This window comes from Homo sapiens, chromosome 12 (assembly GCF_000001405.40).
Source record: "Homo sapiens chromosome 12, GRCh38.p14 Primary Assembly".
Lineage (NCBI taxonomy): Eukaryota > Metazoa > Chordata > Mammalia > Primates > Hominidae > Homo > Homo sapiens.
In genome coordinates, this window is record NC_000012.12 from 80,792,226 (window position 1) to 81,945,658 (window position 1,153,433).

General features: G+C 35.3%; 3 protein-coding genes, 4 long non-coding RNA genes, 3 other non-coding genes and 2 pseudogenes across 77 annotated transcripts, besides 8 other annotated features; 6 read left to right on the forward strand and 6 right to left on the reverse strand.

Annotated features, from left to right (window-relative positions):
• Window positions 295-145,709, reverse strand: LIN7A (lin-7 cell polarity scaffold A). Of its 5 annotated transcripts, NR_136888.3 has the most exons (7): window positions 145,416-145,709; window positions 97,026-97,144; window positions 56,026-56,097; window positions 55,874-55,950; window positions 53,505-53,714; window positions 19,240-19,458; window positions 295-5,501 (listed from the first exon to the last, which is right to left on the reverse strand). NR_136888.3 is itself a non-coding variant. In NM_004664.4 (6 exons), exons 1-5 carry the CDS (start codon window positions 145,495-145,497, stop codon window positions 19,240-19,242), a joined length of 702 nt encoding a protein of 233 aa, NP_004655.1. In that variant the 5' UTR covers window positions 145,498-145,709; the 3' UTR covers window positions 295-5,501. The 5 variants fall into 5 exon arrangements, 3 of the variants coding, with proteins under 3 accessions (NP_004655.1, XP_011537230.3, NP_001311352.1); NR_136887.2 differs by lacking the exon at window positions 97,026-97,144 and having other exon boundaries at window positions 145,416-145,482; NM_004664.4 differs by lacking the exon at window positions 55,874-55,950.
• MIR617 (microRNA 617) lies at window positions 40,308-40,404 on the reverse strand. The gene has a single exon (NR_030348.1). It is a non-coding gene; the product is annotated as a microRNA 617 (primary transcript).
• Window positions 54,603-55,180: an enhancer, noted in NCBI's record as "OCT4-NANOG hESC enhancer chr12:81240607-81241184 (GRCh37/hg19 assembly coordinates)". NCBI's record gives its function as "activates a minimal SCP1, AML or CMV promoter by ChIP-STARR-seq in naive H9 embryonic stem cells {active_cell/tissue: H9 hESC(naive)}" and the evidence as "EXISTENCE:reporter gene assay evidence [ECO:0000049][PMID:30033119]".
• Window positions 68,100-69,259, reverse strand: LOC100420442 (tripartite motif-containing 75 pseudogene; annotated as a pseudogene).
• Window positions 143,511-143,608, reverse strand: MIR618 (microRNA 618). Its single transcript, NR_030349.1, has one exon. It is a non-coding gene; the product is annotated as a microRNA 618 (primary transcript).
• Window positions 144,837-145,046: a silencer, noted in NCBI's record as "silent region_4685". NCBI's record gives its function as "represses an Ori minimal core promoter by ATAC-STARR-seq in GM12878 lymphoblastoid cells {active_cell/tissue: GM12878}" and the evidence as "EXISTENCE:reporter gene assay evidence [ECO:0000049][PMID:35858748]".
• On the forward strand, window positions 285,646-468,985 carry ACSS3 (acyl-CoA synthetase short chain family member 3). 7 transcript variants are annotated; one of them, NM_001330243.2, is made up of 17 exons: window positions 285,854-286,206; window positions 317,335-317,479; window positions 342,591-342,779; window positions 346,906-347,040; window positions 350,882-351,022; window positions 354,077-354,127; window positions 359,619-359,699; window positions 359,776-359,871; window positions 382,563-382,714; window positions 407,116-407,219; window positions 424,676-424,771; window positions 427,788-427,851; window positions 438,832-438,913; window positions 441,124-441,246; window positions 461,082-461,181; window positions 461,270-461,445; window positions 462,632-468,985. In NM_001330243.2, the coding sequence occupies exons 7-17, from the start codon at window positions 359,652-359,654 to the stop codon at window positions 462,695-462,697; spliced, it is 1,107 nt and encodes a 368-aa protein (NP_001317172.1). In that variant the 5' UTR covers window positions 285,854-286,206; window positions 317,335-317,479; window positions 342,591-342,779; window positions 346,906-347,040; window positions 350,882-351,022; window positions 354,077-354,127; window positions 359,619-359,651; the 3' UTR covers window positions 462,698-468,985. The 7 variants fall into 7 exon arrangements, 5 of the variants coding, with proteins under 5 accessions (XP_047285505.1, NP_001317172.1, NP_078836.1 ...); XM_047429549.1 differs by lacking the exons at window positions 285,854-286,206; window positions 354,077-354,127 and adding an exon at window positions 285,646-285,737; NM_024560.4 differs by lacking the exon at window positions 354,077-354,127.
• Window positions 294,004-294,631: an enhancer, noted in NCBI's record as "NANOG hESC enhancer chr12:81480008-81480635 (GRCh37/hg19 assembly coordinates)". NCBI's record gives its function as "activates a minimal SCP1, AML or CMV promoter by ChIP-STARR-seq in naive H9 embryonic stem cells {active_cell/tissue: H9 hESC(naive)}" and the evidence as "EXISTENCE:reporter gene assay evidence [ECO:0000049][PMID:30033119]".
• On the reverse strand, window positions 301,573-333,633 carry ACSS3-AS1 (ACSS3 antisense RNA 1). 6 transcript variants are annotated; one of them, XR_007063390.1, is made up of 5 exons: window positions 333,359-333,633; window positions 332,174-332,288; window positions 325,741-325,827; window positions 310,479-310,599; window positions 301,573-302,507 (listed from the first exon to the last, which is right to left on the reverse strand). It is a non-coding gene; the product is annotated as an ACSS3 antisense RNA 1 (long non-coding RNA). The 6 variants fall into 6 exon arrangements; XR_001749225.2 differs by lacking the exon at window positions 310,479-310,599 and adding an exon at window positions 312,544-312,603 and having other exon boundaries at window positions 333,359-333,446; XR_001749229.2 differs by lacking the exon at window positions 301,573-302,507 and adding an exon at window positions 312,544-312,600 and having other exon boundaries at window positions 310,562-310,599; window positions 333,359-333,446.
• Window positions 303,279-303,780: an enhancer, noted in NCBI's record as "NANOG hESC enhancer chr12:81489283-81489784 (GRCh37/hg19 assembly coordinates)". NCBI's record gives its function as "activates a minimal SCP1, AML or CMV promoter by ChIP-STARR-seq in naive H9 embryonic stem cells {active_cell/tissue: H9 hESC(naive)}" and the evidence as "EXISTENCE:reporter gene assay evidence [ECO:0000049][PMID:30033119]".
• On the forward strand, window positions 366,163-366,236 carry MIR4699 (microRNA 4699). The gene has a single exon (NR_039848.1). It is a non-coding gene; the product is annotated as a microRNA 4699 (primary transcript).
• Window positions 416,211-416,712: an enhancer, noted in NCBI's record as "NANOG hESC enhancer chr12:81602215-81602716 (GRCh37/hg19 assembly coordinates)". NCBI's record gives its function as "activates a minimal SCP1, AML or CMV promoter by ChIP-STARR-seq in naive H9 embryonic stem cells {active_cell/tissue: H9 hESC(naive)}" and the evidence as "EXISTENCE:reporter gene assay evidence [ECO:0000049][PMID:30033119]".
• PPFIA2 (PPFI scaffold protein A2) lies at window positions 465,750-967,125 on the reverse strand. Of its 51 annotated transcripts, none has more exons than NM_003625.5 (33): window positions 967,055-967,125; window positions 966,175-966,282; window positions 961,748-961,998; window positions 884,566-884,619; window positions 665,540-665,641; window positions 653,331-653,495; window positions 647,747-647,821; window positions 613,562-613,678; window positions 591,798-592,019; window positions 583,571-583,717; window positions 582,409-582,543; window positions 576,886-576,969; window positions 576,500-576,631; window positions 574,883-574,945; window positions 570,468-570,559; window positions 565,857-565,992; window positions 560,894-561,114; window positions 555,308-555,545; window positions 552,439-552,468; window positions 548,853-548,983; window positions 546,955-547,109; window positions 533,552-533,645; window positions 507,076-507,157; window positions 502,610-502,810; window positions 492,016-492,078; window positions 490,785-490,814; window positions 489,032-489,225; window positions 485,092-485,189; window positions 475,687-475,862; window positions 474,727-474,795; window positions 471,006-471,165; window positions 469,724-469,815; window positions 465,750-467,435 (listed from the first exon to the last, which is right to left on the reverse strand). In NM_003625.5, the coding sequence occupies exons 3-32, from the start codon at window positions 961,994-961,996 to the stop codon at window positions 469,757-469,759; spliced, it is 3,774 nt and encodes a 1,257-aa protein (NP_003616.2). In that variant the 5' UTR covers window positions 961,997-961,998; window positions 966,175-966,282; window positions 967,055-967,125; the 3' UTR covers window positions 465,750-467,435; window positions 469,724-469,756. The 51 variants fall into 51 exon arrangements, with proteins under 51 accessions (NP_003616.2, XP_047285734.1, XP_047285731.1 ...); XM_047429778.1 differs by lacking the exon at window positions 469,724-469,815 and adding an exon at window positions 519,935-519,943 and having other exon boundaries at window positions 489,032-489,207; XM_047429775.1 differs by lacking the exon at window positions 469,724-469,815 and adding an exon at window positions 519,935-519,943.
• PPFIA2-AS1 (PPFIA2 antisense RNA 1) lies at window positions 486,964-520,197 on the forward strand. Its single transcript, NR_120491.1, has 6 exons — window positions 486,964-487,080; window positions 490,462-490,569; window positions 500,169-500,299; window positions 504,409-504,544; window positions 505,838-505,938; window positions 519,822-520,197. It is a non-coding gene; the product is annotated as a PPFIA2 antisense RNA 1 (long non-coding RNA).
• On the forward strand, window positions 551,853-561,011 carry LOC105369872 (uncharacterized). Its single transcript, XR_945148.3, has 4 exons — window positions 551,853-552,000; window positions 558,065-558,129; window positions 559,806-559,945; window positions 560,932-561,011. It is a non-coding gene; the product is annotated as an uncharacterized LOC105369872 (long non-coding RNA).
• PPFIA2-AS2 (PPFIA2 antisense RNA 2) lies at window positions 624,880-765,921 on the forward strand. Of its 3 annotated transcripts, NR_199034.1 has the most exons (7): window positions 624,880-625,114; window positions 673,014-673,089; window positions 678,937-679,083; window positions 680,295-680,384; window positions 728,961-729,025; window positions 730,101-730,279; window positions 731,875-732,853. It is a non-coding gene; the product is annotated as a PPFIA2 antisense RNA 2 (long non-coding RNA). The 3 variants fall into 3 exon arrangements; NR_199033.1 differs by lacking the exons at window positions 678,937-679,083; window positions 728,961-729,025 and adding an exon at window positions 632,436-632,473; NR_199032.1 differs by lacking the exons at window positions 678,937-679,083; window positions 680,295-680,384; window positions 728,961-729,025; window positions 730,101-730,279; window positions 731,875-732,853 and adding an exon at window positions 761,342-765,921.
• Window positions 819,223-819,722: an enhancer, noted in NCBI's record as "H3K4me1 hESC enhancer chr12:82005227-82005726 (GRCh37/hg19 assembly coordinates)". NCBI's record gives its function as "activates a minimal SCP1, AML or CMV promoter by ChIP-STARR-seq in primed H9 embryonic stem cells {active_cell/tissue: H9 hESC(primed)}" and the evidence as "EXISTENCE:reporter gene assay evidence [ECO:0000049][PMID:30033119]".
• Window positions 901,702-902,314: an enhancer, noted in NCBI's record as "NANOG hESC enhancer chr12:82087706-82088318 (GRCh37/hg19 assembly coordinates)". NCBI's record gives its function as "activates a minimal SCP1, AML or CMV promoter by ChIP-STARR-seq in naive and primed H9 embryonic stem cells {active_cell/tissue: H9 hESC(naive and primed)}" and the evidence as "EXISTENCE:reporter gene assay evidence [ECO:0000049][PMID:30033119]".
• Window positions 965,985-966,923: an enhancer, noted in NCBI's record as "H3K4me1 hESC enhancer chr12:82151989-82152927 (GRCh37/hg19 assembly coordinates)". NCBI's record gives its function as "activates a minimal SCP1, AML or CMV promoter by ChIP-STARR-seq in naive H9 embryonic stem cells {active_cell/tissue: H9 hESC(naive)}" and the evidence as "EXISTENCE:reporter gene assay evidence [ECO:0000049][PMID:30033119]".
• On the forward strand, window positions 1,076,143-1,076,873 carry VN1R57P (vomeronasal 1 receptor 57 pseudogene; annotated as a pseudogene).

The following is a 1,153,433-nucleotide window of genomic DNA, read 5'->3' on the forward strand; positions in this document are numbered from 1 at the left end:
ATTTGGTACCTGCTTGGAAAATTGATGGGGTGGGGGGGTGGGGAAACCTTTACATTTGGTCACAGAAGTGTTCTATGTTGAGTTTGAGACTAGAAAGCAAAAAAAAAAAAAATTTGTCTTTTCCTTTACAGAATCTAAGCCCTCAATAGAATGACACCACTGTGTGGTCAAGAATGGAGAAACCCAAGAAACTTAGCATCCCAATATTGAGGTGTCTTCAGTATCTAAAAATTCTTTTACATCCATGCTTTAAAAGAACTTAAAGTCATTTGATAATGAAAACAATACTTCCAGTTTGGTGTCTAATACTTTTACTTCCCAGCAGCATAATACCACTTTGGTCAGGTTGAACCACTGCACAATTTTGCAGCTCTTTCAGAAAAATAATGAAAACAATTGGAAAGACATGATGTACATGCAAATGGTGAGAAAATGATACTATTGTCCAATCCTTTCCCGTAAATGTAAAATATCCTTAGTTCATCTCCAAACTGTGTATTTATTATAAGCCCTTACATCAGGGATTTTGTTTCTTTCAGTTTTTGTAGCACCAAATAGACACAGCGGCTAACAAGAAATAAATCTGAAAAGTCACTGAAATATTTATCACATGTCAGAAATTTTCTGGTCTGTACCTTTAACCATGTTCCTGGCTTCACATATTCTTCTTAAGAGTAAGCTATAACATAAGATTGAGTTCCCACCCTGTGTTTGCTACTGATGTGATTTGTTTACCATGAATAATACTTTGTTAATATCTTTTGTATATTACTTTACAATTTCCAAGTATTTTATATACAGTGACTCACTTAGTGACTCATTCATTTTAATGTAATGGTGTCCCCCAAACCACAGATAATGATTAGACACATGAACTCTTGTGTCAGATTGCATGGGTTCAAATCCCAGTTCCACCTGCTAGCTGTGTGACCTTGGACAAGTCACATAATATATCTGTGCTTCAGTTTTTGTATCTATAAAATGGAACCTACTGAATAGAGTTGTTGAAGGGATTTGGTGAGATAGTCCATAAAAGCACTCAGCACAGTGGCTAGAAAATAGAGCTGCATAAATGTTAGTTATGAATAAATTACTTACCTACCTCACTGGGGTATAACCGTGGTTTATAGATAAACTAAGCAGCATTTTTGAGCAGTGGTTTTAGAAAAGCAAGCTCACACAAATCTGTGCAGGGAGTATTTCATGACTTCCATGGGGTGAGGAATTTTATTTTTTCTATCAGGTGTGAAGAGGACCCAATGGACAGTAAACTCTCTAGTTATTGCTAGAGTAAATGTTGGAGAGTTTCTCACAGTAACCTCCAAGAGGGATTGTGTCTGTCTTGTTTGCTGTTGCATTTCCAGAACCTAGCATGCACTAGGTACACAATAAGTATTTGTTAAATGAATAAACACATGGAAACATCTGAGTAAGTATGTGATTAAACTTCAGCTTAGTGTATTCCAGGAATCAAATATGAAAGGATAAATGATCTTTTGAAAATAGGAAGAGATTTAGGGATGGTGTCTCCAATTATTATGAATTTCTTAGAGAATGGTTGTTAATAAATATCAAAGGGGATAATATGCCTGATGATCTTTTTATATAAAAATGAAAATATCTTTTATAAAATTTAAAAATGGGGTTTTATGTTTGAATCATTCCTGCCAGATAATTCAGGAAGCTTGTATAAAGAACTAGAAAGGTTGAGTTCAACTCAGCATAAAAACTCTGTATCCCCAAACATTGTTCCTTATCCACTGTTCAAATGTCCTCAAATCTTTGAAGCCTTTAAAGTAATTAATGAAATTTCAAATTCATACATCTAAAAAGTTTTTATATAGACTCAAAATATGGTTCTAACCATGAAACTTAGAAATCATAGTGACAATCAGTATAATATAAGCTGGTAAAATTTGTGAGATTTTCAGAAGGCAAAATCCATGTTTTTTGTCTATTCACTGATTCAGCCACTTATTCATCCAACAAATACCGAGTGCCTACATTGTGCCAGGCAGTGGTCAAGGCAGTCACAGCCCTTTCTCTATAGTTTTCCAGCTAGAGAGGGATGAGATGGGTTGGACCACCCCATATTTTGGAAGATCTTTTTCTATGTTGGCCTCCCTGAATCTTCAGAGCATTGAGTTCTAAGTTGTCTAAAGCTGGTCTTATGAACAGGCTGTGTCTGTATGATAAAAACAAACTAGTTAAAAGATGAGAAATTTAGGCATTATTCACACATCCACACATATCTATAGATGTTTAAAATAATGTAGACAAAATATTCCACCTCTTGGGGTCCTACGGGCACAGTTGAGTAACATGAAATGAGATAAGATCAGTTTGATGTCACAGTTGAAAACTGCATTTGTAAATCTGTGTAATCCATCTCGAGCCAAGTTCTTTGGAGACAGTCTAAAATCCTTAAAAAGCCTCTGCATGCTAGATTTTGCATTTAGATCTAAGTATTGTCTTAAAAGACTGTGATTGTTCACATAACTGGAGAATTCCCTATTGACTACATGATTGAGGAAACACAAAAGTCTGTTATTCTTTCCAAAGTCAATTGTAACTTAAGCTCATTATCTCCCTGCAGATGTTCTATTTCAAATGACAACAGAATCAAAATGTAAATGCTCCAGTGAAAAGGCTTGGAAACTCTTTTACTGAACTGTGCTCTATGTATTTGCCTTCAAAATCATAGCAGGAAAAAGTTTAGAAAAATCTATCCCACCGGCCACTGACCTAAAAAAGGGAAAAAATTAAATTTCACCAGGATTTCTGGTGATATCGTAGAAGTTTTTTAAATTATAACGTTTAATACCTAATTTGTTTATTACATTGAATTGAGCTTCATGTCAGAGCAATGCAGGTTTTTATTTTAATATAATTTGGGACATGTCAGTGGCTCTAATATGATCGTTAATAATGAAGATAATTAGTATAATACAAGTTGTGGTAATTTCCTTCTTCTGGCTTCAGTGAAACTTAAGAGAACCACAGGTGGCTTAAGTCTTAGTGATGGCTACCTCTGATTAAAACTTTAGGAAAAGACTTACATTTCAACCAACAAGATTTTACTGAAGGAAAATGGTCATTTGTATATGAGACCACTCTGACGTATAATCCATCCTTAGATGTCCTAGGTGTGATGGATTGCTTCTTTACTTTGACAAACAATCTGGTATGCCTTTATCAGCACTTAACATTAACCAAATGAAGCATAAATACAAAGGTTTCTAGAAAACACAAATGTAAACTATCTTACCATTTGATAGTTGTTTCTGTAACACTGTGACAATATTTGTATTGATGTGAAACCATATGATAACTTTAATTTTGACCAAACATTTATGACTAAGTGAAAACATACTCACTCACCTTAAGCTCCAAATTTATACAATGTATTGAAATGTGTTGAAATGACCATTTTCTCATGACAAGGGTTCAGTGATTTCCCTTCATGAGAATCCTGTGGCATTGCCTGAATAGCTTTAATATATCTTTGTTAAATGATAACTAAAATATATGTTTTATTAAATTTTTCTTATAAAAATGTGAACTATCTCTTTCAAACTGAATAATACATCGTCTCCATTCATTCCCTTTTATCATGCTTGTCCTTTTTGTAAATCTATTTTACATAACATACAGGGTCCTAACTGCCCCCACCTCACCACCCCCGTTCTCTCTAGTAAAAAATGATATGTATTCAAGGATGGGAATCTGTTATCACAGGGGTGTATTGTTGAAATTAGCAAATGTCCTAGTTTTCTTGCTGTTTTTCCTCTGGTGAGGGATGCATTGTGAAGAGCAGGGAAAACCTGGTATTGACAATACTATCACCCAACAGGGCATAATAAAATGTGCTGGGTAGTTTTGATTGGTTTTGTTTTATTTTCAAGAAGACAGTCTAAACTGAGCTTCATACATTTCTATTTTGGGGGATTATCTGAAGTGTCAAATTGTATTGTATCTTGGGGAATCAATTTCTGTATTTGAGAAAAGGGAACATTCAAATATTTGCCTGTGGTTTACTGATCTATTTTGAATACTTCAACTAAGCAATTATTCTTTTCTTAGGTTCATTTATGTGCTTAAGGTATTCAAATGCCCAAACAATTATTGCTTCCTATTTATTTCATAAAGTAAAATCAGACTTAGGTGCCTAGATTTACCATAAACCAAAAATTATGACCTGTAAATGTAGTTATAACAGATTATTTTCCAGTGAATGATATTTTCTGAAAAATGATATCTCATTGTCTATTTACCTATGGGAATATATTAAAGTTGGTGATTTTATTTTATTTTTCTAGAGGAAGCAGCATCTGCCATTCACAATATTGATATCACTGGTTTCCACCTGCCCAATTATAAGAGAAATAATACTTGTTTATCTGAGAGTGCCAAAAATATCTGGTTTATATTTGGGGAAATTGACCTAAACTTTGTGTGACACAAATATTTGAATATATATGCACATATAATTTAGTTTTGCTAAGCTTTAAAATATGAAATAGGCTTCTATGACAGCACATCAGTGTGAGTAGAGTTTAGATTTCTTCAGTGTTTATCAATCAAAAAGTATAAAACTCAAAAAATATTGAGAGTGGGTTTATGTATATAACATACGAGAATCTGTTCACAGGGCTAGGTCCTTTGCTAGTATTCTCTTACTAGATTCTTAATACTTGGTAAGAAAAGAACCTAAGTTGTAACAAATGCACTCTGATAATATATATTTTATAGAATAAATATACATTATACTCTGTTGGAATTAATAATAATAGATACAAGCAATAATTAAAAACTACAGTGCTAGAGTTCCTACACTTGCTTCTAACAAACTAAAAGTTGAGCTAAAATTGGTCCATTCTATTAATGCATAATAAAATTCATGGAAACAAAAGAAAAAGCCGATTGCTTCTAGAACCTGAAGAAAATATAAATATAGTATGATACCTTGCGATTTTCAAGAGGAAAACAGGTTGAACTTGCAATTAACTGGAATTCCAATTCAGACAACTCAGCACTATGGATTGTGGAGCAGGTGAGGGTAAGGAGCAATGTGTAGGTTTCACTTTGAACTGATGCAGTTTGAATTATAGCCTAATGAGGGGTTTGCTAATATCTGGAAAAGCTATGGACCCAAGATTCACTCAATCTTGGCCCTGGTGATTTATTTAAAAGTCATAGACTTTATTCTTCTTACACTGTTTCAGTTTGCAGACTAGAAAACCTCTCCCTCTGCACACTGAGAATTCCCACTGCAGTGAATGGAAGGTCAATGTATGTAAAGCCCACGTGAGCAGTGGCGGTTCAAGCCCAGAGAAAGAAGGTGTTGAGTTGCCTTGGTAAAGAATTTATACACCATGTGTTCACAGCTTCTTGACAGGTATAATTATCAGTGTTGTCTTTTACTATGTGCTGGGATTCTGAAGCACGGTTTCAAATTTGTGACTATCGGATGTTTGATCAAGTAGCTTTCCCTCAAGGGCCTGAAAGAGAAAAAGAGTGAAGAGAAATCAGTGATTAGTATTCATTTGTCAACTACAATATGCTAAAAATATCAAAAGAGCATATGCTATGTGAGAACAGCAAGGATTATTTTGGGTGCTATCATTCATGCACCATCTTCTACATATGAAAAAATTCGTTTGATGTTTGCAAAGGAAGTAATTATCAAATGAGGATGGAAAAGCCACAGTTGTTCCCTAAAATGAAATAAAGAACACCAGTTTGGAAACATTTCAAATGTAAAACATTTCCTTCTTCCATTTCCAGATGATTCTATTTTTCCTCATGAAGGCAAAGAATAACCAACATTTATGTTACGACTCTTAGGGCTTTTAGTAGTGCTTTTGTTGAGGTAGAAGCCAGCAAAACCTCTCTCTGCTAGGCTGGGAGCACCAATATTCCTTCTCTGACGTGGACATTAAATCTGTCTCTCTTCATAAGGTCAGCCTGACACCACATGAAACAGAGTAGGCAATTACCTCTATGGTCAGAGTTTGGGGAGCAGTCTTGCCAGATACTACCCCCATACCTGCCACTCTTCCACTATTAGAGGGTCATTTCTTTCAGAGAGAACAGTGATTTTTACATCTTCGTTCTCAAAGCTGCAGATATTTTTATTTCAATGAATGCCAAGCACCATATTGAAAACAGATTTTAACAAAATTGTTCTGTTTACTTTGCGTCAACACTCTCCAGCTGTCATGCTTTAAAGAGATGTGCCCAACCTCCCCTGGGGCCTACTGAGTGGATTGAAAACCGTGCATAAACCCATTGTGTTTCCTCAGGAGTCACCAACGAGATATTATATAACAACACATAAGCATTAACATTTTAACTATTATAATATCATCATTCTGACTACTACTTCTATCACTAATGAAAATTTATTGAGTGCTCACTAAGTGTCACATATTTTGCTAAGAGTTTCACATTTTTTTTTCATATTTAATCTCCACAACAGACCATTTTACTGAATCTTAGATTGAATAACTTCCTAAAGGTCATTTAGCTACAAAGTGACCAGAGATCTAGACTGAGTTCTTTTTTTTTTTTTTGAGTTGAAGTAAATCTTCACTTCCCAGACTCAAGCGATTCTTCTGCCTCAGCCTCCTGAGTAGCTGGGACTACAGGCATGTGCCACCACCTCCAGCTAATTTTTGTATTTTTAGTAGAGATGGGGTTTCCTCATGTGAGCCAGTCTGGTCTCAAACTCCTGACCGCAGGTAATCTGCCTGCCTTGGCCTCCAAAGTGCTGGGATTACAGGTGTGAGCCACCGTGCCTGGCCTAGAGGCTGAGTTCTTAATGAATTAAATGATAATATAACTACATGTCCTGAAGGAATGGGACTCAGAACAGGTGAATTTTAGTAAGTCTTGGATCTCTTCATCTATCCAGGGCAGGAGTCAGCCTGAGAGAGAGCACTGGGCATTCAACATGTGGGCCACTGACATACCTGTTGGGAAGAACCAGCTGCAACAAATGTTAGTATTGCCCTCAGTCATGATTTATAATTTAACTGATTAACAATTTATTTTTAAGAAAAGCTTCTTTTCCATATTAGTGTGTCTTGTTGATCAAATTGCCTACTAACTCTTAAAAGAGCCATTGTGGTAGGCAGAATAGTGCCTCCTCGTCCACTAAATGTTAAGTCCACATCCTAATCTCCATAAACTATAAATATGTTTGATTACATGATAAAGGGCAGTTAAGGTTGTAAATGAAATTAAGGTTGCTAAGAAGCCTATGTTAAAATAGGGAAATAACCCTGGATTATTTAGTTCAATCCAATGTAATTAAAAGTGGAAGAGGGATGAGTCAAAGAAAAAAAATCACAAGAGAAATTTAAGAATATTTTGAACCAAGTAAAAATAAAAAATAAAAATGTTTTGATAAGTTGTGGGAACCAAAAAATCAATCATCTATGCTTCTTCCTTAGGAAACTAGAAAAAGGGCAAATTATATCCAAAGTAAGCAGAAGAAAACAAATAATAAACATTAATGAAGATTAATTTTTCATTAATAAAAATTAATGTGGAAGAAATCAATGAAATTGAAAATAGGAAATTAATAGAGAAAATCAATGAAATCAAAAGCTGATTATTTAAAATGATCAATAAAAACCAAGCACTGTGGTGCATGCCTGTAGTCCCAGCTACTTAGGAGACTGAGATGGAAGAACTATGTGAGCCCAGGAATTTAAGTCCAGCCTAGGCAACATAGCAAGACCCTTCATCTCGAAAAAAATAAAATAAAAAGACGGATAAAATCAATAAACTTCTAGCCAAGCTAACAAAAAGGAAGAGAAGACACAAATTATTACTTCTATTAGAAATGAAAGTGGTCACATCACTACAAATACCATGGACATTAAAAGCATAGTAAAAAAATACTATGAACAACTTTATATCCACCATTTTGATAACCTAGATGAAATGGACAATTCCTTGAAAGACACAGTCTGGGCCGGGTACGGTGGCTCACACCTGTAATCCCAGCATTTTGGGAGGCCGAGGCTGGCGGATCATCTGAGGTCGGGAGTTTGAGACCAGTCTGACCAACATGGAGAAAACTGGTCTCTACTAAAAATACAAAATTAGCTGGGTGTGGTGGCGCATGCCTCTAATCCCAACTACTCGGAAGGCTGAGGCAGGAGAATTGCTTGAACCCGGGAGGTGGAGGTTGCAGTGAGCTGCGATCGTGCCATTGCACTCCAGCCTGGGCAGCAAGAGTGAAACTCCGTCTCAAAAAAAAAAAAAAAAAAAAAAAAAAAAAAGACACAATCTGCTAAAACTCACATGAGAAGAAATAGACAATTTGAATAGGTCTATATTTATAAAAGAAATCGAATCAATACTTAGTAGCCTTCCAAAGCAGGAAGCACCCGACCCTGATAGGTTCACTGGAGAATTCTACCAAAATTTAAGAAATAAGTTATACCAATTGTCTATAATTGCTTTCAGCATATCAGATAGAAGCAGAGCGAATATTTCCTAACTCATTCTATATGGCCAGCATTACATTAATACCAAAGCCAGACGAAGACACTAGAAGAAAAAAAAACCAACTACAGACCAATATCTCTCAAGAACATAAATTTAAAAACCCTCAACAAAAGTTAGCAAATCAAATCCAACAAGATTTAAAAATGTTAATGACCTTAATGTCCATTCAGAAGAGATTGATTATTGTATACCTAGAAATTAAAACTTTACACAGATATTTAAAATGTAGACCTAAGTCTACTAATGTTAACCATATTGTTTAATTTTTAAAAATCAGGTTATAATTTAGCATGTAAAATATGAGTGAAAATAAGCATATATATATATATATAAACATACATATAAACATACATATATAGAAATAACATTTCTGGAGAAAAAACTGTGTACTAAAATGAAGTGAGATTATAGCTGAAAAGTTAATTTATTCTTTATACTTCTCTACTGTCTAAAAATTTTGCAATGAAAAAGTGTCACTTTCATACACAAACATCAAATGTAAATCAATAGAAATAAATTAACAGTTTTGCAAGCACCAAGACAACAACAAAAGTGAAAGAGGGGGACAGAAAACAGCGTTGTGATGAAGGCAGAGGTCAGAGAAATGCAATGTGAGAAGGATTCCACTACCGCTACTCGTTTTGAAGATGGAGGAAGGGCCCAGGAAGCAATGAATTTTCCCCTAGAGCCTCCTAAAGCCCAGTAAAACTGTGTTGGACTTCTATCCTACAGAATTACAAGATATATTTTTAAAATTGTATATTCAATTGGCAAATAATAATTGTATACATTTGTGATGTACAAATTTGTGATGTACAAATAAATTTGTGATGTATAAATATATTGAATTGATGTTTTGATATGTTTAAAATGTGAAATGATTAAACCAGATAAAATAATTAACACATTTTATCACCACACATACTTATTTTTTGTGGTGGAAATATTTAAAAGCTATCCTTTTAACAATTTTGAAATAGATATTATTATTTAACTCATCATTCTGTGCAATAGATCACTAAAGCTTATTCCTCCTGTCTAACTGAAACTTTATACCCTTTGGTCAACTTCTCCCCTTTCTTTCCCCGATCACCCTTCTCCTCTACCTCTGATAATCACTATTCTACTCTCTACTTCTATGAGTCTAACTTTTTTTTTTTTTTTTTGAGACAGTGTCTTCCTCCGTTGCCCAAGCTGGAGTGCAGTGGTGCGATCTCGGCTCACTGCAACCTCCACCTCCTGGGTTCAATCTATTCTTTTGCCTCAGCCTCCTGAGTAGCTGGGATTAGAGGTGCACCACCACACCTGGCTAATTTTTGTATTTTTAGTAGAGACAGGGTTTCACCATATTGGCCAGGCTGGTCTCAAACTCCTGACCTCGTGATCCACCCACTTCGGCCTCCCAAAGTGCTGGAATTACAGGTGTGAGCCACCGCACCTGGCCGAGTCTAACTTTTTAAGATTCCGCTTATAAGTGAGACATGTGGTATTTGTTCTTCTGTGCCTGGCTTATTTCATTTAGCACAATGTCTTCCAGGTTCATCCATGTTGTTGCAAATGAAAGATTTCCCTCCCTTTTAAGGCTGAATAGTATTCTGTTATGTATGTCTATTTAGCTGAAGCTGGACACCTACGTTGCTCCCTTATCTTAGCTATTGTGAACAATGCTGCAATCTACATGTACTGCAGGTATCCTTTTAACATGCTAATTTCAATTCATTTGGATATATCCCCAGAAGTGAGATTGCTGGATCATATGGTGGTTCTAATTTTAGTTTTTGAGGACCCTCCTCCATATTATTTTCCAAAATGGCTGTATTAATTTACATTCCCACCACTGGTGCACAAGGATTCCTCTTACTCCATACGTTTGCAAACACTTGTTATCTTTTTTCTTTTTTAAAATTTAAAATTTTACTTTTTTTTTTTTTTTAGAGATGGGGGTCTCACTATGTTGCCTAGGGTGGACTCAAATTCCTGGACTCAGGCAATCCTCCTGCCTCACCCTCCTCCTCCTGTGTAGCCGGGACTACAGGTGCTTGCTACCACATCTGGCTTTGTCTTTTTTTGATAACAGCCATTCTAACAGGTGTGAGGTGAAACCTCACTGTGGTTTTAATTTGCATTACCCTGATTATTAGTGACAATGAGCATTTTTCATGCATCTGTTAGCTATACCTTAGGCTTCTTTTGAGAAATGTCTATTAAGTCATTTCCCCATTTTTGATTGGGTTATTTGTTTTCTTGCTATTGAGTTGTTTAAGTTCCATACATATTTTGGATATTAGTCCTTTATCAGATGTATGGTTTGCAAATATTTTCTTCTAATCCATGGGTTATTTCTTCAATCTGTTGTTTCCTTTGCTGTGAAGAAGCTGTTTAGTTGGGTAGAATCCTGTATGTCTATTTTTACTTTTGTTGCCTGTGATTTTGGGAAGGTATCCAATAAATCTTTGCCCAAACCAATGTTGTGGAGCGTTTCTTTCATTTTCGTCTAGTAGTTTCACAGTTTCAAGTCTTACAGTTAAGTTTCCAATCATTTTAAGTTGGTTTTGTTATGGGGTGAGATAAGGGTCCAATTTCATTCTTCTGCTTTGGATATCCAGTTTTCCCAACACCATTGATTGAAGAGATTGTCCTTTATCCATTGCATGTTTTTGATACCTTTGTCAAAAATCAATTAACTGTAAATATGTGGATTTATTTCTGGGTTCTCTAGCTTGTTCCATTGGTCTATGTGTCTGTCTTTATGTCAACAGCATGTTGTTTTGATTACCATAGCTTTGTAATAGACCCTGAGGTCAGGTAGTGTGAGGCCTTCAGTCTGGTTCTTTATGCTCAAAGTTGATTTGGCTATTTGATGTCTTTTGTGGTTCCATGCAAATTTTGGGATTTTTTTTTCCTACTTCTGTGAAAAATGACATTGGAATTTTGATAGTAAGAGCATTGAATTCTACAGCATTATAGGAAACAATAAATTTGTGTTATTTTAAGCTACTATATTTGTGGTAATTTTTATGGTAGCCATGGAAAGCTAATGCATCTTTGAGGATGAAGTAATTTGAAGTATGGGGTACTATTTTAAAGGTAATCGATAAGGGTGATTTGGATAACTGCATAAGACTGAATCCCCAGACAGTTCACAAATATGTCTGTGAAGTGGGGTCAGGAAAAGTAAGGGTGGCAATATGAATAAGAGCAAGAGGCTTTAAAGCCCATGTTCCTGTGTTTGAATCGTGGCCCTATTACTTGTTATAATAGCTGTGAAATGTTAGGTACATTTAAAAAACTCCTATATGCTTCAGTTTCCACTTTATTTTTAAATTTTTTTAATTTTTAATTTTTGTGGGTACATGATATATATATTTATGGGGTCCATGAGATGTTTTGATACAGACATGCAATGTGTCATAATCACATCATGGAAAGTGGGGTATGCATCCTCTTAAGTATTTATCCTTTGTGTTACAAACAATCCAGTTGTACTCATTTAGTTATTTTTAAGGGTATAGCTAAATTATTATTGACTATAGTCACCCTGTTGTGCTGTCAAATACTAGGCCTTATGCATTCATTGTGTTTTTGTACCCGTTAACCATCCCCACCTCCCTCCCCACTCCTCCACTATCCTTCCCAGCCTCTGGTAACCATCCTTCTACCCTCTATCTCCATGGGCTCAATTGCTTTGATTTTTAGTTCCCACAAATAAGTGAGAATATGTGATGTTTGTCTTTCTGTGCTTGGCTTATTTCACTGAAAATAATGATCTCCATGTTATTGCAAATTACTGAATTTTTTTTTTTTTTCTGAGACAGAGTCTTGATCTGCCATCAAGGCTGGAGTGCAGTGGCATGAACCTGGCTCACTGCAACCTCCAGCTCCTGTGTTCAAATGATTCTTGTGCCTCAGACTCCAAAGTAGCTGGGATTATAGGCGTGTGTCACCAGCTCTGGCTAATTTTTTTTTTTCTTTTTTTTGTATTTTTACTAGAGATGGGGTTTTGCCATGTTGGCCAGGCTGGTCTCAAACTCCTGGTCTCAAGTGATCCAGCCGCTTTGGCCTCCCAAAATATTGGGATTACAGGTGTGAGCCACCGTGCCTGGCATGAATCTCATTCTCTTTTATTGCTGAATAGTACTCCATTGTGTACAAGTACCACATTTTCTTTATCCATTCATCTGTTGATGGACACTTAGGTTGCTTCTAAATCTTGGCTAATGTGAACAGAGCTGCAGCAAACATGGGAGTGCAGATATCTGCAGTGGGAACCTCCAAACTGTTCTCCATAGTGGTTGTACTAATTAGTTTACTCTTTAAAACAAGATTAAACATAGTACCTAATCTGCATAAGGCTATTGTAAAGATTAAGTAATTTAATATATATGAGGCACTTAAAAGAGTTCTTGGCACACACTAATTGTTTAATAAGTGTTAGTCAGCTTTATGATTATTTCTGTCCGGTGTTCTGCTTGGAAACTCTGGGTTCCTTGCATTCGATTTTATTGGAGTCATCCCCTGGAACTTGGTTTTCTTAGTGACTAGGCGGATAGTTTTCGTAATAATTCCCTGGATTAGATCATCAGGATCATGCATGTGGTAATGCTAGAAGAAGGTAGAGAAGGGTTTTAAAGGTAGGCAAAATAAAGAAAATGGGGGGTCTTTAGAGTGGGAGGAAAAAGAGATTTGGTGAGGCTACTGTCAAATGCCAGCAACTTTGTAAATTTAATAAGATACAGGCTGGTTTTGACTGGAATGAATTCTCCACCCTAGATCTAGCCATGGAGGTCAGGGACACGATTTTGGTCTTGACTTCCTCAGAATGTTGATATCTCCAGAGATATTCCTCTTTCTTCTTATTTTTATTTTTTGAGAATCTGGGTGAAATATTATATACATGGAGTCACAATAAAAAACTGAGGTGCTTCAAGCTGAATAAATATAACACTCTGATATGGTTTGACTGTGTCCCCACCCAAATCTCAACTTGAGTTGTATCTCCCAGAATTCCCGTGTTGTGGAAGGGACCCAGGGGGAGGTAATTGAATCATGGTGGCTGGTCTTTCCTGTGCTGTTCTTGTGATAGTGAATAAGTCTCACGAGATCTGATGGGTTTATCAGGGGTTTCTGCTTGTGTTTATTCCTCATTTTTCTCTTGCTGAGACCATGTAAGACGTGCCTTTCAGTCTGGGCATGGTGGCTCACATCTGTAATCCCAGCTACTTGGGAGGCTGAGGTAGGAGAATCGCTTGAACCCAGGAGGCAGAGGTTGCAGTGAGCTGAGATCGCACCACGGCACTGTAGCCTGGGTGACAGAGAGAGACTCTGTATTAAAAAAACAAAAAACAAACAAAAAATAGTGGCTTTCCCCTCCAGCCATGATTCTGTGGCCATGTGGAACTGTAAGTCCAATTAAGTCTCTTTTTGTTCCCGGTTTTGGGTACATTTTTATCGGCAGCGTGAAAATGAACTAATACAACTCTTTCTCAAAAAAAGTGGGTATAGCACGAATAAAACCCGAATTCATATTCTCTGTTAACATTTCTAGCATATTATTGTGCAGCAATAATTTTTTTACATTTTAGAAAATGTAATGTGTATCCTTCAATATTATCAAATATAGAAGTTAGGGGAAAAGACTATTGATTTTTACTTTAAGAGAGTTTACAATTAAAAGTAAGCATAAGAGAAAATTTCCTGCACAGTACTTGCATTAAATCTTTTTTCCACTTGTATTCACTATTTACCATTGCCAGGTGCTTTATAACTTTTACCATCTCAGATAAAAAAACATATTATTTCTAATTTCAGAGTAGAAATTGCATTTCATTTGATAAACAATAAGATAATATCAGACAAGTATTTTGATTTTACTTGGTTTTTGCTTGACTGGTTAAATTTTATAAAAACCTGAGATGCTTAAAGTCTAATAGTTCAAATTAGCTTCAAACTTTTCTCAGAAGCAACTGTAGTAAGAATTAGCAAGTGTGACAATCCCATTTAGTCCTTAAAAATCAAATTAATTAAAATGTAATTAAGAGCTAATGTAAGTCTCTTTGACTGAAGTCACCATAAAATCCATGAATGACATGACTTGGATGTATTTTATTTGTACCTGAAATGGTCACTACAGTTTTATCTCAATGTGTGTGTATTGCAAGTGCCATCTTGGCAGGCACAAATACAAATTTCATGTTCACTTAAATCGAACTCTACTATATCTCATGCCAGAAATAACATAGTTTGTATAATAAATGCTTTTTACTAAAAATACTAGTCTGTGGTGGTGAAACCATAGGAAATTTAATGAAGATGGAGTTTTTTTTTTTTTTTTTTTTTTTTTTTTGACGGAGTCTCGCTCTGTCACCCAGGCTGGAGTGCAGTGGCGCGATCTTGGCTCACTGCAAGCTCCGCCTCTTGGGTTCACACCATTCTCCTGCCTCAGCCTCCTGAGTAGCTGGGACTACAGGCGCCCGCCACCACGCCCAGCTAATTTTTTTATTTTTAGTAGAGACGGGGTTTCACCGAATTAGCCAGGATGGTCTCGATCTCCTGACCTTGTGATCCACCTGCCTTGGCCTCCCAAAGTGCTGGGATTACAGGCATGAGCCACCGCACCTGGCCCGAAGATGGAGATTTAATTAAGATGGATGGAACTGAGAAATGGAATTGAGTAATATGGCTGAGCAAATAATTCTGGCCAAGTCGTATACTTTTAAAGATGATTGAATGAGCATAATATTGGAAGTCTTTAGTAAGACCTCAGAAATCTGAATAGGAACATATTTCTTTCAAAATACTTGCACAATTTTACTATGGACCAATGTGGCAAATCAATTAGGAGAATTGGTATAAGTCTATATTATCAAGGATGAGAGAAAAATGAGTTAGCAAAAAGAGTGTAAATGTTTAACTAAGGAATAATGCGTTGTCATTACCACAAAAGAGATCTTTAAGAGTTCTAAAAGTACAAATGTAAAGTGGCTTTACATTTGGAATGGATAACAGAGAAGAAGGATGTGGACAAAATGACTCGTCCTTGTCTGTCTATAGACTTCTGTCTCAACTACATCATCCTAGACCAAGTCACCATATTTCCTGCCTGGACTACTACACATTAGCCTCCTAATTGGTCTCTGCTTCCACTCTCAGTCTGCAATAATCTATTCTCACAGCAGCCAGAGCAATCTTTTTAATAAATCCAACCATGTCTCTCCTGTGCTTAAAAACCTTTAGTGGCTTCCGGTGCAATAAAATCTAACTTCCCTCAGTGGCTCACAAAGCTCTCTGTGACCTGGTCCCCAGCTATCCTATTGACCCCATAGCCACCACCACTGTTCTTCTGACTCACTATTCTCTAACTACTCTGGCTTTCTTTCTGTTCCTCAAACATGCCTGTCATAGAGCTACTGCATTGGCTATTTCTTTCTCGTTTTAGTCTCTTTTCCTGGCTTCTTGTGATTCAGTCTCATCTGCAATGTTACCTCCTTTGAGAGATCTTCCCTGATCACACAGTCAAGTTGCTACCAAGCAGTTCTCTATTTAAACCCCCTATTTTTACTCTGCAAAGTACTGGTCCCAATAGGATATTTTTATTTACTTGTTTATTTGTTTATTAACTATCTCCTGCAACCAGAATGTAGGCATGAGGGCAAAAACTTTGCATTATTCATGCCATTTTTGCAGCTCATTAAACAGTGCCTCGCTTGTAACAGTGTCAAATAAATAATGTGCAATAAATGTATTTCTTTTTTCTTTTTTCTTTTTTTTTTTTTTTTGAGATAGAGTCTCGCTCTGTCACCCAGGCTGGAGTGCAGTGACGCGATCTCGGCTTACTGCCAGCTCCACCTCCCAGGTTCACGCCATTCTCCTGCCTCAGCCTCCTGAGTAGCTGGGACTACAGGCGCCCGCCACCACGCCCGGCTAATTTTTTGTATTTTTAGTAGAGACGAGGTTTCACCATGTTAGCCAGGATGGTCTTGATCTCCCGATCTCGTGATCCACCTGCCTCGGCCTCCCAAAGTGCTGGGATTACAGGCGTGAGCCACCACGCTTGGCTCCCAATAAATGTATTTTTTAGGATAGAATGCAATTTTAGATAAAGATACTAAAATATGGTACATATAATAAAAATAGCAGCCTATGAAAGATAGATAGATTGTTGAATTCCCAGGATTGTTGTAGGACAAATCCCTATCTTTTCCCCCCTTTTCTGTGTAGCTTCTTCTTTTCATTTTTTTTTTTTTGTGGTTTTTTTGAGACAGAGTTTCACTCTTGTTGCTCAGGCTTGAGTGCAATGGCTCGATCTCGGCTTACTGCAATCTCCATCTCCTGGGTTCAAGCAATTCTCCTGCCTCAGCCTCCCAAGTAGCTGGGGCTACAGGAGCTAATTTTTGAATTTTAATAGAGATGGGATTTGACGATGTTGGTCAGGCTGGTCTCAAACTCCTGACCTCGTCATCCACCCACCTCGGCTTCCCAAAGTGCTGGGATTACAAGCATGAGACACTGCTCCCAGCCTGTAGCTTCTTCTTTTCACAAGTGTCACAAACAATTAAAAGCCTCATGTTATATCCAATATTTCTGTTTGTGCAAATAGTAATCTGATGTTGAATGACCTAAAACCACTATTACCCACAATCATTTTTCCAAGAATATTTGAAGTTCACTTCAAATACACATTCACAGACATCATAGTGTAAAGGTATCTAACAATATGAACTGTCTTCTCCAAAGGATAGCAAGGAAAATTTATATAACTCCAGAATATCTGATGTTGGCAGATGAAAACCTGATGGAGTAAAAAGGAAAAGAATTCTATGTTTCTGTAAATGCAGTCATGGGAAATCCACTGAAGCTATTTTAGCTTCATATTTTCATCTAAAAAACTATTTATTGATACTTGCCTTGAAGGTTTTTTTCTGAGGATTAGGGATAAAATGTGATAAGGGCATAGGGCATAGTAGGAACTTCTAAGATGGGGTCTCTTAACATTTTTTCTTCAATTCTCTTGATAATATACAGCAAAACCTGATTTAGTGTTCTTTGTTACAAAGTGGAATTTAGAAAAAGGCAGGAGAATCTTAGACACATTTTATTTCTACTTTACAACTTTTTCAAAACTCTTAAAGTTTTATTTTTCATTGACAAGTAATAATTTTATATATTTATGGATTATAATGCGATATTTCAATGCATGTATACATTGTGGAATGATCAAATCAGGCTACCAAAGTTGTTACCACAAATACTTATTGTTTCTTTGTGGTGAGAATATTTACAGTCCATTCTCTCAGCTATTTTGAAATATGCAATGTAGTATTATTAACTATAGTTACCAAGTTGTATAATAGATCATCTTAACTTATTCCCCTTCTACCTAACTGAAACTTGTAACCTTTAGCTAAGACCTTTTCCCTTTTCTCTGTCTACCCTCCTCCCCCAGCCTCCCAGCCTCTGGAAACCACATTCTACTCTCTACTTCTATGAATTAAAGTTTTTCAGATTCCACACATAGGTGAGATCATGTGGTATTTGTCTGCCCATGCTTGGCTTATTTCACTTAGCATGATGTTCTCTAGGCCCATCCACGCTGACAAAAATGACATTTCCTGCTTTTTAAAGGCTAAATATTAAATGGTATACATCTGTGTGTGTGTGTGTGTGTGTGTGTGTGTGTGTGTGTGTGTGTGTAGGTAGATATAGATATCTATCACATACTTACCACATTTAAAAAATGTATTCATCCCTTGATAGCACTTCAGTTGTTTTCATATCTTAGCTGTTGTAATAATGCTGTATTGAACATGGGAGTGTAAACATCTCTTTGACATATTGATTTCAATTCCTTTGAATATCTCCCCAGAAGCAGAATTGCTGGATCATATGGAATTCTATGAACTTTTTTGAGGAACCTCCATATTGTCTGTCAAATTGGCTGTAGCAATTTATATTCCCACCAACGGTGTACAAGGGTTCCCTTTTCTTCACATCCTCACTAGCACTTGTTATCTTTCCTCTTTTTGATAATAGCCAAATTAAAAGGTATGAGGTGATATCTCATTGTGGTTTTAATTTGCATTTCTCTGATGATTAGAGATGTTGAGCATTTTTTCATATAGCTGTTGGCCATTTGTATGTTAGACACACTTTAAAGGAGCATCCGCAGAGAACTTCAGAATCTCTTACAGCATAGACAGTGGCAGGTCTCAGCTTCATTCTTTTCAGTGGGGCACTTTTCCAATAAATTGTATCTCAGTATTCTAAAGGAGATCTTTCCAGGGTCAGCACTATAAGGTTGTGCAGTTAATACACTGTGTAAAGGCAACTGGCCAACAGGGTGAGTGAGGCCTGGAATCCAGCCCACACTCTTCTCCTTAGGATCTGGGTTTGCACAGAGGCTGCATTTTCTTAATTTGTATAAAAGCATCCTAGAGCCTGTACTTGCCCCTTTCAAAGTATATCATTTTCCAAATTATCTTATATTTGTGGAGAATATAGCTGAATGGCACATAAACTATCTTGCTTATATACTTTTAGATCACTGTCTTTTGTTTGATTGATTTTGTTTGGATTATTTAAATCTAATGATTTTGTTTCAGCTAAGAAAATATATTTTAGAACATATCTAAAATATATTTTAAGTATATTCATATATACATATATGTGTGTGTGTATATATATATATATACTCCTTGTATAGAATAAGTCACTTCTCACCTATGACATGTGGTTTTGTTGTGTTTGTTGCTGCTGCTGCTGTTGCTGCTGCTGAATTAGCAATTGCTGCTGCTGCCGACGCCTGGCTGTTCGTAGCTTTTCAAAGCGAGCCTCCATTTCTTCCAGAACTTTTGGGGTGTATCGCACCACCAGCTTGACGCTGTCTTTAGCAGCCTTGAGTAGTTCCACAGCTTTCTCATGGTGTTCTCCTTCCACACTCTGAAAATACAATGACACTTCTTAAAGGGAGGAGGTTCAATGTTCTTTTCCCTGGAGACAAATCTGAAATTAATATCACATTAAGAACCCAAAATTTAAAATTTTAAGAAAACATGGCAAATGAGTTATCTTACCATCATCGTTATTATTTATTACATTGTGGTTAAACTATAAGCAGGTTAGGCTGCACTAGGTCACAGAATGGACTGTGTGGGGATTCAGGTCATAAGGGTGAAAAGCAATGAAGACCTAAATTATAATGCTAACATTAGGAATGAAATTTCCAAATTTTATCTGGAAGAGTAAATGCACTAGTCAACAAAATTTTGAAAAAAATTAAAACATAGTAACAAAGAGAAAATTTCTGTATCAGATATTAAAATTTATTAAGAATCTACAATGATTAAAGTGGTGTCTTATTGTGTGTATAAAAGAGATAGTAGAACATAGCACAGAGTCCAGAAGGAGAGTCATCACATGGAAAGCTTTATTTATTATTAATGTGGACTTTAGACCAAAGGAGAAAAGGACTATTAACTAAATTAAATAATACAAAATAATGGAGACTCAATCTCATACACTATGCTAAATATAACAGATTAATTAAAATTTAAATGTAACATAAAAACATAAAGTAACTAAAATAAAAGAAAGGTGAACATTAATCATTTTTCAATAGAAAAGGAATTCTTAATTTAAAATGCCACAGGAAAAATAACCACGAAATCAGATGTGCACAGTGTAAGTTTCTATGTCTCAAACACTGTAAAAAAAAAAAAAAAAAAAAAAAAAGGCAAACCAGAAAAACAGTTTCAGTATGTGACTGTCATATACTTAGTGCAAAAGGGTTTTTTTTCTGGTTTATTTGCCCTTTTTTGTTTTTTTGAGACAGAGTTTCACTCTTGTTGGCCAGGCTGGTGTGCAGTGGCCTGATCTGGGCTCACCACCACCTCCGCCTCCTGGGTTCAAGAGATTCTCCTGCCTCAGCCTCTCGAGTAGCTGGGATTAAAGGTGTGCAACACCACGCCCGGCTAATTTTATATTTTTAGTAGAGATGGCGTTTCACTATGTTGGCCAGGCTGGTCTTGAACTCCTGACCTCAAGCGATCCACCTCCCTCAGCCTCTCAAGCTGCTGGGAGTACAGGCATGAGCCACCACACCCAGCCTGCCCTTCATTCTTCTAACAAGTCAATAAAGATCTAAGCAGAATGAGCAGTTGACATGCATGGACAAAAAATAAAAAATATAAATGGACAATAGACCTCAGAAAAGATATTCAAACTCCCTAGTAATCAAAGAAGTATAGACCGACATAAAAATAAATATACAGATATATTTTTTTTTGAGACGGAGTCTTGCTCTGTTGCCCAGGCTAGAGTGCAATGGCGCGATCTTGGCTCACTGCAAGCTCCGCCTCCCGGGTTCATGCCATTCTCCTGCCTCAGCCTCCCGAGTAGCTGGGACTACAGGTGCCTGCCACCACGCCCAGCTAATTTTTTTCTATTTTTAGTAAAGACAGGGTTTCACCATGTTAGCCAGGATGGTCTTGATCTCCTGACCTTGTGATCCGCCCACCTCGGCCTCCCAAAGTGCTGGGATTACAGGCGTAAGCCACCGTGCCTGGTCAATATTTCATTTTTAACTTAAAAATGATAAATATATATTTTAAAATTTGGTGTACAGACAAGGATGTAGGAAAATTGGACTCAGACTGCTAATAACTTAACAAAAACTGGTGAAATTTTTCTGGAGGGCACTATCGTTATGCATTGAATAAGCCCTTATTATAAGTGAATAATTTTATATTAAGAAAAATCTATTCAGGATACAATCAAATAGGCACACATACTTATAAGATAGATACAGAAAACAAAAAACAAATCAATTCTTGGCTTTTGAGTTTCAAAACAGTCTTTTGAACATCATGGCGTAGACAATACTTGGAGAAACTATGCTTCCTCTAAGTAAACACAATGCTGCTTTTTTCCCAATCTTCTGAAGATTCTCCAGGTTAGGATGATGGAGAAGCAAAAAGAAGAAAGTTGTAATTAGACTTTATAGGACCCTACATAAGGAAACCCTGGCTCCTGCCCCTCTGAGCGGATCACCAGGGCAGATGACAGAACCCTTAATTTACAGGATTGAACTGCCAAGGCCTTTTTGCCTTGCTTCTTGGGTAAAGTACAGAGAAAAAAAATCACTGTGCAGTGTGATAGATGGAGACTGAGATAAGGTTAAAGAGTGTCAGACGACCTAGGAGTCACACTGAAGAGGCAGAGAAGGCCACCCTCAATTGTTTGACATTACATTTTCACAATCCAAGCAGAAGGGAAACTCAAAAAGATACTAAATTGAGTTACAGAAAAATAAAGGAAGTGAAATCTTAAGCACCCTTGAATTATACCTTCAGATTCATAATTTCTACTGCAGATTTGGAGACTTAAGGGATCATTTGATCATTGGCTTAGCCACTCAACTAATATGTTTATTAAGCATTTATTTTATGAATTATAGTCTACTACGTTTCTTGAGAAAACATGAAAGGAAGGTAAACTTTGACAGCATCGTGCAATATAAACCCTATTTTCAGTATGTTTGTAATTTCTTTATAACTGGTCCCATGATGATTTGTTAATGCATATAATTTTCCTTTGAAAGGAAAACTTGGTGATTTGGTTGTCTACATACCCTTCTCTAATTTCTTTTTTAATATTAAAACTTACATGTTTATGTTTTAATAATGGTTCACCCAGTTTCTAGGCCAGATCATCAGTCTGTAGACTTCTTCGTGGCTTTTGTTCTATTTGCTTTTATTTAATAGGGTTGGAGATTCTAGGCCAGACCTTTAGAGGCCCATTATCTCTGTTTTGGCACTGTGTCTGCGATTCAGTTGCCACAGGAGGGCTGTGGTACTAATGTGTGTGGGCCATTAGGCTCTCACGGTGGTGGTGAAGAGTTGAGAGAAAAACGGCTGGCTGGTGCACCACACACCAGGCCCTGCAAAACCATCAAGGTTATCCTCTTCCAGTCCCTGCTCTGCCCTCTCCCACACAGTTAACAATGTATCAAAAGCAGACTCCACAGTTTTCAATTCCAGAAATTTTGCCTTCATGCTTTATCTTCAGTTTAGACAAGGACTCAGATTCTCTTTAAGGCTCAACAGAGTCAACAGGTCTGTTGGTTTGGCTCTACTGTCTTTCCCACCAGGACACAGAGCCACTATGAGAGATCTGGGCAGTGTCACAGTTCCTCATTTGTACTACTGAAATGCTTTACTAACATCCTACAAATTATATAATTAAGCAGCTAAGAAGTGAATTTTAGAAAGATATTAAGAAATATAAGCATACTTGAAAAATTTTTATTTCAAACACTCCTCAACTTTGCTTTTTAATTGTTTTCAGAAGCATATCTTGTCTTAAGGATTATTTTTGTGGCCTTTTTTTCCCCACTAGCTTTGCCTACTTTGTAAATACTTTTGAGTACATATGCTTGTCTCCTTAACCTATTATTTATCTCTGGAGTGCTTTTAGTCCATCAGTATAACTTTGTAATAAGAATAAGGCAGTTTTCTCTTCTTCTTTCTTTCCCTTTTAAGGTAAGAACAAGAAATCAAACCATCTTGCCACAGAAGTCTTGTTGCATGAATAAAAAGAAGCCAAAAGATCTACTCAGTTAGGGTATAAATGTTGATGTGCAAGCCCTTCACAGGTATTCCTTGAGCCCTGAAAGTTCAGCATCTATTCTTGCTTTTGACTTAGTCTGTGTCTCACTCTTAATGAAAGTATGCATCATTTCTAGCTAAATATTTAAGACATATTTTGAAATGTGATAGGTTATTTATAAACAGTTAAGCTATTTTTATCAAAGCTGTATATACAAGCACTCCTGATTCAGAGTTGTCTTTTATAAGAACCAGTGTAAGTTTGAGCAATCACTGAAAACTTGTAGCACCAGCTTCCTACATAGGCTGAGAAGGTGGTTCTTATATGACTTTAAGAGCTCTAAAAAGACTTCTTATTTTACAGTGAAACCCCCTCCTCCATTTAAAAGCTGAAATTCTATATTTTTAAGTTTTATCCCCTTGCTTTAAGAGTTTTGTTGTACCTATTGCATTAGCATAAATTAATTTAACAAGGCCTTGCAATGGACGTCTGGTAAAATTGGATTTTATTAAGAAGGTGAGGAGTGATGAGAACAGCCTGAGGGTATATAGTAGGTACCCAGGAAATATTTTGACCAAAGAGAAGTATAGCCTAAAACAGAAAAACCCCTAAAAAGAAATGTTACCTACCCCAAAATTATGCCTAGGCTGGCCATGAGCATACTTGAAATGAATTAAAATGCACTATGAAGACTGTACATTCCCATCCTGAAAATGCTTCTATCTTTAGCTGATAAATCTTTTAACAATAAACATAAAGATTAATATGAGGTCAAGCACAGTGGCTCTTGCCTGTAATCCCAGCCATTTGGGAGGCTGAGGCAGGAAGGAAGATTGCCTGAGCCTAGGAGTTCAAGACCAATCTGAGCAACATGGCAAGACCCCATCTCTACAAAGAATTTTTATTTTTTAAATAGCTGGGGCGAGTGGCATGTGTCTGTGGTCCCAACTACTTGGGATGCTGAACCAAGAGAATGGCTTGAACCCAGGAGGTCGGGGCTGTGGGGAGCCATGTTTGTGTCACTGCACTCTAGCCTAGGCAACAGAGCAAGACTCTGTCTCAAAAAAAAAAAGTGTATATATACACACTCACACACACACACTATTATATACATTAGTTATTATATACAATAGTTATATATATATATGGAGCCTTCAAAAAGTTGTATTACAATAAACACAAGCTAATAAAATACTAAACTGATATAAAAACCATACAAACTGGATCTCCTATAACATTGATGTACAAAGAAATATATTTTCATTTAGGAAGCTGGGAAAAAAATAGCTCAGTAGATAACCAAAGGCATACTTGTTTCATCAGCAACCTCATACAGCAGTAAGCTCTAGGCAGCTTTCAAGTTAGTTAATTTGATTGAAGTTTAGCAAATCAATGGCTGGTAAATGAACCAAGGTTTTCTTTGCTTCGTTTTGTTTTGAGATGAAGTCTTACTCTGTCACCCAGGCAGGAGTGCAATGGCACGATCTTGGCTTACTGCAACCTCCATCTCCCAGGTCCAAGCGACTCTTGTGCCTCAGCCTCCCGAGTAGCTGGGACTATAGGTGCCTGCCACCATGCCCAGCTACTTTTTGTATTTTTAGTAAAGACAGGGTTTGCCACATTGGCCAGGCTGATCTCGAACTCCTGGGCTCAAGTGATGCGCCTGCTTCAGCCTCGCAAAGTGCTGGGTTTACAGGAATGAGCCACCGTGCCCAGACTCAACCAAGTTTTAAACATGGCTGCATTCTGTTCATTCAATAGTTTTACTATTTGTATACACTGTGAGATATTAAAATGGCAGCTTATTTCTGGTATGCTCGTATTTCTGGTATGCTCAACTTCCTGGTTGATTAAGGATCATCCCTTATAAGAGAGAATTTGAATTGCACTACATACATGAATTTGCTCATGACATGTGCTCTCTCTCTCCCGCTTCCATAGAGGGTTAAATTTTGACCCTGGCTAGATCTCAGATGGAAGCAATGCCTGCCCTGGGAAGCAATCATGTGATCTGTGCACTATCAGTCATCAACTGGCTAAGTTTTTAGGCAGGTTTTTCTCTGTGGGAATTACATAGATATCATCTTGATCCAGTTTTCTGATGTGTAAGTTACTTAAACACTTTGTTGGACAACAAGAGTTGGCTAGACCTTGTAGTTATTCAAGGCATATCTACAGCCAGGTTTATGCATAGACTCCTAAAAAACATCAGTCATTCCTTTAGATTAAAGGCCAAATGATGTTATCATCATTTGGAGTAAAGGACATCAAGGGTATTAGGTAATTATACCTTAGTGAATTAGATAGCTCAGAAACACAGAACATTATACCTAAAAAGACCTTTAGAAATAATCTCATTTATGTCCTTATATCTTAATACTTAAGGAAACAGACACCAAGACTGGCTATGACTTACTCCATTTTATAAGTCCGTTAGTTGTAGGTCTGGATTAGAACTCATTTTTCTTGATGACTGCTCTTTCAACAACCGTATGCTAATTTTCTAGCTTAACTAATCCCGAAATGAAATACATGGAGTGTCATTTTTGTGTGATGCAAAAGGATAGGAACTAATGGCAAGAAAAAGATCTGGCAACTCCTAGCTCAAAAGTGTGAGCTGGAGTGAAGGAATAGCATGGGGCTACCTGAAGGACTCACTACTACTAGGATTAGGGGGTTATGATTCTCAACTTTGAAAAGGCCCAGTATAACCAAGCAAAGACCTATTCCTTTCCCAAAAAGATAACAGTGATTATTTTTTTCTTATGATAGTTTTACTTTTGTTCCATGAAGTTCTTTTGTTTGTTTGTTTGTTTGTTTTCTTTTTGAGATGGAGTCTCGCTCTGTCCCCCAGGCTGGAGTGCAGTGGCCGGATCTTGGCTCACTGCAAGCTCCGCCTCCCCATGAAGTTCTTTCACTATCATTTTATTTTAAGAGTGTGTGTGTTCATACATATAAATGTGTGTAAACATGCATGTGTGTATATGTATACTGTAGTTTTTATTGACCATTTATTAAGTAAAAGGCTGTTTTCTGTGCATTTTATCTAATCCTTGCAACATATCTGTTAAAAAGGTAATGAAAAGGTTAAGAAATGTGTCCTAGGTCACCAGCTAGTAAGTCGAACAGATCAACCTGAAATGAGCTTTATCTGTTTCTAGAGTCGAGGCTCTTACCTACCAATCCTTAATCTTAAATAAAATAATAAAGAAAAAGTAAGTATCACATTGGCAGTTTTGCTTACTGATAGAGATGTTTAGGCCAGTCATTCTTAAACCTTGATGTACATAGTAGTCAACTGAAGAACTTTTTAAATATAGAGACCTAGGCTCTTCCCAGCCTTGCCATATTAAGATCTGTAGCAATATGACCTAGGAATATATAAATACAAAACTCTGATCCAGCCAGTCAGTCTCTGACATGTAGATTTGTGTTTGGACACACTACTCTAAACCCAAATAGAACTAACCAAAATAGTAAAAGTCATCTTAAGGGTTTCTCTACAACCTTACTACAGAAAAAAGTGTTGGTTAGATGAGGGAAATCTTATGATTTTGCCTTGATTTAGCTCTATAGTTGGCATTTTTGATCATTAAAGAAAAACAATGTTGATTGGGTATTTAATTAAGAAAGAAATATCTTTTAATAAGCTACAGGATATACAATAATGCCTCCTTATGCACAGTTTCAGTTACCCAGGGTCAATCAAGGTCCAAAAATAGGTGAGTACAGCACAATGGGATATTTTGAGAGAGAGAATGAGACATCACATTCACATAACTTTGATTGCAGTACATTGTTATAATTGTTCTATTATTGTTGTTAATCTCTTACTGTGCCTCATTTATAAATTAAACCATCCTAAATATGTATGCACAGTAAAGGAAAAAATGTAGTATACATTATTCAGAAAAGAATTTTATGATGTTTCATCTTTCCCTTTTTTCAAATGTGTTAATTTTCCTGTTCTAAATGTAGTCTTTTTTGATTAAGAAAAGTGGAAAATGTATTAAAAGTATCACATTTATCTCTTGGAAAAATATGCTAATGATCTCCCATAGTACTTTGTTCTTGCTTTATGCTAATATCTATCACAAGTGCACTATAATTTATCAGTTCACCATCATTCTGTTGCCACCAGACTGTCCAAGAGCAGGATGAGTCTAATTTATTTATGTGTGTGTCCAGCATTTATTATGAACTCAATAAATAGTCAATGAATATAACATCAATATAAAATATAAAGTCTTATAGGCTAAGGAACCAGTATTGCCTGGGTTTGAATCTGAGCTTCTTCCCTCACCAGCTCTGTGAACACAGACAAGCTGCTTAATATTTCAAAGCTTCACTTTCCTTGTCTGTAAATTGGGCATCATAGTGTACTTAGTTTATAGGATTATTATGAGCATTAAATTTAACATACATAAAGCACTTGGAACAGTGCCTAGGATTTACAAAGCGTCCAACAAACATTAGTTCTTTGTTGAACTATTTTCTTGTTAATGGCGTTGCTTAGGGCTTTAGATGTTTACAGACAACAACAGCAACAAAATATGATTTTGCCTTTGGTGTAAGTAGAAGTTTTCTTTATATTATTTGGGAAGTAAAAGTTTACCAAGTAAATTAATAGTGTATGGGGCTTGTTAGAAGAATGTTTAAAACTATCTAGGTGAATCCACTGCTGTTAATCATCCTCAAGTAATTTAGTGGCATCATTTCCATTCATACAATTGATATGCTAATTACAAATGATCATTAGTTATTCATTAAAACTGTTCCTCTCAGTCCCTCAACAATGTCGCGCTCTGTTAGGTAAAGAAGGAACGTGCAGGAGATTTACCTGATAGGAGCATGCATAATGTGAGGGAACTTGAGAGGGGAAAATCATCAAATAACTAAACACCACAAAAGAGCAAGGAGGTTAATGGAAAAAAAAGTGTATATAATTATACATATTCTTATCCTGTGAGAGCAGTTAGAAATAGAAGAATTTTTGGACCATGAAAGTGGAGAATGCAGAGCATTATCAGTAAGCCTGGGGGCAGAAAACTGAAAACGAGCAAAAAAGCTTTAGAAAAAGATCAGTGCCTTCTAGCAATCAGATATTCACAAATCTAACATTTGGTTGACCTCAGCCCACCTTTCAGATCTGGAGACTAAAACTGGAAACAAATGCAGCTACTACATCCTGGTGGTAATGCTTTATAGTAACTGCTTGATCCTTGATGTCTGCACCAAAAGGGGGGAAAAGTCCTGATGGTTGTTGGAATGAAGATTAAATACACACACACACACACACACACACACACCCATCTTCAGGAGTACAAACATGAGCTTTAGAGGTCTGAAAACAGAACAAAGCTGCCTGGGAAAATATTCCTCGAAAATGATACCTTTAAATCAGTCTACTAATTCTTGAGTGGTGGGTTTCACCCAGGAAGCAGGGATAATAGAGAACACTTACCAACTGTGATTCACACTGGTTTATCTCTGAGATGCAGGCTGTGCACCCCCATGCTCTCCCAACCCATGACACTCTGTGACACTACACCCCCAATGAGCAAAGGCTTAGAAATGTACATACTCCTAAGCAGAGTGTTGTGACCGCCAGTTCTCATTGTTTGCCTCCAGGTCTGCATTAGGATAGGGAAAGGGTTATGGAAGTGGTGATCACCACCATCCCCTACATATCCGCCAAGAACTACCTCCCCCATACTCACCCCATTACAGTTCCACTTACAAAATGCAAATACATCTTAGCCACTAAAATTCACTGTGACTTCTTAAACCACCAAAGCCTTAGCAGAGCCAGGGTGCCAGGGCAGAAAGGCCAGGGATTGGGGTCAGGAGGATCTGGATTTGAATCTTAGACAAGTTGCTTATATTAACAGTGTGACCTCTCCCCTCTCAGCTAGGGACTGTTCCAGTTTTAGCACTGAAAGTCCCAGGAAATGCATCAGGCCTGGGCAAACTAAGATAATAAGTCACCCAAGACACAAGATGTTGCACATGTGCACAGTGCATAGTAGTGCCTGGTAAATTTTCCTTTTTTTTTTAATTAAAAATACTTTATTGTTAACAATGCTAATGATCATCTGAGCCTTCAGTAAATCATAATCTTTTTGCGGATGGAGGGTTTTGTCTTTATATGGATGGCTGTTGACTGATCACAGTAGTGGTTGCTAAAGATTGGGGTGGCTGTGGTAATTTCTTAAAATAAGACAACAATGCAAATACATGTGATTGCAGCTGCAGCCAGTCTGGAGTGGACACTGCGAAGACACCAGCTACAGTGGGGGAGGTGCTGCAGGGCTGTGGGCTTTAGGGAGCCAGTGGGAGCCAGCAACAGGCGGAAACCCCACCCCTTCCAAATTGGAGGGGCGAGAGCCCCACCCTCTTGGGCTCAGCTGCAGTTGCCCAGCTGCAGGTGCAGACCCAGGCATCTCTGCATTCTCAGGGACCCATGAAACCCCTCTCCCCTTGCAGGCTCAGAAGTGCCTGCTCCTGTTGCCTGGCCTCTCCCAGCTGCCTGTGCCTGCTCAGATTTCACAGCAAAGTTGATACTAAGTGCAGGCACTGTTGCAACCAGGCCAGACGTGTGTGCACTCAGGGGAGCACTGACAAGCCAACCCCCTGACACCTCAGCCCTCTGTGGACTTTGGGCACTAACGAGCCCAAAGTATTAGTCCGTTTTCACACTGCTAATAAAGAGACACTTGAGACTGGGTAGTTTATAAAGGAAAGAGGTTTAATTGACTCACAGTTCCACATAGCTGGGGAGGCCTCACAATCATGGCAGAAAGCAAGAAGGCGCAAAGCTACATGGCAGCAGGCAAAGAGAATGAGAGCCAAGTGAAATGGGAAACTGCTTATAAAACCATCAGATCTTGTGAGACTTATTCACTACCACAAGAACAATATGGGGGCGCTGTGTGCAGTGGCTCGTGTCTGTAATCCTAGCACTTTGGGAGGCTGAGGTGGGTGGATCACCTGAGGTCAGGAGTTTGCGACCAGACTGGCCAACATGGTGAAACCCCATTTCTACTAAAAATACAAAAATTAGCTGGGTGTGATGGCAGGCGCCTGGAATTCCAGCTACTCAGGAGGCTGAGGCAGGAGAATTGCTTGAACCCAGGGGGTGGAGGTTGCAGTGAGCCAAGATCGCACCACTTCACTCCAGCCTGGGTGAAAGAGTGAAACTCTATCACACAAGCACACAAAATATAAATAAAAATAAAAGGGGTAACTGCCCCAGTGATTTAATTATCTCCCACTGGGACCCTTCCACAACACATGGGCATTATGGGAGCTACAATTCAAGATGAGATTTGGGTGGGGACACAGTCAAACCATATCAGGAAGGAAAGCCGAGGGGGCCTAAGGGTGGCTCGGCACAGGACTGTAGGTGTCTCTCAGCACAAAGAGCCAGGGTGCCATGGGCATCAAGGATGGCAGGTTAATGGTGGCAGGAGGCAGGCAGACTCCTGGGTGGAAAGGGGTGGATTGCTGGTGAAGCCCCACCTTCAAGCCAGGGACAGCCTGAAGCCCAGGGGCTGGGCTGCCTGTTCAACGGACCAGAGTGAGAACTTATGGTGCTTTCTCTTGGTCTGCCTATGGACCAATCAGCATGCACCTACTCCCCTCTGAAGCCCATACAAACCCCAGATTCAGCCAGACTCATGCAGATGATGGGTCGACCAGTCTGCAGAGAGGAGCTACCCACTGTGGGTCTCTTCTGAGCTGTTCTGTTGCTCAATAAAGCACCTCTTCGCTTTGCTCACTCTCCACTTGTCTACCTACCTCATTCTTCCTGGACATAGGACAAGAACTTGGGACCTGCCAAATGGCAGGGCTGAAAGACCTGTAACACAAACAGGGCTCAAACATGCCCCTTGCTCATAACGTTGTGGGTGATGAGAAGGAGAGAGGAGCTACGGCCTTTTGGGGAGCCCAGACCTAAGAGCTCCCCGAGCCAGGGTTGTGACACCCTCTTTGGGGCTTTGCAGTTCCTGGCTACTCCAAGCTTCCAGGCACCACTGCAGTCCCTGGTGCCAGGCATGGAAGCTGTTTGTGGTACACCTGGTCCAGCCACAGCCTTCTAGGGAGCCAGCCCCTGTGCCAGCACCTAGAGCTGCCCACCCTGCCACAGCCAGCATGCCTGGCTCTGTGCAGTGGCTGGACTCCATGCTCACTTGCTCACACACTCCTCACCACTCTGCATCTGACTTGCCCCTGGTAGGCACAGGATCCAGGCGAGTAGCAGAAGCTGAGCACAACTTGCCAGGCTGAATGTGTGGAACAAGCCCAGCAGGCCCAAGCAAAATTTGGGCAAAGGCGTCACTGGACACAGAGGCTTCCAGCCAGAAATGTGACACCCCAAGGATTCTGTGACACATGGAAATTAAATAATCTGCTTCTGAACGATTGTTGGGTCAACAATGAAATCAAGATGGAAATTTACAAATCTTTGAACTGAATAATAATAGTGACACAACCTATCAAAACCTCTGGGATACAGCAAAAGTGGAGCTAAGAAGAAACTTCATAGCATTAAATGCCTACATCAAAAAGTCTGAAAGAGCACAAATAGACAATCTAAGGTCAGACCTCACAAAACTAGAGAAACAAGAACAATCCAAACCCAAACCCAGCAGAAGAAAAGAAATAACTAAGATCAGGGCAGAACTAAATGAAATGAAACAAAAAATACAAAAGATAAATGAAACAAGAAGCTGATTATTTGAAAAGACAAATAAAATTGATAGTCAATTAATGAGATTAACCAAAAAGAGAGAAAATCCAAATAAGCTTAATTAGAAATGAAACAGGGGATATTACAACTGATACCACAGAAATACAAAAGATTATTCAAGGCTACTGTGAACACCTTTATACACATAGACTAGAAAACCTAGAGGAGATGGATAAATTCCTGGAAATGTACAACTTTCCTAGATTAAACCAGGAAAATATAGAATCTCTGAACAGACTAATAACAAGCAGTAAGACAGAAATGGTAATAAAAAACATTGCCAACAAAAAAAAAAGTCCAGGACCAGATGGATTCACAGCTGAATTCTATCAGACATTCAAAGAAGAATTGGTACCAATCTTATTAACACTATTCCACAAGATAAAGAGGAAATCCTCCCTAAATCATTCTATGAAGCCAGTATCACCTTAATACCAAAACCAGGAAAGGACATAACAAAAAATTAAAACTACAGACCAATATCCTTGATGAACATAGATGCAGAAATCCTTAACAAAATACTAGCTAACCAAATCCAACAACATATCAAAAAGATAATCCACCATGATCAGGTGGGTTTCTTATCAGGGATGCAGGGATGGTTTAACATACATAAGTCAATAAATGTGCTACACCACATAAACAGAATTAAAAACGAAAATCACATGATCATCTCAATAGATGCAGAAAAAGCTTTTGACAAAATCCAGCATCCTTTATGATTAAAACCCTCAGCAAAATCGGCATAGAAGGGACATACCTTAAGGTAATAAAAACCATTGACAACAAACCACCAGCCAACATTATACTGAATGGGGAAAAGTAGAAAGCATTTCCTCTGAGAACTGCAACAAGACAAGGATGCCCACTTTCAGCACTTCTATTCAACATAGTACTGGAAGTCCTCGCCAGAGCAATCAAACGAGAAAGAAAGGGCATCCAAATCAGTCAAGAGGAGCTCAAACTGCTGCGATTTGCTGATAATATGATTGTATACCTAGAAACCCTAAATGTTATTTCTTTATAAATTTTTTTTAAAAATCAATAGCCAGGAAGGGAAGGGGTTTTATCAGAGAATGCGTCATTGCCAGCATGAAGAAGGGGAAAGGAAGGAGAGATCTGAGTGATAAGAAAAGTTTGAAACAGTTAGGTTCGAGGGCAGTTAAGTCATTTTTGCCCACTCTGCAATTCTGCCAAGACCCTAAGGGCAGACCTAGTGCCATGGGGCATTATCTCCTTCTGCCACTGCAGAATCCCAGGGATGATACAGCCTGGTTTAAAATGTGAAACTAGCTTAGAAAGAGTACCCATAATCAGATGAAGACTTTAAAATGTTTATGAAGCAGTGTTGTGTACTGGGATACTGATTGAGATCCCTCAGAATAAGTAACAAGGCCCACACTTCAAATCGTTTTCCCTGACTTTTATGACAGGTGGGCTGTTACAGTGATGGAAACAGGGCTGAAGCTAGGGGGTTCTATAAAAGATTTGCAACCTAGAAAAAGGCTTAGCCTATAGGAAGTTTTTGAGAAATCTTATTTCCCTAAGCAAGGAATACATCATCCTATCTCCTCTTCCAAGATGACAGCAAGTATCATGGGCAATGACATCTCCTAGAATTCCGTCAATCAGAATAGATTTTTTTTTTTCTGTAAGTATCTTACTCTAGTGAGCTCACAGAGATCATAGTTTTTCAAGTGGTGTCATAGAGACAACAATAGATTGCTGAAATTATTCAACCAAACCCTTCAAAAGATATACTTTAAATATCTAGCCTGTTTTATAATCCTAGAAGCCCAGGCAATTTAATATAAAACATCAGGGGGAAATACAGCAAATCTGGGCAGAAGTTGTCTGAGCCTGGCACTGTCAAATGTGTTTCCTATAAAGTGTAAAATGGCATGGACATTTATGTTGATGTGTACCATGAATAATAAAACATTAATAATAGCTATAACATTTAATTTAATTGGAGAGATTCAACATTGCAGATGCTTTCTTGCAGGAGAAGTCAAAATTTAAAGGCTATTTCAGGTTTATTGTCCAATATCTCTGTAGCTGTGCATATAAATGTCTTTTCCAATTAAATGTACACCCACAGAATATTCTTTGCTTTTGTCACCATTGATTTATACTAAGATCTTTTGCTTATTTTAAATGCTCTAACTGGCTCTAACCTCCAAAGATTCTTTTCAACCCTCTTCTCTAGTTCCTGCTATCACTAGTCATGTAGCCACCCAAGTTGGACCCTCCTGGGGACATCTTCCCTCAATCTACATCCAATTAACCACCAATACTGGTTGATATTAATGCGTCAATTACCACAATTGCATCTCATCCTCTCCTCCCTCTTATTTCTTATGATTTCTTGCCTGGATTTCCTCTCTTGTCTAAATGCTTCTACCTATTCCAGCCAGAGTTACTTTACTCCTTTTTTTTTAGATGGAGTCTTTCTCTGTGGCTCAGCCTAGAGTGCGGTGGCATGGTCTTGGCTCACTGCAACTTTCCCCTCCTGAGTTCAAGCTATTCTCCTGCCTCCGCCTCCCGAGTAGCTGGGACTATAGGCATGTGCCACCATGCCTGGCTAATTTTTGTATTTTTAGTAGAGATGGGATTTCACCGTGTTGGCCAGGTTGGTCTCGAGCTCCTGACCTCAAGTGATCCTACTGTCTCAGTCTCCCAAAGTGCTGGGATTACAGGCGTGAGCCACCACCCCTGGCTGAGTTGCTTGGTTTTTGCATGCCCTTGCTTAAAATCTATTGATGAGTAGAAAGAACACAACTATGATAGGCACTGTCCTTGAGGGCAGGGACCTTGCTACATTGATGGTTTATCCCTGATACCTAGCACAGTGCACAGTACTCATCCAGTGTTTGTTTAGCTAATCTGAAGAGGGCTGACTTTAAAGCTTAGGTCAAAGATTACTGCTGTAAGAAGGTTATTTCATTTCCCTGAGCCTCTCAGTTCCCATATATGCAAAATGGCATTAATAACATCTCCTTCAGGGCTGGCACAGTGGCTCAGGTCTGTAATCCCAGCACTTTGAGAGGCCAAGGTGAGCAGATCACGAGGTCAGGAGATTGAGACCATCCTGGCTAACACGGTGAAACCCCATCTCTACTAAAAATACAAAAAATTAGCTGGGCGTGGTGGTGGGTGCCTGTAGTCCCAGCTACTCGGGAGGCTGAGGCAGGAGAATGGCGTGAACCCGGGAGGCGGAGCTTGCAGTGAGCTGAGATCCTGCCACTGCACTCCACCCTGGGTGACAGAGTGAGACTCTGTCACAAACAAACAAACAAACAAACAAAACATTTCCTTCACAGAAGTCATTTAGGTTTATATGGACTACCCGTGTAAAGTGCCAAGTACTAAACCTGGCTCACAGAATGTACCCAATAAATGCATTACCCCATACATATTTTTCAATTTTCTAGAAATGAAAATGAAAACATCCTGTATCATGCAAAGCACTTCCCATGTACAGGCAGGTCCAATTATATTTCCTAATATTAATCTTCAACATAGAAGCAACACTATGCTTTTGATTTCAGCATGTGTTTTCATGTTTCTATAATCTCTCAGTTTTATTCCCTCAGTGTAGAATGTCCTTCCTCCACTCTGTTTTAATAACCCCCCACCCATCATTCAAAGCCCATCCCAAACAGTACTTATTCTCTATTATGTCACTTTCTTGCTCAAAATAAATAGCAAACACTTTATGATGGTTTACAAGGACCTTCACTCTTCACTCCCAGCTGGCCTCTATAACCTTATGTCTAATACTCTCCCCATCATTCATATTCAAATCATTCTGGACGTTTTTTTTGTTCTTGCTTATACCTAGTTCATTCCTGCCAGAATTTTGTATGACTAGCTTCTTCACATAAAGTTCTCAGCTACGAGATGCTCAACTCTACTATCAGTTAGGGAGATGCAGATTAAATCTAAAATGAGATCAAAATCATTCACATGCTTAAAAAAAGAATGTATCCCCAAGGATTTGGTGAAATTTATATCTTCATAAAACATAGAAGTATAAATTGATATAGGCTTTTTGAGTCAATTTGGCAATATCTATTAAAATAAAGTATATCCATATCTTCCTATCCTGGCTTGCATATATTAGGATCTACCTGAGAAAAATAGTTACTCATATACATAAAGATTTTCATTCAAGCAGTACTCAAAATAGTGAAACAAAATTAAACAAAAAACCATTTGGTTAACAAACTAAATGTCCATCAACAGGGGAATAGTTAAATGCACCATATATAGAATATTATATAGAAGATTTAAAAAGGTCTATGTACAGATGAGGCAAAATCTCCAAGACATTATTAACCAAGAAAGCAAGTCATAGATAATACGTATATGTAAAAATAGCAGTGCATTTAAGAAAATTACATATAATAATAATAATAGTAGCTTATATTCATTGAGTATTTACTATCAGGTACTGTTTCAAGGGCTTTAAATGTAGCAAAATAGTGACTTCTCATAACAACACTGCAAGTTATGTAATGTTATCATCCCAATTTCATATATGAGGAAACTGAGACACAGAAAGGTTAAGTAAGTTTCCATGGCCACACCGTTAATGGGTAACAAATCATTGTCTGGAGGCTGACCTCTTAATCACAGCCCTGCATTGTCTCATATGTTTGTATTTAAAAATAAATAAATAAGTAAATAAATGTGGGGTGTGTGTGTGTGTGGTGTATGTGTGTGCTTGAATACAAAGAGAAACGTTCAGATGCATGCTCACTACAATGGTGTTTCTACACGTGGAGAGAGAGAGGGGCTGGAACGGATTGAGGAAAACAGTTAAAGGGACTCTTTAAAAAATCTGATTTTAGTCTTTCCACACTGAATTATTTAAAAATTTGCTAAGAATGCATTTACATATTTATTGTATATTTTTAAATACAATAGCCCAGTATCATCCCATAAGGATCATGAGAGGAAAGGTCATTCTAGAACAAACCAAAGAAGGTGGGACAAAGCATAATTTTGTTTAAATAGTACTTTCAGGCAGAGCTTTCAAGTAGTTTGGGCAAAATAAGTCCCCCAAAACAAAAGCAAAAATCCCTACAACTATAATTCTATAATTGCCTGGGTAACTCAGGTGAAATGAAGGGATTTTAGCAAAGTTACCTCAAAATTTACAGATGTAGAAGTATAGTCTGTGGGAGCTTCAAAACCTCAGTCACAATGTAATGCCAATGATATTCTGTTTGAACTATCATGACTGAATGGTTTTTCTCCCGACATCGTTAATTTGCTGAAACCCAAGTTTTCCTTTCCTATATTTCCTCTCAGTTGTTTATTTGTCGGGGCCAGCATATCACTTATACGGCATGGCAGATCATTCATGGTTCAATATATAGGCTATAAATCCATGTTTTCAAGGAATAATGTTCAATGGAAAAATCATAAGGAAGGATTATGAAATACTTCATGTTTAAAATTTTGCTTTTCATCTAATGGCTCCTGAGATTAAAAACAAACAAACAAACTTGCAGTGATCTCAATCTTGATAGATGTGAGATTCCACAGAGAGTAATCAGTTGACCTAGGAATTTTTCTGAAAATGAAATGAGTTGGCTTTGTCTTTCTTCTTTGGTACAATTACTGTTGATCTTATCCCCCTTCCCCAAATAATAATGTGTCATAACAAAGAAACATCAATATTCTCTACATAATAGATCATAATGAGATAGATACTAATGAGATCTGTGTTTCTCTCACTAAATATTAACTTACATCCACATCTGGTGGCCCTGCCTTTAATTCTGGCCACTTCTAAACCACTCTTCACATTGCAATCATAGTAATCATTCCAAAATGCACTCTCGTGCTTAAAATAATTACATGTGCCTGTATTGCAGATACAGGCTGAAGTCTTTCAGCCTAGTGTACCTCACCCTTTGTGATCTGGCCCCTGTGTATATTTTCACCCTCATTTGCTAATCCATGAAGGTCCAAACAGGAGAACATGCAATTTTTTCTTGTCTCTGGGCCCTTCCTTGTGATGTCTCTTTCACCTTCCTCACTGCCTCCGTTCACCTGCTTGCTTAAATCAATGGCTTGCTGCCTTGATTATAAACTAGCAATGATTATAAGCACTAACATTTATTTAGTACTTACTACATGTTCAGGAACTGTGTTATGCCATTTAAACACTAAAATAGAAAAACTAAGTAGCTTCTTATATTATCATCTTTTAGCAATGAGAAAACTAAGGTTCAGATAAGTTAGCAAATTATTCACCAAACTCCACCAATGACATTGAATTTGTGCCCTATAGGGATTTACTGAGAACTAAAGGGCCCAGTGCATTTAGAGTGCTCTGCAGACGCTTGGCTTAGAAGCCCTGGAAGGAAGTATTTTCCATTACTTTTGTTACCAATGTTGTTACTACATTTGGGGGTGCTTGCTTTATTTCTAAACTTAATGTCTGGGGATTTAAAAATTGCCATTTTAACACAATGGCACATATAATTGAGTAGAAGATATATTTTTTAAAAGTTGATTTTTTTTAATTAGAAAAAAACTAAAAATTGAAAATGAAAGTGAATTACTAACACTGAACTCATTTCCTTCTCCCCTCTACTCCAATCCACTCCAGTTTCACTGGTTTTTCGTTGCTTCTCTCGAATGCCAGTGCCCTTCAAACCTTAAAGACTTGGTGTTGACACTTTCCTCTGATGGTCACAGGAGAATGATCTGAATGTTCTTCCCTAGGTGTGGCTCACTCCCTTATCTCCTTTGACCTCCACCTTGAATATCACCCCTTAACTGAGGCTACTCTGACCGGCACCACACTCTCCCTGCCATAGCATCCCCTAGCCTCCTTACGCTGTACTGATTAATTTTCTTAGCACTTGCCATCTCTAACACTATATGGATTTCCTTATTTATTTTGTTTATTGCTTATCTGCCATACTAGAATGTGAACTCCACAAAGGTAAGGACTTTTTTGTCTCTTTTTTTTCATTAAAGAATCCTGACTGCTTCAAATTGTACAATGTAGATGCCTAATAAATGCTTATTGAGTGACTGAGTGAATGACTATTGAAACTGGCCAAGCAATGTTATATAGCCTTGTTTGGCTACACAGGTGCTTTAGATACAAGTTCATGTATATTTTGTCGATTTATTGCCCTATCTAACATCTCTCAAACTAAGGCTTTGGTGGAGTCACTGAGCAGTTAATATATTACTGAAAGCAGATGAATGTGCTTGGATCTAGGCAGAGTAACAAAACAAAGACAGCTAAAGTTAAAAGTCTGACCCAAGGTCTCACATTCCTATAAATAATTGATAATGCATCAGGGGAATTTTAATGAATATATTTGATTTGTTTTATTTACAAAATAGACATACTAAAAGTTGCACATAATTATTAATCCTTTTCTAGAAGAGTAAACAAATTTATTAGAGACCAAGCAGACTGAAAGTGATTGGGCTTCTTTGTGAAACACTGCCAATATATGCAAAATTATATCCAATACAACTGAAGGAAAATATATTTGAAGCAATTACAAATCCTGTCCCATAACATGATGTGTGGTGTGATAACCAACATCATACAACTTTGCATTATCCCTCCTGCCAATTTCATCTAATAAAACACGACTCATGTGAAATGGTGTGTGCCCTAGGTTCCTGTGGTAATTAGCTGTGTCTAAATTGCTATAACATGGGCAATGATATTTAAAGTTGCTCTTACATTGCCTAAGAGTGCATAGCAAAATAATAATTATCATGTAATTTAGATTTTCAAAATGTAAACAGATCATGGCCACAAAAATAAGGGGAATTTCAGGATGAGTGGCTGTGCACTGTCTAGCCTGGTGGCCAGTCTCATTTCAGATCCATTGTAAAACTGAGAGACAGACAGCATTCAGGTACCCTGCAGGTTTTGGTTACAGACTTTACTGAGTGGTCAAATAGATATTGTGCCTTCTAGATTTAGGCAAAAAAGAAGAGTGGTGAGGCTTTGGCATATTTCTGTTCATGACATATTGGCACAATATTTCTACAAATCACTCAAAGCTAAAGCTAAGGCAATTAGGAGTAGTGCATCCATTTCTACTTATGAAAAACTTAACTTGGTGTTTCTAGGATAATTAGATCAAAGTAAGCTCCCTTAGGGTATGATCTACGTTTTCTTTAAACTGTTCCTTTCCCAGTGCCAGACATGGTACCATGGTTAATAAATCTTATTAGCAGTCTGACTGAAGATTTTAAAGTGATATTCTTACAATAACGTTTGCCTGTAGAGACAGATTCAATACCAAATTTAATAATGGCAAGCTGTCAATTGCTTTGCCTTTGTCATCCATGGTAATTGGGATCAACTCTGGTGCTCCTCCACACAGAACATTCAATTGAGATCAAGCCTTGGATGAAATCTCTTTTCCAGAATGCTCCTCATTTATTGAATCAGAAGGAGCCTGGACTTACCATTTGAAGGTGGTAGGAAATGGCCACCTTCAAATGGGAAGTCTAGGCTCCTTATGATGGCTTATGGTAGCTTCCGTGACATGGCTCCAGGCCATCCCTTCAACTCTACTCTTTAGCTACAAACATGTTGATGCTATGATTTGGTAGAAGTCCATTCTATTCATATTTATGGCATAGTGTACAATGTGTGCATTTTTCAGATTTTAATATTGTAGCTACTATATGGTTTGGAACTGTTTTCATGAAAATGAACTAATTTAGTTTAAGATAGTGATTCTCAACCAAGGATGATTTTGCTTGTTAGGGGACAGTTCAAAAGGTCTGGGGACATTTTTTGTTGTGGTGACTGGATGGGGAGGGTGTTACTGGCCAGGATAAACATTCTACAATGCACAGAATGGCCTCCCCCAGAAAGAATTATCCCATTCAAAATATCAGCAATTTCAAGGGTGAGAAATCCTGGTTGACAAATGTAATTGAGTGAAAAGTTTACATAATATAATTTTTAAGTGTTCTACTTCGAAATGCTGTCAGTTTGATAGAGCTCAGTTAATTAAATTTACATCTTGGAAAAGGCAAAACTAAATTAAAACCTATGCCCTTGTTTATGTTCATATGGCTGAGCCATAGACAACACAACCTCCAAGTACTCAGCTGCTCACTCTCACCTGAACCATCTTTTCTGCTGTGTCAACAAGAGGCAAGATCCTTGTCAGAAACCCAAGAGTTCTTGGTAACTCCCTATTCTTCACCTTGCATATCCAGTCAATCACCAGTTCTTGTTTATAGTCCCGTTACATCCAAAGTCATTTTCAAATCTTTTCCTTTCTCTCCAAATTGCCCCTCTTCCAGTTAAGACCTCCACCATGTCCCTCCAGAACTTCTAAGAGTGTCCTGGTTGATCTTCCACCTCCGGCTTTTCCTCCATGCCTTCACACACCCTATGCCCACATGTTGGCAATTGCCAGAATAACCTATAAAAATTCATGTCATTTTGGCAATTTCCTACCACTTTCAAATGTTAAGTCCGGGCTCCTTGTGATGGCTTATGGTGTCTTCCATGATGTGGCTCAAGCCCATCCCTTCAACCCTACTCTTTAGCTACAAACATGTTGTTTCTTATATGTTTCTGTAGATGTTGTCCCTCTGTCTAGAATGCCCTCCATCAACCTATTCATTCTAACATTCCATAGATAACTACTATTAATCCTTTAAAATGCTTCTTATTATATATACCATTTCCTCTACAAAGGCAGAAGGTGTTGTTTGCTTGTTTTTAAATTCTGAATTTTCGCTACACTGTCCACAGTACCAAATGGCAATAACCGGCTAGAATTGTAATAGGGCATTTCTCCTCTAGATTGCCATCTTTCCCTCTTGATTATCTCTGCTCACTTATCTAATCTCCTTCTGGACCCTAAAATAGTCAAATTTAACCACTCCTACTTCCTGGATAGCCTTTTGCAAAACCAAATCTAGTACAATGTCATGTTCCCTTGACTTTCAGAGGTAGAAGCTCAGAGACTGCCCAGAATCCTCAACTCTTCTGATGTCACATTTTACTCGATTTTTAAGTATGTAAGGACTACCACATATATAGTGATTAGTTCAGAATGAAAAATCTATGTTGAAATGGTAGTGCTGGGTGATAAGATAGGTTCAGGCTGATGCTAGATCAAATCTTGTATACTACATATACAGATTTTGACTTCAGGATCTAAAGTCTTATGCTTTGGTTCTTATTCAAATTTATATTCTTAAAGCTTAAGATATGCTATATATTTACACAGTTGGTGATAATAGGCACCTCTGTAAATAGAAAACATGACTTCTCTTGAGAAGTGATTTGGTGTCACTGAAGGGCAAGGTCAATAATTTACAATTCAGAGTAAGGTTGGCTGTGATAAAATTAGCAACTAATGATTTTGTATCTATGAGAGAAGAGAAAGAAACCCAAGTAGGAAAGGCCTATGATCAAATGTGATTCATTTGCAAATTTATTGAAACAGCCCATACCTCCTGGCTGAACTTAGAAAGATGTAGTTCTAATACCACAATTGCTGATACTCATTTCCCATATCTGAGACTCAGCAACCAACATTTGAGTTAAAGTTTGGTTATCTCACATGAACCTGTGAGCAATCACATGTGGCTTGTGACATGTCATCTGATTGCCATATGTATCAGTGTCTTCTGTTTTTGAGAATATAATTAAAAACAGAACAAGATATAAATCCATTATGGAAAATTATATAAACCCTTAGACTTACACTTGGCTTGCATTTCACTAGGTATACTCATGTAGCTGTGGCATATTAACATTCCAACCTTGCTTTAGGCTAGTGCCAACAGTCTGTAGACCAGCATAAATAAGTTAGAAGAATGTTCCTCCCAAGTTAGGATTAAATCGAATCATTGGCTTTTCACTAATGTTTAAAGCAATCACTGGTAATTGGGCTTGGTGAGTTCCACAAAATATAAATGATGCTTTTTTGGACCAGCACAGGATTTCAAGACAAATATTCTATTCATTTGAGATAAACCACACATTTCTCAGCTAGAACAGAAGAAGGACCATTACTTGGTTTACATATTCTGTTTTTGTAAATTAAGGAAAAATGTTGCAATAGGAAACATGGAGAGATGCATCTGGAAGTTTGGTGAAAGGCTGTTTAATAATAATATACAGCAACAATGCTGTGTAATTGTGGAAGCATAAGTCTTATCTTTTAATGCTGTATTTATCATTTCTCTTTTTTATCCTAATTACTATTAGGAAAGGTAGACAGGACAGGTGTTGTTACATCAGTCCTGCAGATATAAAGACACCAAAAATTCCAATGACTTGCCCATAATCAACCCACCAATGACAAGGATCCAATTTCCTCTGAAATTAGAGTATTTAATGGGGGACTTTTATTGTCTCTTGAAGATAAACAAAAAGCAGAGGAGATGACTTAAACTGGGCGGAGAGTCTAACTCTATAGGGAGATAAAATTATAAGAAAGAAAAGACTATTATCTGATTTAAAAGAAAAAATTTATAGTTACTGGGTATTTAAAAGGTATCCAGCGTAATGCCAGACACTCTTACATACTTTCTCTTATTTAATCTTTGGATTAAACCTGTGAGAAAGATATTGCTATTTTTGCTTTACGTATGACAAAATAGAGTCTCAAAGAGTAAATAAACGTATTATGGTTAGAATAACCTTAACTCCTGAGAAACCATAAGAACTTGAATTTGAATGAGTCCCTTTTGAAATGTTGAAAATATCAATTCACAATAAAGTAAAAGTTTGTAATTTTCATTAAATATGATGACAGAAAAAAAGGGAAAATTGCTCTTAAGTTGTTATCATATGCAATATCCTAGTCAAGTGATTTAAGGATATAGAAAGAAAATTTCAATACAAAAAATAATAATAAGCTAACAGAAAAAAAAAGTAGAATACATTTCATTTCATAATGAACAGCCTCAGGATGTATTAGAGACTCTTGGCATATCATCAGATTTCAGAATTGATTTCAGATTCCTAATGCACTTAGAGTAAAATGAAAACTTTTGGGTATCAACCTTAAAACTCCATTGGTTGGCTCCCAATCAGTTCTTCAGCCTCATCTTATCCCACTATGTATACTTTAGTCACTTTGTTCTTTCAGCTGCTCCTACATGGCAAATCATGGACTTCCTTATCTCAAGACCTTCACACAAGCTCTTTCTTATGATAACAGACTCTTCTCCTTAATCTCAGTTTAAATGTCACCCTTCAAAGAGGCCATTTCTAACACTATTAAAACTAGCTCCTGGCATGGTGGCTCAACATCTGTAATCCCAGCACTTTGGAAGGCCAAGGCTGGTGGATTGCTCGAGCTCAGGAGTTTGAGACCAGTTTGGGCAACATAGTGAAAGCCTGTTTCTATCAAAAATACAAAAACTAGCCGGCATGGTGGCATGTGCCTGTGGTCCCAGCCACTCAGGAGGCTGAGGTGGGAGGATTGCTTAGTCTGGGAGGCAGAGTTTGCAGTGAGCCAAGATCACGCCACTGCACTCCAGCCTGGGCCACAGAATGAGACCCTGTCTCAAAAAATAAATAAATAAATATGTATATATATATATTTTAAAAGTAGCTTCTCTTGTTCCATTACATGGCTCCTTGTTTTCTTCTTTCCCCTCTGTAACACTTATCACAGTGTTTAATTATGAGGCCATGTTATATTCTGAAGTATTAATTCGTGTTCTTTGTGAATTTTCCCTCCCATTCTGCTTCCTTCAGCCCACACCTTAGGAGTAAAAAAGGACTGAAAAATATCTGAAGGTCTTTGCTGTGCAGCAGAATGTTTTGGCTGCATGTTTTCACGTACATTTTTTTTTTTTTTCTCATCAAAGACCAGGCAAGATGGGGGGCGGGGAAAGAAGGAAGAGGAGTCTGAATGGCTTTATTGATTGGATAGGCAGAAGCAGAAGGAGAAAAGTCTGAAAGTGAAAAGGGAAGAAAGAACTTGCATTGTCAGAACTAGGAGTAGAGTGGAAAATATTCAGTGTGTGCTGTTTTGAGACTAGAAAACCAACGTGCCCATGCTCTGTGGACAACTGGTTCCATTCCATAGCCCTATACACTTGTAAGCACTCTAGATTTATGATATTTACACATTGTAGAGGACTGGATAATTTCTCAAAGATATTAATATCAGGTCCTATTCCCCAGAACCTGTAAATATTACCTTTTATAGAAAAAAAGGTCTTTTCAGATACAATTAGGTTAAGGATCTTGAAATGAGGCGATTACCCTGCATTATCTCAGTGGGCCCTAAGAACTCACAAGTATCCTTATAGAGGGAGGTGGGAGATTTGGCGCAGAGAAGAAGGTAATAACGTTACCATGGAGATAGAGATTGGAATGAGGTGGCCACAAATCAAAGAATGCTGCAGTCACCAGAAGCTGAAGGGAGCAAGGAACAGATTCCCCAATAGCACCTCTAGAGGGAGCACAGCCCTGTTGATGCCTTGGTTTGGAGCTAGTGAAACTGATTTGGGATTTTTGGCTTCCAGGGCTGTGAGATAATACATTTCTGTTGTTTAAAAACCACCGTGTGTGGTAATTTGTTATAGCAGCCATAGGAAACTAATATACACATAACGGAGTTAAAAAATCCTGTTACTGTGACCAGTGTGAACCTGAACAAAATCACTGGGAGCATTTCCCTTAGGCTGGGATAACTGATGGATATGTTACATTTATATGTATGTATTTATCATCATCATCATCCTCATCATCATCATCATCATCATCATCATCATGTTCTTACTTTCTACCAGATTATAACCCTTTTTTTTTGTTTACCACTCCATATCCAGGACTTAGCTCAGTAGCTGGCACATAATAATTTCTCTACAAATAATTGTTGAATGAAAGAAAAGCATTGCTAAAATAACAGCACAAATAGAAGGAAAACACAAACAATAAATGGTAAAAATAACTATGAGAAAGACTGCACCAGTAACTAAACTGAATAGTCAAATACCCATTACCAGCAATCTAAATAGAGATTTAGGTCAGTCTGATCCCATGTGTGGGAATGCTTCCCTCATTTAGAGACTTGCCGTTTAGCACCGACTGACTGTGAGTGTGTTCTGGCACTGACACACTATCAGCACAATCTCTTGTATGCTCAAAGCTCAAGTTGATCTATGAAGGAATGAGAGACCTGGTGCCCATTCTTGCAGGCTGAAATCACCAGGTGGGAATGTAGTTGTTCTAACCTGTGAACTATAGTTACCTGTGCTATTGAGATAGCACGATATTTCCCTGTTCTGCTTTTTAAATTAAAAGATCTCTTATTGTGAGCCAACTCAGAATGAAGGGGGGTAGAATACTGCCTTCTCAGTGTTGCAAAATATACCAGATCATGCTGCATTGTTTGTGCTCTTCTGAAAGTGACTGGGATAAAACAACATAAATGTACTTCTCTTGGCTTCTTCACAAATGTGAGTGAAGTGTCACATGATGTCATGCCGAGAATAAAAATTTTCAGCACTTAGAACTGAAATTTCAGCTTGCACTCCTATTTAATTATAACCTAAACAGTCCCCCACTCAGCTTCTGAGAAAGGTAAAGCATCTGCTAACGACTTCTAGGAATAGAGAGATTGTGAGAATAGCTTTACTTGAGGTCTCTTAGCTGGAATTAAGCTGGGGATCTGTGTGCCAGGCCTATAGGGGAACTGAAGACTGAGCTTCTGTCTTTCCCCTCTTCATGCAAGCATCTGCTCCCCTCTAAGGGCCAAGTGGCTTTAGAGAGTGCTTGTGGACCAGGGCTGTTCAGTTAGCCGGGAATGCAAAGTGCCTGGTGCAAACTGGAATGATGCAGATATGGAACAATTCAAACACATTCAAACCAAACTCTTCACACATCTGCAGTGGTGAATTAGAGTACTGAGCCATTTGAATCAGAGTAAATTCCTTTTCAAAACCTTACTATCTTTAGAAGTGGTTTTTAACTTTTTAAAGGTCAAAGTCTCTTATGAGTAGTTAAGAAAAACAACTGATCTCTCTCCACCAAAAATTTACTTATGCAAACCCATAAAGGCTAAGAAAACTTGATCTTTTCTACATTGTACATGAAAGTACTAATTTATTAATGGCTAAGATATTTATTTACCTTAAATTATGATTAATAAGGCTAGACTGCCTGAGTTAGAATCTCTAGTTCTGCCATTTAGTAGCTATAGGAGATTGGGCAAGTTGCTTGATCTCTCTCTTCCTCAGTTTCTTCATTTGTAAAATGGGACTGATAATAATAACACCTACCACTGAGGATCATTACGGGTAAATAATGAATTCATTATGTAGAGTGCTTACAGCAGTGTCTGGCATTCAACAAATATATAGAGAGCTTTGACTATATACAGGGACTGTTCTAAGAATTGGGATAAGGCAATGAATACAAATTACTGCCATCATTGGAACATGCATTTTATTGTGAAACTTAAATCTTGCAGTGTAGTTCATAGCAATTAAAAAAACTTTTTATGTTTTCTCTTTGTTCCGACACAGATAAATAAGATCTTAATACAGATTTCCCCTCTGGGATGCTGTAGCTTCACAGAGCTCGAATCTACAGTTCTAATTTTTATTTCATCTTCATCCCACACCTGACAGCCATTCTGCATAAGTAATTTGGGCTGTGAGTACTTACTTTCAACTTGATATAGGTATTTATAAAATGTAAAAAAAGCCGATGGCAGGAAAACAATTTATTCTGTCCCATCCCTAAACTTTTATTCACTCATCTGTTATGCTTAAAAATCAATTAGCAATCTGTATACACTGTATAGACAATTTTATTTAGTTTTAACTGTAAAGCTAGGTAAATTCAGCTGCAATTTCCCACCAATGGTGCTCTAAGACAATGTTTGCATTTCAGAAGCAAATGAGGGCTTCTTTTCAGTATGCCATATTTTTTTTAAGTCCTCATGCTTATATTTTATCTTTCTATCCTTTTCTTTCCTGTTCCTCACCTGCCTCTCTCCCATCAGTACCAGTAAAATATCACCTTTTGGACTTTCTTGCTTTATAAAAATAAATAAATAATTATAGATTTAAGAGAAGTTGAAAAGTAATGTACAGGGACATCACATGCATCCTTTACCCAGCTTTCCCCAATATTAACATCTTACAAAATCATATTAAACCAGCGAATTGGAATTGGTACAATTCAGAGAGCTTACTCAGATTTCAGTGGGATTTGTTTTTAACATAACCAGTTATTACATTTGGTAAGCATCAGTTATGATTGCAGTAAAGGTTGAAATCCACTTTCTCACCTGCGTGCACGTGTGCACGTGTGTCTTTGGATGTGAGTTCATGTGTGCTTTTGTGTGTATCCATTGGGTTGTGTGTGTGACAGAGGGACAGAGAGAGAGAGGGAGGAAACACTCCTGGCCCTACTCTTTCATGAGACTGTGTTTCTGAGGAACAAATGAGAGAACATAATGTAAATACTGTTAAAAAAAACTATAAAGTACTAAATAAATAAAACATATTGTGTTAGATTTCTCATCTTTCCATTCAGAAAAAAATGTCTTATGAATAGGGTACACAGAGCATAGGTAGAGCCTACTCATCTGCCTCAGAGTGTAAGGCAGCATGTGTGTGTTGGTCAGGGGAGGGTTATATGGTACTCTCAGCAGAATCCCATTGGAAGACATAGAATCACATAGTCACAGACTTAGAAGGGACTTTGGGGCCAACCATTCCAACTCTGTACATGGTACTCATATTTTGAAATACTCTGATCAGGTGGTCTCCTAATCTCTGATTAAAACTTCAAATGATGAGCAAATTCTGCCTTATGATTTAGTCTTTCTCCATTTAGAGAGCTTTAAGTGTTTAAAAGCTCTTTATTATAATAAGATGACTACCCCATGACTTTTACACACTGGTCTTGGTTCTGCCATCTGGTGCCCCATACAATGGATGATAGCTGAAGACAGTCATCATTCCCCTAAATATTCTCTTCTCCACTATAAACAATTCAAGTCATTCTTTAACATGTTCCTCATATACAAGGTTGCTCTTCTCTGGGTGAGCTTATTTTTCTTTGCAAGGATGGAATGAGCACAATAGGGTGTGAGCTTAAGCCCAGGAGGCAGAGGTTGCAGTGAGCTGAGATCATACCACTGCACTCCAGCCTGGGCGACAGAGTGAGACCATGAGAAAGAAAGAAAGAAAAAAGAAAAGAAAAGAAAAGAAATGAAAAGAAAGAGGGAGGGAAGGAAGGAAGGAAGGAAGGAAGGAAGGAAGGAAGGAAGGAAGGAAGGAAGGAAGGAAGGAAGGAGGGAAAGAAAGTACGAACAGCACCCTCAAGAGCTGGACCAATCTCTTTCTGTGTTCTATACAAGATATTTATATCAGAGCCCCTACAATCACATTATGTTTTGTCCCCCTCCCTCAACTTGCTTTATATTCCTCTTGAAATCAACATTAAAATTCCCTAAAATTTTTTTCCCCAGGCTTTGATATTTAGTTGTTCCTCCCTGATTCTGCATATATGTAGCTAGTTTTTTTGGGCACAGGAGCAGGACTTCATGAAGATTCTTATTAAAATAGGCCTATTGTACCATTCTATTGAGACTTTTTATATCCTGACTCTATCACTAAATATATTTACGGTTGCCGCTGGCTCCACATTGGCTGCAACCCTTATAAATAGTCCTTGAGTTCTCTCTTAAAATTGCGGAGAAAACACTTGAGCATAAAAGGGTGAAAAGGAGATCATTAGAAAGCTATAAATTCTTACTGTAACATTTTGACCTCCTATTAATGTTAAATTTTAATTCAGCATTCAGTTGTAAGGTTTCACTGAGGATTGATATAAGAAGTAGCCATACACCAAAGGCCTCTGTATTTTCTATGGAATTGTATTAGGTGGTTCAATGTCTCATTTGTAACATTCCCATGGGAAATTTCTCTTGGTGCCTAGGGATAGAAAAAATTTTCTCTCCCAATGATTGCTGAGCTGACATGAGTTTCCATCTGTTTTTGACTTCTTAGAAGCTAGGAGGAAAAAATCAATTGTTCAATTGCTGTATTTTGTCTTTATTTTTATTTATTGATTTCCCCCCCTTTCCATCACACTTTATAACCTAACATTCCATGTTAATAGTTCTGTGTGTGTATATATATATTTCTGTCCTATTTAAAAAGTAAAGAAATTATTCCATGGACATTTAAACATCTGAAAAGACATCTGATGTGTTGTCCTGCTTATCTTTGATTGTTTGTCTAGTTTTATATTTTGCCTGCATTTAGAAAAAGGATATGTCATGGATCTGCCTAAATATATATATAATTTAAAGTTCAGAGAACTTATACTAAAGTAGTTAAGGTTTGCTTTAGCCCTCCAAAGCACTTCCTTTCATAATTTCTCAGTTTAGAATGGCATGTTCTGAAAATCTTCCATATTTAATCTCCTGAAATTGTACCTTATTTAAAGCCAAAAATATAAATCATTCAATCATTTGCTAATCTTTTCTTTTTTGGCCTTTCCATTACAGATTTTTTTTTCATTAAATATTGTTACCTGCCTAGAATTATTTACACTGATAAAACCTCTGGGCTCAGTGTTTGTTAGAAGCCCAGAGTTCTAGAATTGGATTAACTATTATTTGTGTGACTATGAACAAGTCACTGGGTCATGAAGTCTCTTATTTACAGAAAACTGCTTTTTGATGAACACCTGGTCAATATTAGGCATTGTTAAAGAGCACATAACTTACTTTTAAACAGTTTAAAATAGGTAGTTTATAATATATAGTTTGACTATATGAATGTGTAATACTTTAACCTTCAACTTTAGGAGCTTAATAAACCAGTCTAGGGTAGTTAGCCAGCATTAGCATTAGATTGGAAAGATAATACTCTAGAGGTGGCTACTATATGAGTAGCTGTTGCACCTACTTCAATGAAAAAATGATGCTTTACTTATTAGCAAGAATATGTCAGAAATGGATTTTCTTTGGTGAAATTAGTAGCCCATTAACTAGCAAAATAAATGTTATAAATGGAACTTAATTGGTAAGATGAGAGGTTTAAATATATGTGGGATATTACAATCTTGGAGACATTCCTCACCTTTGCATGAAGAGGATATAAAAATCTTAGGGAGGCCCATGGCCTATACCATAGGATTAATGACCAAAGTTTGATCACTAAACTACCCTATTTTCAACTGTCAATCTAATAGGATTTCTGATTGTCTGATGCTGAATATAAGGGTAACAAAGTTGTCTCATCTGCCTCACGTGAACCTTTTTCTAAGGTTATGATTAGAACACCTAAATGGACAGAGACCTGGGGTTGTATCAAATTTATGGAAGGGGTTGTGAGTCGAACACTGCCTTCTTGCTAATTAACGTTTGCTAACATATGCTTATATATGTAGCAGAGTTTGCCATAAGACTTACTTTTAACCTAACTAGCAAAAGCAGTATCACTGGGAGGTTGTTAATCCTCACCAACCTCAACCTTCACCAGTAGCCACATTTACCTGTCAAAGGTTTGTATGACCAAATTAACACAGGATAGCTCTCAACAAACATTTTGCCTCATTTTATTCTTCATCAGAGCCCTTCAAATTAGTTACTATTCCCTTTTTTCAGATAAGGGGATTAAAGTTTAGGGGATACTAATCCATAATCATATGAATATTGAGTGGTAGAACCTTATGTGTTTGATTCCAGATAAGGTAACTGCCGCCTCCCAGGTATATCAAAACATCATTGCAAGGAATGGGTAAGTAATTATGAAATGCGTACAGTGTGTTCCCTGCAAATGTTTATGCTAAACAAGGTCTGTTTAGCTCCCTTATAAGAAAGCTCAAAGTCAACCACGTATTAAATTTATTATATATATATATATTCTTACTTTACACAATTATAATTACTGTTAATATACTTTGAAATTTTTTAAACTTTTCATACTGTTTTTAAATCTATACCTTATTTGATTTATATAATATATTCAGAGAAATTGCAAGTTCATACTCTGGGGCATAAGCCTCTATGTGACGCAATTGTGTGACCTAGCTCTAGAGTCCTCTACCAGAAAGTTAGACTCTGAAATTATCACTTGAAACATGCTTTGAAAAAGTCACAGTTATCTAAAGGTCAATAAAAAGCTTATCTCAAAACATTATTACATAGAAAAAAGTAAGTAGTAATTGGAATGCTGAAGTGATAGAAAATATTCATGGGTTGAGAATTTTGATATACATTAGAGGACAGCAGAGTTGAAGGAATAGTTTTGGGTTCTATGAAACTACTAGTCAGTCTAAAAATAAGAAACAAATGAATAAAATTCAAGATATGAATACAGAAGAATTTCATTCTACAGTTACCAATAAAATATCATGTTCCAATTACATTTGATTTTGGATATTGTGTCCCAAGCATAAATCAATCTGGCCACAAATAACTGAAATCGAGTTTATATATTAAAATCCTTAAGTTCTTAGAAAAAAGATCTTAGGTTAATCGAAAGGTAACATTGATAAGTTTCTGTTTATATTTCTGAAATGTATGCTTTTAGGTAATTTATGTTTAATATAAGTGGATGTTATAGGGAGAAAATGTTTGTTTCATAGGAAACAATTTCTTTAGCAACTCCTTATTACAAGTGGAAGTGGTGGCATCCAGAGAATATGTTATGAGAAAATGTATATTCATACTTTTACTTTAAAATGTTACATATTTTAATTTACTCTAATTTCATTTAAAAACGAAAGCATATATTATGAATAGGTAATTTAATCAAACTCTTTTTTGGAGGAAGGCTAATATGTTTTTATTATACTATAGCTGTAGATCTGGCTTCAAGAATTTTGAGGCCGGGCGCGATGGTTCACGCCTGTAATCCCAGCACTTTGGGAGGCCGAGGCAGGCGGATCACGAGATCAGGAGATTGAGACAATCCTGGCTAACATGGTGAAACCTCATCTCTACTAAAAATACAAAAATTAACCGGGCTTGGTGGCGGGCGCCTGTAGTCCCAGCTACTTGGGAGGCTGAGGCAGCAGAATGGTGTGAACCCGGGAGGCGGAGCTTGCAGTGAGCTGAGATGGCACCACTGCACTCCAGCCTGGGGGACAGTGTGAGATTCCATCTCAAAAAAAAAAAAAAAAAAAAATTTTGAGTGCATTAGCCTTTTTCATATGTGTTATTATTACATAAACATTAAAATTACCCTTCCTCTGTAATTAAAATGAAAAACCCACACACATTACAAAGTAAGGAGCTATATCTTTATTCTTAAAATGTATGTATTTGCTTATAGTAACTTAGGATAAAAAGTATCTTGAAATTACTGTATTCTTGTAAATGTTACTTGGAGTATTATGGGAAGAAAGTCAGCTAGTTGGATTAATTTCCTGGGATGTTTTTTCAACTCACTGATATTTATCATAACTGAACATAATGAAATGAGACATAAAAATTAGATTGCAGCTTTTATAGGTTTAATATCCATCAATGCTTAGAAAGCTGGTTAGACATAAAATGAATATTTATTCTAGGTTTTCAACGTTGACTTCAGTAATAGCAGGGGGCAAAAAAAAAGAATGTGCTTAAGGAGAAAATCTCTGGTTATTTTATAAACATACCACTCCGTTCACTGATAGCAGCTGGTCTCCTCTTTTGAGGCCTCCGTGTCTTTCAGCCACCCCTCCAGGAATTATGCGAGAGATATAAATGGGGGAATTTTGCTCCTTTCCTCCCATCACATTAAAACCAAGGCCTTCATCAGTCTTTGGCAGTTCAACTACTCGAGGGTGGGAGTGGCCTTCACTAGCTGCAAAAGCTGCAACTGTTGCCTGAAAAAAAAAAAAAAAGATGGTCTTTTGGTAATAAAATGAGGGAAATAAAGGCTAATCATATGCTTTGCAGTGGGTAGCTCAGGCAACTTCTCATATTTTTATAGTATTCTCCTGTGAAAGAAAGAACACAAAAAGCAGAGGACTTTCTTCATTTAGATGCCATCTAGGATTTCTTTCTTTGGTAAAGTCCCACTCATCTATTTCCAGCTTCCTAGGGCTTATCTGTTATGACAGAATTTTCCTGTCTTCATAAAAATCCTTTCCAGTTACCTTGGTTAGCTGCAATTCTTCCTATTCCTGGAGTCCAAATAACTTTGTTATATGTACTATCTACTATTATAATTATTTTATACATGTGTTGACTATGAGCACCTTAAGAGCAGAGATGGCGTCTTGCACTCTTTTGTATGACACAGAGTCTAATCTGGTGCTTGCACATAAAAGTTCATAAGTATTTTTTTAATAAATTGAAGAGCACTTGTATGTATACATACTTTTGAATACATATGTAATCTTGCTATTGCCAACCCAAAAGCTTAGCAAATTTAACTTTTTTAAAAAATTAAGGATGCCTTAAAGAGAATGAAAACTAAAATAAAATAATAGATTCAAACAGATTATTGTTAGCTTATACCAATATACCATATTATTATTCCATACTGAGAAATCTTATCTGGAACAGGATTTTTCTTCCTATATTATACATTAATATTTCAATTATTATAACAAAATAGGCAATATGAAGTCAATGATTTTATACCTAGATATACAAAACATCATTTAATATGGACATAATTTGTTTTAAAATTCATGTACTGATTTCATTAAATGAGTTCAAGAAAACAACTTACCATTAGTTCCCACTAACCCCATAGAAATAAAATAACAGCACTTAGGTAGTTTCTATCAAGAAATGATTCTGTGCCTGCTTATTTTTCACTTTTATTAATTCACCTTGATCACAGTTGATTAGATGCCTGCTATAAAGTGACTTACTCAACACTGTGAAAATATTTATTCCCAACGACTGTACCTTCTTTTCCACACACAGCATTATCACATCAATTTAGCATTATGCTACTGTCTGCATTTAGTGAAAGATAGTGAATGACATGAAAACAATGGCTTGTTTTTAGCTACATGCATTTGCTCATGCAAACCTCATTGTCATGCATAGATTTTAATGGCTGACATGGATGCAATGCAGACAGCCCAGAAACAACCAGAAAATACTGTGCTATTGCAACATTATGCTGCTATCCTGCTGTTCTACATGAATAAGAAATGAGAATGGTAAAACACTACACAATTCACTTTCCCCTTAATTAAACCACGTAGGGATCATTTTTCTGTGTGTGTTCCACTTCAGTACAAGCAAAGCATGACATGATGATAATAACACCCTCTTTTTTTCCCTGAGTTTAAACAAAACAAAACAAAACAAAAAAACCTTACAAATCTACAGTGTTCAGTTACAGAGTAAAAACTAAAAAATCAAGAGAGAAACTAAACAAGCGTTGATGTAACACAAAATAATTAAATGGAAAATTCTACTCATTTTCAATGGTTATTTCTTATACATTATTAGAAAAATAAAGTATTTTTAAAAGCAAGTCATGTTTCTATTATAACATTTGTGTGTTTGTAAAAGAAGAGCTGCATCAGTGATTTTAGTTTAAAATTGGTATTTCCTAATGGCCTATTTTCCTGATAATTTCCTGATGTTATCGGTATAACATTTCCATTAGTAGGGTCTCTACAGTCTCTGGATTTGAGTCTTTAAAGGGCAGATGTGGTCACTACCACAAAAGGTGACAGGCGTTTTCTATAAGGTCTATGCCACATCCTTTCAGCAAGTTACCCACTGCTCAGCTGAATACACAGAAGTATCCTAGATCAGTGGGTGTCAGGTGAATTCTTTTCCTGTCTATTTGAAATCAAATCTTTAGACCGGTGCAAATAAATCTTCATGCACTGAATATGATACAGGTTCTTTCAGATCAGAAGAATGTGTCTGAAAATCATATAGTATTTCACACAATGAACCAGTAGATTTGCTTGTGCCAAATGGACATTAAGTGAGTTTAATGAAATCATTCTCCTTTCTTAAGCTACAGAAGCAGCAGAAACGTTCAATTTTCCATTAGGATTTTTACCTGAGAAGTAGTACTGGTTCTAGACTCTGGGCTGCCACTGATGTCTAAATTCTCTTACAGTGTACACACGAGAATACCTGAAACACACACGCGCACAATCAATTACTAGATAACTGGGGTCAAGTATATTTTTAAAGTTACTCAAGCCTTACCTTTGCTGTTGCCCTCGCACGGAATTCGGGACAGCCATTAACAGTTATCGTTTCATGCATATATTGATACACCTAAAATGTTCACATAAAAAGAAGAATGTGTAAGAACATGAAGAATAATAATTCTTTTATTGCAGAAAGAAAATTATATTTTCACTGTAGGAAAAAAATTCTCTATTGCAAAATAACATAGGTCTGATGTTTGGGAATGTACCTGATAGCACTCCTTAAACAGCAGATATTATTACTCATTGTGATTTTAGATACAATTACAGAAATCATTAAAATGTAGTAGAAAAAAATTGTTTCTTATAAACTTCCAGGGATGGGATTATAAAATCTTTGTATCTATGGTAAAATAAATTGCTTAAACTAAAGTACAGAAAAAAAAAAACTTAAAGGATGCCTTGAGGAAGATGTTTGGAAAAAAGTAACAAGGTTAAATGTGTTGGACTATATGTTCATTTTGGATTTAAATAGTATACGTAAAAATTTATTGCATAATGCATAGCAATAAAAGTCCATTTGGTACTAGGCTAGAGTATTTTTGGGGAGTGATCCATTAGCTATTTCAGTAAAAAAGGAAAGGGAAAAACTGCAATCGAAGGTTGAAAGGTTTTTTTCTTCCTTTATATTAATCTTATTTTACATGCTTAACTCAAAAATTAAATAAGTGAATCCAACATTTGATTAATTCACCCATTCAACAACTATTTGTTGAGTGTCTGGGACTAATCTCTTCCCTGCATTTTTGACTGGCTCATAATTTCTCAAATACATTTGGTTGAATCTCCACTAACGCTGACTCATCTTTCCCAGGTGACATGGTTAGAAGGAAATTGACAAAGTAGTCTGTACTAAAAAGGCAACAGTGCAATTCAGAATCTAACTTTTAGCTCTGAATCTCCACTTAACAATTATGAGGTGTTCAATTTCTATGGGAAATCTGAATGGAGACAGGAACAAGTTTCCAGAAGATCATTTATGGAATCTGAGATATGTTACTGCAAATTCTCCAGGTTACCTGAACAGCTGCTAAACGTACTTCCAGATTATTTCCTTGGAAATGCATTATTTTGTTTCATAGAGACAGCCTTTCCAAAAATAAATTATACTATTTGCTCTAATAGCCCATTTCAGAGGAGGATTTTCCCTGCCCTGCTTCTCTTGTAATAAACTCTCTCAAATCTGACCCTTCATTCCACCCTAGCTCATTATCTCTTGCTGCAAGCATTGCATTAGTGACTTAATTGGGTCTCCCTGCCATCAAACCATATACACTTTGGTGATCATCAAGTACCTACCTGACCATGTCCCTGCTGTGCTCTTGGCTGTCTGCTGCCCTTACTGCAAAGGTGATAAGGGCAAATACCTACAGGAGTCAAGCCACAGATAATAATGCAGAACTCAGCCTTCTCTCTAGTTTTATTTTCCTGTTTTCTTTTCTCCACCCCCACCATTCCTCAAACATATTGAACTCTCCAAGTTACCTAGGTCTCTGCACATGCCGTTTACTCTGCTAGGAATGCCCTTCCACCTGGCAGACTCTTATTCATCCAAATTTAATATGATGATAAAAGGTCAAATTCAAATATTGTCTCCTCTATTAAATGTTTTCTGCCTCCCTCAAGCAGAGTGAGTCTCTCCACAGTTCCTGGTCATCTGAATTTGTTTGAAGTTATTTTGGTTAACATTGCCAGGGAAAGTGACTTTGCCTGCATCCAAGGATGTTTATGAAGACAATCATTTAGCAAATAATTGGAATATTGTCATCAATTGAATAAAACAAAAGGTGATTTTGTAAGTGCTGGAGATAAATACCTGTACCTAATAAATATCACAAATTAAGAATAATTAGCCTTAAGACCCCAAATTGATTTTGAATTAGAAAGTGGTATATTCAAGGAGCAATACTGTGTAGTAGATAATTTCACAGACTCTGAAGATGGCTTGGAAGCAAACCGTAGCTGTACCATTTAATTGTATGATGTTTGTCAGTCACTTGATTTCTCTGATCCTCAATTTCCTCATTTTAAAAATGTGCCTTAAAATAGTAAGTAACTTCTAGGTCTGTTATGAGGATTAAATAAGATAAGAACAATTTGCCATGTTTAGTATGTTTCCAAAAGTTAGCTATCATTGTTATGCTGTTGCTGGCATTTGATGTTTCTCATCTTATTTGACCATGGATCTTTTGGGGAAAATCTCCTAAGATGAGCAGTTCGTGAACACTGTTTACATAGAATTGATCAAGGGCTGTAGTTCTCAACTGGGGACAATGTTGCCCTTCAGGAGACATTTGGCAATGTCTGGAGGCATTTTTGGTTGTCATAAATGGGATGCTACTGCATCTAGCATGTGGTGGCCAAGGATGCTGCTAAATTCCTACAATGCACAGTGAAGCCTCACAGAACAAAGAATTATCTGCCAAAATGTCAATAGGGCTGAGATTGAGAAATCCTGATCTAAGGAATTAAGCTATACCTTTTCTTCGTACGTGCAATGATTGGTAAGCTGTAAAAACAGACTTGGATAGCACTGAGTAAAGGCTCTTGTAAAACATTCAATAAATATTTGTTGGAGTAAATTACCATAATTCTGGTATATATTTAATGAGAAATCACCATGGGCCAAATGTAATGCTAACCATTTTATATCCATGAGCTCGGTTAATTCTCCTAACTTCTTATTTGGGCACTCTACACACAAAGACACTGAGTCACAGAGGTGGGAACATACCGATGACCACACAGCTAATTTGTTGCAGATTTGATACAGCAACTCATCTCTATCTCCCTTCAAAATCTTTCCTCTTTCAACCGTATCAGACTTTCTTATATTAAAACAGCATCAGATCATTACTATTTTGGCAGTATCAGTGTGAACAAAAACTTGCAGGTGTTATGAGAATTTCTTTATATTTTGAATAAAGGAATCTAGGTTTTATACAGTGGCTACCATTAAACAAGTGAGGGCTGCAAATATACAATACAACAATTTTGAAACCAATAAATTCATTAGTCCACAGTGAAATATCATTTTAATCTTCCTTATGATTATAATATATGAAGACTTAGTGGAATGAATCCAATATAATTGCTAGTCTTTTTTTTTTTTTTGTCTACAAAACACAATAGATTCTGATTAGCTGGTTTTCAAAAGTGAGCTGAAGAGGACATGATCTGGTTGTAGAGTCAGGTCAAATCCTGGAGATATTAATTCTATTTCCATTAGCTGTGTCACCTTATGAACTTCCTTAGCCTCTCATTTCCTAAGGCGCAAAATATATCCATGCCTATCTTACTTTTCAAGGACAATTTTTAAAGTATTTGTAAAAATCTGAAGCAAGTTTTCATGGAAAGCCAAAGTATTTTACCAGATACCCTGAGAGAGTTCTTAAAGGGAAAACAGAAAATAGTTGTATGTGCTTTAATGAGGGGCTTATACGTGGGGCTTATAGACTCCTGAATTCTTTGGGTCCCAGAATGTATGACAAACTTCAGCTACAGCATTTGTAAGACATTTCATTGGTAAAATGGGTTTAGTTCCTAGTGTAAGCCAAATAATTCATAGAAACTCATAGGGGTTTTATATATCTCAGCATTATTAATTTCCTAACCTTGAATAAATTGCACAGATTCAGTAGCATTTTGCATGTTTAGAACTTATTCCAAGCTACTGAAAATTGAAAAAGATTAACTTAAAAAAGCAATAAAATTATAGTGAGTTGGTTCAGAAAGTTCATTTATTCATTTGTTCAGCTAACATTTAGGAGCAATTCTAGTCAATGTATTAGGCATCTGGGCTAAATTATGAAAATAAAAAATAATGGTTGTTTTTAATTAATGTTTGAAACAAAATTTTCACTATAGAAGGGCTGTTTTCAGTTTTTTAAGTGAAAAATTTCCATTTTATTTTTCTTTATATTTAAATGAAAATAGAATACTTTTTCCGGATGGAAATTTTATCCCTGAGAGAATAACAAGTATAAATGAAGTACAAGCTTCACTTTAATTTATTTACCAAGTTTACATACACAGGTTATGCAATCATTATCACAATATAAACTTTACATTGCATAGTTCGTCTTGATCTTGAAAACCCTAATTGGTACAGAAAGCTAGGTAAGGGATGACAAGCCTTTATTGTGAGTTTCTCATTCTGGATCTCTTTTCTACATGACTTCAAGTAACCTACTATCTGTGTACCTTAGTTGTCTATTATGTAAAAGCCTATATTCAAAGAGGCAATCAAAGAAGATAAAGTATGTGACTTCACAAACCATAACCCATTATTCTTATTATGCTTTTATTCTAATAGCTGCTATTATTTCTATTATTACTATTATATATATATACACAAGATGCAATTGGAAAAGTGCCTTTAGAATTTAGTTGCTTAGCCAGCAGCAAGTTTGAAAAAACTTTGAATTTAAAGCTAGATTTTGGTTGTTCTCTCTTCTACTTTTATAGTAGAGGTTTATTGCCTTTTGTATTTTGATGTTATTTAAAACTTTCTGCTGAGGCAGACACTAGACAGACTCATCTCACACAATCCCCAGTTTCAATCCCCTTCTCCCAGTATTGTCTGACCATATGACCCAGTTCTGTCCAATGACAATTCAATCGGAAGCAGGTGAGAAGCTGCTGGGAAAGCGTTACTCTCGTGGTGCAAGTGCTGTCTTTTCCCTGTCTTCTACTTCTTGTCTTGTGTGTGGATATTATCAGCTGTAGTGGCAACCTTCAACTTCAGAGAGAAGGACCAAGGAAGTGTACAGATGTCAGTTCTGATTACATGGAACTTCTAAGTGCATGCAAAACACCTGCCTATCTCTGAATTTGTTATAACGAAGAAAAGCATTCTTGTTTAAGCCACTACAGCTGGACTTTCTGCTACTTTCAGCCAAAAAAGTTCCTGATTGCTATATTTCTCAAGTAAATGTTATATAGAACTATGCTATCTTTAGGGTCTCTTTTCTTCTGTTCCTTCCAATTCTGAAACTTATAATTTTGTCCATCAGAAATTAGTGCAAATTTGTTAATATGAGGGCCTACAAACCAAAAAGATAGCCTAAAATAATAGTTAAAAAAAAAAGAAACTCTTTGAAAAACACTGTTAAAAAAAATGAAAAGACAAGCCAACTGGCAGAAAATGTTTGCAAAACATATATCTGATAAAGGCTTCATATTCAGAATCTATAAAGAACTGTCAAAAGCCAAAAAGTAAACAACACAGTTAAAAATGGGTTAAGTATTTGAACAGGTACATTATCATGGAAGATATATGGGTAGCAAATATGAAAAGATACTCAACATCATTAGTCACTTGGGAAAATTCAAATTGAAACCATACTTAGATACACCTACACACTTATTAGAATGTGTAGGTTAAAAAAAAAAAACATACTGACGATATCTAGTGTAGGTGAGAATGTTGGAGAACTAGAATTTTTTTTTCTTTTTTTGAGACGGAGTCTCACTCTGTCACCCAGGCTGGAATGCAGTGGCACTATCTCGTCTCACTGTAATCTCTGCCTCCCAGATTCAAGCGATTCTGCTGTCTCAGCCTCCTGAGTAGCTTACAGCCGTCCACCACCATGCCCAGCTAATTTTTTTGTATTTTTAATAGAGACGGGGTTTCACTATATTGTTCAGGCTGGTCTCGAACTCCTGACCTCAAGTGATCCGACGGCCTCGGCTTCCCAAAGTTCTGGGATTACAGGCATGAGCCACTGTGCCCCTGCTGAAGAACTAGAACTCTTGAACATTGCTAGTGGAAATACAAAATGGTACAGCTATTTGAGAAAACAGAGTAACAGTTTCCTGCAAGATTTAATGTAAGATCCACTCATCTTCTTCTAGCTATTTATCCAAGATAAAGAAAAAGTTATATTCATACAAAAACAATATGGAAATACTTATAGCAACTTTATTCATAATTGGCACAAACTGGAAACAACCCAAATAGCCTTCAGGTGTGAATGAATAATTAACTGGTGGTATAGCCATACAATGGACTACTTGGCATTAAAAAGGAACAACTGGCTGGGCACAGTGGCTCACATCTGTAATCTCAGCACCTTGGGAGCCTGAGGCAGGAGGATCACTTGAGCGCAGGTATTCTAGACAAGACTTGGCAGCATAGTGAGACCCCATCTCTACAAAATTTATTTAGAAAGGAACAACTACTCATATATACAGCAGTGTAGATGAATCTGAAATGCATGTTGCTAAGCCAAAAAAAAAAAAAAAAAAAAAAGCCAGACATTATAATGATTTTATGTGACACTTTGAAAAAGACAAAACAATACGGATAGAAAGCAGATCAAAGGCTGCCAGAGGCTAAGGGTGGGGACCAACAGATTAGACCAAGTATGATGAAATTTTTGGGAATGTTGGAACTGTTCTATATATTCATAATCATGTAATGATTACATGATTGTATGTGATTATTACAGCTCTTAGAACAACACACTAAAAAGTAGAACTATTACTGTCTAAATTATACTTCGAAAGACTGACTTTTTAAAAAGCAAAAAATATTTTTTAAGACATAGGAAAGCAGAAAATATTTTAAAGAGATGAAAATATTCAGAAACTTAATCATGATTTCAGAAGCTAAAAGTAAGGGTTTGAAACATAAAGACATATATATCTAAGAATATATTTCATATAATAATAACATGACATTCATCCTCATTCCACAAAGTTTATCAGCATGGAAAACAGTAGATATATTTAATGGATAAGAACATCTCTTTAAAACATAGGATGCTCCAGAGATTTTGTAGTGCCTCGTTATAGATGGGTTGGCTACTAAAATGTCAATAGAATTACAATTAGCATCATATAAACCCCTCTCTATCAATGACTGGAAAAAAAAAAGTAAATGCTTCAACAACAAAGTGACATTAGACCAAGTTATCTCAAGAGGGAAAAAAGTGAAAAGACATATAATAGGTATTATCAGAGCAAATGAAAGGACACATGGGAAAATGATGAGGTCTAAATCTCAGCACATTATAGTGTGCATTAAGCCTTGTTAAGTGTATGGCTTTTCTTAAAAAGCAAGTAAGAATGGTTTTTTAATAAGAAAAATTATAAAAATTAAGATTAATATCTATACCTATCTACACTTTTTAAATGGATTTCTTGATTTTTCTGATTGGGAAACTCAGATAAGAGTTGAATAAAGAAAAATTATTTGATGTGGTATCTGACTTTAAAATATTTTAAAATCTTCATTACATTAAAAATAAAAATTTAGCTCCCCACACTCTTTTACAATTATAGGCCACCTGGGTAGTTGGAAAACATTCATAATATTAAGCCATAATGTATTTATCATAATATAATAATACTGCAGGCTTCTTGAAAGCAGATTTTAGGCCAAGGGAGGTATCTAAAATGAATTTGGGGATCATTTGAGGCTCTAAGTTTAATTGCATTCAGTGGAATGGAGTCCATGCCTGCAAAATTAAGTGCCCTGATGTAAATGTACATACTGTACTTGATATGACTAGAATAAAATAGAAATAGAACTTAAGTCACCAACAATTTGGTCTGCTTGTTTTAGGAAGTTTTGTGAAAATAACTGATTCATCTACTAAGGAAGAGATGTTTTAAAAATATCTATTTATTGTCTTTTATCCTTTCATTTTGAAAACCTGGCAGCCACATATAAATTTTATATATTTTAAGCTATAGCTATCCATATAGCTTTCATATATCTTTTCTATATGCTTTTGTAACTGTGGAAAATATTGTTTAAAACTGTAGTGTTAGAATTCCTATAAACTAAAAAATTTAGGTTATGGAATTCACTGCCTGCGGCCAGCCATTTTTTGCAAAAAAAGAAAAAAGAAAAATTAAATGGCAATGGTACAGACTGTATACAAGTCATGTCTACTACAGTAAGATCATCAAGGCTCAAATCGACCCAGTGAAAATCCAAGAAGGATAGAATTTCCAGAGTACTATCTTTCTACATTTCTCTGCAGCCATCAACTTCGATGAAAACATGTCACCCGTCGGACAAGAAAAAATACTGACAGGTATAAAGAAGCAAAGGACAACATCTTTGTTAGGTCGAAATGAGTTATAAAAGAGGGCTCCACCATTAAAGCAGATATTTGATAGTATTACTGGTAAAATAAATGTGGCAAATTGGTTTTACCAGTTGACAAACTCTAGGAATAGGTCAAGGTCTTGGAGAGGAAGCATTCCTCCTAGGTTCAGTGGTAACTGTGCCATGTGAAATACTCTTTATGTCCTCAAACAAGGACGAAAAACAAATGAACTCTCCAGTTTTTAGTCACAAAGGACATACAAGACCTTCGTGTAGGCTATTAGCTCCATTACTTTCATTGGTATTTTAAACCATGCTGATGCAGTGTAAAGTGCCTTTGGCTACAAAGTGCTTCCTTTCAGCACTGAAGAAGAAACTTCAGTTAACACTCATTAATATATCACTATTGTCTTCAAGAAACAAAATCAGCCTACCTCTAGAGCCTACTACTTCAGTCGTATCCTGACAAGATGTATCTGACAACCAAGTTATTAATAGGATGGCAATACTTATAACTAAAAACAAAACAAAACAAAACAAAAACTCCACTGAATTTGACGATTGAAAACAAATGTGATGCAAACGTGATACTTTGGGATTAAAAACTTCCTGCCCATTGGCACACAATTTAGCCTCTGCACACCTGTTTATTAGTTGCCCCAATATCCTTATGGAAGGAAGATCTGCCCGTGTGGTTGATCAGCATGCAGGAACTGTACAAGGTCATGGCTTTACTAGTGGTATTGATAGTGTCTCTCAAAGGTTGGCTCTGTGAGATACACCTTCTTCTCTTTCTGCATCCATGTCACGAGAACTTAGGTGGGGGTACCTGCTTGGAGCCGATACAGCTAGTCTTCTCATTTTATATTCCACCTTCTAGGCCAAGCCAGATATCTTAGATTCAGAGTGGAGTAAAACAGATAGTTTACTTAGGCATCTGGGCCCAGTCTTCATTTTCCAATCTATATTTTATCAGAAAAAGCTTCACTAGAGAAGATCTTGGTGCTTTCCATGCTGATAGCAAAGTGGTACTTTGTTTCCCATTTGGTTATGGCCCTTGTATCTGGCTTCCTTTGGTAGTAATCCCTGAGAAGGAAGGACAGAATGTGGAAGAGGATTTGAGCACTACTGGGCGCCTGGATAGAATACCATCTTAATAGCACTGAAACCTCATGTCTACTTCTTACAGCCCACAAGCATATTTCTGAGCTCAACTACATGACTCAGACATTTTGCTTCAATGTGATACATGCCATTTATGATTTGCTTTAAAGGACATTAACTAGACTGCAGATATAGAAAAGTCAAATTGAAATTATTCATAATTTATGACCAATCTCATGTCTTAAAGCCAATTTCTGTGAAAATGGTTTTACCAGATTGAAGAAAAATGTAGTCTCAAGTTGCAAGTCATCTCCAATGCTCAGATTAGATGAAGATGAGAAGGATTTTGGACACAGTGATGGCCTTAAATATCTAACCATCTGCCTAGCCAAGTTACAAAGAAACTGGGCCTTTTTCTGAAATGATGTTTATAGATTAAGTTTAATGAGAAGGACACATGAGAAACGTCTCCAGCACTCTACCTCTTAAATGATGAGTAAAGGATGGGGAGACCCTCTAGGATGGTATTCTAGAAACACTTAACAGAGACGATTAAATGTCTCCTTGTGCCTGACAGTAAATGGCACATCCTTTTATTTGATTCTGGCTTTGTGGGAGCTCAGTAGGGAGGCATCAGGACTATAGGTACATAATATAGCACAGTCTTCAAAAGTGTCTACCAATTTTCAAATGTCCAGAAGCTATTTATATCACTTGTTTTAGGTGAATTAAAATGACCATGCCACACACTTAATTTTCCAAAGTAAATAGAATATACTTTGCTCAAATTTATAGTTTCAAAACTAATTATTCTATTACATAAAAGCAGAATAATTAGTTGGGAAACTATAAAACTGAAGAATGACTATAATTTTAAAGCTATGCTATTAATCTTAATTTCCCTACCTATTTTTATAATTGGTTTATATTTCCTAGTGGCTCTTAACATATATAACTTTAATAAAGTAGTTCACATCAAATAACTTGTACAAATCATTTAATAACTTCAAGGAAAAAGTGAGATCACAAATAACAGGGTGTTTCTACTCTACATGGCAGGTGGCCAAGCCACCAAGAAGAAATTTCTTTTTTTTTTTTTTTTTAAGTTGTTCAAAAAAGAATTCCCTTAAGGCAGCTGTTCCCTGTCTTGTCCTTGTTACACAGTCAGAATCCTCTGTGACAGGAAATGCCTGAGCAAAATTTTGGGAAGATGTCATTTTCAATTAGCATAGTACCATTCAAAGTGACTGAATTATCTTTATTTGCTTATTTTGGGTAAAATTCAAACAAGGTTTGGGGCTTCAAATATGCCTTAATTTTCACTGTTTGGATTACGCTGATGTGAAATTTTATGAAGGATTGTGAAGTGCTTAGATATTGGCTCAGCAGACTTGAAATTTACTAGTGTACTTAAAAGTTTGCAAGGGTTGTAAAATAAGGTTTACTTTTTAAAATAGGTCTTTATCAGGTGAATATATTATCCAGGAACAATTAGGGATACATTGTCATTGTCACAGGAGTCATATCAGCTAATCAAATGAATGCTGAGGAAAAAATTTAACTCAGTGAATAAGAGCCAACCTGATTATTCAGTTGATTGAATTAAAATTATTATAGCTAATAATAAGGTTGCCAGATGTAGCAATAAAAATATTGGATGCCCAATTAAATTAGAATTTCAGATAAACAATGAATAAATTTCTAGCTTAAGTGTGTTCCATATAATATTTGACACACCGTTAATACTGCATCATAAATGAATTAAGGTTAAAAACAAGACTTATAGTTTGGGAGGTGAGAGATGTTAACAACAGTGAGTATAATTAGGGAGCAAACAATGTAATTTGATGATTGTAGGCTCAGGTTACAAAAGATAGGAAGAGGTCCAGTTTGATGTCATGGTAAAAGATGTGGGTGGGTTAATAAGTTTGATTTCAGACAATGTTGTTTGAGTCATTTTGTGATCTCTAGGAGGAGATGTTCAGTAGACAGCTGCATATGCAGGTCTAAAGCTCAGAGGGAAAATGTACGCTATAAAATATAATTTGTGAGTTATTTCTTTGTCAGAAGAAGCTTTGTGTATACTTTACCCTCTAGGAGAGATTGAGAATGAGAAAATGAGAGAATTTTGAGGGGCTCCAACATCTATTTATGTCATTTATAAGCCCAGCCTTAATCATATTGAACCTATTGAGCCAAGACATCTTTTTAAAAAAATTAAATAACTCACATATACTCCTTTTTAAATGGATTATATTTAGGGGAAAACAAATACAATAAAACCCCAAATTTTTAACAAATGATTTTAAAGTAAAAGTAATTCCTATACACTATAGAAAATATGTACAATATAGATACATATAAGCAAGAAATTAAAATGATTTATAATTCCATGCCAAAGGACAACCACTATTAACAATCTATCATACTTACTTTTAATGTTTATTAGTTTTTTAAATCAAGCCAATCATTACATACTTTTTATAATCTAATATTTTGTTTTCTTTATTTTTTACACTATTTGGAAATTATGACATGTGAGTACATATTAATGCTTATTCTACTTAAAGCTTCATATTACTCCAATTTGGATGCATCATAATTCATTTAATCAATCCTCTGATGAGGTGCTTTTTTTTCTTACAATCTGTACAGCAAGAAATAACCTTGAATATCTGTGTTTTGTAAGTGTGAGAACATCTCTTTATGATAAATTCATTGAAGTAGATTACTGAGTCAAAAGTATATGCATTTCCAGTGTTGATAGATATTGGTATATTACCCCTTTGGTAGAGTTTTGGCACCCCAGTGTGTGCCAATAATAATTATTGCATCTGTTACCGCACAGACTGCAAGAAGTTTAGAATCATGTTCAATACTGAAATAAAGCTTAGTATTTCAGAAAAATTGACATCAATGAAAGAATGGATGTGAGACAAGTCATTCAAATTGCAACACAAAATGTTGCCAAACTCATAGTCCAGATAGATGCCAACTACTCTGGCCTTTTCCTTTAGCAGAAGGATGACTAAAATAGTGCTTCAAGCAACAGAGTTACCATTCTGTAGCTCCGTTGTCCAGCATCTGTCTGTTCTGATAGAGATCACTTTCCTTTCCTGAAGAGGGAGTCTTTACAGCCCTCAAGAGTTAATTCAGGGTGGTGAATGGACCACTTCAGCCTCTCAGTAATGCTGGCAGGAATCAAAGTCTTCAGAACCCAGAACAACAGGATAAACTACATCATTCTGGAACCCAGAGCAACTGGATAAACTGCACAGGAGTGAATAGAGAGCTGAAGTTTTCAGGCGTTCATGCCTGTTGCAGATACTCTTGATGCCCAGCAGCACTTTCATTTCTGACATGACACTCTTTTCTGCCACCTCCTTTAGTAGATCTTTGATTGTGGAAATGTCATCTGAAAATGCTATCTTTGCATTAAGTTTCTTTTGAATATTCTTCTCTTCATCAACTAACCTTGAGAGAACTGCCTCTTGCTCATGATCCGCAAATATGTTCAGGTGCTCACATTTAGAGAAGGATGTCTGTATCTGGTTTTTCACCCTATTTCTCAGTTGTAAAGGTTTTCTATCTTGAGTGGCTACTAATTTTGCACTGTCTACAACTTTCCTTTCCAGAGACTTAATGTAACTGCTGAGCCTCTTCTGGTGATGAGAGGCAGCTTTCTCTCTGGGCCTCAAGTGGTGACTGACCCTGGTGGTCAGAGGGCTGAGTACACAGGAGACGTCACACCTCTAGGTCTTCCTCACAGAAAAGGGTCAGGATCCGATAGTGCTCCTTGCACAACACTTTGGTGCCTGCCTCTTCATTTTGTTCCCGGTGATGTGGAGTATCTCGGGAGTTTCAGTCGTCCTTCCCTGCAGGGTGTTGCTCCTGCAGTGGCCCTCTTGGCACTGGTGACACCGGACAGGCAAGGGAAGCTGTCCTATAAATCCACCCAGCGCTGCTTGATGGAGGAGTGACAGAAGTTGTGCCCACATTTGATGGTGACGGGGTCACTCATGTAATCCCGACAGATGGGGCAGTTGGCTTCTGCCTGGAGTCCAGGGCTGCTACAACCACCACTGGGCCATGAACGGAGGTCTGGACTAAAGTGAGTTTTCTTCAGGAAGGTTTAGTTGTGCAGATACTCTGCAGTGAGAAGCAGATACACCCTGAGATGCCACTGCCTTTACTGTCCTGACTGTCTCCTTGTCTTAATTAGTCAACACTGATGTCCCAGGGAGCCACTGATCCTTGGTTGCAAAGCGAGGTGCCCAGAGGAGCTCTGCTCATAACCTGCAGACAATCTCACATTTCCTGGGCAACTAGCTGCCCTTGGCAGCCCAGAGGATATAAAACCAATCTAAGCAATTATCTTGGTCAGAAAACAGACATGACTTAAAGATGACTAGTTCCTGGAGCAGGCAGCTCTGTGAGGCAGGTTTTTGAGAGTTGTCTCTGAAGCCAGTCTTGCACCAGATTGTATGTAACCTGATTTTTCACTTAAAATATTGTGAACACTTTCCCCACTAATTAAATATTCTTTTAGATTATTTTAAAGGAGCCATCATCAATGTGATGGTATTAGAATCATTTGAAGACTTTTAAGATAATAGTTGTGTGACCCTCAAAATAGATCTCTAAATAGAGAAATAGATGACTTGGTTATTTTCCAAAGAACTTACCAGATAGTTGAGGTTATAACTGTCTCAACTATCACCAAGTCCTTCAGCTTATACTAACCGAACAGAGAGTGAGTCACAATTTGGTAATCTGTAAAGCCTGCAAAAAGAGTTTCATCATATTTCACAATTTCCAGGAATCCTTTAAAATTATGGATCTTAACCTTTTATGTGATACAACTGTATACCTAGGTCTGACCTCTTTTCTTCAATTGATTATATTGAAAATAAGGACTATCACTGATTCTTTTTATTTGCAGGAATGTTGTATAAAGTCCCTGCAAAGACTAAATTAGCAAATTCTGAACCACTGTTTCTAGAGAAAATACATGGTTAGGTTTCTCTGAATCTCTGGTTACATTTTCACCAACAATCAATTCATAACAGTTTTATGAATGTTTTTTGTTTAAAGACATCTTATTTAATACATATTGTTGATTTGCTAACATTGAACTCAAGGCCAACAGCGCTATAATGCATGTCTGAACGAAGCTTATCTAACACGTATTTTCTCTCTAAGGCACATCATCAACTTCGTGTACTGACAAACAGTAGATAGCACTTCAGCACTATGATGAGGGGCCATTTGAAACAGCAAAATCACCAAGAAAAGGCACAACAATGTGATGAATAAGGCACTAAATAGATGGCAAAAAGCCCACTTCATTACAAGTTGTTGTAACAGGAAGGCAGAGCATTGCCTTGTTCATCCTCAGCTGGGAACTTGAGTGCATACATTAGATGACTCAAGTTTTTCTACAGAAAAAGAAGGTACAGAATTAAAGATTCCAGATTGGGCTTACCTTTACTAACACCATCCTGACTCACTGTTACCAAAATGCCAGACTATACTCTTCACAGAGAGGAGTTTTCCATTACATCTTTTCTCATGTGTTCTGTTACATTCAAGTTATGGTAAATGCACCACGCTTGGCTCTGTATAATTAATTTCACAAGATGGATGTCAAGACTATAAAACAATCACTAGGTTCTGATTTGTAGCCTAAGATGGGCTTTAGCTCTCCTGCATGTGCAGCTTTGATAGAAAGAAAGAGGAAGGAAAGGAAGAAGATATTAAGGATGCTGACTTAAGGCTGATTTCTATTAGAGTTCTATTTCAAGTTCATTATTTCAACGACTGAATAGACTCTCACAAATAATGATTTAGTTCTCTGCTTTCTTGTAGATTAAACTAGATAATTGATATAGAGGCAGTAAATATGCATAATTAAACATACTTTGTTTATAGAGGTAGAGTCTAAATCAAGTTCTAAGGTTTGATCTACAAAAAGACAGTCAATGTGTCGGCTTAAAGAAGGGAGAAAGAGAGCACATAATCACCTTTTCAAAGGTGCACATAAACTTAGCCAAGCCGCAATTAACCATAGATTTTATTTGGCTTGAATTATCCAGATTTCCCAGGCCCTTTGACCTTCTATTCTGATGAGTGTTTAATTATATGTCCTAATGACCATAATGGCACTGTCACCCAAGGAAGAGAGAAAGAAGACTCATAATGACCTCATTGGTAGTAACATGTGAAAACATATCTTGATGTAGTCTATATGATGTGGCATTTTGACATAGTCCTCTTAACATAGAAAAATTACTTTAAAGCATTTTTTTAAGGATCAAGTTATAGACACAACAGACATCTCTGGTCCTCACCCTATCCTATACCCCATCTGGTGGTATGGGTTATGATGCTTAACCATAGGGTAAGGACATTTCTTTTGCATATAAGCTGGAAACTCTTTTTTAACAGCTAACTAATGAATGATGAAAGGCTTGTTTGTTTGTTTTTTTTTAACAACATTAAAATGTTCCTTTGAAGAAAAGGCAGCACCAAATATTTACTCAACCCTCAAAATGTATCTGGAATTTTGTTTTTGCAGAAACCTCACTGAATTGAGTGAAATTTCATGTAATTTTTAAAATAAAAAGATTTGTTAAAACATGACTTATACAGATATTTTTTCATTATTTATATCTATAGAAGTCTCAAAAGACAAAGTTACACTCATAAGTTTAAGGGCGTAATACTTGCAGCAACTGTTATTATTTCTGTGTTGAAATCAGCTGACCCAGACATAAGGCTTAAGATGACATGGCAAATCAACTCCAAGACTCAATACGCAAGGCTTGACCCCACTGCTCTAACCATCTCCACTTCACTTGGGATCTGCATAAGATTTTGTTAAAGTTGTTTCCATATCAAGATGAGAAAAAAAAAGAAATGAATCACTTTATTGCTGAAAAAAAAAACAGCAAAAATGATGTGGAGAAAATAATGGCTGTTTACATTTGCCATTTTAGGATGAAAGCATTTGAATTTTTTGTTTTGAAAAATGATTTTTTTTATTTGCCAGGAAGTAGACATGTGTTTTCATTAGGAACATTGTTGGAAAATCCCTGCAAAGAGGAACATCTGCATCATTATCACTACTGTCAGAAAAATTCCCTGGCATGCAAAGCACTGAATGCGGCTTGTCTCAAGTAGCAGAGATGCTAACTCATTAAAAAGCCCAGACCTGAAAATGAACTAAACTTCATTTAACTTTTGGAAGTGATATGCCAGGTTCAATTATAGTATGGAAAAAGGCATCAAAACGCAACATTTTTTAATGTGAATAATATTTCATAAGACATTTTCTCTCTAAAAGAGAAAGTAGGTCAGTTTTATCAAAGTGAAAGAAGATGTGAATTTGAATACATTATTAACCTGTCTTTGGGGATGGCAAAAATCTGCCTTTGTACTTCCATCACCTTCAAATTAAATCCTATAAAAATCTAAGTTAGTTTGTAAAGGGGGAAAGGGAAGCTCAGAAAGTTTTAATTAGGTTGAAGTGCTTCATTAGTACTTACCCTCAATCTGGTAAATGCTATCAATTCATGTAAATGCAAAGAATCTCTCAGACACTGATTATTCCTCTCACATTGCTCATTCATTTTTATTGGAGATAATTGTCAGCATAGCTCAGCATTAAAGAAAAACAACCTTCTGATTCCATGCCTGTTTCAAAGTTTATGGTGTCTTCTTTATGTTCTTACTGCCTATCTAAATGCATATTTTAAAAAGTCTTTCACTTAAATGATAAGATTGTGTAGTCATATTTCTCCTCTGTTAAGCAAGTTATCTCTGTGTATTACAAAATTAAAGAAATTCTACACTGATATGACCTATGAAATGCAAAGCACATTCATCTGTCATTTTAAAAAAAAGGTTTGTTTTTTAAACTGAGTGGCCTATCCTGCTGTTGGATAAAGAATAAGGATGCCTGCTTATATAATATCTACCACAGTTTTTATCATCTTACTTAAAGATGAAGTAGGAAATCAAGGCCTACATCTAACAACTGAGCAATGGAGAAGAGGGATGAGATTAACAATAGCTGTGAGAAATCAAGGAGGTCTTCCTTGAAACTGGTAGTTTAGCAGCTGTCATATTAGACAACAATGTAGTGTGATCACAAACATGGTCAGGAGTTACAGTGCTGAAATGTCCACTTTGGGGCTGAAAGGTGACACAGATTCTCTGCAAGATGATGGATCCAGTGCATAGTGTTTTATGTGAGAAAGGACAGGCAGCTTCCCTCTGTATCTCAGATGAGGGAAAGGATTTAAGACATTGCTATGTGATCTGGAGAGGTAGATGATGATAAGTTCCCTTCCTCAAAATAAGTGGACATACAGCCTTTCAGAGGATAGAGAATGTTTCTTCTGTAAATTGGGTGAGTCAAAGAATTGTTACCAGGATTCACAATAAGCTGTCAGGTTTGTGGCCTATGTCTCCCATGTGGAGTTTAAATCACTATGGGCCATTTCTTAGTTAGTTTCCTAAATTATAATTCGTGGGTCAGACAAGAGGTAAGGTATTAAAGGGCCTTAATCAAGGATTCAGCAGTGGTGTTTTAAAAAGGGTGTGCATGTGTTGTGTGCAGGTGGGGGGATTTGTAACAAGTGACAAAGATAACTAATCTTCCTCTCTTGAAATTAGATATAATAGAATCTAATATTTGTTTCTGTTATGTAGACATATTCTTCAAAGACTAAATTTAATAAAGATGAAAGGAGTCTCTCACTTTTAATTATTTTACATAAAAGATACTACAGGATATTTAATGGATACAAAGCTTTATCAAAGGAAATAAGCAGTGAGACTACTCTATCAAAAGTAGTAGGTACTTGATTACATTTGAATATGGTTCAAACTGATCTCTAAGTAATTGACTTGGAGTTCCTTTTGAAAACTATGAAAGCATTTTGTTGACTCTATTATACTCTTCTTAATTTTTTTTTCTGTCTTATTATCCAGTGAACCTACTGGCACAAATAATGTTTTCAGTCTGGATTTTCTTTTTTAGTTTTTGTTGTTTCAGTTATGAAAAACTCAGATAGAAATGAAAGATATAATTCAAAATTGCTCAAACCATATGGTTTCCAAATGTTGCTGCATAATGGAATCACCTGGGGATTCTTAAAACATAGTGATGTCTGGCTCCCACCCCAACATTCTGATCAAATTGCAATGGGCTGAGAGCTGGGCATTGAGACTTTCAAAAGCACTCTATGTGATTCCCATGTGCAGCACAGTTTGGGAACCACTGGCTCAAACACTGAGAAAAACTAATAACATGAAAGTTCAAGGTAAAGAAAATCTAAGGAATTAGTTCAGAGACCATTTTTTCATGAAGAACACCAGGTTTTTACACCTCTGGAATTCTTAGAATGCCAGCTGTGTCTTTGGAGGCTTGTTCTCCTCACCATCCTCCAAAGGCTGCCGTAGTTCCAAAAATCACATGCAGACAAGACAACACCCAGTGGAAAAGAGGGCATTACTGGTTCCCATGTCTCTCTTTTTTTTATTTTTATTTTAGAGACAGAATCTTGTTTTGTCACCCAGGCAGTGATGCTGTCATAGCTCACTGCAGCTTCCAAATCCTGGCTCAAGGCATCCTCTTGCCTCGCCCCCCAAGTAGCTGGGGTTACAGGTATGTACCACTGTGCCCAGCTAAGTTTCACATTTTTTGTAGAGACAGGGTCTTGCCATGTTGACCAGTCTTGAGCTCCTGGCCTCAAGCGATCCTGCCACCTCAGCCTCCCAAACTGTTGGGATTATAGATGGGAGCCACCATGCCTAGTCCCATGTCTCTTTTAATAGCCATCATATCTTTGTCAGAAAGTCACCCTTGGACTTCCACTCATGCCCCATTGGCTGGATCAGCTTCACACCCTCACTCCTGACAAGGGAAATTAGACCATGACCCCTGCCTTAGATTAATCCAGCCAGATTGACCCACCTAGCCGAGGATAGAGTCACCCCTTCCCTGAGTCAGACAGGGGCTAAGAGGTGGGGGTATAAACCTGAACAAAATCATTCTACCAGTTAGAGAGAGGTGAAAGAGACTGTTGATAGCAGCTCTGGAGTATCTGCTGTATTCCTTTTTTTTCATGATCTAACAGATAGCTTTCAATCTACTTGGATAAGTTTTCTGTTATGCAAATCTTCTATGAGTTTTCTTTTGACACGCTTTCTGTATGAACATTATGCTCCATAATAATGAGACATCATGAAGATGACAGGGTTCAGAGGAATATCAACCATAAATAACCCCATTCCTAGAGCAGGATGTAACATCTTATAGTAAATTTCAATTGTTTACTTTAAAAAATGTTTTTCCCTCTTAAATTTATTGTGGTAAGAGCCCAATATCACTAAACATCAAGTATTTTCAATTTGTGCCTCGCTAGTAGTACTTCAACCCATCTCCTTAATACACAGAAATGTAATGTATTAAAAAACTGCTACATTTATTATATCCTGTCAATTTAACACAGTAGTATTTCAATTTTCATTTAAGTATAGTTAAGGTTTAGAGTCCACATAAAAATACTTATCCCTGAAATGTTACTACACTGACAGCAAAGCAAAGTGAAAGCTGGAAGCAGCTATTTCAGCTTCCTATAGTGAAATAACAGATGATTAGCAACTTGACTGCACCTTGGTAGCACTTCTTTTACTGATAATGTTTAAGTTGCCTCCCGCAAGAGTGTAATAATCATTATGAGAGGCCATCTGCCTAGTACCAAGGTAATCATTCACAAAGTTCTTCCAGCATGTCACTGTTTGCATGCCCAAGGATAAAGAGACATCTGTCCTTCTGGTAAAAGAGGAAATAAACTGGCCAGGAACGGTGGCTCACCCCTGTAATCCCAGCACTTTGGGAGGCCAAGGCGGGCAGATCACCTGAAGTGGGGAGTTCGAGACCAGCCTGACCAAAATGGAGACACCCCATCTCTACTAAAAATATAAAATTTGCTAGGTGTGATGGCGCATGCCTGTGGTCCCAGCTACTTGGGAGGCTGAGTCGGGAGACTTGTTTGAACCTGGGAGGTGGAGGTTGCAGTGGGCCGAGATTGCGCCATTGCACTCCAGCCTGGGCAACAAGAGCAAAACTCTGTCTCAAAAAATCAATCAAACAAACAAACAACAACAACAACAAAAAACAGGAAAGAAACTGCAGGACTTAAATCTTTTCTTCATAGCCATGTGTTACGTGTCTTTTGATGTAATTCAGGTCAAAGTTTTCAGGAAGTAATTAATTCAGAAACCAGGAATGTTACCTGCCCAGTTGCCCAGCAGAGCCCATTGCTAAGCTTTAATTAACTGAAGATAAACTATGTAGCAGATAAGATCACTAAAGACCAGTACTTGCCTCTGGGCTGGTTTCAGGTGGGGGGGCCCATATCAGATATGACTACTCTCAGGTAGGTAGCAAAACAGGATCACCCTCACAGAAATCCTAGAGCAGAGACTTTTCCAGTGTTAAAAGCTGGACCCACTGCATCTCAACTGCTCTGCACTTGACACTTAAGAAAGATGGATACGAAGGCAATATGTAATCTAAACCATGACATGATTGCCAGCAAGAAGTTGCAAAGTGAAGTAGAAGGTGAAGCTAAGGTGGCCTAAGTTTTGGCTAGGTGGAGAAAGGGCATTGGCATGTAGCACTTTAAACTAAAGTATCTAATAAATAAATAAATAAATATATATATATATATATTTATGTGTGTATATATACATATACATAAAAGGTTGTGTGGTGTAGTTCATGAGACAAATGAACAGAATTCTAGGCAGCTCAAGTGAACGCTTTGTGGGAACTCATGTTGACAGTTTAAGATGCATATGTTTTCTGGTCACACAAACATATAGCATTTCTATCTGACTTGAGAAGATTCTGTAGTGTGGGGAGTTCTGTGGACCCATGAACATGTTCTATCACACTTCTAACCAGCTCAAACTGCCTGGTTGGATTGCTTAGTTGGCTGGGGGCGGATTCATCTTCAGGCAGAAGGCACTGCACTCCATCTGAGCACCACAGGAGAGGCTTGGCAAAGATCTGCAGAAGTGTGGGCAGAAAACCACGGCCATTGGCACCCTCTGACTTCTTTTTATCACACCTCAGGAGACCTCAGAATAGACATATACTTAATTTAAAAACTGTTGGGAATCATTTCATGGAATAACATGTATTTTTGAGGATTCTAAGAAATAGATGTCCAAAAATAGTATAGGTATTGTCAGAGATTTAAATGTCTATATAACTACTAAAAGCATAACTCAACCACATTACGCCAATGGTTTTTTTTTTTTTCTTTTTTTGCAAATAGTCTTCTTTTTAGTTTAAGAGAAGGCAACACTTGAATGCTCTCAACTCTGGCTCAACAACTGGGTAACTGAACATGACTTACCCTAACAGTGTTGCATGGAAACCTATCATACAAAATATAAAATTATAGAGTCAGATACTTCCAAGAAGAATTTCTCATGAATTTTGGAGATCATGGAGAGAAAGCTAGCCAGATGTTTTAAAGGATTGGAAACCATGACATACGAGGAAAGTTAAAAGAAAGATATGGTATATTTAACTTAAGGAGAAAAAACTTGCCAGTTGCAAGGCTCTGGAAACTTCCCTAATTCCTAATAGAGTGGGGCTTCTCCTAGGATCTCAATGCACATGGTATGTCCTCCCTGTGATAAAGGCACAACATAACAAAGAATATGTTAGGGGAAATCTTGTTCCATCATTATCACAATTAGTGCATCCATGCATATTATAAAAAGCTGGTCCTTCCTTAAAACACTGCCATTTGCCAGGGAATTTAATAATAAATATTTAAATCTTGGATGAATACAAAATGAACGACTCCTCTAAAGTGTGGATTAAATAATATTACTTGGTATCCTTGAGAATTTTCAGAGTTATTACTAATGTAAGTATCCTCTCTCTTTCAATAAGAAGAAAGGTGAATTGTGCAAGTCCACATGATTGGAACTGATAGACATACAAATACTGGGCATGTCCTGGGCAAAGCATGGGAGAACAAGAAGTTGTAAGAGGAACAGAAGTGGGGAGCACAGAGGTCTCATCACTTCCGTTCTTCTTATAACAACATGGAGGACTGAATAAATGTTCCAAAGATACACTAAATCATAACTTCCATCACAAATACCTTCTATATGTTTGGTACCCTCATCTACAGATTACTGGGAGACCACAAAGGGGTAGACAAAGTCTCTTCTAACCAGAAATTATGAACAGGAGAAAACTGTTGAGCCAAGACTATCGCCAGACTATGTATAGTGGAGTCAAGAACATCAGAGTGCTCCTCCAGGTGCTAGCTCCAAGTTGAAAGTTAATATTTCTTTGCATAGGGAAAGATATTTTGTTGTACTATGGTAGGCACATTCACATTCACAAATTTTGGGCCACATTTACCTTTGTATGTGAAAACTTCAAATGTAATATGTTCATATTATTTAAACAGCAAAGATGCTAAGGAATTATTTGTATACCTCAGGGAAAGGTCAATGCAAAATTCTGCTGTAAATGTAAAAAGCATTCAAATAGAAATGATCTAAGCCCCAAGGTCATAAAAGTAGTAACTGCTACATTTTTGAAGGAGTCAGTGTTTGTTAGACAAAATTAAGACATCTCAGGCTGAAAATAGTGCGGGAAATATACCCATCAAATTCAGCTTTTTTTCCTCTTGCTGCCACATTAGAGGATAAAGAATGGGATGAGAGGTAGAAAAGAGAATATATCTGTGGTTATTTTGTTTTAAAAGACCAAGTCAAATGTGAGGTAATGGAAAAGAATGGGTAATAGGAAATGTCCCTTGGAGTTAACACACAACATATACTGAGTGTATTTCCTAAATAACTTGTTACATTAAAATGAAATTATGTATATTGAATTGCAGTGTCTGAAATAGTATCTGTAAAAGGTATTTCTCTATTAGGAAAGCAAGTCAACAAGCTTAATTATATTGCAACTGCTTTTAAATCCAATTAAATAGTTTTATATATTCAAATTAGCTATTGCATTGAGGAAACCTACTCATCTTACTTTTTTTTTAGTTGTCATTATGTATATCAATCCCAAACGTACTGAAATATGCTTCAATAAGCATGTTTTTCTAACCATTATAAATATTGCTTTATCAAAAGAAAACCAATACTTTTAAATGTCAGAATATTTGGCATTGAATAAACAAAACAGCCAGATAGAGACTAATTCATAAATATTTTGCTTGTAAACTCGTTTTGAATTAAGCATTTATTGTAAAGCAACTTTCACAACTAAATATAAGTATTGATGGTAAAAATATTTCTAGAATCTTGTAGTAGACAAATGTAAACCTTTTTATCACTAGGAATTCAATGAGGAAAACATTTTTTAACTTCTACAAAATAGAAATATTTTATAAAATATAAGAATATTAGTTGATATTTAAAGTATTTTTCTCACTGTTAGCTCATTATGCCTATTTAGCTAACTAAAGATAGCATTAACTCTTTTGACAATTTTTTAAAGCTGTAGCTTAACAGAGTTAAATTTTCATTACATAGAAATTCAAGTTGAAGAAAATATGTTTGTATAGTTATATCTTCAAATACTGGACACTTCAATTTTTTTTCTTTGCATCTGGCAATAAAAGCATTATAAAGCCATAATTGGAACAATAATCATTTCCATTTATTTTTATGCCATTGTGATTAAATCAACATTTTAAGTCAACTCTTTATTACCCAAGTTTATCATTTCTAAGATGAAAATTTGAATATAAAGCATGATTCAGCAATTCTATTACTTGCAGTCCTTAAGTCATGGAGATCTTGAAAAAGTCCTCCCTCAGCTATAATGATGAGCCAAAATTAATTAAGGCAAATGAATATTCTAAATGAATCTCTTCCTCTTAACTATTGTTTAAATAATTGCTTATGCTTGACAAGATATTTTTCATGAACTATCAACAATGTGATTTGAATCACACTCATAATTACAAACTCCTCAACCATAGTAATTTATAAATTACTGCCCTCTCATGGGACTGTCTTCAAACATTTAAAACATTTATTATTGAGAAGTTCTGTTGAGCTATTATAGTGTATTCATAATTTTCTAAGACCTTACATTTCTTCCAACCTTGTCATCTGGCTATTTTAATTTTTAGTTTTCATTGAAATATACTTGATAAAATTCTTTGTCACATTTGGAGGAAAGACATATTTTATAGCTTGTTTAGAAAAATCTAATTTACTCAGTTAATGTCTAGCATTCTCAATTCTCTCAACATGCGGCAGTAGTTGGCTCTGTCCTGGAGACAAAATAATTACTGTCCCATATATGAAGAGATCAAATTATTTTCAAAGAAATTTTTATAGAATCCAGTTGCAATTCACTTTCTAAAATACGGAGTCAACAATAACTGACAGCTAAGCAGGTGGTCACAGAGGAAAATTAACAGAATATCGTTTTGATCAGTTGCACTGTAAGGTAGAATTCTTTAATTTTGCTTGACTGCCAGTAAACTTCTCCACATTGTCTCCATATGGGCTTATATTCCTCAGAACAGTTAGCCCTGAGTATTCTTTAGAAAGATGTGTGTGGCACTGTTCTCTTTTTATGGCTGCTGTGCCTGTTGAGAGCCCCAGGTTGGTAAGACCTGAAAATTGTGTAGGAAGAGGTGTGAAGCAATCGTTAGGGAAATCAGTGAAAGAAAAATAACCTAATCTATTTGGTGTTCCAGAAAGGCTAATCCCCTCTCTCCTTTCCTGACCTTAAAACAGAGGAACAGGTCAAGCACAGTGGCTCACACCTGTAATCCCAGTACTTTGGGAGGTAGAGCCGGGTGGGTCACTTGAGCCCAGGAGTTCAAGACCAGCCTGGGCAACATATCAAGACCTTGTCTCCATAAACAATTTTTAAAAATTAAGTGGGGCATGGTTGCACAAGCCTGTAGTTCTAACTACTCAGGAGGCTGAGGTAGGAGGACTGCTTGAGCCCAGGAGTTTGAGGCTGAAGTGAGTTATGATGACACCACTGCACTCCAGCCTGGGCAATAGAGCGAGACCCTGTCTCTAAAAAAAAAAAGAAAAAAAAAAAGTAAAAATAAAACATTCTGATTTTAAATGAGAGGGATATCTTTGCATTTAACATGAAAAATGTACACCTGTGCATTGTCAACAAGGTTATGCTTTTGTTGGCTATCTAGACCTCAATGATTTATCTGTCATTAATGCCACTGGTCACTGGCCCATGTTTCCAGTAGCAAGATTGAAAAGAGGAAGACGTATGTTACTGGGGGGTCTCTAATCCCTCACCTGGACTATTCTAAGGTAAATGGTATCTTATATTTTTTTTATTGTTTGGTTGGTTACTTGTTTATCTGATTTTTATGTTTGCTTTTTTTTTTTTTTCACAGTCCCTGAAACACTGGGAAAGATGCCTCTTAAATTACTGCTATTTTGCCCTACAACTGGTAGGGCTGGGTTCTGTAGCTGCATTTCTAGGTGCTAGCAAATAGGGAATAGGCAGCAAAGTACTCTTGGGCTGGACTTTAGGCAGTAGGATACGTCTGAGATGTCCTACTGTTGATCTGGGAAATAGAAAATGTAGTTCAAAAGTTTCCAAGTATCGGGCTTAATAAAGCCTAGGAGTCACTTATTATATGGTGAACAGGTCCCATGTCAACCATGGGAAAAACAAGGTAGTTTGGGATAACAAGATTACATGTCACAGATTTCTTTTCTCTCTATTTAAGAAAATAGGCTTTCTTCCTAACTCTGTGGCTATTGGTTGAAAATGGTTTTTCTGTCTTTAGTGCTAACTTACTAAGAAAAGAACTATGGGCACATTTAAATAGACATGCATATTTGTGGTAGATCCAGAAATACATTTGCTAAAGTTTGGACTTAAAAATACTAAATTATTCCAGAAAGGGCTGAAATTTTCTGAAAATGTCATAACTGTTTTGATGAAATAATGCCAATTATACAATGATTAGTAACTAAATTTTTTACATTGTTTCTTGAAAACTTGAATAACAAATATATGAGAAAATAGAATACCATAAGACAATACATTGTGTTGTGTTAACTGAGGCAAAGAAAGGACAAAAAGGCATATATTTTAAAAATCATTGTTGTTGGTACAAATGGAACATATATGAATAGGTATTGTGGAGATGGGAATCATGGTGCAATTTTCCTATTTTAACTCATTACTGACAAGCATTAAAATAATGTTTCGGCTGGCCGCGGTGGCTCACGCCTGTAATCCCAGCACTTTGGGAGACTGAGGCAGGCGGATCATGAGGTCAGGAGATCGAGATCATCCTGGCTAACACGGTGAAGCCCCGTCTCTACTAAAAAATAGAAAAAATTAGCCGGGCATTGTGGCGGGCGCCTGTAGTCCCAGAGGCTGAGGGAGCTGAGGTACTCGGGAGGCTGAGGCAGGAGAATGGCATGAACCCAGGAGGCAGAGCTTGCAGTGAGCCGAGATGGCGCCACTGCACTCCATCCTGGGTGACAGAGCGAGATTCTGTCTCAAAACAAACAAACGAAACAAAAACAAAATACTGTTTCATTATTCCCACATTCCAGAATGTTCTGTTTTAGCTATTACCCATAACAAGTAAAACTAGAACTAGACTGGGACCTGGGATACTTTGGTTCTGGTGCTAACTCAGGCACTAACTAGGTTGAAAGACCACTTAAACTTTCTGTATCTTATTTTCTCATCCATAAAATTACGTTTACAGTAGGTGAAGGTACCAAATGGATCAGTCTCAGATTTACCAACCCCCTGAATTTTTAATAAAAATATTTGCACATGTACATTTTTTCTGGAAAAAAAAGCCCATAATTTTACCTGATTCACAAAGAAGTTTATGATTTCCCAAAGGCAAAGAAAGCATAGCACTAGGTGCTTTCTATGGTTCCTTTTAACCCTGTATACATTACCAACTTTTATACACTTACTACACGAAACTCATGTGTTACATATCTGCACATTCATAAGAACGTACATATTTATGCAAATACATAAAGAACCCTGAAAATTTGGCTCTAATTACAGATCACTTTTCAAGGGTGGAAGCCATTTTAATGTAAGATGTTATTCTGAACTAGAAATGTTAGCATGTTTTGTCTGCGATTTCTATGAGCTCAGAGTCCCATTTGATAATACAAGATTTATGAAAATCAAAGATATGTTTGCCTACTAATAAAAATGAGTCATCTTAAGGAATTCTTCCATGGACCCAACAAATATTTATTAAATGCTTATTATTTGGCTGATATCATGCTAGGTACTAATTTTCTGTTATGATTATAATAGACATTTTCTACTTTCAGTCTAATAAGGTAGATGACTATTACTTAAATCTTTAATTAACTTTAATAAGATAGATAGAGATCCACAAATTATAGATTTGAAACTGTTCTGTTTTGAGAGCAGTAGGCTGTATTCTATTACATTTTTGCCCCCTTTGGATCTCATGTGCAAAGAACAGAATTGGAATCAACATGACCTTTAGTTTATGGCACATACTCATCATTATACATTTATCCGTGAGTTCCTTGGTTTTATTATTTTTATACACACACACACACACACACACACACACAGAGAGAGAGAAAGAGAGAGACAGACAGAGAGACAGAGAGAGAGAGTGACAGAAACAAATTGAAATCTCCCACTGAGACAAAAGCTGGGAACACAAGTAGCTAGGATCAAAACTATGTGCCACCCCTGTTCCCCAAACTCATTCCCTTGGCTCTCACAGATGAGTTAAATAGTAATGAAGGGATGAGAACCTAGAAACAGATTCCTATGTGGAGACTATGATGGATAGTAAGGAGACAGACTAGGAAAACTTCAGTACGCAATAAAGGTAAATATCTTTCAGACACTGGGGTAGGGAAAGATTTCTGAAGTGAGATACCCAAAAAGCATATTTTAAACAAGAGCAATGTGAGCATTTAAAATTGAGAATTTTATTCATGAAAGATACCTTGAAGACAAGTTACAAAGGAAGATAATATATTCACTATATAAACCACCCCAAAAAAACTACTAATAAGACTACATAAGAATATGTAAAAGCCCAAGTTAGTAGAAAAACACATGAAAGGATGTTTCACAGAAAAAGAAACACATATGGCCAAAAGGATATATTCAACAATCGACTGATCAAGTAAACACCAATGATAACTGCAATAAGACCCCATTGCATTGTACATTCCATTGGTGAAAATTTAAATGTCTCATATACAAGTGTTGGAGGTAATATGGATCCACAATTATACATTGTTTGACAGTGTATAAATTGGACTAATCAAGTTTGAAAACTGTTTGACATAGTCTCTTAAAGTTGAATATTCTTGGCCGGGCGCGGTGGCTCATGCCTGTAATCCCAGCACTTTGGGAGGCCGAGGCGGGCGGATTACCTGAGGTCAGGAGTTCGAGACTACCCTGGCCAACATGATGAAACCCCGTCTCTACTAAAAATACAAAAACTAGCTGGGCATGGTGGCACATGCCTGTAATTCCAGCTACTGGGGAGGCTAAGGTAGGAGAATTACTTGAGCCCAGGAGGCAGAGGTTGCAGTGAGTCGAGATCATGCCACTGCACTCCAGCCTAGCCAACAGAGAGAGACTCTGTCTCAAAAAAAAAAAAAAAAAGTTAAATATTCTTATACTTCATGACCCAGAAATTCCACATGTACACAAATACCCCAGAGAAGCCTTGGTCATCTAACCAGAGACACATGTATGTTAATAGTAGTACCAACCAAGATAGTGATAACCTGGAAATAACTCAAATGTCCATCTATAAGAGACAGTGATTTTATAAACTGTGATATCTTCACACAAAGGAATATTACACAGCAGCTAAAGCGAATGAACCACAACAATGCAAAAATTATGGAATCTTAGCAGCATTATAGTAAGTGAAAGAGAACATTCCCCAAATATTTCAACAGTATGGTTATCTCTTTATAACATTTTAAACAAATAAAATTAAAATAAATATATTTTAGGAAAAAATACTGCAATCAGACTATATACAAATAAAGCAAGGAAATAATGAAAAAAGCTGGGATCAGTTTTCAGCCCTAAATCTATATTTCCCTATGAGACAAAAAAAGGAAGAAAGGAAGGAAGAGAGGGAAGAAGAAAGGAAGAGAGTAAGCTAGTAATCGCCTTACATATATTTGAATTATGAATGATACTAAATTCATTTCTTTTTACATGCAAATTACCCCCAGGGAATAACAGCAAACTGGCTTAAAAATGTCTATTTGTAACTTAACATTCATTTTAGATGACTTGTACAAATGAACTTCTTTCTCTCCATTTTTGTTGGCAACATTCAAGCAAGAAAAGGTTAAATGACTTGTGCACTGGGAAGAAAAAAAAAAAAAACAGTTGTCATCCGTGGTGCCAAAAATAGAAGTTCTGATTTCCAGTCCTGTGATCTCAACAGAAGACAGAATGTTCACTCTATCTGACTGATACAAAATACAACTTCTCCAAGGACTCTATTATTTTGAACTACTGTGTAAGTACATGTAATTATAAGCTTCTGGAAATACGCACTGTTTATTTTATCATTTGTAATAGCAAATAGAAAGGCTTGGGCTGAGCATTTACCCAATAATGACACTAACAGCCTTCAGAGTCATTATAGATGATTTTTAAGGGTCTGTTTAGATATCCTTAAGATCACTGACCCATTAGTGCAATTATAGTTTAAGATGGTTCCTGTACTTGCTGCCAGAAAGTGACAAGTTGATGTTACAAACACTCTCTACACATCATTAAAAATGTGTCTTTACTCAGAGAAAGCTGCAGAAATAGAACTATAACTATACTTTAAAATTCTGTTCCCCATGGGTGATGTAGTCATTCTCTTTTTGTAATTCCTCTGATAAAATGATAAATTATATTCTCAGAAAATTGAATAAAACAAGTGTGTCTGGAGTTTGTTCCTGCTGGTGGGTTTGTGGTCTCGCTGACTTCAAGAATGAAGCCATGGACCTTTGCGGTGAGTGTGACAGCTCTTAAAGGTGGCACAGACCCAAAGAGTGAGCAGCAGCAAGATTTATTCTGAAGAGAGAAAGAACAATACTTCCACAGTACGGAAAGAGATCTGAGCGGGTTGCTGCTGTTGGCGGACGTGGCCAGCTTTTATTCCCTTATTTGTCCCCGCCCATGTCCTGCTGATTGGTCCATTTTACAGAGTGCTGATTGGTCCATTTTACAGTGTGCTGATTGGTCCATTTTACAGAGCACGGATTGGTCCATTTTACAAACCTCTAGCCACAGAGAGCTGATTGGTGAGTTTTTACAGAGTGCTGAATGGTGCATTTTACAAACCTCTAGCTAGTCACCCAGCACTGATTGGTGTGTTTTACAATCCTAGCTACAGAGCACTGATTGGTGCATTTTACAATCCTCTTGTAAGACAGAAAAGTTCTCCAAGTCCCCACACGATCCAAAAGTCCAGCTGGCTTCACCTCTCACAAGTACATTTATTCTGTAGTATTATTTTTATCAATTTAAAAATCTTCATAGTACTTGTCTTTCTTACCCCATTCACACAGTCTCACACAGTTACATATTCCAAGTATCCATACATGCTCAGCCTTTCATGTAGATGCAATCTATGTGAAGAAAAACATAGATTGCTTGCTATGTAACTATAGATTCACAGAACCGGAAGGATCACAGGAGACTGACTACCTAGTGGAGCAGTGTTTCTCAACTGATATTATAGACCTTATTAATTAGTCTTTATTTGGGGGTAGGAGGGGGTGGGATAGAGAGGAGATATCATGGACACTAGAAAATCTAATGAAGTTTGTGAAGTTATCCCAAGAAAAATCCACTCATGTGTGTAAATGTTCATATCATTTATTTATTTGTTTGCATTTGTCATTGAGTTATTTCACATTTTACAAATAATTATGTGACTCATTTTTCTTGTGAAAATTGATGACCTCTTTCTAAATAAAACATAAATGCAAATTACTAACCAAATCATATAAAAAAAGAAAACATATATTCTGCTTAAAATAGTTTTCAATGAGAAGGCTGTTTTATTTGGCTTAGTAAGAAGTTAAAATTTAGGCTACTCTGGAACACTTTGCCTATGGGATAGCCCTGCTGTGTCTATGGAGCAGCCCAAAAAAAAAAAAAAAAAAAAAAAAAAAGGAAGAAGTTAAAATTTAGACTGAGCCTTCCTTTATAGGAAAATATCGGTGTTATTTTTAGTATCCAAACAATTTTTCATCTGTTTTAATAGCACTATGTGCTCAAAGTTGCAGCTCACACAGCTTTCAGTATCAAACAGAATTAAATTCCCTATCAGTCGGAGCAGAGCAGACGTTTATCAAGACACCTGAGCTTTCTCCAAGCTACTTCAGGGTGAATTCAGGTTCTATGAAACCCTTTGTCCTCAAGTCAAATGAAATTATTTTTGGAAAGCTTAGTGTCAACAATGCAGCCTTAGTCAGCAAGGGAAGATGTTTGAATGCTTTCAATTTTATGTAGTCTAAGCAGAAATAACCTTTAAAAGAGTTTTGTAGTCTTTACAGATGTTTGTAGATCTTCTCCATGGATAAACTGACATGTCTTTCTCATTTTCAACTCCCTTGCCCTCACTAAAGTCTTTCTTTCAGCACTTTCATGTCAATGGAAAGGTCACAAGATTTTACCTGTAATTTCTTCCTCCAAAATGACAGTTGTTTCCAGAGCCACCCTACTAGACCAGAAAATCTGAAATTGAAAGACTAGCCTCATTTTTTTTTGACCTAACATCTACAAAGAAGTCCATCCATGAATAAACCTCTCTTGTCAAATTGTTTTAAGATTCAGCTCTCTTTTACTTAAAAAATAGATAAAATGAAATTTCTGACCCAAGTTCAGCCAAGTGCATTAACACTTATTCATTGGAAAGCCAAAAAACTTCTGATAGTAAAAATAATACATTTTGCTTCATTCCCAAATAAAAACTTTTGAAACTCTAGATTTCTGGCTATGTCTGTGAAATTATTTTAACAGAGCAGGCAAAGCATCTTTTTAGAATAATTATCAGTGTCTTTCACACGAATGCATGCTGATGGTGAGGGCAATATGTCTCTATGAAAAGTGGAACCTCTGTCTTCACCAGATTAATTACGCTGGATCTTGCATAAAGAAACTCCATATGTACTCCATATGTACTTGCAGTATCAAGATTTTTGTTCCATTAGGAGTTTTGCTTGATAAACTCTGTTGGGAGGAGGCAACGCACACACACACACACACACACACATACACACACACAGACACACACACACACATCGACATTCAGGTGAGAGATAAAAATCAGAGTTTTACTGAAACAATCATAGTTTTCACTCAGTTGCATGCCAAATGGGAATGCCACAGCTGTTATTTTCACTATAACTGGCTTTGAAATATTGGCAAAATACCAGAGTTCAAGAGTAGGTTCTATCAAGTGAACAGAGGTGCTATTAATTTTTTTTATTCTAATCAACCAACCAGCTCAAGCATTTCTAGAGTACTTGAAATGATAAAGCTTTCTCCAGTTATTTATGGTTTCTTTTGATTGGAAACATGTCAAAAGTTTCATGTTAGTGCAAATATAAGTTTTGGTAAATTTCCATCCTTTTAAAATTGAACTTCTTCTCCAGGGGAAAAAAATCTATATTGTGTGATTTATTTTCAGGATGCTCAGAAATAAGCTTTCTTGACTTCATCCTATCATTGGCAGGAAACTTATCACACAAGAAACAGTCTGGCTTTTGTGTCCCATCACATTTAGCAATGCAAATAAAATCAAAGGAAATGTAGGAGCCATCAGCTTTCTTTTCTCTGACATTTGCCAACTTAAGCTAAGTTTAATGTGAACAGAAAGAGATATGCACAAACATAATGTCAGATGCATTTTCATTAATTCTGATGAATGCAATGCCATTCCAGATGTCATTGTGCAAGGATAGTAACTTTGTGTGAAAAAATACATGCTACTCTGTCCATGTTTAAAGGAAAACATTAAAATATTTTAAAACAATAAAAATATTAAAACATTAAATACATTAAAAAAATATTTTACCATGAACAATTTTTTGCACAAAAAGCAAAGAAAACAAAATAAAGCTAAGTTATATATATATATATATGTACACACACATATATATATGTTTGCTCTTACTTAACCTACAACATAAAGTCTGTATATGATCTTTAACTAAAATATCCCTTTTATAACGTGATCTGAAATACAGCATCTAATCTCTGCTGTTGTTATATAGGAAGTTTCCTGTATTACAAATGAGCCCATTTGTAATAGTTGGGTATTTCTAGTTATCCTTGGTTATCTGGTTATCCTTGGTTATTCTTCCATTTTTCATCCAGTGTTCTGGCATGGTTAATTCTCTTGCCATTTATCCCATCAACTATTGGGTGGTAAATCTTATGTTACACATTACTTTTCTCTTTATGTGGCTGAATATCACCAAGTTCTTAACTTCTTGTCATCTAACAAGGTATCCAGATCTCTTTCTATGCTGGTTGCCTTTTTCTACAACCACTACAATGTGTTAACATCTATCTGAAAATTTGGAGCCATCCATTTAAAAATATTGCATTTTTTGAATGATCAAGAACTACATACATAGGTACATATTTTATTGAATATATAGGAGTGAAATTATATAAAGAAATGCAATGCTAATGGTTTCTCTAAATATTCTTTTGGATTTTTACATATACGATCATATCATCTGTGAGTAATAACAGTACTATCATTTTTCTTTCATTCTTTTTTTTTTTTTTTGAGACGGAGTCTCGCTCTGTCGCCCAGGCTGGAGTGCAGTGGCGGGATCTCGGCTCACTGCAAGCTCCGCCTCCCGGGTTCACGCCATTCTCCTGCCTCAGCCTCCCAAGTAGCTGGGACTACAGGCGCCCGCCACTACGCCCGGCTAATTTTTTGTATTTTTAGTAGAGACGGGGTTTCACCGTTTTAGCCGGGATGGTCTCGATCTCCTGACCTCGTGATCCGCCCGCCTCGGCCTCCCAAAGTGCTGGGATTACAGGCGTGAGCCACCGCGCCCGGCCTTTTCTTTCATTCTAATACTTACACCTATTTTATGTTTTTCTTGACTTATTTTAGTAGCTAGGCCATTCAGAATAATAGTCAATGACAATGGTGATTCTTAACTATTATTTCTAATTTTAGCTTTTTATCACTTAATCCATCAAAATTTTTACAATAGCTACAATTTCTTAATCGTCAACTCTTTAAGCTAGGCACTGTATTAGTCAAGGTATGTAATCTGCTATCTCATTTTATTTAATCTTTCTGACAATCCTATGTAGTTATTATTGTCTTATTTTATCTTAAAAAAGAGAATAAGCAAAACCAAGATCACAGAAATTAAGTAACTTGGCACTAGATTACAAAATGATGTGGTCAAGCAAGGATGTGAATCCAGATTTGTCACCATCCATTGCCAATATTCTTTCTGCACTTTTCCATTATATTACAATAAGCTATGATTCAGTATCAGCTTTACTTCCCTCCCTCCCTCCTTCCTTCTTTCCTTCTTTCTTCTCTCTCTTTCTGTTTTTCTCTTCTTTTTCCTTCTTCTGTTTTTCTTCCCTACCTCTCTCCTTCTCATCCTTCACTCGCTCCCATTCTTTCTTCCTCCAATTCCTCTTTCTCCTATTATCCTTATTTTATCTCATATTGTCACTAATGAGCCAAGTATGTATTTTCTTAGGGTAATTCTGAATCTAAGTTGTATCACCCAACCAAGCATTGACTCTCTCATAAAGCTGATTAAGTTTTCCTTCTATGTTTTCATCCACACAGTAGATTAAGACATTAATAGGCATTAATTTGAAAAGCATCAAGAACAAAAACTTGTGTCGTAATGCTACTTCTCATATGGTTGTGAAATTAGGGTGCAATAGCTCAATTTATTTTAATTATTGATGGTGGGATAATGAATATAAATATACCAGTCTTGTGTGTTTTCTTCGATTCAGCTTATGGAAACCACCATGTCTCTTCCTATCTGTTATTCATTCCCTAACCTATCAAAACACCATACTTAGGGATACTGTGGGATCCTACTCTTTAATAATGATAAAATCCATTGATTGTGTAATTATTGGCTACCACACACTGTACTAGGTAGCTGCACATACATGATATTTAATTAGCAGGATCAGTGCAAGACTGGTGGTATTAGTCCATTATTTTAAACTAAAAAATACAATTTTAGAGAAGGGAAAAATAGGTAGCCAAGTTGGGATTCAAACTTTGGTCAATTTGACCACAACACTACTCTATGAACTTAGCTTCTGTCTCTGATCTGACAGAATGTCTCACGGTGACCTTTCCCACATAGCCCTCTTGGGAGGCATTGTGGTGAAAATTCCCATTCCCTTCAAAAAATAATTCTCACTGGGGACCAGGAGCACTTGAACAGTAGACGGATAAACTCCAAATAGTTCTCCTATCTTGATTATATCTTTAAGTTCATAAGACAAAAAAATCTCTTTATAAAGATAATAATGAAAGTAGGAGAAAATGAGAGATAATCAAGAAGCAAATAAAATTTGTGACCTAAGTTTCTCAAAATTTTAAAAATTGTGAACCGTCTAATGGCTATAGGTACTTATATTGGTTACAAATTTCATATAAGTTTTCAAAGATGTATCACAGTTTATACAACATAGTTTTAAAACATTTTGTTTTACAGCAATTAAAGGATTGATACTGCTTATAACCTTTTGCCAAAGTAGATTTGGTTTGATCATTGTGTATCAATGTGTGTCAGGAGAGCCTGGGTAATGCTGATGTACAATAATCTCTAAGTCTTGGAGATTTAGAGTAACAAAGATTTATTTCTTGCTCAGACTACATGTTCATAAAAGGTTATCTAGAGTCTCTATTTTTTATTTTCTCGTTCTTAAACCAGACTGATTGATAATTTATCATATAAAACATTACTAGTCGTCTAGCAAAAGGAAGAGAACATGGCAAATCATTTACTTATTCATAGGCTCCCATGAAGAAGTGGAACATATAGCTTCTTCCACTCACATGTGATTGGCTAAAGCAGTTATCATAACCATAGATAGCTTTAGATAGGACGGAGAAATTCAACTGTAGCATGCACAAAGAAGTAGAGAACTGACCCAGTTTTGAAATCCTATTATCACAAAATGACAGTCATTCCATATAGGGTTGATTTATTTTCTTATTCTATACTTCTACTACTTTAGAAAATACTAACATTCAATTTGGTGATTAGCCAAAGAAGGCAGTTCTTGGTGATTATGACATTGTGTTCTGCGTTTTTGCTTCAAACCTGCAAATAGCAGTTATAAATGTGAGAGTAAGTCCTTACAACAGACCACTGTTAGCAGCACATCATCCTCCAGGTCAATGAGCACATCATCCTGAAAAGCAGGAGCATGAATATTTTACAACTTGGAAGATGATGATAGTACATAGATTTTTAATTTTTTTATTACTTTGGTTGCCACAAGAATTCCTTTGTACTCTGTATTCTTTGTATTGTTTGTATTAGATGTCTCCTTAAAATATGATCACTTATACATTTATTGATTTCTTTCTCTGAGGTGCAAAGAACATGAAGTTTTGGGGCAAAGTCTAATTCTTGACAATTGAGCTATTTGCACTGCAATTCAGTTGTCTTCGGGAATTCTCTTATTAAAAAATCAACATTTCATAATCATCATATTTCAACTCTATTAATAAGTTTAGGCTAATCTAGCTAATTAATACAGCATGAAGCTAAAGCTTGAAGTCACTTGAAATCAGGGAAATGATCTTTACTGAGAATATCGGTACCATAAAATATTTATTTCATCTCTCATTCAAAAACTTGTGTAAATGTGCTCTTATCAGCCAGCACATCTCATTATAGAAAAGTAGTATCATGTGTCAGCCCATTTCTCTGCCATGTTCTTTAAAATCACTTGCACTGATTAGATGCAATTTAAATATTGATCAGGGGTCTTTAGAGATCCTTCAGCAATAAAACATGACTAAGAAAAGTGTTGCTTACCACTATCTGTATTCTGTGAATGAAGATGTGTGAGGATTTGCATTCAAGTGTAAGTTATTTCTTGATAGAGGAATGCCTTTCTTAGTTGTGTATGTAGATGGTCTTCATTCAGTACTGATCTCAGCATATATTTTCATGCTTTCTTACAGGTTATAGAAAAAAATAGTTAAGGGAGCTTCAAATCTCTTTTAAGGCCATCTATTTCTAGTTAAAAAAATAAAATTTTATCAAACTATTCTCTTCATACAGGTGCTGCACATATGCCAGGAGCTGATTCAGTGGTTTCATCCAAATGTAAAGCAAAATATGGAATTATTTCAACATATAATAATAACTACTGTTACACTTATGTAAGGCAATAAAAATATTTTTGGCAAAAGCTTGTCCTGCTTTCTTTTTTGAGCATAATTTATGTTTTACAATCTTGTTGGCAAAAGTGTGACCTATGTCTGTTTTTGTTCTGGTGAGTGCAACTAAGAATGATGCCACTGTCATTTTTGTTCTTTTCTCTGTTTTGCATGACAACATTAATAACTTTCACAAGGAAAAGTATTAACTAGCAAATATTTCTGAAAAACTCAGATAACCACAAAGATTCTGAGCATTATTTGAATAAAAAACTAAAACTTCAAAGTTTTTTTTTTTTGCCAGTATTACAATCAGTACCCAAGACACCAGAAGAGGAAGTATTCTAGGCTCACTATAATGCAACTTCGAGACATTTATTATCATACTTTATAGCTGCAATTTTCTTTACTGGCATTTGGTTTCACCTGCCTGGCAACATGCATTCATATTTTATATTTTAATTGAAGACCTTTTCACTAGAAAGATTCATAATATTATTCAGAATTGTTGTTTATATATTGCTACTATTATTATTTCCCACAGTAAATGTAAATCAACACAATAAGAATAATAAAGAAATTCCAAACTTAGCAAATATAAACCATAACATATGAATGGCATAAAATGTTAGCCAAGATGAAGTAATCTTTTACACTTCCTGTATAACGTGCATTGCCTTTAAGAACAAAATTATTACTAAGGACTTTACTGTGAATATAAAATTAATCTTACTAGTTCAAATTTATAAAAATGTAAGGTAGATAAATTACATCATCTGCTTTCCCTGTGAAAATGTCAAACTGTCTATGGATCAGTTATAGACTTCTATGGACTACCAATGACACACATACCCACTTTACCATAGGAAGAGTTTGTTAGATGTATTTATAATGCCTATACAAAGCCCTCATATTTATTTTCCATTTTAATTTCATTCTCATTTTCCTTAGCAAATTCTAAAATAAAAAAGGCTGGTGTGTTTATTTGAACAGATATCCATAACACATTTACATTTCCAGACCCAACTTCTCCCCCAGCCTTCAGACTTAGATGCCTGTTAGACATCTCTGCTTGGATATCTCAAAAGCATCATCAACTTACTATGTCCGTAACAGAGCTCCTGGATAGTCTTCTGCAAAACTAGTCCACCTTATTATAACATCATTCATTCAATTGTTCAAGCCCAAACCTAAGATTCAATAGAGTCTTCTTTCTTTGACATCCCATATCACCATCTAGTTCATTAATAATTTCTGTTGATTTTGCTCTCAAAAATATATATCTGGAATCAGACAGCTTCCCATTTCACAGTGCTGCCACCTTTGTCCAAGTTGCTATCATCTTATCTGTCACTCAATCTACTCACTACTTTTTCACTAGTCTCTCTTTGTTTCTACTTTTGTACTCACACTTGTAGTCTCATCACAGCATCCAAACACACATTTTCAAAAGAAAATAAAATCAGGTCAGAACTCTCCAGAGGCTTCCTACCATGCTTAGAAGGAAATCCAATGTTCTTACTACATGGCCTGCCAGGCCTATGTGTTCTGCTCTCCAGCTACCTCTATGGAGCCTACCTTGCTTATTCTACTGCACACACATTAGCTTTCGGTTTTTGCACTTGTGATTTCTTCTGCCTGGAACACTATGACCCCTGATATTTCTGTGACTGTTCCATTACTTAATTAGCTTTTATTGCTGATCATATTAAATAATAGAGCTTCAACATGACCCCTCTAATCCTGCTTTATTTCTCTCCAGTCTTGTCACTCTGATATTGTATTGTATATTTATTTATCATAGTTTTCTCCCACTAGACTGTGAGTTCCATGGTGGTAGAGACTTTGAATTCATCATAAGCCACATACTCAATGAGCAGAGGTATATATTTGATGTATCCTATCCTGTGGTTACTTCTGTGGAAAGCAGAATTCTAAGGCATAGAAGAGATGGTAGAATCTCTAAAAAGGAAAAAAAATTGGTCATCAAATTTCGGGGGAATGGCACTCTGTGAAGGAAGAAAACAGAGTATGCGAAATTTGGCCTTGGTCTACAGAGTGAGCACAGGAGTGACAACCATAATCAAGAGGACGCTCATGCAGTTTTGAGATATTTTATACCTTTCCCACTGAGGGGAAGCTAATGCCAAAGAATCCGTATGCTGAGAAATTTCCTTACAGCCTTCAATCAAATTCATAGGTTAAAACTTAGAGACGTTATTATGGTTATGTACTTAGGTTGTGTGCAATATTAACAAAAATTAAATAGTGAACACTTCACCTGATAAATATTTAGCACAAGCACAGCATAAGTCAACACATTCCAGCAAAGGTCAAATTTTACATGTATTGCATAGGCACCAGTTTAAATCTGTAGTGAGAAGTTTTGTATGTCTTTATCTTGGTCTTTCCTGCCTAGCGACTAAACTAGTATTGTTGAGGCAAAAGAATATACATTAGCCACAAGAAGAGTTGTAAAGAGAAAGGTGGAGTAACACAAGCATTCATTGGAGGTGCCTGCTCTACGCTACAATAAACTCTGTAGGTAGCCATTGGTTTCAACTGACTTTGGAGGGAATAACAGGAGGTAATTCATCACTGAGGATTTTGGCAGGGTAAATGGATTTATGGACTTTAGGTTCTAACTAATGAATTATTACCTGGTTCCTGACGGGGAAGGAGTAATGGGTTACCAAGTAAAACAATATAGCTTGTAGATCTCAAGTGGCTTCTTTTGTAACCAATTAAATTCATTAGTTGAATGGTCCATCCCACCACAAGTCAATACAAAATTCAAATAGTCATTTCAACATACTTGTTTCACCTTAGTCTTCTTGAAACCATTAGTCAAGAAAGGATTACAATGTAGATTTGCTAGAAAGGCATACCAGCCTATCTGTATATTTTCCATTGCCTTAGACAGTAATGTTTAGTCAGTAGGAGGTTACTACTTCAGATTTACCTGGGAGAGAATTAGTTAGATGTTCTTTTTAGACAAACTCAGCCCCCATTAATGATAACTATTTCTACCTGAATTTCTAGGTGGCTTCATGTGACCACTAAATAGCATAGACTACATGCAACAGTCACCTGCTAGGCAGTCCCTTCATTGGTACCAGAAGATCAACATTTGGTTTTATATGAATGTATAAATCCTGGCTGGATCTAATTTAGCAGGCTAAATTATATTTTATCATCTGTCCAAGTAGCTAAAAACAGAAAATTAAAATGTAGTTCCAATCTTAACAATTTCAACTGTTTGTGTAGAGAAGACATGTTTTCTATGAAGAAGACATATGGCTGAATTTAGTTATTAAAATTTTAGTGCCATACCTCTCGAATAGCTGTACAAAACTCACTCTGAAGCACTTTTTTGAGGGATTGTAGCTTGTGCACTGGTACTTCTCCAGATTCCTGTAGTTTTTCCAGTAATTCAATTGCTCTTGCAACATCTGAATGAAAAAAAATGAAAATAGAGAAACCTAGAATAAATTGTATCTCATCAGCTGAAAGTACTATTATTCCAGTTGGATGATGACATTGAAAAGCAAGTGGACTTAAATTGCATAATCAGAACTTATATTCATAGCTTTTTGGTCTCATCTTTTGGTAAAAAGTCATTTTAATTTGTTCCACACATCTGTCACTTCATACATTTTCTTTGATGGGATTTCATGTAATTTGTGTCATACAAATGAATTTGAATATTATGTCAGTAAAGAGTTGGACACATGTCTATTATTTATTCTGATACTCCAATAACGAAACTAATTCATCAATTTTGCCTCTGAGGTGCTTCCTTTCAGTTCAACTTTTCCTTTCCCATTTCAGTTTGTCATAGCTACAACGTTACATGTATTACTATGATTAATGGATTGCTGTGTATCTCCGCAGTTTGCCTATAAACTTCTTGAGGGTGGGAACTTCTCTGGTTTGGTTACCATTGTATCCTCAGGGTATGGTATATTGTAGTGATTAAAATTAATGCACTTTTTCCATTTCACTGCCATTGCATTATTTCAGGCCCTCGTCATCTCCCCTCTGTCCAATTGGAATTGTTTCTTCTCCTCCAGCCTCTTCAAATGGTCCACAAAGTTATTTTCCTAAAATAAATTCTGATCATGTGCCCATCTACCAGCCTTTAGAACAGTACTAAGCAAGAGTTTTCAATAACAATTATTTTAAATGCTTCTCTTTCACTTAACAATATCAAAGGTTAATGTATCAAGAAACATGTAGTCTTTTATAGACATAAAATTTAAAATTCCCTGGATTATTTCATATTGCCAAGAGAAAATAATTCAATAAAGAGTCATTTAAAAATACTTATGGGTGATCTCTTCTACCCTTGTCACTACAGTAAATAACTCACTGAAAAGCCACTTAGGCATTTATGTTATAGGACATGAGGTTTTCGATTCCTAAGTGCCTAGCTCCAGAAAGCATCCCACATCCCTGCCATCAGCTTATAAATTTATCCATTCACTCATCCATCCAGTATTTTGAGTTTCTGTTATTAATGCTTGGTGCCAGCTTAACAAGAGTATGATACTCCCTTTCAAAGCTCGCAATCTAATGAGAAAGAAATATAATAGCACAGCCACCTTCAATAAAATTGTTAGCACCTCAGAATCTGGGTGGGGTTAGCATAGGTGTAAGTATCTAACTGAATAAAATAACAAAAAGTGACTTTGATGGGGACTGTCTTTGAAGTAGTCATTTTGACTGCCAATCGTGGGCCAAAGTAGCACAAATCATTAAATCAATGTGACACTGCCAGTTTCCAAAGTCTGTCTTTTAGTACATAAACAGGAAGTCTACATAGTCAACTGGACAAAACCAGACACTTCCGTAATCAATAAGGTACCAAGCTGAGATTTTATGCATTTCTAACTGCAAAAGATACTCTACCTAGGCTGCAGTAAGCCATGATTGCACTACTGGACTCCAGCCTAGGAGACAGAGTGAGACCCTATCTCTAAAACAACAACAGAGACAAAAATTCTACCTAGATGCCCATGGATGCATGGAACTCTCAGAGCTCATTTTTTTTCCCCCTAAAACTCGCTCTTCTTTTCCTTTGTTCCATATTTCTAAAAATTTCTCCCCCCAAACAAGCCATCCTCTCAAGCAAAACTATGGTGTTTTTCACACTCCCCTTGCATACAGATAGTCGGCAAGTGCGGTAGATTCTATCTTGGAATTGCCTTTTGTAAAGAGCCCTATCACTCTCATGGAAGTCTTCATCATTTCTCACTTGCAGTACTGGAACATCTCCTAACTGATCTCCTTTAAATTAGTCTTCTTTTTTCAGTCCATCTGCCACATTGCTTCCATAGTAATTATCCTGAGTGGTAAACCTAATTATTATTCTCCTGCACATCAAACCTTCCCTGGCTTCCCATTCCCTACAGAGTAAAGTTCAGAGCACTTAGGGTTACATATAAGGCCCTTAACGGCCGACTTCTTCTCGCTCATCTCAGAACACCTCCTCCTGTCCATCCTATAGTGGGGCCATCCCAAATTTTTGCTATTTCTAAGACATGCCACAGAATTCCACACCTATGTTTTGGCACATGTCATCACCTGTTCCTGAAATGCAATTCATTCATTTATGCAGTAGTGCTAGCCCTGGGCTGTGCACAGGAGACAGTGGTGAAGGAGATAGCCCCTTTCTCTTGCTTTCACGGAACTCACAGGCTTGAGGGGCAGGGGTCACAGACATGCAATAAAGTGGGTGTGTTCTATAAATGAAGCACTACAGGATTGTCCATGGATGTATAACAAAGACATTTATCATCATCAAAGAAGTCAGGGAGGATCTATTTGTGGAAATAACTGCTAAGCAGAGTCCTAGGTAGGAGGTGTAAGTGGAGAAGGAGGGAAGAATGTTCAAGACAAAGGGAATAAATGCAGATCAAAGGCTTGTTAAGAGAGTGTGGGATATTCAAAGAAATAAAAGGCGTTTATTATAGCTGAAGCTGAAAACAGGGTGAGAGTAGCAAGAGATGAGTGGCAAGAGATGAGGTAGACAGAAATCACATCATGGTGGGTGTTTAAGGCCATATAAGGGCAGACTTGGCTTAAAAACCATCTCCTCAACAATGTCTTCCCTGACTCTCTGAAGCAGCTTCAGTTGCTATCATGTCTGCATTTCCATAGTTCTTTGTTCACTCATCTATTATAATAATTACTACCCTCTGTTTGCACGTACATCTCCCTCCTTTATCTCTGTGAATGTATACAATTCTTCAGATGTCAGAAACAAAATATCTCATTCATTGCATCCACAGAATTCCACATCCCTGTGTCTTGGCACATATCATCCCATGTTCCTAAAATGCAGAATACCTAACAAATATCAAGTGTTCAATGCATATTCGTTGAATGAATGAGGGATTAATTGATGAGACTGGCTCAGGAAGGCAGGTGTTAGAGGTCTATGTCTGTGTGAACCTGTAACTTCTCATGAATCTAGAACTCCAGATTATTATCAGCCTTGGTTAAGCCTTGCTTGGATCTGGACTAGGAGAAAAAGGCAAGCCTAAATCTGCAGGCTGAAGAGAATTAGAGACTACACTGGGTGAAGTCCAGCAAAATTGAAAATGATACTATCCTGAATATTTTTAGTAGTTCTCAACCTGGGCTGTGCATTGAAATTATCTAGGGTGCATTTAGAAGTTATTAATGCCTGAGACCTATGACAAACAAATTAAACCAGAATCTCCAGAACAGTGGTTTTCAACCTTAACTGCACATTAAAATCAACCAGAGAGGCTTTAAAAAAACACAAATGCCTAGGTCGGTCCCACCTGGAGAATTTCTGATGTGATTGGCACAGAGTGGGGGGCTGGGCATGGGGCTTTTTAAAGCCCTTCAGGCGATGCTAAAGTGCAGCCAAGGTTGAGACCACTGCTCTAGTTTGCATGGGTAATTTTAAATCCCCTGTGTGATTCTAATATGCAGCCAGGGTTGAGAACCTCTGCTACATATTATTGGTTCTAAACACGAATGTGTTTAAGAATCACCCAGAAAAGCTTATTGAAATGCAGATGCCTAATCCTTACCCCATTTGAGAGATGTTGATTCAGAAGGTGTGAGGATAAGACCCCGGAATATGCCTTTTAAGCACAAGTTCAAAGTGATTCTTAGTGATTGTTAGTTTACAGACCCCAGAGAGAGAAAAGTGAATGAAATGATTTTTTTAGGTTTCTTTCATTCCAGAATTCCAGAAACCCTTGTACTCTCTATTATTCTTTAATACAGTGTGTAACATGGTGCTGAATGGGATTCTTTGAGGAGTTTCAGAATGATTCATAAAAGCCCACAGATGACAGCAATTAGTGCTAAGGCGGTCGTTAGCAAAGGCTGCTCATTGGAATCACCCGTGAAATTTTTCAACCTGACCTACTACCACAGACCAATTAAACCAAAATCTCTAGGAGTGGAATCTACTAAACAAGTTGTTGTTTTTTTAATTTTTGTTTTTTAGCTTCCATATGATTTCTAAGACCATCAAAAGCTGAGAAAAATATTGTTCAAAAAAGAGCCATCAAGGAAACCAGACACGTCTCCATTAAGACTTATAAAAGCTGAGCCAACCCTTTTCTATTACACCACAGGCCTTTCCCAGTCCTCATAAAAGATCATTGGGAGATAAGAGAAAATTCAAGAATTGTTAAATCATTAATTTGACACAGTACTAGGTCTTTTGCTTCTCTTCCAACAACTAAGTAAGGAAGGCTCTGACAGAAACAATTGTAGCTAGTGGGCATGCCTGAAAGAAGGGAGGCTAGCATCTCTTTCCTCGTGGCATAGGCAATGAACTTGGTGACCCGCTTGCCCTCTCTGTCTGAGCAGAGGGAGACAGCTAAAAAGCAGTGCCCAATGGAGCCTAAACCATCTTGAGGTACCCCTTAAGCCATCTAGTGGGTACCCCTCCAAGGAAGTCTTGCAGTATAATGTCAGGGATACACAGCAGGTGGTAAAAGCCAATGGAAGTCTGAAAACCAGAAGTGGGAGAGATCAAGTTCCTCCAGCCAGGCCTAGCCGTTTTGGAAACAAATAGGTGGGAGTGATAAATGGATATGAGGCTGGAGTTTTAAACAGAATTCTGATTCCCTTAAGTTCTATAAGAATATCAGAAACCTGCAAGGCTAGGTTCCAGAAGGAAGCAAAAGAAGGCTTCGAGTCAGCAACATACTTTTATTCTTAAATCCATTGGAATAAAGTGTGTGTAGTTTATTTATAACAGTTCCCTTAGGTTCTTGTTCAGAACCTCCTGATGCTTGTTTTATGAAACTCTTCTATCACATTTGATTAGTAACAGAGAAGTTTGCGTTTACTGGTATAACTCAGATCAAGAGGAATATTAGATAAGAACTGGGGAGGCTGCCAGGTAAGCACAAGGAAAGCAAGAAGGATTATTTTCCTAGAACCTACTCCTCCTATTGTCTGCCACCTCTGATGAATACCACTCTCCCAATGCATGAGGCAAATACTTGCATATTACACTTGCCCCTTTGCTCTCCCTCACACTCCCTCACACTTTCATCACACTTCTCAGAATGGTGCACAATTTAAAATTTATGCATTGCTTATTTCTAGAATTTTCGATTTAATAATTTTGGATTGCGATTGACTGAGGGTAACTGAAATTTTGGAAAGTGAAACCACAGAAAGCAAAACTACAGATAAGGGGATATTAAAAATTGAGATTAAAAAAAGAGAGGGAGAGGTGGAGCCTTAAAATCTGTTTTTTAGTACTCATCTCAGATGATTCTGATGCAGGAAGTGGTTCACAAATGCACTCTACAGATCACTGAGTTTAATACATGGTCCAGAACAAAATGAGTTAATGGCCATCATTTAGTCAGAGCTTACTTGTCTTACTTAGATCACCATGTAAAATCCTTACTATTATATCAAGAGATTACTATTATTTATACTGCACAGTTAAAGAAAAATAAAAACAACTAAGGCTCAGAAAGATGAGTCATCTGGCCCAAAGCTATACACCTAACAAATGGAGAGGCCAGAATCCAAAACCAGCTGTGTTTGACTCCAGTGCCTGTGCTCTTGTTTATTCCTCTACCCTGCCACAGAAAAGGGATTCAAAATAAAATAATAAAGATATGGCAAATTTAGTTTTTAGATACTGCAACATGGACCATTGTGAGCTTGGGTAAACAGTTATAACACTGCCGAAAGCCTCATATTACATTATAGTATTACCAATGTGTTTATAGTGATAACAGTGGATCATTGAAAGATGATCACATCATCATCAACTGCCTGATAGTAAAGTGCCACATTGTCAAAAGACTTCCTTCAAAATAGCTGGAACATTATAAACAAAACAAAAACAAGAATAAAATATTGGAACTTAAAAATATTAGAATTTAAAAGGGATGAGCTTACAGTGATCTAAAGGAGTTCAATTATTTTTTCATTCTCTAATGATGAGTTTTCATGAACTCGATTGACATTTAGACTGTGGAATTTGACTTATGACGCATCCAAAGCTGGAACATGGATAATGATGCAGCTGGGTCATTTAAAGTTACTGTTCACTAATTCCACAAAATGTGTTGAGCACTCAAGCTAACAATATGAATTATCTATCCCAAAGCCATCCACAACCCTCTAATCGCTTGCCATCTTCTACTACAGAAACTGAAAAGAGAATGCACTTCTTTTTCCAGACTCTACTGCAATTTTGCCAAGTTGTTTTAAGTGTAAAGTCACTTGTTATGGCTTCCAGGAAGGCCTTTGAAATGGACAAACTGCTGGCATAAGCCTTCAACATTTTCATCTTTGCACCCTTCCTCTTTCCCCTTTCTTTTGACAGATATAATGCCTTGAAGTGCCTTGGAGGTAAAACTCCCATTTTGTGATCACGAAGATAACTGCCATGTGCTAAGGATGGTGGAGTAGGAAGAAGGAAAGGACACAGGCCTAATGTCCTCACTGAGCTGTTGTACTAGCCCTGAACTGTCCAAACCCATGATTCTTGTCTGTGAGAAAAAATATATGCTTCACTATTTGGTTATCTATGGCTTTCAACCAAATACAAGCTAGCTGCCAGGAGAGCAGGTGACTTTAAAGGTGCTTTTCTAGGTTTCCGGGATAATATTGATGCTATAGAGACACTGGAATAACCTATAGTGGTCTTTTGATTAAGATCGTCATGGAAGCCAATCTGGGAAAGGTCTGGAAAATGACCTTTGGACTGAGACTGGAAATGTCAGCCATGTAAAGATCCAAAGAAGGAGCATCCAGACAGGAGGACAGAAAGGGCAGAGATGCTAAAGTGAGGGAGTAAGCCTACATGTGGAAGGTCAGACAAAACCAGTGTTGGTGGAACACTGCAATCAAGGCGACAAGCGATAGTAACAGTGATGTCCTGGTAAATAAATAACACTGGCTACTGACTTATTACTAGTTTTTTGAGGTGTCTAAAAATTTTACCAAATAATGTTCAGTTTAAAAATCTAATACAACGACAGTGCATGTGTACCAACAACATAAAATAAATGGTAAATAATGCTTTGTACTTCTATCACTGCGATATGAAAGGAAACTGTCAATTTAGAAGTTACTAATGAGACATGACAATCGATGTGTCCTACTCATCTGACCCTCATCTCTGCTTTAATCTGCCAACAACTTGCTGCGTTCCTCAAATGCAGACTAATTGGCAAACCCAAAGAAGAACTGGTTCAAGTTAAATGTGTTCAAATTTTAAAAATTTACTCAGTATGCTATTGAAAATACCCAACTTTATATTTGTTATCAAAAACTAAATGATCATGGGATTTGGGACAACACTGAAGTGTATCACAAAAAAAGTCTGACAATACTAGAGTCATGAATTTATATAATGACAAAATCCTGGCATTGACTGCTCAAAGTGTTTGTCAGACCTACTGCAATGAACAATATATGATACAAAATGAAAAACTATAGTTCTTAAGAGATTCTCTGGAGGTACTTATTTCATTTGAAATTGATTACCTACCCAATAAGCAAATCTTTAGGTATACAAAGCTTAAGATACAGCCTTCTTTGTTAAACAATTGCTGTTATGTGGTTAAAGTCAGTAATGCATTCCCAGTTTTCCTAGGAACTATATTTAGCATTTTTTTCTTTTTCTTCTTTCCTGTTTTTTTTAAAATCCTTCTTATTTTCTTTCCTAAACAGCTAAAACTGAAGTTTGATTTGCCTACTACTACCCGAGACATCATGAAATCAAGTTTTGCCTTCCTTTCTGTTTCAGCTTTCATTTTTTTCTCCTTATTATTTGATGTCTTTCCTTTATATTTGATGTCTTTCCTTTTTTCTGTATTTTTACCTCACTTTTGTATTTAATCTTGTACATATGTTTTTACATCCTTACAGCCGACTATAGCCTTATTCCTAATCCCAGTGAAATTAGCTTATTTTATTTTTTCTTGTTCCCAAAAATGTAATCTGTTTTTACACATCTGAAGGAAGTTGAACAATCTACTGCCTGCCCTTGTTAGGCTAAATACTAGAACACCTGTCTCCTATCAATTTTGGTGTCCAGCATAGAATCGTGACAATTGCAGACACCTGAAAATTGTTTGTTGGGGCCGGATGCGTAATCCTGTAATCCCAGCACTTTGAGAGGAGAGGTGGGTGGATCACTTGAGCCCAGGAGTTTGAGAACAGCCTGGCCAACATGACAAAACCCCATCTCTACTAAAAATAGAAAAATTAGCCGGCGTGGTGGTGGGCGCTTGTAATCCCAGCTACTCGGGAGACTGAGGAGGAAGAATCACCTGAACCTGGGAGGCGGAGGTTGCAGTTAGCCAAGATCGTGCCACTGCATTCCAGCCTGGGCGACAGAGTAAGACTGTCTCAAAAAAAATAAAAAAAATTGTTTCTTGAATATAATTGATTGCATTAAGTCAAATATTAAATATTGATTTATTATTTGCAAAATCAAAATATTGCCAATATTTTCTCTGATTCTGTAAGTTGTTTGTTTACTGTGTTGATAGTTTCTTTTGCTGTGCTGAAGTTTTTTAAGTTAATTAGGTCCCATTTGTTAGGTTTTGGTTTTGTTGCAATTGCTTTTGATATCTTTATTATGAAGTCTTTGCTGAACCTATGTCTAGAATGTTATTTCCTAGATCATCTTTCAGGGTTTTTAAAATTTTAGGGTTTATATCTAAGTATTTAGTCCATCTTGAGTTGATTTTTGTGTGTGGTGTAAGGAAGGGGTTCAGTTGCAATCTTCTGCATATGGCTAGCCAGTTATAACAGCACCATTTATTGAATACAAAGCCTTCTCCATTGCTTGTTTTTGTCAACTTTGTTGAAGATCAGATGGTTGTTGGTGTGCAACATTATTTCTGGGCTCTCTATTCTGTTCTATTGGTCTCTGTGTCTGTTTTTGTACCACTATCATGCTGTTTTGGTTTCTATAGCCTTATAGTATAGTTTGAAGTTAGGAACTGTGATGCCTCCAGCTCTGTGGCTTTTTTGTTTTTTGTTTTGTTTAGCATTGCCTTGGCTATTTGGGCTCTTTTGTGGTTCCATGTGAAATTTAAAATAGTTTTTTTTTTCTAATTCTGTGAAGAATTGTAGTTTGATAGGAATATAATTGAATCTGTAAATGGCTTTGGGCAGTATGTCCATTTTAATAATATTGATTCTTCCTATCCATGAGCAGAGTATGTTTTTTCCATTTGTTTGTGTCATCTCTGATTTCTTTGAGAAGTGTTTTGTAATTCTGATTGTAAAGATCTTTTTGCCTCCCTAGTTAGCTGTATTCCTAGCTATTTTATTCTTTTTGTGGCAGTTGTGAATGAGATTGCATTCTTGATGTGGCTCTCAGCTTGAATGTTGTTGGTGTATGGAAATGCCACTGATTTTTGCGCATTGTTTTTGTATCCTGAAATTTTGCTGAAGTTGTTTATCAGATCAAAGAGCTTTTGCACACAGTCTATGGGGTTTTCTAGGTATAGAATTATATAGTCTGTAAACAGGGATAGTTTGACTTCCTCTCTTCCTAATTTGGATGCCTTTTCTTTCTTTCTCTTTCCTCATTGCTCGGGCTAATCCAGTACTATGTCGAGTAGGAGTGGTGATAAGGCATCCTTGTCTTTTTCTCATTTTCAAGAGGAATGCTTCCAGCTTTTTCCCATTTAGTATGATGTTGGCTGTGGGTTTTTCATAGATGGCTCTTATTATTTTGAAGTACGTTTCCTCAATGCCCAGTTTGTTGGAGGTTTTTAGCATGATGTGATGTTTAATTTTATCAAAAGCCTTCTCTACATCTATTGACATGATCATATGGGTTTTGTTTTTAGTTCTGTTTATGTGGTGAATCACATTTATTGATTTGTGTACATTTGAACCAACCTTGCATCCCAAGGATAAAGCTTTTTCGATCGTGATGGATTAACTTTTTGATGTGATGCTGGAGTTAGTTTGTTTACATTTTGTTGAGGATTTTTGCATTTATGTGTATCAAGGGTGTTGGCTTGAAGTTTTCTTTTTTGTTGTTGTGTTTCTGCCAGGTTTTGGTATCAGAATGATGCTGGCCTCATATAATGAGTTAGGGAGGAGTCCCTCCTTTTCAATTTTTTTGGAATAGTTTCAGTAGGAATGGTACCAGTTCTTCTTTATGTATCTGGGAAAATTTGGTCATGAATCCATCTGATCTTGGGCTTTTTCTGGTTGGTATGCTGTGTATTACTGATTCAATTTCAGAACTTCCTATTGGTCTGTTCTGGGATTCAGTTTCTTCCTGGCTCAATCTTGGGAGGTTGTATATTTCTAGGAATTTATCCATTTCCTCTAGGTTTTCTTTTTTTCTTTTCTTTTTTTTTTTTTTTTGAGATCGAGTCTCGCTCTGTTGCCCAGGCTGGAGTGCAGTGGCGCGATCTCCACTCACTGCAAGCTCCGCCCCCAGGTTCACGCCATTCTCCTGCCTCAGCCTCCCGAGTAGCTGGGACTACAGGCGCCCGCCACAATGCCAGGCTAATTTTTTGTATTTTTAGTAGAGACGGGGTTTCACCGTGTTAGTCAGGATGGTCTCCATCTCCTGACCTCGTGATCTGCCCGCCTCGGCCTCCCTCCTCTAGGTTTTCTAGTTTGTGTGCATAGAGCTGTTCATAGTACTCTCTGACGGGTTTTTGTATTCCTGTGGAGATGGTGGTAACATCCCCTTTGTCATTTCTAATTGTGTTTATTTGGATCTTCTCTTTTTTTATTTATTGGTCTAGGTAGCACGCTTTCTATCTTATTCTTTCAAAAAACAAGCTCCTGAATTTGTTGATCTTTTGTCTGGTTTTTCATGCCTGAATTTCCTTCAGCTCAGCTCTGATTTTGGTTATTTTTTTGTCTTCTGCTAGCTTTGGGATTGGTTTGCTCTGGTTTCTCTAGTTACTCTAGGTGTGATGTTAGGCTGTTAATTTGAGATCTTTCTAACATTTTGATGTGGGCATTTAGCCCTATAAAATTCCCTCTTAACACTGCTTTAGCTGTGTCATAGAAATTCTGGTATGTTATATCCTTGTTCTCATCAGTTTCAAAGAATTTCTTGATTTCTGCCTTAATTTCATAGTTTATCCAAAAGTCATTCAGGAGCAGGTTAATTTCCATGTAATTGTATGGTTTTGAACAATTTTCTTAGTATTGATTTCTATTTTTATTGTTCTGTGGTCTGAGAATGTGGTTGATATGATGTTGGTTTTTTAATTTGCTGAGGATTCTTTTATGGCAGATTGTGTAGTTGATTTTAGAGTATGTGTTATGTCTGGCAAGATTGTTTGTTGAATAGAATTGATTGTATTAAATCAAAATTTCATATTCTATTTATGTAAGTATTTGTATTCACTAGTTAACAATGATACCATGTCAAACTCTATTTAACAACATTTAGAATTCTTACAAATATGAATTCTAAGAAGATGAGGATTTAAGGAACTGGACTCCATCTTTTTATAATGATTAAATATAATTGTCTAAGTGAAGCAGAAAAGAACCGAAGGGTATGACTTGAAAATAGATTGGAGTTCATTTTATTAGCACTTATGAAAATTTTTAGGGAAGTCATTTTTAAGCTTTCTGGGGAAGATATTTTAAAGTACATTATCCAAACTACAACAGTTTACATGCAGACAAACTTTTTTAGAAAATGAATATGATGGGCACTTAGGCACTACCTAATTAAGTACACTAGAAGTACAGCTGTAGGAATAAAATAAAACCACTATGTAACAGATTAGCAATATGATATAACTCAACAGTGCACTGCTGGCTTCCCATCCTGTCCATCCACACTATTCCTTATTTACATTCCATCTATGACCTCAATTGATTTTAGATGCAGCTAGGTGAAAAAACAGAACACCTTTCACAGAGCTTCAAGTTTAATTTAATTCGAAGTCTATGTATTTTACCTTTTCTTCCCTAATTTCTTATCGGTCTAATGATCTCTCAATAAGTTAAATAATTATTGCTGGCATGTTAAAATGCAAGCCACAAATATATACCAGTTGTAATATTTCCCTAACTTAGTACATAAAAAACAATCTACCTTTTATATTGGTAGTGTTCCATCTGTGCGCATTGTAAAAATTGAGAGATTTTTTCCCTGTAATTATTATCAGTAAATCCCAGTTCCCTTTTATAGTGTTCAGGGAATTGGAAGAGAAAATCTATCAGGAAATTGCTGAAGAGACACCCCATCAATTTGTCTGGGTGTTTTTGGAGAGTTTGTTATAAAGAAACTACAAATTTAACTTTTCCTGTCCTCAAATACATCCTATACTAGCAAATGGATGAATATTTTTATCTAAACTGACACTTTGATATATAATTCTGCTGTAAAGCTCCTTAATAATGTTTCCTCTTTTACCTTATCATTACTATATCATACTGTCATCCGTTTTCTTCATTACTTTGAGAGTTGTATGATGAGGTTAGTGTGGTGCTATCTACATCTTTAAGGGGTAATTAGAGGGCAAAGTAAAGCTTGATGTTTGCAGAAGTTGTTATGGTGAATAGTGCATCTATTTTATTGAGAACATTATCACTACAGGGCAGTATAAAAGATTATTTATAGTTAATTTTTGTATATAGTGAAAGGCAGGGGTCCAGCTTCAATCTTCTGTGTATGACTACCCAGTTATACCCAGGACCATTTATTGAAGAGAGTGTCTTTCCCCCATTGCTTGTTTTTGCCAGCCTTTTTGAAGATCAGACGATTGTAGGTGTGTGGCTTTTTTTCTGAGTTTTCTATTCTGTTCCATTGGTCTATGTGTTTTTTTTTTTTTTTTGTACCAGTACCAAAATGTTTTGTTTAATGTGGCTTTATGGTATAGTTCAAAGTCAGGTAGTGTGATGCCTCCAGCTTTGTTCTTTTTGCTTAGGATTGCTTTGGCTATTTGGGCTCTTTTTTGGTTCCATTTGAAGTTTAGAATAGTTTTTTTCTAATTCTGTGAAGAACGTCATTAGTAGTTTGAGACGAATAGAAATGAATGTGTAAATTGCTTTGGACACTATGGCTATTTTTATATTGATTCTTCCAATCTACAAGTACGGGATGTTTTTCCATTTATTAGTGCCATCTCTGATTTCTTTCAGCAGTGGTTTGTAGTTCTCCTTGTTGAGATCTTTTGCTTCCTTGGTTAGCTGTATTCCTAGGTATTTCATTTTCTTTGTGGCTATGGTAAGTGGGATTGTGTTTTTGATTTCACTCTCAGTCTGGACATTGTTGGTGTATAGAAAGGCTACTGGTTTTTGTACATTGACTTTGTATCCTGAAACTTTACTTAAGTCATTTATGAGTTCTAGGAGACTTTTGGCAGAGTCTTTAGGATTTTCTAGGTATAGAATCATATTGTCACTGAAGATATATAGTTTGACTTCTTCTTTTACTATTTGGATCCCTTTTATTTCTTTCTTTTGCCTGTTGCTCTGGCTGGGACATCCAGTACTATGTTGAGTAGGAGCAGTAAGAGTGGGTGGTGTTATCTTGTTCCAGTTCTCAAGAATGGTTTGACCTCTTGCCCATTCAGCATGATGTTGTTTGTGGGTTTGTCATAAATAGCTTTTATTATTTTGAGGTGTGTTTCTTCAATATCTAGTCAACAAACATTGAAGAAACATACCTCAAAATAATAAAAGCTATCTATGACAAACAGACTAGCCATCAAAGAAATGTACTGCTTTAATATTTAAACATTATCAAAACATTAAAACATTAAAAACCAATTGGAGTACTCTATTTTATAATAATAAAATAAATTAACAACTGAGAGATAAAAAATTAAATGTAAGGGGCACAAGTGCAATTTTATTACATGGATATATTGAATAGTGGTGATGCCTGGGGTTTTAGTGTAGCTATTATTGTCTGATTGATGTATGCTGTACCCATTAAGTAATTTTTCATCACCCACCCTCCTATCCTTTCAAGTCTCCAGTGTCTATTATTCCACACTCTATGTCCATGGGTACACATTATTTTAACTCCCACTTATAAGTGAGAACATGTGGTATTGACTTTGTTTCTTAGTTGTTTCACTTAATGGCCTCCAGTTCCATTCATGTTGCTGCAAAAGACATGATTTCATTATTTTTTATGACTGAATAGTATTGCATGGTGTATATATACCCCATTATCTTTACCCAATTATTCACTGATAGACACTTAGGTTGATCTTTGCTATTGTGTGATAAACATACAATTGCAGGTATCTTTTTGTTATAAAGATTTTTTTTTTCCTTTTTGTAGATAACCAGTAGTGGGATTGCTGGATCAAATAGTAGTAGAGTTCTATTTTTGGTTCTTTGAGGAATCTCTATACTGTTTTCCATAGAAGCTGTAGTAAGTTACAGTCCTATCAACAATGTATAAATGTTCTGTTTTCTCTGCAGCCTCATCAACATCTGTTATATTTATTGACTTTTTAATAGTAGCCATTCTGACTGATGTATGATATATCTTGCTGTGGCTTTAATATGTATTTATCTGATGATTAGTGATTTTGAGCATTTTGGGATTTTATAGAGTAAGTATAAATCCTAGTCCTAGACTTTAGATATTTTTCTGTGTTTATAACAATCTTTTAAACTTTTTTCTATGTGGGCAAGACCATCACTAAGCTTTTGTTTTTCTAAAATTAAAATGAAAACTTATGAAAATAACTCAAAATAATATAACTAAATTAATAATTTTAGCTTAAATAAGAGCATATAGTTGTAAAATTTATTTATTTTTAATCAACAAAAAAAATTGCACACACATTATATACAACGTGATGTTATGAAACATGCACATACTATGGAATGGCCAAACTGTGCCAATCCACATATGCATCACCTCACATGCTAGTCATGTTTTTATGGTGAGAACACTTAAAATCTACTCTCCTAGTGATTTTCAAGAACACTATACAATGTTACTAATTAAAGTCACCACGTTTAATGATAAATTTCTTAAACTTATTTTTTCTATCTGAAATTTTGTATCCTTTGACCTAAATCTCCCTAGCCCCCACCTTCTAGTAACTACCATGATAGTCCCTGTTACTATGAGATGAATTTTATTATACACATAAATGAGATCATGCAGTATTTGTTTTCCTGTGTAGCTTGTTTCCCTTAACATCATGTCTTTCAGATCCATCATGTTGTTGCAGGTGACAGGATTTTCTTATTTTTCAAGACTGAATGATACATGAAAATGTGGTATACATACACAATTGAATATAGGTTGAATATCCCTAATCCAAAATTCTTGTGACTAGAGGTGTTTCAGATTTTGGATATTTTTGATTTTGGAATATTTATATATACATAATGAGATGTCTTGGGGGTGGAACCCAATTTTAATCATAAATTTTTTTATGCTTCATATATACCTATACATGTAGCTGAAGGTAATTTTATGCAATATTTTTAATAGTTTTGTGCATGAAACAAAGCTTGTGTACATGAGATCAGGTGTGGAAATTTTTATTCACATTTTTTTTCAAAGATTCAGCAATTAGTTTTTTGAAACATCTTTTGCTCCATGATCATTTACTTATTATTACTTGCTTTTATCTGTATTTTTTCTTTATCGTTTGACTAGCTGAGTGTCTGTGTGTGTGTGTGTCTTTTAATGATCCTACATTTCTTCACAATTCCAATCTAGTGACATCTCATATAGAGATCATTTCTTTCTACCATTTAATTTTGATATCTTCTTTAAAGTAAGTGTTGTTTATAATTTTAAAATTTCCAAGGATTTTTTTTTTTTCTTTTGAGGCAGAGTGTGGCTCTGTCACCCAGGCTGGAGTGCAGTGGCGTGATCTCAGCTCACTGCAACCTCCGCCTCCCACGTTCAAGCAATTCTCCTGTCTCAGCCTCCCAATGGATATGGTTTTAAGAAGATTATACTTCTGCATTTTATATTTTAATTTTGTTATACATTGGTCAGAGAAAATTACCAGTGTTATTTCTCATTTTGGATTTTAATAGCATTTTTGGAGTTACATATGGTAAATCATCCACAGATGTTTAAAAATAATAGATAATACAGACACAAACATATATAATATATATGCTAAAGCTTGTTAAATGATTTAATGAAGTCTCAAATAGCCTTATTTTATTTTATCTCCTTGAGCTGGCAATCTTTGAGAAACTGGTTGAATTGCTAATTTTTCCCACTAACAGTTTTTGCCTCATACACATGTATTTCAAAGCTATGGGGCTAGGTACATAGTTGGCTCTAGGTTTAGGATGCTAATGGCATCTTGGTAACATTTCTCTAAGTTAAATATCACTCTTTCACATTTAATTTTGGCTTGAATTCTATTTTGACTGATATTTTAATATTATATTGCTGTATTTTTGTGTTAACTTTTTCCTAGTATTTCATTTTCTATTTCTTTATTTTCAAACTTTCTTTTTATGATTGTCTCTTTTTCATAGCAGCTTATTATTTTCTTGGTTGTCTCTGGTATTTATTTTCTAAAGCATATAATCAAATCATTCCATTAATTTTATATTCTTGGGGATAATTTATTTTAGATAAGTTCTTTCATAAAGATGGGAAGTCCTCAAAGAGCTAGTATTTTTTTGTTTTTATTTAATATTTGTACTTAAAGATTTAGATTAAATTGTATACCTCCATAATAAAATTGGTATTTTCATTCTCTTGTCAGTAGATACAGTTTCTAATAATAAGAACCTGTTTCTAGGGCTAGGTGTGCAGGTGTCTAAAGAATGGAGTGTTCTGCAAGGAAAAATGAAGAGCTGGTTTGTCACTGGGTGTGACAGTACAGTCACTCCAGGTCTTTGAAAAGTGTCTGAGAATATTGCTATGCCTCTTTTCCTATCTCAGCTCTCACTCTACTATTTGCATGTCATACTTCAGAGAAAAAGCTGGGGCTTTAACTAGCAGCAAGTGCTGCTGTTTCTCAGTGTAGAGAAGTGAGAGAAGATAGAGTGGATTCACCTAGTGATTCCAATTCAGTTATCAAGTGTTTGATCCAGGACTCTCTTTCACCTGTTGTCTTTGAGTTTATGGTTTTTCTTGCTTTCACTGGGGGTTGGGGGGTTTGCCTTGCACTTGCTTTCTCAGGTTCATGCTTTGGGGTTCCTTTTTCTAAGAACCACACTTTGTGTCTGGCTCCTGTCTAATCACTGTGGCATCCTGACATAGTGATTAGAAAGGAGCCAGACGCAAAGAAGGGAACATTAGACACCATGGCCTTCCTGAGGGTGCAGGGTGGGAGGAGGTGAGGATTGAAAAACCACCTATCGGGTACCATGCTGATTACCTGGGTGACAAAGTTATCTGTAAACGAAACCCCAACGACATGCAATGTAGCCATGTAACAAACCTGCATATGCATCCCTTGAACCTAAAATGAAAATCGGAAAAAAACAAAGCAAAACAAAAAAGAACGGAGCTAGGAACTAGAAAGGTGGGGAAGCTAAGTTTTCAGGACAGATAATTAGGAGGGTGTCTCAAAGATCAGACTTCCTGGCTCCAATCTCAATTCAGCATTTGCAAATTGTGTCTTTTCAGACAATTCAACCAACCTAAGTTTTATTTTCAGTGAAACAATGATCATAATAGAACATACCTCAGAGTGCGTGCTCTGTGTGTGTGTGTGTGTGTGTGTGTGTGTGTGTGTGTGTGTGTTGAGGATTAAATAAGAGAATACATGAAAATACTTAGCATTGTGCCTGGCACACAGTGAATGCTTAATACATTTTACTGTGGGTGATAATTACCATATTTTCACTCATCAGTCTGATTTTATTGTGTGCTATCTTTCAGGAATTCTTCAAAATGTCTTGTGTGCAGTAACACCCTTTTTATCTCCAGTGCCTTTTAACATTTATTATTTGCTTTATATCTTTTTGACAGCTATGATGTTTGGAATGGGAGGCAATAAGGACATATGTGCTTAACCTACTATCTTGATTCAAATCTTCCTTTCATTGTCATCCACTTACTTGGAAAATGCATTTTAACATTAAGGAAAGAACAATGGACTTGGAAGTCAACAGTCCTTGTTTCTAGTCCTAAAATTGTAACTGAAATTTTTGAAATTTGTTTAATTTATCTCAGCTTCAGCATCTTTATCTATAAAATGAGTATTTGGACTAGTTTATCTTTTCTGGCTCTAAAGAATAAATGCTCTGCCTAAAAGGATTGTTCATTTATCAAGAGAGCTATTAAATTAATAGAACACAAAAAAAGGCTATGGAAAAAAAGTGATAGAGGGCAATGTGAGTTCTAGAGAGAATGGATTCCATAGAGTGTTACACCAACCTGGCTTTTTAGAGGAGAATGGAAAATGAAGAATGCTTAAAGAGTAGGAAGAAATAAAGAGGATCCCTATTTCAAGGGAAACTAGTAATAAATATAAGAAGGTAAAAGAAAAAGAATTATTTAAAAGTGTTCTAGACATACAGCCAAATTTAAATTCTTCTGTGTGCTTGATATTAATCAATCTGTATAGAATAGACAATTCAAATTGAAGCTACCCCAATGATAATCAAATCAGTACTCATAAATTTATAGATAAGCAAACCAAAACCAAGTAAGATAAAGTTATTGCCTATGACCTAAAAGTTGAGCATTTCTAAGTACTTAGCCTGAGATATCAGTGATGAAGTTAAAACCAGTACAAAGATACTTGAATCCCAGGTCAGATCTTTTCCCCACTGTACTACTCAATATTTAATTAAAATTTTCCAGACTTGCTTTTTCCATTTTGTCTTAAATATAGATTTGTTTAGTTAAGATTTAAGAAATATAGACTTAGATTTAGTCTTAAAAATAGATTGCTATATATACAAACGTGTACCAACCGTAAGAATGATTCCAACATTTTCTAAATCAATACTCACATATCTACTATATCGATGTTAAATGGTTATGAAATTCATATGTATAAGTAATACGAGTTATAATAAAATTTGATCCAGGGGAAAGAGTCATTAAAATGACCTAAATGAATGCCACATTTTAACATATATAATTATATGGGAAGTAAGTCTTATCAGAGTTAAATATCTATACACATATATGAGAATTTATTATCAAGTAAAATGTAATTACTGGAGAGAGATGACTTAAGGTATTGAGACTAATAAGAGAGCTTACTGATGCAAGAAGAGCCATTTCTATACTTTTCTGCACTTGAGACAATAATGATAGAGAATAAAGTTTACCTTTTTAAAGCTCATACACAAAAGGTGATATTTTTAAAAACAGCATTCTAATAGAATGATCTCAGTGTAGTTTCAATTTGCTTTTTTTCTCTAAATACTAATGATGTTGACTATCTTTTCATATGCTTATTTGTCACCTGTATATCTTCTTTAGTGAAGTATCTATACAAATCTTTTATTCGTTTTTTTTTAAAAGTTGGTTATTTTCTTTTATTGTTGAGTTTTAGGAGTTATTTATATATTTTGAATACAAATACTTTATCGACATGTTTTGCAAATATTTTCTCCTAATCTCGTCTTTTAATTTTCTTAATGTTATCTTTTAAAGACTAATACTTTTTAATTTATCATCCTTTTCTATTATGATACGTGCTTTTTATATTTAACCTAGGCAGTTTTGGACTAACTCAACGCCTCAAAGATTTTCTTATACTCTCTATTTTAAAATAATATTGGTTTAGGTCTTACATTTACATTTTTGGCCCATTTTGAGTTAATTTTTGATTATAGTGTAAAGGATTGAGGTTCAATTTTTTGCATTTGGTTACCCAATTTTTACAGTACCATTATTGAAGAAAGCTAGCTTTTCCCCAGTGAGTTCCCCTGGTATAGTTGTTCAGTATCAATTAAGCACATATTTGTGGGCCTGTTTCTGGACTGTATTCTATTTCATTGATCTTACATATCAATACTTATACCAAAAACCACACTATATCTTAATTACTGTATCTTAATAGTAAGTTTTGAACTAAAGCAGTAATGTGAACCTTCTCTGTCTTAGTCCATTGAGGCTGCTATTGAAAATACCATAGGCTGGGTAATTTATAAATCATAAAATTATTTCTCTCAGTTCTGGAGGCTGGGATGTCAAAGATTAAGGTGCTGGGAGATTCAGTGTCTGGCGAGGGTCCACTTTCTCACAGATGGCATCTTTTGCTGTGTCCTCGCGTGGCAGAAGGGGCAATGAAGCTACTTGGGACCTTTTTTATAAGAGCATTAATCCCATTCATGAGGGCCCCACCCTCATAACTTAATCGCATCCCCAAAGGCCCCACCTCCTAATAGTACGGCCTTGGAAGTTATTATTTCAACATACGAATTTTGAGTGAACACAAATATTTTTACCATAACACCTTTCAACTTTGCTCTTGCTTTTCAAATCTGTTATTCTATGTCCTCTGCATTTTTGTAAATTTTACATCTAATGACAATTTTTACCAAAAAAAAAAACCCTAAAAACACCTGTTGGCATTTTAATTGAGATTGTCTTACATCTCTGTATTAGGTTACTGTGAAAGTAGTTGCAGTTTTTGCCATTACTTTTAATAATGATTTGGGAAAAATTGACATCTCTACAATATTCAGTTTTCCAATCCCTTGAACAATGGTATATTATTTCATTTGTTCAAGTCTTTAATTTCTGTCAACAATGTTTTGTACCTTCAGTAAACAATTTTTGCACATATTGTGTTAAATCTGACTCAGTACTTTCCTGTTTTGATGATATTGTAAATATTACCTTTTAAATTTAGTTTCTAATTGTTTATTGCTATTATACAGAAATACAACTGATATTTTTAAGATAACCTTATATTTTCTTCCATTACTAAAGTCACCTATTAATTTTAGTAGCTTTTTTGGCAGATCCCACAGGATTTTCTCCATAGACAATCATATTGTTGGTGAATAAAGATAGTTTACTCCTTCCATTCAAATCTATATTACGTATTTCTTTTGTTTACCTTATTGTACTGACTAGGACACCTCATAAAATGCTAAGTAGAAGTGATGAGGCAAAAAAGTGATCTTTGCCTTGTTCTCAATCTTAAGAGTAAAGAATTCAGCCTTTTACCATTAAGTATGATATCTACTATAGGTTTCTTGCAGAAACCCTTTATTGAGAGAGCTTTCTTTTATTTTTACTTTGCTAGGTGTTTTAAAATCATGAATAGATATGGAATTATTCAAATGCTTTTTCTACACCTATTGAGATGATGATATGATTTTTGTTATGGTAAATTATTTGGATTGATTTAAAATATGTTAAACCATACTTATCTTCTTGGAATAAACTCCACTTGATCAGAATACATTATCTTTTGTATGTGTATCCTTTTTGTGTATCTTCTGCTGGATTTGAGATGTTAAGATTGTGTTAGCCACTCGTACATTCATATCCATGAGAAATATTTATCTTAGATTTATTTTCCTATATTGTGTTTTTCTGGTTTGGGTATTTGTTAGGGTAATTTTGTACAACTAAAATGAGAAAAGTGATCCCTTTCTAGTATTTTCTGGAAAAGTTTGTGTTGAACTGATAGTATTTCTTTGTTATATGCTTGGCAGAATTCACCAATGAAACTGTCAAAGCAGGAATTATTCTCTGTGAAAATATTTTTAACTACAAATTAATTTTTATAAACAGATTATATTTATTCCTTTGTTGAGTTAAAACACCTGTCCAGAAGATGGAGGAAATATTTTGGGGAAAGTTTGCCTTGCTCAGTGCTATTCAGTACATATGTTCACTGACTCTATAATCAAAATTCAATCTTTACATACATGAAAATGTGTCAGAAAAATTTCAAATGTGATTTTAAGGAGGTTCTAGAGGGTGGAAGTTTGTCTATTTTTTTTTTTTTTTTTTTTTTGGTGGGGAGAAGATGAGGTCTCACTATGTTGCCCAGGCTGGACATGAGCTCCTAGGCTAAAGAGATCCTCCCACTTCAGGCTACTGGCAGCTGGGAATACAGGTACATGCCACTGGGTCTGGCTTGGAAATGCAAGCTTGGAGGTTGGGTTGTAGACTCTAAGCATAAGGGATTAATTTTAAAATTTATAAACAAGACATTTAATCATATGGAAAGGGATATAGCACCTTAATATTTGACCAAATAACATAGTATTTCCTTGCCAAATGAAAACAAATATAATCTTAGACCACTAGATTTCCTGAAAATTATTCTTGTACCTTTTCTAGTTGGGGAGTCATTAGGATCTAATTGACTCAAAATAAACAAGCAAATGCAATAAATTTGAAATGGCTTGTTCAACAAGGTTTTGAATTTATAGTAAATAGCTTGGTATTCTTCCATTTGAGAGAAGATTAAATAAGCTTAGCTTTGTTTTATCTTTTGAACAAGATAAGATCCCAGTACTTAATTCACATTTTTTTAATGCAAGACAAATTACTCATACATAAACAAGTTTATTTGGAAGGCACTATTTTTCAAGTGGTATTAACATGAACTATTCCTGTCATAATTTACTGAGTATTTTTATCTTATCTTTAATAATACATACGTTGAATACGTTAACTCAGGTGCAAGTACTTCATCACATTTTATTAATGCTTTAAACATATTTATTTCTCTATTAACAGATAAGAAAAAATTTAATAAGCCTTAGGAATTCCTTCTCTTATATGTGCATCTCAGTGTCAACACTTACTAATGCATATACACAATGCAAATGAAACAGGAAATTAGTATGCTGGTTTATCAAGCACCAATTCAGGGCAGCCTTACTATCTTTATCTGACATTTCCATAATGGAATGCAAATTCAAATGCCAAAGAAGTTTGAAAGCAGTGACTGAGAAAAACACATTGTTTACCTGAAAATCATTAGTTATATAAAAGGCATTATGTTCTTCTCATGTATGGGGGTTGGGGGGGATATATAATACCTAATATAATAATTACATTCAAGAAACATTTGTAACTGAATTAGATATAAAATCAGTGTGGCTATTCTTATCATTAATCATAGATCTCCTTTTAAAAATAGACTCTAGGCCGGGCATGGTGGCTCACACCTGTATTCCCAACAATTTGGGAGGCTGAGGTGGGCGGATCACCTGAGGTAGGAGTTTGAGACCAGCCTGGCCAACATGGTGAAACCTCGTCTCTACAAAAAATACAAAAATTAGCTGGGTGTGATGGCTCACACCTGTAATCCCAGCTACTCAGGAGGCTGAGGCAGGCGAATCCCTTGAATCCCAGAGGCAGAGGTTGCAGTGACCCGAGATCGCGTCACTGCACTCCAGCCTGGGTGACAGACTGAGACTTGTCTCAAAAAAAAAAAAAAAAGAAAAGAAAAGAAAAAGAAAACACTCTATAGAAAATATATGTTATACGTATGTTAAAATGGAAAAGATCTTAAAGGTTACCCACGCCAGTCTCCAGAAAAATGCAAAAAGAAATCCTGTATGTGAGCTCACCTCCATACCTGCATAAGCATTTTAGAAATTCTAAAACATTAATTTCATTCATATTAAAAATAAGAACAAAACACTCATGTTTCTTATTAAAAATGTTCAGAATTTATTGTTTTTATTTGCAATTAAAATGTCAAATGCAAGAATTCACATGGCAGAGAGTGAGTTGAAGAAAACACAGGTGCCTAATTCACAAGCTACAAAAAACAGTATAAAGGTGACCATCTGGGGAAAGCTGGCTGACTTAATTTTCCTATGAGCTTACCGTCTGTTCCTTATTTCTCTTCCAGACTCCATATTCTGACCTTGAAAATGCATCTACATATTTTGCTACATGCATTTCCTTCTAACCATAAATTAACAGGTATTAAATAGATCTAATTATGCAAAGGATATAATACAACAAAGGACATATTATGTTGCCTTTTACGTAATCTCAGTTTAAAAAGGTTTTGTTTCTGGTGATGACGCTTTTCAGCCTTTTAGCCATTCTATAAATTCCTACACTTTCCATGATACGCCTGCAAGTGCAGACAAGCACAGTTCTAAGAAACAAATGCTGCTTATAGGAGGGTGGTTTACAAGGTGTAGAAAAAAGTTAGATGTCTGAGAATGTGGAGACGAGGAAACGGGAGCCTGGGATTGTGATCTTGATGTGTTCGCAATGAATTATGAGGCAATACCAGCCGGAGAAAAGAGAAGGCTAAAACAGCGAGGAATTCCTGGCTTATCAGAAATCACCGACTGCTCAAGTACCCCGAGTATGCCAGGATTTCAGAAGGAAGCATCACACTTTACTGCCATAGCGAATACATATGCTGTGTTTATTAGGTTTTCTTTTTATGTCTCACTCTGAACACTGACAATGATGCTAGTCGAATAAAACATACTTACTTTCAACTATTTGTTGCCACAGCTTTTCTTCAAGTAGTCTTTTGTTCTATTCTGCATTATTTTCTGAAAAAAATCTATAGCTATTACTTCTGTAATGTTGCTAATTCATGCTCTACTTACTTTGAGATTATTCTCTATCATTATATATTATTTGGCGTCTATGCTTCTGAAACTTGCCTCTAACTTAGAACACTTTTCATATATCAGTCCCAATTTATCCTTGGTTGTTTCCCCCACATCTTAAAGCTCATTAAGTGCTGAGCTAAACTCATCAACTTCATGGACCAACATGTTTCCTCTTTGACTTTTTTCCTTTTCCTCATTTTCACCTCATATTAGTCAATAAAGCATGCCATCAAGATCTCTTTCTTCCTTTCATTCCCATTACTCCTCCTCAAGTTAAGATCAGATCATACAGATTACTATAATAATAGAGTCCAATATCCTCAAACTATTCCAAAGAATGATCGGGTTCCGTGAACAGAGTTTCGTCGTCTGCATATTACATACCATTTGGAGACTCACAAAGTATATTGTAGCCTACAGTAAAGAAACACCTTCAATTTTGTTTAACCCAGTGTTTGGGAAACCCATTATTTTCTAATTTATTTTACCATGAAACTTTTGTTCAAGGACCATCCAATAAACTCTCTCAGAGTAATGTTTATAAAGCACGAATCTTCCCCATACATTCAATCCCGCAACCAATTTTCACATTAGTTAATAAATACACCAGTCAGATTAGTTCACTTCCTTACTCAGAATTTTCAAACACTCTCAATCAAACACTCCCATCAAAAGAAGCTTATTAATCTGCAACTCGCATGTTTCACGTTATCTTTCATGACTTTCTTCATATTGATAGCTGCCCAGATGTTAAGCTTAGCATCCATTGTACTAAAACTGCCCACAGTCATATCAAATAAATAGGTACCATCACTTGGCAATGAATTAACTTTTCACACAGAACTGTGAGACTATGGGCAACCTCTATTAATAGTTTCTAATGGTCAGGATTGTGGCTCATGCCTGTAATCTCAGCATATTGGGAGGCTGAGGTAAGAGGATCTCTTGAGCCTAGAAGCTTAAGACCAGCCTAGGCAACATAGTGAGAATCTGACTCTACAAAAAATAAATATTTTTAAAATTAGCTGGGTGTGGTGGTGAGCGCTTGTGGTCCTAGCTAGTCAGGAGGCTAAGGTGGGAGGATCACTTGAGCCTATTGCAACAAAAACAAAAATTGACAAGTGGAATCTAATTAAACTCAAGAGCTTCTACACAGCAAGAGAAACCATCAAGGGAATAAACAGACAACTTACAGAATGGGAGAAAATATTCACAAACTATATATCTGGCAAAGGTCTAATATCCAGAATCTACAAGGAACTTAAATCAACAAGCAAAAAAAAAAAAAACAAAAAAACAAAAAAAATTAACCCCATTAAAAACTGGGTAAAGGACATGAACAGACACTTCTCAAAAGAAGACATACAAGTGACTAATGAACATGAAAAAATGCTCATCATCACTAATCATCAGAAAATGCAAATCAAAACTACAATGAGATACCATCTCACACCAGTGAGAATGGTGTTTGTTAAAAAGTCAAAAAAATAACAGACATTGGCAAGGCAAGGCTACAGAGAAAAGGGAACATTTATACACTGTTGGTGGAAATGTAAAACAGTCCAGCCGTTCTGGAGATAGTTTGGGGGCTTCTCAAAGAACTAAGAGTTGAGTTACCATTCAACATGGAAACCCCATTACTGGGTATATATCCAAGAGAAAATAATTCAACCTACCAAAAAGACACATGAACTCTTATGTTCATCACAGCACTATTCACAATAGCAGACACATGGAATCAACCTAGTTGTCCATCGATGGTGGATTGGATAAAGAATATACAGTACATAGACACTATGGAACACTATGCAGCCATAAAAAAGAACAAAATCATGTGCTTTGCAGCAACTGGATGGATGCAGCTGATTAAGCTATTATCCTAAGCAAACTAATGCAGAAACAGAAAACAAAATACCACACGTTCTCACTTATAAGTGAGAGCTAAACATTGAGTACACATGGACATAAAGATGGGAACAACAGACAATGAAGAATACAAGAGCAGGGAGGGAGAGAGAGGGGCAAGAATTGAGACTGCCTATTGGGTACTATGCTCACTGCCTGGGTGATGGATTCATTCATATTTCAAATCTCAGCAACATGTAATATATCTTTCTAACAAACCTGCACATGTTCTCCCTGATTCTAAAATAAAATTTGAGGGGGAAAAAATCCTGTTTACTAAGGCTTCCAAAGGCAACCAGAATTTGATCACTTGTCATTATCTTTTCTGCTACTAGCCTGATCCCAACCACCACCATCTCTGACCTGAATTTTTTCAATAACTTTCTTACTAATCTGTCTGTCTACTCTTTACATTCTATGATCAATATAGCTGAGTGAGTTTATTCAAACATAAGTTGGATCATGTCACTAATCCACAAAATCCCTCCTGTGGCTTAGTATTTTAGAGTAAAAGCCAAAGTCTTTAAAATAGTAACCCTGAGCCTCATGCACCCCCTGATTTCTCTCTTTCTCTTTCTCTCTCTCTCTGTTTGACTTCATTTCTTACTGTCCTTTGCCTTGTTCCCTCTGCTCCAGCTCTACTGAGCTCATTGCTGTTTGTCCAACACTTTAGAACATTACTGCCTCAAGGCATTTACACTTGCTGTTTCCTCTGACTGGGCCATGCTTCTCCAATTATCCTGCTTGTTTGCCCCTTGTCCCCACTTCACTAGAATAGAAGCTTCCTGAGAGTTGAGACTGTGTCTGTTGTATTCACTGCTGCAGTCCCAAAACCTAGAAGAGAGGTTGAAATATACTGGGCCCTCAATAAGAATTTGTTGAGTGATAAGTGAATGCATTTACAAAAGAGCATACAGGTGCTTTGGAAGTAAAAGCAGAAGGATATAACCTAGGTTGCAGGAATAGGAAAAGATTTCATGAGGATTTAGAAACTGAGTGCCAAGAAGACAAGTAGACATTTGCCAGATAAAGAGAAGAAGAAGGGAAGAGCTTTCCCGCAGAGAGAGCAACACAGCAAGACTCTGAGGTACTTCTTATTTATTCAACAAATATTTGATAAAAACCTACAATGTACCAGGCTGTGTTCTAGCATTTGGGACATCTTAAGTAGAAGAGGAAGGCTATACACAAATAAACATTGGCATATGGTCAGTTAATAAAAATGTTATAAAAACAAATTAAGCTGGGATACAGAATAAAGAATGATGGGAGTAGGGAAAAGACAAGTTAGATATGGTGGATAATACTTCTAGGGAGGTGACATTTGGGTAGAGACTGAATGAAGCTCAGGGTAAGTTATTATCTAAGGAAAAAGCATTTCTGGGCAAGGCAACAAAAAATTCAAGAGGAGAAGGGTATGCTTATAAATGTGAAAAATTAAAAAATACTTACAAAGTGGTGAAAGGGCAAACTGGCAAAGAAACCATGGACCCAATTCCATAAAACCCATCAGGCCAGCCATATTAAGAATATTAGACAATGGGAAGCCACTGAAGATTTGAATGCAAAGGATGACCAGATCAATGTCTCAGGAAATAAAAGCCAAACATAAACTGGCTGTTTTAATACTTAACTCACAATAGCTTCCTTTTAAGTTCAAAAGCCATTTCAGAAATAAGGCTATAGCATCAGTTTAAATGAAAATGGTGCTATTTTTTTCTGTGAGTACATAAAAATGGTATTATAATTTAAAATGTTTGTTTTTTTAAACTTTAAAATAAAATTTGATGCCATTTTATTTGTAAAAGTATCTTTCTTCAATATTCTTATATTTTTAAATAATCTTTTTTCAAATTTACCTATTATTATTTCAGTGTTATGCTCTTAGTTTATAGTTTCTATTCTTTCACAATACATACTTTTAATAATTATAAATATGCTTATTTTATAGTCTCTGACTTTTGTGTCGAGATCTCTCCACTCTTCAAACATAACCTTTTCCCTCCAGATTTCTGTTCCCTTTGCCTGAAACACAGGCCTCATTCACGTGTTGGTTTGTTGTGTACACTGATTCACCTCATATTCTGGCTCCTCCTCATGTGTTTTTAATGTTTAATTGTGAGCACACTTTTGGAAGGGACTGTTTCTTCTATGAGAAACCAGTGTAAATAAATGTTTGAGTGCTATCTTTCGTTTTACCATCTCCAGTATGCCTTGGCCTACAATTCATTTTATGTACATTTCTTTCTTTCATTGTTTTTCTTTTCTTTTTCTTTTTTTTCTGAGACATCATCTCCCTGTGTCATCCAGGCTGAAGTGCAGTGGCACAATCACTGCTCATTGCAGCCTTGATCTCCCAAACTCAAGTGATCCTCCCACCTCAGCCTCCCTAGTAGCTGGGACTACAGGCATGCACCACCAGGCCTGGCTGATATTTTTTTTTATTTATTTTTTAATTTTTTTTGTAGTGATGAGGCTGGTCTCAAACTCCTGAGCTCAAGCGATCCTACCCATGTTGGCCTCCCACAGTACTGGGATTACAGGCATGAGCCACCGTCCCTGGCCTTATGTATATTCCTTGAAAGGTGGATTCCTGAACCAAGTAGGTGGAATATATTTAGATCCCAAACTAGGTAATGCAGTTTGGCTTATGGGCATAATGCAACTCTAATGTCTCACCTCCAGTTCTGTATTGACCTCAGGCATAGGGCTGTCTGGGACCCCTTGCTCCCTTTTCATCTCCCTTCATCTACTCTTACTAAAGTATCAGCTCACACCTCTCCATTCCAGCTTTCAATTTCCCTTTCCCTTTAATTTCAGACACTTGGAGATTCTACTCCCTCATTTTCAATCTAAGCTATAGTTTTTTAATTGTTAAATTTTATCTGGCACATCTTGATATTTGTAATGGAAGAGTTTCTGTGTTGGCTCAGTCTACCATATTAGAGACTCACTTAAAATTCATCTCTAAATTGGATTTTAATTTGAAATATGAGCAAGAACAGAAAAATAGTTTGCATAAGCAAATACAGTCATGGACTACATAACATTTCAGTCAATGAGGAGCTGCATATATGATAATGATCTCATAAGATTATGATACTGTATTTGCACTGTACCTTTTCTATATTCAGATACACAAACACTTATCGTTGTGTCACAACTGCCCACAGTATTCTGTGCAGTCACAGCCTGTACAGGTTTGTAACCTAGGAGCAATAGGCTATACCAAACAGCCTAGGTGTGTAATAGGCTATACTATCTAGGTTTTTATAAGTACACTCTATGACATTCCCACAATAAAATCACCTAATGCTTCTTTTCTCATAGAATGTATTTCCATCGTTAAGGAATGCATGCCGGTAGTTGCTGAGATGTACAAATAAGCACCAAAAATTAACCACGCTACAAAAGTGCTTTCTAAGTCTGTCTTCCCATCTGGGAACACAGTTTCTTACTCTGCTAGGTGAGAATAACTTATAGTTCATATTGTATGAGTTAACGTTGCAAAACAGTAGTAGTAAAAGGGTGTAAAACCCCTCTAAGAGGAGTTGGAAAGTGAACACAGGCTCCCTGACCTGTGGGAGAGCTTGGGAAGAAGAGACAGTGAGTACTATTCCAAATAAGTGAGAAAAATCCAGCTAAAATGTTTAACAAATTCAGGAAGGGCCAACTGTGAGCAGGGATGAGTATATAACCTTTGAGAGTGGCAAGCACTCACTGATTTTTTTCCACAAACTTCCACCGGGTGCTTCCTAGAAAGAACAGATCAGGGTGGAAAACAAGAGGTGTAGACCCATTACAACGGGGAGAAGGATAAAAGCCAAAAACCCTCTATCCCAGGAATGGGGTGGGAAAGAGAGGGCAGGAAACAGTCCTAGTCCTGAAATCCTTTGATAGTATATGTATATTGTTATAGATTTCCTACCACTGGAAAGGGGCAGGGAACTCTCCCACACAAGACTCTCCATAGACAGAAGGCTGAATTTAGTCTGGCAGACCAAAGAAAGGCAGGATCCTGAGAAAGCCCTATGCTTGAGACCCAGACACACAGAGGCTTCCTAAGACTGAGGCTGGACCAGGACAACAGAGAAACACCTTCGTCTCCACCACCAAGCTCATTCACTATCAAGTCACAAGCAATTGCAGTCTACCCCTGGGGGAAGGTAGAGGGCAAAGAGACAGAATCTCTCGGTGACACATGTGCACAGTGGAGCACCTCAAATGGTTAAGTTGAAAGTCAATATAAAATACAACTTCTCTTTTTATTTTTCTTCAATGCTTTATAAGCAGAGGTTGAAAAGTATTAGGCCCATATAGTAAATAGTTCACAGACCAGTCTCCGTCCCAACTATTCAACTCTGCAGCCGTAGCAGGAAAGCAGCCAGTAGACAATTTGTGAGTAAATGAGCGTGGCGGTGCTCCAATAAACTTCACTTATGGATGCTGAAATTTGAATTTAATATGATATCCATGTGTCACAAAATATTCTTCTTTCATGTTTTTCAACTATTTAAATATGTAAAAGCCATTTTTAAGTCTCAAGATATATTTGATATCAGGGCTGTAGTTTGTGACCTCTGGGTTAAGGTAAAATTGGTAGCAATAATTATGGGTTTATAGATACAACAATAGCACCAAAGATGGAAGGGAGCAATGGGAAGTATATTGTTGGTTGTAAGTGATATTATTAAGGAAGACTGTGTTAAATTAAGGATATATACTCTAAACCCTAGGGCCAACATTACAAACAATACAAAAAAGACAGAGCAAAATAGGCAAAGGCTCACATCAACGTTAGATCATTAAAGTATTATTTGAATATAAGCCAATTGATTAGAGCTCCATCACATTTGGAAAATTTACAGTTTACAAAGAGAAAATCTCATCTTTAAACATATTCAGGAGAAACTTTAAAAATATGCATAATTAAATTATATTCTTTAAAGCTCTGAAAATAATGGAGAGTGATCCAAGAGAAGTTTTGAAAACTTGTTAGTACATGAAAGACAGAGATTTCTTAAGGCAGAGAAGAAAAATAAAACTAAGCAAAAAACAGGAATACCTTAATATGTACCATATTAAGTTGTAATATTGGCCAGATAATGCTATCTAGTTCTAATATCCATGTACATCTATCTGGCCTATGGCTAAACTGTTCAGCTACTTAAGACAGAGGATTGCTGAGGCCAAGATCATGTAATGATTGCTACGCTCTCTTAGCTCCAGCTGTGGTATGGCCTGAATGTGTCCCTCCAAAATGCCTATGCTGAAGCCTAATCACCAATGTGATGGTGTTAGAAGGTAAGGACTTTGAGATATGATTAAGTCAAGAGGGCGCTGGAGATTAGGCCTCAGAGAGCTGCCTTGCCCCTTCTACCACGTGAGGACACAGCAAGAAGGTGTCCTCTAAGAACCAGGAAAAACAGGCCCTAAACAGACATGGAATATGCTGGTACCTTGATTTTGGAATTCCCAGACTCCAGAACCATAAGAAATATATATCTGTAGTTTATAAGTGACCTAGTCTATGGTATTTTATTATAGCAGCCCAAATAGACTAAAGCAGACTGCTGTAACAAAATGCCATACACTGAGTGGCTTAAGCAACTGATGTTTATTTCTCATAGTTTTGGAGGCTGGCACTTCCAAGATCAGAGTGCCAGCAGATTCTACCTGACGAGGGTCTTCTTCTGGTTCTGAACAGCAGCCTTCTGGATCTGTCTTCACAAGTCAGAAGTGAGAGGGAGATCAAGTGAGCACAAAGGCGTTGGGGAGGGTGGGAGGGAGCATGCTCTGCTCTCCTCTTCTTAGAAGGCTAATAATCCCATCAGGGAGGCCCCACCCTTCTGACTTCATGGAAACCTAATTACCTCCTAAAAGCCCACCTCAAGTACCATCACATTAGGGGCTAGGGCTTCAACATATGCATTTTGGGGGGACAGAAATATTCAGCCTATAACATACACCCATCTTAACATTTTCCTATTGGTGGTTACCATGTGATGCCAAACTGGCAATATTTGAAAAATGTGTGACATCAGAAGAAATTAATGTCTGCCTGGTCACAGAATATTTCATTCATCCAGAGGCATGTATCTGTCAAACTCAGCTAAGTAGGATAGGTCTGAGAAGCCAGAAGGATGCAAATATTCCCTTTGAGTTCACAAAATAAGTATCTCAGAATTCCTTCAGTAATGTGCATTAAATTCTACTGCCTTATTTGTTTTATCTTCCACTGTTTACAAAAAGCCCATTTGCTAGAAAACATGCGCTGTAATGAAATAGGAAAGGAAATAAATCCTATGCTTAGGTTAAAAATGGTTAAAAATAAAATTTTGGCCTACAGGAGTAAACATCTGTTATCTGTAAGTTTACTTAGGTAGAACATCTTTTCCAGATAGAGTGCTAGAAAAATATAGCATTACTTGGTCCACTTAAAATCCGTATTAAAACCTCAAGGCATGTATTTTAATGATGTTGGATAAGAACAGTCTATGTCTTTTAGGACATTCACAAGTAACATTAAAGGGATGTCAAGATTCTCTCTTCATGACTGAAATTCAGGGCCTGCTACATTCCCAAATGCCTTTCTCTCCTTTCACTAGGAGGCAAAGACTATCAGGAAAGAAGACTTGGGGCACTATTACCACTTTTCACTCACTTTTGTGAGCCTATCAAAATTCCAGGTCCATATAAAGAAGTTTTGTCTGTGTATTACAGGCCACTGAAAGGTAACCTGAATGTCACAGTCATGATCTCTTGGTTCACTAGCACAGCCTGGGAAGAAGGATCAAAATATGCTGGTACTTTCTTATAATTTAATCTGAGATAGTTAATTTTAAGTGTCAATTTGACTGAATTAAAAGATACCCAGATACAGTAATCCCCCCTTATCCTCAGTTTCGATTTCTGTGGTTATGGTTACCTGCAGTCAATCTCTGTCCAAAAATATTAAATGGAAAATTCTAGAAATGAATGATTCATCTATTTTAAATTGTGCTTTGCTCTGAGTAGCACAATGAAACCCCTTGCCTTCCATCTCTGTCCGGGACATGAATCATCCCTTTGTCCTGTATACACTACCTGCCCATTACTGTATAAGAAAAACAGTATACAGAGGGTTCACTACTAACCTTGGCTTCAGGCAGCCCCCGGGGGTCTTGGCACATACCCCCTTGCATAAGTGGGGGGCACTACTGTAGTTGGTAAATCACTATTTCTTGTTATGTCTGTGAGGGTGTTTCTGGAAGAGACTGGAATTTGAGTCAGTGAACTGAGTAAAGAAGATCCACCCTCACCTAATGTGGGCAGGCACCCTAGCCCAGATAAAACAAAAAGGCAGAAGAAAGGCGAACTTGCACTCTTTCTACCGGAGCTGGAAAACCTTTCTTCTTTTGTCCTTGGACGTCAGAACTGCAGTTTCTCTGGTTTCTGGACTCTGGGATTTATACCAGCAACTCATTGGGGTTCTCAGGCTTTCTGTCTCAAACTGAGAGTTACACTGCTGGCTTTCCTGGTTCTGAGGGGCCTGTGGGTCTTCTCAGCCTCCATAATTGTGTGAGCCAATTCCTCTGATAAATCCTCTCTCTTAAATTTATAGCTGTATATCTTGCTCTGTGTCTCTGAAAAACCCTGCCTAATACACTGTCTATGGGTATTTTTGCCTTTTGTACTAAGAAATTAATAACCACTATTAATAAGCACAATCATTTATTTAACATCTGCTATTTTTCAATAATTGTGCTGGACCTTAAAAATATATTACATTTTTAAATTGCTTTACCAACATTGCTATGTAAGTTCCTTTTGTAAGCATTGTACAAAGTTCCTTCCTTTTTTTCTCATACAACATACTCTCCTGGTGTGCCTTCTACCTGTCTGTTCTTTGAAGTCTTTGCAAGCACCTGTGCCTCAATTGTTCCTTGCAAGTTCATGTTCCTCAGAGCTTGCTATAGATTCTATTACTGACCTATGCACTTGCTGTTGATAGTATAGTCTAGTGGTTAAGCTTAAGTTCTCAAGAATCAACCAGACCGAGCTCCATTCCTCTTTGTTTAGCCTCTTTATGCCTCAATTCTCAATTCTTCAAAATACAAATAATGTTTTGTATTTTGTTTGTTGTGAAGATTAATTGAAATGAAAGTTTGTTGTGAAGCTTGTTGCCTTATAAGTTTATTGTGAAGATTAATTAAAATGAAACATGAAAAGTGCTAAGCACTATGTCTGTCATGTAGTAAATATTCAGTGTATGTGAGCTGTTGTTATCCTACTCAAAATATGTTATTCTAAATTATCTGCATAATAACTGTCTTCTTCCCTAGAATATTAGCTCTTTCCCTAGCCCTGCCTTGGTACTGGGCACTCATTAGGCTATCATTTACTTTACACTGAATGGCTAAGCAAAGGAAAGAATAATCAAAGGAATGTGTCACCATGCAAACTGGGTGTCATAATTCCTATATTAAAGATGAAAGAAATACAGTGTGGAGAGGGTAGCAATATTCAAAGCTTTCATAGATGGCAAGTGGCAGAACTGCAATTCAAATCCATATGTATCTAAATCTGAAGCCCATGCAATCTTTCATTTATTGCATTGGGGAAAATGCACCCCTGGGGAGAAGAGGTGGAGAATAAAATAATTGTTGAGCACTTACTATGGACCTGGTCGTGTTCTAAGCACTTGCATGTGTTTTCTCATTAGATATTTACAGCAACCTTATATGGCAGAGACTATAATTATTTTCAGTTTTACAGAGGAAAACTAAAGTACAGAAAGGATAGTAGCAGGTCAAGGTTATATGGCTAGGATGAAGCAGGGATAGACAGGACTGGGACTCAGTCATCTGGATCCAAAGCTCATACCCCTAAAGCCATGTTTGCCTTTCTCAGCATTATGTGATGCATCGCAATTAAATAGAACTAAAAAGAAAGTTAAAAGTCACTCTTGGTTATATTTACCCCAGTCAGTTACTTAGTACACATTTGATATCTGTATATGATTAGCTTATATTAGAAAAATAAAATAAGACAGCTGAACATCTACATAAACTCTAACTCCTGTCCTGAACTATCACTGAATCTCAAAATCCATCTGTAACAACTTTTACAAATTGTTATTCAATTTTGTCTGTCCATTTCCACTAATATGATGTTCATTAATTCCCAGAAGGCACTGCCTGAGTCTAATTTTAAAGAGAATAAATGTAGGAAATTTTTTCTTGAATAAAAAATGTCAGTTTATATCCTTCGCTCATTTACCTAGTTTTACCCTCTAAAACTATGCAATATTTGAAGACAAACCACTAATTTACTCAGCAAATGTTTGAGCACATATCTTTCAAGCACTGTGATAGGCAATGAGTACGGAAAGATATATATTAAAACACATATTTTTAGGGTGACAGCCATATAGAAGAAAATTTCAACCTCATGTGGTAAGTGTTCTAATAGAATTATTTAAAATGTGTTAATTGAAACATCAAGAAGTATGTGATTTGGGGCAAGAGCAGAATGGCAAATTAGGTGAGTATACAGGGCAATTTTTATTTGAACATCCAGGTATCTCCAAGTGCTTCCTGCTTCTGGAGATACCAAAATAAACTGAGCCCTTGCCTCTTCATATAGCCTGAAGGCAGCAAACATTCTCTGTCCTTGTCTCTTGGCAGGAGGGTGGAAGCACATGATATCCAGGACTCAGCAAAGAAATAATTATCATTGTTGGGTAGTTACTATATGTCAGGCCTGTTCTATGTGCTTTACACACATTAACTCATTTAAAACCAACAACTTTATCGGGTCAGTGCTATTATTACTATTTTCCGTTTTACAGATAAGAAAACTGAGACTTATTCAAGTAACTTTGAGGGAAATTGGAGAGCTATTAAGTAGAAAAGCCGTGATTCAAACCCAGGTAGGATGGGCTCTGGAGTGTATGTTTTTAAATACAGAAAGATGTGACTTCCCAAACAATACAATACTCCAGAAATGACTTCTAGTGCAATAGAAACTTGAAGAAAATAGTATTAAAATGTCACTTTACAGTTTGCACAGTATTTTGCTGTCCATTATCTCATTTAATCCTCACAACAATCTTGTAAAATAGGCATTAATACCTGACTACCACCCTCTATCCATCTGTTCCATTCTCCTCTTTATTTTCTTTCTTCTAGTTACTGCTTGCTATTGCTTGCACCCTGCAAGATGATCATCATTGCACTAGCTCTTTCCTCTTCTCAAAGTGTTCTTCCAGATCGTTGCATGGTTGTTTCTGCTGTAATGTCACCTCCTTGGAGAGCCCTTCCAGAATCTCATGGTGTAGCTTTCAGTTGTATTCCACTGTTAACTTTTCTTCTCTGCACTTTGCTCTCTGGAATCATACTATTTGTTTACTTATTTAAATATTTTATCTGTTGACTTAACTAGAACATAAGCACAGTCACTAACAGAGAATCTATCTTGTTTATTTCTGTATCTCCCTCCCTAAATATAGAGTAAACATGACATACAGAAGGCATTCAAAAATATAATTTTAGCTTTTTTTGTTCCTATTTTCATTCCTATTTTTAAAATTCCTTCTTTATTATAAATTACTTTTCCATCAATTTTTAACTTATTATTTGAATATAAGGGATTGATTTTTTTTGGACTCTATTTAGAAATAGGATCATTGATTTGTGCATATGAAAGGTTGTATTACCTTAGCAAATTCACTAATATTATCTAACAGCTTTGTAGTTGACAATCAATCTGGAAATAATTACTTTGACAGTTTCTATTTAATATTTTGTTATTTATTGTTTTATAACATTGGTTAAACCATTTTTGTGCTTTGTTTGATGTGATGTGAACAGAAATGTTCACTCTCTCACCTCTAAATATAATATTTGACAATCCCAGCACTTTGGGAGGCCGAGGCAGGTGGATCATGAGGTCAGGAGATCAAGACTTTGGTGGCTAACACGGTGAAACCCCGTCTCTACTAAAAATACAAGAAATTAGCCGGGCATGGTGGTGGGAGCCTATAGTCCCACCTATTCGGGAGGCTGAGGCAGGAGAATGGGTGAACCCGGGAGGCGGAGCTTACAGTAAGCCGAGATCGCACCACAGCACTCCAGCCTGGGAGACAGTGCGAGACTCCATCTCAAAAAAAAAAAAAAAAAAAAAAAAATTGACATTGGCGGCATTTCATGCCTAGTGTTTGTCAAGTTAAGGAAGTCCTCTACTTAGAGATTACTAAAAGTTGTTTTTTAATCAGATATTAATGTTATCTTTCATCACATGCCTTTATCAATATATACTAAAATGATATGGTTTTTCTCCTTTAATCTGTTAGTGTAAAGAGTTACAGTAAACTATTTTCTTTTCTTTTTCTTTTTTTTTTTTTTTTTTTTTTTTGAGACGGAGTCTCGCTCCGTCGCCCAGGCTGGAGTGCAGTGGCGTGATCTCGGCTCATTGCAAGCTCCGCCTTCCGGCTTCAGGCGATTCACCTGCCTCAGCCTCCCGAGTAGCTGGGACTACAGGCGCCCGCCACCGCGCCCAGCTAATTTTTTGTATTTTTAGCAGAGACGGGGTTTCACCGTGGTCTGGAGCTCCTGACCTCGTGATCTGCCCGCCTTGGCCTCCCAAAGTGCTGGGATTGCAGGCGTGAGCCACCACGCCCGGCCACAGTAAATTATTTTCTAAGGTTGAACTATCCTACTTTTTTGGACACTGATGGTTCTCAACTAGATGGGATAGAACTGCCTTTAAAAAGGGAATGTGGAAATTCATTGGGTATTTTCAGTTAACACAGTGTGATTCAAGCTGGCATTTAGCTCCTGGGAACTAAGGATACCAAACCTCTTATATGACAAATAAACTTAGCGCCCTAACTACCAATGGTGTCTCAGTTGAGAAAAACTGCTAACTGTGAATTTGTTTTTCATCATTTTTTTAAAATTATACTTTAAGTTCTAGGGTACATGTGCACAATGTGCAGGTTTGTTACATAGGTATACATGTGCCACGTTGGTTTGCTGCACCCGTCAACTCGTCATTTACATTAGGTATTTCTCCTCAAGCTATCCCTCCCCATCCCCCCACCTCCCCACAGGCCTGGCTGTGTGATGTTCCCCACCCTGTGTCCATGTGTTCTCATTGTTCAATTCCCATCTATGAGTGAGAATATGCGGTGTTTGGTTTTCTGTCCTTGTGATAGTTTGCTGAGAATGATGGTTTCCAGCTTCATCCATGTCCCTGCAAAGGACATCAACTCATCCTTTTTTATGGCTGCATAGTATTCCATGGTGTATATGTGCCACATTTTCTTAATCCAGTCTATCATTGATGGACATTTGGGTTGGTTCCAAGTCTTTGCTGTTGTGAATAGTGCTGCAATAAACATACATGTGCATGTGTCTTTATAGTAGCATGATTTATAATCCTTTGGATATATACTCAGTAATGGGATCGCTGGGTCAAATAGCATTTCTAGTTCTAGATCCTTGAGGGATCGCCACACTGTCTTCCACAATGGTTGAACCAATTTACACTCCCACCAAGAGTGTAAAAGTGTTCCTATTTCTCCACATCCTCTCCAGCATCTGTTTCCTGACTTTTTAATGATCGCCATTCTAACTGGTGTGAGATGGCATCCCATTGTGGATTTGATTTGCATTTCTCTGATGACCAGTGATGACATTCACGTGTCTGTTGGCTGCATAAATGTCTTCTTTTGAGGAATGTCTGTTCATATCTTTTTCCCATTTTTTGATGGGGTTGTTTGTTTTTTTCTTGTAAATTTGTTTCTTTGTAGATTCTGGATATTAGTCTTTTGTCAGATGGGTAGATTGCAAAAATTTTCTCCCATTCTGTAGGTTGCCTGTTCTCTCTGATGATAGTTTCTTTTGCTGTTCAGGAGCTCTTTAGTTTAAGTAGATCCCATTTGTCTATTTTGGCTTTTGTTGCCATTTGCTTTTGGTGTTTTAGTCATGAAGTCTTTGCCCATGCCTATGCCCTGAATGGTATTGCCTAGGTTTTCTTCTAGGGTTTTTTATGATTTTAGGTCTTACATTTAAGTCTTTAATCCATCTTGAGTTAATTTTTGTATTGTATTGAGTTTAATTTTCATCATGTTTTAAAACTTATTATTAACATGATTAATATACCAATACAGTTATTCTAATATCTTTTAAATAATCCCTGCTAGGGTATGCTGTATTAGTGTTTTTCTACATTATTAATATTAACTAGTTTTATATTTAATTTTCCAGAGAGTTTTTATAATATTTTGATAATTTAATCACACTGCTCATGATGAATTTATTATTATGTTGGTGCAAAAGTAATTGCAGTCTTTGATATTACCTTCAATGGCAAAAACCTCAATTACTTTTGCACCAACCTAATAAATAAAGTCCTCAATCTTTTCCAAATAAAATACTCTTAAACCAGATTATTCCAGTCAGACACCAGTACAATCAATATGCAATCAGCATTCTAATTTGATTCAATCTAATAAATGAAGGCTACATTCATTTCCTCTAAATTTTATCTCTTTTATTGTAACCTGCCATTCAAGCTAGGAATAATTTTAGAATATTGGTAGGGTTGGCCAAATTATTTGTTATTCCTCCTAGCTTAGTCACCTGTAAAGTTTGTTAAAATATATTCTATGGTGCTCATTCAAAATATTGGTAACAGTGCCAAACAAGACCATGAACCAAACTTCCTTGGAGAAGTGTTTCTACTAGAAATCCAACAATGCAATCATCCACTTTATGTATTTCCACATTTTCCACAAGGTGTCTGTGAGAGTTGTGGGGTCATGAATATATAATGAGACTATGACATATGTCTGAACTTCTGCAATGTCTACTCTTAGTGATTTTCCACGTAGCCTCTGGGATCACCACTTTCTTTTCTAAGTGCCAATATCTCATTCTTTTAAATATATATATGTACACACACACACACATTTTATATATATTTTAAAATATATATATGGGCCAAGAGGCAACAAATAGATTGCCCTATAGTTTCCCAAAACACCTTTGTCATCTTTTTGGAAGCCAGGTTATTTGTCCATCAGCAATTACTGCTCTTCTCCAATTTTCCTCAAAAATCACTTTCAGCAGTCCCTCAACTATATTCCCCAATTTTTTCTTCATTATTGTTAAATAGACCCAGCTGTGATTTCATGCTATGTTTCTCCATCTATCTTGTGGGTTTAAATCTTATAGCCATGTTGTGACTCCCATTATTCTATCTTTTTTTAGTTAAAGGTAATCCTTTGATTAATTTAAAAACAAAAGATGTTATATTGAAATATAACTATCTCCACACTGGGCAAGTAAACAAAAGTTGCACAAACAGTTAGACTTGGACTAGCTATATTGTTTCTAAGGAAAATTACCATCAATGGAAATTAGACACCCTAGCTTTATGTCCAAGATAGGTAGATACTTGAATATAACTACAAAATAAGTTTCAATCCCTCATGATTTTTTTCAAGTGGTTTTCAGGCATATTTATTTTTATTGGACAAGTGTTTGAATTCAGTTAGTATATTACTTAGCAAAATTCAATCTTTTTTTTTAAAGATCTCAATTGAATAAACCAGAACTAAGGCATGGATGAAATTAACACAATTTTTAAGGTTAAGTTCACATTTGGTAGTGCAGAGTGAGTTCAAGTTAAATCCATTTTAATTTGTTTATTAGGACATAGTTCTGTCATTCATGTATTTATGGTTAAAAAAATTGAAAAGCGTAGCTTATATATATGTGTGTGGAGGGGGGCAATTCTATAGCAACTCCACCCATTTAAAAAACCTTTTCAGTTGTATTCTGACATTAGCTCGTGCGATTCAATTCATAAGTTAAAACAGCAGGGTAAATGCAGACAACTGAAACAGGGCTATGACTATCAAAACCAACACCTCACATTCTTTCTTGGCCCTTGAGAGCACTACACTTGTAGGAGCCAGCTACATACACAGAGAGGCAAAGTGACATCCTAAGGTAGCCACTACTTTTCATTATTTTAGGTTAGAAGGCTTTTGTTTTGTTTTGTTTTGTTGCATTAAGAATAATCCATGACAGCTAAGTCTTGCTAAGCCAATTTTATTCATTCATTCACTCATTCAATCAACAAATACAAAGAGCGTGCCAACTATGTGCCACACAATGTGCTGGGTTCTACATAAACAAACCCGACATGGTCTCTGACCTGATGGAAAGTATATCCTAACAGGCAAATGTCATGACTTTAAGAAAAGAACTCAAAGAGATACTGGCATTGTGCATATAACACCATCTCTAATACCCAGGACACCTTCCTGTTTGATAGTACTCCCTAGATGTTTTCTTTCCTCTACTTAAGAGCTAGGCCTTAGTTGTGATCCCTGAAAAACAACACTCATAAGCAAGAGCATTAATTTCATAACTGACAGGAGCACACCAAATACATTTCAGGGCTCGGATGAATGACACACCAAACTAGAAAGGATTCACCAAATTTCTTATTTTTGTAACCAAAATGCTTTAGAGATTTGAGTCATTCTCTTTGTAACTTTTAATTATCAAATAAAAAACAGGCTGGGTGCAGTGGCTCTTGCTTGTCATTCCAGCACTTTGGGAGGCTGAGGCACGCGCATCACCTGAGGTCAGGAGTTCCAGACCAGCCTGGCCAACATGGCAAAAACCCGTCTCTATTAAAAAATACAAAAACATCAGCTGGGCCTGGTGGTGTTGCCTGTTGCCTCCTCGGGAGGCTGAGGCCAGAGAATCGCTTAAACCCAAAAGGCTGAGGTTGCAGTGAGCCGAGATCACACCACCACACTCCTGCCTGGGCAACAGGGCAAGACTCTGTCAAAAAGAAAAAAAAAAAAAAAATGGAAAACTCCTGGAGTGTTTTGTAACTATATAGTGTGAAAGGAAACACTCATTGATTTACAAAGAAATAAAAAAGTTCAGTTCAATTTTTTAATATTTGCTGGAGCCCAGAGAAAATATGAGAGAGCAAGCAAGCGCTTACTTGTTTGTACACTAAAACACATGCGGCTGCTGCTATGGGAAGGATTTAGGACAAGAGACATAAAATATAGTCAGCCCTCCTCTTTTCTACCCCTGATCAAAACACCAGGGCATACATCTTGAAAACGACATAAAGACTAACCTAATTTTTATTTTCCTTCTTCCTTAATCTTTCTCCGTGTCAAATTAAAACAAACAAACAAACTAGGAGCAAGAGAAGGGGCAAACCCCTCTGGAGTGTAAGCAAAAGCAATTTTCTGGCAAATACAGATTTTATAAAAACCAGTGAATAAAGCTGATTAGAAAACCTATAGGCTTCCCAGGGCTTGAATCGGAAGACGCATGAAGTAATAAGCTCTGCCTGCCTTGAAAAGTGAAAAGGGAAAAGAGAAAAATTGTAATGTATCACAAATTCTATGACAAGTGTGGCACCCATGGGATAGTTATTTGCATTCAATTTTTGTTCTTATACTTGTTTTCCATAAGGTTGAAATCCACAAAATAAAAGTTCTTGGTTTTATAGCAGATTTTTTAAAGGACAAAAGTTTGATTTGTCTTAAATGAAAAGCACACTAGGATTTGTTTAATCAATATTTTAAATTACGACTTATTTTAGAAGCCAAGAAATAAAGATTTCCATTTTCATTTTTGCAACTTGTCCAAAATGAATTTAACTCACGGAAAAGTTAGATGATAGTAATACCAACCTTGTATCTTATGTAAGCATTTAAATGCAGATTGGAAGCTACTAATCATGTCATAAGGAAAGTATTAGAAATGTTTTAATTATTCATTTTTCTCCAAGAGTTGGTTTTGTATTATTCCTTCATAAGCCATGAGTATTCAAGAGCCATTTGGCTTAAAAATTAAGGGAACAGAGTAAGCAAAAGTAAAATTTGAAGAGTTATTTTGTATTATCTTCTCTGACCTTGAGATGAAAAGTGAAGGAGAATTGGAGCTACCATACTTTAGAAAGTCCCTAAATCCATGCGGTCTTTAATTCCTGAAGCATTTCTATGTTCTTTAATATCCACGTGTTAAGTATTAAGGATTGCATTCTTCTTTGTTCCCTTGAGTTTAGCTGAAGGTCATTCCTGGTTTTAAAGATTAAAATCTGAGCAAACTAACCTCTGATGTAGAGAAGAGTTGCTATGAACATTTTAAGGTCTGGAAGAGAAGAATTCCACACTAATCTCCTTATCAGTATCTTCTCTTTGTTACAAGGGTAAATGACATGTACTACTTTCTATACCACTGTCTAACATAAAATATTGGACTAAAATTGAATATATCTCCTCTTATGACCACTTGGATTCAACATGTAGATTTATGCATAGTGACATGTAAATTACAGTGCTCAGTATATTTCTAAAAATCGAATTATAATATATGATGTTTTAGCCTTGTAATACAAAGAAGCAAAAAGCTGATCTATAGATTTTCTTAATATATAATTAAATTTCTACCCCAGGATGCATAATTAATGCGTTATTATTTCTTGGTAATTTCAGTTTTTGATCATTTTCTTGGTTATAAATGTAAAAACTGAAAGACAGATAAGTTGTGACTGTGGACCTGCTTTTATGTATACTCTTCACTCTCTCCAGAATGCTTTTCCTAAAGATCTTATTAATCTAATACACCAAAACGTAGTTTAAATTTTGCTTTCTCAGTGAGCCTTCCTCGACCAATGCTAACCAAACAGGCCCTTCTCTGTTATTCTCTATTCCAACCACATGTTTATTTTCTTCAGAGCACTTCAAATTTCAACTAATCTGAAATTCTAATTATGAGTTACATCATCTGACCCCCGGCTACCAACTTTACACATCCCATTTTTCATATTCTTCCCTCTCTCACTTTTTCACACTGACCTTCCTGGCTGTTCCCAGTATGCACAGGAGTTCCCCCTCCTGAGGACATTTCCCCAGGTATCTGCAACTTTGCCTCCTCACTTTCTACAGGACTCTTCTCAAATGTCACTGACTCAGGAGGGTGTTCCTTTACTAACACATCTAAAACAGCAGCCCCCATTTATAGCACTCTCCTTTACCCAGTTTTATTTCTTCTCCTTGGCACTTGTAGTTGTTTATGTGTGTGTTCATTGTGTGACTCTCATTAGCATGCAAATGCCATTAGATTTTATTTATTTTGTCCATTAGCACTGGCACAGTGTATAAAACAATGTTTGGCGTAAGTCTGGTGCACAATATTTATTTGTTAAATTAATTAATTAAGCCCTTACTTATCATCCATCTCTCCCATTAGACTCGTAAGGACCACAAAAGCAGAAACTTTTGTTTCTGGTATTCCTCCAGCATCTTGCATATAGAAGGTGATAAATGAATATTGAATGAATTAATATTTGCCTCTGTGTGTATTTTAATCTCCCTCTCCTAGTAGGTTCTAATTACCACAAAAAGTAGAATTATGTCTCTTTATCACACCAGTGTGTACCAATCCCACAATAGGGTCTGGCTTATGATAGGTACTCATTAAGTGAAGGATATCAAGGACTGGGACCAAAGTCAATAAGAACTTACAATGACCATAGCCACCCAGAGACCTTTACAGGGTTGATCTCAGATCTTAATGGCAGATCAAAAAGAGTTTTGGATAGGCACAGGGCCATGAAAATCTGTAATCACCTTGTTCATCCTTTTGGGGCCCAGCCTAGACCTTGAAAAAGCTTACTTCCCAGAGCAGACCCAGGAAGCTAGGTGCAGACTTCTGAGTTTCTTACTTTCAGATATATCTTTCAAATTTGGAAAGCAGTAAATCTTAATTTCGATCCCTAGCTTTGATTTGTTTGCTTAAAACATTTGCCCTGAAGACTATATCCATGTATGATGTCAAAAGGTAGCAAACAAAAATAATTCAATTGTAATATAAAAATCTCCACTAAATAGTAGAGCAACTTGAAAATATCTCTTATCATCACATTTTCATGCTTTTTCATTTGTAAAATGAAGATACCAAAAAAGAACTAGCAGCTCTAAAATTGTGGATTATATATTCAGATTTGCTGGGATGCCCTTGGGAGGCTTTGTCAAGCACCTTCTTCCCTTCCTCTCCTTTGCCCACCTGCCACAATTCCTCTTGGTTAAACATCACAGTTTTAGTGAGCTATTGTTACTGACGGCAATCCATCAAGTGTATAGGGGAAAGCTAGGTTGAGAATCTCTGGCCTATGTTATCACTATCATCCTTTCCATGGTTAAAATACTGTGAATCTATGAAATGCACCTCAGTTCACTAGGAAATCACTATATTTTAACATTGCTTAAGTTACTGCTATCCTGAGTTTACTTACACCAACTTAACATTATTTTTTTATTGTACTGTGAGTCAGGGACTATAGCAGACACTGAGAATTCAAAGATGAATTTAGAAATGGTCTCTTCCCTCACGGAGTTCTATCCAATAGGGATAGACAAATGCAACAGAGTGTGATAAATGCTTTAATGGGGCCAAAGCAGCAAGTCAATTTAGAGCGCATCAAAGGGTACCAAAGCAGCCTGGGAGAGAGGTGATCTGGAAAATCTCCCAGTAGGTGACCAAAAACTGAGTCCTAACTCTAATTAATTGAATTATAGACTGCTAAAGCTGCACAGTGTTAGAATCATCTAATTCAAACTCCTGATGTGGCACAGAGAGAATCTGATGTCCAGAGAGGCTGATGTATGCAGAGTGAGTATCAGAGTTGCAGCTAGGACCCAGATATGTAATACTGGGTTGCCTCTTTAAAAATGCACCTTTTTTGAAGGGAAATTTTTAGAACCTTTTCCTTCATCAGTTTAATAATGAAAGTAATTAATCATATTTGAATAAGATACGGAGAACAATATTTATATATATTGACTTTATGCTCAGTGGTGATGCCAATAACCCATCATCTCTTGGTTATAGATTTTCCATGAGCTGCTGATGAATTTTTTCAGACTCATCCACAGGGTAAACCTGCTTGTCTCCTGAGCTACTGCATGTACGTAATTACACTCAGAAGGACAAGTAGAGTTTGGCTGTGAACAAGAGCAAACTTTAAAAATAAATCTTAGTCCGATTAGCACCTCCTCTCATCAACCGACTGAGGCATCTAAGGGCTAAGGTAAAACCCAACATTGAAATATTTGTATTATTAGTAGTAGTGGTAGTATATAAAATGACCCAGGTATGCAATCTTCTTGGAGTTTTTGCTCCTAACATAGTCACTTGATTTGGGATGTTTAACGACTGTGATTTTGTAATGGGACAATATAAGAGCTCATTACATTAAAACATAAATACTTGGGAAGCTCATAGTTTCTGATAGCTTGCCATCTGTTTGGTTCTTACCGGCAATGGATTTATCCTGCTTAGTGCAGATGATGATATTGTGGGTAAAATCATGGATTATACAATGGATTTCTGAGGTCTTTAACTACTGTTATTAATTTTGCCAGCTTACAAATCAACATTTTCTAATATAAAATCAATTACATTTTATTTTTCAACTCTTACCCTAAGAAAGGTTGCTATGGGCACCACAGAACATCTGTTCTGGCGCCAACAGATTGCGTTAAAGTCACCCACAGTCTCTCCAAATTAAAAACCTCAAACTGAGTTCACTGGCTTTGTTACTGTACTCTCAGCAGGATGTTCTTTTGCCTTGCCCATCGTTCAGTTTAATCCTCTAGAAAGAAAATTTTTAGAGGTACATCGGACTAAATCATTTTCTTCTGAGTACACCATTTCCAAATGGCCGCCCAGGGTCCTAAATCCGGCGGCTGCGGAGAGGGACTAGAGGGTGTCCTCCTCTGCAGAGCCGTAGGACTCGAGCGCCTTCATCACTGGACGCTGGAGCCAGGAAGGAAACCCACACACTCAGGGACAGGTATAACCCCACAGGGGTGCACCAGTGAGGCCCCGATCGCAGCGGAGGACTCCATCCCTGAGCTTGTGAGGGCGTCCTGGGGAGGAAGCGAACACTTTCCCCGTTCAAGTCAGAGAGCAGGACTCACTGGGTGGCAGGTCAGAAGTTGAATTTTAACCCGACCTGCGCTTTGTCCCCGCGCCTTCCGCAGCCTGGGCGCCGCGGTGGCACCGAGCTGGGAGAGGACACGAGAGGCTGGCGCGGGAGAAGCCGAGAGTTGCTATCGACCGGGAGCTGCCGGCGGCGGGAGCAGACGCGACCCTCGCCGCTTTCGATCTCGAAGCCGCGGAGAGCCGATCTCGGCTGCTGGGGCTCGGCTCCCCGCGCTCTGCCTTGCCCTTTCGGCAGAGGGCAGCTCCCTGCCTGCTGCAGCCCCGCCACTGTGCGCCCGGCAGCCCAGGGGTGCGCCCAGCCCGCCCCCCGAGTGGCCGCCGGGACTCCAGCAGTTGGACCGACCCTCGCCCTCCGGCGCCTGGACAAACTTCCTTCCTCCCGGGCCCCTGCGCCAAGCAAGCTGACAGGCGGCTCCCTCGCCGGTCTCCTCTGGGCTCTGGCCGGGCGAGCTTGCTCTCTGCCCCTCTCCAACCCCGAGCCCCTGGCGCCTATAGCCGTCCCCGCGCAGCGGCTCCAACAAAGCCAGAGGACCGGAGACGACCCGGCGAGGGGCTGGGAGTGGCAGCGGGGACCCCAGAGCCAGAAGGAGGCGTCCCCTCGGCGGGGCGAGTACAGTGGGAAGGGGCAGCGGGAACGTAGCGGGGAGAGAAAGGGGAAGAAAGTGTTCTGTTCTCGGCGCGAACGCCTTCCTGGCTCGTCCTCGTTCCCCTTCTCCTCCTGCCTGAGCGCGTCCCATGTCCCGTTGGGAATTGGCAGGCGGGGAAGGGAGGAGGGGAGAGGGGACGCGGTGGCCTGGCGAGCGAGCCGCTCCCTTACCTCTGTCCAGGGTGAGCGGCTGGACCACTGTCAATGTCGCCATGTCTGCCGTGGGAGCCGAAGTGACGCTCGGCTTCAGCATCAGCAACCGCTCGTAGTGAGAAAAAAAGGAGGAGATTGGGGGCGGGGGTGGAGAGGGAAGACGGAAAGGAGGGGGAGGAGGGGGAAGGAAGGAAGGTGGTGGTGGTGGAGAAGAAAGCTTGGGTGGGTTGGTAGCCAGATGGAGACGCAACTGTTCCGCGGCGGCAGATCTTCAGTTGCGGTGCGGAGCTGAGCAGGTATCCGAGAGCGACTGCATCGCCGGGCTCTGGGAGGGAAGGCTCTGCCCTAGAACTTTGCTATTCCACCCCCAGGAGCGCTGGGTGGGTGTAGCTGGCGGGTTGCTTCCTTTCAACTTTCCACTCTAATAAAATGGTCAGAATATACGTGTGTGCATGCGGGTGCGTGTGTGTATAAGGGGAAGAGAGAGGATGGAAAGGGGATATGGGGAAGGGAGTGGGAGATGAGTTTTCTCAGATTAAGAGAAATTGCCAATCCAATAATCCCATCCCCTTTAGAGAGAAAATGCTTCCATTATCAGAAATGTTTGGGATGTAATTACATTTGCAGTTAATTTCTGTTGAAGTTTTTCGGAATGTTGACCTATAACGGCATATAAAGATAACTGACTAAAGGCCAGCGTTCCATCAGTAGATGTTCATTTAGGACCTGAGTATATTGCCTGGAGAAAAAAAAAAAAAAAGGCAAACCTCTTAAAAGTGCTTCAAAATAAAAAACGTGTAGGTAAGTTTCTATCGCTAAGTTTTTCTTTTTCAAGCCACTGTTAATACATTACCAATTCAGTAAATGTAGCTTAGAAACAAGTACAGTGTTCAGATTTTCTCCGAATTTTTTACATACCACATCCTGTAAACATGCCCCACTCCCCCTCACCCACCCAGCAACAAAAACTTTGCTCTTAATGTCCAAACTGATTTTGGTTGTCTATGACTACGTTTGAAAAATATGTACCTAGCACTTTTCATGTTGATTTCTAACCAGTGGTTCAGAGATGCCACTTATCGATTGATTAACATATATGCCAGGAATTGAGATAGAAGAGTTACATTGCCTTGTGCCACGCCTTGATTTAGGAGTTCAATTTAGTCTCCGACTTCCTGTAGCCTGTAATCTAGTGGGAGATGGTGTTATTAAAAACCTGACTTTAGAGTCAGTTGATCAGGATTAAATTACGAGAGCCTTCAAATACTGGCTGTGACCTCTTCGCCCCAATAAAAAGGCTACTTTCACTATCTTGTCATAGTAGGGATTCATTTCCTGACTACGAAATCAAGAAACATAAAGAAACCTTCTATAAGCTGAATAGGGGTGACTGTGGGTGCAGGATTGGAAATGACAAAGCTGCCTCCATCTTGTTTCCTGTGACAGAGCTGAATTGTTTGGGCTAACAATAAACTCTAAAAGGCAGATACTGTTTTATAGCAAAATATTTGCATATAATTGATGCCATTTTCTTCTGATTACAGATAGGATTTCTGAAGGTCTTTTTCATTTTATAGTCTACAATTGAATTTTAAAAAACAACATTTCACCAATGTGGGAAAGCCAAAGATGATTGGCCATATATAGACTTAACAGACCCTAAGAACAAACCTAAAATAGTAGTTCGATATGTTTATTTTTATTTAGTATTTAAGAAAGAATGCTGATCTTGACATTTGAGTCTTAGTCATGTACTCTTCGGAAGTCACACAATCTCTCACTGATCCTGTTTCCTCCTCTGTCATACAATGGAAATAATATCATTCAATGTCACAGAGATCTGTCATATGAGGAAACTAATTCTACCTTGCAATCTCACAGAGTTTTATGAGGGTCTAATGGAGTCATACATGTGACTGTGCTTTGAAAACAGTAAAGAATATACAAATTTATTTATACAAGCATACATCCCCTGGAACCGTGTGGTAAGCTCTGTGCTAGGTGCTAACCATGCAAAGATTAATGAGATGGCCCCCTTTCTGCCCAGTCTTGCTTGGGAGACAGTGAGCAAACCATAAGCTTCTGTGCAGTACTCTAAGCACTATTAAAAGGAAGTGCCCTCGGTGGCCAGAGGTTGCAAAAACAACTTTGGTTTTTTACCGTTATTCACATGCCCTGAATTAAGCAACAGAAAGAAGTTGAGATGAGCGCAATGATACCAGAGTGTGTTACAAGCTTTTGCACAAAGTTATTAAACCTCACTCGGTAACTGAGGATAAAAGAACATACAAATCCCTTGACTTCTAATGTAGTTATTTTACAACATCCTTTATTAGGGAATATGTATTTAAGCAGCTTGATTCATCAGCCCAAAAGTCATAAATTGTACCCATTCCAACACAAATCCCTGATTGTGGTGTCAGTGAAGGTAGAGTTTTCTTTGTCTTTTTGTTTCCTAATGCATCCTCAGGACTAAACATTTCATAGCATATTTCTGGACTTCTGCCTTGAGCTTCCTATTTGAAATTTGCTCTGTCATTCTTTCTCTGTGTTGACTCTGTAGGGTTGTTGTTGTTTTTAAATCAAGATTAAAAGAGAAATTAAAAGGAAGCATAAATCACCATAAATTCATCTGTTATTATTTTTAGTAGTGGAAAGTTCATTCCCTTTAGCTTATGTCTACACAGGTGTAGAAAATTAATAAAAATTCATTATCCATTAGAATTTGTTTTTATGAATAAATACTATCTCTCCAATAATATTTGTGAATTTCGTTTTGAGACATGCAGGGATATACTTGATCTAGTCACATGCCAGTTGCTTTGCTGTGTATTTACCTGAGAATTGTTAAAATATTTGTAATTATGCTTTTATCTTAGCTATTTGGTTACAAAATCACTACACTCTTTCATTAAATGATATGTAGAAATTTAGTTTAATGGTAACTATATTTTCATGGAGTTAACTAATTCAATAAATACTTATTGAGCACTTATATGTGCCAGACTTGGTGCTAAGTTGGTCTCTCTTTCCCTTTCTTTCCAGCCCAGAGAAGTAGGTATTTTTATGCCGTTTTGAAGATAAGTAAACTGAAGCTCACAGAGGTTACACAACTTGCTTAAGAATAGTAGCACCTGGCTTCACAATCTCCTGTGCTTTCCACTAAGAAACATCACACTTTGTTCTTTTTTTTTTTTTTTTTTTTTTTTTGAGATGGAGTCTCACTCTGTCGCACAGGCTGCAGTGCAGTGGCGCGATTTCTGCTCACTGCAACCTTCGCCCGCGGGGTTCAAGCGATTCTCCTGACTCAGCCTCCCAAATAGTTGGGCCTACAGGCGCCCGCCACCATGCCTAGCTAATTTTTGTGTTTTTTATGGAGGCGGGGCTTCACCATTATGGTCAGGCTGGCCTCGAACTCCTGACCTCAAGTGATCCGTCTCCTCAGCCTCCCAAAGTGCTGGGATTACAGGCATGAACCACCACGCTGGGCCTCATCACACTTTATTCTATGTTGTTGAAGATTTAGTGATTTCAGCCTTTTATTTCAGAATTCCAGATAAGTATATATATGGTTATAAAATCTTTTAAGAGATATATAAATATATATCTATTAAGATATATATTTTTAAGAGATATAAATATATATTATAAATATATTTTAATATAATATTAATGTATTTAATACATGTGAAATATATTTAATACATATATATGATATATTATATGTATATATACACACACACATGTCTTTTCTCTCTCTCTTTTATTTTGTGTGTGTGTTGGCTTGAGACATAGAGAGAGGAATGGATGAAGGGAAGTTAGGTCAAAGGACAAAAGAACTATGATACTGGTTCCATTATATATACATATAGGTTAATATTTAAACAACTGCCTATTTGATATATAAAATCTGTTCTTAACAAAATCATTCAAAGCTATGTTAAGGTCGGTTTCACTTAATTGAATTTTTAAAAATTATATGACAAAATCTAGAGAAGGTTTGCATAGAGCATTAGCATACCAAGGAAATGTGTTTAGTTAGATTATAAATGAAGTATAATGAGCACAGTTTCATATGAGAAAATAGCACCTTCAAACTGGAGTTCTTTCAGCCTGGGTGTTAGAAATTGTTTTTGACTGATTCAAGATAACATGTTATCTTTCTTAATTCATACAGCTTTGTCAAAACAGCACTAGATTAAGATGAAGTGCCAACCAATACTTTGAAATTTAAATGTTTATTTTTTAAAACCATCATAGAATATCTTACTATATTTAGTTTATCTTTTTTTTTTGATAACTACTTATTTGTCTGTTCATTCAACAAACACTTAATATACTGACTATATGCCAAGCACTGTACTAGGCATTGGGGTATTGCAGTGAAGAAGAAAAATTTCCTGTTCTCACTTGGCTTGTATTCTCTAAGGAAGAGAAAGTCAATAAACAAACAAGAAAGAGAGCAATTAGTGACTAAGTATTGTGCAAAGAATGAATAAATTGATGACTAAACTAGATCTAGAATAATGTCAGAATTACAAAAGACAGGGATAGGGAGAATGGCCTTATAGGGAGCAGGAGAGAAAAGCCAGGGATGAGGAAGCAGGCACAGTGTGTATTTGGGTAAAATCGGCAGTTCATTTTGGAGTATAATTAAAAAAAAAACAAGCCTAAATAGAGCTATTGAGAGTTAGGTGGTGGAAGGTAATATAATTAATGAACAGAAATACAATGAACCTTTCATTAATTTCTTTGTGCCAACCATACAATAAAATGTATGAATACAATCTATGCTAAGAAAAATATTTGTATCATAGCATCTGCATTAAAAATTACTAACTTCAGAATGAAGAGTTACTAATTCAGAGTTAGATGTTAAAATATTTCGGATGAAATTAAAATATTAAAAGTAAATTCTAAGAGTGGGCGCGGTGGCTCATGCCTGTAACCCCAGCACTTGGGGAGGCCAAGGCGGGTGGATCACCTGAGGTCGGGAGTTCGAGACCAGCCTAACCAACATGGAGAAACCCCGTCTCTACTAAAAATACAAAATTAGCCAGGCATGGTGGTGCATGCCTGTAATCCCAGCTACTCGGGAGGCTGAGGCAGGAGAATGGCTTGAACCCAGGAGGCAGAGGTTGAGGTGATCTGAGATCACGCCATTGCACTCCAGCCTGGGCAAAAAAAAAGCAAAACTATCTCAAAAAAAAAAAAAAAAAGGAAATTCTAATTATTATTATTTTTTATTTTCTCCGAAAGAAATAACACTTCTCTGTTTTCACAGTTAGAAGTTATGACTGATCTTTCAATAATGAAATTTAAATTCAAAGCTTAGTTTTTTGTTTTTCTTTATTCATCCCAAATTCATATTTACATCTCTCGCGAATGTCTAGAAATACAAGAAATATTAAACAAACTAATTTTTAAAAGTAAAGCAGTCTCTTCTCACATTTGCTCAGGAGATGATATTTCTAAACTATTAGAACTCACAAACTTTAACAATTTAAAAAACATGTTTATTACCATTGTCATCTAAACATTTTAAATATATTTAACAGTGAGTAAAAAGTTACGCTTTTGTCCAACAAATTAAGCACCTGCAATATGCTAGGCACTATTCTGTGCCTGGAACTTAGTTTTGATGAAGAGAGACAGATAAAATACAAATTAGCCATTCAATCAGATAATCTTAGATATTGATTATCATGAACATTGATGTGTTGAAGCCTATTCACACTGTATGTGAGACCCAATAATGTGCATTTTGTCTCAACATCACTTTCAGTTATATCACATTGGTATCTTTTGATTGACCATGGTGGCAGTATTTAAACCATTGGGATTGGTAAATACTCTATTCCAATTTTTTTTTCTCCCTCTAGAGAGCCACTTGTTAAACATTTACCAGCATACCACAAAGTATATGATGACAATAAAATAGGATGTTGTGATGAAATATACAGCAGGGAAAGAGGTTACTTTAGAGTGGTCAGGGAAAAAGTCACATTGTACTTAATAGAACATTTTTTAAAATAACAAATCTGCACTGCACTTGATGTGTATGTACTGACTAGGACACAGGACTAGAGATGGAGTTAGAAGTAGGAGACATTCATATTTTTATGGAGTTTACAAAACAATTGGAAAATAAAAGCATAAAATTAATTACAAAATGATATATCAATAATAAACAATACTATAAATTTATATGTGTTAAAGGGATACAGAAATAAAAAAGGTAAGTGTGGATTGTGATGACTTTCTGGAAGCAATTTATGTTGACTTCCAGAAGAAACTTAGAAATATTTACTTTCTTGCATGTAGATAGGAGAATGTTTTACCTTTGAGCAGAGAGAGCTACTCTTTGCAACTTTGAATCAGAGGATTGCTAAGTAGACCAGGAACTTCTTCTTCTTCTTCTTCTTTTTTTTTTTTTTTTTTGCATTCCTGTATGTGTTTTATTTCATTTTTATTTTTATAAAATAAAAGGAATCTAAGGAATTTCATAAAAAACTAAAGAAAGAGGAGGGGCAAAATGAATATAATAGAGTCTCAGTGTGGCTGGGGAATCTTACCATGGTGAAGGGACAACACTGCCACCTGATACTTGGAAAGGACATTAATGATAGCTAGGACTTGTTTGTTTGGGACGCTGGCTTTATTTAAAACATGGTTAAAATGGCTTTCTCTTGAGGAGCACCTCAATATCTGACTTCTATCCCTTTAAATATAGCTTAACTTACTCCTTCCACCAGCAAAATTTATCTCTAATTTTGGTAGTATGGAATTAATGAAAGATATTAGGAAGAAACAGATGAACAGGCCATCTTCAAATTCTTCACATTCTTACACTGAACAGTAATTGGGGCTAGTAACAGAATTTACTCTAAGTGTGCTGGGAAACATACATGTCAGTAATTAGCAAGTTTAAGAGCTAAATGCACAATTAGCATGGACAGCACATTCAGTAGAGAATTCCAAACTCTCTTTAGTTTTATCCTCCAATGCTCTAATTTGGAGCAAAAAATGCTATAATTTTAGTTAGTTTATATTTAAATATCATCTTTCTGGGCCCAGCCTAAAACATAGAGTGCCCTTTTCTCAAAACTAATTAGGAGGATCAAATTATGCTCCTCTAAAACTGAGTTCCTTACTCTCAACTTCTGTGGTTTCCTGGCTTTTCTGGTCCTGGAGGAACTCTTACACTCTTGCCCCTCAGGTGGGCCTTTCTGACCCTGTAATCTCCTTATACCATTCCTGAGTCTATGCCATTACACAAGGCAGATCCACTTCCTGAAATGCAGTATCTCTGAGAAGTTTCCTCTTCTAAAGTTTTCTTAATTTTGCTTATTGCTTTAAGCATTTACTCACATAATAAATCCAGTTGTGACTTTATTGTAGTCTTTTAGGGATTTAACTAGAATGGGAGCAAACGAGGCAATTGAAGATGGTTTTAACTCTATGTTAGTATCTCAAGGCTCCTGTCACCCAGAATATTGCATAGATTAATTGTGGTAAACCAACCTGAATATTTTTATTTAGACCTCAAATCAAAGAAATCCCCAAAAAGTAGAGACAGCAAGCAAATCTCTGCCATCTTTATCAAGGTAAGATAAGCAAACAAACTATTAACTCTTTTATATATCTTATATATTCTTTCCTTTACAAGAGTTTTTGTTTTGGAATTTTAAACATAAGACAATGCACATGTCAAACAATTCAAAAGGTACTGCAGAAACCCACTCAATCACAAGTCATCAATGTTAAGAAGGATTTTTTTTGTATATTTAATACCATATATTGTATGAAATATATATAACATATATTACATGTGCACATATCTTTTTAAAATTCCAAGTAGAATTCTACTGTGCACTATATTTTGCATATTTATTTATTTTATTTTAGTGATATTTTCATATCAATACATATAGATCTATATAATTCTTCTTAACTACTTCATAACATTTCATTAAAATAGCCTGTCATAGGTGTACTCTCCGGTTGTTTCTAGGCTTTTGCTATCTCAAACAGGGCTATGAATGAAAATCAGTCTTGTTTATAGCATCTTTATAAACATGAACTCCACTCAATTATGACCTTGTCATTTTGAATAATCCAGTGCTAATGTGGCCATTTTCAATTTTGTGCTTCCAGATTATAATACCTGCGATGGATTTATTCCTGCTTCATTGCATGCATTCTTTCATATGCCATTTGTTACCACTTATTTATAAAAATGTCATATTTAATTGAATTTATAAAACCTAAAGTGATTAAAAGCAAAAAACTAGTCACCATAGACTGATGACAATTTTTCCATTTGAAATACGTGGTATCATGCACTATCCAGCTGACTATTCAGTAAGTCAAGAGATCATGACAATAATTTTCTACTAAGAAACAAATGGTATATATGTCTGAAGGAAGATAAAAATTAAAAGCCTAAAAGTACCGCTTTTTGCAGTGACTCACGCCTGTAATCCCAGCATTTTGGGAGGCCAAGGCGGGCGGATCACAAGGTAAGGAGATACAGACCATCCTGGCCAACATGGTGAAACCCCGTCTCTACTAAAAATACAAAAATTAGCTGGGCCTGGTGGTGCACACCTGCAATCCCAGCTACTCAGGAGGCTGAGGCAGGAGAATTGCTTGAACAGGGGAGTCGGAGGTTGCAGTGAGCCGAGATCGCGCCACTGCACTCCAGCCTGGTGGTGACAGACCAAGACTCCAACTAGGAAAAAAAAGTATGTATTTATCATGTACCACATGATGTTTTTAAGTATATACATCACAGAATGACATGTCTAGCTAATTAACATATGTATTAACTCATCATATTATTATTATAGTGATGAGAACACTTTACATCCACTCTCTTATGTCAAGAATACATAGATTACTAACTGTAGTCATTATGCTGTACAGTAGAGCCACTTTTAGATATTTGTTTTATTGAACATTTTATTTCCATTAAATGAAATAGTATAGGAACACAATGAAAACACAGAGATGTTTAAGTACTTTCATTTTCAAATAAAATGACATGTTGATTTATTAACTGAATCAAAAAGCTAAGTACAACTTAAAACAATAAATACTATTCTTTCATTAAATTTTATTAGTAGTTAGTAATGCAAAGACTATTTTAAAAGCTAGTGCATATAGTGCTCTCTACTGGCCTTATCTTTATTACAACTACAATCAGTGTCGAGTTTGTAGTTATATGGGAACCATCATGAAAATCTTCTATACTGCAACTACAATCATCGTCAAATTTGTAGTTATGTAGGAAACATCATGATAAACTTCTGTCTCCGAAGACTAATAGTATTTTAATTTTAATTTCTTTTTGTTTTCTCCTTTAGGGGTGTGTGTGTGTATATGTATGTGCATTCAAAAACATTCATTCTTGAACTTCTATACTGAAGTCAGTTGTGAATTCTGCAAATAAGTTGCTGGCATACATCATCACAAATAATCATGTAATAAAGAGAAAATACAAAAAAGATGGATGTAGAACAATAACCGAACTGAAAACATTATGCCTTACATAAGTCAGTAGCAGCTACAATGCTTGCTTTTATTGTCTTTGGAGAAAACAAGTGAAGGCCTCCCAGGAGCAGAATGGGTGGGTGTGTATATTTAGGAAATCATGGTGGACAGTGACCACCATCATAAGCTCCTTTCTTTCTTTCCTCCAACACTCCTTACTTCCTGCACCATCTTCTAAAGACTCCAGAAATCTTACTGGTGCTTTTTTAAAGCTTAGGAAAAAATGTTGGAGTGGTTATGAAAGACATTTGCTTCAGGAGAAATAGAGAGAGAGAGAGAGATTGGTTCATTTATTCTATAATTTCATGTCTAGTTGATACTAAGTGCCACATGCTGTGCTAAGCACTAAACATTGAGCGGTTTTCAAAACCACCAATACCCAACTGGAATTATTGGTATTTGTAGGAATTATTCCTCAATAATATAAATGCAATTGAGGAAAGTACATCGTGCAATGAGAAAGCCTGTAACTGGTACATAAACCGATCTGGGATTCAGAAAGGATATCTCCAGAGCAGTAACACTTACGGTATAATGTGAAGAATGAGTATTAGATGTTAACCAAGCAAAGGTGAGGGTTGTAGAGACCATTCCAAGATCAGGTACCCTATGGGGTACCTTAGGCATGAAAGCACTTGGCCCTTTCAAAAAGCAGAGAGAAAGGTCAATGTGGCTTAAGGAAGCAGAACCAGAGAGTCTGCCAAGCTAAGGTAAAAATAACAGGTCTTGAAAGCCACATGAGGGATTTTGGATTTCATCCCAAGAGAAATGGGAAGTTATGGGAGTAGTCTTAAATAGCAGAGTAAGTGAAATAAAGAGATTTGTATTTTCTTTAATATCTGAATGCAATGTGAAGAGTGATCAGGGTGCAGGGAGCAGGTATAAATTAGAAGTGACCATTAAAGAGGTTATTCAGCAATCCAGGTAAGAAAGTACAGTGGTTTGGACTACAAAGATGGAATTGAAATTCAATGAAGTGGATGGATCCCAGAAATGCTTGAAGGATAACACCCATGGCCTTTGGTAAGATTGTATGCAAGTGGTAAAGGAGACACAATATTAAAAAGTGCCTCCTAGGCTTCTGACATGAATGAATGGATAAATGGCGGTAGGAAATATTGAAGGAAAAATTGGGAAGAAAAGTTAGTTTTCAACTTATGAAGTTTGACATCAAAGTTTGACACTTTTGAGATGTCAAAATGGTTATGTCATAATTGATGAACTATGAGTCTGTAGCTAAGAAAAGTCCTGAACTAGAGGTATAAACTTGGAAACCATTTGAATTATAATTGAAATTACTAGAGAGGAGGAAACCACACAAAGAAAGACTACTGAATGGGGAGTGTCTCACACTAAACCCTGATGAAATCCTACATTTAAAGTTCATATAAAGGAAAAGGATCCAGGAAAGGAGAAACAAGAGGTAGAAGGAAAACTAAGAGAGACTGATAACATACACAGCAAGGGAATACAAAAGAAATGGGCGCTGTGTCACAAGCGCTGCTGAGAGAATAAGAGCCAACCTGAACAAAGACCCTGGATTTAGTGATATAAGAAACAAAGCCATGTACTGAGACCAAACTAGGTCTGAGAAGAGTACAGAGTATTGAAATAAATATTGCATAGAGGTTTTTTTTGTTTTTCTTTTTTTAAGTGTGTGTGTGTGTGTGTGTGTGTGTGTGTGTGTGTGTATATATATATAAAACTTACATATATACACATATATGTGTATATATAAGTGATATACATAAGTTATATACATATAATGTGTATATATATGTTATATATATAGAAGTTATATATATAGAGAGAGTTAATAAAATGTATATATATAGAGAGAGAGAGAGAGAGAGAGAGTTAATAAAAGTGGATCGAGGTCCAGGTTTAATCAGTTTTTGAAGGATCTGCTTCACCTGAGTTGATGGATACTGCCTTGGCCATATAGGTTCTTCCATTCTCAATCCTCTTAAATGCCAAAATATGGACTCTATGAGTAGCTTTGTGAATTACTTCTTTTAATAGTCTTCAAAGTAATGCGTAATACTCTATAGTTCGGCTATTGCTTAGTGGCCTCAATTTCTCCATAGAGCACTGAACTGATTTGGAGCAGATGATCTTTCCCATCATGACTGCCTGACTGAGTAAACGTGGATGGAGGAAACCCTCATGACTCCAGGAAACTTCCTGTTCAGGATTTTCCAATGTGGCCATCATTTTTCTAAAGCAATACACTGCTAATTCTATATTGTTTTATGATTAATGTTTAGTACATGATTCTAGGCCTACTAAAATATTTGAAGCTGATTTTTACTTCTTTATTTCTATTTGATGTTACTTACTATGCACCCATATACATTGATTCTGTCTTTGGTGCACACAGAGAGAAAGCAACTCAAAAAAAAAAAAAAAAAGAAAAGAAAAGAAAGAAAGACAGCCCTGATATTGACAAATATATCATAGAACAAGTTGCATCCATCTGAACATGTTGCTCCAGAATCAAGACAAAATATGAAAACATTTTTGAGCCATAATGGAATTTGATACTCATTACGAGTATCAAATTTAACCAACAGTGGAAAATGAAATGAGACCCAGAGAGATTATATCAACTGCCCCACTATTCCTAGTTGGTGAGGAACAGGGCTGAGACTGAAGTCCAAGTTTCAACCAGTCCAGTGCCCTTTATACTACACTGTGTTATTACACTAGATTGTAAATTCCACAAGTAGAGGGACAATGTTTGTTTGCCACTGCATATTCATTGCTTGGCATTTTACTGATACCCAATAAATATTTGTGAATAAAAGAAGTAGAAGGCCAGCACAGTGGCTCACGCCTGTAATCCCAGCACTTTGGGAGGCCAAAGCAGGTGGATTGTTTGAGCCCAGGAGTTCAAGAACAGTCTGGACAACATGGTGAATCCCCGACTCTACAAAAAAAAAAAAAAATACAAAAATTAGCTCAGCATGGTGGTGCGGCCTGTAGTCCCAGCTCCTTCAGGTGGGGTTTGAGGCAGGAGGATCACTTGAACCCAGGAGGTCAAGACTGAAGTGAGCCATGATCACACCACTGCACTCCAGCCTGGGCAATAGAGCAAGATCCTGTCCCAAAATATAAATAAATACATAAATAAAAGAATGAGTAAGAGAACAATATACTGCCCAGCAAATAATCTCCATTTAAAATACATTTTACAATGGAAAATCAGTTCAACTACAGTTATTAACTGCTCACTTTGTACAAGATGTTTTATCTACTATGTTCTATGGAGATTTACAAGAAAAAAATAAATAAAATGTGGCCCTTGCCCTACAGGAACTTAATATTTATCACAATTCTCTGCAAAACAGGGTAGGACATGGTAAGCACCACCATATATAAGAGATATGAACACAGTATTACATGGAACATGGAAAGCTTCATGAATATGGTGGTATTTATGCTGGATCTTTTAAAACAGAAGAGTTTTTAGGTGGAGGTAGGATTGAAAAACATTTCAGTTGAACTAAACAGAATGTCTAAATGTACACTCAGGAAATGATGGTATGTGTTTTATTATTGAAACAGTCTACTTGTCTGGAACATGGGAGACATGAAGGAAAGTGGAAACCTGTGAAAAGTAGAAAGAAGCTGGTAGAAAAGGGAAAAGAAAGATACCACAGGGGGCTCTGAGAGTTACCTTAAGGAGCTTAAGATTCATTCAGTCTAAAGCTTTTTGAGCAGGAAGGTGACAGGAGGTCCTTCTTGCCAGTGTATTAAAACTTATTATAGAAAAATGATGATGAATTTTAAAAAGGTATAATTACAGAATGTCAAACAAAATTATCCACATGAACTAATGATATTCTATGTTAATATGAAGAGAAGAGATTCATTCTCAGGTCATGGAGACAGGCCTTCACACCACACTACAGCTTGACTCATTGGCTGGATGGCCCTCCATACAATTTTCTTCAATGTTCGCTATGGCAGAAATGAAAAAAACATTACTTTTTTGAAGATTTATAAGTCTGACTGTAGAAAAATCAATGGTATACAAAGGAAAGTATGCAGTGGCCTAAGTGTAAAATTCTGAAGACCCACGTTTTCTTAACATCCCACACCTTTCCTAAAGTGTCCCTTTATATACCCCCAAATAACTGTATAACTGTATTCTTTTGTGAATACCCTTTAATTATAGTAGCTTATCTGATCCCAGGTAGTATAAAAACATGGTAATAATTAAGTCTCAAGATGGCTTAAGTATTAACAGACTTGTAAATAAAGAACAACAATGAAATAATGAAAAAAAGCATGAGAGATTTTGACGGAATAGGATATAAAAAAATATTGATACTACATCAGTGATGAGAGGTTCATTCTGGGAAGCTTTGGGGGAATTATTAAGGATACCTATTTATTTCAAGATGAGTTCTGAAATGATGATGTATTCATTTAGTTGAAATGTTTTGAGAACAATGAACTAGATGAAGAGAGAGAATGGCTATGGAGATTTAAATGGTGGTGCATACACTGCGTCATTTATGTCAGTTCTGTTATAATTACCATTAATCCCAATTTTACAATAAGAGACAAAGCCTAAAGAAAATGTAAATATCATGGAGCCTATAGAAATGACAGAATATTATCACATGGGAAGAAGTTCTTCCCCCTTCCCTCAGGTCTTTATGTGGATTACATTGCCCCATAGATTTTTAGCATCATAATGTTTTAGTACATAATCACTGGCATTTTGATTCAGACTACTGGAAATATAAGACAAAGATGTGTGTAAGACAAATATTAAACATACACATGGGATTTATCTACCATTATCATGTGGGATGTATGCACATGATATAATTCTTGAAACAGAGTATCTACATTTGATGTCAGTGGAACTTTCACATTAATAAATGAGATAAAATATTTAGGGAATAAGAGAGATGGTAAATGAGCAGGTTAACAATTTTGTGTTATGTGCAGCTCATAATTGTAGCTTTGTGAAGAGCTCCCACTGAGTCAATGGGAAGTGTGGGTAGAGGTTAGTGCCAGGTTAATTGTTGTATTCAACATCTATCAGGAGAAAAAGTGGAGATAAAATTGCAGCATTTATGTTTTTTCCTTTCAATTTTCCTTCATCTCAATACTTGTTAGGTTTTCTTCCCTTATTATTTATATCCATGTGTGAATTTTTTTCTTCCCCTCTCTCTTTGGTTTACTGAAGAAATATATGTCATAAAATTGACTTTCAAGGCATTAAAAAAAATAAAGACAATGTCATTCACCTATTCATTTTCAATATAAAGTTGAAAATATAGTTCCATGGAAAATATTACAAGTAATCTGATGGAAAAATAGATTTTGTAAGGAAAGAAGTGTTTTACCAGCTGTCTCTGTGGCATGCTTGGGATTGTAGTACACCAACAATACTAAACCTGCAGGTAATTTTAATTATCATCTGACAAGTCATTTTTCTTTTTTAGTAGTTCTCTAGCCCTTTGGGATTCACTCCTCTCAATGACTATAGATGTTTCTTCCATGTAATGAAAGAACTTGAGACTTCAAATGTGCAGCTTTCCAATTCTCTATGAATCTTCCTCTTTGCAATGTGATTTAGAGCTGAGTTATAGTATAATTATATGTCAAGGGTACTACTATCTAACCTTTCATCAACTCCAGGTTGACGTCTTTAAATTTGAGGCTTGAAATTACTATACTATTTTTTTACTTCTTTCTTAATTCAGAAAATTAACATTTATGTAAATTAAAGAACATCTGCATTTTACTACTAGTCTGATTTTACTTCTCACCTACTTATTCTTTCTTATACTCACCTTCAAATTTTCCATATCTATGTTTGTTTTTACTTTCATCTCTTTTATCAATATTAATATTGCCTTTCTAAATTTTTACTTTCTGAGACATTCCATTACTAAATTTGGAAAGAATTTACACAAATCCTGAGGGAATTGATAGCAAAAAGAAAAATGAAACAACCTTCTGTGAACTGTAAATGTTCATGTTTATTAAATGCAAAAAATCATTCTTTAAAGAGGAATAAACAAAACTACTTTTGCTTTGTGTCTTCACCTTTTGAAGAGAGCTCTGAAAAAAAACCCATCAGATTACATATGTTATTGAATATTTTAGTGAAAGAACCATTCAAATTAAATTAGTAAGCTTTGATGTCATGTATGTGTTTAAAATCACTGTTGAATGCTTACCTCACTTAAGTTTTTTGGGAAAGAAGTCTATTTTGACAAAATAGTTATTTAAAATTGTAACTTATTTTTTATAAGTCTGAGTACATTCTATGGCAAGCATATATAATTATATTTGTTCATAGGCTTATTGGTGATTTTGAGGAATTTTTCTTTTATCTCTATGAAAACAATGAGTCATTCATTCATTTTCCTAGATATACAAAATCCAAATTCATTTTAAAATTTAAAATAAATTAAATTAAGATATCTTCCTGCAACTTGGTAACATCATTATCTCCATCAGATGAGATATTCTCAGGAGGGCATTACCTTATTGCATTGAAGGGATTATAAATGTGTTATTTTCAGAATGAGATAGATTTCTGTTGCACTTCTTTATCCTCTTGGTCTGAAATCCCTACTTAAGAATTCATTTTAACAATAAGAACACATGGACACAGGAAGGGGAACATCACACACCGGGGACTGTTGTGGGGTCGGGGGAGGCGGGAGGGATAGCATTAGGAGATATATCTAATGCTAAATGACGAGTTAATGGGTGCAGCACACTAACATGGCACATGTATACATATGTAACAAACCTGCACGTTGTGCACACGTACCCTAAAACTTAAAGTATAATAATAATAAAATTTAAAAAAAACAAGCAAAAAAAATGAGAACACATGGACACACTGAAGGAAACAACAGAACTGGGGTCTTGAGCATGGAGGGTGGGAGGAGGGAAAGGAGCAGAAAAGGTAACTGTTGGCTATTGGGCTTGATACCTGAGTAATGAAATAATCTGTAAAACAAACCTCTGTGACATGAATTTACCTACATAATAAACCTATATGTGTACCCCTGAACCTAAAATAAAAGTCTAAAAGAAAAAAAAAGAATTCATTTAGTAATATTCTGGTGTTGCTAATGGTTTAGAAGTTTTCCTTTGGACACAATAGCAATTGGTTATCAAACCACTGTCTAATTCTATTTGTATCATTGGAACATTTAGACGTTAAAAATCCATGAATACTTTTTCAGAAGATTTAAAATGTGAGAGTATAAAAATAGAATATAGACAACTGCAATTGATCCCTCAGCTTGACAACAGATGGAAATTTTTAGAGCTAAACACATTATTTCTATTATCTAGCCATAAAAGGAAAATATCATGATGACAACTGCATTTATCAATTTCAAACTAGATTCTCATAATCCTCACCTTGTACCAGAATTTTATCTGAGTTCTAAAATATAAACATCAAGACATACTTCTATTCATCTTACAGTTTTAAATAATTTTAAGGAAACGATTCGGTCCCATTGATTAATACTTGACATGTTTCTATGAGCTAAATGAATGCTGAGAAAGTGAAAGCTCCTTACTCATTTAAAGTGCATAAGCTGCACATGGATAAGGCCATGTTTGGATTTGTTGTTTTGCTTTGTTTTGTCCACAAATCTGACATAGTGGTGAATGAAAAATGAATAAATGGGAAGAAGTTAAGGGAAAGAGGAAAGGGGCAAATGGATAATACAAATATATTTCTAAGTGTTTATCTTATATCTCAAATTTTGTACATTAACTGCAATATAGCAAGCAGACTAGCGTTGCCTAAAAAAGTCTGAGCCCGAATGAATTCCTAAGTTATCTGTAATTAGCATATCCAAGCACCCTGTTAGGGATGGCTGGCTTCTACTTACATTGTCTTTGCTTTACAGGCTGTCTGGAATTTTGGAAGTTACAGCGAGATTACTTCTAAAGGGTTAAACTCTAAAGTTATCTACTAAGGCAAAAATTGCCCTTGAAATCCCTTATATTACCCATAAAACTTGATTTGGAAGATCTATATGTTTACATTGTAATTTGTAAATGCATTAAAATTTGAGGAGTACTGTGCTGCGCTTGAGGCAAAACCAAGTCAAAACTCTGGGTAGTGAGTGAGTGACCCATGTGACCCGTAGTGCTCAGTGACAGTATAGTTTAGAGATTAAGAGTCCCTGCTTTGAAATCTGTGTGCTGACTCTGAATCCCAGATCTATGGCTCAGCAGCTGTGTGACCTTGATCAAATGACTTAATATCTCTTGCTCCATTTCCACATCTGTAAAATTGGATTATAATTGTACCTATGGAGTAGATTGTTGTGATAATCAAATGAGATAATCTGTGTAAATGGTTTGAAATAGGGTCTAGCGTGTAATGAAGTGTATTTGCTATTCCTCCTGACTTTATGGTAACTATAAAATTCCTAATAAAGAACAAATGATGGATGAGAATTATAAAATGTTTTTGTTTGCCTGCAGAATTTACTCCATTCTATTTTCATAAATCAGCCTCTGTAAACTTAATGAATATAAATAAATAGTTTCCTGGGAAGAGGTAAGGAGATAAATGTCACTGACACACAGTAGGTAATGCTTACTGGATATTAATCTAAATCTTGATTGAGCAGATAGATGCGCATGCTATTCTTGGAAAAGATAGAACAATTACCTTGGCTGCCCATGTCCTATCTTTCCAGCCTGTCCCTACCTTTGGATGCCCTACTGAACAGGAATCAATCTTATGCTCTTAGGTATCAAATGCAGATTAAGTGAGAGTTACATTCTAAGCCCAGCTCAAAAGTTAAATATACCTGTAATGTAACTCCTTATCACTAAGATCTACCAGTTTAGTCCTCCTGAATAAATCTTTTTGGCTCATTGGCCAAAAAGCCTTTCCTGTCATACTTCCTGGCCACACCTCAATAGCATATCCAATCCCGGTTAGAATCACCAAAGGAATGGTTCTTCCAGGTGCTCTGCCATGAGGCCCCCAGGTTCACTTCCATACATACACACACACCACACACACACACACACACACACACACACACACACATTCCTTTTGTACCACCAGCTATTTAAACTTTTACCCCTTCATTACCATGATCTGAGTCCTTGCCTCCGATTAAATAAGGGCAAGCTGTATTCTTTCCTACTGAAACAGTGGTGGCAGATGTATTCTCAGCATGTCCAGCTAAATATCTCATTAATTTAACCAATTTTTATTCAGTATTGCAGCATGTCAAAGATTATGTGGTGCACTTAATATACTAATAGGTGAGCAACATACACTGAATTCATGACACCTATTATCTAGTAGGGAAGAATGAACATTATATTCATAAATATTTGCTGCAATATATGAGATTGATACAACTCTGTAGCTAACTATTCTTTGTAGGATGGTCAGAACAAAGTATATCCTACATAAATTTGAAATATTTGTGTGCATTCGAGTATACGTATATTTTAATTTGAGTGACAAGTATAGTCATTTGATAAATAACCATTTTCATCTGTTTTACTTTTCATCTGTGAAAGAGAGAGGGTCAGGAGGAGTTTGATATTTTTCATTGATTTGTCTCATTTTACCAGTGGCTATATTATCTTTTTGAAGTGAATCTTTCCATTTAACTTTAAGCTGGAAAATGAGGGAAACACTGTTTCACAAACGCTGTACCTTTGTACTATATTTAAATAGAGATAATTATTTTTTCATCAACCTCATCTGAATATGAGTCAAGTTGCTAAGACATCAAAGCATGTTGGCCAAAGCTTATCATAATGATTTATAAATATTTGGACATTCTATAATGTCACCACAATGTTGCTTTTTTTCTGATGCTTTTCATTACTATAATGTAAAATAGGATTTGCTAATTACAGAAGTAATGATAGCTACATTGATTGAGGGCCTACTGTATGTGCCAGGTACACAAAGGATATTTATTAACATTATTTTATTTCATCTTTCCTGTACCTTTATGAAGGTATTGTTTTCTATTCGCAGGTAAGGAAATTAGTACAGAGAGAGGCGAAGGAACATGACCACTTTCTCCAATAAGCCAGACTCCAAACCCCACCTTTCTTCTTTTCAAGAAACAACATTAAGGAACCCATCAGGGACCATAGCAACTTGTATTCACTGTTCAAAGGCTAACTCACCTATCACCATCCCAGTCTGTTCCTTGTTTATAGTTCTGATATTAGTATTCAAGGTTGGCAATTGTTTAAACACCAGCAGTTTACCTTATCACCAGGATTTGAACTGATACGACTACTTCTTTGAATAAAACTCTAATATGGACAAAGCAGATAGAGACACCATAATTAAAACAATGAGGCTAGAGATGGATTTATTTGATGTTACAATGTATTTCTTTTAAAAACTAACACACTCAAAATGGTTTCTTTAGGTTTTCTCACAGATATAAATAATTGGCTATAAGAATTACCTAGTGGTTTCAATGCACCACGTATATGGAAAGGAATGTTGCTTCTTTTTCATTGAAATCTCTTTTCTTTGTGTATATGAACTATGCCAATCTTTAGATTCTCTTAAAAAACCTTCAAGCATTCTCAAAGCAGAACCAATATCTTAAAACATATTTACATTTTACATTTGGCTATTTCAATTACTGTGAATGGCTCCCTTTAGTTTTCACTGAATTCATGCTTTGTTATGTTATTCCAATGCCTTTGAAAAAAAAGGCATTAAGAAGTTTGAGAAACAGCAAAAGACCATATGCTTTAATCCTACCTGGCTCTTTTTATCTTAATATTTCTTGCCTTGTTACAAAGTAATTTTTAACATATTTTTATTTTCTAAAATAATAGCTTTAAACCAGTGTAAACCAAGAACATCTATATAATACCTCTAAGATGTCCGCAACCATTTCTTCATACAATCCCTGAGCTCCATATCTCCCCTATTTTATTTTTTATATTCTTTAAGGGAGATTTTACTTTGAAATGCCATTAATAAAACATTCTACCAACATATTAAAACTTGCTAACTTGTACCCAAAATTATCTTTCCTGTAAACCATTCAAATTTATTATTCTATCCTTTAATTTTTTATTATTTATTTATTTACTTATTTACAGACAAGGTCTCACTCTGCCGCCCAGGCTGCAGTGCAGTGGCGCAATCACAGCTCAATGTATCCTTGACCTCTGCGGCTCAAGTGATCCTCCCACCTCAGCTGTGACTACAGGTTCCTGCCACCATGCCTGACTGATTTTCGTATATTTTGTAGAGACAGGGTTTCACCATATTGCCCAGGCTAGTCTCAAACTCCTGGGCTCAAGTGATCCAACTGCCTCAGCCTCCCAAAGTGCTGGAATGACAAGCGTGATTTACTGTGCCTGGCCTAAACATTTTTTAATAACAATTTCATTGAAATATAATTCACAAGCCATAAAATTTATCCATTTAAAGTGTGCAACTGAGTGGCTTTAAGTATATTTACAAAGTTTTACCACTGTGTATCTAATTTTGTAATATTTTCATCATCCTAAAAAGAAATACCATGCCCTTTAGCAGTCACTTCCTGTTCCTACTTCTCCTAACCCCTAGAAACTACTAATTTTCTCTCCAGATTTACCTATTCTATATATTTATATAAATGGAATCATACAATATGAAATATTTTACATCTTCCTTTGTTTATTTACTGTGACATTTTCAAGTTTCATCCATGTTGTAGCATGTACCAGTACTTCCTTCCTGTTTGTGACCAAACAAAATTCCTTTGCCCTTTTATTTTTATTTTTTATTATATTTTATTTATTTATTTATTTTGAGACAGTCTCATTCTGTAACCCAGGCTAGAGTGCAGTGGCACAATCTTGGCTCACTGAAGCCTCCATCTCCCGGTTTCAAGCGATTCTCCTTCCTCAGCCTCCCGAGTAGCTGGGATTACAGATGCCCACCACCACACCGGGCTAATCATTTTGTATTTTTAGTAGAGATGGGGTTTCACCATGTTGGCCAGGCTGGTCTCATCCTGACCTCAAGTGATCTTCCCTCCTTGGCCTCCCAAAGTGCTAGGATTACAGGCGTGAGCCACCACGCCCTGCCTCCTTCGCATTTTTAAAAACTACATTTTAAAATCCATTTTTCAGTTAATGGAGGATATGTGGGTTGTCTCTACTTTTTTTGCTACTGTAAGTAATGCTGCTATGGATATTTGTGTATTTTTTGTTTGTTTGTTTTTTATTTTGAGACAGGGTCTCACTCTGTCACTCAGGCTGGAGTGCAGTGGCACGACCATGGCTCACTGGAGCCTCAATGTCTGGAGCTCAAGTGATGCTCCTACCTCAAACTCCTAAGTAGCTGGGACTATCAGTGCAGGCCACCATGCCTGGAGATACAAAGCTCTCACTCTGTTACCCAGGCTGGTCTTGAACTAATGGATTCAAGGGATACTGCCACCTCGGCCTCCCAAAGTGCTGGGATTACAGGTGTGAGCCACCACACTCGGCCCATGTATGAGTTTTTGTGTGAACATAGGTGTTCCCATCTCTTGGGCAAATACCTAAGAATAGAATTGCTGAATCGCATGGTATAATTTGTTTTCCAACTGTAGCTACACCAGTTTACAACCTCACCAGCAATGTATGAGTGTTCCAGTTTGTTTTCTTTTTATTTTCTTTCTTTTCTTTTCTTTTTTTTTTTGAGACAGAGTTGCTCTGTAACCCTGTAACCCAGGCTGGAGTGCAAAGTCACAATCTTGGCTCACTGCAACCTCCACCTCCTGGGTTCAAGTGATTCTTGTGCCTTAGCCTCCGGGTAGTTGGGATTACTGCCATGTGCCACCATGCCCAGCAACTTTTTTGTGTTTTTAGGAGAGACAGAGTTTCACCATGTTGGCCAGGCTGATCTCAAACTCCTGACCTCTAGTGAACCGCCTGTCTTAGCCTCCCAAAGTGCTAGGATTACAGGTGTGAGCCACCACACCCAGCCCAGTCTTCCAGTTTCTCACCTCCTAGCCAACACTTGTTTTTGTCGTCTATTTTAGTCATAGAAGTAGGTGTGAAGTGGTATCTCACTATGGTTTTAATTTGCATTTCCCTAACAACTAATGAGGTTGAGTATGTTTTTATATGTTTTTTGGCCATTTATATATCTTCTTCAGATAAATTTTCATTCAAATACTTTACCTTTTTAAAATTAGACATTTGTCTTTTATTGTAGAGTTATCTCTACAAGAGATGCAAAAGAATGAATATCCAGTTTTTCTAATACCATTTGTTGAACAATTATTTTTTCCCATTGAACTGTCTTGGCACCCTTGTTGAAAATTAGTTGACCATAGTATAAAGGGTTATTTCTGTAATAACAGCTCTACAATACTGGAATTCCCTTATTAGATATGTTATTAGCAAATATTTTTTCTATTCTGTTTTCCTTTTACTTTCTTGATGATGTTCATTGAAACACAAAAATTTTTAATTTTGATGCAATTCAATTTATTTATCTTTTTCTTTTGTTGTTTATTCTTTTGTTTTCACATCTAAGAAAGCCTAATCCAAGGTCACAGTGATTTACTCCTACATTGTCTTCTAAAATATTTAAAGGTTAAGCTCTTATATTTAGGTCTGTGTCCATACACATATAATATTTGTATATGGTGTGAGGTAGGAGATATGTCTTCATTCTTTACATGAACTCTATGTTTACTATTTTGAAGAACTGCTAAATTTTTGTCCAAAGTTGCTGTATCACTTATAATCTCATCAGAAATTTAAGAAGATTTCAATTTCTGCACGTGCTATTCAATACCTGTTATTGTCATTGTCTATTACAGATGCAAAAGAATGAATATCCAGTTTTTCTAATTCTATTTGTTGAACAATTATTCTTTCCCATTGAACTGTCTTGGCACCCTTGTTGAAAATTAGTTGACCATAAGTATAAAGAGTTATTTCTGGACTTTCACTTCTATTCCATTTATTTATATTTCTATGCTCATGCCAGTATTATACTCTCTTGATTATTGTAGCTTTGTAGTTAATTTTGAAATCAAAAAGTGTGCATTCTCCTACTTTATTCTTTTTCAAGACTTTTATCTATTCTGGTCCCTTGTATTTCAATATGAATGTTAGAATTCTAGGGGACAGCAAATCTCTTCAGTTTTGCTGAAAAATCAACTCTTGAAAGGCAGATTAATAGCAGAAAAGGCATACAAATTTATTTAACATGTATATGTGGGATCCTTCAGAATAAAGAACTAAAGATACAGGGGAAATTGTCCATTTTTATGCTTAGAATCAACAGAGTATGGACAGCTATGTAGAAATGTGATTGGACAAAATGGGTTTGATCTAATTTTCATGGACTGAGTGGGGAAACCCAGCAAGGCCTGTCTCTACATTTGTCTTTGCCTCTCTGAGCATGTATTCCTTTCTTCTGAGTATAGGGAATTCTTCTCTGGAGTGGGGGTCTTATGATCTGTAGTCAAACAAAGTAAGACAGATAATTTCTTTATGTCCAGTTTTTGCACAGAAAGGGAGAGGAAAAATTAGAGTAATATTTTTAAGTTTTATGGTTTGTTTTCAGGAAGAGAGAATTAGTTTCTAAGGCTAGTCTTGGGGAAGAATGGGACTGAGACTCATGAAGGCAGGAGAAGGTCAAGGAAAAATGTTTGCTTCTGAGGTCGGGGCTGAGGCCCTCATTTCATGGTATTATTTTCTGAGCCCCAGTTTCTGCAAATAAAGCAGTTGAGATTTTGATGGGAATTGTATTAAATCTACAGATCAATTTGGGAACTATTGTCATTTGATAACATTAAGTGTTGCGATACCTGAAGGTGAATATCTTTTCATTTGTAGTTACCAAGTGAAGTCATTTGGGCCTGGAATTTCCTTGTGGAAAATATTTTAGTTGCTAATTAAAACTTTTTACTAGTTATAGGTTTATTCAGATTTTTTCTTGAATTAGTATTGATAGTTTTTGTATTTCTAGGATATGTCCTTTTCATGTATGTTACCTAATGTGTTAGCATTCCATTTCTTGTAATATTTCTTGTTAATCTTTTTTATTTCTGTGAGGTGGGTAGTTGTTATTCTTGATTTTAGTATTAAATAATAATTTGAATATTTTCACATTTTTCTTTAGACAATCCAGCTAAAATTTCTATAAATTTTGTTGATTTTTTTCAAATTACCAACTTTTGGGTTTGCTGAACTTTTTTTTTTTTTTTTTTTGACATTGAGTCTTGCTCTGTCCCCAGGCTGGAGTGCAGTGGTATGATCTCGGCTCACTGCAACCTCTGTCTTCCAGGTTCAAGCGATTCTCCTGCCTCAGCATCCCGAGTAGCTGGGACTACAGATGCATATCACCATGCCCAACTAATTTTTGTATTTTTAGTAGAGATGGGGTTTAACCTTGTTGGTCAGGATAGTCTCGATTTCTTGACCTCGTGATCTGCCCTCCTCGGCCTCCCAAAGTGCTGGGATTACAGGCGTGAACACCGCGTCCAGCCGGGTTTGCTGATTTTGATGACTGTTTTTCTATTCTCTGTTTCACTAATTTCTATTCTAATACCTATTATTTCTTTTCTTCTTCTTGCTTTGAGTTTAACTTGCCTTTTTTTTTTTGGTTTCTTAAAATGGAAAGATGGGTTAGTTATCTGAGACCTTTTTTCTTTTTAAATACAGACACTTGTAGATATAAATGTACCTCTAACCACTATGTTAGCTGCATCCTGTAAGTTTTGATATGTTGTGCTTTTGTTCTCATTCATCTCAAAGTAATTTCCTTTGGGATTTCTTCTTTAAGTCACTGGTTACTTAGGAGTGTGCTGTTTATGTTCCTTTTATTTGTGAATTTTACATTTCCTTCCGTTTCCTCCCTTCTGTTATTCCATTTCATTCTAGTTGGAAAGCAAACTTCGTATGGTTTAAATCCTTTTAAATATACTGATAGTTATTTTATGGCATAACAGTTAGTCTATACTAGAGAATGTTCCATTTATACTTGATAAAAGTGTGCATTCTGCTTTTACTAGGTCAGTGTTCTGTTGATGTCTATTAGATCAAGTTTGTTTATAGTGTTTTTTGAGTCTTTTATTTTCTTGTTCTTCTGATTAGTTGTTCTATCCGTTATTGAAAGTTGAGTATTGAAGTTATTGTACTTTTCAACTCCAGAAATTGTATTTTGCCTTTTTAAATAATTTCTGTTTCTTCACTCATATTCTATTTGGTTTCTTTTAGTTCTTTGAACATAATCATAATAGTTGATTTAAAGTCATTGTCTAGTAAGTCCAAATTTTGACTTTCTTAGGGCCAATTTTTAACTGCTTTTTTTTATGTGTTCAGGCCCTGCTTTCCTGTGTGTGTGTGTTTTATGATTTTTCAATTTAAAATACTAGACATGTAAAATAACATAATGTTGTAATTCTGAAATCAAATAACGCCTCACTACCCAGGGTTTGTTACTGTTGCCATTTGTTGTCATTGTTTTTGTCGTTGATGCTGAGCAAAGCAAAGGGCATTGCTTGTTTGATGACTTTCTTGGACTAATTTTGTAAAATCTGTGTTCTTTGTTGTTCCAGCCAGTGAAATTTCTTCTCAGTTAACTTAGTGATCAGTTAATAAATACACAGAGATTTCCTTAGAGGCTTAAACCAATAAGTTTCCGAATCTTTGTCAAGCTGTACTGTTTGTACTGTGGTCTATACCTTCAATGTTCCAGCACACATTTAAAACTCTGCCTTAGTCTCTACCTCCTGCTTGGAAAGGGCATCAACATCAGCCAAATGTGACAGATTAGAATTTTCTCAGGTCATTCCTGTATATGCACAGCCCTTCATATGAATGTGACCTTCTAGATATTTAAGAATATGTTGGGCCTTTTCAAATCCCCCAGTGGGCATTTCATTCCCTTTTTCCCTTCTAAAATTCTTAGTCTGCCTCTTGCTAGCTACAACTGTTATAACTCCCTCAGCCAGCTGCAATGTTAAACAATTGTCATTATTTTCTACAACTTCCCTGGAGACAATACTCACATAGAGGGAGGTTTGAGTTAGGTCAAATAAAGGCAAGCTCTAAGAATGGAGCTTTACTTAGAACCTGCTAGAAAAGTCAAATGGTAACATTTCTCTGGGGATGGCACTTTTAGGAAGCTCCAAACCCTCCATTGGCTGGTAGACTGCTGGTTGACCACTAACATAGTTGTGAGCCTGTTAGATTTCAATGCTGCTATGGAATAAGAAAGAGGGTAGTGGGAGTAGTGCAAGTTAAAATGTCAAAAAGTTCATTGTTCTTACTGAGATTCAGCCATTTTTCTTGCATAAAAGCTGCAATTGTTGCATGTCTTTGGTTAATTTTCAGTTTTTAAACAGTTGATTTTGTCTATTATTGCCAGTTTTCCCATTTTCTCATTGCTTTTATGAGCAGCATTGTTTTATGACCTATTTTCAGAGATTTTTACTCTGCCATTATGGAAGTGCAAATTCTCCGTGAATGTCTCAGTGCTTTATTAATATCTCAAAATGGATAAATTCTACTCCACATCATTTTCCCCACATTTTAATGATCTTCTTATCTCAATGAATAGTCAAAATATTGATGAGACTTTATTAGCCAGAATCTTAGAGGCTAATTTTTGCACCTGTTTCTATTTCTCTCTTTTATTCCCCTATCCCATATTCAATCCATTACCAAGTGCAATGCATATTATTTCCTAAGTAACTCTCAAATCCATCCACATTTTGGCTCCATAGAAAACATGATGGTTTACTTATTTTCTGACTCCAGGATACAATAATAACCCTTTAACTAATCTACTTGCATCTAGGCCAGCCCCATTTAATCATTTATCCACACTGTAGACTACATGACATTTTTTTAAATGCAAAAGATGGTCATTGTCACTTTTGGTTAAAACTCTTAAATACATTTGTATCCTCTTAAGGAAAAAGATAAACTTTCTTACTATGATTTTTAAAGCTCATATATGGCCCAAACTGTCTTTCACCATAAGATATTAGCATATGTTCTTCCCTCTACTTGGAAAATTTTCCCTCTGCCCTTGGTTGAGTAAAGTTTTACTTAGTCTTTATTTATATCTTGTGTGACTCCCCAGGAGATTTTTCTAATTCTCCAACTAAATCACATAGCACCATTCACCTGTTTTTCCTAGCAGTTATTCCAAGAGCAATTTCACATTTATTCATGTGATTATTTAATTAATATTGGTTTCTTCTATAAGACTATAAGCTCTATGAAGGCAGAGACTCTTTCTGATTTTGCTTACAGTTGTATTCCCACAGCTATACCATAATGACTGATGTAAATTTTGTAATCAAGAAATATTTATTAAGTAAATGAATGTTGGTAAGTGATCTATGCTAAGGCTATAATGGGACAAGAAAAATTAATTCCTTCCCTTTTAGCCGAGAAGTTAAACAGAATAACTATCAAGCAGTTAAAGGAATTGGTCTAAGTTTGTTTCTCCTTCACTATTTTACTCTTCATTGATAGAAATATTAGTTGTTTGTTTTTTCAAAGATCCAAACAATGATATCAGGCTAAAGCAAACATGTGGAGAATCTATATGCTCAATTTAGTCAGCATAATCACATTTTAAAAATTATTTTGACAATTAAGTTCCTAATTGCACAATATTTAAGTATTAATATATAGCACTGATAAGCTAACAAATATTTTCTATATAACAGACATTTTCTGATCTAGCATTATGGAATAGATAGATTAAATAATTTAATTATCTTGAATTGTTTGGGAACTATCCGTTTTTAAAAAGTGTTTTCAAGGCAAAGGAAAGGTGATTTTAAATATTTTTCTACTATATTGGGGAAAGCCTTTGATAACACTGATCTGTGGTTAACTATATTCTAAGTTAAGATACAAAAATGTGTCTTTTAGTGGAAATATCATCAGTCATCTAAATTAGGGGTCCCCAACCCCCAGACCACAGACTTGTGCTGATCTCTGGCCTGTTAGGAACCAGGATGCACAGCAGGAGGTAAGTGGTGGGAAGAGGCATTACCACCTGAGCTCCACCCCCTGTCAGATCAGTGGCAGCATTAGATTCTTATAGGAGCACAAAACCCATTGTGAACAGTGCATGTGAGGGACCTAGGTTGCTTGCTCCTGATGAGAATCTAACTAATGCCTGATGATCTGAGTGACCTGAGGTGGAACAGTGTTATCCAGAAATCGTTCCATAGTTGGAATCCAATCCATGGAATAATTGCCTTCCATAAAACTAGTCCTTGGTTCCAAAAAGGTTGGGGACTGCTGATCTAAATGATTGACTTGCTTTCTTCTATTTGTATGTATTTTAAAAAAGATTTCTTGAGGATTGAATTGGGGGTTTATCACTTTGCTTTTACCATCAGAGGCCAAGGGTGCCAATAACACCCTATTTTGACATGACCTGACACAGCCCTATTGTAATATCAGTTTCCCTTTTAGAAAGATTGCCACCATGGCTTCATTTGTCTTAGAACTGTCATTTTATAACTAAGTATGTTGTCATGGATTTAAAATGCTTCAGATGACAGCTTTGGATTTCTTTGCTTAACTTTTTAAAGCATTCAAAGTTTAGCAATGTCAAGGATGAACTGTATGCCAATTTTAGATTTATTCTTGGCATAGAATTGTCCTTGCTGCACATTTGCTACCTGGAGATAGCTATTTCCTAGGAAATACATTTTTAATTTAGAGTATTTTTTCCTTCAAATGTAGAAAAAAATAGTTTTCTTTCTTATGCTGATTTTTTTTCTCTAAATATACAAATCAACTGCTATGCCATTGTATTGCTCACTATAATTTCCCAGACATCATGCTAACTCTCTTACTGCTTTTGGGTAGTTTCTAAAATACAATACTCGAATTAAATATGTTCCCAGTAGATTTTACCCTTTAACTGTGTCCTTCTTTCTTTTTTATACTACTATTATATAGAACCTCTGAATGACTTAATTATATTCAGAGCATGACTGTTATGTCTTGCTATTTTTGTCTTTTCTACTTGAAATAGAGTTTTGTATTTCTCTAGAATTTCTGGGATAGGAGCCCATTAGTTGTAAATGCAAAATCTTCAAAAGTTTTCAAATAAAACACTTAAGCATAGAATATTACTGTAAGAGAATAAGCATATTTGGAACTTGTTTATTTTAATTTTCTTTGTTAGATCCATGGCGAAATAATTTCTACATCCGAATGTGTAAGAAAATTGTCATGAAATGTAATAACTTTTCAGATGTTTTCTGCCAAATATAAAAATAAACTTATACTTTAAAATAGTTTTAGGTTTACAGAAAAATCACAAAAATAGTACAGAGAGTTCACATATACCCCATACCTAGTTTCTCCTATTATTATCATCTTATATTAGTATGATAACTTTGTTACAATAAATATGACAACAATATTGGCACATTATTACTCACTAAAATTCCTAATTTCTTCATATTTCTTTAGTTTTTACTTACAACATTTTTCTGTCCAGGATTCCATCCAGGAAGCCACGTTACATAGTTATGGCTACTTAGCCTCCTCTTGGCTGTGACAGTTCCTCCAACATTCCTAGTTTTTGATGACCTTGACAGTTTAGAGGAGTACTAGTCAAATATTTTGTAGAATGTCTCTCACTTGAGATTTGTCTGATAGTTTTCTCATGATCAGAACTGTATCACATATTTCGTGGAGGAAGGCAAAGTACCAGTCTTATCACACAATATCAAGGGTACGTGCTATCAACTTGACTTATCACTGTTGATGTTAACTGTGATCAACTGGCTGAGGTAGTGTTTGTCAAGTTTCTCCACTGTAAAGTTACTCTTTTTTCCTCTTTTCAATGCTGTACTATTTGGAAGAAAGTGAGCATGCACAGCCCACACTTGAGGAGTGGACAGTAACGTTCCACCTCTTTGAGGGCAATGTCTACATAAATTATTTGGAATTCTTCTGCACTAGAGATTTGTTTGTTACCCCCTTATTTCTTTATTCAGTCAGTCATTTATATCAGCATAGACTCATGGACATTAATTTAAACTTTAAGTTATAATCCAATACCATTTTTATTTGTTTATTTATTAATGTACTTGAATTGCTCTAGCTTTGGCCATTGGGAGCACTTTCATTTGTGTCCTTTATCTTGTTGACATATCTCTGTTTTTTTTTTTGGTTTTTGTTTTTTTAGCACTTCTTTACTTTCTGGCTTTACAAAATGCTCTGCTCCAGGCTCATCTTGTGTATTTTCTTTCCCAGTCATAAAATCAGCTATTTTTCCAAGGAGCCCTGGTTTGTTTTATTGGAGATCACAGTGCTAAGTGTTCTGTCATATTTTTTCAAACTAAATGGAGGGGACTGATCTTTCTTGAGCTTCTACTATAATCTTAAGCAGAGGCCAGCAAATGTTTTTTGTAAAGGGTCAGACCATAAATATCTTAGGCTTTGCAGACATATGGTCACTGTTACAACTACTAAACTGCTTTTGAAGCAAAAAAGAGCTATAGACAATATGTAAACAAATGGGTGTGGCTGTGTTTCATCAAAACTATTTTCAAAAGTAGGCGATAGGCCAAGTTTGGCCCACATTCCGTAGTTTGCTGCACCTGATTTAAGGGTGTATATGTGGCTTGTGAGTATGTAAGTGAAGGACAGAGTGCAAGGGAGAATGAAGGTGAGAGTGAAGGAGGAGGAAAGAGAAAGAGAGAGAGAGAAATACACTTTAGAGGGGAAAAAGTTGGGGATTAATTTTAAGTGGTATGATTATAAAACCAGTGTTATTTTAATTTTATTCTACTATCTTTCAGTCAACAGCTCTTCAAATTATGTTCTAGCAGTTCTCTGTATTTTTTTCCAGCTCCCAGAAAGTAATAGACTATCTCATGTAGACTAATCAGATATTGTAAGTGGTACAACTGTAACAGTGATGCTGGTTCTACATGTCATACCTGTGTATTGATCTTATTTATTTTTGGTCACATATTGTACAGTTACGTACTATAGGTTATCAATAAAAAGAAGTTAGACTGGGCATGGTGGCTCATGCCTGTAATCTCAGCACTTTGGGAGGTCGAGGTGGGTGGATCACGAGGTCAGGAGTTCTAGACCAGCCTGGCCAATATGGTGAAACCCCATCTCTACTAAAAATACAAAAAAAACTAGGTGGGCGTGGTGGTGCATGCCTGTAGTCCCAGTTACTAGGGAGGCTGAGGCAGGAGAATCACTTGAACCCAGGAGGCAGAGGTTGCAGTGAGCCAAGATTGTGCCACTGCACCCCAGCCTGGGCAATAGAGGGAAACTCTGTTCCAAAAAACAAACAAACAAACAAACAAACAAACAAAAAAACTAGATTAATAAAACTAGCTTTCTTGGCTTTTTAAAATAATTTAATATAACTAGCCCAAGGAAGCTGTTTGATGAAGTATGCTGATTGAAAGCGTCATTCAAAGTAAATACATTTTTCAGTTAACATTGTTCACAACCAGCTACAAATCTGCGTAACTGTTTAATGAGAAGTCTTTTGCTTGCCAGCAAAAGCCGGTATACTGAGATGACAAGTTTAACAATAGTCTTCTCCAGTGTCTAAAAGAGGTCAATGAGGAAAAATGGATATGACAATTTAAACACAGAACTAAATCTTTAAAGAAAGAGAAGAATAAGGATCAAAGAAAAATTAAGGGACCTTAATGTGAATCATACTAATCTTTTACGTCATTTAAGTAAATTTCTGAGCCAGATACTTTCCCTTTATATCAGTTCTATCTTTTCTGGATCATTTTTTGAACTATTCTTCAGTTTTAAGTCCTCATATTCACAAATTCTTCTGTGAATTTATAGTTCTGGATACTAAATTCATTGATCAAAGTTTCACTTACCAAGGCAGAACGGCTACTGAAAATAAACTTTGCTTCAGCTGTAAAACAAGGGTACCTGTGTAGTATATATTTTCTCCTTCAAACTGTTATAAGTCATGGGTAATCAATACAGAGCTGGAAAAAAAATAAAGTGTTCAAGGTACATCACACAATGTTTCTAGGCACGTTTGCTTTATGTAGGACATAACAGCTCTCCTGTTATTGATTATACCTTTTTATAATTGTTTAAATCTATTCTCCAAAATAGAACTCCAGCGAACTTTCTTAGACTGGCTTCAAATGAACTAAATCTCTCCTCCCATTAGGCCATTGATCAGTGATGGAGCTAAACCTACAGTGGAGTATTTAGATGAAACACCAGTTCATACAACTATTGACCACTCATTATATAATACTTCTGGGCCAAGGACAAAGTCTGTGGGGAAACGTATTAGAATAGTGGAGTGGAAAAATGGGTATGAAGGTTAAATTGTTAGACTTTTTGGTCCAGTGTAATATTTCAGAGGATAATAATAGCAAGATTACTCTACTTGAGTAGTGATAGCAATAGCTGTATCCATCAGTAAGGAAAACAGGAACCACTCTAGATATTTCAACAGCAGGGGGATTTAATGCAGGGAATTAGTTATAAAGTGGTTGGAAGGGCTGAGTGAACCAAAGAGTACAGGGAGTTATTCATGGGTATGGAGTTGTTATAACTCCTGGGCTGTAGTACACCTTGCCACTTCTTGGCTGGTGGCTCTGCTTGTGCTAGTATTGCAGTTTACTGAGCACCTGGGAGCCACACTGCTGCTGAGGAGCTCATCTGACACTGCTGCTATTTCTGCTGAGGCCATCTCCAAAGGTAGGAAAATGGTATCTCTCTTCCTCTTACTTTCCAGTCTCTGAACTTAACTAGTAAGGGAAATGTAGTTTGCAGGCTGTCACTCTTACAATTCAAAAGTGAACATAGGGCATCAGAAATAGCACCTATGCCAAGAGAAAAATAATCTAAAAGCAGACAATATAACAGACACTATTTGAAGATAGATGATAGATAGATATGCATTTAATTTTCATAACAACCCTGAATGGTAGATATGGCTTTACCCCTCTTTTACTGATGGGGAAACTGAAGAATAAAGAAGCTAGGTAATATGATCAAAATTGACATAGCTATTAAGAAGTGGAATTAGAATTTGAACCCAGGTCATATGATTCTAGAGTTCACACCTGCAATCATTGTGATGCAAGAGAGACAAACCGCAAAATTGGGGCTTAGCTGGGGAGTGTTCTTGGCTTCGCCCGGAGAAGAATTAAAAGGCAAACCTGGCAGTACTAAACAGGAACTTATATTGAAGCACCAGTGTACAGCAGCAGCAGAGCAGGACTGCCCCACAGCCAGGGAACCCAGAGTAGCAGCTGAGAGGCAGTTCTGCACTCATACTTACATCCACCTTAGACTATATGCAAATTAAGGGACAGTTTATGCAGAAATTTCTAGGAAGATGGTGGTAAGTTCCAGGTTTTGGGGTCATTGCCATGGAAAGGGGTAATAACTTTTGGGTGTTGCCATGGCAGTGGTAAACTGACATGGCAGGCTGGTGGGGATATCTTGTGGGGAGGTGCTTCCATCCAGGACCTGTTTTAGCTGCTCCTCAATTTGGTCTGGTGTCCGCGCTTCGCCTCCTACCTCAATTATACTACAATTCAACAAGTATAGGTGCTCCGGGCCCTCATTCATATATCCAAAGGGAAAAGCCAGTCTTTTCCAGGGTCCCCTTCTAAATATTTCTGGTAAGCACCTCCCTAGTTGTTCATATGACCTGATCTTCGTTTGCCACAGCCATTGGCCAAGCTGGACCTATATGACTCCTCTTTTTAATGCACCCAACAATGTTAATAAATAATTTCATATAGATTTCCTTCCCTTGTCCTCCCTTAAGCCACTGACTGCTGTTACCATCATACTGGCCTCAGTGTGAGGACAAACACTGTCTCACCTGTTTCTCTGCATGCCATAAGTGAAAATACCTCACCCAAACATGGAATGGACCCTTGCTTTAATTTCCCACAACACGTCTAAAGACAAGACTCGGCAGTATTCCATTAAAGTCTAGAGGTGATGAAAACACAGAATAAATTACAGTTATCATGATATAAGGCTGCTTTGGAAGAGTACTAGTCCAGGGCCATCCTTGAAGAGTCCCAATCACAGGGTACCTCCTGGTCTGGTTTCTGTCTTGCCTCTATATGGCTGGGGCCGGGTTACTCTTACCACATAGAATGTTTTCAAGTCTGTCTATTATCAGAGCCCTGGCTTGCTATCCAAGTCTCATTTAAGGAAGGAGTCCCTTGCTCACTTCAACTTAAGACTGAATTTCCCAGACTTATTTCCTTTCCCTCGCTAAGAAAAAGTATTTAAAATCTAGGATGTAAAAGGATGACTGCGACTTCTTCTTGAGGCCTAAAAAAGCACTAACAGGGCTGCCCCAGGTTTATCTAATTCTCTAAGATTATACAGTTTCATTTGATTTACTATTTACTATTGATAGAGTACCAGACTCTGTGCAGTAAGATATTAACCTTCAGAAGGCTGTTAAATTGCAAATGATTTTTATCTAGTTGAGTTGCAAATAATTTCTATCTTATAGAAAACATAACCCTAAAGGTTACTTGTTTTGGTCCTGGAGCACATTAAATCATTTTGTATTTAATTTAGCAACATAATTTCAGCATTTTTCCTCTTTCTGTAACTATACATACTTTGGTCTTTTCTATACTACTTTGAACCAATTTATCCTTTGGTTTAATTCCTCCTTAAGGTTTTTAATGTGAGCTCACTTTATGTTTTTTGAGTTACATTTTTATCTTTTAGAAAATTATACTTTGACAGTCTTTTTTTCACATGATTAATGAAAACGGAAATGGTCACTTTCTTCAGAGCAAATATCACCACCAGGTTTACAACTGATATTTGTGGGACCTGGAGAACATTGCAAATGTAGGTTCACATACAATATGACTAAATAGGTACAAGTTAGAAATCCGAATTTCAGACTACTACATGAAATATAGTACACTGTTCTTTTTTAACAAGCATCCCTTTATAATGAACACATTGAAAAATATGTATTAAACTTTAGTAACTCTTTATTATTAAAGGTCAAAAAATGTTTTAAATGACCAAATTTAAATTATTATAACATGTTCCTGGCTGCTTCATTAAAAAGAGTAAAGTATTTGAATGGTTAATAAGCAAAGCATATATACATATATTTATCAGTCATTAAGTATTTATTTTATATATTATTTTTATTGCATTCATGTCAACAAAGTTACTTATATATTGTTATAATCATGGCTTTCACATAATTTGTATTCTTTTGACAGTAAGACAAAATTAGACAACCTTTTCTGAATCATCAAAATGCTTAGGGTTTGTTTTAATAACTTCATTTTGAAAAAGTATCTGAAATTGCTAATAAAGCTATAAAGCAATATTTATATTTGAAACTACCCTACAAAATGATATGTTCAAACATTGTAATAAGGGTAACATTTGAAAAATTAACACTTTACAGAAACTATCACATAAATAGTTCAATTATATACTTTTATATTACTTATATCAAGATTTTTACCCTCATAATGTATCATCTAAAACTATACATGTTTCTTCTTCCTAATTCTTCAATGCTAGAATAGTATAAAGAAAATTTAAAATAGAACTATATGACTCAAATCTTCCTGCATTAGGAGTATACCTTAAATTTATAATAGAAAGCTTTTTTTTTTTTTTTTTTTTTTTTGACAGAGTCTCACTCTGTTGCCCAGGCTGCAGCGCAGTGGCGCCATCTCGGCTCACTGTAAGCTCCGCCTCCCAGGTTCACGCCATTCTCCTGCCTCAGCCTCCCGAGTAGCTGGGACTGCAGGCACCCACCACCACGCCAGGCTAATTTTTTGTATTTTTTTAGTAGAGGCGGGGTTTCACCATGTTAGCCAGGATGGTCTCCATCTCCTGACCTCGTGATCCGCCCGCCTTGGCCTCCCAAAGTGCTGGGATTACAGGAGTGAGCCACTGTGCCCGGCCTAGAAAGCATTTTTTTTTAAATAGAAATTAGTTTCAGTTTATTTGTACGTGAATCTTTTTCTTCATCATCATGCAAATATTTTTCATTTATTTAATTTCTTCCTATTTTATTAGAAAATCAGTTTTGTTGACATTTTCTCATGCATTTTTTAAGTTTAGAAACATTTTCCCTAAATTTTTACATAGTGTACCTTACCCTGTCAAAAATTGAAGTAGCCAACCTTAGATTACTTACCTTTTTAATTGATTGCTGACATTATCAATGGCAAGCAACAATTTATACCAAACAACGACAGATAGTACCAATTCAAGGTTGATTTTATTTCTTTCAAAGACCATAGTTCACTATTTTTTTGTTGTTCTTGGCATTTAAAAGATTGTTTTAATATGTCGAATACCCTATCCAATTATTTATAACAAGCCCAGTGGGGATTTTTGATACGTGATAAACATACTCTGCAATTGAAGTTTATGCAGCAAATATACAATTTTGAGCACCACCTGTATAAAATTACAGGTAGATTAAAAATATTAACAAACCTTGAAACCTCAAATTTTCACCACAACAATATACAATTTTTATACTATTTCAAAGGTACAATCCCATACTTATATATATTGCATGAGATTCTCAGATGTATTATGGAATTTGTCAAGGAAGAATTCTGTGCTTAAGGTAGGTTCTTTATAATTTAATCTTTCTGGGTCAAGGCATGGACTAATGAACTTCATTTAACAAGATCATGGTTTGGTATAATAGTTGGATAAATATATGAAATATAGAAATTCCCCAAATTCCTCCCAAAACAGAACGAGAGCTCTAAGTATCCCCTTTTCTCAGCGCTTCTTGAGTTTAGGGTGGTTTCACTATTCACTCCTTATTTGAGAACCTTCTGTTGTTTTCTTTAATTCCTCTAGCATATATTGTTTTAACAGCACATACTTGATATTTCCATAGTTTGTCTGAGAGTGATAATAATGTGGCATTTGGTATTTTTATTTTATGAAATATGTCAAAAAATGTTTACACTGTTGGCATAGTTGAAGCCACATTTCTTTCTAGGAGGTCAAAATAAGCCCATATATAGTACAAAGAATGATTCTAGCTTTTTGTCTACAATTCTAGAAGTACATATTTGTTTTTTAGAGATGCGTTTAGCACTATTTCATGAGCTTCCCCTTGACAATTTTTTAACTAACTTAATAAAATGAAAAAATCAACCATTTTTGAAACTTCAATTAAATCCTACTACGTACTTTTATAAAATATAACTATTTTGATTTCCAATGTTCAGTGTCCAGCTTAGTACCTCTGAAGATTTGGTATCACACTTTACCCATATTAGGTCTACTCAAGCACTGTCCACTAGAAATATAATGTGAGCCACATAAGTAGTTTTGAACAAATGAAAAAAGTAAAAATAAGGGGTAAAATTTTAATGATATATTGTATTTTAGTCAACATATCTAAAAGCAATGTTATTTCAATATAAAATCAATATAAAACATTATTAAGATCTATGCCATTCTTTTTTTCTCACAGTAAGTCTTCAGAATTCAGTGTTTATTTTGCACCTACAGCACTTTGGGCCAGCCTCACTTCAAGTGTTCAGTGGTCACATTGGCTAGCAGCTACCATATTGTAAAGTATAAATACAGACCAATGTGAATTCAAATTTAAGAGAAATATGAATGGTATCATAAAATGTTTTTCAGCCTTCATTGGTGATTCTCACAAATAGTGCACATTTTGAAAGTACTGCTGAGGCTGCAAACTGGAACAGGGGGCAAGTAAATGGACACTCAGCACTCCAGGGTAATAGCATCTTGTTAGGCAAGGTCTCGTATGCCTAAGAAAAGGGATTCCACAAGTTAGTTAATTTATGTTTTCTCTTTCCATTCACCACTCTTCACCACTCAATTTATCTCCTCAACTGTCTCAACTTCAACAGCAGCATCACTCATAAGCCTCCATACCTACTAACAGCAGTTGTCTTTGTTTTGACAAGAGATGTGAAGGAGCCTTTCTTGGGGCTTGACTAGTGTTTGTAACATGTAGAGCCCTCTTAAGTGCTGCATCCACCAATTACTCCTGGTTAAACTTGAAATAATTCTGATCCTCAGTGTCTAAGGCTCTGCTTTTTATTTTCCGAGTAACTGTCCAAAGAAGAATACATGATCTTTACAAAAACAAATACTTTGCTACTGCAAATCATCCTGCTGAACCAATCCTCTCTCTCTGTCTCTCTCTCCTCTCTCTCTTCTCTCTCTCTCTCTCTCTCTCTCTGTGTGTGTGTGTGTGTGTGTGTGTGTGTGTGTGAGAGAGAGGGAGAGAGAGAGAGATATTTTGGACAAAGAAAAAAACAAGTCTTCAGAAATAGAGCTGTTATAGCTCTGATTAAAATGGACCAATTAATTGTCCCAATTTTCTTCAAGAACGAAACAGGAGTTAGAGAACTTGTTTTATTTATGTGTAACAAAATAGCCTAATAAGATGCTCCCTCTTCCCCAACAAAGCAATCAATTCAAATTCCACCATTTCTCTGAAATTCCTTTCCAAACCTCTGTTTTCTAATTTTATCTGACCTCAGACTATAAGAACAGTGACATTTTTCTTTTTTAAAAAATTATTTTTATTTTAAGTTCTGGGGCACATGTACAGCATGTGCAGGTTTGTTACATAGGTAAACGTGTGCCGTGGTGGTTTGCTGCACCTATCAACCCATCACCTAGGTATTAAGCCCAACATGCATTAGCTGTTTTTCCTAATGCACTCCTTACCCCCACTCCACCCCACAACAGGCCCCAGTGTGTGTTGTTCCCTTCCCTGTCTCCATGTGTGCTCATTGTTCAGCTCTCACTTATAAGTGAGAACATGTGGTGTTTGGTTTTCTGTTCCCGTGTTAGTTTGCTGAGGTTAATGGCTTCCAGCTCCATCCACGCGCCTGAAAAGGACATGATCTTATTCCTTTCTATGGCTGCATAGTATTCCATGGTGTTTATGTACGACATTTTCTTTATCTAGTTTATCATTGTTGGGCATTTGGGTTAATTCCATGTCTTTGCTATTGTGAATAGTGCTACAGTGAACATATGTGTGTATGTATCTTTATAATAGAATGATTTATATGCCTTTGAATCTAAAAGAAACATAAACAAATTTACAAAACAAACAAACAAAAACCCAAACAACCCCTTTAAAAAGTGGGCAAAGTACATGAATAGACACTTCTCAAAAGAAGACATTCTTGCAGGCAACAAACATGAAAAAAAACTCGACATCACTGATCGTTAGAGAAATGCAAATCAAAACCACAGGGAGATACCATCTCATGCCAGTCAGAATGGCGATTATTAAAAAGTCAAGAAACAAAAGATGCTGGTGCGGTTTTGAAGAAATAGGAACGCTTTTACACTGTTGGTGGGAATGTAAATTAGTTCAAGCATTGTGGGAGACAATGTGGCGATTCTTTAAAGATACAGAACCAGAAATACCATCTGACTCAGCAATCCCATTACTGGGCATATACCCAAAGGACATTTTTCAAAATTGATATCTAAAGTGTGGTTAATGAATATTTTTCCAAGTAATTCATTTATTCACATAAACATATTTTATACTGCATTTGTTCATTTCACCACCATTCTAGTTGCTAGGAGTAAAATCATACAATCCCTATTTTTGGTCTTTTAAAAAGATGCATGTCATTGTCTGGATTATTTATTTGTCCAAGTGAAAATATTTCTGTAGACAAGGTGACTTGGGAGAACAGAAGAAGGATGTATTAGTCAAGCAGGTATAGCATCCATTCCCAGTGCTATTTCTCCAGGGTAATAAGAATTAAATTCAGTTCCCCATATTAATCTGTATTCATTTTCCAACTATTGATGACCTTGAAACCATGAAACCACAATTCAACTGGGGGCTGAACCCAGCTGAAACTCCCTTCTAAGAATATGCTAAAGCCATAGAGAAAAATAAATTCAACCCACTTGCAGCCACATCTTTACAATTCCCACAACTGTCCCTCTTGCATAAAAATGCTGATTCTGATGGGGGGATCAATGCATTATCTGTTATTTCTTATAACGTGCATCATCACTCCTCTCTATTTATGGGCAAAATGGTGGATTGAAAACAGCACAATTAATATTAAAGATAGTAACATAATGACTTTCAGAAATTGATGCTAAGAATACAATTTGTTAACTTCACACAGCCATTGACTTAACTGTCTATAATTGTAATACAGGAAAGGAGGGTGTGGGTGTGTTTCTCGGTTTGGGCTCCACAGCTCAGAAAATACACCAGTGAATCCTGGCCCGTGAGGACTTACTAGAGTGTTCAAAAATAATGAACTCAAAAGGACAGTGAAGAGGACAAAATCAACAGTATTTATTCTGATTTACTTAAATCAGAGGTGTGGTAAATTAATGTTTTTTTAATTGAAAATATTTATGAAATTTTATATGTATTTAAAATAAAAATTGTATTAAATGTTCATTCTATAGTTCCTCAAAAACAATGTTAGCTAAATATATATATATATACACACACATATATACACACACAAACACTCTCTTTAAAGTAGCTCAAAGAATGTTCACGTATATTTTCCCATTTATCTTCATAAGAGTCCCTATGAGATACAGAGGGATTATTATTATCACCTCCTTTGAAACAGGGAATGTGAAAGAACAATAGGTTAAATTAATAGTGGCAACCATAAATTGATTTATAGCTTTGAAACCTCGCAAAATAAAATCATGCTTAGTTTACAATTTATTTTTAGAAATAATGGCTTCCCGGGTGTTTTAAAGGCATTATTTATCAGCTTAGACTTTATCTGATAATTGTAAAATGTAGAGGTTTTTCAATTACCCTAGAGGCTCATATTTTATTTCTTGAGATATAATCCACATAAGAAAATAATGCCTGAATGATGTATGCAAATATTAATAGAATTTTGGTCAATAATTAACCAGTGAAGAAAATTCAACAATTTCTACATAAGCATGAGTACTTGAGGAATTAATTTATGGATAAACGTCAAAAATGCAATTCACGTTTCCTGGTACAGCTTTACTATTCTAAACATACCTCACAAAATCATTCACTTTAAACTGTGTCATATTGAAAGATTTCATGAGGATGTAAAATGGCTAATATACAATTCAGATTACTTTTATAATTTGGTTCAAATGGAAATATGGGGTGGGGGGACGTCCAATATGTTTTCGTTACAAAAAGAGACAACAAAAACACAGGCAATAAATTAGTCTCTAAATCTTGCCTTAATAGACTGTCTACTCTTGTAGGCAACCGTTGGGAATGGTTTAATTTATGTCCTAGCCTAAGGGGGTATGCCAGAGAGACTTTCACATATGTTCCAGTATTTAACTTTTCCCTCTGTCTTCTCCCAGTATTGACATTATCTTTTCTTTGCTAATCTTAACATATAAAAAGGGTTTTTTTTTTTTTTAAAAAAAAAAATAGGAGGCAAGATGATAGAATCTTTTTTTTTTTTGCTTTCTTTCCTCATTCTTCCTTCTCTATTTTTTTAAATAAAGAGGTTTTTTATGTATAATTTGAATACCATGAAAATGTAGGGTTCTTCATCTCCTGAATATAGTTCCTAGAAGAGAACTCTGTAAATGTGCTTCTTTAGCTCCCTTTAGGAACATGTATTTACTTCTCTTGTGAGGGTATGCACACTCCACATACAGTTTATCCTGTACTGATAAACTATATCTACAGCCATGGAGCTACTGCTATATCCCATTACATGTTGCAGAATTACTTGAACATAACTGAAAGTTGTATATCAAGGGCAGAATTTGATGGCACGTTGGAGATCGAAGCGTATCTGGAATGAGGAAATACATGTAACGTATCTGGCACATTGCCTGAGTAGCACATCGAAAGCACTGAATAAATCCTGGTTACCTTTTCCTTCCCTCTTTCATATTACAGGTGTCAGCCAAGTCATTGTCCAGCTTGTAAAGCATTACGGTCTGTATTAACATGTGTGAGAAGCACAGAGGGAGAATTTCTAACTTTCTGGGCACTGAGGCTCAGTAACTGCCCTCGACAACAATGAGAAGCTCAAATCAACTGTATATTAGGCTTGTTGACCATTTAAACTGCACACTGTTAGTTTTTCTGAAGAGCTGTTTCATTTGCTGTCAACACAGAGCAAAGTGTCTTTGGTACTACAAGGCACTTGAGCTTCTTGTCATTGACTCTTTTTTAAATTTAGTTTTGATAAGAATAATTCTCCTTTTCATAAAAGCACTGTGATAAAATGAGGATGTTTAGTGAACACAATGCTGATGACATTTTCAGATCTGAAGTGAATAGGCTTTATATGTCTCCATAACTAGAGCATCACTCAGAGCCAAAAGCAGAAAATCAGATGGTCTTGTGATTCATCACAGTCCTGAACCCATCTTGTTCAGACGCAAACTATTTTGATTGGATTTGGACCAGGCTTGAATATTGGAGATGGAAGGTGGGGGTGCGTGGAAAACTGGAGGGAGCTGATCAGGTTCTCTGTCTGGAATCAACTTGGTTTACTATTTGGTTCTTCACAAATTCACTGACATCTTTGAGAGCAGTTTTCTGTCTTCTGCTACTTTTGTTTTTGTTTTGTGCAGCACCTATTACAGTATGAACTCACCTGAAGGAGCCCACTAATATTTCTAAATCACACTAGTAAGATAAAAAGTCTCCCCTGAACACTCAATCTAAGGGGACCCTCCAAGCACTGCATAGCCCGTCTATCTATCATATTTCACTTGTTGCCTTTATCACTTTCTGACATTTTCAGTTCATTTGGTTTCCTGTTTATTACCTGGTATCCCCATGAGGGCAGAGCCCTCAGCACATAGAAAACTGCCTGAATTATTAAAGATATTAAATAGTATAAGTATTTGTTGAATAAATAAATAAATAAATAAGTGAAGAATGCTAAGGTACTTAAGGATTTCCTTTTTAGGAAAGTAATTACCACTGCCAGGCTGGTGTATTTAACTTAGTTTTGAACTATAAACACACCCCTAGAAAATAATGAAACAGCTCTGCCCCGTCACACCCTTGAGTCTCCTGAAATAATACAAGGAAAAACAGGCTTAGTCTCCTAAAAATCTATGAGTAGTTCCAGCTAATCTTTAGTTCCATGAAACTGAAACCAAAGGAACTCTGGAATGTATCAGATATTAGGAGTTTGGCTGTAATTGAGTCAAATTAGGAATATGATGAACCAAACAAAATGCAATTGATAGCATTATTTTGGGGACATAAAATTATTTATTAGAAGGGTGCTGAACTAGGGATAAAGTCTTTGCGTCATTAGAAGCTACTTTTCATCAGGAGAAGAGTTAAAACAAATAGAAATAAAGGCTATTCTACTGTTGGTTGTCATCCACCATAAACCAACAATCTCGTAGATCAGGGGTCCCCAACCCCAGGCTGCAGACCAGTACCAGTCTACCGCCTGATAGGAACCCAGCTGCCCAGGAGGAGGTGAGCAGTGGGCCAGTGAGCATTATTGCCAGTGCGCATTATTGCCTAAGCTCCGCCTCCTGTGAGATCAGTGCAGGCATTAGATTCTCAGATGCACAAATGCTATTGTGAACTGCCATGTAAAGGATCTAGGTTGTGTGCTCCTTAAGAGAATCTAACTAATGCCTGATGATCTGAGGTGGAACAGTTTTATCCACCCCCCACAACCCTGCCAGTCTGAAACCAGTCCCTGGTGCCAAAAAGGCTGGAGACTCTTCTAGATTGTTACGTATAAATAGGATATGGAGCCTAAAAACTCTTCCTTGTAATTCACATGCATAGTTGTTGGTAAAGAATTTCTGTTACTATACTGAAAGAGAAGCTGACCAATAATGTGTGATCAGACTAAAACTCACTGTAGCAATGACCTGCATAGCCAAAGTAGTCAGCCCGATGTGGAATACATGTCTAGAAAATTATTCTTCTCTGTTTGATCACAAAGTGGTTGATATAATAGGGTCTTTCATTGGACTGAGAGGCCTAATGTCTATTTCAGGTTCAATGTGCCTAAAGAAAAAGTGTATTTGTATTATACAGGAGGTTATTTGCAGTAGTGAACACAAAAATGTTAGTCATTTAAGATAATGATTACTTCTCACTTGTGTTGTATGTCACCAAGGGTTAGCCTCGGAGCTCTGCACATCATGGTTACTCAAGGACCTAAATTGAAAGTAATTTCGTTAATTTATCAATAGGGTTCCTATTTCAACGTCATGCCTCCCATTTGCCTTAGCAGGAAAGGTGAGCATGAGCATTTGTTCTCCCCTCTGAAATGCTTCTTTCAAAACAGACAAAGAGACTGTCATCCCTGCTCCTCACATTTAATAGACCTGTGCAGGTCACACAGGCATTCCTAACTTTAATAGAATATAGTTTCTTCTTGTCCATCCAGTAAAGCTTTAGTTATGTCTGCTACAACAGCTCTGAGTATGAAAAAAGTGTTACAATGGAAGCTGAGTGCAGCAGGGTGTCATAATGCAAAAAGAGAACAAAAGACTTAGCAGAAAATCTAGAGATATTGGTAGCAGAAAAAAAAAATGGGTATGGTGTAGTCAGTAAAAGGGAGCAGTGTCACCTCCAAATCTCCCTTCCTTTTCCTTCATTTAACTTTTGATTTCTCCTCTTTCTCTCCTTTTTTCTCTCATCCAGTATCTCATGCACACCACAAATAAAATTCTAAGGTTCCCCCTGCCCCAAACATCTGAATGGACCCAACCTCTCGGCCAAGGTCATTCCAAAATTAACCTGAAAAACTAGATCAGACCATGATGGGAAGGAGAAGTCCAAGATGCCTCATTATGCCCTTCTTCCTTTTGGAATTCAAGAAAACCCAACCAGTATTAACATCAACATAGACAGTAAGTCTGATTAGAAACATTTACAATCTATTCTCTCTGAAGCCTGGAGGCTTCATCTGCTTGATAAAACCTTTGTCTCCACAACCCCTTATTATAACTTAGACATTCCTTCCTACTGGTAACAACTCTTTCAACCAATTGCCAATCAGAACATTTTTAAATCTACCTATGATGTGGAAGCCCTCACCCTCACCACCCCCCGCTTCAAGTTGTCCTGCCCTTCCAGATTGAACTAATGTAAATCTTACATATATTGATTGATGTATTATGTCTCCCTGAAAACAAGCCCTACCCTAATCACCTTTGGGACATGTCATCAGGACCTCTTGAGGCTGTGTCATGAGTATATCCTTAGCCTTGGCAAAATTAACTTTTTAAATTGATTGAGACCTGTGTCAGATACTTTTGGGTTTACACGCATGTGGGATTAGGATATTGCTAAAAACTTGGAGGTAAAAAGATGGTGTATTCTGAATACCTAATGATGTTACTCAGATCACAGACCTGGCTCCACCATCATCTCAGGTCCTTTCAGGTTTTGGGGTGATAATGACAAGGCACATTCACATGTACTCATTTTCAGGTTAAGAATGTGAGGGCACTTTATCGCTGGCTGTCACTGTGGGTACAGAGTATGGGCTGATCTAATAGAAGGAGCAGGAATTAGAAATTTATCTCAACAGTCTGTAACACCCCGTTGTATCATTTTCTTCCTTTCAGTGAAAAGATGTATATTTATTGACACATCATGGTAGCCAACAGACAGGCAAAGAGCATGCGTGGCTCCACCAAGCTATTCTCAAAAGGAGGCCAGTGCCTTTACCTTTTAAGCACCTGAGCTATTGAAAATATAGTTCTTCTCTGTCATCACTAGAGAGGCTCAGCTGGTTCACTTCACTTCTTCCCAGTCATACTTATTTAAATACAAACCCAAATGTACATCATCATAACAAATTACTTATTTTTTAGTCTAAAAGCTTTTTCAAATTTGGTTTGGTGATCATCTAAACAGGATCTTCGTCTATAAGCCATGCCTAAAATATTCACAGGATTTTCTCTGATTATAAGTACAAGCTGTATCTAAAATAGTTTACTGTAAAAAATGTAGAATGATATAAAATGAAATGCTATAACACAAAATAAATTACAATGTGCTAATTTTATTTTAGTAATAAAATTACAAAAGTAATAACTAATGTTTTGATGAGCATTTCCTGTGTGCCAGGCATTCTGTTGAGTCTTTTATGTAGGCATTCTTATTTAATCATCACGAGAAACCTATGACAGCGTTTCTGTTATTGTCCCCAAAGTGACAAGTGAAGAACCGAGAAATTAAATAACTTTACCAAAAGTTGGAGACAGGACTATACTCTTTGATATTCATCATGATATATAGCTAATACAAATGCACAAGAAGCAATGAGAGTAGAGGCAAAGTTCTGTCTAAGTTTTCTGGAAGAAATCACATCAATAAAACCTTTACAGAGAATGTGATATTTTGAGGCAGGACTTGAGAACCCTTAGTAGTTTGCCTGTCCTATAAGCATTCTAGGCTGAGGGAAAAACATGTTAGAATAATATGAAGTTTAGAGGAAGTAAAGGAAACTAAGACTCAATAGGTTAAAAGATTAAATTGCAAAGTGCCTTTTGAGCCAAGCATAAGAGTTTATGGATTGTACAACGTAGGTGATGGGGAACTATTGAAGAATTATGAGCAAAAGGTAGCTCTGTATTATTTGCTTATGAAAAAAATAACAGCCTGTGGCAATGGAAGATGGATTGGAATAATATGGAAGGGAACTGTGGTGTTCACGCCTGTAATCCCAACACTTTGGGAGGCCAAGGTGGGTGGATAATTTGAGGTCAGGGGTTTGAGACCAGCCTGGCCAACATAGTGAAACCCTGCCTCTACTAAAAATACAAAAATTATCCAGGCACGGTTGTGTGCACCTGTAGTCCCAGCCACTGGGGAGGCTAAGGCAGGAGAATTGCTTGAACCCAGGAGGTGGAGGTTGGAGTGAGCCGAGACTGCACCACTGCACTCCAGCCTGGGCGACAGCACAAGACTCTGTCTCAAAAAAAAAAAATATGGAAGGGAACTCTAGACTCTTTAAATATATTGCACAAATATAGGTCTCAGAATCAATTAGTATAAAAAAATATGAATTACAGAGCCACACAGACCTGGGTTTGAAACCTAGTTGTACTATTAATACATAGTAACTCTGACTGCTATAATATTTTTTAACTTTTTTAAAGTCTTTTTTTATCAGTAAAATAGAAATGACCACAATACTTACCTTATTAGAATTGTTTAATGATTTAGTATAATAATGATTATCAACCCCTTAGCATAGTGCCCTAAATATACTATGCACTAAAAGCAATAAGCTATTATTATTATGAAAATGCTTCCTATAGTATTTGGCATGAAGTTGGTTCTTGGGAATTGGTAGCCTTTTTCTGTACCCATATCATCATCTTTATCAATCTACTTACCTACATACCTCAGTTGTAGTACCAGAATGTATTGCAGATAATGAATTAGACCACTGACAAGAAACATAAAGAACAGAAAATAACCTTCTGTGAACTTTTTCTACAGGATAAATAATAGGAACCAAGACCCTTTCTCTCTATATGTCCTCTTTCAAAGACCCGGTTCTCCCAGAGGAAATCAGAGAAGATCCTACATATTATACATGGGGAGATAGACATCTGATGAAAGCAAGAAGAAAATGTTATGGGCTGTGGTTTTTCAGGAGGTAGAAAGTAGAGCTTATTATGCCACAGGCCCTAAGATGGTGGACTCAGTAAAAAGCAGGAGTGAAAAAATTTCCTCTTTTGTAAATATCTCAGATGAAGCTACAGCAATATCAATGCAAGGGACATGGTAGTATGAGAAAGGAAAATAAATTTTGATAGCTTCCTATAAAAGTTAATGTTTAAAGAATCTCATATGTATAATTTTGATTCTATAATACTTAAAAATATGTGTGTGGCATATCCTTCAACATATATATATATATATATATATATATAAAATTTACACTTTAATTAGAAAAAACAAACTCTCTAAGTAATGCAAGAAGGAAAATAGTTAACACAAGGAGCTAGAATATTGGGAAAACATTGAGTATGTTGAAAGAGCAGAGACTAAGAAAAGCCACCTTAACTCTCAGGTCCACTGCAAGCTTTCTGAGAGTCAGGCAACTGCAGTAAACAAGAATTCACTGTGTGTGTTTGTAGCTGCCTCTAGGCCAAAGGCAGATAATTTTTAGGAGAATTCCCAGAAGCCGTTTCAAAACTTCATATCTGCTGAAGCTCACATATATCCCACTGATGCCCCAAGAGCAATAAGACATTTTTAGCCTCTCTTAAGCTTTCTGTTTCTCACATGAATGCCTCTCATTGGTAAATCTAGGCCACAATCCAGTTGTGAAAACAGAATAAAAGGGAAAAACAGAAGAATTTCTAAATAGTGCTAACTTGCCAAGAGTCAGAGATAGTGATGGAAAATAACTTTTATACTAAACTTGGTACTATATTATTCCACTGAAGATAAGATATTCATTAAAATTTTAGCCCAGAACTTTTTAGTTTGTCAAAAGATTATGGAATTTATTTATAATGATATGTGTACTTTCAGCATATTTCTTTATACATTGTTTTAAACATATGCATACTTCATAGAAGATTAACATGCAAACAAATGTAGATATCAACTAGAATAGTCTTTTCAATGAATGATGCTAGAACAAATGGATCTCCACATGTAGAAGAATGAAGTTAAACCCTACCATACACCATATACAAATATTATTCAAAATGGATCAGAGACATAAATATAATATATAAATGATAAAAATTACCAGAAGGAAACATAAGAATAAATCTTCATGACTTTTGGATTAGGTAATGCTTTTTTAAATAGAACACCAAATGCACAAAGAAGTAGGTGAATCCATCCTCATCAAAATGAAAAACTTGGTTTCAAAAGACAGCATTGATAAAGTAAAAAGACCAAAGAATAGGAGAAAATATTTGCAAATTATAGATATGATAAAGAACTTAATCGAGAATATGTAAAGGAGACTTATAAGTCAACAACAAAAAGATAAAGTCCCAACTAAAACACAAACAAAAGATGTAAATAGCCATATCTGCAAAATAGAAACAAATAAAAATATGTACACATGAAAAAAGATTCAAATTAGTTATCAGGGAAATTGAATCAAAACAACAATGAGATACCAAATCACATACACTGGGATGGGTAAAATAAAAGACACAATTTGAGCATCTGTAATCTGAAATCACTAATTCTCCAAAATCCAATTTTTTCTGAGCACCAACATAATGCAACAAGTGAAAATTTCACGCCTGACCTCATGTGATTGGTCACAGTCAAAATGCAGGTGCACAATACATAGATTATTCAGTATCCTCAAGGGGAGAATGACATTTGCAGCTGCCTTCAGATGTGGTATATTTTTTCCACACCTGCCCAGTTTCCCCCAACAAGCATGTCCACAAAAGGTAAAAAAATGGCATGTGTGCAGGTTGGACAAACCAAATGACAAGTTCCCCATGATGCCCCAAGTGGGGCCAAGACCTACTTGCATTGCTCACAGTGGTTTTTTGTGTATTCTCTCCTCTGTGGTGTAAAGGTGTTGTTGAAAATGTCAAAAAGGCCTGAAGGTACCCCTATAGATAACAGTGATAAGAGAAAGAGAGGGTATTTATGTTTTTCTATAGCACAGAAAGTCAAGCTGGTTGAGAAACTGAACAGCAGTGTAAGTATGAAACATCTTACAGATGAGTATGGTATTGGAATGACGTATGTCATGTAGCTGTATGACCTAAAGAAAGAGAAGGATAAGCTGTTGAAGTTCCATACCGCAAGTGATGGACAGACATTAAAGAAAAATAGAAAAACACTGCATAAAGCTAAAAATAAAGAACTTGATTATATATTGGAAGTATCGATCCATGAGTGTTGTAGTGAACACATGTGTAATGGTACACTGATCACGAAACAAGCAAAAATCTATTGTGATAAACTGAAAGTGGAAGAGAATTATGAATATTCAGGATGATAGTGGAAATTTAAGAAAAAACACAGTTGGCCAGGCCTGGTGGCTCATGCCAATAATCCCAGCACTTTGGGAGGCCAAGGTGGGTGGATCATGAGGTCAAGAGATCGAGACCATCCTGTCATACATGATGAAACCCCATTGCTACTAAAAATACAAAAATTAGCTGGGCATGGTAGCACACACCTGTAGTCCCAGCTACTTGAGAGGCTGAGGCAGGAGAATCGCTTGAACCTGGGAGGCGAAAGTTGCAGTGAGCCGAGATTGTGCCATTGCACTCCAGACTGGTGACAGAGCTAGACATCGTCTAAAAAAAAAAAAAAAAAAAAAGACGCGGCACTACTTTACTACTTTTTAAAAGATTATTGATGGTAAAGCATCTGCTGATCACAAAGCAGCAGAGAAATTCATTGACAGGTTTGCCAAGGTCATCAGTGATAAAAATCTGCCTCAGGAACAAGCCTATAATGCTGAAAAAACATCACTACTTTGGCCTCCTTATACCAGAACGATACTGACTACAGCCGATGAGACAGCACCTACAAGATTTAAGGATTCCAAGGACAGAATAACCGCTCTGCGATGTGCTCATACAGCAGACATATATCAGTGTAAACTTGCTGTGATAGGCAAACTTTTGTCTTAGCTGTTTTCAAAGAGTGAGTATCTTAGCAGTCCATTGTTATGCTAACAAAAAGGCATGGATCACCAGGAATATCTTTTCTCATTGGTTTCACAAACATTTTGTACCAGAGGCTTGTGTTGATTGCAGGGAAGCTGGACTGGATAATGCCTGCAAGATTTTGTTATTTCTTAACAACTGTTCTGCTCATTTTCTAGCTGAAATTCTCATCAAAAATAATGTTTGTGCCAGGTCCTTCCCCTGAAGTGTGACTTCCTAATTCAGCCTTGTGACCAGGGTATGCTTAGATCAATCAAGATTAAATATAAAAACACTTCCTTGAACAGCCTGTTATCAACGGTGAACTGAGATACGGGTGTGGAAGGTTTTCATAAGGTGTTTATCATGAAGGATGCCAGATAAGCTGTTGCCAAGGCTTGGGCCACAGTGACTAAGGACAGAGTTGTGCAGACTTGGCACAATCTCTGGTCTACAACCATGTTCACTGATGATGATGAATATGGTGGTGACTTTGAAAGATTCCACATGTCAAGTGAGAAAAAATGTCTGACCTCCTTACATATGCAAAGAGTATACCTTTAGAGTCCATCGGTAAGCTGGAAGAGGTGCATATTGAAGAGTTTTTAACATTGATAGTGAGGCTCCAGTTGTTCATATTGACCAATGGTGAAATAGCCAAAATGGTTCTGAATCAAGGTAACTGTGATAATAGGGATGATGAAGATGATGTTAACACTGCAAAAAAAGTGCCTATAGACAACATGGTGAAAATGTATGACGGGCTTATTGAACTAGAGCAGTGTGCATTCATGACAGAACAAGAAATAATTTCAGTTTGTAAAATCAAAGATTTCTAAGATAAAAACTGTTAATGAGGCAGATGACTTTGGAGGAGACATTTTTAAAAGCCATCCAGCAGATTGCCTCCTTATGTGCTGGTTGCTCAACTGCTTCTGATGTTCTCACCTAAAAATAAGATGTACAATAATCTTATAATCAAAACACAGCACCGTAGGTGGAGTCTGAAAGTCTGCTGTTGTTTGTTGTTTTGTTCTTTAAGAGCTGATACAGGTATTCTGGCGATGCTGCTGTGCTGCTTAGTTACCCTGAATACATTATTTTTTCACTGTATGAATGGTATGTCATTTTTTTTTTTACTGTGAAGTACTTACGTGTGATTAAGTGTAAGAAAATGATTGCTTATATGTAGCATATAAATTCAGACTCAGAAATGATGGAGATGCCACACAAGCACAGTTTATCCACATGGGTGACTAAGATAGACGCCTTTGCTTTCTGATGTTTCAATGTACACAAACTTAGTTTCGTGCATAAAATTATTTTAAAATATTGTATAAATTATCTTCAGGCTACGTGTATAAGGTGTACACATAAATTAATTTTTGTGATGCGACTTGGGATTCCTCCTGAACATTTCTCACAATGTATATGCAAATATTTCAAAATCTGAAAAAATCCAAAATCTAAAACACTTCTGGTCCCAAACATTGCAGATAAGGAATACTCAATCTGTTCGAAATGTTGGTTAGGATGTGGAGAAATTGGAATCCATAGACATTGCTGACAGGATTATAAAATGGTTAGGTGGGGCACGGTGGCTCATGCCTGTCATCCGGGCACTTAGGGAGGCCGAAGGGGGCGGGTCACCTGAGATCAGGAATTTCACACCAACCGGGCCAACGTGGTGAAACTCAACTCCCTCTCCACTAAAAATACAAAATTAGCCAGGCGTGGTGGTGGGCGCCTGTAATCCCAGCTATTCAGGAGGCTGAGGCAGGAGAATAGCTTGAGCCCGGGAGGTGGAGGTTGCAGTGAGCCGAGATCATGCCACTGCACTCCAGCGTGGGCAACAAGAGCAAAACTCCGTCCAAAAAAAATACATAAATAAATAAATAATAAAAATAATAAAATAAAATGGTTCAACCATTTTGGAAAAGTTTGCCATTTTCCCAAAATGTTAAATACAGACTTACCATATGATGTAGCAATTCCACTCTTAAGTATATACTCAAGACAATTGTAAACATATGTCCATGCAAAAACTTGCATATGAGTATTTATGGCAGTATTATTCATAATAGTCAAGATGTGGAAACAACCCAAACATCAGTTGATGAATTGATAAACAAAGCATCATGTATCTATGCAATATTATTTGTTCATAAAAATAATTTAGTAGTGATACATGTTATAACACAAATGAACCTCGAACATCATTGTAATGAATCAAACTAGACAAAAAGGCCATGTAGTGAGTGATTCTATTTATGGGACATGTCTAGAATAGGCAAAATAATAGAGAAGAAAATAGACAGTACTTTCTAGGGACTGAGGTAAAGGGGAAATGGGTAGTGAATGCTATAGGGTTTCTTTCGGGTGTGACAAAAATATTCTAAAATTAGGTGGTAATGGTTGTTCTAAAATTCGATTTTGGTAAATATGCTAAAAACTACTGGATTGTGCACTGTAAATGGTTTAATTTTATGGTATATGAATTATATCTCATAAAAAGCTATAATTTAAAAAATGACAGAGCAGAAATGTGAAAAAAGAAAACCCTAAGAAGAGAATGCTAGCAATTTAACCTTTTATGTTTAGAAGTATTATAAGCTATGAAATATTAAAGAAACTATAAAGTAATATATAAGATGAATTATTTTAAATGTAAAGGTATAAAAAATGAAAAGGGATTTAGGGTGGTTTATGATTTAAATGATAAATGACCCCATGGCAATGATCATTGTTGCTTTGCACTGTAACCAACATAGTCCCAATACAATGTAAATGCCTACTCCATACTTTTTTCTCTCTTTCTTTCTTTCTTTCTTTCTTTCTTTCTTTCTTTCTTTCTTTCTTTCTTTCTTTCTTTCTTTCTTTTCTTTCTTTCTTCTGCAACCTCGACTACCAGTGATTCTGCCACTCAGCCTCCTGAGTAGCTGGGATCACAGGTGCGCACAATCACGCTCAGCTAATTTTTGTATTATTTGTAGAGACAGGGTTTTGCCATGTTGCCCAGGCTGGTTTCAAACTCCTAGGCTCGACTGATCTGCCTGCCTTGGCCTCCCAAAGTGTTGGGATTACAGGCGTGAGCCACCACACCTGGCCAATACATACTTTTAATTATACTACTCTTTCAGTTTTAGCATTGTTATTTTAAGAATGTGTAATGGCTAGCACTTAGCCTTAGTAAAACTAAAGACCTGGAAATGTATTCTATTTTTTTTTAAAGGTCCCAGCAAGGTCTTCAAAAGGGATTCTAAAATTTAAAATTCCATTACATGTACATTATAATAAAATAAAGGTGAGGCAATAAAGGTAAGGTAATACCATAAAATAAAGATAGTAAAATGCAAAATTCAAGATGCTAAAGGAATTAGTAAATAACGCTAAATTAGAAGAAATTTGGAAGAAAATATATGTTTTGTATTTATTAGGTTTCATCTAAAGCAAAGAAAGTTATTTTTAGAATCAGTGATATCTTTCTTATTTATAACAGTGCATGAAGATAACTAAATTTACTAGGAGAGAATGATATTGAATTATTCAACAGAAATACTTTAGGTTTTTTTCACAACGATGAAATGAAGAAAACATAAAAATAACGAATCGGCATATTTGAGTTTTAAGTATCTAGATAAAGATGAATATTGGCCACATTTAAATTTCAAATAAGATCTATGATTTTCTTGGTTCAGCACTGTAGCAAAATGTTATTTTTCTTATGTACCAGTAATAAATACTTTATGTACAGTGGATATTTTCTCTTTCATACTTGCTAATTTAAAAAGAAAATGAGTGATAATAAAGTAAGTTGTGAATAGATTGCCATAGTATTCTATACAATCATCACTTCTTTTTTTACTTTAGCTATACTTATGCCTCATTTTCATTATATTTCTCTAAAATTCATTTTTACTTCTACGAACTCATCTTATTTCCTCTGTCCTATGATCTCATCTTATTACCTCTTGTCATTTTATGTGTCTTTTAGCATAATTCTCCTATTATATATTTTACTCATCTGCTTTGTTTCATAAATCTGTTTATTAGATATGAAAATATTTTCCTTTATAATCAAATGTTAATTCTTTCCTAAAACACTAGTTCACATACATGAAAAACTATAACCTGTCTTTGAAGTTAAGTCAATTAGAAGAGATTACTAGTAGCAGTTTTCTTTCACTTACTGGGATTATTTTAATTTTCTACCTCTCTACAGGAATCTGAATCATCTCCCCAACCCATAGGATTTTGGGTTCACTACACTGATGATATCTTTTTAGGATCTGGTGGCAAGAATCAACAAATACCCTAGATGCCTTGGTGTGACATACAATGTGCCAGATGGTGGGAAGTATTCCCCATGAAAATTTGGGCGCCTGCCACCATGGTGAAGTTTCTAAGTTGCCAGTGGTCTATGCCACATTAACTCATTCTCTACAAGGTGGAAGTTAAGTTGCTATACCTTACACACCCCTGCCATTGAGAAAAAGACCCTTTAGAGTCTGCAGGCAAAATGCATTCCCACCATTCCTACAGCCTGTACCTGTGATCTCATGGGAAGTTTTCTATAGCCAACTGTATGAGAAAGCTAAAAAAAATTAAGGCTGGTTTACACATTAAAAATAGATTTGCAACAAGTAACAACTACACAACTATAACATAACAACTCCACTCACTGGGGCCCTAGAAGACAGCAGGGGCAGAAACTTGGGCAGTGCACTTCAATGGTAGTGGAGATGACTAGACATATGGACACATACCCATGGATGAATGGATGGTGTCAGTAGATTTCCTGAACAGTCATACAACATGAAAGGAAACTGACTTGAGGAGTAGTGACAAGGAAGTCAGAGGAAGAGGTAAATGGGAAATCAGCAAAAGACCTCTCGGGTCGTTACTTAGTGCAAATATATTTGTATCTCACATATACACTGCCTTGGCACAGGGCATACACTGCAGAGGAGTCTAAATAATCACATTGACAAGGTGACCTGCTCTGTGGATGTTGGAAGTCAGGCTGCCTTAATGCTTTTTGTTTTTAGAGACAGGGTCTTGCTCTGGTGCTCAGGTTGGAGTGCAGTGGCATGATTACATCTCAGTGCAGCCTCAAACTCCTGGGCTCAAGCAATCCTCCTACCTCTGCATCCTGAGTAGCTAGGACTATAGGGGCAAGTGCCACCATGCCTGGCCTTTTGTTTTTTTTAAGTTTTTTGTAGAAACGGGATCTTGTCATGTTGCCCAGGCTGGTCTTGAACTCCTGTCCTCAAGCAGTCCTCCCATCTCAGCCTCCCAAAGTACTGGATTATGGGCATGAGCCACCATGCCTGGTCAATTATCAGTCCTTTTTAACAACCACCCCACTGTTTGCCCAATAAATTCAAGAACGAGTTGTTCAATGCAGCTTAAATGGAAATTAGGCAAGAGTTAAACCATATGAGTGTAACCCTTTTCAAGGCTAACCTGGCCAGGAAAGTTGCTAAGTAATGAGTTTGCCAAGAGCTGAAATGAAAGCTGAGTCGCCAATATGGTACCATTCTCCGGGACATCTGGTGGCAAACTGATTACATTGGATTTTTATGTCATACTAAGGGTACCAATTTGAAATCACTGAAATAGACACCGTGGGTATGGATTTTCCTTCCCAGTCCCATAATATTCTGTCAGAAACATCGTCCTTGGATTCACTGAATGCCTTACTCATTATCTGTATTTGTCTGTTCTCACACTGCTATAAAGAACTACCTGAGATTGGGTAATTTATGAAGAAGAGAGGTTTATTTGACTCACAGTTCTGCAGGTTGTACAGGAAGCATGGCTGGGAGGCCTTAGGAAACTTGTAATTACGGCAGAAGGTAAAGGGGAAGCAAGCATGTTTTACCATGGTGGAGCAGGAGAGAGAGCAAAGGGATAAGTGCTACACACTTTTTTTGAGACAGGGTCTTGCTCTGTCCCTCAGGTTGGAGTGTAGGGTTGCGATCTTAGCTCACTGCAACCTCTGCCTCCTGGGCTGAACCAATGCTCCCACCTCAGCCTCCCCAGAAGCTGGCACTACAGGCAGGCACCACTACACCCAGTTAATTTTTGTAGAGATGGGGTTTTGCCATGTTGCCCTGGCTGGTTTCAAACTCCTGGGCTCAAGCAATCTGCCCGCCTTGGCCTCCCAAAGTGCTGAGATTACAGGCATAAGCCACTGCGCCCACCCATGCTACACACTTTTAAACAACCAGATCTTGTGAAAACTCATTATCATGAAAACTAGAAGGGAGAAATATGCCCCCATGATCTAATCACCTCCCACTACGTCCCTCCCTCAACACTGAAATTATAACATGAGTTTTGGGTGGGGACACAGAGTCAAACCATATCACTGTCATTGGATCCCAAATATTGTTTCTGACCAAGGAACTCATTTGCTGTGAGATTAGTGAGAGGATAAACTAACACTATGAGATTCACTGGTTTTACAAGGTACTCTATCACCTTGAGGTACAGTGAGAACACATAGGTCTGGAACCAGTGGAAGAAATAATAGTGGTTTGTTTTACTCTTAGTATCCTAATTCCTGTTCTAACAACTTTGGACTCTTGTTCCTAATGGAGGAATTATTCTACCATGGCATAAAACTAAATGTCTATGCAACTAGAAGTTGAGATTGCCATCATAATATGTCATATAAAGGAACTAACAGGCAAATCAGGGGTGTACTGAACAGTTTGGGGTAAATGATCCTGATTATTAAGGGAAAAGAAGGTCACTGCTACACAGTCGGTGGAATGTGGAAAACTCTTACTGCTTCCATCTACCATGGGAGAAATTAAGAGACAACTCTAGCAACTGAATGCAGATAGGATCACCAAAATTTAGGGCACTCCACCAAGGAAAAAACCATAGCACCTTAGGTGCCAGCTGAGGACATAGAATAATCACCAGAAAGGGAAGTTCTTAATATTAATTATTGCTTTATATCTAGAGGCAGAAATTACTATAGTACTCAGGCATGCTTTCTTGCTTGATTTGCTGTGAATATATTTGTGTATATTAACCTATGTAATTTTTGATATCAAGTATTTTAGTGGTGGATAACCTGATAGTTTAGCGTTTAGGTTAAAGTTTATCAAAAAGGATTGTTACCAAACTGAAATTTTACTAATTTGGGTAAAATAACTGATAGAATTTGTGATCTTTTCTTTGTATTGAGAGAGTAAATTTCTTTTGAATAAGAAATAATTCCAATATGTTAGGTTTTAGACTGTTGCTATTTTTTTTTTTTGGTGTTTGTATGTTTAAATATAGATAGAAAGATTTATATGGATGCTAAATGGCCAGATGACTGACTGCTGCATATTATTTCTTTGAGAGAAGCCAACATGCACCCTTATTTCTTTTTCTGGTTGTCCTCAAATCACAGTGACTAGAAGCCTAGAAAATACATTACCCAGAATCCTTTGCCAGCAGGTTTCCTGGTTAGAGTTCACCAAGCAGAGGTTACAAAGCCTGAAAGGTAAACGAAAAGTGGAAACCATTATTCTTTATTCAGTGGGGAGATGTCTTGGGCTTCAACAGATGTGATGCTTTGCAGCTCCTCCGGATCCCCTGGAAATTGTTCACCAGGTGCTATGGTGAGCTAAGATCCATGGTGAAGGGCTTCCTGTGATTCCTGAAACTTCCTAATCCTCTCACGGCTGGTGATGAAACTGAGTGTTCTTTATGATCGAGTAATAGCGAGTGTTCTTTATGATTGCTGCTCCTCCAGCCCTTTCTATGCATTTTTAAATCACTAAGTTCACTGTATTAAATTTATGCTTGCTTTAAATATCAGAGAGTTAAAAACAATTTTTTTCTAATAGAACCCTGACTAACACCATGACATTGCTCAAATGAATCCTGAAAATTTTAGATTTGGCAACACAATTTGATTTAGCCTGCACTTTTTCAAAAAATTGACAGGTCGACTCTTTTTTTTTTTTTAATTATACTTTTAGGGTACATGTACACAACGTGCAGGTTTGTTACATACGTATACATGTGCCATGTTGGTGCGCTGCACCCACTAACTTGTCATTTCTATTAGGTATATCTCCTAATGCTATCCCTCCCCTGTCCCCCCACCTCACAACAGGCCCCAGTGTGTGATGTTCCCCTTCCTGTGTCCAAGTGTTCTCGTTGTTCAGTTCCCACCTATGAGTGAGAACATGCGCTGTTTGTTTTTTTGTCCTTGAGATAGTTTGCTGAGAATGATGGTTGACTCTTAACACACTGAGCGAAATCCTTAAACAGGCTTTACAGGATGGGAAATGAGAGAATATGATTGATCATTGAGGAAAATGTAAAATCTATGACACAGTGCATATAGGATGGTGCTTACCTAAGATTATAATGGAATAGAAAAATTCCTATTGCCTACCACATCGTAACCATCCTAAGGTTGTGACACAACCTATTACCTTTCTATATTTAGATATACAAATATGTATCATTGTGTTACAATTGTCTACAGTATTCAGTATAGTCATATACTGTACAGGTTCACAGCCTAGGAGCCATAGGCTATATACCATATGCCCTCAATGTGTAGTAGGCCATATCATATAGGTTTGTGAAACTACTACACTCCATGATGTTTGCACAGGCAATGCCTAATGATGCTTTTCTCAAGATGTATCCCTGTCGTTGTCACGCTGTATTTTGAAATAACATTTCTTGAGTGCTTAGCTTGTGTTAGACTTTGTTCTGAGAACTTTACATGCATTAGTTTATTTGATCCTGACAACAAACCAGTGAGGGAGGCATTAGTATTACTCTTACTTCATGGATATAAAAACAAAGGTTTAGAGGGGAACTTGTCTGAAATAGCATAGCTTGAAAATGGTGGAAACTACATTCATATCCAGGCATTCTCACTCCACAGACCTTACTCTTAAGTACTGTAATGTGCTGCTTTGTAATACAATTTTAAAAGGTCAATTCAAAGATACACAATCAATAAAAGTGATTAAAATGAATAATGCAGATGAACATAGGTCTTATATAAATCAAAATGTTTTCCGAGGCTTACTGTGTGACATGAATATGCTTCTTTTTGTCTCTTATCTTTTTGTGCACTCTTATTTCAACCACTGTTCTGGTTTTGTCTGTCTGCTAAAAAATAGTGATGATGGTTATGTTAATAACTAATATTTATTGAGCAGATATTCGTCAGGCACTGTACTAAACACTTCACATATATATTTCATCCATTCTTCACAATAATTGCACTCTTGGCTACACTTTACAGCCTGGAAAGTTGAGGCTTAGGTGATTAGGTGATTTGTCCATGCAGAAGACAATATAAAATCATAACCCCACCTCCTTGGTGCAGGCCTGTCACTTACTCACCAGGTGACTGCATTTAGGAAGCTGCCAGTCTGAAGAAAATACATTCATGTTCCTTGGAAAAAGCCCTGATCTCAGAAGGCGTTGATGAAATTCAAATTTAAGCTTCTCTCTCCTTTCTTCTCTCTATAAATACCTTTGTGAAAACAAGCTCATGCCCAGGACCTAAATTAAACTAAAGTGTCAAAGGAAACGAGGCCAGTAGCCTACAAGAAAATCTAGTTTCTGCTTTGTGACTAGTGGATTTTTATAGGACTCTATGCTTCTTGAGAAGAACTCTGGTTTATTTCCTGCAGTTTAAAACTTTTAATCTCTTAGTTTAAAAGAAGATAAAACTAACTGGGAAAAGCCGATGCTGCATACATGTAAGGCAGAGTTTTGCAGGTAGCTTGATGTTTGAAGTAACCTGAAGGCATTTATTTGCCTTTTCATCACTATCTTTCCCAAGAGATACGAACACCTAATTGGAGCTGGTGAGGGGAGAAAGCCTGGACCTAAGCCCTTTGAGGTTTCAGGCTCCAGAACTCTAAGAGGAAAAGAGGATTAATAAAGCTTCTTATGTCAGCAGATTGACATACTACACATTACTCTGTGCTTCAATTTGATCTGCATTAAACACATCAGCTGGAGAACAGCCCTGTATCTGTTAGCTACCAGTCTTAGTGTGATCCAGATTCCATCTTTAGTACACTTCTGAAAATCCTGTTGCTTCTTTCAGAGGCAGTTATCTGCCAGGTGCTTTGTTATGCGTTCTCATAACACCCTATTAAACTTTGTGGCACTTACCACATTTGTTATATATTTGTAAAACTATCCATTTTATATTTGTCTTCCTCCTTTGCCTAGAGATTATGTTATATTGTAGATTAGAGAAGTTGACTTTGTTGTAATTGTAAACTAACAATCAAAGGCTGTAAGCTACAAGGTAAAAAAAAAGGACGAGGAGGGAACACTTTTTAAAGAAGGCAAATCAATAAATGAAGCTTAATGTTTTAGAACTTCAGTGGATACAAGTATGAGCAGAAAAATATAAAAATATCCTCAGGTTTAGGGAAGGCTTTGTCAATAATTCTAATTCTACTGACACACGATTATATGGTGTGGGAGCTGTTAAGCCATTGGGTTGAAACAAATTTAATTTGGAGACATTTGCTCCATTTAGATTGTTATGGTGTAAAGAATCAAAAATTTTAAGCTTGGAAGAAATTTAAATAATAGTCAAATATTTTAATTTTACAGGTGAAGAAGGTAGGTGCTCAAAGTCATACAATTATTAGTTTAAAAGCTGAAATTAAAAGTAGACATATTATCAACATCAGTACCCTTTCCAATAAATGGAAGAAATTACTAAGTTTTAAAAATTTACATCAGCCAGTCAATGCCCTCTCTTATAAGCAATAGAAATAGACTGTGGTTTCTTTTAATAGAAATAAAATTTACAGAATCATTTTAGGAACTTGTGAAATAAAATCCCTATCAACTAGGCTTTAATTGACTTAACCAAGTGGCAGACTTGGGTCAAAACTCCACCAACTTTCTAACTGCAGTAAACTCCCATTCTTACTGGTGATTGCAATGGCAGTGTGGGAAATGGGAATTAACATTGGCTCAGTGTACCAATTCCTTTAAAGGTCTGAGCAAATCCCTTTCTCCTATTACATCCTATCATAGGATGTAAAATCTGTCATCAATAATTTTATATTGCTTATATGTTGAAATTATAATGATTTGGGTACATTTCATCCAATAAAATATAAAAGATAATTTTATTTGCTTACTTTTACTTTGTGGCTATTAGAAAATTTAAAATTGCAAGCAAGGCACATATTTGCAGCTCACATTGTTTCTATTAACAGCCTTCGCCAAGGCACAGTAATGTGGGTAACTGGTAAGTCACTCTAGAAGAGCCAATAATTAGACCCAAAATTTGAGGTAACACACGGAATCATGAATCTCTGGGAGGTGTGTTTATATTGATACCTTCAGCCCAATTTTAAATAATATTACTTCCTCCTTTGTTACATACTTTCAGAATTTATTTCCATTAATATTTCCACACATTTGCAGACATAAGAACCAAAGTTCTGAAATTCTTTGAGCCTGTGAGTCTATAATTTTGAAACCATGTTGATAATGGCTTCAGCAGGAAGTATGGAAACAATGAAAGATGTGCCGTCGTTGGATATGAAAGATACTGTCTTAATTTCCCAGATAACACTCATGTAAGGAAGTTGCAGTATTTTAAGTAAATGGGAAGGAGTTTCCTTGTCTGGCAATAGAAGGTTAGTGGGATTGAGGAATGAGGGTATTTCAAGTCTTCCAGAACCTCTCTCATTTACCCGTCTCTTTTGTGTCCTCACTCTTTCTCAGTCAATGCCGTATATCTCATGTAAGAGAATTAGCAAGACCATGATTTCAGTGATATTATAATTTGGCAATCAAATTTTGGTATTTGGCTAGTTCAGTACCAATGCTGTAAGAGAAATATTTTGTTTTTTTTAAGTTTTAATTTTTAGTTTTTAAGTACATTAATAAAAAATACCAGAGTTTCAGACTGGCCCTCACGTTGATGGTTTAGGGAAGTACTGTTAATAGAAACAATATGAGCTGTGAATATGTGCCTTACATGCAATTTTAAATTTTCTAGTAGCCACAAAGTAAAAGTAAACAAATAAAACTATATTTTATATTTTATTTAATGAAATGTACCCAAAATATAATTTCAACATATAAGCAATATAAAATTATTAATGACAGACTTACATGTTATTATACTTAAGCACCAAGTCTTCAATATCACTGGTATATTTAGCCATGTGGGACTAGAGGGTAGGACAGCATGGGTTTCATTCTCTTTCTCTCTAAGCTTTCTGTTATGACTATAAATAGCCACCTGTCTTACAGTCTTGAATTCCTCCTGCATTGTATACCTTAGTTGCTAATTGCTAGATTTCCAACTGTTGATAGTTACAGGAGATTTTTATTTCCCTTCAGTACTTTTTAGGCAAGAATCCTCATTTCTCTATCTACTGCCTACAGTCTATTCCCAAATACCAATTTCTTCACCAGAGTTTCTGTAGTAAGCAGCAAAGCCAACTCTTGAGAAGTTAAGCAGAAATTGTTTTCTGGATGAATAATGATTAGTTCAGAAATTCACAGGAAAGCTAAAGATTCAGTCTGAGAAAATAAGCATGCACCAAAAGGTTAGGCATCAATGAACACAACCAAGGTCGTGCTAAGGATACCATTCTTGGCACCTCTGCAAGACTCTCTCAATATTGCTATGCTAGAGTCGATTGGACCTGCATCTTTGCATCACCACTTCAAAATTCAAAGTTGAAGCTGAAGCACTTCACTGGTCAAGCATCATGATCTGGCAGCCAAGAGAGTCATGGAGATGAGATATCTAGATGCTTCCATTTCTGTACTAAGAGGTAGAATTTTCTCATTACTTAAATCAGGGGAATTCTTCCCAAATAAGATGGCTGGTAGGATATGAGATAGAAAAAGAAGTCACTCCACTATAAAATCACCCAAGAAATAAACATAGTAGAATAATTATTTCCTTGTTTAAGGCAAATAATTTATAGTGTCATTAATGTGCTCAATAAAAACTAGGGGCCTACTGACTTCTTTGAAGAGAGAGTTTATTCTTTTTTGTGATTCAAATTATATTGTCAAATATTTTAAATTTCAAAAAGTAGTATTTCTGGTTTAATAGGTCAAATTTTAAAAGTCATAATCTTTCCTAAAATAACAAGAGTTAACAGTTTGATGTGATTTTTTTCCCATTTGTGTGTGTGCGCGCACACACGTGTGTGCCAGAAGTGATATTTTAGAAGTTTCTCTACCTGAATTGTTTTGAAATGGAAACAAAAATCCATCTATTCTTTTTTTAAAACTGATACTATATTTATCTTAGAAGAGTCTATAGAAATATAATGATACTATACATCTAATGACAGTGACTGAGATTAAAAAATTTTTGTTTTTTTATTGTGGTAAAAACAATTAACATAAAATTTAACATCTTAACAAATTTTTTTATTATTATTATACTTTAAGTTTTAGGGTACATGTGCACAATGTGCAGGTTAGTTACATATGTATACATGTGCCATGCTGGTGTGCTGCACCCATTAACTCGTCATTTAGCATTAGGTATGTCTCCTAAAGCTATCCCTCCCCCCTCCCCACACCCCACAACAGTCCCCAGAGTGTGATGTTCCCCTTCCTGTGTCCATGTGTTCTCATTGTTCAATTCCCACCTATGAGTGAGAATATGTGGTGTTTGGTTTTTTGTTCTTGTGATAGTTTATTGAGAATGATGATTTCCAATTTCATCCATGTCCCTACAAAGGACATGAACTCATCATTTTTTATGGCTGCATAGTATTCCATGGTGTATATGGGTCACATTTTCTTAATCCAGTCTATCATTGTTGGACATTTGGGTTGGTTCCAAGTCTTTGCTATTGTGAATAGTGCTGCAATAAACATACGTGTGCATGTGTCTTTATAGCAGCATGATTCATGGTCCTTTGGGTATATACCCAGTAATGGGATGGCTGGGTCAAATGGTATTTCTAGTTCTAGATCCCTGAGGAATCGCCACACTGTCTTCCACAAGGGTTGAACTAGTTTACAGTCCCACCAACAGTGTAAAAGTGTTCCTATTTCTCCACATCCTCTCCAGCACCTGTTGTTTAGAAAAAGAGGGAATCCTCCCTAACTCATTTTATGAGGCCAGCATCATCCTGATACCAAAGCTGGGCAGAGACACAACCAAAAAAGAGAATTTTAGACCAATATACTTGATGAACATTGATGCAAAAATCCTCAATAAAATACTGGCAAACCGAATCCAGCAGCACATCAAAAAGCTTATCCACTGTGATCAAGTAGGCTTCATCCCTGGGATGCCAGGCTGGTTCAATATATGCAAATCAATAAATGTAATCCAGCATATAAACAGAACCAAAGACAAAAAACACATGATTATCTCAATAGATGCAGAAAAGGCCTTTGACAAAATTCAACAACCTTCATGCTAAAAACTTTCAATAAATTAGGTATTGATGGGACATATCTCAAAATAATAAGAGCTATCTATGACAAACCCATAGCCAATATCGTACTGAATGGGCAAAAACTGGAAGCATTCCCTTTGAAAACTGGCACAAGACAGAGATGCCCTCTCTCACCACTCCTATTCAACATAGTGTTGGAAGTTCTGGTCAGCGCAATCAGGCAGGAGAAGGAAATAAAGGGTATTCAATTAGGAAAAGAGGAAGTCAAATTGTCCCTGTTTGCAGATGACATGATTATATATCTAGAAAAGCCCATCATCTCAGCCCAAAATCTCCTTAAGCTGAAAAGCAACTTCAGCAAAGTCTCAGGATACAAAATCAATGTACAAAAATCACAAGCATTTTTATACACAAATAACAGACAAACAGAGAGCCAAATCATGAGTGAACTCCCATTCACAATTGCTTCAAAGAGAATAAAATACCTAGGAATCCAACTTACAAGGGATGTGAAGGACCTCTTCAAGGAGAACTACAAACCACTGCTCAATGAAATAAAAGAGGATACAAACAAATGGAAGAACATTCCATGCTCATGGGTAGAAGAATCAATATCATGAAAATGGCCATACTGCCCAAGGTAATTTATAGATTCAATGCCATCCCCATCAAGCTACCAATGACTTTCTTCACAGAATTGGAAAAAACTACTTTAAAGTTCACATGGAACCAAAAAAGAGCCTACATCACCAAGTCAATCCTAAGCCAAAAGTACAAAGCTGGAAGCATCATGCTACCTGACTTCAAACTATACTACGAGGCTACAGTAAACAAAACAGCATGGTACTGGTACCAAAGCAGAGATATAGATCAATGGAACAGAACGGAGCCCTCAGAAATAACGCCGCATATCTACAACTATCTGATCTTTGACAAACCTGAGAAAAACAAGCAATGGGGAAAGGATTCCCTATTTAATAAATGGTGCTGGGAAAACTGGCTAGCCATATGTAGAAAGCTGAAACTGGATCCCTTCCTTACACCTTATACAAAAATTAATTCAAGATGGGATTAAAGACTTAAATGTTAGACCTAAAACCATAAAAACCCTAGAAGAAAACCTAGGCATTACCATTCAGGATATAGGCATGGGCAAGGACTTCATGTCTAAAACACCAAAAGCAATGGCAACAAAAGCCAAAATTGACAAATGGGATCTAATTAAACTCAAGAGCTTCTGCACAGCAAAAGAAACTACCATCAGAGTGAACAGGCAACCTACAAAATGGGAGAAAACTTTCGCAACCTACTCATCTGACAAAGGGCTAATATCTAGAATCTACGATGAACTCAAACAAGATTTACAAGAAAAAAACAAACAACCCCATCAAAAAGTGGGCGAAGGACATGAACAGACACTTCTCAAAAGAAGACATTTATGCAGCCAAAAAACACATGAAAAAATGCTCACCATCACTGGCCATCAGAGAAATGCAAATCAAAACCACAATGAGATACCATCTCACACCAGTTAGAATGGCCACCATCTTAACAAAGTTTTAAGTGCACAACATTGTTAGCTAGATGGATGATGTTGTACAGAGATTCTCTAATTTTGATGTTGCCAGTCTTAAAGTCCCCAAGAAAAGGAATCGTTCAGTTCTTAGAACTGCTTAAACTGTAAATTAACATTTGTGTTAATGTCAATGTCACTCTGCTTGGATTTAAAACACATTTTTTATTGCCATTTGTCATGTCATCATTTCAAAGGTTAGAAAAAATGATTTATACTATACTGCAATCTTTCCCATTTCCATTTTCTCTATGTAATGAAATGTGAAAATGGCAAGACAGTTTAAATGAACTCTGTGGGATCAAGGGACTGTGTAGAACCTTGTCACAACCAACCAATAGAGCCTCTTAATCAAGAGGAGTGTATGCAGGACACAACACAGCTGAATTTCAATCCAGGAGCTGGCAGACACAGAGCAACGGAGAACTAAGGAAATTTAAAAATGAGTTGTAATCTAATTTTGATTGACTCTAAATGGAGATTGACACAAGGAAAATCAGGTGCTGACTGTTCCAGGTTGCCATCTATTATTTCTGAGAAAACTCAGAAATTATAATGTATTATTTCTGAGAAAACTCAGAAATAATAGATGGCAACCTGAAACAGTCAGGTTTTAGGCTAATCAAAAACATTTATTAAAGCTAACAGAGTTTTTGATTAGGACAATATTCTAGTCATAATGTAAAGGTAAGCCTAACTTTACAAAAAAATCAGCTATGATTTCATTTGTTCTATTTCCTCCTCCATACATTATAATTAACATTTGTATTAAGTGCCTACTATGAACACATACTGAACACCTAATATGAAGCCATATACCTACATGATTAATTCAACTTCCGTATAATGATTTGAAATGCCAGTTTTGTAAATGTGTCCCAGCTGATTATATTGGAAGCAATTTGATGTAATCAGCCAGCTAAGTGACTTATCTCCACCTGGCATATTGCTACTTTCTTCACGCTGCATCAGTCACTAGTGCCAAAATGAGCTATGACTCCAGCTGCTCTGGCAATGATGCCCATACCTACTCAGTTATAGAGCACTTTGCTTCATTAGACACTGAGGAGCACTTTAAATAGTACAGCAACCAACTATATTTAGGGTCTTTATTTCCCAGAGTATTATACATGCCAAAAGATAAGGGGGGAAATCAATAGAGACAGACTGCCTTATATTTTTCCTGCAGAGTATTCTTGGCAATGAGAAGCAAGTCACCATGAGGATGACTGAATGAGATACCAGAGCTCAGGGTAAACAGAAGCAACCTATTACTAGCACATCCGATTTTGTTTTCTAGCTTCTAGCATATTTCTACTCGTTACAGCACATGTTCACCTCATCATTTCACTGATCGTTTAATATCTGCCCTGTGAACATGAATCCCGAGTACTAAGAACTTCATTCGTATTTTCTGTTTCAAGATTCTGCTAAATAGTATGCTCTACACAACTGCATACATATTATGAGGGAGTCCAGAAACTCATATAAACTTACTTTTGTTGGCAAATCATGTTAAGTGCTCTTGAAGCTTACCTGAAAATGTATATATACCTTCTTCTATAATGTCCACTTCATTTTAGGATTTAAAAAAAGATTATTCAACAAATATTTACTGAGAACCTATTACATTCCAGAAATTCTTCTAGTATCAGTGGTTAGAGCATGAACAAAGTTATATAATATCTCTTATATGAAATTTACATCCAAGTGGGGTGAGGCAGAAAACCAACAAAATATAAAACATGAGATGGTGATAAGTGCTATGGGCCAAAATAAATCATGCTAGTGGGTAGCGTATATTGGAGGTATACTGTTAAACAAGATGGCCAGGGAAGGTCTTGCCAAAAAGGTAACATTTAAACAAAGACCTGAAAGGAGAGAAGGATCAAACTTTTTATATACACAATCAAGTCATTAATATGAAAATAGATGACTGGGTTTATGTGACTGGAGGTGAGCTACATAAAAATGCATTAATGTAGGCATCATGTACATTATTAATTCAATAACCTCTGGGGTAGTTCTTTTGACAGAAATAATTAGCTTACTCTTAGAAGCAGATTCCACATGGTGCCTGTAAACTATTAATCAAGTAATAATGGGAGGTTAGAATAAAAACTGTGAAATATGGTGTGTTCAAACTTTTAACCAAACTATAGTGTTGGAACTTAACCAAGCAGAAAGTAGCAACTTTTAGAAGTAATGATATATGATATATGATAGTTCAAAATATGCATGCAATATATATATATATGTGTGTGTATGTGTGTGTGTATATGTGTGTGTGTGTGTGTGTGTGTGTGTAGAGAGAGAGAGAGAGTGAGAGGAGAGAGAGACAGGGTGTCACTCTGTTGCCCAGGCAGGGGTATAGAGGCATGGTCATAGCTAGCTGTAACCTCAAACATCTGGTCTCAAGCAGTCTTCCCACCTCAGCCTCCCAAGTAGTTGGTACTACAGGTGTGCACGACCACACCTGACTAATTTTTATTATTATTATTATTTTTTACAGATAGGGTCTTGCTTGTTGTCCAGGCTGGATTCGAACTCCTGGCCTCAAGCAATCCTCCTGCCTTGGCCTCCCAAAGTGTTGGGATTACAGGTGTGAGCCACAGCACCAGGCCTGGAGGAGGTACTATGAAACCATGATGAATAAAAAGCTCACATGTAGAAAGCCACAGATTGAAAAAGAGTGGGTCTTCTGTATTGATCATCATTTAAAGCCTATTACCAAAAACATGAAAATTAGGAACTGGATAATACTTTTCATTGAGATATTTTTTAACTTGCATTGATAAATATTAGTATTATTCCTCATTTCCTTTTTAACTGGAAGGCTTTTATTTTATATTTGAAAGCTAAAGGAATATAAGAGTCAAATTTTGATTTGATCATACCATGCAAATTAATTGAATTAAACTTGTAAAATAAGTCACAGAATAGTTCATGAGGCTTATAAATAATTAATGAGTCTGGTTTAAAAAAAGGGAGAGACTAATTTAGTGATTTACTTTTCTAAATATTGAAGATATTAAAATAGATGGCTTGCTGCATTTTTCCTTGGATTCATTTTATTTTTTTCATTATCGTACAAAACGTCTTGTAATCCAGTTATCACTGTTGGTGATTCCCTAGATATAAACTCAATTTAACAATTAAATTTTTAATTACACAATGAATAGACATAGGATGCTTGAACACTGATTAACTTAAAAGTAGATTAGTTCATGAAAAAGTTTAATTTAACATTAACTTTAGTAGAGAGGAGATGCTACAGAAAGTATATTCATATATTTCAGTGAGCAGAGACTTTAGCAGAGAGAAAATATCCTTTCTGCCATAGCAGATTTAAATCACTATAAATATTTTACAATCTCAGTTTCCAAGAAAAAAACCAAAACATAGCAATGGCTTAGTTACTTATCTTCTCATTGCTCTCTCATAAAAAGCATCAAGGAAAATGGGAGTGGGGGATGCAGAGTTCACAAACTGTATCTTAGATACACCAAATGTTGTGTAAACTACCACAGAATAGAAAAATGGAAAATTGTTTTCTATAATCTTCAATGTTAAAATGCTTCTGAGTTCAAATAAAGATTCTCTTTCTCATTGATGCAAATCTGCTTAGGAGTATGTAGAATAAAAGAGCCCATGAAAGTGATTAAAAATCAATAAACTAATAACCTTTCATAATCACATAGAGTTATTCAATATTATTCACAGTAATTCAAGGATATATTGATCTTTTAAAATGTGATTATATCATCAATGCATTATGAAATAATATAACAAATTCAACAAATAACCAAAAGGCATAAAATAAAATTTAATACCTAGAATTGGTGAATGCGGATAAAAATTAGGCAAATGTGATATCACAGAAAGCTCAAGAAAGAAGGATTTCAATATCAGGTCGGTATTGGTATTATGAGTTGGAATATGATGAGAAATTTTTTAAAAAGCCACTTCATTCAGTAAGATGGAAATCACTATGATGTTGATTAATGGACTTTCATGGAATACTGGGAGCAGTGGAAGGAAAGAATGGGCAGTAGGAAGTCAATAAGTACAGACAATCTGGTGGAGTTTGACTATGAGGTCAACAACATAAATAATTAGATTGTGTGGCAAACAATCCAATTTCTTTAGGATCTACTTTTAAATAACAAATTTAAAAGATTGTGCACTAATGATTCTATTATTTATAAAATTTGTTATTTCTTTCTTTAATTCACCAGTAGCTGAGCAGCTACAAGGTAGAAAGCATTGTACCAAAGGATTCCAAGAAGATCTAAATTCCATTCTATCTATGAAGAGTTTGTATTCTAGTTCTGGAAATTAAAATAGTTAAAATAAAGAATAGAAGGTTTAGGGCTGCAATAATTTTTTGTCCTGACAAAAAAACACATAGCGGCAGTATATTTCCCATAATTATTTCTTGCAGGCCATAGTTTAAAGCTGATCCCAGCAAAATGCACACTAATGCTTTTTAAATTGTATTGTGTCTAGAATATAAAGGTAGGGATATTAAATATGTTATACCATGATAATGTGTAATGTCACTAAACAAAAGGCAATTATTTAAGCACTTTAGGCAGTAATAAAATGAAACTGTAAATCTTTCAAGAAAAATTGTTGCTTATTCAGAATTCCTGTTTACATATCACAAGTCTCATTCCTTTGGTAAATATCGACCTAGTTTTAGTAACATTTTTGGAGAGTACAAATAAATCAAAATCTTCAAACTTCAGAAAGAACAGAACTGGATTAGGAAAACAAAAATTGCAAAAGTAAAGTTGGAAAATTAAGTATTGATAGTTCAGATAAATTGGTGCAAAACTGTTAATTACAAATATAAATTTTTAAAAAAATTTTTGAGTACCGACCTTGTGTAAGTTACTATGACGTGAATTGGGAGAAATACATAAAGGAGTAATAACAGTCTGTCCAATCACATTTTATAATCTGAAGTCTCAAGCATTTCTTGTAGTGTGGATCTCTGGGATGAATTATCTCAGTTTTGGCTTATCTGAAAAAATGACTTTATCATTATCATTGAAGAATATTTTTGGCAGACATAGAATTCTGATTTCTTTTAGCACATTAAAGATGTAATTCCATTTTCTTCATTTTTTGTTCTGATGAGAAACAAGTCCACACAATTCATACTGCTGTTCCCTTAAATGTAATATATATATTTTCCCTCTTGCTACTTGAGATACTCTCTTTATCTTTGATTTTCATTAGCAATTTGATTATGATGTCCCTAGATGTACTGTTTTTGTACTTATCTTATGTGGAGTTAGCTAAGTTTCTTGTTTTTCATCAAACTTGTGAAAATTTTGAAAAATTTATCCAATATTTATCTCTGCCCTATTCTTCTCTCTTTGTAGAACTCCATTCACCTGCATGTCAGACCACTTAGTTTATAAGACTATGCTTATTATTTTATAACCTTTTTCTCTTTCTTCAGATTGTAAAATTTCAGTTGATCTATGTTCAAGTTCACTGGCCCGTCTGTTACCTCCAGTCTGCTTTTAAGTTCATTGAAATATATTTATTATAGCATCTTTAAAAACTTTGTCTATTTCCAATATATTGGCCATTTCCAGTGATTTTCTATTGAATTTTAAAATTTATTGACAATGGGTCATATTTGGTTGCTTCTTTGAAGTCTAGCACCTTTTGTTGCATGTTAGACATTGTGAAGCAAAGTTGCAGAAACTGTGCATTTTGTTATCTTCCTATGAAAGTGTTTTTCTATTCTAACAAACAGTTAAATTACTAGTCACTCTCCTTGATTTTGTGGAGGTTTTGTTTAATAGTTTGTTATATTGTTTTAATATCTGAAATGTATTCTTTCAATGACTGATCTTTTGCTAAATCTAGCTGAAATATAGTGGGGACTGGCTATAAGGCAGAAAAAAACCACTCATGAATTGAAGAACTTTAAAAATGTACATTCAAACTGAGAGAGAAGGGAAGAAAGAAAGCCTGCAGCTGTTCCATTGCTCATAGGATTAAACACATTCTCCTGAGACTGAGATACATCACCCTTCGTATTCTCATGCCAGGGAATCTTAAACAGATTTCTCATCCCTGTTATATCCTGCTAATATCCAGGGGCAGAACCTAACTCATTGCAAGACTCAGAGCTTTTGCAATGCTGTTTTCTACACCAGGGATACTCTTGTAGCTAATGTCTTTCAAACACAGTTCATATTATTCCCTCATGAAACTCCATCTAATTCTATCAAATTAAATCTTACACCCTGAGATCTTTCACAATACTTTTTAAAAAATATCTTTATTACAGGTTTTAACTTACCTTATTAGTTCTGGAGTTCTTGGTGAGCATTAATTCATTTATTCAGCAACAACTATTGTGTGTACAATGTATCTGGCATTGGTCTGGGTTCTCAGAATGGAGGAGTGAAAACAATAGAAACAAATTCTGGCTGGGCACTGTGGCTTATGCCTGTAATTCAAGGTGTGATTGTGAGGCCGAGGTGGTGGAGGGGTGAGGTATCATTTGAGACCAGGTGTTCAAGATTAGCCTGATCAACATAGGTAGACCCCATCTCTCCAAAAAAAAAAAAAAAAAAAAAAAATAGCCAGACGTGTTGGCACGCATCTATAGTCCCAGTTCCAGTTACTAGGGAGGCTGAGGTGGAAGTATCGCTTGAGCTGGAGTTAGAGGCTGCAGTGAGCTATGATGGCAACACAGCACTCCTCCCTTGGTAACAGAGCCAGACCGTGTCTCCCCACCGCCAAAAAAAAAAAAAAAAAAAAAAGAAGGAATAATTTCTGTTCTCAGTCTGGTGGATCATGTAGGTAGATCTTTCCTTCAGGAGTACTAGCTAGTAGTTACAGCTTATGAGAATGGACTTTGGAATTAGATTGCATTGCTTGAAGCCCATCTCTACTGTTTTTGAGGTATGTATCCTTAAGCAAGTTACTTAGATTCTCTGTGTTCCATTTTCACCACTTGCTATCTGTGGGTAACATTTGGTAGGTTTTTTATGAGGATAAAATGAGTTAAAATGTGAAAAGCATTTAGAATGGTGCTTGGCATATTAAATCTCAATACATATTTGACATTATGAGTTTTGTCTCTCCCACACCTATATAATTTTTAAAACATAATAGGTAATAACTACCTACTGTTGGATGATTGAATAAATAAATGAATGAATATCTATGCTTCTGGATTAAAAAATACACAGCATATAGCAACATTTTATACTGCTTCTCTCTTTTCTATGTTTTATAACAGAAGCTCTGGCTAGGAGGTGTTATAAGTAGAAAATGGCTGAACTACCTTAATTTTATTTGTTAATGTAATAACCGAATTGACCCCTTCTTTACTGCTATGGTCATATTTGCTCATCTATTCTTTCAACAAAATTGTTTTTGTGCTCTTCCTCATTAAAAACAAAAATGTGACATTCCTTTACATCAGGAATTGACGTGCCAGATGAGAAAGTGATATATATTTAATTATATATAATAAAATCTAGTATACAAGGAGTACATGAGGGAATAGAATGAATCACACATTTAAAAGCATACATAAACTACTTTAGCATATATTAATTTAAATAATATGAAATTACCAACATTTTTGACTATTCAAATGGCAATTTGATACAGGTCAAAATAATAGACAATGAAAAATATATTCCATGTATCAGAATACTATGTCAGTTTAGAAGAGAGAAATCTTTCAACCAGGATGATCAAATAAGACTTTAGAAAAGGAGTCAATTAGAATAGATTTGAAGAAAAAGGTAGAGGCGGGGCAAGTGGTTGAAGGCAGTGATTCTCCAAATGTGGTTCCACAATTTTAAAGGAGCATAGGAAATAATGACCAGAAAACAGATAACCTGAAAAAATAATGGTCAGGTATTTTTGTTAAATAGTTATTTTCAAGGAAGATGGTGGAGAGAGGGTTCTCATGTTTGTATGCTGGATAACAACCTATCACAAAAGACTGCAGAATTCACACCTTGCACAAAGGCTGTTGCCATCTTACACAAGAAACACTTCTGCAAGGACATCTGCCCAGCAACTGCCTGTCCAACCTCTGACTGACATCACCTTTGTTACTGATTTTTGTAGCCAAAGATAATGATTTTAAAACAATTATGTAACCCTCTTCTTTTTTCCTTTAAAAACTTTTGTCTTTCTCTACCTCCCTGAAAACACACATAGTTTACTATGTGTATTCCATTGCAATGCTTTATTCCCCAATAAATATATTTTCTTTTTCAAAACAGTTATTTCATTTCATTTTCTTTATTTTTCCCACAGTATCTAACTCTCTGAAGTTGTAGGGATAAAAAGGAGAAAATAGCAGCTCAAGGCAAAGTATCTCCAACTAATGAAGTAAACATTCCTATAAATTAGGTTTTACAGACCTAATAGTAATTGCAAACATCTTAGTATGTGTTCTATGTGATAATATTTCCCACAGGAAAATTTTACTTAATATAACTTGTAAAAGTCCAAGTGACTAATCTGGTTTTTCAGTATTGTATTGCATAGCACTAAAATATTCTCTATTAAGTCAGCAAAATTAAATTTTATTTTCTTGATTTACTTAGACAATTCATTTAATGAAATGCAACAGCATACATTTTTTCAAAAAACTTTTATACTAACAAGGTTTTATTGATCAATAATGAAACAAGCACTGAAATCTAAAATAAGCAAAATACATAAACGTCTGTTCAATAAAGAAGAAAAAGCAACTGCTAATTAACTTGCTTAAAGCAATTTATTTTTATTTTTTATTTTGTTTATAATTTCAACTTTTATTTTAGATTCAGGGGGTACATGTGCAGGTTTGTGACATGGCTGTAATGCATCATGCTGAGGTTTCTGGTACAAATGATCTTGACACCCAGGTAGTGAGCATAGTACCTGACAGGTAGTTTTTCAGCCCTTAACCCCTCTCCTGCTCTCCCTACTACAGTAGTCCCCAGGATCTGTTTTTCCCATCTTTATGTCTATGTGTACCCAACATTTATATCCCACTTATAAGTGACAATATGTGGCATTTGGTTGTCTGTTCCTATGTTAATTTGCTTAGAGTGATGACCTGCAGCTGTGTTCATGTTGCTGCAAAGGATACAATTTTGTTCTTTATATGGCTGCATAGTATTCCATGGTGTATGTGTACCACATTTTCTTTATCCGAGTGCACGTTTATGGGCACCTAAGTTAATTCCATGTCTTTGCTATTGTGAATAGTGCTGCAATGAACATACAAATGCATGTCTTTTTGGTAGAATGATTTATTAATATTTTCCTTTGGGTATATACCCAGTAATGGGATTACTGTGTTGAATGGTAGTACAACTCTTAGTTCTCTGAGAAATCTCTAACTTCTTTCCATAGTGACTGATCTAATTTACATTCCCACCAACAGTATATAAATGTTTCATTTTCTCCACAACCTTGCCAGCATCTGTTCTTTTTAAAATAATAGCCATTCTGACTGGGGTGAGATGGTATCTCATTGTGATTTTGATTTGCTTTTCTCTGATCTCTGATGATTAGTGATGTTGACCATTTTTAAAATATTTTTGTTGGCTGCTTGTCTGTATTCTTTTGAGAAGTATCTTCAGGTCCTTTGTTCACTTTTTAATGGGATTGTCTTTTGCTTGTTAATTTAAGTTCCTTATAGATTCTGGATATTAGATTTTTGTCGCATGCATAGTTTACAAATATTTTCTTCCATTCTGTAGGTTATCTGTTTACTCTAACTACATACATTTCAAGGAATCAGCTCTTTGTTCAAAATACTTCATTTAACAGGAAAATAACAGAGCTTCAGGATGCTCAATACTTAAAGCACTGCATGAAGTTAAAAACAGTGTGAATTTAAAAGAATAACATGCAGTAAAATTTCATGCTTTAAAATACAAGAAATTTGAACACTAAAGATAGATTGCTGATATTTCTCACTTGAAGGCTTGGGTTTATGATTTTTTGAAATGGAAATTTCAAATGATGTGTATGTTATTTATGATAATGCCACTTAACTAAGGGAGAATTATTATTATATTTTCATATTAATTGGTATGCCTTTAATACTGATAGTTATTTTTGTACTTGAATATAATGTGAAAATAAGCAAAATACCTATTTATTTTTTCAAATAAATTTTATTATGTATATTTGGGATTGACATCATGATGTTATACAATATAAATAGTAAAATAGTTACTAGGGTATACTATATATATTAATATCTTTCATCTCATATAAGTACAAGTGCAGCTAAAATCGACTTATTTAACAAAAATTATTAATACTATACTATTTTATTAACTTTATCCTCATGTACATTTGATCTCTAAACTTGTTCAACCTACATATCTGCTGCTTTGCATTCTTTGACCTGCATTTCCTCATTTCCTTTTCCCCCATACCTGCTCCTAGTAACCACTGTTTCATTCTCTATCTCTGTGTATTTGACATTTTAAAATATCTATCTATCTATGCATCTCACACATAAGTTTAGTCATACAATATTTTTCTTTCTGTGTCTGGTTTATTTCACTTACATAATGTGCTGCAGATCCATCCACGTTTGTAGCAAATGGCAGGATCTCTTTTTTTAGGCTGAATAATATTTCATTTCATATATATATATATAGCATTTTCTTTATTTTTCCCCCATCCATGAACATTTAGATTGTTGGCTATTGTGAATAATGCTGCAGTGAACTGTAAATGCACATACAAAGTGGTAATTTCATCTCTTTTGAATATATATTAAGAAGAGAGATCGCTGGGTCATATGACAGTGTTTCTTTGTTTGTTTTTTGAGACAGAGTCTCTGTCATTCAGGCTGGAGTGTAGTAGCATGATCATGACTCACTACAGCCTCGACCTCCAAGGCTCACACAGTTCTCCCACCTCAGCTTCCTGAGTAGCTGGGACCACAGGCGTATGCCACCATGCCTACATAATTTATTTTTTTTAGTTTTAGTAGAGACAAGGCCTCGCTGTGTTGCCCAGGCTGCTCTTGAACTCCTGAGCCCAAGCTATCCTCCAGTCTAGGCATCTCGAAGTGTTGGGATTGCAGGCATGAGCCAGCACACCCCTGCCGACAGTTTTATTTTTAATCGCTTTAGGAACCTTCATACCGCTTTTCATTATGACTGAACTAATCTACGTTCCCAGAGTTCCCTTTTCTCCACGTGCTTGCCAACCTTTATTATCCCTTGATTTTAATTGCCATTGTTATAGGTGTGAAGTGATATCTTCTAGTGGTTTTAATTTGCATTTCCCTGATTAGTGATGTTGAGCACCTTTTCATATATCTGTTGGTTATTTTTGTAACTTTTTTGGAGAAGTGTCAGTTCAGGTCCTTTGCGCATCTAAAAATTGCGTTGCTTTTCTGCTATTGAGTTGTAAGAGTTGTTCATACATTTTGGCTATTAACCCCTTATCAAATATGTGGCTTGCAAGTATTTTTTCCCATTTCATGCATTACCTTTTTTTCTGTTGCTTGTTTCCCTTCCTGTGCAGAATACTCATTTTTTAAACAAAATGTCATATTACTGCTAACATAATATGCCTTGTCTAAAGTAGTAATTCAAAAATTATCCCAATATGCCAAATAATCTAAACATTGTTCTCTATTCCCTTACAGCTAACAGTTCTAGTCCTAAAAAAAATTATAAATAAAAGTGAATCTACTTGTTATTGGTGATTTTATAACAAACTAATGAGGTAACACTATTTTGATGTTGTGGAATCACCTTTAAACTGAGATTTAAGGGACCTTTTTTCACCACCTGGGCAATGAGGGGTTTAGATTAGATTGTCTTTATCAGATCCCAAGTTTCATGATACTAATGTTAAATTCACAGAGATTCTGAAGCTACTGTAACAACGGCTTAATAGAAAACACAAAGCTTCAGCAACTCACCGTGACACGTGTATACCTGTGTAACAAACCTGCACGTTCTGCACATGTATCCCAGAACTTAAAGTAAAATAAAAAAAATTAAAAAAAGAAAACACAAAGCTTATCTTTGCCAGAAGAAAAGCTAGATGTCTTGTCTATTTCTTCTGTTTCTTTTGTTTCTCATAGTTTACCCGCAGTCTGTACACAAATCTTGTATTTGGAGAAAAAAATCTATTCCCATGACATGAAAGCAAACCCTCTAAGAATTTTAAAGATTCAAACAAAGTTATATGTAAAATATACAATGTATTATCATGACAAAGAAGGTTTTCTTTCAGTAAAGGAACATTGGTTTAATATTAGAACCTTTATCAATATACTTAACCACACAAAGATAATAAAGAATAAAAATAATATGACCATCTCCATAGACGCATAAAAATTATTTGACAATGTTCAACATTCATTAAGGACTAAAAATTTTCTACAAATTAGCAATGAAAGGAAGTCTTTGTTATTGGGTAAGAGATATTTACAAAAAAAAAATCCCCTCATGGTTAACATCATACTTAACGGCATAATATTCAACACATTCCCCTTAGGTTGGAACAAGACAAGGATGCCACCATAACCACTCCAATTCAACATTGTACTATAGGTTCTATATAGTGCAAAAATCATGAAAAAAGCATAAAAATTGATAGTAGGGAGGTAAAACAGAAGACATGATTGTGTATACATAAAAATCTATTAATATTTATAAATAAATTATTGGAAATTAATCTAGCAAGGTGGCTAGATCATATTTAATACACAAAACTAAATTGTATCTCTATGCTAAAAACAGGATAACTCTAAAATATTTATAACAGCACAAAAATATCTAACTCCTAACCATAAATCTTCCAATTGATGTGCTAGACTTCTACAATACAAATTACAAAATATGGCTGAGAGAAGTTTAAAATAACAAATGAACACAGAGAACACCATGTTCCTGAATTGGAAGACTCAGTACTTGCAGTAGGCAGAATTGTATTTATTAATTAATTATTTGAGACAGAGTGTTGCTCTGTTACCTAGGCTGGAGTGCCGTGGCGCACTCATGGCTCACTGCAGCCTCAACCTCCTGGGCTTAAGCAATCCTCCCATATCAACCCTCTGAGTTGCTGGGACTACAGACATGCACTACCATCCATGCCCAGTTAATTTTCTTTTCTTTTCTTTCTATTTTCCTTTCTTTTCTTTCTCTTTTCCTTTCTTTTCTTTCTCTTTTCTTTTTCCTTTTCTTCTTTCTTTTTCATTTCCTTTCCCTTTCCTTTCTTTTTCTTTCTTTTTTTTTTTTTTTTGAAACGGGGTTTCACCATTTTGCCAAGGCTGGTGAGCTTCAACAATCCACCTGCTCCTGAGCTCAAGCAATCCACAAGCTTCAGCCTCACACCTGTCACACTGGGATTACAGGTGTGAGCCACTGTGCCCAGCCTAGTAGGCAGAATTTTCAAATGAGCCCTAATGATTTACAACCTTGCATAATCTACTCTTGACTGTAGGCAGGACCTTCAACCTGCTTCTAACTGTTAGAATATGGAAAAGGTGATGGGCTATCACAGACATAATTATGTATTGTTGAGTGACAAAGGTGAAGGGATTTTGCAGATATACTTAACTAATCCCAAATTAGCTGAAGCTGAGTTAAGCAAAAGGGTGATTGAGGCAAACCTGACTCATCAGGTGAGTCCTTTAAAGAGGGTCTTGATGACAGAGAAGAAAGTCAGAGACTCTTCTGATCGTGGAGAAGCAAGTCGCCATGAGTTCTACGTGTTCCAGAAGCAAATACTGACAACAGGACCATGAGCCTCAACTGAGACCCCAGACCCTGCCAACAATTTGATTGAAAGTTTGTGAGCCCTGGACAGAGAATCTAGATAAATAGTGCCCAGATTTCTGACTATGGAAACTGTGAGATAATAAGTGAGTGTGTTGTTTTGGTTTCCTAAATGTGTGGTAATTTGTTCTGTAGCCATAGAAAATTAAAACACTATTTAAAGATTTAAAACCTAACCCAAATTGACCTATGGATTAAACACCATCCAAATCAATTTCCTAGTATTTTAAAATTAAAATTAAAATTCTAAAACTTATAAGGAAATGCACAGGATTTATATGAGTCAAAGACATTTTAAAGAAGAATAAATCTGGATTACTAATACTACCAAATATCAAGACACATCATAAAGCTACAGTAATTGTGAATGTGTGGTACTGATGCAAGAATAGATGTATAGATGAATAAAATAAAATAGACAGTCCAGAGATGGGCCCACACATGTATGTTCATCTGTTTTGCAATAGAACACCACTGAAATTTGTGGTGACAATTATTGTCTTTTCAATCAATGGTGCTAGGTCAACTGGATATTCAAAAGTAACATTAACCTTTACACATAAAAAATAATTTGAGATGTATCATAGATATAAATGTAAATGGCAAGATAATAAAGCTCCCACAATGAAAATAGGAAAATGTTTTCATGTGCCTGATGTGTACAAACATTTTTGAAACAGTTCACAAAAAGCAAACCATAAAAGAAAACATTGACAAACTGTTTTTTTATGATACTAAGATACATGTTCCACCAAGGACATTATTATGAGAGTGAAAAGATAAGCCATTGACTAAAATAAGGTAATTGCCTCACATACATACATCAGATAACTCATTTACAGAATATATATCCTATTCAATAAATAATCAGTCAACACGATTAAGATTAAGAAAATCAACCAATAAGAAAAAGATAGATCTCAATTTTATAAATGGGAAAAAGAAAAAGCATTACAAAAAAAGAGGATGTTCAGGTGTCCAAAAATTAAAACATGAAAACATGCTCAGCATCATTAGTCATCAGGGAAATGCAAATTAAAAGTGTAATGATGTAAGGAAATATCATTGCACAGAATCTAGAATTGTTAAAATTAAAACAAGGACAATGCTAAGTACCATCTTTTTGCAACTTGCCTCTTAAAAAGAACTTGGGTATAAGGTATGATTCAGGTTCTTGATTTGCGATTGAATTTGAGTTGGTAATATTAAGTCCTATTCTTTCCTCTTTTTCTACATGTTAATATATGCACTGGACATTATAGATATTAACTAGTTAGCCTATTGAAAGAAAATTTGTGTTTCCTCAGGTTAACAACAGAAACTATGGTGCTCTTCAGTACAATGAAGAGAAGAATCAAACATGTTAGGAGAAAAAGCTCATGAATATCTTTTGATGAGACAATTCACTTATAATGTGTTACTTTCTATGAAAAGATGTGAAGAAATTTTTATAGATATCATGTCCTGGGAACTGATTATTGCACTTCTGTGTAAGAGTTCTTAGTTTTTTTATTGGTAGTAGTGCTGTTATTTATTTTCATTCTCTTTTCACTTGTTTGCTTGTATAAAGAACATTTAAAAAAAAGGAGTAAGTATAACGGCAGACTACTTCCACAGAGCAATGTCTTATTACTGCAGTAGTCTATAAGGGCTGCTACTTGTGTGTTCTGCCCTCTCAAAGTATAAGAATCTTAACCACAATTTCCATGAAACTCCCTATCCTCATAGGAGTCTAAAATAACATTAGAAAGTGTTCTTTGATTAAAATTATGAGAAATTGAATGAGAACGATTCAACTGGCACTACAGAAAAAAAGTTTGCTACACAGTTAAGTATAATTAAGTAACCAACTATAAATAATTTACTGATTTCCCATGCTCATTATTAAAGCGCTTGCTCAGGTCCTTAGACATAAAGATAGGGAACTGTGTTTGTAGAGTGTCTTTTCTCCCCTTGTCCAACCTCTGCCGATCTCTGTATGTTCCATTTCCCTCCAGTCCCACTAAGCTCTGATACAGTATTGCTTCCTTTTATAAGGGCTTTTATTACTAATAGCAAAAGTGATACGTCTATGATATATTTTATCCTTTTTTTGAACTATAAGATTCTTTCTCTTGGGTATAGCTGGGTGAATCATTCATAGACATTTAACTTCAGCTGGTACATTAGATTCTATTTTTCAGGAACTTGAAACTGTGATTCAGAGACAGGTAGGCAGTCTTTGTATGTAAATCAATCTGAAGCTATAAACTCAGGAACAATGAGGCTCCTGTGTATGGAAATTCATGCTAGTCGAAGAGCTCTAGACATAGAGCATAGTAGGGGTGTGTGTGTGTGTGTGTGTGTGTGTGTGTTAGGGGATGATATAAATATTGATTCTTGTAGTGATTTATTCCAACTATAAAAATAATTTCTTTAAATGTTTATTGCTATAAAATGTAGGCATACTCAGGGGTTCCAATAATGTGTGCTACTACATTTGGGAGTGTAAAAATCATTTTTATAAGTAACATCATCATTTTTAAGATTAAAAGAGTTAATACAGATAAAAGACTTAAAACAGTTTCTGACAAATAATAGACACTCAATAAATATTGTCTAATGTTATCATTATGGAAAGCTGAGTTGATTGAAGTGACACAGAACCTCTTAAAAAAAGAGATAAGGAGAAATGGAAATGACAAGACAAGGAAAAAAGAGACATGATGTGTTCATTAGAATATGTGAACATTTTGTCTTGCCAGTGCATGAGTGTCAGAAGAGTAGAAAATAAAACTGCACAGTGGCTCAGTACCTTAATAGATAGTTGAGTAACTATAAAAAAGGAAGATTTCATCCCTTCAATTTTCTGAAATGTGCTTTTTTTTTAAAAAAAACACCCACTTTCTTTTAATCCCTTTAAGTATAGAGCCAAAAAATGTTGCGTTGGAAAGTGTATCAGGAACACATGCAGCCTGAGAAGTAGAAGTGTTTATTCAGTTCATTTGATAAAGTAGTTTGTGAAATTGCTGGACTGTAGTTTACATTGCCAGATCAACTGTTGCTGAATAGTTAGTTTATAAATTTTTGCATGGGAAAAACGAAGGAGGATAATAGCAAAGAATTGTTTGGACCAAGATATATGATTTGGCTGTCCGTACAAGCCAAACTCAGGACACAAAATGGCAATGCTCTAATTCAGTTACGTAGAACAAATATCCTAGAATTTTTTTTCTAAGTTACAGCATATAATCTTGCCTTCTATATTTTAGATTGGGTACCAATAAAGTCATCAAATAAAATGCAAATAAAGCAAAAATAGTAGAAGAGAAATATTATCTTTTATTTATCTTTTATTGTGTCAGAATCTCTGCTAAGTGCATTACGCATGTTACTTCTTTCAATTCTACAGCCACTCTTATAAGGCAGCCTGCAGAGGATGTTGATTTTGGCATCCCCAGCCATGATTTCTGTCTCTTCCCCCATTGAGAAGTCACTATGTGGTTTAAGACTGAACCCACTCCAGATGCACACTTTGGTCTAAACCAAAATAAGAATACTCCTTTCCATTCTTATTTTCTTTCTGCCATAGAATATTTTTTTTCTTTCTTTCTTTTTTTTTAATTGAGACAGAGTCTTTCTGTTGCCCAAGCTAGAATGCATTGGTGTGGTCATAGCTTACTGCAACCTTGAGCTCCTGGGCTCAAGCCATCCTTTCACCTCAGCCTTCTGAGTAGCTAGGACTACAGGGATGCATCACTACACCAACTAATTTTATTTTTTAATTAATTTATTTTTTTTTGTAGAGACAGAGACTGACTGTGATGCCCAGGCTTATCTCTAACTCGTGGCCTCAAGCAATCCTCTTGCCTCAGGCTCCCAAAGCACTTGGATTACCGGATAAGCTGTAGACATGTTTTTAAAGGTGGATATGTGCCTGTAGGTAGGTAAATCTGGATGAAACTTGGGGCCTTGTATTTGAGGGTTGAGGGAAGAGTATGTCTCTTTTACTCTAAAAGGAATAGTGTGAGATATGAGGCTCACAACTATTGCAGCCGTTTGGCTTCCCCTTGGTGAGCCAGCATTGGCACAAACCTTAAAAAAATGAAGCCAAGGCCAATGATGAAAGTGTTCTTGAAATTTCTGAACTCTACTTACATGAGCCAACACATTTTAGTTATATCTGGTTTGAGTAGAATTTTGTGAAACTTATAACTAAGCATCCTAAATGAGTCATAGGCATATTCTTATCCCTACTACACACATGGAGAAAGCAAGATTCAGAAATGTTATGTCATTGCCTAAGAAAATAAGTCCTAGAACTAGGGTTTGGATACTGTAAGTCTGAACTACAGAGCCATGGTGCTTAACTGATAAAGTAGATGGCCTTCCTTAATGATAATGGGACACATTATAGAATTTTCTATCAGCATATTCAAGGAATTTTAAAGAACTGTTTCTTATTATTTCTTTACCTAGTTGATAACATTTTGATGGTGAGTTTTTAAAATTTAGTTTCTTTGGGTGAAGTGAAAGAAAGGATTGAGATAATTATTTGGATGTATTGAAATGTAAATACTTGGGTTACTCTGTTTAAAAAAGGAATTTTGAAAACATGAATGATCACAATAATTGTTCCATATATCTAACTTGGAATCATTGTTGGGCTCCTGAGTGTTCTCTATATTTGATGCATTGAACATTCTGCTTGAGGAGGTATGGAAACAGTAAGAGTATAGAGGATTAGAAGTTTGGAGGTCTTTGATTGAATTCGGGTAAGTCCCTGAAGGGCTCTGTGATACTGATCAGTCCATGAGCCTCTTAGTATTTTCTTCTATTAAAAAATTACTTAATACTTTCCTCACCTGCTTGTTGAACAGATGAAATGTGATACTAGATTCATGACTGGCAAAAAAATAATAACTCAATAAATGATATCTAAATCAAACCATCAAAAATTTTGTAAATTATTTACATTATAGGGCCTATTATAGTGCCCAATATTTAAAAATTCTTCAAGCACTTGTGTTCTTCAGATAAATGATGTTGGTAATATATTCGTGCCTTCTCAACAACATAGAATAGCACTAAGAGTAAACTGATAGTTTTATTGGCTACATTTGCATATTTTATCACCCTTAATCAAAATTCCATTTTTATTTTATTTTGTTGCATAGTTTATGGGAAAGGATATTGACTTTGTAATCATAGAACTCATAAAGTTTAAATCTTGACTCTGACTCATACTAACCATACACATTTAGCAAGTTGCTACCTTCTCTTGCATGGTTTTCTGCAAATGAAGAATTTTTTTTTTTTTTATTCTGTGGAGTAAAAGAGGGAATGACAATAGATAACTTCAACCACAATAAAAACATAAATAATCTGTAAAATGCCTTACATAAATTAGTAGTTACTTTGATGTTCATTTCTGTTTGTCCCTCCTGCCTATCTTCTCATTGTCACTAGACAACACTTCAGAGTATTCTTTTATGTATGGAGGGATAAGCACCTTTTAACTTATTCTCTTTGAAATCTGAGAAAATTGGGAAATCTAGAGTATGTCCCATCAGAACGTGCTGACAATAGTTCAAAGTGAGGTTTAAAACTGAATCAAACAACATTTCCTCCTATGTTTCAGACAAATTAATTAAATTCTCCTAGATACCATTGGAAAATATCTCTTCAAAAACCTCACCTGGCTTAAGAAATTCAGGTCCTTTTGGAAGTCTTTGTTTAATTTTTCTGCAAAATTTAAAACCAAAATTTTCATAATCACTAGAATGCAAAGATTATAATTGCATGTTATTTTTGCTGCATGTGCATGCTTACACACACACACACAGAAACCATACCCGATATAATGTATCTAAATTATACAGAATCAAAATATTTTATTTATATATATATTAGAATTTTTATCCTAAAAGCATGAATAATTGCCTTAGTTCTCCATTTTTCATGTGCTTCAATCAACCTTAAATTTCATTCTTTAACTTTTATTGCCATTATAATAGACTAGGACTACATAGTATATGTTAAAGAATTTCATTCTTTAACTTTTATTGCCATTATAATAGACTAGGACTACATAGTATATGTTAAATATGTTTTAAAAAGTGCTTTATAATGCATTATCTTCACCAAGGTAAATTGTAGTTCTCTTTTAAACAAAAAAATGATGTGCCGAATGATAATAAGTTAAATGTTTATTTTTATGGTGTCCTATTTCTATTACAAACAACAAAGATCTTGAGAAATAAAAGATCAAGAGAACAAAGCAATAGTCTAAAAGAAAAGCTGAGCAGGTGCAGAGTAATACAGTATTCAGGGCAGGGTAATGGTAACCTTTTCCTTTGGGCATTTGTGGCTTATATATTAAGCATTAGTGCAGTGTCTGTGAGAGATTGACTTATACAAACAACACCAAATTGGAAGTAAAGGCCCACTTAAAGGAAATGTATATTGGGTAGGGACTATCTATCATCTGTGCTCCAGAGATCGGTTCTAACAAGGGACGATATTAGTATGCAGGCATTTGTGTTTCATTTCTTTTCCAGTTTTTGTTCTTGGAATTAGGTATCCCCATGAAACTCATTAAACCTCCTATTTCTGCAGCCGACACTCCACTCAGGCATGAATAATCTAAGGGGTAAATGGAATGTTGATATAAATATGCAAGCGTTTTTGATGAAACATAACATAATAGTAACTAAGAAACTGAAAGAGACTCATAAGCACGAAAAAGAACATTATATTACTTTATTATGTGTAGTTATGGGAAACTCTAATCTGAGTTTTAAATGCTTGTTGAAATACATGTTAGAACTCTCTAAAATTGTTGAGTGCTCATACAGATGTAAGACAGTATTAATATAAATATTTAAGCATGAGGATAAGAAAAATCAAATAAATAATTGTAAATTTATTTTCCTCAATCACCTTTAAAACAGGGTCTTAAATACAAGGTAACCATGGGAGAAGGAGTCAGTATTTAACATATTCTTTGGGGATATTTGGATATCACTCTGAAAGAAATAAGCAGGGATTCACATATTCGTGAAAACAGAGAAAGTGGACAATCCACTCTGAATGAGTAATTGTGTAATATATCTCAAGGAAACGAATTCCAAAAAAAAGATTTTGTAAAATGACAATTGGCACAAGAATTAACACTCGTCACACTGGCAAAAATTAATGATTCATAACACTCGTAAGGAAGTAGAACTCATACTTTGTTGGTGATACTGTCAATTTGAAAAATTCCTTAGGAGAGTAATTTGGCAATAGCTAGTGAATTCGAAAATAAGCACACTCTTCACTTCGGTATCTTCATTCTGGGTGCTGCCATAGAGATTCATGTGCTCATCTGAAATCCAGTGAAAAATTGGTTTCAGTGTGGATGCTGACATAACAAAAATAAATGAAATCTATTCCTTGTGGATTAAAGATTCAAATTTAAAAACCAAAGCTTTACCAAATGTTAAAAAATGCATAGGACATTTATTTTTCTTAATGGGCGGAGAAAAAAGCGCAACGAATACCACGAAACATATATGAAAGCTTGTGGAAATATACCACGTTAAATTACAAGTTTTGTTTCAAAAAGGGAACTATCAACTAAAAGATGAATCTTAAACTTAAAAAAAGAAAATACACAAGCTATTGTTTTCCAATATAAAGATATATAAAACATATGAGCAGACAATTCACTAAAAATGATTTAAAAATATATTAAAAATGCTAAATCTTTAAAATGTTCTTACTATATCAAATGATAAATATGTGAGGTGATGGATATGCTAGTTAGCCTGACTTAACCATTTAACAATGTATACAGGTATCAAAACATCTCATTGTACTCTACTTATATATACAGCTATTTGTCAATTAAAAATGAAATAAAAATTTTCAAAATAAAAAATGCTAAACCTCATTAATAATCAGAGTTAAAAATTTAAATAACATTTCTGTACTATTTCACCTCCAATAAATTGGCAAAATTGAAACAGTCTAATAATTAAAATGTGAGTAAATATATGTAGACTATTAATTCTCCTAAGATATTAATGTGAATGTAAACTAACACAACAATTTTAGATAGCAATTTGGCAACATTTAGCAACTTTAAGATGTGTGCACACTTTAACAAATTGCACTTCTAGGTCCCTCAGTAAAACTCTAGCACATGTGCTCGAAGTTACAGATACAAAATATTCATGAGTACTGAAAAAAAAATCTGATTAGCTTTTTAGTTATCACCTTATTTCTGAGTTTTTCTAAATGTAATTTCATGTTGTATTTTTCATGTATGTATTTCTTAAGTCATTTTTGGTGTCTTTTAGTTCATTTTAAAATAGTAGGTGTAGTTTTGGTATTTATTTATTTGCCTATGTATGTAGATATGTATTATGTGTGTATGTATGTATCTAAAGCATGTCTTTTCTGGGGTCCTTTCATTGCATATTTCGTTCCTTATTCTATTTTTACCTATGGAATTCAGGTTTAATATTTTTGTCTTGTTTATTTTTGTGTGAAATTCATGTTCCTGGACTTTTAAAAGGCGTTTGATTCAAATGGGTTTTCTGACTTCGCAGAGCTGCCTCTTATGTAGTTTCCTGTAGTAGCTGTAGTTCTGGGTTTTCTTTGTCTCTCAGTGCTTTCCAGTGGATACCTATTGGCTGTCTGGGTGCTCTTCTCTTCTCACACCCATCTGTGCCCTCACTGCTTTGCTCTCTTTCCCCCTTTCTTGGCACCCACCATTACAAACACACAGACGCGTGCACAGATCTTGTGGCTACTGCTGATTTATCTCCCAATGCGTTTATGTGTCTTTCAATATACCTTGTCACCTGGTATTTTAATAAAAATTGCCTGTGGATTTGGTTTTGTTAACTAAATGCTTTTTCTGATTTTATGTGAGGATTTGGGAAGATTCAAAAACTAAGCTGTCACTGAAGCCTTTAAAAATACTAACAAAGGAAAAATTCAGCAAAGAGGAAAGTGGGTAAATTGTAATATACAATAAACTACCACAATCTTTAAAATGAACTAATTAAATATACCTAAATCAATATGAAGAAGTTGTTTTAAAATGCTGGTCTTTAAATATCAATCTGACTGGGTACATCATATAAATCTTTCCCATCTCTTTCTTGTCACTTCTAAGAATAATTTAAAAGCAAAAAGGAATTTTAAACAATATATGCATTCATTAGCTGCATAACAAACATAAAACTCAGCAGCTTGAAACTACAGTCATTTATTATTGCTACCACATCTGTAGGTTGGCTGGGCTCATCTGTGCAACTCTGCTTCAGGCTGTGGTGACTGTGACAGCTCTGCTTCTCCATTCATGTCTTTGTGTCACTTGAGGTAGTTATCCTTCATGTGTCTCTTATCCTCCCTGGACCAGCAAGCTAGCCAGGGCATGGTAATGTCAGAGGCTAAAACATGAAAGTGGGAACTTGGAGACTGTTGAGATCTAGGCCTGGATCTGGCAGAGTGTCACTTCTACACATACATCATTGGCAAAACCAAGTCACATAGCCAAACCCCAGGTCAATAATGCCTATGACAAGAGGGTGGAGTTGGGGACAGGTGAATAAGTGGAATCAAAAATCCAATCTACCAAAACCTGCATATTCTATTTTTGGCAAATATATGCTATAAAAATAACTCTCAGATTTAATATTTTATGTAAATCCTCCTAAGCAATTGAGGTCAGACGAGAGCTTCATGGAATAAATCGAATAAGAAACATAGTGGATCCAGTGGCACTAGATCTCAGAGGGGGGAAAAAAATCCTGTAGGTAAGATTTATTCCCAACTCTAACAGTCAGATCCTTTCTTTGCCACCAAAGGTGTCAATAAATGCCCTCAAGTTCTCATTTAATTCTAAAGAGAAGTGGAGGCATAGCCTCAAAATGAATCACAGAAGCAAGCCATAATTGAAGGAAGCAGTCTGTCTCTGTCGCAGCAGCAATGAAGCAATCTTTAGTGTATGAAAACTGGATAGCCTGCAACTCTAAAGAATGCCAAAAATTTTAACAATTGAAGAATACTTACCAGAAAAATGTATAATTACAATGCAGGTGAAAATTGTGGCCTAAAATTTTACCATACATTTAAAAAATAATAAAGAAGTGACCTCTGCGAGGAATATACAAAAAATATTAGTAAAAAATCTACCAATGAATGTAATTATTTATTGTATTCTAAAAAATTGCTAATAGAAGAGATTTTATGTGTTCTCATCACACACACACAATGATAAATATAAGATAATCCATATGTTAATTTGCCTGATTTAGCCATTCTACAATGGATATATATTTCAAAACATGTTATATGTGATGAACATAAAGAATTTGTATGTGTAAACTTAAAAAAATAGTGCCAAAAATAAATAGAGGATTTATAGTGTGAGGTTTTCTAATGTTCTCTTGCTCAAGTAACAATTATATTTCGAAGTTTCAAATTAGATCTTCCTAAACCATATAACATTTGAAAATGTATTATGCTGAGATTATTATAACAATAAAACTATAGCAATGCAATTATATAAATATTTTAAATTATAAATGCCAATGTCTTTTTATAAAAATAAATACTTGTCTAGAATTGTTTTCTATTTTAATACTAAAAGTCAAATAAGTGGTAGAAGAAAACAGTAGAAAAAAATACAACAAGAAACTATGGGAATGCTTTTTCAATAAGTATCCTTTGAAATATCACAGAAAACAAATGAGTCTATTAAAATAATGAAGCTAAGATAAATATTTTATAATACATAAGATGAAATGTACATACTTATCTTCAAGATATACCAATCTAGAAGATATTACTTCAGTTAATAACTTAAAAATCATTTTGAATTGTTATTCAACTCATGTCACAAGCCCCAAAGCAAACACAACGTTTATGTTCATCACATATTTTATAAAGACAAAAAAAAGACAAAAAATATTAGAAATCAAATGAGACAGCAGAGCTCAAAATCAAAGTAGGAATAAAAGAGCAAAATCATTTTAAGAATGTAGAAAAAAATGGGAAAAAAGGGAAATAGAAATCATGAATAATAGAAATGAGAAAAATAAATACTATAGAATAGAAATAGAGACCTACTAGATATAGAGGGCCCAAGATATGATTCATGATGGCAATCTCTGAAAAAGAAAACTAAATTAATGGGTAGAAGAAGATATTTAAAGGTATAATTCAAGAAAACTTTCCTGAAATGAAGATTTGAAATCTACATACTGTAAGGGCAAACTCTGTGCCGGAAAAAACAACTAGGAACAAGCAATAATGAAATATACCAGTGTCCTAGCAAATTCACTGTACTGCAGTGATAAAGAAATCATCTTTGGGCTAATAGGTAAAAGATCAAGTAACGTATATCAATCTAGGCACCCAGAAGTTGTTATTGTTATAAATATCTAAACAATTAGTGTAGCATCAACATTTGTAAAGAAAAAAGAAAAAAAAAGAAATCCATTAAAAGCACACAGGAAAAAGATATTAACTCAAATACACTAGAGGAAAGAGATGTTAATTCAATATTCTAAGTCTTATTTACTCACATGTATTTGTTGCTATGGATTTTCCTCTGAAAATTGTTTTATCTATATGCTATAGGTTCTGATATGTAGTGTTTTTATTATTGTGGCTTTCAGATAATTCAGTACATTTGGTTTATAATTTTTCTTTGTCCAAGAGCTTTAAATGCTTTTTATCTTTAATATTTGATTGGGAGAGGCTTTGGTTTTCTGGTGTTATTATTAATTACTATTTTCATTGCATTGTAATCAGATAATCAGACAACATTGAGTGCAGTATTCCCACTTGGAGATATTCACCGAGTTTTTATTTATGTTACAGTATGTAATCAATTTTATTATCTTCATGGTGCAGGGTTATATATCTATACATACACATAGACATGTGCACATAGATACATACATAAATATACATACATATAATATCTGTTATTAATGTTACTAGGTTTAATAGATCTAAATACATAAGGGAAATTAGTAATTTTTTAGATGACATCTCAAATCAATGAAAAAATATATAGATTATTTAGAAAATGGTGTCAGGACAACTAAAAAATAACAATGTTGGATCCATTCCTCACACACGATATTATGATAAATTCCAAACAAATCAAAGATGAAATATAAAAAAGATAAAAATTTAGAAGAAAATATGTAGAATTTCAAAATAAACTGCAACAGAAAAGATTGATGAGTTTGACTAAAATTGAAATTAAAAAATTCTCCATAACAAAAAGTCATAAGAAAACTCAAAAGGCAAATGATAAAGTGAGAAAAATATTTGTAGCTCACAATATTGACCAAGGGCTTATCATCTTAAGACATAAGGTTTTCTTGAACATTGATATGTCAAAATCTAATAACCCAATAAAAAATTGGGCAAAAGTGATAGAAAATACAAATGGCTCTTAAATATATGGAAAAAACCTCAAGCTTGGTTATGACAGAAGAAATTCAAATGAAAATACATATAGATAGATTTTTTTCACCCTTCAAATGGGCAAAAATATTAAAGTTCAATAATACAACAGAAATATTAACATGTGGAAATTGGTATTCTCACATATTTCTGTTGGGAGTGCAGAGTAATTTAGCAATATCAGTTACAATTCATACGTATATACCTGTTGAACTAGCAGTCTTATTTCCAAGAATTTATCCTGTAAATATAATCATGTAGGAAGCCCTTAATATGGGCCCCAGTGATCCTGCCTCATTGGGGATTTTCACACCTTTGTATAATATTCATTCCCTTGAGTGGGTGTTGGACTTACTGATTTATTTCTAATGAGTAAAATATGGCAAAACCCATGAGATGTTGCTTCCAAGATTAGGTTACCAAGAATATGACTTGGGCTCTATCTATCTATCTATCTATCTATCTATCTATCTATCTATCTTTCTATCTATCTAATTTATCTATAATCTGTTTATCATCCAACTGTCTATCACACTCCCCTCCCTCTGGCAGAATTATTAATAGCTCTGGAAGAAGCAAACTGGCATGTTGTGAGTGGTCCTATGGGGAGATTCATCTGACACAGAAGTAAGAAGTAAGACCACCCAACAGACAGTGAGGAACTAAGACTCTCAGTCCATTAACCTCCAAGGAACTGAATTTTGCCAACAACCACATGAGTGAGCATGAAAGCAAATTTGCCCCCAGTCAAACCTTCAGATGAGAACACGGACATGGTCAACCCCTAATTATAGCCTTGTAAGAGTTATTGAGACAGAAGAATACACCTAAACTAAGACTGAATTCTTGGCTCACAGAATTCATTATACTACAATAGCTAATTCATATGTGTAAAATTATGTATATATTTGTTATATACTGTTGCATTACTTGAAATTGCTAAAACACAGAAACAACCTAAATATCTATCAGAGGAATAGCAGTTGAATATGTTAGGGGACATTCATAAGATGAAATGTGATACTACACTTAGAAAAAATAAGAATGTTCTTTATGCACTGATATGAAAAGATAATCCACATATAATTAAGTTATAAAAGCAATGTACAGAACAGTGTGTATACCACACTACCATTTGTTTATGCATTTAAAACATTTCTGGAAGGAAACACAAGAAACTAGTAACCATGGGTACCTATTTTGGGGGACTGAGGTGGGTGGAAACTGGGTGTCTAAAGTACAGAGGTGGGAGGAGGACTTTTAACTCTGCAACATTTTTCACTTACTGACTATGAAACCATGTAAATAGATTAGCTATTCCACAAATTAGTTAATTGTTTAAATGCTTAAATGGAAAAATAAGTAAAATATATGTAACAGAAATGAACTTACTTTTTAAAAACAAAACATAATGTTGAACAAGAAATAGAATACAATTGGGTATACATATATACCACATAGAACACAATTTGCTTTTTCTTGTTATTGTTATATAATACAATTATATAACAATAATACAATTTGCTTTTTCTTATTGTTATATAAGCAAATATCAATAAATTACATATTATTGATTTCCCTGCTATTAAAATTTATACAAATATGTATAATTATTTTAATATTTATATTTTAATATAAATATCTGTATATATTGAATAAATACATATTCCATATACTAAATATATATTAAAATGTATTTTAATATCAGGCAAATAAATAATATGTAATTTATTGATATTTGCTTATATAGTAATAATTCAGAAGTATAATGGTAATGATGCTCAATTTCAAATTTAGGTTCCTGATTATTTTTGAAAAAAGGAGGTGAATAGGATTGGGAAAGGGGACCCAGGGAACTTCCACTGTATCTTTTATATTTTTATTTCAAATTAGGGCATATAGATTGAAAAAGTTCAGGCCAGGTGAAGTAGCATGCCCAGTGCTTTGGGAAGGCCAAAGCCCAGGTGGGAGGATCCTTTGACCCCAGAAGTCTGCAGTGTGCTATGATCAAGCCACTGCACTCCAGCCTGGGCAGAAAGACCTCATCTCTAAACAAAAAAGAAATAGGAGAAAGCTCAAAGAAGAACAGATATATGGATATACTTAGTGATTTAAGGTAAATAAATTATTTTAGGAAAGTCATTTAAATATATTTTATATTTTAATGATATTAACATTATCTGTGATTCTGTAAAAAATCATATAAAATTTAAAGGTGGTTATAAATGGAATAGTCATTGGACCTATTTAAGAGCCTTCATACAAAGAAACATAAAAGCTCATGTAGCCATCTTCAATATTAGAGACTATGAAAGTAAAAATGCCAGTGTTATTAGGACCCATTCATTTTTAATTACTTTACTAAGGCAGTTTTATTTTATGTTCAAATTAGCAAATGAATCTATAATGTAGCTGAAGATCACTTAGGATAAACAAAGCATTGTAAGCTCACTGTAACAACAAAAACTAACCAAACCAAACAAAAAAGTATAATATTTCAAGCAAAGCAGAACCAATAATAAGTATACACACTAAAATATGAGTAATTCTTATAACACCAACTTAATAAAATCTGGGTATTTTTCTGGAAATCAAGTGTCTTCTTGTTCAACCTATTAACCCAGTATAAGAATAGTCTCTATAAGACCCCTGAAGGATGGTGTTTCAGTTTTTATTTCTACTCAGTCGGTTCTAGTTATGCCCTCTTGGCTATGCAGAGCACATTCAATTCCTCATTGTATAAACCCTTTCAAATATTTGAAAACTGTTTAAAGTATCTTCTACAACTTCCATTTCAAAACTATACATACATAATTCTTAATAATTTTTTTGATAAGTAGTCCTGGTGTTGATAAACTGTCTTTTAAAGTGCTTCAGTTTGTCAAATTCCTTGTAAATTTGGTCCTCAAAATTCACTCTGTGACTACTCTACCGGCAGAATTTAGGAGTCAAAGAGTCAGCTGCTTACAGTTATTAGATACATCAGGCTTGGTGTAGATCATAGTGAATTAGACTGCCTACCATTGTTTAAATACAGTACATTAGTCAGATTAACTGCTGTAACAAACATTCCCCAAATCTCAATGATTTAACAGAATAAACATTTATTTATTTTTATGTTACAATGAAGATTAGCATGGGAACTCTGCTCCATGTAATAAATAGCTCAGGGGTGCTGGGTGCGGTGGCTCACGCCTGTAATCCCGGCACTTTGGGAGGTCGAGGCGGGAGGATCACGAGGTCAGGAAACTGAGACCATACTGGCTAACATGGTGAAACACCGTCTCTACTAAAAATACAAAAAATTAGCCAGGCTTGGGGGCAGGCGCCTGTAGTCCCAGCTACTCGGGAGGCTGAGGCAGGAGAATGGCGTGAACCCGGGAGGCAGAGCTTGCAGTGAGCCGAGATGGCGCCACTGCACTCCAGCCTGGGTGACACAGCGAGACTCCATCTCGTAAATAAATAAATAAATAAATAAATAAATAAATAGTTCAGGGGTCCAGGCTCCTTCCTGTACTGCCCCCATTATCTATTACATCTATTCATCTATAGTTGAAGTCTTCCAATTAAATCCTTTGTATGAGTCTGGCTTACAGGATAAGAAAGTGGATATTGATCATCTTATAGGCAATTTTTTCTGTGGTCATTCCTCAAAGTGACATACATACTTTTAACTATATTTGATTGGCTCGACTCAATCAAACAGCCATACCTAATTTATTGGGAAATGCAATCTAGTTCTGTGCTCAGAAAGGAAAAATAAATAAGATTCAGTGAGTACATAGCATTGCTTTTCTCCAGAGGATGACAGGTAGCCAGCTCAAAACTATTAATAGCACATGGGTGTGTTGGCTCAGTGTTCCCATATCTTTAAATTTTCAAGAGATACTGAAATTTTGTTTTTTTCGTTAATGTGACCTCTCCTAATTTTTAAATGTTGACAACTAAATTACTCTTTTGAAGACCTTGTGTGAGCCAAAGAAAATATATGTCTATGAACTAGATCCAGTCCATAGGTCAACAGTCTGCAAACTTTGGACATACTACAGCATTCTAAGAGTGAGCATTGAGGGTTATCAAAGTTCAAGATCTCTTCTTTTATGGACTGCAGGCACACAATGTTTTAACATTGTGCTACCATGATAGTTGGAACCCATAAGAAGAGTTAGTGCATGGTGCCACAGAAGCCAAGGAATGGGTGAGATTTTTGTATACAGCAGTAGTCAATAGGGTCACATCCAGTAAAGTAGGATGAGAACTCAAAAGTCATTGGATCCCACAAATCAAAAGCTGAGGCCAGCCACAACCCCATAGTCAAGTCATGCTTCCTGTCCTCTTGAAAATTGCAGTGCAGTTGGAGAGAGGCTGCATACAAACAGAAGTGCCTTCAAGATAATACAACCTGCACTTTAGGAGGCCGAGGCAGGTGGATCACCTGAGGTCAGGAGTATGAGACCAGCCTGACCAGTATGGTGAAACCCCATCTCTACTAAAATACAAAAGTTAGCTGGGCGTGGTGATGGGTGCCTATAATCCCAGCTACTTGGGAGGCTGAGACGGGAGGATTGCTTGAACCCGGGAGACGGAGGTTGCAGTGAGCCAAGATCACGCCACTGCATTCCAGCCTGGGTGACAGAGTGAGACTCTGTCTCAAAAAAAAAAAAAAAGATAATACAACCCAGAATTTGCGGTATAGATTGACTGCAACAAAATCCAGAAAGATAAATCAGCATTCTGAAGTGTGATAGTTAAGAAAAGCTTTATGAGGTAGGAGAGACTTGAAGTAGGGCTTGGATAATTTAATAATGGAGAACCTGAATATATTCACATAAAAGTGGACATGTGGTAATAAAAGAATGAACAGGAATTCTAAAAAGCTCAAATTAACCCTCAAGTTCTGCCTTAAGTAGCTTTCTGGATGTCAGAAGCTGTTGATTATTTACCAATCACTGTGGATACTTTATTTTCTGTTTTTAGATTGGCACAGGACTTGCTTGCTTTAGGTTTGACCATATGTCTAAATCCTAGCTAGTGGATATAAGGAGAATAAGGTATGCAACTTCCTTGAAATGCTTTCAAATAGAGCCATTTTAAATCAATCTCTCTCTCTCTCTCTCCCTTCTTGCTGGTTAGAATGAGCATTTAACTGCTGAAGCTTCAGCAGCTATTGGGGCCGTTGAGGTGGACTTTGAAATGATAGCCCCTTATAGCACAGAAGCAAGAATAAGGAGCCTGGAATAGAAACATTTGGACCCCTTGAATGGGAGAAAGAAACAACTTGTCTCTTGTTTATGCCACAGTTATTCTGTTTGTTTATTGTTATTGTTTTCTTTTTCTTTTTGCATTTTTTTCTATTTCTGGACATGTGACTTCACCTCCCTGAACTGGAATATCCTTAAAATGAGGGACATGAATTTATTTAGATAGCCCAAATGATGACTCTGTAGTTTAGCACTCTGCATGCTTCAGCAGAAAATTGTTTAAGTCTACTTCAGTAATTGTACCATGTCACAGATTTCACCAAATCTTGTGTAAAATGTAAAAATTTAGGTATTTGTTTGGATATTTTCAAATAGATATTTCTCTTGAGAAAATATGTGATGATATACATCATACTTTATATTATAATAGGAATTAGAATAGAAAAAAGATTCCAATTCTACTCATTCATTAATATCACACTAAAAACCAACAATTACATCATTAATGATGGTGTTAAATTTTTTATAAATGATTCTTTAAAATTGGTGATTAACATTAGCATCCGTGAAGTCAACATTTCCCAAAGTCAGTTCATTTGAATACAAATCTTGATAAGAAACTAACAAAATATGCATACTGAAGTAAAATAATTGTTTATAGCACCTTTTTTGGAAGTCAACAAATAATAATTGTATATATTTATGGAGTACAATGTAATGTAATGTTTTGATATATGTATACATTGCGTAATGATTCAATGAAGCTATTATTTATATTTTTATCTGACAGATTTACCAAAACACATTATAATAAGAAAATCTCTGAGACATTTCAAACAAGCATATAAACAAAAACATTTATCTTTGTTTAATCAGTTACTTCTCTGACATATTTGAACATAACAATATTTCTTTTCGAAAGAGGGCTTGGGAAACAGTTCTAGGTGGTATACTTTTCCAGAATTCTTTCTTTATATCCTGCTGCTTCTCTAGTAAAGTAAAGAAAGCCCCAAGGTAACAGATAAGTTAAAGTTAGTTTGGTATTTCACAGTACATTCCACAGGAAAACGATAAACCATAGCTTCAGGTTCTTGGAGGAAAACAAGAATGATCAGCGAGATCCATTTAGACACTGCACATTTAATTTTGCCTTTTGGGCTGTGTTTCTTGGAGGCAACGCTGAGTTTTGATTCAGAAGTACCATTATCGTATTATGAGCATCAGTCAGACATTTGACATAGGCCAGGGGCTTTATGTCTGGGGAGAGAAATTTTAAGAAGAGAATTTTTTTTAGTGGTTGCTTCTAGGCTTTTTTTTTTTTGGCTGTAAACCTTACAATCTTACAATGTTACACAGGCTATCAATTTTTCATTTTATTTTATTTTATTTTATTTTGAGACAGCGTCTCGCTCTGTAGCCCAGGCTGGAGTGCAGTGACGCGAGCTCGGCTCACTGCAAGCTCCGCCTCCCGGGTTCACGCCATTCTCCTGCCTCAGCCTCCCGAGTAGCTGGAACTACAGGCGCCGGCCACTACGCCCGGCTAATTTTTTGTATTTTTAGTAGAGACGGCGTTTCACCGTGTTGGCTAGGATGGCGTCGATCTCCTGACCTTGTGATCTGCCCGCCTCGACCTCCCAAAGTGCTGGTATTACAGGTTTGAGCCACCGCGCCCGGCCTCAAATTTTTTATTAATCACTAAAAAATGGAAGCAAGAGACTAAAGTGAAAAAAAGTACAATAGAATACAAAAAAAAAAAAAAAAAAGCAGTTAGTGATTGGAAACACCTCCTTTGTGGTACAGCATAATTTTTTTGTTGTTTTAAATGTTTTGTCTACCAAGAGACCTTCCACAGGGACTAGGAGATACCATCTGGTGATTTTATACAGTATTACTAGAAAAAAAAGCTCTATTTCTCCCAATTGTAATATGTCTAAAGATCAGTTTTTTTGACATTTCAGTAATTGTGCCCAGGAAAACAGGTTTTTTTCTTTAGTTTCTTTTTAGAATTTAAGAAAATAGTCTAAAAGCTATTTTCATTATTTAAAACACTAAAGCTATTTTCATTATTTAAAACACCCCCACAAATTTGTAGTACCAAAGGAATGGAAAATAAAACTGATACATATCAAGAATCATAAATCCATAAAGTTGTTGAGTCCAACACATTTTGAGAAGTGCCCTCAAAAATTAACATTAATATTTTTCATCTAGAAATCATGATAGCTATCAAAAACTACAAAGGGCCATGTTACAAACATGTGGATTTTGAATATATAGAACCGTTGGTGGGTTTTCATTTATTCAATTGCTTTACAAATGGGTGAATCAAACATCCAGTAAGGTTTTCATTTTAATTTAATTAGGACTTATAATTCTCATTATAGTAAAATGGGTGCTAAGAACACCTAAAAGAATGCCTTTATAGACACATAATGATGACAATGGAGGATTACTGATTCAAAACTGCTCTTCCTGGGGAAGGCCCAGAAATCAGTAAGGGGCAAGTAAAATGTGAAACATTTGCTTAGAAACAATTTGTCAACTTCATGCTTCAAAATATATAAATGATCATGTATAGATGTGTTTGGTAATGATAATCATTGAGTTATGTTGATAGGTAAAATATGGGATATGTTGTGCAGGGGAAAAAAGAACATCTGTAGGAGGTCAGACACGAGGCTACCAATTTTGTTTTTTACCCAAATTGAATTCCACTGGGTTGTTAATAACTTGACTAAGAGGTGACCATTTCTGTTTATTTTTGGAACCTGCATATTTTACGTGATTACAAAATGTGATAATGCATATGCAACTCAGACTGGAAAATACACTCAGCTATAGACCTAAAGGTTGTATTTTTAGTTTGGATTCGAATGTTTATTTGCCCTTCACAATATTTCATGAAGACCTTGAACTTATGAACCCATACCATTCTACATGGCTGGTTTAACATGTGCAATGTTTGATTGCTTTTCTGAATGGCCACTAATATTAATTTGTGTATACAGTTAAGAATATTCTATTTTGAAATCCAGCATAACATTTCATTTCAATCTACTGATTTAGTCCTCTAGAGAGGACAGAGGCTATTAAATTTTCAAAGCCTCTCGGTGCTATTCCTGTATCTAATAGAAATAGCCAATTGAAAATAACTACCGTGGTTTCCCCAGGGATTCTAACTGTACCTCATTACATAATGTTCATTTTCTGAGACATAATGTAATCATAATTAATTTTGGGCTTATTAAATTGCTGTACTAGTCTTTATGGATGATTTTTTTATGAGAATAAATCCTTAAAGTTTCTAAAGAAGCAATGAGGTCCTGCTTGTTGTTACTGTCATACAGCTGCTGTTGTGAAATGCAGTGCTTTCAGTAAGTGAGTTTCCTAGGTGACAAGTTGTTTCTTTAAGTATCAAACATGACATTTTTAATAGCATGTATTTTAAAGTCAGCTATAGACCTGAGGTCTATATTTAAATTAACATTACAATTAATAAAAGTAAAATGAAAATAAAATAAGCATTTTACTTAAGTAAACAGTTACTTACTTGCTTTTATAAACAAAAAATATCAAGCATAATCTTGCTCTTAACAATTTAGAGTCATTTTCATGACCATCGATTTTTGGCTTAGCATTAATATTATTGTTTTTCTATTCCCCCCTTATTGTTATTTAGTTATTGTGTAATATTTTAGTTTGCCAGTGCATTGCTGAGCACATGGGAAGTTTTTAAATTTTATGGAATGAATATATGAATTCCCAAGTGAAGCTTTCAATTATTCTCCTTTTAACTTGACATAGTCAGCAAAATAAGATAAGCATGATTGCCAAAAATGTGTATTTATTATATTGAATGTTGAATCAAAGGACCAGCCAATAAAGAAGATACTCAAATCTTGAAATACTTATTATTTTGTTGGGCCAGAATTTTTTTCACTTCCTGTAAAGTTCTCAGATTTCTTACAGGTGTTCAAGTTGCCAAAGGTTGAAGTCACCACTGAATGAATCAGATTTTATTTCAATGAGAAAATGACATGTGGAAAATAATGCATTGTGCCCTTGGGCAATACCAATATTTTAACAAATACAGGTTGAGTATCGCTTATCTGAAATGCTTGGGACAATAAGTGTTTTGGATTGTGCATTTTTGCAGATTTTGGAATATTTATAGGTACATAATGAGATATATTGGGGATGGGACCCAAGTCTAAATACGAAATTTATTTATGTCATATACACCTTATGCACATAGCCTGAAGGTAATTTTAAACGTTTTAAATAATTTTGTGCATGCAACTAGGTTTGTGTACATCAGATAGCAAAGGTGGTACTATCCCAGCCACCCATGTGAACAGTCTGTGGTTGTTTGGCATCACCATCATTCCTGACCCTGAATTTATATGCTACCCATAAGCAATCATTTTCTTGCACTTATTCACACATAAATACTTAGCAGCAAAAAAAAAAAAAAAAGATAATGACAAACCACCCATACAGTGAAAAAATAATGTGCTCAGTGTAAGTTAGTAACACTGTAGCATTGCCAGAATACCTACATCAGCTGTTAGACAACAGCAACAACAAACAAAGGTAACCTTTTAGTTTCTACCTGCAATGCGATGTTTTGATTAAAAGATTACCGTACATTTGTTTTTTGTTTATAGATGAGAATAAACATCAGAAGTAGTTGTGGGATCAGGAAGTGGGTCCTCTAGGGTTGAGGTGGCATTCTGCTGGATGGCTTTTAAAAATGTTTCCTCCAGATTTATCTGCCTTATTAACAATATTTTTTGTCTTAGAAGTCTCTTTTGATTTTATAACCTGACATTATTTCTGGTTCTCTTATGAATGTGCACTATTCTAGTCCTTCAGTAAGCCCACCACACATATTCACCATGTTGTCTCTAGACACTTCTGCAGTGTTAACAAGGTCATTTTCACCATCGATACTATTATGATCACCTTGATTTGGAAAAATTTCAGTTATTTCATCATTGGTTGATGAATGAGCAGCTGCAGTCTTATTATTGATCTTAAAAACTTTTTTGATATCCACTTCTTCCAGCTCACTGATGACGCTGAAGGTATCTTTTTGGCATATGAAATGAGGTCAGACTTTTTTCTCATTTGACATACAAAATCTTTCAAAGTCACCACCTTGCTCATCATCATCACTGAATATAGTCAGAGGCCAGAGGTTGTGCCAGGCACACACAATTGTGTCTTTAATCTCTGTGTTCCAAGCAGTGGAAACAATATATACAGCATAGTATTCTTCATGCTAAATGCCTTATGAAAATCTTCCTCACCCATGCCTCTGTTAATGGCTGCTAGCACACTATTGAATAAAGTGTTTTTGGTCAGGCCTGGCGGTTCATGCCTGTAATCCCAGCACTTTGGGAGGCCGAGGCAGTCGGATCTCTTGAGGTCAGGAGTTCAAGACCAGCCTGGCCAACATGGCGAAACCCCGTCTGTACTAAAAATATAAAAAAATTAGCCAGGCATAATGGTGGGTGCCTGTAATCCCAGCTACTCAGGAGGCTGAGGCAAGAGAATCATTTAAACCCAGGAGGTGGAGGTTACAGTGAGCAGAGTTAGCGTCACTGCACTCCAGCCTGGGTGACAGAGGGAGACTCTGTCTCAAAAACAACAACAACAACAACAAAGTGTTTTTATATTTACTCTCAGTGACCTAAAGTTTCCCTGGTTATATGACTGAAATAATGACATTAAATTTGGGAGAAAGTACGTGGCACAAACATTATTTTTGATGAGAATTTTGGCTAGAGGATGATCAGAAAGTTGCCAAGGAATAACAAAATTTTGCAGTCATTATCTAGTCCAGCTTCCTGTTAGTGAGTATGAGCTGTTGGTATAAAATATTTGTGAAACTAATGAGAAAACATGTCCCTGGTGATCCATCTCTTTTTGCCAGCATAATAATGGACTGGTAAGAATTCACTCTTTGAAAACAGCAAGAACGCAAGCTTTGGCTGATCACAAGTTTACACTGATGTGTGCCTGCTGCATGAGCATATCCCAGCGCAGTTATTCTGTCCTTGGCATCCTTAATTCCTGTAGAGGCTGTCTCATCAGCTGTAGTCTGTGTCCTTCTGAGACAATAGTGCCAAAGCAGTTATGTTTCATCAGTACTACAGACTTGTTCCTGGTCAGATTTTCATTAGCAGAATGATGAATGAATTTCTCTGGTGCTTTATGATCAGCAGATGATTTATCACCACAACTGTAAAAATAAATGCCACGTATTTTTTAAAATTTCTGCAACCATCCTATTGAATAGTTACCATTCCCTTCAACTTTCAGTTCATCGTGATAGATCTTTGCTTGTTTTATGATCAGCATACCATTAAGTGGCATGTTTTCACTGTGATGTTGATGGATACACTTTTTCAGTATGTGATCAAGATCTTCATTTTTAAATTCATGCAATGTTTTTCTATTTTTCATTGGCTTCTGTTCATCACTTTCAGGATAGAACTTCAACAGTTTATCCTTCTGGTTCTTCAGGTCATATGTGGGGGTCCAACGCCATACTCTTCTGTAAGATGTTTCACACTTAACAGCACCGTCCTGTTTCTCCAACAGCTTGATTTTCTGTCCTATAGATAATCATAAATACCTCTTCTTTTTCTTATCATTACTAGCAGGGTATCTGCAGGCTTTTTTGACATTATCAACAATATCTTTACATCACAGAGCAGCGAATAAGCAACAAACAAACAAACAAAAACCACAATGAGTAGGTCTTAGCCCCATGTGGGGCATGATGGGAAGCCTGTGGTTGCCATGTCTGTCCACACATGTCATTTTATTATCTTTTGTAAGCGTGTTTGGCGTGGAGAAGATTGGGTGTGTTTAAAAAGATACATGGCAGCTGAAGGGGGATAGGAGGAGTTTTCCCTTAGGATTAATAAATAAGTTGTATGTTTGCACTTAAGTTTTGACTATGGTCTATCACATGGTTGGGTCAAGTATAAAATTTTCCACTTGTGTCATGTCTGCACTCTAAATGTTTTGGGTTTTGGAGTATTTTGGATTTCAGATTTTCAGATTAGGCATGCTCAATCTTGTATGTGTTGCCTTGAGTGGTTACTATATTTACTCATTGTTAGATATAGACAAAATGTCACACATAAAAATTAAAATCTCTTCTCTTTCCACATATGAGGCTAGAATCAAGTCTAAATAGTAGTTCCCTGAGAGGATAATATTGCGTATGTTAAATACTGCAAGATTTGTGAGTGTTCTGTCGGAAAGTCTCCAGGTTGCTTTATATATTACCAAACTGTTCTCTATGATTTGGTTATTATTGATATTTCTTGGGCTGAATATATTGATACTCTGAATATATATGTATACACACATATATGTCTAGACATGCTATTGTATTTATACTGTGAGAGACTGGGATGTATCTCTAAAACTCATTGTGTTCATATACTTGGAGTCATTATTTCCAGCCTCGATGATTTAATTAAGCTGGTAATAAATTAGACAATGATAAAAAACAGATAATCATTTTTAGAAAATATCTGGACTCTTTTGCAATGATTTTTTCATTTAGATTGTTGAATACTTTATAAAATATGATTACATTGGGACAATTATTATATTTCCCTTTTTGTGTTTTCTTCTCTTAGTTTTAGAATTTTTTGCCATAAAGTTTTGAAGAATCAATCCTAAAAGATGCTTTAATTTTAATCTACAATTCTGATTGTAATAATTTTATTTCATGATTCTTCCTGAAATTTTGAAATAAAATGACAGATAATTAAGAAATAGGTATATGTTTTTAAGATTTTTAAATGGATTTCAGTGAAATGTGTTTTATGAAGAGCAGCACAGACTTATTTTGTGGTACTGATGTAATCTCCAGTTGACAGGCTGTCTTGGATTTAGATGGCACCTGTCTAAAAGCTGGAAAGCTTTGTGCTCATAGAACCTTAAGTTAGAGTCTGCAGACTCCTGAATCTGAGGATATTTTCTATGGTTTTACAATGGCTTGATATACACATTTTAAAATCTGTGCTTCATTCTGTATGTGTATGCTGAGTAGTAATTTTCTTATTAATAGTTTTAAATTCAACAAATAAAAATTCAAGACTTAGAAAAAAGAGACATCAATTCCCTACATTATAAAGAATGCCTGAGAGGATATGATCCCCTTGAAGCTGATTACAGGGTAGACATACATCTCAGCCATTCCCCATTATTAACCTAGTCTCCATCTCACCCTCAAATCCACTTAAGCAGAACTCCAGGGAATAAAGGGAGTAATTCCAAATTGTGAATTACTAGGCCATGGAAAAGCATTGTGGCTTTCCCCCTCTTTGCTTTAAGAGTGGGGACATCATGCTTACCACATCCAAGAGAGAAGGCCTCAAGAAGTAACATTCCCAGAAAATAGAAGCCAACATTGGTATCTTATTGCTCAGTTTAATGTTTCACATGCAGCGAACATGGAGATTTGTGCCTATCTGTGCAGAGGTAAGAGTATTAGAGAAATTATGAAGATAAATTGGATTCATTAAACATTTCCCCAAATTATAGGCTTAATATTTTTTCTGAACCTTGCCTTTCTTTCTTTCTTTCTCTTTCTTTCTTTCTTCCTTTCTTTCTTTCTTTCTCTTTCTTTCTTTCTTTCTTTCTCTCTCTCTCTTTCTTTCTTTCTTTCTTTCTTTCTTTCTTTCTTTCTTCCTTTCTTTCCTTTCTTTCTTTCCCTTCCTTCCTTCCTTCCTTCCTTCCTTCCTTCCTTCCTTCCTTCCTTCCTTCCTTCCTTTCTTTCTTTCTTCCTATCTTTCTATCTTTCTTTCTGAGATGGGGTCTCTCTCTGTCATTCAGGTTGGAGTGCAATGGCGCGATCTCGGCTCACTACAACCTCCACCTCCCGGGTCAAGTGATTCTCCTGTCTCAGCCTCCCGAGCAGCTGGGGCTACAGATGCACATCGCCACGCCTGACTAATTTTTGTATTTTTAGTAGAGACGGGGTTTTGCCATGTTGGCCAGGCTGGTCTTGAACTCCTGACCTCAGGTGATCCACCCACCTTGGCGTCCCAAAGTATTGAGTTTACAGGTGTGAGCCACAGTGCCCTTCCCTAGTTATTTCAATAAGATAACACAATTTATCTAAACAATTTAAACATTGTATAAACGTTAATAAAAGTAACTTTAAAAGTAAAATTGTATTAGAAATATATAAATATTATTTTTTAGAAATAACTTTTTAATGGGATCAAAATATCCAAAAGAATTAGTTCAGCTATGCAGAGATGCATATTACTTAATGTCAGAATGCAAAAAAGTCAACATTAATTCCATTCTATTTTTCATTTTTATAGTTATACAGGTGAAAAATACTTTCATAAATATGCTGATATTAATCACAGTATTTTAAATATAAGTATCACTTAATTATTTGAGTCCTATGTTATAAGCAAAAAATAACATAGTAATTTATAATAATGATTGTTAATAACATATGAATGGATAGTTCAATTAGATCCTCCTTCAATTTTGTCAAAAGCAAAGAATTGAAAGCCACTGATTCCCAAAAGAATCTATTATGTAGTGGTCAAAGTCATTTATTTTCTCCATATCTAGGAAGTATTCTGAAATGGCTTTACTAGGGTTTATCAAATGACAATTGTCTGTAACTATTACTCTTTCACTAATATCTAGTTTAGCTGAAGAATAGCTAAGACTTATATAATATAGTCTTTAGTCTTCACCATGTGAATTTGAAGAAATATTTCTTGATATGACTTGACAAAATAGATTTTAACTACCTTGTTGCATAATGCATAGAAAATCAGAATTTATAAAAATTTCATCCATGGCCTTTTTCCATGGATAGTTTTTGATCATCTCAAAACATGTTCAAATTGTACTTAAAAAACTTACTTCATTAACCTACACTGCTTCAACTCTTCAAAGCTTTTCTTTTCAGCTAATGTCATGTCCCAAAGGTGAGTGTTGAGAATAGCTGAAGAGAACTGCTTACATTTAGATACACAGAAAAAGCTGTTTTCCATACTCAAAAACTTTAATAATATGCTGTTGGCTTTCCTCTGGTGGAATTCTCTCAAAATTAACACATTCTTTGATAGTTGTAGGAAGATGGAGAAGTGAGGTCTTTAAATATTAATTATCAATTCCAATCTGTTTTAAATCCTTTTCTTTCACCTTTAACAGAAATATCTATCACTTAGGGAAAACACAACTCCTAAGATAGTTTATGTTTCCTTGTTTATCTATTAAAAGTGATTTCTTTTCTTAGGCTAATATTTCATATTAACTTTGTTTTATGTCTGGAGACGTTTTGAGGTGTGTGCCTTTCTTTTGTGAAGCAGGATAAAAGAGATAGGAAGAGGAATGTGGAAGAAGGAAAACTACCTTAATTTCTTCCACAGATTCACTCTCAGATAGATCAGTCTTAGGAAAAAACGTATATGAAATTGAGTATATGGAAATTGATATTCTTAAAGCTATCTTTCTCTTTTATTTTTAAAGTTTGGCGTTATAGGTATTTCCAACCTGAGTCTGAAGACTGACCAAAGGGTATTGCAAAAGCAGGGACTGGAGAAAACTTAAACTCTTTTTGTACCCCACCAATTCAGATTCATCAATAACCAGATGAATAGATGGATGGATAGTTGGATAGAGATGGATGTATGTATAAACATGTTTTTGACAATCGGATAGATTCCTTTATAATCATGCAACTGCCTTGCAGTTTCAGCATGTTTGTGTTTATGGTCTTATTAGTCCAAGATAAGAAACTATGTTTAGTAGTTAATGGCAGTATTTTCCAATCTAGGGTCCATACATCCTTGGTGATCCACAGATAACATCCTCAATTTTCTGCAATTTTTCATGTCTGAGAAATCCTGGCTAATAGACGTGGTCAATAAGAGCTCAGGCCATCAGAGCTAGTCACACATGAGTCAAATTATAGCTCCTCCCCTTACTAGCTGTGGATCTTTGGGAAAGTTACCTTCCCCGTCTGGATCTGCTTTCTGATCTGTAAAATGAGAAATGTAATATAAAATGTTCACTTCCTTTTATGTTGAATTAAGAGAAACATTTCATTCACCCATGAAAATCAGAGAGCCAAATATGCTACTTCAGAATAACAGAAACTCCTTGCTATTCTGATGTTTGGGTTCTGGATATAATTAGTAAAAATAAGGTACAATACTTCAAAACTAATGGTACTAGTTTTGCTAGCCATTGTGATAAAATTTTTTTTGTACACTTAAAGAAGGAGAAATTTGTATTGCTAAAAACTAATCAGCCCAGCAGCTAGCAAGTAATTTTGTTTTGTAATAGAAAGTAGAAAATATATTCATTTCATCAGATAAATTTAGATGAGGATTAATTCTAATTGGAATATGTATTTTATGATATGATTTCATAATATGGCTTTTAACTATCAACACAGCTTTTCATTAAATCAGACTCCTTTGAAGCCCAAATTGTTCTTTTTCTATGATAGGAAATTGTCCAGTAGAAATATATTAGCAGAGAATATGGAGTATGTGGGAGAAGAAATTATTAAAAATGAGCAAAAAAATTTTTATTTTATTCATTATTATTATTATTATACCTTAAGTTTTAGGGTACATGTGCACAACGTGCAGGTTTGTTACATATGTATTCATGTGCCATGTTGGTGTGCTGCACCCATTAACTCGTCATTTAGCATTAGATATATCTCCTAATGCTATCCCTCCCCCCTCCCCCAACCCCACAACAGTCCCCAGTGTGTGATGTTCCCCTTCCTTTGTCCATGTGTCCTCATTGTTCAAATCCCACCTATGAGTGAGAACATGTGGTGTTTGGTTATTTGTCCTTGCAATAGTTTGCTGAGAATAATGGTTTCCAGCTTCATCCATGTCTCTACAAAGGACATAAACTCATCATTTTTTATGGCTGCATAGTATTCCATGGTGTATATGTGTCACATTTTCTTAATCCAGTCTATCATTGTTGGACATTTGGGTTGGTTCCAAGTCTTTGCTATTGTGAATAGTGCCGCAATAAACATACGTGTGCATGTGTCTTTATAGCAGCATGATTTATAATCCTTTGGGTATATACCCAGTAATGGGATGGCTGGGTCAAATGGTATTTCTAGTTCTAGATCCCTGAGGAATCGCCACACCGACTTCCACAATGTTTGAACTAGTTTACAGTCCCACCAACTGTGTAAAAGTGTTCCTATTTCTCCACATCCTCTCCAGCACTTGTTGTTTCTTGACTTTCTAATGATTGCCATTCTAACTGGTGTGAGATGGTATGTCATTGCGGTTTTGATTTGCATTTCTCTGATGGAGAGTGATGATGAGCATTTTGTCATGTGTTTTTTGGCTGCATAAATGTCTTCTTTTGAGAAGTGTCTGTTCATAGCCTTCGCCCACTTTTTGATGGGGTTGTTTGTTTTTCTCGTGTAAATTTGTTTGAGTTCATTGTAGATTCTGGATATTAGCCCTTTGTCAGATGAGTAGGTTGCAAAAATTTTCTCCCATTCTGTAGGTTGCCTGTTCACTCTGATGGTGGTTTCTTTTGCTGTGCAGAAGCTCTTTAGTTTAATTAGATCCCATTTGTCAATTTTGGCTTTTGTTGCCATGGCTTTTGGTGTTTTAGACATGAAGTCCTTGCCCATGCCTATGTCCTGAATGGTATTGCCTAGGTTTTCTTCTAGGGTTTTTATGGTTTTAGGTCTAACATGTAAGTCTTTAATCCATCTTGAATTAATTTTTGTATAAGGTGTAAGGAAGGGATCCAGTTTCAGCTTTCTACATATGGCTAGCCAGTTTTCCCAGCACCATTTATTAAATAGGGAATCCTTACCCATTGCTTGTTTTTGTCAGGTTTGTCAAAGATCAGATAGTTGTAGATATGCGGCATTATTTTTGAGGGCTCTGTTCTGTTCCATTGGTCTATATCTCTGTTTTGGTACCAGTACCATGCTGTTTTGGTTACTGTAGCCTTGTAGTATAGTTTGAAGTCAGGTAGCGTGATGCCTCCAGCTTTGTTCTTTTGGCTTAGGATTGACTTGGCAATGCGGGCTCTTTTTTGGTTCCATATGAACTTTAAAGTAGTTTTTTCCAATTCTGTGAAGAAAGTCATTGGTAGCTTGATGGGGATGGCATTGGATCTATAAATTACCTTGGGCAGTATGGCCATTTTCATGACATTGATTCTTCCTACCCATGAGCATGGAATGTTCTTCCATTTGTTTGTATCCTCTTTTATTTCATTGAGCAGTGGTTTGTAGTTCTCCTTGAGGTCCTTCACATCCCTTGTAAGTTGGATTCCTAGGTATTTTACTCTCTTTGAAGCAATAGTAAATGGGAGTTCACTCATGATTTGGCTGTTTGTCTGTTATTGGTGTATAAGAATGCTTGTGATTTTTGCACATTGATTTTGTATCCTGAGACTGCTGAAGTTGCTTATCAGCTTAAGGAGATTTTGGGCTGAGATGATGGGGTTTTCTAGATATACAATCATGTCATCTGCAAACAGGGACAATTTGACTTCCTCTTTTTCTAATTGAATGCCTTTTATTTCCTTCTCCTGCCTGATTGCCTTGGCCAGAACTTCCAACACTATGTTGAATAGGAGTGGTGAGAGAGGGCATCCCTGTCTTGTGCCAGTTTTAGTGTTTTATGAGGCAATGGAAGAATATTGTAGCTCTATGGAAAGCATTGTACACTTTTAATTTAGACTTACATTTCTTGTAAAAATGCTGAAAACAATTGATAAGTAGATTTCCGAGTAATATCCAGATCAAATTCATCTTTATTTAAATTATATGGTACATAATTAGTGATAATATTCAGCAACATTGAGCATATTGAGTAGTAGCTAAGAGAGGAAAGCATAGACAAGAAGTTTGGAGTTGTTCTCATATCCTCTGTATTACTCAGGTTAAGCTATCCATTGTGACAAATTCTTCCCAAATCTCAATGGCTTCAAACATTAAGATTTATTTCTCACTCACATCACATCTGATATGGGTAGTGATGGACTCTACTCCTCAGGGTGATTCAGGGATCTAGCTCCTTTCATGTAGCTCTATGCTTTTTTTTTTTTTTTTTTTTTTTTTTTTTTTTTTTTTTTTGAGACGGAGTCTCGCTCTGTCGCCCAGGCCGGACTGCGGACTGCAGTGGCGCAATCTCGGCTCACTGCAAGCTCCGCTTCCCGGGTTCACGCCATTCTCCTGCCTCAGCCTCCCGACTACAGGCGCCCGCCACCGCGCCCGGCTAATTTTTTGTATTTTTAGTAGAGACGGGGTTTCACCTTGTTAGCCAGGATGGTCTCGATCTCCTGACCTCATGATCCACCCGCCTCGGCCTCCCAAAGTGCTGGGATTACAGGCGTGAGCCACCGCGCCCGGCCGCTCTATGCTTTTTTAAGGTGCTATAATTTTCCACTGGATTCTCGCAGACAGAGAGCAGACAGGAAGGTAAAGGATCTGGAGGATCTTGTTCAAGGGTTTAGGGGCCAGTCCCAGAGAGCATATTAGACCCACATTAAATTGACCAGATTCGGACTCATTGCTTCACCGTGTGAGGGGCTGGAAATGTAGTCCAGCACCATGCCAAAAATGAAGAAAACATAGATATTGGTGAAAAAACTGGTTAGGGTTTGGTCAGTCTTATATGGAAATTCAGGAGATTTGGTTTAAATTCAGATTTTTCCTGATATGGAGATGATATTATGTTTTACAAATGTTCTGTTACACTCACTCCTGTTTTTATTTATCATAACTGATATTAATTCATTGATTCCTAACTCCACAAGAATCTGAATAATTTTGAATACATGTTGACTTAATTCTACTGTTAAAAAATTGAGTTAATTATAACAAGATCAATTAAGTGCCACCCAGTTAAATTGGAGTGCATTTAAATCCAATTTTCTAAAAAAAGTCCACCAAGTTTAAGTATAGCATTCCATAACACCCAAGTAAACCAGCATCAAAATGTATGTGTTAATATTAAAATAACAATAAACCATTGTAATAAAACTAAAATCTCCTAGGAAATCATCTTGCAAACAAATTATTACACTTGTGGGTAATAAGATATACATCTTATGATGGCAAGATCTAATGATAAGGAAGTTCCACTCAAACCTTGCTAATATTATATCTTAACATCTTCAAAGGTATCTGACACATAAATATTCTTTAGCTTTGTATTCTGTTATTTTACAAGATCTTAAAGCCTGGCCCATTGCTTTGTATTTTCAAAACACTCATATTTAGAACTTTCCATTTCTTGTTCTCTTAAAATTCTAGCAGTAAAGCTTGGGGTTTGTCATCTCTAATTAATTTTAACTGATTCTTCATTAAATATATTAGGGATTTAATTGTTTTGTTTCCACTCCTAATTATATTATTCTTTTAAGAGAAGTTGCTCAAATGCTGCTGGTCAAAAATGCTAATATTTGTTCATCAGAGATCCGTGATATCTGGAGCAGAATTTTTTATTTTCAGCTTCCTCATAGTGAAATAAATCATGACCATATGTCTCAAATAGAAAAGTGCATGCTTTACCTGAGGTTCAAATCCTAGTTAAGCCACAATATTTTTACTCCCATATTTCTAAGCCTTAAACAAATACAGTCATAATATCATGTCCAGAAGGAAGATCAAATTTGTTTCATTTTAAATATCAATACAAATGAGTCTATGAAGTAATCTATTTTCTACAACCCTTTAAAAATATTTTTGTATTTGTGCTTTACTCTTTACCTCAAAATCTTGCCTTTTCTGATTTGGTTCTAATTCAATTTCCTCTACATACCATCAGTTAGTCTTCAGTACAACACTAACTTTTCAGAGGCTCAAATTTCTTACCTATAAAATTGGATTGTTACATCAATTTACCAAGGTTTTCTGAAACTGAAATAATGAGCAATAAGCTCTTTATAAAAATAAATACCAACATACAGTGTCCTGCTCTTGCATCTCCTTTGCTGAGTGCCCTTGAGGTTTTGTTTCTATGTCTTATTCAATAACTCATTCACTCATCCACTTAGTAAATCAATTGGCAAATCAGATGCAGTCACCAACAAACACTTATCAATACCTACTATGTAACAGTATGAGCTAGCCATCATGGATAGGAAGGTAAGAGAGATCACAGAGTTGTAGTTTATTGGAGCAGAGAGTGAAGGGTGATAATTGCTATGGGAGTGGAAGAACATAACACAGGTACCTATTATACTTAAAAAAAGCTTCTAGGCCAGTTGCAGTGGCACTTGCCTGTAATCTCAGCACTTTGAGAGACCAAGGCATAAGGATCACTTGAGTCCAGGAGTTTGAGACCAGCAAGGTAGTGAAATCTCGTATATATGTGTGTGTGTGTGTGTGTGTGTGTGTGTGTATACATATATATGTATGTATATGTATGAATATAGGTGTGGTGCACCTGTGGTCCCAGTGAGCCCAGTGGCTGTGCCTGGGCGACAGTAAGAGGCCTTGTCAAAAAAAGAAAGAAAGAAGTAAAGAAAGAAAGTGGGGGAAGGAAGGAAGGGAGGAAGGAAAGGAAAGGAAAGGAAGAAGGAAAGGAAAGGAAGAAGGAAAGGAAAGGAAGAAGGAAAAGAAAGGAAGAAGGGAAGGAAAGGAAGAAGGGAAGGGAAGGAAGAAGGAAAGGAAAGGAGGAAGGAAAGGCTTCCTGGAAGAAGCAAATAACAAAGATACGAAGGCTGAGTAGGAATTAGCAAAGCAAATAAGAAAAGAATAGTCTAGAAAAATGAAGCAATGTGTGTAAGCAGAGGGGGTAGGAACCAGTCAATAAGGAACCTGAAAGTTCAGGGGGCAACTTGGGAATGTGGTAAGAGATGAGAAGGGGAAGCTAATGAGAGGCTAGATAATGAAGGGCCTAATAAGACAGGGGTTGAGGAATTTGAGGTTTATTTGGGTTGCAATACATAAAAAATTACTTTCCCAGTTTCTTTTCTATCTCTGACACACATAGTCCATTTCTTAGGTCATAATTTAGCATAAAGGCTTACGTGAGTTTTCTCAATATACGATTGTGCTTCTCATGTCACTCCTGTCATTACTATATCGTTTGGACTGCACATTCTGCATATTACCTTTAATTATACGCTGCTGGATACACATTCATCAGTGTAGTATCACAGTATATACTGTTTTCACACTGATCATGGGGGTATCTGCAACTTAATGCTATTACTTGCAGCTTCTGAACCATTCCATCTGTGGGTCTATTTTCTCAGCAACCCACGAAGATCCATTTCTCCCTTCCTTTTCCCAAGGCATGATGATGTTCTCTAAGTAAAATTCAATGAAGGGAGTAGTAACCTCCAGTAAACAATATTCATACACACATGTATATAGGCACATGCATTCATAAACCTTCAATTAGTTTCTGTTACCCTAAAGATAAATTCTGTATTACATTCTATGGCTTATAAATCACTAATAGGACCTTATAAGTCATGACTACTTCACCTGACTGTTATTAACCACTGCATACGGTGAGGTGGGATTGGCAGGGAGAGAACAAAGAGGCAGAAGAGTGTTCCATACAGAGGTCACAGCATATGAAAATAGCTGGAGATGAAGATGAGAAAAGAATACATCCATCTGAATCACTGAAAAAAGATTAAAGTCATTTTCATATGCTGTTTTCTCTGTCTGGAACATGCTTCTGCCTCATTTCCTACCTGAGCCCAGTCTACTCCTGCAGTCTTAGCTTAAAATTAATCAGAAATACCATTTGACCCAGCAATCCCAGTACTGGGTATATACCCAATAGAATATAAATCATTCTATTATAAAGACACATGCACACATATGGCAACCCTATTCACAAGAGCAAAGACATGGAATCAGCCTAAATGTCCATCAATGATAGACTGGATTTCAAAAATGTGGTACATATATGCCATAGAATACTCTGCAGCCCTAAAAAGAACGAGATCATGTTCTTGCAGGGACATGGATGGAGCTGGAGGCCACTATCCTTAGCAAACTAACACAGGAACAGAAAAACAAATACTGAATATTGTCACTTATAAGTGACAGCTAAATGATGAGAACACATGGACACATAGAGGGGAACAACCCACACTGGGGCTTTTTTGGAGAGTGGAGGGTAGGAGGAGGGGGAGGATCAGAAAAAATAACTAATGTGTACTAGGCTTAATACCTGAGTGATGAAATAATCTATACAAGAAACCCCCATGACATACATTAACCTATGTAACGAACCTGCACTTGTACCCCTGAGTTTAAAATAAAAGTTAGAAAAAAAATCATCTCCTCCAAGAAGCCTTCTTTGGCTTACCTTCCTCTCCTACCTTCTTCAAGAATCATGACTGTGCTCCCATACTCCCATAGTACTTTCTTGTAATTGATTGTTTAATTTTCTCTCCGACTAAACTGTAAGTTCCATGACAATAGTCTTGCTCCTGTTCTATTCCCATTAGCTGCAGGATGCCTCGTATATAGCTGGTGCCTAATAAATATATGCTGAATGAATGAATGAAAATAACCACCTATTTAGTACTGACTAAATTACACACTGTACCAAGCACTTTATATGCATTATCTCATTTAGCCCTCCAGTAGCTCCAGGCAGAATCACTGTTATTGTTCCCATTTCACACATGAGGAAACTAAGCCTTGGAATGAAAAACTGGACCAAAAGCATATGGCTAATAAGCAACAGAGCAAGGACTAAAATCAGGGACTCAGCTTGAGCTCTTAAACTGTATATTATAATTATTTATCCCTGGTCTTCGCTGTTACATTTACCCTTTTGTTTCTGATGTTCTGGGATCACAACATGTTAGGCCCACATTAAAGGCTTTTGTAGTGACTGAAGAAATTAATACAATCTTAAAATGTTTTTAAGTTTCCTTTCTTAATTTCCCTCTCCTCCTAGGTAATATTTTCACATGTTCTGAACCTGAAATTCTGTTAATGTGCCTCTACTATATGGTTAAGAGATTTCTTGTTTCACTTTTGTTAATATGAGGGGAGATTACAGATGACCTTAAATTGGAGTTCAAATATTATGCTCTTTTGCTCTTAGTAAATCTTTTTGTTTCCATAATTGCATCTGATGCTAATGTTACTTTTTAAATAAATGTTCTGTCTCCAAAGGGAAATTTGAAGTGAGTTGTGCCCTTTCTTTTGCAAGCTTCCTGATTAATATCTTTCTAATCTTAGATGATTACATATGTTTTTGAGAGGCAGAGAAAGATGATTGCCTACAAAGTCCCTGTTTCCTAGAACAAGGTCTTGTAGAAATTCTTGATCAAATTACCAAAAGTAAACTTGCAGTAATTTAAACGTTTGCATGATTTTCTGTTGTTGGATTCATTAACATGTATATTATAATAAGTCATTTAATGTTACTTTCTAATAATATTTGTGAAGAAAAGAGCAGATTCGGGGGTTATAAAAAACACCAATAAAATATGATTAGCATTCAGTTGTATGCAACATAACCAAATCCCTAGAACAGATTTAATTTTATTGTTACTACAAAAATCTTTAATTTGCTCTACATAATTATTTTGGGTTTTATAGAAATTAAGGAGTTTAGTTACATGTCTTAATTACTAGACAATTAAAATAATTGCTTTTGAACATTACCACAAATGTATCTACAGTACTGAAGATCAAATTTATTTGTCTTCCATGGAATCTTATAATGTACTACTATCTGTAGCACTGCTAAAGTCAATGGGCAATACACATATGACAGATAATAAAGAACTGTGTAGGAGTAAACATTTGTCACTTTTCTATTACAGATTATATAATCCTCAAAAATATAATGTTAATGTTTGAGGAGATTTTGCTGGATATTTTAAAGCTAAAATTTTAATTTAATTACTGATTATGGTCTATGTATCATTCAAAACAGTATTGCTTGCAGACCAAACTAAAGGTTTAAATCAGTTCTTAAAGCATCTAATCTCAGGAAGACAAAGCATAAAAGAGGGATCTGTTTAGCTGAGCATCTGCCACTTCTATCATTGTCTACACAAGGTGGCTTTTTGTTTCTGTTTTTTTTTTTAATACTTTAAGTTCAAGGGTACATGTGCACAACGTGCAGGTTTGATACATAGGTATACATGTGCCATGTTGGTTTGCTGCACCCTTCAACTCATCATTTACATTAGGTATTTCTCCTAATGCTATCCCTCCCCAAGGCCTCCACCCTCTGACAGGCCCTGGTGTGTGATGTTCCCCGCCCTGTGTCCAAGTGATCTCATTGTTCAATTCCCACCTATGCGTGAGAACATGCGGTGTTTGGTTTTCTGTCCTTGTGATAATTTGCTGAGAATGATGGTTTCCAGCTTCATCCATGTCCCTGCAAAGGATATGAACTCATCCTTTTTTATGGCTGCATAGTATTCCATGGTATATATGTGCCACATTTTCTTAATCTAGTCTATCACTGATGGTCATTTGGGTTGGTTCCAAGTCTTTGCTATTGTGAATAGTGCCGCAATGAACATATGTGTGCATGTGTCTTTATGGTAGCATGATATATAATCCTTTGGGTATAAACCCAGTAATGGGATTGCTGGGTCAAATCGTAACTCTAGTTCTAGATCCTTGAGGAACTGCCACTCTGCCTTCCACAATGGTTGAACTAGTTTACACTCCCACCAACAGTGTAAAAGTGTTCCTGTTTCTCCACATCCTCTCCAGCATGTTGTTTTCTGACTTTTTAATGATTGTCATTCTAACTGGCGTGAGATGGTATCTCATTGTGATTTTGATTTGCATTTCTCTGATGACCAGTGATGATGAGCATTTTTTCATGTGTCTGCTGGTTGCAGAGATGTCTTCTTTTGAGAAGTGTCTGTTCATATCCTTTGCCCACTTTTTGATGGGGTTGTTTGTTTTTTTCTTGTAAATTTGTTTGAATTCTTTGTTGATTCTGGATATTAGCCCTTTGTCAGATGGGTAGATTGCAAAAATTTTTTCACATTCTGTAGGTTGCCTGTTCACTCTGATGGTAGTTTCTTTTGCTGTGCAGAGCTCTTTAGTTTAATTAGATCCCATTTGTCTATTTTGGCTTTTGCCATTGCTTTTGGTGTTTTAGTCATGAAGTCCTTGTCCATGCCTGTGTCCTGAATGGTATTGCCTAGGTTTTCTTCTAGAGTTTTTATGGTTTTAGGTCTAATATTTAAGTCTTTAATCTGTCTTCAATTAATTTTTGTATAAGGTGTAAGGAAGAGATCTAGTTTCATCTTTCTACCCATGGCTAGCCAGTTTTCCCAACACCATTTATTAAATAGGGAATCCTTTCCCCATTTCTTGTTTTTGTCAGGTTTGTCAAAGATCAGATGGTTGTAGATGTGTGGTGTTATTTCTGAGGCCTCTGTTCTGTTCCATTGGCCTATCTCTCTGTTTTGATACCAGCACCATGCTGTTTTGATTACTGTAGCCTTGTAGTATAGTTTGAAGTCAGGTAGCGTGATGCTTCCAGCTTTGTTCTTTTTGCTTAGGATTTTCTTGGCAATGCAGTCTCTTTTTTGATTCCATATGAACTTTAAAGTAGTTTTTTCCAATTCTGTGAAGAAAGTCATTGGTAGCTTAATGGGGATGGCATTGGATCTATAAATTACCTTGGGCAGTATGGCCATTTTCACCGTATTGATTCTTCCTATCCATTAGCATGGAATGTTCTTCCATTTATTTGTGTCCTCTTTTATTTTGTTGAGCAGTGGTTTGTAGTTCTCCTTGAAGAGGTCTTTCACATCCCTTGTAAGTTGGATTCCTAGGTATTTTATTCTCTTTGTAGCAATTGTGAGTCAGAGTTCCCTCATGATTTGGCTCTCTGTTTGTCTGTTATTGATGTATAGGAATGCTTGTGATTTTTGCACATTGATTTTGTATCCTGAGATTTTGCTGAAGTTGCTTATCAGCTTAAGGAGATTCGGGGCTGAGACGATGGGGTTTTCTAAATATACAATCATGTCATCTGCAAATAGGGACAATTTGACTTCCTCTTTTCCTAATAGAATACTCTTTATTTATTTATTTATTTTGCCTGATTGCCCTGGCCAGAACTTCCAACACTGTGTTGAATAGGAATGGTGAGAGAGGGCATCCCTGTCTTATGCCAGTTTTCAAAGGGAATGCTTCCAGTTTTTGCCCATTCAGTATGATATTGGCTGTGGGTTTGTATTAAATAGCCCTTATGATTTTGAAATACGTCCCATCAATACCTAGTTTATTGAGAGTTTTTAGCATGAAGGGCTGTTGAATTTTGTTGAAGGCATTTTCTGCATCTATTGAAATAATCATGTGGTTTTTGTTGTTGGTTCTGTTTATGTGATGAATAACATTTATTGATTTGCGTATGTTGAATCAGCCTTGCATCCAAGGGATGAAGCCGACCTGACCATGGTCGATAAGATTTCTGATGTGCTACTGGATTCGGTTTGCCAGTATTTTACTGAGAATTTTCGCATCAATGTTCTTCAGGGATATTGATCTAAAATTCTATTTTTTTTGTTGTGTTTCTTCCAGGCTTTGGTATCAGGATGATGTTGGCCTCATAAAATGAGTTAGGGAGGATTCCCTCTTTTTTCTATCCATTGGAATAGTTTCAGAAGGAATGGCACCAGCTTCTCTTTGTACCTCTGATAGAATTCGGCTGTGAACTGGTCTGTTCTTAGGCTTTTTTTGTTTGGTAGGCTATTAATTATTGCCTCAATTTCAGAGCCTGTTATTGGTCTATTCAGAGATTCAACTTCTTCTGATGGTAGTTTGTATTTCTGTGAGATCATTGGTGATATCCAGTTTATCATTTTTTATTGCATCTATTTGATTCTTCTCTCTTTTCTTGTTAGTCTTGCTAGCAGTCTATCAATTTTGTTGATCTTTTCAAACAAACAACTCCTAGATTCATTGATTTTTGAAGGTTTTTTTGTGTCTCTATCTCTTTCAGTTCTGCTCGGATCTTAGTTATTTCTTCCCTTCTGCTAGCTTTTGCATTCGTTTGCTCTTGCTTCTCTAGTTATTTTAATTGTGATTTTAGGGTGCCGACTTTAGATCTTTCCTGCTTTCTCTTCTGGGCATTTAGTGCTATAAATTTCCCTCTACACAGTGCTTTAAATGTGTCCCAGAGATTCTGGTACATTGTGTCTTTGTTCTCATTGGTTTCAAAGAACATCTTTATTTCTGCCTTCATTTCCTTATATACCCAGTAGTCATTCAGCAGCAAGTTGTTCAGTTTCCATGTAGTTGTGCAGTTTTGAGTGAGTTTTTTTAATCATGAGTTCTAATTTGATTGCACTGTGGTCTGAGAGACAGTTTGTTGTGATTTCTGTTCTTTTATATTTGCTGAGGAGTGCTTTACTTCCAATTTTGTGGTGAATTTTAGAAGAAGTGTGATGTGGTGCTGAGAAGAATGTATATTCTGTTGATTTGGGGTGGAGAGTTCTGTAGATGTCTATTAGGTCCTCTTGGTGCAGAGCTGAATTCAATTCCTGGATATCCTTGTTAACCTTCTGTCTCGTTGATCTGTCTAATGTTGACAGTGGGGTGTTAAAGTCTCTCATTGTTATTGTGTGGGAGTCTAAGTCTCTTTGTATGTCTCTAAGGACTTGCTTTATGAATCTGGGTGCTCCTGTATTAGGTGCATATATATTTAGGATAGTTAGCTCTTCTTGTTGAATTGATCCCTTTACCATTATGTAATGGCCTTATTTATATATTTTGATCTTTGTTGGTTTAAAGTCTTTTTATCAGAGACTAGGATTGCAACCCCTCCTTTTTTTTGCTTTCCATTTGCTTGATAGATCTTCCTCCATCCCTTTATTTTGAGCCTATGTGTGTCTTTGCACATGAGCTGGGTTTCCTGAATACAGCACACTGATGGGTCTTGGTCTTGACTCTATCCAATTTGTCAGTCTGTGTCTTTTAATTGGGGCATTTAGCCCATTTACATTTAAGGTTAATATTGTTATGTGTGAATTTGATCTTGTCATTATGATGTTAGCTGGTTATTTTGCTCATTAGTTGATTCAGTTTCTTCCTAGCATCGATGGTCTTTACAATTTGGCATGTATCTGCAGTGGCTGGTACCAGTTGTTCCTTTCCATGTTTAGTGCTTCCTTCAGGAGCTCTCGTAAGGCAGGCCTGATGTGACAAAATCTCTCAGCATTTGCTTGCCTGTAAAGTATTTTATTTCTCCTTCACTTATGAAGCTTAGTTTGGCTGGGTATGAAATTCTGGGTTGAAAAGTCTTTTCTTTAAGAATGTTGAATATGGGCCCCCACTCTCTTCTGGCTTGTAGAGTTTCTGCCGAGAGATCAGCTGTTAGTCTGATGGGCTTCCCTCTGTGGGTAACCCGACCTTTCTCTCTGGCTGCCCTTAACATTTTTTCCTTCATTTCAACTTTGGTGAATCTGACAATTATGTGTCTTGCAGTTGCTCTTCTTGCAGAGTATCTTTGTGGCATTCTCTATATTTCCTGAATTTGAATGTTGACCTGCCTTGCTAGGTTGGGGAGGTTCTCCTGGATAATATCCTGCAGAGTGTTTTCCAACTTGGTTCCATTCTCCCTGTCACTTTCAGGTACACCAGTCAGACGTAGATTTGGTCTTTTTACATAGTCCCATATTTCTTGGAGGCTTTGTTTATTTCTTTTTATTCTTTTTTCTCTAAACTTCTCTTCTCGCTTCATTTCATTCATTTGATCTTCAATCACTGATACCCTTTCTTCCAGTTGATTGAATCGGCTACTGAAGCTTGTGCATTCGTCATGTAGTTCTCATGCCATGGTTTTCAGCTCCATCAGGTCCTTTAAGGACTTCTCTGCATTGGTTATTCTAATTAGCCATTCGTCTAATCTTCTTTCAAGGTTTTAACTTCTTTGTGATGGGTTTGAACTTCCTCCTTTAGCTCGGAGAAGTTTGATCGTCTAAAGCCTTCCTCTCTCAACTCGTCAAAGTCATTCTCCGTCCAGCTTTGTTGCATTGCTGGTGAGGAGCTGCATTCCTTTAGAGGAGGAGAGGCGCTCTGATTTTTAGAATTTTCAGTTTTTCTGTTCTGTTTTTTCCCCATCTTTGTGGTTTTATCTACCTTTGGTCTTTGATGATGGTGACATACAGATGGGGTTTTGGTGTGGATGGCCTTTCTCTCTGTTAGTTTTCCTTTGAACAGTCAGGACCCTCAGCTGCAGGTCTGTTGGAGTTTGCTGGAGGTCCACTCCAGACCCTGTTTGCCTGGGTATCAGCAGCAGAGGCTGCAGAGCAGCAAATATTGCTGAACCGCACATGTTGCTGCCTGATAGTTCCTCTGGAGGTTTCGTCTCAGTGGGGTACATGGCCATGTGAGGTATCAGTCTGCCCCTATTGGGGGGTGCCTCCCAGGTAGGCTACTCAGCGTTCAGGGACCCACTTGAGGAGGCAGTCTGTCCGTTCTCAGATCTCAAACTCCGTAATGGGAGAACCACTACTCTCTTCAAAGCTGTCAGATAGGGACATTTAAATCTGCAGAGGTTTCTGCTGCCTTTTGTTTGGCTATGCCCTGCCCCCAGAGGTGGAGTCTACAGAGGCAGGCAGGCCTCCTTGAGCTGTGGTGGGCTCCACCCAGTTCCAGCTTCCAGGCCACTTTGTTTACCTACTTAAGCCTCAGCAATGGCAGGTGCCCCTCCCCCAGCCTCACTGCCTCCTTGAAATTCGATCTCAGACTGCTGTGCTAGCAATGAGCGAGGGTCCGTAGGCATGAGACCCTCTGAGCCAGGCACGGGATATAATCTCCTGGTGTGCCGTTTGCTAAGACCATTGGAAAAGCGCAGTATTAGGGTGGGAGTGACCTGATTTTCCAGGTGCCGTCTGTCACCCCTTTCTTTGACTAGGAAAGGGAATCCCCTGACCCCTTGCACTTCCCGGGTGAGACGATGCCTCACCCTGCTTCAGGTCACGCTCAGTGTACTGCACCCACTGTCCTGCACCCACTGTCCAACAAGCCCCAGTGAGATGAACCCGGTACCTCAGTTGGAAATGCAGAAATCACCTGTCCTCTGCGTCACTCATGCTGTGAGCTGTAGACTGGAGCTGTTCCTATTTGGCCATCTTGGAACTGCCTCCCGTTCTGTAGGTTTTAACATGTTTCTTAAATACATCTTTCTTTAAAAATAAAAATAAATATCTTTTAAAAATATTTTAAAATTTTTTTGCAGAATCATATTTTCAGGATTTAACATTTGAAATTATAAAGTTCAGGATTATATATTTCAGGATTTTGATTGGCTCATATCTGTAAGCTACAAAAACTAAAACTTACTATCCTATAAAAGAGTTAATACAGTATTCAAATTGATTAACCTAAGGAATGGATTATTAATTGATTCATCTATGCTATCTGGAAATAATTCAATAGCCCTAGTATGCTTGAAGTTTTTCTCCTGATGTTAGGTTTCAGAATTGTCTGTTTTTGTGATTTTCTACCTATGAAAGATTCAGCCTGCTAGTTATGATCATGCCCTGAATGACTTCCACCAATCCTTTCAGATGTTGAATGGCTTCCTTTATCTTCACCTGCTCCCAGACTCTTCTTATTCTCTGCTTGGATATTTGCCCAAATGATTAATTCAGTGTATGATGTTCATTCATTCAGGTAGTCTCCTTAACAAAGAGCTATTAAATGTCAACTCTATGTCATGTATTGTATTAGTCCGTTCCCATACTACTATAAAGAACTGCCAGAGACCGGGTATTTTATAAAGGAAAGAGGCTTAATTGACTCACAGTTCAGCATGGCTGAGGAGACCTCAGGAAACTTACTAATATCATGACAGAAGGCAAAGAGGAAGCAAGGCACCTTCTTCACAAGGCAGCAGGAAGGAGAAGTGCTGAGTGATGGGGGAAGAGCCCTTTATAAAACCATCAGATCTCGTGAGAACTCACTCACTATCATGAGAATAGTATGGGGAAAAACACCCCCATGATTCAATTACCTCCACCTGGTCTCTCCCTTGATATGTGGGCATTATGGGGATTATGGGGATTACAATTCAAGATGAGATATAGGTGGGAACACAAAGCCGAGCCATATCAGGTATATATGAATACAAAGGTCAAGAGAACAGACAGTTTTTTGCCAGATATCATGATGTTTATCTTCAAATGGTCAGATATAGAAAATAAAGAACTAGCACATTGTAACACAGTAAATAAATATTATTCTAAATAAGGATGTGTGGACTAAGATGAAAATAAAACAAAGTGACAATCAAATCAATGATTTCTGTAACGAGGTGATATTTAAATTAAGATGTGAATTATAGGAAGAAATCAGCCAAGCAGATATCTAGGAGAAGAGCCCTTTAGATAGAGGGATGAAGAGACCAGTAAGGGCAAGGTCTGCGTGGTGGGAACAAGCTTGGCATACATGGGAGTTAGAACTAAACAAGTGATGTTGGAGCATATTGTGGTTGTGACATGCAGTCTGATAGATAGAAGTGGGTTGATTATGACGACTTTATGTACTATGGAAAGAAGTTTAGATTTTATACTAAATTCAGTTAAGAGCGATTGGATGGATTTCAAGAAAAGAAGAGATATTATCTTATTTATACTTGTAAAGTTTTGGGGTTCTAACCCTCCTTATTATAATCTTTACCAAAACCATTTGCTACTAATTCTGACATTTGTGACCAACATCTCAAAAACAGAGATAACTGCACCTTTAATTTCCATTTTAATTTCATGGAACTTCAGTACTGGATCCCCCCTTAATTCAAGTTCAGGAAGCCCTTTCTTCTAGAATCTTTATTTTATTAATAGTTTTACTTGTGGGTTAAACAGGCACTTAATTTCTCAACCATTTGCAGTCTTTGCTCATTTCCTTTTGAATTCTGCTTTTGGGAAGTATCTACCAACAATGACAATACAACTTTAACACCTCAAGCCCCATTTTGAACTTTTTAAGGAGTGGGTTGGGTCCTATACAAACATCTACCAACAATGACAATAAAACTTTAACATCTCAAACCCCATTTTGAACTTTTTAAGGAGTGGGTTGGGTCATATACAAACCAAAATAATTTTAATGTGGTCAAATGATACCAACTGTCCCTCATTTACTGTCACAACATATAATTATTTTACAAACTGGAGAACAGTCAATGGCTATTCTAGGCCCAGGGCATGGAGCCTGCCCAAGAAATATCTTAACCTTAGTAAAATATCAGTTGCTTATTAAAGCTATCCCTCTCTCTCTCTCCTTCTCCCTTCTAAAATATAGCTTCCTTATATCATCAAGATCATGTCTTTCCCATGTAAATTATCTGCAGGAGAGAAACGTTAAACAGAAACAAAGAGGGGTATTCCAAGATGGCTGAATAGGAACAGCTCCAGTCTGCAGCTCCCAGCGTGATTGATGTAGAAGACAGGTGATTTCTGCATTTTCAAATGAGGTACCTGGTTCATCTCAATGGGACTGGTTGGACAGTGGGTGTAGCTCACAGACGGCAAGCCAAAGCAGGGCATGGCGGGGTGTTGCCTCACCTTCTACACACTGCTTTAAATGTGTATACACTTTGGGAGGCTGAAAATATACTGATTTTCAGGGCTTAAAAAAAGCCAAAGTGCAAGGGGTTGGGGGATTTCCCTTTCTTGGCCAAGAGAAGCTGTCACAGACTACCTGGAAAAAACGGGATACTCCCGCCCAAATACAGTGCTTTTCCCAAGGTCTTAGCAACTGGCAGACAAGGTGATTCTCTCCCATGCCTGGCTCGGTGGCTCCCACGCCCATGAAGCCTTGCTCACTGCTAGTGCAGCAGTCTGAGATAGATCTGCGAGACAGCAGCCTGGCTGGGGAAGGGGCATCCGCCATTGCTGAGGCTTGAGTAGGTAAACAAAGCGGCCAGGAAGCTCGAACTGGGTGGATCCTACCACAGCTCAACAAAGCCTGCTGACTCTAGACTCCACCTCTGTCGGCCGGGCGTAGCTGAACAAAAGGCAGCAGACAACTTCTGCAGACTTAAATGTCCCTGTCTGACAGCTCTGAAGAGAGCAGGGCTTCTCCCAGCATGGCGTTAGAGCTCTGAGAATGGATAGACTGCTTCCTCAAGTGGGTCCCTGACCCCCATGTAGCCTAACTGGGAGACACCTCCCAGTAGGGGCTGACAGACACCTCATATAGGTGGCTGCCCCTCTGGGACAAAGCTTCCAGAGGAAGGATCAGGCAGTAATATTTGCTGTTCTGCAGCCTCCGCTGGTGATACCCAGGCAAACAGGGTCTGGAGTGGAACTCCTGCAAACTCCAACAGACCTGCAGCTGAAGATCCTGTTAGAAGGAAAACTAACAAACAGAAAGAAACAACAAGCATCAACATTAACAAAAAGGTCATCTACACCAAAACCCCATTTGTAGGTCACCAACATCAAAGACCAAAGGTAGAAAAAACTGCAAAGATGGAGAGAAACCAGAGAAGAAAAGCTGAAAATTCTAAAAATCAGAGTGCCTCTTCTCCTCCAAAGGATCGCAGCTCCTCGCCAGCAATGGAACAAAGCTGGATGGAGAATGAATTTGACAAGTTGACAGAAGTAGTCTTCAGAAGGTCGATAATAACAAACTTCTCCGAGCTAAAGGAAAATGTTCGAACCCATTGCAAGAAAGCTACAAACCTTGAAAAAAGATTAGATGAATGGCTAACTAGAATAAACAGTGTAGAGAAGACCTTAAATTACCTGATGGAGCTGAAAACCCTGGCACAAAAACTTCACGACACATGCACAAGTTTCAATAGCCGATTTGATCAAGTGGAAGAAAGGGTATTGGTGATTGAAGATCAAATGAATGAAAGGAAGTGAGATGAGAAGTTTAAAGAAAAAAGAGTAAAAAGAAACAACAAAGCCTCCAAGAAATATGGGGCTATGTGAAAAGCAAAAATCTACGTTTGATTGGTGTACCTGAAAGTGATGGGGAGGATGGAACCAAGTCGGAAAACACTCTTCAGGATATTATCCAGGAAAACTTTCCCAACATAGCAAGGCAGGCCAACATTCAAATTCAGGAAATACAGAGAACACCACAAAGATACTCCTCGAGAAGAGCAACCCCAAGACACATAATTGTCAGATTCACCAAGGTTGAAATGAAGGAAAAAGTGTTAAGGGCAACCAGAGAGAAAGGTAATCTGCCCGCCTCGGCCTCCCAAAGTGCTGGGATTACAGGCATGAGCCACCATGCCTGGCCAATATGTGCTAGGTAATCCCAGCAGTTTTGTCACCAACAGGACTGCTCTAAAAGAGCTCCTGAAGGAAGCACTAAACATGGAAGGGAACAACTGGTACCAGCCACTGCAGATACATGCCAAATTGTAAAGACCATTGATGCTAGGAAGGAACTGCATCAACTAATGAGGAAAATAACCAGCTAACATCATAATGACAGGATCAAATTCACACATAACAATATTAACCTTAAATGTAAATGTGCTAAATGCCCCAATTAAAAGACACAGACTGGCAAATTGGATAAAGAATCAAGACCCATCGGTGTGCTGTATTCAGGAAACCCATCTCACATGCAAAGACACACATAGACTCAAAATAAAGGGATGGAGGAAGATCTACCAAGCAAAAGGAAAACAAAAAAAGGCAGGAGTTGCAATCCTAGTCTCTGATAAAACAGACTTTAAACCAATAAAGATCAAAAGAGACAAATAAGGCCATTACATAATGGTAAAGGGATCAATTCAACAAGAAGAGCTAACCATCCTAAAAATATATGCACCCAATACAGGAGCACCCAGATTCATAAAGCAAGTCCTTAGAGACCTACAAATTGACTTAGACTCCCACACAATAACAATGGGAGACTTTAACACCCCACTGTCAACATTAAACAGATCAACAAGACAGAAGGTTAACAAGGATATCCAGGAATTGAATTCAGCTCTGCACCAAGAGGACCTAATAGACATCTACAGAACTCTCCACCCCAAATCAACAGCATATACATTCTTCTCAGCACCACATCGCATCTATTCCAAAATTGACCACATAGTTGGAAGTAAAGCACTCCTCAGCAAATGTAAAAGAACAGAAACTATAACAAACTGTCTCTCAGACAACAGTGCAATCAAACTAGAACTCAGGATTAAGAAACTCACTCAAAACTGCTCAATTACATGGAAACTGAACAACTGGCTCCTGAATTACTACTGGATACATAAAGAAATGAAGGCAGAAATAAAGATGTTCTTTGAAACCAACAAGAACAAAGACACAATGTACCAGAATCTCTGGGACACATTCAAAGCAGTGTGTAGAGGGAAATTTATAGCACTAAATGCCCACAAGAGAAAGCAGGAAAGATCTAAAATTGACACCCTAACATCACAATTAAAAGAACTAGAGAAGCAAGAGCAAATACATTCAAAAGCTAGCAGAAGGCAAGAAATAACTAAGATCAGAGCAGAACTGAAGGAGATAGAGACACAAAATTTCCTTAAAAAAAATCAATGAATCCAGGAGCTGGTTTTTTGAAAACATCAACAAAATTGATAGACCACTAGCAAGACTAATAAAGAAGAAAAGAGAGAAGAATCAAATAGATGCAATAAAAATGATAAAGGGGGATATCACCACTGATCCCACAGAAATACAAACTACCATCAGAGAATACTATAAACACCTCTACGCAAATAAACTAGAAAATCTAGAAGAAATGGATAAATTCCTGGACACATACACCCTCCCAAGACTAAACCAGGAAAAAGTTGAATCTCTGAATAGACCAATAACAGGCTCTGAAATTGAGGCAATAATTAATAGCTTACCAACCAAAAAAAGTCCAGGACAAGAAAAATTCACAGCCGAATTCTACCAGAGGTACAAGGAGGAGCTGGTACCATTTCTTCTCAAACTATTCCAATCAATAGAAAAAGAGGGAATCCTCCCTAACTCATTTTATGAGGCCAGCATCATCCTTATACCAAAGCCTGGCAGAGTCACAACAAAAAAAAGACAATTTTAGACCAATATCCCTGATGAACATCCATGCAAAAATCCTAAATAAAATACTGGCAAACTGAATCCAGCAACACATTAAAAAGCTTATCCACCATGATCAAGTGGGCTTCATCCCTGGGATGCAAGGCTGGTTCAACATATGCAAATCAATAAAAGTAATCCAGCATATAAACAGAACCAATGACAAAAACCACATGATTATCTCAATAGATGCAGAAAAGGCCTTCAACAAAATTCAACAGCTCTTCATGCTAAAAACTCTCAATAAATTAGGTATTGATGGGACGTATCTCAAAATCATAAGAGCTATTTATAACAAACCCACAGCCAATATCATACTGAATGGTCAAAAACTGGAAGCATTCCCTTTGAAAACTGGCACAAGACAGGGATGCCCTCTCTCACCACTCCTATTCAACATAGTGTTGGAAGTTCTAGCCAGGGCAATCAGGCAGGAGAAAGGAATAAAGGGTATTCAATTAGGAAAAGAGGAAGTCAAATTGTCCCTGTTTGCAGACGACATGATTTTATATCTAGAAAACCCCATCATCTCAGCTCAAAATCTCCTTAAGCTGATAAGCAACTTCAGCAAAGTCTCAGGATACAATCTCAATGTGCAAAAATCACAAGCATTCTTATACACCAATAACAGACAAACAGAGAGCCAAATCATGAGTGAACTCCCATTCACAATTGCTTCAAAGAGAGTAAAATACCTAGGAATCCAACTTACAAGGGATGTGAAGGACCTCTTCAAGGAGAACTACAAACCACTGCTCAACAAAATAAAAGAGGACACAAACAAATGGAAGAGCATTCCATGCTCATGGGTAGGAATAATCAATATCGTGAAAATGGCCATACTGCCCAAGGTAATTTATAGATCCAATGCCATCCCCATCAAGCTACCAATGACTTTCTTCACAGAACTGGAAAAAACTACTTTAAAGTTCTTATGGAACCAAAAAAGAGCCTGCATTGCCAAGTCAATCCTATGCCAAAAGAACAAAGCTGGAAGCATCAAGCTACCTGACTTCAATCTATACTACAAGGCTACAGTAACCAAAACAGCATGGTGCTGGTACCAAAACAGAGATACAGACCAATGGAACAGAACAGAGACCTCAGAAATAATACCACACATCTACAACTATCTGATCTTTGACAAACCTGACAAAAACAGGAGATGGGGAAAGGATTCCCTATTTAACAAATGGTGTTGGGAAAACCGGCTAGCCATATGTAGAAAGCTGAAACTAGATCCCTTCCTTACACCTTATACAACAATTAATTCAAGATGTATTAAAGACTTCAATGTTAGACCTAAAACCATAAAAACCTTAGAAGAAAACCTAGGCTATACCATTCAGGACATAGGCATGGGCAAGGTCTTCAGGTCTAAAACACCAAAAGCAGTGGCAACAAAAGCCAAAATTAACAACTGTGCTCTAATTAAACTAAAGAGCTTCTGCACAGCAAAAGAAACTACCATCAGAGTGAACAGGCAACCTACAGAATAGGAGAAAATTTTTGCAATCTACTCATCTGACAAAGGGCTAATATCCAGAATGTACAATGAACTCAAATTTACAAGAAAAAAACAACCCCCTCAAAAAGTGGGCGAAGGATATGAACAGACACTTCTCAAAATAAGACATTTATGCAGCCAACAGACACATGAAAAAATGCTCATCATCACTGGCCATCAGAGAAATGCAAATCAAAACCACAATGAGACACCATCTCACACCAGTTAGAATGGTGATCATTAAAAAGTCAGGAAACAACAGGCGCTGGAGAGGATGTGGAGAAATAGGAACACTTTTACACTGCTGGTGGGAGTGTAAACTAATTCAACCATTGTGGAAGACAGTGTGGCAATTCCTCAAGGATCTAGAACTAGAAATACCATTTGACTCAGCAATCCCATTACTGGGTATATACCCAAAGGATTATAAATCATGCTGCTATAAAGACACATGCACACGTATGTTTATTGTGGCACTATTCACAATACCAAAGACTTACAACCAACCCAAATGTCCATCAATGATAGACTGGATTAAGAAAATGTGGCACATATACACCATGGAATACTATGCAGCCATAAAAAAGTATGAGTTCATGTCCTTTGTAGGGGCATGGATGAAGCTGGAAACCATCATTCTAAGCAAACTATCACAAGGACAGAAAATCAAACACCGCATGTTCTCACTCATAGGTGGGAATTGAACAATGAGAACACTTGGACACAGGGTGGGGAACATCACACATTGGGGCCTGTTGTGGGGTGGGGGTAGGGGGTTGGGATAGCATTAGGTGATATACCTAATGTAAATGACGAGTTAATGGGTGCAGCAGACCAACATGGCATGTGTATACATATGTAACAAACCTGCACGTTTTGCACATGTACCCTAGAACTTAAAGTATCATAAAAATATATATATATATATATAATTAAAATAAAACCTACAGAACACATTATAGGCCACTTTAAGCAATAAAACAGATAACAATAATACATTTTTTGGAAGCATAAACACTAAGATATACTAACAACATTTGCACAGGTATAACAGTTATAAGAAGGTGAACCATATTTTTAAAGAAATAAGTTAAAAAGCAAAGTGTATAAATGCATGCCAATATGGTTGGTAATTGTGTGCACCCAAGTTTCTAACTTTGGTATTTGAAATACTACAGCAGACAACATAAGTCTTTTTGCAAGATCAATCAAAAACTGTTATGAGTCATCACCACATATGCAGTCACCCAAAGAGCTGAGATCTTGAGAAATTTTATCTTTCACAAATACAGTTTTACTAAGTGGACATCATTCCATTTATTGAAAAAGTTTTATTATCTTTATGTACACAACCAATGCTTACACACAAAGTCAAAGATTTTAATGCACTTTGTGGAGTCAAATTAGCAAAAATAAATACAACAAATTTGATCTGAACTCTCTAAAAGTCTTTAAACAATTATTCCTCCTGTATTGGAAATGATAAATGAAAAATACACAACATAGAGAATTGTAAAAATCAATGCTGACCATTTAAAATAGTGGGAAAGAAACTAAAAAATAGGAAGAATATAATACCTAGGAATATATTTAATCAAGGAGATGAAAGATCTCCACAAGGAAAACTAGAAAACACTAATGAAAGAAATTATAGATGACATGAATGGAAAACCATCCCATGCTTATGGATAGGAAGAATCAGTATTGTTAAAATGACTACATTAACCAAAGCAATCTACAAATTCAATGAAAATCCTATCAAAATATTGATGTCATTTTTCACAAAATTAAAAAAATTCCCAAAATTCGTATGGAACCAGAAAGGAGCCCAAATAGCCAAAGCATTCCTAAGCAAAAAGAACAAAGCTGGAGGAATCACATTACCTGACTTCAAATTATACTACAAGGGTGTAGTAAGCAAAACAGCATGATACTGGTATAAAATCAGACACACAGATCAGAAAAATGAATAGAGAACTTAGAAATAAAGCAACATACCTACAGCCAACTGATCTTTGACAAACTTGACAAAACACACACTAGGAAAAGGTCACTCTATTGAATAAATGTTGCTAGGAAAGTTGGAAAGCCATATGTGGAAGAATGAAACTGAATGTCTTTCTGTCACCATATACAAAAATTAACTCAAGATAGACTAAAAACTTAAATGTAAGACCTGGAACTATACCTATAAAAATACGAGAAGAATTTCTAGGAAAAATTTTTCTGGACATTGGCCTAGGCAAAGAATTCACGACCAAGACCTAAAAGTAAATGCAACAAAAACAAAAATAGACAAATGGGACTTAATTAAACTAAAAAGTTTCTTCACATTAAAATAAAGAATCATCAGAGAAAATAGACAACCTGTTGAATAGGAGAAAATATTTTCAAACTATGCATCTGAAAAAAGGACTAATAACCAGAATCTATAAGGAAATCAAACAACTCAACAAAACAAACAAACGAGATATAAATAGCCCCATTAAAGAGTGGGCAAAAGAAATGAACATATGTTGTGTGAAAGAGGAGATACAAATGACCAACAAGCATATGAAAAAAAATGCTCAACATCACTAATCATCAGAGAAATGTGAATTAAAACTACATGAGATGCCATCTTATGCTAGTCAGAAAGACTATTATTAAAAAGGATAAAAAATGACAGATGTTGGCAAGGATGTGGAGAAAAGGGAACACTTATACACTATTGGTGGAAATGTAAATAGTACAGTCTCTCTGGAAAACAGTATGGCGATTTCTTAAAGAACTGCAAATAGAACTACCTTTCGATCCTGCAACCCCACTACTGCCTATAATCCCAAAGGAAAAAAACCACTGTATCAAAAAGATACCTGCATCCGTGTGTTTATCACAACACTATTCACAATAACAAAGATATGGAATCAAGCAGAATATCCATGAGTGGATGACTGGATGAAGAAAGTGTGATATATCCTACCCTAAACACATAAACACACACACACACACACACACACACACACACACACACACACACACGCATATATAAATTGGCAACCTAAATTGTTAGGCAATCAACTACACTTTATGAAAAATATTATAACAAAGGGCATTTCTTTTTCTTTTCATAATCTGTTACCATGATAATGAGATAATTTCTTATATATTTAAAGTTATATTGCCAGTATTTGAGTACCACACAGTGGTATTAGTTAGGAATATGAAACAGACACAGAAACGAGATAATTCTTTTGGAATTATCTCTGCAAAAGAGTTAAAATCACCTTTTAAGGATTTGGGTTATTTGATTAAAATATTAGTAATTTTTATTGAAAATATTTGCCTACGTCGTTGTTCCCTTCATGTTTTTCTCAAATAGAAGTAACTAGATATGGTTTTTTTTGTTAGTTCTTTTTTTTTTTTTTTTTGAGATGGAGTTTTGCTCTTGTTGCCCAGGCTGGAGTGCAATGGTATGATCTTGCCCCACTGCAACCTCCACCTCCCTGAGGCAATTCTCCTGCCTCGACCTCCTGAGTAGCTGGGATTACAGGCATGCACCAACACACTCGGCTAATTTTGTATTTTTAGTGGAGCCGGGGTTTCTTCATGTTGGACAGGCTGGTCTCAAACTCCCGACCTCAGGTGATCTTCCCGTCTCGGCCTCCCAAAGTGCTGGGATTACAGGCATGAGCCACTGCGCCCGGCCAATATGTTTTTTAATTAGAAATAACTTTCAGTTGTTTTGTTTTTTCAGAAATAAAAATAAGATTAGTGGAGGATATTTGGCTGCTAGAATGAACTGGAGTTGTAGAATGCCTTCCCATCTATTGGAATGTTACATGTTTTAAAATGATTCTTTCATCTGCCTTTTTCTTCTTCTTCTTTTTTTTTTTTTAACTGCAGTTACTATTTGGGAATAAAAAGAAAGTTTCAAAATAGGAGTCTACAATTTTATTACTATGTATGATTTCATTTTAGACATTTAAAAGCTATTTTTTAAGCCCTGAAAATCAGTATATTTTCCAGAAACCCTTTGTTAAATCATAATAAACTTGCAGTGTTTCTGCAGGGGCAAACTTCAGCTCAGCCCTGCTGCACAGATGAAGTACTTTATGCAAACCCCTCCACATATACTTGCTAAGTTTTCAAAATATTCAAGAAACCAGAAGCATGGAAGTTACAAGCAAACCTTTTTTTTATTTTTTTGCGACAGAGTCTTGCTCTGTTGCCCAGGCTGGAGTGCAGTGGCATGATCTCGGCTCACTGCAACCTCTGCCTCCCAGGTTCAAGCGATTCTTCTTCTCAGCCTCCCGAGTAGCTGGGACTACAGGTGCTCAGCACCACGCCTGGCTCATTTTTGTATTTTTAGTAGAGACAGGGTTTCACCATACTGGCCAGGCTGGTTTTGAACTCCTGACCTTGTAATCTGCCCGCCTTGGCCTCCTAAAGTGCTGGGATTACAGGTGTGAGCCACTGCGCCCAGCCACAATCAAACATTTTAGTAGCTCTAATACTTGTAGTTAGACATTTGGCTCTTAAAATAGTTAGGTGAAAATATAAATTTTGTGGCCAGCAGAATGCATTATTTTAAAATTGTTACAATTTAACTACTTTCTCTTTCTCTTTCTCTCTCTCTCTCTCTCTCTGGTAAAAACGTTAACCTCTGCTAGTGATGACCAAACCTGGTAAAGATTGTAAAGTGGGAAAAATTGGATTGTAGGATCCTTATATCTTTTCTCTCTTTTAATTATAGTTCCACTCTGTTCTTCCTTTGTATTTCAGCATTTTTTCCTTAGGCATTAGTATTCTTTTTTTTTTTTTTTCTTTTGAGATGGAGTCTTGCTCTGTGGCCCAGGCTGGAGTGCAATGGCCCGATCTCTGCTCACTGCAACCTCCGGCTCCCGGGTTCAAGCGATTCTTCCGCCTCAGCCTCCTGAGTAGCTGGGATTACAGGCCTGCGCCACCACACCTGGCTAATTTTTGTATTTTTAGTAGAGATGGGGTTTCACCATGTTGGCCAGGCTGGTCTCAAACTCTGGACCTCAGGCGATCCGCCTGCCTCAGCAGGCATTAAGTATTCTGACTCCAGTTTTCTCCCCTCCCTTCATTCTTTCTTGAGCAAATTTCCACACCTTTTTATTCTCTCTGATCTTTCTCTGCACTGTCTCCATTATTTTGCTCTTTCCATTTGCTAGAATGCTTCTCTTAAATAATTTTGTCAATAAATCTGCTTATGATGTTTTAAAATGCCATCCTGAATAGCATATTAATTATACCATTATGACATACAATGAAATAAATACTATGCATTAATAAGCTGGAGTTTTAGCATGCTTAACCATTGAAAAGATTGTGATTACCTTGTACCTCAAATTAATTAAAAATATAATTTTATTTTTTGAAATAATACAGAATTTATATACATGCTTAAATTAAAATTGTTTCTTTTGAGAGGTTCTGATTGTTAAATTTTAGGTATGTTAATTTGCAGGGTTGAATTTTTAGATTATTTGGTTGTTCACTGGCTTGGCTGCTGTCCTAAATTAGCTTGGCTTGCTACTGACCCAATGCTAAGCAGTTTACACATATTTGAACCTTGCAACAATCCTGTGAAGTAAGATTATCAGCTTCAGATTACAGATGCAGAAACTGCAGTTCAGAAAATTAACTTTCCAAATTTTCACACCTAATAAGTGGCAGTAGTGTAATAAGATTCAACCTGAGACTTCATGGCTCATGATTTTAATCTTTTCATATGCTTAATGACCAATCAACAGGCTCTTGGTGTCTTAATTTAAAGGCTAATAGTTTATCCTGAGGTACTGACTTGCATTTGACACTATTTACACTCGTCTGTCTGGCTGTTTGTCCAGTACAATCTTCTAGTTCCACTGGCCTTGCTTGCTCTACCTGTACACTGAACACTCTCAAAACCAGACCCACTGCATTTGCTGGATTGTGTCTACACTTATGCTCTCCCTTCAGCCTGAAATGGAGCTTACAGTAACAATCTATTGTATACAATTACTTTCAAAAGAAAAAATGGTATACTGATGGGTCCAGAAAAAGTGGTTTCATCTGGCGATACGGGGGTCTAACTTTGCCTCATGTGATCTTGTAATCAGTTCCTTGTTTTTAAGCTCTGAACTTCATACTTCCTTCTGAACCTTCAGAGGAACCCAGCACCTCCAAAACTTGAGACATACCAGGTTCCTAAGGAGAAAATGGATTCTCCTTAGGAAAATCTATTTTCTCCTCCACAAGCTCCTCCTCCCACTTTTAAATCATATTCCACAGATTCATCTTCTTTCTATTCTTTCATTTGGTTTCTTTTCTTTTCCTGTTCTCTTTATCCTTGTAGGATTTTTACCACGACAACCGCCCTCTTTGATTCTCTTTCAGTGGAGTTTCTTTAAGGAGAAGAATGAATGTGGCTATTCAATTTGTCATATTTTACTGGAATTCTAAGATTTTTTTTTTTTTTTTAAAGTAGAAGATACTCAGCCTGGAATTAAAATGGTGGACTTTGGAGTCAGATTCCCCTCCTTGTTCAAGTTGTGGCACAGAGATAAAATGATCGTATTTGCACAGTATCCTGGAGTGAGTGACAGGATTAGAGTGGGTTTTCCCCTAGCCCTCCACCTTGAGGTGTCAGTAAATTGTATCACGGCATATCTGTAATTCAAAGCATCTGGGCTTTGAAATACTGGGCATCCATAAAGTTTGAATCCTGACTGTTTCACTTGCTAGCTGCGTGGCCTTGGGCAAGTCGATCTATCTCTATACTAGCTCCATTTGTAAACATGGGATTATGATTCCCACTTCTTGGTACTTTCATGAGAATTACAGGAGCTAACATTTGTTTAAAGTGCCCAGTATAATGTGAACACATGCTAGGTGCCAATAATAAATCTGTCGTTCTGGAAGGATGAAGAGGTTAAATGGCTTTGTAACTTTCTCTGGATTTAAATGGTGACTGTGTCTTTGGCCATTCGACATTATTTGATTTGAGACCTTTGGAAGGACTAAAGTAGACTGCAGATGTCAGGGAAAAGTCTAGTGCCTTGCCTCTCAGTGGAAAGGGAGGTGGTTATTTAAAGAAATATTCTCTGTTTTGCATTGCACTTACCTCTGTTCTGTTTAGCCTTTATCTCCACATTATTCTTTTCCTGCAGAATCATTTGTTTACGGATTCTCAAGTTATGATCCTTCCCAAGGTCAGGGGCATGCCACTATTTCTCACCTCAGATTTGGAAATACGTATCTTTACATTTAAAACTGCAAATACTGTCACACCAAGACAGAATGTGTTTGGCATAATATTAAGGCAAAAGATTGCATCTGAATCTCGCTAAAGCATGAATAATAGCGGAGCTTGACGAATGTTAAACCTAGACAGTACTATATACCACCTTTCTTTTTACATTTTCCCAGTTTCCTCTTTTGATTCATCTTTACTTACTTCCTATTTTTGTTTTTTGTTTATTTGTTTGTTTTGTTTTCTCATTAGAAAAGCCACAGAAACTCCAAGCAGGCAAATTAGAAGGGAGGCAATGCAACAAGTCCTATCTGTTCTCTGTCTAGATCACATGCGGAGTCTGGTCAGCAGGTGAATCCGCATCCCAGTGGGGTCACCTTCCCTGTGACCTGTCAATCACCCCAAGAAGCACTTCCCAATTTGTCTGGCACAACCTCCTTCCACTCCTCCTACCCTCTCAGTGGTCAGGAAATCCCGGAGCAGTCCTTGCCCTGGAGCTGCTTGTGTTTTTAGTAACCAGGGACTGAGCTGATTTTGAAAAATCAATCAATCAATAAATAACAATCAAAGAGCCTTGCCTCAACGCACCGAGTTGCTGGTTTCCTGCAGGTCAGAGGCGATGCCACCTCCACCAACGACCTTCCAAAGATTAAACCAGCCGTGTACAAACTGCTGGATTGAAAATTGAGAGATGGGCCGTTGGCCTCCTCCTAGGAGTACTTGTGTGTTGAAATCGGAAGGACGTTCTGGAGTTTGAGCGCGATTTTTCCCGGAAGGCTGCGGGGTTGGAAGTGCATGTTGGGGTTTGGATCTCGTGCAGCAGCGCAACTAACCTGCTGCAACGGCGCTGTGACACCCCTGTCCCGGGGCCCCCACTTTAGCCTGTTGCTTCTCTGGTCGCTCCAGGTCGGTTTTTCCCGGCGACTCTAGTGTGGCTTCCAAACTTCTGGGCTCTGGGCTCACTTCGGAATTTGCCCCCGCCCCCTACTCCCTTCCCTCAGGCCCCAGGAAGTTGCAAGAGTACCATTTGTCGCACACTCGGGGACCGCGGGTGGCCGGAGGAGATGAAACCGTCTTGGCTGCAGTGTCGTAAAGTCACCAGCGCCGGGGGGCTCGGAGGGCCCTTGCCTGGGTCCTCTCCGGCCCGGGGAGCCGGTGCGGCCCTCAGGGCTTTAGTGGTCCCGGGCCCGCGGGGCGGTCTCGGGGGCCGGGGATGCAGGGCACTGTCCTCCGGCAGTGGCAGCGAGTACAAGACCCACTTCGCAGCCTCGGTGACCGACCCCGAGAGGTTCTGGGGCAAAGCTGCCGAGCAGATCAGCTGGTACAAGCCCTGGACCAAAACGCTGGAGAACAAACACTCGCCCTCTACCAGGTGGTGAGTGACTTCTGTGCCAACCCTGATCCCCCATCCCTGGTAACTTTTTGGGCGCCAGGACCTCCCTGGGACCTGGAATCTGGCATTCTATCACGAAAGAAAATTGAAACTGGAGATGTGTTCAGACCCCTCAATTCGTGTTTCATTTCAATTTCATAGTCAGTTCTCTTGCCTTCTGCTCTTGAGAGACCCTGTTACCTATTGTGAACCCAGTGTCCCATAAACGGGAGATTTACCTGACTGGCAAGGTTCTGCTTTGGCAGTGGGAATAGTAAGAAAACTAAAACAAGATCCTGCCTCCAGGGACCGCACAGTCTAGTAAGGGAGATACTAGGTAAACAAAGCAAGCGGTACAAGAAACTAGGGAATTATAACTAAGTATCCTCCTACTATGGGGAGGGAGGGTTAAGAAAAGACTTCAATAAAATCGCACCCCATAAGGGTTTGGAAGGATGGGTATGTCTTCTCGAAGTCGACAAGGCCCTAATTATCAAAGTTCTAGAGGTGAACAACAGCTTGAACTGTGACTGAGACAGTGACTGCCAATGATTGTGTTGGCTGGAGAGGTGGGAGGGGAAGTGGTGAGTCAGGGGCTGGGTCCGGAAGGGATTTATGTACTGTGCTAAGTAGCTTGGATCAGATCCATAGGCCTGTTGTGTATATGAAGCTGCAGTATGGGGTACCCAGAAAGAATACAGATAGATATAGGCCAGGTGATGTTAGAAGTCATGGTAGGAGTAAAGTCTTCCACCTGGAGTTGGAATTATAAGAAGTTATAAGCATGATTTTTTTTGCGTTACAACAAACGCAGACACATTGTAGAATAAATATCAAGCTTGCTAAGATACTGAGGGTGAAGCACAGTCAGTGATACTCTTAGAGTGTGGCTCCTTATGTGTCTGCCCTCTGGGGGTGTGATTGCTCTCATCTGCCAGCCATTAGAGAGGATGTTTCCTGTAAAAGTTTGAAAAACACTGCTCAGCAATGAGATGAGGGGAATGATATGGTCAGGTTTGCAGTGGACGAATGGCTCTGTGGTCAGAGCAAGAAATCTGGAATGGAATTGGCTAGAGCCTGTTCTGTGTCTCCACCATGCCCAGTCCTCTCAAAAGTGTGTGGGGATGACATGGTGTTCCCTTTAGAATCTGAGCACCTTGCCCCTTCCTATCAATTATTTTTTCAATAGTATTTGATCGGTCCTCTTTTCTGTGCCAGACAGTGAACAAGACACTGGGTGTTCAACAATGAGTAAAACCTAGTCCCTGCTTTCTAGAAGTCATAAAGATTAAAAGCATGGACTCTGGGGCCAGACTACCTGGTCTGAGTTTGGCTTCTCACAGTTACTGACTGTGTGTTCACAGTCAAGTGACTTAATCTCTCTGTGTTTCACTTTCCTGAAATGCAAATATGGAAATAATTGGAGGCTTAACTTAGTAAAGGATGAAGACTATGTCTTTATACACTAGACCCTATACATGTTAGAGGAAGAATAGCTCTCTTTGTATTCTCAGACCATAATTATCTTAGGAGCAGGAAACTCTCCTAGTATTCCTCAGATGAAAGCACAGAGATTATTGCATCACTGTTTCTCAAAGTTCTGTGTACAAATATCTGTCATAAAATATGGTACTATAAATGATTTTATGTGGCCATCTCCATTATAAAACTAATGTGCAGAGAATTCAGTTAAGAAGCCACAGGTATATTCTAAATGAAAAACAGTGAGGGCCAGACCTAAGGCAGTGGCAATAAGAATGGAGGAGAAAGGACAGATTGGAGTGATTCGAGAGGACAATTAGGGATCAGCAAAGGCCCAGGAGAGAGCTTTGGAAGTGAGTGTCAATGTCCCAGCAAGTAGAGCTTAAGACCAGGAGATTTCCTTTTCAATAATTTGCTTTTTCTTTGTAATATCTAGTTGCTTGTCTACATTTTTTTAAATGGTGTGTATAAGATGTGTTTAATGAGAAATTTTGTGAAAGGGTCACTATATTTTTATAGATCACAATTTGATAACACCGTATCTGAATTCTTTATCTTTTCAGTCTTGAACTCATGCCCAGAAAATCAAAGTGAAGAAGTGATAAAACTTTGACTCTATTTATTTCAGCAGTGCGATTCAATCTTAAAAGAATTCTGGTTGGGCAAGCAGGGTTGGGAGGGAAGTAGACGTAGGAGACCAATCTTAAATTTCAGTTAGTCAGTAGTTTCAATTTGAATCTATGACTGCATTGGATACCTAAATGAAGATAGTCCTGATTGGTTAGCAAATTTCCACAAAGCCAAACAGAAGGGCAGACTGAATTTACTTTTATTTTGTTTGGCTTTATATCCGCAAGATCTAAGGCAGAGCTGGCATATAAATTTTTAAAGTGAGAGTCAACTAACTGGATACATAGCTTTGATGATTTTTGTTGCTATAAAACAAGACACCTCTTTGGGAGGTGATAAGTGGATTTAGGCACAATTTGGTGTGAAGGAGCTTTACTTACTTTCTTTGAAGCTGGGATCTGGAGAAGGGAGATATTGACAGCCAAGTGCTTAAGCAAAACAAGGCGAGATTGCTATAGCTAATTGTTCTCTCCTCTGTGGAGCTGGCATATGTGTAGTCACAGTCTCTGATGCCCTTCGGCTTCCCAGAGGCAAGAGCGATTCTTCATTATAAGCTTGTCTGTTTGTTGTTCACAAAAGTAAACTCCCCTCAGAACCCACAGGCTTATCAAAAGTCTCAGCATATAAATAGTATTGCATATTAGCTTTCACAATGACATAAGCTGTGCAATATTCTATGCATGCAGTAATATAGACATGGAGAATAAATCTTTAAGGGCGATATATGGAAGGGAACTTCCATTGTAGTGAATGACTCTATTAAATGCATTTCCAGTCCTGTAATTTCTAAGACCTTCAAAAAACAAATCCAAATTACAGGTAGGTGCTTTAGGGGTTTATACGTGATTGCTTCTCCTCACAGTTTGGTGGTTACTCCATATTGTTAACACCTGGCTCTTTGGGTAATAAAGTCTCTATTAGAGAGACTTCAGTGGAGAACTGCAATCATAGTAATTTCTTCAGTCCTGGAACAACAAAGTGGAAGTTTCTGGTTATTTTCTCCGGATAGACATCCTGCTGCCTGTCCTGAAATTGAAATCCAGCTGCCACTCTCTGAAGGATTAGTCAATTCACTTTTCTATTATATATTGTGGTTGACTCTCTGGGCCATCAATTTATCTCTTTCTATGGAAGCATTGCAATCCAATTTTAGTTTACTTTTATTTAAACAACATTCAATGATAGGATTCTCATATACCATTTGTTTAGAAATCAATATGTATTAACAGTGACTATAAACCAAAAAGGAAAAGACTAACTAAATGCAGATTATTAGAAAATAACTTAAGCTTGGCTAACATTTCTGTAGTCAAGATACTGTGGGTTTCTCAACATGCAGGATCTGAATTCCTTACTAGCTGAGATTAAGGTTGTTTAATCCTGCCAAGTCTTAAAATGGCTTTTAAGAATTAAAGGACATCAATCATTCACCCACTGCATGTACAGTACAGAGAAAATGATGAAAGAGATAGTGAAGGAACTCACCACACAGCAGCGTGAAAGACATGCATTAAATTATTACAAAAGAGACTAATTTTAAATTTTAGATGCAGGGGTACATGTGCAGGTTTGTTATATGGACATATTGTGTGATGTTAAGATTTGGGCTTCCATTGAACTCATCACCCAGATAGTAAACACGGTACCTGGTAGGTTTTCGACCCTGGCCTCCTCTCTCCTTCCTTGCCTTTTGGAATCCCCAGTGTCTATTGTTCCCATCTTTATATCTGTATGTCTCCAGTGTTTAGCTCCCACTTATAAGTGAGAACATGCATATCTGGTTTTCAACATGATGAACACTATTTAGAGTTGCAGTAGATGCTAGGTAATCCAGCCTTTATTGGGGGATATGATACTGTCTTCTTTAGAAGGATCATGAGAGGGGTCTAGAGGAAATGATGTTTAAACTGAGATCAAAATGAGTAGGAGTTAGACATGTGAGAAGTGGGGAGGAACATTCCAGGGAAAGAAAATAGCATATGCAAAGGCCATGAGGTAGACATGTTTAGTAAGTTCCAGAAACTTAAAGAAGGTTTACTCGGTTGGGACTTAAGAAATGACAGAAAATTATCTTGAGATGGAAGGAGAGAGCCATATCGTGAATGGTCTTTTGAGTTATGTTAAGGATTTTTAAATTTTTTCCTGGCATATAATACCTGTCAGGTAATACATGACCAAAATGTAAATTTCCTATTCCTTCTTCTTCACTGGGTCAATACAGGCTTGAGTTCAACCGTAGCTTTGCCGCTTACTCTGAGAAAGCTTCAATACCTTTATTTGCAAAATTAGAATCATGACGGTATCTATTTCTAAGGATTAAATTGGGTGAGAGAAGCTTGTAAAGTGCCTAGGACTGTCCCTGACACATACAACTAGATATGATTATCTTTGGAATATGAAAGAAATACTCCCGTGAGCTAATGTGGTCCAATAAGTTTTGAGGGGAAGCGGTAGCATTTAGAGTGAATCTTAAAGTAGGACTTAGGAGGAAAGTCATTTATGTTCAGGGAACAAGATGACAAAAACATAGAGGTAAGAAAAGCCAAGTGTCCTTAGAGGATAGTTATAGTAGACCAGCTGGCTTTTAGTGGCTTGTCTGAGTTGCTGGGACTTACTTTCAGAAAATAGTTTCAGCCTGCTTTTAAAAGGCTTGGAGTAGCAAGCTAAGGCATTTGCATTTACTTCTTAGGTCACAGCAGGGCTGAAAGCCTGCAGGTAGGCTTTGTTTGACCTACAAGTTTTGTTTGTTTAATTTGTTGGCATTTAAATATTGGAATATAAAAATCTAAATTTCCTGTAAAAAATTCAGCTTTTGGTCTTTTTTTTTTTTCTTTTGAGACGGAGTCTCACTCTGTCACCCAGCCTGGAGTGCAATGGCATGATCTCTGCTCACTGCAACCTCCATCTCCCCGCTTCAACCATTTCTCCTGCCTCAGCCTCCCAAGTAACTGGGATTACAGATGTGCACCACCACACCCAACTGATTTTTGTACTTTTTTTTAGTAGATTTGGGGTTTCACCATGTTGGCCAGGCTAGTCTCGAACTCCTGACCTCGTGATCCGCTCACCTCGGCCTCCCAAAGTGCTGGGATTACAGGCATGAGCCACCGTGCCTGGCCCTTGGTCTCCTCTTTAAAGAAGAAAAAATGGGCAGGGCGCAGCAGCTCACGCATGTAATCTCAGCACTTTGGGAGGCTGAGGCAGGCAGATGACGACGTCAGGAGATCCAGACCATCCTGGCCAACATGGTGAAACCCCATATCTACTAAAAATACAAAAATTAGCTGGATGTGGTGGCACACACCGGTAATCCTAGCTACTTGGGAGACTGAGGCAGGAGAATCGCTTGATCTAGGGAGTCAGAGCCAAGATTGTGCCACTGCACTCCAGCCTGGTGACAGAGTGAGACTCTGTCTCAAAAAAACAAACAAGAACAACAACAAAAACCCGGAATGTCTGTCGGCGATGGGTCAGTATTCCTGCACAGCAACACTCGGCTGGAACTGAGCAGCTGCTGATCCTTTAAATGGTGCATGTGCTTGTTTGTTATTCACTGTCCTCACCCCTATTGCATTATACTTTGCCTGTCCCAGCCATTAACTTTTCCATTGTGATCATTTTTGTTTGCAGTGCCTCGTAAGGCAGTAATGATCCATGGAAACATTTTGTTAAGAAGGTGATAGGATGAAAGTATTATCAGAAGCCAAGTTTGACTTCAGATTTCAATATTTCTTGGTAGGTTGGGAAATGAGGGATATTGGGAAACATGGAGTAATGAGAACATAAAATAATGTGACTAATGAACTAGGGTAATAGCAGGAGGTGTAGAAAGAGAGGAACTTCAGGAATAAAAATTAAATTACACATAGTGACTTTTTGGCAGCGGGATGCAGGGAAGTAAAGACATGGTAACTGTAAGAATCTGACTTAAATGTCCAGATGAGGAATTGATGGGGCAATTAAAGTTACGAGGCTGAAAACTGGGAGAGAACTTGATGTAGAATTATAGATTTTAGTATAAATCTTAAAGAGGTGAGAGGTAGAAGCTTATGAAAGTTGAAGTGAAAGAGAGAAAGAAAGGGAAGAGAAGAGGAAAATAGTAAGGACTGAACTTTGGGAAAAAGTGGGAGAAAAAAAAACTATGGAAATGGATGAGACATTCAAAGAAAGAGGAAAAGAAAGAGCAAGATATTCTAGTGTCATGCATTGTAAAGGAGAGAAAAGATAAAAATAGTGGTCAAGGGCTCTAGAGATGCTTTGAGGCTATTGAAAATCAAAAAAATATCTGCTGTGACTCAGAGATTCTTGATGACTTTCTATAATATGATATCAATGGTGAGATAAGGGCCAAAGCCAGAATAGCACATTACAGAGTGAACTGGTATAGGCAAAAACATTCCATGAGGATATTCGACAGTGACAGGAAGATGAAACAGGATAATATATGGCAGTATGGTGGTATCTGGGTCAAGTAAAATAAGTTTCTTCCTCATTCCTTATTTCCTCTCCTCCCTTTAAGAAGAAATCTATGTTTAAATGCAGAAGTGAAGAAATTATGAAATAGGAATGAAGGGAATTTTGCTTGTTTTGAAGCCTACTGCTCAACAGGACTCCTTGTTTTTGCAAGTTGAACTTTGTGTGGTTTCTTATGTTAATTTTTTGCTTTTGCTGCTACAAGTTACTGAAAGAAACAGGTTGCAAAAGTCTCAGAATTGGTATAAAGAGTACTCAGTAGATCTGTTTGTTCTTTTTAAATACTACAGTGATTCTAGTGAGCTAAATATCTCAATATTTGTTTGTGAGTCTGACAGGGAGGATAAGGAAGCAGCTGAAAAGGGAAAAGATAATGAATATTTGTTGAGTCCTTTCTCTGAACTATCAACTATACAGTAGAGTCACATATTTCCATTTATTCCTTCCCCAGATGCTGCAAAGTTAGTATTATCATGCCTTTTCTACATATGAGGGAATTGAATCTTAAGGCCACACAGCTAGTTAGCAGAGGCTAGACCTGGGTTAGTATTAATAGCTCCAGTGGCTAAGCCCAGAATCTTTTCCTCCAAATATCAAGGGAACTGTTCCGAAGGCAGGTTGCCAAATCTTGGCCAACCTGAAAAAGATTTTTGGCTACTAAATTGAAGGAGACCAAAGAGATATGAATTAAATGCAAAAGGTAGTTTCTGAATATTTTCACCATAATTGATATTTTTGAGGACAAGTAAGAAGCCAGAACAGGATTTCAGGATTGGATGGTGGTAATGTGTCAATATTAGTTTCCTGAAGTTGATGGTTATAGTATCGTTCTCTAGAAGAATGTCCTTATTTATAACAATTACATATTAAATTATTCTAGGGTTCTTGGGCATCATGTCAGTAAATGTTTCAAAGGGAAAAAAAAAGTACTTTATCTTGTAATCGCAAATTTTCTGTGAGTTTGAGATTGCTTCAAAGGAAAATAAATACAAATATAATGGGGATTTTATGTATCCAGAAAGCAATTTAATCCCCCTATTGAACTTTGGCTCTTTGGCAAACAAATGCTCAGCTACATTAAACTGTTTGGGAAATTCAGTATTTGTCAGATATTTTTAAAATTACATTTAATTCTGGTTTGAAGGTGAGAGTGTTATATAAAGAGGAAGAATTTTTCTCCTTTTGACAAACTCTAAATTAAATGAATTTATTCATAGCGTTGTACACAGTAAAGGTATATTTAAAATATAAAATCATCATTATTTTATAGATTTAAAAATATTTTAAGAAGGTATCTGCTTGGCATGAAAAATTGCCTGTTAGAAATAAGGCCTCTCAAAATAACCTCATCAAGAAAGACCAGTTTTAAAAGATGGGCCTTATTTTATATTCTGAAGGTCAGCAGCTTGGTACTGTGCCGTATCTAATTTTCTCAGCCTGTCATGCTGCTGAACCTTCAGGACAGAACAGAGTGAACTACAGGAATGCTGCAATTACATAAGCAAGGATGGATTGCCTGGCAAATGGCGCAATCAATGAACAATGGAAATTCAATCGGCTGTGACTGATCAACTACTAGGTGTTGGGGGAAAATCCACACTCTTATCACCGCCTGAAAGGTGGCTTACTTTTCTTTTGTCATGCCACATATAGTATTAGTTGAAAGGACAAAAAAAATCCAGTGGTTGAAGTTGTTTGCTTGTTCTTCTTCTTCTTTTTATTTTTTTTTATTCTACTTTCATAAGCAACAAGCTGCAACTCCATGAGGGAGATCATTGCTTTCCACTGTGGTGTGACATTTGTAAGAAAAATGTGTAGGAGGCTAATGAATCTTTGCAATTATATATATGAATGTAATAACCTCTCTAAATTACAGTTTCAAGTATATGTGAATGTGGAGCTCAAATCCTTTATCTAAACTACGTGGATAGGGAACTTGTTATATTAAAGGTATTAATTATATTTGTTTTTGTCAGTGTTTTAGTTGAATGAGGTAAGGAACAGTGCATAGAAAGGATAGGTATTATTTTTATAATATCTTAGGAAAATTAAAATTTGTGAATTTTGAGTTTGAAGGAGTCCAATTGGAAATACGAGGATAGTAAAAAACAGAAGGTCTTTCAAATACTAAATTAGAGAGGGACAGAGTTTAATTATATGGCTTTAATAATTTAAAACATTAATTGCCTTAAGAGGGAGGAAAGCAATTAAAGTCTGTAGGTCTTTGACTTATGACCTGACTCTGGACAATAGGAATACCTTCTCTTAAGGTGTTTATGGTAGAATAACAACACTTGCCAAGTATAATCTTTCAAGGTGTCATTGCTAAGTGGATGCAGCAGTTAAGTAAAATAAATTTGGTAAGATGAAGAAGAAGGAGCAGGAGAAGAAGAAGAGCAGGAGGAGGAGGAAGGAGGAAAGAGGAAGAGAAGAAGAAGAAAAGAAGGAGGAAGAAAAAGAATGCTTAATTTCTACTGTAGATCTGGCCAGTATAGATATCTGTAGAAAAATTTAGTAAGACTAAAAAAAAAATTAGTCACTCCGTATTATTGTCCATTTGCTAAATAACTTTAATCTAATGAGTGCATGGGAGCTTAGAAAAGTCCACTTTTGCGCTAATCTCACTTTGCATTCTCTCCATACATTTTTTCTTATTTTCATAGAATTCCATTGATTTTCAATTGAGAGGCAAGTATTTTTCTATAATAAACCACAAATACCTAGACTGTGCCTTCCTCTAACTCTCCCTCCCAACTCTCCCTCCTTAAGTACAGATGAAATTTGCCACTCTTATCAATGGGATTTGTTGGATACCCTAATTTTGGTGGTTAGGAGGAAAAAGTATTGAGAATTAGTTAGTGGAGAAAACAAACTGATTTCTGGTTCAAAATCTTGGCTCTACTCTTTGAACAGTATCTTGGTCCAAATAATTATAATACGGAAGAATTATAAAATGCATACTGTGATGGGTATTACTATTTTTTGTGTTGTTTCTTTTCTCGTCTGTTCTCTTCTGCTAATATGTAGGAAGATTGGTCTTCCCCACATATACGTGATTATGCGATTAGCTTTGGCCACTGCAATAAGAGGAGCAAGGCTTTTCACTTAGTTAATTGCCAGAGCTTCAATTCTTAGTTCTTTCTCATCTACCATGGCCATTTGGAAGTACATGTAGAATAGAAGCAGTTTGGATTGCTAAGCAAAAACGTATAGATGACAATGTTTTGGGGAGTCTACCTGAACCCACAATGGAGTGGCGTGAGTGAGAAATAAACATTTATTTTTGCAAGTTACTGAGATTTTGCAATCGTTACCGTATGGCATAATCCAGCCTGTCCTTACTGATTGAGGGGTAAATAATAACTTTATGACTGTTGGGATAATTTAGTCTGCTAAAGTACATAAACATTGTCAGGTATATCATAAAATAGCTAACCTTTTTATTATCTGTTATCATAAAAACAGCTGTTATGAAAACAGCTAACAACTAAGCTTTTTATTGTCTCCATAGTATGCGCTAGATACAATACTAAGTGTTTTAATTTGTTTAATATTTATAACAACTCTGTGAGGCAGGGCCAATTTTTATTCTTGTTTAAAGGGTTTGGAAATACAGTTTCTTAAGAAACTTGCCTAAACTTATAAAACTAGTAAATAGCAGAGCTAAGATTTCAACCCAGGCTGGCTGAATTTAGCATCTGTGCTCCTAAATATATTCTATTGCTTGTTGAAAATAGTCTCAATTAATTTTAGATTTTTAAAAATTTTTTAACTCTTCTCCTCTGAAACCGTTTAAAGTTTTTACTTTTCTTTTTAAATAGTGATATAAGAAGAGTTTTTAAAGTTTGGGTCTACATCTCAAAAACATTCTAGATATGGAATAAAAAATAGCTGTTCTTTGAAAAAATAAACTTTTAATTTTTTATTGTGTATGACAGTCCTAAAGGTGGGAGGAAGGGAGCTTTAAATGAGTTGACAGCTTCTTTAGAAATGTTTCCTGGACAATAGAAAGCAATATTAATCTCTTCCTTAAAACTACTCTGTTGATTTTCTGGCTTAAGGAAAATCTATAATGACCACATTATTCATTGCTTATAGTATGCTTTAATGTTATTTTTATAAGAACATGATAAATAGCCTAATTAATTTGTCTAATTATGAACACTTGGAAATTTACTCCTCCAACCTCTCAATAAAAAAATAGGATTTCTTTATATGTTAAGTTGTTGGTTTTATTTACTTTTAAATACGTTGATGTGTACTATTTCTTTTTATTTTTCTTTCATTCTTTTTTATCTTGATCCTAATTCCCTTCTGCATTTTCAAGCAGAAGATATGCAGGTGGAGAAACCTTGATTAATGGCATATGTTAAGTGCAGAGATATATTTCTTGGAAATTGCATTGCAACTGGCTCCCTTAGTTCTAATAATATCCCATTTTTTAGGAATCCAGTGCAAGGTCAATGAGTTGTGTCTCTCACCTGTGTTATTCCATAGATATTGCCAAACTTTGGAAAACAAATGATCTAAAAATGTTAAATGCTTCCTTTGAGTGTTTATGGGATGAGTCAAAAATATATGTGCAGAGTCTGTAATAGAATGAGAAGGAAACTAACATGTGATTATTCTCTAGCTTGTTACTGAGTCATTCCTTTCTGTAACCTGATGTATTATCGTCAATAATGATAATGGTGATAGTAATAATAACAAAACAATGACAATGGCAAAGACTATAGTACTGCTGTTTTGGTACTAATTATGAAGAATTTGATTTGTGTTGGGCCCTATGCTAATCACTATATGTATATTATCTCTTTGAATCTTCCCAACAACTCTTATAATGCATTTTTATAATACTGTAAACAAATGCACAGAAAGATAAGTGGCTTGTCCGAAGTTATACAGTGGTGGACTTAGTTTTTTCAACCCAGTTGGGTCACACTGTAGAGCCTAATTTCAGTTATAAGTTGTAATTATGCTCTCTACCTTCTGTTTTACATAGCAGAACCTAGAGAGTGAAAAAGCATGAGAGCAATGTAGCATTCTTAAAAATGTTAATCGGGATTTAACTTCCCTTTGCTTTATTTGTTCTCTGTGTTTCTGTGTGTTTTCCACTCTCCTCTTATCTTAGAGAAATGTAAGTCCTCACTGTTTTCCCAGAGCCAACTTGCACATGTCTTTTTGATTTCGTCGCCTTTCAATGTCTCTAGGGATTTTATCTTAAAACCTTTAGTGGTTCTTTCCTAAAAAGCATTTCAATCTTGTTTTCTTTTAAGCAAATTTGGCAAAAATGCTCAATGCTCATCTACATTTTGTCACTTCACATCTATTATGTGAGCTCATGCTCTATTGATACTTCTACCAATAATTTGACACATCACCACTCAGTAATAGGAGAGTAGGGTTCAGGTCTAAATTACATTTGTGATCTTCGCAGCAGAATGCACAAAGCCTTCTGTATATATCAGTTGAACTGACATTAAAAACTTCACCATATACAGATTTACCTTCTAATCCATCTCCTAAATCTGATTTTTTATATAAATTGCAGGTAGATACTACCTGAATCATCTATCCAATCAGAACCTCAAATAATCCACAAATCCTCTATCAAGGAACCAAAGAGTTTGAAGTTTTGTCATCTAAGCTTTGGGTCTAAGCTTTATTTTGAGGCAGTTGGCTTCCTTTGCCTCTCCTTAGCTCATTCATTGATCCTTAAGCTGTAGTAGAGGATATTTTATAATCCATGGGTTTCCATTTATCAAGACAAATACATATATACTGCAAGTAGGGAAGGTAGGGAAATACTTCACCTATGTGGGGGATTGGTTCCAGAACACCACCCACTCCCTGCAGATACCAAAATCTGCAGATGCTCAAATCCCTTATATAAAATAGTGTAATATTTGCATATAACCTATGCACATGCTCCCATATACTTTAAATAATCTTTAGATTACTTGTAATACCTAAAACAATTAAGTGCTATGTAAATAATTGGTATACTGTATTTTTCAAATTTGTATTTTTTAATTATTATATTGTTATTTAAAATTAATTTTTCTCAAATATTTTTGATTCACGGTTGGTTGAATCTGTGCATGTGTAACCTGTGGATATGGAGGGCTGACTGTTCCTATATGAGAATGAACTGGAAAAGTTGCCTCTTAGGCACATATGAGATTCCAAGGATCTCAGATTAAGAGTTGGGTTGATATTATGTTATCAGATTGTCATCTTTTAGTAAATATGTTAAGAAAATTAAAATCACAGAATGAAAAAGTGATAGCAATCATATAAAAATGTTGAATTAGAATGCATTTATGTTATCATAAATTATGATAAAATTTTAATATATTAGAGTAAAAGCCTATCTTGATCTGTTAAAAGCTTGAATTTTAGAAAAAATATAAAACTGATTTTATTATTATTTAAAAATATTGGGTCTTGACTGCTCAAGATCTCCTACATATGTCTAGCATGAGCATCGTTTTACTTCGCTAGAATATTTCAAGAGCAGTCTGAAAATGTAATTTGTAATTACAGGCTTAGTAGACCTAATTTGATGAAATTTTCTCTTACCTTGGTTTACTTAATTTATAAAAATATTAATTTTCAAGTTTATCATTAGTAAAAAATACTTTAATAAGGAGGGTTTTAAAAAATTAAATATTTCAAAGACAGTATTTGATGGAAATCGTATAATACCACTCTTAGATCAAAATCTCTTAAATTCTAAAAGATGATTTTACTCTAAGTGTGCATACCTGTGTATGTGTATGTTAAAATGTTACAGGATACAAAACATGTTGGTACATAATAACAGCATCACCTTTTACCATAGTAATTTAACTTCTTAAAAGCATCCTGAGTTCTCAAGAATTTAAGGAAAGTTAAGTAACTTGCTAATGCTCACTTGCCATGCAGAGATAGCAGATCTAGGATGAAAAAACAGACTTACTATGCTTGAGAGTGTATCAGTTTCTCATTGTGTCACGTTTCCTCCCCAATTAATCCTATCTTATCCTCATAATACCAGTGTTACAGATTTAAAAACGAGCTGTGCATACATAAATATATACATACACATATATGTTTGTTAGCCTTTTATATTTATAAAAGTGGGTTTTATTTTGTTTTTTAGCCCTGGAGTTTATTCATTTGTTAATGCATTTGTTTCTTCTTTATTTTGTTCATTCATCCAATATTTACTGAATGACCTCTATGGACCAGGCACTATTCCAGGTGCAAGATGAGAGTCCAGATAGAGTTTAACTCTAAAAAACAATGTTACACATCAAGCGAGGAAAAAGGGCATTTTGCTTATAGTAAAATAGCATTCGTTTTCCTGTTCAATAAAAGAAGAGTAATAACAAGTGATATGGATTATCTAGTTATTATTTTCTGAAAATAAGAGTAACAAAATCCATTTTATTCTACAATCAGTTCTACTCTGAATTGCCTTTGATTGTTGAGGTGTGAAAAACTAGAGCACATAGCGTTCCATTTTGGTGAACAGTGGCCATTTTCTAACTAATGAATCCTTTAATAGATTAAAAAAACAACTAATTTTAATTTTATCCCTTTGTGCAGCCTCTCATTTTTTGTTGGAGGTGAAAACAAGCAGGAAGGCAAGGGAAAGACAAATCAGAAAAGAGAGAATAAAGGGAGATAATGGGTTTCTTAGCACCAGCTAGATAATGAGATCTTCGATAATTGAGCAGGCTGCACTGTATTCACGTTTCAAATTATCAAAATGTTAATGGGAAACGTTTCATCTAGGAATGTGGTTGGAGATAGTGGGGTAATTGACAAAAATATAATAAAGATGTACTTCGTAACATTGTTCTCAGATTATTTTGAGTATAAGGCTAGGAAAAAAAGGATAAAAGTTTTATGTTTTGCTTAGCATTAAAGTTATGTCCAATGGTGTCTATTTAGTGTAGTTGGATTTATCTTTGAGGCTATGTCTAGGTTATGTTTGTGTCTGTGTGTTTAAGGTTTTTTTTTGGGTGCAAGGTATAGGTTGGACATTAGATGGAGATGTAGTGTGATTTAATTATCAAGGGAGAGGTTTTATAAATGCAAGGCCTAGGATTGAGACTTATGTTTAAATTACTTTCACTGGCATTTATTTATTCAGAAATAATTCTGAGCCAGACGCAGTGGCTCACGGCTGTAATCCTAGCACTTTGTGAGGCCAAGGTAAGCGGATCAATTGGGGTCAGGAGTTCGAGACCATACTGACCAACATGGTGAGACCCCATCTCTACTGAAAAATACAAAAAAATTAGACAGGCATGGTGGCTCATGCCTGTTGTCTCAGCTACTCAGGAGGCTGAGGCAGGAGAATCGCTTGAACCTGGGAGATGGAGGTTGCAGTGAGCCGAGACTGCACCAATGCACACTCCAGCCTGGATGACAGAGCGACACTCTGTCCCCACCGCCACCAAAAAAAAAAAAAGAATTCTGATTAAAGTGTAGGTTTATGCCTTTTTTCCCACTGTAAAAATAGGTATTACTTTACATTTTAATTAGGTAAATGCAGGAAAGTCAAATATCTTGCTATATTAGGTATAGTTCCCTTCAGTGTTTTTTTTTTGGAAATAATTATAGACTTACAAGAAGTTGCAAAAATAATGCAAAGAGTTCATTTGTATCCATAATCCAGCTTCCCCCAGTAATAACATCTTACATAACTATAGTACATTATTAAAATCAAAATTGTCATTGGCATAATGCAATGAACTAAGCTATAGGTCTTATTCAGATTCACCAGTTTTTGCACTTATTTATTTATATTTTATGTGTAGATGTTATGCCTTTAAAAAATCAAGAATCTATGTCTGTCAATCTGTTTGACTCCCTGGATCTCTATTTCTGTTCTTATAGAGAAATGGAATTGTACTATCCATCCATATTATTTGGTAGCTCATTTTTTTTCACTTGTAAGAAGTGTTTTTTCCATTTTTCTAATTCATTATTTTTAATGTATACAGAATATTTAACATATTGGGTGAATATATAAATATTTCCTAATCCTTTCATATTGGCATTTAGATGGTTTCTCTTTATTTGCTTTTATAAATCGGCAGATAGACTTGCATCTTTGGGCTTGGCATTCCAAGGATATATTTTTTTTTCCTCTCTCTCTCTCTCTGTCTCTCTCTCTGTGTGTGTGTGTGTGTGTGTGTGTGTTTCTCTTTCCTTCCTTCTGGTAAATTCTTAGCAGATTTCAATGTATATTATCCAGCCATTCTCCAAAAAAATAATAAATATTGTAAGTTCCCACCATCTTTTTCCTTATGAAATATTTGAAGAATAAAGATAATAACTTAGAGGACACTCAACACTGAATTCTGTGAAATCTTAGTATTTTGTCACATTAGTTTCAGATCTTTTTATCATAAGCAGTAAAACATTACAGACACAATTGACGCTCCCTGTGTATCTCTCCCAATTACATGGTATTTACAGAAACAATCTTAGAATAATTTGTAAGGCTCGATGGAAAGGAAAAGTTCTTTTTGGACATTCTCAAATGATTGATTGTATTCCCTCTTTTTAATAGGAGCTCATATTCAACATCTCTCCATGGACATGAGCTAAGTGTTGAGCAGAATGAGTTAATGAATATGCTCTCTGCCTTCTGGGAGCCTCGACTGTAGAGGAGCATTTCATCAGAACATTGCAGCATGTTGTTTTGCATGAGTTATAAGCTGAAAGAGAAAGAAATGGATAGTTAAGATAAAGATGTAATATGAAAAAATGAAAAAATGTATAGTCCTAAAGTTCTCAGGTTTAGAAAACATTAATTTCAATCCTTGTCTATTGCTCTCCTGTCTTCCTCCCATTTCTCCTTAACCAGAGCAACATTAACACCAGGTCAGCTAGTTGGGGTCCTCCTCCCCTGCATCGTGCTGCTGCTGCTCTTTCTCTTTCTTCTCCTTCTCCTCATTTCCTTCTTTGTTCATCATTTCATTATTGTTATCATCAGGAATACATGCTTCTGTTTTTTCCAACAAATACTAGCTGTCATTAGGCAGAGTACACCCTCCATTCCACTCCCTCCTGGTTCTCTGGATAACTCTGAGGTTTCTTCAAAGTTACCCACTTGTGGCCCTGGGGGCATTCTGGATTGTAGGTCTGGTTTCTAGGAACCTGCTCTCATTTGGAGTTTGGTTCTTTGCCAGCTCATCATGACATTTCTGAATTGGTTGACTGGGGACCACTGTTCCTAAGAGAGTCCCTAAAGTGTTATGAAAAGGACTGACTGATGAAGCATGCTTTCCTTTAAAAACTCTACTTTTAAGTTTATGTTATTAGCACTGTATTTGAATTTAATATACTTATGCTTTGAAACCTAAATGTTTTTATCTTTTACTTTGAACCTTAATATTAATCTAATTATCATTTTACATTTTCTACCTTTTTAGATTAAACCAAATCCTATGTCCTTTTACTTAACTTATTGGTTTTTCCTGCATTTTCCTCTAGAATACAAATAAACAAGATAAAATGTATCCTTAACGTCTTTGAATTTACTGTCAGGCATGACTCACAACCGGAGAATCTTTAAGATCATTCATTCATGTCTTTTCACTGACAGTGGATTCAGTTCAGATAACAGGCATTGATTTCCTGAAAGCTTTTCTTTCTATTCTTTTTCCTGTGGGCTGCATTTCTCACCACTGGCAATTCACCTAGCTTTAATCCGAGATGATCTGGCAAGGCGGAAGATGTCTATGTTGTCCTTTCATGTCGAGATGGGACAATCTGGCTAGAGATGGTGTGATGGGGCCAGATTCTGAGTATACATACTCATGTAGGAAGGATCGGTGGGACTAAGGAATGCCTCTGTCTTTACATCAGGTTTCTCTGTTAAAATAATTATCTGTGCTATGGAGAGATGTGCTTTCCAAGTACTTTCACAAAAACAATATCCCTAGTGGTAAATTAACATAAGGCTATTATTCTGTTCCAAGTAAGCAATTACCCAATTTGGAGAGTTTCCTGGAACAGTCAGTTGATACTTCCCAAAGGCCAAGTATCTGTAATTCAGATGGGATATCACTGTGTGAATAAAGCAAAATGTTGCCCTCTTAAAAATACTTAAAGCCTGCTCTGTTTCTGTGCAACAGTAGTCTTTTGAGCTAGTCATTGTTTTTGCTGAGCACTGACTATTTACCTTATAAGAGTCTTTTTATTATTTGTCAGAAGAGAAAGTGTCAGGAGAGAATTTGTAAGGAGAATGTGTCAGGAGAGTATATTACATTTCACATTTATTCACACTTACAAGCTTTTATTTTAAAATAATCATTGAGCATTTGTTGTGTGCCATTAATGAACTAGCATGTGGTCCCTGCCTACAGAAAGCAGAGAGTCTGGGAGGACACAAAAGTACACAAAAAAACATGGATACTTAAAAGCGGACATGCACTTGTACCATTTTCTTTTTCTTCTTTTGTTATTATTATACTTTAAGTTCTGGGATACATGCACAGAAAATGCAGGCTTGTTACATAGGTATACATGTGCCATGTGGTTTGCTGCACCGATCAACCGGTCATCTACATTAGGTATTTCTCCTAACGCTATCCCTCCCCTTGCCCCCCACCCCCTGACAGGCCCCAGTGCGTGATGTTCCCCTCCCTGTGCCCATATGTTCTCATTGTTCTACTTCCACTTATGAGTGAGAACATGTGGTGTTTGGTTTTCTGTTCCTGTGTTAGTTGCTGAGAATGATGGTTTCCAGCTTCATCCATGTCCCTGCAAAGGACATGAACTCATCCTTTTTTATGGCTGCATGGTATTCCATGGTGTATATGTGCCACATTTTCTTTATCCAGTCTATCACTGATGGACATTTGGGTTGGTTCCAAGTCTTTTCTATTGTGAAAAGTGCTGCAGTGAACATATGTGTACATGTGTCTTTATGGTAGAAATTTAAAGTTGTTTAATTTAATTAAACTTTAAAAATCAGTTTCTCAGTTGCATTAGCCAAGTGTGGCTATTGAGCACTCATATGATGGCTACTGTGGTGGAGAAACTAAATTTTAAATTTTATTGTATTTTAGTTAATTTAAATTTAAATTTAGTTAGACACATGTGGCTAGTCGTTACCCTACTGAGCAGCAGAGACATAGAACATTTCCATTGTCACAGAAATTACTAGACAGAGCTGCTCTAGAGAAGGGAGTGGGAATGCTTTTCTTTTCAGGACCAGATTGAATATTTTTGGCTTTGCAGGCCAGACCAGTTCCATTGCAATCTCTCAGTTCTGCTGTTGTAGAGCAAGAACAGCCACAGAGAATACACATAAATCAGTTATATGTTCCAATAATGTTTTCTTTGCACAAACACATAGTGGACCAGTTTGACATGTGAGTTGTAGTTTGCTGACCCCGGCCCTAAAACTTTGGTTTCTTTTGTATTCGTTTTCCTTACTCTTTTCCTGTTTGCCTCTAAAATTTTCCTTTACAGTATTCCATATTTCTCAAACACCTCCCTGCTTCCATCTTTGTTATCACAACACACTTCATTGTTTCAAAACACTATAAATGATCACCCTCCACTTGTGTCCTGCTCCTGCCCATTCTACCTGTGACCATAGAGCTATGCCCTCCTAACTCACTTTAGCCAGTCTGCTCATCTGTTAATGTGTGTAATAATAGTAATTGTCTGATGTGGTTATTGAAAGGAGCTAATGAAATGTGTATAAAATTACGATCGTGGAAGGCATGAACATTCTCACATTAACACATTAACACAGAATAGTTGAGACTCAGAGCCCAACTAACACTAATACCAGTGTGTCACTCATTGTGTGTGGACCTCAGGTAGGAAACTTGTCTCTACCTCAGTTTCCTCATATGTAAAATGAGGATTATTGGATGTAGTAGGTCCTTGAATAACGGCATTTTGTTCAACTTTGTTTTGTTGTAATATTGAAGTGGAAAAAAAAAAGAACAATTCTTGGGCAGCGCCACTGTCTGTGTGTGTTGTTTGCATGTTCTACCCATGTATGGGTGGGATTATTCCGGGTACTCTGGTTTCCTTTCACATCCTAAAGATGTGCACATAAGGTGAATTGGCATATCTAAATGGTCCCAGTATGAGAGAGAGAGAGAGAGAGAGAGTGTGTGTGTGTGTGTGTGTGTGTGTGTGAGACTGTGCCCTGCGATAGGATGGTGTCCTGTCTGGGGCTGGTTCCTGCCCTGTCCCCTGAGTTGCTGAGATAGGCTCCAGCCGCCCACAACCCTGAGCTGAATAATTGGGTAAATAATGCTCTTAGTGGTTGTTATTTATCTTTTTTAAATGTATGGATAGCTCATATTTATTTCAGTGTTTACTATTAGAAGTGTTTTGGGTCCTTATTTAGAAATTTGATGATGTTTTTGTGACCAGAAATATGCCCTAGGAACTTAACACTTGTTTATATCAATTAGCCTGTGGTGAAATTAGTTTCCTTGTATGTCATTTTGCTTAAAGTCTCCATTTCCAAAATCCTATTGATGATGTTAAATGAAGACCTACTGTATTTACCTCACAGAGTCCTCATGAAGATTAAGTGAGTTAATTTGTGTTAAATGCTCATAGCATTGTCTTGATACAATTCTTTAAAATTTTTCCCTAAGGTTTATAGATGAAAAAAGAAAGTCTTAAACATGTTAATTTGTCTGCAGTCATTTAAATAACTAGCAAATGACATGGCTAAGATTCGAACTCTAGTCTGTTGGCCTCAAAGCTCAGGCCTTAACATTGTACTACATTCCTTTTCACATCCATCAGCTCCTTACCACATTCCCTAGTTTAGAATTAATCTCTTTCTTATTATGTGCTTTCATCATGCTTAGTTTGTACCTCTGTCAGGAAATTTGCCACATTTTGCATCTTATCATAGTTATTGCAAACCAGTCTTCGTTTTGAGAGTGGAGAACATGTTCCCAGTTATAATGTTTCCCCTTCCTTCACAGTCTCTGGTCCAATCAATAGAAAATTATTATGAAATGTATTAAATAGAAACACTTTTGAATAGAAAAATTATTATAGTTAATATTTGGGATTCTAATCTGTTGTAGTCTTCTTATGAGTTAATGAATTTTTTTATAAAGATTATATATTCACCTTTTTTTAGTATATAGATAATCAAATGTAGCCTTCATCTTTGAATTGTTTCCAATATGTTGGCTTTGGTTGATTCTACTTTAGAAAAAGAGCCTGAAGTTCTTTTGTTTTATTGTTTATTTATTTATAAATTGTGATGAAGACCCATGTATATAGGAGGTCATCAAGGAAATAAATTGTAATGTTATTCTAAGAAGGAAGCTCATAACAGAAAGTAAATATAAACCTGAACTTTTCAGTTATTTAATAATAAATACATGCAAAGTGCAGAAATCAGTGACTGAGAACACAGATAAAGTTGCAACATTATGACAACTAAATATGGTTGTGTTGGAGGAAGCTTTCAACAGTTATTTCATACAAAGTGCGATATGGCACTTTTTGAGAATTTCATATTATAGGCCACACTGTTAAAAATATATTAAGCTTTGTTATTGGAATGGGAGAGGATGGTGGAATTGAGAGAAACATTTTAGATTTTACTAATTTAACTTTCTGTAGCTCAGTAACCAAATTTGCAGATTAAAAGCTGTCCGTTACTCTCTGAAAAATGGCTATCATTCACTCTGAAAGAAGACTTTTTTTTTCAGTATCAGTCTTATTCCCTTTTATAATATTTGAATAGTAAATACATATTTAAATTAAAAATTTTTAGCTCTCAGAAAAGGGAAGGATGGAAATTGGCAGTGATGAAAAAATTGATGGGAAGAGAAGAATCATGTAAACATTTACTACTAGCCACTTCTGGCACCCAGAGATCAAGACCATGGAGGACAGGCTCCCTACCTCTTAAAAACCCTTCAGATATCCACACACGTTCACTGACTTAGCTCAATGTGTGAACCAAATACATGCCCCAGTCTCACTAATTTGATAAACAAGGCCACAGTCAAACATAGAATGGGTGAAGTTAACATTAGGAAAGACAGCGAAGACTCAGGGTAGGCTAAGGTGAAGAAGAGAACAAATCAGATTCAAGCAAGAGTCTCTCAAAGGGCTGAGTCCAGGTTTTTATGCTGGATGTGAGTTAGCAGGCATTAATGAGCAAGGGGCAAGGACAAATGCAAAATTACCAGTTTTTTTTTTTTTTTTTTTTTTTGAGATGGGGTCTTGCCATGTTGCCCAGGCTGGAGTGCAGTGGCTATTCACAGGTGTGATTATAGGAGAAAATAGAAAATTATGTAAAATAAGAAGTCCAAAAGGAATTTTAAAAGCTATCTTCTTTACAGATCGCTTTGGGGAGGCCCTCAGTCCTGTCTCTGAGAGCTTACATGATGAAGGTGCATCTTTGACTTCTTTACAAGGACATCTAACATTTCTGTAGTGACTATTTATTTACAGGAGCTGAGATTCTACCCATTTCATTTGCCCTGGAGTGCATCCCTCTGCCTCTTAAATTATGAAATACAACAATTTCAAAGTTTATTTGAATTTGCCGAAACTGATAGATCTTAAGAATCTTATATCAGTCAGAATAGCCTAGGCTATGCTGCAGAAATAACCCCCAAATCTTCCTAGTACATCATAGCCCAGGTATTTCTCGCTCATCCTACAAATTGATCTTGGGTTATTAGGAAGATTTGCCCCAGGCCATCCATCCTCACTCAGAGATATAGGCTGACAGTACAGTCAACATTTGGGATGTCACAGGCTTTTGTGGCAGGGAGGCAGGGAGGAGGATATGTAGTAAGTACCCACTGGCTTTTGGAGACTACTTTGCCTGCATTCCTTCTCTTGTTAGGCCCTGGGCTACAGAAAGCGACATGGCCATGCCTCATTTCAAGTGGGTATGAAAGTGCAATCTTACAAATGCCTAGAAGGAAGGCAACCAAAATCATGATAGACAGCAGGAATGATGATTGATAGCATATCTCTCTTTGTGATCTGAAGGTTCTGTGTAGCCAGTTATTATTGACTTTTTAGCTGCTTGAGGTTGATTCTGTTGAGAAAATAAAAGGCAGAAGCAAAATTTTTATGGCCCAGATTTTAGTTTCATAAAACTGAGTTTAGATGTTGTTATAAGTGGAAGAAATGCTTCTTTTTACCAGAAGAAAAATTTAAAGTTATATTTTTACTTAAATATTTTTATTTGATTATAATTAAGCTGACTATTAAGGTAATGAGTCAGTTAAACCAAAAGCTAAGCAAGCTAGACCATTAAAATTTATATTTTTTATTTAAAAAAATTTAAATCACCCATTCAGTATGTAAATACGTGCTCAAATAACTCAAATAACACAGAAGTTTTATTACATAAAAATACAGACTATCCCTTTTCTATTACTGCCCTCCAATTTTTCTCTTACCTGGAGTTTACCACTATTATTTTCTTAAGCATTTTTCCATACTGCTTGTGCATTTATATAATACAAAACATAGATACACAGGCAACTTGCTCTGGCTGTGTAAAAAGCTAATTTTGATCATTGTTTCATATTGATATATGTATATATCACATATACATTGCATTCCTTTAACGATGCATAATATGTATTTAAAATATTAATAGATACTGATTTTGAGCCCTCCTAAGTTGCTGAACAAATTTATTTGCTCACCAACATTATACGAGAATGCTGTTTTCTCTTCACTCTCACTATAACTATGTATGATTTTTTTAATATCAAGTCAGAGGGGCAAATGACATCTTATAATTTTAATATTAATTTTCTTGACTGTTAATAAGGTTGAGCATCTTTTTTTTTATACTTACTGGTCATTTTCATTTTGTTTTCATCAGTGGATATCATGCTGAAATTGTTTGCCTATTGGATTTTTAAGTTTTTTCTTATTAATTTGTAGAAACACTTTAAATATTGCAAATATGTCTTTCCCTTGTTAAATATGTTGAAAATATGCTCTCCCCATACCCTGGCTTTATATTCTCTTCTATTTTATGCACACGCACACACACACACACACACACACATATTCTAGCACATACATATATATATACACACACACACTTATATACACACATGCACTCATCTGAGTGTCAAGATATCGGTAGTTGAGTGAAGTACATTTCAGAATCTGAATAAAGATCCTTTTTCACTTGTCAGTTAATGGAGGTTTTGGTTACTAAAATCCTTCTTCCTATGAGTGTTTAAGGAAGAAGAGGCAATGAGAGTAGGATTTCTAGACTTTCCGGAAGTCATATAGAGCCTTGTTCCTGTTCCACAAGTCTTAAATCTTGTACAGGATCCTCTATGGAGAAACTCCTCCTATCTCAGAAAATTACACTCTAGGCCCAGAAAAGTTTGTGTGATGTCTGTGCATGTGCATGGGCGCAGGTGAGGGTGCAGGAAGCATAAGTGGGGGAGGGCATGTGTGGCTTAATAATAGTAACCAAAGAAACCAAAATTAAAACTATGTTTCACTTTTCAAATTGGAGAAGATTGGCCACGTGCAGTGGCTCACGCCTGTAATACCACCATTTTGGGAGGCCGAGGCGGGCAGATCACCAGGTCAAGAGATAAAGACCATACTGGCCAGCATGTTGAAACCCCATTTCTACTAAAACTACCAAAAAAAAAAAATTAGCTGGGTTTGATGGTGCACACCTGTAGTCCCAGCTACTCAGGAAGCTGAGGCAGGAGAACTGCTTGAGCCTGGGAGACGGAGGTTGCAGTGAGCCGAGATCACGCCACTGCACTCCAGCCTGGCAACAGAGCAAGACTGCATCTAAAAAAAAAAAAAGGAGAAGATTGAGAGTCATCTGCATTGAGAGGAGTTAGATGCTCATGTTAGATTCAGGGAGTGCTGATGATAATATAGATTAATTCAGTATTTCCAGAAAACAATTTGATTATTCAATTTTAATGTGCACACATGTGTTAGATTGTGGGAACGTAGCCTGCTAATGTAATTAGAAAGCAGTGTGACCAATATTTGTCTGCAGGAAACATCATCCTAGGATCATTTAAAATAATGACAATGTTGTGAAAGGGAATTAGTAACAACACAGGATTAATTTTATTATTGAATAGCCATTGAATGGAATATTATGCCATCATTACCATAATTTTTGAGAATTCCTCAGGCCCTTGGGAAAAACTCGTAATGTAGTCCTCAACACAGAGGCAAACTATGAAACTACATAACAAGTGTGTTTGTATATAGAAAGAATAGGAAATACTCTAAAGTATATTTTTTAGTATTTTTACAGTGAGCATTAGTTACTTTTATAATCTGGGGAGACAAACCATTTAAAACCTGCCCACGAATTTAGAAGGAACAGTAGAGAGTCAGCACATAGAAGGCATTCAATTGACCTTTACTGGAATGATTTTATTTAAAATGAAATAAGAAACTTGTCATAGTAGAATAATCAAATCTTTGAGCTGGGCAGCTTCTTGCAGGTCACTTGGTCTAGTCAGTCGCAGTAAACCAATCTCTAAGCTTAGCCAATTTATATTGGTAGATTCATTACCTGTAACTGCCTCTGGACCATGCTGATTTGCTATCTCCTGCAGCAGTTCTGTGTAACATTGCCTACAGAACCTACCTCATTTGGATCTTTATATTGCCTCCTCCAAAAGGTACTCTTGTTTAAAAAAAAAATTGTCTAAAGGTACTTTTAAAAAAGAAAATCCTAGGTTGTTAATATTTTCAATATTAAACTACTCTAAAGTTGCCAACAATTGAAAAAAAATTCCAAGTTCAAGTTTTTTGAGTATTGTTTATAGAAGTAGTATTGTATGTTTGAGGGTTTGGTTCTGTAATCAGACTTTCATGAGCAAGTTGCTGTGATGAGTTTCCTTGTATGTAAAATGGGATTAATAATAATACCTGCTTCATAGGGAAAGGTTTTTTAAAATTAAATTTGTTAACATATATGATATGAAGTCTTGGACTACAGTAAAAGATTGATAAATGTTATTTAGAGACTTCTGTTTTCAAGACAAGACAGAGAAAATATACTTCCTGCCAAATACAATAAAAAACCTAGGATGTTGTATATCAAACACACATAAGAAGACTGAAAGGTAGAGCGAAGGTCAACCAGCTAGGAAATTTGGGGATGTGAGGAATGGCATGGCCATGAGTTCCCTGGGTTTTCTTTTTTTCTTTCTTTTTGTAACCCACACTGGGTTCTTAAGAAGCTAGCAACCGAGAAGCACCAATAGGCACAGATTTTAAAAAGCCCCAATAAAAACTTTCTCTCTGTGACTACAGAACCAAGAAAGGGACAGCATGGCAAGACAGAAAACTTTTAGGTGAGTGCTGTCCTAATCCAGCCAAACACTCCAGAAAAATAGTGTGGCCTCAATTTCATCCTTACCAGTAAAGACCTGCTGGAGAGTCTAGATTTCTGCTCTTGCCAAGGTGTAGCAAGGTGCCCCAGACATTGCCTCCTCCCTTGGTGGGGTCAGATTAGTTTATGTGGGGAGCTGAAACTTTCATTCTGGCTAAGGTAAGGAGGTAAGAAGGTCCTCCCACCCAGCCATGTGGGAGGACATGAAGGGTATGGGGGAGCAGTCACAAAGTGCCCTTCTCCTTTCATCTAGGATGAAAGGTTGTAAAAACCTCTTGGGAGCTTGAATTATTACCCTGACCCATCATTCATGAGCCATCCCCCAGCTGATGTGGTATCAAGGGAACCTGGAGATTAATTGGGACTTATACCTGTGCCTGGTAGTAATGAGGTGGCTCCCTGCCCACCAGCACAGTGTCAGAGAAGACCTGCTAAAACAGAAGATTTAAATCAGATTATTATTTTTGTTTATTTTTTAATTTTTATTTTTATAGATTTAGAAGGTACAAGTACAGCTTTGTGACATGTATATATTGCATAGTGGTGAAATCTGGGCTTCAGCATAACCATCACCCAAAGAGCGTATGTTAAATCAGGTTATTCAGTAATCTGCAGACCCGAGATGTAATATAAGACCCGAGATGTCTAGATATGATTTACTCATTACACAAAGATCCAAAAATTATGCGTTATGCAGAATCAGGAACATTTCACTCTGAATAAGAAAAACAATCAATGGGTGCCAGCACTGAGATGACACAGAGTTTGGAACTACCTGACAAGTATTTTAAAGCGGCCATCATAAAAGTGCTTCAAGGAACAATTATGAACACATTCAAAACAATTTTTTTAGAAAGTTTCCATAAATAAGTAGAAATCATCAGCAAATAAATGAAATATATAAAAAATAACCAAATGGAAATTTTAGAACTTAAAAATACAATAATGATAATGAAAACTCAGGAATGGGCTCAACAGCAGAATGCAGATGACAGAGAAAAGAATCAATTGAACTGGAGCAGAGAAAAAAAAGTAAAATCATCTATAAATGAATGAGTGAATATGATGTTGCCAACTATAACACCAGTTTAGACATCTAGACTTGGGTTTCAGGTATGGCTTTCTCCAATTCCTAACCACGTGCCCTGGGTATTCTTCTTATCTCTATTCTCTTGACTTTAAAATGGAGAGTAAAAACTTCCCTAGTTACTCTGTCTGGGTCCTAAATCCTATGCTTCTTGAAAGTTTAGTAACATTCTCATTCATTCATTCATCAAACAAATATTGAGTGACTAATACATGGCAAGTGCTGTATATATTCTCCTTGTAATCTTAGGATCTAAAACAGTGTCATATTCTTCTTGTAGTCTTTAAGATTCTTTTTAAAGAGTCTCTGCATTCAGGTAGATTACAGTGTAATGAAGGAAACATCTGAGTGGAGCAATGTTCTAAGTTAAGCTGTGTGGTAAGTGCTATGGTGGAGAAACATACACAGGTACACAGGGCTTTTGAACTACTTGGGGAGGGTGGTGGTAAAATGAAGGACAGCCACAGAAGTGGAAGCTGACTGAATTCAAGGAACTGCAAAGTTTGTAATCAGTACAGCTGGAGTTGTAAAGTTGGATGAGTGGAAATGAAACAGAGTAGATCAATGGGTTTTGAATGTCATCTAAAGCAGGGGTCCCCAACCCTAGGGCCATGGACTGGTACCAGTCTGTGGCCTGTTAGGAACTGGGCCACACAGCAGGAGGTGAGCAGCAGGTGACTGAGCAAAGCTTCATCTGTATTTATAGCTGCTCCCCACTGCTCACATTACTGCCTGAGCTCCAACTCCTGTCAGATCAGGGGTGGCATTAGATTCTCATAGGAACACAAGCCATATTGTGAACTGCACATGTGAGGAATCTAGGTTGCATTCTCCTTATGAGAATCTAATGCCTGATGATTTGTCGCTGTCTTCCATCACCCCAAGATGGGACTGTCTAGTTACAGGAAAACAAGCTCAGGGCTCCCACTGATTCTACATTATGGTGAGTTGTATAATTATTTCATTATATGTTATAATGTAATAATAATAAAAATAAAGTGCACAATAAATGTAATGCGCTTGAATCATCCTGAAACCATACCCTTCCCCCACCCCAGTTCGGTGAAAACATTGTCTTTCATGAAACCAGTCTCTGATGCCAAAAAGGTTGGGGACTGCTGATCTAGAGGTATATAGTTTTTATCTTGAACTTTAGAGAAATATATTAAATAATTTTGAGCACTATTTGAAATATTTTTGTTGACATATTTACATAATATTTACAATGAACAAAGCCATTATAGCAGCATATGGAGATGGCTTGAGTGAATGGGGTCAGGTCTAAAACAGGGAGATTAATTAGGATGCACTCATTGTAATCAGTGAGAGAACCAAACCATTACAGAGACAATAAAGGCTCTATAAGATGTGACATTACATATAAATGAATATGGAGAGTGAGGGTACAAATCTGACTTTGGAGTTTCTAATTCAGGCCACTGGATGCAACATAGTTCCTTGAAATTTAGAAAACAGGAGGAGGAGCAAGTTTGCAGTTGTGATGGAGCTGTGGGGGTGGGGGTGGAGGTGGAGTGAAATGAGTATAATTTTAGACAGGTTATTTTTTTTAAGTAGAGATGTCCTGCAGACTTTTGGCTATAAGGTATGGAGCTCAGAAAAGAAGGTTAGGGCTGGAGATCAAAGTGGAAGTTGAAACCAGAAGAGTATAGGCATCATCTAGGGAGAAACTGTAGCGTGAGCTAAGGGATGCATATGGAACATGAGATATCACAGCCAATAAAAGATGAAGCAGAGAAAACAAGATGCAACAAACATATTGAAAAAGAGCTGGCAAAGAAGTAGGAGAAGAATAATGCAAATAAATGACAAAGTAAATTCTGTGGAATTGAGGGAAGCCCCTTTTTTGGGTAAAATATCATGAACATAATTGAATATTGATCACAAAGAATGGTAGAATAGAAGTCATAGATAAAGGAAAAGAGAATAATGATATTATCAAGAAATATTCTAGCAAGTAAATAGTTTCCCTGCCAGAAATGTTTTTTTTTTCAGGTACAAATATATACATATATATATATATATATATATATATATATATATATATATATATATATAAATGTTTTTGTGGGAAATTCTATAAAACACCTTTCCTTATTTCCACCACAGAATGACAACTTTACCTTTTTGTTGGTGTGTTAGATATTTATGGCCACAATTATACTATATGTCCAGGAACCACAAAAATCTCCGTAAAATGAACTATTAAGAGTTTATTTCCATATGTCTGCAGGTGGTCAAGGCATCAGCTGATCTAGGTTGGGGGTGGTTGGGAGCATTGCTTCAAGACATAAATCTAGCTGGTGTGGGCTCCCTGCTTCTTTGGGCTCTGTTCCCACCTGCAGGTGTTCATTCTTGGTGCCATGTTGAGGAGGGAGCAGTTATATCTGGGAGGCTGTTCTCCTGGAGAAGGTAGTGGTGCAGGAGAGCTAGCCTCTGCTTGCATCGTGTCTGCTGACATTGCATTAGCCAAAGCAAGTACATGGATGAGCCCCAAATCAAGAGAGAGAGTCTCCACTCATGGAGGAAGGGCCGAGGAAAGAGACAAAATACTTTTGCTAAGAGTAGGATGCTGGGAAGAGGTAATATTTTTGAACAAACATGAGATCAGTCACAGGGGAATTCAGAATCATTATATAAATTAATTCTGTGCTATGCTGTAGGTAATCAAATTTGCTATTATTGAAATACATAGGGTCATTTGACTTTGATTAAATGATTCTTCCTCCTGTTGCTTTCTGTGGCTATTATTATTATTATTAATTATTATTATTATTATTATTATTGTTATTTTGAGACAGAGTCTTGTTCTGTCACCCAGGCTGGAGTGCAGTGGCGTGATCTTGGCTCACTGCAACCTCCACCTCCTGGGTTCAAGCAGTTCTCTGCCTCAGCCTCCCGAGTAGCTGGAATTTCAGGCACCTGTCACCATGCCTGGTTAATTTTTTGTATTTTTAGTAAAGACAGGGTTTCACCATCTTGGCCAGGTTGGTCTTGAACTTCTGACCTCGTGATCCACCCACCTCAGCCTCCCAAAGTGCTGGGATTACAGGCATGAGCCACTGAGCCCGGCCTCTGTGGCTATGATTTTTTAATGCTGCCACTGTATCTGTAGCTGCTTTTAATCCACTGCTTCATTTCACACAGGGCTCTTTGAGTGAATACCTGAAAGTGATACTCAGCTATTTAACAAGAGCTTTTTTATTTACTTCAATATATTTTCCTGTTATTTTGCATTGTTACTATATTTGGTAGTCTGACATTGGAAGAAATGGACCATTACTGTACTTGCATATTTTATTCTAATTCCCATTTTACTAAAAATTTGGCATATGTAAAGCCTTTTCTTTTAGAAAAATGAGTTATATTTCCTTAAAAAATTATTCCATGTATCTACATGGTTTCTGTGTTTTCGAAGGAAAACATTGATCGATTAAGAGATGAAAAGCACTGAATTGCAAAGGCTTTCAAAAATAAATATTTTATATGCATGTCCCTTCTTTATTCAAATTATGAAGCATTTCAAACATGCAGAAAAGAGCTTATCTATTCTTTGTGAAATTGTAGGCATCACATTTAACTGAAATAAAAAATACTTATAGCTCTTTCAGAGCAGAATAGAATTTTTCGGTAAGTTTTTCTATTTGCAGCAGGTACCAAAACTTCAGTCACACATCTGCCATTTGCCCTTTCACAATCCCCAATGCCTCTGCACTGCACTTACATACCATTTATTTCATCTATGTAAAAAGGCTGATTTTGGTGCTCTATACCCTAGTTTTATCCTAAGCAATAAAATCCACAAAGTCGCCAGCTGGAAGTGTGAGGTATGTATTTTTTTAGTGCACATCAAAATAAATACATGCTTATTAAAATAAAAAAGTATACTGTGTACCATCTTAAATATCTAGTTTACAGCTGTCATTACTTGACATAGAATGCACTAGGAAACATTGTTTTAAGGCCAGCTCTATCAAACTAGAAATATAATAACTTCATTAAGTGACAATATATTTTTAAAGCCATCATTCACCTTTACTTTCCAATTATTTTTCAGGTTTGTGGAAGGAATGCTTAACATTTGTTACAATGCCGTTGATCGTCATATTGAAAATGGTAAAGGGGATAAGATTGCTATCATCTATGACAGTCCTGTTACAAACACTAAAGCAACCTTTACCTATAAAGAAGTTCTGGAGCAGGTAATATCATAAACTTTATATATGTATATATGAATTCATATAGAAATTACTTAAATAGCATACATTCTCATTGTAGAGCCTTCAATTCTCTAATGCATTGAAATATGTTGCCATGCTTTTCTTTTGATACACATTGGAAATGAATACAGATGTGTTAACTCATGTAGACAGTTTTTATAGCCTTCAATTTATGTTTCACAGTGCTAAATGATGCTCATTTTACAGGGAGAGGATGGCAAATCCTGAGAATATGTGTCACTCTTCCTCTGGTCTTTACTCTTCATCCACATTACCATCACCTTTGGCTGCTCCCCAGATCTTGTACTATTGAAACAGTCTTCTAACTGCCTTCCCTGTCACTAGGCTCTGCTCATATTAGATGATCACCAGGGTGTTCTTCCTAAGAAACAACATATTTCTCTATGCCACTTAAAAATCTATTTCTTAAAAAATGCTGTTATTCAGAGAGTAAAATCTAGATTGCTGTGGTGTCTAAGACACTTTGAAATCTGGTCATAACATTCCTTCCAAGCTTCATTTTCCAAAATTCTTGACTATGCACACAACCCTTTCTTTTACCCTAGATGTCTTGTTATTGCCTTAGATACTCCTGGGCCTTTGTAGCTCTTTGAACATGTTCATTCCTTTGGCTTATTTGCTCTTTTGAGTTCTTTCCCATCTGTGCAGTTCTTAGGTGGATCATGATATTAAGTGATGAGTTATGAGATTTTTCTCTTTTATTAACATTAGGGTAGAAATAAGGCCTCAGAAGTAATTATAAAAAGTATTTGGGAATTGTGGACTGTGGGAAAGTTATTCAAGCTCTGTGGAACATTTACTAAAAATGATTTAAAGAGAGGTAATGGTGCAAGGCAGGATTTCTCAACTTTGGCACTGTTGATATTTTGGATCAGATAATATTTTGTTGTGGGTGCTGCCATGTACATGGCACGACATTTAGCAGTATCCCTGCCTCCACCTTAAAGATGCTGGTAACACAACCCCACCTCCCTGAGTTGTGACGTCTGCGCACATAGCTAATGTCTGCTGAGTGGTAAGATTGCCACTGGTTGAGAAACTGAAGTTGAGCAGAGTCTGTCATGCTAGGGTTTGGAGGCATTTGCTTTGACATGAAGGCTTTTAAGATTGTATTCTCTCCTTTTGCTTTTTGAACCCATTTAAGGGTTCCATTCCATTTTTAGAAAGTTTCATCAACTCTCCCTGACTCTTTGAAATCATATTCTTTTTCATCAGCAAGTTCTTATTTTGCCTTGTAAGAAATTTCAAGAAAGGCAACTCAGACTAAAGGATCGCCTTTCCAGTCCTGAGTTGTTGCAAATAAGAGAGAAGAGTTAGACCAGTTTGCTAGGCTGGGTATCAGCCTGGTTGTAGCAACAAATTCCAACCTCAGCTGATTTAAACATAAAAAAAGACCTTATGAAAAGGGTAGACTGAAGAGCCAGGCTTAGAAAAATGGTAAACCCTAAGGGAGAAAGAGCAGAAGTGAGGAGTTAAGAAGAACCCACAAATTGTCCAATAACTAGACTCACTGCCTTGAGTCAATCTTCTAGATTGAAAGACAGAGTAGTAACATCTGTCATGCTGAACCCCTATTGACTCCAGTGGGGATGGCACCAGGTTCAAGAGGCCAAAGAAGAGACCCAGAGCCCCATACAAGACATGGGGTTTTACTGGAGCCTTACATCCAGGGGAGAGGCCACTGGTGGCAGGCTGGGCAGGAGAACTGCACGACTTGCAAAAAGCATGCAGTTTCTATAGCATCTTCACTTAGCACCATCCCCCTAACAGTCTCCATCTGGCAACTTCCATTTAACCTAAAGCAAAGGGCCTCGATCCCAGACGGGATAGGGCTGACATACTCCTCAGAAATAAGGAATGGATGTGTGGATTGGCCACTCCTGGATTTGTATTCCCTAGCTCAGAACTCTGAACACATATTTGGGTGTGCCTGTCATACAGGGTCTTTCTCAGGGTATGGTCAAGTCAAGTCATTGCTGTCAAGGCGTCTATCATACAGCACTAGTTGGCCAAACTTAGGTGACTTGCCTAAACAACCAGGCAGTGGGGAAGAAATATCTTGTCCTCCTTTGATTTAATAGTAGGAACTGGGGACCTGTCTCCCTCTAGGATGCAAACAAGGGGAATTTCAGTCTAATAAGAATGGGGTTCAAATGCTGGGCAGCTCAAGACAGAAAAAAGCAAAATAATGCTGCAATATATCGTTTGGTATTTTTTATTGGTCTGTAACTGAAAACTGTATTTTTGGGATTAAGTATACAGAGACAGCTCTCACACTGGGATGAGTTAGAAAGGCACTCTGTTACCAAATGAGCTTGTTATTCTTACGAGGCTGCATTCCATTATAAGAGATAATGTCGATTTCCTGAAAACCTATTATAATCTATGTTTTGTTTTAGGATTGCATTTTCATCTTAGAAGAGGTTTAGTCTATGATTAAAAATCGTGCCTGTGATTTTGGCATGTTGCTGCACTCTCATGAAAATACTGGCAAATTCTTATTGGTATACAAATACGTAAATTTACTTACATATTGTAAAAACATTACCTATAGCCACATATTTAATTTGATACATAATCAAACATCGCAGTCAGGGAAAAAGCTTTAGAGAAACCTAAAATAAGAAGAATTGTTGACATTCTCATTTTCTTTTGTTGGTTTTCAATTAATTAATTACATAAGTGTATATGACAATTATACACATATGTTTTGCTTAGAAGCTTTTCTGCTAACTCATCTTTCAAACCCTTTCTGTGTTTGTGCTGGTTCCCTGGTTTCAGTTTAGCCTGACATCAAAGTAGTTAAAAGGACTGTTTCTCTCACCTGCTGACAGCCTCTGATTCCCCAGGCTTTTCTTCTCTAAAGTACTAAAGGAAGAACTGTTAGGAAAGAGAGAAGCATTGTGTGCTACTTTGATTACTTGCTTCTGATTCCCTGCGGCCTTTATTTTATTAAGTAGAGAAGACAGAGAAAGAAAGATTTAATGGGTAATTCCATTGAGAACAAACGAAAAGAAGTGCCTTTGTACATTACTTGTTTTACTCTCCCATGTTTCATTTCTACCAGAAGTTTCTGGCTAGATAATACTTGATTAAATTTGTCTGTATTTATTATTTAATTAATGAGCCAACAAGACAGGCTACCTTGTCTTAGTAACATGAAAGATCTGAAAATTTTACAGAATGATTCAGAAGTAGAGGTTTTCTAAAACTATCATTTTTTCTATAGATCTGAAAATATTTTAAATAACCCTTTATTAAGGTTTTTGTACAGAGATTTGGGCCTAGTTCAAGATCCATCATTCACTCAATAAATATTTGTTTTGTATGCCAAACCCTGATAGGAATAAGAAATACAAAGTAAATGAACCCATTTCCTATTGTCAAAGAGATAAGAAAACATGTAAACAGGCAATTTCAATATAACCGAATAAGGGTCATGATAGGGGTTAATGTTATATTCTGTAGGAACACAAGTGAAGGCAGCCAACTCAGCCAGAGGTAAATAGAGTCTAGGGAGATTTCTGGAAGAGGTAATGCCTAAAATTATCCCAATTGCCTACCCTCCGCTAGAAATAATTTTTCCTCCAGATATCTTATGGTCCATGTTACCTGAATGTTACGTTCTCAGTGAGATGTTTTCTGACCATACTAAATACAAATGTTCCTTTCCACACCACTTCATAAATTCATTTTTTCACTTTCTTTTTAATTTAGCATTTATTACTCAGTATCATTCCTTACATTTTATTTGTCTCTCTTTTTTAGTGTCATTTTCTCTTCTAGAATCTAAGTTCCACGAAGGCAGTGACTTTGTATTTGTTTGCAGAATGGTGCCTTGCATGTAGTGAATAGTTGTTGAATGATGAATGAGTCAATGAAAGAATAAATGAATGAAATACTTTTTGAAATTTCCAAGTGACTCTAGCTTCTTTTACTGCAGGAATGTCTTAGATTTAAATTGTACCAGTAATGGAACTGGATTATCTTTCCAAGTAAATTCCATTTCTATCTGTGAAGGATTTTAATTTATTTACATTCAGCTTGGTAGTTCAAGATGAATATATCCTCCTTGGATTTCCCACACTTATAACTCAGAAGATCTGCATTCTAGAGGACATGTATGTTTTTATTGTATTCTTGCTCTTGTTAGCTCTTTTCAAGTTAGTCGTTATATTAAGCCTCAGTGAAATAAAAGGTATGTGTAAGAGTGTATTTTATGTGTATGTATATCTTATATATATAGTACTAGTCATTTTAAAGTATCTTTATTTTCACCATCACTAATTTTATGTTGAATTTACTTCTGTGTGTGGCAAGTGTGCTCTGTTTTTTATTTCAACAATTATGAATTTTTATGTATTTATTCACTAAATAAGAACGTGTCCCCTGAAGGGCATTTGAGCAATTTTCATGAATACATGTATACTGGGAAAATTGATAAAACCAATTATGTGTTAAATTTTCCTGATTTAATTCAAACTGCAAATTCCTATTATCTTAACTAAAGGTAATTTTTTGAAACATAACTATGGCAGTAGTTGTAACTATAAAGGTCAAAAAATTTAGAGGAGAAAATTATTCTGAAATCAAGGGCCATGTCCCATGAGAATTCTTCCTTCCAACCCCTGCCCTGTAGGATATTTTCTTCAAAGTATGTATTCCATCTGCTCAGACATATGTCAGAGTAAGATAATCTGACATTTTTTCATCTGTCATATCAGTATTTCCTTAAGCAAACACTTAAGACACAAAAACCAGGACTTGCAGAAATTCAGCCCTGTCAATGGTTGTCTTTGTTCAGGGGAAAGGATGCAGTGGCTTTTATTATCTGTTTCCTTTCCTTAAATTTCCTAAATAAACAATAAAACCTTCATTTATATTATGGTCAGTGCCACTAAAAAGTGTGTCTCTGTAAGTTAAATTACCTTTTCCATGCTTGGTAAATAGGGGAATGATGCTAGTATGAGATAGAAGTTATAGTCGTTCATGCATTTCTTTTCCTGGCATGCAATTTTTGAACTTTTATTGATATATAATATATATTCAGATAGGAGAACAGATCACAAGAATAAATTTTGTTAGATTTTCACAAACAGAATAATTCCATGTAAGCAACAAAGAAACAGAATATTTCCAGGCCCCCAGAAGCCCTTGTTGTGCCTCTATTTAGTCATCCTCAGCCCCTACATGATTGCTATTCAGACATCTAAAGGTTTACCTGCTTTTGAACTTTATACAAATTGAGTAATACAATGTACTCTTTTGTGTCAGGATTTTTTCACTCAACTTTCTGGTGATGAGTTTCATTCATTTCATTGCAAGAGGTTGTAGTTTGGTTATTTGGGTAATGTCTGGTTGGGACTATTACAAACAATGTTGCTATAAATATGTTTGTACACAAATTTTGTTGACAATATTTATGCATTTGTGTTGGGGACGTGCTTAGGAATGAGATGAATTGTTCGTAGGGTATGCCCACGTTGGACATGAGTAGATAGTGCCAAACAATTTTCCAGAGTGGTTGCACTAATTTATATTCCTATCTGCAATTTATGAGAATGCCAGCTGTGAAAACAGTGTCGACAATTCCAGATCTTTCAAATTTTGCCCTTTCTAGTGAATGCATAGTGGTATTGCATTGTGATTTAATTTTTTTTTCCCTGATGACAAATGAAGTTGAACTTCTTATCCTGTGCTTAATGGACATTTGTCTTTTATTTTGTTTTATTTTAAGTTTGCCGAGATGATATCTCGCTCTATCCCAGGCTGGTCTCAAACTCCTGGGCTCAAGCAATCCTCCCGTCTCAGCCTCCCAAAGTGTTAGAATTACAGGTTTGAGCCACCACACCTGACCAAATGCTGATGCTCTTTTCTGAAATACCATTAATATCTTTTGTCCATTAATTTTTCTATTGGATTGTTAGCATGCCATGTTTTGAAGTTTTGGAGAGAGACATTCTCACAATTAAAGAGAAGACCTTACCAATATTTGAAAACCTTAACAAAAATAATAAAGATTCTTTAGTGAGCTGATGGTGAGTTAAATGATTTTAGGAATCAAAGTTGAGAAGACATTTGCCCCTGTTTAAAAAATAATTAATGTTAAGGTCTACACTCTCTCAGTTTCTACTGGCCATTCTTTGAAAGCAAATTTGGAAATGAAAGCTTGCCAGTAGAATATTATGCAACAGGAAGCACCAGTGCCGGTATTTAAGGATCTATAGAAGATGATGCTGTGTTAATGCATTTATTAATGTTAAAATGTTCTAGTCACATTTAAGTGGTCTGACCCAACCATATGTTTCTGTGAGCTATGTTGTATAATGCAAGTATAATGTATATATTGTATAATGCTTGTGTACATATAATGTACACAAGCAGAAAGGCTTGTATTTCATTTTAAATAGATGAGTATATCCTAAATACTGGCTTAAATTTTTATCAAAATTGTAACTGGAACTTTGGTTTAAAGTACTTTACAACTTACTAAAATTTAGGTTAAATTTTGAGAGGACTTAATATAAAGAAGATAAGCACTAGACAAATTTTAATAGAAAGTATAGGGAATTATTAAATGATGAAACAACAGTTTAGTATTTCCTAGTTTCCCCATTTATTCACAATTATAAGTGTCTAAAGATTATTTCATACTCAATCCAAAAGAGCAACAATACAACCAATCCCTTGAATATTCTCAGACAGATCTTTAGAAATTATATTGTCCATGAAATCAAGACCACTGTTGGAAGTATAAACTTACTTCTTTTCACTCCCCTCCATACCAGAAACTATTTTACCACTCTTTGAAGTCCAGAGCACTTTGCTTACACCTTCTCCTAATGTACTGGTTCATTATTGCTTTTTTAATCCAGTTATTAGGGTACCTACATGATCTTCCTACCAGAGAAAAAGCTCCTTGAGATAAGGGTAATATTTTATTCAGTTTTTCACCTACACAGTAGCTAATGTAGGCCTCATAGTACATGGAGTCATATTATGTAGTGAATTAGTTTGTGAATAAACATTTAATAATTCATTTATAAGAAAGTAAAATCTAATCATTATCTAAGATAAATGATTATTTCCAAAAGTATCACTTGCCATCACATTGTGATTTTTGTTTTTATATATTAGGAATTTTTATTTTTAAACAGGGTGAGAATCTTTCTCATTTTAGTTCATTTTCTGACTTTGAAGGTCTGTGTGCTGTCTCATTTAAAGCCCTGATTAAAATATTTAACTTACTTTGCCATTTTAGAAATTGGAAATCTGGTCCATGGCTTTTATTCTTACATTTGCTTAATGCATTTATCATTCACTGATAGGTTCTTACTAGATTTGAATTATCTTCAGGGTGGCTAAACCCTGGTCTTTTAGAAAGTTATCTGAAAATCTGTAGGCCATCTGCTTTGAATTTATTTTCTTGGACTAGAATGATCATGGTGTGAAATTTATTTATTGAAAACATGCTTGTGGAACACATAATATATATTTGACACTACTAGAGACACCATGGGTTTCAGTAGCGCATAAAATAATCTTTAAGAAAATTGCATTCTAGTTGGGAATATGTACTATGAATAAAAAGATAATACAATATAAATTAGGTATAAGTGAAGAACAATAAAAGGCTAGAGAGGGACTTCGCCTGCCATTTGAGATAGGCTTGTCAGGGAAAGTACTTGTCACTTATGAAATGACATTTGAGCATAGACTGAAATAAAGGGTGGGATAGGAACTATGTGAATATTTGAGTGAAAATTGTATTAGGGCTCTGAAACAAGAGTAGATTCAGACCATTGGAAAAGCCATGAGGACTCAGAGCTCATGAGAAGAGAATGGTAGAAAGTGAGGTTAGGTGAGTATCCAGGAGTCAGATCATATAGAACCTTGCAGGCCATGGTCAAGACTGTATCTAATTCCAAAGATGATGGGAAGCTCCATATTGTCAAAGAAATCACTTTGGCATCTCTGAAGATGAAGAGACTGTAGTAGATAACATTGGAAACAAGGAGATGACAAATGAATCGGCACCCCATAACATAAATCCCCTTAGAACAGCAGTATTTACTTACATGTGGGAAATTAAGGGATAGGATAGATACAGTTTGTGCCGTGAGATTCTGGAAGCTATTCTGCGTATGTTTCTGGTCTTGGATCCCTGGCTACATCCAGTGTGTTTGAAAGAAGTCTGATTGAACCAATTATGCAGCAGTTACCTGTAAATGCCCTGCTTCCTCCCCATGTTTTCAGGTCTTTTGTGAGCATTCTAAGAAATTGTTTCTGTATAATTTTCAAGTAGAATTCTGGGAAAAGAAGATTATCTGTTGTAAGTATTTTAGTTCTATTTTTTTCACATACACACATACACTTTAAGGATGATTTTCATAATTAAACATTTACTTAATAACTGATACACTATCCCCCCCTCCACTCAAATTTTTAAATGTTAGGTCAAAGGCTAAGCTGCTAAAATAAGGACGTGCAGTAAAATAGTGGCTTAATTTTTTAAATAATGCATTTGTCTTTTATAATAATCTAAAGATTATGAGGTTTAGCTTGGCATGACCCAAGATTATGAAGTCTTATTATACCTTCATCTTATAGCTCATTGCCTTCATCTGCATCGCTGAAGCTGTGGCAAAGATATGTATGTCCCAACTCTTGGGAAGGTGGAGGAGGATATAGAGGAATGGACATGCTATTTTAATATCCACACAGAGAAATGTCATATATGCTTTCTACACACATCCCATTTGGCCATCAGCTGCTAGGAAGGCTGGAGAAAGTAGTGTAGGTGGAGGCATCTTGATGGGGAGTTAGGAGTTCCTGCCACAAGTACTCTTTCATTTCACAGGCAAAATAAATATCAGATCTTACATGTAAATAATTGTAACCTGTTAATGTCAATAAATTGTAAGTCCAGGGAAATAAATAATACCTGAAATTGAAGTCTCATAGGTGGCATGCTAGAGATTAAGAACAAAGGCTTCAGTGAGGTATTCCTCAGACACATACTGAATGCTTATTGTGTATTATTTATTGATTTAGGCAGTGGGGCCATAAAGATGAACTAAAACATGATTCCTGAATTTCAGGAATTTATAGTTTGCCCAGTGAGAAATACAAAAAAGCTACTGAATGGTAGTGTGATAATGTAACAACAAAGCTTTGTGCATTTGTAGCATGGAGAAAGGACCAACCTGGCCACAGCAGTTCAGAGAAGGCTTCACTATTGGGGGAACCCACCCCCGATATTTCGTAGGTTCTTTCTAATTTCCCTAAGTGTCGGCCGATCTGAGAAATAAAGAGAAAGAGTACAAAGAGAGGAATTTTACAGCCGGGCTGCTGGGGGTGACATCACATAGCGGTAGGACTGTGATGCCCACCTGAGCCACAAAATCAGCAGGTTTTTACTGAGGATTTCAAAAGGGGAGGGGGTGCAAGAACAGGGAGTAGGTCATAAGATCACATGCTTCAAAGGGCAAAAAGGAGAACAAAGATCACATGCTTCTGAGGCTAATAAAGATCACAAGGCAAAGGGCAAAGCAAAGATCACAAGGCAAAGGGCAAAATCAAAAACTCCTGATAAGGGTCTAGGTTCAGCTGTGCATGTATTGTCTTGATAAACATCTTAAATAACAGAAAACAGGGTTTGAGAGCAGAGAACCGGTCTGACCTCAAATTTACCAGGGTGGGGTTTCTTCCCCACCCTAATAAGCCTGAGGGTACTGCAGGAGACCAGGGTGTATTTCAATCCTTATCTCAACCACATAAGACAGACACTCGCAGAGCGGCTGTTTATAGACCTCTCCCCAGGAATGCATTCCTTTCCCAGGGTCTTAATTATTAATATTCCTTGCTAGGAAAAGAATTCAGTGATATCTTCCCTACTTGCACGTCCATTTATAGGCTGTCTATGCTATATGGCTCTATTCTGCCTGACCCCGCAGGCAGTCAGACCTTATGGTTGTCTTCCTTGTTCCCTAAAATCACTGTTATTCTGTTCTTTTTCAAGGTGCACTGATTTCATATTGTTCAAGCACACATGTTTTACAATCAATTTGTACAGTTAACACAATCATCACAGTGATCCTGAGGTGATGTACATCCTCAGCTTATGAAGATAACAATATTAAGAGATTAAAGTAAGACAGGCATAAGAAATCATAAGAGTATTATTAGGGAAGTCATAAACGTCCATGAAATCTTCACAATTTTTGTTCCTCTGCCGTGGCTCCAGCTGGTCCCTCCATTTGGGGTCCTTGACTTCCCACAACACTTCACTGTGGAGGTGATGTAGAAGCTGGGTCAAGTAATAAAAATAGAAGTGTGTGCCCCACACATAGGTGACTCTTCCACAGGTGTCCCCTGAAGGTCTGCAGAAGATTTATCCAAGAGGTGGATTTGACATAGTTAATAATGAAAATGTGCACCCTGAGAACAAAACCAACTGCTTTTGTTGGCTTAAGTTCTAGGACAACAAGACAAATTAAGTAGGAAACAATATAGAAAGATTGTTGGAGAATAAAAGAAGGAGACAGGCAGTCTAAGTTTAGTAGGAAGAGAATAGAAGAAGAAAAAAAATGTCCTTACAAGTGGAAGTGAGGAGAGCTGGTCACAATGAACACTTGTACCTGTTATACAGCAATGTAAAGACAGCTGAATGCATCAACAATTTTCTGTTTCTGACCTTTAAAAATTAACATATGAAACTATAAAATCATTTAATCTAGCACAATTTTCATAACAAGTAGAGGATAAAGCTAACTAACATAAATTGAGGACACTGAGTGGCTAAAGTGGTGCAAATTAATATATTAGAATCACACTTTGAGTATATAAGACAAAGTATTTTTCATATAAGGTTTTCTGAAATAGATAAATACATAGCTATGAAAAATGATGCCACTAAATTATTTTAATTCATTTGGAAGTTTTATGCTCACATTTGTGCACTGGGTAGATATATGTAATACTTAAGTAAATAAATCTGAATAAATCAATATAGGTTGCATTCATTAGAATTATTATCAAGATTAGAGACCTTGGAGATATTGACTGTTCATTTTCTCATGCCAACCTTGACTTAAAAGCATTTCATTTCCATTACAAAGCTGAATAATATTAACTTTATCATGTATAGGTTTTATGGGAAATTTGATATATTTTAGAATATTTGTCATAAATTCTTGGCACATACCATGATCTATGTTTGTTTTGTTTATTAGTTACTAGTGTATGCACTGTATTTGTGAATTTTTCTTCTCTTTAAATGTGTACAGCTCCTTTGGTTGAGCGATGTAGATGTTGTTAAAACTGACCCAGCTATTGCAATGATCTCATGTCTTTGTACCATTCCTGGGATATTTGGCAAGTTCTCTATGAGACCTTCACCTATATTGATTGGCTTTTGAGATGTATTGATCAAAGAAACTGTAAAGGTTAACAGGAACATTGCCCAATCCTGGGAAGTGTGGTTGGTGTAGTCAGGGTAGTTGTCATGTTTTATGTACTGCCGGTGGAAGTGCTGGGGGTGTTTGTTTAATTAGAACTTTGATTAAATAATCACAGCAGAATTGATCTAAACAATGCAGCAGGATTCCTGTTGACTTCTTTTGCATCTTTTATATTTGTCTTTCTTTAAGAGAAAAAAAGCCTCTAAGAAACCAATTTGGCTTTTTTTTTTCATGAAATAGTGAAGCATATAAATGCTTCATAAAGGCAAAACATTTTTACACACTTTTGGTGTTTACTTAAATTATTTTTATTTTAGTGTATTATTAAGCCTAGGCCTTAATGTTCTCTTTTTACAGCTTAGTACATAAATAAAGCCAAATCTGAGTTATAGGCAGGGTAAGAACAAACCCACAAAGCTAATCAAGCTCAATATGACAATATTAATTTACTATAATGAATGATATTGCTCTACTGGAGCTGAATGACTGATTGTAAAGTGTGTTTGATGCTGTGACCCTGGGGCTTTGAGTTCGGTGACATGTTCCCTGTGATGCCTCAATTCTCTTGTCACATATTAGTAATTGAACTTCCATAGAGGCTTTGATTATACAATGTGCCATAACCTTATCTGACCTTTACGTATTCTGCATGAGATTACAAAAATAAACAGTGAAACTGCATGAGTGCTCAGATAATCCAGAGTATGCTATATTATTATTATTATTATTATTATTATTATTATTTTGAGATGGAGTCTTGCTCTGCTGCCCAGACAGGAGTGCAGTGGCGTGATCTTGGCTCACTGCAGCCTCCACCTCCCGGTTCAGGCAATTCTCCTGCCTCAGCCTCCAGAGTAGCTGGGACTACAGGTGCGTGGCACTACACCTAGCTAATTTTTGTATTTTTAGTAGAGATAGGGTTTCACCATGTTGGTCAGGATGGTCTTGATCTCCTGACCTCTTGATCTGCCCTCCTTGGCCTCCCAAACTGCTGGGATTACAGGCAGGCATGAGCCACCGCGCCCAGCCTATTATTTTTTAATTGTATCAAAATGAAAACACAACGTTAAAAAATTCTCACGGAGAACTCATGGGCCCTGAGAATATCTCTACCGACTCTACTTGGAGAAACACTACAATAAAGAATTTATTAGATCAAGAGAAAAGGAATCTGGCCTTCATTAACAGTAGAAATTAATGTTGTTTAAAAAATATTATTCGCTAGCCCTTTAATGAAGTGTATATAGCAGACAACAGTGACAATTTTAAAGTAACAACTTTGTTTCACATTTTGCATGTTTATTATTGTATAAACAAATATGTGAGGCAATTATTACTATCATACTATCATATTATGTTCACTGAAGGAATATAACCTTATCTAGATAACTTACACAAACTTGTGTTGAATTGAATAGTCTTTTTTAATATAGTGTGGTAGATTCTGTACCTTTTCAAACACTCATTTGGGAAAGTGTGTACATTAGCCACAGAATTATGCTAGATTTTTCAGAATGCTTGTATATGTGAATGCATAACTGTAAAAAGTTACCTCTCTAATAGTTGAATTTTCTTTTTCATTTTAGTCCAGGTGGGTTACATATTTTTTATATGTAATAAAGCTTTCTTCAGCACTTGGGATATTTTCTTTACAAATACTCTAGGAAGCGTACAGAAAGTAATCAACTTTGAATTGTGTTATGTTTTAAAAAATCATTTGAAAAATTTTAAATAGGAATTTGTAATCTATTTCTCTATATATCTATCAATGGTACTTTTCTGAGTGGTGTTTGGGTTCCAGTCTGGCCACCCAACTGCTTAACATATAATATAGTTTAAATATAATGCATTTGCAGTAAAAAAAATCAATATTCTTGCAGTACTCATAAGGGAGGGAAATAAATGAATGTGAATTAAAAATTATTGGAAATGTTAGTTTTAGAGAAAAACAGATTCAATTAAATATCTCTTGAGGTGGGATAAATTGAATCCTGTGGTGAATGGTGGAGGGAAAGGGGCAATCATGGATATAATTTTCAAAAAATTAAAGGAAGATTTTGTGAAGGCTAGCTGGAAACAGATACATGAGAAGATCCTACGGTTTTGCTTTTTTGGTAGATAGAAGGTGGAGAAAGGCTAGAGAATATATGTAAATTAGGGCTTATAACTTTTAGAGTGTCTATTTTAAACCTCTCGTATTCTTATACAGTGCAATAAAACTACATTTTTAGATAGCATGCATTTTTAGACACAATACCTATTTAAATACCACAGGTTTTTTTTGAACTTTTATTTTAGGTTTAGGGGGTACATGTGCAGGTTAATTACATGGATAAATTGCGTGTTGTTGAGGTTTGTTGTTCAGATGAGCACAGTACCTGATAGGCTTTCAGTTCTCACCCCCCTCTCACCCTCCCCTCTCTATAGTCCCCAGTGCCCAGTGTCTATCGTTCTCATCTCTATTTCCATATGTACACAATGTTTAGATCCCACCTACATGTGAGAACATGCCATATTTGGTTTTCTGTCTCTGTGTTAATTTGCTTTGGATGACATCCAGCTGCATTCGTGTTGCTGCAAAGGACATGATCTTGTTCTTTTTTGTGGCTGCATAGTATTCCATAGTGTATATGTACCACATTTTCTTTATCCAGTCCACCATTGGTGGGTATCTAGGTTGACTCTATGTCTGTGCTATTGTGAATAGTGCTGCAGTGATGGAACATATGAGTCCATGTATATTTTTGGTAGAAAGATTTATTTTCTACCAAATATTTATTTTCCTTTGAGTATATACCGAGTAATAGGATTGCTGGGTCAAATGGTACTACTGTTTTAAATTGTTTGAGAAATCTCCAAAGTGCTTTCCACAGTGGCTGAACTAATTCACATTCCCACAAACTGTGTGTATGTGTTCCCTTTTCTCCACAGCCTTGCCAGCCCCTGTTGTTTTTTGATTTTTTAATAATAGCCATTCTGACTGGTGTGACATGGTATCTCATTGTGGTTTTGATTTGCATCTCTCTAAAAATTAGTTATGTTGAGCACTTTTTAATATATTTGTTGGCCTCATGAAATACTAGTTTTAAACGATTTTGATGGTGTGTAGTCCCTAGGTAAGGGTCTCTTCTGTGTTCACTTTTCTGTTATCCGGGTTAGGTTTTTTAGTTTAACCACACAACTCGTCTCTTACCAGTATCCTCACTTCTCCTGCATATTGTTGTTCCATTTCACTCTGTGGCAAAACTCCAGACCTGGATCAATCCAATTTCTTATTGTCTTCATTACTGTATCTGATACGTTGAATCCTGTTAAAGAAAAATCACGTAACTACAAATATAGATTTAATATAAATTTATGGTATCCAGTGTCCACTGGGACTTCAATGCTGCATTTTCTTTTTTTCTTTAGCATTTCTCGAGTAAGTTTCTCTTTTACTCTCCAAAGGCCATTTTAAACTTTTGGCTTTCCTGCCTCTGTGCCTCAAGCTTAACAGGGTACATTGATTCAAACCTAGCAATGATTATATAAATTTATTATCACCAGACCAACAGACTTGCCTGTATCCACACCCATTGTTTTCTCTTTCCCTCCTTTTAAAATAGAAGGTAATCTTTCTTTGGTCTCCTGGAGCCATTCTATCAATTCTTTTTAGGGCTCTTGTTCTGTTAATCTATCTTATACCTATCTCACTGCTGGCTCTTTCTCTTAAAAGCATGCATAAATTGTCCGGGCTTGGTGGCTCACGCCTGTAATCCCAGCACTTTGGGAGGCCGAGGCGGGCAGATCACGAGGTCAGGAGATCGAAACCATCCTGGCTAACACGGTGAAACCCTGTCTCTACTAAAAATACAAAAAATTAGCCGGGCGTGGTGGTGGGCGCCTGTAGTCCCAGCTACTCGGGAGGCTGAGGCAGGAGAATGGCGTGAATCCGGGAGGCGGAGCTTGCAGTGAGCCGAGATTGCGCCACCGCACTCCAGCCTGGGCAGAAGAGCGAGACTTCGTCTCAAAAAAAAAAAACAAAACAAAACAAAAAAAATACATAAATGTTTCTACTACTAGCTAGTTTCTTATCTATTTTCATTCACTGATTAACTTCAGAAAAATGCCTTTTAAATTTCCTTACCACACACATAACCAAAACCCTCTAAAATATGCTACTGCCTCATTTAGCTAAGGTAATTAATGCTTTCTTCTTATTAATTCCAATAGGTGTTCAATATTTTACTTCCTCTCTTTATTATGTCTAACATTTTTGTCCATTCTCTGCCAGTCTTCACTTAACTTCTATATACCATTCTGCCCTCATTTTCCTTTCTTTCCTGTGTTCATTCTAATTATCCTTCTTAAATGCTTCTTTTGCCTGTCCCTTCACTACCTGCTTCTAGGTTGCCTTCTTTTTCCATTTTACACATCCCGCCTGGGTGATTATATCTGCGCCAATGGCCTTTTTTGCCACATATGTGATGGTTACTCCCAGTGGCAACGCTGGCTATTCTCAGTTCTGTGTCATCAGCCCACATCTCTCTTCTGATGTTGAGATCATATGCAGGATTGCCGAGTAGGTGTCTATACATGGTTGTTCCACTAGCGTCTCAAATTTAAACGTGTCCAATGTGAATGGCATCACTTTCCAATCAGTTGCTAAAACCCAAACTGTGGCCCCATTCTTAATATTTCTCAAATAAGCTTATTTATTTTTACCCCTATTACGCAATAATCGAGTTTATGCAATAATCATTACATTAATGATTCTAGTTTATGCAATAATCATTACATTTTAAGAATGTGGAAAGCACTTACTTTTAAAGAGGATGAACATTTTTCAATTATTACACATTGTTTTTCGGGTTAGTCTAAACTCGATGGGCATAACAAGACTCTGTATCATGTCTAATATTGTTTCTTCATGCCTTTCCAGTTCATCTCACAACCCACTTCATCCTGAATGTTTTCTCTCTCTATACTAAACTGCCTTCACTTTTTCAGCCAAATGGCACATGCTGTGATGATTAGAGATATTGGCAGCAACTCTCCAGTGAGTAAAAGCAGGAGAAAGTTACAATTACCCAATTATTAATGTCTATAGTGGAGAGATGTTAAAATGGTAAAAAGTGGATGCAATCCTTAATTATTCTTTGTCTGTGTATTTTCTTTCCTTTTTATTGCATGCACCCTAGTCCTGTTGTGTGTTAATAACAGGCATCAATTGCATTTTCCATTCTTTTAGACCTTGGACTTCTCCTTGACGTAGAATTATTTTCTCTGTCCACAATGGCCTGTTACACAGAAATACTGTTTTAAAATTAACAAAATATGCTTTACAAGATGTGATGAATTCTGATGATTTTCTTGTAAATTTTAACATAAGTATCAAGGAAATGGAAGACAATATTCCTTATCAAGACTGAGCACATATACATAGGGAAATACAGGATTTAACTAATTTTCTGTGAAATTACAGTCTGAAAATCACAGTAGTCTTGAAAGCAAAGATTATTGAAATACTGATTATTTTGAGCTTGAACTAAAGGGATTAAATAATTATCTATTTCACTTTGCTTGTGAATACATAGTCTGAAAATGACTAAATATTGATTGAAACCCATGTGTGAAGAAACTGGTAATGAGAAAAATGATAATTCTGAGTAATGGTATTTACTCTTTCATTTGAAGAAAATTATTTGAGAAGAAATGTGCTAGTAAATGTTTTCTAGACCACTATCAGATAACTATTTTGAATGTAAGATAGCGTTTTGTAATTGTTCTTGAAAAATTTAATACAATGCGATTCTTAAATATAAAATAAGTATTCCTCTGTGTTTTAGATAAATAATAATACATTTTACTTGTAAGTGTAAATGTAATGTTTTCATCTTTAAAAGAAAGATTTTTCTTTTTTAGATAACATCTCTAACTTTCCTGGTTTTAAGAGACATATCTCAAAATAAATTGGCTTAGCATAATATCATCTTCAATGAAAATTATTTCAATGCTGTATCTAATAAATTGTAACTGTCTAAAAATGTTACATTTCTAGAAGCTTCTTATGTTATATGAAAATATTTATATTCCTGAAAAATTCTCTTCCAAAAAAGATAGTTTTACTATCATTCCAGATCTTAAGCAGTTTTAGAATAACTGATTATTTTCACAGATATTTACCTGAATGCATAGTTAATGCATGGACTAAAGAATAAGTTGTTCATTGTAGTTAAAATTTTAATCTTTTCAATGGCTGCCTGTATGTGTACAAGTAAAACAAACAAAAATGTGTATGATTAATATGTTTAAAAGTAAGGTGCAAGTATTTTATATAACTCTTTCTATGGAAATTATACATATTCTCAAGAACAATTCATTTATCCATACTTTTAGTAATCTGTTTCCTCAGATATTATAATTGGTTTTTAAATTAGTTTTATTTTTTGTTACGGTTTAGACCAGGGTTTGCAATGTAACATTGTGGCATTTTGAAAATATGCATTCCCTGTCTGCTTTTTCATACAGTTTTCTTTGATGTGGTTTTGAAGTTGCCCATGATCACTGCATTTTTACTACAATTTGGAAACTAGGGAACTATCTTTTTTCGTACAAGCATGATTTTCCTTAGGTGAGCACACTTGCTATTTGTGAAGCAAGTGATAATTTGTTCTGTAGAACATAGCTTTTTGCCAATTTTGACTAATCTTTATATTTGAGCTATGAGCATCTGGTCACAAAGTTATACTACCCCAAAGACTGTTTTTGAAAGATTTTCCAGAATGATAACATAAAATTTTTTATTAATTTAGTTTTCATTATTCATAGCAATATGTTTTCATTTTATAACTGAAATTTAAAGCTTTTACTTCTGTCTGATGCATTATATGTTATATTTATGTTATTTATAAACCAAATATATGTGCATACCATTTTATAATATATAAATTTCAGTTGTTGCATTTTCTTTACAATTATTATTCCTGTATGTGATTTTTTTTTTCCAGACTCCAAATTTCTTTGGTGTAAGGACCAACCATTTCCTTCTTATTTTTGTACCTGTAGACTTAACCTCAGTTTAGGACATACAGCTGATACTACATAAATTGAACCAATGACAGGACATTTATGTGTTAAAATGGCTTTAAATTAGTACCAAAATGATTCATCTAATTTCTAGTGGGAAGAGTCACACATTGTTATATCTAAATAAATACATTTTTTCATTTCCTCTAGGCTTCCTTCGCAGCCCAGTAATTCACACATTGGTAGCATAGTATCCTCATGCTAGCTGGCCTTGCTCCCCTGGGATCTGTATTGCCCTTGATGTCAGACTGAAAATCAATTTTACTGGTCTATCCTTGTGTAAAACCATCAAGTTATTGACAAATTTAAAAACAAATTTAAGAAGGTGCAAAGATGAATGTGAATTGGGTGAACGGCACATGGTTAACTTTTCTTCAGTTGAAAAACTATTTATTATAAACAACCTATATTAAAATATTTTCCCTTTTGCTAATAATAGAAATTGTAACTCTACACTCAGACATTTATGGTAGGATAAGAATATGTCATTCCATAAAAATAATACCTGTTTTCTTCTTTGATAATTTTCCACCTGAAGTTGATAAAAACTAGGTGAACCCTGAAATAGCAGTATCAAATGCCTTCTGTTTTGGAGTTCCAATAATACTTTATTTGAGTGATTATGAACTCATATGTTTTCCCATGCATATTCTCATACATATATATTTAGATTTACAAATTATAATGGAAAATTTTACCAGAGTGACATTTAGCCCTGAAAACTACTGGAAAAGAAAATCGTACTATTGATTCTGTAAACCTTTTGTCTGTAGACCAGCTCTGGTGTGGTTATCAGGTTATCAAAACATTGAGGAGCAGCTGAAACAAGCAAGGCCAAATAGACTCCATCTAGTGGTTACACGGGACTGGTGCAGCCTCATTTAACTAAAAATTGTTTTCAGGGCAGTGGTTGACAACTCAGATGCCTACAGAAGAGGGTGGATGGGAGAAAAATCAATTGTAGGTATGTATCACACTTTCTGTATGGTTAGGGAACTATGGTGTAAGCATATAACATAAAATAAATAAGAGGTAAAAAATATATTTTAAACTCAGAATGAAAAAAAATGCAAGCTGTATGATAAATGCCCCTGGGAATAGTGAGTTCTATGGCAAACCACTAGGCTGATCATCTGGTTCAATTGATTGCTGTTATTCAAGAACACAGGCCTGGTGCTGCTAGACTTCACAATTTTTCTAGAGAAACTGGAGATCTAGATTTGTATGTGAAACCTACTAAATTTAATATGCTGGTTCATTTTCTTAAAATGTGATATGGCCCCAACTTAAATACATCTTGGTCACATTTGGCTGTGACCTGCGATTTTGAGATCTTTGTTTCACACAAGGTCTTGAATTTTTTTTATTATACTTTAAGTTCTAGGGTACATGTGCACAACGTGCAGGTTTGTTACATATGTATGCATGTACCATGTTGGTGTGCTGCACCCATTAACTCATCATTTACATTAGGTATTTCTCTTAATGCTATCCCTCTCCCCTCCCCCCACCCCATGATAGGCCCCCGTGTGTGATATTCCCCGCCCTGTGTCCAAGTGTTCTCATTGTTCAATTCCCACCTATGAGTGAGAACATGTGGTGTTTGGTTTTCTGTCCTTGTGATAGTTTGCTTAGAATGATGGTTTCCAGCTTCATCCATGCCCCTACAAAGGACATGAACTCATCCTTTTTTATGGCTGCATAGTATTCCGTGGTGTATATGTGCCACATTTTCTTAATCCAATCTATCATTGATGGACATTTGGGTTGGTTGTAAGTCTTTGGTATTGTGAATAGTGCCACAATAAACATACATGTGCATGTGTCTTTATGGTAGCATGATTTATAATCCTTTGGGTATATACCCAGTAATGGGATTGCTGAGTCAAATGGTATTTCTAGTTCTAGATCCTTGAGGAATCGCCACACTGTCTTCCACAATGGTTGAATTAGTTTACATTCCCACCAGCAGTGTAAAAATGTTCCTATTTCTCCACATCCTGTCCAGCACCTGTTGTTTCCTGACTTTTTAATGATCGCCATTCTAACTGGTGTGAGATAGTATCTCATTGTGGTTTTGATTTGCATTTCTCTGATGACCAGTGATGATGAGCATTTTTTCATGTGTCAGTTGGCTGCATAAATGTCTTCTTTTGAGAAGTGTCTGTTCATATGCTTCACCCACTTTTTGATGGGGTTGTTTGATTTTTTTCTTGTAAATTTGTTTAAGTTCTTTGTAGATTCTGGATATTAGCTCTTTGCCAGATGGATAGATTGCAAAAATTTTCTCACATTCTGTAGGTTGCATGTTCACTCTGATGGTAGTTTCTTTTGCTATGCAGAAGCTCTTTAGTTTAATTAGATCCCATTTGTCTATTTTGGCTTTTGTTGTCATTGCTTTTGGTGTTTTAGTCATGAAGTCCTTGCCCATGCCTATGTCCTGAATGCTATTACCTAGGTTTTCTTGTAGGGTTTTTATGGTTTTAGGTCTAACATTTAAGTCTTTAATCCATCTTGAATTAATTTTTGTATAACGTGTAAGGAAGGGATGCAGTTTCAGCTTTCTACATATAGCTAGCCAGTTCTTCCAGCTCCATTTATTAAATAGGGAATCCTTTCCCCATTTCTTGTTTTTGTCAAGTTTGTCAAAGATTGGATGGTTGTAGATGTGTGGTGTTATTTCTGAAGGCTCTGTTCTGTTCAATTGGTCTATATCTCTGTTTTGGTACCAGTACCATGCTGTTTTGGTTACTGTAGCCTTGTAGTATAGTTTGAAGTCAGGTAACGTGATGCCTCCAGCTTTGTTCTTTTGGCTTAGGATTGTCTTAGCAATGCAGGCTCTTTTTTGTTCCATATGAACATTAAAGTAGTTTTTTCTGATTCTGTGAAGAGAGTCATTGGTAGCTTTATGGGGATGGCAATAAATCTATAAATTACCTTGGGCAGTATGGCCATTTTCACAATATTAATTCTTCCCATCCATGAGCATGGAGTGTTCTTCCATTTGTTTGTGTCCTCTTTTATTTTGTTGAGCAGTGGTTTGTAGTTCTCCTTGAAGAGGTCCTTCACATCCCTTGTAAGTTGGATTCCTAGGTATTTTATTATCTTTGAAGTAATTGTGAATGGGAATTCGCTCATGATTTGGCTCTCTGTTTGTCTGTTATTGATGTATAGGAATGCCTGTGGTTTTTGCACATTGATTTTGTATCCTAAGACTCTGCTGAAGTTGCTTATCAGCTTAAGGAGATTTGGGGCTGAGATGATGGGGTTTTCTGAATATGCAATCATTCATCTGCAAACAGGGACAATTTGACTTACTCTTTTTCTAATTGAATACCATTTATTTCTTTCTCCTGCCTGATTGCCCTGGCCAGAACTTCCAACACTATGTTGAATAGGAGTGGTGAGAGAGGGCATCCCTGTCTTGTGCCAGTTTTCAAAGAGAATGCTTCCAGTTTTTGGCCATTCGGTATGATATTGGCTGTGGGTTTGTCATAAATAGCTCTTATTATTTTGAGATACATCCCAACAATACCTAGTCTATTGAGAGTTTTTAGCATGAAAGGCTGTTGAATGGTGTCAAAGGCCTTTTTTGCATCTACTGAGATAATCATGTGGTTTTTGTCTTTGGTTCTGTTTATGTGATGGATTACGTTTATTGATTTGCCTATGTTGAACCAGCCTTGCATCGCAGGGATGAAGCCAACTTGATCATGGTGGATTAGCTTTTTGAAGTGCTGCTGGATTCGGTTTGCCAGTATTTTATTGAGGATTTTTGCATCGATGTTCATCAGGGATATTGGTCTAAAATTCTCTTTTTTTGTTGTGTCTCTGCCAGGCTTTGGTATCAGGATGATACTGGCCTCATAAAATGAGTTAGGGAGGATTCCCTCTTTTTCTATTGATTGGAATAGTTTCAGAAGGAATGGTACCAGCTCGTTTTTGTGCCTCTGGTAGAATTTGGCTGTGAATCTGTCTGGTCCTGGACTTTTTTTTGGTTGGTAGGCTATTAATTGTTGCCTCAATTTCAGAGCCTGTTGTTGGTGTTTTCAGGGACTCAAATTCTTCCTGGTTTAGTCTTGGGAGGGTGTATGTGTACAGGAATTTATCCATTTCTTCTAGATTTTCTAGTTTATTTGCATAGAGGTGTTTATAGTATTCTCTGATGGTAGTTTGTATTTCTGTGGGATCGGTGGTGATATCCCCTTTATCATTTTTTATTGCGTCTATTTGATTCTTCTCTCTTTTCTTCTTTATTAGTCTTGCTAGCAGTCTATCTATTTTGTTGATCTTTTCAAAAAACCAGCTCCTAGATTCATTGATTTTTTGAAGGAAATTTTGTGTCTCTATCTCCTTCAGTTCTGCTCTGATCTTAGTTATTTTTTAATCTCATTTCTTTCAGAGGACAGAAAATTGGTGGGCATCTTCCATCAACACTGTAAAGTGAGACTGGATTATAAAGTTACTGAATTATTGGTAGTGTGGGCCTTGGTTGAATGTCATTTTTATTCAACTGGCATAATTCAAGATGCTGAAGTCACAGCTTTGGCTATGACTAGCTATTCTCGTTGGTCTCTCTCAGTGTGGTACCTTAAATGATGTACCTAGTAATGTGATAATGAAGCATGGTCACTTTCTGCAGGGGTTGCACACTGAGATGTTTGGATATAACTTTCCAATTTTTGTCTTGTTTTTTTGAGTTCCATATATAATTCAAGTTCATGATTTTTATTACTTTGGTGTATCTTTCTCATAATCTTCTGCTAGCGTCTTTGAAGTTCTTGAAACATAGCACTCAATTATAGAGTTTGCAATATAAAGTAGAATAAAACACTAAAATCGTGTTTTTTTTTTTCTTTCTGTCTTTCACCAGATCCCTTAACCTTCACCACACCTGTCCCCATCCATACAGAGGAAGTGAATAAATAGAAAAGAGAAAAATGGCCAGGATTCAGAATTCTTTAAACTTGTCCAGAAAGTAGGAGAGACAAAAATGAAAGGAGCCATAAATAGACATGTGACCTAATTTCTTCTCCCAAGCCTCCTCTGTTCATTGTGTTGGACAGTCACATTCAAAGGCAAGCCATGGTCCTTCCAATTGCCCACCATGCCCCTACAGGCCCTTTGGCTCCCTGACCTGATCGACAACTGTCTTTTCACTTGTTTCTTCTCCAGGCCCCTGGTTTCCTTGCTGTTCCTTGATCGCATCACATATGATCTCCTTTACCTCTTACATGTTTGTATTTCACTGATGTTCTCTTTGCCTGAAATAGTACATTCATAGATATCCACTTTTTTTCAACTTCTACATGTCTTACAAAACTGTTGCTTTCTTAGTGAGCTCCCGGTGAGAATTACATCCACCCCTTCCCCTGCACTCTGAATCCTCTTTACTCTGCTCTACTTCCCTCCTGCATATGATTGAAGATTTTTTACCACAATAGATAATTTACTTATTTATTGTGTTTATTGCTTATTGTGAGTATTTTCTCTGCTAAAGTATAAGTACTTGCAGGGTAGAGATTATTGTCTTGTCTTGTTTACTTATCTGATGTATCTGAAAACAGTGTCTGACATATAATAGATACTTAATATATATATTTTAAGTAAAAGAATGTTGAACTACTTATTCATTAAGATCTGGGAGTACTTCCCACAGCCCTCTATAATTGCCCATGGGAAGGATTCTTGCAATAAATTTTATCATGTGTGGCTTATAATCTGTTTTGTCTTTATTGCTAGAAAGTACAAAAACATGTTACGGGGAAGAGACATTTATATGTTGAGGTCTCAAAAACAGAAAAAAAAAAAGAACTGTGTATGTTGTATCCAAATACAGAGGAAAGTCATTTTGTATAATAATTAGTGTAAAAAAAAACTATAAAGGCAGTAGAAAGAGCAAAGAATATGAGGTCGGAAGACCTGTGATCGTGTCCTGTTACAGCATTTGCTAGTTCTCTGACCTTGGTTAGCTGTTTATTAGCTCTGAACCTTATTACCTTATCTTTAGATGTAAATAATAATATAGTAGAATTTGTCTTATTTGCTTTATTAGTGTTTAGTGATATGTTTTCTTTATGAATATATACTTGCTTCCTTTAACAGTTACCCAACATCTATCTAAATTTGTAAATATTTTGTTTTTCTGTTCACCTGACAGATTCACCTTTTGCAATACATAGGCTCTACAGGGACAATTCTGTGTCTTTCTTTTATCAGTGTTACATTCCCAACTCTTACATACTATGTCTGGTGTATAATAGTTGCTCAGTAAAAATGTTGTGACATGAATGGTTAAGCAATCTTAAGTCATAAAGTTTATGTGACATAATAATAGTAGGTTGGTTTATAATCAATGATTATAATACAATTGTTATTACTCTCACCATCTAAAGCATTATCATCATCATCAAATATGTGTTACTTAGGCTCCTTTAATCTACTACCAAGCGGGTGATCAGCTTCTAATATTACTGCCTTAAGTTAGAAGTTTGGTGAAATAATACAAAATACACTTTACTGATTTAATGGTCTTGGCATAGGTCTCCAAGCTGGCTGGTGTCTTGGTCAAGCATGGCATCAAGAAAGGTGACACTGTGGTTATCTACATGCCTATGATCCCACAGGCGATGTATACCATGTTGGCATGTGCAAGGATAGGTGCCATCCACAGTCTCATATTTGGAGGATTTGCTTCCAAAGAACTAAGTAGTCGCATTGATCATGTAAAGGTAAGTGCTTTATTTTGGGAAATCAAGTAGTAGCTATGTATAATTTAGTCATATTTATCTGTGGATGAATCATCTGAGAATGCTCTATACTTGTTAGATCCTCCCTTCAAATAGGATGGTTGATAAATACTTTTCCTAGAAATCATTATATTAAATATCAAAAAGACGCCTACATGCATATGTTTATTGCAGCTTAATTTACAATTTCAAAGACATGGAATCAACCTAAGTGACCATCAACTGAAGAGTGGATAAATAAAATGTGATATATATAATATATTATATATATTATAATATATATTATATATCACATTATATATTATATATTATAATATATTATATATCACATATATAATATATATCACATTATATATAATATATAATACAATAATACTTAAATACATATAATAATATATAAATATATATAATATATAATATTATAATAATATATAAAATAAAATATATACACACACACACACCATGGAATACTTCTCAGCCATAACAAAGAATAAAGTAATACCTTTTGTAGCAAATTGGATGGAACTGGAGATCATTAGCTTAAGTGAAACAACTCAGGAACAGAAAACCAGATACTTCATGTTCTCACTGTTAAGTGGGAGCTAAGCTATGTGTATGCAAAGACATATAGAGTGGTATAATGGACACTGGAAACCCAGAACGGGGATAAAGGATGAAAAACTACCTATTGGATACAATGTACACTATTTGGGTGACAAGTACCCTAAAAGTCCAGACTTCAAGCTATTTAAATAAATACATAAATAAAATGTTTTTTATTTCACATACACCTGTTAATCACACATTTGTTTTAAAGTCAGTCCTATGTGAAAGACATCTTGCTAGGTGCCTTGGGGAATATAAACTATAAGATAAGGTGTCTGCTTTCCAACTTAGCTTGTCATATATTTGGGTGTATAAGACATACAAGAAAAGGACTAATAACTAATTTGTTCATTCAACATATATTTTATTAAGCTCCTGCTATGTTCCTGACACTGTCTTTGCAACTGGGTAATAAGTAATACTTATCAAATGGATGGGACATATAACTAGTTTTACAATCCATATACTTCCAGGAAGTATATATGTTTGAATGGGGTACAAAAATAACAATTTAGTGAGTCTGTTGTGAAATATCATTGAGCTATTTAATCTAAAACAGCACACTGTCTGGCATATAGTACACATTTAAAAAATGTTAACTATTATTAATCTATGAATTTAGTGCAGGAGTTAGAAAAATTTTAATGGTAATTGACCAGATAGTAAATATTTTAGGCAGTATGGATAACATGATCTCTATCGCACCTACTCAGCTTTGCTGCTGTAGCACAAAAGCATCCTTAGACAACATGTACATGATAGGTGTGCATTTTTCAATAATATTTTATAGAAACAGGCTGTGTGCCGGGTTTGGCTCACAACCATAGTTTGCAGACCCCTGATTTAGAGGAAGAGGCATTTTCTTTCAGTCGGGTGGCCAAAGAAGGCTTCCTGAAGGAGATGAGATTTGAGTTAGATCTTGGCTAAGATTCAGCTAGTTGAAGAGAATGACATAGTAGGATCCAAAAAGGCAGAAAAAGAATCTGAGTCAAGCAGTAGAGACAGGAAATGGTAAAATTCATTTGGAAGGACAGTAAGTAGACCAATGTGACTAAAAGGTGAGAGAAGGTGAGCTTGCAAGGGTAGGTTTTGTCTGAACTGGATTCTGTTAATGAGTAAAAGTTTTTGAACAGGCAAGTGTCATGTTTTAAACAATGTTAAGAAGAGGCAGGTCTTGCAGTATGTAAGTGGGAGTGAAGCTGGAAGCTGTAATAAAAACCTTTGATAGGTGGTCTGTTTGTGAAACAGTGGGCAATATGAAGGGGAAAAAGGACTCTGGGAAGATTAAGGAAGGAAGGTGCTTATCAGAGCAAGAGATGGTTGACCTTTAGAGTTTTACAAGCCCAAGATGAGACATTCTTAATGGGAAGAAAGCTAATATATACTGAAGGCCCCCTGAGTACTAGGTATAGAGTGAGGCTTTGCATATCTCACTTTATCTTGTAATAGATTAGTTATTAAAACAAGAAAGCTGATTTGTGGACAAACCATCTGGGTCCTTTTTTATCTTTTTTTTTTTCTTTTTAAACATGTTGAGTTAATGCCTATGAAGAAAATCTAGGGAAAAAATATCAGTCACTGACCTGCAAAAGAAACTGTAAAAAATTTTGATAAGATATAGGGAAATTACAATATGTAAAACAATAAGGATTTAAAAAACTTATGGTGTACCACTTAAGGAATTTTCATCCATCACACACACACACACACACACACACACACACACACACACACACCCCTAATACTCCTTTGTTAAGGGGTTTATGCAATAAATGCTTTTATGGACAAGGCAATTGGGCAGGTCAAATGTAAGGAGAGAAGATGGAGATATATATATCTGAGATAGTTGGGTAAAATTAGTGTGTAGTTGAAATTAGGAATGATTTTGATGTCATGATCTTCAAATAAATAGGCTAAAGAAAAAGTTTTATTTTAACAGAAGAAGATGGAAAGGATGTATTCTAACAAGTCAGTCTAGACTCAATAAGATCTCCCATAAGACTGTTAATAGAAATGTGAAAGGAATTATTTTTTCAGAGGAAGAGTCTAATTTTGACTTTATTAAATTATTCAAGCTTTGATATATTCTATATATGCTCCTAATTTGATATGTAGCTTGCTTTTGTTTATTCAGAATTCTAAGGAATGCTATCTAGAGCTATTTTTGTGAGTATTATAGATATTAAAATGTGAATTATATTCAAATGTCTGACCTTTAAAAATATAATAAAAGGAAACAAGACTTTCTGCTTTTTTTTTCCTTTTTGTTTTAAGGCAGCTTGATATGGTGGAAAGAGGTTCTGCAACCAGACAGAACTGGCCTTCCTTCTGCCTTCGCCACTTGTAACCTGGGGCAAACTATGTAATTGCACTGAGCCTCTGTTCCATGAATATTAAATTATATTCAAAAAGCAGGCAATACTATATATGCATATATTTAGCACAGTATAAACCTTTCCTAGATGAAATGTATTATAACTAGAAATCAGAATTCAGGAATACATGCAATACTTTGGGTCAATTATCTGCCTTCCGAATAATTTATTATGTGTCTCTTTTGCTTTGGATTTCTTGGTGAAGAAACAATGTACTTAAAAATATGAGGACTTATTTTTCTGCAAATTAATGAGTTCCGCAAACGTTTACTGAAAGCTCATGACATGCCAAGCACTGTGCTAGGTATAGGAAACACAAAAATAAATGACATCCAAACTTGGCCTTATAGAGCTTACTGTGCAGTAATAGAGATTTATGAACACTGACTATAGCTGAACATTTGAGGCATGTCCAGAATGTACTGAAAAGAGAGGTTAACATAAGCTGTGGTTCCCACCAGGGATACATTTTGCCTACACCTGTGTTTGTCTTGAAGAATGACTTAACAAGTTGGCAGGTAAAGAGTATAAAGTGTATCTTAAGGACAGGGGCAGGTCTAGGCTTTGTGGGGCTTGAAACTTTAATCATTTGGGAGCCTTTTTAAGAAAATAATATAATGTAATATTTGGTGAACATGAATATATATTTAGAATGAGAAAAAATTATTATAAATTATTGGAGATTTGGGTCTTTTTCTGCTGTAATCTCTTTAGGCATTTAGAAGAGAAATATATAGAAAACCTATGAAATGCTACTACAACCTCAGCAGCAGCCAGCTCTTATTGGGGCCTTTGCAAGTAAGGGGCCTCAAGATTTGCATTGTACTAGTTTATGGCAAATCCACCTGGCTTAATGGATTATTTGAAAGGGATTTATACATTTCATACATATGAGTCAAAAACATCATTGAGCATGCAGTTTTGAACAGGTAAGTGAGATTTGTGTAGAAGTGATCAAGTCTCTAACAATTACAAAGGGTTTACTGGTTTTCAGACCATTCAATAGAAAACAGAAACATTCAGACATTTCTTTACAAATGTTGAATTGCCAGTCTGCAACTAAAATATTGTGATTACCTAATTAACATTGTTAAAGCTTTCTCTCCATTATTATTTTTTAATTGTAGCCCAAGGTGGTTGTTACAGCATCATTTGGCATTGAACCTGGAAGGAGGGTAGAGTACGTACCACTTGTAGAAGAAGCGCTAAAAATAGGACAACACAAACCAGACAAAATTCTCATTTATAATCGTCCAAATATGGTAATCTGAATATTGAATTTGGTTCTTGCTTATGGTAATATGCTAAGAATGAGTTTAGTTTTTACCATTTAAAAGAGACATTTGATTTATAAGCTATTAAGTATACTGCTGAATGTTATTGTTATTTCTAAAAAATATATGAATAAGACTTACTGACTTCATGAAAATCTAGCTTAAAACCAAAAGAGTGAAACACAGAAAGATGTGTGAGATTAATGAATTGGATTCTATGTATATTGCTATTGTTGTGTTTTTTATTAGCTCAGATTATATTAGCAATAATAATAACAAACACGAAGTGACTGCTTACCATATGATTTTTAAGACATTCTACTAATGAATATATATATATAAAATAATAATAATAATAATTATTGTTATTTTTTTTTGAGACAGAGTCTCACTCTGTCGCCCAGGCTGGAGTGCAGTGGCCGATGTCCGCTCATTGCAAGCTCCGCCCCCTGGGTTCATGCCATTCTCCTGCCTCAGCCTCTGGAGTAGCTGGGACTACAGGTGCCTGCCACCACACCCGGCTAATTTTTTGTATTTTTAGTAGAGACGGGGTTTCACCGTGTTAGCCAGGATGGTCTCGATCTCCTGACCTCGTGATCCGCCTGCCTGGGCCCCCCAAAGTGCTGGGATTACAGGTGTGAGCCACCGCGCCCGGCCATATTTTTTAATCTTCCTGGTAACTCTATTAACTAGATGATAATATTATTACTATTTTAATAAAAGAAGACTCCAGTGAACATGGAGATAAAGTAACTTTCTCAGTTTGAAAGTGCCAGTGTCAAGATGCGAATGCATGCGCTCTGACTGCATGCTTAATCCCTCAGCTATACTGACTCTTGGAGTGGTGTGATTAATTTGCATGCAATTGTCTTCTTAAAATTTTGAAGAGTATTTAGGCCAGAAATAAAACTATGCTTAGGAAAACAAAACATGAATATTCTAAGTAGATAAATTATTCTGTGATCTATGAAGGAAGGGAGAACAGTATAAGATATCAATGAATACAATTTACCGTACTTTTCCTGTAACTTTGAACTCATGATCACCTTACTTCTTCACCCAAGCAAATCTCTAGCTATTTATGATAAGACCAACTTGGGTTTCTAGCAGATTAAATTTTTTTTTTTGCAGAAGTGAAATTGCAAGACTGCAAAGAATCATGTGCAATTAATTTATAGAACTCTTGACAAGTTTTCTTTGAAAATACTTAAATGACAAGATATGAGAACAGAGTGTTAAAAATATGTCATTTTGATTACCACCTAGCAATTCCCATTACCACATTAAATTCCTGTGTAAAGTTTTAGTAGTCTGTGGTTCATGAACTGCTGCACTTAATGATTTTAATGTTCTTATGATCTTGAAGAAGAATTTTAAGTTTCTTTCAGAAGACCTCAAGCACTTTTTTTAAAAAAGCTTCTTTGCTGTTTAAATCAGGCAATGCAAAATCAGTAATATAGAAGGCTTTGGGTAAGAACAGTTTAGAGGAATGGCAGGAACACACACACAATGTATGCATATGTGAGTATATGTGTGCTGTTTACATTACATATACTTACAGTATATAAGTGCTGAACATGTAATTTGTTCAGAACTTATGATGTTCTAAGTTCTAGGCCCAATGCTAAGTACTTCCAAATATTTTTTCTTATTTAATTCTAACAAACAAATGAAATACATGCTGTTTCTAGCCTTATTTTGGAGATAAAGAAACTGAGTAATGGAGAGGTCATAGCCCAAAGTCACGGCTACTAAGTGGCAGAACCAGGATTTAAACTCCAGTTTAATGATTTGTAACCAACAAGATATATGCTATTTCTTTCACTATAAACACATTGGATATGTGCAAGTCTCTTCTCTTTTCTTCTTAATAGAGATTAACTGCCTGCTCCCCTCCAATAACTAGCTTACTTTCTCAGCTTCTCTCTTTTTCTGCAGGCCCTTTCCTCTATTGTGATATAGATGAGGGCTGTAGAAATCTCTTGTTCTTTCTATTAGACCTGCTGTTTTGGCAGTAACTAAGCCCAGTGGAATGGCTTTGCTTTGAATTTAGAGAGACACAAATTATGAGGCTCAGTGGTGTGTCTTATTAACCAGGATTGCATTTTTGTAAGAGGAGGTAAAAACTTGGCTGCCACACCTAAGCCTCAGGCAAACAATGATGGAATCAAAGGATATTGCATCAATCACCCCTATGCTCTCCCAATACCGCCTTTTAAGAATTATAAGAATTAGGAAAGACATATCTATAGAAGTAAATGCATATATGTGAAAGTGTTTTTTTTCCTCTGTTTCTCAGATCTCCTTTGCACATACCTCTGTTTCTTAGCCTGAAGAATAACCATTTATTGAAGTCCTAATTTCATTAGAGTCCTATCAAAATTATCAACCTGTAATTATTTTTGTGATCCTCAATTTGATGTTTGTATTTTGCAGTGTGATGATTTTTATAGATCTCTGTGTTGTCAAAAGTTTGATAATTTGCAATTAGTTGCTTTTATCCATTGTATAAATAGAAATGGAAACGTATGATTTGGTCATAGTCAACTATTTTATTTATCTAAATGGCAGAGCCAGTACCTATCAGAGTGGGGCTGGAGAAAGCAGTTTGGCCTGAAACTTCAACTTGATACAGGGTCTTCGATTCAGCTATAAATGTGTTAGCTATAAATGTGTTTATTCATACAGGTATCATATTCATACAGGCATCATATTTGTGATATTATATTGAAGTATTAATTGGTAAATGTACCTATTTAAATATATGAACAGTTTTTACAACCCTGATTAATGTATTAAGCAGCTTAGAAAATGGAAGTGGCTTGTCTTTTCTAAATTTTTCAATCTTTGGGCTTATCTCAGGAATCACTTTAATGAAATGGTTACATACATCTCTAGATAGTAGATCTCATTAACTTTCATTGAGTGTTATATAACTTTGCTTGTGCTTGTGCTAACATGTTCGCCAATTATAAACTTCCTGATGTGTGATCTTGAGCTCAGCTAACATCTAAGAAAAAAACTAGGCTTTTAATGGGCATTAACTCTACTTAAATAGCTGTAATTCCCCATCAGAGTAACTTTTCCATCAGCCACTTCCCTGCTTTTCACCCATCTGGCCATTTCATTGTCACTGTTTTTAAAAAAGACTATTTAATTTCTTTAAAGGAGTATCTGTTTAACTCATGACTCTATTATCACAAAGTTTACTAGAAGGAGGAAAACTTGGATTGTATTTTAGATATATCACAGACTCTGACTAAATTTCAAAACTGGATTTTAGTCTTCAAAAAGGAATAGTAGAATTCTTCCCTACTCCTGAAGAAGAATTAATGTTTTCTTATTTGGAAAGGTAGCTGTGGTATTACTCCTAAAGGCCATTGTATGAAGAGAAATTTTAATAGCTTAGTTGACACATCATTGTAAAGATAATAAATGCAAAATAAAATAAATAGGCTATGAAAAATAAAAATTAGTTTATAAAGTTATTAGTGTACATACATCTATAAAAACATGAAACGTTATTTAAGCCATGAGTGTTGATGGAAACATTACTGCATTATACTGAATTTCTAAAGGATATCTCTAGATTTAAATGAAACATGCTTTTTTGTCAGTTTAGTTGAAGTGAATATAAAACTTTTGGACTTTTTATAAACATTTATGTTAAATCATGAACTTGAACTTTTTAGTCATAAATCTGATGTTCAGTGCCATATAGGCCTAGATTTTCAGTCAGATGCTCAGACTTAAATAGATTTAGCTACTTTTTGTTCTCTTGATTTAATCTCCTTATTACAGTACATATTCTTATATTTTTGCTGTGTAGGAGGCGGTTCCTTTGGCTCCCGGTCGTGACCTTGATTGGGATGAAGAGATGGCAAAAGCCCAGTCACATGACTGTGTTCCTGTTCTTTCAGAACACCCACTGTATATTCTTTACACATCTGGCACAACGGGGTTACCTAAGGTACTCACTCTCTTAGAGATAACTATCTATAGCAGTAGATTTACTTTGCACCAAGAATGTTTGATCACTGACTGGAAATGTTTGCAGACTTTACTTTGAAGTTTAGAGAGTTACTTCATTTGCTTTTATTTTTTTTTCCTGTGCCCAGTCTGGAGTGCAGTGGCGTGATCTCACCTGACACAGTTACTCCATATCTTAAAGAGATTTTGTGTTTAGTGCTAAATATAAAAACATTTATTATTTAACATCAAATATTTTGCTCTCATTTCTTCCAGAATTGTCTCAAATGCTAGAAATATACAATTGCTTTAGTAGATGTTTAATTGAATATCAGTTGGTTTAATAACATTATATAAAAATATATTTTAAATAAAATATTTTTATTCTTTTAGATTGAGGTATAAGTTTCATGCAGTATAGAATTGATTTTTTGATCTAGGGGAATTCAATTATTTATTATGAATGTGATTTTGAGAATTGGCCTAGGCAGTTTGAACAGAGGCAATTTATCCAAAGTATTGAACTATTTGATTTACAGCATGGAAGACACTCAAGGATTTTTAAATCTGTTTACCATGAAATGTGTTTTTACAAAGCAAAGTTGAAAGCATCAATATTCATTGATGCGTCAAATAGCAACAAATACCACTTTTGCCTGGTATCTCCAAATAACACTGTTTCTTCATAGACCCTTATAAAAGATAACAGTATCATTTTCCTTACTCATCTTTATTAGGTGGTTTAATATTCATTGAATTGTAGAATTTTAGTAGGGGACGGGACTTTCATAATCATTCTCTTCCTTGAGGACAGTGGCTTCTTTATTACTGTTAGATTGCTATAGCATCAGTGTTCTGAAAACTTCATTTCTTAATCTTCTTAGAATAGTGGTTCTATTTGATTAGTTAGCTTTTTAAAAGGAAATTTAAGATGTTCCATATAAACCTTGCTTGTGAAAAGGAACACTTTTGGTAGGGTAATATATTCTCTCTGAGGACACAGGTTATGTTTTAGTATATTTTGGTCTACCATTGTGCTGTATGTAGTTGGTGCTCAATAAATTTTTGTTGAATTCATACGTAGATGCATGCACATGAAGATATTTGTTTCATTGTAGAATTGAAGCCTTATGATTTTGTTGCAACTCTAGTGACTTGAAAAATATTTCTGCATATTGAAGATTGGAAGATTTATTTATTGAAGCATGCCATATAATCTGCTCGACATAATTCTCAACCTCCACTTTTTCCAGTTCTGCCTTGCACACTAGCCACCTGGAGTCCAACTGAACATTTGGCTATAAAATAAGAGGGGACTCAGCAAAGTTATGATCTAATATAAAAGTATCAACTGAGAGAAAACTCCTGACCCTGAAAACACAGTATAACTTAATTTTTAAAAAATTTAGTTTCTTAAAAGCCTGAAGAAATCTTATAAAAACATTTGTGCTACCTCAAGACTTTAAGTCACTGAAATTCACTGTGACCTGGAATGGGATCTTATGGGAGGGGCAGAAGAAAAGGTTTTCAGAAATTAAAAGCTGACTTGCCAGTGTAGTAGAAATCAAATAAAAGCAATACACAGAGCATTATATTGAAAAGTGGTTCCAAATAAGGATGGACCCTAGCTATTCCAGGTTTTCTTTTTTTTCTTTTCTTTTTTTTTTTTTTTTTGAGACAGTCTCCCTCTGTTGCCCAGGCTGGAGTGCAGTGGCGCGATCTCGGCTCACTGCAAGCTCCACCTCCCGGGTTCACGCCATTCTCGTGCCTTAGCCCCCCGAGTAGCTGGGACTACAGGCGCCCGCCACCACGCCTGGCTAATTTTTTTTTTTTTTTTTTTTTTGTATTTTTAGTAGAGATGGGGTTTCACTGTGTTAGCCAGGATGGTCCTAATCTCCTGACCTCGTGATCCACCCGCCTCGGCCTCCCAAAGTGCTGGGATTACAGGCATGAGCCACTGCGCCCGGCCCAGGTTTTCTCTGAGAGGTTCTTTTCTGGATTCCTTTCAATGCCTAAATGGAAGATCCTTTGATATTTCTATCATCCTCATTTTCCTCCTAATGTACCATCCTGAGACAATCTATTTCAATAAATTTGAGAGGGCTTGAATTGTGTGGAGATTTCTGCATCACAGTGAATTTGACTCAATATAATGTATTTGTATTGAGTGCTCAACAGATACAACTATGAGTAAAGTACAGTCCTTCTAGTCTAGTGAGATTGAACTAGGTATGAACATAGGTGATGCAAGATAGAAGGTGATCCTTTAGTTGGGAAGATAGGTGACTACACACAATGGAGACAAAGAAATTAGTTTTCAGGCTGTTTAATTAGTTTGGGACTTTACATAGGACAGCATGCTTAACAGGGAGGAATCAGATTTGGTTCAAAGTTAGGAGTCTAAGACTTTGAGAACATATGAGGGTGCTTTTGAATATTCACTGAAATAGAATCAGAAGGATGGTTGGAGGCTAGGGAAACTAAAAGTCTTTGACATACTCATCATGATGTGTCTTCAGGACATTTAACATGAAGATGCCCAGTCAAGAGTTGGTGATGAGAGTCTGAGCCCAAGAGTTACACATATGGGGTTGGAGATAGACCCTTGTAGGTCACTGGGGTACAGGACTGGTGATTAAATTGTGTGCGTGAGTGGGCTTTGCAAAGTTAACACATACAGAATGGCAAAAGAAGGTAGTTATCTCTTTAGGTCCCTCTTCCTTCCAGTGGACTTTAGGGTTGAAATTGCTTTAAATTTTACATTACCAACAGACCTTCATGGCACTTATTTTAACCTATCTTATAGATATTAGTTTTTATGGCACTTATTTTAACCTGTCTTATACATATTAGTTTTTATTTATTTACTTTTATAACAATGAATGTTCTCTGAGGTCTTAGAATATACATTATCCTTTTTGGATCCACTGTAGCACTAACATTAAAATTTGACCCAGGTAGAGCAGAATATTTGTTGAATGATCTCTTACTTCTCTAGTAAGCCAGCTTCTTGGACACCTCCTTATTCATACAATTCTCGTTTCATTTTTCATAGGTATAATCAGGATTAATAGTACCTAAAATCTTAATATGGGATCCACAGAATGTAAGTATAGGAAAAATAAACACACATGCATTAATGGAGCATTTAGATATAAATATGATGTCATCATATGGTTTGTTTCCTCAATCCTTGATCTTCATGAGGAAAAATAATGTTGTGAGCTCATAAAACTCTTCTGCCTAAAAATGCTTGTTTCTCAAATATAAAACACACATAAGGCAGTCTGTTCTTTGGTTAGAATTTGTAGATACATTTAAAGCATATTTGCATATCAGCATTTGCCAACCCTGGAGTTGTCAAGTTGCTGTATGACAGGTTAATCTGTTAGCTGCTGTAAATATTCCAGCAACCACATGTGAGCTTCTTTGCATACATTTCTGTTTTGTTGTGGGCTTCTATTCTGTTTGGTCTGGGTGCCTATATTTGAGATAGTTCAAAGCACTACATGATAAAAGAATCCCTCATCTGGATCAGATGTCCTTTTAGGTATGGGAGATTTAGTGATTATAATATTTATCTTGTTCAGTTTGATATCATAAAGGGATCATGATAATATAAAAAGGAAAAATGTTCAGTGTCAAAAGAGAACAGGGGGAAAGAAATCAAAAGGAAAAGATTGAAAAGAAAGCATGACAAGAAAGTGGTAGATAAGGCCTTTTGTCCTGATGGGCACTTACTTCCTGCCCCAGAAAAAAAAAAGAGTGAAAGTCAAATAAAAAACAGCAGTGAACTTTTTTGTTTGATCTGTGGTACGCTCTTGCAGTTAAAGTGCTGAACTGGTTGCACCCTTGCCCCTTAGCTCACAGTTGTTCAGATCGACAAAAAAATTATACAACTGCCAAAATATCCTCCATGGACATAGCTTCAGAATCATCTGAAAACCTGTATCAAGATATTTCATGTTTGATGAAATATCCCGAATAGAAACTTTTTATGCCTTCTAAGAAGATTCAAGATTCACTAAGTTCTACAAGTGTCAAGGGTTTCTCCTGAACAAAGAGTGTTTGTTGAAATAATTGCATTGTTCACACGGGTTTATACACTAAACTGTTCACTCATTTAGACAGTCAACAAATGTATTAAATGCCTATTCTATCCCAGACACTGTGCTGAAGATACAAAGATGTTGTCCTCACTGTGCTCAAAGTGGTGGAGAAGGCACAGCACTAGGTGGGGATATCAGTCCTCTGATGAGGTTTGCAGGCCCTGAGGGCTGTGAAAGAGGACCTGAAAGACATTTGACACAAATAACAGGATGGGGTGAAACTTCCCAGAAGAGGTGGTATTTTTGCAATGTCTTGAAGTACTCCTGGTGAAGACATTGGAGTTCATCAGGTTTAGAAAAGGGGTGGAGGCTTACTCTAGAAAAAGGGGATGCCATCTGTCAAACCACTGTCAAAACAAGGTTTAGTGCTGACGTGTTAGATCTTTTAAACAATCAGAACCATTCATTTTTTTTCTCTGACGCCTGCCATCATCTGGTGATGGGTTTCTTTTCTTTCCTTCAAATAAAATTTATTTTCCCCCTTTATTGTTTCTTGTCAGGCTGAATTGATACACACACACACACACACACAAACGCACACATGTATATATATATGTATACATACATATACATAAGCATATAAATATGTACACATGCATGGATACATGCATATGTTTACATGTGTGTATGTGAATAGACATTTTACATATGTAAATATATATATATATTTGCCTTGTATGATTCTTTATTACAAAATAAATGATAGAGGGACTTAATGTAGGAAATAGGAAGTTTTGTCATGTACTCTAAGCTTTTCTACTCTCAGTATTTTGGGATTTGCCTGTCAGATATTTAAAGACCATTAAAAAAAAAAACTTATATTTTTACAATGAAGAATCCCAAATTCTTAATCTTACCACACACTTCAGGCTTCCCTCCTCTTCTACAACACCTATTGTTACAATTGCATTTTTCTTTTTCAAGTTGTGGCAGCCAAAACTGCACACAACATTTACACCAACATGTTTTCTGTTTTACTTTAATAGCCCCATTTATGACAATCTGTGAGTTTACTTGTCTTCAAAAGTAGCTCAGTAAGCTGGAAATTATAAAGAACTATCTGTGATAACTTTGTGGTCCTATTTCTGAGTAACTAACATTCACCCTTTACTTTTACTTGCACTGATTGGATTTTTTAAACACCATAAACATTGTATTTGTCCCCCACTCCCAAAAGAGAGCACCTTCATATTGCTTCCATTGCTATGTCTGAGATAGGATTCACTTTCATGTCTTTATTCAGGGCACAGAGTGCTAGTCCCATCTGGATATTTTTCAAGTTCCGCAGACATCTTTAAGAATTATGACTGATCCTACCAAAAGATCGGAACAGCATATTGGCAGGTTACAGGGTTTTTATGAGAATATATGAGATCATCTAGTGACTTTACTTTTAAGGTAGGTAGAGTATAAGTACATAGAGAGGCCAGGCGCAGTGCATCATGCCTGTAATCCCAGCACTTTGGAAGGCCGAGGCGGGCAGATCACGAGGTCTGGAGATCGAGACCATCCTGGCTAGCACGGTGAAACCCTGCCTCTACTAAAAAAAAAAAAAAAAAAAAAAAAATTAGCTGAGCCTGGTGGCATGCCTCTGTAGTCCTGTAGTCCCAGCTACTCGAGAGGCTGAGGCAGGAGAATCGCTTGAACCTGGGAGGCGGAGGTTGTAGTGAGCAAGATCGTGCCACTGCACTCCAGCCTGGGTGACAGAGCAAGACTCCATCTCAAAGGAAAAAAAAGAAAGTGCATATAGAAGGTAATAATAAATAATAGAGATTCGAAAGACTAAAATGAAGAAGGTTTGTGTTTTAGGGGTAAGCACTGGTATTGAGTATTTTTACTTCATATTCAGATATACTGTAAAAGTGCTATTTTTAGTTTACAACTAAATTTGCTTAGTTATAGTATAATGGTTTGTTTTCTGGAGCATAATTTATGTGTTTTCAGAGGCTGAATGGTGTTTCTCTTTTGCATTTTAATTATCATTACCTGGAAAATGTGATTATAAACAGGAAACAAAAATGCTTTATCATCTTATTTTTGTTACAAATTAATATTTATGCTAAAGAAATTCTCTTGAAATGTAACCTTCGTGTTTTTTATACTTTCAAACCTCTTACAAAACGTGAACCTGGAGAATATGAAACCATGCATTTCTTTTTTCTGCACCATATCAAATACTCAGAAATTTGAAACTGTATTATCTGAGCATTTGAGAGGCAAGACCAAATTGCAGATCTAGAGTCTAGATTAATAAATGGTAAAAAGATGCTTGATTAAAATTTTTATACTCATTCTTTAAAAAATAAAAGTAAGTGGGTATCAAAGACTAACGAAAAACAGAAATTACGGCTCTTCTCACTCCTTCAGCTTCATTTTAATTGTTTTAAATGAGAATCTTTGACGGCAACCTCTAATTATTTTGACATTTATGCCTTTTGACTGATAGGAGCACAGGGTAAAATAAAAAGCAATAATTGCTAGAACCAAGGAAATAATATTGTTAATGAAATTTTAAATTTTAGTCTTTACAACTTTTAATGCTTTTTCACGCATGTTCTCATTTTTAAGTCTCTTTTTTTTGGTCAGATGGGTTTAAGTATTCACTAATTTACAGACAAAGTGACATTGGTAAATGTCGTTTGAAGAAGTACTCATCTGAGAGGTAAATAGAAATTTGTCAACTTATCCTTTACATTTATGTTTCAGGTTTTACAATTGAATTACTACTCAGTTATGTCTTCCCTTACCTTTTATTTCTGGTCATCATTTCTAGTCAATGCATCTTACCCTCTGTACCATATGGTCTAAACATTTACCTAGTTTTAATAATGTTTAGAGTTACTGATAAAAATGGGTTCTAAATGCAGGGACATGTAGGATGGAGAGAAAATTTTAAAACATGTTTAATTGAAATTATTACTGATATTAAGTATCACCATCTGTCATAACACATGGACAGCATATTGTCTACAAAAGCTACTTTTTCTAGTCTGTAAAATGAATAGTTTTTATAAAGTGTTTGCAAATTGATTAATATCAGATTCATCAATCTGTTGAGCCATAGGAAAAGATCTTCTCAATAGAACAAACTAGCAAAGTGCATGGACGATAGGATAGGATACAGTGGAAAAATAACTGTTTCGTTTACATGGGAAGGTGCACGTGTAAAGCCTACTGGCAGGGGGCTTAGAATTTCTAATGTTCCCATGGAGATCAACAGGGCCAGCTGCATGCTAACCATGTCATACAATCTAGAAAATAGCTCTCAAATACCAACAACACTGCATCTGATATTTGCTAAGAGACCAGGTGTTGTTACAGGTGAATAAAATAATGTTCCACAGCATGATGCCTATGTTTTATTAGTGGCACCTGAGGAGAGCAGCAATGTTAGTAACTAACGGAAAGTCAATTTCTGTTTCATTTTCCTGATTTGTGTATGTGTGTTAAGGTGCAGAGCTATGCTAAAAAGCATAACTAATAGCACAGTTATTGATTAGATCCATGTTTGCCCTTTCATAAAAAACAATTTTTTTTGCATAAGAGCAGTTATAATTGTTGTACTAAAAGATGCTTCAAAATACATGTGAATGGAATATACCTTCTATCTCTTAGCAGGTGTTCACCTACTCATTCTGAGTATTCACTCAGTTATGTCTTATTGGGCCAATGATGATTAATGTTTTTTAAAACAATAAATGAACTTAATTATTAAATTTTCCATTAGTTCTTATTTATGGTGACATTTATACCCAGTGTTCAAATATTAATCTTTCATTTAGGTTGAATATGGTCCCAGTGTTGGGGAGAGCTATTTGAAACTGATTTGTGAAAACTTTACTACAATGATATAATGATCCCTACTTTTGCCCAAAATGCAATATAAGACAAATTTTTTAACCTTAGATTCAACTCACTGGAATTCAGCCCTAAGAGTTCTAGAGTTCATAACTAAAGAATTGCTCAGCTTTAAAGTGTGCTTGCATGATCCTCAGTGAAGCGTTGTAATGAGATTCCAGTTAGAATATGACTTTGTTTCCTCCAAGCAGCTATTATTATTTAATCATCTTAAGAAATAGAGGTCCTTATGTTAGTCTGCATTTGAGGTGTATAACTACATTTTACCTTTCTTCGCATTAAATTTTGTTCTGGAAATATGTCTGAAAATGTAGTGTTGATAATGTGTGGTGCCATTAGAAAAGTTTGTATTGCATGTAATTTTGTGAAATCATGTTTTCTTTAGAAGACTAATAATGTTATGTGAGAATGGATTCTAAAAATGGCACTAATGAGGACAAATTATTTTGTGTTGACTATTGAAGGACCCAAAGAAATAATGATTCAAAGATAATTTTATAAAAGCCAAAGTAACTTGTAGCTAATATATAAAATACTTTTGACCAGGAACTTTTAAAGTGGATGCTATGAAGATAGAGAGTGTTTTTACACATTGTTTATTGATTTTAATTTCACTTTTTCTCTCCTTAGGGTGTGATTAGGCCCACTGGGGGATACGCTGTCATGCTACACTGGTCAATGTCTTCCATATACGGACTTCAACCCGGAGAGGTAATCGTGGTTTTAAATTTACATTACATGACATTCTCTGAATAAAATATATTCATTTTATTATCTTATTTTTTAGGTGTGGTGGGCAGCTTCTGACTTAGGCTGGGTTGTTGGACATTCCTATATCTGCTATGGACCTCTTCTTCATGGGAACACAACAGTTTTATATGAGGTAATAAAGTAAAGTTAATACCACATATAAATGATATTTATTTTATTAAAACTTTTCATGAAGCAGTCCTGAGTAGGATCAGAAAAATTGGGGTGGGGACAGGGGACATTATTATATCTTCTTCCAGTTAAAAATATAATTTTGAAAGGGAAAAGGATATGTAGGAAATATTAGCCTGTTATTTAAATTTTGTTGAACAGTCAGAATTAAATTCTGAAGAACATACAAAAACAAGCTTTATATCTATCCCTAACATTTCTAGAAATTATTGGCAAACTGATACTGATTTTAGAGTCCTAGAAAATAGTTATCATAAAACAAGCAATGTAGATTCACCTTTTTTATTTTCATAGGATTAATGGATTTCCAAAGTCATGTTGTCTCAATTTTAAATAAATACTTTCCTTGGTTTCTAATAAAGCTCTGTGTATAAGACATAGGAATATAGACTGACCAGATTTATACCTGAATAAATAACTGTTTAAAAATTCGATGAATATATCAGTGTCACCTAGGAATAAGATTTCTTTGCATATAGGAAATTTACTTCATATGCCTATTCCATTTAACTTTATCAATGTCTTGTATAAAGACTTAGAAAACATACCTATCAGATCTGTAGAAGATCAAAGTCTTGGAGGGATAACTAATATGGTAGTTTGCTAAATTATCATTCAAAATGGCCTTGGACTTTTGGGACAAATTTAACAAGATGGAAAAATACATAAATATTTACAGTTCTATATTTAAATTAAAAAATACAGAAATGAAATAGGGAAAACTTGGGTTAGTTGTAGTTTATGTAGCCAAATCTCTGGGTATTATAACATCCATAACTTAAACATAAGCTGTTGGTAGGACTGTTTTTAAAAAATACTTACCATGTGCAATGATGTAATCTTACTTTACTCTTCCACATTTGAAAATTTGTATTCAGTTTAATTGAGATGATAAAAAAAATCACTAAATTACTAGAAAGCATCTGAAAAAAGGGAGTAGCATGGAAATAATGTATACAAGAAAGAGGTGGGCTGGGCATGTTGGCTTATGCCTATAATCCCAGCACTTTGGGAGGCCGAGGCAGGTGGATCACTTGAGGTCAGGAGTTCGAGACCAGCCTGCCAAACATGGTGAAGCCCTGTCTGTACTAAAAATGCAAAAAATAGCCAGACCTGGTGGTGCATGCCTGTAATCCCAGCTACTCAGGAGGCTGAGGCAGGAGAATCACTTGAACCTGGGAGGTAGAGGTTGCAGTGAGCTGAGATCATGCAGCTGCACTCCAGCCTGGGCGACAGAGTGAGACTCCATCTCAAAAAAAAAAAAAAAAGGTGAAGAAATTGGGAATGGCTAGTCTGACAAATAATACACTTAAAGTGCAGATATTATAAGTATATTTTGATGTTTAAAAAGTTGCTACATATAAATTATGTAGTCTTGAATGCGGAGTTACAGAGGGTTATATTTTGGGAATAATCAGAGACAAACTTAAATGCTTGGCAGTAGAACAAATGGACAACTTCTCAAATATAAGGCTCTCTCTCACATAAGTGTTCTGTCAATACCAGACAAGGATTGTGAAGTAAAGGGAATTTTATATGTGGGGTGTGGAGAATAGTATTAAGTGATTTCAAGTTAATTTGCACTCTTAAATTTCTGCAAGTCAATGAATTTGAAAACATGAGAGGCCATTCTCAATCTTTCTGGAATACTCCAGGCCTCATCATCACTTAAAGGCTATTTGTGTTCTTTCATTTTTAGCTGGCTGATTTTCTGTCTCTGAATGCTAAGAAATATTAAGGTAGACTTTGACACAAGTATTAAACCATCATATACTACTCTACACTTTTGTATCATGCTTTTATATCTTGCGGACTTGATATGCATTTGGGAATTCATATACTACTCTGCAGCTTTTGTATAGTGCTTTTATATCTTGCATACTGAATGTGCATTTAGGTATTTGTAATAATTAAAACAAAATAATCTTGAGAAAACATTTTGTACCATTGTCTTTGCAATATAATGTTTTTAATTTAAAAAATTATTTCTCTTGAAGTAAACAAAATAAACCTCTACACTGAATAGTTATTTTGAATTGTGGCATTGCTTACATAAATATGACAAAGCCAAAGATGCTAACATATTTTTGGTTATAAGCATTAAGCTGCTTTAGAATTGAGATACATACATATTTTGCGCTATTTACCATGGGCTTTTATTGTTTCTCAAGTTTATTTGAAACATGATATTAACACTGTGATGGAGGGTTGTTTGTTTCTATGTTGGAATGATTTGCTCAAGAAGAGTGTAGATGCTCTATAAATATTTGTTGTGTGAATAATTGACTGAAGTAAGCTACTATTTAAAACCTTTTCTCTGCCCTCTGGCTTGTTTTCTACAACTTATAAATGTCTTTGACTTTCTCTGGTCACAAAACCAAGTCTTTTAGACCTTTGCCTGCTTCAACTATGCCATCTTTATTTTCTTCTCCACTAAATTCCTTGAAAAAATATCCTGCCCAGATTCCTGAACCTCATATTGTTTCAGTTATTCCTCATCTCACCGTAGTCTGATTTATGTTCACATCATTTCATAGAAGCTGCTGCAGCAGGGGTCACCAGTGACTTCATAAGTGACAAAGTCAAAGGGCCTTGTTTAATCTGATTTTATTTTTTCTCTTACTAGAGTTCAGCCCTGCAGACCATTCCTTTAGGTGATCCTTTCCTCTCTCTTGAGCTCCAGGCTCTTTGGCTAATGTTCATGTTGTTTCTTTTTTCTGGTGTGACTTTCCTCCTGTCTTTCCTTTCTTGGTTAACTCCTACTCTCCTTGTAGACTCTGCTTAGATGTTATAATTTCTTGAAAGTTTTCTCTCACGTTCTTGGGCTGTGTGCAGTGCCCCTTTTTGTGGTCCCGTTGCTTTCGAGCATATGTCTGTCACTGAGCTGGCCACACTATACTGAAATGATACATTTATGTCTAGAAGAGGGTATCATCTCGAAGAGGATAAAAGCCAGTTTCACAGCACAGTGCATAGCACACACTACACAATTAATAAATACTTGTGGAACTAAATTATACTCTACTCCTCGTTTTCTTTCTTCCATCCTGACAGCTTGTTCTTCTTTTCTTCTCTTTGTTTCTTTCACTTTGGTCCTTAACATTAGAGTTTAGCAGGATCATAGTCTTTGCTCTATTTTCTTATTCTGCTTACGTTTCCTGGATAATCTCCAAGCAGTTTATATTTGAGGATCATTAATTAAATCATGGCTTCTAAATCCCCTTTTTATATCTGCCTTTCCTGCTGAGTACTAACCTATTGTTAGACATCTCTGAATAGTCTGTGCACATCTTATGCCCAAGATGACATGAACTGAGTTCTGTATCTCCACCCCACCCTGCAAACCATATTTCCTTCAGTGCACTCTGTGTTTCTGTTAATGTTACCTCCATTCATGCAGTAATGCAAACTGAGAATCTGCAAGTGATTCTTAAGTTCATTTTCCTTGCATCTCACACTCTGCTGGTCATTACAGTTTGTTGAATCTACTTATTCAGTACTTATCAAAAGTGTCCTCTTTTTTCCATGCCTCTTGACATGTATTCAGGGCTGATATTCAGCTCATGCACAAATATGTCATGTTGACTTATGTCCATTCTATGTTTTGGCTTCTGATATGATGTGTGCCTATACATTCCAGTTACATATTTCAGGTTATCATTAGATACACTTCTCTCTTAATATTGATAAAACAACAGACAGAAAGTCAGTGAAGATGTAGAAAAACTTGACATCATCAACCAACAAGATTTAATTGACATTCATAGAAAACTATTCTCGACAGCAGCAGAATACACATTCTTTTTAAATGCCCACAGAATAATTACCAAGATAAACGAAAACCTGGGCCACGAAACAAACTTCAACTAATTTAAAAATATTTGAAGTCATGCAAAGTCTATTTTAAGACCACAGTATTTTCAAACTAAAAATTAAAAAGAGTTAACAGGAAAATCCCCAAACAATTGGAATCTAATCAATATACTTCTAAATAAATAATCCATAGGTCAAATAGGAAATATCCAGGAAAACACACACACACACACACACACCCCACACACACACACACACACACGTCTCTGGGTGTATATATCTCAAACTGATTGAAAAAGAAAGTACATCATATAAAATTTTGGAGGACACAACTAAGGCAGTTCTGAGAGGGAAATTTATAGCACTAAATGGATATACTAGAAAAGAGGAAAACTCTCAAATCAAGAATATAAGCTCCTATCTCAAGATCCTAGGAAAAGAGGAACAAAATATACCTAAAACCAGGAAGGAATAATAAAGGTAAAAGCAGGAATCAATAACATTGAAAACATAAAAACATAGAAAATTAATGAAAAAGAACTATTTCTTTGAAAAGATAAATGAAATGGACAAACCTCTACAAGCCTAGCAAAGAAAAGAGACAGAAGACACAAATTACCAGTACCACATGTGAAACAGTAGATATCACTAAAGACGCTGCAGACATCAAAAGTGTAATAGGGGAATACTATGAGAAATTCAACACACATAAATTTGACAACTTAGATGAAGATGAAATAGACTAATTCCTCAAAAACCATAAACTCACCAAATGAGAAATAAATTACTAGAATAGCCTTATTACTATTAAGAAAATCCAATATGTAATTAAATAGACTCCCAACAAGAAATCTCCAGACACAGATGGTTTTACTGGAAAATTCTACCAATGTTTAAAATAGAAGAGGAGGCAGGTGGCTGGTATTTCTGTATTCCATGTGCCATCTACTAATGTTTAAGGGAGAATCAATACCATTTCTTCACAGTCTCTTTCAGAAAATAGAAGAGGAGGGAACACTCTCCTTATCATTTAATGAAGCTTGTATTGCCCTAATAAAAAGTCAACGACAAAAAAAAATACTACAAACTAATGTCCTTCATAAACATATAGATACAAGAATTCTTGACAAAATATTAGCAAATATTTTGAATTCAACAATTCAGCAATCTATAAAATGAATTATACACTGTGACCAAGTGGAATTTATTCCAGAGGTACAAGGCTGCTTCAATATCTGAAAATTAATCAAGGTAATCTACCATATTAATAGGCTACAGAAAAATTATATAATCATATTAATTGATGTAGAAAAAGTTGTTTAATAAATTCAACATTCATTCATAATGAAGAGCTATCAGAAAACTAGTAATTGAAAGGAACTTCCTCAACCTGACAAAAGATCACCTATGAAAAAACCTGCTGCTAATATCATACCTAATCATAAAAGCCTGATTGTTTCTCCTCTGTTGTTCAGGAACAAGGCAAGTATTTCCACTCTCACCCTCTATTCAACATATCTGTGGAAGTTCTAGCTCATTTAATAAAGAAGTATAGGGAAGCTGGGCGCGGTGGCTCACGCCTGTAATCCCAGCACTTTGGGAGGTCAAGGCGGGCAGATCATGAGGTCAGGAGTTCAAGGTCAGCCTGACCAATATGGTGAAACCCCATCTCTACTAAAAATACAAAAATTAGCCAGGCATGGTGGTGCGCACCTATAGTCCCAGCTACTCGGGAGGCTGAGGCAAGAGAATCGCTTGAACCCAGGAGGTGGAAGTTGCAGTGAGCCAAGATCGCAACACTGCACTCCAGCCTGGGCAACAGAGCAAGACTCCCTCTCAAAAAATAAATAAATAAATATAAACAGAAATATAGAGGAAGAAAAGGCATACACACCAGAAGGGTAGAAATAAAATTGTCTTTATTTGCAGATGGCATGATTATTTGCATAAATGATTACAGAATACACACACACACACACACACACACACACACACACACACAAATCCCATAACTAATAAGTGAGTTCAACCCAGTCTCAGGATACAAGATTAACATACAAATATTCATTGTGTCTCTATAAATCAGCAATGGCCACATATGGCCATAAAGGGCATCACGAAGGATCCTTGTAGAGATGAACTGGTTTGTATCTTGACTGTATCAATATTCTGATTGTGATAACATATTGTAGTTTTGCAGTTTTTACACCTGGGGAAAACTGGTTAAAGGGTATATCTCTGTATTACTTCTTACAACTGCATGTAAATCTGCTTATTTTCCTGATAATTACCACATTTTCAAACAAATTCATAAAACTACCTCATTAAAACAAACAACAACAAAAATCTCTAATCCCTTATCTCCTGACAGCTACAACATTCTCTCTTTAAGGCCTTGTCTACACTCAACAGCTTCAACAGCAATTGGAGAAGATTGCAGAGTAAGTTCCTGATTAAGAAATGGAATTTACTCTGCAATCTTCTCCAATTGCTGTCACCATCATTCCATAGCTACAGCTTTTCCTAACATCCCCAGTCATCTCTACTTGCCAAAGTCAATGGGCATTTTCAGTCTTCACTGTGCTTGACTCCTCAGCATTTGAAAGTGTTGGCCATTTGCTCGATCCTAATCATTCTCTTTCCTTCCAAGGTACAACGTGCTCCTGTCTAATGTACCACATGCTCCTGTTTCCCTGCAGTTATTCTTATGCTCATTCCTGTCCCAGGAACATTGCCTGAAATATATGCTACTTGTCTGTTAGATTTCAGCTGGTGTCACTTCCTCAGGGAAGCCCTCCTTGACCTCCCTGATTAGGTCAAATCCCTTTATCATGGTCTTTTAGCACATTGCATTTTCCCTTGGTGGTTTGTATAAAACTTGCAGATTCATATTAGTCTTTAGGCTCCTTTGATGTGTTCGTTTGCCCTTCTTTCCTCTAACTGTACTAAGGAAGGAGTCATCTGAGTTTGTGTCCACCGTCAATTCTCAGCTCCTTGCCTTAATGACACATATTCAGTATTTAATACATATTTGTTAAATAAATGCCTGAATGACAATATCAGAAGAAAACTTGATTTATACGTAAAGATTTTTTCTATCAATGAGTAAGAGTAATTTAAATTTTCTTTTTTTTACAACAGGACTGCATGAGCAACTTATATAAGTCAGGTTATATGTTTTATAGACAGAGATTTACTTTTATCAGTGGAATTGGACATATTTAAATACAGAACACCTGTATTTAAGTAGTTTATTTTCTGAGAGGGAAATTTATAGCACTAAATAGATAGATTAGAAAAGAGGAAAACACTCAAATCAAGAATATAAGCTCCTATCTCAAGAACCTAGGAAAAAAGGAACAAAATATGCCCAAAACCAGGAAAGAATAATAAAGTTACCAAATAATAAAGGAATAAGTCAGGATATATGTTTTATAGACAGAGATTTACTTTTATCAATGGAATTGGACATATTTAAATACAAAACACCTGGCCAGCTCAGTCAGTGCAGTATGAGATGTTTAAAGTATGCAATTCTTGAAGGAAAATTGGATTGACCAGTTAAAATATGGAAACCAATTCTGAATAATTTAGTCTTTACTTTTGAGAGGAAAAAATTGAATGGTACTTCTTTAGAAATCTACTTCATTAATAGAGCAGTGATTCCAATAGATCTAACCCTAACCGTGTATGAACAAGAACAGATATTTGGTAGGATGGTTTTGCCAAAGAGAAGGGATAAAACACAAGCAATCTTTTCACATAGGAATGCAATGTACAAACAAATTTAGCTAACAGCCTAGTGTGTATGCGCATTCACATGTGTGTGATGGCAAATGGTGATTATACAGAGATATGCTCCCTTGCCTCTCTCTTCTTTCTAGTATTTCTTCCCTTTACCAGACTGTCATCTGCAGAATCAAAATCCAACACATTTCTCTAAGGCAAATAAATCTTTCCGTGTCCTGCCTTTCTCCTTATCTTTGCTGTCTACCAATGTGCAAAAGTGTGTGTTGTACACATATTTCAATTTCATGATACAGTAAGCCCAGGCTTCCACAATGACAGTGGTGTGGTTAAGCAAGAAATGAGATTACTGTTCCTTGGCTAGAGTATTACGTAGGTCTAAAATGGAATGTTAGTAGTTACTGTTTCTCCTTAAATCCGGCTTTAGAGTAAGCCATAAACTGGTTGGTATAATTGGTCTTGATATAGCAGTTGTCATTTTTATGTAATAACAGTCTTCTTTTCCAGTCAAGGGATATAAGTTTGCTCTCATTTTACATTTGTTTGTATTTCACATATGGTATACATCACAGCAACAAGCCTTTTCAATAAATTCTTCAGTATGTTTACTAGATTAGCAAGGGCAGATGGCTATTTGTTAATAATTCAACAATTAACTTTGAAGGTATATGCCATACTCTGCCTTCTCAGGCAATAAATTGAATTAGAGAAAGGTGAGGATTTAAAATTCTGAATGATGGTACAGGAGTATGGTCGCTGGACTAGAAATACTAACATATGTGTGGTTATCTTGCTCTGCCTTTATGTACCTATATGACTTAAGCAAATTAATTAAACCTCTTTGGTAGTTCATTTTTTAATCATTAAAATGAGAGGGTTGACACACACTGTCTCAATTTTCACTTTTGTGAATCTTCTTCACTTTAATTGGTTTTCTTGAATAAATATATTATTTGGTAACTTATTTTATTTTTTAACTCTGGAATTTATTCCAATTTCTTTTCATAGTTAGGGAATGCTGATTCTTCAAATATATTTACTGAAGAAAACTTTCACTTTAAATTAGTGAATACTTTTAGTGTTTGAGAGGAAGCATACTAGTTAAGGCTGCCATGGTATGATTTCTGACACTTCTGTTTATTAATTGTGTGGCCTCAAGCTGCTTTACTGCTTTCTGCCTTAGTCTTCTGAACTATAATTATCAGTAGTAATAATACCTATGGCATTCAATTGGTTAATCTGTGAATAAATATTTAGAATAATTCCCACGATATAATAGTGTAATCAGTTCTGGATATTATAAGCTATAGTTATTATTCAAAAACACAAATGTATTATTTCCCAGAATAGAATTCTAATATATAAACACTAAACATAAATTCTCCTGTAATCCAGTCACTTAAATGCTTGAATATTACTCACATTTCTTCTTTCAAAGTCTGTTTGTCCTCATAACATTGAAGAATTCAAATCAGAGCACTAGAGGCAGCTCCCTTTGGAGCCCATTAATTCTCCTCTCAGCACCAAGAAAAAAGAAATCAGCATACAGGGATGTGTTGATTCAGCTACTACGAATTTTGAAGAATGAGCAGAAGATATAGGAGAAAACTCGGTGGTCTCTCCCCTTGTAGATCTATCCTTTAAGTGTAGGACTTGTGAGTTAAATAAAAGTGAACTCGAAGGCTTTAATCAGTGAATAACACAGAGAATTCCCTGGCTCACCATTACCAAGCATTTTAATGTTTCACTTCTATTTTTTTGATGGGCATTATCATTGCTAGTTTTTCAACTTTGCATAAAAGTTTGAAAACTTCATAGTATTCAGCTTGATAATCTCTTACTGAATGCTTTTTCTTAAATTCATAGACAGAATGGAGAGTTTAGATAACCCTAATGTCACAGGACCCTTGGGATGTTGCTTTTCCAGCCAGAAGCCTCTGCAGCTGGTGATGCTTTGTCTTGAGTTTTACTTGAGCCTGCTGGGCTCTCTCTGCCCACTTGTCCTGGCAGGCTGTGCTCAGCTTGTCCTACTGGCCTGGATCCCATGCCTGCCAAGGGCAAGCCAGGACCAAAATGGCAAGGGGTGTGTGAGCATGCAAGCGTGGGGTCCAGCCACTGCACACAGTCAGGCACACTGGTTGTTAATGCTGGTTGGGCAGCTCCAGGAGCCACTACGGACCTGTGTCTGGACGAGGGAAACATGGTGGCACATGGAAGCTTGGAGATGCCAGGAACTGCAGAGCCCCAAAAAGTTTGTCACAGCCCTGGCTTGGGGAGCCCCCAGGTCTGGGCTGCTCAAAGGGCCACAGCCCTTCTCTCCTTCTTGTCACCCATAACATGACAAGCAGGGACGGAGGCCGTGTTTCAGCCCTGTTTGTGCTATAGCTCTTTCAGTTCAGCCATTTGGTGAATCCTGAGTTCTTGTCCCATGTCAAGGATGCATGAGTATGCAGACAACTGGAGGGTGAGCAAGGCAAAGAGGTGCTTTAATTGAGCAACAGTACGGTCTCTGAAGACATGAAGTGGGTAGGTCCTGTCCACAGGCAAGAGGAGACCTGGAGAGGGTAGCTCCTATCTGGAGGCAGGTCATCCCAATATCTGTGCAGCTTGCAGCTGAGAGGACACCCAGAGTGGGTAGTTCCTATTGGCAGGCAAGTCATCCCATTGAGTCTGCAGCCCTCTGGAATGGATAACTCCTATCTGCAGGCAAGCTGTCCCTCAACTCTGTGAGTCTGGCTGAGTCTGGGGTTTTTATGGTCTTCAGAAGGGAGAAAGTGCATGCTGATTGGCCTATTAGCAGCCATGGATGGCCTGGAAAAAGCACCATAAGTTCTCACTCTGGGCCTGGGACCCCACCCAGAACTGACAGCCCTGCTCTCAGGTTTCAGGCTGTCCCTGCCTTGAAGGGGAGGCTTCACTGGGGACCCACCCCTTTCCACCCAGAAGCCTGTCTACCTCCTGCTGTCATTAACATGTTGTCCATGGCACCCTGGCTGTCCATGCTGAGGGGCACCTGCAGGCATGTGCTGAACCATCCTCAGCCCCCTTTGATCCCCCTCCTGTGCTCGTTGACACCCAGAGTTCAGAGGGGGCCAAGGAGGTAGGGGGCTGGCATGTTTGCAGTGCCCTGAGTGTGCACACACTCGGCTGTGTTGTGACATCACCTGGACAGGGCCACAACTTTGCTATGAAATCAGAGCAGGCACCAGGAGCAGGGAGAGGCCATGCAGCAGGAGCAGGCACTTCCAAGCCTGTGTGGGGACAGGGGCTTCCTGGGCCTCCGAGAACACAGGGATGGCTGGGTGGCTGCAGCTGCGGCCCAGAGGACTGGGATCCTATCCCACCAGCTTGGAAAGTTGTCTCCACAGTAACCATTCCAGATGGGCCACTGCTGCTGCCACTAACCTTTCTTTATAGAATGATCGGTATAGAAATGAACTCTGTAGTCTTTATATTTGTTTAGGAATCAAATGGGATAGTGTAGTTGAAAGTAGTTCAAACGTTTCAAAAATATTATTTTTTTATAAAGTCCAATCATGTGTTACATAAAAATGTTTTGGTCAGTGATAGATCACATATACATTGTGGTCCCATAAGATTATAATGGAGCTGGAAATTTCCTATCATCATAATGTTGTCACACATTGCATTTCTCACGTTTGTGATGCTGGTATAAACAAACCTACTGTGCTGCCAATGGGGTAAAAGTATAACACATGCAATTATGTGCAGCACATTAATACTTGATAATGATAACAAACGACTGTGGCTGGTTTGTATATTTACTATACTATACCTTTTATCTTTATTTTAGAGCGTACTCCTACATATTAAAAAAGGTTAACTCTAAAACAGTCTCAGACAGATCCTTCAGGTGGTATTCCAGAAGAAGTCATTATTGTCATAGGAGATGACAGCTCTATGCTTGCCCTAGTAGAGCTTCCAGTGAGACAAATTGTGGAGATGGAAGACAGTGATACCGACAATCCTGATCCTGTGTAGGCCTAGGCTAATGTGTATGTTTGTGTCTTAGTTTTTAAACAAAAAAGTTTAAAGTTTTTTAAAAATTGAAATTTTTAAAATGGAAAAAACTTATAGAATGAACATGTAAACAAAGAAAATAATTTTGTTCAGTTGTACAATGTGTTTGTCTTTTAAGCTGTCTTATTACAAGTCAAAAATTTAAAAAACTAAAACATTTATAAAGTAAAATAGTTACAGTAAGCCAAGTTTAATTTATTATTGGAGAAATAAAACTACTTCTTTAGAAATTTAGTGTAGCTTAAGTGTGCAGTGTTTATACAATATGTAGTATTGTACAATAATGTCCTACACCTTCATATTCATTCACCACTCACTCACTGACTCACACAAAGCAACTCCTAGTTCTATAAGCTCCATTTCTAGTAAGTGCCCTATGTAGGTGTAGCATTTTTTATCTTTTATACCATATTTTTACTGTTATTTTTCTATGCTTAAACATGTTTAGGTACACAGTCACTTACCATTGTGATACAGTTGTCTACAGTATTCAGTACAGTAACATGCTGTACAGATATGTAGCCTTGGAGTAAGAGGCAATACCATATAGCCTCAGTGTGTGGTAGGCTTCACCATCTAGGTTTGTATAAATACACTCTGTGAGGTTTTCACAATGCTAAAATCACCTAAAGATACATATGTCAGAAAGTATTCTCATCATCAAGCAACATGTGATTGTACATTTTATACATGTGTAAATAAGAGTAATCATTATCACTTTATATGTGTGGACTAAAACTCTAAGCCATTTCCAAATATGCAAGTCTCATATTTGAAAATATTGAGGGTAGGAACTGCTCGCAAGTTATTTTTTGCATTTAATACTCTTGCTAAATTATCCCCAAAGTATCTTTAATGAACATCTCAATTCTGTATTTCCCTGTATCTGTAATCTCCACTAAGTCATCCTATACTGTATTTTTCACATGTACACCTTCTGAATACTTAACTCCTCCCAGGCTTCATTTTCACAGTGTAATTTTACCTACATGGAGGTAGTTATCTTCTCTTTGCAAGAATTTTGTATTTTTATTTATATTAACCAGTTTAATTTGTTTATTCCTTTTTCAAGGACAGGGATTTGCTTCTTTTAAAGACAGAAATATGCTATTTCCTTTTAAAACAAGTAGCCATGATTCTGCTAACTAGTATATTCAACTGGACACATCATAGTCCTTTTCTTCCCTTCATGTAATGGGAAATAACATTTAAAAAAATCTAGTATATAGCAATCTGCCTTCTGTGTATATAGAATGAGAAAAATGATGACTCAGCTATTACTCTGATTCAGGCTATATAATTTGATCTTCCCAATTGGAAAAGATTATAAAGCTGATGCTAGCATCTTTTAGATTTTTCCCATGACTAGTTGTTAAAAAAATATTTATTTTTGAGTTCCTTTTTCCCTTTATGTATGTCTATGTTTTATGTTGGAGCTAGCAAGCTCAGTTATTGTCATAGCTCCATCAACAATATTTACTAATGTCTATTGTCAGCTCCAAATCATGCTAGAAGGTGATGGGGAAGCAGAATAAATATCAGATATGGCCTTCCACCAAAGGCTCTGACAATATATTCAAGGAATTAAGATTAATATAAAGTACAGAGGCCGGGCGCAGTGGCTCATGCCTGTAATCCCAGCAGTTCGGGAGGCCAAGACAGGCGGATCACGAGGTCAGGAGATCGAGACCATCCTGGCTAACACAGTGAAACCCCGTCTCTACTAAAAATACAAAAAAATTAGCCAGGCGTGGTGGTGGGCACCTGTAGTCCCAGCTACTTGGGAGGCTGAGGCAGGAGAACGGTGTGAACCTGGGAGGTGGAGTTCGCAGTGAACCAAGATTGCACCACTGCACTTGCAGCCTGGCAACAGAGCGAGACTCTGTCTCAAAAAGAAAAAAAAAAAGATTAATATAAAGTACAGAAAGCAAACAAATCAAGACACACCTAACAAACTCTTACACTGTGTAGAAGATGACAATTTATTTGTAAACTACATGGTGTCATCACCTATGATAAATACTCTACATTTAACTCTTGCATGCTGGCTTAAAAATCTGCACTAGGTTTTTAAGGGATGTTTGCAACTAGTAGATAGGAAGAACTTTGTGAATGAGACAATAACAATTAATAATAATTATTATTGATTGAGTGTTGAGTGATCAGAACTCTTCTAAGCACTTTTTATACATTGTTTTAATTATAAGTACAAACTCATGATGTAGATATTTTAAGTACCCCATTTACAGCTGTAGAAACTAAGAACAGAGACAGCAAATAAATTTGCCAGTGACACAATGGGGCTGGAGCTGGGATTTGAAACAAGCTTCTCTGGATTCAAAAGCAGGATTCCCTTGCCATAATCTGGAGAGGGACAATTGGGAAGTCCAATTGGACTTGGATTGTTGTGTAGTCCAAGATACGTGGCCAGGACTAGAATATCAGTGATCAGAATATTGAGAAGGAGGTTAGGGTGTCAGGTGGCTATTGTAAGAGATGAAAAGGGAGCTGAAAATGGCTCTGATGTCTTCAGCTAGGACAACCAATATAATGGCAGTTATCAACTGAAGTACTACAGTAGGAGGAACAACTGGTGGAGAGGGAAGCAATACTTTTTGTTTTGATAATACTGAGTTTGAAGGTTGTACTCAGATGTTTGTATGACATTGTGAAGTAAGATTTGATCAAGTTACCAGGTGAAGATTGAGAACAGAAACTTAGGAAATTCTTGAGGCTGAGGAAGAGAAACTATATAAATTGAGAGTTAGAAATTGGAGTCAACAGGAGAATCCGAAAAGCAAAGTGTACTAAAGAAGGGTGACGAGAAGGTTTTTCAGAGGATGAGGATCAACAGTGCCAAGTGCTACAGAGAAAAGACTGATAAGACAACTGAAGAGCACTTTGGTGATCAGGGTATCATTAGCCCCTTTTATGAGGGCAATTTCACAGGAAAGTTTGTTGTTTCATTTTTGACATGGAGAAATCTGAGCATGTTTGAAGGTTGTTTTGGACAAAGAATTGGATGTTATGGAGGGACCAGGTTTTGTGCAACCTCAGGTTGAATCGTAGTATGCATATGGAATAGCCACACTTCACTTCCTGGGCAGAAGTCTGGCAGTGTGATTAAGCAAGAACCCATTTAATTTCTCTGCTTGCAGCAAAGTCTCATTAATCACACTGAATAAGAAAAACCTTAATTTGTCCCTCCAGTACAGGATGGCAGAGTGACTGCACATCCACATGAAATAACTCAGAGATGAAAACAGTCCTGCTAGAAGCAATGAGCTACGAGCTGTATACTAGGGGTAAATGCTCTCTGTGACTACTGAGAATGTTAAATATGTCAGAGTCCCTAATTTGCTTAGCACTGCATCTGCAGAATTAGCAGTTTCCATTCTCTGCTTCATTTACTTGACATTAATACTTCCAAAGGTAAACTTTTTTTAAAGGGGATTAGATAGACTCTTATCTGCTAGATAGAAACAATGGCTTATTCATTGGGGGTTGGCTTCATTATAAGACCCCAAATTGTCAACTCTCAGAGCTAGGAAAGGACGAGAGAAGAACCAAACCAAAAGGATAGATCTAGACCATTTAGGATACACACCCTGCCCTAGTTTGTTTTATGCTGCTATAACAATACAACAGATGGGGTAATTTATATAGAACAGAAATTTATTTCTGAAATATATAGAACAGAAATATATTCTGTTCTATACAGTTGTGTAGGCTGTGACATTCAAGATCAAGGTGCTGGAAGGTTCTGTCTCTTGTTGCAAGATGGTGCCTTGTTTCTGTGTCCTCCAGAGAGGAGGACCATGTATCTGCACATGGCAGAAGAACAGAAGGACAAAAGAGAACAAACTCACTCCCACAAACCCTTTGTTTTAGCACCATTTGTCCATTCATGAAAGCAGAGCCCTCCTAACCTAAGCATCTTCCAAAAGGCCCCACCTTCCAACACTGTTGCACTGGGGATTCAATTTTCAACACGTGAATTTTGGGAGGCATGTTTCAGACCTTAGTACATATGTATCTTCAAAAATAATAGATTTATAGATATTTGTGTCTTGGAGCTTTAGCCATGGAGAAGTCTCACCTTCTCAGGCCTGGACACAGAGTTGTATCCTTAATTGAAGAAAGGAAATGACTCAAGCCTGAGGAATTGCAACTATGTGGGACCTACCACAAGGAGATAGTGAAGAGGGATTGTCAAAATAGCAAACTGATAGAAAGTATTAATCTGAACCATGTGACATTGCTGATATTTGCTTTGACTTATGAAAATGGTGATTCCATATGATTAAAGTAATGGGGAGTGGGGAAAGAAGACAGGTTGGTTGGAGACCTCAGATTGACCAATAAATTGTTGGTTCTTTGAGAATATTTATAACTCTTTAATAGAAGTGCATTAAAAGGGTAGTCTTGGCAATTTACCTATCTTGTGGAACAGAAAATGAAGGGATGTTATGGTCTCTACATGACCATCTGCAGTCTTGCTTCCTCCAAGCTGTTTCTGAGACCAGTAGAAAATCTTTAAGGAGCATTTTGTGTTTTGAGAGGCTTTCATATACTTCGACAATTTTTGTTTATAGACGCTTATTAGAATCCCATAGAAGCTATTGACTCCTCTTCCATAGGAAAATGAACATATGTACATACCTTAATTTAATTTCAGAATATCCATGAACTCCTCTGAAGTTCGAGTCAGGAACTCCGTATCTATGAAATTAACATATAATCTTCTCAAGTAGTGATACAACCAACGAAAACACTGGATGAGAGTGATACTCTTTAAAGGTCTCTGGGTAATACATAAAGAGCTTCTGGGTCAGAGCTAATCCTTCCATCTTTGGAGAAAGGTCAGTTGTACTCAGGGTGCTATGTCCTATAAATCATGACATTTATGTCCAGTCTAGAGTCTGGTTTATAGGGCAAGGCATAAATAATTAAGGACAGTGAAGCATTTCTCCCCAGTAATTTCCCCTGTATATGGTCATAATCAGATTTCAGTTATCATTATATTCACTTGTTAACACTTGGATTTAGCTCATTTATTTATAACAAATGGAGAAAATTAGAAACAGCTAGTGTTACATTCTAGGCTCATCCATTAGGGCAACCAGGCAGGTTGGTATTGAAAAATAGCCTTGTCTGAGATAATGTCTATCGAAGGACCATGTATCAGTTCTAAATCCTGGCCGCAGATTAGAATTACTTGGCTGCAGATTAGAATAACTAAAACACAACAGTGCTCAGCCCAAATCAAGGCCAATTGAATCAGAATCTCTGGAAGTGTGACCAGACATTGGTTTCATTCAAAATCATCCCAAGAAGTTCTACTGTATATTTAGGGTTAGTAACCACTGGATTTGAGTAATGTTAGATGGTGGTGTGAATAAGATGGAGAAAGGCAAGATGGCAGCCTATCCTTACAGGTGAGGCCTACAGAATGATGGTACATCCCTAGCAAGTAAGAATCAAGGAAGTCAGTCTGATCTGAATCAGATTGTATTTATAAGTAAATTTTCAATTATTAAAGGAGCGTCTGCCATAACACAAAGTCCTTCATCTGAGGATCTTAAGGCATAGGACAATTATCCCATTTGGCTTTAAAGCAACATAATGTTTTGAAAATTGGAACAAAATAATGTGAGTTATAGAGAAAGGGGCATTGAGAAAGAAAAGGCCCATTTTTGAAGAGATTGTACACCCTCTTTTTTCATACTTTAAAACTTACGAAAGGGAAAACATTGGAAACCTCACCATCCCCTGTTCCAGTTTTACAATTTATCTCCCTTGAAGGTTGTCAATCTTATATGTTATGATAGTTAATTCATATATGAGCAATGTCTTTTATTGTTTTTTAATACAAATGGAATTGTACAAATGCTATGCATACTATTCTGCATTTTAATTTTTTTTTCACTAAATAGTATATCCTGGATAACTGCTTATGTTTTAACAAGTTTTAAGTTTAAATGTTGCTGTCCCAAGCACTCATCCCTTGATAAAGACACATGACCTATAGTAGAAATTCAACAAATGCTATTTCTAGTTTTATCACTCTCCTGAAATAAACAAAACAACTCTCTGCATCACCTATCTGCTGAAATAAAATTTGCTACTAGTCGATAAAGGATGCTGCTGTCTTCACCTTAGAACTGCTGTGGAAACATTCCTTGGGTGACATTTCTCAAAAGTAGTGCTCAGAAAGAGACTAAATGTATTTCTAATCCTGCCACAAAAAAAGAGGCAAAACTGCAGTTGACTCAAAAAGTTTTATATCAGTGTCTGGGAAATCACAAGTAGTCTTAACCTCAAGACCTGAAGAAATGGAATCATAGGATTAATCATAGGATTAATAATAAAGCAAATTTTTTTGCCCAAAGATTTAACTCTAGTGTTTAATTATAATTTTATTTTGCTAAGTGGTTGTATTTCACTGCTTTCCTGTGTTGAAAACTTAACCTCAGTAGCAAATATGTGAGAAGACAGTAACTGGTTTTCTGACTGGGGCCTTGTCATCTACAATACATATTAATACAATGAATCATAACTGGTAGAAAAGTATATATGGATGTTAACATTAAGGCATTTTGGTAACTGTTTTGGTTTCTGTGCTTTGTACCATTGTTAGCCACATTATAAATCTTGCTAATATTAGCAATTGATGTTTTATAAATCTCTGAGGTTAAATTTTATAGTTTCTAACAGCTGAAAGCTTAGAATTTTGGCTTCATCATTGTAGACATCCCTTTCTGCCTTTATTATCTAGGAAGCAACTAATAATGTAGACTTAGTTTGGGAGAAAGGAATTAAATAAACAACTGGTAACCACATTGATTTGAGTTTGAGGAGCTTTAAAGTTGGTATTTTTGGCTGCATTATTGCTTTTGGTGTGTATGTTGTTTGTTTAAAATCCCTGCATTCTTAGAATCTTCTTATTTCTAAATTGAATATTGTCTGGGTTATTTCCCCTTAATGAAAACCAAGTTCTAGAATCAACGTCTTTTTCTTTAGGCAGTTCAGTATGCTTAGTGTGTTACTGGCTACCTTTAAAAAGCATTGTGAAGAGATTTTATTGCTTATGTGTGCATGCTTGTCTATGTGTGTGTGCGTGTGCATGAAGGCAGGAGAGAATTTTAAATAAAATAAATAAGCCATTGAGCCACTTTTATTTACTGTTAATAATAAAAGATTCTTACAGGCTTTGCTTCAGCTTTCTGAAGCTACTAGTGGTGGTAGGTACTGAGAACATATAAGTCCTCTGTTTATTACTGCATTCTTTCTGTTTATTGGACACAAATAGCTTGCAGCATATATTATGCAATTTCTAATAATATTATCCCATACACATGAGAATGTATGTTCCATTAAAGCAGGACCTTATCCGGCTTATTCACAAAATCGTTCCCAGAATATTTATTAAATAAATAAATATACCAGTGTTGCTCACTTTATTATTTGTTTGTATGTAAACAACAGTTTCTGATGAAAGATCTTGTTCTATGCTGCATTATATTACCTGAAGTGTTTACATTATTCAGGGCTTAATATATATGTTAATCATCAGACTATTTTTGAAACAGGTAATTTCCTTAATTTCATAATTGTTTTAATTGAATTTGACATTGAATAGAAGGTCTTAAGAAAGAAAAAACTAAAGTATATAAATATTAAGTTAATTTTAAATAGGAAAACATTTTATTCATAACATTGAATTATCTTCTGGGGAATGGACAATAAAACACAAAGCAATTGAACTTTTTCTATGTTCAATTAACTTATGAAAGAACATTGTGGGATTTTATGAATCGCTTCTTTACTATTCTAATAGTAATGCTACATTATCATGATTTTTATAATCCATAAGTATAATATTGACGAAAATTAGTTTGGTACAGAGTCAGACTTGCAATAGAAGTTAAAATCCTATATTATAAAAAGTATGATGTAGTTTTTTTACTAATACAGTCATATATTACTTAACAATGGAGATATGTTCTGAGAAATGTATCCTTAGGAGATTTTATCACTTTGTGTACATCATAGAGTATACTTACACAAACCTAGTGGTATAGCCTACTACATAGCAGGGCTACATGGTATAGTCTATTGCTCCAAGGCTACAAACCTGTACAACATGTTATTGTGTTGAATACTGCAAGCAATTGTAACACAGTGGTATTTGTATAGCTAAATATATCTAAATATAGAAAAAGCGCAGTAAAACTATGGTATCACGCCTGTAATCCCAGCACTTTGAGAGGCCGAAGGCAGGCGGATTGCCTGAGGTCAGAAGTTCAAGACCAGCCTGGCTAACATGGTGAAACCCAGTCTCTACTAAAAAGACAAAAACTAGCTGGGCATGGTGGCAGGTTCTGTAATCTCAGGTACTCGGGAAGCTGAGGCAGGAGAATCCCTTGAATCCGGGAGGCAGAGGTTGCAGTGAGCCAAGATCCTGCCACTGCACTCCAGCCTGAGAGTGAGGCTCTGTCTCAAAAAAAAAAAAAAAAAAGGCCCTGGTGATCCATGCCCTTTTTTTTAGTGTAACAATGGACTGCTAAGACACTCGCTCTTTTAAAAGAGCAGACAAAATTTTGCCTATCACAGCAAGTTTACACTGATGTGTGCCTGCTGTATGAGCACATCCCAGCACAGTTGTTCTGTCCCTGGAATCCTTAATTCTTTAGGGGCTGTCTCATCCGCTGTAGTATTTCGGGCATGCACCTGTGTCTTTCTGGCGTGCACCTGTAGTCCCAGCTACTCGGGAGGCTGAGGCAGGAGAATTGCTTCAACCCAGGAGGTCGAGGTTGTAGTAAGCCAAGATTGCACCACTGCACTCCAGCCTCCACAACAGAGCAAGACACTGCCTCAAAAACCACCAAAACAAAGCAAAAAAATATGGTGTCATAATTATCTAAAACATTGCTATATGGTATAGGACTGTATTTTCAATATTTGATCTGCATTTAATATCATTAAACATAAGAAATTGGAGGCACTGTAAAATACTGTGTCCTCCTTGTAGGTGGTCTTACATGGTATATCATTTTAATTATGATATTAATATCACCCTTTAATGAGTAATTATTTTCTCATGACACTGGCACTGTCGTAGAATTCAATTTCAGTTGGCTATAAAATATCTTTCTTCAGTGGAGGTTAAATTATCCTACATTATTATCTCAGTGCCTTTAGCTTATTGAGAAAATATTGGCAAAATGATTTATTCTTATTTAGCAGGCAAGTAAATGGAAGCATAGACAGGGTAAGTCAGTTGCACAAGGTCAATTAATAAATCATTTTCACTTGGGTGAGATCACGTTTTCTAAGGCACAGTGTCATACTCAAGGAACTGATCAGTGCCTGAGACATATCAAAAAAGTAAAAATAAAATGTTTACCTTGTTTGTTAGAAAGAATAAAGTTGTAGACTCATTTCAGACTGATGTACTAAAGCCTTCAAAATTTGTGAGTGAAATTATGTACATGTGTTGCCAGGCTGTATTTTGCAGCTTTTTGTATTATTTGCATGTGTTGATTTGTATGAAGAGTAATGAAATAATTTGAAATAGTGCTTTAGACTAAACAGTTGTGATAATAAAAATGAATTTTCAGCTGCAGGAAATACTTTCTTGGTATTAAAAGAGCAAAATAGAAAGCAATAGAACATAAAACAGATTGAAATAGTTTTTTTTAAGAAAAGAGGAACATAATTACACTAAATAATATTAAAGAAAACCATTTAAAAATAATAAAAAAATAGTGTCCTATCAATGATCTAATCAATGAGTATTGAATCTAAATTATTGGACAACTATCTTATACCTCATTTATAGTCCATTCCTTTTTCTAAATTAAGAAAAAATTAATAGGTCTAACTGTCATGATATCATCATTTTTTTGTTGTTCCCTATTTGGGGACATTGTTGAGTTTGCTACTAGCAAATCCTTTGCTCTTTTTACCTTAGTTCAGTGTTTCCTACATGTCATTTACAGAGTTTCATGGGAAACAGAGATCGAGAATTTAATCACAGAGGTTTTGGAAATATTAGATACAGTTACCCTTCTCGTAGAAATTAGTAATACATCTTAACCCTTTTAAGGTTTCAAGAAATGATCTAAGATTAAAACACCCTGTTGCCATTTGTTTGCCTCCAACTTCCACAAACGGATTTTGGATATATATATATATATCCAAGACATTTATTAACATTGCAGGCATCTTGCTTTAGAAACACAGGAAGAGGTAGCAGTGATGAGGACTGATTATGGAAGAAGGGGATGTGGCTTGGCCAAGATAGGTTTTATGGGTTAGTTAGAATGTTTGGAGAGTTACTGACTTATTTCAGTAACTTGCCTATTTTCCACTTTTCAGAAACATCAACTAAACCTTTCTTTGTCTTTTGAATTGTATGGCTTGCCAAATTGTGAGATTTTTATGCATGATTTTCCATTGAACATATACAATGTTATTTTGAGTCTGTGGAAAACATGCACTTTGGCACATCTTATTGGATTATTTTTAATTCATAGGAGTTACTTTTCTTGGAGTGAGACATTTAACTGAAAAGGTCATTGCTCAGGAATCACTGCTTTTTCAGATTTTTCTTTTTTCTCAAATGTTTTGAGAAATACTGTTGTCATTTTTAATAGTGATCATGAAAAATACATTAAAGTTCAAAATTCATAACAACCATATATAGTTTTTTTTGGCAAATACAAGAATGTTTTATATTCTTAATTTGAATGTGGTATGTATTTTTAATTCTTTATTTTTCAAAACTTGATGAAGAAAAAATTGTAATTTGAAAGGTTTTAGGATACTAAAATGGAGCAAACAGTCTCTGTTATGCCTGGGTATTTGGTTTGCTTTATTTGTGATAGAACATGGAAATATTTTAAAACTAAGATTTGTTGAAAACCCCTTATTATTAATATTGTTGTGTTAAATGTATAACTATTGAACTGTCAGTGAAATATGACACATTTTATCCAGTGACATTTTAAATGAATCTCATTGTAGGGGAAGCCTGTGGGAACACCAGATGCTGGCGCTTATTTCCGTGTGCTTGCAGAGCATGGAGTAGCTGCCTTGTTTACAGCACCAACTGCAATTAGAGCAATCCGTCAACAGGACCCTGGGGCAGCTTTGGGGAAGCAGTACTCTCTGACAAGGTGACGTTGGGATGCACAGGGCAAATGACATTAGAAAGTGCAATCAAAATGAATAAGTGAACATTATTTTTTTTCTGGTACTGGAATACTCTTATAGGAAGAGCCAAAAGATTCAGAGTGTTATTAAGAACAACTTGTCTAAATATAATTTTGAAATAGTTGGAATTTTAACTCTGCTTAGAGATTTTAAAATATTATATCATGTTAATTTCAGTTCAAATATTATGAAAATATTTCTTTTTAAAATCACTCTTGTTATATTTTCCTTAAAAGGTAAAATGCCAATTCTGACTTAAAATGCACAGATAGATGGATACAGATGTACTAACATCTGCCTTTTGAAAATAGAAGAATGGGTTAAATGAAGGGGCAATATTTGAATGCATGTATACAGATAAAATGTGAAAAATTATAGTCCAAATTAAATATATTAAAAAAGTGAAGAACAAAGAGACTTAGGTAAACACAGAATAATAGTGGGAGACATCAGGACCACACTGACAGTATTCAATAGATGATTGAGGCAGAAAACTAACAAAGATATTTGGGACTCCACACTCAATCAAATGGACCTGACAGACATCCACAGAACACTCCACCCAACAACAACAGAATATTCATTCTTCTTATCTGCGTATGAGAAATACTCTAAAATCTACCATGTGCTCAGCCATAAAGCAATTCTCAACAAATTAAAAAAACATACCAGTGACACTCTCAGACCACAATGAAATAAAAATAGAGATTAATATCAAGAAGCTCTCTGAAAATCATACAATTACATGGAAATTAAACAATCTGCTCCTGGGTGACTTTTGGGTAAACAATGAAATTAAGGTAGAAATCAAGAAATCCTTTGAACTGAATGAAAACAAATGTACAATATACCAGATTCTCTGGGTCATAACTAATGTAGTGATAAGAGGAAACTTTATAGAACTACATGCCCATAAAAAAGTTAGAAAAATCTCAAATTAACAATGTAATGTCACACCCCGAGGAACTAGAAAAACCAGAGCGGACCATTCCCAAAGCTAGCAGACAAAAGAAATCAACCAAATTAGATCTGAACTGAAAAAAATTTAGATGCTAAAAAACCATATGAAAGATCAATAAAACCAAAAGTTGAGTTTTTAAAGAATAAAAATCTTGATAGGCCACTAGCTAGACTATTTAAAAAAGAGAGAAGATCCAAATAAACATAATCAGAAATGACAAAGGGAACATTAGCATTGATTCAACAGAAATGTAAAAAATCCTGAGACAATTACAAATACCTCTATGCACACAAAGTAGAAAACCTAGAAGAAATGGATAAATTTCTGAAAACATACAATCTCTTGAGATTGAACCAAGAGGCTGGGTGCTGTGTCTCATGCCTGTAATCCCAGCACACTGGAAGGCCGAGGCAGGTGGATCACGCAGTCGAGACCATCCTGGCCAACATGATGAAACCCCATCTCTATTAAAAATACAAAAATTAGCCAGGTGTGGTGGTGTGGGCCTGACCTGTAGTCCCACCTACTTGGGAGGCTGAGGCAGGAGAATTGCTTGAACCCAGGAGGTGGAGGTTGCAGTGAGCCAAGATCACGCCACTGCACTTCAGCCTGACAACAGAATGAGACTCCATTACAAAAAATAATAATAGTAATACAAAAATAAAAAAAAAATTGAGCCCAGAAGAAATTGAAACCCTTAATGAACCAATAAGGAGTTCTGAAAATGAATCAGTAATAAAAAAAACCTACCAACCAGAAAAAGCCCTGGACGAGATGAATTCACAGATGAATTCTACCAACATAAAGAAGAGCTGGTACCAAACCTACTGAAACTATTTCAAAAAGTTGAGGGGGAGGGATTCCTTCCTAACTCATTCTATAAGGCAAGCATCATTCTGATACCAAACTCTGGCAGAGATGCAATGAAAAAAGAACTTTAGGCCAGTATTCCTAATGAACATAGATGCAAAAATTCTCAACAAAATACCAGCAAACTGGAACGAGCAGCACATCAAAAAGCTAATCCACCATGATCAAGTAGGCTTTACTCCTGGAATGCAAGGTTGGTTCAACATATGCAAATCACAAAATATGAGTCATCACATAAAAATAACTAAAAACAAAAGCTGTGTGATTATCTCAATAGATGCAGAAAATGACATAAATAAAATTTAGTATCCCTTCATTTTAAAACCCCAAACAAGGCATCAAAAGAACATACCTCAAAATAATAAGGCTCATCTATAACAAATCTACAGCCAACAATATACTGAACAGGGAAAAGCTGGATGGATTCCCTTTGTAAACCACAACAAAACAAGGATGTGCACTGTCACCACTCCTATTCAACATAGTTCTGGAAGTCCTTGACAAAGTAATCAGTCAAGAGAAAAAAATAAAAGGCATCCAGAAGGAAAAGAGGAAGTCAAACTATCTCTCTTTGCAGATAATATGATTCTATACTTAGAAAACCCTATAGTCTCTGCCCAAAAGCTCCTAGATCTGATAAACAACTTCAGTAAAGTTTCAAGATCCAAAATCAAGAGCCTCTGCACAGCAAAAGAAACTACCATCACAGTGAACAGGCAACCCACAAAATGGGAGAAAATTTTCACAACCTACTCATCTGACAAAGGGCTAATATCCAGAATCTACAATGAACTCAAACAAATTTACAAGAAAAAAACCAACAACCCCATCAAAAAGTGGGCGAAGGACATGAACAGACACATCTCCAAAGAAGACATTTATGCAGCCAAAAAACACATGAAAAAATGCTCACCATCACTGGCCATCAGAGAAATGGAAATCAAAACCACAGTGAGATACCATCTCACACCAGTTAGAATGGCAATCATTAAAAAGTCAGGAAACAACAGGTGCTGGAGAGGATGTGGAGAAATAGGAACACTTTTACACTGTTGGTGGGACTGTAAACTAGTTCAACCATTATGAAAGTCAGTGTGGCGATTCCTCAGGGATCTAGAACTTGAAATACCATTTGACCCAGCCATCCCATTACTGGGTATATACCCAAAGGACTATAAATCATGCTGCTATAAAGACACATGCACACATATGTTTACTGCAGCACTATTCACAGTAGCAAAGACTTGGAACCAACCCAAATGTCCAATAATGATAGACTGGATTAAGAAAATGTGGCACATATACACCATGGAATACTATGCAGCCATAAAAAATGATGAGTTCATGTCCTTTGTAGGGACATGGATGAAATTGGAAATCATCATTCTTAGTAAACTATCTCAAGGACAAAAAACCAAACACCGCATGTTCTCACTCATAGGTGGGAATTGAACAATGAGAACACATGGACACAGGAAGGGGAACATCACACTCTGGGGACTGTTGTGGGATGGGGGGAGGGGGCAGGGATAGCATTAGGAGATATACCTAATGCTAAATGACGAGTTAATGGGTCCAGCACACCAGCATGGCACATGTATACATATGTAACTAACCTGCATATTGTGCACATGTACCCTAAAACTTAAAGTATAATAATAATAAAATAAAAAAAAACATTTCTATACACCAATTATATCCAAGCTGAGAGCCAAATAAAAAATGCCATCCCATTCACATTAGCAATGAAAAGAATAAAATACCTAGGAATACACCTACAGGTAGGTGAAAAATCTCTACAATTGGAATTACAGAACACTACTGATAGAAATTAGTGATGACACAAATGAATGGAAAAGCATTCCATGCTCATGATTAGGAAGAATCAATATTGTAAAAATGGTCATACTGTCTAAAGCAATTTACAGATTAAATGATATTCTTATCAAGTTACCAATGACACTTTTCACAGAAGTAGAAAAAAACTATTCTACAATTCATATGGAACCAAAAAGAGCTCAAATAGCCAAAGCAATTTGAAACAAAAAGAACGAAGCCAGAGGCATTATACTACCTGACTTCAAACTATATTACAAGGCTACATTAACTAAAATGGCATAGTACTGCCTCTGAAACAGACACATAGACCAGAGGAACAGGTTAGAGAACCCAGAAATAAAGCTACAGATGTACCACCATCTAATCTTTGACAAACTTAACAATAACAAGCAATTGAGAAAGGACTCCATTCAATAAATGGAGCTAGGATAACTGGCTAGCCATATGCGTAAGGTTAAAACCAGACCCCTTCCTTTCACCACATACAAAAATCAACTCATCATGAATAAAAGACTTAAATATAAAACCTAAAACTATAAAAATCCTAGAAGAATTTATACAAAATAGCATTCTGGACATAGGCCCTGGCAAAGATTTCATGATGAAGACTCCAAAAGTAATTGCCAAAAAAAAAAAAAAAAAAGAAAAAGAAAAAAAAAACACAAAAAAAACCCAGAAACTGACAAGTGCAATTAAACTAAAAAGCTTCAGGACAGCAAAAGAAACTATCAACAGAGTAAACAGACAACGTAGAGTATGGGAGACAATATCTGCCAACTACGCGTCAGAGAAAGATCTAATATCTGGAATATATAAGGAGCTTAAACAATTCAACAAACAAAAACCAAACAACCCCATTAAGAAATGGGCTCACGCTTGTAATCCCAGCACTTTGGGAGGCCGAGGTGGGCAGATCACAAGGTCAGGAGATCGAGACCCCAGTGAAACCCCATCTCTACTGAAAATATAAAAAATTAGCCAGGCGTGGTGGTGGGTGCCTGTAATCCCAGCTACTCGGAGAGGCTGAGGCAGGAGAATGGCGTGAACCCGGGAGGTGGAGCTTGCAGTGAGCTGAGATCGCGCCACTGCACTCCAGCACTCCAGCCTGGGTGACAGAGCGAGACTCCGTCTCAAAAAAAAAAAAAAAAAAAGGGCAAAGGACGTTGCATTAGTCCATTCTCACATTGTATAAAGAAATACCTGAGACTAGGTCATTTATAAAGAGAAGACGTTTAATTGGCTCATGGTTTTGCAGGCTGTAAAGGAAGCATGATGCTGTCATCTGCTCAGCTTCTGAGAAGGCCTCAGGAAACTTGGCAAAGACATGTGATCAAGCTAAATGCCCATCAGTGGTGGACTGGATAAAGAACATTTGGTACATATACACCATAGAATACTACACAGCCATAAAAAGAGTATCATGGCCTTCATGGCAATATGGATAGAGGTGTAGACCATTATCCTAAGCAAATTAATGCAGGAACAGAAAACCAAATACTGCATGTTTACTCTTCTAAGTGTGAGCTAAACATTGAGTATGCATGGACACAAAGAAGGGAACAATAGACACAAGGGGTAGAGTGTGGAGGATCAGGATCAAAATACTACTTCTCAGGTACTATGCTCGTTACCTGGATTACTTGATAATCTGTACACCAAACACCACAACACACAATTTACCCATGTAACAAATCTGCACATGTGACCCCTGAACCTAAGATACAAGTTGGATAAAACAAAGTGAAGAAAAATATTTTATTTTTGTTTTGTAATAATGTGCTTTGAATAGTCTAGGTATTTTTCTGCTGGCTTATGGATATATCTATATCTATCTATCCATCTATGTATCTATCTATGTATCTATCTGTCTGTCTATATTTTTAAATCGAGACAGAGTCTCACTCTGTTGCCCAGGCTGGAGTGCAGTGGCATGATCTTGGCTCATTGCAACATTTGCCTCCCAGGTTCAAGCGATTCTCCTGCCTCAGCCTCCCAAGTAGCTGGAATTACAGGTGCCTGCCACCACGCCTGGCTAATTTTTGTATTATTAGCAGAGACAGGGTTTCACTATGTTGGCCAGGCTGGTCTCAAACTCCTGACCTTTGGTTATCTGCCTGCCTCAGCCTCCCAAAGTGCTGGGATTACAAGAATGAGCCACTGCGCCAGGTCATGGACCTACATTTTTATTTAATCTGATGCATAATCAAAGATAATTATAGCAAGTTGCATCTTCAAGGAGAATGCCAACATCAATCTCATTGAACCTCTTTGAATTAGTTTACTATCCTATAACTAAAAGAAGAGATTTATAGTTTACTGAAGTCAAAAAGTGGGCTTGAATTAAGGCTGCTTATATTGTATAAGTGAAATGCCAGAGTATTTTACTTTTATGTTTCTGTGGCCCAAGGGAATTAAAATAGATATTATGCCCTGAATCCCAGTGTCACTGTGACTGCCTGTGAACCATGTCAGAACCAATATCAACAAAGGCCTCTTCAGCTAAGACTTCCCAGTGTTAGAAAGACAAGAACAGTAGGATCTCTAAAGCCCTTATCATAATAGCCTACACAATCAATATCACTGCCACAAAATCATGCAGCCAGGTCACTAAGGCATCTGCAGTCATCACTAACACTGATCTCACCTGGAGAAGCTGTATGGAGACTACACCACTGCACCCACCTAGTACCAGAACAACTGCACTCTGCCCAACCGATGCCCTCCAGCCTGTCGTCAGGTGAAAGTTTTTCCCTATGAAAGTCATTCTCTGAAGTTTGGAAGAGGAGACTGTACCAGAAGATGCGCAAGCATTAATGTGGGAATACCAGAAACATGAAAATGCAAGGGAACATGATGCCACCAAGGGAACATGAGAATTTCCCAGTATCTGACCCCCAAATTTACAGAAATTTATGAAGTTATTGAAAAGGAATTTAAATTAATGATCTTAAGAAAACCAAGAGAGACAAAATAGTATACAAATAGAAAATTCAATGAAATCAGCAAAGTAATTCATGATCTCAATGACAAATTCAACAAAGAAATATATATCATAAAAAAGAATCAGAAATCTTGAAGCCAAAGATTTCAATCAATTAAGCAAAAAAAAAAAAAAAAAAAAAGCAATAGAGAGCTACAATAGTAGACTAGATAAAGCCAAAAAAGAATCTGTGAACTTCTTGAAAATCAGTCTTTTGAAATGACTCATTCACAGGAAAAAATAAAAAAAGAATGAAAAGGGGTGAAGACAGCCTATGAGATTTATGGGACGTCATTAAGTGAAGAAGTATTGCATTATGTTCTTTAAGAAGGGAAGAGACAGAGAAAGGGACTAACAGCTTATTTAATGAAATAAATTATGAAAAATTCTGAAAACTAAGTCTTGGGAGAGATATGGATATTCAGATCCCTAAAGCGCACAGATCCCAAAATAGATTAATCTAAAGAGGCACATTATAATCGTATTATCAAAAGTCATATACAGAGAGAATTTTAAAAGCAACAGAGAAAAGCATCAAATTACATATAAGGGAATTTCCATAGAACATTAGCAGATTTCTCAGTAGAAGCCTTACAGGCCAGGGGAAAATGGCATGGTGCTGAAAGGAATAAGAATAAAACAAACACAAAACTGCTAGCCAGACATGCTGTCCTTCAGGAAAGAAGGATAAATAAAGTGTTTCAAAAATAAACAAAAGCTGAAGGAATCCATTATCATTAGACCTGCCTTATAAGAAACAATTAAGGAAGTCCTTCAAGGAGAAACAAAGGGATGATTATTACTAACATGAATACATACAAAAGTATAAAACTTTCTTCTAGAGGTAATGGTGGTGCATAAATCATACCTACACCTAGTATGAAGGTAGAAATCAATTAATTCATTAATAATAGCCAATACATTGGTTAGAAGCACACAATGTAAAAAGATGCATATTTTGACATCAAAAACAAATTGTGTATCAGGAGGAGCATAAAAATCTAGAGATTTTGTATGCAACAGAAGTTGAGTTTTTATCAGCTTAAAAAAGTATATCTGTAAGATTGTAACCAAGCTGCTTAGCTTCAAACTGCATTTTAAAAACTGTTTTTCTTTCTTTCCTCTTCTCTCCCCAGTCTCAGGACACAGCATTGAGACAAACTACAAATGCATTTTCTAGAACGTACTGTGAACCTCCATTCTCTTTCCCTTTCCACTTTATCCAACCATGCCTTATGCACATTTATTTACCTAAATGCTTGTCAAATGCACATCATGCTCACTTATCTGGTCATGTATTTTCTTAGAAGCTTCAGGACATGAATACTGACACAGAACAGACACCTCCAGAATTCTCTCCCCATACAGACCACCAAAAATTTTAACTGGCAAAGGGTCCAGCTGCTCACTGCTTGTAGAAAGAAGCCAAAATAACAAGAGTGAGGTGTGATAAAAAGAGAGGAGACTTTATTATCCATGCTGGCAAGGGGAAAAGTGGAAATTATTTTGGAAGAATTCCACCCACTTTTCCCCGTGTTAGCACAGACAATTAAAACTCCTCTCTTTTTATCACACTTTGTTTTGTGATTTTGGTTTCTTTCTACAAGCGGCAAACAGCCGGAGCCTTTGCTGGTTACAAGATGTTTTATGTAAACCTCATGGCAACCACAAAACAAAAATCTACAACAGATACACAAATGATAAAGAGAAAGGAATCAAAGCTTAGCACTACAGAAATTATCAAATAACAAAGGTAGACAACAAGAAAGGAAAAAGGAACACAGAAGCTACAAAATAACTAGAAGATAAATAAAATGGCAGTAGTAAGTTCTTACCTATTAATAATAACTTTGACTGTAAATGGATTTTGTTCCCTAACCAAAATCATGTAGTTGCTGAATGGATTAAACAAGATTCACTGAAGTGACCCACTTAGGCCTTAAGGACACATGAAGGCTGAAAGTAAAAAGATGGAAGGGGAACATCCATGTAAATGCCATCCATAAGAGAGCAGGAGTGGTTATACTTACATCTGATAAAATAGACTTCAAATCAAAAGCTGTCACAAGAGACACAGGTCATTTTTTAATAATAAAAGGGTCATTCATTAAGATAACTCAACCACTGTAAATATTTATACACCCAGTATTGGATGAGCTAAATATATAAAGCAAATATCAATGAACATGAAAAGACAAATAGATAGCAATACAATATGGTACTTCAAAATCCCACTTTCAACAATGAATAGATCAAGCAGACAGAAAATTAATAAGGTGATACTGGACATAAATTGAACTTTTGACAAAATTGCCCTAACAGACATATACAGAACTTCCCTTCCAACAGAAGCAGAGTACTTATTTTCCTCTAGTGTACACAGAACATTCTCCAGGATAGATTGCATGTTAGGCCACAAAAAAAGCCCTAACAAACTTAATAAGATTGAAATAATATTTAGTATAATTTTAGACCACAATGATATGAAACTATAAGTTAATAACTGGAGTAATCTTGTGTAGTTCACAAATATGTGGAAATTAAACAACATGCTCTTGAACAATCAATGGGTCAAAGAAGAAATCAAAAGAACAATTTAAAAACATCTTCAGGCAAATGATAATGGAAACACAGTATACCAAAACTTATGGGATGCAGCAAAAGCAGTTCCAGGAGGAAAGTTTATAGCAGTAAATGCCTACAATTAGAAAGAAGAAAGACCCCAAATAAATATTCTAACATTACCCCTCAAGGAATGCAAAACGAATAAACAACTAACCAAAAATTAGCTGATGGGAATAATAAATATCAGAACAGCAGTAAATCAAATGAAGTACAGAAAAACCATAAAAATAATTAATAAAACTAAAGTTCACTTTTTGAAGAACAACAAAATTTACAAACTCTTAATGAAAAGAAGAGAAAAGACTGAAATAAATAAAATCAAAAATAAAAGTGAAGAAATTCTAACAGGCTTCTCAAAATAAAGAGGATCGTAAGGGAATATTACGAAGAATTATATGCCAACAAATTGGATAAACTAGAGAAAATGGATAAATTCCTAGAAAAATATAAGCTACCAATATTAAGTCAATTAAAGTGATTTGAGAAGTAATCAAAACCCTTCCCACAAAGAAAAGCCCAAAACCAGATGATTTTAGAGCTGAATTTTACCAAACATTCAAAAATAATTTATATCAATATTTCTAAAACTCTTCTGAAAAATAAAGCTAGAAGTGTACTTCCAGACACATTTTATGGGGCCAGCATCATCTTAACACCTAAGTTAGATAAAGATATCACAAGAAAACTATGGTTAATTTCTCTGAGGAACATTCATGCAAAAATTCTTAGTAAAGTATTATCAAAACAAATCCAACAACACATGAAAAGATTATACATTGTGTTCATGTGAGATTTTTCCATGGCATGCAAAACTGATTTAACGTACATAAATCTATCAGTGTGATACATCACATTAACAGGATCATCATAATTAACATAAAAAAAGCATTCAACAAAATCCAACATCCTTTCTTGATAAAAACCTTCAACAGTTTAGGTATAGAAGGAACGTTTATAATAATAAAGACTTTATGAAAAACCTACAGCTAACATTATAATCACTGGAGAGAACTGAAAACTTCCACTAAGATCTGGTAAGGCAAGGATGCCTACTCATGCCACTTCTATTCAACATAATACTGGAGTACTAGCAAGAACAATCAGACAAGAAAAAGAAATTAAATGTATCTAATTGAAAAAGAAGTAAAATTATCTCTATTTGCAGATGATGTTGTCCTATATGCAAAAACCTCCAAAGATACCACAAAAACGTTATTACTAATAAATGAAATCACTAAATTGCAGAATACAAAATCAGCATACAAAAATCAGTGGCATTTTTCTACACAAATAATGATCTAACTGAAAAGAAATAAAGAAAAACCCCACATACAATAACATTGAAAAGATAAAATAAAATACTTTGGAATAATTTTAACCAAGGAGGTGGAAAACTATATTGGTACGGTAAAACTTTACATTAAAACTATAAAATATTGATGAAAGAAATTGAAGAAAACACAAATAAGTGGAAAGATAGCCCATTGCTCATGGATTGGAGGATTTAATATTATTAAAATATCCATACTATCAAGAGCAATACACAGATTCAATGCAATCCCTATCAAAATCCCAATGGCATACTTCACAGAAATAGTAAAATTATCCTAAAATTTGTATGAAAATGTAAAAGACCCCAAGTAGGCATAGCTATTCTGAGAAAGAACAACAAAGTTGGAGGCATCACACTTCCTGATTTAGAAGTATATTACAAAGCTATAGTAATCAAAACAGTAGCTTACTGGCATAAAAACATAAACATAGATCAGTGTGGCACAGGACAGAGACCCCAGAAATAGATCCAAACGTATATGGTCAACTAAGTCTTGACAAGCACACCAGGAAGACACAATAGGGAAAAATAGTCACTTTAATAAATGGTGTTGGTAAAACTGGGTTTCCACATATAAAAGAAGGAAATTGGATCCTTAACCTACATTATACACAAAAATCAACTCAAAATGGATAAAAGACCTAAGTATAAGACCAGAAATAATAAAACTTCTAGAAGAGAACATGGGGGAAATGTTTCTGGCTGTTGGACTTGGCAATGGTTTTCTGTATTTCATATCAAATGCTCAGGCCACAAAAGCAAAAATGAATAAATGGAATTACATGAAACTAACAAGCTCTGCACAGCAAAGGAAACAGCTAACAAAATGAAACAGCTGCCTATGAAGTGGGAAAGATATTCACAACTCATATATCTGATAAAGGGTTAATATCCAAAATTTTATAAAGAACTCATACAGTTCAATCGTGGAAAAACTAATAACCTGATCAAAAAATGGGCAAAATACCTGGAAACACATTTCTCCAAAGAAGGCATAAAAATAGCCAGCATGCATATGGAAAGGTGTTCAACATCATTAATTATCAGGGTAATGCAAATGAAAACCACTATGGGATATCACCTCATATCCATTAGATGGCTATTATCAAAAAGCAAAAGATAACAAATGTTGACAAATGTGTAGAGTAAAGGAAACTCTTGTACTCTGTTCTTGAGAATGTAGATTGTTACAGCCATTTTAGAAAACAGTATGGAGGTTTCTAAAGAAATTAAAAATAGAACTACCATATGATCCAGCAATCCGTCTTCTGGGTATATACTCAAAGGAAATGAAGTCACCACCTCATGAACATATTTGCATTCCCATGTTCATTGTGGCATCATTCACAATAGCAAAGGGATAGAAACAACCTGTGTCTGTTGATAAACAAATGGATAAAGAAACTGTGGTACATATATGCAATGGAATACCATTTCGTTCTAAAAAAGAATGAGATTTTGCCAGTTGCCACAACATAGATGAAGCTGGAGACACTACGTTGTTAAATAGGTCAGACACAGAAAAATATTACATCATCTCATTTATATGTTAAATTTTAAAACAACAACAAAAAAAAATCAAAAATACAGATATACAGAAGAAAACCATGGTTACCAGGATTGGAAGAAAGGGGAAATGAACAGATATTCAGATGAACAGGTCAGAGGATACAAAGCAGCAGGTATGTAGGATGAACAAGTCTAGAGATCTAGTGTACAACATATAACTTTCCAACTTTAGCAACCACCATTATTAAAATTAAACAAGAAAATGTACAAGCAAAAACTTAATTTCTTCATAAAGTTACCAATATTTATTTCTAAAAGCTCTTAGAGATACCTATGTCTTATCTACTGCACAAATATGAGCTCATATTCAGAGCTAATACTCCGGTTAGAATGATAAAATGACAATGCCTGTATGTCTGGCTGTCTTTGAGTTTGTGGTGGAGTTGCATATCAGCATTTCAAATATCCAGCTCTCATTATTACTAAATCATTTTTTTCATATAGCTACCAATTACCACAACAGTTGTCAAATCAGACAAGTAAATAATATAAACCCGTTTTGTGAAAAAATAAAAAAAATTATAGTTTATACAAGTTAAAAAAGCATTACCTCTATCTGTTTCCTATATTTTAAAGCAACAAGGGTTGTTTGAGTATATTTTTATCCCTCTGGTGCTTAGAATAAAAATTTTAGTTTAGGAGGAAGTTTTTTATTAAATTGAGAAAGCAAGTTGAGGCTGATAGCAGAGAAATGGTTGCTATCTTATTTGTGTATGTATGACTCAAGGTTACGCAGGTAAGCCTGAGGCTACATAAATATGAATGTGCCCAAATCTGGAATGATTTTAAATCCTCTAATGATGTAGAAAGCAGGAAAGCAAATTAGAAGGATGACATTATTGCTAAGCAAATTTGAGAATAGGATACCTCTAAAGGGAAGTAAATTATATTCACTGGCTAAAAAAACTTATACTTTTTTATTTAGTATTTTTTTGAATTTAGAGATATTCAGAGTATCTCTTCTGTGATATGCTTGATAAAAGATATTGAAAAGTGTTGTTATTGAACAAACCTTAAAATTTAAAGATGATATATATCTCTGATAGGTTAGTAAATAATGAAACTGATCTAGCCTTAGGAATATGAGAATTTTCATATATTATATCAAAATAATATTTATGGTTTCAAGTTTATGTCATTACTTTAAAAAATATTTCATATGAAGTAGAAGTAATTTAATAGGGAACTATGCATACATTTATATTTTAACTTTTATTGAGGTATATATACAGAAAAGAACATAAATCAGAATTTTAAAAGTTATAATTATTACAAAGTGAACATATCCATTGAACACATCCAGATCAAGAAATAGCACATATCCTGCATCGCAGAAGCCCTCCCTTTTGTCCTTTCCCAACCATTATCTCTTCTTGGCTTCCCAAAAATATGCCTTATCCTGACCTGTATCACTGTATATTAGTTTTGCTTGTTTTTTTGAACTTGATATAAATGGAATCATACAGAATGTATTCTTTGATACCTGGCTTCTTTCATTTACTTAATGCCTTGAGCTTCATCCATAAGTTTGCGCGTCAAAGTGGTTCTTGCATTTTGATTGCTGGTTAGATCACTCTTTATGAGTATTTCAGTTTATTTACCTATTTTGCTGTTGAAATAATTTTTACTTTTATTTTTTAAGTTGGCAGATACAGTCATACATTTACTCCGTACAACATGATGTTCAATTCCAAAGTATAGATACACTGTGGAAGGACTAAACCTAGCTAATTAACACATACATTACCTCACAAAGTTACCATTTTTGTGGTGAGAACACTTTACATTTATTCTCCTAGCATTTTTCAAAAAGAATATATTAACTTTAGTCATCATGTTATTCCCAAATCATCTTGGAGTTATTCCCCCTATTTAACTGAAATATTGTAGCCTTTGGCCAATACCTCCCAACTACCCTCTCCCCCTCCAACCACCCTGGCTGCTGGCAACCACCATTCTATTCTCTATCAGATCAGCAGTTGAATTCTTTTTTGATTGTTTCTAATTTTTTGACTCTTATGCAGTTGCAGCATTAATAATACATGTCTTTTTGGTGTCCATACACATATAGTGCTGTTGAGCATATATAACTAAGGTATAATGGTTACATTACAGAGTATGTCAAACAGTTTTCCAAGGTTATTCACCAATTTACACACTCACTTGCAGTGTGTGATTGTTCTAGAGTTTCCATGTCTTCACCAGAACATGATATTTTCAGTATTTTAAATTCTAGCCATTCTGATTGTCATGTAGTGATATCTCATTATCATTTAATTTTCATGTCAAAGTTGTTAATGAGGTTGAATGAGGTTGATCACCTTTTAATAATTTTTTGGCCATTGGAAGGTCCTCTTTTATAACATGCTTATTCAAGTCTTTTGCAAATTTTATTTTCTCTTTCTTGTTAATTTGTAGGAGTTTTTCATACTTTATTTTGGATCCAAGTCCTTTACTGACTTATATGTATTATAAACAATCTTCTCCAACTTCTGACTTAAATTTTCCTTTTACCATCACAGTGGTGACTTCTGATAAAAAGATGTGCCTTCTTATCAATAGTTTTCTTTTTGATTACTGCTTTTCAAGTCTTATTTAAGACATAGGTGTTTTTCCTGTATTTCATTTTCTAGAAATTTTATTGTTCATTTTACCTTTCATACTTACAACTATAATCTACCTGGAATAGATTTGTATGTATGACATGAAGTAAGGCGCTGAGTTTTATTTTTTTCCTTATGTATATCCATTTGATCAATTTCGATTTATTTAAATGGCCGTCCTTTTCTCACTGCTGTGCAGCAACACTTTTGTCATGACAGTGCCTACAAATACCTCATTTGCTTCTTGATTCTATTCTGTTCCATCAGCCTACTTGTTTGTATTCACATTACTCTTACATTGTCTTTATCATTATAGATTTATAACAGATCTTTATCTACTATTAATATATCAAGCTTATTCTTTTTCAAATTTGTTTTGAATATTCTTGGCTCGTTTTATTTCTGAACAGATTTTAGTATCAGCCTAGCAGTTTCAAACACAAAAACATAGAGATAGAGAGAGAGACTTTACATTGAGTTTACAGATTGATACAGTGAAAAAGTCCATGTTAACAAGTATATCTCTTTGTTTATTTAGGACTTTAATTTCACTCATTAATGATTTTTGGCTTACTGTGTGAAAATCTTGCATATCTTTTTATATTTAAGAAATTTTATTTTTATGCTATGGTCAATGGTATTGTTTACATTTGCATTGTTTGGTCCTGATATAACAACATGTAACTGTTTTTGTATAATGACCTACTTTCTGAAGCTCTTCCCTAGGTCACTTACTAATTGTAGTAGTTTTAATGTATATATGTATGATTGTATTATGTACAGAGTCATGTAGTTTGAGAAAAGTATCAATTTTATTTCTTCTTTTATGCCGTTTATTTCTTTTTCTTACTTTATTCCTAGGATCCTCCAGTAAAGTATTTAATAGAATTGGTGGTAAAGCTCATTTTTGTCTCATCCAGATTATCAGGAAGAAAGCTTTCAATATTCATTATTAAGGAAAATGATTTTAGCGTTTTTTGTTATTAATGTATTATTTGTTTGGAGAAAAGCTATCAAATTAACAAAGTTTCTATTTTTGGTGTTTGGGATTTTATCTATGTTTTTTCTTCATCTTCTGATGACCATGTGACTTTTCCCCCTCTTATTGTATTAGGAGTTAATGTGGTGAATTATAGTGACTGATTTTTTTAAGTGTCAAATAATTCTTACAATCTTGAAATAAATACATCTTGGTTAATATATTATGCTTTTTAAATATAGCTGAATTTAATTTGCTGACATTTTGTTGAAGATTTTTTTTTTGGTAGACCTTGTTTTTAGAGCAATTTTAGATCACAGCAAAATCTTGTGGAAAGTTCAGAGCTTCTATATAACTTATGTTTTCATACATGCACAGCCTCCCCTACTATGAACATCTCACATTATGGCTGTATCTCCTTTAAAATTGATGAACCTATATTGATACTTCATTATCATCCAGAATCCATAATTTAAATATATTTTCATTCTTGGTATTGAACATTCTATGAAGTTTAAGTATTGTGACATGTATCCATCATTATAGCATGGTTTTACCTGCCCTAAAAATCTTCTATGCTCCACCTGTTATCCCCCTCTTCCTTTCTATTTTTGGAGATTCCTTTAAAATCTAGATTTTTAGTCAAGATTGATCTCTAATTTTCCTTTCTTATACTCTTACTGGTTTTGGTTTCAGGGTTTTGCTCGTCTCATAAAATGGGCATGGAAGTCTTTTTCCCCGCTATTATCTAGAAGATTTTATGTACAATTAATTTTATTTAAATGTTTTGAAGTATTTAAAAATCAAATAAAACTCTCTGGGCCAGAAGTGACATTATGGGAAGGTTTTTAAGTTATGAATTCAATTTCCTGTGATGCAGACTGCTTCTTAAATCTGTGGCTTGGTATCTTTCACTTATTTTCAGAACTTTTCCATCTCTTCAAATACTTCTACTTTATTTTCCCTTCTTAAACTTTGATACTTTAATGACACATATGTTAGAACTTTTTACCATATCACCTATATTTCACAGGCTCTGTTTGATGATTTTTCTGCTTTTTTTTCACAGTTGCAGTTAGATGATTTTATTGTAACCTCTAGTTGTATCTAAACTTTCATTGAGTTTATAATTCCTAAACATTTTTCAGTTTAAATATTTTCATTTGATTCTTTATTATAATTTCCAGTTCTCTGCTAATATTCTACGTATATTTCCTGAACATATTCATCCGAGTTATATTTAAGTCTGTAGCAAAAATAACTGATTTTATGTGTGTCTTTCTAATGTCTCTTTTTTCTTTTGAGAGTTTAATCATATGGTCTTGTCTTCCATTATATCACTGTTATAAGAAAATAGCTATTTTGGCCGGGTGCGGTGGCTCGTGCCTGTAATCCCAGCACTTTGGGAGGCTGAGGCGGGTGGATCACGAGGTCAGGAGTTCGAGACCAGCCTGGCCAACATAGTGAAACCCCATCTCTACTAAAAATACAAAAAATTAGCCAGACATGGTGGCGGGTGCCTGTAATCCCAGCTACTTGGGAGGCTGAGGCAGGAGAATGGCTTGAATCTGGGAGGCAAGGTTATAGTAAGCCGAGACCGTGCTCTTGCACTGCAGCCCGGGCGACAGAGCAAGACTCCATCTCAGGAAAAAAGCAAACAAACAAACAAAAAACAGAAAGAAAAAAGAAAATAGCTATATTGAGATACCAGATGTTTTAATATCCCCACAGAGTGGTTCTTATTCTGACAGGCAATTGTCTTAAGGGAAGATCACTTCTATTCATTAGGAATGGAGCTGACTTGAAGCTAGACTCCAATATTTGAGAGGGTTGGTTTCTTTCCAGTTTACCTCCATTATTAGCTATACCTCTTCAGGTGTGCAAACTGAATACCTGGGTGTTTTATGTCACCTTTTTTCCATTGTGAATTTTAATCTTCGATTTTCCTTTCCCAAGAAATTATTATGACTGGATTTACCATTTAGTTTCAACGCCTGTCAGTCAGCCACATAGTTTTTGTTCAGTTTCTCAGCTCTTCAATTACTGTTTCCAATTAGCAAGTGTCCCAAGAAGGAAAACAGTTAAGACAATCAGTCTTATGTCTCTCTACATTTTTCTTTTTGGCCTTTTGATGCCTTAAGTGCTATTGCCTTTGAGTTCTCTGATGTATTCAAAAGGTATTTCATTTTTATATTTTTTCCAGCTTGTTTGGTTGTACTTGAGAAAAAGAGAGAGATAGAGGGTTGTACTTGAAAAAGGGAGAGAGAGAGAGATGAGAAAGAAATGAGAAATTGTTGGGCAAAATGCTATTCAGCCATTCACAGAAGAGTCAAATACATGTGTGATATTAACACTAGCGTCTTTACATTTTAAAAGTGAATTCTAATGGGGAGCAAATAGAAGAAAATTGAATGTAGGGAAAAGGAAGATAACCACAGATATATTGATGGCAAAAAATAATGATAATCTGTCATGTGAACCAGAAGTCGACGAGGCATCACTGAAATAATCTATTTTTATTTAACATCTGTTGGCACAAGTGAAGAGTAATTTTTGCTTGTTTGGTAGTTTATGGACCTTGAAGGAAATATTCACTTTTATTTTTTATTTTTTTGCCCTCACTTTATTCCCTGAAAATTCTTCATCAGATTTGTCTTTAGCTTTTTATTCATTTCTATTTTGGACCAAAATTAATTTGACAGCATTATCATTTTTCCATTTCCCTTTTGCTTAATTTTCAGCTTCATTTTAGTCTTGTGTTCAATTTTATATAAAATTAGGGAAAGGTGCATAGGTCTCATGCCCATTCATTTTCTCTCCTCTCCTTTTTTTCTATTCTGAATATTATTATTTTGTTTAGTTTATAGTATTATAGATTTTAAAGTAGATAAATCTTTCCATGTGTTACCATCATCAGAAATTATCTACACATTTAATAGTCAATAATAATCTATGACAGCATTCTCCAATAAACTAATCTCTACAATATGATAGGCACATGTGATTATTAAACTCTTGAATTAGGTTAGTATTACTGAGAAATTTATATTGTAAGTTTTTTTTTAATTTTAACTAATTTAAATTTTAAATGGCCACATGTGGCTAGTAGCTACTACATTGTACAGTCAGATCTAGAACATACATAATTAACTTAGGTAAATTTACCATCCAGAGGGCCCAAATTACTCTACAAAAATGTCTAATTTTAACTTTTGTAAAATGTATATTTACACAAAATATATTTTTGAATTTTCTACGGTAGGCATTTATTCCTTTGTATTATTAATAAAATAATGTCAAGGTCATTAATGAGGAATTTAGCTGTTGAAAAGGTTACTATTTTTTTTTTATAAACCACTGTACTTCTTGAAACAATAGGAAGATACCTGATGCCTAAGATAACTATAAAATATAGATTTATACTAAGATTTGTTGTTTCAATTATTATCATGTTTAAAAAAGGGCAAATCACTTAGTGTAGTTTTGTTTACTAAAAGGAATTGAGAGTTAAATTATATTTGATTAAATATTTATGATATTATATTGTTTCATTAATTATATCTTATTCCTAAATTTTATTTAGATTTGTATTCTGTTTATGTTCCTTAGTATTATACAATTAGCAGTCTGTAATTGATAAAATAACAATAACTTTTTGATAGTTTGAGGAATTTTAATACAAAAATAAATGGATAGTTTCTAGCATATTTAGGGAAAGAAGTCATCCGTAAAGTCTTTGACATTTTTCTAAACCACTAATGATCTCACAATTTTTCCTTTGCATTCAATAAATAGTAAAGTGATTTTAATGGAAATGGAAGGGATTTTTCTGACTTTCAGAGATGAAACCACTTTTGTCATCCATTGTGTAATATTGTACCTTTCAATTTATTAGTGCCAGCATGACGATTGCTATAATAATGATATTAAAAAGAACAGTAAACAAGTTTAGGAACAAAAGCAATAGGAATATACTGCAAAAACACAGTAATAAATACTAAGTTTTAAAATATATAATAGTGAAATTTGCCATCAGATAAGTGCTCAATGCTAATGCATGGTTTATTATTATAATCACTTACTTAGATTAATTGTAGTTTGTGTGGTAGAGACTGGGGGATAGTCAAAAAAAAAATTACAGCTTGCAAAAATGCTGGTAATATCAAGATATCAGGTGTCCCTTGGTTTGCTAAAAATCTGTATTTTAGTTTTTTAGTTGACAATGTTGTACATCACATTTTTAATAGTGAGTGTTTTTGAAGTTCTCGATCTCTAGTTTCATATATAAGCCAAAGACATGGGCATTTGAACCATCTAGATTTCTTTAAACTAATTTATGGCTTAACAGGCATTGGAAATGTGATATTAAGACCTGTAGAATTATTCGTTTTGGTTGCTCTTTGCCTACACTGCTGGGATCAGCCAAACCTATCATTTTATAAATTTTAATGTGTTATCTAAATGTATGATGTCTTTCATCACAGGAGTTTTCTAAAATATCAGAAAAGTGTTTGAATAACATATGATTAAAAACATGGCACTACTTTTCAGTCCTAGGATTATCAACATTATGGCCTTTATATTTTTTATTTTGTCTTGTTTTTACATAGCATTTAAAGTTATAGGTATATCAACCTCATTTTAAACGTTAAAACTTTACACTAATCTTTGTTATACTTTAACCTACTTTTAATAATTTAATGTTTAAATAATTTTTTCATTCTGCTATAACAGTTCCCTCAGATGAGGTCATTTTTGATCATCAAATTTTAATCTCAAATTACAAATATATACATTTGATTACTTAAATTTTATCTCAAATTGCATATGGATATGTAATTTGTCAAAAAAATTGTGTGGTTTTTTTTTCCTAGTCTCTGTCTCTTATTCATTCTCTTCCTTGCTCTCCCATTTTCTTCCTTACTTTTTATCCCCCTTCCTTGTTCTCAAAGGTTTAAAGATTACCCTAGCAGCATTGCATACTGTTAGAGGGTACTCACAAAAGTTATTCAAAAAATTTCTTAACAATGACTAGTAATAGGTTATGCTCTTATCTGAAATTTAAAATGATGCTTCTGTGTCTATATCAGGACACGCGAATTTTACCTTTGGCATTTATTGTGCTAAAGAACTGCTCCTAGATAATTTTGAATATGCAGTTGAGAAATATACCAGTGGGCAGCTACTCAAATATTATTTTTGACAGTGGATTGTACCATTATGTGAAGTCCTATAACGATGCCTAATTATTAAACCAATCATACTCTAAATTTTGAAAATCTGTTGAGATAACAGTTTACTTATAAAACATTAAGTAATAGATTGTCTTAGCTGCATTCCGTGACACTTGCATACCCACACATGTACATGCATACAGATCCATGTCAGAATAAATTATTAGCATAATGATTTGAGCAGGAATTGAGTATGTAATATTAAATTAAAATTTTTCTTCCTCCAGGCCAGTATAAGAATTCTGTTGTTTCTTCAGAAAGTCATGATCTACCTCTACACTCTCCCATATGGTAGCCTCTGGCCTCATGTGGTTATTGAACTCTTGAAATACCCTCACGTGGCTATTGAGCTCTTGAAATGTGGCAAGTCCAATTTGAGATTTGGTATTTAAAAAAGACTGGAAGATGTCTCACCAGTAATTTTTATATTCATTGCATGTTGAAATAATAACATTTTGGATATATGTATTTTAATAAAATATATTATTAGAGCTAATTTGACCTTATTCTTTTTTTTCTCTGAATGTGGCTACTAGAAAATTTTAAACTAGATATATTTTTTGGATTTGCAGCTCACATTATATTTCCATTGGACCATGCCAATTGTATTAGCCCATTTTGCATTGTTGTAAAGGAATACCTGAGGCTGGATAATTTATATAGAAAAGAGATGTATTTCGGCTCATGGGTCTGCAGACTGTACAAGAAGCAAATGCCACATCTGCTTCTTGTGTGCCCTCAGACAGCCTACAATCATGGTGGAAGGCTCAAGGAGAGCAGGCATCTCACATAGCGAGAGAGGAAGCAAGAGGGAGGAGAGGAGGTGCCTGGCTCTTTAAACCAGCTGTCATGCGAATAAGTAGAGTAAGTGAGGACTTATTACCATGGGGAGGACATGAAGCCTTTCCACTAGGCCCCACCTCCAATACTGGGGGGTCACATTTCAACATGAGATTTGGAGGGAACAGGTATCCTAACTATATCACCAATTTAGTTCATCCTCATGGCTCCAACTACATTATTGCAAAAAATAAAATGTAATAAGATAATTTTATTCTGTGAATATCTTTATATTAGCAGATTTTTTTTTAATTTTCTCAGAAAACGAACGTGGATTAGTAACAGCACATTGGATGTTTTATCACAATTTAACTAAAACCTTTTTGACATCCTTATAGATTTAAAGGTATTATCTTCTATAGATGAAAATTACCATGAATAATTCTAGGTGATTGCACTTCACATATAGACATCATTTATCAGTGATTCATTTATACTCAGAAATTAATTATTGTGTATTTTTCAATCGCTGTTTAAAACCTCTATTTTCTGTAGAATAATTAAACTGTTATTTTTTTCTCACTACTGCGGTCAAATGCACCTTCAGGGCCAAGATTATCTATAAAAGTTGGGGAAGATGTTAAAATAAAATTGGTAACGTGAGAACTTGAGAATTTTCTTTGTTTTGTGGCCCATCTTCTGTTGAAGTTCATGCTATCTCTTTGTAATACCCTCTCCCCACTCTTCAGACCTCCTTTAGCCTCTTTAATCAACAAGTCACAGACTTTCTTTGTACTCTCCACTGCTATGATACTTGAGTGATTTTTAATACTATCTTGAAGAGAATCCTTCTATGAAAATACTCCTCTTTCCCTCTGTGTCTTTCACTGTTAGACCTTGTCAGCTACCATAAACACTATCATCCTTCAGAACAGACACGTTTTCAAGGTCTGTAAGTTTGAAATTGCCTTCTGTCTACAATGACACCCTATTTTTCTCACCTTGCCTTCATTTTCATCAAACTTTTTCTTATGTGACTTCTAGTCATTTACCTCACTATTTTTCCTTGTATTTTTCTTTTATTCTGGTTATTACTGCCTTGCCTTCCTATAATTCCTGCCTAGTCTAGAGTTTACAGGCAGCTTTTCCAGCATCGATTTCCCATCCCCTGTATCACACCCCAATATGTGCTACCCCCGCTTAGCCTCCCAGGTCACTGATTGAGTCCATAAAAAACAACTGGCTGTTCTCAAGTCTTTTCACATTTATGTTGTGTACTGAAAATATCCTAGATTAGTAATTCCAGAATTTTGCCCTCCTCAGGGCACTGTTCTTTTTTTCTCAATTTCCACACTCTAAGAAACCAACATGACTCTTCTTTCACTTAGAAGAATAAGTCAAACTGGTGTTAATTTTGCTAACTCCCCACCTCTGTACTTTATCATTCTGAGCATCTAGAAATGTTTAAATACCTAAAAATTTCATGTACTTTGATTGGTCTTGGGATTATAAAGATACATGTTCCTAAAGAGCTCATAGTGCAGTGTGGGAAATAGACAAAAACAAAAGAAGTCTAGAATGAGATACATGTTCATAGCAAAGACAGAAACAGAATGTTATTGGAACATAGGAGTGGAAGTATTTGAATCTCCATGAATCTTTATGAAATGATATGAAAAATTAAGCGAATAGTAAAATATACTACGTTGTTCAGGATCAGTAGACAGGTTTTTGTTTGTCAACTGTTTGTGTTTTACTTTGATGATAAATGAATTAACTCTTTGAACACACACACACACACTTTTTATATATATATAAACAGGTCCTGAGGGCATTTGAAAATGAAAAAAAAAAAACCCATAAACACCCATGCTCTCAACGAACCACTAATGGGGTCAACACAATTGTATTTTCCTATTTCGTTTTTTCCATTCTGCGATACAGTGCTTTCTGCCAAAGATGGTTATTCTCCTTCATCTTTTAGTACTCTTGTATTCCTTTTGATTGAAGAACCTTTTTGACTTCCAAGGCCACAGTGGCATTTACTTCTTTACCAGCTATTTCTCCTACATATGTCCTTGGAATAGGAAAAATATATACTCAAAATTAGAGTAATCTTTATCATAGGATCTCACAAGAAGGAACAAATTCATATTTATAAGAATATTTGCTGCCTTAGCCAACACTTATGTATGTATTTTTTGTGTATATCCTTACTTAGAATATAGCAATCAAATTTGGAGCTAAAATTAGCGGAGACAATGTCAAGGTGAAATATATTTTATCTTTGATCATTAGATGAACATGGCAGATCGATTACAGAGATCAACTCAATTGCTCTTTTATAAACTGAAAAGCACTAGCTGTGAATTCTACTTTGGAAGTACCTCACTCCAATTCTGTGATGTATGTTTGTTTACATTTGGGCCCAAACAAGAAATGACTCTCATCATTATACAGTGTGATGTATTGGTTATATTGCTGTATTCCTCTGACATAATGAGTGTGGTTAACCAATGTTTTTAAAATGTAAATACAATTATTTAGATTTATTTTCCAGGAATAATTTGAATTCACTGTCTCATATTCAGGTTCAAAACATTATTTGTGGCTGGAGAACGATGTGATGTAGAGACCCTGGAATGGTCCAAAAATGTCTTCAGAGTACCTGTCTTAGACCATTGGTGGCAAACTGGTAAGCATTTTCCTAGCATGTACATAAATAGTAAAGAAATGTTCCAAAAAGCTGCAAGGATTGGAGGAAACTTTTGAGCTACGACCAGCAGATCAGACACAAACTCGGGATTCGAGTGGTTCAGGTTTCAGTAAAAATAAGCAATTTTTTTATTGTTGTGTTATTAATAATGTCTTCATAAGTGACATTGATGCCACCATTCTCTTGGTCCCTAGGTATAAAGCACTAAAGACCTCTTTATCTTCTCTTCTTTGTTTCTTATATCTGGTAAGTTACTAAGTCTCAGATTTTCCTTTGAAGTGTCTGTTGGGTTCATTCCACCTTCAGTATTCCCCTTGCCTTTGAGCTCTGGCAGCTGCATTATCCTCTGTCCTGATTTAAAGTTTCCTAATCACTCATCTCTATTCTCTCTGCTTTTTGATACACACTGCACACTGCTCCCAGAGTCCTTTTATGAAGGCTTGTTCCTCTCATAGGACTCTCTGGCCACCTTCTTGTGTTCTATAATATCTAATATATTCTGCCTAGCATTAAAGGCAGAGAAATTTATTTTTCTTCAAAACAATTGTCATTACATATGTAATTTGTTCATTTAATTTATTTTGTTTATTCCCTATAGTCCTCCCTCTAAGTGTTCCCTGGGAAACAAATTTTCATATTAAATGGATCAACTATAAACTTTGGAATAAGCAGACAACCACCACAACAATAACTCTATCTGCTGCTTCTTTTGAGGGATGGCTATATATATGAGAATGGGTACATTGTCTAGAAGCCATTTACCTCCTCACAAAGTACAGAGATTTTAAAAAATTTGACTCACTGAAAGCAGCTATGAGCCATGGGAGCCCTACAACCTTTATATGTACATATTTTATTTTAGTCCCACTTAGTTCAATGAATTAGATCAACCTTTTTATATACATATTTTCAGTATTCTCACCTTCTCTGCATCTGGGGCAGAATATCAAATTTGGGTTAAAAATTAGTGAGATTACTTTGCAAAAAATTAGCTCTGATTGTAAAAATGATTTTCATGTAAAAGATTAACTGAATGACTAAGCCTGAAATGCAGTGTTTGATACTTCAGAAGTTTCTGATTCTGACAAATTATACTTTTTATATTATGTCCTTGAATATTGTTCTTTAAAAATGTGTTTTCTGACTGGGCACGGTGGCTCACGCCTATAATTCCTGCACTTTGGGAAGCAAAAACAGGCAGATCACTTGAGATCACTTGAGGTCAGGAGTTACAGACCAGCCTGGCCAACATGGTGAAACCCCATCTCTACTTAAAATACAAAAAATTAGCCAGGCGTGATGGAGCGTGCCTGTAATCTCAGCTACTCGGGAGGCAGAGAATTGCTTGAACCCAGGAGGAGGAGGTTGCGGTGAGCCAAGATCCTATCATTGCACTCCAGCCTGGGCAACAGAGCAAGACTGTCAAAAAAAAAAAAAAAAAGAAAAAGAAAGAAAGAAAGAAAAAAATGTTTTTTACATCCTTTGTAATATGAAATATAAAATGAATAATCAGAGCAGAGGACACTTTCCTTACATAAGATGAAAATCAGAAAGAAGCTTTCTATTCCTTCCAGTTTTATTTACTAAGGGGAAAATTATTTAAACTCAGATTTGTAACTCTTTAGAAAATACAAAGTATAAGAAGGAATTTTGAGAACAATCAATGCTATGTGTAGAAATACATAGAAACAAGTGAAGAATTATTGCATCTGCAAGAAAAATGTTTACAGTATTTATGTATCCCCTATTAGCCAGGAAAGCTTTAACAGTTATTTTCTTGGTCATGAACTAGAAAATGTTTTGTCACCTTTAAGATAATTTCTCTTATCTGTTCAAAATGGGGGACTACTTTCCACACAAACGTGACCCGACACAAACGCTTGCAGAAAAGTTCTGTTTTTCCCTCTTCAAGGTGACTGTGCCAAAACTCACTGAAGAAAACTAGCACATTCACAAATAAAATTATAAAATTCTTTTACTTTTTCTTATAGACACCTTTGTACATAATAGCCTGTGTGGGTTTATGTAGTTAGTTTATTCAGGCTTACAAAAAAGGTCACTGAAGCCTGTGACAGAAGCATATGAGGTCCCTGGTGGATACTCAGTTCCATGAGAATTTGCAATTTTTCTTTAATGTATTGTTCCAAGGGAATTAATAGCTACATTGTGTCAGTGTGCTGTCACTGTAATCAGGTTGGAGTGACTGTTAATTGCCATGGAAAACATGTGGATTTTACTAATAAAATGAATGATTCTTTCCATTTCCATTGTCCTCATCCCGTTTGCTTTTACAGCCTTTGTTTGGTATTCTGTCCTATTAAACTACACAAATATATTTGAATGGGTAGATAGGTAGCTAGTAGCTAGATCGCTAGATTATTTTGTGCTTTGTAAAATAATTTCATTATAGGTGATGCAGAGGTTGGCTAACAGGACACTAGTTAGGATCTCTATACGTTTGCATAGAAAAAAATCAATTTATCATTTTCAAAGTTGTATGTTGTGGTAAGTAGTTATAAAATGATACTGAAGGGCTGGGTGCGGTGGTTCAAGCCTGTAATCCCAGCACTTTGGGGGGCCGAGGTGGGCGGATCACGAGGTCAGGAGTTCGAGACCAGCCTGACCAACATGGTGAAACCTGTCTCTACTAAAAATACAAACAAATTAGCCGGGTGTGGTAGTGGGTGCATGTAATCCCAACTACTTGGGAGGCTGAGGCAGGAGAATGGCATGAACCTGGGAAGTGGAGCTTGCAGTGAGCTGAGATCGCACCACTGCACTCCAGCCTGGGTGATAGAGCGAGACTCTGTCTCAAAATAAATAAATAAATAAATAAATAAAAATAAAAATAAAATAAAATTTCAACCATTCTTTCCTAAGGTGCTATCAAATTGATGTTTGATTCTGGGTGAAAGGGCAAGTATGTTATGAGTTATTATGAAATATTACAAAAAGATAAACATCTGGTATTACAAGTGCATTAATGAGTTTCCTAGTTTTGTATATCAAATAGATGGTGGTACATTTCCCCAAGAAGTATGCTAGGAAACACATGTTAATGTTTAAGAGAAGGTTAGCTTTAACCAAATAATACTTTGCTTTATTTCAAATTTCAAGTTTTCTACAGGGTCCCTTTTTCTTGTTATTGACTTAGAAGTTGATATTTTTTACATACTTGCACACTTTTATGAGCCTTTCATATAAATTCATATGTGTATGAATAATTCATGAATTTGCTCTCTGATTACACTGATACATGTGTACAAATGAGCTGCTTAGAAACTGTGATGTGTAATTTGAAATTAGTAAGGGATATGTTAAGTAACTAAAACGTATGAATAAAAATTAAGTAGTTCCTGTGACTTGAGTTGTAAGAAGGGACTCCGCAGTCAGTTCATTTATATGACCATGTTTTGTTAATCGGGGTTCTCCAGAGAGACAGAATTTGTAGATATAGATACAGATATATGAGAGGATACTTTTTAGAGAGATTGGCTGACATGATTATGGAGACTGAGAAGTCCTGTAATAGGCCATCTGCAAGTTTGAGACCCTGGAATTCTGGTAGCATGGCTCAGTCCAAGTCCAAAGGCCTCAGAATGAGGGAAGCCAACGAATGATGTCACTCTTAGTTTAAGACCAGAGGCTTGAGAACTCAGGGGGCCACTTATATAAGTTCTGGACTCCAAAGATGGGGGAGCCTGGAGTTGTTGTCCAGGGATAGGAGAAGAAGAGTGTATTCCAACTTCAGCAGTTGGATGCACACATTCACCTTTCCTCTATTCTTGTTCTTTCTGGTTCTGCCTGCTTGGATGGTGCCCACTCGCACTGAGGAAAGATCTTCTCATCTTGTCCATTCAGACTCACATATTAGTCTCTTCTGGAAACATCTTCACAGACACAACCAAACATAATGCTTTACCAGATTGCTAGGTATTTCTTAATTCAGTCAAGTTGACACCTAAAATTAACCATCACACATTATTATTGTTGCTCTAGTGCAACTTGTATTAGTACCAACTGATTTTAGTGACTAACATCCTCTTTATTTCATTAAAAAGACATTCTTTTATATCTGATTCAAATAATATCTAATAATCTAAACTGAGACCTAATCTGTAGAAAATACAAGAACAGATTAGCACCCTCCACCCCTCATAGGAACATTTTAATAAAGAATTGTTGTTGTTCACCACCACTGAAGCATGAATCTCTTGCTTTGGAGTATAATAATGTAAATATTTAATGCTGTCATGAAGGAAATTGGTCTTGTCAAGTTTAGAGAGGAGAGTTGTCTCTATTTGTTTCTAAATCTGTATAAAAGCCAAATTGTCATTCACCCAGATGTATTATCTTCACAGTAACTCATCCATAAAAAGATTAAAAACATCTGGATTATTGACTGAACTTTTCGTTTTATTTTTTACCCAGAGATAGAGAAACAGAGGTTTTACAATCATAATTTAAAAAGGGAAAACAAAAAGATAATGGTTTCATTAAAATATGGTAATCCATGTGCCAAAAAAAAGAAATGAACAGCCAGAACTTCCTTATCCTCAGCTGTACGATCCCCAAATAAAACACTATATTGTTATAGAGGTCAGACAGGAAGCACAATTTTAGAAGGAAAGAACTGTCAGTGCAGTGCATGGTGGCCTTCGTGGGATTTTTTTTTTCTTGTGATTTAAGATCACTGTAAAGGAATTATTGTTTTTATGAGTAAATGAGCTAGTACAAAAAAAAGATTTGTTAAAGTTCAGAGACTTACTGTTAAATCCTAAACACAGTAGATCTACTTTTTTCTATTCTTCCTTCCTCCTCTTCTTCCTTCCTCCTCTTCTTCCTTCCTCCTCTTCTTCCTTCCTCCTCTTCTTCCTTCCTTCCCTCCCTTCCTCCCTCCCCCCTCGTTCTCTTCCTCCCTTCTTTCCTCCTTACCTCTCTTCCACCCTTCTTCCCTCCCTCCCTTCTTTTATTTCTTCTTTCCTTCATTCATTCCTATTTGCTATAAGATATGGTATTGGTTTAGAAATGATTGTAACAAAACATCCTGGAGTCCCAATGTTTAATGTTATTTAATCCTAGATAAAAACGCTTTGTTCTTTCTCTTGCTATCACTCAGTTAATTCATGACAGCTACAAAGATAGAATACTCAAATTCCACAATGGCTTTTATAAGGGGCAACTTAGTGAAGGGTTTAATTCAACAAAATTCAGATTATTTTTACCTGTTGACAGGACACTACCTGTGTACTTACCATCAGAAGATCTAGAGCTTATATTGAAAGTGTTTCAAGTGTCCTTATGTCCAGGTACTGATGACATAGTTGAAATGAAGTAATGACCACCAACTTGAGCAGCACTAGGTGATTTTGTTGTTTGTTTGTTTTCATCACTTTAATGGAGGAATAAAATTCTTAGATAATTCACAGAATTTGTTAAACTCTAAGGAGGAATTTCAATGAGAAAACAGTAGTCATCTAATGAACTGAGACATTGGTGATGATTGAAATGTTTGATCTTACTTTATCTGCCTTGAGCCATCTTTGTGGAGTTCTTCTATCTTGGTGTAATCTGAGTATTTCACTCCATAATTGATTGAACTGCTTCGGTTTTAATTGTAACTGCAGTTCTGAAGTAATTATAGTCTATATACAGCCTAACTCTTCCTCCTTTGGGGAATAATCTGATAATTCTGGATTTTGTTAAAGTGGACCCAAAGGCTCCTCCAAACTTCAGTCATGCCAGCTCCTAAATCTAAACTATTGATTCTAAGGGTACACATACCCTTATACTATGTTATTAAAATGTGTCAGGGCTGCTTGTTATGATTTCTTATTTTTGCATAGCTTGGCAAGTTAGAATTCCTGACAGTAGACAACTGAGGCAAGACTTTTAACTACAAAAGTTGACGAGGTTGATCGAATTTAATCCTTATTCTTAGGGATATCTGGAGAAGATTCACTAGCCCAGAAATTGTTTAAGACAGCAATACATTCTATTTACAAAAATCAAAACCACAAAATAGAATAATTACTAAGAGTTTGATAACAGAGATCTCTGTGGGAAATGTTACAGGCACAACTACAGCCCTGTCTCATTCCTCCTAAGTAAACACATTGTAAAACACTTAACTAGGATTTGAGGATTTGCTAGGTAAGGTATCAAAGTCTAAGTCACTTTTTTTTCCGTGATCATCCTCTTCCATTGTTCCTCCTGAATTCTCAGACATTTTTCTTTCATGTGTCCATGTTGATACACTGAATTGCAGATGGATTTAATCTGTCAGCCTGCAGTTCTCTATATTTAGGCTATAATAAGGAATTTTATATCCCTGGAATCAGCATTGAGAACATTATGCCTCTTGTTATTTTTACACTTTTTAAAACGTTTCACAACTGTGTGTTAGCGTGTGACTTTCTTCGAATTTACTTAGCTTGTGTCCTGTGCAAAATCTTGTATATTTACTGCAAAATACATTCCTAGGCATACCTAGGCATAAGAGGCCCATATAGCTGATGTGACAATGAAGAAAGCACATTCTTGGTGACTTGAGGACTCCATCTTGATTTAAAAACCTGTTTTATGTGGTTTGAGTACCAACAGCCATTAGCAAATATTCCTCTGTCTGCAGATCAGGGAGCAAAATATTTCCATGTGCTATCAAATGCTGCCTTCTGGATTTTGCTTTTTAACTACTTGTTATTCTCTGCTTCTGTATTTTACTCAGTAATTTCTGAGTCTATCAAAATTGCACTATGGTGGGAGGGTTTCTTTAAAGTACATGTCTGTGTTTCAAAGATAATGGATTGAGCTAGTGTGAAATGCAAACTGTAGAACTCAAAGAGTTGGGTTGTACTGAACCGGCAAAACATGACCCCATGAACCAGGTTACCCAGGAGATACCCTAGGCTACTTTCAAATAGTAAAATGCAAATAATCTTTCAGTAATATGAATGACTTAACTACTGTCTGATACATCTTTGTTTTTCACAATTTAATGGTCAGAAATACATTTATTTTTTTTCTTTCATTCATAGAAAAGATATTTTTTGGTAAATTTAACATGAGAAGTTGTGATGGGGGAAAAAGCAGTTATATAGACACAGTGTCATCTCAGCAACGTGTAACTAGAGATGGCGTGACAGCATCCATCTGGTGAGAGAGAAAAGAAGCCCTATGTCATTATTGTTGCCTGGCAACAGCATTTTTTCTCATTTAGAGTAGTCTTCATTAGTTTAAAGTAGGTGATTTTTACTGATAATTTGAAAAGCCAGAGCTTAGAAGTAAGCTACATGAATTTGGTTTGTGGAAAGAATAACCTTTTGTCAAATGTAAGGCATGCTTAATAAGGCTTTCTCTTTCTGAAAGTGAATAACTGTTTACAAACTGCTAATCCACCTGAGAATGAATTCCCAAAGCAAACACCCTCATTGAATCAGACATTTCATCTTTATAGCATTATAATGTAAAAAGAACATCATTTTTTAAAAAATATATTACACAAATTAGTTCAGAGATGTAGAATTGTGTTTTGGAATCACTATTTGTGCTCATTATTATATCAGTGACAATGCTTTGGCAAGGGACTAAACGCTGGGAAATCGATTAATAACATAAAGTTGTTTTGGCCTTTGAAATATCTGTTCTAATTCTCCTCCTACTCTGGGCAAGGATCACGTATAAACCATGTTAGAAAGTTGAAAATATGTCATGTTTTTATAGATCTTCACAAGAGCAAGAGTTATCTATACCTTCCCTTGACAAACTTTACTGTCTGGAAATTTGATTCCCCCTGATACACGTAAACCCCTGCACTGGGCCTACTGCCCCCACAAAACAATTCCCAATTCCTCTTTTGCTGTGAATTTTAATTTGGAAAACAGCAGGTGGCTATTCTCCTTGGAGAAACAATGTGGGTAGCAAGAAGTGATGCAGAATCCAGTAGGACTGCCTTTACATCCCAATTCAGCCACTTACTCTATAGCCAAGGGCAAATCCTTGATCTTAAGTTTCCTCAGGACTAATTGAAAGCTTTAAGTGAAGTGAAATATGTACTAACAACCTAGAAGAATTCCTGGCATATAGTCAGCACTCAAAAAATATTATTTTTATTTTCCTTTCTATAAATAGCCCTTCATTAATGTAAAGGCCATCTTTAGAATCTTGGCCTGTAAATAATTCAGATTCAAAAAAACTTGGACTGTAAAAGCGGAACTTACGTTTGAGAAAATGTAACCGTAGAGATTTTACTTTCCTTGAGTCAACTAGCTAGTTGACATTAGAACCAGAACTCTCATTCTTCTGTGCTGTCCTGGGTCCTCTCCCCATAGCTTTTATCTCATGCCTTCATTAACTCAGTGTTTCTTATCTAGTTAAACACAAGGTTATTTATGGGCTTCTCCATTGAGTCCTCCACAGTTAGAGGCAATGTGCTATAAGGGAGTAGGATAAGACCAGTGTCTCATAGCTCGAATTAATGGTCTTCTTCCTATACAAAGAAGCAACCTATAGGTTGCTTTGAATTAACTATTTTAAACTAAAATCCTACCATCTCCTGAACACAAAGATTACATTGATTTTCTTTCACTAGTGTACATCTCACTGTTTCTGCTTTCTTTCTGCTACCTATTCAAGTTATTTATAGTTCACTGTAAAGATTCAGAGGTGGGGAGAATGGTTTCTTTACAAATTGCCTCTATGCCCATCGTGATGCTGTGATTAATATGATTCAGCAGTACTAGGTTGCTGCATTGATTTATTCGTAAGTCTTCCACTCGCAGCATGGACTACCGACTTCTAAATCCATATTGTTTTAATGTAGTTTCTGGAACCACTGTAAAGGCAGAATGGCAGATTGCCAGATGCAGCGGGAGCTCTGATTTATAGAGCTGGACTTGTGAACTTGCCACCACATCTTCCTCTTAACCCTCATTCACATCTAGTTTCCTTTAACTTTTGAGTCATATCCCAGGGGGTTAACTTGGCCTTTTCCCTCTTGCTTTTGCCCCGTATCCAGACAATCACCAAGACCTTTTGATCTTGAGTATAATTAAAATTTGGTCTTATCTTCCACTGCCAGTCACCTGCACCAGACCATCCACATCTATCTGATTTATTGCTTTGGGTTGGGATCATCAGTTTAGTGCTCCAGTTAGCAACTGAAGAGATTTTTCTATAATGCAATTCTGAGCAAATCGCCTTTACAAAACCCCCCATGTCTCCCATTGTTCCTGGAACAATATTCAAATTTCTTAACATGGGATTTTCATCCCGCTGTTTACTTCTTTCACTTGGTCTCTCATTATCTCCCTAAGTACACTTGCCTCCCGCAAGCTTTGCTCTGCGGAATAACTCACAGTCCTTTGGTGGTCTAACTTCTGAACCTTTATACATGCTGCAATTTCTATTTGGCATGTTATTTATACCCTCAACACTCCCTTTTCCCCAGAAGAAATACCTTTTAGTGAATAGAATATATTCGATAAATACTTATTGAATGACTGTCCTTTGAATATCATTCTTGGAATAAGAAAATGTTGTAAAGGAATCATAATGGTAACATATAGCTTTTATCTTCCTGGAGTCCTCTATTTTTTTCTCTCTGGTTCATTTTGGGATTACATTCTGTGATTTGCTACTTATTTTTTTTAGGCCCCTGATCTTTATCATGGGAGCCTAAAATCATGTTAGAAGTATGCATTAACTAGTCAGCAAACATTTCCCAAGCACAGAATGTCAGGGACTGGACTGTTGGTCCTGCTGATACAAATGACTCTCAGGCACACAGACTGATTTCAGCTGCAGGCTAGGAGAATGTTTTTTGTTAACTACATGCACTTTTTTTTTGAGACTTGCACTAAATCTTTTTAAAAAGGTTATATAACATTTTTAATGGGAAATGTTCCTAGTATTTATTGCTATGTAAAAAAAAAAAAAAAAATTACTCCAGAACCTGGCAGCTTAAAACAACAACCATATCTCATGATTTTGTGGATCATAGGCAGAAATCAGCCAGGGATTCTGGTGCTCCAAGTCTCCAAGTATTGTTGACTAAAACAACCCGGACAGTATTCAGTGATGAATTTGTTACCTGAAAGAGCTCCTGATCCAGACCGCAAGAAGGGGTTCTTGGACCTCACACAAGATTGAATTCAGGGCAAGTCCATAGAGTAAAGTGAAAGCAAGTTTATTAGGAAAGTAAAGGAAAAAAAGAGTGCTACTCCATAGGAAGAGCAGCCCGAACGGCTACTGGTTGGCTATTTTTATGGTTATTTTTAATTATATGCTAGACAAGGGGTGGATGTTTTATGAGTTTTCCAGAAAAGGGGTGAGCACTTCCCAGAAGTGCGGGTCCCTCCCCTTTTTAGACCATATAGGGTAACTTCCTGACATTGCCATGGCATTTGTAAACTCATGGCACTGGTGAGAGTGTCTTTTAGCATGCTAATGCATTATAATTAGCATATAATGAGCAGTGAGGATGACCAGAGGTCAATTTCATGACCATCTTTGTTTTGGTGAGTTTTGGCCAGCTGCTTTACCTCTTGCTGTTTTATCAGCAAGGTCTTTGTGACCTGTATCTTGTGCCAACTTCCTGTCTCATCCTGTGACTAAGAATGCCTAACCACTTTGGAAAGCAGCCCAGTAGGTCTCAGTATTATTTTACTCAGCCCCTATTCAAGATGGAGTTGCTCTGGTTTGAATGCCTCTGACATATTTTCCCCTTCCCTTTTATAAGAGAAACCTAATCCTAAGGGTCGTAGACAGATTAAAATCCATCTTCTGTAACTTCTTCAGGCTGAATGGGGTGATGATATTCCTGCCTATTAGGGTCTCTCGTATTCAGGTTAGAGAGGAGCTTCGTCAGAAAGCATCAGTATGTTGAGGACCACTCATAACTCTTGGATTCCATCAAAAGGTGATATCTGAAAGATTTAAACGTGTTCAATTTAAGAGGACATTGAGAAAGCTTATCCTGCATTCCTACACATAGAGTACAACAGCAATATATTCCACAATAGTATAGCAAAATAAGTAAAAACTATCCCAAGTAAACTAAATAAGAAGGCTATGAACCTGGCAACTGTTGGAACCAAACTGATATGGGGATGCTAGCTGATTCCAATATATACCCAGAATTAGAATACTAATCTGGAATTTTACATTACCCATCTCTTTTGTTTCTTCTGAGCTGCAGTCAGAGATCACTGATTGGTTCACAGGAATAATCAAGGTCAGTCTAAATTACAGGAAAAAACTCAGAAACAAGTGATGAGACTGGAATCTAATAGGTATACCGTAGTTCTTGAAAAATAGTTTTCTCTCTCCAGTCTCCCATTTTTACTAAAGATAAATCATGATAAGACTGATTTGCTTGTAAAAATAAGCTTTAGTCTTATACTTGGCCTAATTATTTGTATAAAGTGCAGCAAGAATAATTATTTTTCACATAGGCTTTTAAAATTTGGCTTTGATGGAATTTTAATTCATTTTTAATTTAATTAATTAATTTTCCATTGTTGTTGTTTCGAGACAGGGTTTCACTTTGTTGCCCAGGCTGGAGTGCAGTGGTGCTATCAGGCTATTGAGTTCACAGACTCAAGTGATCCTCCCACCTCAGCCTGCCCAATAGCTGGGACTACTGGGTGTGCACCACCATACTTGGCTAATTTTTGTATTTTGTATTTTGTGTTTTTGTAAGATGGGGTTTCACCACGTTGCCCAGGCTGGTATCAAACTTGTAGGCTCAAGCAGTGCACCTGCCTTGGCCTCCCAAAATGCTGGGAATGCAGTCAGGAGCCTCTTTTTTTTTAATTTTTAATTTCAATTTTTGTGGATACATGATGTATATATTTATAGGTTGCATGAGATATACAGGCATGCAGTACGTAATAATCACATCATGTCAAAATGGGTAGATTAAGGATTTTTTATAAGAACTGCCAAATTCTCTTTTAGAAATGTATCAATTTTATGCATGCTCACACTTACATAACAAAAGGGATTATCTTTGGTTTATGTGGACCATCTACCCACACAGTCTGTCTGTCATCTGCCACCCAACTGGGCCCTAGTTTTTCTGTCAGTCTTGTGAATTATCATGTGAATTGGTCCCTGATGTTTAGAAAGCCACAGAAATCTATTAACCAGTTATTCTAATACAGCCTCTGTCAGTCTCTGCATTTCCTACTACACATCTCTCTTGCAGCCCAAATAAATTAAACATGGACATAGAACCTGAATGGTGTGTAACTATTTAAATAAATTATATTTACATTGTTATGATTCATTAATTTTTTGTTCAGAAGCCCTCATTAGCTTACAATGTCACTCAGACTAAGGTCTTAGGATGACTTTGAAGTATTCCTGCATGATCTGCCTCCTCACTATTTCTCTGACCTTATTTCCTATCAATACTTTTTGTTAATTCTGTGATTCTATTTCAGTCACATTGGCTGCCTCACTGTTCTCAAACACTCTAGGTATGAACCGACCTCAGGACCTCTGAACTTGAGTTTCCCTTCTCTTATATTCTTTTCCCCTAAATATCTATGTGTCACATGTCTTCTCTTCTTTCAGATGTTTACTTAAATGTCACCTTCTCAGGGAGGTCTTTCTTGTTCAATACAAAATTGAAAACCCTCTCCATGACATTTCATACTCAGTTTATGTTTCCTTTTTCCGTTAGTATTTATCACTCTTTTACACACCACACATTTTACTCTTGTATAATATGTTGTTCATTATCTCCCCAGTTAGAAATTGGGAGGTCTCCATGCGGGTAGAAATTTTGGCTACTTTTGTTTATTGTATCTCCAGTTCTAACAACAGCACCTAGCACATAATAGCTGCTCAAAAACTATTTGCTAGTAAGTGATTTGTACCACCAGTAATGCTATTTGCAAGTATGGGGGACTGGGCTCACTTCCTGCCACAGGGATTTTTCTTCCTCTACTGAGACACAGTCTAGGTGATTTTATTCCTTTCTCATCCTCTGTCTGTTACTTGAGAGCTTCAGAAGTGGTACTTGTCTATTCCATTCTTCTCCTTCTTTGAAAGAACTATGAAAACTAGAACAAGTTATTTAAATTTTCTTGGCTAATCCTCAGAATTTTTCATCAGTAAAAAGAATACTCCCTTTTCTCTCTGTAGTCTTGTAGTAGTGGGAATAAATGCAATTATATAGATTAAAAGCACTCGACTCTTGGTATATAGCATAATTCATATTGGAAAAATATGTATCTAGTTGTCTTCCCTGTTTTTACTTCAGAGTCAGAAATTTTAAAGTAAATTCATTTAGGTAACAGCTTATTATATAATAAAGTAGAGTGAGTCAGTAAAGACATGCAGTAAAGATACCATGAAGTTTGTCCTTTTTTAAAAACAAGGAAATTTCTCTATTAGCTTCTAATGCAGGGTGAGTATAAATGTGCTAAGGTGACATTCTTCATACCCTTCAATTCCCTGTTCATCTTCTTCCTAGCTGTCTCTTATCTAAAGAAACTATGCTGGTGATTTGCTGAACATTTTGTGTTTCTAAGGTGAGGTGCTTTTGTAAAGTTTTGTCTAAATGAAGTATCCCATGCTCTTCTACAAAGAGAATGCTCTAGTTTGTTTATTGTAGCTATTTCCCAATTGCAACATGACATCTAGATTTCTTGTCTCCATAAATAACTGCTAGCCACTTAATTACAGCCCGGGTAGTGTGAAGCAGATGTTTTTAGAACATCCTGGAAATGGGGCTTTGGGAGTTCATAGGATTTCAGTTAAGGATTGCAGCATGCTTAGGGGTTGTCACTAATCAGAAGCCTATTCTGCACGTGGACCAGTTTGAGAGCAAGAGTGTTTATCTTGTCTGTGTGCATAAGTGTGTGAGGAAATATGTATATGTTTATATTGAAGATGCGTCAGTCCTTGGGTCCTAGGATGTTCAGAGGTACAAAGAAGGATAACCAAAGTATCTGTAACAACAACTACGGTCTTTTTCAGCTCACTTTTGTTCTACCTATGATTCCTTAGTATGCTTAGAGTCCTAGGAACTGCCATTTTGTCTGATTGTATTTTCTACAAGTCACTAGCAATAGTTCTCTTTCCTCCTCTCCTCTCCTCTCCTCTCCTCCCCTCCCCTCCCCTCCCCTCCCCTCCCCTCCCCTCCTCCCCTCTCCTCACCTCCTCCCCTCCCCTCACCTCCTCCCCTCCCCTCCCCTTCCCTCCCCACCCACCTCTGCTGCCCTCCTCTCCCCTCCGCTCCCCTCCGCTCCCCTCCGCTCCCCTCCGCTCGGCTCCTCTCCTCTCCGCTCCTCTCTTCTCTCCTCCTTCTCTTCTCTTTTCTCTTCTCTTCTCTTCTCTTCTCTTCTCTTCTCTTCTCTTCTCTTCTCTCCTCTCCTCTCTTCTCTTCCTTTCTTTCTTTCTTTCTTTCCTTTCTTTCTTTCTTTTGTCCTTCCTTCCTTCCTTCCTTCCTTCCTTCCTTTCTCTCTCTCTCTCCCTCTCTCTCTTTCTTTCTTTCTTTCTTTCTTTCTTTCTTTCTTTCTTTCTTTCTTTCATCTGTCTGTCTGTCTTTCTTTCTTTCTGTCTTTTTTTAATGGAGTCTTGCTCTGTCACCCAGGCTGGAGTGCAGTCGTGTGATCTCGGCTCACTGCAACTTCTGCCTGCTGAGTTCAAGCAATTCTCCTGCCTCAGCCTCCCAAGTAGCTGGGATTGCAGGTGGGTACCACCACGCCTGGCTAATTTTTGTCTTTGTAGTAGAGATGGGGCTTCACCATGTTGGCCAGGTTGGTCCCAAACTCATGACCTCTGGTGATCCACCAGCCTCGGCCTCCGAAAGTGCTGGAATTACAGGCATGAGCCACTACGCCCAGCCAGCAATAGTTCTTTTTCTAATCCTTTGAATGAATCAATCAAAATAAAGTCAACAAGACACTTGAATTACTAATGTTCAAAGTATAAACATATATTATCTACTTTAGGCAACCTGAATGAATAATCATTTTCAGCACCCTAAAGTTTAAGACTCAAATTAATTATATAGAAAAATAAGCTTTTAATAGTTGTCTTATAATCATAATGTATAAAAAAGATGAAGAATAAAGGTTATAAATAAATAATTACTATAGAAAGATGCTTGGGAATCTCAGGAGGTTCGTATATCAGCTTACTTAGGCAGTGAAGAAGGACAACGCTTCATTAATCCTTTCTTGCTGTCTTGCAGCTTTATTTAAGACTAGGTTATACTCTCACCTTCTTTTCCTACATCCCCCTTCTCCCAGTGCGATAGGAACAACAGAGTGATAACGTCTTTCATGAGAATCCACACTGTAAGAACTGTAGAGAGTTTGAACTCTAGGTAACTGGTGTGTCCCTATTGACAAACTGAACTTAATAAGAATACTTCTAAAATAGATTTACTCTAGCAGCTTCCTTGCACCAGGTAGTAGAAGTAACAAAAGCATCTTGAAGGTGGTATCTCCTTTCCTAATGTGTCTGAGAAGCTTCTCTTCCTATTATCATCTTATTTGTTCTGTGTACCTTCTTTTAAGCACCTCACTCTACAAGACTGCTTCCTGTCATCACCCTGCTCTGGTCTCTCATATCCATTTCGAAGGATAGCTGAGGTGAGCACCTGGACATTTCTGAAAAAACAGAGGGGGAAATGCTGTTAACACTTCTGACCATGCAGATGTCCTCCCTTGCTTTGATTATGCTGTGGGGAAAATCGGCAGGAGTATTAGATGGCTATGGATTGCCATTTCATAAAATACCTTCCCCCCTGCCCCCCACCTTTTTTTTTGTCATGCTTGGAAAATACTTTAGAACTCTTTGTTAAACATCAGAAATGTCTGCTCTGGTTACTTGCCGATGATCCTCAGCAGTGACCATATGGCTTAGCATCTTGAGCACTAAACTGTGACTTAGGAACTGTGTTTTGATGTTCAAGAGTTCATCCTCTGTTATTGATGCCAGCTGAGCCTCCATCCATAAAATGTGAATAATAAAATGAACTACTCTGGAAGGTAAAGAGCAGTAATAAATTCTTCCCATCATTCTAAAGTGATATCAATATGTGATAAATTATGGTAGAGCCCATGGTAGAAGGAACACATTCTGAGTACTTTAGAAGATGGATGCCTTTAATTTTTTTGGATTACTTTAGATATGATGGGTTTGGCAGTTAATTCCTTGGGTATATGTATGTGTAGGTTATGTGTGTAATACTAAGCAAGTAATTCCCAAACTTTTCACTAACCAAATACTATTTTCCTGCCCTTTCGTACATATATATTTTGTATTCAAAAGATTGTGTTAACTCCAAACTTGCTTTTATGAATGTTAATAAGTGCATCCCTCCATTAAAAATAACCACTTTCAGAACTTGTGGTAATCAGGTAATAGCTAATATTCTGGCTGTTACAACTTGAGACACAGAAAACAAATTTAGCATTTTTGTCAATCATTGCAGGCTAGTTGTGAGAAAGTTCGTGGTTTTGATGAAATAGTCAGCAGAGTATAGTCATCTTCCTCCCTGTGTTTTGGGGCTTCTAACATCCAGGAACAGCAGACTGAACAACTTGAAAAACTATTGCCAAATTTAGCTTTAAATGCAGGTTCTCTAGGCAAGTGTAGCTCTTAGGAAATTAGAGCATGATATTATCCATATATATTATATATTTTTTTAATTTATAAAGACATTTTATTAAAATGTTTTTTTCTGTGTGTAATCTTTTTTTATTTTTATTATTATTATACTTTAAATTTTAGGGTACGTGTGCACAACATGAATTAAACAATGAGAACACATGGACACAGGAGGGGGAACATCACACACCGGGGACTGTTGTGGGGTTGGAGGAGGGGGGAGGGATAGCATTAGGAGATATACCTAATGCTAAATGACGATATTATCCATATATTAAAAGTAATGGCAGAAACCGCAATTACTTTTACATCAATGTAATAATTTCAAAAATCTTTGGGTTACTTATTCCGGAGAATGAGCTAGAAATAACAAAAATGTTTTGACACAACTGTAATTAACAATGATAAACGAAATAACTTTAGGTGAGTCAAGAGAAAGCATCTTTTCTAGTGATCATTTTAGCTTTTAGTGTGTGTTATGGAACCGTCCAAGTCACATAATTTTCCATTCTACACGCCTGCTGATCCACAATTGCAAACGCTAGAGCAGCCTTTCTTTTCTTTAGAAGAAACACTACTATATAAATTTTTCTAATTATGAATTCTTAAGTTTTAATACTGTGGATATGTTATAAGTTACTAGATAGCTTTAAATTTTTAAATAATATATTTGCACTATTCATCTATTCCTAACACAGCTGCATTGTATGACAAACTAGGGTGGGGTAGAGTGTGCATGTACTCAAGAAACATTATGATTCCAAGTTAAAACATGAAGTGATAAATAACATTTCTTTTTCCAGAGACTGGATCTCCAATTACTGCGTCATGTGTTGGATTAGGCAATTCTAAAACACCTCCACCAGGGCAAGCAGGAAAAAGCGTCCCAGGATACAATGGTAAGGAATGACCCTGATAATACGTAAAGTTAATAAATTTGGCATTTTCTTGCATCTAGTGTGTATTATGTTGCATGAAACAAACTAGGGGCTTAATTAGAATCTGGTTGAATGAATGCCTTGTATTAAAAATGAATGCCTTAATTTTTGCTATCAAAAGTATGTTGTGGATTTCCAGGATATGTTCTAAATGACTGTCATAACCACAAAAATAATATCATTAATAAGGTATGTTAGGAATATGGGTGTGAAATTACTATGAAGGAAACACCTGCTGGGAGCCCAGTACTTTATATATGTCTTTTCATTTCATGCTGAAGTATATTTAATTCAGAGCTATCATTACTATTTTAGAGATGAGTTAACCAACTGGTTAACAGAATAAATAATTTTCTTGAGATAACACTGCTGGTTAGATCCTGGGGACAATGCAAACCATTGTCCTCAGAATTTGCTTGCTTTGATTTCAAAAGCTGCAGTTTCTTACTGTATATTACACATGCTGCATTTTAATTTAGGATTGAGGACAAAGTTTTTAAACCTTATTGTTTAATAATAAAAACAGGCCGGAAGTGGTGGCTCATGCCTGTAATCCCAGCATTTTGGGAGGCCAAGGCAGACGGATCACATGAGGTCAGGAGTTTGAGACCAGCCTGGCCAACATGGTGAAACCTCGTCTCTACTAAATATACAAAAATTAGCCGGGTGTGGTGGTGTGCGCCTCTAACCCCAGCTACTTGGGAGGCTGAGGCACGAGAATTGCTTGAACCCAGGAAGCAGAGGTTTCAGTGAGCTGAGATCGTGCCACTCCAGCCTAGGCAACACAGCAAGACTCTGTCTCAAAAAATAAATAAATAAATATAAAAATAAAAATAAAAACAAAGGGGGAGGATCCCAAAAGAAAACATTTCTTTGATGCTGGCTTTATGTGACTAAAAGCTATAATATCCTGTCAATTTTTGTTTTTAAATTTACAGTAGTAACCATTATTATTAAACAATTTATCTTGGATGGCTCTCTCTAGGTGTATAAATTATACAAGTCACATAACTTTTTGAACACTGTTTCCTTATTTCTAAATAAGAGTAACATTTTTATATGCTTTCCAGGGCTTCTGTTTTGTGATGTTATGCAATAAAGCATTAACACAGTGCCTACCAGTAGAAAGGCAGAATATGTCTTAGCTAGTAGTGCTACTAATATTTCAGAAAAGTCAGAGGACTGACTTGATTTAGACTAACACATTCATTTTACAGACAAGGAAAATGAGGCACAGAGGTTTTGTAATTTGCTTAAGGTCACACAATTTGGCTTAGTAGACCTATGAAGAAAACCTAGCTTTGGGAGACAAAATATGATTCCTAACATATGTTTCTTATTTGCATATAAACTACAAAATTCAGAGATTTGACTTTTGCTTCTCTAACATAAAAATATTGGATTTCCCTTCTAGGACAATGGCTAGTTACAAAAACGTGGATCATTTGGTTTAACCTAGCAGATACATTTATAAAAAGATACTTCAGATTTTTTTTTTATTCAAGGCGGAAATAGATATTCTGTGAAGTCAGTGACTTCTCCAGCCCTGGAAAGGTGAACCCAGATTTAGTGAAATCCTCTGTTTAAACAGTCTGTCATCTCTGCTCCTTTTATCAGAAAAAAATGTTTTGTGTTGAGACATTTTTAGGGGTTTCTGATGGTGGAAGACGTTAAACACATTTCTCTGTTAGTATTTCAGTGCCATTTTTATATCTAGTTGTAAGAAATAGTTAAGCTTTCTTCCCTCATGTAACTTCAGTACAGAAGTTTCTCAACTGGCTTGCAGACAGTACAGGTTAAACATTTAAAACCAAGGAATCAGTGACTTTATGACTGATAATTTTTATGTTTTGTGATTGTTTAGAGATTAAAATCATAATGTAATATTAAATAGTATAATAATAAAAAAAAACGCAGGATCCTTTTAGGAAAGAAAAGAAAATCCTTTTTGTCTAAAAAACAATTAATTTAATATAACACATTTATTGAGTACCTTATGCAAACTTGTCACTTTGCATACATTTTTAAAAATACTTCTTGCATAAGCACTATGAGAAAGAGATTTCTCCCATTTCATAGACAGGGAAACTGAACGGGTTACAGAATGTGCCTGGGGCATATAGTGATTTGGCCACTGTACTGAGATTTAGGGAAACAAAGATAAATTAGCCATGGCCTCCGTGAACTCACAATCTAGTTAGATACAGATACTTCTACTAACTGTCAATACAGAATTTTAAAACAAAGTGCTCCAGGAACACAAAGAAGGGAACAATTAATTTTTTTCTGAGAGCAACAACCTTCTTTTCTCATATCTGCTTAAGGTAGAATTACCTGGATGAATGAGGCCACATAAATAATCTATTAAAGCCTAAAAGATGATGACTTATCTTCATATTTAGTTTGCACCAAGGGTTACTGAATGTGGATACAAGCTTTAATCTCCTAAACTCTTTTAGGATTCTATCAGGACAGCACAGAAAGTATTGAGATAATATTTGGGAAGATTAAATTGACCAAATTTAAAGCTCCTAAGTGGATATTACGCTTTAAATCAGAATAAGGGGTTTTTGGTGCTTGTAAGTATTTTATTTTTGTTGCGTATATTTTTTGGTGTGTTTGAAAACTTCATTTCCTTTACTTTTTAAAAAGCTGAACATGTTTTTAATGCTTCTAATAGATTACAAGGGTATATTTAGTGGACATAGACATAGAGATGAAATTACCACGTTTGAAATATGATGTCTTCATTTAAGGGATATTCTGAAGGAAAATTTCTGATGTTATTAGGAATCAGATACATGTGCTCTTTATTTTTTTGTAAGATATTTTAGTTTATATTTGTTCATGGTCTCACAGGAATTAAAAGATTACTCTCTTAAGCTAGAGCTTTTTGGGTTGAATATAAAAATATAGAAAAATGTTTAAGCTTTAAGATTATGAATTTTTATTCAAATATTTATATTTTACTTTGTAGTTATGATTTTGGATGACAACATGCAAAAACTGAAGGCTCGGTGTTTAGGAAATATTGTGGTAAAGTAAGCAAAAATTTCAATACTACTATATTAAAGGGCAAAAACTGGTGTATATACTAAGAAAAAATGGGGTCATTGCAGTGTTACTGCTACTGAGGAAGTTGTAGAAAGAACTTGTGTGTTGCTTAAGAACTGTGTCAGCTGTGTTGTAATTTAAACATAGAAGCCCCATAAAATACGACCAATTTAAATGCAATTTTCAAAAACCACAAATTTTGCATATTTTTAAATAACTTTTTTTTCATTTTACAGGTTATGTATAGATGATAAAGTTAACTTACATACAAAAAAAATATGAATAAGTAAATAAAGTTCCTGTACTCTCACCTCTCAGCAATTACATCATTAACTTCATAATATACATGACTATCTACATTTTTTTGGTATAGATTCAGGGGTACATTACAAGTTCGTTTCATGGGTATATTGCATAATCCTAGGGTTTGGGCTTCTAGTGAACCCATCACCCAAATAGTGAACATAGTACTCAACAGGCAGTTTTTCAACCCTTGCCTCCCTCCCTCACACCTTTTGGACTCCCCAGAGTTTCTAGTTTTCATCATTATGTCCATGTGTACCCATTATTTAGCTCTCAGTTATAAAAGATAACATGCAGTATTTGATTTTCAGTTTCTGATTTGACTTTCCACTTTTTGACAAACATTTTACAATGGCGAATCAATTTATTTTTGTGTATTGCTGTTTTCCCTTAACCTTGTCTCATAAGCACATTTAATTTTTACTCTGTTTCTTAAAATTTTCATCCCCAGTATAGGCTTCTTAGCATTTTTTGAATTTTGATGATTATAAATAATACCATATTAAATATTTTTTCGTCTTGTTTTTCTGCTTTTCTGATAATAGCAATAGTATTGAAGAGATTTCTGGAAGTATAATTACTGGGTCAAACAGTATCATCTTATAAAGTTCCTGACTTAGCAAATATCCCATCTTCTTGTTAACATTTTTTTAAATTATTGTTCATTTGATAGGCAAAACTGCTATCATTTAAAGTGAAAATATTTAAATTTACTTTAATTACATCAAGACGTGTACTTTAAAATTTATATGCTAGTGGAAGCAGAAATGGAAGTTGATTAAGTTAGAAGGTTCACAGTATGTGACATTTTAATAATTGAAAGAGAGATTGCTTTAGTCCCTCTGATTAACATGATATTGACATCTTTACTGATAGAGTTTAAGTAGTAGAATTCACCAGATTGAGCTACTATAAATACAGAGCATCAGGTTTTAAAAATGATTTGCTTTCGTATTTATTTCTATTGGAAGTCAAAAGAACTCATTACTTGGCATTCTGAGATTGGTATAAGATTGCTTCCTGTAAAGAAGATATTTTAAATTCTATGAAAATTACATGGAAAACAGTAGTTAAAAAGAGGATGTTTCTTCAGGTAGAGATATTTTAACTATATAGAAAGCTAATAGAAAGCATACAAGTTATGATGTAATTCTTCTCATGCTTTTATCAGTAAACATGTAAGCACTATATTACTTTGTTAAAAGTTTCCATTTTAAAACAACATATCCATCAAGATGAAAAAATTAAATATTGAACATGCCATTTGTATTCGCAGTTCTCTGAGCCAGAATCTGTGTTAACATAGAGCTGGTTCAAATTTGACCTGTTCAAGGGAAAAGCAGCAGGGGAAGAAGGGAAGGGCTGCTAAAGAAATTAATAATTTGAACACGTTTGTGGGTGGATGTTTGGCTTGCTTAGGGAATAGAATGGTTTTTGAGAGCTTTTCAAAGCACTTTAGCAGCATACATTTTTATGTAACCTCCTAACTTTGTGAGTCATCTATTTCATAAAACAAGATCTCAGAGGTGGCATTTGATGCCAGCACAGTTTTAAACTCCTCATGGGTTTTGTCACTCTAATTATGGGCTGCTTCACCCCACATCCATTCAGAGATAATAAAATATAGCAGTGTCCCACATAAACTGTAATTTTTTTCTTATAGCCATTAGTGTTATTTCAAATACTTAAAAGTAACAACTATTGCCTTAAAGCATTCTATGGTTTAGATTGTCACCAATTCACAATTATTTTTTCCCTCTGTATTCCTAAAAGAATTTTATTGTGCAGATCCAGGGTTCTGAGATTTCATTATAAATTACTTGATGATGTAATATGTTATGACAAACAGTAGAATTTGATTCCTCTCTTAGGTTAACAGTGAAACTAGATATTTGAATATATTATAAATCTTTTTGTATTAGAAAGGTAAGGTAGAAATAATCGGAAAACAAAGGTTACCACCAAGATTTCTCTCTCTCCTGCTCTCTCTTTAACAAAACAGATTTTGAAACCTTTTTTCAGAAACTCCTTTTATCTATAAGAGCAAGAATTTCTTTTTGAAACCCACATTGCCAGCAGCCATTCCACTCTAACTTATCAACTTAAAAAGGATTCACATATTCCAATGGCTGCCTGCAGTATGTGTAGGATGTTTTTATATTTAACATCTATAACATTTCACATTATAGATCTTAAGACTCATTTGTGTAGGTTCATATTTAGAAATAGTAATATGTGGAAACAAACAAACAAGTAAACAAAAACCAAAGAACCTTTTGATCCACCTAGATTTTTCTACATTCTTCTTTATGACAGTCCGCAAATCACTGATTTGTTCTCCTGGGGACCCCTTGACTAGAAGTTGGCCATTTTAGCACTTCCTAAACTACTATAGGTCTTAAGATATAATAAAAAGGAATCCTGCAATTTTAGTGCTTTATTAGATTACTTACATTCATAGAATTTATCTTTCTAGTAGAAGTGAGAACTTCATGTCCACATGAATGTTAGAAAATTCTTTTGATTTGGAAACCTACTCCAGGCAGTTAATTTAGTAAGAAAGTTAAGGGATCTGAATTCCTATGCACACAAAATACTGATGAATTTTAGAAGGTATTCGTGTAATTGCATCCAGAGCTCCAAAGTGCAGAAATAAAACTATGAGTCAGTAATTTCCAGGCAACAGAGAACAGGGCATGAAAGAAAATTTTAACTGCAATTGCCTTTCTTCCTAGCACAGTGCTCACTGTTATTAAAGCCATAGGTCTCTGGCTCTTTCTCTCTGATGGACAAACGTTTTCCTCTGACCAGATCCATTGTTGCTATTGGAAGTGTGGCCTGTTCACCCTGTGCTGTGTCCTGCAAGCCATGGTGGGGTGCAAGGGAGTTGTATGGAATTGTCTGAGTGGCTTTTACTTTAGTGCCTGACAATTTCTCATTCTTCAGATATGGTTAACGATGCCTGTTCACATATTTACAGCTTCACGTAAATGATTCAGTCACTGCGTTGCCATCTTGGGAAAGAGCCAAGGAAGCTTTCTTTTCATCTGGGTATCCTTTGAGTATAACTAAGCATGTCACATAATTATAATCCTGCTCCTTTCTAAATCTCATATACAGTTTTGAGTGTGATATTTTATTAGCCTTATAACAGCACTATGAGTTAGGCAATGGGCAGACATTATCCTCCTCATTGTAGACATAACAAAGTATGCAACATTAGTAGTTGCACAGCTAGAACTCACATTATTGCCCAGTCTTTTGTCTGCCCTGAGGGAAAGAAATTATGGTCAATCTCTTCTGGGGAGATAAAAATAACTTCATATGAAAATCTCGAGAAAATCCTAAGGACCCCATAGGAAATACTGAGAGTGCAAAGTTGGGATTTAACCCAGATCTCTCTAGGGAACAGGCTTCAATTTATTTCTATTGCTATGGAAATTCCAGATGGAGAAGTGAAAAATAGACCATCTTTTATCTAGGATAGGAGGCATCTAGGAGTGTAATATTTCGATTGGCCAGGAATGTATTATTTTCCAGGGTGATGGACATCCTTTGTCCTGCCCTAGTTATTTAAGGATTGCTCAGCACTCTAATGCTTCCCTTCCCACATGGCTGTCACTGCTGCCTCAATTATTCACCTTTCCCCTTCAGAATGATCTTTTAGGAAAGGGAATTCTCTAAGAGGACTCTCAATTCATAATTGGATGAGTTGTACCAAAACTCCCTCTTTCACTCTGCTTGGCAGAATTGGGGAAGGTATCACGTGGTGATAGCATTTGCTTTCAAATTTGAAGGATGAGTATAGGTATTAACTAGTTCATTTCTTAGTATTTTTGCATCTTTCCCTTCCTTCTGCCAATCCAATGCACTTTTACATTCTTATAACTACAGAAAAAAATATTCTTTTTCTATAACTTTAGAAAAAGAGCTCCAGTGCACCCACTGTTCCAGAAGGAAGACCTTCACTTAATGTGTAATAATCCTTAGCAATAAGAAGAAAGGTGTTAATTTGGAATACTGCAACCAAAAAAATCTGCTGTAGCTCATATGCACCTAATGTCTATCTGGATCTTATTGCTTCTTTCCCCATGTTTTCTTTCATTGATCACATTTTCTTATCACATGTTTACATATATATATGCATATACATACATACATATATATATACACACACACACATGTGTGTGTGTGTGTGTGTGTGTGTGTATGCACATGCAGTAGTCCCTATTATCCGTAGTTTCACTTCATGCAGTTTCAGTTACCTGTGGTCGACCATAGTCCAAAGTTATTAAATGGAAGATTTCAGAAATAAATAATTCACCTTTTAAATTGCACACCATTCTGAATAGGTGATGAATTCTTGTACTGTCCTGCTTAGTCTTGCCAGGATGTGAATCAGCCCTTTGTCCAGTGCATCCATGTTTTCTACGCTACTGCCCGTTAGTCACTTAGTAGCCGTCTTGGTTATCAGATCGGCTGTCTAGGTGTTACAGTGCTTGTGTGCAACCAACCTTTATTTTACTTAACAATGGCCCTAAAGCACAATAGTACTGATGCTGGCATATTGTTCTAAGTGTTCTATTTTGTTATTAGTTGTTGCTGTTCATCTCTTACTGTGCCTAATTTATAAATTAAACTTTATCATAGCTATGTATGTATAGGAAAAACCTTATTATATGTAGGGTTCAGTACTACCATGGTTTCTCAGGCACCCACTGAGAGTCTTGGAACATATTCCATGTAGATAAAGGGGAACTACTTTGTGTGTGTGTGTGTGTGTTTCTGTATGTGTGTGTCTATTAAAAACACATGATTCCAATTATGAATCCTTTTTTCTTCTCCCCTTTTCTTTAGGAATATTGTATGTCTTCCTTTATGAGTCTTTCTTTAGAGATTTTTCTCAATATCCAAATTACCACATCTGATTTTTTAAGATACCACATCTTGTTAGTGAGGAACAGAAAGCATGCACTTATTTTATCCTATCAATTACCAATTGCAATTTCATATCTTGCTTTTCAGACTGATCCTCAGTTAGACTTGTGAATGATGAAGTAGTTTTCTGAGAGCATCTCAAAAATAACTTGGGACAAACACACATGCTATTTCCAGCAGGTCCACACCTTGGATGGGGATAAAAACTTCTCTTCCAAGCACTACTGGCAAGGCAGAGTTTAACTACCTTCTGTAAAGTTCACCTGATGAACACTTGAATCGTTGCATTTGATGTCATTTCATTAACTTAATGGAGTAGACATCATTCACTATCTTCCCTATCAGTATTCTAAAAATACTAAATTTCTTTTTCTTGTAGTTCACAAAGTGCTAGGATCTCCACGTGTCTGTGATCATAGTTTATATCCTTGTATCGTTAATGTGTAGCACAGTGCATGAGGAATACCAAACACCTAACAAATATTGATCGAAGGAAGAAAATGAATGTTTGTGTTAACGCATAAATAAAAGAGTAAATAAACAAGGCAATTGAATAATTCCTCTGGTGTTTTCTTCTCTACTGTTCAAATCTCCATCCTCTCTCTCCACTGGCTACTTCCACTCAAATCTTTCTCATACTAAATCAACCTGCCTTTGTGCATTAAGCCACTGACATATACATCTCCTTCCAATCGCCACAAATTTTAAAAAGTATAGTCTAACCTTACTGTCTCTACTTACTTCCTGTTTATTTCTTAATCAGTCTAGCTGTTGCTTTCCCCACTCCATTGAAATGACAATCATGAGAAAACTCAAAACATCTTAATTACTAAGTTCCATGATCACTGTTGCATCTGCTTTCAAACAAAATTTACACTTCATTTAACCTTGTTTAATACTAGGTCATTATTAAAACTGTATTCTAGTGGCTTCTTAGATACTACTTTCCCCTGGTTCTCATAATATCTCTGATTTTCTTTTCTTTTTTTTTCCTCAGTGGAGTTTTTTCTTTGATATTTCTGCAACACTGATATTTAGCCGTAGAACTATTTTTCCTGTTTTATACTCTCTCCACGAATCATCTCACCAATTTCTAAGATTTCTGTAATTACCTAGCTACACATAGTGAGCATATCAATATATCCACCCAGGCTCATCTGTCTTCTGATTTCAGACATATATTTATTGACATATTACTTGATAACTCCATTTATGATGCCACAGGTTGCTAAAACTCAGTAACTAAACAAATTATTTGTCACCTCTCTACTTCTACAAATCCCAAAATGCCACCTCTCCTGAAAATACTGCTTTTACTATATTGCGCTCTTTGCGTTGGCATCACTATTGATCTAGAATAGAAACTTTCTGTTTCCATCTAGAATATAAACTTTCTATAGAAACTTTCAAAGAGTCAGCTTTGATTTTTCTCTTTTCTTCAACCCTCACACTTAATTTTCATCCTCTTAAACTGTGGCTTCTTGTTATCCAATTCATCACACCAGCTTTAGCACTCTTTCTAGAACAAAGATCCAATTACATCTTTTGTTTTTAAAACACATTTGGTAACTTGGCTTTAACATGTCCCATTGTACTAGTCAGGGTTCTCCGAAGAAATAGAACCAATAGGATTTACACACACACACACACACACACACACATATATATATACATACACACATATCTATAGAGAGGGAGAAATATTTGTTTTAAGGAATTAGCTCATGCAGTTGTGAAGGCTAGCAAGTATAAAATTTGCAGGACAGGCCAGCAGGCTGAAGACCCAGGAAAAGTTGTAGTTTGAGTCTGAAGGCAGAACTCCCTCTTCCTACTGGGAGGTCAGACTTTCTTTTCTATTAAGTTCTTCAACTGATGGGATGAGGACCATTCACATTATGGAGGATAATCTGATTTACTCTAAATCTACTGACTTAAATGTTAATTTCATCTAAAAAATGCCTTCACAGAAACACCTAGAATGCTTGACCAAATATCTGGGTACCCTGGTCAAGCTAAATTGATGCATAGAATTAACCATCACACCTATTCATAATGTTGAGGACTATTTACACACACACACACACACACACACAAGTGTTGATTAGACTGAGCAGACCATTTATACTTGTGCACTCATTATTCACTTCATTTTGAAGCCCTTATTGCTATACCTTACATATTTTAAGAAATCAATATCTATTTGCTGATTAACTGACTGAATAGAAAGAATGAATGAAACAAAGAAACGCATGAAAGGAAGGAAGGGTTTAGGTACGTTGGTCACACAGCATGAAGTGTCTTTCCTTCTTATTCCTTTTTCAGCTTCATGAACCTATTCTTCAAGATCAAAATCATAGATCAGTTTCTGCATGTCAAATTCTTTGAGCTTACTCCTTTCTCATGTTTTCTTTTGTACAAAATGTCTACCACATATTGCATATATTGAATTCTTTGTTAGATGCCTCTACAGGACGATTTGAATGATACCATCACCTGCTTTTATCCTTTCACTATTCTGGGACCTCATTCTTTTAGTTTTATCTCTTTTATTTCTTCCCCCACTTCTCACTCTTTTTCTTATTCTCTTCGCTGCCATTTCCCAGCACCATGTGTCATATTTAATAGCAATCACCTCTGTAATCCAAAGGGAACCAGCTAGACATATGATGTCCCTCTATAAGGGTGGCTTTAATTCCAGAGAGAAAGTGAAGAGCTGAGATTTTCTATTCTTAATGATTAAGATTAAAGGTACTTTTGATATGATTAGGATGACCTATTTTTACCACTGAAGTACATTTTAGGTTGGGCTTTTCATTGAACAGAGGTTTTAATATTTGGTGATTGTTACCAACCTTCGAATAATTAGATGAAAGCCAAAGACATTCTCCTGGGAAACATACAGACAAGTTCTACGTTAAATTTCAGGGGGTTCAAAAGAGTCCTCAGTGTTCATGCACCCCATGGTGTGTTATTCTTAATCCCCAGGGTCTACAGGTATATATAAACTTACTCAGACCTTTCTTGTAAGAATGAGTGATGGTATGAAAATGTGTATTGTCCTTGTTCTTCAGGAACTTTGTGCAGATATTTAAAGTTTTGTGCAACAGCTCTGGAAGCCTGTGTCCTTAAGGCTTAGTTTTTTCTGGGAGACGACGTATGCTTTCATCCTGTAGGCATCAATTAATTATAAGAATATATTCTCTCTATTACAAATTGCTAGCACCTTATTTTTTCTCAGGAAGCAGGAGGAAATGCAGGTTAGCAGGACATCTTCTTTTAAAAATAGAAGTTGCTAACATAATTGACTTCTGGAAAGAATGAGATTTTCCCTTTCTCTCTAGTAATATTCTTTCTGTAAAATGCAGTCCTCTTGGTCCTATCTATACACTCTGGATTAGGTACATACTAGGCTACCAGGACACTCAGCTGTTGTAAAGAGCACTAAATACTAACTCATTTAGGTTATGATTGCAAACAGTTAGGAGTCTTTGCTGTGAGCAGATAGTGTGTGGATGCTGGTGGACCAAAATGTTTGATTTGGGGTACATAAAATGGGAAAAAAATACCTGTTTAATATATATTTTTTGATATGCATAGCTCTCATCATGGGCAATATTACATGTTCAGATATTTGGATCAGCACTCCTGTATACCAGCAATCAGGTGGAACTAAGAAACAGCTGTTCCCCTTGTACCTGGCATGTAAACTGTAATTTGCTTCAGACTCCACCATTCTCTATTTCCCTCAATCCATCATAAACGTCAGCTGCCATTGATTATCACAGATACCTCTTCTTTTTCTTTAGTATAATAGAGCAATAATTTCCAATACCAATGTATATGTCAAAAATGGCACCATAAAATACAGAAAAACCCTATATATCATTATATATTTCTTGGGAGCAACTGAAAATTGTCTCTTATTTAATATGCAAGCAGAATGAATCTTCATCAGGTTTATTATCATTTATTTTACATACAATTTGCTTCACTCACTAATGTTATCTCTCTTTGTCCATATTGACATGTGATTTGCCACTTTTTTCCTAAGATCCTCTTTGCTTTTTCACCTTCAGCATCCTGAAAGTGCTGCTAAGTTGATTTTTAGTATTTGTTATAGTCATATTCTATTTCAATGCTTAAAAAATCGATGATTTTACACTTTTCTGTCAAATATTAACAATTAAAACAAACTGATGTAGTGATGTTATTTGTATTGTTATTTACAAGTATTTACATAATAAGCTCAGTTAAGAGAACCCAGAGGGATTATTGGCTTCAACCTATTGCCTTCATACAGATTTAGCAAACAGTAATAATCACAACAGCAACAGCAAAAACACAACAGCATTTCTCTGGATTATTTTACAGATTAATTAAAATACCCTTACGTGCATTTTATGTAATTACATGAAGTCCAGAAATACTGATGTAGTATATTTCCTCTGTCTTAAAATAATTTGAAATAAAGAGCATCTAGCAAAGGAGAACTCCGCAGGATCACTACTGGGAGGCTGGACATTATAGAAGTGGGCGATATCTGCTGGGCTGCCCAAAGAGGCATCGGCAGCTGCTTCCACTTGTAACAGCATTTTGTTCCTGACAGAATGTGAGAGTAAAATTCAGTGCCATGAAGTTCTAATGTTGAGGTGGCCATGTGACCACACTGCTTTCTTTTGTACTGTCAGACCCGAAAATCCTGCTTGTGGGGAATGTGTGAGATGTCATCTTATGTGGACACTAGCCATCTGTGCTTCATTTTCAATTTTCTCAGCATGAGAACTACGAATTTACAACTCCATTTAGTATGTTTTTATTGTGTAAATGTGGGAGTGTAGGTTTTGAAAGCCCCTATGTTTTACAGTATTGAAAATTCCAAACTAAAGGATCTAAAAGGTTTCTGTGTTCAGAAATCAATTTGAGTGGTTGTCTTTGTTAGTAGGCACTTCCTACAAGGAACAAATATGAGAATTTCATTTATTTATGTAAACACAGATAGATACATAGTTAGATAAACAAGGAGATAGATAGAGGTTAAGCCCTTGCCATGCATATAACACCTGTTTGACCCTATAAATGAAAGAAGTATAAGGAGGAAATTTGCTGAAAACAAAAGATACATAGTTCTGTATATTTTCTACGCTGAAGCATTTCCATGTGTTTATAGAAGTGAGAAATCGCATAAGTCTGGATGATTATGAGAAGAAAAAAGAGGAGGAAGCAGTGAGAGAGAATTCCCAGCGGAGGGAGGCATATTGATTATGAAATAAGTTTTTACACTGGGTGCTTAATTAGAATATTCTATTACACAGAGAGACAGGCAAAGATGACAATATCTTAGTACTTCAAAAAATAAATTAACTTTTCAATGGTGAAATAATAGTTTTCTAAGAAAGTAATTCAATGACACGTTTTTTGGTTCTTTTTTTGCAGATATTATGTTTTTCACTGAAGCAATGCTTATTGCTAATAGTTATTTGATTTCCACATACTTGTGCCTTTTGTGCACTTTCCAGAGACTAAAGTCATTCTTCAACAATTCTGCTGTACAATGGTCAGCTACATAAACCTCTGTTAGACATGATCTGTCCAGCAGATTTAGGGGTTATATTTCAATGTAGGATTTGAATTGTAATTATCTGTCACAGTAGAAAAATAATAGTTCTAATCAACCTGTCTTTATTACCACTTTCATCATAATTTTAACTTCTCTGTTTTTATATAAGGTTACCATTGCCACCTGGGGCTTTTTCAGGACTCTGGAAGAATCAGGAAGCATTCAAGCATTTATACTTTGAAAAATTTCCTGTAAGAACTTTAATATGCTTTTTTATCTTCTTATGTACTTTTCTATAATTCTTGCCTATTAAATTGAGAAACTTGCTCCTAGAATCGTAGATCAAAAAGAAACTTTTAAAGGTTATCTGGACCAGTTTCCAGCTCCCAGGGATAAGAATGCCCAACTCATAATTATCTAAATACGTCAATTTTATAGTTATTGTCAGTCTCTAGACATAGAAATTTATTGGTTTTTCTTAGCAGCTTTTCCTAGAATTTAATAGTCTTCAGTATCAGGACATTATTTGTTACATAAAAATGTTTTTTGGACTTTCTGTATGTTTCCTCTACTGGATTCCTCTGTATCAACAGACAGAGAGCAGCAAATCAGAATTATATAATGCCATTAGGACCCTTTAACCTCTTACTGGTTATATGAGCAAAATCCATTCAGCTTGCCCAGAAGTTGTATTTTTCCACTTCTTTATTTTTGACACCATTTTTTGAATGTTCTCTGAGCTCTTTATTTTTAAATCTCATTTTAAAAATACAGATACAGGACAGAAACAGTGTACTCAAAGCCCAACACCCAGCGTCCTGGATAACAAAAAGTGCCTTCCTGTTTCACATTCTGTCATTGTGTGAAACTTGTTACTCCATGCCATGGTGATGTGTGTTATGTTTATAACAGCACTTCATTAATAAAGCACATCAGGTTCTGCTCACATTATCTTTCTGTTGTCCCTCTACTACCACCCCCCACCCCCACCGCCTAACCCCAACAGGGACACCTGGTCCTCATTTTTCACTAAGTAAAATTCTGAATGAACAGAATTTCACTAAAAAAGTTTGCTGAAGTACTTAGCATTTTATCTTTATTATTTGTTAGTGAAGGACAGATAACCTAATCAACGAAATGAAAATAATTAAAATAGCTTTCTTTAGAAAGAAATTGCAGCATTGAATGTCCTCAATAGCCAAGATTAAACATCCCCTGATAGAGTGTGGCAGGGAAGATTTGTCAGTATAGTTGACTCCAGTAAGCCCAATCTATCTGCATGATGGGCCACAGTTAAATCATCAGAGTGCAGGTGGTGAGATGATTGATTATAGCCTGACAATGGCAAATGATATGTGCATGTGGTATTAACATGATCACCTTTAACACTAAAAGCTCCCTCAAAGCCCCTGTTTATGTCTACACTATGTGAAGTGACTCTGTACTCTGTCTTTTTACCTGATCTCAAACCTGTTATTTGAGGAATAATAACAGAATAATAACAGCACAGAAGGGTTGAGTAACTTCCCGTGAGTTCAAATAAGTGAGAAGTGATGGAACTGAGATGAACCAAAATAGTCAGGCTTGAGAGTTCATACTCTTAACTACTACTCTAGATTGCCTCTCTAATATTAATAAAAGTATTAATTGCAGTAAAATTATTGAGAGCTCAGGATGTGCCAGAGTCTGTCCTCTTTCATTTATATACACTGTTTCATGCATGCTTCACAGAAGCTTTAGAAGGCAGAACTCATTTTCCCATTTAACAGATGAGAATACTGAGTCTCAGAAAGTCTAAGAAACACAATAGTGGCTTTCCAGGATTTGTACTGAAGTCCATGTTCATAAACATAGGTATCAAAATAACTCAGAAGCATTAGGAAAAATAATATTTATTTTTTCTACTTTTTATTCTTATTATTCTTATTCTACTGTCATTTCTAGACCAGCAAAAATGTTTTACTTTGAGTGACTAAAAATTAAATTTCATACTTACTATTAAATTTCACTGAAGCTTGAGTCCAATCCTAACCCATATTAATAAACTACTGCTGTATTGGGAAATTATTCATTGGGAGCTTTAAAGCTTTTAAAAGTTAATACAATTAAAGAAGAAATGTATCAAAGAATTATTTTGCAATATCAAAGTATATTAGAATTAGTATTGAGCTATTACTTCTCCATTAAAAAAAGAAATTGGATTCATAAACTTTACAACTCTATATTCAAACACTTAAACATTTCTAAAAACACTTCAACTTATTCTTGGCTGTTAGAGGAGCAAAGAGATTCTAGTACAGTTTCCAGATAAAAAGTAGTGTAATTTCCTAGTCTAGTTACGAAAAACGGCAAATGTTCACAGTAAATCCATTTCTATTACATTGTGTGTTTTACCAAGTTTAAAATGATTACATTAGTTAACAGTACATGCTAATCAAATGTTATTTTTTCTTGTTTTCAGGGATATTATGATACCATGGATGCTGGTTACATGGATGAAGAAGGCTATTTGTATGTTATGTCTCGAGTGGATGATGTAATAAATGTTGCAGGTCACAGAATTTCTGCAGGCGCCATTGAAGAGGTATTGATGAATATTGGTATTCTATTCCAAGTAGTGCTTAGGCACAGAGCTGCACTGAAGACAATATTGAGGTTATTTCACTTGGAAAATTACCACACCCTTCATTTGCAGCAGAGGCTAGGTTACTCTTACATCTCTCCCACCTCACTTTCTCTTTTAGATATTCATATTCCCTACACTCCCACATCCCTGGGTGGTAGTGAAGAGTTTTAAACACTTACATATATTTTTTGTTTATGGGAAAGCCTGTGTACATTTGCTTCTTAATACTTGCTACTTGAATGCCTCTAGCTTCTTGATTTACTCGTGTTTAATCATCAGGTTTGCACATGGTCTTTAAGTGGTATGGGATTAAACATTTTATTGTACTCTTAAATCCTGAGAATTTTCTTCCAATGTAAGTCACATAAAGTCTCCAGAAGAGGTTTTTTAAAATGTTTTAAAAACTTATTCCTATGGAGTAAAATCTACATTATTGTTATACAATACTATGAGTATTTATACTAATACAGTTTCTTGTAACCATCACCACAGAAAGGATACAAAACAATTTCAACGCTGTCAAATAATTCCATCATAATGTCACCTGTCTATTCTGACTCTGGTACCCCTTATTTTTTTCTTTGTTCCTATGTTTTAGTCTTCTCTCCAATTTTATATAAATAGATGATACAGTATTGTAACCTTTGAGACTGGGTTATTTCATTTAGGAAAATACATTTTAGATTCTTCCAAGTTGTTGCATTTATTAAGAATTTGCCTTTTTATGTTGCTGTATAGAATTTCATCGTGCAGCTGTACTAACAAGTTTACGTATCCATTCATGCATTAAAGGACATATGGGTTATATCTAGTTTGCAGCAATTATAAATAGGGCTGTTATACACATTCAAATACAGGTGTTTGTGTAAAAAAATATTTTATTTCTCTAGGATAAATACTTAGAGTGGGTTTTCTGGGTTGTATATTAAGTGTATGTTTAAGGTTATGAGAAACCACCAAAGAGTTTTCCCGTGTGACTGTGCTATTTTACATAGCCACCAGCAGTATTTAAGGGTTCATACTTCTTCCCATTCTTTCTAGAACTTGGTCGTGTCATTACTCTTTATTAAACCATTCTACTCGGTGTGTAATAGTATCTCATTGTGCATGTGATTTGCATTTCTGTAATAACTAGTGATATTGAGCATCTTTTCACAAGCTTATTTGCCATCCATATACCTTTTTTGATGAGGTATCTGTTAAAATCTTCAGCCCATTTTTTTAAATTGGACTGTTTCTTTTTTATTGTTCAGTTTTGTAAGTTCTTTATATATTCTATATACAAGTCCTTTATCTGATATGCAGTTTGCAATTTCTTTTTCTAGTTTCTGACTGATCTTTTTATTTTATTAAAAGTGTCCATAACAGAGAAAAAAATACTTTTCATTTTGATGAATTCTAATTTATCATTTTTTTCTTTTACGGATTATGATTTTGGTATTGTATATAAAAATGCTTTCCTAACTCAGCATCACAAAGATTTTCTCTTTTGTTTTCATCTAAGAGTTTTATAGTTTTATGTTTTATATTCAGTTTTATTGTTTTACATTTATATCATTTTAAATTTAAATTTGAGTTAATTTTTTAATATAGTGCAAGGTGTAGGTTGATAAATAATTTTTTAAGTGGATGCCAGTTGTTCCAGCATCATTTGTTGAAAAAGCTGCCCTTTCTCTATTGAATTGCCATTGCAACTTTGTCAAAAATCAGATGATAATATTGGAGTGGGTCTGTTTCTAGAATATCTTTCTATTTCATTGATCTATGTTTTTTTTATGATGATCATGGAAAATATTTAATAGATTTTTTTATGTAGATCAATATAATTGATCTACATTATATTTTTATGAATATACTGCCTTGACACTGTAGCTATGTAGTGTATCTTAGAGTTGAATATTGTGAGTCCTCCACATCTGCTCTTCTTTCTTAGTCTTGTTGTAGCTATACTAGTTCCTTTAGGTATTCCACATACATATTAGCATAAAATTTTCTATAGGTACAATGAACCCATGCATAAATTTTGATTCAGATTGTGTTAAATCCATATATTGATTGGAGAAAAATTGCTATTTCAAACTTACTGAGTTCAATCCATGAGTTTTGTATATTTCTTTCTTTAGGATTTCTTTGGTATGTTTCTTAAATACTTTGTACTTTCTAGCATACAGATTCTGAACAAGTTTTGTTAAGTTTATATTTAAGTATTTAATTTTTTAGCTATTATACATTTTTTAAAAACTTTGGTTTGAAATTTTTCATTGCTAGTGGATAGAAATACTACTGATCTTTTTGCAGACTGATATGTAACCTATGATCTTGTTTAACTTGCTTGCTAGCTCTAGCGGTATTTTTGGTAGACTTGTTGAGACTTTCTGTGTAAACAATTATGTTACATGTGAATAAAAACAGTTTTATTACCTCCTTTCCAATCTGAATGCTTTTTTTGGTCTTTTTCTTGCCTTTTGGAACTGGCTAGAACTTGGGATAGGATGTTGAACAAGACTGGTAAGAGCAGACACCCTTGTCTTGATCCTGATCTTAGGGTAAAGGCAAGAATGGTGCTAACTGTAGGTATTTCTGTAAACACACACTTTATCAAACTGAATAATTGTTTTTGTATTTCTAATTTGCTGAAGTGTTATTTTTAATTATGAATGAATGTTGAATTTTATCAAATGCTTTTTCTGCCTCTATTAATAGGAATATGTGATTTTTCTTTTTAACAATGTTACGTGAATTACATTAAATAATTTTCAGCTTTTGAACCAGTCGTGCATTCCTGGGACAAACTTTAAGTGATTGCAATGAATTACTGTTTTTATACATTGATTCGTATAATTAATAATTATTGTTATTATTATTAATCAATAGTAATTTTCCTTATTCTGAAATCTACTGTTTGTAGTAATCATATAGCCATTCTTTTCTTTGAATCATGTTTGAATCATAGATCTTTTTTCATTTTTTCATTTTTAATCTATCTGTATTATGTTTCATGTGGGTTTCTTGTAGACAGCACCTACTTAGTTCATATGGACAGCATCTATTTGTTTTTATGTTTATCCAATCTGGCAATCTCCATCATTTAGTGTTTTCAGATAATTTACATTTAATTATTGATATAGTTATATATCTGCCTACCAGTTTATTATTATTCTTTTTGATTCTTCTCTTTTTCATTCTCTTATTTCATTCTCCCCCTTCTCTCTTTTAACTTATTTTGGTTCTTTTTTTGTAGCTTTTATTAATTTGTGAGAACGTCTATGATTCCATTCATACCAAGAGTTTTTGCACATTCTTCTTGGGCCATGGTTATTGCTTGGTTTTTAATATTCATCTTTGACAGTTTTTTTTATAAGAGTGTCATTTCCACCTTACCCTAGGTCTTATTATGACCCAATGAAAGCTAATGGCAATTTTTCCTACATGAGTAGCCAGATTCTCCATAAATGAAAGTTTAAAAAATGATTTTTCTCTACTTAAAAGGGAGGGAGGCAGCCGTCCTTCCTGAAGGCTCTTCTTAAAAACATAATGTCTTTAATCAAAACTCTAATTCTTTAATATATAAGTAAAATAGCCCCAGGAGCCAGACCGCCCTGTGCATCTCCAGTTTTACAACATAGAAATGTTTCTAACTCCTGGGAATTAATCTCTTTTTAGCAGGTAAATACCCAAGAAGATAGTGAGCCAATCTCCCCAGCTTCTTGGGAGTTTATACTAGGGATCTAGTCTGGACTATACACATTTGGCCTTGACAGATAAATTAAAGTTTTATTATCCTTTAAGATCTGAGCAATTCATTAGGCAAATCACTATAGGTCTAATTTTTCAGATGTTTCAAGAGTCTCAGGAGGCTAGGGCTTTTATAGGAGCACTGGTAAATTTAGAGGTTTATTTCTCCATAGTTATAATATTTAAGTTAAATTTTCTGATAATTCTGATATTTAGGTAATGTTGGGTTTGGTATCTAGGGATTGTCTTTTTTTCTTAAAAGATGTTTAGATTTTCCTGATAAATGTCTATTTTAAATCTTATCCCGAGTATTTTGAATATTACATCATGAGGTTCTGGATCCTATTTAAATCTTCTGCATTTCTGTTCTTGTGGCTATTTATTTTAGGAAGTGGTCAGCCCAGTTAGGATCAGACTACATAGCTTTACCCACTTTCTGTGGACTGTGGTTTCAATGTTAATTTGATTTTCAAAGCTTTTGTCTATTTGGATATTCTACATATATACGATCAGGTTGTTTGCAAACAAATACAGTTTTATATCTTCTTTCTCAGTCTGTATACCTTTTATATTCCTTTCTTGTCTTATTGCACTACCTAGTTCAGTGTTGTCTTTCTTGCCTTGTTGCACTAGCCAGTATGATGTTGAAAATATAGTTGAGGGTGGACATCCTTGCCTTGTTCCAGATCTTAGTGGGAAAGTTTTGAATTTCTCACCATTGAGTATGATGTAAGCTCTAGGTTTGTTTGTAGATGGTTCATCACGAAATTGTGGAAGTTCCCCTCTATTCGTAGTATACTTAATATTTTTATCATGAATGGGTATTGGATTTTGTCAAATGTTTTACTTTTTCTGCATGTACTGATATGATCATGTAATTTTTCTTCTTCAGCCTATTGATGCGATGGATTACTTTGATTATTGAATTTCGAACCAGCTTTGTATACCTGGGGTAAATTCCACCTGGTCATGGTACATAACTCTTTCCACACATTGGCATCTATGCTCATGATGGCCTCTGTCAATAGTTTTTTTTAATTGTCTTATTTTAGTATTAATACAATGGGAATATTTTCTAACTTATTCTATGGGGCCAGCATTGTTCCAGTTCCATAGATTGAGTTAGAAAATATTCCCATGACTTCTGTCATTGGAACGACAGATTGTAGATAATTGGTCTAATTTATTCCTTAAATGGTAGAATTAACTGATGAATTGGTAGAATTCACCAACGAACCTATCTTCACCTGGTACTTTCAGTTTTGGAAGTTTATTAATTGTTGATCTAATTTTTAATAAATATAGGCCTATTCAGATTGTCAATTTCTTCCTGTGTAACTTTTGTCAGATTGTGTCTTTCAAGAAATTAGTTTATTTTGTCTAGGTAATCAAATTGGTGGGCATAGACTTATTCATAATATTCCTTATTATCTTTTTAATGTCCATGATCTGTAGTAATATGTCCTCTTTCATTTCTGGTTTTAGTAATTTGTCTCTTCCTTTTTTTTTCCTTAGCCTGGCTAGAGGTTTATTGATTTTATTGATATTTTAAAGGAATAGCTTTTGGTTTTATGGTATTTTCTATTGATTTATTTTTGATTTAATTTATTTCTCCTCTAATTTTTATAATTTATTTTATTCTGCTTACTTTGAATTTAATTTGGTCTTCCATTTTCTAGTTTCCTAAGGTGAAAGTTTACATAATTGATTTTAGATCTCTCTTCTTTTCTAATATGTGAATTCAGTGCTATAAATTTTCCTGTGAGCATGCTGTTGCTGCATCCCATAAATATTGATGTTATATTATAATTTTCATTTAGTTAAAATATGTTTAAATTTTTCTTGAAATATCTTCTTTGACTCATGTGTTATTTAGAAGTGTGTTGTTTAATCTCCAATAATTTGTGATTTTACACCTATCTTTCTGTTATTGATTGCTAGTTTAATTCCATTATTACCTCAGAACAGATGTTGTATGATTTATATTCTTTTTAAAATTTTAAGGTGTGTTTTATGGCCCAAAATGTAGTCTGTCTTGGTGACTGTTCCATTTAAGTTTGAAAAAAATGTGTAATCTTCATTCAACAATTTCATTCAGAGACAAGGAAAAAACATAAATCAGATATTTAGTTCAACAAAAATAAAGGAAGAACATCAGAAATGAATAAATGAAGGTGTATTAGTCTGTTCTCACACTGCTAGTAAAGACATACCTGAGACTGGGTAATTTATAAAGGAAAGAGGTTTAATTGACTCATAATCCCATATGGCTGGGGAGGCCTCACAATCATGGCAGAAGGAGAATGAAGAGCAAAGTCATGTCTTACATGGCGGCAGGCAAGAGGGAGTGTGCAGGGGAACTCTCTTTATAAAACCATCAGATCTTGTGATACTTATTCACTATCATGAGAACAACACAGAAAAGATTCACCCCCATGATTCAGTTACCTCCCACCAGGTCCCTCCCATGACACATGGGAATTATGGAAGCCACAATTCAAGATGAGATTTGGATGGGTACACAGCCAAACCGTATCAGAAAGTAAAATAAAACATTTTAATTTTCTTGTTCTCAATTTATCTCAAAAATAACAGTTTGTTCATACTAATAACAGCAACAATATGTGTGCATATATGCACATACATATATATATGCTTATGTATAAGCAAAATAAATGACAGCAGTGATACAAGGGCTAGAAGGGAGGAATTAGGAATTTTTGTTATTATAAGGTACTTGCTTTGTCTATGAAGTGTTATTTGAGTGTGGACTTTTTTTTCTTATTCTTAATTATTAGTTGTTGAATGAAGTGGCCTATTGATGTCAATTTTATTCAGTTGATTGATGGTACTGTTGAACTGAACTATGTCCTTACTGATTGTGTGCCCAGTGGATCTGTAAATTTCCAACACAGGAGTGTTAAAGTCTTGAACTATAATAGTTGATTCATCTGTTTCTCCTCCCAATTCTATCAGTTTTGCCTGACATACTTTGATGCCCTAAGGATCATCATGCCTTCTCGGGTTATTGACCTCTTTATCATTATGTAATGCTCCTCTTTATTCTTGATACATTTTCTTGCTCTGAAGTCTTCTGTGCTTGAAATTAACATAACTACTCCTACTTATAAAAATTAGCATGGTATAACTTTCTCCATCCCTTTACTTTTAATCTATATGTATTGTTATATTTAAAATGGGTTTCTTTCAGAAAACATATAATTGAGTCTTGTTTTTGATCTACTCTCTGACATTCTGCCTTTTAATTGGTATATTTAGATCATTGATATTAAGTGATCATTAATATAACTGAATTAACATTTACCAGATTTGTTACAGTTTTCTATTTGTTGCCCTTACTCTTTGTTTCTATTTCTGTCTTTCTTTCTCTGCATTTTGTGGTTATAATTGAACATTTTATATTATTTCATTTTGCTCTCCTTTCTTAACATATTAAATATACTTCTTTTAACTTGTTGTGGTGGTTGCCCTAATGTTTGCAATATATGTTTACAACTAACCAAATCCAGACTCAAATAATACATATTACTTCATGGGCAGAGCAAATACCTTATGATAGCAAAATATTTCTTTTTTTTTATTATACTTTAAGTTTTAGGGTACATGTGCACCATGTGCAGGTTAGTTACATATGTATACATGTGACATGCTGGTGCACTGCACCCACTAATTCATCATCTAATATTAGGTATATCTCCCAATGCTATCCCTCCCCCCTCCCCCCACCCCACAACAGTCCCCATGTGTGATGTTCCCCTTCCTGCATCCATGTGTTCTCATTGTTCAATTCCCACCTATGAGTGAGAATATGTGGTGTTTGGTTTTTTGTTCTTGCGATAGTTTACTGAGAATGATGATTTCCAATTTCATCCATGTCTGTACAAAGGACATGAACTCATCATTTTTTATGGCTGCATAGTATTCCATGGTATATGTGTGCCACATTTTCTTAATCCAGTCTATCATTATTGGACATTTGGGTTGGTTCCAAGTCTTTGCTATTGTGAATAGTGCTGCAGTAAACATACATGTGCATGTGTCTTTATAGCAGCATGATTTATAGTCCTTTGGGTATATACCCAGTAATGGGATGGCTGGGTCAAATGGTATTTCTAGTTCTAGATCCCTGAGGAATTGCCACACTGACTTCCACAATGGTTGAACTAGTTTACAGTCCCATCAACAGTGTAAAAGTGTTCCTATTTCTCCACATCCTCTCCAGTACCTGTTGTTTCCTGACTTTTTAGTGATCGCCATTCTAACTGGTATGAGATGATATCTCATTGTGGTTTTGATTTGCATTTCTCTGATGGCCAGTGATGGTGAGCACTTTTTCATGTGTTTTTTGGCTGCATAAATGTCTTCTTTTGAGAAGTGTCTGTTCATATGCTTCACCCACTTTTTGATGGGGTTGTTTGTTTTTTTCTTGTAAATTTGTTTGAGTTCATTGTAGATTCTGGATATTAGCCCTTTGTCAGATGAGTAGGTTGCGAAAATTTTCTCCCATTTTGTGGGTTGCCTGTTCACTCTGATGGTAGTTTCTTTTGCTGTGCAGAAGCTCTTTAGTTTAATTAGATCCCATTTGTCAATTCTGGCTTTTGTTGCCATTACTTTTGGTGTTTTAGACATGAAGTTCTTGCCCGTGCCTATGTCCTGAATGGTAATGCCTAGGTTTTCTTCTAGGGTTTTTATGGTTTTAGGTCTAACGTTTAAGTCTTTAATCCATCTTGAATTGATTTTCATATAAGGTGTAAGGAAGGGATCCAGTTTCAGCTTTCTACATATGGCTAGCCAGTTTTCCCAGCACCATTTATTAAATAGGGAATCCTTTCCCCATTGCTTGTTTTTCCTCAGGTTTGTCAAAGATCAGATAGTTGTAGATGCAATAAAAAATGATAAAGGGGATATCACCACTGATCCCACAGAAATACAAACTACCATCAGAGAATACTACAAACACCTCTACGCAAATAAACTAGAAAATCTAGAAGAAATGGATAAATTCCTCGACACATACACTCTCGCAAGACCAAACCAGGAAGAAGTTGAATCTCTGAATAGACCAATAACAGGAGCTGAAATTGTGGCAATAATCAATAGCTTACCAACCAAAAAGAGTCCAGGACCAGATGGATTCACAGCCAAATTCTACCAGAGGTACAAGGAGGAACTGGTACCATTCCTTCTGAAACTATTCCAATCAATAGAAAAAGAGGGAATCCTCCCTAACTCATTTTATGAGGCCAGCATCATCCTGATACCAAAGCTGGGCAGAGACACAACCAAAAAAGAGAATTTTAGACCAATATCATTGATGAACATTGATGCAAAAATCCTCAATAAAATACTGGCAAACTGAATCCAGCAGCACATCAAAAAGTTTATCCACCATGATCAAGTGGGCTTCATCCCTGGGATGCAAGGCTGGTTCAATATACACAAATCAATAAATGTAATCCAGCATATAAACAGAACCAAAGACAAAAACCACATGATTATCTCAATAGATGCAGAAAAGGCCTTCAACAAAATTCAACAACCCTTCATGCTAAAACCTCTCAATAAATTAGATATTGATGGGATGTATCTCAAAATAATAAGAGCTACCTATGACAAACCCACAGCCAATATAATACTGAATGGGCAAAAACTGGAAGCATTCCCTTTGCAAACTGGCACAAGACAGGGATGCCCTGTCTCACCACTCCTATTCAACATAGTGTTGGAAGTTCTGGCTAGGGCAATTAGGCAAGAGAAGGAAATAAAGGGTATTCAATTAGGAAAAGAGGAAGTCAAATTGTCCCTGTTTGCAGATGACATGATTGTATATCTAGAAAACCCCATTGTCTCAGGCCAAAATCTCCTTAAGCTGATAAGCAACTTCAGCAAAGTCTCAGGATACAAAATCAATGTACAAAAATCACAGGCATTCTTATACACCAATAACAGACAAACAGAGAGCCAAATCATGAGTGAACTCCCATTCACAATTGCTTCAAAGAGAATAAAATACCTAAGAATCCAGCTTACAACGGACGTGAAGGACCTCTTCAAGGAGAACTACAAACCACTGCTCAATGAAATAAAAGAGGATACAAAGAAATGCAAGAACATTCCACGCTCATGGGTAGGAAGAATCAATATCGTGAAAATGGCCATACTGCCCAAGGTAATTTGTAGATTCAATGCCATCCCCATCAAGCTACCAATGACTTTCTTCACAGAATTGGAAAAAACTACTTTAAAGTTCATATGGAACCAAAAAAGAGCCTGCATCGTCAAGTCAATCCTAAGCCAGAAGAACAAAGCTGGAGGCATCACGCTACCTGACTTCAAACTATACTACAAGGCTACAGTAACCAAAACAGCATGGTACTGGTACCAAAACAGAGATATAGATGAATGGAACAGAACAGAGCCCTCAGAAATAACGCCACATATCTACAACTATCTGATCTTTGACAAATAGCAAAATATTTCTAATTCCTCCCTTGTAGCTCTTGTATCACTGCTGTCATTCACTTGCTAGCACATTAGCATATACACATGCGCATATACACACATTGTTGCTATTATTATTTTGAACAAACTTATCTGTGAGGTAAATTGAGAACAAGAAAAATAATTTTTTTATTTTACATTTGTTTATTCATTTCTGATGCTCTTCCTTTATTTTTATTTATACAAATTTCTGACGTATATTATTTTCCATGTCTCCAAATAACTTAACATTTCTTGCAAAGCAGGTCTACGGGCAACACATTACCTCAATTTTTTTCTTTTGTCTAAAAAAGTCTTTATTTCTCCTTAATTTTTGAAGGATAATTTTCCACAATATAGCAATCTGGAATTCTGTAATTCTAGAATTAATGGTGCTTTTTTCCCTCTTGACACTTTAAATATTTCGCTCCACTCTCTTCTTGTTTACATGGTTCCTAAGGATAAGTCACATGTGATTCTTATCTTTGCTTCTCTATAGGTAAGGTGTTTCTCCCTCCACTCTGGCTTTCTCTAGAATTTTTTTCTTTATCTTAGATTGTTTGAAATTTGAGTATGATATGCCTACATGTAGGATTTTTTTTTTTACATTTATCTTGCTTGATGTTTTCTGCAATTCCTGGATCTATGATTTTGTGTCAGCATTAATTTGGGGGAAACTCTCAGTCATTATTTCTTCATATATTGCTTCCATTTCTTTCTTTTCCTCTCATTACCGCTATTATGTGTTTGTTACAGCTTTTCTATTTGTTTTGAAGTTCTTGGATATTTTGTTCTGTTTGGAGATTTCTTTTCCATCTTTTTTCTCTTTGATTTTTGGTTTTGGAGGTTTCTATTGATACATCCTCAAGCACCAAGATTCTTCTTTCACCTACATCTAGTTTACAAATAAGTCCATCAGAGACATTCTTTATTTTTGATACAGTGATATTGCTTTGTAGCATTTTAAAAATTCTTTCTTAGAATTTTAATCTCTCTGCTCAGCTTACATTAATCATCTATTATTGCAAGTTGTCTACTTTTTCCATTAATGCCCTTAACATATTAATCGTAGTTTTAAAAAATATCATGTTCAGATAATTCCAATATTCCTGTCATATGAAACTCTGTTTCTAATGCTTCTTCAGTCTATTCAAACTGTGTGTGTGTGTGTGTGTGTGTGTATTTGTGTGGTTTGTTATTTATTTTACCTTTTAGTATGCCTTGTAATTGCCTGTTGAAATACTGACATGATGTACTGTGTAAAAAGAACTTCAGTAAGTAGGCCTTTGCTGGTGTATTGGTAAGATGCAGGGGGAGGAGAAGTATTCTGTACTCCTATGATTAAATCTTAGTTGTTTCATGAACATGTATCCTTGGACTGTGAACTTCATCAGTTCTTTGTAGATTTTTCCCCTCTTAAAATAGGATGAGGGCTGGCGCGGTGGCTCACGCCTGTAATCCCAGCACTATGGGAGGCCGAGATGGGTGGATCACGAGGTCAGGAGATCGAGACCATCCTGGCTAACACAGTGAAACCCCGTCTCTACTAAAAAATACAAAAAATTAGCCAGGCGTGGTGGTGGGCGACTGTAGTCCCAACTACTCGGGAGGCTGAGGCAGGAGAATGGCGTGAACCCGCAAGGCGGAGCTTGCAGTGAGCTGAGATCGCGCCACTGCACTGCAGCCTGGGTGACAGAGTGAGACTCTGTCTCAAAAAAACAAACAAACAAAAAATAGGTTGAATAAAGGGGGCTGGAATTGGATATTTCCTTTCTCCTATGTCAGTTAGGCTCTGAGAAAACTCCAGCAGTTAGGTTCTGTTACAGAATAGTTTCTTTTAAGGGTAGGCCCTGGAAAAAGGAACACAGTGTTTTGTCATACAGCTCGGGTTTTACAACCTTGGCACTTGTTCCTGTAGAGGTTTCTGCTCCAATAAATTGTGTTTTTCTCTATTTACTTGTCTGCCTCTACAGTTTTGGGGGAGTGGTTTTCCCTGTGAACTTCCTCTCTGACAAATCTAAGAAGAATTGTTTCTGTTATTGTTTTTTATTTTTTTTCAGTTTGTTTAACTTTCTACTTGTTAGAATGGAGTGGTGAATTCGAAGCTTCTTACTTGTAGTACCAAAACCAGAGGTCCCTTTTCCCTCTTTGGTTCACAAAACTCTCCTTTGCTGTTCTTATGGGTAATGAGTCAGGGCTTTGTCTCCCCACAGTTACCAGGATTATTCCTGCAACGTCTACAGGAACAGTGCCTCTGGGGAGAGGAAGGGGTCTTGTCTCTTTGCTGGCAGTTGCCTAACACATGCCAGGGTAAGTCAACAGCGACCCACTCTCAGGAGCAGCATGGCTGCTGCTGCAGAGAGCAAGTGGCACTGATCCTTTCTGGGTTCTCTTGGTTTAGGGTAGGAGAGTACCCAGGGCTCCCTCCTGTAGGATGTGTTGTACAGCTAGTGTGGAGAAGGGAAGGGGCACACCTTAATTGCTGACATTTACTTGGTGTAAGGTGTGGAGAGGTAACAAATTTTCTGCAGCTCTGTAGAGAGAGGGGTGGGCCCTGCTTCTTCGTTGTCACTTATCTGAAGTAGGGAGGACAAAACCTGTTTTATGACTCCCCTACTTGTTTTCCTGGGCCTCTGACCAGACACAGCAGGCTCTTAGGGCTTTTTCTGTCTGTACTCATTGTCAGTTACACATGCTGAGCTGCTTTAGTCCTCGGGCCAGATTATACAGAAAGTAAAGCAAACAAATGAACAAAAATAACAAAATCCCCAAACTTCCAAATGACAGTGAACTCATCACCAAGTTGTATTTCAAGTTCTTATGTTCTGACTGAGTCTACCAATATATATTTTAGCCCAGAGTTTTTCATTGTTATTGTGGAAGATATAAGTTACTTCATTTTTTTCTAGAAGCAAACCCCAGAATAGTTTTTAAACTGAATGGAGCAAACAAACTACAATTTGAATGAAAGAAAATGTTTAAAGTAACATGATTAACAATTCACTGTGATCAGAGTATGCAGAGTCAAAGTTTTATTTCCTCTTTCTCTAATTAAAAGAGGATCAGAAAAAATAGCTATTGGGTACTAGGCTTAGTACCTGGGTGATGAAATAATCTGTACAACAGACTCCTGTGACATGAGTTTATTTCTATAGCAAACGTGCTTATGTACCCCCGAATCTAAAAGTTAAAAAAATTAAAAATTAAAAAAGTTTGTACCTATCTTCAGTTCAAACTTAACAGCTTAATACTTCTTGTCATGTTGGGATGTGTTTCTTAAATGTGATTTTTTTTGAGTAAAAGGAAGGAACTTTATATTTTAGAACATTTCACCTTTGTGTGCTATTATAATATTATCTTGTTTTTAAACGACTCTAAATTTTGTGATAACCTGAAATTGAAATTTTTACTTCATGTCTTTTGGTGTGTTGGCAAAAGATGGTTCTGGTTGCATGAACTTTTAATTTCCTCCTTCTAAGAGATTACTTCCAATATTCACCTGCATTTCCGGCAGACTCAGTCAATCAAAATATGAAAATTTTGTATGCATAGTTATTATTATTAGTCAAAAACCTTAGTCTTTTTTTGTTTTTAGAATGAAAAGAGGAGTATCAACCTATTCAAAGATATGTTGTGTTTTAATGCTTCTACTGAAATCCTTCTCACTGTATGTAACAGCAGAATGAGATAGGCAGAAAATAGGCAGTTAAAATGGAAAAAGAGAAAAACATGCTAGAATTATTGGCATCTAACAGAAACTTTGTCACTGGGTCTTGGAGTATTTAGGGTGCATAACAGGAAACCATTCAGACCTTAAATCTTTAAGTTAACTTCTCTCTATATATGAATTAAATGACTAAGTTTTTATTAAGTATTTATATTTGATAAGAAAATTCTATCTCAGTTTAAATCAGATTTGTCTTCTCTGTCTTTGAAATCTCTTAGAGAATTGTGAACTGATACTTTATACTGACTTTTTACTAGCTCCTAGCAATATTGCTTAGCAAATTGATTATTTCCTTCTGAAATGTTTGATGATGTATCCAGCTCTTATTAAAGTGCCCAAACCTTACTATTTAACTACTTGACAAGGGTTGCCAGTGGTGAATACCATATTCCACTTTAACTTTTTGGAATAGGAATTGAGGTCTTAATCCAATGAAAGTTTTATTTGTAGAAAAAAATAGACTGAATATTGTTTTTAAGTACAGTAAAAATATCTACACTTTTCCAGTTTCCCTAAGTAAACATTTTATGAGTAATTATTAGAAAGACAAAAAAGTGTGTAAGTTATTGTTAGAAAGTCATTCATGCTTGCAAGGATGTAGAGAAAAGGGAACTCATACACGGTTAGTAGGAATGTAAATTAGTACAGCCGTTATGGAAAATAGCATGGAGATTTTTCGAAAAACTAAAAGTAGAACTACCATAAGGTCTTGCAATCCCACTACTGGGTATTTATCCAAAGGAAAATAAATTAGTATGTCAAAGGGCTACATTTACCCCCATGTTTGTTGCAGCAGTGCTCAAGTAGCAAAGATATAGAATCAACCTAAGCGATCATCAACAGATGAATGAAGAAATAAAATATGGTAAATGTGCATAATAGAATAATACTTGGCCATAAAGAAATAATAAAATCCTGCCATTTGCAGCTATTTGGATGGAACTGGATTTCATTATGTTAAGTGAAAGGATCCAGGCACAGAAAGACAATATCTATCCTCATTCATATATGGGATCTGGGATAGTTTATCTTACAGAAACAGAGAGTAGAATGATACCAGAGGCTGAGAAGGGTATGTGTGTGTCAAGTGGTGAAAGGACATGAAAAGAGATCGGTTAATGGGTACAAATAAACAGTTAGATAGAAGGAATAAGTTCTAATATTCAGTAGCAAAGTAGAGTGTCTATAGTTAATAACAATGTATAGTTCAAAATAGCTAGAAATTAGGACTTGGAACGTTTTCAACACACAGAAATGATAAATACTCGAAGTGATGGATACCTTAAGTACCCTGAATTGATCATTACACACTCTATGCATGTAACAAAATATCACATGTACCCTATAAATATGTACAAATATTTGTACCAATAAATTTATAAAAAGAATTTCGAGTACAAAAAAACCGTAAAATTTATATTACCTAAATCAAGCAGATATTCTATTAAAATTATTACACCAAAAATATTTCAGGGAACTCTATTTTCTTTTCTGTTCTCATCATAAGAAAATGGAGCTCTAGAATAGCTTTTTATCAATTTAAGAGGACAGTATCCTTGCAGATCCAAGTAAAAATGAGGGCCTTCTTTAACTATTAAGTAATAATCAAGTCTATTTTTAAAGTGTTGATTAGTTTTTGAAAGCCCAGCATTGAGCTAGACATTTAGGAAACTTTGATGGAGGTTAAGGAGTTCTTAGAAAAATTGTGTCTAAAATCTGCTAGTTCTGCACTTGTAAGCTAAAATTTGCAGAAGCTAATATGATTGTTCTTGCTCAGTTCTCTTTGACTGCTGTGGCTTTTCATGTGAAGAAACCTTCAGGCGTTTTCATACAAAGAAATGTACAGGAAACAAATTGGGCTCTCTAATTTCACTCTTTCACTTGTAGCTTAAGTGTAGGTTTCTTAAATAATCCCACTAATATTTGTGGGAACTTGGAAATCTGGTGTTAACATACTGTCTTTAAAGCCTACTCAGGACACGGTTCACATGCCTTTTGCCTTTTTGAGGGTTGTTCTAACCAAAGTGTCACTATTTGTTTTCCAAGGTAGCTATTTTGTTTGCTATTTTAGGAATGATTCTTCAACATTGAATATATTTCCATAAAGTGACTGTGTATCCAGCTAAGATGCCTTGCCATTTCAATTCTACCAAGCATTAAATGACTATTGGATTTAAGTAGTTGCAACATTGCTGAATAGTTCCTGAGTATTCACATGAATATTGATGAGTATCTGGAATCTCTCTGACAAGTTTCCTAGATTACTTCAGTGTCAGAGGAAATTTTTAAAAATCTGTCTTCTTCGAACCATTGCATAGACAATATTGCACTGCAAACTGGCTCCTCCCATCTTATGAGGGTGTTTGATTTGAACTGATTTTTTAAATTAAGATTCTTAAAAATGTAATTGAAAAACCTGTGTAGGTCAGCTCAGTGAAATCTTAAAATATTTTAAATTCATTAAAATCTATGCAAAATTGGCAATACCTAAGAAACAACAGATGACAGGAATTTACTAGTCCTAATCTCATAACATTTATATACTCAATTGTGGTGAGACTATTGCCTTTTAAGTTCCATGACTTTTTTAGGTACTTAAATGCCAGTTAATCACAGATGCTTCGTAGATTTTATTTGGAGGGAATGCATTAATGTGGTTTTTGATATTTTTCCCCCCATAGGACATTTGGTTGGCTTCTGTCCCTTGAATGTTGCCAAGACATATTTCAACGCTTTCCCTTTTAATGATTCAGTTGTTGAAATCATCACTTGGCATGCAAATAATATTTATGGGGCCAACATAAAAAGCTACCACCCTTCCTTTATGGCATTTTAAAAACTGATAGATGAATAATATTTGATTTCACTCAGATATGACACATAATTCTTGAAAATGATTTTGCGTCTCATAATTTTTAAGAATTTATCTGCAGTAGGCAAAAATGGGAAACTGTAATATTATATTATAGGAAATGTTGTATATTTCTTCCGATTTTAAAATACTCCTTGCTTTTATAGAAAAACAATCAACATTTTCCCATCCGCTTCTAAAAGCACTAAGACTAAGGACAAAAACTTAGTAAAATTTAAAATAACAAAGTGAAAGAGTGGCAGACTAGATGTTTTGACATTAAATTTAGTTAAAACTCTAGTCATATTGGTTAGGTGACAAAATATGTGGGTGATTTATTTTTTAACAGTGATTTGAACAGATACCTTGGCATTTTAGGAACTCAGGTACAGAGAGTCATGGCACCAATAAACACTAATAATTTTTGACGATTAAAACTCTGGTTAGCCAAGAAAAAGAGATGTTCTTCACTCATTAAGGGAATACCAAGTCAGAATTCATAGCATCTAACTTTCCAAGTCTATATCCTATCTGGTACAGCAAAGTATTATTTTTCATGACTAATGACTGACTACAGTAAGTACTAAAACATATATCTGGCAGTAAAAGTTGTCTCTCTGATCTCACCACATCTTTTTATTCTTACTATCACGACCTTAACCTACTGTAGTATCCTTTCAGGTGGTTTTCCTATATAAGCTGTGTCACCCACTCTCAACAATTCTTTATTTATTTTCCACGATGAAACTAAAATAAGTCTGTGCTTTTCAGAATCCACTCTGAAGTGAAAGAAGCTAATCTGAAAAGGCTACATACTGAGTGATTCCAATTATAACATTCTGGAAAAGGACCTTGAAGACAATATAAAGATCCATGGTTGCCAAGGGTTAGGGGAAAGGGAAGGGATGAATGAGCAGAGCACAGGGAGTATTTGGGTCAGTAAAACTATTCTGCGTGATACTATAATGGTGGATACCTGTCTTATACATTTGACAAAACTCAGGCATGTACAGAGTAGACCATAATGTAGTAATGTAAACTATGAACTAGGATGATAATTGTATGCCAATTTTGGTTCATCAGTTACAACAAATGTATTGCTCTGGTACAAACTTTTGATAATGGGGGAGGCTATGTATATGTAGTGGTAAGATGTATATGAGAATCCTACTTTCTTAGTTGATATTGCTATGAATCTAAAACTACTTTAAAAAATAAACATAGCTGGGCGTGGTAGCTTATGCCTGTAATCCCAGCACTTTGGGAGGCCGAAGCAGGTAGATTGCTTGAGCCCAGGAGTTTGAGACCAGCCTAGGGAACATGGCGAAACCCCATCTCTACAAAAAAAAAAAAAAAATACAAAAATTTAGCCAGCCATGGTGGTGTGCACCTGTAGAACCAGCTGTTGAAGAGGCTGAGGTTGGAGGATCACCTGAGCCTGGGAGATTGAGGTTGCAGTGATCTATGAACATGCCAGCGCACTCCAGCTTAGGTGGCAGAGTGAGATCTTGTCTCAAACAAATAAACATACAAACAAACATAAAAACCCGATATTAAATCTGCTCTGATCTTGCATCTCCTTCTCAACTACTGAAAATGATTTATCACCTTCCCAGGAATGCTAAAATGAGTTGGAAGTTCCTAGCACAATACCTATCCACCTCTGTAACTCCATCTCCTCCATTCTCACTCTTTTTGTTCTCTGCTTTCCAGCCACATTGGTCTCTTTGAGGTATGAATGGTGCCTATGAAGTCCTTCCCCAGGGTTTTTGCCCCAACCCCTTCTCCTTGCCTAATAAATATCTACTCATCCTTCAGATCTACTCATTGTTATTTCCTAAAGAAAAAGTTTTTGAGGCCCATATCTTTCTGCAAAATTGGTTGCTTTTGCTGTATCTTTCATATAAAAAAAATTCCCCAGAGCCCTTATCACTTTTGTATTTAGACATTTAGAATAGATATTCATAATTATTTATTAATATCTGTCTCCACTACTAGACTGAAAGCATCTTGAAGCAATACGCTATTTTTGATCACCCCTGAACCCAGCGAATGTTTGCAACACAGGAGTCATTTAGCAAATATTCATTGAATGAATGAATAGAAGAAAGAACAAGGACTGCCAGATGTGCTGTTGGTTAAAAGTTTGCTCACTGTTTTCTCTAGCTATTAGAGCTAGAGAGTCACTGAAATAATGATTATTGGGGTCACCAAAATAAATGTTAATCTTTCAGAAAAAAAATTTTGAATATGCATTTTTAAAAGTCCCGTCACCATATATATATATATATTAACCCTAAGCGTCTGTATTTTATGTGGTTACTCAACTCTGTGGGTTTTTTTGATTTCAGATAGATACCAGCTTTGTGAACTTAAAGCAAGCAGTATGAATATAGTTCTTCAACAGTGGGGATTATCTGATGTCAGGGCTTCTCTCCATATCCAGCCTCTTGCAAGTCCTGGAAAATCATCTCTGGGTGGGTGGCCACTAGAGGAATTTCATTGTTCACTAACAGACTCAGAAATAAAGTTATTATTTAGCCATAGGGCAGCCTCGGATTCCTCTGGAAGGTATGCCTATGGCAGCCAGCATTAAGACCAAATCGCCATGAGGCTGCCTGTTTACAGAGGTTTGTTTACATACAGTATCCACTACACATTTTCTCTGACTTCATTAATAAACTGAGACAAAGAAACCATTTCCTTACTTTCCAGGTTAGCTGAGCAATTTATCTTAATTACTGTCAACCTTTAGTGACTACCATGGGGATTCTAAGCATTCACTTCACTAGTAATGATGTAAATTACTTATGAATTTTCAATAGGCAGCCATGGATTTTTGGCTTGTCTTACATGCACTTTTTTCCCCAACTGAAATTATATGTGTTTGTATATCTATATCTGTATCTATATCTATATGTTGAATATACATATATGGTAAATAAATGTATTCTAAATGAATGCCTTTCCTTATTACAGTCAATCCTTTCCCATGGTACCGTGGCAGACTGTGCTGTTGTTGGCAAGGAAGATCCCTTAAAAGGTCATGTCCCCTTAGCACTCTGTGTATTGAGAAAAGGTGAGAGATCTTTTTCTCCCTGATTGCTTGGGACCTGAATAATTAACTAAGGTTAATTCAGTGCTTACCATCTGAACTTTCTCTCTAGATATAAATGCAACAGAGGAGCAAGTTTTGGAAGAAATTGTGAAACACGTTAGACAGAACATTGGCCCTGTGGCTGCTTTTCGAAATGCAGTGTTTGTCAAACAGCTACCCAAAACCAGATCTGGCAAGATCCCCCGATCAGCTTTATCTGCCATTGTCAATGGCAAGCCATACAAGGTAAATTATCAAAGATATTTATTCCTGGGTTCTAAGATATTTTTCTTCATTTCTTTGGCATCAGCAAAGCTCTTAAAAATGGTTCTCAAATGTGAATTGCATCTCTAGAAAACACATAATAGTACTATTTTTTAATGTTAAGGGAGAGATTATATAGCCATTCCTTCTGTAGGAATGAAGGTTTTGGAAAGAAACTCAGATTAGTTAAGAACATATGCTTTGATGATAAGAACCAATGTGTGAAAATATTTTTATTTATTTATTTTAATTTAGAGATAGAGTCTTGCTTTATTACCCAGGCTGTAGTGCAGTGGTACAATCATGGCTCACTACAGCCACAAAGTTCTGATCTAAAGAGATCCTCTCACATCAGTCTCATAAGTAGTTGGGACTACAGGTGCATGCAACTGTGCCTGGCTAATTTTTTTCTTTTGTATTTATAGAGGTAGTGTTCTCACCATGTTGCCCAGGGTGGTCTTGAATTCCTGGGCTCAAGCGATTTGATTGCCTCAACCTCCCAAAGTGCTGGGATTACACGCCTGAGCCACTGCTGCCTGCCAAAATATTTTTTCTCTTAGTAATTGTCAGTTAAATTCAAACAAATTTGTGGAAACTTAATCCTATTGAATTAAAAGGTACATTTTCCTTATTATAGTAATTAATGGCAATTAGTGAATGAGAAAGCAAAATAATTGAGGCTAGCGGCAGTAGATGTTTAAAATGCTCTAACTGATAAATGCTAATTTTGTAATTATTTTAGGAAATCTTAGGCTGATTCAATCATATGTTTTAATTTGTGTGTACATTATGTGTGCAAAGATATACCTATTTTTATCATTAAGATAATAAAAGGCAATGCAACAGTAAGGAGTAGTTATGTGAACAAGTGACAAAAAAGAAACATTCTTTCTACAGAAATATATAGAAGACTCTTAAGAGGAACTCCAACTCTAGAGAAAATACCATCTAGGTCCAATAGTTTTGCTAACTGAACTGTTTATTTTTTTACTCTGGAAAGCTACAGATGAGTATTAATATATTAGGTTCAAAGTTCCCTATTTTTAAACTTTCCATATGAATATTACAAGACAATGGGGAAAACAACATTGCATATAATTGTTTAATTATAGAAAGAGTAGAAGAAATTCAAGGAAGAGTATTCACCTGACCCTAATTTTTTTTCCAGATAACTTCTACAATTGAAGACCCCAGCATTTTTGGCCACGTAGAAGAAATGCTGAAGCAAGCATAATGAGTTTGTCTTATTCCTATTTTGAGTTGATTTAATTTCTTAATTGAAATTAAATTATTTGAGTTGTTTCTCAGAAATAAATATTTCAGTAGAAATTACTTGCAAAATGAAATGTGAATTGTAAAACTTGGCCTAAACAAATCTAATGAAAACATGTGAAAGACCTGTGCCTTTTTTTTGGTTTGACCCTGTTAGCATTGTTATTAGTTATCTATAACATGGCTTATTGAATGTCATCTACTGCTTTAGGAAAAACGTATCTAGTGTATTATTTTTAAAATTGTACCTCCCAAGAAGAACACTTTAATTGAAAGCAACACTAATATAGAGCCACTTCCTGAAACCAAGAATCTGTAGTTTTGATCCAAAATCTAAAACTTAAAGTCAGAAAATAATTAAAATTTTTCTTGTAGAAATTTTAGATATTTTCTAGTATTCTTTAGATGCTCACATTGTTTTAAATAAAATAGATGAAATGGGAAGTTTAGGTAATCATCTAGACAGATGAAATTATTATCTAGGTAGGAGGGCTTTTCTATACATTTTCTGAGGGAAAGCAGAACACCGGGGTTATAGCTATACCTTCAGGTCTTTTGTTACTTAGGCAAGGAAAACCACATGTCTGACCTGGTTCAGCATGTAATCCGAGCACTTTGGGAGGCTGAGGCAGGCGGATCACTTGAGGTCAGCAGTTTGAGACGAGCCTGGCCAACATGGTGAAACCCTGTAGCTACTGAAAATACAAAAATAAGCCAGGCGTGGTGGCGGGAGGCTGAGGCAAGGAGAATCACTTGAATACAAGAGGCAGAGGTTGCAGTGAGCCAAGTTCCCCCACTGTACTCCAGCCTGGGTGACAGAGTAAGACTCCATCTCAAAACAACAAAAACAACAAAAAAACCACATGCCTGGCGGAGAACAAAGAGATCATTTAGTCCAATCTCTTCATGGAGATGAGGGCTCCTGGGAGCCCCTCTTCATGTCTCAGGTTCTTAGTTGACTATGTTTATCCAAATGATTCCAGATTCCTGTGGAAACAAGGAATCGATGTACAAATGGGGTAGGGTGGCAAGGAAAACTCTTAAGAGAGAAACATCAAGGTTTTCACATTAGGTTAAAGACAAGAAGGTTTCTAGGCAGGTAGTGTAATGTCTAGGTGATTTTGAAGTGAACTTAAGCCACTAGGTTTGAGGGACAAAGGACAGTAGAAAATGGTGAAGACTGCAGATCACCTGCTATACCTCAAGGAGCAGCGGACCCAGCAGAATATGGCCCAAAAAGGAGGCAGGTCTCCTGTTGCAAGAGCCTCTGTTTTTTTAAAGAGAAAACAAAGAATCCTGGTTTTTATGTGAAATCTCTAATTTTAAAATAATAACTCATTAAAAATATTGTAATGTCCAAAAGTATCTTTCCATTTAACTTCTAAAAATCTCTTAAATGTTTTTTTTAAATAATTGTAAAGTGAGTTTTTGTTAAGCTTATAGGAATGGGCCAGTTAACTAAGGTAGACAGATGTAGGAAATTAAATATTTGATTTACTTAGGGATCTATATGACATCAGTTATCAAAGAATACATTTTAACCCAAAAGTATACCATGCTCATTGTATCTTTGATCGTTCTTCAAGTATTTCTCAATCTTTTAATCTATCAGGAACATTACTATCAAGAGCAGATTGTTGTAACATAATACTCAGGATACATGAAATGTATGTGAGAGATAAATAGATAATAGAAAGTTTATTGTTATAAAAATGACCTACAACTTATATAAAAAAATTCTGAAAATGTTGACTTTTTTTGGACTGAAGACTGCAAAATAAATGGCTTCTCAAAGTAAATTCCTATTTACTTAAATTGCCTTCTTGATTGTTACACCTGGAAAAATATATTCATCTACTTTTTCCTTTTAATTATGTTAGTAGACTGAATTAAACCAGCTACATAGACACTCTCTCATTTGAAGCTGTTGGGATCCTTGAGTTGCCTCTTTCATTGGTACGTTTTATCCATTGTCACAACTGTGGTCTTCATTAATAACTCATTTTAATGTCTTAGGAGTAGAATGTGTTTCCTTATTTTTTTTCAAATAAGAGTCAGTTAATTTGAAATGGCAAATTATTTACCTGAATGTGTATCATTGTTCATTTGCAAGGTTTAAGCTCAGGCAGATCCAATAATTAGGTAAAGGTTGCATCTTTGGTCCTCTTGCACATTTTTTCTGGTAATCAAATCTGAAGCGACATCTCAGCAAGCAGACTTGGGTTATTTTCCACTAGGATGGGAATGGAAAACAGTGCTGGAGACTGGGGAAGTGGCTATTTCCTGTGTCTCACTGGGGAATTGCAAGATCAAAGAATGTTGTTACTTTTATGTGATGAAAAAATAGGGCAAGAAAGATATACCTGAATCATCAGACTGCTTAAAATTTGGGAGGAAAAAATTCTATTTTACTACTAACCATAAATCACTTTTGCTAGATAGTACTTTAAAGATTCTGAATTAAATGTATCTTTAAAAACAACAATATAATATTACTAAAAAATGCAGACATACTTAAACTTGCTAGAATAAATTCTGTGAGGTCTTCGTTTGGTATTTTCATAGGATTTCTTACTGTTAAGTTATTGGAAAATGAAAATATAAAGTGCTTTCAGAAGTTATAGTATTTTCCAATTCATTGAATTACTTTGCTTGTGAAAATATATTAAACATATTTAAATGAGACCTATCCTACATTTAAAAACCAGTTTTGTTTATATAAAATTGTATTTGAAAGGTCCTGAACATTAAAAATGTGAAAATTTATAATGTTGATGATCAAAAGTAACGTGTTGAGACTCTGAGCTTAATCCATTAAATGGATTTTAGAATCTAGTAGAAGTTATCTTTCTTATAAATTAAAACATATTTTATGCTTCTTTTTTGAGGGAAATACCTGGATCTTTTGCATCACTATATGTTAGTGTCTATTATAGATGATTAATCTTTCTAACTTGATCTTTAAAAGAAAGAAATTGATTTTAGTGATTGAGTGTTATATAATAGTAGATACAAATCTAGTTATGGCATTATAATGTCGTAGTTCCTATATTCTATTTCATTTCTATGAATCAAGATGCCCATGTTTAGATGAGCTTAGAAAGCTACTTCTCATTGTTCCTACTCAGGCCACATTTTTAGAAAAAAATTTTAAGATCACTCCCATAAGCAAGTTTAGATCTCCCTCTTGTGGCAGACTCAATTTTGAAGCTAAATATTTGGGTCACCCAAAGAACACATTTCCTGATAGTTTAAGTAAATTGTCGAGCCTTATGTGACTAGAAAACAAAGCTTAAACAGAGAACTGGAATTATTATTTTTTTTATTGACAATGGAAAGGGTTTCTGTTATCATTACCTTTTGACTGAATCTGTTAAATAAAAATAGACATCAAAACAAATGTAATGTACGTGCAAACATAGCAAATTAAAATACAGAAAAGAAATTACTAATGACAGGTCTTGCGCTTAATAAGATCAAGCAGCAGAAAATCAGCAGTTAGATAAATGGTATTATTAAATAGGCTTTACTTTGAATCTCCCATATAAACAAAGAATAAACAACAGTAACACCACCAAATAAAGCCACAGGGAAGAGATTACTCTTCTATACTTTTATACACTATATATGTTAATCATTCTGTCTTTCATTTATTTCCTCTGATAAAACTGACTTCAGGGAAGTCGCAACAAGGCCATCTCGGCTAAAAGCTTATAACATTAGACATGAGTCTGGCTAATGCCCTGTTACATTGACAAAAGGGAAAGGTATCTTGGGTTTCGTTTTCTCTAGTGGAAATGAGCCTCAGACTCTGCGGTGGTTGACATTCACTGTCCAGTACTGGCTGGCATTTCAAGATATTTGAATGAACATGTGGTTCTTAGTAAAGAAGTTTTTTTATCTTTTTTTTTTTCTTGGTCCACAGGTAACAAGAGAAGATTATGGTTTTTTAATATAAATTTTTAAATAATTGCTTTTGACCCTTGTAAACAGCTTGGCTTTGTTTTGTATTGAAAAGGAGATCAAGCCATCACAGTGCTATTTCTAAAGATATAGGACATCCCTGATTGCCTTTAAAGCTCTATTTTTGGCTCCGGTTCCAGGTTAAATCATTCTTTTTTACATGATCAGAGGCAGGTTGTTCAGCTTTAAGTATTGACAGACTTGAAGGAGAAACACGTTGAAGCATGAAACATGCTTCAAGGAAACATATTGATTTGACTATTAACAATCCAAAAACTGTAAAAATGGTGGAATGGTAAAATACAAACAGTACTTGGAATTGTCAAATGTTTGCACTCGAGACTCCATGAACCATATATTTTATTTTTTAAAAAATCATATTTATATCCATTTACATAAGACTTACACATTTAAAAAGAAATGCACGGTAATACATAAATGCCTAGTATATTACAATAAAACATGAAAAACAACTGGCTTCATTTCATAAAAGCATCTGTTGTACAGAGTTTATGATGTAGATGATGTTTATTATTCAAATGACTTAAGCATTTTATTACAATTTGTAGTAAACTAATCAAATGTAATATCTGACTCCCCCCAAAAATCACATTTTTCAGCTTTTAATAAGTCATGACGTCATTATTTCCTTAGAATTCAGTTTTCACAAAGGTTTTCACTGCTCGTCTTCTTAGATGGTAGTGCACTTTAGGTAGAGTAGACTGAAAAGACGCCATCTAAAATATACAATGGATAGCATTAGTTCACTGAAAAGTCCCAGACTGGGAAATCTCATTCTACTCCTCTGTGGTGTACCTCCACGCAGCCTGCTTACTCCTGTCCTAGAAGATCATGAGAAGGAAATCATCTAGGATGTAGCCAACAGCCGTATGTAATTAACATTTGCTTTTCTCCAATTTGGTGCAGGGGAGCTTAACAAATAATAGAATTTGCTCAACTTTGTGGAAAGTATGGCAGTAATGTAAACAAAGGTAGTTATGCAAAATGTTAGCATGCCTTCTGAAAAATTTACAACTTGCTAATTAATAAATTGGGTTGAATTGACCTATTTCATAATGTAGATTTATATTCTAGTTCATATATTTTAGAGTTCTTAAAAAATACCTTTATTTGTTACAAAAACATAACGATAATAAGTCACCTATTGTAAACGTTTGTGTCAGTAGTATGGCATTGCTGATTGTTTTCAGCCATAATGTACTTAGAAAAAGCTCACAATTGCTATTACTGACACAAAAGAAACAGCAAGTAGTATGCTCTGGATTATTTTAATATCAAAAGTGTTGTTGTTTCACCCAAACAAAAAATGGTTGTCCTAGATTGAATTATTGTAAATGAATACTGTTATCCCAATTAATGGTAAAAACTAGGAAATATGAACTAGAATGTCATGCACAAAAAACAGATTGCAAATAGAGTAACTCTACCCATCACTTAAGAGCTAAGAAGCAAGCACTATTGAACATATTAAATAGTCATTTGTAAATTAGTGAAGTGTTCATTTCCTGAAGAAATTATAATGCTATGTGTAGAATCTAATATAAACAGTATTTTGGGAGACCTCTTATTTAGCCAAATTATTATATACTTTAAATCATGTCTAATTAGGTGCCAAATTATATACCATAATTAAAATTTTAATGTAAGGGTTGTACATTCTGAAATTAAATCTCTTATCGGGATGCTTTTCATTTTATCAGCTTCAAATAGTGATCCAAATAAGGCAGCATATCTGCTCCCATCCTAAGCCCAAAAGACCAACAATAAATTGTGTGGCACTTTTAGTTCAAGGCAATGAAAACAGCACAAGGTGAGTTGTTCCTCTGTCTATAACTGTTTTCTCTTAACCCTGTGCACACATTTTGTTCTAAATATCGCTCTTAAAAAGTATTTTTCTAAAATATTGATTCATCGAAAGTGGTTAAATATTTTGGTAAAGCATAGTTTTAGGTTGAAAAAAAATTATGAACATTTGACATTTATAAATCTAAGAAACCACAGTTTTACTATTAAGACTGTTTTTCAATAAAACCTCATTTTTATATGGATTTTAAAGTAGCTTTCATTAATTGGTATTTCCTTAAAATCAAATGCTTGGTATTTATGGTTACATAGGAAGGTTTTGTGCTGGTCCTATTCTCCATTCTTAAAGTAATTTTATTTTGTTCCTATATGTCTTAAATACTTAAAATTTATATTTGTTTTTAGCAAGTGTAAATCAGATTGATAAGAAACAATGTAATAAAGGTTTGAATTTTTCACAGTTTCTACTATTTATTTATTGATTTATTTTAAGACGGAGTCATGCTCTGTCACCCAAGCTTGAGTGCAGTGGCACCATCGCTCACTGCAACTTCTGCCTCCCAGGTTCAAGTGACTCTCTTGCCTCAGCCTCCCAAGTAGATGGGATTATGGGAGTGCAACACCATGCCTGGCTACTTTTTGTGTTTTTAGTAGAGATGAGGTTTCACCATGTTGGCCAGGCTGGTCTCTAACTCCTGACCTGAAGTGATCCACCTGCCTCGGCAAGTTTCTATTTTTTAATATGAAACCATCTCTAAATCATTTTCCTGTCTGTTGCTATTTGACTCGGTGAACTTGCTTAAATCCCTATCCGCTACCTTGGCTTCCTTATATAAAATATACACTTAAAAAGATAGGATTTTTTAAAGTGCTGAATTATTATCAATAAAATGCTAAGTTACTCAACAGGAAATGGTACTAAAAAGTAGAAAACAGTGTAGTGGCAACCCATTGATGTGTAATAATACAGTGATAGGCCTCCAACAGGCAGACCTTAAACCACAGGAGACAGATGGTGATAGGAAATGCTAGACTAAGTGTTACAATATGAAGATTTCTTTTTCCCCTGAAGCAATTCAAAAGGGTTATCTCATTTCTGTACTGCTAGGGCATACCAAAGAGTATAGTGTATATTTATTAGTCTATGTAGGTTCCATTTTTTTGTCTTTTTTTTTTTGTCAGCCAAAGGGAAACTACTCACAGCAGGTCAGTGCTGCCTCCTTTGAGTGGCTGGTCAACATGAGTATGTGCGAACAGTGGAGTTGTCTAACCTCTGCAGTCTTGATGAAGCAACTGCAAATGGAGAAAAGGGCTTTAGAGGGACTTGGATGATTGAGTACAAGATTTCAGATGAGAAAGATTTATTTTCCCTGCATACAGGGATTCCGAACATATTAGTAGACCTTCTTTCTCTCAGATATAAGCCACTCACATTCCTCTTCTCTAGATCAAGTTCCTAATGAAAATTTATCCCAATGTAAATGACCTGAGCTTTTGAGTTGTTATGTATTCTTCCTTAGATAAAATCGGTAACAAGAGCAGCTCCCGAGGGTGCTTCTGATTTTGATATGGAGATTGCTCTTAGAGAACTCATTATAGTGGATTTTTTTTCCTTTCCAAGTATTGAAGAACTTCTACACTAATTGTAATGATGTTAAATTCCTCATGAATTTCGCTGACATGTTCCACCGTATTAACAAGTTGTAAGAAATGTAGATCAAGATCACAGTTTATGTTGGAACTAAATTTGAGTTATAATAACTGTGACCTTGACAAGAAATAATGATGCTAGGTGATTATCTTAACAAATAGCATGGGACTATTTTTCTTTAATGCCTCCCAAACAGAAATAATTTTGTGACTACTATTTCAAAGTTGTCTCTCCTCTGGAATGACTTTTCTTTTGTAAATTAGATAGCTTAAGTCTAATGTCCACAGAAGGAAATAGTAATTGGGAAATTACTGTGTTTTGTGTTTCTTTAATTCTCTTCTCATGTTCATGGCTTGTTTATTTAAGGGCTTCTGCTTTGGCTAGAGGGAAAAATATTTGATGAGTGAATTTCTAAGATGACATATAAAACTCGCAGTATTTAAACATGTAGGGAGACAGTGGAGTTAATTTCCATTTACTATGGATCTTTAGTCCAAGTCCAACCTCTAACTTAAACAAATTGTTAATTTTGGGAATAGAAGACTAAAGAAACACAAATCCTGCCGATGTTTATTGTTCCTCCTAGAGGTGGACATTAACCAAATTGTTCTTTTTGGGATGTTATAAATTATTTTGAAAATGTGAATAAAGTGCCATGAGTTCATGCAATAGCAGTGTAAAAAGGAGTCTGGTTTGTGATGAGAGCAAAGTAAATTTCAAGCAGAGCAAACCAACTCAAGAAAATAATTCCAAAAAGCAAGGTCAGAGAATTATACTAGCTTTGGCTAAACAAGCTTTTTGCTTGATAAGCAGCAATGCAAAACTACTGTACCATCTGTTGTCATTTTTCTTGACTGCCCAGAGGTTGTGGTTAACCTAAATCCAGCTGGTAATGTTTCTGAGGACCCAGGCATCATGCTGATTCCATGTACTTCACGAGGAGGAAACTGCCTTCTCCAGGTTGATCCACGTCTGAAGTTCTTGTCATCACTCTGCCAGTACAGTTATAAGGTGATGTTATGAAAACAAGTAAACTAGTCCATGTGCTTAAAGCTCTGTGCTTAGAAACATGTAACATAGATTATTTACATTTAGTCTGTCAAGTATACGTATGGAATCACGCTTTATCAAGATAGTTAGTTCTATGATTCCAAAACAAGACTATAGGAGATTTGATATATAAATTTTTAAATAAAACTTTTCATACAATTTCAAATTTAAGGTCTGACATCTATACAGTAAATATCCTTGAAAGCCTAAAATAAGCAACCAATGTTTTCCAAAATAAATATTGTATATACATTGTTCCACTTTATGCCGACGGGTTTTATGGAAAGAGATGATATACTTAATTGAATCAGTTGTTGAGTAGACTACATTTAACTCACACACTTGAATGAAATGACTTCTATGTACACAAATACAATGTAGGTATTTATTTTGGGGAAATCTATATTTGAGATGGCATGGCTAATATGAGACACTGTAGCCTATTATAATATCTGTACAAGAAACTCTAAATATGTGATTTGTGAAGTTTTAGGTGACACAGAATTAACTTGCAATTTGTTGAAAAATCTGTGTAGCCTGGACACCATCCTTTCAATAAGTACATGTGGTCTTTGGGTACCACCGAAAGCATAATATTACCCTGGTTACATTTTAATAATGTGTATTTTAATATACACAGAGGCAGAGAGTCACATCCCATTTAATTGGCCCAGTAGACTTTTTCTCTAGTTCATTACTATCAGGAAGCAACATCATACCCCACATAGGCTAGTGTCTCTACTTGGACAGATCCTAGGGTGAATCCACATTTTAGAATGTAGCATAGCAATTACATTTTAATTCTGGTTGCTGATTTTGTTATGCCTTAATAAAATAATCTCTTCCTTCTCTTTGTGTACATAAAGTACTTTTACAGACATAATTATTTTCCTCCAAATTGGCAAGTAGCAATATATAATTCAGCAGTCAATGAATATTCTGTGTCTAATTCCAAGGAAAATATGAATCATTCCACATAGGTCTTGTCTTCTCATCTCACTGTTTCTTATCTAGGGAAGGACTATCTATGCCATAGATAGGTATAGCCAAGTATATGTTGTGTATCCTAATATCTCATTTGATTTCATTCTGGCATTTGGAATAATAAGTCTATATTCACTCAACATAGTAATTTGTGCTATGTTATAGTGAATAATTCTATAAGGTAGGCTTTGTAGACTGCTATATTAATTAAGGGACATTTAAAGTCAATCAGGGAAAAATAAAATCATTTTTATATAATAACATATATCCACTGTTTCAATCCTTATCATCATTAAAATCTACATTTTGTTTCAGTGTGGTAGCCATTTTGCACATTAAGAGATGTCCGCTACTCTTCCCAACTGCTGTGTTTTTCATTGCCCTAGATCTCCAAATGTGTGTAAATGTAGAAAAGAAACAGAATTTCACAGTTGCAGCCTCTACGACTTCTTGATTCTTGGAGAAGTTTTTGCATTAAGCATAAATAGTCTTCAGTTTTATAAAACACTATGTTACACTGTAGAGCTACACAACTCCTTACAGTGTCGTAGCTAGGGGCTTAAAAATAAGCCAGTTTTGGCTGGGCGTGGTGGCTCACGCCTGTAATCCCAGCATTTTGGGAGGCTGAGGTGGGCGGATCACCTGAGGTCAGGAGTTCCAGACCAGCCTGACCAACATGGAGAAACCCTGTCTCTACTAAAAAATACAAAATTAGATGGGTGTGGTGGCACATGCCTGTAATCCCAGCTACTTGGGAGGCTCAGGTGGGAGAATCGCTGGAACCCAGGAGACGGAGGTTGTGGTGAGCCGAGATCACACCATTGCACTCCAGCCTGGGCAACAAGAGCGAAACTCTGTCAAAAAAAAAAAAAAAAAAAAAAAAAATTGCCAGTTTTTAGAGTTAAGCGTTTGAATTATGATTCCTGACTTCTGTTCTTTCAACATATTGTTACTGCAGAAAGTTGATAGAACTATAAACAACAACATCATGGGGAAAACTTTTCATGAGATAGGGTTAATTCTTTTAATTGGGGTCAAAGTCTGTATAAGCTTGTTGACACCTCTCAGATTATTTCAGTGGAATCTGAATGTGATCAGCAAAACCGCAGAAATAAGTCCACTACTGTTCTAAGTAAGTTGGCTATTTTTGCTCACACTAAAAAATAAAATAAAATTGAACAAAAGAGACTAGAGGGTTTAAATGACAAAATTCTATTTTGTGCTTTTAAAAATAAGAAAAAGCAGCAGCATAGTTTAAAGACAACGAGTCGCATCTCGTTTAATTGGCTCAATAGACTTTTCTTCTAGTTCATTACTATTAAGAAGCTACCCCACACCTGGACAGCTCCTAAGAGAATGTAGCAATATGACAACTCTTCAATAATTTTTTATTAGAAATTTTTGCAACTTATAAGTAAGAATAATTGTATTTTAAGATGTATGAGTTTATAAGACTACCTTTTTGAATCAATAATTTCTAGTAAGGATTTAAAAGACTGTCATGCAACTTATAAGACGAGGCTTTTAAAAATATTAATCATTATGCTGATTGAATAAGAGCATGAATTTATCAGAAGTTAGCTGAGTTCAAGACTGTAGAACTTATCTCTCTATAATCCCCACCATAAAGGACAGAGTGGATTTTATAATACCAAGATTATCTGTCCTGCCTATTTGAATATAGAATGATTGGTCCATATTTGAATTTGCTGAGGTCTTCACAAAATAATTTTAATCAGCTTGTCTTTGTAGTAAGGAACACCTGTACTTTGCAACACAGAATTATGCATCTCTTTATTTTCTATTTCATGCTCAGGTTTCCTTCCCACTTCTTCCAGAAAGACCCTGTAGAAAAACTCAGAAAGACTATTAAAATGTCTACAGTCCACAGCATTTGCTGATATCCCTTGTATTCATTCATCTCGGGAGGCTACTTACATGTTTATTATTTTCCAAATAACTTAATATGCACATATTATATAGCGATTCTTATATTCAATATAGCTTTCAAATTCTATGACTGTTAAAATGTTATTAATCTGTTTTGAAGGAAAACTCAGTATCAATATATAAAATAATAAAAAGCTTTCCATTTATTGAAGCAAGTTTTATCCTCATTTTAATTTTCTAAAATTTCCTGGCAAGATATACTGATATTTAAGAAATACACGCACTCTTTATTAAAAAGCTGAATTTATCAACATTAGTGTTTTAACTTTTTTCTAATTTTTTAAAATAATGTTGCCCAACGTTTTGCAGTCACGACTCATAAAAATGTTTTGTAAATTACTGTTTAGTATCTCTACCTGCTGAAATGATAATATTTATGAATTAATATAGCTCTTTCCAAAATTAAGTAATAAGATTGAATATTTAACAACAAACCTGGAGAAAATTATTGATTCTAACCATAGAACAGTCATTTGATTAATTTCCAAGCACTATTCCTTAAAAACAAAGATGTTCTATCATTTTTCTTTTACTCTCTCAGATCTCTTTTGAATAACAGGTGGACTTACTTCATCCAGTCGCCTTTCAGTTCCCAGGGCCAAGAGGTTATTGTATTCTCTTTCAAGAATCTGCCTTGCCTGTTGACGTCAAATTACAGTTACCATCACCGAAATCACATTTTATTTTAAAAATCAAGTAGCTTATATTTATCTGATAATGTATTATAAACCATACTTTATTTATGGGTTTTGAAGTTTTTAGCCCTCCATGTCTGTTATTAGCCATTGTAAATTTTAACTACAAAAAAAACAGGGCTTTTTTTTTTTTTTCTGTGAACAGTAGAGAGACAGTCTTGCATAAACATCTGAGGTCAAGAGGCTTTGGCCTCACTTCGTTACTATATTTCAATTGAGTATTTTGTTTAATCTCTGAAATATGTAAAAACAAAATAAAAAGTGAAACGAGACTGCCAAATTTTTATTGAATCTATGTAGGTAGTTCTCAAACCTGGCCAATGATTATCATTTGAGGAAAGTTTTGATAATAAAGATTCCTATGCCCTATCTCTTGACAACTGATGTCTTAGGACTATGATGTGGGTTGGAGGTTTTATTTTTTATTCATAAGGAACTATACTGATTCAAATTATTATCCAGTTTTGGGAATCACTGACATATCCAATGCTAAGAGTCTGTATAATTCATACATGTAAATAGAAATGACTGCCTCTCAGAGAGGCAGAGACTGATGGCCATCTGTCAGGGATTTCATTTAGTGGAATCTGGCATTCAGGTGGGAGACTGGGCCACATAACTTCGAAATCCCTTTCTTGTTTAATTGTATGATTTTTTTTTTTTTTTTTTTGGCTAGAAATCCACTAGCCTGAAATTAAAACCCCAGTGACATATTTCAAACATTGAGTTAACTTTCATTAACAATCATGAATACACAGCCAATTTTTTTCTAAAAGTTTAGTTTATCATTATATAAACCAGAACACATTGAGACTACAGCAGAAAGTGACTTGCCTGGGTGTTCTGTGTTGGAATCTGTAATAATAAAGCTAAGCTGCTGTAGTCAAAGTTTTCATCCAGGGCTATAAGTGAGCCATGCACACCGCTCTCAAGTATATTATTTGCATATTCTCGAAGTCCAATTGCTTGTATCCAGCGAATAACTCGGTCATTGCTCCACACCAACACGTCTAGGAAAAGAGATGCATCATTTTAGGATGCATTATTTTTCTTTCTTTTTTTTTTTTTTTTTTTTTTTTGAGACGGAGACTCGCTCTGTCGCCCAGGCTGGAGTGCAGTGGCGGGATCTCGGCTCACTGCAAGCTCCGCCTCCCGGGTTCACGCCATTCTCCTGCCTCAGCCTCCCAAGTAGCTGGGACTACAGGCGCCCGCCACTACGCCCGGCTAATTTTTTGTATTTTTAGTAGAGACGGGGTTTCACCGTTTTAGCCGGGATGGTCTCGATCTCCTGACCTCGTGATCCGCCCGCCTCGGCCTCCCAAAGTGCTGGGATTACAGGCGTGAGCCACCGCGCCCGGCGCATTATTTTTCATAGTAGAACCACTGGCTGAAATGAGCCATGGGTATCTGGCCAGGTCACATTTATGCTGATTCATCCACACTCTAATCCATCTGGCTCCCTTCATTTGTGTGTAGTTACTGTTTTAATAATTAATCTTTTCGAGTCTCTATTTAAAAAAGTTGTTATTTTTCAGAGTGTTTGTTATAGCTAAAATGACAGCACTTCAGTCGCGTAGAACACGATGTCTGTGTTTCTTGTTTTCATACTAGAGAACTAGGTGTCTGTCTGAAGTTCAATATTTTTACCATCAGAGGGAGACATTTCTTATTTGTGTCTTGATACACACCTCTTCAGTAAACAGCAGACGAGATTGTAATACTGTCTTTCATCAGAAGTGTTTGTTAACCACTACCTAAACATTGGCATATAGACTAGAAGATTTTTTTTCACCTGAAGTAATATATAAGAACAGAACGGTAAAATAATATAAGGCATCAACAGATGGATACTTACCTTAGTATTATATTTCAATGCATTTTTCCCAATCACATGCTAATGCAAAATTCAAGCACTCAGTCAAATGTCAAAAATTGTTTCCACTCTATTGAAAGTAGTATTCTATTGAGGAAAAAATTTCTTTGATTTTTATTTTCTAAAAATAAAACTTTCAGAGAAAAATGCCGTTTCTTTTTTTTTAGATAAAAACATCAAATTATGTTTTATCATTTATTTTCTTCAATATCTTCCCATTAAAAGTTGACAGAATGCTATATAAAATGAGTAAAATAGTCCGAAGGACTAAAATTGTCCATAGAAAAGAAAGAATTTTAAGAAACTTAAGGGGATATGAGAAAAAAATTAAAACATTTTTACTACCCATAGAAAGGGAAAGGAAACTATAATTACTATTAAAGTAAAAGTAAGTTTTCCTGTCCATTTTTTTTCTTTCTAATGAAGTGCCTAGCTCTTTCAGACAAAGTATAAAAATCTTTCAGGAAATATTCTTCAACTTTAACTGTTTTAAATACCTGTTTCAATAAGCCTTTGAAAAGCATGTTCTAAATAATTATTTTGATGAGTCTTTGAAAATCCTTATTTATCTTATTTTATCCATTTATAACCAACTTAGATGTTCTTGTGTATAACTTTGAAGCAATACAGTGATAGCACAGACCCACAGAGGTCCCCTCATGCAACTTCTCAGGCACCATTCTCACCTAACAGTAACCAATATTCTGACTTCTTTCATTACAGAATCGCCTTGCCCGATTTATTTTTTTTAGCTTTTCATACATAAAATCACCCAATATGTACTTTTTTGTCTGCCTTTCATTCAATATGGAATTTATCTACGCTTTAGCAAATAGCAGTGGCGTGTTCATGATCATTGCTATCTAGCATCCCATTGCATGATTATGCTGCAATGTGTCCATTCTACTGTAGATGGACATGTGAGTAGATTCCACTTTGGGTTATTAAGAATAGTGTTCCTTTGAGGGGGAAAGGGTGGGGGATGGCAAGGGATAAAAAACAACACATCGGGTACAGGGTACACTGCTTGGTTGATGAGTGGACCAAAATGTCAGAAAAATCACCACTAAAGAACTTGTTCATGTAACCTAACACCACCTGTTCCCCAAAAACCTATTGAAATAAAAAAACAATAAATAGTGCTGCTTTGAATATTGTTATACATGGATTTTGTTTTGTATATTTACATGTTGCAGTAGAATAAATAACAAGGAATAGAATTGTTATGTGTTTACTTGTTAGCAGATATTGCTAAGCAAATTCCACTCTCACAATTTAACCTTGCATTATTAATGTCTGAACATCTTCATCTTTACCAATGCTTTGTATTTCTCATTTTTGTTCTTGTTTTGTCTTGCTTTTTTTAGTCATTATGGTAGGTGTGGTATTATGGGTTGAATTGTGTTCCCCAAAATTCTTGTAGAAGCCCTAACTTCCAGTACCTAAGAATGTAACCTTACTTGGATATCAGGTCTTTATAGAAATGATCAATTAAAATGAGTCAATAGAGTGGGCCCAAATTCAATGAGACTGTTATCATTCTTGAATGGCAAAATTTGGAAATAGACATGCACACATGGAGAGCATTATGTGACTATGAAGGCAGGGATCGTGGCGATGTTCCTACCCGCCAAAGAACATCAAAAATTGCCAGCAAATCACCAGAAGTCAGGGGGCGAAGCGAATAGCAGATTCTTTTCAGTAGCAACTGACTCTGCTAACACCTTGGTCTGGAACTTCTAGTGTGTAAAAGTGTGAGACAACACATTTCTGTTGTTTAAGACACACAATCTGTGGTACTTTGATACAGCAGCCCTGACAAACTAATACATGGGGTGTCTCATTGTAGTTTTAATCAGTAACACCCATTATGAACTGAAAACGTCTGCTACTTTTAAGGTTTGTCAGTTTTTACTTTCCATATTTTAAATCTACATATTAGATGTATACTAATTTGCTATATCTTTCCTTCTATTATTTGAAAATAGCCAACTTATTTCTAGTATGTTTCCTGCCTTAAAGTTTATATTCTGATATTAGAAGAATCACAGTAGCTTTGGTTAATATTTGCATGTATACCTCATTTACTAATAAGTTTTCTATGTTCTTATATTGAAAGTGTGTCCATTGTATACAGCATATCATTGTTTTTTAATCTGTCCTTAAATTGAAGTAGTTAGTTCTTGCCCATTTAATATTATTACTTTGATATTTGTGCTGAATTCTACCATCTATTTGTCCTATCTGTTCTTTGTTCTTTTTCTCTCTTTCTTGCCATTTATTGTTTTCTTATTTTATTCTACCACTCCATTAGCTTTCTTTTTTCTTTTATTTTTTGAGACTCAGTCTCACTCTTGTTGCCCAGGCTGGAGTGCAATGGCATGATCTCTGCTTACTGCAACCTCTGCCTCCAAGGTTCAAGCGATTCTCCTGCCTCACCCTCCCAAGTAGCTGGGACTACAGGCATGCGCCACCACACCTGGCTAATTTTGTATTTTTGCTAGAGATGGGGTTTTACCATGTTAGTCAGGCTGGTCTCATCTCCTGACCTCAGGTGATCCACCTGCCTTGGTCTGCCAAAGTGCTGAGATTATAGGCATGAGCCACCATGCCCGGCCCTCTATTAGCTTTTTATATTTACACTTTATATTATTATTTTAGTAGTGACACTTAAAGCTTATAATATGTGTTCTTATTAGAGTCTACTATAAATTATTCCTTTTATTATTTTCTAGATAATGCAAAGACTTTCAAATAATTTAATTTCACTTATTCCCTTCCTTTTGCATTATAGTTATGTATTTTAATTCTATGTAAAATTTAAGTCCTGCAGATATTATTTTTACTATTATTATGACATTTACCCATACATTTTTCAGTTCTCCTCCATCATGTGTGCATTTTTTTATTATCTTTATGATCATTTCCATCTGCCTGAATCACTTATTCTAATATTTCTTTTCTATTTGTTTTTTTTCTGGTGAAATAGTCTCTCAGATTTTGTTTGTCTGAAAGTTTATTAATTCTCTCTTTACTATTGATGGACATACTTCAAAGTAAGTTAGTTTGATTCAGCATTTTAAGGTAATAATTCCATTTTCCTCTAGCATTATTTAGTTGAGCAATATCAGTTATATTATGTTGCGCCATTGAAATTATTGTGGAGTTTACTCTGGCAGATTCTAAGATTTTGGGGTGTGGGAAATCATGGTTTTCAGTAGCTCTATTGTAATGTGTTTAGACGTGTTTTTATTTCCGCTTTTATTTTTAATCTCACTTGGGGTCCATCGAGAACCTTGAGTCTGTGGTTTATCATTTCAATTATTTTCTTTTTATGTCTCCACCAGTATCTTTTCAAATATTGCTTCTTTCTTATTGTCTCTTACCTCACCATGTCCAATATGTCTCTAGTGATGTTTTATATCATTCGTCCTTTTTGTTTCTTGTCATATGTGGGCTAGATGTTTTCAAGTGATCTTTTATTTCACTAAACTCTCTTCTACTGTTAAACCACCTATTGTGTTCTCAATTTAAGTCTTTATACTTTTCACTTCTTCAAATTTCCATTTGATTATTTGTTAAACATATTGATTCCAACTATATTAAATTCTCCATTTTCTCACTTATATTCCTTACATATTTTTTAATAAACACTGTCAGGGTCAACTATGGATATGTTTCTTTTTTCTGATTTTATCATCGTGGTTTTCCTCATTTTGGCCATTATCTGACATGTCTGAATTTTTCTTTTATTGGCTCTCACATAATATGATTGAAAAATTGCAGAGGCTCTGAATGTCAACTTCTTCTTAAAAGGACTTTTATGTTTTTCTGAAGTTATAATAAGGGCAGATCAACTTAATTCCAATTAAAGATTGAGATAAATCAATGCTAGATTTCAATTTTAACATTTCAAAATAAAGCTTAGGAATCTCCTTCACTATAGTAACCATTTTACTACCTATATGTGTTCTGTAATATGTTCTAAACCTCAAATATACATAATAAAATTTATTTTTAACATTAATAGACATAATAAATAGCCTGATCTGTTTAAGTTTACCCTAGTCCTACGGTGTGTTTTATCAGAGACCTCAAATTAAAGCATATTTGGTGGTTATGACCTTTGATTTTTTTTACTGTATTATCATGAGATTACAACAGTTCTCTTTCTAGATTTATTACCCTTTGGCTTCAGCTTTCTGTTCAATTTTTAGATTATAATTCCATCCTTCTTGGAAGTCCACAAATGTCTCTAGAGGAGTATTGTATAAATGGTCAGTCTTACTTATTTTATTATTACTATGTTTTACACATTCTTTGCTCCTGAAGGCCCGGCAGTTTTGGCACCTCTAAATTCCAATCCCCACCACCACCCCACTCCGTTCCCTGCTTCTCTGTTAGATAGAGGAAAAACAGAAGAGAATGACAGTTTTACTATTTCCTTACATTTTTCTTTTTTCCAAGATCATAACCTCTCAAGTCTTGTCCCTCTTAATTGGTTTCTACTGTTTTCAAATAGCTCTTTATTACCATTTATTGATTTATCTATCCTTTCTATTTCTTCTTAGTGGAAGATTGGTCTGACTTAATATGCTCCAATCTATCAGAAGTAGAAGTTCTTCAAATTAGTTGGTGTCCTTTCTGTCTGTGCCAATCCACAGTACTAGCAAAACATTTGTATATGAATCTGGAAGCTGAACATGTATCAGCCTCACATCTCTCTACTTAACTCCTTTTGTGGATAGAATGATCTCATTTCAAAAGAAAGGTCCTAGATCTTTCTTTGGATTTAGATAATAAGGAATATGAGAGGAATGCCCACATCCCACAGTCTTATTATTATTAGCTGCTCCATTCAAAGCAGAATGAATTTCTGCCCGAAGAAGGACATTTATTGTCCTCCCCTCAGAGTTTTGCCTCTTTCTCCCCGCCCCCCCCCAAACCGGTCTGCAGCAAAGCAAAGGATTTCCTTAATATTCTTTACTATATAAGGAAATTTTATATTATACATGTTAATTGTCTCTCTGAGTCAGTTCTGAAGTGTAGCTTTTCCTCCGAGTTTTCCTTAGCCTATTCCATTGAGGTTTTCAGACCTCAGAAAATGGGATGTGAGTTGGTTAGCATCACATTTTGGCTATATAATCAGCTGCTGCTGATAGTTACTGATTCATTCTAACAACTGGTTACCCTACACTTGAATCCCAAAAGCTAGGCAAGTGCTTGTGGGTGGCAGCAACAGTTCTCCACTTAATTTTATTAAACACACCGTTTTTTAAAAATGAACGTGACAATGCTCTCAATAATAAAAAATAAATCCAGTTTTCTTTGCACTAGTTGGATTTGTAAATAGGGAGTATTTGGTTTTTTTCTAGACTTAGGTTTATATTTTGATAGTCTAAGACATATTATGTGGTCGTGATATTTCTGCAAATATGTGCCCATCAAAAATTCCATCGTCACACCTGTAGTTAAGAGTGATCAAATATTTAAACTGATCTGTTTATGAGGTAAAGACAAATAAAGCATTAATTCAAACGTTTCCTCCTCAGAACAAAATACTTCTTTTTTTTTTCATTTTTAAAGTTAGATCTCTTTCCATAAATCTGTTTCCAAGCAATGTATGCACTGACTTTAAAACTGTGTAGAAATCTTCTTGACCTAAACAATAAATGGCTAGAAATCAGTGTTGACTGCTTCTTAGCAACAAATTAAATGTTAGTAGGTTCTTGATATTCACATGGTCTCTTCACTTCAGAAAACTATTCATTAAGGTCAGGGTTAATTCACACTTCAGATAATAAGAGACCCCTAGTCACTGTTGAGAATTATTCCTGTAAATGTCACCAGATCAGTCATAGGAAACAAGCTATTTATGATCTCATTCACAGCTATTTATCAGATAGAGTTGTGTGTGATCATAATGAATCATGGCAGTTTTTTTTTCCTCAGAGCTACACTCTAATCAGCAATTGCCAGATACTAATATAACATTTGGTATAGGGCCAACTGGGTAATTCCTCTCCTTTAGATCTATCTATATGTGAAACATTTCACGTGGTGAGCTGAGGCATAATAAAATCTAATTGGATAAAAATACTTCAGAAAGGAAACTACAAAGTGGTATCCCATGGGTAAAATCTACCTGTGTGCTAAGACATTCATTGTGTGGTCACATGCAAACTTCCTTCTGGGGTCCATCTTTGGTCCATTAATTCCCAAATTTCAATTCAACTGAACAGCAATGCACTGAAAACAACCTGCAGTTTCCTGGGGCCCCCAAATAAAGTGAAGTCAAACAACTCAATTTTGATAATGGAAAAGCACTTTCGTGCTTCGAAGTAATGCATCAAATGAAGTGTTACAAGAAATCCATTGTGAGTCTGTCTACTCTCCGATGAGACGTACGTAGAAAACTATTTTTAACCAATCACTTTCACATGCATTCAAGCCCGTTCCATTAGAACTAATGTACTTTCCAAGACCTGACAAAGATAAAAGTAATTTCTGACATTGTTTATCAAAAATGTAAATTATAGAAACCTAAAAAAAATCTTAAGAATAAAACAGCACTAAACGTTAATATTGGAGAATGTAATATATACTACTTTCTTATCTAAATTAAGCCTTAAAAGAAGTGAAGATGAAAACAGAGATTCATGCCTACCCTTGAACCATTAATGTAATGTAGAAACACCCATTACATTTGATGTAATGCTTGCACATATCAACTCTTGGATAATAGGAAATGTAAATACAACTAATAAGTATTTTAATATCCAAAATTTTCCTTAAAAGCTTTGGTTATATTTTCCTTAATATTTTCTTCTTTTTTTTTTTTTTTCTTGAGACGGAGTCTTGCTCTGTCACCCAGGCTGGAGTGCAGTGCAGTGGGGCAATCTCGGCTCACTGCAAGCTCTGCCTCCAGGGTTCACGCCATTCTCCTGCCTCAGCCTCCCGAGTAGCTGGGACTACAGGCGCCTGCCACCACGCCCGGCTAATTTTTTGTATTTTTAGTAGAAACAGGGTTTCACCATGTTAGCCAGGATGGTCTTGATCTCCTGACCTCGTGATCCGCCCGCCTCGGCCTCCCAAAGTGCTGCGATTACAGGCGTGAGCCACAGCACCTGGCCTTTTTCTTCTTTAAACAACAAAAGTGGATTGATTATTTTTAGCAAAAAAAAGCCCACGTATTATCTTAAGTGAAACAATTCAGAAACAAAGTCAAATACCTCATGCTTTCACTTACAAGTGGGCAATAAATAATGTGTCCAGGTGAACACAGAGTATGCAGTGATAGTCATTGGAGTCTCAGAAGGGTGGGAGGCTGGGAGGGTGGCGAAAGATGAGAAATTACTTAATGGGTACAATGTACATCATTCAGGGGATGGGTACACTAAAACCCAGACTTCACCACCACAAATATATCCATGTAAGAAAACCGCACTTGAACCCTTTAAATTTAAAACAAAAAAATACCTTTACCTATATCTTTTTCCAATCATGTATTTTTTTCCTTCAACAACAACAATAATAAAAATAGAACGGTCTCTAAGAATAGAATCTAACATATTCCTCTTTGAAATTATTCTTTCTCGGGTATATTAAGGTACTTCTCTTTTGAAATTATTCTTTCTTGGGCATATTAAGGTACTTCTCTTTTGAAATTATCCTTTGTCGGGTATATTAAGGTACTTCTCAACATTTAGATGATTTATTTTTAAATATAGTATTTTTTCTAACAAACCTGCAATATGGAGTGTCTTTTCTTGTTATTCAAATAAAACATTTTTCTGCACATAACAGCTGCAGCAATTTACACTGTTCCTGATAATATTACCAGCTAAAATTATTAATGAACTAGTTTGGTTTATAGGGGAAAATCCTTATATCATTCCTGCATAAAATCACCATATAATTTCTTTAACTATACAGTGTTACAAAAATAAAATTGCTGGGGCACTGGAATAAAATTAAAATGATATAAACCAAAGATGAACTGCCATAAAAATGATATACCATGTTTCTCTGAATCATACTGAGAATGTTCCATTAAAAGTCTGACAAAAATATCTACATGGAGACATCTTTAGTATAAGCAGAATGTATAATTAATAGGTTCACATAAATAAGTCTCAATTCAAAAACTCAAGATTACTCCCCAAATGGGATATTCACCCTATAATATGGAGATACCTGTTTCTGTATTTTAATTAGAAAAGAATGGAAAAAAAACAGTAACAATTCTAGCCAAATACTTATGCTACTTACTGACCATTGTAACACATATAACATTTTAGGTTAGTAAAAGTGAAAGCTAAAAACCCCAGAATAAAGGCATTTCATATGAAAGAAAGATATATTACCTTTTATTTCATGTTGGCTTGCTTCCCGTCTTCTTTCTAGTTCTTTTCTGTCATAATTCAACCTCTTTAAGCACATAATTCCATATTGTAAACTTGTTCTTTTTTTTTTATTAAAAAAAAAAAAACACAGTGAGTCTACCTTAGCAGGTGGAGAAAGTTTTGTGATTAGCCATAGTCAACACTATGCACTGCTTCTTAGGGCAACAAGTTAATAAATTACATTTGCAGCCAAATCCTTCAGTATTGGAGGGAAATACATTTATAATTATTCTAAGCACAAAATGTTTCGAAGTAATAGAAAAAAAGTTTTCAAAATAAGAAAAAACAGTTTTAAAATCATCATGGATTATATTGTTCATCTATGTGTCTTTGTCTTTCATTTAGCTATTCCTACATTAGGTGCAGGCAAATTAATATTTTATTCACTTGAAAAGAATTTAAAGTCCCCATTATGGAGACAGTAAGGAATTTATAAGAAATGGATACTCTCTTCTTAAGCTGATGAGAAAAATAACACAAAACATAAGTAAGTGAGGTAATAGAAGACCAAATACTAAAATGAGTAGCTCATAACTCTAAATGATACAGAAGTATGTAAGAAGAACCAGTCAGCAGATATTGAAACTGAATGAAAAGGATATGTGGAATGAGCAGAAAATTGATTGATCCTTAAAGTATCAAGTAGCAGAGACAGGTTGACTCAGGAAAATGGAGCATCATGAACAAAAGATTGCAGATGGAAATTTAAAGGTGTGGTTAGCGAGACACACATTCCAGGGCTGAAAACCCATGCTAGGAAGTAAGGAGGAATACAATTATACATGGAGAAAAGGGCATATTAAGGAAAGCCTTAAATTGTGTTTAAGTATGAAATACATATAATTGATACAGAATTATTGGACAATTTTCGGAGGAGGAAGAGGTGACAATAAAGTTTTCTGTTTGGCCAGGCATGGTGGCTCACGCCTGTAATCACAGCACTTTGGGAGGCTGAGGTGGGTGGATCACGTGGTCAGGAGTTCGAGACCAGCTTGGTCAATATGGTGAAACCCCGTCTCTACTAAAAGTACAAAAATTAGCTGGCTGTGGTGGCACATGCCTGTAGTCCCAGCTACTCGGGAGGCTGAGGCAGAAGAATCGCTTGAGCCCGGGAGGCGGAGGTTGAAGTAGCCCAGATCGTGCCACCGCACTCCACCCTGGGCAACAGAGTGAGACTCCATCTCCAAAAAAAAAAAAAAAGTTTTCTGTTTAAGGAAAAGTAATCTCATAGCAAAATAGGAGATGGAGAAATAAGTAATCAGAGAAGATAGAGAAATCAATTCAGGGTTCAGTTCTGCCAAAATAGGGACAACAGCCATGAGCTTGAAAGGAAAATCGATAAACCAGGCATGTTCTGAGAGAGAAAATGAGAAGGTTTAGTGACATTATGTATAAAGATGCAGAAGATGTGATAGGAAAAAATAATCTGTAGACTTCAAGAGTAAAGATCATTGATTATCAGTGATACTTTACATGTTTAGGAATATAAGCAAATTTAGACATACACATTGGCCAGATTACACTTACTTGCTAGATGCATTTCTAAGCCCCGCATTTTAATAAAAACAATGTTGAGTCAAATATTTCAGAATCAGAGAAAAATGGAAAGAAAATTGCATTAGGCAGGTGTTGTGGGTTGAATTGTGTTCCCTAAAATTTACGTGTGGAAGCGCTAATTCTCAGTACTTCAGAATGTGATTGCATTTGGAGATAGTGCCCTTAAAGAGGTAATTGAGTTAAATGAGGCCATTAAGGTGGGCCCTAATCCAAACTGACTGGTGACCTTATTAAAAAGAGATTTGGACACTTGGTGACAACAGGTATATATATTCACAGAGAAAGGATTATTTGAGGACACCAAGAGGTGACCATCAGCAAGCCCAGGAGAGAGGCCTCAGAAGAAACCAGACCTGCTGATTCCTTGATCTTGAACTTCTAGCCTCCGGAACTGTGAGAAAATGAATTCTGTTGTTTATGACACCCATCTGTGGTCTTTTGCTGTGGCATCCCTAGCAAACTAATTCAGTGATATACTAGATAATACTGATATAATCACTATCACAGATATTGGGCAGCTTGAGATTAAACCAATGCTTCTTGGTCAGTTTCTGCCAAGTTTTGATATAGAATACAAAATTATACTATACAGAGGACATATAATATTATGAAAATGTCTGTCAGATGGAAAACTGTGCCGAAAAGACCATAGGATGCAATATACAGTCAGGTACTACTTGCTTTAAGTTGGAGATTAGCATAACTTAAAAATGAAGCTTGGGCATTTCCCAGAACAAACAAAAACCAAGTCATTTGAGTATTTTTTTTAATTTGATCATTATAGAAAACATTTTACTAAAGTAATAAAACAGTATTAAAAGTCAATCTAGTGAAGAACGGAAAAACCGGACCCCAAAAATCTAATGCAAACGTGAAATATGAAGCCCTAAACTTCCCGTGACAGGGAGCTCACTCACTACCTCACAATGTATACACTACAAGGCAGCTGAGAGTGGTACAAAGTTGTTTCTTCTATTAACTAGAAGTCACTCACCTAGGATCTACATCTGTGTTAACTAAAAAATGAGGTGCTCAACAGAGAAAAAATAATTCTTCTATCACATAATAATGATCTTAAAACCTAAGAAAACTTACTTATTTAAAGTCTTCCTTCATCCAATTTAAATGTATTTAATTACTTCAACTTTACCACTGGACTTCTACCACCTTATAACAATTTGATACCCACAAATAAATGCAATTTCTTTTTGTTATGTCACTGTATGGTAGCACTTTTGTTGTCTCAGCCAATAAACACAGTCTAAACATGCCTTGTCAAGCCATTAACCAAAATGGAGAGTTTCGTGCTAAGGATAAATTCCTTATCTTTTTCACACAACTTTCTGTTAAATTATGGATTCTCCATCCAGCACTTTAATGGGTTTTTTAAAAAACACTGTTATATTTATCTTTACCACATTTAATTCAACAGTGTCAACAACTGCATTAAAATTCAAAATATCACCATAAGTTGGAAGCAAAAGCCCCAATTATCCTCTATTTATCCTAATTTTATGTCATCAACATATCTAATTTTTATACCATCTTCACTCCAGCCACTGATTAAATGTTGGACAGGAGAGAAGCAAATACAGTCTCCCAAGCCAAAATCATCTATGGTTATATTTATTAACTTATCACCACAATCAACTTTATGTGAAAAAAACAACCAAAATCCAGCTGACATTGCTTCACCTAACATAAACATAGCATTTATGATATGGTATTATAACAGACCCCTTTTTATCTGCTGGATGGTAAACAACTTGAAAAAAAGACATTGCCTTTTGTTCAACTGCATCCTCACAGTTATCTAACACAGTATTGTTTTTGTTCTGAAATTAATATACAAATAAGCAAACTCATAAAAAGACATAGAAAAATAAAAAAACACAAATATGTCTTAGAAGAACAATTTCTTCTCAAAATTTTCCCTAGAATGTTCCTAAATTATAAAATTTATAACCACATATTTGTGTAGAGTTGAAACTATGAATTTGTTTATTCTTCCTAATTTTCTAATATAAACACATATAACTATAAAATTACCAACATGGAATTTTCAAAGAATCTCACAAAAAAATAGATGTATGCTCTATGAGGAGAATTTTGTACACATATATTTCCATAAACTTTGGGCACATAATATGCACATAGCTCTAAATTAGAAAGTCCCTGCAATTTGCTGGATGAAAACATTTTTCCAAGTAGATGTATACAAACGATGTTTCAAATGACATATATTTTCTGTCTTCTAGACGTCCATTTTTGTTTTACTAAAGTATAGGTAATATATTGTTTCATTTTAATTATTCTTTGGGGAAAAAAAAGAAAAAACACCTACCGATGGAAACTATCCACCATTTTTAAATGGACACGGAGATCTTTTTTTGTTAGGTGATCTAACATTCTTGCATCTACCAAGCATTCCATAAAGTAACTTCTGTACTGAGGTAACCCCAAGCTGGGAAGCCATTCATTTCCAATCCACTCATGATTCATATCTCCATAAGCCAGGGTCTGTAGAAAAACCGGACACTAGAATTGTTTTATAGCAGTCAAGTTTCTTAACCAATCAGATAAGATGGTAATTGGATAATATTACCTATTATTATAACTGATATTTAATTACTATGATATGTGGAAACAAAGCAAAAATAATATTCAGATAGCATTTGATTCGATTTGGTATAAAATGGAACTCTGCATACATTTATTAAAGCATCTGCCTATTGAAAATGATTGGCTATTTACTTTGTATTCTCAAAAGGAATTACATTTTGTCCAAGTATGTATTTTATTAATAAAGAAATTATTATACAAACTCTGAGCTTTAAGATTCTGTCTTTAAATTGATAGGTTTGTTTTATTTGTATCTGTCATTTCCCTCTTGTCAATGCACTTATTGCCATTTCCCACTTATCAATGCCACTACTACCATTGCTATATTGTAATGGCAAATGTTGATGTGAAATGGGAACCTCAGTAAACAGAGAAAGGAATAAATGTTTTGGAGAGACAGAATTTTGAAGCTTTTTATGGACATTGTTGTTACTTAGCAAAGCAGGTCGTCAGCTTTCCAAAAAATCATTGGAAAGAATCAGTCTTTTCTAGAAATTAATCAAGATAGACTCTAAAAGAAGCAGGACAGGATCAAAAACTAAGACAGATAACCTAATTCTTTAATATAACAAACAAACTATTCTTACCAATACTGTTCAAAACAGCTAAAATGAAAACCCAAATCAACCATTACCACTAAACCAATATTTTAAAAGAACTATTACTCTCTATTATTTTTACAGAATTCCCATTTAGTTCCTTATCATGCCCTAATTTCTCAATTCTAATATGCATTTCTAGGGAAAATCTAACTGTTCCTCTTCTTTTGTGTGTTCTCAAGAACAATGAAATTTTTATCAAAATCAAAATCAAATACAATCCTACTGTGTGTTTAAATACAGGTCCTAATGTAACTACCAAATTTTTTCTTATATTGAAAGGTTTCAATCAGATTGAATATAACACAAATTTTCTCTTTTGGTCATCCAAAATGTGGAAATGTAGAAAAAATGCACAGCTTCCTTGCAAAAGTATATGTCTGTTCCAAGTATAGACACCTGTCTCATACAAACATCTCAATAAATGCTAGTGACTCTGTGGTCTGCAACGCCAACACTTGCTCCTCCAACCTCTCTTCATACACTTTGCATTATATCTGAAGGCATGTGCAACTCCAAATAAGTCTTTTCTTTCTTTTTGTTCCCCCTTTAGATCCAACTTGAATGCTTCCTGATTAAATATATACAGGAGTGATTTCAGAGGAATTTAAGTTTTGGATCATTCTTTTGAGAAAGAAAGAAAAGTACCCTTTTAAAAGAGGTAAGGTATGAAACGTCAATCATCTTATTTTAAAAATATGGTAACTTAAAAAGACATATAAAGTATTAAACATAATCTACATTTACCTATACACATCAGCCTAATATTGAGCTAAGTGAAGGTTTACAATATTATGACTTATGACAGTTTCTTGATTTATATTCTCATTGCCTACTAAATGATATTAAGGGTCTTAAAGCATATGAATCTCCTACCTGGGCCCAGCTTCCTTCCTCAGATTCTTTCTGTGTTAGCAGCAGGAAATGATTAATAAAGCAGGTAAATATAAATTAATTTCAAATCAATACAGTAAAATTTTTCTAGCAGAAGCAAAATTGTTATACAAAATATTTTGTATAACAGGTAGAATAAACACACAGATTCATAGACCCACAGTGATCAATTTTGCAGTTCAAAGGCAATTAGGCAGCAACTACATCATTTTCAATTAATTCTAATTTAAATGTTAAATTCATAATTTTGTGAACATTTGATTTGGTCATTACAAACCTTTTTTTAATTCTTAAATGAGTGTAATTTTTAAAATGTAATGTGCTATAATAAAAACTTCTGATGACAAATATATATATGTATATATGATAGAGAAATCTTATACAAAGTAAATTAGTGAAGTGAAAAAACTGTATCCCTCCAACAAAGCTTTGTGATAATCAAATCGATTTCAACAACAGCCAACAAAACAAAACAAGACAAAAACCAAGTACAACAAAACTAAACTAAAAATGAAATTAGTACATGACATTGGTGTTTTTATCCTTAACAAACTTGTAGATAATCAATTTTCAAATAAGGATAACACTGAAAAGACATTAAATTAAAAAGAAGTTGATAAAGATAAAATATATGATATGCCCAACTTTGTTACTTTACATGAAAAAATGATTTTTATAGCATTTTATTTTTAAAAGTGACAAAGAGTCCCCAAGAAATTCTTTAAAATTGTGCTTTTCAGTACCAAATTAACATAACACTTTTTTGGTTTTTTGGGGGTTTTTTTGGTCAAGCTTGTATCTAAGATGGTAAAGCACAAGAAACCACATGATCATATTAAAAATGAATATTCAATCTAATCTTTTCTATTACCAATTTAATTTGGTTTAGAAACATGTTACCTGTGAATATGTCCAATACTAAATATTTGTTACAAAAACTTCCAATGTTGCAACATGAATACTATTTATTACTTTCTTCCTTATTGTTTGTGTACTATAAGCTCTTATGATATTAGCCACAATCTAACACTATTTCATTAAAAAATTTCAAGAGAGTGCAGTAAAAGAAAACTGTAAAAAATGTTAGTTATCATTGCATGTAACTATAAAAACACACCCTATTACTCTGGTCTATTGTAAACAGATTAGTTTCCTCATCCAAAGAGCAGCAAAGTCACTTTCCTTCAGGTTCAACAAAGCCATTAAGACTAACCGTTTTTGCTGGAGCTGCAAGATTTTCCATTTCTTCATGAGTCACCCAAACGTTGCCTGAAGGCTAGTGAGGAGGCCCAGAGGGAAGCAGAGGAATCCATGGGAGGCAAGCAGTGGTAAAGAAGAAAGGCAGCACCTCTGTGAGTTAACAGCAACACAGCAATACCACAGTGCCCTTGCCCCTACCGTGTGCATGAAAGAGACAGCATGGCTGGTTTGCTCAGAGCTCCCTGTTTCTTCTACTCAAAAAGATTAACTAGAAAGAGGCATTCTGTGAAGCTCTTGGGGATGTAGATTTAAAATGACATTTCTGCAATTATTAATCAGAAAAAGAGCATCATCAAAATTTGCATTTCAATGGTATGTGGCTATCAGATCAATTTTTGTAATAACGGTGAACTGATTAAATTTGAACTGTAGAATAATGTAATTTTAATTTTTTACTCAGAAAACAATGGCACATGCACTTTGTTGTGTTATTATCAAAATTTCCTTCACATAATTTTGATTCTCGATATCCTTTGAAGGAAAAAAAATGGTTGTCAATATAAAGCGGGAAGCATTATCGTAACTTATCTGGAAACCAGCATCAGCTTTTCCCAAAAGATTCCTTTTACTGTGTGTGATTCAGTAAATAGTAAGTGTCCCTGAATTCTTGCAGCTGAGAAAGAAGTGAAATGCTATTTTTAATTTAATAAAATGTATTTTTTAGCCACACTAATAACTGTCAAATTATAAAATCCATATATTTCCTAATTCTCCACCAGTATCTGATACCATTATAGAGAAGAACATAGTGTAAAATAATTTTTTTTCTCTAGCAGGCAATATTCTATTATAAAGTCCCATTTGCTTTCTAAATAAAACACCCCTTGGTATTAGTTCTATACACTTAATAACGTACAGTTTCGAAACCAAAGTCCACTTAGTAACATACAGATCAGGCATATCATTGAAGGTATTGGCCCCTGGAAACCACTTGCCATCAAATTCCATCATTTCTTTATGAACATTGCAAGGTTTTCCAAGCACATCAATGAAATTTACATCCTATATATTATCTGCTACTTGTTTTGGGGAGGGTCCAATCTTTAAAGAATTGGTGTAGCAAAGTTGTTACCCAAACATTACAAGTCATCACCATAATTCACTTTGGGTTTTTCTGCCATTCACCTAGTACCATAACTTTTCCTGTATTAAAAACAAATGTAACTACATATAAATTGATGAGTATAATTTGATGTAAGTGAAATCTTATATATGTATATACATACATATATACAGTCATGCACTACATACCGACATTGTAGTCAAGAATGGGGTGCATGCACAACAAATGGTCTCATATGATTATAATGGAGCTGAAAAGTTCCTGTCACCTAGTGATATCAGAGCCATTATACCATCGTAGTGCAATGCATTATTCACATGTTTGTGGTAATGCTAGTGTAAACAAACCTATTGCACTGCCAGTCGTCTAAAAGTATAGCACGTGCAACTATGTGCAGCCCATAACCCTTGATAATCATCATTAATGACTGGGTTATTGGTTTATGTATTTACCACACCATGATTTTTAAATCATTATTTTACAGTGTACTCCCTCTACTTTTGTTTTTTAAAGAGTTAACTGTAAAATAGCCCCAAGTAGGTTCCTTGGGAGGCATCTCAAAAGAAGGCATTGATATCCTAGGAGATGACAGCTCCATGTGTGTTACTGCCCCAATGACTTTTCAGTGGAACAGAATATGGAGATGAAAGACAGTGATACTGATGGTCCCGATCCTGTGTAGGCCTATAGTGATTTTTGTGTTTGTGTCTTAGTTTGTAACGAAAAAGCTTAAAGAGGGGAAAAAATAATGAAATAGCAGAAAGCTTATAGGACAAGGATATAAAGAAAGATATTAATTTTGTTCAGCTGTACAATGTATTTGTGTTTTAAGCTAAGTATTATTTTAAAAAGAGTCAAAAGTTAACAAAAAAAAAGATTTATAAATTACAAATGTTACCATAAGCTAAGGCTAATTTATTACTGAGGAAATAAAAAGGTTTTTTTATGAATTGTGTGTAGTATAAAGTATAGTGTTTATAAAGTCTACAGTAGTATATAGTAATGTCCTAGGCCTTCGTATTCACTAAGTGCCCTATTCACGTGTACCATTTTTTATCTTTTATACTATATTTTTACTGTACCTTTTCTATGTTTAGACATATTTGGATACACAAATACTTACCACAGTGTTACATTTGCCTACAGTATTCAGCTTAGTATCATGCTGTGCAGGTTTGTACCCTGGAGCAATAAGTTATACCACATAGCCTAGGTGTGCAGTAGTCTATACCATTTAGGTTTATGTAAGTATGCTCTATGGTACTCTCAAAACGAAGAAATTGTTTCATGACTCATTTCTCAGAACATATATCTGCATTAAGTGATATTTGATTGTATATATACTTAAGTAACAAATGGAAATGGGTGGTAAAGATTCATAATTATAAGCAAATTCGAGGCACATAAAAATTCCACAGGCTAGACATCAAATATATGTATAGAATTTATTTTCTTCTACTGTTTTGGAATTTAGAGTACAGATGATGTTTTTTCTATAAGATAAATCTGTGTACACCTATTAAATAAATTTAGAATATAAAAGTCATTTATGTCCTTAAAAGTCCCTTCCTTGTATTCCCTGCTTCTAACAATGATGCTCATTATAAACAGAAAGTTGCATATGAGTATATAAATCATTACATTACTTGGAATAAATTGTTTTTATTGACTTTAGGAGGAGAGTGCTGTGCTGAAAAGTACTTTACATGCATCTGTCACATTCCCTTTACACTGAGTTATCGTGGTGCTTTCTTGAGTGGGTATACTGTTGGTTCAAAGTGAGTTTCAGCAATGATTACCTGAGAAGAAATTCATTTAAGCCAATCTTAAATGGCTTAAGCTTGCAGAACAGTGTAAAATCAATTTTACACTGATTTGTGTAGCTTCTGCTTTGAATCGTAATCCAAATAATGAAGATCTCATTACTTCTTTAAGAAACTACCTGTATTAATTATCTCATACTAGAATAGATACATGCATAGTATCTTTCACAGATTATCTTTAAGTCTGTGTCTGCCAGTCTGTCACCATATTCTGGGATGTGGAACATGCTGGAAGCTATGGTTTTATCTGTTTCATTCCTCACAAAATAAGCATATACCCAGGACAATTTTCTGAAGTATGACTGGCAAACTTTCAGAAGTTGTATGTTAGTTGTTTCTGTTTGATATGCAGTTTTACTTGTGAAGACCACTGCCAGCCCTATAGTCTTGTAAAAAGCCGACAGAAATAGTTTCTACACAACCTAGTCAAGTAGACATTAACTGAAGTTTTAACAAGTTTATTTTATAGGCAAGCTCATATGTAGTAAGTCAATTATTCAATCAGATTGCTCTCTCTCCACCACCACTTTAGGGGATGGAACTTGCATCTAAGTACATTGTGACGGAGTAATTTACAGCATGAGAGTTTCAGAGCAAAGCATCCCTACAAGATAGCTAGATTGGGAAACTGAGCAATCAAAGGGCATAAAGATATGAGTACCTTGGGATTGAGGATACAGTACAAAAAGTAGGTTGGAAAAGCATAAGAAACAAATATTGTATAACTTGGTTGTGGTTCTCTGAGATCCCCTTAAAATTATCTACTCACTGCCCTTGGTAGTCTGTGCTGCAATCTCCCCCAAAAATGTGCGAGCTAGAAAATGCAAACCAATAGTCATTTTTTTGTGGCTAATATCATCTGAGTCTAACATGAAATTTATAAAATTTCAATTATATTATCAAATTAGAATCAAGGGGCTTGAGTTATACAGTAGCACTTACTAATGACTACTCTAGGACATTTCCTAAGCCTGTCTAAATTTCAGGTTCTGCACTTCTTAAGTGGGACTAAAAGTGCATGCTCCAGAATAGAAAGAAACACTAAAAAGTTTACATTATGATACAACATGTTCTTATACAGGGCTGGGACTAGGATGAGGCACATGAGGTCCTGGGAGGCTATAATTTAAGGAAACATTCACTTTCAGGGTTGATATCTGACAATGAGAGCCTCTTTAAATTTTATGCTTGAGATTATCTTGCTTGTCTCCCCTTAGTACCCATGGAATAGAACTTTGAGAAAGTATCAAGGGAGAAGGAGAAGGAAATTTCTAAAAAATGATCAGAATTAAAGAACTTACCTAATGAAATCATTCTGGAAAGAGTTAAGACAGAAAAATAAATATTACAATGAACTTAAGAAATAACTTGTGAAAATTAATCAGGTGAAAATAATGAGTAGTCTTGCTGTCAGAGATACAGTATAAGTAAAGCAGCCAGACCTCAGAATAATCCTAAATCTTACCTAGTTAAAGTAACTTTTGTTACTACCTAGGTCATTTAAAGTGTTTTTTACTTTGTAATGGAATTACAAAGTAGTAACTTGAAATTACTTTTCACATTCAAATGGCCTGGATCCACATTTCTCCCTTATCTGAATTTTTGTCTCTCATTATAAGATAAATCCTTCTCATTATAATAAGAATGATATTTACACCTCACTCTCTTTTCAATAAAGGTTAAGGTTTATAAAGGCAATTATACCACACCCTCTTTTCAATAAAGGTTGGGGCTTATGAGGTAAGTAATAATGAAAAGAGGAATCAAACAGACTAAAAGAATGCTATAAAAAGAAGGAAAACTGATAGAGTGCAGGAAGCAGAAGCAGGAGAATGTGCTTGTTAGGAGAAAACCCACATAGGAGTATGACCTTAGGTGAGTCAGTTTACTTCTTTACATTAGTTTTGCCCATTTGTGAAACAGCTATAATAAAAGTACCTTTCTCATAGCTGTAGTTGTGAGAGTCAAATGGGCTATTACATGTAAAGCGCTTAGAACAGTCCCTGACAGTGAGCATTCTGCTGATGTTGGCTACTACTGTAATTATATTAGATATTCTGTTAGGTAGTCTCCATTCAAGCAAATCTTTAATTCAAGAAATACTCTGTAGGTCTCTGTATTACACTGAGCTGACTAATGCCTATCTTACACCTTACATTTATGTTTAATCTTGTTGAATTATATGGTTATCAAAAATCACTTTGTTTAAAACTTATTTATTTCCACTGCACTTGCTTTTAAAATGTTTAATTCATCAACTTAAATAAATGTTACATAAAGCAAAATATAAAACAAATTTGGCTCCTATATAAACACTAAGTTGAATTAGTTGGAAAAACCAGAGATAGGCAAATCTTGAATGAAACACACTATCAATAAAATACAATTTTGTCAAAGTCTGGGGAAGGCATTGTAAATGTCCAGAAGGATTCCTCATTCAAATGGCTTTTTGAGTTATCTTGAAGTCGTCACTTTAAAAAGAAACACCAACTAGAGAAATTAAACATGTTTCCAGATAAGATTATCTAAAAGGATAATGTGGAACTCCAGACATTGGAAACATACACAAAAATAGTTTTAGGTGCTCCATCTAAATTTGCAATTCTTTAACATTTCTGTAATTTTTACCTGAGATAAAGTATTCAAAGAATGCACTTATTTTTGTTACATCCTTCTTCAACCAAATTTCAATTAACTGGTATCTCCATCTCTATCCTACTAGGTAAGAGACTTTCTGTAGTAATAGTAGCTTGGAGAAAAGAAACAGAAAGCTGGAAATTTAGGGCTGGCTCAAGGTAATCATATATGTGACATTTAAATTTTCCTTTTTGATGGTCCAGCCCATTATATCTAGGCAGGAAAGGAGGCTGAATCAAATAAAGTAGTAGAATAAATAAATAAATAAAAGTTAAAAATAAAAAAGCCCCGAAGCCCAAGTACCTTGTCTTTTTCTCCTCAGAACTTCAGTTAATAAACACGAAATACCTGGCTGAGGAACCCAAGCCCAAACCTCAGTGTGCAAAATAACTTGTATAATCTAAACAAACTGTAGTGTTCTTGAAGACATGATAGAATAACTTTGTTAAAAAAAAAAAATCTGCCTTTGTGTTTTGTAAGTGTGAATTCTAATACATAATGTTAGGTTATGACTTTATGTAGTGGATTCATTAATAGTGATTTATGTGGAATTTTCATTTGCAATGCAAATTGTATTGGAAATATATTAGAAATGAGTAAATGCTACCATGTAGAGTGAGTAGAAGGAAGAGGAAACATTTAGTAGATACTTTTAAAGCCTAGAGACACAACTTAACTTGTCTCATAGAATTTGCATCAGTATCTGGCAAGAGGTACATATATTCCGTGAATACAGAGCTATTACACATTAGTAAAAAGATATATATTCCTATAATAATAAAGATAAGTTGGGAAGGTTATGAATAGAAAATTAATATAAATACCAGATTAATAAGAATATAAAAATTTGCACATTTAGTAGTGATTTTTAAAATGTAAATTAAGCAAGGAGATAACCAATGTTGACAAAGGGAGAAAAAATAGCAACACAACACAATTTAACAATTAAAGTTTAAAAGTATTAAGAATATGCATTCCGTATACACAAATATAGCAATGGAAATAACCACAGTTTATGCAACAACATAATTACAAGCACATATTTTACACACAACAACAAATTGTGTTACACAAAACAAAGAAAATGTCCAATACTAGGAATTTGATTAAATAACTTATCACATTTCTACAAAGGACATATTCAATAACTAAAAGTGATGTTGCAGTTGCATATTTAATAAAATGAAGAAAATGCTTACACTACATTACTAAATTTACAAAAAAGTACAAATTAATATATTATGTGAAATAATCCATTTATATAAAAAGATAATGAAAAAAGAATGACAAGATCTTCATCAAATGTTTTCAATAGTGAAAAAATTAACATTGATTATCTCTAAAATCAGTATTTTTTAATGTTTTTAAATTATTTTGTTGTCATCTTTGTATTTTTCTGTATTTTACAAATGTTATACAGGATCATGTATTAGTTCAATAAACATATAAAACTTAAATGCTATAAACAATATATTTTTTATGTTTCAAATGTTCATTTTTGTCTGAAGCCTTATCCAGCTTGTAGTGATTTCTCCTTTCTTGAAGCTCCATCACACTTCACTTCTATTGCACATTTTGGAGTTAATCTATATAATCCTGTACTAAATCTACCAGTCAACATGCTTATTTTCCTTAGTAGAGTTTCCCTTTCTGATCTCAAGGCCACACGTTTCTTATACTTCAGCAGAGTATATGAAATATGTGGGTAGAGTGATCTATACAATGATTATTTTAAGGTGAATATTTACATAATATCTAAAATTTGCCAGGCACTATTGCTAAGGCTTGGGGTTGATGGAAACCTGATGCTATCTTTATTTCGTCTAGTGTGAGATAAATGAAGAAAAGAAGAACTGTAAAATGTTGTTTATAAGTACATGGAGTGGTAACTCAGGAAGGAAACCAAACCCAGGCTTTGGGGGCTCAGCAAAAGCTTTTCAGAGGAAATATGTAAAGGAATCGATAAATGAATAATGAATTGGAGAAAATATGATGACTTTGAAGTAGGATGAAAGTTTTGGGCAAAGGGAAGACCAACTACAAAAGCTCATAACTGACCAAAAGGAAAGATGTTTGAAAAACTGAAAGTAGTTCCTGACCTGGGAAATAAAGCCTTCGAGGTGAACTGAGGCTAGATCATAAAGCTTTCTTTACTTCTCCCCATTCTTTAAACAATTGAATGTTAATTAATATGGTATAATTTAAATTCCTTCAGGTTGGTTAAATAGTTTTAGAAAAATGGTTTTAAAATTCCCTATTGTTCATTAAGAAATGAATTACACTGGTAAATAAAAATAATAAAATGTATCATATTTTTCATCTGGAAGTTGGGACTTCAAATTTATTTTTGCAAGATTCATAATGTTTAATAATTTTGTTTGCATTTGCTCTTGGGAGGAAAATGTGGATATAAACTATTTATGATGCTTCTCTCTCAGCTGGAAATTACTCAGCAAACTCTTCATCAGACTTAAATTAAATTTACAATAACTATTTTAATGGTCTTCTCAGTTTCTTATTTTAAATATACAGGTGGCTCTTGAACAACACAGGTTTGAACTGCATCATTCCACTTATACACAGACTTTCTTCTGCCACTGCCACTCCTGAGACAACATGACCAATCTCTCCCCTTCCTCCTCCTCAGCGTACTTTCAACATAAAGACGACGAGGATAAAGGCATTTATGATGAACTACTTCCACATAATGAATAGTAAATATAATTTCTCTTCCCTATGATTTTCTTAATAATATTTTCTTTTCTCTAGCTTACTTTATTGTACGAATGGAGCATATATGTGTACATATAAAACACATAATACATGCTTATCAACTATTTGTGTTATCAGTAAGGCTTCCAGTCAACAGTAGGCTCTTAGTAGTTAAGTCTTGGGAGAGCCAAAAATTCTAGCTGATTTTTTGACTGTGTGTGGGGGGTCAGCACCCTTAACTCCTATCTTATTCAAGGGGCTATTGTATTCTAAATTGTCTTTTAGCTTGAGTCATAATCCAGGTATAGTGAAAAACATTTGTGTCTATTTAAAAATAATATAGGTAAGAATTTTAAAAATTATATATTTTTCCTACATGTCATTTAGGAAGAACTTAAAATGGAGTTATGTAAGAATTATATAAGCCTTTTAAATTTGACCTTTTATTTCTGGCATTAGAATCTAGTATACTGGGAAGGAAAATGTGTAAATAGAAATGAAACAAACTATTCACAACTGTTTAAGATCATGTATAAAAAAGTTATACTTGTTACTTTTCTGCCTGAAAACTGCAATAAAGTAATAAGACTTTTTAATATTTTACCTATTGCTAAAATTTATCTCATTCTCCCATATTTTATTATGCTATATAAGATATGAGATTTGGGAAATCTAGTAATTATCAGAAATAATATACTTTATAAACAAAATATATAATTTAGGAATGGAATAAACAAATAATTAAATACTATTTGGGAGTTTTTGGGAATTTGTCGTCATGCATGCCTTTTTTGTCACATTTTGTTCTTTTCTAGGATTAGGATAGGTAAAAAATTATGAGATGACTAGGAATTTATAACTGAAAAACAAACAGACTTTGAAAGAAAAAGATATTCCAGATATTCCATTTGGTATCTGTAAAACGTCAAACTCACATAATTTCATAATTACAGAAACTTCTTAAGAAATAGTGAGTTACAAAAGAACACATACAAGTGTCCAACAAACATATAAAAAAGCTCAATATCACTAATCATCAGATATATGCAATTAAAACCAAGTGAGATACCATCCCACCTCAGTCAGAATGGCTATTACTAAAAAGTTAAGAAAAAAAAAAGATGTCGGCAAGGGCACAGAGAAAAGGGAACACTTATACACTGTTGGTGGGAATGTAAATTAATACAACCTCTATGGAAGACAGTATGGAGATTTCTCAAAGAACTAAAAATAGAATGAGCATTCAACTAAGTAATCTCGCTACTTAGTACCTACCCAAAGGAAAAGCAATTGTTATATCAAAATAATTCCTGCACTCATGTCTTTATCACAACATTAATCATAATAGCAAAATCATGGAATGAATCTAAGTGTCCATCAGTGGATGATTGGATAAATAAAATGTATATACACACCATGGAATACTATGCAGTCATAAAAAAGAATAAACTAATGTCTTTTGTAGCAACATAAATGGAACTGGAGACCATTATCCCAAGTGAAATAACTTGGAAACAAAAAAAAATCAAATACAACATGTCCTCACTTGTAAGTGAGAGCTAAACAATGGGTACATGTGGACAGGTAGAAGGAAATAACAGACATTGGAGACTCCAAAAGGGAAGAGGTTGGTAGGGATGAGGTTTGAAAAATTACCCATTGGGTACAACGTTCACTATTTGGGTGATGGGCACACTGGAAGCCCCAAAATCTCCATTACATAATATACCCATGTAACGAACTTTCACATGTACCCCCTGAATCTATAAAAATAAAAAATATTAAAACTAAAAAATGTAGTCACTTAAGCCTTGCATCTTTAGTAATCACTAATGCTTATATCTTATCTTCTGAGAAATTACCTGAGGGAAAGAGAAAGGAAGGAAGGAAGAAGGGAAGGAAGGAAGGAAGGTAGGTAGGAAGGAAGGAAGGAAGGAAGGAAGGAAGGAAGGAAGGAAGGAAGGAAAGAAGGAAGGAAGGGAGGGAGGAAGGGAGGGAGGAACAAAGGAACGAAGGAAGGAAGGAATTGAAAAAAGAGTAAGCTCAGGGTCTTGTCGCTTGGGAGAAAAATCTAAACTTCAGATGCTAGCTCAAAAGTCTGCTATGCTAGCTTTCACGTCTGATATGAATCATAGTTCCTCATTTGAAAACCTATTAAAAGTAGCAGCAAGGTTAATAAAGAGCAAGCTTAATCTCTTGAGAATAATTCAAGCTGACATTGAAATGTGTGCTGTCACAATTTTGCTCTGTAGACTTAGACACACGGCTATTTGCCTAGCACTGAGGAAGGGGAGGAGCAGAAACTGACTCACAGTTCGAGATGTTGGAGGAGCTGAAGGACTTGTTAGGGAAACCATCTCCTGGATTGCTAATCGAAGTTTTAAGCGATGCAGTGGATTGCTGATTCCAATTTCTCTCTGGATCTCAGTGTCAGATAAAGCAGACATGATGGCACCACTCTTCACGTTGGCTCGGCAGGCTGCCACGTACCACGCAGGCATTCCCAACCAAAGCTGTTAGATAGGAAAAAATACACTAACAAATTATAATAATAGTTATCATTTTAGTGTCTCATATGCTAGGAATTATTTTATGTATCTTACATACATGACCTCACCCCACGAGATAAAATGTTATCATTATTTTCCCTAGAGGACATAGATGCACAAAGAAATTAAATGATGTATTTAAAAACACCAGGGAGGCAGGGATAGAAACAAGATTTGAAATTGAGACATGCTAGCTCCAGAGACTCTATTTTAACTAATTCATATTACTAGTGGTAAAAGTAATGGCTGCATGGCACCAAGTTCCCCTTTGTATGTAGGGACCAGAACGGCTACAAGCCACATTTGATAAGGGACTCAATTAATGTTTGCTTAATGAGTGGCTTCAATTTATAATGCTTCTTTGGAATTCTGAGTGAAGAGAAATTCTGTCACAGAACGAGACAGCTGTGCCACATCCAGCCATGTGATTTCGATCAAAGCATGCAGTGTAGCTAAGCCACATTTCCACCTACCTTCCTACACCATGTGAAAGATGTGTGAACTTAATTAGATGCTATATATGAAAATGCCTTTTAGAGAGTGAAATGATGTGCTAAGAAAGAAGTTAAAACTCAAATCATTGAAAAACTAAAGAAAGCAACAAAATTAATAATGCATCAGAAATTAGAGATTTTAAGACTGGGCACAGTGGCTCATGCCTGTAATCTCAGCACTTTGGGAGGCCGAGGTGGAAGGATCACATGAGGTCAGGAGTTCGAGACCAGCCTGGCCAACTTGGTGAAACATCATAATACTAAAAATACAAAAATTAGCTGAGCATGATGGCGAGTGCCTATAACTCCAGCTACTCGGGAGGCTGAGGCAGGAGAATCACTTGAAACTGAGCAGCAGAGGTTGCAGTGAGCTGAGATCAGGCCTTTAGACTCCAGGCTGGGGACAGAATGAGACTCTGCCTCAAAACGAAACAAAAGAAAACAACAACAAAAAATGAGGCCAGGCGCGGTGGCTCACGCCTGTAATCCTAGCACTTTGGGAGGCTGAGATGACTGGATTGCCTGAGCTTAGGAGTTCAAGACCAGCCTGGGCAACATGGTGAAACTCTGTCTCTACTAAAACTAAAACAAACAAACAAAAAAATCAGCCAGGCGTGGTGGCAGATGCCTGTAATTCCAGCTACGGGGGAGGCTGAGGCACGAGAATTGCTTAAACCCGGGAGGCAGAGGTTGCAGTGAGCTGAGACTGTGCCACTGCAATCCAGCCTAGGCAACAAAGTGAAACTCTGTCTCAAAAAAGAAAAGAAATTAGATATTTTGATTTTTCAACTTTGCTGTGAGACTCTTGAAAGACAATTAAACCAGCAGTGCTATTTACACAGCACAGGTCTCGTGCACATCTCAAGCACTGGGTGAATGCCAATCACGGGCATTATATTTCAGCACCTGAATAACATCACTTAAAACAGGAATATTCTCCCATTTTCCCTCCATCATTAGTTATGAGTAAGAAGTAGAAAACACAACAAAAAATTAGCAGCTTACATATTTGTTTTTGAATGTCCAAAAGATTGACTGATTTTTTTTTCTATTTGTTGAAATAAACAGATTGAACAAAGGAGAGAATTGTGAGAGTGAGAAAAAGTGAGACAAAGAAGAAAAACTATAAATCAGCAAAATACAGTGCCAAGAGCTCTGGACCACAAATCAGAAGACCTGAGCCCTAATTCCTTTCCAGTCATTGGTGAGTCATGTAACCCATCTAAACCTCAGCCATATTTTCCTCATTTGTAAAATGAAGGAATCAAGCTTGATTATTTCTCTCTACCTCCTGATATCCGTTCCCTTCTATAATCTCCTTCTTTTGGGGGTAGGATTGGCCCAGTGATTTATTTCTAATAAATAGCTGATGATAAAAGTGATGGGATGTCACTTTCCAGTTTAGGCAATAAAATGACTGTGGTTTCATTCCTGCTAGTCCCCTCCCGCTGTCTCTTTCCCTCTGAGCTCTCACTCTGGAGTAAGTCAGATCTCAGGAGCCCTGTGGAGAGTCCCATATGACAAGGAACTAATGTTTCTGGCCAACAGCCAGCAGGAAACTGAATCATGACCCTGACCATATGAATGAGCATGGAAGTGGATTCTCCCCAAGTCTAGCCTTGAGATGACTGCTGCCCTGGCTGATACCTTGATTGCAGCCCTGTGAGAGACTCTGAGCAGAGGCCATCACAAAGCTATTCCCAGACTCCTGACCCATAGAAGTCATGAGATCATAAATGCCAAATTTGGGGGTAATTTGTAAACAGCAATAGCTAACCAGTATAAACATCCTTTTAGTTGAAAAATTCTACAATATTAAAAGACTATTTGTCTCTTTTGAAAAAAAAAATGCCAACAACGAAACTCTTTGAGTCAGTGTGGACTGGGTTGTGATAGAGATAAGAGAAAAGAAGGGGAAGATCTAAGTACAATGTGTGACTGTACAGATTATGCTTTCTTCCAGCAGGTTAGGCACAAATAATTGACCTTGACAGGTACATTATATATGACAGAAGATAGTACTTGACTATTTAGTTTATAAACTCAAACTGTTCAAAATAACTAAACATCTAAATATGTCTTCTTTGGACCCTAATGATTTTTTTACCTTTGTCTTCTAAGATATTTGGATTTCCACACTAGTTAACATCACCCAAATGCCTGCCAATACATTGTTACCAATGTCATCCATAATTAGACCTTAAAGAGTCTTTGATGCGGATAAATGGCATGTGAAGCATGGAATTCTCGCCTACACAAAATTCTTAACAGGCTGTGCACTCAAGGAGGAACGAAAGGAGATGAAGTTAAAGTTTCATTCATTGGATCACTCAGCTCATTCATCTTGTTTATTCCATTTTATAATTTAAGTTGCATTAGGAATCATAGGCAATTTCTGTGTACTCAGAATAGGTTTAATTAGCACAAACTTCACTGTCTGTCATCTCCTATCACCTTAATGTCAGTAAATCTGTTTCTTTTTTCTTTTTATCTGAAGGATTTGTTCGTCGCTTGCCAAAATAGCAGCGAACTCTCTGTCAAACTGCAACTCATTTTATCGGAGCAAAAACTGAACAAAGAACTGCTATCATTTCTGAGGTGTGATTTCTTAAGCATTTTGTCTTGTGATTGATTTTTTAAATATAGTAATTTTAAAGACACGGTTGAAAGAAGCAGCTGATCGCTAATATCTGATGGCTAATATGCTAAATTTCCCTGTCTGATGTGAAAGAATAAAGTAAAAGCAAAATACAGGCATTTTTCATTCAGTGCAAGAAAAAATACAAAGCGTGTTTCTAGATCTATCTAAGTCTATTTTTAAAACTAAAATGGGCTTTAATGTTTCTTTATTATTTATTTACTTAGCTCTGGCTATAATAAAATGAAGACGGATAATTTTATAATCCAAGACCATTTAAAACAACATGTATAATTACCTCTGGCAGGCAAGGAAAGCCTGGATTCTTCTTTGCCCTGACACAGGCATATCCTAGCAGCTACTAGCAGCTCACATAGAGAACTGAATAGAAGGGGCAGTGAACAGTACTGTTAAGTGACATGAAACAGCCCTTCGTAGTCAAATATGTAGTTCCGTCAATGTCAAGGTCAGTTTCTGCTGCCTCCTACACTGTTCAGATATTCCCTTATTTTTCCAGAACACTATGTTGTACAGGAAATGCTGAAAATAGTTCTTCTTTTATTGTAGCATTCAGTTTGGACACAGAAGGGAATAAGGTGTAAGTCTTCTGTTTAATCCCAAGTGTCTAAACCTAGCTGGTCCATAGGCTTTAGAGAACTAGGTTCAGGAACTAAATTACAGGCAAAGGAATGTCTCTCTGTACATCTAGGTGATCTTACTACCTTGGATTACAGAAGTGTTGAATATGGAGAGGGTCTTCTCTGTAACCTGCTAATGAGGAAGGGCCCTGGCCTAATGGATGGGAATGGATGTTCTCTTGCAACAATAAAATTTTGTTTCTTCTCTTGCTCTAGAAATGAAAAGGGTGTGATTTAGAGACACTTCCTTTTATCCCACTGCATGATTTCTTCTACTACGATCACAAAAAAGTGTCAGCATAAAATCATAAATTTATTCCCTAGTAAGCAAATAGTCCCTTATGAGCAATTCCAGACTAAGGGGATGCTGTGATTTCAGAAACTTGCCGTTACCTGTCTCAAAAAAATTATCAACTTAGTAGTGATTGATTCAAGGGCCTCCTAGTTTCATTCTCTTACCTCTAGCCATGCGACCACAGTTGGCCCATCCCACTGGGCAAAAGGTAATCCCTTTCTCCGAGCTTCTTCAAGAAGTTCATGCCTGAAGTATATAGCAAAGATTATTAGGCAGGTATATGGAAAAATATGGCTGTGATTATTTTTAATGATAATATTTTAAAATAACCAATCATCCTTTACAAGATTTTTTATGATACAATATAGAATAACAGAATTCCTTATTCCTTTGAGTAACACACACACATCATCCATTGATTTTATTACGAATGAAGCATTGACATAGAAAAGTAATTTTCCCCAACATTTATTCATGAAAATTAGAACATTAAGTGCTAATGGAATTAGAAGTGGAATTATATTACCAGCAAATATCTTATCCCTTTAATGAGAAAATGGCCCAAATGTTCATATTCAAGTATGCATTATGGGATCTAAATGTGGCTTCCACCATCTGCCCTGCCCTCTTTGCCTTACTATCTCCATGGCAAAGAAAATGCTTATATAGAGAGGCAGAAGATAAATTTGGTCCTTTTAGTCACATTCTAGTGATGTGGTTGATTTTAGTATGCCCTGTGGGTCCAGGGATCTATCTTAGGAGTTAGTTATTTGTCTAGACTATAAAACTACATCTCACTTGGAGAAAACTCCAAGGTAAATTGATTTCTAACACTCGAAAGCAATGTAAGGTATCAAATTCAATGGTACACTTGCTTTTATCTATAATCACTACTGTTTTAATGAAATTAAAATATCTTAATAACAACAAATGGTTGTTTTGATAACAAAAGATGCAAAAGAACTCTGAAAAATGCATCTATAATTTCACTGACCCTCTTACTGATTTTTAGAATTGACATCCACTTACAAAGCCAATTTGAGATCACTCATTGTTAAGATAGTAGCTATGTGCTTTCACTGAAATTCAAATTGATATATACTTGGCCAGGAATATATTGGAAAATACATTCTCTTTACTTTAGTATGCCTTGATCTTACACATAGATGATAAAAACATGGTATAATAATTGCTTTATTTTGAATGCGTATGTTTTATGCTTAGGAATATTTCATGAAAATCATTTATGAACTCCCAAATGGATAATTTGATTATTTTCTACTATTAATCAATTAGTTACTGTGGTAGACTATATTAATACATTAAGATATATAATGAATAAAATGCCTTTCAACACAGAGTTTTCTGTGTTTGTAATAGATGCAACCAAAAATTCATTAAAAAAGGTGCAAAATACAAATTTAAGTTATAGTGGCTGAAGAGACATAAATCAACTGCTGTTTCATTTGAGGGGATAGAAGTGTTAAGTTCTGCATGTAAGCTATTCAGCACCTGGGAAAGGGAACAGCGATACTCGTGCTCTGAATCTAAAAAAGTAGAGGCACTTCTTCACCTGGCTTGCTCTATCATCCTCCATTCCCTCAGGTCTCCCAGTGACATTCCTTTAGTGAAAACCAGTTTCAAATAGCTTAGCCTCACTGTGACAGATATATATATATAGAAATGGATTGAAGGATCAAAAACAAATAACCTATTAGGTACTTATTGAACACCTGTTGTGGACTGAGACTTGTGTTTGGTGTGGAAAATAGATATGGGTCTAATTTCCCAGGATATCCTGTTAGATGGACAAAACAAACACATGAAACTGTCTGAAAATACAATACAATACAATATAATACAATACATTACACAAACAGCTGCTAACGTGAAAACTTGGTGATGTACCTTGTGAAGTATGTCATTTTAGAAAAGGGGTTAATAGCCATTGAAGGTGTTGTGAAGGCATTGTGGCAATGGAGCTGGCTTCGAAGGGCAGGTAGGAAAGAGGTGGGGATGGCATTCCAAGCAGGAGAAGCACTAATGGGGAGGTATGGAACTTAACATGAAATACGTGGAAGAAAATTTAGGGTAGGCCTTCACAGAGTTAATGCATGTTGTAAGAGTTTTAATGTTACATCCAATAGGGAAAGCGACACTTCTAGTTATGTCATAGGTTTGTGACATTAAAAGGGAAGAAATAAATTTACATTTACAATTAGTTTTTGCTTCACATAGTAAAAAAGCAAGTAAATATGCACTAATAACCTAAGGAGCACGTAACATTTTCAGAAGTGTATTCTATGAGTTGTACAAAAGCTATTTTTAAATATTAGAACGCTTTCATTTTGAAACTTCTGACTAGTTCCCTAATAAAAATCCCACTAGAAAGGCCAGAGTGATCCTTTTGAGTCTGATCATGTAACTTTTCTGTTCATAACTCTCCAATCACTTCCTGTCTCACTGGAAATAAAAGCCAAAACAGCTGCTACAATCTATCGTACCCGCGCCATCTCTCTGACTAAACTCCCATCTCAGTCAGCAACACTGGCCTCCTTGCTGTTCTTTGGAAACAACCCAGACCTCTTTTCTGTCTCAGGATCTTGGCAGCTCACCTGGAATGCTCTTCCCCTCTATCTCTACATGGCTAACTCTCTCAGCTACTTTAAATCTTTACTCAAATGTCACCTGTTCTCTGAATGTCTCCTCCCTTACTCCCTGAAAACTCCAATAAGGAATTTCTTATCCCCATTGTTTGCTTTATTTTTCTCCAAGGTATTGCCCTTCTAACATAGTATATTATTTACTCCTCATTCTGTCATCTGCCAATAAAATGTAAGCTCAGGGAGGATCTGTGTTTTCATATGCTCTGTTCAGAGATGAATTTGAAGTCTAGAACAAGATCAGGCACAGAAGAGGTGCTAAATAAATACGTGTAAATGTTAAACAAAATGCCAATCAGTGTTTATATTTAGGTGCTTCTTGTTTCAGTAAATTGTGTCCTATAATGTTTTGTTTTTGTAGTCCAAATAGCTTTTTCTATTTTACCTTATAACCATGTACAACATTTTGTATTTTAAAGAACAAATTTTTTTCTTGCATCTTACCTCCTCTTGAGCTTTTATTTCCCACTTTCTCACAATAGTACTGATTCTAGCTGATCCCAAGAGTCTGATCTATTTGGGATTCCTGGTGAGAATTTGGTTAAGAGGCAACCCAATGTGCTCAAATAGTTCTGTTCTATGAACAGAAGTATTGATAACACAATTGTTTGGGAAATTATTGAGCAATCTGGCCACTGAAAAAGTTTTATTTTCTTGGTTTTTGTTTTGTTTAAATCACAAACTCTAATAACAGGATGACTTTAGTAATAGCAGTCTAAGAAAATGAGATAAGGGAGCTCAAATCCTTTGGTTTCCAACAGTTAGGGCAAAATCTCTAGCATCTGTCTTAGGGCTGACATACTTGAGACTGTGGAAAAACGGATCAGATGGGAGGGATGGCTAGGTTTTACACCAGGACTGTGTGCTACATGATGGTAACTCCAGATGTGCTTTTCCTTTTGAGAGAAGTAACAATTATTTAAAAAAGAACAGCATTGAAATTTACAAAGCAATATTGCCTTGCATTATTATTTTTAATTATAAAATAATCGGCACCATACAAAATTTATAAAAGGCATATATCTAGGCATGTTGGTTTGAGAGACAAGCAATGCTAGAAAAATAAAGCAATGTGGGCAATGCTATAATACTTGGAAATAACTGAATTTAATACATGATGATATGCTAATAGATTATTAAGGGTAGCACTAATTACATAAGGGCATGCTTATTCTCATCAAGTTTTGGAGTTACTGTCAGAAAAATAGTGATCTGAACTGTATAAGAAATCCTAAATGACAAACTGATTTGGCACAAAGAAGTCTTTTGGATATACTGCTGTTCTCCGTTCAACCTGTCAATGTATGTAAAGGGATTTAGTCTGGAATGGATTTTCTTTGTAGCCAGAATTCAACTTTTTTTAAAGGTCAAGTGACAGTTCATCCAGAAAAAGAATGTGATCACTTACCCCAGTACAAATTTAACTATGAAAATTACTCTCTTTCCCTGTTGGCCTGAAGAATAATTTTAGTGTGTTTTTAAAAATAATTTCAGTCAATCAAATATTTGACCATCTTTTCCCAAAGGATCACCCGTACATCACTAAATTTCGGGGCATACATTTCAGGTTTAAGATTCAGAATAGATTTTAGAGGGCATCAGCTGTACTTCCTTTTAGAGGAAGTGTCAGGCATGGAGGTGTTATCACTTGGGTCAAAACACAAACAAGAAAAGTACTAATTGCAAGAAACAGTTATTTTGAGACAGTACAACTTCTGAATCATTGTGCATTTTCAAGAAACACTCTTCAATAAAGAATGCTGTTAGTATCTTCCATAGGCCTCAGGTTCTCCTATTATTGATATCAATAAGTTACTGTGACTAGAAAGTGATATTTTAGGAGGCCCAACATGTGGTGAGCACTCAGGTCTGTGAATAATTTGCAAGTCCGTATCTAAATGTGCAGAGGGAAGTCTGCACTTGCTATGCCTGAACTGAAGACAGGAGCAAACAAAGGGTGTGCAGTCAAGAAATGACGAGACTCAAAAATTTCTAGATAAAAGACCAATAGGTTCTAGAAAATGTATATAAATTAGAAGCATTGGCCAAGCTACAGATTTCCAACTTTTAATGCAGACTAATTAACCAGGCGGGTGCAACTCTGGTTGAATGACTAAATCCAGATGGAAATGCCTGGATTTTCATTCTTAGGTTTTAAGTTTCTCCTTAGCGATTGTTGTTGTGGTCTAATTGGTATACGAGTAGAGTCTCTGGCTCCCATCTCTTGCATTTGCATGCCATCACATGCCTCCCTGCCTTATCTCCCCACATACTTTGTCTTGATTTTCATGATTCAACAAAAATGCTTCCTTTCTATATCCATCCTTCTCTTGCCCTGGAGGCATTATCTACCACTTTCATACATAGGCCCCATAGTACTAAGCAATTTTCTCTATAGTATCTTTTATGTTTCATTGAATTTGTTGGTTCACAAGTTGTGACCCCTGACTCCATGGGCTTGACAGCAGAGACTTTGTACGCTCTGTGTCTGAGTTGATTAGGGGGTCAGTCATCTGATTTGTATAGACCTACTATATGCCAAGTTTTGCAGCAAGCAAAGAATAAAGCCAACTGAATCTCTGACCTCAAAGACCATACATTCCAGTGAGGAAGGAAGATTTGTATAAACACATATACACATACATAAACAAAATAAGTTGAGCCATTGATATGTGTTCTACAGGAGGTAAAATAGACTAAGGCAGTAAAGTAGGCAATGCTTATAGTGTTCTGGGAACATAGATGTCTATAACGAGGCAACATTTGAGTAGAAACATGTACGTTGAAAAGTGGCAGGGAGTAGGGGTATGGTGGGAATGTTTTAAGCAGAAACATAGTATAAAATTCCTATTAAAGGAGTGGAATTAAATGTTTGAGCAACTGATAAAAGCCAAGAAGGGCCAGTGTGACTGGAGTGAATTGAAGGACACGGGAGTTGGTGGTGGAGGAAGATGAAATTGGAGACGTAGACAAGAGAAAAGCAAGAACATGTTGGGCTTTGGGAGCTGAAGAGGAGTTTATTCTAAACATAGTAAGAAGCCATCAGAGGGTTTAAGCACAAGAACATAAAATAATTTGTACATTATAAAGGCATTTCTGGCTGTTGAGGATAGCACGGACTTGAGTCAGGCCAGAGTTGTGATCTAAGGATACAAGTTAGAAGGTTGTTTCAATTTTCAAGCAGAAGATAATGGTTGCTTTGTCCTGAGCTGTGGCAGCAGAAATGGTGAGAGGTTATTGGAATAGGGATTCAGGCACACAGCATACATTCAATAAATCATAACTGAATGAATGAATGCATGGCAAATTAACTTCTTACCAGCTATGTGTTTTTTGGCTATGTACTTAATCTCTTTGAGACTTAATTTTCCCATATTTGAAGATGATTATAAATTGATCTCAATTTATAAGAACTAAATAAGATAATACTTACAAAAGCACCTAGCAGCCAATATGTATTCAATAGATAACTAATTTCCGTTCTCCAATTTTTTCTTATTTTCCCAAAGCAATTCATTGTGTGTGCTACCATCAGATTAACCTCCTTAAAGTAAACATTTATTAGCTTACTATATAACTCAGTAAACATATTTATTAGCTTACTATATAACTCCAATTTCTATAATGGCTTTTAATTTACTATTGGAAGAATGGCCTTTAAGGTCATTCTTGATCTGCCCCTAAATTGCATTTCCAGATTTACCTACTGTATCTATTCTCTCTAGCTACAATGGATACTCACCATTCTTTGCACTTTACCTCTTCTGTTCTACTGACTTTCTCTCCATTTGGAATGGCCTTTCCTCAATTCATACCATTCAAATTTTCTCTATCCCTTGAGTGATGCCACTCATATCATGTGCAAGACTCTGGTAGGCCGTTCACCGTATGTACACAGCCTTATTTCCGCTACACTATAATCTCCTGCAGGCATGAGCCATGTCTCAACTATTTAAAATTACTTATTAGACAATCCTTTCCATAAATAGCTATCCTATTGGCAACTATATTGGAATGGTAAAACTTGAATTTGTTAGTGTTTATATTTGCAATTCTGAAAAATGAAATTCATTAGTTACTCAAAAAAGTCACAGACCATAGGGAACAGTATGTCTCCTCCTCATTCTTCCTACTGTGGATGGTTTATCTCTGTCAGTGAAAAGAGACTTTATTCACAGACCTCTCACTTTAGCATGCTATTCTGGGATGCCAATTTGTGGTATGACTGTCCAAATACCATACAGCACTGTCCCCTCTGTCACTCATGATGGCCATTTCATTCACCTTCTATTTGATGCCTGTCATTTTCCCCTTCATACTTTCTAATGTATCTTCCTTTACTTTCTATTGTCACTGCTACCACAGTTTTTTTCTCAGCCTTTAATTGGTCCTTCTCTCCAGGCTTCTTACACTGACATTAAAGAAAAAAAAAATCTGCCTGGAAGATAAACTTTATGGCAGAGTGGGTGAGAAAGTGGCTCCCAAAATCAAATTGCTTGAGCTTGATTCCTTTGCCTGTCCTTTTGGGCTGCACATCCATAACAAGTCACTGTATTTTGCTGTGATTCAGTTTCCTCATGTGGAACATGAAGCTGATAACCCATCTAATAGGGTTTTTACAAAGGTTTTGTAAGAAAATATGTGTAATATGATTACAAAAGTAACTCACACAAAAGGCAATGGTCAATAAATGTGAGCTTCTTTCTTACTGTTTTTTGTTTGTTTGTTTGTTTGTTTCGTTGTTTTTTTTTTTTTTTTTTTGGCAGAGTTTTACTCTGTCTTCCAGGCTGCAGTGCAGGGGCCTGATCTCGGCTCACTGCAACCTCTGCCTTCCAGGTTCAAGTGATTGTCCTGCTTCAGCCTCCTGAGTAGCTGTGATTATAGGCACGTGCCACCATGCCTGGCTAAATTTTTGTATTTTTAGTAGAGATGGGGTTTCACCATGTTAGCCAGGGTGGTCTCGAACTCCTGGCCTCAAGTGATCTGCTCACGTCAGCTTCCCAAAGTGCTGGCATTACTGACATGAGCCACTGTGCCTGGCCAGGTTTTACTTTAAATAATCATAGCACTGTCCTCTAAAGCCCCTTCAGTCTTTCCTCAAATGTCTAAAAGATTATTTTTAATCTTCATTACAAAGAGATTCCTGGTTTAATCTTGATTTAATTATCTAATTACCTTTCCTTCTAACCAGAATTGAAAAGTACTTTCACAGTTTGTGCATTACCAATTCCACCTTTGCAAATACCACTTCCCAGAGCTGGTAAGTTGATCGCTACTTTTTCAACTATCAACAACCTTGTGTTTACTTAACTCCTGGCTTCCCTTTTATATGAAATATTTTGTGATCAGCCCAATCTACAATTATCCTCTTCTCCTTTAAAATCTGGAAGCCTGTAGTGTCAATCTCACTCATAGAGATCACTGGTTACCACCATGTGCCCGCAGCCTCATCTCCAACCCAAGACAGTAAAATCCTGGAAATAAGAGTTTGTTCTTCAACCGTATCATGCATCTTTCTCTGGATGTTCTAGTCAAGAACATCTTTTGAATGACTGCTAAATTGTAATCCAAAAAACTCACAATGTTGACAATCACCTAGGATCCTTGATTATAGGGCATTTTTAAAGTATTCTATATTTTTATAACTTCCAACTGTTCATTGCATCTCAAAAAGAAATAAGAATTCTGCATCACAGTTACCCAGGTTGGCTGCAGAAAAGATTACAATGTTATATCTAACATTCAGAAAGACATTTTCTAGACTAACTGAATACTGCCAAAGCTTTTGTTTAAGCCCTCATCAATTGATGATGATGGTGATGGGCTCCTAGAATCTCTCTATCTCTCATTTGGTAACTTGTCCCTTCCAACCTCCACTGAGACCTTCCTAAACACAAATCTTTTTGTAAGACTCACCTGTTTAAAAGCCTCCCTGACTGTCCTCAAAATAAAGGCCAAATATCTTACACAAAGACGCTTCACAATCTGGCTGTCTCCCTGGCTTTTTCTGCTCAACTAACACAAATATTTGCTATTACCCAAATACCTCATTCGATTTTACCCCTCCATGTCTTGCTATATGCCCTTTTCTTCTGCCAAGAGCATCCTTCTTCACATCACCATCATAACAACTTTAACTTATCCTTCAGACAGAACTCATGCTTTATTTTTTTCTATTAAGATTCTAAGTCCTCTCCCAGGCAGAATTAACTCTCTCTTCTATGCAAATACCATAACTTGTATCTATTATACTTGTACTTATTATACTTTCACTTAAAATTTAAAATGTAATCTAAATATAATTAAATAAATTGCATTACAATTTAATACAGTAAGTGCTATAATTGAGATACATCTAATGCGCTCTCCTGTTCATCTGAACCAGTTCATATTCTTATAAGATGAAATATAGTGGTTTGAAAGAGCAAAGGTTCTGGATGCAGACAAATTAGGCTTTGGATCACACAAAACAGTAACTAATGTGCATTTATCACTTACTACCTATGAAGCACTATCCTAAGTGTTTTTATGTGTATTAATTCATTTAATTTTCATAATAATCCAATAAGATACATATTGACACACATTTGCAGATGAGAACACCGAAGAACAGAGGCCAGTTGGAGTCATGGAACCGTCGAGGTGCAGAATCAGAATTTGAACCCCAATAACCTGTCCACAGAGTCAGCTCTCTTAACCTCCATGCCATCTCTTAGCCAATTAACATTTCTGAAATTTTTCATAACTGAAAAATGAGGATAATAGCACCTTCCTTATTGTAAGTGTAAAATAAAATAATGGTCCCCTACTTTTCTTTCTTTTCCTATGGTTCATTTGTTTTTAGAAGTGGCATACATTTATTTGACTTCCTGGTTAATACATAAGGTCTTTACCTTCTTATTGTCACACATTTCAATCCTCAGCATTATAAAAGAACAAACGAACTGTGGCTTTTCTTTTCTTGTTATTCCCTAGTAATATCAGGTTGTACATCTTGGCCAGAGAAAAGTTAGCCTAGTTTAAATGAATGAGATAGAAAAGTTGAATTTGTTGCCATTCATTTCATTTCAATTGATTTTGTAATAACCATACAAAATAATTCTCTGGGTGAAAAATTTACCTTCAGAGCTACTGATTTACTATGGCACATAAGAAGTACTTACTGATAAAACCAGAAGAAATACATATGTGGCTTGATAAGAATGAAGAATAAAATATAAGTCAAATAATGTGACAATGCAATATACTTAATTTTGCATCACAGAAAATAAATCTTCCTTACATAATAGTAGCAGGAAATGTACACAGACTTCACACTATTATTAATTGTAAAATGTATATTGTTTCACTAAAATTCAGCTTTCAAGAGGGTAAATAGGATGTAACCTCCTCAAATTTCAACCAAAGAATGGACTTATTATTCAGGAATCCATACTTGATTAAGTCTGTAAAAACTAAAACTACATATTTGAGAAGCTAGTTGAAATTCTGGTCAGCAAATGCAAAGTATGGTGCCAACTCAATTATTTTTTTTAACATCTGCAAGCTGAACATGTATATCTTAGTTAACATAATTATTCTAAACAGAAATATGTTACAAATTCCAATCAGTTGCTTCAGAAGATTGATTACCTAACTATACATATTTAGCTTCATAAAATTAAGAGTTTCAAATTCAACATTAAATTTGACTTGATTTGAAAGCAAAGCATACTGTGATTTTGTGTATGTGCAAGTGCAAGCGTGTGTGCCTGTGTATCCTATTATTGCATATTTTCACATTTGGTGAAAATGTATGAAAATCCATGACATATTTAAGTAGTGTTTTATTCAGATTCCAGTAAAACATGCTAGGCTGTTTAGATTTCAAATAATTTCATTACATTGGAACTAAAATTCATTCATATTTAAACCGTTTATCTTCAAGCTTCTCTGAAATATAGGGCATAGTCTCAGGAAAGAAATGTATTTGGGAATTGAGTTGCGAGTTATGTAATCTCCTTCCTTACTGTATTTTGAATTTAAATATTTTCAAAGCCATTAAAAAGGTATAAATACCCCCCTGACACACACACACATACACACAAATATGATTGAATCATACAATTATTTATGCTGTTATTGAAAATGAGAGGGGCTTATATTCCTCCCCATTAAACAATTTCACTTTTGCAAGACACCATAGTCTGTACTTTCCAGTCACTTCCTAATAGTAATTGGGGACCTACTGGAGAATATTGTAATTTTTCAGGTTATATGAATACCACTTAGATTAGATTGCTCTAGTGTTTCATCTAATTTTAAGCCCTCTTTTACCCAGTTTGGAAGTGTATAGTTTGTATGCTTCTGAAGGTACAGACAAGTAGATAATAATATTAGTAAGTACAAAGAATATGTCAGTCACTCAGGGCCATGTAGCAAGTAAGTGGGGAAGATGGAATTTAAACTCTATCTTCTGATTCCTAATTCAGTGTTGTTTGCTCCTCACATCTTCCTATGTCATCTTCACTATGTTGTACTATCTTCCCTGATATTATATTATCCAAAGCTTTCTTTTAGTAATTGTACTAGGGAAATGGTGTTAAGGTCCTAAAATGTTTAAGTTCGAGGAGCATGTGTAAGACAATAAGAAACCGAATTGTAGAATGAAGTCCATTATATCAGTTTCTTACAGTCCATTAATAAGAATGCATCATTCATTCATTGTTTTTCAATATTTAATTCAATAAGGACTCAGGGGAATTAAGTTTTATTTCTTGAAATTATTTTCCTCTGAAAAATTAAAAATCATTAGAAAACAGAAGACAATTTATATGATGACATGAAAACTGTGTTTTAAAACTCAATGTCTATAATATTTGTTATTTTCAAAAAGAGCTTACAATATTCATTTGGCCAACATGGTTGACGAGTACTCTAAACAAAACCTGCCTTGCATTTTTAAGAACACCTTACTAGAGCTTTTCTTAATTCCTCAATATTGTAAAACATCCTAACTGAAGCAAATAATACATCACCAAGTCATTTTGGCAATGGCAACTGTAACTTAAAATTATATTAAAAATAATATAAACCTTACTAGTTAATAAAGTAATATTACAAAGTACAAGAATTTGTACTGGCATACAAAATATTTATATAGCCAACTAGTAATATGTTTAATAGTTTCCTGGATAATTGTATCTCATTGCAGTCATTTTATTGATAAAAAATAACACTGCTTTAAATTTAAAAGCAATACCTTCTTCTCAGTCCAAAGTGTTTTAATGAGCTCACCATGTTACAAATGCAGTAGTCTACACCAATGTAAATATTATGCATATTTTATTTTACTTTTTTACTTTGAAGTCAAATTTCTGTTAGGAATAGATAAATACTCTAATTTTAGCTCAAAGAAAAGGATTTAAAATTTGAAGCCATTATCTGAGTAATTCAGGTTTTTAAAGCTTTAGAAATCAACCAGTAGTACAGGAAACAATGGGAACAACACACATTCAACCAAAACCAAGGATTATTCTTGGCTCTCTATATGTAAAAGCTCTCCAGGGAAGAACAGCATTTAACCCTTTTCAGATATGTGCCGTTCTATTCATTGATGAATAAGTTTGTCTCTTGAACATAACACAGGTGGAACATTAAGAAAGGTAGAGGCGGCCCGGCGTGGTGGCTCACGCCTGTAGTCCCAGCACTTTGGGAGGCCGAGGCGGGTGGATCATGAGGTCAGGAGATCGAGACCATCCTGACTAACACGGTGAAACCCCGTCTCTACCAAAAATACAAAAAATTAGCCAGGCGTGGTGGTGGGTGCCTGTAGTCCCAGCTACTCGGGAGGCTGAGGCAGGAGAATGGCATGAACCTGGGAGGCGGAGCTTGCAGTGAGCCGAGATCGCGCCACTGCACTCCAGCCTGGGCAACATAGCAAGACTCTGTCTCAAAAAAAAAAAAAAAAAAAAGAAAGAAAGAAAGAAAGAAAGGTGGAGGCAATTCAGACAGGCAGCACAATCAATAGTACCTGAGTGGTCTCAAAGTATGACTTGAGCCTGGCTGCTTGCCACATTGACCCTTTAGGGAATTACTTGAAAACTAGAGGGAAGGAGTCTAGAATGTCTTTTGACATGTGTATAATAAAACTGAAGAAATACAAGTGCCCAAAAGCTTACATAATTAATTAAAATGTGAACATTTCTCTGAACCAATGATTCCTTTTACTGTGTGGAAATAAATATGCTTCATGATTTTCATTTCAGGTCAGAGGCAGTGCAGCTTGTGTTACAACTCAAAAGAGTAATACTCTGAAAAAAGAAAAAAAAAGATGGCGCTGAAAATAAACATGTTCAGCAGCCATTGTGATTCAACTTACCCAGATGTGCTTTTCATGAGATGGAGAAGGACGGATGGAAAAGAAAAGCACACAAATGTTAATGGATACAGTTCAATCCAAAGAAAACCATGGAATAAAACAAGAGCATTATTTAAGATGTGAGAAAGCTCAGGTATGAGAAAGACATGGTGCCATTTTGTATTTCATCATGACACACATACTCACTGCGTCGAAAAGCATAGTCAGGCTGAGGGTAGTTCTAATAGTTGACCAATAAGTCTATGTCTTGAGTATGAGCCACTCTGAAACATGCATGACCACATTTTCCCAGCCTCGAGTACATCCCAGGAGGAAATCAAGAAATCTTGGTAAAGGACATTCTTTACCTCAGGCCACTTCCATGCTATTTTACCAGTAGAAACAATAACTTATTAATTGGCACTTAGATTTTTATATAGCTTTATAAGCCTACTGCTAAGGCCCAAGAAAAAAGAACAGCAGACATTAGAATGGGCAGCAACTTGAAGTGAAGAATGTCCTTCCTAGTTTGAGGATCTGAAAATCTAGATTCTATTTCTCATACACAGTTTGGTCAAAATTATTAGCAGATTCTGATCTTCAATTTCCTCAACACAATCCCTGGCAATAGAAATGTGTAAAGTCCATTCCAGATCCATAATGTTATTATTCCAACCAATGCTGTAATAATAATTACTATTTTGGTAAACATATATGGCTAGTAATCAGAACATAAGAAAGTGTAAAAATGTTCTATTCCTCTTCTTCGGTGGCCATATTACTTCCTTCTCTATTTGACTGGCAAAATAAACATCAAGTTTGTGTCTATTGTGGCTCTTTCAGTGGTAGAAATATTTAATTATTTGAATAGGTGTTTATAAATGTTGTTTTTGGGGAAACATCCATAAATTATATTGGTTCACCAATATTACCAGAAATCATCACTAAAACGACATTGATACACATATAGCTTTTGAAGAACCCACTTGCTCCCTGGATGTAGTAGAGGCATTGAGAAAATATGGAAGTTAAATAATTCAACAAAAATTCATGAGAGTATTGTTTTAAAAATATATTACAAGCATAATAGCCTAATTATTAAAAAATAAAATTGTTACTACAACTCATAAAACATGTTCAATATAACAAAATAGAAAGCAGAAATTCCTATGTCAGAAATTAGGCAAGTTAGAGCATCTTCTTTTTTATCGCACAATTATTATAAAGAAAAGATTGATGTGCAATGGAACACCCTGCACATGCCTCCTCTCAAGGCATTCATTCAGAGAAACCGTGTACTTTTTATTAAATCGGCACTTTGAAAAAAATGCATATTTTTGGCCTTAACTCCACAGCATCTGTGGGAAACTCCTTAGATTTTCACATAAACAAAAGCAGAAATGTTCATAAACACTGGCACTACACTGTCCCAAGAAATTTATCATATTTTTCACATCATACACCCCACAGAAATGAAATTAAGACCAAAAGGAGATAGTTTTTAGATTTTAAAATGATTTTCTTGTCAACATACCTGTGAACTCTACGATGAGCTCTGAAAAAATAGGCAATTTCTGAGCTTTCCAGGAAAATTGCCAAAAGCATTTGGGACTAGTTATCACCATGGACAACATAATCTTTCTGAGCCTACTAGCTATCTAGGAATCACTTCCCTATAAAACAAGTTGATTAAATTTGCACGTAGTGAAACCTAATATTTATTAGATGTTCCTTGATCATTTTTTAAAATAGAAAACTTACACAGTATAAATACCTTAAAATATAAAATATAAGATAAAATATGAAAATAAACAGAAAACACAAATTTAAAAGATACTGCTCAAAAAGCATTGCACAAATTTCTAATATTTTTGTTATCAATTCGTATAAATTATCTGATTTCTCATAGTTTTTATGAGCTTTCTTCTCTTCCATAGTAAATAAAGTTAAGAACTATTTCAAGCAGCTATATCACTTTAGAATGTTAAGAATTTCACCTCATGACTTTCAAACAAATGTGTTCTGCAAAAGACAAAAATCTATAGTTATAAATGACCCATATTTTGTGCTAATATATTATAAACTTCATATAGGAGGTAATATATATTTGCAGAGAAGTTTTTTCTGATTAATTTTTCTTATTGTAAATATTGATACATTCTTTTCTACACATATTTATTTATAGTAGCATATAGCCTCATTATTTTTCTCTCCATGTCAGAAGTGTCAAGGCTATGTTAATAGTAAGAAAGATTCTGTCAAGAATAAATATTCTTCAGTGAAAGACCATTGTGAGTAATTGGCAAGTAAGTTTTAATTAACATAAAAAAATAGGTTATGTTACCATCTAATGAATGAGATCAGATCCAATTATTGACATTATGTTTTCCTTGCCAACATCAGCATATATTCAGTCAGGAGAAGAAGAAATGACCAGCAAACATATGTCTTATATTTCAAAATGAGAGCCTTCAACTTTTCAGTTTCCTCACCTTGATCTTCCAGATCTCCTACAATTGAATGAACCTTCTTCTGTTATAAACTAGTCAATTCTGGATTGAAAACTTCAAATAAGAAACAATTCATTAAATGAGTTTTATATTTGGAATATAATTGACTCTTGCTTTGTAAAGTTCAAGTTGGTGATTCAGACATATTTTTAAATTAGTTATTAACATCAAATTGAGTAGTTAATGGCTGGTAACTGAAATGGAAAAGTAAAATAAATAAATATTTTTTTTAATAGGTGAAAGTTGAGAATGTTTAAATGCTGATGGGGGAAAAAAAAAGACAGGAGCAGAAGTTGAAAGCAAGGGAGAATTCCGCACAAAATGACTAAGAAAATGGAAAGGGATGATCTGAGTAAAAGAATAGCCTAGTTTTCTACAATAAGACAGATGGGGCAAGTGTTAGTGTATATTTGGCATCAAGCAATTCAGGGCACTTGGATGGTTTCTCTCTCTGTCTCTCTGTCTCTCTAAGCTAGAATGTAAACTCATCAGCAGAAGATTCAAGTTTGAGGAGAGTGGAGGTTTCTAACAAGAGTTGCAGAGAGTAGAACAACACTAATGAAAGAAAACTCTTGGGATTACTAGGTAATGCTGAATTTCACAATGAAACTATTTCTAATTTCTCTGCTGTAATTTTCTCCAACAGCACAGATGTGCCAAAATGTACACATGGAGAAAGAAAATTCATCATTGGGTGTGGTTGTTATATGTAGATGTGACCAAATGAAAGTGGAGTGAAGAAATTTAACAAATTTTGAGGGTGTTGAAATTATGGACGTGATCTAAGCTAAACCAGGAGAGAGGGGAAAACAGAAAGGTGATAATGCACTGGAAAAGGATAGAGGTTAAATAAAGATGATAGAAGAAAAAGTTCATAAAGCAAGATCAAAGGTGGGAAGACTGTGATTAGCAAGAAATGAGATGCTTGAATTGGTAAGTTTGAAAGAAGCATGATTTGTGGTGATGACAAGATTCAGAATAGGACCATGAAGAGTGTCTGACTTGGGGTAATGAACAACAATGGAAGCAATAAAGTTGTAAAATCAAAAGGTTAGTTTTTGAATGGGTGATCTATGTGGATATCAGAGCATACGAGGGTGACATCAAGAACTGCTTAAAATTCCTACTTAAAGACAGATGATGGGGCCTTTAAAGATAAATATTTAAGCATGTTTCTAGTGATTCTTACAAATGAAAGAAATGGTTCAGAAGTTTAAATGTGGTTCCTCATCACATTAAATATAACTTTTCTTTAAGTTAATATTGACTTCAAATAACTAAAATATTTGAGACTACTTAAAGGAGTTTAAGAAATCTTTATTGCTCTAAGAATTTTGTTAATCATCTGCCTAGCAAACCTAATACAGTTAAGCCTCAAATTAAAATTTCAATTATGGAGAATCTGAACCAAAGATATTTAATTTTATGTTTGTGTGTGTGTCTACGAAAATATACTTAATACACACACACACACATATATATGTATGAAGTCTTTTTGTATTGAATTTTTTGTCTGTAAAACCCCGGCAAGAGAGAGACTATACGTAATTACTGCCCTTCTTAGAAGTGTGGAGACAGATACATTTACTTCATGAATGGCTCATTTGAAATAACTATGGGAAGAAACTAAATCTCCAAAGATCTTATAAAAAATACTATACAAAGCTTATATGAGATTTTATATTAACAGGAACAGATGTGGAAAATTCTAGATTAAGATGTCAGCATTATATTTAAATATACTTTAATTTGATTTTTTTATTTAAAAAGCCATAATTATTCTTGCTATTAGACACTCTCTTGTAAGTTTTACTGGAATGAATAATTTAGATTGATTCAAGCACACATTTAAATTCCTTACATGGTTTATTTATTAGGGAACATTCACATTATTATATCTTATATCAAACATTGGAACATTATGTGTGGCTAATTATATCAGAAAAAGTCAATTTTATAAAACAGCTACATCTCGTGTTTTGAAATCCTCCCCATCCCCACTCTTTAAAAGCATGACTGGTTTGAATACATTTGTTGCTCATTTTTAAGGATAGGGTAGGGGCAGATAAGAAACTAATTATTCTCTAGAGGAAAAAAATATGCTACCCTTTCCAGAGTATAAAGAGACTGGGGAATTCTTCATTCACTCCCTATATAGACCATTAACATTAAAAGTTATATAGGATATTCTAAGTGCAGTTGAGATTGGACTACATATTCTTTAAATCACAGCCCTATTCTTAGATACTAAATAATTCCAAGGAAAACTGGGCTCTGGAGATCTACATTTTTGTATAACACAGTGCCTGGAAAGCTATATTTCTTGATGCATAAAAGAAAATAGCAGTTTTTACATTAAAGGCTTTGTGAAAAATATTAGAGATAACACATGTAAAATGCATAGAACAGTGCATTGCCTAGCACATTACAACTAATCAATGTGATTATTATGTACATATTACATATAAAATAGATAATGTCATTAGCATGCAAAGGATGAGGAAAAAAATGAAGCAGAATATATGCACACAAGGAGGTAAGAGTAATCAGGAACAAAACAAATAGATATTAGGTATATCAAGACCATGAAGTGCAAGATGGGAAGCAGAGAGATAAAGCTGGTGAGATACACAGGGAGCAGATAATGTAGGGATTTATGGACTACATAAAGCCATTTGAAATTAATCCTAGGGTTGTTAGGGAGTGATTGAGGGGTTTTAGGCAGCTAAAAAATAAGATTTAGATAGGTCTGTTTAGCTTAAGCGTGACTAACGGATTATAGGAAGGCAAGACTAGAAGCAGAAAGACTATTGTAGTATGATGGCTTGAGCTGGAAAGAAGAAAATCAACAGATTTGAGAGATTTTTTTTAAAAAATGCAATTGACTACATTTGGTAATAGTACATGGACGTGTGTAGAGGAAGAATTAGGACAAGGAAGAGCAGAAGCAAAGAAGAAACCCAGGTTTCAGGTTTGGTCACCTGGGTAGAAATCACTGCCCTAACTCCTATTACATTTTCTCAGGTTTTCTTCTTTATCCTAGAGTTCTTTCCTTATCCAGCTTCTGTTTATACATTCAATTATTTGAGAAATGTATTTTAAATACTTACAATATGCCAGCATCTATATGTTAAAAATTCAAAGATTCTCCTCTGTTCAGTTCTCTTCTGAATTTTACAGAGGATCACAGAATCTCAGGGCAGGGACAATTTAAAAAGCAGGTAGTTCAAACTCTCAGCCAAAAGTTGAATCCTCGATGCAATAATCCTACTATGTACATATGCCTGTCAGGTCAATATTAGACATAATTATGGTGAACAATTCCCTTTCAAAGTGGTCAATTCTTTCTTCCTACCTCTGTGATTGCTAATAATTCTCCTACAGTCAGCTCAATTTATCTGTACTAACCCCTGACTTCTGGCCTAAGGTCTTATCACAAGGCCATAAAGAACACGTTTGGTTGTTCATTCTGTTGGCAGCATCTATATCTTTGTTCTGTATATACCACATATTCCTATTTCTACCAGTCTTTGAGGACATGGCTTTGTGTCATCTCACTAGTATGGTCATGTTCCTCTGAACATATGCTGGTTTTAATCCACTTTAAGTAACTTTCCCAGAAATGAACACAATACCCAGCTACAATCTGGTAAATGCATCGAATTTTGACCCTGTTACTGCTATTACGGATATTGAAAAACATTAAATTATTTGTCAGGCATTGCTCATTTGCCTACCTTGTAGAAAGTTTTTTCTTAGGAGCTACAGGTAAATTATATATGTTCCCCTATATAGAGGAAATCAGTAAGTATAGTCCTAAAGCTGGCTGCAGTATTATAAAAATTCCTCTATAAAATTTCATCTTGTCAGATTTGGATGCCTCTGTAAAAATCATCCTTAAGTATATTCTTTATCTAAAAACTGAGCTATGCCTTCTAGCTTCACACTTTGACAAATCTGATGTTCTTATTTAAATCATGTGTGAAAGTGCTGGGTTATGCCACCTTCTGTTTCACTTAGTCATCATCAATTCATTTGTGAAGCCCCTTTGGTTATTTGTCTTTAGCTGGGAGAATGTCTTGTAAATAAGAACATTAGGGTGCCTTTGAGTTTTCGGCACTTTTCTCATTCTCCACAAAGATTTAAAAAGTGATCATGAACCCTGAAATACTTAAATGCAATAATTAGTTTTCATGTCCATCTCTCTACAAGCTCTTTGAAGAACAGAACTACCTAATTCAAATATCAGTAATTTAAAACATTTCTTGGGACATACTGAGCAAAAGAATGAAAAATTATCATTTTCATGTTCTATTAATATTAATCCAGGATTTACATCAATTAAGATAAATAAGAATTTATTTAGAAAATGACATTATCTTCTATTATATGTAACTATCTTGATTTTAATTTTTCATATACTAATTTTTATTTTACTCTTTCCAGATCAAAAATGTTTCTCCTGGCAGAAATTATGGAGCCAGCACAGGGCTTCTGTTCTACTCACTTTGTTAATATATTAACATTGAACTGCTGGCTCAAAACAGCAACTCTATTCCTTTTGTGCTGTTTTCCTTCCTCTAAATAGATCAAATATATCTAAATATATCTAAAAGAGAACACTTTGGTTTTCCTTAGCTTTCTTTTTACTAACAAATTTCAGTGCATTCTGACCCTTATCCTTGGGATATTATTATTATTTACGTTCAGGGAATTCTTATAATTGTCTTTGGTTGAAGGTAGGTAGGGCTATACATGATCACATGGCAAAGCAACAGCAGCTCTATTTTAGTGAAAACAGAGAAGACAGGCTTCTGGAGTTCCAAGTAGGAAACTGGGACATATTTTTCCAGAGAAATTTTGAAAGCATTGGTTTTAGGTTCTAAAATGTTGTATATTATTATATTCATTGAATTAGTTGCCGAGGAATTTTCCTGCAGTAATTGTGTCTGTACTAAATAAACCCTCGACTAAAATAAACAAACTGATCCAAGCACAAATATCTGTTCCAAACTAGGCCATAAAAGGATTTCATCTAAGGACTTCATTTTTGGAATGGGATGAAGGAGAATATATGTGTTTGTGACAAGACTGGGAAAATCTCTCATGATCTCTTATTGTCAAAGTTTTGGGAATATCTTGGCTCTATTGTTTCTGTAATCTGTGAGATATCCTGGCTCTGTTGTTTCTGTAATCTGTGAGATAATCTAATATCATGCAAGTGAATCCTTCTTTTTGCTTTATCTACCCAGAGACAGTTCCTACTGCATGCCTACAAAACAAATTTTTGTGGGGGAAGCACAGACTTTTACTTTCTGTGTATATAGAATACTCAGATGGGAAAATGTACTCAGAGCTTCTAACACATCTTATAAATTAAGTTCTGGAATACAGTTCATTTAAAAGTTTAATTTGGCATATAGGCACTTAACGAATATGTATTAAATGAAAGAATATTGTGGAGTTTCTGTGATACCTTCACATATAAATATTTTCCATATCATTTATTTTGCTTACAGATATGTACACTCTGAACCTGCCAAATGCCAAAGATTAAAAGTGCAGTCTCAAAACACATTAAAGATTACACACTGAAGGAGACCCTCAGGATTGTGATGGGAATAAATTAAGTAAATCTATAGAGCTTAACTTTTATGTCTGTGATATTCTAACATAAAGATTTATTGGTAGTAATTAAGTGTGACTGCTTTGCTCCAAGGATAAACTGCTTCTCGAGAGAGGATGCTGCTGATAGCTGAGTCGGGGTGTTAATTTCATTTTAATGATATTGAAAAATTTGTTCACATATGAAATCTATTTTCCTTTAGCAGTGTTAACCATTCAGAATACATAGAAAAGTCTAACATATAATAATATATTATCTTTATTGTAACTAAAGATTGAAAATGATAAATTAGTATATTAACATTCGTATGATATCTTTCAACTTAAGTTACAAAATAGAGAAGATTTCAGCATGGATATATGCTTTACTAAAAAAATTATATAATGTTACGAGGCAAGAGAAAACATTAGCAGATAAAGAATTAAGCTAAATATTTCATCATTTATATTGCTGGAGATAAATAACAATTCAATGGATATTCTATCAATTTTAATATGTTCACTGCCTATTCAGGATGGTCTTGAGAATTAGAGAGGTGAATTACTGTTGAAACAGACATCCTCATCTTTAATCCCAGAAGTTTCTATAAGACTAAGGTTCTTGGAATGAAAATTGAGTGTAGAAATGTGAGTCCTCTAGAGTAACAGTTGTCAGATAGTCCAGCATAACAAGTCTTCAGTTTGAAAGAATAAGGTAGAAAAATGAAACAAAACATTTGAATAGACACCTACTTACGGCATTTCTGAACACCAAAGATAAAGCAAAAATAAATAAATAAAACAGAGAGAGAGAGAGAGAGGAAAAAGAAATCCTACATGTTATATACAAAAGAATGGCAATCAATTGATCATTAGCCATAACTAGAAGCAAGAAGAGCCATAACTTCAAAGGTCTGAGGACAAATTATTTTTAACCAATAGTTATATGTTTCAGGCAATTATCAACTGATGTTAGGTGTGACACATATTTTCAGGTCTCTAATGACTTAAGGAATTTGCCACTTGCCCTATCATCACATTTCTAGAGATGCTGACATGTGAAACTGACAACTAAATATATTCCAGGGGAGAAAAGTAAGAAATTTAATGAGATATATAATAAAAATATAATTAACACTGATGATTCAAAACTTGCTTAAGCAAGAATGTTGATGACATTAAATTTTATTAATTCCCTTGTAAGCTCATAGTTCTTGATTCTAAAGTAACAAATTTATCAAATTATAATACCATAAATGTTATTTTTAATATTATGGGGGGCTTATACCTGTGCAACTTGAAAGTCTGTGACTAACCAAATCTTTCTGTGTCAGGTAGATTTAACTATTTGGAGCTTCCAGTTATGCTTTTTTTTTCCCCACTATTTACCTAAGCCATGCTCTACCAGCTTTACTGGAAATATGGCTGACAGTTTGATTTCTAATTGACTATTTTGTTAGTCAACAAATAAATTCTGAACTTAGGCAAAGAAGAGAGTTTCTATTTATTGTGCCCTAAAATACTCAAATATAGTCTCTAAGTACAATTTGGTGAGTTGAACCTTATTCAGAAACACAGGAATTTTGGGGGGCAGGCCCATGTAGGTTTTAAATCTGAAGGGACCATCTATCATTCCATACAGTGTAATTGTAGCTCACTGTAACCCCGAATTCATAGGCTCAAGCAATCCTCCTGTCTCAGCCTTAGGAGTAGCTAGGCTACATGCACATGCCATCATGTCTGTCTAATGTATTTTTATTTTTTGTAAAAACAGGGTCTCACTCTGCTGCCCAGGCTGGGTCTCAAATGCCTAGGCTTGAGCAGTTCTCCCACCTCAGCCTCCCCAAGTGCTCGGATTACAGGCATGAGTCACCATTACTGGCCTGTGTGGTTGGCTTTAATCGGCTATCCTGAACTTCGAAGCTTTTAGGTTAAAACATAGGCTGGAAAGCTAAGAATGGGAAATACGTTCTTAAATATGAGGGCGAAAGGTATAAAAGAAAAAGAGTGAAATTTTCAGGTCTGGTTGTTCTAAACGTAATAGTAAAAGAGAAGATATTTTTGTTAAATAAGAAGAGGTGCCTGGAGTTCAAAGAAATCCAACAGAGAGTGATGGATAAGATCTCAGAGAGTCATGGCATCCCCAGATGAAGTCCGCATTGAATAAACTATGAAGAATTATAATATTAATACTGAAACTAAATATTGAGAATAAGTGACTCACCCCTTAAATGTCAGGAGCCTACAGAGAAACTGCTCAAATTTTAAAAGGGAAAACCAATAAAATTACTGTGAAGCATTCAAAGAATTACAAGCTGAGTTTTAGTTTGACACAATTATTATAGGTTAACTATACTCTACATAAACCTGCTGGAGAAATTTATGGAATTGATGCTTTAAAGAAAAGTACAGCAAAGATGAGGCATAGTAAAGGCAAACTAGGCAGAGCAACAATAGATTGACTTTAGGCCGAGGTTACGTGTTACTCTGATGAAACAACAACAGCAACTGTTTAATAATTATCAGGAAGGTAAAGATGGACAAGACAAGATTTTCATGACTAGTGGGTGGTTTAGCAGATTCAATATTGTTGATTTCCTATTTCTCATAATAAGACAATAGAGAGAAATATAAGCAAAACTAATGCCTGGATCAGAAAACAAAGAAAAAGTAGGATTAAAGTAGGAAAACAAATCTTGTAAGTTGTTGTAACCTATGTGTGTTAAATTTACTGGATGGTAAGTGTGCCTCAAATTAAACCTTTGTTTAGGACTGCCAAGTTACAAATTTCTGAACTTTGCAAAAATTTGGAATGTCTTAAATGCTGCTCTCTGAAAGTAACTCCCCCATATGGCTTTTTAAAAAATGTACCATAATTAACTCCTCTAGAGATTTCTCCCAATTAAATTTAAAGTTACAGACTGTCAATTCTAAATAGCTGCTATCCTAGCAAATTTGAAAATAAGATATTGTCTAGTTCTGGCTATCCTCACAAAGACTAATGAATCTCTGCTATGAATTATGGGATAGTGAGCATAGCTCTGTTAAGTACTAAGTCTTGGAAACACCATTTTGCCAGTCCAATGGATAGAATTTAGAAACAACTGATAGGATAGCACAGGTTGCAACTGTGTACGTACGATCTGTAGTGCTCAACATTATGAAAAATGTTGCTTCATTTATTGTTTTTATTTATTTTTAAATAAAATTTACTTAAAATTATTTTTCATCCTGATAGAAGACTAGCAAACATGAAATCGGAACCCAGAAAAGAGTGTAACTCATTAAAGTGCACTGAAAGAGGATACGGTTTCTTTAAAAAGAAAGAAAATTGGAATTGTTTAAATGAAATTTTAAACACTTGGAAAAATCCAAGAATAGGCTGTCAACATTTAATAATATTAATAATTAACAATGTAAAATTCAATAGAAATAAAATTTGAAACCATGTAATTTAAAAGTAAATTGTCTATCTCTAATAAAACTCATTATATGAAGACAACTTACTCTCTGGTAATCCAGAAATCAAGCCACAGTGGCATGCAAATTCCGAATAGGTGTTAACAATTATTCATATAAGTCCTTTGAACACTGATTGCATGTTTATGCTCACAGGGCTATTGCTATGGGATAATCAATAATAAGGGAAATACTTTTGTGCTTTCATTAATTAACTCTGACTTGCCTTGTTAAATCCATTTGAACCTAAATACCATTAATCCATGGGAAATAATCGTACTAAGAAATGTTAGCCATTTTTGCCTTATAGAATGTTCTTAATATTCTTCTTAATATTAAAAGCAAGTATTCTACATAACACATCTTACAGTTACATTTTGCCAATACATGTTGCAAAATAAAACCCAAAGTCAAGCATGGTAACATATTTAAGGGAAGAATTAGTATTTTTTTCTGACTGTGAGGGTACTTAGTAGTTGAGAAACGAGTCTATAAAATTATTATCAAATCAACCCAATAGTGTATAAGGTTAATGATAGCTAAACTTTAAATATGTTATTTTAAATCACTGTATAATTGAAATGTTTAACTTTAGTAGCTATTTAAAAAGATATTTCAGTTGGCTCCATCAACAACTAATGAAGTATGCAATGCACTGCCTCAATATCAGACTTATATGCAATTGTGAAAGCTGTTCAGATTGCCATTCTTTGTCAAATATTTGTCTGGGAGAAATGAGAATTAACTTTCAAGGGAAATAAACTGAGTCCATTAGTCAGGCTGGGTTTTGATCATTTATATATTTTTAGACTGGAAATCAACTGCGAACATTTAAAAATCTTAACAAAGGAAAGTATTTTTTAGAAGAATGTTTTTCTCAATAAATAGTCACGAAATAGAGTATATCATTAATTGGTAGGACTAAACAAAACGAAGACATTTGAAAAAGATTATGATAATATTTAAATATATTTTTGAGTGATCAGTAACTAAAGAATAAATATATATTATTGATTATGGCTGAGCATTTGATTGTATGGTAGAAATAATTATGTTCTCAAAGTCATTTTTTTCTGGACAATATTCCTACTGAATTGGGATATATGTACATAATTTTTAGTAACTAGCAAACTAATAAACAATTAGGTTAGTGAGTTGTTCTGCAACTTGTAAGTATATACTTCCCTATTATTAGTAAACATTTACAAAGCAAGTGAGAAAGCAAAATATGAAGTCAATTGATTAGCCTGTATATTATAATCCTAAGAGCCTATCTGTTACCAAATGATGATGAGAGCAGTGAATATTCTTTCATAGGAAAGAAGGAAAATGTGAAAACCAAAAACACAATGTAAGGAATATTTGAGAAGAAGGAAAAGAAATAATCAACCAATAGATTCTGGAATAAAGAGAAATTGATTTACATTTAAAGAACATGTCCTAAAGGTGCCATTTTGTCAATGAAAATGTTACTATGTATTTTTAAAATGTTATTTTGGGAACTACTTGCTTTCCAACAGCTGCTGCAACTCAAAATTGGCCAATTTTGCAAGTCATTTAAATGTCCTATATTATATATGAATGAAAAGATACACTATCAATTTCCTGACAGATGCAAAACAATCTGCTCTGAGTCTAAAATAAGTTTATATTCAATCAGTCAGAGAAATGTTTCTCCTTTACTCCATTTCAAAGAGTAGATACTTATAATTGCCATGAGAGAAAACAAAGCTAGATGGTATAATCTCATTTTATCAAACCAATCAGGTTTTAATTTTGAACATCAATAGCATTGCATTACTTGTAAGGATTTTGAAACAAATCTATGGATGGTTACGTTGAAGAAACTGCTTATTTCAACTACAGGCCAAATATTTTTATACTCTTTTAAACAGTAGCTCATTATAACCAGGAAACATAAGCCCTGAGTGTTTTAGGTAGTATCTGGAAAATATTGGCTTCAATATAGTTCTTTTGTTTCCAACCACTCTCTTTTTAATTCCCTATAAATAATAATAAGGAATTGATAAAAGTTAGAAAAAGAGGGAAAAATCCCCAAACCTACTTTTTCTTTAGTCTTCGATCCTTCTCAGCTTGAGTTCCGAGTTTGCCTAACCCCAGGGACTCCTGAGCTGCAGCTTCAGTCTCCATAAAGCCTCCTGTGAAGAGAAGTAACTAAGTATTCAGATTATGTTGCATAGGTTGTGTCAATTCTGAAGTCAGGTTGTTAAAGGTTTAGTTGAGCAACTGTTTAGTATCACATTTAAAAATTTTCCTTATATTACTAACCCAAGATGCATAAAATGGCATGGGTACATACATAAACATACACTGAGAAAATGAAAACAAAACAAAGCAGTACCTATGGGGATATAATTTGTTGCACCCAGTGGCAACATAATAAATGTGGCCTGTTCACTGACAAGACACTTAAATATACTGTCCCCAAGTCTTAAAGTCTGTTTTTATACTTTTCTTATGGAAAATAAGAGCAAATATCTATGCAGCGTGTGAGATTTGTTTATTTTTTCAACACGTTAAGTATTTGCAATATTTCACATATAATGGGATAAATGATAGCCAATTGGGTAGGAACTCAAGTATATGTTTTCTATTACAAGTTGAGAGAATGGAGAAACATTTGCTGACTTCTAAGAGCTCTTCATAGACTGCTCCTGGAAATTTGTTCTGCTCTACTGGCTGACTCCTATGTCCTTCACTATAAATCTTACTTCCAGAACTCGATGTGTTCTGGGCAGGTTCTTGTGTTGTTTTTTAAACTTCATAATATTTTTTGAAAAAATTCTAAATTTCTTCAAAAGAGCTTGATAAAAATAGTTATCACCAAGTAGGTCATAAGTTCTCATTTAGTGTCAATATATAATATGTATACCTTATATAACTTTGTAATAAAAGGAAGAAGAAAGAAAAGTATGATGTACATTAAACACATATCACAGGATTTCTAAACTTACAAAATTAATTCATAAATTATCTGTTGTAATTGAAAAATAAGGACTTACTCCTATGTTCTGAAGTCGAGCTAAATGAAAATGCTCACTATTTTTAAATGAGTTAAGGTATATACTTTTTTTAATAAAAGAAAATTAAACTCCAGTTAAGGTCAAGATTAGGTAGAAAGATTTAAGCTAATATAAACTCTCACAAAGACTATGCAAGAAATTTCATCACTATATCAGTAAATAACTATTGAAGACAACTTTTGCTCTTCTCTCATTGTAGTGGACACTTCCTTACTTAACATTTGCAGGACTCGACCAAGATATGGTTTCTCTTTAGCAAAGTAAAATATCTTACCAAGGTGCCAAAAGCAAATTTTGATGTTACTGTTTTTAATACTTTATTTTACCAAATAATTTATAATACTGGATAATATTAACTTGGGAACATTGATATAAATAAATTAATCTCATTCCTGATAACCTTTTTACTGAACTATATAATTTTTTAAAAGTCTCCTTTAATTAAAAACACATTTATTGCTGTATAGATCTAATTCAGAGATGTGGAGTTTGAGGGCCAAAATTTGTTTTAGTTATTATTCACATGTTTAATGAATACGGGTACTTAAATCTTTTTTTATTATGAAAGATTTTTCTTCTTGGTATGGATTAGGAAAGCCTTCTACTGGTGACTAAAGTACTCTTGGGAAAGAAACATTTTCAAATGGGAAATTTTCCATTATGTACAGTGAGTGCATATTTTCATTTTATTTCTCTCATCTGTATATTTGCCTTACTGTATATCAATAAATTATTATTCATAGTCTTCAAATAATAATAAAAATGTTTTCTTGAAATGTAAATGAAAATGAATGAGTCACTTAAAAGTTATAAAATTCTTGAATGGTCCATATAGGGACATAGAGATTGATGAGGCAGACATATTCAATAAACAAGGAAAGATTTTCAACCACCAGGTGGCTAGATGAATCAGGCTTTTATTCTTCTGAGCAATATAAGAACATTTAAATTATGATTTAAATTTATTCATATACCCAAAATTTTAATAGAAAAAAATCACATTTTTAAATAATAAAACTTGAAATAAAAGCAAAGAAAAATCTAGGAATATTTTGTGAGTTAAATCTAGACATTTTATTTTCTCATAACTATAAAATAAAAAGCATGAAGAACTTAGAAATACTCGGAGTATTGCAAAATCTAGTATCTTTTTTCAAAGCATTTGATAGATAACTGGAACTACATCCTACTCAAAAATGCCAAGTACAAATGGGACGTAAGGCCATTGTAAGTAAAGCTATTTTTAAGCAACACATTCAGGCCAGTGCGCTTAACCAGGAGAAAAGTCCCAGCAAGTGCATATTTTCAGCCCAATTAAAACACTTCTGAGGGAGGACATTTTTTCACAGAATTGACCTAGCTGCTTCACTCATCTAATGTTTATCTTTCCACATACTTGATAAACTAGCTGGTAAGGGTGACCTTAGCCAAACCAGCTTACTAATTATTTTACTCTATGGATGATTATCTAAATCCAGTGAGAGTCTGTCTCATTCTTGTCTAGGCATCAGTGGGCTCATATGGCTATGTGAACTTCAGAAATATCTATTTATCTATACCAATATTTTATTCACTCCCTACATGTGACTATTAAGCTCTTGAAATGTGCCTAATTCAGATGATGTATTGTAAGTGTAAAATACACACCAGGTTTTGAAAACGTGGTAGAAAAATACATGTAATTCATAAATTTTAAGTGATCATGTGTTAAAATGAGATTATTGTTTCTATATCAGGTTAAATAAAATATAGGATTAAAATTAATCCCACCTATCTCTTTTAACTTTTCTTAATGTAGCTACCAGAAAATTTAAAATTACATATGTGGTTCACATTTGTGGCTTATATTGTATCAATGTTGGCCAGCACTATATACCAGAGTTTCTACCTGGATACAGTACATCCACAGAGGGAATGTAAATGTTTGTGTATGTTGAGGGAGGGTGCATTTTTTTGGGTATTATAATGATTGGCACATATTGGACAGGGGACAAGGATTCTAAACATCCTTCATTAAATAGAGAAACTGCAGCTTGTTTCTTTTTTCTTTTTTTCTTTCTTTCTTTTTTTTTTTTTTTTAAACAGGGTCTCAGTCTCTCTCAGACTGGAGTGCAGTGGTGCCATCAGAGCTCACTGCAGCCTCAAACTCCTGAACTCAACCCATCCTCCTCCCAAGTAGCTGGGACTATAGATGTGTGCCACTATGCCCGGCTAGTTTTTCTATTTTTTGTAGAGATGAGGTCTTGCTATGTTGCTTAGGCAGGTCTTCAACTGCTGGCCTCAAGGGATCCTTTGACTTTGGCCTCCCAAAGCACTGGGATTACAGATGTGAGCCACCATGCCTGGCCTAGCTTGTCATTCTCAAAATGATGAGTGCCTCAGAGGAGAAACACTGGCCTGTGGAAACTAGGGGTTACTCATTCTTCAGGAGGTCTATTAGGAAACTATGTGGAAAGAACACAATGAACTCCACCCCTTTCATGGCCTGAAGTGCTTGGGCTTGAAGGTTTGAGTCCCATGATTCAGCAGACTACTTACATAATAAATTGTTTATCACCTTGTCAGGGTCCGCCTAGTGGTTGGGCATGAGCAAGGCAGCCTTCTTGCCCTCAAAGTTTTCTTGGCTATCACTCAGGCATCTTTACTTTTGTGAGGCCTTCGAGGACTTGGAATTATTGAGGGCAAGACCACTCCTAAGGTGTGACAGGCACAGTCAAGGATTTTTTTTTGCCAGCCCCTCTTCCTGTGTAAACAGTTTTGAACCACCAAAAAATCAGTGGGACAACGATCTACTGATTCAATCTCATACAATACCATTCTTGCCAGTGGGAGCGAGGGATCCAATTGCCAGACCACCCTCTTGAAAACAGGGTCAGACCACTGTCTCAGGATGACTCCATAGATGCGACTCACTAGGCTCCCTGGGGCATCTGGTCGAGTGCATGCGTGGCGTAGAGTGTCAAAGAAAACCCTGAAGGGGAGAAACAGGGACCCAGGCTCCTGCTGTTTGGCTGGATCGGGCAACATGTCCAGATGGCACTACTTCCCTTCTGGTCCCAGTGTCTGAACGGTAACTGAGAACATTTCGATGCTTCCAGTGATTAGACCCCGGGTCCGGGTCTCAGCTGGGGGTGCCTTGCCCAGATGGCACTGCCAGCCCTGAACTTTCCCAGACATCAGAGGGAGTCTTAAAATTTTTCAAGGAAGTTGCTACAAAATGTAGGGCTTGCGAAGGCTCAGGGCTCAGGGCACAGGAAGGAAACTCACATGCCTAGATCTGTGGATGGAACTAGTTGGAGGTATCTATTCATTTGGATTGTGAAGGTGTGGAAGTTGTTAGAATCAAAATGGAGTCACTATTGTTAAGAAAATCCTGGCAAGTAGAGCCAGGGAAGGCCATGAACAGAGGATTCTCATGCTCCTACGCACGATAGCAACAACAACAACAACAAAAGACCCTACGAAAGCCACAACCTTGCACGAAGGCCATTGCAATCCCATGCCAAAAAATATTTTTATAGGTATATCTGTCTGGCAATTGCCTGTCCAACCTCTGACTGGTGGCACGCTTGTTATTAATTTGAGTAGCCAAAGATAATTATTTCAAAAAATTATGTAATGTTCTTAATTTTTTGCCTTTAAAAATCTTTGTCTTCCTTTCCTTCCCTGAGTATACACATAGTTTATAGTTTACTATGACATACATATTCTTATCACAATGCTCTATTCCTAAATAAACATCTTTTCTTTTAGAGAGCATCTCTATTTGGTATTTAGGTCAACAAAGACAAATATCTCCCCATTTCCCAGTCCTTAAATTTCATTCAAAATCACTTATTTCATATTGGCCCTTGAGATACAAGTCTGTAGAAATTGCTTGACAAACCCATATTGCAAGGCCTCTGTCCTTCCATTTGTCCAGCAGAGGTCTCTGTCATTGTGTGAAAAAGAGATCTCTAACTACTACAATCTGCTGATGATTGGTGGCTTCATCTTTCTTTCAGTAGAACTGTCTTCATCATTAATAAATAGCACATGGTTTGTATTAAAACACATTTGAATTTATAAATTGTTACTTAATTGTTCAACATCTGTTAGTCTGTTAGCTATCCGGAGACTGTATCTATACACAGTGCCTGGCTCATAAAGGGTATGTAACAAATACAGTCATAATTGGAGCTAAATACTACTTTATTTAAAGAAAGACCCTTTCACTATGCAGAGCATGAGTCATTTCTAATGGACACTTTGTGGAATTTACATTGTAACTATTGGTTCCTTAGCACCAAGGAACAATCTAAGTTTTGGCGTAAAGGCCGACACAGACACCCAAATTTTAGAGGTAGAAAAATACAGTCATGCGCCACATAAAGACCTTTCTGTTAATGATGGGCTGCATTTATGACAGTGTTCCCATAAAACTATAATAGCATATTTTCACTATACCTTTTATGTTTAGGTACACAAATACTTAACCATTGTGTTACGATTGCCTACAGTGTTCAGTACAGTCACATATTGTGGATTTTTTATAGCAACAGGCTATACCTATAGTCTAGGTGTGTAGGTGGCTATTCCATACAGCCTGGGTAGGTAGTAGGTTATATTATTTAGGTTTGTGCAACAAAATCCCCTAAGGGATGCAATTTTTAGAATGTATCCTTATCATTAAACAATGCACGACTGTACTTGTGAAATGATGCTGGTGTACTGCTGAAGCTGTGTTTTTGTCACTGTGAAATTATTTTTTTATTAAGCCTATTATAGTAGGTCAATGAGTTCAGACAATTATAATACAAACTGGCAGATAACCATAAAAGAATTGCCATTTAGAGGCAAAAAAAGCTCTTTAAATGTGTATATTGCTTTTCATACGCATTTAAAGGAAACTTGCTAAAGTGGCCCTAACCTAATAATATATGCATTTTTATACATGCAATTGGGAATTCTGCTTATTCATAGTTAACGTGCTTTTCTGTTTTCATTATTTTTTTCATAGCTTTGTTGTTTTGGCTCTATTTGATCACTCCCTTGTCTTGAATATCTCTTTGTCTTAGATTTGTTTCATCTTTTGCTATGCCTGTCAGTAGCCTCTTCTTTATCCTAACCATTCACTATTGACATCAGCTAAGTTGGTCAGATGTGTTCTTGTTTCTTCATTGTAATTATTAGTAGAGCTCTGTGAAGACTCAAAAGAGTTGGTGTTTCTCAGGTGGCAAACAAATCAGTATGTTAAGATGGTATGGAGCAGTTAATTTCCCTAGAAATAGTAAATGTTTAAATATTTCTGTCTCTTCTCCATACACTATCATCATTTTTCTAAGCTGACAAACTGCCTCTGGAAAACAGAGCTCGTTTGCTCTAATCCTTAACTCTCACTTCTGCTTGGATGCTTGACCCTGGAACTCAGATCATCTTATTTCTGTGGTTGGCTCTGCTTCAAGATGCTGCCTCCCAATCTCTGCAGTTCCAATCTGTCTGTGGCTGGGTAACTTGATCTTTGGTGCTAATCACTTCCTTTGCTTCATAAGCTGGCATCACACTTCTGACCCAGCCAGTACCCACTTCCTATTTAACCACAGAAAACGCCATTTCCATGACATTCTCTCTGGAGCTTGCTGTTTAACATAGTTTCAATACCCTTTTCTCAAAGATAGGTCCCGTTTGAAACTCTACCTTTACACCTTTTCAAATACGTAGGAAGATTGCACTTAGATGATCCTAGTAGAATCAAACATATACAGGGAGAGAAAGATTAACCCAGAACTCTCTCCAAACATTATGTCTGTATCTTGTATTAGAAAAATTATAATGTTTCTGTGTGATTTTTTATTGTTGCCTTGAGTTATTATTTATTCATTTATATGGGATATCCTCAAGATGTTATATACTTCTTGAATAATCGTATTTTTAATTTCTTTATGTGCCCACACTTGTTCCACAGGGATAGGAACTCAATGAAGTATTTTTTGATTGAAATAATCCCAAGAGTTTCCTTTCCGGATCATCAGACCAGGAAGTAGGAGCCAGGATTCACTATCAACTCTCTTACTAAGTAGCTGCTCTGTCTTCTGAAATCATCTCAGTTTCGATATGTATAGAATGTGGACAACTACATGATCCTCACATATCTTCTAGAATCTTTAGGCATACAGCTCTAGAAGTCTGTAATCTTAAAAGCAGAAATTTATTTTCATAGTAAATATTTTATGGTGTTTTAGTTGTATAAAGAAGAGTTGCCAGAGAAAAGACTTAAATGTTAGAGATTCATAGATTCAGTATTCCTAGGGTTGAAGTAGATCTTAAAGATCATCCAGTCCAATCAGCTTTCCAATGCTTGGATCCCCTCCACAACAGCTCTTCCTAGTATTTGCCTAGCTTTTGCTCGGCAATTTCCAAGTGACAAATAACTCACTACCTCATAAGCCAGCCCATTTTGTATAGAATTCTGACACCCCACTGTTCTTTCTTACATCGAGATGAAGAATAATTTTGTACAACTTTAATACTTTGGTTCTAGTTTCGTATCCTTACTTACAATGAAAAGGACAATAGCTCTTATACAGAACAACTCTTCAAATGTTGTGATCAGCTACTTGGTAGTTCAGCAAAGGGAATAAACACACCATTCACTTATGTTCTCCGAACGTGATTCCAATCCTCTACAGGTGCCTAATTTTCTCCTCCAACCTTCCTCCAGGTTGATGATGTGCCTTTAAAAGTACAGTAACCAGGATGGATTCCATTGCTTGGCTGTTCTTTTATCATAGCAGAGTAGAGTAGAAAAAACTTTCATATCAACTCTTATGTCTGTTAATGTGGCCTAAACTTATTAATCAATATTGACTTTAGAGTCACATGAATTTTTTATTTTTTTTCTTTAAAAACTTGCTTCCAAGAACTATACTTTTAGAGTAGGAGAATTTAGATCCCACTTACATCCATTCTTTCTATTTTTGGTGGGGGGGATAGCATTTAGGGGTAATACTAATCTTTTCACTTAGGATTCCTCCCCTTATTAGTAATCCATCAATCAGATACCTGAGCTGTGGAAACATTCATATCCAAGTGATTTTGGATGTGCTGATCAAGAACAGAGTGAGTCCTAATCATGCCACGAGAAACTTTGATCCCAGGTGACGTTACTCCACTCATCAGTGGGCAAGGATTATTTAACCAGTTATAAATCCCACCTAACTGTTCCAGCACTCAGGCCCCATTTTGACATCTTGTCCCCAGGGATGTCATGAGTGATGGCTTGCTCACCACCTTTCATTATCTGTTACTAAGTAAAGTTGCCAAACAAACAAAGGACATTAGTCTGACATGGCTATTTTTAACATAGGTTAATTTACTTTGTTTCAAAATAGATTAATGCCTTCAGATAAAATTAAAAGTCAAGCTAGTCAGGACTGCAATTATTTATGCATGATCACAGATCTTAGGGTTCATAGCCACTGTTCCTAGTTCTGACAGGACAGACAATGTAGCAGATAAAACTTTTCTGGGCCAAAAATATAGTGAAGTTTTAGTTTTAAGTATAAAGTTTGTATTTGTTTACGTACTATCTTTGCTAAAGTGAAAACTCCTCGATGCCGATAGCCATGTCTTAGTCATTTTCCTAAAGTCCATAATTGGTACTCTGCATTTAAGAGTGGTTCAATATATGTCTATTCACTGAAAGTAGGAATAAATAAATTATTTTGGATTATCTATGTCTTCTCTCCCTCCACCAAAAAAAAAAAAAAATAAATCTCCTCAACTCTGGGTCATAAATGCCCTCTTGGTAATGCCTATATTCTGGTTGAACTCTTTCTCTTCAAGTAAACAGATAGAAACAAAAATGAGTTTTTGAATGGTTCCACTTATTTGCATATTCTATTCACATCAGATAAATCTTCATTTCATTCATTTTCTCTAAATTTATACATTACTAAACAAAAGTAACAATATAGATTCTATAATTCTCACTTTGGTCTTGGTGATTTTTCCAATTGTCTGTCTGTTTTGATGGATGGCATTCCTGCCACTGCTTTTACATGTCGATGCCACTTGCTTCTATCTATTATTTGTCATATTCTCACTTTCCAATTTTTGTAACAAATCATTTCATGTCTGTTTTAGGCAGAAAACTCCCATTTCAGATACATTGCTTCTTCCTTAATCCACATCATCATAAATATAATTGTGTGTTACCATCCTCTGGAATTGCTTTGACAGTACACAGCCTTTGGTGTCCTAACTACCTTTCCATGTTAGTTAAGACTGCACCTATTTCTAGCGTTTCAGTAGCAGTGTGTTTGGAATTGATGCTGTGGTAGGTCGTAAAGTGATTGACAGATGAGGAAAGAAAAAAGTAGTGAACAACTCAGTCTTGTACATTAAATGCAGGGTAAAGATAAGTCAATATTTGGAGATAATGGCAAGATCAAGTGATAGCTTTTAAAAGTGTGAATTAGACATGAGCATATTTGAGCAATAATGAAAATATCAGAGATGCATTGCATATGGATGCATAAATTGAGGGGTGGGGAGAGATCATGGTCATTGTGCTGTCAAGTCTTAACAGGATGCTATTACATCCTGAATCTATGTTCCAGGAAGTCAGCAGAAGTACATATCGGTCCTGTTGTCATGGGGATACAAACCAAACCTGTTTATTTAATTTTTCATCCTGGGATTTGTGACATTGAAAGACAATAAATGGCCAGGCACAGTGGCTCATGCTTGTAATCCCAGCACTTTGGGATGCCAAGGCGGGCAGATCACCTGAGGTCAGGAGTTAAGAGACCAGCCTGGCCAACATGGTGAAACCCCATCTCTACTGTAAATACAAAAATTAGCCAGGCATGGTGGTGGGTGCCTGTAATCCCAGCTACTAGGGAGGTTGAGGCAGGAGAATCATTTGAACTGGGAGGCGGAGGTTGCAGTGAGCCGAGATTGTGCCACTGCACTCCAGCCTGGGTGACAGAGTGAAATTCTGTCTAAAAACAACAACAACAACAACAACAACAACAACAACAAAAAGACAATGAACAAAAATACAAAGAAATAGAAATGACTCTAAAACCAGATCCCCGAGTAAGCTAGAAGGAATGCTTCCTCTGTTAGGTGGGTTTCCCTAAATTCAATTGTGGCCTTCAGGTAAACTTGGCTTAAATTATGCTTTATTTTTCCTGAATAGTACTTACAAATGGAATTTGAATTCTTTACATGGAAGAACAAACCCTCACTGATTCATTTGAGTCTACATCACTCCTATTTATTTTCTGCCCATACACTGATACACATTTCAGTTGGGAAATCTTGCTCCTACATTATAGGTAATAATAATCTAAATAAGAACTGTAAACCCTAGTAAGAACAGAATAATTTTTTCAAAAGATATATAAAAACTTGAAATCTCCTATTAGTACCACAGCTTTTTCTATCCTACTTTTGTAATTTGAGTGAACTAACCATTTGAAAAGGATGTCATAAGAAAATTTTAAAATAAAATAATTTTGGTTGGTTTCTGTTAGGTTTATTCAATTGCTTTTCAATACAGTGCTTCCTTTGAGTTTTGGGGTTTCCATACTGATATTGTCTATGCTAGTAATACATTAGTAAGAACAGACATATTGTTGCACATATTGAGTTTGATTCTTCATGGGTAGGAGTTATCCATACAATCACATCGACTGATCCTTCCTATCTGAAGTTTATGTTATTACCCTAGCATTTCGAAGTATTATATAAAGCAAACAAGATATCCTTTCCAAATATTTCCCTTTGTGAATTACTACAAACATCTCCTTTGCTGTTCATCATTTCTGATAGAACCAAGGAAACATTTTCATAGTTTCATTTATACAGCTTTCCCTTTCCACACCATATTTCTTTATAGACATGTAGTATAGCTGCTTTCAACTTAAGTCATGTGTCTCTGCTCTTTTGAGTTAAACCTTTTAAGAGTTATAAATCTTAGCACATGGTTCAGAATTTCAAATTTGGTACTTTGACATCACTATCTCTTTCCCGTAGTTCTTTCCCTGGCATACTATTCTATTTTCTAGTTCTATTTTTACTGGTAGAAGAAAGAACACTGGCAATGCTCCTGGGTTTTAGAATTTTCCAGATCAAGACATTAAAATCATAATCACTCGAGATTTTTCCCTAGGTTCCTCAGATGCATGAATAAGCAGTACTAGGTTGTAGTCCCTGGGTTGGAAAAATGTGCATGGTCTTTCCATGACAACTTGGATACCCCTTCTAGGACCAAAGCAGACCTAAAACTGGTAGCCCTTAACTAAAGTATCAGTGGGGCCCATGTATCATTTCCTTTGGTGCAAATATGGTTTTCTGGAACCTGTTTAGACCTATGTTTTATTTTTATTTCTTCAAGTCTCATTTTCAGTAAAGACTTTGTTCTTTTTCCTGGAAGCTTTGATTCACCATTTATGTAGCTTCTACCTAGTTTCATAGGTATAGCATTTTGCTCCTGTCTTCCTCATCCATATTGCAGTCCTTAACAAGCTGCTGATTCTGGCTTTGTTTACACTCTACCTCTGCTGTTCTATGAAATAAAGCAATATTACTCAGAGCTCAGAAACTTTCCCAGGTATAAACTGTGACCTGAATTAACTTTTGCTAGTTTCTGACTTTGGTGGGGTTGATGAGAATATAATAGTAATTGAGTTAATTCTTATCTGCTCTGACCTAAAACACACAGTCAGTGAAAATGAGTAATAAAGGCTAAGTTTCTCAAAGGTTCTATACTTTTCTAGACTTTAACTTATATCTTGCATACCTTGATTTTGACAGAATATTGTTGGCAAAATTTCTAATGATTTAGGAATTTCTCATCAAAGTTAAATATGAAATAAAAATATAAAATTTTAAGTGATAAGGGCAATTAAATATATTTTAAAAGTAAAGTGTCAATTATGGCAACTAAGATGAATATATATGTTGAAATATAAATAAATATGACTATGATGTTAGCAAAATTAATACTCAAAAATAACCACTCACACTATAGTGACTGACACTGTAATATATTGGATATGACAGATCATTTGGTCAACCACTAGTTGTCAAATAAGATAAAACAAATTTTAAAATAATGTCTGGCATGTATATTTTAAACACAAAATAATCTGTGTCTCTCTTTTTTCCTCATGCAATAATATTATGTATAGCCTAAAGAGTTCCTCTACTGAGAAAGAGGAATACAAAAAGATTTAATTCCTTTGCTGGAGAACATATAATCACACACTGGCCACACATCAGTTTCCTGTAGCTTCCGATGCTTTCTGTGGGTTTCACACTATGGAAGCCAGGAAAGGCATTTTTGGATACTGTAGTCATAAATCTGCAAACATGAATATCGCAATCAGAAATTCTTTTGATGGTAGGGCAGAAAACTAAGTCCTGGAGTTGGGTATTCCTTGCAAATAATTATTACTCTATTTGAGAAACCAAAGGATGTACTAAGAAATTTGGATCATTCCATTCAGCACTTACCACTGTAGGTAGGAGTTTAATTCTTTCCCAATAATATAACTCTAAAAATTAATATATAGAAAGACAACCCCCCATAAGTGAAGGATATATATAATCATTTCAGAAATATCACAGATTCTTCTGACAATTATGTAAGTATGTATCATGTATGTATATATCTGCTTATTTCTAAATACATATTTAAGTAGTACCATTTCAAATGTACTGATCTACATTTTTATTCTATTAGTCACTGACAATAACTAATTATAACACAATATCTATTGCCCTATTCTTTTCCCCACATCCATTCCTCAACTATACACCATAGAGTTTATTAGGGGGAAGCTATGATAGTTTTAAGCAAAAAAAAATCATGTTCTTTACATTTTATGTAACATATTATAAAGCTTTATTCTAACTTTTTAAAAATTCTTTTTAATTTTTTGTAGGCTTATCAATTCTTTCAACAAAAAAACCTTTAAATCTACATAGCTAAGCTTTTATACACATTCATGCTTTAAGTGGCAGTATACTCAATGGTTTTAAGCTGATTTTGAAACATTGGCACCACGATGAATATCACAGTTATGCGATTTATGAAGACATTATTTACTCATTAATAAAATAAGGTTTATACCACTAGCATTTACTTTGTAGGCAACTGTGCCTGTCACAAGAGTTAGCATTAAATAAATTCTAGCTATTGTTATAAAGAGAGAAATAAAATGACTGAAAAGTTCACAATACCCTTTCACTAAGTTGTATTAAGCATTATTCAGCTAAATTGAACATTTAAAGCTAATCAAAATATAAATTTTGTCAGGTAGAAAAGAGAAGAAATGAAAAGAAGAGCAATGAAATGAAATGAAAGATAGATGGATACTGTGACATGACTAAAATGAGTGGCAGTGGAAAGTCTTAACACATGCATACTTACGGAGCTGCCCAAGTCGAGCTTTTTCTTTTTTACCAAACAAACGTCCTATTGAAGACTTGATTCCTTTCTTCTTGGGGGCTTTGTGAAGAGAGTCTTGGCTGCTGTTGGCACTACCAAGCCCGAGGCTTTCTGGCTCAAGAGAGACAGATAAACTACTGCAAAACACAAAAGAGGAAAATACATGCAACATCCACAAGGTACACAAAAGTCATTTCCTTTATAAAATGCACCAAAGGAGGAACAAGCAGACTTGTAATGTTGTTTTTTCCCCTATTTTCCCATGTTTCCTTTTAAGATATTAAATGCAGTTTTTTTTTTCAGCCTTTGGGCCCTGAAACTCCAAATTTCCATAAGATAAATTCATTTTTGCTCCGAATGTCTTTTTTTCTTTACTTTTTTGGTATAATCTCAAACTAATCAGTGAATATAGGCTGAGTTATTAACTGCATGATAAATGGCCTTCTATTATGGAGCACTTGATCCATTGTCTATTTATTTCTCAGAGTCTGTTTTTCTAATCTTAAACATAATGACCTACAGCAAGGAACTGAAATATAACTATTGTGAAATTGAAGCTGCTCTTCTAATCTACAGTTTTACTTGATTTTCCTCTAGCCATCGTTCCCTTTCTCAGTTTTGGAGCCAAATTCAGTTAATTTAAAATCATCTGGGTGCAATTTGGAAGCAACAAACCATGTATCCTCGTGATCAATGTATGTGTTTTCCTAATTAGAGTACTCAAATATTATTTTAAATACATGTTAAACTGAAATGCTTTTCAAGCAGTTGGTTAAGTTTCAATTTATGGTCAATATATTTGACACCGTATTAATAGGATGGGATCAATAGACATTGTTATTAGTTTCTATAGTTGTTAATTTTATAACACCATGATAAATTACTTACTTTTACTTACTCATGTGAATTAATTTGAACTCACATTCCCTAACCTTCAAGCAATAGCTTTTTATATGTTGAAATATACTCTTTTTTGGAGAGTGAAAGAAGTAATATTTTGAAGCTGAAGTAACTGATTTTTCCACATTAACAACAAAAAATAGTTGGAAAAAAGAAATGACTGCCAACACAGAAAGCCCTACTTTTAAAAGCATTTATTGTAAAACATAATATCTAGAAGATAGATATTTTTATTGAAGCATTCATCCTTAAGTCATTATATTTGGTTATATTAATTATGTGTCTACAGATGCTGCAATTGATGAGACAATAAGAGAAGATATATTTCAGATATAAACTACATGCTTAGGTATATTCATATCATCAGTGATTATAGAGATCTGTTTGCAGTGCTTTATGCATATGGATAAGACAGTATAAAGAATTGTGATGACAAATGACATATTTCTCCATCTAGACTTATCTTTTTATTTAATATTTTAGCCAAGGATTTTTTTATTTTCTAATAACTTTCTGACTGAGGAGTTATTACTGCTGGCAGCAGCAGTACCCACAGGATGCACATACCTGTCTGCTAAAAGGCACAATCATATACTTTTCAGACTTTAATTACGCTTATACTGCAATCCAAATTTATGATCTTGTCCTACAGTCTCCTTAGTTTTTTGTTAATATTTCTAGTAAGTCCTTCCTCTAGCCTGATCTCATTGTAATAGAAAATATCCACTAAAAAATAGAAGAGTTATTCTTATCTATATTGACCAATAATAAGACCACAAAGATACAGTTAACTTTAAAAATACAAATTTGATATCAAAATTGAAATTTGGTTATTTCACAAGTGATACTGGGAAAGGGAAGCTGGAGAATTCTGGCTCAAATAATGTAAATTGTTAAGCAGTCTATTCGACAACAACGAAGGAAGAGGAATATTTTTGGAAGGAGGGCATTCAGTGTGCAGTGTGCCTGCAGAGTCTTACCTTCGAGCATCATTGTGGTAGGAAGAAGGGAGAGTGTGAGTCATTCTGAGGGCTCTAGGGGTAGGAGGAGGAGAAGTTTCACATTTAATTGTTGCTTTGTCCTCTCGACCATCTTCTTCCACAACTGCAATCTAGAAGCAAAAACAATACATTCAAATAAACCCTTTCTAAATTTCAGTTGAAATTGACACAAATGGAGAATCATGAGAACAAGGCTGTCGAGTAATTTTAATACAAAATAAAACAACAAAACTTGGGGCATTTAAGTCTTACATACATAAATTCCCATTAAAGAGTTTGATTTTCACAAATATTTAAATTGGACACATTAAAATTAAAAAAAAATCATAGACCCACTACACAAAAATGTTTGATTAATAAACACCATAGATCAAGCTTTTCCAACCCACAGCCTGCTGGAAACATATAGCCCAAGACGGCTTTGAATGCAGCCCAACACGAATTCGTAAACTGTCTTAAAACGATTTATGCACGGACCTTTTTTTTAAAGTTCATTAGCTATCATTAGTGTTAGAGTAGTTTATGTGTGGCCCAAGACAATTCTTCTTCTAATGTAGCCCAGGGAAGCCAAAAGATTAGACACTGCTGCCATAAATCAACTAGTTGCTGACTATTGATCTATAGTGTTTATTGACATTGATCTATGATATTTTATAACATCAGAATATAAACTCTTTACAAAAAGGTATTAAACACACATTTGAACAATTCACTAACATATAGCATTATACATACTCAGGCTATCATAATAAAGACATCTTTTAAGTAGGGATTTTTGAAATGAGAAGTTGATAAAATATAACTTTATCAGATAAAGTGTTTTAAATCAGTCAGCCTAATGAAATTTATTACAGGGTATTTAAAATATGAGTTGTGGTTTGTAAGAAAAAAATCTCTTTTTAAAGAGAATAATAAAAGGTAAGATAGTAATGTTTTCAAATTGTTCCATTTTACTACCATGATGGGAAAACTGGCAAAGACATACAGAAAACCAAAAGAAGATGAGATGGGAGGGATTTCCTTAAAGAACACTTTAGTACAGAATCCAGAATGACTCAGGATACTATCCATTTTGTCAGAGATGAAGATATAGAGCTGTAACTTAAAATTTTTTCCAATGTCAAGTTAATTGTAGAGACATAGTTTTTACAACAATGCTGCATATTTTTCATGGCATCGTTGTGTATCACAATATGGAGAGATCAGGATTGTAGAAAACACAGCTAAAGACTTATGGCTTTAGAGTTCTGATGAAAAAAGTTCTTAGTATGGCTAAACAAAAATTTTTAAAGTTCTAGGGAAATATTTTGTTTGTTTTTATGTAAAGCTGTTATTTATAAATGTGTTTATCTATAATAAAGACCTTGTAACTTTGAGGAACTTCATGAAATTGTCAGGACTTTTGTCACCCAATCTTAGGTTCCTTTTAACAGCTTAGGTAGGTAGGCATTTTTATATAATTCCTTTGCTCTATTCAACTAGCATATTGCCATCAGGAGAATCTTTTTTCAATAACTGCTTTCGGATTGATTCTGATGCTGTGGAAAACCTTTTTAAACCCACAACCCAGCTAAACTCTTAAGCGTGTTTCTGAACTATTCCTAATACATGTTAGTGTTTTCACAGTTCTGTGATCCCACCATGACTCTTCTCTGATTGTTTCTGCTAAGCATGGCCATTTTTGCTGTCAGAATTTTGCTTCTGAAACATCTTATAAAATACCCTCTTTGTCCTCCCTGCCAGCCAAACTATACTTATTCCCAATAACAGCTTCTAAAAACAGCATGGCACATGTATACATATGTAACTAACCGGCACATTGTGCACATGTACCCTAAAACTTAAAGTATAATAATAATAATAATAATAATAATAATAATAAATCATGTACAAAACTTTCCTCTGAATATCACTTAGAGTTTTGGAATTAGAGAGGGATTTGAATTCTGATTTTTCTTAAATGTTGAATAAATAGGCTGATTACTTACCTGCTCTAATATTACATTTCCTCATCAATAAAATGGAAGTGATACAACACTTTTCTTAATGTAGTCTTTTGAAGTGTAAATACCATCATTTATTTAACTCGTTCCCCGATACACAAGATTTTTTTGGTTGTGGTCCCTCTTTCCATGACTTTTCTCACAAATTATGTTGTTACTTCCTGAATTATTTGAGACTACATTTTCGTATAGAACCTTCCATCCTACCTTTCTATTTCTTACAGCCATTAAACTTATATAGTCTTTTTAAGGTGATGGAGGTCAAAGAAAATAAGGACATTATACTTGGTAAATTTGGTAAATAAGAATGAACTGGTAGTGTTAAGGAGAAGAGGCTATAGGTAGATAGATAATAGCCCAGGAAAATAAAATGGTAATTCCATCTATTCAAGCCATGTAAGAATAATATAGATTCCTTTATTTTTTTTAAAAAAAGGACATAAAAGTTATCTGGTTCCAGGAGTGTTCCAATGTTTGGGTGTAAGCTGACTACCACATCTCGAAGATGCTGAGGAATAGATTTTTGCACTGAATAGAAGTTTGAATCTTTGAAATCTTTTTCATCTGATGTCCCATGAGTGAAAGCTCTACTCAATTATCTAATAAGATGTCATTTTGTGAATCAGAACTTCAGTTCATTTTGTTTTCCATATTCCATATTTATTCTCTTGATTTCATTCCAAACAGAAAAGCGGTGTTTCGAACATATTTTTTTATTTTGCATAGTCTTGATGCTCTGGCATCTGGAGAGGATGCTCCTCTAACCCTAGGGATAGTTAATTCCTGGAAATAGCACATCACTCACCTATAAGTACACCTTTCACATGCAAACCAAACAACTCACAGCCCATACTCTAAATCATCTTCTCCATCTGGCTCTTACTCTCCAAGAGGCAATATTCCTCTGCCCTAATCACCTGTGGGCCAGGCTGAGACAACTAGAGAGAGTCCCTACATCCTGAGGCCAGACAAAATTAATCAGGCTATCCATCCTAACCTGCTTATCCTGCCTTGTCTTGCCTTTCCCTAAGATACCTCAGAAAACCTTCTGCCCTGCTCCTTCTGCCTCCTGACTGACGCTGGTGCTGTCCTGAGGCACAGAGTACTCTCTCCTCTTGGGAACTGTGAGTAACAAGCTATCTTTTTTTGACAGCTTTCTCCCAATCTGTTGTCCTCACCCTATCAAAATAATAATAATAAAATATTTGAAAACAACGAGCATTATTTATTATATATTAAATATTAAAACATTTGTACTATATTATATTAATAAATATAAATACTTATATTAAAATATAAAATTACACCATCCTTGGTTTAAATATTCAATGGAAAACAGGATATTATGGTTCTTATAATCTAATTATTGCTCCAGAAATCATAAACAATTTTATCTTTGAAGTATTTTCTATTATAATCAAATTTAAACAATTCAATACACTTTAAATACTCTCAACTTTTTAATGTTTTATCAACATTCGACTAGAGGGAATATTATTTTAAAGCTTTCATAGAATAAAACAGTATTCAATTCGTAATGATGTAAAAGTTATTTACTGTACCTTTCTCCGATGTTTCCTCAGATCACTTGGCTGTGATTGGCAGTAATAAAAACATAAAACACAATTAATTAAGAATTAACAATCATTTGACCAAGTTACAATTTTAAATAGTGTCTACAACTTGACTATCATTTTTTTCTTCATTTTGTTATTTTCTAAATAAACATATTTTAATTACTATAAAAGCACTCCGCCTGGTAGTTAAATTTAGAGAGGGAACTTCTCAGGTAACATAAGTCAGATGATTGTTTCCATAATGGGGCCATGTGTACAGGCACTGGATACGAGGCATGGACCCTGGGAAAGAGAAACTGTGGAATGAGTGAGTGAGTCTAGCTAGAAGAGTGAGCTAGCTAGAAATAAACGAGACTGCATCTTTTCAAGAAAATATTATTGGGAGTGAAGATCCAATGCATATACAAGGAGTTTATAAATTCTTGTTTTTGCCCCATCTATGCAGAGCTTTGGGCCTCCTTTGGGCAGATGTGCTGTTCCTGTGGGATCTCAAAATTTTTGGCATCCTAAAATCTTTCTCTTTCCCACAAATGCCAAAAGCATTTTCTTCAGGTTAAAAAAAATTACCCATATTTTATTAAAAATATACAATTGATGACAGAATTATATTAGGTGTTAAGGACTTCCTGGATTTCATTTCTTGCTTCTCTGACTTAGATATTAAACACTTTAAATATTTCTTTACTCTTCTAAAAATGCCTTTTTTTTCAGTACTCTAATTATAATGTAATAATATTCATATTCCACTGATTTATTTATTACTAATTGTTCAAGAGAATTCATGAAAGCACTGGCATCTTTCTCTCTCTCTCTGTCTCTCACACACACACACAATCACATCTAAAGGATTATAAATATTTTATTGCTATGAAAGTAATAGCACTATCAAGAGTTATGATGCTTATGTTTATAAAAAGACTTAAAAGTGTAAAACTGTGTTGTAAAAATGTCAGAAATAAAAGCAATACAAAAATAATCAAAGTATTCCTGCCTTGAATGCTGACTAAATTTTATTCTGTGGTCCAGGATTCTTACTATAGGTTTGGTACTAAGTTGCTCATTAATACTATGTAGCATATCTTATATAGGCAGAAACTAAGCAAGAGACAATAACACTTTTAACTAACAAAATCAGATGAATGGTTCCTAAATTTCTAAAATAAGCAGATCACAATGTAGTTCCGTATGTTTGGTTAGTATATCTCAGCACATTGGCTAAAAGTTTGTACTGTATCCAAGTGGAATCAGTTCTGATTAGCTGGGCATTTTTTCTGGTTGGCCATTGTCTATTCTATTTAAAAAACATTTTTAGTAGGAAGTTTTGGAAATGAGCAGAAAATAGTGGACTCAGCAGCTTAAAGAGGTAACTGTCTTCTTTTTAAAAAAAATTCACAATTTTTCTTTTACATAAGTTTTATGGCTTGGAAGCCTCAAAATTGTAAGTATGCCAATGCATATTCACTACAAAAACATAATTTTACCTCCATAAACAGTTCAGAATGTTTTAATCTTCATCATTGGTGTCATTTCAACATACTATATTTCTAGGTAATGACTGAAACAGAAAGACATGGTAGTACATGCTTTTAAATTAGGCAAATTTGTGGAAAAATCCAGCTCCATTTATTAGCTGTGTTGAATATGGGCACTCCATTTATACTCTCAAAACCTCCACTCTCTGTTGAGATAATGCCCTACTACCTCCAGTTTTGCCACGAGAATTAAATGACTAACATCATGGTATTCAGCAGTCATCACAATCATATTTTCCAGAGGTTTTATTATATATAAATATATATAATGAAATATATTTTATAATGAAATACATATATTACATATTAATATATTTTTATAATAAAATTTTTTAGAATGGGGAAATTTGACTTTTTCTCAGTTGCATTCAGGAGACTTCCTAATTTAGGCTTCCATCTTCTAATCCCAAATATAAAGATAAATGAAATAAGGAATTAATGTATACATGTGAAAATGTGAATATAAAATCTAAAACAAAATTAGGAATTAGTAGCTGTTGTTTTTTATGGCTCTTAACACAAATAATGCAAGAAATTTATGTTATATATTGAAAAGTTATAAAACTCTATCTTGGTGTATTGAAGCAATTATAATACTAAGTTTTGTTACTTATTATGTTAAAAACACACACACACAGAGTCCAAAGTGATTTCCTCCGTATGCCATCAATAAAAATGTACTTAATGGTTTAAGTCATTCAATTTTTAAAAAAAAATTATTTTATTTTATTTTTTTCAAGAAGGAATCTCACTCTGTTGCCCAGGCTGGAGTGCAGTGTTGCCATGATAGCTCACTGCAGTCTCAAATTCCTAGGCTCAAGGAATCCTGCTGCCTCAGTATCCTAAGTAGCAGTGACTACAGGTACAGACCACCACCACACCCAGCTAATTTTTTTCTTTTTCTCTTTTTCTTTTCTTTTTTTTTGAGATGCGGTCTTGCTATGTTTCTTAGGCTAGTCTTGAAATCCTTGCCTCTAGGTAATCCTCCTGCCTCAGCCTCCAAAAGCGCTAGGATTATAGCTGTGAGCCACTATGCCCAGAAATTCATTGACATTTATAATGTGCTATTTAGATCTCTGCTCTACCATTGACTTACTATTTGACCCTTAGAAAGTTACAGCACCTGTGTGGGTTACCATTTCTTCATCTCATAATGGGATTCATAAATGTACTGATCACATAGGGATGTTGTGAATAAGAAAATAAATAAACAATAAAATACACAGAAAGTACTTAGACTAGAACAAACACCCAGTTAAGTTTTAGCTAAAGCATCATTAATCTTAACAGGAGGCAAAGGTTCTCTGGACACATCACCATACCAGTGTCATGACTCCCATCCGATCCATTTCCCTGGCAGGGCTTCGAGGGGTGAGCTTTGGAGTTGAGTGTCCACTGGGGGGAGATGAACTGGCCAGCGATGAAGCTGTAACAGAGGCAGTAATGGAGGTACCTGGGTGGACCCTTGCCAAATTCAGGCCTTCGAGGCTCACACTAGCCACTCTATTTTCAATTTCTTCAGCACGCAACTCTGTAGATTCTTTTTCTTCCTGAATTAGCCTGAAAGATACAGTTTAATTATGATCCATATATAATTTAATATGGATCCATTATATGCTGCTGTAAGGATCATTGGAATTCACATAATAAATCAGTAGAAACTATTCTTGAACATTTTACATCAAATCTAATTTTTTCATCTTTTTTTTTTCTCTAAATAGTGTAACTTGCAGTAAATTCCAGGGACTTCCTGGCTGCAGTTTAGAAAATTGTTTTCAAATGATACATTTTTTCCTGACAACTTCCAGTTTTACCTTCTTTGTATACTACCACCTGCTAAAACTATTTAAAAATCTTGAACCTAATTAATTTCTACCATTAATCCTAATCTTACATTTGACCTCAGGAACCACTAAAAGAGACTTTAGAAACTCAGCCTTGAGATGGCAAAGGACTAGCAATAGCTTAGAAAAAGTGAAAGATTATAATTACATGTAAATATCCCTCTTAAGATTCAAAGTCATTGAATCTTACCTCCTACCTAATGAAAAAGTTTAAATGATAGTATCCTCAGTAAATGGTCATTCATAATTAGCCAAATAAAACCCTGAGTCTTTTCTTAATATTAATACTTAGCCAAGCCTCCTTTAAATAAGTACCAGAAAAGGTAATAATGTGAAAATATAGTTATATAGATAGATGATGAATACATAAATAATGAAAAAGTAACTTGCAAATAAAACTAGGCCAGGAGTGGTGGCTCACGCCTGTAATCCCAGCACTTTGGGAGGCCGAGATGGGTGGATCATGAGGTCAGGAGTTCGAGACCAGCCTGGCCAATATGGTGAAACCCCGTCTCTACTAAAAATACAAAAATCAGCCAGGCATGGTGGTGCATGCCTGTAATCCCAGCTACTCGGGAGGCTGAAGCAGGAGAATCGCTTGAACCCGGGAGGCAGAGTTTGCAGTGAGCCGAGATAGCGCCACTGCACTCCAGCCTGGGTGGCAGAGTGAGAAAAAAAATTATATAAATTATTTATTACAAAGGCACAAATAGGAAAGAGCTTTAGCTAGGTTGTGTAAAAATCCTATTTGAATCCTGAATTAAATCTATACACATTTTGTATGTTGTTATAATGAAACTGTGTACCAGTATAGTTTGATAAGGGGGTCGTAAAATTCTCCTGAGCTATTTTGTTCTTGATTACAAATGGTTTATTGGGATCCCCTCTTATATAGAACCTGTACCTTCAAGTTTATGATCACTTCAAAGTTTTCTTTTTACATATTTAGAATGGAGAATGTAATTTATTTGCTAAATTTATTCGCTAAATTTATTCAATAGGAAATACTTCTCTGGTGTACGTTTACTATGGGAAGTTGAGCTACATTTACTCACCTGTTTTTATATGTTCACCAGCTCTTTGATTATTAACTCACTGCTGGTGTCTTCACTAACTATTCTGCAAATCTTTCAGTTTTTAAGTAGTATGTGTTTGCTGGCCAGGCAGAAAGTACTTTGGTAGTCTACTTACATGTCATTGGAATAAGTGATCTTTGTGATTTTAATAGGCTGTTTAAAAATCTTACAAAGTATGGACTTAAAATCTAATCAAATATGTTTCACAAAGGTTCATTTTGGTTAAAACATTATGAGGCACATTTACACTTAATTATAATCTTTCACTTAGAAAAAGAACATGAATTCTGTTACTCTCAAAGTTTATTTTCATGAATGCATTTTTTAACTTCACCCCAAGGTCAGAACTCCAAAGAAAGGTTTAATCAAGTAACATAGTACATAGTAACATAGCTTAACACACATTTGAAAGAAAAAACTATCTTCACCCTCAAAAAATAAAAATGTAAAAAAAAGAAGACATTTTGTACTTTTAAAATACTTAGTAGAAAAATGACTCCTAGAAATTTTTTTCTGGTGAGATGTAACATGGTTATGCTGTACACAGAAATTTTGGTTATTAACTTTAGGTATTCTATAAATTGTACAAGACAGCCAAACCTAGAGGAACAAGTTGGGTAAGAGAGTATATTGAAGTTTAATTTAACAGACAATAGTAGCTAACTATAAAAGCACAGATGAATGAACATTGCTGTGGCAAATGAGTTTGAAGTAATTTGAATCAGCGAGCTGTGAAGACAGAAAACATGCATTTTTTAATGGCTAGATTAGTTTATGAAAGAAGAAAAATCTTAATCACAGAAAAATTCTGGTTGTTATTAGCAGTTCACCTGGTTTGAATCAAGATGACTATTTCTTTTAAATGTGATATAATCTCATTTCATGTATTTTTAAAATCTTACAAATAAACAACTATATTAACCTACTGGCCAAGATTGTTACTAGAAATTACTACCCTAATGTTACAAAGCTAAGAGTCACTGAAGAGAAATAGCTTGTTATGGAGGGTGTGTTGATCTCTTTGGTGCAAATAAATATCACAAGAATATAGACTTGATTTCAAACTTAATTTGGTAAATTCGACCATTAGCTGAACAGCCTCAGAAAGTGTTATTCCGTTATTCCGTTAATACTTGTTTTACATTATTTTTCTATTTAGAGTAATCAAATATTTATGAAGCACTCTCTAAATATCAAGCGAAGTGCTAAGACCTGCAAATAAAGGTGAGCAAAGCCAGATACATTTCTTGCTCCTGTATAAAAGTTACAATCTAGTGAAGGTAAAGAACTGAAGGACAGTACTACGTTCCTTGAAGAAGTGATGGAGGAGCTGTCCATGGTGAGTAAGGGTAACATGAGTGAAATGTTAGGGTAGAAGGGTGTGGAATGACAGGAATGTTCCAGAAGAAAGGGATGACACAACAAAAGAAAGAGCATGGAACATCAAGGAACTAGAAAGTAGGCAAGGTAAATGGTTAGAGAATGGTGAGACAGGTGAGGTATTGTAGACCATATTAAAAAGTGTGGTTGGTATCCTAAGAACAATTGAATGGTTAGAAAAAGGGGGATTACATAAACACATTTGTGTGTTTAAAAGTCTTCTCTGGCTGTAGTTAGGTTGGTATATGGAGAACTAGCATACTACAAAGAAACCAGATAGTAATGGTTATTGTCATAAGGTAAAAAACTATTCTAAAGTGCAGTAGGGTGATGATAGGTAATTTGAATAATAGTAGAAGGAAGCCAACTGATTTAGCTAGACCCAGAAAGAAAAAAGAAAGGCATTGTTCAAAAGACTTAAAACCTGTTCACCCATTGAAAAAACAAGTTAAGAATGGTTTGTTGATATTCAGAAGAACACAAATCTACCTGACACAATTGGGTTCATCACTGGGGTTAGTCAAGGAAATGACAGAAAAAGCTGATGTCATTGGAATTCAAGAAACCATATATTAAATTAAAATAAAAGTATCAGAGTGCCAACATTTCTCAATATTTGAAATGTTAATTTGTCCAATTTCAATTGTAATGAAAACCATCTATTATTAGGGTACTATATAGCAACAGTACATTTTTTTCATAACTAGTATGAAATAGTTCATATCACCATATGTTTTATTGCCTTTGAAATGAAAATATAATAAAGATATTTGTTAGGCTATAATATTAAATTATGTCTCACAGATATAGTAAGCCTTTTATATTTAAAGAATGCAAATGAATTTGGTCCCCATTTACTTAGAAAATGTTCGCACATATGTCCCCAAAATGCTAGGGGATTTTTAATGATCAGCCTGATTTGTTATAAACTTCAGCATTAATATGTGAAAAATGTATTTTCACTGATGTAAGAATATTAATCATAAAAAACTCTATAAGAATTGTGTCTCAGTTTAAGATATGGTAGCAGCCCAACTTCAAACGCAAGTTTTAGGCACCAGTGAACACAATTAAACAGCCACAAGCACTAAGATTAACAATCTGAGGCTGGGTGTGGTAGCTCACACTTGTAATTTCAGTATTTTGGGAGGCCAAGGCAGGAGGATCATTAGAGCCCAGGAGTTCAAGACCACCCTGGGCAAGGGAGACTATGTCTCTACAAAAAATTAAAAAAAAAAAAAAAAAAAAGACAGGCATGGTGGCACATGCCTATAGTCCCAGCTACTTGGAAGGCTGAGGTGGGAGAATTGCTTGAGACTGGGAGGTTGTGGGCTGCAGTGAGCCAGATCTGAGTTATGGCACACTAGCCTGGGTAGCAGTGTGAGACCCTATTTAAATAAAAAAAAATCTGAATTTTCATGCAATATGTTAATACAGAAATGTAATTTTTATTATTAAGAATAGTAGTAATATGTTTGGTTTATCCCATTTAAAGGCATTAACTTTTATTTTTTCTCAAGTGTTCCAGGCAGAGAAGAGGACTCTATCCTGCTTTCTGCATTTGCTTTGCTATGAACTGAATTTTATCTCCCACCTTCAATTCATAGGCCGAAGCTGTAAAGGCCAAAGTGACTGTATTTGAAAATAGGATCTGGAGGAGGTAATTGAGGTTACATGAGGTCTTCCATAAATCTTTCTTTAGTAAAGGCTCTCAGATCCCTTAAAAGTATTTAAAAATTGGAGTGAAATTAATTTGCTCTTCTGACAAGTTCAAGATCAAGGTTCCAGCAGGATTCTGTTTTTGGTAAAGGCTCTCTGTTCCTGGCTCCAGGAAAAGGGAAAGGTGGGTGGGCAGTGGGGGGCAGACAGAGAGAGAGAGAGAGAGAGAGGCTTAATTCTATAGAATTAATATATTAATGTTCTATCTCTCTCTCTCCCCCCACTGTCTTTCTGCCTCCCACTGCCTGCCTCACTTTCCCTTTCCCTGGAGCCAGGAAGAGAGCCTTTACCAAAAACTGAACCCTGCTGATACCTTCATCTTGGACCTTCCAGCCTCTAAAACTGTTAATGTTAATAAACTTCCAAGAAACACGCTGTCCCTGATATAAATGGCATAAAATTGACAAAAAGAATGGTAAATTAATTTCACTCCAATGTTGAAATATTTTAAGGAATCTGAATGCACATTAATTTGCATACTATTTGGTACCTTTATTGCAGTATGTAATGTATCTGAAGAATGTACGTGATTACCACACACACTTTCCCTTTAAGTAGTAAATTTTAATTTAAAAAGTGCTTTAAAATTCACTGGAGAAAGTTTTGCCTTTAACTTATTCTTCTGTACTGTCACTGATGTCATTAATCTTATATGTTTCATGTATGTTCCTTACAAAGGCTGTCCTAATATTATAAAGGAGATATACAATATCCTGGGAATCTTCTGAAAATACACATTCTGATTCAGTGTGTACGGGGTGAGGTCTGAGATTCTGCAGATCTATTAAGCTCCCAGTTAATGCTAATGCTTCTGATCTAGTAATTACATTTTTAGTACAGTATCAAGGTCTTCTAATTTCTTGAAATCATCAGTACTAATTGAAGTTACCTGATTTCTTTGTTGATGGCATCCAATTGTTCCTGAAGCATCATGGCTAGCGTCTGGGCATCGGAATGACCACTTGGAGAGAGAAGATCCATTGAGCTAAAAATTGTTTCTCTGTCATCATCATCAATATCAGACATTTCAGTGTCACTTTCAAAAGGGTGGCTGCTTAGTACTCCAATCTGTTGAGTTCTATTCCACTCGTGATCCCCAAGAGATTTCACCTGAATGGTGAATGAAAAAATGCAGAATATTTATCATATTGCTCATTTTCAAAGCATTAATCTCAAAGACAGCAACAACAACAGGCATGCTTTTACAACTGACCTTGCAAAAACTGAACCAATTATTAACATTTTAATTTATTTGCTTCCATAAAATAGTTCCTTGACATCTTAAGTAATGTGAGGGATTGTCAGTATAAATATCAAGATTTTAGTAGAAATAAAGATGATAAACTTCTATATGTTTTATAGTTCAATCATATTCCAAGGTAACAATTACTTTAAAGCATGTATTTGTAATACTTTTCCTTATTTCCAAATATAACAATCTATTTATTTGTACTCAAGCACTCACGACTTAAACTAATTAGTCTTCCTATATTTTCTTATTATAAGCTCAGACCACAAATATTATCACATAAGAAATTACACAGGAATTCTCTTCCCAACATTTATTTACATCGATTCTAACAAAATATTATTTAAAATATTGCAAAATGATGTACAGGTATACTCCACAGAGATTTCAGGGTTAGTTCCAGCCCACCCTGATAAAGTGAATATGACATTAGAGTCACACAAATTTATTGGTTTCCCAATGAATATGAAAGTTATGCCCATTCTCTACTGAAGTCTATTAAGTGTATAATTGCACTGTGTCTAAAAAATGAACATACCTTCATTAAAAATACTTTATAGCTAAAAAATGCTAATGATCATCTGAGCCTTCAGTGAGTTTTAATCTTTTTGCTGGTGGAAGGTCTTGCCTTGATGCTGATGGCTGCTGACTGATAAGGGTAATGGTTACTGAAGGTTGGGTGGCTGTGACAATTTTTAAACATAAGACAACAATGAAATTTGCCACATTGATTGACTCTTTCTTTCATGAAAGATTTCTCTGTAGCATGGAATGCAGTTTGATAGCATTTAACCCAGAGTAGAACTTCTTTCAAAATCGGAATCAATCCTCTCACACCCTGAAACTGTCTTATCAACTGTGTAATCTAATATTTTATATCCTTTGTTGTCATTTTAACAATGTTCACCAAGAGTAGTTACCATCTTCACTGGGAGTAGATTCCATCTCAAGAAACCACTTTCTGTTCATTCATAAAAAGTAAATCCTCATCTGTTCAAGTTTTATCATGAGATTGCAGCAATTTGGTTTCGTTTTCAGGCTCTACTTCTAATTCTAGTTCTCTTGTTATTTTCACCACATTTGCAGTTATTTCCTCCACAGAAGTATTGAGCCCTTCAAAGTCATCCATGAGGGTTAAAATCAATGTCTTCTTAACTCTTATTAAGGTTGATTTTTTTTTTTTGAGAGGGAGTCTTGCTCTGTTGCCCAGGCTGGAGGGCAGCGGCTTGATCTCGGCTCACTGCAACCTCTGCCACCCGAGCTCAAGCTATTCTCATGCCTCAGCCTTCAGAGTAGCTAGGAATGCAGAGGTGCACAACCACACCCAGCTAATTTTTGTACTTTTAGTAGAGATGAGATTTCACCATGTTGGCCAGGCTGGTCTCGAGCTCCTGACTTCAGGTGATCACCTGCCTCAGCCTCTCAAAGTGCTGGGATTACAGGTGTGAGCCATTGAACCTGATCAAGGTTGATGTTTTGACCTTCTCCCATGAGTCATAAATGTTCTTAATGGCGCCTAGAATGATGAATCGTTTCCAGAATGTTTTCAATTGGCTTTGCCCCAATCCATCAGAGGAGTCACTACCTATGGCAGTTATAGCCCTGTGAAATGTATTTCTTAAGTTATAATACTTGAAAGCCAAAATTACTGCTTTATCCACGGGCTACAGAATGAATGTTGTGTTAGCAGGCACGAAAAAAACAATCTCTTTGAGCATCTCTGTCAGAGCTCTTGGGTGGCCAGGTGCATTGTTAATAAGTAGTAATATTTTGAAAGGAGTATTTTTTTCTGAGCAGTAAGTCTCAAATCTGTGTTTAAAATATTCAGTAAACCATGCTGTAAACAAATGTGCTGTCATCTAGGCTTTGTTGTTGCATTCATAGAGCACAGGTAGAGTAGATTTAGCAGAATTCTTGAAGACCCTAGGATTTTCAGCATAGTGAATGAGCATTGGCTTCAGCTTACAGTCACTAGCTGCATTCATTCACCCCTGTCCTCTGAGTCTTTGAAGCCAGTCATTTACTTTTCTTCTCTATATATGAAAGTCCTAGCTGGCATCTTCTTCCAATGGAAGGTGGTTTCATCTACATTGAAAACCCATCGTTTAGTGTAGTCATCCTCATGAATTATCGTAGCTAGATCTTCTGAATAACTTTTAACAGCTTCTCCATCAGCCCTTGTTGCTTCACCTTGCACTTTTATGTTGTGAAGATGGCTTCCTTCCTTAAACTTTATGAACTGAACAACCCTCTGCTAGCTTCAAAGTTTTCTTCTGCAGCTTCCTCACCTCTCTCAGTCTTCATATAAATGAGGAGAGTTATGGTCTTGCTCTGGGTTATGCTTTGGTTTAAGGGAATGTTGTCCATGCTTTGATTGTTTATCACTAAATGATCAAATTTACGTAGACCACTAAAACGTTCTCCATAGCAGCAGTAAGGCTGTTTTGTTTTCTTACTTGCGTGTTGTTTCTTATTTTCCTTCAGGAACTTTTCCTTTGTAGTCACAACTTGGCTGTTTGATGCCAGAGGCCTAGCTTTTGGCTTAACTCAGCTTTTGACATGTCTTTCTCACTAACTTTAATTGTTGCTAGCTTTTGACTTAGTGAGAGATGTGCAACTCTTACTTTCACTTGAACACTTAAGGCTATTGTAGGGTTATTAATTGATCTACTTTCAATATTGTTGTGTCTTGGGGAATACAAAGGCCCAAAGAAAGGGAAAGCAGTGGGAAATGGCTGTTGGAGCAGAAGCACACACAACATATAGATTAACTTCACTATCTTATATTGGCATGGTTCATGGTGTACCCAAATGATTACAATAGTGACATCAAAGATCACTGTTCACAGATCACCATAACAGATATAATAATAATAATAAAAGTTTGAAATATTTCGAGAACTGGTAGGTGCAGTGGTTCACGCTTATAATCCCAGCACTTTGGGAGGCTGAGGTGGGCAGATCACTTGAGCACAGGAGTTTGAGATCAACCTGGGCAAGATGGTGAAATCCCATCACTACAAAAAATACAAAAATTAGCTGGGCATAGTGGTGCCCGCTTGTGGTCCCAGCTACTTGGGAGGCTGAGATGGGAGGATTGCTTGAGCTCAGGAATTCAAGGCTGCAATGAGCCATGATCGTGCCACTGCACTCCAGCCTGGGTGACAGAATAATACCCTGTCTCAAAAAAATAAAAAAAAAGAAATATTGTGAAAATTGCCAAAATATGAGACAGATATAGGAAATGAGCACATGCATTGAAAAACTAGCATCCATAGACTTGCTTGAGGCAAGGTTATCAGGAACCTTCAATTTGTAAAAAACTGACAAACAAACAAACATAATGCTTGTGAAATACAATAAAGCAAAGCACAGTAAAACAAGGTATACCTGTAATTTTTAAGCCCAAGGCATGCTAATTTACATGGTTATGTTTTTTAAATGGATACAAGAAATCTTCCATTTGAAGTAAGCAATTGACCAGTGTTTTTCAAGCTGTTATCTGAATGTATGAGGAGGCTGAGCATAAAAGACAGATCCTAGATCTCTTTTATTCTGCTTCTTAAAAAATTGGTTTTTATTTTTGTGATCATATAAAATGATTTCTATGGAAGACCACATGATACTTCCCTGAGCATTGAGTTAAGAATTGAGAACCAGAATTAGTATTTGTGTTACAATTTGTTTTGGTATCAAGTAGCACTAATTAATTTGTCACATAATAATGAGAAAAGAATTGAGATTAACTTAATTTAGTCTTCATTTGCTCATTTATTTATTCATGTATTCAACAGATATTGAATGCCTACTATGATGGATTAATTAATACATGGCATACTGGTGCCAGTTCAAACCCAAAAGTCATCAAGGGCCTGTGTACAAATATGGACAAATGGATTATATAGTATTTGGGGTGAATAAAAGTGGTTGAAAGAATAAACTATGCTTAGGCACCAAAGGACTATTTTACTTCTCTGTAAAATACAACTACATTATTCAACAAACAGCTTGCAAATTTTAAATTAAGTTACTGACTGAATGGAAGGCTAGCACTGCCCCTTATCATTAATAGTTCTTTATGAACACAAGGAATAGTCTATGTACATTTTCTTCAAAGTGTTTTTAAAATACCAATTTTAATTAAGTTAATTTGAATGAACAACATGAATGCCATTGCTCAAGTGCCCAAGAAAATCAAAAGACTACATGTTTGGCAATGTAGCATAATAGTTAATATTACACTACTAATAGTACTGGAAACTACACAAACATAGGCCCAAGTTTTGACTCCATTACTTTGCTACCTGTGCAATGTTGAACATTTAGCTTTTCTGAGCCTCAGTGTTTTTATGTCTGAACTTAGTATACAAGTAGTACCCACTTCATAATGTTATATGAATAAATACATGGGAAATGCTTATTCAACTTTGGGCCCATAGTAGGGGCTTTATGTTACTTATAGTTTTTTTAAAAATGTCATACTCTGTGTTTCAAATTAATAAAAATGCTAGCATTTTCTAATTATCTCAGTGTTAAAATTCTATCAAAAATGAAACTATGTATTTAAATAAAACTAGAGAAGAGTTGAAGTTAAAAGATTAACCTTTGGCTCATCTCTTCGCACACCCATGCGGCCTCTCCTTGGTCTTCTTATTACTTTAGTTGTTCTGTAATCAGACTGGCTGTCCACTAGGGATCCCACTGAGTACCGCAACTCAGCTGAGGTGTCTAGATGAGTTCTGGAAAAAAGGAAAAATATAAAATAATCCAATCTCAAAAATTAAACTTACCAGGAAATTACTATCTGCTGTTTTACTGGCAATAAAGCAGAAATCCTCAAGGAAATAAACCTCAAGAAAGATAACCGATAAATTGTCATGACTCTCTGAGGCCTCTTTAGAGACTTATGTCAGAAGCTGCAGTCTTAGGTCCATTCCTGAAAGTCAAGTGCACTTTCTTCTTTTAGAATATACAGTGCTTATAACCTTTCTGTTTATTATCATTTTCAAATGCAGTAGTAAAATGAATCATAATAAGACTGATAATCAAAATCCATTAGGTTAAATTCTGGCAATTTAGTTTGAGCTCTTTTGTGTATATCACAGTATGTGCTATTGATTACTGTATTTGTTTTAAATATTTCTTATACATCTAGCTAAAAATGTCTGAAATTTGAGGGTCCCAGAACTTTTCCAATCTTAAAATTTTTGGAGAAATTTATTCACATTGTCTATTTTTCACATTCTATTTTTCAATTTAGAGAATCAACAAAATGCTTAAATTTAGATGGACCCAAGGCTTATGGTCTTATTTTTATAAAAGAAAATAGGATATACTACCAAAAGGATTTTTTAAGTTTTTAATAAGACATTGTTTCAAAAGGATGAAGAAAAATCTTTTCATAAGCACATTTGATTCTTAAATCTGCTTAAAGATGAAAGAGTCGGAAAATTTTAGTTGGAAAGTATCATTACACTAGTTTTCAATAAACATGGTAATAAAGTACCCTATAATCAAAGTGCAGAAAAGGCTTCTCCAGGCATATTACTTATATGTAGATTTATAGCAAATTCATTTTATTGTTACAATAATGATGATAATAACAGTGACATAATGCTGTCCTATAAAATGAAATAACAGATCTATCATCAGTAGGAAATATACTTAAAGCTGTTAGTTCTATTGAATTTGAGGCTCCTGCTGATTGACTATACTCTCTTTTTCAGTTATTCTTGTGAACAAAGACAAGCACTTCCAAATATCTGGTAACATTAAAAAGGGGAGGTGAGGTTTGGGTGTTTGCAACAGCAGAAGACACTAACTTAAGAAAGTTCTTGTTTTGCCAAATGGGGCATTAGAACAAATGAACTAAAACATTTTCCATCAAATAGGTGACAGCTATTGTTTTTGTAGCAATGTATTTGAGACTTAATCAAGTAAACAGGTTTTATCATGGATAAGTTACATTTAAAAAAAAAAACAACTAGGCCATATTCATAAAGGACACAACTCTGTCTTTATCTCTTGGGCAGAGGCTCTAAGTTTCATGAAGAACAAAGATCAGATTTTAGTCACCTTCCTATGTCCAGGAAGGCGTTCCTAGCATATAATAAGCACTTCATAAATATCTGGCAAGATGATAAATAAAAGAAATGATTATAAGACAGGCTTAAACTGTCTTGTTGTGATCAGTCTGGGTTCCTTTTTCCTGTGGCTGCTTACCTTAATGTCCCTTTAGGCATCAGGGTGAAGTTTCTAACATTATAACTCATCATCCTAGGAGCATTGTTTTCTTGTTGATTTATTTCACAGCTCCAGATAATTTATTTTAAAAAAAAGCAAAACACAGATCTAATCATATCAATTTCCTGCTTAAAATTATTCAATGTCCTTAAAGGCCCTCTATAACTTGGGCCTTTGCCACTTTCCAGTTTCATTTTAAGGTACTCTCTGCCTAGCTTTTCATACAGCTGTACTGACCTTCTTTCAATTCCAGTAACTCACACTTTCTTTTCATTTCTTTGAACATGCTTTTGTTTTTGTTTGTTTGTTTGTGTTCTCCTGAAAACAGTCTCAACACATGTGGTTAACAGTTTTAAGGTCTCAGTTTAAAAGTGCTATTGCCATCTACCCTTCTAGCTCCTAGTATTCTTTTTTATTGTACCAGTCCTCAAACTCATCTCTCTCCTCTTTTTTCCAGTTCTCTGAGCTAGTTCTCTAACAGGAGAAAACAGAGGCAATATTATCATACTAGTTCAATTTTTAAATCATTCTAGGTGTTCAGTATTTTGAAAGGCTTTTGGAAGGTCTAAGTAAGTCACAAAATAGGCATCAGTTCCTTTAAGCAATGAACCCTGTAGCTTCTCCTCCTGAATCTCCTGTGACTCTTGCATGTAATCTCATTAAAGAACTTGCATAAATAAGCCAGGTAAGAATTTTTTTAGAGAAAACCTATTACCCATCGCTCTGCTTCCTGGAGTGTTCTCTGTTGTCCTTTCCAATTACCCAGAGTCTATCTTTTTTCAGAGTTGAGCCAAATCAAGCCCTTTGTAGTCACTCTGGAACTCATTTTACTTTCTTCTTAGATGAGATATTAAGAGAGAAGAGTGGTCACTGATATTCACTCACCTTAGCTTATCTCTCCTCACCTCTCCACCTATTAGATCAAAACTTAGTAGACTGAGTTCTCATGCACCTCCTATTTCCATTATTGTTTTTACGAAATTACTTGTCCTCAGAAGCATGAATGTTCTATAAATAATTGTTGTTTAATAAATATTCAGTTATCCTGTAACTTATTATAATAAGTTCTGTTTAGCTAGCTTACCTTAATTATTTCTATAATACTTTATACTTGTGATATGATTTACTATACATATAATCCCTACTGCTTGTCTTATTTTATCTGCAAACCAAGCCTGTGATATAATCAGAAAAATATCATTTATGCATATTTAGGTACAAATATGTATTTATTTAGAATGTTATTAAGGAAAACAGGTTTCCAAAATGAAGCAGCTTGTAATTATCTGTGAGTCCTAGGAATGTGGATTGTCTTATTCTTGGTCTAGGGTTCCTTCCACTACAATCTGTTGATCAAAGAATAATTGTTCTATATAGGCCAAATCATCCTTCATTGTAGATAAATGTCACATTGTTAGGCTGCCCATAATGACTCAGTGCAGTGATAGACTTTTAGACAACACTTTGAAACTCTGTATTTTGAGACATAAGGTCAAAAAAACAAGGAAATGGCCATTTATTCTTAATCAAATATATTTAATCTATTGATTTGATAATGCTTATTCTATGCATTGACTCCCCTGATATTTTACCAGTTCTTCTCCTTCTCCTTCTCCACCATCCTCATTATAATCATCATAACCATGTGAACACATAACATTGAAATAATAATTTCAGTTCACATGTAAAAATCAGAATCTTAAAAATGTGAAAAATAAGAACGATTTTCTCAATTAATGACTTACATATGTAAAAGTTCTTTGAGTGTTTTTATGCCTGCCGAACTTTTTCTCATATTCAATTGAGTATGGAAGTACTTAAAATATCAAATATTGTTTTTCCTTACATTTATATTGAAAAGAATTTAAGACACTTCAGGATTTTTTCAATTTGAATTTTTATTTGAGAATCTGAAAAATGCTTTACCAGATATTCATTTATTCATTCTATAATATATCTTGAGAGCATACTATATGCAAGATAGTTTTTTAGGTGTTGAGATTATGGTAGTTATCAAAACAAATACAAACCCATCCTCTGGTGGAGTTAACTTTCTAAAGATGAACATAACACCAAGAAAGATGAACTTCTACTAAAAGCCTATGGTAGTGGAAAGTTTCAAACGGCTGCTATTATTCTGTGTTGCCTAGTAAATAAGTGACTAAATGAGTGTGTCCTTCTAGGGTTTCTAACAACTTTAAATAAAACATCTCAAACACAAAAGGAAATTATGTGTGAATTATTAACATATAGATCTATCTATGTATCTATCTATGTATCTATGTATCTATCTATCTATCTATCTATCTATCTATCTATCTATCTATCTATGATCTATCAAGTAAGCTGCCATCCATTGCTTCTTTTTCTTAAGATGAGATAGTGAATCAAAGTAGATGAGTATGGCTAAATTTATTTGAAGTTTTTGTTTTCTTTTCTTTTATCTGATTCATTTCTCTTTTCCTCTTTTTTTTTTTTGCAATTACTTTACCGAAATAGGTAGATGCTAAGTGACCATAATCAATAATATTTGTTTAGTCACATAAGCATTGAACATATTTCTGCATGTTTCTACACTGAACACATATAGAAAATTTTATGTCGAATTCAATTTCTGTATTGAACACATATAAAGAGAAGGGCTGACGCCTCTTCTTGAATGAGATGCAATCTCCCTGTACACAGTTCAATTTCTTCAATTAAGAATCTTTTAATATATTTATATATATAATGAAATGCAGAATACAAAAGTTAACATTTTAATTTTTTATTGATTATCTACAGAAATAATCTCTAAGTTAAAAAGTTATTTTTGAATGTAAAAACTGCAAATCAGTGAAGAGTCAAAACATGATAATGACTAGTGAGCAATAGGAAGTACTGATTTATTTTAGTTGAGGACATATGAAACCATAAGGGAATTCATGTTGATTTTCAGTGAATTATAGATAAGCTTTTAGTTTAATGTTACCTTGGTATTGTGGGTTCAATTAAAGAGCCAGTTCTCATTTTCAATTGGTCAAGTTCAGATCTCAGCTTTTCAATTTCTTCTGCTAATCTTTCCTAAAAAATCAAAACAGTGTTACTCAGATGCCAGTAATATCAGCAAGCAATTATGATAAATGAGTCTTAATGATTTTTTTTAAAAAGGAAAAACTGAGGATATATTTTTATTAAAGGTTATTACACATAATAATAAAGCACGCCAAAATTTTCCCCTTGTAATAAAAAATGTGGATAGCAGAAATTAATAAAAATTTATCTACAATCTCTGGCATTCACTAATCCTGAATATTTGAAAATTCGTGGGAATATTAAAATTATGACTAGCTATGTAGATGTCACTTAAAAATGCAGAGTAGAAATCATATGCAGTTTTGAAAATAAAGAAAATGTCTTATTTATGCAGTAAATGAAGAACTTTCATTATTCTATGAGGGTTAAAGGACATATGGGTGAAGGAAAAAGATGATTGGATTGAAAGAAAAAGGAAAGTAAACCCTCTGGCTTTTACTCTGCATGAGATAGGCAACAATTGGAGGATTTTTTTAAAAAATATTAATTAATTAATTAATTTATTTATTTATTTAAAGACAGGGCCTCACTCTGTCACTGAGGCTGGAGTGCACCTTAAAAAGTAAAGTTAATAACCAATTAGCTTGATATTGTCACCATTATTTGTACTTAATTATAATTTTCTCAAATTGGCATTTTCTGGTCTATAAATTTATGAAGATAGGGGTTGTCTTAGAGCTTTAATTAACTGCTCATGTAAGCATTCAATTTGGTTTTAATGATTATAACTGTTATATTGTTTTACAGGTCTAAATGTATCATTCTAGATTTTTCTATTACTGTTTTTCCCCTTCCCAGTGGCCAGTGCTTGATATTTTACTTTACTCAAACTTTTCTCACCACATTTTTTTTTGTTAATGTGGCCTTTGCAATGTTTCTCTTTTCTGTTCTTTTTATTCTCACTACGTCACTACCATCCTACTCTAAGCCCTTTTTATCTTTTTCCTGAATGATTTTTACCAGCTTCAGTCTCTTTCCTACACATTTCTCTGCTAGACATATAATTTCAAAACACATGTACAATAAACTAATGTGTTGCTTTAAAATGTTCAATAGTTTCTTATTGATTTGTAAATATCTTTGTTCATTATTTTCACAAAAGTGCGCTGAGTACCTCTTGTGTGTCAGGCACCTGAGATACAGTAGTGAGCTGACAAATGTCTTGCCCTCATGCAATTTAGAATTTAGTAGAAAAGATGAATAATAAACAAGTAGTAATATAGAAATATAGCATGTTGTTAGAAAGGAGAAAACAGGGGAGTCATGGAAGGGTTTTTCAATAAAGTGATACTTGGACAATGACCTAAATAAAGGAGAAATTAAAAAATGAGACTCTTAGGAAAAGGCATGGCAGATAAAAGCAACAACACGTGCATACGCCTCTTAGTGGAAATGGAGTAGAGGGTAAGGAGTCCAGTGTGGCTGGATTGCAGAGGTTAAATTGACAAATAGAGGATACTTTTTAAAAGTATGATTGCAGAACTCAGGAATGGTAGTCCTAAAAGAGGTTGTAAACCACTTCAAACTCTGGCTTTTACTCTGCATGAGATAGGCAACAATTGAAGGATTTTAAAAAATTATTTTATTTATGTATTTATTTATTTAAAGACAGGGTCTCACTTTGCCACTGAAACTGGAGTGCAGTTCTGTGATCACAGTTCATTGCAGTCTTGAACTCCAGGGCTCAAGTAATCCTCTTGCCTCTGCCTTCCAAGTAGTTAGGAGGACTACAGGTGTGCACCACTGCACCTGGCTAATTTGTTTTTAATTTTTATTTTTGTAAAGATGGGGTCTTGCTATGTTTCCTGGATTTTCTAGCAGAGAAGTGGCATGATCATTCTAATGGCTGTGAAATAGATTGTCAAGTTGAATTGGGAGTCAGAAAAGAGAGGAAATTTTGAGGCAAGAGAGTAATGGTTTGGACAAGAATGGTGTTAGGGTAAGAGTGGCTATATTTTGGCTATATCGTGAGAGTAGAAATAAGAGGATTTGATATTGGACTAGATGTGGGATATGAAACAAACATAGGGGTCAAGACTAAGTCCAAGTTTTTTAGCCTGAGTAACTGAAAGAAAGAAAGAAATTGTAATTATGATTGACTGAGAAGACTGCTGGTGTGTTAGGTTAGATGGTGGTGGTGTTTGATGTGTGGGAGTGGGGTGAGAATAGACTGGCATGTTACATTTGAGGTACCTAGGTGTCCAAATGGAGATATTGAGTTGGCAATAGAATATATAAACTCTCTCAGGGAAGAGGACCCAGTAGGTAATCTAAATTTGGATGTGCTCAATTTATAGATGGTGTTTAAATCCAGGAGATCAGATGAAGTCACTAGGGGTGAATCAGAGAGAAGAAAGGAAAGCTACCTAGAAACTTCAAATTGTAGAGATAAAGATGGAAAGGGAAACACTGAGAAAAGAGTTTGAGCCTACAGAGGGTTTTGCTGATAATGGACTGTGAGTACAGTTAGTTTAGTGGAAATTTGAGGAATTATAGAAGATGTGGTCAGATTAGTGAATGTGCCCATCTAAATGGGATGATAGTTCAGACATGAGATATGATCTGGGATTTACTCTCTCTGGAGACTGACATAAGCAAGGATGCAAAGCATGGCATGATTAGTACTCTTGGTTGCTTAGGCAGATTGTTGGAGTTACAAGGCTTTGGTAGGTGGTGGGGGAGTGGGTTCTGGGGATATTGCCAGGAGCACACAGAGCTTTGGATAACATAACATGCATAACAGCATCACGTCCAAAATTCACAATCTGCTCAAAAACTACTTCTTTAAATACATACCAGTCACAGTAAACTTCTGATGATTCATCAAATCAATCATCTTGATTTTCTTTGTGCCGTTGCAGAGGATTCATCCTCTACTTAGAATGCTCTACCTTTATGAAGATCATATATGTCTTTAAGAGGCTACTAAAAATGTAATCTCTGTGTTGTTTTTGTGAACTACCTCAGAAAGAATCAGATACTATATTCTAGGCCCCACATTACATTGTTCTAAAGACCTATCTTTCAGGAGATTGTGGACACCTTGACTGTAGAATTAGTTATTTTTAATTGCTTCATAATATGCAGCATCCAGTAGGGTTAAATGTATAATTGTTCTCTTTCCTCTATTCTTCATCTTTTCCAATACCTTCTATATCCCATACTATCCCTCCCTCCCTCCCTCCCTCCCTTCCTTCCTTCCTTCCTTCCTTCCTTCCTTCCTTCCTTCCTTCCTTCCCTCCCTCCCTCTTCCCTTTCCTTCCCTTCCCTTCCCTCCCTTCTTTCTTCCCCCTCTCCCTTCTTTCCTTCATTCTCTTTTTCCCTTCCTTCTCTCTCTCCATTTCTTCTATCTTTTCTCAACATACAGTTATAGATCACTTCTTAAGTTAGCAATCCTTTCTTCTTTAAAAAAATAAGATAAAATTGCTAACAATAACTTTAAAGGCTAATGAAGAAGGAAAATACTATTAGCAATTACCATTAAAATTTCACAATCTGCCCTTAGTTTCCTCTTCTACCACATACCCTACAACAGGAATAATTGATTCCAGCCAAATAGTTGTGCCTATTATTTAAAATGTCACACTCATTACCCATCCCCTCACCCCACCAAGCACCTGTGATCATGCCACATGCACTATGTTTGAAAGCCTGGGGTCAGAGTCCTACTTTCCCTTAAATCTTCAGTCAAGTCCCTCCTTCCTGAAGTCTTCTTCACAGCAGCAATATATCATGGTCTTTCCTACCTGTAGCTCTTACTGCCTACTTCACTAATTTGGCATTTGGCATCTGCTACCCTGCATCCTCATTGGTTTGTAAGGGCTGTGTTCTCTCTCCTCAGTTAGATTTTTTTAGCTCCTTTGGAACTAGGATTATGTTTGGACATATATAACTTAGCATAATTCTATTTATAATAGTATTTAATGTATTTCTGCTGAAAGAATATCTAAAACTGACATAAATTAGCGCATATATTTTAATTCTATTTATATAAGGCATAAAGCAAGGCAAAACCATTTTTTAATGTTATAAGTCAAGATAGTGATTATCCTTTAATGGAAGAGTATGAGTATAGACTAATTTGGGGGGAGTTTCTGAAGTGCTAATTTTTGGTGAATTTGGGTTACAAAGATTCATGAAGCTCTTCCTCTCTATGTACGCTTTTCTGCACATATTCTAAAAAGTTAAAATTGTTTTACAAAGATAGCATACTAAAATTATTTTTTCAAATTTATTTTACAACAAAACATTCATCAGTGGAATAGAAAATAAAAATAGAAAATGGGCCCAAAACATAAGTTTCCATTATACCTTATCATGTAAAGATTCTTCAAGATTCTTTCTGAAAGTTTCTGATTCTTGAATTAAAACATTCTAAAGAAAAGAAAATAGCAGAAATAATTAATAAATTAAACATAAAATACTTAAAAATATATTGATTAATATCTTATCACTCAAGAATCCTCTTAGATTCCTTCCTTAGTTCAGGTATTTCTTGGTTTCCATGGAAACCATGCTTTGATGAAATTTTCAAATGTGAGACCTTCACATTTAAAAAATACATAATTTAAATGGGAAATGCTATTTTGTAACACTTGAATGAACAAATGAAATAAATATTGCATTTTAAGCTACTTCTGTTTGCCTTTTCTCAGACCACATTTTAAATCAGAAACTATTGGTTATTCTTCAAGTAAGAAAAAGTGAGCAACAAGCTAAATCTTAGAGGTGTTATAAAAAATTCAGAAGAACTCACTTCTATTGTCTGAAGAAAGAAGAAATCATGAAATCATATTTTTTAAAATTTCACTTTCTGGACATCTACTGCAATGTGGAATTAACAATTTATAATGATACTTAAATTATTAGAGAAATAACAAACTCTAGCTATTCAGAAACCTAATATTACATGTCACAAAGTCAGTGGAAATAAGTTGGCATCATAGATACTTAAAATAAACCTTGCCAGAAAATTATTTTTGTTGTTAAAAATTATTTATTTTTCTACAAAACACACAAGTACTATAAGACATTATTTAAAATAATGTATTCTTTTTCAAAGTTATAGAATAAAATTAAACTAAGAGTGTAGTAATTGCATAGGGGCCATGTATTTGAAGTTGTATGAGAGGAAGTCATGTCTTATTACTTTCTAATGGGTAAATTAATCAAACTAACTTTTTGTCAAAACATTTTCCCTATTTTGGTTTATTTTATGTACTAATGGAAAATGTCTAGCTAAAATAGTGATTGGCATTCAATCTAGATTTCTAAAATGATGTGATCATCCGGGTTTTATACCCTACCTTAATTTATGCTCTGGAATTGGTAACCAGCTCTCATAACTCTTGCTGGTCTGGTAGCTGCCAACTATCAATGAGACATATATAACTGTAAATCACATTGCAGACTGTACAGAAGCACTATTTCTGAAATAATGCAGCTGAAAATACTGGGTTCCTAAACCCTCTACTGGGATTGATACTAGTTCTTTTGATGATATAAACTCACTTACATTTTGACTTTTAGACTGGTGTGTAGGTATCAGTCACTTGACACGTGAATATTTCAAATCACCTTCCCCCCAAAAAAGTATTGACTTGTGTCTCATCACTTTTCTATTTTGCATACCAGGCAAAGGATATATAAAATATTTTCATCATAAAAGCACAGCATATTTTAATACATTTGCCTCATATGAACATGTGAATATAAAAGATTTATATATCATGCAAATTTTTTATTCATCCCAAATTTGATCTTACACTTTTTTAAATAAAAAATATGCATTCCTTTCTAAGAATATACCAGGCATTTTTAAAAACTAAGTAAATGGATCATCTGACCATTACAATGATTGCAGCTGTATATAAAACAAACATGAGCATTGCAAAATATTCATGTGATTTTACCCTTCTATCGTTTTACCTTTTCTTCTAGAGCAGCCATTCTTTCCTTTAAGTGTAGTTGTAGGCGTTCATTGGATTCAGTCAGAAGTCTATCAACCGTATCCGATAATCTCTTGTTATGCTCCTCATTCATTTTCTCTCTTTGCCTAGCCTTACATTTTAAAAAATGACATAAAAATCCATTCAAAAACTGTTTGAGATTATTTTTATAGTGTTGCTAGTTTTAAATTGAATTTAATTTTACATCTGTTTTGATTAAAGTGGTGGAAACATTTTATTCAAGTCAACAGGTCATATTTGTAAGTTTTAAATATAACCCATACTCAGTTAAAGGCTTTCTTCTTATATACAGAATACGAATTCATAAACCAATGATTGGGGGGTAATAGTTCTTAATATACATACTCTTTGAAGTTCTTGATTCTTCTCTTCAAGTTGACCCTCTAAATGTCTCATACGTTCTTCAATATTTCCATGTCTCTCTTCAGCCTGTTAAGAAATATGAAGAATACACCTGAAATGTAAGATTTGGTTAACACTTTTCCTCTAAATAAATTGAAATAAAATGTAAAGCAAGCTACTACCAACTGCAAACATAGTTTTTAAAAAATAAACTTTCTTCAAACAGGCAGCTGAACAGCATTGCTTGAAATGTGTCAGCTACAAAGGCCTGTTACATCCAAGCATCAGCAAAACATTGGAGTTATTTATGAGCAATGAAATCAGCCAAATGTAACATGCAGACTGTGCATGGTTTGAACACAAACCTGCCATTGTCCAATCTTAAGCTCCTGAAGCACTGAACTGCACAGATGGTTGATTATCAATAAATAAAAGTAACATAATTTTTATAAATGAAAAGAAAAACTTAGATGGATTCTATTTAGCAATAGAAAGTAAAGTCCAGTAGGACTACCTTCCTACGTATGGAGATCATTTCTTGTAGTTTAGCTTCCATAACATATTGATAATCATCAGATGAGGTAGAAGAGGTTGGATCAGACTAACGAGTCAAGGAAAAGGAGAGGGACAAAATTGAAAAATCAGAACTAAAGACACTGACACCAAACAGAACATAGCACAGAATGCTTAAAAGAAAAGTGTGACAGCAAATTTAATACTTTAATAGACAGAATTTTATGTGGAAAGAACTACATTGATATTTGGTGAACACGATGCAGTTGATGGTTTTAAATAAAAAACAATAATATACTAAAATAAAAAGCTATCAACCTAAGATATGAAAGGTTAGTGATGGCTGGCAATGAAAGACTACTACAGAATGAATAAAGCAACTCTGAAAGAGTTATATAATAATTGGAATTATGGGAAACCAAACACCAGAATATGTCTCTGATAGATTGTTAAAAGTTTGTATTAGGGTTTGTTTGTCTATATTACTTAAAAATAATGGAAACAGTAGTTTCACAATGTTGAGGAAAATGCTAGACAATGACTCAGGTGTAATTAATTTGGAACAAAATTTATTCTAAACCTTGCTCTGTAGAAAAAAAGATAAAAAAACTAAGCCTGGGGGTTATTGTGAGTAGTCCCCAATTCAAGCAAGATTGAGTTTCCTCAGCAACAGGAAAACTTATGAAATGACTTCTGGTCTCTGAATGCACACTATGGTCATTGGTCTAGAATCTAATGGCCTACTCTCAGATACTTGGTCTCAAATATTGGTCTAACGGTCCACTCTCAGATATTGGTCTAGAATTTAATGGCTTACTCTCAGATAGGTTTAATTAGAAATTTTAAATGAAAATGATTGAAAGTCCTCAAATTATCAATTGACAACAATGCTGTGAGAACAAGAAATCTTGTTTGTGACTCTCCTAAATGACATTAGGGGCCAATCCCAAACTGTTCCTGCATTGATTTGTTGCTGTGGAAACAAAATAGTGCCTAAAGTGAATAGGCAGCACAGTTTCCTTGTAAGCTCATGTTTGCCCAGTGCCAAGGTTAGATACATGTCTTGGAGGTGACCGTCAGGTTACCACAGGTGCAGAGTGTTCAACACATGTGACATTGCTGATAGCAAAATTGTTAGTATGTTATGCAAGGATTACATATGAAGTTATATCAACATTTTAATCATTGCAAGTTAAGTAATTATTACATTTAAAGGACTCTATGTCAGGACTACAAATTTAACTCCACAGCATATTCTGTCACATTTTATAAGCTCATTCTAAAACAGTGAAACTCACTTTATGCCAATATAGAACTATATATAAATATGTCATGCAGTAACTGAAAAGAAATAGTAACCTATTCATTTGATTCAGATGCATATATACTATTTTATGCAATAAATTCAAATTTAATCTATGAAAGCAAACATTTAACATTTCAATTCTGGTGTGCTTATGCAAACTACAATTCAACATTTACATTTTGTAAGGCTTTCCTTCTGATATTCTTATTTTATAAATGTGGAAGATAATAAAGACATGATAACCAATTCCTTTCCTCCAAGTCGTCCTCAAATTTCCAATTTAGAAGCTATACAGAGTTACCATGGTCCCCAAATGCCATAATTTTTTAAATAATATTATTTAAAAATATATTTTATTAAAAATAAAAATTTAAATAATATTATTTAAATTTTAGAGTAAGTGGATCAAAATGTTGTTGAAATTATATAATCTAAATTCATAAAGATATCTGTGATCCTTCAAAATTACATTTTAACATGCAGTTAGTAGTGTTTAAATTAATTAGGTGACTGACTCAAGACACTTGAGACATGAATATTTCAGCTGCCAAAACTGTGTCTTCAAAAATACAAGTTTTTAGAGGTCTTTAAAACTTCTAGTTGTTTCTGTTTACTTATTAAAAACACATCAAACTTAAAAAGAAAAAACACACAAAACACCAAAATTGTGAAAATTCCCTTCAGAGAAAAAAAAAGAATTTGGTCCTGTTTAAATTCCTATTATTGCTGATACATTTTATTGGTACTAGAAATAAATAAAATACCTCATTCAAGATGAATTATGTCCTTGCTAAAGGAATATGCATTTTAATTAAAAAGTAGATATTATAAATCATAAGACTGGGAGCCCAAAGTAATCTTTATTGGTTAATTGCGTATAAACTCGCCAAAGCAAAACTTTTAGTTGTATCCATAACCATTAATCAATCATTCTGACTTTCTAAAAGACATAAATAAGCTTTGCCTATACACACACACACACAAACACACACACACACACAAACACACACACACACACAAACACATTAGAAGGAGAAAAATAGTTTATCAACCAAAGAATGCATTCAGACATCCCATCTAAATAATATATACTGGGACCAATTTTCAACCAACACTACTGATTTGCATTCTATGTGAAAACTATAGTTTTAGCAATTGTTGTAAATACAAAGATCACACAGAAACAGTCTGCTATTTTTTATACTCCTTGGTGAAAAACTGTTTATCTTAGTTTCACTCCTTAATATGATATAGGAAAATTTAAAATATACTAAAGTTTTAGGATGAACTACAGGCAGAAATGGTTTTGAGAACATGAATAACCTCAGAAAGGGAGAAGAAATTAAATTTAAAGAGAAAGACCTAGAAAAAAGAAGAAAAAAAGGTGACAGTAAAGTAGAAAAACGTATATTGGTGAAATAAAATGTCTGAGGGGTTATTAAGAATATCATTCAAAATATAGGAGGAGGAACCCATGTTTAAGCTAAGAAGAAATATTTTTACTTTAGTGAGTAGTCAAAAGGTTAATGAACAGAAAAAGACTATGATGATCCATAATAAGGAAATATCAGAAACAAATTGAAACAGAAAAAAAAAAAAAAAACAGATATAAAAATAGACCCTAAAGGTCTTGAGAACAGAGTACAAGAAAAAGTACAAGGCTGTTGAAACCACAAAACTTGGGAAAAGGAATGAAAGAGTGATCCTCAAATGTTTAAAAAAAAAAAATGACAGGCAAAAGGAATGTGTTCAGGATAAAATCTCAGTACTTAAGGAGCTTTCATAATGAATAAAATATGGTCATAATATAAAAAGTATATATTTAAAATATGTTGTTGACAAAGCACCAGTCAGAAGAGAAAGTGATAAAAAGGAGAGTGAATCAGAGCATTTGAAGACTTTTTGGAAGAATTCCAATTTTCTGAAAAATGAAATCAAAGAGGTTCAGGGACAGTAAAGGGAGGAGAAAGCTGAGGGGAGCTATTTTTTGTGCCCAAGGTAATATTGTGCCCAAGATATATATATATCAACTTAACAGACTAGACAAGATAAGAGGAAAAAATATAAGGCACCTAATTCCAGTTATTTTTATATATTCTAAATCAATAATTCTTGGGAGTATTTAATATAGTGTTTTTTATGTCAAATATTATATTTTAAATTGTTTTTATTCTCAGTCTATCAAAGGTTAATGTGGGGCAGTGATTTTCTGAATTGTAAATTGTGTTACTTGGGGGAAATTGCAGATTTTCTTGTGTTTTAGTCAAGATAATATTGATAATTATTTTAAGCTACAATTTTACAAAAGTTATTTTTCTTATTCAGTAACTCATCTAACCCCCCAAAACAGTGCAATTGAAAAAGATAACTCTTTTTGAAAGTCCTTTATGTTCTTTAGATGAAAGGCCTAATTATGCATATCTTAGTCTAGGTTATAGTCATTTAAGATCTGTGTTTGCAAGAAAAAATGAAATAATATGAACATGTTTAAATATTTTTTCAAATTAAATGATAAATTAATCTTTATCTTAGAAATCACATATTCCTGAAATTGCCAGAGTGGTTTACTGGCATGGTTTGTGACTACAGAACGATCCAAATTATAATCCCATCTTAATCAGTTTTATCCAACTAGTTACTCCAACACTCTGTAAACAAGCAACTATTTAAATGCTCTCTAATCCTGCTCTACGCAGTCAAAGGTTTGTCTTTCATTACCTGGTTAATTGTCCTATTTTAACCAACAGGAAGATCAGTCCACTGTTCATTTTTAATTATTTGCTTTTTTAGAAAATCAGATGTGTGTGTCTACTTCATTGCTGCATCAATTATTTTGGGTAAATCCTAATCCCGTAATTTTAAACTTGAAGTCCAGATACCTATCATACTCACTTATTGTAGTGGCCTTGAAAACTTAGCAAATATTAATGATTGTATAAAAATATAAATTGTGTGATTATTTTTGAATTCATATTAAATGTCAAACATGCTTTTAGTGACAAAATGTAGTTTTATATAACTTGTGACATATACATACACTTTGAAATGATGCCATTTCCGTTTGATTGTCAGAGGTCAGAATAGTTCTTTTTAACATTATAATGCTTGTAAAATTCTAAAATATTCAGATAGTTGCAGAATCTACTGGCCATATTATACAGAAAATTTTGAACACTCTTCAGCGTATTATTGATTTTAATTTTCAGATGAAATTACAACTATAAAACTGCTTTCTGATTTTTAATTGTTTTAGACCTCAGACTTTTATAAGTCTAACTTCCCACTTCTAACAAGTTTTATACTGTAGTTGGAGAGGAATCAAGAAGTTATGATATTCTCTATACTTCTAATAGCAATTGATGTGAAGCCTGTTAAATTGTTATGTCTCATATAACATTATCTTTTTTGTTTATCTCCAGGATTATTATACAAATATTACCATGGAAAATTAACTATAACAATGACATGAAATTTTACTTGTTTTGTTAATGTTTAAATAGGCAGGGGGATCATCACATTTGTATAACAATTATTCCTGCTGGCATAAATATGTATGACAAGAAAAAAATTGACTTAATAACAGCTCAATATAATAGAGATTAAACTTAATTTTCATAAAGCCTATAGAAAATCTTTACACATTCCATTTTGATTACAAGTCCTTTCTACAAATATATCTAGGTTGACCAGTTGTTCTAGTGCAGTACCTTGGTTAGGGCTGCAATTCTCTGAGCCAGTTCAGCCTCTACTTCAGGCAAGGTTTCAGCCTTTCTCATGGTCTGCTGCAACTTTTGTTCAGCTAGCTCAAGACGTTCTTGTAACTGTCTGTTTTTCTCTTCCATCTGAAATGGGAATGGGAGCAGAGACACTTAAAGAGTCAGAGTTTGGATAGCAAACACCAGTCGCCAGGGGCTTTGCACTTCAGCCATGATTCTAGATTTAAATCAGCCACTACCACACCTAAATGTGCAAAGTGTTGATTGTTGTCTTGTTATCATATATTGCTTATCTGTTTCCTTCATACATTTCAGCACATTAAAACAATGAAGAAGCTCTTACCACTGGCAGCAAAAAGGAAAGAAATTACTCATGAGTATACATTTTAACAAAGGGAATATAGCTCAGTACTAAGACATCAGATATACCACCGTAGCAAAATATTGAAAATCATGGTATTTAGACTGGAGTTGGAGAGGTAATGTAGCATGATGATCCAGGCTCTAGAGATAAGGTTGACAAACATTTTCTGTAACAGGTCAGATAGTAAAAATGTTAGGCCTCCTGTATCATATGGCCTCAATCCCAAATACTCAACTGCGTTGTAGCACAAAAACAGTCATAGACAATGATTAAATGATTGGGCATGGCTGTGTTCCAATAAGACTTTATTAACAAGAGCAGGCAACCAACCAGCTTTGGCCCACGGCTATAGTTTGCCTGTTTCTGCTCTAGAGCCCAATAAACTTAGTATTCCATTATTGGCTCTGGTGTTTAGCAGATGTATGATCTTGGGAAAGTCTGACTGTCTCTGAACTGTAGTGTCTTTACTACAATAACGCCACCTACTTCATAGGTGGTGGTTAGAATTAAGTGAGGTAATACATGAAAACTGTTTAGCACAGATTCTGGCTCATGCCTATATGAAAAGTAAATCAGAGTCATTATTTGTATTACTATTAAGATAAATAATTTATCTTTCTGGAAAGTAAATTTCACACTGAAAATCGTATTTGTTTTGCTAGAGAATTTCAAATTTTAGAGAATGATTACTCAAACATCTGTCAAGAAGTACCCTATTTTATTTACTCCGTTTTGTGAGAATGATGAGAACGCACAGACCAGAAGAAAACCAAGACAGAGATACTGAACCTGCCGCAGGATAGCTTCTTTATTTGCTAACTCATTTTCTAGTTTATCATTCATGTCATGTATGGAGGTAGATTCTCTCTGAGCACTGAGGTAACGCTTTTCAAGGGTTGTAATTCTTTCTTCCATATCTTCCTTTTGTGCCATGGCCTACAATTAAAATAATTTAGAAAAAGCAAATCAGATTCTCAGATTGTTTAATTATTGTCTTGTTAGTTAAATAAAAAAGAAACATAAAAACTATTGCATTCTTGAAGTAAATACTCATTCCTTTCTTTTCATTGAACGAATGTGAGATTGCAGGTGCATGTTCCCAACTTAGCTATCAGAATTATTTTTGTATCTTCGGTTAACCAAAAGCTTTCTGCTGTCTAAGAATGCAATGGAGTAGCTTTTGAAACTCTCTACTGTAGAATTGGCATTCTTGTAAGACAAGTGGCAGATAAATTAGTTCATTATGCAGTAAAATTAAGTACAATAATGAGTAGAGTTGCAAATCATAAAATTGTTAAAATGGTGGCTACAGTTCTAAATTGTAAAGCAGTCTTCAAATAGATAACAAATACCATCCGTATTCTTACCTTTACATTAAGAAAGAGGAACTCTGTGGTTAAAAGGCCAGGCCAAAAAAAAAAATAGTACATTTGGATCTTATTTATAAGTTTACCAGCTGACTTAGAAACTTAGCCATTTACCTAGTTATATATGTTTCAATTACATAAGATTTTAAAGAAGTCCATGAACACATAAATATAGGAAAAAATCAAGTTCAAGTGGAGAAAATCATGGCATTGATAATATTTTAAACAGTAATTTTTAAATAATAGAATTTATAGATAGTAATATGGAGATAATTTTACCTCACAGCTTACATGGAAATTTATTGGTAGTTAGATAACCTACTTTATTGACAAGATGTTGGGTGAAAATCAAGTGCAGAAGTGAGGCTCATTGGCCTGGAATTGTTTCCTGAGAATGTGGGAAGCTTCTTTGTATAAGGATCCTGGAATTGAGGAAATGGCTATAGTTTCCATATCTTATTATCCAGAATCATTTCATCACTTATTCTTAATCAGTGCCTTTGTCACTCTCCTACAGGGTCCAGAGCCAGTCCTGTCACATATAATAATCAGATAAACAGACAGCCTTTCTTCCAATTTTCTTTCTTTTTTTTTTCAGATGATAACTCTAATGAAAAGATAGGTTGAATAAAAAGTAAAATAAGAAATAAAATAGGTAATGTCCTAATCTAATATAATAGCAAGACATAAATTTTGTTTAAATAAAGAGAGAAAATACCAGAAGTAGTGGATAAAAGGGTTGAAATTAAGAATTTCAGGGAAATGGGATGAAAACTTGAAGTGAGATGCTGTGTGTGTTTATACATGTACCATATTTATACGTGCCATTATTTGACTTTGAGAATTTTTGTATATATAAAAAATTAAAATTAATTAAAAAGTAATAGATCAGCCAGAGGCGATGGCTCACACCTGTAATCCCAGCATTTTGGGAGGCCAAGGTGGGCAGATCTCTTGAGGTCAGGAGTTCGAGACCAGCCTGCCTGGCTAACATGGTGAAATCCCGTCTCTACTAAAAATACAAAAAACTTAGCTGGGCATCATGGCTCATGCCTGTAATCCCAGCTACTCAGAGAGGCCGAGGCCTGAGAATCGCTTGAACCTGGGAGGTGGAGGTTGCAGTGAGCCGAGATCGCACCACTGCACTCCAGCCTGGGCCACAGGGCAAGACTCCATTTCAAGAAAAAAAAAAAAAGAAAAAGGAATAGATCCACCATGAAACTCATCATGTTGTCCCTAGTCTCCTGCCCACCCACAAGTTAGCTCTCTCTCTTGTATTTTTTGTCTTTTATTCTCCTTACTTTTCCTCCACGCTGCTGCCTGAGAGATATTTCTAAATGATCATATTGCTTCTTGGTTTCAATACTTTTATTTCTTCCCCTCCATCTTCAGGGTAAAATCTGAGCTACAAAGCCTGGAATAAAAGTGGTTTTGTGACCTGATACTTCCTTACTTCAGTGTACTGGGGCTAATAACATCCCCCCAAAATTCGTGTCCACTCTGAACCTGTGAATGTGACCTTATGTGCAAATAAGATTTTGTTGACATAATCAAGTTAAGATGAGGTCACACAGGATTAGGATAGGCCCTAAATCCAATGACTGGTGTTTTTACAAGGAGGGGATTTGGGGACACAGAGATATACCGGGAAGAAGGAGGAAGTCAGTCAGAGAATTGCGTTATACGGAGTTGTACTGCTACCAGCCAAGAATGCCAATGACTCCCAGTAACCATTAGAAGCTAGAAGGGGGGAAGAAGAAATCTCACTAGAGCCTTCAGAGAGAATATGGCCCTGCTGAAACATTGATTTCAGACTTAAAGCCTCCAAAACAGTGAGTGACTAAATTATGGTTGTTTTAAGCCACCCAGTTGGTGGCAATTTGTTATGGCAGGTTTACAAAACTAATGCACTCTGACATCATGTCTACCTGGAATGTGTGCTGTCTTCTTTGTCTAGCTCAATCCTACTGACCACCAAGACCCAGTCAAAAGCTACTTGATTAATTATGTTGACATTAAAGTGCAAACATAAAAAATTAAATTTAATCTATGAATTCAGCAAAAAATAGCCAGACTAATTTTTAAGAAATATTATATACATACTCCTAGATTTTAGATATCCTAAATAATGCCTACTATTTAAAAAGCTATTTATTTTCACTTTTGACTTTTTCTACTTTACATATTTTTTATCTCAATGATGGTAGAGTTTTTATCTTAGAGGATCTTTTCAGAGTGCTTAATATTGTATTCTGTCAGTTTCATTTGCAAACAGAACTCTGGGAAAATTTTGTGGTCTGAAGAGAAAAGTCTAAAGCTAACCTGTGTAAATAAACTTCTTACTAAATTTTAACAGCAATAAAGTCAATAAAAGATATACACACATTTCTCAAGAACGTGAGCACTGAAGTAGTACATACTTGCTCCAAATGCTAGTTTGGGACACTTATTAACTCTGTTATAAGGGATCAGTATTGGTCACCTTTTCCGTGCTTCACCTTCTTCATATATTGTGTGGGTTGAGATTCTAATATGTAGCACATAGCATTGTTGTTAAGAATCAGGAAGTGCTTTGTATGGTGTCTCATGCAGAAAACACCCTCGATAAATAATAGCTGTTATTTATTATTAATTACTATTATGTACACAATTAGATGATCTCACTCTATGACGTAGATTACATGCAGGAATTTTTGCATTTTGTAATTTTGGTACTGCATTTTTTGATTCAGTGATTCATGTGGGAGATTCAATTTTTAACTGCAGGCTGTGTTGCCAAAAATAAACTGGATTTACAAGTCAGAGAAATAGCTTTTCCCTCTGTCATTTGAAAAATTCTGAAAGAGGAAGCTTTTTCTAGTCCCTAAAACTTGCTACCTACAAAAAAAATGAGAAAAAATAAAGATTCAATGATCTCTTGACCTGAAGTTCATGTATAAATTGGATTTTGTTCATATTTAATAAATATAACTCTCTGGTAATTTAGATCTATTAAAGTGAAAAATATAACTACATGTTTCAGATAACAGAAAAGGCAACACTGAGATGTATTTAATTCATTTAATCACATAGTGAAATTCTGAAGAACTGTTAATAGGAAGTTGGAAATACAGGATGGTTTTATTCACAAAACAAAATGTAATTAAAATACTCCACTGAAAATTTTAGCTACTGGCACAGCTATGTATTTGATATATCATTATCCATACACAATTAATAATCCTTTTGATTAAAAACTGGAGAGATAATCCACTTGTATGAGATTGTCTATTTTTCTAATTTGAGTGCTGTGTCTAGCTTTAATCCAACTCACGTATTCTTCCTAGATCAAAATCAATTTAAGGAGTTTTGTTTGAAGACAAAATGTAAAATGAAATTAAATTTTGGATAATTTCTTTTTTGACAAAGAAAAATTACAAAAGTATATTCTGAAGCCATCAGTGGAACATATTTATAAATTAGATTGGTGCAAAAGTAATTGCAGTTTTTGCTATTCAAAGTAATAGTTAATTTTAGATACCTTAGAATGTCCTCACATGCAAAGCAAATTATATTTCTGTTTTTTATTATATGGTTGTTTTTTCTTATTTCCTAATTTTTACTCAATTATTACAACATACATTTATTACCTGTACAATTTATAAATCATACTATGCTAGCAATGCTATAGGAGTATCAAGAAAAACGAGCTTATTTTTTTCTACTAAGAAACTTGCAATCCGTGGCTTATGCCTATAATTGCAGCCCACTGGGAGGATGAGGTGGGAGGATCCCTTGAACCAGGAATTTGAGACCAGCCTAAGCAACATAGTGGGACCCTTTCTCTACAAAAAACACAAAAATTTTCCAGACATCGTGACATGTGCCCTGTAGTCTTAGCTACTCCAAAGGCTGAGGTGAGAGGATTGCTTGAGCCTAGGAGTTCGAGGTTGCAGTGAGCTGAAAACACTACTGCACTTCAGCCTGGACAACAGAGCAAGACTCTTTCTCTAAAATAAATAAATAATATTTTAAAAGAATAATTAAGAAAAGGAAAAGAAACTTGCAATCCAGTTGACTCTATGTGACCATAACCCGGAAAAATATTATTCAGGAAAATAAAAGCTTTAAGTGCTAAGTAATTTGTTTTTTAAGTACGTGATTTTCACATCTTCCTGCTTATTGAAAAAAAAAGATCCAAATATTGATTATTTAGAGGACAGTTATGTTGTAGCTTCATTTTATGATAGTTGCTATCACTGAATTATTTATTGTGCTGTGTTGATTTTGGAAGCAGTTCATAGTGGAAGAAGCACAGGTTTTGAAGCCATGCTGATCTTATTTCTCTTCCGTGCTGCCGAGGAGGGAACTGCATAGATCTTTGGCAAGTTACTTTACCTCACTGAACCTTGTGGGTCTCATCTGAGAAAAATGGAGATAATAATTAGCATTGCCCCTTTTGCCAGTTGTGAGGAATTTGAGACTTTCCATGTAATACACCCGTAATAGTTTTCACATGTGACTCGTCCTTAAAAAATCTTTCATAAACCATGGGCCTGGGTCTTGAGACCTGAATATTTCAGAATTCGTTTATTTAGCTTTCACAGTGCTGTGTGTGTGTGTGTGTGTGTGTGTGTGTGTGTGTGTGTGTATACAAAAAAAAAAAAGTGATGCATGCAGTAACGCAGGCTGAGTGTAGGCCATTTCACAGGTTTCATCAACGCCATCAGTTCCTACAGTCTTGCACCTGGCACTTTACACTTTTCCATTGCCAGCCTGGCTCTGAAAACATTTGTGTTTGCAACCTCCCTTCAAAGGTGGATGATGAGAGATATTCCTTTCTCAGGAAACTCTTCTAAAATATATACATAGAAACGATGGGGCTGATAAGAGTAGTTGTATTTTAAAATAATTCCACATGAAAGGAGAACGTTTTGCCCATTAGAATGGATTCTTAATAAAAGAACACCTGGCATCATAGGAGTGACATTTTCCATCTGACTGGGTGTTTTGTTACCTACATTCAGAGGCTATTAGTATCAAGGAGTTATTTTTAAATAGGCAGTTAGAAAATGGGGATTGAATGTTGGGCCTTACCTGTAAGTGATGCTGGATTAGATAAGCATTAATAGAGCAATGAGTACTAAGATGAAAGGAAATCATCTAAATCTCCAGGGCCAAGAGAATGAAGATGGAGAGAATGAACAACAGACCAAGAAGTGAGCCCGGTGATTTGATAGCCAGAAATCCTAGTAATTCCTTAACAGTGATACAGAAGAGGGGTTAAACTGCCTTTACTTTATGAATTCTCTGAGTTTGAATTGTGGGGAGTAGTGAAGAGAAGAGATGCATCCATGAACTATTATATTAATTCATAAAAAGTTGTATCATTATCTGTGCTGCAGTGGAGCAGTCTACCACTTCATGGTTCATCTATCTCTTTTTTTTGTTTTGTTTTGTTTTGTTTTGCTTTCAGGCATTGTCGTAGTACATATTCTGATATCATTCACACCTTCTGATATTTACTTATAAATATCTATTCTTTCAGCAAAGATTTTTTGAGTGCCTATTATACAATCAATAGCTGCGCAGGTTCTCTGAAGACAGCAGTGAACAAAACAAGAAAAAAACCCTAGCTCTTATAGATGTTTACGAATAGTTGGGGTGGGAGGCATATGATAACCAAGTATATCAGTAAAATATACATTGTGTCAGGTGATAGAAAGTCCTGTGGGATAAGCAAACAAAAGAAGAGGGAGAGTGTATATGTGTAAATAACAAGGTCAGGGGACATTTCACTGAGAAAACAACATTGAACAAAAGGCAGAGAGAAAAGAAAATGTAACAAAACAGGTCTGGCTTGCTTAAGAGGTCACTCCAGTTGAGCAGAGCATGTTAGGATGAGACAGTAGATGATCTCCAAGAGGTCAGGAAGGTGGTAGTAGAGAGATTGTACATGGCTTGTAGACCACTGTGAGGGTTTTGATAATAGTGTAAGTAGAATAGGTAGTCACTGAAAAGTTTTAAGCAGAAAAGTGACATGAACTGACTTATAGGCAGGCTGCTCAAGCTGCTGTGTTGAGCACAGACTGAGGTGAGCTGAACGCATGAGCAGGAAGACCAGGAAACAGATGACCATTGAAATAATCCAGTGAGAGAAAGTGATTGTGTAGAAAAAGCAAAAGCCATGAAGATTCTGAGAAGAGGTCCCATTATGAATACTTTGAAATTGTAAATAACAGGATTTACTGCTGAATCAAAGCAAGTGTGTGAGGGGAGAGATCTTAAGGACAGCTTCAAGATTGTTGGCCTGAGCAACAATAATAATGGATAAGGAAGACTGCAGGAGGGTCTGGTTTGCTGAGAAAATATCAAGAAAAGAGTCTGAAGTGCTAATTTTGAGATATCCCTTAGTGACTGAGAGAGAAACATCTGGAAATCAGGAAAGAAGGACAAGTTGGAGATATTAATTGGGAATCCTAAGATGATGGTGGCTTTTGGAGCCATGAGACTGCAGAAATTCACCAGGGAAATAAAGGTAGGTAGAGAAGGGAAGACACTCCAAGGTCGGGGAGGAGAAATAGAAGCAGTAAAGGAGCCTTCGAAGAGGTAAGCAAGTAAATACGGATGAAAACCAGAAGAGGATAATGTGCTATGAGCCCAGTGAAGAAGTCCTCTGGAAAATGGATCAAGTGCTTCAGAAGACTGAGAATTGAACCTTGGATTCAGTAACATGGAGGTCAGTAATGACTTTTATGAGAAGAGTTTTGGTGGAACAGTCAGGGAAAAAGTAAGATACAATTGGCTTACGAGAGAATGGGAAGAAAAGAATTGGACACATAGAATAGGGCCAACTTGATGAACAACTAGCTAGTTATATACAAAAGATACTTTTAAAAGATAAAAATACATTTAAAAGAATATGTAAAAATGGAAAAGGCAAAAAGTCAGAAAACGCAATTTCCACAAATATAATTTTCTTTTCAGTTGTGACTGAAAAGGTGAAAAAGTGAAAAGATTCTAAACTTTCACCTTAGCAGGTAAAATGATTTGACAGTGTTACAAATTAAACATCTCCTAGTATTTTTTTTTAGTAACTTAAAGTACTCTCTTCACTTGATATTAGCCAAGAGACTGAGAAATGACTAAAGTACTCATTTTTTTAAGTAGAAAAAGGGATGTTATGTCTAACAGGAATTTAATATATAGACAAAGAAAGGTCATGTTATACATATGCGTGTATATGTATATTAACAGAGATACATTCCCCTTCATGACACAAAACCAAAATAAGCAATGGAACAATTTAAGGCATTTTTGTAGTATTCCTATATGCTAAGAGTATAGCAATTCATGATTCATACACATATCTAGAGTTATTTAAAATTAAAAGCTTACATTTAAAAAATTTTATTAACAGCTTCAGAATGTCTTTGTTATATCTGACCCTTGATAGCACAAATTTCTTTCCATATATCATGGGCATTTAAAATGCTCATGAAGTAAACTATGTTTGCGCTATTGAACAAGTTTCATAACTAATATAATGCATGCCAAAGTATGGTCTTTTGAGAAGTAAAAAGTGTATGGTCATTACGGGAAATTATGGAAACAGTATCTCAGAAGCAGCATTCAGAAATCAAAGACTGAAAGTGGCATGAATCACTTACCTCCCTAATGTCCCTTTGATACTTGGTGTTCATTTCTTCTGTTTTAATGAGATCCTTTCTTGCTGTCTCTGCTTCCTGTTCCACCTCTCCCACTCGGGAAGAAAGGGCTGCTAAACGTTCTTTCATCTGGGCCATTTCATAGTTTTGCTTTTCAAGCAATTCTTGTAGTTCAACTATTTGACTAGTTTCATCGGTTGAGTCTATAGAACCATTGGACAAACGCTGCAGAAATAGAAAAAGAAATGGCACTTAAGAATTTTCATCTTTAATTTAAAATTTAAAATAAACTTAAAGAAATTAAACTGACACTGCTTTCACAGTGAGAAATAAGAAATTCTGAAAAGAACTAGTTTTGCCGAAAAACTAAGTTTCTAAGGAAACTGTTAATTGACATTAAAATATGAAGGTAGATCAGTAATTTTCAAACAGTTTAATAGATGTATTTGAAATATGCTATGCTATGCTCTCTCTATATATAAAACATAGCATAAAACATTGATGTATCCTAAACATTTAAGTGTTAGCTACTATTTTATAAATTAGATATATAATTTATTATTAATTTACAATGCTATGATATAACACCATACATTATTTTTAATTAATGGGTAAGGACCTATAAGGTGTACAATTTTAAAATTTTTCTTCAAGATCCCTTGTAAATTTTTAAGTTTTATTTTCAATGATGCCCAGAAGAATAACTTACCAAATATTTTTTATCAAAGATTATTCCTGCTGTGAATCTGACCTAGCTGGAACAAACATATAGTATAGAAAAGTTTTTATTTCTATATTGCTATTAACATAAAATCATGTGTGCACACAACTCACAGGAAGGAGGTTGAAAGGGGTTAAATATTTTGAGAGCTGATTTTTCTTCTTTCCGAAAGGACTGCTTAGAAACCAGGGTTTTCTAAAAATATGTCTTCAGAAGTATGCCCTACAGCTAAAGTCCGAAATATATAAACAACTCAAACAACTCAATAGAAAGAAAATAAATCCCCAGATAAGAAACAGGGAAGAGACCTGAATAAACATTTCTCAAAAGAAGACATACAGATGACCAGCAGATACATGAAAAAATGCTCAATACCAACAACGCATCAGGAAAATGCAAATTAAAACCACGATGAGATATCACTTCATACCTGTTAGAATGGCTATTAGCAAAAAGCCAATAAGTGTTGGTAAAAGAATAAGAATGTGGTAAAATGGAACCCTTGTATGCTACTAGTAAAAATGTAAATTAGTATAGCCACTACAGAAAAAGGTATGAGAGTTCCTCAAAAAATCAAAATTATCATATGATCCAGAAATCTCACTTCTGGGTATATAACCAAAGGAATTGAAATCACTGTGTGGAAGAGATATCTGCACTCCTATGTTCAATGCAAAATTATTTACAATAGCCAAGAAACGGAATCAACCTAACTAAGTGTCTATCAACGGATGAATGGATAAAAGCGAGTGTGGCATACATACACAATGAAATCCTATTCAGTTTCTAAGAAGAAGGAAATTCTGTCATTTGTGACAACATGGATGAGCCTGGAGGACATTATTCTAAGTGAAATAAGCCAGGCACAGAAAGACAAATACTTCTTCACCTCGCTTATCTGTAGAATCTAAAAAGTCAAACTCATAGAAGTTGATAGAAGAATGGTGGTTGCCAGAGGCTGGAAAAAAAGGATAGCTGTGATGAGTTAATGGGAGATGTTAGTCAAAGAGTAAAATAATTCAATTATACAGTAAGAATAATGGTCTATTACACAGCATGATAGCTACAGTTAATAATAAATAATACATTGCTAGAAGAGTAGATTTTAAGTGCTCTCACCACAAAAATGATAAGTGAGTGAGTGATGGATATATTAACTTGATTGAATCATTCCACATTGTATACATATAGCAAAACATTACATTGTAACTCACGAATATGTACATTTATTATTTGTCAATTAAAAAGTAAAAGGCCTGGTGTTGTGGCTCACTCTTTTAATCCCAGTGCTTTGGGAGGCTGAGGCAGGAGACTGCTTGAGGCGATGAATTTGAGACCAGCCTGGGTGACATAGCAAGGCCTCATTTCTAGAAAAAAATTAAAAAAAAAAAATAGGGTGTGGTGGCATGCACCTGTAGTGCTAGCTGCTCAAGAGGCTGAGGCAAAAGGATGGCTTGAGCCTAGGAGTTTGAGGCTGTAGTGAGCCATGATCATGCCACAGCAATCCAGCATGGGCAACAGAGCCTTACAACCTTTAAATAAATAAATAAATAAATAAATAAATAAATAAATAAATAAATAAGAAAAGAAAAGAAAGTATGGGCTGTATGTGGTGGCTGGCTCTTGTAATCCCAGTATTTTGGGAAGCTGGGGTGGGAGGATCACTTGAGGCCAGGAGTTTGAGACCTGCCTGGGCAACATGGGGAGACTCCAACTCTAAAAAATAGGAAAATTAGCCAGGTGTTGTGGCACGCACCCATAGTCCCAGCAACTAGAGAGGCAGAGGTGGGCGGGTTGCTTAAGCCCAGAAGGTCCAGGTTGTAGTGAGCCATGATTGCATTAGCGCACTCCAGCCTGGGTGAAAGAGTGAGGCTCTGACCAATAGTAATAATGATAATAATAATAATAATGATAAATAAAAGTATGCTCCTCAGCCTAGCTACTTTGGAGAAGTTTTGTAGTGAGGACGGTGCAGCAATTTGGGAGAAATAACTAAGAGAAAAAGAACATAAGTAGAAACAAAAAGTATGGAGAGAAAATACAGAAAGTACAGTCATTTCCGCTCATGTTTTCAGCACTTGTTTAAAAACATGAATTTGTTTCAACATGATAGATATATTATAAAACAATTTCAATGTAATGCAAATTTTTTTAATATGCAATTTTGTTCCTGAGAAGCACTGGCTAAATACAGAAAACCACACCTGGCTGAAACAAGCCACATAGGAACACATAAAATGCACACATGCCCATTCCTCAAATATCTAAAACTGACCTCAATGCCCCTTGTATGTCATAAATTTGCCCATCGACACCTGTGTTACAACTTTCTGATTTCAGATACCTTTCCTTCTACCACTTCACAAGAAATGAAAGCCTTTAAGTCTTCTAACACTTCTACAAGCAAACTTCAGCTCTTTCTCGGGGAAAAAAAAATACTTATCACTGTATTTGTGCTATCTCCAACTATTTAACAGGTGTAAAATTGTGCTACCATTTTTATTAGCTTTTTTACTTTTATTTTAATGTGACACTGATAAAGTTTTTAGTGTTGTGCCATAAACTTCATTACCCCCTTAAGCCCTGTGATTTTTATTGCACAATATTGCATAGTTCATGATATTTAGGAATGCAAATGACACATAGAGTAGAATGGACTATAGAAGAATGAGAAGAACAGAAAGCATCATGAAAGCAGTGAGAAAGATAAAACACAGAGAAAGGAAATGCAGGCAAATGGCAAGAAGTACTGTAAGTCCAATAACCTAAACAATGTGAGAGTGTGGAGAAATAGCTGAGAGAATCAAAATTAAAAGAGCAGAGAAAGATAGAGACAATTGCCTTTTTAAAGTTGACTAGAGGAATTTCTCAATGTGAGAAGGTAGAAGTTCTAATAAATCTTATGGTGGTCTAGTTACTTGTAGACTTTATACAGGATTTGAAGATATTTAAAATTATGGCAAAACCCCTCTAAAATCAGTTATCATACCTCAGTTATCTCAAATTTGGAAATAACTGACTGGCAATTGGTTCCACCCATCTTCCCTAATCCAGATCTTGGGTGCTGCCTAATGATTATAAACTGGCCTTTCTGAGTTCAGTGTACAGATAGTTGTGTACTGTAGAAGTTCACAATTCCCTCCCTCTAAGAGCAATTCCCAGAGAAATGTTCAGCTCTGATCCTTCAACCAGCAACATTTCCAGCAGAAAGGGGAATACAGACTCTAAAGGGAAATGTGATTAATGAACTGCAGTATGCACTCCAACATTCCCACATATTCGTAGCAGCACTTACCCCTTTTATTAAATAGAATTTGGCACCCAAAATACAGGAGTTCTATGTTCAGATATGGAATGATATCTTCAAAGAATTAGGTCTGTAGATTCAACTTGTATCTTAAGAGACAATTTAGTAACCAACAGGGATTCCTTGGAAATAACGTTTACATACTATAAATAAAAGTACAATGCAATCATGCTAAATAATTAAATTCAAACACACTTCTTAAAAATAGAAGAAACTATTGTACTCTTGGGGTAAACAAATATAACTTGATATGCTTGTACAATGAAAACAAACATATTACTGATCTCTCCAATACAATGAATGAATCACAAAAACATTAAGCTGAGAAATAGAAAGTAGATACAAAAGAGTACATAATGTGTGATTCAATTTATTTGAAATTCTAGAAAAGATCATCCTAATCTATCATGGCAGGAAAACAGATTGGTTGTTGCCTGGGCTGGGAGTTGGAATGGGGGAGGTGGGGTTGACTTCAAGGGGGCATGAGAGCACTTCTAAGGTTTATGGGGATGTTCTTTATCTTGATTTGGGTGTTTACGGAGGCACATATATTTATCAAAATTGACAGAATTGTGCACTTAAATTGTATGTTACTTGTACATTAATACATTTGCTTAAAAGCCTATAAAAACCTTGAAAAACAAATTTTTATTTTGAAAAATGTTTCATAGAATTGAAAAATCATATTTAAGATTCTAGAGCTCTGAAGAATTTTGGAGAAACTGAGACTCAGGTAATCACATAGAGGTGATCTGAATTAAAATGCAGAACTTTTATTCCCAGTTCAGTTAATTTACGCTTTACCACATTGCCTCTAATCAGAACATATAAATCAACAGGATAAAATTATATATGACGCATGGTATAGGCATGTACCAAGCAGGTACCAAGCATCCACACACCATTATATATATATATATCACTCACACACCCCAAGCCCCAGACAACCACTAACTACTTTCTGTCACACAGATTCGCTGTTCTGGACTTTTCACAGAAGTGGAGCCGCTGAACATGTGTTCTTTCGTGACTAGTTTTATGCACTGAGCATGATGTTTTTGAATTTTATTCAATATTTTATATATATATATATATATACACACACACATATATGTATTCAGTGGAGTTTATATATATACACATATATTATATATATATAATATTGATAAATATTTATTTGGTGCAAATGAACGATATTTATTTTCTAATTTGAAAAATGTTTGTTCCAATTCTGTGCACCTGCGCTCCATTAAAATCTTGTTAATGCACTTAACAAGAAAATTGCATACTTTTAAATGGGCTCAAGGTAAGAGAAATTTAACTAACTATAGATAGTAATCAGGCAATTAAAATAAAACGCTTTTAAAATGTTAACTTTTTAAATTCCATTAAGCAGTAAATGTTCACTGCATAGTCTTTATGCTACTGTGTTGGGATTACCCATGAGGAGATTTTAAAACTCTCAATTTTTATTCCATAGTGTTTATGAAACTTGCATTTGCAGAAAATATATAATCTTTTATTTGTTCTCATTACCTTAAATAGATTGTATCGTGAGCTTACTGTGTGTCTTAATAATATCAGAATAAAAAGTCATATTAAAACTGTGATTTATATCTTAGAAAAAGATCTTGTTTTTGTTCCAAACCATTGTTAACTTGACTTACCTTTAAAATAAATTGTGGCACTTTAATTTAAATGACAAATGGCTGTATTAAAAGTCAGTACTTATTTTAAGCAGCTCTACTGGGATATAATTTACACGCCATAAAACGCACCCTTTAAACATAAAAAGTTCAGTGGAGTTTAGTATACTTACAGAGTTGCGCAACTATCAACATTAGTTAATCTCACATTTTTTCACCCTTAGTGGAAATCTTATAATTATTAGCAATCACTGACACACCCCCAGCCCCAGACAACCACTAACTACTTTCTGTCATACAGATTCGCAGTTCTGGACTTTTCACAGAAGTGGAGTTGCTGAACATGTGTTCTTTCGTGACTAGTTTTATGCACTGAGCATGATGTTTTTGAATTTCGTTCAAGTACCGTAGCATGTTATCCACACCTCATTTCTACATTGATGAATAGTATTCCATCATGGGGATATATTACATGTTATTTATATATTCATCAGTTGAGGGACATTAACGTTGTGTCCACCTTTTGGCTACTATAAATAACTGCCGTGAACTTTTGTGTATAAGTCTTTATACGGACAAATGTTTTCAGTTCTCTTGGATCGATTCCTAGAGTAGAATTGATGGACCATATGACAATTCTATCTTTAACATGTTGAGGAAATGTTTTCCAAAGTGGTTGCACCATTGTACATTCCTACCAGCAATGTATGAGAGTTCTAATTTTCCACATCTTCACCAAAACTTATTATTGTCTATCTTTTTATTTCAGCTATTCTAGTGGGTGCAAAGTGATATTTCCTTATGGTTTGGATTTGCATTTCCTAATAACTGATGAAGTTGGACATCTTTTCATGTACTTATTGTTCATTTGTATATCTTATTTGGAGAAATGTCTATTTAAATTATTTGCCTTCATATTAATTGATTTACATGTATTTTTATTGTTGATTTACATGAATTTTTTACATATATTTTGATTCAAGTATTTTATGAAACATATGGCTTGAAAATAGCTTTTCTCTATTCTGTAGACCATCTTTTCACTTTCTTTCATGATAGTATTCTTTGAATTTCAAATGTTTTTAATTTTAAGAAGTTCCAGTTTATCATTTTTTTTTCTTTGTGGCTTGGGCTCACGGTGTCATTTCTAAAAAATCAATCCCCAACAGAAGGTCATAAAGATTTTCAATTTTTTAAAGCAGTACAAGTATATATTTGAAATTATTAATGATCAAATACAATGGTGTCTCATATGTTAAATTTTAAAATATATATTTATATTTACTCATTCATCAATATTTATTAATCACCTACTTTGGTGTCAAGTGGAAGATAATAAGTTTTAGAATGTTTTAAAAGGTGATAATACTTTTCTGACATCAAGGCAATTCTATCAAGCAAAGAAGTAATACACAAATAGGCAAGGATATGCATTGCAATAAAGTATTATCATAAAGTTTTATTTTGCTTCATATTTATGTGTGGGAGCAGAAAGCAGAGAATATCTTTGTGATATCCTTTGAGTTGGGTCTTCAAAGATGAGTTATTATATTTCAAGTAAAGGAAAGGAGGGGAGTACTTATTCTAGGAGCAGAAAATAACATGAGCAAAGGGAGGGGGATATCCCTGAAGAATAATTGTAAGTCGTCCTGTATGCAGAGCAGAAAACATGTGCTATAAGGAAATGGTAAAATATGAGACTTGACAGGGAAGGCCAGCATAGATTACGATGGCCTTTGTTTTTCCATACTGAATAGAATAAACTTTGGGTACCAGATAGAATGACAAGGAGCCATCAAAGTTGTTTGAACAGGGAAGTAACATGTAAAACTGTGCAAGTAAACTGTTACTCTGTCATCACAAACCCGGTAATTCAGATAAAGCCATTCCTATCTGTAATGGATAATTTTTGCTTGTTTGTTCAATATCCTCACAGCTAGGGTTGCCAGATGAAATATAGGATGTACAGTTAGATTTGAATTTTCAATAAACAATGAAAAACTTGAGTGTAATGATGTCACATGCAGTATTTGGGTCAAGCTTATACTAGGGGAATTGATAATGAAAAGAAAGCATTGAGCTAAACCCTGCAATACAAGCATAAATCATGCAGTTTTCTGGCAGAGGAAACAGAAAGATCAAAGACAAAGTGACACAAGTGGGTTTAGGATTTTCAAGGAGACCATTGTAGCTAGAATGGACTGGACTAAATAAAGCAAGAGGGTGGGAGTGGATATAGATGGAAATATGATGTGTGTTCTTGAGATCATTTTAAGACTGGCTTTTGCTCAAGGTGATATGAAAACTATAGGAAGGTGTTGAGCAGAGGAGTGACATGATTTCACTTACATTTTCGATGGATTCCTCAGTCCTCTTATAAAAGACAGGACAAAAAAAGGAATTTAAGAAAATGAATTAAGAGGTGAAAAATTACGTTGGCTTAGACCAGGGTAATAGGACTAAAGGTTATAAAAGGGGTCATATTCTTTGAATGGATTGAATATGATATGGGACAAAAAGCATAGACTCAAGGATGACTGCAAGATTTGTAGTCTTCGATTAGAAAGATGGAGTTGCTATTTTTTGAGAAGAGAAAATCTGTAGGAGAAGCAGATTTGTGGTTAGGATGGGGCAAAATCCTGGACTGGGTTTTGAAAACAATGTTTGAAATGACTAATTAGATGTCAAAATAAAGGTGTCAGGCAAGCTATTGTATAAGCCCACAGTAAAGAATAGTGAATATATGGATGTTTTCTGCAAGCAGCTATAACATTGGATGAGATCACCTGTGGAGTGAAGTAGGGGGTCGTCAAAGATGACTAATAACGTCTTTGTAGAACTCTCTTCAATTGTTACTTTATCAGAAAGGCCTTTCACCCCTGCCATATTATATATTTACAAAATATGTTTGTTGTCTTTCTCACCTACCAAAATATATATTCCTAAAATTTTTATCTCTATTAAAAGTTTAAATCTTAACTTATATATTATTGTACATTCAACTGCAATACAATTTTCACACTTGGCTGTCAAACAGACTTTCCAAACTCAATATGTTTAAAATCTGTGTTCAGAACGTGCTTCTCCCCCAAATATGTTTTGCTTTAATTCATCCCCAACTCAATTAGTGAGAACTTCACTTTTTCACTTTCTCCAAAAACGGTGGAGTCATCCTTGAGTTCTCTCTTTTTCTCCCATCTTTTATACAATCTATGAGAAAAACTTGTTGGCTTTCTTTTCACAAAATATGTGAATGTGACCCACTGTCATGACCTCCACCATTGTCACCCTTGTCTGGGTCATCTACTCTCCTTTGAATTACTGTAACAATCTTGTAACTGGTTCTTTTTTTCTAACCTTGTTTCTTATTTTCATTCTTATAGCAGTCAGACTGATTCATGGTGATCCTGTTACATTGCAGTTAAGTGAATATTCCCATGATAAATGTTAATAATTATCAGAAATATAAAAAATAGCTAGGTCCCACATTACAGCATGAAATAAACATGTTAATGATTGATAGAGAAAAACATTCATCTGTGAAATTCTTACTCTGTATAGTTTGAAGAGATGAGAAGTGTGTATATTGAGTTTATTTTGTGTATATTGAGTTTATTTTTTTCTTTAGAGAAAGTCATCAAATTGAAAGCTTTCAAATGTTTTGTTGCTATTGTTGTTCATCTATAAAATAAAGAATCAACACTAGAGTGGATCTTTCTTCCTGGATGAATTACCAAGTAGTCCTTTTAGATGTGTAAATATAAGTCAAGTAGGCTCCCACATCCCAAGGAAGAATATTTAATAGAACCCTGACAAAAAGTGTCTCCTCTACTGTGTCTTGATATTAAGAGAGTGGAGGAGGAAGATATTTGACATAAACCAGGAAACTTCAGGAAGGAGAGGAAAAAACAGATTGCTCCCCTTTCAATTGTGAAGTTCAATGTTTTTCTTAATTCTCTGGTAGACTGACAATTGACTAGATCACAAGGAGTACCAAGAGTCCACAAAGAGAACTTACCATGAGGGAAGTAAGAGTATGAATTTGAACTATGGTCCAACACCCAGTGGTGGTTCTGGCATGGAATCTGAAAGACCTTCCTGGCTCAGTCATCTTGATGAATTTGGGAACATGAGTATGAACCTAAACTTCAACTGGTAAAACTTGGAGAATGGAAAATTCTTCCTGAAGAATCACTTTGGTAGAGGTTGTCACTACTGCTGGTGGAACTAGTTTGGAAAAACTAGGCCATTTATTGGCATAAGATGGTTTAATTTGGCCTGTATGACAGTGGGTTATTGCAGTGGTGCATGGATGGTGTTGGATTTTGAGGGAACACTTGTTTCAAAAGTGATACTTTGAGGGCTAAAAATATGCAATAGCAGTTTTTTAAAAATTTACTCACTTGTTACTTTATCACATTTTCCAGTTATCTTTTCATGAATTGTAAACAAACAAAAAACAAAAACAAACAATCAAACAAAAAAATTCCTTTTTGGTCTGATCAAGTTTTGAAAGTTTTTAGATAACTTAGGCAGAACAACATTGGCCCCAAGAGGCTGGTACCAGACTTACTGTTACTTGGATTACTTGGGCTCTTATATATTTTAGATAGTCAAAAAAGAGCTCAACTTGCCTGTATCCAGGTCACAAAAATTATGTATGTAAAGGATTAATGGTAGGCATAGAAATAATGAACACTAATCAAGTACAACAGAGTTTAATTTATTTTCTATTTTTAAAAATTTCACTTCTGTCAGAGAATCATGCATACAAAAAAAAAATCAAGTTGTTTATCCCTAGGAAAAGAAAAACAGTTCCAAAAGAATATGTGCCATCATTCTCAGCAAACTAACACAGGAACAAAAAACCAAACACCGCATGTTCTCAGTTATAAGTGGAAGTTGAACAACGAGAACACATGGACACAGGGAGGGGAACATCACACACTGGGGCCTGTCAGGGTGTTGGGGGCAAGGGGAGGGAGAGCATTAGGACAAATACCTAATGCATGTGGGGCTTAAAACCTAGAGACAGGTTGATAGGTGCAGCAAACCACCATGGCACATGTATATCTATGTAACAAACCTGCATATTCTGCATGTGTCCCAGAAGTTAAAAAAAAAAAAAAACTGTCCATGAAATCCACTACTTTTGAAAGATGAGTATATTGTATTCTGAAAATACTTCTTAGCAAACTTGTAAATGAAATTCCAAACCTGATAAAAGCTATCTACCAGTTACTATGATAAGCATCACATTAATGAATAGCATTATTATTAAAGTCTATACTTTTACAAGCTTTATATGTCTTGGACAATAACAATAAATGAAAACTGAAAAGGAAGAGAAGAGAAAAGTAAATCCTCCCAATCTGTGTAATTACTTAGAAAATACCAAGAGTATAGCAAACTCTTAGAACTAATAGTTTTGCAAGTTTGCTGTAATCCATATCAATATTGGAAAATCAATAGCATCTTTATATGCCAGTATTAATTTATTAGGAAAAACATATAAAGGAGATAACAATCACAGTAACTATAAATGCCTAGAAATAAATCTAATCATATATAAGATCTCTATGGGAAAAATTAAACAATTTTATTGAAGAACATAAAATAATACACAAATGAATGGAGACATAAGCCATATGTACACATGGTAAAACAGTATACAATAGAGGCAATAACTTCCCGAAGTTAATTTATTAATTTAAGCAATTGCAGTAAAAATCTTGTTGGGGCACAGAAAACGATTCCCCCAAATATGACTTTGGCTTGTTGAGCGCTTTGAAAATTGAAAGGCCTCAGAAATAATCCTTAGAACCAAGATCTGTCTCTGACCTTCCTCTCCTCCCTTTCTCTCTCTCTCTCTCTGGAATTTCCTTATCTGACTGAAAACACTTCTTTCCACAAGGAATGTAATTGTCTCAAGATTCCCCTCTTCAGGAATCCTGTCAGATTAACCACTAGAGAAGAGCAGAAATTGGGAGTCGTCATGCCAAGACAGATTTATAATCTGTTCTTCAGAGGACAGCTCCCAGAGATTACCCAGGGGACTTAATCTGCAATAATAAAGCAATATTTATTCCTGCACAGTCTTTCCCCTTACTTTCCTTTAATTTGTCAGTCCCACCCAGCTTCCAAAAAGAATCATTTGCAAAATGTCTGCCTCCTGAATCCATACATATCTCCTATGTCGAGAATATTTAAGCATCAGCCCTCTGGCCCCTCTTCCAGTCTAATACATTGTAAATGGCAGTTATATCCATATGCGTGTTAAAATAAGTTTTGTGTGCCTTTTTTCACATTAATCTGCCTTCCCTCAATTCATTTTCAGCAAACCTTTAGAGGGTGGAAGAAAATTTTCTCCTTGGCCCCTACAATCTCAACAGAGTTGAAAAATGGAATTTGAAAAGTTGATATTATAATTAAGCTCTAAGAATCAAGATTTATAAAGTTAATCATTAAAACAGTGTGATATTTATTTCTTATTCTTGAACACGTATTTATTAAGTGTTCATCATGTTCTAGGAACTATTCTAGGTACCTGAGCTTCATCAGGAATAAAACAAGGATCCTAACTTTTATGGAGGTTATTATCTAACTGGGCTGGCAGACAATACATTACAGACATTATAAATAAGTAAAGCATATAAACACATGCTGTGCTATAATACATTACTATGTTAGAATATGTTATGACATTTGAACAAAGACTGGATGGAAGTGGGGAAGTTAGCCATGTATCTGGAGGAAAGGCAATTCAGACAAAGGAAAGAGGAAATCAAAAGTCAACAGGAGGCCAGTGTGGCTGGGGTGGATTTGGATGTGAAGTCAGAAGATAAAGACAGTGAGATTTATGTAGAGCCTTGTGTAAGTGGAAAGAAGTTGCAGAGTTTTGAGCAGACGATTGATGTGTTCAGATATATGGTTTAAAACATCACTCTTGTATCAAAATATCACATGCACCATATAAATATGCATAATTAGAATATATCCATAGACATTTTTTTAAAAATGAAAATGAACAGATTACTCTGATTCATGCTGTTTTAAAAATAGACTGGAGATGGCCCATGGGAGAAGCAGAGAGACCTCATAAAAAGTGATTGATTACAATAATTCAGCTGAGAGATGACAGTGGTTCAAAACAGAGTGATCAATGGAAGTGGTAGGATTCTGGATATATTTTGAAGGTAGAGTAAATCAAATTTCTTTATAGTTGGATGGGAGGTGTGAGACATAGGGAGGATGTGAGAGTAATTCCAAATTCTTTAGCTTGAGCAACTGGAAAGGCAAAGTTTTCATCATGTAAACTGGAGATGATGGATCAAATTTTTTAAGGGGGGATATCAAATACGTAAGCTTTTGATATTTTAAATGTGCAAAGTCTTTTAGATATACAAGTGGAGATGTTCGATTGTGGCTGGATATATGCATTTGGTTGTAGGGTCTGAACTAGAGGTAAAGATTCATAAATTATTAGTATATGAATAGGATGAGATTGATTGGAATCATGGAGAGAGTGTAGGTAGAGAACATGTGGAGGGCTGAGCCCTGGGGTGAAGAAAGAAAGAGAAGAAGAGAAGAAACTGGGAGTTGTCATGCCAAGACAGACTTATCATCTGTTCTTCAGAGAGCAGATGCTCCAACATTCAGAAGTCAGAGGGAGGAAAATAGATGGAGATGTAGCCACTGGTAAGTAAGAGGAAAACAATGTAGTTTCCTGTAATGCAAGTGAAGAAGTATATGAAGGAAGAAAACTATTAACTATGTCATATACTGCTGAGACATCAACTATAGCAAGGCCTGAGAATTGGCCTTATATTTAGCACTATAAATTTAGTGATGACTGTAGCAGGAGTGGCTTCTGTGCTATGGTGGGGCAAAACCTTATTGAAATAGGTTTATAAGGGATTTTAAAATGTGGGGCCAAAAGATAATTTTTTTTAAGTTAGGGAAACTTTGTATATTATAAGAATACAGTCGACCAGGGGTGCCCACGTTCCAAGCCATGGACATGTACTGGTCTGTGGCCTGTTTGGGACCAGACTTCTCAGTAGGAGGTAAAGGTGTGAGCAAAGCTTGATCTGTATTTACAACCACTCCCTATCACTTGCATTACCGTCTGAGCTCTACTTTCTGTAAGATCAGCGGCAGCATTAGATTCACAAAGTAGTGTGAACCCTATTGTGAACTGTCCATTCGAGGGATCTAGGTTGTGCACTCCTTATGAGAATCTAATGCCTGACTATCTGTCACTGTCAGACAGGACCATCTAGTTGCAGGAAAACAAGCTCAGAGCTCCCACTGATTCTACATTATGGTGAGTTGTATAATTATTTCATTATATATTTCAATGTAATAATTTAAATAAAGTGCAAAATAAATGTAATGTGCTTGAATCATCCTGAAACCATCCCCAACCACACCCCCAGTTGGTGGAAAAATTGTCTTCCACAAAACTGGTTCCTGTTGCCAAAAACTTTGGGGACCATTGGAGTAGACAAAGAAAAGAAAATGATGGCAAAGGAAAGAGCAGTAAAATTTGCTGGGGAAATATACTTGATTAAATGTTTGCTGAAGACATTACACATGGTGTAACAAAGTTTTCTTTGACTAGGCTTTTTTGAAATTTTTGTAAGCCTCATGCTCAGTCTAATAAACTCTTCCATCCTCTTAGAAACATGGACAGGTTTAAGACTTTGCTTAAAGTAAATAATCTTATATTTTGAAATCTATAAAATCAGGTAGTTTTTATGCTGCCTTTTCCCTCCATAGTTCACATTTATTCTTTACTTACTTGTTACCTGTTTATCTCCAATCCCCCTGTTCATGAGCTACATTACTTTGAGCCATTGATCCTTGCTCTGCAAACCTCACAGGGTTGTTGTTACAGAGATCAAATAAAACAACTCACATAAAGGACTTTATGCTGGTTACTTATCTCATTCTTAAAGACCCGTAGCCGCTTTGTTAATGAGGTTTCCAGACAAGTTTGAAAAACAATTTGGCTAACTTTAAAGGTTAAGCACCAGCATTCCTTAATTCCATATTAAGGCATGTCCTGTTGAATTCTCATTCTGGGATACTCTTATTTCCCTGTGGGTAAAGAGCGTCTCTGGAAACACTACATACTGTGTTTCTTTCTTGACGCTCGACAATACTAAGAGTTAAAATATAAATACTGTAGTACTTACACCAGTTAAAAATTGTACACAACAATATTTCCTAATCTGCTTCTCCTGGGAATTTCATTTGTTGGGTGAGTGGGTCCTATCAAACACCCACTAAATTTCTGGGGAGCTTGTGTTTCATGAGAAATGATGAAATAGATAAATTCTACCAAAGTGAAAAAATACAATTAGATCAACTGAGGAACTTCTGAATGAAAAACTTAAAAATTCTCCTAGCCTTGCTTAACAGATCGCACAAAACAAAACAGAGGAAAAAGAACTTATTCTTGTGTACATCACCAAAAGACAACAGATTCCTTGGCACAAAATGAACCCTCCAATTATGTTAATAAGATAAAGGTAACTGAACAAATTTCCAGTCAGTCAGTCTTTTAAAGTCTTTGGAAATATCCTTCTTCACAAAAAAAAAAAAAAAAAAAAAAAAAAAATTCTGAGTACCTCAAATCCTGGCTAATACAAATGATACTTCTTACTGAAGACAGCAGAGTGGATTTCACTTCATCTTTCCATCTAACAAGGTCTTAGTTAACACACAATAACCCAGTCACTGCACCCAGAGCGATTTGTTTTGAACCTAATGAGTTTCCACACAGCATTAGAAGACTTTTATTTTTGCCATTGCATATAGAAGATTCCAGACCTTTCGTTATGTGCTTCCTCGCCAACTCAGCTTCTAGAAAATTGATACAACTTCATGTATATATGGATAAGCCATGGAAGATCCTAACCTTACTCTTTTGGTCCCTTTTCTAGCCAATCATTGAACCTCTGGGCCAGTCCAGCCCATGTATATCTTTAGACCTGCTCTTTCCAAGTTGGCAAATTCATAAACTCCATTCAGTTTGGTGTTTCACTGCTTGACAATTCAATTGAAGAATAAAGGAGAAACATTCAAGTCGTTATGTTTTGTAAGGAATTAGAATACAATATATGGAATCAATACACAGAAGAAAATATTCTGTGAGTGCAATCCATTTGTAAATAAGCCCAATTATATTTTTGAGAGAGGGAATCAATAATGCATAAAATGAGCTACAGTTGACAAGACTGAATCTTTGAAAGAATGGTTGTTGGCCGTAGTTAACATGTATTGATGAACACAAAAAAATGAACAAAATATAGTCAATATATTGAAGACATGCCTGTGGATGATGACTTTTAGTCAGAACTTAGTGAGAATGATTAAAAGAATGGCATTTGTGATAAATGATGTTTATTAGTATTTTAAAATAGGATGAGATATTGATAAGCCAAACTTTTAACTGGACAGCTGACAGGTTTGCATGAGAGTGTGCAAATCTTCACACTATGATATCTCAATATTTCACAATAGCATGATGGAATGAAATACTTTGTCTCCACTGAGGATCACATTGCTTGTAGAGCTATGTTGGCTTGTTCTAAGTACCTATTTTTGTCATTGGTTGTTCATTCTAAAACAGCATTGTATTGCTAAAAGTCCACAAAACCCTTAATTTTGATAAAGGCACATCCCGTATTCCATTTTTATCACTTTGGCTCAATATTCTTCATGAACAGTAGTTCTATAATAAAAATACTAGACAATTATTTATTAAATTTACCGATCTGAGGATTATTCTTGCCACTGATTCTTCATTTTGCTTTATGTACTTTTTTGTCCATAATTCTTCTATCTGACAAGAACTAAAGAACTGAAAACATGCAAACAAAAATCTATTTCTGATTTTACATTTATTCAGCTTTCACATTTCCATATTACTGTTGCTTAAATTGTTATGTTGCATTTTTAGAGAACAGTCACGAATAAATGTCAGATTCAAAGAGGAGAGAAGAATAAGAGCAACAACTTAAAAAAGGAAGCTTTAACTTAGTTCACTTAGTAATTAAGCTCAAAGTGGGAATGATAAGCAAACAGGCCTGGGAGGCGAGAAGAGGCCAGCCAGCTTGGGAAGAACCTCATGTGACATGCCGAGGATGTGCCTCATTTGTTGTATGGTCATTGAAGGATCAGTCAACTCCACTCTTCGATCTATGAAGAACTAGTGTCTCAGTCACTAATACATGACACGTATAAAAATTCACTGCATATAGTTAAGTGTGACTACTGTTTTGTGAAAGTTTTTCATATTGTTGACTCCTGGTACTTTTTCAGGCATCAGTTCAAATCCCACCATCTTAAAAAGATCCCTTCTTTAATGTCTTCACCACTCACCTTGTACGGGTCCCTTGATCATATCTATGCCCTTTTACACTGTGTATATTTGTTTATTGCCTGTACCCTCAACTGTCTTATCATCATTATATTCCTACCACCTAGAATAGGGCCCATTTCTTAGCACCTTTAATAAGGTTGCCACTAAATATTTATTTGATTGAAAACACAGGATTAATAAATAGAATAAGCATTTATTGCTTCTATACAATATGCCTAAGATGATGTAATTCATTGAATATAGTGTTTCTATTCTTATAACTCTGTAAGTTGGCAAGACTATTTTATCTGAAACTCAGAGTCAGCGGTGTTAAGGGTAAGGTTCATACAGCTGGTAGCTGGCAGAGACAGGAACTTCAAACAAATCGCTATTCCACATTGCCTCTCTGACACCCCTCAATGAGGATTAATTAACCTTGTTTTTAAACTCTAATATTATTTTTGATACCACAATATTTATCATGTTTTATGATATTAATTTGGGCATGTTTATTTCTCACTGTAGATTCTTATCAAATTTATTACAGACTATATCTTCTGAATCTCTAACATATCTAATATTCTACTGATTCACATCAGTTAGCAAATACTTGCAGCTGAAAAAATAATTAGAAGTACAGATTATACAAGTAATGAGCATTATTATAAACTTTACAAGAGTAGCATGTTTACTTTTTAAAATTCACCAATTAACTTCCATCTAGAAAGAAATAGGAAAAAGTTATTAGAGCCTGGTTCTGAAAAGGTGGAATTTAGTGTTATGAAAATTTGTATTATCCTTGAATATTTATATTCTTCTCAATCAGTTAAATTTAAGACCACACAGAAATATTTAAATTCGTTTCAGTTAAGTGTATTTTTTCTTTTTATTTTTTCTTTTAAAAAGGCTGATAATAATTACCAGAGTTTTCCATGAATAATAAGGCCTATTTCAGATTGTGCTTTTGTGAGGCTATTTTTGTCAACTATTTTGTCAACAGAGTTCTCAATCCACCGACACAAAACATCTTCTTTGGGCTAATCACCCACCCTGACTGTGTAACTTAAGCAAATTAACTGCCCTAAACAAAGGGTAATCCTTCCAACTAGGATTTAGAAGTCACTTTCTTAGTTCTATCAGTATCTAATAATAGTTTTACATTTTTGTCCTGATCAACCACTTTTCAATTTACACACTAACACTACAGTCATCGTTGATAATCTGCCAAAATAATAATTTCTTTTCTTTTGTTTGAATATACCTTTTTAAAAGTTCTCAATAAAAAAAAAATAAGTATTAGGCTTTAAATTACAATCCTTTGACAACTTGTTTTATGGCATTAATATACCTTGAATAATCATGTCATGGAGGATGATTTTGATAAGAAAAATGCTCTATAATATTATATGTGTGTAACTTGGGAGTATTTATATAAGGACAATGAAAATAATAATCAGGATACTGTTTTATGTTTTATCAAGAAATGTCAGGTAAAAAAATGTGGTATAGCTGAGCACGGTGGCTCACACCTGTAATTCCAGCACTTTGGGAGGCCGAGGTGGGCAGATTGCTTGAGCTCAGGAGTTCAAGACCAGCCTGGTCAACATGATGAAACTCTGTCTCTACAAAAATTACCAAAATTAGCCAGGCAGGGTGGCTCACGCCAGTAATGTTAGCTACTTGGAACATTGAGATGGGAGGATTGCTTGAGCCCAGGAGAAGGAGGTTGCAGTGAGCCAAGTTCATGCCACTGCACTACAGCCTGGACTGTCTCAAAAATATGTAAATAAAAATAAATTTAAAAATGTGGCATAAATAAAACTTCTTATTACAACACTTTATTGGAACATCCTGAGAAATCAATCACAGGATTAATATAAATTGAAACATGTTTACATATTTTTAAATTTAGACTAAATATATATGATACATTATACACATTTTAGGTTTACACCAAAGGATATGGGCATGATATTATGCATGATAATAATATATAATTATTCTAAAGCATTTAGAAATCACTGTTTTAGAAATTCAAGGAAGCTGAAAAAAGCAAATGAATACCAGTAATCATAATGTTTAAAAACCTTTAGTTACACCAACACAAGAAGTGAATGACTTAGCATTGGCACACAATTTCTTTTCTCCACTGGCTGAAATGCCTTCACTAAGAACTGGAAGTCAAAAAAAGTTAAAGACAATTGCTTTGGGTCACCAATGTCTCAAAATCCTCCATATGTGCACTTATATCTGTGAAGACCAATAGAGACAAATATCAATTATGCATAAATCCTCATCCTAATTCTGTAACCAGTTCCCGAAAAATAATCTGTCATAAACTGTCTTACATTCTCTAATGTCTGCATATTCAAATATTTAGTGGTTATATTGTTAGAGTAGGTAGTTAGGCAACCAATAGGTGATGGTCAGGTGGTTGTTAAACTCTCTCTGTAAAACAATTATTGGTTGCTGCCAGTGCCAGGGAAGACAGACTGTAATAAATAGAAAACATTGAATCTGGTGATCAGCAGTTTCCAGATAAGATCTCAGGAGTTGGGCAAGTGGACTCAAGCATGTGCACTGAGAAGCAAAATGGCAGCATTTAACTGGTATAGGAATAGAACATTCCTCTAGGAACACTCAACTGGTAAGGGAAAAATGCCTCCAGTAAGCATGTATAGGACTTCAGTAAACATGCTGTGCATGCGGCCCCTCCCAAGTGCTGACAGGCCACCGTGCATGCAGACAGCCCACCCCAAAGGAAGAATCAGGGCAGAAGTACCACAACTCCAGAAGCATGCCAGTGTATAAAACCCCAATTCAGAGGTCAAATTGCACACTTGAATCTCTCAAGTTGCCCATTTGGCCCTTTTCCAGCTGTACTTTATCTCCTCTTGTTCCTGCTCTAAAACTTTCCTGCCCTGAAACTTGCCTTGGTCTCTCCCTTTGCCTCATGCCCCACAGTCAATTTCTTTCTTCTGAGAAAACAAGAATTGAGGTTGCTGCAGACCTGTATGGATTTGCTGCTGCTAACAGTACCTTGATGAAAAAATATTTGAAAAAAATATATATGTATGAGCATTCCCTGCCCTCCTCCTCCATAAGAAGAACACTTCAAGTATGAAATAACCTGTTAGGGGATAAAAAAAATCTGAAGTTGTTCATGTCTGAGAAAGGTATATTTCTTCATTTCTGGAGTAGATTAGCATAAATACAGCATTATTATAGAAAACAATAATTTGTAGCCTTTTATGAAAAAGACTAGATGACCATAAAATCCATTTTTTATAACCAGCCAATTGTGATTCTATAATTCTCTGAGGAGAGGTATACTACTAATGACATAATTAAAATGAAAGAGCAATATCAAATTACATGTTGGTTTCCTAAACTGAGTGCTGAGTGAAAATGCCTTATTAAAGAGCTTGGTGGTGTATCTACTGAAGCAGTATCAGTTTATTTAGTTGAAGGAAAGATAAATAATGTTATTCTAATCTCAGATAAAGCTAATGAAATACGTCAAATTGTAGTTTATGTTTTATATTTAGCTTAAGATTTCTATAAAATACATGGATAAAGGCTAAATTCGTGGTCTTATGTGAAGATCTGTTCATTTGTCAGCCACCAGAATTGAAGCTTCTTTCCGGAAATTCATCTGATTTACTTACTTTATTTTGCTTTTCTACTTGAAGGAAGAAACATAAGAAGTCCCTCTATTTTTTCTAACCACATAAGTGAGGAAATGCTAAACTTAATTTATAGTAAGAATTCTAGTGCTATTTATTGTATTGTCCAGTCACTTGCTTCTTAATCGCTAGGTTTTAGAAACTCTTGACATTTTCAATTACAGCAATTTAGCTAGCTGATTCATGTGGTCTTCATTTAGGAGCTTAAGAATCCAAAGATATAACTTGTTACAGGCAAATGATTCTCCTGAGTTTCCAACACAGGATGTGTGAATGCCTCCATGTAATTTTCATCTGATTCTAGACCTACCAATAACTTACCTTCTTCCTCTTCTGTTGGAAAGAGGTGGTCCAGCACAGACACCTTTTGTCTTTTGCTAGTGGAGCAACAGAGCGCTAGTTTCCTTTGTGTGGGACTAAACTTCACCCAAAAGGAGAATCATTCCATTATAAAAAATGTAAAAGTCCCATGACTTCACATTTCATTTTATGTTATCTCTCATTAACAAGAGTACTGCTGAGGCCTCAAACAATGCAAGAAAAATACTAATCAAATAAAAGATTACCAACAATTTTCGCAGTCATAAACAACAAATAAGTTACCAATTGTATATTATATCACTTACAATTCAAAAGTGTTGTTTTGCACTTAAAATAGTCCTGCCTATATATGTACATATATATACATATGCCATATATACACACAATGTGTATATATGTACTTTAAATTATATTCTTTATACATATTATAAATTCAATTCTATATAATTTAAATACTTTTAAGAAAATCAATTAAGAGCAGGTAAAAAATTTGAATATGTGTATATGCATACACACAACATATACACATATGTATTATATTTAAGAGAATCAAAATAAGAACAAATATTAGAAAGGAAATAACCATAAACCTTGAACCTTTGACCAAAGAATCAACAAATACTAAAAAAATGTTCATTATGTGGTTTTTATATTTCCTGTCAAATGATATAAGAAGTAAACATTTCCATGTAAGAGCATGTGGGGTGTGTCATACCTTCTCATGGACTTTCTGTCCAGGTTCCATCCCTTCAAGATGTTCTGACTCTGTGGATCCCTCGCTTGATGCCATTTTTCTTTGTATATGAACATTTTGTTCACGCAAGGCAACAATCTGCAAAATAAAAGCACTATGCCTTTAAAGTCTAAATAGGGAATAAAATATAAAAAGAAAATGAATTTACTTCAATGTGGTTAAGAACTAATGAACACTAACAAATAACCAGAAAGTGAACATTACATTTTACTGAATTATTATTCAAAATATGTGTTTCAATGTAGGTCACCATTTTGAACAATATTTACAAAAATTCATAATATCTCTACTAAGAAGAGGTTAAAGCACTGTAAAATTTACCTAAGAAAATATTTTCTTGTTGGAAATGTATCTAAAATCAATGATATATTTGTATTCACGTGATGTTAATTCAGAAATTATTTTTTAAATTAATTTGTAGGATGTAATAAAAATGTTTTTTTGGTCTGTATTTTTAAAGTATACAAGAAACATAAAAGATTGAAGGTTAAAGACTAATTATGAGCACAGCAATTTCGCCTACACTGATAGCCCATCTGCAATTTAATATAAGCAGACACACAGCTGAACTTAAAAAAAAATTTGTAATGCTGTCATGAGCATGTATTAAATTTGTTTTATTATTATAATTTTAATGTCCATTATTTTACCAAATTTAGTTAATTTGCAAACACAAATTAAGAAAGCAGTTATTCTTGCAAACTTTCAGCTCAATTTTAATGACATAATTATTTCAATTAAAAAACAAATTCTCGGGTACTTATAGCATAAGTGATCCTAGTAATAGAGTGAAAAATAGTATTTCAGTCTTTTTAAAATGATGTTTTAAAATACATTTGCTAAATATATATATATATATCACTTTGAAAATATTTTACATTATATTAATGCTGTAACTTATTTATTCCATGGCATATTTTATTGTATTATCAACTCAGATAGTAGTCAATATTAGTTCTGGGAGAAATAAAGGTACATAGTATTTAGTGCACAATAAGATCTGAATAATATTAAACTTACATGTGGAAATTACAAGACCAACATGTCACAAGACGAATAATCATTAACTGAAAAAAACATGATATCAAGGGGTTGGGTGTTTGCCCTGCTACTTGACACTATTTCAATGCCATATTACCACCATGTGTCCATGACATCAGTTGATCTAGCTATATGATCTCTGGTATTTGAGCATTTGGTATATCCTTCTCTAGGTATATGTTCTTTTCTCTCGTATAACTGTAAACACCAAATAATTGGCTCCCTCACGCTTACTCTTGTTCATCTACAATCTATTATCCACAAAGCAGCCAGGTACATCTTTCAAACTTAAATTAGATTGTGTAACCCTTCAGCTTTCTAACAAAACTAATGTTTGGCCCAGCGCGGCAGCTCACGCCTGTAATCTCGGCACTTTGGGAGGCCAAGGTGGCCAGATCACTTGAGGTCAGGAGTTCATGACCACCCTGGCCAACTGGTGAAACCTGTCTCTACTAAAAATATAAAAATTAGCCGGGCGTGATGGTGGGCGCCTGTAATCCCAGCTACTCAGGAGGCTGAGCCAGGAGAATCCCTTGAACCTGGGAGGCGGAGATTGCAGTGAGCTGAGATTGCGCGACTGCACTCCAGCCTGGGCGACAGAGGGAGACTCTGTCTTAAAATAAAATAAAATAAAATAAAATAAAATAAAATAAAATAAAATACTTTAAAATTTTGTTAAAAAAACCTAAAGTTTTCCCAGCTTATTTAGCCAAAATTTAAACTTCTTAACAAGGTCTATACTGTCCTACTTGAGCCCTTTGCTTCAGCGACACTGGCCTCCTTTCCATCCCTCAAACATATCTGTCTCTTTCTTACACAGAACTGAGGAATTTGATGATCTTCCTGTCTAAAACATTCTTCCTCAGCTATCACAGGGGACACAATCCCAGCTTTAAAAACAGTTGAGATACAACTCCTCAGAGTGAATGTGTGTTGTCATCAAACACTTTGTACAATATATCCCTATTTATTTTTGTGCATGTAGCACTCAATAAAGTTTATTATTCCATTTCTCCACTTCCTCATTTGCTTATTTATTTAGCTAGCACAAGTCCTAATAATATCTCCTGAGAAAATAATTTTCAAAAGAATGCTTCATTGAAAACAGCATTTTCATATGAAGTAGCACATCAAATTATTATGTGCAGGGTATTCACTAAAAATGTGTTGAATTAAATAATACATGGATATGGGAAAACAAAGAATCTAAACCTGATTAATTCAAAAAATAACAAAAGATAAAGATTTGGAGTGTAAAAAAAACTTCAGAAACATTCTTTTCACATTAGTCAACATGGAAATAGATTACATCAAAGGAATGACAAGAAGAATAAAATAGCTCCTAGATATATCATTTTTATATTACACTCTTAACTTATTGCTTTTTGCATAAATATTACAATTGATACATGAGATTTTATGAATTATAAATTTTAAAATATTCAAGTATCATTTGTTGACATTCCACTAAGAAAACATCTATGACTAACAGAAATGCTAATACAAAGTACCAGGCCATTTAAAAATTATATGCTTTGTTCTATTATTAATCTACTCAGAAGTGAAGGGAGACATTTAAAAAATATTTAAAGAACAAATTTAACTCTCAGCTTACAGATTAGCTTACATTTGTTTAATAAACAGATGACTTTCAAATATGTCCTGGTGCCTGAAATAAAGCAGGCCATCTATAAAAGTTTATTGAATGAATCAGTGAAAAGATGAATTAATGTCCCTATTAAAAAATAATCAAAAAATCAAATTCATTCAGAAAAAAGTACAAATATAATTGAGCCACTATGATTTTTAAAATTCTAAACTTCAAGTTTGCTACAGTGTATACATGACAATTAGTTCCAAAAATGACATAATTTTCAACCACTAACATGCAAACTTTGTTTTGTAAAAATGAATCAAGGCTAAAAATGTTGGCTCTTGATACAGAAGAACAAATGTGACATATTCTATATTCTCTACCACTGTAATATGCTATTTTCTCCAATAACAAATTATCCTGGGTAGTTATGAAACCAAAGTTTCAGCACCTGATTTAATTGTGGGTGTTAATAAGTGGATTATTTTTGACACTGGGGAAAGGGGGAAAGTTTGTAGTTCTCTTTTAAAAATTCCCCTTTGGGTGTTAAGCATTTTCTTCAATCTGTTTTAAAGAGTGAAGAGGTCACCAATAAATAACTGGAGCCTAAGGTAGCACAGACTTCTTTAGGAAATTCTCTTAGCTGGTTTGAGAAGTGAACACAAGAGATGGCTAGGGAACCAGCTTGGGACAATAAATAGAATGAAAAGAAGCTAATGGCCTCAAAATATTCCCTAGGCTCTCACTGAGAGGGAATGTTGTCAGAAGGAGGGCCCAAGCAAATTGCCTACAAGAAAACTAACGTAGGTCTGGATGCCTCACCACTAAACAACATGGCCTACTTGCTATGGTTTAAATGTTCCCTCCAAAACTTATGTTGAAATGTAATTGCCTTTGTAATGGTATTAAGAGGTGGGACCTTTAACAGGTTTTTACGGCATGAGGGCTTTGCTCTCATAAATGGATTAAGGCTGTTATCTCTGGAGTGGGTTATTTATCATTGGAGTGGGTTCTGGATAAAAGGATGGAGTTTGCCCCTCATCCTCTCTCTGTATCATCTCACATGCTTTTATGCCCTTCCATCCCTCTACTATGGGATAAGGCATCATAAAAACTCATGCCAGATGCCAGTGTCATGCCTTGGACTTCCCAGCCTCCAGAACTTTCAGAAATAAATTTATTTTCTTTAAAAATCATCCAGTCTGTGATATTCTGTTATAGCAACACAAAACAGACTAAGACACTACTCCAAATATGATTACATGTTGAGTAGGAGGAACCACTTATGTACAAGTCCTGTTGTTTACCCAGTTCTTATATAACTGTACTGAAAAACTCACTATGTACAAGTACTGTGCTAAACTATTTTTATCTGCTAAGGGGGTATGATTCATATTTAACAAATGATCAGATTAAGATAAAGAAAGATTAATGGGGACAACTGCTATGGTTTGAATATATGCCCTCCTCCAACCCCCAACATTTGTATGTTGAAACCTAGGGCTCAATGTGATAGTTTTGAGAGGTAAGGTCTTTAGGAGACGATAAATGGAATTAGTACCAATATAAAAGGCCTCAAGGGTACTAGCTAATTAAGCCTTTTGCCAGCCACCTTCTGCCATGTGAGGACGCATTGTTCAGGGTGCCATAATGGAAGTAGAAGGCAGTCCTTCCAAATCTGCTGATGCCTTGATGTTGGACTTTCCTGTCTCCACAACTGTGATACATATACTTCTATTGTTTATAAATTATGCAGTCTCAGACATTTTGTCACAGCAGCACAAATGGACTAAGAAGTAAGAGTCAAATAAAACTTAACTCCGTATCCTTATACTTCCTAATTTGTAACATTGGCTCAAATGGCTCCCCTTTTAAATTTGGGGTCTACTAAATCAGAAGTTAATAGCGGGCTGGGATAGGAAGCATAATCATTTTATTTCCAAGGGCTGATACCCTTGCTGGAATCCTTTGTATGTCATTAAGATTGGACGTCTCCCTGGACAGATTCATATGGAGGCAAAGTTTTGCATATATTTTCAGTGAGTTAGCAACCCACTGAAGGCTCATGGAACTCTGTTCAAGATAAATATTTCACAACTGTTTTTAATGTTCAATCATCATTTATCAAGTGTCTGTTGACATTTGCTTTCAGGTATCCCTTCACATTTCTTTGATAATAACATCTTATATTTTCACTGGAGACTTTTCCTTTCTTATTCTAATCCCACAGAGACTGTCAATGAAGGAACCAAGAGCCCATGGCAAATGGGTGGGCACATGACCCAAGCCAGGGAAATCAGAATATTATTACTTTACATGTTTCTGGCTGAGCTATGGGAAACGATTCTCTCTATCTACTAAGGAAGGTAAGCTGGTAGAATATGAAAGGGGTACTCTTTGCCATTAATTCCTATTCATGCAGAAAACACATGGAAGAGATGAGGCCCTAACAAATTGCTTCTGGTCCTGATTCTAGGCATCCTTAAATCATTCCTACCCTTGGCATTTTAGTAATATGATCCAAGCCCCAAATTTCCCCTTTTGTGCCCCAACTCATTTGAAATGGTTTTCTGTCACTTGCAACTAAAAGTGACTTGCAAATGCAGCAGGAAACATGGAAGACAATACAGAGTATGCAATACCTAAGTGAGGATTTTGGAGAATGGCTAAGAATTTACCAGACAGACATGGTAGAAGACTTTTTTAGGTGTGTAGAAGATCACAGGCATTTTGTGTTTCTACAACTTTGTGTTCCTCGCACTGTAAGTTGTTTAATATTCCTGTGGCAAAAAGTACCTGGAAAAAGTTGGAGGAATGATGGGACTAGCAAAGCTAAAGTGCTTCAACTAAATCTCAGGCATCTGTGTGCTTTTTCTCTCTGGCTTATTGCTTTGTCTTGATCCTTATTTGTGTTTTCTGGTTGCTCATAAGCTTATAACAGCCTGATCCATTCCTTCTAGGCACTCTCAAACACGTTATATTTTCAAGCCAATCTTCTAGGTTTCATTCATATCCTTGCCTCTGTCAGGTTGATTTTGGCTCTGACAAGCTCTGACCCTACACAATAGACAACTGGTAGTCTTGGCGGCTGGGCCTCCAGTCTGCAAAATTCTTTAGCCTTCATTTTTCTTTTCTACCAGCTTGAACACTACTATGTCTTGCAACAGACTCTCTTCTAGCTCCTTGCCTGTGAACAACTGTTTTTCTTTGATATCCTGGAGAGATTCATTTATCTCAAAAATATTCATTCAGCACTGATGACATACCAGGCGTTAGGGAAACACAATGGGAGGAAAAGGCAGAAATCCTTCCTAATGGAAATTGTACTCTCATTGGGGAAAATAAGTTATAAACAAACATAAGTAGAGCATATTTTTAAATGGTGTTAACAGAAAAGAGAAAATCAAACCAAGTGAGGAATGCTGTGAGGTATAATTTGATTACAAATTAGGTGATTTCTGAGTATGGGCTTGAGGACAAGAGGGAACAGCAATGTGGATATCTGGGAGAATAACTTTCTAGAAAATGTAAATAACTATTGAAAACAAATATTGAGATTTATAACAATATTTCAGGGAGTTCTTTCAATGATGTAAAATGTCCTCCCTAAAAGAGAGGTAAAACATCAGTGCAAGTTGATGCCTTGGAGACTTAAGGAAACATATTATCATGAAAAAAATGATTTGGGCAAAAATAACAAAGACCATTAAATATCTTTTTATGCTAAAATTTTAGGATTTCTTGAGGGTTTAATAAATATTAATACATTTATTCAACAAATATTCATTTGATCACTGTTCTAAGTATCACAAAATACTGGGAAAAATGCAGACAGTTTCCTTCTCTTGTGTAGATTACATTCTAGTTAAGGAGGCAAAAAAAAAAAAAAAAAAAGGAAGCAGTAGGACTACAATAACAAAATAGCAATTATTTATTTAGCTCTTATAATGTGCCAGAAACTGTGCTAAGTACATTATATAAATTTGCTTCTTTTCATAAACTTTGCATCTACATTATCTTTTCTTTCCAGGTTTGAGATTTCTTGGTAAAAGACCCTGAGACTATTATATTTAATGGCAACAACCACAATTGCTTTTGCACCAACCTAATAATAATCAGGTACAAGTAGTTTGAAAGGTGATTCCTGGAAGTGAAACATTCCTTAAATATGCTTGAAAGGCTGAGGATGAATCCTGGCCCATGTAGTTGTTGCTGGTTGTACGATCTTGTACAAGCTATTTAACCTCAAGTTCAGGTTCTTGTTATATCAAATGGAGGGCAAATAATATCTACTTTATATTGTATTTGTTTGTAAAATACTTAGTCAAATTTGATGTACATTAAACACTTGCTATGTAATGACAATGACAATAATGAATTGACTTCCACTTGCCTCTTCAATTTTATCTTTCTATTCATATTGCGTGCTCTAGCTTACTGAAAGGCTTCGATCACACATATAAAAAGTGCCGTCTTGGCTGTGAGTTTTTATATTCACCTGGGTAACCTTTGTTCCTCTTTAACTGCCTCTTAGTCACTTAGCTTTTAAGTCTTTCAGATGAATTCGGGGACAATATCTTCCCAAGGAGTTACAGAATGCCTTAGTAATCTCCAGTAACTCATGTCATGCAAGTGATTATCACAACTGGATGTTAGTTTTCTCACCAACCATTTTGACACAGTGCCTTGAGACTAGAAACTGTTTCTGATTCATTACTTATTCTCAGTTCTTAGGACACTGACTGACAAACAGGAGGCACTCTAGAAATATTTGTAGAATGTCAAAAAAAATGATGACAGGCTACATGAATGAAAAAAAAGCATATGAGGAGTTGGAAAAATTGGACAGAAATGTTCACAGGATGTATACATGGAGAAGAAAATTAGTTATCCATATAGAGGAATATAAGAACTTGAAGGTCTTTCAAATGTTCATATTATAGGCTTCAAGGTTAAAAAGGATTCTGGGTAGAGCTCACTGGGGAAATAAAGAAATAAAAGAATGGGAAATACTGCAATGGCTTTGTAGGAAAGTCACTGCTCTAGCGTGAGGAGGCAGATAAAGTAGAAGGCATAAGCAACTGTAAAGGAGGCTAGCAGCAGGATCATGGAAGGACAGTTTAATGAAAGTCATCAAGAGTTGTTTTGTAAACTCAAAGTAATAGGCAATTTCATTGCATCTTAAAATATAACATTAAAATGTATTCTCAAGTATACTGCAGCTTAGGTAATATGATTCACATGCATTGAAGCACATTGTGTATTTGCTTTAGATTTAGAATGAATCGTTGTTTGTGGACAGAAAAATGGAATTCTAAGAGTGTCTAAGAAACTAATTTCTGCCAATAGAATTTTCCAATAAAAAAGGAAAAGCAATGTAAATTGATTTAGTATTCACTTCATTTTCCTTTGTCTTTCTGAAATATTAATATACATGAAGAAATGGGAGTTGAGAAATTAAATTTCTAATTAAGAACTTCTAGCTGTAATAATAGCTATGTCTTGAACATTTATTACATGCCCCATATGAAATAAAACAATTTACATACATTACCTCATTTAATCTTTCCAGTAACCTTGTAAATTTGGTATTTTTATTTTCATTTTACAAATGAGGCAACTAACACAGAGGAAATATGTAATATACTTGAAGTCATACAGAAAAAGACACAACAGAGATATTTCTGATTCAGGTCTGATTCCTTCAAAACATTTTAAAAATATTATGCTGTAATGCCTTTTGGTAATCAGTGAAATGATTCATTGCATACACAATTTAAATATTTATCAAGGTCAGGACTACAAGTTTGTGGTCTGATTGCAGGGGGCTTTTCCTGACCTGCGTTGGCAAACAATTTAGAAGATGTCTTCAAAAACATTTAAAAGGTGTCTTCATATATTCCCCAAAATAAAAAAAGTCATGGTTTTTACCTTACTGATTATTTTCATTTATAACTCGTATACAGCATAAGCACTTAAACTTACCCTGAAAAAAAATTAACTACTTTTTAAAATAAACTACATCTACATAAAATCTTTCATGCTATTTCTACAGGGATTTTCATTCTCATGTTTTTAAATTAATATTTGTCTCTACTTATTTAACAACTTCCAGATAGTGCCCACATCTAATTAACAAAGATTCTTTTCATCTATTTTTATCCCAAATTCAATTAACAATTCCCAGGGTGACACTTATTGAAGTCTCACTACACCAACACATAATTTGCTTCTACACAGATACTTATTCTACTTCTAGCTGAATTCCATGCTTAGATTATAATGAAGTTGAAACACACACACAAACAACAAGAAAAAACTAGTAAAACAGTAGGGATTTACAATTTAAACTTAAGCAACTTTCAGTCACAATAGTTTGCATTTGTATCGCTATTTATTAATTGGGAAACCATAAAGGTTGAAACACTTATTTAAATAGAATTAAGAAACCCAAGCCAGTAACTATTTCCTTTTCTAGCTCTGCATTTGGAAATAAGATTTATAAGCATCACTGAAGCACGTTAAAACCAATGGAGAGCAACTTCATGTAGTCTGTGCAGTTTGATCAGCTTACATGTAACATTCAATTTAAATGGCTTTCATTAACCATGGGCAGATTTTGAAAGCTTGTGACACCAAACTGTTCCAGTGAATAATCAAATTGCTTTGAGGTAAGAATGAGAGGTTTGCATTGTGAGAATTTATCTTGGTTCAGGTAAAAAAAAAAAAAAAAAAAAAAAAAAAAAAAAAATATATATATATATATATATATATATATATATATATATATATATATATGTTTGTAAGAATTTTTACTACATAAAATACTTCCACTCAGTCAACTAATATTTATTGGATGAATAAGAATATTCTACATTTATTTATTTTAAACTTCCCACCCCAAATTTGGCTGACTAGTACTCCCAATTCCTATACAGATAAATTACCTAAGTGCTAAAATTTAAATGCACATTACCAGTAAGTTTCTGGTGACCTTTTAATTGAAAATACATCATATAAAAAGTACATAAATTTGGCTATTTCCAAATTTTACATCTAAACTAGTCTTTCTTGTATCTAAATACACATGGAATTCAAACTCAGTTAGTTTATAATGATTAAAAAATCCTCTTTAAATTAATATTTAAAGGGTTTTTTAAAAAAGAAATCTTCCTAAAACAGTAACTGGAATGCAAAACTGTTATTTTTAGTTTTAAGTTTAAAACAGAATGATTCCAATAGCAAAAAAAAAAAAATCAAATATATTCTCAGGTAGAAAGTTTTGCTTTTTTGCAGGAGATGTTTACACTATCCATTTAACTTAGAATTATAATATTCAACAATAGTAATTTTGACAATAGCTATACTTTGTCATTGTTATTAACATGTAATTCTAATGAAAATTACAACTTTGTACTAACATCTCTCTTCTTTTTGTCTAATCAGTATTTCAGTCAATACATTTTCTGATGCTTGATAATGCATCATTTATTTTAACCATCTATGTAGTTCCCTAATAATTAAAATGACAATAAAATAAAATACTAGCATCTTCATTAGAGGCATGTAAAAGGCTACAGAATATACAAAACAATTTATATTGGTCAGAAGAATTAGTGGACATTGTTAAGGCAAGACTGTTATTTTACTAGGTTAGCAACTAAGAGTGGCATAATATGGAAGAATAGTAAGAAAAATAGCCAAGGAAGCTGTTAATACAGGAAAGTGAAAGAATTAATCCAGAGAATGAAAGCAAACACCAATTTCTAAACAGTTTTTCAAAAGTGTTAGTGGTAGGAAAACACATTCTTAACCACTTGTATGTATCACTGCATGAAAGCAAGACTCAATTTAGAATATATATAAGCAGATAAATAAGGAAGGGTAGAGAGTATTCATTAAGGTAAACAGTACTGAGAAGTGCCCTACCAAAGATAAAGAAACTGCAATAATTCAGTGTTGAGTGCTGACAGTATTGGCAGTAATTGCGTTAAAAGTTTTGAATTTCATAAAGAAAATATGGTAAAATCTCCATCACCAAGGAAGATGCTATTGCTAATAACTTCTCACCTCCTTGAACAAGACAGAAAAATCCTATTCAAAAAGGGAAATAGGTGTCTCACAGTGAAAACAGCAAACAGAACTTACTGAAGGTATTGATTATTATAAAGTACTTCTTTGTACAGAATGGAGGCTATCTTGATTCATACTGGTTCCTCACAATCACTCCCACAGGGCTCTTTGCCCTCTAAAGTCAGAGGTATCAAAATCTGCTAACTTGGTTTAGTTTCAGCTAAGGGCATAAATGACAACTGACTGCAGTAATTAATTATCTCCCCAACTACAATAAAAAGGAAAAGCAAAATTAAAGATACTGAGTTAGGCTGAGAAGAGAGTGAATGCAAACTAAATAATCCAATGTGTGTGTACGTGATCATTTTATAAAGCAGGAAACATGCTCTGTGAATGAGAGCATTTGTTTTCAAAAGTCTCAATAAATATTTATTTTTAAATAAAATGAAATGTTAATATATGACTAAAAGTTTATATTTCATTTACTTTATGTATGCTAAGAAGTATAAAAATACTTTGAGCAAACACTGTTAATAGTATTAAATTTAAAAAGATAAATCTGCCCTATTCTAATCATGTCTTTGTCTTCTGTTTATTCAAGTGTATTCCATTTGCTTTCGGGAATATTTGGATGTTTTAGAACTAACATTCTGCTTTAATAATCCAAACACACTATAATTCCATCAATTTGAGTCTCTTAAAATGTTACACTGAAATGAATCTCTCTGAAGATGGACTTATTGATTTCTATATTCTTCCTCTAGCATCATGAAATTTGACCTCTTCAGCCGTGCATGGTTAACACTGTAAGTATACATGTGTTTTTTTGTTTTTTCTCCAATCATGGCAAATGTGTCGAAATTATAGGCTGTGTCCTAGATCTATTATTTTAGTTCTATTATGGCAAAGAAGAGAGTTTTAGGGAAAAGCGTTTCAAAGTGTTTGAAAAGTGCTTGAAAAAAATATAGAAAGCAGAAACAATATTCATTAATCAATCTTGCATATAACAAAGCAAGCTAGGGCAATAAAAAGGATTTATTCATTTAGTTCCTTTCTTAGAAATAACAAAAGCATACTAAACCCATTGTTCTGGCCAATTCCTTTTAAAGTAATCCATTTACTTCAGTTCTAATGGTAATTATCATGTTACATTTATCTGTACCCATTTCCATTTTATTTTTATGTGATTTTTAAATGTGCACATATCAAAATAATGTCAGTATGAGAAGGAAGCAGAACTTAAGTGGTCTTTACACCCTTACTATTATGAATAAAGAAAATGAGATTTACAGAGAATAGTGATAATTCTATTTGTCTCCAACAAATTGCCATCTAGTCAGTCTCACTGTAGACAGGACACTCTGCCTCCCTAAATCTCAGTTCAATTACCTTTAAAGGAGATGGATAGTATCATATCTAAAAAGACCACAATGACATTACCAAAATCAATAATAAGCATAATATTTACTGAAAGACTCTTTATGCCAACCACAGTTTTACGTTGTTTGAATGTATTAATTAATTTAAAACTCACAACATCATTATAAGTTATTATTATGGTTCAGCCAATTAAGGTAAAAAGAAAAAGGAAATTGCCTATGGTTACAAAGCTAGTGAATAGCAGAATGACTTAGGGAGAAAGTAAGTTTCACTTGGTGGGCGTTATAGCTCCTCTTTGGAGTAGGTTTGTCTCTTTCCTTAGCCTTCTATTTCCAGAGTAGAATATATTTACTGGAACCAAGTAAATACTCTATTTAGAATAAAGGTTTTTTTATTTACCACTTTTCCTTACTTGCCAACGCTAATTTCTAACTACTCAAAGCTATCCACTTTCCATAAAATATTTCATACTTTTATTGCTCCTTATTTCTGTTTTTGTCAGACCTGCAAGCTAAAAATTGTTTTGACATTTTTGAATAGTTGAAAAACATTAAAAGAGAATAATATTGTGTAAATTATAAGAAATTCACTTTCAGTGTCCATGAATAAATTTTAATTGGAAAATGGCCAAACTCATTTGTTTACACATTGTCTATGATTGTTTTCACTCCACAATGGTAGAGAAGTTGTGACAGAGACCATCTGGCTCATAAAGCCAAAAATATTTACTAGTTGGACTTTTACCGAAGTTTGCTGATACCTGGTCTAGTGGTTCTTGTCTATCTCTTTAAGGAAAAAAAAACTGTTCAAATGGATACAGTTAAAGTCAGAACTATAACTAAAATTCCTGAGTTTTAGGTTTATACGTTGTTTCTAATTTCCTTCACATAAGTACAAAGAAAAAATTACCCCTGAAAATGAAATTATTTGATAGTGATAATGTGTTTTTTCACATGCTATTTTGTCTACTCATGTCTAAATAGCAGAGATTCAGATAATATAATGATGTTGGTTAATATTAAAATGGAAACAGTTGAGAGAACACAGAAAAAAAACAGTTTAAAATTGAATGTCAATTGCATTTTCAATATTCTCCTTCTATAGAGGTGAAATTTATTTCACCGAATTTATCAGTATATAAAAATAGTTTTAACTTATATATTTCTAATATAAGACCCTTAAGGAAAGCAGTTTATTCTTTGGTTACTGATATGCCCTTGACATCCAAAACATTGCTTGGTATCCACCAAGTAGACAGTATAAAGTACTGATTAAGATTATGATTTGTGCGGTAGAATTCTGGTTCTACCACTTACTAACACTGAAATTAAACCAGTTGCTCAACTACGCTCTGCCTCAATTTTCCTATCTATAAAGTAATGATGTTTGCAACATCAGTCTGAAATGTTATTCATGAAAAAAAGAAAATCAGTTAAAATATATAAAGTACTTACAAGAGAACCTCACATGTTGTAGGGAATCCATAAGTGTTATTATTGTTGTTTTTATAAATATTTATTGAATGAATGTTCTTACAATAAACATAAAGTCTCATGATATTGCCCTTGTATACACGTTTTGATTTAATCATGTTACATGGTATTCATTTTTTTCTGTTTTTTTATTGTAATAAAAATTTTAACTTTTCTAAGATGGAATCCCAGTTTTTCTTTTGCTATACCTTGTATTGTTTGAAAGATGTCAGTGTATTATTTCAATACAAATAATATTTCATTCCCTAGTTATAATTTCACTTTTTATATTTAACTCATTTTTCACCTTATTTATGTTGGATATTCAAGTTTGAGAAGGAATAAAGAGTATATACATGACTTCTGGATATAAATTAGCTTTAAAAATGAAGTGGTTTGGCCATGTGCATTTGCATCCATATCCAAATCCATAGCCATGCCATATGAACCTGCATTCCAGACCTAGTACCACCATTGTTCGATGTATGTTCACAGTTCAGACACAGGCACCAAGAAGAATCCCCTCTACCACAACTTCTCCTGTGGGTGAAAAGGAAAGCAGGAGGACTTCAAAAGCTTTCATGACTGGGGACCCTGCAAGTCATTGCTGCCTTTGCAGACACTCTCAGCCTTGTCTACTAAAAACGCTGTAGTCTTCACCAGTGCTGACCTCAGCTGATGGAACTACCTGGAGTCTAACTGCTGCCCACTCCTGGAGCTGGAACAGCCACTGTGTCCTTCAGAGAAGAAGCTACCATACCCACCCAGTTGGTGGCTTCATACCTTCCCATAGGTGAGGTCTTTCCTTACTGAAGCCAGTACATAAAGTTTAAAGAGGTGACAACTCCTTCAAATGTGCAGACATCAATGCATGTCTATGAGAATATGAAAAATCAAGAAAATGCCACAAAAGGAACACAATAATTTTCTAGTAACTGACCACAAAGAAATGGAGAATAATAAGTTGCCTGACAGGGAATTCAAAATAATTATTTTAAAGAAGCTCAGCAAGCTACAAGCAAACACAGATACACAACTTGAAAATAATCAGCAGAACAATACATGAAAAAAATAAAAGTTCAATAAAGAGGTAAAAATCATAAAAAAGAGTCTAACAGAAGTTCTGGAGCTGAAGAATAAAATGAAAACTACAATAGAGTGCTTCAATAGCAGACTTGATCAAACAGAAGAAAGAATCTAAAAATTCAAGGACAGGTCTTTTGATCTTAACCAGTCATAGGAGAGAAAAATGAAAAAAAGGGAAGAAAGCCTATCATATCTATGGAACACCATCAAGTGGGCCAGTTTATGCATTATGGGAGTCCCAAAAAGAGAAAAAGAAAGAAAGAAATTGATAGAAAGCATATTTAGAGAAATAACAGCTGAAAAATCCCCAAATCTCAGGAGAGAAATGGCATGCAAATTCATGAAGCTCAAAAGTTCCCAAATAAGATCAACCCCAAAACACTGCACCGAGACAAATTATAATCAAATTATCAAAAGTCAAGGACAAAGAGATTAGAAAGCCAAAAGAAAAAAGCAACTCATTATGTGAAAGAGAATCCCTGTAAGACTATTAGTAGATTTCTCAGCAGAAACATTGCAGGCCAAGAGACAGTGGGATGATATATTCAAAGTACTGAAAGAAAATAACTGTCTACCAAGAACAATATATCCAACAAAATTATTCTTTAAAAGTGAAGAAGGGATAAAGTCTTTCCAATACAAATGAAAATTGAAGGAGTTTTTCAACTATAGACCTGCCTTAAAAGAAATGCACAAGGAAGTTCTTCAAATTTTAACAAAAACATGCTGAGTAGCAACATGAAAGCATGTAAGAGTATAAATCTCACTGGTTAAGGTAAACATACAGAGAAATGGAGGTTAAAGTAACATTATAATTGTATTGTATAAATTACTTTTAATCCTACTATAAAGGTTAGAGATACAAAATTGTTAATGGATACACAATATAAAAAGAAACTCTAACTACAAGAACACAAATCGGGCAGAGTAAAAAGGGGAGTAAAAGTGTGGAGGTTTTGTATTCAATTGAAGTTAAGTTGCTATTAACTTAAAAAAGACTGTTGTAACTACAAGATATTTTATGAAAGCTTTGAGCTAACCACAAATAAAATTCCCACAATATACATAAAATATACAAGAAGAAAAAAAATCAAAGCAAATAACTACAAAAAACCATCTAATTAAAAAGAAGACAGTAAGAGAGCAGAGAGAGAAAAATCAATGGCAAAATGTATAGAAAGCAATTAACAAAAAGAAATTAGTAATTCCTCACCTGTCAATAATTACTTTAAATATACATGAATTAAAATCACCAATCAAAAGGCATAGCATGGCTGAATGGATTTAAAGGAAAAAAATAATATAACAAGATCCAGTGGTTTATTTTTCATAAGACACTCATTTTACATATAAAGACACACACAGTTTGAAAATGAGGAGCTGAAGAAAGTTATGTTATGCAAATGGTAACCAAAAGAAAGCTAGGGGTAGTTATGCTTATATCATGAAAAGTTATGCCATGCAAACGGTAATCAAAAGAAAGCTGGGAATGGCTATGCTTATATCAGACAAAATAGACTTTAAGTCTAGAACTGTCTCTAGAGGCAAGAAGGTGATTATATAAACAGGTATATATATATACATATATATATACGTGTGTGTGTGTATATATATGTGTATATATATGTGTGTATATATATGTGTATATATATGTGTGTATATATATGTGTATATATATGTGTGTATATATATATATATATATGTCATTTTCATGAGATCTCAGATGAAAACGAGAAACAAGGTATTGGAAACTAAAGTAAATGCCATCCTGTTACACCTCTGCAAAGACTAGTAGAATTGTGTCTATATTATTGGACTTTATGGAATGAAGAACTTAAGAGTGAGGAACTATGATATCTGGTGAAAGAAATATCTAAGCAGCAAAGCATTCACCCTGCTGCATGACTACTTTTAACTGTTTACAGTGAAGTGTGACAGAAAAGGATTGTCTTAAGGGCAGAATTTATAATTAAAAGGAAAGCAGAGTGAAAAACCTTGGAAAATTCACAGCATGGGAAGGTAAAATGTGAAAAAATGTGGCCAAGCAACCATTTGCTAAAGAAATTACTACAGATGGAAGGGAGTCAAGGGCTACTCTTTAAGATAAACAAGTCACTTCTTACATGGACGGCAGCAGGCAAAGAGAGAGCTCATACAGGAGCTCTTATAATAACCCTCAGATCTCATGAGACTTATTCACTATCACAAGAACAGCACAGGAAAGACCTACCCCCATGATAAAATTACCTCCCATTGGGTCCCTCCCACAACACGTGGGAATTCAAGATGAGATTTGGGTGGGGACACAGCCAAATCATATCACCACTCATTAGGCTCTACCTCCCAAAACTGTTGCACTGGGATTAAGTTTCAAACCTATGAACTTTTGGGAGATGTATTCAAGCCATAGCTTTCTGCCCCTGGTTCCCAAAATTAATAAATTTAATAAAATCAGACATGAAAGAGGAGACATTACAACGAATGCCTAAAAAATATAAAGGATCATAAGAGACTACTATGAACAATTATAACCCAGCAAACTGCAGAGCCAAGAAGGAATGGGTAAATTCCAATAAACATACAATCTGCCAATACTGAATCAAAAAGAAATAGATAATCCGAACAGAAAAATAACAAATAAGGGGATTGAATCAGTAATAAACCAACCCAAATATGTCCATGAACCAATGCCTTCACAGATGAATTCTACCAAACACTGAAAGAGGAATTGATACCAACTCATCTTAAGCTCTTCCAAAAAATAGAAGAAGCAGTAACACTTAAAAGGTCAGGATCCCCTAATTCCAAAATCAGAGATACTACAAGAGAATAAAATTACAGGCCAATATTTCTGATGAACAAACATGCAAAAATCCTCAATATAATACTAGCAAACCCAATGCAACAGAACATTAAATAGATCACATATCATGACCAAGAGAGATTTATCTCTGGAATGCAAGGATAGTTTAACATACACAAATCAATCAATATGATACAACACATCAGCAAAATTTTTTAGAAACAGAATTATCTCAACAGATACAGAAAAGGCAAATGAAAAAGTTCAACATCTATTTATGAAAAATATTCTCAACAAAATTGGTATAGAAGAAAATTACCTCAGCACAATAAAGATCATGCGGGAAAAGTACATAGCTAACATCTTAATCCGTGGAGAAAAACTGAAAGCTTTCCTTCTAAGATCCAGCACAAGAAAAGGATGCCCACTTTTACTACTTCTTTTTGACATAGTACTGAAGTCCTAGCCATAGCAATTAGACAGGGAAAGAAAATAAAAAGCAAACAATTGGAAAGGAAGAAGTAAATAATCTGTATGCAAATGACATGACCACAGACATAAAAAACTGTAAAGGCTCACTGTTATAACTAATATCTATTTTAACTAATAAACAAAACAGTAAAGTTGCAGAATACAAAATCAACATTCAAAAATTAGTTGCATTTCCACACACAAACAACAATATAAAAAGGAAATTAAGAAAACAACCCCCTTAATAATAGCAATGAAAAGAATCAAATACTTAGCAATAAACTTAATCAAAGTGGTAAAAAACTTTAAAATGTATTTTAATATCTGTGCATTCTAGGGAAACCCCATACTCAACAATCTTTTAATTTTCATAACATTATTAAATGTTTTACATTAATATTTAATAAGGAAATTTCAGAATTATTTTATTTAAATCTCAAAACCATTATATTAGAATTTTGATTGAATTACACCTATAAAATAACTTGGGAAAAATAGATATCTTTACAATATCTAGCTCCAGACACAAAAATGAAACTGTTGTTTCCATGTATTTAGGACATTTTGTATTTCCTAAAACAATGGGATTTGCTACTTTAGCTAAAAATTTCTAAACATAATTCAGTGTTTACATATAAAATACATCTATATATCTATCTTTATAGTTATTTGAACGAAATATGCTTTTCACTAATGCTTTCTATTTATTGCTGGTGTGGGAATACTACTGATATTTACATATACATTTTTATATTACTTTATTAAGTTCATTAATAAATTCCAAACATTCTTTATGTTTTGTGTGTTCTAGAGTCTGCTTTTTGTACATTAATATTCATTCTCACATTCTTTAGCAATAGAACTTTTGTATATGGCCATGAAAATAGAGATTGCATGTCCTGGTCTCTTTTACAGCTTAGAGTGATGTGAGACCAAGTTTTCTTCAATGGCATGTAAGTAAGAGTCATGTGTGCTACTTCCTGATCTCGCCCTTAAAAGTTTTCTTTATATGTTTATTAGCTCCCTATAATACCTGCTGGCTGGAAGTAGTGCCATCTGTGACAGGCACTTTAACCCATACAGCGTATTTTTATGTCCCTCAGCCCACTTGTTCTGGATACAACAGACATATCAGTGCAGGTGCAAATCCATCTAATTCCATGGATAGATACAAATGTATGCTTCTTGGAATAAGTGTTGATTAACCAAAACCTGGAGAAAAGATTTTAAAAGGAGAGATTAGAAGAAATGAATACATCCAAGAAAAGGGAAATGGCTCAGGCATTTACTAACTATGTAATTCAGGTGAATTACTTTAAGCATTAGAACCATATTTTCTGCATCTTTAAAGTGGTGATAGTACTCCCTGTTTTAAAGGTGATTAGATAATCGCAAGATCTCAATACATTTTCACTGTTAATAACAGCAATAACCTCGTAATGTGGGGATCCATCAACTTGAAGGTAGGGAAAGGTAAGTAAGTGGTTGGAGCTTTCTGAGAACGATAAAACAGCACTTACATAAATATACTTGACTCAGCCTTATGCCTCAAAAACACCAGTTGCCTTTCCCAAACTTGCTAGTGACAGTATTTTATTTTTTTATTTATTCTTTTTTGAGATGAAGCCTCACTCTGTCACCCAGGATGGAATGCAGTGGCGCAATCTTGGCTCACTGCAACCTCCACCTCCCAGGTTCAAGCGATTCTCCTGCCTCAGCCTCCCGAGTATCGGGGACTACAGGCCTGTGCCACCATGCCCGGCTAAATTTTTGTATTTTTATGTATTTATTTACTTATTTTTAGTAGAGAGGGGGTTTCACCATGTTAGCCAGGATGGTCTCAAAGGTCTCGAAATCCTGACCTCATGGTCACCCAACTTGGGCTCCCAAAGTGCTGGGATTACGGGCGTGAGCCACTGCACCCAGCCCCTACAGTATTATTTAATTGTTTTGTAATTTTCTTTTAAAAGACTCTCTCTCTCTCTGCACTGGCTTTACAAAACTTCCACGACACATTTTCTGATTGTACTGTAAGTTATTTTCTTCCTTATCTCCCAATGACACTGTTTTCTACATGAAAAATACCATTTTGGCTTTATCAACATGTTATTAATTCATAATATGAGAGATCTATCAGCACTATTTGTAAAAATATTCAATTAAAAAAATTAAGATGATTTATAGTTGTGTGGTAAAGAATTTGACCTTACCCAAAGGAGGTCAGGCTTTTGCCCTCAGCCTTAAGGAGATAATCTTGTCATACCCAATAAAAGTGTTATTTTAAAGTGAGGCTGACTACACCTGATAATCCAGCTTGAGGGACAGTTATGCCAGTTTGACCAACTAGATGATTTAGGGAGCTTTCTCTCCCAACTTCAAAGCTGTGATGAATCAAACAGGTAATTAATCGATCATGCTTATGTAATGAAGCCTTGATTGAAACTTCAAAGATTGATTGACGTTCCTTGGTTGGTAATACTCTGTCATGTGTCAATTCTAGAAGGGTAATACGTCCTGAGGATAACAGAAGCTCTGTGTTTGGAATCATCCTGGACTCTGCACTTTGTTTCTCCTGCTTTGGCTGATTTTGATCTGTAACCTTTACCTATAATAAACCATAACTATAATATAATAGATTTCAGTGAGTGCTGTGAGGCTTTCTAGTGATTTATTGAACCTAAGGGTGGATGTGAGAATTTCCTGAACTTGCAGTTGGTATCAGAAGTGAGGGAGGTCCTATGGAGGACTGTGCCCTCAGATGTTGCAGTTTGGCTAAACTCAGGTAATAGTATATGGTAAATACCAACTGATCAAGTTATATTTGTTTTTTGCTAGGAAGTTTTTTAAAAGTAAAATCATTAGCAGTCAATTATCAATTAAAAAATTAAGTCAATTAATGTATATCTTTTTCATCCATCTTATTTATTTATTTATTTATTTATTTAGTGTTCCAAGAGTTCAGTTATTTGGAACTTCCACAGTTTTCAAGACTTGAGAGCTATTGCACTTTCTTGTTAAAAATGACATGGGAACAAATAGGTACTGCAGAAATCCTTTCATCTTGTTTAATATGACCTGAGGTGTCACATTTTCTATATTTAAAACATAGTGGCCACTGCAATGTTCTCATGCTATTTATTACTATTATACTGAAGTCTATACTGTGATATAATAATCAAATGTATCTTAAAAACTGTAAATATCTGGATGCTTTAATTAATCTTTTATGTATAGTTAAATGTTAAATTTTATCAAAGTATTTGGCATTTTTAAAGGTAGTTTAATTTGATTAATTGATTGAATACATGCTTTATTGATTTACACATTTTATGTCTCTTTCAGTGTAATGGAGTTATAAATTTTGAGATAATTCATGTATATATACTAGATATGAAGATATCATGATGGATTCAAATTACTGAAAGATGAGGAAACTATACCAGTTTTATACAGGAGGAAATATTGTTGGGAGAAAGGCCAGGTGACATAGTAACTACACCGAAATTGAAAGTCAGACATCTTGGATTTGGATTCCTGTCGACTAGTGATAACACTCAGAACAATTCACTTAGGTTCTATATGACTCAATTTCTTAACTTTCAAAATGCTAGTAATAATTATCCTTTTCTCATACATTAATTATGATAACTAAAAAATGTGTGTGGGTTCGGGGTATTGTTACAGTCCTTACTGTAGTACCAAGCACACAGTAACCTCCTCTAAAATTGCAGATGCTATTATTTTTATCAAACATGTGAATAAGTGAAATGCAATATCATTTATAAAATGCATATAGTGCTACAGAATTATTCTATGAACAAATAAGGTATTTGTTTATTCACAAGAAGAAGATTTCAAAATACAAAAAAAAGGAGATGTAGTCGTGGGTATAACATAAAGTACAGAGTACTACTATCATTTCATTTTTTATCACATTCAAAGTATCAACAGAAAAGTATTTTCATTTGCTCAACTAATAACTAATGTTTACTTTTGAGTCCAATAATAGCAATACAACTTCAGTATGCCAAGTTTACAAAGTGCTTCCCTGTATATTGTCTCATCCAAATATTACGACTTCTTTGAAAGATACGTCCAAAATTTACTAATACATTCTATTTCATGGATGAAAAAGAATGAGGCACTGAGAAGTTGAATTAATTGCCAGGTGCTATGGAATTAGTAAATGATAGCTCTATAATTCAATCTTGAATCTTCTGACTTAAAGTTAATATTCTTTAACTTTTTATCTTGCCTCTCACCAAAGTTCAATATTTCATCTAAATTTCTAAGCAATAAGTAATCTTTCTCAAAATGTTAGCTTAAAAACAATAAGAATAAATATGGGTAAAATAAAATAGGTCAATTTATGATGCTTATGATCAAAGTATTAATATCAAACACGATCTTACTATTAATAGAGAAAAAAAGCATTCAAAATCTCCACATGCAACAATAGAACTATGTCTGCTACCACAAATAAAAAAAAACCTTATGCTCTCATCAAAGAAAATATTCTAATCAAAATAGGAGAGAGTCTGGAAAGATTTGCAAACAAACTTCAAATGTCTTATACACAGTAGGTGACACTTTTAACTTCTATTTTAGATAATTGCTTCACACAAGACTTGGAACTAGTAAAATTAGTGGAAGTAGCAAACAGCAATTTTGTTACCTATCTTCTTTGTTGGATTTTAACAGGTATTGTTATAAAACACCTTGATTTTTTTTGTCTGGGAAAGATTCTTTGTATTATAACAGTACAATCATCAACAGCAAAAGATACATTTTCTATTCATGATAATAACTTGGACAATTTACAGTTTATTCATTTATCTTTATAATACAATATCATCATAAAGGATAATCAAGAGGTACAATAAGAAATCATAGGTCTTTGTAAATAACTACTGGTTTAACAATACTGAAACTTTTAGTTTACCAATCTAAAATTAAAAAAAAATCCATTGTTCAACCATTATTCAACTTTTCTAGGAAATTAAAATCTATACAATCTTCTAACCAAAAATGATACATTTCCAACAGGAATAATACGTTCCCAATAAGTGGGTCTTTTGGAATCTCACAACTGTTGGCAGGCAAGCTAAAAGCATAGCATCAGACAGTTTTGCATTATCTTTAAGGAATATAAGTTCAGAGCTCCAAGGGTGTCACTGTCCTATGCAAACACTGTTGTCATTAAACGCATACTGTCATCTGGTAAGTTTAGTCATGGCGACTTGTTTCAATTGTTAATAAAACAAACAAACAAAAAATCTCTTTTATCTGACTTTCTGTTCGAATGTTAACTGAAAATTGGTCATGGAATTTACTAATATGATTCCTAATGTTTAAAATAAGCTAATCAGTGGAATTAGAATATGTAGCATGCATAAACATGTGGAAAATTAGAAAGTCATTATGAGAGTAATCATTTTTATAAAGCAGTGATAGACATACAAAATTAAATCTGCTTTCATCTCCCAGAACTGAGGAAGAGATAGAATTTAAAAATACAAAAGTGAGTAATTTGCAAAGGCCCCTCAAAAGAAATGATTCTTATTTTTAGGATTCTGAAATAATTTAACTTAAGAGATTTTGCAGTGGTCTCTTTTTCTACATCTGGAGCTTTCTACTCACAGATATGGCAGTTTTAATTTGAAGAGAAAACTGACTTAGTCACTTGATTAATTTTTCAAATAAACGATCCTATAACTTCAGATGAGTATTTCTATTACTTCCCTCTAGGCAAATTCCTTAATAGAGTATTGTTCAGCAAATCTCCTACTTTCTCCATGTTTTTCTGCATAATTATCAGCTATTTAAGTTTCTTTTAAACTATTCAAATATAGCTGAACTACTCATGGATTTCAGAAGTTCCCTAATTTTTACCCGTGTCAAATTTTAGGGAAAAGTTATAACACTGATTTTATTCTAAGTGGCCAAAGCAATCAAAGACAACTTTAGCTCAATATTTGTATCTCTTCCTTTTGAATTATGATGAATAAAATAACTTTATAGATTTAAATAAGGAAATACCATTGGAGAATCCATGTTGTTTCAGTTGATAAGAGCTGTGAAATACTGGCTTTTATTTAATTTGCTGGGGTAACTTAATGAGAACCTCATCTGGGTCCACCATCCCATACTAAAATTTATTCGCTTAGTCTTATTGGTTCCTTGCTATGTTCTATGTTGTCTCGTTTACAGTCTCCTTAGTTCCTAAAAAGTAACTCTGTTCTCACTTTCCTTAGCAGATAACCCATCTCCTTGAGAAGAACCCCTGATGAAAAAGAAATCCTCTCCAAATCAATATCTTCATTCATCACTACACTACATGTTCTATTTTCCTTCCTCCATTTCTCAGAGGAAGGAGTTCTATTACTTGCCATTGATCTTAAAATTATAGTTATCCTCCACTGTGCTGCCATCCATAATTTCATGTCCTTCATTTGTGGCTTTGTTTTCAATGGCTATAAGCATTTTCAATTTTGTCCCATTATAACAAGGCTGTCACTCAATACTGTCTGGAATCATTCAGCATATACCCTCTCCTTCCCTTCGTTGCTGAATTTCTCAAAAGAGTATTACCTTCTTTCATTTATCTGAACTCATACATACTTTTAATCGCAGCTATTCTACTTTCATTAGAGTTTACTGCAACTATCTCTGTAAACATTTCCAGTGACCTCTTAAGTATAAGTGAAATCATTTCATATCAGACATAATCCTCCATGCCTTCAAGAAACATTGAACACCTCCAATCTTTATGCTTAAAACTCTCTCTCTCTCTCTCTCTCTCTCTCTCTCTCTCAATATCTTGCTATCTCACTACTTCTATCTCTAATTTGGTTCAGTGACTCTTGACTTGCTTGAGTCTCATATCTCTCCTTCCTTCATTCCAGCCTTTTGCTTTTAGAATAGCTTCCACCTTTGCCTGTATCTATTCACCTTTTCCAGTTTTCCATTTAATTCCATGCATTTAACAGAATACTAGTTGTTAACCTAACTCAAAGGATTTGGGGGATGATTACATGGAATAATGTGTATGATGCAATGGCTATGATCCATGGGCCTGTAATGCCCCCAAAATGTGTGTTGCTGCCTCTATCTCCTTTCAACATCCTGATGCAATATTTTTCTAAATGTGAATATTACTTAATACGCCCATGCAAGTTCTTTAATTTTTCCTTAGGAAAATAGACTTCAGAGATAAAGCTGATTGTAGATGAGGTACAATAATTGTTAATTTCCTTGGAAAATTCTAATTGAAAATTGGTAAATTCAGTGGTTGGAATAAGTATGCACAGAGTAAAGGCAATAAAAAATATAGTTCAGCCTGCAACTACACTTGCCAGTTCTTTTTATGTATAATGTAATCATGTGGAAAGGCTTTTAAAATAAGCACGCCTGTGTATTCACTGCAAATTAGTCTGTCAATTGAATTTTTACAGGTGCTTCTGAATAATCCATTTCGTCTGGCTTAATTACATAATTTTAAAAGTGTACAGGTTTCTGATAAAAGAGAACACATTGTTAGGATGTAATCTATTTATTACCCCTTGTACTTCCCTTTATTGTGCTTTTTTTTGGCTTTCCAATTTTAAGCAATAACAATAATACTCTGCAAAAAAATAAAGACTTTATTGTATTTTCTGTGTCTAAATTGTCTGGGCTCACTTTTTTAGGACAATGGCCTGGAACATGTAATCAACATTAACAATCCAATCTGCCTAAGTGGGGCCATTCAAAAAGGCCTAAAATTACAACACATTTTCATTATGTATATATTTATTTACAATATTTTGTTTGATTTTTAAAATTTATATTTGCCATTACTAAAAGAACATAAGAAATGCCACACTAAATAATACCTGTGGTCTACTCAATGCTGTATTTTCTGACACTGTCCCCTTGATTCTTTTAAGATCATGAAGATTCTTTTAAATCTATCCTTAAACACAGTACCTTGACCATCTAATACATTTCTTACCTTTAACTTTTTGAGATACCACTAGTCTATAAAACCGAAAATCCAATCACATCTCTTCTCTTCCTAAAAATTCTGTTGGCTCACTGCTGTCTGCAGGACAAAGCCCAACTCTAGCCACCCCTCACTCAGATCTGCCTCTCTCTGTCACCTCCTCCCCAATCCTACCTCTACCTGCTTCTATTTTCTTTCTCCAAGTCCATCTGGTGAGCTCTTTATAGTCACTTTTGTAGCACCATCTGTTTTTCCTATTCATACCCCTACAATGAATTCCTCCCTTTGGTAATATTACTAAACCTTGTACCTACTTTTATATTCACATTAGTCATACTGTATTATAATTATGTTTACTGTGATAAAACAAGATAAATAATTAGTTTTTTAATCATTTTTAAGTGTGCCCTTTAAGTACTACTCAATGGCATAAAGTACATTCACATTGTTAATCAGCCATTACCATCATCTGTCTTCCGAACTTCATTCATCTTCCCAAACTGAAATTCTGTACACATTAAATACTAACTCTTCATTATAATTGCTTTTTAACAAATAGATAGGGTCTCGCTTTGTTGCTGAGGCTGGTCTCACACTCCTGAGTTCAAGCGACCCTCCTGCCTCAGTGTAACGAGTAGGTAGGATTTCACATATATGCCACCACACCCAGCTTACAATTAGTTTTTAACATTAACAGGTCTATCTCACATACTGGCCTTCGGAGCAGAACTAACTTTTTTTTTTTTTTTTTTTCAATACAGAGTCTTGCTCTGTCACCCAGGTTGGAGTGCAGTGGCGTGATCTTGGCCCAATGCAACCTCTGCCTCCCGGGTTCAAGCGATTCTCCTGCCTCAGCCTCCTGAGTAGCTGGGATTACAGGCACGCACCACCATGCCCAGATGATTTTTGTATAGAGACTGGGTTTCACCATGTAGGTCAGGCTGGTCTTGAACTCCTGACCTCATGATCCACCCACCTCGGCCTCCCAAAGTGCTGGGATTACAGGCGTGAGCCACTACGCCCGGCTAGAACTAACTATTTACAAATATGAGTTTGTTAACATATTTATACCCAGTACTTAATGAAATGCCTGGCAACTGGAAGATGCCCAATAAGTATTTGTTAAAGTACCATGATTAGAATCACATATTATATTATTATGTTAACCAAACGCATCAAATTATGCCAACTTTCTAGCTCTTTGCCACGTCAGCCTTACACTTTACAAAAAACAAACATTAACAAAAAAAACCACACAAAAACATACCTTTAATGGTTTTCACTTTAACAAAAATTAAAAAAAAAACAGAAAAAAACCCATAATATTACCTTTAGTGCTTTCTCATTTCAGAAAGCATAAAATCTACAAATTTTTAGCTCTTCAGAATCTGGATCCCATCAACCTCTTTACCCTCCTCTTCTGTATCTTTTCACACCCTGACTTTTATCAATGCAACATTCCTTATTCTTGAAACAGCAGTTTCAGATTTTCTTAATCATTCTGTCTCCTCAGCCTGAAATACTTCCCACAGTTTTGAAGTTAAATCATAGCCTTCCTTCAAGGATATACTCAAATGCTGTCTTTTTAGGTTGAAGTCTTCTCCGATCCTTTGGCACAGAATACGCTTATTCTCTGTTCCCTTCTGTATTTTGCTTGTGCCTGTATTTTGTATTTAGTTAGTTTTGCACTAAATTACATGTTAGTTATACGTGTATACGTCTGTCTCTTTCACTAGAGGGCAAGTTATATGAAAATTTACTTAATACCTCATTTATTTTCTTTCTTTCCATTTCTTCCTTTCAGAGACTCTCAAAATTTTCTGCACATGGTAGAGATTAATTAATTAAATTGAAAGACGAAACAACTTGTTCATTTGATACATATGATCAACATATTGCTGTTTATTGAGCATACTGAATGTTGTTCAAATGGTTCATTAAGAGAATAGTCAAAGAACAACATGAAAACACTAGTCAGAATGAAGTGTAGATAATGCAATTTGACAAACATATATTGATCAAGAGGTTCATATCACTGTTACTGAGTGAAATAAATATAAAGGAGAGAGATGAAGTCTATTTCTCAGTAAACTAACTACATAGGCTTACACAAGTATAAAATTAACCCTAATACTTGTTGAACAGTCGTAATACAGGCTGAAGTAATGAGCTTTAGCCATTAATTAATTAGCCTGTTGGCAAAGAATTATAAAATAGTTCATTAAAGAGGTGACATCTGAGCTTGAGCTTAAATGAGGAAATATGTTTTCAATGAGTGATTTGGGGTTATGGAGGTATTCCAGGAAAGACTTTAGCATAAATAAGATTTAGAGTTAGGAAAAATGTTGCCTTCTTTAAAAAAAAATACACTCTATGACTTAAGGCCTTAGAATGACTCAGGCAGAGCAGTAGGGGTGGTGGAGTTAAAGTAGAATCTGTAGGTTAGGAACACTGAAGAAATTTTCGATGGTATGTTACAAGTCTATGTAACATATATCACTATATTGTTAACATATATTAATATAGCATAATAGATCATTATGTTATCAGTGTATTAATATGGCATATATCATATATAAGTACATATTATAGATGAGAACATATTACAAAAATAATCATTATAATTGGGGCTTCACTTAGCAAGTTTAACCTTGCAGAATTACACAGCAAAAGAGATAAGCAATAAGAACAGATAAAAGCCTACTGTAATATGTCAGGTGAGAATGCATGAAGACCTGAAATATTGTAATTTTAATACATATGGAAAAAGATGAGAGTAAACAGATATGGGGAACATTATAGACACAATTATATACATAAATTGAAACAACCTGAAAGCAGAGAGTTAAGACAAATTCAAAGATAAATACATTTTCAAGTAGGAGGGAATAGCAGTACATTAGGAGAAATAACTTCTCTGGTCTCATCTGTAAAATAATAGTATGTACCTTCCAGCATTAGTGTACTGACATATATGTATTTAGCAATAAATATTAACTATGATTACTATTAAGTGCTCCATAAAATGATCTAGTATTGATGTCATTATGGACAATAAAATCTGACTCTAAAACAACTTTATTATTTTATTTGTTTATAAGAATAATGAAAAGTTATTAAAATTTCAAACACTACAGAAACATATGGTATATATACTTGCAAACAATGGAGAAAACAAATAATAACAGTTTGGCACTTATATCTAAAACTTTTTCTATTCCTGTCATAATGAATTATTATTATTATTTATATTTGAAAAATATTGAGATTATTCTATGCAACTTCATTCTTTTTACATAGCAGAATGTTTTGGGGCTTTTTCCAGAAAAGAACATATAGTAGTTTTGTATTCTTTTTAATGAGGCAACTCACTTTATTACATTAATGTGCCATATAGAATCTAAGAGGACATCAGGAAAACTAGGTGGCATTTCTGACCCACCAGAGCATAAGGCACTTTTGTGTAAATTAGAAAATGTACTCCTTGTAGGTGGCTATGTCCTCTGGTGCATGTCTGGATTAGCAAACCCTGAGCTATATTTCAGCTCCCACTGACCTCCCTGCTGGAAATTTGTAGGAGAGAATAATCTATACAATAATTAACAAAGCCCTGTGGCAATGCCAAAGGGATGTTTGAAATTTTCTGTAGAGCTCAGAAGAGTATATAAACTTTGAGCTATAGATTTTAGTTTCTTTTCTACAGAAGTCATGGTTGAATTCCTGGATGTCTGGGGAGAATAGATGAGCGATCAATGAAAGAGATTATATAAAGAAAAGATATTAGGAGGTGATAACTCCAAACCCATCCGTGAGAATAAGACAAGTGGTGGTGGTGGGAGGAGGAGAGAGAGAAAGAGAGAGAGAGAGAGAAAGAGACTCTATATATAATAATGATAGATAGATGAGAGAATAAAGCATATTAAAATCATATAATGATGATAGAATAAACTGTATGGTCTTTTCAGATTCTACATATGCATATATGCGTATGTATGAATATATCAAGATATCATTCACAATCTAAATCTCTTCTCTTAATTATCCGTTCTGAATTTGGGAATTGAATTAATTCAGAAAAAAATGTTTGGATAAGATTTTATATCTAAACTGTCACTGTAACAAGGAGAAACTCAAGAACCAAGCAGATTATCATAATATAGCACCCTTACTCTTCAAGATGGCAATATGAACTCAGAAAACAAATAGATTTGAATGTTAAGGGACACTTGTAAATACATTTTAAATTTAATTTAAAATCTGAAACGTTGCTGGGTGAGGTGGCTCATGCCTGAAATCTCAGTGCTTTGGGAGGCCGAGTTGGGCAGACTGTTTGACCCCTGGAGTTAAAGACCAGCCTGGGCAACATGGCAAAACTCCATCTCTATAAAGAATACAAAAAAAATTGGCTGGGCATGGTGGCATGCAACTGTAGTCCCAGCTACTCGTAAGGCTGAGGCTTGAGGATCACCTGAGGCTAAGAGGTGGAGGGTGCAGTAAGCCTTGATCGTGCCACTGCACTCCAGCCTGGGCAACAGAGTGAGACCCTGTCTAAAAAAAAAAAAAAAAAAAAAAAAAAAAAAAAAAAAAAAAAAAAAAAAAAGTTAAATCTGATGCATCAGATAAACGTTTCTCCAGCTCCTTGCTCATTTAGTCATACGCAGGACTTTTGCTCTGGTTCCTGATTATTCGGCTCTTAATAATTTTTTAAACTTTTTCATGAAAATTTGCTCTTTTTTTAAAAACTATCTTCTTCAGTTATTGCCTCCAACATTCAAAAGTCACCTAGTTCTTATCCTAAAGCTGCTAATAGTATGAATTTTTCTAAATGTATTTTATCAGGTTTCTAAATATATCTTCTTATCATCAATACATGATGCTTTACTTACAGTGATTTCTTATACCAATTGCTCTTACTATAGAGAATCAACAACTCAAACTGCAAGTGTCTTCTGATTTTTTCGTAATTTCATTTTGAAATATCAATTTTATTAAGAAGTTAAAGTTGACTCTTTTCTAATTACTCTCTTAAAAGAATCACTATTGATAAGTGATTTATTATTAGAAAACTAAAGTAAATTTTCTTTATCACTGGGCTTGTGAATTTCTAAATAGGGATTCGAGTTAAGCCACATGGACAATAGTTAAAATCAACAACAAAACCAAAATGGAAGTTAATAATGAGCACGATAATTACTAACAGACGTGATTTTTACTTATGCAAGTGACTCTTATTTGTACAAATGATTTTAAGCAAAACAAATGGCATTCAGAAAAGTCTGCAGTAGATACACAGGAGTGCTAAAAAGTAAAAATTTATTTTATCTATGTAAAATCAATCAAATGTACCACACTGCCTATAGGAGATTATAATAATACTCGAGGGATAAAACTCTATTCCAGAAAACAGTCGTAAATCTTTCCTCCACTTTTGTTCTCAAGGGCTGCTGTTCAATTTTATGTATAATTGAAGTAACTACTTAGTTGCTATTCCTGGAGCAAATTTTCAGAGCCTCACTTTGAGACAGAGTCTGGCTGTGTTGCCTAGGCTGGAGTGCAGTGGCGCGATCTCGGCTCACTGCAAGCTCTGCCTCCAGGGTTCACGCCATTCTCCTGCCTCAGCCTCCCAAGTAGCTGGGACTACAGGCACCCGCCACCAAGCCCAGCTAATTTTTTGTATTTTTAATAGAGACAGGGTTTCACCGTGTTAGCCAGGATGGTCTCGCTTGATCTGCAGACCTCATGATCCACCCGCCTCGGCCTCCCAAAGTGCTGGGATTACAGGTGTGAACCACCACACCTGGCCTATGGGACACTTTTATTTCAGCTTACTTTAGCCAAGTGGTCTCATCACACCTTTGTTTATGACAAACAGAAATTCTATCACGTTCATATTAAGCCATGCTTTTATAATAGTAGCCACCAAACTTTTTGTTTGTTTGCCCTTATCAATAAAATATTTTGAGAAATGCATCCAAAATGAATGTAATTTTATCACATATAAAAATCACAATTAACATTAATAAAATATAATATGAATACACATTTTACGTTTTTTTCTGATAGTTCCAGGAACAAGTACACCCCATCCTGAAGATAATTTATCAACCCCATCTCTTTCAAAGACTGTGTACTCCTTCTCATTACCTATTATTCCAGAGGTTCTTTTCTTCTATGATGACTGAGAGGTACCAATCTCTTATTTCTTTTTTTTTTTTTTCCCCCAAACCATCCTGTTTACTAAGCTGAATCTGGTCATCAAAAAGTTTTCTTTCCTTTTTAAAGATGGCTATTTCATCATTTATGGTTTTAACACTACTAGCCTTTAATTCACATAGAGTTTACTCTCCTACTAGCTGAAAGTCCATTATTTCTAAAGGTTAAATTGTTATGGCTGGGACAAAGAAAAGCATATATACACTCATTTAATTAATCTAGCTTATTTTGAAGAACAAAAGAGTGGCTGGGCGCGGTGGCTCACGCGTGTAATCCCAGCACTTTGGGAGGCCGAGGCAGGCGAATCACTAGGTTAGGAGTTCAAGACCAGCCTGACCAACATGGTGAAACCCCGTCTCTACTAAAAATACAAAAATTAGCCAGGGGTGGTGGCACATGCCCGTAATCCCAGCTACTTGGGATGCCGAGGCAGTAGAATTGCTTGAACCCAGCAGGCAGAGAGAGGTTGGAGTGAGCCAAGATTGCACCACTGCACTCCAGCCTGGGTGATAGAGCAAGACTCCGTCTCAAAACAAAAAACAAAACAAAACAAAACAAAACAAAAAACAAAGGAGTTTGTACTGAGAAGATTTATTGAGTGGTTTGAAAATGTGTATTTGTCTGTATGCATAATGTATATGTAAACATTATCTTGTTATAAATCCCTTTATAAGACTTATCTTTACTGATATTAGCCTCATATATTTTTATAAATCTATTTATATTTACTTATTTTTTATTGATCCATAATAGATGTACATACTTTGGGGGTACTTGTGATAATTTGATACATTCATATAATGTGTAAAGATCAAAGCAGGTTATTTGGAGTATCCACCACATTAACTATTTATCTTTACTTTTTACTAGGAACATTTAAATTCTGTCTTCTAGCTATTTTGAAATGTATATTAGATTAATGTTAACTATAATCAACCTACTGATCTAGATCTATGGAACACTAGGTCCTATTTCTTCCATCTAACTGAAAATTTGTACCCATTAATCAACCCTCTTCATTATTCCCTCCCCTCTACCCTTGGTTATTTAAGAGTAAGAAGATTTTGCTAATTTATATTAGTATGTCCAATACTAGTAATACCAATATTACATTACTGGAATAAACTTGTAGGAAAAATGCAGCCTTATAAATGTCAGAGAAAAAGAGAGATGGGACTATTTTAATGGCTGACACAGGTTAAACTTCTCTCTCTCTCTCTCTCCCTCTCTCTCTCTCTCTCTCTATATATATATATAATTTTATTTTATCTATGTAATATCAATAAAATGTACCACACTGTCTATAGGAGACTATAATAATACTTCAGGGATAAATATATATATATATAGTTTTATATCTTAGGTATTATATACATACATATTTAGAGAGAGATAAATATAGATAGATACATGTATATATAAACAAATTTATGTACTCTCTATATATACCTAATTATCCAAGATAATTTGTGCGTTAAAACCCAAGAGAAGTAAAATCTTCCGAAGATAAAATAACTCTTTAAATCTTAAAAAGATGATTGAAAAAACTTTTTTGGGGGTTGTGAATAGTAGCAGAAGTGGATTCAGTGACGTCACTAAATATGAGTACAGTGCTTTTAGAAGATAAGAATAGGCAGGACCTGAGGGCAAGTATATCTCTCCAAGGAGTTCACTTTTATTTGTAGCATTTTCTAAGTTTAACAGTTATTTGATATGTGTTCCAATTTTGAGCTGTGTTTTCCTTCTTGAAACGACTGACGTTCTGCCTGTAGTCTTTCTAAATCTTCATCTCCCTAGCTCACATGTCACTAGCTTTTGATAATTTTCCTTTGGTCTAGTAGTGACACATATAAATAACCAAAAATCAGAAAACAAGACTCCGGCAACTAATTTCAACAAGCCTTGTTCAATGGCATAGACAGAATGTAATTTATTTTTTGTGACAGTTATAATAAAAGTGACGTGAAACACAAGGGATGTAATGTCAGCGATATTGCACCTCAAAAGAGGAGAAAGTGTGGCAGGTTACCTCCTGATTAGCAGCAGCTAGTTCTTCTTCCAGTGCAGAGACTCTTTCTAAAGAAACCCTCAGTCGCTCCCTTACCTAGAAGAAAAATCAAAATATGTGCAGTAATGTACATCCCATACATATTAAACTGTGCTGAATCCATAATTAACATCATCAGAGACAGTCAATTTGGCAAATTATTAAAGTATTTATATCCCTGCGTGCTCAGAATACTAAATCTGGCAGAAATACAATGAATGCATTGTCACCTCGTATTGTCACTGTATCAAGGGATTTCCTTGTAAGCAAATGCTTTTGGTAGTTCCCTGATAGAGCTTCAGGTGGGGTTGGAGATTGACTTGTCTTGCTCTGAATTCTGATTCATAGTAAGTGGAGACAAAGTTTAAAAGTATATTATGAATTCATCTAAAAAATAGTCACTGTTTAAGCATGACAAATAGGAAAAAAAAATACCCCACCTTTTTCTCTACTTCTGTAAAATAACAAGTGAATTTTCATTTGGTACTTAGTATCTAATTTCAAAAATTATTTGCCTGAAGGAAAGGCCTTTTAGAACCTGAAAAATGTTCTTCGCTTCTCTGTTTTTTATTAATTAGAGGTCTACTTTGTTTTTGAGGAATTGTAAACTACTTAAGTATCTTGGAATTTCCAACTAGCTTCCAGATACCAAAGGTTAAACCATTGTATTTTATAGAACAAAAATCTCTGTATATTTTAGTTTGAAAGTCATAATTTATGCTTGTTTCTTACATAACTGAAACTCGAAGAAGTATTTCTTTGATTCTTGCTTTCTTAGAACTTTGTTTTAGTTGTTTTATGTTTAGATCTATATATATGTCCTGATATATATATATATATATATAAAACAATTCAGAGAAAGAAATATTGCTGAATTAAAATGAATGACTATAGCAGTTTAATTTTCCTTAAAAAATCAAAAAACTTTATAGCTTTAACTTAAGATGCAATTCATGGTGGGTTTTCGATTATTTATAAATTAACTTAGATTTTTCTTGGGAATGCTATAGTATTTGTGCAGTTAAGATGTGTTTTAACATATAATTATATTCCTATGAGCTTTCATTTTATTAACTGACAGCATATTTTAATAAATGGTATTTTTCTCCTCTAATAAGATTTAACTGGGAATATAGATTAAATTTATAAAATATGTAAAAACCCAGATACATAAAAATTAAATTGGAATTATAATATTATTTTTCCAGTTAGCAAACAAACAAAAAGTCAGTAATGTCCTATTAACCTAGAATCCTATTAGGAATTTTTAAGAATCTAAGTCACATTTTAGTATTGTATTACAATACCATGTATATTCAGATGAATGGATGCATTTAATTCCTGAAATAGACCTTGAATCAGCAATAAAAATATCCAAGTAGGGGTTTTAATATTAATTATATTTTGTTATGCTTAAATTCTCTAAAAACAATAATACACACATAAATGGAGACTTGATTTCTAAAAGAGTTGCACAGGATCTTTCATCATATTGAGCTAGAGATTAACTGCCAAGTATCATTCCTGTTAGACAAATATCCAATTGTTAACAAAATACATAGGATTAATGCTGATTAATAACCAAACACTAGTTACATAGCAGGAAATCTTCGATGATTTGATTTGGAGAATACTTTTTTATGAATTTTGAATACATGAAAAAGAAGCAAATATCCCGAAGCCATGAAAATGAGCAGGACAGCTGATGTGTGGAATGCATATATCAAAAAACGTTTCAACAGACGTGTGATGTTTAACAGGGATTCCCATATTCTAAAATACCAACTGTAAAATACGGGTGTCCTGAAGAAGGCCTAGTAAACCTAGTTGATGAGAACAGCAATATGAAGCAATCTAAATATGTTAATAATCTCTCCATACACAACGCTGATCATATCACACTTAAGCTGCTGTAGAGAGAGGAAGTTACCATATTTTAAAATATCAACACATTAAAATCTTTCTAAAAGTCATTCGCATAATATAAGAAATGGTTGAATCTAGGCTACATGGTAGGTTAATATATCTTTCTTTCTTTTTTTAAACTTAAACTCTTAGAACTGTTCCAAACTGTTTTCTATTTACTACAAGTTAAGCATTTATATTTTCATTATAGTGAGTTTTTAAGGAGTAAAAGTTATCGAATTTATCCAACAATATGAAAATGAAATAATCATCTTTCATATATTTAGAATAGTGGTTTACAAATTGAGATTATGTTGTCCACGAAGTAATAAATCTAAAACTGTTTTACAAGAAAATAAAAAATTCTGAATATATTTTGAGTTATGTTATAAATTGAAAAATTGATGCTGTGAATATCAATAATGCAAACTGAAATTAATATAAGGCAGGGTTGCATTTGGGGAATTATCACTCCTACAACAGAAAATATTCTTGTGGAAATCTCCTCAGACCAGAAGCTCTAATTCATTCCTTGACACTAAGATATTTGATAATAAAAATATATAGGGAAGGCATATATATTTAATTTGTTTTGGTTTACATTTCCCATACATGTCTGATATGTTATTTTTAAATAGTCAATGATTTCTGAGTAATTGAAAAACACAAGTATATTTCTCATGTTCTCCAACCCTTGGAATTGGTAAATATATTGTAGAGTAATTTCAAAATTACTGATGGTCTTAGCTAATTATGAATATTCTATGCTACAACTTGGTGGCTGTATAAATAATTGGACATTAATGATGAAAATTATGAATCACTGCAACTCTCTACAGCTATGCTCAATCCTTGTAGAGTTTATTTAGCTCTGCATATGTACTAATCCCTCTATGATAAAGTTGTTTGTTTCCTGTCCCCAAGGCATGGTTAATTGCATCTTTTTCTGACTTCATATATATATATATATATATATATATATATATATATATATATATATATATAGTATTACTTGTTTATATATCTATATCCACATCCCTCCTCATCCCTATGAGAAACTGTGAGTTACTCTTAGGGAAATTGTCTATGAAGGCACTTAGACACATATGAGTCCCTCGACAACTAAATGAAATGCTATTGTAAACAAGCATCTGGATCAACAGTAAAACCAACATGTTTACTTGGTTTGAAAGTTTTATCAAATGCTGATGCTTACTCCTGCTAATAATAATATTCATAAACGTTCACTAAGGACTTGCCATATGCTAAGCACTGGCTGAAAGCTTTGCATATCAGATCATATCTAATCCTCATGATGACTCTGAGGTCAGTACTAGGATTATCTTAATTCAAGATAAGAGGTAATTGATGCTTTGAGAATGAATGATCAAGTCACTTATCCAGATCTGTCTGACTCCAGAGCCCCAATTCATTTCTTCTTTAGGCCACTGAGCATTACTTGTTGATAATCAGTCCAGTTGTCCCTGAACTCACCAATGTTCAGAATACCTATGGTGAGTTAATACATATTATTATAGCTCCTAGGGTCATACGATGGAACAACTCATATAGTTATGCTAAACCCACTGAACTTCTATAAAGTAAATTATTTCTAGATTACGTTGTACAACAACCATTTTTTTCTTAAATGTACTCACACGACCAGGTTATTTGTCTTAAATGCTGTTTATTACCTCTATTCTGATAAAGAATCATTCTTTTGTAAAAGCATCCCTCAAGTGATATGGGAATGCTTATGGGACCATCTCAAATCATACATTCTCTAGTACCTTCATTTAAGTCACAAAACTCTTGAATTTTCTCTGGATAGGTCCTTCTCTTCTTACAGCTCTGGGTTATTTTCTGTGTGGGTCCTGCTGCTTAGAGTATCTTTCTCTGCTTAAAAAACCCTTAATCATTCTTTAATACCTAGATCAAATGCCAACCTTTCTTTTTTTTTTTTTTTTTTTTTTTTTTTTTGAGACGGAGTCTCGCTGTCACCCAGGCTGGAGTGCAGTGGCGCGATCTGGGCTCACTGCAAGCTCCACCTCCCGGGTTCACGCCATTCTCCTGCCTCAGCCTCCCCAGTAGCTGGGACTACAGGCGCCCGCCACCACGCCCAGCTAATTTTTTGTATTTTTAGTAGAGGTGGGGTTTCACCGTGTTAGCCAGGATGGTCTCGATCTCCTGACCTCGTGATCCGCCCGCCTCGGCCTCCCAAAGTGCTGGGATTACAGGCGTGAGCCACCGCGCCCGGCCATGCCAACCTTTCTTGAAGACATCCTTGTCTTTGTCATTACTCACACAGTCACAGCTTTTTCTGTGGCTACATATTGTGATGGAAATACATCTGTTTTGAGTTGTTTTTCATTGATATGTGAATTCCTAGCACTAACTCTGAACTTCTCAGTCATAATGAGCATATCTTATTTATCTCTGTGTGTCAAACATGTGCTATGGAGCCTGACACATACTAAAAATTCTATACATATAAACTCTTGCAAATTCTTAGCACTTTTATAAAAAGAGAGGAAATATAATATGAAACTAAATATTGAATATTAAATAATTATTTGATGTCATATTTAGCAAGAATTTTTATATAATATTCATTTCTGTTTTATTCAAAATAATTCTTATACTAATTGCCTCTCGTTGCTAAAATAAAAATGAGATACAATTTCTTCTTAATACTCTAGAAGACAGAATTATAGTTATCCTTACATACACACTCCACATAATCCCCTGTTCTCAGAACATCTGAAAGACCAATGATAAAAATATAAATGTATATAAATATTAAATAGAACAAAAATATTTGCATGCTTAAAAACTAGATATAACTGGGAAATAATCCCTAGTTTGGATTTTAATGCTCAGAACTTGTCGGATACTTTACAATGAAGTGTCCCAATTTCCACTCTAACTCCTAAAGATTTACTAATTTTTAAAAGTTCAGTCTTTGAAATTTCACGAAATTGAAATACGTCATAAGCCTTCCTAATCTCCTAAGGATATTATCATCATATTGGTTTATATATGTCAGTAGAACTTATTCGAGTAACAGCTAAGAGAAGCTTACAGCTACTTTTAAAAATATCTAAACACAGGTTTTTCTACTAATACTTTGTGATGTTACATGCAGAGAATATTCAAATGAATATTTAAAACTATGATATTAGAGACATTAGAAAATAAGATGCTTCTAAAATAAATGTCTAAAAGTTAAAGTACATCAATTTGCATATCAAAATATACATAATTTTCAGTTAGTGGTCTCTTATTTTGGAATCTATAAAGAAAGACCAAGGTGGGGGGGGGGGAGGGGGGAGAGAGAGAGAGAGAGAGAGAGGCTCAATAATAATATTAAATGATATAACATTTTGAATGTCATCTGAAGTAGGGTTATAATGTACCATAATAGAAGTCTAATTCTGATAAGCCATAGATTCAGTGGTTTAGAAAAAGAAGATGTTTATGAATATTACCAACATCCACACAGTAATCCATTTTCACTTTTAAAAAATGATTTTTCATATAACTCAAAAGTGTTCCTCAACTGACTGACTTTAGGAGTCAGGTGAGTCAATGGATGAAGACAAAGAGCTTGATGCTGATGACAGAAGTGTAGTTAAGCTTGAACTCTTTTTCCATACTATACCTTTTCATCCAAGGCCTTGTGGTGCTCAAACAAAGATTTCAGTGCCTTGAGAACTTCAACTTCACTGGATACTCCTGAGGGAGACTGGGCTTGCCGTTTTACCACCGTCATTCTTAGTGATCTTTCATGTCGTGACACAAGGCACTCCAAATGCTCCAGTAATAGCTATTGGGTTTAACAGAAAATGCAATTATCTTATGAATACAAGTCATAAATACTTACAAATGACTTCCCCCTTAAATTATTGCAGGCTTACATAGTATCTAATGTTAGCTGCAGGTTACACTGCAAGCAGCAACAAAGAAGCACAGACCTGTTTAAAACAGGGTTTATAAAATACATTAAAGATAAATTGTATTTGATCATTTAACAAGTTACTGAATTTAAAAATGTAATGCAAATGTAATGCAGTCCTTTAGCAAATGTAATAATTTCAGTACGAATTCAGCAGAAATAGAACACTTGGAAAAATATGTATGATAATGATGAAAGAACATTGCTTGATGCATCATGATCTTTTTAGAGGATCATAGTGACAGTCAAAATTTATTTCATTTACATATGGCCATTAAAATAATTTGAATTGAATAAAATGAGCATAATCATTAAAATGTTACTTTAACTTAATCACATGGTTTTATTCACAATTAGTCTTTAGATTAATTATAGAAAAATATATGCAACCAATTAGAACATAGTAACTGAGATTCTCAATTGTCAGTTCAGAAAAGGAAGTTAAGGATACAGTTTTAAATTGCCTGTGTTAGAATCTATGATTTCCCAGAGTAGCCTCTGGGGCCATGACAGAGGTGGAGGGAAAGTCCCTGAAGACTTTCCAGGCTGTTTCAGGCTTTACACTCTTAGCTTTTGCCAGAGGAGTTCTGCTTTGAAATGTTTTGTGAATTGGGGTTTCATATTTGCTTTCATTTCAAAAGGAAGTTCTACTGCTAAAAAACAAAGATACATGAGAAGAAAATCAGAAATTGCTTGATTATTTTCAGTTATTATAATTTTACTAGTGAAGAACCACACACAGTTGGTGAGCATTATAGGAAAGGTCTTCGGAAGCATAGTGAAAAGCATAGGCTAACAAGTGGTGTCTACTTATGCAAAATAAAGAAGAAAATAAAGCAGAAATTACCCAAACAAAAGATTTAAAAACAGATATAAGACACTGAAGGTGGAAAGAATAAAGAAAACAACTTTATTTTTTTCTTTTCAAGATATTTTCTAAAAGTTTAACTGTAATGAAAAATTTTGGTTTTCACTATACCACTGTTAGATTCATTGTCAAGTATTAGTATCATATTTTTTGGTTGATTTCTCTACATTTGCTGTCACTAATTATGACTCAAAATGTTAGAAAACTTTGCCATTATTGGGCACAAAGAACACCAGTATCTGAGACACTAAACATGCATAAATCAGTAGATAAGAGTCACATTTAAGGATCAAACTAATCGCCGGGCACAGTGGCTCACTCCTGTAATCCCAGCACTTTGGGAGGCCAAGGCAGGCAGATCACGAGGTCAGGAGATCGAGACCATCCTGGCTAACACAGTGAAACCCCGTCTCTACTAAAATAATAATAATAATAATAGTAGTTTTTCAGTATGAAAATAACCTGAAATTTTCAAGGAGCCCTTTAAAATTTATCAATCTCTGATTATATTATGGTATTCTATTCTCTCAAATTCTTTAGATACATGTATTCATTGCATAAATCCAAGCTGTTTTACATAGGTTGTGGAGATTTGCATGAACTTAATAATGTCTGTTTTTCCAGTGGCATCTGATGTCAATCTTTCGCTGGCAAACTATGTTCCAGACTTCTGACCTACTTTTAGCTCCTCAGTATGTCAAGCCTTTGCTTATGCTGTACCCTCTGCCCAAAGCACTCCTTCTTTGGTTCCTCATTTAACCAGCTCTTTCTCATTCTTTAAGTCTCAGCTTAAACATCATCTCTCAACAAGGCATTTGCTCACTACTGTCTAAAGTAAGTTTCTCCTTTTCCCCACCTCCGCAAGTCTCTATTTCAATCCCTTACTAATTTTCTTCAGAATATTTTATGATATGCAATTTAAACAAATTTTTCTACCAAATTTCATTCTATTTTCCCATTGCAATAAAAGCTCCATGAGAGTTGGCACAGTGTCCGCCTTAATCCTCTTGATCCTCTCTGGATTTGGGTGTTAGCTCAATTCCCAACATCTATAGGTATGCAATTAATATTTGTTGAGTGAACTGAAATGTTAAATGAGTTAAATTTACATACCTCATATAGTTTTATATATCTCATACAGATTTGGCCTATATGAAAGCTAAGCCTGTGGCCATGGTTAATTGGCATTATTTCCTAAAAGCTTAGGCTAATTAACATTATTATGTACATCTATCCTTCAATCTGATGACAAAAATAATGAAACCTTTACAACACAATGAAAACTGTTTTTTTTTCTAATTGTAAATTAGAGTCATCTTGCATAATATAGTCGTTCAATAAACATATCAGCATCCAATTTTGCACAATACAGTGTAAGATTTAGAAATATAAAATATCCACCCTCTAGGAAAAGAAACACAATAATGATGCTATAAAGGATATCTGTTATTAGAGACTACCTAAATCTTTTGATCACACTCTTCACATTTGGCAAGTGGAACTTTTTAACTGCTTCTCCCTACCCTCATGTCCTCATTGTCTCTTTACCCAGCTTAAAGTTAACAATTCAGTATTTGTAAGCACTCTCTTTCATGCTCCCTCAGTTTCTAGAATCTGATCACTTGCCACTACATCCACTGCTTACATTTGTGTCCAAGACCTATAATCTCCCCCTGGATTATAATGGCTCCTTAACTGGTCCTCCTCCTTTCAGCCTTTCATCTTCAGGCTATTCTCAAAACACTATTTCAGTTAAAATGTGAGTTAGGTCATTTATACCTCTGCTCAAATTTTTAATGTCTTCTTATTGAGCTCAAGTGAAAGTCAAAGTCCTTATACATCCCAAAGGGATCTAAATTTTCTGAACTTATCTCCTATTTTTCTTCTTGCTCATTCTGGTATAGCTTCATTGGCTGCCTTGCAGTTTTTTGTTTGTTTAGTTTTGTTAGTTTTGCTTTTAACAGGCTAAACATCCATGTCCCCACAACAGGGGTTTTGTACTTCTTCTTTTCTCTAACTAAAACATTCTCTTTCAGAAATCTGTATGACTATCTCACTTCACCTTCGCTTTCATATTTTAACTCAAATGCCACTTTTCAATGAGGCTTTCCCTGGTTACCTACAACATTGGATATCTCCTTCCTAGCATATTAAAATGTTGCTTTGTGTCATTAAGTTTTTGGATAGTTTGTCATATCATGATAGGTAATCAGAAAACCTTCTCCCAAAGGATCTGTAACTATTTATTAGAGTCATAGTACTATGGACAATAAAATATCAAAGTTTCTTGAATATTACCTCTGAGCTAGGAGTAATTTTCTGATCCTCACTCTGTAAGAGTCTTCAGTAACCTGGTGGACAAACTGATTCACCTTGTAGATATCAGCCTATTTCCCTTGCCACCATGTCGTATTTCTCAATGTGCATAAAGAAGTGACCATGGTTTCAGGGTTATAAACCTGACAAAATGGGCTTCCCACGATTAAGACTGATGGAGACACCACCATGGCTGAACGGCCCAGTGGCAAGCTGCAGCAATCTAACTTGAGCCCTGTCATGATAAAGTACAGCTGGAGACCAGCTATTCACCATGAAGCAAGCATATTATATCAAATACTTTTTATTAAAGAGGAGGCAGTTTTTCCTCACTATAATAAACCCCCTTTTTGGATATAGATTTGCTTTCTCTAATGACCATACTTCTACCAGAAACACCATCTTACCGAGTTTTTGCTTACAGTCATGTTATGATATACAACATTACTTCAGACAAAAAAAAAAAAACAAAAAAAAATCTGATTTTACAGTGAAAAGAGTAATGCAATTGATGGGTGCTCCCAGGGACCCCGGATTTTATCACACCATTACATCATTTAGAAGTAGCTGAACTTATAGAATGGTTAAATAAGCCAAGACTTTTTTTTATTTTTTATTATTATACTGTAAGTTCTAGGGTACATGTGCACAACGTGCAGGTTTATTACATATGTATACATGTGCCATGTTGGTGTGCTGCACCCATTAACTCGTCATTTACATTAGGTATATCTCCTAATGCTATCCCTCCCCCCTCCCCCCGACCCCATGACAGGCCCTGGTGTGTGATGTTCCCCTTCCTGTGTCCAAATGTTCTCATTGTTCAATTCCCACCTATGAGTGAAAACATGCGGTGTTTGGTTTTTTGTCCTTGCAATAGTTTGCTGAGAATGATGGTTTCCAGCTTCATCCATGTCCCTACAAAGGACATGGACTCATCCTTTTTTATGGCTGCATAGTATTCCATGGTTTATATGTGCCACATTTTCTCAATCCAGTCTATCATTGATGGACATTTGGGTTAGTTCCAAGTCTTTGGTATTGTGAATAGTGCTGCAATAAACATAAGTGTGCATGTGTCTTTATAGCATCATGATTTATAATCCTTTGGGTATATACCCAGTAATGGGATGGCTGGGTCAAATGGTATTTCTAGTTCTAGATCCTTGAGGAATTGCCACACTGTCTTCCACAACGGTTGAACTAGTTTACAGTCCCACCAACAGTGCAAAAGTGTTCCTATTTCTCCACATCCTCTCCAGCACCTGTTGTTTCCTCACTTTGTAATGATTGCCATTCTAACTGGTGTGAGATGGTATCTCATTGTGGTTTTGATTTGCATTCCTCTGATGGCCAGTGATGGTGAGCATTTTTTCATGTGTCTGTTGGCTGCACAAATGTCCTTTTGAGAAGTGTCTGTTCGTATCCTTCGCCCACTTTTTGATAGGGTTGTTTGTTTTTTTTCTTGTAAATTTGTTTGAGTTCTTTGTAGATTCTGGATATTAGCCCTTTGTCAGATGAGTAGGTTGCAAAAATTTTCTCCCATTCTGTAGCTTGCCTGTTCACTCTGATGGTATTTTCTTTTGCTGTGCAGAAGCTCTTTAGTTTAATTAGATCCCATTTGTCAATTTTGGCTTTTGTTGCCATTGCTTTTGGTGTTTTAGACATGAAGTCCTATCATCCCTATGTCCTGAATGGTATTGCCTAGGTTTTCTTCTAGGGTTTTTATGGTTTTAGGTCTAACATTTAAGTCTTTAATCCATCTTGAATTAATTTTTGTATAAGGTGTAAGGAAGGGATCCAGTTTCAGCTTTCTACATGTGGCTAGCCAGTTGACCCAGCACAATTCAAGCTTGGACATAATACATTGCTAAGTAGGAATTCTATCATCCTGGAATTAGTATATCCTCAGAACTACTGATAGAAATAAGATAGAGTTTCTTTCTTGGAATAGCTATGGATCCATGTATGTAAGTCCAGAAACCAAGGTTTATAATTGGAATTCATAACTGCCAACTAGGACCTGTGACTAGTGGAGAAAAGAGGATCATTCCTTTTTTGTTGACACACATACACACGCTCACATACAGACACACACACTATATATACACACACGCATGCATGTTTGTGTGTGAATATATATATATAATGTACATTAATACATTATTCTCTTTTCTGTTTTCTGTACCCTGTTACCATCTTTTACCCATTAATTATCCCCATTTTCTACCCCTCCCCCTGACTGTTTGATAGTTCCTCACAATCCAAATCCCATCTTCCCAGTAACATTTCTTGGGAATGTTTACCACTAGGTGGCAGACCTGTGACTTAAGATCAGTCAACCAGACCTGACCACCCTGGGAGTTAGCCTGACGGGGCAGAGAGGAACCATGCTGGGAAGGGGTAGTGGCAGAGGCTGCGTGTTTCTGGGACTGGGCTTGTGAGAAAAATTTACAAAGCTAAGAAATGTGGTCCTAGAGACTGTCTGAAAGCTCAGTTTAGAGATTTCTTATATGCTTTAATTAATGTCTTTATTTAAACAGCCAAGCTATATACTCTGTTTTGTGCAATTAGGAACTCTCATCTACATGATAATAAAAACCAAATATGTTTTTATTAATATAAACAGACTCCTTAAGGGATGAACGATTTCACTTATCCCCAATACCAAGGAAAATATTCTACATAATAAGTACTTAATACTTGTTGAATTGGGTTAATGATAAACATCAATTATTCAGATTGAAGAATATGGACAAAAATGTTCTCATCTGGCATATATATATGGCCTAATTTAAGGTTAAAAATAAAAGTAAATAAATTAAGAGTACAAAAAGTGATACTTAGCTAAGATACCATTAACAATCTACTAATTACACACCTTCACTGGGAGCTACAACTTTAGCCTAATATTTAATAATTCTCACAGAAAGTACAAATGGAACTCTCTTTGGTATACTCAAAGGATTGTAGAGACTATGTGAATGGCCATGAATCCTATGTTTGAATTTTCTTTAAATGACCACAGGTTCTATGTGTATACACACATATGTATCATATATTCACACACAGACACACACACACACACCCACACAAACCCACACATCATGCGTCATTGGGAATTTTTTGGACTAAGTTTTGCCTTGAAAAGCAAGATGGCCCAGGTAATCTAAATCTTTTATTTTACTATGATTCTGTAAGGATTTCTAAAACTATATAACTTCCTATTAGATCTTAATTCAACAAAACCTTGTGAATAGTTATTTCCAATTATAAATGGCACTGAAACAGAAACACATTCTTCCCTGTAGACTAATGTGGCTGCTGTAATATGGTCATATAGCATGACATTAACATCTGAAAACGAAAACCTTTAAATTGGTTGCCTTCTTACTCAACCCACTCCATATCTTTTACCCTCAAATATCGTTTAAAATCCCATGTTTCTTATGCTCATGTTTGATTATGAAATTGAAATAGCTGTTGGGAGGGCGTATGTCCTATCCTATTTACTCTTGTACTGATCATATCCTATCATAGAACTTTCATAAATAACTATATACGCACATGCATGTACACATATGTAGAATCTTTATCTGTTTTCAGCTGAGAAGGTCTTCCTTTTCTGAATTGGACCGTATTTTCTACCCATTGATGAAATACATTTGGATGACATTATTAACTCGTACAGGCAGAGATTTGTCAATAAGAAAAAATTTTTCTTTAGTAGTGATGGGTGTCTAATTGTATCTCAATATCTGTTAAGATAATTCCTTTGGCTCAAAACAAAAGTGAGGGCATGGTAAGAAATGTGTCAAATGCAATTATGTCTTCTTTTTAAGTTTATGATCCATGAGATTAAGTTACAGCTTTATTATTTATAACTAGGTATTAATACTGTTTCTTGAAATCATAACAATATGAATACTGTTTCTCAAAACCATAACGTTTTTCTTTTTTTTTAATTTTTTTTTATTATACTTTAAGTTTTAGGGTACATGTGCACATTGTGCAGGTTAGTTACATATGTATACATGTGCCATGCTGGTGCGCTGCACCCACTAACTCGTCATCTAGCATTAGGTATATCTCCCAGTGCTATCCCTCCCCCCTCCCCCCACCCCACCACAGTCCCCAGAGTGTGATATTCCCCTTCCTGTGTCCATGTGATCTCATTGTTCAATTCCCACCTATGAGTGAGAATTCAAAGTCACACAATAGTTACATTCTAAAACATTATGAACAATTTAAAACATCCTTTGAGATCTTCAGCTATAAAAATAGTTGAAACAACTCCGACAATAAAAATGTTCTTCACGCTGACATTCACAGGCAATAACTATACAAAAATTCCCAGTTTTTCTTTACCTCTTCATTAGTTCAGATAACTTTGTCAAAACATGTCTTATTGATCATTTTGAGTTGAAATAACATCAGGAATAAATTATTTTCTATAAATATAACCTTCTGTAAATATATACTTGCCAAAGTATGGTCAGAGGAGTTTTAGGAATAACAAATTTTGTTTCAATATTTTTTCTACATTTTTATCAGTATAAAAATATTGAACAAAAACTTCTTTGTATGTTTCTATAAATATCCACTATAATTTTTTGAAATTTCTATTTTTGTATAATTGTTTATAATATTATAATGATTTTATTAGGATATTCTTAATTTAATAACTTGAGGCAGTTGGATTTAAGAACAACTGCAGTGATGACTGATTTTCTTTCATTCACTCAAATTTTTGCAATGTCAACGAGGTGTTTCTGTGGAGAAAACATAATACATGGCCAGGACATACATTTCAGCTTTGACCTCAGAATAAAAACATAGCAGATTGACTTTCCACATGACTAACACAAAATAAAGTAGGATTGAATTACAAAAATTTAAATAGGCCAGGAGCAGTGGCTCATGCCTGTAATCCCAGCACTTTGGGAGGTGAAGACGGGCCGACTGCTTGAGCCCAGGAGTTCGAGACAAGTCCAGGCAACATGGCAAAACCCCATCTCTACAAAAAATAACAGAAATTAGCTGGGTATGGTGGCATGTGGCTATAGTCCCAGCTACTTGGGAGGCTGAGGTGGGAAGATCACCTGAGTCCAGGGAACTCTAGGCTGCAGTGAACCATGATTGTGCCACTGCACTCCAGCCTGAGCAAGAGTGAGACCTCGTCTCAAAAGAATTAAAAAAAGAAAAAAATAAATTTGAACAAACTGTATTCTTCTTTGAACATAATACCTTTGCATCACATGTGAATTGTGGGTGACATAGGAATATGATTTCTTAAATACATAGTCTGTGGGTAAACTGAGAAGGAAGTAGTGGACTCTCTGGGTGTTTCATTTATAAGCCATTTATAGGCCTGGGACAAGTTACTTACTACCTTAGTTTTCTCTTGAATTAAATGGGAATAATGAGATTGCTGTGAGAATAAAGTGAGTTAAACATGTAAAACATTCATAAAAACATTTAGATTTTAATGTTAGCTATTATATTATCATTATTACTCTCTATCTTCATTCAATTCCCACTGGAACTTCTATTTTCTATTTTGGAAGATGGTATAATTCATCCAAATATCATTATACAGAAGGACTTTTTCTGATCTATTGTTTTTGATAACATTCAAAATTAATACAAATGACCCCATCCACACATGGTTTCATGGACTGGCTTTTTATGTTATTTAGCTCAGTTCATGAACATATCCTAACTACTCGATGTAAAGTGAGCCACAAGTTGATCAGAACTTTGGAAATTGGAATGCTCAATTACACTTTATATTTTATTTTCTTTTATATATTTATTTATGTATTTATTTTTTGAGATGGAGTCTCCCTCTGTCGCCCAGACTGGAGTGCAGTGACACGATCTCTGCTCACTGCAATCTCACCCTCCTGGATTCAAGCGATTATCCTATTTCAGCATCACGAGCAGCTGAGGTTACAGGCATGTGCCACCATGCCCAGCTATCACTTGCGCTTTAAATTTGCTCACAATCTGACACCAATTAAAGTTTCTTTACATGTGAGAAGGAAACACTAGCTTGTTGCTTTGTCTCTATGACCAGCACACAGATATTTATAGCAAGAAGAAAAGCACAACATCTAGAAAGAGAAACAACTATAAAATCTATAAAAATGGTTTTATTTAGCAACATTTGATAAGGCATCTGGTGTGAAGAGAGACATATTTGATTTTCAGCTCTGGATATACTACTTCTGGGGGATGGAGGAGGGTGAGAGGTGGTTATGTAACTTAAGGAGTTATTATATAATTAATACTGTGTACAAGGGGGTTTTCATAAATCTGTTTTCCTTGATGCAGTCGACAACAAAAATCCTCCACATCACTGCTTTAAAGAAGGTAGAAATGTATTTTCCAGCCTTATTCATATTTTCAAAGTAACTATTATGCATGGTTGAAATCAATGGCTTCAATATCTGTTATTGTTATTTTAAAGGAACTTTGTATTTTTCTAATTTTGACTCCCAAATAGGTACTTCACATGTGGCTCACCTTCCTCCCTTTATTATCCAAGACTCCTTTGCAAACACAATAGCCTCGGGTATTTCTGGTTCTCATGGGGTTCAATATGATGAAAATTGTACGGATTCTGTCACCAAATCTCTTAGCTCTCTAAAATTCATCACAATTAGATACTGTGGTGGTCTGACTGTTAAGCAATGTCCTCTCTAGCTGTAGTAAGTCTTTGAGTAATAATGCTGATGGCCTCATGGTTAGTGCACAGGCTCTGGATTTAGACTGCCTTACCTTTCAAATTCATTCTTTGCTATTTACTAACTGTGTGACTTCTGGCAAGTTATCTGACCTTTTCTGAGCTCACTTACCTGGTCTGTAAAATTGAGATAATTATAACATCTCCAGAGGGGTGTAGAAAGGAGTAAGGGGCTGAAGAAAAAAGGCTAGATGAACCTACACAGCTAATAAAAGAGTGTCTGGTGCATTTTAAATGTGAGCATTAGTTATAAACCTAACCAAAGCTTTGTATTTCCCTGCATTCTCAGCTTTCTGCTCCTACTTTTACACTTGAGTGTGCTGTGTTAAATCAAGGAATGTAGTCTAAAGTACTAAAATATAACATAGTGGAATAGGGCAGAATAAATGTCATGGTATAAATAAATTTTAAATTTGCACGAAAACACAGTGTTAAGTTAAAAAAGTCAAGGGTAGGAAATATATAGAGAGGAAGACAGCAAAAGAAAAAAATTGTCTGATACCTGATAATATGATCTAAACTGCCCTTGTTATGCCCTGTTTGAGGCAATCCATTTGACAGGTTCATCAGAGTATCATTGAAAACCAATTCAATGTATGCATGTATGTGAATTCTCTTTACCATGAAATAAGACCTTGATAAATAAGGACATAAATTCAGTTTGATCATGTAACCATTATGCAAGCAACCCTATCTCTCATTAAAGGCACAAGCTCCCAGTTAGTAGAACTGTATTTTATATTACTCTCTAAGACTCATAAAGTGAATAGGCCATTAGCTATACCTATTTTTTTCAGGATTGATCTATTATAGCTATAACATTTAAACTATTTTTCACCAACTTCAGTTGTATTTAAATTGAACTTACATCCACATAGAAGTGGTTTTTTTCTACTTCCTTTTAGTAAACTGTACTCCTCTATGGGTAATGTGGTAATTTACATGTTTATAAAATTTAGTGATTTTTTTTCTCAAAGAAAATATAGCATGTTTATCAAATTCTGAACTTTAATGTTACATGGCATGTCATATGCTTGATGAAAATACATGGGTTTCCAAAAGTAGAATCTAGCAAATTCCATGAGTTTCATGAAATCAGAATATCATGGCTGGACATTCCCTTGGAAATTTATTAAAACATAAAGGCACTCCTCTTTTAATGGGCAGATTTTTTTTTCAGTTTTTTTTTCTTGACACTATTTTTTGTTTCCTTTTTATTTTATTTATTATTATTATTTTTTTGAGACAGAGTCTCACTCTGTTGCCCAGGCTGGACTGTGGTGGTGCAATCTCGGTTCACTGCAGCCTCTGCCTCCCAGGCCCTCCCAAGTAGCTGGGACTGCAGGTGCGTGCCACCAAGCCTGGCTGACTTTTGTATTTATAGTAGAAATGGGGTTTCACCATGTTGGCCAGGGTGATCTTGAACTCCTGAACTTAGGTGATCCGCCTGCCTTGGCCTCCCAAAGTGCTGGGATTACAGGCATGAGGCATCGCGTCCGGCCTTTTTTTTTTTTTCCTTTTTAAAAAAATCTTCTGCTGGGAGGAGGTGAGAACCAAACCCAGGCCACTCTTTTGTAGCAGCCCTTAATTTAAACTCTTCCTCTTTTCCAAAACTCTCCTCTTTTGCCCATTTCCAACCTCTGAGGGATTACCCTACCCCCAAAACAACCTTTTGAAAGTTTGAAACCCATTATTGAAATCCAGATCTTCTTTTTAAAGCCAAATAAAGTAAAGGCCAGAAGGAATGTGAACATTTTGTAAAGCAACATAGTGATTTAGTAGCTGTGACTATAATTTAGGTTTCCTGTCTTTTTGTTTTGAGTTTTATAGTATATCCTCCTTTACTTTAAGTAACTGAGTTACTATCTGCTTAAAGTAATTATAAAGTTTTAAAATGCATATATTTTCTTCTTATATGTGTGTTACATGTAATGCATTGAACTACAAATAGAATTAATTCCAAAAAGGCTGCTTTACACTTACTCTTGTGTTGTTTCTTTCAGCTTTAAGTTCAGAGATTTCTTCTTCCTTTTCTAGAAGTTGTTCCCTGCAGGCATTTAATTCTTTTGTCAGTGCAGCAAATTCCTGGAAAAGTAATAAAAATATTTGAAGAAATATTCAAGATCTAAAAGCAGAAAAAAATTCAAAATATAAATTTCAAAATGAAAAGAATGGGGAAAAATGACCCCACTGACTGGTCAACATATGTTGCTGTTATGAAGTATCTTAAATACATTATTCAAAACATGCTAATCCATAATATGTGTCATATGCATTTTATTACAGTACACTGCTTAGATGGGTGTATAAAGTATATTTCAAAATATATCAGATACATCACACTGAGCCTAACGTTAATATGATAACTTATTCCTAGAGTAAATTTAAGTTTGGCTAATTTTATGAACAGCTCCCAAAATCTTACACTTTAATTCCTATACAGCAATGTTTATACAGAGTACAGTGGATCTTCAGAACAACCGCAAAAAACCCTGCTAAACATGCTATTTTGAAATTAACAAATTTATTTGTTAACAAGATGAAGCAGAGGAATCTACCTTTTTTTTTTTTTACAAAATAACAAAATAACAAATATGCCTAAGATTTGATAGCATTATCTAAGATTTTCTTATTAATTTGCGTATTGCTCAGTCTTTCTAAAAGGTAAGCTCCATGTGGACAGGGGCTTTGACTTGTTCACGGTTACACCACCAGTGTCTAAGACATAGTGGGAGCTCAAATGGTATTTATTTTTAGTTGATAGAAATAGGTCATATTGTTACAAAAAAATTGGGGATTCTGGAGTAATTCTGTCTTCATGTGGTTAATGACACTGTGAAGGAATCTTCATTGGCCTCCTTCCCCTAAATGGGATCAGAGATCATATGATATGGTATTTTTACCAATAGGTAGAGAGTTTGTTAACACACAGAAAAGGTTATTTAATAAGAAGACCAAAAAATGCAACTATTCTGCTATTCTACCTTATAAACAAATATTTATTTTTTTAAATATAGTAAATAGATCCATATTATCACCAAACCCTTTAGAGTGATTTTCAGTAGTAACACTGATGCTTATCAAATATTTAAGTATTTGGGAAAACTTAGGTCCATGCTGAGAAGTCACTCAGAAGATTAAAAAACATAAAATGAAGGAGACAGGTTTGGTTAACCTAACCTCCAGGGAGGCAAATTTAATAAAAAGTAAATGAATATGATGATTATGCAAAGCTGGGGAAGGTTTGGAGTTTATATTTTTGTTTGCTTCAAATCATTTATTTTGCTTAGTTTCTCTAAAGGGCTTCAGCCCAAGTGAGTACTTCAAAGATCTCAGAGTAGGCTTCAGGGCTTAGATTCTAGATGACAGAGTTTGTTGTTGCTTTTTGGCTGACATAGGGATAAATGTTTTCTTCCCTGATTGCCGCCTGCTTAAATGTTGCTAATACTCTGAGCATATTATTTAGGTGGTAAATGGAAATAAAGCAAATAGAAAACAATAAACCTTTCTCTAGAAAATAAAATTTTCTTCATATACAGCATAGTTTTGATAGAGAAAAGAAGTGATACCTAAAGATTCTTTATTGCACATTATTAACATGTAGGCATTCAGAAAAAATCTTATACTTATGTATATTATAAACATTGACTAAGATAAAACATAACATCTGTATATTTATCATACTAATTATAAAAAATTTATTCATCTATTAGAATTTTAACATTAGATATCTCTAGGCAGTGAAATTATGAATGAATTTTGGTTTTTGGCTTCCACCCAAGTATTTCTATCATCAAACTTTTTACAATGGAGAAATATGTTTTCGTGCTTTGAAAATAAGAGAAAATATAAACCTGTAAGTGCACTGAAACAATCAAGTTTTTAAAGCAGAGGGGAGAAATTAGTGAAGATGTTATAGGCCACAGAAAGCTCGGCCTTTTTTATTATCATGGCACTGATTCTGAGTAGGCTAGTGACTCCATGTATTAAGATTAGTCTTACATTTACTAACTTCCTAGCAACTTTCAGGCACTACTTTCACATTTATTATACCACCTTGCTCTCTAAATACCTAGTGAGGAGGTCTCACTCCCATCTTATGGCTGAGGATACTGAATAATGGTAAGCTGTATGTCTAAGTTCACAAAACTCACAAGCCATAGGGAGTGAGTTAGCTCTGAGCATCATTCTCCACTGCAAGTTTAGTGCTTTTCTACTATTTCACTTTGAACCTAGTTGTTTGTTGGGTTTATATTATTCAGATCTGGAGTACATTTAGAGGTACCCTTTTTCCTTATCTGAAACATTAAATAATATTACTACTGATATGGTTTGGCTCTCTGTCCCCACCCAAATCTCACATTGAATTGTAACAATCCCCACGTGTCAAGGGCAGGAACAGGTGGAGATAATTGAATCATGGGAGCAGTTTCCCTTCATATTGCTTTCCTGATTGTGAGTAAGTTTGAGATCTGATGATTTTATAAAGGGAAACCGCTTTCATTTGGTCCTCATTCTCTCTTGCTGCCATCATGTAAGAAGTGCCTTTTACCTTCCACCATGATTGTGTGGCCTCCCCAGTAACGTGGAGCTGTGAGTCCATTAAACCTCTTTTTCTTTATAAATTACCCAGTCTCGGGTATGTCTTTATCAGCAACGTGAAAAAGAACTAACACAACTACAATTATCTTGCATGATCCCCCTTAATTAGTCCAAGAGTGTGGGGAACTAGAAGGTCCAAAGTATAGTATACCTTCCACACAGAGCAACAAGTGTTAGACAAGTTTGTTCTATGTATCTGAGACTGTGTAGAGGCAGATATCTCACATGGAGTTAACCACCAAACATTTTAACACTTTTCCTCTGACAGTTCTCTTTCCTATACCTATTCTCCTTACTGTGAACATGAACTGAGGCTTACATCATCTTACAAAGATACCACTAACAGCAAATAGGGTTAACATTGATTGCAAACTTACAGTATGTTAGGTCCTCTGCCAAGCAATTTATATTAATTACCTCATCTATCCTAATAACACACCTTAAGAAACTACTAAAATCTCACTGAGGCCTAGAGAAGTTAAGTACATTGTGCAAAGTTACACACCTAGTCCATGATGGAGCTGGGCTTTGAACCCAGACAATCTAACTCATACTGGGTGATTACGATAAGTTGTTTGTTTCCCCTGACCACATTTTCCCTTCTGATTTGTGTTTCAATTTTTGGAAAAATTATATTTCCCAAGGTCATCAAACTTTCAGTGCTTTTTACCTTCAAATATATCAAATTTAAACCAACTTTAACTTTCAAAATTCAAACCACCCAAAACATAACCCTTTCATAACTAATTAGCTTTATTACTTACAGAACAATAGCAACTATTAATACCACTTTGAGCAGTTGGCACTTTGTTTTGCCATGCCCCAAGCTAACCATTTTACATGAATAACTCCATCGACTCCCTATTTTTCAGATGAGGACACTGAAGCTTAGCAGTGATGAATAACTTGTTCAAGGTCACCGCTCAATATGACCCACTTTGATTCTAAAACGTTTAGATTTCTGCAACACTGCCTCCTTCTGGCTAAAAATGGAGTCTCTTTATCAAATGTCTCAAGCATTCTGGGATTATCATCCGTCTAACTATCCAGCCATTCATACAACATTTGTTGACCACTTACCACATATCAGACCCTGTGCTAGATGCTGAAGATATGAAGATAACATAGAACAGTTGTTGCAGTTGACCTCATAGAAATGTCAGAATTCACATTTGAGGCCCATCAGGGATCTCCATCATTAACCAGCACTCAAAACCCATCACCAAAGTGCCACACAGAGTAATACCAGTGTATGCCCTTTAGAAGTCATATGTCCCTCAAAAGCCTCCTTCTTAGATGGTCTATCTTCTGCAACTACTGTGAAACATTTCTCTTTCCTGTTTCCATTTCTACCTTTTCATTTTTTTCAACTTTTTTTCTTGTTTCTTTCACAAACTACCTACTGTGCCTCAAATACTCTTCATCATCCCTCTGCCTAACTAATTCATTTTTAAAAGCACTAGTTAGCCTTCTTAATGCTTTAAAATACCTAGTTGTATTGTTTTTATAACTGAATTATGTGTTCGTCTCCTCCACCTAAACAGTACAATCCTTTAAGGCAAGGTTGTTAGAGTATTTTTATATCCTTAGGTCTTAGCATAGTTCCTGGAAAATTAAGTAAACAGTAAATCCTTGTTGTGATAATAAATAAATGGCTTACTTTCCTCAAACTTTGGACTTTGATACCAAAATAAATTTAGAAGATATTATTGGAGGTTTTTTTTAAATTTTTCTAAGTGAGATCACTATAATTTGCTTAACATATAACAGATATAATATTCTTTTTTACTTTGTAGCTGTTGTTTTGTCTATATTGAAATATGCTATATTCTACACGGCAATGACATTATTGTCTGCCATGCTTTTCTAACATATATATATATATATATATATGTTAGAAAACATATATATATATATATGTTTTCTAAAAGACCCATACATATATATGTCATTTTGCTCTTTGTAGTTGTGACTGATCTAATTCTCTTATCTCACTGATTCAAACACACTTCTACAGATTCCTTTTAATTCAGACATGGTGAAGTATGAATAAAGTTTCCTTCTAAGATTTCTCACTGCTTTAACCTTCTGATAATACTCTGTATTATATATTGTATTCTGTTTCTTACCTTTTTCACTCATATATATGTATGTATGTATGTATATGTGTGTGTGTATATATATGTGTATATATATATATACATATATATATATATATATATATAATATAGCGATTACCTGGAAACTGCCAAATTCAACAAATTATTCAGAAAATCTTCTCTGATCCTGGTAGTTTCTTCAAAGAGATCTGCAGTATACCTCCCACCTAGGAATAGGCTAGCTCTAGTGCTGAAGCTCACTATTATGAAAGCATAATTTTGTGATATAAATATTTGTGTTGAATGCAAAGATACTAGAATGAATGAGAGCATATGCACCTGAGAGAAAATGAATGTGGCAGGAGAAATAATGAAAATATTTTCTATTCCGTAGTGCTTTGGGCCTATTGCTCTGAATAATTCATGCATTTAAATTTATCATTTGTTCATTGGATCTATCACATTGGTCTTATTCATGCTTAAAGTGAAAGTATGTGTTTAACTAATATGGTATTTCTCTAGTCTAGCATTTCTCAAATTATGATTTTAGAACAGTATTTCCACAAGATTCCCAGAAAGGAATTCACTGGGAACAACCTAGACTTCCATATATATAAAAATGTATGATTTAAATATAGTAAATGTGCATGATGGAATATTATGCAAAGGGAAGAATAAACAGGTTAGATCTTTGTACAGCAACATGGAAAGATTTCAAAAATATAATTTTGAGTGAAAAAGGTAAGAAACAGAATACAATGTATAACACAGAGTATTATCAGAAGCTTAAAGTAGTGAGAAATCAATGTTAGAAGGAAACTTTATTCATACTTCATCAAGTCTGAATTAAAAGGAATCTGTAGAAAGAGCTAAGTGTGTTAAAATCAGTGAGATAAGAGAATTAGGTCAGTCGCCAACTACTAAGCATACTCAACAACTTTTCAGACTATTTTGTTCACCAACCTATGCATGGCAAATACTTTCTTTTTCCAAAGAGCAAAGTGACTTTCCCCACTCTATATTTTGTCCTTTGGAATTTTAAAGAACAGTCAAGATCTAGACCACACAGTGCCACAACAGTACCCTCAGCACGAAGGGAGGGGTGCCCTTCTCTTTCTTAGTGTGTCCTCAGGCACATCACAAACACATTTATATGAGCACTCACTATGTAGTGGACCCTGTTTTTAGTGCTGGGAAGATGACAAGCAAAGAAGCAAGTTAAAGTCCCTGCTCTTGATATGTTTACATGCATTCAGGGAATTAATCATTCAAACTACTTTTCTCTGAAATTAATCTTTTCTAGCCATTTCTATCCCTCTCAATAGTAATTCAGCTCATGGTGTAAAGCAATAGTTTCTTTATTTAAAAAAAGAGGAAAATAAAATAACTTTCTTTTCTGTTAATATCTTAAAATTTTGAAAGTATCATTTCTTATACACCAACATAGGACATCTAACTTCTGTGCACTCCTGAATTTGTTACAAGTCTCTTAAATTACATAAAATCTAAAGCTCTTCTATTTCAGCTAATATTCCCAGTTGTTACCTTTTTACTTATTTTCTTCCCCGCTCCCATCATTTTTTTCTTTTAAAAACAGGGTCTCACCTGTCTTTAAAAAAGGACAGGGGTCTTGCTATGTTGTCCAGCTTATCTCAAACTCCTGGCCTCAAGCAATTCTCCCACCTCCACATCAGCTTTCCAAAACACTGGGATTACAGGTGTAAGCCACTGAGCCTTGCTGTTTACTTAACTATCATTTCTTAAGTACTAAGTATATGCTGGGTACATTGTTATGAACTTTACCTCTATTATGTCGTTTAATCATTATAGCAGTGTTATTATTCACAGAACACAGATGAGAAAAGTAGAAGAGATTGTTTCCATCAAAACCCATTCTATTGTATGGCAATGCTGGTGCCAACATCCCTGAAACCTGTCATATCCCAGAGCAAAGATAAGCTGTCTTGTATCTTATCAGTGGTTTCACTCTTTTGTGCTGACTTCTAAGCTAAGGATGAGCTTGAGTAATTCAAGTGTCTGTGCTGCAAATATCTCAAATGACAGGCCTTAGGTCAATATGTTGTTCTTAGTGAGTTTAATGAAAAGAGGCTTCTCTTGTTTTGATCTCTGCATATGTTATTTCCAAAGTGAAAAATACAGGGGCAAAGCATAGATTCACTCAGTTCTTGTGCCTATTTACATTCCTAGACAGGAAATTAAAGAGTGTATAACCTCTTCTGGTCAACTTTCCTCTTGTTTTTAACGTATGCCTTTTCCACCTGGTATATCACCATAGCCTATCGGGCTACCCATTCTCAGACAGACACAGAGCATTCTATTTTTATACAGGTTCATCTTTAAACTCATTTTCTGATATTTAGTAATAAACATAATAGAGCTGGAAAAAAAAAAAAAACTTCTAACTTCCCTGACTCATTTCAGATGGTATGCTTACTTGAGGAGGTTTAATTGAGAAAAAAAATGACATATTTTCTCATTTACTAAATGCTTGAAAGGCTTTGATTTAATAGGTAAGTCCCCACCTCAGGAAAGCTGGTTAGGAGAAGCTGCATGGTAAGAGGAAAATTCAGCCTTTCAATTTCAAGTCAATGACACCAGACAGTCTCCAGAGAAATCTCTGACAATGCATTCATCTTGATTACAATTTTAATACTCTTTACCTTTCAATTAAACCTGCATTTTCTAATCTTGTGGGCCACTTAATTAATGAACTGACAATGGCCTTATTTCTGCAGCCATCTATCTGAGTAAGTCCTGCCTTGAAGAATCGTGAGTGCAAACCAGTTTGAGAGAGAAGAGGAAAAATAAATGGTGAGTTGGAATTCAGCTTCACTAAACACTGCCAACACCCTCACCGACCACAAAAAAGCATCTTTTAAGTTTATTCTTCAACCATTTGTGCAAATCAAAAATAGCGCTCAGGAAAGCATATGGCATGGAAGCATGCTGATTTGACCATCTAGCATTTCAATTAGACAAAATTAACTGCTTCAAAATGCTTTTTTTATAATGACTTCCTTAGTCTAGGCCCCTCATTTACTGTAGTTTGGTGTTTCCTCCTTTGAACTTTAATAATTCTTCTAGCAATTCTATTTGTAATACTCAGTGGAAAGCTTTGGATTTTAAATCTATTTTTATTTGCATATAATTTCACATAAATTTACATGTAAAAAAATATGTATGTTTTTCCCCAAACCACAGGACATACTTTCTAGAACCGATTAATAACAGAAGTATTACATTTGAGAGATATAAACAAAGCAACAAAAAGATAATATATTTCTCAAATTTTATATCTACACTTAGTATATTTGCTGGTAAAAATTCAGAGGAGTCTTTAGAAATTCAGTTTGGAAATCATTTAGTTTGGGAAGAAAGGCATATAGAAATTAATACGTAATCATTATATCACTATGTATATGCAATATTTTTATTTTATTATGTAATCAAATGCAGTGTTAATGACCTCTGTTTTTATAATTGCCTTCTGGTCTCACATGAGCCCAGGGAATGCTGTCATCCAAAATTACTGTGCAAAACAGTAATGTCTCACGGTCAGCCCTGGGCTAGACAGCTTGAAGGTAGAATCGCCTGCATAACTAATGTAATGTGACAGGCACAACTGGACTCAGAATTTTCACAAAAATCATTGGGTAAGATGGCTCAAGTTAAAAGAAAACTGGGTTTAAATTCCATGTGCATTATATTTTGTGCCCCCTTGAATTTTTATGTATCTATATTCTAATTAGAAAGCTTTTTGGTCTTTTTCCTAAAACTGCATAATAGAAGACTATGTTAACATATCATGGTGACTTGGGGGATGCAAGCCTATTTAAAATCCAACATGCTACAAAAGTCATTCCCTTGGTAGATGTGTACTTGGATACTTAGTAACTTTTGTTTTCAAAATCTTCTAATCAAGGTACTTAGAATCTTTCAAAAAGTGGATGTTTGTGGAAATCAAAATTGTCAAGCAGTCTCAGGCTGTCTGTCCATCAAGCCATGAATCATTCACTATGCTCCTACTGAAACGTACCTATCTTATATCTTATTCCCACTCTGCTTTGCTTTGTGGACACCAATTTCTCAATGTATATAGAGAGCTGCCCCAGGTATTAGGCTTTCTTTGACAATAGCTTGCTAGAGATGAGTCAGCTTGTTTTTAAACCCTGGAGAGCCGGTACTACAGATTGTTTTTAAATCCTGGAGAGGTCACTACAGATTGGTTGGGAACGTATTTGGAGGCAAGGTAGGGTTTTCTCAGTATCCCCACAATGGCTGTTCTGCTGCACTGCATTGCTTCTGTGGGCCCTAGTCACATTTGTCTTCTTGGGCCCATTCATCTATTAAAAAATATATATAATTTTTAATATATATAATATATTATATTAAATATAATATATAATAAATAATATTAAATGTAATAAATAATATACATAAATATATATATATTAAAAACCATGCAGTTTTTTTCTTTAATGGTAACTGAAACGTAACTCGAGATTCACCTACCCAAGGCTCATTTTACTCATTGCCCTTTTTCTTTGGAAGGCACTAATACTGAAACTAATTTTATATCAGGGACAAGAGGATTATCTTCAAGCATAATAATAAAAAAGAGAGAGTTCTACTATATCATTAGCAAACTAGCATGGCAGAAGTGATTGACATTAGTGTGATACAGTAAAAATACTCAGCACATTTTTGGAGAGAATATATCTTACTGTACCCCTCTGTTCCTGTGTTCCTGCAGTAATTCTTGCTGATCAAAAATTTACATTACGACTACCTAAGACACATCAAGTGACATTCTATAATGTTAATGTATATAAGGGTAGAGCCTATGAGGAAATTCTCTAGATATCATAAAACAGTTCTTAAAAGCTTTCTTAAACATGTCTCTGGCCAGGCGTGGTGGCTCACGCTTGTAATCCCAGCACTGTGGGAGGCCAAGGCGAGCGGATTACCTGAGCTCAGGAGTTCGAGAACAGCCTGGGCAACACAGTGAAACCCTGTCTCCAATAAAATACAAAAAAATTAAAAATATCCCTCAGTATCTATGGAATTAGAACATGTTACATTATTTGAACATTTGATGACACCATGTCATGTCAGTGTGTCCTTTATCTTCTATTATCGTCTCCTCATCTCTCTGATTGCATCTATTATCACTAACCCAGGGCTCACACACCTCTCAAGATGTTTTCTGGTGTCTGAAATGCAATGATAGTATAAAACATATTTGAGAACTTTTTAATGAACCCTTGCATTGCTTGTTCTGAGATGCTGTTTTGAGAGGAGCCCAGCTGCCTACAAGTCTGACCAGAATCCAGGGTTAAAGCCTGAAGTCTTTCACAGATTCCCTGACCCAGGTGGGAAGGATGCTCCCTATTGAATGAAGCTCCCACCTCACCCTTTGGGCTCCTGCTCTAAGTTTGAGTGGCTGCCTTGTTCCCATATCCTGTCCCTCTGCATAATATTACTAGAATGAGAAGGAGACAAACCCAACGGCTTAGAACCAAGACTGAAGTTACTCACTCCAAGTTTCCTTTTCCTTTGACTTGCTCCATCTCCCCTTCATTTTTCTCCAATAGAAAAAAATAAAACAAAACCTTGTTCTGGTCTTATTGTATGAAAGAAGAGAGAGGGAGGTCATCAGGAAGCAATTCTAACAGAGGAACCAACCTACTTCTTCAGCCAATTAATGCTCTTGTCCTTAATTCTGACTCATCTTTATGGAGGAGAGGGAAAGAATCTTCAATCTCTATAAATGCCCAAAAGATATATTTGCTTATTTGATGCTTCATGCATTTGTACATTTATTAAAACTCGACATTCTAAGTACATTAGTACAATCACCAGGCCCAGTAAGCATTGTAGTTAAAGCATGTCAGGGCTGAGTCATTGCCAACCAAAAACTCTTTTGGCAGGAAAAGCCAATTTTCAACAGCTCTGACAGTGTAAAGCAGGAGGCATGTTTGACAAGATGCTGCATATTAATTTAAAAGACTTTAGCATCTGGTTAGGTAACACCTGCTGTGGCAAACACTCCCAGACACACAAAATAGCATTCGAGCTGAATATTTAAATCTCCCAACATAGCTCAACAAAGCTCTAACTCTAAACAAAACAAAACAAAACAAAATCACATCTCTAGCAATCAGTTATAATTATATAACCAAAAATATTTGGGCTACAACATTGTTTGCTGTTCACTGAGCTGAAATGCTGTAGTGGGTGCTATAAAAGTTGTAAAATCTATTGAAACATATTTTCCTGCCTTGAAGAATTTAACTGTGTACAACATTTAAAATTGCACACTGTAGCTCAGAAAATAGCACTTTGTGTTATAATATGTTATATCAATATACAGCTAAGAAGTTTATCACTGGGGGGTGGGGGGTGAAAGCATTAAATAACAGAGTAAAAGAAGCAAACCATGAGAGAGAAATCTGGAAAGACTCTTCTAGCCACTCTCTCTGTGAAAGTACATCCCAGCCTAAGAATTGTAGTTGTCTGGCAATAGAGGCGTATGAGAGTTCTGGAATTGTTAGGACACACTAACATGACACGGTGTCATCAAATGTTCAAATAATGTAACATGCTCTAATTCCATAGATACTGAGGGATATTTTTTAATTACTCAATTTTTTATGTCATTTACTGTAGAGAAGGAGCTTGCCCTTGTCAGCCTAGTTTGGATACTGGCTCACTTGACAATGCATTTCTCTCTGCAAATTTTAAAAACTGACACTTTGATTATTTCTCTATTTACTCGACAAAATTTTATTGGATGCCTAATATGTAGGAGAGCCTGTGAAATTTTTCAGACAATACAATGTGTACAATGGTGAAAAAGACATCGTAAATAGAAGTAAGTGAACAATAATTACAATGAAATGTGATAAACGCTGTGATGGGGTTATATCCAGGGTGCCCCGCATGCACCCCTGTAGGAGGGTATGTGCGTGAAGGGGGCATCTAAGATGAAATGTGAAAAATGAGTAAGAGCCAGGCAAAATGTATGTTGAATGAAAATTCTTCCAGATAAAGGGAGCATCATGAGCAACTTTCTAAGATCCAAAAGAGCCTAAGCATACTAAACCTATAAAATTCTTACAGAAATACATAGAGGTAAATCTTTGCAATCTTGGATTAGGTAATGGTTTCTTAAATGTGACGCCAAAAGCTCATACAACACAAGTTAAAATAGTCCAGACTCCATATGCTATGACTGAATTGTGTCACCAAATGCATATGTTGAAGCCCTAATCCCCAACATGGTGGTATGTGGAGATGGGAACGTTGGGAAATCATTAGGTTTAGATGAAGTCATGAGTGTAGTGCTCTCCAGCTGGGATTATTTCCCATTTTAGAAGAGGAAGGGACACCAGAGCTCTCTCTCTGCTATGTGAGGGCACAGCGAGAAGGCAGCCATCTGCAAGCCAGAACGAGGTCTCAGCAGAACCCATCCATGCTGAAACTCTGATCTCAGGTTTCCAGCCTCCAGAACTGCGAGGAAATATATCTTTGTTGATTAAGCCATCCAGTCTATGGTATTTTGTTATGGAAGCCAGAGTTAATTAATATACCATAAAGTTAAGATGTTTACACTTCGAGTAGTATCATTAAGAAAGTGAAAGACAATCCACAGAATGAGACAAAATATGAGCAAACTATATATCTGATAAAGGGCTGGTTGTCAAAATATATAAATAACTATTACAATTCTATAATAAGAAGACAAATAACCAAATTTATACATGAACAGATAATCTGAATACACAGCTCTCTAAAGATAAGTAGCCAAAAAGCACATGGAAAGCTGTTCCACATCATTAATCGTCAGAGAAATGAAAGTCAAAAGCACAGTGAAATACAATTTCACATAACCTAGAATGGCTATAATCAAAAACACAAATAAGCATTGGCAAAGATGCAGAGGAGCCTCATACACTGCTGGTGGGAGTGTAATATGGTGCAGCCACTTTGCAAAACAGTTTGTCAGTTTCTCAAGCGGTAAAACATAGAGTTATCGTATGGTCTAGCAATTTCTCTACTAGGTATATACCCAAGAAAATTGAAAACATATGTCCACACAGAATCTTGTACATGAATGTTCATAGCAGTGTTATTCATTATATCTAAAAGGTGGAAACAATCCAAATGTTCAACAGTGGAGGAATGAATTTTTAAAATGCATATACTTTTTTGTTGTTTTATTTCATATCGTTTTATTTTCTGTGATAAGAACATTTAACATGATATCTGACCTCTTAACAGATTTCTAAGTACACAATACCTAAATTGTAAACCAAAGGCACTATGTTGATCAGTACATGTCTGGAACAAACTCATCTTGCACAATTGTAATTTTATACCCATTGAACAACAGCTACCCACATACCCCTTCCCCCATCTGCTGGTAACCAATGTTCTGTTGTCTACTTCTATTTCTGTAACTATTTTAGATGCCACATATGTGAGGAATCATGCAGTAGTTGTCCTTCTGTAACTGACTTATTTCCCTCAGCACAATGTCTTCCAGGTCCTTTCATGTTGTCACAAATGGTAGGATTTCATTCTTCATTTTTTTGTCTTTCCTTTATTTATTTATTTATTTATTTATTTATTTATTTATTTATTTATTTGAGACAGAGTCGTGCTCTGTCTTCCAGGCTGGAATGCAGTGGTATGATCACAACTCACAACTTACTGCATCCTCTACCTCCTGAGCTCAAGGGGAATCCTTCCACTTCAGCCTCCAAGGTGGCTGGGACCATAGATACACTCCACTACTCAAAGGTAGTTTTATTTTTATTTATTTATTTATTTATTTTGGTAAAAAAGAGATCTCCCTATATTTCCCAGGCTGGTCTCGAACTCCTGGGCTCAAGGGATCCTGCTGCTTCAGCCTCCCAAAGTGCTGAGATTTCAGCCATGAGCCACAGTGCCTGGCTTGGGTTTCCTTTTTTTTTTTTTCAAGGGTGAATAATTTTCTATTGTTTGAATATATCACACTTTCTTTATCCATTCATCTATTGATGGACATTTAGGTTGTTTTAATTTCTTGGTTATTCTGAAAAATGTTACAAAGGACCTAGGGGTGCAGATGTTTCTTCAAGATTCTGATTTTAATATCTTTGGTTATATACCCAGAAGTGGGATTGCTGGATCATATGCTCATCTTATTTTTAATTTTTTTGTGAAACCTCCATACTATTTTCCATAGTGGCTGTACCCTATTACATTTCCACCAACAGTGAATATGGGTTTCAATTTCTCCACAACCTTGCCAGCATTTGTTTTCTTTTGCTTTTCATTTTTGAAAATAGCCATTCTAACAGGTACTAGGTGACATAAGGAAATTTTTGAGGTGATGAACATGTTTATTACCTGAATTCCATTGTGGTGATTGTAACATGAGTATATACATATGTCCAACCTCACAAAATTGTATACATTAATTATATGAAGAGTTTTTTTAAACAAATACACACAAGGAAATATTATTCAACAATAAAAAGAAATGTAGTATACATGCTATAATATGGATGCTCCTTGAAAAATATGCTAAGTTAAAGAAGCCAGTCACAAAGGACCATATTGTTGTATGATCCTCTTAATATTTAATGTCCAGAATAGGCAAATATACAGAAACAGAAAATGAATTAGTGGTTACCTAGGGCTAGGGGAGTTGGAGAGATTGGAGGAGGTGAGAGCTAAGGAGCTCTGGATTTCCTTCTGGGGTAACAAAAATATTCCAAAATTAATTGTGATGAGGATGCACAATTTTGCGAATATACTAAATGCCAATGAATTGCATTTTTAATGGCTGAATAAAATGGTATGTGTTGTTGCAATAAAGCTGTTTAAATAACAGTAGTTCAGTTTGGATGGAATGGAGGGTAAGCTATGTTAGTTATTTTGGTCTTTGGTAAAAGGCAATAATGGGCACCATGGAAGGAATTTAGGCAGGTGAATGACATTATTAACTTTATCTTCCTTATTATTAGTTTAGCAACCACTCAAGGAAATTTAAAACACTAAATTTCTGGACTTGCCAGACTAAGGGCCAGACTCTGGACCTCACCAAATTCATCAAGGTAATGTAACCCTGAAATATTCTTTTTAGTAACCAGTATGCTTGTGGACACTTAATTCTTTTAACATCAATAGCATTTATTGATTGTTGCCATTGGACCCATCCTTATGACCATCTTAACATCTCCTTCCCCAGCAAAAAAACAAAACAAAACAGAACAAAAAAAACTAAAAACAAATAATGCTTCACATTAAAAATATGCCATTTTCTCTCCTGTTCCTAGGGGACTTCCCTTGCTATGAGTATCTTGCTGGTCAGTAGAAGCAGAAAGAATCTCAGATGACTCTGCTTTCTTGGGAAGCACTTTGTAAAATACAATTTTCAAAAAGAAAAAATATATAAAATTACTCACATATTATCTTAATCTTTGCAATTATTCATAAGCAGTTTGCAAAGACTCATAGTAGGAATAACTCTTGAATTCTCTCTATCCTGTAGCTATTTACTCATTTATGGAACAAGCCTTGTAAGTATTGAATTGCTACAGAAACATATATGTACATAAAACTGCATGTAGGGCCGGGTGCGGTGACTCACGCCTGTAATCCCAGCACTCTGGGGGGCTGAGGTGCGTGGATCACCTGCTGTCAAGAGTTCCAGACCAGCCTGGCCAACATGGTGAAACCTTGTCTCTACCAAAAATACAAAAATTAGCTGGGCATGATGTGGGGGCGCCTGTAATCTCAGCTACTAGGGAGGCTGAGGCACAAGAATGGCTTGAACCCGGGAGGCGGAGGTTGCAGTGAGCCGAGATTGAGCCATTGCACTCTAGTCTGGGCAACAGAGTGAGACTCCACCTCAAACAAACAAACAAAAAAATTCCATATTGGTAGCAAAATATATAACTGGGTATATAACAAATTGAATTTTTGCTATTTTATACCATCTTCCTACAGCTTCATCAGATAAACCACATGTGTGATAACACTCTGTACTCCTTCGCCTGAGACATGAAATTATCATGACATTTTTCCTGAAGCAGCCGCATAATATTCCTTGATGCTGGACTTTAGGCAGCAACTACTTAATAACCCAAACTGGCACCCAAGATGAATTTTATTGGCCATGCTGTTCTGGAATTGTAAATTTTTTACATCTCCTTCAAAATATAAAGTATAGATCATAGTCCAAGTTAGAAAAATATCCTACCAAAAATTGTCCAACTGCAGAACCATGACTTTGCTTATTATTTACTTATATCAATAAATTACATTAGAATGATTGACTGTTGTCCATGTTATGCACAGAAATCAACATAAGATAATCACCTTATTTGACTGCAGGGCCATAGCATTCCTTACTCATTTTTATTTATGTAATAAATAATGTTACCTGGGAAAATGGAAAAACGGCTATGTGTCAAAGTGTGTATTCAGATGTTCTTTCTTCTCACATTTTTCTTTAACAATATATTTCAAGAGAAAGACTATATTTCAAGTAAGAACTCCAATCTTTTTTTAATAGGAAAAAATGTTTAACACCAAGGTAGGAAAATATTCTCAACATTTCCTTCGTGTAGAATTGTATTCTTTATTTTTAAATTTTAATTAACTAATTTGTTTTGAGATACAGTCTCACCACTTCGTCAAGCAGGCTGGAGAGCAGTGGTGCTCTCTCGGCTCACTGCAACCTCCACCTCCCGGTTTCAAGCAATTCTTGTGCCTCAGCCTCCCCAGTAGCTGGAATTACAGGCATCTACCGCCAAGCACAGCTAATTTTTGTATTTTTAGTAGAGACGGGGTCTTGCCATGTTTTTTGGGCTGCTCTCAAACTCCTGGCCTCAAGTGATCCACTGGCCTCAGCCTCCCAAACTGCTGGGATTACAGGCATGCACCACCACACCCAGCTAATTTTTGTATTTTTAGTAGAGATGAGGTTTCACCATGCTGGCTCCACTGGTCTTGAACCCCTGACCTCAAGTGATCCGCCTGTGCCAGCCTCCCAAAGTGCTGAGATTACAGGCATGAGCTATTGAGCCTGGCCCTCTTGTGGAGTTTAAAATTTTTCTTTTAAACAATCCCAAATTTGTAAATACATACTAGCACCAGTATCATTTTGTTATAACTTAACTGCTGTGAAATATAATTATTACTTTTTGACTGTATTCTTTAAAAATCCTGTAATACACTTCATAAGCAAAAATTGTTATTATTTCTAAATGTTTTTCCATGAATTAAAGAAGGTTTAGCCTTCTTCTAATGAACTATAAGTTTGCTAATTTTGCCCTATTGTTTTGTATAGATCACTCTTAGAATCATTTAGGTGATAAAGTCACTAGCAGATACAAAAGAGGGACTCTGACTGACTGAAAAATCTAGATAGATGTTGAAAATGTGAATTATTTATAATAGAATAATACACAACACAAAAATAAAATGGTATTTTAAGATTAATGAGATTTCTAGGTGAATTATTTCCAATTTTAATTATTCATACTACTCTTTCTTTGATTTTTGTTAGTAATCTTGGATAGTCAATCTTCAGATCCCACTAAGACAGAACACTAGAAGCTTTAATTCTATTCTGTCATACAAACCTCTGTATCTAGATGATAAACTCTGTGAGAACCAGAACTAAAACTTTCTGGCCTTCGTTATTTTGCCAGCTCCTTACATAGGGCCTGAAATAGAGACTGTGTATTTGTTAAAGGACCATGGTAAAAGGATCACATTTAGTAACTAAAGTTTGATGCAGATTAGTAAGCATTTTTATTTAAGTAAAAATAAGAACAAAAAATTTGTTCCTGATAAACCTATTGGTGAATGAATCTTAAAACATGGCATATATGTTTCATTATTTTAAAACTGTTATTCTGTAAACATTTTAAACTTATTTTATATAATGTGTTTTATAATTTTAAAATTCGAGAATACAATTTGCTATTTATTATTTCTCCTGATTCTAGCACAAGGAAACATAGTTCTTCCCGTGATTTTAAATATTGACTTGCAAGCTCATATTTGGTTATTTTAATCCGTTGAGATTTCTTCTGTAATGTCCACCTGAAGGCACTTCAGAGAGAATATATATTTTCCTTCTGCTAGGCACTATGAATCAAGGACTACTTTAAGTTGAAAGGGTTAAAAATGTGAACGCTGATCTTTTTGTTATTGTTGTTGTTTTGAGACGAGTCTCCTTCTGTCGCCCAGGCTGGAGTGTAGTGGCGCGATCTCGGCTCACTGCAAGCTCCGCCTCCTGAGTTCATGCCATTCTCCTTCTCAGCCTCCAGAGTAGCTGGGACTACAGGTGCCCGCCACCAAGGCCGGCTAATTCTTTGTATTTTTAGTAGAGACGGGGTTTCACCTTGTTAGCCAGGATGGTCTCAATCACCTGACCTTGTGACGATCATTTTTAAGGACAGCAATGTGGTAACTTTTTATTGTCCCTCCACCTTAGCTCAAGCTTATATTAATGGTCAAACTGATGTCTTTTTGTTGATGATAAGTTTCTTCTAGGCTAGTCTATGTCTTTCAGAGTGAAGCTCCTCAGAGGCTCTGGACTTATGCTGAAGTTTTAGTTTGACCTCCTTTCATTCCTCAAGTTTCTAGTTCCTGGAATCAGCAAATATCTACAGGGTGCTCCAGCTTTCAGAATACACTCTGCTGGTTTTTAATGATTTGGTTTTTCATGAAAGTGATGTTGAGAGTTTAAAAGCATTTGTGTTGCATTTAGTCTAGGTTTTTGTAGTGAGAAGTCTTTCAGACTTTCCTATTTGCCACACAGTCTAAAGCAGAAGTTGAATATGATGAAATATTTATAGATGTTAAGCTCCAATACTGAATATTAAAAGCAATTCAAGCCATTGCAGAATCATCCCTGAAAATTTGTATTTATTTTCTCTCTGCCAGTTACCTAGTTTGTGAGACACATGATTAAATGTGACATAAAAATTAAGTTCATAAAGAAAAATACAATAAATCTATATTTATATCACATAAATATGAACTGTAAAATAATTCAGTCAACTAAAACAGATTCACATTTCAATAGTGAAAGTGCTCTCTGTTAAGAAGTTTGGTCTGCATTGTGGAAGACAGTGTGGCAATTCCTCAAAGACCTAGAACCAGAAATACCATTTGACCCAGCAATCCAATTACTGGGTATATACCCAAAGGAATATAAACCATTCTATTTTAAAGATACATGCACACAAGTGTTCATTGCAGCAGTATTCACAACAGCAAAGACATGGAACCAACTCAATGCCTATCAATGATAGACTGGATAAAGAAAATGTGGTGCATAAACACCATGGAATAGTATGCATCCATAAAAAGGAACGAGATCATGTCCTTTGCAGGGACATGGATGAAGCTGGAAGCCATTATCCACAGCAAGCTAACCCAGGAACAGAAAACCAAACACTACATGTTCTCACTGATATGTGGGAGCTGAACAATGAGAACACATGGACACAGGGAGGGGAACACACACTGGAGCCTGTCTGGGTGGTAGCGGGGGAAGGGAGAGCATCAGGAAAAATAGCTAATGTATGCTGTGCTTAATACTTAGGTGATGGGTTGATGGGGGCAGCTAACCACCACAGCACACATTTACCTATGTAACAAACGTGCACATACTGTACATGTACCCTGGAACTTAAAATAAAATTTAAAAAAAGAAAAAAAAGGAAATTTAGTCTGAAGAAGAAAGACAAAACCTCAGGATTGAGAGAAAAGGAGGAGAGAGAGCTACTTTCAATTATTTGAAAAGGCTTTCACCTGGAAAGCCTTTGACAAAGTTCCTTTGACAGAGAATGATTATGAAGAAGTCAGGAAAACATATTTTTACAAAATGATATATTCCACCATTTGTTCATTGAATATTTTGAAAGTGATGGCCATGTGTGAAAATCTGTGCTGGTCTTGTGCCGGTCTTCAAAGGGAATGCTTCCAGCTTTTGCCCATTCTGTATGATATTGGCTGTGGGTTTGTCATAAATCGCTTGTATTATTTTGAGATCCATTCCATCAGTACTTAGTTTATTGAGAGTTTTTAGTATGAAGGAATGTTGAATTTTATCGAAGGCCTTTTCTGCTTCTATTGAGATAATCATGTAGTTTTTGTCATTGGTTCTGTTTATGTGATGAATTACATTTATTGATTTGCATATGTTGAACCAGCCTTGCATCCTAGGGGTGAAGCCGACTTGATCGTGGTGGATAAGCTTTTTGATATGCTGCTAGATTCAGTTTGCCAGTATTTTATTGAGGATTTTCGCATTGATGTTCATCAGGAATATTGGCCTGAAATTTTTTTTTTTTTTAATTGTTGGATCTCTGCCAGGTTTTGGTATCAGGATGATGCTGGCCTCATAAAATGAGTTAGGGAGGAGTCCCTCTTTTTCTATTGTTTGGAATAGTTTCAGAAGGGATGGTACCAGCTCCTCTTTGTACCTCTGGTGGAATTCGGCTGTGAATCCATCTTGTCCTGGGCTTTTTTTGGTTGGTAGGCTATTAATTACTGCCTCAATTTCAGATCTTGTTATATGTCTATTCAGGGATTCGACTTCTTCTTAGGTTAGTCTTCGGAGGGTGTATATGTCCAGGAATTTACCCATTTCTTCTAGATTTTCTAGTTTATTTGCATAGAGATGTTTATAGTATTCTCTGACGGTAGTTTGTATTTCTGTGGGATCAGTACTGATATCTCCTTTATCATTTTTTTTATTGTGTCTATTTGATTCTTCTCTCTTTTCTTCTTTATTAGTCTGGCTAGCAGTCTATCTATTTTGTTAATCTTTTCAAAAAACCACATTCTGGATTCATTGATTTTTTTGAAGGATTTTACGTCTCTATCCCTTCAGATCTGCTCTGATCTTAGTTATTTCTTGTCTTCTGCTAGGTTTTGAATTTGTTTGATCCTGCTTCTCTGGTTCTTTTAATTGTGATTTTAGGTTGTTCATTTTAGATTTTAGATCTTTCCTGCTTTCTCCTGTGGACATTTAATGCTATAAATTTCCCTCTAAACACTGCTTTAGCTGTGTCCCAGATATTCTGCTACATTGTGTCTTTGTTCTTATTGGTTTCAAAGAACTTATTTATTTCTGCCTTAATTTCATTATTTACCTAGTAGTCATTCAGGAGCAGGTTATCCAGTTTCCATGTAGTTGTGTGGTTTTAAGTCAGTTTCTTAATCCTGAGTTCTAATTTAATTGCACTGTGGTCTGAGAGACGGTTTGTTATGATTTCCTTTCTTTTGCATTATCTGAGGAGTGTTTTACTTCCAATTATGTGGTCAATTTTAGAATAAGTGCGATGTGGTGCTGAGAAGAATGTATATTCTGTTGATTCGGAGTGGAGAGTTCTGTGGATGTCTATTGAGTCCACTTGGTCCAGAGCTGAATTCGAGTCCTGAATATCCTTATTAATTTTCTGTCTCATTGAGCTATTTAATATTGACAGTGGGGTGTTAAGGTCTCCCACTATTACTGTGTGGGAGTCTAAGTCTCTTTCTAGGTCTCTAAGAACTTGCTGTATAAATCTGGGTGCTCCTGTATTGGGTCCATATATATTTAGGATAGTTAGCTCTACTTGTTGCATTGATCCCTTTACCAGTATGTAATGGCCTTCTTTGTCTTTTTTGATCTTTGTTGGTTTAAAGTCTGTTTTATCAGAGACCAGGATTGCAACCCCTGCTTTTTTGTTTGTTTGTTTGTTTCCACTTGCTTGGTAAATATTCCTCCGTCCCTTTATTTTCAGCCTATGTGTGTATTTGCATGTGAGATGGTTCTCCTGAATACAGCACACCGATAGGTCTTGACTCTTTATCCAATTTGCCAGTCTGTATCTTTTAACTGGGGCATTTAGCCTTTACATTTAAGGTTAATATTTTCACGTGTGAATTTAATCTTGTCATTATGATGCTAGCTGGTTATTTTGCCCATTAGTTGATGCAGTTTCTTCATAGAGTCGATGGTCTTTACAATTTGGTATGTTTTTGCAGTGGCTGATACTGGTTTTTCCTTTCCATATTTAGTGCTTCCTTCAGGAGCGCTTGTAAGGCAGGCCTGGTGGTGACAAAATCTCTCAGCATTTGCTTGTCTGTAAAGGATTTTATTTTTCCTTTGCTTATGAAGCTTAGTTTGACTGAATATGAAATCTGGGTTGAAAATTCTTTTCTTTAAGAATGTTGAATATTGGCCTCCACTCTTCTGCAGAGAGATCCGTGGTTAGTCTGATGGACTTCCCTTTGTGGGTAACCCGACATTTTTCTCTGGCTGCCCTTAACATTTTTTCTTTCATTTCAACCTTGGTGAATCTGATGATTATGTGTCTTGGGGTTGCTCTTCTCGAGGAGTCTCTTTGTGTTGTTCTCTGCATTTCCTGAATTTGAATGTTTGGCCTGTCTTGCTAGGTTGGGGAAGTTCTCCTGGATAGTATCCTGACGAGTATTTTCCAACTTAGTTCCATTCTCCCCATCACTTTCAGGTACACCAATCAAACGTAGGTTTGGTCTTTTCACATAGTCCCATATTTCTTGGAGGCTTTGTTTGTTGCTTTTCTTTCTTTTTTTCTCTAATCTTGTCTTCACACTTTATTTCATTAAGTTAATCTTCAATCTCTGATGTCCTTTCTTCCACTTGATCGATTTCACTATTGATACTTGTGTATGCTTCATGAAGTACTCGTGTTGTGTTTTTTAGCTCCATCAGGTCATTTATGTTCTTCTCTAAACTGGTCGTTTTAGTTAGCAATTCCTCTAACCTTTTTTCAAGGTTCTTAGCTTCCTTGTATGGGGTTGGAACATGATGCTTTATCTCAGAGGAGTTTGTTATTACCCACCTTCTGAAGCCTACTTCTGTCAATTCATCAAACTCATTATCTGTCCAGTTTTATTCCCTTGCTGGTAAGGAGCTGTGATCCTTTGGAGGAGAAGAGACATATTGGTTTTGGGAATATTCAGTCTTTTTGCACTTTTTTCCTCATCTTCGTGGATTTATCTACCTTTGGTCTTTGATGTTGGTGACCTTCGGATGGGGTTTCTGTGTGGATGTCCTTTTTGTTGATGTTGATGCTCTTCCTTTGTATTTGTTAGTTTTCCTTCTAACAGTCAGGCCCCTCTGCTGCAGGTCTGCTTGAGTTTGCTAGAAGTCCACTCCAGACCCTGTTTGCCTGGGTATCACCAGAGGAGGCTGCAGACAGCAAAGATTGCTGCCTGTTCCTTCATCTGGAAGCTTCCTCCCAGAGGGGCACCTACCAGATGCCAGCCAGAGCTCAGCTGTATGAGGTGTGTCCTCTCTTACCACTCCTATTCAACATAGTATTGGAAGTTCTGGCCACAGCAATCAGGAAAGAGAAAGAAATAAAAGGTATTCAAATAGGAAGAGAGGAAGTCAAATTGTCTCTGTTTGCAGATGACATAATTGTATATTTGGAAAACCCCACAGTCTCAGCAAAAAAATCTCCCGAAGCTGATAAGCAGCTTCAACAAAGTCTCAGGATACAAAACCAATGTGTAAAAATCACAAGCATTCCTATACACCAATAATAGAGAAACAGAGAGCCAAATCATGAGTGAACTACCATTCACAATTGCTACAAAGTGAATAAAATACATAGGAATACAACTCACAAGGGATGTGTAGGACCTCTTCAACTAGAACTACAAACAACTGCTCAAGGAAATAAGAGAGGACACAAACAAATGGAGAAACATTCCAAGCTCATGGATAGGAAGAACGAATATCGTGAAAATGGCCATACTGCCCAAGGTAATTTATAGATTCAATGCTATTCCCATCAAACTACCATTGACTTTCTTCACAGAATTAGAAAAAACTACTTTAAATTTCATATGGAACCAATAAAGAGCCCGCATAGCCAAGACAATACTAAACAAAAAGAACAAAGCTGGACACATCATGCTACCTGACTGCAAACGATGCTACAAGGCTACAGTAACCAAAACATCATGGTACTGGTACCAAAAAAAATACATAGACCAATGGAACAGAACAGAAGCCTCAGAATATGCCACACATCTACCACTATCTGATCTTTGACAAACCTGACAAAAACAAGCAATGGGGAAAGGAAATCCATACTTCATCAATGGTGCTGGGAAAACTGGCTAGCCATATGCAGAAAACTGAAACTGGACCACTTCCTTACAACTCATACAAAAATTAACTCAAGGTGGTTTAAAGACTTGAATGTAAGACCTAAAACCATAAAAACCCTAGAAGAATAACTAGGTAATACCATTCAGGACATAGGCATGGGCAAAGACTTCATGACTGAAACACCAAAAGCAAGGGCAACAAAAGCCAAAATTGATAAATGGGAGCTAATTAAACTAAAGAGCTTCTGCACAGCAAAAGAAACTATCATCAGAGTGAAAAGGAAACCTACAGAATGGGAGAAAATTTTTGCAATCTATCCATCTGACAAAGGGCTAATATCCAGAATCTACAAAGAACTTAAACAAATTAACAAGAAAGAAACAACCCCATCAAAAAGTGGGCAAAGGACATGAACAGACACTTCTCAAAAGAAGACATTTATGCGGCCAACAAACATGAAAAAAAAAGCTCATCATCACTGTTCATTAAAGAAATGCACATTAAAACCACAATGAGATACCATCTCATGCCAGTTAGAATGGCAATTATTAAAAAGTCAGGAAACAACAGATGCTGGAGAGGATGTGGAGAAATAGGAACGCTTTTACACTGTTGTTGGGATTGTAAGTTAGTTCAACCATTGTGGAAGACAGTGTGGCAATTCCTCAAGGATCTAGAACCAGAAATATCATTTGATCCAGCAATCCCATTACTGGGTATATACCCAAAGGATTATAATTCATTCTACTATAAAGACACATGCACACATATGTTTACTGCAGCACTGTTCACAATAGCAAAGGCTTGGAACCCACCCATATGTCCATCAGTGATAGACGGATAAAGAAAATGTGGCACATATACACCATGGAATACTATGCAGCCATAAAAACGGATGAGTTCATGTCCTTTGCAGGGACATGGATGAAGCTGGAAACCATCATTCTCAGCTAACCAACACAGGAACAGAAAACCAAACACTGCATGTTCTCACTCATAACGGGGAGCTGAACAATGAGAACACATGGACACAGGGAGGGGAACATCACACACTGGATCCTGTCAGCCAGTGGGGGATAGGGGAGGGATAGCATTACGAGAAATACCTAATAGCTGTAGCTGATGGGTTGATGGGTGTAGCAAACCACCATGGCACATGTGTACTTATGTAACAAACCTGCAGGTTCTGCACATGTATCCCAGAACTTATATATATATATATACTGTGCTGGGATCACAAAGAATAAACTGTGTTCCAGTGCTAAAATTCTGCTTACAGTTTAAGAAGACACAATTTCAGGATATACTATGATACATATTATTTGTGATAAAAATTGAATTGTGTTTTATAAATGTGAGATAGAATAATTCTGCCACAACAGCTGTGCATATTAAAAAGTTATGTAGAACCCTACATTAAGCAATTCATCATTGCTGGCAGAACTGCAAAATGGCACAGTCACTTTGAAAAATAGCGTAGAATTTATTTGAAATGTTAGAGTTACCATATAACCTAGCAATTCCACTTCTAGTTATACATACAAGGTAAATGAAAACACATGTCTATAAAAAAGCTTTTATATGCGTGTTCATAGTAGCATTATTCATAATAGCCAATAAATGAAAACAACCCAAATATCTATTAACTAATGAATGGATAAATAAAATTTGTACAGCCATGCAGTGGAATATTAATTGGCAATATGAAGAAATAAAGTATTTATAAGCTATAACAAAGATTAATCTTGAAAGCAAAAGACCCCATATTGTAAAATTTCAGTTACAGTATATGAAATGTCCAGAACAGCAAATCCATAGAGGAAGAAAGTAGCCTGGTAGTTGCCAGGGCCTTGGAGGTGGGGCAAGTGGGGAATAATTGCTAATAGATACAGAGAAGAGGGTGATGCACATGATCTAAAGTTAGATGGTGGTGAAGGTTGCTCAACTCTGTGAATAAGCTAAAAAAAACACTGAACTATACACTTTAAAAGGTGAATTTTATGCTATTTTTTTTTCTTAATACAGTTGTTATGAAAAACTGTAAGGAAAAAACTATCTAAGGTATTTAAAAATCAAAATGGAAAATAACTTTCATAGAAGGTTCTATTTCTGAAGTTTAATATTTTCAATTCTATAAGATATATATTTCAATTTTAATGAAATTTCTGCTGTACACTTGGGAACTTATAACATTATAAATGTAATCATTTCAAAGTATTTTATAGAATCACCCTTCTCCCCCCTCCCTTTTTTTTGGGTTTGGTGACCGATAAAAGTAAATTATTTCTTGCCCTTGTGCAGAAGTTTGAAGTATCCCTCGGGGTAGGAATCACTTTTAAAATGTCCTACTGTTTCACTGATGGTGCTGTATTCTTAAAGGACACTGACAAAAAAATAATGTGGCATTACCTGGGCGAAGGTCATTTCCTTATTAATAATTCTACAATATCCTGGTACTTTCAGAGTTTCATTTTTCTGCCCTATGAAAGACCAAATAAAAAGCCTAAAATGCTGACAGAATAGAAGTCAAAAACTCTTGAGGTGGCTGTAATGGACAAATAAAAAAAAATAGTCCACACTATTTTGAGTCTGGCACTATGCTAGACACTTTGGAAGAAGGGGTGGTTTTAACCACAGTGATGCTGATTACCTAGTGGGGAAAACAAAGCACGTAAATAGTTATATACAATGAGACAGAGGCTAGTGATGAAGATGTGTGCAAAGTGTTCTAGGAACACTCTGGAGGAGGTGGGATTAATGGTGACTGTGGGAGGCAGAAATACCCTCAAAGATATTAATATTTTCATGTTGTACAATAATATTCAAAATTTTTCCAGGCTTCATTTGCCATAATGAATTTATACAATTAAAATTCACATTCTGTAATTTAAGTATACTCCCATGAATTCACATAATAGCACTATTCATTAGAGTACTACGGAAATGAATTACCATTAATATTGAGAATATACATGCTAGGCCAGACCCTTATTCTAGCAAGAGAAGCATTTGACCAAACTTGATCTCAGCTTTTAAATCTCTACTTTGGCATAATTTAAAACTTCATATGTTAAATATCTTTCATTAAAATAAAAATAGCATTGCTAATTTTAAATTCCCATATTTCTATTAAGGCTATAAGTTGTGATGATTTTCATATAACTAATTTTGGAGATGAAATTTAACTACATGTATCAAAATGTTTTAAAATGTTTTCTTTCTTTGAATCAGTAATTCAAAGAAAGTGATTCAGTAAGTGATATGATAAAATTAACAATATAATATATAGCTACAATATAATTATTTCAAGGATATTTAGAGACATAAGAAAATGCTTATTTTATATAGTAGGTGAAAATTATAGGCTAAAAACTACTTTAAAATTAATGATTCAAATTATTTTTAAGGCCAAAAGGAAATCACTAGCTTGAGCTATATTTCAAAAAGCCAGCCTAGTAAATGAGTATAGGGATTATGAAGTTTTTGCTTGTCTTCAAATTTCTAATTCAAAGTGATACTTCCATAAATGTGAACCCAATGCATTATCTAGTCAATATATGCACTTTTAAGAAGACATCTCATTTTATTTTAGTTGTTCTCTTATTTATATCGTTTTTGTACAGGTTATGTTTTTCTTTTCATCATCATTTAGTCTTTTTTTAACTCCTTAATACACTTTATATAATTATTCTTACATATTACATACTCAATAAATATATATTTTTTAAAAATCCTTAACCTATAAGTTAGTTGCACCTGTGTCACTTCCAATATATTTTTCCTCTAGTGCTAAGAAATAAAAGAGTACTTTCCCCAAATAACTCACTCAGATATACAACTCTCACCTCAAATCTGTCACCCCTTTTGTGAATGAAAAATATTTATTTTAAAACTCTGTGCTCTATTAACTTCAGCCTAGATCTAAATGTTGTGTGCTAGAACACAAATGAATCACAAGTTCACATGAAAATTTGTTTTAATAAAGGTATTTCAAATTTTGTGCAAGAAATGTATAACACAAGTCACAAAATAGTAAACAAATCACTTAAAATATAAGTTTCTATGAGACGATAAAATGTAAATTTTTGCCATTATTGATTGCAAAATATGAAAGTCTGAAACTGCAAATAATTTGACACCCTTTATTTAAGGAACATTGAATGTTAAATGTATAATAATATAAGCGACATAATTTTTGGAACTAAATGACTTGGCAAGTTCCATTAAAACAGACTAAGTACCCCATCTGCAATTAAATTTATTAAATTATAACACAGATAATTCCAGCATATATGAGGTCATTCTGAAAGAACATTCCTATTTTGACTTTACTTTTCATTTAGCTCATTGTACACAATCTCTGATATATTATCATACATTTTTAGCGTTATAAATTAATTTTTAAATGAAATGTAACACATAGGATTAATAGTAAATATAATTTCACTATATTTCAAGCACTGTTCTAGGCACTTAATATGTATCAGCTTATTGACTATAAACAATAACCATATGGTGTTGCTACCATGATGATCCCATTTTACATGTAGGGAAATAGTGGCACAAAGAGTTTAAGTGATTTTCTCAGTGCCTTACATGCCTTACTGTCTTATGTGGCAGAATTAGTACTCGAACCCAGCTAGCTGGTAACAAAAGTTCAGTTTAATCACTAAGACTGTACTTCTACTTTCATTTTATTATTATAACATGAACATTGCAACATAAACTAATATGCCATGCAGAAAACTTTCAGGATATTAACACATATAAAACATTTAAAAACATAGTATTTCTAGAAATTATATTATTGATAGAATTTTCAGGTACAAATTGCCTTAGGAAAAAATTCTATTTATGATAAACATATGCCAATTTTTTTAACTGCAGATTTTTAGTGATAGATCTATTCAATAAATTTGCACAAAGATTTTCAAATTTAGATGCTGGATATTTAAATCAGCTTGTCATTACATCCTAAAACTAATAAGTATGCCATGCTTTATCCATGTAACTCATATCATCAACAGTAGGACATCAGCCACACAACTTCAGTTTAGAAAAGTAGTACTCATATCCACTCTTGGCTGACAGTAATCATTAAAATAATAATAGATGATAACATTTTTTAGTCCACCTCAAGAAATAATTTTTATATAACTGTCAACTCCAATTTTTTGATGAGGAAATAAAAATGAAACTAAAAGAAAAATATAAGATCTTAATTGAACCTGAAAACATATGCCAATCAACTCCATCCCCTTCTTATAGTCAAATAATAAACCATATAAAGCCTTGGTACCAGATTTCTTTTAAAAATACATTAATCCCTTTGTTTACTCAATGCATATTTACATTTTGCAAAACACGGTGTGATTTCTGTCCTTAGAAAGTTTCCCTTAGGAAAGAAAAACACGTGATCATGCATAGCACAGTGTGTTAAGCTTTGGAGCATCTGGAACCTCAATTTGCCTTGACTGGACTGGCCTAGAATATCCACTGGAGTGAGTTGGTTATCTGTCTATTTACATGAGGGAGAAAGGTGACCCCTGGAAAGACGAAGTAGCAAGGAGGTTAAAGTCTCCAGCTCTCGAAGCAACTGCTTGTTATTTGAATTCCAGCTCCATCTTTTTTAGCTGTGTGTTCTTGGGAAATTTAGTTTACCTTTTTTGTGTTTTATCTTATTAATCTGTAAAACACGGATAACAGAAACAAGCAAAGTCTTACTGGGTTGTTGTGAGACTTAACTAAGTTATTCAGGTTAAATGCTTAGACAAGTATGAGCACTTGGTAAGTGTTAACAATGAATTACTATTATTATTATTATTATTAATTACTGGAACAAACTCAAAGCTTGTATTTTTAAGGGTGGGAGGGCCTTGTCACTGGCGATTCTAGGAGTAAGCTGTATGTCTCCAAGTCCTGCCAATCTATAGGTACCGATATTGCCACATAGCAGTGGCAATAATCAGCTTCCATGGCTGATATCTCACACCCATGCTTTCAGAATTCTATCAGGCCCACTCTTAGGATTCTTTCACAGTCAATTCCAGTTATTTCTTTAAGGCAAGAAACAAACAGTGTAGGCATAATATCATGAAAATGACAGATGTTTAATGGCCATTGTGATATCTGAAAAAGCTGACAAAACTATATGGAAAGAATAATTAATATAAATGACCATAGAAGGCAAAAGAAATATATCATATTTAAAGGTAATCTGAAATGTGTGTGAGGACAATGAGGCCCATAATCTGATTTTATGTTTAACATCTGCATTTCCATTTAATTTTGTATTCATTATCACTTTTAAAGTATTGATTTAAAAAGCCATGTAATATAGTTAGTTAGTGGATACATTAGTTGTGGCCGATAATTCCTTTATTTAAACCAGAGAAAGTAGTTTTCCTATGTAACATTACTATACATAACAGTTAGGGAGGTTTGATGGTCTATATTTCATTGTCTGTTCCTGTTATTTTATTATTCCAGTTTCTTGTTATATTTGCCTTTGGAGAATAGAATCAGACAAACATGAAACCTTTGTCATATACAGAATAGGACCATAATAAAGCCAGAATGAACTCCGATTTTTATTGACAAGTGAGTAAAGTGTACTACGTTCTCATCTGTTTCCTCTCTCTACCACCACAATTCTTTTCACCTGACATTTTGCCATTTTTGGGAGGTTTTCAAGGATCATATCCTATGCCTCCCTGCTCTGTCATAACAGGGGATTTCACTGAAGTTACCCCCAACACACACACAAACACACCCACAGAGAGACAAAGGACAATACAAAGCTATCTCCCTCTCTTTCTGTCACCATATCCATTATCATGGCACCTGATACTATCTGAGTGAATTCTGTCACTCACTCAAAAGCCCACGGGCCTTACAGCCTACTCTTAAGACACTGATTTTACTAATTTTGCATTGTTTCTTCTGTTTAAGGTGCTCTTCCTTGCCCTGTCTATTTGGAAAACTCTTCTTCATTCTTTAGGGCTTTGATGTCACATCCCCTATTCTAGGAAGCCTATGATCTTCAGACAAAATTTGGAAACCTCTCCTCAGGTTTCCCATTGATGAGAATATATATTTATGGGGCTATAATTTTTTGTACAGTTGTCTAGTTCCCACACGAGAACACATGACTCTGAAGGGATGGATGGTCCTTTCATTTTAACCTTCTCACAACAATGTTTCTGAAAAGGGCAGGGTCTTAATGTGTTAGAATGAATAAGCTACCTAATGGAATATATGTATACAATTAGGCACAGCGCAATGATTCTATGACTGCAGGTTAGCCACATAAACAAGTATCTGTCCTATTTCGACAAATTAGGCCAGATCACCAATGCCCAACTTTTCTTGGACCAGATATACCATTTACCATATTCTCAATATGTGCTGACTTGGTAACATTGAGAGATACAAAAATAATAAACTACAGTAATTGGAATTATTAATGACTCAGGTATTTCATTAATTTTAGGCAAAGTATCCTTAAAGCATTGGAAAGAGTTTAAAATTTAGTTCCCTAGTTGCTCAGTATTCTAATATCTATTTCTGTATCTATATATACATCTAATAATATATATGGGTGTATATATATTATTAATAGGTAAAATATTCATAATAGATCATTATTTTTTAAGTATTTCACAAAATGCTTTGGAAGGAACCGTAAAACTCAAGATGCATTCCCTATGATCAAGGACATTACTTTTAGCTTTCTTTATTTGAATGTTTGCATTTGCACATGTTTCAATGCACCTGTTGAAAGCAACCAAAATAACACAGAGAAAAATCATTAGACAGTTTTGATTATGAACTGGGAGAAAAAGAATGTAGTTTAAAAAATTAACCTTTTCCCTACTTTTCTCTTAGTTACCATACTCCACTGCCACACAGTACAGAAAAGAAAAAATAAATCTATCTTTGAGAAATGTTTCATTTTCACTTGAAATGATGCAATTAGTCACTGCTCCATATATTTGTGTTTGAAACGTTTCTATCAAGTATAATCTTAGCCAGAGCACCCTATAGTGTACAAGCTATACATGAATAGTGAAAGTATTGTATTTGTTATTTGAAATGTGTCGATGCAGCACACTTAATTCAAAACATTTATGAGTGGAGGTTGACAAGTCTGTCCTTCTAACTCTTATGGCATAACTTACTATTTATATGCTACCTGTATTTCAAGATCCATTCTGTGTTCTAACACTATAGAGAAGGCCAATTGAATATTCCCTCAGATAGAAATGAAAGTTCTCTCTCTGTCCATCTATCTATTTTTCTATCTCTTTTTCTTATTATTACAATCTTTCTTTTGTATGTATCCACTTAACCCATTGTAACATTTTCCCCATTATAAGACCTAGCATTCCTCCTCTTATTAAGAATAAACACCTTAGCAGTATTGGCTACATGGCTGATGTTGAATTAAGCGAATTAAGTTGTTGGAAACACACAATTCAAATTTACTATGTTTGTGAATCCAAAGATAGGTTTACTCGTGGAGTTTTAGGAGTTATAAGGTCAGCCTTTGGAAAATTCTGAATTCGTTTTTTAATTATTTCCTGCGAATATTGCTTTGTAGGATATTTCTAGAAACGCAACCCACTGAAAATAGCCAATCTAAACATTACAATCTCAGCATAAACATTTGCCTCAGTGGAAGTCCTTAATTACCAAATGGAGAGAAATGCATGCAGGCTGTCAGCATCATGTTTCTCCTTGGTAGTGTCTCTCACCATTTTGCCACCACGAATGTTTCTAAATGGCCAACATACTACTTCTTCTCATTTGAATGTTTATGTTTGAGAAAATGCAAAAATAAGAGCACTAAGTGCAAACAGAGGTTTGCTGAAGTTTGTGTATTTAGCTCCTATGGCGTTCTGGATGCCAGATTCACATTCATTAGACATAAATTGATGTTAAGCAGCCTTGACTGCAGGAGGAAAAGCAACAACAAAAATCTCTTCATACCTCTAAGACTTTCAGTCAGATTCTTTTCTTACAGAACCCCATTCTGCCATTCCAGCACACTGTTTTCTGTTCAGTCTTATCAGTCTTTTCCTGCTTTATTCTTGTTTTTTGACTGCTGTTTATGCCACTTAGGCATTTGCTTATACTGGTCCCCATAGATTTTCCTCCTGTTTAACATCACAATGGACTCAACTTTCTTTGAAGCATACCTCGTCTATGGAAGCAAATGACATCCTAATTTGTTAACTCTAAGGCATTACAGAACTTTATTCCTTCAAGGCCTCTAACTTTACTTTTGGCCTTATCTTCTGCCATGTCCCATCTGAACACAATGCTGCTTTCACCTGTTCCTTTATACTCTCCAGGAGGACTGTGCAATTGTTTTCCTTCTGCCTGAAATACTCTGTTCTATGTCATCTTCTGAGATAAGGCTTCCCTTTTCACCCACTCTACAGTAGGTTTCTGCAACTCATTTTTACCAATTATGATCTCTCTCTCCTCTCATGTTTTAAGACAGTTACCTTTTAATGTTTCTGGAATTACTTTTTTTGTTTTTTTGCTTTGTCTCCACTGTATTGAAATAATTGCCAATCCAGGTTTCTTACTTTCAAACCTTCTTATATTTAATTCATTTTACAGGTAGGTTATTACTTATCACAAATCCTTGTTTGGACATTTTATTTCCTCATCTCCATTTATTTCCTCATTCTCCCCAAAAAAAGTCACCCCACCATTTGATAAATCCCTCATGTTTAGAGGATAAAATGAATTGTCTTTATTTATTGCTAGAGAGTGAATGTGAACCCTCAAAATTCATTTGTTGAAGCCCTAAGCCCGATTTGATGGGAATTTGAGGTGGGGCCTTTGGGAGGTAATTACTGTTAGATAAATCCATGAGGGTGGAGCCCTCATGATGAAAAGAGGAGACATGAGATATTGCGCTCTCTCTCTGTGCCACGTGAGGATACAATAGGAAGCAGACTCTCACCAGACACTGGATCCACCAGTGCCTTGATCTTGAACTTCTCAACCTCCAGAATTGTGAGAAATAAATAGCTGTTTAAGCCACTCGGTCCATGGTATTTTTGTCCTAGTATCCTAAATTGTCGAAGACAGCACTTTATCAAGGTCATCATGTACTAGTCTTTACCTATAGCCCTAAACCAAAATGTCTAATACTTCTCTAAAAGGAACACTCTGCTTCAGGGAAGAAAGAATGTTTACAACATTTCTGCTGTTCAATTTAGCCTCACATCATTTCTCTTGCCTGGAACATTATCTTATTCACCCTTCAATGTTTCTAAATCCTATATACTTAATTTAAGGCCTAGTTCAAGTTGTAGTACTTCATTGAATACTTCTCCAATTGATAATCTTTCAATTTTTATTCATAATTACAAGATCGAGGCAGAAAGAGTTTTGTGTGCCTGACTTTGTAGACTTAGTAAAAATAGCTTCACCATTTTTTTTTAGGAAATAAAAGCATAATGTAAGTACTACACGGCTTATGTTTGATATAATAACATCTGCACAAAAAAACCCACAAAAAGTCTCAATTACTCTTTTTTTTTCAAAAGTTTATCACATTCCTTCATGCATTTACTAATTCAAACACATTTATAGGTTTCCTTGAAGAGGTCCAGGCATTCTGCCAGAAAATGGGATTATAGTAGCAGACTAAATTTAGTCAAAACAGATCAAACTCCTTGCCCCTAGGGAGCTTACATCCTTGCAGGGATGATAGTGGGGTTGGAGAGGAAGACATTAAAGAAGACAGACAAATACAGAGTGTGTTACATGGTGGTAGGTGCTATAGAGTAAAATAAAACGGGGAGGGGTGGAGCTGCAATCTAGATAGAGATGGCAGAAAACACTTAGGAGGAGTGTGGCATTTGAGCAAAGGCCTAAAGACAGCAAGGGAGTAAGACATGTGAGTAGATAAGGGGTAGTTGGAATATTTCAGAGATGACAGAGTACTTGAAGCAGAAGGAGCCATGAAGAGGAGACCACATCTCAGAGGTAACTTAGGACTCAAGTATGCAGGACTCTATGGGCTATTATGAGAACTTGGCTTTTGGGAAGCAAATGGAAGATTTAGAGCAAAAATTGACATGGTCAGATTTCTGTATAAATGTAATCCTTTCAGCTGCTATTTGAGGAACAGACTTAGGTGAGGCAAAAGAGGAAGTAGGAAAATCAATGAGAGGACTATTGAAAGAATCTGGAAAAAGATAAAGGTGACTTGAACCTAAGTGTTAGCTATGGAAGTGATTGAAGTAGATAGATTATGCATATGTTTTCAAGATAATGTCAGCAGGTTGAACAATTATATGTGGGTGAGAGATAAAGAGGAAAGTCAGAGATGATGGAAGATGACTCAGAGTTTTTGCCAAAGCAGCTGGAACATAAGAAGAGAGATTGGAAAAATTATGAGAAAAGGTTTGGAATGGGAAAGGGAATTAGGAATCAGTTTTTGATGCGTTAAATTGAGATGTCAATTAGACAACTAAGTTAAGATACACATTTTTGGTGTCTGGAGTTTGGGAGAAGGGTCCAAGTTGGAGACGCTAATATAGAAGTCATCATTTATAAAAAGGTACTTAAATCTCTAATTCAGCCCAAATTGCTAAAGGTATGAGATAGACTTAATACACAGAGAAGAGGTTCAAGGACTGAGTCTTGGTACACTTCTCAGTGTTCAGATGCTGGGAAGACAAGAAGAGAGCTAATGAAAGATACTGAGAGAGTGGCTATTACAGGGATGGGAAACACCAGAGAAGTGTGTTACTGGGAGCCTGGAACATGTTACAAGGAGGAAGTTACTAACTCTGAGAAATAGCCCTGAGGACTTAAAATCTGTCACCAGATTTGGCAACACAGAAATCACTGATGTTGTTAATATTGTCAGGTTCACTGAAGAGATAGGGGGCAACAGCCTGGGAAGATACAGAAGAGAAAAATTGGAGATAATGGGCATTCAAAACTTTTTGAATCACTTTGCTGTAAAGGAACTGATAGAAATCAGGATGGAAGGTAACTAGTAGCACAGATGGAATTGAGTGTGTGTTTGTGTGTGTGTGTGTGTGTGTGTCTATATATATATATATATATATATATATATATATACACATTGGAAAAAATAACAGCATTTTGAACATAGAAACATAGATGAAGGCAGGTGGGGAGATATGATGTTCAGAGATGCTGTTTTCTCAGAGAAAGAAGCAGAGTCAATAAGAAAATAAACATGAAAAAGTTATTATTAGAAATTTCAGAAAAAGCAAAGTTGAAAAAGTGTCATTTAGGTTAGACCTAAAACCATAAAAACCCTAGAAGAAAACCTAGGCATTACCATTCAGGACAGGCATGGGCAAGGACTTCATGTCTAAAACACCAAAAGCAATGGCAACAAAAGACAAAATTGACAAATGGGATCTAATTAAACTAAAGAGTTTCTGCACAGCAAAAGAAACTACCATCAGAGTGAACAGGCAACCTACAAAATGGGAAAAAATTTTCGCAACCTACTCATCTGACAAAGGGCTAATATCCAGAATCTACAATGAACTCAAACAAATTTACAAGAAAAAAACAAACAACCCCATCAAAAAGTGGGCAAAGGACATGAACAGACACTTCTCAAAAGAAGACATTTATGCAGTCAAAAAACACATGAAAAAATGCTCACCATCACTGGCCATCAGAGAAATGCAAATCAAAACCACAATGAGATATCATCTCACACCAGTTAGAATGGCAATCATTAAAAAGTCAGGAAACAACAGGTGCTGGTGAGGAAGTGGAGAAATAGGAACACTTTTACACTGTTGGTGGGACTGTAAACTAGTTCAACCATTGTGGAAGTCAGTGTGGCGATTCCTCAGGGATCTAGAACTAGAAATACCATTTGACCCAGCCATCCCATTACTGGGTATATACCCAAAGGACTATAAATCATGCTGCTATAAAGACACATGCACATTTATGTTTATTGCAGCATTATTCACAATAGCAAAGACTTGGAACCAACCCAAATGTCCAACAACAATATACTGGATTAAGAAAATGTGGCACATATACACCATGGAATACTATGCAGCCATAAAAAAGGATGAGTCCATGTCCTTTGTAGGGACATGGATGAAATTGGAAATCATCATTCTCAGTAAACTATCACAAGGACAAAAAACCAAACACCGCATGTTCTCACTCATAGGTGGGAATTGAACAATGAGAACACATAGACACAGGAAGGGGAACATCACACCCTGGGGACTGTTGTGGGGTGGGGGGAGGGGGGAGGGATAGCATTAGGAGATATACCTAATGCTAAATGATGAGTTATGGGTGCAGCACACCAGCATGGCACATGTATACATATGTAACTAACCTGCACATTGTGCACATGTACCCTAAAACTTAAAGTATAATAATAATAAAATTTTAAAAAAAAGAAAAAGTGTCGTTTAGGACATCAGTCTTCAAACATGTTTGCTCAATCATCCCCTAACAGAAATTTAGCAACTGTGCCTCCTCACACATCTATAAATTAACATCTAAAATTTGTTATTCTATGTTTACCTGAATGCCAAGTATGGAATTTCTGATATAATGTAAATTTTGGCATATATCAAATTGAATCATAACATTTTTGCTATTCTACCCTCACCATTTTACATGAATAAAAAAAACATAAATTCTTCTTTAAAATAGAAAATTTATATTTTTTTATTTTGCCTAAATTGTAGTTCCTTTTTTTATAACACAGAAAATATTTTTAAACTTAAAGCCACTTACTGATCACCTAACATAATTCTCTGCAATAAATACACTTAAATACTTTGATTTTAAAATGTGTAGGGCTAGGTATGGTGGCTCATGCCTGTAATGCCAGCACTTTGGGAGACTCAGGCAGAAGGATTGCTTGAGCCCAGGAATTCAAGATCAGCCTGGGCAACATAGTGAAACCCCATCTCTACACAAAATACAAATACAAATAAAAATTAACTAGGCATGATGGTGAGCATCTGTAGTCCCAGCTACTCAGGAACCTGAGGCAGGAGAATCACTTGGGCCCCAGGGTTTGAGCCTACAGTGGGCTATAATTGTGCCACTGCACTTTAGCCTGGGCAACACAGTAAGATCCTGTTTCCAAAACAAAACAAAACAAAAGTATAATATTATAAGGCTCCAATTTTAAAATGTTCTTTTGTGTTTGAATTCTCATAAATTATTATTAATTGAAAATGTTAAAAACACATATTATAAAGTTTAATGTTTAAATATGAAAGACAGGAAGTAAATTTTATTGGCAATATATAGTATAATGACAAAGATAAGAAGTGATATTATGACTTAATTGAGAACTACTTCACAGATGACAATGCAGTGTTTTGTTGTATTGTTTGGAGACCCAGGAGTTTTTATAACTTAGAGCAATGCACAATAAAAGAATTTGGGATGAATGAAAGTGATGCATCTCCTCCCTCCTCCGCTTCTCTCTTTTATTTGAAGGAGATAAGCATTTTAAAATGGATATGAGAAAGGTGAATCAACTGGATTCTTCAATAGGCAAATCATTTTTAGGAAAGGAGCTCTTAGAAGTTTTAAATTATCCACAAGCAATGTGTGATCCGTGATTTAATTTTGGAGTGAATTAACAAAAAACTATAAAGAAGAAGAATATTTTTGGAGACAATTGCAGAAAATTGCCAATATATTAGATAATGCTATTATATCATGTGAAATTTCTTGGGTGTAATAATGGTATTGGGGTTATAATAGGAGAAAGTCCTCATGAGACTTTCTGAAGTCACTGAAGAGAGACACTGAAGACTTTAGGAGTGATAGATCATATTTTCTGCTTTGTAGTATCAAATATGTCAGCAAAATGTGTTGAGGAAAGAAATAGATGAGGTAAATGTGGCAAAACAATCATAAATCCACGTGAATGAAAGGAATCAATAACAATACTTTCTGCATACTCTGTCAGCTTTAATATACAAGATCAGAGAGTCCAATGTTTCTAGGCTCTAACCCTCTGGGATAGAATGGGAAAATTCAACATGTAGAAATAAAACTGAAGGAATATGCTGAGTAAATGTATAGCATGGGAGGTCAATGTTGTTACATTTATATGAGTAAAACCAGAAGAATGGTTTAATATGCTAAAAATGGGAGCCAACTTTGAGGCATAAAAATAAATCTGAGAAGTTGGATATCCTATGCCACAGACCACAGTCTACTCTTCTTGAGTATGACATGCCCCAGAGCAAATAAAGCAGACACGAGAGGCTCTAAAATGGCTTTAGCCCTACTGAAGCTCCATCTACCTGGAGGAAGGGTTTACAATTTTTTTAAGTCAACAATCAGTAATAAAAAGTTGTCATAATTAAAATTCCCAAATAATAAAGGTCAACATATATGTCCTAACTCATGCTTGGTTCTTCATGCATATGAGCTGCTTGCCAGCAGTGCCACCTCCCTAGAGACAACCAAATGTTTAACTCACCAATGACAAGTGTGACTTCAGAAATAATCCTCTTACTGATTTTTATTTGTGATAAATTAAAATGATAATAGAAGCAATTGCACCAAGCCCACATTTTCAGATCATTTTATGATTATTTGTGGCTCACGAGATGCTTCTAAATTTCTAACTGAGACCAGTGTCTTCCTTTTTTATCTTTCCAAGATTATTTGTAAATTACTCCTTTCTATTAATTGTCTCTTCATTAGGGCAAAGTTTTCTTATACACTTTTGGTATATGAGTTAACATAGGAACACATAATAGAGACAGAAGTAGAAAAAGGGTCTCCTGCCTTCCCCATGTTAGTCTTTAAGTGACATCCCTATTTCATTGATGTCTTTTTTTTTTTTTTTTTTTTTTTTTTGGGGCAGAGTTTTGCTCTTATTGCCCAGGCTGGAGTGCAATGGTGCGATCTCGGCTCACTGCCACTGCAGCCTCCCAGGTTCAAGCGATTCTCCTGTCTCAGCCTCCTGAGTAGCTGGCATTACAGGCACACGCCACCACGTCCAGCTAATTTTGTATTTTTAGTAGAGACAGGGTTTCTCCATGTTGATCAGGCTGGTCTCGAACTCCTGACCTCAGGTGATCTGCCTGCCTCTGCCTCCCAAAATGCTGGGATTACAGGCATGAGCCACCACACCTGACCCTCATAGTTGTCTTTTTTGATGTTCTGAAATATAACCTAAGTTCTAGTTCTAAAGAGTTTCCTTCACCTTCCATGAGCACTGCTCAGTTTCCTTTTCCATAATTTTTCCTTTCCCAGGCCTTTCAATTAAATTGGTTTGGAAAAGACACAGACAAGGAGGAGGGCACAGTATCCCAAATGCTGATAACAAACCAAAAACCTTAAGGGCTGCTGTTCTGCAAATTTACAGAGTTGGCATGGTGCAAGAAAGCAAGCTGTAGTCTGTCACAGATTTTTTTCTCAAATTTAGTTTGAAATAATTTTAGATGTATAAAAGAGTTACAAAGATACTACAAAGAGTTCTCATATACTCTTTACTCAGCTTCACCTACTGTTTGCATCACACATAATCATGGTACATCTATCAAATAAATTAAAATTAATGAAAAACTACAGACTGTCTTCAGATTTTTCAATTTCTACTAATATTACTCTGTTCCAGGATCCAATTCAGGATACAGATGAAATGTTGTATTTCATCAGGTCTCCTTAGTCTCATCTAATTTGTGACAATTTCTCAGTCTTTCCTTGTCTTTCATGATCTTCACAGGTTTGAAGAGTACTGGTCACATAATCTGTAAAATGTCCCTCAGTTTGGATTTTTCTGGTATTTTTTCATGATTACTCATGATTACACTGTGAATTTTTGGAAGAGCAGCACAGAGAGGATGTGTCCTTCTTATTGTATCCTTTCAGGGAATACAGCCATGGGGATTTTATTTAACTTATTAATTTATTTATTCATTATTTATTTATTTATTTATTGAGACGGAGTCTCACTCTGTCACCCAGGCTTGAGTGCAGTGGCGTGATCTCGGCTCACTGCAACCTCCACCTCCCAGGTTCAAGTGATTCTCTTGCCTCAGCCTCCCAAGTAGCTGGGATTACAGGCACACACCACCATGCTTGGATAATTTTTGTATATTTTGTAGAGACGGGGTTTCACTATGTTGGCCAGGCTAGTCTCGAACTACTGACCTTGTGATCCCCCTGCCTTGGCCTCCCAAATTGCTGGGATTAGAGACGTGAGCCACCGTGCCCGGCATCATGGGGATTGTAAAATGCATGTTTCCCATTGAGAAAGTGAGGTAAAGAAAAGAACTGTGCATCAAGCAATAGAAAAAAAATCAATATTCTGTTTTTACTGGCACTTTTGGCCTGCTGGCCATAAGCCAATACTATAAACTAGCAGGTAGGGTGCTGCAAGAATGTCAATACTTCTGCCACATTAATCTTTGCAGGCTTGCCGCCCCTGCAGTTAACTCATGGAGCATCCTTTGCCAGGACATACATCTGCCTCTGTACCATGCCCCTGTAATGTGTCTTCAAAGGGTGCACCATTCCACATCTGTTCTCTATCTTTTATGACCAACCACTACAAAAACTAGAGAGAATCCCCAACTGTTTGTTTTCTTTCGTTCCAGTTAAGAAAATTGATGATAATCTCAAAAAAGGGGCTATTAACTCTTATTATCTCTTTCATTTTATCTTCTTCCTCTCTTTTACCCTACATCTGAGCAGGGGGCCATGGTTAGAAGCAATGCCTTCAGGAAGTACGCACTCTTTCCCAAATTAATTCTCATCATGGAGGTATAGGATCAGCTAATAATAATTATATTTTTGAGGAACAGAGAAAGAGGACAAAGGGGAGAGGAGTCACCACTTATAATCCCTACCAGGATAGCTTTGTACTGTGCTAAACACTTTTTGTCAGATCCCATTTAAATCTGAGATGCCTATAAGGTAAGTATCATTTTCTCTATTTGACTGATGAGAAGAGTGGACTTCAGTAGAATTTAAAAAATTCTTCAAGGTTAGCTGGTTAGTAAATGAGTAGAGACCACAGGTCATAGTATTTTCTCTCTCCCTCACCTGGAAGAATAAATCATTCATACCACCTCAGTATGGGTTAAAGCCAGACATCTTGTCAGTGCTTCCTAAAAAAAAAAGAAAGAAAGAAAAGAAAGAAATTGTTTTTCATATGAGATTCTGTGTCTGGGTCCCTGATGATTTCCTATGCCTAAGTATCTACTTGATAATCTCTCCAAAACGCCACTCTTCCAACACTCTGTGTTGCTATTTTCAGTCCTCTCCAGGAACTCTTAAACTAAAGGACATGACCCCCATGCACTGACAACTACTTCAGCCACCTCAACTCTGACCAGTCCCTCAAAGCAGGAAGCCATCTGTTGTTATTTTCACCACTAACAAATATTCACGGCCTCATGTTTTCCCGGCACATAGTGAACACGCACTTATCTTCCCCCTTTGAAACTAGGTGTGGCCATATTCAAATCAAAATCCTGCCCTTTGGTAGTTATAAGACACACAAAAAAACTGAGGCAGGTATTAGAGTTAGAATTCTAGTCTCTCTGGCCCAAACTCTGACCTCATAACCACTGCAAGATACCCTCCCTATCCTATAGAGCCTAGTACTACACTACCCCCTCCCAACTTTAGCCTCCACATATAGTAAAGTGCTTGGAACACAAAAAACACTTCATAAATTGTGCTGAATGAAATCATTTCCATGAGTGTTTATGGATTTTGAGTTCATTTGTACCTTTTACCTAAAATTCTAGCCACTTTAATTTGGAGAGTTTCCAGAGCAAAGGGCACAGATCCCAGGCATAACAACGCTTTGCGTATACAGCAACCAATATCTTGTCAACCCAAGAAAGTTCCTCCATTGATACCTAGTAGAAATAGCCCAGTTTTTAAAGTCCTCAAAACTGTAACAAATTACTTGTTTTTAAAATTTAACTTAAATTAATACAATCAGATTTTTGTGTTATTTGGGTATTAGAGTATGTTAAAGCACATATATCCCAGAGACATAGAGTTTCCGTTTCAAAAAGTCATGCATTCATGTGTGCTAATGACAATCCTATCCTGACCCGCTATGTGACTTGTATCTCTAAACCATAGGCTTTCCTGAATTTTATCTGTTAATTTAACCCTGATTTCTCAGCAGCAGCTTCTCTTTGTAAATAGACTTGCCTCTTCTGTGTCTGACCTCTGCTCCTCATAATCAGATTAACTCAGATAAAGCTGCTTCAGGGAAGAGGTCAAAACCGTTGCCAAAAATAGTAGTTGCCCTACTTCAGTCTATTTTCAACAGAGTAGCCAGGAGATCCTGTTCACACCAAAGTCCAATCAGCCCTACTGTTAGCACTCTGCTCACAAGCCTCCAGTGGCTTCCGACCTCACTCACAGTAAAAGCCAAGTCATCCTTTAGCCTATGATGTCCTACATGATTTGAATTCCCTTCCATTGATTTTTGTCACTGATTTTTAAAAATCCAAATTCATTCTCATACAGCTGAATTGTCCTCTTTGCTTTAAGTATGCCAGGATTATTTCTACCTCAGGGCCTTTGCACTTGATATTCCCTTCACCTTTTCCAAGATAGTTATTCCCTCACCTCAGTCAAGCCTTTATTTAGATGCCCCCTTCTCATCAAGGCATTCTCTGATCTCCTTATTTAAATGTATGACACCCCTTCTTTGCTTTACATTTAATCAGAACATGTATCACTATCTAGCATATAATACATTTGCTTGACCTCTTTTGTTTACTGTCTATGCCTCCTGAATACTGTGTAAGCTCCATGATACAGGCACTTTTCTCTATTTCGAGCACTGTTGTATTACAGAGCCTTAAAAGTACCTGGCACTTACTAGATTACCAAAACACATTTATCACACGACTGAAAAAGTAAATGAATAGACACATCATTATTGATTTTTGCAAATGTTTGAGGCATGTATTATTATTACCCAATAATGCTAGCCAGCTAATACAGCTAATTTTATGTGGTCATATTTACTAAAACTTTACACTTTTGTTAGAGGTTTATCATTAGTATTTTTATTTTCAAATGAAGTTTTAAAAAGAATATGCTAAAGGCAGTATTCTTTTCAAGGTGAAAGTTGGCTCTTAGGCATATGTAATGCTCCTAACACTGCTATTGTCAATTTGTTGCTAAGAAAGATCAAAGGAGAAATTGAAAGCCAAGGATGCATAGAGCTAGGAGATATTAATGTGGCTTTGAAGAGGAATATATCCGAGCCCTGGCGGTGGGAGAGTTTCATAAAATAGGGCATTTTCTCTCAGAAAAAGGGACGTGCAGTTTTCGGAACACTTCTCTGTTTTCCAGTGGAACACCATATTTTCACAGAAACCATGCCCTGACCTGATTTATAATTTTGAGAAAATAGTTCAAATGCCCTTTTCTCATTATGAGAAGATCATACTGCTGCCACCACAAGCATTTCACCACTGATAATTTTAATACTGACTCTCAGAGAACCAAGTAAGTAGTTGAACTTAATTCCCCAGAAATTATTTTGCAAGAAAATTTACCAGCAGTTGCTGCCTACATAAAAACGATATGGAACTGCAAACTTGCCATTTAAGAATCAGCCTTTTCCCTAAAACAAAGGAAAATTGGTTATAGATTAAGAAACATTTGTGCAATGTAGAATCAGTTTTCAGTTCTGGCTGCATGTTTACCTGGGAACTTTTGAAAATATTAGTATGTGGTATTTCATGTCTATACTTCTCCCACTTCCAAAGATATTCTAATTTAGTGAGTCTTGGTAGGTCCTAGTAATCACTATTTTTGACAAGTTCATCCAAACGATTTAATGTGCAACTAACTTTAAGGGAAACATGTAGTGGGAGAAAATGTATACAGGCATATCTGCCTAATACTCTTCATTGATGATTCATTCGTTCATCCTAAATTACATCAAGTACCCACTATGTGCTAGGAACTGTGCTAGGGGAAAAAGGTGATGGGGTTTAGACTGTAGTCTAGAAAAAATAACATTGAGCAGAAGAGCAGAAAGTACTACTCAAATGTTAATACCACTGCTACATTAATCTCAACAACACACTATTGATAATTTCTTTCCTTTTATCCTCACTCAAGTTAATCTAATTTATTTGTAATCATTTATCTAAATAATATCTAAGATCTAGTATAACTAGTCATCTATAATCTAATGCAACTTGTACCACTCCACTGCTTCCCTGTTTGGAATGCCTCCTCTAGGACAAAACACACCCTCCATCAAAAGCCGTATGTCTATGGAAATTTTAAGAGAGACAGAGGAAGAGAAAGAGAATTCAACTTCACTTCAAAACCAGACAAAAACTCTCCACTTCAAAACCTTGCATATGGATTCTTTTCTCTAGACTAAACATTCCCACTTCCCATAAATAACACTTCTTTCTCTCTGATGAGTCCTTTCTGCCTCTCCCTCCCACTGCCACTGCCCTGGTCTGGAGTTCCTCCGATGAGGACTGTGGTAACAACCTTCTAACTGATTTTTTTAAATTTTTTTATTTTTATTTTTATTTTTCCTTTTAGAAGCTTCACCCTCCAAATAGTCCTTCACTATTCCAAGAATATCTCTGATATCCAGATCTGCTCATCCACGCTGTCCAAAAAAACAAAACAAAAAACAAACAAACAAAAACTCTGTCAAATTTCCACCATCCACATGATAAAGACCAAATGGTTTTCCCACTGACCACATCATAAGACCAAGTGGTTTAGCATGACACACACAGTCTTCTAGAACTTGACTCTGGTCAAATTCTCCAGTGCAGCTCTAGCTAGCCAAGTCTAGATATACAGGATTACTCATCCTTTTGTTATTTTGCTAAAAAAAAAAAAAAAGTTTCATTCCATGAGGAAATAAAAGAAAAAAAAAACTTTTTAGTCATTTATGTAAATTTTTATAAACTTATAGATAAACTGTGAATTAAAATCTAGTTTTGTACAGTAATTAATTATCTCTGGTCCCTAATAAGTTGAGCACATTGCTTATTTTTCTCTAGTTATAAATTTTATATTTAAAAATTGACCTAAAAGCCTAAATAGCCATGTAAATGCATATGTATAAACAAGGCAAAGCTATTTTAAGCAGAATCTACAATGTATGAAAAACTGGGGCAAACTAAGTAATGCTTAGTCTTAAGACTCATTAAAAACAAAATTCTTTTTGTTACTGTAGCATTTAAAAAAATACAATTTTTAATTGTATTTGAGCAAATACAATTAAGTACAATTAAATAAATTTAATTTGAGCAAAACAATATATTTAAAATAAGATGATTAAAGTTAGACAGTGATATATTGGAGACATTATTATTTGTTTTGAGATACTTTTATGTGCAGCTAATGAGAAATAATTAAATTATAAAGTAATTATAAATAAATTAGGTATTTCCCATATATTTAAAAGTCTTAATCAATGCAAAATTCTCTTCCTCATAAATTCTTGAAGCTCAGAGATAATGGAACTATGGAAAGAACAGGCAATCTATAGAATGGGATAAAATTTTTGCAATCTATCCATCTGACAAACGGCTAATATCTAGAATCTACAAGGAACTTAAACAAATTTACGAGAAAAATCAAACAACCCCATCAAAAAGTGGGCGAAAGATATGAACAGACACTTCTCAAAAGAAGATATTTATATGGCCAACAAGCATATGAAAAAAAAGCTTATCACTGGTCATTAGAGAAATGCAAATCAAAACCACAATGAGACACCATCTCACACCAGTTAGAATGGCGATCATTAAAAAGTCAGGAAACAACAGATGCTGGAGAGGACATGGAGAAATAGGAATGCTTTTACACTGTTGGTGGGAGTGTAAACTAGTTCAACCATTGTGGAAGACAGTGTGGTCATTCCTCAAGGATCTAGAAATAAAAATACCATTTGACCCAGCAATCTCATTACTGGGTATATACTCAAAGAATTATAAATCATTCTACTATAAGGACACATGTACAGCTATGTTTATTGCAACACTATTCTCAATAGCAAAGAATTGGAACCAACCCAAATGCCCATCAGTGATAGACTGGATAAAGAAAATGTGGCACATATATACCATGGAATACTATGCAGCCATAAAAAAGGATGAGTTCATATCCTTTGCAGGGACATGGATGAAGCCGGAAACCATCATTCTCAGCAAACTAACACAGGAACAGAAAACCAAACACCACATGTTCTCACTCATAAGTGGGAGTTGAACAATGAGAACACATGGACACAAGGAGGGGAACATCACACACCGGGCCCTGTCAGGGGGTGGGGTGCTAGGGGAGGGATAGCATTAGGAGAAATACCTAATGTAGATAACGGGTTGATGCATGTAGCAGTGGTACATTCCCACTTCCAAATATATTCTGATTTAGTGAGTCTTTGTACGTCCCAGTAATCAGTATTTTTGACAAGTTCCTCCGAATGATTTAATGTGCAACTAGGTTTAAGAGAAACATGCAGCAAACCACCATGGCACATGTATACCTATGTAACAAACCTGCACATTCTGCACATGTATCCCAGAACTTAAAGTATAATTAAAAAAAAAAAAAAGAAAGAAAAGGGAAGAAAGGGCCAAACTACTCAAAAGAATGCTGAAAATAAGAGGTTCAGTTGAATATGTTGAAAGTAATGGTAGAGGGGCTGTTAATGCTTCATCTTGGCAAAGACATAGAAAATCTTGGTGATTAATCAAAAGGTCAGAATCCGTTACTCTATTTCCTTTCCAAGTGTTTTCCCCAGGATGGTTTTTGTTTGGTGTTTTATTGAGCTCTTGCTTCCTCTGCAAGTGAGCCTAATCTATATGCAGCTCTGGAGCAATGTCTAGCAATTGATTGTTATTTTCTGGACTCTGGCTGCAGGCTTGTCCATGAAAGTTGGAAGGTCTACCACAAAATTGCAAGTGGAGGCTCAGTGCTGACCCCTTCTTTTTCCTCCACCTCTGTTCCACACAATGAGTTCCCTCTTGTACATGTGTATGCCCTGAGCCACATGTACCAGCTTCTCAACTACAAGCAGTCTCCTTTTGGCTCTATGGTCCTAAGGATACATATGTCAGAGATGAGGTTTGCAGACAAAGGAGGAGGCCCATTCAGTCCTTAGAAATAGGCTCAGAGCATTGGATTAGGGATTTTCAGGGTTCCTGGTACATGCAGATGGTGTAGAAGAGGTAATGGGATACTGAATTGGATCTAGATTCTTGGCCTCAGGAACATCTGTTCTAGTGGTAAGGAATGAGACCAAAAGAAGACCAGAGCAGGGCTGAAGCACAGAGCATCCGACAGGGTTGCCTCGATTTTCTCACGTCCCTGATGTACAGTAAGCATTTAGTACCAATAAGTCATTTAGCAGCTGCTGTATCATGAAAATGTTTCCATGCTGGTGGAAGGAACCAGAATGAGGATGTCAGAAGTTATCTGCAAAGTTACATTAGGCTTATACAATATTTTTTGTACTCATATTTCTACAAAGACCTCAGTTATAACTTTTATTATTTGCTTATGCCTATCATTCCATTAGAATACTTCTTTTCTTTCTTGTCTGCCTGAAAATTTTGCAAGTTTTCTTTAAAAGCCCAGGTCAAACTTATACTCTGTATGAAACTTTCCCCAATCTTCCATCAGCAGAATTAACTTATGTTTAGATAGCACTTTATACATAACTCTAACTTAACACTGCCACACAGCATTACATTTAGGTATATGTATTTTCTCTATTAGAATATAAATTCACTGAACACATGATATTTGCTCATTCTTTCTTTACCCCAAACCAAATACAGTATTTGGTATATACAAAGGATACAACTAACTTTTGATGAATTGAATTAAACACATATGTTAAGTTTCCTATTCCTACACTGTTTTGTTTATCTTTTTCTTGAAACTAACTTTTGTCAAGATCTTTTGTGGAAAATGTGACAGAATATTCTAGGTATTATGTAACCAGGATGGTCTAAAGTAGGCAAATTATCTTTATTGATTCAGCCAATCATTTGGAAACCTTTATTTCTGCAAAGGGCCAGATAGTAAATAATTTAGGCTTTTCTGACTATACAGTCTCTTTCCTGCCACTCAACTCTGATGTTATAGCACAAAAGCAACACAGATAATATGTATACAGCAGGCATGGCTGTGTTCCAGTAAAACTTTATTTACAAAAACAGGTAGCAGGCCAGATGTGGCCCTGATCTATACCAGCACTTCTTAAACATGGTTACACAAGAGAATAAGTCCTAATGCTTTAAAGCATCCAATTACACACTAACTTCCCTCATACACATACAGAATGGTGATAGTTATGTACTATCTTAAGAGAATTGAGAAAATAGTTATTCAAATAGTATTTTTTTTTCTATGGTTCAGATGAGCAATGCTGGCTGACAGAAATGCTTATCTAGACACTAGACTTCCATTCATAGATAAGCCTAAGACTATATGATATTTTTAACACAAGCTATCATTGGTTCATATTGATTTTCTTTCCAGACAAATCCGCTTAGGTCTTTTATACTTCAGTTGTTTTATTATATCTAAATGGAAACTGCATATTTATCATTATTAATTCTTTTCTTGTTGGTTTTATAAAGAAAATCTCCCATTTCTTCCATAATAAAGCAGTATTTTTTTCAATCTATATCTTATGAGCTTGAAATTGTATATATACAACTAAAATCCAGAACATAATTATTATTAAAATGTCTGAGAAATTGTTTTTAATTGAGTTTTATATGTACCTCCTAAGTGACTTTTTGTATCCAATACTCCATCCAAGCTCTGTAGATGTTATCAAGGCCCAAAACTTGAACTCTCAATTAGCTCCTCTCTTTTATTTTTTATTCAGTTTGTTAGAAAAGTTTGTTGGATTTATTTTTCCAAACACATCCAGCATATAACCACTAGCAACCATGCTGGTCTGAGTCATCTTTATCTTTCCTCTCAATTACTGTAGTAACCTAACTGATCTTTGCTTCTGTCCCTGTCTCCTTTAGTCTACGCTAGGCATACTGCTAGAGGAGTCCTTTTAAAACATAAAACATATTTGTCTCTCCTTTGTTCAAAACCCAAAGAGTAATCAGTTTTAGATGGAGAAAAATTTATGAGAAACGGGAGAGACCTGTCCAATGTCACATAGACTGGTAGGTCTGGGCACTAGAGCACAAACATCTATCATTGAATCTGAAACCCTATCACATAACCAAAAGTTTCTAAATGTAAATTCATGTGCTATTTGTTTTCTTAGTATTAGACATTTAAAAAAAATAATACCAAAGAGTATCTACTCCTACTTCTGACATAAATAAGTGCTAAGTTCCTTAGATCTCAATTCTAGTAGTCACATTGTATTAAACTTCAGGGTGGGGCATTAACTTTATTATAGGTACGCAATATATAAATATATGTATGCTTCTTCATCTCTGAAATAAAGTTTATAGTATAAATACTATATTCCTCGTGTATTATCTGCAAGGATCAAATGAGATAACATTTATGGTAAGAGCTTTGTGGGGCCGGGCACGGTGGGTCACGCCTGTAATCCCAGCACTTTGGGAGGCCGAGGTGGGTGGATCACCTGAGGTCGGGAGGTCGAGACCAGCCTGACCAACATAGAGAAACCCCGTTTCTACCAAAAATACAAAATTAGCCTGGTATGGTGGCACATGCTTGTAATCCCAGCTATTCGGGAGGCTGAGGCAGGAGAATCACTTGAACCCAGGAGGCGGAAGTTGTGGTGAGCCAAGATCATGCCATTGCACTCCAGCCTGGACAACAAGAGCAAAATTCCACCTCAAAAAAAAAAAAAAAAAAAAAAAAGCTTTGTAAAACTTAAAGAATTATAAATAGCAAGAGTTTACTTTCTTTTTTTTTCTCTCTTTTTAAAATTTATTTATTATTATTATACTTTAAGTTTTAGGGTACATGTGCACAATGTGCAGGTTAGTTACATATGTATACATGTGCCTTGCTGGTGCGCTGCATCCACTAACTCATCATCTAGCATTAGGTATATCTCCCGATGCTATCCCTCCCCCCTCCCCCCACCCCACAACAGTCCCCAGAGTGTGATGTTCCCCTTCCTGTGTCCATGTGTTCTCATTGTTCAATTCCCACCTATGAGTGAGAATATGCGGTGTTTGGTTTTTTGTTCTTGCGATAGTTTACACATGCACACGTATGTTTATTGTGGCATTATTCACAATAGCAAAGACTTGGAACCAACCCAAATGTCCAACAACGATAGACTGGATTAAGAAAATGTGGCACATATACACCATGGACTACTATGCAGCCATAAAAAATGATGAGTTCATGTCCTTTGTAGGGACATGGATGAAACTGGAAATCATCATTCTCAGTAAACTATCGCAAGAGTTTACTTTCACAGGTATTTAAAGAATAGAAATAACGTTACTTCATTGGGATCCAAACCAAAGCAGAACCTTTTGTCCAATTATTATCAGTGAGATGTTTGTTTAGATGTGTAGATGGTGAAACTCTAGATTATGCCCCTTCTCAGTGGCTCACAGACTTCCAAATATTACACAGAAATTAGAAAATGGTAAGAGAAAGAAGGTTTTCCATTTTAGCCATCATCTTGATGACAAAAGACCTTCAAATTTTATTATTGAAAGATTCCTATTTCATCCTCCTCTAACTTTTGGACTAAAAGTTGAGACCAGGGTGAAATACCAGGTATAGAGCCCAAGTGAACAAGCTTTTATTTGCAGGCATTTATATAGGGTCTTTTCTCTGTCCCAAGGAGATTAGGGGCCTTGGTGCCCTTGAAATCTCTGTCTTCTTCACCCATATTTTCTTGCTTCAGGAAAATACTTCGAGGTCTTGCTTCTGAACCTGCTCACTCCACCTAACCTTTTTTTTTTTTTTGCTCTTGATTCCTGACTTCCTCTGTGGACTCAAACTATATAAAGTCTGTCCCCATCTCAAAGTTGTGGATCACCTCTACTCACTTCTACAACCATATATGCTTTCTGTGGACCTAGAACAGGTTGGAATTCTGGGAATCTAGCTTGAACAAGAAAGGAACTTGGACGTCATCTTTAAAGAAAATGTTCTCCTTTTTCCCTGAATACAAAGGACTCAGCATCATTTTGGTGAGAACTCAACCTTGCCTTTCTTCATCAGAAGTAAAAAGTGAATGTTTTTGAAAGTTCAGAACCATTCTATGCTATCTGTTAGATGTTAAAGGCAACTGGAATTTAGAAGAGGAGAAAAGAACACACACCAAAGATAAAAGCAACCTCACCACTCCAACTGCTTAATTTCCTATGCTTCACGTTTTGGTTTCTTCAGTTGGCAGGTTCCAAAAGTTATCTTTACACATATTCAAAATGTCAATTGTATTTCAGAATCCAAAAAATTAATATTTTCCAAACAGCTATTATATATATTTATTATATATCAATATTTTCCAAGCAGCTATTATATATATTTCCTTAATAACATATATACAAATAAACAGATGAGGCAGGCAGATGCATACAAATGTGTGTGTTTCTGTATGTGTGTGTGAGCTCCAATCACACTTCCCACAGGAACCATACATTTCTCATGAGCTCCTGTAATTTGAACTTTACCAAACTTGTCTTCATACTAACTTTTCCAATTAATCACATAGAAACTCAAACTCGTTTTACATTTGAATCTGGTAATTGTGTAATCTTTATCAGCAGAGCAAAAAGCTGAAATAAATTTTAAAACAGGTATATACAATATCATATCTAGAATGTATTAATTACTTAGGTATGAGACACTATTCAAAGCTCTTTACAGATTTTATTTCTTTAATTCTAAAGACAACATCATGAGATAGGTTCTATGATTGTACCAATTTTAGCAACAACAAAGGAGATATGGAAAGTCACAAATGTGTGTGGCAGGCATAGCAGGAATTTAAACAGATGATAACCCTGAGTTAAGAATAACCCGTGGAATTTCTGATTTGTGGGTGGAAGAAGAATTCTCACTCTTAACTGTTTTTTAAAAAATTAATATAGTGATGTACTAGTTTTGTATAGTCATCATAAAAGAAAAAAATCTTCAAAGAAATTGCTATTACAAACAAAATATTCATGACTAACAAGCATAAAAATAAGGCCATGTCTGAAATCATGTTCACCCACATGAAACATTAAACTCAGAATCAGCCAGGGAGGCTGATGTGCAACTAATTAGAAAACATTCTAATTAGTTTTCTTTATAGTTTTCCTTGTTTTTCATCTTTATCCTTTCCTTAATCTTCAAATGGCAGCTGGGTAGATGTGGTGAAGTTACATACACAACAATAATTTACCAGGAAAAGGAAAGCCATGTTCAATAAGATTTTCATTGCAAGATACATAACAAAAAAATCTGTTAATTTTCAAGCAAAGCAATGAAAGCTGAACACTCCCTAGCATACAGAGATGATTCTGAAAAATATTGGGTCAATTTTGTGACCATTTTTGACCCATATCTGGGCATTTTCCAATAGTGTCAAGAGACATCATTTACATTTGAAAATGCGTATACAAAGGAAAAAAGAAACCTCTCACCACTGCCAACAGACACTTTGTGATGGGTGTGTCAATTAGCACAAACTTTTGGAAAATTATTAAGAAAATAATACATCTTCAAGGAAAACATTATAAGAAAATAATTAGAAATGAACATCAAGATTTATAAACAATAATATCCATAGGTAAAATTGATTAAAATGTAATTTATAATCATGCAAATTTGGATAACATAGGAAAATATTTCAAATAATAGTACATTTTTAAAAAGGACTGTACAGGATTATATCTACCAGTAGATTTCAAATACACAAAAATATATTCAAAGTTGCATCAAGCTATTTCCTCTATACTGTAGGTTCTGTGAGGGGAAAAACGAAAAACAACCCTGATGTTTACTTTCATACCTTTGGCATCTACATCAGTATATGGAACATAATCAATGCTCGGTACAAAAAAGAAAGTTAAATGATGAATGAATACATGTATTTCCCTTCATATATATTCAATATATGCCTGGTAAGCAGTCCTTTAAGAACCCAACATTTCCAAGTCCTGAGCTGATTGTCTAACTGAATAGACCAAACATTTCTACAGGAAGCAGACAGTGTCTATTCAAAGAAAGAGTCCTTTCTTCTACTCTTAGTTTTGCTAAATTGGGCAGTAGAATGTTTCTGTTTGTTAATTTGAAAAAAAAAAAGATAATAGTCTAACAACTTTTTAGGTTTCTTGTGCAGTTTATGTGACACAAGGCATGAAAAACATTTAGCATATAAACACATAGCACTAAATAAATCAGAGGTGCAGTTACTCCAGTAAACGGAATCTCTCAAGGCCTATAGAGATGTATTGTGTGATTTTCTTTTTCTGCCTGCTTTTAAGTTTTTTTCTGTAGTGTCCGTCAATGTCAGCATGTTAGCTAACAATGTGTTTAATACTTAGCAGATGCTGTCTTATCATCCCTTACTTAAAGTCCCTTAACGGCTCCCTAATGCCTTCATTACAAAATCTAAACACCTCATGCTGACACAAAACATACCTGATGTCCTGGTCGGCCTCTGGCTCTCCCTTCCCATCTCCCACTGCTATCTCTTATGTACCTGCAGCCAAAACAAATTACTTACATTCTCTGAGCATTCTACCTTCTAAACTTTGTGATGCTGGACCCAGCCTAAAATGGAATTTTTCTTTAATCTAAATTCTAATCTTCCTTTAAAGTTAACTCATTAGTTTTTATTGCACTTAAAAATAATTTTAGCTTTTCTCAAAAATGTTTAATTTCTAAACTTTTTATTGCTTATTTTTATTTCAAAATATTTGGGGTTCAGGTGGTTTTTGGTTACATGGATGAGTTCTCTGGTGGTGATTTCTGAGATTTTGGTGCACCTGTCATTCGAGCAATATACTGTATACTCAATATGTAGTCTTTTTTCCCTCACTCCCCTCCCATTCTTCCCCACAAGTCCCAAAAGTTCATTACCTCATTCTTATGCTTTTACAGCCTCATAGCTTAGCTTCCACTTATAAATAAATGAGAACAAAATATTGTATTTGGTTTTCCATTCCTGATTTACTTCACTTAGAATAATCACCTTCAGCTTCATCCAAATTGTAGCAAAAGACATTATTTTGTTCCTTTTTATGCCTGAGTAGTATTCCATGGTGTTAAGTAAAAAGCTTCTGAACAGAAAAATAAATAATCAGCAGAGTAAACAGACAACCCACTGGGTAGGAGAAAATATTTACAAACTACGCATCTGACAAAGGAATAATATCCAGAATTGACACAGAACTCAACCAAATCAGCAAGGAAAATAATAATAATCCCATCAAAAAGTGGGCAAAGGACATGAATAGACAATTTTCAATAGAAGATATACAAATGGCCAACAAACATGGAAAAATGCTCAACATCACTAATTATCAGGGAAACGCAAAGTTAAACCACAATGAGATACCAACTTATTCTTGCAGGGATGTACATAATTTAAAAAGTCAAAAAACAATATATGTTGGCATGGATGTGGTGAAAAGGGAACACTTTTACACTGCTGGTGGGAATGTAAACTAGTACAACCACTATGGAAAACAGTATGGAAATTCCACAGAAAACTAAAAGTAGAACTACCATTTGATCCAGCAACCCCACTACTGGGTATCTACCCAAAGGAAAATAAGTCATTATACGAAAAAGAAACATGCACCTGCAAGTTTACAGCAGCAAAATTCACAATTGCAAAGATATGGAACCAACCTAAGTTCCCATCAACCCAGTGGTTAACTTTTTATTTTGAAAGGATTTTAGATTTATAGAAGAGCTATAAAGATAGTACACAGAGTTCACATGTACCTTTCATCCTCTTTCCTCTAATGTTGACATCTTATGGTATGTTCACCATACTAAGAAATTAATATTTGTGTAACAGTTTACTTTTATTTTTAAAAATGATTTTATGTAGTTTTAAAAATCTATGCCACTTGAAATTGGTCAACAATATATAATAAAGATAGAACAATCAGGCATACATAGGTGGGTAACCTTTCTCTGAAGATCATTGTCATAAGAATGTTTTCTCTATATTTTCCATTAGCAAATTATGAAGTGAATCCAGATTTGTCATCTATGACATTTAAATGGCAATAAATTAGCAGCCTGATTTATAAATGATTTTCCTCTCAGTGCCAGAATTAAACTGCATTGCTCTACAAAAATGAACAAGCAAAGAAACCACAAAGTCATATTCAAGTATTTGTTTTTTATCTTTTTGTTTACCCATATGATTATTTCTTGAATTAATACTACATGAGCAGATTGATTTGGAATTGTTACAACAGACAAAAAATCTTTTATCTCTGCCTCACTAGAACTTCCAGAATTTAATTAAAATTTATTCATTGATTCTGCCCTCTTCTATCCCAGTCAAGTTCCCCCCCTGAACAAATACAGTATATAGGGTCAGTGCAATGAGCAGAATTGCTCAGAAAATGTCCTCTCTCCTATTAACCTTACCCACATGTGAACATCTACTGATGTTAGCATTTAAAACACCTTATCTTTCTTTTATTCTAAAAGAAAATTAATTTAAGTAATAAGTAAAATTCAGAATTAAGGTCTTCACTGTTACATTCTATCATAGTGCAATTCACATATTAAGTTGCTAAATAATGACAACACCTGTAACTTTTCTTCTGTAATCATCTGAGCAAATGAATTAACTGTAAGTTAAGTTACTTTATTTTGACACTTCTAAGAGTGCTTTTTTTAAAATTAGGATTTTCATACATGTAACTTTAGGACATTTTTGGAGGTATGCACTGTCTTATACTGTATCCACATGCAAGTAAACTCACTTACTAAGGCTGAAATTAGAAATAAAACAGTTTAAGGAAATTTGGTATGCTTAAATCATGCAATTCTGATACAACTAAATGATACTTTTTTTGACACATATGACCATTCAAAATAATTACTTTTATACAATGATAAAGTTGATGTCTGTTTTAAAAATTAAATATACTAAATTATCCTGCATGGGCTACCTTTATTCCTTGTTTAAATCCACTGTGCTTTCCTTGATACAAGATTGGTAGAAATAAATTAACTCATTTATTATTCTATGACATTTTATCATTTAAGCTGTCACTTATGCTTTTATTATAGAGAAGAATCTCTGGTGGATTCTTAGAGACTTTCTTCTTATCCACTTTTTTGCATTCCTTAAGTGTTGTTTTCTGCTATTATATTCAATCTTTAAGATCATATACAGCTAAAATAAATTTAATGAGAGAGAAAGTATGTGTTTCTATTACTGGCATTGCCGTGAATTTTATATCACTGGTTTGCTTTGGTATTTTTACACTGAAAAATGAAGATACATAAAATCATCATAATAAAAAACAAACTGCCAATTAAAATTATACTTTATTTATAATGAACAGTATTTGAGAGGTGCTGAAGTAACTAATGCTAATTCAAGTAATGGGGGGTACAAGGTTACCCCTTTCTTTCCTACCAGCTACATGTACCAAAGAGTAAATCAAAAGAAACCTTTCCTGTAGGATAGAAAGCGTGCTGTGTTTCTGAAATCTTGAAGATTACCCAACATAGATGTAAACACACTCTGGTAAATGCAAATAACATACAAATCTAAAAGCATATTATTTATATTGATAAATATGCTGTGTTTACACAAATTAATAAAAATGTAAATAGCAAAAATTCTAAAGATTTTGCTACAATTATTTTAGCTTTATCATCAATTTCTCTTTCTGACTTGGGTTTGGATTTAGCTGCTCTTCAACTACTCTGATGGCCAGTCTAGGCTACTGAAGACTATCACTTGCTTTATTCATCAGCTTAGATGCTTATACTACACCTTCTCAGTGAGTGTCATCTGGATGTTTTAAAGTCAACTCAAATTCAATGTCTTCAAAACTTACCTCCCCCACATTTTCTCTTTTTGAATATTGTTTGATAAACACTGGATTATTTAACAATTCTATTTTTCAAATCAGAAATCTGGGAGTCATTCTACATTCATTTTTCTCATGAGTACATCCAGTATATCACCAAAGCCTAAAACTTCTACCCCAAATAGATTTCTAGAGTCTCACTCTTTTCTCTCTTTTCTCACATTTGATCATCTCTTACCAAAACTCTTTCTTGAATTTCCACTATACCAGCACATCATATACTTGGAAAGACCTTAAACTCCCAGCATGCCAAATTTTTTTTTTTGTATCTCATGGTTTAAATGGTTTTAAAGATATTATATTTTTTCCACATGGATTGTGGGAATTAAGGAAAAGATGTTCTCCAAATTTATAATTCTTATATAGCTTTTCTATTTGGGGAAGAGTAGAAGAGTGGAAAAGCATATTGGATTTGTTTCAGATAGATTAGTTTTATCATTTCTAAGTTCAAATAATGTCTTTATGCTTGTTTAAAGTTGGCCAAGTTATTGTAACTACCAGGAGATAGATTCTACTTATTTGTAAGAGGAGGATAATTCTTCCTGAAAGAGTTCTTGTTGAGATTAAATCAGATGTAATATATAATGTTCCTGTCTTCATTTATCAACTCTTCTATCCACTTAGCTTTCAGTTACCAGACATTTCCAATTATAATTTGATATATAAAATAAAATTTCACTTTGTTGTTATGGGTTGAGTTGTGTCCTCTGCCAAATATGTCGAAGTCCTAACCCTAGTACTTTAAAGTTTGAACCTATTTGGAAATAGGGTCTTTGCAGACGTTAAAAATAAGTGATTTGGTTGGGTCCTAACCCAATATGACTGTGTCCTTATAAGCAGGAGAAATTTGGACAGAGACAAACACATACACAGGAAGACAATATGAAGACACAGGGAGAGGTCATCTACAACACAAGGAATCTGAGGCAATCAAAAGTTCAAAGAATGGACCAGATTCTTGCAAAGAGCCTTCAGAAGGAACTAACCCTGCAAACACCTTGATTTTAGACTTTTAGCATCCAGACTGTGAGATAACAAATTTCTGTTGTGTAAGCCACAGTGGTACATTCTTATGGCAGCCTCAGCCAACTAATAAAATTGTTTTATTATGTTTTATATAAATGTGCCCATTCTTATGTTAACTTTTTTGGAAGGTTAACTAAGGAAAGATCTGAACCAGAAACACAGATAACTTGTCATATCACTTAGTGAAGTACCCCAGGAAACTAGGCAATTCATGAAAGATGTTGATAATCTTAGACATGAAACCAAGAGGAAAATATGTTTAATGAATTGCTCTCGCATTCTGCAGAACCAAAGAGAAGGCTTCATGATTAAAAGACAAGTAAAATAAAATATGCAGCATTTTTCCTTAACCCCACATTGTAGCTTTTTTTTTTTTTTTTTTGGCTGTTTTGCATTGTTCAGAGCTCTAGTAGAAGACAACAGAATCCACTCAAACTAGTGGGAAATTTGTCACACATGTTAAATGTCTTACCGAATCACTGGTAGGGATGATTAAATAGACTTTAAGCCAAACATTTAGTAACTAATCCTAAAGCTACCCGGCAGAACAAGGATCCAGGAGAATTACTGTCTCTTCCAAAGTTAGGAAGTCACCAGCTTCAGTTCTCCACCACTACTGCAACGATGAGGAAGGATATGTAGCTGTAGCAGCTCCAGAAACCCAGCATGTCTTCTACAGCCTGCACCAGTGAAAATCATTCCACACACTTCTCAAGATCCTCAAAGTTGCTGACGAGGTGCCGAGACCTCGGCTAATGCTGCCAAGAAACACTCCACATGCCTTTGACTGTGCTTGTTGGCAGATAGAACAGGAGCGACTGAAATACGGCTATCTGAGAAAGGTTAAGATTGACTGAACCTCCATCACATTGAGAACACTAGTTGCAAGAGAATCTTGAAGATGTAGATTGTAGCTTTCCATATTCTGCAATTCTTCAAGGACCATTAAAAGGAGATTGGTATGGTGTTGAGCACCAAGCCACTATACTCACCAAATAACACAGAAACGTTGGTTAGTTATGAAACTCTCTTAGTTACCTGATGCAGCCTCGACTTTAGGAATTCTTACTATTCATTACCACATACAAGCTATTAGCCTTTCTCTTTCCTGAAAACATACAGTTTTGAGGCTGCTACTCTCAGGTGACACTGCCTGCTACCTTTCCTTGTAATAATTTACAAATGCCCCAGATTGGCCTGTCGTGGGGTGGGGGGAGGGATACCATTAGGAGATACACCTAATGTAAATGATGAGTTAATGGGTGCAGCACACCAACATGGCACATGTATACATATGCAACAAACTTGCACGTTGTGCACATGTACCCTAGAACTTAAAGTATAATAAAACAAACAAACAAAAAACAAAACATACACACAAAAAATGCCCCAGATTTACTTCCTTAAAGATTTTAACACCTGGATCATGGCCAATTTCACTATTCCAGTCAAAATTCTTGATGATCCAATACCAACATGGAAGGATATTGACCATCTCTTTTACAATGACTTGATCCTGAATCATATCTCAGCCATCTACTTTCAAGGTCATATCTATGTCCTGCTAATAACAACAAGTACACCCCAATTCCATAATCTCAACCTTAAACATCTCATTCTCTATCTACTAGTTTTCTCTATTTCCAATGCTTTTACTCCCTCAAATAGCCAAGATTCAGTAATTCTTCAAAGCTAGGAGTACCAAATCCACTGCAGATCACTCCTCCACGCTTTCTCATGTTCTCACCTCCCTAGCTATTCATCTTAGATAGTACAACCCATCATGGTAAGCACTTTCTTACTGACACCTTCACCTTTCTAAGCATTTAGCTATTCATCTTAGATAGTACAACCCATCATGGTAAGCACTTTCTTACTGACACCTTCACCTTTCTAAGCATTTCTTTCTCTTCCACAGAACTCCCTACAAACTTTCCCTGCCTTATCATTTTTTATAATATCTATCTATCTATTAATAGTTGCCTCTTTTCCTACTTGGCCATAATTTCCACAAGGGCAAAGACTCTTCTGTTTATTGCTATTGTCTCAGATGGTGAAACTGTGGCTAGTATGTAATAAGAGCTCAATAAATATTTACTGAGTAAATTAATGACATAATATTTTAGGTTAACTAGAATATTGTCCGTCAGGTTAAAGCTGCTCAAATATTTTACTGAATAAATGAGTCATATAGAATAAACCCTAAGATAAAACAAACCTTTAAAGCCTATTTGATCTACTCATTGAAGGTAGAATGAAAAATCAATTGTGTAAAGCCAATGATATACAAAATAAACAAATGTATTCTATTCTTTTTGTCATATAACATACTTTGAAACTTTTCTTCCCTTTTTAAAAACTTTTCCTCCTAAATCTCCTACCTTTTAAATGGAAATTACCTCAATTAAAGCAACAATATGATTTTCAAAGATTAAAAATATATGAGATAACTAATTGAATAAACTCTTACATTGGTCCATTAAAATAACTATAGGTTATATTAATATTGTGCTGGAACTGATTATCTTCAAATTGATTCTATTCTCCTCAATCTGTCTTTAAGGAAGGATATTAAAAGACTTGAAAATACTTAAAGACTAATTTTAATGCTGTCTTTCAGCAGTCACAATGTAGTTCCCAAATTATTAATTACATCAGGTAAATCAACCATGACAAGCTATTAATAGGAAATGGAGAAGAAAATTACATTAGTAAAAACTATTTAAACTGATTATCTAATTATAGAGAGACCCACATTACATAAGCATGCAATAGGACAGCCTATAGGGGTACAGTTAGTCGCAGGTCTGTATCTTTGACTGTTTACAGTGATGTCGCTTCCGCTACTATAATGAACCATTAAGTGACCTACAATATATCAAATGGCATGGAATCGTGTACTTAAAGAAATGTCTCAAGACCTTGTTTAACTAACATGCTCCTAAAACCTTCACAGCATTTAGCTATAGAAGCAAACAACACAAATTGCTATTCAGAACTTATAATAACGAAGAAAGATTAATTTTAAAATGGACTTTTCAGTTTATATACAGTCCCCCGTTATCCATGGAGGAATACATTCCAAGATCCCCAGTAAATGTCTGAAAACAGGTAGTACCAAATTTTATATATGTCTTTCCCTGTATATATGTACATGTAATAAAGTTTAATTTGTAAATTAGACACAGTAGGAGATTAACAAAAATAAAATAGGACAATTATAACAACATACTCTAATAAAAGTTATGTGGATGTGGTCTCTCTCTCAAAAATTATCTTACTGCACTGTTTTCACACTTCTCCTTGTGATGATGTGAGATGATATAATGTCTATGTGATAAGATGGAATGAGGTAAAAGATGTAGGCATTTAACACTGGGTTACTTGGCCCTTCTGACAATATGTCAGAAGAAGGATCATCTGCTTTAGGTGATTCTGGATCACTGATCTATCATGATGTTGATGGCTGGATGTCAGGAGTAGATGATGTTGATGCCTAACGCGCAGGTAGTGCAGACAGCATGGATATGCTGGATATGGGGAGGATTCATGTCTCAGGCAGAACGAAGCAGGTTGGCATGAGATTTCATCACACTACTCTGAATGGTGGGTAGCAACTTAAAACTTATAAACTGTTTATTTCTGGAATTTTCCATTTAATATTTTTGAGCCGTACAACTGACCTTAGGTAACCGAAACCACAATACTGAACTGAAAGTGAAACTATGAATATGTGGGGACTACTGTACTTGTAACTCACAAAGTATGCAATAAACACTTGTTCTTTCCTTCCTTCACTTTGATTCTTTCTTCTTTTCTTCTTCGTTTCTTCTTTTGACATATATTACTTGTCACCTACTACATGTCAGGTGCTTTGACATGTCTGGCAGAATAGTACATAACAAGACAGACAAGGTGACTGAGATCTGAAGGATAGGAAGTAGTCAGTTAAGACAACAGCTGAGAGGAAGAGGGTCAGGAGGTGGTGACCACCCTTCCTGAGAGCATCCCCACACACTTCTGTTGGTAAGAAATGCATGGTATATTCTAGGAGCCAGGGTGCTGAACACAGAATCAGTGACAGTGCATGTGTCAAGAGGAGAGAGAGAGTAAGTAGGCAGGATTTATACCATGCAGTGCCTGGTAGCCCAGGAAGAGGGTTTGTTCCTATTAGAACTGCAATGGGAAATCATTATAGCAGATTTTTTTAGGGGGGGTGAGGAAGGGAGGTGTCATATGATATAAACATTGTAAAACATAATAGCAGAAATGTCTATTTATATGTTGCTCTATTTTGTATATAGTGCTAGGGAATCATATAATTCCAAAAATTATGCCATGTTTTTACAAAAGTGAGGTCCTAAATATTCACAAAAGAATGACTAGACTATAACTCAATGATTAGAGTCAATGGAATACAATGCATTCTTGACTGTTTCTAGAAATTTCAGGAATCACGAGAAAAAAAAAAAAAGTGCGGTGTAAAGATCGCTACCAAAAGATCAAGGTGAGTTTTGAGCCTTCTGCATGCCCTCTTTAACAGCCCCTCACAAATGCAGTTTAAAATAGTAACTGTCGTGAGTGATAACTTGACGTATTTATCATCTAATTGAGCTGGTGATGGTTTATTCTGATATTTACTAAACACTTATTCTTTGGAAACGATTCATCTGCAATGTATCATCCACAGTGGTAAGTACAGTGTACATATGCAGTAAGTGCAATATACTAACATTTTCTTATTTGAGAACAATTTTGAAAAGTAATGTCATCCAAAGGAACAGTGTTTGAAGTATTCATAGCCTTTTGTTAAAATCGTTGCCCAGCACTTTGGGACGCCGAGGCGGGCAGATCACGAGGTCAGGAGATCGAGACCATCCTGGCTAACAAGGATCTCTAATAAAATACAAAAAAAAAAAAAAAAAAAATAGCCAGGCATGGTGGCGGGCGCCTGTAGTCCCAGCTACTCCGGAGGCTGAGGCAGGAGAATGGCGTGAACACGGGAGGCGGAGCTTGCAGTGAGCTGAGATCGCGCCGCTGCACTCCAGCCTGGGCGACAGAGCAACTCCATCTCACAAAAAAAAAAAAAAAAATTATTGCACATTTTTTGTAAAAATCTATGATCTTGTATTATGAAACTAAATTGCATCCAGGACTGCTCAATTTTGTTTATAAAGTTTACATTGTAGATTGTTACATAAAGGATTAATTTTTGCAATTGTTCTTTTTCCAACCAAACATGATCATAAAATGCATTTACCTATTGGAATAAAGATGAATCAAATAAAATATTTGAAATAAGTCATTGTACATATACTTGTTCCATAATAGCTTTTTGAAAGTATTAAATCTATAGATGTGAAAGAAGCAAAAATATAAAAAATCTGAAACTGGACAACAAACATTCATTATGCAAGATATTTAAAGCTAGCTATTGAATTGCTTCAAAATAATTTGTTGTAGGCTACTGTTTTCTTCTTGATTCCACTGCCTACACCTTAACAGGGAATAAATAAATACTCTCCTATGTGTACAAACACCTTCTTTTTAGAAATATTAACCATCTACTGTGGATTTTATAGATACACTACAATATAAGGAAAGTTGGATGCAACTACATATGTCTTGCATGATCAGAAAAATATGATATATTAAAAGAATATTCTTTCTGAAGATTCACTCTCTGAAAAAAAAAGTTCTAAAAGGGCTTATACAGAGCGATTTAAATACAAAAATTTGAATCAATCAGCACTACATCTCTGTAAGTATACAATAGGAAAATTTCTGAATGAGAAATTACACATGCTTTCTGTCATCAGGCTCCTGCTAGCTCAGTGCTATAATTCATCCTACACTGCTGCAAATATATCTTTATAAAAATTACAGCACTACTACTAATATTTTGTGCTTCATTTCACCAAATTTTAACCTAATCACTTCCCTGCCGTCCAAATTTTTCCTCAGAAGCCCTTTTCCATGACAAATAACTCTTATCTACCTTGATTCTTCACAGAACGGTTTTTCTCCAGCTTGCTTTGACTGCAAAAACTTTATTTAGAGTGCATCACTGTCCTATGATCCTCACTCACAGAGACAATATTGTGTATTGGTTAAGGTAGTGGTAGCTTCTGTAACAAATAAATCCTGAAATCTCAATAGAGGTTTTTCTAATTAGTGGACTGGGGGAATTTTCTCCCCACATTCACTCAAGGACCCAGGCTGATGGAGGTTCTGCCATCTTTAACATGCTGCTTCTAGTTTGCTCAAAGGATCAACACTCATCTATCAGAGGATTACATGAGATTGTTTTTTTGGCCAGGCCAGAAACCTATGTATGCTAATCTTGCCACTATTTCATTGGCGATAAATCTGTCATGTGGCTGCTCCTGACAGAAAGGGAGGATGGGATATACATTATAGCCAAGTGCCCAGCAAGAAAGAAGAAGAGTTTTGCTAAATAGCTAAATAGTCTCTCACAGTCCCACAGACTTCACATATACTAGGCACAGGAGTTTGTTAGCATTTTTCTAGTTAGTAAATAGTTCCTTATTCCTAGGACACTTGTACAAACTACATCTTCCTTAGAATTGACCACCCCCTATATTCTTATCCCTGTGAGATGTTTTAATCTTCACATGGTTGACCCATTCCAAAACGTATCTTCCTAATTAAAAACACAAAAGTATTTCAACATAAATGTTCTTTACTGTCTACCTCTTCTGCTAGTCATATTCAAGGACATGCATGCACCTCACTTAGCACATTTTTGTCATTAGAACACTTGAATTATTATTAATTATTGAATACTCCATCCTTTTTTTCATCTACATGCCTCTGGGAAATATTATTTCATTAAATAATAGAACCCTCTAATAAAATCTTCACTAAACTACCCTTCTCATTCCTGGGGGTGGTATCTGTACACTGTGCTGCCAAAAAAACCTAGAGCTTACCTCTACAATGTGAGGAACGCTTAGAACACGAAAATTTTCTACTAACTTAACAAGACCTAAGACTAAACTTTTCCACCCATACTTCTTGCTAAACTCAAATTAACCCACCAATAGCTGCTAAACCTTGGTCACAGTCTTGCTTTTTTTACATCTACTACCATGGTTAATGAAACATCAGTTTGCCCATACCTTCCAAAAATATAAACAATGAAAAATTCTTAGAACAAAACTGAACCTTTAGAACTTTGGACCATCTAATTACCTAGATGCCTTTCCCTCCTTTATCTGTCTTACAAAAGTTCTCTTATTTTCCACTACCATACTTACATGTTACACATTGTATGATGCCTCTGCTGCCCCCAGCAAAGCTGTGGGAGTGACTACCTCCATCTTGTTTTCAAAGGAAGTCATGAAGAACATCAGTGCCCAGGAAGAGAACTGCCATGAGGGTGGGGTCACTTCAGACAGTCCCCACTGAGTCAATGCCCAGTGGAGCCATAGGGTTGGTTCTACCCTCAAGACCTTAGACTGGTAGAGCAACCAGAGTTCTATTCCAGCACAGAAGAGCTCTGGTGTGGGCCGCACCCAGCAAAACCAAGCAGGGATGCCTGGAGCCCTGGAGCCCATTTGCCCAGTAAAGCTGAGAAGATGGAGCCTCTACCCCACTGTGTCCACAAGGAGACCTCTGCCCCAGTGGGCCTCAAGGGCAGACAACTGAGTCAAAGAAGATTCTTCCACAACATTTATGTTTTGGACTTGTTCAGGACCTATCATTTATTTCTTCTTTCCTATTTCTTTATTTTCCAGTGGGAATGTCTTTCCTTGCCTGTCCCACCATTATATTTTGGAAGCACATAATTTGTTTTATTTCACTGGTTCACAACTGGACAAAAATTTGCCTCAGAATGAATTGTATCTTGAGTCTCATCCATATCTGATTTAGATAATATTTAGATGAGATGTGAACTTTAGACTTCTAAGTTGATATTAGAACAAGTTAATACTTTTGGGGTAATTGAAATGAATGCATTTTACATTTGAGAAGGACATGCCTTTTTGGGGGATGGGGCAGAATGAAATGGTCTAAATATATCCCCTTAAAATTCATATGTTCAAACCCTAACCTCCAAGGTGATGGCATTAAGAAATGAAGCCTTTGTGAGGTGATGAGCTGATGAGGGCAAATCCTTCATGAATGAGATTAGTGTCCTTATTAAAGAGTCTGAAACTCCTCACCAATTAAAGCTGCCATATGAAGTTACAGTGAAAAGACAACTATCTATGAAACAGAAACTGAGTCCTTACTAGACACTGAATTTGAGGGTGCCTTGATCTTGGATTTTCAAGCATCCAAACTGTGAGAAATAAATTTCTGCTGTCTATAAGTTACCCAGTTCATGGTATTTTGTTATAACAACTCAAAAGGATTAAGACACATTCCTTAATAATTCTCTACCCCTTTAGATAGAGTCAATTTGGCTCCTGTGATGGATAGATCCTATGGACAAGGTCAAGACACTGGTATTTTTTCCTCTGGTGTTCACTTTCTATACATTCCCTCTTATGTTACAGAACTTGTGATTTGCCCCTCACCAAGGTGAAGAGGTGAAAAGATTTTTGCACATGTAATGAAGGTCCCAAATCACTTGCCTTTGGGTTAATCAAAAGGAATATTATTCTAGATGAGGTTGACTAAACCAGGTAAAAGCTCTTTTGAAAAAAGATATGAAGCACCCTGCAGGTAAGGGAAATATTCCTGCTGAACTTGAAGGAAAGTGTAGGTAACCCCTAAGAGCTGAGGGTCTCAGTACTACAATCACAGGGCCTAAATTCTAGCAGCCACCCTGTGAGCTTGGAAGAGGGCTCTGAGCTCCAGTTGAGGACTCAAATCTGGCCTCTGAAACTTTGAGCAGAAGACTCACCTAGATTGTGTCTAGATCCCTGAACCAAGGAAACTGTGATAATGTGTGCTGTCTTAAGTTGCTAAATGTGTGGTGATTTATTTCCAAGCACTGGAAATTAATGCAGAACCCTTATATATGTTCTCCTTATATTGTTTACTAACTCCATTACAACACTGGACATGAAAAACTGTTGCTCATCAGTGACTTTCTTCCCAGTGAGATTCCAAATTCCACAAAGGCAAGAACCATATCTCATTTATAAAATTCAGTAATCAGAACATATTTTATTTTTGGCTAGAATAATATAGATACACAACAAAATTCTTAGAAATTTTCCCACTATTCTAGTCTAAGTAATCTAGTCATTGGTTAAAAAAAAATATAAAATTAGAAAATCAAAAACTCCTTATTAAAAATCCAGGTCTCAGGTCTCAATAGCAGACATTGATGAATCCTTTTTTCCTTTCCAAGTACTTAGATATTAGACTAGGTATTTAGCCTTTTACATGCACCCCTGTAGTTTAAGGAAAGCCAATTAATCTCCTACCTTCAGATAACTCTTTTAGCTTGAGACAGCATTTTTTATTCCCCTAATCTCAAATGTCAGCATAGGGATGTGATTTCAGTGAACCTCTTACTTGGAATGCCAGAAACAGAGTGGTCTTTTTCCTGATAGTTGAGAATAAGGGTGCATGTGGCCCTGATTGCTAATGCAGGCCAATTTGTGGCTGTGAGCTTTTGCCTGTTTGGGGATGGAAATAATATCATGAACTGAAGAGCAGGGAAACACAATCAATTGTGTTTAATGACATGATTGAAGACCTGTACCACCATTGCTGAATCCTGCCTTATTTCTGGATTTGAGTCACCAGTAAATCTCTTTACTGTTTAAAGCCAGTATTAGCTGGGATTCTGTTGCTTTAACATATAGTCCTAAATGAGGCCATTTCTAAAACTATATTATCAAAGAATCACTAGGATTGGTATAAAGCAAACATTTGGTCATTCAACTAATTATTTACAGGATGTCAAATAGCTGAATGGACAACTTTGTTAATACATCCTCATATTTTATGATTGTGGAAATAGAACACTATGACTTTTTAGATTAATGTTGATTTGTAAAGATAGAAGCAACAAATTTTTAAAATATTTAACATTTTTGCTTAGTATTTATCTCTAGCTCCTCAATACCCAGTGGTTCTGAGTAGGTTTAGTTTGCATATCATTGATATCTATTTTAATTGGTAGATACAGTCACTCATATATTAGAATTCTCATAACAGATTTGTACCTATGCTTCTAGCTGAAGGTATGACCTAAAAGTTAAAATACAGAATTATTCTCTGGGAGAATTTAAATTAGCCTTTGATCAGAACAAATAGGGTCACATAATACCAATACCAAGATGGTGGGAACTTCACATAATTGTAAAGTGGTGATGGCAAGGAGGATTAATTTTGCAAAATCCATGCCAATGATACAATAAAAATATTCGTGTCTTAATTTAGTCATTTTCTTTGCCTTCAAGAATTCAGCTAATCAATATTTTATTTTAATAGGTGTCAGCACTGTAAAAGTAAGACACAGAAACAGACCAAGAAACCAGCATTGGGCATCTGATGCATCATTACTTTTCTTTCTTTCCTGAACCATTCCCACCATGCCACAATTTCAATCATCCTAAGAAAACATATTATTAATACTCTCATCTTCCATTTTCTAACACTAGGTATTTACTCCTACTATATACACCCCGGGGAGCTCCATTTTATGCTTCTGTTTAGAGTAAAATTCTTTGAAGAAGTTGTCTCTTCATTGTATTGACTTCCACTTTTCTTAGTCTCTTTCAAAGCCTTCTGACTAATCTTAGCAAGGTCCACATGAACACATCCTCCCCTCCCCCTACTCAAATATATGCATAGTTCCTTCTTTACTTCCTTTTTTGAGTTTTATGTCCAAATGGAACCTTCTCAGGCAAGCCTTTCCTCATACCTTCGGTGTTCCCTGCTTTATTTTTTTCTTTAGTGCTTAATGCTTATTTAATTACAATTTATTATATATTTCTGATGGACTGAATTCTTATGTTCCACCCAAATTCGTATGTTGGAACTCTATCACCTAATGTGATGGTATTAGGAGGTGGAGTCTTTGGAAGGTAATTAGAATTAGATGATGTCATGAGGGTTTAGTGACCTTACAGGAGTCCTAAGAGAGCCTGCTTCCTGCTTCCATCATATAAGGACACAAGGCACCACCTATGAATGAAAATCTGCTGGGCTTTCACCAGACACCAAATCTGCTGACACTTTGATCTTGGACTTCCTAGCTTCCAGAATTGTGAGAAATAAACTTCTGTTGTTTATAAGCTACTCGGTTTATGGTATTTTGTTGTAGCAGCCTGAACGAACTAAGACAACATTTATAATCACCACCAATCACTCCTACTAGAATGTAAGTTCCATGAAAGAGGGTTTTTTATTTATTCTATTAACCTCATTATTTCAGTTCCTAGAATAGTACCTACCCCTTAGCAGATATTCAGTATTTTTTTGAATGAATGAGAGAGTGCCATTGATCAAGTGAGCAAAAATTAGGGCAGTCACCAACAATAGACAGAGGATCTGAGGGTACATCTTGAAGCAGACAGATCAATTAAGAGAAATCAAGAACTCAGATAGTGATATGGGTAACAAGAATTCAGAAGCGCAACAAAATGATTAGGTAAAATGCACAGAATTCCATGTTCCAGAATAGAATTAGGTAAAGTGTCAGCTTTCTACTGAAGAAAATATCCGTACGCACTTTATATAGTCTAGAGACTGAATTTATTTCAAACCTGGCTGATTTATAAGTGGAATCAGGCAAATATAACTAACTTCTAGGTATGAGGGGAAATAAAACAAGTTCCTGACAACAGAATTGGCTTTCTATTCAAATTATTGAGTACATGTGTTCATCCCTAAGCAGCAATGCTTTATAATTGTCTATGACCACAAAATATAATTTAAGTTCACGAATTTATAAATATATTTACTAATAAATACACAGAAAAATAACACCAATATTAGAAACAATCTACAAATGTGTTGTGAAAAGCATTTCCATAGCAACATCAGAATAATTATCGCTATAATCAGCAGTAGAGAAAATGTGCTAAAGCCAAGCTTTATTTTTCTCAGAATCATGGGACTGCAGTGCTCACCCACACAACCGAATCAGCAGCATGAAAAACAACAGAAAATTATATTTTATGTATAAAAGAGTAATTGAGCACTCTACAATTATATAGAAATCAATGAGTACAAAAAATAGATTAACAGCTATGAAAAGAGACAATTATGACATTTTTAGTGTCAGTAAAATGTATCATATTCTAATATGAGATTATTTTTCTAAAATTAATGCACTGTAGCTGGAGACCCAATTTTAGAAGAAGAAATGAAAACTCATATCAAACATCTTAATTTGTAACTCATTAATGCAACTAGCATGACTTCATCTGGAATCAAGAAAGGCACAGTCTCTCAGAGTCAATGTGTCAGAGAAAAGATAAAACTGACAACCCTCAAGAGAATTATTCTTATTTTAATGGACTACATTAAACAAAGAAAATACTACAAAATATGTACTTTTCTGTGTTACATAAAGATATAAGCCATGAAGTATAAAAACAAAGTCATCATAGATTTCTATAGTCAATCAAAAAGACACCTGAGTCTATTTGCTAATATTTTATTTACTTTTTCAGCATCAAGTGATAAAGTAATGTCTTAATTTTCTTGAATTTATATTTTTCTGCTATTTTCAATCTTCTATGAGAGAAGAAAAACCCAATCCAATAGTCCACCAGGAAGAAATAACCTCCCAAGGAGAATATAAGCTGTATATTTATTCCAAGTAAATAGAGAGAGAGAGACACACACACACACACAAAGAGTGGCGGGGGGGCAGTGGAAAGAGAGAGAGAGAGAGAGAGAGAGATTCATATACCAGGATTGCTCCAGGCACTAAAAATACAAAGGCAAGCAAGGCCATTTTTTGTTCAATGTCAGCTGAATGCCTTTAAAAATTGTAATTTTTCAATGGGGGTTGGCTAACTCCAGCTCCTCCGGTTAAATACAGCTGACTACTTGTTGCATGGTCCAGGTGCTAAATATGTTTTTTACACTTTTAAATTGTCCAGTTGGAGGAGAACAACACACACAGGGGCTACTGGAGGGTAGAGGGTGAGAGGTGAGAGAGGATAAAGAAAAATAACTAATGGGTACTAGGCTTAATACCTTGGTGGTGGAACAATCTGTACAAAAAAAACCATGGCACAAGTTTACCTGTGTAACAAACCTGCACATGTACCCCTGAACTTAAAATAAAAGTTTTTTAAAAAAATGATGTAGACCAACACATACAATGCTATAAACTAAAATAAGAAGAAAAAGAACTTTCAAAGATTATATGACATGAAAATTATATCAAATTCAACTTTCAGCATCCATAAAGATGTTTTATTGGAACACAGCCATGACCACCCATTCCTTCATGCATTGTCTGTCACTGCCTTTGAGCCACAAGAGCAGAGGTGGGTAGCTGACACAGACTCTATGACCTCCCAAAGCTCAAAATATCAACTGTCTGGCTCTTTACAGAAAATTTTGCTAACTACTATTGGGTTAAGCAAAGCTTTGACAGATATTCAGAATACAAATGAACACAATTTTAGTATCCTGAAAATTTGGAGCTTCAAGATAGGAAGAAATTTAAAAAGAAGGCAGAATTCTGTCAGAAGGTGAATAGAACTTAAATACTCTCTCCTAAGAGCCAAAGAAATGCAAGATCCAATCTAATGATGTAATAGCCTAGGTCAGGAATGTAAGCTTTGTGAACAGACCTGGAGTTTGTGAACTGCAAGATGCAGTAGAGCAACTTTTAAAAAAATTGTTCAAGTTTATTATTTTAAAAGAGGGCGAAGTGTGGCAACTGGAATGAACAGAAAAACCACTCGGAATGTCCACAGCTATTCAACTCCTGCTCAGCCACAATCTCTAGTTGAAAAGTCAGCACATCAGCTGAAGAGGGTACAGTCTCCTTAGTAGTACACAGTAAATAGTAAGCCTGGATAAGCCCAGAGAAAATTGAGGAGGATAAAAAAGAGAAAAAAAAAAACACATTATATAATATATGTGTTTAAAAAGAAATCTCTACATATTTGGAATATTATGTATTTGCAATGTTTTAGACATTCTGTCCTTATTAGAGATAGAAGTCAGGCTCGTGATTGAAATTTAAAATGATTTAGAATTGTGACTTTAGGCAGAAATCTTACTATGTTTGTATGCAGTATTTACATAATTAAGAAAACTCAGATTTCAATATATTAAGTTATCTGATTTCCCTTTTAATTATCTAAGTTGTTTGACAGACAACATCATAATAAATTTTTTAATGTACTCTTAAACTTTTATAAATTCAAGATGCAGGAAGTTTCAATTCTTTGGTCTGAGTTACAAAAATAATTTCAATGCAATAACTTGAATTACTTTGCAACCAGTTTACTTATTCCCAGCGAATAGAAGCCATGCCAGTAAATCAAATTGGCATAAATAGTACAAAATTTATTCATCCAAAAATACCAATTAAGTAGTTAGTTGTAATTTGTCTAGAATTCAATGTGGCACTACATATTCGAGATGAATGATAATATCCCTGCCCTTCAGAAAACTAAAGAATGGTGGAAGAGACAGATAATTAAATCACTAGGGTAGAAGTATGATAATAGTATAAATGGAGTGTACCATGAAATCACACATGCAGAAAAAAGGAAACAAAACCCAACATCAAGAGATCACAGAGGACTTTCTGGGTGAATTAAAGCTTACGTGGAATGCTGAATAAAAATGAAGAATCCCCTAGGCTATAAATAGATCACATTTAGTCAACTTACAAAGGACAAAACAAAACAATCATGAGGAAGAGAATGATGATAATTAATAACGAATAAGTGATAAGGATGATTGAGATATTGGCATATGAGGATATAGCAAGATACGAGATAGAACGGAAGACAGGGTCTACTGTACCAGGAACATTGTAGAATATTTAAAGGATAGATTTTCTTCTAAAGGTAATGAGGAGGTTTTAAAGATTATTTTATTTCTTTAAACAAGAGAGCAACACAGGTAAGGTACCCTTGACTGGAGAAGGACTGGAGGCAAAGAGATGAACTCAAAGGCTTTAATAATAATGGTACTGGTAAGAAATAATGAGGACAGTAGAATCTGAAAATGAGAAATTCAAAGAGCAAGGTTTATTAAATCACTTGTGGAAATAATTTTGAATTAATTTGATATTAATTAGAAAATAAGTATAATGGACACATTTCTTGATAAATGAGCTGCTCAATTCCTAAAAGGTCAGCATGATCTCAATGCAATCCATGGCTGCAACCCCAAACCACAACCTCTGGCCACAGTTACTTGAATCAAAAATTGTCTTTGGAAATAAAAGCAGCCGTGACATTTGTTATACAGAAAACTTTTCACTTTGGTGGCCTGGCTTTAACAGATGAGCAAATCCAGTCAAATTAGAGATTTAAAGATTCCCACTAGCAAGCTGTAGACTTTGCAGCTGGAAGATTATATACCCTTGGGTTGTGGGGTGGACATTTTCAGATTTGTGCAAGCTGATGACTAAGTCTATTTGTAGAAATAGGAGGATAGGGCAGAGCAGAGAGAAAAAAAGAAAGTGAGATGAAAATCATATAGTCCCTGAGAGACTATCAGAGCAGCTCAGCTCCCAAAATCTTGCCAGTTGCCATGAGGTCAAGTAGTCCTTTCACTACCATCCTTGGATTTTGTGAGGCCCTTCAAAGCTTTACAATTTACTGTCTGTTCTTGATCTAGTTTACATGGGTTCCATTGCTCGCAAACAAAAGGCTCTGGGTAGAAAATGCAAAGAACCACTAATGATATAGATAAAATACTATACAGTTAGAAATCTTTTACTCTACCTACAAAAGAAATTTTTTAGCTTCTCCTTGAATATTTTCAGTGACCACATGCATAACTGTTTCTGATTACAATCTATCCCATTTGCAGAATTTAGATATTTGCAGCCAATTCTTTTTATTATGATTAAATTTATCCTGATTCCCATTTTATTTTTAAAGCAAGAGCTATGACTCTTATTTGTTTCTTTGTTTTCCTCATGCCATAACCTCCTTCTCTTAAGCAGAGTGCCTAAAAATGTTTTTAAAATTATTATTTGCATTTCCCCTCTCAACATATTAACTGAAGCAGTTTTTCACTGATAGAATAAAATCCCCTTTATCTCAACCAAGAAGGCATCTTCATTTAACAAATATCATTTAATTTTTTTTTGTTAGTAATGTGTTTCTTATGTATTTGGTTTTTGGCCAAAATGCAGCTGACAGTGCAACTTTGTATCATAATGTTGGTGAGGGGCACTTAACTTTCTGAGTAAAGTTTTAGAGCTCAGTTTCATATCCAGTGTTACCAATATCTTGGTAGAAGAAAGGGATTTAATAAAATGAAATGTTTAACCATGATGGAAAGGGCATTGGATAAAATGTTCAAAATGCATTTAGGTATTGAAGTATATAATGGTTACAAATGACATCACAACGTTTTAATATAAAAGGATGACATCACAATATTTTAGTATAAAAGGATATTCTATAAAGGTACTCACATTCTCCAAAGCTTACTTACGATTGTATAATTTATCAAATTTATGCATATATTTTTAAATAGTTTGTATATTCAATGCCTTTCTTATCCTATTCTTTAGGCCTAGGTTATTTAAAAAAGTACAACCTAGAAGATCTCAAATTTATGCCAAATTAAGTGCTGGTAGATTACACTGAGTTACAGACTTTCTGCAGTGATTTTCCACAACTTGAAATTTTCCACCTTTGAAAATTCGTGAATTTTGGGGGGCAGAAACTGAATTTGGATGCAAAAATTGCTCTGAATAAGAAATAGTTTTATAGTTATGAATATGTGAACAATGAATTAGAACTTATCAATGTTATACCAAAACTCCTCTTTGATTGTAACGGTTTCTAAATTCACAAATCTATCTATCTATCTATCTATCTATCTATCTATCTATCTATCTATATATCTATCTATCTACATATATATATACACATTTGTGTATATACAAATGTGTGTATATATATGATAATTTGTGAATTATCAGGATATATATATATTTCCTGAAGTCACTGTATCATCCTAGTAAATTTGCACAATAATATCATATTTGTCTTTAAATTATCACTCCCTTGCTAGTTTTTTTACCAAAATAAAAAAACGAATGGGTAAAGAATATGTGACATATATACACAATAGAATACAATTTGGCCATAAAAACATGAAATCCTGTCATTTACAGCAACATGGATGGATATGTAGGTCATTAGGTTAAGTGAAATAAGCAAGGCACAGAAAGACAAATATTGCATGTTCTCACTCATATGTGTGAGCTAAAATTTTCCTTTCATGGAGGTTGAGAGTAGAATGGTAGTTACCAGAGGCTGGGAAGGGTGTGTGTGTAAAAAGAGGGAGATAAAGAGAGGTTGATTAATGGGTACAAACATAGAGGTAGATAGAAGGAATAAGTTCTAAAAGTCCATAGCAGAGTGGGGTGACTATTACTATAGTAAACAAAAATTTATCATATATTTCAAAATGTTAACAACTAGAAGAGAGGACTTAAAACGTTCCCACCACATAAAATTGAGAAATTTTCAGGGTGATGGATATCCTAAATGCCCTGATTTTATTATTACATGTTCTATGCATGTAACAAAATATCACAGGTACTCCATAAAGATGTACAAATATTATGTATCAGGAAAAAATATTTTGAAACTCTATTAATGCATTTTCCCTCTTGGAAATTATACTGGTTTCTTTTTACTTTTCATTCTTTTAAAAAAGACTATAAGGGACCCTAAGCACTAATAATTTACTGTTAAACTTTGAGTTTCAAATTTAACTCAAAAATTCATAGCAAGGCACTCTTTCAAGAGGGAGAAAAAGAACTTTTCTAGAAACAACCCAAGCACACTTGATATACATCAAGAACCAAAGCTGAGAAGACAGTTCATGAAGTCAGAAGTGAGAGCAGATAAAGTAATTGCCACACAAGAACTCTTTCAGAAGTAGAGGAGGGAAGCAAGAAGATGAGAAAAAAGAGAGTAGTGCTGATATGCAAATGGCTTGCTCCCCAGTCAGTGTTGAAATTCTAGGGAGGGAGAAGATGGAGTAGTTTGAAAGATTCAGGTTGATTGGAGAAATGGATAATTAGGGGGAGGTTTCCTGCTTCCCCCAGTACAGTCCCGGCAAGTTCTAACGTCTTCAGAGAAGTTCCCATTTTAGCAGGTGTTATGGCCACCATGCAACAAGAAGATTTCAAATATGTGAACAATAAATTTGAACTTATTGTTATAGCAAAGATCTTCTTGGATTATAATGGTATATACATATATATGTCTCCATATAGGCAAAATTGCCTATATTGGGTGAAATGTTGCCTAGTTGAGTAGACATGAGAGCAGCCTCAGATGGTCTGGTACACTACAGCTTGGAGTATGAAATGTGTAGTTGAAATTTTAAGGGCAATGGACAGCAGAGCATGCACAAGAAGTTCTGAGAATGCTGGTGGATTTCAAGAGGACTGGATTCAGGAAAAGAGGGTTCCGGAGTTTGGGAACTCTTGATTATTGGCAAAGGCCAGATCTATAGTCACCAGCACTGGATTTCAGAACAACACTTGAAAGACAAGATGGTACCCACCATATCTCAGTGGACACTAGGTCATGATGCTCAATATCCTGAAAGGCAGAATCTCACTGTAGCAGGTGCCATGAGATCAGGTTGAGACACCTAAAATGAAGAACATCTAACTCAATAACACAAAAATACATACATTTCTCTGTCCTTCTAGATACTACCTTGGCAAGGGAGGAAGGAAAAAAGTTCCTAAAACAGAACCACCCCACAGCAAACACACACATACACACACACACACAAAACTAGTGAGAGTGTTTCAAACTAAAAGAGACTGAGATCTCTTTTATGACACGTGTTACTTTATATGAGGAAATGAAAGTTCAGGAGCAAGAAGATATTCATCATAGAAAACAGGAAAATTTACAGGAATGTATTTTCTTTTATTTTTAGAAATTGCATGAAAATTTCACTTGTTATAACTATAACTTGGCAAACTCCTTCATTCATGCTGCCTTTGTGGTAACTGTATATATCTACCTTTTCTAAATAAAACCAGAATATAACACAAGGTAACATCTAGGAAGAAAGCATTAGCAAACCGTGCTATTAGCCACTTCATTAAATCAGGCAGGTCATAAAAAACAAGCAAAGCCACATTTTCAAATTTGTTCCTCAGATTCATTTTCACACATCATCAAATCTAAGTCTTCAGTGAATATATGAGTGTTATAAATATAGTCAGCATCTCAGCCTGCAAAGAATACACTATGAGAATTAATTACCAAAGCACTTAAAATTCATCAAAATCACAACAAAGCTGACAACTATTATTTACTTCCATATCAGATCAGTTGAAGATTAATGTGAAACAAGATAAATGTATCATCTGTTCTGAACTACCTACACAGTAATCATCTCTGGCTCAGTATAATTTCCAAATTTCACTCTAACATACTCATAAATACTTAATATTACATATAGCCTGTATTTTATCTGAAACTTTTATGGTGCTTTACCATAAAAATAATCGCTTTCAATTATATTTTCCAAGCCATTCAAATGCCACACTAAGAAATATCAACAACCTTATTTTAGATACCAACGAAAGACAAGTATTGTTTCCCCAAATATCTTTATTACAGAAAATTAAAAAAAGAAAACTTTTCCTTAAAGTTCCAAAATTTTAAATTTTATATTGAAAAAAATCAATTTATTCAATTTCCCAAAGGGAAACCAAAAAAAGTGAACAGCAAATTGACTATTGAAGATTAACCAATTAGTAATAAATATATTTATTGAGTTTATTGCAGATTATTCAATTAATATATACATGCTATATATATATAGCATGTAATATACATATATACACAAATATATATACATAAACATATATATATATATATATATATAGTTTTGAAGAAAAATATAAAATAACTTCTCCATTAGAAAATTATCTCTGAGATGTGGTAAGGAGAAGAGGAAATGAAGAATTTTTTTTTTTTAGGTTAACATGACATAGCTAGAAAAACACGCTATATTTCAAATATAGCAGTTAAGACTGATGGGAAAGTAAACATTTTTTAAAATTCATGATAAGTTCCCCACCGGTTATTGACAGGTTTATGGTTTTACGTTAGTAAATATTGATTTATTAAGTATATACTCTTTATAGAATACAATACAGCCCTAAAGTCTGAGTGGAAAGCAGAAGGAGAATTACAAAAGAAATGAAAAATAAGCATCTTCCAATGAAGCACTTAATTATGTATGTATGTTGTAGGCAAAATGAAAAATTTAATATGGAACACTTGTAGAGAAACCAGGCAACAGAAGATAATTCTTTGATGTGTTTAAAGTTTAAAAAAATTCTGCTGGGACAATTATGTAGTATATGAATTTCAGTATTTAGACATTTGACTTTTCCCATTATCTCACAAATCCTCCCCACTGGCAATGGAGACACCATCTCCTTATTTCAACACTTATAAGTAAAAAAGAGACATAAATAAAAGAGGAGAAAGAGTTAAGGGAGGAAGTGAACAAAAAGAAAGTATGGCCCTAATTATAATCAAAGGCATCCAAAAAATACAGAACTGAAAAATCAATTATTCCTTACTGTGTGCCTTTGCCATGCAATGCCAAATAAAAGAACTGAGTGTACTTGGATTCCCTCTTGCCCTTCACACCAATGTTTTGTGGACCACTTACTCATCTAACCTAATACCTGAGATGCCTCCCTTATAACTCTTGGTAAACTTAGATGTTCTCTACAGACCACGTATTCTAATGTCAACATGCCTCAATTAGAGTGCATATCAAGACGTATTTTAAGAATCCCTTCTTCCTATTAGACTGTTAATGAGTTCTTCGTTTTACCAATTTTTCCAGGGCCTGACACCATGCCTGGCCTGCCCCATGTCTGACCTCTGCAAATGTTCAATCTGAACAAAAGATGAGCTCTAAGGGAGAAGAGAACTGGCTGGCTAAAAGGAATCTCAAGATGTAACATTTTCTTACTGAATATTCCCTAGATCAGTGCCTTCCCCGCAATCTTTTGGGGTTAAATATTTGATTTTGTTCAGGACACTAACAGTGGATCAATCTCTCAAACGTAGACTCACATTATCCATGTTTGCAATCTGATAATAAGCAAAAGTCCCAAGAAATGAATAGCAAACCTCACAGTATAGTAGGTGAGAGCACAATTCTTGGATTGAATTGAATCAAATGTTACCCCCACTAGGCTGTAATGTTAGAAAGTTATTATATCCCAATGAACTTGTTTCCTCCCTTGCAAAATAAGCATAAAAATAGTCACCTCAATAGTTGGTTGTGAAGATTAAAAATGATAAGGTATGGTGAATACATAGCATAATTACTGCATATTGATAATAAAGAACAAATGTTGATATTATCATGACAATATTAAAGAAAAGAAGTTGTAGATCTTGATGATCAATCCATTCCTCCATTACATGCATGTTCATGGGTGTCAGACAGTATTCTTAATACATGGATATATTATTATATAAAACATAATGGAGTTTAGGTTCTAGTGCAGATAGAAATAAACAATAAAAATACACAATAAATATGTTTTATGTAACAGAGAGAAGATATATGCTTTGGAAAATATAATAGAGGATGTTCGGGAAGATTGGAAATGCTGAGGATGAGGGAAGGGGTATTGCCATTTTAAGTTGGGAAGTCCCAGTAGGTATCATAGAGAAGATGCTATTTCAACAAAGACTTGAAAGAAGTGAACATGTGGATATCAGGAGTAAAAGTATTTTATTATAGAAAACAGCAAATACAAGGGCCCTCAGGTGTAATGTACTGTCTGTTTTGTGGAACAGGATGGGGGCTGGTGCAGACAACATGGAGTGAACTAGGGAAAACATAGTATGAGGTGAAGTCAGAGCATGAGTCGTGTCCATGGGTCATTCTAAGAATGTTGGCTTCCATCTGGAGTAAGACAGGTAGTCTGGAGGGTTCTGAGGGCAATAATAACAAAAACTGAGTTTTAGCATCACTTTGGCTGCTGTGTTGAGAACAGACCATAGAGCGACCAGGGTAGAAGTATGGTTTAGGATATGTAGTTAGAGGACTATTGTAATAATCCAGATGAAAGATGATGCTCAGACCAGGGTGGCAGCAATAGAGGTGGCGAAATGTGGTCAGATTTCTGTATGGGTTGTATTGTGTGAAAGAGAGAACTCAAGGATGATTTCAAGATTTTATACTAATCCACTGGAATTGAATTGTTATCAGTTAAGATGGGGAAGACTCTGCGGGGAGCAGTTGAGAGATGAAGTCCAAGAGTTCTGCTTTAAGATACGTCAACTGAGATGCCTATTAGAAATAGAAATGGAGAGGTTGGGTAGACATTTGCATATATGTGTCTGAAGGTCAGGGGAGAAATCTGGGCAGGAAATATACATTTGAGAGCCTTGGCCTACAAAATGATATTTAAAGTCACGAGGTTGGGTGACATTTGATGAGATCACCAAATAACCAAGGTCTGCATTTGCAGTATTCCAGTCTTAGGATGTCTGGAGAGGAAAAGAAGCTAGCAATGAAATTTGAGAAGAAACAAGCGATGTAGGAGTAAAACTTGATGTGGTTTTCCCACAATTAGCATCAATAGCATCATAACAGACCTTGCTAGAAATGCAAACCTCTTACCCCACCCATGCCATAACGAATCAGTGGGGCCCAGCAATTTGTGTTTTAGTAACTTCCAGGTGATTCTTATGCATGCTAAAGTTTAAGAACCACTGCTGTAGAGGGGCAGTAGAATTTGGGGTAAAAATTATGAATTTTAATTAATCTCCTTAAATGTTAATACAGTGTCACTGAACCTCTTTGAGGAATAACTCAACTAGATACAGAACGAAGCAGTCCCTCATTGAGCTCAAACTCAAGCACTCCACCTTTAGATGCTACCACACTTAGATTAATGTTTTCACACACTCTATATTTCTTATTTTCTCATTTTCCATTGCTGTTAGGTGTGATTGCTTAGAATAAGTTTTATTCCCTCAATTTGATTTCACTAAGTTCAATTTCTTTCCATTAAATCTGATTAAAGAAACTCAAATTTAACTAAGGTTTTAAACATCCAGGCATTATTAGCATTCCAGAAGAGGGGTTTGTTTATCTGCAAGAATTCCCACAATGTGGAAAAACAGAGAGAGAGAGGAGACAGAGAGAGAGAGAAAGAGAAAGAGAGAGACCAATAGATATTTGTGTTTATAGCCAATTTCAGGCAGATTCTGTACTTCTCACCAACTCCTGTTCTCTTGCCCTATCAAAGCAAACAAACCAAAATAAAATGACAGTTAACAAGGTAATAAAAACACCAAACCAGGGAATAAAGAAGTAAACCTTTTAAAGTCTTCTTTAATATTTAAATAGAAATATTTATCATAAGACTTAGCAATTAAGAATGGAAAGAGCTATGTTTTATATCAATTCAACAACTGATTTGGGGAAAGTGATTTAACCTCTCAGAGTTTCTGCATGTTTAACGATACAAATGTGTACAGAAAGTAAATATTCCCTGTAAACTTACCACAAAGGCTGGGCTTGGTCTCTTATATGGGAAAATGCTTTGTCAGCTGAAGAACTAAGCAGAGATTAAATTGATGTTAAAATAAATTTTTAAAATGTATCTTTCATTAAGGGAAGAAACTTTAGGACAGGGAGAATTTATCAATTTTAAATTTTAAATAAATGTAGCTCTTTAGGAGTTTAAAAAATATTTCAAGGGAAGATTGCATATATATAGTCTTGATATACATTGTTGGCATTGTTTTATTGATACAAATGGAGTATTCAAAACAAAAATTCATATACTTAAATAATTAAGTATCTATACTCAAATATTATTGCAGTTTAGAATTCTAAGCTATTTTGGCCTATTTAAATGAAAATAACATAGAGAAGAGTAGAAAATAAAATGACATACCCTATATCTATCATTAAGATTTAAGAAGTATTTTCCTACTGCTATATTATATTTAGATCTCTCTTTAGGAAGACAAATATGTCACAAAAACAATTAAAGTTGGTGCCTCCGCATTCCATTTCTCTTTATCTCTTTCCCCAGGGGTGCCTGCTATCCTGAAACTGGAATCTATTATTCCCATGCAAATTCTTGCACATTATATACATAGGTAGATACTCATAAACAACATATATTATCATTATGTATTTAAACATTTGCATAAACAACTTACTTTTTAAACATAACATTAAGTTTTAAAATTTATCAGTGTTGATACATGTTGTTAAATAGTCTTCTATTATAAGAATAAAACTATTTAGGCTGCTACACAGAATCAGTTAGGCTGTTTCCACATTTTTCCCCATATTATAAACAGTTCATTGGCAGGCATTTTCTTTTTTTAATGAGTGCTATTCAAATGAATTCAGCTGTGGGAAATTGTTTGTGGCTCATTCACATCTGACAATTCTGTTCATGGGCTCCTCCTCAACAGCTGTCCCTACTAATGCAAGATAATTTTATGTAAAATTAATGTTTCCATAAGAAGGCCTCATGAGAGGAGTTGTCTTCTGTGGTAGGAAGTCAAGAACCAAAGGAAAACTATAAACTCAAAGAAGAAATATGCAACAAAGTAAATCAGTTTTGGTGATTTCCCAGGTGATTTTACAGGTTCTATGCCAATTTGGAAAATGCGTTCTCTTCTTTTGTTGAAAAATAAAAAAATACTTGTGAAAAAATTGTTACTGCTCAACAAATAGTTCTCTTTCATTATATTAATTAGACAAATTATGTCTTTAAAGCAATAAAAAAAACCCTGCTAATAGTTCCTTGAATATTTGGCATTTTTGTGATCAGACTGCTGGACTAAAAAGACTTTTATTTCTTGAGTTGTCTTCCTCAGGAGTTGACTTGTTCCAGGCTACAAGTGAACAATTCTGAAACCACTATACATGTATGATGGAATTGGGTAATTAAGTAAATGGTGACTGATGCTGGGAGCCAGGCTTCTCATATTGGAGTTGGAAGTTACAGACAAGCAAGCTTTGAAGACTAGAATGATTGGTATATTACTGGATTAGGGTTAGAAACATCAGGATGAACTCATGTTCAGTTTAATATAGATGTAGATGGATACCGCAGTGAGCTGATTGGTGACTTCCAAAAAAAAAAAAATGTATCTGTTCTAATCCCTGGAACTTACGAACATTACCTTATATGGCAAAATATGTGATTTAACTAAGAATTTTGAGAAGAGTTTATTCTGGTGTACTTGGGTGGGCCTTACATGCACTCACATGTATCCTTTAAGACAGGGCAAGAGAGAGCTTTGGGACAGATGAGCAGGCAATGAGACCATGCAAGCTGAGACTGGGGTGAGTGCAGATACCATGGAATGCCTAAAGCCACAGGAGGCTGAAAGAGGCAAGGACTATATTCTCCTCTAGGAGCCTTGGGAAAGGAGCATGGCTCTGCCAGCACCTCACTTTAGGACTTCTGGCTTCCAGTCTGTGACAGAATAAATTTATATCGTTTTAAGCCACTGATTTTGTGGTAATTTGTTACCACAGGGCAGACACAGGAAACAAATAAAATAGATACGTAGAAGTTTTTATAAATATGTGCATATACAAGGGTTAGAATGCACATATGTTTACTTTGCTCCATCTGCTGAGTGATCCTAGAAGTAATGGGACCCCAGTAACAAAGATAATGCTGACTAATATAACCTTAAAGTTTCCCTCAGCTGGACTAAATTTTAACAGACTTTTTCCTGACTCTAGGCTCCTGACCTCTTTTCTAAAGCTTTTACCTTAGAAAATTTGTGAATATAAATATTTCTATGTTCCTTTGAGATATAAATCTTTTAAACAGCCTCTAGCCAGCTTTATAGCCAGGAATGTCTTTTTCAGGAATCTGGAAGCCATTCTTTTGCAATGTAATCATAAAATAGTTTCCTCATCTCCCAGGCTCTGGGAGAATGAGCCCCCAACTTCCTAGGGCATGATGGTTCAAGCTATAAAACTACCTTCAGTCATGAAGATCAGAGAAAGTTTACTTTTCCATTGGATAAGGAAAATTAGAAAACAAAAGTGGCCTAGGATTCCCCTATCCCAGCTCTTAAAATTTCTTCCGCCATTTGTTTTAAGGAGAATTAAGCTCAGATTAACTTGTGGCCTCTCTCCATGTCTGCAGTTGCCTTGAATGAATCTTCCTTTTACTGCTTTTACTGTTTAAATTTGCCAGGCACAGTTTTGGCTTTGACAATACCTAGAGCCTAGCTGTTGGTTTCTAACACCATTCTCCAATAAAAGAAGTTAAAGATCCACGGAGAAATAGCTGATTCTAGGACTGGGTTGGGAAATATACAAGACAAGCCTGGAACATTTTGTAGTGCCAGAAGTGCTAAAAACAACAGCAACATAGCAATAAATAAACCACACACCAACACACACATAAACACACACAAAAAATGATGGGGTCTGTCAAAAGGACAGCAGTGAATAGAGCTCCTAATGACCAAAGTGTGCAAATTTTGAGCAACAAAAAAGGCAGAAATAAAGTAGTATTGTATTACAACTTAAAGGATAAAACAAATATCCATGAATCCATAATCACATAAATAAATGATGATATAAGTAAATAAATGTGAAGAATATAGAAATCTTACAAAGGTTTGCAGAATTCAAAATAATTTATATGGATACTCTTCCTTAAGTAGGTGGAGCATAACTCCCTACTCTTTAAAGGTGGACTGTCAATAGTGACTTTCTTTCAAAGACAAATGGAAGTGGAATGAGTTCACAGAGTATGGACGTGGGCAGGAAAAAAATAACTTTATAGTGAAGAAACCCGACAAACAATTCCTCAGCCAGGTGATCAAGATTAAAATCAACAGTGATATGTAATATTGACAGTATGTACTCTTCATATGATGTGATGTTAATGGCACTTTACCTCTGTGGTCTTCTTCCCCAAACCCATAACTCTAATCTGATCATAAGAAAAATATCAGACAAATACAAGTTCAGGGATATTCTTCCCAACACGTGACTAGTATACTTCAAAACTGTCAAGGTCATCAAAAACAAGCAAAGTCTGAGAAACAGCCAAGATAAATATTATGTGGTATCCTGGAAGAGATCTTTGAACACAAAAAGGACCTTAGGAAAGAGCCAAAGAGATACGAATAAAGCTTAGACTTTAGTTAATAAAAATATATCAACATTGCTTCATTAGTTCTGACCAATGTACCATACCAATGTAAGATGTTAATAACAGGGGAGACTTGGTGAGGGTATATGCTTTCTGTGCTATCTTCACAATTTTTCTGTAACCCTAAAAGTATTCTTATAAAAGCTTATTAAAAAATAGATCTTTATTTTTGAGTTGATTTTCTCAGCAGATAAAGAAATAAGGTCCAGGTTTCCTACAAGAATGTTCATTATCTTCCCCAGAACTGATGGTTATAATCCCCAAGATGAGAATGTGCTCAGGCAGCATGGTCTTAATGGAGTGATAGTGTACCTCATGCCCAGTCTCCAGAGCAGTTTTTATGCAAATGACTATTGCCATTAGGATGAAGAGGAGCTGTTCTAGCTAATGGGGCAGCCCAACATACTTCCGGCATAGCTTTTGAATGTCTCTTTGAACATTCACTTTGTTTATAATTATCTGACTGTACCTAATTTGATTCTACATGAAAATTTATATAATTATGTAATTATTCCATTTTAATGTAAGACTGAAACAGACTGTTACCACTATTCTTGAGATTCCACAGAGAACTGCATGCTTTTGCTATTAAAAGACCACTGTTGAAGTATTTGAATATTATCTCTTAGGAACTGATGAAATATAGAGGTTTCAAGCATTTCCATCAGCACACAATTATTCACAACAACCTTCTAGATGCTTATTTTCTATCTTTTCCTATACAAGCTGCTTCCAAATCACCGTCATTACTACTGAAGAATTCAAAGTCCTGAGCTCAAAAGCAATCAGAACCCATAAGGTAGCATAATTAATAGTACAAAATTTCAGTTAAATGCTTAAATCATAGCAAACTACAAATAATATAACACCAAATAGAATATTATTGTCTCAATGAGGTAATGACTCATCAACTAAAACCACCTAAGATAGAACTTTTTGGTATCTGCTTTCTATTGGTACAACACTTTCATTCTTAATGTTTCTTATGGCTTCACAGGTTTTAGAAATAAAACAATACATTTTCAGCCTTCCACAGTAATCAACACTTTCAAAAACTGAGATACACATATGCATGCTACACTAACTTACAATATACAAGTATTTGGTTATATATTAACTCTCAAAGAACACAACTGTTTACTATTCCCTTTCCACAATTGTTAACAGGATGCACTTTCTTTAAATATAAAGTGAAGAAAAATCAGAAATTTTGCAACCAATATTTTCCTTCAGTTTTCTACTTTATCATCTTCTGATACCACCATACCCTGAGGCAGTTGTTGTTCTCGGGTCAGAGTTTGACCTGGGCCTCCTCTAAGCAGTAGGATGATTATTCCATGTGCTAGAGTACAATGGAGGATAAGATGGGGGGCGGGTGCCACATGTCTAAAAAGAGTGCTGCTGATATACTGCTGCCAAACAAATACCCAATATTCCTCCAGTTCCCACACCAGTCCAGAATCCTGGTCCAGAATTTTCATATGCTTGTCCTGCAAAAGGACAGTCAAAAATAGAAGTTGCACCATGGCTAGAATTCTGCAGTCCTGTGAATGCAGAATAAAGACTGGCATCAGGGGTCCTGCTCAGTTGGTGAATTTCTGACAACGGTGGGAAATGCACAATACTCAGAATATGGTGGCATAGAATATTGACCATTGCTTAGGAACAGTCTATAAACTACAAGGTAGAAGCACCACAGTGGTAATCAATCCACTGATGCCACAGGAATCTGCAGAGTACCACTAATAAAAATTATCTGAGAGGCCAGGCGCCATGGCTCATGCCTGTAATCCCAGAACTTTGGGAGGCCGAGGCAGGCGGATCACCTTAGGTCAGAAGTTCGAGACCAGCATGGCCAACATGGTGAAACCTGTCTCTACCAAAAATACAAAAATTAGCCAGAGGTGGTGGCATGTGCCTGTAATCCCAGCTACTCGGGAGGTCGAGGCAGGAGAATCACTTGAACCTGGGAGGCAGAGGTTGCAGTGATTCAAGATCACGCCACTGCACTCCAGCCTGGGCAACAGAGTGAGACTGTGTCTCAAAAAAAAAAAAAAAAAAAAAAAATTCATCCGAGAAAGAGGTAAAGCTGTGGTGTTTTCCAGATTCTGAATTTCTTCAGGCCAAGTTCCAAGACCATACAACCTAAGTTATATTCCAAGCCACAGGAACCTCTTTGTACACACAGGTGTTCAGGGGATTCATAGCATTTACAGCTTACCACTGTTTTTTTCTAAATTTGTGTGCAATATCTAAATCACTCTCACATTCCCATGGGGTCTTTCCAGCCCAGTGTAGAGCTTGCAATTACTAGAGGCAAATGCAGGCTGTGGTAGTGCATGCTTCTGTGCAGTTACGCCAGGAGCTCCAGTAAAAGGAAAGTCACTTCTACACTGTTTTAACATACATGAATTTCCCCGCCGTAGAATTACCATGTACATCTAGGATAAATTTATTTTATTTAAAAACATTTCGGAAAGTCCCACTACCAATCGCCCAATTTGTCAATATAATATACCCCATCTATCACACCCACAGAGATCTTAGGTATAAGTAAAAGCATCTAATGAATTCACTATGCTTGGTCATGCCTGAACATTTACATATTAAAATATGTGCTATTTATTATGCATTGACTTTCTCTTACCTCTTTTTTTTTTTAACATTTCAGAGAAACTGGGCTTTTTAAAAATATTTCTTCTTTAGATAGATCATGTTTTTTATGTGTTTAGATTTAGGAAGTAAAAGAGCATTGGCTTAGAAAGCAATGGATTTATGGTAAGTCGCAGCAGTTGGGCCCAGAAAGTGTGAGGACCACTGGTCCAGAGAACTTCTGATTCTCTACCTGTCTTCTTCTCTAATAGGGAAAGAGTTAGCAGGACGTCACTTCTCAGTTCCTAATCATGCCCTAAGCCTGGCAGTGAGAAGCGTGGCAGATGCTAGGGGTGGGCGTACTGGAAGGGAAAAGAAAATAATATTTTCCAGTGCCTAGATTTTGGTGTTGGCAGGAAAATTATTTGCCCGTGACAAACTGCATTTATCTTTTATGGAAACTGTGCTCAATTTATGAACTACACTCACTTTAAATTAACTAGAAACCAAAGTTATATTGTGTAAATTTCAGTTGAATTCCAATTTTACTAACCAAAACTCCTGTTGGTTAATTATACATTTTACATAATATTGAATTCAGATAACAAAAGTCGAGCCTCAATCTCTCAATCTAAAACAAAATTCAGCACACTTCACTGTAGGGTAACAACTGTTAACTTATTGACTAACTTTTTTTTCTTTCCTTTTTTTTTTCTTTTTGAGACAGAGTTTTGCTCTTGTTGCCCAGGCTGGAGTGCAATGGCATGATCTCCACTCACCGCAACCTCTGCCTCCCTGGTTCAAGCGATTCTCCTGCCTCAGGTTCCTGAGTAGCTGGGATTACAGGCATGCGCCACTACACCTGCCTAATTTTGTATTTTTCGTGGAGACGGGGTTTCTCCATGTTGGCCAGGCTGGTCTCGAACTTACTGACTAAGTTTTAAATGAATCAGTGCTACATTTAATTTGAAGAAGTAACAAAGAGTTAGAGAAAAAACAAAGATAACTGGGGAATTGGGTGCAAGTCCACCATAATCTGTTGACACTCTATAAAAATTCCATGTGAGTAATATTTTAACCAGAAAAATAGGAATAATGACTGTTCTCTAGAGCAACCATAACCAGTACCTAGAAAATATGTAATAAACAAGGAAATGGACTAGAACACTAATGTGGTTTTCTGGCAAAGAACTATCCTTACTTAAAAATAATGAGAAGAATATTCAAATACTTACTTTCCTTTAAATAATGAAAACTTTAATTCATGACTCCCATAGCTGTTGTTAGGATTTATGAGTGAAGTCACTAAACTAACATTCATTGAGCACATGCTAGGTACTATAGCAAGTGCTTTGTATATTGCATTTCAATCAGCTTTCCAAATAATGGTATGAGGTTATTGCTACTATATATCGTAATTTCCAAGCCAAAACTTAGAAAAGATCAGTAATTTTTCCAAAGTCTATATAATCAAGAAACACCAGAGTAGGAGATAGATCCCAAGATTCGTTGACTCCAAAGGCTATTTTTCTAAACTCTAAGCTCTATTTACTGCCTATATAGTAAGAGGGGATTAGCAGCAACATTGGAATTTACACAGGGAAATACACGGGGAATGTTCGATCATCTAAGGCCTTCCAATAATTTTTCTTTTTTCCAAAAGAAAGCAAGAGCAAGTTTATTTTCTGTTTTAATTAATATTTCAAAAAAAGCCATCAAGAAGTCTGCTTGTTTGAATTTCTAAGTTTTCACATCAAGATTCTGATTTTTAGGTTTGTCCAAAGCTGGAGAATAATAAAGTTTGATATATTCAAAACAATGTTTTCCTTTATATGTTTTTCTAGAGATGGGAGTCTCAATATGTTACCTAGACTGCACTTAAACTCCTGTGCTCAAGCAATCCTCTCACCTAAGTCTCTCAAGTAGGTGGAACTATAGACATGCACCATCCCACCTGGCTTAAATTGGGATATATTAATGTTAGTCAATGGTTCATCCATAAATGAATTTTCAAAAGCCTCATTTATAATATTTAAAGCTTGTATGTAAAAATGCACGTAGCCTTCAGAATTTGACATATTTCCCAAATTCAATGTAGTGCCAGATGATAAAAAAATCCAAAAGAATGCAACACAATAAGTATGTTGAATAAATGTTAAGCAAATTTTATTTTGCATTTAAAAACATATTCTTTTTGCCCATTTGGAATAGACATCATGATTTTAAACAAAGAAACTGCAGGTACTTACTATGGAACTATACAACTAAATATGCAAAGACAATATTTGTGTTATTTCAAAGCTTTCATTGGTAAGCTTTTTATTAGCAAAAATATAAGGAAGCTTAGTTTCCTGCAAGAGAAATAAATAGTAAAAATTAATGTCTCTGAGCCATAGCTTGCCTCCACACAAGTAGTGAATCATTTCTCCCATCTGTCCCAACCTGAATATATCCCTTAGAGATATCTGCCTTTCTGGGAAGAGCGTTGGCATGTATATTTATTATTACTTTCATTTATATACAGTTCTAGCTTTGCTGCTATCTTCCTAGAGCCTTCAGTTCTTCTGTGATGTTGAGTAAGAGTTATATGTTTTACTGGAAAGATATCAGTCACTATTATTCATAATTAGAAATAAAATCTTTGAATTGATTAGAAGATAATTAATGTATATTCTAAGAAAAAAATCTACTTTTAAGATACATAATGATACACATTAGAGACACCACAAGAATGGATAGAACTTTTGGTTTCTCTAAAAATATGACCTAGATGTCAACTAGAGTCTTCCTCATTTTGATAGTTAAATAATACTAACTGCTGTCCCCATATCATGGCCTATGGGAAGTCTAATGCATTCCTCTTTGATGCTTTTAAGTATACAGGAGTTTTCATTCTTGCAACAACCTGGTCGCTCCAATGTTCTTATCTCACTAAATCCTTGAATATGTCCCATTCCATTAGACACTCTCAAAACATCACTCACATAAGGCTTTTGTGTGCTTATGAGGTAAGAAACAATAATCATAGATCAAATAGTAATATGCATAAACAATAGCAATCAGAATATAAGGCATTCTTATTTTAAGATTTTCTTTTTTAGCCATGTTTTCTACTCACTGGCAGGTCATTTTGCTGTCTGGCTGGTCATTTTCCTGCTGGGGTCTCTATTCTCTCTCCACATCCATATATCCCAATTAACATATTATATGAAGCTATTTTTTTAATCTCTATTTCCCCTCGCTTGACTAAACCATCCCCAAATAATTTTTATCTTAGCAAAAACAAAAACAAAAAACTAAGATTTTTAAGGTATATTCCAAGGCAAAGATAGCTTTCTTTCTGAAAGGACCCTTTAAATATCCTATTACAAAAACAGTTTAGTCTAAATATTGTCTTTAATCTCAAATAAATTGACGAATTACTTAGCAGGAGGCACTAGAGACTTAGAGTAAATGACAAAAATCTCTGCCCTTTCGAAACTCTGTCTACCTGGGAAAATGTACAAATGAAGAAGGTTACAGACAATGCACTAAGTGTTATAATAGAGTTGTATGGGTTTAAGGAGCAGGGAAAATCTGGGGATTAGAGGTCTAGGGGCTCACAGATTCACATAGAAGGAAACATCTGAGCTAAGACTTTCAGAATGAATAAGAATTTGCTAGGCACTTGGGAAATTAAGGCATTCCAGATCCAGGGAAAACATTTGTCAAGGCATAACGATAATTTATTTGAAAAAATAGTAATTGGATATCTTTGACAGGGTATGTATAGAAGCGATGTGATCCAATTAGACAGAAGGTAGGGGATTTAAGTGATATATTTTGAAGGTCTAAGTAAGACAGGCTGTGGAAGTAAACAGTAGAGGATCTGAAACAGATTTCCTGTTGGGAGTTTGGTTTCAAGGAACTCAGGTTTCTGGCTGAGGCATCTCTGCAGAACAGCATTAAAATATCCAATGGTGATTTTTAGTTTGACATTTGATTTATGCTGATATTGATGTGCATAGGGGATGTTGAGGTTAGTTCTTTAGTAGAACTAATCAAAATAAACTCAAGGTGCCATTAAAACAGCAAAGGCAAATATGTCAATAAAGATACAAGGGGAAATCATTTAAGGGGGAAGACCAGTGGACTAACGACTGAACTCTGGGGGGAAAATCTATATTTAATGGCTAAAAAGAGGAAGAATCTGAGATGGGAAGAGGTCTCAGAAGGAAATTGGAAGAACCAGGTGATAGCGCTTTCTTAGAATCCTAATGAAAGAATTCAAGAAGGAGGGAGTTATCAATGGTGATAAATGGTGCATTATGATGCATTGAGATCAAATAAGAGAGTAAAAAATAGTTATTGAATTTGGCAAGTAGAAGAACAGAAAAGATAGAGAAAGCAACTTTATTGGCATGACTAGGATAAACACATTACAGTGAGTGGAAAATGATCAGGCTAGAAATGTACGCTCAGAATTTGGTGTTGCTGCCAACACATCAAGGTCAGACAGCAGGACTTACTTAGCATGTAGCAGATGTTCAATAAAGTTTATGGTATAAATGAATGAAAAGATGAATGGCAAATGAAATTCTGGGGTGAGCCATATCCAAAATGAAACATGGACTATATGTTTTACTATCAGGTGCTGCATTATTAAATTTAGTTAATTTCATTATTTTACCATACTATCATTTTGAAAGGAAGCTATTCTGTCATTAGAAAGTACAGTCCACCTTCCATGTCCAAACAGATAAAAAATATTCAGGAAAAAACAATTAAAAATAACAATAAAACAATTTAAAATACAAATAAAAACAAAGTGACTATTTACAAAGCACTCACATTGCATGATTTACATAGTATTCGCATTGTATTAGATATTATAAGCAATCTAGAGATGATCTAAAGTATAGTGAAGGATAAGCATCCATGGATTTTGGTTTCTGAGGGGTGAAATAAACCCCCCATGGATAGCAAAGGACAACAGTAATCTATTCTTGAAATCTTATGTTTTTATAGTTACTTATTTGTGTACTATCATATTTACTTCTGAGTGTGTGAAACTGTTATTTTAGAAGTGATTTTTGTATTGTATATATAAAGTCTTTTCAAATAAGCATATTTATGTATCCTTTTACGACCTCCTTAATTACAATCTCTGTTTTATTCACTCATTCTCAAAAAGAACAAGGAAACAAGGTGATACTGTGGAATCTTATTTTTTATTAGATAACTACAACTGGATTAATTACTTTAATTTCTCTCTTATTCAAGATGCTTTTAAATTAAATGCCTATACTGAGGCCTAGATGAATATTCTGAACACAAAAATTCTAAGAAATTATTTCAGTATAACCAATTTAAAGAACTTAATTATTTAACTTACACAATTTTAATAGATAAAATTAATAATTAATTTAAAAACAATGTTTATATAATTTCAATAATATTTATCACTATTATAGTAACCAAAATAATACTATATAATAACCAAAATTATTGAACTTTAGAAATAAATGGCAAAACTACTTTATAAGGTTAATCAGAACCTCAGAAATTATGGATTGAAGAATCAACACTATTAAATATGTAAGCATAGAACTCTATGCAGGAGGAGAAAGTAAGAAAACCTTCTGGTTAAGTAAATTATTTCATATTACATTGTGTCCCCTTCTAAGTGTAAACTGCACTGTGTAATATACACATTTTTTTTTTCTTGAACAGACTTAGTCATAACAGTTAATTACAGAGACAGGTATTTACTTTGTAAATATAGATGCAACTAAATTGAAAGTATTATTCTGGAACCAATGTATAGGTTTCTGACTTGCCAAACATGTTACAATTGAAATGTCAAGAAACAGTACCTTCTAGTATCTAAGTTATCAATCATGATGACTATATCAATAAAAACTTATTATATGTTTGAACAATATAATGAAAAATATGAATCTTTTGTTATTTAATGTTTGGTGGTTTAAATATCAAAAATTCATGTGTGTAGCTTTCCAAAATGATAATAATTCAAATAAACAACTCAGTTCAATTAATACTCTAAATTCAATTTTTGACTAAATTTTACATAAGTGAAAAAGTAGTTTCCTATTTAGAAGATATGATCCCATTCACGCTAAACAGTAAAGTAGCTTTAGTCATTTTTGATGATGTAGGTTACCCAGAGAAACTATATTACAGATCTATGCCACCTACACTCAGTCCATCGACAACGAAACAAGTAGTTGTAATGTAGCCTATTAAAAATCAAATGAGTAATTCACATTTTTTCCATATAATAAATAGTAACTGAGTCCTCTGCCATTCACTTTGCTCATCACTGAGGACACAGAAATCAAAGACCGATTTTTTTTTCCCCCTAATGAAAGAGCCACAGTTCATGTACAGAGTGTGGTATGACAGGAACACATGGATACATGAAATTCCAGAGAAGAAGCATTAATCTCACGGGCTGAGAGGCCAGAGAAGGTATCTTAGGCGAGCTGTAATCTGAGCTAAGGTTTGAAGAATGAATAGGATTTAGCCAGATAAATAAGGGAAATAAATTGAAGCATTCTAAGCAAAGGAAATAAAAATAGGAAAAAAAACCAAGAAGCATTAGAATGTAACTAACTCAGGAATACATTAATAATTAAAACTGTGCCTGTAATATTAATGGTGGTAAATTGTATTTTTCAAAGATGGATACCAGAAAATATCCTATCTTTGCATACTCTTTTGAACGTTAGCTTGTCCTACTCCCATCAAGATGAAGACTGGACTTCATTTCTTTGAATCTTAGCAGGCCCTGTGAGCACTTTAACCCATAGCATGTGGCAGAAGTTGGTAGCATAAAAGACACAAGCATAGCACTTCAATTACCTAACAACTTCTACCTTCTGCTTCTTGTAGCCCTAATCCTGGACCTCATGTAAGAAGTTCAGGAACCACAAGACTCTGCGGAAGAGAGGAGCCATAGAGGAGCACTGAGCTGCTAGACATGTGAGTGAAGAAACCATCCTTGCTTGACACCAGCCCATCAAAGACTTTGCATGATGCTAGTCCCATCTGCTTTCCAATTGGAACTGCATTGAGAGACTTTGGGTGAGAATTATCCAATCAACTCCCTGGTCAGAAAAAATAGTGATAAGGTGGTGTTTTAAGCCTCCATGTTTTGGAGTTTTTGTCAATAACAGTAAATAACTGAGATATAAAGTGTCTGTTTTGATGGTGATGATGGAGTAGGTGGTAAGAGCTGGATAAGTGACTTGGAACCAGATTAAGAATGGTTTTCATGGCATTTAAGATTTTGGTTTTAGTTTTAAGGGCAATGCTATGGCAAAAAGAAATTAATTGATTTAATACAACTTTTTTTTGCTAGAAATGGGGATTTGATCCAATTTATACTAAATATCACAATATAAATTAAAAGAGGTGAGCACTAGAATGAGGAGACTCAGTTGAAGGGTGCTTCAGTAATTGAAGTAAAAATGATAAGTCTGAACTAAAATGGCAACAGTAGGAAGAAGGGGATACAAGTGATGTCAAGATTTACCTAGGAGATAAAATTTGTAGGACTTGATCAGTTGTATAGGAGAGATATAATTTTAGGTACTTAATTAGTAAAAAGTGATGGCAACTCAAATTTTCCTAAGCCAAAGTGGGATATGTTTTCAGGATAATGGTGCTTCTCTTGGAACTCAAAGACTGGGATGTGTCTGGGTCTCAGGGACAACTGGAACTGGGAACCGAAATGTCACTTTCCACTTTTTAACTCTGCTCCTACCTAAATCTTTATTTTCTTTCTCTGTACCATGGCTTCTTCCAATTTTCTTATTATAATGGAGGAACACATGGCCTCCAAATTGACCAAGATTTACATCTAATAGTTTTAAGATCCAACAAAATCTACTATCTCTTTCTCAGATCCAGGAACAAAATGTTCAAGAAATCTTCTGATCAGATATTTGAAAAGAATTGATTTTAATTTGCTCATGTCCTCAAAGCAACAAGGGGAGTTTGAGGTGTAGTGAATAGTTTCTTAGAAGAACAACGATTGTATTCCAATTAAGGGAACATAATTCTTGATCTTAGATCAGGTGGACATTTATAGTTCTGGGATTTGAAATATAAATGTTTTCTGAACTAAAAACGTATACAGTTATTTCAGCACAAGAACTGAAGGCTGTTCAGAAATGTATACCAAAGTTTTTCTTGTTCAGTACCATGTGAGATCATTTCAAACTCTCAGTAACAGAGATGAGTCAACCTTCTAATAAGTATTGGTCTTCTCTTTCTCTAAAGATAGACATTTTTGGGGGAATAGGATCTCAGAGTACAGTTTGTGATCAAATCTCAAAAAAGTTTATTGCATTTACAACAGCATTTTTCAAAGAGAACACCTCTAAATACGACACACAGTTTTGTGGTCACACGAATCCTCAAAGTGCTATATTTTATGTCTGCCTTCAAGGTATTCACTATATAGATGAGAAGATTAAAAGCTCTAAGAAATCTGTAAACACACACATGCTTCTAAAACTAGTATTTTCTAATGTATTTGACAACCTTTTTAATAGTCTTTCTAATATCCCATATTATATGTTGTAGGAAATTCATATAAAGTAATATTGATTTAGATATCTAAGTCCATGATTTCAAAATGGAAAGTTTTTGTCCCAATTTAAGACATATGGTATGTAATATAGCATAAGATATAATAATGTGTATAAAACGTCTTCACTGATACTCTTAGTCAAATGACATTTTATTGATATAACTTTAATTAATGAATGATGTTGGCACATTAATCCTTTTCTGTTTCCCAGTAGATATTATGCTTTATTATTCTGCAATTCTTGAAATTGATAATTTATAAATCTTAACAGGCACAATTTTCAAACAGTGACAGACTTTCATGAGGAGAAAAGAAATATTTAGTCATAGGTTTGTTTAAATTAATATTTTCACCATTTGGGATGACAAAGCACAAAAAATTACAATTTCTTTTTATAGAGGATAAGAATAAAATTAGAGCACAAATCTGTAAGTCAGTAAATTAATAGAGTTGAGATTTTTAAAACATCTAGTATTTTAATGCAATGAAGAGAAGAAAACATACAGAATCCCACAACTCATGTCTGCAGATCAATAAAAAGGTACAGACTTGATACATATTACTGCTATGCTTCTTCTGGGTACTTAAATATGGCTCTAACAAAATATAATAGGCCACTGTCAAATTCAGTGTTTTCTGAACCTTGTCGCCCATCAGGATAATTCAGAGTTTTTAAAAATAGAGACCCTTGGGGTTTCATCCTCTAAATTAAGTGTTAGTTGGGATGGAACTAAGAAATGTTTATGTTTAAAAGCATCTCTGGTGATTCTGACATCACTGGTCTGTAACTAGCCATGATATGTGGGAAACACTGGACTGGGTGTTCCTGGATCATTTGGCTACTATTTCCAAATACTGTAAATACTGTGTGTTATATTATATATTCCAACTTTTCAATTATCTTTACTTATTCATCAAAATGAAATGTTATTAATTAGACCAATACTTTGAAGTGATGGTAGCCTAATAATATTCCTTGATAAATGCACGGTGGTCATTTTACCAAAATTAATCAGATGAATACATAAAAGTTTATGGCTGTCAATTGAATAATACTTCTTATCATGAATAATGCAAATGGGTTTATTGGGGTCCTAACATTTTAAACTACATACATGTCAAACTTAATTAACTCTGCTTTCATAACCACCTACAGAATGTCTTACCCTTTTTTCATGCACATTAGAAGATGCAAAACTCTGAACTGTTTTCCACAAACTAACATAACATATATTGATAGGACTTAATAGGCTATCTTACAAGTGAAGGCTAATTGCTAAAGGTGAGATTAGGTAAGTTGAAAAGTGGTGCTGGACATCAAACAAGTGGGAAAATTTGTGCAAGTTTTTAATCAATATTTTGATAGGTTATTATAGTTCAATATATCTACCCCCTACATTAACTTCCGTGGTTGTGGAGTATTAAAAAAAAAATCAAGCAAAACTTTATCAGTGATAATCAACCAATTTAAGAGAGAAATTCCACATATGGCCTAAAACCTGGGGGCTACCCATTGTTGGGATCCTTATTACTGAAATTCACCATCAATCTAATAGAAGCTAAAATATAAGATGTACATGAGGACTGCACATCTTTCACTTTTTGCACTTATTTGCATTTTTAATCAGCAAGAATGTTGAAAATTAATTTTTATTTCAATAAAAATTCAATATTAGTTTCAATAAAAGTCAAGCTGTTAATTTCTTAACTGCTGAAAATATTTTTTAAAATATTTGTAGAAGTGATCTAAGTTATCTTGATGACTGGCATTTTTTTTTCCCTCAATGAGACCATCAGCAGTAAAAGGAGGAATTAAACAGGAAGTATTTATCAGGTCTCATTCTTATATGCTTTTACTGAAGTGTATTTCTCTCCCTGATCAATAGCTATGCATTAGAGAGGACAGATATAGATCTTATATCTACACACACACACACACACACACGTATACATATACATAAAAATACAGATATTATACGTATGTATAGGTATAATAATATAAAGAGTAATTTCTAAATAAATATTTGTCTAGAAATTTGACTGAACTCTGTGGGTGGAGGGACAAGATCTTTTATTCATCATGATATTCCCAAATCCCAGTTTCTGATAGAGTAAAGACTCCCCAAATCCCCATATCTTAAATGGATATTTATATCCTTTCTATAGAGGCATCCAATTTCAAACTTACTTTGGTTAAAATCCCTGCATATTTTCTTTCCCATTGACCAAAGTGGAGAAGTATCTTTAAAACTGGTCAACCCTAGCAAGCTATTTAATAGCTACAGTGAATGCTTTCTTACTCAAAGATCTCATCATTAAAGCTATCAATTGTTCCAGGAATCAGCATTATTTCAGCAGTTTTCACCAGCTATCTTTAAAACTAGTCTTTGTATAGGTGAATAGGTATAGAAATTTCCTTTCTCTATAATTTAAGCTAATTCATAAAAATACACTAAGCTAGGTCATTACTCAGAGTTAAATACTTTCAGATTATAACTGAGCCTTCTCAAATTAAATGGCATTTAGCTCACTAAATGTGTAATTTACTTAAAAGTATTAATAGTCTTGAGAGAATTAGTGCTTATGCTAAAATATAATTACAAACTCTCTGGCCATAAATTATTTTTCTAATACCATCTGAGACTCAGAAAATGTGTGTAAAGGCATGCCATGGCCTAATCTGGGTAGCACAATTATAGGGGATTATCTCTGGAATTGGTGGTCCTGTCTCAAATCTACCATTATAATAGGGAAAGTAATGTTTAAACAGTTTTTGCATTATTCTTGTTATTCTTAAGATACTCCATTTATACTCAAATCACCCTAAAAAGATAAGAATCTATCAAGTTTATGAAATAAAACTTTCTGAATTCCCAGGTTGTGGCTCATTTCTCAAAGGGGATGTAGATGACTCATTCTGCCTAGTGTATAAATAATATCATTGCATAATGCCCAATTCTTCTAGCAACTAAGTTGAAATATATAGAGAATCATATTCATGCTTTTCCACATTTTCTTTGTACTTCTCAAGTTGTGGAGCTTGGACGTAAGCCAGTACTTAGAATGAATGGAAGATTGATCAGTAGTTACTGTGATCTACATTTCTTTATCCTAGGGCAACTATATTTTCATACACATTACAATTTGATACAAGCTTGCTGACAATAATTAGAAAATTCAGGCAATCAAAATACAAATAAATCAATAATAGTTACACTACCTGGAGAGAACATTCCCGTGCTTTCACATGGAATATAGGATGGCCCTCGCACATTGGTGGTAGTGGAGACAGCCCATCCCAGTGTGATCACAGAGCTGTAGAACAATGCACATCAAAGAAGCCAGGACAGCAGAAGGAGTTAACAGTCTCTCAAAGGATTTGTTTAGGAGGACTTCCAAGATATCTACAGGGACTTGAAAAATACTTGAAGAGGTGGCTATGTATTTCTGATCCTGTAATGGCAGGTGTGGGCAGAGCTGGTGAAAAAGGGATTACTACTTTCTAATTTCCACTCTGGCTGGAGTGGCCTGGGGAAGCACACACTATAATATATGTTACGAATATGTGTGTTTTTCCATTCTATATCACACAATGGCATTAGTGTCATTTCTAGAAGAGTGTATTGTGTATTCAAAAGGCCAAAATATAGTCCCTTCTAAACTAGAACAAGTATAATACTTATTCTGATAAGTTCTTGAATTACAATATATGGCTACTTGGCTAGCTTAATCTATTTTCTTAAATTCATTTCAGAGTTAATAGCCCTGAAAATTAAGAAATCTTTGAACCATTTGAAAAAGACATACTTTGTGCAATAGCTGAAACAATTTTAAAACACACAGAGAAAATACTACCCTTCATTTATTTAAAGGAGTTAAGAATTGCTTCAAGGTACTCTAACTGATAGAAAATGTGGGTAATATCAGCTAATCATATTTCAACAATAAGAGGGTTAAAGGACCTTGATGCTCATTATTAAAAAGGAATGTGGGTGTGGTAGAAACAGCGTGTGCATTTGCACGTGTGGATGCATGTGCATGCACGTGCATGTGTGTGTGTGCACATATAATAGTTAGCAAGGATATTATAGGACAATAAAACATGACACAATATTGTCATTCCAGAGTTGTTGTGTGTTATGGGTCCTTCAAAGGACTCAAATTTTATTTTGTTGTATTCTATTGGGAGAAAAATAATTTTTATTCCAAAGCTAAGTTAATGTTTTCATGTTGCATAATCAAAATGATGACTTTGATCTAATGAGATTTTATAAGCACATTAAAAATTATACCCTTATAATTATAAACGTACCATTAGAAGACTCTTTTTCTTAGAAACTCCGTTATAAACTTAAGAATGGGTTCAATTGCTATTGTGTCAAGGATTTCTCAAAAACATCAAAAGGAAAACTTTTTTATATTTAGGTGAGATCTTGTAAACCTCTTTGAAATTATAAATGCAAGATACTTATTAAGTGATTTTACATTTCATTTATTTTTCTTACCCAATGCTTTTTACATGATGCTTAGTTGTTTTTTTTTTTGTTGTTGTTTTTTTGCAATCTTCTGTCTCATTTCCCCCAACCCAAATAATTTGACACACATCGTTTCAAATAAATTAACATCCTATCTCAGTGGACTCCTTTGGCCAAAATAGAAAGTTCAAATCCTAATTTGTGGGCTGACACATGTGGCCTCCTCTATCCAAGATATAACACGTTATTACACTTTGCACTAACAGACACTGAAGAGCTATGAGCCTTCTTTCTTATTCTTGTCTTTTAAACTGAGGTTTGAATTGACGTATACCTGTGATCCTGAATAATACAGGTACTGTAGACTGGAATGTAAAAGAGACAAAAGTAAGGTCCAAATGGTACAGATACTAGAGGTAGTGTGGTAAAGGTGTTTAAAATATTATCAAAAGTACGGGCATGTCTTTAAAAAAACAGAATTGTGGTGGGGGGTATGTGTGTGTGTGTCTGTGTGTATGTGTGTGTGTGAGAGAGAGAGAGAGCTAGAGAGAGAGACAGAGAGAACAGGCAAAGGAGAGAAAGAACAAATCCTAATTTAGCTTTAGATGTAGAACTATATGTGAAAGGTGGAAGGTAATCATATGTCATTAGTTTTACATTCTTACATGACCTCACCATCTGATTGTTTTTATAGAAATACTAGCAGAGTCATATGTGTTTTAAAAAAGAACTAGGAGAATTCATTAGGATGACTTACTTCTTTCATAAATAAAAACTGGATTGACTTATTTAATAAATGTCCTGTAAGAGCCTATGTGTCAGGCAGAAAACCAGACTCTCTCTCAGAGAATACTTCTTCAGATCTTAAAATTTTGGTCTAAATATTTTAACTGAGCTTAAATGTGTTCAAAAATTTGCCTTTACTGCCTTTCAACATCATGTAACCCTAGATTTATAAACACAGAAAAGCATGGAATAGAAGAAAAAGGTCGTATTTGGAATCGCAGAGATGTAAGTCTATTTCTCAGCTCTAGTACAGGTGCCTCTGATTCTATTAAGATGGGAATAAGTTATTAATGAACATACAAGCTTAAATTTATAAAATTTAGAGAAATAAATCTATCTGAAAACAGCTGATAATTTTTAATCTATTGAAACTTCTGATCAGGGAAGAATAGATATCAACAAATCACCTTTTATGCAAAAGACTTTCTGCCCACGTTTTAAATCAATGAGCTTTGTTCCTAAATGAAAAACTAATTGTGTATGTATGTGTGTGTGTATTTATATATAATCTTAGCTATTTTATGCAATGATTTACATAACTCACTAAGTTTAAAAGTGTAATGGCATTCCAAATTTTTTCCTATGATTCATTTAAGATAACAGCATCTATTTCTATTGTAGTTTACATGAGAAGAAAGAAAGACCCAGGCTGTGTATATGATATGAGATGGCAAAGAGCAAACTTCATGAACAGAATATGCTGTCTCCTATGTTCCACCTTTCCCTTATGATATTGCAGCAAATTTAATCTCACTAGTTTCAGACATAACATTTCAATTAGCATAGCTAATAATTTAGAAAAACAATTTTGGAGGCTTTTTAATATGATAGGCAACTATGATAGTATAAGTAAGAATTAGACACAGTTCATGCTTCAAAAACTTACAATCTCTCATGTGAAGCAAATAGAAATACAGTAATGAATTAATGAGGTAAGTGTAGAGATTGTGATGTGCCAGGGTAATACAGGAGGGAGTCCCCCCCCAAAAAAAACGTTAAGCAAATCTGTTGGTATGTTAGAAAAACTCCTGTCCAAAGGGCTCATATAGCTATCTTCCTATTACTTCCCCTCTCTCTGATAAATAAATTTTATATTCTCTGGAGTGCTGTCTGGGGTAATTTTACAAATCACTTTTTTTAAATTATAGCATAGGGTTCAGATGGAATTAGTAACAGACGCAAGCTGCCAACTTCGGTTTCTTATGTGAAAGCCACTTGTTCTCAAAGGGTCTCCACTTTCTAGGCTTGCTTGGTTTTTGTTTTCTGAGTCTGGTTCAAACTTTACCATATGTTCTTAAAAAAATTAACTGCTTAAGAGTTGATTTATCTTGTCTGCATTGAATAGCTTATTATCTTTAACCATGCATCTACCTGGAGTATTCTTTTGATGAAGTTTTACCAAACAAAATTCTAACTAGACTTTCTTTTAACCTTAACAAATACTTCATGTTCACATTTATGTTTTGCTAATGTCAGAAAACAGGTATCATCAAAGATAAAAATCATTTAATAAGTTAATATTGACAGTACTTCTTTTATTCTAAAGTTTTGTTGTCTCTTAAAAAGATAGGCCTTTATGTTTTTCAGATCTAGTTTTATAGGTCTGTAACAGATTGTCTGTTGCTAAGCATTCCAGAAAAAGAAATGTAACTTAGAGGGTACAAAAAGAAAATTATAAAATCCAGTGAAAGAAACATAAAAATTGAATACATCTAAAAGTAGTAAGTTATAAGAAGAATAAATTATGCTACTTTAAGCCAAGGGTTAATTGTCTTGATGTTCTTTGAATATAAAATTATAATTATAGCCAAAAATAATTAGGCCAGTACATAAAATGAAAATAATTCTGAAAATGGTACCCTATTATATTTACTGCCAAGTGTTTATTTTTATTCTACAGATAGTCACAGAGAAAACACTATTAGGGGAAAACATTGAAAACTTATATAGTTAGAACTGAAGATGATAGGTAAATAAGTTTCACTGAGGAATATTTCAAGAACATGTAGGCATTTTGTAAGAGAGTATGTTGAGGCCGGGCGCGGTGGCTCACGCCTGTAATCCCAGCACTTTGGGAGGCCGAGGCGGGCGGATCACGAGGTCAGGAGATCGAGACCATCCCGGCTAAAACGGTGAAACCCCGTCTCTACTAAAAATACAAAAAATTAGCCGGGCGTAGTGGCGGGCGCCTGTAGTCCCAGCTACTTGGGAGGCTGAGGCAGGAGAATGGCGTGAACCCGGGAGGCGGAGCTTGCAGTGAGCCGAGATCCCGCCACTGCACTCCAGCCTGGGCGACAGAGCGAGACTCTGTCTCAAAAAAAAAAAAAAAAAAAAAAAAAAAAAGAGAGAGTATGTTGAATGTACAATAACTACTTACAGTGAATATTTCCAATAGGATAATATAACATTCATTCTTTCAGGATATTAGGCAAGGAAAGATATTCTTGCAAGTCATTGCCAATGTCAATAGACAACGAACATTGTCTAAACAGAGATGTCATGGCCCTCATTTTTTGTCTTTCTTTTTGAGGAGTGAATGTCTCCATCTTGTCCTCTTTTCTATATATATGTTCTTCTTGTTTTTAAATTATCTTTCCTAAGAAACTTCACTACATATTCCTGCCCAAGTATATCAGTTTGTCTATGTCATTGCTTCTGTCTTTTATCTCCTCTGGTTTGTGACTCCACTACTTAGTCTGGGTCCCCCTTTCTTCTGGCATCTCCACTAGATCCTGAGCCTGAACTTCAAACATTATACACTATTGACAGCACTTAAGGATTTACTAACACGTGCTTTTCATACATGTACAACCTCTGTTCTACTGTCTTAGATTTCTCTTTTCCACAATTACCCTTCTTAAAGAGGTAGTCCAACTTCACTGTTTCCACTTGCTTTTCAAGTGGAAAAGCTTGTGGAACTTGCTTGTGGAAAAACGTGTTTACTCCATACTCATTGCAATCTGGTTTCCTTTTTAGTGAATTAAATCCAAAATCCTCTTCTTAGTTCACATCTAATCTTTTAAATATATGACATAATATGTGACATAATATGACTCAAGAACAACCCCTCTACTCAGCATGGAGGTCTGTTGAGAAAACAGACTACAGCTCACCAGAAGAAATCAACACACGCTGTTAAAATCAGCTAATTGAACTGCTTTACTCTAAATATAAATGACTTAAATCTTAGCATCTATGATGATACACTAGTCAGTCGTTATTCATTAATTTGTGTATTTAAAAGATATAAAGCCATTATCATGCAGCAGGCATCATTACAGATGCTAAGTTATAAAGCTGAGAATCATATGGTCCCAGCATTTGTGAGGGGAAAAAGTACACAAATAATTGTAATAAAATGTGTTATGCTATAATAGAGATATTTGCCATTGCAGTATGGTATCATAGAAGATGAGTCACTTACAAAAAACCTTTAATACATATCATTGTGTCCAAGTATATAAAAACAATAAAAAAGTATTCAACATAAATCTTTTTATTTAAAAGGGAATAAAAAATTGGCTTCTAAAGATTTTTGTGTGAATGACATCAAACATCACACACTCATTTTGCAAAATAGACATAAGTATGAAAAACAATTATTTTGAATGTATTATTAATTCTGATAAACATTGTACATAGAAATCATTCATCTTCATTGAACATTCATGACATTGATCATTCAAATAGCACTTCAAAAGCAGAGCATTTGAAATGAGAAAATTTACAGAACTATAGATTTTTCAAGCTGAAGGAAAGAAACTTAGAGACTATTTGGTCCACACTCATCATTTTACAAAGAAGGAATTGATGCTCTGGGAGACACTTGCACACAAATTCTCTGAAGCATAACTGAAATAGAAGCGAGCCTGCTCTACTGCTAGTGACCTTTCTACCAAAATGCAAACTGACCAAAATAGGTTGTCTGTACAGTGAACTGCTATTAAGGATGGAGTTCTTTTGTTGGTTTTGAGGTTTCCGGAGTTGGCTGCTTAATATGATTAGGCCCAAAAATGCTAAGGACTCTACTTCCAATAGTATGTAGAACACTGATAGTCCTTGGTGTGAACTGTTTAGAGAGTTATGCAAAATAAATGCATTTAACATTCCTGATTCACTGCTTGTGAGAGGCAAGCAGTTTACTGACCCTATACCTAATACCTTTGACCATATGCGGAGAACCAAGGAACATAATGAAGCTGGTTGGTTGTTTCTAAGTTCAGTGGACAAAGTGATGAAAGAAAATGATGTACTCAGGGATGCTAACTCCCGGCTTCAAAAGCAGATACTGAGCCTCAAATCTGCTAAGACTGCCCTGAGTGAGAGTCTTATCCTCTCTGTAGAGAAAGAGTTGAAATTGTGGAAAAACAGACACAAGCTCTTATCATACAAGTGGCTGACCTGCAAGGAAAGGTGCATGCACAACCTCACCAGCTGTCTACTGTTAAAGTGAGGGCATTGATTGGAAAAGAATAGGACCCTGCAACTCGGAATGGGGATGTGTGGGAGGACCCTGATAAAGCTGGAGATACTGAGTTTATAAACTCTGATGAACCTTTTTTGCCAGAAGAAACAGCTTACCCATCCCCAGTAGTGGTAACATCCCCTCCCCGATCCATGCTGCCATCAGCCTCTCCACCTTTGTCTGAGGAGATAAACCCTGTGCTGCCTGAGGCAACAGTGATGACCTCCCCTGAGGCAGTTGCCAGGCAAGATAATGTTGATTCTCCTCAGGAGCCACCCCCAACACTCCTGTTTGCTTCTAGACCTATAACTAGACTGGCCTAGCCTCCCAGCCTACATCTTTCTCCCGTGCTGGATGCTTCCTGCCCTCGAATATCAGACTCCAAGTTCTTCAGTTTTGGGACTCGGACTGGCTCTCCTTGTTCCTCAGCCTGCAGATGGCCTATTGTGGGACCTTGTGATCATGTGAGTTAATAATAAACTCCTGTCTATCTATCTACCTATCTATCTGTCTATCATCTACCTAATTCGTTCTGTCCCTCTACAGAACACTAACTAATACAACTGCATACACTCCTTTCTGAAAGTATTTACAATAGCCTGAGAAAAATATTTTAATGAGGACTGTGTGTGTTTTGCCACCACTTCATTTTCTCCAATTATAAAATTATAGACCAACTCCTAAACACAGTGTTAAACTCCCAGGAATCCTCAAATAGATATTACTTAACATAACTGAGATTGTGTTGCCCTAAGAAATTAATAAGGAAATCAAATGCCTAGAAACAGCTTTCATATCTTATAAAAATTACAAGCTCTGCCCCCCAAAAATGTCATGGGTAATGCCACAAATATTTTCTTTATCTGTCATCTGATCACTTCATTTTAGGACAAATCTATAACTATTTACTTTCCTTTGTAATAATTACTTGCCAGAGGCAGACCAGAATTTGATGTATTCAAACCTGTCACATATGTATATTTACAGGGAAAGCACATCTTCTCTGTGGGAGAGAATTAGGTTTTAAAGTTAGTTCATAAGGCAAAAGTCAATGTATTCAAAACCACCCTGGATGGTCCCTCAGGGAAGCACCAGTCTGAAGATCAAATACTGAGTCCCACTATGCTCACTCCAGGCATTTTTCTTCAGAGTTAGAATATATCACTCCTCCTAGGCAAGAGGACCCAGTAAATGACCTGCCCTGCCATAAGGGCTTTGTCTTATGAAAAGTACATGTACGTTTTGGCCGGGCACGGTGGCTCATGCCTGTAATCCCAGCACTTTGGGAGGCTGAGGCAGGTAGAGCATGAGGTCAAGAGATCGAGACCATCCTGGCCAACATGGTAAAACCCCATCTGTACTAAGAAAATACAAAAATCAGCTAGGCTTGGTGGTGGGTGCCTGTAGTCCCAGATACTCGGGAGGTTGAGGCAGAAGAATCACTTGAAGCCGGGAGGCGGAGGTTGCAGTGGGCCAAGATTGTGCCACTACACTCCAGCCTAGCAGCCTGGTGACACAGTGAGACTCCAACTCAAAAAAAAAAAAAAAAAAAAAAGAAAAGAAAAGAAAAAAAGAAAAGTACATGTACTTTTTAATGTATGAAAAGTGTCTTTATCAACTAGGATTACATTCAGCATTAGAGAGTGCTCACTTCAAGAGAAGGACACATTTTTCAAGTTTCCGTATTCACATTCTCTTAGGGGGATATACACTCATTGCAATGGATTCCTGTAAGATTTCAGTGGTTATTTGTGTCCCATATTTTTGTTGTTGTAGAACATGTGTGACTGTATTTATACAAGATACATGTGCAACTGATGCCATTCCACTTACTACATACACTTTCTCATATATCTATGTTTATACACTGACATAGATGTATATCAGTACTCAACTGTACATACGTGTGTACTGTAAGAAATGTTTTATGGTATAAGTTTGTTTCAGGAAACAACTGCATGTTGTAAGAATAAAATTATAATAGTAATGCAGTTTATAAAATATGTAATTGTTGTATAATAATTTGTCTGATCTTTTTCCCTCCCTGGGAGAAACTTTCTTTTTCTTGAGACTGAGTGGCGCTCTGTCGCCCAGGCTAGAGTGCAGTGGCGCAATCTCGGCTCACTGCAAGCTCTGCCTCCCGGGATTCACGCCATTTTCCTGCCTCGGCCTCCCGAGTAGCTGGGACCACAGGCACCCACCACCATGCCTGGCTAATTTCTTTTGTATTTTTAGTAGAGATGGGGTTTCACCGTGTTAGCCAGGATGGTCTCGATCTCCTGACCTCGTGATCCACCTGCCTCGGCTTCCCAAAGTGCTGGGATTACAGGCGTGATCCACTGCGCCCGGCCAGGAGAGACTTTCTAGACCCTTATAATTGATAGGAGTGTTTTTATTATTAATACCTGATTTTGTGCTAATAAAATGACTTATGCTGGGCCTTTAGATAGTTTTAGAATAAGAGATGGTCATGTCAAAAATATGAAGCATGTGATTAGTGGATTTGGGGCTTTGATCCATGTAATATTTGACTAAACTCCTGACTCCAGTGAGAGGAGGGGTCTACAGATTGAGTCCAATCACTTGGCCAATGATTCACCTAATCATACCTGCATGATAAAACTCCAGTGAAAACTTTGGACACCTGAAGTGAACTTCCTGGTTGATGATATGCACTGATGTGCTGGGAGTGTGATACATCCTGATAACAAAGAAGCTTCAAATTTGGGACCCTCCCATTCCAGGGCTTATGTGTCTCTTCATTTGGCTGGTCCTGATTTGTGTCCTTTCTACTGAAACTGTAATTGAAAATATAGCACTTTCCTGAATTCTATGAGTTGTTCTAGTGAATTATTGAACCTCGGTGGAAAATGTAAACCTTCACATTTATAGACACTTGATCAGAAATGTAGGTGGCCTGGCAACCTCAGAGCTTTCAACTGGTGTTTGAAGTGAGCATAGTCTTGTGGATGCCTGTGTCCTTAACCTGTAAAGTCTGCACTAATTCCAGGTAGTGATAGAATTGCATTGCAGTAATCATGTTCCTAATCTGACTAACACTAGGTTTAAATGAACAGATTAAGTTGTTTGTTTAATATGCAATTCATGTAAACTTCCTCAAGAAGCTGTACCCACTAGGGGGTGGATAAAACATTAATTTAATCCAATCTGATAATTTAAACAGTTTCTTGAGATAAAGGACTTCCATATCTCCTGCTCTGGCTACTCTCTGAGATGACAGTGCAGGGTACAGGTCATATATAAACTCATGAAAAAGGACAAGAGTCAGAGGCCTAGAATGTGCTATCTTTTGCCTCTTCTGTCACCAAGGCACTGTCCCTTGTTTGTCTGATGGTGGGTCTCCTTTCTTGTATTCAAACATTTGTCTGGGGTTAATATAACTTGGGATCTCTGTTGAAGCCTGGTCGCCATTGCCAGTTAGACTTTCCTTAGCTAAGCCCCTAGCTCTATAGAGCTTCCTGAATGGGTGGCCGGCCCTCCACCTTTACTGCTGGGTTAAGTTGCTTTTTCCCATGGCTGGCCCAATTGCAGGCCTTCAGGCACTCAAATCTGCAGCTTTCAGCGTGTCCTCTCAGGGAGATTTGATCTGAGAACTCATAAGTCTTTCCATCCTACAGGGGATACAAGGGAGTGTCTTGTCTCATATACAGAACAAGAATGCATGATGAGAAACCATCCCTCCACCTTGATATGCCTTTCTTTTTATCAAATACGTCTTACATCAGCTTCATGCCTGGCCTTCCTTTTCTTCCATTCCCCATCTTGATGGAGAGGAATAGACTCTCTACCCTATTCTCTACAGCGTTACTCAGTGTCAGAGGTCAAAAACTACATGGTATAATGGGGAAATTAAAACAATTCAGATTAATTTCTTCAAAATGGTATCTTTTGTTAAATAAAGATAAATATTCATATTTATATATTTAAAGAATTAAAACATGTATGTGGCCAAAATAGAAAATCACTGTTTTGATAAAAATATATTAGATATTGTTCTACTTTTCTTCATAATGGTATTCAAATAGGACAGCTAAAGACAAAACAGTATTTAAACTATTTAATTTAGTTATCAACATGCATTCATTTTGAATCATGATTTTTAAATAATATTGCTGAAAATTTAAAGTAGTGTGGTTGGTGAGAATCATAGCTTCTTTCTATGTGTTCATATTTCATTGAATAATAGAGTTGCTTTTTTTATCTTTAACAAATAAAAACATGATCAATACCTAGCATTAGATTTCTTACAATTTGAAGAAACTTTATACCATATTGGTTCTGCTGTACAAATGAGAGATAAAATTGCTATTTTAAGATGAGAATTGTACGTAACTTTTATCTTCCCTAACAAAAAGTAATGTGCATTTACTCCACAACGATTTGAAAGTGTGAATAAAAAGTGAAATAATCTAAACTCCGACTACTCCAACAAAAAAGCCTTTAGCTTCCAATACGTAAAATCACTGAATCCTATGGTTCAGAGAAACAAAACTAGTTGCTAATATCTTTCCAGGTATACTTGCAGATTTTTCAAAATGCATTCATTGAAAAACATTTATAACAATAATATTACACTGTAGAGGAATATTGTGTCCTATATTTTAAATTTAACACCAAATAATAAACAAAATTAGAATATTAAACAAGTTTGGAACATTGTCATTGTGGAATTAGGAAAGAACTATATAATAATACCAATAGCTTCTACTTACTGGCACTTAATCAATACAAGGATACTGCAAAGAGCTTTATTTATATATGCTAAAATTTTATTTAATACACAAAATATAGGAAGTAAGTGCTATTATTGTTCCTTTTACTGATTTTTTTATAGATAGGTTAGAAATGATTATGTCAACCATCCAAGGTTACAAAGCTGGTAATAGGCAGTGAGGGCATTTGAACTCTAAACTATCCACAATTTAAACCCCAAGTTTGATAACTGAGAGAATGAGCCATACCTATAAGCTCTTTCTCCCTGTTTCCAAATCTAGACACAGGCTAGCCAGTTATCCTGAATTATTTCAAAACCCAGCAAAGCAAGTGTTCACTCTTTTCCCTTCCCCTTATTTTCCAACCTATGCTCATTACTACTTCCTATTTCTCAAATATATGATGGCTAACCATATGGTTAACATCATATATATTATCTTGGGAATCAAAGATGATGTATTGAAAGATAAGTTTTCACTAAACCCAGTGATAATAGAACAAGAGATGCTGTTTTTTGACTTGACAATTACATTTAATATTGATTTGTATGTTTTCCTCAAATGTTGATAATATTTTTTTCAAAATTCATTGGCCCCATTTATTCCTTTGAAAAATCCACACTAAAGTTTTTTTCTCCTCCCCCTTCACTTATTGCCAGACTAAATTTAGAGAAAGACAAGTGCTGTGTTGCCAAATCGTGAAATGTGTTTGGGCGAGGTGATGAGAGTTGGTTTGTGAGCAGTAAGGGCTGCTGCTATTTTTGCCAAGAGAAGTATAATATACATGACTCTTTAAAAATTATCTATTGTGTGTCTTTTAAGCAATCTTGGTTTTAAAATCTATTGTGGGTCTTTTATGCAATCTTGGTTTTAAAAATTGAAGCATTCTTTAACATTCATCAGTTGTGAAAATTTTTCTTAAAAAGGGGGAATTTATCTCATTCCTTTAAAAAATAATTTTATAATTACATAAAAATATAATATTTTATAATATATAAAATATATCAATTAATATAATTTATAGGTAAAAATTTATGTATTAATTTCAAAATAGTAACTGTAATGTGGATTATAAAAACAGTTTCACCATGTCTACCAGGAGATATCATCCCATCATAGAAAGCCGGTTCGAAACTAACTGAAGATATGATCTCTTACTGGTTTATATTCTTCTAAAGTTTTGACTGGCTAGATTCATTGAAATCTAGATTCACAAGGTATTTTCATTTATATGGTCATATTTAATTGCATCCCCTAGTAAAAAAAATCATCTAGAATATTTATTCTATTCATTATGGTGTAACAACTTGCATTTGATTTTTTTCATACTGAGAATTTTTTTCCCTACTCTACTGTGCTATGATTACATGAAATAGCTATGATACCAGCATTTATAGAATCTAATTAGAGTATGCCTATGTGGAGAATGATTCCAGGATTGAAAATTTCTTGCGTAAAATGCTTTAAAATATTCTTCCAAATCAACTCTGATTTTGAATTTAATTGTGGTGGCCCATTACTGCTTTTAACATTTCTGGACTACATTCTTGGCATTAAACTTGTCTTGGGAGTGGAAGGAAGAAGGAAAAAATATCCCAGTAACTAGTAAACAAAAACAGGCAGAATATTAGAAGGAAAATATTCATATTCATCCTACCACCTCTCCCTGCTGCCATTTGACCTAGCTACCAGCAACGTAACCGAGCAGCTTATTTGAAGAGTCTATTATACTGGTTCAAGGACTGGGAAGCAGACTCCTTGGGTTGAAATCCCAGCTCTTCACTTACAAGTTGTGCCATCTTAAGCAAGTTACTCATCTGGAAGTAGTTTAACAAGCAAATAACCTAGCATGCTGGATTATAATAAAGGTCAACTGGTTAATATGCATGGGTAAACCACTTAGGACAGAACACACAGGGTACACAAAATATATGTGTTTCTAAAGTAAAATAATCTCATTCCTTGTGATTTATAACCTTGAAATAATTATATCCATTTAATAATCTACTCATTCACATATTCAGAAAACATTTACAGAGTACTATAACTGTTTTTCACTTTTTTTCTGGGCCTAGAATAATTTTGTCCAATGTGACAAGCAACAATTTTTGTCGACACATTGTAGGTATTAAGAATTGAATAAAAGAGAAATCCAGTGTATTCCATCTACTTCTTTCATATACTGAAGTGGCATTCCAAATGAAATGTTGTCTAATTCCGTATCTGAGCCAAAGTGGTAAACCCAATGCTGGATCATGTAGTCTTAATATGCAAGAGCACTGAAGAGAGAACCTGTTTTAGGGTATCCCCCAGGACATAACAGATATGCAGATCTGTCTGATCACCTTGTCACTCTGCTACAGCCATGCTGGTCTCCTTGCTTTGTTAGGACATGTCAAACAATCTTCCACCTCAGGAGATTCATATTTGCTGCTCCTTGTCTAGAGCACTCCACTTCTCCTAATCTCCCTACTTCTATCCCTGCTCTGACACACAATCTGCTTGACCCATGTCCTCATCTCCTTCAGGTCTCAACTCAAAAGTCAAGTTCTCAGTAAGCCTTCCTTGGACCACCCTTTAAAAAATAGCAACTTCTCCCATATACTCAGCATTTTTGTCCTGCTTTGTTTTCCTCTTTATCACTATCATCTTGTAATATAATAAATATGTGTTTCCTTAAGTATTGTTTTCATTTTACATGTAAAGACATATTTATTTTCTTTATGTATCCTTTCCCATACAGTGTAAGCTCAATTAGAACAGTCACTCTATTTGTATACTCAATGCCAAAAACAGTGCCTACCACATATCACATGTCCAAATGTTTAATAAACTTTAGAATAAATGTAGTTACTTTATCTATTTGCCTGTGTCTTGGGCTATTTGCTTTCTTTTGTGCAAACTAAATAGAACCTGCAGCAACCTGGAGTTATGCCCAATGAGCACTACAAATTAGTGGTAGTTCTCTAGTAGCAATGGGACATCCTGGTGCTCAGATCTGTTTTTTAAACACCTTTTCCCATTAAAAGGAACTGAGATCCTTTGAAGAACTGGCTGATTTCAGGTCTAAAGAAGGCGAGCCTGAGATAGTTGTGTGTTTGTGTGTGTGTGTGTTCAGAAAATACGCATACAAAGACTAATGGAAGTATGTCAAAGGACATATGGATCAACTTGAAGGAGCTTTCACTGGCAAAATTTGGGATGACTTGTGTACTAAAAAGAAGTGAGTGTAATTTATTTTAATGCAACAAAGAAAGAAAAACACACAAGTGTATTAATATTGAGAGAGAGAGAGAGAGAGACTGAGACTCATTTGCAACACTGGAACTAATACAGCTTCATTGGTTTCAGAGAAGACAATAATAAGTTAATTAAATGACATGTCCAAAATGTCAAATATGACTTCAGATTTTCAGAGCGTGTTGCAGATTAATTGGCAGAAACAGCATGTGTGTACTTTCTATAAGCTCTCAACATGAAGGGTGGAGGCCACAGACTTAACAGAAGAGGGAGCACCACACAAAACAGTAGCATATCTTATTCTGTATTTTTTTAAATTAATGATACCCTACAGAGTGGGTACATAGCTGTCATTCACATTCTCTGCAGCGGTGAGAAAATAGTCAATTTCTTGCTAACAACAACACAAAAGTGGTTTATACTTAGAGCTTAGATCGCCATTCTGGAATGCTAACCATCTATGTTGAAAAAAATGTTTATAGACATCCATTCTTCTGCTTCTCAAACCACATTTGGTATTAGCAGGAGTACATTCTCAAAGAAGGAACTGCAGAATCAGTAACTAGGTTCCATAGGCAGTCTCTATTTCTAGGTTATTTCCGGTAAATGTGAATCTCCACACTCAGATTTCAGTGCTTTCATCTTGTGATTCTGATATTTGGTTTAACCACCACAATCATGAAGCACGCCTCTATCTCCCCAACTATGAATGTATACTCCCCCAAAGAGAACAGCATGTCTTTAATCACTGATGCCAGGGGCTTCAAAATTGTTAATTAAAATGCTCCTGTAGAACAGCAGTTAATCCTAGTCCTCAATGATATTAAATTATCTTTAAAATATTTATTGTGGTTAAAGAAGCTTTTATCGACTCCAAGGTCCTACTGTGGTCAGTAGTTCTTTGTAACCTAAAAACAGCCTAATATCATAATTGAAAGAAAAAAGAAACAATTTGTAAACTGCTCTATGCTGGAAACACTCAAAGTTGGATTTGAATCATTGACTTTCACCCTGTTATTAGAGTTTTACTTAATATGTCCAGATCTGAGATCATAATTTTGGCTTACAACTAGACAGATGGTACTCAATTACACATTTAATGCTACATTTTCTAATGTAACAATACAAAAATAGTTATCAGGGGCTGCATATCCATTTTCTGTAGACACCCAGGAGAAATAACTTTCACATTTCCTCTTTTATCATCTACTTCTGTGCAGCCAGAAGGTTGCATGCCACTCCTTACCATCTGTCAATGTATTGCTTGCTAATATATTTTTCTTTAATCAGAGAATTGATGGGACATTCTGGATAAGATTCTATTTAATAGCAAAAGATGATCATTTTTTAAAGAATTAGATTATACTTGAGTACTAAAATTACATGAAACATTATTGACATTCTCCTTAATATTTCAGATGGCTCATCAGTTTTGATATTCCTTGTATTTTTTTTAAAGAAAGAGCTTACAAAAATCCCATAAAATAGAAAATGATCAGAATCAGAAGAGGTGATCCTTATTTCTATGCCACTATGTTCACCATCCCTGGTGTAAAAGATTGCATCCTTCTATTAAGACCAATTGAATGCAATAAAAAATTGCAAAACCTACTAAGTACCTTTTTAGTCATATCTCCAGAATACCCCATGACTTTTCAGTTCCCATGAATAACACAGGTGTAAATAAAATTTTGCCTGTAGTTACCATGGTGTTTTTATAAATGTTTTATTATTATTGGGAAAAAAAAAACACCACTCTTCTGATAGGGCTTGCATGCAATTAGTCACGTGTATTTATAGAAACAAAGTCCTAATTTAACTGATACTTTTATGGTTCACCTTACTCTTACAGATGCAAAGTTTAATTGTTTGCTGCTGTATGCCTTTGTGTTACCAAGGGTTAGATAACATGTAACCAAAAAGACTTTGATTTTTCTCCTCTTTTCATGGAATTGTATTAAAACTAATTTGAATGCTAAATAAATTGATGTCTCTCTTGGTTCTGAAAACTGGCAGAATATTTTCTGTGAAGCAAAAGAACACACACTCACACCTCTGCAATTTATGTAGAGGATGGTTATATAATCATTTCACACAGATGAACTCTAAAATTTAAAATGAAATATTTGTGAGACCACTGACTTTTAAATCACCTAAGAATGTTACATTTCTATCTTGTTGTTGATTTGTAAATGCACGTTTAATCATTACTTTTCAATATCCCCTTATCCACAATGGAAATAGTTTCTGAAAGTGAAGATATATGTATTTAAGATATCTGGAAACTATAGATGGTGAATGTAATCGTTCCACCAAATGATTCTCACCACTCCTCTCATCAGTTAGGTTTTATGACAAAGCAGATAGTTACAAATTCATTACTACTGCTGAACAGCCAACCAATGCAAGCATAGTGCTGTATAATAATTTTTATTCAAAGTGTTTCATGAGAAATTTAAAGTCTCAATTAAGCTTATGAGTCTTAGATTATAAATATTGGCAATGTGATCACACCATATTTAACAGGTATTTATGAAACATTTATTTTGTCATCAGCACTATGATAGACATCGGTGATATAAAGGTGAACAGAAAGATATATGGGCTCTGCTCTCTGGAAAGTTCCATTCAAAAAGAGAAAAAACAATATATATAAATGTATAATTATATACTGAGATAACCTGTATGAAAGAAAAAATATGGGGTTATAAACCTATAAAACAGAGGAACATGATCATATCTATTTGGTCAGGAAAGGCTGTTATATTAGCTATGATGAGATTCAGTTGCATATGTAAGTATCACGAAATAAGAGTGACAGAAATGAGAAAGAAGTTTACTACTCTTTTATAAAAAAGACTACTGAATATAGGTGTTCCAAGGTCATGCACAGAAGCTGCAAGTTGACAAAGGTCCATACTCCTTCTCTTTTGTTTCTGCCATTTTAAGCATGTGCTTCCACTTTATAAACAAAGATGGCTGGTTGAGCCCCAGCAATCAGGTTTGCATTCCAGTTAGCAAGTAGAAGGAAAGCTTTATGCAACCTGTTCCCTTACATTAGCAGGTGAACACTTAGTCATACAGCCAACCATAGCCATCCCATTTCACGTGACCACACCAGCTTCCCTTCAGTTTTAAGTTCCCTTACAATTGAAGGGAAGCTGGTGTGGTCATGTGAAATGTGCCTGATTAAGAATGGGGTGTCCTTCAATAAAGCAGAAGAAAAGAATGGATATTTGGAGGCAGGTAGCAGTACCTATCATAGATGTCTTGAGAAAATGACTTTGGATCTGAGATTTGAAGGATAAAGAGATGTTAGCCAGATGGAGTGAGGAAGGGAAGACTGAAAAGCAGTCCAGACACATGGCTGCACCAGCCTCACTTGCAACTGAACTTGAACTTCCTGTATCCAGCAGTCTTTATGTGGGAAACAAAACTTCTTTCAGTCAATGCCATTTTGTGATTTTTAACATATGTGATTGAACTTAATCCTACCAAATAAAACAACCGTTGCTGACCCTTTAGATAAGGCCTACTTATTCTATTTTTACTGTTTTTCTGGGTCTCATGCATGACTAATGGTTTTTGTTTTGTTTTGTTTATTAATAATAGCAGGTTTACTCTTACCATGAGTTTATGATAGCATCTAATATCACAAACCCAAAAGTAAATAAATCTCTATCAAGGCTATATAAATGTCTTTAGAATGCATACAAATTTTATAAGTAGCTTCTTGAAGTATTTCTTATTGCTGAACTATACCAAAGATTTTGAAAACTTTTAGATAATCACGTCATATTTTAGGAAATTGGAAAGCATTTTAAAACAAGTTATTCAACTAGTATGATTTCATCTGAAAATATTCCCTGTATTTTTTTTGGAGGGAGGGATTGGTAATTTATTCAAAATAATTTCAAATGCTGTTAATCCATTCATTTGTTTTTGACACATCCAGACTCAGCATGAATTTTTTTATAATACAGCTGAAGATACTAGAATTTCACATACATATAATATTTCAAGTATAAATTAATTGAGCTGTAGAGATAAGAAAATAAATGTTTATCTAATTTTGTTACTCAGGATAATAAAGTGCTTTACTAAACAGGCTATTTTCCTTTGTAGATTTACTTAATAGGAATTCAAATTCTTTCAACAGAAAATGTTTCCAAAACAGACAAACATTAGAATATCTTGTCTTTCATAAAATAATTATCCCAAATAATGAGCTTAGTAAAATTAACATTCCTCTGCTTAGAGGAAAACCAGACATTATAGTAAAATATTTCACTTTTAAGAAGAGCTTTTAAAAAGTTTATTCTTTTATTGTTTTCCTCCACATTTTCTCTTTGGATTGGTTCCCTCCTGTATGAAAGGTTCCTATCCTGTGCACAGTATTAGCAAGTAGATATAACCGTCAAACATATTTTTCCTACTAAGAAGAAGCCATTGGCAAATGCCAGAGAGCATTCATTAAACCACCATAATAGGAAATATAACCATATGAGTGAGTTGTTCAAAACAATTCAAAGAAGAGGAGGTTGGACACCTGTTGACAAACAACATAGAAGTATATAATGTAAACTTTTTAGAAAAGATTTTCAGCAAGAAAGTTTCATTAAATTGATTGAATGTGAAAGATATTGATGCCTTAAAATTAGAGTATTTATGACAATAAAGTATTTAGGTAAAGTGAGGTGCAAAGATAAATTGGGTGGAGAGGAAGAGCAGGTTGGTTTAGCTAGAAAGGCCGTGTTAGCAGTAATGAAATATAGATGAACATAATTGGTTACTGTGAACTTGTTTAGTGACAACAAAGCTGACTTTCAACTTTGGCAGTTGTATCAGTTAACTATTGTTTTATAAGAAATTATCCCAAAATTTAGTGGCTTATGGCAGTGATTATATTTAGCCTGTTTTTCTGGTTCAGGATTTGGGGATGGCTTAGTTGAGTGGTCCAACCTTGGGATCTCTCATGAGGTTTCAGCCAGTGGTCAGCTTGAGAAGTGTCATCTGGAATCTTTCTATTACGAGAAGATCCACTTCTTTCATTCTGTGAATGAAAAAAGTGTTTCATTCACAGGACCAGCAATTTAGTGCTGGCTATGGGCTGGAGGCCTTAGTGACTTTCTATGTGGGCATCTCTACAGGGCTGTGTAAGTGTCTTTAAGCATGGTAGCTGGTTTGTGAGCAATCAAGAGAGGTAGGTAGAAGCTGAAATGCCTTCATGATCTCATTTCAGAAGGCACACACTGTCACTTGCACCATATAATATTCACACAAGGTGACCTCTAATTTAATGAAGAAGGGGTCTACACAAAGGCAGACATATCAGGAAGTGAGGGTGTTTGGGGGTTGTCCTTGAGGTTATCAACCAAATTAGGTATTATTATTATCATCATCATCACCATCACCATAATGATGAACATTAGAATATCTTGTCTTTCATAAAAAATTATCCCAACTAACCAGCTTACTAAAATTAACACCCCTCTGCTTAGAAAGAAACTGTAAGTTATAGTAAAATATCTCACTTTTAAAAAGAACTTTTAATGAGTTTATTTTATTTTTATTTAAAAAGTTTCATGACGAGGATGATGATCAACATTTTTATTATAGAAAGGCTAATACTTAGTAGCTTACATCATTTCTAATCTTTATAAAATTTCTTTATATCATTTCCAATCTTTATAACAATTCTGTGAGATAGGTTTTATTATTTTCATTTTATAGTGAGAGCGTAGTTAAATAACTTGCCCAAAGTCACATGGTTAGTAAATGGTAGCATATCTGTCCATCTGATTCAAATCTCACATTCTTTTAGCCATATCATGATGCCTCTCAGGAAATATTGTCTGCTCTGGGCTGATTTTGCTAGATATCATAAATGCCTGTATAGTGATTGATACACCTCTTAAATGAAGCACAAAGTACAGGAGAAGGAGACACTAATCAACATCAATAATTCAGGTACTTTAAAGTATTGTTTCCCATAATAGTTAAAATACATTTAAAAATAATGCTCATTTTACAATATTAGAATAAGATTGCCAATTTTCTTCTAAGTGAAGCTAAATTGAAAAAAATCATGAGACAAGTTATTAGTGAATATTTAGCTGGTCATAAGCAAGTGCTTTCTTTACGACTTTTCTAATATTACATTTTTTGTATCAATTTGTAATTTCGAACTTTTATAAAAGCAAAAGTGACACTCATAATAGGCCTTATTATTGAGATGTAGCTAAAGGTAAAAAGATAATGACCAAATCCACTAGGAGGGATTGTGTACTCGAGGAATAGCAACCACATAATACCCCTCTAGTAATGAACATTAATTGTTTTAATCAAGCTCTAATTTGAAATCAGAATTTTAAAAAACTAATCACATTTATTGTAGTGGATAATTTAAAGCTTTTGTTTCATTTTAAACAGATTCTCAGTGACAGATAAATCATTATTTAGGAAGAGACGAATATCATTCCTGACATGGCAATATATTAAGTCTAAGTCTGGAAATTCCTGGACAAACATATGCCCTAAAGGAGGTATAAGCTAAAGGTCATTATTACAGAGGGCTGTTCCACAATTTAATTAGCTTATTTTCATGTGAAAAAAGTAGTTTGGTATCCTCACAATGCATACATCAATTGGAGTTACAAATTGGCTTACGAAGGAAATAATTAAATGACTTCATCACACAAATCAAAGCACATCTTTCTAAAATATAATTATTTATAACTGAAGGAAGGCTCTGTGAATATTTAACCTTCCATTCACCATTCTTCACATAGACGGTACCGTTTGTAGTGCTAAAAATACTCCATCTCTTATACACTATTTTCCAATTTGTGATATTTTTGCATAGGCATCACCTCAGATTCAGATTAAAAATGCTAATTCATTTTCTCCTACATATTTTCTGCATCATCTCTGGAGGTAGTCTTGGTAGTCTGCATTTTGGATAATTATGCATTCTGAAGTTCGAGAATCACTGTAACAATTCCAAGGATCTTTTACTCTGATCCAAGAGAGAGAAGAGATAAAATAAAATGCAGCCAATAAAATCTGAAACTCACAGGCAATTTCTAGAGAGAATTTGAATTGACAGTAACAATTAATTATATTATTAAGGAACAAAGTATTTCATTTAAATATTTGATACTTTGTAATGATATTAATAAAATAGTACTGTAAGTACACCTGTTTTGCATTCGTGCATGTCAAGCCTCATGATGGGTTCTTTACATATGCAGTATCTCAGTTCACCTTGATGACAATCCCTTGAGGTTGGTATTCCTATCTGCCCCATTTTACAGATGTAAAAAGTGAAGTTAGAAAGATTAAATCCCTTGTCCAGAAGGTGGTAAAGAATGATTAACACTCAGCTCTGTATGACTTCAAATGCTATAAGGATTCCATACTAATAACTTTAGGGAAAACGGTTTGCTATTAAAAGAAAATTGAAGCTGATTTGAATAGCACGGTATGGTTGAACATCAAACAGATTGAAATGGAATATCTATATTTTATATGGTATTTATATAAAGTACAGGTAGCCTGATATTAAATACACATTAAATATAAATAAATATATTTTAAATTTTAAAATATTTTAAAACTTTTATGTTAAAATGCTTACAATAATAAATTATTTCCCTCACTTATAACTTCTCTCTACCAAATAAACAAAAACATCAACAACTACACACATGCATAAATGATAATTATATCCTGTTAGATACTTCATATTCTATAGAAACGATGTCAACTTTAATGAATATATCGCCAACATAAAGCTTGGTACAACATGTGCTTTGTGCCCTTTGAGATAATTACATATATCCTTTATATATTTAGACATTTATTGAACACCCACAATTTGTTCACCTAAAAAAGTGTATTTTTTTCCTTAAGGAACTCACAGAATCATGGGAAAACAGATATGCATAATTAAATCAGATATGTGGTAATTATTATAATTGAGGTAAGCGCAACATTATATGCAATCTCAACAAGAGTAATGGTGAACCTAAATTGAGGGACTGTGACACATTCATATATTGCACCGGACTCTGAAGAAACAGTGAGATTTTAGCACACAGAAGTAGAAAATGGGGAAAGGATGGCACAGAAAGAAAGTGTTAGAAGAAGTGAGGACTGTACAGATGTCATAGACACTTTTTTTTTTTTTTTTGGTCTTAAAGGAAATCTAAAATCTCCTTGAGCACAATCTGTGGTGTACCTTGTTATAGCAGGTGGGACAGTGTTGGGACAGGGGTTGAGCAAGCCAGGCACAAGACCAGCAGATCACAGCATATACATGATTAAACGAGGTCCAGATTGGGCCAGCCACATTTTCTCTGCCTTGAGTAGAGGGCTGTGAGTACAGTTAAACTATCTAGTGATGGATGACATTGTAAAGAGACTGCCCTTCAGTGCATTCTAGTACAGAGATCTCCAAAGCTGCTTTGATTCCTCCAGGACTTTACGCGCAGGTCCTCTTCTCTGTGAGGCCTCTCCTCCCCATATCATTTAAACTGCACACTCTAACACTCCCTTCCCACTTCCTATGTTCCCTATTTCTCCTTAGCTTTTATCACTGCCCAGCATGCTATACATCATCCTATTTATTTTGCTATTATCTATTTTATCCTATTAGAATATAAGCTCCATGTTTCACTTCCTTGCCGTAATTTATCCAGTAACTAGAATAGAACTTTGTACATAATAGTCACGTGAGTCAAACAAAACAAAACAAAACGAACAAACAAACAAACAAACAAAAACAACCCTGATATTTTTGGTTTTCTTTCAGTGTTTCTGTATCATTCTGATACATTTTTATTTTGTTTAATGTGCCCATAAGTTTCTGCTGCTTTCAACTGCAAGCCTCAACTGAATGGTGTTTTAAAATGTATAAAATGCCTTCCAATATATTTTCTCTTCAACCTTGAGAAACATATTTACTATTTTTATTACTTTAAAAATAAACTGAACCTCGGGGAAATTCAATATTTGCATATTAACGTTTCAAGTTTAGATATAAGGCCCAAATTCATATTTCCTGCTCCTTGCATTTTGTAGTCCGCCTCATCTAGAAAATCCCCAATATCGAGATTTGACTAAGATTCCATTTTTAATGATTATTTTACTCCAATACTTATTGATTCATATTTATATCCAATTGAAACATCTTGTTTACATTCACTTTTATGTATTCCCACAGGTTTCTCACCAGACATGGTGAACAATAATAATGTATTCAAATCAAAGAGTCTTGCTTTTGAATAGATGGAATTGAGTTTCTCTTCCATGTTCTTTTCCTCAGACTACATAATGCCTGTGATTTTCTTCATCCTTTCTTCTTAAGATCTATTTTTCACTTAGTAAATTATATTGGCAGCATTTCATATTAAATATTTCTCTATATTTTTTGAAAATGTAATATACTAACTGGCTATATTAATAAAATTAGATTAACGCAATATTAAAAATAAGGCTAATTTTCTAGGCCTGTGAGTGTATTTGACCCTTCTCTACAAAAGCACAAATTCTCCTACCTTTCGTTTAGCTTATAAAAAACACTATGACTGTCCCTCTCATCATTATCTACAATGGTTGATGTGCTCACACGTCCTTCAATGCATGTTTCATACTGCTACTTATTCTTTCTTATTAGATATATGTAAAAGTTAAATTTGGGGATTACTTAATAGTGCAAAATATATTAACTTTATTTCAGTTACAATATTTTACAAGGTAAAAAAAAATCTTCAAATTTGTATTACCAAATAACATCTATTCACTTCACATATATTTTTGGAGTGTCACATATGATGAAATGTCCTGGGAATCATCATTGAATAAAATACATTTTCTTGGAATTTATGTCTGTAACATGGTACTATAATAACATTAAGCAAAGTACAATTTTCCGGGGAGTTTTTCTATTTTTTTGAGAAGTGAAATATATTTTCAATAAAAATATCACTTCCTATGTTCATTACCTAAAGAATAACCCATATTCAGTCAGTTCAACATTACTCATTGAAACCTTGAATTCCTTGCCTCCTTAATATTTCGTGGCATCTGCCAATACGTATTTCCATTTCAATTCTGTTTAGAAAGATAATCACAGAAATCTACTTAAAAGACAGCTACACATCTATGCTTCCAATTGCACCTTGACTCTCATTGCTGCTAACATCTATTATCCCCCAAAAAGACATTATTTCCAATATTTCCCACTCTCCTGAAGCATGCAACGTCATTCCTGTGCCATTTACTTTTGGTACAGTGATTAGGATAAAGCCATTTGATGTAAATTGTTTCAAAATGCTTTCTATCAAGTTTTATTACGTCTCTTTACCCATCTTCTCTTTTCCTTTTTTTTTTCTAAGAAAATGAAGCATTAGTCACTACAAGGTTTATGTGCTAGCTCTTAACCTCACCCTTTTCAATTTCTTCAGCATTCTCTGCCTTCTATCAATAAATACAGTAAAGATCAGAGAAAATACATATTTTCCTTCTTGTCATGCAAATAACCTAGAAGAATATTTAAAAATAAATATAGGATGTTTAAGATTTATTAAAACAAATTGGCCATTGCTTTTTCCAGTAAAACATGCTAAAACAGAAACTAGCCTGTTCTCAGAACAAGGCTCTTAGCTGATGGAGTATTCTTCATAATTACCATCACCAATGGGTTGTACTGAATGAGTGTGTCTATGTGTGCATAACACAACATGGAGACAGGGAATGGCATCCCTAAAGATCTGGAGGCCTAGGGTCCACAGTATGTTTTAGAACTTCAAGAAGGTAAAGAAAACAAAAATTCTAGGGAATGTCTGCCATGGAGAAGCTCTGCCTAGAATGGTCCCTCAGTTCATGGCCCATTGGCCAGCCATAAACCATGGCTGGTATGTATGTATTAATAAAATACTTCTTTACTTATGTTTTTGTAATATAATTATTTCAAAATTCCTCAAGACTTTTTAAAGAATAAAATTCTTCCTCAAATTCTTTCTCAATTGACACATTTAGAATTAACTGATTCTTTTAGCACAATATAACTGCATCTTACAATCGTCTATTAAAATATTTGTTTTAACCTCTTATGCTTTACAAAAACTGCTCCCTGAAAATATACTTCACATCTAAAGCAAGTTCTTGATAAGTGTTTCCTGAATGAAAGAACAGTGTATGCAAATATTTGAAATATATTGTTGTTAAAACATGTGATTCCTTATATATTAAATATTTAACATTAAACAAAATTGTGTTAAAACAAATAATGTAGTCAGACAGTGATAAATTATAATGCTCGAAATACAGTTAATGTATAATATTTTATTTATGATGCCATATATCATTTAGGATTTCAAAGATGGCTTCATTTTCAGCATCTGTGTAACATCAACCAACTACACCTATGGCTTCTTATAGTCCTATTATAACCTCAGAGCTGGATCATCTTAAAAAGAGCAGAATAATAATGTGCCAAAGAAGACAGAAGTACAGGATAAAGTATGCTACAGTTATACATCATCTAATGACTGGCTTGTGTTCTGAGAAGTGCGTAATTAGGTGATTTTGTCATGTAAACATCATGACACAATACATAAATCTAGATGGCGAGCCTACTACGCATCTAGCCTATATGGCATAGCTTACTGCTCCTAGGCCACAAACCTGTACAGCATGCTACTGTAGTGATTACTGTAGGCATTGTAATATGGTAGTAATTGTATATCTAAATATATATAAGGCCTATCTAAAACATATGGTAAATATATAGCATAAAAGAATAAAAAGCATTATATATAATATATATATTTATTATATACAATAAATTTATTATATTTACATATTTTATAATTATAAATATAATATAATTATATTATATAATTATATATTAATTATATTTATATATAATATATTATATATTAATTATATTTATATATAATATATTATATATTAATTATATTTATATATAATATATTATATATTAATTATATTTATATATAATATATTAATTATATTTATATATAATATATTAATTATATTTATATATAATATATTATATAATTATATAATATATAAATATAATATATATAATATATAAAAGAATAAAAAGCATAAATATATAGCATAAAATAATAAAAAAGAATAAATATAGGGCACTTACCATAAATGGAGCTTGCAGGACTGCAAATTGCTCTGGGTGAATTGGTGAGTGAGTGGTTGGTGAATGTGAAGGCCTAGGACATTACTGTACACTACTGCAGGCATAGTAAACGATGTACACTTGGGCTACACTAAATTTACAAAACATATTTTTCTTCCTTCAATGATAAATTAGCCTTAGCTTACTGTAACTGTTTTACTTTATAAACTTTAGGTTATTTTTTTCACTTTTTGACTCTTCTGTAATAACACTTAGCTTAAAACATAAACACATTGTATAGCTGGACAAAAATATTTTCTTTCTTTATATCCGTATTCTATAAGCTTCTTTTCTATTTGATTTTTGTTTTTACTTTTTAAACTTTTAAATTAAAAATAAGACACAGACATGCACATTAGCCCAGGCCCACAGAGGCTCATGATCATCACCACCATTGTCGTCCACCTCCACATTTTGTCTTACAAGAAGGTCTTCAGGAACAATAACACCCACAGAGCTGTCACCACCTATGATAATAGTGCCTTCTTCTGGAATTCTTCCTGAAGTACCTGCCTGAGACTATTTCACAGTTAAGTTTTTTTTAATAAGTAGAAGTACACTCCAAAATATCAATTAAAATATTGTATAGTAAATGTATAATCCAGTAACATAGAAGTTTATTATCATTATCAAGTTATTATGTACTGTACATAATTGTATGTGCTATACTTTTATATGACTTGCAGCATAGTAGGTTTGTTTACACTAGCATCACCACCAGCATGATGCATTGTGCTATGACGTTATGATGTGTATGATGTTATGATGACTATGATATTATGATGGCTATGATGTCACTTTGTGATAGAAATTTTTCAGTTGCATTGTAATCTTATAGGACCACCATTATATATGCACTTTGTCATTGACCACAATGTCATTAAGTGGTTGTATGACTGTATATACAAACATTACACTGTAGTTCAGAACTGTTGCTTTTGCATTAATTTTATTTTGTAGAAAACAACCAATAAATACAATGTTTTCTATGAATCATGTGTCTTTTCTTCACCAAAATAATTACAATCAAGAATATTTACGATACAATAATTAGGTTATGTCCATTGCTTCCTAGTGTCATTGTCCAGTTTTCTATTTAAAGTTGCTGAGGTTTGCTTTTTGATATAACTTAAAATATCAGTTTGTGATATTCTTTTAACATGCCAGTAATAGCATTGACTCTTTTTGACTCCCAGTGATACAAATTTCTTTAAATCTTTACATGTTGTATGCAGCACTTAGCATACAAAGTCAGCTATTCTCTTTTAATTTGTAGATACAGTAAATTATATTTTAAAATTAGCTAAATTCAGAAATTGGTAATTTTAATATACATATTTATGACTATAAAACTAAGATGGTAATAAAAGTCATAACAAAGATTCAATATGGTAAACTTCAAAATGAATTATATAACACAATTTAAAAATACACAAGAAATGCATTTATAAAGAAATACAAGAACACTTTCAAAAGGATACTTAGCATTCTGAAAATTTATATTATATAAGCACAAAATAATGTATATATTATAAGGATCTTGACAAGTCAATATATTTTACTGAGCTTCCCTAATTGATATATAAAATACTTAAAGTAGTGCCTGTGCTCACTTAACATTACATTTCTCTAAATTTAAGATAAGCCAATAAAAAGATTATTTGTAATCTTGAAATAAATTATGCTATTATTTAAAAAGTACCTTCATCATTAAAACAACAGTTAATCTTGAGTTCCATCTTTACTGGAAGTAAATACTTTTACAAGATTCCATATATATTCCATTGAGCTTTTAGAATAACCTTATGACCTAAATATTTTTTTTATTTTCCAATGGTTTAGGAAAGTAAAAATAGAGAAATAATTTCACTTGCTTATAGTCACACTCTAGCAAACTGTAGAACCTGTTTTTGAATAATGTATTTAATTCCAATGGTCATTGATATGGTTTGCATCTGCTTCCCCATCCAAATATCATCTTGAATTGTAATCCTCACATGTAGAGGGAAGGACCTGTAATTCCCATGTGTCGAGGGAGGGGAGTGATTGGATCATGGCGGCAGTTCCTCCTATCCTGGTCTTGTGATAGTGAGTTCTCATGAGATCTGATGGTTTTATAAATGCTTGACAGTTCTTCCTTCACACTTTCTCTCTCTTGCCTGCCACTTGTAAGACGTGCCTTCTTCCCCTTCCACCATGATTATAAGTTTCCTGAGGCCTCTCTACCCATGTGAAACTGTGAGTTAATTAAACATCTTTTATTTATAAATTACCCAGTCTTGGGTAGTATTCTTTATACCAGTGTGAAAATGGACTAATACATTAATGTTCTTAACTATTATGAATTTTTTAGAATAATTCTTGTTATTTGTAAAGTATTTTGAAAATATAAAAGGAAAAAGCAATAAAAATGGTAGCAAAGTTAAATATGAACTAGAATTAAAAGTAAATTTGGAAGTAGAATTATGTAATTGAAATTACCCAATTTATAATAATATTGTCTGTATGTACATTTAAAGTCAAAGCACTTCTGTTTATCTGTCTACTCTAGAGAACAGAATAATATGCTATTGTGACTTTTTGATAGTTTTCCTTGGGGTAACTCTAAGATCCTTGAGTGCAGAGGCCTAGTGTTTTTCTCAACATTGTTGAAGTCTGACATAATGGTGCCTCACAACAAGGTGTGTCAAAGTTAGCAAACTAATTTTAGTCTAAAATTTAAATATGAATTCATTTATTCATTCAAAAAGCATAGAAACTTTCTATATGACAGGCATTATGCTAGGTGTCAATAAAAATGTGACCAGTTAAGTGAAATAAATTATATGCTCTCTAGGAATTCCCAATCTAGTGGTGCAGAGAGACAAGCAAAAAACTAAGGGTAGTATAATAATGCAATACACATATCTTTATTATGGTAAGGAAGTATAAGAACAGGAGAATTTATCTTGAATTAGGTTTCAGGGATAATAGTCCAGGATGGGGTTGAATGGGAATATAAGCTTCCAGAAAGTATTTATAAAATAAAGCTAATACACACATTTAGGAGTCAGGAGTATCTAACTTTAAGTAACTTCAGGGGTAATATTCAAGGAGGGGTGATAAGGAAAACAACTTCCAAAATGTACTTACAAAGTAAACCAAGCACACACACTCAAAATAATGATAATTCTGTGTAAGTGAATGTGTCCAGCCCCACCCTACTCCCAATCTCCTCATTCTCTGCTAAAGCCATTTCATCTACTTCCATGGCTTCCTCTACCCAGTAACCAGATGTCTCCCACATTAACATCTACTACTCAGGCAGACCTCTTTCCTGAGAGCCAAACCTGTGTTTCCAGCTGTCTAATCAATCTGTTCAAAACTGAACTTAATATATTGTTTTCCAAACGGCTCCTTCTCCATATTCATCTCTCCTTCACTAGAAATATTAAAGATAAACCTGACCTTTCCTCTTTTGCCTCTTATAATATTCAGCAACTTTATAAATTCTTTTGAATTATATTTATTATACCTATTAAATATGTTTTACTTTCTCTTTTATTAGCTCACATCCTTGCCAACTCTAGTGTGATCTATGGACCATACCATACCACTGAAACCACTGTTTCAGTAGCTGCTTTATTGGGCTCTTTCTAACCACCTGGACTGTACTCAGTGTATTAAATACTTTATATCAAGAACTTGCCAAGTCATTTACATACTTCCAATTTCTTTCCCCTCCAGATGATACCTGAAACATAGAGTTATTTTAGCTAGGTACAAGTGAAATACACTTGTATGCCTAAACCTGAGAATCATAAAAGCATTTATGTGATTTTAAGGAGGTTGCACTAAATCAGAATACCAGCAATGACTATATGACACTAAGTAAAACATTCTTCTTCTTAATTTGTAATAAAATTCATCACCTATTTACTAATCATGGTTTTGTATTAGGCAATCTGCTTGATGTCTGTGAATTAACAATGAGAATAAGGATGCAGCACCTGCCCTCATATAATATACAGCCTAGCTAACTTGTATTAGGTAGAGACTTCTGCAAATGGAAGAGTTATAACTTCCTATCTGGAGCCCCAAAGGCTACTCATTGATTTCTATGGTTGCTATCACTGATATACAGAACATTCTTAAAAAAACAAAGGTGTGTATTTATGACAGATGTTTTCCTTGAGTTGCCCTTTATATCTTTCAGTGCAATTTCAGGATATAAGTTTATTGGAAATTTGATTATAATAAATATGTATTTGCAACTAGGAAAATACTATCAGTAACGACTACATGAGGGGGTGTAGTTAAATAAAAGCCTTAAATTTAAAAATCCAGTGAGGCAATGTTTTCAAGTTATGGAGACAAATTTCTGTAAATGTCTGCCCTAATAGGTAAACAGTATTGGAAATTACATAGTTTAGAATACTTTTGTTGCTGCATGTAATAATTAACAGTTTAGGCAGCAGAATATAATGGAAAGAGCATGGATTTTTGTGTTTTATAGCTCTGGATTCAGAAAAACTATATTACTCCCTCTTTGCGTTATTAAATGCTGATTTGGGTACCTTTATGGACCTTCATTTTTTCATCTCTAAGTGGGAAATCATGACAACTCATCTGCATTTTTTTTAAAAGCTACTGAATTGTTCCCTCTGTTCTCGTCCAAATCCCAACCAAGGAAATATCCAGTATTCTAACAGCAAATCCAAGCTTTTTTTCACTCCTCACTGAAAATTCTTAAACCCAAATCCAAGGTCTTAGGGATTACAGTTAAAGCTATCTTTGTATTTTGGAGGTTGCATACTTTATTTTTAGCCATTTCCTGTCTCTAGGTTATGTTCCAGTTATTTTAAACATCTCTTGTATTATCTCTGCCATTCATAAGCATGAATGCATATAATTGGGTGACAGAGCAAAATACTGATTCTCTCTCTTGGCTGGGAAACTCTGCCTATATTACTGGGTAATCTTGCAGCTAAGAGGTATTTTGTATCATCTGTATATTGTTACTTTGTCTTCATTAATTTTATTTGAACACATAACACATGCCAAGCATTCTGAGAGGTATTTCCAGATGGATTTAAAATTTATCTACCATAAGAAGTTATATGGTCCTCCAAATAATAGAAAAATAATGGCAGACTCTTAGGTAGCAACAAAATGACAGAATGTAGAAAATCTTGTTCTTTGATGAAAAGCCAGAATTACCTCAACCTCATTTGATTACAGAGATATGATGCTATCCATATACTAATTACCATTAGTATCTTTTTTCTTTTTCTTTTTTATTTTCTTTCCAATTTTATTTATCTATTTATTTATTTTTGAAACAGGGTGATAGGGTTTGGCTGTGTCCCCACCCAAATCTCACCTTGAATTTTAACTCTCTCAATTTCCATGTGTTGTGGGAGGAACCCGGTGGGAGGTGATTGAATTATGGGGGTGGGTCTTTCCTGTGCTGTTCTCATGATAGTGAATGAGTCTCACGAGATCTGATGGTTTTAAAAATGGGAGTTTCCCTGCCCAAGCTCTCTCTCTTTGCCTGCCACCATCTATTTAAGATGTCATTTGCTCTTCCTTGCCTCCGCCATGACTGTAAGGCCTCCTCAGCCATGTGGAGCTGTTAAGTCCTTTAAACATCTTTTTCTTCCCAGTCTTGGGTATGTCTTTATCAGCAGTGTGAAAACGGACTAATACAGTAAATTGGTACCAGGAGTGGGGTATTGCTGAAAAGATAATTGAAAATGTGGAGGCAACTTTGGAACTGGATAACTGGCAGAGGTTGGAACAGTTTGGAGGGCTCAGAAGAAGACAGGAAAATGTGGGACAATTTGGAACTTCCTAGAGACTTATTGAATGACTTTGACCAAAATGCTGATAATGATATGGACAATAAAATCCAGGCTGAGGTGGTCTCAGATGGAGATGAGGATCTCTTTGGGAACTGGAGCAAAGGTGACCCTTGTTATGTTTTAGCAAAGAGACTGGTGGCATTTTGCCCTTGCCCTAAAGATTTGTGGAACTTTGAACTTGAGAGAGATGATTTAGGATATCTGGCAGAAGAAATTTCAAAGCAGCAAAACATTCAAGAGGTGACTTGGGTGTTGTTAAAGGCACTTAGTTTTAAAAGGGAAACAGAGCACAAAAGTTTTGAAAATGTGCAGCCTGACAATGCTATAGAAAAGAAAAACCCATTTTCTGAGGAGAAATTCAAGCCGGCTGCAGGAATTTGCATAAGTAACAAGAAGCTGAATGTTAATCCCCAAGACAATAGTGAAAATGTCTCCAGGGCATGTCAGAGACCTTTGTGGCAGCCCCTCTCATCGCAGGCCCAGAGGTAGAGGAGGAAAAAGTGTTTTCATGGGCCGGGCCCAGGGTCCTTCTGCTATGTACAGTCTAGGGACTTGGTGCCCTACGTCCCAGCTACACCAGCTGTGATTAAAAGGGGCCAAAGTTCAGCTCAGGTTGTTGCTTCAGAGGGTGGAAGCCTGAAGCCTTGGCAGCTTCCACATGCTGTTGAGCCTGTGGGTGCACAGAAGTCAAGAATTGAGGTTTGGGACCTTCTGCCTAGATTTCACAGGATGTATGGAAATGCCTGGATGCCCAGGCAGAAGTTTTCTGCAGGGGTGGGGTCCTCATGGAGAACCTCTGCTATGGCAGTGCAGAAAAAAATGTGGGGTCAATCTCTACTGGGGAACCACCATTGCTTGCCTCCAGACCCCAGAATGGTAGATCCACTGACACCTTGCACTGTACACCTGGAAAAGCCACAGGCACTCAACACTGGCCCATGAAAGCAGCCAGGAAGGAGGCTGTACCTGTAAAGCCATAGGGGTGGAATTGCCCATGACCATGGGAACCCACCTCTTGTATCAGCATGAATGGATGTGAGACATGAAGTCAAAGGAGATCATTTTGGAGCTTTAAGATTTGACTGCCCTGCTGGATTTCAGACTTGCATGGGGCCTGTAGTCCTTTTGTTTTGGCCAATTTCTCCTGTTTGGAATGGCTGTATTAACCCAATGCCTGTGCCCCCATGGTATTTAGGAAGTATGCAACTTGCTGTTGATTTTACAGGCTCATAGGCAGAAGAAACTTGCCTTGTCTCAGGTAAGACTTTGGACTGTGGACTTTTGAGTTAATGCTGAAATGAGTTAAGATTTTGGGGGACTGTTGGGAAGGCATGATTGGTTTTAAAATGTGAGAACAAGACATTTGGGATGGGTCTGGGATGGAAAAATATGGTTTGATTCTGTCCCCATCCAAATCTCATCTTTAATTGTAACTCCCACACTTCCTACATGTTGTGGAAGGAACCCAGTGGGGTGTGGTTGAATTATGGTGGTGGGTCTTTCCTTTATTATTCTCATGATAGTGAATGAGTCTCATGAGATCTGACGGTTTTAAAAAGAAGAGCACAAGCTCTCTCTTTGCCTACTGCCATCCACTTAAGACATGACTTGCTCCTCTTTGCCTTCCACCGTGATTGTGAGGCCTCCTCAGTCACAGGGAACTGTAAGTCTACTAAACCTCTTTTTCTTCCCAGTCTTGGGTATATCTTTATCAGCAGCATGAAAACGAACTAATACACAGGGTATCACTCTGTCACCCAGGTTGGAATTCACTGGTGCGATCTTGGCTCACTGCAACCTCTGCATCCCAGGCTCAAGTGATCCTCCGACCTCAGTCTCCCAAGTAGCTTTGACCACAGGTGTGTACCACCATGCCCAGCTAATTTTTTTGTATTTTTGATAGAGACGGGGTTTCTCTGTGTTGCCTAAGCTGGTCTTGAACTCCTGAGCTCAGGAGTTCCACTTGCCTTGGCCTTGCAAAGTGCTGAGAACACAGGCATGAGCCACCATGCCCAGCTAAGTATCTTTTTGAATAAAATTTCTTCATGCAATTGAGATTTTCAGTTTACATATCAGTCTCCTATTTCAGGTGCTAATCCTATCTGCCAAGTATGAGACTATATACAATAAAAATTTAAAGTTCTCTTGGTAAAATAAGAAAAACCCCAATTAATAAAAATGGTAAAGAGGTATTAAAAATCCTCAAAAAGGCTTTGGCTAGCTACCATAGAAATATTAAAAAACAATAAAATTAAAAAATTTCCTTGGTCACTCATGTATCTGTTACATATTTTTAATAATCTTACTTTGTGTGGTACACAAGCAAATTTACATTTATACATCTTTAGATACTATCCCTATTAATAAATAGTTACGTCTCACTAACTGCCTATATAGTTAAAAGAAAAATAATTAGTTGCTTACTGTGTTAAATTTTAATAGGTAAATCATTTATTTTTGAAATATATTTTCCACCTTACACACATAATATTGGTCTCCATGTATGAGGAACACAGCTTAATAAAATGGTCTTGGGGATTATAACGAAGCATAAAATTTGTTTTGGTAGCAGTATGAACAAATAAAGAGGATTTTTTACAAAAGGCATTTAATACAGTGTGCAGGAATGGGTGAAGGCTTCACAGAGGAGGTAGCATGTGAGATAAGTCTTTAAGAAAAATTTTCCAGTGGGCACTTTGAGTGAAGAGGCAAAGACAATCACACAGAAGAGCATGCAAACAACTTTTTTAGGAAAGAAAGTAGAGTGTGTCCCATATCAGGAAGGTCTTTTTTATGCCAAGCTGGGAAGATAATTTCTGTCATTTAAGGCAGTGATCCCAACTGGTGGTACCTGTCCATGGCCTGTTAGGAACTAGGCTGCAGAACAGAAGGTGAGCAGTGGGCAAGTGAGCAAAGCTTCATCTGTATTTACAGCTGCTCCCCATTACTCACATTACCGCCTGAGCTCTGCCTCCTGTCAGATCAGTGGTGGCATTAGATGCTCATAGGAGTGTGAACCCTATCGTGAACTGTGCTTGTGAGGGATCTATGTTGCACCTGCCTTACAGAAATCTCATGCCTGATGATCTAAGATGGAACATCTTAGATCCCTTCCCTGAAACCATCCCTTCCCGTCCCCCTCTCAAGTTCATGGAAAAATTGTCTTCCAGAAAACCAGTGTCTGGTGCCAGAATGGTTGGAGAAGAGAAGTATTTTAAGCACGGAAGCAGGAGGTTACTATGTTTCCAAACCTATAGTAAAGTTTCTTTCTCTTGTTTTCAGTAGGTATGAAGAGTTAGCCACTTCTATACATAGTTCTGACAGATAATGTTATTAATGCTAGGATTCAATGGCTAAACAAATAAATAAATATATCTTAAACAGAAATAATTCTTCTATGGGCCCAGGAGATAAAATGCCTTCTATCAGAAATTATTCCTTTGGTTTGAAGAAATGGGTTGCGAACTTCGTTTTGTTTTGTATGTGATAGTAACACACTGTTGTTATTTATGAAAGTTTCCACAGAGAACTCATAAATAAAAAATGTAAATGTAGAATAGAGAAACTTGGTGAGCCTCAAAAGAATGTTTCGTAGCCTGGTGGGGTGGCTCACTCCTGTAATCCCAGCACTTTGGGAGGCCAGTGTTGGAGGATTGCTTGAGCCCAGGAGTTCAAGACCCTGGAAAATATAGTGAGACTTCCATCTATACAGAACATTAAAAAAGTAACTGGGTGTGGTGGTGTGTGCCTATAGTCCCAGCTACTTGTGGGGCTAAGGTGGGAGGATCGCTTGAGCCTGGGAGGCTGAGGCTGCAGTGAGCTTTTATTGGGCCACTGCACTCCAGCCTGGGCAACAGAGCGAGATGCTGTCTAAAAATAAAAATAAAATAAAATAAAAATATTTTCCCTGCTGTTGCTAGCAACTACTGACAAACTCCCATGAAAGTTTAGGACTGTGCAGATATGGTTTGAAAACAGCTGAGTGAAGGTATTTAATTTCGAGGAAATGAGGGGAGCCATGGTGGTGGCCAGGATATCTGGGAGGAGGAACACATTAAGTCATGATTAACCACTCAGTAGGGTTAGTAGAGCAAATAGATGGTGTTATTTACAAAGATAAAGCTATGAAAGAACAAATGTAGAATCATGTTGAGACATCATTTTTATGGACATAAAGGTAACAAAATTCACTGTGTTTATATATATATATATATACTTTAAACAAACATATATATATATGTTTGTTTTAAAGTAGGTTTTCCATTTGTATATATTTGAGTCCTACAAATTGACACTTCTAATGCATAAGAATACTGCAAATATTATTTTCCTCTAGTAGCTCTTAATTTTAACTTTTGTCAATTAAAGGGCATTTTAGAAACTACATTCTAGAACTTGACTTTTGATGAGAAGTCATTCATTAGACATACAGTGCAAATTGAGTGCTGGCATCATCCAGGGTCCAGGCACCTCTGAGTAGAAAACTGCAGGCACAAGTATATTCACAGTAATATAAAACTGATGATTCACACATAAGGGAATTAGCTTAAATTGAGTGTTACATATTCTATTAAAAAAGGCATATGTGTTTGCACAGAAGTATGAATGTGTTTGTCTAAATTAAAGATGCAATGAAGAGCAAGGTCTTGTACTAAGAATATCCTTCAACTTCTTATTTGTTGCCTTTTCACCTTTGAACTGCTTAGGTCAAATACATTCTAAATCTTACTCTTAAAATGTGATAGCATACCATGTCAGAAAAAAATGACAGGATAGTTTGGATGTTTAACGAGAATATGGAGCTAAAACACAGTATTATTCATGCTAAGCTCTCTTAAATATATTTGCATATGTTAACTCCTGTGCTAGAATTATTTTAAGGAAGTAAGCATTAAAATCCCAACTCCTTGATGCAGAATCATTTTAGAAGTACATTTGCACCATTTCATAATGACAACCATTTTTGAAAATTTAATCATTTTCTCAAGATACAGTTTTTGACAAATGGTCTGTTACTTTACAGCATCTCATTTGTTTTTATAGCATTTCAACCAAAGAAAATATGCTGCCTCAATATGGGTTAATGTATATAGGTAAGAAAATCATTTAATTCTTTATAATCAATATATAATTCTAATAATCATTCAGTATAATTGTAATAATCATTTAATTCTTTCTTTTGGAAAAAAAAAAGCCAAGAGTTGACTATTATATACCTTAATCTTTGTGCTTTAAAAATCTTCTTTCTCTCTTTCTTCCACCAAAGGCAAAAACAAATGACAATAGCAACAAAAAGATAAACATCAAAACTTAAACACATATTGTCTGTTATAGACCTCAGGATCAAATATTTTAGGAAATTAAAAATGTAGAAGAACAGAGTTTATGTTTGGTAAAATTTATATCTTATCTTAATTCCTACGGTTTTTACAAGAATATGTTATTATCGACAAAAAGGGGGTAGTTAAAAATCGTTGCAGTGTGTTTTCAAAGAAAGTCACCTGCCAAGAAAGGTGTCAGTAAGATCTTTACTGAAAGAATTGTAAAAAGCCTCTGTCATGACCGAGCATATGGAATGAACTGACCCTTAAACTTTAAGAGACTGAAGTAGAATACCTAATGTCAAATGCTACCCAAAGAGCCAGCTGCAGGATATTGTAAGAGGTGTTCATATCTCAGTGTACAGAGGAGAAAAAAAAGTAATAATTCTGTACAGCAGCCCCAGGGCACTTGCATTTTGAATCACTGCCACAATAAGCAGATCACCAGTAGGAAGAGAATATATTTTGTAAAACCACAGACTTGCACTATCAGTAGACATCAGTGTAAAACAGAAGAGGCAACAGAATTAAAAATAGAAGTATAGAAAGGGGAGAGAGAAAGAGTAATTATATCTACTGCCTACAGTTTGCAAAGGCAAGAGACTTATAATTCAGATGTGCATTTATTTAGAGATCCCTTCAAAAAATTCTGACCACCTTTATTATATTAATTCTCTAGGCCGTTATACTTATTTTTTCCAAGTATGGTATAATTATACAGCCAGAATAATTAAATGTCAGGCTGTCTATATTTCCATAATGTATAATATACAGGGAAAAGAATATCAAGTTCCTTTTTCATGTAACGATGATATGACTGAATTACAAAGTAAACCTTAGGAATGAAAGGCACAATTTGAAGATAAAAAGAAGATAGAATCTGATCTAGTTTAGACTTAGCCATTTTCTAGACTGATGGCTGATTTATTCACAGGCAATTGAAATACATTTAGTAGGTAACAGCTTTCTAACTCATATTTATATTATAAATCATTTTGACTTTTCGATAACACAGAAAATCTTCCATCTTAATGAGTTTCTACTCTATTTCAAATTGGAAAGCATACTAAACTTGGTTCTTAAACCTCCTGTATTGTTTATTGTCTTTATGTTATACACATAAGAAAATTAAATAATGGGAATTATGTTAAACTGTGTATATGAAATGCAAAATATTTTTCTAAGCCAAGAGGACTTAGTTTGCAAAGTTCATAAAATGTGTTTTAATCTTACTCTTTCTGCGACGCACAAGGAAAGTAACTCTACAATGTTTACCATATTATAACCATAAATAACAATATCAGGAGACACAACACATCTCATAAACCTTCAAGGATGACACTGTAGCAGATTTAAAAATTCCTGTGGAAAATTGTGTTCACTATTTTTTTTTTTAATTCACAGAGACTCCTAATGCCATCCTATACCCACAGTTTAAAGTAGATTAAACTGACATGCACATTATTCATTCCATACATTTTCTTCAATACTTCCAACCTTTTTAAGTCTTTCTTCCTTTATATAGCACTTTGTTAAAAGTTTGACAATACATTAACTTACTAAGTAGTGAAGCCATTTAAAGCACACTTACTTGAAAAGTGTAAAACCGGGTCCCATTAGGAGGATGCACTTTAGGGGAGCCAGAAACGGTGTTCATATCCGAGAAAATCATTTCTGATCACTGAGACAATATAATCCACAAGGAGCTACAGATGCAGAGCAGAGAGCTTAGCGTACAGATAAATCCGTGCATGCATTGAGGGAGACTAGAGGGTAAAATGAAATCTGCCCCATCCTTCTTACATACACAGTGATAGCATTTTGAATTGTTCTTCTACATTTGAAATCTTAGCTGAAAGATCATCAGCCACCGACCTTTTGTGAAGCTAGTTCTCTAGAACATACAATGTTTTTTAAAAAATTAAAAACACAGAAGGAAAAAAGCAAGAACCAACGATAAATGGAGCTTGTGCAGAATCTGGCAGTGCTGTGGACCTGCCCATCTGTTCTCAGTGATAATCACCTCCCTCCACCACAGTCTAGCAGAGTGATTATGCTAAATATCCTGGTTAACCAATAACATACAGTTTCATTTCAGGGAAGCATGCACAGTGTATTCAGAGGACCTCTTCTGACTAACCTGAAGCATGTTTCATATACTGTTTAAAGCTCTACTTAGTAACAAATTGCTGTTTTATCACTCTTATTTCTGTATCTTTCTAAATCTTTTAGTCACTCCCAGACTTTTCAACAAGATGTGATTTTTTTTTTACAAAGCCTTTTTTTTTTTAAAGGGAGTTCTTTTATAATTTATAGATCAAAGTATATTACAGCTGTTACAGCTGGCCCGGATATTGAGAGGCAATTGCATACAATTCAGTAAGACTGTATATACTAGGAGTACTATCAAATAAAATGTACCAAATATTTTCCACTTTTCTGAACTGCTATAGAATGTCATGAATACGAATGAAATTATTATTATCTCATTTCCCCATCTTAGCTAAAAAATCATTATGTTTGACAATCAGTGCTTCAAAAAGTACCACATATTTGTTTTAAATAATCACAACCTTATTTCATATACATATATACACACAAGAATTAATAAAAATATTTAATACACATGAAGATTTTCAACTCAAAAATCCAAAAATATTGAATGCAAACATGTAGGTTTTGTTGCAAAATATGTTCTTTTTGTATATCTTTAACAAATTCTTCAATTTGTACAAAAGATCATATTCAGATGACTTGACAACTTTTAGAGGTAAAAATAAATGTTCCATTTACACATCGTTCAAATGTGGAGACTTCAGTAGGATAGGAAACAGAATAAGCCAAAAGTGGTGTCTTTGTGAATGTATCTAAGATGACATAGTCATACATAATAAAAACCACCTACTTTAAACCTGAAGGCTGTAAAGGATGATGATTTACACATACAACCTAAATTATTATTCATTAGTATTTCTGATTCTCCAATTATGCATGAAGTTTATAACATCAATGGAAAGGATGCAGAAAAGTGATCCTCAATTCTTTAGATGGGACTCCTACATTCTGATAAATTAAGTGTGTAGGTAATTATTTAACTAGCAAACTGCTAAATAAACCAGAAAATTATTTTAATAAAATCTTAATTTGGGAATAATTTCTGATTTATAGAAAATCTGCAAAGAAAGTACAGAGAATTCCTGTATGTCCTTCATTCAGTTTTTCTAACTGTTATCTTACATTAACTATGGGACACTTGTCAAAACTAAGAAACTGATGTTAGTGTATTATTATTAACTAAACTCAATACTTTACTTGGATTTTACTAGTATTGACATTAATGTGCTCTTTGTATTTTAGGTTCAAATTCAGGATACCATATTTACTTAGTTGTCATGTCTCTCCAGTTTCTTTTGGTGTGTGACAGCTTTTCTTTGTTTCTCATGACCTTGATGGTCTGGAGAGGAACTGGCCAAATGTACCATAGAATATCCCCTAATCCCATGAAATCATACATGTTTGCCTGTTTTCATCCTGATTACACTGGGCTATGAATGGATAAGCATACCACAAAGGTGAAGTGTCCTCAATCACATCATATTAGTGGTACATGACATCCAGATAACATTATTAATGATGTCAACCTTTGTCATTTGACAAACAAAGTTTTTGCCTGGTTTCTCTACTATAAAGTTACTATTTTCCCTTTCCCATACTCTATTATTTGGAAAGTAGTACACCCTCAACAGGGTTGGTAAGAAATGGCGGAAATTAAGCTTGGCCCCTTGGAAGACAGAGTACCTACATATATTAAATAGATTTCTTCTGTAATGGCTGGCCTCTTTTCCTTCAATTATTTACTTTTTCAGTTATTTACTTACAACAGTATAGACTCATGTATACTTACTTTACACTCTGGTTTGAAATTTAATATTACATAATTTAATATGTTTTTCATATTGTCCCAGCTTTAATCATTGGTAGCTCCTTTATTTCAGGTTGTCTCCTGTGTCCCTTGACATGCTCCCATCCTTTTGTTTTTAGAGCACTCAATGATTATTTTTTTAAAATGGTTTTCTCTTGCATAAATCGCTTATGATTTGCTGAAACTATTTATTTCCTTAACTATAACTCTAATTATTATTGTGAGTAAACTTGAAAATTTATGTTTTATTTTCCAGTAATTTTTAAGCAGCTATATTATTCAATTTTTTCAAATTAATATTTTTCCCTTCTGATATCTTAGTCCACATGGGATTTATTCAAATGATAATCAAATTTTTTAAATGACTAAATAGATTTACTAGCTGTGGAAATAAGTTATATATGTGAAATATTCTAGATACGTGTTAGGATCTTACTTCCTCTTATGGTTAGCGAGGCCATGTAACTCATGTTCCCCACAGAGTTGTGAGTAGAAATAATCCCTCAAACAGAAACCTCAAGGTTTAAGAGCGAAGTTTTAAGAAAAAAGAATGTTTGTCAAATAGATTTTTACCATGCAAATATAAACTCCATGTACTTTTATGTTTGCCTGTAAACTGGGTCTAACACAATTGAGATCAGAAAATTCACCAGATCCCTTGTTATTGTAGAGGAACTCATAAATCAAATGTTTTTGGTAAAATATCACATATTCTTAATATAATCTCATGTATTTGCTGCATTTGCATCAGCCAGAAAACTATTTTATTTTAGCTGGGAATTATGAATCTTTCCAGCCAATAAGAATACACTTTCTTTTTCATATTTCTTTGGTGGGGGAGGAGATGAAAATAGTATAGATTAATGTTAAAAGAGGCAGGAGGGAGAAATAGTACTACTAATATATAATTATTTTAAGTACAATGCTTTATTCTAAATGTTACTGAAATTGCCAAAGTATACAATTTTTCCAGAACATTTTTTCCTATGATTATTTTGATAATAATGTTATCTCGTAATTCTGAATGTCTATTTGGAAACAACTCAATTTTCTCTTCTGCCTGGTAGCAATAGGAAAGGTGTTGTCCAGGTCTAAAAATTGCCAAGATTTAGAATTATTCATTGTCCATTGTGGTTGAGGCCAAAGCTTATATATCAAGGTACGGTCCCATCATTCTCATTCTGAAAAGCCATGAGAGTTGGAGTTGCTGGAGGATGGAAAAGTTTCTGTCTCACTAAAAAACACATCCCTTTAACTCATGTTAACTGCCTAAAGGAAATAATAAGTATTAAATTTAGTCAGGGACATTTGACACTTTTTTTTTTTCTGTAGGGAAGCCCCATTCAGTCAGGCCCAAGAAGTCCTAATGGGCAGGAACTGAACAGTCTTGGAGCAGGCTCAGAGTTGTGCTAAGTTCCATGCCCAACATTTCATCTAGTACTGTACTTTCCAAACCTGGTTTGTTTGTACCCTTAGGTACATACAGTTTGAAAAACTATGAAGCCTCTCTTTGTCAAAATTTAAATATTTTAAGAGATTTAAATTACAGTACCTCATAGGTATTGACAGATGATACTCATTTAAATGAATCAAATGGAATAAAGATGATCTAGCAATTTAATGCCCATCTTCTATTAAAAACCTCAAGAGCTCTTAAAAATTGAAATTTTATACCATCCCTTTTATTCCTTCAACTTTTTTCCTTTTCTCCTGCACATAATTTTATTTTACTATATTGTACTATCTTTCTATATTGTGTGCCTTAAAGTATTTTATCAGTAATATTATATTTTGTTGCTGCAAAAATATATAATATACACTTAAAATATTTTTCTTTTTAAATTTTAAATGACTATATGGTTGTAAGTGTTAAAACTTGTCTCTTGAAATGAGCAGCATTCACAAATATTATTACCACACAATGTACCAGAACAGAATAAATATATTAAAATGCTGATAAACAGAGAAAATACAATATTATGTCTGGATAACACAAAAAATGTATGTTTGTATAATACAACTGCAGTTTTATCTTTTTTAAACTAGCTTATGTTTCAATTCAAACATCCTATTAGAATTAGACAGAGTCCTAATTTTCAGTTTTGTAGATTTATTGTTGAGAAACTCTGTTCCCAGAAGTAAGTAGATGGAAAAGAAAAAAGGTTGTGTTGTTGTTATGGTTTTTATCAGCAATATTACTCAAATTTTCTGATTTCTTCTGCATATATACTAGAATAAAGATATATTTTATAATAATCATTAAATACCTTGATTAAATCAACCTCCGATTTTGTTGAAAGCTAACAACCAGAAAACATCTGGCTTTCAAAAAGGATTTCTTATGTAGCTATTAAAGTCATTCACTTTCCTAACACCTAAATCTATAATTTGAGTGGTTTCTTATTTTGGTCCTTGAAGTTTTGAGACCCTGGAGTAATGCGACACAGTTAAGATTCATGAGAAACATACACTCTGAAAGAGAAGATTGATTTAAATGCAGACAGAACTCCTTAATTGCGGCACTGTTCTCAGAATAATAAATTTTAGAAAAGGGTACATATAGAAGAAGAAAATGAATCCCTTGCAAATATCCATGTCCTTGTATTTCTTGGACAGTCTTCATACCTTAATTTTAAATAACTATCAAACATCTATCCCTGCAATCAAATACGTTTCCGGTGGTTGATAAATGTTGACTCAATGAATGTGCTGCTTACACAATATGGCTAAGTAATTGCTTTAAACATCATTTCTAATCAATATAATCAAAAATTAAAAATCAGCCTGGTCATAGTCTTATTAGAAATTCAAAACTTCAGCATATGCTCAGAATGTAGAGGAAAAAATTCAGTGACCACGCTGAGTTCATTGTTCCTTAATAAGCCTCAATCTCCTCACTTATGAAATGGGGAGAATATTGCCTCACTCAAAGTCTTCTGTAACATTTAAATAAAATTAAGATAGTAAGACCCTAATTTGTCTCCATTCTCTGCAATGTCTTGCATTAATTGCAATGTCTCATTAATTGCATATAGTAGATAATTTATAGTGTAACTGGCACATATTTGAGGGGAAAAGAAGAACGATCAATCATTATTTCAGACAATAGACACGAAGACTGTTCTTGGTAAACCAGAACTTGGTCTTGTGTTTACCATGGCCTTTGTACTCATGGTAAACACAAAAGTATGTTTACATTTGAGGAGCTTTTATTATATTGGAGGAAAAAAAAACAGATACACTTTTTGAAAAATTACTTTAAGAGCATTATATATATCAAATCCATTCTAAAGAATATAAACAAATGTGGACATTAATTTAGGCTTATTAATTAGGGTGACTTCATGGGCTACATTACCTGAAAATCTAGAAAGGAAGAAAGAACTAACATTCAGTACTTGTGTGTCAGACATGGACACATGGCATTTAATTTGAGCCATACACTGTCATTTGGCCTGGGTAATATATTGATTTTACATATGAGAACATTGATATTTAAGAAAGTAGAATACCTTTTTCAAGGACAGAATCACTATTCTGACTAAAAAAAAAAAAAAAAAAAAAGCCCTGTCCATTACACCTGTCCCTTACTGTTTTCCTTTCTCTTCCACATTTATTCGTTTATTTATTTATTCAACTATGCATTAATCAAAGACTAATTACCAAATGCCTTAAATTTGCCTGGTATTGTTTCCAGGCTTTGGGGACAGGATTATCAGATACAATATCAGTGCTTTAGGAACTTTAAATTTTGTGGGAGAGATACCAGCTAAGGAGAGGTAGTTAAGTAGCAAAACAACTGCAATGTAGTTTGACAAATGCTAACCATTGACTTGATGTAATGTATACTGAGTTCATCTGGAAATCACTGATTTCCAGTGGGTGATTTCCAGTGGGTGACCATGGCAAAAGCAGGAGGTTAAAGGATTTCCAAAAAGAGAATCAATGTTTGAAACAAAATGAAATGGCATGGAAATGGTTGGGAAAATATGGCTGAAAGCATTTCAGGACATAAGAGGTAACTGTGCTAGGTGTGTATTTGTATTTACAAACAGTTTTTTCAAGTAAAATTAGTAAAGACACTTAATCTGGTCATCATCCTTTTCCTATAAAATCAAATAAAATTAGAACATTCCTGTTTGGAAAAAAAAAAGATATGAAATGTTGAGTCACATTTTCACACTTTTGGTTAGTATATTTTAACATCTTTCTTTAGTTTGCCAAATAGCTTTCCAAGATTATTTTTGGTTGTGAAGAAACTTCATTCTTAGTTTGATTGCTTTCAATTTATCATAAAACTATTTCAATCGAAAATTATATATATATATTACAATATCACACCTCAAATAAAATTTAATGTGCTTATGTTATCAATCATTGGTTTTCAGGCAATGGCTACCACTTTACGTGAAGGGTAAATAACATACCCATTTTAATCGCTACAGACAGACCACTACCAAAAATTTCTTAAGATGTATCTTTTCCAAGAGAGGTAAATTATGAAGTTGAGCTTCAGGAAATTTAATATTAGCTATCACAACCACCTCAATTTTTACAGAAAGGAATTGAAAATGAAACAGTAAAAGTATGACTAAACTATACTTAACTTAAAACGGAGTAAATTAAAAATCCTGAAGCCAGACATTTGCTCTTAATAGAATTAAGAGAAGACCCCAAGAAATTATCTAATACACCCTTGTGCCCTTAGGAACAATTACTCCTATGCCATCTGAAATGCATGTTATCAGCTTGGTGTTAATCAATGTTCCAAAAATACTTAGAGCCTATGCTTTTATATCAGGAAATTCAACTCACATATTTTTATAATCCTGGAAAATAATTTTGTTTTAAGAAATAGTTGTGAGATATATTCTGTTTTAAGACCAGCAATTTGACATAGCCTTTCTTTCATTCATTTGTGGGTAAAGCTCAAAATTTTGCTAAAATGATAAGAATTTGGGGATTTAAATACACTGAAAAGGCTGCTTATTTTATGTTAATTTTTGATAAATGGTCAGGGGAAAATGGTCATACTGAAAGAACAATGGGGTGAAGAAGGAAGAGAAGAACATAGTGGTGAAAGAGAGAGACAGATGAAAGTAGGTAAATGGGAAAGATGAAGGTGAGAGAGAAAAGGGAGAGGAGAGAGGAGGCGAGGGGAGGAAACAGATATTACACTTTGCATGGTAGCATTACACGATAACAAAGCATTTTCCAAGCAAACATTCAGTTAAAATTCATGCCATATGGAATGAAATTTGCAGCCCAGATGGACAATACATCCTAGTAAATTTATATGGATAACATATGAACGCTAGTTAAGTATGTAATATCACTAGCCTGTCTGTCTATCCATCCATCCATCCAGCTATCTATCTATCTATCTATCTATCTATCTATCTATCTATCTAATCTGTCTATAATTTCTCTATCTCTATTTAATCTATCTTCATATTTATCCACTTCTAACAGTATCCATACCCTTAGCTTTATATCATGAGTTCTACAATATGTAGCAAAAATGACCCTTTACAGATAGCCAAAATCCTGAGTTTACTCTATGATTTATTTTCTCAACTTTTATTCAGATTCAGGGGGTACATGTGCAGATTTGTTACATAAGTGTATTGCACCCAGGTAGTGAGCATAATAGCCAATAAGTAGTTTTTCAACCCACGCTACACTCCATCCCTTCCCACCATAGTAGTCTACAGTGTCAATTGCTCCTATGTTGACGTCCCTCTGTACTCAATGCTTAGCTTCCACTTGTAAGTGAGAAAATGCAGTATTTGGTTTTCTGTTTGTGTGCTAATTCACTTAAGATTATGGCCTCCAGCTCCATCTATGTTTCTGCAAAGGACAAGATTAATTATTTTTATATGGCTGCATAGTATTCTACAGTGTATATGGAGCACATTTTCGCTATCCAGTCCACCATTGATGGGCACCCAGGTTGATTCCATGTCTTTGCCATTGTGAATAGAATGACACTGAACATATGAGTCCATGTAACTTTTTGGTATAATGATTGATTTTCCTTTGAGTATATACCCAGTAATGGGATGGCTAGGTTGAATTGTAGCTCTGTTTTAAGTTATTTGAAATATCTCCAAACTGCTTTTTACAGTGGCTGAACTCATTTACATTCCCACCAATAGTGTATAAGTGTTCTCTTTATCCACAGCATCACCAGCATCTATTGTTTCCTGGCTTTGTAGTAATAGCGATTTTGCCTGGTGTGAGATAGTATCTCATTGTGGTTTTCATTTGCAATTCTCTGATGCTTAGTGATGTTCAGTATTTTTTATGTTTGCTGGCCACTTGAATGTCTTCCTTTGAAAAGTATCTGTTCATTTCCTTTGCCCATTTTTAATGAGGTTATTTGTTTTTTGCTTGTTGATTTAAGTTCCTTAAAGATTCTGTATATTAGACCTCTGTCAGACACATAGTTCACAAATATTTCCTCCCATTCTGTAGGTCATCTGTTTACTTTGTTGATAGTTTATTTCACTGTGCAGAAGCTCTTTAGTTTAATTAGGTACCATTTGTCCATTTTTGCTTTTGTTGTAGTTGCTTTTGGGGACTTGGCAAAAAAATATTTGCCAATGCCGATGTTGAGAATGGTATTTCTTCAGTTTTATTTTAGGATTTCTATAGTTTGATGTCTTACATTTAAACCTTTAATCCATCTCTAGTTAATTTTTATATAAGGTGGGAGGTAGGGGCCCAGTTTCAATCTTCTACATGTGGCTAGCCCGTTATCCCAGCACCATTAATTGAATAGGGAGTCACCTCCTCATGGCTTGCTATTGTCAGCCTCATCGAAGATCTGATGGTTGTAGGTGGTATCTTTATTTCTGAGTTTTCTATTCTGTTCTATTGGTTTATGTGTCCCTGTACCAATACCATGCTGTTTTGGTTACTGGAGGCTTATAGTTTGAAGTAGAGCAGTGTGATGCCTCCAACTTTGTTCTTTTGCTTAGGATTGCTTTGGCTATTTGGGCTCTTTTTTGGTTCCATATGAATTTTAGAATAGTTTTCTCTAATTCTGTGAAGAATGACATTGTTAGTTTGATAGAAGTAGTTGAATCTGTAAATTGCTTCAGGTGTATGGACATTTTAATGATATTGGTCCTACAATCCATGAGAATGGAATGTTTTTTCCATTTATTTGTGTCATCTCTGATTTATTTCAGCAGTTTTGCAGTTCCTCTTGTACAGAACTTTCAACTCTGTGGTTAGCTGAATTCCTACATATTTCATTTTCTTTGTGGCTACTGTAAATGGAATTGTGTTCTGAATTGACTTTTAGCCTAAACATTATTGATGTATAGAATTGCTACTGATTTTTTAACATTGATTTTGTATCCTGAAACTGTGTTAAAGTCACTTATCATTTCTAGTAGCCTTTTGGCAGAGTCTTTAGAGTTTTCTAAGTACAGAACCATATCATCAGTGAAGAGAGATATTTTGACTTTTTTTCATATTTGGATGCCTTTTATTTCTTTCTCTTATTTGAATGCTCTGGCTAAGACTTCTCGTATTATGTCAAATAGGCGTGGTGAGAATGGACATCTTTGTCTGGTTCCATTTCTCAAGGGGGACGGTTCTAGTTTTTGCTCATTCAGTATGATGTTGGTTGTGTGTTTGTTAAAGATGGCTCTTCTTATTTTGAGGTATATTCCTTTGATGCCTAGTCTGTTGGGGGTTTTTATCATGAAGAGATGTTGAATTTTATCACAAGTTTTTTCTGTGTCTATTGAGATGATCACATTGTTTTTGCTTTTAATTCTGCTTATGTGATGAATCACATTTACTCATTTACATATTTTGAACCAACCTTGCATCCCAGGAATCAAGCCCACTTGATTGTGGTGAATTAGTTTTTTGATGTGCTGTTGAATTCTGTTTTATAGTATTCTGTTGAGGATTTTTGCAACTATGATCATAAGGGATACTGGCCTGTAGTTTTATTTCTTTGTTGTGTCTCTGTCAGATTTTGGTATTAGGCTGATTCTGGCTTCATAGAATGAGTTAGGGAGGAGTCCCTCCACTTCAATTTTTTGGAATAGTTTCAGTAGGATTGGTACCAGTTCTTCTTTATAGATCTGGTAAAATTCAGCTGTGAATCCATCTGGTCCAGGGCTTTTTTGATTGGTAGGTTTCTTATTACTGATTGAACTTCAGAACTTGTTATGGGTCTTTTCAGGGTTTCAATCTCTGCCTGATTCAATCTTGGGAAATTGTATGTTTCCAAGCATTTATCTATTTCTTCTAGATTTTAAAATTTGTGTGCATAGAGTTGCTTGTAATACTCTCCGAGAATCCTTTGTGTTTCTGTGGGATCAGTTGTAATGTCATCTTTATCATTTCTGACTGTACTTATTTGGATCTTCTATTTTTTTTCTTTGCTAATATAGCTAGTAGTATGTCAACCTTGCTTATTTTTTCAAAAAACAAGTCTTGGTTTCATCAATTTTTAAAATATATTTTTGCATGTCAATTTTATTGTTCTCTAATTTTAGTTATTTCTTTATGTCTGCTAGTTTTGGGGTTGGTTTCTTCTTTTTATTTTTCCTAGGTCCTTTCAGTGCAAAGTTAGAGTGCTAATTTGAACTCTTTCTAACTTTTTAATGAAGGTATTTAGGGCTATAGACTTCCCTCTTAACATTGCTTCAGTTGTATCCTAGAGATTTGGATAAGTTTTATACCTATTTTCATTAATTTCAAAGAATTTTTTTTATTTTAATGTTCACCCAGGGATTATTCAGGAGTAAATTGTTTAATTTTCATGTATTTGTATACTATAGATTTTTTTTGCTATCAATTTCTATTTTTATTGCACTGTGATCCAAGAATGTAGTTGGTATGATTTTAATTTTTTTAATTTATTGAGATTTCTGTTATGAGTAAGCATGTCATCAATCTTAAAATATGTTCTGTGTGCAGATGAGAATAATGTATATTCTGTGGTTGTTGGGTGGAGTGTTCTATAGATGTCTACTAGGACCAATTGGTCAAATGTTGAGTTTAAGTCCACAGTTTCTTTGTTGTTTTGCTGCTTTGACAATCTAAGGCTGTCAGTGGGGCGTTGAAGTCTCCCATCATTACTGTGTGATTGTCTAAGTCTTCTCATAGGCCAAGAAGAACTTGTTTTATTAAACTGGGTGCTCCAATGTTGGGTATGTATACATTTAGAATGGTTAAGTCTCCTTGTTCAACTGTACTCATTAATATTATGCAATGCCCTTCATTGTCCTTCTTAATTTTTATTGGTGAAAAGTCTGTTTCATCTGATATAGAAATAGGGACGCTTTCTCTTTTTTGTTTTCCATTTGCATGGTAGATCTTTCCTTATTCTTTTACTTTGAACCTGTGGGTGTTGTTACATGTGAAATGGGTCCCTGGAAGAAAGCAGAAGGTTGAATCTTGTATTTTACACAGTTTGCCACTCTGTGTCCTTTCAGTGGAACATTTACCCCATTTACATTCAAGGTTAATATTGATATGTGTGATTTTTGATCCTGTCATTATGTTGCTAGCTGGTTGCTATGTAGATTTGATTTTACAGTTGCTTTATAGTACCTGAGGGCTATGCACTTAAATGTGTTTTTGTGGTAGCAGGTTTTGTTCTTTTGATTCTAAGTTTAGCACTCCTTTATGGATCCCTTGTAAAACTAGTCTAGTTGAAAACAAATCCCTCAATATTTGCTTGTCTGAGAAGGATTTTATTTCTCCTTCAATTATGAAGCTTAGTTTGGTGGGATTTAAAATTCTTGGTTGATTTTTTAAGGACACTGATAACAGTCTCCCTATCTCTTCCGGCAAGTAGGATTTCTGCTAAGAGGTCTTTTGCTAGTCTGATAAAGTTACTTTTGTACCTGACTTGACCTTTATCTCTAGCTGCCTTTAAGATTTTTTTGTTAAAAAAATCTACATGCCTTGGGGACGATCAACTTATCTAGCTGGGGTTATCTGTATCTCTTAGATTTTCATGTCAACCTCTCTAGTGAGATTAGGAGAATTTTCATGGACTACATTTGCAAATATATTTTCCAAATTGTTTATTTTCTTTCTTTCTCTGTCAGGATGCCAATGAATCATAGATTTATTCTCTTTACATAATCCCATATTTCATAGAGGTTTTGTTCATTTTTCCCAATTCCTTTTTGACTTAGTTGCTTCAAAAACTGGTCTTTAAGCTCTGAGATTCTTTCCTCAGCTTGGTCTGTTCTGCTGTTAATACTTCAAATTATACTATGAAATTCTTGTAGTGAGTTTTCCAGCTTTAGAAGTTCAGTTTGGTTCTTTCTTAAAATGGCTATTTCATATTTCAAATCTTGGATCATTTTACTAGATTCCCTGGATTTTTTGGATGGGTTTACTTTATCCTGAATCTTGATGAGATTCTTGCCGTCCAGATTCTGAATTCTATGTTTGTCATTTCAGTCATTTCAGACTGGCTAAGAACCATTGCTGAGGAGCTAGTGGACTTGTTAGAAGGGGATACTGTCTTTTTGAATTGTCAAGAGTTCCGGAACTGATTCTTTCTCATCAGAGAGTTTTGATGTTCCTTTAACTGTAGTATAAGTTGAGTATAGTCAGTTGCTTTGTTTCTGGATGCTTTCAGAGCACCAGGGCTTTGTGCAGGATTTTTGTTGTGGGTGAATTCTTGGGCTTGTTTTCACAGGTGTATATATTAATAGGATAATTGTTGATGCTGTAGTTTGGACTGTGATCCTGTAGATGGCACTTAAGAGTAATGGCTGGCAGCTAGGCTGATACCTAGTCCCTGACTCTTCTACTTCCTAGCATTCGCGGGGAGGAATAAAGATGGCTCGCTCACCATGTCTGCTCTCGGGCCTTGTGGGGAGCCCTCTACAGTCACCAGCGCTGTGCCTCGGTTTCTTTTGGTAGGGGTTCCAGGCCACGAGCCTCTCTTGGGCAAAGGTTGTGACAGGGAGATATGCCGCACCGTTTATGAACCAGCTCTTCAGAGGGAGGCATACTCCACTCCTACCTGGGGCCCGGGACCCAGCAACTGGCCCCTCTCAGTGTTCTGAGCTGGGGTTTCCTCTCCTGCAAGGGGGGTTCCTCCCCTGCCTGAGTGCTGGCCGCAGCACTGAGCTCTTCACTGCAGCCCTGGGGAACCAGGACATCCGTGGTTCATGGTTGGGTTCTAGCTGTGCCAGGGTGTCTGTTGTGTTCCTGTGCTGTCTGGAAAGTACTCATATACAGCAACACATTCAGCAGGGCCGTGGAGGCTGTGGGGTGCACCCACTCCTGCAGGGCAGCTAGGCACAGGCCCTGCGGGGGTCAGGGGACAGCATGTGGAAGGGTTTGCAGAACAGATGTGCCCCGGTCACATCTGTTGCAAAGAAAGTTCAGCTCTCTTCTGGCTCAGAAGTCAGCTGGGGCCAATGCCTCTGGGGGAGTGGGGAGGCGGGCCCAAGTGATGGGCGTTTATGGCTGCTTTTCACTAGAGCTGCCAGCACACAAAAACTCCTGGGCTCCATGCCGTCTCAAGGCCTGTCTCTGCCTATTCCCTGGAGAGATCTCCTGACATCTCACATGTCCATAGGGGATGCAGGGTCCCCTGTCACTAAGTTCCCAGAGGTCCATGGGGAGACTGAACCAAATCTCATTTCCCTCACTCACCCCTCTCCCACGAGCCATTAGTGGCTGGGAACTGGCCCTAGTGATCAGGTACCCTAAGTAGGGCTGCCAGCTTCCTTTCTATTCAGCCTCAGTTTCAGAGTCACATCTCCATCCACTATCAGCTTTTTCTCTCCCAATATCTGCTCAAATTATGGTGGCTGACTTAATAATTTGGTCTCTCTTGGTGGGAGCAGTGCTTTCTGGCTGCATCTAGTCAGCCATCTTGTCCTCCTGAGTTTACTCATACATCCTACTTCTGGGCCTTCTACTTCCTGGGCTTTTACTTCCAGACAATCCACAGCTGGCTATGCATAGGATCGTAGTGCTCATTCTTTCACTCACTCACTTGTAGTGCTCATTCTTTCACTCACTCACTTGTTCAACAAATCATTATTGAGGAGCTATGATGTGCCAGATAACAGCTACAGTTAGAGCAGAAATGATTCTGCAGGTGAACTGGGAGACAAACTCTGCATTTTTTGGCACCCAAATGAGAAACTCCATTCAGCAAGTGTTGTCAATTTTAGCAGTTAGATATTGGATTAGAGGATCCCAAGAAAAAGAAAAAAAAACTTCGAATACCTCAGTCTTTCTTCCAAGATCAAGAAATTTATTTTAGCTAACTCACCATTCATTGAGGATGTCACACAAATGAAGACATTTTTTAGACTCCACTGGGGTAACAGGATATACAGGCAAGTGAACAAAAAGGCATGTCAAAATTGAAATTTAAAACTTCTGTTTATAATAAGACAAAATTAGTAAATCTGGTTAAACTCACATTTTGATGATGTTTTATTTTTACATAATTTCATAAAATATGTATATGAATGTACATAGATGTGTCATATATATGTGTGTATGTATATGTGTGAACATTATCTACATAAATACACGTGCACAAACATACACACACACAAATTTAAAATGGTGTTTTCTTTCCGTATTTTATTTCTTCTTATTTGTTAACTGTTTTTCTCTGTGCTTAAACCAAATTTTTCACAAATTTTTACATGTATTATCATGGTGATAGCCCATAATGACCTTTATGCTTAAATTATAATGTTAAATCATATAAAATACAGGATTAAGAGTTTTGTTTTTGTTGGTCCTTTGACAGACATGTTAGTTGATTAGAAGAACTCTAATATTATAACAGAATCATTTTATTATATGCTGTTAGGTTTATTTCATGTTTTGAAATATATGTCATCAACTAGTTTTATAGAAATTACATTAAAGCTCTAGAGCGGAATGTTATTTCTTCACCTATCACTCTGGATACCAGATGCCTACATAGTTCCAGAGTTTAAAATAATACCTGGAGGATTTTTAAAACCATGACTTTTATAAACACAAAAAGAGTTACCTGAGCAATTTGGGGCCCACTCTATGACATGAGAACCACATACAGATTATTAGATGTTGAACTTCAACTTGCACACGCCCTCCATGCTCATCTATGTATTATGTAGTGCACTTTTGTTGTTAAATTTCAACCACTTTTTGTTAGCAACTGTTAAAATTCTTAGACATTCCTGACTCAATAAAATATTTCTTCTCTGGATAAATTTAAATTATCCACTTTATTTACTGTTCAGCGTCCATGTAGGTTCTATGATACACTGTGCAGTAATCATTAAATCAAGATACAAAGAATTCTCAGTCTCTCATACATAATTTGGATTTTTTAAATCTACAAGCATAATTCCTAGCCACAGTTTAAGAGATAATAAGTTTCCTTAGTGTGCAAAAGTTATGGAATCTATGGAACTTCTAGTGTATCACTGCTAAGGACTAGAATAATGCATAGCATGGAGTTGGTATTCAATAACTATTTAGGAAATGTTAAAGACATCTTCCTCTGGCTGTTTTGCTTCTCTGTGAGTGTGAGTTGCATTTTAATATTAATTATCTCATTAGACTTGCTGAATAGTCTTGAGAATTAGAAAATACTTATTCTAAGATTATTACAGTTAGTATGTGGTACATCTAACACTTAAACTTTGGGCTGAATGCACTACTTGGTACTTAACAGGCTAGATTTTGGTGACTGAATGAACAAGCAAAACCATGACCAAATCAAGATATTCTAACCACCAAACTATATTATTTCTATGAATTCGTACTGTCTAGTAGGTTAGATTGTTTTAAAAAAAGATTTTTATGGATTGTTTTTAAATATAGGGACATGCCCCTTTGCATTCCTACATACATCCACTTGCCTAAATGCACACACAGTATGCTAATCCCCCTGCACATATTCACAGAGTATTGGGGGAAATATGACATTAATGAAAAGAAATATGTGGTCTAAAAAACAGAAAGCAGATGTTTTCGTGCTCTTCAATGTATGCTTTAGCATACATTTTATTTATAACATCTCAGAAGAAACAGATGTAAATGATAAGATGAGAAGAAAAGAAGAATCAGGATAATAACCAATTACATGCAAGGACTTTAGGATAATATTTACATGGGTAGCATGGAATCATAGAACAAAATTTTAAAACCCAGTAATTTATATGAATGGACATTACATTCAAAATCCCATGTTTAAGATGAGAAAGATTATTGGTTTTACAGGAACAAGACAATATTAGGCAAAACTGTGGAGTAGACTAACACAATGTTTAGGCCACCTTATTTCTTACTCATCAAGATCTCTACTGCCACTCTTACCTTGCTAGCAAATACAGTATTTTCTCCTAAATTTTACTTTTTCCAAGAATTTTATTTAAAGACAAAGCCAATCACTCTCTTGTTTTATTTCTACTAAGAGCAATAACAATGACCCCATAGTTACCATTTATTGAATACTGTATGCCAAATATGAGGTTGCCCTTTATAAAATATTCTAGTAAATCTTCTAGAATAGTAATAATAATGATAATAATGATAAACCTTCTATTTATTCCTCAATTATGCATAAGGAGTCTTAGATAAATTACGCAACTTGTCTAATATCACGTAACTAATAAGTTGGAAAGTCACATCCTTTGAAATTAGATCTACCTGATTACAAAGCCACAGTATAAATTAAAATTACATCTTGGTACTGCTTTGTGTGACACGGATTTTAAATCTGTGCAGAATATGAAAAAATAATTGATTTCATACATAAAACAATTTTTAGGTGACTGGCTATCTGATTAAGTCTTTAATTTTATGTAATTGTTCAGATTTTTCTGAGGGAGCAAATGGATTGGGAAAGATAGAAAGGTATTAAAGACAGCTGCAAGGGCTTTGGTCTGAGCAGCTGCTCCCGTTTTTGGCCTATGCAATGCAAGGATAAAATAACTGAGATGGGGAAGGCTGCAGGAGTAGTAGGTTTAGGAAAAATTCAAGTGCTCACTCTTGCACATGTTGAGTTTGAGGTTTCTATTAGTCATCTAAATAGAGATGTCACATAGCCAGGTGGATATACAAATCTGGACACCACATTAGCATATAGACTGAAATTTAAAAGACCGAAATGAGGTCATCAAGAAAGTGAATGCAAATAGAGAAATGGTCCAAGCTGGAGGCCCTAGTGGATTCCAACAATTAGAGCCCTGGGAGACCAGCAAAGAAAAATCTGTAGGAGCAATTGCTAACATTGGAGGAAGACCAAAAGAGCAGTGTGAACTAAATTGCTCACGTTAATCCAGTAATTAACCTGAATATTTCTCAGAGGTCAACTAAGATGAGGACTGAGAACTGACCATCAGATTCAACAATGTAATCTGGCTTTATTGGAGGGTTAAGAAAAAAAGCCTGATTGAACTAAATTTAAAAATAAATGGGAGGAGAGAAATTGGAATCCATATTCTTATGCAACACTTTTTTAGCACATTGTTTCAAAGGGAAGCAAAGAAATGGGCAGCCCCTGGCAAAGAAAGGAGGAATAGGAATAAGAGCATGTTGTGCTGAGGGAGAGGCTCCAGGAGAGGATGAAAAACTGATGATGTAGGATGAAAAGTGGATAATCACTAGAGCCATGTCCTTGAGTAGATGAGAAGAGAAAGAATCTACAAGAGAAGAGACTGGATTTGGTGAAGAATGGTACTATCTTTAATAACAGATGGAAAGGCAGAGCATGTGGGTTTACATGCTGGTAATTGTGGTGATGGGAGTCTGTGCACATTTTTGGAAAATCAAGAAGCCAGGATATCAGCTGAGAGTATTGTTGGGGGAGAGAATTTTGGATGTTTAAGAAGTGAAGGATTCAATTCAAGGCTTCAGCATCCTTCTCTGTCTATATCAGTATATTGTAGAAATAACATGATTTTCTATCTGTATCATGATGTGAGCAAGATTGAAAAATTGATCTAGTAGAACGTTATCCACAAAATCTGCTAACTAATATTTCCTTTTGAGAGGTCATTTTACCTTTTTCTCCGTCAAATTCTATGATTTTATGCTGATGGTCTCTTCTAATTCCAGGCCATGTGACCAGTTTTATATTATTAGGCAAGTCTAACAAGTATATTATTAATTAAAATGACTAGGTAAGAAATAAAGGGGTTAAACATCACTTAGAGAGAGAATGATCCCAGCAAAACTTCATTTTTACATATTGACACTGAATTATTAAGAACGTCATGGATCACAACCACTTAACTGGAAATGTAAACACCTAAAATACTATGATCAAATCACAATTTTGCAGCTTGCTGATTAGGAGGCCATGTAGATACAGAATTAAATTTATTACATCATGGTAAATTATGGGCATACATTAATTTCTTTAATTTGTCTTTCTCTACTTGACATTCACCACACATTTACTTAAAGGAAAGAACCATAAATATTAATATTTCATAATAAATTCAGAAATTCTTATTACAAATGCTTTCCTTTAATATCAAAAGGGCACACATTCAGTAACATGATTACAGTGCTTTAGACAGCATTATACACACTGGCAGTCACAGTCATGCAAAATTAATATTAATTTGATTGAACTGATTAGGTGCAAAGAGTCAGATATTTCTCTGAATGCTGATTGCATTATTATTCACTCAACAACCCAGTATAACAGTTTAAAGCATGGGCTCTAGTGTCAAAGAGATTCAAATTCAAATTGCCACTCTTCTGCTTTCTAGATGAACAAAACTTTGAGTTAGCTTCTCTGAGCCTCAGTTTTGTTCTCTAAAAAGTGGGAATTAAAGTAGGTTTTTAACTTACTAGGGCATTTGCAAAAATTAAAGGAAATAATGTATGTAAAGCACTTTATGTCATTGCCACCCTAGTCACTCAAAAGAAAAGAAAAAACTTCATCTTTCTAAATTTATTTTTGCCCAGTAGATTGTGTTGAATTTGTCCCTTTCTTAATTGTTTTTCTCTTGTCCAAAATTATCTTTTCACATTTATCCAAGATCCAGCTCCAGTGTCGCCTCTGTCATGTCATCCCTTCAGTCTAGAGGAATGGTTCTTTTTATTTTCCCACCACTAGTCTGTAGATCTTTTGTATCCCTTTTAAGGTCTGCAGTAGGCAAGTTATTCACATGTTATTGTGCCTGCCCCTTCAACTTGGAGCTCCTAGAGAATTTGAATTGTGTTTCTCCTGTTTCCACTTGTTTTCCACACAGTAGCCTATGATACCTGTAAACATGTAGATCAGGCCACTCCATTTGCCTAATCCCAATCCTCCAATAGTTTCCTGTCACATTTCTGAGAAAATCCAAAGTCTTATCCACAGCCTATAAGCTGTACAATATATGGCCCTGGTCCTCTCTCTGTCCTCACTTTATTTCACACTATCTCCTTACACACTATCCTCAGGCAACATGGGTGTCGTTGCAGTTCACAAAGCATAATGTCATTGATACATAAAAGACCTATTAAGTACCAGCTATAAGTTGCACACTATTCTAGGCATTTAGGATACATTAGTGAACAAAATAGACAAATATTCTTCTGTGTAGAGTTTCCACTGTAGTGGGGAGAAGTGCAGAAAAACATGTAAAAAGTAAATGAAACTGTATGTGACAGTGGGGAAAGGAAAATGAGAAGAAGTAGAGGTGGTGTGGAGGGACAAGAACTAGAGCAAAGGATAAAGGGATTCGTGAGTTGTGATTTTAAATCCTCCATTAAGTATGTTTTCTCAGGGCATTTGCAGTTGCTGATTTTTTTTGCCTTGCTTTCTCTCCAGTCCACCCAATGGTTCCCTCCACCAGTTAAGTGTCTGTGCAAACAGAAACATCTGTCAACACTTCTGAGAGGCCCAGTCTAAACAGTGTAAAAAGGCATGCCTCCACTCCCACATTACAGCTCTCTACTTTCTTAATCAGCTTTATTTTCTTCATTGCATTTTTACTATGTGTAAATCTGTGTGTGTGTGTGTGTGTGTGTGTGTGTATTCGATGAGGAAATATATTTTTTTCTGTTTTATTAACTGTTTCATTCCTAGTATGTAGGAACAGTTTGGCATAGAGTTGTCAATAAATATTTATTAAATAAATTAATGTAGGTAATAGTTAGCTTTAGCTAATGATTATTAAATTTAAAAGGTAGAGAAAACTGAAATTTACTCATTAATGTATTATTTCTGAATAATTAAAAGAACTTTCATTTTAAAACCTGCTTTTGATACCCATGGCACTTTTTTTTTTTTTTTTTTTTGAGATGGAGTGTCGCTCTGTCGCCCAGGCTGGAGTGCAGTGGCGCGACCTCGGCTCACTGCAAGCTCCGCCTCCCAGGTTCACGCCATTCTCCTGCCTCAGCCTCCCAAGTGGCTGGGACTACAGGCACCAGCCACCACGCCCAGCTAATTTTTTTTTGTATTTTTTAGTAGAGAAAGGGTTTCACCATGTTAGCCACGATGGTCTCCATCTCCTGACCTCGTGATCCACCCGCCTCGGCCTCCCAAAGTGCTGGGATTACAGGCGTGAGCCACCGCGCCCGGCCCATGGCACTTCTATTCATTCATTAATTCAACAATTATTTGTTGAGTGATATTATTCATTCATTAATTCAACAATTATTAGTCGAGTACCTATAATAGTCTAGGCTTTATATTAAGCATTGGAATACAATTCAAAGGACAAACAGTTATTTTTTAAAGTCATTCTTAATTATTAAAATGCTCTATCTACATTATTATAAAAATAAAACACAAAAATTGCTTGTGAAGATCACCACACTGTCTTTGGGTTAAATCATCATTCAGTAACGGCCTTAGAAACTTGATTTTTTTTGTCCTATATGTTACTTACTACATTCTTCTCTTTGGACTACAAGCGAAGTAAAACATCCGTCTCTGGTAATGGGTTGGGAACATGTGAATTGGCAAATGTGCCTTTTATTCTTAGGAGCTCTGGTCCTGAGTCCAATGACACTCAAGTGATTAGTGAAATAGATCTATAAAGTGTGGTTAATCATACACGTTAGATATGTAACTTTTCAATTCAAGTTGTCATACAACCCAGCAAAAGCAGTCCACTTAAATGCCATAAGATGTAAGTATCGTTTTTTCTTCTCTAAATTTCTACCTGGACATGACCTGATTTCAAAAATGTGCCCATTCAAGAGTGAGTAGGACTAGTTTATATCTTCACTTGGTATCAATTTACTGCAAGATAGTAAAAAAATCTGTTACTTCCTACTTGGGAATATAAATAAATAATTTTTCTGGAACAATAAATTTAAGTAAGATCTTCATTATTTTTGCAAACAAAATGCTAAATACATTTTTCTGGAACAATAAATTTAAGTAAGATCTTCATTATTTTTGCAAACAAAATGCTAAATACATTTTTCTGGAAATTTTAGAGTTTCTCCCAGTTAGATAAAATGCAAACACATTGGAAAATGTAAGCTTTAGCTACTCAGCTGTTAAGGTTTAATATTCCTGATACTCAGCTGCAAAGGTTTAATATTCACGATACTAAATATTCACAATATTTCCTTGTGGTCACAAACAAAATAAATCTGACCATTTAAGAAGAAAGGCAGGCCAGGCGCGGTGGCTCACGCCTGTAATCCCAGCACTTTGGGAGGCCGAGGCGGGCGGATCACGAGGTCAGGAGGTCGAGACCATCCTGGCTAAGGCAGTGAAACCCCGTCTCTACTGAAAATACAAAAAAATTATCCGGGCGTGATGGCGGGTGCCTGTAGTCCCAGCTACTTGGGAGGCTGAGGCAGGAGAACGGCGTGAACCTGGGAGGCGGAGCTTGCAGTGAGCCGAGATCGCGCCACTGCACTCCAGCCTGGGCCACAGAGTGACACTCCTTCTCAAAAAAAAAAAAAAAAAAAAAAAGAAGAAAGGCAATTCTAGTAGAGATAAGTTGACTGGATAAATAAAAAATAATTTAAAAAATTAAGACTGGCTTATTGAAAAACAATAAAAACAGATGTATCAAAAGTAAAATATGCTACAGCTAAATCATAATTTACAGTTTTAAGGAAAAAAGTTTATTCCAGGAAAACTCCAAACAATAATGATTCACATCGTTCAAAATTTTCCTCTGGATCCAGAAGGGATGTTATAATGGATGTTTTAATGCATCTTTTTTTTTGTATTTTGGTAATTAAACTATAACTAAAACCCAGAACCATAAAGATATAAACAAATGTCCAAAGCTTAAGGTGAGAGACAGCCAGAAAGGCATATTCTGGGGCCAGAGAATGCCTAACGAACCGTATGAACTTAGATATCTACTACTGATTTTAAACTGATGATGTAATATCTTGTGCTGTCCTAAAATTAGCAGTGAAAATCTGCCTTAGTGACACATTGGGGAAGAAATGCAATGGGATGCATTTGTGCAAACATTAAAGAGGCTCAGCAGAGGACAGAATCTGGTAGGAGTGGGGCTGAGATTATCTAAGGTAATCAGAATTGAGCTTGAAGTATGAATCTGAAGTAAAAGGTTTCAGGCAAATGTAAACATTCCTCTGACATCTTCTAAAATATTAAGGTCACTGAGATACCCATGTAAAATCAATACACTGTTTAGACATTAAAGGGAAAAATAAAATGATGTTCCAAAAGTCATGGATTCATTTACCAAATATTTTACTGAGTTTCTAAAGCTATATGAATTGGTGTGGAATGAAATGTGAGCAAAACGGGAAAAAAATTGTCTTCATAAAGTTTATCTTGCAATAGAATAAATAACCAATTTATATATCATGGTAGAAGAAATCAGGGAGAAAATCAGAGAGAAGGAGTAGGGGAGTTGAAAAAATATCTTATAGGTAATTAGGGAACCCCTCAATGAGAATTTAACATTTGAACAGATATGAGGTGAGAAAGGGAGTCATAGAGGGCTCAAAGAGCATAACAGGCAGAGAATAAGATGCAAATCCAAAGGTGCTAGGTAGGCAGTATAGCTAGGGTGTGACTGAAGAAGAAAGAGGGGTTTATCCAAACTGAGTAAGTGAGCAAGGGAGTAGTAGGTGGTGAAAGCAGAGATATAACAAGAATCCACATTGTGTTGGTTCTTGCATGGCATTAATTGGACATTGATTTTTATTCTAAGTAAGATCAGCAAGCAGGCTGAATGAAACTTTGGAAGGATCTGAGCAGTGGGATGCCATAACTGAATAAATGACCAAGATTTTGAAAGGATCATTTTAGCTTTTGGATTGAGAACAGTGGATGCAGAGGGTTAGTTAGAGGGGAAGAAGCTAGTTGGCCATGTAGATGAAAGCTAATTGTGGTTTATACAGGGTGGCAGTGGTGAAGGTAATGTGAGGCATATCTGGACTCCAAAAATATTTTGAAGGTAGATTTGGATATGAGGGAAATAGGAGTCAAAGATAACTCCAATAATTTTCCTAAAGAAATGAAAGAATCAGGTTGTCATCAGCTGAGATGGAGAAAACTACAGAAGTATCAGGTTTGGAGGGAAGATCCAGAACTCAATTGTCAACATGTTGAGTTTGAGATATCCTTTAGACATATACATGGAGATGTCAAGTGGGTAGCTGTACATATTACCTAGGATTTCAGTGGAGAGTACTGGCTATAGATATAAATTTGGGAATCCTCAGTATATAGACTTAAGGGAGTAAGTATAGGGAAAGAAAAGAAGAGGTCCAATAGCTGAGCCCTGTAACATCCCAATATGAAAGACCAGAAAAATAAGGAAGTAGCAAAAAATCATATTAAAAGGAGGGGCCAGTAAGCATTAGACAAGGACTTGGTGTTTCACCAGTGAAGCAGCCCTCTTTTAGGCTCCTGACTGAAGCACATTCCTCCACTATCTGGATAATTTGGACAGCAATCCAGATGGAATGAGAAAGAAGGTGATGTTTCCCAGGCCAACCCAATTGGGTATATCAACTTGGGTGACCAATGAAGTGACAAATTACCACATAATAATGTTCATATTCTGACTTTAAGCATAATAATAAACAACATGTGCTTGCAATTTGATACAGGGCTCAATAGCAATACCCCAAATCATTTGGAGTGCTGGATGTCAGTAATAAGGAAAATGATATAGCTTCCTAGAGTAAAATTTTGACATAAGCCTGTGCCCAGTAACTTTCAGGTTTTTTTCCTCAGCATAAGAATGAATTTTCAATTAAATTTATATGTAGAAGCTCAAGATATAAGGCATATAACAGTGGAATGTGTTTGTTTGAGGCAGAGGTAAAGGAAAAAATCAGAAAACAGCCTGCTCAGAGTTCCCACTGGAGCTATCCTTGAAGCATCTGGACATATCCCTAGAGCCTGGGTAAAGCTTATGAACATAGCTTTAAAACTACCAAAATCCTAAAAAGAAAAGAGTTCAGAGATGAAAATAACTGATATTGGAAGTACTCAGAGAAGGTTTACATAGTATTCAGGGAAAACCTGAACCCAACAGAATAGAATGTGCCCTGGCTTTCATTTTTATGTTCCTCCTTCTGCCCCTACCCCTCAGATTAAATATTGGTTGAAATACCTCTAAAACTACACATATCATCATATTGGTGATAACCAGAGTCCTTTAGCAACAATTTGAAGTAGATTTTGTTTAAAGAAAGGTAGGAAAGTTATAGTCCAGAAGAAAATTAAACTGATGTGAGTAAGAATATACACATACAGCAAGGTTTACCCATTATAGGAAAACATTAACTGTATGATAAGGGGGAAAATGTGTTTACATGTTTTTGGTTTTGCTTTTCAGAAAGAGAAACAAGATAGTGACTATTCTCTTCCATAACTATCTTGGGGAAAGAAGAAGTTGAAACAAAAAGCAGGCATAATAATGAATCTACAATGATATCTGATATGTATCTATTTTAATCAAATGGAAGATTAGCCTTCCAGATAGCATTAAATAGAAGTGTGACTAGGAAAATAATCTTGTACGGTCCCTCAAGAGGAATATGCCAGTTTATTTAGAGATGTGAGCCTTTCAAGAGGCATCCAAAATAGTGAAAAGAGAGATGCTAAAAATGTATAAAATCAATTAAAAAGAGAGAATACAAATAAGTGTCATGAGAAATACAAACTGGTATTAATAGTGCTCATTAAAATGATGAATATCTTAGGCAATTTTCATGACCTAAAATGATGTATCATTGGCCTCATCCATCTACTACCTAGAATTGGGACACATTTGTATAAGACTGAAAGATGTATCACTAGTTTACAAATATAAGCAGTTAAGTGATCTCCCCAAAATGTTGGGGTAACTTACATTTAGAGTGTAGGACTGTCACCGCTTCCTTTTTTCAAAGCACATTTGTAATATATTCATGATTGTATCCTTATAGTTGTGTGGGTAAAGTTCCTTAAACCAGACACTTGAAAGATGAACAAATTATTACGTGTTAGCTAAGGATATTATGTTTTTGAGTTTTGAGTTTATTTTGAATAGTAAAGTATTAGCACTCAATTTTCCACCTAAGATATAGTGAAAGTAAGAGCATGATACTGGGGTCAAAAAGGGCAAATTTTACTTAGTATTCTTTTATCTCCTATAAACAAGGCAGCTACATTTTGGGTACTACTTAAATAGCTGCAAAAAAACAAACACCCTACAACAAAAAATAATTTTCATTATTTTTTGATCAGAAAATTATGCCAACAATCCTTTATAGTAAATTACCTGTTATATTATTTTGTACTAAACGTTTTTTGCAATTAATCTGTCTTTCCCTTGCCAGAAGAAAAGATCCCATGTGAAATGGTGAATAGGAAAGCACAGGTGCAATGCAAGGAAGAGGTGTTTTGAAAAGTGGGTCTTTACATCTATAAGCACTTAATGTCAAAAGATGCTCTTCTTAGAGTAGTTGGCATCTATGTATATATATGTATAAAACCTTGTATATATAATCCAGATGCTTGCTTTATGTTACTTATATGTCAACTTGTAAATTGAGAAAATATAGAGTAGATTCATACAGTTAATCTCTATATACTCCATTCCTTAATTATTAACTTCTTAGGTTCAGGACCAGTCCAATCCTATAATCTGTATGTTACTCTAGCATTAACCAGTCCCAGGTCACTATAAAATATATATACTGATTTTATATTTCACTATAAAATATATATACTTATTATATACATATATTATATGTATAATTATAGTGACCTGGGCATATATATATATATCATACATTAATGATACTATATATTATTATATGTATAATACATATTACATATGTATAACACATATATAACAAAATATATATTTTATAGTGACCTGGACAAATATATATATATCATATATTAATGATAATATATAATTATATATATAATATATATTATATATGTATAACATATATATAACAAAATAATGGTTTTGAAGCAACTTGGATGGAGCTGGAAGCCATTATTCTAAGTGAAGTAACACAAGAGTGGAAAACCAAAAACTGTAGGTTCTCCCTTATAAGTGGGAGATAAGCTTTGAGTATGCAAAGCCATACAGTGATATAATGGACTTCAGAGACTCAGAAGGGGGAGGGTGGAGGGTGACCAGGGATAAAAAACTACACATTAGGTACAGTGTACACTACTCGGGGAACAGGCACACTAAAATCCCAGAATTCACCACTATGTAATTCATCCATGTAACAAAAATCCACTTGCACCCCAAAAACTATTGAAATAACAAAACAAAAATAAATCAATACATACATTGCTAAAAATGTATGGCAGTATGGGAAATGTCACTACGATCCCTAAATAAACTGATTTTATTATATAAAGACTATATTATACACACACAATATGTTTGTATGAATAGATATAAATTATACATATGTGTGTATACATATATACACACATATATATATCTGTATGACTACATAAGTATGCTGTATATAAAGAACAGCATGGATGTCAGAAATGTATCTTTTCAGCTCATGAGAATCATGAGGTTCCTAGTTGCTAAAACTATGTACTTACACACTTTAAATGGGGTCATGATCAGGGCCTAAACATATTAATCTCTGTAAGTCAAATATGTCGAGGTTGTCTATAATGTGTTTGATTTGCATGGACATGTCCTAAGCACTTGGAAAGAGTTGTGAAGGAGGAATTTTCACAAGACAAAAATCAAACCACATATAATAAATAGTATGATATATATGTGATGACCTGACTAGGAATTTGATGGCATGAGTTGAATCCTGGCTCTGATACATTGTGTAGTTGAATCCTGGCTCTGATACATTGTGTAGTATCTATTATGTGTCACTAGGTAAGATACTTAACTTTTGAAATCATGATTTCTAAGGCTGTTAATGAATTTTAATGACACAAACCTGAAAGAAAAGATTCTTGCAACCATTATATTTGGACATCTAATTTAAGGATAATTAGTATTGTAGGTATTAAAATAAAATATTGATTGATTTCATTTATATATTACCTCTGCTACCCTCCAACATTTTTCTAAACATTATTATAATTTCCTGATTTATTTGCCCTTCCTTCTACTTTTACTTCCTGTAGCTATTTTATATATTATTAAATATATTATAAATATAGTATATTATAGTATATTATTTATACATAAGATATAGTATATAGCCTTTGGTGTTTGTCAAAGAGAGAGAAATGATGCCTAAGTCACAGAAAGAGAAAGGGATAATTCTCAATAACAAAAATTGTCACATTTCCTTAAAAAACCTCAACCACAGGGCTCTACTAAGTTGACAGAAATGTCCAGTTTCAAAAGCAAAATATATAAAGCTCATATTTGTTATTCCTTTTCTAAATTTGATTCATAGGTCTTCAAGTTATCAATTCATGCTGTTATTTACAAGATTGTAGATTAACTTTACGTATATTTCCTAATTAAAGGAACATCAAACTACGTAGAGGATTCATACTAGGTTAAAAAAAAGGGGGTGGGATGGGGGCTCTAAAGCTATCTAAAATAATAACTTTCTGTAAGTTGGAAAATAAACTATTTTCAAGCTTTTTATGTTGTTCATCAAAGGAATATTTTCTTCTAAAGTGGCCTATTCCAACTTATAAAACCCCAAATTTTAAGGCTACATTATATGATCTGAGGCATCATCCAAATATAATTGCATGATATATTTGATCCAATATTATTAAAACCTTATTAAATTTAACAAATGGCATAATCTTGAAAATTAAGGCATGTAACCAAATAAACACAATGTTGGGATATGAATAGAATTTATCTCTTGTGCTGTTTGAGTCACCCTGCAGTATGTCTGGTAGGATGGGCAAAGTACTGCAAACAATGACAAAATTAATAAAACTGGAATTGTGTGCTGCACATTATGTTCTTGGCAGGAAATAAGGTGATGCTATTATAAAGGACACCTGCTTCCAGAAATTCAATTAGAGGACTCTACTGCATTATTTTCCTAGGAACAAAAGTTAAAGTACATTTTGGACGATGTGTATTATTTTGGGGATTGTTGGGGTGAGATGTTAGGGTGAGCAAGGATTTTTGAGGTACTCAGTATGCCAAATCATTCTTTATTCTCTAGACACTTTTTCATCTTGATGTAAAATTTAATCATTTTATACTACACTACCTTGAATCATAGAGAAATACACAAATTAGTAATTGATCTATTTTACCTATCAAAACTATTTTAATCCATAAAGGATACTTTTTTGCCTCAGGTCTCATTTGATGTGCTTGAAAGCAGGTAATGGTATTATCAATGATTATGCAAGGTCTCAAAATCCATGACTATCTTTAAAAAGCAAGAGTCATTTTGATAGTTGAAAGAAGAATGATGGTTATCAGAGGCTGACAAGGGTAATGGGATGGGGAGGGACAAAAAGGGGCTGATAAATGGATACAAATTAAAATGAGCATCTATTTATAATAGATAATAGGAATAAAATCCAAAGTTTGGTAGTACAATAGGGTAACTGTGGTTAACAATAAGTTATTGAATATTTCAACATAACTAGAGGAGTGGGCCTAAAATGTTTGTAACACAAATAAATGATAAATGTTTGAGGTTATGGATTTCCCAGTTAGCCTGATTTTATCATTATACATTTTATACTTATAACAAAATATCTCATGTACCCCATAAATATGTGCAACTATTATGTACCCATTAAATTAAAATTGTTTTAAAAAACAAAGAATGTCACTCTCCTAGGAAAGTACTGACAGTCTGTTGCAACTGTTTTTCCAAGACATCATTACTAGAAAGATGTCATCTGATTCCCGTGTCACACATGGGATATATCTATTACATAACTCTCAATACCACAATCTAAAGGGCAATGTAGACATTAATTTGTCTCAGTTGATTTTCCAGTTTGAAAAAAATTGAAATGGAACTCTTTTATACATTCTGACAATAATGCTAAGTTCATGATCCAAGTTACCTAAGACGCACATATTAAACGTTGCAGAGGTTTTTCCTTGGAATTTCAATTACTTTCATAGGTTGCCCTCTTGTGGCCATCTGTAAAGCTACTAACAACAAAATGAAAACATTGTATGTCTTTTTTTCCATCTAGTAAATGCTTCGAGGGTTTGTTAACACATGGTATCTTAAAATTGACTTAATAATATGTCAGGACAAAATTGAAATGAAAAATCTTAAATATGAATTATAGACAAAATCTTGATTGCTGAAAATTCAGTATTGGCTACAATAAAATTATTCAATAAATACAATACCTAAGTATATGAGAGTTTGCTATGATTATTTATTAATTTTTAAACCATGGGCATTCATTGATTCATGAAGTTGATATAAGGCTTTCATTTCCTAAAATAAAGTTCCAATGTTATACTTCATATAATTTCAGGAGAAAGGATATTTTAAGATATCATAAGATGATTTAAAAAATTCTTTTTTTGAACTGACATATTTAATCAACCGAGCACCTCTATCATCAAAGATGGATTAAGTAACAACATGAATACAATCAGGCATTTAAGGTATTAAGCATCAATTGATCCCAAGCTACCTATTTAAGCTTTCCTTATTTGTAAAAGAAGTTTGAGCCACATGATCTCGACTAAATCCACAATCCACTTTCTTTTACCTTTTTTTTTTTTTTTTTTTTTGATATGGCTCACTCTGTCACCCAGGCTGGAGTGCAGTGGCGTGATCTTGGCTCACTACAACCTCCAACTCCCAGGTTTAAGGGATTCTCCTGTCTCAGCCTCCTAAGTAGCTGGGACTACTGGCATGCACCACCATGTCTGGCTGATTGCTTTGTATTTTTAACGGAGACGGGGTTTCACCATGTTGGCCAGCCTGGTTTCGAACTCCTGACCTCAAGTGTTCCATTTGTCTTGGCCTCCCAAAGTGCTGGGATTACAGGTGTGAGACACCACGTCCAGTCATAACATCTACTTTCTATGTGTCCTACTTCTAGTTAGCAAGAACTGATTAGCAATCAATAGCTCCTTTCTCTTTTTTCTTTTTTCACTTCCTCCAACTGATTTCTAGAATGCAAGTCAAAATATCTATTGAGTCCTCTTTGTTTGAAGCTGCTGTTTCCTGGTCACATTTGCAGGTTTCAGAAGCCATTCTTTTTAGAGCAAAGGGATCCAATTGCACATAAGGCCTATAGCCTCCTGTTGTTTTCAGTGCTCAAATACTCAGGAGTGGCCCAGAGCCAATACAATGGAGGAAAAGGACCACAGGCAGAGAGATGCTGAGCACACTGCCCTGGGTAATCTAAATTAGTTGACCTTTCTACCTCTTCCAGAAGGGATATGTGCCAAAAGATAAGGTAAAACCAGCTCAGTATGCACCATCACAATGAGAAATGAACATAAATGAGATCATACGAGCTTTGAAAATGTTTATGTAACAAGGATTCAGGTTATTTATATATAATATGAATTTTTTAATTGTATAATATAATCAATTACTATAAAAAATTTAGATTCCATTGAATGAGCTTCAATATTATATTCTAACTAGGTAGAAATTTAAAATGTAGGAATCATTTAAAATACATTTTTGGTACGAAAAGCCTTTAAGATTAAAAATAACTGATTAATGACCACTACATTTTTTCAGTAAATCAATAATTAGTCTTTTTAACAGTTAGAAACTCTCTTTTAATTTTTTGGGGTTGGGGGAGGGCTGGATCTTTCATCTTCAAACATCACCTCTCTCATCCATTCATTACCATCTATACTCAATGCCCTCTCTTCCACAGATTCAGGTTTGTGATTAATCAGTAAGGAACTTATGGAAGGAGTGCTTAATAGGTCACAGAGCTACCCAAAACCTGAGAAACCTGGCTTGGAAAATAGAAACAAGGATGAAACGCTTAGGAGTAACCTGGATCACACTAAACATTAACCTTTCATTCCAGCACCCATCAAGTGAGGACACTTGTCACAGAACACTAAATGTCACTGATTTTCCAACTTCCACTGCACCCTACATGGTCCCACTAGGCCCTAGGTCACTGTTGCCTTTAAGAAATGAACACTGCTGTTGTTGGTGAGCCACTACACAGGATTTCTGTGATGGGCAGAATTACGGCTTCTCAAAGAGGTCCACATCCTAATCCCTGAAGCCTGTATGTGTTACTTTATATGGCCAAAAAAGTTTACAGATGTGATTAAGTTAATGATCTTGAGATTGAAAGATTATCTGGGATTATTCAGTGGTCCCAATGCAATCACAAAGTTTCTTATAAGAGAGAGGCAGGAGTTCAAGGGTGAGAGAGTGATTTGAAGATGCTTATCCTGCTGGTTTGTGGCTGAAGGGACCATAAACCAAGGAATGCAGGGAGACTCTTGCAGTTGGAAAAGGCAAACAAGTAGATTCTTCCTTAGAGTCTCCAGTGGAACACAGCCTGGCTAACGCTATGATTTTAGCCCAGTAAGACCAATTTCAAGTTTCTGACCTCCAGATAAATAAGATAATAAAGTTATGTAGTTTTAAACTATAAAATTATAGTAATTTGTTGTAGGTGCAAGAGGAAACATGTACAATTGCCCAATGCAGATGCTTCTTTGATCATCAGCTTTCAACTCCAGTCCTTATTGGGTGCATCAGACTTGCCAGGCCCAAAAGATGCAGCTACTCCCTAACTACAAGAAAGGCTGGAAAAAGCCAGTATTTTTGTAGCTTCTATAGAACATACAGGTTACACTTCCCCTAAGAAGTATATGATGAAGAATTCCCTGAGGATACGGAAGGTATTGAGAAGCCCCTCAAAAGGACAAATATCTCCTATTATCACACTTTCTTATTATCATTATTCTTTGGACTCTGATATAATCAGCTTTTGGAAGCCTAATAGTCTTGTCCTGATGACTCTGATAAACTATTTCCATTCCTTCCCAGATTAATACCTTCAACAGCTCAAAGCAAGACCAAAAAACTTCAGAAACTAAGACTTTTGATTTAGCTCTCAGAGATAAAGGCTAATTTCTACGGTAGCTCAACCTAGATCTATTTCAAACATAATATAAAAAGAAAAATAAATTTTTTCTATATAATTGCGTAATGCTTTCTTTAAAAAGAATTGTGCTTCCAGGCCCTGTAACATTTTTATGTAAAGATGTCTATGGAAAGGCTATATATATATATATATATTTTTTTTTTTTTTCCAGACAGAGTCTAGCTCTGTTGGCCAGGCTGGAGGGCAGTGGCACAATCTCAGCTCACTACAACCTCTGCCTCCCAGTCTCACCATCCTCCTCCCACAGCCTCCCAAGTAGCTGGGACTACAGGCGCTCGCTACCATGCCAGGCTCATTTTTGTATTTTTTTGTAGAGATAGAGTTTTGCCATGTTGCCCAGGCTGATCTCAAACTCCTGGGCTCAAGCGAGCCACCTGCCTCAGTTTCCCAAAGTGCTGGAATTACACGCATGAGCCATAGTGCTTGGCTGGAAAGTCTATCAAATTTTTTAACCTGATTCTTATTATTAGATATTGATTTTAATGCTACTAGCAATGTTATCCTAACAGAACATTTCCAGTTATTACAGTGAATATAAAATTTGGATTATGGAATTGAATTTGTTGGTGTTGTCTGATGAAAAAAAATACTGCTCAAGAGTCAGGATCTAAATTCTGGAACATTGAATGAATGAATGGCCTTGTGAAAATTAATTTTTTTGAGCCCAGTTCTTCTTAATCCTCTGTCTTACCTAACCCCAAGATCCGATGATATACTAAAAGGAAGGGAAAACAATTTAAAAGGTTGTATAAAATTATAAATTCTTATATAGAAATACAGAGAAAAAAGGAAAGTTCAAAGTATACGTTTTTCATTCTATTAAAACATTTCTTCTGTTGATACATGGGGATCTAACTCAAGAATTCTAGAACCTTGAAATTGGAAGATACCATTTCAACTAAGTTGCAACATAATTTCCACAGTGTCTACTATTCAGTGTTCATGCTTCTGTAAGCGAGTTCATCATTTGCAAATATATCCAAGAGCAAGACTGGCTCTGACCTATTGGACTTACAGTCGCCAAACACCTCGCCTCAAGTATAAAGTGATAGTAATCATCATATTTTCCTCATGGGTTAGTAATGTGTGATGTAGTGGCATGACATAATGCCTTTAGTGACTTGGCATGGCATCTGGCACACAATAACTATTTAGTACATCTTAGCTATTAATATCAATAATAAGGACAAATTAAATATGTATTAAGTGTATAGCATTTGTATCAGTTCTTGGGGAAATATACTATGTTCACTTATTCCATATATTTTACTTTTATAAACCATTAACATATACAAAGGGCAGGTATTTTTAAATATACTTCTTATCAAAATACAACTTTAGAAAATATTCATTAACAGAAAATGCAGAAGTGAGAACTTGGTTTGTGTTTTATAATTTTAAGTATTTTGTAGACCATGAAATACTCTCAATATAAAAGGAAGGTAAAGAAATCAACAGTGTCATAAACTACAGTTGTATTTTTTTTATTATAGTAATCACAGACATCACCCCAAATCATTCTGTAAATATTTGGCAATGCTAGTTTTGTTACTCCATCAGATGAAATTATTCAATTTCCCTTAAAAATCATCCTTACATAATTTGAAAAACATATAATGAATACCACTATATATATATGTAAATATATATATGTTGTAGATATTGAGAGACACAAAATATCATCTCTTATCTAGAAATTTTCAAGTGTACATTGCATTAAAATTCTTAAAATGCAAAAGTAGTTTGCAAAGAGATCAAGTCCATATATACATGTAATAGTTTGAATGAAGGAAAAACTCTATATTGAGCTGAAATTCTTTGCTCCTTCATTCTTGCCCTCTTTGCCTTTCCAATTCTCTTGCTGTATCATTACCTTTCTTTAACTCCTGGTAGGAATTACACAATATGTTTAATTTCTCACCTCTGTCAGGAATAAGAAAGGAAATATGCAAGCTACAAATGCAGTAGCTGTTTTAGTGTCTGAGCCAAAAAAGCAAATCAGGATGTGTATAAGGGGTCCCGTTTTAACTGGCAAAAGCAATCTGTGTCCTGAGGGGATTTACAAGGCCATGGATACTCTGAGCTGCTGTACTCTTCTGTTCCCAGCCCTGTGGACCCTGGCATTCTGATAGGGCTCTAGTGTAGTTCTCCATATACTGATTTTCAGTGGCATTGGAGCCCATACTGCAATCTCAGCTTAGTTTCTGCCTGACTAGGAAAAGTAATGATTACTGTCGTTGAATCACTCTGCGTTATATCCACTTGGATTATCACATTGAATATTCATGCCCACCCTTTTGATGTAGTAAAAACTTGATCATAATCACGTCTAGTAAATGATGAATGTGGCATTTGTGCTCAGGCTTCTGTCTGACTTCAAAATCTGTGAGTGTGGCTATTTTTATTACAATGTCCTTCCACCTTAATGGAGCTATAGGAAAAGGAAATATTTTACAATCTCATACACTTTGAATACATCTGGGATTTCTCTTTCTTATCCAAAAGATACAAGAGTAGCCTGCAGAGAGGCTTAGGGATGACTAGACAGAAAGAGTATTGAAATATTTAATGAACCACATGCTGGAGTCATGTGCTAGGTACAGGGTTGGGTACTGGAGATTTGGTGATAAATTTTTCATTGTCCCCACCATTTAGTTGCTGGCAATGTTCTTGAGAGGCAGACATGCAGACAATGTGATACAACATATTCTGAAGTTCACCTGGGGACCCAGGCAAGACAACTGCACTATAATCATGGCTAGGTTAGGCAGGACAGCAAAAAAAAAATACCCAAAGAGGCAACTTCTAAATTGGTCCTTTAAAGTTAAAGAGGAGCTTGCCAGGCAGAGAAAGGAAAGTTAGATATAGGAATAGAACATTTCAGGCAGGAGAAATTTTATGAGCAAAGGAAACAAACTAAGGATCGCATTTATATAGTGAAAATTGGATAATTAAGTAGATAATGAGATTAAATGGAGAATATTAGACAAGATAGGAGAGTATAAAATTAGCCATAATTCCTTATTAGGATGGTATTTAAGGTAATTTTGTTTTTGTTTTGTGTTTGGAGCAGGGGGGAGAGGAAGGTGGGTAATAGAGAGGTTGCTTATGTTTATATTAGGAGCTCAAGAAAATATGTGCCAAAACTGAGAAGACCAGGTACTTAAAACTCTGTCAGACAATGCTTTGGCAATGCTTGGAGGTGAACAGCTATTCAAAAGCACTCTCTTGTGTTAAACTGGTGTTAACTTTGTAATGGCTTAAAATATAAGTTAAAATGTTACATTAATTTTTTCCAGTAATGCATTTTTTGTTTGCCTCACCCAATATAGATCCAAATAAGAGAACTTCTTGCATTTCCAGAAATGTCTGTAACATTGCAATAGCAGGTTTTGTTCTCATGGGCTGCTCTGTATAATTGGTTAGTTTGAAGGTTGGCATCTTTTTGTAGCTTGCAATATGAATTTTGGAGCTAAGGGTTTAAAAATGTGGATAAGGCAAGACGTCCCCTCCATTCTTTCTCGAAATGTTCCTGCTTCAAGTGACTAATCCTATTTTTGTAATGAAACGAGAATGATTTCTGTAAGTTTATTTTGTGGAATGAAAAAAAATGTTTGAGCTGTTTCATTTTGTATTCTTTAAAGCACAGAGCACGTTTCTGGCCTTTGGTTGAACTGATGAAGCATCCCAATCCAGCTGTAACTTTGCTATACTGCAGAGTTGGAAAATCTGTCAATATCTTCCTGCAAGTGAGCTGTTTTCATGTCTTAAACATGAATTTTGTGTGGTTAAAATCAGTTCATCACACCAGAGGCTTCTGTATTGACCTCTTGTGAAAAGTGGAATAATTTTTCTTGAAGGAACAATGCTGCATATTATAATACAAGTTTCAGAGGCATTATTTGAATTATCATAATTAGTTTTGAGAACCACATGAGGCACTGTGATCATTTTTGCTTCAACCATTAAACATAATTCTGAAAATTCCAGAGGTAAAGAGAAGTCTATATTATTTACCCACATTTTCACCCTTGCTTGTTTTTTTCTTCTTTTCTGGTGTTCCAAATTTCCTTCTTTTGTTATTTCCCAATAGTATGGGTAATGTGTCCTTTAAAATTTTCCCTAAATATTGTCTTTATCAAAGAACACTACATAATAGCTCTAACTTCCAACATATCTTCATTGTCATTAATAGGTACTAGGAGACATTATTTTAAAACATCTTGCTTGCTTCTCAGTATGTGATACAAAATTAGGATTTTATTGCTGCATGATTGGCTCAGATTTTCTGATGTGAGACAATGGGAGCAACGATGAAAGTGTTTGCATTTTATTCTAATAAATTTCAAATGGAAAATCTATTGAAATGTCCCCTTTCCTTCTAGAATCTCTACTGCTTATCTGTCAAATATAAATCAAGGTGGGCATACTTTAGAGTAAGAATCTCCTGAACCTTGGTGACTTTCTTTATAACTCTCTTTGCATTTTAGGCAGTATAATTATTAAATTTGTTGCTTTGACTTCAAAAATAAATAAGAGCTGTCACTCATCAATACACACATTATTCTATTAAAGGAATATATACACACACTCACTGTTTCACTTACTATAATTGTATAAAAATATGTGACAGAAAATAATAATTTTATTAGGTTTATGGATTCTTTGGGTCAAGAATTTTGAAAGATCACAGTAGTGATGGCTTACCCTTGTGCAAGAATGTCTGTAGCCTCAACCAGGAAATCATGAAATGACCTCACACCTGGGGTCTACAGCCTCAACCAGGAAGACATGAAATGACCTCAGACCTGGCAGCTGAAATCACCTGGAGGTGTCTTTATTCAGATGTGTGGTGGCTGGTGCTGGCTTTCATTGGGGACTCCAGCCCTGCTGTTAGCTGGAACAGCACCACACCTGACATGTCCATGCGGCCTCTTTGTATGTATTAGTTTGAGCTCCCTCACAGAAAAAAAAGCCAAGTGGAAGCTAGATTGCCTATAACCTAGCCTTGGAAGTCTCCTAACATAATTTCTGCCGAAGTCACAAACTCTCTCAGATCAAGTTGGAAGGAGTATCAAAGTCACACTTTAAGAAGAACATGTGGAATAAGAGATACTACTGTGGCCATTTTGGGAAAATGCAATCTCTCTCTCTCACACACACACACACACACACACACGTGAAATGTTTGAATTTTAGAAACAAAGATATCTTGTATTAGTATTTATTTATGCAAAACATTTTACCATTAATCTCTACACCTACTTAGATTTCTATGTTTTTTAATCTTTTTTTCTGTTTCTGCCAAAAGTAACACTCACTGTTAAATGTGAAAGAATATGGAAATATGTTACAAAATAATCTTTTTCTCAGTCTTCAATAATAGCTTTTGATCCTATCTCATACCTCTGTTCTATCCCTCTAGACATTAATCTCTATTGGCGCCAGTTAATAGTCCTCAAACGTAAATCTGATTGTATCAATCATAACTCTCTGATTTTTTTTTTTTTTTTTTTTGAGACGGAGTCTCGCTCTGTCGCCCAGGCTGGAGTGCAGTGGCGGGATCTCGGCTCACTGCAAGCTCCGCCTCCCGGGTTCACGCCATTCTCCTGCCTCAGCCTCCCGAGTAGCTGGGACTACAGGCGCCCGCTACCACGCCCGGCTAATTTTTTGTATTTTTAGTAGAGACGGGGTTTCACTGTGTTAGCCAGGATGGTCTCGATCTCCTGACCTCGTGATCCGCCCGCCTCGGCCTCCCAAAGTGCTGGGATTACAGGCGTGAGCCACCGCGCCCGGCCAACTCTCTGATATTAAAAAAAAAAAAAGTAAAGGAAAAGAGACAGCTCACAAGATTATTTTCCAAATCCTTAGAATGAAATTTTGGTTTGTTTTGTTTTTTGTTTTGAGACAGAGTCTTGTTCTGTAGCTCAGGCTGGAGTACAGTGGCGCAAGCTCAGCTCGCTGCAACCTCTGCCTCCCAGGTTCAAGTGATTCTTGTGCCTCAGCCTCCTGAGTAGCTGGGATTACAGGCATGTACCACCACGCCCAAGTAAATTTTGTACTTTTAGTAGAGATAGGGTTTCACTATGTGGGCCAGGCTGGTCTCAAACTCCTGACCTCAAGTGATCCTCCTGCCTTGGCCTCCCAAAGTGCTGGGTAGAATGAAATTTATTAAGACACTTCAAAATTGTCAAACTACCTTTGTTCCATTTTTCTTAAAATGGAATTTTCTCCCTCTAACCATTCATTGTTGTATAACTTACTTCCTAAGAACACATCTTATAATTTAATTACTCTATATCTTTTTTTTTTCTTTTTGTGAGACGGAGTTTCACTCTTGTTGCCCAGGCTGGAGTGCAATGGTGTGATCTCGGCTCACTGCAACCTCTGTCTCCTGGGTTCAAGCGATTCTCCTGCCTCAGCCTCCCAAGTAGCTGGGATTACAGGCATGCGCTACCACGCCAGGCTAATTTTTTTTTTTTTTTTTTTTTTTTTTTTTTTTTTTTTTTTTTTTTTTAGTAGAGATGGGGTTTCTCTATGTTGGTCAGGCTGGTCCCGAACTCCCAACCTCAGGTGTTCCGCCCGCCTCGGCCTCCCAAACTGCTGAGATTACAGGCATGAGCCACCGTGCCCAGCCAACAATTTCCTTTTTTCTAGATTGGTCTTCCTTTTCCTAAACTGTATTTCCCTTTATCTACCTGTCAAATATTTGGATTCTTCCATACCTAACTCAAGGTATGGCCATCTCTACCCCTACCTCCCCTCACATGGAATCATTTCATACAAATAATCTTTCAGAACTTACAGCATTGTAGCATTTGCTTACCTGCCTGATTCCTCTGTTACACTATGAGCCTTCTAAGGGTAGGAATCAAGCACTAGATAATAACATTTGTTCATCCATTTATACTGAGTATTTATATGCCATGAAAGATGATTAGCCATGGCAACTGATGGCAATTGGTTCCAGTCACCTCAAAGCTTGTAGGCTAATGTGGAAAAGAGACAACAGTAGACATATTTTTTCTTTGTCCTGCACATGTATCATGTGCCATATACCATGGTCTACTCTTCCACAAAAAAGCACAGTTTCAAATTATCTGGTTTTATTGAAAACAAAGAAAAAGGACATACATATCTTTAAAAGGTATAGGTATAGATTTTAAACGAGATATAATAATAAAATACTTACTCCCTTTCCACGAGCTATACGCTATCTTTTGCTCAGTCACAGAAGAAGAAAACTTGTATTCTTTTTCCCCATTACCCGACTATTTTTCCTAGTTATTGCTTCAAATGTCCTCTGCTTTGAAATTTATACATCACTATTTATTCCTCATTATTCTTCCTTCTTCTTGTCATCTCATCCTTTTCCCATTCCTCCCTAGTCACTTATGTCATTTAATATTGACTTTAACTCTTGAATAACTTCCTTATTTCAGCATCAATTCTTATCACCACCCTGTATGACTTGAAAATCTACTCAAGATCATCTGACTGCATGGCAGAACTATTTACTAAAATATAGAATGTAGGAGAAAAATAAGGGTAGTAATGAATTTGTACTTCAAGGTCTTATGTGCCATCCAAGTAAAGTGGATCTAGAGCTCAGAAAAAAACCTAAGGAATAAATAATATAAATATTTATAGATAAAGAGATAAGTTTATCTTCCTAGGAATTGATAATTATTATAGCTACAAAGAGAGCCATAAGTTAGATGATTTTTATGAAGAGAGAAAAGTAAAGAGTTGAGGATGAATCTTAAAGCAATGTTTCTTTGATCAATATAAGATGAATGCAAGATGATCGCTTTATAAATTTGGGATATGTACATAAGGATTTCTTAGGGTTCTGTACCTAGTATGGTAAAATAGAGACTGTAATTTCAGATTTTCTTGTTTTGTCATAAATTTTCTTTTTTTTTTTTTTTTTTTTTTTGAGACGGAGTCTCGCTCTGTCGCCCAGGCTGGAGTGCAGTGGCGGGATCTCGGCTCACTGCAAGCTCCGCCTCCCGGGTTCACGCCATTCTCCTGCCTCAGCCTCCCGAGTAGCTGGGACTACAGGCGCCCGCCACTACGCCCGGCTAATTTTTTGTATTTTTAGTAGAGACGGGGTTTCACCGTTTTAGCCGGGATGGTCTCGATCTCCTGACCTCGTGATCCGCCCGCCTCGGCCTCCCAAAGTGCTGGGATTACAGGCGTGAGCCACCGCGCCCGGCCTGTTTTGTCATAAATTTTCTTTCCCACTTTAATATACTTCAGAAATGTCTTTCCATATTTCTTCTCTAGTGTCCTGTCACTTTTCTTTTCCTTCCTTTGAAGGAAGTACTTGTTATTAAGGGAATTGTCCAAAGTCTTTAGTTTGTCAAATATGAAAGCCAGTAATCTTGTTCATCACTCAGTATCTCTCTCATGAAGAAACAAAATAAAACTGGAAAAGCAATAACAACTACCAGATGAGTAGTGTAGGAGTATGCTTAACTAGCATCAATTTCCCCCTGCTTTTTTTTCTTTTAAAACATGTTGCTCTAGATCAAATTTCCAAATACCATCTGCAAGAAAAACAACATTTAGCACATCTCTGACAAAAGAAAATAGAAACTACAATAGAACATTCACTCCCAAGCCTAGAAATATCCCCAACATATCAAAATACTACCCACAGCCTAGAAAAATAAAACACAACCACCCACATTTCTTCCCACCTCCAGCATGACTCAAACACACACATTCTTTTTAACCACAATTACAATTACAAAGAACATCTACTCGGTAAAAAAAATATATATATATATAGTATTCCTAAAGTCAGCAATAAAATATAATGTATTATGCAGTTACAACAGGTGAAATGTTTTTAGATTTAAATAAAGAAAGCTGAGATATATGTGTTTTTCATAAAAGTTATAAATGTTTTCTTAATTGATAAACAATATCATCTTTCACATAATATATGCTAAATCAATGTCTTTTGAATAGGACTGAAAATAACGATATAATATTTCACTGTAGAATTTGCATTGATATCGCAATACTAAATTATATACGTGAGGACAAGGTTGTTGATAATCTAGACAACCTCTGCCCTATGGTGAGCCATACAGGAAAGAATCTCCATTTAAGAAGCAAAACACATCACCCTAATAAAATGAATATAAGTTTGCTTTTGAAGGCAGCAGAAGATGCCAAAATTTCTTATATAAATTGAAATTATTATTTATACCTGCTAGTGCTACGTGTATACTCACTTATGAGGAAGGAGTGTTAGTTTTTGAAATATTTGAAGTTTCGGAAAACTTAGCTGTATTTAATGACCCTCAAATATGAGTATGATTATACATAAACATGTGTGTATATGTATCTAAATTTAATGTCTGTGTAACATTTGAAGGACTATCATAAAATTTTGGAGTGATTTATATTATGAATCCTGCATCTTATTGTTATTCAGTGAAAATACTCCCTGAAGAGTTCTTTACCTATACGATACATTGCAATGTGATAATCAAACACAGAAAGCAGGAGATACAAAAGAAGTCTGTAGAGGAATAAGATTCTAACAGTTGGTGATGATAGGAGTGACTAGAAACAGGATGAGCCAAAACTCAGAACGACAAACAACAACAAAATATCGTCTTATCCTACGTATCTAATCACACTTGCCAAATAATCATAATTTAATTTTCAAAATTCCTCAATATTTAGTTTTGGCTGCTTGCTCTTTTCCTTGCACAGACTTTTGCTCCATATTTTCTTTATTCACAACTTTTCAACTATCTTCTTGATATGGGGATCTTTATCTATGACTTCTATCTAAAACTCCAGTTTAAATTTTCTAGTGCCCCATCATCCATTTCCATTGACAGTACAATTAAACTTTGTCGAAAACAGAATTAATTTCAAGCGAGTTTTTCCTTCTGAGATGTGCTTTTGTTATAACCAGGATACTATTCACAATACTACCAAGAAAATATAAATCCTAAAAATAATAAACTCATGCCATTTTGAGCCCCTAGAACATTAAGTACATAGTTATTTATTTTGCTTGCATTATTTCATAATGCTCCTAATCACCCAATGAGCTAGCAACCATCATTTACAGTTTTTTTTTGCAAATGAAGAAACACATGAGACCTTAAAAAAAATTAAGTTGTTTGCATAAGCCTAGTTTTTAGGGAAGGGAATTGGTGATAAAATGAAATCGATTCTTTATTGATACATAATTGCACATATTTATAGGATACATGTGGTATTTTTATACATGTACATAATGTGTAATGCTCAAATCAGGGCAATTAAGGATATCCATAACCTCAAACGCTTTTCATTTCTTTGTGTTGGGAACATTTCAAATCTTCTCTTCCAGCTATTTTGAAATATATAACAGGTGTTAAATATAGTCTGGAATGGGTTTTAATCAAGGTCAACTTCACCGCAAGTATTTAACCACATAAATTTTATTATTTCTCATTAACTAAGTCACCTAGTTAAAATAATTTAACTAGGCTTTTCTCCCTTTGTCACTTATTTCATAGATTCCAAATCTCATTGATTATTATCTCACCATATGTAGCATTTCCACTTCCATGGCCACAATTCAGATTACAGCAAATTACAAAAGTGACCACAGTTCTTTACTGATCTGCCCATTGCCAAGGTACGCACACCTTGAATCTAACCTGTCCGGTGATTGACTGTGGCCCAAAGAATGCCCCAGAAGTGAGGCTGTATGAGTTCTGAATCTGTGTCTCAATAGATTTTCATGCCACTGCTCTCAGTCTGGAGCCACGGGCCACTGCTGCCTATTGAAGACACCTGGTCCAGCCTGTTGGGGGATGAAGGACCCCACAATATGATGAGTCGTCTCAGCTGAACCATTTTAGAACAGCCAGGTTCCTTGATCTGACAACTGACCACAGTCATATAAACAAGCCCAGCCAAGTTCACCTGAGCCTTGCCCACATCAGCAGAACTGCCCTGTAGAGCCAACCTCAAATTCCCACCCCATAGAATCATAGGTGAAATGAATATTTACTATTTTAAAACACTAAGTGTCTAAGGAGAACTAAGTGTCAGGGTGTCTTATTATGCATCAAAGTGTAGCTTATCCATTCAGGAAAACTCTGCTCTAGTCAAACTGAACTTCTTACTATTCTCCCACTTTTGTACTTGCATACTATATTTTAACACTTTCATATTCTTGCATTCATGTGTTACTGATTAAATTCATTGAATATTTTATCCTATCATATGACACAATTCTAGTTATCCAAGGCTTGCAGTATCAAATAATGGAGATGATTTCAATGATTTATATCATTGTTATATATATGTAGATATATACATGTATAGATAGGTGATAGATAAATGTATTGATATTTCAACTATATGATTTCAATTATATATATTTTATCTCAAAGACTCTGTTATAATAAGACTTATACACATATATACACACAAAAGCTTACATATCTGAAAGTTAAAGAGGTAAAACAAAAAAGTAGGAAAAATAGCAGATTAGCTCCAGTTATAGAACAACTTCTATGCAGAGTTATGTAAGATTTTATGCAGTTATTTTATCTCTCTGGCCTTAGCTTTTACATCTGTCAGAAAACTTATCACCCTCCTATGTTCCTATTTGTAACAAAAGAATTTTCTTGGAATGTTAATAATAATGTTAATAAAAACTGAAAATATATGCAGTTCCTTCCATGTTGCAACTATTGTACTAAAGAATGCTGTGTAATGTCCTTAGTACAGTGTTACAATAAGGGACAATGGATATAAAACAAGCATTGCCCCTTATTATAAAAGTATAATAATATATGTAATATATATATACACACACATAATAGATACTATATATCTATTATATACATACATGTATGTATCTATTATATACATACATGTATGTATCTATTATATACATACATGTATATGTATGTATGTATTATATACATACATGTATATGTATGTATGTATTATATACATACATGTATATGTATGTATGTATTATATACATACATGTATATGTATGTATGTATTACATACATGTATATGTATGTATGTATTACATACATATATAACATGTATTACATATGTGTTGTAAGAATGAAATGAACATATTTATGTTATATACACACAAATGTAAAAAATGTGTATATATAACATATGTAATAATATATGTAATATACACACATATATAAATTATATATCTCTTATGTGTATATAATATATATTTTATATAGTGTATATATCTATGACATTTATTATTACATGTTATATATACACGTATATATTTTACATATATGTTATATGTGTATATATATTTCATAAATATATTCATTTTATTCTTAAAACATATATATCCAAATTACTTAAAATATCATTATAAAAATAAAATATACTATCATTCAACACTCAATTCAGTTGGTTAAAAGTCAAAGGGATTATGATTTGAAACTCATTCAGAATAACTGTCACATATCTCTCTGAAGGATAGGTTTTCAATAGACATCAAGAAACTGAAAAATAAACACCAAAGACCCCTCAACCACTAAAATACTTTTGCAGACACCTTCCCTATAATTTCTATTAATTATCCTGCATAATGATTTCTAGTAATTACACAAAGTCCAATAAGTCTACAGCTTCTAGTTCTTTAGACTCTGGAATACTTTCATTAGATGCAACAAATTATGAATGAAAATAAGTCGAAGTAGAATGTTTACTTGAATTACATTTGGTAATAAGAATAGAGAGATAAATATTGTTATAACCAATCAATCCTGGTGGGCAGGATTATTTGAGTTATGGATCTTGGGAAAAAATAACGATATACAGGTTGGATGATGTGACAGTGAGATGGTTTCTTATCAGACTGAGTAACTGAATTTGGAGTCACCTGAAGGTAGGTTATCAAAATCAGGTGGGGAAAATCTGGCTCAACAAAATCCCATGTTTAAAACAATATATAATTTCATTATAAAATATTTTATTATTCTGCGATTTTGTCGTAGAAGAGTGATATGACTTGAGGTCTTCAAGTAGTAAGGTAATTTGGCATTCTAAAGCATAGAGTGATTTTAAAAGAGATAAAATCAATGTTCCTTTTCTGTTTGGGGAAGGGCTGTTTTCCAGTTCTGAGCTTCCCATTAAAAGAGGAATAGCAACAAACTTTTCCCCAATTTTCGAAAGCAAACTGAGATGAATTGATGTCAAATGGGAAACATTTAAAAGAACCAGCACCTTGACCAACAAAAATGTCAAGTTTTTTTGAATTAAATTCCATAAAATGTTATGTGCATTAAACATATGCTGTTAAAAATACAGATAATACACCACAGAAAGATTCTATAAAAATAATCATTTTTAAGGATACAGTAGTGTGTTGTATTATACCTTTTACATTATGATAAAATTTACTTTTGCTAGATAATCTATACCTCAGTATGGGTAAATGATGCATTACTATATTCTATTGTCTGAAAATCCATCAAGACTCACTCAGGCAAATAGAAATGATGTTTACATGAATATAGCTATCACATCGCTGGTTATATGTAAGTTGGTGAACACACTAAATATATCCCCTTAAGTTTGGATTCCTTATTTTTAAAATAAAGCTTTTCTAGATTAGGTCATATTCATAGTTCCTGATAGCTCTGTTATTTTAAGCTAAATCTTAGTTCTAAGATAATTAATACTTATAAAAAAGTAATCATTAGCAAGTACAATATTGCAGACTTGTATTGAGTCATAACATGAAAAACTGACAAAATTTTCAAATTCTATTTTCTACCTTTTTAGTTTTTTCTTCAGAAGTAGTATGGTGCTTTCTTTCTATACTAATTTAAAATAAATAAACTGTCAGTAATTTAAAACATTATTATTCTGTTAATATTTGTTTTCCATTTTCTGTAACATGGTTAAGCATGTGTTCCCACAAGGTGGTGCTCTTTATTTAAAAATTACAACAGGAAGCAGTTTTGTTCTATGTAAGCATAGTGCTCAATGATGATACAGATTGAGCATGATTTTAAGTCGCTAAATGAGCAGTGAAAATGCATTTATTACTGAAAACTTATTTTCATTTGATTTTTATTTTTTAAATGCTAAAAGTATAAAACATTTTGGTAGCAATTTCAGTTATTAAGAATTTAGAGGTTTTAAAAGTTCAGAAAATGCATAGTAGCCATAAACAAAAACACAAAGGGAGGAATAGTAAAAATAAAATTTTGGCTGGAACAGAAATTCTTCTCTGGAAATAAAGAAAAGCTAGAATATAACATAGAAATACTATATTTAAACCTTCTAATATTAAACTAAGTACAGAGGAGTCATATACTAAGCACACTTTTTTAACCTGAATTTAGGTATTCAGAAGGAAAAGGAAATAAAGAAAGAGAGATAAAGGGAAAGAGAGAAGGAAGGAAGGAAGGAAGGAGAAGAAAGAGAAAGAAGGAACTTTTAAAAAGAAATTGAATAGTGGTATTAATTTTACTCATCATATTTTTCAAATATTATATTTCCTGACTGTCTGGTCCCTCAGTTCCTTCAAGACTCATACAGTTTTACATCTCACCCTGCTGAGGCCCAACTTAATGTTCAATATTTTACATGATTTGCTTACACCACCCCTCAGCATAAACCAAATTATTTTTCTGGTAACCACCTAAAGGAAGAATAATATGCACCAATACTGAAAAAAAATAGATAAGAGTTTTATTTCTACTTCGGATGTAAAAAGTGTGAAGGGAATATTGATCCCAGGCTAAAAATGAGAAAGAGGTAGGTAATTCTGAAAAGTATTATTTTTTTCTTAAACATTCAGAAAGCTGAGTACTTAAGACGTCCCTCTGAGATGAACAAAATTCCAAAGGTTGACAAGTTCCTTTGAGGAAAGACAGGACACACAAACTGTTTAATTATCAGCAGAACATGGAGCCAAGTGAAAGCAGCCATAAAAGTGGGTAGTAGGGAGGCAAGTAACATTTTAAAAATTCTTAAGACCTAGCGTGGGCTATCATGAGAAGTCAGAATTCCTGAGGGCACCATTCCAAGGGAAGTCTGCACCTGCTTGGACACCAGCTCTTTTACAAGAGGGGTTCAGCTACTCCTGGAGACAGGTAGGAAAAGAGAACAAGACAATCTGCTGCTAGAGGAAGGGCAAGATCCTGTCTAGCATCCAACATTTAGTCCTGCTTTGATAACCAAAGCCATCTGCCCATGGGAGAGAGACAGGAAACCCTTCCATAAGACGCAGGCAAAGATTGGCTGCACTGGCAAAGAGACAGGAGACACTCTTACCCCTTCCTCCTAGGCCAAGGTCAGCTGCCATGAAGAAAGGTATAGAAGTCTTACTCCTCCAACCAGCCCTTTACAGTAGGAAAAGCCATCTGCTACTGAGGGAGGAGTAAGACACCAACTTAATTCCAGAATTCTACAATGATATAGTATATTGCTACAGGGGAAAGGCAGGAAATCAGCCTGTAGAAACACCCAATCATTCAAGGCAGAGGTCAGCTGTCTTGAAGGAGGGCTAGAAAACTTGATTGCACCCTAGACCCTCTAGAGAACAGGAAGGGAAATGAAGAAAGACCCAGTGCTGAGGTTTGGTGCAGAGAGCCAGCATAAGACTGGGGCTGGAGGAGAACTATGAAGTTCCAATCTCCCCTTTCCTTTGCTCCTACCATGAGACTGGCAGTAAGTAGGAAGCCACAATAGTCTATTGCTAGGGAAGGCACAGGAATGCAAAGAGAAAGCCCTCACTCCTCTTTCAACACAGTCATGCAAAGTCTTCTGAAAGTTAAAAATGGAAGAGGAACATTTTGACAAACCCTCTGACATTGCAATACTCATACAAATTATAACATAGGCGCAGTCCATAAAAGGAAGAATTTTAAGCCTGTGTTTCACTGAATGTGTCCATAGTGACACTAAAGCCCAAATCAAGCTCAACTACTTTCTGCTAACTCAAACTCCAAGTTACTGGCCTGTGAGATAAAGGGGAGTGGACATTCAGGAATACAAATATTTACCTCAGTGTCTTCTGTGTTTTTTAACCAATGCAATGTTTGGTATGGAAGGAAGGAGGGAAGGAATGAAAGAAGGAAGGGAAGGAGATGAAGGTGGGGGGAGGGAAGCAGGGAGAAAAGGAGGAAGGAAAAAAAGTTCTAGTGTAAAGCAACAAAATAGTCCATAGAACCAGAAACATAGAAATTCAGGATGATGACACTTTCAGGCAGAGATATGAAATTAAAAATTATGGATAATTTGAAGGAACTGGTTAAAAAAAAAGGGGGGGGGAGCGTGTATAAACAAATGGGGAATTTCAACACAAATTTGGAAACTATAAATAAAAGAATCAAATACAAATACCAGAAATTAAAAATTAATTATCAGAGATTTAAACATTCCCTTAATTGGGCTTAGTAGCAGACCAGACATAGTAGAGGAAAGATCAGTGAACTTGAAAATGGGTTAATAGGAGTTATCCACACTGAAGCATATTGAGAAACAAAATGGAAAAACAGAAAACAGAACATCTAAAAGCTGTAAGACAGTATCAAATGGTCTTATATGCAAATATATTTTCCAAAAATAATGAAAAAAGAACAAATCATACATTCAAAAAGTTCAGAGAATTCTAAGAATGATAAGAGGAAAAGCGTAACCAGAAAAATCGTAGTAAAATTATTAAAAACCAAATATGGCTGGGTGCGGTGGCTCACGCCTGTAATCCCAGCACTTTGGGAGGTCGAGGTGAGCAGATCACGAGGTCAGGAGATCGAGACCATCCTGGCTAACATGGTGAAACCCTGTCTCTACTAAAAGTACAAAAAATTAGCCGGGCGTGGTGGCGGGTGCTTGTAGTCCCAGCTACTCAGGAGGCTGAGGCAGGAGAATGGCGTGAACCGGGGTGGTGGAGCTTGCAGTGAGCCAAGATCGTGCCACTACACTCCAGCCTGGTCAACAGAGCAAGACTCTGTCTCAAATATATATATATATATAATATACATATAATATAATATATATTATATATACTATAAAATATATAGTATATATAATATATAATATAATATATAACATATATAATATAATATATATTATATATATATAAAATCTTGAAGACATCATCAAGAGAAAAAGAGGAACTATGATTAAAAATTAAAGGAGGCTTCTTGTCAGAAGCATTGAAAGCTAGAAGACAAGGGAGCAACACTTAACCAAAAGGAAAAAAAAAACTCAATCTAGAACTCTATAAATATAGAATATAATTTTATCCAGAATTACAGAAAAAGTATAATATCTCATGACCCATTATGTTTTAGTAAAGGAGTAAGGTTAGTTCAACAACTGAAATCAATGTATACAATTCACTGGAAAAGAAAAATCACATTATTTTCTCAATCAATAAAAAGCAAGAAAGACAAATTAATAAAATTAAAATCAATTCATACATACAAAAAAACTTTTAGAAAACTAGGAATAGAAAAGAACTTGCTCAGTTTAAAAGGGGAAAATTATTAAAATGAAATGAAACACAACAAAGTATAAAATTTCACAGCTGACATTCATCTATGTAAAAAAAGCTATTAGAACTAATAGTGTATACAGTAAGATTGCATGATACAAAGTTAATATAAAAAATCAATAGTAAGTTGATACACTATCAACAAAAAATGGAAATTAAAATATTAAAACAATTTTGAGAAAATTTTAAAAGACCTAAATAAATGAGAGGATATTCCATATTCATGGATCAGGAGATTAAATATGGGTAAGATATCAATTCTCCTTAAATTGATTTATATATCCTATGTAATCTCGGTGACTCTCATGCAGGGTTTTTTCTTTTTTTGTTTATGTAGAAATTGACAAGCTGATTCTAAAATTTACTCAGAACGTGAAGGCCTTTATTAAGTAAAACAATAAGGAAAAATAAGAACAAAATTGTAGCTCTTTCAAGGATTAGTATAAAATTGCAGTAATAATGACTCTATTATTGGCAAAAAGATAGACTTACAGATCAATGGAAAAGAAGAGAGTCCAAAACAGACCAAAACATATATGGTCACTTGATTTTGGCAAAATACTATGGTAATTTAAGGAAGAAATCATAGTTTTTTTTTAAAGAAATATAACTAGAACAATTGGCTAGCCATATGAGAAAAAATATTTACATGCCATACACAAAAATTAATCATTCACAGATCATAAGTCTAAATGTGAGAGCTAAATTCATAGATTCTAAAAGAAAAAGCAGGACAAAATCTTTGTCACCTTTATTTAGAGAAAAATTTCTATATAGGCCTCAAAAACAAGGAAAAAAATAAATTGGACTTAATCAAAATTAAAATTGCTCTTTGAAAGGCACTGTTAGAATAAATAAAAAGGCATGCAACAGATTCAGATAAAATATTTATAAAACACATATCTGATAATGGCTTTGTCCACTCACTACATAAAAGAACTCTGAAACCTCCATAACAAGAAGATTAAAAAGTAACTTTAATGGGCATATAGACAGCCAATAAATGCATGACCACATGTTCAATGTCATTACTTAACAAGAAATGGAAAGTGCAAACTGAATAAGATATGACATATCCACTAAAATGACTAAAATTAGGAGTGACAATACCAAGTGCTGCTGAGGTTGTGGATCAATTTAGAATTCTCATACATTATTGTTGATGATGCCAAATGACATTTCATTTTGGCAAATGTATGCCATTTTCTTACAAAGTTAAATATGCACTCATTGGAAAACATAGAAATTCTACTTGTAGGTATCTGCTCAAGAGGTTTTAATATATATTTGAATATTTAGAGCAGATTTGTTCATAATATCTGAAAATTAGAAATGGCCTTAATATCTATCAAATGGCAACTGGATAAACAAACTGCGGTATATGTATATAACAGAAAACTATTCAACAATAAAGAGGAACTATTTTACACTACTGATACCGCAAAACCATAGAAGAATCTTAAAAGCATTGTGCTAAGTGAAATAAGTCATATTGTGTGATTCCTTTGATATAAAATTCCAGAATTGTCAAAACTATCATGACAAAAAGTAGATCAATGGTTGATATGGTATTAGTGTCAGTATAGTCTGACTCAAAAGGGGCCCAGGGAAATTTTTAGGGCCATGGGAATGTTCCATATATTGATTGTCATGGTGATTAAAGAACTACATACATTTTTCAAAACTAATCAAATTATGTTTTTGTTTTTGTTTTTTTTTTTTCCTGAGACGGAGTCTTGCTCTGTTGCCCAGGCTGGAGTGCAGTGGTGCGATCTTGGCTCACTGCAAGCTCCGCCTTCCAGATTCACGCCATTCTCCTGCCTCAGCCTCCCCAGTAGCTGGGACTACAGGCGCCCGCCACTGCACCCAGCTAATTTTTTGTATTTTTAGTAGAGACGGGGCTTCACCGGGTTAGCCAGGATGGTCTCGATCTCCTGACCTCGTGATCTGCCCACCTCGGCCTCCCAAAGTGCTGGGATTACAGGCGTGAGCCACCGAGCCCAGCAAAATTGTGTATTTTTAAAAATGTGGATTGTACTCTTTCTCTATTGTACCTGAGTAAAAAAATTAAATATACCGGATAACTTGTACTATTAGTCTTTAACATGCCTTCTTTCTAAAGGATTTTCAAAAATAATTTGAGTATTTTTCATTTTTTTCTTAAGGCTTTCAAATAAAATCCCTAATGCATAAGAGCAAATCTACCATGTATAGACTTATATCCTATAGGAAATAAGAGAAAGAGAATGTTCTGGAGCAAGGGAATGAAATTAAATGTATAATTTAGGGAGGTAAAACTAGATTAGTTTAGGGAGGTAAAACTAGATTGCTGAGGTTGCAGGGTAGGCACGGGTTGAAGTTTAGAAACCTATGCAATATTTCTCAAATAATCAATTTTTTCCTCTTTAATTCCAAGTGGAAGATTAAGAATCAAAAGAAATATTTGGCCTGAAGCCAGAGATTTTAGATTTAGCTACCTGCAGTGGAAGCTATGATTGTTCTTGACCACCGTAAAAATGTAGGTAGGAACGAAGAGAAACATATGGCCAAAGACTGAATTTCAAGACAAGCTCACTGAATACAGTGGGAGAAAGGAGTCTCCAGGCAGAAATAGAACAGTTTTAAATTCTACGGAGAGGGCAAGAGAAGTGAAGAATGAAATTAGGTCACTGGATTCAATTATTACAGATACAGATATAATTTTCAAGCATTCTGTTTTAGATGGAGGTTAAAAATCTTTTCACATAAAATGGAGGGAATCATAGTTGAGAGACTGTAGTAGGAGATATAATGTACTAATTTGAGGAATCTGGCTATATAGTAAAGCTGTAGACCCCAACTGGGAGGATATTATAGTTTCATAAAAGGATCTTCAGCATAGGGGACATTCCAAAGCAGAGAAAAGTGAGTTAATGGAAAGGAAGAGACTGCTGGAGGGAAAAGGAATATCTGAAGGTTTAAGTTCCCCCAAGGAGCTGGGAGATAAATGAGAGCAGTAACATGGGTAAAAACCAAGAGAGATGGAAAAACTGTTCTAATCTATTAAGATGTAAAACAGAGATTTATTCTTCCTGCAGGCAGAAACATTAACAAAACTTTTTTTTTCAAAAAAATTTGAGTAAATAGTTGAAAGTCAATGTATCTGTATTGTATTACACTTACATGACCAAAACTTAAACATGCTATTTTCTTTTTGTCTTTTCTTTTCTTACTACTCTCTCTTTCCCTCTACTTGACTCTTTCCCTCAAGGTCAGCTTCTGATGTAATGATTCAAAATTGTGTTACTTCAGTGGTGTTATGACTGAATGCTACAAGAGTCTTAAAGTCTTCATTATAGTTACCAAAAGATTATCACAAATCCTCACATAACAGTGAAATGCAAGTTTATTCTTACAGATGAGAAAACTGATGCTCTGTGAGAATAAGTGGCTTGTCTAAAATCAAAGAGCTCATAAGTGATAAAATTGGAATTAAACTCTTGGGTCATTTCTTAGGACTTCATTCCTATCTCACATAACCACAATATTCAAGAAATATTATCTGTTTTGTTCTTTCCTTTGGTATTATTGGCTTTTGAAGATAGCATCCCCTTGTGATTAATTACAAAGAGGAGTTTCCACAGTTGACAGTTTTGACCAGCCAAAAGAAAACTAGTGATCTTAATTCCATTTCTGCCAATAACAAGATGCGACCGTAGGCAGGTTATTTGCTCTTTCTGAACGTTGATTTCTTTATTTGTAAAGTAAGGTATACAGTTATACAGTCTGTAAGATCTTTTCTAGTTCTACATTTCTATGAGTCTAAAAGTAGGATGACTGTGAAAGACCAGTTCTACCTTGGAGATGAGCCAAATTTGAAATTGGCTATTTGTTTATAGCCTTCTTCACTCTTCACTTGGATTTTACATATAAATGCTATTTTTAAAAAGTCATACTAGATAAACTGGCTGCAAAATTTAAAACAGAATACCATTGAGGTTTTCGGCTCATGAAGCTATAAAAAGCAGTGTGAACTATAATTGTGGCCTTACAAAGTTATCATTGGCGATTTGCTTCAGAATTTCATTTCCATCTCATCTTACATAGTAAAAAAAACAACACAAAGACTAAAGACCCAGAAATCTCAGAGAGCTACTCAGAATGTATTGCTGAGGAAAATTTTCCCTAAGATATTAATTAGGTAGAAAGTCCTGAATGCAGTCATTTGACTAATTAATCCTCATTTACATAAAAATAAATCAGTTATATCAATTACTGTGGGGCAATAGAATGTGGTTCCCCACCTCCCCGTCTTTCCTTCTGTAATATAAGATTCATACATTTTCTTCCTGACAGCTAGTTATTTAGTGTCCTTTACTGCACATTTTTCCTCTAATTTGCTTCATTGTTGGTTTGGTCTTAGATTTCTTTCCTCCCATCTTTCTACTTGCTCTTTGTAGATGGTCTCACTATTCCCATATCATTATATATTATTTACATACTGTTATCCCTGAAATTTACATCTCAATCCATATGAAGAATTCACCTACGCCAAACTAAAGAACATTGCCCTTTTCTTCCCACTCCCAACCCCACCCAAATCTTTCTTATGTTCTCTGTTTTGGTAAATGTCATGAGCATCTATCCAGTAGTTCCCCAGACTTAGGAGCCATCTTTAATTTTCCTCAATATACGAATCCAACCCATCAGCAAGTCCCCAATTCTAACTTCATAATATATCTCAACCCAATTCACTTCCCTACTGCTATGACCCTAAACCAAACTCCCACCACTTACCTGAACTCCTGTATTAGCCTAGCCCTTTACCAGATTCTTTTTGGTTCAGTCCTTGTTCTATTTCACTTAATTTTAAGAGCAACCAGCATAATATTTTTAAAACATAAATCTTGTCATGTAATTCCATAGTACTTCCACTTCCATCATTTTCCATAGTACTTGGAATAAAATCCAGACTCCTACAGGACCTAGCATGATTAGCTGTTGCCTCTCACTCCAATACCATTTTATGCCACTTTGCCTTTAGCTCACTACATTTCTGTCACAGTTAGATCCTTTGTTCCTTGTCTTAGTATCTTAGTGGTGCTGTAGCAAATTACCACAAATGGATCCCAGACATCCAAAACCAAGTTGTCAGTAGATTTGTTTCCTTCTAAAAGCTCCAAAAGAGGATCTCTTCCATGCCTCCCTCCCAGATTCTGGTGGTTGTTAGCAATCCTTGGCATTCCATAGATTGTAGAGGTATCACTCCAATCTCTGTCTCCATTTCAGATGGCATTCTCCTGCACCAGTCATTAGATTTAGGGCCCAACCTAAATCCAGGTTGATTTCAAGATCTTTAACTAATGGCATCTATAAAAATCATATTACCAAATAAGGTCACATTCTGAGGTTCTAGGTGGATATAAATTTTGAGGGGACAATATTTAACCCACTGCATTTCTTCTGCTATTTCATCTCCCTGATCTTCAGATGGTCCATCTTCTGAAAATCACTTCCTCAGAGAAGTCTTCCTTGATTTCCTTCCTTTCTTCATCATAGCTCCCTGCTGTTTCCTTCACAATGCCAGCCAAACAAGTATCATTTCAGTGGCATAGTTTGTATATAATATATGTATATGTGAATACATACTAAATATAGATATGAGTAAACATATAAATATAGTAATATGTGCGTATAAGTGTATATACTTTGTGTTATCAGCTAAGAATATGGGAACATTTCTTAATTTAACTGTCATGGCATATACTCAAAAAAAGCCAGTAAACAACTGGAGTATTCAAGGAATGGAAAAAAATTAAAAAAAAATCATCTGTAGAATGAAAAGTACTAGCGAAGAAGAAAAAAATTTAAAAAATCTGTGGATTTAAAAAATAATAATAAAATGAGAAAATAATGTAAATGTAAAGAAAAGATACAGAGTGATAACACCTTGTATTATATAAGATGTTGAAAAAAACATCTATTTTATACTGATTTTTTTTCTTAGGCTGAGAGATAGTAAGTCCCAATATTAACAAATGTAAAATAAACAAAACATAATTGTAAGTAAAAACTGCGAGACACTTGATCACTATTTTAAAAGCCTACTAACATAAAATCCTAACTAATTACTATCAACGATGTATGGATCTTGGTGATTTGTTTATAGAATTAAATTTCTGCACAGAAGAACAAAACAAAAAGAATTGCTTCATAAGTCTTCCTCCTAGCATGTTTTTCTGGCTATATAATGAGTATATAGACCTAGCATTTATGGAATAAACCCAACTATCTCCTGAGGTCATATTCTGTGTATTGCTTCATTTAATTAACTAATTATAAAATAAACATGAGCTCCAAAGGAGACCGTAAGCTCCAGATCAGAAAGCAGCCACACCAGCACCTTAATTGCAGTCCATTAAACACTAAGCAGAGGATTCATCTAAGATGTTCCCAGACTTCTGACTCCCAGAAACTGAGATTGTTATTTTAAGTCATTAAGGTTGCGTCAATTTGTTACGCAGCAATAGAAAATGAATACACCTAATAAAACAACTTGGGAAGCGCTTCTTCTTTTTAACTGTCTGTTAGAGCTTTTAATAGGTGGTATAATTCCTTCCTTAAATGATTGTAGAATTCACTGGTGAAGCCATTTGGTCCTGAAGTTTTCTTTGTGAGAGGAGATTTTTAATTGAAGATTTTTTCTTTTATGTGAAGTATCACCTGAATTTTTTATTTCTTGAATTAACTTGGTTGAAGTGTGTTTTTCTAGGAATTTGTCCATTTCATCCACAATTTTAGATTCATCAGTATAAATTCTGTTGAAAATATCGTCTTATCTTTGATTGTCTGTAGGACCTATAGTGATATACTCTTACTGAGTTCTGCTATTGTTTATCTGCACCTTCTCACTTGTTTATTTGATGAACCCGCCAGAGAGTTGTCAATGTTAATTTTCCCCCAAAAATCAACTTTTGCCTTTATCCTCTATATTAAATATTCCAATATATTTTATTAATTTCTGCTACTAACACCATTATTTTTTTCTATATATTTTAGGTTTTATTTACTTGTTTTTCCCTAGGTTCTTAGATTAAATGTTTATATAATTGATTTTTAGCCTTTATTTTTCTAATACATATTTTTAAAAATATATTATAAATTTCTCTCTAAGTTGGGTTTTAACTGCCTTCCACATGTGTCAATATGTAGTATCTCAAAATGAATCAAAAAAATTCTTATTTGTACTTGAATTATTTTTTGGCCAATGGGTTAATTAGAAGTGTCTATCTTGTTTTCCAAAAATTTTAGCACTTTTTAGTTATTATTTTTAAAATTTTCATGTTTAGTGTTAACTACTAGCTGAACTCTGCTGTTAAAAGAAAATGTATTCTATATGATTTCAATTCTTTGACAATTAATGTGTTTATCTGTATATGGCCTTCATTTGGTCAATTTGGGGAAATAAAGTAAGCGCTCTATATATGTCACCAAGGCCAAGCTTATTTATCACATTGCTCAGATTATTATCTTTACAGACTTTATATTCTAGTCCAATCAGATCTGCGGAGAAGTAAAATAAAATGTTCTACCATGATTGAGGCTTTTCTATTCTCCTTTTGATTCTGTTAATTTTTGTATGTATATTTTAAATATATGTTATTAGATGTATAAACATTAAAAATTTTTCTACCTACCTGGTACACCAACTTCAATATTGAAAGCTCTCTTTTTAAATCTATTATTTTTTGAAAGACCATGGTTATTGACATTAATGTAGTTATGTAGGCTTTTTAGTTAGTATTTTATGGTATACCTTTTCTATCACTTTAGTTTCAACCTTTATTTAATTATCATATTTGTTCTCTCTTATCTGTTATTGTCTGTAGGATCTAGCTGCTCTTCTCGAGGAGTATCTTTGTGGCGTATTTTAGAATTTTTTTGTAAATACATGGTTTCAAAAACATTCTTGAATTTTATCTTGAATTGACCATTTTTCTACTTATATTTAATGCAATTTCTTACATGCTTTTGTTTAAAAGTTAGAATGATGATGTTGGTTGTAATCAGTTTTTATTTAAATTCTTGACCTGTTAGAGAATGGTGATTTAAATTAGGTGAAATCTAGTGTTTCTGAATAGGTGTATGCGGAAGATTTCTCCAGACTTCGCCATGCACAATATGTCCATGTAACAAAGCTGCATTTGTACCCCCTAAATCTATAACTCAAGAAAATAAATAAAAATAATTTTGCAGAAGGAGTTGTCAATAGAAGAAAAATAGTCATTCATGTAGATTAGCCATTGTAATCTGTGATAAAGGAAAGAAAAATTTTTAAAAATAGGATTTTCTATAAAAGTTCTCACCATGCTTCAATCAAAATATAAATTATGTCTATGAGTAAAATATAAGAATATCCAGAGAATTTATTATATAAATGATTTAGTTACTTTCAGAGAACTTTGGTGAACTCTTTTGGTAAAATATTAAATATTAAATATATATAATTTTAACTCCTCTTCCTATAATACTTATAAATCTTCTAAATGTACTTTAATAGATTAAAATACCTCTTTGAAAAATAATTTAATAGCCGATCATAAAATCTTTAGGGCATATTCCTATTATGTGGTATTCTGGAATCAACATAGATTTTAATTGTAAGTAATAATTCTGCAGAATCTCAACTTTAATTTATTATGAATATACAATCAGATCCATTTTTAAAGTGCCTGTAGTGGTTATAATTAATGTTAAGTGAAAAAAATGCATAAATTTCACGTTTTGCTGATTAATGTTTCCCTGACTGTAAGCACTTGAAAAGACTGTCTAGTTACAGAAGAAAAGCTAGAACAAGTTATTTTCCTTCCAGATGAGTGCTCCTTAACACAGAGACATAGCTCCCCTGGGAAGGTTAATGCTGCCGCCAATCTTCTGGAGACCCAGAGAGGGGAAAGGGAAGAATCCCAAGCCAAAGAGGTTTGCAATTTCCTACAAAGCCAAAGTTTAATGAATACTAATGACAGAACAGGGATGGATCCTTGGAAAACTAGCTCATTTCTTATCTTGCCAAAAGAGATAGAATGCAGTACCAACTTACTGGGGTCCATGGAGAAGCAACAGAAGCTACCTTGGACCTGTACACGTCCTGTTGCCTCGGGCTATCCTGGAGATTGGCCTTCAGACTCACCTTCTTAGAGAGCCATCTTCATTCTTTCTGGAATGACTAAGCAAGTATCAACCCTAATCTAACTGAGATTGAACAGGCTATTAGGCTACACAGTCACAGGGAGGATGTTTAGGGTTCCCTAGAAAAAGTAAATAATTTTGAAAAAGATTTCTAAGAATCAATTTCAATTTTATTTTCTAAATAAATTTGGCAATTAAATGCAAACTGATGTACCTTAAACAGTTGCAGTAGCTAGCTTTTGTAATTGCTAAAGTCTGTAGAATTGAAATACCTTTGGACCAAGAAAAGAAAGATCCTTGATTTATTCCCATACATAATGAAGATCTTAATGTAATGCAAATTAGTTATTTAAGACCTGGTTCAACATCTACCTCTCAAAACAAGTCTTCCAAAAAAATAAAAATAACCCCCCCAACCCAAATTACCATGATTATTTCCATATAATGCAAAATTAATCATTTATTTATGTACTCATTTTTACACTTGTTAATCATGTGTTAAAAAGAAATGATTGCTGGCTGGGTGTGGTGGCTTACACCTGTAATCCCAGGGAGTGGGAGGCCGAGGCGTGTGGGTAACCTGAGGTCAGGAGTTTGAGACCAGCCTGACCAACAAGGAGAAATCCCATCTCTACTAAAAATACAAAATTAGCTGGGCATTGTGTCATATGCCTGTAGTCACAGCTACTTGGGAGGCTGAGGCAGGAGAATCACTTGAACCCAGGAGGCAGAGGTTGTGGTGAGCCCAGATCGTGCCATTGCACTCCAGCCTGGGCAACAAGAGCAAAACTCCATCTCAAAAAAAAAAAAAAAAGAAAAGAAAAGAAAAAAAAAAATGATTGCTAACCAATTAGAGTGCAAAAATTTAAAGTAAAGGGTCAATATTTTTTATTTTTTATAAAGTGCTAAGAATAGTACTAAGTGTACAACAGACATTACTAATATGCTTTCTCTATAAGCCTTTATCTTTACTTCATATTTTTCACATTTTAATGAGTAATTATATGTATAAAGCTGTATTCATCCATCTGTTTTTTCCAGAAAAACATCTATCTTTGATAAAAAGTAAAAATCGTTTAACTTTATTGTGTTAGATGAGAACAGTCTAATTAGAAACCAGTCTCTTGTTAAGAATTTAAAAGATCAAGAAACCTGTTCTATTTGCTGTAGAAGAATATACGTATATATGTGTGTGTATATGTGCATACATATACATATATGATATATAAAAATATGTTACATATGTTTTATATATGTTTAAGGGTTGTATATAAATGCCTTCCAACTTACATGCAAAGAAACAAATGTATGTCTAATAAACATAAATAGAAAAGGAAGGGAGAAAAAAAGAACAAAATACAAACATTTGCAATTTCTATGGTTAAAATGATATTTCCATTTTTGACAAAACTATGGAATTCTAGGGAGCAAAAACACTTGAAGTAAAATAATTTATATTGCACTTTAAATAATTTAACCAGGAAGTTGAATATATATTAATATTTATTTTGCATATTTTGCCCTATTTCATTAACACTGATTTTCCTTCACAAGCCTTTCTTTAAATACCTTTTTCCTTTAGATTAGTTATAAATTAACAGTACAACGGAGGGCGGTTCCAAGATGGCCAAATAGGAACAGCTCCAGTCTACAGCTCCCAGCATGAGCAATGCAGAAGACGGATGATTTCTGCATTTCCAACTGAGGTACTGGGTTCATCTCACTGGGGATTGTCAGACAGTGGGTGCAGGACAGTGGTACAGTGCACCAAGTGTGAGCCGAAGCAGGGCGAGGCATCACCTCACCCGGGAAGCGCAAGGGGTCAAGGAATTCCCTTTCCTAGCCAAGGAAAGGGGTGACAGACAGCACCTGGAAAATCAGGTCACTCCCACCCTAATACTGCACTTTCTTAGCAAACGGCACACCCAGAGATTATATCCTTCACCTGGCTCGAAGGGTTCTACGCCCATGGAGCCTTGCTCATTGCTAGCACAGCAGTCTGAGATCAAACTGCAAAGTGGCAATGAGGCTGGGAGAGGGGCGCCCGCCATTGCTGAGGCTTGAAGAGGTAAACAAAGCAGCGGGGAAGCTAGAACTGGGTGGAGCCCACTGCAGCTCAAGGAGGCCCTGCCTGCCTCTGTAGACTCCACCTCTGGGGGCAAGGAATAGCCAAACAAAAGGCAGCAGAAACCTCTGCAGACTTTAATGTCCCTGTCTGACAGCTTGGAAGACAGTACTGGTTCTCCCAGCATGCAGCTTGAGATCTGAGAACGGACAGACTGCCTCCTCAAGTGAGTCCCTGACCCCTGAGTAGCCTAACTGGGAGGCACCCCCTAGTACGGGCAGACTGACACCTCACACGGCCGGGTACCCCTCTGAGACAAAACTTCCAGAGGAATGATCAGGCAGCAATATTTGCTGTTCACCAATATTCGATATTCTGCAGCCTCCACGCTCCAGGCAAACAGGGTTGGAGGGAACTCTGGCAAATTCCAACAGACCTGCAGCTGAGGGTCCTGACTGTTAGAAGGAAAACTAACAAACAGAAAGGACACCCACACCAAAACCCCATCTGTACATCACCATCATCAAAGACCAAAGGTATATAAAACCACAAAGATGGGGAAAAAAGCAGAGCAGAAAAACTGAAAATTCTAAAAATCAGAGCTCCTTTCCTCCTCCAAAGGAACGCAGCTCCTCACCAGCAACGGAACAAAGATGGATGGAGAATGACTTTGACGAGTTGAGAGAAGAAGGCTTCAGATGATCAAACTTCCCGAGGTAAAGGAGGAAGTTCGAACCCATGGCAAAAAAGTTAAAAACCTTGAAAAAAGATTAGATGAATGGCTAACTAGAATAACCAATGCAGAGAAATCCTTAAAGGACCTGATGGACCTGAAAACCTTGGCACGAGAACTACGTGACAAATGCACAAGCTTCAGTAGCTGATTCGATCAACTGGAAGAAAGGGTATCAGCGATGGAAGATGAAATGAATGAAATGAAGTGAGAAGAGAAGTTCAGAGAAAAAAGAATAAAAAGAAAATAACAAAGCCTCCAAGAAATATGGGACTATGTGAAAAGACCAAATCTACGTCCCATTGGTGTACCTGAAAGTGATGGGGAGAAAGGAACCAAGTTGGAAAACACTCTGCAGGATATTATCCAGGAGAACTTCCCCAATCTAGCAAGGCAGGCCAACATTCAAATTCAGGAAATACAGAGAACGCCACAAAGATACTCCTCGAGAAGAGCAACTCCAAGACACATAATCGTCAGATTCACCAAAGTTGAAATGAAAGAAAAAATGTTAAGTGCAGCCAGAGAGAAAGGTCGGGTTACCCACAAAGGGAATCCCATCAGACTAACAGTGGATCTCTCGGCAGAAACTCTACAAGCCAGATGAGAGTGGGGGCCAATATTCAACATTCTTAAAGAAAAGAATTTTCAACCCAGAATTTCATATCCAGCCAAACTAAGCTTCATAAGTGAAGGAGAAATAAAATACTTTACAGACAAGCAAATGCTGAGAGATTTTGTCACCACCAGGCCTGCACTAAAAGAGCTCCTGAAGGAAGCACTAAACATGGAAAGGAACAACCAGTAACAGCCACTGCAAAAACATGCCAAATTGTAAAGACCATCGAGGCTAGGAAGAAACTGCATCAACTAACGAGCAAAATAACCAGCTAACATCATAATGACAGGATCAAATTCACACGTTAACAATATTGACCTTAAATGTAAATGAGCTAAATGCTCCAATTAAAAGACACAGACTGGCAAACTGGATAAAGAGTCAAGACCCATCTGTGTACTGTATTCAGGAAACCCATCTCACGTGCAGAGACACACATAGGCTCAAAATAAAGGGATGGAGGAAGATCTACCAAGCAAATGGAAAACAGAAAAAGGCAGGGTTTGCAATCCTAGTCTCTGGTAAAACAGACTTTAAACCAACAAAGATCAAAAGAGACAAAGAAGGCCATTACATAATGGTAAAGGGATCAATTCAACAAGAAGAGCTAACTATCCTAGATATATATGCGCCCAATACAGGAACACCCAGATTCATAAAGCAAGTCCTTAGAGACCTACAAAGAGACTTAGACTCCCACACAATAATTATGGGAGACTTTAACACCCCACTGTCAACATTAGACAGATCAATGAGACAGAAAGTTAACAAGGATATCCAGGAATTGAACTCAGCTCTGCACCAAGCAGACCTAATAGACATCTACAGAACTCTCCACCCCAAATAAACAGTTTATACATTCTTCTCAGCACCACACCGCACTTGTTCCAAAATTGACCACATAGTTGGAAGTAAAGCTCTCCTCAGCAAATCTAAAAGAACAGAAATTATAACAAACTGTCTCTCAGACCACAGTGCAATCAAACTAGAATTCAGGATTAAGAAACTCATTCAAAACCACTCAACTACATGGAAACTGAACAACCTGCTCCTGAATGACTACTGGGTATATAACGAAATGAAGGCACAAATAAAGATGTTCTTCGAAACCAACGAGAACAAAGACACAACATACCAGAATCTCTGGGACACATTTAAAGCAATGTGTAGAGGGAAATTTATAGCACTAAATGCCCACAAGAGAAAGCAGGAAAGATCTAAAATTGACACCCTAACATCACAATTAAAAGAACTAGAGAAGCAAGAGCAAACACATTCAAAAGCTAGCAGAAGGCAAGAAATAACTAAGATAAGAGCAGAACTGAAGGAGATAGAGACATAAAAAAACCCTTCAAAAAATCAATGAATCCAGGAGCTGGTTTTTGGAAGAGATCAACAAAGTCGATAGACCACTAGCAAGACTAATAAAGAAGAAAAGAGAGAAGAATCAAATAGACGCAATAAACAATGATAAAGGGGATATTACCACCAATCCCACGGAAATACAAACTACCATCAGAGAATACTATAAACACCTCTATGCAAACAAACTAGAAAATCTAGAAGAAATGGATAAATTCCTCGACACATACACCCTCCCAAGACTAAACCAGGAAGAAGTTGAATCTCTGAATAGACCAATAACAGGCTCTGAAATTGAGGCTATAATTAATAGCTTACCAACCAAAAAAAGTCCAGGACCAGATGGATTCACAGCCGAATTCTACCAGAGGTACAAGGAGGAGCTGGTACCATTCCATCTGAAACTATTCCAATCAATTGAAAAAGAAGTAATCCTCCCTAACTCATTTTATGAGGCCAGCATCATCCTGATACCAAAGCCTGGCAGAGACACAACAAAAAAAAGAGAATTTTCAACCAATATCCCTGATGAATCTCAATGCAAAAATCCTCAGTAAAATACTGGCCAACTGAATCCAGCAACATATCAAAAAGCTTATCCACCATGATCAAGTGGGCTTCATCCCTGGGATGCAAGGCTGGTTCAACATATGCAAATCAATAAATGTAATCCAGCATATAAACAGAACCAACAACAAAAACCACATGATTATCTCAATAGATGCAGAAAAGGCCTTTGACAAAATTCAACAGCCCTTCATGCTAAAAACTCTCAATAAATTAGGTATTGATGGGACATATCTCAAAATAATAAGAGCTATTTATGACAAACCCACAGCCAATATCATACTGGAAGGCATTCCCTTTGAAAACTGGCACAAGACAGGGAGTCCCTCTCTCGCCACTCCTATTCAACACAGTGTGGGAAGTTCTGGCCAGGGCAATCAGGCAGGAGGAGGAAATAAAGGGTATTCAATTAGGAAAAGAGGAAGTCAAATTGTCCCTGTTTGCAGATGACATGATTGTATATCTAGAAAACCCCATCGTCTCAGCCCAAAACCTCCTTAAGCTGATAAGCAACTTCAGCAAAGTCTCAGGATACAAAATCAATCTGCAAAAATCACAAACATTCTTATACACCAATAACAGACAAACAGAGAGCCAAATCATGAGTGAACTCCCATTCACAATTGCTTCAAAGATAATAAAATACCTAGGAATCCAACTTACAATGGATGGAAGGACCTCTTCAAGGAGAACTACAAACCACTGCTCAACGAAATAAAAGAGGATACAAACAAATGGAAGAACATTCCATGCTCATGGATAGGAAGAATCAATATCATGAAAATGGCCATACTGCCCAAGGGAATTTATAGATTCAATGCCATTCCCATCAAGCTACCAATGACTTTCTTCACAGAATTGGAAAAAACCACTTTAAAGTTCATATGGAACCAAAAAAGAGCCCACATTGCCAAGTCAATCCTAAGCCAAAAGAACAAAGCTGGAGGCATCACACTACCTGACTTCAAACTATACTACAAGGCTACAGTAACCAAAACAGCATGGTACTGGTACCAAAACAGAGATATAGACCAATGGAACAGAATAGAGCCCTCAGAAATAATGCCACACATCTACAACCATCTGATGTTTGACAAACCTGACAAAAACAAGAAATGGGGAAAGGATTCCCTATTTAATAAATGGTGCTGGGAAAGCTGACTAACCATACTTAGAAAGCTGAAACTGGATCCCTTCCTTACACCTTATACAAAAATAAATTCAACATGGATTAAAGACTTAAATGTTAGACCTAAAACCATAAAAACCCTAGAAGAAAACCTAGGCAATACCATTCAGGACACAGGCATGGGCAAGGACTTCATGTCTAAAACACCAAAAGCAATGGCAAAAGAAGCCAAAATTGGCAAATGGGATCTAATTAAACTAAAGAGCTTCTGCACAGCAAAAGAAACTACCATCAGAGTGAACAGGCAACCTACAGAATGGGAGAAAATTTTTGCAATCTACTCATCTGACAAAGGGCTAATATCCAGAATCTACAAAGAACTCAAACAAATTTACAAGAAAAAAACAAAAAACCCCATCAAAAAGTGGGCAAAGGATATGAACAGACACTTCTCAAAAGAAGACATTTATGCAGCCAAAAGACACATGAAAAAATGCTCATCACTGGCCATCAGAGAAATGCAAATCAAAACCACAATAAGATACCATCTCACACCAGTTAGAATGGTGATCATTAAAAAGTCAGGAAACAACAGGTGCTGGAGAGGATGTGGAGAAATAGGAACACTTTTACACTGTTGGTGGGACTGTAAACTAGTTCAACCATTGTGGAAGTCACTGTGGCGATTCCTCAGGGATCTAGAACTAGAAATACTGTTTGACCCAGCCATCCCATTACTGGGTACATACCCAAAGGATTATAAATCATGCTGCTATAAAGACACATGCACATGCATGTTTATTGCAGCACTATTCACAATAGCAAAGACTTGGAACCAACCCGAATGTCCAACAATGATAGACTGGATTAAGAAAATGTGGCACATATACACCATGGAATACTATGCAGCCATAAAAAAGGATGAGTTAATGTCCTTTGTAGGGACATGGATGAAGCTGGAAACCATCATTCTCAGCAAACTATCACAAGGACAAAAAACCAAACACCACATGTTCTCACTCATAGGTGGGAATTGAACAATGAGAACACATGGACACAGGAAGGGGAACATCACACACCGGGGCCTGTTGTCGGGTGGGGGCAGGGGGGAGGGATAGCATTAGGAGATATACCTAATGTAAATGATGAGTTAATGGGTACAGCACACCAACATGGCACATGTATACATATGTAACAAACCTGCACGTTGTGCACATGTACCCTAAAACTTCAAGTGTAATAAAAATAAACGTGAAAAAAATTTACGGTACATCAAAAGGAAGACTCTTTTTCTAACCCAGAGTTGTTTCATTACTCAGAGCTTCTCAAATAATTTGACAGATACAGCAAAAAATTATTTCTAAAATGTTTTCTATCACATTAATCATCAGAATGATTAAACAATATGTTAAGATATTTCCAAAATGCTTCCCACATTTGTAACACGTAACACTCAGTGTTAGCATAAACTTAACTTTTAGGTCTTTCAGGTGTTAGTCTGAAAGTTCCTATTTCTTTGCTCACTTCTATATTTAACATAATTTAAATTTTTGATTATGGAAAACTACATTTGCATGTGCCCTCTAAGTAGTTTGATTGTGTTGAAATATAGATGCTTAAGTAGTTCTATATCATAGCAGTTACAGTGGTAAACATTTAGAGAGGACTTGCGTTTGCCAGGCAGGTTTGGAGCACTCTACATTGCTGGCTCATTAAATAGAACCATCTTGTAAAAGATCCTGTTTTCATCATAATCACATGGTTTAAGAAATAGAGGCAGACCAAAAGCAATGGCAACAAAAGCCAAAATTGACAAATGGGATCTAATTAAACTAAAGAGCTTCTGCACAGCAAAAGAAACTACCATCAGAGTGAACAGGCAACCTACAGAATGGGAGAAAATTTTTGCAATCTACTCATCTGACAAAGGGCTAATATCCAGAATCTACAAAGAACTCAAACAAATTTACAAGAAAAAAACAACCCCATCAACAAGTGGGCGAAGGATATGAACAGACACTTCTCAAAAGAAGACATTTATGCAGCCAAAAAACACATGAAAAAATGCTCATCATCACTGGCCATCAGAGAAATGCAAATCAAAACCACAATGAGATACCATCTCACACCAGTTAGAATGGTGATCATTAAAAAGTCAGGAAACAACAGGTGCTGGAGAGGATGTGGAGAAATAGGAACACTTCTACACTGTTGGTGGGACTGTAAACTAGTTCAACCATTGTGGAATTCAGTGTGGCGATTCCTCAAGGATCTAGAACTAGAAATACTGTTTGACCCAGCCATCCCATTATTGGGTATATACCCAAAGGATTATAAATCATGCTGCTATAAAGACACATGCACATGCATGTTTATTGCAGCACTATTCACAATAGCAAAGACTTGGAACCAACCCAAATATCCAACAATGATAGACTGGATTAAGAAAATGTGGCACATATACACCATGGAATATTATGCAGCCATAAAAAATGATGAGTTCATGTCCTTTGTAGGGACACGGATGAAGCTGGAAACCATCATTCTCAGCAAACTATCACAAGGACAAAAAACCAAACACCACATGTTCTCACTCATAGGTGGGAATTGAATAATGAGAACACATGGACACAGGAAGGGGAACATCACACACCGGGGCCTGTTGTGGGGTGGAGAGAGTGGGGAGGGATAGCATTTGGAGATATACCTAATGTTAATTGACGAGTTACTGGGTGCAGCACACCAGCATGGCACATGTATACATATGTAACTAACCTGCACGTTGTGCACACGTACCCTAAAACTTAAAGTATAATAAAAAATAAAAAAAAGAAAAAGAAATAGAGGCACAAAGAAGAAAGTAAATTTGCTCAAGGTTACAAACAGCTATCAAGAGGTTGAGTCAAAAATCAAATTGAGGCTGACTTTCCAGAGTCCACACTCTACACCACTACATCTTATGCTATTTTGCAAGGATTACAAGAAATTGAAATCAAAGGTTTATATAAAATATGGTTTGCACACAATATTGTATACTTTCTATAATTTTATTAACTTTTAATAAATTGTAGTCTGAACTGACTCTATGTGTACACTTGACACTAATTATTTTGGAAACTTTCCTAGCAGTTACCCTTTATCATCTTTGGGGCATATACAAAATGTTAACCATTCTACATCACCAAGCTTCTCCAGCATGTTTATCCTAGTGTTCTGTGCTTTTTCTCTTTTACCTACTTTCCACTATATCTTCCCCTCAGACTTTTCACTGTGCCTTTGAAACCTCTATTTTACATAAAACAATCTTTCCTATTTTATCACTTTGTTGAAGGAGCCCATCATCACTTTACCTCAACGAAAATAGATTTAAATGGCTTCATAGGTTGCACCAATAGGATGCTTTTCCAAATTCCTCAGCTCACTTAACTTCAGAAAGCAGTGTTAGCACCTTTCTTGAAAACCATTAGAATTTCCAACCCATTACTCCTCCATTCTAAAGTAGAACCATCTCTACTTTGGTGCTCACACCATCTGACTATTCCTCCTGTTACTCCTCCCCATCATTAATAACTAAAAATGGCATGGTCTTTTTAACATGTAAATGAAGTTAGTTAATGAAATGACTTCAATTCAAACAAGCAACTACAATCAAGTAACAGATCCCAAATAAATAATACCTTCATCTTTCATCAATCTTGTTATTAAACAGGCTTTGTCATATATTCCCTCTACATGTCTGGACTTCAGCTTGAGCAGATTCATAACTTTCCAGTCACTTAGAGTTACAGGAATAAATCTCATTGTGGATATCCAGACCATTTTCAAGTTCAGAATATCCAGTACAGCCCACCACCAAAATTTAAGTTACTTATTTAACAGAGAACTTTTCTGATCACCCCACCTTGAACTACTAGAAAAGAGGAAGATGATCCACTTTTTCACCTGCATTCTATCTGCTTCATAGGTCTTTCTTCTAGGTTGGGGCAGGGATATGAAAGTGGGTTACAGGAAAAAAAGCAAAGTTTTATAAGACTGGTGACTTCTATGTTCCAGGTGCCAAAATACTGGACTTCTAAATTGGGACTCATTAGAGGATTCTTTGGAGGTCCTCCCATGGGGACATCCCATGCTACACAGATCATTGACATAGGCAATTGCTATTTGCTTTCTGACTAACCATTTGCCTCCTGCCACCACCTCACATTTCAGTTTATATTCTTGGCAAAACAGCTGACATCCTATTAATTCTTAATACTGGATCCCATTGCCCTAGCAGGCAGTCATCATATAAAGGGTTCTATTATCCTTCTACTTCATCAGTCTGGCCCATGGGAAGCTCATGTACCTTTGACACACCAAATTCTTGTTGTAAAGACCACTCTTACTGCTATTCTTTCTCACTGGCCTAATTTAGGTTAGCTTAACCAGACTTCTACCTCCCAAATTTACTGGAGAAGAAACAAACATCTGATTCAGTGGTCTTGCATGTCCGCAAACTCCAAGGAATGCACATTAATTTATTTCTTCTCTTACCTTACATCTAACCCATGGAAGTACTTGATATATTGCTGAAAAAATATCAAAATACGAAAATACCACTGCTTCTTTCTATGAGTCATTGCTTTGGGTCCACCCTCATTTGGCTAAGGAGAAGCACACACTTCCCTCCACAGAGTAAAAACCCTGCAGTACTCCCTACCAGCTGACAGCTCTCTGCTAATGAGTCATCTGGTCTTCTCTAAGAGAGAATAATAGTGGTGATTCATAGTGGCAGGACTGATGCTGCCATTATTACAAGTCTGTGGTGAATATGTCTAACACTTCTCCAAAGAATGTGGGGATACTTATCATCAATGGCACTATGTTTTGGGGTTTTAAAGATAACTATGATTCAACAATGGAAACCTCATTTCACATTTTTTAACTCCTGCATTTTTTGAAGTTTTCAATTACTGGTTCACACTATTACAATCTGAGACCTGTTATCATCATCATTCTTGTTTAATTTATGTTTATTAAATACTTATTGAAGGCATACTATGTGCCAGCGTTGGTGGTCCAGCATTAAACCAGACAGAAATTTCTGCTCTCATAAGGTTTCTATTCCAATGATGTTAAACAATGTAACTAAGACATACGGCATTCTAAATTTGTCCCTTTGATTTTCTCTACTGTTATTTCTTCCAGTGGTCAACATTTAAAGGTTTCCCTGGGTCCTATTTCTTTCCCTACCATAAAATTCTATTAATACTGATTTTGTAAGTTTTTTTTCATTTGCTATTGTCATTTTTACTACCACTACTATAGTCTGAAGTTCACCTTTGTAATTTTATTCCAGAATTATTATAATACCCTCAATCTCCTTTTTCCATGCAGTATGCTGCTAGAGTTATCATTGTGAGCACACAAATATGTCCATGTAAATCGTGTGCTCATTAACATCTGTTCTAATTCATTCATTCAACCAATAGTTATTGAGGAACTCATATGCCAAGTATTATAAATCTTTATTCTATAATAGTGAAAGAAAGAGACAAGGCTTGTAACTATGTAAAGTTTATATTCTAGTAGAAAAATATAAACAATCATCCTATAGGATCAGAAAAAATAATATTGAGTGTTCACGGAAAACTCTGTTAAAGTGACAATAAAACAAAGACCTAAAGAAAGTGAGGCAGTAAGCCATGAGGATATCTGAGGGGACAGCATGGCACAAAGAAGGAAAAATGACAAGCGTATTGTCCCTTACCAGTAATAAACTTGTCTGGGTAAAGGGGACAGCAATGGCTAGTGCAGCCTAAGTGGATAAGCTATGGAGAAAAAGGTAGAAGGTGAGTTCCTAGAATCATCGTAAGGGAAGGAAGTAATGAAGAGTCTCAGAAACCACTCCATGAGCTTTGGGAATTTTATTGTGATGGGAAGCTAACATAGCTTTAAGGCTAAATGTAACATATTGCAATTTACATTTCATAAAACCTGTCCTTGGTTCATAGAGACTGGACAGATGAGAAAGAATGGTGGCTTTAAACACAGTGGTAGTTTTGGAGGATTCTAAATAAATTGTGAAGACAAAGCCGAATTATGACTTTAAGTGTTTGGCTTTTGAGAAGGGTAGCATGAAGTAGCCCTTAACTGAGAGGGGAAAATAGCAGGAGGTTTGTAAGAGTGATAGAGGGAATCAGAAGTTCAATTTTTAACTTGTTATGTTTTAAATTCCTATCAGATATACAAGTGGACATGTCAAATGTTTAGTCATATACACAAATCTGAAGTTCAAGGGAGTGATCTAACCTGGAAATATAAATTTTTCAGTTATTATTATTTAAGTAGAACTTATGCTGTGAAATAGATTGGGCCATCAAGGGCCTGAATGTAGATAGAAAACATTGCAGGGCCCACAAAAATGATTCATCCAACACTGTGGCCTCCCGGTTCCTTAATATCATCAATTCCAATTAGCCTCAGTCCCTCTTTATTTCATCACCCATGTCTATGACCACAATCTGGAATTTACTAGTACCTGGAAATATTTTGGTTCTGAAATGCTTAAACCAAGCACACAGGTAATGACAAAACACACTCAAATCTTATCTCCTTAAAATAATTGTGCCTCAATCCCATCTCCTCTATTGGCTATTGCTTCCTCTGACTTCCTGCATAACCAAGCTCTTAAAATAGTTCTCTACAGTCACTGAATACAGTTGTTAGTCTTCCATTTAATCTCTCAGGCCCCTGGAAACTTGATTTTACCTAAATTACTCTACTACAATTACTCTCACCAAGATAATTTCTTCTTGTTAAATACAATGAACATAGTTTGTGAACTCTCAACATCATGAAACTGCTAATAACCCTCTTGCCATCCTCTCTTTAACTTGGCATTAATGATTCTCACATTTCTGGTATCCCATCCTTGGACCCATCTCTGTTTTGTCTTTTTTGAGGCACATTCTTCCTCTGACCTTTACTTAAGTGCTTTTCTTTCTCAGGCTTTATTCTGAACTCTCTCATCTTATAACTCTATATACATGTTTTTTGGGAGGATGATGTCATCAACTCCAATAGCTTTAATTAAGTCTTCTACATGTCCAAATAAATAGCTTTAAATGAGACCTCACCTTTAAATTTCCAAATCATTCATATATTCCCAACTCAGCTCAACTTAACATGTCTAAAACTGAATCCCTCATTTCCCCCTTGAAAATGCTCTATCTCGTTGGTTTCTTGTCACGATGAATGGTACCTTCATCCACTCAATTGCCAAACCAGAAAGTTCCAATATCAGCCTTGACTTCTCAATAGGCCTCAGTCTGCTTCCAAACAACCACCTATTCTTGTATGTTCACCATGTTCTCAGTATCTCATGAGTCAATCCATTCTTCTCCATTCTTGTTGTCACCTTACAGGCTTTTATTAACCATCTAATTTTTTTAAAAAATAATGTCAAGTTTCTCCTGTGATATTGCCCTCAGTTATTGTTATAATCTAGGGAGACAGACAAAAAAAAAGTCACCATGATCATTTTCATCACTATCCTTTGGAAGAAAGACTGCAAGTCTTTTCATAGGTCTCTTTGCTTTAGTCTTTTCTCTAATTCGCTCTCCAACTGGTAACAAGAAAATGTTTCTAAAGGGAAGATCTCGTTGACTCTTCTGTTTAAAGACTTCAATGCTTCCCTTTGGTCTTTAGTATAAAGTACAAATTCCTTCCATGTAATTTATCATATTCTTGCCCAGGCTTAACTTTCTAGCCTTCTATCTCACCTTTATCTGCCATGCCCAGGTTATTTTATACTTTACTACATGACGTTATTTTCTCATTTTTTACTTATGCAGATGCTGTTTCCTCTGCTGAATATACCATGGTCCCCCCATCACTTGGCGAACTTCAATTCATTCTACAATTGGCAAGAAATAAATTATTATTTTCTATTTGCCTTGCTTGTTTCTCCAGCCCCTTTCTATTCCCATCAATTGCATTATGTGATACTCTTACTTGCTTTCATCTCATCTTGTGCTTACATGATATTATAATTGGTTTTTGCCAAACTGTTCATTCAAGTATATTGTAAGATTCTGAAATGAGTAACTGTGTATTGATTATCAGTGTCTCCAAAACCTAACCAAATGCTATAGTACAGCCTAGCACATAGTGTACACTCAAATATATATTGAATTTGAAATAAACAAATAGGAAAATGAAAGGAAATAATATAACAATATAAGGTTGAAATACAACAATATAAGGTTGAAATAATTTAAATTAGGACACGATTCAGATTAATATTATTTTATTATCTTATCTGTTGAAGTAAATGAGTAGAACATTGTCACTTTTGAATAATCAAATTAAAATCAGTTTTGTAGATTTTTAAACTCTAAGACCATTTACAATTTAAAATATATATAATTTGGTCTAAACAGCACACTCAGAAAATTGAAATTGTTTTAAATTCTGTGGTGTGTTTATCTAAATTGCTAAGGACCATCAGGAAGACAATTAAAATGAGAACAGAAAGTACAATTCTGTTTCCTCAGTGGGGAAAAAAAACCTAATAGAGCTTAAGAATGTTCAGGACAGTGTGCATATCAAGCCCAAGGATATGAATTAGATGGGTAATCACTTATTCATCACACTCTAGAAATAAAGAGAACCATTAGCATTTAGGAAAAAAACTAAACTTAGAACATTTAAAAGTATTAAGTTCTATAGGGAGCAAAATGTATAGATCTTATTATTCCAAAGAAATAAATAGAAAGAAAACAAGGAAGAAACTGAATACCTTCAGTGGTATTCTTGCTATAATTACTATATGAGGCAATGAAGTAGATTTAATTTAAATCCTGATAATAACATTTTGTAACATACAATGAAACATCTTCACATTTGACCAATGTATGTTACAACGAAACATGCTCTGGAATGTCTCATGTAGTCTCTTTATTAGATTTTTGTCAATATCAGCCCTTAAAAAACATCAGAAATAATAAGAAAGTAAATAGCTACATAACAATCAAAATATTTTCCTAAACCAAATTGCAAAGAGAAACACCTTTCATTGTGTATATACAGACTCTGCTTGAGTCTGTTATCACTAAACTTAACTCGTATGGCCAAGCTGATCCACTAAATCCTACCTGTTGACTTACACCTAGTCCACAGTCTACAGACAATTCTGGCACCAGGGCAGGGGTTGTCTTAAAAATTACACCTCTCTCCTACTGGCTCATGGGTTCAACACAAGAAGGGATCCTTCACACTGCTGGTTACACACTGACCTGCACAACTACAGCTCTCCAGATAGCAGGTTCATGCTTTACAGATACATAACAGAGTTCATGCATTGCACCCCAGTACTTCAGTATTCAAAGTCCTCTTGGCCATAGGTACCAGACATGGATATACTTTACCCTGGCCTTGCCAGGGGTTGGCTGACAATGTGGGGCACTTTGATTCTTTACAGTTCCCAAGTTTTTTACATTTTAATATTGCTCATATTTAAAACATAAAACACTATGACAAAGTGGTATATTTACAAAGCACTATTTAATTTAATAACGAATTTTGCACTTTCAATTTTGATTATCTAGTTTCTTTTCCTTTGTACTTCTATGTAAATATAAATTCTATGCTCTTATGCTGGAGGTTAATCTGTGATCAAATTTTTATGAATGGAAACATATGCCAAATATAGAATATCTTTTGATATAATTTTCAAAGACAGCTTTAAGTTAATATTTAACAGATACTATTTTTTTCTCCAATGATAAAAGCATTTATTTTCTAAAATAATTATGTGATTTGGAAAAATCTGCAAGTTGTGTTTGCTGCTACAATTAATTTACAGTTTCTGAATTAAAATCCTTTTCAGAAACAGGCCATTTGTAAAATTTTGAATCACCCTTGAAAATCATGAATGAGTGATTTTCTTTTTCTTTATTAACATTAAAACTGAGAATTTTCAATAAAATCTATTGAATTTTCAATAAAATCTATTTAACACTTATTGTTAAAAATATTAATACAAAATTCTCCTAGAGTTCTCAAATTTATTCTTACCAGATATGCAAATTTACTTATAATGACATTTGCAAATTTGACACAACCTTCTATATATGCCTTACCATTTGAAATAACAAACTTCACTCTTTTTTCTAATGCTTCAGAAATAACATTTATGTGTACCCACAGCAAAATTTGCAATTTTAAACATACCATTAACATTTCAATATACCTCTGAGATTTCTATTACACTGGCAAAGAAATTACTTGACAGCTATGCATCCTTATGAGAGATCATTCACTCAATACTTGATGTATTCTGTTCAATAAATGAAAAAATATAAGACTTTGAATTTCTTACCAATGAAAACATCATCATAGAATGGTTTCTAGAAAAAGCATAGCTTTTGAAGTAGACAATAGTATTTTGATGATCTATTAAAATGACATTTTTTAGAGAAAGGAAAAAATACACTTTGGGAGGCCAAGGCAGGCAGATCACTTGAAGTCAGGAGTTCAAGACCAGCCTGACCAACACGGTGAAACCCTGTATCTACTAGAAATACAAAAATTAGTTGGGCATGCTGGCGCATGCCTGTGATCTCAGCTACTCGCTAGGCTGAAGCAGGAGAACCCTTTGAACCCAAAAGGCAGAGGCTGCAGTGAGATCAGGCTACTGCACTCCCATCTGGGTGACAGACAGAACAAGACTCCGTCTCAAAAAAATTTTTTTTTAATTTTAAAAAGGAGAAAATTATTTTAAAAACTTGAAATTGATTTAGATTATGTATAATTTAATCTGACTTTCAGTTTTCTAACTTGGAGGCAAAAACAATAGCTTCATTCATTGCTTTATTCTTAAATAATGGAAGTAACCCTAGATACTATTGGGCTAAATACCTAGATACCTTAGATACTTAGGGCTAAAGAAAATGACTGTTACATAGCTCCCGGCAGTATGTTCTAGATAGCTCCTTAACAATGGGAGACACTAAATTAATGTGTACTACTGAACCCCTAGATTAGCTAAGCCCTTATGCACTCTGAAATGTTCATAATGTTTTCCACTCTACAAAATGTTATAAAATAAGCACAATCATTGAAACTTCAGAAAACGTAAGTATAAAATAACCATCATGGTATAGCACAGCCAAGAAAGAACTATCCTCTTCACAATATTATAAGTTGTTTTAAAAGAAAAAAATCTATCTATCTAAGTATACATATATAGATTGATATACTATACACACATACACACACACACACACACACACATATATATATAGAGAGAGAGAGATAAAGTTGTATAACTCATGCCTATTCACTTTTATTTATTGGGAATGACATTGATGTCGTTTGCCTTCAGGATACCATTTTTCCTTTCTGTGACCTTTATTTTCTCCCTGCAAAAGGATTTTTTCAACAACTAGGCCACATACCCATTCAATCTTTCATGTTTAGAAACATGCTTTCTTAGAGGGTATGACAAACTAACTTATTTTAACATGTAAATAATGGATAAGATCTTTATCAGTACTTAGCAGAAGACAGATATTTTATTTTGCTTTGAACAAGAGACAAATCCTTTGAAACCAACTAATCTCTAACTGTAGAATTCTTCCAGGAATCAGTGAACAGTTGAGGGAAGTATTTTGAAGGTAGTAGATCTACTTTTCTGATGTAAGTTGAATTCTATGGGCAAGCACTGTGCAAGGCAGAAGGGTAAAATTACATCACATAAGCACTCACCTGAAATACTTAGGTAAAAGACTGGCCATTAATCCTGTCAATATACTTTCTGGGTTGACTTACATTTCATCTTGCCTTACATTGTAATGTAATAGGTCTAGGGGATAAATACAAGCAGCTGTCTGCAGCCAATACATTTTTCCACATAAATACTTATGATAAAAATAAAAAGAAGGAAAAGAACTATAATACATTTTTTAGCCATACTTTAGGAGCAACTTGATGAAAATTAGATAACACCGTGAGACATATCTGAGTGAGAAAGAGCTAGAACAGAAAGTTATCTCTCTAACAACTCACTGGTGTTTTAATGGAGTTAAAGTACTTCACCTACATGCCTATGTGAAGAACAGCTAAAAAGTGATAACACTGAGTTCTGTATGTTCCACATTAAATTTCATTTTGCTAAACAAAAAGCAAGTAATGACAAAAATGTATGCATTGACTATTTGTTGATATAAGTTGAATCTGTCTTATTACTTTAGATATACTTTGAATTTATTTTGGATCTCAAGCATGAAGTCATAGGGATGTCATCTCTATCAGTGTTTTCTGAAATCTGACATCACAGAAAGGACTAAGATGTTCCAATAATAGAACATCAAGCTTTTGTTGCTGCTTGTAAATTATAATTCATAGAAACTTTAGAACACTTTATAAACTTTAATTTCCTGGAAGCTTCCTGAATTAAGTAGAAAAGAACAATGTCCAGAGTCAATACTATTTATCACATGGACATAATTTTTCTCAGTAACTAGAAAATATATTGCAACCCAAATACTATACTCATATTTAGAAAAACAAACTCTCCAGTTAGTAGAACATAAATTACTGAGATATTCTAATAAAGATTTTATTCCTATTTTTAAAGCCAATAAATTGAGATAAATTTTTATGAGTTGTTAAAACTTTTTAATAAAAACACCAGCCCACACCTCAAAGCAATTTCATACTTCTGTTATTAGTTTCTATAATAGCTGTATTTATAAAAAGTACCTGCATATGACAAATAATATACAAGCAATCAACTGATAATCTGGTGTGTACACAATTCAATTCATCAATAGTTAAATTTAATGAAGAATCTAACTTACCGGTGGATCAGCCCCCTTAGAACCAGCCAGCCCTCCTGTTAGGGATTCGATATCCTGAAAAGGGGAGAGGTGTTGATTGTAAAGTGCTACTCAACAGCATGAAGAATCCCCCAGTCCCACAGTGTAATAATTTATTTAGCTGCAAAGTTAGGGCATGTCAGCTATTTTATTATTTTTTTGCAATCTTGGACACTGTAGTACTATACAAATAGTCTACATCTAAACATCTAGATATTCTCTCCAACTCTGGAAGTCTATAAAAAGAAAAACATGTAAACAGATTTTTTTAAATATGCAGAAGTTTCATCTTTGAAGAGCTGAAGTGAGAGCAGAAAAAAGAAAATTTAAGAAAACTTCAGTTTAACGTACTATTTTGAAAAATATTAAACCCATGGAAAATGTTTAACCTAAAAATATTTAATTTTTTTTTATTTTTTATGAATACATAATAGTTGTACATATTTATGACATATGATATTTTGATGTAAGTATTTGATGTGTAATAATCAAATTTAAGTCCATCACCTCAAACATTTATCATTTCATTGTTTTGGAAACGTTCCAAATATGCTCTTCTGGCTATCATGAAATATACAGTAAATTATTGTTAACAACAGTCGCCCTATTGTGCTACTGAACATTATATCTTATTCATTTTATCTAACTGTAGATAAAAATATTAACCAAATCTTCTTTTTTCACCACCTCCCAACTAGCCTTCCCAGTCTGTGGTAACCACCATTCTATTCACTACCTCCATGAGATCATTTTTTTTTATAGCTCTTACATATGAGTAAGAACAGGTGACATTTATCTTTTTGTGCCTGGCTGATTTTACCTAATATTCTCCAGGATCATCCATGCTGTTGCAAATTTTAAAAATTATAACTATGGTCTACTCTATTTCTACACATAGAGTATAAAAATATAAAGAGATCGATTTTTAACCTTTAATAGGTAACCACAGAAGGTCATGCTTGAGTAATGACTATAGTTGTTAAATTTATAAATGGGGAAATAGGAAATGGTGTGATAAGCTGTAGAGGCTGTGACCTGTTTATAGGGACAACTACAACTCAGCCCTATCAGTTCTAAGGCTTTGGTTCCAGGGTTACTAATGATTATATGACTTATTCAAAAGAAGTTGCAATTCTAGGTTTTAAAGTAAAATCACCCAGGTTTTTAGTGTTTGCAACTGATTTAAGTTGTAAACCGTCCCTCATCCCTCCCAAATGAAAAAAACACAACTCTCTGCTAAAAGGCTGCTGGAAAGGAGTTTTGGGTTAAATCGAATGGTTACACTTCTTGGCTAAAAATGTTCTTTCTTATGACTCTGATCACCTCTTATCTGTTTGCATCTAGTTGGAAAGACAGGGATGAAGAGGGGGGAATATAGTTGCATTAAGAAAGCAAAAAAGAAGGATAATTAAGTCCCAATTGAAGTAATGGAAATTTAAATGCCTATGATGAGGAAAAAGGCCAATATTTTGATATAATTAAGAGGACTTATGCTACTAATTCACTTAGGACTTAATCAGATGATTTTCCCCTTATATTGAAAAAGGGAGGACTCTTAATAATACATTATGGGGCTGGGATGAGCATGTGATGGAAACGTTCAAGGAAGGGGACAGGGAAGGATGGTGTTATAACTGTTTCTATCTGAAATGCTAACTGTGAAAAGGAACATAATGGGTAATGAATTTATTCATGCATAGTCTATTAAAGGTCACAAATGACAAGGAGTACTTACCAAGAAAATTATTAAATGGTCTCCTTTCTAATGGAAATGTATATATATTTTTTCTCTACCCAGAATCCTTTTGAGAAACTACTCCTTCCCCTCTCCCATTCTAGCTACAAAAGAGGCTAACAAAAATTGCTTCAAATATTGTAGGGACCTGCCAGAGAATTAAGGCAATATAGAATCTGAAAAACATAATGGTAGAGTTTAAGTCCTTGATTGTATCATTTGAGGAATGTTTGAAATGAGATGTTCTCTCTGCCTGCAATTCAGCTTAAAATAGATTTCTGGCTCTGAAAAGTAAAAATATCCTAATTATATCGGCATTTTTTGGGTCTGTTTGTAAAAGGCCCACCCTCTCCATCCTGTTCAAATGCTTTATTCCAACATCATGCCCAACATAAAAAAAATCAACTCATCTAAATTATCTGATCTTACATGTTCTTTAGCATTCTTATTGTCACTTAAGTAAATTTTGTCTTTGTATAATTAAAACAAAGCATCAAACACATGTATAAATTGACAAGGAATATTAATATCCTTATCAAATCCAAAGATAAAACATAACTTAAAATTGTCTTAAAATCTCATGGAATGAACAACATTAGGTAGTAAAATGACTAAAATATTAGATTTACAGAAAATAAAACACACAGCTTGCACTGTTTGATAATATTCTGCTATGACCATACTGAAAAGTTTCTGTTCATGTAAAATGTTATTTCCAATTATACTTAAAATGAAAAAAAGATACCAAGTGCATTTGGAGTTAATACATGTCTTTCTTTGTAGAAAGGCATATAAGTTATATTAATGATATAAATTTTAATGAAGCTATCAGAGGGATAATAGAGAAACTGATGTGGATAACAAGTATTTTAGCAATTTAGTCAATGCATTTTCTCATATTTTGTAAAGTTTGATCATTAAGATTTCTTATCTAAGTAAGTTGTGCCAAGTTTCAGATTTTTAAAATTTTAAGCTCTTTGTGATTATCATGTCTTGAGAAAAAATGAGAAAGAAGAATGTAGAAGATGAATGAAAAGGGCAATAAATTTTGTAGTTTTTAACACATTGAATTCAAAATCAATTACGAATTCATGGCTCTAAATAGTATACAGATGTATATTCTTATCTCTAAATGGGTAAGTTGTAAATTGAATGTAAATCATTCAATTGTAAAAAAATGTTTGAGTTCATGTTCTATTTTGAGTGTAAGTTGAAAAGGAGTGTCCTACTTGGAGAGAGGTCCAAGTTAAACACGGCTTATCAGTTCATGCAAAAGGAATTTTCTCAGGTGTGCATAATGAACATAAGTGTGCATGGATACATTTATGTTGTAAAATAATAGATAAAACAAATACTTGAGGAACTCTGGACATATGATTACTACATAGCTTTCAAATGATAACTAAAAGTGAGTCAATATTTTTGATGGTTGTTGAATATTTTATCTGCAAAGTATAAGTAAAATCTTTGGCAAATGTGTCTATTTTCTTATTTCAATATATTTTATATAGATAACAACAAAAGGGGACATCAAATAGTATAAACATTGACTTCCTAGAAAGTTTTTTGACTTACTATTGTAAAAATATTATTTGTTTAATTAAAACACTCAAAACATCATTTTATTTTTAACTAGGCTACAGAATTTATTTAACCATATTGCATACCATATTGAGGTCATCATTTGTATCTAATAGATAATAAAATAGCTACTACTCAGTGAACAGTTGCTATGTGCCAGGTACTTTTATAAGTGCTTTGTAGACATTAATGCCATAATAAACTTATGTTAGTTAATTATTTTCTCACTTAAAAGGTTAGATAGTTTACATGACTCATACAGTATCATAGAGCTATTAAGAAATGGGTTATAAAACATATACATAGGACTCCAAACCTGTATTTTTTTAATTACCAGTCCTAGTGAACAGTTTCACCCTGGTACCCTGGTGACACTGCACATATCTATGTTGGCGATGCAGGTAAGGCTAAACCACAGGCTGGTAAATCTTGATGGAATATCCCGTGACTCTCCCAGAACATGACAAAGGAGGCAGTCTTATGAGGAGCTTTTACATAGCTATTTCTTATTTGCCTCCCTCACACTAGTGAGGCATGGGACTTCCCACACCTCACACCTCCCTACACCAGGTCCATCTTCAGGATATCAAACTACTTAGGTGCAGTATGGAATTGGCTCCTACCTAACAATACAGCCCACTTCTCTTGTTGCCTATCATTTGACCCATCCAGTTCAGTGTTGTCCAGTGGAAATTGGGACCAGGGTCAGAATTAGAGCAGGTAAGTGAGGTGCCTATAGTGCAAAATTTAAGTAGGTGCTGGTTCTTAGGGTCATACAACTGCTGACCTGCACTTGTATAATCTTGATAGTGAGCACCTTATTAAATTTTGTGCCCTAAGCACCTCACTTGTCTCATCTGAATCCTGGCCTTTCTAGGGACCTGAGGAGCTGAAACAATGGTAGCCTTCTTTATGCTGACTGTGTAAGTAACAAACATAAAACCATTTGGATTCATCGTCTCCTTATCACTCGAATCTGTAGAAGTGTAGCAAGCACCTACGCCATGTGGTTGCTCAGGGACTGCATGCTGCTTCACACTGGTATCCTCAATCATATGAATTTTTATCATCAATGCTGAATGAAATAAACTAGTATGTATTAATTATATAAGAAACTTCATTTCTTAAACATCATTTCAGATAATGAAAGCTTCATTTTCCTCTCCAAGGTGTGAAAAACCTAAGTGGGGTTATTAGCCAGTCCTTAACACAGCTGTGCAGATTCAGTTTTTCAACACTGGAAAGTTCTGTTCCTGGCATGAAAACCCAGTAAACCAAGGATGGCCAGTGAATCAGAAGTCTTAAAGCTTGGGAAGGTTGAGCTCCAGGAAGAGTGAGGTGATCAGTGTCAGAGCTCTAAGTAGAGTGAGACTTAGGGCATTCTCAGACTTGAGGAGTCTACATTGCACTGCATTTGTAATAGTGGTTGTTCGCCTGCACCTTTGCTCCCTGGCCTCCTGCTTCAAGAATTGGCATATTTTTCCCTTGACAAACACTTTGAATGATGGAGCTATAGGGATTAATAATGTGGCTCTCAGTGTAAGCCATCAAGTTCAGATACTGTAAGTCTTGCTTCCTTTGTGTGCAAGTGAAAAAAAAAAAGGATATTAGGATTTCAGGTCTTTCTCAGAGCTGTTGCTGGATTCTTATTTTTATCCCTGAAGAGCAGGATCAGCCAATTATGTTAAAGAAAAATATGATAAAATAATTTGGCTATCGAATACAGTAAGAATGAACAAATAAAATTCTAAAGAGTTAGTTGACTCTCGCATCGCATATCCCACAAGACCCAAGAGATCTTCAAACCTGAGAGTTATATTTAAAGTTAATATCAGGTTTTAAGCTTTCACTTGTTCAAAAAGTCACTTAATGTAATATGAAAATACTTAAAACATTATAATAATTGTCAATTATGGGCATTTTAAAATTTCAGATTTATGCATTGTTATGGGTTAAATTATGTTCCCTGAAAATTCAGATGTTGAAATCTTAACCCTCAGTACCTAAGAATGTAACTGTGTTTGAATGTAAGGTCTTTAATGAGGTGATTAAGAAGATTGATCCAATATGACTGGTTGTCCTTATAAGAAGCGGAAGAGATAGCAGGGATGTGTGCACACTGAGCAAAGGCCATATGAGAACACAAGAAGAAGGCAGCAATTTCTAAGCCATGGAGAGCACCCTCAGAAGAAATAAAATCTGCAAACACCTTCATCTTGGAATTCTAGCCCCAGAACTGTGAGAAAATACATTTATATTGTTTAAGTCACTCAGTCTGTGGTATTTTGTTACAGGAGCCCTAGAAAACTAATGCATGCATATTTGTAATTTGGGACTAGTTTTTAGATTCTTTGGGAAAAGTTAACATATTTCAATATAGAGTACATAAGAGTTCATTAAGCAGTCTATAAAAAAAGTCAGTATCAGTGGAATCAATGTGAAATAGTAAAATGACCATTTCTGTCAAATGGTTATATTTAAAATTATTTCAAGTCTTTAAAATATTTAATGAAGTATTATGTATATGTTAAAACTTGACAAAATTTATTGTATTCAAAATATTGAAATTAAGCATTTCTCTCATCTCCTTTATAGAAAAATTTCTCAAAATTCCCCTCTCCCACTACTTTCTGTTGACATGCCCTATTGTGCCCACCACATCACTGCAACTCCTCTTATCAAGGTTGCCAATGACATCCTATCGTTCAAATTTAATTTTTCATGTTCTGTCATCATATTTCTTGATCGCTAAGCTTCAGTCGACACAGCTGACTACTCCATCTTTATTGAAATACTTTTCCCTTTTGGCTTTCATTTATTTTCACCCGCTACATGATTTTATTTAGTACTGTGGCTCTAAATATAATGCATGTTGATAAATTTTGAATTTCTATCTTCAGCTTCAACTTATCCTCTGAGATCCATACTGCTACTTCAATCTCCACTTAGATGTATTATAGCCATGTAAAATGCAATAATGCAAAATTAAACTCTTGATTCCATCACAACTCTTCCCTTAAATTAGGTTCCCATCCCAGTGATTGCCATCTTATTAAATGACATCACCATTCACCCAGTTGCTCAGGTCCAAATCCATCAGCAAACCCCACTAAGTCTATTGTAAAAATACTACTTGAATTTGACTACATCTCATTACCTTCATTCCTGTCATCCTAATCCCTTGTACTATATCAATAATATCTATCACATAAACTGAAAAAAATAATATATATATATATATAGCTTTCTAACTGTTGTCCATGAATTTGTTATCTCCCTCTCCCCTATATATTCTCCACATAGTAGCCCAACTATCCATTTAAATTTTAAGTTAGATCACATTGCTGTCTTGACCAAAACCCTAAATGGTTTCCCAGCAATCTTAAAACAAAACACAAACTTATTGCTATGCTCTGCCATGCCCTGTATGATTTGGCTCTTGGCTATCTCTCTGACTATATCTTTTGCCGTTCTCCCTCTGTCCTGCCTTCTCAGACACAATGGCGTCCTTATTATTCCAAAAAATATTCAAAATTTGGCTTGTATCTCAAGGCCTTTGCCCATGCTTTTCCTGCTTCTTAGGGTGCTTATTTCTAGATGTCCTCATCCATTTTGTGTTGCTATAAAGGATGACCTGAGGCTCGGTAATAAAAATTAAATAAAGAAAAAAAAGGTTTATTTGGTGCAGAATTCTGAGGCCAGAAAGTTCAAGATTGGACTTCTGCATCTGAGCAGGGCCTTAGGCTGCCCCCACCTATGGCAGAAGGCCAAGGGGAGCCAGCTGTGTGAAAGAGTGAGGAGGTGCCAGGCTCTTTGTAACAACCAGCTCTCATGGGAACTAATAAAGAGAGAACCCACTCACCCCCAAGGGAGGGCATTAATCTATTCATGAGGGATCTGTCCCATGACCCAAACACCTCATAGTAGGTACCATTTCCAACATTAGGTGTCAAATTTCAACATGAGGTTTGAAGGGGACAAACATTAAAACCATAGCAGTAGATATCCTCCTATTTAACTCACCCACTTCATTCAGGTCTTAGCATACCAAAATTCTGAATCACCTTCCAAAACTAATTATCTAAATCAGTCAAGGTTCCACCTGAACAAACTGACAAACTCGGAGACTATACAGAAGAACATTTAATAAAGGTATGATTTATAGAGGTATGGATAGTTTACAGGGTCCAGAGAAATGGTGGTACATGGGGACTAGCAACAGCTAGACATTGCAACCACCCTTAAACCTAAAGAAGGTGCAAGAACAATGTAGTCAAGAGTCCAGCAAGAGGTGAATACCTATCATCAGCCTATAGAACAGCTTGCCACACAGTGGAGACTCAATAACTACTTATTGAATAATACAATTATTGAATGAATGATGTGATACTATTTTTACATATATAAAAAGCTGAATCTCAGAGTACATATGGTGAAGTGTGTCTTATTTTTGTATAACTGTATCACTTTGAAAGCATGGCTGAAAGCAATAATGTTTGCACAATAAATCTTTATAAAATGCCTGAGTGAATAAACTAATAAATGACTTGCCCCAAATCACACAGCTGGTGAATGCTTGAAAGAAGCTTTGAAATCCCAAGTGTTATAACTCCAAGCCCAGCATATTTTCTGTTCCATCATATATCACTAATGAGACATCCTCCTGAAAGAAAAACTCCTCAACTCTGTATTTTCTCATCTCTTGAGGTACTAAGTTTCTATATATTACATGGTTTCTAGTGCATCAGAAGGAAAAATGCAAAATTATTTAATAGTCAATAAACAATACATTAAATTCATCCTCTGGTTAAATACTGCCAATGCTTCCAATTAAAGGTCTGACACCTTAATCATTGTACAATCAATAAATCAATGCTTGAAAATTTGACCTAACATGTATGTCTGGCATTAATAAATGGTTCAAATATGTTAAACTAAAAATCAATAATGTTTATTTTTATGTAACATCTCATAGTGTGTTGGTTCACAGCACTGGGAATAAGTAATAGAAGATAAAATTTATTTTAAACAAATCATTCACTTTTTCACACAAGGCTTAATGGAAACAACCTTTCATCACCGAATACCAGCTCCTTAAGGCAAGCATCCAAATAATGAAGCTGAGTTTGTTAATGAGGCATCTTCCTCCTCAACCAGACTTAAGCAGTTAGTGTTTCCTTGACAACATTATAGGGTAAATTTCCTGGGAGGCATAGAATAAGCAGGAAACATACAGACCAATTTTATAAATTTTTCCTATGTAAGCCAAAAGGTGTCCTTTTTAATTATTCTTTAAAACAAAAAAAGGGGAAATATCTCTTTCTTTACTTTGAGTATAGGCCAGCCTGAATCTGAATTTTCCTTAAGCCACACAATTAATTCCTTCAAAAAAGAGCAGTTGAGCAAATTTTGTGGCTGAGGCACTGTACTCTTCATGGGAGGACACAATGAGGAGTAAATCAAGGTCACAGGTTTCATAGTATTCAGAGTCATGACATGCTCTCTGACTTTAAGGATTTTTCAGTCCAAAAGCACATAAATCTGCAGAACAACATGAGGAAGAATTTTGAGAAATGTGGTGTTAAAATTATAACAGACAGGGGTTGTGGTGTTAAATTTTATAGTGTGACAATTAGTTTGGGTATTTCATATTGCCAGATTGTACTTTATTTTTGAATGCATATTGGGTAAGTGTCTCCAGGAACTGGTTGAGTAACATAATAATTAACATTTATTAAGCATTTACTGAAACACACACCATGCTAAGAGCTCTACTGCCGCATTAGGTAACATCGTAACTCTCTTAGCCATTATTATTTCCACCATTTCAAGATGATGAAACTGGGTCTTTCAGAGTTTAAATGACTTAACAAAGGTCACACAGCCAATAAGTATTCAAACCAAAGAGGCTGATTCCAGAGGCAATGATTTTTAACAATGATGCTCTCTTGAATGAATTGAGGTATGAGAAAAGAGTAGGGAGAACTTCTTGGCATGCATATGGTGACTTGGAAAAAAACATAAATACTTATTCACTATCTGAAGAAGAAATGCAACAAATTGCAGGCAGAATAATTCTGAGGTGGCTGATATCCTCTGATGGGAGGATGATTATCCTTGATTGACCTGTAAATGTAAGAGCTGAGAACATCAGATTTAGCCAAAAAGTAAAATTCCCAAAATCTTGGCTATATATTTCTAATTTCAAAGTCTTCTACCTGAATTCAAACCTAACTAGGAAATATAATGTGTATCAAAGGCACAAGTGTTTCAATAGTGCATAAGAATAGGGCTTTCTGAAGAAAGTGCCAGAGATTCAGGTTCTACATTTTCCACTTCATAAATTTTGTGTGTCGCTTTTTCTTGTCCATTCCTTTCCATATGGCTGAGGCGATAAAGGGAATGTTTTGCTAATTCCTGACTCAGTCTCAATCAATTTCTGTTTTCCAACTTTTCCACACTGATGCATCCTTGCTATCTCAAACTCACTATATCCAAATAAGACATCATCTTCTTTATCAGCCATTGCCATGGCCAACCGCCAATTTCCTATTCCTGTTGATGTTTTCAATAAGCAGTTAGTTATCCAGTCTAGGTTTATGGATGTTAATAGAGTTTTCCCTTACTCTGGTATGCATATTCCAATCCAGTCTAGTTTTCCTTGTAAATATCTGCTTAGTTGATTGCCTTCTTTCATTTACCATTGCATTTACCAGCTTAGTTCAAAACCTCATTTTATTTTCCCCTGACCCCTGGCTTTTTCCAAAACAGTGTCTTTGTTGAGTTCCTTTTTCCACTCTCACTTTCATATCATCTTTTCTTCCAACCAGTTCCCAAAGTGTGGCCTGAGGACCACCACCAGCAGCAGCAGCAACATCACCTAGGAACTCATAAGACATGCAATTTCTTGGGCCCTACCTGAATTCGGCTGCATCTGAAACTGTTTAACACACCCTCCAAGTGAGTCTGATGCAGGCTAAGGTTGGAGAACCACTACCCCAGAGTGATGTATTTTAAATGCAAATATAGACAGGTTACTTCTGTACTCAAAATACTTAAGTAAGGTCCCCATTCCCAGGAAGGAAAGATAATCAAACCTCTGTACATGTGGTTTTCCATTGTCATCATACATTTCTGAACTACTTTTTTCACTTCACCTTTTACCACTTTCCAAAAAAGAAACCCTGCACTCTTATCATAATGAATCCTGCACTTCCTTATTGTGACAAGTGTTTTCTTTTATGTTTCTGCACCACGGATTCTTATGTCTAGAAAGCCACCCCTACCTTGTGGGTGAATGTAATTCATCCTTTGAAACTCAGTCTAGGCACCATCTCCTCTGGGGAGGCTTTCCTGAGTCCCTCAGACCGAAGGGAGGGTTCTACTCTAGCACAACAGAGGTACTGTCCCAAGAAACTTTGCCTGAGGGGTAGTCAACAGCTCTCCAATTTTACTTCAAGCCTGCAAAATGTAAGACACATGCAAAAATAGACAGCTTAGTGATCCAGAGAACAGGTTCAAGCCTGGCTTTACTACCTACTATCTGTGTGACCTTAGGCTAATTGCTTTATGTTCTTTACAGAAAATAAATCAATCTATGTCCTAGTACACAAATTAGAAAGGTTTGGAATATTTATTATAATAATTAATATTAATTTTAATAATTCATGGAAAGCTACCTATTGATAACTTACAGTAAACAATATTAATTATTATTATTCATGTAATAATACATAGGTACAGTCTAGTTACACATGTGTAAAATAAAGATAGGCTATGGATACAGATTACATAAAGATATATGTTAAAACAGATAAGCATTAGAATACATGTAAATAAGACCCAAATATAGACTAATCTTAGGTATAAATCTCCATTAGATTTCTAGAGATTATTTTGCCTGAAAGGGAAGGAAACCTAAGATTCATTTTATTTCCCCACATAGTCTTACAACTTTTATGCATTTCTATGGCTTTGGTTATTAAACATTTTTCACCAGTCATATTAAAGCATATTATTTTCATTCTTCCTAATAAAAAAATGAGTAATCTTTTTGCTGTACATTAAAAACTATGTATTGGGTAACATGTATACCATAAACCCATACAAATTTATTCCTCTTTAAATGTGTTATTTGATATCACAGGTTTATATACCATGATGTGGGAAGCTTTAAGTAGGTTAGAAATGTGCTATAGCCACTGAGAAGAAGAATTCAACATTTAAATGAGAATATCAATATTATAATCCTAGATACACATAATTTATGGGAGACTCACTTTTGTTTGATGGATCGGAGGCTCAATTACTGTAATTCTAATTTATAATTAAGTCTTCAATTACATGATGCTTAGATCTTCTCCTATCTGACACAAAATGCAAACAAATAACTAGAAAAATATAATACCACATAATTTAATTTTAAAAATCAGGTTTTATTTTCAACTCAGTAAATAGTAGCCTAAAATACTGGCTTAAAAAAAAAAAACTTGGAGATTAGCCTATCGGAAGTGATTTTTGTAAGAGGGAAGAATAAAATACTGTCTTTTCCAACTGTTAATAACTGCAGTTCCTCTGACTGTGGTACCTTAAGGCAATTTATCAGTCTGATTCATAAATAACCACAAGGCAGAATTTTTTGTGAACTGAAAGCAAAAACAGGGCAAGTGGTTTATTAAATATATATATATATATATATATCTGCTTTTAAAATAGATACTTCTAATAATAGATATTTCTAATACATATTTATTTAACCGTATCTCTCCCTTACTGGAATTTAGGTATTAAGCCAATTAATATAAACAGTTTCAAGGTAATCATAATAAGCTGGCAAGAAAACAGATGATCTATATTCAAATTCAAGTTCACACTTCTAGAAAAAATTGGCATAGGATTTTCAGCTGAATATTAAGTATTTTATGGTCATATATTAATTTTGGAAGTAATAGCCTTGGAGGAATTAGATAGAGCTAGGGGGAGAGATGAGATCTTAAATTTAAAAAAAAACAGCAATTAGCAACACTATCCAAAATCAGATATGCAAAATTTGTGAAAGGAAGTCTAATTTGGAACCTAAGAAACATGCAGAAAAATTCCCTTTGCATTGCTGTTTTCTTTGGGAAAGAAATTCACCAAGTTCTAAATCATAATAAGTTAATTTCAAATTTATTTTTTATTTTTTAGTTCAGTTTTTGAAATAAGTGATGATCATAATGTTAACAAGAAATAGCAAAAGAACATATGATTTATCTATTTTTCTTCTGGGCAGCTCCATTTCAATTGATGCTACCAGGATTCTATTATGAATAAATGTTTATAATACCAAATAATACTATTGAATGGAAATGTAACTGACTGATATCAGAGCATAAAATGCATTGATGTTATGTTATTCAAGTAATTGAGACTATAGCATAATGTAGGAGTTGTAGAGCACAGCATAGAGCTGGAGATTTAGAGTCGATCATAGAACATTCTATAGTCATTAAATGTTCTACAGACAGTCTTGTTCTCCTTTTCATCCACTCAAGCTCCCCCTCCCCAAAATACAACTAAAATAAAGCTTTAAAGTTTATAATATTCTTTCATTTACTGGGATCAATTTAGAATATTTTATATCCTTATCTCTCCTTTCCTTAATATTTCTAGGACATATTTTTCATTACTTATACTTCCTCCCAAATGTAACTGACAGCATTCAAATGAGCCACACCACCAGGTAAGAATTTCAAAGTGCATACAATGCTAAGTTCCTTGGGGTTAGTGCAGTGGCAAAGTCTGGATATTTCTTTTGTTTGAGAGCAATCAAAACAGACGATACAGACAGTCCTTACTTGGCACAGTACAGTGTTAACTGTCTTTACCTTGCATGGCTCCATGAAATCAGTTACTATAAAGCAGGGACATGGCTCCCCTGGTTCTGGTATGTACTGGTTTCAGTAAACACAGTACAGTACCACTCAAAGCAAGAATATAGTGGCATTTTAATGGCAGATAAATCTTCATCCCTTTGCCTCCAGCATACCTTAAACTGGATTGTGAATCTTGAATGCATAGTGCAGTGGCTATGTAACACAATATTAAAATTGGAATCTTTCTCAATTTTAGCTTTGGTCCAAAGGCCAAAAATAATGTGGTGATGACCAGTATTTCCATATCCTTAAGCAAGGAGCTACATCAAGCCATGTGAAAATATTGTAAAACAGATTCTGCCAGAATTGATAAACATTGTCTCTTAATGAGAGCATTATTGGCAAATTAGGCAGGAAATTTCTTCATGGAAAGTATACTGAATTTGAATTTCAGGATTTTTCGCATCTTTACACTTAGGCACCAAAGTCTATTCCTGTCTCACTCCTCACCCTCCCACTCCTCCTCCCCCAACACACAGAGGTGACTATTCCTGAGGACCAGATTTGAGCTGCAGAGTGGGCAGTGCATCTTAAAGTGCTTGACCTAAGAGGACTGCTAGAAAAGTAAAGCAACGTGGCCCATGGGTAAACTACTAAATTCCATTCCATGTGAAGAGTATATTAATTTCCTATTGCTTCTGTAATGAATTTCCACAAATTAGTGACTTAAAATAACACAAATTTATTATTTCACAGATTTGAAGGTTAGAATCTAAAAATCAAGGTGTTGGCAGGGGCTATGTTCCTTCTGCAGACTTCAGAGGAGAATCCATTTCCTTGCCTTATCCAGCTTTTAAAGGCTGCATGCATTTTTTGGCTTATGGCCTCTTCCTCCATCTTCAAAGAGCATTATTTCAATCTCTAGTTCTATGTTCACATCTCTTTTTCTAACACTAACCCTTTTGCCTCCTTCTTATAAGGACTCTTACATTGGATGCACCTAGCTAATTCAGAATTCTCTCTCCATCTCAAGATTCTTAACCGACCTAATGTTCTCACACCCACAATGTCCCAAAGGTAACATAGCCACATGTCCTGGGATATAAGATGCAGACATTTTGGGGGTTCCTTATGCAGCCTACCACAAGGGGTAATTAAAAATGTAAGTTAGAACAGGCTTGGCCTGAATGTAAGAATACCTTGGATTCAAACCAAATTAAACTTTCTTGACCAGCCCAGGCAGGAGTGACCTCTCCATCCACTGAACTTCCATTATACTTATTTTCATCTATATATTGCCTGATATTATCATTCTATGTGTTTTCTTTCCACATAAATCCTAACTCTCTTAGCATAGGTTTATCCATACCTCTCTATATTCTGTAATGTTTCAATAAATATGTTGATTCGAGAAAAATAAATGGAAAGACAGTTTCAGTGGGCAGTTTCCTGTGTGTGGGAGGACTCTGCCTTAAAGTATCCTCTTTCAGTACCTGAAATTCCTTTTATTATATACTGCTTTCTGTTCTGTGGCATTGAATGCTCAGGCACAATGACAAGATAACACCTTATTGGAATTAGTCACCAATACTAAGTGAATCATTTCAACAGATTTTGCCTGAACCTCCACTGCAAACTCATTAGGAGGAAGTATATTAAGTTAGTCATTCTTTTATTGTACAGATTGCATTTGCCAAGTGTCTTTCACATAAGATTAATTCAACAAGGACCTATTAATGGATAATAGTTAGCTAAAAGCAAACTTTAATTAGCTGTGGAAAGGAGATAAGTAACTTTTGACCAGGGGAAACACCAAGAAACAGTATTTAGCAAGGAAGAAATTGTCCAAAAGAGAAAGAAGAAAAAGATAAATTTTATTTTATAATATTCTTTAGAATGTCTTTGGAAATTGTGATAGGAAGACTCTAAAATGGTTCCTAGTGATTTCTACCTCCTGGTATTCACACCCTTGTGTAATCCCCCTCTCTTACATGTAGATGTTTAGGCCTAGTAAAAATATGGTTAAGTGTTGGGATGTCTTCTTGTCTCTCCTGTGATTAGGTTACTATAGACTGACTTTCTCTCTTCCTCTCTCTCTCTCTCTGACACACACACACATACACAAACACAGACACACACACACACACACACACACAAAACCTGTCTGGGGGAAGTTGCCACACTGTACAGCTTATGGGAAGATCAAGGTAGCAAGAAACTGATGTCTCATGCCAACCACTAGCCAGGAAAGGAAGCTTGCCAAGCTCAGGTTAAGTGAATTCAGAAGTTGCTCCTCCCACAGTTTGAGCCTGAGCTGATGTCAGCCCTAGCTGATACTTTGATTGCAGCCTTGTGAGAGATCTGGAGTCTGAGGACCCAGCTAAACCGTGCCAAATTCCTACCCACAGATATTATGAAATAATATAAATTGTTTTAAGCCAGTAAGTGTTCAGGTAATTATTTACACAGGAATAAATAACTAATTTTAGAGTCAATATTCATATATTTCTAATCTGTTATTGAGTTTTCTATGTTCACCATACAAGTGCTCATTATAAAATAAAAATATTTTACAGGTTGAATCTTTTTAGACCAATGAATCCATAAAAGAAATAAGCAATTTTCTTCCTCTGGATTTTATGGTCTGGTATTATAATTCTAATTACACTTCGAAAAGCAAAGCGATGTTAGAAAAACAATAATAAATGATCATTCAATTGATTGATGTTGACAACTATCAATATGAATCATAAAATTGTACACATAACTTGTACTGTATCTGCTTCCACACATATTTTCATAGTATTGGTCAATTTTGAATGTATAACAATCATTAAATTTCTAAGAAAAACATTTTTGTGGTGATAAATTCTAGGTGGAGTTTTGATACCCTAAAGCCATATAACTATCAATAAAGATATAAAATTCTATGACGAAAAAGCAGTTATTTTTAATTATTTATAAATAGCTTGGCCTAGTTGACAATAATGTTTAAAAAGCAACTAATTTTTAGTTGCTGAATATATCATCACAGTAGATGATTTATACTTTTTTAAACCTGAAATACTTTCTAACATAAGTACTCCTTAGTCAATATCTCTGACCACATAATGAAAATATCTATCCAACTCATTTTTACCTAGTGTTTTGGAATAAATGAGGCAGTTTAAGTCTCTTTTCAGGAAGCATTATAAAGTGTATAAGAGATAATATGATATAGTCTTATATATCATAAGGTTAGATGTTTGTCCCCACCCAAATCTCATGTCGAATTTTAATCCCCAGTGTTGGAGGTGGGGTCTGGTGGGTGGTGTTTGGATCATGGGGGCAGATCCCTCATAACTCGGTGATGTCTTGGTAATAGTGAGTTCTCATGAGATCTGCTCATCAAAGAGTGTGTGGAACCTCCCCTCTAACTTTCTTTTGGTTGCTCCTGCTTTCACCGTGTGATGTCCCTGTTCCCCCTTCACTTCCCACCATGACTGAAAGCTCTCTGAGGCTTCTCCAGAAGCCAAGCAGATGCCCACACCATGCTCCTTGTAAAGCCTGCAGAACTGTAAGCCAATTTAAATTACCCAGTCTCATATATTTCTTTGTAGCAATGCAAGAATGGCCTAATACAGAAAATTGGTACCAGGAGTTTGGGGCACTGCTATAAAAATACCTAAAAATGTGGAAGTGACTGTGTAACTGGGTAACGGGCAGAGGTTGGAAGAGTTTGGAGGGCTCAGAAGAATACAAAGAGATAAGGGAAAGTTTGGAACTTCTTAGAGACTGGTTAAATGGCTGTGACTAAAATGCTAATAGTAATATGGATGGTAAGGTCCAGGTGTCAAGGTCTTAGATGGAAATGAGGAACTTACAGGAACTGGAGCAAAGTTTACACATGTTATGCCTTAGCAAAGATCTTGGCTGCATTCTGTTCCTACTATAGGGATCTGTGGAAGTTTAAACTAAAGAGTGATGATTAGGGTATTTGATGAAAGAAATTTCTAATTAACAAAGTGTTCAAGATGTGGTCTGGCTACTTTTAATAGCCTATGTTCAGATACAGGGGCAAAAAAAAATGACCTAAGATTGGAATTTATGTTTAAAAAAACAATGCATAAAGTTTGGAAAATCCATACCCTGGCCATGTGATAGAGAAAGAAAAGAGTTTTTATTTTTCCAGGAGAGAAATTCAAGGAGGCTGAAGAGCAACCACTTGCTAGAGAAATTTGCATAACTAAAAGGGACCCAAGTGCTGATAGCCAAGACAATGGAAAAAGGCCTCAAAAGCATTTCAGAAAACTGTGTGGCAGCCCCTCACATCCATCACAGGCCTGGAGACCTAGGAAGAAAGAATGGTTTCATGGGCCAGACCTGGGGCCACCACTGTCCTGTGCAGCCTTCTTGGCATCCTGGTTGCTCCTGCTCCAGCCTTGGATCAAAGGGTTCCAGATACTGCTAGTGCTGCCAGATACTGATAGTGCAAAAGCCACTGAAAGCCTTGGTGGCTTCCATGTGGTGTTAAGCCTGTAGGTGTACAGAGTACAGGAGTGAATGAGGTTTGGTGCTATCTGCCTAGATTGCAGAGGATGTATTGAATAGCCTCAGTGCCCAGGCAAAAGCCTGCTGCAGGGGCAGAGTCCCCACAGAGAGCCTCTCCTAGGGAAGCTCCAATGGGAAAAGTTGGATTGGAGCCCCCACACAGGTTCCCCATGAGGGCACTGCATAGTGAAGCTATGAGAGAGAGGCTACCACCCTCCAGATCAGAGAACTGTAGATCCACCAGCAGCTTGCAACCTGTGCCTGGAGAAGCCACAGGCATTCAACAACCTGTGAGAGCAGCCTGGTGCTTAACTTTGCAAAGACACAGAAGTGGAGCTTTCCAAGGCCTTGGGAGTCCACCCCTTGCACCAGTTTGCCCTGGATATGGGATACGGAATAAAGATTATTTGGGAGCTTTAAAATTTAATGACTATCCTCTTTGGTTTCATAATTGCATGAGGTCTACAGCCCCTTTCTTTTGGCTAATTTCTCCTTATTGGAGTATGTTTGCCTAATGCCTATAACTGCATTGAATCTTGGAAATAACTAATTTGTTTTTTATTTTTCAGGCTCATAGGTGGAAGGGAATTGCTTTATCTCTGCTGAGACTTTGAACTTTTGAGTTTACACTGGAATTAGTTAAAAATTTGAGGGACTTTTGAGAAGGCATGATTGTATTTTGCAATGTGAGAAGGACATGAGATTTGGGAGGGGCCAGCAGTAAAATGATATAGTTTGAATATTTGTCCCCACCCTACTTTTATGTGGAATTGTAGTCCCAGTGCTGAAGATAGGGCCTGGTGGAAGGTGTCTGGATCATAGGAGCATATCCTTCATGGCTTGATGGTGTCTTTGTGGTAGTAAGCTCTTGCGAGATCTGGTCATTTAAAATGTGGCACCTCCCTATCCCCTCTTGCTTGCTCCTACTTTTGCCATGTGATATGCCTGTTCCCCCTTCACCTTCTGCCATGATTGAAAGCTCCCTGAGGCTTCTTCAGAAGCCAAGCAAATGCCAGCACCATGCTTCCTGTAAAACCTACAAAACTGTGAGCCAATTAAACTTTTTTTCTTTGTAAATTACCCAGCCAGGTATTTCTTTGCAGCAATGCAAAAATGGCCTAATACAAGATACTTTTTAAAAAAACAATATAAATTATTTCCCTTTTCATAAGCATTTGCAAATGATTCAGCCTTACTCTGTTCAGAAAAACACCAGCCAAAAAATAAAAATATAGTTTCATTAGCAAACTTTTCTGCTCAAATGATCATCTCTATACAGCAATTGTTTTTGGCTTCTTCTGAATGTTTTTGCACTTTATATTTCCCAACTCTGGTTTCCTTTGGCAATTCCCTGACCTCATTTCTTAATTCTCAGTGCTATGTTATATAATTGTCTGAATAAGCAGTATCCCCCCAAAATGAGACAAATTTATTGAGAATTTTGCAATCAGAAAATCAGCAAAAAGGCTAATTTAATATTAACATATTGTGATTTTTGTGTGGTGTAATTGAGTGTTGGTATTAATACAAGAGCTTTAGGCCTAGGATGCCTGGATTTGAATATTGGCTCTGACACTGTACAGATGTGTAACCTTGGGCTAGTTACTTAAGAGTTTTGTGTTTTAATTTCCCACATATAAAACTTACGTAACAATAGTACCTGCCTCTGATGATTCTTGGGAAGGTAAATGTGTACACACAGCAAATGCAAATAAGGGTTAAGTGGCAGTAGCACAAATAGCAATAGTAGCAGCAGTAGTAGACAGTGAAATACTGACTTGATGTGCTTTGTTTAAATTTTGATTTGCACATTGGCAGGAGGATAAATCTGGTCTTGTCAATTCCTCTACTGGGTCTGTGGCTGCAGGCTCTTAACTCTCATCATCCAGTCATGAAGAATGTGGTAGCATAATTTCATCAGGAAGTATTGGGACCCAGTGAAGGGTGAGGAAAAAGACTGACATATTGCATATTTGCATATTTAAACCTTGCATATTTAATTTACACACTTATGAAGGAACCTAGTCTTGCTTATGAAGCAAAGACATAAGCCAAGTTTAACAAATCTGACAATATTTTTACAGATCGAATGGGGACCTCATTGAACAGGGTCTCTTATACTCATCCTGTGCATAATGGCCTCAGCGAAACTTTTTCTTTATTAAACATACTGCTATGTTTTCAGTTGTTCATACTTTGCTTTTGATTGAGCAGTTTATTAAGATATGTGATGAATTCTTCACCCAGTAAAGGAATTAAAGATTATTTGACACTTCCTTGGTGATAGGCAGAAAATAAGTTAACCTATTAAAATGCAATCCAATTAGTCTTGACCTATATGATCCCCCGCTACTAGATGAAAAGATATTCTCTGATCCTTAAACCTTATGCACTTGAAAAGAAATAGAGTCCTACCTTTTGACCTTAATTTCTTTTCTCTTGAGAAATAGGTTTTTTTGACATGTGAAGTTAGAGAATATTAATCTTAAACTCAGGTTTGTTATGAGTCTAGAAGCTTCTTTGTCATTGTTGAAATGAATCATAGACAGACAATGCCTAATGAGAGAAATGGCAGGATTACTAGAAAATGTAGATCTCCCTGAATTTCTAAATTTTGCTTAATTAATATGTTTAAAATGTATAATGAATTAAGCATAAAAAGTAAAACATCTTTCCCATTCTCTTTCAATTGAAAGGAATTATCAGAAAGTGTATACACTCCAAGTGACATATTTCTCAGTAAATCTTTTTTAGGCCCTTTAGGCTATTCTGATTCATTAAATGTCACACAGTATGAGAAATTACATAAATTATGATACATTATTTAAAAACTTATTTAGAGACTAAAATTAAGTATTCTATTTATAATTCTTTTCCTTTGCAATAACTATCAGCTCAGACTGGATAAGTATATCTAATTAATCTGAGGAAGGAAAGGGGAAAAAGCCATGGAAATTAAGTAAGTCACATTTAAGATTATTAAAGTTTTATAAGCCACTTCAGCTAAAAAATCTATACAGGAATATGTCAAACTATTTGATTTAGATTTACATTATTCAGAGCAAGACAATTCAAATTCTTTAGTAATAACATTCGTCCAGAAACTACAAGATAGCATAGTTTTCCTTAGTAAACTGAAAATCAATCAGTAGAAAAACTTTTCCAAAATGTTACAAATGCTCCCATATGTCTGTCTCCTTCACTATTTAGAACATTTCCTCTAGACCAAGACTTTGCTTTGTTCACTGGTCTATTTCCAGGCACCTGGATCAATCAGTGTCTGCATATGATAGGCTCTCTCTCAATAAGTAGAGTTGAATGCCTAGATGAATATACTATTTCAATTCAAGTCAGGCTAGAATGATCAATCAAGGAAATATCCAACATTAATTTTTAAGAAAACAAACTAGATATCATGTTTGGAACCTGAATGCAGTAATACTATAGCCAATGTGATAAGAATAATCCTATACAGACACATTTGTTGAGCAATATTTTTAAAGAAGCCACTTAAAATGTAGTAATATAAATGTCACCATGGATATAAGTATTCAAGAACAGAAACATTAAGGTGACAAAAGTAAAGATTCCAAGACTTACTCTGAGAATTTCTGATTCGATAGGCCAGGAGTTGAAAAACTTTGTTTCTAAGAAAGAAGATTTATTCATGTAGAATTGCTATGAGTTGAATGTCCCCTCCAAAACTCATGTTGAAATGTAATTACCATTGTGATGGTGTTAAGAGGTGGGACCCTTATGAGGTAGTAAAACCATGAGGGTTTTGTCCTCATAAATGAATTAGTGCTGTTATTGCAGAAGCAAGTTTCTGATAAAAGTGAGTTTAGCCCCCTCATGCTCTCACTCTTAAACATGCTTTCTTGCCCTTCTACCTTCCACCATGAGATGACACAGCAAGAAGGCCCTAGCCAGATGAGGACCCCTTGACTTTGGATTTCCTAGCCTCCAGAACTGTAAAAAATAAATTTCCCTTATTTATAAATTAGCCTGTGTTATGCTGTTATCACAGCACAAAATGAACTTAAGAGAAGAATGGTTGTGAATAAAGAGCCAGAGGAAAGAACATGAAGAATTAGAAGTGTCAGGAAATAAATATTTTGTTTATCATTTGAAGTAAACCCTTTGTTGCAAATGAGTTTGCATATATTTTGGCCATTCCCTATGCCTGTGGAAGAAGGGTAGGTATGAGATGCACAGTTTAGAAGTGTTACTAATTTCAACCTATCTAGTCCTTTATACACACACACACACACACACCACAAACACACACATCTAGTGGAAACAAAAAGGTTCATTGATTTTTCTCCTTTAAAGTAGTGGTTTTGAGTAGACTGTATATGAGTTATCTATTGTATGTTCCATGACAATTAACATTTGTTGTAATAAAATGCATTTTAGCAAAACAGACTTTATTATAAGCGTTGGTAGAGCTAAGATTTTTACTATCTATGAGTAGCTTTGAAAGCAGACATTTCTACTAACTCAGAAAAGCCTTAGATCACATATTTCACTATCAAGTAATATGCAGAATTAGGCCATGCATCTATTATAAAACCACAGAAAAATTTTAGAAATAAAACATTATAGGATTAAAGAAATTGTAAGAAATTACTAAAGGAGATATAGAGAGTATAGCACATTTCATGTGATCTACTCATGTCCTCAAACATTAGTAAAAGATAAAACAAGATGACTTTAATGGTGACTTAAAATTGATTTGTTTCTATAGGGGTTTAAAAGTTTGATAGTGTTGAGTAAAGACTTTACTCTGGTAAACATTATACCAAATTATTTTGATAAATATATTAATACATCAAAAGCATTTTTAAATTTTCATGATTTCAATATTGTACAATTTTTGCAGAGATATTTGCTTCTTAGTATAAAGGTTTTTTCACCATTTATCATAAAAATTTTATGTAACCAAAATTATGTAGTGGTAAAATTGCTTTCTTCATAGTCATAGTAATATTATAAGCTCTTATTGAAGACATATAAACATAAAATAATAATATCCTCTCTAAAACAAAAAAAAAATAGCTTCTTTCTTGACTATTTGAATTATATTTAGGTTAGTTAAGTATAATCTAAATGAAAGAAAAAACAAATTATTGCATTCTAAGATTATGCCATAAACCTAAATGTTTGCTTTTAGTGGATTTCATCACCATGGTTGATCTCTATCATATAATATTAAGCAATTTCAATTATTCTCTCTGAATACACATGTCTTAACCCTGAATCATCCTCCAAGTATCTTCCTATCTCTCTAGTCCATGTAGAACTAAAAGAGTAATACACATTTATCTTTCTCCATATCTAACTTATTCAATTCCTAACCTGTCTCTGCATCCACATTTCTATTGAATCTTATTTTGCCAAGAGTAAAATAACCTTAATATATTGCTAAATAAAATTCTTACTGGATGTTCATAGTACATAATATAGTTGACTCTTCAATCCTTGAAATTTTAACCCATGAAACTTGTCTTCATCTTTCATGAAAATATTGGACTTTCCCATATCCTATGACCATTTGTCTTCATACTGCTTCATGGATGCCTCTTCACCTGAGCTCCCCTGAAATGGTGGTGTTCTTCAGTTTAATCCTTGACCATATATCTTCATACTCTGTAATCCTTTTGGATGATCTCATCCATTCACAGAGTCATAATCACTAGCAATGATATATACTGATGATGGCTAAACCTTTATCTCTTCTAGTGTTTATTTTCACTGAGACACATAAAATATAATGTTATATATAAAATATGTAAATGAAAATATTTTTAAATTAGTTACTAATCAAATGCAGAGTTCTACAACTGTATGTCTACAGCTTTCAAATTAAAAAACAAAACTTAAAATTCCCATTCTCATGCTTTATAAAGATTTTTGTCTACCAAATATAAAATCTGTCATAACATGCAGAAAATTAAATGATGAATTATAAGAATAAAATATGGAACCTGGAAACCCTCTCTGACCAGAATAGGTTTGGTTTTTGTTTTGTTTTAACAAATTCCAAAGCATATGGTTCTGGGAAATGTGTTTCCAAACAATTTTCTAGCATTATTTAAAGATTACTAGTTCCACTTCTGGCATTGTGCACTATGTCTGAATTTATACATTGACTGCATACAGTGTTTAGAAGGATAAAAAAATAAAATGATAACCAAAAATTATCACAGAAATATTCCAGAGAACAGTTACCAAAAAAGACTATGGAGAAAACAAAAACCAAAATAACTAACATCGGTTGGATATACATATTGATTAGTTGGATATAAATAAATCAGTTGGTTATAAAATTGAGTGAAAATAAAAATTTTGTGTGGAGATAAACTTTACTAAGAATGCTCATAGTTTAAATTTCTTTTATTTATATACTATAAAAATTATTTTTAATGTCACTGACAAGTTGCACCCAAATTTGGATTAAAAGGTTTGGAAGATAAAGAAGAAACAAACCATGGAGAAGTGAGTAAATTCGGTAAGAACTTTGAATAAGTAAAGGTATACAAGATTTTAAGACTGACAGCTTGGGTTCCAGAATGAAACGGCTTCCTTCTGCACATACAGGTTATATGGCAAATTAGCCTCTGTGAACTGCATTTTCTCATCTGTGAGATGCAGGCCATCATGGTGCACAATACAAAGGATTGTTGGAAAGATTAAATGAAATGTTACAGTGCTTGACATTTAGTCATCATTCAGCAAATGTCACCTATAACTAAGTGTAGCTGCTGTAACTGCTGCTATTACTGCTCATTACAGGTGGGAAGTTGACCTGCTGCCTCCATATTAGGGCTGGGGTCAAACTGATTCATGCATTTAGAGAGAGTTATGAGGGTACCATCTTGAAGAAACCACACAATGTTGGAACACTGTTAATACATCCATCCACATAATTTTGATCCCTGAGACAAGAAGAATTTATGGGGTTAGAGGCAGTAGAATTTAGGGGTTAGAGCCTGGGCTTTGTGTCAGGCTACTTGGGCTCAAATCACGGCTCTGAAACTTTCTAAATGCATTATCTTAATTAAGTTATGTAACCTCTTTATTTATCTGTAAAATGAAGATAAAAATTATAACTGACTAAATGGGTTGTGAAATTTAAAAAGCACATTTTATATAAATCACTAGATAGTTTATGAGACATAGTGCTCAATAAATAAATATCAATCAGTGCCTAATATTCTACTATTCTTTCTGTCAGTATGTTGTAAAAAATAGTAATACAGTTCTCCATTAAAACTATACAAATAAAGCTTATTATTTGTGTTTCATTTCGTCAGTCACACAACTGTTCTGATGAACCCCGAACTGAACTCTTTGTCTCATTTAAATCAACCCATAAGAGTAAACTATACACTTTATGGGAAGACTAAAAAAAAAAAAAAAAAAAAAGTAAGAAGAAAGTGGCTGCAACTTAGATTTACAAGATTTAAGTAAGTGAGGAAAGAGAAAGAGAAACAACAGGAAGCTGAAGACTGGAAAAAGTGAGAGAAAATGTGGGATGTAAGCTGGCATTTCTTATCACTTGCTCCTAGCAGCTGGCTGCTGGAGAGGAGTAAGAAAAACAGGGCAGCCAGCAAACACCCAGGGCATAAGTTCTCATTCTGAGACCTACCCCCACCATCAATGACACTGTGGCTGCTTGTATCTAGTGCCACAGCACAGATTATGCTGATGTAGTTCCACACATGCATCCCTTCAGTACACAAATGTGTTGTAGCACTTCCCAGTCTAAATGTGTCTTTTCTTGGTCCATTTTCTTTCCCCAGTTACTATAAATTTTTCTATTGCCATTGACTGCCAAATTTTTAATGTTGTCTTCACTAGTTTCTCCACTATATTACCCACTTCGCTCTGACCTAGCTTTAAATCCCATCACTCCAGTGAAATCAATCTTGTCTATATCACCAAATTATTTTAATCCACTTCATTAAATGTCAGTAGCAATTACTGAAGTTGTCTACACTCTATTTGTCAAAACAGTGGCGTTGATGATCACAGTAAGGATTGTGGGTTTTAATTAAAATGTACAGAAAGCCACTGAAAGGATTTTGGCAGGGGAAGCCTCCAATGACACTAGGCTCTTTGGGCTTTATTCTTACTTCTCTGGTTTCTCCTTGTCAAACAAAATTCTAAATTCCAGTTGTTATAGACTAAATGCTGTGTGCCCTAAAAATTCATATTTTGAACCCCTAAATCCCAATGCGATCATATTAGAAGACAGAGTGTTTTGGAGGTAATTAGGTTTAGATATGATTATGAGGGTGAAGCCCCTATTATCAAACTAGTGCCCATATAAAACAGGAAAGTGGCACTGGAGCTTCTTCCCTCCCCCGTGTGAGGACACACCAAGAAGGCAACTATCTGCAAGCCAGAAAGAGAGCTTTTACCAAGAACCAAATCTACCAGCCTTTAATCTTGGACTTCCCAGCCTCTAGAATTATGAGCAACAAATGTCTGTTGTTTAAGCCACCTGGTCTGTGGTATTTTGTTACAGCAGCACAAGTAGACTAAGACGCCGGTGTTCCCCAGAGTTCAGTCCACAGACCTCTTCTCTTTTTTCTCTACACTTCTTCTTGAGGGGTTTCTACCCAGTTTCATAACCTTATTAAAGGCTACTTACTGTCAATGAGTTTCATATTTGTACTTTTGCAAATTCTCCTCTGAGCTACAGATTTTTATAGCAATCTGTTTATCAGACATCTTATTAGACATCTCACAGACACCTCATACTAAATAAGTTTAAAATTTCTCTTTTTTACAGCCCCAATTTTTTCTCCTTCTTAGACTTCTCTATCTGAAAAAATCATTCCAACAAAACCAGAAAAACTGCTAGTCATCCTTGATTTTTATTCTTCCTCAATCCCCAAGTCCTATCCCTTAAGTAGTCCTATCAATCCAATGTACAGAATCCAATGTATAGCATCTTCTTTTCATCACTACTGCTGCTCAACTGTACCAACCCACTAACTTGTAACAGAAAAACTAAAATATGTCCCTCACTGTTATCACATTCACCCTCTTGCCCTCCTTCTCCACTTGCTTCAGCAGACTTCTCTGCTAGTATGGATCATGCCCTTCATTACTCCATACTTTTGAAATAAAGCCCAATTTCCTTATTGTGGCCTAAAAATCCCACCATAATCCCGTGCCTTGGCTACACCTCACCTCCACCTCACCTCACTCATGGCTCTGACGAGCTCACTGAGTCCCTAGATGCACCGAGCATCTTCCTAATGCCACTGTGTACCAAGCTGTGTCTTACATATGATACTCTTTCTCTCTGGAACGCTCTTTCTTCTGCTCTTCGTAAGGCAATTGTTTATTAATCCTTCAGACCTCAGCTTAAATGTTGCCTACTCACAGAGTCCTTGTTCACTTCAAGTATCTTGATTTGACTTATTATTCTATTCCTCAACCATTTGTTCCTTCATTGAATTAAGATAAAATTATTTTATACCTATTTGTTGTTTACCTGTTTGTTGTTTGTATTTCTGCTAACACAAATAACACAGACATAGGATCTTGTCTCTTGTATTCACTAAGGGATGCTTAGTTCTAGTACATTTCCTGGACTTTGCAGCACTCAATATGTGAAATGAATGAACTCAAGAATGAAAGAGACATTCAATGTACACTTAAATAGTGAAGTAGGGTGTGCAAATTATAACATTAAACAGGTTAAACTGTGTTGTTGTGTAGTAGAGTTTCAATATTAAACATAATTGTCATCCAAAAATATTATAGCTCAATTAACAAGTATTTATTGAACCCAGTACCTATTCTGTGCCCAAAATACTGCCTGGTGTTATGAAGAAGGTTGAGTAAAAAATAAAATGGTCACTGATTTTAAAGGTTATAATATTTTAGAGGAGCTAAGGTATAAACACACAAAACAACTTGAAAAGGATATATAAAATGACTTCATGATGAGAAAAACACCTGTGAAATATGTAATAAAACTTAATGATAGCAAATGAAACTTGTCTTTGATGGGAGTGACCTCAAACACCCAAGGCCCTTCAGAAAGGGAGCATCAATGAGAACAGATAAAATAAAAGACAAGTGCAGACTTCACTAAAATAGGAAAATTAAATTACCCATATACTTGCACATACAAGGTTCATTTGCCTTGGGAAGTTTTAATACCCACAATTCTGAATTTTTCTATAAGTTATATTAAAAAGCCAAGGGACATTACTTGAGGATAGCAACTTAAATATAATATATAAATATTTATTAAGAACCTATCTTGTGGGCTGGGCACGGTGGCTCATACCTGTAATCCCAGCACTTTGGGAGGCCGAGGCAGGTGGATCACCTGAGGTCAGGAGTTTGAGACCAGCCTGACCAACATGGTGAAATCCTGTCTCTACTAAAAATACAAAAATTAGCTGGGCATGGTGGCACATGCCTGTAATCCCAGCTACTTGGGAGGCGGAGGCAGGAGAGTCATTTGAACCTGGGAGGCAGAGGTTGCAGTGAGCCAAGATTGTGTCATTGCACTCCAACCTGGGCAACAAGAGTGAAACTCTGTCTAAAAAAAAAAAAAAAAAAAAAAAAAAAAGAACCCATCTTCTGTCCAGCCTCTACCTGGTGTATTGTTACAAAAATGAAAGATACGGCCGGGCGCAGTGGCTCACTCCTATAATCCCAGCAGTTTGGGAGGCCGAGGCGGGCAGATCACGAGGTCAGGAGATCGAGACTATCCTATCCTGGCCAACACGGTGAAACCCCATCTCTACTAAAGAATACAAAAAAATTAGCTGGGCTTGGTGGTGGGCGCCTGTAATCCCAGCTACAGAGGAGGCTGAGGCAGGAGAATGGCATGAACCTGGGAGGCGGAGCTTGCAGTGAGCTGAGATTGCACCACTGCACTCCAGCCTGGGGTGACAGAACAAGACTAGGTCTCAAAAAAAAAAAAAAAAAAGAAAAGAAAAGAAAAGGAAGATACAGTACCTACTCACAGAGTGTCCATAGTCCAGTTGGAGGGAGAAGGAAGGAAGATAATCCTATGAACCTCAAATCAATATACATTGCAACAGGTGGTATGTAAAAGATACAAGCACAATATCTCAGTGAATTAATACAATAGATTCTTGGGGAGTAAAGATTTTCTCCACACAGAGCCAAAGACCCTTACTGAAAGGTAAAAATGCAAAAACTCAAACCAAACAAGGTGATTCAGTTGATTATTTTGTCATGATGCATGACTGTCTCATCAGCCAGTTGAATTTTCCACTGTAGTAATCATTTTTACTGAAAAATAGGTTCTCTTTTGTAGAAACTGTAGTTTATAGGAAATCATTTGAGTCACACATTAAGTCATGTTCTAAAGTTTCAGTGTCCAATTCAGCAGCTACTAGTCACAGATAGGTATTTAGCACTTGAAATGTGGCTATTTGCCACGTGTTAAAATGATATTTTGGATATATTGATTTAAACAAAAATATACTATTAAAAGTATTTTTTTATTTATTTTTCTTATTTCAAAATGGGACTTTTCAAAAATTTGAAACTGCATGTGTATCTCACATTGTATTTCTACTGGGCAATGCTGCTCTAAAAAGTTTATGAAACAAGTTAATACTATTTTTCAGGAATAGGATGGGACCAACTTAGAAGATTAGACATTGTCCAATACGGAGTTTGCAAAATTCTTTCTAAAACAATATGTAATATAAATAAGGAAGCATAAAAGTTTAACACTATGTACTGCATAAGTATTGTCTTATCCATGTGGGAAAGCACTGAGCACTTTTAAAAATATGGTTCCATCTAGGGAGGCTATATTACATATTTTCAATTAAATTTGAAATGCATTTACAGTATTGTGCTACTGTAGCAGAGAACTTCATAACTATCTTTACTGTTACTTTTATGAAGCTATTTATTGTGCTACTTTTGTTGCTTCCACAACCTTAAAAATTATACAAAAATGCATATATTTTTTATTTATGTATAATACTTTCCATTTGAATTCATTGATTTCTAATAGAACTTTTTTATAAGTTAAAGCTAAAGAGAAAAGTCTAAATAAACATCAGGTAGAAATGTATAGTAATACCCGGCCGTGTGAGGTGTCAGTCTGCCCCTACCGGGGGGTGCCTCCCAGTTAGGCTGCTCAGGGGTCAGGGGTCAGGGACCCACTTGAAGAGGCAGCCCGCATAGCCAAGACAATCCTAAGCCAAAAGAACAAAGCTGGAGGCATCCTGACTTCAAACTATACTACAAGGCTACAGTAACCAAAACAGCATGGTACTGGTACCAAAACAGAGATACAGATCAATGGAACAGAACAGAGCCCTCAGAAATAACACCGCATATCTACAACTATCTGATCTTTGACAAACTTGAGAAAAACAAGCAATGGGGAAAGGATTCCCTATTTAATAAATGGTGCTGGGAAAACTGGCTAGCCATATGTAGAAAGCTGAAACTGGATCCCTTCCTTACACCTTATACAAAAATCAATTCAAGATGGATTAAAGACTTAAACGTTAGACCTAAAATCATAAAAACCCTAGAAAAAAACCTAGGCATTACCATTCAGGACATAGGCACGGGAAAGGACTTCATGTCTAAAACACCAAAAGCAATGGCAACAAAAGCCAAAATTGACAAATGGGATCTAATTAAACTAAAGAGTTTCTGCACAGCAAAAGAAACTACCATCAGAGTGAACAGGCAACCCACAAAATGGGAGAAAATTTTCACAACCTACTCATCTGACAAAGGGCTAATATCCAGAATCTACAATGAACTCAAACAAATTTACAAGAAAAAAACAAACAACCCCATCAAAAAGTGGGCGAAGGACATGAACAGTCACTTCTCAGAAGAAGACATTTATGCAGCCAAAAAACACATGAAAAAATGCTCACCATCACTGGCCATCAGAGCAATGCAAATCAAAGCCACAATGAGATATCATCTCACACCAGTTAGAATGGCAATCATTAAAAAGTCAGGAAACAACAGGTGCTGGAGAGGATGTGGAGAAATAGGAACACTTTTACACTGTTGGTGGGACTGTAAACTAGTTCAACCATTGTGGAAGTCAGTGTGGCGATTCCTCAGGGATCTAGAACTAGAAATACCGTTTGACCCAGCCATCCCATTACTGGGTATATACCCAAAGGACTATAAATCATGCTGCTATAAAGACACATGCACACGTATGTTTATTGCGGCACTATTCACAATAGCAAAGACTTGGAACCAATCCAAATATCCAACAATGATAGACTGGATTAAGAAAATGTGGCACATATACACCATGGAATACTATGCAGCCATAAAAAATGATGAGTTCATGTCCTTTGTAGGGACATGGATGAAATTGGAAATCATCATTCTCAGTAAACTATCGCAAGAACAAAAAACCAAACATCACATATTCTCACTCATAGGTGGGAATTGAACAATGACAACACATGGACGCAGGAAGGGGAACATCACACTCTGGGGACTGTTGTGGGGTGGGGGGAGGGGGGAGGGATAGCATTGGGAGATATACCTAATGCTAGATGACGAGTTAGTGGGTGCAGCGCACCAGCATGTCACATGTATACATATGTAACTAACCTGCATATTGTGCACATGTACCCTAAAACTTAAAGTATAATAATAAAAAAACAAAAAAAATGGAAATTTAACAAAATAGAAAAAAAAAGAAATGTATAGTAATAATATACATTGTGTTTATTTTTATGTTTTTAATTGGAAGAAAAATTTTAAAAACAGAGGGTGGTATATAATTTAAAACCAAATTGAAAATGGCTTCAGATGTTCAGCATCTATTTGTAAACCAAACTAAAGATATGGAGACTCATCCACCAATTATTGTAAAATTTTAAAGAATGAAATTAGAATTTACTTTTAACTTAGTGAACCTCATGCAAAAAGTTTTCTTAAGTTATTTTGAAAAAAAAGTATTACTTGTAAAAGAATTATAACTGAGATTTATGTAGCTGAGTTAACATGAAGCAATAGTGACATGCAATAGCATTAAACTAAGTGGATAGTTACACTAGTTCTGTGAAGTGTCTTAAAACTGATTGTTACTATCTACTTTGTTTAGGGAATCTCTGTTAATATAAGAGACTCAGTTTACAACCTTCTTCAAATGATTAGGAATAACACAGCTGTTAAAATGCATGAGATTACACTGTAATAGCATTCTTTACCTAATAACAAATCAGGCCACAAATACTAATGAACATAATCACTGGGCCCTTAATGGAAGATGTCTGCTAATTTTGAAAGCTTTACAATTAGCTGTGATTCAATGAACCTGAATCCATGTTAAATTAAACTGTTAGGGAAGACAAAACAGTGTTGTTTCAGGCAGGCAATGCTAAAGGTTCTAACTGAATTTTCTCAAGGCAAGGTAATTTTAAAGATAAAATTGTTCTCTTCTTTTGTTACTGTAAAAGTGAAGCTCTGCTTCATTTATAAATTGTACTCAGATTAAAAACCCCCTTTTATTTTATTTTTTAAATTAATAACCTACCAGAGCCATCGGACTGCCAATGTTTCAAACCTTCTCTCTCATCTTTCTTATTGTTCAGGTTCCTCACATAGGGCTTCTTTCTGCCCAGCTCTGCAAGCCTATTCCAGCCTTAGAATCCTTACCCTTGCTGTTCCCTCTTCCTAGAAGGCTCTGCTCCTTGCTCCTCTCATAAATGGCTCCTTTTCATTTAAGTCTCAGTTCAAAGACAGCATTCCAGAGTTTTCTTTTAAAGTGCTCACCACTTCCCCTAATGTAGGAAGGGAATTATTCCTTTCTTTTTGTCAGATCCATCATCAAATTTTGATTTATTTTGTTAATTTTTTTGCTTGTTTATTGTTGGATTTTCCATTATGGAAACTACACTCCATGAGAGCATAAACCATTATTTAGATAATAACTGCCATAAACAAACTACCATTAACAAATGGTTGGTACACACACACACACGCATGCATACCACACATACACACACACATAGACTCACAAATAAATATATTTGTAAATATGTCATATATATTTTACAAAGTTAATTTTTTTGCTATTTGCTAGCAAGGTTTTTTCTATTAAAAATATATTATGAGAGCTTTCAAAGTCAATAAGCAGATCCCTGTAGCAAATTTATAACAGCTATAGGGTGTTCCACCATTTCAGTACACTAGATTATCAAATCTCCTGTGTTGAATACTTATATTAGCACCATACTTTTTTACTACTATAAATAGTAGTTTGTCTCTTATTTTTTAAATAGATATTTTTCACTTGCCTGATTGTTTTCTCAGGATAAATCCCTGTAAATTAAATTGCTAAATAAATAAGAATATACATATTTTAAATTATGGCTCATATTGCCATACTGTCTTCCCAAAATATTTTACCAGTTTCTTCTTAAATAAACATTATATAAATCTTGGCCATATTGAAATTATGAATACTTGCCAATTCAATAGGGGATAATATATAATTTCTTTTTTAATAAATTATGGCCTTTGCCTATTCTTCTACTGGAAAGTTTATTTTTTGTTGATTTCTAAGATCTATTCACATATTAAGACTTTAATATCTATAGTAAAATTACTCTCAGTTATAAATACTTTTCCAATATTTATATGTATTTTATATATCTTGGGGCATATATCTTTAGTTGCTTTACAGTAAAATCTGTTTTCCCTTCAGGATTTTTGAGTTTAGTATTAACTTTAAAAATGGGCACCTTCCACCCAAGACTATGAAAATTGCACACTCTCTCTCACACACACACACATACACACACACAATGTACATCTAATACTTATCACACATGTACATGCTATATATTGTATTTATAAAATATTTTATATTTCCAAAAACTGTTGTAATGTTTTAGATTTAAATATTTAATCAAGAAGTTTTAAATTTTGTTTAATCAACATGTAATAATTACAGTGACATGTAAATGATGTACAGTATAATACATGCAGGTATAAATATAGTTTGAGTATTTCTTATCTGAAATGCTTAAAATCAGAAGTGTTTCAGATTGAGTATTTTTTAGGATTTTGGAATATTTACATATACATAATGAGATATCTGTGATCAGCACCCAAGTCTAAACACAAAATTCATTTATGTTTCATATACATCTTATACACATAGAACTGAGATATTTTCATATAATATTTTAAATAATTTTATGCATGAAACAAAGTTTTGACTGTGTTTTGACTGCAACCTGTCACATGAGGTCAGGTATGGAATTTTTCACTTGTGACATCAGTCAGCACTCAAAAAGTTTTGGGTGTTGGAGCATTTGGGATTTCAGAATTGCACATTAGCTATGCTCAATCTGTATGTATATCCACCTGAATTTTCTTTAAACACTACTAAGGTTTTGCTACTTAGAAGTAAAATCTTTGGTCAAGCACAGTGCCTCACACCTGAAATCCCAGCTCTTTGGGAGGCCGAGAAGAGAACCACTTGAGCCCAGGAGTTCAAGACCAGCTTGGAAACATAGAGAGACCTCTTCACCATTAAAAATCAAAAACATTAGCCAGGTGTGGTACACATCTGTGGTCCCAGTGACTTGGGAGGCTGAGGTGGGAGGATTGCTTGCACCCAGGAATTTGAGGCTGCAATAAGCCATGATTGCACCACTGCACTCTGCCCTGGACAACAGAGTGAGATTCTGTCTCAAAAAATAAAAATAAAAAGAATATGAAATATTCAACCAACATATAATTAATTGTTATGGGAGCTATAAATAGAAAGTATTATCTCTCTCAATTGGCTTTGATCATTATAAACACACACATACACATAGAAACACACACATCCACCGTTTAACCCACAGAAATGAAATGCCAAGATTTTCATGCATTGTAAATCCCCATATAAACTAAACTATATGAACTAATTATAGAATACTATCTATCTATTTATCTATCTATCTATGTAGTCATTTCTAGATTCTCTATTATCTCCTATTGTTTCTTCATTGATCCCAGTATAATTATTGTGCTATAGTAATAACACCTGTATACCTGGTGGTGGGCAATTCTACACTTACCATTCAGAATTGTCCCATTTCCACATAGTTTTTGTTTGTGAATGAATACAAATAAGAATGGTTTTCTACTTAATACTTGCCTATTAGTGCCAACATCAGCTTGACTCTACTAAAAGGCACACAAGTGTATCTTTCCGTCTCTGTGGTGAAGCTTCTCTTTTGGGATGGGCTATACTTACATTTTTTTTTTTTTAATTAGGAGGAATATTTCCAAATGTCCTTCAGCAAGCCAGTATGGTACCTTATCAGTGCCCCAATGCAAAGCTCCAAAGCAAACAAAGGAAAACTCTACTGTAAGTGCTCAAATAACCATTTCTTATACTTCTGATACAATGAAAAAAAAAATTTCTTCAAAATTTTTCAGTTGCATGAGAAAATAATAATTCAACATTGTGCAAAAGAAGATTATATTAGAATATTTTACAAAAGTCATTCTCATACGTTTTATACTTACAGATATATTATATTTTTAAAACATTATTTTAAAGGAGAATTAACATCAATTATACTAATATGTTCTGTGTAAAACAACTTAGCACCACTTTTTTAAAAAGGCATTAATTCAATAACTACTATGCTGGTTGAAAGAAAAAGCAAAATTTGAGTTTCACATAACATTGGTCTCATTTTCATCCTGAATTTTAAACAAAAGTCTATAAACAAGATTAGAGAAATCGTTTTATAAATTTGAATGTTGAGATTTATATAAATATGCCATTATAAGAGTTTGATACAAAGTACTTAATATTTTCTATTGATATGTTCCAAAGAGAACCTCACAAAGAATATTTTTTCTGTATGGCAGGAAAAATGCTAAAATCCCTTAATTGCAAATGTGAATTTCCCAGCTGACATTAATTTTGGTTTATAAGGATGCACATTAAAAGCAGTGTTGCCTAAGCTCCTAAATATAAACTTAGAGTAAGAGTTTAGTAATAAGTATCAGTTATAGAGGCTATGTGTATAGGTTGCATTTTAGAATTCCTTGGTGTTTTTAGTCATGACTAATGAACAGCCCACTCTCAAATATATTCTGAAGGTAGATAGTTTGAAACATCGTGATTTAACAGGTGCCTTACTGGGTGACTCAGCCCCTTCACTCTGACTCTAACAATAACATAAAAGGATTTTTTTTTTTAAGTGGGACATCACTTTTTTTTTTTTAATCAAGCACAAAAAAAGACTCTTACGCTTTCAATTGTGCTGTCTTTAACTTGGATTATGGAACTGCCACCTCGTCAGTTCTCAAGTTCTCTTTAAATGTTCTGATATTTTCAACCACATCTCCAAGAGAAGTGATGGTGTGACTAGAGTCTCACTAAATAATGAAAGCTTGCTTTATTTTATAAGTTAACTGTTCTAAAGGCAAGGGCTGGAGCCTACATCTCAAAGTCTAAAATGTCACGATTAACTTTTTTCATTTTCTTTGTCTTCTTTGCTCATAATACAATTAAATATTATGCCAAATTTTTACCTGTGTGATACATAGCCATGATTAATATTTTTGAAATGATTTTAATACTTTAGTACAAAATTATTAGAAAATATGATAAATAATAATACAGCTTTTTTGGGGGGGTCTGATTGAATGCTAAGAGCTTTAAGCACATTAATTTAATTAAGCTTCAAAGCAAACTTATGAGGCTGGTACTATTTGTATTCCTCTTTGACATATGAGAAAATTGACACACCAAAAAATTAAGACACTTGCCCAAGGCCACCCAGCTAAGAGTAACAAAATTGGGACTCAAAGTCAGGAAGACTGCTTTTGCTATATACTCTGGAAGAGTATGATCTCTAGTTAGATACAAAGTGCTTAATAATTTCTATTGATAGGTCTCAAAGAGAACCTTACAAATAATGTTGTTTCTGTATATGAAAAAATGCTTTAGTACCTTTAATTAACTAATACTCTTCTACAGCTTCCATAGTCTGCAATTATGGCAGGGTCATAATGAAAATAAAAGAGACACCATTTCCTTTACCCAGCAATGCCAATTCCTACAGTTATACAGCAACCCCAATTCAATCACTCCTAGTTCTGGAAGTCCCAGTGTGCTAGTGGTGTCTCATAGGCTTGCTAATGTAGGTATCCTATAGCATATTGTTCAGGTCACTGCTATGAAGTTTATTGCTGTCTAATTTTACTCTTGGGTTAACCTGATTCACTCATCAAAAAAATTGATTGTGTCTGTAACTATTCCCATCATTGAGAAAATAGTGGAGAACAAAACTAAATCCTTGTTCTTATAAAGCTTATATTCTAGAGAAATGTGAACAGTGACAATTTGTCTGTTAGTAATAAATGCTGTTGATGAAAAAGTCGAAGATAGAGGATATCATTTTATGCAGAATGGTAGGGGTAGGTCTCAATAATAAGATGACATTTGGAACAAAGACCTTAATGAAATGAGGAACGATCTGTGAAGATCACTGGAAGAAGACTATTTTAGGAAGAGTTCTGAGGACCATCCAGGGGACCAGCGTAATTGGAGAAAAGAAAACAAAGAGGTAAGTAGTATGTGGTCAGAGAGAGAGAGGTGGTCAGACCAAATGGTAAATATGTATAGAAGCATAAATATGTCCTTATATACATATAATAAGTAGATACATTCATACACACTTTCATGCATTCAATTCTATGTATTGAAGGTAGAGCAAAGATGATTAAGTGCTGGCTGATATATTTTGGGGGAGAAAGAAAATTAAATCTAGGATGACTTCGAAATTCTGGCCTAAGCAACTAAAAGAATGGGATCTATTACAAAGGTATGAAAGGCAGCTGAGTGAGCAATTTCTTAGAAGGTGAATGAGAATTAGGTATTCAAGTTATAAACATTTTAGGCTTGATATTCCTATTTAATGTCAAAGGAAGATATTAAACAACCAGTTGCCAATGTGAGTCTTCCTTGAGGAGGAATAAAACATCTAGGGTTGCCACGTTGTGAATTATATTGAATGCCCTCGAATAGATAAGCACACCCTCAGAGTGGTTATAGAAAGAAAAGGCAGAAGACCAGCCTTGGATATGTTGATATTTTGAAGCTGGGAAGATATGAAAGTGGTTATTTTGTTAGACTCTGAAGAAATAGAGGGTCTGAGTATCCTTCAGACAATATCCCATAATATGTTTTGCAAAAACAGTTTTCATAAAACATATGTGGTTGATTTCATGGAGATATTGTACTTTAATTACAACTGTGGTAAGACCCTTTGACTTTAGCAATGAACCAAAATGAATATAAGGGTATTCTTTTATGCAAATAAAAGCTCTATTTATGAGGACATATATGTTAATGCTTGATAGGAATTGCTCTAGCAGCACATGTCAGCTCTTAACATTTCGAGGAGGTAGTGGTAGAGGATTTGATATATAATTATCTGTAAATAGTCAATGGGTGTTAATGAAGTGGAAAGTTTGTTCCAAACTCCCTATGTCATTCTTCTTCATATTAAACTGGCAGACAAGAGGAGGTCAAATTGTTAAAGAAATAGATGTACTCCTTGGTCCTAATTTTACAAGATGGCACAAGAACCCTGGAACATACATTCAAATTTCTCAATATACAGAGTACAAAATAGAAATAACACAATTTGTACATAGGATTCTAGTCCTAGGAATACTCTTTGTACATTTGGTAAGACTGTGTGAACTGTTTATCTTCATTCACTTCTTTTCCCATTTATTAATCTTAAGAGAATTTAATTATATCAATAGCTGAATCTACTACATGTTAATACATATTAATAGCGAAATCGGTATGTGTTCTTAAATTTGTGCTTGTGCTCTATGGTTTGTATACAGAATAATTTATTTTTTAAGTAGGAGATTGCAAATAAAATTACATTTTCTCAGATGATATCAGATTAAGCCTCAGGTGAAGAAAAGCTACTGGATATGAGCAGGTTAGGATATGGTCAAGCTTTACGTGCTTTTTCTCAGCTTTTTTCCCCCAGTAAGATTAAGGTGATGTCCATAACAATGGTCAGAGGAATACATTTGCTCTCAGTTTCCATGAATATAAACTTTAATGCTTGGGTGAATAATGAGAAATATATTTGTAATTTTAGAATGTTTTGCAAGCTGCATGTATAAAACTTTGTCAAGGAAATCTATATCACATAAAACAATCGTACAATCACGATAAAAGTATATTCCCATGAAATTTAGAAAAGCTAATGGCATTATGCTCCCTTGATTTCATATTATCTTGTCTTTTTTACTATTAAAAATTAAATAATTAAAATCAAATTTGGACTATTATTGTGAACACAATTATAGTTTCTTACAAATGACTGACCTTAATAAACAATTTTTTTAAATTTTAACTCACAGTTCAATTAAAAACTTTAATTAGAACTGGAATAAATTTATTAAATTTTCTGTAACAAATATTTAATATATTTATTGAGTAAATAAATTAATAACATGTAATATTCATATAGTTTCAGAAATACTTTGTTTTAATATTAATAGGTAAGATCATAACTAGTAATAATGGCTAATTGTTCATTTATTACCATTAAGTTTATATTTATCTACATATAATGTAGAATAACAATTTTTATAAGTATTAAATTATAATCTAAATACATAAAGTTTGTTCTAGAATGTGAACCAAAGCTACAAAATTAATTTTACTGATTTCATCCACTGTATTGCCTTATTTTCTATGTGAACAAAGAGCTGGATCAGCAAAACATTTGGATGAGTTGTAGTTTGTGTTGCCAAAGAAGAGCATAGAGCTAATTAGCCTATATAGGAAATAAGCTCATGCTTTTCAACTCTTTAGAACTATAGTCTAAATACTGAGATAGTAAAATTGCCAAACAGTCCATAAAATTTGCATGACATTTATTTAAAATATCAAGTATAATCCATGGTGATTGAGATTCTATTTCTCACCCAGAAGTTCTTCAACTAGATAGTAAAATACTTGGAAAGTACCAACACACACACACACACACACACACAAGCACACACATAGGGCGTTCTCTTCACACTGTCGGTGGAAAACACGAAAGCAAAAATAAATGCCTAAAAATGCATGTTAGAAGTGATGCTTTAAACGTAGTTTTGTTACTGGACTTACACCTGTGAAGTCAGAAAAACTTCTTGGAAGCTTTTGTTACATTTTCATGTATTTCACTTTTTAAAATTATTACTTCTGTTAGCAGATTTGTGCTAAAAATGTCTTCCTAGGTAAGACAGCAAATGTGCTCAGAAAGAGGTGCGAATGCTTTGGATAAATAAATGTTACCAGCTAGACAAGCAGCAGCTGGTAACCAGAAAAAAGGAAGTTCCCACCAGGAAAGAAAAAAGATTTTTCTGAATAGAATAAGTCAGAAAAAAAAAATGACAAGGTATGGCATCATAGGCCTTGTTGAACTAAAGACATTTCATGATCTGAAGTAATGTAATTGTAAGAATCCATGAGATAGTGGGACAACATGGGAGTTTAATCTGGGGTCAGCAAGCTTTTTCTGTAGTGGGCCAGATAGCAAATATTTTAGTCTATGTAGGCTACATACTCTCTGTTGCAACTATTCAAATTTGCTTTTGTACCAAGAAAGCAGTCATACACATTATATAAATGAATGATTATGGCTGAGTTCCAATACAACTTTATGGATGCTGAAATTTGCATTTCATATAATTTTGATGTGGCATGAAACAGTGTTCTTCTTTTGTTCTTTTCAACCCTTTAAAAATGTAACAAGTGTTCTTATCTTATGGGTGATGTCCAGATTTGGCCCATAGATCATAGTTTGCTAGCTTCAGGCCTAAATCATCATAGAACTGCAGGAAATCCAACACTGGTGGATAATAATAGTACCTTTATATTAATGAGCCTCTTTTTAATTGAATTGTAAGATGCTTGCAAGTGAAGAGGGTAAAGGTGCTGGGTGTACTTATTTTCCTTTGTTATTTGTTTATATGACTATCTTCACCCAGAAGCATAATGAGAGCTCAAATAAACCAGTGTGCTGCTCTTCCTAAAATAGTTAGGGCCTTCAAAACTAATATAGTCATTCAAAATTACTTAATTGAGCACCAATATATGCCAGGCACTGTCCTGGGTGCTAGGAAAACAATAGTGAATGAAAGAAACAAATTAACCTCAAGAAGCTTACCTTTCAGGATTGTGTCTTAGGACAAGCTCCATGTAAGGAGAATCTGAGATGTGGATTCTTGTATATGTGATGCAATGGCAAAGTGCTCTCAGGAGGAGGGGAATGGGGAAGAAGGACAAGGCAAAACATAAAAAAAAACCTAAACAAGAATATGGACTTAGCTTCAGACTACCGTCAAATTGATCCCATGGAGAAAATCTGAAGTAGAAACTGTACCACAGTTAGCTGTACTCTGAGGCAAGGGGGCTGGACTTTTGTACTCCTGTCCCTCACTGGAGAGGCACCTCCTATTTGGCCTGAGGGTAATGCTTCCAAGGGAGACAGGAACATTCCTGAGTGGTCATTAGAGAGATCTGGGCATAAAACTAACATCATCCACTACAGAAGGGTGACAAATAATAAATATAAATATTAAACATTTTTAATATGTCAGGTAGTGACATGGCTTTGTGGCTAGAGGAAGACAGAGAAAGATATAGGTAGAGGGATTGATTACTCTTTTACATCAAGTGGCCAAGGAAGTCCTCTGTGATAATGTGAAATTTCAGAAGAGAACTGAGGAAACTGAGTCCCAGTCATTCAGTTATCTGAGGGAAGAGGAGTTTTAAATCAAGACAGAACTAGCCTTAGAATGTTCTAGAATGTGTGAGAAGTGGGATGTGGCTGAAGTGTTAAGGATGAGTGGAGAGGTAGAAACTGAAGCTAGATGAAAGGGGTCATGACAGATTACATAGGGCCTTGAAGAACATTGTAATGTGTTCAGCTTTTACCCTAAGAAACAAAAGCACCAAGTGCTACAAGTATGTGCATTATACTTGTAGAACCCAGACGGGCTCTCAAAAACCATCTGGTCTAACTTCTCAATTTTAGAGATTTGTACAGTGGAAAATCTCTTTGAAGATAAAAGACAAGGATAGAGTTCTAAAATGTATGGAAAGTGACTTCCCATTTAATACATTTGAAGAAAATGCTGCTATAAATATTTGAACAGTTTCTACAGATTATGTTCATTTGTTTAAGTCCTGAATCTTAATGTCATCCCATCAATGGCAAAACTGTGAGAGGATGAGAGACAGCTGGCTGATGCACAGAGGATGCATGCTCACTGTCTGACGTTGGCTTGGCATTTATTCTAGCTGTAATTTCAGCACGTTGGGAAAGGGAAATAGTGATAATAATTTCAAGCAAGTGAGCTGTATTTTCTTTACATGCAGTGGTCAGCTACTGCCAAGATGACTATAGCTCCATAAATTGTTATTTCCACCAAATCCAATGCAAAATATTTTATGTTTAAATTGACAAATAAAGAACAAAAAACTATTCTTGGAAGATAATCATTAAGTAGTTATAAAGCAATTTAAAAATAACATTGCATATGAATTCCCATTAACAATAGTGGTATCTTGTGACTTCTATTAGTTTGAAAGAAATATTCCACTTCATGTTAGTACTGGACTTCATAGAAATATTTATTAGTGGGTTCAGCCCTCTGTTGTTGGTGTTGTTCAATGTATAGTAACTATACCCAATGTTTCTAATAATTCAAAAATATTTTTATGTTCCAATGCAAAGCCATATCTTGTTTTCTTGAAAGAGAATTTCTTACATTTCCAGCTCTACCTTAAATGGTCCATATCCTAGCTCTGATGTCAATTCTCCTATATGCAAGTTCTGATCTTAATTCTGCTTCCTGATTCTTTGCTATTAAAAAGTTCTCTGGGGTGATGATTACCCCTGACGGAGGAGATGTCCTTGAAACAGAAGCCTAATTTTCATCTCCTGTGTCATACTTCTTCTTCCTCCTTTTAAATATGTTGAACTACCAATGACATCAAAAAGAAATTTAAGCCAAAGTGAAGCATTTGGAGGAATTAAAAAGTTTTAACTGAACATCTTTATATATCTTAGTTTAATTAAATCTATAATTAAAACAGCATTGAAGCATACATCTTAAAAAGATCACAGATGAAAAATTCAGTTATTTCCTGAAATTTCAATAATATATACATATTCTAATATCTAGGTGAAACAAATACATTTCAAAATGTGTTGTTTAAGTTCACTGACCTTAAAAAAGCAACATATTGCTGATAAATAACATCATGACATACTTAGCTTAATTTACATAAATAAGCTTTTAAAAATATATAGAATATTTCAGTGTAAGGGAACATTTATTCCATTTGCTTACAGTTAAAGAGTTATGTTTGTCTTATTAATAAATTATATCCATTCTATCTGTATTTAGAGTTAGTAAATTTACCTGTAAAATTGTGTCCATTCTATCTGCATTTAGAGTTAGTAAATTTAAAAAAAAATGTAATTTAAACATAGTCTGGCATTCCCTACCTTAAGAGGTCAAGTGTAAATTCTTGTGAAATTACCTGTAATATAATTGGTGAAGAAGCATGGCCTACATCTGCCCAGGTTTTAAATTTCAAATAAAAGCAACTCCCTAATTGTTACTCTCTTCTGTGCAGAAACACTTGCTCTCAACAGGATTCTTTAATTAGGAAAAGAAATGTTTCTGTAAAAGGCTCTTACTGATTATACAGTAAAATGCTTTGGGGGAAAAATTGCTTTAAATTACTGACACTAAATACATTTGGATCTGCATGTCAAATGCACATACTAACTTCATTCTTGGATAGCCAAGAGCTACACACATAAGTGGACCTAAAATGGGTAGAATATAAAACTTCAGTTAGAATGTCATCTGTCACTTTCCCTGGTTTCCCTGCACAGCACTTGTTTGCCCCTTTTGGTAAAGAGATCTCAACTTCTTTGGGATGCTACCTGTCTTCAATACACAATAGGACCACCAATTAAAGAACTGCACCCTTCTAGCCAAGGTATGGCCCTGTGACTCAAATTAGGCTGCCTCAATTCTCTGACCTGGGAGTAAATTTTGAACAGAGTTCCATGAAGGTGGAAAACAATTAGAGGTAATTCATCTTATGTACAAACACCTTATCAATTGTCCCTTAGTTCCTGCTCAATCCTTGATCCCCATTTTTTTCTGGAATATAACTATTGGGTTTCCTTTTTGTGACTGAGCTGACTTGTATACACTTAATAAATTTTTTTTGTTTGTTTTTTTGGCTTTAGTTAGCCAGAATCAACTTTTGTTACTTACAACCAAAGATCCCTAACTAATAACAGCTCATAAAAATGATTAAATATTCCATGTTCAAAAGCATTTAAATTGAAATGTTTGAAATGTTTCTAATAACAAATCAGTTAAAATCGGCACATAAGATGAACTATAAATCTTAAGTTGGGAAGCACAGCAACAGGCAGGCAGGTGATTATGAAATGGATGAATGATAGCGTCCTAGCTAAAAAAAAAAAAAAAGGTGGCCGTTTTTATTGCCTAGCTGCAGCTATCAGAAACTACATTAATATTACAGAAAAGGGGAAGTGTAAAGCCTCTAGTGAAATGAAGAAAGGGGTGCAGAAAGGGCCAACTGTGGAGAATCTTTCATGTTGACCCCAGAGGTTTTCCTAGAAAAATTTCCCTGACCAATTTTCTTTAATGATGGTTCTACTCTCTAGGACTATATATTTTGCTTCGCATGTATTCTAAGCTTATTGCATTCCTCAATGCATTTATAAACTCCAATTGGGAAGGGACTATGGTTACTATTTTTTCTATATCTGGTAGAGTGATTGTTCAGAAATTCTATTCCATTAACACCTAATACACACACACATAAACACACACACACACACACAAACATACACACACATATGCATACATCTAGTGGCAATTTTATCTCTACAACTTCTCCCAGTGATTAGCTATCTGCTATTAAGACATGATTTCAAAAGAATTGGGGGTCTCACAAAGCATAAAGCTTATCCCCCCTCACCCCTGTTCCACCACCTACACATGCTAATTCAACCTGAGAGTGACTAAAAGTTTACGATGAGAAAAATATTATTTTTACTACAAGTCTTTTATAAAAGCAACTCAACCTTTTTTGTCATAATTTCATGACAGAGCACTGATATCATAGCAGCCACACATTTTTTAGTCACATAAAACTGGCTTCATCTTTCACTGTTTGTTTGATCTGGGATAAAACAAGCATTCTCTCTAAACATCTAGAAAAAACAAGGTAATAATAACATCAACCTCAGAAGGGTTTAGCAAGGATTTCAGTGAGATATAACAGTGTCTGATATATTATAAGCACATAATAGATATTACTATTATTATTATTTAAAACAATGTGCTGTACAATCATAATATATCTGCAGTGGTGGTGTAGGACATTAGTTTAGATATCTGATTTCTAATTGTTATTAGTGTCCAGGAAAAAAAAATCAGTGTTTCATAGGACACTTTCCTCAGGGCATTTAGATCTAAAATAATATTTTTTATTGTACAACTTCATACAGATGATGCAATATATAAAGTAGATATAACCTAGGAGTATTCAATGTGACTCATTCCTCAGTCTTCCCCAAGCCCCACGTTTCTCCCAGCCAAGATTAATCTTAACAAAAAAATCAAGTAGTCACATACCTTGCCATAATATTAGAAGACAGTGTATGACAATCATCATTAAGAACTTGATGTCAAATATATCAACTTGTCTCTGACAGATTTTTCTCTAAATGAGATTTACTGTCCATCAAGTCATATATTTATGATCTTAAATGTACTTATTACTAGTATCTTATCCCCAAATCTAAATAGGCTAGATCTGACATTGACCTTTATTAAAATTACAGGTAGTTATGCTTTTGTAGTTTCTCCCTAAAATTTAAAAAGTAATTTCTCCTTAATCAACAAAGGTTTGTCTGACATCTTAGAACCCCAGGAGAGATAGGAGATAGGAACACTATCTCAATTCCATATTAAGCTTCAATTTCCCACAGCAAAATCCCTTGAGGAATAGTTCCTGTATTTTCCTCCCTTTGCCTTCTGGAATGCAAATCAGGACGCTACCTCAGGCAGGTTCCAGTTCCTACGAAGGAAGTTTTATATTATCAAAATATTAAATTTATGTTCCAAATCACCTCATTTCAACTCTCCTAAGGACAACTCCTCTTCTGAAAAAAAACAAAACAAAAACAGTTCAAGGGATGTTTATGTAAGCACGCTGTGCTACCTTCATACAATATGATTTTTATTCAAAATTTCTCTTCTGAAGATTCATGAGGATGCATTTTGCAAAGTATAAAAGATATTAATTACCTGTTCAACTTGTCAGGTTCAGAAAATACATGAATAACACATCAATTAGCAATATATAACACCAAAGAACAGGACATAACCTAAGAATTTAACCTCCTATGATCTGCCTAGCTTCAATTTAAAGTCTAAAGGCACAAGTGCACATATTAAAGCATATAAGCAAATATATTCAGAAACCTAGTGTTAAGAATATTCTGTGTTTTTACCTTGCTGCTTCATATTTCTCTGCTCTACTAACTGCATGCAAACCCTTTAAAACCTATAATTAATATCTCAAAATGCTAACTAGTTCACTGCACTCTTCCTGCCTGTATTTAAATATAAAAGATAAAGGGGACACAGTTTGCCAGTCTACAGAAAATGCACAGCCAACCTGCACAAGCTGCCACATAATTTATGGTGAGGATTAAATGAAATGATATATGACACATATACAATTAGTTCAGACACAGACAGCTGAAAGAATGTTAATAAGTCAAAAGTCAATGAACTTTCTTAAGATTCATGAAAACAATGACCAAATATGTAACTCTGTAAAAACTATCCATACTGTGGTTTGGGGGGAAATAAATGAAATGCATTCTTAGCTGTCATTATAGTCACCTATTCTGTCATTGGTATTTTAATTCTAACACACTTCCCAGGTGTCCATGAAAAGAATTACACTTCTTTCATAAAAAACGATGTCATCACTTTATAGAACACAATTATCTATACACATTGAAAAGCTTCCAGTTGAGTTTATTAAATTCTTGCAAACACAACTATTGTAATGCAAATTAGAGAATATAAAGACACTCTAGAATTTCTGTCTACAAAGCAAGCTCACTGAGAAAACTCTGCATATTATAATGGGATAATTCCCCTTTAAGTTGCTTTATATCTGAAAGCATAAATCAGAGGGTAAAATTAAGATACATTTTTCCTTCATGACTGTAAATAAAATAAATTGTAAATGGTATTATCTGTTAATTTTATCTAAATTATCAGCTAAAATGTTTGAGATTGAAGTACATTTTGGGATATTTCAAAATATTATTACTTCACTCATTTCAAATAATCAAGCTATCTACAAATATAAGAAAAGTGAAACAGGGAAAGGTGACTGTTTCATAAGAGAATATTCCCAATCATCTTTTGGCTTGGTTACAATGCTCTATCTCTAAATGTGAATAATCTTAAGAAACAATGTTAGAGGATTTATAGGATATCTTCTTTTAAAAGGCCATATTTGACATTGTTAATAGTGATTGTTAATCGTTCTACATAAAGTTTCCAAATAACATTGTGTTATGCCTGACTGATAATGTAAAAGCTCTATAATTATAAGCAATGACAAGATGTTATTAAATTGCTTATGTAATTTTGAGCCTTCTATTTATTTATTTATCATTTTTATAAATTTAGGGGGTACAAATGCAGTTTTCTTACATGAATACATTGTTTCATGGTGAAGTCTGTGCTTTTAGTGTAACCACAACCCAAATAATGCACATTGTACCCATTAGGTAACTTTTCATCCCTCAACCCCCTCCCACTCTCTCACCTTTCTGAGTCTCCAGTGTTTATTATTTCACTCTCTTATGTCCACATGTATGCATTATTTAGCTCCCAATTATAATTGAGAACATTCGACTTTCTTTTTTGAGTTATTTCACCTAATTTAAGACAATGGCCTCCAGTTCTATCCTTGTTGCTGCAAAAGACATGATTTCATCCTTTTTTTATGACTAAGCAGTATCCCATGATATGTATATATACCACATTTTTGTTTACCCAGTCATCTATTGATGGGCACTTAGATTCATTCCATATCTCTGCTATAGTGAATAGTGCTGCAATAAACATAAGGGGGAAGGTGTTTTTTGATATAATGATTTCTGTTCCTTTGGGTAGATAGCCAGTGGTGGGATTGCTGGATCCAATAGTAGTTCTATTTTTAGTTCTTTGAGCAATCTCCATACTGTTTCCTACAGAAATTGTACTAATTTACATTCCCATGAACAGTGTATAATAGGTCCTTTTTCTCCACACCCTCATCAGCGTCTGTTATTTTTTGACTTTTAATTATAGCCATTCTAACCGGTTTAAGGTGGTATCTCATTGTGATTTTAATTTGCATTTCTCTGATGATTAGTGATGTTGAACATTTTTTCATACACATGTTGCAAATTGCCTATATAATTAATTCAGCTTTTTTTCAGTTATGTCAGATCAAGGGAACAAAAATAATATCATAATTTAGAAAAACTTACATAATAAGATTAGGTCTACATAATCTATATATTAAATTCCATACAATGAGTAAGTTTTTTTCCCCAAACTCCCTTAGAAAATACATACATTTTACCATAATAGAAGACACATCAAGAAACAATTTAAAAATTGGAGCCAATAGAGACCACAGTTTCTGATCACAGTGCATTAAAGATAACACTAATAAATTTAGAAAAGAAACAAAACATATTCCCATCAGTAGGAAAGGAAAAACAATTAATCAATTGTTTAGTTCTTTTAAACTGCAGAATATTAATACACTGCCTATCCGAACCTATTAGAAGGAAACCAAAGAGTTCTCAGGAAAAAATTAGGGTCTTAAAATCCATGTTAATGAAGAAGAAAAATTTAAAATAAATGAGTTAAACATCTAACTCATAAAGTTAGAAAAAATATATAAACTTAGAGAAAGTAGAATAAAGTATTTTAAAATGATAAAAATATAAATTGATAAATAAGAAAACATACATTGTAGAGATGATAAAGGAAATAAAAGTAAGTTGAAAGAAACAAGCACAGACAACCCTTTGAATAATCTAATCAAGAAATAAGGGGGAGGAGAAAGAATGGAAGCATAAAGTAAAAAAGAAAAATGACAATAGGTAAATAATAGATACCATAAAAACCTTAAGAGGACCTAGAGTGCTTTCCAGTAATCAATACTATAAAAAACCTTAAGAGGACCTAGAGTGCTTTCCAGTAATCATACTCTATACCCTAATCATATTTTCTTTCACTCTCTTAGGAAACTATTTCACCTCTTCTAGACTCAAACTTCCAAGTCCTCTCTCATATTCACTTTCAATGGATGCCCTTGCTCCCTACTTCACTGAAGAAATTGAGTCAACCAGAAGAGAACTTCCACCAACTCCCCAATCACATCTTCCCACCTATTACCATCTCTACTGATATCCTATAACATCTCATTAACTATCATCGAAAAAATAATGTATTTTTCTACTAAAGCCATTCCATACTTTTCCTCTAAAACTACTCGAAGACAGTACTCCAGGAAGTCCCATCCCTCTCTCATAAATCACAAATGTATGGTTCTCAAATAGATTATTTCTATCAGCATATGTCCTTGAAAACATCCTGATATCTGTCTGGAGGAAAAGAAAACTTTCTTTCTCTTAACCCCACTTTACTCATCAGCTACCACCTGTTCATCTCTTCCCATTTTTAGTAAAATTCCTTGAAACAACCCTTTATACTTGAAATCTTTTCTCCTACTCCTCTTCTTTTAAAGTCACTGAAACCTGGATTTTGTCCACCTTGAGCTACTGAAAACTTGCAGAAAGAGGGTAATATGCTAGACCCTGTATAAGTTTGGGAATGTTCATAGTTGAGTTAGACACCAGCTTTGCTTCTGAGAAGTTTCTAATGTAAAACAGTAATCACCTTCCCTAGAATTACAAACAATTCAAATCAACAGAGAAACTACCACTAAGTACCAAAACAAAACAAAACAACCCACAGATGGCCCATGTATTGCTATTCGCTCAAAAAAGATTATATGGCCTGCCTCTTATTGTGTGAACTGTAGTATCTGCATCTGGGGTAAGTGAGCTTTCCACACCATTGCCTTTAAGCTTAGCTTTGGCCAACAGAATGTAAGTAGAAGTACTGCTGTGATGCAACAAAATCCCTGAGAACCATTGAATGACCTGCCAATTGCTCTTTTTAGTTCCTACTGCTTCAAGAATGGCATGTCTCTGATTGAAGCTACTTTTTAGCTGGGTCTTAGAATAAAGAAGACATGTGGGACAGAGCCAAAGCCAAGGTGGCCAATATGGTGCAAAAAGGAGAAACAAATCTTTTTTGTTGCAAACCACAGAGATTTGGCTTTTGTTGTTATGGCAACATATTCTAGCAAAAGCTAATTGATGCAGCCCAATTTAATGGTGCCTGAAAAGCATTAGGCCAAGGAATTCTGGGTTCCTTCCATACATTTCAGACCATGTCATATCAAATCAAAATAATGCTATTTTTCTCCATCACAAGCTTATTTATATAACTAAAGGTTCATGAGCACCTTCTGAATTCATAGTACTAGGAGTCAGAAATAAATTCTTTTCAATTGTATTTAACTTTCTATTGGCTCATTTAGCTCTTCTGTTCGCCACTTCTTGGCTGTTTCGAACATTAATTTACAAAAGACAGTTTTTCACTAACCATCAAAAGAAGAAAACTTAGAATGATAGAAAAGTAATATAATTTCATTGCCATTTAATCCTATTAACATAGTTCAAGTATTTCTCCTTGTTTCTATGCTGTTTCTTTGGGGATCTCTACTTTTGCTACTCAAATAGTCAAACAGAGGCATCTGAGAGCTTGTTAAAAATGAAGGCTCCAAGGCCCCACCCAAGACCTACTGAAACAGAATCTGCATTTTAACAAAGTCTCCAGCTGAGATGCACATTAACATTTGAGAGGCTGTGGTTTATAAAAAAACAAGTTCTCCTTTTTACTAGATGTTCTTTTTCATAGATCTGGAGTAGTTAACAGCCAGGATCATTTTTTCTTTTTATGAAACTTTCAGGTGATCCTGATGTAAGAGATTTATATAATACATTTTGAGAAAAATCAATTTAGGCTTAGCTGAGTATGTCTGAATCTCCAGTTTTGACACTTAGTACTAGTTGCATGGCTCTGTGAAAACTACTTCTCCAAAATTCATTTCTTCCATCCATGGTGAAGTTACTACCTATTTCTATTTCACGGGTTTATAAGGTTCTATCAGATAGTGTACAAAATATCTCACTGTTAACTGCAAAGGAGACTAAAACAAATGCAAAGTTGAAACATATTAGGAACATAATAAAATGTGTTGATTAATATGATGAATGTGTAAATGAATACTATTCAACTCTAATGCAATAAGAAGAAATAACACAAAGGAATGATATTAGGTTATGGGAAAATACTGCCAAAGGCTGACACAGTCTCTGCTGGTTTGGACTATTGCCTTCACTTTTGGTTGTTTGTTGTTTGTATTTGATATCTCTCCACCAAGTCCAAGAGCAAAAAGGCTAAGAATGGTTGAGAGTATCTTTTCTTATAGGGCTATTTAAAATAGTCATGACTTTCAATCACATAAACATAATATTAAAAATGTCAATGGCAAAAAATAATTCAATATAAACACAAAGTAAAAATCTTCCTTCCCCAAACATCTTTATGCTCAGTCTCACTCCCCACTTTCAATCATTTATGTTTCCAGGTTTTCTGTTATTTTCCACTACAGCATAATTTTAAATAGTGCAAGATGAGAAAATTAGTACAACTATACTTCCTTCTACTTGCTATCCCCCTCTCCTTCTCTCAGCTTCTATTATCTAAATTTTAATAAAAACTATAGTTTGTTCTGTAACTATATCTAGATTTTCCTTGTATTTCCTATAGATTACAATTTTTAAAAATAAGAACATTTAAAATGTTATAAAATTACTGTTGTTTTGCAGAACCAAGAAAAAATATTGAACAAACGCAGAAGACAGATTTCCTTGCCATTAAAACTGCTTTTTAGTAAAGCAGTTGAATTTGATAACCCAGAAAAAGAATTCTAAGGTGACTACCAGAAAAAGAGTAAACTTATTTCAAAACATTCTGACCTATTTAACAAAATTCAGCAATGTGATAGATGGTATTGAGAGATAGGTGGACAGATGGGTAAATGGGATGGAGGAAGAAAGGACATTTTTAAGGAAATTCTCAACTCATCTATCTGTAGTCAACTCTGAAAAGATAATAAAACCACATATTTATACCAAAAGAACGTACAATTATGGGCTACATATATGTAAACATCAAGACACTTTCATTACGAAATATCAAAATTGTTTTGGAAGTGAATGGACCCTTGACCAAAAAACTGTTAATAATTTTATTAACTTAAATAAGTATTACAATAAAAAATTAGGAAGAGAAACAAAAGATCTGTTTTTTTATAGGGTCCAAATAGTGTTATATCTACATTTTTAGAATGACTACATTAGCATTTTCATCACTGAACTTGAATAAATGGACTCATTTAAATAATTAGCACTTAGAAGGCACACTAACCATGGTCACACAGAAAAATTTCATAAATGATAAAACATTCAAGAAATCGGGATTTATTTTTAGAGCAAGTCCTCTGGATACTTTTGAAATGCATCAAGCCCTAGTGACAACGTTGGACATACTGAAAACAATTGTCTTTCTGTATCCTACACTGTACTTTGCAGTGAATTCCTGACTTTGATATTGTGAATAGTTTCAGATATGCAGCACATACTTTATTATTGGAGATATTTTTAAAAGTAGCCTCAAGTGCGGTAAACAGAACAGCCCCCCAAGGATATCTACTCAGTAATCTGTGGAACCTGTGAATATGTTACATACATAGCAAATGGAACTTTGCAAATATAATTAAGGTTACGGAATTTAAAATAGGAAGAATATCCTGGATTATGGGTCTAATCACCTGAGGCCTTAAAAGTAGCAACATTTCTCCAGCTGGAGTCTCAGAGCTGCAGCAGAAGGAAAAGTAAGGAGATCTGAAGCAAGGGAAGGAACTGATCAGACCATTGTTGGTTTGAAGACAGATGGGGAAAAATTAGGATGAATGCAGCCCACTTAAGGTATTGAAAAGTTGCCCACCATAGCCAGTAAGAAAGCTGGGACTTCAGTTCCACAACCGCAAGGATTGAATTCAGCCAACAAGTGGAATGAGCTTGGAAAGGGATTTGTCCCCAGAACTGTCAGAAAAGAATGTAGCCTTTGCTGACACCTTAATTTTAGCTCTGTGAGAGTCTAAGCAAAAGACCCAGTTGGCTCAAGGTCTACCTGAACTTCTGACCCACAGAATTGTGAGATAATAAATGTGTTAAGCCACTAAATTTGTGATCACGTGTTACAGCAGCAAAAGGAAAACTAATACCATATGTTCCTTTCCTCCTTTGCATAGAGAAAGTTCTACACATTATGCTCCTATTTTGAATATACCCATTTTCCATGATAAATTGAGCCTGGCTAAATTAAATGAATATTAAGAACTATTCAAATCCAAGTGTATTAGTCTGCTCTCATACTGATATGAAGAAATATCTGAATCTGGGTAATTTACAAAGGAAAGAAGTTTAAATGACTCACAGTTCCACATTGCTGGGGAGGCCTCAGGAAATTTACTATCATGGCGGAAGGCAAAAGAGAAGCAGGTAACTTCTTCACAGGTGGCAGGACAGAGTGAGGGCAAGCAGGGGAAATGCCAGATGCTTATGAAACCATCAGATCTCATGAGAACTCTCTCATTATGACAAGAACAGCATGGGGGAAACCACTCCCATGATCCAATTACCTCAACCTGGTCCCACCCTTGACATGTGGGGATTATTGGGATTATAATTTGAGGTGAGATTTGGGTGGGGACACAGAGCTATTATTTCTGGTTTCACAAAACAAACACTTGGACCAGAATTTATTCTGTCCTCAAATGGAAAAGCAACTAACCTTGATATGTCTGCTATATGTTAGATAACAAATTAGGAAATTTGTAAATAATATTTTATGTAAAGTTCACCATGTTCCAATTAAATGTTATTACCCTAAACCTGAGTTAATCTAACTACAGGGTAATAGTTGTTTATATGAGAATTGGTCTAGAAGGCACGAAAAGTATAAATGAGTTCTTGTTATGACAAAAAAAAAACCTAGAAATTTCTGAGTTAGGTGCATTAGTACCCTTTATAAAGAATGAAGAATCCCTATTTAAAAAATGTAGTAGTTTTTGATTAAAACTGTTACATCTCTGTTGCTCCTGCCATCCTGGTACTGCTGCTCTTATTGCAACTGCCAGAGCTTCCACACACTAACATCACTTCCACTGCTACGCACTACCCTACTACAAGGCTCAGTTGAAACTCACAGCCTTGGTCTTCAGAAGCCCTGTTTTGGATGCTGTTCTATGGGTCCTACACTGGCTGTTCAAAATGCTTTGTTCTCTTTCATCCCATTTTCTTCTTTTCTTGTCTGAACTCAGCAGTTAAAGGAAGGCTATATCTGGTCTGTCTGGAGAGATTGAGATGGAAATGTAACTTTCCAGTGTTTTTTCCATTTCTGCACATAACAGTGTGAAATACCTGAATCTGAAGGTTTAGCACTTTTTTTGTAATTTCTCTTGGCTATGAATGTGGGTCTCATTTACTTTTCAAAAATAAAGATTTGAGACACAGGGAGGTTCAGTGGGTTAAGGTAACTTGAAACCCAAACTTCAAACATTGCGAGCAAATGCATTTTCTGTCTCAAGTTTCACAAAAGAGCCTTACTGTGCTTATATCTCACCATAAAAATCTAAACATTTGCTTTTAAAGACACTTCAGTTAATTAAAAATATATAAGGTTGAAATAGTATTAAAAGTGATATATCATTATATGAGTATATCAATTTAGAGTGCTGGTTAATGTGAGGGTTCAGAAAACAGACAACCTTGGGTAGAATTGGAACTCTGCCATATACTATCTTTGCAAACTAGAGAAGGTGAGTTAATCCCTCTATGTCAGTTTCCTTATCTGTAAAAGGGGAATAATAATAGTACCTCTAGTCATAGAATGGTGGTTCAGATTAAGTTTGTTATATATGTAAAGTCCTTAAAACTATGCCTGGAGTTCAGCAAGCTCTTAAACATGAGCTATCAATTCTGGTTCTGATTCTAGTCACTAAAGAGTCAGCAGTGCAGGGGTGGGTGGGGAGTTCTAAATAATTGTATTAAAGAAAGCATGATGAAAAGATGAAAGTTAATTCTTCAAGCCTATGTCACAGGATGATATGAGAAACACATGTGAATATAACATGGACTGTGACAATATATAAAGTAATTAGAAAATATCATATGTGTAAGGGCTCAGAAAATGTATCACCACTCAAATATCTTTCTTAAAATGCTTACTTAGAAATACATTCCTTCAGGCAAAGTGATGAAATCAAATGTAAAATATAAAAATGGACAAATGGTGACTACAAGAATGATAGAATCATTCAAATTGAACATATTAATAGCATTTAAATAATTGCTAATAGCTTAATTTCAAATCTGAATGCAACTTTAGACTGGATTTTGCAGTAAAAATACCGCATAAAAGTTTTTAATAATAAATAACACTTTATGTTAATACAAATTGGAAAGTCCAGTGTGGGGAAAAGAGCAAGGACAGAGAAGTATTCAATTCTTCCTCTTTATATGTTGGACCAGAAGATGGAATGATTACTTTCCTGATTATACCAAATAAAGAAATATGGATGATGTTTTTTTTTAAAAAAAAAAAAAAAACACTCACACACACAACAGGTTCCACTAGTTTAGTTACAAACAATGTGTATTTCTTACATATACTGCAGAAGAGAAAAGGCAACAAAACCCATTTCAACAGCCAAAGCAAAAAAGCAAAATAATATCAAGGAAGGAAAAAGAGGAAATAAAAAATTAATGACATAGATAATTGCTCATGATATGTTAAGTGAAAATGCAGTGTATAAAATTACATATAGTATGCTTCTAATTTTGAGAATAGCATCTTTCTCTTAGTGTAAAAGATGATAAAGACCATCGACCTAAATTGAACTTTAAGTAATTATAGATGCAGAAACTTGAATATTTTCTACAAAGCACACAAAAAAAGCAGTACAAGGAAACAACTTCCAAGAACAGACCCAAAATTAAACACAGTCAATATGTAATTCAAAGTAGAAAATCACCAAAATAGGTATTATAAACTGTGTTGAAAATTAACTTAGAGCAGACCAGTAAAAAGCAAACAACTTTCTTAGTTACGTCTGGCCTTGTATTTTTGATAAATTTATTACTGAAATATTTTATAAATTAATACAACAATCTTTTATTGTCTCTATATAGTAGAAATATATATATTATGGTTAAGTTTATGATGGTAAAGTACATAAAATTCCAGTTTTAAAGTGTGAGACATAGTTCTTAAGAATATCTCTCTTTTTAGGTTTTAGGTTAAATAACTTCTCCAGAAATATAAAGCAACTAGTACGCATCAAGTGTTTAATCCTTGTTCTTGACTTTCTTTGACTCTAAAATCTTAAATGCTTTAAGGAAGATTGCGTTTTAAAAGTACAATGGATGTAAATTTTCAGTTATGCAGTATGAATAAGTTCAAGAGATCTGCTGTACACCATTGAGCCTATAGTTAATACTGTATTGTGCACTTAAAATTTTGTTAAGAGGGTAGATCTCATGTTAAGTGTTCTTACCACAATAAAAAATAATAAAATAAAATGAGGGAATCTTAAATTTAAATCTTGTCTCTGACACTTACCAGTAATGTGAGAATAGGAAACATACTTTTCTGAGATTTTATCTATATATAAAATGGAATTAAAGAGATTGCTTTTACAACTCTTATGAAGATAAAACAAAATATTTAAAGAGGCAATGAATATATTGATCAACAGATGCTTCTTCCTATTCTACTACACTGAGTTCTTTGCTCTTATTCATTTTCTGTCATACTTCTATCATTGTCATATTTCTATCACATAGAAGTGTAAATATTGGTTTAATCATCAGTCACCTCAAATAAGCTAAGCATTCCTGAAAGGGAGAAGCATTTTTCATCATCTTTTTTTGTTTCTATAAGCCATCAGGATAAGCAACATTTTATCCTGTAACCTACATGTTACATTGCCACCAGGATAACCTACATGTCTATCTTTTGTATTCTCATAAACTAGATAACGTGCCTGCTACACACATATTTTATTTAAAACTTCTGATTTGAGGGCTGTGTCTTCTGAAAATGTGTAAGACCAATGAGCACAGGAATGCAGAAGATAATCAGCACCTGTCCCAGATAATCATGGTCTCATATTACCACTGTTTCCTATTTCAGGGTGCATATTGTGCCCAAATCTGAGAATGCTGTGGTGAAAGTGATAGGTGCTGTGGAGCTCACAGTTGGAGTTTGTCTCTAACCCCAGGTGAACCTCTTCAAACACCTAACAATTGTTGAGTCTAAATAAAGGCTCACACAGCACTGTGTTTGTAGTTTGGGAAGATATGCACATATAAGGAAAAAATCTCTTTGCTCTGAGAGATTACATTGCATTTGCAGAAAAAAAATGCATACAATCACACTAAGCAAGCCATCATTAATAACCAGTTTAGACTTGTATTTTAAGTTATGTGACAGAATAGAAGAATACAAAGGGGGAGAGAGGCAGATTAGAGGTCAGGCTTGAAGACATAATAAGAAGCTTAATCATTTATTTTCCAGATTAGCATTTTACAAATGTAATTCTATGAATTACCTAAGGTGATTGTTAAAAGTATAAAATCAAAATTTCCAGAGAAGATGTCATTGTCAACAAGCACTTTGAGCAATTCTCCTTTTCAGTCAAGCTTGTGAAAACTTCTCTAGGTGATTGGGAGCCATGGAAAGTTATTTTTTAACATCTTAATTGAAAAATAATTTACATATCACAAAATTCCTTTGTGTTTAGTGTAGAATGCTATGATTTTAATAAATGTATAGAGGTGTGTAATCATCACAACAATCCACTTTTAAGTCTCCCAAAAAGATCCCTACCCATTTGCTGTCACTTCCTATGCCCACCTCCAGCCGTAGGCAAACTTTAATCTCCTTTCCATCTTATAGCTCTGACTTTTCTGGGTATTTCATGAATAAGGAATCATGTAATATGTAATCTTTTATGATGGGCTTCCTTCATTTAGCATGATGATTTTTAAAGTTTCATTCTTGTTGTAGTGCTGATAGTTTGTTACTTATTGCTGAATAGCATTTCATTGCATGAATACACAATATTTTCTTTACCACCTGAGGGATATTTGTTATTATGAATAATGCTGCTATGAACATTTGTGAACAGGATATACATGAAAATATGTTTTCATTTCCCTTGGTTAGATTTCTAGGAGTAAATTTTTTTAATTAAATAAACTACTAGATTATTTTTATGGTAGTTGTACCATATTACATGCCAATTAGCAATGTATGAAAGTTCTTAATTCACCACAATGTCTCTAATTCTGGGTATTATCTTTTGATTATAAAAATTCTAGATGGTGTGAAATGTGGTTTTAATTTGAAATTCCTAATGACTACAGAGATTGAGCATATCTTCATCTGCTTATTGACATCTATTTACCATCACTGATGAAATGTCTATGCAAATTGTTTACCCATTTTTTAATTGGGTTTTCCTCTTCTTATTGACTTGTGAGAGTTCTTTATAAATTCAGAATATATGTCCTTTAACAGAGATATGTTTTGAAAGCATTTTCTCCTAGTTATCTTAGTATTTTTCATTTTCTTACTATTTTGAAGTATAAGTTTTTTTTATTTTGATGAAGTTCTATTTATAATTTTTTTTGTGGATTGTACTTTTAGTGCCATGTTTAAGAAATATTTGCCTAATCCAAGGTTTCAACAATGTTTTCCTATTATTTTCTTCTGCAGAGTGTATCGTTTTGCTCTTACATATTGGTCTATGGGCCACTTTGAGTCAATTTTTGTGTATGATGTTTGGTAAGGTTCTAAATTAGTCTTTGTGCATTTGAATAGCCAATCATCCTAGCCTAATTTGTTGAAAAGACTATCTTCTCCACATTGAATTGGTATAATTGTTGAAAATCAATTGACCATAAATCTACGGGGTTATTCTTGTACTCTCTATCATTATACTTGCTCTATATGTCTATCCTTAAACTAACCTGTTTACTGTCCTTTTAGAGTAAGTTTTGAAATCAGTAAATGTTAAATTCTCCAATTTTGTTAATGTTTTTCAAGATTGTTTTAATTATCCTTGGTCCTTTGTCTTTCTATATAAATATTAAAATCACCTCATCCCTTCCTGTATAAAAGGCTGCTGACATTTTAATAGAACTGTGTTGAATTTATAGACAAATTTGGGCATATATGACATCTTAATAATATTGAATATTTTAAAACATGAATGTCTCTACATTTGTTTAGATATTTTTACATTTCTCTTAAAGTCTTCACTATACAAGCCTTGCATGTATTTTGTTTAATTTACTCTTAAGTATTTCATTATTTTAGATGCTATTATAGATGGAGTTGTTTTAACTTCATTTTTGATCATTCTTCGATACTGTACCAAAGTACAATTTATTTATGTATGTTTATCTTTTATCCTGTGACCTTGCTGAATTGGTTTATTCATTCTGTTGGGTTTATTTGTGGACATAGACGCATTTTAATAAAGGCAGTAACACAGTCAGATTTTAATAAAGGCAGTAGCACAGTCAGATTTGTATTTTAAACAGATAACTCTGCAGCTGTGAAGGGGATGCATTTGAAGGAGGAAACGCCGGAGGAAGTAAGAGTTTTTCAACACCGTTGGGACAATTACTGACATCTAGAATACTCAAAGGAATATATAACAAGACTAGGAGTACACCAGAAAAAAAATTGAAAATGGTAACTGCTTATTTTGTCATAGAAATGGACATGTTTATTTTAAGAAAATCATTTTAAGCTATCTTTTCTTTGTTTTTTAGACAAAGTCTCTGTCTGTCACCCAGGTTGGAGTGCAGTGGTGTGATCAGTTCACTGTAACCTCAAACTCCTGGACTCAAGGGATTCTCTTGCCTCTGCCTCCCCAGCAGCTGGGACTACAGACATGTACCACCACACTTGGCTCATTTAAAAAATAATTTGTAGAGAAGGGGGTCTCACTTTGTTGCCCATGCTGGTATCAGGCTACTACATTTATCGTGCTTATTAAAGTTGCAGACTTCTTCCAGGAATGGCAGACTGTGTAATTGGGACCAGCTCTATTGATAAGAACAACTAGAAAAATTGGGTAATTTTTTAAACAAATTTTAATTCACTTTTGAAGTGAATTAATAAAGGCAAAAAAAAACAGTGAAGATTTTAGAGTTTGGGATCTAGGGAAAACTAAGCCCTCAGGCATTTCGACCTGCTTTTTCCCTAGTTGTGGAAAAAGGAGAGGCTGGCTCAGCACATTTGGCAACTTCACAAGGCTGAAGAGATGGGAATTGAGATCAAGTCCTTTCAAGATGCAGTAGCCTTAATGAATCTTCCTCACTTGGAGGTGAGACTCCTAAGAACTGTACCCTAGAAGAAATAATCCCTGGATGACAGATCTTCCCAGGGATTATCTGGATTGAGGTAATTAAGATCACTGTTTTTCCAGACATCTGGCCAAAAAAAATAAATGTTCCCTCTAGATGAAGATAATATTCTCCTAGAACTAAAATGACTTCCACTGATGATTTTACAAATGAGATGACTGTCACACAGTCAAAAATAACAATGTACATGATATAACTTGACAAAAATGAATAATAATTCACCAAAAGACAAATGAAACAGATAAAAGGAATTCCTCATATTCAAGTTAGCAGAAAGACTTAAAATGGCCATGTTTCAACTGTTAAACAAAATTAAAAACAAAACAAATGGAAAAGAATGTTTAAAGATAGTAATCACAACAAAATATTAAATATATAGACTCAACAGCAAATTAGAAACAGCAGAGAAAATTAGTGAACTAAAATTTCAGTACAAAAATAAAATTCCAAATGAATCACAGAGCAATAAGGGGATGGAAAATATAGAAGAAAGAGTAAGAGGAATAGAAAATAAAGTGAGAACTAGCATATAGGAAGTGGCATTCCAAAATGAGGGGGGAAACAGAATGTGATGAGGCAGTATTTACTGAACAAAAGTAAATATTTTTCCAAACCAATAAATGGCAGTAAGTCACAATGTTAATCTCTATGGACACTAAGAAGAAAAAAAGGAAAATAAAAACAAATACGTTTTAAGTACATTATAGTAAAACTTCTTGTAAAGAAAACTCTCTAAAGCAGCCAAAAAGATTAAAAAAAAAAAGGACAGTTTACTCTCAAAGAAGAAACAATTAAATTGACACCTGCCTTCTCAACAGCAACAATGAAAGTCAGAATAAAATAATATGTCTTAGTGCCAAGTGAAAATAACCACTAACGTAAAATTCTATCTCCAGTAGAAATACCTTTCAGGAATAAAGGTGAAGTAAAGATATTTTCTGAAAAACTTAAACCAGAAAAATTACTCATCTGCAGACGTACAGTAAAAGAAATATTCAAGTTTATTTTTCAAGTAGAAGAAAAATGATCCCAGATGAAAAGCCAGAAAGAATGAGATCCAGAAAGAATAATTGGTAACATAAATGGTATACATGTGAATAAATCTAAAGGAATATTGCCTGATAAAAATATAATAATATATTTCACATCCTACACATGGAAGTATAAGGCAGGGAAAGTATACATTAACATTACACTTTGCTAAGGATGCACATTGTAATTTGTAGGTTAGCAAAAGAATAGCAAGAGTGTAAAACTTCTAGATAACAGAGGAAAAAAATGCAATTCAAATGGTGGCATGAAAGGTTGATTTAAAAAAAAAACACAGGATAGGAAAAATAGAAATCCCTTGGTAAAATAGTAGACTAAATACAAATATACAAGTATTTACAGTAATTATAAAGATACCAAATAATTTAAAGAGAAAGATTATCAGTCTGCATACAAATAAAATTCAGAAATTGTTTATTATTTGTGGGAAACATATATAAGAACACAGACACATTGAAATTAGAAATATAGAAATGGCACACAATGCAAACATTAACAGAAAAGAAATCTGCTCTAATACTATTACTACTAGTAATAAAATCAGATTAAATAGAATTCAAGGGAAAATACCAGTCCAGAAATAAATGGGTCACTTCATGATGATAAAAGGCTCAACTGGCCACGAAGTTATACATATGATATAGTCAAATAAAACTGATAGCAGCCTCAAAATATATGCTAAAAATAAAAGAATTGCAAGAAGTAGAAACTCTATAATTATAGCATGAGACAATAAAACTTGTTATTATTCTAACACAGAACTTTAGATGTGGAAATGCAAAATGAAGTTACATTTTTAAAAAAACAAATTAAATATATTTGACAGTTACTAAAACTTATGATTTCAGAAGTCACATTTTCTATAAAAGGAATACTAGCTGAAGAGATTTTCTAACTCAAGCAACATCAACTGCCACAGATTATTTGTCCAGATGGAATATAGTTCATAGTACTGTATTCTGATAGCATGATGGATCAGACAATTGGCTAACATAACTTTTAAATAACCTTTTTATAAGCATTTTAAAATAAACTTTTCTATATACAAAATTAACAAAGATAATATAATTTTGATATTTAGAACTGATTTTATCTCCTTTATCTTAGAAATAGATCATGAAATAATATTCTTATCAGGGAAAACTTTCAATTCAATTACCAATTTTTTAAAAAAACTTGGTCAATTAATCTATTATCGATCAGCAACATATCAATGCATCTTATAAACTCTTATAAGAATTAATAAAAAATTTTGAACTATATCACATATCTTAATTGAAGCAGATTACACTAAAAGTGGACATAAAAAGAGAAAATCATAGGTAAGAATAATACATGAAAATTAATTTACCGTACATAGAACAAGATAGTGTCAAATTCTAATCACATAAATTCCTAAACAATTTCTTCCAGGTAACATCAATATTAACATGGGCTTATAGATTTAAAAAAGAAAAAAACAAAAACAAAAACCTCTTCAAAACAGAAACCTTCTTCTGGCAAATATCTTAGGAATAACTATTAGTCTTTGTACTTGCCTGGAAGACAACCTGGGGCTTCTTGACCTAGGAGGGAAAGCAGAGCTGGGAGCCAAGAGCAATGAGATTTCATTTTCTTCCTGTAGCACCTATTGCAAGTTCCAGGGCCAACAATCTCACTTTTTGAAAAGCAAAAATGATTTAAAATATTCATTTTTGGGGAAATTTGTTCTAATTCAAGGCCCAAGGAAGAAATTGCCAGTCATTCAGAATCTTACTCAATAAATTTAATCATATTTGAGAGAAAATAGTAGAGCCTTATTATGAGTATTTTTTAAATTATCAGTGTCACAAATAAAACTCTGATTGCAATGCAAATTGTAACTTAAAATTCAAGCCCTATGTACGTTTGGCCTATGAATCTTTTCTTAAATAACTTAATTGTTATGACTCTTAAGTAATCAAACAGCAAGTAGTAAGGGTTTACTAAGAGCCAGGCAGCCTTAGCTAATTCAGAGATACTATTTTGTAAACTGATTTAATTGCAGAGATCAATGCAAAGGTGTGTGATCTACTTAGAGTGTGATAGTCATGTTTTAAAAGAAGATGTCCACAACCACAGTTCTAAACTCTCCTTTTCACAAACTGAGGAATCGTGATGGTTGTTGCTACCTTACCCTCAAGCTGTAAAGCTCTGAAGTGAACTATTCAGGAAAAGTAAATAGTGTGAATTTCAGTGTTTCTGTTACTGCATATAGAATTTCTCATCAAAGATTCATAAAAATAAATGAATCATAAACATGCTAATATTAAGTACAACAAATTAGACTATAAATTTTAGCAAAAAATCTCAGGTTAAATAGAAACTCATCTTGATAATACTAATGACTATTTTTCTGTTGGTATCATTCCTTCTGACAGAATAACAATAAGAGCAGGCCAAAAAAAAATAGAATAATTCAAATATAAACTATTCCAAAGTGAAAAACTAATCAAAATATTCTACTTTTCATTTTGTCCTTCCACAAACTGAAAGTCGGATATAGATAATAAATAGTGGTAGCAGTATTATAAAGTCATATAAATATTCATACACTTTTTTTTGTGTCAAAAGTGGCTTAGTTTAAGAAATAAATTCCTTAGTGAAAAAACATGAAGAATGTGAAAAAAATGGAATTTCAAATCCACAGAAATTGTGTCAATATCTCTTAAAAATTCCTTCAAAGCAAATCATATACATTCTGACCTCAGTGCTATGATTGTAACATATTCAAAATGTCACCACCACCTCTTGATATAAAACCCACTTCATTCTTGAAGGGGATTTGAGGTGCAGCATTAATGCTGGTCTCATACATAATGACACTCGTGTTGTAGACACTTGAGCCATAAGGCTCGATGAATTATATTTGTTTTCTTGTTTTCATTAAGATTTTTAATATATGATAGTTTTTTTTTTATGATTGCATGATTTGCTAAACAAGCATAGAGTAGATATGGAGAATGTACACAACAAGAAAAAGAATAATCTTTGTTTTCATTTATTTAGTATTTTTTTTAAACTCCAGCTAAATGCTAGATATTGGAGACAGAAAATACAGCTATGAACCAAATATAAAAGAATCCCCTGACTCAAGCTTGTCCAACCTGGGGCCCACAGGCCACAAGTGGCTCAGGATGGCTTTGAAGGCAGCCCAACATAAATTCATAAACTTTCTTAAAACATTATGAGATTTTTTTGGTGATTTTTTTTTTTTTTTAGCTCATCAGCTATCATTAGTGTTATTGCATTTTATGTGTGGCCCAAGACAATTTATCCTTCCAATGTGGCCCAGGGAAGCCAAAAGATTGGACACCCCTGCCTGACCTCAGAGAGCATAGAGCCCAATGGAGGAAGAAAGAGAAAAGTAAGATAAAGAAATAAAATATACACTATACTAGGTGGTTATAAGTGCTTTGGAGGAAAAGTAGAGAAGAGAGGTTGGGTGTATGAGGAAGAGGGATGTAATAATTTCATAAATTTAAGCAGGATGATCAGGCATGGCCTTACTAAATAAATATTTGAGTAAAGACCTGAAAAGGTAAAGAAAGCAAGCCATATGGTTATTTAGGGGACAACTTTTCCAAGCCTAGAGAGCAGCCGCAGCAGTCCCTAAGGCAGTTGAATCCCTGACCCGTTGGACAGCAAGAACACCAGGATGGTGGGATAGAATGAGTGAGCTGGAAAACAGTAAGATATGTTATCAGATAGGTAAAGGGGAATTGCAAATGTTAACATTGTAGGCCTGGTTAAAGACCTAGGCTTTTCCATTAAGACATTAAGTTATTTCAGAGATTTGAGCAGATATGAAACAAACTCTGACTTACTTTTTATCCGAATCAGAATCTCTTTTATGGCTCTGAATTATATCGATGAGCTACAAGGACACAAGCAAGGAGAACAGTTAGGAAAATTTCATCTGATTCGGGTAAGAGATGGTGACTCTGACTAGGATGGAGTTGCAGAGGTACTTATAGTGGTTCAATTCTGCACATACTTTGCAGGAAACACTGAGAGACTGCTGCTAGATTGCACAGAGAATATGGAAGAAATAAAACACTGAAGTTTTGGGCCTAAGCCAATGGAAGATTGATGTTGCTATTAATTGAGATGTCAAAGACTAAGTGAAGATCATGAACTCAGTTTTGTACACGTTAGACAATAAGTGTCTGAAAGTTGAAAGAATGTCTGGAGAAGAGGTGAAAATTCTGAAGTCATCAACATTTAGATGATATTTAAAGCCAGCAGATGGATGACATTATCAATAGTGTCAATAGAGATAGAAAAAGACAAGGTTCAGGATCCTGGCCCTGGAGTAATCAAGCATTAAGATGCCAGGAAGATGGCAAGTGAACGATAATAAAGACTGAAAAGTGGCCAAAAACAAAGGAGGAAAACCAGGCAAGTGGGCTATCCTAATGCCAAATGAGGTAAGTGTCTCAAGAAAGAAGGGGGATCCACTGTCTAAAGTTGCTGATAAAGTAAGCATGAATAAAGACTGAGAAGTGACCGTTGCATTTAGCAATGTGGGAGATATTGCTAATCTTCACAGAGCAGTTTAGATGAAGTTGATCTAAATTCATGTTCTCTTAAATCCACTCCACTCAGGGTGAATTCAGGCTGAATGCCTGAACCCAGGAGTTGATTCAAGAGAAAATTTGGGGAGAAAAATAAGAACAGACGTAGCCAATTAAAAAAACAAACAAGGCTGGGCATGGTGGCTCACGCCTGTAATCCCAGTATTTTGGGAGGCCAAGGTGGGTCAATCACGAGGTCAGGAGATGGAGATCATCCTGGCTAACACAGTGAAACCCCATCTCTACTAAAAATGCAAAAATTAGCTGGGCATGGTGGCACATGCCTGTTGCCCCAGCTACTGGGGAGGCTGAGGCAGGAGAATCATTTGAACCCGGGAGGTGGAGGTTGCAGTGAGCCGAGATTGTGCCACTGCACTCCGGGCCACAGAGTGAGACTCCGTCTCAAAAAAAAAAAAAAAAAAAAAAAAAAAAAAAAAACTTTTGCTGTAAAGGGAAAGATAAATGGTGGGGTGGCATCTTGGTAGAGTGGTGGGGGGGTGTTAATAGCTTTTTTTAAAAAAAAAAGAGAAATGTAGGTACATATTTTAATGCTTTCAGTTATAATTTATTAGAGATGGACCAATTCATAATGTAGGAAAAATAATGCAAACGTTTTGTCCAGGAATAGCAAGGAGGGATGAGATCTAGAACAAAAGGGAAAAAGTTGACCTTTTCTAGGAACATGTACAGTTCATCACAGTAGAGGATAAAAGGCAATAAGATCACTAAAAATAACAGCCAGTTTCACTGAATTTACAAATACATGTGACAGCCAGCAGAATTTAGGCAGTGCCTTCTTATTTGCCATTATATATTCCTAGAAACCATAATTGACAAGATAAAATAAAATATAGATAGCAACTCTATGCCATAAGCATAGAACCTGACACAGAATAGGCCCTAAAGTATTTGTTGAATAAATAGTAATTATTTATGAAATGGTTATGATAAAATTAATACATCTAAAATGTTTGCCCTTCATAATCATTTAAAATTAGCAAAATAATACAACAGATTAGAGAGACTATAATTCTTTTGTATGTAAGACAATAGAAAATAGTAAATTCTTTTGTATGTATGTAAATAGAAACCTCAGAAGTTCAGTGGTTTTCCAATGTCACAGGTTTTAGCAAAAGTTGAAGCTGAAATCCAAGTGTTCTACTTTCTAGTTAAATACCCTTTCATGTAACCTACAGTTTCTGGCTGATAAAATGGATCTTATAGTCTATAAAATATGCTCAGTGCATAAAAAGGTAAATTTATAGTATCATAAATATTAGACTGGGGATCCTTAAGTAATTAAATTCAGTATAATTATATGAATTCTAACAATCATTTCAAATTTCATTAATAATAATTTGTTTGCCTTACTAAAACTTAGAGGTAGTCATGAGAAATATGAGAAATGCTTTCTTTTTTTTTTTTTTTTTTTTGAGACAGAGTTTCACTATTGTTGCCCAGGCTAAGTGCAATGGCACGATCTCAGCTCACTGCAACCTCTGACTCCCGGGTTCAAGCGATTCTCCTGCTTCAGTCTCTCAAGTAGCTGTGATTACAGGTGCCTGCTACTATGCCCCGCTAATTTTTTTTGTATTTTCAGTAGAGACGTGGTTTCACCATGTTGGCCAGGCTGGTCTCAAACTCCTGACCTCAGGTGATCTACCCACCTTGGCCTCCCAAAGTGCTGGGATTACAGGCATGGGCCACTGCGCCCAGCCACAAGAAATGCTTTCTATTGTCCATGTCTTTTAAACAGGGTTTCCAGAGGACTTTAATACTTCTTTTAATCTAGATGAACATAACAAGATGAAGAAGAGGGCTCAGGGTAAAAACAAAAGTATGTCATTAATGGGATCCTGGTGAATACCACTTACAAATTGTGTGGTGCTGAAGAAGTTACCTAACCTCTCTGTTCCTTAGTTTTATTATCTGCAAAATGGGAATAGTAATAACAACAGCCTCATTGGAATGTTCGGAATATTAATTGAGATGATACCTCTACCCAGTTTAATGAATAAGCTGAATTTAGTAACCATTTTATCTCCTCTGATTCCCTCAGGTTAAGAAATTAATATGAAACAAAATTTCAGACAGCCGTCCTAGCTTCTCTAGCATGATTAGACAATAAATTAATTATCTTTTGTTTTATAATGAAAAAGTCTAGTCTAGACTAATGATTTTATAGTTTTGGTTTGAAATAGGATTATAAAAGAGACACAGCCCTAAGGTCCCATCTAACCTAAAGTTTCTCCCCTTACACTTGGTTCAGGCTTACTTCAAGCCCTGAAGTCTGCACTGGAGGGTAGGAGTCTGGTGGTCTCTCTTTATTCTCACTTCACCCACTCACAGCAACTGTTTCTGACCACTTCAGACTCAGGGCCTGTGAAAAGAAACTTGGAGGGGAAAGACCACAGTGGCATGTGGCTGACCCTTGTGTCACCACTGTCTGGGACTTCTGGAATGGCAAATGTGGAAGCAATGACCTTTTTTTTCTTCTTCTTCTGGAGTGCATCTGTGGCATTCTCAAAGAACCCCTCTGTCTGTTCTCTTCTCTGGAATCAATCCTCCAAATTTGTTGCTCATAATTCACCACCTTGGAACCTGGGCTTCTGCGAGTATACTCACCTATGGGCTTAAGATAACCCTAAGCAAGCTCCCCTCATGAGGACCGCAGTTGCTCTTCAAACATTGCCAACCTTTTTCTTGACCTTGGAGAACTATGAGGACTTGCCTGCCTTGAAACTCCTTCATCTGCTATATGGGCATCCACAGCCACTGTGGCTGCTTTTAGATTTTAGACTCTATATCCTTTACTCTCTAAAGGAAACCTGTTAAGCTCTCTGAATGTTTTTCCCGAAGCTCTTCTCACTTGGCTAAGGTGAGCAGGAACTGCTCTCATTTCTCATACATGGAGTGGTAGACTATGTACAACAAACAAACAGCTTTCCAAAACAAAAGTATTTCTCTTTTAGCTTTTCCAACTCAATCTTTGTAGAGTCCAAATATGGAGTTTGAGTTAAGACAAAACTTACTGGTTGGACTATATCTTAGCATCTCCTGCAAATAAAGTCTTGTGCCTCACTTAATTAGCTTCATCTCCAACAGAGAGAGAGGGAAACACTCCCACTTTAATATCTGGGTGCTTAAATAAAATACTGAATGGCATAGCGGGAGTGTTCAGAAATGTTAGCTATTACAATTAATCTTATCTTTGTTATTGAACACTTAAGAAGTAACTACATAAGGAATTGGCCACAAGAAAAAAATTGAGAGGAATAAAACAAAATATTTAAGAACTAAAAGAGTATGGTATCATGAAAGTTAAGGGGATAAGATTCATTTATCCATTTTTTTTGGAGAAGCGCAGTGTCAAATAAAACAAACCTACTACAATTATTAATTGGTTATTGGTGATAGCGAACATTCTGAACAGGGAGTTAGAGGAAAAATCAGACTGCAGTATAGAAGTCGAAAAAATTGAGACAGTGAGAGCAAGTCTGGAGAATAAACTTGGAGAATAAGTTTATAGAAAAAGAAAAAATAAGTTGAAAACTAAAGGGAAACACAGAGTCAAGGGACTTTTTTGTTGTTAATTGTACTTGTCATCATTTTAATTTTAAGAAATATATTTGAACATCTTGCAAAATAGCCAGCTTAGAGGAAAAGTAATTGAAGACACTAGAGACAGAGGGAAACAATAATCAAAAGAGGAGGTAAAAGGGAGGGTTCAGGGATTTAGAGATAAATATTCATATACCAGAAGGGCAATGCTTAAGACTGGAGAATGTAAGTAAATGAAGACAAGTATGGGTATGGGTAAGTGTGTGGGAGGAAAATAATGAGCATTGAAGGACAACATACCTACTAGCCTAGAAAGGGAATGTTTATGGAGAATTAAGAGCATGGGAATTTCAACATGAAATAATTAATAGCATTGCTTAACACAAAGAATTCAAGGGACATGGAGAATATGAAAGCATCACTAGATTTGCAAAATATTGGTGACATATATGAGTGTACTTTATTTTAGGAAAACAATGATGATAGAAGCCTGATTGCAAGGGTTAAAAAAAGAAAAAGAAGCAATGAGCAATACAGAAAGCAAGCAGATATTTTATTTGGCCAAAAGAAAAAATAACTAGAAGAGAGAAATACACATTAAGAAAATAGGATGGCTATAACAGGAGGTAAAAGATGGAGCATGCTTCTCTTTTACAGGTAAGGGATAAAACAGTGTGCTGGTATTAGGTTTCACAAAAAACAAAGGAGCTAAATTCAGTTATAATCGCAGCACAATAGGAAGGGATGTTGTTTGATGTAATCAAGGGACATGTGTGACTGGCCATGGTGGAAGTGGAAAATTTAGGAAAATTTAGTTAAGAACTTTTTAAAAAGATAAATCAAAATACCTTTAAAATTTGATAAAGATTGAAGAGAGTAAGGATTTTTAATGCTCTCAATTTGTGCTAGTGTTCATTATTACCCAGTAAAATTGTGCAGTTAAGGTTGGCTAAAGATAATGATGACAATATCTACAATGATAATATCAGCAACAATAGCTACATTTAACATTTATTGAGCATGTACTACCTGTAAGGCATGGAATTATCATTTGACATATTCCAACTCATTTGTTCCTCATAACGATCTTATGAGGCAGTTTCTATTATTATTTGAAGTAAGCACTTTGACCAAGGTTATTGAGCTAGTAAGTAGCAAGTCCAATTATACCTAGGTAGTATGCATTCAGAATAAAAGGGCTGTCAGGGCATAATCTGTTGCTCTCTATAAGATTTACTCAAATAGTTTGAATTTTAGAATGTCAAAAGATATATATGTCCTCCATAAGTAGCCTCTTTTAATTTCTCATCAAGATGTACACCAGCACATCCCAAATTATACATATAAAAACCTGGTATTTTAAAATGCTCAGGGTTTCTGAAACACATTCTCATACCTCCTTTCAATCACTCTTAAGGGTAGATATTATTTACTCTTTTCAATTAAGGAAACAGAGTTTGAGAGAAATCAAGTGACTTTCCAATGGTCCTCCAGTTAACAAAGGAAGGAGCCCCAATTCAAATTCAGATCTTCTGACTCAAGTCCAAAGCCTTGGCCATTCAGGACATTACCCATCCCTGACCATTCTTTCTCTTCAATAGTCTTTATATTTCAATTATCTTTTCTAGTTTTCTGGTCACATTTCTATTTCAAATCTCCATACTTCACCAGAAGGTTATCACAATAAGCTTTCTCTAACATGAAAATGACCAAAATGACTCTTTTAGTAACATTTGTGTAGGTCAGTTGCAGTAATAATCCCAGTGTTTCATTTATCCTGTAGCCATACCCTTTGCCATTTAATTCTGTTCTGCTTTCCACTCTCTCTAGGTTTGGCCAAGGGACATTACCAAAAATGACTTAAGCAGAAGTTTAAGAAGCATCTGCTTATTCCTATTTGGCTCTTACTCCTCTTCCATGATCATGAGAACCTGCCAGGGCTAGCCCATTACAGGATTAGACACATGGCATAGAGGTGAATGGCCCCAGTTGGCTCAGCCAAGGCTGTCCTGGATCAGAATCAGACAACAGCCAATTGACATAAAGCTGACACAGCCAACCTTCAGCTAGCCAGTGACATAAAGTTAGTCCAGCCAAGATCAGCCAATTCAAGATCAGCTGAATCCCACAAACTCATATTTTTGTATGTTATTGAGGTTTTTGTGTTGTTATATAGCATTATTTAAGCAATGGATAACTGATGAATATTATGTAATCCATCCAAAATCAAGATTGTAAAATAATTTTTCTTCATGATCTGGTCATCAGTTCACCCCAAATTCTCCAGATTATACCACATAGAAATTCCTGTCTTTATTTTGCACCACACATAATAACAGCCTACGCTTCACAGCCACTATATAGAACTTCACTTTCATCCTATAACCTTTCATCAAACAAATCTTTTTTTCATTATTGATTGCTATTTAATCTTTTAAAACTAAACAAACAAGATTCCCCAAAGAGTCTTCTTTGTACAAAGTAGGGACCCTAAGCCTAGCCTGGGAAGCACAGCATATGCTGAATTTTGGTTTCCCATATGTCCTTCAGCAAAGTTCTATCTGCACAACTTTCCTGCCCCACATGGAATATCTCAGAATCTTTACCAATCGTTTCTCAAAAATACCTCTTTAATATCACTTTCCACATGAAACTTTTTGTAGTGAATCACATATCAACTTCATAGTTCAAATACTTTCAGTACTTCTATAATCTTCCAGTACTATATTTATTTGGGCCCATTTATGTATTTTTTCCAAGCAACTCTATTCCCTAAACTGTCTGAGAGCCAAACTTTTTTCCCCATCCCCTTTACAAACATATGTAGCTATTTAATAATGCACAGTGGACCCTCAGTGTATGCTAAAAAAGGTGATGAAAACAAATTTTAAACTTCTACATATGACATTTTGCAACAGGAAGCACATTCCCTTTACCTCTTCTCCAAACATTCTTAACAAATATATTAATAACTGACAATTATTCCCCCATTCTCAAAAATGTGTAGGATTATTTTGTCAATATTCCTAGTAAATTACTCTAATTATCCTAATGATTATTCACATATATGTATAGAAATGATCATCTTTTAGCATTCTGGATAAAACAAATGCAAGTAATTCCATATTTAATTTTTTATACATTAATTAGTTTTTATTTGCCTCATATTCTTTAATCATCACAAGTTACCCTATGAGGTGTTAGTATTAAACACTTTTTGTAGCATGGAAATCTGAAGTTCTGACTCAAACTGGTGATGTGTAGTTGGGTCACAGTACAAATCTGATCTTCCTATTTCAAGTTTATTGTTCTTTCTACATCAAAATGCACATATATTTACTTCTCCATTTACTTTAAAAGCCTTTTTTATGGGCCTAGTACTTTGGCAGTTCAGAGGGTTTTGCATTATTGAGATCTGCTCCTTTTCTCAAGGAGCTTATAGATTAGGTTGGGGAACAGGCACATAAACAGACAATTTAATTACAATATGATAAATGATAAGAGTAAGGCACACAGAACAAATGTACTTAGGGTTCAGAAAAGAGTTCCTGAAAGAGATAAACTTTTGGCTGGGATGGGAAATTAACCAGACAAAGACATTGAGGAAAAACATTATAGGTAGAGAGATGAACATTAATGAAGGAAAAAGAATGGAGTTTGCTGGGACACACCAAACAGTGTCGTATTATTCAAGCATATAATGTGACATATTTACAACACCAGAAATGTTAGGAGATGCAGCAAAGAATTTCAGGGTCAGGTGCCAAGAAAAACAGAAGAGTAGAGAGATTTGAGAATTATTTAAGAGGTACAAAAAGTGTGGCCCACTGAGGACTGAATTTAGAGAAGGAAGAAAGCACCAACTATAAGGACCCTTAAGGTGCCTAAGTAAGGAGTTAGAGCACACTTAGGTTGTGAATTGGAGGTAGATGATGACTGGGTTTGGAGCATGTTGAATCTGAGGTTCTGTGGAACATAAAAATGGATCTGTGCATTAATAAGTTAGATAATTGAGGGCATAGCTAAGAAACTTCAGGCCTGGAGGTGTGGAATGATGTGAAATTATCAGCACTTTTTAAACGCAGATATACCCAAAGACATAATGAAAAACTAAACAATACAGCTATAAAATAATTTACATGGTTAAAATTGTTAAAAATTATTGTTGCATACTTTTATAAAGAAATAATAGGAGAGAAAGTGACTAAAGTAAAGCTCCAATCACCAAGACCTAATAGCACTGAATAGGCAATTTAAGACATCTATGTCATAAAGTTTATCTCTGCTTTCAATTCTACCCTGTGTTTGCTGAAATAATTTTCATTTTTCTGTTACCCTAGTGGTTTTCAATTTTACATGCTTTATTTCTGCCCCAAAAGTCACATTTATGGTAGTTATTTTCACCTTCCAGCTAAATGTCAAGTGCAATGCCACCAAACAGTGGCACATTATTTACAAAATATTCATAAAGTTTCAACAATAGCAATTGATGAAGAATATTCCTCTATTACTTATAGAAAACTTATAGCCCTAAAGATACAGAGTAGGTTATTAAACACTTTCTTTAAAAAAAAAAGATGATTATCACTGTCTAAGGACCTGTGGATTTCTAGGGGTACTCAGATATTTATAATAGCAACATACAAATTGATATTGAAAAAGATATCCTCAAAGTATTTTTAATTTAGAATGGAACTATAGCCATCTAAATGTATAGGCTCATAATCCCTAATCTACAATTCCAAAATCCATACACTCTGAAATTGATATTTGATTTGTGAATATGTAATGAATTTGACGGGTGGGAAAATCAGACCTATACTTATCATGAGACTATTTACAGTCTTTTTTTTTTTTTACCATGCAGTAGGAATATTCATAGAATTATCTTCAGAAAAATTTCAGAAATATTCAGAAATATGGGTGCTGCCCATAGTCCTTCAGGAGGATTGTTCTATAATATGCTACACACACACACACACACACACACACACACATATACAGAGAGAGAGAGAGAGACAAGAAACAGAGAGTAAGAGAGAAAGAGAGAGAGAGAGAACCAGAAAACTTCTGAGCTCCAAAACATAACTGGTCCCAAGGGATTTAGATAAAAGGCTGGGCAGTATATTTAAAAATTAAAACTTAACATTTTAAAGGCAATCATAATTTAGATACTCCATACAATTGAATAGCTAGAAATAAAACATTTTCATTCTTGTACCTTTACAAAGAGATTTACCTCCACAATCAGTTACGTATAAAAATATTTTTCAGTTTTCTCCTTTTTTTCCTGAAGTATCTTGTTCTAGTGCTTTATTTTTACAACATTTTTAAGTAAAATAGTCACCTTTTTTTTACAGAAGAGGAAACATTTAAAAATCCAAATTACTTTCAGATGTATTTTGGTAAGATTGGGATTTAAACTGAAAACTTCAAGCTTGAATAAAATCTAGAAAGACAAATGTAAGAGGGATTCATGCAGTCTTACATGTAGGATCAGAATCAACTTCCAAGAAGAGTGGAAGGGAAATGGGAACACACTGCAGCATCTATGCAAGTCAATTAGAAACTTCAGTTGACTGCTGTCCCAGTACACATTGAAGGTATGTTGAACTTGTCTCCAAATATAATAAAATCCTAGTGTAAACTAATGAAACACTGTATCCAGAAGAAGAAATGATTGCCCCATTTTCCACTTGTTACAGTAGATAAGGAAGAGTGTGACTGGTTCTGGGACCACTTTAACAAGAGAATTAACTAACTCAAATAATCCTCCAAGAGAGTAAGCAGGATGGTGATAGTTCTAGAAATCACCTTATGAAGAGCAATTGCAAAGACTAAAATATTTTCCTTAAAAAATATAATATTTGGTGTAGCTATCTAGCTGCCTTTTGAAATGAGTCAAAACATTTTGTGTGATGACACAAACCAGGGTACCAAGAAGTGAGAGTTATTAAAAACATTATTTCATCTCAATACAAGATAAACTGCCTGAAAACGAAAAGGACTAGAATGGCAGTTATTCACACAGGGTTATGGGTTTACCTATCAGGATGTGACAGGGGATTCTTAGTGATCCTTTCCATTTTGAGAGTCATAAATATCTCTATGAGTTAATAGTACAGATAGCTTTAGAATTTTATCAACTTTGAATATATAGTTTTCAATATTTATAAAGATATCTTTGCTACAAGCCATAACTTTGTGGAGAGAATTCAACTCTTTAACATTTAGTATACTGTCTTTTAAGGAGCGGGCCAATCAACCTTGTATTTAAAAGAAAGTTTTAGTTTAATGGGGGTGAGTATCAAAAATCCCATTCATTTTTATGTTTCTTCTCATACCTAAAAGAGGCACAATTATGCTTTTCATTTTTTTTTTTTTTGGAGGTGGAGTCTCTTTCTGTCCCAGGCTGGAGTGCAGTGGCGTGATCTTGGCTCACTGTAACCTCTGCCTCCCGGGTTCAAGCAATTCTCCTGTCTCAGCCTCCCCAGTAGCTGGGACTACAGGCGCATGGCACCACACCCAGCTAATTTTTTGTATTTTAGTAGAGATGGGGTTTCACCATGTTGCCCAGGCTGGTCTCGAACTCCTGAGCTCAGGCAATCCACCCACCTCGGCCTCCCAAAGTGCTAGGATTACAGGCCTGAGCCACTGCGGCCAGCCTATGAGTTTCTTAAACAAGTAAATTGACTTTCATCATTAACTTTGTATATAAATAGGCTGGCAGTTCTTAAAATATCTTAGGATTTTTTTTTTCTGTAAAATACAAAGATTGACAGAAATATATTTAAATATAGCTAACAACGTTAAGTTAGTGAGGCTTAACTTTTTCCCTTTCACCAATCTTCAAAATGTTTTAAAAATAAAAAGAAACCAGTTAAAGTGTTTTTTTTTCCCAAGGGAGAGGATAATATATTAGTAATTCCAAGAATTTTAAAGCAGATATTAGGCATTTAAAAAAAAAAAAACAATAGTTGGACACGAGACTTCCAAAGTACGGTCATTTTCAAAGACCACACAACTGAAAATGAAAAATACATATTTCCAAATGTCAATATTGTGTTTAAAAGGTAAGAAAGATAAAACTATCTCCACATTCTGGTCATTAAAAGCTGATCCACAAGTGGTTTTCTACCTCCCTAAAACACATAAATACAATTTTTAACAAAGACTGGATAAGAACTCTTGCTTCTCACACAAACCCCCAACCACCATCAGTAGTCCATGATTTTGTTTGAGGCAAGGTTTCAAGTGAACTAATCATCTATTCCTAAGTTGTTCTCACCAAAACGTGTGTATCACATATGTTAAGTGGAAAAGTAACATTAAGAATGGGAGTAAAGTGAATCTTAACAAATGTTCAATTACAATAGGAGAAACAAAGGCTACCAGGAAGCATACCTGTGGCAGGGCTGAATTGAGCTGTCTCTGGAGTGAGTCTCGGTCATAGATGACATCCTGAAGTCTTTGCTGGGCAAGTGAGAGGCTTTCCTGGGTCTCCCGAAGGGTGTCTAGAAGACGATCCCTTTCATCTAGCATATTCACCATCAGCTGCTCAAAATGGGAGTCTGAGTCCGAGCCACTGCTTTGGGACCCCCTTTGGCTCATTGGGGTGTCCTCATTAATCGTGGGCATCACTTCACACATCATTGCTTAAAGAAAGTAAGTGGGAAGGAGTCTTAGTAAAGAAATGATTTCCAATAATTTCATTTGGAGAGCAATTCACTAAATATTTTTCAGCTTATTAGCCTATTTGTCTCTATTTCCCCTACCTGTTGCCCCAAATCCAGCCAAGCAAAATGTTTTGACCTCAATGAAATATGATCCATTTACTTCCTTCAGCCTAAGTGCTTTCTCTTTCCATGACATCACATTTATCCCACCTCCCATATGCAACTTGGTTTCACCTGTTTCTCAAAATTGTTGTTCATGATTTATCCCACCTAATTCAATTTACATAAACATGTGATTTCTATTATTATTTCATCACCTTTCTTATCTGCAAGTTTACAAATCTCTTACAGCGAATACTTTTATGTTACCCTTATTTGTTATTACTGTATATTATTAATGGCAAGCACAGTGTCTGGCATTTAACGGGTAGGAAGTAAATGACTTGAATGACTTAGGTAATTCAATGATTTAAAGTTTACTCTTTCTTGTAGAAAATATACAAATCATTGAGTATTTATTTTATATAATAATCAGCTTTTACTTTGTTTTTTAGTCAACCGATTTTTTTCAAACTGACTAGTTTTAAGCTTTCTGACATTACATTTTCCATTTTATTACTTTTATATGCTCTCTCCCTGAATTCCTACGTGGTCTACCCAGAGCAGATAAGTGATACTGACTGAATTAGACCAAAACCTTATGAAATAAACTGAGGTATATAAATTTGTTTAGAGCATTATACTCATCATTACACTTAATATTCCCTTTTTCCTGTTAACTGCATGGTCTGGTTTTCATCCAAACAATACAAACTAGCACTCTTTCAAATATTCCGCAAAACAGATGTCATAAATTATATTAGCTAATGTAGTAACTTCACATCTCAACCGCCAATCACAAGTTCTCAGTCATGAAATAAACGAACTGTTTTCAGAATATTTTTAAATTTGATTTAAAATAGACAAAACACACTTAGGTGCATGATTGAACAATTATGTGGCAACTTAAAAATCAGAAATTATCTCATTTTCTCTTTCATCCTCTAGCTAATGTTTCAAAGAAAAGTCAAACTCATCTCAATTTTGGTTGTTGTACTATGGCCAGCAGCTATTAATTAGATGGCTTGGTTTTGCAAAAGGCTGATGTAAAGAAAGGCAGGTTTGGCTGTTGATCCTGAAGCACTGTTTGGTTTTATAATGCAAGGTTAATTAATTTTTCTGCCTATACATTCCTGTCCTTGGGGAAAATATTTCTGGTGATATTTTCAAATAGAATGTCAAGATTTAACAGCTCAATATTTAATTACTTTTTATGTGAGTCTTCATATAAATTGGGTTATTGAGGAGCGAAATTCAATTATCTGTGAATGATCTGGTCAGGGACTCCTGAAAACTAAGAAAAACTTTTAAAAAGTATGTAAGTAAAGTATTTTGTGATTGATAACCTATATTAAAAAATTAAGGGGGTCATTGAACATTAGGAAAGTTTTAAACGCTTTGAAGTTTTGCTCATTGCTCATAACACTGAGCTACCTGAAGGCAGGAATTTAATTTGTTCAATTTTGTATGCACACTAAAATATATAACAGAGAACACACATAAAATGAATATAAGCACATACACCCTGATACCCACACTTGATACTACTGTTACACACTTAATGGATAAAACTGTTTCTTGCATTTATCTCAATTTGATTTTCATTCAAAGACTATCACAAAGATGGAAAATACAGACTCTTTTTAGATGCTTCAAATTTTCTTTATATTAATTGAAAAGGAATTGGAAAACAACAAAAAGTGTTCCAACACATTTGATTATTTAAAACGATTAGTTAGCAGGCCATGCATGAAACCTACACATTGAGCCGCTATGTCATTCTGAGAAATGATTACCAGGAGCCAATATGTTTACTTTTGACATTTAAGGTTAAAACAAAGTACTGGGAGAGCAAATCATAGCATCATGACAATTTGTGCCCAAACACTCACAACGTTAGGGTTACCTATAGATTTAAATTCTTAAATCTATATTTTAAATTACGTCCTTCTTGAATGAAAGTTATTAATCCCTTTCCACCCTGAATCACTCAGAACAACTTTAAATTCCAAGGCAAAGCATAACAGCAGTGAATACCCCAATATAATTTTCACCTGAAAATAATATCCTAACAATCCCTCATTGTTACCATGGGATATAAACATTCACAAACTTTAGGGTCTTAAATCAACATTAAAGGTAGTCTTCGATTTAGTCAAAAGATGCTATGATGAAAAGTGGCTTAGGGACTTAGAAAGTCTATTAAATCTACACTCAAAAGAACTTGATTTGATTCCACTCCTAAGGCAGGTGAACCAGGACAAGTTACTTTACATGTTAAAACTTTAGTTCTCTCTTTCATGAAAGAGGGCCAATAATCTATGCTTAGAGGAAAAAAAAGAAAATATATAATAGGTTACCTGACTGAGAACACACAGCAAAACATATAAAGGGCAATTACAAATGTAAGTATTAATTTCTATTATAAAGTGATCAACATTAATCTTTGTAGAAACAATATTTTACCTTTACGACTCATTCTGCTGCTGTAAAGGTTTAATTCTAGTAGATACTTTTGAACTCTTCAAATCCAATTTATAAAAATCAAATTATGCAAAATTTACTTAGGAAATAAGATGAATATATGCTGCTTATACCTTGCAGTCAACCCAAATGAGTAAATCCAAAGTCTTCTTATCAAAATTAGAAAAAAATAGTCTACAAAAAAATAAGGCCACTTTCATGAACTAGCTTAGTTTCTTTCATTAGAATTCAGATTCTAACATAAATTACAAAATATTTGATTAATCCTTAAAATGCAGTATAACATTTCTTAAATGCACATTTTGCACATTTTAAGTATTAAAAGCAATTAAAGATATATATTCAATATAAGAGTTAAACACCCTTTTAAAAAATGGATGACATCTGAAGCAGCTTGCACAGTCCGGAAGGCTATGGTCATTCAATGTCTAGTGCGTTTCACCCAGATACATCACTTTTAACTTTTATAATCAGTATCAATACTAAAAACTGCATTCATCACATAATTTCTGAAAAGCCAGAAAGGGCATTTTAACAATTTGCCTTGATATTTGCTTTTTCATCATTCCCCCCTCAAAGTCAATTTGATATATAAATTATGTTATCTTCATCTAGATATTGATGCTTTCCTCATTAAATTACTGAAGGTTTTGAAACCTAGTCAGAGACATTGTTAATTTTGTTGAGAAAGAAAAAAAGTAATAATAAATCTGATTGGCTTAATTATCCCAGTGCTTAAATTTAGCCGGAAGAATTTTATATCAGGAAAATAACTCCTTTATTCTTAGCACATAGCCTTGACTGTCTTTTAAATTTCTCAGATTTCAAAATAAAAGTTTGAATGCCCACTGGAGTCCTCACTCAAGGGCTTTCAAGATCCAATGTGTTCCTTAACAATATATGCCATCCAAGCAGTACCTCTTCAGATATGAGAGTGCTACAAAAAGCTTTTTTTCTTTTTTCTGTCAACAAATGACTTTATTTAATCATATCACTAGGAATTCGGCCCTACTAGAGGTAAGAATGTAATTATTATCCATAGTGAGTTTCTTCTGAAAACATTTAGTCTTAAGAACCATCCCAGCTCCACCTCAGTTAACCTACAAGGAGTAATTCAGTGAGAGAAATCCTAGCCATTGTCTGATTACATTACATGAATATTCTCCCTCCTATTTAACTCTTTGAAAGCCTCTGTCCTCGGGAAATATGATTATCACCTTTAATGGACACATTTTACACTTTCTTTACCCTAGTGCATTTACGGACAGCCAGAGCCAGCTCAACCCACACTACTGGACAGTTATCTCTCAGCCACACCCCCCACCACCTTGAAGAAGTTGACTTCATCATTTCCACACTAAAATTGTTCATCCTGCCCAACAGGACACAGCCAAGTAGGCAGGAGGTAGAGAGATAGGAGATGGAGAGGATGAGGTGAAAGCAAAAGGCACCTAACGGTAATCAACAAGGAGGAATTTGCATCTCATCTTCCCTGGGGGCGGGGTGGGGCCGGGGAGGTGGTCAAAAAATACAGCGAAAGGAGACAGTAAAACTCAAAGACAGCTTCTGTACCTAATGTCTGTGATTTCGGGTCCTTGCTTCTTCAATTGATCAATGACAACCGCAGTCTCCGGCTTGAGGAGAAGGGAGGCTCACACCCAGCACTCCTGGACCATTTCCCTAGCAACGGGAGGAGAAAGGCAGCTCAGACACACGCGTGCCCCGGCGCCCTCCCGGAACGTGCCCCGGCCCGGTGGCGTGGCAGGAGCTCGGCATCTTCCCGTGGCTCCGTCAGCAGCCAAAAGGAGAAGCGTCCATCGGAAAAATGGCATATTACAAATTTTGCTTTGGGAAGCAAAGCTCGGTTCAGACCATTGTCAAAGGAGGAGAGGGGGAGGCGGCTCTTAAAGCAGCCGCGGCCCCTTTGCCAGAACAGCCGCAGCTCCCCGCGTGCAGCTGGAGCCCCGGGGCGGAGACCGGAGACCGGGGACTGGGTTTGACTTTCAGAAACTTAACCACGCGGCGCCGCTCCCCCTCCGCGCCCGGGCCACCCGGGGTGTGTGGGGCGTCCCTCCAAAAGAAAGCTTGGAGAAAAGGCGTGAGAAGTATCTGGGAGAGAAGTTCTCCACCCAGTCTCCCCTCCTGGAGCCCCTCTGGAGTTTAAGGCTAACCCTGGGAGTTAGAAACCTAAAGGAAAACGAGTCCCTAGGGATGCAAAAAGCAGGACAGGTCTCCTCCTGGCCCCCAGCCTGTTTCCGCGCGCTCCCGTGTCTCGTTTCACTTAAAGGAGGCGCTTTTTCTCTGGAAAGGCAAACATCACCCCACGCCGTCCCCCGGCCCCCCTTCCCTCCCCCCCGCCGCCCCCCCGCCGCCACAGCACACACACCCATTTTTCTCCTCCCGGCCTTTCTGCAAGCCTCTTTGCTTGCTTCAATTGGCCGGAAGAACCAACCTGCTGGCAGCCGGTGAGGACGCTACAGCATCTTCTCTCCTCACTTGCCTCGTGCGGTGGCTGCTACTCCTCCTCCTCCGTCTCCTCCCCTCCTCCTCCTTGGCAGCCACCACCTCCTCTTCCTCTGGAACAAGGGCTTCCCCTGGAAGCTGCTGCAGTGGTTTCCACCGGCCCTTAAATAAATTCTGAAGTAATCACGTCTTTGCTCTCCTCCTCACGCACACGCGCCCGCGGATACACTCGTCTCCCCCAGAGCCGCTCCCGGGCTGCCGAGGCTCGCTCTGCTCCCAGTGCCCCCTGCGAAGGCGAGGGCCAGGGATGGGCAAAGTGGGAAGGGGGCACACGCTTCCCCGCCTGGGCTTCTTTCACACAATGGGCTCTACAGCCTTCGCTTGTGTCAGCCTGCGCTGGTGGGGATGGGAACGGACTTGGGCACCTTTTGGCTCCCCGGTCTTCTGTGCTTGTCATTTCTTTAAGCAGCTTTCTTCCCACTGGGCCAGGGCATGGTAGTCATGGTTGTAGGGACCTGAGCCAATCTAGGGTGTGGCGGCATCTGTCATTTCTCATTACCTCTTCAGTTCTTCTTCATTCATATTGTTTTGGTAATGGGAATTGTATGTTAAGTATTCCCTGCCCGAGTAAATTTTAGCTTTGAGCAGAGTCTGGTCTCTCCATCGCGCTCCAGTCCCCCTTATATCTCCACCTCCCTTTACCTACCCTCTTTTCTTTCCGTTGCTGCTGTCCATTCATACAGACTGAGGAAGCAGGAGACAAAATCAGTACCTACTCTGAGCAGAAAGGGAACGTTTCTGTGAGGGAGAGTCACGAATCCTGCTGGGTTTGGTGAAAATGAAGAGGACATGCATGAAGGAATTGGAGGATTAAACACTGAATATATTTTGGGGGTTACTGAAAATATTCTGAGTGTGCTACACGAAAGCCAAAAGACGTGTTTTACTTTTGTGTAACGCCAAGAGTCCAAAGTTAACAAAGAACTAGTATGTAAATAACTGTTCACTTAAAATTAACTACAATATCCAAGAAACAATCTTTGTTTCTGAGGGAAGTATTTAATTCAGTTAGCGACTTTACAATGGAAAGTGGGGTAAAGCTCATGTATTTACCCAACTTCTATTCTAGACTGTTATTTAAATTTTACAACACAACACAATCCTATAAGAAGTATAAAAATAATACGAAAATTCATTAGATGTCAACTGGAGCACTATTTCTCAGACATAATGTGCATACAGATCATCCATGGATCTTGTTAAGTTGTAGATACTGATTCACCAGGAATGGGGTGAAACCTGAAATTCTACCCTTCTAATGACTCCCAGATGGTACTACACTTGAGGAGGAAGGGTCTAGACCACCCAATCGACCCACAATTTGATGTGGCTTAAATACCCCTAACTACAGGAAACTCTTCACCTCACAGGATAGCCTAGTCTATTTTCAGACAAACTTCATATTGTAATAGCTTCAACATACTAATCATATATCAGTACTCATAACTTTCACTCTCTAGAATTCTACACAAAACATAAAAATTCCTTATACATGAGAGATATTCTTATTTTTACATATAGCTATTATGTCTATTTTTACAAGAATTCCTTCCTTATTAAACCTTGGTTTGAATTTCCTTGGCAATCAACGTTTGTTAATTACTGGCTCAGATGTTCCTACTGTTTCCAAGAAGAGTTTTGATTTCCTTGAGTCCCATTCGTATGTCAAATACAAGTTTTAATTGTAAGTATAATCCCCACATACAGTTGACACAGCATAGTTAAAGGCTAACCCATGGTAGGTATCGCAGAAAGAAAAACTTTGATAATGGGAGGCAGAAAAAAATATCACGAGTTAAAGGATATTTTGTTAAGAAGATACAGTCTTCATAGTAAATTTCAGCTGAAAAACTTGACATTATCACTGCTAACTTCACTGCAAAGAGTGTAAATAATATATTAAAACTGAGAAAGACTGTTTAAAGTAGCAATTTTGCATGAGGCATTAGGTGAGCCGATTCACATGAGAAGAGTTACCACCTGCACCAGTTTCTCTAGTTTAGGCCCTTAAATTTAGCATACAAGAGACACTCCAGAAGGGCTTGTTACAACACAGATTGCTGGGCCCTATCCTTCGAGTTTCTGATTCATTACATCTGATTCATTACGTGCCTATTAAGTTCCCAGGTGGTACTAATATTGCTAGGTCAGGGATCCCACTCTGAGAAACACTGTGTAGATACATCTGGAGAAATTTGGGAACAAAAGAAGCACAGAGCAAAAAAAAAAAAAAAAAAAAAGAACAGGGAAATATTTTTTATTCAAAGAAAAAACATCCCCCATACTAATATAAATCTGACTCTACTGTTTTTGATGCCCAATGAATTATTAAGATGAGATATGCTTGTCTCCTGAATAGTCAACCAGATTTAAGTAGAAGTAGTGAAAGCCATTATTAGTCTTAGTGCCTAATATCAATCAAAGTAGTCCACACCAGAATATAATATTATAGTAGCCACATGTACTAATGCTTCTTCTTAACATTTTATTTTAATTATGAGTTTTTTTGTCTATACACTCCTGTGATGGTTAATACTAAGGGTCAACTTGATTGGATTGAAGGATGCAAAGTATTGATGCTGGGTGTGTCTGTGAGGGTGTAGTCAAAGGAGATTAACATTAAAGTCAGTGGGCTGGGACAGTAAGACCCACCCTTAATCTGGATAGGCACCACCTAATCAGTTGATAGCGTAGCTAGAATATAAAGCAGGCAGAAAAATGTGAAAAGACTAGACTGGCCTAGCCTTCCAGCCTACATTTTCTCTTGCACTGGATGCTTCCTGCCCTCGAACATTGGACGCCAAATTCTTCAGTTCTTGGACTGGCTCACCTTACTCCTCAGTGTGCAGACAGTCTATTGTGGGACCTTGTGATCATGTGAATTAATACTTAATAAACTCATATATATATATGTGTGTGTATATATATATATATATATATATATATATATATATGTCTCTAGCAGGACAGAAGTATATATATATATGTGTGTGTGTGTGTGTATGTCTCTAGTGGGACAGAAGTAATAGGATGTGTATATGTACATATATATACGTATATATGTATATATACGTATATATATGTATATATGTTCACACCAAGACTATCAGTGTTCTCCATACTATTATAAGTAGAGTCCTTAGCATTTTGGGGTCTAATCATATTAAGCAGCCAACTCTAGAAGCTCCAAAACCAATAAAATAACTCCATTCTTAATATTTTGTTCCTCTAAAACCACTCTTGGTACCAAAATCTGTATTAATCAGGGTTCTCTAGCGGGACAGAAGTAATAGGATGTGTATATATGTATATATACGTATATACACAGGATTTCCTGTAAGTAAAGGTGCCAGGTGTCTTGCCAGGTGTCTACTGTTAAAGTGATGTTATTGACTGGAAAAGAATAGGACCGCTCAACTTGGAATGGGGATCTCTGGAGGGACCCTGATAAAGCAGGGGACACTGAGTTTGTGAACTCTGATGAATCTTTTTTGCCAGAAAAACAGCTTCTCCATCCCCAGTAGTGGCAACATCCACTCCCTGACCCATGATGCAGTCAGCCTTTCCATCTTTGTCTGAGGAGATGGAAGCTGCACTGCCTGAGGCAACAGTGATGGCCTACCCTGAGGCAGCTGCCAGGCAAGATAATGTTGATTTTCCTCAGAAGCCACCCCCAACGCCCATTTGCTTCTAGACCTATAACTGGACTAAAGCCCCAGGGGGCCCCTAGAGGTGAGGTTGAGAGCATGACCCATAAGGAGGTGTGCTACACTAGAAAAGAACTGCCTGAGTTTTCTAATTTATGTAAGCAGAAATCTGGAGAACAGGCATGGGAATGGATATTAAGGGTTTGGGATCATGGCAGAAGGAACATAGAGTTGGATCAGGCTGAGTTTATTGATTTGGGCTCACTAAGTAGGAACTCTGCATTTATTGTTGCAAGTTGGGGAGTTAAAAAAGTTCTAATAGTTTATTTGCTTGGTTAGCTGAAATATGGATTAAAAGATGGCCCACTGTGAGTGAGCTGGAAATGCCTGATCTCCGTAGGTTTAATGTAGAAGAAGGGATCCAAAGGCTTAGGGAGATTGGGATGGTGGAGTGGATTGGTCACTTTAGACCTACTCATCCCAGCTGGGAGGTCCAGAAGATATACCCTTGACCAATGCTTTGCGAAATAGATTTGTGAGGGCAGCATCTGCATCTTTGAAGAGCTCTGTAATTGCTCTTCTCTGTATGTCAGATCTAACAGTGGGAACTGCAGTCACTCAACTACAAAATTTAAATACAGTGGGAATAATTGGATCCTAAAGAGGGGCCAAGTGGCAGCATTCAACCATCAAAGGCAAGGTGGGCCTGGCTACCATAATGAACAGCAGAGGCAAAGCAGCAATCAGAAGAGTCTGACTTGTGTAAGGCTCTGACATTGGCTAACTAATCACGGTGTTTCTAGAAGTGAAATTGATAGGAAGCCTACTGCATTCCCACTTAATTTATACAAGCAGAAAACTTCCAGGTTGAATGGACAAAAGACTAATTTGAATTATAAAAACAGAGAATCATGGTCCCTCTATCAATTTCCAGACTTGAGCCAGTTTACAGACCAAGGACCCCTTGAATGGAGGGGAGGCCATGTCCCCTTGAGGAAGGACCCCACTACACTACCGACAATTTATGCTGTTAATCTTTCTCCCATCCTCTCCCAAGGAGAACTCTGGCCTTTTACCAGAGTAACTGTGCAATGGGGAAAGGGAAATGATTAGACATTTTGGGGACCACTGAAGACTAGCTTGAGCTGACATTGACTCCAAGGGACCCAAAATGTCATTGTGGTCCTCCAGTTAAAGTAGGGGCTTATGGAGGTCAGGTAATTATAGGAGTTTTAGCTCAGGTCCAACTTACAGTGGGTCCAGTGGGTCCAGAGACTCATCCTGTGGTCATTTCCCCAGTGCCAGAATGCATAATTGGTATAGACATACTTAGCCACTGGCATAACCCTCACGTTGGCTCTGTGACTGGTAGGGTGACAGCTATTATGTTGGAAAATACCAAATGAAAGGCGTTAGAGCTGCCTCTACCAAGAAAAATAGTACATCAAAAATAGTATTGCATCCCTCCTGTTCAACTCTCCTATTTGGCCTGTGCAGAAGACAGATGGACCTTGGAGAATGACAGTGGATTATCATAAGCTTAACTAAGTGGTGACTCCAATTGCACCAGATGTGGCTTCATTGTTTGAGCAAATTAACACATCTCCTAGTACCCGATATGCAGCCATTGACTTGACAAATGCCTTTTTCTCCATTCCTGTCCATAGGGCCCACCAGAGGCCATTTGCCTTCAACTGGAAAGATGAACAATATACCTTTACTGTCCTACCTCAGGGGTATATCAACTGTCCAGCTTTGTGTCATAATCTTATTATTGGAAAAGAACTTGATTGTTTTTCGCTACCACAAGATATCACACTGGTCCATTACCTTGATGACATTGTATTGACTGGATCCTGTAAGCAAGAATTAGCAAACACTGGACCTATTGGTGAGACATTTGCTTGCCAGAGGATGGGAAATAAATTTAACTAAAATTTAGGGACCTTCTACCTCAGTAAAATTTCTAGGGGTCCAGCGGTGTGGGACTTGTTGAGATATTCTTCCAAGGTGAAGAATAAGTTGCTGCATTTGGTCCCTCCTACACCATAAAAGAGGCACAATGCCTAGTGTGCCTATTTGGATTTTGGAGGCAACACATTCCTCATTTGGGTGTGTTACTCTGGCCCATTTATTGAGTGACCTGAAAGGCTGCCAGTTTTGAGTGGGGTCCAGAACAGAAGAAGGGTCTCCAACAGGTCCAGGCTGCTATGCAAGCTGCTCTGCCACTTGGGTCATATGACTAAGTAGATCCAATAGTGCTTGAGGTGTCAGTGGTAAAAAGGGATGCTGTCTGAAGCCTTTAGCAGGCCCCCAGAGGTGAATCACAGTGGAGGACTCTAGGATTTTGGTGCAAGACCCTGCCATATTCTGCAGATAACTACTCTCCTTTCGAGAGACAGCTCTTGGCCTGTTACTGGGCTTTGGTGGAAACTGAATGTTTGACTATGGGTCATTAAGTCACCGTGTAACCTGAACTGCCTATCGTGAACTGGGTGGTTTCTGACCCATCTAGCCATAAAGTGGGTCATGAACAGCAGCATCCCGTCATCAAATGGAAGTGGTATATACGTGATCGGGTTCGAGCAGGTCCTGAAGGCACAAGTCAGTTACATGAGGAAGTGGCTCAAATGCCCATGGTGTCCACTCCTGCCACCCTGCCTTCTCTCCCCCAGCCTGCACCAATGGCCTCATGGGGAGTTCCCTATGATCAGTCGACAGAGGAAGAGAAGACTAGGGCCTGGTTTACAGATGGTTCTGCATGATATGCAGGCACCACCTGAAAGTGGACAGCTGCAGCACTACAACCCCCTTCTAGGACATCCCTGAAGGACACTAGTGAAGGGATATCTTCCCAGTGGGCACAACTTTGAGCACTACACCTGGTTGTGCACTTTGCATGGAAGTAGAAATGGCCAGGTGTGCAATTATATACTGATTTGTAGGCTGTAGCCAATAGTTTGGCTGGATGGTCAGTGACTTGGAAGAAGCATGCTTGGAAATTGGTGACAAATAAATTTGGGGAAAAGGTATGTGGATGGATCTGTCTGAGTGGTCAAAAACTGTGAAGATATTTGTATGCCATGTGAGTGCTCACCAACAGGTGACCTCAGCAGAGGAGGATTCTAATAATGAAGTGGATAGGATGACCCATTCTGTGGACACCAGCCTCTTTCCCCAGTCACCCCTGTCATTGCCCAATGGGCCAATGAACGAAGTGTCCATGTTGGTAGGGATGGAGGTTATGCATGGGCTCAGCAACATGGACTTCCACTCACCAAGGCTGACGTGGCTACAGCCAGTGCTGAGTGCCCAATGTGCCAGCAGCAGAGACAAACACTGAGCCCTCAATGTGGCACAATTCCTCAGGGTGATCAGCCAGCTACCTGGTGGCAGGTTGGTTATATTGGACCTCTTCCATTATAGAAAGGTCAGAGGTTTGTCCTCACTGTAATAGACACTTACTCCGGATATGGGTTTACCTATCCTGTACTCAGTGCTTCTGCCAAGAATACCATCCGTGGACTCACAGAATGCCTTATGCACTGTCATGGTATACCACACAGCATTGCCTCTGACAAAGGCACTCACTTTACTGCTAAAGAAGTGCATCAGTGAGCTCATGCTCATGGAATTCACTTGTCTTACCATGTTCCCCATCATCCTAAAGCAGCTGGATTGACAGAACAGCGGAATTGCCTTTTGAAGTCAGAATTACAATGCCAACTAGGTGTCAATACTTTTCAGGCCTGGGGCAAAATTCTCCAGAAGGCAGTGTATGCTCTGAATCAGTGTCCAATATATGGTACTGTTTCTCCCATAGCCAGGATTCAAGGATCCAGGAATCAAGGGGTGGAAGTGGAAGTGGCACCACTCACCATCACCCCTAGTGATCCACTAGCAAAATTTTTGCTTCCTCTTCTTGCGACACTCTGTTCTGCTGGCCTAGTGGTCTTAGTTACAGAGGGATGAAATCTGCCACCAGGAGACACAAGAACGATTCTATTAAACAGGAAGTTAAGATTGCCACCTGGACACTTTGGGCTCCTCCTACCTTTAAGGTAACAGGCTATGAAGGGAATTACAGTGTTGACTGGGGTGATTGACCTGGACTATCAAGATGAAATCAGTCTACTACTCTACAATGGAGATAAGGAAGAGTATGCATGGAATACAGGAGATCCATTAGGGTGTGTCTTAGTATTACCACGCACTTTGATTAAGGTCAATGGGAAACTACAACAGCCCAATCCAGGCAGGACTACAAATGGCCTAGATCCTTCAGGAATGAAGGTTTGGGTGACTCCACCAGGAAAAAGCCATGACCTGATGATGTGCTTGCTGAAGGCAAGGTGAATACAGAATGAGTAGTAGAAGAAGATAGTCATCGATACCAGCTACGACCATGTGACCAGCTGCAAAAAAGGGGTCTGTAACTGCCATGAGTATTTCTTCCTTCTTTTGTTAAAAACATGTTTGTGCATGTTTTCTTGTACTAAGAATATATCTTCATTGTATTTCCTTTTTTCTTCATCATGTGACATAAGATTTATTGACTTTATATCAGCATTTAAATATTGTTAACTTTATGTAATGGTATTTTGAGTTGGGGATTGGTGCATTTCTGGTTTTCTGAAGGATATTTGCATTATGTTTGGCATAATTATGACCTTACTATTGTCTTTATTTGAAGATCATTTATGATCTCAGGAGATGTGTATGGGTTCAGGTTGACAAGAGATGGACTTGTGATGGTTAATACCGAGTGGCAACTTGATTGGATTGAAGGATGCAATGTATTGATCCTGGGTGTGTCTGTGAGGTGTGAGGTTATTGCCAAAGGTGATTAACATTTGAGTCAGTGGGCTGGGAAAGGCAGACCCACCCTTAATCTGGTTGGGCACCATCTAATCAGCTGCCAGCATGGCTAGAACATAAAGCAGGCAGAAAACTGTGAAAAAACTAGACTGGCCTAGTCTCTCAGCCTACAGCTTCTCCCATGCTGGATGCTTCCTGGCCTCTAACATCAGACTCCAAGTTCTTCAGCTTTGGGATTCGGACTGGCTTCCTTGCTCCTCAGCTTGCTGACGGTCTATTGTGGGACCTTGTAATCATGTGAGTTAATACTTAATAAGCTCCCCTTTACATATATATATATATATATATATATATATATATATATATATATATATATATATATATGGAGAGAGAGAGAGAGAGAACTTCATATATATATGGAGCTTCCCCTTTATATATATAGAGGGGAAGTATTAAGTTATATATATATAAATATATATAATTTTATATATATATATATATATATATATCTCCAATTAGTTCTGTCCCTCTAGACAACCCCAACTCCTTAAATGGAATCTGTTATACAACTTATTTTTACTATGGTAATCCTTTCCTCCTATCCCTCTAGATAGTCTGAATATCACATGGTATATTAGTAATATAATAACATACAAATATAATAATGGTCACTTGTTTTTATTTAAATCAAGGGTGGATTTATTTGTAAAGATGAAGTTTAATGATATTGGGCACCAAAAAATGGGTAATTAAAATGGGCCATTAAAATAATAAAAATTTAGTAAATAGCAATAATTTACCTTTTAAGTACAAGAATAATTTTCATGCAAATAGAATGCAAGTAATGTTAGTTGTAAAAGACATGTTGATCTCAATATTACACCATTTCAACTGTATAGTTACCTATTTACCAAAATATTTTTCCTATAATGAAAATAGTTTATTAAAAACAATTAAATTAAATTTTCTACATTTACGCTTAAAGTTTAACTTAAAATTTAAGACAGATTTATATACAGATAATAGAAGAAACTATCATAATACACTTTACATATAATAGTCTTGTAAGAACACAAATTGTATTTCCATTAAAAATAAAGTCACATGGCATTATCACACTGTATTATTAGGGTGGGCAACAAAACAATCCCAAATATTTAATATGTCAAACTCAAATGAAGTTTATTCTTTACTTTCTCAGTATCCCAAGGTAGAATTGATCAGCGGACTGCTGTCTCCTTTATAGTAATTCAGGCTCCTTTCTTGTCTGTGCCTTGCCATCCCCTTGGGTTTTGCCAGAGAGTGGGAGGGGAAAGAGGGTGGAGGCAGCATACTCACCTCATAGAAAACCTTGGCCCACATGTGACCAGACTTTTCTCAAGTTCCACTGGTAAGAACAACTCACATGGCAACATCCAATTACAAGAGAAACTGGGAAAGTAGTCTAGACTTAAGTACAGAAAAAATAAAAAAGGTTTTGGTTAAAACTTAGCCAGTTTCTCCCATATATTGTTTGTGAAAACAATAATGGAAATGAAAGGTATGTTAGAGAATGTTATGTTTTAACTTTCTGTGATGTGTAAATTTAAGAAACATATTAAATGCAATTAATTGAAAATAAGGATACAAAAACACCCAATTCTGTTTATTACAAAGGATAAGCATTGTTTATTATGTAAGTTTAGCATGTTTCTTGTGATGTTTATGCTACACGTTATTCTTCCTACCTGTCTAAAAAAGCAAACTGCAGAATATTAAAGCTATGCTAAGCACATCGTTACTGACTCTTGTGCCTCCACGCAAATTTATAAGCATCACTTCTCACAAGATAAATTTTTGTGAAAGGCTATATTAATCAGCTTTTATCTATGCATTTATACGAGATTACTGTAAGCTCTAGCAACTTGGCAAATATTTACTGACATTTCAATTCATAACCAAGGATATCTTACTGTTCTCAAAAAACAAAGACTGTTATATTTTGAAGTCAAAGTATGGTAGGAGAAGACAAGTTTCAGGGAATTTTGTTTTGCATCACTCAATACTATCTGACATTAAATCTAAGAGCACTAGGAGAGAAACAACGAACAATAAAAAATGACAATGCCTTCTAAAATATTTTCTCTTTTTTAAAGGAAAATAAAATTTCCCAGGAAAAAGTTTTTCATGTCCATCTTCAGACTTGGCGACCATACACTTATAAAAAGTCTGATAAAAAGGGAAGAGAAATGATGTAAATACAACTAACCGTTGTTTTTAAACAGAAAGAATATTTATTCTAACACGAAGCTTATAATAAAGGTTTTCATTTTTCACTCTACTCCAATTTAGAGACACTCACTTTTTAATTAAAAAATCACAAAGTTTTATACTGAGAGTACTAGTCTAATTTCAATCTTACAAATTAGTAAAATAAAAACTCAGTAGTATAAATTCCTGAATTTTCCAACTCAACTACCTGAAGAAGCTGGACAGGTACTGCATGACTTATAATACCTACTTTTTAACTTCTATCAAATATAAATCATTCAGCTATGACTCAAACTGATTTATGACTACCAAATTACTTTGACCATTGGCATTGTTGATACCTAGTGAACATTTTACTTGATTAACTAGCAACATAAATAAACTGTATGAAGTGGAGATCAGTAAGTGTTACTGTTTTTTAGATGAGAAATCACTGGGAAAAAGTCACTAACATGACAATGACCCCTTCCTTACTGTTTACCATTCAAAGACATGTGCAAGCAGTCATGGACAGTAAATTAAACCATAAGAATAATTGATATGAGTAATCCTCACTTTGGACATAGTTTAAAGATTCATTGAACAATGAAGAATGCAAATGCATGCTTTACAAGGACAATAAAGAGAAGTCAGCAATTTCAATCCCAAATTAGTACTAATTTTAAGAAGTCCTAGACAGTTGAAATTATGTATAAAAATTTCTCCAAAATTTATATAATTCATTGAGCAATTGGCTCTTATCTTCTTCTCCACCATAAATAGGGTGAACTTAAGTTCATATATTATGAATTTGAAGGCATAAGATATAGAAGATAGGTCAAGACCAGGTGGGAAAATGTTAGATACTCTACCGATCCATTACTGAGTAAAAAATCATGCCCAAACTTAGTAATTTAAAACAACAATCACTTTATTCTTAATCATGGTATAAGGGGGTCAGAGCTCACCTAGGTAGTTCTGGCTTGGAATCTCTTATGCATGTACAGTCAGACAGTGACTAGACTGGGAAGTGTCGGGGTGAGAGTCAACTAAAGTAGTGGGGGCTGTCCAGGAATCTCTCTTTTTCCCTGTGTATGTGTGTCATCTTATGGATTCCCTATGTTGTATTGCAAAATGGGATAGCTTGGGCTTCCTCACAATTATGGCAGCCCAACGATAGTCAGACATGACAAGATAAGTCTTCAAGAGCAAGTAGTGAGCAAGGCAGAAGTGCAAGTAGTGAACAAGGTCACATGCAGTGACTTAAGCTTTAGAAGTCACATGTAATTTTTGCCGTACTCGTATTATGAGACAGCCATCACAACCCACCTGGTTTCAAGGGGAAGAAACATAAATCCCCTTCTCTTAATGAGAGTAGCACCAAATCGCATGGTAAAAAGTACTGTTGCTGCCATTTTTAGAAAATAAAGTCAGACACAGCAGGCTACCTTTGTGAAATGTGCATTTGCTATTTCAAATATTCAATTTTCATACATAAGTTTGTAGTTTCTAAAAGATGGGCCAAGTCTTTTAAAATATTTCAAGAACTGATAAGTAGCTAGTAAGCAAAATGTTTGTTAGACATAGGCAGAATTCATGGGAATTGTAAAGTATAAAATAAAAATCAGGGCATGTGTGTGTTAAACATAGACAGAAAAGCACAGAAAGACCAGGGATATCCAGTGTTCATGAGACATGTGCGTAGTACATATTTGTGTATATATTTGTATATATTATATGTGAACATACCTGATAACAAATACACAGGAGATTCTAAGTATTTAGGATACACTAGATATACATGAAAAATTAGCATTCAAGAGGTCTTTGTTTGGCCATCCATAGGTGACACTAATTATAACCATATATATCTTCTGCCCAAGTAACACAAATAAAACCCATCACTATTCATCCAGCTAATTAGAGAGCTACATCTACCAGCCAGATGTATTTGTCCCTGCGTCTCTCTAATAGAGTATGTGCCATTGACCCAAGTGTCTTCTGCCCTTTTGACCCCTAGCAGGTGTTTCAAGGCCCCTCCATTATGGGCCTTGTAACCACACCATTCATGGGGAAGGCTAATGAGACAGAGAGAGGAACAAGACATAAAAACATTGCGGATCCCAGAGTTTAGGTAGTATGGTTTCTCCACACTCTTTGTGCCCTACCCTACATGTGTTAACCGACTCCATCTCTTTTCCCTTGTTTCTACGTGTTTTTAGTAGACTTGAGAAAATGCATCATTTGATCATTTTAATTTGTTCTGTGAGCCTTTCTATTCTGTGACCTCTGGGATGTACTTGCTGGTAATGAACATGGAGGCTTCCATTGTATCAAGGTGATGTCCCACATGACACTTTATTTTGGGAAGTAGGAATGCAAAACTTGGGTTCTTATGACCCAAAATATTTTCTCAGAACTCCCTGAATTAGTCCAAAAACAAATACAAACAAGTAAAAAGAAAAGAAAAGCCTGGGTGCGGTGGCTTGTGCCTGTAATTCCAGCACTTTGGGGGGCTGAAATGGGGGGATCGCTTGAGCCCAGGTGTTCAAGACCAGCCTGGGCAACATAGCAAAACCTCATCTCTACAAAATAATAAAAAAAACAATAATTAGCTGGGTGTGGTGATGTGTGCCTGTAGTCCCAGCTATTTGAGTGGCCAGGGTGGGAGAATTGCTTGAGCCTGGGAGATTGAGGCTGCAGTGAGCCATGATCATGCCACTGCAATCCAGCCTGGGTGACAAAGTGAGAAACTGTCACAAACAAACAAACAAACAAAAACAAAAAATGAAAAGCAGGTGCTAATCAAACACGTCAGCCAACTTCCTGACATCTCTGAAGTCCTATTCAGCCAAAGAACCTCAAATCATCTCAAAGATATGTAAGTTGTGGCAGACCACTATCACAAAATAATGCCAACCTGCAACTGGATCCAGGATAGATTTGGATAGAGGGAGCTTGGGACTCCTGGCAAGCTAGCAATAAAATCTCATTATGGTCTTTTAATTAATCTTGAAATTATGCAAACTCACATTTTATGTAATTAAATTTTAGTGATCATTTACCATAGTTAGCAAATATTTGTTACAGCATACATGTGTGTTTCTGCTTTATTTTCTCTTATTTTACTATACCAATCCTATTTTTGAGTTTTGGGATTATAAAATGTGTCTTGGGTATTGAGACTTATTTGATAATATAAATAATGTATTGATTTATAATTTGTGGTTTCCTTGCATCATGTGGGAACCGGCTACATAGGGAGTCAGGAGTCCCACATTGTGATAAAAAATATAATGGAGGTGATATATTTAATCTATTTGTGGAAGATCAGAAACGAGGATGAAAATGTGTTACCAAGGAAATTTGTGGATGAATGGCATGAAAGGGTAAAAGTGAGGACAAATAACTACAGGCAGATAAACTATGGCTTGCATAAGGAACGGTGGATGGTGAGAAGTTGGCTATAGCAGAGTGGTGAGGGAAGCTTTGACTGAAAGAAAAGAATAAAAATCTAAACAAGACATGAAAATCTTGTTAAAGTGTTTCAAGATGTATCCTGTGGGTAACAGGGAACCTATTAAAGTTTTAAATCAAGGGCATGTGGTGTATATTTTGCAAGAGGCAGGATGAAAATTGAGAGATAAGAAAGAAAGGATAGGTGATATAAATACTGAACCACCTTTCAATGGGATATGAAACAGAGATGAGTATATCTAGGTTGAAGCAAAATGAATTCACCTTTGATCATGTTAAGGGTTATTATCTGACCATGAGCCATCTAATTAGAGATGTTCAAAAGCAGTTGAAATACCAGTCTATCAAAGAGAAATCTGGGCTGTTAAGAAGTGTTTGCAAATCATTACTGGCATTTGAAATGATGGAAGAGAGGAACATTGATAATTAAGAGGGTGTAGAATCAGGTAACATGAGGAAAGGATGACAGAACCTCAGTGACCACTAATATTTAGGAAATGCTTCTAACAAGAAGTAGGCAGAGGTGAGGAGGGGAAGGAAGGAAAGAGTGCAATCATGGCAAGAAGTAGGGAGTGGTGATGAGTGTGAAATATTCCTGAAAAATCAAGTAATATAAAAATTGGAAAACATTATTTGGATTTAGCAAGAACATATTATATTTATTAAGGGGAGTTTCAGTAAAATGGTGATTGCATTTCCTTTCTTTCATTCTCTATATCTTATTGAACATCTATGATGTACCAGGCAATATTATAGATACTTAGGATGCAGCGATAAATAATAGAATAAGAGAAAATTCTTGTTTACACGAAGCTTACATTCTAGTGTTCAGTCATTTAAAAATATTTACCACAGACCTTATTTTCATCAGACAATGTGTCAGTATTATGGTTTATCACTTATAAATATCAATTATTATATAATTCTTTAAAAACCACAAATCCTGCGGGGAAGGGTGGGCAGGGAGAATTTTGACCCCAGAAACATTTCACAAATATTGTACTTTAAAAATTCGCTTCACGTTGCCTCTGTTCCTATTACATCATGAAGAAGCTTAAATGCAAAATACACCTTTATTAAACTGTTTTTATGCTCCTGTTGGATTTATTTACAGTCATGCATGGCTTTATATTAAGATACTTCTACATTTAATGGTTGACAAGCAAATAACTTGGAAAATTATTCTGAAATTTTGTAGACACAAAATTTTATTAATGACTTCTAGCTCTTGTAGAACCAGAAAGTCCATTTTAAAATATTTTTTTCAGTTTATTTATTTGCTGCCCTGTGACTAGGGTTTGAATGAAGGCAGTCGATTTTAAAGATTAATTTCTGTCCAATTAGATTTCAGTGTTCTAATTAAATAATTCAGAAAGCAGACAAAAAGTGCAGAGAAACAAAGAGAAACATGTTTTTTTGCTTTCTAAAAATATAAATTTATTAATTCATCAAATATTTTAGATGTCACAGGTATTAACAATATAACTTTTCCTAAACAAATTTATCAGGAATAAATCTCATAATCTCTTCTTTCAAAATGCCTTGTGAAAAGGATTGTATAATAAGATACCTTATTAAAACACCTTAAAGTTACCTGCAATTAAAGCTTAAGCATTATTAATCAGAAACTTTTGGACTGATTTTTAATTTTACTTCAAAGTTATTAAGGGCACAAATAAAATTTATTGAGTATTTTTTAATTTATTACAGAACATCTTGAGATTAATTGAATATATCTGCAAATCAGGTTTTGCCTTAGTGGCAACGGTTGATTTAAAAAAATATTAACAATTGAGCATAGCACATTTAATTTGAGATGATTTGGCCTTGAAATTGGCAAAATTCGATATCAATCTACGCCTTAGGCTGATCATTACAATTCAATTTACAATGAACTTCCTGAACACCTATTATCTACCTCTTAATGCAACTTATTGAATTCCTACTGTAGAAGATATTCAAAAATTAAAAGAAAAAATCAAAATACCATGTATAATGAAATAATAAACTTGTAGACATAGGGATACCACAAGATCTCTCTTTGTATGTTTCTCGTTTGCATCAAAGTCAATGTATTTAAAACCAAAGTTATGGAGTTTTTGTAATTTTTTATCCTTAACTCCTTCCAGGTGTCCTTCTGTATGCCATTTTCATCCTCCGAGTAACTAAAATTCATAATTTTGTAATCCCCACTTAATTATAAATTTTGACCCTATAACTAGTATGATGGTAAGATTTGTTGAATTTTAACTACAAAATATTTCTCAATATTTTCCTTTTTATCCTACTGGGACTCAATATCTCAAGCCATATTATTGCATAAGCCATTTAACCTTCTTTACTAATCTTGGAGCAATTCAGTAAGTGTACAAGGAGGTTGGGATATAAAGAGGCTCTTGGGACAGGAAACATAGGAAGATGCACCAGTGAGGTATAATTGTAAATTATACATAAATATGTCAGCAAGAAGAGCATTTGAATCGTCATGTCCACACATAATATGTGAGACTTAAGCAGGCAAGTAGGGGGCTGCAGGCTGGGTTGCCTGACAGCATGTGAGGTTTACTCAGCTATAGACAGAAACAGGATTCCAGCCCATGAAGGGGTACAAGAACAAGATATGATACCTGCCTTAAACATTTCTGGCAGGGTATGAAAAGAATAGAACATAGTACTGAAAGCATCATCTAAGCAGACTGCCTGTTTTCAAACCCTGTCTCTGCCACATCACATGCTAGCTGACTTTAAGCAAATTATTAAACCTTTCTGTATCACCCATATCATTATGTGTAAAATAGGGATAAAATGATATCCACATCTATGGATGTAGGATTAAAGGAGATCATTCATATACAAGGCTTAATAAATGCCAACTATTATTAGCATCAGTAATTTCAGACCCGAGAAACCAGGCAAAACCTCATATTTGCAGCAGAGATAAAAATTAGAGGTCATTGTAAAGCTAATTTGTATAAGTAGATGAAAGTCAGGGATGGTCTTGATGGATAAACATACCTTCCTCTAACCTCTCAATTATGCAGTTTCATACAGAAAATACATAACTAAATTATATAGAATTTTTGTTAACATTTAAGCTGCCAACATATAAACTAAGCTAAAAATTTAGTTTATTAATACATTCATAAGTGCTTTCTAATACAGTTATCCTCACTGCCTGTTTATCAGGATTTAAGTGTTTGCTTAGGGGAGATTTTTAAAGTAAGTATAAGAATGCTTTATATGTTCATTTTGGGAGAAAACACATTACAATTACCCTTTTTGCACTTCATACCTAAATCCCATGGTAGGAAGCTAAAACAACTTGTGAGAAGGCAATACCAGCTTAAATTATTTCCTCAGGTAATATTGATTTTCTCACAAAGCTATATGAAAGCTCTTTTAAAAAGCATAAAACACATGGCAAAATATTAATATAATTGATTTATGGCTATATATTGTTTAGATATATGGAAAATTGTCATCTATTTAAAACAAAAATTACTTCATTCAACAAATATTTATTGTGCTGGACACAGAATATACAGCAATTAATATGGTATATTTTCTTTAAGCAATTATTGTAATAATCATTTAATTCAGATGAGCACCTTACCTGTAGATATAAGCAATATGTACTTCAGTTGTTCTGAGGTATTAGTTTTACTTTAAAAGATAGGAAATTGTACGTGATGAAACAGTGCTCTAATAATGCAATAGAGTAGTTGACAAAACAGACTTAGTCAAGAAAAAGAATAATAAAATATTGATATTAGAGATAAATATGCAAAGACAAGTTGTTCACTTGAATAACTTTTCATGACTGCTTTTCTCTACCTCAGGGTATTATTTGTTTATTTGTTTATCCTAGTTCACCAAGTTGTCATTTATTTGATGGAATATTATAATAGTCTTCAGCCAACATCTCATACCATCAAAGATAATGGTTATGAGAAAATATTTTTATCTCCAGGTATTGGGATTTTGAAGGTCCTTAGAAAGGACCATTTTCAAAATCTTAAGTAAAACATGGGCTACCAAAAATGATTACCTCACAAGATACTATTTTTAGGTTAAATGTGATTAAATTTTTATACAAAAGTCATGTTACAGAAAGATAAGCAAATTTCTCTAAGATAATTGGAATATTTGGGCTCATATCATCAAAAACTGAATATTAAAATTGTATTAGGAATAGAACTAGGAGTTTCTTTTTCTAATATGGAAAAATATAATTTAATTTAATTTATCATTCTTACCATAAGAATAAACAATATTTCTGTAAGAAGTGTTATATATCAAATGTTCTATCACATGTTCTAATTTTCATAAGTTAGAACACAAGAAATCAAATCAAATGTCCTAGTTTTATATCAAATGTTCTAATTATAACAAATAAATTATAATATTCCATATGAATGTCCTTTAAATTCAGACCGTATATAGAGGATGAAGCACGTTTAAAAATTGGACAAATAATTGAAACTATGACTAATAAAATGAGCACTGTCATAACATTGTAAAATCAGCATGCAGCTAAAGAATGATAGCTCCCATTTATCAATTACCATCTTCATAAAATGTTCAGACCCAATCACTCCAGGTTTAAACAATTGTTGTTTTAGTATAATATCTTTCTACCTATCCATCTATGCATCTCTCCCTGTCTTCCTCCACCTCTCTCTACAGTTTATATTCATAAGAATAAGAGTTGTTATTTCCTACATGTACATTTATATTTGGAAAAGTTAAATCTTGCTGTATGTTATCTTATAAACTCACATTACTTGAAAAGCTTCCTAAGTAATATGCATACTTTTTTTATTTTCTTGTCTTTTACTGGAATTGTGTTTTAGTCGTGTAAATTGCCGTCAGTACTTCTGCCTAAAAGTCCTTCAAAAGACTCAATTTTTAATGCTTTCTGTCACCAGGAGACACTAAGTTATTTAAGTGGGAAAACTATTTTGAGGATCCTGGGTTGCAATGATGTCATCTATTTGAGAAACTTTAATAAAAACATATACTTGGTGAAGAAAGGGCACGTTTTAGGAAAGACTGACCCCATGAGCAAATCTGGCTAAGATTAACAAAATACCACTAGCTTAACAGGCTGTAAACGTTTATGGACATCAACAAGAACAATCCAGTATTATCTTTCTTTGTCAATTACTTCTTAAAGGACAAAAGAGCTTTACAGATGGACAAGTTGATTTAGTTTAGACTAACTTGCAGTTATCATTTTGTAATAATTAGAGATTTAGTGTTAGATGAAGTAGTTTGTCCTTTAGAAATTAGCTCAAGATATTGAGGTTAACCTTCAGATGGTGACCTTTGTCCCTCGTCAACTGTGGCTGTTTATAAGTCTTGGTTTCAAGGTTAATGACATTATATTCATTATGCTGTCAGTTTTCTAAGATAAATCAATTCTTAAATGATATCACTGTAGTGCAAATTTTTCATATCAGAAGCCATCCTGGCCATGCACTTTACAATTTAATTATTGTAAAAGGAAAATGCATTAAAATGTCGTCATATTAAATGGCACCTTTAAATTGAGTGCTACCAATACATTTTTACATTCAGATCCTTGAAATAAGAGTAAAGTGATTCTAAAAAAATAACTTAAAAATGCAAAAAAAAAACCCACATGATTTTAAAAACTTATTTGCTTATCTTTGTATCCTAGATTACAAATAATTGTATACATATATTTATGTAGATAGTATACATATCTATGGTTTTGTGGATGAAAATAAAACTAGCTAAATTTATTGTCTTCATACAATTTCAAGTATTATCAGGGAAGTGGTAATAGAAGGTATGGTGGATGGAGGTAGAAACACATTTGTAAGTTTCTATTTCCTTCATGTGCAAATAATTACTCACATGTAAGGAATTTCAAACCATTATATGAACTTCATTGTAATGCCAATTCTTGCCTAACATGAATTGATACCATTTGTAATACCATTGTGAACTAAAAAAAAGATTCTTATTAATAAGAAGGTCATACTATTAAATTACTTTTATTTTCATATGGTGGCTTAGAATCATCTATGATTAACTAAGAAACACTTTCCAAGATTAGATAATAAAAAATTGATACGAAAAATCTATAATAGCTCAAAATATATTACGGAAATTTTCAAATGTCATGTTGGGATCTATTTCAAGAAGTTATTCACCAGGCTGTATTATGATTAGATCATCATTATCATATTCCAGTTTATAGAATGTATACACGATTTTTAAAAATCTAATACATTTTACCTGGGAACTCTGATGTGGCATTTTGAGAGTAAGGTGATAGCTTTTTTGTATTTGAATATAATTTTGAGACTAATGGAAAAATTGTTGAGAAAAAGAGCATTTTCTGCTTGTGTACATCACCATTTGTTTGGCAGGTAAAAGAAAGATTAAGTTATGATCTTTGAAGATTTTGCTCTGGAGGGTTTTAAGTTTAGACTTCACATTACAACAATTGATTTAATCTATTATGTCACATTTTTATTCATCAATATAAATGATGTACAATTTAACTTCACCATCATATAATATTGTTAAATGTTATTTACTAATGGAGCCAATGTCCCTTGTTATTTTACTCCTTTTTAGAACATTTATTTTCTTCCAACTACAAGAAAGGTAACTGCATGTGAACCTGGAATACGCTTTATAATTTCCCTGCTATTACACAAACCAAACTTGACAAGTAGGACTTAAATAAACTAAAGAGCTCTGCACAGAAAAAAAAAAAAAACTCAGCAGAGTAAACAGATAACCTACGGAATGGGAGAAAATATCCACAAACTATGCATCTGACAGAGATCTAATATCCAGAATCTATAAGGAACTTAGTTCAACAAACAAAAAACAACCCCACTAAACATGGGCAAAGGACATGAACAGATACTTCCTAAAAGAAGACATTTATATGGCCAACAAATACATGAAAAAAAACATCATCAGTAATTATTAGAGAAATGCAAATGAAAACTACAATGAGATATCATATACCAGTCAGAATGGCTACTAACAAAAAGTTTAAAAAATAGCAAATGCCTGTGAGGTTGCAGAGGAAAGGGAACACACACACTGCTGGTGGGAGTGTAAATTAGTTTGGTCACTGTGGAAAGCAATGTGGAGATTCCTCAAAAAAAACTTAGAACTACCATTCTACCCAGGAATCCCATTGCTGAGTATATATCCAAAGGAAAATACATCATTCTAACAAAAAGACACATGTGCTGATATGTTTGCTGCTGCACTATGCACAATAGCAAAGACATGGAATCAACCTAGATGCCCATCAACGGTGAACTGGATACAGAAAACTTGGCACATATACACCATGAAATACTATGCAGCCATAAAAAGCAATGAAATTATGTCTTTCGCAGTGACATGGATACAGCTGAAGGCCCTTATTTTAAGTGAACTAACACAGGAACAGAAAACCAAATACTGTTATCTTCTCACTCATACGTGGGAGCTAAACACTGAATACACATAGACACCAAGATGGAAACAACAGACACTGGGAACTACTTGAGTGGGGAGGGTGGAACAAGGCATGGGTTGAAAAACCACCTATCAGGTACTATGCTCACTACTGGGGTGACAGGATTATTCATGTGCCTCAGAGACACACAATCTCAGAGACACACAATTTACCCACATGAAAAATCTGCACACCTACCCCAAACTTAAAATAAATGTCAAAAGAAAAAAAATAAGAAAATATAGATGATCTAGGAAAAGGTTTTGCTTAAAAGCTAATTGGTATGAAATGTTTAATATAAACATTACCCAAATGACAAGAATTTGTGAGAACATTTAGCTTGCAAAGAGCAAATTAAGTTATGAAAACTACAACACAAATGTTATCTTGCTGCTTCACTTTTTACCATGTCTTATGAAACCTTTTCAAAGGACTTTAAAATAAACATGTTAGAAATAAAAAAAGAGAGAAAACCAAACTTTACCCTTGGTAAAATTTATTAATTTAACATTTATTAATGTTAAAGCTTATCTTAATAAAACCTTATTGTAAAATATCCTTGCTTTTGATTCAGCTTGAATCTTTGATATTTTTCCCATTGGTTTGCCTTCTTTATTGTCTTTGTACATAGCAACCTGACAATATCTACCACAGATATATAAATTGCAGGTCCATTGATTGCAGCTATCCTTTTTATACCACATTTTAGGGACCATATTATTTTAACAATAAATATTCTAACCTTAAATATCTATCACAGATATATAAATTACAGGTCCATTGATTGTAGCTATCCCTTTTATACCGCATTTTAGCAATAAATTATCATCAAGGAATTCAAGCGAAGTGATCTCTGCCCCTGACTAGCAATAATAGTTGTAATAGTTGTAATCACAATATTTAAGCACCAGTACTGACAGTTTGCCCTAATGTGTCATCATGTAATTCATTCTTCAAAATAAACAATGCTTCAAATTAGAGGTATTGCTTTGGTATAGGAATCTATATTACCTTTTGTAAATAAAAAAAATATTTTTAAACCCATACTCACATAAAGTTCAGCTATCTTCGTTTTGTATTATATTCTATCATTTCACATTCAAATTATCTTGATATCAAAAAGTCCTGCTGTTTTGCCTTTCCCCACTAGAATAGGGAACTAACAATAGAAATGTTCAATGATAAAACCATGGTTACATTAGAAGAAGTTTTTTATGCGTTAGTCAGAGATTCTATTAATTTGTGTTATGTCCTTCGTTCAAAGCATATTCCAGTATTTTAAAGGAGCCGCTAATCTTGGGGTAGAAATAATAAGTGAGAGGGTTTCAGAATATCAACTACTTATATTAAACAATATTGGAGCTTCCTAAGTAAAATAGAAATAAATAAAATATACTCTTTCATTTAACACATGTAAAATAGTAGCTTCCCAAGTAAAACTTATCACTTCAGTCTGATAGCACAAAAGAAAAACATTTCTCACAAATACAGAGAAATCTTTCTTCATATTCATAAGAAAATAAACAGTTTAAAAATACCAAAACCTTATATTTTCTAAACATAAAGCACATTTAGTAATTTTATTTGATGATATAAGTTTCAGACTTTTGACATTGCTCATTAGCTACAAGGAAGAGTTATATTATTTATGTACGAAATTCAACTAAAAATAGTTGTAAATGTATATACTATTTTAGTTATATGTATATAAATAAATGAATTGAAATTTAATGAGATATAGATAGGTATATTCATATGCATAATAGAAGATAGATACATAGAAATAGATATGGACACATATTTTATTTTGAAGGTAATGTATTGGATTTTAAAAAACAATGGCTTAATGTGTAGCGTTCCTTGACATCAGAGAGAATTGTGTAGATAGGCCTGTTTTACAGGAAATGAAAATCATCTGCCCACTCTAACCTTAGTGGCCCAGCAGGGAGTGGGGAGAGCAGAGAACCCTAGCTCATCTTCCTCTTCCACTCAACAAGAGGGCAGAGGTCAAGAAAACTTATGGGTCCAGAGGTCAAGAAATCTTATTTACAAGTCTAGGTAGCACAAAACTTGGTGGAGAGAGACGGGAGTGGATCTGGAGAGGCAAACTGACATCAAAAAATTCTCCTTATACCACATCTTTTTAAAAACTTGAAGAATATTAATTATATTTTAAAACCTTAATTTTTAAAGTAGTTTCTTATGAATGGTCATTAACTTGTTTTTGGTGTTAACAAAGGTCCATGAGATCTGTGGAAGGAAAAGGGAGAGCTTTATTTTCCATTAAAAAAAAATCTGCAGACTGGGGAGACAGAGCCTTCAGCACAAGTGAAAATGTAAATGAACAAAGAAAGGATCTGGCTTAAATAGGAAAAGTTCTCACCTAAGTACTTTACCAGGTTCATTTATGCAAATGAAGGATTCAAACCTTTCAATTCTGATTGGTCAAAATAGTTAAGCCCTAATTGAGTTGTTTCTAAGCCCCAAACCAGAAGTTTCTGTCAGGTACTTATTTCAAATGGTCAGTGAGGTGTGTTTCTGGCCTGAGTTTATCTTGTCTCTGGTTACAAGAACTCTTCTGACTCTGCAAGGTAAAGCAGAATGTTTGTCAAGAGCCGCTTTTGCTAGGAACCCAAGTATATGCCAGGACTCTATCTCTTCCTGCTCTGCTACCTGTTTATGCTTTTAAATTTAGAGCATCTTTATTAGCCACAGGGAGTCTCTCTGATCTGGGGAGGTTTGGGTCTTATTTTACAGTTTTATTTCACATTAGTTTGACTATTGTAAGTACTGGCTACCTGTATGCATCTGTTCTTCCTCACTTGTCTATGTAATAGATTTCTACAAGCAGGATTTCTAGTTAAAAAAAAATAGTTTCGACTGGGTGCAGTGGCTCACGCCTGTAATCCCAGCACTTTGGGAGGCTGAGGAGGGCAGATCACTTGAGGTCAGGAGTTCAAAACCCAGCCTGGCCAATATGGTGAAATCCTGTCTCTTGCTAAAAGATACAAAATTAGCCGGGCATGGTGGTGCAGGCCTGTAGTCCCAGCTACTTGGGAGGCTGAGGCAGGAGAATCGCCTGAACCTGGGAGGCAGAGGTTGCAGTGAGCTGAGATCACACCACTGCATGCCAGCCTGGGTGACAGAGTGAGACTCCGTCTCAAAAAAAGAAAAAGAAAAAAAAAAAGAAATAGTTTCAATATTTGCTGCCTTATCGATTACCAAAGGTGTTCAATCTTGTTATATTAAAACCAAATATTTGAGAGTTTCTGTTTTACTTAGCAGTTGTCCACACTGATGTTTTCAACTTTTTTCAATGTGTCATTTAACATAACTATATATTCATAGATTTATTGGTTATTGGCATGTCATTTTCTTATGTTAATCATTAGATAAGTCTTTTCACAGACTTGTATCACTTTATTTTCTTTTTGTATTACATAAACATATAATGTATTTTTTTAATTTTATAAAAGTAGGATCATATTATATTATTATTCTACAATTCTGACTTATTTGCACAATAACCTGTCTTGTTCTTCTGCCCATATTAAGATGTATGGATTTCCCATATTCTTTCTATATATTAAATGATATCCCAATATATTGTATCAAGAACAAAGCCATTAAATCTATTTTGTGTAACACATTAAATATATTTAATGACTTTGTTCTGGATAGAATATATTGGAGTATTATTTATGCAAATCATTATTTGCATAAATTTCAATATATATTTGGGATTTATGCAAATGAAGGATTCAAACTTATTCAGTTCTGATTGGTCAAAATAGTATAGAAACAAAACATATATGTAACAAAATAATGCCTCCATTCTTGCTAGGATATAGAACATTTTCAGTTATAAACAATCCCGAAATAGTCATTTTTACACATATATCTGTTTTACAGTGTTTGAATTTTTCCATCGAGTTATTAGTCTCTTTCTTAATTTGTATGAGAGTTTTGGCATAATAAGGAAGCTGACCCTCATCTGTCTTATGTATTGCATATATTTTTATTTGTTTGTTATTTGCCTTTTGCCTTTTTCCAGAGTATTTTAAGTTGTTATGTAAATATATTTATCAGTCTTTACTTGAGGGTTCCTGTATTTTATGTCACGCTTATCAAAAACCTACCCATCATTTTGTGTAGTTCTTTTCCCAGCTTTTCCCAGTAGTTTTCTTGTAGGCATGTGCTGATGAGTATTCTCTTGAATACTCCAGGGGAATCCACCGTAGAACCCTCTCCTGTCGGGTGTCTGACCTGCCGGACTCCATCCACCTCAACTTAGGGAACATGCCAGGCTCTACTTAGTACCCTGTCTTTGTGCAGCACAGCGCAAAAACTCTATCAAGGCAATAAGTTGGGGAAGAACGTATCTTATTTATCTCACAACTTTTAGGGATCTTTGTGCTTCCTTGATTAATGTCCAGTGTTTTGAATACCATTGTTTTATAGATTTTGTATGTTTATTTTTTAGTGGTTAGGGTGGGAAGGTACATCTAGTCTCATAACTTCATCTTGACCAGAGCAGAAATCTACATGGATTTTTGACTTTGGTTATTATTTTATAGAGATTTGCTCATTTTGATGTTGATTTCCTCTCTGAACCAACAGATCTCAACCCCCTATGTTGTTGATTTTATACTTTACATGATTCTATTTATATTTTTATATATTTTATTACATATTAAAAATATATGCATATAAATATTCACACACACTCTGGTTGGAGTACAGATTTTGTACAATTATTTCTGTTTTTTTAAAAGTTTTTGAAAACTTTTCACAACTCAGTTATAGGCATTGTATATTTCACTTCCTGCAGTGAAATATGTGGGAAATCAGCAATGTAGACTCTGGAATCAAGCTTATCAAGGCATATTTTGAAGCTAGTACTTTGAAGAGATTTCCAAATATCATAGAGCTCTCTGAGCTTCATCCTTCTCCCCAAATTCTGTCTTTTCTACTCCAGTTCTTTGTTGTACTCTCAAATTTTCTTTATAGGTGGAGTTCTTTCCTGAAACTCTAACCACATGGCTGGTATCCAGACACTTTGTCTAGTATTTTCAGTTCTATTCTCCTAGAGTGGCTCCTGATCCCTGACACCAGCAGCTCTTTGTGCTGCAGGGAATTAGATGGCCCTAGGAGCCACAAAATGACCCTTGCCTGGTGTGTAAAGATTGCTATGGACCAGAAATTCCTGTTGACAAGCTCTGCCCTTTGGAAGCCATCACCATTCCCAGTCACTTTCGGTTCACAAGCACCCTTCATTCCTCATCTCCTCTTAGGATAGATGTTCTCCTCTATACCAATTAATTTTCCTGTATACTCCACACTCGAGTTCATCTAAGATAGGACATTTCTCTTAATATAGTGTAGAATGGAAGAATTAATTATTCTGTAACACAAGTTATACTATCTTTCGAGTTACTTTTTTGCCTTTACCTTTATTGTGTGAAAAGTCAGCACTGACAAACAAAAATATGCTTTGAGAATATTTGTTTTGTTTCACTACAAAAGCAATTATTTAGCTCTGTGCTAAGTCACTGAGTCATTCTGTAATTAGGATTTTCAAAACCAAATTAAATGTTTTTGAACCAAAAAAGGATCAGCTACAATTCATATGTTACATAGCACCTAGTCTATTATAAGGATAATAAAACCATCACGTTGGTTAATTAGCATTTTTATTAGAATATTCTACTTTAATTTTAAAGACATATTTGCTCACAAAAAGACTTTGGGGCTGGGATGTGTAGGTGTATCATTATAAAACTTTATGACAAATCAAAATAAAATTTTACAGTTTTATAAAACCCTTCTTTTATGTTTGCTCTCCTAATTGTCACAAGTTTTGATAAATAGAATCACTCTAGTGATCTAGAAAAATCAATAAAAATATATTTGCATAGGGCTTTACAGTTTACAAAGAGCTTGCTGCGCACATGGATAATTAGTATATAAGAAAAGGCCTAAAACAAAGAAAAATTATTCTCCTTTAGTTTTTGTCATTTTTTTGGAGTTATTTTTAGTAATTAAACTGAAATAACACATTAAAATATTTCAGTTTAATTAAAAGACATGTATAAATTCAAAAGCCATCTTTATTCTTAATATGTGTGCAGATATAGTATCTTTCACGTCCGTTATTTCACTGCATTAGAAAAATATTAGTTTCTGTGCACAATGTTTTTCACAACTATGAAGTGAACCATATTTTATGGTTATATCTATATAAGTATAAACATAAGTTAAATTATTGTGATTCTATCTAAAGGGAAGTAAACTCTTTCATTAAAAATGTTTGGACATATTAGGTAAATAATGCCTTTAAATAGAATGTATCACCAATAGTCATGGAGAATCGGATGGCTAGTCTATGAAATTTTTTCTCTTGTTAATGTACTGAAAGTTGTATCTCATTCAGTTTCACTTGAAGAAAAGACATGGACTAGTGTTTGTATTGTTACACAATGAGAAAGTCACAATTCTTTTTTTTTTTTTTTTTTTTAAGACAGGGTCTGTCTCCATCACCCAGGCTGGAGTGCAGTGGCTCAATCAGCTCACTGCAACCTTGGCTTCCCAGGTTCAAGCAATTCTCCTGCCCCAGCACAGGCAGGCATTTGCCACCATGCCTGTCTAATATGTCACATTTCTAAAATGGAATATAGAGGATTTTTTTGTTTTTAGGTTTTCACTAGAGTCATCACATTATGTACCTTAATAATAAAGAAACCTTGCCTTTATCTGCTGTGGCATATAAACATATTGACTTCAGTAGTAGGCATAAGTAATGGACAGACAGAATGACACAGTCAACTGTAGACAATAAAATAAACCTTTGTGGAGTTACACTGCTGTATAAAAGATGAAGTAATGACAGAATGAAATTAAAGTTTTTAAACAGATTATTTTTTCATTTCATATCTATATATCCAGTTTTATGGGTTTTCAAATATAAAACAAATTCAAGCTAAATTGACTTTCAAAAGTTCTCATTCAGAAACTGTAAAAATTGTTAGAATATTAGATTCTATAAAAATACTTGGGTGCAAATTTTATAGAGATTCAGAATTATAAATGAAAGCTTATTATTTTGTGCCAGAATTGTATTTATCTGAACACTTTAATAACATCTTGGTTACAGGTTCCATGAATATTTTGCATCTCCAACAATGATCACTTAAATTCCACTTGAAAATTCTAACCTAATTATAGCAGCATTTCATAAAACTTAAAACCCATTACTACGATGATCAACTTTTCATTTATTTAATGCATTTTGTAATGAAATTCCCTTCAAATTACTGAAGGTTTGCCTTCATAACTTATTATTTTATCCCCTCTTAATAAGTTTTCTTTTCTGTTGTTTCTCATTCACTTTAGCTTGCTTCACACATGTATAAATGTATTCTTTACAGAGTATTTACAATTGAGTATCACATCAGCTTCACATATATGCCGGTTCTCTGGAGCTCTTTTCCTGTTTTGTTGATTTTTCTCAACCTCTATTTTTATTATCAACCTCTCCTCTTCTTTTGACTCATTATTACAAATATGTAAACGTACTCAAGTCTTATCCATCTTTTTAAGCCCCTCCTACCATCCATATAGTCTACCAATTACTACTCCATATCTTCCCATTTATAGCCAATCTTATTGATATACTACCTGTAATATCTACATTTCATTAGCTCCCTCTCATTCCATAATTCACATCAACACGTTCTAATCAAGCCCTTCCTTGAACTTCATGATGCTAAACCAAATGGGCACTTGACAGGCTTCCTCTAAACTAAGCTCCCAGAAACATTTGACACAGTTAATAAATACTGTTTCTCACAACTCTCTCTTCCTTTGGATTTCCTAAAACCATATTCTCTGACTTTACTGTTACACAGAGTGCCGATATTTCTTGGGTTTTTTTTTTAAAGAGAGTCTTGGATTATGCTTACTGATACGGTGTCATATCCAGTTTTATATTTGTTCATGATTTTTCATTTTGAAGTAAAAGGTAACCGTTAACTCTTACATTAAATATGACAAGATTTACTTGGTAAATTGGTACTTTAAAATTTCCAGATTCTGCTATGATCTTGCTCGACATATGAAAAATGGGTACATTAGACAGCATTCACATTTTAATAATATGTTACGCATTATTATGATATTGTCATATTAAAATATTCTTGAACATCGTCTCACGTAAACTTTAAAGTAAATTTACTTATTTGAACAGAACAAAAGATGGAGATTGCATGACTAGTCTCTAATTAATTATTTCTGTGCCCTCCCCAATAGGAAGCTTAAATTCTCAGAAAACATAGTATTAACTGAATGTTCAAAAATCATTGCTTTGGAATGTGCATGCTTTTAAGGGACTTAAAAATTGATTTTCAGAGCTTTTTATCTCTGAACTTTCTATCTATACTATATGTTTTGATGCTTTTACTTCGCTGACATCCTCTGCCACACATACACTAAAAGGCTATCCTACTAGTTAACTTGTTTGGGGCCTATTATGTTTTACCACTGATTTCTTATAATAGAAGAAGTGAAAAATCCACATTTGATTTACAATTATTTATCTCCTTGTCAGGACTGCTGGGGGATAGAAACTGTGACTTGCAGGGCTCATATTTATTAGAGTTGATAATGAGCAGTTCACATTTGCTGACTTGGGCATATGACCTCGAACACACCATGTAAGGGTCACTTTTAATACCCAGATAATACTTTTTATTCTGAATGTTTGAGTTTAGAGTTCTGGAAACTCCAATCCCTTTCTGTGAAGACTTATATAACCATATTAATACTAAACTGATGCACTCAAGAGGCTGAACTGAGGACATATTTCCTGTTTTTTCTTATTGCCCGGAACCTTCAAGGCTCTATGTCAAATACTTCATTTTGGTTCTTTAAACAAAATATTTCCAAAAGATAGAATTATTCTGACCACCTTTTTTGTATTCCCATCATTCATCTAAAATGATTTGACAATAGAGACATTCTTAAAATTCTTTTTCCTTTTTTTTTTTTTCACTCTTGTTGCCCAGGCTGGAGTGCAATGGGGTGAGCTCGGCTCACTGCAACCTCCGCCTCCCGGATTCAAGCGATACACCTGCCTCAGCCTCCCAAGTAGCTGGGATTACAGGCATGCACCACCATGCCCAAGTAATTTTGTATTTTTAGTAGAGACAGGGTTTCTCCCTGTTGGTCAGGCTGGTCTCGAACTCTCGACCTCAGGTGATCCGCCCACCTCAGCCTCCCAAAGTGCTGGGATTACAGGTGTGAGCCACTGCACCTGGCCTCTTTTTTCAATTTAATACACAGAGATTGCAACTTTTGAGAAAATGAAATACATATTTAAAGTATATATTTGGAAATATAGGAAAGAGCCAATAGAAACTTACTGAAAATATGTATCACTGCACTTTGATAATTATAAAGTATTATGCAAATATAGAATAATACAGCTATTATTTTTACTCTGTTGGGCATTAGAATATATATCTTTTCTATATCTGTGAATGTAGGAGGCCTTGAGTCGGGGGAGGGCTAGGGTGTTAGAAGGGAGCAAATCCTGAGGTTCTTTCTGTGGATATTATATATCCTTTGTGAAACAGCCTGGATAAAGCTGCGTATACCCTTTCTCAGCTCTGCAGCTAAGCTACAGGCTTCAATTGCCACAGCTTCTTTGGTCCTGTTTTATTAAATTCAACACTAGCACCAGGGTGTGAAGTGGCTAGGGAAATAATTTGGAAAGATTCTTATTCATAGCTCCAATTGGTTTTCTCTGGATTAATAAGCAGCTCAATGCAATTTAATTTATTTCAAATCAATGATGCTACCTATCTATCTATGGAAAAACATTATGCTTATCTCTGTTTAGCATTTGGTGAGCGAATTACCTATTTGTGCTGCTTGCTCCCTTCAGTCCTTAAGTGCTTTTAATTCCAATGTGAACAGCATTATCTGTCTGTACAATTCCAGCTTGTTGTTAAATTTTTGCAATAGCTTTCTAACCTCCAATAGCCACTCCTGGTGTATTGCAGCAACTGCTGTTAAGGGGAACTGCCTAAGACAATGATTTCACTGTGGTGCTTTTGGCTGAGAAAAGGGCACTAGTTTATGAATGGTACTGAATCTTTCACTTGGCTTCTAAAATTCTCTAGCACTGATTATCCTGATTAATCATTTGGAAAAATTATATACTAATATATTGAATTATTTTCTTTGTTCCATATATCTCCCATTATATACCAAGCTACTTAAGGAAAGAGATTGTAGATTTTTCTTTTGATTTCTAGCTATCATTTAAATCATGCCTGCTATGTTCTAAGAACATTATCTCTAATTACACAGCACCTTACGCTAAGTATTATTATCATTATCTTATATAAGGGAAACTAAGTCACAGAGAAGTACATGACTTGTCTAATTCCACTTTTCTGAGTAAGTGGCAAAGCCAGGATTCAAACCCTTGGCTACAAAGCCCTCTACCCCCACAGCACAACATACTGCCTCCTAGTAATCTGTATTAGTGTTGACGATATTTGATGTCAAAATAAACATTATCAACAAGAGGATGAAAGAAAAACTACCGAGTTTGCTGCTGCTTTCTCTGTTTGCTTTATTTGCTTGATTATTAGAGCAAGGTAGGAGAAGCAAAGACAAGAATCGAGACAGATGGCAGGAAAAACATTCAGCAGAACTGTGCACACTGCATATTGCTCTTATGTGACACATTTCCCATAATTCAGTAAAATATACAGAACAAGTATTAATAATAATAAGCTTGCTGAACTTACACACCAATTTATAAGGAAATTGAGGAGAAATAAGAACAAAGATAATTGTCACCTAATCATTGTCTCCAGGCTAATGGAAGAAGTAAAAAAATCTTGAAGCCATCTTCCTTGAATGCAGAATAACTTTTCCAACAGGAGATACCAATGCTTATCAGGAATTTTAGGTTGTGGTTTTTTTTTTTTTTTTTCCATAGACACATGGAAGGCAGCATGTATAAAGAATTTCCCTGAAGTCCTCGGTTCATACTGTATAATAGAGGTGCTCAAAACACATTTCCTACATGTTTATAGAGCATTGTGCCTGATTTCCTGTGTAATCCATTAGGAAAAAAAAAATCCTTAATCCCACTTGCAATAGGGTAGAATTTTCTTTTTCTTTTCTTTTTTTTTTTTTTGAGAGGGAGTCTTGCTGTGTCGCCCAGGCTGGAATGCAGTGACTCCATCCTGGGAGTCACTGACAGCATCTCAGCTCACTGCAACCACCGCCTTCCAGATTCAAGCAATTTTCCTGCCTCAGCCTCCTGAGTAGCTGGGATTACAGGCATGCGCCACCATGCCTGGCTAATTTTTTTGGTTTTTGTATTTTTAGTAGAGACGGGGTTTCACAATGCTGGACAGGCTGTTCTTGAACTCCTGACCTCATGATCCACCCACCTCGGCCTCCCAAAGTGCTGGGATTACAGGCGTGAGCCACCGTGCCTGTCCTCTTTTTCTTTTTCCTGCTGGAACGTGGTAGACAAAAATTCCTCTATTTAAAAAATAACTCCTTTATTATTCAACTTCTATACTACCTAATCAGCCCTTGACAGCCAGCCAAAGGCAAAAATTAATTTTTTGGTTAGAAGATCCCACACAGAATAAGTTATCTGTCATTTTACAAAATGTCTGAGTTAACAACATCTAAAGTTCTTGATTTTGAAAACCTTTGTTGAAAGTCTAAACAAAGTATTACATCAGCACTCTACTTTTGACACTCAAAATCTCTGTGTCAATCATCTTACCCCTTCTCCACCTGCAGGGGCATTGGCACTCTTTCTAATTAGATTAGTTCTCACCCATGATAATAACAACGTGGACAACCTTTGTGAATGTAAATGTTACGTGAATTTTGCATGCAGTCAAAATTGTAGAAGTCTTGAAATTCTTTTTATAGAAATTTTATTCTAATGTCTTTCTTTTGTCAGGGCAGGATTGGTTTTATTCTAAGGTCTTTCTTTTGTCAGGGCAGGATTGGTTTGTCAAGAATAGTAGTCTAGTGAATTTTATTACTTTCTAACACTACAGGAGAGAAAACAGAGAATGAAGCAGGAGAAGAAAATCTAGTGGTATACGGCAATAAATACAGTTTTTGAATGTGAGTAATATCACCAGTAGTATCCTTCTGAGGGTGCAGTATTCGTTTTTTTTTTCAGTAATACATGTCAACATTTAAGGCAGGCAATTATCAATATTACTATCAATTCTTACCAGTATTCATTTTTCTGGAAACAATAAAAACTAGATTCCCCCAGCCAAATTATGTTAGTGAGAGGAAAAACCAAGGGCATGGCTAAAATATGTCAAATAAAACAAAACCTACTTTGTAAACACAAGATGGCAATTTACTCTCTCTATTATTAATGTAAATCTAAACAATAACATCAATTTGTTGTAGCAAAAAGAGAAAAATGACTAACCCAGTTTGGATATATTCTGGCATAATTCTTACATGGCCACAATTTAGAGAATTATAGCATGTTGAAAATATGATATCACTTTATTTATTCTAATAAATATATTGCTGCAAGACTATATCAACTTCTGAAATAAAAGGCACATAGAAAATTTAAATAAATGTTATTAAAGTGAGAAAAAACAGTTAAAATAATTGGGCTAACTTTTCGTTGTAAAGTATGATATCATAAAGAATAATAAATGATTTTTCTATAATTAACTGAAAATGCACTTGAAAATTGCACTGTGTAGATATGTTAGAATTGTGGATTTCACAGATGTGATGGGGTCCTCATGATCACGTTTGTACTTACTTGTGCCCATCATGCATCATCTTCAGAAATTTTTGCACATTTTCCCCTAAATTAGATACAATTCTAGGAAGCAACAGCTTGCAATGTAGACTTTATTGGGAGATTCACTGTAGCCATACAGCAGAAATTAATAAAAATCTAAGCACTTTCTGTTCCACCCTTTTCACCTAACTTTCTCTTTCCTACAGGCATCTCCAACATTTAAAGCTACAGCTTTTCAAACTCTAGAACCTGTCAGCCAGCCTTCATTGTTTCATGGTTTCTTTTTATAACATAATTCAGTTATCCATCGACCTCCAGAGTCTTGCAAATTTCCTCATTCTTATCAGCCAGCTCAGCAAATAAAGCATGTTCCTTATTGCGGCTTGAAACAGTAAATATTTTTATATTACAAATAAGCCATTTTAACTTACATATAAAATAATTATCTGAAAACAAAAATGTTTAAGCATTTGAACAGGAGAGAAAAATGAATTTATAGGACAGATTTATAGAAATTTATGGGCACAGATTGGTTAAACAAAAAATAAAAACAAAAACAGAACAAAACAAAAACCTCAGAAATACTGATGAATGAGATATAAAATTTCTTACAGGAATCTTTATTAAGTTCTGCTGCATGGTAGCAATGTTTCCACATCTTCAATAAATTTTAATAACATTTATTTATAAAAAAAGATTTAAAGAATATAAAGCCAAGCTTCAGATAGATGATATTTGTAATATTTATTTCTAAAAGATAACTGATGTTCAGAATATTTTAAAATTCAAAAAAAAAAAAATCTACCAAGAAAATGATAGATGACCCTTTTAGAAAAGGAGACTAATGACAAAACATCTCTCCACAAAAGAGGAAATTACAAATGGCCTTTAAGAATATGAAGAGCTGTTGCATATTCCAAATGATCAGGGAAAAGCAGATTAACAATGAGATACTATCTTACACTCAAAAGCATGGCTTAGATAGCCAACAATGAAAAGTGTTGGTGAGGGCAAGGAATATAACTTCAACTCTCAAACACTGATGATGATGCATAAACTGTTATAATCTCCTTGGAAAACTGGCAGTATCTAACAAGCTGACTATAGTCAGCTATACCTTGCATCTCCACTGTTCCACTCTAAAGTATACACATAAAATTAAAAAGTGAACAGAAATTTGTAATGTGAGATTAGTGCTACATATTCAAAGCAGCACTCTTAATAAGAACTCTAAATTGGAAACAACTCAACCATCAGCAGTAGAAAGGTAAACAATGTTACATCCTTAAAATGGAGAACTGCACATCAATGAAAAAGAACAAATCACTACTGATACTGACAGGAGGCAGCCAAATGCCTAGGCAGACAGGGGCGGGTCCCCAGTGAAACCTCACCACCAAGCCAAAGACAGTTTAAAGCCTGAAAATCAAGCTACAAGTTAAACCCTTGGACTGAATTGAGAACTTCTCCTCTTTCCTCTGATTGATCTCCACCCTTCACCTATTTTACATATACCTACTCTTTCCTAATTGGTTTTCTACACTGTCATGTACATCTTTGAGTGGTTTATTCGCTTTAACCCTTTTTGCATACTCACAAACCAGTCAGCACACACACACCCCATTCTGAGCCCATAAAAGACCCCAGATCCAGCCATAGAGGGGGACTTTCCCATCTTTGGGTAGGGGATTCCCTCCCGTACCATGCTGCATCCCGTCTCTGCTGAGAGCTGTTCTGTCACTCAATAAAATTTTTCTCGGCCCTCCTCACCCTTCAGTGTCCAGCATATCCTCATTCTTCTTGGGCACAGTACAAGAGTTCGGGAACTGCCAAATGCAGGTACAAGCTATAACACAGGTGAGCTGGGGCACGCCAGCATGGCTAAGTGAGGCCTGGGCAGGGCATCACTGACCAGGGGTTTCTGGCTTGCAAAGTGATCAAGAAGAAATAACCTGCATCAGTGCTACATACAACATGGATAAATCTCAGTTGTGCTGTGTTGATCGAAATAATCCAGGCACAAAACAACACGTACTATATGTATGAGTCCATTCCTATAAAATGCAAAAAAATTGACAAACCTAGTTCATGATTATGCAATTCAGAATAGTAATTACCTGTGGAGAGGCAACGCTAGGAGGAGGCATGAGAGAGGCTTCTCGAGACACCGGGTCTCTCATATTCTGATACAGGTAGTAGTTATAAAAATGTGTTTACCTTTTAATAGTAAATCAGGCAGTATAGTATGACTTGCTTTCTTTTATATGTACAATATAGTTTGGTTTTAAAAGGTTCAAAAATTTATTTAATAATCTTTTACATTTCTTTCCAATCTTGTCATTCCAGCAAAACCAAATATAAAGTCTGCTGCCTTGGTTTTCTGTGTCGAAGACATATGCATATCAATTTATTCACTTGTTGCTGTGAGCCCTATCTGAAAATTTACATTTGGCTGTGTTTATCTATGCTCTCATATTAATCTGACTTTATAAGTAATTGTAAAGGAAACAGTAGAGTCTTTTTTATTTCATTTTATTTTTCTTGCTTTTGTGAAGGATGATGAGCATAGTAACACATAAGCACATCGGAGTGTGTCCTAGCTATAAAACACAATGGTATAACTGGAGGAATGTTAAATATTACATATTTAAAACCATTAAATTAAAGATTAAAAAATTACCCACAAAGAAAAAGTGTAAGGCTACTTCTGTCTTTAATATTTGTGGCTAATTTGCAAATTTTAGGATGGATGCATCAAAGAATCAAGATGTATCAAAATCCCATTTTGTTTTATTAAAAATATTGGGATGTGGGAGAGAAGGTCAGGGCAATTATGGAAAATCGATACACTATTATTGGTCATTTATTCTGCAAAATCATAGTTAACCTCTACTAAAACCTTTCTTGAGGGGGCCACCCCTGTGGTACAGTAAGCCTATGTCTATGTTCATTAAGGAGTCCCCACTGCCAAAGAATCCTACTATAGGACAAATATACCATAGTACTTTCAAAGCAAACTCACTTGTAAGTGGATATTCACATTTTGAAAGTATACTTTGAAAAATTAGAAAGCAGAAAAATTAGATTGATGCTTTCTCTCCACCACCATCACATTAAGAAATCCAAACCCAGTTTTTCATTTTAAGAAGATCTTAGGAAGAGTTTAAAGAGCTGTGTAAGGCAGATGAGGCACTAATATACCTTTTATACACAATTGTTTTGGTTTTATCTGAGGCATTGCAAAAAGCTGTAAAACTCACACGACCCAAAACAACCAAAAGCTCCTCAGCTCTAACAGTGTGAGAGATCTCATTATTCCTTGAGACCCTGAAGACTTACCAGTTGCCTAGAGCCGCCCATGAAAATGAGAACTGTTCTAATAAAAGAAGCACCTAATGTATGTTTTTCCTTCAAACTATTAAACCCAAATCCCCCTAGTGGCAAAAGAAGGCTAAGTACCCTAACAGTATGTGGAGGTATATATTAAATTGGCCCTGCCAAGGGACAACATTTCTTTGTATCATCATGTTTTACCAAAAATTTGTAATTTGGAAATATTCTACTGTACAGCATATCCCTGTTTCTTTAAATATGCACCGTTTTAAGTTACTTAAAATTTACTTACCAAAAATTCAAAGCACATATTTTAAATTAAGCGCAAACTGATGCTATAAAAAAGGTATCCCATGTGTTTCAGATTCTGATGTTACCTACTCAATTTTGATTCCTCCCTTCTGTCTTCCAACACAACTCTGACTTTGTTTGTAGTAGCCATGTGCCAATTAAACATATTCACTTACCCCAGTCCTTCTCCCAGTTGGGGAAAGCCATGCAACCGATTTTCGTTTCATGTGCTATAAGAAGTAATTTAACAGTTGGGAACTCTGAATAAGTTATTATTTTCCTGAAAAACAGAAAGTGGGAAGGGAATGAGCTGTCATCATCTTTTTGTTGCTCTTTCCCTCTTTCCTGCGTGGAGCATTGACATGAGGCCTGGAGAAGGAACAGTCACTTTGAGCTGAGGATTCTTGGACATCTGTACATAACGAATAACCTGGTAAGAATCTAGAAGTACCTTGAGTGTCACCAGCATGTGACTGCCCACATCTAATGCTGCTCAACGCAACTTCCTGCAATATTGTGTGCCACCCGATACAGTAGCCACTAGCCACATACAGAGCAGTTGAAATGCAGCTAGTGAGACTGAGGAATAAATGCTGAATGTATTTTTAAATTTAAATTTAAATAGTCACATGTGGCTAGTGGTCACTATATTAGATGGCACAATTACACCTATACCACTATTTGGTTAAACTAGATAGGCAAGTTTCTTTAACGAGTAACCGATGGCAGTCCTAATTAAACATAAAGTGTTTAAGTAGCTTCAAGTTCTCTCTTAGCCTCTTGTCACACACACCTACTCTGAAAACCTTTCCCTTAAAACACTATCAGATCACACCTTAGTGGGTTTGAACTACAGATAACTGAGAATCTCTTTACAGGGGGACGCAAGACGGAGCAGGAAAATAGAAACATGAGGTACTGAAGAAAGATTGATTAACCACAGGTAAGCGTGGATACCTGGGGAGAAGCTGCTTCTTCCTGAAAGCAATCAAGCTTTTCCATCTGCATTTCGCAGGCAGCCGGCAGCCAGACAATGCAGAAAGTGGGTGTTTCTGGCTGGTTCAGCCTTTCCTTCTCAAAGAAAACTGGGCCTCTGCTTCCCCTCAAGGGATATGTCAAATCCTACACATTATGCCGCTCTGATTTTTCTCACTTCCTGTCCAGATATAATACCTCTTCTGACTTGGGCTTTGCTTTATATTGGGGCAGAAGAGGACATTGAGTAGACAGAAAGCCTAGAATGATGATAAATAAAACCACATACTTTCAATTTCTTCTCATTTCCCAATTATTTACCTGGAACAAAGGAAGAACAGGGACCAACATAACAATCACCCAGAAGGAGCAGAAGGCTAACTTTGGAAAAATGAGAGGATTAACTACTGCTGCCATCCTGTAAGCAAGGAACATAGTATCAGAAAGTCCTATCTTTGAAGACAATGAAGAGAAGGATCTGTTTCTGGGCATCCCAGCCATAACCGTAAATATGACATCTGTGAACACAAAGTAAACATCACTGCGGTGATCAGTTTCACCCTAGGCTGCTAAGGGAGACACAGCCCAATAGTTTTCTACAGGTAACTTGTTAGGAACTCTTCATTTTAAAACAACAACAGCAACAACAACAAAACCCTTACTGTATCTGTGAAATGGATCATTACTGTCTTCCATTTTAAACATACAGACCTCCCCCAACATGTTACCCCGGTCACATGTAGTGACCTGAAGAGTATTTTGCTGCTGTAGTGACTGTGTCTGTCTGCCTTCCTGACCCATCCTGTGGCAGTCATCTATGTAACTGCCTGTCTTCCTTTTGTAGTTGCTTATTTTCAATCACAGGGTTCCTTCTTATATACTCACTGTGTAAAAAATATTAGGGCATAAAAACATTTTTAAAGTATTTTTTCTTTATTTTTAAACTTTTTTAAAGCATAGGCTATGGCAAACAGTCACAAGTAGACTTATGAGAGTGTGTTTTTTTGCTTTTCAACAAATAGAACTCTGGACCTGGCCATTTCAGTGAAGCATACAACTAGAGGAAATTAAATAGATGAAGAAAAACCCAGCACTCTCTAATATGTAAATTCTAAATTACTTAATGATATACTGCAATTTAAATTACACTGTAAATGAAATGATACTAGGTAGATAAAATAGACACAAGGAATATATAAAAGCCAAAAAGAAATTTAGATAATTAAATGATTTGCTATAAAGCCTTCCTTAGCTGTGAAGTGAAGAGCAGCTCAGTTGACACCTATTAGCCACTTAATACATAATGATAATGAAGTCTTATTTAGCACTTACTATGTGCCAGGCACTGCTAACCACTTTATATTTATTGTCTCAATTACTCCTCTTAATTGTTATAAAAGTGAACATAATCAAGGTAACATTTTATTAGATTTATGAAGAATTTATACGATATCATAGTTCACCAAAAATATATTTCATATTAGTTTATAATTATTATTTATGAATAATAGTAACCCCCAATGAGACAGTGGGCATATTAGAATTTTAAACTATAAGCACATAAGATTAACATCCTTATATCCACTTTGGGCTCTACCACTGATGTATCATGTTTTCAGCTATGGACAAGTCTTTGAAACTACCTGTAACAATTTGCCCTGTAAGTTATGAGAAATTGTCTGTACTGGTAATTGCACAACCATGTTTGCATGAGGAGGAAGAAACAAAGTAGAAAATACTCTTGAACAAAAAGTTGTTGATTCAAGATAAGAAGCACTGGACTTTATTATGTGCGGTTCTTAAAAATAACTGAAGTAGAAGAAGAAATACAAAATAATTCAGTCCTTTTTCAGAGCTAGCGTAACTTTTGTCTGGCTTCTCATGAAGAAACGCATAGCAACGAAGAAGGAGTGGATGGAAACTATGGAGCAAAACAGTAAGAGAAGAAAATCGAATTAGAAACAACTTAAAACCACTTATTATGTGTCTCACAATTGCTTCACAGTGCTGGTTTCTGCAAAGAGAAAGAGATACAGAAATAGTACAAAGCCTGAAGACAAGGGAACGGAAAGATCTTTTCCGTTAACTTCCCTGAAATCATGTGCTACAAAACAGGCATTTTCAGGAAGAGGGGTGGATGTGATGTGCCACAAGTGTATAAATTTTCCAAGTTTGTGTGATAGTAGAATTTTTAAACAAGTTTGTGGCTTTTGTCTTATGTTGATGACTAACAGTTCCCAATGATAGACTCATTCACCTCCAATACTCAAATTACTCATGAAATCACAAGCATATAAATTTCCAGGGCTGTAGAAGAGAGAGTACTGATTGTGATTTGCCACATTCTGGGAATAATTTCCTCTGCTACACACAGATGTGCCAGATTCAGCAAATACTCTGACCTGCCCCATATTTTGAGAAGTAAACCAAACACAGCCACATAGGAAGATCACGAGTATAAGGTTCTGGTACAGTCCCACTGTACAGTGACCTCAGAAAGACAGGATTTGCACCAAAACAGTGAACCTGCTTTCTTCAGTTTCATGTCATTACTAGCCCCCTCTGTGCTTTTAGCATTTGACCTAGAGGCTAAGCACTCAGTAATGTAGCTTGCCCCAGTGAGAACATTTCCAAATAAGGAAGCCAGCCCTGGGATAGGAACGCCACTGTAAACTGGGGCAGTGATTCTGAGGCTGGCAAATGAAATACCGTTTATTTCCAAATGTTCAGGGGAAAAAATTCCAGCCTTCAGAGTTGAAAGAACAGGCAAAAACGAGAAGGATAAGAGATCATTCCTTAATCTTGCAGAACTGCATTAGCTAAAGGCTGCCAGAAAATGGAAATTTGGCAAAGACTTTGCACATTGAACTGTCCTCAAGCTGAAGATCTGAGAGGGGTGTTCTGGCAGCATCCAGGTGTACCGTGAGAGATTACAAAGGGAAAACACACATCTTATCTGTGCTGCACAGCAAACTACTGGAAGAGAGCACTTATTATTCCAGAGTAAGGAAACCGGCAGGGGTATTGAGCCGTGGAAGTGGCCTTAGGCTAATGAAAAGACTACATAAACATAATGGGGACATTCCCTTAAAAATATACCAGAAAGTTTACTCTAGAAATATAGCACCACTGGAGATGTAAGAAGATGTCAGACAGCATTTACTATGTGTTATCACTAAAATATAAGAAAAAAATATGCTATCTGAACTAAGAGGAAGAGAAAAAAAGGAGGAAAAATAAAACAGGCAAGATCAGCATGATGATAACTATACAGCATTTAGAGCTTGAAAATTTGGGTTTAATCCAGTCTCCGCCATACCGCGTATCAACTCCATGATGCAGTTCACCATTTATCTTTATAGGATCATCAGTTTCCTCACAGACAATGACGGAAACTAAAATAATGCTAACATTTACAAAAATAGTACAAAAATGCAAAATGAAAAGGACAGGATAATACCTATTAGAGGTTTAAAAGGTCTAAAAAAAGCGACAAGAGAAGATCTATATATAACAGAGTTAAAATAGTTAACATTTTTAGCTTTCTGAGAAAAGATAAATTTATATCCTAACCTTATTATTCTATAATAATACCAAGAAGTTTGAAGAATTATATGTGAGGTATATAACTGCAAAAGGGTTAGATGGCTTAAAAGTAAACATGTGAATGTGATTACGGGGAAGGAGAAAAGCCAAAAATAAAAAGATAATTTATAACGGGAAAATGTACATTTTATTATATGTATTAGACATAATTACCTATTAAAAACAACAAAACCACCATAAACAAATTTAAAAGCAAAAACTAACCAAGGGAAATGCAATAATATGTCAGAGTCAAAAAGATGTTTTAATCTATGAAGAGTGCCCACAAATCAATTGCTAAAATCCCACTAATATCTCCAATTTTTTAAAAAAATATATATACTAGTAGAAAATTCATAGAATAAATATAAATGGCTAAGAAACAATAGTTTTCAATCTCATTTTAATGTAATTATGTAAATTAACACTTTATATTACCTATCAAATTCTCAAAGATTAAAGAATGATAATGTGGGTGAAAATACACAAATTTGGCACTCATTCCTGCTTTTTTCTGGGAAGCAATTTCATCTCATGTCCTAAAAAAAAAATTTAAAAATATTACATACCCTTTGGACCTAGTGTGTCCCTTCCTAGTATTCTATCTATTTAGAGGCAATAAAAAAGATTAATGCACTGATCTATTCATTGTGCCATTACTTTTAATAGCCAGATATTAGAAACAACTTACATGTTTAACGTTTGGAAAGGGATTTAATGCATATCGGCACATCCACCTGCTGTTTGGGTGATGAGATTTGGCAAAGATTTAAGTCCTGATCTTCTCCCTTCTTATGTCTTACTTTTTCTAAACTATTTAACTTAGCTTTTGTTTCTTCAAATTCACAATGGGATTAATAACATCCATCCTAGGATATTTTTGTTGAGAGCAAATATTAATATGATTATAATTTTAAAGTGAGATGTGCTTAAGAAAAGTTATCAACATAATGTTTATCTGAATCCAATTGTATAAATTGGTCTGAACATTTCTGAAGAAAATTTGTATATAAAATTTAGACTATTATTTGTTTCTTCTGGTCTTGATTCTGCATTCATTGTTCCTCCCCTGTATCTAACCTAAATTTAGAGCTTGAATTCTGTAAACTGAGCCCCATCAGGTGTTTGGCTGGGAGTCATCATCACAAACAAAGCAACTTTCTAAAATGTAGAAACAAACTTGCACACAAGTGGAAATAGGAATTTTCCCCAGGGAAGCATGCAGAATTACAGAAGCCCCTTTATCACCAAGTACTGTTTGAGTGAGTTGAGTAAAGAGGCCATCTAACAGGGATTTTTTTTCCCTGTTGGTTTATGAGAGCTGGGCATCACTGTTTGGCATGAATAGTGTAGTGACAAAAGGGATATGACAGGCTGGAAGACACAGAAACACAACATCAGCTTATCCAGGTTTTCTCTACCCACCTGTAAACAAACATGACTCCACAACTGAAAGAGTGAGACTCTCAAATGTGGAAGATAGGTTAGTGAAAGCAATTCTTTAATAAATAATATGAAGAATTTATGTTTACTCAGACTGTAAGTGATAGGAATGACTCTTCAAATTTTCATTTATTAACTAATTCAGTTGCTCCTATTAATACCATTTTATACAGGAATAAACTGAGACACAGAGCTGACAAATGACTTATCCAAGGCCATACACCTAATGTTTGGCTAAGCCATGACCATGTTAATAATAATAATAACAACGACTAGTAGGCACTCTTGAATGTTTACTATGCACTAGGCTCTGTATTGAGTACCTTACAAAACTTACCTTCTTAAATTTCTACATAACAAATTCTGATATATATGCACTATATGGGCTGAGTATCCCTAATCCAAAATTCTTAGGACCAGGAATGTTTTGAATTTCAGATTTTCTTTTCAGATTTGGGAATATTTAAATATGAATAATGAGGTACTTTGGAAATGGTACCCAAGTTTAAACAAAAAATAAATTTATGTTTTATGTACACCTTATACACAGAGCCTAAAGACAATTCTATGCAATATTTTAATCGCTTTTTGCATGAAACAAAGTTTGTGTACATTCAACCATCAGAAAGCAAAAGTGTCACTATCTCAGCCACCCATGTCGACAATCTGTGGTTGATTGGTATCACCATTACCCTTGACTCTGAATTTTTATGCTATTGAAAAGCAATAATGTTATTACACTTAATCACACATAAGTGTCATAAGCACTTAGCAGTAAAAAATAAGACACACCATTAATACAGTGAGAAAATAATGTGTTCAGGGTAACTAAGCAGTGCAGTAGCATCACAAGAATAGCAGCTGTTAACACCAACAACAAACAACGGCAGGCTTTCAGCCTCTACCTACGATGCTGTGTTTTGATTAAAAGGCTACCACATATTGTATTTTATTGTTTTAGGTGAGTGGAAACATCAGAAGGAGTTGAAGGACCGGGAAGTGAGTCTTCTAGGGATGTCTAGCATTCTACTGGGTAGCTTTTTAAAATGTGTCATCTGCCACATTAACAAGAGTTTTTGTCTTAGAATTCTCTTTTGATTTTATAAAATGACATGATTTCTTAACCTGTTATAAAGGCACACTGCTCTAGTCCTTCAATAAGCTCATCACACATTATAGGCACTTTTCTTTGCAGTGTTAACAATGTCATCTTCATCATCACTATTATCATGATCACTTTGATTCAGAACCATTTTAGCAATTTCACCATCAGCCAATGAAAGAACAACTGGAGCTTTATTATTGATGTTAAAAACTTCAATATTCACTTCTTCCAGCTTACTGAGGGACCCTGTAGGTATATTTTTTTGCATATCTGAAGAGGTCAGACAGCATTTTTTTTCTCACTTGAAATATGGAATCCTTCAAAGTCACCACCTTATTCATCATCATCACTGAACATAGTCACAAACCAGAGATTGTGTTAGGCCTGCACACAACTGTGTCTTTAGTCACCGTGTTCCAAATGTTTGCAGCAGCCTATACAGCCCCTTATATGCTAAACTCATTTTGAAAAAATCTTCCACATCCATGCCTCTGTTTACTGCTGCTAGCATGCTGTTCAATAAAGCATTTTTATATTTAATCTTTATAGACTTAAGCATACCCTGGTAACACGACTGAATTAATGGAGTCATATTTGAGAAAAAATACATAGCATAAACATTATTTTGGGTGAGAATTTTAGACAATGAGCAGAATAGTTGCTAAGGAGTAAGAAAATTTTGCAGTCATCATCAAATCCAGCTTCCTTGCAGTAAGCATGAGCCACTGGTACAGAATGTTTATAAAACCAATCAGAAAAGATGTTCACAGTGATCCATGCCTTTTTATGAGCATAATAATTAGACTGGTAAGAAATTGAGTTCTTGGAAACAGTAAGGATGCAAGTATTGGCCTATCATAGCAAGTTTACATTTGTGCATGCCTGCCGCATTAGCACATCCAAGCACAGTTATTCTGTCATTGGCATTAATTCTAGTAGGGTCTGTTTCCTTAGCTATAGCTAGTGTCTTTTTGGGAAATAATGCCAAAACAGTTGATGTTTCGTCAGCATCATACACTTGTTCCATCATCAGATTTTCATCAGCAATGATGTTCAACTTATTAATGAATTGCTCTACTTCTTTGTGATCAGCAGATGCTTTATCATCAGAAATCTTTAAAAATTTAATGTCATGCATTTTCTTAAATTTCTGCATCTACCCTCTTGAATTTTCACAGTTCACTTTAGTTTTCAGTTCATTGTGGTAGATCTTTGTTTCATTATCAGCTTATTAAGTGGCATATGTTCACTGCAACACTGATGAATCTACTACTTCAATACATGATTAAGATCTTCCTTTTCAGTTTTATTAAGTTTTTTAAAAAAGGTTTTCATTAACTTCTGTTCATTACTTTCCAAATAGAACATCAATAGTCTATCCTTTTTTTTCTCCAGGTTATATATGGTGGTCATTCCAACACTATACTCTTCTGTAAGATGTTTCACACTTACACCACTGTCCACTTAGTCTAACACTTTGACTTTCTGTGCTATAGATAAACATAAATGCTTTAACTTTTCCTTATTTCTGTTACCCACAGGGGTATCCATAGATTTTCTTGATATTTTCAACAATAACTTTATACCACAGAGCAGAGAATAAGCAAAAGCACCCAGTGAATAATGCACATAGGTCTTGTTTCCATGCAGGGCATCATGGGAACTGGCTCTTGGCATGTCAAACCCACACACTTGCCATTTTATTACTTGTTGTGGGTGTGCATGAGTAGGGGAAATCTTGGCATGTTTGAAAAAGATACATCACAGCTAAAGGGAAATTGGAGGTCTCTTTTTTTTTCCTTTGCGAAGCTAAATAAACTGTATTGTGCATATGCATTTGGATGGTGATTTGTCATTTGTCATATGAGGTCAAGTGTGGAATTTTCTACTTGTGGTGTCATGTTGACACTCAGAAAGTTTCAGATTTTGGAGCCTTTTAGATCGTGTATTTTCAAATTAGTGATGCTCAACCTGTACTTTTTAGCACAATTTAATGACTATCAATATCAAAGCCTGAATTTGTAAACCATTTAGCTATACTTTCTTCCACTCAATCCACAGGAGAATCAAGAGCATAGCCCTAGTGCTCATAGATTTTCTTTAAGTAAAGAAAAGCAATGAGGGTAAATCAGGATCCTTGAGTTGATGGAATGTAGCTTTCTTCCCCTGGAATCCTATCATCCATACAAAGATCTTTGTGTACTTTCCCAATTATGGAACTTAAAGAATAAACTATCATATAGAATATGTGATTTGATGGAACATAAAAAGCTTGTTTACCCTCAGACATCTCCTTCAATTACATACTCCTTGTATGATATTACTATTAGAATTTGTCCTATGAGGTAATGCAGTACAGCTCCCCTAAGAATCCTATTAAAATTTAAATATATTACCTGATGTAGTAGTTTCCTTGGCTGCTATGGTAAATTACCAAAAATATGATGGCTTCAAACTGCACACATTTATTCTCTTACATTCTGGAGGTCAGAAATCTGAAATCAGTTTCACTTGGTCAAAATCAAGGTGTTGGCATTGTCATGCTCCTTTCAGTGGCTGTAGAGGACGATCTCCTTCCTTGACCTTTCCAGCATCTAGAGCTGTATTGCTTGTATTTCTTGGCCCATGGCCCCTGCTTCAATTTTTAAAGCCACCTGTGTACCATCTTGCTTCAGTGGTCACATTGCCTTCTTCTGCATCAAATCTCTCTCTACATCCCAATTTGGGATTTCATTTAGGGCCCATCTACATAATTTAGGATAATCTTCCCATTTTAATTACATCTGCAAGTCCATTTTGCTATATAAGTTTACAAATTTCCCAAGGATAAGTACTTGGTTATCTTTGGGGACCATTATTCAGCCTACCACATCTCAGAACAGTGATTATTTTTAGGATTAATAGATAGTAAATGAAATAAGAGCCTAAGAGAATGGGAGACAAAATAATGCATACTATTTAGAATTACAGCAGGTGATGAAACTGCTTAGGTCAGTTCAGACTATCGCAAATAAATAGGGGTTTGAGGTTACTAATAAGTTTGGGAGGCTATGAAGTGCTATTCTATTTCTAAGATTACCTTTTAAATTTGAAAAGCTAAAATTTAAATATTTACCTTGTGAAAAACTGGAACCCTCAGACACTGCTTGTATGATTTAAAATGTTACAGCAGCTTTGGGAAATGGTCTGGCAGTTCTTCAGAAGATTAAACATAGAGTACCATATGACCCAGTAATTCTCCTAGGTATATGCCCAGGAAAAACTAAAACATACATACACACAAAACATGTACACAGATGCTCATAGCACCATTTGATTTATAATAGGCAAGAGTGAAAACAAGACCAATGTTAATCAACTGAATAAATGGATAAAATATGGTATATCTATACAATGGAATAAATATTATGAGGCATTATAATGAAATGAAGTACTGATAAATGTTACAACATGGAAGAACCTTAAAAGCACTATGTTAAGTAAAATAAGCCAGTCACAAAGTACCACGGATTGTATGACTCAATTTTTAATAAATGTCTAAAATAAGGAAACCCTTAAAATACAATGTAATTAGTGGTTTCCTAGGGCTGAGAGGGGAGGGCTTTGGGAAGAAGTTGGGGAGAGACTGCTAATGGGTGCTAGGTTTCTTTTAGGAGTGACCACAATGTTTTATTTTGTTAAATGAAAACTCAATATAATGCCAACTGATCCTTATCATAGTTCTGCTTATCCTGAAATAGTTACAGTACATAATCAGATATATGATAATACATTAAACTACTTATGATTAAGAATATTACCTGTAGAAAAGAGTTAAATGTGACATTTTCCTGAATCGGCTTCATTCTCATTCATAAGTCTTCCCTTTCACTATTTTTGTATTCTTTCTGATGTGATGACAAAAGGATTTTTTCACTGAGGTTTAAATAGAATTTCAGTTGAAAAATAATGTTTCTTTTGCTTTTTGGGGAAATAATAAATGCAAACTACATCTTTATATTATAATTGAAAATATTATCTGCTTACCATGATTTTGACTAAGAATTATTATCCCAATCCTTAAGAAACTTCCGTCATGATAGATCAGACTTAATATTTAACTATGCTAGATGCTACATCGTATGTAAAAATTGTACATTACTAGTTAATATGTTTATTCAAAAATCACAAACATTTGCTCCACAGGAAGTTTTAGAATTACAATGTAATTTATAATTATGAATGTAGATAGGAAAGGATAGTTTCAAAGTTCCTTTACTTTTGAACTCATGCTGAAAGACAACCTCATGTCAGTGTGTCAGATGCTGGCAGTTCACTCACTCACAACTCCTTGAAAGCCTCTCCTGTCTTCCTCGTCTTTGGACACTGGAAAGCTGAACACTTTATCCTGGTGTCCTTTACAACTGCCTTACAAAGTCGGCCAGGACACACAGATGCGACCAGTAGAATGTAGAAGGACACCTCAAGCTGTATTTCCTGAATGAAAAGTCAAAGTTGCTTGAAAAATGGCTTTGTCTTTGACCCCCCCTCTTTCTTTTTCCTCCTGTCTAGAATGTGAACATGATGCTCAGAAGTAGAGCAGCTTTCTTAAGGCCATGAGGAAGAAAGCTGTACGTTAAGGATGGAAGATAATGACAACAGAAGAAGCCTGGTTTCCTAATGACACCCTTGAGCAGCTTTGATAGCCCTGACCACCTACCTTCCAGATTTTTGACTGAAGAAATTTAATCAACTTATTATGATGATGAAGCAAAAACATTATAGAAGTGTGATAGTTAGAAATAGTAGCAATGTTTGAAAAAGGGTTTTTAATATAAGGCAGATTCTTTCCCTTTCTTCCTATCATAGAAAATGTGATTAACTAAAGGGTGTTATTATTACTTTACTTTTAGAATGTCTTTACTTTTAGAATGACAGAATTTTTCTATAGTATAACCAACATAAGTTTCGCTTAGTTAAATATGTATTAAAATGAATCAGAGGTATCGTCTGAAAGTTAGGCTGTAAGTTATGACAGATTGATGATAAAAATATAGTTCCCATTGTTTTTACTCATGCATAAGAGTTTCAATACTCTCACATAAATATGGTTTCTTCTTGAACTTCAGTCAGAAGCATTTATTTGTCTCAGGAAAATAAAATTAGTTTTAAAGGTACTAATATTATTTCAAGGGTACTAACGATGGGTGGGACAAGTTTTCACTTTTTAAATTAAAAAATATCAATTTTGTATTCCTTTAAGGTATCCTAGGGTTTATTTACATCATTCTTCTGTGTTCCCACCTGAAAACAAGGGTTGGGAATAAGGTAGGGGAAAGAAAAACTATTGAAAGACACAGTTTGTGTATTGTGGTTAATCTTTTGCAAATAGTGACCCAAATGCATTTTAATTTTCCCTTTAAGTCATGTTTGGTTTTCCATTTCCCATCTCTAGAGCCAAGCCAGGAAATTTATTACTTCTAGGGAAAAAAAGGGTAGGGCCTTACTCTCTTTAGCAAAACATTGGACTTGAAGACCTGGCTCTATGGAGAGAGGAAAAATTATCAGGCTTTTTGAGTGCCAATTTAATATTTTAAGGGACAATCATAAGGGGCATAGCCATAGCATCGAGAAGATACCACTTTGTCCTTTGACTGCTAGTCCTTAAGGCTTTTTGTTCATAGTAGAATGAAGCTGGAACATAGAGGATGGCAATAAGCCAGTCCTTCTCTGTCTCATGGGATTATGAAAGCATAATAAAGAAAGAGATAGAGAAGGAAGTGAAAGTAGTTAAATTTGTGTTCTAATTTCTCCTTTCTAGAATTTACGTGGAAGGGAGAGTCAAATAAATGAGACAGAGGAAATCCTACTCCATTTCCTGTTTGAAGTGTGCAATAAAACTGTCTCACGGGTGTTCTTCTCTCTCACATCAATCTTGGAGTGCCCATAGCAGAATAAGTGATCATACTTCGTGGTTAGGCAATGTAGCTAGAGTTTGACTCTCCAAAGTTCTTTTATGAACTGAGATGGAACTCAGAAAGCAGATGAAGATGCTGGCTGCTGAGTTTTCCTGGAGTAGGTTGGGAGGTCATTTAAGCAGATAAACCACCCAAGTAGGAAGTCACAGAGGCCTGGAATGAAACTAAGTCTTCCAGGGAGCACCATCTTGCTTTGACAATACTGGAAGTAAACAGATGATGAGTTTAATTGGTCACTGATTTCAGACTTAATTCTCAGTAGTATTATGCCCCATAAACCTATAGTGAGACTACTTCTCTTTCTCTCTCTCTCTCTGTCTATATATATATATATATTATATATATATACACACATATATATATAGTGTTTATGTATACATATAAACAGATTTTAAGATTGGAAGAATGTTTTCAAAGATTAGTTTCTGGCTCTGAATATTTTATACATTTTTTTCTCTCCACCACTACCCACCAAATACTTCTAGTTTCTGATGCCATAAAACATCTTTATTTTATAATAAGTCCCTTTGCTTTGTATCTTTGTATCATGAGTAGAGTGAGTTGCTACTGGAACAGTAAAAGTAGTTCTGGGAAGCCATTCCTACAATGGGAAACAACTCTATCCACGGAGAATGAAAAAAACCAGGGCGAGGTAACCGCCCACCCAGGAGCAACAGGGAGCCAAGGGAACACTCACCACCAGCCAGGGGAAGTGGTGAGTGATTGTGCAACCCTTGGAAACCATTCTTTTTCCACAGATCTTTGCAATCCATGGGTCAGGAGATCCCCTTGTGAACCCAATCCACCAGAGCCTTAGGTCTGACACACAAAGCTGTGTGGAGTCTTGGCAAAGCAGCTGCTCAGGCACACACAGAGACTCAGGAGCTATACCTACTCCAGCCCTGGGATTCCCAAAAAAAGTGTCTGCAACTCAGGCAAGGCAGGAGGTCTGCACAAACCCTCAGAAAGGGGGCGGAATTCAGGAAGCTGAGCAGCATCATTCTGTGGTCCCCAATTCGCCAACACCTCAAAAGATAAGACCCACTGGCTTGGAATTCCAGCCAGCCACTGGCAACAGAATAGAGCATGCCTGAGACCAGAGGGAGCCCCTGGGGGGAGGGGCAGGGATCATCTCTGCTGTTTGATCGACTCAGCCATTCCTGCCTGTAGGCTTTGGAGAGTCTAAATTTTCCAGATTAGGAAGGGTCCCCAGAGCAACGCAGCACAGCAGCTTTGCCAGATCATGGCCAGACTGCTTCTTTAAGTGGGGCACCCATCCATTCCTTCTCACTGGGCAGGATCTCCTAGCCCGTTCCTCCAGCCACACCTGCCCACACCTATCGGGGGAAGAGCTATAATCTCTCCCTGGGAGAGAGTGCCCTGGGGAGTGGGGGGTCACCACCTGGGTTGGTTAGATGACTCAGCAGTTCCAGCCTGCATGCTTTGGAGAGTCCAAGCTGACAAGAGGCAGTTCCCCACCATGACACAGCTGTTGTGTCGAGGCATGGAAAGATTGCTTCTTTAAGCGGGACCCCAATCCACTCCTCCTTATGGGGCAGATCCTCCCAGCCAGGGACTCTGGCCACCCCGATTTGTGCTCTACCAGGCTGACAGAGCTCTAATTTCTCCCTGGGATGAAGTGTCTGAGGGATGGAGCAGGCCGCCACCTTGGCCATTTGGACTTCTCAGCTAGTCTAGCCTGTGGGCCCTGGAGAGCCCAAACCAATCAGGGGCTGAAGCAATCCTCAACACAGCACAGCTGCTCAACCAAAAAGCCAGGCTGCTTGTTTAAATGGGTCTCTGATCCTGTTCCTCCTGACTGGGTGAGATTTCCCAACCTGGGTCTCCAGCCACCTCCAATAGGTGCATTGGGATTGCCAACAGATCAGTACTCCCCTGGGACAGAGCTTATAGAGGAAGGGGCAGGCTGCCATCTTTGCTGTTTCACAGCCTTCACTGATGATACCTCCAGGTACAGGAAAAAGCAAGGCAACGAGGGTCTGGAGCAGACCCCCAGCAAACTGCAATGTCCCTATGGAAGAATGGCCAGACTGTTAAAAGAAAAACAAACAAACAAACAGAAAACAACAATAACAAGCCCACAAGGAAGTCAGCAACCTCAAAGATTAAAGGTAGATAAGCCCACAAAGATGAAAAGGAATCAACACAAAAACACAGAGAACTCAAAAAGCCAGAGTGCCCCTTTTCTTCAAAATGACCACAGCTCCTCTCCATCAAGGGCTCAGAACTGGGCTGAGGCTGAGGTGGCTAAGATGACAGCAGCAGGCTTCAGAAAGTGGGTAATAACAAACTTTGCTGAGCTAAAGAAGCTTGTTGTAACTCAATGCCAAGAAGCTAAGAATCATGATAAAACAATACAGTAGCCGATAGCCAAAATAGCCAGTTTAGAAAGGAACATAACTGACCTGGTAGAGCTGAAAAATACAACATGAGAGCTTCACAATGCAATCACAAGCATTAATTCACAAGCAGAGAAAAGAATCTCAGAACTTGAATACAATCTTTCTGAAATAAGACAGACAGACAAGAATAGAGAAGAAAGAATGAAAAGAAATGAACAAAACCTCTGAGGCATATGGGATTATGTAAAGAGACCAAATCTATGTCTGATTGGGGTGCCAGAAAGAGATGAGGATAATTGAACAAACTTGGAAAATGTACTTCAGGATACCAACCAGGAGAACTTCCACAACCTAGCAAGACAGGCCAACATTCAAATTCAGGAAATGCAGAGAACCACTGTAAGAATATCCACAAGAAGATCATCCCCAAGACACATAATCATCAGATTCTCCAAGGTCGAAATGAAAGAAAAAGTGTTAAGGGCAGACAGAGAGAAAGATGAAGTCACCTACAAAGGGAAGCCCAACAGACTAATAGCAGATCTCTCAATGGAAACTCAACCAGCTAGAAGAGATTGGGGGACCAAACTTCAACATTGTTTAAGAAAAGAATTTCCGGCCGGACGCGGTGGCTCACGCCTGTAGTCCCAGCACTTTGGGAGGCCGAGGCGGGCGGATCACGAGGTCAGGAGATTGAGACCATCCTGGCTAAAACGGTGAAACCCCGTCTCTACTAAAAATACAAAAAATTAGCCGGGCGTAGTGGCGGGCGCCTGTAGTCCCAGCTACTTGGGAGGCTGAGGCAGGAGAATGGCGTGAACCCGGGAGGCAGAGCTTGCAGTGAGCCGAGATCCCGCCACTGCACTCCAGCCTGGGCAACAGAGCGAGACTCTGTCTCAAAAAAAAAAAAAAAAAAAAAAGAATTTCCAACCCAGAATCTCATATTCAGCCAAACTAAGCTTCATAAACAAAGAAGAAATAAGATCCTTTTCAGGCAAGCAATGCTAAGGGAATTTGTTACTACCAAGCCTGCCCTGCAAGAGCTCCTGAAGGAAGCACTTAATATGGAAAGGAAAAATTGTTACTAACCACTACAAAAACACACTGAAGTACATGGACCAGTGACAATTTGAAGCAACCACAAAAACAAGTCTGCAAAATAACCAGCTAGCATCATGATGGCAGGATCAAATCCACACATAACAGTACCAACCTTAAATGTGAATGGGCTAAATGCCCCAATTAAAAGACACAGAATGGCAAGCTGGATACAAAGACAAGTCCCGTCAGTATTCAGTCTTCAGGAGACCCATCTCACATGCAAAGATACACATAGGCTCAAAATAAAGGGATGGAGAAAAATTTACCAAGCAAATGGAAAACAGAATAATGCAGGGGTGGCAATCCTAGTTTCTGACAAAATAGACTTTAAACTAACAAAAATAACAAAAAGACAGAGGGCATTACATAATGGTAAAGAGTTCAATTCAACAAGAAGAGCTAACTGTCTTAAATATATATGTACCCAATACAGAAGCACCCAGATTCATAAAGCAAGTTGTTAGACACCTTCAAAGATACTTAGACTGTCACACAATAATAGTGGGAGACTTTAATATCCCTTTGACAACACTGGATAGGTCATTGATACAGAAAATTACCAAAGATATTCAGGTCCTGAACTCAGCTCTGGATCAAATGGACCTGATGGATATCTACAGAACTCTCAACCCAAAAACAACAGAATATACATTCTTCTTATCACCACACAGTGCTTACTCTAAAATTGATCATATAATCCGAAGTAAAACACTCCTCAGCAAATGCAAAAGAACTGAAAGTATAACAAACAATTTTTCAGACAACAGTGCAATCAAATTAGAACTCAAGATTAAGAAATTCATTCAAAACCACACAACTACATAGAAATTGAACAACTTGCTCCTGGATGACTCTTGGGTAAATAATGAAATTAAGGCAGAAACAAAGAAGTTCTGTAAAACCAATGAGAACAAAGAGACAACATACCAGAATGTCTGGGATGCAGCTAATGCAATGTTAAGACGGAAATTTATAGCACTAAATGCCTGCATCAAAAAGCTAGAAAGTTCTCAATTTAACAATGTAACTTCACAACTAAAAGGACTAGAGAGCCAAGAGCAAACAAACCCCAAATCTAGCAGAGGACAAGAAATAACCAAGATCAGAGCTGAACTGAAGGAGATAGACACACACACATAAAAACAACAGCAACAACAAAAAAAAACCTTCAAAAAATCAATGTATCCAAGAACTGGTTGTTGAAAAACAAAAATAATAAATAGATCACTAGTTACACTAATAAAGAACAAAGGAGAGAATATTCAAATAAACATAATGAGAAAAGATAAGGGGAATATTACCACTGACCCCACAGAAATACAAACAACCATCAGAGAATGCTCTACACACCTCTTTGTAGATAAACTAGAAAATCTAGAAGAAATGGATGGATTCCTGGACACATACACCCTCCCGAGACTGAACCAGAAAGAAACTGAATCCCTGAATAGACAAATAATGAGTTCTGGAATTGAGACAGTAATAAATAGCCTACCAATAAAAAAAGCCCAGGACCCGATGGATTCACAGCTGAATTGTACCAGAGGCACAAGGAAGAGGTGATACCATTTCTACTAAAACTATTCCCAAAAATTGAAAAGGAGGGACTCCTTCCTAACTCATTGCATGAGGCCAGCATCATCCTGAAACCAAAACCTGGCCGAGATACAGCAAAAAACGAAAACTTCAATATCTTGGATGAACATTGATGCAAAAATCCTCAATAAGATACTGGCAGCCTGAATCCAGCAGCACATCAAAAAGCTTATCTACCACAATCAAGTAGACTTCATCCTCAGGATGCAAGGTTGGTTCAGCATATGCAAATCAATAAGTGTGATTCATCACATAAACAGAAGGAAAGAGGAAAACCACATGGTTATTTCAATAGATGCAGAAAAGTCATTCAATAAAAATTCAACATCCCTTCATAGTAAAAACTCTCAGTAAACTAGGTATTGAAGGAACATACTGCAAAATAATAAGACCCATTTGTGACAGACCCACTGAAAAGGAAAAAGCTGGAAGCATTCCCCTTGAAAACTGGCACAACACAAGGATGCCCTCTCTCACCACTCCTATTCAACATAGTATTGGAAGTTCTGGCCAGGGAAATAAGGCAAGAGAAAGAAATAAAGGATATCCTGGCCAACATGGTGAAACCCCATCTATACTAAAAATACAAAAATTAGCTGGGCATGGTGGTGTGCACCTGTAGTCCAAGCTACTTGGGAGGCTGAGGCAGGAGAATCGCTTGAACCCAGGAGGTGGAGGTTGCAGCGAGCCAAGATCGTGCCACTGCACTCCAGCCTGGCAACAGAGGGAGACTCTGTCAAAAAAAAAAAAAAAAAAAAAGGAGAAGAAAGAAAGAAGAAAGGAAGGAAGGAAGGAAGGAAGGAAGGGAGAGAGAGAGACAATATTTATTTATATATGAAAAGAGAAAGTCAAACCATCTTTGCAGATGAGATGATCCTATATCTGGAAAACCTCATTGTCTCAGCTCAAAGATTCCTAAGCTGATAAGCAACTTCAGCAAAGTCTCAAGATACAAAATCAGCGTGCAAAAATTGCTAGCTTTCCTATATGCCAACAACAGGCAAGCTGAGAGCCAAATCATGAATAAACTCCCATTCACAATTGCCACAAAAATATCTAGAAATACAGCTAACAAGTAAAGTAAGGGACTTCTTCAAGGAGAACTACAAACCACTGCTCAAATAAATCAGAGATGACACAAACAAATGGAAAAACATTCATGTTCATGGATAGAAGAATTGATATTGTGAAAATGACCATACTGCCCAAAGCAATTTATAGATTCAATGTTATTCCCATTAAACTACCATTGACATTCATCACAGCATTAGAAATGACTATTTTAAAATTCATATGGAACCAAAAAAGAGCCGAAATAGTCAATACAATCCTAAGCAAAAATAACAAAGCTGGAGGCTTCACACTACCTGACTTCAAATCATATTTCAAAGCTACCGTAACCAAAACAGCATGGTTCTGGTGCAAGAACAGATACATAGACCAATGGAACAGAATAGCGAACCCAGAAATAAGACCACTCACCTACAACCATCTGATCTTCAAGAAACCTGACAAAAACAAGCAACAGGGAAAGAATTCCCTATTTCATAAATGGTGCTGGGAGAACTGGCTAGCCATATGCAGAAAACTGAAACTGAACCCCTTCCTTACACCTACAAAAATCAACTCAAGATGGATTAAATATTTAAATGTTAAACCCAAAACTATAAAAACAATAGAAGAAAACCTAGGCAATACAATTCAGGACAGACACAGGCAAAGATTTCATGATAAGGATGCCAAAAGCAATTGCAACAAAAGCAAAAATGGACAAATGGGATCTAATTAAGCTAAAGAGCTTCCACACAGCAAAAGAAACTATCAGCAGAGTAAACAACAAAACCCACAGAATGGGAAAGAATTTTTGCAATCCATTCATCTGACAAAGGTCTAATGTCCAGCATCTACAAGGAACTTAAGCAAATTTACAAGAAAAAAATGACCCCATTAAAAGTGGGCAAAAAATATGAACAGATACTTCTCCAAAGAAGACATATATGTGGCCAAAAAACATATGAAAAAAAGCTCAACATCACTGATCATTAGAGAAAATGCAAGTCAAAACCACAATGAGAGGCTGGTCACAGTGGCTCATTCCTGTAATCCCAGCAATTTAGGAGGCCGAGGCGGGAGGATCACTTGAGGTCGGGAGTTCAAGACCAGTCTGGCCAACATGGCAGAACCTCATCTCTACTAAAAAAAACTACTAAAAAAAAACAAAAAACAAAAAAATTAGCCAGGCATGTTGGAGGGCACCTGTTATCCCAGCTATTCAGGAGGCTGGGGCAGGAGAATTGCTTGAACCTGGGAGGCAGAGGTTGCAGTAAGCCAAGATCGTGTCATTGCAGTCCAGCCTGGGCAACAAGAACGAAAGTCCGTCTCAAAAAAAAAAAAAAAGAGATACCATCTCACACCGGTCAGAATGTTTATTAATAAAAGGTCAAAATATCAGATGCTGGCAAGGTTGTGGAGATAAAGGGACGCTTTTACACTGTTGGTGGAAGTGTAAATGAGTTCAACCATTGTGGAAGACTGTTGTGATTTCTCAAAGACCTAGAGGCAAAAATACCATTTGTTCCAGCAATCTCATTACTGGGTTTATACTCAAAGGAATATAAATCATTCTATTATAAAGATACATACATGGGTATGTTCATTGCAGTACTATTCACAATAGCAAAGACACAGAATTAACCTAAATGCCCATCAATGATAGACTGGCTAAAATAATGTGGTACGTATACGACATGAAATAGATGCAGCCATAAAAAGGAACAAGATCATGTACTTTGCAGGAACATGGATGGAGCCGGAAGTCATTATCCTCAGCAAACTAACATAGGAACAGAAAACCAAATACCACATGTTCTCACTTATAGGTGGGAGCTGAATCATGAGAACACATGGACAGATGAGGGTGGGGAACAACACACTCTGGGGCCTGTTGGAATATGGGGGCATGGGAGGTGGGAGGACGGAAGGCACCAGGAAGAATAGCTAGTGCATGCTGGGCTCAATACCTAGGTCATGGGATGATCTATGCAGCAAACCACCATGATGCACATTTACCTATGTAACAAGCCTGTACATTCAGCACAGGTACTCATGAACTTAAAATAACTGTTGGATATGAAAGAAAAGAAGAGAGAGATAAAGAAGAGAAAGGAGGAAAAGAAAAGAAAGGAAATGAAAAGAAAAAAAGAAAAGAAAAGGGAAAAGAAAAGGAGAACCTTCTACAGGAATGAGAATGAAGTTCAAAAATACATCAAATCTAACCCAAACTAAACATAGTTCTAATTCAACTCCTCCTTTTCTGTAACTCCTAGCCACTATCCTTTCACACAAGCTATATTGGAAGTATTGCTGGAGTAGAAAAATACAGTGTTCTTAACTTATTGCATTAAAATATATTATAATTTGTGTCATCTAGATTTTTTTCATCAGTGTTTTGTAGTTCTTTTTGTAGAGATCATTCACCTCATTGGTGTATATTCACACTCCTAGGGGTATGTTTGTAGCTATTATAAATGGGAATGAGTTCTTCATTTGGTTCTCAGTTTGATCATTATTGATGTATAGAAATGCTACTGAGTTTAGGCCGGGCGCGGTGGCTCACTTCTGTAATCCCAGCACTTTGGGAGGCCGAGGCGGGCAGATCACGAGGTCAGGAGATCGAGATCAACCTGGCTAACATGGTGAAATTCTGTCTCTACTGAAAATACAAAAAATTAGCCGGGCAGTTGGCGGGTGGCTGTAGTCCCAGCTACACAGGAGGCTGAGGCAGGAAAATATCCTGAACCTGGGAGGCGGAGCTTGCAGTGAGCGAGTGCCACTGCGCTCCAGCCTGGGTGACAGAGCAAGACTCCTTCTCAAAAAAGAAAAAAAAGAAAAGAAAAAAAAGAAATGCTACTGAGTTTATTCATGGACTTTGTATCCTGAAAGTTTACTGAAGTCATTTATCAAACCTGGGAGTGTTTTGGAGGCATCTTTAGGGTTTCTTTGATAGGAGGCCATATGTTAAATGAACAGATCTCATTTGACTTCCTCTTTTCCAATTTGGATCCCTTTCATTTCTTTCTCTTGCCTGATTGCTCTCGCTGGGATTTCCAGTACTAGGTTGAATAGGAGTATTGAAAGTGAGCACCTTGTGTTGTTCCAGTTCTTGGGGAAATGCTTTCAACTCTTCTCCATTCAATATGATGTTTGCTGTGATTTCAGATTATGTTACAAGGCTATAGTAACCCAAACACCATGGTACTGGTATAAATGTAGACACTTAGATCAATGAATCAGAATGCAGAACCCAGAAATAATGCCACAACTTCAACAAAGTTGACAAAGATATACACTGGGGAAAGGAAACCTTATTCAATAAATGGTGCTGGGAAAATTGGATAGCCATAAGCAGAAGAATGAAACTGGACAGCTATCTCTCACCATATCCACAAATTAACTCCAGACTATTTAAAGAGTTAAATGTAAGGCCTGAAACTATAAAAATTCAAGAATAAATCCTAGGAAAAATTCTTCTGGACATTGGCTTAGGCCAAGAATCTATGACTAAGTCCTAAGTCCTCAAAAATAACACAAGACCAAAAATAGATAAGTGGGACTTTACTAAAAAGCATCTGTGCAGAAAAATAAAATCAACAGAGTAAATGTACAACCCTACAGAATGGTAGAAAATATTTCAAACTCTGCATCTGAAAAATGGCTAATGTTCAGATTCTACAAGGAACTCAAATAATCTAACAAGAAAAAAACAAATAACTTCATTAAAATGTAGGCATAGGACATGACAGACATTTTCCAAAAGAAGACATGCAAGTGGCCAACAAAAAAGAAAAAAAGCTCAACATGACTAATCATCAGAGATATGCAAATCAAAACCACAATGAGATACCATCTCACACCAGTCAGAATGGCTATTCATAAAAAGTCTAAAAACAACAGATGTTGGCAAGGATGTGGAGAAAAGGGAACACTTATACACTGTTGGTGGGAATGTAAATTAGTACAGTTTCTATGGAAAACAATATGGAGATTTCTCAAATAACTGAAAATCGAACTACCATTCAATCCAACATTCCCACTACTGGATATCTACCCCTCCAAAAAAGAAACTAATATATCAAAAAGACAACAGCACTTGTATAATGATCACAGGATTATTCACAATAGCAAAGTCATGGAAGCAACCTAAGTGTTCATCAACGGATGACTGGATTGAAAACTGTGAGATAGATAGATAGAAAGATAATAGATAGATATAAATATATTATATATTTGATATATAATGTAGATAGATAATGACAGAACAATGATAGATATAAATATATAATATTATATATATATATATATATATATATACACACACACACACACACATACACACACATATATAATGGAATACTACCCAGCCATAATAAAGGATGAAATCATGTCTTTTGCAGCAACATGGATGGAACTGAAAGCCATTATCCTAAGTGAAATGACTCAGAAACAAAATAAAAACCCACAGGTCTCACTTAACAAGTAGGAGCTAAACAATGAGTACACATGGACATACAGAGTGTAATAGCAGAGACTCCAAAAGGTAGGAGGGTGGGAGGGATGTGATTTATGAAACTATCTGTTGGGTGCAATGTACACTATTTGGGTGATGAGTACACTGAAAGTTCAGACTTCATCACTGCACAATATATCCATTTTTGGATGTTCAGCAATAAATTTTGTCATAGAAACGTAAGTACCTGTGAAAAAATGTGCAAGCACTTATACCTCCTAAATCTAGGAAAATAAAAGTAAATAAATAAATGAATGCATTACTCTTATTTAAAAAAATAAATTTAGACCACATGAAAATATTACAAATACTTTGCAATAAATACTCTTGTGGGTGAAAGACTAAAAAACATGAGAGACTGAGCATTTATTTCTTTTCTATAGTATATCAGTCTCTTGAAGACATTTTTTAGATTATCTAAACAGAAGAAGGTTAAAGCTAGATAAATCTAAAATGAAACATTTTCTCACTGAACAATGAGTGTACATTCAGGAAGAAAACTACATTTGTTATAAAAAAATTATGGTTTTAATTTACATTTTATCCTTAATGTGGAGATTTTAAACATTAAGTACATCATTTAAATAAACTATCTGCCCTTCATCTTATCTCTATTAAAATCTTACTCTTTATTTTTTAAGATCTGACATAATTGCCAATTCTTTGAAAACTTCCCCGATCACCAGGGAAAATTGAACTCACCCAATTATGAATTCCAATGATAATGCTTTGTATCAATTTTCTGATACTAACTGCTTGCCCGTTTCTACTTTAGTTATTGGTTTATTTGCATTATCTCTAGGGTGACCATATAATTTGTTGAACTATTAAGGCCACCTTTGATAATAAAAGAGACAGCTTTTTAATTAAACCAGGATGGCAGGCATATACAATTATTCCTTGATATCCACAGAGGATTGGTTTCAGGACCCCAGTGGATATCAAAGTTCACAAATACTCAAGTCCCTGATATAAAAATGGCATAGTATTTACATTCAACCTATGCACATCCTCCTCTATACTTTAAATCATCTCTAGATTACTTATAATCCCTCTTACAATATAAATACTATATAAACATCTGTTATTCTGTATCATTTAAAAATTTCTATTATTTTTGTTGTATTATTTTTATTTTTTTCAAAAAATTTTAATCAGTAGTAGACTGTATCCATGTGGGTGAAACTTTGAATGTGGAACCTGCAAATATGGGGGGCTGACTGTACTTAGACTGCCTTGAGGAAACTGTACCTTTACCACCTGTATTTGAATGAAAGTATTTAAACTACATAGGTTAGAACTTTTATTTCTTTTTTCCTCTATGATACTTATCAATGTTCATTAAAATAAAAAAGTTTACAGTGTTTGTTAGATGATTGCTTTATTTGTTAATTTTAGATACTTCCTTTTATTTGAATTCTAAATAGTTTATCTTTCCAATTTATGGACAATAAAGTCACGACATGGACACAGTTTGTATAAACAAGAATTTCATAGACACCATAAATGAACAGAAATTGCTCAATGCTTGATTCGATACGTATACACATTCATATATGTAGACATATGTCACAATGAACAAAGGTCACCTTGAATCCTGGAATAAATATTTCTTTTAAACTTGATGGCTTGCATACCAAATTTGAAAGATTTGGACTTCAAAAAAAGGGCAATGCCAACAAAATTTATTAGACTTAGAGAGATTAAGGAAAACAGGATTGGTTTAACACATTCCAGAGAATTGTGATTATTAATTTTAATATCAGAACCATTCGTCATCTTAATTAATATACAAGAATATATTTCATATTTCTGTCATTAAAATGAACCATAAATTTTTTCCTGTATTTTATAACTTTAAAAAATGTTAAAGAAATTCAAGAATTATCAACAATTTCACATTGAATACATTTTCCATTATTTGAAATTCAGCTTAGATTTTGCATAAGATTATAATACAAAGTCCTGGATCCATTATATAATATTTTTAGTACTTTTTTTAGCTAGGTTTCATTCATTCAATCAAAATTGATAGTTGATTGTAATTCAATGGAAGTAGGTCACTCATTGTACTAAACTCAAAGATAAAATAGTGAATATAATATATTTAATCAAAAAGAAATATCATCTTAATAATCACTAAAAAATTTTTAATTGAGTTTCAGTTTTACATTTAGGGATTAAAACCTATAAACAGAATCATTAATTTTAAAATAATTGCATATTGTGCTAAATACAGTAATAACACATTAAGTATAAACATAATTTTACTTGCTTTGAAAACAAACTTGGTTTTCAGTGGAATGAACTTACCCTATATTATAGCTGACCTTATTAGGTCAAATTGTATTCACTTTTCTTTAAGCTAGCAATTAATTTCAAAGCTTATAAGCTTCAGATTACTTTCTTTGGCTAAAAAAATTCCTTCAGTTATTTTCATATTAAGTATTATGCTGTAGACCATATGATTAGCATGGACATAAAATTTTGAAATTAGGCCACAATAAACGAAAATACGTAATAGTGTGTAAGTCAGGGTCCCAGAAGGTGTGAAAGTTGCAGATATCAGGATGAAATTACTTTTAGAAGGCCCAAACTAAACAGGGCTGTGAAGACATCAAGGAGAGGAGGCTAGTGCTTACATGTGTGAGATAAGAACTGTTTCCAAGGACTTTCTAAAATCCACAAGGAATCCCTTGACATTCTTTACACATCTCTTGCTATGCAGGCTTACACATTTTTGCACAGGTACTTACATTTCTACGACAAAATTTATCACTGAACATTCTTTAGGACTGTAATAATTAAGATAAAATGCTCTCAAAAGGACATTTGCCCAGTAATGTCATCTCCACCAACGAACTGAGGACTATTGCTTTGGTTCTTTGGAGTCAATGAACAATGTTTCTAAGCATTCTAAACAGCTTAAAGGCACCTCTTCCTTTTTGCTAAGAAAAGCTTTCCTTTACCTCTATCTCACTGGATGCACTTGTGACATCTTGTATTATAATCCTCATTTCTCTTTTTTCAAGTAAACTGAACAATTTTGTGGATAATTTTCTGGATTTTAACAAATTTGATTGACACCAAAAACAGAAAGTACAATAAATTTGAATCAATTGAGGAGGGTTTTTTTTAAAGAGGCTATTTAAAAGGTTAGGAGTGTGACCACCTTTCATACAGAAACTTCTAGGGAAAGAGCTGCTGTGCTGCATACTCAATGTTTCTGTCTTCCTTCCCACTACTCATCTGCTGGGGATTATTTTGTCCAAATTCAACTGGAAGTCAGGGGACAAGTGAGTCTGCTGAAACAGTCAATGCAAGTTCTTCTTTGAGGAAGAAGAGCCAGGTAGAGGCTGAATCTAAGGGAACAAATAGAAGATACATAGCACAGTTCATCCCTTTGTTTCTCAGCATACACTTCTGTCTTTGTCCTAGGTGATAGGTGTGTTCCCATACGGGAGACATATAAAGTCCCACAGCACATCAATTCAATAATACTTCCTTCTGAAACCTAAAATATTAATTATAATCAGTGATTAAGAAAGGAAAGCAGAAGAAACCGAGGGGACCAACAGGACTTAACTAATGCAAAATATGGCTACTTCTTTAGCTACTTAAAAGACCTAGGTTGGTGATCCTGCCTTATCCATAATACAATCCGTATTCTCCTTACCCACTGCCAGTAACTTTTCTGGACAGGGTTCATTAGTATGGGGCTATGGTTTGAATGTATCCCCTCCAAAATTCACATGTTGTCAGTGTGATAGTGTTATGAGATAGGCCCTTTAAGAAGTGTTTGGGTCTTAATCTGTTAATCAATGAACTCATGCTGTTATACAAAGGACTTGTGAAAGTGGATTCACTTTCCTTTGCTCCTCTGCCACATGAGGACATAGAACTCCTTCCCTCTGGAGGATACAGCGTCAAGGTGTCATCTTGAAAGCAGAGAGTAGCCTTCTTCAGACACTGAACCTGCCAGTGTCTTGATCTTGGACTTCCCAGCCTACAGAATTGTGGGAAAATAAATTATTGTTCTTTATAATTTATCCAGTCTATGTTATTTTGCTATAGCAGCACAATAAGAGTAAGACATTAACTCAAGCCATTTTTCATTTACTGTGTCACTTTGAATAAGAAATGGCTTGAGTTAACGTCTTACTCTTAGGTCCATCATTGTAATGGTTCAGTATGGTGCTCTGTGATTTCTTCATTATCCAAATCTCTTTGGGCTTTATTGTGATACAGGGTGAGAGAGTTAACATAGCCCTGTGGCAAAACTGTAAATGCGTATTGTCTAGCTCATGTGAAAGAAACCTGTTTGTGGTGTCCTTTAAAATTGGTATGATGAAAAAAAATGCATTTGTGAAATAAAAGACCACATACTATGTGCCTGAGTTATTATCAATCTTCCCTTGCAATGACATTATGCCTGACATAGCAATGGCTATTGGGGCTACTACTTGGTAAAGTCTGCAATAGTCTTTAGAATTTCTCTTGCATCTGTAGAGGCCACAATAGCAAATTAGATAGATATATGATCAGGGCCCACTATCTCTGCATCTTTTTTTTTTTTTTTTTTTTTTTGAGACTGAGTCTTGCTCTGTCACCCAGGCTGGAGTGCAGTGGCATGATCTCGGCTCACTGCAAGCTCTGCCTCCCAGGTTCACACCATTCTCCTGCTTCAGCCTCCCCAGTAGCTGGGACTACAGGTGCCCGCCACCACGCCCGGCTAATTTTTTGTATTTTGAGTAGAGACAGCATTTCATCATGTTAGCCAGGATGGTCTCGATCTCCTGACCTCTTGATCCACCCACCTTGGCCTCCCAAAGTGCTGGGATTACAGTTGTGAACCACTGCGCCCAGCCTCTCTGCATCTTTTTAAGTCTGTAATGGTGGCATTAATCTTCACCATATATCCCAAGAAAATATTGTTTTCTTGGATAGGGTTGGATGAAAACGTAGTTTCAAAGGATTCTATTTGGCTTTCCCCAGTACAGTACCTCTTACTCCATAGACAAAGGACTCAATGTGGAGTCACTCCTACTGCCAAGTATATAAATTGCAATTATGTGCTCAGAAATTGAGAAATGGCCGCTGAATAGGTGTGCAGACTTACTGGACGCACTGAGAGTCATACTTTTACCAAAACTCCATTTATTACCTGGGTTCATAGGTTCCCATTTGAACCAGGGAGAGGAAAGGAGAGCATAATAATACTTTGGGTCTCTCGGTATCAATGCCAGCTCAGATCCTGCTTGCAACACTTCTTGAAATCTTTCTGAAGAAAGAGGGAGGTAGCTAGGGAAAAGTTGGAAAATTGTCAGACTGGAATGCAAATCTGGCCCCAAGTGAAGGCCAGATATAAATATATAAATCCACTCAGTGCTTTTCTTTACATTCCAGTTTCATAGATTTGATTGCATTCCCAACATCTCCATTTGGATGTCTAATAGACATTTCAAAATTAGTGTGCATTTTACTCCCAAATCCATTATCCTACATTCTTTCCATGTTGGTTAAAGGAAATTTATCCTTCCAGTTATTCATATAATAAAATCGTTGGCATTATGCTTAACATTTCTCTTTCTCTCATGCATCACATATAATCCATACACATCTACCTTTGGTATATATCCAAACTCTGACCACTTTTCAACACTTCCTAACAACCACTGCCATCTCTTGCCTATAGTTTGCAGTGACCTTATGTCTTCCTGCTTCCACCCTTGCTCCCTGAAAATTGAATCCCGATATAAGTGAGAGTGATCCTTGAAGAATGTAAGACAGATCATACCACTTCTGTCCTCAAAACCTTCCAATAATGTCTACCCATGATATAAAGACTAAAAACCAGAACTTTTAAATTGCCTACAAAGCCCAACATAAACGATTTCCTTTTTGATTTCGCTTCCTACTACTCTTCTTATTTACCTTTTCCAAGACATATTGACTCCCCTTGCTATTTTCAAACTCAGGCATTTCTTACCTCAGAACCTTTGAACTGGTTTTTCCCTCTACTTAGAATGCACTTTACCTGAAGTGCTTGGTTTATGTTTTCTGATTCAACAATATGCTCAAATGTTTTCTTTTCAAAATGTGCCTCCAGACTGTCATTTAAAAAATTGCAGCCCCTGCTAAGTCATTATTTCCTCTGCTATGTTTTATTTTTCTCCATAGTACTTACCATCTTATAATATATAATAGATATATATATATTTTATTTATTATTTGTCTATGTCTCTTTGAAATGTAGATAAGTCTCCCAGCCTCTTGCAAGTTTTACAACTTAGGAAAAGTAAAATAATCCAGTAGTCTTCTCTTTGAAATATAATTATTGAAGAAGATATCACCACTACCTCCCAGCTTCTGTGGGAGATAGAAGCCTCAATTTAATATCTCCAACTAGCAAACACTGATGGCCTTAACACATTGACCAACTTTCCCCCTAATGTTCTACAATACTTTCCCACTAGCTCACCCCTCCCACCTCTTGTTTTGGCAGAGTTGAGATCAGTCTCTTTCCCCTATTGCAATAAAGTCTTGAATAAAGTCTTCCTTGGCTGTTTAACTCGTCCGATGCAATTTTCCTTTGACAAAGACAACTTCCAATCTATTTGCTTGATATATTTGCCTATTTAGGACATTTCATGTAAATTGAATCATATAATATGTGGTATTTTGTGACTGATTTCTTTCATTTGTCATAAATGCTTTCTAGTTTCATCCATATTATAGCATGTATCAGTACTTCATTCCTTTTTTCACTGCCAAGTATTTTGTTATGTTTGTGGGTGTATATGTATATATATCACATATATTTGTTTATTCATTTGGCAGTTGGTACAAATTTGGGTTGTTTTCACTTTTTGGCTAATATGAAAAATACTGCTATAAGCATTCATGTACAAGTTTTGAATGTACATATTTTCACTTTCCTTGGAGATATAGGTAGTAATGAAATTGCTAGGTCATATAGTTACACCATTTTAACATTTTTAGCAACTGCCAAATCCAGAGTGACTGCACTCTTCTACTAACAATAGATGAAGGTCCTAATTTTTCCATGCCCTGCGAACATTTGTTATTATTTGGATTTTTTTATTGCAGCCATTCAAGTGGATGCTAAGTGGCATCTCATTGTGGTTTGATTTGCATTTATTTCCTAATGACTAACAAAAGTGAGCACCTTTCGGTGTGCTTATCTTCTTTGGAGAATTGCCTATTAAAATACATTATAAGATGGTGTTTTTATTGATACATAATATTTGTACATATTTATGGGGCGAATGTGATATTTTGATGCATGCATAGAATGTGTAACGATGAAGTCAAAATATTTAGGATTTCCATCACCTTGAGCATTTGTCATTTCTTTGTGTTGGGAACATTTCAAATCCTCTCTTCTAGCAATTTTTAAATATACACTATATTGTTGACTATACTCACTCTACTGTGCTATTAAACATTTGGGCTTATTCTTTTATCTAGGTACCAATTTACCAATCTGTCTTTATCCCCCCAACCCTAACAAACACACACCCTTTCCAGCCTCTGGTAATTTTCATTCCACTATATCTCCATGAGATCAACTTTTATAGCTCCTAAATATGAGAGAGAGCATGCAATATGTATCTTCCTATGTCTGGCTTATTTCACTTAACATAATGACCTCTCTTGTTCCATCCATGTTGTTGCAAATGACAGGATTTCATTCCTCTTTATGGTCAAATAGTATTTGTTCCTTTTTTTATTTAAGTGAAAGCAAAGGAATAAAAGAATGCCTACTCCATAGACAGAGCAGCCCGAGGGCTGCTGGTTGCCCATTTTTATGGTTATTTCTCGATGATATGCTGAACAAGGGGTGGATTATTCATGCCTCCCCTTTTTAGACCATATAGGGTAACTTGGCTTCTTTACTGCAACCTGTTTTATCAGCAAGGTCTTTAGGACCTGTATCTTGTTCTGAACTCCTATCTCATCCTGTGACTTAGAATGCCTTACCTGTCTGGGAATGTAGCTCAATAGGTTTCAGCCTCATTTTACCCAGCCCTTAATTAAGATTAACCTGCTCTGGTTCAAACGCCTCTGACCAATTTCCCCACTCCCTTTTATAAGAAAACCCTTATCCTAAGGGTTGCAGAGGGACGAAGATCCATATTCTATAACTTCTTCAGACTTATTCGAATAGGTGATTTCCTTTCTTTTGGATGAATATTCAGTAGTGAAGTTTCAAATTTAAAATGATCATACCTTAACTTTTCAAGTTTCAAAGAAATTTTCAAGAGGATATTTCAGTTGTCATGTAAATGCTGTTATGTGCATGGCAAAATAAAAATAAAAAAAGAAATTGATGTAGTTGTGGTGTTATTATATACATTTCATTGTTCCTGGCTCATAACTCACATAGCCCCTGTTACAGACTTTTGTTATAATGTTGGGTGTGTCAGGTCCCACGAAATGGAACCTCTCTGACCTCTTACCCTCCTTTCTTCTGCTCTAAGGCAGGACTCTAACTTTTCCCCACCTTTCTAATTGTGGGTCATAGGACTGTCATTCCAGAAGGATGCTGATCTCAAAAAGCTTCCATAAAAATCCAAGAGGACTGGGTTCTGGGAGCTTCCAGATAGCTGAATATATGGAGGTCCCTGGATGCACCAGGGAGGAATGGCCCAGGCCCCATCCCCCATACCTGACCTTATGCATACCTTCATCTGTTTCCTTTATAATATCCTTTATAATGAACAGATAAATGTAAGTCAGAGTTTCCCTGAGTACTGTGAGCTACTCCAGCAAATTAATCAAACTCAGAGATAAGAGTCCTGGGAATCCCAAATTGAAGCCACTTGGTCAGAAGTTGCAGAGGCCTGGACTTGCCACTGGTAATGTGTGGGAGCAGTCTTGTGAGACTGCACCCTCAACCTGTGGGATAAAACGCTATCACCAGGTAGATAGTGTCAGAATGGAACTGGATGACACCCAGTTGGTATCTGCTGCAGAACTGATTGCTTGCTTATTGGTCAGGAGAAACCACCATGTATTCTGAGGTCACAGAAGTCTTCTGTATTGATTGTTGTTGTGCTGGGGTAAGAGCACATTTTGAGAGAGTTTTTCCTACAACAGTGGTTGCGGGGAAATAGAAAGAATTTTTCTTTATTAATCATGCTATTTATTTTTGGATCTCTGCCAGTGTGGATTTATATAAAACCTTGAAGCATAAATGATGTCTTTGAAACTTAAAGCTGTTCACTAAAAGATATACATACTTGAAATGCAGATATTCAATTTCTTGGTTACACAAAGCGATATGTTCAATTTCCTTCTGATAAGCTCAGGTATGCCTCACTTAAAAAAAAACAGAATAAAAGAATCTACATTTCTAATACTAATAAAAAAGAGGACAAAAATATATACAGTATAAAATATTCTTTTATCAAAAAAGTAGAAAAAATGATCACAGGATTCTTTTAAGACATTTATCCACTGGATTCAATCATCATTTGACTAATTAATATTGAGTCTTTTAAAAAAAATTATGACACATGAAAGGAAAAAGAGTTTATGTGTTTCTTTATGTACAAATTACAACATATGTAGAAATAAATACAACTGAAGCCTTCCCAGTAAAATTAAATCAGTCTGACTAAAAGTGCATTACTCTTTCCCCTGTGGTATAATGAGAATGGCACTAGAAGAAGAATCAGAAGAACTGAGTTAGCAATTGTAGATATGTGGCAATTCCAGAGAGCAGTTTTGCTTAGTTGCATGAATTTGGACAAAAGAGGAGAAAATACTTGGTGAACTCTATAAAGTTTTATCCACATTTAAGGTGTTAACAGTTCAAAATCTGAGAATTACAAGGAATATGAAGAACAGAAGATGGCAGAGAAATTGACCTAACAATTGTATAATAGGGCACTCTCTCTCTCTATATATATATATCTCTATAGATACATAGATATATATATGGATATATATATGTCAGATTATATATATATACATATATATACAGATATATAATTGTCAGATTATATATATTTCCAAATACAACATAATAAGATGCATTGTCAGATAATAATAAGATGTAATTGTCAGATATATATCTATAATAATATATAATAATATAACAATAATAAGATGTAATTGTCAGATATATATATATATATCCATATATATATATATATAGAGAGAGAGAGAGAGAGAGAGAGAGAGAGATAGGTATAAAGATATGGATAGATAAATATAGAAATCTAACTCCCTATATAACCAATTCTAAGTAGGTGAGAAAAAAATTGAATTTACTTTTCAATGACTTTTAATTATCTGATAATCTGTGTGCTTCATGTTGACAAATCCAAAACTTGCCCTTTGATCCTCATGCTACTTGATACTTTACAAATATTTTATAATTTTGGCTTACTTTGCTTCTTCAAATGTTTCTTTTTCCTTTTGATTCCATGGTACCACACTTCCTAATTTTCTTCTTACTTCTCTGGACTTTATTTCTGGATCTGCTTATCATTCTCTACTTGACTATTGTCTATTTAGTTCTTCAAAACTTACAACGCTTTCTTGTTTAACGCATTACTATCTCCCTAGGCAATCTCATTCATATTCACAGTTATACTCACTACATAAAATTTTAACCTTAATGTATTCAAATTCAGCCTAGGCTCACATTTCAAAACAATAAGACTGATGACTGAATCTAAGAAGAAGAAATTACAGCAGCCAGAAGGCAATAAAAAGAAATGTTTAAACTGGTAAAACAACAACAAAAAACAAAAACAAAAACAAAAAACTCTCCCTGTCTAGAATTCTATATTCATTAAAATTATCCCTCAACAATTAGGCAAGACAAAGACATTTTCAGATAAACAAAACTAAGACATGGAGTATTTACATGAGTAAATGGAAAAGTATGTTTGATTACTTGCAGAAAATGTGGCTATAAGATATTTTTAAAAATGTATATGACAGTGGAACACAGAGGCAGAAGCATGTAAATGAAGATCAATTGCTGTAAAAATTTTCATATTGCAGGAAGTAGGAAAAAATATTAAATTAGACTATTATTAAGTCAAAGATTTATACTGCATTATGTGTTGCAACCATTAAAATAATATAATTTTTAACTATTAGATAATTTAAAAATAGGATAATAAAAATATTAATCTAAAACAAGGCAATAAAATAAAAATAAAGAAACAAAGAATAGAGGATAGACAATTATAGCAAAACAAATATTAAATGGTATACTAAATCCAAATATCTCAAAAATTAAATAAAATTTAAATGGACTGAACACAATAGCTAAATTATAAGGTTTATTAGACTAGTTTTAAAACAATAAAATTATTTTTAAATATCCAACTATATTCTTGAAAAATTATACTCAAATAAATGAAAATACAGAATTTTAAAAAATAGAATGGGAAAAATATACACCATAAAGACACTAACAAAACTAAGTTGCTGTGGCTATATTAATACAAAAAAAGTATAAAAATTATTACTTTAATTTTTGTTATTAATTTAACTTTAATGTACATGATTTAATAATATAGCTTGCACATATAAGCTGAAAACTCAAGAAATAAAAGTACATAAATCTATGAAAATAGAGATTTTTAACTCACATTTTTGAATAAATAATAGAATAAGAACAGAAAACAAAAAATAGTAAGTACATTAAAAATTTGAGTATAGAGTTAAATAACTTAACACAGAAAAAGTGGTATAATAACTGCAGAATGCATCTTATTATGTTTTATTTGGAAATAATTAGAAATGTACAGAGAAAATGCAGAATAAGAAAAGTACAAAAGACATCATAAATCCTCTACCCAGATTCATCTATCTTTAATATGTTACCCAAATTTTATTATTATCTGATTTATCTCCATAGACAGACTTATAGATACAGATATAAAAATGTATGCATTTGGCCCTCTATATCCATGAGTCTGACATCCACCAATTCAAGTGAGCAGATAAAAAATGTATTTTAAAAGGATTAATATTGCATATGTACTGAGTATGTATAGATGTTTTCCTTTTTAATATTCCCTGAAAAATAAATTATAACAACTATTATCATAGTATTTACATTGTATTAGGTATTATAAGTAATCTAGAGATGATGTAAAATATGTAGCAGAAGATATGTTGGTTGTATGCAAATACTACACTATTTTATATCAGAGACTTGAGCAAGGGCCATATCTTCACATATCATCGCATTGGTGATTACAGTTTCATCATATAAATTTTTGAAGAACACAGTTTTAGTACATAGAAAAGGAGGTGCACAATAGAGAAAATCCACAGTCAAAAGTTTGTTCTTTACGAAGACCAATAAAAGTAATAAACTGATAGTTAAGATTTATAAAAGTAATAAACACCTAGTTAAACAAATGAAATAAAATAACTGGACATCACCACAGATCCTGATAACATTTAAAAGGCAATTAGAGGGTTTTATAAATAACTTTATGCAAATAAATTTGACAATTTAGATAAAATTGATGCATTTTTAAGAAAAGAGTCCACCAAAACTGGTATAATAAAAATTCTGAATAGTCCTATTACAGCTAAATACATTTAACCAATAATAATAATAATAATAAAAGCTTTCCCACTAAGAACAATTCAGATCCAGTTGATTTCATGCCTGATTTTTAAAAATTGTTGATAAAAAATTAATACCATTCTTATATAAACTTTCAGAAGATAAGAAAACTTACTGTCATAGTTATATGACAGTATCTCTAATAAGTATAGGAGCAAAATTTCTGATATGGTTTAGCTGTATCCCCACCCCAATCTCACCTTGAATTTTAATAATCTCCACGTGTCAAGGGTGGGGCCAGGTGGACATAATTGAATCATGGGGGCATTTTCCACCACATTGTTCTTGTGGTAGTGAATAAGTCTCATGAGATCTAATGGTTTTAAAAATAGGAGTTCCCCTGCACAAGCTCTCTTGCCTGCTGCCATGCAAGATGTGATTTTGCTCTTCATTTGCCTTCCACCATGACTGTGACGCTTCCCCAGCCATGTGGAACTGTGAGTCAATTAAACCTCTTTCCTTTATAAATTACCCATCTTGCATATCTCTTTATTAGCAGCATGAGAACAGACTAATACAGTAAATTGGTACAGGTTGAGTGGGGTGCTGCTGTAAAGATACCTGAAAATGTGGAAACAACTTTGAAACTGGGTAACAGACAGAGGTTGGAACAGTTTGGAGCATTCTGAAGAAGACAGGAAGATGTGGGAAAGTTTGAAATTTCCTAGAGACTTGTTGAATGGCTTTGACCAAAATGCTGATAGTGATATGGACAATGAAGTCTAGGCTGGGGTGGTCTCAGATGGAGATGAGGAACTTCTTGGGAACTGGAGTAAAGGTTGGAACTTCTTGGGAACTGGAGTAAAGGTTACTCTTAATATGCCAAGAGACTGGTGGCATTTTGTTCCTGCCCCAGATATCTGTGGAATTTTGAACTTGAGAAATATGATTTAGGGCATCTGGAAGAAGAAATTTCTAAGCAGCAAAGTTTTCTAGAGGAAGCAGAGCATAAAAGTCTGAAAACTTTGCAGGCTGATGATGCAGTAAAAAAGAAAAACCCATTTTCTGGGGAGAAATTCAAACCAGCTGCAGAAATTTGTGTAACGAGACAAATGATAGTCGCCATGACAATAGGGAAAATATCTCGAGGGCATGTCAGACACCTTCAAGGCAGCCCCTTCTTTCACAGGCCTGGGGGCCTAGGAGGACAATATGGTATCATGGGCTGGAACCAGGGTCCCCCTGCTCTATGCAGCCCAGGGAATTCGTGCCCTGCGTCCCAGCTGCTCTAGCCATGGCTAAAAGGGGTCAAAGTACAGCTTGGGCTGTGGCTTCAGAGGGTGTAAGCCCCAAGGCTTGGCAGCGTCCATGTGGTATTGAGCCTGTAGATGCTCAGAAGTTAAGAATTGTGGTTTGGGAACATCCGCCTAGATTTCAGAGGATGTATGGAAATGCCTGGATGTCCAGGCAGAAGTCTGCTGCATGGGCAGGGCCCTCATGAATACCCTCTGCTAGGGCAATGCAGAAAGGAAATGTGGTGTTGGAGCCCCCCGACAGAGTCCCTACTGGGGCACTGCCTAATGAAGCTGTGAGAAGAGGGCCACCATCCTCCAGACCCCAGAACGGTAGATCCACTGACAGTTTGCACCGTGCCACTGGAAAGGCCACAGACGCTCAATGCCAGCCTGGGAAAGCAGCCAAGAGGGAGGCTATACCCTGCAAAGCCACAGTGGTGGAGCTACCCAAGATCATGGGAACCCACCTCTTGCATCAGTGTGACCTGGATGTGAGACATGGAGTCAAAGGAGATCATTTTGGTGCTAAGATTTGACTGCCCCATTGGATTCAGACTTGCATGGGACCTGTAGCCCCTTCATTTTGAACAATTTCTCCCATTTGGAATGGTTGTATTTACCTAATGCCTGCAACTCCATTATATCTAGGAAGTAACTAACTTGCTTTTGATTCTACAGACGCATAAGCAGAAAGGACTTGCCTTGTCTCAGATGAGACTTAGGACTGCAGACTTTTGAGTTAATGCTGAAATGATTTAAGACTGTGTGGGACTGTTGGGAAGGCATGATTGGTTTTGAAATGTGAGGGCATTAGATTTGGGAGGGGCTGGGGTGGAGTGATATGGTTTGGCTGTTTCCTCAACCAAATCTCATCTTGAATTGTAATAATTTCCATGTGTTAAGGGCAGGGCCAGGTGGAGATAATTGACTCATGGGGGGCGGTTTCCACCGTACTGTTCTTGTGGTAGTAAGTCTTGCAAGATCTGATGGTTTTAAAAGTGGGAGCTCCCCTGCACAAGCCCTCTTGCCTGCTTCTATGTAAGACATGATTTTGCTTCTCATTCACCTTCCACCGTGATTGTGAGGTCTCCCCAGCCATGTGGAGCTGCAAGTCAATTAAACCTCTTTCCTTTATAAATTATCCAGTCTTGGATATGTCTTTATCAGCAGAGTGAGAACAGACTAATACAATTTCTGAACAAAATATAAGCTAATTGAATTCAGGATATATATTAAAAAGATAATAAACTTTAACTACATGAAGTTTACTTCAGGAATACAATGTGGGTTTAAAGTTTAAAAGTTTACCATATTAACAGAATAAAGAAGAAATATACAACTTTCTTACTGAATTAAAAATTTTTTTCTGATAAATTCAACACCTCTTAAAGATCAATAACTTCCAGTAAACTAGAAATAGAATGGCTTTTCTTAATTTAATAAAGGTAATGTGCAAATAGCCTATAGCTAACATTATACTTTGCGGTAAAAATTTTAATTCCTGAGCCCAGGAGTGAAACAAAAAGGAGTGGGAATGATGAAAAAAAAATATTGCAATTGGACAATGACATGTAAAACTCTCTTCATTTACAATTAATGTAATTGTATACATAAAAATTTCAAGATAATCTAGAAATAAAATTAATCTCATTCATAATTAAACTTTGCAGGTATCTGGAAACAAGTTCAATATACAACAACCAATTGTATTTCTATATACTTGGAACAAATAACTGGGAAGCAAAGTAAAATCTTTAAAACACTATTTGAAATGGCATTTTGAAAAACCAGAATATGCAAAAGAATGAAACTGTACCCTAATCTCACATTATATACAAAAATTAATTTAAAATGGATCAAAGTCCTAAATGTAATAACAAAAAGTATAAAACTCTTAGAAGAAAATATAGAAGAAAAGCTCCAATGACATTGGATTTGTAGGTTATTTCTTAGATATGAAACCTAATGCACAGGCTTTTGTGCTGAAAAGAAAAAAAATTAATGAATTGAATATCATCAGAATTAAAAACTTTTTATATTAAAGGATGCTATTAACAGGGTGAAAAGGCAATCCACAGAAAGGGGTAAAATTGTTGCAAGTCATTATCTAATAAAGAATTAATGTTAAGAATATATAAAGAACTCTGACAATTCAACACCAAAAATACAAACAACCATATTAAAAAATGAGCAAAGGACTTGAATGTGTGTTTTGCCAAAGAAGATATACAAATGACGATAAGTATGTGAAACAATGCTCAATATCACTAAGCATTACAAAAATGAAATCAAAACCACAAACAAAAATTAATTGTTGACAGAGATATGAAGAAATTAGAACTTCTTTGCTTTTCTGATGGGAATGTAAAAATGGTACAGCCATTATCAAAATATTATGGTAGTTCTTCAAAAAAATTAGCATAGCATTATCATATGATCCAGCAATTCCACTTTTGTGGGCATTTGGGTTGCTTCTCAAAGAAACTGAAAGCAGAGTTTTGAGAAGATATTTGTGCACCTGTGTCCATAACAACATTATTCCACAAGAGCTAAAACATAGAAGTAACCCGTGTCCATTCATAGATAAATGGAATAACAAAATGTATATGCATACAATAGAATATTATTCAGACTTAAAAAAGGAAGTTCTGACATATGCTACAACATATATGAACCTTGAGGACATTACACTAAGTGAAACAAGCTAGCCACAGAAAAACAGATAAGTCAAAATTATTGAGACAGAAAGTAGAATAGTAATTTCCAGGGGCTGTGGAAGAGGAGAATGGAGAGTTGTAGTGTTTCAGTTTTATAAGATGAAAATAATTTTGGTGATGGATGGTGGTGATGGTTACACAACAATGTGAATGGACTTAATGCCACTGAACTATACACTTAAAATAATAAATTTTCTGCATACTTTACCATAATAAATAAACAATATACCTAGGATTAAAGCTAATGCAAGGTAAAACCTGTGTCCTTAAAACTACAAAGAAGAGCCGAGAAAAAGACAAAGAGACTTAAATAAATGAAGTGAGGCAAACATAAATTAGAAGACTCGATACTGCCAGAACAGAAATTCTTCCCAAACTAGTTTATAGATTTAATAAAATTCCAGTCAAAGTTTCTGAAAGTATTTTTGGAAAAATTAATACAATTTTATTTTTGGAAACCCAAAGATACTTGAATAGCAAAGACAATTTTGAGCATGTTCAACAAGTTATAGAATTTACATCATCAGATTACAAGACGGGTTATAAAGCTTTAATAATTAAGACAATGTGGTATTGGCCTAAGAATAGTCAAATAAAAGAATAACTACAATAGTTAAGAAGTAGACTTACACATACCAGGCCATTTTATTTATAAATAAATAGGCCAATGACAGTCAGTGAGGAAAGAGTGGTCTTTTTAATAATGGTACTAGAAAATTAGATATAAATAAGAAATATTGAATCTCTATTTTTATGTTCACCATAATCCAAAAGAAATTCAATTTGCATAGTCAATTCAATTGAAAATGTAAAACCATGAGACTTCTAGACAAGAACATGGGAATATGTCTTTATTACTATAAGATAGGCAAAGATTTTTTAAACATGACATACAAAAATAATTAAAAATTGCCAAACTGTACAACATTTAATTAAGAATGTTTGTTACTCAAAAAGTATCAACAGAGTTCATAAGTAAGACACTCTTATAATTACAGAATATAAGAAAGTATTTAGAATAAATGTACCTGAGAAAGGACTCATATCTAGAATACATAAAGAACTATAACTAAACAATAATAGATAAATACCTTAATTTCAAAAAATAAATGGCCAAAAGACTGACCAAGCACTTCACAAAAGTGGTTCAATAAGCATGAAAAGTTCCACATCATTTATTATCAAAGAAATTAAAATTGAAATGATAAAACACCCATCACAGTAGCTAACATGAAAAGGAATGAACATTTCAAATGTTGTAACAGAGATGGAGTAGGTAAAACTCTTTCACTCTGCAAGTGTTAGTATAAGTTGCTACAACCACTTTGGCAAACTTTTGGCAAAGGTAAAACCTACATTTACCCTAGACTCATTACTTCTATTTTTAGATATTCGTAAGAGTACATATGTGTACCATATGATTTGTTCCTAGCAGCTTTATTTAGAATAGCCATGTACTTGTAAAAACATAAATGGCCACCACCAAGAGAACAAACACACAGATTATGCACATGCAAACTCATGGGAATGCTATACAGCGCTAAAAAAGAACAAATTAGTGATAACCACAACAGCATAGATGACTGTCACAGACATAATTTTGAGTAAAAGAAATAATATATACTGTATGATTCAATTCATATGAAATTCAAGACAGGTGAAATTAATCAATGTTGTTGACTAGGAGAATACTGAGTATCTCTGGAGGAAGGTATTGACTGGGACGGATTTCAGTACAAGGGCACCTTCTGGAGCTTGGTATCTTGATCTGGGTCATGGTTGTTAAATTGATGTAGTAATATGTAAACATTTTTATGTTAAAATTACTCTAGCAATATACTTTAAATTAGTGCAATTAATTATTCATACGTATATCTCATTTTAAAACTAAACACCTACGCGTGAACACAAGGTTAGGTATGATCAAAAGGCTTTGAAAATATGGAGCTGAAAACCATTCCTTTGGCCCATAGACACTTAGTAAGCCCAGCTGAAGAAGCGCCTAGCTAAACAGCCCATCCTCATCACATGCTTCATCTGTAAGACTAAGCATAAGCAAGTCTGAGAAACACTCAGTCTGGTTAAATTTTTTATGTTGATACACAATGACTTCCCCTTCTAGTTCCTTCATGCTTTGTAAGGCTTTGCTGACAAGACCATGAATCTTTTTAAATGTGTATCATGACATGATGAATTACTCTTGAAGATGGAAGAATTTTTAAACAATCTCCTTTCTGCACAATAATTACTAATTTATTCTATAACACGAGTATTCTTAAATCTTATTTCCTTTTCCTTCAAATAATGAGGCAGTTGTTGCCCTGGATGTGGTTTTCAAATAGGAAATTAGTGCAGAGATTATATCTTCAGAAACCTACTTTTCAGGATACCCACGATTCTCCTATTTATTCCCATATTATTGATCTCTCTTAAAACGCTTACATTAGTTTTGTTGCATGCTTAATTTTTCAGTACTAATGGACTCCTAATTAAATTATATAAATGAATGAATTAAACATAGTTAACATAATACTTAATGCTAAAATTAGAGAGGAAGAATCTGTTATTCTATAAAACTGGAAATAAAAAGACAATGTAATCAAGTTCATATTTATTTTTTATTTTTATTTATTTGTATTTTGAGACAGGGTCTCTCTGTGTCACCTAAGGTAGAGCGCAATGGCAGAATCATGGCTTGCTGCAGTCTCAACCTGCTGGGATAAAGTAATTCTCTCATCTCAGCCTCCCAAGTAGCTGGGACTATAGGCACACACCACCACATCCAGTTAATTTTTTTTTTACTTAATTTTTTGTGGAGACTGGGTCTCACTGTGTTGCCCAGGCTGGTCTTGAACTTCTGGGCTCAAATGATCTTCTTGCCTCGGCCTCCCAAAGTGCTGATATTACAGGCATGAGCCACCCTGACCAGCTCTGTACTTACTTTTCTAAGCACAGTTAAGTAAGAAAAGCTTTCAGCATCATGATATCAATCATCAAGTGAAATGTGTTCAATTTCTTAAACCTATGCAAAATCTATATCTTCTATCTCATATAGTTATATGGTTCAATATTTTTTTATCTTTTTTTAAAACAGCTTCATTGAAGTATAATTAATATACAAAAACTGCACACATTTAATGTATACAATCTGATGAGTTTGTACATATTTATACATTGCAAAATCATCACCACAACCAAGGTAATAAACATATTCATTACCTTCAAGTGTTTCTTTATGCTTCTTCATTTTAAGAAATTTGCGTATTGAGAAGTCTTTTTCTTTGATATAATCAAAACAAGAGGTTTTGAATAATAAAATAATTTTGTGAAAATAATTAAAGCTATAAATACAATTTAAAGGATGTTAATTATTCTTTTCTTTTAAAACATTAGTTTTATTCAGTGTTAATGTGCATGAGATGAATAGAAGCGTAAGCAATAAATTTATAATTTACAAATTGTGAGCAATGTGAGCAATTTCATTTGAATACCAATAATAATCTGATTGAGTTTAGCAAAAATAATTAACCAACTGGCATATAATTTAGCTTTGGTTTTGTGAGCCAGCATAAAAATTCATTAATCTAAAATAACTTTAAAGATCACTATCATTTTAAAATGATTTTTCTCACTATTTGTCTTGTCTTCTCTTCAAACTGTGTTTTCTGTTCCAGTCAAAGTTTAAAATATGACATTAATACAAAATTAATTCTTAACATTTATCATACTTGTCTATTACTATGTCAAAGATCTTACCAAGATATAGAAATTAAGTGTAATTGATTTGAGCTGTAATTTTTAAGAATCTAGACTTTGAAACATTCATTGTCTATCACCATTGCCATTCATATTCACTGCCCCTCTAGAATCATGGCCATTAACTAGTACAATATCTCCTAGTCTCCTAAACTAAAATTGTAGTACTTCATTAAAAAGAGAAAACTCTAAGATATGTACTAAACCAGATGGGATTACAGGATTTTTGATTACTTGATTACTGTAAATCAAGAAGAAGTGTATGTTTCTGACTGTGATCTTGAAAGATTTCTCACAGAGGTGGCACTACATTTTGGATTTAAAAGAGGCAGCAGTGTTTAACAGACAGAAATGGTAGTGAAGATACTGCAGACAGAGAGGATGGGTATAAGAAAAACTCAAAATCTGTATTTCTGTTAAGCAAACCAATTTTCTTGGTCTCTGTAGCAATACAAAAGTTCAAGATGTAATCAAACGTTTTAAAAAACACTGATGCTTTCCATACCAAAAAAAACCTTGCATGCATTTTCTTGATGCATTCCAATATGCAGGATAATACCACTGTTGGCAAAAGATGATTTTATGTATGTAAACACAATAGTAAATAATTAAGCCAAGTAATAAGACAAGTACTCTCTTCAATCTCTCTAATTACTTCAGAAATAACATCTTTCTCTGTTACCTATTGTCTATACCTTTGTATAGTTGACAATATATTTTTTCAAGTAACACTGAACTGGCAAAAACTTTATAATTGTTCAATCATAAATTTAATACAATTTATTAATTTGAATAAATTAAAAATAAAATTAATCATATTAGGTATTACATTTTATTTGTGGAGACTGATGCTTTTTTATTTAAAGTTGTGATGTAGAGTTTTATTTTTAAATAAGTTTCCTTAAGAAAAAAGCAAGTTGACTTAAATACAAAATGTAGTTAATGTAATTTGCAAAATGGCAAAAAATATAAAGTTCCTACATAAGAATTTGAATTGGGGAAAGAGTGTGCTCAAGATTCGGAAGCAATAAAGAAAGAAAATTTTGAGCTCACCACAATAGTGACCAGACATTTAAACGTATCAAAATAAAGACCCCTTAAATTTGTTTTACAAAGACATCGGTTTTCCAGGTGTCCTCTAAAATGCAATATTTAATCCCAAAGTTTATCTCTTTATCTTTAACATGTAAATCCACCTGGGAAATTTTAGAGTAGTTCATATTTTTTTTAAACATTGCTCATGAATTCTACCATTGTTATATGATCATATCTGTTATCTGACCTCACCCTTCCAACTGAACATATTTTATACATATCCTTATTTGGATTTTCTCTCAAAATATTCTACAGAAATTAGAGGAGAAATGTTATATAAAATATTTTTAGAGAATAGTAAGTTAACTGTATCTGACTTTTATAAGAGCACTTTTAACTATGGTGTCTTTTTATTAATACCTGCCATAATGAATTCGGTTACTTTGGGTTGGACAAATATTTTCTACAGTTTTTTATTGACATAAAAGTATAGCTATTATTTATTTACTTCAGATCTTTATACATTAAAAAATAAGTTTAAGCATTCTGCAGCAACCACTTCCCTATTTTCATGCAATATTAACTGCATATATATAAAGGATATTTTCAAATGACACTTAAAAACGCTCACTTGTGTTTTACTTCATGTACATAATTTGCTTGGTTAGAATGAAGGTTGTGCTAACATTTTAATACTAGCTACACTGTGATTTATTTATGAAAGCTTGTCAAGACACAACTCAACCATTACTTTCACTCCTTTCTTACATTAATTCCTACATCATGCCTTATGCTTCTAAATTGGGTTGGACATTAACCTGCAAGCAAACATTCAGATAAAATTTACTGAACATTAATTATGAATTGAAGCAATCTCAAGAGTCACAAAAAAATACTAAATTGTTAAAAAAAAAAAAAAAAGAAGAAGGCAGAGTCTCTGCCAGTAAGTATTTAAATGCTACTTCAAGAAACACAAAATATAAGCATGGGAAAACTTTAAGGGAATTTAACAAGCAGCTTGCCATTGAACATGCATTAACTAAAATGGCAGTTGAGAAGAGAAGAGAAATTAAAAGGCAGTGCATTCTCAGTGAAAATCCCAAATATGCCACTAATTATTGTGTAACTTTGGGCAAGATTTTAATGATTCTATATCTCAGTTTCCTCATCAGTAAAATGTGGATAACATTAACATATATTAGACAGGGCTGGCTATCTCTTCAACAAAATCTGCTCTCCCCTTCTTAATCAAGTTTTGCTAGGAAGCATTTATTCATTAATGGACCCTCTTTCTCAGCTCTTACTGCAGCCAGATGTGGTCATGTTTCTAGCTCTTGTTGATGAAATCTGAATAGAAGTGATGTTTGTCTCTTTCAAATTAAGATTGTTAAGAAGAGCATGCTTTCTCTCCATGAAGGAAAGCTGCCTACCAAACAGGAATAATCCCCTTTGACTATATAATTGAGTCATTGTTTTTGCGCCATTTGCTACCTTAGTTTACCATATACTAACAACTGACCTAGAATTGTTGTGAAGAACATTTTAACACATAGCCTCACTGACAGTAAAATCTTAGTAAATGTTAGCAATTTATAAGTAATGCTTTTACTGGGAACTATTTGTTGATATTTACTAGTTCTGTTAACAATCAGTTCCTTCTATAAGAAGCTAAAAGAAATGTCAATCAACTTGATAAGAGTATAAACACTAAATCCAACTTGTTAAGCCCATAATATGAACATGCTATTTGATTCAAAAAGTATTTTATATTATCTGAAGTAAACATGTTATTCTGTCAATAATGAACTTCCAAAGTTTTTCACAATAAGTGCCTGCTTCTTTTATATTTATCAAGGTATTTATTTAATACATGAATACATGAATGATCCAAAATAGTAACTGTCTTAAAACCAGCTTATAGCAACTTTGTATACTGGTCTCAGACAATGCAGTAAAAATGAATGTATAGAGGTTCAGCAATTGTTTTCCAGCCTTCTTTAATGTTGAAGGGAGTCAATAACTAAAATAGCCCAGCTGTGAATTTGATAAACTGGTAGTGCTATATTTAGTAATCCATTCAATAATCAATAAGCTATGAATTGTATTGGATGTATAAATATAATCTAGTGTAAAAATTACTCTTTGACAGACTATATCAGAAATATTATTTCTTAGAAATTCTTTTTGACTTGGTTAACATGTTCTCAGTCATTTCCACAATATCAGTCATCAGATTGTTGTTTTATACAGAAACAAACCCCCTTCACAAGCCATCATTCTCCAACTCTTTAAAATCATATAGGATTTCTGTGTATTTCACAACTAATTAAATGGCAAATTATCTTTACTTTCTGTTTTATTCTGTGGGAAGTATTATAAAATCCAAGCCACTGAAACAGATGATGAATTTGACTAAAATAAGAATGTATTTTTGCACAATAATGAAATATTTAAGTGCACTGTATTTGCTCCTTGACACTTTTTATAAGTTAAAAAATAATATTACCCAATAGGTGCTTTTTGAGCCCTCATCCTCCACCTTACTTCCCCCCTCTAGTAGTCCTCAATGTCAATTGTTCCCATCTTTATATCCATATGTATTCAATATTTTCCTCCCACTTATAAGTGAGAGCATGTGGTATTTATTTTTCTATTCTTGTGTTAATTTGCTTAGGATAATGGTCTCCAGCTGCATCCATGTTGCTGCAAAGGACATGATTTCATTCTTTTTTATGGCTGTGTAGTATTCCATGGTGTATATGTACCACTTTTTCTTTATCCAATCCACGGTTGATAGGCAGGTAGGCTGATTCTATGTCTCTTCCATGTGAATAGTGCTGTGAAGAACACACGAATATATGTGTCTTTTTGGTAGAACAACTTATTTTCCTATGGGTATATATCCAGTACTGGGATTGCTGAGTCAAATAGTAGCTCTGTTTTAAGTTATTTGAGAAATATCCAAACTGCTTTCCACAGTGGCTGAACTAATTTACATTTCTACAAACAGTATATAAGCCTTCACTTTTCTTTATAACCTCTCCAACATCTGCTATTAAAGTTTTTATTATTTATTTATTTATTTCAAATATTAAAGAGTTTATCTGAGCAAAAAGAATTCAAAAATTGGGCAGCATTCAAAATCAAAAGAAGTTCACAGAGCTCTGCTGCAACAGTGTGGGCAATGTGCTTTTAAGAAAATATATTTGATTTATTAGAGTGGAAATTCTCTAGGTAGAGGTTAGTTGGTGGTTTCTGATTGGCAAAGTCTTTAGTTTTGTTTTACTGTTTACATTGGGCTTTTGGATTGCTTATATAGGAACCCAAAGTGTTGGAGTCATCTCAGCCTGATGACCTCCCAATTAAAAAAAAATTGTAACATCTTTAAGGCAATGGTCTTAAAAATTTCTATTTACTCTCTTTTTTAAAAAAAAAAATGCATGCACAGGTTTGTTTTATAGGTAAATTGCATGTCTCAGGAGTTTTGTGTACAGATTGTTTTGTCACCTAGGTAATAAGCATAGTACCCGATAGATAGTTTTTCAATCCTCATCCTCCTCCCACCCTCCACCCTCAAGAAGGCCCCAGTGTCTATTGTTACCTACATCATTTCCATTTGAGAACAAATTTTAGCTCCCACTTCTAAGTGAGAACATGCAGTATTTGCTTTTCTGTTCCTATGTTAGTTCACTTAGGATAATGGCCTCCAGCTCCATCCATGTTGCTGCAAAAGATGTGGTCTCATTCTTTCTTATGGCCGCATAGTATTTCATGGTGTATAAGTATCACATATTCTTTATCCAGTTTACCATTGATAGGCATTTAGGTTGATTCCATGTCTTTGCTATTGTGAATATTTTTAAATAATAGCCATTTTGACTGGTGCAAGATGGTATCTTGTTGTGTTTTTGATTTGCATTTCTCTGATGATTAGTGATGTCGAGCATTTTTTCATGTTTATTGGCCACTTGTATGTCTTCTTTTGAGAAGTGGCTGTTCATATTCTTTATTCACTTTTTAATGAGGTTATTTAGTTTTCTGCTTGCTGAACTGTTTAAGTTCTTTACAGATTCTAGACATTAGACCTTTGTTCAATGCATAGTTGGCACAAGAAAAAACAAATGTTGGTGAGGATGCAGAAAAAGAACACTTATATACTGTTGGTGGAAATGAAAATTAGTACAGCCAATTTGGGAAACAGAAGGTAAGTTTCTTAAAAATTTTAAACTAGAACTACTATATAATCCAACAATCTAACTTTAAGGTATATACAAAAAGGAGTTGAAATTAGCGTGTTGATGAGACATCTGCACTCCCACGTTCATTGCAACATTATTTACAATAGCCAAGATACGAATCAAACTAAGTGTCCATCAGTGAATGAATAAACAAAGAAAATGAGTATATACACACAATAGAATACTATTCAGTCTTAGAAAAGAAGGAAATTCTGTCATTTGTGACAAGGTGAATGAAACTGGAGGACTTTATGCTCAGTGAAATATGCCAGACACAGAAAAATAAATACTGTATGATCTCACATATACATGGAAACTAAAAAATGTGAATTCATAGAAGCAGAGAGTAGGATGGTGGTTACCTGGGGATGGGGGCCAAACAGAGGGGATGAGGAGATGTTGGTCAAAGTGTACAAAGTTTCAGTCAGACAGGAGGAATAAGTTCTGGACATCTGTTGTCCATTACGATGAGTATAATTAACAAAACATATTGTATACTTAAAAATTGCTAAGTGAGTAGACTTCAAATGTTCTCATTACAAAAAATAATAAGTATGTGAGTTAATGGATATGTTAATTAGCTTGATTTAATCATTCAACAACATAGACCTATACTGAAACATCACATTGCACATAATATACACAATAAAAAATAAATAAAACAATTTAAAAATTAAATAAAATAATATTAAAACATTTCTCATGAATATACTCATGAAAGACAATTATCTGAGGAAATGTGAACTAAAAATAAGTAGTAAAATTTTCTTTTTTCCTGAGTCAAATTTGGGAGTTAGGGAAGCTTCCTCTGTTTTCTGTCAAGGATTAACATGGTTCTGTAGATTTCCCAAAATGATCTGCTTATGGAAGAATATATTTAAACCTAAATGGCAACGTAAACCAAGGATCAATGGTTATCAGTACAGTTTAATAAAAAGCAAATATAAATCAACACTATTTTCCAAAGATTTTCATAATTAATTTATAAGTAAAAATTAATTTAAAAATTAAGTAAAAATTAATTATAACATTAATTTAAATTAACTAAAATAACTAAGTTACAAATACTTTGGTAATTTAACATTCAAAAATAAATTATAAACTTCCACACAGGCATATTTGTAAATGAGGGGCTCCTGACCAATTGTTTCTACTAGAAATGTTTTCTGGAAAATTAAACAACTTCAAATTTAATATGACTGAAATCTTCATATATAAGTTACAGAGATAAAATCATGTGTCCCTTAAAGAACAACAACAGAGTTGTAGTCCTTAAATATTGCCTTAATGTCTTGAAGATCACAAAGAAAGCAATCCCAAAACACTTCTTATCATAAAATGCAAGTCAATGTTCATGAATGCATGAATAATACAGCCTTTTGGTGTTTCAGTGTGAGTCTATTACATCTGAAACTGATTTATATAAGAAAACAAATTATATTATAAAACTAGATATCTAGAAGAGTTAGGGTAGTTAATGCATGATACATGCAATCAGATTATCTTAGTCTTCCCGTTCTTGCATATTCCAAAATCCAATTCTTTCCCAACATGAAGAGAAAATTGTGTTCCTGACCAACTAATGTCTGCATGCTGTTTTCTCATATTATTTTATTCAGCATAGCCTGTTCCTAACGTAGTCAAATACAAAAAAAAAAAAAAAACCTATGAGGAAAGCAATAATTTTAAAGAACTACACGGGGCCTGAGTGTTTATCTGGCTTCAATTTACAGAAGAAAACCAGGAAACATGAAAATATCGGGAGAAAATAAAATGTAACTAAATAGGAAAAGATACCTTTGATGGAGCAGTGATTCTGAATTCATTCAATGCTTGCTCTTCCACATAAATGGGCAGCTTCTGCTAGTCTGTCCTTTCCATCTGAACTAGATAATGGTAGCTAATATTTATTTCATATGCATTATATGCCAGGTATCTTTGCAAGCACATTAAATACACTAAATCACTTAATCTCTGCAGGAGCGTATAGAATAAATTATTATTATCCTGTTCACCATTTAACAGATAATATTATATGAAATAATATGGAAGTTAATATTACCCGTAATTATAGAGAGCATAGAATTTGTCATCTATTTTGAAATACTTTGAGAATGAAAGTATGAGTAATTAGGACAGACATTAATTAGGGCTGTCACAGGCAAACCAAAACATATGATCATCCTACTTGTATTAAATAACGGTTTTAAGAAAATAGAAGTGACATTATAAATATTCTTTTAACATTTAAAAATTAGTACAATTTTGAATTTTTATTTTATTAGTTTCTAATACTTGAGACGGACTATATAGTATTGCAGTATTATTCACAATAGGTAGCAGTGTCGATAGAATTTTCAGCAATGTTTGTTTTATACTTCAAATAAGCAGGAAAAAAATTTGGCAGAGGACCCAGATAAGAAAAATACAGATAATTTTAGTTCCCTTTAGATGTACAGAAATTGCAAACTTTAAGATAAAATTGCTTAAGTCTTTATAGGAACCATATCTATTGCAAAGGTTTCTTGTTCTCAGAAATGTCAGCATAAAATAATTGCTAAAAGATATAATGCATTCACTTAACACGTTTGTTCAGGACATATATGCAATCTAATATTTCTTTTTACTTAGATCTAAATACTGAATAGTTAAGAGTCACAATTATTCAGAGAAATTGACTTATCTAACATCTATTGACTACCTACTATGTGCGGAGCATTTAAGGATGTTGAGAAGAAAAACAGTTAAATTATACTTAGGGGGATGCAAGTAGAGAAAGACAGAAGAGTCACTAGGTACATAATTGAACAATCATGACATATCAGCTATTAGTAATTGATATAAAAATAGATTATTGAAATAGTAACTTAAAGGTAGCAGAGTTTTGCTGGGTTTTCAAGGAATTCCTGTCACAGGAGTAAACACTTGAGTTGGAATTTTAATGATAGGGAATGAATGAGAAAGTTGGGGGAAGCATTTGGGGCAGAGGAAAAAGCAGATGCAAAGACCTGAGTTGGGAACAAATCCAGGTAGCTGAAGGGGCGGAAGAATCCAATAAGCTAGAAAGTAGATACAGCAGGAGAGCATGGTTCCAAGTAAGGTTGGGAGTTGACCCAGGCCAGAGCACAAGAGTTTGGGGACATAGTACTTACTATGGGTTTAATCTAAGCGCAAAAACAAATGCCATTAGAGTCTTAATCAGTGGGTACCATTATTTGATATCCTTTTTAGATGTATCACTTTGGCTACAATACAAATAACAGATTATGGGAGGGCAGAATGGAAACAGTGAAATAAGCAGATAGCTAAACAGTGGCTTCCGTTTGGGTGGGGGTATTGGAAATGGGAAGTGGTGGGTTCAGTTGGAATATATTTCCAAAATTGAAACAAGAAAGATTTACTGAAATCATAGCTCCTTTTTCTGTCATAATTGTTGCCTCATTAATGAGACCAGTTTTTTATTTTTCTGTTATAGTTTGTTTCGTTTTTCACCTGTCACGGGATTCAGGGAGTCAATTAACAGATTTCAGGTGTTCAGTGAACTCCCTACAATTGTATGCAAAATAATTGAGTGCATTTATTTATGTATACAATGTTAAGGGGAAAAGAGTTAATTACTGTCATCAGGTAATCAGAGGTCTGTGACCCAAAGTGAGGCAAGAACTATTGAGCTTATATTTCTAAATATTTCATACATGGTTTCCCATGACCTGGTTATTTTTCTGTTTTCTTCTCTTAATATCCCTGCCTGGTAATTTACATTTTAATAATACTGAACTGCTTCATCTCTTTCCAAATACACTGATATTTCTTTCTCCAATATCTCTTCTCTATTATAATGCTGTATTATTTGCCTCAGCATTTTTGGTTTGGCAAATTTTCCTCATCCTTCAAGTTTTGGCTAAGACATCAACTTCTGTTAGAAGTATCATCTGAACTCCTAAATTGAGCTTAATCATTCCCCTTATATGTCCCAAAAGTTTATTTAAAAGATACTGTGCTTTAAAGCTTTAAAATTTAGGTGGAATATAACGCCTGATTTGTGATACACTCTAGATGAAGGTAGCAATTATTTCATTATAGAATTCCCAAACAATAACATATAATTTCACATTATTTATTGTTCATATATGAAATACTTTATATATATATATATATATATACACACACACACATATATATATATGTAAGGTATATATAGACATATACCTTGTTGTTCCTGTCTAATCCCTCTACTTCAAACTTCAAACTCATGTGATGGTCCTGTATTTCTTAATAATTTCAGTTTATAACAATTTATACCTAAATACAGGACAAGAACTGTGCTTTTAACCTGTGTTTGTTTTTGAGGCTTAAAAAATTAATTTTCAGACAATTCTGGTTATATTTCTCATTTGGTCTGCCACAGTGTATTCTCAATATGACTTTCCATTACAAACGAATGTACATAATTACCAACTTATTTAATATCATTCATATGGTATAATGTATATTTTAAGCAATTTTTGAAATTACAAAAATATTATAATCATTTTACAGAAGAGAGAAAGAACAATAAATGAAGTCACTCAAAATGCTACCAGTTTAATACACTGTGATGTGATGCTGTTCCTCAATTTAAGATTTCTTTTGTCCTTTTTTCCATACTTACAATATCTATCCCTTTTTTCAACTTAAAAAAAAGTATCTTCCTTTTTAATGTAAATTTTATAGTGCTTAGTTTTGAATTGTATACAATATTCTTATGTAAATAAACTATTAATTATGTAAGAATTTCTTTATTAGAGTCTATTTGTGAATTTGTTTTCATACTGGTGTTATTTCATTACACAAGATTCACAGTATTGGTATTACTGATCAAAGATAATTAACCTAAAATAGCTGTTGATACAGATTGCCTAATGTATATCCAATACAGTTGTACAATTACAAAGTCACCATCAATAAAGGATAAGCCACTGTATATCACATTTTCCCATATAAATATTATTCACTATATCTTATTTAATGGATGCATAGAACATGATTTTTCATTTTCCTTTATTTTGCATTAGTATCATTGTGCAACTGAAATAGAATTTTTAAAATTATACATTTAAGTACTAATGATATTTCCTCTTTTGTTTGCCTATTTCCCGTTCATCATGTTATTTTTTTCCTCATTAACTTGTAAAAATTATTTTAAAGACAAGCAATTACTTCTACCATACTTGCAATTTTGTCTTAAAATGTGTTAACACACTGAACACTAATTGAACTATTTTATGTCACAAGCACCATGACAACAGGTTTATATACACCGGCTCACTCAATTCTTAACAATAATTATGAGACAGGTGCTATTGTTAGCTCCATTTCATAGATAGGAAACTAAGGTATACAACAATTAAGTAGCAGTAGGAAAGCCGGATTCCAAAATCAAGCAGATTGATTTTCAAGCTCTGATTAGTTCCTCAGAAAAAATCTAACGCCTTACAATGATATATTTCCTTTGGTTTATCTTTGAGCAGAGTTATTTAAGGCTCTGACTATGAAGAATTCCTTTGTGCTTAATTTATATTTTTGTCCTGTGATTAGAAGGGGGAATTACTAATTTCTAATCATATCCTTCTTTGTGAAATATATTTTTTAAAAATGTTACAATTCCTGGCCAACATGGTGAAACCCCGTCTCTACTAAAACTACAAAAATTAGCCGGGCATGGTGGTGCGCATCTGTAATCCCAGCAACTCAGGAGGCTGAGAGAATTGCTTGAACCCGGGAGGCGGAGGTTGCAGTGAGCCGAGATCATGCCATTGCACTCCAGCTTGAGCGAGACAGCGAGACTCTGTCTTCTCCCCGAAAAAATGAAAATAAATAAATATAAATAAATTATAACTCTTTAAAATCTAAACTCTACCAATTTCTGGAAGCATGTATACAGAAGTTAGATACTTATGTAATAGCACATCATCTCAGTTACATAGTATGCAACATGAATAGTACCCACTAGCTTTGCGTACACACAATACCACAATTGCGCATTGTGGCCCTGAGTTAGTATAATTTTATATCCAACTACTAACTTATAAGATCAGATAAAATAAATGTTGTCGCTTATCTATTAGGTACTTTTAGTGATGTCATGTGGGCTATTGAGACCTTAAATATGCATGGTCCTGGACTGTGGTTTCTATGCTATATGAAGACATAGAGAATTGCTTTGTTTCTCTTAAAAATATTTCTTAAACCAAATATGCAATGTAAATATTAGTTCCTCTATATAAATAGTGAATTTAATAATAAGCCCATAGGAAATATCAATATCACAGAGATTTAAAAAAACAAAACTAAGATTTTGAATTAGAAAGACTAGAATTCCAAAATCTGTCACTATGTGGCCTTGAGCAGGTAAATACCTTTCAGTTTCCCTATGTTTAAAATAGGGATACGAAATCCACCTTCTCTCAGTTATATTTTGGGGATTATATGTGACATTTAATGTAGTAAGAAAACAAGTTAGAGATTAAGTGTTGAATAAATGCTGGTTATTAATGTAAAATAAGGCCAGAATTCAATAGTAATCTCAAAACAGTATCTTTAAAAGATATCTGGTTGGTTTGAATACAGAGCTTTTTCAGTTTTACTCTTGAGCCTCTGCCTTAAAGCCCTCTGAGGCCTTCTTCACTTCAGTGGGTATACATATAATAAATTAGGCCACTGTGAAAAATATACACTTGACCTGGTTGTCAGTGAATTATAGCTTGTTTCAGTTGGGAGAATTTTGAGCCCCCTCCCATTAGCTGTTTTTCAGTTAAATCAAAACTGAAAACATAATTATTTCCATTTATTTTCCAGATTGCTAAATGTGATGACTTCATTTATTATTAAGAGCAGCAGTTGGTAACATCTCAGAGCGTGCAAATCAGTTAATCCACTGTGACTAGGTTTTCTTCTCTCTTTTCAATTGGACTGCAGTCTTCTTATTGCTCCAAAATGGAATTATGTTCAATATAAGAAAGAATCAGTAGTTTGTTTATCAATAATCAGGTAGATTATGCTCTAATAATAAGCTATAGAGGTAATAAGCTATAGAGGGTTTTGAGCTGATAAAATAAGAACTCATAGCATATTATAAGAACTTGAGTTTGATATATTTAGCTTAAACACAGGACAATGCTTTAGAAACACCATAAATGATTTTAATGCTGACTTGCTTACCTCTGTCATCTAAATTAATTGCAGTATAATAAAGATTAAGGCCAACTGTGGCAAACATTTCTAGTAAAGTACAATGAACAAACGTATATTTTATTTTTGATATTGACGTGTGAAATGTAAGATTTAAATTTATTTTAAAAATGAAATAATTTTTATTTAACTAGTGGTCTAAAATCAAGATGGAAATTTTTACATAAAAATGTACATACTTGGCCAGACGTGGTGGCTCCCACCTGTAATCCCAGCACTTTGGGAGTCCGAGGCAGGTAGATCACTTGAGGTCAGGAGTTCAAGACCAGTCTGGCCAACATGGTGAAACCCCGTCTCCACTAAAAATACAAAATTAGCTATGCATGGTGGCAGGTGCCTGTAATCACAGCTACTCTGGAGGCTGAGGCAGGAGAATTGCTTGAACCCAGGAGGCAGAAGTTGCAGTGAGCCAAGATCGCACCAATGCACTTCAGCCTGGGAGACAAGAGCAAAATTCCACCTCAAAAAAAAAAAAACTGACATACTTAATAAAATCATACCATATCCTTATTAGAAATCTCACTAAGTATATATTGATGGCATTTATATTGTTACTAGTAGAAACAATTGTTTTCTTTTCTTCATTTTATCTAGTCCTTTTACAAGGTGAAGAACCAGTAGGTGGTAGAATAAACTTTCAATCCCATTACGGAAAGAATAAATATTTCATATCCAAAAATTTTACTTTCCACATTTATCATCCACCCTTTTATTACAAAATAATTATAATTGCTACTATAAAATTTACAGCATAATATTACTCATGTATTCATAAGTATGTTTGTAAATGCAAAATTTCTACTGTTCTCTTGGGACTGTTTTGAATAGTAGATGTATATTTCATAAGGCTCTTCCAGTAAGAAAAATATTACTATTAACAAAGATAAACTCTAGTCTCTTTCCTACACTATGCCAATTATTTTATTCTAATTTTATTTTTCATGGCATTCTGGTGCTCACATTCATGATAATATTATCATGGAAATTCTTACTTTTAGAAAGTGTCATAGCTAAAACAGGAAATTATCACCATCTTAATCACACTTTTATTATGTCTATGAGGTAAAACAAAACCCAGAATCCAAGATACTGCTGAATTTTCAAACTCACATAAATATTTTAAAAGCAGGAAACTGAACATTTCCATTTGGAAAGCCAAATGAGAGTTCTTAGTGGCCAAAATATTCCAAATGAAATTTGACCATATTTCAAATAAGTTGATTCTAAGTGTTATTCAACTGTATTGCTAGCTATTTCATTTCAACTCGTCCATGTAGTTGATTACTCATGTTTCTACTTTTTGTAAATTATTTCAGACCAGAGAATCTGGTGTTATTTTTATAATATTCTCTGAGAATAAACCGAGTTTATTTGAAAGTGATATAAAAAGTATTGTGAGATTGCTGGCTCATATGATAGTCCTATTTTTAATTTTTTGAAGAACCTCCATAATGTTTTCCACAGCAGCTGCACCATTTTACATTCCCACTAACATTGTACATGGGTTTCAATTTCTCGACATTCTTGCTAACATTTTTTATCTTTTGTTTTTAGATAATAGCCATCCTAACAGGTGATATCTCACTGCGGTTTGAATTTGCATTTCTCTGATGATTAGTGATGTTGACCATCTTTGCATGATATTGAGCATCTGTTGGTCATTTGTATGTCTTCTTTGAAGAAATATCTATTGAAGTATTTTGCCCATTTTTTAATTTGATTATTTGCTATCAAGCTGTAAGAATTCTTCAGATGTTTTGGATTGTGTATATCTCCTTGTGTGCTAATATTTCCTTTGAGTATATATGCCTTGAAATCTAATTACTGGTGAATATGTGAGTTTTCAATGTCAGAATACAATACCAAAATGGTGTGTGAAATAATTTATTCATTCAGAAAATTTTGAAAATATATTGTGCTAGATATTGTTTTAGATTCTTGGAATATATCGAAGAATGAAAACAGAGTACTGCCTTCAAGGAGTTTGCACTTTAGGTAAAGAGCACAATCACGTTAGTAAATCGCATAGTATTTTAGAAGGTGATAAGCACTATGGGAGAAAGGAAAAGTACTAATAAGTTTAAAAGGATCAGGAGAACTGCTGAACAGAGGCAGGTTGCATTTTAAAATTTCATTGAAAATTTATTTGAGCAATACTTGAAGGAGATAAGGATGTTGGACATGCAGATATCTAGTAGAAGGACTTTTCAAGTAGAAGGAGCAGTCAAAGCAAAATATATTTTGCAAAGAATGCCATTGTAGCTGAAGGAGTGGTTATGTAGGAATTAAATCAGAAAAATAGTGGTCAGTGGTGGCACTGATCATACAGGAACTTGTAGGTCATCGTAAGGATTTGGGATTCTTACTGAGGATAAAATGGGGTTTTCAGCAGATAGGAGACACGATCTAACTAGTGTTTTTAAAAGACCACCCCTGATACTATGTTGAGAATATACCACGAAGGGTCAAGGAAAGAAGCAGGGAGTCCAGAAAGAAGACTTGCAATAATTCAGGTGCAAGTTAATTGTGATTTGGCCTAAGGTTTCATGCTGGACTTTGTATAAAATGATTGGATTTTTGGAACATCTGAAAGGTAGACAGAAAAAAATTTCCTAAGAGAATGTATGTGGTATATCCAGATTTTCAAAAAATCAAAGATATCTCCAATATTTTTGGCCTGAGCAACTAGAAGTTTGAGCTGCCATCACCTGAAATGAGAACTCTAGGATGAAAAGTTAGTTGAAGAAAATCAAGAGCATAGTTTTGGATGTGTTTGATTATTCAAGTTTTAAAATACCTATTTAGAATTTAAGTAAACATGTCAAGTACACAGTTTTATACCCACATCTGGAGTTTGAAATAGATGTCTTGGCTGAAAATATAAATCTGAGAGAAGTTGGAGTATCCAGGATAAGGCCAAAAGGATGTGAATGTAGGTAGAGAAGAAAATAGAATCAAGGAATTTGGGCATTTAAAGATTAAAAGGTCAAGGAGTAGAGGAGAGACTAGTGAAAAAGAGAGTGAATAGAGAGGTATGAAAAAAAGAAGAGTGGGGTGTCCAGAAAACTGATGACAGAAGTATATTAAGGTGTATATAGTGATTAACTTTGTCAAATGCTGCTGACAGGTCACATAAAATGAGATCTGAGAATTTACCACCAGGCTCAAGCAATACACAAGTCACTGATGACCTTGACAAGAAAACTTTCACTGAAGTAATAGAAATTAAGCCTAATTGGAATGATAGCAAAGAAATACCAGTTTATAATTTCACCAACAGGATATGAGATCCAGCATGGTATGACAGAAATAGTCATGCCATTTATCACTTTAATCTGAGAAGTAACTTCCTATAAGCAGGAAGTTTATAGTCTAGGCCAAATTTATTTAGTATTTTTGTATCTCAGATTTCTCATCTGTAAAATAGGGTATAAAGCATAATTTTTATCATTGTTATGAGTTATGATAAAAAAACAAGACGTAACTATTGTAGAAACTCTACTACTCTACCTGGCACAAAGTAGATGACTGATAAATATTTATTTTCTCTCTTCCTTCCCAGGAGATGGAAGTAGAAGAGCCTCAACCACATCATATCATATTTTAGGAAAGAGGATGGACACAGGCATGAGTGAAACAAGACAAAGCTTTGAAGCTGATGTTCAAACTGAAGTTGTGAATGTGGAACTAGATGAACGAGATGATTGTTCAGAATCATGCAGAAATACTGGTTAGAGGGATGGAGACTGGAATAAGACATTTGTAAATTAGCAAAAATATTACTGGAGTTGCAACATTTATCAATGAAATTTGAAAGATCAAGTAAGAACCAGGAGAGATGCAAGTTATAAATGGTGGGAAAAATCATGATAGAAACAATGTTTTGGTGAGAAAGCAGTAGATACGCAACGAAGTTTTAAGCCTCTTACTAACTTCATGACCTTGGGTTTATAGATCCCCATTTAGTCTCTGACCCTCATTTTACTCTACTCCTGTCTTTTTTTTTTTAACATAAATACAGTTCTATACAATCTTCAAATCATCTTATTTTTCAGAAAAAAATATGTCCCTTCTTTTTTCTAAGACATGTTTCCATTTCTGTCCTTGATGCCCGTGATTTTTTCATGCCTTTAAATGTATCCTCCCAAATGTTGTCTTCACTTTTTCTATCTGAAATTATCTTGGCAATTGACAAACAACGGATTCAGCTTCTTATGTCATGATTCCAAGGACAATCTCTAACTTCAGTGACTTTATCTTTTACCTCTATGATGGACGCTGAGAAGTACCAGTCTCACTTCAATGAGAATTTGACTTGTTACACCAACTCCGAGGTGTGAGGTCAGTACATAGCCTTCAGTGATCAGTCATTTCAGGGTCTTCCTGTGGCGATTCCTCAAAGATTTAGAACCAGAAATACCATTTGACCCAGCAATCCCATTACTGGGTATATACCCAAAGGAATACAAATCATTCTATTATAAAGATACGTGCACACATATGTTCATTGCAGCACTACTCACAATAGCAAAGACATGGAATCAACCCAGATGCCCATCAATGATAGACTGGATAAAGAAAATGTGGTACATATACACCAATGGAATACTATGTGGCCATAAAAAGGAATGAGCTCATGTCCTTTGCAGGCACATGGATGAAGCTAGAAGCCATCAACCTAAGCAAACTAACACAGGAACAGAAAACCAAACACTGCATGTTCTCACTCATAAGTGGCAGTTGAACAATGACAACAGATGGACACAGGGAGGGGAACAACACACACCAGGGCCTGTTGGGGGGGTGGGGCCCAAGGGGAGGCAACTTAGGGGATGGGTCAATAGGTGCAGCAAACCACCGTGACACATGTATACCCATGTAACAAACCTGCATGTTCTGCGCATGTATCCTGGAACTTAAAGTTAAAAAAAAGAAAGAAATCTGAAAACACTAAATAAGAAGCAGGAGAGATGCAAGTCCTAAAGGGCAGGAAAAATTATGGTAGGACCAATGCCTTTGGCAAGAAAGGAGTAGACAGGTAACCAATTTTTAAGCCTCTGCTTTTCCTCTTTCTAACTTTATGACCTTGAGTTTAGGATCCCCTTTGATAAAAGAGAGGAAGAAAAATTGCATAAAAAGAGATAATTGAGAGCTTCTTGAGACTTTTCCTCAGAAACAAGGACACGATCGCAAATCTGATGAAGGTAAAAATACCAAAGGAATGTCAGATAGTACTTTTGAGATAGTAGGACAAAGAAAGGATGGAAATGGCTGCTATGTCAAAGTAATCTAATAATAGAGGTTCATGAATGCTTGTGTGAGGAGTCTAAAGTATTTTTGAAGGGAGATTAATATTGATAAGCTTTCTTCCATATATCTTGCCTCATCTGGATTAAATATAAGTTGACAGCAGTCCATAAACTCCTGTAAGCAAGCTAGTTGTTTCTTCATTTTTTATTGTATTAAACCACTGGACCCGATTAAGCTCAGTTCTGAAATTGCAGAATCTTTTGATGTAGTGAGCTGCCACAACGCTCAGGGGTATTACTATTAGGATAAGCATGAAAATTTGAAAATGGGATTATTCTGTTTAAAAACTTTTAGTGGCCCTATTATTGCAGACAGAATAAAAGCATACTCCTTTAAGAAATGGAAATCCTTTGCAATCATTAGCTTATCTCGCCTTTAAGCTACTTCCTTAATACTCTTGGCCATGGTCCATCAGGAAACAGTACACTCACACTGGATAATTGTGGAGAGTTTAGTAGAAGTGTCAAATACATGTTAGGTATTATAATAAAAATAATTAAGAACTCCTTGCCGGAAACAGCATGATAAAAACATCAATAAAAATTGTAGTTGGCTTATGAGGTTTCTTATGTTAAACACACACACACACACACACACACACACACACAGCTAAATTGAGATGTAAATCCAATTCAGGGTAAGGTGTAAATATTCAGTTTACATGCAAGGGATCAGGTCTGATAAAGCACGATGCAATTTAAAGATTAATAAAATTAACAAAATTATCCAGATCTATAAATTATACTCAAAACACAAGTGGACATAGCCATTCTCCTGTCCTTGGTAACCTTTTTTCTACCAAATTTTACTAGATAACTGGTCCTATAGAAATGGATATGACTTAGTACTGGTAGGAATAAATTTATTTTGTTTTTAATGAAAAAAAGTAGGGAGAAAGGGACTATTTATTTTGCCACCAAAGTTTGGCATTTTAAATCTGAGCTCTATAATTTAGTATCTGCTGGTAATGAAAGCTCCTGAGGTGGAGAATACGTGACTAGAAAGGAAGCAAAGCATTTATGGCAACCAACATGCTTTCACTTATATTACTGCACTAAATAGAACTTTGAAGTCAGCAAGGCAGAGCATGTTATAATCCTTACTTTACAGCTGAAAAATCACAGATTTAGGGCATTTGCAGTTGGTTCAGTGTCCCATAGTTTATTAATAGTACAGTTAGAATAAGAATCTCTAAGACTGCTAAAATCAGACTCTAGGAGTCTTTCATGCAATTCAGTTTAATCCAATCAAGCAGCCATGAGTATCAGGTACTGATGTTCATTTAAAGTTAGGTGAAAAGAAACTTTATGCTTTGGGAATATATAATCTGGTTTGAGAAAAGAAATTTACAAATTTAATGATACAACTTACAAACTCATTCTGAGGCTTAAAAATCTTTTAAAGGACACAGCACTGTAAATAGAAACACAGGTAAACCACTGCCATGAATTCATGCTGAGAGAGATTACCTGCAGTAAACAATGCATGGTAAACCTTCACTTAAAAAGTTTTCTGATTTCTTACCAAGCCTTTTCCCAAATAATTTATGGATTAAAGTGCTCTGCATTTTGTAAGCATTTCCCCTTATATGCTAAGTCATATAAATGCAGAGAAAAAAATGGTTATTATACGAATCTAGAGAAGATGTATATAATTACTTATATTACATGGTGTCAGTGCTTAATTACAAATTACAGGTGTTCCTCAATTATGATGAGGTGACAGTCCAATAAACCCATCCTACATTGAAAATATACTATATTGAAAGTGCATTTTTGCCTTAAAATATTTTCAATTTAGGGTGGGTTTATCTGGACATACCTCATCTTAAATCAAGGAGCCTATTGAATGCCTATCGCTTTGTACCATGGTGAAGTGGAAAATTGTAAGTCAAACCATCGTAAGTCTGACACCATCTGTACATGGTATTTAGAAATATCTCTATATTGTGGTGAAATTACCTTTGAAATTTTAAGCTTTGGATATTACTATTATGTTCTTCAAGGCACTTATGGAGTAAACGTAGAGTATTTTGCCTTCAATATATGTGCACTCAGGATGTATAGATATTTTTAAAACTAAGGTATTCAATTAAGGAAATCATAGGCATTTTGTTCCCTCCTCCTTACCCCCAGTACCCTAAATAACTTAAATATAATATTAGGCCAAAAGCTGATTATGCAATATACTATAATATTCCTTAGGAAAGATATGAGTACATATTTTATCTTTTTCTAGTGGTTATTAAAAATGAATACATACTCATTCAGATCAATGTAGAAGTGGAGATGAAAATTTTGTATTTTTCCTGAAGCCTCCTTTCTGGCTCTACTTCCATCAGTTACGAGTTAATGCTGCAAGGGACATAGATGTATGAAGTAAATTATATACTCAATTTTATTGAGCTTACTACTGTATGAAAAAATAAAAAAATAAAAGAAATATAAGTTTAATAATAACAATTATTGATTGCTTACCATCAGCAATATACAGTGTTTGCTAAGGTTGTCACTTACATTATCTCCTTTATTTAATTAACTACTTACAGTTAACTATCTCCATTTTTCAGTTGAGAAAAGTGAAGGTTACAAAAATTAAGTAATATACCCAATATATATGCAGCTGGTGTGGGATTAAAACTCAAATTTTTCTAACTCTAGCATCTGACTTTTATACTTTATACTTTATCACCTCACAATGTCTGAATAAGTACCTTTAACATTGCAGAAAATAATTTTTTTGAGACAGAGTCTCGCTCTGTCACCCAAGCTGGAATGCAATGGTGAGATCTAGGCTCACTGCAACCTCTGCCTCCCTGGCTCAGGTGATCCTCCCACCTCAGCCTCCCAACTAGCTGGGACTACAGGCGCGTGCCATCATGCCTGGCTAATTTTTATATTTTTTTGTTTGTTTGTAGACACAAGGTTTCACCCTGTTGCCTAGACTGGTTTCAAACTCCTAGGCTGAAGCGATCCACCAAAGTGCTGGGATTACAGGTGTGAGCCACTGTGCCACACCCAGAAAATAATTTTTAAGAAAAGAGTTTTCTTCCCTTTAGAATACTGAAACTAACATGGACTAATTGTCCATACATACAAATTTTAAATTTTTTCACCTGTTTCTTGGGTCACCTTTGTCTAACAGAGATTATTTTATTTCATTTCAATACTATTAAAATATTAATACAATGTGAAGCCCTAGTGTAAAAATAACATTTTCATTCTCATAGCAATTCTTTCCAATGCCTGGCTGGATTTGTTGTTTGTCTTTTGATCATATTTAAAACTTTATCTTCCCTAAGAAAGCACATGCTTTATAGCAAGTATTGCCAAAATTAATGTTAATTAACAAAGTTAATCCAGGCAATGTATATTTAAAAACCAAGTTCCTATTTCAAATTATCATGCAAAATATTTTCACAGAGATATATTTAATAAGAAATGAATATCTCTGTAATCCCAGCACTTTGCAAGAACAAGGTAGGAGCAACACTTGAACACAGTAGTTCTAGACCAGCTTGAGCAACATAAGCTTTTTTGCATCTTTTTATGGACAAAATCAATTACTTAGCTTTGCCATGGGTGGTCTTCTCCTCTGGGGACAAAAAAAAAAAAGCAAGACTTTTTAACTCTTCCTTTATTGCAAAATCGTAACCATAAGTGAAAACATTCTTTTGTAAATTTCTATGACAGGGTAGGATTTATTAAAAGCTTAAAAAAGAATGGCAAAAAAGAGAACCAAAGTTTATTAGGCACTGTGCTAAAATTCTTAAAATCGTTTCCTCATTTGCTGTAGATGATATTTTCTCCATTTTATAGATCAGTAAATTGAGGCCAGAGAAAGATCAACTAGGATAAAATAGCAATTATGCTGCTTCCTTAAAAATAAGAAGGAGCATGATGGTGTCCATTAGTCTACTAGTAAAGCTTGAAATTTGCTTTTAGGCCTTGAACTTGCCCTGGAGATCTTTAGCTGGCATTCTTCTTAACCCTTAAAGGGATTCTTGATCATAAGCTCCTGACTTTGCTTCTTTTAATATACTGGGGAATCTCTGCCACTACCAAGTAGTAAGGGCATGATTACATGTTTTAAAATTTTATTAAAGCATGTTTCAAAAGACATCAGGAAGACTCTAAGATTCTATATTGCATTAGTTACATTTTATAAAACATTTTTAAAAATACTTGCACTCTTTTACAGTTGGCCTTTTATTTCCCACGTCACAAGGTCTGAAACAAAGAGACAAGGATTCCTGCAGGGATTTGACCCCAGGAACCACATAGTTCCAGAATGTGTTATGCTCTCTGTTTCCCTCACTTAACCACACTCATGCTTCAATGGTTTGCAGACTTCCATGGGAACAACAACAACAAAAGTTATTGTTATGGGATAATCTGAATTTAACAGATGATCTGATCTGTGAAGAGAAACTGTCTCCTCTTTTGCAGAAAGTACATTAAACATTTGTCTCCAACTAACCCATCAAGCTTTTTAAGGATATCTCTATTTTCTCTCTTTTCCTATACATACTCTGCAATTTCTCACATATGAAATATTCATCTAATTGTTAATATAATTCAATTTAATATCAGTAGCTAAAGATATTCAGTGATATTAGGCTTTTTGAAAATGATTTACTATCTTTAAGGATGCTTTTTATGTTATTTAGAATAAATAGTGACAGTTTTATTAGTTGCTATAGCAACCTGAAATTCCATTTAAAAATGTGACATTCCATTTTCTCATAAGGCATTTTAATTAAAACATATTTGTGTTTACTGAAATGAATATCTAATCTAACCATCATAGTAAGAGGTCATGTGATATAATTGATAATATAGTTACATAGCACTGGAAATGAATTGAATTTGGAACAAAAGTCTTTCTATTTTATAGATACACAATATTTTACATATTTATGGGGTACATGTGAGGATTTTTTACATGAATAGAATGTGTAATGACCAAGTAAGGATATTTGAGGTATCCATCACCTGAAGTATTTGCCATTTATATGTGTTGGTAGTATGTTGAGTCCTCTCTTCTAGCTATTGTAAAACATACAATATATTGTTGCTACCTATAGTCATCCTAGTCTGGTAGGAAACATTAGAACTTATTTCTTTTATCTAACTGTCAGTTTATACTTATTCAGTAACCTCTCTTCACTTACTCCTCTCACCCTCACACCCTTCCCCACCTCTGGTATGCTTTTATTTTATTTTTTTCATTTACTCAAGGTGCAATGTGAGATTGTTAATTTGAGATCTTTCCAGCTTCTTGATTAAAGTGTTTAGGGCTACAACTTTCTTCATAATACTGCCTTAGCTGCATCCCAGAGATCTTGGCAAGTTGTGCCCCTATTTTCATTAATTTCAAAGAATTTTTTGATTTCTGACTTAAATTTCAATTTTCACCCAGAAGTTATCTGGAGCAAGTTACTTAATTTCCATGTACTTGTGTAATTTTGAGAGATCGTCTTGATATTGATTTCTATTTTTATTGCACTGTGATTGGAGAGTGTGTTTGGTATTATTTAAGTTTTTTTGAATTTATTGGAACTTGCTTTATGACTAAGTATGTGGTGAATCACAGAATATGTTGAGTGCAAGTAAGGAAAATGTATACTTTGTGATTGTTGGGTGGAGTATTCTATAGATGTCTATTAGGTTCAATTGCTCAAGTATTGAGTTTAAGTCCGAAATTTCTTTGTTGCTTTTCTGTCTCAATGATTGGTCTAATGCTTTCAATGGAGTATTGAAGTCTCCTACTATTATTGTGTGGCTATCTAAGTATTTTTGTAAGTCAAGGAGAACTTTTTTTTTAATGAATCTGGGTGCTTCAATTTTGGGTGCTTATATATTTATGATAGTTAAGTCTTGCTATCCAGATTGTGACTTCTGTGCCTTTCACTTCAGGCATTTCAGTCTGGTTAAAGGCCATTGCTGGGGAGCTAGTGGGCTCATTTGGAGATAAGGAGACATTCTGGTTTTTTGAATTGCCAGAGTCTTGTGCTGATTCTTTCCTATCTGAGGGGACTGGTGTTTCTTTAATTGGGGTGTAAGCTGAGTATAGTCAATTCAGTTTGTTTCTGAATGTTTTCAGAGGGTCAAGGTTCATACAGGATCTTTATTTGTGGGCAAATTCTTGCACTTGTTTTCAGGGGTGTATGTTAGCAGAATAATTTTTGGTGTTGTGGTTTGGGCAGTGATACACTAGATGGTATTTAAGAGTAATGGCCAGTAGAAAGGCTCTTAGCCATGCGGCTCTTTTGTATTTCCTTGTGTTTGCTGGTATGCTCTGTAGTAGGGGCTGAGGGGAGATATGATTCCCTCACCAGCTCTTCTCCTGGGCTTTCAGGGAACCCCCTGTGATCACTGGTGCCATGCTCGTGTTTCTTTTACTAGGTGTTCTGAGCTATGGGGTTCCCTAGGGCAGAGGCTGTGGCAGGGAGATAGGTCTCGTACTTTCTGGACTATCCCTGCAGTAGAATGCACACCCTGCTCCTGCACCAGCCCTTGAATCCCCATTTCTAACCCTTCTCAGTGCTCTTAGACTGTGAGCTCCTCCCTTGCTTGATTGCTGGCCACAGATCTCCACTCAGCACTCCTGAGCTGCACATTACATCCCTGGGGCACGAAGTTGGCTCCAGCTACACTGGGGTATCTGCAGTGCTCCTAGGTCACCATAAAAGTACTCAGATGGGGCAAAGCACTCAGGATGGGCATTGGATGCTGCACTGTGCCCATGCTCCTATGGGATGGCTAGGCAGGATCCCTGGGAGGGGCTGGCATGCAGAAGGGCCTGCAGGACAGACATGCCCCAGTCTCACAGGAAAGACTGTGCTGTTCTCTCCTGCCTTTGTGGTCACCTGGGGCTAGAGCTTCTAGGAGGGAGATGGGGATCTCCGGGTAATGAGTGCCTATGGCTGCAATTTACTGGAGTTGCCTCAAGAACAAAAGCCCTAGGGCTCTGCACTAGCCAAAGCCTGATGTCTGCCTACTTCCTGGGCAGATCCTCCTGCCAGCTCATACATCCTTGGGGTATGTGAGGTTTGCTGTAGCTAAGATCCCAGAGGTTTGCCACAGGAGTAGACTGTCTCTCATTCTCCTCACTCACTCCTTCCCCAGGAGTTGTTTAGGGCTGTACAGGGTTCCCAGCTTCCTCTCTCTTCAGCCTTGACACCAGCATCACCTCTCTATCTACTCTTGGTGTTTTCTCTCTGTAGATCTGCCCAAATTATGTTGGTTTACTCATTAACTTCATCTCATTATGTGGGAGCAGTGCTCACTGGCTGCATCTAGTCAGTCATTTTGTAGCCCATCTCTATGTCTTCTTTTGAGAATTGTCTATTCATGTCCTTTGCCCATTTTTAATGAGATTATTTGTTTTCCTTATTGTTGAATTAGAAAAAAATGTCATTTTTAGTTAACTGCTTCACTAATTAGGTTAACTTAGTTCTACCACCATTATCTATAATTTAATACTCTTATACCCTTGATTTACTAAATCTAATAAATTGCTGTTACTTGACTAACAGATACTATCAGATATTCTTCTTTAAGATTTTTGGACAGTTTTCCTCTCAGAAAGAATTGCTAACTCCTCTTTGTAGCCTGGGTGTTTTCTGTATAGGTTGCTAATATGCTTAATTATTTCCTCTTAACTGGGTTGATATGTCTCAAGGGCAAGGCTGCATTTATTTTCCAACATCTAGTTCTAGCACTTAAAATCATGGGATCTCAATAGCAGTTTTAATGCCTAATGTATACATGTATGCAAGAATACATGAGAATAAACCAAATAATGAAAAGTGATAATTTATAAAGATATAAATTTTAAAAAGCTCATGAAAAGATGAATAGATTTATTCTCATCAACTCTCTTTGTATATCTCAACTTTGTCTCAACTATTCTCTTGAGCTTTATCTTTATTTCAAAATTCTGAGATACTATTTTAAAAGGGGTTTCTCTGTGTAGTTTAGAACATACTGTTGAGGGAAAAAGGTAGTTACAGAATAGCACATATAACATGATATTACACAATATACTCTTATGAAAATAGTATGTCTGTGCATGTGTGTATACTTAGAGATCTTGAACAAGGTTGATCAAAGTATTAGTAGTTGTTACATCAGGGTGTTAAAATTTTATGTCTTTTTCTCTAATTTCCAATTTTTAAACTTATTTGAATTTCTAGATTGATCATTTACATTTATTTTAAAAATATATTTCCTAAATGAAAATAGATTATCAATAAGCAGAGTAAATGAAAATATATCAGTAAATATGCATAGTGCTGGAATTGGATAGTTTAAAATGATAATGGTATTTTCCTAGATATCCTGAAGATTATAATTTATTTTCCTGTTTTATATATTTTCCAAAGAATTATTAAATCACAAAAGTTTCTCACAATGAGTAAAATATAACCTATAAAATTAACAACAAAAATGTCCTGGAAACAAAATTTCTTACCACGTTTAAAAAGTTTCTAACTGGTGACCTCCAAGATTCTTAAACAGGGTAAAGTGTACACAACCATTAAAAAAAAAAAAAAAAAAAAAAAAAAAAAAAGAAATCATGTCCTTTACAGCAACATGGATGAAGATGGAAGCCATTGCCCCAAGGGGATTGAGAAACAAAACCAAATAGTGCATGTTCTCACTTCTAAGTGGGAGTTCAACAATGGGTACACATGGACATAAAGATGGAAATAATAAACACTGGGGACTCTAAAAGAAGAAAGTGTGGGAGAGGGGTGAGGGTTCATAAATTACCTATTGGGTACAATGTTCCCTATTTGGGTAATGGGCACACTAGAGGCCCAATCTTCACCAATATGCAACATACTCATGTAACAAATAAGAACATGCAACTCCTGTATCTAAAATCAATTAATTAAAATCCCCAAAAAACAAAACAAAAACCTTAAGCAAATATTTCTCAATGATAATGTTGGATTTCAGTTGATATGACAAATTTAGCCCACACCTCCATGTTCTTATGCAGAATCCTTTGGCTCTGAAAATACTAGTCAATGGAAACTGGCAGAATGACCACCAGATATTCGGCAATATACATGATCTACATATCTCAGACTATTGTTAGAATATTGGGCATTTTTTCTTCTTCCCCATTATTTCTTCCTTTACTGTACTAAATGAAGATTGAGGTCCATAACTTTGACCTGCAAGCACCTCATTGTAGCCACTTGTTCATTCTTTTTAAAGGTGCCCCCAGTCCTTGAGACAATGACACCTTTTAGGTTGAAACATTTCCTCAGAGATTTTGAATGCAAATCTATTTTCTATCTTCATAGATTAGACAGGGTATATCCATTTGAGTGTCCCCTTGAGCATCTCTAGCCATCTCAATAAGCCCCAAGAACTCCAGGTGGGTAGAATATTAAGAAGAAACTCCCAAATATATTTAGTTTTTAATTTTTCTCGGCTGGTCCTGTGCATGCTAGCAATGATCTCTTTTCCTACGTCTATGGTTGCTCAATGGAGCAGCAAAAACATCGTAGAAGAAAAAAAAAAACAGATTAGGGATACTGTTTTGCTGAGCTTCATGAAAAAAATCACGATTTACAATATACAATATTGTGATTATTTCCCGCGTTTCATGTCTGGACTCATGATCTAGGCTTGTGGCTACATAAGTTTTATCCTGTACAGACTCAAGCAGCAGGTCAGATACATTCACAGGAACAACCTATTCCCCAGCTGCTTCTTCCAAATTTAATTTATTTTGTGAAACATATTTTTATTAAAGAAACATTCTAGTTATAAGTGCACAAGTTAGTGGAATTTTACAAACAAAACACACCTCTGTTGCAACACCTGGATCAAGAAACAGAATATTGCCAGCCCCCTAGAAACCCCTTGTGTCCCCTCTAAGTCACTGTCCCTAAGGCTATAATTCTGTTGAGTATATTTGTAGGAGTGAAATTGTTGAGACACAGGTTTACATCAATTCTAATATTTAAGAGATTAAATCACTTTTGCCTGTTTTGTGCTGTATATAAATGAAATCATAAAGCAAAAATTCTTTTATATTTTCAAAAAAGAGGCAAAGTATAATGTCCAGTAAAGAAGGAAGCATAGCTCACCAACATTCTCAATAATTTTTAGATTCTAGCAATAAAGATTGCAGTAGAAAATAATGATTAATGTTTATATATAGTTAATGTGGCCTTCTGCTTCCCACATTATCAGTGACTAAGAGTGTTGATAGACCATTCTGACTACAAGTCTACTATAGTACATCCTAAATAGAATTTTATCATGAGGCACAGTTGATTTAGTAAGAGGTCATGAGGTCTCTAATTACTCTCCTCACAGTGAAAACAAAAAGTGTGATTTGGTGCTGGAACAGTACATAGCTCTAAAGAAATGGGTTGCTCTGAGAACATTTACCACTGATAACACTGCTGAATGGATATTCAGTTTCAGTGGGGATGAAGTAGAGCAGCAGAGTCTATGATTTCCCCACTGACTATGAATCTCCGAAAGCTGAAATGATCTCAGTTTGGATGCCAGCAAATGCAGAAGCAAATCCTCTCTGGAAGAAAGATTTTCCAATTTTTGTAATGCTAGATTCTCAATGGATAAAATAAAGAAATAAAATATATCAAAGATAACCAAATTATCAAAGGTCACCAAAAGCCACCCACTAACTCAGAGTTTGATTAAAAAATGAAAAGATGTTGTATTCAGTAATACAATAGGGTGACTATAGTTAACAATAATTTATTGTATATTTTAAAATAATAAAGTGAAAATGTAATGTTTCTAACACAAATAAATAATAACTGCATAAGGTGATCAATACCCCAATAACCCTGATTTTATCACACACATTGTATAACTGTATAAAAATATCACATGCATCCCATAAAAATAGACAAGTGTTATCTGTGTATCCATAAGTAAAAGTAAAAATTTTTAAAAAGGTTTAGACACAAAAATTTAGATATACAGAAACTGCAGATGTTAGAGAACAGCTACAGATGAATTTTTTTTAAATTTAGTCTATAACAAAACAATGAGGAATTAACATCTAGAAATAATCATATGTAATTTTTCAAAATAAAAAGAACCATTGAATTGCTTAAATAGTAGATTAGAAAGAGTCAAAAACAGAATTAATGAACTGGAATATATATCCCAAGAAATGACTAAAATACGTCATGCAGATAAAAAGATGTATTAAAATGACATTAATATTTATATAGGACAGAATGAGAAGTCTAGTAAGCATCTGACTGGCATCCCAGAAGCAGGGAATAAAAAAAGTAAGTAGGGAAAGTAAAAAATGTTCAAAAAATATATTAAACACATACTAAACAAAAGGCAATATTTCAAGAAATAATGGTTGTGTTTCCTGAACTGATTTTATATAAAAAACAAAATACATATCCAGGAAGCACATTTTATCTAAGATAAGAAGATATCACTTGCAAAGAGAAAACAGCTCATTTCTAAGCAGTTATGTCAACAAGATTAAGAATGGAATTCAGAAGGAAGCAAAAAAAAAAAAGTTTCCAAATATTCACAGTAAATTAGTGTTGCCATAGGAATATATAACCAGTCAAATTACCTTTAAAAATATGAAGTTGGATGGTTTCAAACATAAAGCAAAAGCTGAAAATGTGAAAATATATTAGGTATAAAATAAATAACCTGAACAGGGACAAAAATTTTCCCTATTATCATGAATGTAACTTGGTTAAATTCCCTATTATAAGACAAAGTGTGCCAAGCGCAGTGGCTCACGCCTGTAATCCCAGCACTTGGGGAGGCCAAGGTGGGCGGATCATGAGGTCAGGAGATCGAGACCATCCTGGCTAACACGGTGAAACCCCGTCTCTACTAAAAATACAAAAAATTAGCCAGGCATGGGGGCACACGCCTGTAGTCCCAGCTACTCGGGAGGCTGAGGCAGGAGAATTGCTTGAACTCAGGAGGCAGAGGTTGCAGTGACCCGTGATCGCACCACTGCACTCCATCCCTGGGTGACAGAGTGAGACTCTGTCTAAAAATAAATAAATAAATAAAAATAAAAACAAAAATAAAAGACAAGGTGTAACAAGTACATTTTTTTTGCTGTTTTTGTTTGTTTATTTGTCTTACTACTCAACAAATTACAAATATGAGATAATTCCTTAACCCAATGTAACATCTAAAATATTCTCTCCCTGTACACCATCTGCTATTAAGATCAAATCATGAGGTATCATCCTTTCATATTTGTGTAACTGGTATTTATGCAAATTCGGTAACTATTACTGTCCATTTTGCTACCTTCTAGCCTTAGGAAAATGACTTTAGAACCACAGCACCCATTCCACCCTTCCCCAAACTCCAATTATTTCTAGAGATCACCAATGTGTATTGTATATGATCTCAACGACATCTGCTAACGTCTTGCTTATTCGCATCTTGACGCAAAGCTCTGTTGGACACTAAAGATGTGTCAGTTCACAGGGAGCCAGAACTTCAGTGTGCTCCTCATAGAAACTGAAATAATGCTTTTGCCTACTCGAGATCCCACTGGTCCCTAAGTCCTGAGGCAGCACTGTCTATATGCTGTATTTCCTAAATCCCTTTGAAACATTCATCTTCACTTTTAAACAATGGTATTCTTTCTAGAAATTTCCAAAGTAGCAAATGGGAGCAAGTTTGAGCATAAACCATCCTGTGTTTCTTCTCCTCATCGAGTCTATCAATCACTGCCAGCAGACATTTCTCACAAAATTTCCTCCTTCTCTCTCACATCACATAGTACTTAGATCCTAACAACATATCAATTAAAAACAAGCAAAAGAGTTTTAAACAATAATACTATTTAATGGTGTGTTATGAGAACCTATCAGCCAGGGTAAGTGCCTGAATAATCAGGAAACTCAGATGATATGCTGTATTTGCATATACTAGCTGTATTAGTCCATTTGCACACTGCTATAAGGACATACCCGAAACTAGGTAATTTATAAAGGAAAGGCGTTTAATTGACTCACAGTTCAGCATGGTTGGGGAGGCCTCAGGAAACTTACAATCGTGGAGGAAGGTGAAGGGGAAAGAAAGGCACCTCCTTCACAAGGTGGCAGGAAGAAATGCTGAGCAAAGGGGGAAGAGTCCCTTATAAAACCATCAGATGTTGTAAGAATTCACTCACTATCATGAGAACAACGTGGGGGAAACTGCCCTCATGATTCAGTCACCTCCACCTGGCCTCTCCCTTGACATGGGGGGGATTATGGAGATTACAATTCAAAATAAAAAGTTTGGTGGGGACACAGAGCCTAACCACATCACCAGCTGAGTCATACCTAGCAATACTCTAAGTATTAACAAAGTTAGGTTTCATCTTATGGTGGCTGGAGCAGGTTGTTAATGTCTTTCCCTGCATAGTTTTCTTTTTGTCATTATTGATGGTTCACTATCTATCCTCCAGGTTGCTGTCAAAAATGAGAACTCAGAAGTTTTTGATACTTTGATGGTAAAGTGATTTACAATTCCAGTAAAAAAAAAAATTGGTACAGCTTTATAGTATCTGTAGAAGTGGAAGCCTTTTTTAATTGGATCAAATATATAGTTTTTTATTTTCTGTAGAAACAAAAGACTATCGCTTAAAATGGTCACTGGTCTCTTACTGTCAGTTCAGTGTGTGATAAAATAACTTTTTCAATTTTTGGCAATCATGGAGAGTGATAAAATTATATATTGTTTGGACATCAGCTGGCATAAAAAGTGGAATGGGCTATTGTCACTGGCACATTGATTGGTGTTATAAGCAAAATTGATTGTAGGAAGTAAGCATTTAAGACTCACATACTACTCAAGAGAAAAGAGGAACAGAAGAAAAATACATCCATGTAGTTCATATTTTGCTAAACGTTTATTCGTATCTCTTTGGACTACGTCTCTTGTTAAAAACGCAAATTTTTAAATTAATTAAATTAATAATTTAAATTATATACATATAAACATACACGTCCAAACCTACTGGGTAGGTTTTAAAGGTCAAGGGTATTTTTAAAGATGAGTCTTATAATATATTCAAGAAAAAGATCATTTCGATTACATGCAAATTCTCTCTGAGGATGGTAAATTGAGTGAGTCCAACACACTTCATGAAGTTTGCATAGCATTGAGGCCAAAACCAGAAAATAACTGTATGAGAAAGAAAATATACAGACCAATCTGATATATAATCATAGAAGAAATATTCTCAGTAAAACAGAAGAAAATCTTATTTATCAATTCATTATTAACAAGTAATGCAAAATAATTTAACTTCTGAATGTCTCTTCATCTGCTTTACTTTAGTCATAAGAGAAAAAAGATAATAATCTCAATAAATAAATACAAATATTAAGCATGATTAAACATGCATTCTTAGTAAAAAAAAAAAACTAAATAAATAATAGCAAACTTCAGAAAACTAGTAATAGAAAACTACCTTTTAAGTGGACAAAGATTTCTATATAAGCCCCTAGCAAATATCATATCCAATGGTGAAATATGGAAATGATTCCTTTTATTTAGTCTTCTTTCAGTCCTCTATCACTATTCATTTCAGCTATTTTCTATTTTTTTGTATTCTAGATAATGCTGTGAGAAACATCCTTTCTACTACAGTATATTGTCTATTCCACACTATTTTCTTATAATAAAGTCCTGAACATAAAATTGTTCAAAATGTATATAACTTCTAAGACTCTTGGTATATATTTCCCAGTTGCTCTTGATTTTCCTTGGACAATGCCTCAATTTAAAACATTTCACCATCTGGTTCCATTACCCTTTGGCAGCCTTATCTTTCCTCAAAATTATTTTCTAATGTTGTGAGTTTACTTATGGCCCCCAGAACCTGATGTTTGCTTTCATATATCCTTTTCCTATATGATAAAGTCACCGTCCTCTTTCAAAGTCCAGTTCACTGTTACTTCTCGCTGTTTTAGGGGAAGGTCCTGATTCCCATGGCAATATTAATCGACCCTTCCACTGTGTTCCCTTTGCGGTTGCCTCAGGTTATTTGTACAGTTATCACATTGTACTAGTTAGCTGTTTTTCTGCCTGGCTAAGTTGCCAGTTTCTTGTAAGCATTAACCATGTCCTCTTCACCTTAAACCCCCAGCAAAGACTAGTGTAAGAAACATATAATCCAATCTTAATAAATGTTTTTGAATGAGTAAAAGGAGCATATACTCTCTTTCCCCAAATTAGACCTAAATTCTCTGACCCAGTTTTTATCACCACTTAGGGCAGCAGACCATTCAGATAAGTGCTAACAGTAGTAAATCTCAGCTCCAAAATTATTTGAGACAATATTCAAAAAGTTGAATGAATTTATAGAAAAAAGTTATGAGGAATTTTAAAATATGAATTTAATTCACATCTTATTAGGGGCTGAATGAATGCTTCCATTACAAGTTTAGTCACGTTTGCTGTTGGAACAATGCCCAAAATCAACTAAGAACATCTGTCTTGAAGAGATAACAACAGATTTCAAAATTATCAAGAATAGCACGAGAATTAAAAAGCACTTTTGAGATCAAACTACCTTAGAACATCAAACATAGCACATGTTTGTCTCTTTTTTTTTAAAAAAAAGAGGTATATGTAAGCACATATTGAGTCTTCAACAGGCTCAATTGCTCAAAAGTCAATGTGAATAGCTTTATAAACTGCAACTAAGTGTTTGTTTCAGGTAAGGAAAGCTTTTTACATTAACTTCAGAAGTAAATTACTTCTGTTGCTTTCTATGAAATGTCCATTTTGATTCTCCTCTCCACAACCCAATCACAGACTTCTGTGAAAACTGGTACCCGTTGCTTCTGATTGCATCTTCTATGAACACTTAAATATCCTATGTGCCACCTTCACTTGGAACTCTATTCCCTATCCAATCTTTGTTAATGTGATAATGAAATTGTTAATCTCTCACATGATACATATCTTCTATCTGCCTAGAAATATTATAGAGGTCATTTGGTTGGTTGGTGCAAAAGTAATTGCAGGTTTTGCCATTACTTTCAACCTAATATAAACAAAAAAGTCTTTATTTATAGAAATTTGATAGTAAAGCAGGCATGTTGAGCAATCATGTTGTGTCAGGTAAGACTTTGGACATGCCTAAAGATGTGATCACATATTCACATTTTATAAAGAAGTCAGGCAAGGAATATATATGAGCAATGCAGACTTTGTGTTGCAGATTTGAGTGTGAATACCACATCTAGGGCACCCTGCAGCTGCTCCATTCCAAAAGATGTTGCCATGCAGGATAGCAAGCATGAAGCCTGGAATCCCAACTTTTAAAGTTTTGTATAAAATCAAACATTTTAAAGTTGTTGTTTAATAATTCAATATTTTTGCGATCTTGTGTGAACCAAAGAAAAGGTACCTCTAGGATGGATGTGACAAGTGAGCATCAGTTTGCAGCTTCTAGGACATAAATTGTGTCAAGCATATTCTGCTTCTGGGAGAACATATTCTAACTCCTAATCAGATGTACCCTTTCGGTTCAGAAATTTCCAGGTGAAGTGCTGAAGTTAGGAATCTGATCCAGTACCATGTCAGATTATTTGTAGCCATTTAGGGGTAAGAAGTTTGAGTTTGATATAAGAATTTAAAGGATACTGGAAAGGCTCAAAGTTTGTTTTAAATGTATGAAAAAGAGGTTGTGCTATAGAAATTTTAAAACAGTTGAAGAGAAACATTAAAAAAATCAGAGAGGTGTATTTGACAATAATCTGAATTATCAGTTCTCCCAGCTCCTGCATAAATAGTTATAGGTTATCTTCACCTTTCTCAAATTATATGTCTAAACTTTAACTGGAAATGAAAAATGTTTAATAAATGTTATGTAATATTCTTAAGAGTTTACACCACTTTAATCATCACTGACATTATCTCTTGTCAGTAATAAGTACAGTTATAATCCTTACAAAATAACTTTTATCTTTCAATATTTTAAACACTATTTATCTATATAAAATGAATAAAATCTAATTACAGAAAATACGTACATAAATTAATAAAGAAAAATTTAAGGTAACCAGATTAACCCCTAAACTCCCAGGTTAATCTATAGAGATATACACACATGTATCAATATTGTTTTAGGTTAGTAAATAAAAATATAAAACATTTTTTGAAATGGCAGAGTATCCAGATGTACCATCATTTTAAAACAGAGTTTCTAACTTATATACATTTACATTCTAACTTTTACTGTTATGAATAGTGCTTCAATATGTATAAACTTGTATATGCTTTAGCATAAAATATGGTAAACTGAATTTCATGGGCATATGTATGGGCATTTTGAAAATTTTTGATACACAGCGAATTTCCTTATGGAAATTCCTACCAATTTAAGTGCTCTGACAACAGAAGTACTTATTTCCCCATGTTTGACATTACTCTTAATCATTGGCTTTTTAATATGTAAAAACCAAGATCTTAATGTTGTTTCAGTGGGCACATCTTTGATTTTGTAACACTAAAACTTTTCCTGATATTTATTGGTCATTGTCTCTGACCTTTTATTTTTAGTTTTTGTTTGTTTGAGACAGGATCTTGCTCTGTTGGCCAGGCTGGAGTGCAGTGGCACAAGCATAGCTCACTGCAATCTTGAACTTCTGGGCTCAAGCCTCAGCCTCCTGGAGTATCTGGGACTACAGGCAAGTGCCATCATGTCCAGCTCATTTTTAAATTTTTTATAGAGATGGGGGTCTTGCTATATTGCCCAGGCTGGTCTCAGATTCCTGAGCTCAATCAAGACTCCCACCTCAGGTTCCCAAAGTAATCCTCGAAAACTGGGATTACAGGCATGAGCCACCACACCGGGCCTCTGACCTTTTATAAATCTCTTATTCTTGAGTCTCCATGGGCTGTCTTTTTACTGATAGAAGCTCTTTATGTATATTTAGTTTATCCATATAATACATGTCATATATGTTGCAAATACTTTCCCAAAGTTGTAATTTGTCTTTTATTATTTATGTGTGTTGTTTCACCATACATGATTTATATATATGCATGTAATCAAATTTATCAGTTCTCATTTAAATACAGTCTTTGCAGGATAATTAGAATTTCCCATCCCCCAAATATCTGGCTGTATATTCACTTTTATGTCTTTCATTGTATTTGCAGTTAAATCTTTATTCTCTCTATAATTAATTTTCTTGGAAATATTGAGGTGTGGGTATAACTATACTTTTGAAACCTGTTAAATAGTTATCAGGGTTTCATTTACTTTTTTCAAATAGTTTTATTTCATTTTAAATGTAACAATCTAATCAAAAGAGGATTTAAATAATTTAAAACATATAAAAACATATAACCAGTTTTCACATCAATATTATAAATGAATTTATCCATCTTCTACTCTTTTAAAATACTTTATCATAGAAAATATTCTTACCTAGTGATCAAACCATATCCAGGTTGTGCAACTATGGGTCACTTCCTTGACAGGATTGTTTTCAGGATTTTGGTTTAAGGCATGTTAACTGCTTAGGACAGTGTCTGGCTTATTGCAAGTGCTCAATATGTGTCAGCTGTGATGATGAAAGGGATATGTCTATTTCTGCACTATATATTTAATTAAGCTCTCTATTCGTGTATATTTTAATAACTAATAAAGTGAATGATTGCTATAGCTATCAACCCACATTTTCTTGCTTATTGTTGCCCCTTTGTTTGTCCAGAAGAAATTAAAGATAATTAAGTTACATGGTTAATGGTTTTTTTCAGGTTTTTCATATTTTCAGCTAGGAACATTGTGGCAACTTGTGTTTTTCTACAATATTATTCATTACTCAAATTATTTACAATTTATGAGAATACTGTTGGAAATAGTAATCTCTTATAATGTTAAAATATCTTATGTGATTATATTTCTTTCTGATTCTAAATTCTGTGCCTCTGTTTTCTCTCTTTAATATATATACATATTTCTTTATTATATAATTTTTATTTAATATTCAGGTATATTGAAAGTTTAGATTTTTATCACTTATTTTATGAATTATAAATAAAATTATTTATTGTATAATCTATTTTAATATTATTCCCTGTGCTAATTATCTATTGTAGGCAATTTAGATAGTGAAAAGGTAATGGTAGGTAAAATTATTGGTGCTTTAGTATGAATGAAGACATTGCTACCAAACTGTACTATTAATCTTTGCATTCTTTACTGGAATGTACTTGCAAAAAAAAGTCAGTTCCACTTAAGAATGTCTTAAATGAAGAAGTAAAAATTATTAATTTTATTAAATATTGATTAGTGAACGTGCATCTTCCTAATATTCTGTGTGAAGTATGCATACATGCATAAAATATTTTTGCTGCATACCGAAAGTACTATGGTTGTCTCAAGGAAAATAAAACTTGTACAGTTATTTGAATTGAGAGCTGAACTAGCGGTTTTATTATCAAAACAACATTTTCACTTGATGAAACAACTGGCAGATAAACTATGGTTATTCAGACTTAGGTACTTGGCAGACAATTAATTGAAAATGAATGGAGTAAGCCTGTCACTTCAAGAAAACAACTGACAGCATTTGTTGCCAAAGATAAAATTTGATCCTTCAGGTAAAATTTAAGCCTTTGGAAAATAGCTATTTTAGATGCTATGGGCAAGGAGGTATCATGGGAAGAGATAACATTTGAGCAGATATCTCAACAAAGTGAAAAATAAAGTTATATGATGCTCTGGAAGGAAAGCTTTTTATGCATAAAAGCATTAAAATAAGTGTCTTCATAATATCTACAATCAGTTGTAAACAATATAAATTACAAACATCTCTTGAAGATTAGCAGTACAACTGTGAACAATTGTAGTATCCCAGTGAACCATAATACTAACTGAAAAATGTTTATAATATGAAGAAAACGAACTTTCCTCTTTGCATTTATTATCGCCACATCTAATGCTGTATTGATGGGTTTCAGCGTAGCTGTTAAGTTAGGTGGTCGGTATGCCTGCACTATGCCTGCTATCACTTGATTACTAGGTGTTTAGTTCTATTCTGATATTGCTGTACTCAGATATGTCACTGGGTGATTGACAAGCTATTTCCAGATCTCAAATTTCTTATACTTGCTAACAATTAAACCATGTATACATCATCTTGAACTATGGGATCAAATACTGTATTGACTTGCACAATTTCTGTTTCATGTCCCTTGATAGTTTCAGTGTAAACATATAAGAAAAAGTCTACGCAGTAACAAATTACAAAATTCCTATTAAATGCCAAGCATTCAACTAGGCATGTTACATTTCACATTCTATTCATTTACCTTAACAAATCTATGACATAATATTAACTCCATTTTGTAAATGAAAACTCAGATACACAGAATATTTTAATAACTAATAAAGTGAACCATTGATATTGCTGTCAACCCACATTTTCTTGCTTATTGTTATGCCTTTGTTTGTCCAGAAGAAATTAACTTGTACTAGACCGTTTAGATTGTGACAGATAGAAAAATAATATGAATCTAGATAAGATTGATACTAAATTTTACCATCTTTCTAGCTTTCCTTTTTCATAAAATCAAAAGCTTTTTTAACACAATGTTTATGCACTTTCCCTCTTTAAAAATTTGGAACATCTTTTCTACTGTCCTGGGGTTAAAATTAACATCTAAACATGTTTTACATGTTCCTTCAGATCCTAACCCTTCATTTGCCCCGATATGTTAATACTCTCCTTTCATGTGCCATGTTTCCAAATATGAAACATGTTGCTCTTCCTCTAATGTACCATGTTTCTCTCACATCTTGGCCTTTATTATAGATTGAATCACAGGTCGAGTTATAAAAACAAGGAAGTCCTAATGGAGTGTTTTAAAGGTAATATTTCTGTCAAGTTTTTGTTTTGGAGCTCATATAGTCGTTATTAATAGGAAAAGAGAGTCAGGTAGCCTTTGTAAGTTCAACTTGTGCTTTAATCTCCTCACAAGAGAGAAGCCATCTATTTGTTCATGATTAATAATTCTATATTTTTCTAAGGCCAGTGCTGTTCAATTGAACATTCTACGATGATGCAAATGTCCTATATTTGCATTGTGCAGTAGAGTAACTACATGCGGCTGTTGAGCACTTGAAGTGTAGCTAGTGTAACTAAGAAACTGAATTTTTAATTGTATATTATCTTAACCAATTTAAATTTAAAGAGCCGTAAGTGACTAGAGGCTCTCATGTTGTACAGCTATGGTCTAGGGAAGTATAACATAGAAAAACTAACAAAGGAGAAGGATCACTTACGAGTGAGAGAGAGCAGCACAAGGAATTTTTAAAATACAGATAATTTCTTTCCTAGTCACCGAAAGCCCATGCTCTTTTTTTATGTGACCTCTTGAATTCCCTGATAAAAATAGTAAACAAGTGATATTTAACTTAGAACAGCTTTTGTTAGCAAAATGAATCACTATTTCAAATAAATAATAATATAGATAGCAGACAATTTTCCTTCTCAAAATGTATTTAAGCTATGCATATTGGGATGATACATAATTTAGGAGATAGATGGTTAAATATAATTCCTGTGCTTTATAAAATCATGAACTTTCAACATTTTAAATTTTCTATTGGTATGCCTTCTTCAGTGTTTCCCTTCTTATTCTCATATCTTTGCCATTGTAAGCTTATATCAGATGTTATGTTACATCATAACAAAAAAATGTGTATGTAAAACAAATTAACTGCATGAAAATATATTTTAAAAAGGAAACATAAATGATCTTCAACAATGAATATTTACACAGTAATGATAATCTAAACACTGATTAATAACTCAAAATTATGATTTCCATATTGCATAGAAAAAAGGGAATGTCCTTGTCTGGCATCAAAGGAGGTCAATACGTGTTATGAAAAGTTATAAATTAAATAATGGCATTAGCATATTACATGAATATATGCGGGTAACTATCATAACAGATAGCTAAAAGAGTAAGAAGTGATTGACAATGGGGATTAGCAGTAGAGAGTGGGATTTTTAATATTATATATTTTTTAACTGTATGTCCATATTACCTTGATAAACATTTTTATGTAAAAGCAAAAATGTGGAAAGAATCACTGGCGAGAAAAATGCCACAGTCTATGAATCCAGTAAATATCTATGGAATGAAATGTTATACTATGCCTGACCTAGCAATCATTCTAACACTTAATTTTATTACTATGGCTGGATATATACGAAGAGTACTGTCTAGGCAGAAATGGAATTAAATGAGTAATTTCATTTATAATCTCAGGCTTCAGACTCTTTGAGCTGAAAGGCGCCATAGAGATCATCTATTCATTTTTCTTTGCACTTTCCAGTCAATCTACCATTCCCTTTATAGCACAAAGAGGCAGAGGCATGAAGACATACAGTACAGCAGAAGGGATGTACCCAATTGCTCACTGACTTGCCTATCATTTGGCAGGTGGGAATAGCCAAAGTAGGGAATCCTAATTCTGTGAGGAGAAAATCAAATGATCTCACTAATAAAGTGTTTTTGAGTTAATAAAAATGTCAGATTTTCTTAATGACTACATTGTTAAGCTATTTTAAATACCAACACATTTAAATTAACTTTAAAACCTTCCATAGATTTTCACTGAACTTAGATTTGTTTTGTTTTGTTTTTTATGTTTTTCTTTTTTTCTTATTTTATTTTATTTTAAAGACCCAAGGTAAATGTGCAGGATGTGCAGGTTTGTTATGGAGGTAAATGTGTGTCATGATGATTTGTTGCACCTATCAACCCATCAAGACAGTAGATAGCCAGAGTGCAAGGGAGTTCAGATATTCAATAGCCCAGGATGCATTAGCTATTTTTCTTGATGCTTTCCCTTCCCTGCCCCATCAACAGGTCCCAGTGTGTGGTATTCCCCTCCCTGTGTCTGTGTTCACATTGAACTTAGATTTTAAAAACCTCGTGGTTAATCCTTTTAAAATGCAGCTAGATTAGACAAATTAAAATGAACACCCACAACATTTAGTAGAGCAATCTTTATTTTACTCTAGAGTGGGAAATGTTGTTCATATTTGAACTCCCTGAAGCATAATGAGGCAGTTCCTTATCCTAAGTGATCTGTGAATAAATTGTACTTCTGGTCATTTTTATCATTGGAGTGGGGAACTGTAATAGCTTTTCGTTCCCAGAAGTGTTTTTTTGTGGTGTGATATTATGGGTATTCATTTGGACTTCTTTGTAGTTGTAGTCAGATACATTAATTTCACAATAACATTGGAGGTATTCTTAGCAAACCTTTTTTGTAAGGTTTTCAAGTTACCTCTTTTTCCTATCCACATGGAAATCCTACTTCCTATCCTGCATAACTCCGCGGGAGCACTAAGCAGGCCCTGGAATTGTGCAGTGTGGATATGGGTCTGCAGATCTTTGGAGGGGAGATATTGTCACTGAACCAAAAGGCTTGGAAGAGATAAAAACTGAAAACAGCTGGTTGGACACGATATGCCAGGAGTGAAGAGATGTCTGACAAACAGCTTAAATATAAATCTGGAAGATAAATGTCATAGATAGTTGACACAGAAAAATTTGAATTAAATGAATTCATGGAATATGTAAGCTTTTTCACCTTTCACAGTTATGGTGGGTATAAATGAGAGAAAAGTAGATTCCATTTGAATTTATTTTATATGACCCAAGGGATATTTGGCCTTTAACAACATCAGCTTGACTTGGTATTATGTATTTTGTACTGTTGATAAAGCAAATTACTATAGTATTGAACTAAAATTATTAATTATGCAGTTTAAAAAGTACAATTATTGTTTGAAATAAATTACATAATGTGCCCATAAAAATAAAAATTATTACTTTTCTTTTTGTGTTTATATCTGACCAAAGCCTATTTCCTCATTTGAATTTTATATTCCTGGCAACAGAGAGCTCACAGGACTCCCTATAGACATTGGCGTAATTATTTTCCCAGTAATTCTGCTCCAGCTCATTAAGAATCTTCTGGAATGCCACGTGGTCATTGTAGAGACTATATCTTGCTTAGGTGTGAGCCTAAGAAGAATCCCAAACAGAAGACTGAAATGCTGGCCTATTTATCAGCAGATAATTTTTTAAAATCATTAATAGCATCATGCATATTTACCCTCCTAAAAATTATATGCACTAGCATAAAGTAAAGCAACACAGAATTTAAAGCCCACTTTTAAATTAGTTGTTGAACACCCCACAGCTTTAGATTTGGCTATATGGATTTTGTGACTATTGCCTGAATTTAGTAAAAATAAGCCCATTTATAGCAGTCTGAAACTCAGAGAGCTGACAGGTAATCACTGGCTATTTTTAGAATTCTTGTTCTATAATTTATCTTCTGGCTTGCATCATGAATTGAGCTATCTTTGAACTACACTATTGTACACAGAGAAGTCACTCAGTTAACATAAAACAAAGTGAATGTATTTCTACTACCATAGTAGGTTTTTGAAGATGTACTTGAATTTTTACAAAATGATAATAAATTAATCATAAAGAGCCACATCTTAAAAAATTATTACTATATTATTTCCTAGTTATTGAAGAAAAAGCTGAAGCTGGAAAGGCTAGATATATGTAACAAAATGATTGATTATGTGCTATTAGTATTTGTGAAAATGTTATACTGTATACAAAATGCCATATGCAATTGTATTAGGATGTCAATGTTGATAATAAATCTTGGCCAAATAATAAGTACCATTTATTGAGCATTCACAATATGTCAGATATATACTGTTTTAAACATCTGATTTTCCTATAAGACACTTTTTAAAAAATTACTGTTGAATGCCTACTGTATCAGTCAAGGTTCCACTGGGAAATAGATGGCATATTCAAGTGAGTAACTGAGGAGATTTTGGTGAAGGACAAATTACAAAGGTGTAGGAAGGACTGAGGGAATCAAAGGAAGAGGGTGAAAGCCTAGGAATCAAAACAGAAGACTTATCCCTAAAGAGCAAGAACAGGAAGCAAGGAAGCAGTTACCAGAACCTGGGGATCCTAAAATGTTTGAAATGGTGTTATGGGACAGCTGTGGCTTTAAATAGACAAACACAGCTGCTAAGGAGGTGCTGCGAGAGCAACAAATACCTAACTTACGTTTCCTTTTCCCTTGATGCTCTGACAGTGCCTTTCATTAGCAAATATTGGACAGTAGATAGCCAGAGTGCAAGGGAGTTCAGATATTCAATCCAGCCTTCCATAACAAGCACAGAACAGACAGGTATAGAACAGATCTAGTATGGTAAATGGAGAATATCTAGCAGTATTGTAATCATCCAGCAGGTTATTCTTACTGGCTGTACAGATAAAACCAATTCATTAAGACAGTGCTACTGCAGTAGGGAAAGAGTTTAAATAATGCATGGCTAGACAAGTGAAAAGGCAGAGCTTATTACTCAAATCAGCCCCCTTGAAAATTCAGAGGCTAGAGTTTTTCAAGGATAGTTTGTTGAGCCTGGGGGCTAGGGAATGGAGAATGCTGGTTGGTTGAGTCAAGGATGAAATCACAGGAGATTGGAGCTCTTTTCTTACACTCAGTCAGTCTCTAGGTAGGGGTTTACTGGTCCACGTACTGCCAGTTGGTCTGTACAGAATGCAAAGTCTGAAAAATATCTCCAGGCTAGTCTTAGGTTTTACATACCAATGTTACTTATAAGGGAAGCTGGGGACTTTATAAATCTTGCAGCTATCAGCTATGTGACTTTTGAGAGGTACCTAGTAAAAAGAAGGCAAGTTATAAAACAGTGACTGGTTAAAATATGCCTACATTCTAGCAGAAGAGACAATGGCTGGTAGGAATTTATGTCTCCATCTTAGCAGAAAAGACAATAGCTGGTTAGACCTTAAGTATGTCTATATTTTAGCAGAATTTAGACCCTATCACAATTCTAGCCTGGTGGCTTTTCTTAATTTTATGAAGGTGGTTTCAGTCTCCAAGTGAGGAGCAGATTAGTTGTGGGAAGAGGTTGTTATCATTTCTGTTTTAAAGTATAGACTAAATCCTGCTTAGTTAACTTGGAATAAGCAAAGACAGCTTATGAGATAAGAAATAAGATGGATCCAGTTATGTCAGATTTCTCCTACTATCAGAATCTTTGCAAAGGTGGTTTCACTATGTTCCTGGTAATTTTTTAGGTTCTGCAGTGTTAGAAAGGAACAGAGGGAAAAATTCCTGCAGCAGGATATTTATATTCTAATAGATTTGTGAAGAAAATAAGCAAAATAAGTAAAATATATAATATGCAACAAGATGATAAGTTTTATGGAGAAAAACTAAAAAACTAAAATAATAAAGGCTAGAATAGGGAGTGCAGAAGTTGGGGGTAGGTGACTAGTTTTTAAATAGAATAATCAGGAAAGGTCTCACTAAGGAAGTGATATTTGAACAAAGAACTGAAGGAGGGGGTTATATAATCATCCAGGGAGTGCCAACCTAAAAGGAAGAAGCGGAGGCACAAAATATAATTTATAGAATTTATTTGAGCCAAAGTGAGGACGGCTGCCCAGAAGATTCAGAGCCAAGTAACCTTGGATATGAGCTCCATTTGTCCTTTGTTACATGAAGATTTTTTCAGGCAAAAAAAAAAAAAAAAAAAAGACGGAAGAGGACAGGGAGTAGGCTGATATGAAGTGATCAAGAATTTTCATTGGTTTACAGAAATAACATTGATTCATGATTGGCTATTGATATGGTTTGGCTTTGTGTCCCCACCCAAATCTCATCTTGTAGCTCCAATAATTTCCATGTGTTATAGGAGGGACTCAATGGGAGTTGATTGAATTATGGGGGTGGGTCTTTCCTGTGCCATTCTCGTGATAGTGAATGGGTGTCATGAGATCTAATGGTTTCAAAAACAGGAGTTGCCCTGCACAAACTCCCTTTTTGCCTGCTGCCATCCATGTAAGATGTGGATGGCATCTCCTTGCCTTCTGTCATAATTGTGAGGCCTCCCTAGCCATATGGAACTGTAAGTCCAATAAACCTCTTTGTTTGGTAAATTGTCCAGTCTTAGGTATGTCTTTATCAGCAGTGTGAAAAGGGACTGATACAGCTACACATTATTAAGCTATAGAGCAGCATTATTAGGTTAATTCATAGCTATTTGTGGCAATAGCAAGAAGTTTCAATAGATGAATACGTAGCTTAGAAGGGCAGAAGTAGGACTGTCTCATTTTAATGCCTCTCTGGACCTGATAATTTGAAAGGGCTTACATTTCTCAGATAAAAATTCTTTTCTTTTCTTAGGAGAAAACATTTGGAGTAGAGGAACTAACAAGGACAAATTTCTGGGTGAGAACATGATAATATGTTAGTGAAGGAGAAAAGAAAACTAATGTGGCTATAGAGAAAAAATAAGGGGCAGCTTGGAATGGGATAAGGCTGGCAAGATAGGTGGAAGCTGAACAATGCAAGACCTTGCATGTCTTGTAAAGGACTTATTCTAAAAGCAAAGAAAAGCTATTGAAAAGTTGAAAGAGGAGGTGGATGTGATTATTAGACCTACATTCCAGAAAGATCACTCCAGCTGTAGCAAAATAAGAGATGGGAATATTTTGGTCTTAGTAGGGGGCAGATAGCTGAGGAAATAACAAGGGAGAGAGATGTAGGTAGTCCAGGTGGCTGAAGTCGTGTAAATGTCAAATGATGGCAGCTTGGAGAATGGTGGTGGCAATATAGATGGATAGATGGAAGAAGGCTCAAAAGATATATAAGATGGAAAATAATGTGCCACCATAAAGTACTAGATATGGAGGCTGCCTGTGAAAAGATAGGTAGCACTTGGAAAGATTACATTTTCCTTTAATTCATCTTCCAACGTGTTGAATTTTTCAGACCCCCAAGAGAAGAAGCCAGGTAAACTTGTTATTTACTTTGGAACTTAAAGAACAGGCCTGGATCAGATATACAAATTGGAGTCACCTAGTCAACTTCCTTTGCGTGGTAAATAAACCGCAGGCATAGGTGTAATTGGATTGAGAGTGTATATATAGTGAGAGGCTAAGAGTGGAATTAGAGCCAAGCTTTGAAGAGCTTCACTTTGAATAGCTTCAAATTTAGTAACAGATAGAGAAGAATTAGTTTGAAAAGGCTTATATATATATATATATATGAGAGATATTTTTCAAATTTGTGCTCTCATACCAGAATGAACTACAAATAATAGTCTATTAATTTAAGCCTGAATGTCCACAAAATTATAAGTACTATGAGGCTATACCTTTTGACTGATTCCAATATCAACGTTCTGTGTCTTCTCATTGAGATGTGGACTGGATCTCAGTCTTTTCAGAAAATAGCTTTTTTCCTTGCTTTCTGCAAGTTTTCAATCATAGTCCTTTGTTTGCTTTCTTATTTTTTATCACAGACATTTGCAGAAATAATTTCTGTACCTAACGAGCTATTCTTTTGTCTTGTAAAACTATACTTATTTTAAAATATCTTCAATTCCAACCTTTCGGTCATTATAAGAAAAGACAGGTCGGGCGCGGTGGCTCACGCCTGTAATCCCAGCACTTTGGGAGGCCGAGGCAGGCGGATCACGAGGTCAGGAGATCGAGACTATCCAGGCTAACACGGTGAAACCCCGTCTCTACTAAAAATACAAAAAATTAGCTGGGCGCGGTGGCGGGTGCCTGTAGTCCCAGCTACTCCGGAGGCTGAGGCAGGAGAATGGTGTGAACTCAGGAGGTGGAGCTTGCAGTGAGTGGAGATAGTGCCACTGCACTCCAGCCTGGGTGACAGAGTGAAACTCCATCTCAAAAAAAAAAAAAAAAAGAAAGAAAGAAAGAAAGAAAAAGAAAAAGACAATCTTATATTTTGTCATTTCTTTGTTCAAAAATACCACTCATTTTTCTGCTTCTCTCTTCCAAGGGATTTTACAGACCTCATTTTCCTTAGAGGGTTATACCAAGAAATTCCCTTCTGTACTGTTGCCCAGAAATAAACAAAACAAAAGAAAACAAAAGTAGTGGGTTCAAGCAACAGCAAGTATAAAGTTTTAAGCCAAAAAAGGGCTAGAGCCTTTTGGAATGTAAATTGCATATCAATCATGATAGATATTCTTCACTGAATTGCCTGAAAGAATTTTTTGTCATGCAGTGGTTGCTTATGCCTTAGTTTACAACAATTTGCAGCTAGTTATGCCAACCTTCCCACAAAGAATCCTTGGTATGCAGAGTTCCTTTCTTATTAACAGACAAATTTATTACTTTCTTCAACAGTTGGGCTGCTCATTGCCTCTCATTATGTAAGAATACAGATTGGCTGCTTACTCAACCTGGGATAAACAGACCTCAAAGCATTTTTCCATTTAAATGGGAGCCCTAGTTTTATGAAAGTGTGATGTTTTGAACTAGAACAAAGAACTAGAACTAGAACAGAGGGTCAACTCTGAGTTGGTAATATGTTACTTGTCCCTAAACACATTAAGAACATCTGTTACAAAAGGTACCGCTGTTTTATGAAATCTTCATTTCAGGCCTAATAATTAGAATGTTGATAGATAGTTGACCAAGATTACCTTTCCCTAACATTCCTCTCAGCTTGACTAAACTTTAGATAAGGTTTCTTCCTGGATGTAGGGCCCTGACCTCCCTTCTTAGGACATTTGTTATAGGAAAACTTGCCCTTGTACATTTCTTCTCTGTCCCTTTGAGCTGGAAATCTGCTACAACCCAGAAATGTCTCTCCCAAGTACCTTGGAGTCATCCTTTTGAAAGATAATCTTCAAGAAAGATAGGGTTCCCACCTCCCAGTCTCCCTGGGCAGGCAGAAGCCTAACTACTGTTAGTGCTAATTAGCAAACACAGATGGTCTAATCACATTGACTAATCCCTCCCCCTCCCAAGTCTTTTCAATACTTTTTCACTCTTCTACCTTTTGCTTCAGTGGAGTTTAGTTCAGCCCTTCTCTTATACAGCAATTTTCTATCTCCCCTATTGTAAAACTCTTGAATAAAGTCTTTTGTGATGGTTTAACTGGTTTGGTGCAATTTCTATTTTTCTTTTCCTTTTTTTCTTTTTTTTCTTTTTTTTTTTTTGACAGAGTCTCTCTCTGTTGTCCCAGGCTGGAGTTGCAGTGGTGTGATCTAGGCTCACTGCAACCTCTGCCTCCCGGGTTCAAGCGATTCTCCTGCCTCAGCTTCCCAAGTAGCTGGGACTACAGGCGCCTGCCAACACGCCCAGTTAATTTTTGTATTTTTAGTAGAGATGGGCTTTCACCTTATTGGCCAGGCTTGTCTGGAACTCCTGACCTGCTGATCTGCTTGCCTTGGCCTCCCAAAGTACTGAGACTACAGGTGTGAGCCACCACACCCAGCCAATTTCTCTTTAACAGGGCAAAAACTACGCAAATATTTGGGTCAGATCAGCAAAGATCCTATCTTGACTTGTAGCTTTCTGCCCCTCATTTAAGCAGTGCAGGTGCAAAATTTAATGCGACTATGATTCTCAAAATATTCCTGACCAAATTCATTGGTCTCTCATGGTCACACTGTAGTTTTAAAACTAAAAACAATACTATGACCTTGATCCATGTATTTTTTCTAAATATAGTGTCCAACCCTCTCTTTTCTTTAAATTCTTGCCACATGCATGATATATTTTACAAAGTACACGCAATTTTTTCATGGATATGTTGATTACAGCATTCTAAAAATTATCAATTGAATCAAAAATTAAAAATTATTTTAGCTTTGGGTAGTTTTTGTAAGTGACTCAGCTATAAAAAACAGGTAAAGATGCTATTAAAATTTTCACAAACAAAAGAGAAAGCACAAATTGAAAATAAAGACACATTAATATGCTCTAAAATACAAACATAACGATTAAATATTATTATAACAGAAGTAATTTTACCCTAGGCAATTTGACAGATACTGCCCACACTATGAAACTTCTGGGAACCTCATTGTGATGGTAATATTGAGTGTCAACTTGATTGGATTGAAGGATGCAAAGTATTGATCTTGGGTGTGTCTGTGAGGGTGTTGCCAAAGGAGGTTAATATTTGAGTCAGTGGGCTGGGAAAGGCAGACCCATCCCTAATCTGGGTGGGCACCACCTAATCAGTTGCCAGCATGGCCTGGATATAAAGCAGGCAGAAAAACGTGAAAAGGCTAGATTGGCATAGCCTCCAAGCCTACATCCTTCTCCCATGCCGGATGCTTCCTGCTTCAAACATTGGACTCTAAGTTCTTCAGGTTGAGACTTGGACTGGCTTCCTTGTTCTTCAGCTTGCAGACAGCCTATTGATCATGTGAGTTAATACTCCTAATAAACATATGTATATATATCCTATCAGTTCTGTGTCTTTTGAGAACCCTGATTAATACAGATTTGGGTACCAGGAGTGGTTCTAGAGGAATAGAATATTAAGGATGGAGTTCTTTTGTTGGTTTTGGGGCTTCTGGAGTTGGCTGCTCAATATGATTAGACCCAGAATTGCTAGGGACTCTACTTCTAATACTATAGAGAACACTGATAGTCCTTGCCATGAACTGTTTAGAGAGTTATGCAAAATAAATGCATTTGACACCCCTGATTGACCACACATAAGAGGCAAGGAGTTTAGTGACTCTATACACAATACCTTTGACCATATGTAGAGAACCAAGGAACATAATGAAGCTGGTTGGTTGCTCCTAAGTTTAGTGGACAAAGTGATGAAAGAAAATGATGAACTCAGGGATTCCAACTCCTAGATTTAGAAGCAGATACTGAACCTCAAATCTACTAAGATTGCCCTGAGTGAGAGTCTCATCTCCTGTAGAGAAAGAGCTGAAACTGTGGAAAAACAGACACCAGCTCTTATCACGCGAGTGGCTGACCTGCAACCAAAGGTGCCTGCACAGCCTCGCCAGGTGTCTACTGTTAAAGTGAGGGCATTGATTGGAAAAGAATGGGACTGTGCACTTTGGAATGGGGACATGTGGGAGGACCCTGATGAAGCTAGGGACACTGAGCTTGTAAACTCTGATGAATCATTTTTGCCTGAAGAAACAGCTTCCCCATCCCCAATGGTGGCAACATCCCCTCCCCGACCCATGCTGCCAAGAGCCTTTTCATCTTTGTCTGAGGAAAAAAAAACCCTGCACTGCCTGAGGCAACAGTGATGGCCTCTTCTGAGGCAGTTGCCAGGCAAGATAATGTTGACTTTCCACAGGAGCCACCCCCAACATCCCTGTTTGCTTTTAGGCCAATAACTAGACTAAAGTCCCAGCAGACCTTTAGAGGTGAGGTTCAGGGTGTGACCCATAAGGAGGCGTGCAACACTCAAAAAGAACTGCTTGAGTTTTCTAATTTATATAAGCAGCAATTTGGAGAACAGACATGGGGATGTATATTAATGGTGTGGGAAAATGGTGTAAGGAACATAGAGTTCAATCAGGATGAATTTATTGGCTTGGGTACACCAAGTAGAGACTCTGCATTTAATGTTGCAGCTTGGGGAGATAAAAAAAGATTCTAATTGTTTTCTTGCTTGGTTAACCGAAATACATATTAAAAGATGGCCCACTGTAAGCGAGCTGGAAATGCTCCCTTGGTCTAATGTAGAGGAAGGGATCCAAAGGCTTAGGGAGATTGGGATGGTGGAGTGGATTAGTCACTGTAGACCTACTCATCCCAGCTGGGAGGGTCCAGAAGATATACTCTTGACCAGTGTTTTGCAAAATAGATTTGTGAGGGCAGCACCTGCATCTTTGAAAAGCCCATAATTCCTCTTCTCTGTATGTCAGATCTAACAGTGGGAACCGCAGTCACTAACTAAAAAATTTAAATACATTGGGAATAATTGGATCCTGACATGACAGGGGCCAAGTAGTGGCACTCTGTCAAAGGTAAGGTAGGCATAGCTACCGTAATGGACAGCAGAGGCAAAGCAGCAATCAGCATAGTCTGACTAGTGTAGATCTCTGGCATTGGCTAATGAATCATGGTGTTCCCAGAAGTGAAATTAATAGGAAATCTATTTCATTCCTACTTCATTTATATAAGCAGAAAACTTCCAGGTCAAATGGACAAAAGACCAATTTGAATTATAAAAACATAATCACACCCTCATCAACCAATTTCCATATTTCAGCCAGTTTATAGACCCAGAACCCCTTGAATGAAGATGAGGGTGGGTCCCCTTGAAGAAGAATCCCACTACACTACTGACAATTTATGCTGTTAATCTTTCTCCCATCCTTCCCCAAGTAGACCTCCCGCCTTTTACCATGGTAACAGTGCACTGGGGAAAGGGAAATGATCAGATATTTTGGGGACTACTGAATACTGGCTCTGAGCTGATCTTGATGCCAGGGAACCCAAAAAATCATTGTGATCCACCATTTAAAGTAGGGGCTTATGGAGGTCAGGTAATTAATGAAGTTTTAGCTCAGGTTTGACGTACGGTGGGTCCAGAGGGTCCCCCAACTCATCCTGTGGTGATTTCCCCAGTGCCATATTACATAATTGGCATAGACATACTTAGCAGCTGGCAGAACCCCCACATTGGCTCCTTGACTGGTAGGTTGAGGCTACCATGTTAGGAAAGGCCAAATGGAAGCCATTAGAAGTGCCTCTACCTAGAGAAATAGTAAATCAAAAACAATATCTCATCCCTTGAGGGACTGTGGAGATTAGTGCCACCAGGACCTGAAAGATGTAGGGGTGGTGATTCCCACTACATCCCGGTTCAACTCTCCTATTCGGACTGTGCAGAAGAGAGATGGACCTAGGAGAATGACAGCGGATTATCATAAGCTTACCCAAGTGGTGACTCCAATTGCAGCTGCTGTACCAGATATGGTTTCATTGCTTGAGCAAATTAACAAATCTCCCGGTACCTTGATGTGCAGCCATTGACTTGGCAAATGCCTTTTTCTCCATTCCTGTCCATAAAGCCCACCAGAAGCAATTTGCCTTCAGCTGGCAAAGCCAGCAATATACCTTTACTGTCCTACCTAATGGGTATATCAACTCTCCAGCTTTGTATCATAATCTTATTCAAAGAGGCCTTGATTGCTTTTTGCTTCGACAAGATATCACCCTGGTCCATTATATTGATTACATTATGCTGATTGGATCCAGTGAGCAAGAAGTAGCAAACATACTGGACTTATTGGTGAGACATTTGCATGCCAGAGGATGGGAAATAAATCCAACTAAAATGCAGGGACTTACCTCGTAAAATATCTAGGGGTTCAGTCATGTGGGGCCTGTCAATATATCCTTCTAAGGTACAGGATAAGTTGCTGCATTTCACCCCTCCTACAACCAAGAAAGAGGCACAATGCCTAGTGGGCCTATTTGGATTTTGGAGGCAACACATTCCTCATTTGGGTGTGTTACTCCCACCCATTTATTGAATGACCTGAAAGGCTGCCAGTTTTGAGCAGGGTCAACAGAAGAAGGCTCTGCAACAAGTCCAGGCTGCTGTGCAAGCTGCTCTGCCACTTGGGCCATATGACACAATGTTACTTGAAGTGTCAGTGGTAGATAGGGATGCTGTTTGAAGTCTTTGGCAGGTCCCCATAGGCAAATCACAGCTGAGGCCTCTAGGATTTTGGAGCAAGGGCCTGCCATCTTCTGCAGATTACTAAAATATTTTTAAGAGACAGCTCTTGGCCTGTTACTAGGCTTTGGTGGAAAGTGAATGTTTGACTATGGGTCATCAAGTCACCCTGTGACCTGAACTGCCTATCATGAACTGGGTGCTTTCTCACCTGTCTAGCCATAAAATGGGTCATGTACAGCAACATTCCATCATCAAATGGAAGTGGTATATACATGATCAGGCTCAAGTAGGTCCTGAAGGCACAAGTAAGTTACATGAGGAAGTGGCTCAAATGCCCAAGGTCCCCACTCCTGCCACCCTGCCTTCTCTCCCACGGTATGCACCGATGGCCTCATGGGGAGTTCCCTATGAGGAGTTAACAGATGAAGAGTAGACTAGGGCCAGGTTCACAGATGGTTCTGCATGATATGCAAGCCCCACCCAAAAGTGGAGAGCTGCAGCACTACTGTCCCTTTCTAGGACATTCCTGAAAGACACTGGTAGAGGGAAATCTTCCCAGTGGGCAGCACTTTGAGCAGTGCACCTGTCTGTGCACTTTGCATGGAAGGAGAAATGGCCAGATATGCGATTATATACTGATTCATGGGCTGTAGCCAATGGTTTGGCTGGATGGTCAGGGACTCTGAAGAAGCATGATTGGAAAATTGGTGACAAAGAAATTTGGGGAAGAAGTATGTGGATTGACCTCTCTCAGTGGTCAAAAACTGAAGATATTTGTATCTCATGTTCACCAATAGGTGAACTCAGCAGAGGAGGATTTTAGTAATCAAGTAGATAGGATGACCCATTTGCTGGACACCACTCAGCCTCTTTCTCAGCCAACCCTGTCATCGCCCAATGGGCCCATGAACAAAGTGGCCCTCGTGGCAGGGATGGAGGTTATGCATGGCCTCAGCAACATGGACTTCCACTCACCAAGACTGACCTGGCTACAGCCACTGCTGAGTGCCCAATTTGCCAGCAGCAGAGACCAACACTGAGCCCTCCATATGGCACCATTTCTTGGGGTGATCACCCAACTACCTGGTGGCAGGTTGATTATTTTGGACATCTTATGTCATAAAAAAGGCAGAGGTTTGTCCTCACTGGAATAGACACTTACTCCAGTTATGGGTTTGCCTATCCTTTACACAATGGTACCTCCAAGACTACCATCCATGGACTTTCTGTTTCTCTAGAGAACACTGACTAATATACTCATAAAATTTCAGTTTACATTACCTGAATATATTCCCAATCAGAATTAGACTTTTAGTGGAATAAACATTTAAATTAATAATTTTCTCCATTCATGGCTTCTCACCCCAGGTCACATTCATTTTCTACCTGATGCTGCACAGCAGTGTGCTTCTGCAGTTTGAAGTCTGCAGACTGCAGGATCTTTTGACACTGACTTCCAGCTGGGCATCAGAAGACACCAGCAGGTGATTAGATGATGTCTCCCCTGCATGTGCATTGTCTCCTCAGCTCTGGCTCCTGCTCCCTGGTCCATTCCCAGGGCTCCAACTCTCATAGTTTCCAGTAACACTCATCCATTTCCTGCCCTTGTCCTTTCAGGCCAAGGGTGTTCATGGCTTCCACAAGTCCCTTAGGCTTCACCATCCCTTGGTTTACTTCCCCATACACTCACCTCTCTAAATACTTTAGTCATTAAACTTTCATCAGCTAATCATTTTGAGCCTGCCATCTGTTTTCTGCCTGACAAGGTATGTGTCACATCAATATTACATATGAACTGAGTTCAAGTTCCTGTCTTAGATGATTGGGGATATTGACATTATGTTTTAAAATAGATTTTAAAATCCTTTGTCTTCAAAGACAGTGAAATATAGCTTCACAGGTATCTTGTCTCTTTATAAACACATATTAATAAAATTTTCAAACATGCAGAATAGTACAGTAAAATAAACTCAATGATCTCCATCATTTAGCTTCAAAAATAGAATTTTGCTGTGCTTGTTTCAAAGTATTTTCCTTAACTTTTAAAATAATTGTATTGAATATTCACAAATTATAATTGTTTATATTTATAGGGTACAAAGTTATGCTACAATATATTTATATAATGTGGAATAATTGAATCAGGCTAATTAGCAAATCTATCACCTCAAGTACTAATTGTTTATTCCTCCCATGTAACTGAAACATTGTAACTTTTGAGAAAGGTCTCCCCATTTCCCCCATCCCCCAGACTCTCAAAAACACCATTGTGCTCTCTGCTTCTGTAAATTTGAATGTTTTGGTTTTGACATAAGAAAGAACATCCAGTATTTGCCTTTCTGAATCTCCAGATTCATCCATATGTCTCAAATGGCAAGATTCCTTTTTATTTTTATTATACTTTAAGTTCTGGGATACATGTAAAGAACATGCAGGTTTGTTACATAGGTATACACGTGCCATGGTGGTTTGTGGCACCCATCAACCCATCATCTACATTACATATTTCTCCTAATGCTAGCCCTTTGAGAGGTAAAGCCAGCTGGACTCCCTGGGTCGAGTGGGGACTTGGATAACTTTTCTGTCTTATAAGAGGATTGTAAAATGAACCAATCAGCACTCTGTAGCTAGCAAGGGGATTGTAAAATGCACCAATCAGTGCTCTGTAAAAACACACCAGTCAGTGCTCTGTAGCTAGCAAGAGGATTGTAAAATGCACCAATCAGCACTCTGTAAAATGCACCAATCAGTGCTCTGTAAAACACACCAATCAGGAGGGTCCTAAAAGTAGCCAATCACAGGGAGGATTGAAAAAAGGGCACTCTGATAGGCCAGACAGAAATGCTGAACATGGGAGGGGACAAATAAGGGAATAAAAGCTGGCCACCCCAGCCAGCAGCGCCAACCCGCTTTTGTCCCCTTCCAGGCTGTGGAAGCTTTGTTCTTTTGCTCTTCACAATAAACCTTGCTACCACTCACACTTTGGGTCCATGACATCTTTAAGAGCTGTAACACTGCAAAGGTCTGCGCCTTCATTCTTGAAGTCAGCGAGACCAAGCACCCCCACCAGGAACCGACTCTGGACATATCTTGGGGGCTCGTCCAGGATAGCACCATGTGGTGAGTACCATCAGACCCCTTTCGCTTGCTATTCTGTCCTATTTTTTCTTAGAATTCAGGGGTAAACACCGGGCATCTGTCAGCCAGTTAAAAGCGACTAGCACAGCTGCCAGACTAAAGACATTGGTGTCAGGCTTTCTGGGAAAGGGCTTTCTAACAACCCCCAACTCTTTGGAATCGGGAGTGTTGGTTTGCCTGGAACCACTTTTCCTGCACTTCCGAGCTGATACGAATGAGGGTCAACAGAGAGGAAAGCCATTCATCTCCGGGGTCCCAAAAAAAGTTGGTTGAGCCTGTAGCCATAAGCAGAACTCTCAGAGTTATATTGCACAAGCGAGACTCGCCCATCTATCCTATCTATCCTGACCCTTGCCTCCTGGGTCCTAACACCTGTCAGACAAACTTTCTCCCACCTCTCGTCTCTGAGGCTAGTCCTGCTTCTAAAAACCAGTCCCTGACCCTGGTGCTCTTCTAGTTTCTTCTATAAGAATGATTTCTAGTATAAATTTCAAGACTCTGTTCCCTTCTTTAGGCACCTGAGCTCGCCAATCAGAAAGACATAATTTTAGCCCAAAGCCTCATCAGGGCAGGACTATCTGGAATTTTAGGATCCCTCCTCAGACTAGCAGGCCTAACAAAGTCTATTCCCAAAGCTAGGATATGGGGAGCCTCAGAAATTATAGACTTCAAAATTGGGGGGATAGCTTTCCAATTCACATGATGAGAAGTGAGGACAAAAGGTGTCACTCTTCCAACCCTGGAGATCCCTTCCCTCTCAAGGTATGGCCCTCCACTCCATTTTGAGGCATATCATCTTTATAGGACAAGGGTAAGGTGCCAATACCAACAGGAGAAAATGCTTAGGACTCTAACAGGTTTCAAGAATGCGTTGGTAAGGCCTACTAAATCCCTAAATCTGATTTTTCTCAGTCCTCTGTGTCTAAGAGGAAAGGCAAGGGTACAGGTTTTCAAGAAGCATCAGTAGGGGCCACTAAATCTGACCTTCCTCAGTCCTGTTTGTGGTCTAGGAGGAAAACTAGTGTTTCTGCTGCTGCTTCGGTGAGTGCAACTATTCTGAACAGCAGGGTCTAGGGATGGTTGTGGGTTCTTGGGCAGGAAACAAACAAACAAACAAACAAATTAAAAGCATGGGCTGTTTTTTCTTTCAGACGGGAAACACTCAGGCATCAACATGTTCACCCTTGAAATGCATCCTAAGCCATTGGGACCAATTTGACCCACAAACCCTGAAAAAGAAGCAGCTTATTTTTTTCTATACTATAGCCTGGCCCCAATATTCTCTCTCTGATGGGGAAAAATGGCCACCTAAGGGAAGTATAAATTACAATACTATCCTGCAGCTTGACCTTTTCTATAAGAGGGAAGGCAAATGGAATGAAATACCTTATGCCCAAGCTTTTTTTCATTGAAGGATAATCCACAACTAACTATGCAAATCTTGCAATTTACATTCCATAGGAGGACCTCTCAGCTTACCTCCTTATCTTAACCTCCCTACAGCTCCCTTTCCTATTAATGATAAGCCTCATCTAATCTCCCCTGCCCAGAAGGAAACAAGCAAAGAAATCTCCAAGGGACCACAAAAACTGCTGGACTATCAGTTATGTCCCCTTCAAGCTGTAGGGGGAGGGGAATTTAGCCCAACCCAGGTACATGTCCCCTTCTCCCTCTCTGATTTAAAGCAGATCAAGTCAGACCTGGGGAAGTTTTCAGATGATCCTGATAGGTACACAGATGTCCTACAGGGTCTAGGGCAAATCTTTGACCTCACTTGGAGAGATGTCATGCTTTTGTTAGATCAAGCCCTGGCCTTTAATGAAAAGAATGTGGCTTTAGCTGCAGCCTGAGAGTTTGGAGATACCTGGTATCTTAGTCAAGTAAATGATAGAATGACAACTGAAGAAAGGGACAAATTCCCTACCAGTCTGCAAGCCGTCCCCAGTATGGATCCCCACTGGGACCTAGACTCAGATCATGGGGACTGGAGTCACAAACATCTGTTGACCTGTGTTCTAGAAGGACTAAGGAGAATTAGGACAAAGCCCATGAATTATTCAATGACGTCCACCATAACTCAAGGAAAGGAAGAAAATCCTTCCACCTTCCTTGAGTGGCTACAGGAGGCCTTAAGAAAATATGCTGCCCTGTCACCTGACTCCCTTGAAAGTCAATTGATCCTAAAAGATAAGTTCATTACCCAATCAGCTGCAGATATCAGGAGAAAGCTCCAAAAGCAAGCCCTGGGCCCTGAACAAAATCTGGAGGCATTATTAAACCTGGCATCCTTGGTGTTCTATAATAGGGACCAAGAGGAACAGGCTGAAAAGGAAAAGGTAGATAAGAGAAAGGCCACAGCCTTAGTCATGGCCCTCAGGCAAACAAGCCTTGGTGGTTCAGAGGGGACAGAAAATGGAGCAGGCCAGTCACCTGGTAGGGCTTGTTATCAGTGTGGTTTGCAAGGACACTTTAAAAAAGATTGTCCAACGAGAAACAAGCTGACCCCTTGCCCACGTCCACAATGCCAAGGCAATTACTGGAAGGTGCACTGCCCCAGAGGACAAAGGTTCTCTGGGTCAGAAGCCCCCAACCAGATGATCCAACAACAGGACTGAGGGTGTCTGGGGCAAGTGCCAGCTCATGTCATCATCCTCACTGAGCCCCGGGTATGTTTAACCATTGATCGTCAGGAAATTGACTTCCTCCTGGACACTGGCATGGCCTTCTCAGTGTTAATCTCCTGTCCTGGACAGCTGTCCTCAAGGTCCATTACCATCCGAGGAATCCTGGGACAGCCTGTAACCAGGTATTTCTCCCACCTCCTCAGTTGTAATTGGAGACTTCGCTCTTTTCACATGACTTTCTTGTTATGCCTAAAAGTCCCACACCCTCATTAGGGAGGGACATATTAGCCAAAGCTGGGGCTATTATCTACATGAATATGGGGAACAAGTTACCCATTTGTTGTCCTCTATTTGAGGAGGGAATCAACCCTGAAGTCTGGGCATTGGAAGGACAATTCAGAAAGGAAAATATACCCACCCTGTTCAAATCAGGCTAAAAGACCTCACCACTTTTCTGTATCAAAGGAAATATCCATTAAGGCCTGAAGCTCATAAAGGATTACAGGATGTTGTTAGACATTTAAAACCTCAAGGCTTAGTAAGAAAATGCAACAGTCCCTGCAACACCCCAATTCTAGGAGTACAAAAACCGAATGATCAGTGGAGACTAGTGCAAGATCTTAGACTCATCAATGAGGCAGTTATTCCTCTATATCCAGCTGTACCCAACCTCTATATCCTTCTCTCTCAAATACCACAGGAAGCAGAATTGTTCACTCTTCTGGACTTCAAGGATGCCTTCTTCTGCATTCCCCTGCACTCTGACTCTCAGTTTCTCTTTGCTTTTGAGGATCCCACAGACCACACGTCCCAACTTATGTGGACGGTCTTGCCTCAAGGGTTTAGGGATAGCCCTGATCTGTTTAATCAGGCATTGGCCCAAGATCTAGGCCATTTCTCAAGTCCAGGCACTCTGGTCCTTCAGTATGTGGATGATTTACTTTTGGCTACCAGTTCGGAAGCCTCATGCCAGCAGGCTACTCTAGATCTATTGAACTTTCTACCTAATCAAGGGTACAAGGTGTCTAAATCAAAGGCCTAGCCCTGCCTACAACAAGCAAATATCTAGGCCTAATCTTAGCCAGAGGAACCAGGACCCTTAGCAAAGAATGAATACAGCCTATACTGGCTTGTCCTCACCCTAAGACATTAAAACTGTTGCAGGGGTTCCTTGGGATCACCAGCTTTTGCCAACTATGGATCCCCAGATACAGCAAGATGGCCAGGCCACTCTATACTCTAATCAAGGACTATTTACCCAGAGGGCAAATACTCATCTAATAGAATGGGAACCAGAGGCAGAAACAGCCTTCAACACCTTAAAGCAGGCCCTAGTACAAGCTCCAGCCTTAAGCCTTCCCATAGGATAAAACTTCTCTTTATACACCAAAGAGAGAGCAGGAATAGCTCTTGGAGTCCTTACTCAGACTCATGGGACAACCCCACAACCAGTGGCATACCTAAGTAAGGAAATTGATGTAGTAGCAAAAGGCTGGCCTCACTGTTTATGGGTAGTTGTGACAGTGGCCATCTTAGTATCAGAGGCTATCAAAATAATACAATGAAAGGATCTCACTGTCTGGACTACTCATGATGTAAATGGTATACTAGGTGCCAAAGGAAATTCATGACTATCAGACAACCACCTTCTTAGATACTAGGCACTACTCCTTGAGGGACCAGTGCTTCAAATACACACGTGTGTGGCCCTCAACCCTGCCACTTTTCTCCCAGAAGATGGAGAACGAATAGAGCATGACTGCCAACAAATTTTAGCCCAGACTTATGCTGCCCGAGAGATCCTTAGAAGTCCCCTAAGCTAATCCTGACCTTAACCTATACACTGATGGAAGTTCATTTGCGGAGAATGGGATATGAAGGGCAGGTTATGCCATAGATAGTGATGTAACAGTACTTGAAAATAAGCCTCTTCCCCCAGGGACCAGTGCCCAGTTAGCAGAATGATTGGCACTTACCCGAGCCTTAGAACTGGGAAAGGATAAATGTGTATACAGATAGTAAGTATACTTATCTAATCCTACATGCCCATGCTGCAATATGGAAAGAAAGGGAATTACTAGCCTCTGGGGGAACCCCCATTATACCACAAGGAAATCATGGAGTTGTTGCACGTAGTGCAAAAACCCAAGGAGGTGGCAGTCTTACACTGCCAAAGGCATCAAAAAAGTAAAGGAGAAAAGGCAGAAGGAAACTATGGGGCAGACACTGAGGACAAAATTGCTGCCAGGCAGAACCTCCCATTAGAAATACCTATGGAAAGACCCTTGGTATGGAATAACCCTCTCCAAGACATTAAGCCCCAGTATTCCCCAACCTAAATAGAATGGGGACATTCACAGGGGAATAGTTTTCTCCCCTCAGGGTGGTTAACAACAGAAGAGGGAAAGGTAATCATACCCAAAGCCAGGCAGTGGAAAATCCTTAAGACTCTCCACCAAATTTTCATATGGGTATTAAGAACACTCATCAAATTTGGCCCTATTTACAGGGCCAAATCTCCTCCAGACCATCCAACAAGTAGTCAAAGCCTGTGAGGTGTGCCAAAGGAATAATCCCTTGGTCCATCATAAGGCCCCTCTCGGGGAACAATAATAGAGCACTATCCAGGAGAGGACTGGCAATTAGACATCACCTATATGCCTAAGTCAAGGGAATTTCAATACTTGTTGGTCTGTGTTAATACCTTTACAAATTGGATAGAAGCCTTCCCCTGCAAGACAGAGAAGGCTCAGGAAGTGGTTAAAGTCCTAATTCATTAAATAATTCCTAGATTTGAGCTTCCCCAAAGCTCACAAAGTGAAAATGGTCCAGCTTTTAAAGTCACGATAACTCAGGGAATTTCCTGGGTGCTAGGGATATAATATCACCTTCACTGCACCTGGAGGCCACAATCCTCAGGGAAGGTCAAGAAGGCAAAAGAAACACTCAAGAGGCACTTAAGGAAACTAACACAAGAAACTCATCTCCCATGGCCTACTCTTTTGCCCATGGTCTTGTTGAGAATCTGAAATTCTCCTCACAAAATAGGGCTCAGTCCATATGAAATGCTGTATGGATGACCTTTTCTCACAAATGACCTCCTACTTGATCAGGAAATGGTCAACTTGGTCAAGGATATAACTTCTTTGGCAAAATATCAACAAAACTTTAAAAACCTACCTGAAGGATGTCACAGAGAAAAGGGGACAGAGTTGTTTCAACTGGGAGATCCAGTGTTGGTCAAATCCCTCCCCTCTACCTCCCCATCTATGGATTCTTTGTGGGAAGACCATACTTGGTAATCCTCTCTACCCCCACTGCAGTTAAGGTGGCAGGGGTGGAAACTTGGATTAACCACACCTGAGTTAAACTTTGGACACCCCTTGAAGAACCTGCAGCACCGTCAGCTCAGGAGCCCCAAGATCAGCCAGACCAGGCTCGATACATCTGTGAACCATTGGAGAACTTGTGTCTCCTATTTCAGAAGGAAACATCCCAGACTAAAAAGGCTCCTACAGCTGATCCTGTGGAAAACCTCCTTACTTAAAAAAGATAAGTGAAAACCTATATAATCTTTAACAACTCTCCTTGACCCTTTAGCAGAATCCTTTTACTGTTTCATCACATTATTAAGCAGTATACTAACCATACTCTTTGCAGTAGGACTATGTATGGTAGCTCTTGCCAGGACAAAAATCCTAATCGCATCAACCTTTTTTCTATCATCCTTCATTCTGACAGCAATTTACTCCTACCTTTAACTCAGACTGTATAAAATGATCTCACCTTCCAGGGCTACCTCTTTACCTTCCTACTTATTCTTTACCTATCTATCCCTTCTGCTTCCTTGGATACTCCACACAGTTGCCTCTCCCCTTCTACTAGCTCCTAATTACCTCTACAAGCCTCTCAACTTAACCCACTCTCTGTTAAAACAGTCCAATCCTTCCCTGGCAAACAACTGTTGGCTTTGTATCTCCCTATCAGCAACTGCTTTTGTTGCCACTCCCGTTCCTGTAAAAAACCGGGTCTTTACTAACTTAACTTACCACCCCCATTATGAAGGAAAAGACCCTTTCCAACTTCTAAATATGCAATTATTAGCTGACTTCCCATCTCTGATAGGACCAAAAATACCCTAACAGGATGCGAAATCCAGCTTTTATGCTCTTACATTTTCAACCTCACCTTTTACATGAGCAATAAAAAGCCCATACATGGCCCTGTAACCACGAATACCATCTGAACTTTCCAAGCCCTTTTATGCATCCAACACAACCTGTTATCAGGCCTGCCCCTGGGGCACCTACTATCCCATCAGTGTAATTACACCCTACAACTTCAAGCCCCAACTGATCATAATAACTTCCAAGTCACCCAAACAGTTCCATTCAGATGGCTTGTCTGCTTCTCAGGGCCTCCAAAAATCATCACCTCCTCCCTGCTTAGCAAACAGTCTAGGTTTTGTAATGGCAAACATACTCCCTGCATGACCATTCACCCCTGGACCCCCTGCAGCAGCACCCCCACCAATGAATGCCTTCTCATCCCCTCTTTCAATCACTCTCTTGAATGGTTCCTAGTAGATACAAAACAGTTTTTTCTCCAATGGGAAAATAGAACGCAGGGAGCCACTCAGTTTGCTCTCAACACCCCTTTCCAGCCACTCACTGGAGCTACCTTGGCAAGTACTCTAGGAGTATGGGAAAATGAAAACAACAAACTCACACCCCTTTTTGACATACACAACCAGTTCTGTCTACACAGCCAAGGCATGTTCTTCTTATGTGGAACTTCAACCTATATCTGCCTCTTCACCAACTGGACAGGCACCTGCACCTTAGTCTTCCTAAGTCCCAACATTGACATTGCCCCAGGAAATCAAGCCCTATCAGTGCCCCTCAAAGCACTGGAATAGCCAGTTTATCTACTTCATTATCCTACTGGCACAAACTCTCAAAGGATTTCTCAGACAGTTTACAAGAAATAACAAAATCTATCCTTATGCTACAATCCCAAATACACTCTTTGACAGCAGTGACTCTCCAAAACCGCTCAGGCCTAGACCTCCTCACTGCTGAGAAAGGAGGGCTTTGTACCTTCTTAGGGGAAGAGTGTTGTTTTTACACTAACCAGTCAGGGATAGTATGAGACACCACCCAGCGTTTACAGGAAAAGGCTTGTGAAATCAGACAACGCCTTTCAAACTCTTATTCCAACCTCTGGAGTTGGGCGACATGGCTTCTCCCCTTTCTAGGTCCCATGACAGCCATCTTGCTATTACTCACCTTTAGGCACTGTGTTTTTAACCTCCTTGTCAAATTTGTTTCCTCCAGCATTGAGGCCATCAAGCTATAGATGGTCTTATAAATGGAACCCCAAATGAGCTCAACTCACAACTTCTACAAAGGCCCCTGGACTGACCCACTGGCTTAGAGAGTTCCCCTCTGGAGGACACTATAACTGCAGGGCCCCCTCTTCACCTCTATCCAGCAGGAAGTATCTAGAGTGGTCATTGCCCAATCCCCAACAGCAGTTGTGGTGTCCTGCTTAGAGAGGGGATTGAGAGGTGAAGCCATCTGGACTTCCTGAGTCGAGTGGGGACTTGGAGAACTTTTCTGTCTTACAAGAGGATTGTAAAATGCACCAATCAGCTCTCTGTAGCTAGGAAGGGTATTGTAAAATGCACCAATCAGCACTCTGTAAAATGCACCAATCAGCACTCTGTAAAATGCACCAATCAGCAGGATCCTAAATGTATCCAATTGCAGGGAGGATTGAAAAAAGGGCATTCTGATAGGACAGAAACAGAACATGGGAGGGGACAAATAAGGGAATAAAAGCTGGCCACTGCAGCCAGCAGCAGCAATCTGCTCGTGTCCCCATCCGTGCTGTGGAAGCTTTGTTCTTTTGCCCTTCACAATAAACCTTGCTACCGCTCACTCTTTGGGTCCATGCCATCTTTAAGAGCTGTAACACTCACCACAAAGATCCACAGCTTCATTCTTAAAGTCAGCGAGACCAGAAACTCATTGGCAGGAACCAACTCTGGACACACCTCCCCTAGGCCCCCACCCCCCGACAGGCTCCAGTGTGTGATGTTCCCCTCCCTGTGTCCATGTGTTCTCATTGTTCAACTCCCACTTAATGAGTGAGAACATGTGGCATTTGGTTTTCTGTTCCTGTGTTAGTTTGCTGAGAATGATGGTTTCCAGCTTCATCCATGTCCCTGCAAAGGACATGAACTCATCCTTTTTTATGGCTGCATAGTATTCCATGGTGTATATGTGCCACAAAGATTCCTTTTTATTTTAAGGCTCAATAGCATTGCATTATGTATATACACCACAATTTGTTCCTTTTTTTTTTTTAATCAGCTTATAGACACTTAGGTTGAATCCATAACTTGGCTATTGTGAATTATGCTGCAGTAAACATTGGAATACAGATATATCTCACATGCTGATTTCAAATCTTTTGGATATACACTCAGAAGTCATATGGTGGCTCTATTTTTAATTTTTTGAGGAAACATTTACCATAATCGTTGTACTAATTTACATCCCGACCAACAATGTATAAGGGTTTCCTTTTCTCCACACCCTTGACAACATTTATTTTTCATGTTTTTTATATAGCCATTCTAAGAGGCTTGAGGTGATATTGTGTTTTCAATTTGCATTTCCCTAATAATTATTGATATTGAACCTTTTTAAATATATATCTTGGCCATTATATGTCTTCTTTTGAGAAATGGTTACTCATGTTCTTTGCCCATTTTTTGACTGAGTTATTATTATTTTTTACTATTCAGTTGTTTGAGTTCCTTATATATTTTGGATATTAACCCTTTCTCAGAAGTATGGCTTACGAATATTTTCTTCCATTGCATAGGTTGCCCCTTTTCCCTGTTGTATTAGTCAGGGCTCTCTAGACGGACAGAACTAATGAAATATATATATAAAGGTGAGTTTATTAAGTATTAACTCACATGATCAAAAGTATATATATATTTTATATAATAAACTCCCCTATATGTATTTGTTATATATATTATATATTTATATATTATATATACATTTATATATTTATATATTATATATACATTTATATATTTATATATTATATATACATTTATATATTATATATATTTATATATTATATATACATTTATATATTATATATATTTATATATTATATATACATTTATATATTATATATATTTATATATTATATATACATTTATATATTATATATATTTATATATTATATATACATTTATATATTATATATATTTATATATTATATATACATTTATATATTATATATATTTATATATTATATATACATTTATATATTATATATATTTATATATTATATATACATTTATATATTATATATATTTATATATTATATATACATTTATATATTATATATATTTATATATTATATATACATTTATATATTATATATATTTATATATTATATATACATTTATATATTATATATATTTATATATTATATATACATTTATATATATTTTATATATACTTACATATTATATATATGAAGGGGAGTTCATTAAGTATTAACTCACATGATCAAAACTTCCCACAATAGGTCATCTGCAGGCTGAGGAGCAAGGAGAGCTAGTCCAAGTCCCAAAACTAAAGAACTTGGAGTCCAGTGATGTTCGAGGGCAGGAAGCATCCAGCATGGGAGAAAGATATAGGCTGGGAGGCTAGGCCTGTCTCTGTTTTCACATTTTTCTGGCTGCTTATAATCTAGCCACGCTGGCAGCTGATTAGATTGTGCCCACACAGATTAAGGGTGGGTCTGCCTTCCCCCCCATCAACTGACTCAAATGTTAAGCTCTTTTGGCAACACTCTCACAGACACATCCAGAATCAATACTTTGATTCCTTTGATCCAATCAAGTTGACACAGTATTAACCATCACATCTGCTAATTATTTTCTTTGCTGTGCAGTCACCTTTTAATTTAATATAATCCCATTTGTCTAGTTCTTTGTTGTTGTTGCCTAGCTTTTGAGGACAAATCCAAAAGATTATTGCCTACATCAATGTCATATAATTTTCCATTTATTTTCTTCTAGTAGTTTCACAGTTTCAGATCTTTTAAGCCTTTTATCCATTTTGATTTAATTTTTGTATATGATGTGAGATCAAAGTTCAATTTTATTCTTTTATATGTGAATATACAGTTGTCCCAATATCATTTATGGAAGAAACTGTTCTTCCCTATTGCGTGTTCTTGGAAACTTTACCAAATATTTTTGTGTGTGTCAAAATTCAGTTGACTGTAAATTCATGCATTTTAATGGGCTCTCTATTCTGTTCCATTGGTCTTTGTGTCTGTTTTTATGCTAGTATCATGCTTTTAAAATTACTATAGCTTTGTAATAAAGTTTGAAGTCAATTAGCATGATGCCTCCAGCTTTGTCCTTTTTGCTCAAAATTGCCTTGGTTATTTTTTTGGTTCTATATGAATTTTTGAATTTTGTTTGTTTTTGTGAGAAATTGGAATTTCAACAGAGATTGCATTGAATCTGTGGATTGCTTTTGATAGTATGAACATTTTAACAATCTTAACTCTTACAACGAATGAACACAAAATAGCTTTCCATTTATTAGTATCTTTCTCAATTTCATCAAAGTTTTGTAATTTTCTTCTTTTCATTTTTTTGCATAATTTATTTACCTTATTCTCTTACCTTTTAAACTTATTCTTTTATATATATATACTTTAAGTTCTGGGGTACATGTGCAGAACATGCAGGTTTGTTACATAGGTATACATGTGCCATGATGGTTTGCTGCAACCATCAACCCATCATCTACATTAGGTATTTCTCCTAATGCTATTCTTCCTCCAGACCCCCAACACCCTGATAGGCCCTGGTGTGTGATGACCCCCCACCCCGCATATTCATGCGTTCTCATTGTTCAACTCCCACTTGTGAGTGAGAGCATGTGGTATTTGGTTTTCTGTTGTTGTGTTAGTTTGCTAAGAATGATGGTTTCCAACTTCATCCATGTCTTTGCAAAGGACATGAACTCATCATTTTTATGGCTGCATAGTATTCCATGGTGTACATGTGTCACATTTTCTTTATCCAGTCTATCATTGATGGGCATTGGGGTTGGTTCCAAGTCTTTGGTATTGTGAACAGTGCCGCAATACACATATGTGTGCATGTGTCTTTATAGACGAATGGAACACAACAGAGGCCTCAGAAATAACATCACACATCTACAGCTGTCTGATCTTCAACAAACCTGATGAAAACAAGCAATGGGGAAAGGATTCTCTATTTAATAAATGGTGTTGGGAAAACTGGCTAGTCATATGCAGAAAACTGAAACTGGATACCTTCTTTACACCTTATACAAAAATGAATTCAAGATGGATTAAAGACTTAAATGTCAGACCTAAAACCATAAAAACCCTAGAAGAAAACCTAGGCAATACCATTCAGGACATAGGCATGGGCAAAGACATCATGACTAAAACACCAAAAGCAATGGCAACAAAAGTCAAAATTGACAAATGGGATCTAATTAAACTAAAGAGCTTCTGCACAGCAAAATAAACTATCATCAGAGTGAACAGGCAACCTACAGAATGAGAGAAAATTTTTGCTATCTATCCATCTGACAAAAGACTAATATTCAGAATCTACAAAGAACTTAAACACATTTACAAGACAAAACAAACCACCCCATCAAAAAGTGGGCAACAAATATGAACAGACACTTCTCCAAAGAAGACTTTTATGCAGCCAACAAACATATGAATAAAGCTCATCACTGGTCATTAGAGAAATGCAAATCAAAACCACAATGGTGCCATCATGCCAGTTAGAATGATGATCATTAAAATGTCAGGAAACAACAGATGCTGGAGAGGATGTGGAGAAATAGGAATGCTTTTACACTGTTGGTGGGAGTTTAAATTAGTTCAACCATTGTGGAAGACAGTGTGGTGATTCCTCAAGGGTCTAGAATTAGAAATACCATTTGACCCAGCAATCCCATTACTGGGTGTATACCCAAAGGATTATAAAGCATTCAACTATAAAGCTTTGTAATTTTCTGCGTACAGCTCTTTTATCTCCTTGGTTACATTTATCCCTAAGTATAATAACTTTTGTAGCTATTGTAAATGGGATTGTTTTCTTGATTTATTTTCTAGATTATTCATTGTTACTGTATACAAACACAACTGATTTGTGTATATTGATTGTATCTTGCAACCTTACTGTGTTCATGTATTAATTCTAACAGTTTTTTGGAGTCTTTAGGGTTTTCTATGTATAAGGTCATGTCATCAGCAAACAGTGACAATTGCACTTCTTTCTTTTCTATTTGGATACTTTCTATTTTTTTCTTGCCTAATTGCTCTGGAAAGGACTTTCAGTAGTATATTGAAATGGTGAGAGTGGGCATCCATGCCTTGTTCCTGACCTTAGAATAAAAGTTTTCATCTTTTTACCTTTAAGTATAATGCTACCTACTGGCTTGTCATGTGTATATGGTTTTTATTGTATTGAGGTAGAGTTCTTCTATACTAAATCTGTTGAGATTTTTTTTTATCATGAATGGATGTTGAATTTTGTCAAATGACTTTTCTGCATCTAATGAGATGATTATATGATTTTTGTCCTTCATTCTGTTAACATGGTGTATCACATTTATACATTTGTTTTTATTTAACAACCCTTTCGTCCCTGGGATAAATGATCATGGTAAGTAAGTCTTCTAATGTGCTGTTAAATTTGATTTGCTAGTATTTTTCTGAGGATTTTTGCATGTATGTTCATCAAGAATATTGGCCTGTAGTTTTATTTTTTTGTTGTTGTGTTCTTGTCTGGTTTTGCCATCAGGGTAATACTGGCCTTGTAGAATTAGTAAAGAGAATTCCTACTGCTCCTATTTTTTAATAGTTTGAGAATAATTGTATTGATTCAATCTGGTCAAGCGGAAATATTGTAGTGTAATAACTGGCATCATAATTCAGCCCTGCAGCACTAGGTCTTACCCTTTGTATTTGTAGCCCAGCCATGGATGAAAGACCAATCAGTGACCCCCACATAGAATACTGGATTATCATCATCAGCCTTGACTTTTCAGCCACTTTAGCAGCCTTAATTCTAACATGTGATCCTCAATTCAGGAAAACTGCTAGTCATGTATTTTGTCCAGTTTTAGAAATACTTATTATTCTAAATAGGTCCAGCACCAATCCAATTAGCCTATCATAGCTGGAAATGAAAGTAGTAGAGATATGTTATTGAACAAAATAGAATCAGGAGATCTCCATAGCATCACCATCACCCAGAAAAGATTTAGACCCCTGAAAGTCTAAATCTTAACAGTAGGGACAATGCAAAGAGTGAGACTACACCCTAGGAGTAAAAATAAAACTGAAATACACTGCCCAGTAAAAAATAAAATCCTGATAAGTTGAAAAGGATCCACCTAACTGCTTGCCAGAAATAAAATCAATATTCTTTTTTTCTAAAAATCAGCATAATCCAGTCTTCCTATAATGTGTCATCTAGAATGTTTAGCATAAAATAATTTATATGAATGTTTCTAATTGTTACAACTTGTGTTTTTGAAAACATCTCTACTCGTCCCATATATCACTATATATGGTCTCATATATCACTATATATATATATATATAAAATGAACATTTTATTTTTGAGAAACTTTAGCATTTTCTTTTTTTTATTTTATTATTATTATACTTTAAGTTTTAGGGTACATGTGCACAATGTGCAGGTTAGTTACATATGTATACATGTGCCATGCTGGTGTGCTACACCCATTAACTCATCATTTAGCATTAGGTATATCTCCTAATGCTATCCCTCCCTGCTCCCCCTACCCCACAACAGTCCCCAGAGTGTGATGTTCCCCTTCCTGTGTCCATGTGTTCTCATTGTTCAATTCCCACCTATGAGTGAGAACATGTGGTGTTTGGTTTTTTGTCCTTGCAATAGTTTACTGAGAATGATGATTTCCAATTTCATCCATGTCCCTAAAAAGGACATGAACTCATCATTTTTTATGGCTGCATAGTATTCCATGGTGTATATGTGCCACATTTTCTTAATCCAGTCTATCATTGTTGGACATTTGGGTTGGTTCCAAGTCTTTGCTATTGTGAATAGTGCCGCAATAAACATACGTGTGCATGTGTCTTTAGAGCAGCATGATTTATAGTCCTTTGGGTATATACCCAGTAATGGGATGGCTGGGTCAAATGGTATTTCTAGTTCTAGAAATCCCTGAGGAATCACCACACTGACTTCAACAATGGTTGAACTAGTTTACAGTCCCACCAACAGTGTAAAAGCGTTCCTATTTCTCCACATCTTCTCAAGCACCTGTTGTTTCCTGACTTTTTAATGATTGCCATTCTAACTGGTGTGAGATGGTATCTCATTGTGGTTTTGATTTGCATTTCTCTGATGGCCAGTGATGATGAGCATTTTTTCATGTGTTTTTTGGCTGCATAAATGTCTTCTTTTGAGAAGTGTTTCTTCATATCCTTTGCCCACTTTTTGATGGGGTTGTTTGTTTTTTTCTTGTAAATTTGTTTGAGTTCATTGTAGATTCTGGATATTAGCCTTTTGTCAGATGAGTAGGTTGCGAAAATTTTCTCCCATTTTGTAGGTTGCCTGTTCACTCTGTTGGTAGTTTCTTTTGCTGTGCAGAAGCTCTTCAGTTTAATTAGATCCCATTTGTCAATTTTGGCTTTTGTTGCCATTGCTTTTGGTGTTTTAGACATGAAGTCCTTGCCCATGCCTATGTTCTGAATGGTAAGCATTTTTAACATTTTAACATTTTCAAAGGCCTGTTCTGTCTTGGTTACTTGTTTTGATTACTAAAAAAAGTGAGGGTCTGGGGTTATGTATAATATTAGTAAGCATCTTTCTGTTATTTGTTTTAAATTATTTTGCAACCTGCTAACTTTACATATAGCAAAATCTCTTCTCATGATATATATATTTCTGATTTTTTTACTGAGATTTATCAATGTTAATAATAATTAGGCAAAGCAGAGTAGAGATTATTCTTCAATTTATAATGATTTCTCAAGTATTTTTGAATTTCCTATGTACAAATAATATCATATATGTATGTGCTAACATTACAGAAGAAAGGTCACAGATGTTGAATATGTTATGCACTTAAGAGTACAAAAGAAAATTATTGATAATTTGCAGAAAAAATATTAATCAATTTTTGTTAAAGCTTAGCTGTTGGTTTATAAATGACCATGTACTAATAAAATGACAGAATGCACAACTGATATACTTATTGTAGACCAATAGAAAAAGAATTACTAGTATTCTACACAATGTAGGTAATTAATTTTTCACACAGCACTGTTATTTTTTGTTGTTGTTTTGTTTCATTTTTGAGACAGCGTCTCACTCTGTCACACAGGCTGGAGTACAGTGATGTGATCACGGCTCACTGCAGCGTCAACCTCAAGGGCTCAGATGATTCTCCCATCTCAGCTTCCTGAGTAGCTGGGACTACAGGTGTACCACCATGCCTAGCTAATTTTTGTATTTTTAATAGAGACAGGGTTTTACCATATTGCCCAGGCTGGTCTCGAACTCCTGGCTATAAGCGATCCACCTGTCTCAGCCTCCTGAAGTACTGGGATTACAGGCATGAGCCACCGTGCCCGGCCTGCACTGTTTTTAAAATGCAAGATATTTTACCTGAAATTCAAAACTTTGTGAAGTTAGTGCCATTTGATATTAAACATATGGTGTGTTGGCAATTTCAAAAGTTATAAATAACTATTAGGCATCAAAATTGTGCAACAAAATGATGGAGTTAGCAAATTAAGACAAATTTTGAACAGTAAAAATACATATTAACTTCTAAGTTCCTTCTCTTAGGAATTGTCTGTTAAATACTTCCAGAATGCCAATGTGGTCTCAAGTTCTTGAAAACTAAAAATAGAGAACTTATAATAATTGCTTCAAGTCATTATCAAGAAACTCATGCCCTAGGAAAAATTTCAAAAACATATTAGTATTCATTTTTCATTGAGATCAGTTTGAATGGGGTTTCTTGCATGTGATTTTCAAGTATTCAGGCAATGATGAGTTACGGCAAGAACATGGAATCTAAAGCCAGTCACACTTTCATTCTAAATTCTTACTTTGTCACTTCTAGGAGTGTGTTATTGTAGGCAAAGATTTTAAGCTCTCTGGCTCTTAATTTAGTACCTAAACAATACAATAATGCCTTCATTTTAGAGGCTTTATGAGGATAGTATGTAATAACATAAGTAAAGTTTCTTATGAATCTCTCGAATGTCCTATATATTCAGTAAATATTGGCATGTTTCCGGATCTTTTTTATTCCTCTTTTGTGAAATAACAAAATTTTAAAAATTAGACTTTTTCAGAATTTTCAGGGAATAGGATGCAGATAGATATTCGGATGCCATTAGAGCATGTTCGTTCTTTCACCATGGTGTACCTCCATCTACTGCACCTACTCCTATTCTCTGCCAATCACAGGAAATGAACTCCTTGCACTTCTATCAAAGATTTATCTGTCACTTGTGCCCTAAATCCCATCTGCTTTTTATTTTTATTGTCTTCTTTTTCTTTTTTTAAACTCCTGGGCTCAAGTGATCCTCCCATCTCAGCCTCTATAGTAGATGACACTACAGGCGCAGGCACAATCTACCATGCTGGCTTCATAGTATGGACATTTTATCCTACAATTGTTCTCTCTCTCTCTCCTTCTCCTTCTCCATTTGCTGTATTTCCCTTTCCTCCCAGACCATCATTCTTCTTAACATATAATCTTGCTATTTTTTTATAACTTAAAAAACAAATTTATCTTGCCCCACGTTATTTTTCTGTATCATTCCTATTTTTTCCAGTAGAGCAAACACTCCAAAAATGTGCTATACTTGCTACATACGCTTGCAGATCTCTAATTCTATACCTCATCTAATTTTTTATATCATAACTTCAGATATTCAGCCATCATTTAAACTATTCATTTTGAGGTAGCTGATTCCAATGTTGAATGACTGGTTGTTAAAAAGCTTCTTCCATAAAGTAATTAAAAATTTTCTTCTTATAATCCATACTAATTTCTCTTCCATATGAAAGCTCTCAAATCTTTGATGACAGCTATTATGTCTTTTAATTATTTCTTTTCCATATTAAATATCTTTACTTATTTTCAAACATTTCTTATGTAAAACATACTTCAATACTCCAATACTTTTCTTATGCTAATATCACTTTTCTATATCTGGTGAAATTAGACAATGCTTCTAATAAAATTTTATATTTTAGCTAAACCTATCCAGGAAATAATGTTTTAAATTTAATTAAAAATTAAGCATTTTATGATTTTCTTTAAAAATATGAATAAATTATACACTATTAACTTTTTTTAGGTTAGGTTAAGCCTAGGGTTGGGCAAAGTCCTACTGAAAGTTATAATAGATTACCTCATCTCCAAAAAACTGATTTTGTTATGTTTAAGTAATTAGGTCAAATAAACACTGAAGATTTCATGTTCTAGATTTTTCAGGGTAAGGGGAATATAAATATGAATTGAGTACCATAGTTCTACTCATGAAATTCCTTCCATATACAATTTTAACCAGAGGATTAGTAAAAACCAATCATGAAATGCACATAATTGATCATTAAAAAGCAGTAGTTTATCATGAAAAGTGCAATTTAGAGCTAAGGACAAAAATGAGATATGGAGAGAAGAGGGTATATTGTGTTCATAATGCCCATCAGAATTTACTCTGTAGGATACACCACTCCAATTACCAGGTTGTCCAATTGGTTAAAGGCTGTAGATATAGAAAGACTTCCAGAAAGTGTTAGGGATTCAAATAAGCCAAATTTATTTGATGCGATAAATACTTTTTTTAGCTAGCAACCTCAGATTACTTTTGTATTTTCAGATGATATAAGGATTTAACAAAAAAAAAGAACTGAATTCTTTATCATTCATTTTATACCTTCTTTACTTCTTTATACTAAAAATATACTATGTAGTGGTACATTTTAGGATATTCGTAGCAAAATCTAAAAAGCTTTCATAAAATTTGAGATTATATTTAGTTTGAGAACATAATTACAGGATTTTTATTCAATGATTTCTTTAGAGGTAAAACTCTATATATTATGCATATGTAATACATGCTTATAAATTATAATATATTCTTATATATTATGTATGCCATATATACTTACATATATTACATGTAATCAAATTAAAAGAGAAGTTAAAAAATAAGTCAGCATATTTTATAAAGAGATAAATTATTTTTAAAAATCCAAACCCCACCCTAAGCTTAGTGTGACACCAAAAATAATCATATAACTTATTCCTATTTTTTAAAGTGTATAAAATATATAGCCCTTAGTTCAAATTAAAAGATAGCATTTTTTAAAATAGAGTTATCTAAAATGCAAATATATAACTAGCATACAGTTCTAAATAGTGTCAATTTTGAAGATATTACTCCACTGTCTAACGGCTTCCATTTGTGATGTTAAAAGTCTTAAACTGATTAACACTCCTTTTTCTCCTTTTCCCCGCCAGCTGCATTTATAATTTTGTCTTTGCCTTTAGCATTCTGAATTGTCACTCAGATGTGTCTGCAAGTGTGTTTCCTTTTGCTTTTTCTACTTAAGTTATGTTGAGTTTCTGGAATATGAAATAGTCTTTGATCAATTCAGGAAAATTCTTAGCTAATATTACGGAGAATATATTTGGTTCTTTTTGTCCATGGGAATTTTTTTTTTCTATTTTGTGGCTCACATTTGAAGTTGGTTTGATGACTTACTTGCAAAATTTTTAAATATTTAACAATTTGGTTTTATAAGCCAGAAAGCTGGTTCCAGCACACCACTGAACATACTTCTATGTAGATAGTGTATTTCTGTCAGCACATTAAAGCTAATTTTTATACTTTCTTTTGATTTTTGATTTTAAGAAGAAGAGTTTACTATCTAAAAGCTATCCTTCATTTGTAACTGATCTGATTTCCCTCTGAGTTTAAGATCTCTTTGGTTTTGATGCTCTCAATTTTTACCACAATGGGTCTAGGTATGACTTTGATTTTTTGGTTTTCCTCTTCAGGAACCAATTTTGCTTCTGAATATGAGGATTTATGTCTTTCATAAATACTAGGAAATTATCCCTCCAAATCTTACTGCTTCTCATTCCTTTTAGTTTCTATTTATGTAATTTCTATTCAATATACATTGAAACGTCTATTTATATTAATTTCTCAGAAATTCTCTAATTTTCAGTTCTGTATTTTAGGTAATTTCCTCCAATCTATTTTTCAATTCACTAATTCTATCTTGTGTTGTGACTAAATGGCTGTTCAATCCATCTACTGAGCTTTGAATATCAATTACTATATACTTCAATTATACAAGTTTTATTTTGTTCTTTTAAAAATACATTTTTTTTTATGAAACATTGTCATTTTTTTTTTCTTTTTGGACAGAGTCTCACTGTGTTGCCCAGGCTGGAGTGCAGTGGTACAATCTCTATTCACTGCAGCCTCAACCTCCCAAGGCTCTAGTAATCCTCCCACCTCAGCCTCCCAGGTAGCTGAGACCACAGGTTCATGTCACCACGCACAGCTAACTTTTGTATTTTTTGTAGAGGTGGGGTTTCACCAAGTTGCCTAAGCTGGTCTTGAAATCCTAGCTCAGGCGATCCTCCCACCTCAGCCTCCCAAAGTACTGAAATGATAGGCGTGAACCACTATGCCCGACCTTAATGTTTTACTTTAAATTTTGTCTTTATTTTACACATACTTATTTAATAATAAACACCTGATAATTCTATTATTTGAACTTCCCATGTGTAATTCATTATTTGTTGTATTGACTGACTCTCACTCATATGTAGTTGTTTCTTCTTGAGTTTTGTAATTTTTAAGAGTGGGTTCGCTTCATTTGGGCTTCATATTTGAAATACTGAGCAACCTTGAATTCCTCACAGATAAATTTTGGTTTTGCTTTGTCTGGGTGCCCTGAGACCACTCTTTTTTTTTTTTTTTTTTCGTGAGATGGAGTCTCTCTCTGTCACCCAGGTTGGAGTGCAGTGGCGCAATCTCGGCTCACTGCAAGCACCATCTCCCGGGTTCACGCCATTGTCCTGCCTCAGCCTCCCAAGTAGCTGGGACTACAGGCGTGTGCCACCATGCCTGGCTAATTTTTTTGTATTTTTAGTAGAGACAGGGTTTCACTGTGTTAGACAGGATGGTCTCGATCTCCTGACCTCGTGATCCGCCTTGGCCTCCCAAAGTGCTGGGATTACAGGCGTGAGCCACTGTGCCTGACCAAGACCACTCTTAATATTAATTTCTTGGTTTCACCCAGGATGATTTGAGTTAGCTAAATTTGAACAGTATTTATTATGAATAAAGGACCTATTTTTTTCTTCTAGAGTTCAGGCTGAAACAGACACACTTTCCTGTCATCTTTTTATGTTGGAGAGGATGTTGTTCTAGTTTACAATGATTGCTTCCAGGTGTAGGCAGTTGTCTTACAATCACCTGCCCACCAAGGCTCCGGGTGCTGCCCTTTCTTTAAATTTAAAACCTCCGTCTTCAATGGTAGGCAAATGACTCAGGTTTTGTTAGCCAATCAGTATATTCTGTCTTCCTTGATCATAGTGACTGGTTCAGAGTTAAGTCTTGTCATCTAAGCATGAAAAATAAAACTTAATTCTACCATCAGGATGCTTGATGCACAGATTGGTTTTCTTTGTCTGTTTGCATTGAACTTGCTAGTGAGAGGCTGATGAAGGCCTGAGCAGTGGAGGATCTAGCAAATTGTGAGAATATTGTTAACACAGATGGATGCAGAGGAGAAACATAAAGGATGGAAATTTAAAAAACCATTTTATTTGAGCCCCTAGGTTCACCATACCTGAATCACCAGATTTTCAATTTATGTGAGTTGAAGTCTGTTTGAATTGGGTTTCTGCAACCTGGATATGAAACTGTTATCTAGTATAATTGCATAATAGCTATTCTCAGTCTTCCCCCATATTTCTCCTTTTGGCAAGTGACAGAAAGTATGAATTTGAATGCAAGAGATAGAAAACAAGAAGTAATTTAACTACTATGTAGGCAACCTGGTGATATCTAACTCAGATACACCTTCTGGGCTGAAGGATTAATCAACTAGCTACTGGTCATTTTGTTAGATAATTCTCAGTTGTCAGCCTATATCAGTCAGGATTCAAACAGAGAAACAGAACCAGTAGTGTGTGTGTGTGTGTGTGTGTGTGTGTGTGTGTATGTGTGTGTGTGTATATATGTTTTGTTAGTAGATAATTCTCAGTTGTCAGCCTATATCAGTCAGGATTGAGCCAGAGAAACAATCAGCACTATGTATGTATATGTGTGTGTGTATGTATGTATGTATATATATATATATACATACATACACACACACATATGCATACATATATATACACACATATGCATACATATATATACACACATATGCATACATATGTATACACATATATACATATATACACATATATATACACAGATACACACACACACACATATTTATCTCAAGAAAATAGTTTACACAACTGTGGGGGCTGTCAAGGCAAGTCTAAAATCTGTAGGACAGTCCATCAGGAAAGGCAGGCCAGATCTTCTGGGCATAATCTGAAGCTGCCTTTCACAGGTGGAATGTCTTTTTTCTCAGGGAAGCCTCAGTTTTGTTCTAAAAGTCTTTCAATTTATTGAATCAGGCTCAACCAGACTATCCAGGGTAATCTTTCTTACATAAGGACAACTGAAATCACCTTCACAGCAACATATTTGTTAGTGTTTGCATAACAAGACTATAACACAGACAAGGTAATATATAAAACTGACCATCACATAGTCTGCTTTGAGAATCGCCTAGGTTGAAGACAGTCTCCTCACCCACGGTCATGGCCCCTTCCCAGACCACCATGCATTTAATGACTGATCTGTGCAGGTCCATTAAAGCCTCACTCACTTGCTTCAACTCAGGAAAACCCTGAAGGGTCATATCAACTTAAAAATTTCTTCTGGTTGACAGAAGCCTTTGTTGAGACTGCGAATTTTACCTTGAGCAATCTTACTTTCTTGCCTTCTTCCTCAGGCATGAAAATACTCTTTAATAAACTTTACATGCAAATCCTTCCAGAGAATATCACTCTTGGGAAGCTCAATCTGTAACATGACCCAAAATTCTCTTTATTTATCTTCCTAAAACACACATAAACAATACATTTTGTGTGCTCTTTTAAAACCTATTATGAAATAGTAAGACTGTAATCCCCAGTGTATTCTAATGCTGAGACTATATCCACGTGGTGTACCATTTTATCTCAGGGACACATACAGCATCTGGAGTATATGTTCAATAAGTGAATATAAATAAATAAAATAAAGCATTAGAGTTGGTTACCACCAATAGTTAAAATTTCTATTTATAAAAATAGGAATCAGAAATTGTTTCAATCAGCATCTAAATTTATTATAATTGTACTACTGTTGTACAAAACATAAAACATGATGTTCATTTTAAACTGAGGGAAGATGATTGAATAAATTTTGCACCACATTAGAAATGACCGATATGTCAAGAATCCCCAAATTAGCTTGTGATGCTTTGTTTCAATCAATTTAGATTCTGATTTGCTGGAGTGGAAATGACTCTGAATTTAATGGTGCTGTTTCATTGAATTCTCTTAGAGCCTTTATTATGAATATAATAGCTTTATTATTATGTTATATTATTCCTACTTGAATGGAGAGGAAAGTTATTGGAAGTTAAAAAAAAGAAGATGCGAGCATGCACACTGCTTCATCTTAGCAGAGGTGGGTATTGTACCAGTAATGTTGATGACAGACGTTTACATGTTCCTAAAAAATGCTGGGAAAGAATTCATTCTGGATAAATAAGAACTTTTATGTAGATACATTCATTTACCTTTCCTGGTTATGGTCATTGTTAAATCAAACAAAACAACACAAATTTGGGAGGGAGTGTTTATACCACAAATATTTGCAAATGCTACAAATCAGGGCTTTTTCCTAGGAAGCTGGTTGTTACTGTGCACCAGCACACATCGTAAAGCTCCAACACTTACTCAAGGACATTGTTCCATCAATTTTTCTTTCTCCTCATCATGCAATTTTAATCAAATAAAAAAAGGATTTAATGAAAAATGCAGGATGAGTATGTTTACCAAATTTATATTAATTAATCTGTTCAAGGTAGTAAAACAGTTTTCAAGCATGTGGGGATTAGACAACAAAATCATCACATATATTCAGACATTAGCAATGCAAGTCAGGGATAAAATTGTTTTTTGCTAAGGAGTTTGTAACTTATGCAAAAAAAATATATTTATTTGGAGTATTAGAACTAGAAAGGGTGACCAATTTTTGTTTGTTGCTTTATCTAGAGTGCAAAGAGTTTATTTTACTTATAACAGGCAGACACGATGTCATAAGTAAAGTTTAGACAGGCAAACTTATTCATTATGGAAGCAGGACACACTGCCAATTATGCTTCCACACACAGCTCTCCTGTGTTCAGAACCCTCCAATAGCTACTGATTTCCTTCTGAGGAAAGCAAAAGTCCTTACAAAGTCCCCATATAGAATGCAGCCTCTATGAAAATGGAACTTTGTTTGCTTTGCTTACTGCTATTTAATCAGCTGGTAAAACAACTCCTGACACACAGTAGATGCTCATTAAATATTTTTTAACAGTAAGCCAAACTTTTGACTAAAATGACCAAAGGCTTGTTGGAGTAAGATGCGAGTCTGTTATCATTTTTTTCCTTGATCATAGATTTTCTGTGAACATTATCTAGACAATCATTATAGTCACTCAATAGTTTCAAGACTTAAAATGTGAGTTCAGTCTACCTGAGGAGTTGAGATAATCAATGAACATGTTGTCAAAAGAGAATCAGTCCCTCAGTATCTGGAAAATTTAACCATATCATGAGCCATGCTATAGGAAAAGCTTAGTGAAATTATTACACATTAAAATAGATTGAGATATAGAAAGAGATAAAAATAATAAACTTATACCAGGATTTTTTTTTAGCTTTAGAAATCAGAATACTGTAAAAATAATGGAGGCTAATATTTATAAAGTGCTTATGATTTATCTGATATTTTTCTAAGTGATTTGATTGCACTGTCTGATTTTATATTCATAATAATACTATGATTTAGGTGTCTTTTATTATTCTCATGTTAGAGATAATTTAACTTACACCTAAATAACTTTTAAATCCCAGCACTTTGGGAGGCCCAGGCAGGAGGATTTCTTGAGCTCAGGAGTTTAAGATCAGCCTGGGCAACATGGCTAAACGTTTTCTCTACAAAAACATACAAAAATTAGCCAGGCATGATGGTGGGTGCCTATAGTCCCAGCTACTGGGGAGGGTGAGGTGGGAGCATCACTTGAGTCCGGGAGACAGAGGTTGCAGTGAGCCAAGGTCGTGCCACTGCCCTCCAGCTTGGGTAACAAAGTGAGACTCTATCTCAAAAATAAATAAATAAACAAATACATACATACATACATACATACATACATGATTTTTAAAATGTGCTGTATCGGTCAGAATTCTCCAGAGATATAGAACTAATAGGACATATACATACATACATATTGAGAGATCTATCTTAAGAAATTGACTCTTGGAATTGTGGGTACTGGCAAGTCTAAAATTTCTAGGGAAGGCTGGCCAGCTGGAAACTCAAAGAGGAGTGGATATTGCAGTCTTGTTATGTCTTGTTTTCATTTGGTTTTGATTTTTCAGCTTTATTGAGATATAATTGACAAGTAAAAATTGTGCATCTAACAAGATGTTTTAATATATCTATACATTGTAATATAATTGCCACAATCAAGCTAATTAATATATCCATCACTTCACTTGGTTACCTGTGTGGGTTTGGTGAAGATGTTTAAGATCTCTTTTAGCAAACTTCAAATGTGTAACACATTATAATTAGCTATAGTGAACATACTGTACATTAGGTCTACAGAACTCACTCAATTTATAATTGCAAGTTTGTACTCTTTGACTGACATCATCCCATTTTTTCCCATCCCTGACTCCTGGTAACCACCTTTCTACTCTCTGCTTCTATAAGTATTTTTTTTTTTTTTTTTTTTTTTGTGACGGAGTCTCGCTCTGTCACCCAGGCTGGTGTGCAGCAGCGTGATCTCAGCTCAAAGCAACCTCCGTCTCCTTAGTTCAAGTGATTCTCCTGCGTCAGCCTCCCAAGTAGCTGGGACTACAGGCACGTGCCATCACACCTGGCTGATTTTTTGTATTTTTAGCAGAGACACGGTTTCACCCTGTTAGCCAGGATGTCTCCATTTATGAGTTTGATTTTTTAAAATTCCACATAAAAGTGAAACAGTCCATTATTTTTCCCTCTGTAGCTGGCTTATTTCATTAGCATAAGGTCCCCCAGGTTCATCCATGTTGTTATAAATTATAGGATTTCCTTCTTTTTCAAGACTAAATAATAGTTCACAATAATATTGTGTATATATATATATGTGTGTCTGTGTATATATGTATCACATTTTTTATCCATTTATCTGTCAAAGAACACTTGGGTTGATTCCATATCTTGGCTTTTATGAACACTGCCACAATGAACATGGTAATGCAATTATCTCTTTCACATACTTATTTCATTTCTTTTGGCTATATACCCAAAAGTGGGATTGCAGGATCATAGGTAGTTCTATTGTTTTGTTGTGTGGTTTTTCTTTTTTTTTTTTTTTTGGCAGAAACTTCATACTGTAAATCACAATGGTTGTACTAATTTACATTCCCATCAAAAATGCGCAAGGGTTTCCTTTCTCCACAACCTCACCAACACTTATCTTTCATCTTTTTGATAATAGCCATCCTAACAAGTGTATGTTAATATCTCATGGTTTCGCATTGCATTTTTCTCAATTAGCGATGTTGAGCACCTTTTCATATGCCTGTTGACCATTTGTATCTTTTCTTTGAAAAAAAAATGTTTATTCAGGTTCTCTGCCCATTTCAAAATTGGATTATTCTATTTTTGTTTGTTTTACTGTTTGCTATTGAGTTGTATGAGTTAATTATATGGTTTGACTGCTAACCACCTAATGGATATATGGTTTGTAAATATTTTCTCCCAATCCATAGTTCCCTGTTCATTTTGTAGATTTTTTTCCTTTGCTGAAAAGAAACTTTTTAGTTTGATTTAGTTCACTTGTTTACTTTTGCTTTTGTTGCCTGTGCTTTTGTTGTCATATCCAAAAAATCATTACCAACATGAGTGTCATAGACGTTTTTCCTTTTGCTTTCTCCTAGGAGTTTTACTACTTGGGGTCTTAGGTTTAAATATTTAATTCATTTAAGTTGATTTTGGAGTATGATGTAAGATAACGATCAAATTTCATTTTTTTTTTTTGCATTTGGATATCAAGTTTCTCTAACACATTTCTTGAAAAAGCTATTATTTTCCTCATTGTGTATTCTTGGCTCTTTTGTCAAAGACTAGTTGACTGACTGTATATATGCAAATATATTTCTGAACTTTCTGTTCTGTTCCATTGTTGTATGTGTCTATTTTTAGGCCAGTATTATACTGTTTTGATTACTATAGCTTTGTAATAATATAATTTGCAGTCAGGAAGTATATGTCTCCAGCTTTGCTTTTGGTTGATGAACATTCGTATGGGAGATAAATAGCACCATACTGCATTAGGAGTGGCTCAGGTAACCTATAACAAAGAATTCTCTATTTTCCTTCCTATTCCTTACTACCTTGCTTTCATTCATTTCACTTATTCATAGCTATAACCACCCAAAAAGGTGTCACTATTATTACTGTCAACAAGTTATTATCCATTAGATTAATTTAAATATTTATTTTTAATCTTCATTTACTACTTCCCTAATGCTCTTCCTTCTTTATGTAGCTCCGAATTTCTCACCTATATTGTTTTTTCTCTGAAAAATGTGTTTTAATATATCTTGCACGGTAGGTGACAAATAGGTTCAGTTTTTGGTTTGTTTGAGAAAGTCGTTATTTCTCCTTCACTTTTGAAGGATAATTGTGCTGAATATATAAGTCTGTATTGGTGGTCATTCATATTCTTTTTACTTGCATGTCTTTTGAGGAAAAGTCCAATGTAATTCTTATTCTTAGTCCTTATAGATAAGGTATTTTATCCTCTCCTATGGGTTCCTTCAAGATTATATATTTGTCTTTGATTTTCTGCAATTTGAATGGAATATGCCTACCTACAGATTGGTAGGTATCTTTTTTGCTTGGTATTCTCTGCCCTTTCTTGATCTGTGATTTGGTGTGTGCTATTAATTAAAATTCTCAGTCATTATTGGTTCAAATATTACTTCGATTTCTTTCTTCTCTTTCTAGTTTCTCCATTATGCATATGTAACTTTTTTTTGTAATTGTCCCACAATTCTTAGATATTCTATTTCAAATTTTAATCTAATTTTCTTTTTGATTTTCAGTTTGGGAAGTTTCTATAGACTTATATTCAAGCTCACCAGTTATTTTCTTAGTTGAGTTCAGTCTACTGAAAAGCCCTTCAAAGATATTCTTCATTTTTGTTTCCATCTCGCTGCTTATATTCCTCATCATTTGTACATTTTTCTACTAATAATAGTTATTTTAAATTCCTGGTTTAGTAATTCCAAAATCTCTGCCATATTTGAGTCTGGTTATGATGCATGCTTTGTTTCTTCAGATTGTGTTTTTGCTTTTTAGCATTCCTGTTAATTTTTGTTCTTGAAAGCTAAACATGATATTAGTGGAAAAGACACTCAGATAAATTGGCCTTAGTGTGAGATTTTATGTTGATCTGGGTAAGAGTTAAACTTTCTGCTATAACTTTGGAGTCAGCGGCCAAAGTCTCCTCTAGAGTCCCTACATTTATCCTCTCTGCTTCCTTGGGTTTCCTAAGGGCTCGTTCTTTTTTTTTTCTTCTTCTTCTTTTTTTATTATACTTTAAGTTCTAGGGTACAGGTACACAACATACAGGTTTGTTACATATGTATATATGTGCCATGTTGGTGTGCTGCACCCATTAACTCGTCATTTACATTAGGTATATCTTCTAATGCTATCCCTCCCCCCTCCCCCCACCCCACAACAGGCCCTGGTGTATGATGTTCCCCTTCCTGTGTCCAAGTGTTCTCATTGTTCAATTCCCACCTATGAGTGAGAACATGTGGTGTTTGGTTTTCTGTCCTTGCGATCGTTTGCTAAGAATGATATTGCGGCACTATTCACAATAGCAAAGACTTGGAACCAACCCAAATGTCCATCAATGACAGACTGGATTAAGAAAATGTGGCACATATACACCATGGAATACTATGCAGCCATAAAAAAGGTTGAGTTCATGTCCTTTGTAGGGACATGGATGAAGCTGGAAACCATCATTCTCAGGGCTCTTTCTTAAACAACATTTGAGGCTGGCAGTTCTTTCCGTTGTAATCCCCTGTTATCATGCAGAAGCCTGATTGATTTGGTGGTAAAGTGTGCCATGATTAGTCTCTCAGTCTTTCAGTGAGCTTCCATATGTGACCTTCATAAGTGCTTCTCAGCTATCTTCAGCCCTTTTAGGTGAGACAGGGAGACTAGACAGGGCTGAAGTTGGATATTTCCCTTCCCCCAGGTCAGTTATGTTCCATTGTGTGCCAAATAGGTTAGGCTCGGGTAAAATAGTTTCCCTTGAAGGCAAGCCTTTGTTAAGAACAGAGTGCTCTCAGAATATTTAAAAATGATTACTTTTCTCCTCTCCCTGCCAGAGAAGCATGAGGAGATTATTGCCTTCATCGTAAGAGAACTTGGTGGAACTCCTGGAGGTAAAACTCATGAAAGTGTGAGCCCTCTTTAAGGACTTTTTAATCTCTCAAGCTGGTCCATGTTGTGTCCAGCATGTTTTCAATACCCTTTAAGTTTTCCTACCAGTTGCTTCTAATCTTAGTAAACTGGGATTTTCTGTTCTTGTGTGTCTCTCCAGTTGTGGGGGCAGTGGTTTGCCCTGTGACCTCTGTTCTCTAATGGGTCTAAGAAATTTAATGTTTTTAATGTTTTTCTAGTTGTGAAGATGGGAGCGATGACATCTAAGTTCTTAATATGTCAGACCAGAAAATGGAAGTAGTTAAAATAGAATAGAAGTGTTTAGGTCTAAATTACATAAACAGAAAAGAATTATTATTGAAAAAAGATAATTCAGAACAAATTTGAAATGCTTTCAGACAAAAAAAGGGAAAATCACAGATAAAAATTATGAGAACCATATACGTGTTTGTGTATATATATGTAAAAATATATATTTATGTATATATAAGTATATATTCATAAATATATATAACTATATATTCATACATAAATATATAAGTATATATTCATAAATATATATAAGTATATATTCATACATAAATATATATAAGTATATATTCATAAATATATAAGTATATATTCATATATATAAGTATATATACATAAATATATATAAGTATATATACATAAATATATATGTATATATACATAAATATATATAAGTATATATTCACACATAAATATATATATGTATTCACACATAAATATATATAAGTATGTATTCATACATAAATATATATAAGTATGTATTCATACATAAATATATATAAGTATGTATTCATACATAAATATATATAAGTATGTATGAATACATACATATATACGTATGTATTCATACATACATATATACGTATGTATTCATACATACATATATACGTATGTATTCATACATACATATATAAGTATGCATACATACATATATAAGTATATATTCATACATACATATGTAAGTATATATTCATACATGCATATGTAAGTATATATTCATACATGCATATATAAGTATATATTCATACATGCATATATAAGTATATATTCATACATGCATATATAAGTATATATTCATACATGCATATATAAGTATATATTCATACATGCATATATAAGTATATATTCATACATGCACATATATAAGTATATATTCATACATGCACATATATAAGTATATATTCATACATGCACATATATAAGTATATATTTATACATGCACATATATAAGTATATATTTATACATGCACATATATAAGTATATATTTATACATGCACATATATAAGTATATATTTATACATGCATATATATAAGTATATATTTATACATGCATATATAAGTATATATTTATACATGCATATATAAGTATATATTTATACATAACATATATAAATATATGAGTATATATTTATACATAACATATATAAATATATGAGTATATATTTATACATAACATATATAAATATATGAGTATATATTTATACATAACATATATAAATATATGAGTATATATTTATACATAACATATATAAATATATGAGTATATATTTATACATAACATATATAAATATATGAGTATATATTTATACATAACATATATAAATATATGAGTATATATTTATACATAACATATATAAATATATGAGTATATATTTATACATAACTTATATATAAATATATATACTTAAATATAAATATATACTTATATATATACTTACATATATATAAGTATATACTTATATATAAAAACATATACTTATAAGTATATACTTATATATATACTTAGATACATACTTATAAGTATATACTTATATATACTTACATATATACTTATAAGTATATACTTATATATAAAAACATATACTTATATATAAACATATATACTTATATATACTTATATATGCTTATATATAAGTATATCTAAGTGTGTGTATATATATAAATATATATGTGTGTGTATATATATATGCAGTTGGCTAACTGCTAGGAAAATCTAATAATAAACAGATACAGCTTTTAACTACAAACTATATACACAGACACACACACACACATATATATACTGATGGGGCTCAGAAAGCAATTCCTCAAAGACTGGCATATTAGCATTCTGAGAGGCCTTAGAAGCTACCTCAAAATCAAGGTCCCTCTAACGTAGTTTGTTACCCTTCTCCAAGCAGAGGCAAGGACCCTCTGGAATTTTCTTATTTGGCCAAGAAAGCTTCTTTCCAAAATAAATGCACTTGTCTGATGATTTCCTCCCTGGGGACCTCATTAAATATGCAGAAAACATTCATCCTCTGAGAAGAGAAGACACTGGAAGTCATTATCATGCCCAGACAGACTTTCCATCTAATCTGAAGGCAGCTCCAAGAGATAACCTAAACATTTTTATCTTCATAATAAGACAAACTTTTTTCAAATTAACCATTGTCTGAGCGTTGGGTCTATTCCTTTTTCCTGAAAATCATTCCCTTGTACACCAACCACTTCCTATTCCCTTATGAACAGGACATTTAAGCCTCAACTATTTGGCCCCTCTTTGAGTTCATTTTTTGTATGACTCCCATGCACACATGTACATGTAACAGTAGTAAATGTATCATGCTTTTCTCTTGTTGACCTGTTTTTTGTTATAGGAGTGTCGACTGTGACCTTTTTCCATGAGCAGGAAAAGGATCACCCTTTTCCCATGCCTAAAATACTATGTGAATGCCTTGAAGCCCTAGATGAATATGTTATTATCACTAATTTATGGTGCTGTGAGTTTTCCCCCAAATAATAGAAGGGAAGAGTATATACATGTTTTCATCTTCCATGGCTCATTATCTCATCCATATACCATGTTAAAAATATACCAATTTGAGCTTAGAAGTATGTTTACTGGAAAAGAGATTGAATTGACATTTACCACAAAATTTCTATAAAAGAAGTGGAACAACAGCAATGAAAATTAATCTTGACAACTTAGGAACTGGTAAGAGCTATTCAAACTATATATGCAAAAATTTTCAAATATTTGTTGCTGGCAAAAAAGCCCATTCTTCAAAACAATGTAATACAGTAATACACATGAAAGGCAGAAAAAAGTGGACTGGCTCTGCTTAGAGCAGAAGAGGAGGCTCATAGCTATCCACCCTACATGGCTTCTTCTCTTTCTGTATTACATGTTCTCTTTCTGTCTTACATCCATGTGGTAGCACCTGCACATTTCCACATTTGTAGGAGCATCTTTTTAGAAAGAAATTATTGAATAATAGTCCAAATATTATTGGATAGGCCATTCATTCCTATCAACCTTGGCAATTCGAAGATCACATGTTAATACCATTAAAAGCCAGATTACTAACTGTATTATCTGAGAATTTGAATATTATAGGATTTAGAAAATTATGTATCTGCTACTACAACTGGAATATCACACACCCATCTCCTCTTGGGGACATAAGATTAGATTCAGTTTTGATCATTTATGTTTTCTTAAAGCTGTATGTCTACTGCTTTCTTGACTGCGATTTTGGGGGATGATCCTATTTAGATGACAAATCCTGTTGCAAGGCTAACTTTTTAATGCCTACACCAGTAAGTGTGTCTAAATGTGACGTCACCAAGAAAATTAAAATTATTAGTGTAATTTTTTCATCTATTTATCTATTTTCTGTCTAACTCTCAAAATGCATGTAAAGGTTAATGGTAGTTATCCCTGTCATGTAATTATGAGTAACTCATTTTCTTCTTTACATGTGCCTATATTATAAATATATGCAGTGGATATATTTTCTATTTTTTACATAAGACACTTAACGAACAGTAAATACTGTGCCTAATTTAAAACGTTAATATGTATGACATGAGACAGTTGGCCAACTGCCAGCAACATCTAATAATCAACAGATACAGCTTTTAACTACAAACTTAAACAACCAAATAACCTCATGTAAAAATAATAGGCTAAGCCAATTAGAGGAAAACCATTGATGATCTAAACAAATTTTATATAAACCTCCTGTGAAAGACAGTATGTCACATGCATCTTATAGAAAATTAATTTGACAGTTACAAAAAACTTCCTTCAAGAGGATGAAAAAAGAGACTCCAACAGTATTTTTGTAGCACCATTGATAGGCAGTATTAAGCAACTATGTACACAAAATTGAAAAAAATAACTCATGATGTGGAAAATCAATAACTTTTCTCAACCTACACGTACTCGCCTTTTGAAGATGTCTCATTAAAGAATATAGAAATGAAAGCCATGTATAATGTGTTCAAGCACTGTAAGAATAAATTGTAATAATTACTTATACTGACTTTGGTAATATTCCAATAAATGTTTGACAGACAAAACAGAAATTACTCATTATCAATGATCCCCATTCAAACTGGCATTCCTCAATATTATACAGGATATAATGATAAAATTGTATTGTAATGTTATAGGACATACGATATCCAGAACAAAAAGAAAGTGCTAATTATCTAAACAAATATAAATTTATTAACATGAAAATAACCAGATTTTATTGTTGATAAAGCAATATAATCCATCTATCCATCTGTTTGTTTGCAAACATTATATCAGACCCTATCAAAATATGTTGATACTTGCTGATAGTGCCTGAAACATGGCATCACTCAACAAATATCAGTCACCTACTCCTCTACTGTGTTCTGGTTCTACATTCTCATATCTAAGCCATTTTCCTCTTTGAGAACGGAGATCAAATCTTTCATCTTCCACTTGGATTTTGCCAACATTCCTGGATCATAGCAATCTGGCCTCACTTGTCAATGTGCACTCCCTTTTTTGTTACTGTTTGTTATGTATCATCTATCTGTTAGATTTGTGAATAATCACTCTCTCAACCTTCTTCTAAACATCACAAAGAAAAGAATTAGATGCTTTTGAATACATATACCTTAGAGTAGTATGGAATGCAAAATTGCCTAGTAAATATTTATTCATGAAGACTAAACATAAGAAAATGTTATTCATTTATATCTAAGAATTTACATGGAGCGTGGACCAAGATTTTTATGCTCCCCTAAGCAAGGGTGTGTTTCTCTAGATCTACTTTCTCACTTGCTCCACTGTTTTTTCAAGCACTTTCAATGGTTCCTGCTTCTGAGCTTCTACTATGAGCCAAGCCTTTTGCATACATCATCTTTTAATTATCACAGTAATACTATGAGCTATAAATTACTAATCCTATGTTGCAGATTAGTAAATCAAGACTTAAAGTTAACAAAACTTTAGAGGCTCATGGTAGCAAAACCTAAATTAGACCTCGGTCTGCCTGACTTCAAAGTATGGTTTCTTCTAACCATACTACAATATCTATGTGTACTTAAGCAATCAAAGTCCAGTTTTCTTTCAGCTCTCTCTTTAGTGTGATTTGCTTGGCACAGACTTTTCATAATTTTTACCATCGTGCACTCTGGATCAAATACACATAAATACATTACTCCCCCTCCACACACACACACATGCATATACTTATACTCACATACACAAAACCTCCAAGGAGTAAATATTTATTTTAAAAAACAATACAGTAATAAGAAGGGAAATATATACCTCAAGATTCCCAAAATGTATATGAAACTAGCAATCATAATTATGCAAATTATTTGTACAACAGTCTTAGATTCTCATTCTCATTTTAACTAGTACTTCCTTGGCCTTCCTGAGAATAAGCAAAAAGCCAATTACAAAGCCTCATCCACTTCAAGGCTACTCAAATAGCCAGAGAAAATTCCAGTCAAAACTGAAATTATTGTCCATACATTTTCAAAATCTTAATGGCTAAAATGCTGTCAGGGGTGTGTGTGTGTTTGTTTGTGTGAGTGTCTGTTCGCTGAACCCCCAACAACGACTGATCTTTTTACTGTCTCCATAGTTTTGCCTTTTCTAGAGTGTCATATAATTGAAATACACAGTATGCAGCATTTTTAAGATTGGCTTCTTTCACTTAACAAAATACATTTAAGGTGTCTTCATCTCTTCATGGCTTGATAATTTATTTCTTTTTATCACTGCATAATATTTCATAGTATGAATGTACAACAGTTTGTTTATCCAGTCATCTAGTGAAAAACATCTTCATTACTTCCAATTTCTGTCAATTACATAGAAAATTGCTATAAACATTCATGTGCAGGTTTTTGTGTGGACATAAATTTTGAAATCATTTGGGTAAATACATAGAAGTGGAATTGCTGAATTATACATTAAGACTAAATTTAGTTTTCTAAGAAACTGCCAAATTGTATTCCAAAGTGGATGTACATTTTGCATTCCTAACAGCAGTGAATAAGATCCTATTGCTGGCCAGGCACGGTGGCTCACACCTATAATCCCAGCACTTTGGGAGGCCGAGGCGGGCAGATCACCTGAGGTTGGGAGTTCAAGACCAGCCTGACCAACATGGAGAAACTCTGTCTCTACTCAAAATACAAAAGTAGCCACGCGTGGCGGCAGGCGCCTGTAATCCCAGCTCCTTGGGAGGCTGACGCAGGAGAACCCTTGAACCTGGGAGGCAGAGATTACAGTGAGCCGAGATCGTGCCATTGCACTCCAGCCTGGGCAACAAGAGTGAAACTCCATCTCAAAAAAAAAAAAAAATCCTATTGCACCACATCCTCACCAGCATTTGGTATTGTGAGTGTTTTGGATTTTAGCCATTCTAATAGATGCGTAGAGATAAGACTGATAAGACTGAATTTTAATTAGTTTTTTTTTGTTGTTGTTGTTTTTCAAAGTGTTTTTCATTGTTATCTCCACTCTTTTGGGTGTAAAATTAGCTGTCTTTGCCAAGATTTCATGGCCTTAAGTTTCTGCAGTTTCTCGTGCTGTTAACTCTTCCTTGCAAACCCAGCAAGTCCTTTTTTAATCTCATTGCTTCCTACAACAACTGATGAAATGCAGTCAATGACCAACATACACATTAGTAGCCTGTCTTCCAACTTCATCCCCTAAAGCTAAGAGTTCATTGTGTACATGATCTGCCTCTCATGTTACCTTTGAAGACATGTTTGCCAAATATTTTTTTCCCATAACATAACATAACACTGATTGTTACTTTATTAGTCAGGGTTCTCTACAGGGACAAAACTAATAGGGTGTATATATATATATATATATATATATATATGTGTGTGTGTGTGTGTGTGTGTGTGTGTGTGTGTGTGTGTATGAGTTTATTAAGTATTAACTCACATGATAGGCTATCTGCAAACTGAGAACAAGGAGAGCCAGTCTGAGTCCCAAAACTGAAGAACCTGGAGTCTGATATTCAAGGGAAGGAAGCATCCAGCACAGGAGAAAGATGCTGTGAGACTAGACCAGTCTAGTCTTTTCACATTTTTCTGCCTGTTTTGTATCTAGCCATGTTGGCAGCTGATTAGATGGTACCCATGCAAATTAAGAGTGGGTCTGCCTTTCCCAGCCCACTGACTCAAATGTTAATCTCCTTTGGCAACACCCTCACAGACACACCCAGGATCAATACTTTGCATCCTTCAATGCAATCAAGTTGACACTCAGTATTAACTATCACAGGTCCACCCATTGTCAACTTGAACTCATTCACGTCTCGACATCATACATAATCTTCAAATAAAGACAAAAATAAGGTCATAATTACACCTAACATAATACAACTATCCTTCATACAACCAGAAATGCCCCGGTCCCCTGACCAAATACTATTACAAAAAGTTAACAATACTTAAATGCTGATATGAAATCAATAAATATTATGTCACATGATAAAGGAAAAAGGAAATAAAATGAAGATATTTTCTTCATACAAGTGTATACATGCACAAGCATGTATTTAACAAAAGTAGGAGGAAATACTCATGACAATTACAGTCCTCGTTTCTGCAACAGGACATGTGGTCATAGTTGGTGTTGATGACTACCTTCTTCAACTACCCATTCTGTATTCCCTTTGCTTTCACAAGCACCTCAGCAGGTCATGGTTTTTATCCTGGTGGACTGACCCAAACCTTCATTCCTAAAGGGTCTGGGCCATTTGTAGTCCTGCCTAGATTGTGCTGTTGTAGTTTCCCATTGACCTCAATCACAGGGCATGGTAATACTAAGAGACGTTCTAATGGATCTCCTGTACTCCTTGCATATTCTTCCTTATCTCCGTTGTGGAGTGGTAGACTGATTTCATCTTGATAGTCCAAGTCAATCACCACAGCCAAAGCTGTAACTCTCATCTTAGCCTGTTTACTTAAAGGTAGGAAGAGCCCAAAGTGTCCAGGTGGCAATCTTAACTTCCTGTTTAACGGAATAGTTGTTGTGTCTCCTGGTGGCAGCATTCCTCCCTCTGGAACTAAGACCTGTAGGCCAGCAGAACATAATGTCGTGAGACCAGGAAGCAAAAATTTTGCTAGTGGATCACTAGGGGTGATGGTGAGTGGTGCCACTTTCACTTCCACCCCTTGATTCCTGGATCCTTGAATCCTGGCTATGGGAGAAACAGTACCATATATTGGACGCTGATTCAGAGCATACACGGCCTTCTGGAGAACTTTGCCCCAGCCCTACAAAGTATTTTCACCAAGATGGTGTTGTAATTGTGACTTCAAAAGGCCATTCCACCATTCTATTAACCCAACTGCTTCAGGATGATGGGGACATGGGAAGATCAGTGAATTCCATGAGCATGAGCCCACTGCTGCACTTCTTTAGCCGTAAAGTGAGTGCCTTGGTCAGAGGCAATGCTGTTTGGAATACCATGACAGAGGATAAGTCATTCCATGAGTCTACGGATGGTAATATCGACAGAAGTATTGTGTGCAGGACAAGTAAACCCATAACTGGAGTAAGTGTCTATTCCAGTGAGGACAAACCTCTGCCATTTCCATGATGGAAGAGGTCCAATATAATCAACCAGCCACCAGGTAGCTGGCTGATCACCCTGAGAAATGATGCTATAATCGAGGGCTCAGTGTTGGTCTCTGCTGCTGGCAAATTGGGCATTCAGCAGTGGCAGTAGCCAGGTAAGCCTTGGTGAGTGTTGTAAGTCCATGTTGCTGAGCCCATGCATAACCTCCATCCCTGCCACCATGGCCATTTTGTTCATGGACCCATTGGGCTATGACAGGAGTGGCTGGAAAGAGGCTGAGTGGTGTCCACAGAATGGGTCATCCTATTCAGCTGATTATTAAAATCCTCCTCTGCTGAGGTCACCCATTGGTGAGCAGTCACATGGGATACAAATATCTTCACAGTTTTTGACCACTAAGAGACATTCATCCACATCCCTCTTCCCCAAAATTCTTTGTCCCTAATTTTTCAATCATGATTCTTCCAAGTCCCTTAGTATCCAGCCAAACCATTGGCTACAGCTCATGAATCTTTATGTAATCACACATCTAACCATTTCCCTTCCATGAAAAGCGCACAACCAGGTGCACTGCTCAAAGTTTTGCCCACTATGAAGATTTCCCTTGACCACTGTCCTTTAGGGATGTCCTAGAAAGGGGTTGTAGTGCTGCAGCTGTCCACTTTTGGGTGGTACCTGCACATCGTGCAGAACCATCTGTGAACCAGGCCTAGTCTCCTCTTCTTCTGTCAACTGGTCATAAGGAAATCCCTATGAGGCGATTGGTGCAGGCTGGGAGAGACAAGGCAGAGTGGCAGGAGTAGAGCGTTTGAGCCACTTCCTTATGTAACTTACTTGTACCTTCAGGACCTACTCGAGCCTGATCACATATATACCACTTCCATTTGATGATGGAATCCTGTGTGCATGACCCACTTTATGGCTAGATGGTTCAGAAAGCACCCAGTTCATGATAGGCAGTTCAGGTCACATGGTGACTTGATGACCCATAATCAAATGTTCAGTTTCCACCAAAACCCAGTAACAGGCCAAGAGCTGCCTCTCAAAAAGAGAGAAGTTATCTGCAGAAGATGGCATGGCTTTGCTCCAAAACCCTAGAGGCCTCCACTGTGATTCACCTATGGGGGCCTTCCAAAGGCTCCAAATGGCATTCCTCTCTGCCACTGACATCTCACTCACTATTGGATCTGGGTCATATGACCTAAGTGGCAGAGCAGCTTGCACAGCAGCCTGGACCTGTTGCAGAGCCATCTTTGCAGCCTTTTGGGTCACTCAATAAATAGGCCACAGTAACACTCCCAAATGAGGAATGTGTGTTCTCCTAAATCCAAATAGGCCCACGAGGCACTGTGCCTCTTTCCTGTTGTAGGAAGGGCCAAATGCAGCAATTTACCCTTCACCTTAGAAGGAATATCTTGACAGGTCCCACAACACTGGACCCCTAGAAATTTTACTGAGTTAGCATGTCCCTGTATTTTAGTTGAATTTATTTCCCATCCTCTGGCACACAAACATCTCACCAATAAGTCCAGTGTGTTTGCACTCCTTGATCACTGGATCCAATCAGCATCATGACGTTAATGTAATGAACCAGTGGGACATCTTGCAAAAGCAAAAAGCAATCAAAGTCTCTCCAAATAAGACTGTAACAGAAAGCCAGAGAGTTGATATACCCATGAGGTAGGACAATAAAGGTATATTACTGGCCTTACAGGTGAAGGCAAATTGCTCTGGTAGGCCTTATGAACAGGAAAGGAGAAAAAGGCATTTGCCAAGTCAATGGCTGTATACCAGGTACCAGGAGATGTGTTAATTTGCTCAAGCAATAAAACCATATCTGGTACAGCAGCTGCAATTGGAGTCACCACTTAGTTAAGCTTACAGTAATCCACTGTCATTCTCCAAAGTTCATCCATCTTCTGCACAGGCCAAATGGGAGAGCTGAATAGGGATGTAGTGGGAATCACCATTCCTGTGCCTTTCAAGTTCTTGATGGTGGCACTAATCTCTGGAATCCCTCCAGGGATGTGATATCTTTTTTTATTTACTATTTTTTGAGGTAGAGGCAGCTCTAATGTCTTCCATTTGGCCTTTCCCAACATAATAGCCATCACCCTACCAGTCAGGGAGCCAGTGTGGTGATTCTGCCAGCTGCTAAGCATATTTATGCCAATTTTGCATTCTGGCACTAGGGAAATGACCACAGGATGGGTCTGGGGACCCACTGGACCCACTGTAAGTTGGACCTGAGCTAAAGCTCCATTAATTACCTGACCTCCTGAATTAGTCTGTTTTCACATTGCTGATAAAGACATAGCCAAGACTGAGTAATTTATACAGGAAAAAAAGGTTTAATGGACTTACAATTCTACATGACTGGGGAAGCCTCACAATCATGGCAGAAGGCAAGGTGGAGCAAGTCATGTCTTGCATGCATGGCAGCAAGCAAAGAGAGAGCTTGTATAGGGAAACTACTGCTTAGAGAACCATCAGATCTCCTGAGACGTGTTCACTATCACAAGAACAGCAAGGGAAAGACCTGTTCCCATGATTCAATATCTTCCCACCAGGTACCTTCCACAACACATGGGAATTCAAGATGATATTTGGGTGGGAACACAGTCAAACCATATCATTCCACCCTTGGCCACTCCCAAATCTCATGTTCTCACGTTTCAAAACCAATCATGCCTTCCAAACAGTCCCACAAAGTATTAACTCATTTCAGCATTAACTCAAAAGCCCACCGTCCCATATCTCATTCAAGACAAGGCAAATCCCCTCTGCCTATGAGCCTGTAAAATCAAAAGCAAGTTAATTACTTCCTAGATACAGTGGGGGTACACGCATTGGGTAAATCCAACCATTTCAAATGGGAGAAATTGGCCAAAACAAAGAGGCAACAGGCCCCATGCAAGTCTGAAATCCAGCTGGGAAGTCAAATCTTAGAGCTCCAAAATGATCTCCTTTAACTCCATGTCTCACATCCAGGTCATGCTAATGCAAGAGGTGGGTTCCTACGGTCTTGGTAGCTCCATCCCTGTGGCTTTGCAGGGTACAGCCTCCCTCCCAGCTGCTTTCACAGGCTGGTGTTTAGCGTCTGCAGCTTTTCCAGTTGCGGTGTGCAAGCTGTCAGTGGATCTGCCATTCTAGGGTCTGGAGGACAGTGGCCCTCTTCTCATAGCTTCATTAGGCAGTGCACCAGTAGGAAGTCCATGTGGGGACTCTGACCCCACATTTCCCTTCCACACTGCCCTAACAGAGGTTCTCCATGAGAGCCCCACCCCTGCAGCAAGCTTCTGTGTGGCCATCCAAGTATTTCCATACATCCTCTGAAATCTAGGTTCAGGTTTCCAACCCTCAATTCTTGACTGTTTGCACTGGCAGACTCAACACCACATGGAAGCTGCCAACCCTTGAGGTTTGCACCCTCTGAAGCCATGGCCCAAGCTCTTCACTGGCCCCTTTCAGCCATGGCTAAAGCAGATGGGATGCAGAGCACCAAATCCCTAGCCTGCACACAGCATGAAGACCCTGGGTCTGGCCCATGAAACCACTTTTTTCTCCTAGGCCTTTGGGCCTGTGATGAGAGGGGCTTCTGTGAAGACCTCTGGCATGCCCTGGAGACATTTTCCCCATTGTCTTGGTGAGGAACATTCGGCTCCTCATTATTTATGCAAATTTCTGCAGCTGGCTTGAATTTCTCCTCAGAAAACGGGATTTTATTTTCTATCACATTGTCAGGCTGTAAACTTTTCAAACTTTTATGCTCTGCTTTCCGTATAAAACTGAATGCCATTAATAGCATCCAAGTCACCTCTTGAATGCTTTGCTACTTAGAAATTTCTTCTGCCAGACACCCTAAATAACCTCTCTCAAGTTCAAAATTCCACAAGTCTCCAGGAGTGTGGCAAAATGCTGCCAGTCTCTTTGCTAAAACATAGCAAGAGTCACCTTTACTCCAGTTCCCAACAAGTTCCTCATTTTCATCTGAGACCGTCTCAGCCTGGACTTAATTGTCCATATTGCTATCAGCATTTTGGGCAAAGCCATTTAACAAGTCTCTAGGAAGTTCCAAAGGTTCCCACATTTTCCTGTCTCCTTCTCCTTCCTCCAAACTGTCCCAATCTCTACTTGTTACCCAGTTCCAAAGTCACTTCCACATTTTTAGGTATCTTTTCAGCAACACCCCACTCTACTGGTACCAATTTACTATATTAGTCCATTTGCACACTGCTGATAAAGACATACCCAAGCCTGGGTAACTTATACAGGAAAAAGAGTTTTATGGACCCTTACAGTTACACGTGACAGGGGAAGCTTCACAATCATGGCAGAAAGCAAGGAGGAGTAAGTCAAGTCTTACATGAATGTCAGCAGGCAAAGAGAGATCTTGCGCAGGGAAACTCCCGCTTATAAAACCATCAGATTTCTTGAGACTTATTTACTATCATGAGAATAGCATGGGAAAGACCTGCCCCCATGATTCAATTACCTCCAACCAGGTCTCTCCTACAACATATGGGAATTCAAGATGACATTTGGATGAGGACACAGTCAAACCATACCAACTCCATAAGCCCCTAGTTTAGCTGGAAGAACACAATGACATTTTGGATCCCCTGGAATTAACATCAGCTCAGGGCTAGTATCCAGTAGTCCCCAAAATGTCTGATTATTTCCCTTTCCCCAGTGGACAGTTACCCTAGTAAAAGGGCACAGCTCTCTTTGGGGAAGGGTGGGACAAAGATTAGCAGCATAAATTGTAGGTAGTGTAGTGGGGTTCTTCCTCAAAGGACACGGCTTCCTCTGTTTTTATAATTCAAATTAGTCTTTTGTCCATTTGACCTGGAAATTTTCTGCTTATATATATTAAGTTGTAATGCAGTAGGCTTCCTATCAATTTCAATTCTAGGAACACTGTGATTAATTAGCCAATGCCAGAGCTCTACACCAGTCAGACTATGCTGGTGCCACTTTGCCTCTGCTGTCCATTATGGTAGCTATGTCCACCTTGCCTTTGACAGTGGAGTGCCGCAACTTGGCCCCTGACATCTCAGGATCCAATTATTCCCATTGTACTTAAATTTTGTAGTTGATTGACTGTGGTTCCCACTGTTAGATCTGATATACAGATAAGAGCTATTACAAGGCTCTTCAAAGATGCAGGTGCTACCCTCTATTTTGCAAGGCATTGGTCAAGGTTATATCTTCTGGACCCTCCCAGCTGGGATAAGTAAGTCTAAAGTGACTAATCCACTTCACCATCCCAATCTCCCTAAGCCTTTGGCTCCCTTCCTCTATGTTAAACCAAGGGAGATTAGGCAATTTCCAGTTTGCTCACAGTGGGCCATCTTTTTATCCATATTTCAGCTAACCAAGCAAATAAACTATTAGAAACTTTTTTTAATTCCCCAAGCTGCAACATTAAATGCAGAGTCCCTGCTTAGTGGGCCCAAATCAATAAATTCAGCCTGATCTATGTTCCTTCCACCATTATCCCACACCCTTAATATATATCCACATGCCTGTTCTCCAAATTTCTGCTTATATAAATTAGAAAACTCATGGAGCTCTTTTTAAGTGTACTGTACCACCTCATGGGTCACACTCTCAACTTCACCTCTAAAGGCCTGCTGGGACTTTAGTCCGGTTATAGGTCTAGAAGCAAACAGGTGTGTTGGGGGTGGTTCCTGAGGAGAATCAACATTATCTTGCCTGGCAACTGCCTCAGGAGAGGCCATAACTGTTGCCTCAGTCAGTGCACGGTTTATCTCCTCAGACAAAGGTGGAAAGGCTGATGGCAGCATGGGTCGAGGAGGGGGTGTTGCCACTACTGGGGATGGGGCAGCTGTTTTTCTGGCAAAAGACATTCATTAGAATTTACAAACTCAGTGTCTCCAGCTTCATCAGGGTCCTCCCACACATCCCCATTCCAAGTTGCAGGGTCCTATTCTTTTCCAATCAATGCCCTCACTTTAACAGTAGACACCTGACGAGGCTGTGCATGCACCTTTTGTTGCAGGTCAGCCACTCGCATGATAAGAGCATGTGTCTGTTTTCCCACAATTTCAGCTCTTTCTCTACAGGAGATGAGACTCTCACTCAGGGCAGTCTTAATAGATTTGAGGCTCAGTATTTGCTTCTAAGGTCAGGAGTTAGAATCCCTGAGTTCATCGTTTCCTTTCATCACTTTGTCCACTGAACTCAGGAGCAACCAACCAGCTTCATTATAGTCCTTGGTTCTCCACATATGATCAAAGGTATTACATATAGAGTCCCTAAACTCCTTGCCTCTCATGAGCAGTGAATCAGGAGTGTTAAATGCATTTATATTGCATAACTCTCTAAACAGTTAATGCCAAGAACTATCAGTGTTCTCCATAATATTAGAAGTAGAGTCCTTAGCATTTTTGGGGTCTAATCATATTTAGCAGCCAACTCCAGAAAACCCAAAATCAACAAAGGAACTCCATCCTTAATATTCTATTCCTCTAGAACCACTCCTGGTACCAAAATCTGTATTAGTCAGGGTTCTCTAGAGAAATAGAACTAATAGGATAGATACATATACAAAGGGGAATTTATTCAGTATTAACTCACACAATCATATGTTCTCACAATAGGTCATCTGCAAGCTGAGGAGCAAAGAGAGCTAGTCTGAGTCCCAAAACTGAAGAACTTGGATTATGATGTTCGAGGGCAGAATGTATCCAGCACAGTAAAAGATGTAGGCTGGGAGGCTAAGCCTATCTAATCTTTTCACATTTTTCTGCCTGCTTTATATTCTAGTCATTCTAGCAGCTGATTAGATGGTGCCCACCCAGATTAAGGGTAGACTTGTCTTTCCCAGCCCACTGACTCAAACGTTAATCTCCTTTGGCAATACCCTCACAGACACACCCAGGATCAATACTTTGCATCCTTCAATCCAATCAAGTTGACACTCAGTATTAGCTATCACAGTTACCATATAAAATATATTGCCTTTTATCTAGCCACCAGCTCATAAGTGAATATCATATATTACTTTTTAGTTTTTATGGAAGATCTCTACTTCCTTGTTCAAATTCCTGTGTATGTGAAAATCGACTAATTTTTACATGAGGCCCTAATCAGAGTAATTTAAAGCAAAGGCTTATTTTTCACTCATGCTGCACATTCATCTTGGGTCAGCCGGCAGTTTTTCTGTACTTTAACCTCTTTTAGGGTTGTAGGCTGCTAGAGATTCCACTTCCTGAAATATTGTGGTTTGCCACTACAGGAAGAAAAGAACATGACAAATTATGTTTTGTTCCTCAAAGACTTCCGCTCAAAGGTGATACATGCCATTTCTGCTCACACTTTGTTTGCCAAAGAAAGTGACACGGCCATGCCTATCTTCAAAAAAGCTGAAAGATGCAATTCTTCCTTGTATCCAGAAAAAGGAGAACCAGAAATACTGATAAATAGCACTAGATGTCATCATAGTAGCCTAATCTAATTTTAGAACAATAAGAAAATCCCCACAAATCATATTAAATATTAAATCACATTAAAACTTAATATTAAAACTTAATAACATTCATTTAATATTGCCTAATTTCCTTCCATTTATCATATATATCTACCTCTTTTAAGATCTTATTGTCAAAGAGCAGTTACTCATTTTTAAAGTATTTCAAAGATCTTGCAGATTAGACTTTCCTAACAACACTGTGGACCAGCTGCAGTGGCTCATGCCTTTAATCCCAGCACTTAGGGAGGCAAAGGTGGGAGGATCACTTGAGCCTCTAGAGAGGCTCCAATATTATTAAATTTTTTAAAATTGCAAGCTTCTTTCCTTATCTCCATCTTTTTCCTCTAAGAAAGATAAAGGTAAACAAAACAATATTACCTAGGATAACTTTGTCTTGATATATAAATATAGAGGCCGAGTACAATTAACATAACAAAGCTAAACTTCTTTTCATCAATTTCCCTAAATATCAAAGTATCTCCAACCCTTGACAATCTGAAAACACATTTCAAGGAGTTTTTCTTTTTTTTTCCCCATTCATTAAAAAGAATGTATCAAACAGAAATAGGGTTCCAGGATGTTTTAATAATAACAGGGGATAAAAGCAGACAGCATGAAAAAAACTGGGGTGAACTAGGTAATCTATCAGACATATAATAAAATGCCTATTCTAGAGAGTTGCTTCTGGGTTTCCAAAAGAATCAGAAAATAGGAATTGTTCTCTGCTGGTTTTAAGAAAGAAAGAAGCAGAAGTCAAAGACTAACACTTAAAAAAAACCCAAAGGTTTTGAGCAAACAGAGCCCCATTTTAAATAATAGCGATGTAAATAAAGCACTGTGTTTTTAAGCCTAAGATACATTGCTTTAATAGTCATGCTCAATTTAAAACTTGCAGCTGTTCAATCCATGATAACTTACTTTAATAATGCTGGTTGTTCCAAAATAAGAAAATTGTATCAAACTGCTTCAATTAATTCACATGGAAATGAAAATTGGAAGTAAACATTTAAACATATTCCCAATTATTATAATTCTTTATTCACCCAGGACACCATTCTGAAAATTTAAAGGAACCTTAACAATGTATGTTCCTCAACTATAACAATTAAACCACACTGGTGGGAGATTTTGATGGTAGGGGAGATTTTTGCCTGTGTGTGGGCAAGAACAGATGGGGAATTTCTGTACCTCCTCTTCATTATTACTGTGAACCTAAAATTGCTCAAAAAATATATTTTTTAAAAAAGAACACTAAATACCTATTATCTGATGTTCTTTTTTCTTTGTGGTATGTGACATATATTACAATCCATGCCAAGGCATATTGTTTCCTTCCCTGAAGAATAGGCATGTTTCAATAGAAAAAGAAGTTCCTCTTCCCTAAAAGTTATCTGTCCTCTTGTACTCGGGATAATGGCCTCTTCCAATTTGTACGGATTATCCATCTATTCATTTATGTATCCATCCATTCACGTAATTTACAAAATTGAATTGACATCCTACAATGTACTCAGCAGTGTGCTAAATATGCATTGAGGATATGGTAATCCTAAGGAACACGTTTGAGAAGATAGGAGAAATTTGACATATAGTGTAACACACAGGGCAATCAGCCCCTGGCTTCCATTCCAGCTCCCATTCTCAAACTGGAACAGATTAAAGCTTTCATTTTCTGGGAGGAAGGGAATACAATAGAAGGGGGTTGTAAACAGGCAAGAAAACCGCAGACAGTGGAAAATATTTTTGTGTTATTAGTATTTACTAGTCCCAGTAGGTGAAGGGCAAACTAACTAGGAGCAGCCTTGGAATTACAAGTGCTGTCCTAGAAGTCACAGCCAGTTTTAGGTCCTAGAATCATTTTCAAACATATTTACACCAGGGTGAAGAGCCACTACTAGACGGTGACAAACTGCAGCAAGAACAAGATGGATTGGGACCTTGCAGACAGACCCCTAGAATTCAGTATCAGTAGCTGAAGACTCAGACTGCATCTCACTAGTTTTGCAATAAAGTAACCCCACATATTAGGTTATTTAATTGTTGGAATCTATTTATAACATTACGGTGGAGAAATTTACCAGAGAGTTCCTTTTTTTTTTCCATTGTGAAACAATGCAAAGAAGGAAAAGTACTCTTGTTGGTGGCAAGGAATTGAGGAATTTTCTGCTTTGTGAATTTCATTTTCTCTGTGAATTAGGAAGACAGTTCATCTTACAAGAATGGGGAGGCAAATACATTAATAGATACTCAAATCATTAAGACTTTAAATCAATGCAAAGTAAAGCAAAAGCATTCCATTCTCCTCCTTACCACTCCCGAACAGATACTGTCTTTCTCTTCTGCTGTTATGACTCTAATTGTCTTTACTTTCTGAATTGTCCATGATTTTATTTCTATTTAGCATGTTTTCTTTGTTTTAACTAAGCCTGTCATATATGGTTTCTGTGTCTCTCTGTTCTAAATTTTAATGTCTTAGAAATGGGAATCTGGGCCAGGAGTGGTGGCTCAGGCGTGTAATTGCAGCACTCTGGGAAACCGAGGTGGGTGGATCACGAGGTCAGGAGATCAAGAGCATCCTGGCTAACATGGTGAAACCCCGTCTCTACCAAAAATACAAAAAATTAGCCCGGCGTGGTGGTGGGCGCCTGT

Coding starts and splice junctions, on each gene's coding strand:
- LIN7A (NM_004664.4), bottom strand. CDS start 145,497: ATGCTGAAGCCGAGCGTCACTTCGGCTCCCACGGCAGACATGGCGACA. Junction 56,098..97,025: donor TTTGTACAGCTATTCGAGAG/GTATGGCACTAA, acceptor TGAACATTTTAG/GTGTATCAATATATGCATGA. Junction 53,715..56,025: donor GTGCGAGGGCAACAGCAAAG/GTAAGGCTTGAG, acceptor TTTTTTTTTCAG/GCAACAGTTGCAGCTTTTGC.
- ACSS3 (NM_024560.4), top strand. CDS start 285,896: ATGAAACCGTCTTGGCTGCAGTGTCGTAAAGTCACCAGCGCCGGGGGG. Junction 351,023..359,618: donor GCACAACGGGGTTACCTAAG/GTACTCACTCTC, acceptor TTCTCTCCTTAG/GGTGTGATTAGGCCCACTGG. Junction 359,872..382,562: donor ACACAACAGTTTTATATGAG/GTAATAAAGTAA, acceptor ATCTCATTGTAG/GGGAAGCCTGTGGGAACACC.
- PPFIA2 (XM_047429770.1), bottom strand. CDS start 961,996: ATGATGTGTGAAGTGATGCCCACGATTAATGAGGACACCCCAATGAGC. Junction 547,110..548,852: donor TACCACAATGATGCTCGAAG/GTAAGACTCTGC, acceptor TGTGTTTTGCAG/TAGTTTATCTGTCTCTCTTG. Junction 485,190..489,031: donor ATGGTGGATAGTTTCCATCG/GTAGGTGTTTTT, acceptor TAAAAAAAAAAG/AACAAGTTTACAATATGGAA.